The sequence below is a fragment of the Larus michahellis genome, chromosome 2 (genome assembly GCF_964199755.1).
Source record: "Larus michahellis chromosome 2, bLarMic1.1, whole genome shotgun sequence".
Classification (NCBI taxonomy): Eukaryota; Metazoa; Chordata; class Aves; order Charadriiformes; family Laridae; genus Larus; species Larus michahellis.
The window spans coordinates 151,379,200-152,532,632 of NC_133897.1; the positions used below are offsets into that span (position 1 = coordinate 151,379,200).

General features: G+C 36.6%; 1 protein-coding gene across 3 annotated transcripts; it reads right to left on the minus strand.

The window, feature by feature from the left end:
* Window positions 1-266,420: 266,420 nt before the first annotated feature.
* CSMD3 (CUB and Sushi multiple domains 3) lies at window positions 266,421-950,772 on the minus strand. Of its 3 annotated transcripts, XM_074577703.1 has the most exons (71): window positions 950,286-950,772; window positions 865,431-865,653; window positions 835,535-835,647; window positions 795,063-795,257; window positions 758,538-758,745; window positions 726,003-726,115; window positions 697,010-697,318; window positions 683,587-683,664; window positions 678,528-678,615; window positions 664,522-664,646; window positions 646,447-646,568; window positions 623,441-623,544; window positions 617,987-618,099; window positions 573,078-573,260; window positions 571,625-571,951; window positions 562,989-563,183; window positions 550,960-551,098; window positions 545,612-545,799; window positions 542,979-543,167; window positions 533,451-533,567; window positions 527,059-527,274; window positions 526,269-526,457; window positions 516,413-516,582; window positions 508,816-508,972; window positions 504,350-504,541; window positions 499,557-499,683; window positions 498,516-498,718; window positions 481,510-481,701; window positions 477,410-477,548; window positions 475,035-475,222; window positions 467,096-467,290; window positions 437,663-437,779; window positions 402,593-402,706; window positions 401,845-401,940; window positions 400,778-400,981; window positions 397,914-398,038; window positions 391,225-391,321; window positions 390,203-390,307; window positions 383,822-383,940; window positions 381,170-381,239; window positions 379,354-379,470; window positions 374,055-374,264; window positions 370,122-370,310; window positions 366,397-366,574; window positions 363,528-363,673; window positions 360,851-360,931; window positions 359,620-359,733; window positions 351,606-351,794; window positions 351,011-351,157; window positions 350,014-350,202; window positions 343,687-343,872; window positions 342,095-342,289; window positions 340,183-340,356; window positions 327,510-327,683; window positions 325,155-325,328; window positions 323,774-323,959; window positions 318,250-318,423; window positions 316,064-316,246; window positions 314,303-314,479; window positions 304,641-304,820; window positions 300,703-300,876; window positions 297,334-297,507; window positions 297,001-297,074; window positions 286,428-286,539; window positions 285,155-285,334; window positions 280,872-280,937; window positions 278,561-278,719; window positions 274,251-274,363; window positions 272,214-272,301; window positions 270,469-270,604; window positions 266,421-269,108 (listed from the first exon to the last, which is right to left on the minus strand). In XM_074577703.1, the coding sequence occupies exons 1-71, from the start codon at window positions 950,461-950,463 to the stop codon at window positions 268,949-268,951; spliced, it is 11,121 nt and encodes a 3,706-aa protein (XP_074433804.1). In that variant the 5' UTR covers window positions 950,464-950,772; the 3' UTR covers window positions 266,421-268,948. The 3 variants fall into 3 exon arrangements, with proteins under 3 accessions (XP_074433804.1, XP_074433805.1, XP_074433806.1); XM_074577704.1 differs by lacking the exon at window positions 697,010-697,318; XM_074577705.1 differs by lacking the exons at window positions 683,587-683,664; window positions 697,010-697,318.
* Between the last annotated feature and the right edge of the window lie 202,661 nt (window positions 950,773-1,153,433).

Consider the following 1,153,433-nt stretch of genomic DNA (forward strand, 5'->3'; position numbering starts at 1 on the left):
AGGTTTATTTTGTGGCCTGTTCTCACGATTTCTTATTACAGCTTTTCTGCTTCTTATGGTAACCTAAAAAAGCATATACCTTTAAGCATACTAAATACATTGGATAAAGCTGTTTGACACATCTTAAGAGTTCTCTTAATTTATTTTTTAAATGTCTGAAAAGAAAAGAAATCTTGAAATAACCCTAGTGGTAAGCTGTTCATTTTGTAAGTTGGCTATGTAAACAGGTCAATAAAAAAGAAGCTAATATGGAAGCATACTGGGGAGGACTCTTTGCCTTATGTTGTCACGTACAGCATTTGTTAATATAGACTAGGTCTTCCTTCTTTAAAGATGATATATGCAAGATAAACATTTGACTTAGTCTTCCTGTAATAGTTCTGGAAATAGCAAGCTATCTAGAAATATAAACAGGGATTATTTTAAGTTTCTTTTAGTTGTTCTTGTTTTGGTTTTAATACTTTTGTATACTTTTTTTTTTTTTTTTTTAGGGCAAGGATTTGGAAAGGGTAGGGCAGGAAATGTACAAGGATGGAGATAAACACAAACAAAGAAATTAACGTTGCCAGTAAAGATCAGTGTGCTCTGGAAATAGTTACATTGTTGTCTTGTTTTCAGTATGATATGGATTAATGTATCAGTGTTTATATATGCCGAAAGAAGTAACTATTTTTCTGCACACTAATTGGAAAAAAAAAACCCACAACAACTTTAAACATTCAACAAGAAGTAAGAAGAGGTATTATTTTCTGTATTAATATTAATATTGCATATTTCATGATTAGAAAGAAAATAACAAAACAAAACTAAAAAGATCTTTCACATAAAATTGTGGGGGTATTGTTTTTATGTATATAATTAATTTTTATATTGTTTACTTCTTTTGAAATTTATTTCTGCTGTTTTCAAGTTACACATCCCATGCTTGACATTTCTTCTCTGAAATTTAGAAATACTTGCTTAAAATCAATCCAGTTCATGACATGCAGGAAAGGAGGTATATATTTTAATTAATATTTACACACTTAATTCTTTCTTTAGTTAATTGTCTAAATTTCAGCATTGAATTTTGATGGAGAACAAAGGTTTTATGTTGAGCTGAGACAGAGAGCTTCATGTGACTGGGTTCTTATTTTAATGAGTATCTTCAAAAGACTGTCTATGGCAGCACCAAACCCAAAATAAGTCGCAGACAAAACTAATTAGCCAAAATAATCTAATTAGCTAAACTAATGTCAGGCCTTGTCTTGGTTATATTACCAGAAGAGAAATTCTAACACATATCCTACTGAACATCATTGGAGCAAACAGAATTTTTATTCCGAGTTAATTGCAGGTTTTAAAGTTGGAACATGTTATAATGAGTTTCTGAGAGAGAATACAACATCCATTTTTAAAGCATTTAATGCATTTCCTTACAATTATACATAGTTTTGAAATCTGATGTGTTAAAGTTGCTGTAGCCCAGTTCTTCCAGTGATCCACCCTTAAAACAACCATTATCAGAAAACATCTATAAATGAACTGTGTAATTTGAGCTGTGTTGATTTATTGAGTCATGTGCAATCTATGAACTATGCATTATTATAACACTGTACAGAGCCATTCCCTTTACAAACTTGTTCTCCTGCATATACAAATTCTGCATTCTTAAGTGCTCCCGTTCCTTTGCCTCATATATCAACTTAGTGTTTGGGTAAAAGTTATTCTTGGAATTCGAAAGGGAGAGATGTAGTTATCATCAGGTTGGCTGGATCTTCAACTGAGGTATCTTAAGTTCTGTGAAAATGCTCAAATCAGGTGGCTTTACAGAAGAGAGATCTGTGTTTTCTAACTAATGTTCTGTGTTATAAGCATTTGTGGCTTTAATTCCTGCCATTTTTGAATCAGTAAGTGTGTGCGGGAGCACTCTAAATGCTAAGATCGTTCTCTTTCAGAGCCATTGGTGGTATTAGACCTAGTGCCTATATTTAGGTTTAAACCCTAGTCAGTTCTGTTTAGTGGATACATACTAGTTTTCAACTGAAATCAACAGAGGAGGACTCAGGTCCAAGTTGAATGAAATCCGAAGGATAGAATTGAATCCAAAGTGATGATATTCAGAATAAACACTAATCATGAAGTACGGAATAAAAGGAGGTCACCACTACCACCTTCTCTGGAAGATACTTTTCCTGTTCTTCAGGGACATAAGGCTACATAAGAGATTGATTGCTGGTGGTGAGAAAGGCAGAGCAACATATGATGTTTTTATTCTACGTAGGCTTTAAAGGTTCTGTTTCCACACTCAGAGGCTGTGGGCAGTCTGGAAGTAGAGGAATCTTGTCATCAGAAAATGTGATGCTAGGGCCAAATAAGCAGGATGAGTGACAGCAGTTGCACTGTATGCCTAATTTATTGAACTTTGCAGCTATCATTCTTTTTTGAGACATCAAAAAGAGTCATTGACCTTGTGGTGAAATAATTCAGACTTCAGACCACAGACTGCCTGAAATAAAAAGAAATGAGATTCAGCTCTGGAGTGAAGCTTCTGGGGTGTTTTCATATCCACATTTCTTGCAGCAAGATGTGAGCACCAAGCTATAGGATGTTCTGGACAGAACTGGTCTAGATACTCTGTGATGAAGTTGCTCTTTTTTGCAATAATTTAATAATGGACATGAAGGGAAAAATTGAGTAGCCTCATTTCAGAACTTTCTTCAGCTTTAGACTTGAATAACTATCTAATATCAAGTATATACAGCACAGAATAAAAAAGAGCAATTTCTTTTAGACGAGTCTAAGTTTTAAGACTAGTCTTCCTGAAAAATTTAAATTACCAGATTTTATTAGGTAATCCCTATTACAGTATCATAGTTTTGGTGAAAAATAGGATTAGGCTCTGGTTTAAAAATTCTATGTAGATATGAAAGCTGCATTACCACTTAGAAAATTATCAGCAAGGTCTCTGAAAAGTGTCTTCCCTTTAACATTTATTTCTGTGATAAAAGAAATATTTTTAATATTCTAAAATAAAAATCTTTGCTATTCTGACTTTCAAAAGTATAAAGACTCTGAAGCCATCAGACACTTAGTGCTGCAGAATCTGCTTATATTCAAGTCAGAACTACACCTATTTGTACTGTTAAATGGATTCAATAAATCTGTTTCTACTAACTGTAAGGATTATTTTACAAGGTAACATATTCTGCATCTGCTGCCTTGATACTCATTTTTATATTCCTGTAGCCCATCAGAACCTCATATTACTGCGCTACTATTATTTTTTTTCTGTAATAACTCAAAATGACATAATGGAAAAAAGTAATTATAGTCATGAGAGCTATTTTATGCTACGTTTTCTAGTACAGACATCTTCCCCTGTGTGCCCAACTGTAGTAATTAGTTTTGGTTTGTTTTCTCCCTCATCTGGGAGCTAGCAGGAATTTGGCCATAACTAATAAGTGCCTGATTAGTTTAGAACCTTTTAATCCATACACTCCTTTCTACTGACATCCCTAATAATATTTCTAGAGGCTCCACTGGGATTCTGAGTGGTGTAATCATGTTAATACAATCACAAAGTACATTCTAGTAATCCTGCATTTATTAAATAGGATTCCCAAAAGAAGAATAAATGCAGTTAGTCTCATACTTTGCAGATTTCACAGAATCACAGAAACACAGAGTCACAGAATCTTCAGAGTTGGAAGGGACCTCTAGAGATCATCTAGTCCAACTCCCCTGCTAAAGCAGGATTGCCTAGAGCACATTACTCAGGACTGCATCCAGGCGAGTCTTGAAAATCTCCAGAGAAGGGGACTCCACAACCTCCCTGGGCAGCCTGTTCCAGTGCTCTGTCACCCTCACCGTAAAGAAGTTTTTCCGTGTATTTGAACGGTACTTCCTATGTTCCAGCTTGTGCCCATTGCCCCTTGTCCTGTCACTGGGAACCAATGAAAAGAGTCTGGCACTGTCTTCCTTCAACCCACCCTTTAGATACTTGTATGCCATAATAAGGTCTCCCCTCAGCCTTCTCTTCTCCAGGCTAAAGAGTCCCAGCTCTCTCAGCCTTTCCTCATAAGGGAGATGCTCCAGTCCCTCAATCATCTTAGTTGCCCTTCGCTGGACTCGCTCCAGCAGTGCCCTGTCCCTCTTGGACTGGGGAGCCCAAAACCGGACACAGCATTCCAGTTGTGGCCTCACCAGTGGAGAGTAGAGGGGGAGAATGACCTCCTTCGACCTACTGGCCACACTCTTCCCTATGCAGCCCAGGATGCCATTGGCTTTTTTGGCAACAAGGGCACATTGTTGGCTCATGGATAATTTACTGTCTACCAGGACCCCCAGATCCTTCTCCTCAGAAGAAAAAATTTCAAGAAAAAATAAGTTACTTGCTTGAAGTCTTCAACTCTTTCCAGTAGTTCACTAGCATTTGCATTCAAATGTAAGATTTAGTATATACAGCCAACACACACTGAACTCAAATGTAATTTCTGTTCCCATGATCATATATATAATAACACTTATTGGTAACAATTTACTGATTTGAAGGGATAATTAAATAAAGGTTTGCTTTGATGAGGTCATTCTCAGGTCTGTTTAAAGTCAGAATGAAAGGTTTCATGTATCATTCCTGCCTTATATCAACATTCAGAATATGTGGCTAAGACCAGGAACATCCATGCTCTTAGATGTGGAAAAATACAATGAAAGAATGTCCTTGCATTAAGTTTAGAATGCAAAAAGAAATACCGGTCACTTTACAAACTGGAGATGAAGAAAACAGAGGCTAAGTGGCTCATTCAAGGTCAAGTAATAAGCCTAGAACAGGAACAGAAACACACTTTATCACAAAATTTAACCAGTGTTTTCTGGCAGTAAAATGAATTTGAACATAAGATATATCCTCAGATATTCCTTCTGTGCAAATATAGTAATACCACTTCAGTATTATTATTAGCTTGACTACTTTTAACTTCCGTTATATAGCACATACCAGGTAGGGAATCTAAGGTTTTGATTAGTCAGTAAATATATTTTGATTAAATAATAAAAGATTTCTGTATTGCAAAAAATATATATATGAGAAAGGGTAAAAGTGGTTTGTTTTTTTTTTATATTGAGGTGCAGTGAGGACAAGCAGTTGATCAGGCCCAGTCAGAATGGGTTTATGAAGGGCAGGTCCTGCTTGACTAATCTAATCTCCTGTGACAAGGTGACCGGCTTAGTGAATGAGGGAAAGGCTGTGGATGTTATCTACCTAGACTTTAGTGAAGCCTTTCACAACATTTCACAGCATTCCCCACAGTATTCTCCCAGAAAAACTGGCTGCATGTGGCTTCGATGGTTATACTCTTTCCTATGTAAGAAACTGGCCGGATGGCTGGGCCCAAAGAGTGGTGCCGAATGGAGTTAAATCCAGTTGGTGGCCGGTCACAAGTGGTGCTCCCCAGGGCTCCAGGACTCAGTATTGGGGACAGTTCTGTTTCATATCTTTATCAATGACCTGGTCAAGGGGATCGAGTGCATCCTCAGTAAGTTTGCAGATGACACCAAGCTGGGTAGGAGTGTTGATCTGTTTGAGGTAGGAAGGCTCTACAGAGGGATCTGGACAGGCTGGATCGATGGGCTGAAGCCAGCTGCATGAGATTGAACAAGGCCAAGTACCAGGTCCTTCCTGTGCATCACAACAACCCCATGCAGTGCTACAGGCTTGGGGAAGAGTGGCTGGAGAGCTGCCTGGTGGAAAAGGATCTGGGGGTGTCTGTCAATAGTCAACTGAAAATGAGCCAGCAGTGTGCCCAGGTGGCCAAGAAGGCCCAGCAGCATCCTGGCCTGTGTCAGGAATAGTGTGGCCAGTAGGACTAGGGAAGTGATCATCCCCCTGTAATCAGCACTGGTGAGGCCACGCCCTGAATACTGTGTTCAATTTTGGGCCCCTCACTACAAGAAAGACATTGTGGTGCTGGAGCGTGTCCAAAGGAAGGCAACAAAGGTGGTGAAGGGTCTAGATCACAAGTCTTTTGAGAAGTGGCTGAGGGGACTGGGGTTGTTTAGTCTGGAGAAAAGGAGGCTGCGGAGAGACCTTTTCGCTCTCTACAACTACCTGAAAGGAGATTGTAGCAAGGTTGGGGTCGTTCTCTTCTCCCAAGTAACAAGGGATAGGACAGGAGGAAAGAGCCTTAAGCTGCACCAAGGAAGGTTTAGATTGGATATTAGGAAGAATTTCTGCACAAAAAGGGCTGTCAAGCATTGGAACAGGCTGCTCAGGTAAGTGATTGAGTCCCCATCCCTGGAGGTATTTAAAAGGCGTGTAGATGTAGCACTTAAGGACACGGTTTAGTGGTGGAGTTGGCAATGTTAGATTAATGGTGGGACTCGACGATCTTAAACGCCTTTTCCAACCTAAATGAAAATTATTCTAAAGGAAATGAAATGAGGAGTTGGTCAAGGAAAAAGCTGAATAACTTAAGGTATTAGTAATTTTTGCAGAAAATATTTTAAGTCTAAATGTATATTATATTGAATTTATCTTGATTAGATGTGCAGAGTAATACTGTATTCCATTTGAACTACCGTAGTGCATTACTATTGTGCCATAGAGTACATTTAATTTGCTATTTGATTACTCTCATTGAAGAGGTTAATATCATCATAATGTTACAGTGGCTTTTTTTGGCACATGATCTAAGAAAACTTGACTTCAATTCTAGAATATATTGCTTTTTGTTCTAGGAGTCTTTTCGGCTCTTTCTTCTTTTCTTATTTTTTCACCACCACTGTGGAAGAGCAAATAATCAAGCATATGACAGCTGAGGAGGGTCATCTTCCATGATCCAGGCTGACTTGGCAGCTAGTAAGAAAATGCAGTCAAATGGGACACGTCCTCCACAGTTCAAGCAGAGCGAAGAAATTCCCAAGTCCTGTCCTGGCAGACACTTTTACCTTGGGACAGCACTGTGCTTCTGGATAATAGGGTACTGGTGAATCATTCTGATGAAAATGAAATTACCTTTTCCTTCTCTTTCCTCAACATTGATCCAATTACTGGGTTTAGAGCGTTGAAAAGAGCTCTGAATGTTTAAGGCAGACATAGACTAGTTCTTAGGAAAATGTGCTTATCTGGAAATAATTTGTAATGCTTTATCAGTTCAGAATGTTGGTATCAGCTCTTCTTCAACAGTTATGCCACAGAGGGAAAGAAAATCATATAATTATTCCTCCTTAAGCAAAGTTTAAAGAACTGCTGAAATTCATCACCTTATTCCCATATCTTCTCTGACAATAGAGGGATACTGAAAGGAAAGATATGAAAGCAATTATTATTTTTTTTTTAAGGAAGGGTAGTCTAGGCGAGTGTCACAAAACAGTGAATTACTTGTACCAGTAATTAATATTTTTTTCCAGTTTTCCTAAATCACTTCAAGAAATTTTAAGTTCTGCTAGTTATAGCAGTGCTCAAATAGTTCTGTAGGAAGAGTTCCCCTAATCATATCCAGGATGAAACTGCCACCAGATCAGGAAGGGAAATCATGCTAATGCACAGAACAATTAACAGGTATACGAAATTCCTTACCGCCACTCTTAGTCATATTCATTTATACACAAACTATTCCTGCTGCCTAGAATTAGAAAAAAAAATTACTTCCTCAATCTCGTAACTTTGGCCACCAGGAGACATGGACTTGATACTAAGCAATGAATTGGTTAGATTTCCCTGCTAATTATTTTTCAGCTACTTATGAAATGACTTTTTACATGAGAGAGTATACTGTACTGTTCCAGCACTGGGCTGTGTGTAACTGATATAATTAAATCGCATTTATTCATTTAGACTATGATTTGTCTTTAGGCCTTACCGCTTCTCTGAAAGTGGATTTTTGTTTATCTGTTAAAAGACTTGCAGTTTAGCTGCAGGTTTGGTTTTCATTCTTCAGTGATATTTCCAGATTTCACTGATCTCTTTGATACATATAAACTGTGAGATTTGACTGAGTCCTCCACAAAGCTGTTTCATACCCGTTTCCTCCAGAATCTCTGATAAACAGATGTGTGTTAAATTGCTCAGTATTAATATTGTCTGTCTCTTACACATAAAAACCCCAGGAAATTAGAAACAAAATACAGATGAGCAAAACTAATGCTTCTGAAATTCTCTTTCTGAAGGGACACTAGATTATTTTTAGAGAAACTCTTAAACAGCTTTGTTTGTTTTAAGTAATCACAGTAATGGTGCTGCAAAGCATCAATCATAAATGTTCCTTTCTTACCCTTTCGCCAGAAGGTATTTCTGCTTCGGGTCCTATTTTTCAGTGTCAGCAATGCCGTTAGAATTACAGAAGGCGTAGGTACCCACTCTGCACCAGCAATTTAAAATAGCATTGCTATCATTAATTTTCTAAAAATTAGCAATTTGTGGAAGAAAATAGTGATGAAATAAATTGTTGTGGGTTTTGGGTTTTTTTTCATGCAATACTGATTATTATAAAATACCCCAAACTAATTCCCCTGTCCACTACTGTGAACTCATTTCAGAGCATCTAGCCTCAAACCACCCTTCAGAAACTGAATATTTCTTTCTTGCCTGGTTCTTCTTCCCCATAGTCTCACAAGCTGTTGGAAAACAATAGGAAGCAAAGACACTTAAATATGGGTTTGCTTTGAACGTAGGCTAATGGCTGCTTTTAGAGAGAAGGACATCATTCCTGTCTACTTCATTGCATAAAAAATTTTAGTCTGCTCATTGTAAATGAAAATGGCATAACTCCATTCTGAGAATCATAAAAACACCTCAAAACTTGCCCATAAACAAACAAACAAACAAACAAACAGACAAAACCCACTGACCAAAGCCTTTCAGGAAATATTTTTTCACCTGAAATCAGAACTAAAAGCTGCTCTGAAGTGCTCTTTGGACCTTTACATCAATCCATTAAATACAAGAGGATGGTATAAAGAAAATCCACTCTGAACATCTGATTCAGAAATAGACATTTTTCTCATAATAAAATAATTTGCTTCATGTCCACTAACTTCACTTCTTCATTTTGCCTCAATGGATGTCAGTTTTATTAGTCCAGAGATATAGACAACAAATACATACCAAGCATGTTCTACAGAGCTGTAGCAACCAGTGATCTTTCTGATCCATCTTTATACAGGAGTGTATTAAAGAAACACTTTCCAAACCAAACCAATAAACTAAAAACCTAAACACAAAATTCTAGGATCTTTTTCTTTCACAGTAGATGATTTGTGGTTCGTATATATCACTTTTAGTTTCTGAGGTTTTCAAAGTATATTATGAAGAATTTGTTTTTCAGGTGGGTAGACAGCAGAGGCAGACAGAATGCACAAAGCTACCCTCACCTGTAGCTGTCAGTTAGCTTCAGCATAAATTCCTTTGTTTACAGTGTTTTGCAAGATGGTGTGTTTTGCTAATGAATGATAGCACCAACAAAAACAGCAAGATGAGTTCCAGCATTTTGCCAATGTATGTCAAAAATGACCTGTAAGGTCTTCCCCCTATATTTTAAATATGGGACACTCTGGGGGGAACTACATATTTTGTTAGATGATGCAGTATGTTTACAACAGTGACAAATGGGTATCTGTTCTGAGAAGCTGAGACAATGTTTTGCACTAGGCTGAGGTAAAGAAATGCATTTCACACATCTCATATGATCGATGTTCAAGTCTGCATGAAGCAATGAAACCACTATTAAATCAAGTATCCTAAGGTTTTAAAATTAATATAATCATATCTGGTTTTTAGAAAGTTAGAGAGTTTTTAGAGAAGAAAGTAATTCAGTCTTCAGATTTGGCATTTCATTTAAAAAGAAAATATGCAAAACCACACTTCAATATTTCTGTTCAATCTAATTAAATCTGATGGAAGATACATATCTAAACTCTCTGTGAGGTTTTCTTTGTTGGCAGCTACCAACGCATATGTAAAAAATACAGTCAAAAAAATCAATGCAAGCTAAAAGCATACTAAAAGCATACTGACATTGAAATCTAAATGTACCTTGCTTTTTTTGGTTTGTTCCCCCCCAACCCCGCCCCAAGGAGTAAAATCATAATCTCAGCATACCAGTTTTGTTCTGGGTAGTTGGACCTATTGCTGTGCAATATCTGGAATTTTACATGTTTTAAGTAGAACGTTGACAAGCTCATAAATCTCTTGAAGGAAGCCAAGCTATCTACACTCTTAAAAATAAAGATTTATTTAAATGCTTTCAGGAAGAGCTGAGCATGTTATTAAACTAAGTAAGCAAAATTGTGGAAGATTGGATTCCACTGAAAATGAGATAAACCAAGCAGAATAGCTATAAAATCTAATTCTTGTAATACTGTATGAATTATAAAAATCTGACAAGAGGCAGTAAATACAAATTGATTCCCCCTTATGGCAATGGAAGTATACTGACCAAATAGACTCCATCCGTTACAGATAGAAAATCTAGCTTGTACAGACACTAATTGATGCCATTTCTTGGACACAGTGGGCACAAACACAAAGACTCATTGCACTGACTTTAATTAAACTGCAACCCTAGAATCAGTTCTGCAAGAATATGATGTAGAATTCTGATGTGAAAGTGTTTCACACATGCCAGCCCTGGTTCACCTCTGAATATAAATGCTGACAATTAATTGCTATGACAACCACTTTTGCGAGTATTAGTTTCTGTGACAATAAACACAAATGCTTGATGAATTACATATCAAATACATCTTATAGACTGTTCTGGGCCTGCTTCTATGGAAGAAATTACACTTACAGCTCGGTGATATATAAGGAAGGCAGGAACCTCTTCTTGACTGAAGAAGTAAACTTACTTAAATGAAATGTCCTAGCTTCTCATGTGAACATTCACAATCTTTATAAAGGCAGAAAAGGATTTGCTTAAACCATGCTTAGTCTCTAGGTTAGAGTGATACACTGTAACTGTATTTGAACTGCCTTCAGTATGAGCCCATAAAGTTTCATTGTGTAGTTTGGATAATGTTAATGTCAGGAAGTAGAGGAGATGGTGATGGTGATGGAACCCTATATATTGCTTTTCCAATAAACTGGTTATAGTGGAACCCTGTCGACACGGAAGGCTCGGACAATAACACAACGACCAATATGATCAGGTTAATGCCAGTTTATTGCACAGATAGCTCAGTTATAGATGTTCTGATTCCGCATCACGCGCCGACAATTTGCTGATTGGTTGCACGAGCTGTGCACGCGGCAAGCAACATATTATAATTGGCTTAAAGCATCTGTCCACGCAGACAATCACCCCTCCTATATCCTGGGTGAAGTTCTACATTTCGCACGCTGAATTCAGCACACTTTCTCATATCTTGTTGGTCTCAGCATTTCTAACATCGCTACAATGTTTTCACATAGCCTTCAAACTAACAAAGCCTACATAGTTGTTAGCAATTCTTCGGTGCTTGGCCTACATAGTTGTTAGCAGTTCTTCGGTGCTTGGAGTGTCCACAGGATGACCCCTTTGTATTAAAAATCCTCCAACAGAACCCTATTCTGGATGCCATTTCTCCAGGGTGTAAAACACTCTGACCCACTGTGGCAGTCACATGCATTGAAAATACTAATCTATTTCAAGAACAAACTGACAAAGTTATGCAAGATGCTGCTGCTTCTAAATTTCAACGCATCTTTATACATGTGCAAAACTTAGAGCAGTACTAAATATGGCAAAACATGAATGGCAGATTTAAGATAAAAGTTCCACTGGAATTCCTGATTTTATCAAGTTCCCCTTGAAAGCCTTTGAGACTGCCGCATGGCTTCACCAAGGGCAAGCCTTGCCTGACAAACCTAGTGGCCTTCTATGATGGAGTGACTATATCAGTGAACAGCTACGAACGTCATATATCTAGACTTCTATAAGGCCTTTGACATGGTCCTCCACAACATCCTTCTCTCTGAACTGGAGAGACATGGATTCAATGGGTGGACTGTTCAGGGAATGAGGAATTGATTGGATGGTCATATCCAGAGGGTAGTGGTCAGTGACTCAATGTCCAGATGGAGATCACTGACAAGTGTCCCTCAGGGGTCTGTATTGGGACCAGTACTGTTTAATATCTTCATCAACGACATAGACAGTGGAATTGAATGCACCCTCAGGAAATTTGCCAACAACACCAAGCTGTGTGGTGTGGTCGACATGCTGGAGGGATCATGCCTCTGGATGGCATGATTATGTTTCAACAGAAAACCAAAAATGAAATTTAGGAAAAGTTTGGAGGTATTGACATCATCTTCTTCATTTGCAAAAGAATGTAGCAGTTAGCATAGGACAGAAGTTCTGCTTTGTGGAAAACTTTAGGCAAAACTTAGGCAAGGTAGAGTATGAATGAAGAGATACAAAGCCCTTAGATGCTAACCTTGTTTTTCTCTCTATTTTTAAAGAACAGCTTAAAAGTAAGTATGAACCTTGCTATGGACAAGCATGTAGATAAACTGAGCTTGTGCATTTTACTTTTTTTTTTTAATTTATTTTGAAATCAAACAAATTAATGGTTCCTCATGGAAAAAATGCTGAGTTTATCAAACTGTTTTCTCTCATCTTCAATTCATTGATAGCATGCAGCTCAGTATGCTAATTATTAGAAGGGGGCTGTCTTCCATCCATTATGACTAAAGAAAACTGAAAATAAAACTATTTTGTGTTAATTTTGAAACACTGCATGAAGATGGTGATGAAAAAGTTGAGTCTTAATGGGTAATAATCAGGGAAAGGTCAACAAGGCAGATATCATGATGGGAGTCTGTTATAGACCAGGTTTAGTGGTGGAGTTGGCACTGTTAGGTCAATTGTTGGACTCAGTGATCTTAAAGGTTCCTTCCAACCTAGACAAATCTATGATTCTAATAGACTTATTGATGCATCTTATCCTTTTAGGAAATCATATGTATTTTTAGGGTCAGTAATTCTCAATGGAAATTTCCTTGTGATGCATAAATAGTATCCTATTTTGTTTTGTTTTGTTTTGTTTTGTTTTGTTTTGTTTTAAGAGTCACACATACTTTTTTAGTGTTTTTCCCCAACCCATAAGTCACTCTCTCCCTCATTGTCTCTTCCAATTTGGGAAAGGAGAGGGGTGTGGAATTTGGATAATGAGGTAAAGTCTCTGTGCTCAAAGAGCAGTTAAGACTGGCTTTGCTATCTCTTGTGAAACCCAGGGGAGTGAAGGCTTGTCTGGCTATCACAGGATACATAAATAACGGCGTAGTCTTGGGGAGCCAGGACAGCCCTGCTTTTCTTCAGCAGAGACAGTAAAATCAAGATAACAGAGACTTTGTGTAGCTCTTTGTTTCCTTGAGAGGCTGCCGTGTCTGGTAATTGACCTTTGCCTCGTTACCTGTGAAATGCATATTAAAGTTGACACCCTTGTATATGTTAATGAAGATTTTAGAGATCATGCTAAACATATATGACTATAACACTCATCTCTCCACCCAAATCATACTACACGTCACCTAGGGGAGGGAAACCTTGTAATTTTGGGGATAAAAGGATGGAGAAAATGACTGTTAAATTGGGAGAGAAGAAACTTGATACCTGACGGACCAGTCGACGGGCTGCATTCTCTTCCTCCACCCCAGGCAGGGACGCCTTTCTGGGTAAGTGCTGCGCCTTTCACCCTCTGGTGAATGTTACCCTGGGCTGTTGTACTATTGTTATTTTTGCTAGCAATATTAACCTTAAGTAATTAGCGCTATTGTAGTTAGTGAATTTATCAACAGCAATCTCAAATCTGTGACTGTTGCTCTCAATAAAGTAACTAATTTTGATTATTTGTGAATCTGATTCAGTGAAAGTCCTTTGGTGGGACTCTGATAGTAAATCAGTGAAAGTCCTGGGACTCTGACCGACAAATATCGAAACTACAGTCCTTTTAATGAGACAAGGGGTTTATAAAGAACATTTGTCATTCTTTCAGTGGCCAGCCCAGCCTAAACCTTGACACTCTCTCCCCAAAATATTTACTCATGTGTCTTCTAATTCCATTTCTTCTTCTAGGACTACAAGTTGGTTTCAAATGGTCTATGATTCTGCAGAAAACATCAGGAGATCTTTATGAACCCTCATTTTATTTGCCACATTCTGTTCTTATTTTGAAGCTAATTTAAAAAGGTATTTTGTACATCATAGTTTGTAGTTCAGTGAGATCATGTTCCTCTAGCGTTTCTTCAGTGAATATAATCAAGTAGTGGCAAGTTATTATTATTTGAATTAGTAGTGTTGAATCCTTTCTATTGACACTTCTCTCTCAGGCAGTTCCTCAGATTTCTTCTCTTTTCTCTGCTGTAGAAAGTCCTTGAATTTCCCTGTAGTAAACACTGGAATTATCTTCTTTGAGTATGCCTTTTCTTATGTATGCTACTTTTTCATCTTAACTATGTACTGGGTTAGTGCTAGCCTGTAGAAAGCTGTTTGCTTATTATAAGCTGAAACATTTTATTATTAGTTTTAATGCCTTGAGCAATTTGTGTCTCAAAATTGTCAACCTCTAAAAGGTTCTTTTCTATTCTACTCATTTTGATATGATTTCTACTTTTAAAGGGTGTTTTTTATCCACTAATGGCTTCTTCTAGGCTGCTGTCTAATCATGCTGAAGAATTATTTCCTTCTTTATGTGGTCTTTTTAAAGTCCATTTTGTATGGCACCCTACATTTAGCCTAAGCTTCTAATATTGTATCCTTCTGCAAGCATGCAATGAATAAGCATTTTATTCTTTCAGGTGAGCAGTTTAATTTCTTTCTAATGTACTTCTTCATCTTGAAAGAGCAGAAGTACTATTTTTGGCCTTCCCAGCTATGAGAAAGCTGGTTTTATGTTCATTTTTTTCTGATGTGAAGTAACAAAATCACAGAATTGTAGGGTTAGAAGGGACCTCTGAAGATCATCTAGTCCAACCCCCCTGCCAGAGCAGGGTCACCCAGAGCACCCGTGTCGAGGTGGGTTTTGAATGTCTCCAGAGATGGAGACTCCACCACCTCTCTGGGCAGCCTGTTCCAGGGCTCTGCCACCCTCAAAGGAAAGAAGTTCCTCCTCATGTTTAGGTGAAACTTCCTATGCTCAACTTTGTTCCCATTACCTCTTGTCCTGTCGTCGGGCACCACTGAAAAGAGCCTGGCCCCATCCTCCTGACACCCACCCTTTAAGTATTTAGAAGCGTTGATAAGGTCCCTCCTCAGTCATCTTTTTTCCAGACTGAAGAGACCCAAATCCCTCAGCCTTTCTTCATAAGAGAGGTGTTCCAGTCCCCTAATCATCTTGGTAGCTCTCAGCTGCACCGTCTCCAGCAGTTCCCTGTCCTTCTTGAGCTGGGGAGCCCAGAACTGGACACAGTACTCCAGGTGTGGCCTCACCAAGGCAGAGTAGAGGGGGAGGATGACCTCCCTCGACCTTCTGGCCACACTCTTCTTGATGCACCCCAGGATGCCATTGGCCACCTTGGCCACAAGGGCACATTCAAATACAGAGCTGCTTGACATGGACCATCAAACAGCACTGATCACATGATTTGCTACTCCTTGTATTCCCTATTTCCTCCCTTTCTTTGCCTGGTTCTTCCCTCTTTATCACTTTCAACCCCTCCCAGGTAAATTCTCTTAATTACTTTTTTTTTCCACATTGTTGCTTTACTACATCCATACCCAAGTTTGATATTTCTGATACTGCTAAGAGGATTACCTTGATGGGGCACATTACTGGCATGGTTATCCTGGTGCTGCTCGCCTTGGGTGATTGCACTCCCTGAGGGGCTCCAGCACCCCCTCCTAGGGTCTGTGAGGCTTAGCCCTTTCCCACATAACTCATCTTGCACACTCATGAGATCCAGATGTCCTTCACAGAGCTGTCTGTAACTTTGTCAGCTTTTCACCGTCATCTGTTTCATCCAGTGGTTTTCTCATGTCATGTACAGCAGTTTCTCATGTCCAGTTCAATTAGCTTAGCCTCAGTCTAGGGCCAAATAAGCATCTCAGACATCTGTCTGTAGCCTTAACACTCTGTTAAAGCTCAAAGATATTGATGCTCCCCAAAGCTGAAAGAAAAGGCTTGAACTGTTCTCAAAAAGTGTCAGATCTGTCACTACCTTGTATCGAAATTTTATTCTTTAGTAACAACATTGTAGGGATTAGATAGCTTGTTTGTTTATATTTCTAATCCCATTGTTTCTTCTGAAAGACTACAGAAAATTCAGACAGCCACAACTAGGTGAATGTCCTAACACTGAATGATTGTACTAGCTCATAACTAGTAGCACTCATGGAAAAAGAGAAATAACAGAGAATCAAATAAGCAACTCCTTGGCTGACACATTGAAACAATAATAAGCCCAACTGTCTGAAGTTGAAGAGACCAAAGAATTATTTGCAGGTAAAAAAAGTTCTGTTCTCCTAATAGCTTTAGAAAATCTTTGGAAATTGAGAAAAAAAAATCCAAAACACTGGATACAGGGTTTCAAAGGTTATACTGGGATTCATCTTCAAAGGTGAGTCCTGGGAATTACTATGGGAAATCATTCAAGACTGATCTAGAAATAGAGTGAATCAGATACAAAGAAAATGTAAGAACTCTTCTAGTCAAGGGCATTAATCAAGAGGTTGTCGTGGTTTAGGACAGATTGTCCAATGACAGATGACAGGAGGAGGAGAAATAAAGAGATTTACAAGTTTAGAAGGAACTAAACTACTTTGCTGAAATATTAATACTAAAATAAAAAGGAAATAATGAAACAGATACAATAAATACAAAACTGTATCAAGCTCCCAGGATGATGTCACCAGCAGGCACTGGGGAAGTCCCAGACTGGACTCAGTGATGGGTGTGAACTGGATTCAGGATCTGGAGTCAGGAGCCCATGGATCAGGATCAAAGGCAGATGAACAGACAGCGTCCTCGGACGTCAACCATTGAGGAAAGATGGCTGAACCTTTGATCCTTCAGCTTTTATACCAAGGATGGGGCAGACAGGATGGAATACCCTGTTGGTCAGTTATCGGTCACCTCTCCTGTCCGCTTCTCCCTGCAGGTGGGATCCCTCTATGCTGTTCTGTTTCTGACCCTCCAATGGGGCAAATAACGAAATACGACATTGGTTGTTATAGCAATAAATATAAGCAGGAGCTTCTCTGCATACCATTCCTTGGCATTAACTATAAGTCTTATAACCCTGAGAATGAACAGTTTTCTGCACAATATGCTGTTAATTTCAGAGGGTTAGAAGAGGCTTAGCTAAGAAGTAAAATTACTGAACAGAAAGTTGGTTCTGTTCTACCTCAAACCAGGACAGAAGTAAAATTAAGACAATAACTGGAACTAATTTGATGGTGTTCTCCATTTCAGAGAAACAAAAAATAGCAGTATTAATGCTTCACTGATCTGTCCTAGAACATTGCAGTGCTATGTCATATCAGTATAGATTTGATTTCAGTGGATTTTGAGTAAATGAAGGTTATTTTGTGCTATGAAGGCTCCCATTGCACAAAACACAGATGTATCACTGGAACCCTGTTGTGGAAAGTAAAATCCATGCATGCAGGGCCAATATGCTTCCCATGGGCTTAGAATTAAATTTTAGAAATCATCAAGTAGACACTGAAGTTTGTCAGGGTGAATGCAAAAGGCAGATTACATAGGAGACCTTAGACACAGGTTTCATCAAAAAATTTAGTTGCATCATTCTATCTCCAGAACTGATGAGGTATTTTCCTTATTATTTTTTTTCCTCTTTCCTGTTTTCTAATCCAGTTTATCTCTCAACATCTCTAATATAATATTTTTTAGAGAATTTTTAAAGAAGTTAAAAGTAACTTCTAAGACCTATTTGACATGTGTATTTGGCTCACTTGGGTTGTGTATTTTGTTGTATTCCCTTTGACTGTTTAGACAGTGATGTACAAAAAGGTAAACACTTCACTTGTAAGTGAAGCCAAAAATTTATTATTACTGTACTTAAAATTTTTACTAGTGTAACCAAAATGCGACAAATTATTATTATTAGCCCAATTACAATGTTGCTAAGACTCACTATCTAAATATTAATCCTAAAGAAATCTCATTAACAATACTGCAGTTGCAAATTCCTATACAAAAAACACCTAATAACTTCCCCTTGTTTGCTGGTATTGTGCTGTGAGCTTTCCACTCCTCCTCTGGGTCTTAATGTCAACAGTTTCTGTCTGGAGGGGAGAACTGCAAGAAGTTCTCAGCATCCTGACTATGGTGTTTACAGAAGGCGTTTCCTTCCTTTTTGGAAGGAGGAGCAAGATGTTGGTACTCATATTTTTTTCCTTCCTCAGTTTAGGATTTGCACAGGATTATTTCTATTTGTTTGATTTACGTGATTCACACCTTCTTTCTTAGAATCATAGAATAGTTTGTGTTGGAAGGGACCTTTAAAGGTCATCTAGTCTAATCTCCCCTGCCATGAGCAGGGACATCTTCAGCTGGATCAGGTTGCTTGGAGACCTGTCCAACCTGACCTTGAATGTTTCCAGGGATGGCAACAGTCTCTCTGGGCAACCTGGTCCAGTGTTTCACCACCCTCAGTAAAAAATTTCCTCCTCATATCTTGCCTAAATCTTCCCTCTTTTAGTTTAAAACCATTACCCCTTGTCCTATTAGTACAGGCCCCGCTAAAAACTTTGTCCCCGTCTTTCCTGTAGGCCCCCTTTAAGTACTGAAGGTCACTATAAGGTCTCCCCAGAATCTTCTCTTCTCCAAGCTGAACAATTCCAACTGTCTCAGCCTTTCCTCATAGGAGAGGTTCTCCATCCCTCTGATCATTTTTGTGACCTTCTTCACATAATGCCATGTTATATCTCACTTCTCTACCTTTGGCATGTTTTACACGTTAGATCTAAGTTGGTTTTCTTTTTTATTACACCTAAAACTAGTTTTGTCCAGCTTCTATATTTGCATTATTATCAATATATGACCACTGGTGTCTTGATAGACTTGAGGTTTCCAATGTCATCCTGTGCTCACACTTTCAGCTATCACTGTATGGCTGAATTCATTTATTCCTTTATTATTCCTTTAGCTGAATCTTTGTGCTAGGGTCACTTCCCGGCACACAGCCTAACTACTTGTTATTCATGTCTACATCAAAAATGTTATCATTACTTTTTAAACCACACAAATATCCCAAGTTAAACAAAGCTAACGCAAACTCAGTAACAGCTATATGGTTATTAGAAAAATGCTCTTACACATAAATAAACTAAAAAAAAAAGCTATAAGAAAGACAAGATAAGTTCATAAAGAAAATAAGTGTGATAGGCTCAGTGCTGATGCATGTGATGTTAGCTTAATACAAAGACTGGCCTGTTATTGTTATTATCAGTACTTTATTTAATGACTACAGAGCTAAAAGGTCTTTGACACAGGAGAGCTCCTTCTGTCTTTTAAATGTTTCTATTAGAACTGAGTTTTGTTTTTGCTTGAACTCCAGAGTTACCATAGAAAGAAAGACAAAGCAAAGCAGACTTTTGGTAACAGAAGCAGCCATGCTCCACACTGGAATACTGTCATGAAACAGTCATAGAGAAGTTCAGGGAAGAACTTACTCTAGGGATAAATTTACTAAAGATGATTCAGAGCAAATGTGCTCACTTATCCTACAGTACTACATACATTCCAGCACCTGATATGGCAGAGAGCATAATGAAGAATTAGAACACATTAGCTAAGAACTCAAGTTGAAATCTCTAATGTAACAAAAAGTAAACTAACAAAAAAAAATATCTAAAGGAAATAGCTTCTTATGAAGATCGAATGATCTTAATGACACACAATCTATCTGTTCATCAGTTAGCTTTGAGCAGAATGAGCAGGGGAGTTTTGAGTAGGGGGCTGTTACATTTCACATACAGCTTCTTAAACTATTAAATGGCACTTATTGTTCCTAAAAATAGAGTATGAAAAATGCAGTCCTCAGAGAACATCATATAATGCAATCAATACTTTCATATATGTACCAGAATTCATTTCAGGTTAAAATTTGACCTCTTCATAATTACATGATATTATCAATTTGTGGTCATATTGTGATCAACTCATATGTTCACATATTTCTCCTCTTTATATTTTAGATCATGAAATTTCAGTTTATCTGAGAAATTTTTACTAGTCTGTAAAAGCGGGAGACGCATTTAATAGATTTATTCTATTTCTTTTTTCTGTTTTCAAATTCAGATCATTTTTAAATCCACTCTTTTTCTTTATCTTTTTAATATTGATTATATATCCTTTGTGCAATATCACTAATGGAAATATTAAACGAAATCAGTCCCCCAAAAATCCTTCAGGGATACTATTTTCCTCTTTTTTCCAGATCTCCAAGTTTTGTGATTAGACAGCAGGAGAGGCATATAATATATATCTGTCAGTAGGTTGTGCTACCATTTCTTTCATTTTCCTTTGGCAGGCTACATATCTTTAACAGCAACTTAAATTCCTTTCTATTAAATCATATCGCTTTTCTTTTCAGTGATCTACTGTATGTTATTGCTCTTATTTCAGAAATGCTGGATAACTAAACTTTCAGTTACTAAGGTAGTTTGGCATCAAGGTTTATAATCAAGGGAGAAACATTCTCTCAATTCTAATTTTCTCTAATGTCAAGTAAAGCTAAAAAAAATATCAGTATCATGTGTTTTGTAAATCTGTCTTCAAGCATGTCATTCCATAAACCAAGTTCCTGATACATAAACATACTCAGCAAATAAACATCTGTCATGTTTACCATCTGTGCTAAAGCCATCAATACCCCTCTTTAAGAAAAAAAACCCCAACATTTCTTCTCCAAAGAAATTTTACTAGAGGAGAATGTTCTTTCCCTGAAATATTTATCTCAAAAGAAACAGACACTCATGCATTCATGAAGCAGAATATTGCTGTCTTGTAGGTGGGAAATCAAATTGTTTTACCATGTGACTTACACTCATCAAGTCTGTCATTTGCTTTGTTAAATTCTACGCATCAAAGATGCTGTTTGCAGAGTTGTGGTATATAGAATGAGTACCTTTGTTGTCACCAAAATGCTGCCCAACATCTTCCCTTGGTGCTTTTCACATGCGATGTTGTGATAGTTACTTGGTCTAGCATGCATACTGAGGGAAAAATGGATGTGATAATGGAGAAATAGTTGAAGGACTGATCTCACAGTAGTGTAAAAATGTGCAAGGATTTAGATTAGGAAAGCCAAGCCCCTAATGATCTAATGGACACTCATTTCATGAGAGAAGAAACAAGTGTGTGTGGTAAGAAGCTAGCTAGTAGGTAATGGAGAAAAAAGAACTCCTGACAAAAATGGAGGGAAAGTATCTAGATTATATCAGGTAATAAATGGATCAGGAACAGAAGTCTATCAATGGAGTGCACAAAACAGCCCCCATAAAAAATAGACTGTGAAATAATGAACTCTGAAACACTTACTAGCTTTTTGTGAGATCAAAGCATAAGAAAATCTGTAGCTATAAAATGCTACTAACTTATAAAACAATCTTATATTTTTTGTCAGAGAGAGTTGCCTACAAAGTAAATAATCCTTCTTTATATAATTCATTTCACTGTAGTAAATTTTGTTTTATTCCTTGAGGGTTTGGTTGGGTGGGGTTTTTTGTTCATTTTTTCATTTTTTTCTTTTCTTTTCGGGTTGGGGGCAGGGAGAAAGTAGCGTGATGTGAATATTGTCATAGAAGAGGGATTGAAGATATGAAGGATAATGGTGCTTGGATAGCCTTCCAAACAAAATACATCCCTGCTTTGATATAAAACAGTCAGTTCCCTAGTTATGGGTCTTCCACAATAATCCAGCCATTACTCCAGTAAAAGAGCTATCATTGTAGATGGGCCTATTCATCAGCTTTCCTGAGAAAGGCTGTTCAAAATATTCATCCTTTTCTCCACCTAACTGCATGCACGGATAAATTCTACTACAACAGGTCTTTGAGAACTGATCCATCAATCAATCCCATCCACGATCATTCTTTTCTTTACTCACTTCTCAACCTTATTTCTCCATTGTTAGCACTTTTCCAGAAGACAGGACACTGAACAGCTGAACAAATTACTATATAAGGATGAAACAGAAAAAAAGTTAAGAACTTCCAGAGTAGTGCAACCATTGCACCCAAATTCAAACCAAGTCTCAGGTTGTGCCAGACCAAAGCCACCATGACACTTACAATGGATAAAGAAACATACCTTGCTTGTCAATACAGAAATTTACCGATAGTCTCATTAGATTCCCAGTAATCTATTCAAAATTTGTTGCTATTGAAGTTACAATGATGGTAATATTTATAATCTGTAGTTCCTAGACATGTTATAGTTTAATCCAATATATACAGTTTTTCTTGAATCTACCCCCTTCCCTTGGCATTACTCTCACCCTTCATGAACTTCATGGCAGCCACCAAAAGTAGAAACACTTGTTAGACTGAACACTGATCTGTATAGTTTTCTTCAAGTGTATCCATATCAAGCATATCCATAGCTTCCAGTTTCACACCAACTAAGAGCCTTATCCTGATTTAAACTCCAAATTCCTTTCCATGTTTTTATGGTGGAGCTCCAAATGGGGTTCTTTCCTATCCTTAATGGAAAAGAACAAATCCAAAAATTATTGTTTGTTTTAGGACTTTGTACAGCTGCAGGAGCATTATCAGAAATAAATCTAAAGCAACATAGCTGTTAAAAGCTGACCATAATCACTACTACTCATAGAATATAACCATGTGTTTATCTTCAACAATATTCTCTTTGAGTGGGTTCTAGGCTAGTAAAAACACTTACATTGCGGGTCCCTTCCAGCTGCACAAAAATCAAGACTGGAGATGAAAAAAAAGAATGATCGTTTTTTATAACTCAATATGCATGTATTCAATTGACAATATTTTCAAGGTCTGATTTTGAGGAAGTGTTTAAGGAAGCTTTCTGAAAAGACCTCTTACAGAAGTCTCAAATTGCTGAGGGTAATCATTTCTATATGACAGATTTAAGAAAGACATTGAGGTGCTGGAGTGAGTCCAGAGAAGGGCAATGAAGCCAGTGAGGGGTCTGGAAAGCAAGTCTTTTGAGGAGAGGCTGATGGAGCTGGGGTTATTTAGCCTAGAGAAAAGGAAGCTGAGGGGAGACCTTATCGCCCTCTACAACTACCTGAAAAGAGGTGGTAGCGAGGTGGGGGTTGGTCTCTTCTCCCAAGTAACAGACAATAGGACAAGAGGAAATGTCCTCAAGTTGTGCCAGGAGAGGTTTAGACTTGATATTAGGAAAAATTTTACACTGAAAGGGTTATTAAGCATTGGAACAGGCTGCCCAGGGAAGTGGTGGAATCGTCATCCCTGGAGGTACTTAAAAGACGGTAAACGTAGTGCTTAGCAATATGGTTTATTGATGTTTTTTGTCAGTGTTACATCAATGGTTGGACTAGATGTTCTGAAAAGTCCTTTCCAACCTAAACCATTCTATGATTCTATGACTGAAATGCTCCTTAATTGAGAATCAAGATACCTGCATTCCCTAAACAGGCCCCCATTTCCCCAAGCCTTCGGTACTCTGGGAGCTTTTGTTCTGATATTTTTTTGGTGTTTTTCTGACCACGGAGAGAAAGCCCCTTCAGAAAATATAAAAAAAATTCTGTATGTGTCTATACCTCTTTAAAAGCATAGGACATAGCAGCCTACATTTCAACTTTCAGTGTTTACAGACCTTTGTCTGGTACTTTACACCTTCAGGCAAGAGCACAGCTTGTTTTATGGACTCTGTCAACTCCATTTTATTTCATAGCGCATTTGTCTGTCACAGATTGCTTGCAAACAGACTGCCTTAGGAACATATACTCATGTCACATACGTTTAAATACCATAAGTGTTCTTCCTCTTGTAATAAATTTTGCTGAGAGGAAGTCATAAGTGACCAACAAATTTATCTCTTTTCTTTTTACTGTCTGCTTGCTACTTCTCTTAACCAAATATGTTACTATATATTGTGATAGCAACCTGACAATGTTAACAGTATTTATCTGCCACATATGTCATAGGAAAAATATGGATTTTTCCCCTTATCAAGTATTCTTAGAATAATTACAAGATCTCTTTGGGATATTTTTATATGAAGAACAAAGTTGTAATGGCTGTTTATTTGTTATATATTCCTTCCATTCATCACAAAACTTCCTCCTTCATATTTTGCAATAGTTGTTCTAAGAATAAAAACGGTGCTCAGTGGATAGCTTGTGATACTGTACTTAAAATCTTTAGCTAAATTTAGCACATTGTAAACAGTATCCGCTAGTCATAGTAACACAGAACTCAGTAGACAGCCTTCAAAAAAGAAGCTACTCCATGGACTTAGGTTGTCTGTAGTCAATATTGTTTGCAACATTCCATTAATTGACATAGCCTGTATAGTTTAACTGTACAATTTCAAATCAATATAAGTGAAAAGAAACAAAAGAATACAATGTTTACCTTTTTGCTATCTTTCTTTATAATATTTGTTTTTACAGCTGCTGCAATTACTGGTTTTGGTTTGGTTTAGCGTTTGGTTTGGGTTTGAGTTTTTTTCCTGTTTAAAGGAAGTTAGATTTGGCCCTTGCTATTTTCCTAACCCTTTTGGCTACAGTTTGTGTCTTTTAATTTGAAAAATTGTATTTTTAGACAGATTTAATGAGATTTTAAAGCACATTTGATAGGTGTCAATAACCAGAATAATGGTGGCAGTAATAACTTTTTCTGTCAAGAAAATATAAACTATGGTCTGTTATTTGATTAGGAGCTTTATTTTACATGGATCCAAGTGACAAATATATTTTTTTCTCAATTCTCTGAAATCATTGCTTCTGGGTGGGCTCTGTTGCTTAGGAGATGTGGCACCTGTGAAATATCTCAAAGAGTTAGAAATGACATGGAATTAATACAGTCTGCAAACTATGTTAATAAGTGTTTTCACAGTTTGAACTGCTTTTGATTGTCATGTCTACCTTTTTATTTTCTCTACCTCAAGCTCTTGACAGGAGTTTTTGTTTGCTCAGATCTTTGAGGGAATATTTTTCCTTCTTGTGTGGCAACATTTGCTCTTTATTTGTTGACCATCTTTGGTCTTTCAAGTAGAGAAAAATACTAATGCATTTGATTGTCTTCTATTAAAACCAGTCTCAGAAAGGTTATCTGTGGGAATACTAAGATCTGGAAACTGTCAGTGAGAAATGTAGCTGGACAAACCTAAATGAATTAAGTTTGATTGAAGTACCAAGTTCTAAAGCAAGAGTTTAGTTCTTATCCTTCAGAGTTTAGACCAATTGACTTGGATGTCAGTCTCATCCTTGGGTAGTGATGCAATTCCCTTAAGGAAACCAAACCAAGCTCTTGTATGCTTCATCTATAATGTAAAGGGAAACATTACACCAGATTTGTTGACTGTACAAAGATTTGAAAATGTGTGTTAATTCTGAACTAGATTATATGACTACTTCCACATTGCTAAATGCTTCTACTACAAGGAGCAAGCCCCAGCCCCTAGACCAAGGCTCTAAAGTGCTTGTGGTTCACACACCTTAGTATGAGTCACTTCTAAAGCTGATTGAGTCTTACATGGTGTCTGGAGTTTCTCAAGCATAACTAAACTTTCAGAGGGCATTTCAAGGATAAAGCATGCTCCAGTGAGATACTTATGATACATACCAGAGGAACCGAGGTGTGACAGAATGTCAGAAAAGCTCTAGAGGTGCTCAAAAGTGCAATATCAGAGTAGTGTTAGTTCACTAAGTAGAGCAGAGGGACATAAACATGGTGCATTCTCACCTATAAACATAATTGAAAGGGTACCTAGAGTGAACTATCCCCAGAATCATGCAATTGCATTTTGTTTTGGAAAAGTTGTCTTTCTTCCTGGAAAAAGAAGCCATGATGGTATGCAATGAGGACAATCAGGAGACTGAGACCTCGGAGTGAGCTAGCAAATGGAATTATTTCACAGTGTAAATGTTTTCTCACTTTGGTGGGGAGCACAGCAAAGCAAATGGCAAAATGAAATTATCTTCTTCTAGTGTATTGTTACTATTAACAAGAAACTACTACATGCTAAACAAGAATCATTTCCTCATATTCTCAGGCTCCATTACTATAACCAGAGAGGCAGAGCCACGTAGTACAATTGTGTTGTTTCACAGTTGAAATGCCTGTCTGTAGCCAATAACGTCAAATGTCCAGTAGGGAAACCTGGAAAACCGAAAGGAATGATAGCCTTGAAGAAAACAGTTTGTTTAGGAGCATTTAGATTACTGTATTAACATAGTATAGCCTGGAAGAATTACCAGTGTTTTCACAGGTAAAATCAAATACCTCCTTCCACATAAGAAACACCTCCCCCCATATTTTTCAGATTTCTCATTGTCACAATTATAGCTGTATGAGGCACATCCAGAATCCTATGGAATATGGTTTGCAGCAGACATTTCTTGTTACTAAAGTACCATGAAAACTGAAAGAAAAGTCTCATAATTCTCCGTGCTTACTTGGTCAGCGTATCTTTGACTTTTCCTGGAACTAGAAATTACTCTATCTCGTGCGTACTCTGCGTATTGTAAGTATTGAAGATGAGCTGCCTAATCCCATGTGTATGTCGTCTGCATAGAGATGTGAATAAACTGGATTGCACTGAGCAGTAATGCTTATTTGCACTTCTGCAATAGCTTGCACTTCAGCACCTTGATGGGTGTAATTATTAATAAAGTCCCACAGTGTCATTCCTATTGTAAGAACTGTTATTCTCCATATTAAAAATAGGTTAGGTATGCCTCAGAAAATTTCTATTTAAAGTTCATCATAAAATCAGTTAATTATGAGAATGTCACAGTAATCATACTCAGAGAAAATGATTGAGTTGTCTAATGTAGCAAATTTTTTTTGCATATTGTTAACGGAACTTTCATTCAACTGCTCTGGGATGTCCATCTTCATGATTTATACAGTATTGGCTACATACAGCTGACAACTGTTGACGTTCTAAGAACAAAAGACTGTTCAAGAAATAAAACTTGAATTTCTCCATCAATCTCATAGATTCAATTTTGGGCATATATGAAAGAATGAAATGTAATCCAAACACAGTAGGAAAAAATAAAGGCAGATTTGTTAATGTGGTCTGTATCTTAATGTTTATCACATCTTCTATAACCTGTTGAAAGAACCAAAGGAACCTCAGAGTATCCTGAAATACAAAAGTATCTGACCTTTCCATTTCTCATCCCACATCTTGCCTGAAGCCCATGTGGATGGCAGGGATAAACAGAAGATGCATCAGAAGTCATGGACTATCTTTTAACTTAAGGTAAACAGAAATGTTTTAATGTCAGCTACCAGCAAATATAAAACCCATACAAATGTTAACTCTGTTATGCTTATGTATTTTCTCCAATATTTTCCTCAGGACAAAATAAGAGAAAGATAAAATAAAAATTGAAACATTAGGAAATTGGATTTTTTTAGTTTTGTAGGGTTTTCAAAAATCTGTTAGAAAGATGTATTCATCATCTAGGTCATGACTGTAATAAACTAAAATAGGATACAAGTAAAGTTAAATCAAATTTATAAAGTCATATGGCACATATTGCTTCTTAAAATTAAGTAATCATAATGATTTAATGAAGATTGCCACGATGAACTCATCATTGCCTGGCACTGGTGTTGTCAGGCAGAGGTATGGGCTAAGTTTTGTTACTGATACTCAGAGATTACAATGGTTATCTGATGTTCAGAGGGAACCTCCTCTGTTTCAGTTTGTGCCCATTGCCTCTGACCCTGTTGCTGGGCACCATCCTCTTTGCACCCTCCCTTCAGGTATTTAGATATATGAAGCCCCGCTGAGCCTTTTCTTCTCTAGGCTGAACAGTCCCAGATGTTTACTCCAGTGATGACGTTCTGTCTTTTATCTGTCTTCACATTATTTTTGTTAGTATGACTAATCAGAACAAAAGGAGGAGGGCAGAGGAGGGCAACAAAGCTGGTGAAAGGGCTGGAAGGAATGTCCTGTGAGGAGCAGCTAAGGACCCTAGGTTTGTCTAGTTTGGAGAAAAGGAGGCTCAGGGACAATCTCATTGTTCTCTACAGGTTCCTGAGGAGTGGAAGTGGAGAGGGAGGTGCTGATCTCTTCTCGCTGGTACCCAGTGATAGGACATGTGGGAATGGTTCAAAGCTGAAGCAGGGGAAGTTTGGACTGGACATTAGAAAGCATTTGTTTACGAAGAGGGTGGTCAAACACTGGAACAGGCTTCCTAGAGAGGTGGTTGATGTCCCAAGTCTGTAGGTGTTTAAGAGACACTTGGACAATGCTCTTGATAACATGCTTTAACTTTTAATCATCCCTGAAGTGGTCAAGCAGCTGAATTAGATGATTATCGAAGGTCCCTTCCAACTGAAACTATTCTATTCTATTCTATTCTATTCTATTCTATTCTATAACTGTATTTTAGTCATAAATCTGATCTCAGTTCCTCAGCTACCTGTCTGACCTCTGACAGCTTCCTTAAGTGCCTTCAGAGTCTCATTAACTGTTTTTTTGTGTGGTTTTTTTTTTTTCCCCTACAGAATTTCAGTTGGGTCAATTGAGTAATTGACTTCTTATAGGTTGAAGCTTTTAATCTGTACATTTCCAAATTAAATTGTGCTTGCCGCAGTAGATGTAAAATTACCCGGTAGCCAGCCTGCTCTCCTTATGGAAAATACTATTAATTAATGTGATCCTTGTACAACATAACTTTACAATTATAAACTGCTCCTATATCTGTCTTATGTACTGATTCCCAGATAATTGTGGTCGTCTTAGTTTCTTGTGAAATCTTTTGTAGTTCTAAGGAATTTCATATTAGTCCAGGATCATTTGACATTGGTCAGTGTCACCCTATCAGTTCTTGAGTGAACTGTAAAGCCAGGATACTTGATTTAGCTAAAGTAAGTTTTGCTCCTTCTCTTGGGAAAGGGGAGGGAATGGAAATCAAAAAATGTATTATTTGACAATATTGAAGTATTGGATGTTTTTTGATTTGTTTGTGTCCAACTGATTTTAATTCTGCAGTGGTGCTGAGAGTCCAATTACTGACATGCTCTTAAAAGTGTTTATAAGCTTAGTACGATAGTCTGAATATTCCAGGATGTCTTTGTGTCTGTTACACCACTCTTAAGATTTCATTGTAAATTTAACTACAGACTAAAAGGTCTGATATATAAGTGATATAATGTGCTTTTTCAAAGTGTTTTACATTCTGCCTAGAAATATAAATGTGTGAACTGTGTATTTTTAAGTTGGAAGAATGACACTGATCTCCTTTATAAAATGTCTGAAGATCTCCTCATGAAAAATGTTCTACAGGAACTAGAGATTACCATTATACAGTTTGTTTGGCAAGGAGGTTCCTAGAAGTACAAGGAAAGGGTATATGAAGTCAGTGACATTTATAGAAACATGAAATACAACTTTTTTAGGTTAAGAAAGACTATTTCTTATTAACATTACTGTACTCATGAGTAATGCTGCACTTGAGTTAACCTCTCTGTTTCCTGTTTTTTAAAACCTTTAAATATATGAATACTAAAAATCTGATGATTCGAGGTCATGCTCTCTATGGCATATTTCTTAAGGATCGTGTAAGTTATCATCATGCCTGTAGACACTCCTTGGATAAAAAAAAAAAAACAAACAACACAACCAAACCAACACAAAATAAAAAAAAAAAATCTAAGGCACAGCAATATCTCGCAGTTAAAGTCAGAATTAATAATTTTAATATATATATACAGTCTGTGAATCTTGTTCTTCATTAATGCTCAGCATTTTCCAGAGGATGGTGATAGGTGGAACTGAAGTTTTGTAGGTATTCTCCTTTTGTGACCAGATATTGCCTTGCCAGCACGGATCTGAACAGTCTCTCTACTTTCATCCTTTTCAAATCTTTTTGCAGAGAAATTATTTCAAAAATTTATTTAATGGTTTGACCTATCCCAGTTGCCGTCTTTCCAATGGACTTAGAAGAAAAGTAAGGTCTATATGTAAGAGCTGTGTTTCAGTAATGTTTTAAATGTGAGTTGTTAAAATTCATTGAGGATATTCATAGGATAAAAGGAGGAAATTGGCACTGTGTGGACAGGAGAATCGAACCATTCCTCTTGCTTCTCCACATTGCTTTCTTGGAACATGCGTTCTTTACTTAAAATATTTGACTTTATGACATACAAAAGTGAGTTCTGTCAAATAAATGGCAAAAAGTCTGGCCAGAGAAACTTACCGTGTAGTGCACATCAGCAAGTAGGACGCAAAATAAACAGATACAATGATGCAGATGGAATGGTCCATCGGAAAAAAGGCATAAAGTTGTTTACTTGGTTTCATGTACTATGTTTGTGATATTCATCCATACTCCAAAGATAAATATCTTAATCTTCCTTCTCAAAACTAAATAATAAAGGACTAGGTTTAGCTAATGCATTTAGGTAACTTGATTCTCAGCTCTGCAGTGCCTAAAAGTTAGCTGACAGAAGGTCCTGCATGAAAATCACAGCAAAGAAAAAGATGTTTTGACTGTGATTTCCAGCATCTGTCAGATGCTAAAAAGTGTGTAAGAAACAACAGAGAAAGGGCTTCCTCTGTTTTGCTGTGTGCCTCTGTGAAAAAGTGGTTGAATCTCAAACATTGTTGTTGACTTATGCACACAGTTTGCTATTTTAATCTAAAAAAGTGGTTTGCATGATGGCATTGCTGCTTGTCACGCCTCTGGCACTTTGCTGCTTTATGCAACTGACTACCATATGCATGCTTTGAAGCTGACCTCAAAACCAGAATGAAAAGTATTTTCAGTCTTTCCTAGTGAATAGGAAAGCTGGGCCATTACAAAAACAGGTCGCAAATTTCATGGAGGCCAAAGGTGAGCAGGAAATAGCACTACTTACCAAGGCAGAAGGATTTGAATGTTATTTGTTTAATGTAAAATATACAAGGAACACATTGCAACACTAAAAATTTTGGCTAGATATAAGGAAAAAATAAATCACAGAGACAGCACTGCATCAGGATGACCAGAGTGTGTGGAATCTCTACCCTTGTAGATACTGAAAATTCAGCTAGACAAGACCCTGAACAACCTTACTTAACTTCAAAGCTAGCCTTAGTCTGAGAAGGCGGTTGAACGAGTTGACTTTCAGCTGCCTCTTTCATTCTATATTATTCTCTGAGTCTGAGTAGGCTTTCCAAAGAGAGGTTTTAAGCTCTGAAATGCCTGTTTTCTGGATCCTAAATAGCTCTTGGTAGGAACTAGATGCGTGCTCAGCAATGGCTGTGACCTAGTGTGTCTAATAAAGCTTTAGACCCTTGTCTTTTAGACAGGGCTTTTCTAACCTGTTCTCCTGAACTGAAGAAGCTATACTATGACTAAATTGCAGCTTGGGTAGTCTAAGGGTCCATTTAAACAACTTTCTGGACTGGTCTTTAAGGTCTATAACTACTAAAATGAAACAAAAGAAAATACCTCTCCATAAAGTCCGTGGGGAAATTTTAGTGTTATTTGCAATAGCCATAGAACTGTATAGGAATCCACCCAAGCTAACCAATCAGAAACAGTGAAGAAAAGAAAATTGTACATGCTCCTTCCTCATATATATACATCTGATTCCGGGTCGTGAAGGGGTAGCTATTTCATCTATCTCTTCTCACATAAAAATAAGCTTAAAAAGAGGAGTGTATATAGCTCTTAAAATACAGCAAGGGAAAACATGGTAGAATAATTTCTGAGGTGTGGGACATTTGCAATTAATGGTGTCACTGCTTGGAGGATTGAAATAATTTTTTTTTATTTCTTTGAATATTTCTCTGACCTCTTAGCGGTGGATTTATGATTCATTATGCTAGAGAGAAAAGAAATATGCTTGTAGCCTCACGGATACTCTATGACTGCTTATGCTTGTGGTTCCCCAGATGTGGTAGACATGTGAACTGTGAGCTCCTCTGTTATTGTACATCTTCAGGATATACAAACATAAAGGAAGGTTATTGTGGAAAAGTAAACTGTATTCTTAGTTACAGTATCTTACTTGCTCAACATCATTTTCCCTGGTCTTTAAAAAGTTGAGGATCACTGGTTTACTTACACATGATACTCTAACTAGATAAAAGGAAAAGGACAGTCTTATATTAGGCAAGAATAAGTTGTAGCAACACTTTTAGTCCATTATTAGAAAGGAGTAGAAAATATGTTTGTCTGGACATGAGCCAACAAGGTGTGCTTGCAGCCCAGAGGGCCAATCACATCCTGGGCTGCATCAAAACAACCCTGGCCAGCAGATCCAGAGAGGTGATTCTCCCCCTCTACTCTGCTGTCATGAGAATCCACTTGGAGTACTGTGTCCAGATCTGGAACCCTCAGCACAAGAAGGACATGGACCTGTTGGAGAGGGTCCAGAGGAGGGCCACGAAGACGATCCGAGGTCTGGAGCATCTCTCCTATGAAGACAGGCTGAGAGAGTTGGGGTTGTTCAGCCTGGAGAAGAGAAGGCTCCGGGGAGACCTTATAGCAGCCTCCCAGTACCTGAAGGGGGCCTATAAGAAAGCCTGGGAGGGGCTGTTTGCAAGGGCATGTAGCGATAGAATGAGGGGCAATGGTTTTAAACTAGAGCAGGGTAGGTTTAGATTATACATTAGGATCAAGTTCTTCACAATGAGGGTGGTGAGACACTGCAACAGGTTGCCCAGAGAGGTGATGGAGGCCCCACCCCTGGAGACATTCAAGGCCAGGCTTGATGAGGCTCTGAGCAATCTGATCTAGTTAAAGATGTCCCTGGTTACCGCAGGGGGGTTGGACTAGATGACCTTTAAAGGTCCCTTCCAACCCAACACATTCTATGATTCTATGATTCTGTTAACAATTATCTTAAAAACATATTACTGTTTCTGAAAAGTAGGAATTGCACATTTATGTGTCCCTTGTGTAAATATTTTTCTAATCCTCTAGCAATACAGAAGGTTATTAGATAATGTCTGTTAGGAATAAACATTTTGAAATCAGCAGGCCTGGATTTCTTGAATCTATGTGTCCTAAAAGAAGGATCTTAGATCTCTGGCATACATCTTAATGTGGAGAAACACAGCAAAACCCCCTAAAAAGAAATAAAGATATAATTTGTATGTTATTTTTGTTATATCATCCAGCTGATTTTAAAATATGTCCAGGAACTATATGTCACATCCTGAGCTTATTGACTTTAGTGTAAAATTCTTCCGTCAGCTCCAGTGTTCTGTGTATCACACCAGAGTTACTCAAGAGGCTACTAAAGAAAACCAATAGACTAAAAAACCAACAGCTTTTTATAAATTTATGTCTGTTGAATCCATCTTCTTATCTGGTTGATATCCAGTACATACCAAAATACAGAAAGAACCTACAAGTTAAGATTTGTTTCACCTCCTTTTCCTTCTGATACTAAAACTCTTGCAGTTTTAACTCTGAAAGAACATTTACAGCTTATTTTAAAAGGTCAGTCTTAGAAAATGAGCTTTCGTGTTTACTAATAGTAGTTAATAATTTTCAGGTTTTTCGAAGTCTACTAATCATCTGCAAAATTCAGCAAAACTGATATTCAATGTCATGACAAGCATCAGTCTTCAGATAAACGTGATAGTCTTAGCCTTTCATCTTGTTGTCTACAGTTAGTATTTTCTTCCATTATCAACAGGATATCTCCGCACCTAGATTCATTAGCTTGAAAGGAACACTTTATAGGTCTGAACAATGTATACTACACTAACTAATGTATCTGAACAATATATTAAAATCCAAAACCCAAAATCCCCAAATCCCAAGGTACTAGAGGATTTAGATATGCTGCTTCTACAGGCTGGTCATGTCCATAAGGTAAGCACATTAGTTTTCAACAGTTCTCTGTTAGACCAGTCATGACAAGGAGCATGGGAGATACTTATGTCTTAGAAAATAAGTTCTGGGGTAAATGCACAAATGACAGAAAATACACTGTCTATGTGTCCATGCCTCTTTTGCCCACATATTCACAGCAAAACATGTGCCTACAGCCATTTTTTAACCTTCTCTCACTCAAATTGTCTGGGGCTCTGGAGGACCTTTTCCAAAGGCATACTCTACAGTACCAGTTTAAAATTTAAAGAGCTCTTATCACATTTTTATTCTTGAAATTTGAAATTCAAGCATCCCACTTTTCCTCATACTCAATAACTATCTACTCATACGTTTTGTCCTGATGATGTAGAAATTAATAGTATGCAGTAATTATCTTCTACTTAAAAGTATGAAATGGTAACTTTCACACAGAGTAAAATACATAGAAAGTGAACTAATTTTTCCTTTGGAAAACTGTAACTCCCTTGTAACATTTCAATTTCTAACAAATCAGTTTAAAAGATTTTCTATTTCATTGGTCTCTGACTATTATTCTTTGTTGTTTTGCACCCTAACTTAATATTTTCCTTATTTTTTTTCCTTGACATACAGAGATCTTATATCTACTTATTCCTCAGAAAAGCTTTTTGAAATATTGCAACAGCCTTTTGAAATATTGGCCTCATTTGTGTCTCTTTCTATCGAACTCAGACTATTGCATCTACAAATGTTGGAGCAAATCACCCTGTTTAAATACATTTTTCTTTAGCTACTCCAGCAGCAGTGGAAATGATACTACTGGGAAAGAAGATGTGATGGAGTAGGGGACTGCTGCATTGCTTCCTACTGCAGCCCTTGTGTGCTAATCTTATGTGGATCTCCAAAGCCAGAATGCGTTCTCCCTCAGTCTGAAACTTCACAACAAGAAAGCTGTAGGAAGAGCAAAACAGGAATTCACATAAGCACAGAATGGGATGTCAATGGAGCAGGTTTTTTTTTACTTAACTTTGAATGTTTCTGATCCGAGTTGCTATCTGGGCATTAGTCAATTCAAAATAGTCATCTGAAACTGTGAGAAAACTATGCACTTTGTCTTAATTGGTGGGCAATTTTCTTATTAAATGAGCTAAATAAAGTTTTTCATAAATTTAAACTGGATAAAATCCAACTTTCCATTGGAATAACCAGAGCCATTTCAAAATGAAAGATACTTGTTACAGCACACATGGCACCCTAGTGATTAACACAATAGTCAGAAACAAGGAAAACTCATCTTCCAGATTGTTCCTAAAGACAAGCAGAAAAGAGCTTAAACCTGTTTTCCTTTATCTGTTATGAACCTCTTTCTATAACTTAGGTTGATTGTTTATTTTGAAAGATTTTCAAGCTCAAGCTAAGAAGACTAGAACATATTGATATGAGCTGAAGAGAAGGCAGCCCAGCTTTGGTCACAAATAATAGTTTCCTAAGAGTATCTGAACATTCTGGGGTAGGGAACTGTCTCTATCCTTCAGTGACAAATTGCTTGGTCATTTTAATTCTTATTTCTAGCTACCTCTTTTCCTTAACATTGCTGGGTTTATTTTATTTTTTCATTGAATTACTCAGCCTATACTAAATTACTATTTGTTTTTCTTCTGCTGCCAAGTCATTTACCTGATACCATATACAAAATTGTTCTACAAGGAGGCAGTTGGAAAAAGAGATAGACAGACATGTATCATTCTATATCAGGATCATTAATTTGAACTTAATAATGTTCTAACTCTATGTCAGTTAAAATATTACCCTTGGCTCCTAAAAAAGAGATCAGAAGATAGTGGGAATTTAGGCCTGGAAATCCAAAAAGATCACATAGTAGGACTATTCTTCACTATAACTACAGACAGTTGTGGAGCAACTGCAGTAAGTATCCTTGCAAATTAAATATGTACTGATTTTTTTCTCCCTCTAAATTGTGACTTTGAACAAGACTGCTTTATTTTTTTATGAGAAAGTGTTTTAATTTACATTCATGTAACTGATGCTCATTTATTGTGCATTTTACTGCCATTTCTATAACTGTGGGCTTTAAAACATATTACAATGTTAAACTAAATGCTCATAAATAGATGTATGGAATATGCTGTTAAGATCCATGCTGTTTAGAGTGACAGTATTAGAGCGCCACCTCATCTGAAAAAGCTATTAGAATCATAGCATAGTTTAGGTTGGAAAAGACCCTTAAAACAATCAAGTCCAACTGTAAACCTAACACTACCAAGTCCACCACTAAACTGTGTCCCTAAAATCCACATCTACATGTCTTTTAAGTTCCTCCAGGGTGAATCAACCACTTCCCTGAGCAGCCTGTTCCAATGCTTGACAACCATTTTGGTGAAGGAATTTTTCCTTATATCCAATTCAAACCTCCCCTGGCGCAACTTAGGCCATTTCCTCTCGTCCTATCACCTGTTACTTGGGAGAAGAGACCGACCCCCACCTCACTACCACCTCCTTTCAAGTAATTGTAGGTCTCCCCTCAGCCTCCTTTTCTCCAGGCTAAACAACCCTAGTTCCCTCAGCTGCTCCCCGTAAGACTTGTTTTCCAGACCCCTCACCAGCTTTGTTGCCCTTCTTGGGATGTGCTCTAGCACCTCAATGTCTTTCTTGTAGTGAGGGGCCCAAAACTGAACACAGTACTTGAGGTGGGGCCTCATCAGTGTCGGGTACAGGGGGACGATCACTTCCCTAGTCCTGCTGGCCACACTATTCCTGATACAGGCCAGGATGCTGTTGGCCGTCTTGGCCACCTGGACACACTGTTGGCTCTTATTCAGTTGGCAGTTGACCAACAGCCCCAGATCCTTTTCCACCAGGCAGCTCTCCAACCACTCTTCCCCAAGCCTGTAGCGCTGCATGGGGTTGTTGTGACATAAGTGCAGGACCCAGCACTTGGCCTTGTTGAATCTCATACAATTGAGGCTCCTCTCAGTCGGTGAGGAACGCAGTGGTGGCAATGGTAAATTCTGTGCTGAGCACTAGATTAAGGAGGATGGGGGTTTCCCAATGCCAGAGAAACCCGGGGAAGAGTAGAGATCCCTCCCAGGAGCTGGCAGCTCTCACGAGTGAGGCTGACAAGCTTTGGCATTGCCGGGAGCAACCATGGGAGATTTAAAAGGCCCCAGGAACATGAGTGACCAGGAGCACTGCAAACAGCACATGGCACATCAGTTTGCACAGTAATTCTCACAGGAGAGCATGCAGGAAAGGCCCTGCAACCTGCTTGTAGGTTCACAGCCCAGGGAAGTGCTCTAGGTCTCTGCCAAAGTGGTGGGCACCCACCTCAGAGTTAAAAGCATCCGCCCAGATGGTACCGGTAAGGAAAGAGATTTCAGTACAAGTGGTAGGTTGCAGTGAGTGCCCAGCCCCTTCTCCTGGTGAAAAGGTAGGTACTTAGGTACAGAAAAATGTTAAAAGGCTGTGCAGTATTCGAGGAGCTGAAATGGAGATAGATAAGTGGTTTCATAACCATGTTTCTGTAGCGGATACCACTGAGAATGAGACACCTTGGACCCTGGTGACCCACAAAAGCAGGATTCTGCTTCAGTCTCCACCCTCCAGCATCATAACCATAAACAGATATGAAACTTTAACAGCTATAGACATCCATGAGCAAGATCTGCAAGGGGAAACTGTACCAGTAATACACAATGGATACCATAAAAAGAAATGATGAGAGCTAGTAGTGAGTGACTTTATGTTAAAGAACACTGAGGCACCCATCTGCTGACCTGACAGGGAGTCATGAGAGGTATGCTGCTTTCCAGAAGCTAAGATCCAAGACATCACTGAGAGGGTGCCACACCTTGTCAAAACAATGGACTACTATCCACTGTCACTCTTTCATGTGGGTATGAATGACACCGCAAGCAAGAACCTGGGCAGAACTAAGGCAGACTATTAATCAGTAACCTGGATGAGGGGACAGAGTGTACCCTCGACAAGTTTGCTGATGACACAAAACTGGGAGGAGTGGCTGACACACCAGAAGGATGTGCTGCCATTCAGTGAGACATGGACAGGTTAGTTGGGTGGAGAGGAACCTAATGAAGTTCAACAAGGGCAAGTGTAGGGTCCTCCACCTAAGGAGGAATAACCCCATGTACCAGTATAGGTTAGCTGTTGACCTGCAGAAAAGCAGCTCTGTGGAGAAGCTGAGAGACGTGGTGGACAACAAGTTGACCATGAGCCAGCAATGTGCCCTTGTGGCCAAGAAGGCCAATGGTATCCTGGGGTGGATTAAAAAGAGTGTGGCCAGCAGGTAGAGGGAGGTCATCTACCCCCTCTACTCTGCTCTGGTGAGACCACATCTGGAGTACTGTGTCCAGTTCTGGACTCCCCAGTTCAAGAAAGACAAGGAACTACTGGAATGAGTCCAGAAGAGTGCTACAAAGAAGATCTGGGGACGGAAGCATCTCTCATGAGGAAAGGCTGAGACACTTGAGACACCTGGGTCTGTTTAGCCTGGAGAAGAGAAGACTAAGAGGGAATCTCATCAATGCTTACAAATATCTAAAGGGCAGACTCTTCTCAGTGGTGCCCAGAAACAGGACAAAGGGGCAATGAGCACAAATTGAAACACCGGAAGTTCCATGTGAACATGAGGAAAAACTTCTTTACTTTGAGGATGACAGAGCACTGGGACAGGCTGCCCAGAGAGGTTGTGGAGTTGTCTTCTCTGGAGATATTAAAAACCTGCCTGGACGCGATCCTGTGCAACCTGCTTTAGGAGGGGGGTTGGACTAGGTAATCTCTGAAAGTCCCTTCCAACCCAAATCATTCTGTGCTTCTGTGGTTCTGTGAAATGGCCTCAGCCTATTGATCCAGCATGTCCAGATCACTCTCTAGGGCCTTCCTACCCTCAAGCAGATCAATGCTCCCACCCAACTTGGTGTCATCTACAAACGTACTGAGGATGTGCTCAATCCCCTCGTTCAGATCATTGATAAAGGTATTAAACAGAACTGTCCCCAATACTGAGCCCAGGCCACCAATTCAATTTATCTCCATTCACTGCTACTCTTTGGGCCCAGCCATCCAGACAGTTTTTTACCCAGTGAAGCATATACCCATTCAAGCCATGAGCAGCCAGTTTCTCCAGGAGAATACTGTGGGAAATGGTGTCAAAGGCTTTACTAAAGTCCAGGTAGACAACATCCACAGCCTTTTCCTCATCCACTAAACAGGTCACCTTGTCATAGAAGGAAATCAGGTTAGTCAAGCAGGACCTGCCTTTCATAAACTCATGCTGACTGGGCCTGATCACCTGGCTGTCCTGTATGTGCTGTGTGATGGCGCTCAAGATGAGCTGCTCCATAAAATTTGTTAACTTGTAAATTTGCTCCATAAAATTGTTAACAATGGAATAAAAATAAACTCATAGAATACTTACATTTTTCTCCACATCATATTTGTAGTTAAAAGACTGAACGTTCCCCTGTGAAGGGGGAATACACCTAGCTATCTGATATCTGGCTAAACTAAATGCTCTTTCCTGAAACTATAGTTTTATTTTCCTCAATTTTAACATGTAATTTTAGAACTACAGGGATGCTAAAAAGTTATGGCCAATGATTACAGATGAAATGTGAATTAAAATTTTCTTGTCAGGCATTTAAATAAGGAATTAAATATAATGAATTATTAGTATTGGCATTTCTAGTTAATCATAAATTTGATGATAATGAGCATAAATCCCGTGAGAATTTTAAAAGCCTTTTTTGTTATGCTTCTGAATAATTGCAGCATTAATATTTTATTTAGAGCTATTCGAAGTTCATAACTGTCATTGCTAGCAATTATTAAAGATTTTCACCTATATAATTGAAATGAAATACTAACCTGTCAGTAACTATAAAGATGGTTTCAGCATAAAACCAACTTTTGTGGCATTCTATGATTTACTTAATAATACCATAATACCAGTGTCATGGTTTAGGCTGGGCTGTCCACTAAACAGAATGACAGATGCTCTCTTTTAACTTCTCTCTCTACCCAGAAAAGAAAAGAGAGAATAAGGAGAAAGACCTATGGGTTGGAAAGAAACTAATCTACTTTAATGGAATATGAAACAAACTATTAACAATAAATGGAAAATATAATAATATTAATAAGAAAATAATGAAGTCTATACAATATATACAAAACCAGTACCGAGCTCTCAGGATGATGATCTCATCACCAGCAGGCAGTGGGAAATCCCTGACTGGACTCAGTGACGGATGGGAACTAGATTCCAGAACTGGATTCAGAAGCGCATGCATCAGGATCAAAAGCAGATGAACAGACAGAGCCCTCTTCAGATGCTGGTCAGAGGCTGACCCCTTTGATCTCTCAGTTTTTATATTGAGGATGATGCTGATGGGATGGAATACCCTGTTGGCTAGTTTTGGGTCACCTGTCCTATCTGGTCCTCCCCCCAGGTGCAACTCCTTTATGCTCTTCCACCTCCAGTCCTCCAATGCGACACTTAACAAAATTAGCTGACCTTTGCTGTTATGGGAATAAGTATAAGGAAGAGCCTCTCTGCGTATCATTCCTTGGTATTAACTATAAATATCAGATGTTATCACTCTGAAAGCAGGCACGGTCTGAAAAATATGCCATTAATTTCAGAGAGTGCAGTTAGGTAGAAGAGACTTAACTGAAAAGTAAAGTTACTGAAAAGAAAAATGCTTCTGTTCTACCTCAAACCAGGACAACTAGTATAGCATTTTCAATTATGTTCTCAAAGTTATTGAATTATTATAATTTGAAACAGCTTCTGTTGCTTCTTGCTGAGTTTGTCTGATACTTTTATTTTTTTTAAAGGAACATGTAAGGTTAACATATTTTTTTCTATTTTATAACATTTTCTTTAAACATTTATTTGGATTTAATTTTTCACTGGACTTCTACCTCAGGCCAAATTACATTTATTTATTGAAATTCAAACCCCATCTGTGAACACGGTTACATTAATTGGTTTTTTAGGAGGTTTATAGGGGGCTTTGAGGTTTTATTTGTGGTTTTATTAAATTGTAACAATGTTGTATTTCAAAGTTGCAACCTGAAATTTGAAAAAAAGACATTTCTCCCTGTTGGGTCTCCCTACAAAAATCTTGCTAATTACGAATGGGATAAGTCAAAGTTCATCTGTTTTCAGCCAGTTTTTGATAGAACATCAGAAATAAGTTCACCTATGATGCCATGCAGACTAAGCAGCCTCTGGCATAGAAATGAGCAGTATCTTTTCTTCATTTGATATAGAGAATGAAAGCTTTGCACAAGAAACGACAGAAGGCTATTTTTCTCTGTGCTGTTAATCTACTAGTATGGTAACTGGATTTCTGAGGTGGCCTGAGCTGGGCATATGCAGGAGATGAAGGTAGAAGACTGGTAGAAACACACTCTGACCTACCCAAGAAAGGAAAAAATACAATGACCTGAAGGATTGCTGTTGCTGACTGAGCACCTGCTGAAATTCCATAGTACTCTTTTAACTGAATGAAAAAAAAATAGTGAAAAATAAGTTTCCTCACTCTTTCCTCAGTAAGCTCTATTTCTATGCTAATCTCTCTGCCTCAGCTCACCATCTGTGGAATTAGGATAATAATTGACAATGATGTGTAATTATACTGATTACACTTATGAATTAAAAATATGAATCATAATTCCTTTAACAATGAACGCCTAGACTTCAAATACACACCTTGGTACCATAACATTTCCGGTATTATGGGGAAAATTCTCAAACTTGTATGCTTTTACATGTTCACAATTTTTTAGTGTACCCAAGAACTCAGAAGAAGCACATAGAGGAAGGTCAGATGTTTTTTTTTAAGGTCTTTCCGCTGAAGTCAATACTGTAGAAACTGTGGCTTTGATCCTTTGATCCCTCAGTGACTTTTGGTCAGGGCGATCTCTGCAGCAACAGAAACTGCCTACAAGATAATCTTCTGATAACAAATCAGAAGATTACCACCTGTTGAACACCACACTGAATGCTATACTGGAGAGCAAAGGCTCTGAAAGTGATTTAGATGGCATGCTGGACAATAAATAGAACATAAGCACTCAGTTTAATGCTGTGAGAGACTGTGTAATTCATATCTTGTATGAATTAATACAAAAACAGTAAGCAGGTCAATAAAATGTGAAGACTAATATTAAGTTTTGATATCTCCAGCAAAAACACTGAAGATTTGAGGGTAGTATGTAAAAGTAATGACATAATGGTTCAACAACTGGAAAAATGCCTTTATGATAAGCTTACTACATTTAATTCATTAAACGGATTATGTTGCAGTATAAACCTCCTCATGATAAAGAGAATCCTTGGTGCAAAATGGATCTTGAGAGCACCAAAGGATGGTGTAATAACTAAAAGCTGAGAGCTGTAGCCAGTTGTTTAAGAAATGTGGCCTTGTTCTTCAAAGGGAAAGTGATTTCATATGGAAACAATATTTAAATACTGGAAAAAATGCCACTGGAGGTCGTGCACTGAGATCTCCATTTCTTAATAATTTCACACTAAGATGAAAAATTTTCTGAAACTTAATCTTTACTGTAACACCATTCTTTCTTAGGTTTAATACAAGAGTGATAAAGTAAAATACTGTAAGTTGTGATATTCAGAAAGTCAAACTAGGATATTTAATGGTCTTTATACTGTTGAAACCAATGTATGAATAAACTGATGTGAATTTCACTTGAGTGTATGGTTTGTATTATATCTTTCCTAAAATGTTGTTTCATGATAGTACTGGCTTTTAAGACATGGGGCTTTTTTATTTCATCTTCCTATTGGAAAGTGCCTGAAGAATTTCCTGTTCTGATTAGAAATCTTTCACCTTATATTTCAAAATACTATTTTCATGTTTTCAGAAGGATCATAACATTTACGTACAAAATACATTCATATAGTAAGTAGCAAGTTCCTTGATTTTACTAGCTTTTCTAAGTTGATGCAGAGTGAAAGGTGAGCAGACAAAGCTAGGTCTGTTTATTCCACATCCTGTGTATCTTCTTGCCTTATATTTTGTTCAGTACTATGTGTATGGAACACACAATCATATATTTGAGTAAAGCTACATTCAGGAAAACATCTCATACATTTTGAAGATACCCAAACACAGATATTTAACCATTTCTTGTGTCTATTAAACCTTCTTAAAACAAACAAAAAAACCAAAAAAATATTCCAAACAACTTTGGACTTAATTTCCATTTCAATTTTTCAGTTTTTAAGTCCCAGATACTATTTTTTTTTTCTCCTGGCTTTTTCTATTGCATTCTACAGAAATCTGTCTTATTTCTGACAAGATGTGCTAACTGGTGCAATTTCTTTGGTTTTTTTTTGTTTGTTTGTTTGTTTGTTTTTCTTTTTTCTCCTGATTGTTTCTTAGAATCTTTACAATTTCCTTTAAAAATGTGCACACTAAACTCATAACTCATTAATGTCATAAGGGAGCTAAAATCTCCTTCTCACTCTTATTCACTATTTTTCTATTTATTCCTCCAAAGATCACCCTATTTTTCTGCAGAGTTGCACAGGAAATTGCATGACCCTTAGAGCCTATTATAGTTGCTGCTTTCTATGATACGGTTTCCTAGTCTATACTTACAAATTTCTTATTTTTAGAAGATTTTTTTTTTATTTTTTATTCTTTAAATGATGCTAGTTCATTTTTCAATACAAATCTTCCTTATGACTACTCTCTCTTCATCATTAATTATCATCCTGTCAGTCTTTAAGTCATCTGTAAATGTAATAAATTGTGAACTGATATTTACTTAGAGAGCATTTATGAAAATTTTAATATTGCTGTTTTTAATATCAGTCAGTTTGGACTCCCCCTAGGAAAAGTGCTATTCAAACACAGTTCCCCACAGACAGCTATATTTTGAAATATGTCTGTCCAGTAATAATTCATCTGTGCAATATCTCCTAGTTTTCACAGAATCACAGAATGAATGATGTTTGAAGACACTTTTGGAAGTCAAGTAGTCCAAGCCCCCCTGCTTGAAGTAGGGGCAACTGCAGCAGGTTGCTCAGGGCCCTGTACAGTCAGGTTTTGAACACTGCCAAGGTGGGAGGAGACTCCAGAACTTAGGCAATCTCTTGGCAACATCTTCCAAGGTTTGATTCTCACAGCCTCTCCCCATATGACAGATGCTCCAATGCCTTAATCATCTTCACAAACCTACTTTTCTTAAAACATACTGTTTGTTAAAAGTCACAATGTCACAACTGTGACATTAAATGGTGAGCTGAGCAAGGGTCTAATCATTTGTGGCTTTGTCAGTCTCATCAAAAAAGGATCCAGTTTTGTAGGAGTAGCATTATCTAAAAAGCCATTCTGATTATTATGAATTCTTTTCCTTTAATACCTTATTTGATTCTGTATCAGGATTTCTATTAATATACCTAAAATATAGTATTAACTTAATTAGTTCTAGAATTACTTAAATTATCTTATCTATCCTTTCTGAATATTAGCAAAATTTTGTTTCTTTTTTAATCTTCCATAATTTTCCAAGTAGACCAACATTATTCATCCTTGTTTCCACCCTCTGTATGCCTCCTTTTTGTGTTTGAGTTTGGCTAGGAGCTCCTTGCTCATCTATACAGGCCTGGCATTTTCAACTGATTTCTTGCTTGTTGAGATGGACCACTCTTGAACTTGGAGCAGTGATCCTTGAACACTAACCAGCTTCCCCCAGCCCCTCGGCCCTCCAGGGCCTTATCCCATGGGACTCTACCAAGATCCTTGAAGAGGCTAAAGTTTGCTCTCCTGAAGTTCAGCACTGTGATCTTGCTTTTTGCCCTCCTTTCAGGATCCTTAACTCCATCATCTCACGATCACTGCATCCAATGCTGCCTTCAGCTTACACATCCCCAGTAGGCCTCTCCTTGTTTGTGAGTATGAAGTCCAGCAGAGTACCTCTCCTTCTTTGGCTTCTTTATTACTTGAGTCCAGAAGTTGTCATCAATACTCTCCAGGAACCCCCTGGATTGCTTATGCCCTGCTGTGTTTTCCCTCCAGCAGATACCAGGGTGGCTAAAGTTCCCCATGAGGACCAGAGCCTGCGAATGTGAGGCTAGTCACAGCTGTCGATAGAGGCCCTGATCCGCTTGTTCTTTCTGGGACCTATAGCTGACACCCACTGTCGCGGGGGTCGTCCATATCAGTCTTCTCTTTATCCTCGACCATAACACAGGGAAACAGCATGGAGTTGTGAGTTCTAAAGACACTTTTACATCCTGGATTGAGAAATGGATGCACATTTCATTAAAATTAAACAAAGAATGAAAGGCAATTAGAGATCTCTGGTGTGAAGAAGTTTTATATGCTTCCATGCGAAAAGAGTTCCTTAGAAAATGAATTGTTTCCTTTAATATAATGCTTTAAAAACTGCTAATTCTGTTCAAATTAGCAAATGGCTGATATTAGTCTTAAACAGCCATTCCATGTGTTGTTTTAGTAAGAGTATCAAAAGGTGTGAATTTGTGTGAGTGAACAGAAGGTATTTCTAATTTGCTACATTAAGAAATTGCTACTTTAACACTGTTAATAAATTTCCCTAATTAGCACATAGAATAATTATTGTTGAGGCAGTACAATACACATATCTAGAGATAATATTTCTTTTTTTTGTTGTCTTTACTTTTCCCACAACGGCAGTTCATTATACAAGCATAGAGAAACTGGTATGGATCATACCTGATCTGATAGATTTCAGTGAATTGTACAACTAACAGGTATTCAAATATTATGTTCAAATATTATGTAAAGGTAACAGAGGTTAAAACAAACATTAAAATATTTTACATATAATGACCTTTTAAGTTATACCGAATGTAAAATACACATCATATAATCTGGAATAACAGATTTCAGTATTTGAGATAAAAGAAAATTAGGGAAGAATACAGAACAGCTAACAGCAAGATAAGGTCTGTGTTACTTTTCACAGTGTATTTTAAAAATAGAATTACAATTTTGTCATTATTTCATGCTCACCATCATGTATCAAGCTTATTTGGTAATTAAGGTTTTCCAAATAAAATTTATAATTACATAAATATATACCTGTACATATACATATACATGTAGTCATGATACACATTACTAACTTCAATGGAAATTACAACTACTTATTTAAAAGGTCTTCCCTTTAATTATTTTGCATAACCCCAGCAATACATTGTAAAGCAGTAAGAACTCATCCATTCACACCAGAGATAACACCACATAAAATAAAAACTTTTTGATTTCTGGATTTTTAAAACCCAAACATTATTAAGTACATAAAAACATGTACATCAGCATCTAAAATGTTAATTAATGGAATTAAATTAAACTTGTATGTTAAGATCCTTATTTTCTCAAGTTTGCTATTACATCATTGCTGTCCACTAAATGTCTTTGAATAATTCTTTGCATTTCATATTTAACATTGTCATTTGCCACTGAAATTAGGATGCAGAATGAATTATGGTGTATCCTCTCATGGCTGAATGGACTTAAATCTTAGAATCAAGTTGTCATGAATAAAAACTACTTAACATTTTTGTTTTCACACTATTTCTAGTAACCCTGTTATCAAGATCTTAGTGAACTTGAGCACAGTTGGAGTGAATTAATTGCTTCCAAAAGCTGAGTGAATATATCTATAATTTTTCAGCACTATCATTTATAAGGCAAATCTATAACTTATGTTCTGAAGCATTCTGAATTTTCTTACCATGGAGACAGTGCACTCTGTAGCTGAATCACCTATGAAATTGTCAATCTATAAAGTACCGTAAGCTATTTAGGACTGTATAGTTAAACAGTGTAGGACACAACTGTGAAGCACTTGCAAATAAAACTCTTGTGCCACTTGTACATCTAAATTGAGAAAGGAGGAAACTGAATGGAAAATCACTTTTCTGTTGTTGTAGTGATTTTTATTTTTTTTTTCCTCTTTTGGTAATTTCTACTTTTTTATTGTAATTTTTTTTTCTGGATAAATTTTGTTGTTGTTTTCCCTTCCCTTCCCTTCCCTTCCCTTCTATTCCCTTCCCTTCCCTTCCCTTCCCTTCCCTTCCCTTCCCTTCCCTTCCCTTCCCTTCCCTTCCCTTCCCTTCCCTTCCCTTCCCCTCCTGTCCCTCCGATCACTGTTTAAATGGGACTTAGTAAATCGTGAAGTGCTGGTTTGTATGGACTAATATCCATGCATTGGTCTGTCAATATCATGATGACAAATACTTTTGGGAAGAAATTTCCTTTCTCTCTAACATATGCTAAAATATTAATATTGCAAATATTCAAATTCAATGCCAACTGCTACATTGTACTCTAGAAAAGGATTAAATACTTTAAAGAAAAACTGATACCATCTACTGAATATCAGTCACCCTGGAAGAAAACCTGCTTCCCTGTTATTGTCCTTATGATATCTAATAAAATATATATTTTTGTGCACTGCTCTTGCATTTTATAATGATATTCTACATGGTAAAGATTATATTCTCCAAACTCAAGCGTATCATACGGAAGAAGACTTTTCCTGTGCAGGAATCAGCAATGTACAATATAACCTTCCCTTCTATTTACGAAATTATATTCAGTCATTTACAATGAGAGATTCTAGCACCTGCTTTCTTTTCACATGGTAAAAGTATTGTGACAAAGAAAGACAGAAAAATAATTTTGTAAGACATTTGAGTTGTTAATTCTAGCAGTTCTAGTATGGTTTTAGAGTACTATCTCACTTGGACGAGCCATTCTAAACTACGACTACTAAAAATATAATAAAGACAAAATGCTGAAGGGAGACTAAAATTTAAAATAGCATAAAGTGACTTTACATAACAAAAATGTAACCAGATAGTAGTCTAGGATGGAAGCTTTTAAAGAAAATGCACATTATTTATTTTTTTCTAATTTAAAAGTAAAAGATTTTAGTTTAGTACAGAAAAGCTATTATTAAGTGCATGGAAAAATAACATCCAACCTTTGATAGAAATGGGAAAAAATATGCATTTTTCCTTTAAATCAGTAAATGATGAAAACTGTTTCCACTTACATCTATTTCAGACAGCACCTTGACAGCTGTTGAACAGCATAGGTAAGTGTAACACCGCCAGAGCTATCACCTCAAGCTGATGACTTCAATCTGAGTCACTTCTCTGGTGTAGACAAGAAAAAAAAAAGGGGGGAACCTAAACAGGGAGTGGGAAATGGTTAGTGACCAATAATAACACGACCTTTTACCTGTGATACGTACTGGCAGCGTTTTATACATTTGCACCTGACTGTGAATGGAGAGGGAGAATGTATCTTTCTCCGAACAAGATGTAATTACTGAGGGTATCTCAAGTGATCTTTTTACAATTCATTAAACTACAGTGTGTTAGATCTTGTGTAAATTGTTGGAGACATTTGAAATAGTCTTTTAGTAACAGATTAAGCAGAGTCAAATACAGACAATATTTTCTTGCTAGTATTGACTTTAAGGAAAAAGTCATTGCTAGAATACCAGGTTCAACTCAAACCTGTACCAGGAAAAATCTGAAACTAGAGATATCTTCCATACAAAAAGTTTTTGCTTTCAGTACAACACATGGTTAAATATTTGGCTTCTTTCTTGGACATACTGATTTAAACTGATCTAAGATAGAATCTTTATTTCTCATCCAAAGCCAATGAACCAGATGTCAGAAAAAAAAAAGTGTGAGGAGTTAATAAGCTTTTCCCACAAAAAGAAATCAGGAAATGCAGGCTGCTATTTTTGAACCAAATGTTTGAAAGCACTTGGTAGCCTCTGTAAAATGTTACAAGCATCAAAATAAAAGTTGCTTTTCTTCTTTTTCTTCTCTGGTTTTAAGGTAATATGAGTCAGTGCATATGTTTTGCTATAGTGCAGTATATTGTTATCAACTTTAATGTTTTGAAGTATTTCAGTGCATCAGAAACTTGTATTCGATATCCACAGAGATGTTTTTAAGCATTCATATTATAGCAAACAGGAAGAGCTAAATCTATCACCCATCCATGCAGGCTTCATTTAGTTTAATCACAAATAAATTGGCTGAAAATTTTCTTTCTGACTAAGGATAGAAAAATTTAATTAATGCAGTGATGCTATACACAGTACACTTTTAAAAAATAATTGACAGTATGTGGGTGTGAAGATTATTTTTTCTAAAGGCATTATTTATTTCTGAAGAGCAGAAAACATGGTAAATTTGCAGATGACCTTCTAACATACAGCAACCACTGTGGGGGAAGAAGCTCCTATTTTTATGAAATGTGTTTTATGTACAAAAGTTCATAGTCTAACTTATCCCTAGTGTAAGGTGGTATGTAATGAAAAATGGTCTTTGGTAACTACATTGAAGAAGACAAAAATGTTAGCCATCAGAAATATTACATTTAATGCAGAAATAAAACCATATTATTTCCTTCTTCCTTCTTAAATATAATCTGATTTGCATTAACATACATGGGATTGAATAAAGTTTCACACATAGTACTCTCCGACATTTAGATAAACCTTGCTCCCCTTGAATTTTTGATATGTAAATTTTTGAGAAACAGTCACTTAGAATTACTGTAACAAAAGTTTTCAAAGTACTGTGCAATAAAAGTTAAAAGATATAGTTGAAAATAGAAATACGCTCTGCAGTCTATGGTGTTGATTCTGATGACACCTGCAAGAAGACATTCCATGTGATGAAGCAATTTGCCCCATGACTTAGAAGTCAGTATGTATAGTTAATTTATTTATTTGATTCTTAACCAAATTTTGAGAAAAGGAAGTTTTGAAGCAGGTTATCCAGAAAAAAGAAAAAAAAAAACCAACTCAGGGACAAATAAATGAAGGCCAAGACACTCAAGAGTGAGGAAAAACGGAAGTACAGAACAGTCCTTCTCGCAATGTTAGCCCCTTGTTAAATTGCCTCGGGAAGGATTCATACACATTGAGACGCTCCAGAATGCTAGTTATTCTGATACGTTATAATTCTAACATGTTATTCTAGGATGTTGGTCTAAGAATCTGAGCAGACACATGGGGACAGACCAATGCATAAGATTCACTTAGTACGCATGATATGGTCTCAGAGCTAATATATTACAGCAATTTGATCTGACAGGCTTGAGGGCTTTTTTTGGAGCAATATGTTAGATTTTAGTAAAAAAAAAAAAAAAAAAGCCTTAAAATTTTTACTATCTAGCACCAGTATGAAGATTCAAACAAGTGGCTTAAATGAAGTTAATCTGTTTGCATATATCTTTATTTTTTGCTTGCAATTATAAAAACAGACTGTCCTATTCAGGTCAATTATCACATTTGTAACTAAAGGCATTTTATAAAACAGACAACATCATTACCATGAAAAATAGGCATCTTTGAGTTTCACTAATAATATAAGTTAAATTAAGCATGAAAATATTTATACTTAGCAGGAATTAAACAAAAATAAAATCATATGAATTACTACATTTAGGCATCATTAACTGTTAATTGTTTTTATCAATGCATCAGTTTTATTTTATTGCACATTTCTACAGTATTCTTAGTGTGTATGTGTCCCATTGCCAAATGCTAACATTATAATTTGTCAAGCACTCAAAATAAGCAATTTATGCCCTTTCTAAGATGCTTTTAATTAAGTCATTATAGTAGGTAGTAGAATAATAATAAGTATTTGTATGGGAATGATTTCAGTAGATTAATTATATAAATATTGAAATGACCTCAACCATTGCATGCTCAAGGATTATGCAATGATTTAAAATATTTTAAGTAATGCACAGTTTCATACACAGAAACAACACAGCTAGCCACGTCTAGGTAGGATCTGGAATAGTGGCACTGTGGCAGATTCCAGGTGAATTTGTATCACATTTTTCACAGTGTTCTCTGAAGATATTTATTTTATTAAGATACTTATTATGCATTGGAATTTAATATTTAGTATTTCTAAAATGTAGACCATTGTGAATGTTGTAAAATGTGATGAATAAGGATAAAATAAAATAAAATAAAATAAAATAAAATAAAATAAAATAAAATAAAATAAAATAAAATAAAATAAAATAAAATAAAATAAAATATGAACACATTTTATACTATATTACCTCTCCCTGATTTGAGTACTTTGCCTGTGCTATTTTATTCTTTCAAAAAGTCTCTCTTTAAACACGTTAAAGCTTTTAAAAAAAACTGTTGAAAAGGCACTGCATTCCTGAAGAGATCCAGAATTAACTAGAAGTATCTCAGCATGCTCTTTTGGGCAAGAAGGTGGCATTTCTCTTAGCTTTTTGCTACAAACTGGTTATAAACATTTGTTGTATAGCTAAGACATAGCAGTCTGAAACACAGTACTGGCACAGATATTTCTCATAACACCAGTACTACCCTTTTCTAGAATCTCTTAGATTCATCCAAGCAATAAGGATTAAAATATTAAATCATGAAATCATTAAAGCAACTTGCCTCTTGAGCGAGATGTTAAGCAATGCCCTCAACTAGTGCATAATTAACATCCACTAAACAAGTTTAGCTGAATTAATAACATGCCAAAGATGCTTGGAAAAGAAAGGAACACCTCAAAAACAGTGTTCAGTTTTGTACCCTTCACTACAAGAGAGATATTGAGGTGCTGGAGTGTGTCCAAAGAAGTGCAACAAAGCTGGTGAAGGGCCTAGTGCACAAGTCTTATGAAGACCGGCTGAGGGAACTGGGTAGTCTGGAGAAAAGGAAGCTGAGGGGAGACCTTATCACTCTCTACCTGAAAGGAGGTTGTAGTGGGGTGGGGTTTGATCTCTTCTTCCAAGTAACAGAGAGGAAATGGCCTCAAGTTGTGCCAGGGGAGGTTGAGATTGGATATTAGGAAAAATTCCTTCACTGAAAGGGTTATCAAATATTGGAACAGGCTGCCAAGGAAACGGTTGAGTCTCCATCCCTTGAGGTATTTAAAAGACGGGTAGACATAGTGCTTAGAGATATGGTATAGTGATGGGTTTTGTCAGTGTTAGATTGATGGTTGGACTAGATTATCTGAAAGGTCCTTTCCAACCTTTGTGTATATTTGTATATATTGTATGTATTTTATTATATCCTTTTTTATTTTAATTATTAATTTTTCATTAAAGTAGTTCAGTTTTTTTTTCTAAACTCATAGATGTCTTTATCTTTCTCCTTCCTCTCCTTAGAGTGAGACATGGGGGAGAACATCTATTGTCTTTTCATTGTCCAACCCAGCCCAAATCATGACAGGTTTATGGTTGGACTCAGTCTTAAACACCTTTTCCAACCTAAATGATCATATGATTCTATGAAAAAAAAAAAAATATTCCAAGCAGAATCTTTTAGACTACCGAGTGCAGAGGGAAACCATTTTTTGAGCTAAAAGCATCTCCAAACCTCAAGGATACTGGTAAATACTTATTTTAAAAGTTGGTGTCTTGTCAATTCTCAACAAGAAATTCCACATTTCCAAATTACATTACACTTTAAATAGAAGTAGTGTATTTCTTCACAAATTTGAAAAAAAAAATTAATATCTCCTATAGTGGTTCAAATGACTAATTTTAAGACATAAAGAATAACTTTAATTTTTTTGTTGTTGTTGCAGGAGTGAAGAGACCTTACCGCTTGCTTATTATTACTGAACCAAAGATATTTCCAAGACATTGAAAAAAAGAGAAAAAAAAAAACACACAAAAAAAGTGTATTTAAAAGGTATTTTTCTTTGAAAGCAGCAAAAGTGGTGCATTTCATGGCAAAATGGATTCTTATAAGAAATTATAGGATTCTTATAGGAAAGGTTCTTATAGGAAATAAGTTGTGTCATGATGCTTTATCATGATTATCATGATCATCATGATTAAATACATCTGGGCAATATAGTAATTCCAGAAACATTTAATTTGTCTAGACTGCTGTAAACCTAAATCCATCAAAAGTAGTTATTCTACATGTATATTACCTCAAATGGCTGTGATGCCATAGTAGGTTAGATAAAACTTTCCTGTCGTAAGATTTGTAGCTCAGCTTTTGGCAAAAACAAAAATTCATAGCTGAGCTTCTGATAACAGCACATTCAGTTGGCTCTGGTATTTGTATAGCCATATTCACTACAAACACTTCCTACGCTACAACACTGATTCACTTCCAGAGAGGTACTCAGTTATATCTTAATTTTACATGTTTGGTTGGTTGGATTTTTTACTCCAACTTATTTATTCTCCTCACAGTTTATTATTACTGTAAAGTTATTAAAATTACATTAGAGCAAACGCAGAAATTATTTATGTTAAAATGCCATGTCTATTATCACAGATAAATTATGATTGCAAGAAAAGTTTGCCAAATGACAATATGTATTAGTCACCTACAGACTACTTTTTCTACATTTTCTGTCATTCATTTTTATGGTTTTACGCAAAGATAAATATACTGGATAATATTAAAAGATTACCTTTCATAATCTCACATAACATAACTCCATGAATTCTTGTGACCTTGGTATCACAAAGCAAGGGATTGACTTTGATATCACAATCACCATAGATTGATGAATAATGAAATTTTTATGTTACCCATTATATTTCTTACATATGAACAAAGAATAAGCTTAAATTAAATATTAAGGCTACTAGCATTTATAATTCAGGACATTTATATATTTTGTCCTTTGATAACAGGTGCATCTGCTAAAATTTTTTTTGTGCTTCTAACTTCAGCTATCAGTTGTGTAACTGAAACCTAAATTTTGTTGTTCTTTGAATTTGAGTTCTTAACTGTGTAACCTTCCTGATATAAAAGAAAGAAATGGTCTTGAGTTTGCTTGCTTTCTTTTGTTCTTTCTTTTTTCCTTTCTTTCTTCCTTTCTCTCTTTCTTTTTCTTCTAAGAATGTGAATGAGAAAAAGACTGAATAACCTGCTTCAAGTATATGGAGAAAAAAAAAAAGTAACTAAAACCGGTTGCTACCACCACCATTTCTAAAATATACTCCTTGTTAATTTACCATGCACCAAATGGCACTGGTGAGTACGGATGGGATTCTATATTTGTTCTGAATTTTCTACAAAGCTAAATATCAAAACCGTCTACAAAAACTGTCCTCATTTTGCTTCCTGTTGTTCATAGTTTTAAACACTGGGGCAGAATTTTCTATTGTATGATCTTATAAGAATTAGAAAGTGAATTTTCAAAATTTCCATGGAAAAGTATGGTGTAGCACTAAGCTTTGTAGATTTCCCTAAAATTTTGTTATTGTCCTTTTTCAAATTTGATTAAAAAGAATAACGTTGTCTATTAAATGTTTTACTTCCCTATTTCACAGTTGTTTCTATTTACATATTAGACTCTAGTATAATAACAGCAGTATTAAATTTAGCAGTTTATATCTCATCACAGATAAAATTAAGCCTTAAGCATGAAATTATTTCTATTGTAGGCATAGTAAAACTAATTTTATTATAGTTGGGCATTTTAGGACAGAAATACCTAAAGTAATTCTATTTAACCACAGAGGGTAGTTGTCCTGGTTTGAGGTAGAACAGAACCAACTTTCTGTTCAATAATTTTAATAAGCTACACGTCTTCTAACTCTCTGAAACTGAGAGTGTATTGTGTAGAAAACTGTTTGTTCTCAGAGTGATAAGGCAGAGTAATGCCACATGTGGGCAGATGAATTCCATCCATACGAAATTTCTTAGACCTAGGTTTATAGTTCATGCCAAGGAATGGTATGCAGAGACGCTCTGGCTTACACTTTTTGCTATAACAACCAAGGTCAGCTAACTTTATTTGCCCCGTTGGAGGGTCAGAAGTGGAAAAACGTAGAGGGGTCCCACCTGCAGGGAGGAGCAGACAGGACAGGTGATCCAAAATTGACCAACAGGGTTTCCATCCCATCTGCCTCATGCTCAGTATAAAAGCTGAGGGATCAAAGGGTCAGCTCTTTTTCTTCAATGGACGATGTCCGAGGAGGAGACTGGCTGTTCATCTGCCTTTGATCCCAGTCTGTGGGCTTCTGACTCCAGCTCTGGAATTCAGTTCCCATCTGTTGCTGAGTCCAGTCTGGGACTTCCCCAGTGCCTGCTGGTGATGTCGTCCTGGGAGCTTAATACGGTTTTGTATATACTGTATCGATTTCATTATTTCCTTTTTATTTTATTATTAATAGTTCATTAAAGTAATTTAGTTTCTTCTAAGCTCATAAATCTCTTTATCTCTCCTCCTCCTCTCTGTGTGCGAGAGATGGGGGGAGAGCATCTGTTGCTGTCCATTGGCCAATTTGGCCAAAAGCACAACAGTAGTTATAGAAGTTCTTTTCATGAATGAGACATTTTAGTGATTATGCTATTTATTTCAAAATAAATAGGCACACATGAATTAAACCTCATAACGCTTTTTGTCTGGAGCTATACCACTAAATGTGACACATACATGTAAAAAATATACAAAGAAAAATATTTACTGTTTCCAAAGCAATGCAAATATTCAAAGTTATTATACTTAAAGCAGATGAAGAACTTAAGAGAAACAACACCCCAGTTCAAAATGCCTGGAAGCATTTGCTAACTTAATTGTAAAATTTCATTATATAAAACAAAAAAGCTGTACCTGGCCATGATATATTTTAAATATTGGTTTATTTTTTTTCCTTAGGTCCCAGGATAATGATTTTTCCGTTATGGAGAATGCTTCTGTGTAAATAGACTCTTCCTTCAGGAAAATAAGAAGTGACTAATAAACAAGCTTGGCATTTTCAAAGGCAATTAGTGCAGCTTGAAATTAGATATGCAAATTAGCAATGCTCCAATAAATTGGTGGTTGGTGCACAGATTTTTCTCTTCAGAAATACAAAAAGCAGAAGCCAAACCACAAAAGAAATTAATTTATGCTTCATTTTACTTTGAACTAGTCCAGAGGTTTTAGCATTCTATTCATGGTAAGTGACAGAGTTTATTATCACAATTTGAGGGTGTTTCTTGTTTATGAGGCAATACCATATTCTAGAACAATAAATTTTGACGCCAAAGGTGCTTATTAGTCTCTATACAACTTTTATTGTACTACTCTCAAATTACTTTCACACTATAATGCTGGTAAATGTATGTCATTGCTGTTGTGGTTATTATTATTGTTGTTGTTGTTATTGTTGTTAATGACAGGCCTAGCAATTACATTTTTTAGACATGCTAATAATTGAGTTAATAATAATGATATCTCTGATCAGGAGGAAAAGCTGGGGGACTCCTGCTATTACATTTTACTAGAAAAGAGCTGGCCTTATCAGGCCTCATGTCTGATTCAGGTGTTTATTAGTTGGTCAGAGAGCAGGAACTTTTAAGCAAGGCTATTACGGAAAATTAGGGATAGGGAAAACAACTCTGAGTCATGTCTTCTCCTCCATCCCTGAAACTTACAGTACCATTACAAAAATCAGGTTCTGAACTGAGTTGTTAAAAAGTTAACTGGGGAAATCTGACCCACATTATATAGGACTAAAATAGACACCTAAATTCTGCAATAATTGATTCATTTTAGTAAGGAACTATTGAAGATTGTTAGATGATCATGAAACTTCAAAGGAGAAAGGATTTACCAGGAATAACAGGAATGCTTTGGTGAAAAAAAGGGACAGCTGTTGCACTAGACCATGGAGTGGGACAAATACCTTTAAGTCAAACTTAATGTTTACAACAACTGAAGAATTTATATAAGTGTAGATAATCATTGTTACATATATCCAAGAGTTTAAAATAATTAAAATAATAAAATTTACTATGAAAAATTCTATTATGATCATATAATCCAGTTTTATGTATAACATAGGCCAAAAATTCACATCAAATACTTTATTCATCAAATACATTCAATGAGGACATTCCATACCTTCAGGAAAATCTTAAAGGCTTCATGTGATAGAAAATACATGAAATTTTCAGAGAAGTTGCCTCAGTGGGTCATGTCTTACTATTAAAACTTGCAGCATGTGTCCAATCATAATGCACAGATTATTTCAATTGGAAATAAAAAACTGAGCTTTGTCATTCAGAATTATCGGAGAAATTCAGGACTGCTTTAATTTATGCTCATCTGATTCAATTGTCATGACACAGTTTCTCTCAATATGAAGCTGTGTCTATACTGTTAGAAGCATCTACAGCAGACTGCAAGATTTTTTCCACCCTTGGAATTTAGTGAAACTCTCTGGTTCTAAAAGATTATTTTTTTTTTTTGGTGTTTCTAATGTAATGTGAAGGCAGTGTAATGGACACTGCACTGGGATTTTTAGTAGCATGACTATAAGGCCAGGACACTCTGTACCATCTGGAGATGTTTCAGGACTTAAGATTTGTTTTAACAGTGTTAGAGGACTGCATAAGGTAGAGACTTCCGTACTTACTCTTTTTCTATGCATGCTGCCCATAGGTGGAGTGAACTAAATATCACTCCTATCTTCGAGAAGGTCAAGGAGGAGGAGGAGGGCCTGGGGAACTACAAGTTCATCAGCCTCACATCAATGCCAGGGGAGGTGGAGTAGATCTTCCTGGAAACCGTTTCCAAACACATTGAACACATGAAGGTGACCATGATTTACAAAGGTGAGATTGTGCTTAACCAGCCAGATAGCTTACTATGAGATGACTGGCTTGGTGGATGAGGGGAGAACAGTGGATTTTTTTTTGCTGTTGTCTGCCATAACATCCTCATAGGCAAGCTGAAGAAGTAAGGGCTAGATAAGCAGACAGAAAGTGGACAGAAAACTTTTTGAACTGTCAGACTTCAAAGCATTGTGATCAGTGAGACAAAGTCCAGCTGGAGGCCAATCGCTAGTGGTGTACCTCAGGGGTCAACACTGGGGCCAATATTGTTTAACATGTTCATTAATGATCTGAACAATGGGGCAGAGACCACCCTCAACAAGTTTTCAGACAATATAAAGAGGAATGGTTGGCACACCAGATGGTTGTGCTGTCATTCAGGGACCTTGACAGGCAGAAAGAAAACACAGCAATAAGTTTGAGGGTCTAAACCAGGAATCAAATCTAAGCTCATCAGAAATTTTCCTGAGTAGTTAATGACAAAAGAATTGTGTAAAACAGGAAGAATATCTCATCCTATGGAGAAGTCTGTCTTTTCCACATCCCCAGGAATGCAAAGAATAATAATAAGGGCTTCTGCAGGTGCGTTAGTCAGAAAAGGAAGAAAAAGGAATTCATAACTCCTTGAAAAATGAGACCGGGAATATGATAACCGACATGGAGAAGGCTGAGGTACTCAACAGGGGGTTTTTTGACTCAGATTTCACTGGCAATTTTTCTTCCCACAACTTCTTAATGCAGAAGAATGGAAGCTTGCAATGGCAAGGACCAGCAGGAGGAACAGGCTTCCCCCAAAGCCTGAGATGCCCTTGCAGAATCAGTTCACCACTCTGCAGACTGAAGAGGTGAGACCAGTCACACCAGGAGAGATACTGGAGCTGAGTAAGGCAACCCAATCTGCTCTCCATATAACAACCAGTAAAACTAAGAAAAGTGATGGGTGATAGTAGTAGGTGACTCTCTCCTGAAAGGTACGGAGGCATCAATTTGCTGATCTGACACACTGTCTGGGGAGGTGGTGGCTTAATGGGGGCTTGTATCAGGGATGTCACTGAGACTATCAAGCCTTGCATAGCCCACTGACTATTCACTGCTTTTTTTTCATGTGAGCATCAGTGATACTGCCAGGAGCAGTCTGAGGAGTATCAAGAAGGATTACAGAGCCCTAGGAGTGGCAGCAAAGCATTCTGGGGGGCGGGTAGCTTTTTCATCAAGCCTAACAGTTAAAGGGAAGGGGTTTGAAAAGACCAGTCAAATCCATTGAGTCAACAAATGACTAGAGGACCGTGCTGGGATTTGGCTACTTAGACCATAAGACTCTGAGAAACCACATCTACTGGGGGCAGGTGGGGTCCATCTATCAAGGAAGGGGATAGGCTTCAGTCATAGGCTTGCCAAGCTGGTGATGAAAGCTTTAAAATAAAGCCACTGGGGGAGGGGAACCTCAGTCCATCCCACTCTTACCAGTTTGATGGCAGTACAAGCAGTAGATGCCCAGAGCTTGGAAAACCAACACAGGTCGGCAGAAGAGCACCTGGAGTGCAGCACAAAGGAATTATGGCAACTTCAGCTGCTAAGCCAGCTTCATTGGGGGCCCAACTTAAATGCCTCTATGCAAATGCACATAGCATAGGAAAAAAAGAAAAGGAGTTAAAGATGTGTGCATGCCTGCAGGGCTATGATTTTATTGGCATCACAGAGGCATGGTGGGATGGCTTCTATGACTGGAGTGTTGGAATAGAAGGATACAGATTCTTCATGAAGGACAGGCAGGGCAGAAGAGGAGAGAATGTCACCCTCTAGGTCAATGACCAGCTGGAGTGCATGGAGCTCCGCCTGGGGATGGATGAGAAGCCAACTGAGAGCTAATGGGTCGGGATTAAAGGGAACACAGGGACAGGTGATGTTGCAGTGGGGATCTGCTACAGGCTACCTGACCAGGAAAACCCAAGTGGATGAGGTGCTCTACAGACAGATAGGAGCAGCCTCACATTCACAAACCCTGGTCCTCCTGGGGAACTTCAGCTACCCTGATGGAGGGACACAACAGGACACAAGCAATCCAGGAAGTTCCTGGAAAGTGTTGATGATAACTTCATTTTCCAAGTGATAGAGGAGCCATTGAGGAGAGGTACTATGCTGGACCTTTTTCTCACCAACAAAGAAGGGCTGGTGGGGAATGTGAAGTTCAAGGGCAGCCTTGGCTGCAGTGACCATGAGACAGTGGAGTTCAAGATCCTTAGGGCAGCAAGGAGGGTGCACAGTAAATTTGCTACCCTGTACTTCAGAGGAGCAGAATTTGGCCTCCTCAAGGATCTGCTTGGTAGAGTACCATGGGATAAAGCCTGGAGGGAAGAGGGGCCAAAGGCAGCTGGTTAATATTCAAGGATCACCTCCTCCAAGCTCAGGAGTGATGCATCCCAACTGAAAGGGAGTCAGGCAAAAACACCAGGAGACCTGCATGGATGAACAAGGAGCTCCTGGAGAAATGAAACATAAAAAGGAAGCCTACAGAGGGTAGAAGCGAGGACAGGTAGCCTGGGAGGAATACAGAGAAATTGTCCTAGCAGCCAGGGATCAGGTTAGGAAAGCTGAAGCTTTCCCAATTAAATCTAAGGAACCTGAAGGTGTACTAATCCATGGGACCTGATGGCATGCGTCCACGGGTCCTGAAGGAACCAGTGGATGAAGTTGCTAAGCCACTGTCCATCATATTTGAGAACTCGTGGCAGTCTGCTGAAGTTCCCACTGACTAGAAAAAGGGGAAACATAACCCCCATTTTCAAAAAGGGAAAAAAGGAAAACCGAGGCAACTACAGGCCAGTCATTCTCACCTCTGTGCCCAGCAAGATCATGGAGCAGATCCTTCTGGAAACTTTAGTGAAGCACATGAAAAGCAAGGAGGTTATTCTTGACAGCCAACATGGCTTCACTAAGGGCAAATCATGCCTGACTAACTTAATGGCTTTCTACGATGGAGTGAATGCATCAGTAAACAAGGGAAGAGCTACGGATGTCATCTACCTAGACATCTTTAAGGCCTTTGATATGGTCCCCTACAACATCCTTGTCCCTAAATTTGAGGGATATGAGTTAGAGGGATAGACTCTTATATGGATAATGATTCAGGTGGATGGTTGCATCCAGAGAGTTACAGTCAATGTCTCAGTGTCCAAATGGAAATCAGTTACAGGTGGTGTTGCTCAGGGATATGTATTGTGAATGGTATTGTTCAGTATCTTCATCAATGACATAGGTGGTGGGGACTGAGTGCACCACAGCAAGTTTGCACATGGCACCAAGCTGAGTGGTGCTTCTGATTTGCTAGAGGGAAGGGGTGCTACCAACCTTGACAGGCTTGAGAAGTGGGCCCATATGAATGTCATGAAGTTCAACAAGGCCAAGTGCAAGGTCCTGCACCTGGGTCAGAGCAATCCCCAGTGTCAATACAGACTGGGGAATAAAAGGATTGAGAGCAGCTCTTTGAAGAAAGTCTTGAGGACACAGGTGGATGAAAAATTGGCCATGAGCCAGCTATGTGCTCTTGTAGCCCAGAAAGCCAATCATATATTGGGCTGCATAAAGAGGTCAAGAGAGGTGATTCTCCTCCTCTACTCTGCTCTCTTGAGACCCCACCTGGTGGGGTCCCCAGTAGAAGAAAGGCATGGACCTTTTAGAATAGGTCCCGAAGACGCCACAACAATGGCCAGAGGGATGGAACACCTCTCGTATAAAGAAAGGCTGAGAGATTTGCAGTTATTCAGATTGGAGAAGTTTCCAGTAGGCCTTGTTGTGGCATTTCAATATATAAAGGGGGCTTATAAGAAAGAAGAAGAAAGACTTCTTACCAAAGCCTGTATTGAGAGGACAAGGGGTAACAATTTTAAACTGAAAGAAGGTAGATTAAATAAATTGGGTATAAGGAACCAGATCTAGAGAAAAATGTCCCTCGCAGTGGGGTTGGACTATTTTCCAAGCCTTTCAAATTTGGCTTTTACGTGGCTTAAATGACATGAAACTTAGTTGTTGCAAGCGGATGGGTAATGAAAGGAATCCGTTAATAAAGCTCCCAAATTCTTGGAACAAAAGAAGCTCTTTGGTGAAAGCAAATCAGCAGAGCTGAGCCTGATGTTCTAGCAATATAGGATCATAGAATCGTAGAATAGTCTAGGTTAGAAGGGGCCTTTAAGATCATCGAGTCCAACCGTTAACTTAACACTGCCGAGTCCACCACTAAACTATATCCCTAAGCACCATGTCTACCCATCTTATAAATATCTCCAGGGATGGTGATTCAACCACTTCCCTGGATAGCCTGTTCCAATGTTTGATATTTTAAATAAAGAAAAGAATAAGAATAATGGACAAGCTATTTTACCTGCAAATTAATTCAATCCAAATAACTGACTGTGACTGTGAAATATATGTGTTGAAACTTGTTCAAAAAACAATAGGAGTTCCTGCTATTTACACATTATCTGTACATGCTAAAATGAGAAATAAGTTATCCACCCAGCTGTGCCATCTACCATGTAGCCACTGCTGCGGATCCTTTATCTAATTGCCATACATAATTTGGCAATAAAACCCCTTACCAATATTTATTTAAGTGATATGAGTCAATTCAGAAACATGTAAAACAGATCCTTGTCATATTTCTTTCAGTAAGGTTTCCTCCTGCATATGTTCAAGTACTTTGTTTAGAGATTCCATTCTTATGTACCTTATATGACTGGATTTCACTGCTTCTCCTGAGACATTTTCCCAGACATAGATCTTCCTAGCTGGAATTTTCTTAGCAGTATGATATTAATACTGCATCATTCTTTACTTTCCTTGACTGATACAAATACTCTCCATATTTTGAGCAAGTAATTGAGAGAGGATAAAAATACATTTTACTAAAAATTAGTTGAGCTTTCAGATCCAATCTTAAGACTGTGAACGCTAAAATAATGTGTTTAACACTTATAACTTTAAACTAATAAAAGAAACATTTGTAAGTCAATTACTCACTTATATCAGAAATATCATTAGGCTTAGTTAATTGAGTTAAAATCTCAGGATTAATTGGTCATATTTAATTTTATAATGCTATTTGTTATTTTATTAGCATACAGTTTCAGTCATTCAGTAGCATAAACGAAAAGCCTCACTGAACTTTAAGATTTCATAGTGATGTGTGGATGCAAATCATAAACTCATACTGTTAGGAACAAAATCTGAAATAGAGGTTTGCTGGTGATAAAGGATATCGTATTGACTATGGAGAGGAAACAGTCATTTGTGCTCAAAATATCACAGAGAACATCCAGCTCTGTTGTCAGAAACCTATAGGTGTAAGCTTACATCCTTTATGTGTACAAGAAAAAGAGAGGAAAGTGGCACTTTCCTTTTTAAATAATCTGGTGAGGATCATTGTAGCATAGGGCAGATGAAAAGAGGTTTTATACATGGTGACTAGAATATCAACAGCTTCAAAATTAAAAGATTGGTCAGAAGGGCTTCATCAGCTTCTATCATGACAATATCAAAATACTGCGACTTGAATGACTAGATTCACCTCATCGCTGGCATACACACTAGACATTGCAGGCTTTGTTTTGCTCCTGTGATGTGCTTTACATTAGTCCCCAATTCTTTTACTATGTTCTTTTAAATAAAAAAAGTGTTCCTGTGTAAACTCAAATGAAAGGTAAAGTCCTCACAGATATAACAAACAAAGGACACTACCACTGAGGCAAATTAATGGAGTGTAAAGTATTTATATAATCATGAACTTGTGATGATGTGAGGTATTTTGTTGCTTGTTTTTTGGGTTTTTTTTGTTTGGCTTTTTTGTTTGTTTTTTTTTTTTTAAATAGGTGTAGATTGATATATTATGGAGTAGTCTTGTATGAGTGTTTTTTCATTAGCAGTTCTACAATTGGCATATTAAGTTAGCTAGAAATTACATGTTTTGAAACATGATCAGAAACATGTACAATGGATAGGGTGTCTGTCTGCTTCTTCATGTAATGAGTTTCTTAAATGTTTGTGGTTTTGTGTTTCTTTTTTTCTGTAGGCATCTATGGCTGGTTTCCTGTCTTTGTGAAAATGAATAATGTTTTAACTCATTGCCTACTAGTCCAGGCAAAAGAAACATCCCCTCTCCATGGCATGATTTCCTACACTATTGTCCCAGTTTGAGGTAAAACAGAACCAATTTTCTGTTCAGTAATTCATAAAAACTTGTGATTGTAGTAGTCCATTAAGGTTTTTTGTCAAACAGGCTGTTTTCTTTGGAGGTTTGTTTTGTTTGGAGGTTTTAGTTGAATTAATTTTGCTTAATAGCTTGAAGGAAAAGAGCCATTAAAACACTAATTGGGTTAAAGTTTGTTTCAATTGCATGCATCTTATGAGAGAGTAGCCAGATATGATTTATTCTAACAACATGGAAGTTAAAGCCCATATAAGAATAAATTGCTTTAAAGGATTTTGTCTGAATAAATGTTTAGGGTTACAGTAATTTGAATCAAACTCTCTGACAACTAAGTAAAAAGACATCATAGCAATGATCCACAACTGGAGACATCTCCCCTAGCGTGTTAACCTCTCATCGTTGGTTCAGAGTTACTGCCAATTGGTGTGGCTTTATTTATTGTATTCTAGCAGCAGCTACACGACTTCCAAGTCCTTCCTGTTATGTATGGTACAAACAGATAACAAGAATAAAGACTTTTACGCAAAGAGAAAGCAGTCTGAGAAAATCCAGTATTAATGCAACCAGAAAAACATCCATACCATTGAGACTAAGGTATAATCCATTCTCTTCTGAAAAGTTAGAACTGGTTTAGTCTTTGCAAGCTCAAGACTTTCAGCTTTGTAGGTTATCTTATTCTGTGTGGAACGCACATTCATGTATCACTGCAAACCCTAATTACTGATAATAGAACTTTCATTATCAACAATACAGAATGATTAAAAAGTAGTGTAATCTAAGGCTATGAGACTGTGGGCTTAAAATTGCTGTAAATGTGATTATACATTTACTTTGAACATAAACATCTCATGGTAAATCTCACGTTGCCTCTTTGTCCTCTTGAATAATATAATGTTTTGCAAGTTGTACAAATAAATACATTGGTATATTAAGATACAGCAATGTTTTTCAAGATACTACTATGTCTAATATTGTAAACATAAAATTCAGCGCTTTAATGTGACATATTATCCTACCTGTATTTGCTGAAAATTTTTTTAAAAAAATTAAAGGGTCATACTGAGATATACAGATACAAATATATTGAGTATTATGGTTAACAGGTCTCACTAGAATCAGGTGGAAAAAACCAGTGATTAACCTCCGTACTTGTAGACAAGAGGTAGTGTTGAAAGCTTTTGAAAATTGCAACTTCTTGCCTTGTTACTCTTTCTTTTGTCTTCCTCATTCTTTTATCTCCTACTATTGTTTTCTTTACTTCCTTTGATGTCTTTTAACTTTGTCATTGTTCCAGTTCTGGTTCTCCTGTTCATGCAAACTTTGAAAATTTGCAAGTAGACTTTCACTAACAACTGTAGACTGCAAAAACACTTGTTTTGCTTTCTTCTCCAGAAAGTGTTTGTTGGTATTCTTACAGCATTTTTTGGCAGTGTAAAGTCCTTTTATTCTAGACATCATCAAGCTCATTGGAGAGCTCTGTCATCTTCTAACCATAGGGAAGCTTCAATCAATGTTAGGTATCATAAAGCCCTAGAGTATACTTCTCAGTTGGTGTTCCTCTCTCATGTCTGTTCATTGGCATTTGTCACTTGTGTGGATTTTTCATTTATGAAATAGACAGTTTATGCTTTAGCCCTAAATAAATAAAGACTATCAATAAACAAATCCATTGAAGCCACATTCAAATAAATTATTTGCCTTTAAATTATTTATTATTTATTCCACAAAACAAGTTGATATGTCATTACGTAACCCCTCACTAATCAGCTACTTTATCGGGAAGTAAGATTTTGTATAAAACTACACATCCCGATAACTTCAAATGGGATTGTCATTGGGATTATGAAACCCAACTAGTGCCATCAACAGCGCAGAGTATTTATATTGATTGACAAGGTTAGGTAAGTAAACGACATTACATTAAAAACACAGACAAGAAAAAACATCACTTAAATGATTATACTTATTCCTTGAAACAATATTGCAGATTATTGGAGAAGATTCACAGTTACTTTGGTACCAGTAATGTGAAAGACTAGAAAAGGATGATGCAAGGCAGATAGGACAAGGATAGTGAAACTGGATAACAAGGATGAAGAAACTGGATAAATACAGAAGGGGACATCTGAGTTTAGGGACTGAGAGTTACATGAACTTTGTGATTGTAGTTGTAGGATGGGCAGAAGGCAAAGTCAAAGACAAAAGACAGGAGAAAAACTAAGGTAAGTCTACCAAGCTTTGCTTATTTGACATTTGCACCAGTACTTATTGGAATTGAAAAGTTGTTTATTTTCTTTTAACTTAAACTAAGTTCCAAATCATTATGGTAACTGACATAAACTCAGTTAAAATACAAATAGAAGTTTTTCTTCAATCCTGATTCAATGGTTTAAAAATCACGTCACCATGAAACCTTTGCAACCTTTTAACTTGTTTGCAGAAGTCTTTCAGTTCTTCTCTTGCACCTTCACTCTTAGTTAACTTAATGAATCACAAAGTAGTTTTCATTTACACTACAGTACACAATAACTGACCAGCTTAAAATATCAAAGAACGCAATTTATAGTACTGGAGGGAAAAAAAAATAATAAATCAAACCTTGGGGCTGAGGATCATTCTAAAACAAGTGATGATCCCTGGGTGAAATTCTGTCCCTGCTAACATCTGAGGAAAAATTTTGTAGACTTGCAAAATTTTACTTATGACTATATGTAGGAAATGCAGGGAGAAGATGGATGTTACTACATAGAATAGCTTTAGATGCAGAAGAAAACATTAGCTTGGCTATATACCTTCTAGTCTTTTATCAAAACAAGAATTTACAAATCCAATTGTTGATACACTGAAGAAAGTAAAAGCTTTTTTCCATTTAGTAACATAATATCTCTTTTCAGTTTAGTAGTAAGAGTACTTGAGGAGGCTAATATAAAAATGCCACTTAAAAGTAAGCACATATTACAGCATAAGATGTACAAGTACTCACTGATTTTGCAAGTGATTTAGCAAATTCCTTTGTTAGACTGAAGCAGATGTTTCTCTTTGTGCAGTGAATTCAAAGTCTTTGGGAAATAAACGAGATCAACCTCTTAATAGAGTATTAGCTTACTAGCTTTTGCTGTATGTTCATTACTATTTCTCTGTTGTACAAGTACCAACAAGGACACGATGTCCAAAATCTGATACATTAATTATTTTGTAATGCTTTTAAATTGGATCTGTAGCAACCAGATGCTTTTTTTTCTGACAGGGTTTATTTTTTTAAAAGAAGTAATTACTTAATCCAGTCCTCAGAGATACAGAAAATTATTCTGTCTTCTCTAGCAGCCAGTTTCAGTTTTCACCCTTTTTCAACAGGAAAAACATGTCACTGCATCCTATGACAGTCTTAGGTAGCATTGCTCTCTAAAATCACTCTGCAACTCATTTGAATATGATAAGTACTTTCAAGCTAAAATAAATATATAGTGATATATTTGTAAGAGTATGGTTTATAAGGATATCTTTGTGACAGCCAATAACAATAAGGGAAAAGCAAGAAACAAGTACAATAATAAATTAAAAATCTAGATACACAAATCATAATAAAGAGTGGATTTGTGGGAAAATAAAGACCAGAGCTTTTAGGCCACCAACACTTGGGTCTTTGAAGAAAACAGTACTGCATAGACTTGAAGAGATTCAACCAGCTCTGTTTTGTGTACATGTATATATGTGTGGGTGCGTGTAGGAGTTTGTATGTATGATTCGCTACTTATCCTCAAGCTGAACCGGCCAGCAAGTGTGAAGAGACAAGTGTCTGGAAAATTCCAGAGTCAGGACTGAAGGCTGGACAAACAGAGCCCAGGGCATGGGCAAGGACTCTGGACAGATGTGATTGGGACAGACTGACCAGGGTTTGAGGGACTTACAGACGTACATGTGTCAGTGGATTTTGAGAGTTTTCGGGGGGGGGGAGTGCTAACGGAGGAACTCATGCCCTGGTGAGCTGAAGAAAAGGAACAGGATTTGGCGGTGTTCATGTTTTTGTGAGTGCTGCTGGGGTTTATGTGCGTACCAGGAAGAGCACTGCTCTCTGTCTGTGTCATCTGTGTAGCTGGACCTCTGTGCATTGTGTGCATGTGTATCTATATTTTTGGAGTACATGCTCAGACTTGCTACTGTCTGGACATCCAGAGGGGAATAGCAGCAAACAGACTGGGGAGGCAAACAGACTCACCTGAGTCCCAGATTTGGCTTGACTTTAACAATATTATTAAGTACTGATACATTACTTATTAAAAAATCCTTGTTCTTTAATTCAAATGAAAACTACAATCTAAGAACTGGTAAGAAAATAGATAAAATATTTGTGGAATAAGACTTTCCATTCCTGAAAATGTAAACAACTTTAAATCTGGTTTGGGGAGTAAGTGAAAATTTTGATTCAGTGCTATATTGCTAATTAGACAGTAACATCTCATGAAGAAATTGACTTGTAACAACTGACTTCCCTTGATTTGGATGATGTCATTCCTAACACTTTGTTTCTTTAGAGAAGATTCATTTTATCCAACATCTTTAAAACAAAGGACAATGAAACTTTAATGCTTGAAATATAGAGGATTTGCACCTGAATAACTAATATTGATGTGCTGACGCAGATAGAGTAAGTGGAGAGCTTTTAGTGAACTTAAGGGGGTTTTTTTCATAATACTCATCTTTGACCATCAGTTACAGCAAACCATAAATAATATACCCGGGCTTGCATTCAGACTGTTTTACTTTTTTTTCTTTTCAAAACAAGATTGTAAAGGGGACTTAAGAGACAGAGAAAATATCTAGATACAGTATATTTCAGCAACATTATTATCAAATACAACATTTTAACAAGATATATGGAATAGAAAAAAAGAATAATTGTAGAAAATCTAAGATATTATTGCAGGTAGATGGTGTTCGGAGTATTTTACAGAGCTGCTTCCTAAGGTTTCTAGTATGTTTTTTAAGTCATAAGATTTATTACTACATTATTAAGGTAATGGTTAGTTATAGACAAGAATTTTGTCCCTTCTTAGCCTTTTTTTTTGCTAGTGTTCGCTGATGAGACAGGTTTTCCATTTTCCTAGTCATCCTGCTTGTATTTCTCTCCACTCGTTCCAGTTCAGTTCATCTTCATGACCACAGAGAACAGTGCTGTGTACAGAATTTCAAATGAGTTCTCCACTGTCCCATTTGTAAAAAAGTAGTATCTCTCAATTCCTAATTAAAGTATCTGTCTTGGAGTATTCTGGCTATATGATCTGCTTTCATCAACAAGTGCACCTACATCCTTTTCCTTCTTAATTATTTCCAATTAATGCGCACAACAGCTTACAGCATTTTTAATAGGCCCTAAGATTGTAAATTTTTAAAAAAAAAAAAATAAGAAAAAGTCAATAATGAAGTAACAGAGAAAACTGTCTATCATATAGTGAATTTACACAGGAAATAGTTTTTGCGGTCAGATTTCTGGTGCCAGTACATTTTGCATCCATTCAGCTTTGTTATTTGAATGCTTGAATGTTTTATTATATTCCATAGAAGAATCTTAGACCTTCATCTGAAAATACAAATGAATATTGCATTTCTAAATTTTATTTATGTTACAGAATTAATATTCTTCTGAATTAAAAAACAGCTCATGGAATGGTGTTATACTTCATTTATTTCTATAGGACTCATAGTAACTATATTTCAGATGGTTTGGACAGATTCTTCTCTGAATTAAGATTTTTAATTATGCAAATATCAATTTCAAGTAAATACATGGATTTTAAACTAATAAGAGGATTTAAAATTAAAACATAAAACTAAGAATTCCCTATTTTATTGATTGCATGCTTAAAGAAGCCAACAACAAACCTCAGTATTGGTAAATCTTCAGGATCAGTTAATGGGAAGTCTGAGACTACAGTTATCATCTCCTTCACTTCTTATATATAAATAGAATGACAGTAGTGGAACCTAACCAGCTCCTAGCTGATGACCCTTTTTCAAAAGTGCACCAATTTTGTTTGTTAAGTAAAGTAGAATTACTGTGAAATTATCCTAAAAAGAGAAAACCCTGAAAACACATTTTTATTTTCAAAATAAAGCTGCTTACAATTAAGTTAGTCAAGCTAGAATTATGTAAGAAAATAACAAAAACCTTACAAAATATTCAACAGAAGATAGAAAACCAACTAACAGAGATGGGCAAAACCTCAAGTTTTGTTCTTCAGTTGCATGGCTGATTAGAATGAATGCTAGCTTTGTTTTCACAGTTTGTGTTATTGTTTCAAAAGACATGTAATCATACTTTTTATAACCAATTATAGTGCATACATGTACACTCCTCTCAGGAGGAATGTGTATTAGGAAGCAAACAGTAATAAGGAGAGGCAACATCAATACAATTCTTATTCTAAACTACATCATTGATGAAGTCTTATTTTGCCAGTGTTCAGATTATCGATACTTTTAAATTGTCTTAATATACAGTGCTGAAATGCCCTACACAAGTATAGAAGGACTATTTTAAGTAATGGCATGTTTAAATGTACCTTCTTCCCCTTATGTATCTTGATGCTATAAGCATAATCTATCTACCTGTAGGTTTGGGTTTTTGTAAGTGTGTGGAGAAAAATCTAGCAATAAGGCTCTTAATTTCTATAGTTGCATACTTGTTTCTACTTTCCCCACAGCTACACTAAGGAGCAGCAGAGCCAGGCAAGGAGACTGCAAACCAAGGAGACTGAGTCACAACACGGCTAGCAGGCTAGCAGTCGCAGTCCTGCCGTGGCTGAGCAAGGTGAGCAGGGCAGCTCTGTGGGCAGCAGCCAGGGTCAGCCGAGAGCCCAGTATTCACCCTATGCACCCGTAGTGCAGGGCAGGTTCAAGCTGAAGACAGAAAGGAAAGTCTGGGGGCCCGGTCAGAGATATGAAACCAGGCTCAAGGCAAAGCTGCCATGTTGGTCACCAAGGGTGAGATCTTGAGTTTGAAAACAAGCCTCAAACAGAAGAGAGGCTGACCTCTGCTGAGGCATCACAAAGCTTGCCACTTGCACATGCCTGAGCTGGCTGTCAGCCCAGGCCACCAAAGTCCCACTTGAGGGGAATGCACTCACAGCCCTGGGACATGATTTGTTTTCTAAAGGAAGACTCTCCAAAACCTGTGATCGCTATTTTAACAAATTAAATCCTTTTGTAATCCTATTGATCTATTACCCTAATCTCCTGAGAAACCTTGACACATTTTAATGCATTGTTAAGTAAAATTTATTAAGAGAAAAAGAAGCATCAGAAAATGTATGCTTCAGGTACATAGTCATAGCTCTGTGTTATGCATCATCAGTGATTTTTAATTTTTTAACAGGTCTTTTTGGTAATTCATCATTCAGGCAGTGAAACTTAAACCTTTCTGTTCCAAACCCACACAAGAATACAATATACCACAAATTACAATAGAATATATGTGTATTTCTACAGATTTATTCTGAGTTCCTATCTAGCTTCAATAACAAAACAATTCTACAGATAGTACGAAAACAGATCAGTTTCTATTGTTGATGACATTACCAAAAGGAGGAACACTAAAGTTTAGACAGGAGCCATTAAACAGATTTTTAAAAGCATTCTGAACCTCATCTATTTCTTTGTCAAAGCCAAAATGTCACAATGCAGTAGGCCAGTGGTTAGGGAAGCCACAAGATAAATGGGAAATCCAGATTTCTGTGTCTGTTCTGATGCAAAGGAAACGGACATATCCTTTTCCGCAACATTCAACATCAGTGGTTAGTATGCCTCTGTAGGCTGATTAGCATTGAAATGCTCTGGTTTGAATCAGGCAAAACAGAGTTTTTGTTATCATGCTTTCCTGTTAAAGATCCTCACTGCTGATATGACTTACTCAAATGGCTTCTGGACTAGTTCTTCTTCTCTTTCAAACTTTTTTTCTGGATGCAGAATAAGAAATTTCTTAAGTCTCAAAAAAAGGTTGGAAAAAAAATTCTGGCTCAGCTCCCTTTTGTAGCAATGAAAAGAAAAACTTAAAAACTGTAAGAAAGATATGTGGTAAAACAAGAATAAGAATCTACAGTATAATCTGAACTAGAAAAACTTACTACTTACAAAGCATGTATAGTACTCACAAAGGAAGGAATGCGAGGAAAAATCTTTAGTTCTCAGAGCTTCAGTTGTTGCATTTAGCATATCAGTCTAGTCTTTAAGAATCTGATCCAACTTCATTGAAACTTCAAAATTACAGTGAAGCATTTTAAATGGATGTTATCATGTTGAATACACTGAATCTTAGAAAGTAATTACTTGTCTTGCTGAGAAGACAGCTGCAGGCAATGCAACACTTTGGTGTTAGAAGATACTCTCTTCCACGGACTATATAAAAATGTAAAAGCCAGTTTCTTGCTCTATAGTAGATAAAACCCAGTTTTACATAACTCCCGGCTTCAAATTATAAGCTGATGTCAAGGAAAATGACATGTACAATGTCATCATGCTGCTTAGAGACTACTCATGGTCCTATGCATCCAGTGGTACTGGGAAAGTGAAATCATATAACGTGCATGCAAACAGATAGTTAGATTCCTAACCAGCCTTATTACTGTCCTGGTTTCCTGGTTTTGGCTGGGATAGAGCTAATTTATTTATTTATTTATTTATTTATTTTATTGTAACAGCTGATTCACTGCTAGGTTTTGGATTTAGGATGAAAATAAAGTGGACAACACACTAATACTTTCAGTTGTTCCAAAGCAGTCGAGACTTTTTCAGCTTCCCATAGAAGCTGAGAGGACGCATAGGCAGGCCAAATGACCCAAGCTGGCCAAAGGAATCTTGCATACCATAGATGTCATGCTCAGTATATAAATGGGGGTTGGCTGCAGGGCAGAGATCCAGCATCGCTGCTCATGGGTGGGACGGGCATCGGTCAGAAGGCAGTGAGCAGTTGCTGTTTACATCACTTGTTTTGCATATTCTGTAATAATAAATTATTATTATTGCGTTATTATTATTATTATTGTTATTATTGTTATTATTGTTATTATTATTATTATTATTATTATTATTATTATTATTATTATTATTATTATTATTATTATTATTATTATTTCCTTTGCTGTCCTATTAAACTGTCTTTGTCTCAACCCATGAGTTTTACTTTTTTTTTCCCATTCTTCTCCCCATTCCACTGCGGGGGGGAGTGTATGTGTGTGAGTGGCTGCAAGGTGTTTAGTTGCCAGCTGGGGTTAAAGCACAACAATTACAAAACATTAAATGTGTTTGTATGAATGTAAAGGATATCTTAGAGTATTATAATCACATAATACTATATCTGGCCTTTTATCAATATAGACTTTTTATGCAATGACTGTTAAGGGAGTAGCCTATGATTGTGGTTTCTAGATATACTAGCAAAGGTTATTCTGAAATTTGTTAAACTATCTAAATCTAAAGTTATTTGAGTACATACATACTTACAACCACCAAAATCTTGTATTAATAAATTAAAAACATTACAGGGAAAAACAGACCTCATCATTTTTTGTTGTAAGTAAGTGTTAATTGTCAAGAGAGAGACAGAATAGTATTAACATTATTAACTTGTATGACAGTCATAACAAAGTCCCTAGTCCTAGAAAATTATGTGTACCATAACAGATGCAACAAAGAGCAAATACACAAAGAGCAAGATATGAAATACTCTATTAGTGTATTACAAATCTCTTCCTCTTAAAATAATTTTAATGAGTCACATTTTACCTTTTTCAGGTGTTCTTCTGATATTCCCTGTAGAATTTCTATATAAAATTATTATCAGTTTTAATCATTTAATTATGACATATAACATTGGTTCCCCAAATGAAAGGCATAGTTCCTTTAACAAGACTGTCATAACTGTGTAATACTCTGTTATGTTAAGAGGGCAAATTTACAAGCAGAACTGTAGGATAGGGACTAATTTACTAGGCAGTAGATTGCTGCCCTCCAATAGTGATGTATAATTAAAGTTATTAGACTAAACATTTATCAGTTATAAACTCATCGTTAACTTTATTTAGAAGTTTTATGAGGCATTACTTTGTATTGCTTCAGCTACAAGATATCAGGAACAAATACACTTTTTCAAAATATTAGTCACGGCAGTCTTTCCTAAAATGTTATTTGCAGCTCACTGGGGAATAACTGACATATGATTATGTTCTCTTGTTTCCAGTGGCTCAGTAAAATTAGGAAAAGATAAGGACATTAAAACTTTCCAAATATTAAGTTGTCATGCAAACAATTGTCTTAGTATTGAGAAAGGAGGGAGAGAATGATTGTGAGTCATAGGGAAGAGACTAACATTTTGGGCAAGAAAATTTATTAAAATAGAATCAAAGAATCATAGAATCATTTAGGTTGGAAAAGACATTTAAGATCATTGAGTCTAACTGTAAATACAACCAGCACTTCCGTTACATTCAGTCCAGTCTTGCTTGTTTTGGAAGGCTTGAAATTATGTTGAGACTAATAGGTATTTTTCCAGCAATTAATTTTAGGCACATAATTTTTTCTAGCTACTGATTCTAGGTAATCAGAAGTGAATGTATATAGTGTGAAGGTGAATACAAGATAAGATTTTCTTCAGATTCTTGAACATACAGCAACACAATAAAATACCAAAGTCCCATTGATTATCCAAATAGTGTTTAAAATACCCAGGAAGATCTTATCTTTGATGGATTAGGCATGTACATGGGTACCCATGGTACATGTGTGTATTTCTGCACTAGATTTGCCAACAGAGCACTTGTTAGTCTTTGTGTTTATAGGGGGATATACAGGAAATAAGGAATTGGATCTATTTCTGAGACACACTTACCCAGCAGAACCCATGACCATAGCTTTCCCATTTTGTGAACCGCTGTGAAATATATGATATATGAGGTTCCTATGACTCCTTGGAGACACAAGTCCCTACGTTCACCTAGTGAAATTGCCCATAAAATTTCAATTTGCCTGGTGAAGGTGCCTGTGAAATACCATCATTGTATGCTCAGTCACTTTTGCGGGCCTTTTCTGTCCTTAAAATACCAAAAGGCACTCAACATCACTTTCCTGAAACTTTGAATGATTTGAATGATTCTAGGATGATCTGCAAAAGGGCACAGAAGTGACACAACTTAGATTGCCATAAATTGTGAAGGACCTTTCCAACTGTGAAGGGAACAAGACAAAGGCAGCAAAGTTCTTTCACATATGTTTAGTAGGCTCCAAAGAGTTACAGGTTACCACTCTGAGTCCTGGAGAAGGTGAATGAGCTTTATCACTTAAAGCAGACATTGATGTCTCTGATCACTTCCCTGGTAGGTGGATACCAGTGGACAAAAAATTAGATAAGAGCTGGCAATGTGCACTTGCAGCCCAGAAAGCCAGTTGTATCCTGGGTTGTATAAAAAGAAGCATGACTAGAATCACTTCTGAGGGGGGTGATTCTTACCCTCTACTCTGTTCTCATGTGAGCCCACCTTGAGTACTGTATCCAGTTCTGTGTCCCCAGTACAACAAAAGATGTGGACCTGTTAGATTGGGTCCAGAGGAGGGCCAAAAAAATGATCATGGGGTTGGAACACTTGTCCTGTGAAAAAAAAGGTTGAGAGTTAGCACAGTTTAGCCTGGAGAAGAGAATACTCTGGGGAGACATTTTTGTGGTCTTTCAATGGAGAAAAGGAGCTTATAAGAAAGTCCCTTCCAACCCAAGCCATTCTATGGTTCTCTAATTCTGCGATCATGAATGAGCTAATCAATGCATGTATTTAAATGATGTAATCATTAATAGTCAGATGGGAGAATTTGGGGATATAATAGACAACTTCATATAAACATCAGCTCAGTCTTCAGTATCAATCAATAAAGCAAATAAGTTCTTTGAATAGAACAGGGTATGTCATTATTATAAACCGACAAATTACCTCCCAATTAGTATGTTCTGCAGCACTGTTGAAAATAAGGGGAAGGTATCAAAAGCATCATTGTTCACCCTGGTTTGGGCAGGAAGTTGGACTAGAGATTTTCTGATGTCCCTTCTAACTTGCACTATCGTATTATCCTAGAACTGTCATAGTCCTTGTGGAATAATTACTAAAACGGCCAAAAATACAAAAATACGGCATTGTTCACACATTAAGGAAAGGTATAAAATCAAGAGGCTTCTGAGGTAGAATACAGCCGTGGCTGGCATGCGAAGAATGCAACATCTGCGGTTTCCTGTACAAGGTTGCTTGTGAAGCTACATGAGGGACAGGACAGAATGTGATCATTCTGTGGCCTTGCCTTGTGATGAATAGCAGATATGGGAACGAGATGGTACTACGGAACGATAAGCTGCCCACTTGCTACCCTGAGCCAACATTTTTCACATTTTGATGAGATGCTGTCCTTTGTACCAACTTTGTTCATTATAATGTACCAAAACACACCTCCACCCCGAAGGCTACCCGCCTCCAAGGTGCGACCACTCCTCCTTGAGTACACCAATCGTAATAAAAGTATTTATGACTAAAGTCACTCAAACTCCACCTTGAAAATAAAAACTAGTATAAAAATAGCCTGAGAGAGGGGGGATATCAGGGAAGACACCACCGCGAACAAGTCGAGAACTCCATCACTGACTTCCAGCATCAGTTGACGGGCTGAGCCTTTCTTCCCCCCACTTAGGGACGCCTTTGGGTAAGACTTAGATTATACCGAGTGCTTCCTCGGGGAACTTAGAAATCTCTCTAGAGAGCCTCTTTCCTACATTTATAGCCAGGCTGTATTGTTTATAACTTTGTCGCGCGTTTTGTATATTTAACAATACCTTTGTTTGCACTTGCTTTGCAGACAGTGTATTTATCACCGGCAATCTTAAGAACCTACATATCTGTTGTTAAAATAAACTTCACTGTTTAAGTAGCTAGTCATTTTGGTTTCTCACTGAACGTGACAAAGACTCGAAGAGTGGCCATGCTAGTTCATGAGCATGACTAGACTGAAGGTGCAGTCCACTATTAGTGTATCCAAATCATAACAGTTTGATACATATTAAACGCGACTGGACTGATAGTGGTGAGTTGGGCATCACTCAGAATTTAAACCTAGCCACACCTAGCTTCCCACCTCGGTGAGGAGTGTTAGAATGCAAGGGCATTTATTTTCTGCCAAAACCGCTTTGCCCCTTTTCACGCAACAGTCCTTCAGAAATCACCTGTAGGACAGGGGCCAGTGTTTAGCAGATGTATAAAAATATAAATACAACACAAGCACATGAATCTGTTAACTAACTATTAACTGCTCAATTTCCTTTTGGTGAGCAAAACACTGATGAAGTCTTTAAGACAAACTAATAACAAACAAGGTCCAGTAATTGGGTTATCTACAGAAAACTATGACAGGACAAAATGTAGGCAAGGAAATCAAGTGGCCGAGGTCCTGGTAAGCAACAGGACAAAAATACAAGTAGACAAACTACTTCAGAAGCTGCAAGGGAGACATCACTTGTTAGCTAGATATTCACTGAGACCAAAGTCAGACTAAAGCTATAGCCTGGATGAATCACTGTTAATTGGAAACTGATAAGGCCACTCTGACTATAGCCTGTAGGCAAATGTTTTGTCTGTCAAGATACTTATGATCAGGTCTATGGCCTAGATTTCAGAATATGATTGCAGGGCACAGACACTGTGTAATTTAACAGATATAAATGTTCCATGCTAGATGACGACTGTGAAGTGAGTGTTGTTATGTGTTTTCACTTCCCATCTTGTGCAATAAGGTGTAGAGAGGAACAGAAACTGAAGGGAATAATAGAACCATTAAAATTACTGTCAGGAAAAAGAACAATGAAGTAATGATTTTTCAGGGAGCTTGGGTCTTTGAGTTATAGTATGGCTACATAAAAAAAAAAAAAAAAAAAGAGCAACAAACAACTCCAGATACCCACTAGCATCCACATATACTTCTTGTAAAAGGGCACTGGGGTTAAACCATCTAGAAGCTGTCTCTTCAATTACTTTAAAAGGCTAAAAGAATTATGATCTTTTTCTAAGGCCTTGTTACACTGGATAGTCCCTGCAGGTGAAAAAAGATAATCAGACTGACAAAATTCAGTGAATGGACAGTTAGTGCTCTGTACTGCACAAGCCAACAGCCTGGAGACAAGGGAGGAATGTCAAGTCCCAGTTTATTATTGCTTCACTGGGCTTGTTAACTGTTGCTTTTTCCAGTTGCATAACACTGATGATATTTTGGATGTCACTTAAATCTACTGCCGCATACTCAACTCTTAAATGTTTGCTTTAAGCACTGGAGCTAACAGTAATCTCAGTTACCACAGTGTAAATCTAGAGTAACTCCAGTGCAGGCACTTCAGTGATGTGGTATAAGACTAAACTAATTTTAGAAATAAACTCACTGAATATGTGCCAGTTATTTGCTTAAGAATCTTTCTGGCACAGAGGTACATGTGAAATTATCCCTGAAAAAACTTTATATAGCTATCTGATATCTCTACAGCATGTATGTTAGTTCTTCCTCCTGCAAACAAAGCTATTCTTTCCTGTGCTCCTGACTCATCCAGTCGTTGTCCCGCTCCCAGATTTTCTACTATGCTTGCATGCCTTGTAAGGAACAGAGATGCTGAAAAAAAGTCTCTAAAAACATGCCCAAAAATTTTAATGCCAGAATGAGAAAGGCTTATGGATACTTTTTCCACAGGTTGCTACACTCAAAATCTTGTTTATGGGCAAAGAGAAAGAACACTTCATATACATATAAAGCAAATATTTTATTGTTAGTGCGATTGAAATCTAATAATTGTTAGCCAGGTAATTATTACAGGAAAATAAAAGATAATAATTCACTCAAATTGTTAAATACATAATTCTCAGCTGCTTCTTCTCATGGTATTATGGTCACCCTTCCCCTGATACCGTATCCTAAGTTTTTTTCTGATGGTGGTGTGTGTGATGGAGAGTTACTGTGAATTGTTAGCATCTGGAGTCCTTTGCTAAGACAGACAGATATGATGTTCATGTTGATAGTTTCTTCCTCCTGATATGTTTGGTCGTGTGCTCTTTCTTCAGAGGCCTGCAGTTCCGAGTTACTTCCGAATTGGCTACATATGGTGCTTTTTGTACTTGCTGCGTACATGTTCTCTGTTCTCTTTGTTACACCCAGAACCAGTTTTGTCCAGCTGCAGGTCTGTATTTCTTTAACCATTCATGGATAAGTTGTTTATACACAAGAAGTGTCTAGTGAAAAGCTTATGTTTCATCTCTTATCGTCCCAGTTTCCACACTTTTCAAGGCCTGTCTATTGTATGATACCTATATTTCTTCACTGTAAATCACTTCTGTAATGGAGTTACTCCATCAGCGGACAAGGGATGAGCAACTGATGTCATCTATCTCGACTTCTGTAAGACCTTTGATAATGGTCATCCACAGCATTCTCACCTCTAAGTTGCAGAGATACCAATTTGAAGGATGGACTATTTGATGGAGAAGGAATTGGCTGGATGGCTGCATCCAAAGTTACAGTCAATGGCTCAACGTCCAAATGGAAACTACTGAGTGGTGTCCCTCAAGGGTCCATACTGGGACCAACACTATTTAATATCTTCATTAATGACACTCTCAGAAAGTTTGTGCATGACACCAAGTTGAGTGGTGCAATCAATATGCATGAGGGAAGGGATGCCATCCAGAGGGACCTTAACAAGCTTGAGGAATGGGACAATGTGAACATCATGAAGTTCAACAAAGCCAAGTGCAAGGTCCTGCACCTGGGTCGGAGCAATCCCCAGTATCAATACAGACTAGGAGATGAATGTGTTGAGAGGAGCCCTGCGGATAAAGAGTTGTGGATACTGGTGGAGTCCCACAGAGCAGGCCTGACAAACCCTAGTCCTGAGCCTGGCAATCATGATATAAAGTTCACAGACTGCTATTAGCAATGACAATACTGTATGACAAGGCTATAGATTAACAGATACAGCTTGCAGTTCCTGCTCTGGCTTATACTTTGTATTTTTTTCGAAGGACATCAGCAGCTGATATGTGATATAATTGGATGTGTCTGTAACCACTAAGAAAATAAGCTAGTAATATTTTTTGCATTATTTACTTTCGACTAAGAGTTTCCTTTTACTGCTGGAAAGGGATCATGTAGTCTCACTGCTTTTCAAATAGGCAGAGAAATATAGAATCTGTCTGTTATTGTCTACATTTTTGATGATGTTAATGCCACAAAAACATTTAAAAAAAAAAGAAAAAAAAAGATAGATAAGATTATTGGCCTCAGCTCAGAGCAAATGAGAAAAGTTACAAAGTCTTAGAAGAATTTTAGAATGTCAGCTTCTAAAATGTCTGCAGCTATTGAAAATTCTTTATAAAGGACAAAGGCATGAGATCTGGTTTTCTTCTGTACTCTATTTTTGTAATTGATACTATTTCCCCATCTCTGCTCTTTTCTGTCTGCCTGCTGTGTCATGAGGAAATATTAGCTGAGATAAAGTAAGTTTAAAAGCACTGTGAAAATCAGCTGATTTGGATTCCTAATTTGGTCATAATATAAATTACGGGGTTAACAACAAAACTTCACTTTTTTTGATCATGAAAAAAGCTACGCAAAGTCATGGTACCAAAGGGGATTATTCACAAAATTTGTCAGCCTTATTAACTTCCTTGGTCATATCATTACACATTTGTGCTGGTTAATTAACCAAATTTACAAGTATGTTAGCAAGTAATTGCAACTAAAAATTTCTGCTTCCTGGACAAAGACATGAATTATCAACCTGGTATTTTCAATAGTTTGATACTGACTTGGTTCCTTGGATCTCTTGGATGTGCTATAGAAACAAAGCAATGCATTCATAGTGATATGAATTTTTTTCCAATACTTTCTATAAGCAAAGTCTTAGGAATGTGGTTTTAAAAAGTAAAAGAAAATAAAGGAGAAATTAAAAAAAATTTAATTTCTCTAGCAGCCAAAACCTTCAGTGGAGTTTCAAACCATGAGTTAGGTACCTAAACAATGTGGAGGGAAGAGTTAAACACATCAGAGTCCTAGCCACACACCTCCATATTCATATTTCAGTACCTTCTCCTAATTACATGCACCTACACCACATTTTGAAACAATTAAACAGCTAACTCTTTTTCTTCAAGGTACTCCTCGATAGGGTTTACACAGCAGTTTGTTCTCTCCTCTCTCTCCATGAACTCTGAACCAGTTTTCATATCTCCGCATACGTTCTTTACTCATTATAATATTATAAGGCACTATGCTATCATCTTTCTCATGTGGAAGAAGTTCCTTTTCATGCCATAATTAAAGACAGTGAGAGAAAGAGACAGAGAATATCTGGTATTCCAGCAGGCTGTTCAGAGTCATCTGGGTGTAGGAGGCAGAGTTTTTAGCTTGCTCCAGGTACTGTTTTTAGTCTTATGCTGTTATACAATGACTGTGTAGTGTTAAAATACATTACTTGTCTTTCATGCACAGTAATAGAGCTTAAACAAGGGAAAGGGCCTGTGATCTGCTTGGAGCAGTGGTAAGGAAGGTGGAATCTTGCTTCACTAGATTTGAAACTGAGGGAGTTGTACCCACTGTAAATACAAAGGCATACAGCAGCCACAGTCATACTTTCTGCAGCATCCGGTATGACAAACATTCTCTGGTGGGCTGGGTAGAGGACCACCTAATTTATTGATTCTAATATGTCCTACTTACTATGACAGCACCACGTCATTTAAAAATGCCAATAAACAGAATTTTATGTTCTAAGTTAGTTTAAATGAATAAAATATTAGATGGTGTTGGATTCTAAGTGTTTCTTTGTTTTATATTGTGGATGCGCAAGAAATTTGTTTTCTTAAGGGTTCAGATACAGGCAAATAAACTGGCCTAACCTTCTGTGCCTTGGTTCTTATTTGGTCCTCAGTCATAATAGCTAACTTGATTAGAAAATATACTGGCTTCTGCACATAGAATTAAATTTGTGAAATATACTTGCTTTTGCAGATCTCCAATGTATGTATGCGTAGTCATGCATATTAGGATGGACAATTTTTTTTTTTACAATCATGAATACAGAAGGGAATAAGCAGCACAAAAAGAAAAAAATATTTATGATTGCATCCAAAATCCATTGATATTACTGAAAATCTGGTTCTTGACTTTTGAAGACTTTAAATCAGGTTCTCTGATGACTTAAGCCATTATTATTAATATGCATCAACTATTTTCAACATTTTTTTCCTCTAGATTTTAGTATCAAAATTTTATCTGGTAACAAAAACTACAATAATCACAGAATCACAGAATCACAGAATCTTCATGGTTGGAAAGGACCCTTAATATCATCGAGTCCAACCAAACAACCTACAATCTCTGCCACTAGAGCATGCCCTGAAGTGCCACATCTAGATGTTTCTTAAATACCTCTAGGGATGGCTCTTCCAGTGCCTGACCACTCTTTCAGTAAAGTCAATCTTCCTAATATCTAATCTAAACCTCCCCTGCCACAACTTCAGACCATTTCCTCTGGTCTTGTCATTAGTCACTTGGGAGAAGAGGCCAACACCCACCTCTCTACAGCCTCCTTTCAGGTAGTTGTAGAGGGCAATGAGGTCTCCCCTCAGCCTCCTCTTCTCCAAGCTAAACATGCCCAGCTCCCTCAGCCTCTCCTCATATGACCTGGTCTCCAGACCCCTCACCAGCTCGGTAGCTCTCCTCTGGACCCGCTCCAGCACTTCCATGTCCCTCTTGTACAGAGGGGCCCAGAACTGAACACAGTACTCGAGGTGAGGCCTCACCAGTGCCGAGTACAGAGGCACGATCACTTCCCTGCTCCTGCTGGCCACACTATTCCTGATAGAAGCCAGAATGCTGTTGGCCTTCTTGGCCACCTGGGCACACTGTTGGCTCATGTTAAGCTGACCGTCCACCAGCACCCCCAGGTCCTTTTCTGCTGGGCAGCTTTCCAGCCACTCTTCCCCAAGCCTGTAGTGTTGCTTGGGGTTGTTGTGACCAAAATGCAGGACCCGGCACTTGGCCTTATTAAACCTCATACAGTTGGCCGTGGCCCATCGATGCAGCCTGTCCAGGTCCCTCTGTAGAGCCTTCCTACCCTCAAGCAGATCAACACTCCCACCTAGCTTGGTGTCATCTGCAAACTTTCTGAGGGTGCACTCAATCCCCTCATCCAGATCATTGATAAAGATCTTAAACAAAACCGTCCCCAAAACTGAGCCCTGAGGGACACCACTGGTGACCGGCCGCCAAGAGGATTTCAGCCCATTAATCACAACTCTGGGCACAGCCATCCAGTCAGTTTTTAATCCAGTGAAGAGTACACTTGTCTAGGCCATGATTCGCCAGCTTCTCCAGGAGAATGCTGTGGGGGACAGTGTCAAATGCCTTACCAAAACCCAGACAGACAACGTCCACAGCCTTCCCCGCATCCAGAAGGCAAGTCACATGGTCATAGAAAGAGATCAGGTTGGTTAAGCAGGACCTCCCCTTCCTAAACCCATGCTGGCTGGCCCTGATCCTTTGGCTGCCCTGCACTTGCCGTGAGAGCTCACTCAAGATGATCCTCTCCGTGATCCTTCCTGGTACCGAGGTCAGGCTGACAAGCCTGTAGTTCCCCGGATCCTCCTTCCAACCCTTCTTGTAGATGGGTGTCACATTAGCCACCCTCCAGTCATCTGGCACCTGCTCTGTTGACCAAGATTGTTGATAAATGATGGAGAGAGGCTTGGTGAGCTCTCCCGCCAGCTCCCTGAGTACTCTTGGGTGAATTCCATCCAGTCCCATAGACTTATGTGCATCTAGGTGCAGAAGCAGATCATTGACTACTTCCTCCTGGATTGTGGGTGGGTTGTTCTGCTCTCCATCCTTATCTTCCAGTTTAGGAGGCTGAATACCCTGGGGATAGCTGGTCTGACTATTGAAGACGGACGCAAAGAAGGCATTAGGTATCTCAGCCTTCTCCTCATCCTTGGTTGCAACTTTCCCCCCAGCATCCAGTAAGGGATGGAGATTCTCCCTGACTTTCTTTTTGTTGATGTATTTATAAAAACTTTTTTTGTTGTCCTTAATGTTAGTGGCCAAGTTGAGCTCCAGCTGGGCTTTTGCCTTCCTAATTTTCTCTCTGTATAACCTAACGAGATCTCTGTACTCCTCCTGAGTTGCCTGTCCCTTCTTCCAAAGGTGGTAAACCCTCCTTTTATTCCTAAGTCCCATCAGAAGTTCCTTATTCATCCAGACTGGCCATTTTCCCCACCCTTTAGACTTGCGACACTTGGGGATAGCCTGCTCTTGGGCCTTTAAGATTTCCTTCTTGAAGAGCGTCCAGCCTTCCTGGACCCCTTTGCCCTTCAGGACTATCTCCCAAGGGACTCTCTCAACCAGTGTCCTGAACAGGCCAAAGTCCACCCTCCGGAAGTCCAAGGTGGAGGTTTTGCTAACCGCCCTCCTTACATCGCTACGAATTGAAAACTTGACCATTTCATGATCTCTAAACCCAAGACGACCTCCGACCACTACATCTCCCACTAGTCCTTCTCTGTTTGTGAGCAGTAGGTCTAGCAAGGCACCTCCCCTCGTAGGCTCACCTACCAGTTGTGTCAGGAGGTTTTCTTCCATGCACTCGAGGAACCTCCTAGCCTGCCTGCTCTCTGCTGTGTTATATTTCCAGCAGATGCCCGGCAGGTTGAAGTCCCCAACCAGAACAAGGGCTGGTGATTGCGAGACTTCAGCCAGCCACTTATAGAATACTTCATCTGTCTCCTCATCCTGGCCAGGTGGTCTGTAGCATACTGCCAGCACAACACCTCCCTTATTTGTCTTCCCCTTCAACCTTACCCATAAACACTCGACTTTATCATCACTGGATGATAATGTAACCAATCAGTTATATTTACATTTATTGTGCCTGTGTTCATTTCTGTCTTTTTCAAAATTGACTGCCATTTGCAATAAAACACACTGCAAAATATAATGGTTTGCTAACAAGCAGAATTCTTCAAATTAATTTTTCATAGTAAAAAAGAATTCTTTCTAGACTTGGCATGCTGAAAAAAATCTGAAGAGCTGTTCATATTTAAAGAGTTGTACATGCTTTTTTTAATATCAGATGGGATACCAGTGACTTGTTAATAAAAGTTGACTTAAGTGTTCACATAGGTAGACTGATGTAAAACATGTGAATATTTTAATTTAATTTACTCTTCCCTCTCCTAGTTTTTTACCCTACTCCAAATTATATTTTTTACTTCGTAGAGAAAAAGAAGGGTTTAGGCTACGGATTCTGTTTGAAAAATGATGTATCAGGATGTGTCTGGGCACCTTTCAGAGATTCTTCCCAGTGCATCCGTTCGAAATAGTCCTCTTATTTTGGGTGGAAAAGAGTTCAGTATAGGCAGTGGTTGAACACTTGAAGCTAAACCATGGTTTGACAGTAGGATAGGTGCAGCCATTGAATCAATTTGTGGAGGTGGAAATGTCAACGAGTAAAAATCCTTAAAAATTAGTATAAATCCCTAAACATAAATTAGTTACTAGTGAATTTAAAAAAAAAAAATTCAAAAATTTGAATATATATAGGAAAACATGAGAATTTTATGCTTATTCATGTATGTATTTATTATGAGAAATAGATCTGGTGACTAGGTATTCAATTGCTTTTAATATTCTCACAGTCAAGTACAATACTAGTGATAGAGAACCTCTGGAATGACTGCTAGCAGGTAGTAACTGAGTGAATAAATGAAGAGGGCTAAAATTCAAAAAGGTCAATAACCCTTCACATTTGGACCAACTTTTAAAAGCTCTGTTACTAGATATATACGAAAAATTATAAATAAAGCCTTAGGAGTATGTGTTCTGCAGATGTTTACCAGAATAAATAAATGAGAATATGCTTATTGTAGTGAACTTTACACACTTTACACAGGGTCTGACCAATTCAAGTTCAGTGCAGACCCAATTGCATTGCACATCCTAGTTCAGTCAACCTGCCCAATTTTACTTTCATATCTTTATTATGATTGATAAAAGAAAAAAAAATATGGAAAAGACTTTTGAGAAGACTATATTTTTCAGCTTACTGGTCCAATTAAAAAAAAAAAAAGAAAAAGGAAGCTACTTCTAATTTCAGATTGAATAAAAGAAGATCCAGATTAAAAAGATTGTGTTTTTTACTGAAATTCAAGCAAATTTGGTTCTGAAATACTAAGATGCTCCAAAAAGCATATGTAGAATCTTTACTGTACCCGGCAATAACATTTTGGATTGTATAAACAAAATGAAAAAGTCTTCATTGTCATTTAATGACACCTAAGTTTGATGTTTATGCAACAAAAATGGCCACACTCTAGAGGGCAAATTACTTGACATGTTGGGTAAGCAGGTGATAATTCGGAAAACACAAGGTGATAATTTGGAAGTTAATACAGCCACATCAAAGTAAAAGTACCAATGAGTGTCATCAAAATCTGTTAATCATTAAAAAGTTCCTGTAATAATTCTGATTTGCATAATATTTGTGCTTTTTTATATATAACACATCATCTTTGGCTATAAAAATATCCTTTACTCAGTGGCTAACACTTGAGTGTAGCATGTTACATTACATTTTGAGATATACCTTTGGTCTGAATGCACGCAGTTCATCAAAGTTATATGTGGTGAGAATATGTGATCACAGGAAGCATAAGCATTTCTCTGTTTTGATTTGGAAAGCACAAGTAGCCTCTTCAGTGAAGATGTGAGACTGGATTCTGTCAAAACAATTACAGGTTAATGGTTCACTAGTACTTTTTCCTAAGTCCAAGCCTCAACTATATTGAAATTTTTTCAGAACACCCCTTTCTACTTAGTCTTAGAAAAAAAATAACAATCTCAGGCTATGTCTATGTTACATTCCCAACTTCAGTTGTAATGCAGACATAGTTTAAGATAACTTGCATGTTTATATTCATGAATGTATAAGATCTATAACTACAGAATTTAGTCATTCATCTCATTCAGTTTCGTATTGCTCAGTGATAATATTCACACCAGCCTCAGCAAATAATTGTTCTTTCTGAAGACAGTATTTAAAAGAAGTAGGGTTTTAACTTTGAAAATAATTCTAAAGGCTGTATTTTAGTATAATATACTTTCCTAAATCTTGCATTTTTCAATTCCATTTGTATTAATCTTTTTTCTTTTTTTTGAAAGTTTTGAAAGAATACCAGAAGATATAAATAGATATCTAATACAGCGCAACTTCTTTGGGAATGTAAAAGTAATTTAATTCTATATATCACACTACATACAACTGCAGTATCTATGTTTGAAGCAGCCAACATTAGTAACTGAATCCATTTCATAGAAAATAATAGGTGGGTGAGAAAGCCATCAGACTGTAAGATTGAGATATAAAACCAATATAGGAACAGAGCAAAAAAGTGTAAGGCCCAGGTAAGGTGTAGTGAGCTCAGGATATTAGCTAAAACAATTACTGTCAACATATATTGATGTTTCAATGTGTCACAAAATGAAGCCACTTAAATCCATTTATCAGGAGACACTAAGATAGCTCCACAGCAGAAAGACCAATAATCTGATGGAACAAGTATTGACAAAGGACTTATGAATACAGATTCCAACCTTTCAAGTGGAAATGGTCCCTGAACATTTGTCTCCCATATCCAGAGAAGTTTGTAACCTCTGGTCCATAATTAGCACTAGTAGGCTTTGCAGTGATTAGTTTTGCACTATTTAATATATGAAAAGTTATTAATTTTTTTAAAATTAAATGTTAAAAGATCTGCTTTCAAAGACCACTTGATTCTTAAACTTGTATTTTCAAACCTACTCAGATGCCTAAGATTGATACTTTTGTAAATTTACCTACTGTTCACCACCATTTTTTTTTTTTTGAATTTCACCACTATGTTCCTTCCAAGATCCTGCTGAAGTATTTATACAGAACTTAAGACTTTGTAGTCTGCTAAAACTCCCAAGCTCAAGTCAATATCCTGGAAGATCTAAAGGACTATTTAGAAATCAGATATCCTCTCAGCTGTTTCAACAATGAGGTTAATCTCAGTAGGCATGCTATGCCAAAAAGGCAATTGTGAAAGAAAGAATATGAGAATGAATAGTCAAGCCATTGTTTAATAGTTGTGTCACTAGGTTTTCTGACTGATTTGAAACAGACATCTGAAATGACATCCTTGGAAAAATGTTTATCTATCTTCATTGTTGATGCTGTTGGGTATATAGATCTGACCCTCCAGCACTAGAGGAATACTACAACAGAAACCATTAAAATGCGAATAGAGGAGGAAGGTCTGAATTGAAAGGTAAACATCTCGTGAGAAATTTAACTTAAATTGATCATGGAGTGCCCAAAACAAGAGTTATATTTTTTCTTTATCAGAGCAAATAAACACATTGTAATCACATAGGATAGAAATGTTTCTGGAGAGAGGATGAACTGAAGTACAGAGATTAAGGAATGCAAAGGTAACTGTTCTAGGAAACTTGGGTTTCCTGAAAAGAAAGAACAAGAAATATTTTATGCATATGAGAAAGACCTTTAACAAGGCTTGAAACATGAATCATTAGGGATTTCAACTAATGTGACATTAAGTACTCTGGAAGGATATGTATTCCTGGAGGTATGATATACTTTCATAGATTTCTGAGAAATCTTCAAAACCAGAGGGTTTTAGTGACAAGACTTTAAAAAATGAACTATTCTCTATGAATAAGTAGAAGCTGATAATTTTATTAATTATTTTGATTTAAGTATCAACTATTAAAAAAAAATCTTGACATCTATTAAAGCACCTTGAAAGTCTACAGAAAAGTACATTTCAGAAATATGGAAAGAGGAAGGATGGTATTTAAAAAGAATATTGTTCTAAAAACAATGACTTGCTTGTTGAATGTTCAGGTGTCTCAGGGATTAGTCTCACAAAACCTTTCTTCATTTAGGAGAAAGCAATAAAAGTTTTGAATTACAGAGTTATAGAAGTAAAGTTTGGAGTTATAGAAGTAAAGTTTGGAGTTATAGAAATAAAGTTTGGAGTTATAGAAATAAAGCCAAACCAATATTAAAATTAAATAAAATAAGTACTCTAAGAGGAGAAGCATCCAACAGAAAAGAGGAAAAGGGAATGAACTATAATTAAAATATAAGGAGGATTAACTAATGTCGAAATGCAAATGTGAAATAATATAGTGGGTATGGTTTTGTTTAGATTCACAACCCATTAAGCTTTTTTGTAGGATAAACTAATAGAATGAAGAAGGAAAACCTTCCCTTACATATATTTTATGAATAATTTATTAATTCTACAAAAATATTATAAATATTGTACAAGGTTTGTCACATCTTTCCTATATGTTTTAGTCCCTTCCTTACCTGAAGCCAGTAACAAATTGCTGTGGATCTGAATGAACAGGTCTGTTCTTCAGCCATAAAGTTTTGAAATTTTCTTATTCAGTTTTATGACAGTTCAATGTCATCTGCATTACTTAAACTATATAAAGAATATTACTGTTTTCAAATAAAACTTCAAAAGAAAAATCAACAGAAAATACATATATGAAAACTGATACTGGCAAACTTTCTTTAAAAAAGCTTTATCTGGATCTTTACTGAACCTTTGGTAAAGAAAGGGAATCAACATTATACAGAAAAATATTCATTTAGTGCCTGAGAGATAAAATCCCTGTAACAGCTTAGCCTAGTTACAAACTTATTAATAGTCTCTATTTGTCTACAGCATGCTCATTTTACCTATTTTTAAGAAGTCATAGTCCCCCCAACATTTCTTTCAAATGCCTACTTTCTTTTTTACCTATATTTGCATCTGGGAGAAGTTACTGCTATCTTCAATTGAAGTGAAGCTTCAACATTGAACATGACTTTCAGGATGGCATATAGGTAAACTTCCAGTAATTTCCATAAGGGATTTATTAACTTGTGAGGTGTGAATTCAAGGCTAGGCACAGCAAAAGATAAAGGAACTGCATGAGAAGAGAAAGGCAGAAGACACAGAAGTAAAGGAAGCAGTTGCTCAGCAATTTTTTTTACTACAGACTATTTTTAGTTCTTATACATTTCAAGCTTTACAAGATATAATTTGCCCCAGACGGCAGTTCTCAGGTTGAGGTTATGAAAAAAACATGACGGTAGACTTGTGTGAAATCCTGATGGCTATCTTACTGGTAGGTTTTTATTTGCTTTTGAATATCTCACAATCCTAAATGTTTCACATGGATCATATGGCTGTTAGTTTGCTTGAGCTGACAGAAATGGCTTAGCAACACACCTCTCCAGCTGTGTGAAGAACCAAGTGACTAGGAGCTATCAGAGCTGACATTGATGAGTTTCTTACAGATCCAGCAGTATCCTAGAGTACAGTAGTTGGACCTGTGAAAAGCCAGTACAAACACTGCAACTCTTGGCTTTTTAAGGTATGCATATCACAGCCACTTGAATTCTGGAGACTTGAGTTTGTGGCTCATAATATCCAGGGTGGTTAATACTACAATCCTGAGAGATGTGTCAGTGAATCTTGCCTTTTGCTCATTTGCAATCTATTTCTTAAAGAGTCTTTCTTGATCTTTGCCATGAAGGCTATAGGAAAAGCAGGTTTTCCTCTCTTTTTGGTCTCCTCAAAATATTCTACTATGCTGCATTGCCTTGACAGTGCTGCACTGACAACTCTAACAGTGCTGGTGTTCTAGATCAGGGTCCAAACTTCTCCTCCCACATGTGTTTCTGCCTTGTCCACCATCTCTTTACTCATATCAGAATTGTAAGGAAATTGTAAGGAAAATTCGTGTTCCTATTTCATGTGTGTACAGCGCAGTAATTAACATGTGTTTGTTGGGAAGTCTCCAAGGTACTAAAAATGCAAATGTGAAATTACAATGTATTGGTTCAATACAGTTTCAAACAATAGTGCTCTAAGCAGTTTATCTGGCAAAATCATGGTCCAATAGTATAAATAACTTACATTCTTGTTTTCTGTTCTTTAATGAACAGATTTAATTTTCATTTATGATTGCCAATTTAGAAAAAATGCTATGAAGTACTAGAGTTATTGTTCATTTTTTAGATGAAATATTTTAAAAGCAAATGTAAAAAACTGTTATCTAATCAGTTCCCTTCAGCAAGGCAGTGGATTTTATTTATTTTTGCTCAGTGTTTTATTCTAATGTGTAAGTGCAATATTCATTATGTTAGTATTTATAAGTGTTCCTTTTGCTATCAAGTTATGTGTAGGGTCTCACATGTGTACTGTGGTGTTGGCAGCATCACATAATACTGAGGGAAACCAAAATTTCCCACAGTAAGATCTTCTTTTCAGTTGATTGCTGTTTTTCCAAACATTAACTTTTCGAACTGAGAAGTTATATATACGTGAGAATATCAAGTAATTGGTTTTGTTTGTTTGTTTTTTGTTTTAATTCAGCATACAGTCTTAAAGTGTGTGTCTTTTCAATTGCATCCCATTCAAAAACTTCTTCAGAAGAAGGCAGATAAGTAGCAGTTTAGGCTTCTATTGAGACAGGGACTACCTTTCATGTAATTCTAAACGTTCTCAAAACCTTAAAGAAATCTAATCTCTGGGGTTCAGGCCAGTAGATTTTCAGACAGTTCACTTAATACATGCCACAAATATTCAGATGTTGCAGCCTTCAGAATAGTACAGCTGAAGGAGCTATGGATGGTTTCTGTCTCATATCTAAGAACCAAGGAGCTAAAGAGTCATCCATGACAAATGGTTTTTAAAACTTGTTAGTTGAAGTAAAGGTCAGGAAGTTCCCAGGAGGCACACGTTAAATATTAGCCAATTTTCATTAGTGACCCCCTGATTCTTCTTCCATTCTTTTCTGAAGCTGTGCCATTATATAGGGGAAAAAAAAATAATGAATGCTTCATGGGTCTAAATGTTGAACAAACAAAAGGCAACATGACTATAATGTAGTATTCGTCAGAGTATCAATGTGTTCAGAGAATCAAATTTTAGAGTTTCTGGTCCTTGGGTTGTCCTTGCCTTTGGATTGAAAGCCTTTAAATTTAGAAATACAGCACCAAACAAAACACACTCAGGGAAGTGCTTAAAAAGATGTTTTAAGAAGTTGAAGATGTCTGAATCCAGGAAGGGCACTGAATTTTCTGCTCACCTACTTCTCGAATGGAGGCATTAAATGTTGGGTCATTATAAAAAGTTGATGGTTCTCTTTCTCCTCCTCTACAATGAACTACAGGACTGACTTCATTTCTGAAATGTTCTGAATCTTCTGGCATGCTGTAGATTTCATCTAATCACATCTTAATAAACTGGGCCCTTGGGAGAATGCAATTTTCCTCTGCCTAGCTAGCTGTTCATTATTTTTTCCTGTAACTCAGGCAGGATGTAGATAGCCATCTGCTCATCTGCTGGGATATCTATGCTCTAAAGAGGATCAGACGGCTAGAAGTAGGGAACAGTGATGTGTTTACTCAGTTTTAGGTAATTCCAGGACATGAACCCTGAGCAGAGGGAGTGCTCAGCTTTTTGTATTATTTAAGGTCTGAAAAAGTCCTTTTTTGGATCTGTGGGCTTAGTGATTAAGACTCAAAGTATCCTTTATTTTACTGTATGAAGGCTTGAAGATTTAATGCGTGCACAGTATCAATATGGATAATGACCATCCTTTCAAGGAGCTGGGCTAGTCCAGGAAAACAGAGTCCTTATTAGAAGGTCTTTAATTCGAGAATTTTCTTGTCTTCTTATTGTATCCAGGAGAAAGTAAAGAAACTGATGCCCAGTATAGACCAAGAACAATTAGTATTCTGTGGCTATAAGCATTAATTTCCATTCATGGCCAAAAGTGTCTGTCTTTCAGCTTGAAGAGTTCTTTGGACCCCTTCCTAAATAAAAGCAAATAGTAAATGTAGGACTATTCTCTGGCACTGAGAGCATCCATTTTACAAGCTACCTCATCTTGTTTATCTGAATAGCATCTCATCTCATATAAACTGCCTATGGGAAATGATTTCTACCCAATACTAACCTCTGAGCCTTGCTTGGGATTTGTTTGATGAAGACTTTATGAAGCCAAATCAAGCCTAAAGTGTGAGGTTTAAGGCCATATTCTAATCGAGAATATTCTCACAGCTTAAAGACCATCAAGTTTCAGTGTCTGGAAGTATTCCCTGATGTCATTTAACAATACTGTTAGACATGTAGATTGTTCTCCAGCCAATTCAGATTCACTTCAGAGGAATCTGTGAATATAACATTTCAACCAATATCTTGGCTGTGTTATCTTTAATAGGTTTTCAAGAAAGTATACATGAAATTACCAAACATAAATATCAAGTTTGTTACAACTGCTTTGTCCAACATTATGTACAAACTGTGCAGCAAACGTAAGCTTAATATACAGTTCCAAAGGTAACATTCAACTAACTAGAAAAGACCATTTATAGTGCTATAATCTCCTCGCGCTCACCACTTAATTTTAAGATTCAGTAACAAAGGGATATTTTGTTCTTCCAGATAGTAAAGGTATTCTATACTATCAAGATTCCCATATCGAACAATTCTATTTCTACACAGAAAAAGGCAAAGATCTTGCAGAAAATATGAAATCTATAGTCTCATAAATACAGTATTGTAAATATATGTAAACAAATTAAAGAATTAAATAATACATATATAAAAAGAAAGCTGTACGCATGTAATTTCTCATTTTCTAACTTGTGAGGGCTTAAATTATAAATTTAAGAACTTAAAGAATAGAATTTTGGTGATTAAAGTCATCAAAGGTGTATATGCACGTGCATATATATGCTTGTTGACATATTGGCTGATCCTACAGATTCAGATTAAAGTGTATATTGTATTTTGATCAAAAGAAATTTGTGTATACTCTGATAAGTAATTGACTTACATTATCAAATCCTAATATCAAGGTATACAGTAAACAAATTCTAGTTTAATGTAGTATACTCTGGTAAAAATTCTCAGCATTAAGTATCAGGAACTACCAAATGAGGTCAGAAAATGATAATTGAGCCAATCAATGTACTGTGACTAGGTGGAGAAAATGAAGCACTGTCATGCTGTATGGAGGAAAGTGTTGCCTGTTGTAAAGCTGCTAACATGCTAATATGAAGCTTTTATCATATGTTTCATTTATATTCTGAATCTACTGCACGATGGAAGCTAGCATCTCTTTACATTCTGTTTAACATTTCATTTATTTATAGCAGTTTTTTAAGTTACCTGTGATGAGGAATTAGGACACAGACTTTACTGACACAATATATTTGTTCTTTAGGGAAAGATGGTTATATAAACCTATTAGCTGGAAAAATCTATGCCCTAAAAACTGAGAAAGTTCCTGTTTTCCAGAAAAGTGACTTTCCATATTGATGCTAGTTAAAAAACAAGCATTATGTATGAATCAGTACTTGTAAAAGGCAGCGCTTCATTTTGTTTTCTTTTGTGACCGATTTGTGAAAATGTCTTGTAAACTTTTGTCAAAAGCTCCTTGGGGGTACACCATTAAGTCAGGAATCGTCTTTTAAAATAACTTTAAGAGCTTCAGTTTTAACTTCAAAATCAAAAGAATTATTCTTAAGGCAGGAAAAGTTCTCATGTCTCTTTGACTTTTCCATTTATATTAACAGTGCTGATGACTTCTGAACAATGACATACATTAATATAATCAGTGGAATCACACCAAACAACTTTTACTTTTACCATAAGTTGAAGCATTACCTCAGGATGTGGGCTTAGTTCTGAATTATTGTGCTTTACTTGTTTGAAATCACACAATGTTTTATGTCAAAGGTGCATGAAAATATTTAATTTATAAACTAGTTTTTCACACTCAAAGTACTTAACACTAAACAGGCTTAAGAAAAAAGTGATCTAAATTTCTAATTCATTCTTACTTTTTTCACTGTGTAAAAGAGGCATTGAATGGCCCACTCGTGAAATCCAAATTTTAAGATGTGAAAAAATGAACGCATATGACATGAAACTTTAGAAAAAAAAAACAAGGAACAAGAGTGAAATAAGTAAAGGTAAGGCAAAAAAAGTGTGTGTGTATATATATATACACACATATTAGAAAATATATGATGTGATATGATATGATATTTTATGTTTCATGTATTTATGTATATATATGAAGCATAAAGTAAGAGATATAGACAGATACAAAAGCATTCAGGCAACAGAATTTTATACATTTTACTTTTAGGAAAGCTAAGCAAGCCAGAAAAAGAAAGCTGTCATCACAAAAGTGAGAGGACAGGTAGTCTTGAATGAGGAAACACAATACAGTAGAAATGAAATTATGGAGGTGATGACAGACATGTTTGTAATCATTGATGTCAGAGGAGAAGGAAATGGCAGATCAGCATTCATATCAAATAATGATGGAAGGACAGAGTACAATTATAATTTTTCTTATCTATAATGAACGTAATAGCGTTCACAAAAGCCTAAGGATAAGTATAAAAAAAAAGTTCACCACATATGGAGATTAAGAGCTCCATCACCATGTCACACAAGGACCTTGATGACTTCATAAATGACTTGTGTTTGCCCTCTGTGTCAAGACCAAATGCACATTTTCTGGAATCTAAAATATAGAGTGACAGATATTTGAGAAGCTAGTCAATGGCAAGAGTTCACTGACAATTCTAGAAGGGCAGGAAGATGCAGCTTTGTTTTACAAACTGGCAGAATCATGTAAAGTGTTGGAATTATTGGTTTTGGGATACTTTAACTATCTGGTAAGGTATGGTGAGAGGTAGGACAGCATGACACATATGGTAGAATTTTGCCTCACCTAATTCTGGGTAGCCACACTAGCTTTGGGAGAATAAATCCCTAGCTTAGATCACATCACTCACAACATGAGAACTGTCTTTTAGTTTCTTTAGTGACCATATAGAGAATCTAAGTGACCGATGAAGGTGTAGTAGCTATTGGCAAGGAGGTAATGTTTTGTGAACTGAATACCAGTGATTTTTATTTTTTTTTTTTTTTTAACACATAGTGATATATAACACCTCCAGGACTAGGAAGGTTGAATATCAAGAAGGAAATCAATTTAGGTCAGAGAGCTTATAAAATGAATGTTCATCATTCTTGTGGTAAGAAGTAAAATAATGTCAAAATGCAGTGTATAAAGGATTTAAATATTTTCATTTACATTACTTTAGTAGAAATATAGAAATAGGAATATTTTATATTGTATCATAGTATATTAGATTGAAATAATAAACTCCAAGAGTATGTAAGGCATCCTAAGAAGTAGGTCAAAACTGGTAAAAAAGTCTCCCAATACTGTTCATTTTTAATGAACAGTATTTAAAATACACATGCAAAAAGTCCTACTGCAATGTCCTGCTGCAAGAAAGCTTGGGCAAGTTTTGAAAAATCGACTTGGCTGAATCGGGATGTTTCTTCATGAATCTCAAACACAAAAAAAGATGCATAGAAAAAGTGAAGCACAGGACAAAGTACTAAGAATAATTTGACATGAGCAAAACCAGAAAAGCTAATGCACAAATGAAATGTGCTAAGGAAGAGTATACAAGCAATTCTTTTCTAAGAATGTTAATAGCAAGATGGAGTCTATGACATTCATAGTAATGCCAACAAAAATTAAGCACACCATATCATACGAAATTGATGATCACAGACCAGGGGGTAATTAAAATGAGAAATATAACATCTTAGTCAGGAACAAGCAAGAAACAACTTAAGAAGTACTCAGGTAATTTGCACGTTTTCATTTTATAGCTTAATTTCATATAAAGATACTTAGACCTTGGCAAATGAAATCTCAGAGCCAAAGCCCTTTATCTCTTGAGAACTCAAGGAAATTTGGTGAGATATTGAAAGACTGGAAAAAACTCTATGGTCCCTATTTTTATAAAGTCAGAAAGGAGGAATCAGTAAATATAGATATACACGATCAATATCAGTTCCTTGAAAAATATTGAAACAAATAACCAAACCAACTATTTTCCATTTTTCTTGTTTTCTATGTATGCATGCATAGCACAAATAATAACTGTAGCAAAGAAATTCAGGAGATGAGACATCTCGTGGTAAACATAGAACAGTACTGCACTAGATTAGGAAGGCTGTGGAGCCTCCACCACCACTGTTAAAAACAGAGTAGAAAGAACGTCTGCCAAAATTACTTAAAGGTATTTAAACAGAGAGGAAATTAGATACTTTCATGAGCTCCCTTCCAACCCAGCAATTCTATGAATTGAATAAAAAGATTAGACATAAAAATATTGCAGTAGCAGTAAAGAACCATTCAGAATCAAGTTTCTATATAATAATAGGAAGAGTGTGTATTTATAAATTGCGAGAAATGAATTTATTTATCTAATTTATGTAACTTTTTTAATTGAGTAGCAGCTGACAAAAATAACATGAATTCTTCTTCCCTTATTTCAAAGAACAATACATTTACACTTAATACAAAATTCTTCAGTGTATTGTTTATAGTGTTTTAAACTACTCATACTACTGTAAAACTTAAAACCACGTGACTTTCTATAAATAATCATAATTCTAACATTACTGTCTACAGTAGCTGCCACATTATTTCATTTTTGTGTGATTGAAACTATTTTTATCTTGATTACTTGGTTTTAAAACCTGTTACCTCTCTTGCATAATTTCAAATATCATTTACCATGATTTTACAAAAAATTTCATACATGGCACTCCATACAATAGACAACAAACTTTTATTTCTTTGGTACAAGTTCAGAGAACAACTGTCTTAATGATACTAAAACATCTTAATAACTATTTGCTTTTAATACAGACTTTTCACTCCATTTGTGTTTTTTTCATTGTCCAGTAATATATTCATATTACTGAAGTAGAAAGGAGAAATGGTTAAGGAACAAGTCATGGATTCATTGAATTTAATGCCAGAAAGAATCATTGGGTTGTGTACCCTGAACTACTTTTTTTTTTCCCCTACTAAATCTATATGAAGCCAAATTACTTGTAAAGAGGTTTTTTTTCTTTTTTTTTTTTTTTTCCTGTGAGGAATCACATAAGGAAACTTCAAAGATACTAACTTTATCTGATGAAGGTTAATCTCCTAGTCTCCTTGAATGTTGAATGTGAAGAAATCAAACACTGAAAAAATGCTCTGAGGGAGTATAGAGACATTATCTCTTCTGCATTAAAGATGGCATTTGGCAATACAATGAACAGTTTTCATTGCTGTACAATGAAGACAAGGAGAATTGTCCTTGCTAGTTTCTTTCCTCAATGACAACCACATATGTATAAAACCCATTTGTGTGCACATGGGTGTGAACTATCTCTCTGAAACCTTCAAAGATGTTGGACATTAGTATTACAATGCAGTGGTGAAAGGCCGTTTATATTCTTGGCTTCTAAAATAAGTCATAGAAACTGGAAACTATCCAGAAATTACTGGAAGAGAATGTAGAACTGTCACTGATGTACAGAACAAGGCAGGGATAATTCAAGGAGACCATTTTTTAAAAAGCAAATAAAACTGGGAAGTAATTTAGAAAAAGATCTCCTTGTTTGCAGAGAAATTACCTAAGGAAGTTTCCACTTTTCTTGGGTATGCGATGCAAAGGAGCAGTACAAGAGGGAAGATATTGATATAGAGTAAACCAAGCATGACAGTCACAAGCAACATAAAGGCTGTAGGCAGCCAATTTTCCTGCCTCTTGAAAAGAAAAGTTATTTTAAGTTAACTTAGTTTTGAAACGTCTTGACCACTTAAGAAGATGATGAGACAACCTATCTACAGCTTTGTAGCTGTATTGACTGCTTGCTATCTCTTCCTCTATTACTTTATGTTTGACCTTTTTGTTATTTATATTATTCTGCTGAAATTTTGTATTCTTTCTTGTATTTTCACTTCATGCTGCATCAAAGATCAAAAGGTATATTCTGCTTCATGTCACATTATCTATGGGATCTATTGATTTCAATGTGATTAGGATCTTCCAAATTGTATTTGATGTGATTTTACTTGATTATAGTAGGTTAGATTTTTGAAGTGTGAATTATCACATGCTTTTTTCTCCTGTGTTTGTATAGTACCTGTCACAACCACAGTCTCCTGAGTCGTGACATAAGAAAATAAATAATATCAATACTATTAATAATATATTAATAATAAATATTATATTGTAATTATTTTGAGTAGATAATTAAATAATTAATGATAGATTATTAATAAAATGCCTATACATACCTGTCTATATGGAGAGAGACAGAGAGGTTTATACTTGCATCTTTATAAAAGACAATATTGGGAAGGCCCTTGAATATGCCTTTTTCCTTCTACCACAAGAAACATACAAGAAGCAAATTGTAAGATCTATGATTGACACCTGTGCAAAAAAAAGATCAGATCCAATTAATATAATTAAATTGCAGCATTTACAGTGTTAGCATTTTACCCAACATATATAATGACAATGAAATTAGTTCCAATTCCATCAGTTCATTTATCAACTGCAAAAACATATGAACAGAATGTTGCTGTCCTGACTCTCTCATATATCAGAATTTATTTGTGGAATTTTTTCTACATTAACATTGAAAAGGAACCCCTTTCCTAAAATCCAGTTCTGTTCACAGGCTTTAAAGAAGTTTTATACCACATCCCGCAACTAATAATACTTTTAAATCTTTGCTTAAGATTTCACAACAATCTTTCATTCCATGACACAAATCAATAAACTGGGCTCATCTGGCTGGTGCTGAAGGAGGCACACACACACACATACGGAGTCCACACTGAAGATCAGTTCATTTCCTAGCAAATATATTCTTTAAGTGGAGGAGCTCTCTTTCCTCTGATACTATTGGGAATATTTGTCTCTTTCAGATGCACTGGGGAAGATAACTCGTCTCCAAGAGGGAGAGAATACTTCCCAGTCCTCACATTTTGGCATCCTGAAGGAGATTTGTGTGGAATGAATTTCACTGGGAGAAATTAGAGCATAAATTACTTTTGACTTGGACTTTTAACAAATTTACCATTGTCTGAAAAGAGAGATAATTATTCATAATCACACATACATATAACATATGTGTATAAAAATATATGTATATATGTAAGTATGTAAAATATACATAGTATACATTAGGTATGCATATGCTCATACATACATAAATTACAATAAATCAGTCTTAAAATTCACAAATCATGTTCACTGTGACTTTCTACATAGGCTATCACAAGTACTGCCATATTGAAGCCTAAGGAGAAGGTTCATCTATACTTTTCCCTTCGTCAGCTTTTAATAGATCTAATTGCCTAATTATCTGCTCCAGTGCAATGGCGGAGTGTTGTAATGTTTCTCCTCTCCCCCGGGGAACATGCACAGTCTCTGGGAAGTTGCCATCTGCTTCCATTTAGAATACTGGTGAAATACTCATTTAAGCTCTGAGGGTTGCCAACTTCATCTGTCACTAAGCTTCGTTCAGAAAGGATTGACCGTTTTATTATTCTGATTCCTGTTAGATGTTGTAAAGAACATCCTGGTAGGAAGAACAGTTTATCATCAGAAATGAAAAGATGTATATGTTACTGAAAATTACCATGAAACCGACAACCTCACTGCAGGTAGAAAGCAGCTAAAGTGAGACATTTCAAAATTATTTTTTTCACTTTGCTGGTCCTGAGTTGATCAGTTTATGAAGCGCATGTTCTGAAATGTTTCAATGAACATGCACAGCAGACATTAAAAACAAACAAAAAAAACAGGAAACACCACGCCCTGGAAAGTAAGAATTTCTGGTCTATTTATGGTGTGCAGTTCAACTCCTTGCAGTAGCTCACCTCAATTACTGCTTGTAAAATGCAAAGGAACCTAAGTGCTCTAACAGCCCATATGATTTCATGGTTATTAAATGGTGCAACTTAAACCAGTGCTAGTGTAACCTGCTTGTGCTCGTCCACAGAGATTTAATTTCCATTGTCTTTGTCTGGGTAACTTGCAGACATGGAACTGTTGTACTCATAATATATTTTGTAGAAGATTAGCAGTAGAAATAATGTCCAAAGACCTGTTTGTCCATGTAGTCATTTAATCAGAATAAATGCAAGTACTGGTTGAATTTTTTCCATTGTTCTCCACAGTGGGGTTGGAGACTAGTCAAATATCAGATCCTGTACCATCTACCATTTTGATATCAAAAAGACATAACACCTAGCCACATTTAGAAAAAAATCTTTGACTCAATAGGTAGTTCTAGTAAAGGAAATCTTGCCTGAATTAAGATCATATTTATAAGCTAGAGATCTGGAAGGTCAGTCTCTGACTTTCTTGTCAAGATTTTAAGCCATATAAGCATCTTCTACAACATGAATTCTAACTGCCAGTTTCCCCTCTCATTTTTAATTCTTTGAAGTAGTTACAATCCTGACTTTTGCGTCTCACCAGGGTGTTTCCCCATCCAGTGTCAAGGCAGAGCCCCAAACTTCTTCTTTTTCAGATATAACTTCTCTGGGACACATTCTGCATGGCCAAACTGTCTACCCATGGCCTCTACAGAGCAACTGAGGTAAATTTGAGAAGTGTCATGCTACTTTGTTTAGGTAGGGATATAGTTATGAAATAAACTGTAAAATGTTGTGGGAAATATTTTCTTTATTTTTTATATGTTAAGATACAAAGGTAATGGTCACAATAGACCTCACATGTATAAGAAGTTGACCATCCTGCTATATCATATATTCTTTCACACAGCTTCCCTAAAAATGAAAATAAAAACTGGTACAAGAAAGAAAATTCAGTGCCTAGGGGGCATTATTTTATACTAGCTTACAATATGAATTACATGCCAGTAGATTAGTTTCATTTTAGTTTTTTTCAAAACTATGTGGAAGTGATTAATTATATAACCATGTTACTGCAACACCAAACTCCTCTAATATGAAGTAATTTTAGGTTGTTAATTTTTCCCCAGAAGACACATTAATATCATTGTTGAAACCATAGAATCTGTATCTCTATTACACCACAGCGTGTCTCTCTCTACTAAGATTAAAACTGTAAAATAATTACTAATTGTAATCACTTTGAAATTGGTGTCCTACTGCTATTATGCAGTGTTCACATAAAGGAATTCAACTAGTGAGTTAAGAAATCTCTTTTTAAACTTAAATTCAGAAAGCAGTAAAGAATCTTCATCAAAAGAGAGGAAGCATCTATCACGAAACAGGAGTTGATGTGATTGCATTGTGATTGTCATGTTGACTTTCTGCAAATCCTGACCAAGACTTTTTGCATAGTTAAAGGCCCTTGGGATAGAAAGATGGTGAGGGGATGGAAAAAACCCCAAACTAGTTAATTAAAGTTAGTTACAAATTAAAAAAAAAAAACAACACAACAACAACAAAACAAGCCCCCCTGAACGCTCTGAAACAAAACTGCAATGTTAAGCAATTACATTCTCTTCTCGTCCCCCACTCCCAAAACAGCTGAAGAAAACTATCAACATATAAAGCAGGTTTAATTTATTTCTTCCTGTAAACCAATATTTATATATTTTTATGCACTCTTTTTTTAGGTACTTCCATTCCATAGTTGCAAATCAACACTCTCAAAGAAAGAAGACTATAATAAGTCTTTGTCCAACCCTGAAATGAAACTGTGATTACACTCAGATAGATCTTTAGACATTGCCATCCATGTCTCTTTTTCATACCCTGATTTCCCTGCAGATCCCAGTTTCCCCAGATTTGACAATTTCCTGTTTACGAATGCCCTAACAATTACTTATGTTTTTCACTTTCTGGTCTCAGTTCTGACTTGTGGGTTACAGGTATGGGTTTACCACAGCAACAGCCGGGCTTTGTGGCTCCCTTCATCACAGCTTCTTCTTCTTCAGCTCTATAGATTAGCATACTTTATGAGATTAACTGTAACAATTTAAACTTTTCAATTTTTACAGGATCATGCCTATTATTTGCCACCAAAGTATTGTTCAGGTGTCATTGTTTCCTTGTAGCAGATTTCTGTTCAAAACCCAGTAAATGTTCAAATGCTGCATATTTCATTTTATTCTCAGAGTGTTTTGGTGGGGAAAATGCATATCTTAGTATATATATATTGCTACTTGGTCATTACTGCTACTTTTTGTTGCATCCCACTCATTCTCTCTCCACTGTGTACTTTTTGTCAAAGAACCATGGTTTCAAAAGCTGTATTAGTACATAAAGAAAGTATTCTTACTATCACTTTCAAAACCAAAAAGACCTCTGTCACCTAGTCCTAATATTACAAAGCCTTAAAGACGTCTTCCAGTTTGACTTTGAAATCTTCAATTGTTGTACCTCTACATGGTCAATTAGTTCCCCAGTCTAAGCAACTTGATACCCAACTTCTATCTAATCCAGTTAGGCTATGCAAGCTTGGTACGGTAGCACTTAAGAACCCTCAGGACCCCAATTCAATAGTCTTTCACTAAATTATCTACCATGGATAGACAGGGTCAGATCTTCACGCAGTTAATCTTGCCATCTTCATTTTGAACTCATGGCCATTGTAGTGGCAGGTACTTTTGCCCTTTATCTGTAAGAGTAAATGGATAAAATTCAGAAGTAGCTCTGAGGTCAGGGTCAGGCCACTTACCTTCCCAAATAAGTCCTTTGAATAAAATCATTAAATTAAATCAAGTCATTTTAAATAAAATCAAGCCAATAAAATAATTCTCTGTCACTCCCTGAATCCATGAATAACTATTTATTTCTAAACAGTGTCAGAGCTTAAACAGGAAGGGTTGAGAGTTTCTTCTTTCCTCCTACAGTGTTTCCAGTCCAGTCTCTGCCATGGCCTGATGTTTAAAGAAGCTCTCCTGGGAGATAAGAAACGTGGTTTGCATCCAAGTGTCCTATTTACGGGAAAAGCATGCTATCTGCTGAGAGTTCCAAGTTCATCGAAGGGATTAGTGTCATCTTATGGTAGCGTAGCTAAGGTGATAACTGCTACAGCAGGGTGGGAATTGAGTCAATTTTAATGAGTTCATAGCTGAATGCACAAGTCTATGTGTAATTATCTTTAGTTGCAAACTTGGCAACACCACTCATTTCATGAATCACTCTGGTATTGCTGTTATTTTTTGATGCATCCTTCACTTTAAATCTATATTTTACAAATCATGACATGTTCTTCCCACAGTTTGAAGTTCTATTACCATCAATTTGTTTTTAAAAGCTTGAAAGAATTGGTCAGTTAATTGGAATTAAATAAGCATCCTTGAATTGCTTTCTTCAGTAACTGCATTTTTCCCCTCATATCTTATAGGTCTTGTTTGGTTATTTGTGTATTTATCTTTCTGACTTTTGTGTTTCAGAACCGACATATAGTCAGTACTCATGCGCAATTTTTGCTGGTGTTTCATACCGTCACATTTAGTGGCAGAGCACATACATCTGAGTGTGTTTCTTTAGATACTGGATATCCAAGACATATTCATATAGCATCAAGATTTTTGTGACAAATTCTCCCATTTTTCATTTTATGGTGAGATTTGATGCCATGCAGGGTGGCTATCAGATCAGGGTAACAGTTGCCATTTAACTCACTGAGTTCAAACAAGATAAGCAGCAGCCAAGAGTCAGATAAATTATTGGAGTTAATTTCTTCCATAAGGGTGTTGTACATGCCTGGTAACAGCAATTCAAAGCCATAAAATGCAGAATTTTCATGGACTTCAATGGATCTTCAAGTAATGGTATTTGGAGAGTATAACATTGTAGATGAGATTTATTCAGTCCATTTTCCATTTGAAAGAAGAATTTTGGCTTATGTAGCTGTTTCATAATATGTAAAAAGTTTCTTATTAAGAAACAGTTTCTCATTAAATATAAGAAAAATGATAACTAGTATCGGTTTAAGTTTGAGTTTTGAGGATCACAAGATTCCCATTATATCTTCAAAAAGGGTATGGTAATTTAGAAAAGACCCCAACACGGCAAAAAAGAAATCAGTATACTCTACATGTTAGTTCAAGTATCTATTGAAATTGGATCTTTAACCAAATTATTGCCTACTTGTGCATGCCTACTATGGCATGCCTTTCAGAAAGGACTCTAGTTTTTCACCACTTCTCTTCAGATTTTATTATGAAGTTAATCACCTACTCTGTAAAAAACACGATTCTTTATTTGACTTTCTCAAAACATAAACTTCCAAAGTCTCATTTATCAGTATGCCTTACTTTTTTAGTAACCTACAGTTCTGGTGTTCTGTGAAAGTAGTTACCTGCTTAGGGATTAGAGGGTGATTTCAATATTTGGATGCTTGCTTTGTTTGAACAACAGTGTGAAAATCATATATCTAAACATTTGCCAAATAAGAAGAGCCTCAGCTCACAGGGAGGGGCATACTGATATCACACTTCATGTTTTATTACTAACAAGACAAGCAGATTTAACTCCTGGACAAAATACATTGCAGTGAAAGTTTTAGCTCCACTTTTGTGCCCTCTCCATACTCAACAAACATCAAATGAGGAAACAGTAGAAAAGATGTTCTGAAGGAAAAAGTATGGGAAGATGAAGACCAGGACTTCTTCAATAACATCCTCTGAAGTGGTCATAGGACCAGTGAGAGAAGAGAGGCTGTTTGCTTGGCAAAGAAGCAGATTCCACAGGAAGTAGAGACACAGGGAAAAATGGTGCCAGTACAGGAGAAAAGGATTTCATTTGAACCATAAGGGAAACAAGCTGCTGTCACTTACAGTCAAGAAGGTCAAGAGATAGAATTTAAACTGCAGAACAGGAGAAAGCTGGAAAGCACAGAAGCACAAATATTTTGGGATTATGTTGCTATAACAGAGTAAGAAATTAAATTTTGTATCTGTTAGAGTATCTGTTAGATCCAACAGCCTGAGATAGGTGAGGCTGCTGCAACTTTGTGTCCCCAGGTCCAGCCAACAGAAAAGCTGAAAAACACACATACACAGCACGTGTATACGTATACGTATGTATGTGTATATATGGCTGGCCACAGATTACAGATAGCCACACAGAGTGCTCACATAAATGCAGACAACACCAGCAGCTTCATCCTGCTTCCATCACTGGCTGAGCGGGATGGAATCTCATTAGTGGCAAAATATACATTATTATCTTTATCATTAATATGTGTTATATATTATGTCTAATATATATTACTGGCATTTTCACATACGATCCTCCAAGGCCACATAATCCTTCTCCAGTTGCTGGAACAGATATCTCACTCAGACGGACACACACACAGAGCTGGCTAGGGCACCCTTGGTCCCATAGTCAATCCCATTGTGTTCTCACCTTAGAGACACACAGGTGCTCCCACACCTAGGGTTATGCCTTGTAGACCCACATACACTCCTGTCTCCTAGGCCACTTCACCTGCTAACCAGCTGGTCCAGCTTGATCGCTGCTAGTGATCACACACTCACTCTGTTTGCTGGCACTGCAGATTCCATACACACACATGCACATGGAGTAAAGGGACCATTACTAGAAAATAGTTGAAGGTGGTGGAGTTTCACAAAACAGGGCGGACTGCACTGACCAGGCCTGGGGCATGGCCAGACCAGCATACTAATCAGCAAATTATTTACAAGACAGACTCTTTTTATTCCTTTACACCTCTATTTCCCTATGCTTGTCCCTCCTCAAATCAACTAAATCATCTTTTCCCACCTTCAGTTCCTCTTGTAAACATACAATAATAAGTAAGTTCTGTGTGATTCCAAAATGCTCTTCCCCTGATACCCATGTGTCCCACCCCTAGGCTGTGACCTCACCCGTAGTCTGAAAAGTGATCCACAGAGCTGCTCCTGACAACTTACCTGGATGGGTTTCACACCTGGACACTGGGACTGAGGTTCTCCTGGGACTGCCTTCTTAGGGGCCTGGACACTGTATCTTTCCTCTGAGTCCTTAACTTGTGTTCCCGCCTGCCACTGTGCTGCTTGCCCCTCTGGGCTTTTGAAGATAGACCTGTGATAGGCTGATGTCTCCTGTGATAGGCCTGGGAATAGCTGGACAAGATATTACCTGGGATCTCCCTGCTGCCACTATCTCACTGTGCTCCTTTGTGGGTGTGCAGGTAAGCTTTTATCACATAACCTGACAGTATCTTCATGCAAAGGATAGTTCAGAGGATGTAAATAATCAAAGAAGAAATTGAAAACAAACTACCAATCACACAGCATCCTAAGGGAACAAGAACACTGGTACACATTACTACATGAATTCTAAAATATAATATGGGAAATGAGACATCTGGGTCTTCATGAAAATATTGATATATTAAACATACTAGCAAGAGAGCGAAAGGCAGCAAACAGAACACTGTAAGATTAAGATATAAAAATAAGACTAAGCAGGTTATGCTAGTCAAGAACTGTACTGTATCTTAAATAGAACTTTGAATGAAATTCATTAAGTAACTACATTTTAGTAAAGTTTTCGACTAAATATTCCTTTCCAGTTGTAATGCTGGACAACAGTAACCTATTCATTATATTTTTGTGCCAAAAATGCAACACAAAAGTGTACTTCAAAATTTTTTCTAAACCTATAATTACAAAATAATAGTATCGCTCTCTACATATAACCCCCTCAACTGATAGATTTGCTAGACAGAAAACATATATTTTCACCAGATTCGGAGCTGGTTTTAATGAGTCCTACTAAAACAATTCAAGACCTCCATTTGTTTAACAGACTGTTATGAAAAGTTTAATGTTCAGCCTAAAATTGATGTTTTTCCATGTTATTCTATTACAGAAAAATTTGCACCTTTTCCAACCGCACTGAACAATCCGTCTTCACTTGCATCTGTATAGAAACCTTTTACATTGTTTTCTTCTTCACTTAATCTAAATTTCTTCTGTCTTACCTGTGTCCTTCTTGTAATTTAATGCCAGACTTGTGTGCCCACTGAAGTGATCTAACCAGGGTCGCACAGAAACCATTATCTTGTTTGATCCAGAGCATGATACCTCTGGACATCCACTTGTATGCATCAATCAATATCAGTTTCTCCTCCTTCCAATATGTGTCAGCTTCACTTTGGGAATTGCAAAAAAAAGGAAAGAGGAAGTTTTATTACAAAGGACAGAGATATTAAATCCTAGACACAAAATCCTAGCAGAAGATGCTAGGTCTTAAAGCCAGTATAGTATTTGCAAAAGAGAGTGAAGAGACAGTAATCATCTTTCTGTTTATAAGAACGCATACCAGTCTGCAAGATATTGAATTTTTCCCTTGAGGTCGATGCAAGTTTGCAGGACTTTTGCAGGCCTTGGTTTATTATAAGCAACAGCAAATTTAATAGTAAAATTAACTATCACTCAGAAAAAAAAACGTGACATGAAAGAAACGTCAGTTAGAATACCACATCCACAGTGGGTGTCTTATGAAGTTTTCATGGGTTATTTTGAACTGTGGGCTTATTGGCTTATTCATGGGCTTATTGGACTGTGCATGGATATTTTCCTGACTTTCATTAGAATAACAGACAAGTCAAAATTGTTCCAATATATGTCTTGCCCAATGTTTCTGAGACCCCCATCTGAGACATCTATAGATGTAGTACCATTCAAATACTATTGCCCATGCAGATTTGTACAAAATTGATAGCATTTTCATACCCTAAGAATGTAGATTTGCAATTTTGCAAATTTATTTGCAATATTCCAAAAGTTATTAATGTGGCTACTAGCTATTCATAGTTTATGGTGCTTATTGTCCGTGGTGCTTATTCCTACATGTCAGATTTTACAGATCACAAGAATTAGAATGAGACTTAAATACCCTCTTAAGACAATATAGGAGTACCTCCTGTCTTTGTATATTTTTAAAATTAGTTCATTTCCAGCAGATGCCATTCTAACCGTAATGACCTACAAGATATCAATACAAATTTTTAAAAGAGAGATAATAGTATCTTATCTCTGTGTGTGCATACATATTTACTCCTCTGAATTTTGTGCTATCTATTAATGGCATGAAACCAGCTTCCTGATACTGCTACAGTAATGACTAATCCACTTTTTTTAAAATACTAGCATTTTTGGGTGTAATGAAAATAAGAACAGTTTTGATTTCAAAACTGAGCTTTGAAAGTTATAAAAATGACATATATTTATAAAACTTATATCACTGAAAAAGTAATTATTTTTTTTTGTTTTAAATTCTATGGTACTCCCACTGTTACAGAATCTCCTTTTCACTTATCATAATGCAGACCATAAGAATTTGATTTATAGAACATTTTTCAAAAAAGGAACTGTTTTGTAAAGAAAAACAAAACCATAAGAGATTGGTAGAAGCACACACATTCACATTTGTCTATTTCAGTGATCATTAAATAGAGAGAGAGGAAAAACACCTACCTATTTATTTTGTTTTTCAAAAAGTCCTGGACTTCAGCAAACTTTACAATAAACAGAAGACCAGAACCAACACAAAAATTAGGCACCTAAACATCTTGCAGAGGAAAACAAAACAAAACAAAACAAAACAAAACTCCAAAGAAATAAAAAAAACCCTAAAGCAACAAAAAACAAAACAACCCCATCACAAACAAAAAAATCAAACACATTAGAGACAGTGAAGGGATTCTTCATGTTCCTGAAGTTTTTGTGTTTGTGTATTTTAAATATAGAAACCTTGCAGACAGAGACAATAAAAGAAATATTTTAAATTTGTTATTTTTAAATCTTCAGGCAAATATTTTCTGACTTCTAAATAAGAAAAAAAAAGTATTTCAAAATATAAACATTCATGAAAGTTCTCAAAAACACAAACAAAATTTAACAATGATTGAAGGAAACATTCATATCATTTAGGCTTAAGTCTCAGCACCTATTTTTTGCAAAAAGTTCAGGGGGACAAGCCTATGAACCAAAGTAGGCAAGCTCAGCTTGTAGAAGTCTAGAGCCAGACAACAAAAAATGGGGATCTCCAGACTGATTTGTAACCTTTTTGCGTCTAGTACTTCATTTAGTACTAAAGAAGTTTCTACACCTCCTGAGAAAATTAGCCTGCAGTCCCACTTACTGCCCTAAGGATCATAATAGTATATGTTGCCAGGCTAAAGGAGGAAGTTAGCATGTAGGACCTGATGGCACAAAGAGAAATAATCTTATGCAGATCTTGAGATGTGCTATGAATGCTACTACAGGCTACTTCCAATTAACAGGGTCTTGAAACAAGCTCTTGAATAATAGCCTAACTGAAACACTGAATTTGATTCTCTGTAAAAGAGGTTTCTATTTATGAGGAGATCAAAAGTTATTTGGATACAAATAAACTGAGTAAGGCTATGACCAACAAGGATAAGAAATGCTGTAAGTGCAAGGGCCTTGATTTATACCCATGTTCTCTGTGCCTTGATAGATTTGGAACCTCATTAAGTAGACAAATATATATATTATATATACTGGCGACTTGTTGTGGGTTGACCCTGGCCTGCAACTAAAAATCCACCCAGTTCCTCTCTCAACCTCCCCCTCAGTGGGAAGGAGGAGAGAACTGGAAAAGCAAAAGCAAGAACACTTGGATTAAGATAAAGACAATTTAAGAGGTAAAGCAAAGCTATGTGGGCAAGCAAAGCAAAGTAAGGAATTCGTTCATCCTTTGCATGAGCAGGCAGTTGTCCAGCCACTTCCAGGTTAGGATGTCCTGAGCACGTCTTCTGATTGGTTACTTGGGAAAAAAAATACCATATCCATAAATGGTTCCCCCTTCCTCCTCCTTTCACCAAGTTTTTACTGCTGAGCATGATGTCCTACTGTGGGGAATATCCCTTTGCTCTGTTCCAGTCAACTGTCTCCAATTTCTCATTCATCTCCACCTTATTCACTGCAAGGTACAAACTGGGAAAAAGATAAAGCCTCTGCTTTACAAGGACTGCTCAGTAATAACATTGGTGCATTATCAACACTGCTTCAGTCACAAATCCAAAGTACTGCACCATAGAAGCTGCTGCTATGAGGAACACTAACTTCACCCCGATCATATCCAGTACACCACCAGATCCCAGGCTCAAACTCACCTGTATGAATCTCTTTTTCAAAACAAGAGTCTAATTAAAATATGGTCTATCTTTAATGTAACAATTTATAAAAATAAAAAGTCTCTTTGCCTTTTTAGGAATGACTCATTTTGACAGTTCACTTTTTCTTTCTTTAACTAAAGAACTTTATCCAAGTAACATAGTCTTCTTAAAAGTCCAGCTGTGTTAGTTTTGTATTGACACATAGGAAAGGGCAATGAATGCCATAGGTATCCTGCTGTCAACACAGATGAGACAGACAGCAATAAGAGAAGTAAATTGAGTAAAGTTAGTAGACAGGATCACACTCAAGATCTCTTCCAGCACTGAGAAGAGACCCCAGATCTTTTGACTCTTCTCACAGTGATTTCATACCAATAAAAATTTAGATCCAGTCACTTTGTTTTAGAAGAAAATGAAAACAAATGCAACAGAACTACACTAGTCCCATGAAATACTGATGTTTTCTGTTGGATGATGTGGTGATAAGAAAGTTTCATATGTACCTTTTGAACTTACTCGTTTAATGGCAGTTTCACCTGTGTAAGGATTTCACTAGCATATCTGTAGTGCTGCATAATAGATACAAATGTAGACATACATGAAGTAAAAACATATGAAGTGTTTTCAAAATAACACTATTGATGATCTCCAAAAGAATTGTGTTTCATTTCTTGAAGAATTTTAATGTGGCTTAGTTGGAAAAACTTTTTTTTTTTTTAAAGAAATGCTTATGTACATACATATATATACATATAAAAATAAATTGAAAAGAGGTCACCTAACAGATCTTGTATTACAAAATTCAAGTCATAATTTCATTATGTAAGTTAAGAAGTAGGAATGGTTTGACCTTCCCCCAGTTAATTTTTCTCGCAACAGAAACAAAAAAGTTTATCCAAAAGATAAATGATGATTAAGACTTTCATTATGAATTTAAGCAAGCAATTAATCCTAACATTTCCTATAGAGGAATATATTTAAAAACCTAAGCTCTCATCTTTACTTCCATTTAAACTGGACTTCAGCTACAATGAAACATAAATATACAAGACTGGCATTCCGTGCTCCTTTGCTTAAGTCAGACAACCAAGCCATCAGTTTTTCATAATTGCACACTTTTTGAGTTAGAATTTATGATGACAGATATCATTGTCACTGAACTTAGGAAATTTTCAGACCTTTGAGGAGTCAGGCTTTGCTTTCAATTTACTAATGTTTGTCATATATAGAAATGATAAGTGTTAGCACTGGAGAAAAACATTCCAGAAAAGCTTTTCCAAACAGATGAGGACTGAATAGACACAGAGATTCAAGTATCTATCTTGCCCTGAGCAAACAAGCAGGTAAAGTTTTTACACCCTCTACTTCTTAACAGTCATGTTATGAGGTGCCCATGTTTCTGACAGTAGTCATATTCACCACAGGGAATGTTTCAGAGGCATTGTTTATACTGCAGCTCTTTCAAAGAATGAATTGAGATTTCACTTATGATTATTTCTCTGGCTTACAGCATGAGCACTAGGTTCACTGTAAAACAGGTATTAATGATCATGCTAGTGTAAAATTATTTGTATAAATAAATATAATTTTTAGATACTGGTCTGAAAATCATAATGGAAGCATGAGTTAATTAATAACAATTGAAAACAAAAAAAAAAAAAAAAGGAAAGAAAGCAGTCAGGTCCATGATTCCAGACAGTAGAGGGAGATGAGAAGAGAGAAGGAGTTGTATTATACAGACACAGCTGTTCCAAATTCTACATTACTAAAGGTGTTTTGGTCTGGATTTAGTTCAATTTTGTTTTATCACATGTGACTGAACCTGCTAAAAAGACGACTTGCTAAGACTAAGTCAGCTTCTGGTTGGGATACGTTATGTGATCAAGCTGAACTGTCAGGGCGCTGATGGACAGCTAATCTGAACCCTCTGCTGTAAAAGAAAATCTGTCAATACAGGCCACAGAGATTAAATTCACCTGGTAGTTAGTTGTGTACCCAGCAACTATAAAAGACATGTAAGGCATATAAACATTATGAAGGCTGCTCTTCTCTTCTGCCTGTGAACTCTCTCCAGGACTAATCTTTTCAAACCTTTGATCTGTACAACATCTATCTTGCAGCTCTTGACTGTATGAAAATTGCAATAAATGGTTCATAGTCTCATGAAGGGATGACACAAGTTATTCATGGTGAACTGCTGAGATAATCATGGATTTCCATTCTATCTGTGAGCAAGTGGAAGCCAACAGGACCTCTTCTACGTAAGACCAAAGAGCAAATTCCTGTCTTGTTCTGTAAAGTGCAGAGAAATTGAGAGTTATTCATTCCCCCACCCCCCACCATCCACAAGGAAACAATTAATGATTCCTCCAAATCAGTGGGTTTGAATTTGGTGGTTCACATTGACTTCTAAAAGCAAATTCAGTCATGTGGATGTTCTGCCAAACTGTGCAAAATGCCCCTTACCTCTGAGTCTCACAGAAAATCCTCTTAGAAATTTTTGAAGTCTAAAAAAATGTGCAAGCAGAGAGGTCATGTGTCTGAACATTTCTGGAACATTTTACTTTCCAAAACATATTGGAAATTAGTCAACAGGGACCCTATTTCAGCAAAAATAATTTGAGTAGGCTGTTTTTTCTTTAATTTCAGCCAAAGATAGTTGAGAACAGGCTATCCATAAAATTATTTAAAGAGGTTTTTAAGTATTTGTTCCACTATCTACTTTCCCTGTCAACATTGTTCAACTAATTCTATGCTATATCTGAGCATATGTTTTATATACATTGAATACTTGTCCCTTGCTGCTGTCCCTGGGAACAGATTTGTCCATCTTCCAGGGTTGTATTCTTTTAGTGATCAATAATTGACCATAACTATTTGTCGCCCTCGACCCTCTGTTATTGTCTCATTCCAGCACTTTCAAGAAAGTTGCTGTCATATTGTGCTTCTACTTTTAGATGCCTCTATTTCACCATCTAGTACTCTGTACCACTCAGCAAAACTATCAGTCAATCTTGAAGTGAATCACATATTTAAGTTATTATTTTGAGTATTTTATTCTAAAACTGACTGTGAATTGAGACAGAAAAAGTAAAAGAAAAAACAACCCTCAAAGTTCTGACAAAATAATCAAATCACGCAAAAACTGTCCCAGACTTACTGAAAATGAAAAGGCTGGGGGGAGAGGAAGGAGGAATCAGTGTGTGACAAAACCAGGTTGCATTCTAATAAGTGTTATTTGGACTAGATTAGCCAATGGTATTCATTGAGTTATAGATTTTTTAAAAAGGAAAAATGAAGGTCTGTACCATACCTCGAAAAAAGCATGTCTACTTTAAAAGACAGAAGTGTGGAGTTTTATGCCACTGAAATTACAGCAAAGGAGGAAGTCTGTTCTCTTCGGTCATTTTTCTGAATACTGACTTGTTCAAGGCATCTTTTTGTATAAAGCATCTAACTGTTTGGCCTGAGGAGCTTCAAAGTCACAGAATATCCCTTGCTATCTTCTGAAAAAGACATGGTGAAAGCCAAGCTAAAAGAAAAAAGCTTGATCAATTAGGTCCAGATTTCCTTTAGTCAAAAGTATTGCGATATTGAAATATTTCATAATAGTGAAATAATGTAATATTGAAATGTTTCAAAATACATTTATTCCTAGAATCAAGAGCAGCTGACACTTTGCTTCAGAGCTAGATAAATCCATAGATATTGCAATTCTCACTGTATTATTTATACATACAAAACACAAGCTAAATCAAAGCTGTTGGAATCTTTTTTGTTTTGTTTTTTTCACCCCCTACAAACTTTAATACACAGTGGAGATATTCAGCCGTAGATTATGTGGTTTCCTACAACAAAATGGCATAGTCATAGGGTAAAGGCATACAAGTGTATATTCAATGATACGAACATGCTGAATCAGTGTACATATAACAGCTGCTGCAATGGTAAAAGGGCTGTCTTCTCCCAGCCGACTGGCTACTGCTTTCCAAGGCAGTTAGGCTCCATTCACATGGTCCTGTGCCATCAAAGATGCCAATCATATTTTATAATAAAACCATAAATAAGTACTGATGTGGATTTGGGATAATTAAACACTTTTATTTAATCAATTGTAAAAACATATTAGACTTTTTTATATACCAGATAGCTGCAACCTGCTACAGAGGCTGTTGATAATAAAGTGGGTCATGTATGAAACAGGATAAGGAAGTCTTCAAACATAACTTGACTCCATAAAAAAAATAATAATTTATAAACCATACTTAGTCATGGACATTTTATTGACTAGTGTTTGTTGAAATAATCGTATTTATGAAAGAGTGATTGTTAAAGGGAACAAAAAGCAGCAGCAAATAAATTAAAGACACAAAATAAATAGGTGAACTATAACTGCAACAATGTGAGGTAATTTTGGAATTCTGTTTCCTGACTGGAACAGGAATCAGGTGCATAGCTATTAGCACTGTCTCCTGCTGAAGTTGCAGAAACAAGGCGTTCTATATTCCTCTTTAAATGAGGGAAATTAATTAAAAAAAAAACAAACAAACAGCAAAAACCAATTTATTGCATTATAAATCTTACCTCTAATGACAGTCAAATGTTTAATGTTCTGGATCAGCTCAAAGAGGCAGGTCAAAGGGTAGCCCCTGAAACTTGATTTCTGTCTTAAGTTCAGTGTGCAAAGATGTGGCATTCCCGGCCTCATGTCTAAATTATTTTCAAATTGCTGCCTCCTTGTTTCAGTCAAAGGACTATGATGAACAATTTTTATAAAACTAAAAAGAAAAATTTATAACTAAATATTAAAATAAATAATAATGTTACCTCTGTAGAACATAAGAATATATTACTGTAAAAATGAGTGTAATAAAACCCAAAGAATTATTTCATTAAAAAATTTCTTAGATTAAGGATAAGCATTATACAAGCTGTTCTGCTTATAAAGTCTGTGGAGATTTTATTTAACATTTTCTTTTAGTGAAAGTACAGGCTAATTAACATATCAACATCCTACTGCAGACTGGGATTTTCTGTGATATTTAATACAAATCTCATACTTGAACTTTTCTAATTATTTTAATTAGCCTTGCCTTTTGTCACATTTCATCTGACAGAGAGTTGAGGATGTTAGAAACAGTCTTAACATCTGTACTTTACATTGTGAATGTAAATCACAGTGAAAACACTGATTTACTACTATTAGCAGTAATACTTCTGAGACTGAAGCAAAAAGGTGGATGAAGAACTGCAGAAGTACAGAAATGTTTTCATTGGAATTTGTATTTGTTCTGGATAAAAGTAGGAACAAGCAATGGACTGAAAGATGCAAGTTCTCCAGAATAACAGACATAACTTAGAAAGGTAAAATGACCTCTCATACTATTCCACCAAATCATAGTCATTAAAGTAATGGACCTGTGAGCCAATATCCCAAGCAATGGAAACATGCTAGAAAGCAGTCAACAAAGTGGATGAAAGAAATAGTCTGTGGAAAGGAAGATGGAAAGGCAATGAAAATCAATTGTCCATGGTGAAAATTAGGAAAAGTACAAAAACAAGTGTTCTTATAAGATTTCTGTTAGCACAGATGCTGAAACAGTCTGCAAGTTTGGACAACTAACTTAGGTTATATGAAACTATGAGCATGAGGTCTAAACTGCCCCTTCTGTAGGGAGAGAAATTTCTGTATTTTTTCAAGTCAAGAGTCTCTGCAGACCCCAGAGGCAGTTCCTGAGACCAAGTGCATCTTTTGACACAAAACATGAAGTCTGACAAAAGCAGAACTACCAAAAAAAGTTCAACAAAATATTGAAACCTAATTTAGACAGTGTATGAAAAGAGACACTTCTATTTTTCCAACTTTTTTTCAGGTGATGAACGCTTTCAGAGTTGGAGATATCTTTATACATATGTAAGAGTTCATGCTGTAAATAACCTCATATATTCTAAATTCTGCCATCAGACAATGCAGGTCCTGGTTCAGAGGCCAGTAAGAGTAAGTAACCTGGTCTATTTGGTGTCCCTGCTCATTGCAGGGGGGTTGGACTAGATGACCTTTAAAGGCCCTTTCCAACTCAAACTAATCTATGATTCTGTGATTCTAAGGAGGTAAATAAACAAGAAAGGAATATGAAAGAAGGACCAGAGATTGATGACACTTTGCACATTTTGAGAATGTGTCTGTTGATCATCCTGTCTTCTGATACACTCTCAGAAAAAATAAAAGAAAGGAGGAAAGAAACTAAATATGAGCCTACTATTTTTTATTTCAATCTTATATTTATTAATGATAATGGTCTTTGTTTAACAATGTTTTGCATTTAGTAGACTCTTCTGGCCCTTCAGACTTTGAGAGATGCAAGATGCAAACATCACCCTCTCTTTTATGGAGGACAATAAATAAATAGAGACAAAAGGTTATGACAACCCTGTTATCATTATAAATGATTATTCTCTGTACTCCAGTCTTGAACTTTAGTCTGCTCAGTCCTTCCCTGATGCTACTTGTTTTACCATAACTCATACATTTTTGCTCATGTACAATTTTCCATAGATGTTAATAAATCTACCCAGTGTAGAAATAACCAAAAACAGAAGAAAGGAGGGAATTTCAGGTCACCTATTAGTAATTAAGAAAAATGTTCAGAGGAATTTAAGTATATGGAATCACCTATTAGTAATTAAGAAAAATGTTCAGAGGAATTTAAGTATATGGAAATGGCAAATGGGATTTAAAATATTAAGCTACCTATCAGAAATAAAGTTTATTTTTGAGAATATGTTTTCAAGAAAATTAGTAAAAAAGTCATTATGAAAAGAACTCGATAACAAACACATGTGTATTTATGAAGGAATGTAAGAATAATAAAAAAATCCAAATCCCTGACGCATGTCATATTTTTTCTTGAAAATCATTACTACATGTAGCAAGACTGCCCTTCTTTATAATTAAGAGCTTCTGGTGGTTATTCTGTGAATCTTTTATAATTATTAATATTGGTTAATCTGTTTCCAATCAACAGAGCATTTCTAAGATGGGACTTTAACCTAATTCTTTCTAAACTAATAAATATTATATCAAGTATATCTTTATGAAAAACTGCTAACTGACTGTTCTTGTTATGTATCTTATGAGGCTGTGGAATAAATACTAAATTGGCTAAAAAATACAAAAGTACAGCATTGTTCACACATTAAGGAAAAGTATAAGATCAAGAGGCTTCTGAGGTAGAAAATAGCCGCAGCTGGCATGAAGGACACAACATCTGTGGTTCCCTGATAAGCTACATGAGGTACGGGACGGGATGCAATTATTCCGTGGCTTTACCTTATGATGTATAGCGGATACAGGAATGGGATGATACCATGAAACAGATAAGCTGCCAATTAGCTGCCCGCTAGATGCTCAGAGCCAACATTTTGTCAAATTTTGATGAAATGCTGTCCTTTGTGCGAACTTTGCTCATTATAATGTCATTATAATACCAAAACACACCTCCATCCCGAAGGCTACCCGCCTCCAAGGTGCGACCACTCCTTCTTGAGTCTGCGCCCTGAATTTCTTGTAAACTATACCTTTAATTGTGAAGCGAGAGAAATTTACACCAATCATGATAAAAGTATGTATGACTAAAGTCACTCAAACTCCACCTTGAAGATAACAAATAGTATAAAAATAGCCCAAGAGAGGGGGGATACCCGGGGAAGACACCATCACAAAGAATTACATCACTGACTTCTGGGATCAGTCGACGGGCTGAGCCTCTCTTCCCCCCCATAGGGACGCCTTTGGGTAAGACTTAGATTATACCGAGTGCTTCCTCGGGAAACTTAGAAATTTCTCTAGAGACTCTCTTTTCCTACATTTAAAGCCAGGCTGTATCGTTTATAACTTTGTCGCGCGTTTTGTATATGTAACAATACTTTCATTTGCACGTGCTTTGCAGACAGTGTATTTATCACCGGCAATCCTAAGAACCTATATATCTGTTGTTTAAATAAACTGCACTTTTTTAAGTAGCTAGTCGTTTTGGTTTCTCACTGAACGCGACCAAAGACTAGAGAGTGGCCGTGCTAGTTCATGAGCACGACTAGACTGAAGGTGCAGTCCACTATTAGTGTATCCAAATCGTAATAGTTTAATACATATTAAACGCGATTGGACTGATAGTGCTGAATTGGGCATCACTCAGAATTTAAACCTAGCCGCACCTAGCCTCCCACCTCGGTGAGGAGTGTTAGAACGCAAGGGGGTTTATCTTCTGCTAAAACCGCTTTGCCCCTTTTCACGCAACAGAGGCTCATGTAAGCAAACTGTTGCTAAGCAAATGACAATCTACAATATCTTTGTCTGAAAAAGGAAAGTCCAGTTTTCTGCTCAGTCATGGTGATGTGATACATTTGAATATCTTACTCTCCCCCAGAGGGCGTAGCTATTCAGTTTAGCTTTGCACAATAAGAATTCTCTACACTAGTGATAAAATGACTGACTCGGATGTGCTGTTCTCTGAAACAGTTTTTTAAAAATTCCTGATTAAAATATACATATATGTAAGTTGCCATGCTCTTATTCAGGAAAACAAAAAATATTAATAGTTAAAAATAATCTTGGAAAATAAAGAGAAAAAATAGAAAATTAAGATTAGATTTGTTTTTTATTACCTCAATAACATGAGTGATAGAATGAGAACAGACACAAATAAAACCTCTTTGATTTGACAAATATTTCAGAATATAATATTTAGTGCTGGGAAATTTTTTTGGTCTGTCATTTACCCTTTTTTTCCCATTTAATGAATCAAGTCAGAGACTTATAAGACTCAACAGACCTTTTTAATGACAAAAGCTGTCAAGGTATATATAGCTGTAAGTAGGTCAAGAGGACGTCCTTTGCAACTTTTACATATCTTCTGGGATATACATTAGCTTTGATCCTGCCATATAATCTTCACAGAAAGACACATGCAGGAATTTTGATTGGATATAAGATCCTTCCAGCTGATTTAATTGCAAGATTAGCGTTCAAAAGAGGTTACATTAAGGTCACATGATGAGACCACAGTAAGCAGACAAGGCTCTACCATCAGTTCAGTAAGGTCAGAAGTCCCAATAATTTTTCCCTATGATTGCTTTAAATATAATCCTGTCTTATTACCCATACGCAAAATTATTCTTACTAAGAAATGGGAATGCTGAATTTCTGCTGAGTTTAGCAAGGTATTCCTTTGCTATAGTTGTTAAAGAAGAGTTACTGGACTCTAAATTCATCGCTTTATTTTTATTTGTATTAAATTTTAGGAAAGGACAAGCTTTGTCTTTTTTTTTTATTATTATTTTGCAAGGTATGTTCTGTTTTACTTTATTTCAAACTGGCCGTTCTCTGACAATTTTAATTAAAAATTAAACAAGTTTTGTCGTATGCTGAGATGAAAATTAAGATTTATTGACCCAAAAGGTAAATATTGTCCAAGATTTGATACAAATATTTTGTGTGTGCATATCTCTACATGCCTGTAGCTGTTGAATCTGCTTTGGTTTTGCTATTTTTAAAAAGTGCAAAATGAAATTATGATGCTTTTTTGAATAAAGAGAGAACAAAATCTATAGTTTTCTTTGTCTGAATTAATTTTAATAGTCTTCATTAATCTTGACATGAATTTTTTTTCCCTTTTGAACCTCGCTCATTTCTTACAAAACTTCCATTTTATTTCTATTATTGTAGTTGGCTGAACAAAATAAGTAGAGTACCACAAGGAAACATTCATTAGTCTACATACTCCTATTATTATATACCTTTACATAATTCAGTGCCAAAGAGTGGTATATCTAATCACAGAGTTTTCACCTATTCAAGAGACAATATGTTTCACATGTGTAACAATCACTGCTAGAAAAGCAAAAACAAAAAGTCAACTTCTGTCCAACTATACATCTATCAGAGATCTTGTATGCAACACTCAAAGTAGGAGGCCATGTTCCTTATTTTTGCTAGTATTGAAGTGATAAAAAACAAGCAGAAAATCAAGACTTGTTCAGAGGCTCTTCTATTCTGACTCAAGTGGCAAAATGTAATTTCAGTAGAAACTGGAAAATTTCTAAAAAGGTTAATTTAACCTTAAATTCTGGTGATAAACTTAACATTTCTAACCGAGGAATGGAGACAAATATGTAGGATTCACCCACGCCAGATGAGTGGCAGCCCAATCTTGAGAGCATCCTGTATTGATGAATCACACTTACATACTCACATTTCATTCTAGACACTGCAGAGACTGAAAAGTAGCATGTTATTGTTCTGCAGGGTGGAATTGGGGTGAAATGCATTTTCTGTATTTCTCTCTTGCATGTAAAATTGATATTTCAAAATTCTAAACAAAACGTAACCAAAAAAGTCGTGACTAAGGGTCCAGAAAAATGGTATTTTTTCACCACAGTTAAAGAATAATTTTGTCTTTATAAAATATTAGCTTGTATTTTTTGTTATGATTTCTTGGCTACAAAAGTATTTCAGGATGAGGAGGACTGTGAGGAATTAATTGCTACTGCGAATACAAATAGATGAGAACAATTATGCTAGTTACTACTGTTATTATTTTATTTCAGCATCTTCTGTGATGCCTACTTTCCAAACCATTTAACGTGGGTGGATCCTACTGGGGAGAAATGAGGGTTTACAGACAGGAGAATAATACAATAACAAGTGATAGAAAAGGCCAATAAAAATAAATGTTCTTTTCAATTTCAGTACAAAATCTTCTGTATAAATTTTCTGTAAATCAGAGGTTGGTTTAACAGAAACTTACAAGCATGTATTAGATGGAAAAACCAGGGGGCTGAAGCTGTCTGCTCATACATAAAGGGGGAAAAAATAGAGAAGATGGAGAGAAACAGTTTTATTCAAAGTATTTTAATGCTATTTTCTCATAAACAACTAATATATAGCCTTTCCACTGGATATATTTCATATATTTTTCATTTTTATTATCTTTTATCAATAGTGAAGAAAAGGAAAGCACATAACTATCTACAGATCTCATCATAAGGATACCAAGCTTCAATAGAATAAGAAACACAACATAATTGAACTAACAAAGCTTTTTCTTTACAGAGATTCTGGATACACTTATAGCTATAACAGTTTCTGGAGGTTAAGCAGAATCTCCCAAGACTGGGAGTTACCGGGAGTTACCTGGAGTTACCATTCTTTTGGCTTTGTTTTTGCACTGCCTGCTTGCCTTGCTCCCTGTTTCTCTCTAGGACCCTGGTCCCTTAATCATCCCCATGTGTACGTGCTCATTTACCCTTGGATCCCCCCTGGAGTGAGCCAGCTATTTCCTTCCAAAACAACATCATGTCAGATTTGACAGAATAGCTGCTCCACAGTGTCCCAAACACACAGTATGAATGTGTCATGCATGACTTCTTCCACCTGGCATAGTCCTCTATTGCTATCTGAATGGGACTTGGACCTTCAAATATGTCAACATGCCCTCACGCTGTGCCTCAAGGCAACACATGCTGCTAGTGTCCTCTGATCAAAGGCATCACTCTTTTATCATGTTGGGTACTTTGTACTGTGAAAAAACACATGAAAAGCATGTCTCAGTAAAACTCAATTCAATTGCCATTGGCTCTGTATTAGCCACCAGTCCACTCTTGACAGGACTCAAAGGGAAATATAAACTAACATCTGCAGCTGGCTGCACAGCCAGATCCCTCTCCTAGAATGCTTTCCCTGTGTTGGAAAATAGCCACAGGCATCCAGTCATACAGTTATGATTAGGATCTTCCAAGTACAAACTTTAGGAACTGTCTGCTCAAAACAGGAGTTGTGACTTTATTGTTTCTAAAAACAAAGAGAGAAAAGGCTTACCTTTAGCATCTTAACCTGGTTGTGAAGGAAATTTGCTTTGCAATAAATTCTCTCTTCTGTCTGAGGAGATTCTAATGCACCTCTTCCACCTTCCAGGAGAGCACCCTGACAGTCAAGATATATATATATATATATATATTGTTTAGGTGATGTCATCCTTTACTGCCCATGTTGACTCTGAACTGCAGCCCAGACAAAAGCACATATTCTGAAAAATACTAATTTTGTGTAATACCTCATAGCTGATATGTCATTATGACATATATTTTATCAGGAAAAATCATAAACACTAACTTCAGATTTAGATTCTGATCAAAATCAGTGTTATGCATATGTATTTTGAACTAAAATATAACAATGTTTTTGTCTACTCATTTTAAAATTTGATTCTTACTATTCATTTTCCCTGACAAAGATTTCTAAATAAACTACGTGGTGGATTCTAGCATTAAGTAGAACAATCTCTTAAAAAAGACTAATAACTTTTAATAGCTTATCATTTCTTTTTTTATGTAGGAGAGAGGTAAGCACAATGTGGATATGAGAGAGGAAAAAGGGGAAAAAAGTCTGCTGAATTGTGAGTTTTTTTCACAAGCATTATTAGTAAATGAAGCAGAAAACGGGGGGCTTTGTCTTCCAAGCCTCCTAGTAATTCTATGCCTTAAAAAGCTAGATGTGAAAAGTCCTGAGAGTTTTCACTAGAGACACTGCTGCTGCAAGCTCTTCCATATCACTTCTAAAGTATGATTGCTCTTTATGTGTATCAGCAGATGATTAAGATATCTGATACCCAGCAGGTTGTTCTGAGATGTGGGTGTAAGAGAACATTCGTGTACAAAGGTTAAACTACTCATTCTGTCACTGATGCTGCTGCAGTTAGAAATTTTCATGCCTTGTTTGAAGATGAACATCATAGCAAGCTTATAATTGGATACAGTCTATCTCTTTTGAAAGACAAACATATACAAGCAGCACTGTAACCGCTGCATTTTATATCAGCTCTTTCATGCTGAACAAGCACATTTAAAAGCACCTGCAGGCTCACTGCTGCTCTTCCTTCCTGTGACAATACACAGCACAATAGACTCTAATTTAGGCAGGACTCTGAGTCATTGTACACCTAGCACAAACTGCATTTAATTCCATAATACCCAGTAATAAAATAATGAATCACATACAAAGACTTCCTCAACTGTATTATCTCATTTGACAAGTGGTTTTAAAATGCTGCTAGGTTTCTCCATAGTTTCTTAACTTAATTTAAAGAACTTACCACTGCAGGATTTTCATCATTCTAGTTCTGTGAAGATACTTACTTTAACCACCTGAAGGAAGTATGACTAAACTCCTGAGAGCATTTTTCTCCCTATGCCAGAAAAATCTTATTTAAAAAGAAAAAAAGAAACCTTACAAATTTGAACTTTTGAAAAAAAAAATCTGAAATGTTTCTGATGAACAAAATTTTGTCCAGAAGGAATAGAGTCCAAAACACACTTGCAGCTTGGATGTTTATAACAACTGATGCTTAATAGTATCTAACAATTATAACAAATATGGCTAACAAATATGAAGACAGGCAAAAATGCCAGGAGGTCCGAGTGGAAGAACAAGGAGCTCCTCACCAAATTCAAACAGGAAAAGGAAACGTACAGGGATAGGAAGCAATCAGGGAATAGTAACCTGGGAGAAACACAGAAACATTGAGCATCCAGGGATAAAGTTAGGAAAGATAAATCTCAAATGGAACTGAATCTGGCCATGTCAAAGAAAACAAGAAGGACTTCTATCGGTCCAGAGGTGAGAAAAGAAAGACTAGGGAAAATGTAGGCCCATTGCTCAACAAGACAGGGCACCTGGAAAAGGCTGAGGTACTGAATGCCACCTTTGCCTCAGTCTTTACTAGCAAGACTGGCCTTCAGGAAACTCAGGTCCCAGAGACCAGGGGGAAAGGTTGGAGCAAGGAAGATGTACCCTTGGTAGAACAGGATCAGGACAGGCAATACTTTAGCAAAATTGAGATACATAAGTCTTTGGGCCCTGATGGGATGCACCCACAAGTGTTTAGGGAGCTGGCAGATGTCATTGTGAGGTCATTCTCGATAATCTTTGATTGATCATAGTGACTGGGAGAAGAGCTAGAGAACTTAAAGAAAGGACTGGGAGAAGTTCTAGAAAATTTAAGGAAAACAAATGTCACTCGTGTCTTCAAGAAGGCTGAGGAGGACTCAGGGAACTACAGACCAGTCAGTCTCACCTCGATCCCTGGGAAGATGATAGAGCAGCTAATCCCGGAATGCATTTCCAGGCCTGTTAAGGATGAGAAAATAGTCAGGACTAGTTAGCATGGCTTCACGAGACAGAAATCTGCTTGATCAACTTTATAAATTTCTATGATGAAGTCACTGGCCTGATGGATAAGGGGAAGCAGTAGATGTTGTATACTTGGACTTCAGTAAGCCCTTTGACACTGTCTTCCATATGATCCTCACAGAGAAGCTGTTGATGTATGGGCTGGATGAGCAGACAGTGAAGTGAATTGAAAACTGGAGGAATGGCTGAGCCCAGAGCTTGGTGATCCCTAGTGCGAAGTCTAATTGGAGGTCAGTAGCTAGTGATGTATCCCAAGGATCAATACTGGGTCCACATCTGTTTACCATCTTTATTAATGATCTGTATGATGGGACAGAGAGTACCCTCAGCAAGTTTGCAGACAACACCAAACTGTGAGGAATGGCTCATAGGCCAGAGGATTCTGCTGCTATCCAGAAGGATGCTGACACACTGGAGAAATGGGCTGACAGGAACCTCAAGAAGTTCAACAAGGGGAAGTGCAAAGACCTGCATTTGGGGAGGAACAACCCTATGCACCAATTTGTGCTGAGGGTCACCCAGCTGGAAAGCAGCTTGGCTGAAAAGGACCTAGGGATCCTGGTGGACACTAGGTTGAAAATGAGCCATCAATGTACCCTTGCTGCAAAGCAGGCAAATGGTATCCTGGGCTGCATTAGGAGGAGCGTTGCCAGCAGGGCAGTGATCCTTCCCCTCTATTCAGTACTGGTGGGGCCACACCTGGAGTAATGCGTTCAGTTCTGGGCTCCTCAATACAAAAGGGACGTGAACGTACTGCAGAGAGTCCAACAAAGAGACACAAAAATGGTTAAGGGACTGGAACAGCTCTCATATAAGGAAAGGCTGAAAGAGATGGAACTGTTCAGGCTCAAGAACAGAAGGCTCAGGGGTGATATCACTGTGTATAAAGACCTGAAGGAAGGGTGCAAAGAAGACAGAGCAAGACTCTTTTCAGTGGTGCCCACTGACAGGAAAAAATGAAACACAGGAAATTCCGTCTGAACATCAGGAAACACTTTTTTAACTGTGAGGGTGACTGCGCACTGACACAAGCTGTTCAGAGAGGTTGTAGAGTCTCCCCCTTGGAGATACTCAACAGCCGTCTGGACATGGCCCTAGGCAACCTGCTGCAGGTGGACCAGATGACCTGCAGAAGTCCCCTCCAGCCTCAAATATCCTGTGGTTCTGTGATGCTTAATGGTGTTTAACAATTCAGGCCTGTGGATCTTCACATTTCTCTAACTGCTGCATGGACTCACTGCTATTCATAGAACAGGCTTCAAATGCATAAATGAACAACCCCCACTCTCAAATTTGCATTTTAAATGAAGAAAAACTGTATATAAATCTTTACTGATAGTTTTATTCATAAATCATGATATTGATTAACATGTCATAATGGGTAAAAATTTAACAGATCAGGTTGTTCCAGGGAGGCCTTCCGCATTTAATACACACTCTGAATTGAACAGAGAGAATACTACGGAAGAAAGCAAAAATTCGTTAATGGATAGATCAAATGGTCCAAAGACTTCCACAGCTTGATTTCTTATTTCTTTTTTTTTAAAGAAAAAAAATAAATAAATCTCAAAGTAATGAAGTGTTACAATTGTTAAAATCCCACTGAATTCAGTCTGTAAGGCTGAATGTTTAAATATGTGTTAAATATACTTAGATGATTTGGGACAGGCTGTGAGGCAATCTTATCTCATATGAGATACATGAGAGTTGCAGTGAGAGGATGCTCATATATTCAAGCAGGTCCATGATACATATCTGGGGGAAAAAAACCCACCCACAATTTGCTGAGATATTCAGACTTTGTAAGAAAATTAGTGAATTTCTTCCTTCTTATATAACATGCAGTTGAAGAACATACCAAATCTTTTCAAACGGCTTTTCTTTTAAATATGGGTAATATATAACGTAAGAATGGAATTTGCACTTAATTCAAATCTTGTGTTAGCTTATTCTATTGATCCATTAGACTGCATTAACAGTATAGTTGCAGGAAATATAGTGCAAAAAAGATTATTGACATTTTAAATGCTCAATTACCCATTTATTACTATCAATCATATTAAGTCATAACCATGACTATTTCTAGATGTTTGTGAAAGAAACATTCCAATGCAAATCACTGTCCACCTAAGAGCTAAATACTACATGGAATTACAACCCCTTCATGTTATATTTCTATTGGATGTAAAGTTTAAAAAGTCATCCTAACTGTATAGAGCTAGAATCTTATATGAATATGACATATAAAGATAGTAAGCAGATGAACGAATATCACAGCAATTCTAATCAAAACACCATGGAATTAACTTTACCAAAAGGGCAAGATAGGGACCAAGACACAGCCATTTATTATAAATTGCTTCCCCTTTTTTCCCTTTTGCACATAGGCACAAAATAAAGCATATATTCCCCATGTTACTTTGGGTTTCCTAGAGTAATTAATAATTAGCCTTTAAAGCTACAATGCTGTCTTATTATTGTATGCAGATGTTCTAAATACTTGGAAAAAAATTTGCCCAGCTCTACAATGAACATTTAATATCTTCTGTCAAGACTCACTTAGTGATTCAGTCATTTTGACTTTTTTCTAGGACTGAAGAATTTCTTTTTGAATTAATACCTTTACAGGTCAAATTTATCTTGCCTCATAATATGAGGTTTGGGCATATTTAGTTTCACTTCAGAATAATGATTTATTTCCTCGCTGGGTTATTTTTTCCTTCATGCTTTTCTGTATGCATGCTTACTTTTCTATCACTATAACAACTCTATAAAGCACTATTCAAAGTCTCTGTTATTCCTTTACTTAAAGATAGTAATTCTAACAGCTGCTGCATTACCTGTGTTAGTGCTCTTTGTTTAACAGCTGATTGGACACGTTTTAAGGTCTGGGTTATTTTCAGTTTGTGGCATGCTTTTGTTGGCAGGAAAATTATTAAGCTTGAATCTCAAGTCACATTTGTATTTGATTAGAAACTGCCAAAGGATAGCTGGATTTTTCCCTGACCTTCCTGTCATTCAAGTCGTTAAACATCTACAGATGTATCATCAAAATAGATACAAAACCTTTCTGTACATTAATGATTAGCCACTATAGAAGACAGATTGCAGAGGCAGATAATGAGTTGTTCAGGTTCCTTGTCATCATTTGAAGCCAGTTCATAGAGCAATTGAACCACAGAGATATGTGTCAGAGGCAAACTGACTGGCTATGCAAGCAGAACATATTTGAACCATAGCTGACTTTAACATAAAAACATAATATTACGTCCTAAAAAAAAAGGAGAAAAGAAAAGAATAATTTACCTTTATATAAATGTGATAATCAATTCAATGGTGTCAGTAACAGTGTGGACCTTATTCTCTTTTTTTTTCACAGCAGTATAAGGTGAATGCTAGAAAATGGATTCTTATGAGGTCGAAAGTATAAGAATTCTGTTTCTTAATCAGACTTTCCTTTCTTGATACAGAGTGGTGAATGGGTGAAACCTTGGTATATTACTTATTTTTTAGTAACCTCCCCAGGTTATTTCTTTTTCCTGCTGGAGATTTGTCTTGGTGCTCATGTCACAACATCTTGGAAATCTTGAGTTTCTCAGGAAAAAGTCTGAAAATATACATTAGTGTTGCTACCTCAGTTGTGAAGTTGAAATATAAATTCTTTTGAATGTTTACAATATGTAACTACCCAATATGTTTATATGTAACTACCCAGAATGTTTACAATATGTAACTCCCCATTTTTCATATTAAGTTTGATTTCTGTGAATCATTTTTACATTAAAAGTGTCAACGTACAAAGAATGAAATGATCAATCCATTATCTTTACAGGCCAGGTATTGAAAAGGGCAAAAATCTCTTGCTTCCACTAGACCATAGAAAATTCACTCTGTACATTCCATTATTGGATAAGATTTTTTAATTTTTTTTAAGAATAATTATAGAGAACATTTGGATGCCTGCCTTCTTCAGTGACCTCTTACACTTAAAACCACAAATCCTAAAACTTCTTTTCAGCTGCCACTTAACATGGAGGTGTCTAAACCAGCCAGAAAGCTTTTATCAATATTTTCCTAAGTCTTGAACTGGTCTGTTTTCATTCCCACATGGTTGACATTTTCTCAAATTATCAGAAGGGGGAAGAGTTTTACTTTTTAGGCTCACAGAATACATTTATAGACCAGAAAATGCTATTTTATCTTAAAACATCTACATAAGTGATCCATTCCCTTTTTAAAAATGTCAGTGATTAAAAATCCTCCCAAACCTGAAATTGTGATTAAGACGTTAACTTTTACCACTCTTCCAAGGCCAATTAATCTCAAACAGTTTATAGGACATCTTCGCGTCTGTGGCTGAGTATCGCACTCACGTTCTGGCCAACACACCCTACAGGCAGGTGTTCAGGGCACTCTGTATTACAAAAAAAAATTGTGGAAGTGAGTCCTTGCAGATAAAAAAGGAATTCAGTAGGTATCTTCAATTTCTTGAACAAATATTCCTAGTCCTGAATTATCCTGGAAAACAAATAAACTTTGCCATCATTACAATTAAATTAAAGCACCTCTATTTGCCATTGTGAAAAATAGGGTAGAAGCTTTTGCTGACAGAACTGTTGTTTCTGACTGCAGATCCTGTGTAAATAGTCTTTCTTGCAGTTTCTCATTCACAGCGAAAAAAACAATTTCAGGCAAATTTTTTCATAATCATTTTCTATTTGCTAGGTGTCAGCACCTGACTGTTCAAGGTATTGCCTCTTTTGGATGCTATTTCAAAATTCTTATTTCTCGTCATACACCAGAAGTTAAATGGGTGTCTCAATTTGGGCTTCAAGGGTCTGTCAGCAAGGGCTAATCACTGCAGAATCTGAATGAACACTAAGAGAAAAGATGACGATATGCAGGACCTGCCTGGATAAGAAGCAGTGTCCCTAATAACTAAAATACTAAATAATTCAAAGATGATCTTGGAATTAGAGCCCCTTCTCTTTCGGGCTTCAGGGCAGATGTAGTGTGTTGGTTTGGATCACGTGTTCCAAAAGAAATGAGTGCTCTGACTTTATGTGAAAGGGACAGAACAGGTAATAAGGAAGACTGACTGAATTCTAATTTTTTAAGAATAGAAGAAATGGAGATTATAGCACTGAGCTTGAAGGTGAATGGTTAGAAAACATAATGGATGACTTTGTGATAGAAGGATGAAGGAAGATGACCCAAGTCATGAATATTTACTAATGTCATCACATATGGTTGCAACAGTCTTTAACAGTGGTACCTATGACCTAAATTTCTTCTGCCATTGGTAATGGTGACTTTGTTAGCCCATGTCTAATTTTCTCCTTTCTTATTATTATACCTTGCAATGCTGCTCCCATCTCTTTTCATTCTTTAAATAGTACCTGATCTATGGCAGGATAAAAATTGGCTTTTTTTCCCTTCTTTTCTTTTCAATCCTCTCCATCACCTATGTGGCCGTTTAACTAACTTTATTTTACCACAGCTCTGCTTCATACTTCCCCAGGATTTGTTAATCCACAGCAGTGGCTATCATGATATTCCACTCCCAGGTCTCTTTTGGTTTTCTTTTGACAAACAATTTTCATGTAAGTCCAGCACTAAACCATTAAATAAGTTCTGCTGCTGCTTATAATTTTTGTCTTCCAGAAAGATGCAGAATGGTTTGGGTTGTTTATTTTATTTTATTTTATTTTGAGGATTTTTTTGTTGTGGGGTTTGGCTTTTTTCATGAAACAGGTCTGTTTTTAAAAAGAATAAACACAAAGCACAAGTTATGTTACAAGCAAGACATTTTTTCAGACCTTTTGACAATTTAAATTGTTTTCTTGACACTATTTTATTAACAACAGCAGCTATCCTTTTGCAGTCAGTTGCAGTCTCATAGCCCTCAAGTGCCTTCAGAGGTCTATTTATTATTCTTGTGGATTTTCCCTGCTGGGATGTCTTTTGAATTTTCTGACCTGCCTGCATCTTCTTTTGTCTTTGTTTTGCTTTTGACCATTATTCACATGTCAGGTCTCTGCTGTTGCATGCATCCACCTTTTTTTTAAATTCTGAATTCTAGTTGTAGCTCATTACTTAAACGTATTGTCTTGAGACATTTGTTTATTTAATTTGATATCTATATATATTTAGTTAATATTTAATTTAATATTCTGTTATCTTCTAACACCTTCTCCACAAGAAGTTTTTATTTTCTTTTCCATTCTTTGGTCATTTGATCTCAAGCCAGCCTGGCATTATGAATATTGAACTGATTGCATGTCTATTGCTTTTCAAAAATTTTTAAATGCTGTTGGTATTGTTTCATTTATTCAGCATAATTAAAGTTTGGTTTTCTACTTTCCTATGCAGTTCATAAATTAAGTACTTTCAAAACACAGATTTAATTGAAACAATGTTTCCAAATTCATTTAAAAGGAAAGAAAACCCAACATGTTAAATATGAAAAAAACAAAAAATACCATAGTACTTGATTTGTAAAAATAAAATTAAACTAACCTTTGTAGATACAAACTTTCTATGTAATTTAACAGTAAACAATGTTAATATAGTGGTCTATATTTTTACTAGCAACCGTATATATATATTTACAATTTTAAAATTACCACCTTTAAAGAAATTTACAAGAAATATTTTAACTTTTCTAAAACTTTTATGTAAAAAAAAATTGCAAGAAAATTATATATTCTCTCTGTCTGTAGAAATGTTGTCTTTAAATCTTAGAAAGCCATTCACTGGAAACATTCTACAAAATCTGATTGGGAATGTACTAGTCCAAGTGAAAGTGTTCTTATTTTGTGAGTTCTCCAAAATCCTGAAATTGCCTTTGACTCTTCTGATGCTAATTATCTTAGTTTTTACTAGTTCCATTATTTGTATAGTTGGATCAATATTGAAACTTTCCTAAGCCAACCAAGGAACACAAATAATTTCTCCCCCTCACATGTGGCCCAGTAAACATTCAGTACTTAAGTTTCTTTCCATTTTCTCACATTCTTACAGAGTTTCTTAAGATTTTCACTTTTCAAATATATTGGGGGAAAAAAAGTCACTGTCTTCTCATGAAAAATTAGTAAAGACTACAATGGAAATGAATTTGTTTTCATTAATACCTCTTTGTAAGTTTCACTATATAGCACCAGACATCCCTAATACGCATACTTAGCTTATGATACAATTTCCTCCAGTCAGAATTTCAATGGGTACCATCAGATCCATCATTATTTATCAGTTTCCCACACCTGTATAACCTTTCATTACAGCTGAATCCAAATAATATGAGTGGATCATGCATACATGCAACTGTAATCAGCATAAGCGTAGCTATATCTGAACAAATACTATGTAAGGTATTTCTGGTACCAACTGTATTTATCAAAATTTCCTGCAAGAATTCCTAAAAGTTAAGACAGGTTACTTAAAAAATTATTTTGTCACTGTATCACTTGTATATTTTTTATTGTTGTGTGTATAAGATTCCTTGGCATTGAAAACCAAGCAAACACAAGAGGTGTGTCAGGTGTTTGGGTGTATGACTATGTATTGCTTGACTGGAAATGTAGTAATTTTCAAATGTACTATTGCACTAAAGACAATTGATATTGACTCAAAACAAATGAAAGGAAACTACAGGTCAGAGGCTACATCTACACATATTCATTACATCTAATGAATGAACACAGGCCTATCTTGTAAAAACTGGACTAGTAGCAGCGTTGCAATCACTACAATTCAGGATGACATTTTAAAAATAAATTTATTGAAATCTCTTAATTATCCTAAAAGAAGAAAAATGTTCATTTAAATGTTATTTTCATTGAAAGTGAGAGAAGAGAAGCATCCTACAACTGCTAAAATCTCTGAAGTAGGCTATTGCTTTCTGTTGCTACAAAGAATACTCAAGCCCACCTATCATTTCAACAAGAAAAAGTTTTAAGCTTACACATGTCTGTGTAACCTGTCTTGTGCTTGACCACTCTCAGACAAAATAAGTAAGTAAGTAAATAACTAATTAAATTAAATCCTAACATCTAATAGAAATTTCCCATGTTTCAACTCAGGTTTGTTGCTTTTGTCCTGTTGTTGTGCATCTCCAAAAAGAGTGTGAGTCATGTTCCCTTTATCCTCTGATCAGGTATTTGAAGACAGCAATATTGCCTGCTGTTTGCCTTTTCTTTTCCAGGTTGAACAGGCCTAGCTTTTTCAATCTCTTGTTGTATGTCCTGTGCTTCAGCCCCTGATCATCTTTCCAACCTTCACTAGACTATCTTCAGTATGTCCCTGTCTCTTTTACTGGGCAGCCTAGCACTGGACACAGCCCCCAGATGTGTCTCCCTGGGGCTGAGGGAAAGGATCACATCCCTTGACCCGATGGCAATGCTCTGCCTAATGCAGCCCAGGAGACTGTTGGCCTTCTTTACTGCAAGACAACACAGCTGGTTCGTGGCCAGCTTGTTCACTAAGAGCCACAGGGCATTTTCTGTAAAGCTGTTCTCAACTCTTTGGACTCCAGCCTGTACCAGCGCATGGGTTTATTTCTTCCTAGGTGCAGGACTTTAAATTTCCCTTTGCTAAATTTCATTTTCTCCAGCCTGTCAAGGTCCCTATGATGGCACCCCTACACTCCCATGTAGTGACCACTACCCCCAATCTGGTGTCCTCCACAAAGTTGCTGAGAGTGCACTCCACTGTCATCCAGGTTTATAAACATTAGATGTTAGATATTATTAATCCCAGTACTGATCCCTGATGCCCCAAGTTCCTAGTACTGATCTGGAATTCATATTTCCTTGTTTACTTTATTCCCTAAACCACATCTCTACAAGAAGCTTTACAGCCTAACTTGAAAAGTCACACACAAGTGTTGCACCTGTGTGAGCAAAATTTAATGTGAAGTTAGTAGAACTTTCCTATTATTATTTTAATTTCATGTTCAAATTATAAAAGCTACTTTACATGAACTATATAGACTGCAAGAAATACGCTGAGAGGAGAAAAAATATTCTATCAGGGTTAGATTGTCTAAAAACTTCATACTAGTCCTTGTAACAGAAGGTTTTATATGTTTTTAACTTGAAGTATTCCAAAAATAATTTACTCATAATGACCTTTTAAAAAAGCTTTCTTGAAAATTGCCTTTTCTAATGTAATAAATGTTTTAACAATAGTGATCCATGTTAGTACAGTAACACTTTTCTCTAAAGAACAGCCATTCTGTTCTTTGCTTCTGTCATATGTACCACCACTGATTTACAAGGTGAGAAACAGCAAAAAAGAGGGAAATACCTATTCACTTTAGCTGACATAACAAAAAAAAAGAGTCGCTGCGTAGTTCCCAAATGCCACAGCAGCTTACATACAACAAACATCGAGCCATTTTTTAGGTGAGGCCAATAACTTGGTATCAGAGAACTGCTACTGACATTTTCAAGTGTTTTTTCAGTCTTTAACTACATGCTGCTTCTGCCATCTTTGAAAGTTTTGACTTTTTCTTCTGTCATATATGAAAAGGGTGGCAGCCTTGTGGAAAATCTGATTATGAGCTGGAATGGATCTCATGTTTCATGTGGGACTTGCTACTACATTGGGAATTGAACTGCTAGCATTATCTTGGGATTTTCAGTCATAAAGAACGGAGTAGAAAAAAACTTTTCCTAAACCCATCTTCTAGATGTCTCCTACTTTGCAATGATATTGATGCTGAAATATATTAAAATTTTATTTGCCTGCTTTAGGGAGTGAAATTCCGCAGGAGTCTAAGATTTGTGTCGAATGGGCTGGCTTCACTCCAGATCAGAGGCATTTTGGAAATATCGTAATTCAGAAATGAAAGATTTTCCAGCTAGATTGACCCCCATGTGAGATACTGATGTCAGTGAAAAATGCTTACACATTGATTTCTCTAACGAAAAGCTGTAAGTCTTATATTGTTATATTAAACTTCCTTTGCAGTTCAATTACGTGTTTTTCCTTTTTCTCCCAGTTAATTTTTTTTTATGTAAATGTGAGCATCCATCCAATCAAATTGATAAAAAATATGTAAAAGAGAAAGAAGGGTAAAAGATAATTTCATCTTCATGCTTACTCTGACTACCATGACCAGTTACCCTTCAATATGAAGATGAAGGAAATTTTCTATTAGAGAAAGTGTCTGTAACTGTTGCCAACTACCTAGGAAGAAAAAAAAAATGAAAAAAAAAATAAAAAAAAAGAGCATTAACATTTTTGAAGTATATTTTCATGAGTATGGGAAAGAAAGTTTGCAATGTGCCAATAGATGACTGTATTTGTTTTGCATCTACTGGGGTTTTTTTATATATAGCTATTTTTCACACCTTTTTTTTGAACCAAACTGTTATTTGTTTGGGTATGTTAGGTTTGTTATAGCCACTTCAGACATTTACATGACTCCTCTAGAATAATGTGTATGTTTGTGATTATTTCCTGTAATGGAAAGAGGCAGTGCAGACCTTTTTGAATTCTCAGAGTATAAGTAATCACAATTATTAACCTGCAAGACTGCAAAAGGTCATGGAAGTAGCAGAAACTATTTGACAGTAAGAGATTACAGTGAGCTTCTGCGCTTCCTGCCTGTATGCTACTAACAACAGTAAGGTCTTGTCTGTAAGATTAAATTTATGCATAGCTTCATCTCTTACTGACACCTAAAACATGTCAGATAAGGGAAGAGCTGGCCCCTAAAAAAATCTTTTTCCTTTCATTTTAGCCAAGGCATTTAGATCCCCTTTCATAAGAGGATATAAATGCCAATTTAACTGAGGTTGTTTTGAAAGGAAAGGAAGACTTTTTTGTCATAATTTTGTTCCTTCTTGGCATGCCTGTTTCAAGTTTACTGATGATGGTTTCATATTCTAGTTAGTTCTTCTGATCCTGACAAAAGAAGGATTCTGATATCCCTCTATTTAAACTTCATAAATTACATCATAATATTATGTTCTCTGTACTTTCATATGATAATATAAATATCTTCATTTCATGTCCCTAAACTAGTCTGCTTTCTTGTCAGAATGCTTGGAATAGACACTAAATTCCAAGTCAATGTTGGTTATATCTCAGCAGATGAGGAATAATCCCTGTACGTCTATACATTATGATTTGAACAAGGTAGCAAATAAATCATTGCAGCATATTTAGTAGAAAACTTGTAATCAGCTTAAACTGCAAATGCAAGCTGGACATTAGCATTATTAATAGGTCATTGACTATTTTATCAGTAATTGGAATTAAAACAGAGAGAATGAAACAATATTTCATTGTGGTTGATATTACTGGTAGTTTCATTATCTTAAGCAGGATGGTAGAGTATATTTTATACTTCCAAGTGCTGTCTCGGACTTTTGCCTCAAAGGGACTAAATATCCTGAAGGTGAGACACTGCAGTATGTGATTTACTGCCAAACATGCTGCATTTCATGGTAAGCAATGCTTTTCTGTTGACATTATTAATGAAAAAAAAAAAAAAGCAAAAACATAAACAATTGTGCCTGTTTTTGTCTCGAAATGATTAGAAGAAAAGTGAAAGGAAAAAAACTGTTTCTTTAAAGGAACAAAATAAAATGGTGTCAAAACCAAATACACCTTCCACAAATGTAATCTTAAAAAAAAAAAAAAAAAAGAAAAGAAAAAAGAATCTTCTAAAAGTTTCTGGGTTTTCCTTTTTTTTGGAAGAAATGCCAGAATTTATTCCAGACATTAAAGAAGATAGAATATTATTTTAAAAGAAAATTACATTAATTTTGCCCAAAGCAGCATTCAGAAACTTAAGAAGGATAAAAAAGCATACATTAGCATGTTTTTCTTGAGTATGTAGGACAGCAAAATCTCTGCTTCTTTGTTTTTTTTTAAGTATCTCAAGATGGCAGCATTTCAGAATACTTCCAATTTTTCTGTTCTATATATTCTTAAAACTTGTTTTATTAATGTATTGTTGTTTAGGCTGGAGAAAAGGAGGCTGAGGGGAGACCTTCTGGCTCCCTTCAACTACCTGAAAAGAGCCTGTAGAGAGGTGGGGATCAGTCTCTTCTCCCAGGTAACAGAAAATAGGACAAGAGGAAATGGCCTCAAGTTACGTCAGGGGAGGTTTAGACTTGATATTTTTACACTGTAAAATTTTTACACTGAAAGGGTTATCAAGCATTGGAACAGGCTGCCCAGGGAAGTGGTTGAGTCACCATCCCTGAAGGTATTTAAAAGACAGGTGGACATAGTGCTTCGAGATATGGTTTAGTGATGGGTTTTGTCAGAGTTAGGTTGATGGTTGGACTAGATGATCTGAAAGGTCCCTTCCAACCTAGGCGATTCTATGATTCTGTGACTTCTGTCTTCCACTCTTCAACATAGTTTATCCTCAGATTTTCCTATTACCAACCTGGTTTGCTTTGACCTGAAGCTGATTCTATTCACACGCTCCTTATACCCTCCTTCATATTAATACTTTAACCATTAATCTGAGGAGCAATTGAAGGAGCTGGGACTGTTTAGTTTGAGGAAGAGGAGGCTGAGGGGAGACCTCATCACTCTCTACAACTACTTGAAAGGCCATTGTAGAGAGGTTGGTGCTGGTCTCTTCTTACAGGTCATTAGCGATAGAACAAGAGGGAATGGGTTCAAGCTGCAGCAGGGTAGGTTTAGGCTGGACATTAGGAAAAAATTCTTCACAGAAAGAGTGGTCAGACACTGGGATAGGCTGCCCAGGGAGGTGGTGGAGTCACCATCCCTGAATGTGTTTAAGACTCGTTTAGATGTGGTGTTAAGGGATATGGTGTAAGGGAGAACTTTGTAGAGTGGAGATGATGGTTGGACTCGATGATCCCAAGGGTCTTTTCCAACGTAAATGATTCTATAATTCTATGATTAATTCTAAACTGTTCTGTCCATCATTTTGTAGCCATGCTTAATTTTTAACTTTCCAGTTCTTCCTTTTCTTCATCAACATGGTTAATGTATATTACATGCTTTCTGCTGTTAAACTTCCAGGGCATCTAATGTCTTTTTTTGTATTGCTGCAAAAAAGTTTAGTAAACTCAGTTTTACTAGCCACAAAAAGCATTTCATTTCTGTACATGATGCTACTATGAAGGTAAAAGTGAAGGTAATAGGCAATACTATGAGGTAATGCTGTGTTGACTTTTTTGGCTTCATTGTTAATCTGTTCTCCCCTCCATCTCTGATATATTCCATGTCAAGCACCATTGTTCCTACATTCATTGTAACTCCAACAGCCACAGACCTTGATGCCCGTTCTCCAGTCACATGGCATTTGTTGACTTTTCCATGAACCTAAGTATCACCATCTAATATTTCTAGTTCCTTCACCTGTCACACTTGTACTTCATTCACATAAAGACTTCCATTTATTTTCCCTGTCATATCCTTCTTCTGCAAGACTAACTATTCCTTACCATTCTCATTCCCCTTTGATCTAGTTCCATCACCTCATCTTTTTCCTCAGCTCTTCTAACTTTTTCATTTTTTCTTCCTTAGAAAACAAGAAAACAAAATCTATATGATCTCTCCCAGGAATTGCCCATCTCTGCAGGTAGCTCTCTTAATGCTTTCTTTCACTCCCAGTTTACTGAAATGCAGATGGTTGAAGTGTGTGCCATGGCTGTTCATAGTATGTGTACAATTTCCATTTAATTCAGGCTATTAAAAACTTGGAAACCTATCTTATTGCTAAGAGATAAAACAAACTAACTAACAAGATATAAACAAATTATATGTCCTAGTGATGGCTTACTGTAGATAATCTTAGATGGTAGTGTAATTATCAGATGTAAATAGACACAAAAAGAAAGAGTAATTAATAATCACAAGTGGCATTCTTCTAAGTAATTATCAGCTTGACCCTGGGCAAAATTCTGTACATTCCATGCTATGCATAGTTCTTTCATTAGCAAAAAAAATGAACTTTTGCCCAGCAATCATTGTTACACTAATAATCTTGTTAACATGTTAAAGGAATAAGCCATACACACATGAGGCCAGGAATTTATTGTTAGACTAATTAAAATCTTGACAGTTGAATCAAAACACAAGAAACAGCTCTTTTTAGTCTAGTCACAGTAATGCTAACACTCAGATTTTAAATTAATACAAAAAGACTCATTAATAATAATAATCCCAAAATTGTTATAGAAAACAAAACAAAACACTTTATAATAGCTACCCTTTTCCTCTGGTTTTTGTAATCATACCTCCAATGTTTCTCTGGATTTCATGATCAATGGCAACAGCCTTTCCCAAGCAGAGAGTTGATGGGGTGTCAGAAGGAGTCTTCAGTGTTCTGCGTTCTTCAGATAGAAGTGATTCTTATGGTGGGGATCCCTTGCTCCCTCTCGCAATCTGCTTGGAGCTCTTGTTATGGGCTTTCTTGTCACAGCCTGCTTTCTTTTCATTCATCCCCAGCTACCGTCTGACTGTTCAATTTACTGCACAATATCCTCCACCAATGCCAGTTAACATAGAAGTCTATTACTTATGAAGTGACTGCCTGGGTTTATCAGAACTTTGCAATATTTGATAGCCAGAGAAAGTAACCGCATACGAACAAATCAAGAATCACTTAGCCATTGGGAAGTTTTTAAAAGACGGAAAAAACAGCTCTGACCAAGGCAAGCCCAAACAAGTCCCAAGTCCCTGCACTGAGAGATCAATGTGGGTTTTCTACTAGTAATGTCAAAATCATATTTAGTTACCTACACCAATAGGTCTATTTTTAGATAATTTATACTGTAATTTGGTCTGCTTACCACAAAGGCCATCTTGAAAGTTCAGACTCTGTTGCTTGTCTCTGCAGAACCACACTATCTGACATGTCGCCTGAACAAACAAAAGGTATACCCTGCAATTATGGTGTAAACAGAAAAGATAGGATCCAGTGCAAATACGGATGACCAAGTGTGCTGGGGTTCATTTTAGATTTGGGGCAAAGGTGTGATGAGTCAAGGACTAATGATTGAACTATTCAATTTATAGTGGGTCATCATCTTTATATGGGGGCAGAATTTCAACATCTTTTCACAGTTGCTCTCAGAAAAGCAGTGGGAGTCGTTGATATCTCAATTTTTGAAAATCAGGCTATTAACCTAGTTTCCAAACTTTCCACTTAGGAACTTGATTTTACACCCCTTGATTTGAAGATTCAGAGTGCTTTTCCCTGGTTAGCCAATGTCATTATCTCCTACCTTTGCTCTTGATTCTACATTCTAAAGGTCAAGATTAGCATACCTTCTTTGACACAGGCAGATTTTACAACAATTGTACTAATCATAGAATAGCTGAAAACATTAAATAATAAAGAAAATTAATAGCTTAATTTCATGAAGAGTTCCAAGGATAACCATTTAAGTACTGGAAAGAAGTAGAAATTTCTTTGCAACTCAGCCTGTCACAAAGTTGTTTGCTACTTTAAGCTTTGTTTATTATATCTACAGATGAAAGTGAAGCTGGCATGTGTTCTTTTTTAGAGGAAAGTATCACAGATGCAGTCAGGAAAAAATTCAGCAGAATTCAATTCTTGTGATGGAGGATCTGAAATAAAATGGAAGCTTTTATTTTATGAAAAAGAATGAAAAGGATGAATGACGTTGATCTAATTAAACTCCGTGGGTGAAAAAAAAAAACAAAAAACCCAAACCAAAAAAGACAACACATAAACTAAACCAAAACAAAAACAAAGAAGTGGCAGAATTATGATATTGTAGAAGTAATAAATATTAAAAAATCCTTTATTCATACAGAAAATTGGAAAAAAAAATCTGTGATTCTAAGCTATGAGGGACATGTTTGGTGTAAATGCAGAGAAAATAAAAATACACAGAATAGAAAGAAACAAAGGAAGGATGCCTGTAGGATTACCGTTCACAAAACATCTTGCTTAATTTCTTCTTTCTATGGATGTCATACATGGTCTTTTGCAAGACAGTTTCCTAGTTTTGATACATGTTTATCTTCTACCTTCATATTTCCAGTTAAACAATGTAATTTTTTTCATTGTATCTACACCACCTTCAGACATTGTTCAGTGCTACAATCTCTGTAGGATACAACTGCCATGTTAAAAGAGTGTTAGGTCAGTTTTTAAAAGCTTACTGTTCACTTGCATTACAGCCAAAAAAGCCTAGATCAAACTGGTGAGGCATTATATAGAATATAGTGAAGAAATTACATAGTGGGTTGGAGTTTTCTTAATGTTTTCTTTTTTATTGTTTATTGAAACAAGGTCAGACAAAACTGATCAGTCAGTCAGAGTTATAATTTTCCTGTAATATATTCTGTTTCAGTGTCTGAGGTCAAAAACGGTATCAATAAGCCTTCCTTTCAGATGTCTGTAAAGAAAAGTTAATTTTGTCAAAGCATTTGGTGAAAAAATATAAGCATTGTTGTTGATGGGAAAAATTAAAATAGAAGTATGAGAGGTCAAAAATTTCAACCAAGGCTCAAGTCTGCATTTTTTGGTGAATGACATGAATTTTAAAGCTGTGTATAACCATGTAGTTTATGTCCAATTGTGTTATCTGTGATATAAACAGTTTAGAAAGAACTGTCTGTGATCCTAGAATAATAGTATCATAAAATCATAAATTCATTTATGTTGGAAAAGACTTTAAGATCACCAAGTCCAAATATTAACCTAACACTGCTAAGTCCACCACTAAACCATGTCCCTAAACACCACATCTACATGTCTTTTAAATATCTCTAGGGATGATGATTTAACCATTTCCATGGGCAGCCTGTTCCAATGCTTGACAACCCTTTCTGTGAAGAAATTTTTCCTAATATCCAATCAAAACCTCCCCTGATGAAACTTGAGGTTATTTCCTCTTATCCTATCCCTTGTTACTTGGGATAAGAGATCAATCCCCACCTCACTACAAACTCCTTTCAGGTAGAGAGCAATAAGGTTTCCCCTCAGCCTTTTTTCCCGCAGACTAAACAACCCCAGTTCCCTCAACCACTCTTCATAAGACTTATTCTTAAGACCCCTCACCAGCTTCATTGTCCTTCTTTGGACGCGATCTAGTACCTCATCGTCTTTCTTGTAGAGAGGGGCCCAAAACTGAACACAGTATTAGAGCTGCAGACTCACCAGTACCGAGTACAGGGGGACAATCACTTCCCTAGTCCTGCTGGGTACCCTATTTCTGATGCAAGCCATGATGCTATTGGCCTTCTTGGCCACCTGGGCACACTGCTGGCTCATATTCAGCTGGCAGACAACAAATACCCCCAGGTCTTTTTATGTTGGGCAGGTTTCCAGCATAAAACCTGCGGAAGCCTGTAGCGTTGCATAGGGTTGTTGTGACCCAAGTGCAGGACCCAGCACTTGGCCTTGTTCAACCTCATACAGTTGGCCTTGGCCCATCGATCCAGCCTGTTCAGATCCCTCTATAGAGCCACTCTACCCTCAATCAGAGCAACACTCCCACCCAATTTGCTGTCATCTGCAAACTTACTGAGGATGCACTCAATCCCCTCATCCAGATCATTGATAAAGATATTATGCAGAACCAGCCTCAATACTGAGCCCTGGGGAGCACTGTTTGTGACAAGTTGCCAGCTGGATTTAACTTCATTCACCACCACCCTTTGGGCCAGGCCATCCAGCCAGCTTTTTACTCAGTGAAGAGTAAGCCCATCCAAGCCATGAGCACCCAGTTTATCCAGGAGAATGCTGTGGGTCAAAGGCTTTACTACAGTCCTAGTAAACAATATCCACAGCCTCATCCACTAAGTGGGTCATGATCCATGTGAAGGAATACAAGACTGGGGTTACAGCAGAGACCTTGGAGATATGTGCCAGATGATTACAGAGATGAAAACAAGCTCCAGAACTATCAACAGCTCATGCATCGTAGATTATAGATAACAACACAATCTCAGGAGGTGGGAAAAAATGATTTTAGGGTTAACATAAAAACCTAAGTATCTAACACATACTAAAAAGCTGTACCTAGACTGAAGTTGAAAATAACAGAGAGCTGCAGACAAACGGAGAAAGAGCAACATATGCAAAAATTGGTTAAGAATGGGCCTACGTGAACTCCACAACAAGGAAGAGGAAACTATAACCATTAACATCATAGTCCTTCAGATAAAGAGAAAGAAGAAATTCTCACCATGACAATGATTGCTTTCCTGGAAAAGACATCAGGAGGCTCGCAACTTGTCATAATCATGCTCCCCAAACTTTTGTCAACACAGTGGAAGGGTGAATGTAAGACAAAGAGATACTAAGAGATAAAACTTTTCACTGCAACAATGTTTAAGAGATCTGTTTTGTATTAATAAGTATTTTAGACTGTTATTGTTAGCATCATCATAACTGGTTAAACAGTTTTGTTTAAACTTTTGAAATATTATGTAGATTAATAATGAATTGTAACAAATTTTAAAATAACAATAGTTTGTGTTGTATTTTAAGCAAACAAAGTGGCATATTCATTTTCTGATCTCAGAATTCATTTTCTTGTTGGCCTTCTGAAGCTTTTGCATGACAACACTAAAAACACTTTGTATGACTTAACACTAAAAACATTACAATAAAGATCCAATGAATTACAGCTTGTTTCAAATATAACCAACAGAAAGCAATGGAATAAGTAGTTTAATTTTTCAAAGACTAAATTTTTCAATCAATGGCTTTGGAAATTGATATTACAGATAATTATTGTCAGGATAAATGATAGTATTATTCAGCAGATTATCAGAATAAGATTTTCATTAAAATGTCAAGAATAGTTCAGCAGCTGTTCTGATGAATATTAAAGGACTTAACATGAATGATTCTTTAAAAATATATCCAATGTTTGAGAGATATTGCAGTTCATGCCTTAAATGTTTAACAGGCTAGATTATTAGCCTATATAAATAACTGTAGAATCACTAGAAATAAGTACACACTGTAAGTTCAAGTCTCTATAGAAACTCTTTCCATTTACAGGCAGAATGAACAACAGTAAAAACTGTTTTAAAAATTGCAAGAAATCGTTCATTAGAGGCAACATTGCTCTATTTCTGAGCACCTGAATGACTACAGGAGTCTTCATGCTTTTAATATATTAGAAGCTATGGAAAATTCTGGTGGTCTTCTAGTAAAATTTAACAGTTCTTCTACACCTCCTAAGTTTTTAATCACCCACAACACTGGCATTTATGTTAATCATCTAGTAATTGAATAATATAATGAGGCAAGTATATGCTGAACATTTAATTCCTACTTTTAAAAAAAATAAATTTTTAGTTGAAGCGTGTCAAATCTAATACCTCATGTTAAGTGGCATAGATGTTAGAAATTATAAATTTGTATTTTCTATGAATCCAGTCTTCTAAATCCAATATTTAATATGCATTTCACTGTATATCTTTAAAAACAGATATAATGGCCTCTGTTATATGAAAAAGGTCAGCAAGGCTTAAGAGAAACTGTAGGAAGAACATGAGATACCGACAGTTTTATTTTTACCATCTCAGATTAGTAGAAGAGATTTCTTTTTAAACCCAGATTCCAAACACACAGACATGCAAATAAACTGTACTGTTTCAACTACTCATAATTAATTTATAATTCAGTAACTTTATGTTTATACAATTTTTTTAGTTAATAATCTGGCAGAAATATCTGAGTTTAAAATAGTTGGCCTACTTGCTGTTGCATGTGTGGCCTGAAAAAAGAGTTCCATGCCCTTGGTGTTGATAACTCTATTAACCATAAAAATAGCATACATCAAATATTTACTCCTGTTCTAATAAACAATTTAAGAATTGCTCAGGTTTAGCCCTAGAAATGTATATCACAAGAAACACAGGGAAGAACAATCTCTACATGCTCTGAGCAGATGTTCCTTTTTAAATTATCAGCTTACTTCTCTGATTTAATTCAAATAAATTTTGTCATGTTAGTGGACACAGTATCACCAGTCTGTGCTTTAAACAGTCATTGACTTTTACTACACCCATAGGACAGGGGAAGAATCATGTTGGGCTAGAACAGCAACAAAAATAATGATCACAGAATCACAGAATAAATGAGGTACCCTTGGATCAATCTAGTCAACTATAGCAGGATGCTCAGGGCTGTGTCCAACGAGGTTTTGAATATGTCCAAACTGAACACTCCACAGCCTCTCTGGGAAACCTGTTCCAGGGTTTGGACACCCACACAGTAAAACAAACAAACAAACGAACAAAACTCATGTTTAAGTGGAATTTCCTGTATTTCCATTTGAGCCCGTTGCCTCTTGTCTTGTGTGCCACTGACAAGTGTCTAACACCATCTTCTTTATTCCTTTCCATCAGCTATCTACACACAAGATTTCCCTGACCTTTTTTTCTCCAGGCCTTTTTTTCTCTCAGTCCTCTACAGTAGCACTATTGACTGACGTCCAGCAGGACTTCATGCTATTGATTATAATGCTTTGAGCCTGGCAGTTCAGCCAGTTTTCAGTCCACCTCACTGTCCACTTGTCTATGAGAATACTATGGAAGACCATGTTGAAAGCCTTGCTAAAGTCAAGATAAACAACATTCACTGTTTTGCTGTCATCATCAAGCCAGTCATCTCATTGCAGAAGGTCAGGCAAGATTTCCCCTATGTAAATCCATACTACCTACTCTCAGTTACCTTTTTGTCCTTAACATCTTTGGAAATGGTGTCAAGGCAGATTTGCTCCATCACCTTTGTAGGGACTGAGGTAAGGCTTACTAGCCTGTAGTTCCTTGGATCCTCCTTCTTGCTCTTTTTGTAGATAAGAGCTTTATTCTAGTGTGAGTTGTCACCTCCCTCCCACATCATTCCTAGTTTAAAGGTCTTCTGTCAAGGATGGACAACGCATTGGCAAAGATGGTTTTATCTCACTTTATCAGGTGGATTCCATGCTCAAATCTTCAATGCTCAAAACCTGTCCCATGGTTGTAAAAGCCAAATCCCTCTCTACAGAGACAGTATGGGATCCACTGAGTCAAATGGACACCAGGGACAGAAGATTCCTCCTTCCTGGCTGCTGAGGCCTAGAAAGGTGCAGTCTGTGTCTCCATGGTTCTTTCCATCCCAGTCCCATGGATGTGTCTGACAGTGTCCATGCCTGGACCCTGGTCTTCCTTGCCCACTATGCAGGTCTTCTACTTTCTGGATAGTCCAACTTGATTCATGATGCATATAGTAGCACACTCATCTCAGAAGCCCCTCCATAATCACATATTAGTACAGGCTCTTAATGTGCCTAATATCCACTTTCAGAGACCGAGCTTCTCACCCAGCCACTGGCTCAAGACGTACCAGGTACAGGTGTCCTCCCACTCTTCATTCAGTTAGTCCACTTTGAAGTTAACTAGTGAATTAAACATACACTTACATGCACGCAGGATTAAATTCACTGGAGGCATGTAAACACTTCCAGGTAATGCTAGTTGTTGGCATTTAGACCTCTTATTGCATGTACACCCTGGCATCTCCAGTGCTGGCATGCAGGTCTATGAGTCGTGTGGTCCATGGTGTCCCCAGTTACTGACACTTATACCTTTAAACACGCATATATACTGAGATGCCAGTCCCTCCAGTTGCTGGTACCCAGGCTGTTTTGCATTGGGGAAGTGCTGGTTCTTTCTGGGTGCCAAAAAGAAATGTATAAAAACTTTCAAGACTATTAACTATTTATTAATAGCCCAGAAAAGGTGATAACTAGTTCTAAAATCTTACATCCCTTCTGATGCTGGGAACCCCAAGAGGATAAAGCATTGAGTGTAGCTCTGGTCAGGGCACAGCATGCTGCACAGATTCCATTTGTGGTGTGTTTTGTCCATCTCCAGTTTCACTAGTATTCTGGCAGGTTCTTGATCACAGTACAAATTCCTCAGTCACAGAGAGCAATCAAATCTGGAATGAAGAGATGCTTATAATAATTCTAGACAATACACTATGATTAAATACACATTGACTCTATGTACATTGACTGATTATGCATTGACTATGCATACATCAATTAATTATACTATTGATTAAATATACTTTGATTACATAGTGGTCAGATGGTATGCATCATACAGAGATATGTCCCTTGATTAGCCATTATGTGGATCACTAACTGCTCATACAATAGTCTTCTGAGATGAATACTGCACAGACCTGCAGGACATGTTATGCGAGGCTGCTCTTCCAGTTCCTACCACTCACACACCTTACAGATCTCACACATAGTGGAGAGCGAGATTACACAGAAGAAAAATAGTTAAGGAATAGTAATAATAATAGTTCATAAGATAGGAGAGACTGCTACCATCACGTGTGGGTCTGTAAAACAGATGTCCAGTCCTTGCAGTCAAACTCCTTGCTCCTCAGTTCTAAGGGATATTTATGGACAGATAGCTTCCTAATTGCAAGTTGAGAACCATGGCAGCATTGTGAAACCCACAAAGCAGACTATACTCTTGCTCACACAGTTAGAAAAAGTGAGTTGGTACAGATCTGTAACAACGTTGCTATCTCTAGAAGGTTGAGCTCTTACTTCACATTTTTATAATCTGGCCAAATTGTGTAGGAAATTTGAGGTTTTACCAAGGATATACAGCAGCACTTTTAATACTTTAAATTATTGTATTTTTAATATTTTAAATGACTGTATTTGAAATGTTATGAAATAGCAAATGATAAACTGGATGAAAAAAGGACTATGTTAATGAGATGAGGCCAAAGTGCTGAAAGACAAGAATGGTGAGAGAAATTTCCTCAAGAATTTGTGATGAACAGCCACAAGAGACAGATCTGAGCATACTCTCATTTATGAGAAAGAATTAATATCTTCTTAAGACTGACCTGTTTCATTGCTGCTATTTTTGACTTTTCAGTGATTCTACTTGTTACAGTGTCATTTGAAGAGGAGTTGTTAGTGTTTTTGAGAAAGAATGCCCAAACAGCTCTCAACATGTATCTATAGCCTGAGGCGAAATTGACATTGCAGAAGTATATGAGCCTTTTTGCCCTTTTCAGTATGTTATGCAACAAAATGTGATGCTTCTGAGGGAATCTTGCATAGATTTGTGCCTGGTTTACATTTTATTTTTCTCCTCTTAAGTTTCTGCTAGCTTTTTACAACCCTTATGAATTTTGATGGTTTAAATGATTCCTTAGAATCTTTTTGGATGCTGATGTGATTTCTCCAGGTGATTTCTTTACTCACTGTTTCTGTCTTCTGAGAGGATTCCTTATTTATTTATTTATGTATTTACTACATGAAATGTTGGAATGTTAGAAATGTTGGAAAGCTCCCACTGAAGTTTGTGGACTATATTAACTGATCCCCAAACAGCCTCATTTAATTGCTTCTCTAGTAAGGACTGCTTCAAGAGCTTTGCAGGCTGACTGCAAAAGCTTCTTGTCCAGTGGTCTCCACTGTCAGCAGCAGAGGGGTGGAAAGCAGGAGAAACTATCCCTGTTTTCCATATTTCCCATCGAGGGCATCAGGAATGACAGTAAAGTGTGCAGTGCTTCACAAAATAGAGTAAATTGTCTATATTCACCTCAGTGAATTCACCCCATACTCCATACCACGCCCAGTGACATTCAGTCACTGATAATTTCATGTCAGTTTGTTGTGGGTTTTTTTCATAAAGAAAACACAGTATTAACTAGTCCAGTATCCTGATTCCTCACCACTGTCTGAAATTCCATCTTTCTGTCTCTTTTACATTTTTACATTACTTCCCATGATTTGTTTCTTCTTCTTTTCTTTTTTTTTTATTTTTGTTTCTGTCTTGCATGTTTAAATCACCTCTGCATAGGCAGGATGTGCCTGCTAAACTTCAGATCAAGTACCAGAAATGCAGATTTCAACATTAGTCATGACTACTGAAGAAATAGAAGAAATGAAAGACCTGTTATTTATGCTAGGACAATAAAAATTTTAACACTGTATATTAACAAAAATGCTTAGTGTCAGAACACCTACTTCTTCTTCAGTCTCCAGTGAGGATTTTCTTTTCTTCCAGTGGCTGTAATTCCCAGAACAGTATCCAGAAACAAAAATTTTATATCGTGATTGAATAAAACACAATTAAAACAAAATACTGTACTCTCACTGCAAAACGCCCATCTTGAATACTTTAATTGCCTTATCTCACATTATAGGTTTCTTGAGTTCACTGCTTTGTCTCTGATTACAAGTGGTGCTTTCAGAAAGTCATTTCCATAAGGATTATGTAAGGCAACAGAAACGATATCATGCAAGTAAAGTGACTAATATTGCAGTCCCAATAAAATTATGTGAAATCTCAGTTCACAAATTAGAGCCACCAAAAAAAACTTATTCAGCACTCCACTTGCTAAAATTTGTATAGAATAAAGAGTCACTGGAAACTGGTTAAAATGATTAAACAGAAAAATCTCAAAACCTTTATTTATGCTTATCCAGTATGAGAGGTGTGGATGCTATAAATAAATTGTGAATTCTGAGTTTTATGTTGAGTGCTAGTAAAAATTTTGAAACTTGGCTAATAAAGCACTAGACAAGGTTCTAGTAAAATGAAAGACAAATAGCTAGAGAGAAGTAGAACCATCTTTTTTGGTACATATTGTTATCTAGTGTTATCTAGTGAAAGTTACTACCAAGGTGGCAATATCCTACAAGATTATTTAAAAGCAAAATATGGTGCTTAGGATGTGATGAGCCAAAGGAAAAATTTTCTTTGTTATATATAGTTCTTAAACCAGGACAATTCTAAATACTTCTAGTCATTTTATATTGCAGATCCTTCACAGAAAAATACTGTTATCTACTTAATTATTTCAAACTCAAAGAAGTGACAACACATCAAAATTCAGAATTGAGTGAATGTAGCAAGTGAAATTTTGATGAGAAGTCCAAATCATGAATACTGCCTGACAGAACTAAAGATAAATTCTTAATCACCTGCACAGCAGAGAGAAAATAACCAAATAAATATTCAAGGAACAGTGTCCAGGCAATATATTCGACCTTGATAAAAAGAACAGAGAGGGCTAAATCCAGTTTTCTTTCTCACTTTGTTAGTTCTACTGCAGTTAATTTGCCTCCGATATCCCCATTTAACTACAAGGTAAGAATATTTCTTATCAAGGTCTGAAAAACATTAACTGCCTTTGAACATTCAGACAACTACATTTTCTGTAAGTACAGAGAACAATACTGAGGTGTCTCATTATTTGCCTATGGTAAGGTTTAGGTCTTAATGTTTAAAATACCTTTATTAAGCATCCTAACCTCTGTTTACCTGAAGTCAGTTTAAACCATCTTGCTTTACTTCAATCATGTAAAAAAAGAAAAAGTTACACATCCTAAAATTCCACATAAAGGATACACTGTCTTAACTTGTTCAAGAAGCAATCACAAATTCAAATAAGAAAACATGAAAACAATTATTGATGCTTTACATTACTGGTTCTCTTGTAGCATACTTCTTTACATGTTTTTGTCTTTAAGACAATTCCTTTTAAGAATTTATATATATATATATATATTTCATGTGTACAACTGATGTGAATTACTATAATATAAATAAGTAATGATAGCAGCAATACAAAATATATGTAAATGAGAGGCAATTTTTGGTATGGGGACTCTGACATTAATATCTGCTTAAGAAATCACTTGCTATACTTAGCTGCTTTTTCAAACCAAACAATTGGTCATGAGTTAGATTAATGAATGACATCAGTATAAATGCATGTATATGTGCACATATATAAATAAAAAGAAAGTGGGGATTTTTCATGTAAAACAGTATTGGCACACCAGGACCGTGTCAATCTGTGTTACAGAGGTGAAAAAGAGCAACAAGGGCAGAAGAGGAACAGGAATTTCCTAAATTAATGTTGCTGTAAGATCAGAAAACTAATTACTCAGAAAGGATGAAGTTCCAATGCAGTTTTTCATGCTTTCATCTAGCTGAAGATTCAGACATTTGGGTTTTTATTGAGGGGTGTTTTAGTGAAATACGTAATGAAGTAGGAAGGATAGAATTACAAGAAAAAAGTCTCATAGTTAAGCCAGTTACAGGGGACAAGGAAATCTAAATCTTTATGAAAGGGTTTTTATCACCTCCTGAAACGTGAAAGCTACTTAAAAATGATTCAGCAAACAACCAGGTTTCAGGTGCTGCATTTCTGTGATTACCTTCCTGAAGAACTGAAAGAACTGGATGAAATTCCTTCCCTGGAATTCCAAGCTGAATGCTGCATAAGGCTTCTAAACTGACATTTTAAAATGATATTATAGTCAAGCATTAAAAAAAACATACACAAGAGAGTTAATTGGTGATGTCAAATTGGAGGCAGCCTGGACTGCAGTGATCATGCACTGATGGAGTTCGCAGTCCTCAGGGATATGGGTCGGGCGAAGAGGAAAGTCAGGACCCTGAATTTTAAGAAAGCAAACTTCCAGTTGGTCAAGAAGTTAGTCAATAGGACCCGCTGGGAAACTGTTCTCAGGGACAAGGGAACAAAACAGAGCTGGCAGATCTTAAAGGATGCTTTCCACAGAGAGCACGAGCTCTCAATTCCCACGTGTAAGAAATCAGAAAAGGAAGGCAAGAGACTGGCATGGCTGAATTGACATCTGCTGGTCGAACTCAAAGGCAAGAAAGAAATGCACAGGCAGTGGAAGCAGGGACAGGTATCCTGGGAACAGTATAGGGATGCTGCCTGGTTGTGTAGGGATGGGGTCAGGAATCATAGAATCATAGAATCATAGAACTGTTAGGGTTGGAAGGGACCTTAAAGATCACCTAGTTCCAACCCCACTGCCATGCCAAGAAAGGCCAAGGCAGTGCTGCAGCTGAACTTGGCAAGGGATGCGAAGAAGAATAAGAAGGGCTTCTACAGGTATGTCAGACAGAAAAGGAAAGTGAAAGCATACCACTCAATGAACAAAACTGGCAAACTGGTAACAATGGACAAGGAGAAGGCCGAGGTACTCAGTATTGGTTTTGCCTCAGTTATCACTGGCAACCTCTCTTCTCACACCTCTCGAGTGGATGGACCACAATACAGGGACTGGGGGTCCCCCCCCTGTAAGAGAAGAAAAGGTTTGTGATCACCTGAGGAACCTGAACGTACAGAATTCTATGGGACCTGATGAGATGGATCCCAGAGCTCAGGGTAAATTGGCTGATGTCGTTACCAAGACACTGTCTATATTTGAAAAGTCATGGCAGTCAGGTGAAGTCCCTGATGACTGGAAAAAGGGAAATATTGCACCCATTTTTAAAAAGGGTAGAAAGGAGGACCCTGGGAACTACTGACCTGCCAGCCTCACCTCTGTGCCTGGGATGGTCACTGAACAGATCCTTTTAGAAGCTATGCTAGGTCACCATGTAGGACAGCCAGCATGGCTTCACCAATGGCAAGTCCTGCCTGACCGACATACTTGCCTTCTACGATGGGGTTACTACATCAGTGGAAAAGAGATACGGATTTGGTGGGTGGACTGTTCAATGGATGAGGAATTCGTTGAATGGTCGCATCCAGAAGGTAGTGGTCAACAGCTCAATGTCCATATGGAGTTTGGTGACAAGTGGTGTCCTTCAGGGGTCGGCACTGGGGACATTACTGTTTGATATCTTCATCAATGACATAGTGGGATCAAGTGCAGCTCAGCAAGTTTGCAGATGACACCAAGGGGAATGGTGCAGTTAATGTGCCAGAGGGATGGGATGCCATCCAGAGGGACCTGGACAGGCTCAAGAAGTGGGCCTGTGTAAACCTCATGAGGTTCAACAAGGACAAGTACAGGGTCCTGCATCTGGGTCAGGGCAACCCCCAGTATCCACACAGGCCGGGGGATGAAAGGACTGAAAGCAGACCTGCTGAGAAGGACTTGAGGGTACTGGTGGATGAAAAGCTGGACATCAGCCAACAATGCGTGCTCACAGCCCACGACGCCAACAGTATCCTGGGCTGCATCAAAAAGAGCATGGCCAGAAGGTTGAGGGCCTCTATTCCAGTCTCATGAGACCCCACCTAGAATACTGCATACAGCTCTGGAGTCCTCAGCAAAGAAAATACGTGGACCTGTTGGATTGGGTCCAGAGGAGGGTCACAAAAATGATCAGAGGTCTGCAGTACCTCTTCTATGAGGACAAGTTAAGAGAGTTGGGGTTGTTCAACCTGGAGAAAAGAAGGCTCCGGTAAGACCTTGTTGCAACCTTTCAGTACTTAAAGAGGGCTTATAATAAAGATGGGGACAAACTTTTTAGCAGGACCTGTTGCAGTAGGACAAGGGGTAATGGTTTTAAACTGAAAGAGGCAAGATTTAGTCTAGATATAATGAAGCAATTATTTACTGTGAGGGTGGTGAGACAGTGGAACAGGTTGCCCTGGGAAGTTGTGGAGGCCCCATCCCTGGAAACATTCAAGGTCAGGTTGCATTGGGCTCTGAGCAACCTTATCTAGTCTGAAGATGTCCCTTCTCATTGCAAGGGAGGTTGGACTAGTTGACCTTAAAGGTCCTTTCCAACCCAAACTATTCTATGATTCTATGATACAGCAGCACGACTGCAAAACAGTACTGCTGCATAATTAGTAATATAAATTATATAGAAATTTCAGTAAGATGGACTGAGAAGTTAATTATTTTTTATACATGTATTTCTCATGTTTGTGAATTTCATGGGTTTTAAATGTTTGAGGGTCTTCAAAAGAAAATAAAACATGATATTTTATAATTTATAAGACAAAAAAGAAGATTAAATAAATACTCCTGGGTGTTCTCTTTTTCCTGAGGAACTTAATTTTGTCATCTGTATTTATTTATTTATTTATCCTGCAGGAAGAGATTTCTCTCATTTCAAGTTTAAATTACATACTTAATGTATGGGGCTCAGTTGTTTGTTTAAGTAGCTTGCTATTTACTAATATTTTAGGTAAGTTAAATATACCAGTGACATGACATAATTTAGAAATCCTTATTCTGCTCTGCTTTGTGTTAAAAATCAAATTAACACCAGCTTTTTTTCAAAGCAGCAAAAATGCCAGGGTATGATATTAAAATATTCTGATATATTTTATGCCACTGCTGATGGAACCATGGTGCTGGCATATTTAGAATGAGCCATCAATCACACATGGAGACAATAACAAGCACTTTGCTGACAGTTTTCTGACCCAGATAACCTTAAAATGAAATATTAGAATAGAGAGTGGAAAAAATGTCATCATATGACCATCTGACCATGGTATTACCATGACACCTAATATATTGGCTAATGTGTCATAATAACTTATGCACAGACATATTTTTATTCTTTGTATAACTAATAAAATGTTGAGGGTTTGGGTTTGGTGGCTTTTTTTGTTTGCTTGCTTTTTCTCAAAAAGATTTATTTCATTTTATTTATTTCTTATGGGTTTAGAGTTATTTTTGAGATATAGATATTCAGAGATGGTTTAACTGATGGAGATTAAGTTATGATTAAATGGGTATTGATCACTGTATTCCTGTTGTTCCTGTGTTAAGATGAATACAAAAGCTATTTATGACCTGTTAAAGTCTTGGAATAATATTTTTTTCTTCCTTTAATGGAGGTAAGTAATGTGTTTATAACAGAATTTAACATCTTTCATTTCAAATTCTAGGGTACCATACATAGGACATAACATTTCTGTGCTCTACAGCCTAATAAAAAGAAGTCTTTTTTGTCATATCCATGTCCATAGAGGGCATCAAGGAGTCCTTTGATATGTATGAAACAAAGAAGAAACAAGGAAACACGTAACAGTGTCAGCTTGAGCTTGACAAAGAATTTCTCTTGGAGTTGTCAATCCAGGCCAACTTCTTTACTTATCAAAATGAATGATTTCACATTCTATCAAGCCATGTAGGAAATGAGACTACCATTTAAGAGATTCATAAACTCGTTCAAAATAGATCTTATAAAGATTAATTAAAGTAAAAGAAATAAGATTTTTCAAACCTTAAAAGTAATGAGAGATGTATGCCATTATGCCGTAGAGACAGCATTAAGATTGCATATAATCTAGGTATTGCTTAAAAACTGCATAAATTCTTTATTTCAGATATCATCAAAGCTAATAATTTTCAACACAGGGCAAAAGTAGAATGTCTAATGGAAATGGAAGTATACTTATGGAGCTGTGCTACATTTGACTGTAATTCAGAGAGTGTAGCTTATTATCCTTCACATAACACTAAAATAAATGTATTACAAAACTACTGAGACTTTTAGTAGGACATGAAATAAATCTATTGATTTAGGTATGGTATTATCACACTGGAGAATTAACAATGTGGCAAGAATCTGTCTTGGGACTGATCATATTAATATTAAAATTTTTGTTAGCCTTCTTGATGCAAAAAGTATGATAATGTACTTAATTTATAACATGAAACTAGAAGGCATGAGTAAGACATGAAAGAATTGGAATATTATTCATGAAGGGATTGATAACCTTTAGGGATGGAAAAGGAAGAATGAAATTCAGTGGAACAATGATAGTCATTTACTTGATTCTAATAAGAAACTGGGGACTTCCTGGACAGAAGCAGAACAGAAATAAGACCAGGATATATTAGCTGATAATAAGGTGGTTGTTAACTACCAACCTGATGAAGATATGAAAATAAACAAATGTAATGTCAGGATATAGCGAACACAATATAGACATAAGGTAATATTACTGTCAACGTACAAGATTTGTACAAGAAAGAAGAGGGAATTATTTAAGCTAAAGGAAAAAGAAGACAACAAAATAATATAAAACGACAGTGGATAAACTCAAGATTGCCTCTAAGAGAATAAAAAGTAGTAAGAAATGAAGCACAGAATTATGAAAAACAGCATCAAATCTGACTAGTGTAGCAGGAGTGGCAATTGGTCATCGCTGTTGCCAGAATTCACATCTGTTACACAAGACCAGAAATTCCACAGGAGACTAGCAGAGCATAGATGCTCTCTGTCTCAAATTGGACACATTTTTTTGTGAGCGGGGTTGGATTTCTAAAAATTGCCAGTATTTTCCTTCCAACTAAAACCCTGAAACTAATACTGATGGCTATCTTCTGATCTACGCAAAGTGAGTTTATTCATCACAATCCAGTTCCCAGGGAAGAGTTGCTCACCAGATTCGAAAATAAAAGCATCAACACAATCAAACTTTTCTTCCTTTATTGGCAACCTATAGAAAGCATTAAATGACTCGATATCATGCAGCTAGGAAGACTCTTTTATCCTAGTAGTAGATAACTGCAATCTAGGTTTGAAACGTATTTGCAAAAATAACCTTGCACTGCATTTTCCCTTTATGGTTTTGTTTCATGGATTTGAATAAATAAATAAATAAATCAGTCTTCAAGTCTGCCACTCAGGGACTTTCACTCAGGGACTGAAAAATAAGTCACGCCTTGTGAAAGACAACTGTATAAGCACTGAGCTGATCATAGGAATTCCCAGTGGGACGACTGTATCACCAAAGGAAACATTAATACAAATATTCCTTTTTTATTTATTTGTGGCCTGTTTCACTGGCCAAAAAAGAAGGGGCAAACAATACCCTACTCAATAGTGATATTATGAAACTAATCTTTTTAAGGATTTATTTTAACAATGGGATAAGATTCTGTTATATACAGTATACTGCATAAATTAAAGCATCCTGTAAAAATATATAGATATGTAGTATGTTGGAAGTAAATTGTTAGTCTTTGTTAAGTAGATAACTTAAGTAACTTAGAAATATCTAATGCTGGTGTAATGTGTTTGGAGGTATTTTATATTTTTGATTACAGTAAATTATTGAAAAGATTTGATAGTACAAATAACTATGAAGCTTTTGTCTTGGCTGAAATTGCTGAGCAGGGCTCAGAAAAAGATTCTGGTTTTTCTGTTCATTTTTATATATTATATAATAGATGAAGTTAGCCATTTTTGCAAGATGTGATGCCATAATTGAAGAAATCTACAGAACTCATAGATAAAAGAAAAACATAATGTAAGTGTTTCACATTTCCTTGCAATTTTTGCAAGAAAAACAAGGCAAGAAGAACTTTTCATTAAAAATTTTCAGACCACTAGACTTGCAGTTATATCACACTGCGCATGCACTCCAGCTACCTAAACATTTCTTGCACCATCTCTTTTTCATCTGCCACTATCATCAGTCACACATGGAAAATTGGCACATGCAAACAGAAATGCAGCATTGATTAATCTATTTGTTCCTGTTACAGTACTCTTCATGGGTGTTCTTCATTTTTGGAGTGGGGGGATGGGAGAAACTTAAAAAAAAAACTAACTATTTTTGAGATGCAGAAGCTTTACTTTTATCATAAAAAAAAAAAAAACAAAAACCAAAGAAAAATAATAGTACTTTTGTTTCCACCATTTACTGGAACATGACAGGAGAACCAAAGCTAGATCTTCCTCAATGTGAACTGAACTTCAATGTATGAAGTATGTCCTTATTTCAGATTTAAGAAGAGAAGAATAGAACAGCCCTGCACCATTCTGCTTAAACACCAATGAAATACAGTAGCAGTGTTAAATATGGAATGTATGGAGCTGTCTCTGAAGATGACCAACTCAAATGCCATTGGCAGGTATGTCAAAGAACATTTCTATGCATACCTTGTTTGTGAAGTTTTGTACAGCGATAGTTTTATCTGTGTCTCTATACACAATAAAATTTCAACATTTTTTATTTTGTCACTATGAAAACATTTAAAACAAATTATATAAGATTGTTACCTGTCTTTGTCATTAAAAATATTTATTTTTATTTTCAACAAGATCCTTTCACATTCTTTGAAAATTAAGATAACTTATAAAAAGAAAAACAAACAAACAAGATCTGTTGAGAGTAGTCTTTGGTAATGAATTTTCAGGCAAAAAACAGGATCCAAGGCACAGCCATATCCTGCTCCATATTCAGACTCTGGAGATAGAAAAGACGCAGAAAAAGATCTTCAGAATATGGCTTCAAAAATCATCTTAATGCACTCCTTCCTGAAAAGCAATTGTTAGAATATTCCAGAAACTGATTAAAATGTCACTATAAAGTATTTGACTGCACGATCCCAGAAAAAAAAGTGGTGCACAAAGGTTTAACTTTATTTTTTCTCAGAATCACTCAGACACACAGTTAGCTGATAAAAATTATAGGCTTCTATATTATAATGGTTTTATTGCTTATCTATAGTAATGTCTTTAACAAAAATTTAGGAATTTCCAAACACATGCTTGTCATTTGCCAAACATGTTTTATTCTGCACACCCAATTTAAGGTCTTGACAAAGGAGAGTCACTTTAGATAGAGACATTTACTTAAATTCTTTAGAGTGCTGGATATTTGATACATGGAGGGTTAACTGCAAACTATAGAGGGCTTAAACGAGTTTGGTACATGATGGAACAAATGAGATGGTACATGATGGAACCCATGAAGACTTGTGTTGATTTACCTAGTTTCTATTCTTTATGAGCAAGCTAATACAGATAGCAGCATATTCCTTGTCTGTGGTCCTGTTTTTTTAATTCATTATGACTGTTGATGCACTTTAACATTAAATGCCTCCATAAAACCTTGAAACTACTTTGAAAGGGATTTATTTTGACACCTTGTTTAAGGTGGGCTAATTAGGTGAAAATAATATCTCCTTCTCCATCCAAAGGACGTTGCTTGTGTGTCACTGCAAATTAAATTTGAATTCAACTGGGAACTGCTAGATTCTCTTTGGATTCCTTCGCTGTGTGTCATTTAGCATCTTTCACCTATAGGGAAAAAAGGGTAATGATATTTTCTCAGTTATAGGGTTATTTTTGTTTGTTTGTTTGCTTTCCTAAATGAATTATTATTATATGAATGAAGACGATGTGTAGTTTAGTTAATTTTCACATGATACAAAAAGGAAAGAGTTTTCTGCAGTAACGCCTGCTAGAAGACTCTATGCGATTTGAACTTTTAGAAAACTTTGAAAAAGAGGTTTAAGATGATGTAGTATGCAAAAAACCTCCAAACCAACCTTGACAATAATAAGCATTTATCTTTTGAAACAGTTTGATTTATTACCACCATTCTCTAGCTAATCCATTCCCCCTCAGAAATTCTCATCTGGAATAACCCTTGCTAGCTAATATGCACTAATGTGTCAAGGCCTTCTGCTGTCTTAAGTCTAGATAAGCACTTGTTCCAAGTACACAAGTAGAGTACTCACTGACAAAAAATCCTCTTTCCCATCTTTGACCCCAAAAAAATCTATGAGCCACAGTATGAAGATGTAAAATCACACTAGCTGGAGAGTAAACTTGAAGCTTGATAGATATTCCTTTAAGCCCAGATGGTCATCGCATGTATTTACCTGAAACATTCTCAGCAAAATATGATTATTTCAGTCATTTAGTACATTTAGCACATTTAGTATTTACACTGTAATATCAAATTTCTAAAGACAGGACAAGTGGAAAGAAAGCTAATTTTCTATAGAAAAAGCTCAGGATACTCTCCATTCAAAACCAAATGGCTTGTTTTCTTTAGTGAAGGAAGAATTATGCTGCCCTCTTCGGTCAGACTAAGCCTATTAATGTAAAAGGAGGTCTCAATGCTCTTGTCCCATAGAATCATGGAATCATAGAATTGTTTTGGTTGGAAGAGTCCTTTAAGATCGTCAAGTCCAAATGTTAACCTAGCACTGCCAAGTAACCACTAAACCATGTCCCTAAACACTACATCTACACATCTTTTAAATACCTCCAGGAATGGTGACTCAACAACAGTCTGTTCCAGTGCTTGACAACCCTTTCAGTGTAGAAATTTTTCCTAATATACAATCAAAACATCCCCTGATGCAATTTGAGGTCATTTCCTCTTGTCCTATTGCTTGTTACTTGGGAAAAGAGATCAACCTCTACCTCCTACAACCTCCTTTCAGGTAGTTGTAGAGACCGATAAGGTCCCTCCTCAGCCTCCTTTCCTCCGGACTAAAGAACCCCAGTTCCTTCAGCCGCTCCTCGTAAACCTTGTGCTCTAGGCCCTTCACCAGCTTTGCTGTCCTTCTCAGAAGACGCTCCAGTACCTCAATGTCTTTCTTGTAGTCAGGGGCCCAAAACTGAACACAGTATTAGAGCTGCAGACTCACCAGTGCCAAGTACTGGGGGACAATCACTTCCCTACTCCTACTCACCACACTCTTTATGATACAAGGCAGGATGCCGTTGGCCTTCTTGGCCACCTGGACACACTGCTGGCTCATATTCAGCCATCTGTCAATGGATACTCCCAGGTCTTTTTATGCTGGGCAGGTTTACAGCCACTCTTCCCCAGCCAAGCTTGTAGCATTGCATGGGGTTGTTGTGACACAAGTGCAGGACCCATCAGTTGGCCTTGCTGAATCTCATTCCATTGGCCTTGGCCCATAGATCCAGCCTGTCCAGATCTCTCAAGCACATCAACACTCCTGCCCAACTTGGTATCGTCTGCACTCAAATAGTGCAGGGTGCACTCAATCCCCTTGTCCAGATCGTTGATAAAAATATTAAACAGAACCAGCCCCAATACCGAGCCCTGGGGAGCACTGCTTGTGATGAGCTGCCAGATGGATTTAACTCCATTCACCACAACCTTTTGGGCCTGGACTTCCAGCCAGGTTTTTACGCAGCAAAGAGTAAGCCCATCCAAGCCATGTGAAGCCAGTTTCTCCAGGAAAATGCTGTGGGAAATTTTGTCAAAGGCTTTACTACAGTCCCAGTAAACAACATCCACAGCATTTTCTCATCCACTAAGAAGGTTACCTTGTCATAGTTAAGTCATACGTCACGGTTAGTCAAGCAGGACCTGCCTTTCATAAAACCATGCTGACTGGTTCTGATGACCTGGTTCTCCTGTATGTGGCGCGTGATGGTACTCAAGATTATCTGCTCCATAACCTTCCCCAATCCTGAGGTCGGACTGACAGGCCTGTAGTTACCCAGATCCTCCTTGTGGCCTTTCCTGTAGGTGGGCATCACATTTGATATCTTCCAGCCTACTGGTACCTTCCCAGTTAGCCAGGACTGCTGACAAATGATGGAAAGTGGTTTGGTCAGCACTTCTGCCAGTCTCAGAAGAGAGGGACTTGCATAGTACCAACAGGAAGCAAGATTTGGGAACATTGAATAACACAGTATAATATTTATGTTTGATATTTCAATAGCACATGACTACAGAAGAAAGAAGTAGAAAAATGGCCTACATAGGGGGAAAAAAAAGGATTGATTTCTTTTGCATTTCTTCCTAATAGATTAAAAAAAGGATGTCTATACTTGTAGCAATAAAAAAAGAAATGGGCCTAGAGAGAAGATTTAAACCCTCATACAACCTAGGAAACACAAGTTTATGTCTCCACAGCAAGATTTCAATGTTGGAAGAGAGCATTCTTTTCCTGGCAAAGTACGGGCTTTTGATAGAAGAACACAAATTACTTATAATTGCAACAGCCAAATCTATTTATAAGCACTCTAAAGATCTCTGAAATATTCTAGAACTGGACAATCCTAAGTTCAAGGAAAGCAGCTGAGCCTAATACTTTGACATGGGGAGATATCTCAACATGAAAGGTTTGTAGTAGATTTGTGTATGTGCATACGTGTGTTTGTGTGTGTGTGCACATGTGCATGTGTGCGGGTATTCTGGGCTGCATTTGGAGGATTGTTGCCGGGAGGTTAAGGGAGGTGATCCTTCCCCTCTGCTCAGTATTGGTGAGGCCACATTAAAAGTAGTGTGCCCAGTTCTGGGCTCTCCAATACAAAAGAGACATGAATGTACTGGAGAGAGTCCAATAAAGGGCCATGAAAATGATTAAGGGACTGGAATCTCTTTCATAGAGATTCATCATCTCTTTCATAGTTCAGCCTTGAGAAGAAATGTCTCAGAGGGAGATATTATCGATTTATATAAATACCTGAGGGAAAAGTGCAAAGAGGATAGAGCCAAGTTCCTCTGTGAAGTCAGGACATGAGGCAATTGGCACAAACTGAAACACGGAAGGTTCCTTTTGAACATCAGTAAACACTTTTTTACTGTGAGGGTGACTGATCACTGGCATAGGCTGCCCAGGAAGGTTTTGATAGTCTCCCTCCTTGAAGATATCCAAAAGCTGTCTAGACGTGTTCCTGAGTACCTGACTCTAGTTGGACCTTCTTGAGCAGGGGGGTTGGACCAGAGGACCTCCAGAGGTCCCTTCCGATCTCAGTAATCATCTGGTTTGATGATTTTATGTACAACACACCAGCAGTTTATGAAACAAGAATAGTATAAGTTGTCCATGACCAAGATAATGTTAATAAGACATCAATATTTAGTTGTTATTTGTTAGAAAGAGAAATAAAAGCCATTATCTTGTAGATGACCTTGTAACCTTCATCTATACATCACATCCCACACAGCCTGAGTTGTCCCATGTTTCTGTCTGAACTTGGGAAAAATCATCATGAAGGACTATTGGACAGGCACATGAACATACAAAAACACTGTCATGTATTTACTAACCTTGGTTGTTGCTTGTTTTTAGTTTTGGTTTTGGGGTGTTTTTTTTAAATGTAGTCTACTTGATTCGGCTTCACTGTAAAAGGGAGGGTTGAAGGACACATACAATAATTCTCACTACTCACCTCATGAACAGAATGAGCACTCATCCTGAGTTCTCACATGCCCATCTTTGTGATTCTGAGTATAGCCATGGAAATCTCCACTGAGAGCTAATGTACAGGAATAGTGTGCTTCACATTGTCTTCCACTCTATACTTCCTGTTCTTGTATATTGCTTTGTTAGGTGTCTTGCTAGCATGTGTTACCTTCATGCTTTGTGTAAAAGCAAATTAAAACGCAGAAGATTTTACTGAGTGTTATAAAGCTCTGGTAGGGATAGATCTCACTGTTTACAAAGGTACCTCTGACTACAGATATTGGAATGCTTAAAAAAAATTAGGCTCCTGACTCCATTACAAAGTTTAGAGCATTATGAGCTCTATGCTCATATGAGCTAAATTATGATCAAATTTTCTATTCAGGCAGTGAAAGATTTATAGAATCCATGAGAACTGATTGGGAAATCGTACACGATGAGTGGAGCTACCAAGCAGTAGCCAAGAACTGTACAAAAGAAGGGCAAGTGCAACCTCCAACATTCTGTACAGTTAAGACACTTAACTCCAGACTTCATGTACGGTGCTGCCCTCCTGAGTCCTTACACTGTCCTTACACATCTTCTGCAAGCAGATATCTTACAAGTAGGGTGTGTGCCACTGAAGAAGAAAGTGGAGGACTTCTTCCTGGTCATTGGTTGCAGCGTTGTTTCCACATCTTTATTAGACAATAATTGTATAAAATAAGTATTTGGAAGCAAATTGAAAGAGGTCTTACTCTTTTCTGGTATGCTCTGAATATGCCTAGTGGATTAGACACATCTCAGAAAAAAAGAAAAAAAAGAAAAAGATAGAGTAGACATATCTAAAACTTAGTTCAGGTCATAATGAAGCATATCAAGAGCTATGTATCTATATTTTTAGGCATTTCTGCAGACATGTTTACTTTCAAGTGCTTAAAAATCTCCCAGGTTAAATAAGAGAACAACCATGGGTATTTTACTTCTGGAACAAGTGAAAATTTCACTTTCTGTTTTTTCTGGTTAAGCTTCTTAGAGAATACATTAAACCTAAATCTCAGACATTTGGATGAAAAAAAACAACTGCTTTGAAACCTAAGTACACGTAGAATCAATTGATTTCTTTAGGTCAATTTTTGGATCTGTCCTACAGCAAGAAGCTTTTTTCAAATCCTAAAGTGTACTACATTAATGATACTAATGCCAGCTCTGTAATCAAAATGTATATCCAAAAAAATTCAACAGATCTGCTTTACCATCAAGGATTTTAGTAACTTTGAATCTTCAGCCAAGGAACAGTTTATCTGAAGTCAGAAAGTTCTTATGTGCAATAATATGCTGTATTATCTTGTCAAAAGTATTTTACTATATATAAAGGCTATCATCCTCTAGTTCTTACTTGGTCCAATTCCTTCTTTTTTTTTCAGATTTCAAAATGTTTGCAAGAACTTTTTTAACCTTCTACATCACCAGCTACTTCTAAGTCTGGACAGTCTAGTGTCTTTAACCTAAGCTTTCTCCCTTGATTTTTGGCATTTGAAAGCTTGGAGAATTCATGTTCTGTCTGGAGCTTGGCTCATCCCTAAATCCCTGAGGAAAACCCATCTGGAGCTATCACTGCCAAAAATTACTAAGCCTCTCAGTGCAAATCAAACTGTGGCTTCCTTTAAATTCACAGAATCAGTCATAAATGTGGGGACCGCTACAAAACTAAATAAAAACAACATTGTCATCAGATCCACTAATGCTTTTAGCAACAACAACATTTAGCAGAAGGTCAATTTTTCTAAGCAGCTACTGGGAAACTTCTTGTTCACAGAATTGTTTTTTAATGAATTTGATCTAATTTTGATCAAAGGCATATTGTGAAAAATGAAATTTTCCATAAAATTAACATCTTCCCTTATATGTGTCTACAGTCCTAAATGCTGATGCCCTTATGATGTGATCTGTAGCTCTTGGTATGGAAATTTTCCCCCCTCCCACCCCTTACACACCACACACCAACACACATGTAAGCACATACACACTTTTGATGAAAATAAGATTAATAAAATGTTTCCAGTCATCTGCTTAGCACGATGTTTAATATAGTGCAAAAATAATAAAATGGAACACAGCAACTCCTTTAACAGAGACACCTGCACATACTGAAACAGATGGGTAAGATGAATTTAATACAACCATTTTGTTTCTCAGTCAGAGATATTTTTTCCTTCACTCTATCTTCATCAGCTTTCAATGTCTTTTTTAAATCACATGACAAATCCCAGGGAAACTCTTCTGTTCTCCCAAAGCTAAGCTGTGGGAATGCCATTTACCACATGATCTTCCTCTCCTCATACTGATATTCTTACGTTGGTTTTTCAAACTACTTTACTCCCTTCCATTAACTATGCTTAGACAATAAGCTGTTTTGAAATAGGCATTTTCATTAGCTGACTTTTGTAATTTACTTAACGCTTAAATCCTCAATGTGAATAAGGCTATCACAGATATAAAAATTTTATCAACTTTTATAATCCTCACTGTAATACATCTGAGAAGGAGTTGTTACTCCTCAGTGAACTCCATGGCTATATATATCACATTTTTGTACTTTCTGGCAGGAGCTTATCATGGCCTTCTTTTCCAGATGAGTCCTACTTCTTTCTGTCAGAAAAGATACATCTCGAGAAATACCAGTTATCTAAGAAAACCGTGTGAATAAATCCATTTTTCTTAAAGTGGTGTAAATTAGGATTAACTCTACTGAAATGCTGCTACTTGAAAAGGAAACTGTCAGGTCTTTATGTTCCTTTTAGAGTTAGAAGAGGGAGGCAGGCTTTAGAGACACCCAAGTCAGACTTCTGTTCTGAATTACCCTTTGGCTGAACCTTTCCATTGACTGTATGTGAAGGCAGCCTATGCTAACTTAATCTAAATTAAATATCCAGTGAACATGGCTTGACTGAATGCCACAGCCCTTTCCAAGGATTTGATAAACAACACTGCATACAAAGCTTTCCTATAGACTTTGTTAATATAGAGTGTTTGTCAGGAAGGTAATCAAAATGTAGCCAGGCAACTGAATGAATACTTGAGCCATAAGGCATAACAAGGTAAAGTATATTAAATGACAACTTTACACCACAGCATACAACCTTGACTCAGAAATAAAAGTATCTTGACAAAGTGAGGAATACTGTATGTATCGCTGGTGTCATTTTTTTATTTGGAGGTAAAGAATAAGATATATTCAGGAGTTTGATTAGAGATAGCAATAGGCAATATCCTCAGAGTGAAGAGTGACGTTCTGGCAAGCTTCTCCTATGTTTAGTAATCCTATAGCACACTCATCGTTCATCTTTTGTCTATCTGTCCATCTTTCCAGTGGCATTATGCCTGTAAATGGATTTTTTTTTTTTTTTCAGTGCAAGATATCTGCCAAGACAATGTGCAGTTACTTGGTTAGTGTGCAAATTAGTTCAAAACCTTCCCCCCTGTTATGCAGAAGCTCCCTCCTCTGTGACTTCATTGCCTCATTATTTCAAGTGCATCTCTTCTGGACAATATTTGATTTGCGTAAGCCAAAAAATATTACCTGAATAGAACAGAGAGAAAAAGATGGATTTTACATATGCATGTGGCTGCCAGTAAGCCAGAATGTATTCCACTGGGCACATGGGAAACCCATTAACAGTTGTGATGTCAAAATACATGCAGCTCAAGAGTGCAGTCAAACATTTCATCTTAAGTTTGCAACTGGCAAACAGCGGTGTCAATGGAAATTGCTATATTAGGAACCAGAACACACATATGCACATACACAGACATTTACTTGATGCATGTGATGTGTGTTTGAACACATAAAAATAGATTATTGTTTCCAAAAGCAACTTTTAGCTTTTGTGAAAGAAATAGATATTCAGATTCTAGGAGACAATTTGCATGAAAAAATGGTTCTGGGGGTTGGGATAAGGATGCACAGTTGGCTACTCCTGAATAAGATCATGTAAAAGGATCAACTGAATCCTCCACCCAGACTTAGTTAAGCTATATCTAAATTTTAACTAAATTGTGAACCAATTGCTGGTATTCCACATCCCTACCCACAGATTATTACACTTCCCTGATCCTTCTTCAAATCACACCTGAAATCTCTCTATCATAAGTTTAGTTTGTTACATTGGGAAGATTAGACTCCACAGATCTTTTTTTTTTTTAAAGTTTTAATTGTGTTAGTGAAGAGTTTTTTTCCTGAATTCGCTTGAACTGAGAGTGTTGTAATTGGAAATCACCTGCATTTTTAGTATTACTAACTTTTTAATTTTGATTAGTTTGTTAACATTTTAAATAGACTAATAATATTTTATTATCTCCACATATAAGCGGTGCCTACTCTTATCCAGAACAAGTTTGACACTTTGGTTATGCTTTACCATATTTTGGTTGAATAATGTACAGAAAGTTTCCCACCTTTGTTATGGACTCTAAATAGACATGATAACCTGGAAAATATTCGGTTAGGAGTAAACCCGACAGCATGTTGAAAAGCTTAGTACAACATAAAACATAAAATACTGAATTAACTTATTCTAATTATAGACTCCTTGTATCTTCTAGAAATGGAACAAATTGCCACAACTCATGGAAGCCAGTAGATCAGTTGCTGGATTTGCCTTGCACAAAATTCTCCTCTGAATGAGAAACTTGATTTATTAATTCCAGTTTACCAAATTAAATTATTAATATACACCTACCCTTCAAACCTACATTCTTTTAAAGTCAGGCTGATATGACTTTTCATCCTAAAGCATTATTATAATTATTCTTCGGTTAATTATAACTCTCTGGAAACAATATTGTAAATTAGCTCAACGCAGAATGATCTTCAGATCCCATTTTGGTAATTCAACATTACTCTGGACTTATCATATCCTATTCTAAGCACATTTTATTTCACTGCTTATATAATACCTATGCAACTTGCCAGTTTATCCATAACAGATTAACCATAGGCATCATTAGATCATCTATTAGTTTAATTTTCAACTGTCTATGACATTCAGGTATATTCAAAATGGACCTGAGTCTAGTTCAGATTCAAATAATAGAAACCAAGCTGATATAAAAATACCTAGAATCATGTGTTTAACCGTAAAGGTATATTTCCTTATAACAAAGCCTGTCCTCCTCTATTTGCTGAATTTGTCAGCCAGGAAAAATTCTGTTAGATGATAACTTCAGTATCTAAGATATAGGAAGGAGAGTAAATTTTCCATTCTGTTATGCAAGAAGAAATTTCCAGCAGCTACTACTTAAAATGAAAAGGTGCAAGGTGGAATGATTTTTGTGAATCCCATTTCATCTTCAATTGAAAACTGTGTAGTCTGCATAATCAAAGTCACAGAATTCAATTTTTGCTGATTATGTGCTCAGTTATTCAGTAGACTCCGATCTTAGCTTTCCCTAATTCCTAGGGAATTCTACCTATTTAAGGGTGGAGGTGAAAAAAAAAAGAAGTTATGCACATCTACATCATCTTAAAATATAGTTAGCATGAAAAAGGAATGTTATGTTGGATTTTTTTAATATGAAAAATCGTATAAGTAGCACAACAATTTTGCAATAGTAGGGGCAGAAGGAATTTACAATTCATTCCTAGAATCTTAAAAGATAATTACTGAATTTTGACCCTGCCAAACTACCGGAATTAGAAAGATCATAGTTCCTTGTCATGGATCCACATTTCCCATATAACTGGGAATCTAGTTTTGAAAGCAAATTTAGTTTGCAGCTTGTACACTACACATGCATATCTTCTTATTTCTCCGAGTATTCCCAGTGCAGTCCTTAGAAAAACAAGTAAAACAAGAACTTGATTCATGGTGATCTTCTATGTGATAGAAGATGACCCTTTCGTTTAATAATATGAATATGCAAAACCAAACAAAATGCTGTCAAAATGTCATGTCATCAACAGCCTAAAACAACATAGTTAACTCCATTTTGTTGTAATTAATAGTACATTTGCTTTATTTATTTAATTATAGTATTTAATGCTATTAAATTCTTCATTTACATCTGGACTCTCAGCAAATCAGATTAAGTGAAGAATGCTACCACAGGACAAATGTATGAAGGTAATTCATCGTAAAAAGTGTTCTGTATATTTGAATTTCATAAAGTTCCATTCTAAATGGAAGTGAGAAATTACTAAAGTCATATCTCAAATGTCATCTTCTATTAAAAAGCCAAAGAACTTAATGCAAAATTATCTCAACTCGTATACTGAGACATATTTACTGTTGTTGTTACTGTTGTTATTATTATTAACTGCAAAGAAAATTAGTGCCCTGGAATTTATGTTCAAAGAATACCTTTATTACAATACATTTGGAGGCTTATAGATTTTTGCTGTTTGACTAGAAAACTATCAAGAAACTTTTGCTTCATCTAGTGCCAAAAAATTATTTCTCATGTTACAAAATTAATGATCACTTGTGATATCCTTCTACTCTGGAAAATATTTTTCAAGTTAGCATTTTAGAGTTTGCTTTTTCCTCTTCCACATCAAATGTGCTCATGCCTTCAAAATATTATTTGGATTCTACCTGGTAGCTTTCTATTTCTATTTATAAAAATGCACGGTATTAACATTATTACATGCAGACTCTAGTAACTGAACTGCTCTAGATGCTTTCATCAGCAACTGAGAGCAGTCAGTTGTTGACAAGAGGGCTGGAATGCTGACAGTAATGGTTTCCAGAGTGGTCTTGCACAGGATGTGAAGTCAGTTGCTATGAAGTTATTTTTAACATGTGAATATGCAAGTAACGTTTCTCTGAGGAGAAATCATAGATTAAGAAATCAGCCCTGGGGAAAAAGCATAAGAATCGTGTTCTATATGTTTTCAAATACCATTTTTAAATTGAAATCCTACATTATGGTAGGCATCAGAAGTAGTCTGGGTAGTGTGTAAGAGGAATACTAGCAGACTTCCTATCAAATAATTTTATATTTTAGAAGTTACCCACATTATTCTGTATAATAGAAAATATCTTTACAAGTACTAAAAATATTTTCTATGTATCTTATTTCTTTTTTTCTTTTTTCCTTGGCTGGGAAGTTATACTTTGAAAGGCATCAGGGAACTACTGTTGCATGCTTATAATTGCCCTGAGGTTTGATTCCTTTTTAATAAACTCTGAAAAGTCAGAATGCTGATCTGTGCTTCAGTAAACCAATCCCATCAAAGTATATGTCTTGTCAGGGGAACAGAGTGGCTTCTTTTGCTGTATTCAGTCTTCAGGTCATCACAGAGTCTGCAAACTTTAGGTTTCTTCATTCATAAAGGCTGTTGCACATAAACCTTAAACAGACTAATACCTATTTGAAAAGAACCATAAATAATATTCCAAAGAATGGCTAAAATGATGACCATTGATGAATGCAATTTCTCTCACCAGCTTAAACGTAGAAACAAGGACAACAAAACTCCAGAGATTTCTGTACACTGGGAAACTAGAGTCAGAGCAGATCTTTTTAACCAATGTTAACATTAACTGCTCATTACAATTACAGGCTGGTGCCATATTGCCAAATAGAGCTGTTCTTATAGAGGAATGGCTCACACCATTCCTGTTTATGGTTAAAAGTAGCTGGGTACTGCTTGCATGCATTGAGGAGTGCTAAGCAGAACAACATTTTACAAGTGAATAGCAGATTGCAAATGCAGCCATACAAAGGATTCATGTAGTATCACCCCATGCTGCTATAGCTAACTTGGTAAGAAGATAATTATGTGTCCTGATTTTGGCATCTGTTTTCCTCAGCTTTTTCTCTTAGGTCACTCTAATCCAGGTCACAGCATGACCAGGTATATGCCATGCCTCAGGCATTGAAAGAAACATTTAGTACTTGTTTATCAAAGCCTTGTGAAAATGGAAGACACTTTTGACTTGTTTGGTTGCAGTAGGTGGAAGGCATTGCCTTCCACAGTATATAACCTGTCAGGGTCCTGGACATGGGCCCTCTGCCTGGGGCTTTGACTGCTGGCCTCAGGGCAAAGTGTTTGGCCAGCTGGTGAGAGCTGCTGTGAAGAAAGCCAGAAGAGGCCTCAGAGAGGGCCTGTTCCTCCTTCCCAGGGGATCTGCTTTTAAGCTGAGGCTCTACTATTTGTTTCCCGGGAGCTACAGGTCCCTCCATGTTGCGGCCCAGCCCTGCCCAGCCATGGGACCATCTGATCTTGATCTCCTCCCACACACTGACATCCTGGCCTAGTTTCAGCCCATCCCCACTGCCCTGCCCGGGGACCCCAGGGGCGTGTTTGACCCCCATTCCTCTCACCGGGCCTGATCAGGACCCCAGCAGGCCGATGTCCTGCACTGGCCTTGGCCTGCCCTGTCCATAGGGAGGTGCCTAATACCCAGGGCTGGGGCGCCTCTGGCTGCACCCAGTCTGCCCTGCTCCCTGGCTGGAGTGGTGGGACTGGCGGTGATGCCCTGTTTGCTGATACCCGTAGGGACCCCAGAGCAGTCATACTGCTCAGTCTATTTTTATTTTTTTTCTCATTCCATGGCTCTGTCTTTGTACTGGCTGACCAGCAATCGCTGAAAGGTACAAACTACTTATCAAATCACACTTTCTGCTAACACAGATTAAGGACTGTAGTTCTGTTTTTTGACTTGACCCAGACAAAAGGCATAATCCTGTTACCTCTTTACTGGATCCCACAATAAAAGGTTTTCCTGATGAAAGAATATTTAAGAATGCATTTGTCTGTCTGCTAGTTGTTCTAATGACTAACTAGCCATTTGCACTGAAAATGCATTCTTTATTTCTCACTTAAATTTGGCTGATTTAGTTTAGCTCTCCAGTCTACTTCAGGTACTTCTCAGACATACAATGATGGATGCATAAGTATGGCATTTGGCATCCATTTGACCTCTTTCATGGCCAGGGGCTGGACACCATTTAATTAAAGCAAAATTGCACATAGCAAGCGTGCTTATCACACTAAAAAAAAAACATTTTATTACTTCATGTTAACAAAGAACAAATATTTTTGTTACAAGTCACTTTATGTGTGGAGAATCACGAAGAAGACAGCCATTTATGGATCAGGAAGCAAATAATAAAGACATAGCCAAGCTGAATCCAGGTTGATGCAAAACTTCACCTATCCAAAGGCATCACAGACTCTTGCAATGACTGCTGAGATTATGCTTCACCACAGAGCTTGTCAAAATCTAAAGATGTTGAATCATGGGTAAAACCTCTCATGCTATGAACTGTTCTGTCCAAATTAGTCCTGCTTCCAATATGTCAATTTTTGTATATCTGTTGTATCAGAAATTCAAACGTGTTTCTCAAAATAGGGATGCAAAAATTCCCCTGATCTACCTTCAAAAATCTAGTTTATTATAATATGCTAAGTTTATGTGTGAATAAATATGGTATGAAGGATTATGTGTAACTACACAAAAATAAAATAGCAGAAAATTCCAGACAAAACTTCTTGAATATTCTTATTTTATTTTTTATGCCTGTGAAAAGCTAAAAACTAAATCAAAATCTATTCTTTAATGTTTTGCTTTATTTTTCAGGAGAGCCAGGACACAAAATAGCACTGTTGAAAGACAGACGCTTAGAACTAAACACAATGATAGAGTTAGAAATGCATTTAAAAATGAATGGCAAGACTTTCCTTGAGCACCAGGCTAACAGGTGCTAGGTTACAGCTATGTGAGAAGTCAGTTTTCAGAAAGCAGTGATTCTACAGTGTTTTTCTTTCTGTTAATTTTTTTTTTTATGTTCTGTACAATTCCAAAAAATAACAGCCTGGAAGAATATGTTTTACATTTTTGCTGATCACTTAGTAAAAGTTGGGTTTGATTGGTTTTTTTCCACTAATATCTGTTGTATTGGCCATCCTGAAATGTAGGTAATTTTAAATTAAAAAAGCGAGTGCAACATTTTCCATAATGCAGTGAGAAACATGGATCTGAAACACAGCCCAATCTGTGTATCTCTTGTACCCAGCACCATGCTACAATTGTGTGTTATATCTGTTTTTTATGAGGAGTATGAGATAGCAAACAAAACACCACGCCATATAATGCTGAGGCATTGGATGTACAGTAATGCATAGAAATACAGAAGTATCATACACATTAAGTTCCTTTATACAATTATTTTATAGATTTTTTTAAGGGGTTTGGGGGGCTGCAATCTCCCAAACCCCATGAACAAAAAAAACCCCAAAAAACAGAACATGTAAATTTCTGAATGATGCAATGCGACAACAAAATTACATGGCTAAGGCCTATGAATCCTATGATTACATCTGAGCACCTCCTGGCTGATAATGTGTCTTTGCTCATCTTATAATTTAAATAACATGTGACATCTTTACACTCTGCCAAAGATGCCCATCCACTCATTTCTCATTGAAGCACACACACATCTTTGGAGGTGCCTTACAGGCCTGATTCTTTCCTGTGTAGGAAGAAATCATGAGTTCTTTTGGATATGCTTTTATGCCCCATTTAATTCTGTGCTGTATCTGCAGCTGGAGGATTCCTCCCTTAGTCATAGTGAAATTACTGCACCAGACACTGATAGAGAAAAAGATTGTACCTTGTCCCTTACAGCATAGAAGCATGAACTGAAATTTCAGAGCTCCTGACTGAGCCTCTTGTTCTGGACACCAAAGACAGATGATGCTCTACCAAATTGTTTGAAGTCTGTTAGACTCCTTTAGAAAGTAGCAGATGAAAAGGGTTTGGCATAAATCTGGCAAACTGACACTTGAGAAAATAATTACTAATATTTAAATAAGAAAGCTAAGAATATGCATGATTATTAGGTTAAATATAACATATGCAAAAGTGTGACAGGGTAGACAATGCATTTGATTTGAAAATGGAGCTTAGGCAGTACAGAAAATAATTATAAATAATCATCAGGGGGAAGTTTTCTTGCACTGTGGCAGCCAATAACTGTTAAAATCTATAAAATATGAGAAAACAATTTTTTTCATAAAAGAAGTATCTCAACATATCAATGAAACATTTAAGACTTAGCAGGAGATGTTATTCACACATAAAGGAAAAACAGTATTATTTGTAATGTTTACCTTGTCAGTCAAAGTCTCAACTTCATTAGAGCTGATTTAATGAGCTTTTTGAAGACCCAAGAACCAGTCTGTATTCAACTCTGCTCTGCCTCTTGATATTTCAGTAGTACCAACTGTGTTATAGTTAAATAGCCTGATGCTGATCATTGATTACAACATAAAGGGCATTCACAATTTGGGACTGAATTTATAAGGCACTATAAGATTGTTTATGGTGATACTGACTATTGATGATATTTAAATTGAGGAGCATATTTCCTACATGGAATTTGTGTTAAATATGTCCGTGAGGTTATGTTTTTCATTCAATAACTCAGTGAAGTCTGCCTTTGAAATATAATTTAACTACAGGTTTGGTTTTTTTTTTATTTTTGAACCTTCACATCCTACAGCTTCATTTTCACTGTTTGGTTATTGGGCATATATTTACCAAAACCCGGGATTTCCTTTGGAAGCTTCACAGATCACTTGTGATATTTTAATAACTCAACAGTCTTCAGGATAGAACCTAATATTGCTTTTGTTTGAGATCTCATGACCTTTTCAAAGTTCTTTCATTATCTGCCTTTTTGTCCTCTGGTGTGAACCAAATACAAGGAAATATGAGCAAACACTTGAAACTAGCTACATGCTGCAGTTCTCTAGCTGGGTGAAAATTTGCATTGAAAATTTTTATATGAGACTTCCTCTCAGAGGGGTGCCTAGACTTTCAAAAGCTATGGGGGTGTTTTTAAACAAATACAAATTTATTCTAGGCACAAAAATGCTTCAGACCAAGTGAAGGAGACATGTCACAATTAGCTTTTGTTTCTGTGCTGCTGTTGTTCTCTCCAAGTCACACTGAGGTGACTGAATTTGAGCTTTACTCTTTCAAAATGTTTTCAGCTTTGTCAGTTGGCTTTCTAGCAGCAAGAAATGTTTTCTCTTTTGGTCAGAAGGAAGGTACACAAGCATTTGATTTGTGGAGTCCATTCACAGTGTCAATGTTGGGGGTTTTGTTTTGATCTTAGTTTCACACAAAAAACTGAACAACCAGGATCTTATTCTGCTTTTTCTGTCTTGTTTTCTCTTCCCCTCACATACTTCATGCATATACAAAAGGCATTAAAGAATGCATTGCTCAGTCTCACATTTGTCTGCTCTTCTACTTGCTCAGTAAATTTGACTGTCTTCCAGAGACTGCAGCGAGAACCAAAGGATAATCATTCTAGAAATGTAGAAAAATCCTTAAATAAATTAGTGGAGAATGAATTTTAGCATTGAAATTTAGACCACCAGGAATAAAAACACAGAAGTACTTTCTAGATTAATTTGTAGTTGAATCTGTACTCCGTAAAATGTGATCAAAGTCAAAAGGTTATATATATAAGATAAACAGACTTTATCGAGTGGTAAAGAAAACTTTCAGAAAAAGATTACTCTGCATCTTTCTTTTTTAAAATTATTTTTTACTTTTCTATTTCCTTAAAGTTTAAGTTTTAAATACCTTGGAAAAAACTTTTACTTGAACTTCAAGACCTTGTCTTAATTTTAAGCTTATTGAAGTTATAATAGTAGTAAGACTAATGTGCTGACTCCTGATATCTCACATCATAAGATTTTAATATCAGCTTGGCATATAAATCCTACTGCCAAACATAGTAAATCATGGTTATACCCTAATCAGCCATGGTGAAGGACAGTTCTTGTCCATGGTTAATTCAGATTTCTTCTTCAATATTTTCAAACTGAGACTCATTATGTTATAATTGGGTGTTATGCTTATACTGTGTCAGAGAAAAACACATGAGCAAAGAATCTAAATTAACCAATGAACTCTGAAAGCAAGAAGAAAAAAAAAAAAAAGAGGAAATGGAAAGGAAGGCAGGCAGAATCCACCATGGAAGAGGTGTGACAACTTTCTGGTAAGTCAGAGGACGGACACTTTTCCATTATGTCAGTCACTGAGGGGAGCTGCTCTGTCACCAGCCCAGTCCACAGTGGAACAGCAGATTTTGGTGCACAGGGGCACTTCCTGAGGCAGGGAAATGCCAGGTCAGTGAAGCGACCCCCCAGGAGCCGTCAACTCTCACAGGAGATGATGGTGAGGCCTGGGCATTACCATAGCACCCATGACCTCCCCCATGCCTATAAAAAGCAGTCTGGGGAGCAAGAGCAACCAGGAGCGCTGCCAACAGAACAGGAAAAAGAGTGTGTCCTAAAAGATAAAAAGCTCAGAACCTTAGTGTAATCCACACTTCATCTCATTGTTGAAGTCACAAACAAAACTATATGGAAGAGTTAATAAACAGCTCAGTAAGAACACTGGTATGATCCTTCTGACCTTAAAATGCCTGATGTAACCACAATGCTTGTCTACAGTGCACAATGACCTAATCACTTCTAATCATTAATGGCTAATCACTTTTCTGCAAATGTACCACCATCCTTGCTAGACCTCCAACCCATTTTATATGCTGATTTGCAAATATAATTCTCTCAATCTGAAATTGTAACTTCAACAGGACTGACACATATTTGGTTAATTCAAGAGATTAAGTTACATATCTAAGAACTTTCATGAGCCTAGTATCAACAAACTGATCTTTACCCAGCTACTCTAATGACACAGAATACATACCTGGGTACATATAGAAACATTTCCTTACCAAAAAATTGGCTATGAACTAATGAGAACTTTAAAGAACAGAGGAGATACAACTGCTTTGGAGAGAAAAAAATAATAGTTACAGTAATTATTTTTTGAAAAAAAGAAAGCATTCACATCAGTTAAGTGCATGATAAGGAAATAACCAAAATAACTTCCTTTCCGTTTCTCCTTTCCTTTTAACTGAATATGTCATTCACATTTAGCCCCTAAGGAAGGTGCATTGCACTTAACCAAAGTTCTTTTCATCTGAGTGAAAAAAATGTTTGCTTGGAATATCATTCTCCATAAATTTTTGTCTTGAAAAATACAGAGTATACAACTTCACCTTTTATCAATGAAAGAACAGTGATGTAAACAATATATTACCCAGACCCCATTGAAAATACACCACATATTTGTGTGATATTTTTAAAACAAAAAGTAGAATTTAAGCCATGTAACTCAATTCAGTCTTTATGAAGATATATGCGATATCTTACAAAACTGTTGTCCTGATGACAGTTTTTAAATAGGAAAAACTGCTAAGAACTGAAGACTTTCACAGGAAATAAAAAAACAAAAGCAAAGACCTGATGGAAGACACTTGTGGTTTTAATATGAACAGATTAACATGGTCTGCTCTAAAAATGTCTGGACATATACTTCAGCGGCAGACTAGCAGAGACGTGCTAGCCTCATGCTGTAATCCCAGCGCACTACTGGACGATGGGTGGAACTTTTATCCATGCCGAGTCAAAAGGAAATGAACTGCGAACATGAGAGCTCAGCAGAGCAGTTCAAGATAAAAAGCAGAGATGACAAGGACAACAGGGGAATAAAATGAAATAATTTGGAGTAGAGGAATAGACCAGGATGGCGATTAAAAACAGAATGGAGACATACTGAGTCTTTGTTGTGAATAGTGAGGGAGGAGAGTGATTACCAGAGGGCAGAATAGACAGCACTGGATGGCAGAATATCTTTTACAGTATATTCAGGAGAACAGCCCTGTTGGCAGGGTAGAAGAATAACACAATGGATTCCCACTGAGTGTGGACAGAGTCACCTAACAGCCCAGATGAAACATGGCTAAAGAACAGTTGGAATGGGGATAGCCATCAACCCTCAAAAGGTAATATTCAAGGAGAAAATGACCTTAAGTTTCAGACCAGTAGAGAGCTGTGTAAGACTTCAAAAGATAATATCTTGAAGGAAGTTAAAACAAGGGATTACAAAGAAAAAAGCACGATCTTCAGCTTAGTCAAATATTTCAGGTGTCCTACTAAAATATATCAGCAGCCTGTGGTTTGGTACTTGAGGAGCTCAATGAAAGATTTGTGTCTGCAAAAATCAAATTCCTGATTAAGTAATTTCTTCCAGAAGAAGAAATAAATCACATATTTCTCAGAACCTTTGATCTTTTTTCTTTTTTTTTTTTTTATTTTTTTCTTTCTTTTCACTTGTCCTTTACCTCACAAAAGCTGAACATTGCTAGTCTAGTTGGGAAACTTAGCGAGGAAAATTATGTTAAATGAGGTCTGAAGTGATTTTACATCAGGTTATTGATGTGCACTGCTCATCTCCCTTTTCATTGTCCCTTTTATGTGACTTCTAAATGCTAAGAAAAAAGCTAAATTTAGACATATATTTCTGTAGCTAAAAAAGAATTAATTACATGGCATTTCCTGGCCACTGCAATCACCCTACAAGTGTTTATAAATTGCCCTTATAGAAGTAACTAATTATCTACTATTTAAATATTCATAGGTCCTTCTTTTCTTATCCACCAGAATATGTCTATAACTTTACATTAAGGACTACATCAAATTCAATTGAGAGACTAGGGTATTTTTTTCCACTGTTTCTGAACAATAATTCTCTTTTGTTCCAGTTCTTGAAAAACTAAAAGATACAGTTTTACCAACTAATATTTAGCTCAACACTTAGAAATCTAAACGCTTATATTAAATGTCAAAATATTTAGACTGAAGTACAACTAGTTAAATAATTTATTTAGTACTATTATATTTTTTTAAGTAAGAAACACATTCATTGCTACAAAAAAAGAAAAAATAAATTGTTTTGAACCACCATGAAACAAAAGTCCTATAAAGGACCATGAAAGGACTATGAAAGGAATATCATGAATTTATTCTACTATTTACAAGGTCTCTGTTCTTTCTTAATATGATGTTTTTTTCTGCAGGAATAAATGAATAATAGTACAGAAAAATGAGGAAAATACTCAGAACTGTGAACCTATGAACCAATAGCCTTGCACTGTAACCAGCAAAAAATGATAATTCGTAGTTTGATTCCATCCATTTGTTCTGTTAAGTTCTGTTAAGTCTCGCTTGAAACAGATGACATCTGTTTACTTACTCTATGTTACTGAAGTAATATTATTACAGATTGGACTAAATTTTTTTTGTAGAATGTTTATTCACCAAAAATGCAGTTTTATGTACTGTGTTACTATTAACAAATTAAGGAACAGATGTCATGAATTTTTGCCCTCCCCCCAAAAAAGAAGAAATTAAAATGGCAAAATGTTTTTTCTCCATCCTTTTAAAAATTCACAGGTTTTCAAGATGAATTCACAACAGTAATTTAATAATTACTCACAAAATACAGAAACTTGTAGTCTGTCAGTCTTCATCACACTATGCTTGTGCTTAGGACACTAGTATAGAATAGGAAATATAATATCAAAACTCTTGGTTTATAAGGTGAACTTGAACTTTCATTTGCTATTTCTCTAGTGATTACCCTAACCACTGCATAGTAAGTTATATTAAGCATTTCTCTTCTTTTTTTTTTTTCCTCTTCTCCAAATTAACTTTGCCTATTTATCCAAATTAGTATTGTTTAAGTAAGACAAAAATAAAGAAACACACACTGGTGTATATTTTATACCTTCTGTTACCTGAATATGGGTTAATTTCTTTTACACAAGAAGAAAATTGGCAGTAGATTTTTGATCTCCTGAATAAGTGCTATGATACTTTGTCTTTGGAGCAACAAGGTCCATGGTCTTGTAGGAGCGTGGAGCTCTTGCTCCTCATTCCAGGAAGATGCTTCTCTGAAGTTCAGAGTGAGGCAGGTACTGCGACAACAGAGGCTGATTAGCTATAGTACCCTTTTCCTTGGTGTTTCCTCTTGAGCAGTTTAAGCAACACTTATTTACTGACTGGCTTTTATGGATCCGTTCTCAGCATATCCTATAAAATAGCTGTTGCTGTACAAGTAGACAGTATAGAGACTGTAGTAGACAAAGTAGACAGGGATGCATGTTTTAAGCATCATTTCAAAATAGTTCATGCTATTTAACTGGTAGCATGCCTCCAGAAACAGTTTTGGCCTTTATCAACTAGTGCTCTACCAGACAATGTTCAAAAGTTTGGGGGACTTTGTATTCCAGGGTTTGTTTCTCCCAGGTGGTATGGGTGACAGACCCCAGATTGTAGCAGGGTGAGAGTTTAGCTTAATGACTGCAATCCATGCTGCAGCTCCTGCCTTCAAGTTCAGGGAATGATGCAAAGCCCATTTTGTTTTCTTGCAGAAACCATAGTATCTGTCTAAAGATTCTGGATTCCAGTGTGTTATATGCCTGAGCACCATGCACTTTGCCTTTTTCCAGAGCTATTCCTTAGTGATTTTCAAGATGTTGTGAAAATCTTTCAGGCTAAATACATACCCTTTGAAGAATTCTGGGATAGACTCCAGGAACAGTACAGAAGAGAGAGCTAGACTTACTCTGATATCCTTAGACTTCATATCAACGCTTGAAATTTTACAGTCCTCAAATTCACATGATTACATAGCCTTCTAAGACACATCTATAATCAACAATGGATAATAAATTGTTTCCTCCTGCCCAAATAGAGAAAATTGAAGTAAAGAAGTGAGTGATTAAATACTTAAGAGTTAGAGCAAAGAAAAAGATATTCCTCTTCATGGGACAATTCAGAAAGACGATAATATGCTTAACATTAAGCATGTGTTTCAGTTTCATCACAGTGAATTGGACTTATGCATATATTAAAATTAGGTGAATAAAGATGGATCTATAGACTGATTCTGTCTGTGTGAGTTCAACGAGTATCATTCCAGGTGACACTAGATGCATCATATTAATAACATCCTGAAGAAAAAGCTTTTGTCTACTTAGTAAAAGTGTTACATATTTTGTACCAGAAGAATAAAACAATAAGTTATTTCCTTGGGAAGTAAAATAAAGAAAAATAAGTAACGTAGCTAGTTAATATAGCAGGTATCTAAACTGTTTTTCCATAGATGAGTAGTTCTAAAGTGAACTCACTATCTAATCTTTTACTATATTAATGTATTTTTTTAAAGTACAATGTCACAATTTTTTCTTCTCTGTGTTTTCTTGAGTACACTCTCTTTTCCATAAATAACCTGTTTACATTTTTTTCACTTTCAACATGCATTATAAATATTTTAAAAATATTTGATAATACCTTAGTTATACATTTTTTTTAGTTTTTAAAATATAACCTAATTTTACCCTGACAGCTTAGAAACCAAGAGATAAAAGACAAACAAACAAACAAGTAAATAATCAAAAACCCCATGCTTTAAAAATTATGAAAAGTGGTCTTATGTTCAGTTACCTACAAATCTCAAGATTTTGATGGACAGTTGATTAATTCATCATTTTTAGCTCTTCAGAATGACAATTGCAATCTTGTTCTTAAAATTACTGTTATTACTGTAAAATTACTGTTTAATACATTAATACAGAAGATTTAGAGAAAGTTTTTTTGCTATGATTGAGAGAAAAATTAACACTAAATACAGATGGAAATTGCACATTTATAAAGCATGAGTTCTGTATTTTAACCATAAAATTGCATAATCTAGCATGAATCCACCCTTCAGATCATACTACTAAAGAATTGACACTGTATAAGAGATCAGTTGCAGAAGCAGGATTAGAAATTAACACTCTAGTTTCCCAGTTCAGCATCTTGCTGAACCATAGGAAGGACCATACGGCTTTCCTTAAGGCCAAATAGTGATACCATTTCTGTTGTAATCTGTTCAGTCACTCCTGAGTGATTCTGGTGGCACTAGAAGGAGATTTTGGCTCCAAGGTTTTAATACAATTCTAATTCACTTTAGGTCAAAGAACATACACCTTCCATTCCTTTTATTAAAAAAACAACAAACACCCACATTTGGAGTACTGGTATGCACATTATGTTATGTCCGGGTACTCTGTGTTGGTCTCTTTGTACCGCCAAAGTATTCATTTTAATAGAAGGTCTGTCTTTGTGCTGCATTATTTGAGTAGTCGGAGTGGAGATTAGCACCAGATGGTGTTTTGCTACTCCTATCAAGCTGGGGAAAAAAGAAAAAGAAGAAAAAAACAAAACAAAAAAACACCCTAAAATCACAGTCTATTTTGTGGGTGGGTGCAAATACATGAGTGCTTTCCTTTTTGAAAGGCAGAGAAGCAGACGATGATGCTGACATTATACGACAGTGATGTAACTAGAGCTACGAATATCTGAAGATTGTGAGAGACACCAGAAACCTTTGGATAATCAGAGCAAATGTGCTGCAGTTTCCCTCATGCACTGCTATGACCTTCTCTTCCAAATACTTCACTTACACACTAAACTCTTTCATAAGGTTGACACTGAAGAGGACAAACCCTTGAGGACGTATCTGATTGCTACCAAATATAATACTTTTGAAACTTTTTTCGATGCTTAAAAACTGCAGTCATTCATATTTTACATATACAGAAAGCTAGAAATTAAATTCAAAAGCATTAAAATAGATGGAAACAATAAAATTTTTGGAAAAGTTTTGTGAAGTAGTTAAGATAAACAGTGTCCAACAATAAAGTACAAAATTCCATAACACAGAATGTCAAATACTCTGGGCAAATTAAATCAAACCATGGAGCTAATAGGAACACAATTCTCTGATATGATCTATTTATAAGATTATTACATATTTTACTATTTTCGTTTGCCTAGAGGTAGATGATACATAGCTTAGTAAGGGTAGGACACCGTATTATTTCATTTCTATTTGATTCTCATAGGCAGAAACAAGTACACCCTCATGACTTCTCTCGTTATCCTGTTGGGTTTTTTTTCATAGAATTGTGACATAATTTAGTAATTCTTATCAGCATAATTATCTTTTTAGAAAATTGGCATTTTAAAGATGTATTTCCAAAGCTTTGGCAGTTCAGTGGAAACCATTAACTAGCTTCAGAAACTGTGCATAATTCACATAATTGTTCTCCAGGACACTCTATCCATAAAAAAAAAATAAAATATAAAAAAAGCCCTTTGAAGAGATAAGTAGTGAGATGCTTGAAGACAGAAAAGCTGAACTTAAGCTATCACAGTATACAAAAACTAAATACAAGAAGAAGAAAGTTGGCTTTATCTCGTAAGAAACCCACACTACTTTTTAAAATGTCTCATTTTACCCTTCAAGTGACATGAAATCAGAGATTCTGAGTTTCACATCCAAAAGGATGTGTCTCTGCTTTTATTTTTTATGCATCTGATGTCCAACCTGATAGGCACTTTCTCCTGCAGTCTGTTTAATGGCAGAGTATTTTCAAGTTCTGTATCTTAATTTACCTCATGAGCACACTCTATCTGAAATGGATATTCACTAAGTCTAGGTACAGTTGTATGTCAAGTGTATACAGTTACACCAGAGGAAAATAATTTGGAAAGTACAGGCCTAGACAATCAACATATTAAGGCTATTTCTACACAACAGTGCCAGAAAACACCCTATGGAACTGCTAAATTTACAGATACAGTCCTATCCTAAGTTCTGCCCCAGGCATCAGGGTGCTCTTCTCAAATAACAGTTGCATTTGATTTTCTCAGAAATACCTGAGTCTTCAAAACTGGTTGTCACAAACATTATAGACAAACTGTAATGACGTTGGTTTTACTCAAACATGATAAAAGCTTCTGCATACATGAGCACTTAAACTGATGGCTGGACTGGACTGCTCTTACATTTCCCTGTCCATCCCGTCATGGAGTGATCTTCATCCTAAAACTGAAATAGAGTAATAAGCCTTATCCTAGCAACATTTAGTGCCTTCAGGAACTTCACAAAGTTATAAGAACTCAAAGAGTAGATGTAGAAAAGTACCAAAAATCATAGAATCATAGAATCATAGAATCATAGGGTTGGAAGGGACCTCTGGAGATCATCTAGTCCAACCCCCCTGCCAGAGCAGGGTCACCTAGAGCAGGTTACACAGGAACATGTCCAGGCGGGTTTTGAATGTCTCCAGAGTTGGAGACTCCACCACCTGATTTCCCCTGACAAGCACAATAGCAATACCATGCATGTGTAGATAAAATAAATGCTTAGATGCTAAGATAGTTAACCTATGAAAGTATTTAATTTGTAAAGGTGATTAATTCTAAACCACATGAAATGATTCCTTAACAGGAAATGAAGGAAGAAATACAAGGGTGATCAAAAGAGACTTCAGGGCCTTGGAACAACTGGTTAAGAGATCAGGAAAATAAGTAATGTTTTCCTCTCTCCTTCCAGTTGCAGGGAATGATGTGGGAAGAAACTAGAAGACCCAGCTGATCAATACCTGTCTCCATGACTGGTGTCATGTGCAGAATTTGGGATTTTCTGATCACAGGTCAGTCTACATGACACCAGGCCTGCGGTTGACAGAAAAGCTACACCTTTCTCAAAGCGGGAAAAGGATTTTTCCGCAAAAGTTAGCTAGGCTCACTGGAAGAGCTTTAAACTAGATCTGAAGGGGGAAAGGGACCAATCACTGTGGGAGTGATTGAAAAACACTTAAGATACAATGCAGTCATTGGTCTTGGCCAGCACAGATTCATGAGGGGAACATCATACTTAACTAACTTAATTTCCTTTAATGGCAAGCTTACTCATCTAATTGACCAAAGGAAGCCAGTAGCTGTGGCTTTTTTTGATTTTAGCAAAGCTTTTGACACTTTATTTCATAGTAGCCTTCTGGACAAAATGTCCAGCATACAGCTAGACAAGTACATAATATGTTGGATGAACAATTGGCTGATGGGTGTGTCTCAAAGAGTTATAATAAATGGGGTTATATCAGGATGGTGGCCAGTCATCAGTGGGGTTCCTCAGGGCTCAATTCTAGGGCCTGTGCTCTTTAATGTTTTTATAAATGATCTGGACGCAGGAATTGAATGTACATTAAATAAGTTTGCTGATGATACTAAACTAGGAGGAGCTGTGGATTCCCTTGAGGGTAGACAGGCCTTACAGGGAGATCTGGATAGACTAGAGAGTTGGGAAATCACCAACCATGTGAAATTTAACAACAGCAAGTGCTGGATTCTGCACCTGGGACAGATTAATCTTGGTTACATATACAAATTGGGGACGAGAGGATGGAGAGCAGCCCCACAGAAAGAGATATGGGGGTCTGAGTTGAAGGCAAGTTGAATATGAGCAACAGTGTTCCCTGGCAGACAAAAGGGCCGACTGTGTCCTGGGGTGCATCAAGCACAGCATAGCTAGCTGGTCAAGGGAGGTGATTGTCCCACTCTACATCGCACTGTTGCAACCCACCTCAAGTACTGTGTGCAGTTTTGGGCACCTCAATATAAGAAGGACACCAGACTTCTAGAGTGTGTCCAGAGGGGCATGACCAAGACAGTCAAAGGCCTTGAGGACAAGCCTTATGAGGAGCGGCTGAGGTCATTTGGTTTGTTCAGCTCGGAGAAGAGACAGTTGAGGGGTGACATACAGTTGGTCACTCGAACAGGTGCTCCAGGGAAGTGGTCACCGCACCAAGCCTGTCAGAGCTCAAAGAGCATCTGGATGATGCTCTTAGTCATATGATTTAGTTCTAGGTAGTCCTGCAAGAAGCAGGGGGTTGGACTCGATGATCCTTATGGGTTCTTTCCAAGTTGAGATATTCTATGATTCTAACATTAGTTAATCCTTACCAGCTCCACAATTGCATGAAATACATATATATATTTAAAAAAAATATTCAGCAGATTAAAATGGATCCAGAAGTGAAGTATTCTTATATAAAAAATCAGGAAGGAGCTATACATTCATTTCCAAGAAGAATGATTTGGAATGTAAGGGTGCTTAAGTATGATGGTTAGGATCAGTAAAGTGGAAAGTCAACAGCCTCAGGGAATACTGGAAAATTTAACGTTAAATCAAACTTCTGATAATAGGCCAGTTTCCCCAATAGAGAGCATCTTTTATCCTTTGCAAAATGTAAGAAAATACCTTTCTTGAAGACAGGCAGACGCTGCTGTCAGTGGTTACATGGAATATGCTGCAGTTTATGTTAGAAGGTAAAAATCCTGCCAAAGTTGAGGTTTTAAAATATAGAGCAGGTATTCTGGAGAATTCAAAGAAGTCAAGAGAAGATCTCAACACAGTTAATCCTATGATCAAAATGGTTATATCCCTCAAACACACATACCTTATTCCATCTGAAGAATAAAGTCTATCTCATCTCATTTTTCTTCTTATCATCTCAACTCCAATGGGCTCATATTCACTATAGAAAATTTGGCAACATGTGAGCACAGAGATGAAGTCAAGTGGATTTAGGTGACAGTCAACCTTTCAGGTTGCAGATAGGACATTCACAGAATCACAGAATCACAGAATGGTTCAGGTTGGAAGGGACCTTAAAGATCATCCAGTTAAAACCCCCCTGCTCTGGGCAGGGACACCTCCCACTAGACCAGGCTGCTCAAAGCTCCATCCAGCCTGGCCTTGAACACTTCCAGGGATGGGGCATTGACAGCTTCCCTGGGCAACCTGTTCCAGTGCCTCACCACCCTTACAGTAAAGAAGTTCTTCCTGATGTCCAATCTAAATCTACCATCTTTCAGTTTGAAGCCGTTACCCCGTGTGCTATCATTACACTCCCTGATAAAGAGTCCCTCCCCATCCTTCCTTTAGGTCCCCTGTAGGTACTGGAAGGCTGCTATAAGGTCTTCTGGGAGCCTTCCCTTCTCCAGGCTGACTCAGCCTGTCCTCGTACGATAGGTGCTCCAGCCTTTGATCATCTTAGTGGCCCTCCCCTGGACCAGATCCAACAGGTCCATGTCCTTCTTACATTGAGGACTCCAGAGCTGGAGGCAGCACTCCAGGTGGGGTCTCACCAGAGCAGAGTAGAGGGGCAGAATCACCTCCCTCGACCTGCTGGCCATGCTTCTTTTAATGCAGCACAGGTTGCAGTTGGCTTTCTGGGCTGCAAGTGCACATTGCCTGCTCATGTTAAGCTACTCATCCACCAGCACACCCAAGTCCTTCTCCTCAGGGCTGCTCTCAAGTCATTCTCTGCCCAACCACTATTTGTGCCTGCGATTGCTATGACCCAGGTGCAGGACCTTGCACCTGGGCTGGTTGAACTTCATGAGGCTCACACAGGCCCACCTCTCAAGCCTGTCAAGGTCCCTCTGGATGGCATCCTTTCCCTCCAGTGTGTCGACTGTGCCACACAGCTTGGTGTCATCAGCAAACGTGCTGAGGGTGCACTCAATCTCACTGTCTATGTCACCGACAAAGATGTTAAACAGCACTGGTCCCAGTACTGACCCCTGAGGAACACCACTCATCACTGGTTTCCATGTGGACATTGATCCATTGACCACAACCCTTTGAGTGCAGCCAGCTAGCCAGTTCCTTCTCCACCGAGTGGTCCATCCATCAAATCCATGCTTTTCCCATTTAGAGACCAGGTTGTCATGCGGGAGTGTCAAACGCTTTGCATAAGTCCAGATAGATGACGTCAGTTGCTCTCCCCTTATCTACCAATGCTGTGGCAACATCATAGAAGGCCACCAAATTTGTCAGGTTTGATTTGCCTTTGGTGAAGCCATGTTGGCTATCACCTATCACCTCCTTATTTTCCATGTGCCTTAGCAGAGTTTCCAGGAAGATCTGCTCCGTGATCTTGCCAGGCAAAGAGGTGAGACTGACCAGTCTGTAGTTCCCTGAGTCATCCTTTTTTCCCTTTTTGAAAATGGGGGTTATGTTTCCCCTTTTCCAATCTGCGGGAACTTCACCAGACTGCCACAACTTTTCAAATATAATGGAAAGCGGCTTGGCGACTTCATCTGCCAGCTCCCTCAGGACCCATAGATGGATTTCATCTGGTCCCATGGACTTATGCACCTTTAGGTTCCTCAGATGGTCCTGAAGCTGATCTTCTCCTACAGTGGGTGGTTCTTCATTTTCATAGACCCTGCCTTTCCATTCTGCAACTTGGGTGGTATATCCTGGCTGACCAGGTCTCCTGTCTCCTTCCTGAGAGGGCCCACATCTTCCCTAGTCTTGCCTTTACCCCTGACATTCTTATAGAAGTTTTTCTTGTTATCCTTGATGTCCCTGGCCAGATTTAATTCTATCTGGGCTTTAGCTTGCCTAACCTGGTTCTTGATCACTCGGACAGTTTCTCTGTATTCCATCCAGTCAACCCATTGTTGCTTCTACCCTCTGTAGGCCTCCTTTTTGCTTTTGAGCTTGTCAAGGAGCTATTTGTTAATCCATGCAGGGATCCTGGCATTTTTGCCTGACTTCCTCATTCTTCGGATGCATCGCTTCTGAGCTTGGAGGAGGTGATCCTTGAATACTAACCAGGTCTCTTGGGCCCCTCTTCCCTCCAGTACTTTTTCCCATGTTACCCTGCCAAGCAGGTCCCACAACAGGCCAAAGTCTGCTCTCTTGAAGTCCAGGGTAGTGAGTTTGCTGCATGCTCTCCTCGCAGCCTGAAGGATCTTGAATTCCACCATTTCATGATCACTGCAGCCAAGGCTACAAGAAGATACAGATTTACATTATATTTTCTGACCTTATCCACCAGATTATATTAAAATTAAAAATCTTTACCTCATGAATTACCATTTGCCAGCAGACCGACTGAACATCTTATTCTCCCTTATATGCTTTAAACAAAGCAGAATAAATATTTAAGGAAGATTGTCTAATTTAACACACATAGTAGAGGAGATAAGCTGAGGGTGAAACATTATATATCATTCTAATGGTGTGGCGTTTAGCCCTATTGTTTATGTATTTTTAATGACAACAGTGTGGAAAAAGTTAAAAGTCGTGGTTATCATTACTACATCTTCTTGCCTCTTACTTAGCAGTTTATTGCAGCAGACTGCTGGAAGCCAGAGATTTCTTGCTGCATAAAAGAGAATATCTCATTCATGGAAAAGATGACACTGACTTCATGCCAGTTAATACACACCGAAACGGAAAAATGCTGAGTACGTAATGAAAAACTGGAGGGTGATACTGGAATAAACAGAAAAAAGCTGGCTGGTGTTTCACAATGTTCCTTTTAACTTATACAGCAGTTAAAGATAGGATAGGTAGGATAACCCAGGCTGAAAGAGACCTCATGAGGTCTCTAGTCTAGCCAGGTCAGATGTGAAATCAGAGCAGGTTGCTCAGTGCTTGATCTAGTTGGCTTATCCAGGTCTGGAAAACCACTAGGGGTGGTGACTACACTGTCTCTCTGGGCAACCTCTTCCAGCGGTGGGGAAAAAATTCAACTTGTGCTCATTGCTCATCCACCCACCATGTACTGTTCTTATCAGGTCCCATCCTCACCCAGTCCTGCACCCCCTCAAGCCTGTCCCTTCAGCAGGCTGATCAACCAAACCAGGTTGGTGGCCCCTCACTGAACTCACTCCTGTTTCTTCATGTCTTTTCTATGTTGGGAGCCCAAAACTGGGTACAGTCTAGTAAGTGATGAATAATGGGGGATAATAACTTTCCTTAATCTATAGGCTATGCTTCAACCTCTAATTCCCTGGCTATGTGGTGATATCAGCCTTTTTGCTTCCTGAGTTTTAATAGCTAATATGTAAGGGAGATGTACAATGTAATATTTAAAAAAGGAAAAACTTGAATTTTCACAATGAAAATTATATAGAGTTCACTGTTGCTATTTCATTTGTCCCTATAACAATGCATGAGGTTTTCCAACATATTACTGATTTGCTGTAGTACTTTAAATTGCTCTGTACCTTCAGCTATTGTTTTCTTTTTCTATTGCTTTTTTTCCCCTCTGGGATTTTCCTATTCCTGTTCCTTTTCCCTCTTTTTATACCACATCTCTACTTTTATTTATCCCTAGATGGTGATTTTCTTGGAATATGAGTGTTCCCCTCATGAATATTTGGAAAAAACCTAGTACACACATTGAAATGAATATTTAATGTAGCATTTATCACCATTTACTACTTTTTCATGGGAGTGCACAGAGACACAGAAACAAATATTAATTAAAAAAAAAAATTAAAAAACCCCAACGGAAGCAGAAATAAATAAGAGTTTTATTTTGTTTAAATTAAAGTGGTTACTTGTAGCCTTTCAGACACTGAGTTTTGCATCCAGTGCTGCCAGGGGGAGCTCTTCTGCAAGCAGCTGTACGGGTGGAGCTGCTTCCAAACCTGACTTTCCCACCATCAGGGAGGAGAGGGAGCTCTGAGGGAAAGGGCACCTCAAACGTGTTTCATTCTTTTAATTCTGACCCATCTTAACTGCTTGCCCAGAGGGTGTTTGCTTGCAATGTTCACAGAATCACAGAATCTTAGTGGTTGGAAGGGACCTCTGAGATCATCGAGTCCAACCGCAAAAAAAAAAAAAAAAAAAAGCACCCACCTACTAAACTCCACACCCACAACCCCACACACAACCCCCCACCACAAACAATAATCTTGGGCACTAGAGCATGCCCTGAAGAGCCATGTCTACACATTTCTTAAATACCTCCAGGGATGGTGACTCCACCACCTCCCTGGGCAGGCTCTTCCAGTGCCTGACCACTCCTTCAGTAAAGTAATTCTTCCTAATATCTAATCTAAATCTCCCTTGCCGCAGCTTCATACCATTTCCTCTGGTCCTGTCGTTATTCACTTGGGAGAAGAGGCCAACCCCTGCCTCTCTACAGCCTCCTTTCAGGTAGTTGTAGAGGGCAATGAGGTCTCCCCTCAGCCTCCTCTTCTCCAAACTAAACATGCCCAGCTCCCTCAGCCTCTCCTCATATGACTTGGTCTCCAGACCCCTCACCAGCTTGGTGGCTCTCTTCTAGACACGCTTCAGCACTCCAATGTCTTTCCTGTAGTGAGGGGCCCAAAACTGAACACAGTACTCGAGGTGAGGCCTCACCAGTGCCGAGTACAGAGGCACGATCACTTCCCTACTCCTGCTGGCCATACTATTCCTGATAGAAGCCAGGATGCTGTTGGCCCTCTTGGCCACCTGGGCACACTGCTGGCTCATGTTAAGCCGGCTGTCCACTAACACTCCCAGGTCCTTTTCTGCCTGGCAGCTTTCGAGCCACTCTTCCCCAAGCCTGTAGCGTTGCCGGGGGTTGTTGTGACCAAAATGCAGGACCCGGCACTTGACCTCATTAAACCTTATGTTGCCAGCTCCCAGTATGGAATTTTCTTTTTTTCAGAGATTTTGAATTTTCTGGTTTTTTCCCCAAATGTCCCAGCTTCTGGAAGCAAGTGATTACAAAAGAGAGAAAGACTTCATGCTTATATTTTTTATTTTTTTATTTTAGAAAAATCAGTTGGAATTCCCACACACACACACTCTTTCCAATAAGTAAAAAAAGTCATGTAAAAATATGTGGGTAAAAAGATAGGTCATGATGAAGAGTCATTTTCTAACACAAATTTAACTTAGTAATTTTTAAAATTTCAATGAAATTTTTAAAAAGTTATTGAGGGGGAAAACACTTTTTTTTTAAAGAAAAGCTTAAAAATAAGCTGTGAAACAATTAAGCCTTTAAATAGGAATTGAAATATATATATATACATATAAATAACATGTGGGCATGCCTCCATGCACACAGGCAAGAGGAGAAAAATTATATATTTTTTTTGTTAGCGTAACAGTGCTCCTTTTTCATTCAATGAAAGGGTGCAAGAGGGTCAGTAGATCCCTAAAATAGCCAGTTTATATCATCATTTTGGTCCTTATTCAACTGGGCATAAGACTCAGTGTTGTTAGGCTTAAAATATGCGGTTATCATAAAAGTATCACTACAGGTGCTCAAATATTGACAATAAAATTGAAACAGATTTTCTCAGCTAGTGAGCCAAAAGCAAGAAAACAGACAGTGTGATGCTGATCCACAGTATAAGCCATGCTAGCGTACATGGATGGTTCTCACAAAATGGCTATAAGTAACTTTGAATATGAATACCAGCAATGAAACTGCGTTGTACCTAATTGCATAGGTGAATAATGCTAAAATGGATGCACACTTGTTTTTTTATATGAAATCGTATTTATATGAAGCTAGATTGAAAATATGAGAAAAATGATTTTAGAAGGAGGAAGGAGAACAATGAAGTAGTATCCAACATATTTAAAAGCCACTATATATAGTAGATTTGGATTCAATGTGGATCAATGAAGAAAGAGCGAAGGTGTAAAAGTGTGTTAGCAAATATACAGAAAAATGATTTCAAGTGGATCCTAGAGTGAGGAAGAAGAAACCATCAACATGCACATCATATTCCTTTTGATGAAGGTTTCCAGAAGCTAACAACTCATTGTATCACCCCATCAACACCATGATCAGAATGAAACCACCAATCTTAGAACTCAGTGAAGGGCAAGGGTGAGCATAATACCAGGAAAGGTGTAGAAACTGTGTCTGTGTAACAATTTGAACCACATTATTATTTTATTTTTTTTCTGTAACAATTTGGTATGAAGTAATAGTTCAACTATAACAGTTATAACAACTATTTATTGGCTTTATCTAAACTACTGTGCATGTGTCTGAGGAATCCTTTATATACAGAGGATATGCCCTTTCAATTGACCAAAGGTAACATGCAGAGAAAAGACCAATTATTTGAAAAGATAAAATGCCTTAACTGCACCTTTGCTCACCTCCTTATATCAGCCAGACAACCTGCATCTCCTCAGAAGTCTCTGCTTCTCTCTAATAAAAAAATGATATATCTCAATATAAGGTCATGGGGACCTTGTTTTGTTAGGAGAAGACCTAGGTAGGAGTGACATGTAAAAGTTTTCTCATATCTAATGAAAGAGGTGAGACGAGAAGCCACAACCAGGTCATGTCCCCCACTATCACTTTCTTATTTTTTACTCTAGTGGGGTTGCAGAAACTCCCACTGTTGCCTTTAGTTCAGTGTCCAGCTTCCATGTTCGGTCACTATCACTATGTCTTGGCACAGTCTTAGTGAGACTGGCACTTTTGAAGGAGCTCTGTGATGCTGGAATAAGCAACGCCATTTATAGAGATTTGGGGAACAGAGAAGTTCTGAGAAATGCTTAGAAACTGAAGCAAAACCCTGACACATTCTGATGAGGACAAAAATTACATTTTTAAAACTTGTGACTCCAGTCAGATGAAGGCAGGTTTTCGGGAGGACCTTAAAAGGCATATTTAGATCAAGGCCTTCTAAATTTCCATAGCAGCTACAGATATGCTGCAGCTATTCAAACATAAAAAAGACAAAACTTTCTAAAAATACAAAAATTATCCATTTTTCTTAGAAGAAACAGCAACTGAATTACTTAACATGAATTTTTTATAAATTTTCAGGCATAGATTCAGAATGAAAAATGTTAGTTTGAATGTTTAGACACAGAGAATAAAATCTTTAAAACAAGAAGTCAGCTGTATAAAACCATATATTCAATTATTAAAAACAGAGGAAAAATATTTAAGAGTAGACAATTGCAAATTACAAAACTATTTTAACTGCATCTAAAATACCTTAAGTAACACTGCAGTCAGAAAGAGGGGGCTTATGTTTCTCTCTGAAAAGACAAAAATCACCAGAAAAAACATGTGTAGCAAAGCCAATTATAAAATGAGCTTTTGAATTTCAAGTGCAATATAAATTGTAATCCATCCTCCTAACTAACTACAGAGGCACAACTATTTTTAATATATGTCCAGTAGAAGCACCTGAATCACCTTATGAAGTTCAGGCTGCCCGTAATCCATGCATAAGACTGATGTTTATAAAGGCTTCCAGAGGAGATTCAACTGTCCTAACTTATCTCTCTCCAATGTCTGTATAAAGGAATAGAGAAATTTACTTAGGATGACTATTTCACTATTTGTTGTAAAACTCAATCACAAGTTTAGTAGAAACCCACCCTACTTGATTGAAACACCCACATATATCTCAAAAAATGTTTGAATTTATCTCCAATTTAGTGTTGAAGAGTTTCTCAGATGGCTGGCACATTCATTCCTTCATGCACCACAGAAAATAGACATTATTTAACATTATATGATTAACATTAAAAAGGTCATATCATCTCTTGAAGCATTAAGGCAATTAAAAATCTAGTCTGACTTGTCTGCAACAGGTGATCCTGATTATTTCTGAAATCTTCAGATTTTTTTTTCCTGTTTTCTAATATCCATTTGCGTACTGTATACTTTTATTTTGCAATATATGTGATTAAGCCATCATTCTTGATAAAGCAGTGTTAAAAATCTGGAACAAGTGTTTATATTGAGGTTGTCTGAACCTCAGTTTATTAAAAAGTAAATTATCCAAGACATCAGATGGATGTTTCTTATAAAGTTATTCTACAATTTAAAATGATCTATTTGCTTACTTTTTCTTATCCAAATATTACCCTATCAAATTACTGATTTATTTGAATTTCAGATTAGTGGACATACTAAAGCTAGTTATTCAGCTGGCAGATTGGAAGTTGAAAATCTACTTTGCATATGAATAAATGCAATTACCAATTTTCATCAAAATTTATTATTTAAATTCTAACCAGTTTTTATATATGTGCATTATTTTTAAATTTCTGGTATCATTATAATTTCATTTCTCTTACTCTCCATCTAAAAATAGTCTATAGTCATTTTAAGAGTTGGAAATTACATAAGTCTTTTAGACTTGCAATACATATGACCATATTACAATAGTCCCACAAAGTAAAAAGCATGTATTATCAATCTGGGATATAAAGATTAGTTCCTGACTATCTCTGGCATATTCAACAGCTCAAAGCTGCTGAATGTAGCTGAACAGAACTGTGAGATTTTTTTCTTGTGAATGAGGTACAGTCCAATGTCTTCTGCTTTTAGGCCTTCATACTGCTTGGTTGATCCAATATGCCCTTGGTACAAATTCGTTAAGCTTTTATAAGGTCAGACAAGTTTATTGGCAGCTCTGTGCCACTTATTGCTGAAAGCATCTTTACTTTGTCCTTGCCTTCTCTTAGTCCTAGGCCAAGAAAAATTTGGCTGCACTGATGAAATGACCAATTGCTTCTGTGTGATAAAAATGAGTGATAAAAATGAGTCATAATAAAGCATACACGCATTTATTTCTAGTATTTATTTCTTCAAGATCTTAATGAAATCCCTTCCAGGAAGCAGTTATCTGTTTGGGGGTTTTTTTGAGTGGGGGTGCGTTTTTTTCTAAAAATATAATTCTTCCATAACTTTACTGAGAAACCAAGGAAGGAGTAGTATATCTACTTTCATTTGATTCTAAGACCCTAAATAATAAGAAATGTGATAAATGGAACAATCTGCATTCATTGTGGGCACCATTCTGACATGCAGAATAGATTATTATACCTTGGAGAGTTGGTTTCTGTCTGCTAACAATATTTCAATTTCTTTGATGTAGGATAGACTCTGTTTAAGTTGCACTCCAGAACCTATACATCTCTTGAGACCCATTTTAAATTTCGAACTGCTTTGCCATAAATATGTGAAAAATGAGGACAAGATTCAATCTCTTATGGTACATTATTTTTGGACTTGTCCTACTCTGGAGCTATTCTTGACACAAATACATGTGCATATCTTCCAAAAATATTTAGTGTTCAGTGCTTTTGGAGACCTCGTATTTCTACTTGGAGGAATGGCATAATTACATATTTTCTACTACACAGGCATAAGGTAATTTTGTTATCCTTAATACCTATTTTACTATTGATGGATTCTTAGGAAAGGAACAGGCAAGCCCAAATGTTCTCCATTGACTGCTATACATCGGAAATTGCTACTCAAAAAAAGTTTCTATTTCTGTTCCTATTCCTATTTCTACCCTGTTTTCTATTTCTACTGTTTCTATTCCTACCCAGTCAGGTCCTATCCTAGCTATTGGTTCCCGAAAGCCCCATACTGTGTATTCTACAGCTTCAGAAGCTGCTTATAGTTACCAGGGAGCACTTTCCCTATTTTCATCTCTTTCATAGTACGTAATTTAAATATTTCTGCCCTCAAGATGCTGTAGCAAGGTAATAGGAAGGTATGAAAGTGGGAAAATGTAGTATAGTAGAAGAGTTGGACTTGCTGTTCCCACTACCACTATGGGATAAGCAGAGGGACAGACAGAAATAACATTACCTTTCCATGACATTAGTGACATCAGCATGTTGGGGAATTTTTATTGTACCCCTTGGGGTGAATTAACCATATGTTTGTGCTTAAATATATGTAAAAAAAAATGAACAATGCATTGGACAGAGTCCTACTGCCATAAGCAGTTCTACAAGGAGTGTGTAAAGATGCATCATGAGGTGATTCCTTATATACATTTGCATCAGCACCAATCCTGTTAACTTGACATGAGGCACCTCAGCTTAGTCTTGAGCCCAAACCCCAGCCCAGATCTGGTGCCCAAAGGTGGTCCCTGAGTGTTCACATTCCAGGATGGCTACAAGACAGGTTAATGCTGCCTGTTTCTTGAGGGAAACTTGACTCCCTTAAAGGGAGGCCCTCTGTCTCTGGCATTCCTGCTTCCAGCCATTTAACCCCTTCTGCAGCTGGGCTGCCTTGCCCTCCATGCTAGATCATTCCTTGATCACAAATTACTGCTCCTGAGCAAATGCAATTTGCATTTTCCCTTCAAGCATTAAGCAATCAGCCTGGTTTAGAAAAATCATAAATCAGCAGATTTGTTGTCATCAGTGTCTTATTGCCAATTTTGCCTATGCCTAGAGACAAAATTGTCAGCCCATTTGAAGAATAAACTTTGTCAAATTTAAAACATTAAACTGCTGTTTGTGACATCTTAATTCCAAGAAGGTCTGTTACACCACCACGTTCAGGCTTAGATGATGACAGGAGCTCAGAAAATTAACAGCAGACATGCAGTGCATATGCCACATCTGACTGAATGTAGAGTGTTGAGTAGTGCCTGATTCCACAATTTAGGTAAGGACCAGAAAGGGAGAAGCGACAAATTGCCTCACACTAAGGACACCACTGAGCAAGAAGAAAAAAGAAAAATCTTCATCCTGGGATTCCTGGAACTCCAGCTCTGAGATATTTTTTGCTATGTTCTGATCCTTTTAAGACAAATTTAAAGTCCAGATCTCACTGCCATGCCTATTTATTAAGCTTATGACATAACGAAAACAAATAAAATATGAGATTCATAAGCATGTCAGCAAAATAGTTTGGATTTTTCCTTAGAAAATGAAAGAGGTAGTACAAACTATTGCCCTGAGGTTCAGCCCCAGCCAAGAGGTATCTTTAGTCTTGACTTTGGTTTGATATTCCCTTGTCTTTTTACAATTGTTCCCTATTCCTTCTAGCTGTTCTCTATTCAGGCTGATGCACATTATGCCATTCCTAACTCTGATACACGCCTTCCTAAAGTCATCGAGATCCCTTGTGATATTATTCCTGCCCTCTAGCCTTGCGTATCGTTCCCTGGCAGCTCACCCAAACTGCAGGTCTTCAAAATTAAAAGTGATTCTTGGTGAAAATAACAGAGGAACTGTCACATTAAGCACAACATCATCATGCCACTGTCAGTATATAATAATATAACATATAAATGGTAGGCACATACAATCTCAGTAATATTTTAATATTCAATTCTGGTAAAAGAAGCCTATTTCTTTACATTTTTGCTACTGAAAATGACTAATTCATCTTTATCGCAGTGACAAGGTGTCCTGGTTCCGGTGGGGATAGGGTTAATTTTTCCTGGTATTCCATGCCATGTGAGCCATGCCCACCCTGAGCTGCCGGGGGAGGGGGCAGGAAGTTGCTGCTTAAAAGCGGGCTGGGGCGTCCCGGGTCCGGCTGGCGAGCGGCGGGGAGCGGCGGTTCCGTAATTGCGTTTGTATATTCCGTGTTGTTGTCGTCGTCGTCGTCATCGTCCTCGTCGTCGTCATTGTCGTTGTTTGCCTGTTCCCTTTGCTGTCCTGTTAAACTGCCTTTGTCTCAACCCAAGAGTCGTGCCTTTTCTTCTGATTCTTCCTGTATTAGGAAGGCGCGAGCGAGCGGCAAGTGGTTCTTTGTTGGCGTCTGAGGCTAAACCACGACAGTCCTTTTTGGCGCCCAACGTGGGGCTGGAAGGGTTGAGATAACGACAGAATCCAACTAGAACGTGGAAAAAAATGGTTTTGGTTTTTTTTGTATGCATTTATTTTATTAGGTAAATAGTCACTGGTCATCATGTTGCTTGGTTTGTTCTCATGGCTGTGTTACATAAATTCCTATATGGCTTATGTACTCCCTGCGATGCTGTTTACCATGTCTGGAAGAGGGATGAGGATTATCATTCTGCTGTCCTGTGCGATATCTGTTTATGATATGATAACATCACTGTTCAGACGGCTATTTTGGGGTGTTTATGTGGTTTTGCTGTCCTGTCCGTACATTGGACACCGTCTCTCAGAATTTGTTAATAATTTCCCCAGCCCTTTTGCCTCCCTTTTCTCCTTCGGGTCAGGTATGACAGCTTTTGACAATCTTGAATATCCTTGGGATACTCAAACCAGCGTGTTCCTAGTGCTATGTCTCCTGAATACGTTCCAGGTCTTGTTTAGGGTTAAGCGACTATTTAAGACTACCACCCGGAGATCTGCTCCGAGGCTGGATAGTCAGGGGTGGCACGGCATGGGCAGGTACCTAGAGAACTACTCACCTCCAATGGCCTGGGACTTCACCCCTGAACAATTACAGGACCCTGATAAAGTGGTAGAATATTTGAAGGGAAAATGCTGTGGCTATTCTAGAGAGGCACAACTCACCGCGCTGTGCTGGGCCCTGGCCAGTATCTACCAGGCACTGCTCAGAATTATGCAGCACCCTCAAGGGGAAGAGATGGAAACCAGACCAGCAGCCCCTGCGGCTGCTGCGGCCCCTGCGGCAGCCCCTGCGGCTACTGCAACCCCTGCGGCAGCCCCTGCGGCTACTGCAACCCCTGTGACGGACACTGCAGCTACTGCAACCCCTGCGGCAGCCACTGTAGCTACTGCAATCCTTGCGACAGACACTGCGGCTACTGCAACCCCTGTGGTAGACACTGCAGTTACTCCAACCCCCATAGCAGCCACTGCCACTGAACCAGGGAACCAACCCATGCCGGTATCAGTTGCCCCCATACAGAAGAAGTACACAAAGAAATCAGTTCGCTTAGTAAGAGATGATGATGAACCAGGGTCATCACGAGAGCAGGAGGAAGAGGCAGAACCAGAGATAATTACTCGATCCCTATCCTTGAGTGAGCTGCGGGATATGCGAAAAGATTTCAGCCGACTTTCAGGCGAGCACATTGTCACCTGGCTGCTCCGGTGCTGGGATAATGGGGCCAGTAGCCTGGAATTAGAGGGTAGGGAGGCCAGGCAGCTGGGATCCCTGTCTAGGGAAGGCGGCATTGACAAGGCGATTGGGAAAAAGACCCAAGCCCTCAGCCTCTGGAAACGACTCCTGTTAGGCGTGAGGGAGAGGTACCCCTTCAGTGAGGATGTTGTATGTCAGACAAGCAAGTGGACTACCATGGAAAGAGGTATCCAGTACCTGAGAGAATTAGCCGGCTCCGGCGATATGAAGAAAGTCTCTCTTCCCCCCTTGTCTCAGCTGTGGAGAAACTGTCGCGGAAGGTCCAGCAACTTGAAGAGAATATGTTCTACTCCCCACCTGCACGGGCCAGCATCTCAGCTATTAGAAGCAGGCATTTCCCCACTCAAGAGAGAGAGTACAGAGGGTACACACCACGAGGCACCCTGTGGTTCTACCTGCGGGACCACGGAGAGGACATGAGGAAGTGGGATGGACAACCTACTTCGATCCTGCGGACACGGGTACAGGAGTTGCAAGGAAGGACAACCACAAAAGGGGATCCCTCCAGGAAAAGTGCCGCCCCAGTTTCCAGTGGGCCGTTCCCCAGACAAAGCAGAAGGCCTGATCTTGCTTCTGATCCTCTTGAAGGAACTTCCAAGTCATTTATGCAAGAAGTGAGTAATGGATACTATGACCAGTATTAGGGGGGCCCTGCCTCTGGCCAGGTGGAGGAAAGGGACAACCGGGTTTATTGGACGGTGTGGATTCGATGGCCTGGCACATCAGACCCACAGGAGTATAAGGCTCTAGTGGACACGGGTGCGCAGTGTACTTTAATACCATCAAGCTATAGAGGGGCAGAACCCATTTGTATTTCTGGGGTGACAGGGGGATCCCAAGAATTGACTGTACTGGAGGCAGAAGTGAGCCTAACTGGGAATGAGTGGCAAAAGCATCCCATTGTGACTGGCCCAGAGGCTCCATGCATCCTTGGTATAGATTACCTCAGGAGAGGGTATTTTAAGGACCCAAAAGGGTACCGCTGGGCCTTTGGCATAGCTGCTTTGGAGACAGAGGAAGTTAAACAGTTGTCTGCCTTGCCTGGTCTCTCGGAGGATTCTTCTGTTGTGGGGTTGTTGAGGGTCAAAGAACAACAGGTGCCGATTGCTACCACAACGGTGCATCGGCGGCAGTATCGCACTAACCGAGACTCTCTGATTCCCATCCATGAGCTGATTCGTCAACTAGAGGTTCAAGGAGTGATCAGCAAGACTCGCTCACCCTTTAACAGTCCCATATGGCCGGTGCGAAAATCTAATGGAGAGTGGAGGCTAACTGTAGACTATCGTGGTCTGAATGAAGTCACGCCACCGCTGAGTGCTGCCGTGCCGGACATGCTAGAACTCCAGTACGAACTGGAGTCCAAGGCAGCCAAGTGGTATGCCACGATTGATATAGCGAATGCATTCTTCTTAATCCCTTTGGCAGCAGAGTGCAGGCCACAGTTTGCTTTCACTTGGAGGGGCGTCCAATACACATGGAATCGACTGCCCCAGGGGTGGAAACACAGCCCCACCATTTGCCATGGACTGATCCAGACTGCACTGGAACAGGGTGAAGCTCCAGAACATCTGCAGTACATTGATGACATCATTGTATGGGGAAACACAGCAGAAGAAGTTTTTGAGAAAGGGAGTAAAATAGTCCAAATCCTTCTGAACGCTGGTTTTGCTATAAAGCGAAGTAAGGTCAAGGGACCTGCGCAGGAGATCCAGTTTTTAGGAATAAAATGGCAAGATGGACGCCGTCAGATCCCAATGGATGTGATCAACAAAATAGCAGCTATGTCTCCACCAACTAGTAAAAAGGAAACACAGGCTTTCTTAGGTATTGTGGGTTTTTGGAGAATGCATATCCCAGATTACAGTCAAATTGTAAGCCCTCTGTATCAAGTAACCCGGAAGAAGAATGATTTTAAATGGGGTCCTGAGCAACGACAAGCTTTTGAACAAATCAAACAGGAAATAGTCCATGCAGTGGCCCTGGGGCCAGTCCGGGCAGGGCAAGATGTTAAAAATGTGCTCTACACCGCAGCCGGGGAGAACGGCCCTACCTGGAGCCTCTGGCAGAAAGCACCAGGGGAGACTCAAGGTCGACCCCTAGGGTTTTGGAGTCGTGGATACAGAGGATCCGAAGCCCGCTACACTCCAACAGAAAAAGAGATATTGGCAGCATATGAAGGGGTTTGAGCTGCTTCGGAAGTAGTTGGTACAGAAGCACAGCTCCTCTTAGCACCTCGACTGCCGGTGCTGGGTTGGATGTTCAAAGAAAGGGTCCCCACCACACATCATGCAACCGATGCTACATGGAGTAAGTGGATTGCACTGATCACGCAGCGAACTCGAATGGGAAACCCCCGTCGCCCAGGAATTCTGGAAGTGATCATGGACTGGCCAGAAGGCAAGGATTTCGGAATGTCACCAGAGGAGGAGGTGACGCATGCAGAAGAGGCCCCACCATACAATAAACTGCCAGAAAATGAGAAGAAATATGCCCTCTTCACTGATGGGTCCTGCCGTATTGTGGGAAAGCATCGAAAGTGGAAGGCTGCTGTGTGGAGTCCTACACGACGGGTTGCAGAAGCCAGTGAGGGACAGGGTGAATCGAGCCAGTTTGCAGAGGTGAAGGCTATTCAGCTGGCTTTGGACATCGCTGAGCGAGAAAAATGGCCAGTACTTTATCTCTACACTGACTCATGGATGGTGGCAAATGCTCTGTGGGGGTGGTTACAGCAGTGGAAGCAGGGCAACTGGCAGCACAGAGGCAAACCCATCTGGGCTGCTGACCTATGGCAAGATATTGCTGCCCGGATAGAGAATCTGGTTGTGAAAGTACGCCATGTAGATGCCCACGTACCAAAGAATCGGGCCACGGAGGAACATCAGAACAACCAGCAGGTGGATCGGGCCGCTAGGATTGAAGTGGCTCAGGTGGATCTGGACTGGCAACATAAGGGTGAACTATTCATAGCTCGGTGGGCCCATGACTCCTCAGGCCATCAAGGGAGAGATGCGACATATAGATGGGCTCGTGACCGAGGGGTGGACTTGACCATGGACACTATTGCACAGGTCATCCATGAATGTGAGACATGTGCTGCGATCAAACAAGCCAAGCGTTTGAAGCCTCTTTGGTATGGAGGGCGATGGCTGAAATACAAATATGGGGAGGCCTGGCAGATTGATTATATCACACTGCCACAAACCTGTCGAGGCAAGCGCTATGTGCTCACAATGGTGGAAGCAACCACTGGATGGCTGGAAACATACCCTGTGCCCCATGCCACTGCCCGGAACACTATCCTGGGCCTTGAAAAGCAAGTCCTGTGGCGACATGGTACCCCAGAGAGAACTGAGTCGGATAACGGGACTCATTTCCGAAACAGCCTCATAGACACCTGGGCCAAAGAGCATGGTATCGAGTGGGTGTATCACATCCCCTATCACGCACCAGCCTCTGGGAAGATAGAACGATACAATGGACTGTTAAAAACTATACTGAGAGCAATGGGTGGTGGGACTTTAAAACACTGGGATACTCATTTAGCAAAAGCTACCTGGCTAGTTAACACCAGGGGATCTAACAATCGGGCTGGCCCTGCCCAATCAAAACTTCCACGTACTGTAGAAGGGGATAAAGTCCCCGTAGTGCACATGAAGAATATGCTAGGGAAGACAGTCTGGGTTAGTCCTGCCTCAGGCAAAGGCAAACCCATCCGTGGGATTGCTTTTGCCCAAGGACCTGGGTGCACTTGGTGGGTGATGCGGCAGGATGGGGAAGTCCGATGTGTACCTCATGGGGATCTGATTTTGGGCGAGAATAGCCAATGAATCAGATTGTGTGCTGTTAATTGCTAAGTAACACTGTCACTGTATGTCCTCATTGCTATAATTGCTATCAGTTGTACTACAAGTAAGGCACAGGGATGATGGGATAAGAACTGATCTCAGCAGCTGGCGCCCAGCAGTTTCCTCAAGATCTACATCTTCAGCCCACGGACTGCATGCATGAGCCACACCAGGTGCACCAGTCACAAGCTCCGAAAAATACAGCATGCAACAGACCAGCACCACCCAGCATCTCACCTGCCCTGAGAGACTGTTCTAACAAATGGAGCCCAAAGCCATGGATTAAAAGAACTCAACGGACACTTTGGAGGGATGGCCCATAAACTAAGGGCATTATATGTGCGTATATATATATATATATAACAGGGGAAAGTGGTGGCAATTCATTGGAACCTGCTGGGCATGGCATAGATGGTATGGAATAAGGGGTGGATAATGTCCTGGTTCCGGTGGGGATAGGGTTAATTTTTCCTGGTATTCCATGCCATGTGAGCCACGCCCACCCTGAGCTGCCGGGGGAGGGGGCAGGAAGTTGCTGCTTAAAAGCGGGCTGGGGCGTCCCGGGTCCGGCTGGCGAGCGGCGGGGAGCGGCGGTTCCGTAATCGCGTTTGTATATTCCCCTGTCCGTGTTGTTGTTGTTGTTGTTGTTGTTGTTGTTGTTGTTGTTGTTGTTGTTGTTGTTGTTGTTGTTGTTGTTTGCCTGTTCCCTTTGCTGTCCTGTTAAACTGCCTTTGTCTCAACCCAAGAGTCGTGCCTTTTCTTCTGATTCTTCCTGTATTAGGAAGGCGCGAGCGAGCGGCACGTGGTTCTTTGTTGCCGTCTGAGGCTAAACCACGACACAAGGATATCTTTTTGCATTTTCAGGAACTTTCTCTTCTGTTCCTCTGGGAACAAGTTCTTGAATTCCACATTGTAATTCTTTATGTCAGTTTTCCATCATACTCATCATCACATGACTCAGTGGAATGATGGACTTTCTTCTAAAATACAAAGCAACCAAAAATATTACGCTACAGGAACATTTTGTCAGCTTATTTTAGTGAATTGAATACAAAGAGTCAATATGCAATGTATAAAGTCCAAGACTCTAAGTTTTCCTTTCTCTGCTATCTAGGCATGTCTGAGATTCACAATTGCCTGTCAAAAATGCTAAACAGATTAAAAATTTCAGCTTAAAGGTGCTGAATTTATCAAAAGCTTTTTGGAAAATTATGTAAAACAGTCAATGAAAAATATATTGAATTCTGGTGACTGTGAAAAACTTTGTGAAGTTAGCTTTCCGCTCCAGGTCCCAGGGATCTTTTTATTTTTCAGAGGTAATTGCTGTACATCACATAGCACTTACTGCCAAGAGAGACCAGGTGCTGTACACTCTGGGGGGAAAAAAACAAAACAGTGTCCCTGGTGAAGGCTTACTGGATCATAAGTTAAAGATAATAAATAAAGACCTAACTGAAATTTTATATTCCTACAAATGTCTGGAGTGTCAGATGTTCTGTATAAGTTTATCACTATTCACTGATCAGTGGATCCGAAAAGTGATAGCACCTTTCATTTCAGTAAATTCAGCTCATTCATGTCTGAAGTGCTACAAGAAGCATACATGCAAAAATGTTAGATCTTTCTCATGTAAGGAGGAGCTGACTCTTGAAGACTCTGTTGTGTGTCATGTCAATTGAGAAGTATATAAAATATGTGTACAAAAATCCAAAATTATGCTTGTATGCAAATGTCAGCACATTTCTACATGTAGCTATTCAACTTGTGCTTGCAAGTTCAATGACTGACAAATTGTGATGTTTGGACAGTTCTTCTGATACATTTTATAATCTGACTTTAATAGGAAAGAATCCATAGTAATTACTCTTCTCATCTTTTCTTCATATTTCCAGTATCTGGAAATATTGCTGAAGACAGAAGGTAGACTTGCAAGCTGTAGGAAGTGACAGTACTTTCCTAGCTGCCACCTTCTGCTTTAAACTTCCAATATAACTGGACTTGAATAATTTCCTATTTTGGTATTGATCTATTGTGTGATTTATTCTGTGTGTCTTAACTCCTTATTCCTCCATGTTTCAGTATTTTTTCCAAATATGAATGCAGTTAAAGCTGTATGAGTATTCCTGGCTATCACAGCCTTCACAAGAACTTGATCTTTAGATTGTTAAACATTATTGAAAATCCACTACTAAGAGTAAAAGGCCTGCAGTATCTTGAAAAGATTGCATCCTAAATATACACTAATGCACTAACCATCCTTCTCATGAGGCTAAGTTTTCTATGTCATTTGTGTAGGAAAGGCAAGGGTAGAAGAAAGAAGCGTACAAACAGTTTTGTGCTCCTTTGGCAGAGTTTTAAGAAGCATCAAACATTTTCCCCTGTATTCTAGAAAGTACAAAGGATGATTCTCGCTTACTTTTTGTGTCTTTGGTGATGGTAATCCAATCTAGTTAGCCATCTAGGAAAATACACACAAGGGCTTCACAAGGACATATGTCTCATCTGAAGGAAGGCTGTGTCCGGTCACACAATTGCTGTAGAAGGACACCCTGTGGCCAACACAATGCCACAAATTGTGTATGCCAGGTAATAACAGGGCCTGTCAGAAAGCAAAATTCCATGAATAAATATAATCTCAGCAGCAGCACAGTACTTCTAGCACATAATCCCACACTCCAATTACTGAAGCAGAATAAAAAATCTGCAAACGCAGATATCACCAGGGCACAGGAAATGGGAGCTGAGCCAGACTCATGCACAGAGTGAAGACCGATCAAGTACATAAAAGATTGCAATCCAGAGTATACCAGAAATCAAATTAAAACTTAGTGTTATTTTCTCTGGAACTTTGGGCAATACTTTTAGTTTTCCTGAAGCTTAAAATTGCACACTCAGTCTTTCAAATACATACAATATGCTATTTAGTATGTTATCATACTCATATCTGTTCACATGTATCTGTATTGCCATTGCTAGGAAAAGGTCACAGGACTTGTAGTGAGTTTTCCCAGTCTCAGAATTGAAGCATGTCAGGCTTGCTCTGTCTGAACTTTCCTGGCCTTTCCTTGACCTTGCAGCTTTATTTATATTTTTTTTTTATCTGTAGCAGCATTTATTCTCCCAACTAAGTGGCTATGGCTAACTTGTTTTATTTTAATTGTCTTTGTGTGGTACAACCATAGCTTTATATAGATAGCATTAACAAGTATTTTTCTGTGTAGGAAAAAAAAATTATTAATCTAAAATAATGATGGAAGTATAGGATGTAGAGAAATACAGGCCTGGTATGACAGTAAAGGTCTTCAGAAGTGAGGACATGGGATGTGATGTAGTATAGTACAGGCACAGGATCACAACAGATGGAACACAGGCTTGGTGCTACAGCCCTCATGTCTATAAAAAGTCATCCATGGTCAGTTAAGGAAATGAAGACACGGAGTTGGAGCAAACTCATTTTAGGAGGAACAAGGAGAATAATGAAGTTGTATCCAACATACATAAAAACCACTACTTGTGGATCAGAACCCACATGGAAACCAGTAACAAGTGGTATCCCTCAGGGTCTGTAATGGAGACAATACTATTTAATGACATCATGGTCACTGACATAGACAGTAGAATTGACTGCACCTTCATCAACTTTGCAGGTGACACCAAGCTGAGTGGTGCAGTTGATACACTAGAGGGAATGGATGCTATCCAGAGAGACCTCGACCAGCTTGAGGAGTGGGGCTATGTTCTCATGAAGTTCAAGAAAGCCAAGTGCAAGGTCTCAGGCCAGTGCTATCTGCAGTTTCAATACAGACTGGATGAATACAGATGAATGGATTGAGAGCAGCCCTGCATAAAAGGACGTGGGGATATAGGTAGGTGAAAAATTTGACACAAGCCAGCAAGGATGATCAGAGGGCTGGAGCACCTATGCTATGAGGACAGGTTGAGAGAGTTGCGGTTGTTCAGCCTGGAGAAGAGAAGGCTCTGAGGAGATGTTATAGCAGCCTTCCAGTACCTATAGGGGACCTAAAGGAAGGATGGGGAGGGACTCTTTATGAGGGAGTGTAACGATAGCACACGGTGTAACGGCATCAAACTGAAAGATGGTAGATTTAGATTGGACATCAGGAAGAACTTCTTTACTGTAAGGGTGGTGAGGCACTGGAACAGGTTGCCCAGGGAAGCTGTCAATGCCCCATCCCTGGAAGTGTTCAAGGCCAGGCTGGATGAGGCTTTGAGCAGCCTGGTCTAGTGGGAGGTGTCCCTGCCCAGAGCAGGGGGGTTTTAACTGGATGATCTTTAAGGTCCCTTCCAACATGAACCATTCCATGATTCTGTGAATGTGCGCTTGCAGCCCAGAAAGCCAATTGTATCATAGAATCATAGAATCTTCATGGTTGGAAAGGACCTTTGAGATCATCGAGTCCAACCAAACAACCTACAATCTCTGCCACTAGAGCATGCCCTGAAGTGCCACATCTAGACGTTTCTTAAACACCTCTGGGGATGGTGACTCAACCACCTCCCTGGGCAGGCTCTTCCAGTGCCTGACCACTCTTACAGTAAAGTCATTCTTCCTAATATCTAATCTAAACCTCCCCTGCTGCAACTTCAGACCATTTCCTCTGGTCCTGTCCTTATTCACCTGGGAGAAGAGGCCAACACCCACCTCTCTACAGCCTCCTTTCAGGTAGTTGTAGAGGGCAATGAGGTCTCCCCTCAGCCTCCTCTTTAAACTAAACACGCCCAGCTCCCTCAGCCTCTTCTCATACGACCTGGTCTCCAGACCCCTCACCAGCCTGGTAGCTCTCCTCTGGACACGCTCCAGCACCTCAATGTCCCTTTTGTACAGAGGGGCCCAGAACTGAACACAGCACTCGAGATGAGGCCTCACCAGTGCCGAGTACAGAGGCACGATCACTTCCCTACTCCTGCTGGCCACACTATTCCTGATAGAAGCCAGAATGCTGTTGGCCTTCTTGGCCACCTGGGCACACTGCTGGCTCATGTTAAGCTGGCCGTCCACCAGCACCCCCAGGTCCTTTTCTGCTGGGCAGCTTTCCAGCCACTCTTCCCCAAGCCTGTAGCATTGCTTGGGGTTGTTGTGACCAAAATGCAGGACCCGGCACTTAGCCTTATTAAACGTCATACAGTTGGCCTTGGCCCATCGATCCAACGTGTCCAGGGCCTTCTGTAGAGCCTTCCTACCCTCAAGCAGATCAACACTCCCACCTAGCTTGGTGTCATCTGCAAACTTACTGAGGGTGCACTCAATCCCCTCATCCAGATCATTGATAAAGATATTAAACAAAACCGACCCCAAAACTGAGCCCTGAGGGACACCACTGGTGACCGGCCGCCAAGAGGATTTCACCCCATTAATCACAACTCTCTGGGCACGGCCATCCAGCCAGTTTTTAACCCAGCGAAGAGTACACTTGTCTAGGCCATGATTCGCCAGCTTCTCCAGGAGAATGCTGTGGGGGACAGCGTCAAAGGCCTTACCAAAGTCCAGATAGACAAGGTCCACAGCCTTCCTCACATCCAGAAGGCGGGTCACATGGTCATAGAATCCTGGGCTGCATAAGAAGTGTGGCCATCAGGTCAAGGAAAGTGATTTTGTCTCCCTGCTCCGCTCTTGTGAGAGCCCACCTGGAATACTGTACCCAGTCCTCGGGTCCCCAACACAAGAAAGACATGGACCTGTTAGAGTGTGTCCAGAGGAGGGCTACAAAAATGGTCAGAGGGCTGGAACACCTCTCCTATAAAGAAAGGCTGAGAGAGTTGAGGTTGTTTAGCTTGGAGAAGGGAGGGCTCTGGAGAAACCTTTCAATATATAAATGAGGCTTATAAGAACCATAGGGGGAGAGACTTTTCACCAAGACCTGTAGTGACAGGACAAGGGACAACGGTTTTAAATTGAAAGAGGTGAGGTTTAGTTTGGACATAACGAATAAATTTTTTTACAATGACTGAGATACTGAAACATGTTGCCTAGAGAAGTTACAGACGCCCCATCATTGGAAGTGTTCAAAGTCTGGTTGGATGGGGCTTTGAGCAACCTGATCTAGTAAAATATGTCCTTGCCAATGGCAGACGGTTGGACTAGGTGATCCTTAAAGACCCCTTCCAACCCAAACCATTCAATGATTCTATGATATAGTACATTTGGATGTAATTTGGAGCTGTCAGACCAATGAAGGTGTAAAAGTAAGGTATAAAAATGTGTTAGCAAACATAAAAATGACTTTAAATAGACCTAGAATAAGGAAGAGGAAACAATGAACACCATATTTCTCCTGGAAGGACTTGCAATACTGATGACTCACTGTAACACTACCAGTATGATCTTGAACCTTAGAACCTTAAAGGAACATGAAAGGGTGGCCATGATATTAGGCAAAGGAACACGAAAAAAAAGACGTGCATGCATATCAATTTTATCTGTGTTATTATTATTGAGATTTCATATATATATGCATATATTAGTATTCATTTCTTAACTTGGTTTTATTTTTCTGATATTTAGACCTGGACTAATAATGATTCTTGGATTAAGCTGCTAAGATTTTACTTACAGTAACAATATATTCCTGAGTTTACATATGAGGTGTTTCTTTTTTGTTTCCATAACAAAATTCTGAGTGTAACAAAACTGCCTTTTGATAATGGATCCTGGCCAAAGAGCACCTGGGAAATTGCTGTTGACAAGGCCAAGGATGACGATTGGCCTCGACTCAAAAGCTGTCATTACAAAGCTTTTGGATACCTATCTGTCATATCTTTAAAAGAACAGAGCCAACACTTTAACCCTGAATATCCACTACCTTGAGATAGCATCCTCCCAGAGGGATGTGAAAGACTAAGATTCTACACCTTTTTGCAAAAAATAATATGAACAATTTCTTTCACCTCTAAATTCCCTTAGTCCTTTGATTATAGACCAGAACATGTCTACCAGAGGCATATACTGAGATATCTCAGAACAAACAGAAGCCTGATAGTCACCCTGGACATCTGTGTTTGGCTTCAGCTCATACAGACCTGCACATTTTTAATATCTCCTCAAACAGCCAAAGCGTGCACTAGATAGCTGCAGATGAAAATGTCTCTTCTGACACTAGCACCAGGGGAGCACTTATCTTGAGATTTTTGTCTACAGAGTTCTCAGCTGAAATTTCTATCATCTTGTTACCTTAAAAAGCTTGGTTCACATTCACCAAACAGGCAGGTATCTATTGAGTTAGTGATAACTAACATATATTTTGAAAGATGTCACAGGTGCTGACGTAGTGGATTTAGGCACCTAATGAAGCAGAAAGACTAATTATCTTGCATGATCTGTGATGAAGGGACAAGGTTAATGTTGCTGTCTTTTAATGTTTGTCTTAAATATCAGTGAGTCAACTACAGTGCAGCACTGAATAACACAAATCACTTAGCACTAAGTCACTTTCTTTACATTTGCAAGCCCGGGGTGACAGGATTAAGTAAATACAATATATTTTCTAGGACATTTTTTCTCATATAAATGATTACATTATTGTAATCTTTATTCACGCTCTGGGGTTATTCTACTTGCTTGCCAGGGCTATAAGCATTTCCCTTGCTCTTTTTTTTTCCTTCTTTTTTTTTTCCCCATTTGTATAGCAAACACTCCTAGCTTAGACGGCCACTTAATAGCTACTTAATCAGACTGTATTGACTCTATTGGGCCACTATTGATCACAGTTAAATGTCTTCTTCCCACAAAGAAAATCTTGCTTAAGTGATTTTCCCTATTTTTGCAAATACTAGACACCATGAATTAGAAATCAAATAACAAAAGAATAATATCAAGAATCTTCTAGTTACAATGCAGATATTTTCCTTGTGATTTATATCTAAGTGAAAAACATGTTCTTTAAATAAATGAAATTCAGTTTCTCTCTGAACAATGTGACTCATCATGTCTGCTTTGAAAATCCATGAAGTTGTATCAAATCAAAACACCCAAGCTTGAGTAAGTAAAATTCATTAATAAATTTCAGTCTAATAAATATTAGCTTGGAAGAAATAGGCTACAAAATGTTTTCTGGTTGCACTTTTACCCTTCTGATTCTCTCCTGCATCCCACTAGGTTAGCGCGAGTGAGTGGCTGCATGGTGCTTATTTGCCCACTTGGGTTAAACCATGACATTGGTTTTGTTTTTAAAAATTTCTATAAGTCTATAACTCTAAGATTTCACTGGTTTATATTACAATGATCATTTATTCAGAATAATTGTTATTTGGTAGGCAATGATTTTTAAAAAGTGATCCATAGTTTTAATTCTGTTGTTTTCTTTACAGGTAATTAAGTTTTACTTAAAGAGTTAGAAACACCTCAGTGGTAGGTTTAAAAACATAGATGAGTATAAATTAGTCATGGAAAATGGCCTGACATACCTGTTGTAAAACGCTAGTACATGTAAAATGAATGAATGGGTTATCCAAGCTGATTTTGTTCTGTAAGTACCTTGTCCTGTAGTTTTTTGTTTCCGGTGGCTAAGTTTGAAGATATATCTGGTTTCCTGCCTGATAGTGAATGTCGAAAACCAAAAAGTTCCTAAAAACAGAATCTCAAACTAACCTTTCTGTTCTCCATCCCATCAACATAGTCTGTAGTTGCAAATGTGCTTTGAGTTTTGTCATGTCATAGGGAATGTAATGAAGTACGCTTGGGAGGTAAAAAAATCACAATCTACTGCAGCTATTAGCACAGAAACTCATATATGGCAATGTTTACCAGTGACTCTAGACATGGACCTGGTAAAGATTTTCCTTTGCTGGCGCATTATGTTCTTGGCTAGAGAGAGCAACCAGCAGTCCTGCTTCTACTTTCAGTCATTGCCTGGCACAGCATTTCCTCTTACTCATGAGACAGAAAGGTGGCCACACACCTCCATCCACACCACCGCTTCATTCAGACTTCATTTATTTGTACAGTGACTAGAATAGTGGAGCGCCATACTCATTTGCATCTCAATTACAAGATAATAAATAAATAAATAGAGGGTCATATTCTTACATATGTATTTGTCTGCCTCAAGTACTCCTAGCAACTGAAAATAATTTTAGAATTATTATTTATTGCTGGCATTATGGCAGCAGCAAAGAGTATCCCTCATGCAATGAGGTGATGAGAACTCTGCACAAACAATCAATGCTGGACTTCAGAAAATTTTTTGAGGATTCAGTTTAAGTGGAAGAAAGATACGTAAAGCAAAATGATAATGTAGTGGAGAAAATATTGTTATTGGTGACAAATTAAGCCTTGCTAGGTATAGCAGCCATTGTTAGAATAAGTGTTAATGGGTATTTTAAGCTCTTATGCCCTGTATTTGCAGAAAGCAAATTTGGAATGATATATTTTCATTACAATAATCGGATTTCCCACTGAGTTCATTAGTTACAAAGTCAGCTCATCAGAGAACAGAAAAAATACACAGCAACACACACAGCACGCATTTCAAAGTTTGAATAACAACAACTTTTTTGTGAAGTAATCATGTACTGTAAGTATTTCAGAAATAAGCCCCCAAAATTCTAGAAGTTTTACCATCTTCTATTAAACAAAAACTGGTTACATTTAATCAATAATTTTCTCATTTTCATTTATTTTCTCAAGCATTTAATGAATAAAATTGAAAAAGGTAAGACTGAATTTGATTTTGCCATAACAGATACTTTTTAGGGTTCATTTGCAGATTCGTTTTCCCTTAAAAAACAACGCATCAATTTATTACTTAGTTTAACCTTTCAATTATTCCCTGTGGAATTGAGAGAGACAGTTGTTCCTGTTGCAGAACAGCCTCCATACAAATTGATAATGTACTATTCATTCAACCATTTATTTACTTGCATCTGTTTGGCATCCCCACCATCTCCCAATTCTGTGAACTAATTAATTCATATGACTTTAATTTTCTCTGATTATGCATTTCCATTTCATGCAAACAAGGATATTTATCAGTATTAATTTTAATGAATGTGATTTATATTTCATTTAGAATAATGTAAACATTAATCTGAATTTTTAAAAAAAGTTTCTACAGAGAATTTTTAAAGCAGATTCAAGTGACAAGTCAGTGTATTACTGAGGCAAACTAGTGGGAAGATCCTGAACTATATTTCTGGAAATACTGTATGGACAAGTTGTTATTATTCTTAAATTATTTGCAAGTTAAATTCTTTCTGGCCTCCCGTTACTCCAAGCAGTCTACTCTGGAAATCTTCAGTGTGTTTTTTTTCTAACACACTGGAGCAATAGAATGTTCTAATGGGATTGACCCACACAAAGATGTGGAAATTTATTTTTTTTTAAATGTAGAATTTTTGTCAGTTGGGAAATTCTCAATGAACCTATACTTTATCAGGCACTGAATATGGCTGACAAATTTCTTTCCAAGTTACTATATTCACAAAAAAGTCTTTTAAGTGTAGCCCGCATCACACTAGAAAAACACAAGCTCAAAGAAATGAATTTGTTTCAAATTTTTGAAATTATTTTAATTCTATTAAACTATGACAGATAGTTAAACCGTGATTGACCTGTTTTATCTGTTAAATCTCCTGGTGCCTGTGGCAACAGTTCTGCTATATAGCAATTTAATTTATAGGAAAATGTTATAACACAGGCATTGCCAATATTTGTGACAATTTTAAAAAATACAGTTTATTAGTTTCATATTGCAGTATAAGTAGAAACAAGATTTCCAATACGCAAACAGAATTCTTGCTTGTGAAAAACTGATATTTTGCAAGAATGGCTAAATACAGTAGAATACTGAAAAAAAATTATTTTTTCATTTAGAAATTGGAATAACAGGTGGAATAGATAGCCTTGAAAATGTTTTATCCCTGACAAATACAAAAATTCATTGTCCAAATCAGAATTATTGCTTTTATCTTTTTTCTTTTTTTTTTTTTTCCCCCACAGCTATTGCTATTTAGCTGTGGGAGGCCATGCAAATACAAGCCAAACAGCAAAACTCATAAAACAGTAAATGACAATATTAGTTTCCTTGAAACATTCATTGGCTGCTATATTTTGTTTTTCATGAAATTTTGACATAAATTCCTACGTTTATGAATGAATTTGAGATCCCCATAATAAGACACAGTATCAGGACATTATTTACAGGCTCAGAGCCTTAGAAGTGCTACCTCTTCCGTGGGTGGTTTAATGTCAACAGAGTGAACTCTTCCAGGGGTGTTAGAGAATATCAAGGCACCAGCTGTTAAGTAGGTCTCCACTGAAGTCAACTTCTGATATAAAAATGACTATATTATTTGGGCCATTAAATTCTCACTAAGCCAAGTGGAATTTTCTGGGACTTTAAAGAGCAGATCCAGATCCCATTTTAACTATCGGATGGAGATCAGTCTGGGTATATAGGTTAACAGAGCTACTAGTAATCTTCTGTCAAATGTTGCAGTTCCAATGACTTCAATGGACTTGTGTTAAACTGCTACAGCTGGTCATCATTTGGAGAGGACAGGGGTCAATGAGTGCAATTTGCACTGGGAGAAGTTTCACCTTGATAAAAGAAAGAATTTTTTTTCAGTGAGAACAACCAACCACTGGAAAAACTTCCCCAGCGTTGTAGTGGAGTCCTCAACACTGGAGGTTTTTAAGATGTTATTTCCCCATCACTAGAAGTGTTCAAGGCCAGGCTGGATGAGGCTTTGAGCAGCCTGGTCTAGTGGGAGGTGTCCCCGCCCATGGCAGGGGGGTTGGAACTAGATGACCTTTAAGGTACCTTCTAACCCAATCCATTCTATGATTTTATGACTAGGTACTAGATAATCTCATTTAGGCTCTCTTTCCCACAAAAGGTAGGACCAGATGATCTTTCAAGGGCTATTCTATGATTGTATGTTTCTGTGATCTAATACCACGGTAATTGTACTTCTCACCTACTGTATACTATTCTGGAAGGTAGGATTTTTATTACACTTAATATTAGCACAGTGAAACATAGACCTGATTTGCTGAACCTCTCAGATAGTAAAATTATTGTATATATGTTTTAAAAATGCAAAGAAAATATTGTTTGATATTTACCTTAATGAATTTAGATTTGTCTTTCTATGCTAGTGGGTTTGGCTCTCTCCTGTAGTCATTTTTCAAGTGCAGAAAATCCCTAAAACCACTGAAAGATTGTGTAAATAATGGGTGGTCCCAGTGCAGCTCAGTCTACCATGTCTCCTGCTATCTTCTCTATTTCTATATTTAACATAAATGGGCTGGCTGGGAGAAGCACCATTAGGCCAAGGTATTGGCAACGACCGTTGATGAAATTGCTTACTTCAGTTCCAGGCTGGCTGTTGTTAAACAGGGTACTCTAACTTTACTAGTACTGTACAGAAATTCAGCGTTGGGGAAATACAAAATGTGTCATCACTTACACTAAAACAGACAAACATACACACACAGAGGTGATGCACCCTAACTAAAAATGTAAGGCATTCTTTCAAATAAAAAAACAAACAAACAAACCCAAGAGAAATCCATGGTCAATTTTGCCCTGTGCAATTCATTTCCTAAAACTTCTTAGCTGTATAAGAACAGTGGCGCTTTTAAAAATTGACTGTATACTGTGCATTCACTTGTCACACCTAATCCAGCAGGAAAACCAGCCTTTCACTTTCCTTGTTGCCTTTTCCAGTTGTAATTTATCACTGGACCTCTTTACAGTGGAAAAGCACAGAATGTTAACTTAAATTTATCTGTATTGAGATTAAAAAGAAGTAATTATTATAGCAATTTGATATATCACTAAGCCACATTTTTGGCCTTTCTACATCCTTAATCCCTTGCCAATCCATGAAGACTCTGCTGAAGTCCGAAGAATTCCAGACCTGTCATATAATCAGAAGTAAAGCACCTCCTGGATCATTAGTAATTCTGTTTTGAGGGTCTTTTAGTGGGAGAATGGTTGAAAGGTGAAGTCTGATTGTAAGAAGGTGTTTGGGGTGCTCTATTTGCATTTTTATATATCTCTCCATGTATAGATATATATGATCTACCGATATACTGAGAGAGATAAAAAATCTGTGAAGTGTCCTTTCAGAATTTTTCAACTAGGAAAAAAATGCTCTGAATCAAAATGTCATCGGTGTCGGTTTAATTTCATCTTTGTCCAGTGTTGAGAGAGAAGATATTAACTATTATTCTCACACAGTCTGAAAAAGCATGCATCGAAATGCAAAGAGTAAAGACAGAGTGCAGATCTTTCTATGGATAAAATAGAAAACATTCTTATCTGTGCTACCATTTATCTATCAGAGGATCAAATATTTTTCTCCTGATTTCTTAGACAGGGTACTTCTGTCATAAGTGAAATATGAAATGTAAAATCCACATACAGAATGGATTTCCAAAGACACTTAATAAAGATGACTGTACAGTGATGGAATAGTGCTATTTACCCCACCACATTATAATCATAAGTCGTTTTCTCTTTCAGATGACAAACACTACCCAGATGCCATCTGAGAAAGATATTTTCCCTACAGCAGCATCTGGTTCATTGGCAGACTCTTCAGGCAGTTGCATTGGCGTCTTCTGCACTGCCTGTAGGTCTCTCATATCATTATGTTGATCGTATGTCTGGGCTACTGTGCCCTTCTGTTAAAACCTTTTTTGTCTATTTTGTTCTAAATAATTCATTCAATATATTAATTTATTAATTAGATAATTGTTATACACAAGATACCATCTTTAGTAAGTAATCACTAAACTTAGTGATTACAAATTTCTGCAGGGTTTCCAATTTCCTTCTCGTGTGAAACAGCACTAGAACTACTTAAGTCTCAATATATTCTTTAGCAGGGGTGAGTTTTAAGAGGAGTTTAAACATCACCTTCTCTGCTTTGTGTACATTTTTTTAATGGTTTTAACTGAAAACTGCAACCCCAGATCTGATCAATACAAGTTCATTACTATCAAACACCAATGTTTTTTCATCTTTAAAAAGTAATTCAAATGTAACTACGTGTAATGAGAAAGCTATCTCCTTAAATGCACTACACTTTAAGGAAAAGATTACACCAAAAAGATAATTATCACCAGGGGTAATTGTGATTACAGCACTGAACTACTGCAGTAGTGGCAGTAATCAGGAAGAGAAAACAAAGAAAACCAAAAAAAGACTAGTATGAAGCATAAATAAGTAAGAATATCAGAGCAACCTTATAGAGTTAGATCAAAGATCGATCCAACTTTGTGCCCTGTTTCTAGAAGTAGCAAAAGGTAGATGCCCATGGAAGAGTATAAGAACAGCACAAGCGTATATATTTCCCCCAAATACTTCCTAAGTTGATCAGGAATTTCTAAAACTTAAAAATATTTCTAAGTGTTTAAAAATTCTCAATAAATTTCTTCCTCACATTTTTTTCTGAAATAGTGTCATCTTTTACATCCAAAGATTCCTGTGAAGGAGCCTCCACATCTTTACTTTGTATATATGAACCCTATAAAACATCCTAGGAATGCCTTCTGTATCATTCTGTTCAAATTGTCCCAAACATGACAGTTACGTCACTGGCTTTTAAACAGGATGAAAGAACGCTTTTTTCCCCTAAATGTATTGATCTCAGTCTGTCCACTGTCTCAGTTACTGCAATGACTAAAAAAATGTTCTTCTTCTGGCAGTGATACCTATTATTGTCTAATTGCCTTAGCAACGAATCCTCACTTGGTTAAATTCTATTGAAGTGACCACATTTCCTTTAGATTGGAAACCAGTTTGCACAGTATAAACCAGTACTATCTTCTGAAAACAAGGAAAGGTCATTATGCACAACAGAAGAAAATGTTTGATGAATAGTATCCTAAATGGAGCTGAAGCCTTGTATCTTTTATTAGACAGGAGGTCTAAAACACTTTCCCTACAGTACTCTTCACTTGCTTTTGGCCAAATAAAGTATGACCTAATATGATATTATATTGCAGACCAAACCAAATTTATTCCCTGTATGGAGCATTTTTATACGATGTGTTTGTTTCCTTATGTGTGCGATATGTGCATGATACTTTTATAATTTCTTGAGGAAAATTGCACTGCAAGAAAACAAGGTTTACATTTTCTCTACAGTGATTCGCTCCACTGTTAGCTTTCCCCTCCACTCTAAGTTTCTGGTTCATCCAGTCTCTCATATATTCCAACCCCCTAAGTACATCTTGGTAGCCTACAGGCTGTCATCTGTGTTGATATTTATTTTTAAGTGGGGAGTCCTAAAGCTGGACACACAATGCCAGATGCAGCTTTATGGCAGCCAAGTATTGCAGAATAACTGCTTCCCTCAGTCACTGGCCAATGTAGCCCAATACTCTGACTCTTGCTAATGTAGCCCAATATGCCTAATCTGTGTCATCTGTGAATTTCTTAGAGGTGCTTTCTGTCCCATCATTTAGGTTGTTGCTAAGGATGTTAAAAACATAATTGCTCCCAATATCCCTTAAAAATACTACTCAGAACTAGTAACCGTTTTCATTTTGAACCACTACCTTATAACTTAACAGTCCAATTGGATTTTCACTTTCCATGTGGTACAACTGTCCACTCCATATCTCCCCAGTTTGACTACCAGGATTGTGCAAGAGACTCTGTTCCAGTGTTTGGGGACCTCCTTCGATCAGTAGGACTTTCCAAACATGACATGCCAAGTGCAAGGTCCTGCACTTGGGTCAGGGCAACCCCTGATATCAATAATGGATGAAGCGATTGAGAGCAGCCCTGCCAAGAAGGACTTGAGGGTACTGGTGGCTGAAAAGCTGGACATGAGCTGACAATGTGCACTTGCAGCCCAGAAAGCCATCTACATCCTGGGTTGCATCAAAAGAAGTGTGGCCAGCAGGTCGAGGGAGGTAACTCTTCCCCTCTACTCTGCTCTCGTGAGACCCCACTTGGAGTACTGCGTCCAGCTCAGGAGTCCTCAGCACAGGAAAGACATGGACCTGTTGGATCTGGTCCAGAGGAGGGCCACAAGAATGATCGGAAGGATGGAGCACCTCTCCTATGAGAAGAGGCTGAGAGAGTTGGGGTTGTTCAGGCTGGAGAAGAGAAGGCTCTGGGGAGACCTTATAGTGGCCTTTCACTTATAAGAAAGACGGGGACAGACTATTTAGCAGGGCCTGTTGCAATAGGATAAGGGGTATGGCTTTAAAGTAAGAGAAGGTAGATTTAGACTAGATATAAGGAAGCAATATTTTACAATGAAGGTGGTGAAACACTGTAACAGGTTGCCAAGAGGGGTGGTAGATGCACCATCCCTGGAAATATTCAAGGTCAGATTGGATGGGACTCTGAGCAACCTGATCTATCTGAAGATGGCCCTGCTCATTACAGGGGTGGCTGGACTAGATGACTAGATGATGATTAACGGTCCCTTCCAACCTGAACTGTTCTATAGAGACTGGCCTCACAATTATATCTTGGAGACCTGTCAGCTCCCTCAAATGCATCCAGCCTGGTCCCATGAACTTGAAAATGACCAGCTCATCCGAGGAGTCAGACTCCTCTAGTCCCCTCTCTCCCAAACTTTGCACTGGGCACAGAGACCTGGAAAACCTAAGCGCTGAACTTGTAAACAAACACTTAGGCTAAGGCGTGAATACCTCAGCCTTTCTTGTTGTCTCTCCAACTTAAAGACCTGTTTCACTCAGCGGTGAGCCCACAATAGTTTAGAGAAAATTAATTCCATAATTAACCTACAGACAATTAAGTCCATAAATTCCTTCCTGAAGATATTCAGAATCTGAAAGAATGTCATCAGTCCATGCATACGCTGTCTATACAGATGGAACATAATGTTGCCTATATACTTTGTTTCCTCTTCCAGCAGTACCCCTCATTCACTCTACAACTGTGGGAGAAGGCTTCATTTTTTGATAACAAAATCTAGTAAGCAAAAATACAGCTTTTTTCTACATGGTTTCTAAATTAGTTAGTAAACAACAGTGGTGAAAGCAATACAGTAAAATTTCTTTTCAAGGATTTTTTGAGCTTTACAAAACTAATTATACGTATAAATGCCATATGTTATTTGTCTTTGAGTATTTTTATAAAATCTGTGCCTCTGCAGTTACTCATTTGGATTTTCCTGTTATGCATTTGTGTATTTGGAAATATTTGTAAGACTGTATACGATCTAAATGGTGAACTGCAAAACCACAGAATGTTCAAGAACAAGATCCATATCAGGCAGACAAACAAACAGTTGGTCCCTTTCTGTTTGGCCACACTGCCTGGTGTAGATGGGCAACAAGTGGAAAGTGAACATCTTTATTCCATAACATTGTATGCATTGTGGTCATGACTGTATAAGAATGCGAAATTGTCTGCCCATCTGTCCATTTTAATGTTATCTAATAAATTTGCAGTGCAGAAACCTTCAAAACCACAGATGGGATCTTTCATCCACTTCTACTAGATAAAGAATAAAACAAAGCACATAAATACCAGAGAGTCTCATATGAAATTGTATGAGTTGAATTTCCTGGAACGCTTATCTGGAAATGAAACATTATACTGGGTTTTTCTTTAATTTAGGAAGAGGAACTGTCAGGAGGAGAAAAAATAAAAAAAATAAAAAAAAGAGGAAAAAAACCCCCAAGTAAATTAAAAACACTGTGTTCAGTTATATTGCTTCTCGTCCATGTTATTTTGACTTTTCCATAAAACGTTCACTACCAACAAAATGCAATACTTATTTTTCAACAAATTTGAGCATGGAGAGGTGACAAAGAAATAATTTTCCATCATTCTCATGACCAATCATAATTCTTGTGGCAAATCTTTGTATATAGTTCTTCATGAAGTTTGGTATAAAGTATCACAGTTCCACAGAACTTTGACAGTGTAACTCCAGTTGTGTAAACAGGATCTATATTTCCATGTTTTGCTGAAGTGAGCAAAGAGCACTACCCTGATCACAATGACAGGCTAGTATGAAAAAAACCCCACAACCAAACAAATGTACGAAAAAACACCCACAACCAAACAAATGTACAAAAAAAACCCCAAAGCAAATCAGTATTTCAGGAAGAACTAGATACAGATAAGAATGGACATGTTTGTATTTCTTGCATTAAATAAAAAATAAGATGAAATTTAATCTTTAACACCTGTAGTGTTGCTTGGGGTTGTTGTGACCCAAGCACAGGACCTGGCACTTGGTCTTGTTGAACATCATACAATTGACCTTGGCCCATAGATCCAGCCTGACCAGATCACCCTGTAGAGCCTTTCTACCCTCAAACAGTTCAATGCTTCTGCCCAATTTCTTGTCGTCTGAAAACTTACTGCTTGTAACGAGCTGCCAACTGGATATAACTCCATTCACTACAATGCTTTGGGTGCAGCCATTGGGACAGTTTTTTACCCAGTGAAGAGTACACCACTCTATGGGCAGACAGTTTCTCCAGGAGTGTGCTGTGGGAAACAGTGTCAAAGACTTTACTAAAGTCTAGGCAGCCTATCCACAGCCTTTTCCTCATCCACTAAGTGGATCACCTTGTCAGAGAAGGAGATCCAGTTTGTCAAGCAGGACCTGCCTTTCATAAACCCTTGATGAGTAGGCCTTATCACTTGGTTCTCCTGTGAATGCTGTGTGATGGCACTCAAGATGATCTGCTCCATAATATTCCCCAGCCCTGACGTCAGATTGACAGTCCTGTGCTTCCCTGAATTCTCTTTCTGGCCCTTCTCGTAGACTGGCATCACATTTGCTAACCTCCAGTCAACTGTGAACTCCTTGGTTTGTCAGGATTGCTGATATATGATGGAAAGTGACTTGGTGAGCACTTCCGCCAGCTCCCTCATTACCCTTGGGTGGATCCTGTCTGGACCCTTAGACTTGTGTGTATCTAAGTAGGGTAGCAGGTCACTAGCCATTCCAGTACGTAAGCCAGGATCTTTAAAGTGGAGGTTCAAACTTCTAGATCTGTAGTTTTTTATCCCCTTTTCCAAAACTCTATCTGTTCTTTTGAGTAAATGTGATGGTCAGCATATTAAGTCTTTTATTTATTGTCCTGCAGTCTCTTTCCTTGTATTTTACCCCTGATATAATCTCTCAACCATCCTAGAAGAATGTTTCCTGGGAACTTCATTGTCCCAAAATTATGACAAACTTAGATAGCATTATCTGTGCTCTAGTGTAGGCAGATACCTTAAGAGGTTTTGGAGATTTTTGTTCTTGTCAAGAAAGTTTTCATGGCATGCTTAGTTATTTTTTCCTTAATTTTCTTTTGGGTACAGGATGAAAATACAGCTTTTTCTCAAGCTCTGCTATGTGACATAGCTACCAATTACTTTGAGGCAACTGCAGACACTTGGAGGCATTCTTCACCCGCCCTGAATCCAGAATAAATTCTTACCAGACAATGGATGATGGCACTGTTTTAGTAAACTTAATCTCAAAAGGTTGGCTACCTCTGGGATTGGGGCCCTGAACAACTATTTCATGTAAGCAGGTAGAGTTCAAAGCAGGTTGTGGAGAGGAAAGTGTGAAGGTATTGTAAGTAGATTAAACATAATTTTCTACCTAGTCTGTTACCTTTTGCTTAGTAAAACTTGACAATGAATTTTCCATTTTTTAATGTTGCCAGCTGATATTTTTATTTGCTTTGTCTTAGCATGGCCTGTCATGTAGATAACTTTAATATTGGATGGTTTAGTGTAAATGAGGAGGGAGTTGTGGACTGTCAACAAGCAATACTTATGGTTAAAAGAATACCAGACTACCTTTTTAGTAACTGCTACCACAACGCATTTTGTCCAGTATGTCCAACAGATAACAGAGTCTTCCCATATCTTCACAAGCAAGTCTGAGACCTGCTCTCAAGAAGAAAGTTATAACAGTATTTTCTGATTGCTAGCATTAATTATTAAAATTCTTGGATGTTCACTAGTGCAACCTGAATACGCTTGAATCTCAGCTGGATGGAAAATATTTACTTTTCATAACTATTTTTATTAAGGTACACAAAGAGGAAAAAAAAGGTTATGAAATAATAGCTTCTGAAAAGTGTGGGTGCATGTGAAGTTAAAGATGCAATGAAAGTTAACTTGCAATCTATCTGTAGCAATTCATTGATACAATAACCCACTACAAAGATCATCAACATTTAAGTTCAAAAAGCACCATCACTACACTTATTTTAATTCCTATCTAAACAAAAATAAGTCAAAGTTGAGTAAAATCATACTTTGGAAGATGTGATCAATGAAAATATTTAGCTTTAAGAAATAATAAAAAGGAAACTAAACTGGAAGCTATCTTTCAAATTTTTTGGTAATAAACCTTACTTTGATAGATATAAACTGTTGCATGATCTACTCTTGAAAAGAAACAGGATCCTCTTCACTTTTTATTTATTAAATAATACAAAAAAAAATTAAAACACTTTTGATTATTATTTGTGCCTGGTCTGTATATGTATTGTGAAATGCGTAATTTTGCTTTGAGAGCCATCTCTCTTTTGCTTGTAAATATGTATATTTTGGAGACAAACATCAAAGGTTTATGACTTGATATTGTGTAATATGTAATATTATAGTACACAGTATATTAAATGAATGTCCCACAGTAGAGATTGGTGCATATGTGCAACAAGAAATGGGTCGTTAAATTTATTTCTGAAATATGCTGATTATACTACTGTGAATCAAGCTAATCTGACCAGCCAAATACGTGAATTTAGTAAAGGTTGTTCTCAGCAAAATCTTAACAATTTCTTTTGCTCTATCCTGTTATATGTCACTGGCCAATCAGTTCTTTCTTCACAAACTTCCCTTAACTACCAACCTAACAACTATTTCTTTGTCAGTCCTACCGTCTTTCTTATGCCTTTCATTTCCAATATTTCTTCATAAATCATTCCAACACAGACTAAAACTGATCTTGTACATCATTTAAGCTGTAAGTTACTCCTTCTGTGTTGTAAACAATAAATATTATTCCCTCATAATATCCTAAAATGTGATTTTTCAACTATTCCTGAACATATTTTTTATTCCTTTCCATAAATTTAGAAAGTAGAACATGAACTTGTAATCCCTACAGATGCAAAATTCCCATAAAAGGTAACAGCTGTTATGAACAACTAACATTTTCAAGATTGGGCCCACAATGTGTATATAAGCACAATTCAGTGTAATATGCTACCACTTTTCCTCATGATTTTCCCAAAACATCTGGCATTGGTTCCCTATTAGAGATATATATCAAACTCTTCCTTTATTTGCTCTTTGTTCAATGCCTTGTGTCTAATATGGAGACCATCACACAGAGACTGATATTTGGATTCCAGTAACAGTAGCATTGTACTGCTGAATTGGTGTGCTTTAGAGGCAGTTACAGGAAAGTCAGCAATGATTGCAGTCACTGCGGCTGAATTTTAGGAAGAATACTGTTTGCAATTTTATAAAATGAGACTAATATTACCTAATATTAAAAGAGAACAAATTGGAAGATTTCTATTTAAAGGTAACCTTTTGTTGTTTTTTTAGAACTTGTTCTATCCTCACTTTGCTTGTTTGTGTTGCTTTCTTCTGGAGTACTTTATACCAGCTGCATAGGATCAAATGCAAAATTCTCCACTTGTCTGAACTTTATCCATATACTGCATTCTTTATTCCAATTACTATCTGTTCTTACCCCTTTGCCTGAGTACATATCAGCTAATATTTTTCCCAAAGAGTTCTTAAAACTCAATCCTTACTAGATGTTTATATATCTCTTTTCTAAGTCTCTTTTCCAAACAGTTGTTCAAAGGTGTTCTAACTCAACAACTTCTGGAACCAAATGAACTGTCATGTTTGGGTGCACTTTTATGTCTAGTGTTCTTTCAGATAGCTAGGGAAAATGCAGAGCTTTCATGATCTACCTATTGTGAACCCTGTCTTATAAAGTGATTTGTGTCATTTATTTGTGCTAATGTTATAGAAGGACAACAGAATTTAAACTGTCCTCACTAGCAATTGCAGGAGAGGCATCTTAATCAAGAAATGACACAACAGATGGATTAAGCAAATACATGAAGGGGAACGATATTGAAAGGATGAGATAAAATTATCAACTTTATTTTTTTTTTTTCAGAAGTGTATTAAGTATACTCTGCAGCAGCAAGCTACACTTTTACAATAATTGGGTGGGGAGGTGTTGATAATGGAGTAAATAAACAATTTAATAAATTAGGCTGTCTTTGCCCTTGTAGAATGATTATAGAGTGGAAAAAGGGCATGGAGTTTCTATGTTTATGGCTTTGATTTATTGGTCTTGAAGTTATAAAAAACTAACACACAAAAATATTCTATTGTTCTATGACCTTTTATTCAAGAATTTATGTTAAATTGCATATTTTTCCAGCTTTGACAGCACATTGAAATCATAAGGTTTTCTTGTAAGAACTTTTCGAAGCAAGCATTAGAAAACATAATATTTGATCCTAATTTATTTTCTCATGAGACATCATATTAGTAGAGCATCAAATGTACCGCAAGTAGCACTGAATTCACTTTACTACTGAATTATTATAGAGCTATGAATGTGTGTGGTTTTCACCAAAATTAAGTTCCATCTGATTTGTATCAATTCCTAGTAATTTATTCCTAACACTAAGATTTAGATTGCTTCTATTAAAAAAAAACCAAACAAACAAACAAACAGAAACTTTGCTTCTTACTATGACAAAAACAATACCAAAGAACATTTTGGTAAAAGCATAAAGAGTTACTTACTGACTTTTAATTTGCATAAATGCAATAAAGGGTTACATATACTTTATTATCAAATGATCCAAAGCTATTGAGTTACTATGGCTTAATGAATTATCACGCATCAGCTGAGCCCTAATAGCTGCCTGCCTCAATTACAACACTTCAGTTCTGAAGTAATTTTCTTTATCTTAAAGCACCAACAGGTTGAGTCAGTGAGCAATAGTTCCTTAGGATGTGTTAAGGAAATCACCTTTTGTTATATGACCAAGTAGTTAACAAACTGCAACTGGCACAAGAAATTATTCTCTAGTCTTAATTTTCATAAGACATATGTGAGAAATTCTATGGTCCTACCCATTTAGACAAAGATTTGTAATTGATTATATTTTCAAAATAGCAGGACAGAAATTTGCTGAGAGAAAAATTTTGTACACATCCAGTCACATGCTTTCTGTGCAAGTAAACATGCTTTTAAATTTAACAGAACTGAAAAAGTGAAAAATGATCAGTGTAGAGATGCGCCTATTAAATCAAGAAATTAATTGTATTTTTTTATCAGTAGCAATAATAATTGTCAATTTTCTACAGTAGAGTGACTTGGTCTAACCATCATTAAATCGGCCCATTACTTTCTGTATTCTTTAACAGGCATTTCCTTTAAAAAGAGGTATGGTTTCTAACCCCCTGCTTTCCTCTGTCCTGTGAAGAAAGAATGACAATTGTATGATGTGTACCCATTATCCTCTCATTTCAGACAGGGAGAAAATTCTTTCTGCTGAGCAATGATTTTTTGGAAAGTGTAGTCTTTCCAAAAGCACAATGACATTTTACTCCAAGTATAATTTATGAATGTCAGTGCTTTTGGAAAGCTTCCTGAGTTCCATAGTTCACACATAGAATCATAGAATCATAGGGTTGGAAAGGACCTCTGGAGATCATCTAGTCCAACCCCCCTGCCAGAGCAGGGTCACCTACAGCAGGTTGCACAGGAATGCATCAAGGCCGATTTTGAATGTCTTCAGAGTTGGAGACTCCACCACCTCTCTGGGAAGCCTGTTCCAGTGCTCTGCCACCCTCAAAGGAAAGAAGTTCCTCCTCATGTTTAGGTGGAACTTCCTATGCTCAAGTTTGTGCCCATTACCTCTTGTCCTGTTGCCGGGCACCACTGAAAAGAGCCTGGCCCCATCCTCCTGACACCCACCCTTTAAGTATTTAGAAGTGTTGATAAGATCCCCCCTCAGCCGTCTTTTTTCCAGACTGAAGAGACCCAAATCCCTCAGCCTTTCTTCATAAGAGAGGTGTTCGAGTCCCCTAATCATCTTGGTAGCTCTCTGCTGCACCCTCTCCAGCAGTTCCCTGTCCTTCTTGAGCTGGGGAGCCCAGAACTGGACACAGTACTCCAGATGTGGCCTCACCAAGGCAGAGTAGAGGGGGAGGATGACCTCCCTCCACCTGCTGGCCACACTCTTCTTGATGCACCCCAGGATGCCATTGGCCTTCTTGGCCACAAGGGCACATTGCTGGCTGATGGTCATCCTGTTGTCCACCAGGACTCCTGGGTCTCTTTCCACCGAGCTGCTCTCCAGCAGGTCAGCCCCCAACCTGCAACCTGTACTGGTACATGGGGTTATTCCTCCCCAGGTGCAGCACCCTACACTTGCCCTTGTTGAACTTCTTAAGGTTCCTCTTTGCCCAACTCTCCAGCCTGTCCATGTCTCTCTGTATGGCGGCACAGCCTTCCGGTGTGTCAGCCACACCCCCCAGCTTTGTGTCATCAGCAAACTTGCTGAGGGTGCACTCTATCCCCTCACCCAGGTCATTGATGAATATATTGAAGAGGACTGGGCCCAGTACTGACCCCTGGGGAACACCACTCGTCACTGACCTCCAACTAGACATGTTAATAATATCTGCTTAATAACCCCACTTTAAAAAAAAAATAAAATAGTATTCTAGTAAGTTAATACAGAAAACTTTGAGTAAAATGCTTTCGCTTTAAAATTACACAAAAAATATTAATTTACAAATATTTTTTTTAAAATTTGGCAAAGTATTGAATAGCTATATTTGCTGAAAAATCAGTGTTAAAAGAAGCATTTTATGGAGTGTATTGGTAGAATAGATTAAAACTGGAGACAGATTAGGTTGAGGTACTGAACGTGTTCTTTGCCTCAACAAAGGGAGGCAAAGGAAGACCTTCCACCTATATGGTGCCCTTGGCCCCTGTGCTAAAAGTCAGGGTTCAAGGTAAAGGGCTACCAGCAGTGGATGAGGGGTGAGTCAAGGATTACTTCAGATAACTTGAGTCATGTAAGTCCCTGGAATGGATGGCTTATATCCAAGGGTACTGAGAGCTGGACAGTGTTCTTGCAAGGCAACTCTATAATTTTGAAAAGTTATGCACATCAGGGGAAATCTCCAATTAATGGAGGAATGTAAATATTGTGCCATCTTCTAAAAAGCTTGAACAGACAGTCTAGAGAACTACAGGCTGGTCAGCCTCCTGTCATCCCTTGGGAAAATCAAGGAATGAGTCCTTTTGGAAGAAATTTCTGGGCACTTGGAAGAGGAAAAGCTGATTGTGAATAGCCAGCATGATTTTTTCAGGAGCAAATAATTCCTGACAAACTTGATTGGTTTGATTGCCAAACTCATTTACATAGTTTTTTTTAAACCACTCAGGTTTTGCTGTTTAACTGTTCATGACGTTTGTAATAGAACTAACAAGTATCACGTATTTTCAGGAAAATGGGTCCTTTATCTACTAGCCTAAGCAAGGAATCACTCTGATAGTCAGCCTGGTATACGTATGTGAAGAGAAACAAGGGATGAGATTTGAATTTATTAGCTTAATCTATCTTCAATGTCATTTTTCCCAGTTCAACAAAAGAATGTCAGAACAAAAGGAGAAAAAAACCCATAATTTTTATGATTATATTCCAATATCTGTAATGTTAAATAATTTGAAATCCTTTCAAACCTAAGCAACAGTGTCCTCGCTCTTATGCTGGTCCAGAGATTGTCCTGGTGCACACTGAAAAGAAAAAACATTAATGAAATGCTGTGGTGAAACCTTTTGTTCTCTTAACTAGTGATGTTAGTACCCAGAAAGGTGTCAAATAAGAACATGCTTAAAGTCTCAGTAAAAAGGCAGTAACAGATTGTGGACACTTTTAGAAGCAGAGTAGCCAGGACTCTGGTTAGAGAAATTCCAAAATTTCTCTGAATTTTCTGAAAATTCATGTAAAGTCACTCTGGAATTTCATTTGGTACTTCTATTGGCTGTTGGATGAGCATGAAAAAAATAAATTGTTATTTTCTGTTAATGACACATCAGTTGATAGAAGGAAAATAAAAAGCTATATAGAACATATTTTACAATTGTATTATGTGCATTTAAAAATAACTGTTTAAAATTATTGGTATTGTAGTTTTCATTTGAGAATTAAGGCTGCCAAATATAATGTGTGTGCTGTACAGAACAGTGACTTCTAGCTGACAAAAGCAAAGTAAATTTCCTACTGTGCTTAAAGCTAGCAAGATGCTCTCTTTTAGCTGGCTTTGTAGTGTTTCTGCCGGGGGAGGACCGGCATCCAATTCAAGGATGGGCAGCATATTTACTCCTTGACCACAAGTGCAGGGATTATTTTAGCCCGGTCAACAGGTGATTCTTATCAGATTATTATTTCATATCATATTAATTTCATATTATACATCAGATTATATAATCAGATTATTATAATAATCTGATTCCTACTGTACCTGTTTCCAAGTTAGTATCCCAGTTGCTTTCTTTTAAAATCAGTGATTAGTTTTCCCAACTGCTACAGCTGAGGAAAATATTTTTTCCCTTTTCCTTTTTCTACTTTTCATACAAGACTTCTTTATATTCATGTCACACAGTACCTTAAAGGAGAACGGATGATCCTGACCCTTAAGCATACTTTTACTGATTTTTTGATTGCTTATATGTTTGTCTCAGGAAAATAAAGTTTTAAAGTTGTTAGAAAGATTTTTTTTTTTCTGAAATTATCTGTTTTCATTATTACAGTTTACTGTGTTTAAATTTCCAAAACCCTCCCACTTCCTGTATCTTACCCTATGTGATTAACTAGGCAAGGCTTGAGAATAAAGTACACAGCAGAGAAAGAAGAGACATTCTTGTTTACCAGGTGTTGCAGTGATAGACTCCTTCTGCTCCTTCAAAGCATGGAAGCTTAAAAGCTTGGACACATGAGCCACTGTCTGACTGCAGTTTCCTCACTCAGATCCCAAAGACACGCATGCACACAGAGTAGAGAGTCCCTCATCCAGTAAGAGAGTTAGAAGTGGAGTTTAATGAGAAGGCAGGACAGATTGCACTGATCTGGCATAGAGCATGGTCAGACAGGCATGCATGCTGTCCAGCAAACTGTTCACAGGCAGCCGGTCCCCTTTTATCCCTTGCATTCTGCATTTCTGCATCCTAATACAGCATTTAGGCACAGTACATTAAAAATCCTGTATATCAGTGTTTATCTATGCACTTTTCATTTATAACTTGCTGTTAATAGATAGTAGAAAGGCAGGTCCTGTTTGACTAACTGGATTTCCTTCTATGACAAGGTGACCCATCTAATGGATGAGGGTGTGGATGTTGTCTACCCAGATTTCAGTTAAAGCCTTTGACACCATTTCTCACGGCATTCTCCTGGAGAAACTGGCTGCTCATGGCTTGAATGAGCATGCTCTTCGCTGCATAAAAAACTGTCTGGATGGCTGTGTCCAGAGAGTAGTGATGAACGGCGTTGAATCCAGTTGGCAGCCACTCACAAGTTGTGTTCCCCAGGGAGACTCAGTACTGGGGACAGTTCTGTTTATTATCTTTATCAATGATGTGGACAAGGGGATCGAGTGCATCCTCAGTAAGTTTGCAGATGACACCAAGTTGGTCAGAAGTGTTGATCTGCTTGAAAGTAGGAAGGCCCTACAGAGGGACCTGGAGAGGCTGGATGGATGGGTTGAGACCAATTGTATAATGTTCAACAAGACCAAGTGCTGGGTCCTATACTTGGGTCACAACCACTCCATGCAGTGCTATAGGCTTGGGGAAGAATGGCTGGAAAGCTGCCTGGCACAGAATCATAGAATCATTTAGGTTGGAAAAGACCCTTGAGATCATCAAATCCAACCATCAACTCCACTCTACAAAAGTTCTCCCTTACACCATATCCCTTAACACCACATCTAAACGAGTCTTAAACACATTCAGGGATGGTGACTCCACCACCTCCCTGGGCAGCCTATCCCAGTATCTGACCACTCTTTCTGTGAAGAGTTTTTTCCTAATGTCCAGCCTAAACCTACCCTGCTGCAGCTTGAACCCATTCCCACTTGTTCTATCACTAATGACCTGTGAGAAGAGACCAGCACCAACCTCTCTACAATGGCCTTTCAAGTAGATGTAGAGAGTGAGGAGGTCTCCCCTCAACCTCCTCTTCCTCAAACTAAGCAGTCCCAGCTCCTTCAATCGCTCCTCATAAGATTTATTCTCCAGGCCCTTCACCAGCTTCGTTGCCCTCCTCTGCACTCGCTCCAGCACCTCGATATCTCTCTCGTATTGAGGTGCCCAGAACTGGACACAATACTCAAGGTGTGGCCTCACCAGTGCTGAGTACAGGGGGACAATCACCTCCCTCCTTCTGCTGGTCATACTATTTCTAATACAAGCCAGGGTGCCATTGGCTTTCTTGGCCACCTGGGCACACTGCTGGCTCATGTTCAGCCGCTTGTCCATTAGAACCCCCAGGTCCTTTTCTGCCAGGCAGCTCTCCAGCCACACTTCCCCAAGCCTGTAGCGATGCATGGGGTTGTTGTGGCCCAAGTGCAGGACCCGGCACTTGGCCTTGTTGAAGCTCATTCCATTAGCATTGGCCCATCGATCCAATCTATCCAAGTCTCTCTGTAGAGCCTCCCTATCCTCATGCAGACCACCACTCCCGCTTAACCTCGTGTCATCTGCAAACTTGCTGATGATACACTCTATGTCCTTATCAAGGTCATCAATAAAGATGTTAAACAGAAATGGTCCCAACACTGAGCCCTGAGGGACACCACTTGTGACCGGCCGCCAGCTGGATTTAACTCCATTGACCACCACTCTTTGGGACCGCCCATCCAGCCAGTGCTTGATCCAGCAGATCGTATGCTCATCCAGGCCGTAAGCCGCCAGTTTTTCCATGAGAGTTCTATGGGGGACAGTGTCAAATGCTTTTCAAAAGTCTAGGTAGACAATGTCCTCAGCCTTTCCCTTATCCAATAATCGGGTCATCTTGTCATAGAAGGAGATCAGGTTTGTCAGGCAGGACCTGCCTTTCATAAGCCCATGCTGACTAGGCCTGATCCCCTGCTTGTCCATTATATGACTTGTAATGGCACTCAAGATGATCTGCTCCATGACCTTCCCTGCTACCAAGGACAGACTGACAGGCCTATAGTTTCCCGGATCCTCCTTTCTGCCTTTTTTGTAGATGCGTGCTACATTTGCTACCCTCCGGTCCATTGGGACCTCCCCAGTTAGCCATGACTTCAGGTAATAAAAGGACTCGGGGACGTATTGGTCAACAGTCAGCTGAATATGAGCCAGCAGTGTGCCCAGGTGGCCAAGAAAGCACATAGCATCCTGCTTTGTATTAGAAATAGTGTAATCAGCAGGACTAGGGAAATGATTGTACCCCTGTACTCAGCACTGGTGTGGCTGCACCTCAAATACTGTGTTCAGGTTTGGGCCCCTCACTACAGGAGGGACACTGAGGTACTGGAGCATATTCAGAGAAGGGCAATGAAGCTGGAGAAGGATCTAGAGAACAAGTCTTATGAGGAGCACCTGAAGGAGCTGGCATTGTTTAGCCTGGAGAAAAGGAGGCTGAGGGGAGACCTTATTGCTCTCTACAACTACCTGAAAGGAGGTTGTAGCGAGATGGGGGTAGGTCTCTTCTTGCAAGTAACAAGTGATAGGACAAGAGGAAACAGCCTCAAGTTTCACCAAGGAAGGTTTAGATTGGATATTAGGTAAAGTTTCGTCAATGAAAGGGTTATAAAGCATTGGAATAGGCTTTCCAAGGATGTGGTTGAGTTGCCATCCCTGGAGATATTTAAAAGACATGTAGATGCAGTGCTTAGGGACATGGTTTAGTGGTAACTTGGCAGAGCTAGGTTAATGGTTGGACTTGATGATCTGAAAGATCTCTTCCAACCAAAACAATTCTATGATTCTATGATTTTATCAGATAATTATCTAATTTTAAGAGATAACAAGGAAGAAAAATATTGAGCAATTTCTACATCACTTTGTTCCATATATGTTTTAAGAGATATCCTGAGCTGAGTTACACAAGAAAAAGGATGGAGAATATAAAAGTAACCTAAATAATTTACTTCAGTGTTAATGCGTTAATCCTATCACTCAAAAACTTGAATCTTCTATGCTGAGCAACTCTTATCTTAGCGTTTTACTGCTGAGTCTCTTATGTCCTTTGTGGAATGACCTAAAAAACATTTATCTTACAAAAAGATTCTTCTGAGGACTCCAGTAAATTACAATCTTCTTAAAGAAGTAAAGTTACTGATTTTTTTACTTTTATAATAAAATGATTTTTATTTCTAACCGGAATCAACTTTAAAGTTTTTTCTGTTCTCTTTTTTAGATTCTAAATCTTTGTTGAAGACCTAGGCATAAGTACTGGATGCACTATTCCAGCAGCAGTCAAACTAATTGTTTGTTTAGAAAATACCTACTGTTTCTGCTTTACAGTCATCTGCTAAAAATCTACACATTGTGTTAATTCATAGAGGCACACCAATTCAATAGAAAGGAACTCATGTTCGTGTGGTTTGTATAGCAAGATCCAAAGTTATTTTCAGAGTTACAAGATGTAACTTCCCATCACTGTAGAATATTTACTCTACAATGGACGTTATATGTGGCAATATAAAAATTAATGTAATAGACGTGATTCCAGGTTATTAACAATGTTTTACAAAGTATTTGCCATTTTTTAATGGATGTGCATTGACATAGATTTTACCAGCACGGATTTTACTTTCTATTCTGGAAAACCGGTAAGATTTACTGAATGTCATTGGCTGACAACAGATCACTACTGGACCGCATTAAGAATTTCTTGTAGTGCCTGACAAGCCTCATATTATAACTGTAGATGTGAAGATATGAATGAATCATTTTTAATCCATCTGGCAAGAGTCACATTGGTACTGTGTCATAGCTGTTTTTCTAACCAGACTTCCATTTAAATGTTGTATAGACACTTATGTATGTCAAATTAGTTACTGTCACCAAGGTTTCATCAAAAACAATGTCAAAATCTACTCAGAAGATTTTTTTAATATATTTTTACAGACTATTATTATTTTTAAATAGCTTTCTCCTTTTTTAAACCTATGATCAGTCATGACCTACTCACCACAAAATTACCAAGTTCATTCCCTCAACTCCTTTTGAATATCATCTCCTTCATATTTCAGTCTTCTAGTACTTTCTCGGAATCCCATACTTTCTTAAAAATCACTTCCAATGACTAAAAAATATTGCCAGAGTTCTTAAAATCCTGCATACACCTTTTCCAACTCTTCAGGTTTTAAATTTTTATTCTGTAGTCATGAAACATACTTTTTACTCACTGAACTAGAAAAGTCTCTCTAAGCCATGAAAACATTATCCTGCTTCACTCTGAATATAGAACAGAAATAGTTAATGAACATTTGTGTCTTTCAGCAATATATCTGAGCAACTTTATCACACTTGGCTGGAATCAGACATACTGGAATTTGGTAGTTTGTTCATCACATCGTCCTTATCCATCATAGTAGTCTTACACGGAACTGAGATACAGCCACAATTATAAATTATGCTTAAATTATCTCACGTCACTGATAGAGATTAGACAGATATTTTCAAATGACAGCTATGTGGAGGAAGCCCAGGAAGGAATGACTGCAGTCAAGTAAAACAGCAGTTGTTTGTGAAGACAAAAGATAGCTAGGTCTGCCCTATGGAAGAACTGAGACGTACACTGATCAATATGCAAAAAAAAAAAAAAAAAAAAAAAGAAAAGGGATCTACCAATGTATTATTAAACAAGCTACAATGTCAGAATCAAAATCTAAGGGATTAAGCGCATAGCAGTTGACAGTGATAATATTGCTGATAAGTATTAAAGCTTCAATGTTGAATGACAGACAGGGAAGAAAATTAACAGTGTTTAGTTCCTAAATGCTATAGTATACTTTACATTAACCAATTTTAATACTTGCTATTTGAAACAAATATTTTTAAATAATCATGTCATCTAATCATAGCTGATACAAAAAGAATTAACTGTCCTTTCAGGAATAACTTTTCTTTTGTAGAGCTACAATCCCCTTACTCACACACACAGAAGTAAATTCAGGCCTTCTTAATCATACAAAAATTTGAACTTGGTCATGCACCATCCACCTTATTCTTCAAAAAAGCCCAAAGAAATAAAAATCCACATTGAATCTGTGAACTGTATTGAAAGATTTATTTATTAATGTAAAATCCACCTCAGCTTTGAACAGGTCCCACCACCCAGATTCCTAGACTACTGGAATATTTCCATTAACACCATAAGGAGCTGACTGCTGCCCTGAAACTGTGAAGGTAACTATTTTAAAAAGCCTTTGACCCCAGGACTCTCATCATGAACAGATAATTTACATTGACCTGCTGGAGAGCAGCTCAGCTGAGAGAGACCTGGGAGTCCTGGTGGACAACAGGATGACCATCAGCCAGCAATGTGCCCTTGTGGCCAAGAAGGCTAATGGCATCCTGGGGTGCATCAAGAAGAGTGTGGCCAGCAGGTGGAGGGAGGTCATCCTCCCCCTCTACTCTGCCTTGGTGAGGCCACATCTGGAGTACTGTGTCCAGTTCTGGGCTCCCTGGCTCAAGAAGGACAGGGAACTGCTGGAGAGGGTGCAGCAGAGAGCTACCAAGATGATTAGGGGACTGGAACATCTCTCCTATGAAGAAAGGCTGAGGGATTTGGGTCTCTTCAGTCTGGAAAAAAGACAGCTGAGGGGGGATCTTATCAACACTTCTAAATACTTAAAGGGTGGGTTTCAGGAGGATTTCAGGCTCTTTTCAGTGGTGCCCGGCAACAGGACAAGAGGTAATGGGCACAAACTTGAGCATAGGAAGTTCCACCTAAACATGAGGAGGAACTTCTTTCCTTTGAGGGTGGCAGAGCACTGGAACAGGCTTCCCAGAGAGGTGGTGGAGTCTCCAACTCTGGAGACGTTCAAAACCCGCCTGGGCGCATTCCTGTGCAACCTTCTGTAGGTGACCCTGCTCTGGCAGGGGGGTTGGACTAGATGATCTCCAGAGGTCCCTTCCAACCCTATGATTCTATGATTCTATGATTCCTGCTTCTTTCCTTATTCCACACATTTTCTCCACAGAGAGCTGTCTATTTACATAGAAATTGCAAAAATAACCTTTTATGAATGTAGCACTTACTGTGTGCTTTATTTATAAGGTTTTCCTGCTCAGTTCTTGTGAAGAATGAACATTACAATAATGTATACATATTCATAGAACAATTTTGTAGGCTAAATCTCACAAGGCTGTTATTATTCACAACTTATAAATGAATTATTAATAGCCATTCAAATCTATAAATAATCATCATAGTAGGTTTTGTTGGTCAAATTAAGTCATTTAACTGCAGTACCATGACTAAAGAATATGAAGAATTTAATGTCAATGTACTTTCTTTTAACATAGAATTAAAAAAAGATTATAACATCAGCCAAAACACATATTTGATATGGAACCATCTTACAGTATCTTACACATTAACTTTTGTCCATAAACTTGCATCTTACTGCCACACTACAATGGACATGTATATTCCCACAAAGCAGTCAAGGATTCAGCTGACCACATTCAGAGATCAGGTTTAAAACTTCTGTAATGTACCAGTGTTAGTGCTCGTTATGACCTCGGTGAGAAAGACATTCAGACTCTGTATTCATTTCAGTATCATTTATTGGAGCAAACACTCAAAAAGAGGAAGGATATTCTTAAATGTCTTCCGATGCTGGGGGTTGGACTAGATGATCTCCAGAGGTCCCTTCCAACCTTATGATTCTATGAATCCCAAGCTGTGCCACACTGAATGGACTTCCAGCCATGGCATGGCATGCTACATGACATGGGAGGGTTCACCAGCATTATGGTCTTCAGAGTTCTTATAGGATTTTCTTAATGTAAACAATTCTATTCATAATTTCTATTGTCAAGCAAAAGTATATTTGCATAATACATGCTTCACTTTTGGATAAGGAAAAGGACTTATCAGTGAGGCAATCATTGGTGCCAAGGATGAGCTGTCTACATGCTGCATTAGAATTAGCCAGCTGAGTTTATCCTGTGTCCAAGATAGGACCACTACAGCTAGGCACCTAGAGTTCCTTAACGCATAGGAGAGAAATTGTCACCTTTATACAATGATTCATTTTATTATGAAGTAGAAGTCTAAAACAGGTCCCATTAATTTCTCCTCAGAATTATTTTCTTTTCTTTAATTATAAAGGGAGCCTGGAATTAAAAACCAGTGTAGATATTTACACTGTAGATTCCTTAATTTGCTGAGACAGTTAAAAAAAAAATTACTATTTCATGTACACATTACTAGAGATGAGCTTCTGTAACATATCTCATTGTTTCTAACTCCCTTAGTGTCACCAACCTGAGAAGAGTCGGTGAGTTTGTTAGACCCCGTTCTAAGCATTATGTCATTAAGGGAAAACTTCAGCTTCCGTTTCTCATTAAAAAAAAAGTTTCTAGAGCTCATGATTAAATAATTGAAAGTGTAAAGACAAAATATGAACAAGCAAATGAAAATAAACTAGTTGTTATCTTCTATACGTTATGATTTTGGATAGGGGGGCTGAAGTTCATTTTTAGGGCTACACCTGTATCAGTAAATTAAGAGGTACCGTGACCTATTCTTGAGTTAAACTATTTCCACACAAATCAAGGCAATCTTTTCCATGATATATTTTGGGAAATCATGAGCATTTTATCCCCTAAACAAGTCCTGGAATTTAGGAGACTGCTAGCTGACCTGGGGTGAAACTGTACCAGAGATTAAGCACTTAAAGAGTGAGCCTAATGGTACATTTGCTTCTTGATTGCATGAAATTTTATAACTCGGACATAGCATTGAAACCTTGTCATTATCACTGTCTCAGGCAATGGGAGAAAGGTAAATGTGCAAAAAAAAAAATAATAATATTGACTTAATTATTTTAAAGTATGATAAATCAATTCTGAATAGTATTTCAGTGCATGTTTGTTTACATGTTATTGATGAGAATTTTAGTACAATATCATTTTTTCTGGAAGCTCATAAATAAAACTGCACTTCAGTGGAAGCTTTTCTGGTGAATGAAATGCAGAATTATAGCCTACACTCTTTATCATCTAAGTATCGAAAATGTATTACCAACACAGAGCTAAGAGTACCCAGAAACAGTGCAAAATTCCAGCCTGCTGACCCATTTGTACATACCAATCATAACTATATGTACTTTTTCTTGAATTCACAGTCAAACCTTTATCAGCACTTTAAATTGTCCTTGAAAATTTTAAGTTATATGCAACGTAACAAGCTGGGCATTCAGTAGACTCTCAAACCTCTCAGAGGTGAAATGTAACATTTCCACTCCTTTGGATGGCTTTGTGTATGTGTCCTTCCCATATTTTAAATAGGCAGTCAAAGAAAGGCTTCTAGGATGATGAAGGGACTGGAGCATCTCTCATATGGTGAAAGACTGAGAGAGCTGGGAATGTTCAGCCTGGAGAAGAGAAGGCTCAGGGGACCTTCTTGATGCATATAAATACCTGAAGGGAGGGTGCAAAGAGGACAGAGTCAGGCTCTTCTCACTGGGTTATGTTCTCCCTTACAGAATTAGAAATACAGTTATAAACACTCCTGTCCCTACCACCCTGTCCCCTATCAAATGAAGGAAACTTCAACTGAGAGTAAAACTAATTTCTCAATTTGCATCTTGTTTAAAATTTCTCCAAACATCTGTCAGCTATGGTAGATAATGGTCAGCAAACAGCATCTCAGTTTATGTATCATCTTCAATGCTGGATCTTGATGTGCGTCTCCCTTATCATCTGAAATTAATCTGCAAAATACTTCCTTTCACTTAACTTCCCTCTGACTAATCACTTTGAGGAAATAAATGGTATTAGCTGCTTTGATTAGCATGTCTTCGGGATCTAAGTTGGTTTGTAATTTGGCATTGTTGTTTGTAATGCAAATCTGAAAACAGGAGGCACAACTGTAAAAGTTTGAGAAAAACTTGGCAAGCAATTTTTAATATTGCAGCACTCAGCATAAAGGGTGAAGAGAATGGGGAAAAGAGAACCATATCCTAGGAGATGGACATAGGGATTATTAGAGGTGCTTGATTGTCTCCTTAAATCATGCACATTATACAGAATTCACCAGATGGCCAAGGCAAGGGCCCAGTCTGATCACATGACTTGATCACATGTCATAGTGTACAAAGCTACCAAGTATAGCAAAGGACAGGATTTTTTTTGAAGATTAGTGTTAGAAGAAAAATATGTATTGAAATTAGAGTTAAAATCAGTCTTGAACTAAAAGCTTTGAAAAAGGATTTTTTTAAAAGACTTTTCTTTTTTTTTAAAAAAAAGAATTACATACCAGTCAAAAAAATTATTAAAAGTAATGAAACAGATACACTTGTATTTGTCCTGAAAGATTTGTCCTCTGGCAAATTGTAGCATCAAAGAACAGGTGAATATCTCTGAAGCGCTGAGAGACTGTGAAGGAGCATGAAGGCAGACAGAAGGACAGGTGAAAAACCCCTGTATTCTCAAAGCAAATATCTAGTGTTCTTGTCACGCTGAAATACAGTTTCAGAAAATAAAATTCCAACTTTATTAAATCCAACAGAAAATATCAAAAACCTTAGAGAGAAAATAGATAGCGGAAATTAGAAACCCAAGGTGGACAGCAATCCAATCCAATCATCAGCCCTTGTTCTGGTTGGGGACTTCAACCTGCCGGGCATCTGCTGGAAATACAACACAGCAGAGAGCAGGCAGGCTAGGAGGATCCTCGAGTGCATGGAGGATAACTTCCTGACACAACTGGTAGGTGAGCCTACCAGGGGAGGTGCCTTGCTAGACCTACTGCTCACAGAGAAGGACTAGTGGGAGATGTGGTGGTCGGAGGTCGTCTTGGGTTTAGTGATCACGAAAAGATGAAGTTTTCAATTCGTAGCGATGTAAGGAGGGGGATTAGCAAAACCTCCACCTTGAACTTCCGGAGGGTGGACTTTGGCCTGTTCAGGACACTGGTTGAGAAAGTCCCTTGGGAGACAGTCCTGAAGGGCAAAGGGGTCCAGGAAGGCTGGACACTCTTCAAGAAGGAAATCTTAAAGGCCCAAGAGCAGGCTATCCCCAAGTGTCGCAAGTCTAAAGGGTGGGGAAAATGGCCAGTCTGGATGAATAAGGAACTTCTGATGGGACTTAGGAATAAAAGGAGGGTTTACCACCTTTGGAAGAAGGGACAGGCAACTCAGGAGGAGTACAGAGATCTCGTTAGGTTATACAGAGAGAAAATTAGGAAGGCAAAAGCCCAGCTGGAGCTCAACTTGGCCACTAACATTAAGGACAACAAAAAAAGTTTTTATAAATACATCAACAAAAGGAGAGCAAGGGAGAATCTCCATCCCTTACTGGATGCAGGGGGGGAAGTCACAATCAAGGATAAGGAGAAGGCTGAGATACTTAATGCCTATCCCCAGGGTGCTCAGCCTCCTGAGCTGGAAGATAAGGATGGAGAGCAGAACAACCCACACACAATCCAGGAGGAAGTAGTCAATGATCTGCTTCTGCACCTGGACGCACATAAGTCTATGGGACCAGATAGGATTCACCCAAGAGTACTCAGGGAGCTGGCGGGAGAGCTCACCAAGCCTCTCTCCATCATTTATCAACAATCTTGGTCAACAGGGGAGATACCAGATGACTGGAGGGTGGCTAATGTGATACCCATCTACAAGAAGGGTTGGAAGGAGGATCCGGGGAACTACAGGCCTGTCAGCCTGACCTCGGTACCAGGAAAGATCATGGACAGGATCATCTGAGTGAGCTCTCACGGCAAGTGCAGGGCAGCCAAGGGATCAGGGCCAGCCAGCATGGGTTTAAGAAGGGGAGGTCCTGCTTAACCAACCTGATTTCTTTCTATGACCATATGACTCGCCTTCTGGATGCGGGGAAGGCTGTGGACATTGTCTATCTGGACTTTGGTAAGGCCTTTGACACCGTCCCCCATAGCATTCTCCTGGAGAATCTGGCGAATCATGGCATAGACAAGTTTGCAGATGACACTGAACTAGGTGGGAGCGTTGATCTGCTTGAGGGTAGGAAGGCTCTACAGAGGGACCTGGACAGGCTGGATCGATGGGCCAAGGCCAACTGTATGAGGTTTAATAAGGCCAAGTGCCGGGTCCTGCATTTTGGTCACAACAACCCCAAACAACGCTACAGGCTTGGGGAAGAGTGGCTGGAAAGCTGCCCAGCAGAAAAGGACCTGGGGGTGCTGGTGGACGGTCAGCTTAACATGAGCCAGCAGTGTGCCCAGGTGGCCAAGAAGGCCAACAGCATTCTGGCTTCTATCAGGAATAGCGTGGCCAGCAGGAGCAGGGAAGTGATCGTGCCTCTGTACTCGGCACTGGTGAGGCCTCACCTCGAGTACTGTGTTCAGTTCTGGGCCCCTCTGTACAAGAGGGACATGGAAGTGCTGGAGCGGGTCCAGAGGAGAGCTACCAGGCTGGTGAGGGGTCTGGAGACCAAGTCATATGAGGAGAGACTGAGGGAGCTGGGTGTGTTTAGCTTGGAGAAGAGGAGGCTGAGGGGAAACCTCATTGCCCTCTACAACTACCTGAAAGGAGGCTGTAGAGAGGTGGGTGTTGGCCTCTTCTCCCAGGTGAATAAGGACAGGACCAGAGGAAATGGTCTGAAGTTGCAGCAGGGGAGGTTTAGATTAGATATTAGGAAGAATGACTTTACTGTAAGAGTGGTCAGGCACTGGAAGAGCCTGCCCAGGGAGGTGGTTGAGTCACCATCCCCAGAGGCATTTAAGAAACATCTAGATTTGGCACTTCAGGGCATGCCCTAGTGACAGAGATTGTAGGGGGTGTTTTTTGTGTGTGTATGGTTGGACTCGATGATCTCAAAGTTCCTTTCCAACCATGAAGATTCTATGGTTCGAAGATTCTATGATTCTATGACATTTGAAGTGCAAAGATGCTAAAAGGACAAATAAGTGTCATGGGATACTCAATCAAAGAATTAGGAAAATTTGGTGAAGTTTGGTTTAGCATCATGACTCAATGCAATAAAATGTATTCCTGACCAACACTCTCTGAGCATAGCTTTATATAGATAAGTTATAATTCTGATTAAGAATAGGAACATTGACAAGAAACTATTTGTACAAGGGCACAATCTATTTTATCCTTCTTTTTAAATGATTATCAGCAACTGAAGCATAAAATAAGGAAGAGGCTGAAATCCACAGTAAATTATGAAGATTAAATGTGTCAAAAGAAGTCACGTAAACATATAAGAGCTGAACATATGAGATGACTAAAATACTATTCATAAACTCTTATGAACATATTTTTTTTGTAAAGGACCTACAAGATACACTATTTGATTTGAACTAGATTAAAGGAAGAAGACTAATAGAAATTTTTGCTTTAACTGCACACTGCAATATGTTTACAGTGGTGGGTCCTTAGTAGAACTGATGTTAGAAATATTTATCACTGATTTGCATGTAAATATGCTTAGTAAAATCCAAGACGATGGTGAAGAGCTTTTCAGAATTTAATAAAGCTTCTGGTATGGGCAGTACAATGGTGGATAAAATTCCTTGTTAAAAATGGCAAGGCCATTCAGAAACTGTGCTAGAACAAAACTTATAAAAACAAAACAATGTCTGGACAAAATCTGTTTGTTGTATGCTAATAATTGGTTGAGGTTTTCTCTTTTTTAAAAAAATGAAGAGATTATTGAGAAATTATTCCAGGAAAAAAATTCCATTGTCCAGAAACGAAATGGAGATGAAATTAAGGCCACATTGAATTAGTGGGAATGTCAATGACTACAGCCTTAGTTTTTCTTCTACCTTATTCTGAAAATAAATGGTGCTGGATACTGTTAAATAAAGGAGGCCTAACCAGACAAAGCATTGGTCTGAATCATAGTGAGTCTCCATTCCCATATTTCTATAGTAATCTTTTCTCTACCTTGCACCAATGCTCTGCCTCCCTAATTGTCCTTCGTTATGTCCTGTTTCATTCTTCATTGCCAGCCTAGTAAATTGGGAACAGGAAAACAATCAATAAATACGCTTAAAAAAATATGATTACATAACACATCTTTTTGCTAGTGCTCTTGCCATTTCCAATTATTGCAGCTGATATATTAATTCAAGGGAATAAACTAAAACCAAATATAAGCACTTCCTTCTACCAGTTTTGCAGGATAGTTGTGGTATGCATCTGTGAGGCCATATGGATTTTTTTTTTATTAATTATATGCTATGAACTCAAGGGCATTGAAAAACCTGTAAATGTGTCTGAAAAAAAAAGGTTTAAATAATACCCACAGATAAAATGGCAGGTGTCACCCAAGACATAGCTAATAGCTGTAAAACTACACAGTATATAAAAGTGGCATTCAGTACAGGTAAGCAAGAATTATATTGAAAACAAAACTATGAAATGTCACAACAAAAAGTAGAGGAAAATATTTTGTTAATTTAAGTTCACTTAACAGTTCAGGTTGCTTCCTAGGCAGAAACAGATTGCACTAATACAGTGAACAAAAGTACTATTACTAACCTTGTCACAGCCATTTATCATTTTCAACCATCTGCAAACCATTTAGCCATCTGCCTCTCCAGGTTCATGGATTTCAAAAATGGAAACACAGTGATATAAACGTTTAATGAACTTAAACATCTTGAGGAAAAAAAATATATTACATGTAGGGTGTCTGATAGTATTAGTTTGGGGGTTTTGTTTTTGTTTTTGTTTTTAAAAAGAGAATTTCTAGAAGATATACAGTACAAGTCCTGGAAAAATACTGTTAGACCTAACCCTGTGTCCTGGTTTCAGCTGGACAGAGTTTCTTTCCAGTGGCTGCTGCATTTCAGATTTGATATGAAAGGCATGTTGATAACCCATATTATTTTAGTTGTTGCCAGGTGATGTCTATATTAATCATGGACTTTTTTCAGCTTCCCGTAGAAGCTGAGAAGGAGCATAGGCAGAATAAGATGGCCAATGGAATATTCCATACCCTAGAAGTCGTACTGAGGAAATAAGTGGAGGTTGGCCAGGGAAGTGGGAATCTGCCATGACTCCTCAGGCTGGGCAACCAGTTCACTGTGTGGTGAGAATGACTTGTATTGTATTACTTTATTTTGTGTATTCCTTTACCATTATTTTTATTGCTATTGTTGTTGTTGTTGGTATTGTCCTTTTATGTTATTCTATTAAACTGTCTTTATCTCAACCCACAAGTTTTGGGTTTTTTTACCTTTCTCCTTCTTTGCTCCCTCTTCTCCCTACCCTTTGCAGGGGGCTGGGGGGTGTGTGGGTAGATGTGAGGAGGAGGGGGAAGAAGTAGAATTAAGTGAGTGGGCTGTCTAATGCCCATAGCTGCTCCCTGGGCCCCTTGCCCACCATGCAGGTCTCCTCCTGCTCACCAGCTAGTGCAGATTGATGTTCACCCGCAAACAGATGCATGCACTTGCACACTTGTCTGACACTGATGTTGCAGACACTGAGTCACAGATCCCTCAAACATTAGCACAAAACCTAAATTCACTTAAAATCCATGCCCAGCCCCTGTCTCAGACCTTGTGCCTTTCCAGATGCCAGCCTCCTGCTTGCCAGCTAGTCCAGCTTGAGGTTTGTTAATGAATGACTGTGCTGGTTTTGGCTGGGATAGAGTTAATTTTCTTCATAGTAGCTAGCATGGAATACATTTTGGATTTGTGCTGAAAACAGTGATGATAATGCAGATTGTTTTAGTTGTTGCTGAGCAGTGTTTACACAGTCAAGACCTTTTCTGCTTCTTACACCAGCCCACCAGCAAGTAGGCTGGGTGTTCACAAGAAGATGGGAGAGGACACAGCTGACACAGAGGACATGTGAACCCAACTTACCAAAGGGATATATATTCCATACCATATGATAGCATGCTCAGCATATAAAGCTGGGGGAAGGAGAAGGAAGGGGAGAATGTTTGGAGTTACAGCGTTTTATTTCCCAAGTAACTGTTATGTGTGACGGAGCCCTGCTTTCCTGGACATGACTGAACAATCGCCTGCTGACGGGAAGTAGTGAATGAATTCCTCATTTTGCTTTGCTTGCATGCACGGCTTTTGCTTTACCTATTAAACTGTCTTTATCTCAACCCACGAATTTTCTCACTTTTACTCTTCTGATTCTCTCCCCCCTGGGACTCAGTGAGGAGCAGCTATGTGGTGCTTTGTTGCCAGCTGGGATTAAACCCTGACAATGACACATGCACATACACATTCACAACTAAATTCACTCAGGAAAGATAAATACATCCCGGTCTTTCCAGTTGCTGTCACACAGAGCTATATGCCCTGCGACTCCCAGCTTCTTTTCTATTTGCTGACACAAATTATAGCACTCACATAGTGAGGTTACACAGAAAAAAAAAAACGTTGAGGATTCGGTAAGAGGATAGGCTAGGCTGCATGGATCTTATGCAGGGTGCAGTCAGACAAGCACAGTGACCTGCTCACATGTGATGGACCCCTTTTACCCACGACCCCCCATTTTCCCATCCTTCTCCCTCACTGGTCCGCCTGCTTCATTCCTGCCTTTGGACCTTCTCCTTGATATACCGTAATGAGTTTTGCACAGTCTCACAAGCCCCCTCAAATATTCTAAAACACTCATGCCAGTCTTGTTTACCCCTTTATATCAGTGAAAAATTCAGGCTGAACCTCTTGAAGGTGATGCCTGAGCTTCCCCTCTAAGAATCCATCCCTCTGTGGCTCATGGCTTCTGGTCTTCTCTGTTTTCCCCATTGCCATCTGCTCCAGAATGTCTGTGTGTCAGTTTCCTTCTTATTTTTTATTCCTTTCATAATAAATAGTTTTTAACCAGGTAACTTAATGAAACAGCTGCTTTTTTATTCCATATAACCTTTTAGTTTTGCTAGAAGTTCTGCTGAAATGAATCACATTTGAGTGTCCACAAATGAAAAAAGAGTCAAATCTGAATTTAAAGGTATTTTTATTTTATTGTGTATGCACTTTGATTAAAACATTTAACTTACTTGGAGTTAATTCCATTTTCATAAAGTGAGTTAAGAGGAAATATTAAATTACTTTTCTTACAGGCTTAATCTTTCTGATCTACAATGGCCTGATCAAATGTCCATTGAAAATCATTAGAAATACTGTGTTGATTTTACGAGTGCATGTATCATTTTCTATGCGACCTATTAAAACTCATCCACAAAACAGGAAGTGTGTATTAAAATGCCACCTTACAAATCTTTTTCGTATTGACAGAAACACAGGGTATGCTGATTTGCAATAGTCATGACAAGTTCTATTTTCTTGCTTCTTTTTCTTGTGTAAGTTTGCAATTACAGTGTGCTTTCTTAAAGACCTTGGCAAATACCAACATAATATGTTTGTGGGATTTCACGATGATGTAGCCTCATTACAAAAAGACTTTATTGCATTTATGTTCAGACCTTGAATACTGTCTGCTACTTAGTGAATGTCGGCATAGTGTAAGGATCAGAAGGTATAGATTGCTTATCTTCATGGACAGAGTGTTTTAGTTTTTCTTTCTGTAATTAGAATCCTACAGGAATTTTCTAAAATGAAACAAAGCAGTAAATCAAAGACCATAATAATGTTCTTAATGGAAACTTTTAACATCCTGCACTTTTCTGTGTATATCAACAATGAGTCAAGCTGTCTGACTATTTTTAGGGACAAGGTCACCTCTTCCACCCAGCAGTATGGATCCCCACTGAAATAACTTAACTGAAGTCAAGACAATTACACCTATATTAATCAAGAGGTATTTATAATCAGAATTAGGTTCTCTTGCATATAAAATAAAAATTAACTAATGTAAAGTCAGTTTGACAGCATGCAGGAGAAGAGTGACACCCTGAGAAATTTATCAGACCTTTGTCATAGATTTATCAGGATCTTTGGACCTTTGAATGACAAAATCTAGCACAGGGTGAAAAACCTTGGTTCTACGAATACTCTATGGAAAAGTTTCATCAAAAGATGATTTGGGTTATACAAATCAATAAATGACAAGTCTGAATAAAGAATTTTCAGGTTTTTTTGAATGCAAGTTTTGAATTCACCTGCATTACAGTTCTTGTGGTTGCTATATACGTGATGTAATCTATACAGTTTTTATGTTAATTCCCCATTAACCCTCTCCAAAAGTTTATGAGAATATTGTGCTTAATAAAGCTCTTTTTTCATTTTACCTATGTAACAGTATAAGTACTTTCCAGAATGGCTATGTTCTTATGTCTTAGAAAAAAAAGTGTGTATTTAGCCTTTATTGTAATCATTGGATACAATTTAACTAAATGTTTTTGAGATTGACATCAATGTAAGTTATTTTGCTGTAGTTTTTCTTTATTTCACTTATTCGTACAATAATTTTATTCTAAATTTGATTAGCTATTTGATTAGCTATTTTGCTAAATTCTAAATTCCTTTGGAAGTAGTTTGCTTTATTTAGTTGCTAATATATTGTTTGGCTTACAAATGTGTATTTCAAGTTAGGTCTTTAGTAAGTAATAGAGCTATTATTAGTTGATTCATTCATTATGTGTGAGTAGAGATTAATAAGTTTCCAAGACAATTGCACATTAGTACACAAAGTAAGAGAAGACAATTAGTGGCAATTTTGCTGCAGGTAAAGTATTTTCCTTTTAATTTATTTTATAAAACACTGAAGGTATATTTTCTAATAAAATATGCACTAGTCAGTATAATTAAAATAAGCATATTAATCTGCTTTCAAAAAATGCAGAATCATTTTCTGATGGCAGAGAAATTTATTTTAGTTAGTTTAGCAATGTGACATCTTGAAAAAGATGTATTGATTTTTTTCTGATGCATGGTTTTTATGCCCTTAGTCATAAAGATCAATTCATTCACTGAACAGATCGTAGTGAGATCATTTATAGAGAACAATATTATTTAAAAGAGTATATGGCTTTGTCATATATTAAGGTTTCATGAGCTTTGCAGCTTTTGCACTCATTAAGTCTTTTGTTTAAACTATATGGTAACTTAAGCACATCAAAAAATCACTGTTTCTTGTTAAGTCTTAAGTCACCAGGAAACTGCATGTTACTGTTTCCTATGATTCCAACTCACCAGTGTGCAGAATAAGATTTTCCACTCTTAGAGATGACCTATTTTTTTTCCAAATCAGTTCTTCTTGTTAGACTATTTTAAAATTATTTTTGTTGGATTTGTAATAAGTAAAATTTGTATTACTGTGTTAGCAACAAGTCCACATTATTTATTACCAAACCACTCTATGCAACACCTGCAGTCTTTACTGGCTATTTAATATAATTTTTACATTAAGAAGTGAAATATTACACAGTGCTGTATCTATGTTTGGATTTATGTTTGGATCCTTACTTTTCTACTTTCCCATATTATTTCAGTAAAGGGCAGCATCCTATGGATAAATCCTAAAAACAGCAGAGAGATCCTAAATCCTCCCTAATATTAAAAGATTCTGTATGAAGAAAGAGTGAATTTACTTGAAATTATTATCTACATTGTATAACATAAAATAATTACTTCACATTATTAACAACTAGCGTCCCTCTCCTTCAGAATTAACCAGTAGAGAAAAGCTAAAAGAAATTAACTCACAGAACCATTTGTTTTAGAGTGATCAGTGATTTCATGGGTTAAGGAAGGCCAGAAAAAAAGAGAAACTATGCTAATAAGATGTAATGACAAACTTTATAATAAAAATCATAGAATCATTGAATTGTTTAGGTTGCAAAAGACCTTTAAGAACATCAAGTCCAACCATTAATCTAGCACTGCCAAGTCCACCACTAAACCTTCTCCCTAAGCACCACATTTACACATATTTTAAGTACCTCCAGGAATAATGACTGTTCCTTTCAGTGAAGAAATTTTTCCTAATATCCAATCTAAACCTCCCCTGGCGCAACTTGAGGCCATTTGCTCTTGTCCTATCCCTTGTTACTTGCAAGAAGAGACTAGCCGACACCCACCTCGATATAATCTCCTTCCCTGGGCAGTCTGTTCCAATGCTTAACAATGCTTCCTGTACAGAAATTTTTACCTAATATCCAGTCTAAACCTCCCCTGGACCAACTTGGGGATATTTCCTCTTGACCTACCACGTGTTACTTTATAGAAAAGACCAACCTCAACCTTGCTACAAGCTCCTTTCAAGTATCTGTAGAGAGCAATAAGGTCGCCTCTCAGCCTCCTTTTCTCCAGGCTAAACAACCTTAGTTCCCTCAGCCACTCATCATAAGACCTCTGGATGCGTCACCAGCTTTGTTGTCCTTCTTTGGACATGCTCCAGAACCTCAATGTCCCTCCTATAGTGAGGGACCCAAAACTGGTGAGGTGTGACCTCACCAGTGCCGAGTACAGAGACACAATCACTTCTCTAGTCCTGGTCACCACACTATTTCTAATACAAGGCAGGATGCTATGGGCCTTCTTGTGGGCGCACTGCTGGCAAATATTCATCTGTCTGTCAGCCAACACTCCTGGGTCATTTTCCACCAGGCAGATTTCCATCCAAACTTCCCCAAGCCTGTAGCGTTGTACGGGGTTGTTGTTACCCAAGCGCAGGACCCAGCACTTGGTCTTGTTGTACATTATACAGTTGGCCTCAGACCCTGGATCTAACCTGTCCAGATCTCTCTGTAGGGCCTTCCTACCCTCAAGCAGATCAACACTCCTGACTAACTTGGTGTCGTCTGCAAACTTATTGAAGATGCACTCGATCCCCTTGTCCAGATCATTAATAAAGGTATTAAGCAGAACTGGGCCCAATACTCAGCCCTGGAGAACACCGCTTGTGACTGGCTGCCAACTGGATTAAAGTCTATTCACCATTACTCTTTGGGCCCAATAATCCAGACAGTTTTTTACCCAGTGAAGAGTACACTACTCCAAGCCACGAGCAGCCAGTTTCTCCAGGAGAATGCTGTAGGAAACAGTGTCAAAGGCTTTACTAAATTCTAGGTAGACAACATCCACAGCCTTTCCCAAATGCACTAAGTGGGTCGCCTTGTCGTAGAATGAGATCAGGTTAGTCAAGCAGAACCTGTCTTTCATAAACCCATGCTGACTCAGGCTGATCACCTGGTTGTCCTGAATATGTCGCATGATGGCACTCAAGATGATCCGCTCCATAACCTTCCCTGACAGGCCTGTAGTTCCCCGAATCATCCTTCTGGCCCTTCTTGTAAAGAGGTGTCACATTTGTCCCTCTAGTCAACTGGGACCTCCCCGGTTAGCCAGGACTGCTGATAAATGATGGAAAGTTACCTGGTGAGCACTTCTGCCAGCTCCCTCAGTACTCTTGGGTGGATCCTATCCGGCCCCATAGACTTGTGTGTGTGTAAGTGGTGTAGCAGGTTGCTAATCATTTCCTCTTGGATTGTGGAGGCTTCATTCTGCTCCCTATCCCTGTTGTCCATCTCAGGGGGCTGGGTACCCAGAGCACAACTGGTCTTACTATTTAATGCTGAGGCATATCTATAATTAATAGAGAACTACTGAAGAAATATTACATACTTTTCTCAATATAGGTCTTTAATGCCATATTTTAAAAGCTACCACTTAATATATTCCCTTTTTTCACAAATGTTCAAAAATCTTTGCAGTAAAAATTCCAATTATTTTATCCTCTTTCAAAGTTCTCAGTCAAGAGCATGCAGTTGATCTGCAATGATGCATTTCCTTTTTAACAGTCACAGTAATCAAAGATTTTCCTGATGATGCCTTAAATTCTGAGAAAGTTTAGACACCTCTCTGCAGGGTGGTCAAACCATTTGTTCAGCAAAACCACCAGCTGCTTGTAATTCCTTTTTCCCTGATACATCTCCAGAACAATGCAGAACTATATATCTGCTTTAAATGTATATATTTGTTGAAATAAAAGCTATTTCTTGATACCTTGAGTACAAATAAATCCTCTACATACCATTTTAGTCACTGTTTTACAAAGCAGCTGTTTTCATATGAGGACATGTATTAAATTACGAAGTTTCATGTTTCAGAGATAGAAACAATTTGTATCGTTAGCCTTGCTAGTGCAGATCTTTTTCTTATGGTACTTTTTAGTATAATTGTTTCCAAAGATTGTAAATAATGTTTCCTCATTATTAAATGAATCTCACTCTTGGACAGAGTTTAGTGGATGTACAATTTGCAGCAATTTGAACTTAGAGATATAACTCTTTCATCCCACTAATTATTCCTCTATTTCAAAGTAGAAACACTTGCAACAGCTGTATCTTTGTCATCCCATAACCCCCCAATTTTTCTGCCTCAAGTACCTTCCCGCTCCACTTAATCACTTTCTATGCTTTTCCCTCTGTCTTCTCCAGCTTGCTAGTGTTTCAGGTGCTAACCACAAACAAATGCAGAATGTGCCAAATCAACACGAGCAATTAAAGTTCTTTTAACCAGGGTAGGGCATTTGTTCGGGCAACCAGAACTTTTCTTTTTTCTTCATGATTTTCTGCATCAGACATTTGGTTTGTTTGATTTATTTTCTTTCTTTGTACAGGCAAAAAATGCATCTGTCTATGCTCTCCAAACTTTATAGTTTTTCCTCTAATCTTATAAAATACTGTGGGTGGTCAGCACCATTCTTCAGTTCCCACTAAGGAAGAAGTCAAGAGAAGCTGAGATAATGTCATGAAAGTTCAGAGCCTGCAGGATCACATCTACATGAAGCAAACCAAAAGATCTGTCTTCCCAGAAAAGATTAGTCAGTGAGGGAAGATTACAATTTTAAAAACAAAACAAACCAAAACAAACAAAAAATAATACCATCAAAACTCCACAGCCAAACTGACATGTTTTTTTGGACTTCTAACTCAGAAGCAAAAGCTGTGGTAATGGTTTACCGTGGATCTTTTAATCTTTCCTGTGCAAAAGTAACGCATACGGTCACTGGGTTTTTGCTTTTCTGCAAGCAGAGTTTGTTGGTTTCAAAACATTGCAATTTTCCCTGAGTTAAATGAAAAACATAAGATATAATATTGGACAAAAGACAATGTATTCTTTGACCTGTGTTTTGTCTGCTCATTTCACTACTTAGAGACAACCAGCATGAGCAATGCAGGATGTGTATGCTTCCAAAATTCTGTGTGCCACATCAGCCTTTGCTGCACACATACGAGGCCTTTCCAGGAAAGCCTTTTTCACCATGCCATCTGTCCAATGGGCCGTGGGATTTGGCTGCAAGGACTTTTAGATGTGCTCCATCCTCAATGCAAGTCAGGTGTGTGTGGGTTTCTATTTGAGAGGTATCATGGACTCATGGTTTCTACCTGCTGACTCTTCAGCTGTTCTTCAGTGGTGAGATCTACTGAGAGGTGTACAAGCAAGCACTCAAAAGCCATCTGAACCCAAACTGTATGTTTTCTAAAGTGGTGTATATGTAGGACGCTAGTCAAAGAGCAATTAGTGAAATGTCAGCTTTTTGACAGGGACACAAGGGACTCAATTGCAAGATAATCCAAATAGAAAATAGGAAAAGGCAACATCTCTAGCAAATAATATGTGTGTTTGGACACTTTTAGACCTGTACATGAGTACTTGAGACAATTTAACTGCATCTATTTTGTTTCTTATTTGATTTGGTGTAACTACTTCTGGTAAAAATCATACGGTTTAAATAAATTTCCTCAATTTCCTAATTTATATGCTCTAAAAAGTGGTAAAGTGAAAACTAAAGTTGCTTTATTATTCTTGTGGCTGGTTTATGTTCCTGATAACAATAGCAAGCAAATCTATGTTCAGCCTGCACTGATTTCAAAGATGTACAATGCTGTGTTGCCATACATAATGTGTGCCAAAGACAAATTAAACAAGAACTTCTTCTTTAGGCATTTTGATTTTACTATGTCAGATAAGCCCTAATCCTTTCTGTCTTAGACAACAGGTTCCTTGATTTTTATAAAGTACTCACAACACCTCGCATTCTTGAAATCTCAGACCTCCCTCAGCTAGGCATTACAATGTATACAGAATGAATAAAGTTATGTAAATAGAAAATTAAACAAATTCACATTTCTTTTGGAGGCAAATCCTCCATTTAAAGGACTTTAGGCCCATCCATTGAATCAACATTTTTCATGTTCTGTGCCTATTTGTTGACACCAGTAAAATAAGCCTCAATGGTCAACACTATCTCTTCACCCATCTTAGTTCTCATTATCATCCAACCATAATCATCCAATCCCTGCAGAAGACTCACTACAGGGTATTTCCCCCCCCCTTTTCACTGTACAGCAGGATTTATTCATATGCTGGTCTAATATATGACAGATTCATGATAGATATGCATTATCTTACATAAATAGTTCATCTCATCTTGAAAAATTGAGAGAGAGCTTCAGAAAAAGTGATAAAAACTCTTGCAATAGAGCTAATGAATTTGTCTCCCTGCTCTGCCACATTTTGTTTAAAAACTTTGTTGTTTGTCTAACGATTTGTTTAATGAATTTTAAAGGTTTTTAAGTTCCTTGTTTTCCTAAAAGCAAATGTTCTTAATTATTTAGTAAAAAATTACTTATATACTGTGTTGAAACCTCTCTCTCTAGGACTTCATCTAACTTGTGCTTGTTTTCATATAATATTATACAACTTTCATGTGTTGGAGTGCTACCAACTCAAGAGCAGGATTAAATCCTGGGCAATGGGAATAGACAGAGTTACGCTATAGCCAAAACAGTAAAATGGAAGAAAAAAATTGTCAGGTGTTCATGGTTTGTTTATAGGTGTTTTTGTTTTTTTCTTTTGTATCTGAGCTGTTGCTATAGTGTTTCTCTCTTGCCTACTTTTGCATAGATCCCCCTAAAGCTTAATGCTTTATGCCTTAAATAAAGAGAAAAGTATGCTGCCTAAATGACATATAAGTGAGGGTGATTATGTTGCTAGGCTGAAAAAGTAACTCACAATGTTTTTTATTTCCTTGTGACAGCTTGAAATAACAAGTTGGAAAATTAGAGGAATCAAGTGCTGCTGAAGCTCAGAAATAGAGACTGAGGAACAGGAAAGTCACTCAGTATAGGTTATTCATGCCTTCTTCCTAAGGTTGCCCCACTCAATTTTTAATTGTTTTTTGTACAAAGTAACACTGTGGATTTTCAGTCAACATTGCAAGTCAAGGAAATTGCTTAACAAGCTCTGCAACTTGTATTCCATCAGCTTCAAGGCTGATGTCATAGAATCATATCACAGAATCATAAAATGGTTTGGAAGGGACCTTAAAGACCATCTAGTTCCAACCCCTCTGTCACAGTCAGGGACGCCTTCCACTAGCCAGGTTCCTCAAAGCCCCATCCAACCTGGCCTTGAGCACTTCCAGGGAAGGGGCATCCACAACTTACCTGGGAAGCCTGTTCCAGTGCCTCACCACCCTCACAGTAAAGAATTCCTTCCTGATACATAATCTAAATTGCCCCTTTTTCAGTTTAAAACCATCACCCTCATGCTATTGCTACACTCCCTGATAAAGACTCCCTCCCCATCTTTCCTGTAGGCCCCCTTTAGGTACTGGAAGGGAGCTATAAGGTCTCCCCAGAGCCTTCCCTTCTCCAGGCTGAACAATCCCAACTCTCTCAGCCTGTCCTCATAGGAGAGGTTGTTCCATCATCCCTCTGATGGCCTTCCCTTAGTGGCCCTCCTCTGGGCCTGCTCCAACAGGTCCATGTCTTTCCTCTGCTAGTGTTCAAGGTCAGGTTGGATGGGGCTTTGAGCAAGCTGATCTAGTGGAAGATGTCCTTGCCCATGGCTGGGGCTTGGACTAGACAATCTTTAAAGGTCTTCCTTCAATCACCTGCTTCAACCTGCTGACCACGCTTCTTTTGCTGAAGCCCAGGATACAGTTGGCTGTGAATGCACATTGCCAGCTCGTGTTGAGTTTCTCATCCACCAACACTGCCAAGCTCTTCTCGTCAGGACCAATCTCAATCCATTCTCCACCCAGCCCATATTTGTGCTTGGGATTGCTCCAACCCACATGAAGGACCTTGCAATTGACCTTGTTGAACTTCATGAAGTTTGCACAGGCCCACCTCTCAAGCCTGTTCAGGTCCCTCTGGATGGCATCCCTTCCCTCCAGCATGTCGACCATGCCACACAGCTTGGTGTCATCGGCAAACTTGTTGAGGGTGCACTCAATATCACTGTCCATGTCACTGACAAAGATGGTAAACAGCACCAGTCCCAATACAAACCCCTGAGGAGCTCCATTCATCATTGGTTTCCACTTGGGCATCGAGCTGTTGGCACAACTCTTTGAGTGCAACCATCTAGACAATTCCTTATCCACCGATTGGTCCATCCATCAAATCTATGTCTTTCCAATTTAGAGACAAGAATGTCATGTGAGACAGTGTCAAATGCTTTGCACAAGTCTAGGTAGATGATGTCAGTTGCTCTTCCCTTATCCACCAATGCTATAACCCCATTGCAGAAGGACACCACATTTTTCAGGCAAGATTTCCCCTGAATGAAGCTATGTTGACTGTCACTGATCTTCTTCTTATTTTCCATGTGCCTTAGAATAGTTTCCAGGAGTATCTGCTCCATAATCTCGCAGGGCACAGAGTTGAGACTGATTGGTCTGTAGTTCCCTGGGTCTTCCTTTATTTCCTTTTTAAAAATGAGGGTTTTGTTTCCCCTTTTCCAGTCAATGGGAACTTCACTGGACTGCCACGACTTCCCAAATACAATGATATCCATATCAATGACCCAGAGGAACTGACAACGTGAATTTTCAGCAAATTTGCAAATGACAAAGTGTGAGTGAGGGAACAGCCAATACTGCTAAGGGCAGTGCTGCTATTCAAAGGGACCCACAAAGGATTACAGGAACCTTATGAAATTCAACAGGAAGAAAGAGGAGAGCTTGCACCTCGCAAAGAAGTTCCCCAGGCAGCAATAAAAGCTGGAGATTGACTGCAGGGGTCTGAAAAGTGTCTTGAAGTCTCAGCAGGCAGCAAGCTCATCATGAGCCATCAGTGTGCCTGGAAAGCATAGGGCCAAGTGCATCCTGCTCTGAGTTAACAGCAATCCAGCTGATTGATTGAGCTGATTTTACTTAAGACTTGTTATACAACACCTAGAATACTGCAATCAGTTTAGAGAAACCCAACACAAGAAAGATGTTGGCAAATTTGTTTGACCACCAAGATGTTTGGGGACTGCTAAACTTGTTTTGTGAGGGTTGAAGGAGCTGGGTTTTTTTAGGCTGGAGAAAAGACAACTTTGCAGGGAGGACTAAACGTCATTCACCCAATAACTGTGAGAACAGCCTCAAGAAGACAGAGCCAAAATCTTTGCAGCAGTAGATGACAGGAATGCAAGAAACAAGAGTCACAATTCACAAAGGAGGGGGTCCAATTAAAAACAGAGAGAAACATTTTCCTCATGAGGACAGTCAGGCAGTGAAAGAGTTTGCCAAGGAAGGTCGTGCAGTTGCCAGTCATAGAGGTTTTTGAGACTCAATTGGATAAAGCCCTGAGCAACCTCGTCTGACCTCAGAGCTGATTTGCTTTGAGCAAGAGGTTGGAAGAGAGAGCTCCTGAGGTACTTTCCAGCCTGAATTACTCTATGATCATATAATCCTATGATTCTATGATTGAGAATAAACTACTTCAACAGTCTGTTTGAAACTTTTTCCTACCACATTGTCATATTCCTGACTATGATAACTGCAATTTTCTGTTATTACAGAACAGTCCAGAAGACTCTGAGTTTGAAGTTGAAAAAAAAAGAACTAGAAAGAAAGAACCGTGAGTTTTATATGTTCTGAGAACTTATAATTTGGTTTGTATGTCTGACATAAGTTATCTAGCCTTATCTCCTGGACAGAGGAGTGACTGGTAAAGATAGTAAAAACATTTTCACAAAACCATTTTTTCCTGCAGAATTTTTTGCTCTGTCAAAATTGAAATATTTCATAAAGACAGTTTAAATGTCGGCACAATTCTGCCAGAAACCTGTCAGCTTTATTTAGTACTGAAAGAGTCGCAGCTACCAGACTGTAGAAGTCAATGGCTGGAGGTATTTGTGGAAAGCAAGTGTTCTCAGGAGAGTAATATGCAAAATGTGATTCTAGCTGGACACATCTTCCCTCGTAAACACTAAACAAGCCTGTGAAGTTTCAAAACCCACCCCCCAGAATGGAATTAAGTGTTTTCTTAGTGACTTTCATGGACCTTTCTATGACTAGGAAGTAGAACTGACAATCTGCTCCTCTTTTGTATCCATATTACTGTACCACTTAAAAATGCTATATGGACCACCCAGAATTCTTGCATATAGCTCATGTTGCACAACAGTATGGAATCACGGAATCATAGAATTATTTAGGTTGGAAAAGACCCCTAAGATCAACAAGTCCAACAGCAGATGTATTATCTCTGAGACTCTTTTAAAAGTTTCAGCTGGGTAAGGATTTGGCTGATGTTAATGTTTGTTTGTTTGGGTTTTTTTATCTTTTTTCTTTTAGTTTTTCACCTTCTGTGCTTGCTAAGGAAGCAGCAGTTAAAAGCACTCTAAAGAGGCTAGTGTTTTGTCATTAAGTACCATATTCTCACAGTTTAGCGCATGGAGAGGAAAATAATTCCTTCTGTTTTCTGATAACCTAGTCCTTGTATGTTGAAGGATGGCAAAGAACAAACAAGAGAAGGCATTGCTTTCTGTTGCATTATACTTCTGTGCTACCTGAAAGTAGGGTTCAGATCTCTTGCATATTTCTGAAACCTAAAGTTAGTCAACAAAATAAAGCTAGCAATGCCAGGGTCAAAACATATATATGCCAGGGTCATATATATGGAGGTATCCAGGTCTTACCCACAGAGGTAACAAGAACCATAATAAAGGACAATCAATTGAAAGAGATTTCAGGGCCTTAGGGCAACTGGTAAAAGGATCAGGAGCTCAGGTTGTGTTCTCCTCCATCCCTCTGACATCAGTGATGGATGAGAGAATATATAGGAGGAGTCAACAGGTCAGTTCATGGCTCTGGGACTGGTGTCATAGACAGGGCTTTGGGTTTTACTATCACGCCTTGGTATATGAGGCACCAGAGCTGTGAGCAGCTAATGGAATGCACTTATCCCAGAGGGGGAAAAGTATTCTGGGGCAGGAGTTGGCAGGCCTCACTGATATGGCTTTAAACTAGATTTCAAGGGGGAAGGGGTCAATAATTTCATGCTTGCATGTGACAAACAGTGGGGCAGCACATCAGGGGCAGGGGGATGAAGTCCTAGTAAGGGCTCTCAACTTGTTTCCCTAAGCCAAGCAAGAGACGATGCACCAGGACATCCAGAGGGAATCAAGGGGGATTCATGCAAGAGGGTGACACGGCCAGCCCAGCTGAAGTGCCTTGAAGTGAATGCACACAGCTTGAGCAATAAACAGGATGAATTAAGGGCCACTGTACTGCTGGAAAGCCATGACATAGTGGCTATTACTGAAACTTGGCGGGATGATTCCCATGACTGGAATGTAGGGATAGATGGATACAAGCTCTTTAGGAAGGACAGGCAGGGTAGGAGGGGAGGAGGTGTTGACCTCTACATCAGTGACCAGCTAGAATCGATGGAGCTCCACATGGGGAAGGACAAGGAGTTCATTGAGAGTGTATGGGTTAAGATTAAAGGGAAGATAGGGGAAGGTGATGTTACAGGAGGGGTCTGCTACAGGCCACCTGACCAAGCAGATGAGGCCTTCCATAGGCAGATAGAAGTGGCTTTGCGTTCACAGGCCCTGGTCCTCGTGGGGAATTTCAATCACCCTGACATCTGCTGGAGGGACAACACAGCAAGGCACCGGCAATCCAGGATGTTCCTGGAATGCATTGATGACAACTTCCTCCTTCAAATGGTAGAGGAACCAACAAGAAAAGGTGCTATGCTGGACTTCATTCTCACCAACAGGGAAGGGCTGGTGACCAACGTGAGGCTTAGGGATAACCTTGGCTGCAGTGAACCATGAAGCGATAGAATTTAAGATCCTCAGGGCAACTAGGAGGATATGTTCCAAGCTTACAACCCTGGACTTCAGGCATGCAGACTTTGATCTCTTCAGGGATCTGCTGGGCAAAGTGCCATGGGACAAAGCCCTAGAGGGAAGGGGGACCCAGGACAGCTGGTCAGTGTTCAAGGATCACCTTCTCCGAATCCAGGAGCAAACTATACCAACAAAGAGGAAGGCAGGAAAGTATGCTAGGAGACCTGCCTGGATGAACAGGGTTCTCCTGGACACACTGTCACACAAAAAGAAACTTTATAAGGAGTGGAAGAAAGGACAGCTAGAATGGGGGGCATATAAGGAAGCTGTCCAAACAGCAAGAGACCTGGTGAGAAAAGCTAAAGCTCAGTTAGAATTAAATCTAGCCAAGGATATCAAGGGAAAACAGCAAATTTCTATAGGTACATTAATGGTAAGAAGAAGGCTAGGGAGGGTGTGGGCCACCTCAGAAAGGAAATGGGGGAGCTGGTGGCAAGTGATATGGAGAAGGCCGAGATTCTCAATGACTTCTTTTCCTCAGTCTTCACTGGCAAAGGCTCCAGCCACACTTCTGGACTCACAAAAGACAATGACAGGGGTTGGAAAGAACTGCCCATTGTAAGTGAAGATCATGTTCGTGACCATCTGATGAACCTGAAAGTGAACAAGTCCATGGGACCCGATGGGATACACCCACGGGTACTGAAGGAACTGGTGGATGAGGTTGCTAAACCGCTCTCTATTATATTCCAAAAGTCATGGCAGTATGGTGAAGTCCCCACTGACTGGAAAAGGGGAAACACAATCCCCATTTTCAAAAAGGGAAAGAAGGAGGAACCAGGAAACTACAGACCAGTCAGTCTCACCTCCGTGCCTTGTAAGATTATGGAGCAGATCCTCCTGGAGGCACTGCTGAGGCAGAAGAATAACAAAGAGGTGACTGGGTACAATCAACACGGCTTCACCAAGGGCAACTCATGCCTGACAAACCTGGTGGCCTTCACAACATCAATAGACAAAAATAGACAAGGGGAGAGCAACTGACGTCATTAACCTGGACCTGAGCAAAGCCTTTGACACTGTCCCGCATGACATCCTGGTCTCCAAGATGATAAAATATGGGTTTGATGGACTGACAATTCAGTGGATAAAGAACTGTCTTGACGGCTGTACCCAAAGAGTGGCTGTCAATGGGTCCATGTCCAAGTGGAGGCCAGTGACAAGCGGAGTCCCTCAAGGATCAGTACTGGGACCGGTCTAGTTTAACATCTTCGTCAGTGACATGGACAGTGGCATAGAAGGCACCCTCAGCAAGTTTGTCGACAACACCAAGCTGTGTGGGGCGGCTGACACGCTGTAGGGAAGGGATGCCATCCAGAGGGACCTTGACAGGCTGGAGAGGTGGGCCCATGCCAACCTCATGAAGTTCAACATGGCCAAGTGCAGGGTCCTCCATCTGGGTCAGGGCAATCCCAAGCACCGATATACACTGGGCAGCAACTGGCTTGAGAGCAGTCCTGAAGAAAAGGACTTGGGGCTGCTGCTCAACATGAGCTGTCAGTGTGCACCAGCAGCCCAGAAAGCCAATCGTATCCTGGGGTGCATCAGGAGAAGTGCGGCCAGCAGGTCGAGGGAGGTGATTCTTCCCCCCTACTCCACTCTCGTGAGACCCCACCTGGAGTACTGCGTCCAATTCTGGAGCCCCTACTACAAGAGAGAGATGGACCTGCTGGAACGTGTCCAGAGAAGGGCCACGAGGATCATCAGAGGGCTGGAGCACCTCTCCTATAAAAACAGGCTGAGAGAGTTGGGGTTGTTCAGTCTGGAGAAAAGAAGGCTCCGAGGAGACCTTATAGTGGCCTACCAGTATCTTAAGGGGGCCTACAAGAAAGCTGGTGAGGGACTTCTTAGGATGTCGGGTAATGGTAGGACTAGAGGGAATGGATTAAAACTAGAGATGCGTCAATTCAGATTGGACATTAGGAAGAAGTTCTTCACCATGAGGGTGGTGAGACACTGGAACAGGTTGCCCAGAGAGATGGTGGAAGCCCCATCCCTGGAAGTTTTTAAGGCCAGGCTGGATGGGGCTCTGAGCAACCTGATCTAGTGGGAGGTTTCCCTGCCCACGGCAGGGGAGTTGGAACTAGATGATCTTTAGGGTCCTTTCCAACCCTAACAGTTCTATGATTCTATGATTCTATGACAGAGTTACATGTAGCTGGTTATTTTTATTGTGGTATAATGAAAGTATTTTATTTTTTAGAATGAAAGCATAGAATTAAGGCATGAAGCATAGAATAATGTTACTAGACTGAGAAGGTCTTAAAAAGGTTTTAAGGTTTTTTGAGACAGTACCTTTTCTCTTGTTTATGGTGTATTTGTAAAATTTCTTTGACCATTGTGTGAGATCACAACTTTAGTTTTACATTGATGAATTCAAACCTAAACAGCTTCAAGTGTTACTTACATTGTGTTGGTCATAGTTCTGCCACATAATGGTGGAAAGTTACTACTGTATCTTCTAATTCTGCTTAAAAAAAAATCATACCATATTTCTATGAAGACCAATATAATCCCTTTATTTTTAAAACTAGTTTAGTCTTAATGTAATAAACCCAGTTTTATTTTCAGAACACTGCACCTTATCTTCCATGAGCATAAAGGCACTTACAAGTAATACTTCACACTTATACAGCATGTTACTGCAGATACTGGATTCCCTTATTACTGTAAGCATTTTTGCGGTTATCTCCAGACAAGGTCTTTCTGCAATTATGGCTCAATATCTGGTAAACATATTGCAGTTTGAAGCAATAAATGTTTTATGAGGATCCACTACTTGCAAAATTGACTTAACCACATAAGTAAAGGAATATATGAATATATACATATATACATTTACATATTATATATATAAAATATTTATTATACTATATACAAAATAGTATATAATTATATATAGTGTGTGTAAATATATAGTGTATATATAATATATATATTATAGACATATACTATGTTATATATAGCAGTATAGTAGTTACATATAGTATACGTATATAGTACATAGTGTGGTCACTATATATTCAACCCCATGCAGCGCTACAGGCCTGGGGAAGAGTGGTGGGAAAGCTGCCTGGCAGAAAAGAACATGGAGGTGTTGGTCAACAGCTGTCTGAATATGAGTTAGCAGAGTGCCCAGGTGGCCAAGAAGGCCACCAGCATCCTGGCCTGTATCTGAAACAGGGTGGCCAGCAGGTCTAGGGAACGGAGTGATCACTGGTGAGGCCGCACCTCGAATACTGTGTCCAGTTTTGGGTCCCTCACTACAAGAAAGACATTGAGATGCTGGACCATGTCCAAAGAAGGTCAATGAAGCTGGTGAAAGGTCTAGAGCACAAGTCTTATGAGGAGCATTTGAGGGAACTGGGGTTGCTTAGACTGCAAAAAAGGAGGCTCAGGGGAGACCTTATCACTTTCTACAACTACCTGAAAGGAGGTGGTAGCGAGGTGGGAGGTCAGTCTCTTCTTGCAAGTAGCAAGTGCCAGACAAGAGTAAAGGACCTTAAGTTGCACTAAAGATGGTAGAAATTTTTCACCAAAAGGATTGTCAAGCATTGGTACAGGCTGCCCAGGGAAGTGACTGAGCCCCCATCCCTGGAGGTATTTAAAAGACAGGTAGATAGAGTGCTGAGAGACGTGCCTCAGTGGTGGACTTGGCAGTGCTAGGTTAACAGTTGGACTTGATGATCTTAAAGGTCTTTTCCAACCTAAACGATTCTATGACTCTATAGTTCTGTGTGTATAGTATATATTGTATATATTTTGGATTTCTTTTAAAAAGAAATAGGGAAAATTTCACCACCACTCGCTTGATTTTACATTAGAGGTTTGCATGGATATATGTAGTTTATTATTTACTATACAGTATAAATACACTGTGTCTGTATATATACGCACAGTATATATATAGTACATATATAGAGATATACTATATCTAGTACATATATAGTACATATATATACTCCTCAGTATTTTCTGGACATGCTTAGGAATGATAGGATACATCTGCCTTAACTGGTTCCTCAACTATCAGCTCTTTAACTTCATTAATTGCTTTTGTCACTTTGCATTATTATCTGGAGCCCATGGCTGTGTTGAGGACAGTTGCCTCTTCTCCTGAATTTTTCTTGTGCTCTTTCTCAAAGAGCAATTGACAGTTCATCTTACCTCATTAACATGTGGTAAGTATCAATTTCTTCACTTACAGGAAAGCTTTGTACTCCAGGCCAAACACACTATTTTTGATTTTCACTAATGACGGAGTCCATCATCATATTTTAGAATCACAGACATGACTGATACTGAGCAATTAGCCTTTTTTAGATTTGGTTAGAGACAATCTATATCATGTTGACATAGTTTCTGCATCCAGAGAAGATTATAAAAGGGGGAAAGCACAGTTACTTTATTGGAAATATGCTTTATTTAATCAGTCTTACATCTAATATAGGTCCTGCTTCATCGTTGGCAATCTTAAACTTACTTATAGGCAATGTAAAAATAGCAGTAGTGAGTGCAGTGAGAGCTTTGCATTCATTTTCTCTTTGTCCATCACTTTAGAGGTAAGTATTGTATTCTACATGACATTGACAGCAGCAGACTGTCATGACTGTATGCATGTCATTTAAAAGATATTTTACAAATACAAACAGAAGTATAAATTTACAAGTCTCAAAATATTTTTACACTTTGATTTTGGTTTAAGAGATATAATATTTTAATTCTACCTTAATAAAAAAATAAAGCCCATAAATGCTACCAAAAAGCATGATTTCATAGTTTTTAGCAGATCACTAAAATAAAATGGACCCTATTCACAACGATTTTCTAATTTCCTGTCCCTAAGTGTTGCTCTTCAGAACTTTTTTTGGATCAAACAACTTTTCAAACCAGGTAAGAAATAACTTAATGGATAAGAGGTGGAGGAACAAAAACTTTTCTCAAGAAATGCGTATAGGTGGAATGAACGGGTTAAACTGCTCTGAGGGCCTGTAAGATGAAGTAATACCAGCCTGATATTACTCATCTGGTTTCAGAATCACTGATGAAATATAACACCATTTAACTTGTTAACATAGAACATCAATCTATTTTTGCTTTATGCTTTATGCTTCCCCAGACTCTTTTTTTTTTTTTTTTTTAATGGACCTTTAGTGATTTTTGACCATTTTTCTGGCTTCAACCTATTTCTGAATGCACATGAGTGAAAATAAAAGAAATAATCTAAAGGACTCAGAAAAATAAATGAATTAAAAAAAAAAAAGGGGGGGTTTGAGAGATGCTACGTAGATTTTCCATAGTACCATGGAAGGCTGGTAAGCTTACTAACAAAATGCTTATGAAAGGAGCTCTGAAACTTGGTTGCTAAGTTCACCATTGCTTGGGTGATCCTCTGAAGTCAGAGACACTTCATATACTTATATTAATGACAATCTGAAATTGGAAAATATTTTCATAAATTAATCTAACAATGATTGTGGGGGTTTAGTATAAGAAATGATACAAGCCGTATTTTTCTCCAACTCTTATCATCCTATAAAGAATCATGCTGCAACACATACTGACTTTCTCATTGTGGAGCAGGTCATCTTTTATAGAAAGAGCATGGACAAGGTGAAAAAATGGGAATATTCTTGCACAAGCGATCTGTGCTTTACTCTGATATTGTAGTAGTTAGGTAGTATTTAGGGACTTACAACTGAATCTACGCACTGAGATACAGATCTGCTGACTATTTGTGCAGTGATACCCAAGATTTTAAATTTCCTGTCTTTCATTAATGTTGGAAAAAATAACTTAATAACACTTCAGCCAACTGTACTAGTGGGTTGAGATATATGCTTTTAAGGCCTAGAAAATAAAAGCTTTTGCCTAGATTAATAACTTAAAGACTTGTCTATAGATTTGTTTCACTTCCCATTAGCTTTCTATAAGAAGCTATAAAATTTGTAGCTATTAAATTATTTCCTTGACAAGAACAGCTTCTTGTACTGTTGTCAAGGAATTTCTCCAGGATAAGATGCCTACATATTAATACCAGCTCTGACTCACAAACAAAAGTAAAATCAGGCATTTTTAGCTCCATTTTATGATGGTCTAGTTGTTCTGAGTAGTTCTACTGGAACTGTTACTTTGGTGAGTTTAGGTGATACTGTGTGGTTTCTGGATTTCAGTAATGAACCAGATTACAGTATGACTTTATGACACATAGGGGACCAGTCGGCTCTTGACATGCAGATAATGTAGAATTAAAAGAGCTCAATGCATCTCAAAGACAACTGGTGTCTGTCTGAAAGTAGACTGTGCTAACCAACTCCAATCAAGCAACTGAAACTTGAAATTCCATATGCCATAGTGAAAAATAACCACTCTATTACTATAATATCGAACAGTTTATACACAAAAAAATTATGAGTCAAACAGCTCAGGAACTAAAATAAAAAGCAAAGAAACACGCACACACCCCCCGCAAACAAAACCAAAAAAAACACCCGCAAAAAAACCCAACCCAACCCAATCCAACACCCACCCCCATTCTCTATTACAATTCTTGAAAAGGCAAGCTGGATACTAGCTTAAGCATTACAGAACTGTTGAACAAGTTCAATGTAAGTTTTATTTACTTCTATAGGTTAAAGTATATAATGCATAAACCAAAAAAAGAGAATAGATTAACTTCATATTCTAGGTTGCATATGAAAGTTTGGTCACTGTGAAACAGGACTTTTTTTGCTTTTCAGAATTAACCAATTTGCTCTAGAACCCCCTCAAAAAGCAATAGTGCTTGATCCTCACAATATCATTTTTACAGTTATTTGTTGCTTCTCTTTTCAATGTATTTAACAACACAGTCTTCAGTGATTTCATTGTGGGCCTGAATGGGCCTTTTCAGCTTATATAGAGAACCACATTCACAAAAGAATATTAGACTTTTTCCCTCCCCGTTACCCTATGAATAGCATTTCAGATCAGGATTTTTCATTCACTTTCCATGCTTGCAAGGAAAAGGGGTAGTTAAAAGACCATTTTAATATTACAGTAAAATAATTGAGATCCTCCCCTCCAGTTCAATAGTTCAATGTGTCATTAAAAGACAACATTGTGTTTTTTTAATGCCAGAAAATATTGTATGCATTGGTAGTACCTGTTAATATGGATGTCCTGTACGTTTCTGCAGAAAGGTAGCAAAACTAATGTGCAAAATAGTTTGTCTACTACCTTGAAGAACGCTAAGGTTTTCTTAATTATTTTTTTAATTTTAACATAAAAAAGAGTTTTTTCCGTGCCTTTCACTGGGTTGACAAGTATAGGCTTTTTTTTTTTTTTTGTGTAAATCTGTTTTTTCAAGTCAAGCAGAAAATTCATTTTAGTAAATAGGTAATTTTACATATTGTACTCATTGGTTATTTGTGAAAGTAATCTAAGTCGTGCTACTTCACCTAAAATTCACAGGAAGATTCAGAAAAAAACCCTCATTATTTTAAGATCTACAAAAATATCAAATTTGAATTATTAATTTGAATATTTTCTCATCTTCACAACTGAAATGAGTTTAAAGCTCATCTTCCAAAGAAGAAACATGGTTAAAAAAAGCAATTGTCCATTTTTATTTTGTTTACATTGCACTGAAAATTTACATCATACTTTTACAAATCCTTTTTCATAAAAATATACTTCTTTACAAAAGTGTATGCATTAATATAAGAGGAGTAGCCAGTTGCAGAAGAAACATTTTAAACGATCTCAAATGTATTAACCTTAACATTAATGAATGAATCATAGTTATTGCAGTCATTTGAATAAACAAGAATAAATAACAACCAATGGTATAAAATATAAAACAGCATCCTTTTAGTAGAATACAGTTTGACAGAGTTGTATGAATATTCAAAACAAAGTGTTGTAAAATGGTTTATAAGAAATTCATCAAACATTATAGAAATCCAAGCAGCAATCCTGGGTACAATGATTTTTGGTAGGCACTCTCTATTACGGTAATAAAAAGTTTAGATTTTCACAGAATTATTAATGTCTGAAAGGGACAATAACAGATAATTCACACTGGCTAACACACAGCATTTGTGAGTCATGCTATGAATGGAAGACAATGACCTACATCAAATAAATTACTGAGTTGCCACTGACTAATTCTGGTATGAAATAGCTGTAAAACTAAACATTAAATTTCCTTAGAAGTGATTCTGGAATGTCTAAAACTTGTATCTGAGGGCTGTGGAATCTGAATTGTCCCTAAAATGAATGGATTGTCCCTACTAAAATCATGGCTTTATATATATATATATATATATTTTATTTTTTTTTTAATATTTTTTTTTCATTGCACTATGGTAATATATTCAATTTTAAATCATTAGCTGTAAGGATTTTTTTCCATAAAGTATGGAATATATAGATAAAATAGACATGAAAACACAGTATTTCCAAATTATTACTTCCTCTTCCCTTGTAGGTCTGATCCAAAGTTCATTGAAGCCTCTTAGAATACATCAGCTTCAATGGGATTTCGTCATGCTTTGTGCATGCATTTTGACAGAATGCTGAAGGAATAAACTGATATGATATGTCTAGATTTAACTAGCATGGATTGAAAAATGGACTTTTAAATTTTTGATATATGGATTTGATTACTAATGTTACTGTAAACTCCACTTTTCAATTGGAAATATCAAATTATGTTTTCACATTTGAAAAAAATGTAAGATGGTCACTCTTTTGAATGATCTTCAACAGTAAGGAACATAGCCATGTACAAAGCTCAATTCATAGTAGCTTCTTGATTGCAAAATTTGTCTAGTTGTATGATTGACAGAAGAAATGTAGAAACATTACTATTTGGGGGTACTGTTAATGGAAACAGAGAAAAGGTGTTTGATTTGGAACATGAAAAGGAAGCAAGATGTGAGGCAGGGAAGGAAATTTATTAAATAAGAACATGACATTTTAATTTTTCTCTTGTGATATGAAAAGAGTAAGTTGTACTTGCTGATTTCTAAATACTACGTCCTGGACTTAAATAATTAACTGTTCTGAGAAAAATAAAATACTAACTGGATGAATAAATGAAAAAAAGGTACAAACTCATGAGAAAAATGTAGCATATGACTGTTAAAGAGAAATCAGTGACCTATTGTCTCCTGTAAGTTTAGCTCTTATTTTCTACCTATATCTTTTTTTAACCCAGTCCCTCTATTATAGTTTTTATAAAGCACAGAAATACTGATAGTGGATGCTCCTCCAATATATGCAAATATGTTTTATGTTTTAGAACAACCTCCTTTTTTAAAAAAGCAAATAAACTGTGAGTAGCACTCATGGAGTGCAGCAATTTTTTTTAAAACTCTCCATGGTATACACGAAGAAGAATTCTGATCCAGTTTATGAAAAACAAAATCAAAACAAAATAACCACAACCCATTCTTGTCTATCATTCTCAGGAAAAGGTGACCCAGTATATCCTGAAAAGTGTGCTTTAATTTTTTTTAATTTCTTTTTTTTTTTTAATCAGTGAACTGTGTGTGCACTGTGTTGTGTGTCAATTTCCAGACTTTGAAGACATATCATTACCACATTATACCATTGTGCAAACGGTGTTCAAGTTGGGGTCAAATCGTACCGCTTTCCCTTCCACAGACTTTGCATTTGTGTCATACATGGGGTTTTCAAAAGCAGCTTGTCCATTATTATTTTCATGTACAGAGCATCCTGTGTACTGTGTTTTAGGTGCAGTCCTGTAGAAGAAAGACAGAGTATTTGTAACTGCAGTTTTCCTCCCTGACTTGATGTCGTTTAAGAATCTGAACAGTTTAGCTCTCAATTCCAAATATGGGAGTTAAATACAACATCTCAATTTTTTTACAGTATCTGTGCTAAGAATTAGTACTTTATCAAAGTTTGAGGGATTTATGATTCATTTTAAATGGTGTTCACTTAAAAACTTAGTTAACAACCTGAGAAGAGGTAGGTATTTCCACTTGATGGTCAGATGATAGTTAAGAGTACAACAAAATCCTGTACAGATGCAATATTTCCCCAGCGAGATGACTGAGACTTTCTTTTTCCTTTTGGAGACTCCACAAGTTTGTCAAGAATTAATTTATAGCTGTAAAATTTTCTTTTTCACTAAATAACTCAAAATAACAAAGTTCAATCCCTTGAAAAATTTCATCTATATTGATATGCAAAATGCATACTGTATTGCAAATCATCAATATAAGATATAAAGACAAGTGCTTACAGTAAACTGTTAATAGCAAACATATAAAAAAATTACATGAGCATTTTTTCATATTCTGAAGCAGTTCAAAAACAAGTGGTACCATTTAAAAATGATGGTACGTATTTTAAACTAATGTTATCCTGCAGAGTATATTACAATTATTGTCAGGATATCTGACATAAATCATTATTTTGAGTTAGTAGGCAAAGAATTGTCTTGTCATTAAAGCGATTAAATTTTCTTTAGTCATATGACGCTTTAAAGCTGTAGGAAAAGATTACTTGACACTAAATGCAAAGAAGTAATACTAGTCTTGATAACACAAACAAAACTGTTGAATTTAAGACTAATGAAATTGAGAAGACTGGTGGCTACGTAACACAATTGCATATGAACTAATAATTTCAGGTGCAGGAACAGTTCCATAATGAAACCTCTCAATGACATAATACTTGCATATACTTGCATGCCAAAAAACAGAGCAGGCATTAAAATAAAGTATTCAAGATATGACTCACAATTCTGTCACACGTAAAAAAAAAATAATAATGCAGGCAATCTACTGCAAGTACAAGCAAAGTGTATTCGTTATATTATTTCTCATATGCCGATAATTTATAGCATACATTTTGATATCATAAAGACAGAAATTTATAACATTTTAAATAGGTAGGAATGAAAGTATAGCACCGTGCGATAAACTGATCTCTCAGTCATTATGTCAGACCTTAAGGGGGGTAGGAAGAACTGTCTACATGAATATTCTGCAAACACTTTGTGGTTTTAGAGAAACTTTATTTGCACTAACAAAGACTGAAGGTAAGAAAAATACCAAGTCATACAGGAATTCTATATACGTAATTTATACTTACCTTTGTTTATAAAGATAAAAGCCAAAACCAGCAAATATAAGGGCAAAGAAAGGCACAAGGATAGCAATGGCCACTGAGCTACTATTTGTACCATGTGGTTGATTAGAAGAATTTGAACCCTCAGACATGTTAAGACCTAAATGGAATAATAAGAAAAAACAAGTAATATAATATACGTGTCTGTTACCCCTGGCACATACTACTCCTAAACTTCAGAATTCAATAACACCTTGTGATTGGGTCATTGTAATGTGTTCAGATGTATACACACAGCTGTATGCTGAGACCACCTGGATAGAAAACGTAGTGTGGTATACCATATTCTGATTAATAAGTGGATGCAAAATGTTGGGACAATAATACATATACTCTGGTACAATAAATATCTTACTGCATAATTCTGTATGGGGTTCAATTTTTGGATGTTGTTAATACACATTAATGTACTGTGTTAGAAAAAGTCACATTTATAATAATGCATATGTTTGATTATATTACTGATTATATTTGTATATTTCAGAAATTAATAAATACTGCATGTATAAAAAGCAAACATGATTTCAAGGAAAGGGTAAATCACCTGAAGAGGTATCATGTTGATTTCATTAGGCACTGCGATTGATATATAGAGTGAAAGAGGTAGGAACAATTGTGAAGAGCTAAAGCCAGATATTGATGAAAAAAGAATATGATCTGCTGCATGGTTGAGGAAAAAATTATCTAGATTATCTACACAGATAAAATATACACATTTTAATGTTAGGAAAGGAATACCAATGCAGCTTCTAAGTTAATTTTTAAGCTTTGAACTGGATCTAAGAATTACAAAGGTCATAATATTTTCTGACTTTCTGGATCTTACAGGACAATATATAGAAATTTAAAAAAACCCAAAACAACCAACGAAACAAAAAGAAACAAACAGATAATCAATCTACTAAAATGCAAAGATTAAAAATAATTGTATGGGAACAGCAATCAAAATATTTTGTTTCAGAGAAACTATTTTTGTGTTTGTGTGCATGAAATAATGAAGTGGTAAACATGCTAAACAAAATCTGTTCAATGTTTGTAGATCTCTCCCTAACTACATTATTGACTGTGCTAACTGCAATGAATTCTACTGTAGAATTTAAACCTGATTGAACCATTCTGTTCCTAGAAGATATCAAAGGTACCTTCAATATATTACAAAAAATAATCTCACAACTACACACACACAAAACCCAAAAACTATCAAAACACTTTGCCAAGGGTCTTGCATTTTGATTTTTGTTAGATGAGTTTCAAATATTTTTAAGTTAATAAAGGGAATTAACTCTTTTTACATTCATTAAAAGGAAACATTTCTTGATTCTAGCAAATGTTGAGGTGAAACGTTGGTTCAGCACTATGAGCAAGAGGTCAGTTTAGCAGCGTATTCTATAACACCGGCTTTATAAATAGTGATTAAGATGTGAAACTAAATGCATTTTACACTTATTTATAGAAAAACATTCCTCAAAACATTACAAATGTATAGGTATTCTAAATAGTGCATTGCAAGGCATCTGTAAGTCCTTAACAACTTCTGACAAAACACTCTTTGCAAGTACTAGTTAAATGAGATTTTAAAGATACGAATATCTCAATCTTCTATAAAATGTCAATACTAATAACACCCTGCAGGTACCCTTATATTACTGGACATAATAAAATACACTATGGAACAATGAACTGGCAAAAACTTTGAATTTGCTGCATACCTAATCTTTGAAGCCCAAATTGTCCATAATCTTTACCCTGTATGAATCCTTGAAAAACATATGTTGCTCCATCAGGTTCAGCAGAAACCTGTAAACAAAAAGTACTCTGAATTAAATGGGGAAAAGTTTGTTACAAATATCTATTTGGAAAAGAGATATCCTAATATGCTTGACTGGTAGCTGTTATACATCATTAAAAACATCCTCTCTTTTCTAGGAAATCTATAAAGTTCAGAAGAAAAGACAGAACTGTAAAAGGCACACCCTAGACATGGTAGCTTATGGTCCCATATACCACCTTATACTACCTTTAAGTGTATTTAAGCCATTTTAAAACCAATAAAACTTAAAGTTTCTTGCAATTCAACATGTCAGTATTTCTAAGTGTCTTACGTACTTCATAATTATCTGATTCGATTAGGAAGTAGATGGCAAAAGTTATATTGTAGATAATCCTAAGGATGCAAATATTGAGGTTTTAATAATTGCTTTAAAAGTAAATAAAAAGACCTGGCATTCAACTGACAGTCCCTTTGTTCTTTCTCAGTGTTTATCTCAATAATTACAGCTGTAGACCAGAAAAGGATTTTGGCACAAGAGCAAAAAAGGCTAGTATAAACTAAAATACTTGTGGGAGGGCGGAAAGGGTTTTAATCTGCTTAATATCTCCCTTATTAAGATAAGTACATTCTAAACTAATACACTGCACATTGTGTCCAAATTTACAGATACTTGCTTCCCAGCATAGTTATTAGGTTTAAATTCAGCGATCCCAAGGCAGCTTCCTTCAAGATTTTCCCTTAAGCCTCCCTTTCTCAAGGCAACAGTGTGTCTTCAGCAATGACCTGAAGCTATGTTTTAACTGAAAAAAGGATGCATTCTCAGGTGAATTTCTTACTTTGGGGTAAAACAGCCTGTTTAAGCTATTTCAAGATATTAAAAAAAAAAAAAAAAAAGAAAATGGTCAAATAAGAACAGTATTTAAATAGCATATAGAATGTAGGGATTGTACTCTGTACTTTTGTACATTTAGAAGTTTGAAAGTAAATTTCTTGCTTTTACCATATTTTTTTCTCAGCTTACAAAACCTAAAGTTTGTATACAAACCAAGGGAGGTAAGCCCTTTTACTAGTATGTTTATTGTTTAAGTGGTTTAGAGCTTTTTGCTTTGGTTTTGCACCTTTTATAAAAATTATTATTGAAGTAGTGCCACAAGTTATACAAATATAAATTTATGCATATGCCTCAATGTACACCTCTTCTTTTGGCATGTGCACCCATATTGGTGTCCCTATAGTGCTTTACCAGTAAGTGAAACATAAGAAAGCAGACAGATTCCTTGAAAAATGAGACAGTATAATAGGGATGTATGAGAGTTCATCAGCATCCAAATTATTTTAGGTTCTTCCATTTCTGAAAAAACTGCCCTCTTCTCTGGCAAATAAAATTTCTCAGGCCCCCAACACACTCAGTTTTTTCCAGCCTTAACATTGTCTTGGGTGATACTTGTTTTTCCTATCTGTTCTCTGAAGGGATTTCCTTTTCATGGTTTAAACACATCCCAGCCACCCGGGCTGTTTCTTCTTCTCTTCACCCCTCCTCCTCTCTTCTTCTGCCTTTTAAAGAATAAGCTCAGCACCAGAACCTACAAGTGGCTTCATGCTTAATCAGAGCAATATATTTTGTTTTCCCCATTCACGTAACAGTTCAGCTTTTTCATGGTATTTCTAAAAATATCACCAAAACATTACTGCTAAAACATGATAAAAATTGCAATTATATTAATATTATAATTTACTATAAATTGATATTATATTATCATGATGACAAAATTTCTCAATATATTGGAACAAAATTCAAAGACTGGTCTCCTATATCTTACAATAAAATTTTAATTTCATTTAATGAATCAGCACTGCTTCCATTTGATATGAATCCACGAGATTCCATTTGATAAGTCTCAGTATTTTTTGGGTGTAGAACACCAGCATGATTTTAATTAAAAAAAAAAAAATCTTTTCACAGAAATATACTCACAAAACCATCCATAGCCCATTTTTCCTCTTTCAACTTGCTCACAGAGGTATGGGAAGGTGCTTTAATGAGATATATGTGGAGCATTAGCCGAGCTTCCTGGCTTTTATACACTCCTGTAGAATAGAGGTTTAAAAAAATATATTTGTATTGAGTAGAGAAATAATTACATCTTTAAGAATAAGCATTTAATCTCTTGCTTTAAAAAGTGAAACCAGGAAGAATAGGTAGCATCGTTACCAAAATTGTAGTTTAGTGAGATGCATACTTTTGTGAAATTATTTCAATTATCATAGGATTTCAATAGAAACTCTTCTTAGCTTAGCCTGTAGAGAGGTCAGAAGGGAAACCCTATACACACAGCTGTTACTTAACACTTATGGTAACCAACCTTAGACAGAACAATCGCTGACAGTAATCTGATTTGAGATGAAAAATACTGTTCTGAATCAGGTGGAGCGTATTTGAAGCTCACATCCCCACTTTACATATTTGCAATTCAGTCAGCAGCTAATTAAGGTGATAACAGGAAGATCCACATCTAAATTATTTTCCAAAAGCTGGTGCCTAATTAAGAATTCTAAATTCGAAAATATCTCAAAAAACTGAGTTGTTCTTCATCAGTCAATATTAAGACACAGTTTCTTCCAGACAATAAGATTTGTATATAACCTTATTTACTTTGTAGGCATAATTAATTCATTCATTTTCATTCCTACAGAAGAAATGTTTAGAACCCAAATAACTTTATTTGTTAATTTGGAGAATGAAAATAAAACAGTATGATATGCTTAGTGATTTAGTCTTCCATTACAAAGACACTGGTTAACAATTAATATAATGAATTTCTCCCACATTTTCAACCATTGTTATCAATTAATGGTTTAAAACTTTAAGTTTTAAAATGAAGACCTCTCTAGTATGATCATTTCCTTTCTGGCAGAGCACTGAAATTCATAGGAAGTTCATTTCATATGAAATCTTCTATTTGTAGAATCACACATGGTTATATTGCACTTCACATGAACAAAAGCTAACGATGGCTAAAACTTAAACAGTAACAAAACTAAAACCAAAACGAAGAAAAAGAAAAAAAAAAAACAAAAAAATTATACTTCCACCTCCAGAAAATTCCACCAAACTGAAATTAAAATTCACTGATTTTTTGGACTCAATACATCATAGAACAGTCTTCATGCTGTAAATGAATTAGAATTAAACACTGGCTTTCATCCCTCCTTTTTTAAAAAAAAAAAATTACTGACTAACAGATGTGGAAGACTTCAGACTGGATTTAGTTAGTATGTGTTAGCTACACATTAACTAAACTAGATCCCTTTTTATTGACTGAAAACTCAAGTAACATAGCAGTACCCTTAAATTTGGTCATTTCACATTTCTATGTTCATCAAAATTCTGTGATGAGGAAATGCTCGGGTACTTAGTGCCCTTTGCATCTTAAGGTAGAGAAGGAAAAAATGCTGGCATAACCAAATAGCTTAATATTGGACTTGCAGTGCTGCAAAGAGATGATCTGGGAGACAGCAGAGTTTTCAGACTAATAGTTTTTTAGTCAGAAGAAAATGGTGGGTGATATTATTATGTTAAAAGGAATTCCAGAAAAGAAGAAACATGGTAACATCTGTCTTGCTGGCTGCTAATCTGCAAAAAACAAAATCTTATAAAATGGAAACAGATCACATGCCCAGATGTATCCCAACTAAGAAAAGACACTTAAATTTGTCCTCTCTTTTACTTTATTCACTCTAGGCTCTCACTATGGACTACGGTGAGATGGGCATCTCAAAAGGTCAATTCAGGTTAAGATGCAAACTTCCTAGCTCTCTTCAGAAGCTGCAGTAAGGGACAGGGCAATGAGATTCCTAATTCATGTTTCTCATTTACATGCCTAAATTTACAGGACAAAGACTTTCTCAACATTAAGGATAGGTGATTGCTCTATAGGAGGTATCATTATATATAAATCATGTCTGAGCTTACAAGCAGACTTACTTTTGTGATAACAATGCACTGAACTCAAATGAATGTGCCTTGGTAAAACAGGGTTTATTCTCTTGTCTTTGGGACTGAGTTAACATTATCACCTAGTGTCTGGTCACTTCAAGAGCTTAGACAGTGTGCATCTAGAAATCATTTGGAATTTGGTATCTTATAAATGTACATTAGGAAATATTTTCCTCAGGCTGAGGGATATGGTGTGTGCACGTGGGCACCAACATTATGTTCGTGCACTCAAACAAGAGCATAGAGAAAATTCTTCCCACAGACCAAGGCACCTAATTGTCTGCTAATTTACAATGGTGGGTTCACAAGCATTTCTTCGTGAAAGGCCGATGCGCTTCTTCAGAGTTGGCAACTGGTTTCCTAGTGTACAAGTGAGAGTTTAATCTCAACCAAATAAACAAGTAAAAACTGTATCTTTCTTTTCTCTTAATCCCTATAATAGCATTGTTATGTTCACTCATGCTAACCTGATCAAAAGAATACGCCCATTTCTAACCTGTGACAGACATGTATACTATAATTACAGTAAGCACAGGTGTCAAAATAAAAAAAAAAAAAAGATGCAGCAAATGATGGAATGCAAAACAGTAAATGCTGCACGGGGAGAGAACGACTTTTCACTTCAGGAACCTACTAGTTAAGTATAGGAGAAATCAGCTCTATAGCATCTAAATGTCTTCTTTGATCCATCCCTACTACCCTGGCCCTAAGATACTCTTTCAATATATAGAATCTCAATTTTCTATCTGCAAAATAAGGAAAGAAAATAATATTAACTACCTGATGATGTGTTCAATGCCTGTATGTAGAGCAAAAAATGGACATTTGTTATCACTTTTGTGTCCAATTGAGAAAACCTTTTTATTTGGAAGTGAAGGTTGGTTGACTACGAAAACATAGCTTTTACTTTTACTAATCCAAAAAAACATGAAATACTACATCTACTGCATCTAATACCCTCATAGAAATTACATGACTGAAACTAAGCAGATATCGTACAACAGAATAAGTTCACTCAGACATTCAAGACAAACAGTTACCAGTCAAAAATATTTTATGAAACATTCAGTCCATCTACAGCCTCTCAGGTGTGACTTTTCAAAGGACACCTGCAAAATACTTTCAACAGACAAACCTGATGACAAAAATTCACCCCTCTACTAGATACTAGAAAATAAGCTCAATGGACACATGGCTTCTTTGGCCCATTACATTCTTCCTGTAGACAGCCCCCCTCAGAAACATATGGACTAAACTTTCCCCTCTCTTTTTTTTTTTCCAACAGGTTAATGTTCTGTCAATTCTGTCCTTGCTAACACCTCTGGGATAAACAGTGATGTTAAACTACTTCAGAAAACAAGATTAAAACCAGAAGCGTCCAGCTTATACATGACTGCATTTTTAGGCCTCTTCAGTCCTACAAAAAGTGTTGTAGACAGAGGGTGACATTTTAAGAAACTAAGTTTTGAGTGGTAATATTGATTTCAGGTGTTTCTTTTATGCTTTCTCAGCTGTGTGGCTGAGATGTCTCAATCAAGGGACTGACAGTTTGAAAATCAAACAAAAACTATAAACGCAAACATTTTTTAGAGTGTTTTTGTTTGCTTGCTTGTCAAGCCCTATCTGCAGTTTCTGGTGATGGTTCACAGTGTAGAGAACTGTGCATATTGTGCCAGCATAACCATGGCAACAGTGCTCTGTGTAGCAGGGACTGTGGAATATCATAAACGAAGATTGCAATCAAGGGCTGCTTCTGAAACTACAGCATGAAGGGTAGCTACTTTTTTCAACTATATCAGCTAGTCTAACAAGTGTAATCTCTCCATGGTCTCCAAGTTCATTAAGTATCTCTGCCTTGCTAGGTCCTATTATAGCCTTGCTGCATCGTATTACTTATTAGTCATTAATAGGCTATTAAAGGGAAATTGTACGATTAAGAATTAAAAAAAATCTCAGGAACAGTAATTTAAGTGTATTTATAACATCTAAGGAAGAAGCATGAGAATTAGGATGTTTCTTTCACTCCTCATTGACTCCAAATATAATAACTAAAACATAATTAACTCCAAATATAATATAACCCTGGGAAACTAAAAAAGGGGAGAGAAGGGAAAGGTGGAAATATCCCTACCTTTGAAAAGGAACTGAACTAGAATGAAAATTTCTTTAATAAGCTAAGAAAATTTCAGAAGATGTTAAAAGTTTAAGTGTTATGTATAAAGTTACAGGGAACCAATGTTTATAAGGCAGAAAAAAATAAATGGAAATTATTTTTTCTTATCCCATACCTGATAGCAGCAATTCCATATTGCTGTTTGTAAGTGTCGCATTTACTCTTCCTGAAGTTGCATTGAAACTGGTGACTGTCAAAGTCATGGGTTGTTTCTTGCTTTTGTAATTGTAAGATCCTTTCCATATATAATTTTGGGCAAATACATCATCAGGAACTATATAAACATCAAACATGTTTCAATACATTTTTCAACATTTAGTACTTAGGAAGTCAAGCATCCAACAATATATATGATAAATATTAGCATTTTCTCTACATTACCCTCTCTATTTTTAAGTCTATTAGGCAAATTTTAACATAAAAAAACATTTCATATTTATGAAATAAATGTATTCGTACTGAAGAACACAATCACAACTGTACCTTCTTTTGCTCCTTTCCTTAAATATGGGTATGTCCTAAAATTAAATGAACTTCACAAAATCTAATTTAACAGCTGTAACCAAAAGACCAGATTCCTCTCGCTGAAGAATCTTTTCTATGCCTGCACATACAGGCAGGGACATACTGCTAGGATTCATTTTTGCAAAAATTAATATCAATTTATATATCAAAAATTTTACAAGCATATTTAAATGACATTAAAAGATTATAAGCATCTTCTTTATTACCTAGTCACTTTTTCTAATGAAAAAAATATAAAAGACATTTTGTCTTGTCTTCAAATGCTTAAAATCATGAGCTTCACCAGGAGAAAAAAAATTCCCCTAATTTAAAATTAAGAAAAAGGTCATAAACTGCAGGAAGAATAAATATGCTAGATTTATACCTTTACATTTGAAATTTATCATTATCCAACTGTAAAATGATTAATTTAAGTCATGTTATTCCAGCAACAGTATGGTTAAAAAAAAAAAAAGTTACCTATCCAGCAAAAGCAGACACATGCAAATCTTTAAAATCTTAACAGGAGATACCATTTAAACAATTAAATTGAAGGCAATTTAGGATTGGTTTAATACATTTTCCAAAGGAAATTTATCACACTTAGCCCTATAACAAATAATCACTATTTTAAATCAGCACTTTCACATTATTTGGAATCACTCACATGGAACTTAAAACTCTGGTTTGTGTGTGTGTTGGCGTCTCATATGAGATAAACACAGAAGAATACTTGCCCCATTCTCTCTCAGGTTATCCTGAAATTCAAGACTGGAGCACACTGCAATACCCAACAGTCTTCCTTCATCATTTATTTTATGGGTCACAGAGATAGGTTGCCTTCCCCATGGAGGGTAAAAGAGCTTTCCTAGTTTTTTATTTGTGTATGTATATGTATATATGCATATATTTTTGACAAGGAAACACATAAAACCAAACACCTAGATACTGGCCTGCAAACTGCAATCAAGGAAACTGCATAGTGCAAATGGTCTGATGCTGTTGATTTGTGATCTGCCTGAGATTTATTTCCCTACTTTCAGGAAAACTGATCTTTATGTACTTTATTTGCAATTATTTGAGATTGTACAAAATGCTTCTGAACGAAAGAAACGGTAATACGACTACCATGCAGTACATCATTGACAAACACAGTTTTGAAGTAGTGTGCAACCTGGTTTTTCTTTATAAAAAAAATGAAAACAAACAAAAAAATGTCCCACAAAACAGCCCAAACCCCCATATACTAAGGAATTACTTTTAAATCTTTATTCCTTATTGATAGACATTTAATAGAGTTATAGTTAAAGGCTTGTTTTAGTTAAGGAGATTTCCCTTTTCAAAAAGTCTCTGCTGTGGAGAGAAAAAGGTTTCTCTTGGATCTAGTCAGGACATCCAAAGATGTCTCCTTTAGCAAATCAGTTAAAACTGGAGTTGTCTTTAGCCAGAGTTAGAGAGACTACCTTCTCTAGGCTAAACTAGCTTTTTTGAAGGCTAAGTTGAAAGCTAATACTGAAGTATTTGGGTAAAGCAATTTAAATTATCAATATGTAAAAGAAGCTTAAGACTGTGAAAAAAACTGTGAAACAACATGGTTTTAAATTATTTCTGGCTGAGTAGTACAGTATCTGAATGGGTAAATTGCATAAGATCTTACACAGAACACAGTGATTCCAGTGAAACCAACAAAACTCTCATCACATAACAATCAGAAACTATATATAGATATTAATAATACCATATAGTCTAGATGGACTTAAATGTTGGGGAATAATTTAATTAATGATGTTTTTATTCTATTGATGTAATGCCTAATCTAATACCTTTTATTCCTTCTAAGCCATTCAGTGCAGTCTCACTAAACGGATTCTCGTCTTTTCTACAGAAATTGTTTAAAACTATATATAGCTCAAAGTACTTACCACTTAGTTTGGGACTTGGTGTTCCCAAAGCCGGTCTGGGGTCCTTCACTAATATTTTGGAACCAGCTGTTAGAAAGAATGAACGACAAGAAGACAAATCAATAGCAAATATGTTACTCAGAAACTAGGAAAATAATTTCCATAGTGGAGCTTATTTGTTACAAAGGATATAAGATGGTGTTTCAAACTAAAATACAAATGAGATTTCAGTTAGTATCAAGCCTTAATACCACAGGAGCACACGCCAGCAGATTTCCTCTGTTGCTGCGTTTCCTCCAGTCAGTCACCTGTATGCTACCAAGTCACTTGCAACACCCAAAAAGCATAGACTTTCTCTTCAGAATCCACATTTCGTAATTCACAGTCCTAGTCCATGCACCTAATATGTAAGATGTCTTCTAATATGTCATCTAAGGCAAGTTACGTCATTTACATTGGGATCGACACAAAGCAGCACTGTGAATAGTGCTCTGACTGGAAGCAACGTAACACCAAACAGTGAAAAAATACATAACAAACGTGTTTTAAATCATGTTCCTCTCCAGGACTTAATTATTTTCAACAGTACTGAGTGGGGCATGTTGTGTTCAAGACTGAAAACCCAAAGATTCGTGCTTAATCTCTTAACAATGGAGGAGAAGGTCACCATTTCTTTAAAGAGTAGCAAAGGAAAGAAAGAAATGAGGCTGTCCACAGCATCGCCAGCCACTCAAGTGATTTGAGCACTGGAAGTTGGAGAAATTCATTTCTTCTCTGCTTAAAGCAGGAACTCTCCCACCACTGAAGATGATGAACCAAATGCAATGGGACAGTGTCATTTCCTGCAGCTGAAAAAATTGTATTTTGCAGAAACTAATTTGGATTCACTGGGCTATAAAGAAGACACATAATTCTGTCTCCTAATGTAGAACACTCTCATGCAGCACAAGGCTCCATTCCTTGCTCCAATGGTTATTTCAATATTTGTATTTTGGATCTTGGCATTGAACCCAGGGCTTTTCTCTCTGATCGTACTCTAAAAAATAAAAAAAAAAAGACAAGAAAAGCAACTTCCTTCTACTTGAATGGAGTATTTTTCTGGATAAAAAGGAAACTTTAGCATGAAGAACTGTGAATATTTTTCTTGAGAAAAACTTTTAGCTTATTACAGAAGGCTTGCTTTTGGTATATAGATTAAAACTGGCAAGAAACAAGGGCTGGAGTTGGAATTCAACAAAAAGTTATCATGGCCTGTTCTTACTGGTTGATTATCTCTGTTTCCTCTCTGTTTTGAAAGAAACTTACTGAACTTCCGTGAACATGGCTGACGTGGAGGGCATGCTTCAGCAGCATATGCTTTTTGACTATATCAAGCTCAGGTTAGAAGCATCTGGTTGATCCTTTCCAAAGGGCTTTAGTATAAAAAGCTGATGAGTCAATCAGCCTTGTCAAGGTGGACACATTTCCAGTCAAGTTCAGACTGAAATTTTAAATATGAAATAAAATTTAAATACAAATTTTAAATACAAACCCCAAACTAAAACAAATTATCTATGGAGTTTAAATTTCTAGGTCCAGATATTTGCTGAGTACAACTTTAACAATTGCAGTTTTGTATTTAAAGGACCAAATTGTGGTTTAATTCCCCTACAAATCCTTTCAGAGGTCTCAACTTCAAATGTTTTATTCCTTTTCATACATTTCCAAGTTACTATTGTGAAGTTCACAATCACAGGTGAACAATCTGACCTGCTTCTCCTCTCCCTTCCACAGGAGAGAGATGTTTCAAGCCTTTCTAATAAGTAAAACTGAAAATATTTAAGAGATATTTTATTTTATCTAATGAGAGTTAATATTTTACAATACTTTACAAAACTCATTCTTAGCTTTCTCCACTGCTAAAAAGCAAGAAGCAAGCCTGCTGATCCTAAAAATTTTGCATTTTTGTAACATTTCCTCAGAGTATTGGAAAACTAAGTTATATGACAAGGTAGATACACTCATACTTACCACTTAATACTTTAAAAAAAAAATCTCATAAAGGTTCCTTACTATCAGAAAAGACAGCTAATACTACTTGTTTCAATATCATTGGCAGAAAATTCTTGGATCAAAATACAATCCATGAATCACATTTGGCCTGCCATAACACTTTCTGAGTACTGAACAAGTCATAAGCTTCCTGGCAGCTTGCTTTCTAACACTTTCACAAAGCTGAGGTCTGTTTTCCCCCAGCACTTGCCTGGCATATAATGCCAGGACACCTGTTTTTCAGTAATACAAAATACTCATTTCCTATTTCCCTTCCAAGTACCAGTGTTTGGCTATATAGCCTTTGAACGCCTCTGTAAGAGCACTAGGGATAAACACATCTGAAACATTAGATATCAGTAATCTGAAAGGTGCTTTAATTATTCAGGAAATAGGATTCCAAACAGTTGCTATACTTGAGGGTGTTTCTTATCTCACATGAAAAACACCACTTTCACCATGATTTTGCCATGATATTTTTCACGCCCTGACATGACAAAGTAAGTAGTAAAAATTAAAAAAAAATAGATGTGTTGGAACATGAAGGACAAAGTAGATACATTTTGTTTGCAAGTAGTATATTGTTGCTTACACACAAATATAAAATCATTTTAAACCCTATGGATTAATTCCATGCAGAAATTCAAACACCTACTTGGTCTTCAGGTATCCTTCTCCAATATTAGAATAGAATGATAGAATTGTTTACATTGGAAAAGACCTTTATGACCATTGAGTCCAACAGTTAACCTAGCACTGCCATGTCCATCACTAAACTATGTCCCTAAGCACCACATATACGTGTCTTTTAAATACCTCCATGGATGGTGACTCAACCACTTCCCTGGGTAGCCTGTTCCAATGCTTTACAATCCTTTCGGTGAAGAAACTTTTCCCTAATACCCAATCTGAACCTCCCCTAGTCCAATTTAAGGCCAGGATGCTATTGGCCTTCTTGGCCACCTGGGCACACTGATGGCTCGTATTCAGCTGGCTGTTGACCAACACCCCCAGGTCATCTGGGGGGAAGCCACACTTCCCCAAGCCTGTAGCACTGCATGGGGCTGTTGTGACCCAAGTGCAGGAGCCGGCACTTGGCCTTGAATCTCATACCATTGGCCTCACCCCATGGATCCAGTCTGTCCAGATTCCTCTGTAGGACCTTCTTACCCCAAGCAGACCGACACTCCTGCCCAATTTGGCATTGTCTGCAAACTTATTGAAGTTCACAGTGGCAGTTCTGCTAATCCCCCTCCTTACTTCTCCAAGAATTGAAAACTCTATCATTTTGTGATCGATCACTATGCCCAAGAAGGCCTCCAACCATCACATCACTCACAAGTCCTTCTCTGTTGGTGAACAACTGGTCCAGCAGGAGACCCTCCCTAGTTGGCTTCCTCACCAGCTGTGTCAGGAAGTTATCTTTCACACAGTCCAGGAACCTCCTAGACTGTTTTGTCTCTGCTGTATTGTATTTCCAGCAGACATCTGGTAAGTTGAAGTCTCCCGTGAGAACAAGGGCAAGAGATTGTGAGGCTTCTCCCAATTGCTAATAGAATTTTTTGTCTGCCTCTTCATCCTGATTGGGTCTCCCAAGGAACTCCCACCATGATATCTGCCTTGTTGGCCTTCCAGATGATTCTTACCCATAAACATTCAACCCTATCATTATCGTCATCAAGCTCTAGACAGTCAAAATACTCCCTAACATACAAGGCTACCCCACCGCCTCTCCTTCCTTGCCTATCTCTTCTGAAGAGATTATAGCAATTCATTGCAGCATTCCAGTTGTGTGAGTCATCCCGCCATATTTCCATGATGGCAACTAAATCATGGTAGTATTGCAACTGTCATAGTTGTCTTGCAGCTGACACAATCTCTGTAAATAAAATTATCCTGATCTAAGTTTAATAGGGATGTGCAAAAGATTGATCTTTTGCACCTCTTGATCTTGATTCTCAGATCACCGAGATTCTTACTCCACTGAGCTTATGAGAATGTAGTCCACACCTGACTCAGTCAAAAGTTTAAAAGCAGGCGTTACGCAAGTATTTGGCCTCCAGAATTATATCTGTAATTGACACCTCTGAGCATGCCAACAAAAGACAAGTACATGAAAGCATACGTCACATTAAACACAATTGGCAAAGGATTAGTTATCCTCTTATATGTTCTCCCTCTTAGTTCTCCTTGCCATTCTGCCTTATCTTATTAGACTGCAAGTAAAGAAAATAATGAAATACAATAGATGCGTGGGAAACAAAAGTATTTACCTTCACAAACTGGAACTTTCCCAGTCCATGTGCCATCAGACCTACAGGCTCTATGCTCTGATCCTCCTGCCAGGAAGAAGCCAGGCTGGCAAGTGTAAATCAAAGTATAACCAAGTGAGGGAAGATCCATTCCTGCAACATTAGCATGAGTTGGTGTTTCTGGTTGTTTACAGCTGTGAGCTACAAAGAAAAGATAAAATATCCTTCAGTCAAAATGGTGAAAATATTTCTGAAAAAATAATCTATACCCATTCTGACAGGTAACTAATGAAGAAAAAAAAATCAATAAATATAACATATTATTACATTTTTGATTCAAATTACAAATTACTACATAGTCTATAAATTACTGTCCTGAGCATGTGAATACACAGGAAAATGGACCTTTCAATTTCAAGGGACCAAGAACCAATGAAAATGCACTTGCATGACCAAAATGAATTGTCTGCATATGCAAACACAAGCAGCTCACACCTTACCACTTACTCATACCTTTCAACACACTGAGCTACTGATTTGCTGTTTGCTTAGGGAGAACGCTAGTATCAACTGAAACATTAATGCGGTTTTCTTCTGTGGATGTGCTCTGCATACACTGAAGTGATTCTACAAGGTCAGACCTTATAACTTGAGACTATTTCCAGAAAAATACAGCTTGCTAACTAAAAAAATAGAAAGATTAACCATGGTGTTATACCTTCAGTAAATTAGCACTATTTACTGTAATGTAAAAGATCTAAGAAATTAAATGCTACTTCATGTACCCAAGCAAGATGATTCTCTTCATTTTGGATTCAAAAATTTCTAATTACAAAACCTTTTTTACCCCTTCTTAAAATACCCTGACTCCTTAATTGGGAAACAGCTCAAACTCTTTACTAGAACTGATTGTAACTATGTGCTCCAGTACAATTTAGGGTTGTGCAGGCTTTCCTATGTGTCCTATTCTCACCACCTCCTCCCAATTGTTTCACTATCTTTATTGGAAAGGTTGCAACATCTTAGAAAGAAACTTAATATTTTCAGCTTCTCTCTGGATGAGAAGTTGTTTGTTATTCTCATTATTTTGTGTTGTTTTGTTTTTTAACTCTATAGGCTATTGTTGAAAAATTCACTCACAAAATCACATTTCTAGCTGCTGCAAGCTAGTAATGCAAATTTGTATTAAGTTAATAAAACTATGTAAATTAAGTTAACTTTATATATATAATGTTACTGTACATAAATAGCCTAGATAAAAAATTGTTAGATCAAAAATCTATCATTTACTTACGTATACATTCTGGCTGGATTCCACTCCATGTAAGATCAGGAAGGCAAGTTCGTGTTGTTGAGCCATGGAGAAGGTGTCCTTTTTTACATTGAAATTGAACAACATTTCCCACCTGTTGAAAAGTAAAAATCACAGTAATATTGTTATGAGGAAATATCAGTGTGGGTTATTTTTTTTTCAAAATTTGATAGCAAACTTCTTCACATAATAAACTGTGATCCTCCATGGAAGAAAATCGAAACCTCTTCTTCTGTGGTCTCTCTGGTGTGATGCTTTGGACCCGGAACAGTTGAGGCATGGTGAGTTTGGAAACCAAGCTCACTGAGGTTTCCCAGCTCTGGACCAAGGAGGTGCCAGTTGGGCAATCTTGCATCAAACCAGGGAAGTCACAGAGCTGAAATGGGTAATAGATTCTGCTGGACCTTTGCTTAACTAGACCCATGGTATGAATTCACAAATTATAGTGAGAAATATTTAATTAGAACAGACAAGGCCTGGTCGACAACAGTGTCTCATGCTTCAGAAACTGTAATGTTCCTATTTTATTTTAATTTTGTTTTTTGATGACAAGAGGTAAAAAAATAAAATTGTTCTTTATACCACGCAGATAATAGAACCTTGAACACAAGCACATTACAATTTAAAATAGTAATTCCTCTGAGATTAGATGTTAATTATTATTCTTATTATGGGTATGTGTTGCATAAAAAGGAAAATAGAATTCTTTAGTCAATAACAGTTTCTGCACAAACAAAGCATGGAATAACTTGTTCAGCATGTCCAGTCATGGTGACATTGATGAGAATGCAAATAATTCTCATTTTCCATCAAAAGCAAGGAAATTAGATTACAAGTATATCATCCAGAGAGTAGTTTATTACATGCTGTGAGTAGTTAACTCAAATATTAAGGTGCATAGATCACATCTTCTGTTCTGCAGTGACCTGTATTAATATATTTAGCAACTCATGTTTAAACAAGAAGTTAAAAACTTTGCTCTGTTTGTGACAGCACATTTATCATTCTGGGTTGGGTTTTTTTGGTTTTGGAAGCATTCATTATTTTGATTAAATATATAACGCTTGATTCAAATTGATGCTCAAAGGTAAAACATGGACTCTTTCACAATAATTTAGTCCTGGGAAACAGCATTTTACTGCTACAAGGAGTCATTTGAAACTTTATAGCACTATTGTATTTCAGCTCAAGCTTCTCATCAGAATGAAATTTAATAATAACCCATGAACTACAGATAGTAGCTCATCATCACAGTATGTGATTTAAAATTCATTTCCTTTTTTTTTTTTTTCCTCTTTACTGTGTTCACTGGACTATGTAATTACTTTTAAAAGAAAACACTAGAAGTTTTAGAAGTTGCACCAAATAGAAACAGAAGTACTTTTTTTGTGTGGTAAAGAGCCTAGTTAAAACAGCCACCACCAATATATTATTTTAGAGCAAGAACTAGTCTTATGAAAGATTTGTTCACTTCAGTAATCTGCCTTTATTGAAGCAACATCCATTCACAACTATGGAAGAAGCACCTGCCCTATTAATGTTGAGCTATCAAGGAAGTTAATACTTCATCACTGTCTTTAAAACCAGGACCCTTTCACCCTTGCTCACACAGAAAAAATCCAACCAAAACCAAACCTCAACTTAACAGTTAAATGTAGTTTCTCAATATACATCTGAATAGCAACTTAATTTTCTTTCCACTTCATTCTTTCAAAGATGACTGTATGATCTTCCTGAATATAATTGTTTTGTGATGCGGAGTAGCTGGACATCATAGAAGTCAATGAGGTAAAGAGGTTAATTGTCTCCTTATACTCAAATACCTAATTCTAAACTGTAACTAAGTTAGAGATTCAAACTCTAGTAGTCAATAGCAACTCCAGAAGTAGCTACTGTATGGCTTTAACCGCTTCGTTACAGTCACACCACCTCATTTATTTTCAATTGATATTTTATTTGCTATATTCTCTTTAAAAAAAAACAAACAAAACTTTTCTTCTTTTCAGAGTTCAACAGTTCTCATGATGTGATTATCTCTCATATATTAGCTCAACACCACTTAAATATAAGCAATACTGAATTGATCAGAAAACTGCAATCTTGAAATTTTCACCTACTTTTTGTATAGAATCTCTTTAAAGGAATAGAAAGACAATAGATCAAAAAAATGAATTCAGTATATTCAGTGAAATTCAATATATTGTGATTCTACTAATCAAGAATGGCCTTAGCAGAAAGTTCATACTTCATGAGTTGAAAGAGATGAAAAATCGTGTCCATAATTTAGACCTACAGGACTCAATACATAACAGCGAAAAAAAGGAAGAAGGTGTGTTTTTTCAATTTTCTGTAACACCTCTCTCTTCTTTAGCTGCCTGTTCATAACTTTGGATTAGTTCTTTATGAACTGAGTCTTCTGCTGGACTGATATATTGAAGGAAAATTGTTCACCCGAAGAGCAGAACCAAGAAATAAATAGAATTTTTTTTCACTGTCTGCCCATCTTCTCTGCAGCTCTGCCTACCTTATGGTTTCACAGAAACTTGGTTGCCTAAACATCAAACCAGTTCTTTAGTATGAGAAATATATCAGTGAGATAAGGAAATGGTTCAAGTTGCCAAATAAGTGGACAGGCTGAGTTGATAGCATTCCACAATTTAAAAACAAAACAAAACAAGACAAGACAAGACAAAAAAAAACCAAAGAAACAAACAAAAAAAAAGTACACACCAAAAAAACACAAAAAAAAACCCCAAAAACAACAAAACCCCACAACAAGCGAGCAGAACTCAAAACAAACTATTGTTATTACAACCAGTTGTTTCAATACCAATTTCTCTATCCAAAACAGTAACTACTAGTGAAACTATCATCCTTATTTCCACCAACAAAATGGATTTCATCTTTATTTTCCTTGTTAAGGAAACAAAACTTTTATATACATAAGCCCCAAAAGTATCTTCAAAAATACAACAGTTGATCAAGTGATTAAGATCTTCTAAGAAGTGCTGCAACTCAAGATGATGAATAAATAAATAATGGAATGAGGCTTCCTGTTCCTAAAGCCCAAAAAGCTTACAAGCTATATGTAATTATTAAAAATAAAATAAAATAAAATAAAATAAAATAAAATAAAATAAAATAAAATAAAATAAAATAAAATAAGTAGTTTAAAAATTACTTTACGAAGTCTATTTTGCAATATTCTTGTGCCAGAGGCACCAGGTGGCGCTATAATACAGCCTTCTATGGTCTTAAAAAATTCACAGTCTTGAGGTGTTCTGATTTTTCTGAATCTTTTGTTATACAGATTGAATAGAAGCACTAGTGGGGAGAACTGGGGAAACTGTTGAAATAGCTGTGTTCACTGTACTCTCTGTTTCTCTGTTTTAGGGAAGAACTGTTCTATGTGCAACTGTGTGTGCATCCAATCCTGAACAAAAAAATTAAAAATATTTCCTTGTATACGGCTTTATCATCTATGTTCCACAGCTGCTTTCTCCATAGTGTCAGTTATGGTTTGGATATTCCAAAAATCAGCATCACTAACTTTTCCTTTTGCTAAGAACCAAAGACCATATATCTGCTATTCCCTATTAGGAGAAATAGCAATTTGAGAAGAAAACTTACAAATATCAAGCTGCACCCATTTATAAAGAATAGAATAGTACTCTACATAATTATTTTCACTAAAAAATATTATTATAATATTTTATAATAATAATAACAACAACAACAACAACAACAACTTATTTATTATTTCTTATAATCCTTATAAGAATAGAAGATATTTCTAATTCTCATTAGTTACTCTACATTCAATTTTTTCTTGGCCTTCAGTTTGCCAAAGAACACAAAGATACTTTAACAAACTCGTTCATCACCAGTAATTCATGTCAAGGATCAAGAGGCTAAGTGAACATCTGTTATTTCTCTTCACTAACCTTTAGCATCATATTTTACATGAACAAAAACACAACTCTTTAAGTGTTTGCTGTATCTGCAGTTTGGTAACCCGGTAATACACTATTGCCATTACTAGTTACAGGCTACTGAGTCTGCAAGACCTCTGGGCAGAGGCATGCCAGGCTTCCTTTGTCTAACAGTGTCTTGAGCTGCATGGAGCTTTTTTTTTCCTTTTTTTTTTTATTTTTTAAACTTGGTTTAGCTGTAGCATCAAATTTTCTTGTGATCAATTGGCTATGACTAATATTTATGCCTTCCTTTATCTTTGTAGGGTTTACAACCATAGCTTTATATCCATAGTAGTAACAAGAATCTATTATGTGCAGAATAAGCTATTCACTGCTAATGTGATGTGGTATAGCGAAGTAGAGGACTGGCACAGGAATGATAGCAAAGGCCTTGAGAAACAGAGACACAGAATACTGTGAAGAAGAGTACAGGTGTGGATATGATAAGACATATGACACAGGGTTGGCACTGGAGACGCCATGGCTGTGAACAACTCACCCATGTTCACTTAAAAGAAATGCAGACCTGGACAGAATCATGTTTCAGGAGTAAAAAAGAACAAGTATCTAACACAGATGAAATGCACCTAATAGAGTAGATTGAAATATACTGTGGAGCTGCAGTATGAGTGGTGTAAAAATGTGCTAGAAACTTTACAAATAATCCCAGGTGAATAAAGAATGACAGAGGAGAGAAAAAAAAAAAAAAAAAAAGAGGAAAAAAAAAGCCAAAATCACATTCCTGCCAGTGAAGCACTCCAGGTGCTGACACCAACATCCCCCACTGATACCAGGCTGAAGCCACAGAACTCAGGATCCTGAGAAGCAGAAGGGAGCAGGAAAATTAGGTGGTGTCTGATAAGGCTTAAACTAATTTTTTGCATCAGTCTTCACCGGCAAGGGCTCCGATTTCCACCCAAGTTACAGGATGCAAAGGCAGGGTCTATGAGAATGAAGAACCACCCACTGTAGGAGAAGATCAGCTTCAGGACCATCTGAGGAATCTAAAGGTGCATAAGTCCATGGGACCAGATGAAATTCATCCATGGGTCCTGAGGGAGCTGGCAGATGAAGTCGCCAAGCCGCTTTCCATTATATTTGAAAAGTCGTGGCAGTCTTGTGTGGTAGTCTTGCGTGGTAGTCAGTGGGAAGTTCCCGCAGATTGGAAAAGGGGAAACATAACCCCCATTTTCAAAAAGGGAAAAAAGGATGACTCAGGGAACTACAGACTGGTCAGTCTCACCTCTTTGCCTGGCAAGATCACAGAGCAGGTCCTCCTGGAAACTCTGCTAAGGTACATGGAAAATAAGGAGGTGATTGGTGACAGCCAACATGGCTTCACCAAAGGCAAATCAAACCTGACAAATTTGGTGGCCTTCTATGATGTTGCCACAGCATTGGTAGATAAGGGGAGAGCAACTGACATCATCTATCTGGACTTATGCAAAGCGTTTGACACTCCCGCATGACAACCTGGTCTCTAAATGGGAAAAGCATGGATGTGATGGATGGACCACTCGGTGGAGAAGGAACTGGCTAGCTGGCTGCACTCAAAGGGTTGTGGTCAATGGATCAATGTCCACATGGAAACCAGTGATGAGTGGTGTTCCTCAGGGGTCAGTACTGGGACCAGTGCTGTTTAACATCTTTGTCAGTGACATAGACAGTGAGATTGAGTGCACCCTTAGCACGTTTGCTGATGACACCAAGCTGTGTGGCACAGTCGACACACTGGAGGGAAGGGATGCCATCCAGATGCAGAGGGACCTTGACAGGCTTGAGAGGTGGGCCTGTGCGAACCTCATGAAGTTCAACCAGCCCAAGTGCAACGTCCTGCACCTGGGTCATGGCAATCCCAGGCACAAATACAGGTTGGGGGGAGAGTGGCTTGAGAGCAGCCCTGAGGAGAAGGACTTGGAGGTGCTGGTGGACAAGAAGCTCAACATGAGCAGGCAATGCGCACTTGCAGCCCAGAAAGCCAACCACATCCTGGGTTGCATCAACAGAAGTATGGCCAGCAGGTCGAGGGAGATGATCCTGCCCCTCTACTCTGCTCTGGTGAGACCCCACCTGGAGTGCTGCATCCATCTCTGGAGTCCTCAGCACAAGAAGGACATAGACCTGTTGGATCTGGTCCAGCGGAGGGCCACTAAGATGATCAGAAGGCTGGAACACCTCTCCTACGAGGACAGGCTGAGAGAGTTGGGGTTGTTCAGGCTGGAGAAGACAAGGGTCCAGGGAGACCTCTTAGCAGCCTTCCAGTACCTACGGGGGCCTACAGGAAGGATGGGGAGGGACTCTTTATCAGGGAGTGTAATGATAGGATGGCCTCATGGTAATGAGGCCTCAAACTGAAAGAGGGTAGATTTAGATTGGATATCAGGAAGAAATTCTTTACTGTAAGGGTGGTGAGGCACTGGAACAGGATGCCCAGGGAAGCTGTCAATGCCCCATCCCTGGAAGTGTTCAAGGATGAGGCTTTGAGCAGCCTGGTCTAGTGGGAGGTGTTGCTGCCTATGGCAGGGGTGTTGTAACTGGATGATCTTTAAGGTCCCTTCCAACCCAAACCATACTGTGTTTCTGTGATTCTGTGAAATTTTCACTGATGCAGTGGTGATGCCAACTGTGCTAATGGAGACAGCTATACTGTGGTAGTACAGCAATTCTCTTGGAATTTCATCCTACAATTCAATCAACACTAAAGTTCTCATAAGCATGACATTCATAGAAGGAGATTATTTGCAAGGTTATGCCACATCTGCAGATCAAGTTTCATAAGGCATTTCATAAAACAGAACCCAAAAGCTAACACAGGGCTACCACTACTGTAATGTGGCTATTTTCCTTTCTAAATTCAGACTGCACTTTGTCTTTCTTCAGACTTTAATGGAGGGGAAAATAGCTGAATTTCTACAAAAACACATGTTGGAAAAGTATGAGAAGTAATAAATCTTACATATATGACTGATTGGTCTAAGCAGTTCTAAACTGTTTCTTCAGTTCAGTAGTATCTTGCGTTACAACAGCTTATGGTGAAAGTTCTATAAGCAATTTTCTATGTTACTAGCAATATATCTGAAGAAATATTTCAAAACCATATTTTCTTTCCAAGGAGCAATTTATTTTCCAGATTACAGATGAAGTCAGTATTCACTAAGTGCTAAAGATATTTTGTGTCTGCAATAGCTCTTCAATGTATCACACTGTTAAGGCAGACCTGTCAAATCAAAAATACCCAGGTGAAAGGTAAATGTCCTAGAAGTACATATTCATAACAATTAAAGCAGGTGATGCTACTCTTTTACATCCCATGCCTGATATCCAAGTAACACTAAACTAGTATTTTGATGTTATTTGAACACACAAGAAGCTGATATGCTTCTGGCTGCTGAATTAAAAACTGAACAATAAAACCATGCAAAATTTTGTTCTCTCTTTCCTACAAAGCTCCAATTTAACAGTTGAAACACCATTCAAATGTGAGGTGGTGATATTTGTGCTTTTGTTAGTGTAGGTTCCGGGAGGTCAGGTTTTGACACTTCTTTCAGTCAAGCCTGGAATTAAGCTGTATATGCCTGAACTTTTCAATTCAATCAATATGATAGGAAAACAAATAATCAAGAGTCAGGGAACAAAAAATCCCAGTGCTGTGGAAGTTCACGACTTGGCATTAGTATTGTGAAATGCAAGTGACAGCCAGTGATACAGTCAGGTAAAAGAGAGGGTATTGAAAAAGTACTTAAAACAGGACTTCACACATGAAGACTTGAATTCTACTGCGAGGCCACAGCTTGATTTTGCTTTTTCTGAGTCAGAGATATAAATTTATAAGCTTAATAATTAATTCACTTAAATGACGCTATTAATATTAGTTTAAATGTGAAATATTTATGAGAGTTAAAAATATCCAAATCCAAACCAAAACACACACAAAAAAAAGCCAACCACCAAACCCCCAATGAGATAAAAAAACCTAAAACAACCAACAACCCAAAACCTGGGTTAGAGTCATAAAACCATCTTATATATTCAACAGTAATAACTCCTTGTTATGCATTTGCCAACTGCAAATCATTTTGCTTAATTTTGCATAATGTTTTTAAAATGGTAGAAAATGGATCTATCAGACAAAGGAAAATCAATGCCACCTCATCTTCCATATTTTGGTACAATTTAGAATTATTTTTTACCATTCTGCTGTGGATGGAAGCAAAGGTCATTATTATCCCATTCATACAGGAAATTAAATTCATTTATAATATGCTTGTGGTTTAAATGAGTCATAATATTATTGAATATATGGTAACGTAATATTTCTTTACAGACAATAACTTGTGTAGAACTGGTCATTTTCACTGTTGTTTCCACCCAATAAAGAGCTAAACTCAGCTTCAACTGTAGAAATGATACTCCTACCCTGTTCTGTATTAACTAAGCAATCATAGAGTAACCAGAAATGGCATACAGACATTTAGTTACTATACAAAACCAAGTTCACTACATGAGCTTGAGGATAAGTTGCTGACTAGGTAAGGACACTATAGCTCATACAGTTTAAATTTGCAAGGCACTAACCTTATAACTGTGGGATCAAGTCTGTAAATTCTGCCAGCACTACACTTCTTTTAGAAATTATTTATCAGTTGACATTTTGCCTGGTATTTTGACAGTTAGCTATGCTAGCTGTGAGTGATTCTTTCCTGCACAACTACAACAGCTACATTACAAATGAGAAAGCCTGCATTAGCTTCTTCAGTGATAGAAAGCTTATTAATACGACAGAGAAACTGTGACAATAAAATTGTAGAAAATGGTCATTGCAATGATTCCTTTTTTACACAGTTGAATAAAGAGTTGCCCTCTAGCATAATATTGTATTATACCCAAAGGAAGTTAGCCCAAGGATATTCAAGTACAGCCCCTACATTTTCTACCTTGGCATGAAACAGCACTCCACTTCATTCCCTGGAGAAAACTGAGACAATTATATTATCACTTGCATATGATTGTGATCTAGCACAACCTGAAAACCCAAAGATTGCTAAAACAATCACTAAGCAGGTTGATTACTGTGTAAAGGCTACCAAAATGACAAAACAAAGAAGTTTTTGGCCATGAAAATTTGACAAGTCTTTAACTACACACTTTGCTTTTAAAAACTAATTTCATGTTATAAATCTGCTCAAATTTCAATCAGCCCTTTCTTGCATTTCTGGAAATCTGCAGTTTTTGTTTAACTCCTGCTACTAGACAGACACCACATACAAGGGAGCTGCTAGCTTACTCTTCTGCCTAGTCCTCTTCGCATATCTGGAGCTTTTAGCCCTGACACCAGACACAGAGGTAGCAGGATAGTTTAGACTCTTAGGTTTTTTGCAGCTGCCTTATAGATTCCTAGCAAATTATAGGACACATTTTTGCATCTGTACACCATTCATCCATGAAAACCGTCTCACTGACGTCACTGCTTTGTGAGATTCAGAAAACCAGAAGCATTTTAAATTTCACAATTCCGTTTCCAACAGAAGTATATGCAAACACCATTTTCCACAACATACCCTTGTAGAAAAGGTGGCCAACAGCCTCCTGGGCTGCACCAGGCAGAAGATTGCCAGCAGGTGAAGGGAGGCTCTCCTCAGCACCGGTGAGACACAAATGGTTGCTGGGTCCAGTGCTGGGCTCACCAGTGCAAGAGAGAGAGGGACATACTGCATTAACTCCAGTGATGGACCACCAAGGTGATCAAGGGACTAGAGCATCTGGCATACAAGGAGTGACTGAAAGAGCTGGAATTGGCCAGGCTGCAAAAGAAAAGGCTCACGGGGAATCTTAGCAGTGGGTATTAAAACTTAGTGGGTGCAGGAAAGATGATAGAGGCAGACTTTTTTTTCAGTGGTGCCCAGTGACAGGACAAGAAGAAATAGGCACAAACTGAAACATAGGAATTCTGTTTAACAATTAAAAAAACATTTTCACTGTAAGGGTGACCAACTTGGAACAGGTTGCTCAGAGAGGCTGTGGAGTCTCCATCTCCGGAAACATTCAAAACCACCTGAACACAGCCCTGATCAACCTGCTCCGGCTGACCTTGCTTAGAGAAGAAGGGGTTAAACTAGAAGCTCTCCAGAGGTGCCTGCCAACCTCTATGACTCTGTGATTTATTCGTGGTCACATAATTTCCAAATGCAACAACAGAATTGCTCTCAGGAGAAAAAAAATCCATTGTTTTTTAGAGTATGTCTACACTAGCAGTTTGGCACACAAGTATATAAACTTTTTGGAAGAAAAAGCCTACTTGATAAACAGTACAGAACACTTATATATTGGTGGGGAGATAATGAACTAACTCCAAGGTGAAAACAAGCAGACCTTGATCACCAGGGTTTCACGTAATGCATTGCTAATAGGGACACAAGGTCAATGTAATCCAACAGCTAGAAATACGGAAAGACAGCAACACTCCAGCAACCAGATCTTGCAAGGCAGGAGCAGTTTCTGGACCTCTAATCAGAAGTTTCTAGACTTTGAGGTAGTACAAAAATATTTTAATATGCAAGTTAATAAAAAATGGTATACTCTACCTGATAGCCAAATGTGTTGTTTTGTGACCCGTGCCTTGGGACTCCTGGATTTTCACATGCTGTACGAGTAGGTTCTTTAAAAAAATTACAATAAATTAAAGACAAACCAACTTACAATATTTTAATGAAATACATGAATGTATAACAAAATTAAGCTTGTTCAAGAACATGCAATTAGCCAATGAGAGAAACAAAAATAAAATGACCTGATTCTTAAAGAATATAGAAAAACACCAGGATAATTCAAAATAGCTGAAAGCTCCTAGATTGACTTAGCAGGAAAAGGGATAATAAGCATTTCAAGAAATTTCAGTACTAGGGGTGTAACCTTACCTATACATCGAGGAGAAGAACCACTCCACGTGCCATCTGCTTGGCAAATCCTGGTGCTGGAGCCAACCAAAATAAAAGGAGGATTGCAGCTGAAAGAGACTTCTGACTGATAGATGAAGCTTTTGCCTTCTCTTTTCCCTTGAGCAGGTACTCCAGGGTCACCACAAAACTTTGCTGTGAGAGAAGAGACGATAGAAATGTCATTTGTCAATATAGACAAAAATAACGCTTTCCTGAACTCGGTCAAGCAGATTCAAGCAATCTAAAAGTCAAACACTAATAAGCTGTTGTTATGCAGGATAAATTTGACTGCTAAAAACATATTCTTAAATTGATCTTTTTACTTTATACCTTTCTCCTAAAGATTCATTTTGTCTACAGCATGGCATAACTAAGTAAATGCACTGCTGGCAAATTTACTGTCCTTCTGCAGTATAAAGCAGTGATTATTGTCAGAAGCTGCATTTTAAATAATTGATTGAGGAAATGCAATCAGCTACAGTAATGCCTGTGACATCAGATTCCCTGACACATCATAAATTGCAATATTGTAGAGTCTAATTTAATATCAAACAGAAAATGCTGTAATACACACACAAAAAATAAAACATTAACATGGATGTGTGCAATGACATATTTCTAAAAAGACAAGTTGTACAGACAGTGAAATTTTCTTCTCCATCTTTCTCCTCTCTAAACAAAATTTAAATAACATCTCTTAAACAAACACCTTCAAAATACATTTCTAATATCTTTATCTTTGTCACCTATGCCTTAAGCTTTCCAAAGGACCTGCTTACATGAAATGCTCCTGCCCTTTACCTCTCACCACAGACACTGACTGTATGGGAAATCCATGCACACACACGTTGTTGAAGGAAACAGACCTAATCTGTACCTACCAGAAATGTATACAATTTCACGGTGTTATGTGGCATGGGACTGTCTGATGAATTGTAAGCCAAACTCTGAAAAGATCTATGAATTGAGGATAGTGCCACACAGTGAACCTCATCTGATTGACAGACAATGGTCAATCATCTGTCATTTATGTTTTCATCAGAAAATTCTGTGGAAGTCTTAACTTGAAAATACATGAAGCACTTATAGATTTTTAACACAGAAGCTTGAAATTGTCTCCTGAACAGTTCCTTATATCAACAAAATAGCAACCATTCTCAAGGAAAAAAAAAAAAGCCTAAAATTAAAACATCAGGATTTTTTTTAAGTTTATTAATTTTTTATAAAACTAAGTAAATTCCACCACTCAGTTGTCAGTCTACTTTACCCAATCACTCAATAGCTACTGAATATCTGCTTTCTATATAGGTAACCATGGAAACCAGACACCATTGTAAAACATGGCAGTTTTCCTCCGATATTGGAACAGGGAACTACAGAGCAAACTAAAGTTTCAGCAATCTCAAAGCTCTGTCAGTGCTCCCACTCCCGCTGGAAATGTTTTCCTAAGGACTCTGACAGCCTTTAACAGACATCGGGCCATGAAGCTCTGACACTGAGGCTGTGAGGCTAGTCTCATTCTTCAAAGACATTTAATTGATTAACAACTTATACCTGTAGTTAGGAATTTTCAGGCACAGGCCTACATTTTTTTGCCATCTCTTGCCAAGCTTATAAAAACAGCAGTCCTTTACTCAAATTACTATATGAATAATTAAGTAGACAAATTCACTAGGCCATAGATGACAAATACTCAACCAAATACATGACTATACTCCATTCTGAAAAAATATTCCATTTTATAACTATACCTTGCATATCTTCAGCTACAGGCTCTATGGAACCAAGCTGGGAACTAAATTTCTGATGTCAAGAACTGCTTAAAGATTGCTCACTAAGAACGACTTTCACCAGCTCCCTCTCATTTCTGCCAGATGGCAGCTAGTTTAATCTCTTTGACAAGCACTGGCTGCCAATTGACTTCTCTTGCAAGCCAATGGACATCATTGCACATCATCACCATTGCACATCAACACCATTGAGTTAATGTAATCTCTGCATGAAACAGCCTTTAATTCTCAGGCAGCTGCATTCTGTGCTAACTATACCTCTTAAAAAGTTTAAAGGTGGAGATGCTTTTTCAAAGAATATTGCAGTATTGAGTATTCCAACCTCAAAGAATACAAATATCTTGTGGTATCCAAAAATGAATGTAAAGACACAGTATTTCAATCTAGAAAAAATTATGAAAAAATATTTTCATGGTTTTTGATGTTCATATATAGTGGACTCTAGAAGAGCTTCATCTACAGAACTTAAACAACAAATGGTGGGGTCTTTTTCTTCCAGAAACAGTGCCTTTCACCATGTTCCAGCTCTGGCACATACAATTTCAGCAACATTAAGCAACTGTTGTTGATGATATGAGGGTATCATTAGGAAAAGAAAGGAAAAGATCATCTATATGATACACTTTCATAGTAGTAGGATTTAGCCAAAACAGAGAACATTTTTTACAGGGAGAGCTGAAGAATGCAAAAAATAGTAAAAGAACGAGAACTGCATTTTGCAACATTTAGCAAGCTGTCAAGCTTGAATTAAACTTCACAAACTATAAAGCCACGAAGATTAAATTATCCACTTCCAGTTAGACTCCTTGCTCTAGGCCACTACAGAGTTTCAGTGGTATACCTATTGTACAAATAACCACAAACCTCCTTCTTCAGTGCAATCATTTCAATATCTCTCAGAAGCATCCCAATCGCTTCTTTAAAAAGATTCTTTAAATAATGAGTGGGATAACACCAACCTAAAGAAAAAGTCACATTTGCTATTGTAATGAAATTTGTATCAATATAAAAATCCATCAATGTTATATTTTTCAGGTTATAATGAAATTTACTGCATAAAACGTATGACTTAATTTAGCGTAAAGGGAAAAATAGACAATTGTGAAGAAATCACTCTGGGGTCTAGTCAACATTACCAAGAGCAAAAACTTACTGTGATATCAGAGAAAGTTTAGGATGAGTGATGAGCAAATAAAAGAGATTATAATGAAACTTCCCCTATTCCACATGTAGCTGAATCTGAAAACAGGTCAGCACCTCTTAATCTTCTTTTGCTTTGGATTATTTGGTATGTGTTACCTGTAATACTTTTTCGTATTTGTGTTTCAGGCTTCCTATATGATCAAAAAGGATTTACAGATATTCCTATGTCTTCCTCAATGTACAAATTATGTTACAAGTTTGGAAAACATAGAAGGGTTGTATTAGTCCCAGGTTTGAAATGAACTGAGCCACTGCTGGAGGTAGGAAGAAAAAACAAAAAGTGTGACATTTTTAAAGAGGAGAAAAAGCAGTATAGTTGAATAAAGAAATACGGGACCATAAAGTAAATACATACGCAAGCACTGAGGTACTTCACCACTCCATGTTCCATTCCCAACGCAAGTCAAAACAGCAGGAAAAGAGAGTTCATATCCTGGAGAGCAGACATAGCTAATGCTAAATCCCCAGTCCAAGTTTGTTCCTTCCAACCTTCCATTAGAGATCTGCGGAGGAGTTGGGCAGGTAACAGCTGCAATAATATTCAAAGTAATTAGGCCCAGCTGCTGTAAATATCCCCAGTGTAGACAATTGCTAGAAGAACCATATGTGCTAATTTCACCTTTTTTAGAGGACAATACAGTCAGGACATGCTATCTTCCTCACTGTATTCTTGCCACATTTCCTGAAGTTAGTACTTCTGGTTTCCTCCATTTAGGAGACAGTGGCTGATTGATGAAGTGTCTTAAATAAAACAGGATGCTGCATCAAACCAAATAGGAAGACTACCTAAAAAGCAGTATGGAGACTATGAAGTGTATAACATTTAAGGCCTGTCTGGTAGTATACTACAAAATGATTTTGTTTGTCTGTTTAGACAACACGGAGTACAATTATCTTCAGTTACTGTGATAATAGTCAAATACTTTCTTCCTGTTAACCAGCTTAGGCGTTTCCTAGATATTAATGCCCAGGGATGAAATTCCAGGATGATTGCTCCACAACATGACTTGAAAGCCTGTTTCTAAGTACCACAGTTTGGTTAGTATTTGCTCCTCACCAAAAAGCATTTAGCTTCTAGCTAGAGGGAGAAAATGTAAGGATTTGCAGCCTCTTGAAATTGTCAGTGTTTCTACCCCTAAGAAGGCCAACAAGAAGCATTTCAGTATAATTCTGAATTTCCAGGATGCCCAGGAAAAAATAGGAACATCTTCTCAGTTGTAGGAAAGAGGACTAACAAGCACCACAGAAGGACAGTAGAAATAAACAGACATAACTGTAGTGATGAAGATAAAAGTGCTATTCACTGGACAATGTGGTAGTAACAGACAATTGCTAATGGAGAGCTGAAGGGAAAAGGGTAATAAAGAAGTAAAAAAAAATCTGAATCAAAAAGGAAAGGAGGAAATTTAGGCCAAAGTTACTAGAACGAATGAAAAAGAGAAAAGGGGTAAAGAGAAAAAGCTGAAAGAAACTGTGCTAGCAAAAGAGAAAGAAAGCAAATGAAATAAGAATGATTTAATTTAGAGGAGACATTTGGGGTAAATGAGAAAAGGTGGTGACTAAAAATATAGCAGAGAACATACAGGTCACAAGAACGGAGGAAATTAAAAGCTGCACTCATAACCTTTAAGCTTATGTTTAGACAGCTGTCATCTTGCAGGCTTAAAAGAAGTCAGAGTCACTAGATCAGGAGTACTGTATATTTGAATGTGATCAGAAGGTTCACCATGTGCCATCTTTTCATTCTTATACACTCCAGCCAGAGAATCTCAACTATTCACACCACAAAGATGCTCTGCAGCATCATTCATGGCTATTTGAGAGTGCTGGATGAAAGTAATACTATTATCAAATAATCCTTTTCCTACCAGTAAACTAAATCTAAAATTTAAGGCCTTATTTTTTATACTATCTGATTCATAGTTTAAAAAAAAAAAAAAAAACAAACAAAAAAAAAACAAAAAACAAGCAAAACACAGCAACCAACAAACCCAAAAAAGGACATGATAACTTTTGCGACACTTAATAACAGTAAGTCAAAATAACTACTCCAAGCAGAAAAAGTCTGTCCACATTCTCCAAGAGTTTCATGACTCCTTTTAAAAAGATCTGTATGTTTTTACTTCTAAGCTGAATAATACTTGAAGAAATGGCCGTCAATAATTAGGAAAGGAGACAGAAGTAGCAGCATCAAAATAGGTGTAATATCAGAATTTTTGGGGTGAAAAAAGCAAACCAAAACAACAGCCAGCAACAAGGCAGAACGCCTCTCTAAATATTTTTGTCAGAGATTTAATCATAAATATGTACAGCAACATTTCTCAGTTTAAGAGCTGAAAGTATATTACAAATGTAAGTCTGCAAAAAAGACAATGCTTGAATACTTGAATATTTAGTTGCAGGCCTCCTGTTCCAACTAGGCAAAGCCAGAGAATTATTTATATCTTCTATTTCAATGGCACTGCAACAATTACACATCCATTTTCTGCCCAGTTCATTTTCCAATTATTTTAACTAAATGGTACCAGACGACAGAGGTTACCTTCCTCTTGACAGTAAGAACTAATGGTTATACATTTCAAACACACTACTGCATATTATATAATACTTTTAATTACACAAACAAAAAAATGGGGGTTATTAACTTACCTAGTGCACTCACACAAACCTATGTGGAGTAGAATGAAATTCTGAAAACACTAGAGATTCTGCATATGATTATGATTTAGTATTTATACAAGCCACAAATATGTATGACCTAAACCCAGAAAGACTCAAAAACTCAAGGCCAAAATTGACAGTCTAACTCTATCTTTGTATAGTTTCGTTTGAATCAAATCAGTTAGATCTCGTACTCCCAGTTAGATGCCCTGTAGTCCTTAAGAATTTAAGGCTGGGAGACTATATCATAAATACTTGTTCTGTCTTATGATCTTCTAGCTGTTTTCTTACAGTCACTCTTGGAGACGGACAGACTCTTGGTTAATAGGACCAGGATGGTCGTTCTTGTAATTGAAGCTGAGGCTGGCTAAGAACACAATACAAATAGAAAAAAAAAGTTAATTGTTAAGAGGATCTCGAAGTCTGACAGCCTCAAAAATGTGTTGGAAAAATAATTTTAAAAACTGACATTAATAAAGGTGATTCAGAATTAAACTGAACTTGGTAAGATATTTGGAGAATTATACTCAGCAGGGAAAGTAATTGCAAATGGGATCGAGATCTGAAGATTATTTGATCTGATTTGATCAATGAATTCAGGGGACAAAAATTACAATTGCTGACCGTACTTGTTGAAAACAAAACAGAAGGTCGCAGGATGAGAACAAAGTAAATACAAACTTAGCTGACTAAGTTTTAAAAGATTAGAGATCAGACATACTTGATGTGAACCCAGAAAGAAAACACCAAAAAGGCAATGGTGCTTCTCTACAGCTGTGGTATCAGGAAGAGTGAGAAAAATTACTCTAGAGGGAAGATGTTTTAGGGTTTAGCAAGCAAGTGGGTTTCTCAGAGAAAATTGATTTGATGACACAGATAATGTGATCTTTCAGTAGCATTCAGATTTTTTGCTGCTCAAATTTCAACAGACAGCATTAAAAAAAAATTTCCAGTAAAAGAGAAAAATCAGGAATGTAATTAGTAAAGGAGAGAAAAGGAAGATCTTGAGATTAATCCTTTCAATTTTCACAGTAGAGAAAATAACATGAAGCATAAAAATGTTTATTAGGAAACCTGCTAGAAGGATTTAGTCTTTTTGCTGAGTATGTTGATACAGCACAGTGATGCTCAAAGGTGCATGTCTAATGAAGGAGGTATAGTAGAAAAATCTTAGTATTATGGATAGGGTAACCCAGAAAAATTTGCCTTTGACAAAGTTCAGTTGTATAAATGCAGACCTTTCCCATAGATGTCTATTACATGCTTGAGTGGTCTTTTTGTAAAGACAGGGACATATATAGGATCATTTTTAGTATGACATTCTAACCTTAAAAAATAAAAAAACAAATCTGAACCATCATTTCATATCGGTTAATTCAGTTTAGCAGCAAAGTAATACAATGTTCTATAAAGTTACAAAAAACTGTTCAATATACTGTGCTGGTATCAAAAATAGAAGGGAAAAAAAGCAAAGGATGAAGTGACCGTTCCTGCAGCCAAAAAGTCAATTCAGTGCTTTCATACTAACACTAAGTTTTGAATGCTGTGGAAATATTTGGCTCACTCATTACAATAAACAGTGGATGTAAATGTCATCGAAGAAATAGTTGACAATCAAAATAAATGTTGTACCTTTGCATGTTGGGATTACGCCACTCCACGTGCCATTGCTAGTACAAGTGCGAATTAAGGAGCTATTTGATTCCATTGTATAACCAGGTTGGCACATATAAGTAACATTTTGTCCAACAACATAATCATCACCATATCTCATGCCGTTGGCTGGGACTCCTGGATCTCCACAACTGATAACTGCAAGTAAATAGTTGAGGAACAGATTTTAAAACCTAAACGTGATTTATTTATATGTCAGGGGAAAAACGTAGTGCAAAACTAGGAATTTATTGAGGAAAAAAAGAGAAAGAAAAATTATCATATATCTTATCTCCATCAAGGGAAGATAAACATATATGTCATCTGAATTAGCTGCCAAACACAGTATGTGGAGCTGTATAACAGATACATTTCAAGAACATCAATACATCTGTTCAACAGTAGAAGTAATGGACTGTACAGTTTTGATCACTAAAATTACAAGATTATAAAATGAAAAAAAAAAAAAGCAGGAAATAATCCATATGTCACTACCACCCTTTGATACCCTCAAATTTTCCTATCAGTTCAGAGTTTCATTATTAAACAAGCACATATCTATTGTTTAGCTTACTTCTCCATGGGTACAACCTAAAAGGAAACAGTTTGGAAATTTTAAGATATATGTCTGCAAAAAGCTCCCACTTTGTAAATGCTCACATGGTTACTATGTACATAAACAGATGAGAATGGTCAGGCAATGCCCAAACATGGGCCATGGCTTATGACAAAACTAGGCTCATAGGACTTCAATGAGTGTGAATTGTAAAAACTCTTGTCACTTCTAGTGTTAAGAAATAATTTAATCTCCTAATGAGATTAAATTTCATAAGGAGTTAATAGAGAATTATATCATTATAATCTGGGAATAAAGTTAAAATAGGTAAGTTTTTCTCAAACCTGGTCAACATGAGTTATCAATTTATGGAACAGTTTTCAGAGTAAGAAATCTTGATAACTACAGTGGCAATGATAAAAAGATACTGTTTTCAGGAAAAAAAAATCTAGTTCATACAAAATACACCACCAACATGTTTTACAGTTTATCTTACAGTAAACTTGACAATCCCCCTACAGCAATGTTATTGTTTTTGAATAACTGAGGGAGGCAGTTTCCTGGCAGAAAGCACATCTTGTCCACTTAGAATCATAGAATCATAGAATCATAGGGTTAGAAGGGACCTCTGGAGATCATCTAGTCCAACCCCTCTGCCAGAGCACGTTGCACAGGAATGCGTCCAGGCGGGTTTTGAATGTCTCCAGAGTTGGAGACTCCACCACCTCTCTGGGCAGCCTGTTCCAGTGCTCTGCCACCCTCAGGGTAAAGAAGTTCCTCCTCATGTTTAGGTGGAACTTCCTATGCTCAAGTTTGTGCCCATTGCCTCTTGTCCTGTCGTCGGGCACCACTGAAAAGAGCCTGGCCTCATCCTCCTGACACCCACCCTTTAAGTATTTAGAAGTGTTGATAAGATCCCTCAGCTGTCTTTTTTCCAGACTGAAGAGACCCAAATCCATCAGCCTTTCTTCATAAGAGAGGTGTTCCAGTCCCTTAATCATCTTGGTAGCTCTCTGCTGCACCCTCTCCAGCAGTTCCCTGTCCTTCTTGAGCTGGGGAGCCCAGAACTGGACACAGTACTCCAGATGTGGCCTCACCAAGGCAGAGTAGAGGGGGAGGATGACCTCCCTCCACCTGCTGGCCACACTCTTCTTGATGCAGCCCAGGATGCCATTGGCCTTCTTGGCCACAAGGGCACATTGCTGGCTCATGGTCATCCTGTTGTCCACCAGGACTCCCAGGTCTCTCTCAGCTGAGCTGCTCTCCAGCAGGTCAGCCCCCAACCTGTCCTGGTGCATGGGATTATTCCTCCCCAGGTGCAGCACCCTACACTTGCCCTTGTTGAATTTCATAAGGTTCCTCTTTGCCCAGATCTCTAGCCTGTCCATGTCTCGCTGTATGGCAGCACAGCCTTCTGGTGTGTCAGCCACCCCACCCAGCTTGGTGTCATCAGCAAACTTGCTGAGGGTGCACTCTATCCCCTCATCCAGGTCATTGATGAATATATTGAAGAGGACTGGGCCCGGTACTGACCCCTGGGGAACACCACTCGTCACTGACCTCCAACTAGACTCTGTGCCCCTAATCATGACCCTCTGAGCTCTGTCTCTCAACCAGTTATCTATCCACCTTACTGTCCATTCATCAAGCCCACTCTTCCTAAGCTTCCCTATGAGGATGCTGTGGGAGACCATGTCAAATGCCTTGCTTAAGTCAAGGTAGACCACATCTACTGCCCTCCCCTCATCTATCCATCCAGTCATGCCATCATAGAAGGCTATCAGATTAGTCAGACATGGTTTGCCCTTGCTGAATCCATGTTGAGTACTTCTGATAGCTTTCTTTTCCTCCACATGCCTTGAGATGACACCCAGAACAAGCTGTTCCTTCACCTTTCCAGGGATGGAGGTGAGGCTGACAGGCCTGTAGTTCCCTGGCTCCTCCTTCTTGCCTTTTTTGAAGATTGGAGTGACGCTGGCTTTCCTCCAGTCCTCAGGCACCTCGCCTGTTCTCCAGGACCTTTCAAAGATGATGGAGAGTGGCCCAGCAATGACTTCCGCCAGCTCCCTCAGCACTCTCGGGTGCATCCCATCGGGGCCCATGGATTTGTGAATATCTAATTGATCGAATTGATCCCTCACTCGATCCTCCTCAACCCAAAGGAAGTCTTCTTTCCCTGTTACTTCCCCCAATGCCTGGGACTCCTGAGGGTTGGGCTGAGCAGTAAAGACTGAAGCAAAGAAGGCATTCAGTAACTCCGCCTTCTCTGCATCCTCCGTCACCATGGCTCCTGTCTCATTCAACAGTGGGCCCACAACTTCTCTGGTCTTCCTTTTGCTTCCAATATACTTGTAGAAGCCCTTCCTGTTGAGCTTGACATCCCTAGCCAGGTGTAATTCCAAGGCGGCCTTGGCTTTCCTTGTTCTCATCCCTGCATTCACGTCTTACTCAATGCCAAAGCATGGCTGATGTGAATGGCAGTCTGTCTATATCCTGGTTTCCAAAATAAGAAAACCCATGACTGCATGTTTGTAGCGTATTCTGGCCAGGTCCCTTGATCTAAATAACTGGGGAACTGAGAATGCAAAGTATATAGTATGCCTGCTCTACAGTTTATCACAGTCTGAGTAATTAAGCTCCATGTTTGAAATCTTAAAAAAACCACAAATAAATAAATGTCCCACACAATCACTGCCTATGGATAAAGAAGAAACTGTAAAACATACCACAGGGTTATCTGGGTTAGTCCAGAGGTAGCTAGTACAGTAATAAAAAAAATTGGAGATCAGCCTATTTTATTTTATCTAGTAACATGGTAATTTTTTTTTTTTAAACTTAAAAAGTCAAAGATGGAGCTGTGAAAGACAGAACTGTTTCTCTTAGTTGCATGAGTATATTCAAATACTCTATATGTTCTACCTTTCTTTATTTGACATATTCCATTTACTATCCTTAAGGTTGCAAATTCAACTAAAATCATCCTTGATATTTTTCCAGGTATACTATTGCTTTTGCTGGATTACAACATAATTCTCATGCATTTATCCTTTTTTCCCTAATTCTTGTTTCATCTCCTTAGATTTTCCTGTATGAAGAATATTTCAAATCATTGCCTTACAAACTTAAGAACATGCAAATACCATACACCGTATATGATCAAACAGCTCCACAAACTATCCATTTACTTTATATTGCTGAAAATTATTTTAATTGTATATTTAAATCCAGCTTTTTCATTGACCTTCCTTACAATCTCCATTTATTTCTTTTGGTCATTAATACAAACTTTTTGCTTCTTCCACTGTTACTGTTACTGTAATGATTGTACCCTTTCCCGCTACTGACACTTTAACATTGATGCATTGTACAGCAAGAGCCACCATGACTTTAGCAGATCTCTAGATTGTTCTACCTTCTTAAAATTCCTATCTTCCTATCATTAACTTTTCAAGCCATATTTCAAAGGAAAAAAAAAAAAAACAGACCTGATTTTCTTTCGTGTGTTTTTGCTCTTTTATACTTCCTAGTCTTTTTCTTACTATAGGAAAAAGAGTTGTATGAAAGAAAAGACTTAAGGGGAAAAAAGAATCATTCTTTGTATTACTGTGTTGTAACATTAGAACTCTTCATAAAGGTGGATGTGAGTGGTAAGAAAAAGATCCTTTTGCTCTCTTGTCTTATACTGCAGCGTTTGACTTTCAAAGAAAGCAAAAGCAGATGTAAGCAGGTGACCTAGATTTTACTGAGATACTGTGTTTTGTCATAAACATAGGAATAAAGCTTTAACTAAAAGAAACACACAGTAGTTACTTAGCAGGTGCAGTGGCATTTTCTGAAGTTCACAGATTTGGACCGTCAGAGAATCACATAATAACTGAGGTTGGAAGGGACCTCTGGATGTCATGTTGTCCAACTCCCCTGCTCAAGCAGTCCATCCAATGACCCAAACTTGGACCACCTCCACTTAAGTCACTATAGTAGGCAGAAAACCATCTTAAATTGTTGTAGTGATCCTGACCAGAATGCATCGAGGAGTCAGTGATCCACAATACAGTTAACCTGAGGAGCCCCAGGCCTCTGCACTGTGCTGAGTGGCTTTCAGACTTTTGCTGTTCTGCACAGACCCCTTGGCCAGGGCACAACTTCAGCCAGCTCATTGAAACAGAGGAGCTGCAGGCATCTCCCTCTCAGTATCAGCAATTACATCAGCTGCATATCCTTGCTTTTTGTCTTGCAGTGCAGGAAGTTTTCTGATGAGAATGTTGTTTCTGTTTGACTGTAGAAATGATAGAGTTGTTTCCTTGTAAGAAAACCCTAGAATAGATTGAATAATTGAAATGGGAGAATCATAGAATCATAGAAAGAAAGAATGGTTTGGGCTGGAAGGGACCTTAAAGATCTCCTAGTTCCAACCCCCTGCCATAGACAGGGACCCCCTCCACTAGACCATGTTACTCAGAGCCTCATTCAACCTGGTCTTGAACATTTCCAGGGAAGGGGCATCCACAACTTCTCTGGCCAACCTGTTCCAGTGTCTCACCACCCTCACAGTAAAGAATTTCTTCCTAATATATAATCTAAATCTACTCTCTTGCAGCTTAAAACCATTATCCCTTGTCTATCACTCCACTCCCTGATAAAGAGGCCCTCCCCATCTTTCCTGTAAGCCTCCTTTAGGTACTAGAAGGCAGCTATGAGGTCTCCCCCGACCTTTCCCTTCTCCAGGCTGAACAACCCCAACTCTCTCAGCCTGTCATCAGAGGAGAGGTTCTCCAGCCCTCTCATCTTTGTGGTCCTCCTCTGGACCCATTCCAATGGGTCCATGTCCTTCTTACGTTGGGGTCCCCAGAGCTGGACACAGTACTCCAGGTGGGGTGTCATGAGAGCAGAGGGGCAGAATCACCTGCCTCAACCTGCTGGCCACGCTTCTTATGATAGGATATGGTTGGCTTTCTGGGATGCAAGCATGCCTTGGCAGCTCATGTTGACCTTCTCATCAGAAAACACCCCCAAGCTCTTCTCCTCAGGACCAATCTCAATCCATTCTCCACCCAGCCAGTATTTGTGCTTGGGATTGCCCCAGCCCACATGCAGGACCTTGCAATTGACCTTGTTGAATTTCCTGAGGTTCGCACAGGCCCACCTCTCAAGCCTGTCCAGGTCCCTCTGGATGGCATCCCTTCCCTCCAGTGTGTCGTCCACACCACATAGCTTGGTGTTGTTGATAAAGTTACTGAGGAAGCACTCAATGCCATCATCCATGTCACTGACAAAGATGGTAAACAGCACCTGTCCCGTTACAAACCCCTGAGGAATACCACTCGTCACTAGTTTCCACTTGGAGGACAAACTGTTGACCAAAATACTTTGAGTGCAACCATCCAGCCAATTCCTTATTCATCGATTGGTCCACCCATCAAATCCATGTCTCTCCAATTTAGAGACAAGAATGTCATGTGGGACAGTGTCAAATGCTTTGCACAAGTCCAGGTAGATGATGTCAGTTACCCTTCCTTTATCCACCAATGCTGTAACCCTGTGGTAGAATGCCACCGAATTTGTGAGACACTATTTCCCCTTCGTGAAGCCATGTTGGCTGTCACCGATCACCTCCTTTTTTTCCATGTGCCTTAATATAGTTTCCAGAAGGATCTTCTCCATGATGTTGCCAGGCACAGACGCGACTGACAGGTCCATATTTCCACCAGTCTTTCTTTTTTCTCTTTTTTAAAACTAAGGGTTATGTTTTCCCTTTTCCAGTCAGTGAGAACTTCACTGGATTGCCACAACTTCTCAAATATGATGGATAGTGGATCAGCAACCTCATCCGCCATTTCCCTCAGGACCCTTGGATGCACCTCATCGGGTCTCATGGCCTTGTGCACCTTCAGGTTCCTTAGATGATCTCAGACCTGTTCTTCTAGAGTGGGCACTTCTTCATTCTCCCGGTCCCTGCCTTTGCCTTCTGTGACTTGGGTGATGTGGCTAGAGCCTGAGGCAAAAAAGTCGTTGAGCACCTCAGCCTTCCCCATATTCCAGGTCTCATGTTTCCTTCCAGAGACGGCCCACATTTTCCCTACTCTTCCTTTATTACTGACATACCTATAGAAGCCTTTCTTGTTGCCTTTCTCTTCTCTTGCCAGATTTAATTCTTTCTGGGCTTTAGCTATCCTGACGTCATCCCTCGCTGCTAGGACAAATTCTCTTTATTCCTCCCAGGCTACCTGTCCTTGCTTCCATCGTCTGTAGGCTTCCTATTTGTGTTTGAGTTTGCTCAAGTGCTCCTTGTGCTTCCATGCAGGCCTCCTGGTATTTTTGCCCAACTTCCTTTTCTTTGGGATGCATCACTCCTGAGCTTGGAGGACGTGATCCTTGAATATTAACCAGCTTTCTTGGGCCCCTCTTCCCTCCAGGACTCTTTCCCATGGTACTCTACCAAGCTGATCCCTGAAGAGGACAAAAGCTTCTCTCCTGAAATCCAGGGTAGTGAGCTTGCTGTGTGACCTCCTTGCTGCCTAAGGATCTTGAACTCTACCATCTCATGGTCACTGTAGGCAAAGCTACCCTGGAACTTGACATTCTTGACAGCCCCTCCTTGTTGGTGAGAACAAGGTCCAGCACAGCACCTCTCCTTGTTGGCTACTCTATCAGTTGGAGAAGGAAGTTATCATCAATGCATGATTGATTATGGATTGATTATGCTCAGGTGTGTTGTCCCTGCAACAGATACCAGGGTGGTTGAAGCTCCCCATGAGGACCAGGGCTTGTGAACGTGACGCTCCTCCTATCTGCCTGTAGAGGGCCTCGTTCACTTGGTCCTTCTGGTCTTGTGTCCTGTAGTAGACCCCCACTATAATGTCACCTGTCCCTGCCTTCCCTTTAATCTTGACCCATATGCTCTCCTTGTGTGCACAGCTTTAGCTTCACCTATTAGACTGTCTTTAACTCAGTCACAAGTTTTTGCATTTTTACCCCTTCAGTTCTCTCCCCTATCCCACCGAGGGGGGTTAGTGAGTGAGCAGCTGTGTGGTGCTTAGCTGCCTACTGGGGTTACAGCACAGCAGCATGGTAGGGACAGTCAGGGAAAAAAAACCATCTGCTCAGTCAACAAAATTCTGTTGGCACTTCCAATACTACTGCTTTGGATACAGTTTGAAATCATTATGAGAAAATTATTCCCTTACAATAGGTAATCTTCTTCAGGCATATTTTGTAGACCTGGAAATAAAACTGGCAGGAGAAAGACAGTGGATTGTTAACTCATGATTTGTTAACTATCTGTTTAGCTATTATTGTCCATTAACTCTCATTAGCGATTTAAAATTGATACATTGTCATAGGAGAGAAGATAACATGTTAAGTATGATGAAGTTTAATGTATTTTTTATTTTATATTTAGAATTAAAGGTCTGTAGAAAGTGACACAGACTGGACACAGCTCTGAGCAACCTACTCTAGCTGATCCTTTCACAAGCAGAGGAGTCGGACTAGACAATCTCCAGAGGTGTCTGCCGACTTCAGGCATTCTGTGATGCTTTAAAATGCCTCTCCATTTCTCAGTATTTTAGAGCTGCTGCTAGTGCCTGTATCGGATTACATACAAGTTGTAGCACCTAGTAGTGCTTCTGCACTCCTTTAGGAATTACTAATAGTCAGCAATGATCAAAAAGGCAGAAATGAGTCAGGCTGAGATTTTCAGAGATTCTCTTTTGGTAAGATTTTCATTCAACTGTTCTTTTCATACTCTGACCATGCCAGGAGATATGCATCAAACTAAAACCCCCTAAATAACATTATGACTGGAATAAACATATAAGAGGATATGTTTTTTAGATGTGTAATCAAAACAAAGAGAGAACTGTGTATTAGGAATATTAGGATTACTTATATATTAATTAAATCAAGAATATATCTTTTATTACATATAATCTTCACAATGTCTCTCTTTGTTTTATTATGCTACTTTCTCTGTTAAGACATTTTTATTGGTTTTAAGCAAAACCACCAAGTTTCTACCTAACTAGTGTTTTTTGAGAATACTGTTCTAGCATGTACTTCAGCTAAATGTCATTCTAAAATGCAAGAAAAAAATATAGATGCAATTACCACCACAAAACTACTTTATCCTTGATACAATTATTCTGTCTCTCATTGTAACATGGAAAATAATAAATAATCAAAAACATTGGGCTCTCTCACAGGTTTGCCAACTGCAAAAACAGCTATTCGCTTGATTATCATTAAAGATGGTAACAATACAAGAAGTTGTTTCGTTTATCATCTTTTGGGCCTCTATTTGGGTTTCTATAAGTGTGTAAAGTAGTCTATTCTACAAAAACTAGAGTATTAGTTCAAAATTTGAGCAACAGTTTGCTAGACCTCTGATGAGGATATGTTTCCTCAAAATGATAGGCAGTCTCATGTCTCACATAAATGTAAAATTTTCATAATAGTTACTAAAAAACTAACTAGGACATGTAATAAAACAGGAACAGATGGGCTTGAAAATAAACTGTTGCAAAACGCTTATTATGAATGTGAGAGAAGCTGAAATATCTTCTGTTAGCTGAGTAACCAAAGCAAGTATAAGGTTAATGAAGAGGCCAAACAGAAGATGTTATCTGCGAGCGGGACAACAGTTTTGACCTCAGAGTCACTCCAAAAAAGAATTTCAAGGTTTTTATTTTCTGCTCTCTGGAACCCCAAAATATTATACTGATCAATTCTCATGATGAAGAAAAGCAATTAGATGAGTGATGTCTAAATATGACATATCATAAAATACAACAAGATTAAAAATATATACCAGGAAAGAATTAAAGTAGGTAGATCATGTAACCATATGACTCCTTTAAACTGTAACAGCAGTTTATATATTTTACTATACTGTACCCATCTTTAAAAAAACATATGCTTCATCTCATAGTACTACATTTTTTAAAACTATTTCATGTACAAAATTATGTATGAAGTAGTGGAAGAAAAAGCTGAAAACTTAATTTACTTGCATCCAACTTCTATATTTTACTTCATTTTCTTTCAGAGGAGAGAAAAACAAATACTATTACTTAGAGATGTGTCTTACTTGTGCAGTTTGGCAAGGATCCAGACCATGTTCCATTGGCAGTGCATTGTCTTACAGATGATCCAGAAAGTATGTATCCTTCCATGCATGAATAAATTACTGAATTAGAGAATGTAGTTCCATCAATACGAAATACTTTTCCATTAGCCGTTGTTCCTGGGTTACCACACTGCACAGCTATAAAGAAAAATGTTAAATATTTTTTAAATGTAGTAAAGATAATTTTTGAAATAGTAATGTCTAAGGACAATCCGGCTGCCAGCTGTGTTGTGTGGTAGAAATTTGTGCTGTTGTTCTGAAAAATGTAACTTCCACCACCTACTGATAAGGATGTTGTACAGTAGATAGCTGTTTGCATGAATTAGTTGGTTTTACCCTTTCGTATGTAGGGAAACACAGCCTACAAATTTAACTTTAAAATATGTATTAAAGGAAAGCTAGTTTATCTGCAAAGACAAATTCACAATTATAAGAAATAGTCTGATCTACATTTATCACTGTGGATTTAATTTGATTCTACAGTATGCATTTATAGCATCACCAAAACACATTTCCTATCTAATTCAAAGCACAGGTTAGAGTCAAACTATTATTTCATACAAAGGTGTAAGTCTGATGTTTCCCAATTCTTCAGCACTCAGCTTTGGAATTTGAATGTGTCTTTCATGTGTGATTGCATATATACATCTAATCTACAGGACCTGAACTTGAACAATATACCTGTGTGTGCATTACACACACCTACATATATATCTATATATATAAATCTGTGAACTGGATTCATCATTTCAAGAGCTTTTTAGGGGGAAAAATAAAATCAAAAGTATCTTAAAATGTAAAAGGGGTAATTCACTTACGCAATGGACAAGATCAAAGAAGAACAGCAGAAAGTTCAGTTGAGCTAAGCATATCTCTTCAGATAGCAACATACAAACACGTATATATATTTACGTGGTGTCAGGATGGCAGAAAGGATATTACAAAACCAGCTTGTGAAATAAGTTTTTAAAATGAGATGACTATTTCATACAGATAAGACAGTAAACTGTGATAAAGTGGATAAGAAGAGTACAGGTTCTCAAATCACTTTCTGCTTTTCTCTGAAGAAGAGTCTGTTTGGAATATTTTCCTATTTTTGAATCAAGATAATTAAGGTAATAAATGTTTCCCTATAAATACCCTGTTAAAGCTTTCTCTTATGCTAATACATGTAGCTTGAAATTTCCAGAATGATTTTTTCTAAATAAACTTTTCAGCATTTCATTTTCTATTGGAAAATAACGTCAACAGTAAATAAAATTTTTAAGCCGATCATTTACAACATAGATGTATCTAATGAAATCCTGACATTGACTTTTTCATAAAAATCATCTCTTTTCTCTGAAATTTAGATGTATAATGGTTGTAATTAAAGATCAGGCAATGGTGAGGGAAAAATCTTTCAGCAAAAATTGAGTTCTAGGGGCCTTATGTATTTCTTTTTCTGTTTAGTTTTTTGTACTGGATAACACATATAGTAGATGCTGACACATGACTGAGAAGAAATAGAAAGTTCAGTATACTTTTTTTTCTCAAAACTTTGAAAACATGCAGTTTCATGGGTGCCAGGAACTGATTAACCCAAAGCTAAGCCATTGTAACGTTCAGTCCAAAATCAATTCTATAGCATTCACAACACAAAACTGGCAACGTAAAATTGTTTTTCTGATTAACATTTTTAACAAGACAGTTTAAAGAAAGAGTGGGTCTTCTGTGATTTACCTTTGCACTCAGGTTGTCTTCCTGTCCAACTTCCATTTGCCATGCATGTTCTTTCTTCTGAGCCATGGAGGATATATCCAATATCACAGCTGAAATGTACTGTGCTTTTAATTTTAAAATTGTTTTCTTCTCTAGACCCATGACCTGGTATACCTGGATCACCACAAGAACCAGCTGTATCACCTAGAATTTAGAGCACAAAAATTAGAATAAGTATAAAATGTTATTATGATATTGCATTTAAAATTTTTGTTTCTATGTATTTATAAATAAATATATACTTATATTTCTTATAAATAAACATATATATCTTAGTGGGTGTGAATCCCTTTAATTACAAAATTACATGATTCTCAAATAATTTCTTTTTACTTATTTTTTATAAGTATGGAACAGAAATTACAATTTCTGTAAAAAAAAAAAGTCTCAAGTTGTCCTGAACTAGAATTATAGTTTGGTACTGTAAAGCTAAAGAAAATAAGGGTTTGTATGCTGTCACAATTTGGTTCACTATGATTCACATTTGAGTCTATGTTAAAGTAATGTTTCTTCATATATTGAGAAAAAATATTAGGTATGATTGAAGTTTGCTGTCTGTGGGTATAAGAACTGTCATAAAAAAGTATTTTAATGCACATCACTTATGAATGCTTATCTCAAGATATTTTTAGCCTTCCTATTTATATTTCTTGATATTTTGTCTATTTCTTTAGTTACTTTTTTTTTTAATTAACAAATTTATTTATTTATTTATTTGCTCATGGAAAACTACAATATGTAGTCTTACATTTTATCTGAAGAGGATTTTTTCCCCAAAACAAATATCTATGCATGCTAATTGTAAAAACATTTTTGATGAACCTAGTCTGAATTTGTGATTCACATATGTATATAATTACTTATTAAGTAATATCATTTTACATTAAGCTTTGATTTCAGGTGCATAGCTCTAAACATCACAGGTTATAACAACTTGATTTTTGTTCCCATTGTGGCAAATTTCTATCTCATTTCACTGATAGAAAGTTAAGGGATTAAATTAGGTGTTCACATTTTTCTAGTTTCTGTCACATTTTAGGTTGTAATGGCAGATTAGGGAAAGAAGAAGGACTCACAGAGCAAGATAATAACATTTATATTGTCTTTTCTGCAACCACTTCCTAAAATTTGGTAATAGAAGGTTCAGATCCTTGAAAAATTCTTCCAACCCTTTGGAATTTAGTGCAAGATTTACCAGTACAGCAGTACTGTCAGATTTGCATACTGGTTATTTTTCACCCTTGTTTTTCCATTGCTGTAACCCAAGAAAAAATGTATAACTAGTTTTCTTCCTATTTTCGGCCTTTGAAGATAGACAAGTACTCTGAATTACATAGGTCTGAATAAGGTGCAAAACCCCACTGATTTCTTTAACCTATATAATGGAAACAGGAGGATGACGAGAAAGAATGTTGTGTGTCCCCCCAGTATTTCTTGAGAATTAAAATTGATAACATGATTAATCTCTATCACAATCTGTATTTACACACTCTAATACAAGAAACGGGATTTAGCCAAGTCCCCAAATTTGTGTGTGACTTGGATTTCTGGTTTTCATTTGATCATCGCTGTTAAAGAGAATCAAACTGAACTTGTAAAACAGAATGTTCCTAGGGTTCAGAAAACATATCTTGACTTTGGTGAAGGCTGATCTATTGCAAGGATTAGACGGTGTTCCCTCAAAACCGAGCATCCTGTCCTGATACCATATGGAGCCCACTGGGCCTTATTATAAAGATGGATGTTTCATGAAATTACGATATACCTGAGGTGTCATCAAGTCTGTAGATATTTTGCAAGTTAAAAAAAAAAAAAATAACAAATCACCTTGAAGAGAGAATGATGCAAAGTTTCCCTGTGGAAATTAACACTCTTTCCAGAAGTCACATAGAAAATATGTTCAAAACAAATCAGTTCCTTTAACATTCTATGGAATGTGAAATTTCCTATGCGTGTTAAATATCACTGAGAAAGCCTACTTCTCCCAAATTACATTCTTGATAATAGAGTTTTTACTTATTTTTACTTCCATTGAGACAGTAGTTCAGTCTTATATGTGATTTCCCAGATTTTAAAATGGCCTTCTGCGAAAATCAAAATATATTCAAAACAACTTCAGGACACACTCATTTATTAAAAAATATTACCTGAGCAATGAGGAAGAGATCCGCTCCAGTGTCCATTTAGCTGACATGTACGAGACGACTGCCCTAATAGCGATCGTCTACCTGTGCAGGTATAATGAACAGTAGAACCAAATGTATATTTATCTCCAGACAGGACCGCATTAGGAGGAACGCCAGGATGGCCACAGTCAACCACTACAATGCATAATTATTGGAGATAAAAAAAGGTTATTATCACTGATCAAACAGTTTGTAACTATCATTTTCATAACTCCATACAGAAACCTTGTGAAGAGGCTGACCTTTTTAGGGTTTAGGGGAGGGAGACACATTATGTGATTAGAAATACAAAATACAGAACAAAAGCTGTGAAACAAATGTTTGGAGATTTCAAAAAGGTATTTTGGGTATAGATATTGTTATCTAAAGACACTTGCTCGCTAATTTGGTCCTTATGGCATGAACTTATGCACACACACAAACACACACTCATGCATGTACTCTTCAGAGAAAAAATACAGGAAGACAGTATCTGCCAAAGTCATCGCTGAGGCAGAGAATATGCAGACCTTCATCTTTCATCCATTGGTCCCAAATCATTGATCATGTAGCCTATTAGGTTAACAAACAAGATCATTTTTGCTAAATTTTGCTATGAACATTAATGCTAATATACTAATTTCATATTCAAATGCTAATATACTAATTTTATATTCATGGATTTAGTTACTTAAAATATTGTATTGCATAAATAAAATATTTGTTTACATATTTTTAACATATTCCTAGGCATCATCCATTGATGTTAATTGCATAGAGGTTGGAGGGAATTTCTATAGGATCCCAATCTTAGAAATGGTCATGGATAAACTCCCTACCAGTTGTTTATTGAGTAAATTTTGATCAATAATTGTTAGTTATTTCTATTCTGCGATTAATTTTTAGTACTCTTAATCTTGACATTTTTGTGATTTCTACTTACAGAGAGTGCAAATAATTAGCTTATACACACCTAATTTTGCTAACTGCCTCAGATGTCATGAAATACATAGGCAGGAAAGAACATGGGAAAATTCAGCATGATACCTTTTGTCCTTTAGTTGTCTCTCATACAAAACATTATTATAACTGTGTCTTGCTATAACTGGTCAAAGGCAGTCATTTTTTGGTGAATAAAAAATGGCTAAATGATAGAAACCTCATCTAAAATCAGGATAACACCGCTGAAATAATTTCAGCAGCCTCCTATCTGCTGGAAAGTTGCATAAAGTAACACTGAGGCTACCTTGGCTAGGAAGTCAGGTACTCCATAAGACTAAAGTAAAATGACAAAAGGTCTTATGCATCATTATGGAGAATATTATCTACATGGACAATGTATGTAATGGAAATGAAGTTCTGTATTGAAAAGAAATAGCTAGTCTGTCTTTCAAGATTAAGAGGACATACCAAAAGAAACTCCCCCACAAGACAAATTAATATAGAGGAAACTTTAAAAATTCAGAGCAAGGAGTTAATTTAAAAGTAAGCTAAACATGTCAAGTTCAAGAAATGCACAGTTAAAATTCATAAACCAAATCCACTCTGTTCACAGACTAATCTAGCCTTGGATGTTTGATTTGTTTTTATCTTCCACCTGCCCATGGCATGTGACATATCTTGGCCAAAGATATTTGTATTCACGCACCATGAAAACCACAAATTATAGCTGCAAATACCAGGGTACAAGAGCACCCCCTAAATCACATGAATGTAGTTTTTATCAACACTTCATCATCTTCAATACCATGATATTTTCAGCAGGATTTTTTTTATCAAAAAAAGCCATATCAGAAGCCTGATCAGGGTTGACGATGTATTCAATTCCCTAGCACTTCAAATGTATGTGAGAGTACAATGGTTGTACAATACAACATATGACCAAAGTCATGTGCTATGGTTCATCTTCCTCTAATGATCATTCTCGGTCTTTGAGCTTTACATTGATACGTACACTGATCTGTGTTCAGTGACTCATATTCTCTTCGGGGTCCAGCTTGCAAGGTGCAGAACCTTCCTGTTAACCCCACAAAGAATTTAGGAATGTGTATGTGATTGATTGACTTTGATTCCTACCTAGTACCATTGACCCCTGTGATCATTTTGTAGGCTTGCAGGACTTTGAGCAAAGTGGTCAGAATGGTCAACTTTACAAACTGGGTACTTGCTTGTAACATGTTATATGTTCAATCAATTGCTTATAAACGAAATCTACTATTAATTATGTATGATTGTAAAGAAAGGCAAACTTAGAACATTGTTAATAAAAAAGCATGTTGGTCATGCCGACTTCAGTGAAATGCAAATATTTCTTCTTGTGAAAAACATTCACAATTTTTCAGAGTCTTTTTATTATCTGTATTTTTTTTGATTGATTCTTTTGTCTTTTTCAGGTGTCGTCATAGCAGAAAAATTAATTTCATACTGGTACCTTACAGCATTCAGTTTTGGGCTTTCTTATACATACATCTCTTTTATGTTTACACTTATGTTTAAAAGTCCTGGATTCCTAAAAACTGATTTAGACAATTATATCACCCTGTAATGCTACCCTTAACTTGATTATACATTCTACAAAATTTAATTTTATATTCATGTTCTCAGGTGGGAATTTCATATGAAAAATTGATCATATTTCTTCTTTTTTTTTTTTCCAAATGCTAATTCACTCTCCATTTTATTATTTCCATTAATTTCTTCATTTCTGCCTCACTGTTATCTAGCTCGGTTTCATCACACCTGCACAGTACCTTTTTATAGCTCTGTAAATGTAATTTTACATTAAGCTTTGAATCAGATTTAAAGAACAAATAATAAAGGAAGAAAAAAAAGAAAAGAAAATATAATATTATTAATCTTCAGAGAACGAAAAATGTCAGGTCAAATTATATCTTTTCATTATTATGGACAATTATCGATCTATTTCTGTCACACCAAAACTTCATAAAACACAAAAAAAATCTGAGAGAACAATATGCAAATAATTCAGTCTGACATTTCAATAGCTATTTTGTTTTCCCTGAAATATCCAAATAAACAAAATACATAGTTAATATGATTATGGAAGAGATATATTCTGGAAAAACAGAAAGAAGTATAAATTCACATTGTCTTCTGATCAAATGTGAATGACATATCAGTAAAATTACAGCATTATTAGTTTAAAGACAATAAATTTACAAATGTTCAATTAAATTTACAAATGTTATACCCTAATTATTGAGTACTGAATTAAAATGTACACTCAAGGTTTCTTTAATCTGTATAGTTGTCAACAATTCTTATTGTTCTACCTGACAGCTGGGAATGGCTGTATATGTCTTATTGTACGGGAAGAAATGTCAGGACTAGGTGCTGCCATAGAATTATTGAGAGGATGGCACAGACACCAGCAAAAAAACTAGTCTACATTATTTGGATTTCAAGCTTGGAAGGTGTGGATTGTGTGTTATCATATCTCAGTAGCTTAAAAATAGCAAATCAGAGCATGCCTTTCAGAATTAAATTAAGAATCTTTTGCAATACAAAAAAACCTGATATGGTCTCTGGAATTCTTTGAGGTATATTCTCCAACCGTGTCCTTCATTTTGAGTACATTTTAAATTTCAAGTATTTTTCTAGCAACACATGCCTAAATAGCATAAGGCCCTGAAAGTCTTTAACTCATATGGGGAGTTGAAAGGTCAGTATAGTTCAGGACAATGATGAATTCTGCTTGTTACAGGTATTATAGTAGCTAGAAGCACTCTAGCTACAACACATTTCAAAGGAATTGAGTCACTTTACAGGTGAACAACTTTTCATTTGTTACTGTGTCTCTTCTCCATTACTCTAGCAATATTTCAGAAGAAGGTATGTTCTTTGAGACTAGTTAGAGAGAGATTTAAATCCAGCTATGTCAAAAAAATAATCCCACCTGGGTTAAAAAAAAAAAAACCACAAACAAACAAAAAAACCATCCAGCCATCTTTCCACTTCTTTTCCATTGCACTTAGAGTGGAAAAATGTGCAGACTACTAAATGACCGCCCTGTATATGTTGAAAAGGGAAACAATTTGCAAAATATTCCAGAAGCTCAAAGACTCTTATAAAAAATATTCGATAGCTGCATCAGAATAAGTTTTGGTAAGCTTTATGATTACAAAATATCATGGAGAGTGCCTAGGTTAGAATTCATTGACCCCTCTATCTAAATGCAACAATTAAAGCTGAGGATGCCCTTTCAAAAGTACATGTAGCACTCTTATTCCCAAAGGTCAGATGAAGAGTAAAATCTGTATTATTAACTTACTTCTGTCAATTCTGAAAGAAGATTAAGAGATAAAAATACAAAAGTAAAAAGAAGAAATCATTGCACCTTTACTTCTAGAATTTCTTTCTGTTTGAAGATATGTTACTATTAAGTAACATTTATCTTTCTGAAATTGTTACCTTAATATTTAGTGTGAAAACATTAGACTTTTTGTTATAAGTTTAACTGTGACCTGCAATTAAGCTATTTACCCCACCAAAGACAGGGAACTTCTAGAACTAAAGGTTCTGGAACTAAACAGTAAGAAGAAATAACATTTCAGATTTTTTCAATTTATTTTTTTTAGTGAGAAGATAGCAGAACTGGAGAAACCTCAATTATGGAAGACTAATGAAGATAAAACAGAACTAATATCTACAGTATTACAAATGTTGGTCCATGATTCCTAAATAAGGAACTCTTAGCCTGTATCCCTTTAATCTCTAGAAAATAAAGCTCTCAGCCTTTCTCAGAAAGAAATTTTGATCCTAAACCAAAACTTTTTACATAGATTTACAGGGAGCTGGGTAAACCAGCTGTCCCAGCTAATTACAAATTTATGAAACATCTGTGGCTATGTCTACGTCACAGTCAGAAAGTTGTTCACAACAAGCCAGAAAAAATCAACCACTTGTTTTTTGATCCACTTGCTTTAGTGGATAGATTGCATATGACTATGATATTCAGGTACATCTGGAACTGTGGTAAGCTGAGGACAAGATCCAGAGGACACTTTTGGTGCTCTACGGTGACAGTACTATTTGCTTACTGTCTTCATAGATAATCTAATCTTACTATTGTCCCAAAAGAAGTCCGGAAAGTACTATAGTGACATAAGGCAATAATTGGGTGCTATATTTTTAAGTTTCAGTGTGCTTATAGCTCTGTGACCAATGAAGGCCACATATTGGCAAATTCAATGGATATGTTTTTACCTTCTCTCCCTGCTATCAAGGATCACTGTGCTGAAGCATTCAGAGATATTTGTTTCAGTTATTGCATTTCCCAAGGTTTCTTTGTTACTTACTATATACAATAACAAAATAACTGTGCTACTTCATCTGCTACGGAGATCTTACATCATTACTGCACACATGCAAATCTATATAAATATGATTATTCTAATTGCTGTCATGAGACTGATAGAAATGTTGTGTAAAATAATACCTAATGTAGTTCACATTCTTTATAGAAGCATACACATTATCTACTTACTAATGCATTCAGGTAAAGGTTTGTCCCAGTGGCCATTTGGTTGACAAATTAAAACTGAAGAGCCAAATAAAAAATATCCAGGATTACAGTCATAAAATACCACTGTGCCATACGTGAAATTTCCATGTTCGATTTTACTTTCTCTTATGGAATTTGCAGGAATTCCAGGATCAGAACAATTGACCACTAAAAAGAAAAAGAGCATAGACTTGAGAGTCATACAAACATACCCTGATTTTATATACCCTGATTTTATATGTAATGATATTGAATTAGGAAAATATGGGTATACTTTGACAGTTAAGAATACTGATGGCTTTTGTGAGTCCTCAACTACTTTAGGATTCATATGTTTGAAATCACAGAAGACCAAGTTTTGGATTATTTTTTTTCTTTTTTTGCAATTTACAGCTGTCTGTTGAGGGGATTATAATACTTATTTTGGGGGCCATGGAGGTTTTTTTAACAGTTTTCATGCAATAGACTTTTCTGGTCAAGTAAACTCATCACCTATTTAAAAAATAACTTCTTATCAGCAAAAAGGTCCTTGGAAATTTGAGTTCTGTAAACTATTTGCCAGTATCGCTTGAGGCAAAGTCATCAAAGGAGAGAACACTTATTGGAAGGAAGATATAGTAAATAAAATCACTGTAAATGCGTAACATGACTTCATCCGTGTACTGATAAAAATTCAAAGAAGCTGCTGGGAAGATGTTGAAAAAGAATCAGTACAATTTCTGCATATGTGCAAGAAGGTTACAGTAAAAAGTACATTTCTCTAAATGAGGACAATTAAAACATTTAAAAAGCACATGTCAACAGACTTAAAAAGGACAATGGTGATAAAGCCTTTCTAAAAGTGCTTATGAAAATTCAAACAGAACTAATTTCGTAATATTATTTTATTTTCAGTGAAAGATTTTTAATTGTATCTAGAAGTGTTGAGACACAACTCAAATGGATTATGCTAACAAATTACAATAAAAAATGAAAAAGTTAAGATGAGCAGTCAGATCAATGGAAATGTAAAAGGAAAAAAAGAAGTATGTTTTCTTGTGCACCTATTAGAACTATATTGGCTAAAAATGCAGAGAAAACTATTTCAGGATTTAAGCTCTTAACTATCTCTGCGTAATTTTTCTTAAGGAACTTCTAGAAATCATATGAAATAATCAATACAAGCTACAGACACATAAGAAAGTTTCTCTGCAACAGTTATCCTGGCAACTTCCTGAAAAGAACAGATCTAACTGAAAGATAAAACATCTTCTTTAATAATTTGATGTCTGTTAGTAAGAGACACAGTTTCCCTCTATCTTCACATAATTTTAACCTTAATTTTCCAACTAAGTTTGAAATCTGTAAATGCTGGCATTCTTACCTTTGCATATTGGAGGTGGGTGGCTCCACTGCCTATTAGCCTGACACTGTGCTTTGGTTGGTCCTTGCATAACATACCCAGTATTACATGAGAATGTCACAACATCATTGAAGTTGAAACCGTTTCCACTTGTTCTTCCATAAATAGGACTACCAGGGTGACCACAGCTAACGGCTAGCATAGCACAAAACAGAGAAACAAAAAAACCCCAGAGCATGCAGTTACCACTTTTCATGATTTATGATAGAATAGATAATAATTATAATCATTATATGTACTTTAAAGTACATATAAATGTACTGTAAAATACTTTAAAGTTTTGATATTATAACATACTGAGTACTTTCAATGAAAAATTCACACTTTTCTGAACTGAATAAGAACTAAGACATATTTTAGTAAATGTTCAAGTACTCATTTAAATATTTAAATAAAATTAACAGAATTTGCCATGCAGTAATCAAGGCAAATGAAGAAAACTTTTCTGAAGTTTCTCATGGTAACTCTAAAAGAAACCCATTCTAATAATCTAAATGTAATAAAACTTCTAGCAACTTTAAAAAAGTGAAAATGGTCCTTAAAAACTAGTATAGCATACGGACAAGTCACAGTATATTCTATGAATGAAAGTTAAATTGAATTCTGCATGTTTTATTAATATCACTAAGTAAGTTACTTTAATTAAATATATTATCTTTATGTTACTGGTATCAGAAATTTTTATATAAGGAATTGCATTTTTTCCCCAAAAGAGTAATTGGAATCCTACATTAAACTGTTAAAATTTGTAAAACTGTCAGGCAAAGATACGCATTCAGCCCACAGAGATGTTTTTTTAATGTATATATAATAACAATAAAAATTATGCTTGTGAAAAGAGAAGTATGGAATTAGCATAAAATTTTGATTGATACCCATGCATATACAGTAGCAATACATGACAGTAGTAATACATCTGCCCACTGTATAAGCAAGAGGAATGGTGAAATCAAAAGTGAAGAGGTCAGAATCACTAAATTTAAACACATAATCTCAAAAATTCAAATAAATACCTGAAGTTAAATAAATAAAGAAATGTGAGAGTATTTTTCTACACTTCATCAGCAACTTTGATCTGAAGTGGAGCTGCTCCTAAATATCTACCAAAAAGTTAGAGCTAGCTGCTGTTTAGACCAGCCTTTTGCAAGTCTAAGCTTTTTTCCAAGTTTGTATTCAAACAAGCAACTTCCATTTGATTAGAAGAAGAAAATACATCCATTTTCTCTGCTGTTAGCATAGCCAAAGCATTTGTTTTTTCAGTTCTAACATTGATATTAAAATTTTAATTTAGAAATTCTTGATTAACACCATCTAATTTTATTGCCTTAAAAATTACTTATAAAGAAGTGTGTTGGTCTGAAATGTAATATAAGAAGTAATGACCTATTACTAGGTCATAAAGTGAAAACTAAATTAAGAAATAGAATTATTATAGTACTGTTATGAATATCTAGTTCTATGTAAAACAAAATAAACAGTGAGCAGTAAATGTAACGAATTAACAGTGTGTATTATGTTTCATCATTGAGAGTTTCTTCTATAAAAATGCAGCTATAAAGATAAAAAAAAAATTGGAGGCAGACTAATACATCTTCAGTACACTGATATTACTGAACCTGAGTTATTGAAACATAGTTGTAATTTGCTTGAGAATCCTTTGAGAACTCTCAAATTTTCCTAAATGGAATACAGTATTTTCTGCTATTACATAATTTTATTTCATGTGGTCTGTTGACACACTTTATCATACACAAGGACTCTCATTAACAAAATGTAAAAGTCATGCCAAAAAAGCCAAAACCCAAACCAGAAAACAAAATATCTGTATCTCTGTGAGGAGATGTCCTGGTTTGAGGTAAGACAGAACCAATTTTCTGTTCAGTATAAGTTTTATAAGCAAACATTTTAATCATCAGTGCTGACAGTGTAATTCAAGAGTGTCTACTTAGTTAATTACCGCAGTCAAAGTGAATGTACATTGAATATTTCCAAAAGCCACTAAGGGACATAAATCCATTTTCAAATTTGAGTACCTGTGTGCTTAGGTCCCATTACTTTTTGAAGTTTCATATGCATATATAAATGATAGGTATTTAGTAGCCAAAAGATGCAATAATCCAGTGGAAATTTCACGTGACAACATTGAACTTCACCTGACAGATGAATCACAGATTTTAGGTGGCCACATACTTTTGAGGAAGTCCTTTAAATCTTTCTTTTTGAAAAATGAATACGAAGCTGCAAAGTCACTCCTCATCTTGTCCAACATAGACATTCCTGTAACACAAATCAGTATGTGTTGCCATGCTTACTTACGCACACAGGATGGAAGCTGACCAGACCAGTTGTGATCCTGTTGACATATTCGTACAGAAGAACCAATCAACCGAAAACCAGGACTGCACTGGTATACAACTGTGTCTCTATATCCATAATTTTCTCCAATTACTTGACCATTGACTATAAGATCTGGAATACCACAGTGACCAGCTAGATTTTTTAAAGTAAATAAAAAAAAAAAAGAACAAAACAAAACAAAGAAAAAATGATCAGTAAATATGCCAGAGAAATTTTAAATATAACTCCTTAATTAAAACAAAGAAATTATGAACATCTTTCATTTTTTTTTATTGACTTCATTCAAAGGTTTATTTTTCTTAACTAGGGGGAAACTGTAGTATTGCATTTGTATAGGTACACATATAAAAATGTACACATATAAAAATTACAAAAAGTGTAGCAAAGAGATTAAATGTCATATATGTTATCAATTTTCTTCTAAAAGATTATGAGTAACTCCTTTTGATTAAAACCTGTAAAATCCTATATTAGAATAAATAAATTAAATATAAATATTGTAAGTATCAATCCATTAAAAATATCAAAGCATGTGGATGTTATAAATGTAGCCTTACTACAGTTGAAACAAATTAACCTGGACAATTTATTGCTGGAATCTGACCCTCAGGATTGTATTCCATTCTTTCTCTCCTATTGATCCCAGAGGAATCCCAAAGAGATTAACATGTCATTGCAACTAAATGTCCTGTAACCAAAAACCTTTCCGTGTCTTGGCCTAATCTACCCTGTATTCTCAAAATATGAGAAATACTTTACTAACACTATGACAGTCACAAACAGACATTTAAGATAGAGAAAGGCAGGGAAAAAGAATGAACCATGTGTCATTTGTACTATTTTACTTAATGAATTCTGGAAAATGGGAGCTGTGATTCCACAAATAATTTTGTAATGGAAAATCCTCTAGGAATGGTTGGTCTCATGGATACTGTGACATAAGGCAGAGAACTCACTGCAAACACAAGTAAGGCAAGTAAGAAAAAACAAGCAGTGTTTCAGCTAGTACTTCAGTGAAAAAATAATCCTATCAGCCACCCAAATTCCTCTGCTCTCCTTTTCTCCTCTACTTCTCCTCAAAAAAAACCAAACATAAACAAAGCCTCAAAACATGAGGCTGCTAATTAGAAAAGACATTCAGAAGCAATACAGTTTGGATTATTTTTTGCTTTGAACTTTTAAGCATTTATAATATTCTGAAGTAATTTTCAGTGTTTTGCCTCATTCTTTCAGGGCTAGAAACTTCCTATTAAAAAAAAAATCCAAATCTGAGATTTTCTTATAACTGGCATCTGGCAACTTAAATCTTGTGTAATATTTCATCACATGAATCATGATAAAACCATCAGAATTTACAATATAGGTAGTATGTGACCCTTCACACAGGTTAAATTGATTGACTTCTGTATAAGGAACAGGAATCCAAATCTGGTGCAGTTCAAGGGTATATTCCCCTCTGATGGTCCCCTCCCCATTTCCCTCAGTGTTACATAAAGACCAGGCATACTTGAAAATTGTTTTATGTTTTCTGGGATAAGATGGCATAATACATGTTTACAAAATTTTTGCCAGAGCACTTCTTGATTCTCCAGCAAAGTTGTAATCTGTTCAGTACATAGTAGACTTTCTTGAACGTGCCATAAAGGGCCCAAGTTCCCTATCCTTTCATGTTTGTGATGATAAACAGGACTAATCGGATGAGGAGTAAAAACTGAGCTGGAAAAGATCAGTTTCTATCAGAAGTGAACCAGACAGTTTGCAGTGTTTCAGACTATGTCTGAGGAAATAATTTTCTAGTTGCATTTAATTGCAATATTTGGCCTGGGTCTTATTTAAGATTTTAGTGTTGCTTTATGGCAGTAGAGTGGAAGCCGCGTTAATCACCAGAAAGGTCAAGCTCTGTTTCCAGCGCAGAGGGAATAAAACTGAAATAATTCAACACATCAGGTGACTAAGATCACACTGCAGTTTCTACAACTGTGTGGGGACATTACAAAAAAAAAAAAAAAAGAGCAACTGCAACAGGTGAAAAATTCATCGTAAACCACCTGTAAGTCTTTCACTACTGTCTGTCTAGCTTGAGAAAATTCAAAATTAAAAACGTTCTCTGCCTACTTCCTCTCATTATCATGAACCTCCCAGACCCTTGGTTTGACTTCTTCTTTTAAGTTTCTTTTTTTCTTTCTTCTTTTCTTTTGACTTTCTTTAACATCTTTTGTTGACAAGGGGAAAGCAGTGGATGTTGTTTACCTGGACTTCTGTAAAGCATTTGACACTGTTTTCCCCAGCCTTCTGGGCAAATTGGCAAGGTACAGATTGGGTCATTGGTCTGTGAGATGGGTAGGCAATTGGCTAACAGGCCACACTCAGAGGGTGGTTTTTACTCAGGGTGGCAGCCTGTCACAAGTAAGGTCCCCCAGGGATCAATACAGAAGCCCATGCTGTTCACCATCTTCATAAATGATCTTGATAACAACACTGAGAGCACCTTCACAAATTTTCTGAAAGCACCAGACTCATGTCAGAAGGGAGATCTGCCTTACAGAGACACCTGGACAGTCTGGAAGAGTGGGCTATCAAGAAGTGTATGAAGTGTATGAATTTTAATGAAGACAAATGAAAGGTCCACCACCTGGGAAGGAATAGTTGAAGAGTCCAATACAGGCTAGGATCTGTGTGGCTGGGTAGCAACTTTGCGGAAAGGGACCTAGGAGCCATAGAATGATAGAATTGTTTAGGTTGGAAAAGACCTTTAAGATCATCAAGTCCAACTGTTAACCTAGCACTGCCAAGTCTACCACTAAACCATGTCCTCAAGCACCACATTTACATGTCTTTTAAATACCTTCAGGGATGGGGACTCAACCACTTCCCTGGCCAGCTTGTTCCAATGCTTGATAATCCTTTCAGTGAAGAATTTTTTCCTAATACCGAACCTAAACCTCCCCTGGTGCAATTTGAGGCCATTTCCTCTTGTCCTATCGCTTGTCACTTGGGAAAACAGACTGACGCCCACCTGGTTACAACCTCCTTTCAGGTAGTTGTAGAGAGCAATAAGGTCTCCCCTCAGCCTCCTTTTCTCCAGACTAAGCAACCCCAGTTCCCTCAGCCACTCCTCCTAAGACTTATTCTCCAGACCCTTCACCAGCTTCACTCATCTTCTCTGGACACGCTCCAGAATCTCAATATAGCGAGGGATGCAAAACTGAACACAGTACTCAAGCTGTGGCCTCACCAGTGATGAGTACAGAGGGACAATCACTTCCCTTGTCCTACTGGCCGCACTATCTCTGGTGCTGTTGGATAACAAACTGAACATGAGTCGGCTGTGTGCTGCTGCAGCAACAAAGGCAAATCAGATCCTGGACTGCCTCTGCAGGGGCAGAGATAGAGATGTGATCATCCTACTCAGCTCAGCACTTGTCAGGCTGTGCTGTGTCCATTCTTGTTTGCACCACTGAAGAGAGATGCAGACAGATTCGAGAGGGACCAAAGGAGGGCCATGGATATAATCAGAGGGCTGGAGAACCTGTCTTATGAGGAAAGGCTGAAGGTGTTAGTCCCTGAGGAAGAGAAGACTCAGGGGGAACCTCATCACAATATTCTAACACTTACAGGGTGGCTGCAAAGAGGGTGGAGGTTGTCTTCAAAAGGAGTCACATGGAGAGGACAAGGGGCAATGGATACAAGTTGCACTGAGGGAGATTTCATCTCAACAGAAAGACATTTTTTTACAGTGAGAAGAAATGTTCACTGGAACAACCTCCCCCCACAGATGTAGTGAAGTCCCCATCACTGGAAGTTTTCAAGATGTGACTGGAAAAGATTCTAGATAATTCCATCTCAGCTCCCTTTCCCATGAAAGGTTGGACCAGATGATCTTTCAAGGACCCTTTCAAGCTGGGCTCTTCTATGATTCTATTATTTCAAATCCCTCTGTCTTGATTATCTCCTCTCACTCTGGGTAACATCTTTGCAGAACTAAGTATATTGCATGACTAATTGTGAACTACTCACTATTAGTGAAGTGTATATTTTTTAAACAGTACAGCCTACTCCTATCCCTCTGTAAGGTTTCTAAACTGAAAAATAAAGAAATCTAAATGTATGAAGAATATTATAAAATTGTAGCTCTATCATAACAGACTCCTAAATCAACTTATTGTGGCAGCGTTAAGGATTTAAAAATAGGATATACCAGACTTCTGACACATTTTTCATCTCAATTTTAAGAGCAAATAAAAACCATTTGGGATTTGCAGGATTTGTCTCCAGTTTTCACTCTGCTTTCCAGGGGAAATACTCTCTGAGAGACATAAAATAAATTCAAAACAAACACCACGCCTCCCTCCGCCCCCCCATAAAACATAACCAAACCCAAAACTATGGGTTCAGCTCTACTTGTTTAATTTTCAAAATACCATCTGTCATGTAAGTGCATGTGGTAAGCAGTTCAGTATGTTTGCGATTGAAAATGTATGTAATGGTATACATAGTTGCTGTTAAAAGAACCTTTGAGAATATTACTGAAATTTCCACTAATTCACACAGCTGAATAAATTCCCTAAGATGCAATGAAGTCAGAGACCAAGTAATATTTTCCAGAAGTTTTTTTTCTTTGTTTGCTTTATTTTCCCACTCTATTTCACATATCCACAAAGCTGATCTCCCTCAGAGGAAATAAAAAACTTTCACTTATAGTAGTTGCTATTACTACTTCTCGAATACCATGAAAAAAAGAAGAGGAAGAAGAAAAAACAAGCCCCAAAACAACAAAACAAACCCCACCACCATCCACACCCATATCTGGAAGAGTAACTATTACTTAATTTCTCTTCCATTCTATTCTGATTTTATTGTTTTTCTTCTAAAAGCAAGTGGTTTATTTACTTTTCTCATGACTATTAGTAGAATTCTTCCCTTTTGTCGTTTTTCTCTTAAGATACCTGTGAAGAAAAGAATTCCAAAATGTTCACTATATGTTAAGGGCATGCTCTTATTCATTAATGCACATCCTGGTAGTTTTTATGATCAATCCTGCTGTTGTTTTTCAGAACTTCCATTTTAAAATCTTATTTTAAGGGATTTGTGACAAATAAAGATAGTTATAATTTCCCCTTATTAACATTCTGAAATTAATTTTTTAAGTGCCATTCAGTAGCCTTTTATGTTTTTCTTCATGTATTATGTGTTTGCATCTATATAAATAGGTACATATATATATATAAATAGCAAATTTGGGGGTTTAGAGCAGTTTTTTGGCTGTGGAAAGTTTTCAAAGCATTCAGATTACTACTGATTCTTTGGTAGTCTGAAAAAAAACAAATACTGCACACGTATAGTCTTCTGAGAAAATGCCTTCCTTTCTGAATGAGACATACCTATTGTGCAATTCTGTTCCTTCATTTAATCTCACAGCTATATCCCTTAAACCTTTTTCCACTCACTTGCTTGTACTATATATATATCATCTACCACGTAATTGATGTCAGTTTTGTCATACTGGTATAAACAAGGAGTAACATATGACTTCACTACTGCAAAAAAATAGTGCAAGGCCATAAAGGGACGTAATTTTAAATTTGTTCTCATTTGAGAAATATGTCATACTTACCTCATTTGTATCATTATGGAATAGGAACAGTTTAGTTACGAAATTTGGTGTAATGAAACTGAATAAAATGGTAAAACTGATTGTTGTAATAACTAGCCTTCATTCAATATAACCAGAAGGTGTGGCTGTTTTTAGTAATGAGACAGCTAAATTATTCCTCCTAAATGCAATCCAGATACAAAACTGCTCAGGAGCTAAACTCTGCAGGTGGAGCATTTTCACTGGGGACTGAATGGAAATTCTGCAAACTGAGTATCATATTTAGAGAGCTCTCTATAAATACAAACAAAATCTGCCAGAAAAAAACTATGTCAGAAAACTGAAAACAGATGCAAAAAGACAAGGATATAGAAAGCAAAGGACCGATGAGAAAAAACTAAGAGTACTGCTGGGGAAACAAAGGTTCAAATACCAAGCAATAATCCTGTCTCTTGGATTTTATTTTTCTTCTTTGCCAGGAAATTTATTTTGCAAATAGATAACAAAGCATTTAGGAAATACTGATTCAATTATAAGTTTACATTCCTGTTTAAACAGCCAATAAGTGAGTCAATATTTACTTATCATGGATAAAAGACTTAATCACGCTGTTATTATCTAATTGAATATAACTTTTTTATCCTGAAAGTAATATTCTGATTCTAAGACAAATGAAAAGCAAATACAAAACTGTTGTAGTCACCTTGGAAGTCTATTGAAAACGAAAAATGAAAAACAATCATATAAGATTTGTGGAAAATATGGGACAGAGGACGTGGTTCAAGTAGTGACATCAATATTGTGCTTCTGATATGTGTTTATCAGAATGAAAAAGAGAAAAAAAATACATCCTTGGATGCTGCATTGCCAAATACAAACACATATAAAATAGAACAATTACTGCACTGCATTATGAACTGGGCTATGGATAGAAGAAAAGCTGAAATAAAATTAGGAATGTTAAGCAAAATCTCCATTCAGTGATTTGCAACAATTAGATATCATAATTAATATTACTGGGGGGAAAAAAATACTCTAACACCCTAGTGGTAAATAGCTGACCTCACACTAGGTTAGGATTCCAGACTATTTTAGACTAGGCTATTCTAGATTGTTTTCAGGATAGACTTGTTGATTGACAATGTCTTTATTTTGGTGTTGTATTGTAAGACTGAGAGTATTTCCATCTTTTATATGATATGGGTATAAAAGACCTCCACGGCACCTCTATGATTCCAGTTGAGGCCCCTATGACTCAATGTATCCCATAATTTATAATACTGAATCAAAAGATGTCACTTTTGTAAAGGCAATGAGTGAATGCTGCAAAGAAAGAGACTAAAAGTGATGGTTTTACTGAGTAGCAGATTTGAGGGTGGAAATAAGCACTATAAAATTCTCGATTTCCAGTCTAGCAGAGCTTGTGAAGAATAACTACATAAAATACTATTAAGAAACAAAATTAGTCAAAAAGTAGGAATGAAGAATATTAATAATGTGTGAGCACCAAATAAATTACCTAACTTGACATAAAATCCAGCTCTAGCAATGAAGAATGAGCATAATAACTTAGTGTCAAAACCTTAGAAATCTCAGCTGCAAATGAGGGTTTTTTTCTGCAGGTTACTTTCTGAGATGCAAGAGTAGGAATAAATGAATACAGAATCTTTACATTAAATGGTAAAAACGTGTGTATGCTTACTTTAGCTGTCAGTAATGTCAAATATGAGCATAGTAGTGAAAGTAATCTACATATCAATGTTTTATTGAAAATAGAGATTTAGGTTATTATTCAACAAAGTTAATTAACCTGTCAAGATGACCTCAGCTGAGGAGGGTAGAATTATTTGATGGAATTTATTTCTTCTCTACAGGGCTTGCAGGATATATTTTTTGTACATCCTCCTGTTCACAAACAATATCTTCCCAGAAAATCACAGTATTGAAATGCACTGGCACAACCCTGGACAAAACAGGGCTTGGAGTCTTCCTCCTGCCAGTTTCAGATGATCCTCACCTTGCCAGCTGTTCAAGCTGTACTAAAACTGTTCAGGATGAACAGTAATGTTCTTTTAAATCTGTTTTAATCCATGGCCCAGAGAGAGAATTTCTCCACTGAATTCCTTGAAATGACTGAATAATTTTTTAAAGATGAAACATCATATCCCTCATTTGAAAGTCTAGTTGTTATTATTGTGCAGTAGTATTAAAGGATAAAGAGAAGCATATGGCTAACTCTAGATATATTATATTAATTCAGTATCTCTAGAGATATAGATTCCATTTTAGTTGAAATACCATGAATCTAAAAAAAGATGCTTAAACACACTGAAGAGGAAGAATTTAGTTGCTTGTATGTTTTTCCAAAAGTTTTAAGGACGAAAATAGTGGCAGAAAGGCTATACTTCAGAAGATACATAGCCCCAGAAACCTTTCAGTGGCTGTGGCACTTAGGGACATGGTTTAATGGTAGACGGGGCGGCGTTAGGTTTACAGTCAGACTTGATGATCTTAAAGGTCCTTTCCAACCTAAATAATTCTATCATTCTATGATTCTAGGATCAATGGCAACTTTTAGCCTAGAGGATTAGACCAGATACTGTCCAAGAAAAATTCACTGAACCATATGTAATGCAGATATAGAGAATTCAGAACCAAGTATTTGTCTCATGATGTGCTCCTTTCTGCTGGATTATTTGTTAATGCAGACAAAGATACAGTATGTGAGGGTCACTATTTCTCTTAGGAGAACAGATGCAAGGTATTCCTGATGTTATTGTGTGGTGAGTATGGACAGATGCTGACATTTAATGCTCACTCTAAGTCAATTAGCTTTTTTCTGCTACTTGTCTGTCTTTATTGAAAATTCCGTTAGTATTAGTCATGTGTTGGAAACACACCTCCACATATCTAATTTATTGGGTAAACACTGTTCTTCATTTCTCTGTTTTAATTAGTATGGGTACTCAGCATTTTATGAAGGTGTGTGTAGTTCTCCAAGTGAACTAAATGTAACTTCATTTAATAACATCAAGATTAATAACAAAATACAAGATCTTATAGGCCTTTAAAAATTTAATCGTATTTCATTGTTTATCTTGATTTCAGATTTAATACTAACTCGGGGAACTGAACACACCTATCATTGCAGTAATTGATGATTCTTACTAGGACATATGTAGGAAATGACAGCAATGAATTTTGGTAAATAGGGGAGAGAACATCAACAGATCTGTTTTATCAGTATGTTTAGATGTCAGGAGGAATTGAGAAAGAAGGAGGAATTGAGAAAGAAGAAGGAATTAAGAAATGAGAGTGAAGTGCAGTCCAGCTGAGTTGAAGAGGATGGATTCACAACTTCAAAGAAATGTGAAAAGCTGGAGTAAAGTCACCAATCAACAAAGAAGAAAAGTTTGCAAAAGATGTAAGCATGCTAAGTTGTCATATAAACAGAAACAGAACGATTAATTTCTTCATCAAATATTTAAATATTTTCCCTGAGGAAAATGTATAACAAAATACACAGATTTATCAGCCTCTTTTATAAAGAGGATATTCGGTAGAAATCTAGTCTATGTTTCTGAATTTTTCTCCAGGATTTATTACATAGACTTTCCCCCAGAAACTGATTTAATGTTTTCAGTATAGAAAAGGATCAAGAACAATAAAAAGTGTTGTAATCTTGTCAAAGATTGTAATCTTGTCAAATCTTGTCAGGCTGTAATCTTGTCAAACATTTTTTTTTTTTTTAAGATGTCCACAACAGAATGACTTTAGGAGCCCTGTGTTGTTTTGTTTTGTTTATTTTTTCAATTTGAACATCGTGTCTTCTCACCAGGAGTGAGTAAGAAGAATAGTGATCCAGAACTCCATTTCCCACTACATTCAGTGAAGGATCAAACCAAGATCATTACATTAATATGATTATTCACACAGTATGACATTGTTATTTAAGTGTTCTAAAAAAAAAAAAAAAGAAGTTGTGTTAAATGTTCTAATCCTCTTTGCCATTTCCTGCCTAAGATTCAATAGCCGTAAAGCACTATCCTTCTCCTTGTAAGAAGAGAAGCAGGAACAGAAAAAGAAAGACAAAAAAGGTCTGTGAAAACTATGAACGTATTCTGACACTATTATGGTTTTCATTATAATCATGCACTACTGTCATGAAATTTTATTTGTGTTGTAATACAATTTGGATTTTAGTCAATTTTTCTGGTGATTTAAAGCTTACCTACATTCTAGTTCTCTTTTATATCTAATTAGGTTCAACACTAACTAGTTTTAGGTACTGCTGCTAACACTATGTTTTTATTTATTCAACCTTTCATAAATTTTTCAAATTAGACACAACTGGAATGTAAACTAAGTTGTCTGACACCATGATTAAACAAGACAACTTGAGTAGGACTTTTGAAAAAATAACTTGTATTTTTAAACAAAATACTTTGAAAATTATATTATCTTATCCTGTAAGATTTCATTAATGTCATCTAAGTGTACTCTTAAGGGCATCTTCAATGCTTAAAATATACATACACTGGTAGCCACTTGAGTCCAAGTACAACTACATTTTTCAGCAAATAAAAGTGGAAAAGCTCGAAGATAAATGATAAAAAAAAATGTTTATGCCTGTGAGGAGAAAAGTTTTAGAAATAGAAAGTGAAATTTAATTTTTTTTCTTATTACTTTTCCGTGATTGAAAACAAACGCCAGAATGTATTCATAAGTTGCACAAAAATGCGTTGCTTGGATCATTACAATACCTGCTCTGTAGATCTTCCTGCTGTATTTTATCTCCTTTCTCCGACAATTCTACCATTTCTTTCATTTCCTCCACCTTCTGTCAACATTTTCTTTTTCAGCCTTTTTAAACAAATTTCTGACTTCTGATTTGTCATTAGCTGAACCCATCCCTCTGTCTTAAGTCTCAAATTACTTGTTAAAGTAACAAGAATTGAATTGAGTTAGTCTGGGTCTTTCCAGAAAGCTCATTCTTGCACAGTGATGTAGCACAGCAAGCAGTGCTGCTACAAGAGCAATTACAGTAGCCATTACTCTCTCCTTTTTACAAATTTGCCCTTCCTTCCTTCCTTCCTTCCTGCCTCCCTTCCTTCCTGCCTGCCTGCCTCCCTTCCTTCCTTTCCTTCCTTCCTTCTCTTGTTTTGACAAGCTATACATGTTTTTTTATATGCTATGTATGATGTATACTAAATTCTATTTCTGTAAGTACAACTTTTATTCATGCTTTCTTCAAAAATTTGCCATCATTAAAGCCTTGAAGATACAAGTTTGAAGATTTACTATAGGCCTATTAGTCTGCTACAAAAGGTATCTTTTAGATTGCTGTTTTCCCCTCTAGTCGTATGGTTTTTTAACACACTTTCTTGACTGTTCATTGTTACCTTACACAGTAGTGTACAAACTTAAGAATAATGAATCTCTTCTGAGAAGTAAAAAAAGTACTGTTTCATCTGAAAATCGATTACTTCAGGGTGTTCTTTTAAGTTTCAAGTAAAGATTATGCAACCTATTACTATTATTAAGCTTATGTTACATTTTTATTTCTACAGATAAATGCAGGAAAAATTAAATTCATTCTGTGTTGATCTTCACTTCACATAAAGTTATTTTGGCAAAATTCTTAAATGCAAGTATTTTTCCAAGGTGCTATTCACAAATAGTAGACAATTTGGCTGCTTTTAGATTAGCATTTCTCTGATGAAAATTTTTACATTTCTCCAAACCTCAAAAGTTCAACAGCTGAATCTTTGCAGACGAACCAGTAAAAAATAAAAAAAAAACGAGTCCGAACATTTTGATTACACACATATTATGGTGCCCCAAAACTTTTAGATTTAAAACAGTCTGTCTTACCATTTCTGACAACTTAGAAGAAAAAGAAAATCAAACATGAAGATCCTTTCTTTTTCCCCTTGCTCTGCTAAATGGTTTTCATTGTAAAATTGAAACATAAACAAAGCCTGCCTTTTCCCCTTGGCAGTATGTCAGGAAACATTCCAACTTCTGACTTTCACATTGATAAACAATATTTTTGCTTATTCATGAGTTTAAGTGAAAATTTGCACCAAATAATACTGGATTACAGAAGGAAAATTATTTGGGATGGACAGTAGTCTATAAAGGTAAACGGCAATCTGCACAAAGAGATATTGCAACAGACCCCTATATTTAATGTATAAATCAGTTCAGATTCTTCTGAAAGTCTCAGTTTATGGATATTCTTTTATATTCTCATGCCCCAACAAATAACAAGGTACAATACAATTTTCATAATACATTGTAAAATCAGAACACTATCATAGCTTTAACCGAAACTAAAAGGTTAATTGCATATAGTGTTAAAATCAATGTCTCCACAGTTAACACAATAACCCAGATCAACGTACACATGATAATAATGAATTAAATAGAAGCCCTGAAATTGTTTCATTGAGGTGACATGTTCATTTTATTCATAAACAATTCAGTGACTGGCATCTGAGTATTTAAAGTAAGTGAAGATGCCTAAACATGTACAAGTAGAGGGTATAAAATTCTATAAATAGTGTGTGGATAGTGATTTTCTCTCAGAAATAAGACTGCAATGCTCCTGTGAAAGTTTCCACAAAATTTTTTATTTGTTTTCTTTATCTTTTGCAAGTGTGCAGATTAATTCTATAACATAAGCACTGAGTTCAGGTTTACAAGGCAGATATTTTCCTGAGAATAAGCATTAAAGCTGACACATCTGGAATCAATCAGTCTTGCTGTTTATGTATAGGTCTACTTTAGAGACATATGCAGCAATCCAGTGACACAGGTTTTGCATGTGGGGAATATACTGAAAAAGGGATTCAATCTGTGGAAAGGTAACCGTAGCTATAATTTGATAGGAAAAACAACTCAGCCACACACGTGTTTAAAAGACAAAACTCTTTTCATGTCTGTGCTAACAGAAAGAGACGGGCTAATTCGCTTTTCTTACTTTTCTCTACTAGAGAGAAGAAAATAAGTAAACTATGACAGCAGTATCCATACCTAAACATCTGGTCTCGATTCCACTCCAGAGTCCAGAAGACAGACATTCCCTCACGGCAGAGCCAACTAGCATGTATCCTGAGTCACAAGTAAATATAGCTGTAGATCCGTATGTAATTTGAGTTCCAATCTTATTCCCATTTGGAGGTGTAGGAAGTTCTCCACAAGAAATAACTTTATGGCAAAACCGAAACAAAACAGAAATGTACAGCTGAGTATCACAAACACAGATACAATAATACTTATCAACCAGTAATACTTATCAACCAGTCAAGCAGATAAATAAATTTCACATCTTGAAATGTTTTGCTCTGTAGAAAAAATAGATAAAAACTCTGCATACAAAGACTACTACTTCCCCAGAAATGATACTTAAGAAAGAGGGGTTGGAGGAGAGACCAATTAAAACTGTCTTTGTAAAGTTAAAAAAACCCACTGTTCAGAACATTATTAATTGCTATTTAATTACCTTGGTTTTAACAATGACTTTTTCTAAATATTGGAATATCACAATTGTTACCATTAAAAAAATTACGTTTCTTTAGAAATACATAATTTTTATCTTTTAGTTCATAATGAAATACTTGCCCTAGCATTCACACAATACATTTTTATAATGAGCAAACAATGTGCATGGAATTCCTTGTTATTTATTTACAATTCAAATAATCTTCCCATTCAAAATCGTAATTTTTTTTAACAATTTTCTTTTAAGAATTAGTAAAAAGAACTTTACTATTACTAAACAAGATGGTGGATTATCAAAGGGTGAAAGCAGCTAGTGCACATTATGCTAAAAAAAATGTAAGTGGTAATGTCAACAAAACTTCCCAAAACATAGTGGAAAATGTTTGTCTTTTAAAGAAAAAATGGTTACAAATATGTATACACAATGTAAAATATCTATATACATAGACAGGTATAAATACAGACACATACACAATATTAGCAGAGGTGAAATATTTCAATTAACTTTTAAAAATCCTCTAAGTTATAAATGAAATTTCCAGTAGGTTAAAAAGAACTCAAAATTAAGGTTGGTTTCCAATATAATTAATCTGTTTACAGAATGGCATTTTTCAGCCCCTTTTTCCTTAGTTTCACATATCTTCTCAATAAATTCTAAATATATTATAAAGCACTGTTATCTGGCTTATCTACACTTTTTTTTTTTCATGCTTTTTAGATACGCGTGTAACATGTGTGATACACAGTTTAGATACATGCACCGCAACCACAGTTATATCCCATTCTATTACAGAGTACATCATGTGGTGTTCCACAGAGAGGAAGGATTTTGGGGCTTCAAAGTATGCACAAAAGCCCGCAATTTTGAAAAACATATGTCTAAATTTAAATACAGAAATAAACCTGCTTTTCACGGGGGTGGGGAAGGGGAGCATAACTGTAGACACACTTTTAGCTTGTTTAAAGTATCTGAATTTTTTTTTTTTTTTTTTTTTTGAAAAGTAGCTACTGCAGGTTATCAGGATATCAGCTAATGGTAGGAATGACGTGGACTTGCACACTATATATTTGGTAACCATTAGAAAGGAGAGATTATTTTATTTATCAAGTGTGCAGACAGGATACAGTTTTTGAATTTTCCAAGACTATACAGCATTCCTGACCTAGAAAAATATATAGGAAAATGTTCTCTATTACTTATTTACACATTTATAGATTTGGGAACCTTTAAAATCCAGAAGTTCGCTTACAGATATTTCCTGGTGACTAAACCTAATGGACTATATTTGTAAATAATAGCCTTTAGCAGACCCAGGAATTCCAGCCACAAAACACCTTTCTAATTAACTGATTCCAATATGTAATTAATTAATTTCTAATTCAGTGAAATAAAATAGTTTTATCTGAAGTCTGTACAGCAGATGCAGATATGACATGTACTCACTTTGGCAGTAAGGACGCTCATTTCTCCAACTCCAAGTGCCATTAGCCAGACACTCGATAGATGCTGGTCCCAAACCGTAATACCCCGGATCACAGCTGAAAACTACTTTTGTTTTGTACTCATAATGTGACCCATTTACTATTCTCCATCTTCCATGTTCCAATGTAAAAGAATTGATGCTTGGACATGTAACAACTTCCAGAACAAAAACACATAGTTATTTGTGGGTTAGTACAGGCAAATTAGGAAAATCTATACGATTATTAATTCAGAAATGTATTTCCAACTCAGTGACACAATGTTTGAAGAGTAAGGCTGTATTTGAAATTGCCTGTGGATAGCAGGTACGAGTTCCCTAAGTTAAATAATAATGATCAATGGTCCAGACAGAGCAGTAAGTGTGTATGCAGAGCTATGCAACTGATGTGGATAGAATCTATACCATGGTTGAATTCACTGTAGATTGATAGTCATGGAACTCCTGTGACACTTTTCATCAGACATCAGAATCCTTAGTAAAACGTTAGCTATGTTTCAATATAGGAATTATTTTTCTACCCAGGTAAATTCTGTGAGAACTTAAAAGACTCATTGTAGTCTTTAAGGAGAGGCTGCGAATTGTTGACAAATAAAAAAACATCCATATCCAAGAAGGTTTTTCGGCAGCCACATATTTTTATCTCATGTCTTAGTTTTATGTCTTCTTCCTCCAAAAAACAAACAAAAATATTATAAACCCCTAATCTGATAGAAAAAGGTTAACAAGCATAACGATTTTTTTCATGATCAAAATGCACAGAGGAAGATCTTTCCTGGATATTACTTTCTTTCTCTCCATTTGGATTGGTTCTTTATATAGAGGAAAAGGCATGAGGGAATGTAATTTACAGCAACAACAAAAAGGGAAAAAAAAGGAAAAAGGGAAAATTCTTGAAAATTATTCTAGGGAATATTTTATTTCCTTTCCAATATTCATTGGGGGAGATAATCCGAATCTTAATGTGCATCAGACACTCTGGCATTTGTGTATCAGTCTTACGATCACCCAGGTTTTCATATCCCATTTCTATTTCTGATGGTATCTATCCACTTCTTTTTGGAACTGAACACGCATTTTCTTCTCAGTGATGTTCTCCCAAGTTTAGATGGAGTAGGATTATAATGACTGTATGAATATAAATAATAAGCAGCAATTTCAAACAGTATCCTAGAGTACCAAAGACTTTGCAATTCTGGATAGTAAACAGGGTTTATTAACAATACATGAAATTTGCAGCTCTCACTTAAGAGATGGCTTTTGCACAAACTCCTGCAACCATTAACTTCGATTTATCTGCAAATTAATTATCGGTTTGAATGTATTCTATAATCTCTAGCATATTTCTTCTGCTGTCACAGAATGTTTCAATATATATCTGAAATATATACATTTCAAATATGTATTTCACAATAATTTAATACCAGCAGTAATTCATAGATTAAAGTAACCTCAAGCTGAAAGTTTAAGTAATGTGAAGATTTGCACCTTTGATAAATAAAAAAAATGTTTAGCCAGGTTCTTACTCACTGGACAGTTTTTACATGTTACTTACCTACACAGCGAGGTGTTTTATTGTGATTGCTCCAGGTACCATCCGGCTGGCAGACTGCAGTAGTTAGTTCCTTGGCTGATAGTCTATATCCATCATTGCAAAAATAAGTGACACGGGTGCCAACTAAGTAATCTGTAGTTAATATCCCACCATTTAATGGAGCTTTAGGAATTCCACAAGATATTGCTGAGTAAATAGAAAGATGTAGTTATTTTATATAACTATAATACTATAAGCTTCTGCTCATCTCAAAGGGTTTATTCACTGCAACATCAACAGTATTAAATTCATAAAAATGACTTTTTAATTCATTAATGTGTGCTACGCCTACAAATGAATTCCCTTAAAATTTTAGGGAATTAAATCTCAAGATGTTTTTGTCTTTTGATGGAGGAGGTTAAAAATAATAACAACGGTTCATAACTCTGCAGCTATCCATTCAAAATGCAGAAGATAATCAAAGGAGAGGCAATACAGAATAGCTGGAAAAAATATGATCATCATGGTTGCATGAATAAAGCACCAGTCTTAGACATTAGGATAATTTTTATTTTTTTCTTAATTATTCAGCAGCAAGAAAACATTTGACTCTAAATAATGCTCTATCTTGGGAGTAAAATCAAAACCAAATCTTTTTTTCTTTTTCACATTTTAACACCATACATCTAATGTAAGTCAGATAAAAAAAATAAAAAAGACCTAGGCACTTAACTCTTAAGCACTTTACTTTGAAGTGGAATCTTGAACCCTGAAAGATCATCTATTCTGCCTACAAAGAGATATGAAAAATTAAGCATCTCAGACTGTGTATAAATCCTTGATCCTTGCGAGTGGATCTGATGTAAGACAGATCTGCTTTAATAAGCAATATAACAACAGTGTAGCAGTGTACCAAAGCTAATAATCACAGCTGAGACACAGGTAAAGCACTAACGCTATCACTACTTGCAGAACAGAAGTGATAGGACCAATGTTAAAATATGCTTAAATTACCATAAAAAGAAACTGCATATGGCATGTAAATATTTTAAAAAAGGGACACAATGTACTGAAAAAAATCACAGAAAACTATTATCACCTTGTCTGGGCAATCATAAAATCATATATCTTATGGCTATCACAGTATCTACTGGCAACTAGAGACAAACACATGTTTAGAAGAAGATAAGAAAACAGTGACTAGGGGACAGTGAAGGCCCCAAGAGAGTCACTGAATTCCGTCTTTCAGAGGGTATAAGGATATGATCCCAGACTGACAAAAAGTGACAAGTTAACTAAACCAGAAGCTTCAAATAGTAATAAAGTTGCCAGAACCAAGTCTACCTTTGGTTACATCAGGGACAGCATTCAGCAGGGTATAAAAACCGGTATCCACCCCCAAAAGAATTGTGACACGTTAGCAGCTGTTTCTTAGAATCCCAAGCACCAACAAATGCTACAGCATTACTTATTCACATACTGCAAATTCTGCCTTTTGTAGTAATCAGCAAAATATATAACAGATATTTTGTAGATACAACCTGAGATGTCTTATATCTACCATTGAGATTAATTACTGCTTCAGTATTCAAAAATCTCCATTTGTGGCTTGATAAATTCTGAGTCATATTATAGATGTTAACAGAATCAATCTTGTGGCACAAGAAAACTATATTCTTCCCTTAACCTTAAACTTTTAAGAAACAAGTTTCATCTCAGCACACCAAACGCTTGATAACAGAGCTCCCGAGGAATCACTCAATGACATTTTTTGTTTACAGCAGTTATGAGCCTGTTTTGCATATGTGGAAACTTGAAGAGAAATTTAGCTTTTGGTTAAAGGAAAAATGTGAAAAGATCAAGACAAGTTATTGCCACATCTGACAGCTTGACAGGAAAAAAATGAAAAATATGGAGCATCCACAGTGCCCAAAAAACAGGTCTATCACAGAACTGTTTGGTCGTTAAATGTCAACTTGGAGAGTATTGCAAATCAACATCATAATTTTAATTGCAACTGAAACACTAAAATATATTCTGTGTTCACTAACTTCAGAACACAGTTCAGATTCCAAAGAGATACACATACTGGAAGACCTTGGAAGACCTTAACTTCATTAGTTCTTAAAGACTACCAGCACATTCTAAAGACTTATCCTAAATTTCAGAAATTATGATTAGATCAGGTTGAAGTTCTTAAATACCCCTCAGTAAATGTTAAGGCACTATTAAATGTTTCTGTGATGACAATTTCCCAAATAGAAATCAGACAATTCACCCTATAAAGGACCTCTGATCCTTAGATTTGCTCTGCCTCACTTAAGAACAACATTTAGCAAATGCAGTTACCTGTCACGTCTCAGGGATATAAGAAAAATATTGAGTATTGATGCAGTATCTAGACATCAGTCTAGAGCTAATAAGATTTACCAGGAACATTTCAAACATAGGCAAGATGACTTAAACTATTCAGTGACACACTTCTCTGAACTTAACTACTTGGTCATTCAACTTGTGAAGAATTAAGAAATTTATGAAAAATAAATTTCCTGTAGATTGCCTTACAAATCATTTTAAATGATGACAACTATTTTTTAGCATTTAATAAGTTATAGAGTTTTTTACACCTATCCTAATACAGCCAAACATTTGGAAATAAACAGAAGTCTATTTTGAATAAATGCAAGACTTACTTATCCTACACATAGCTATTTTAATTATTCTAATGTAAATGAATATGTTTATCTTAAACCTATAGACATACCAAAAAAAAAGTAAAGGTAGAAGGTATTATGGCTTACATATCAAATATTTGTTCCAGATCACTACAAATGTACTTTAGCTTAATTTTTGAGAAAACTGTAACTCATCAGGTATCATACATAACCAGGTATTATTGGTCTTCTCTATCTTTTCAATTTTTTTTTAATGCTTTACTATCACTTGCATAACCATCAGCACTTATTCAACACTTATGTCTGCTGTTACAGACAATTTTGATTACTGAGCTAGAGAATTCTTCTGGATATAGTGTTATGTTTTAAACTTTATTTACTTAACATGTCTACCTAAAATGCCTGTAAAAGCATTTGCCTGTTATCCATATATGATATTATAAAATATTAATGTTGAATTCTGATGAGGCCTGCGTGAGACAATGTTTATTTGCAAGAGAAAAATTTCATAATTAAAACCAAGAATCATATGATGCTGGGATAAAAAATTAAAATGTAAAAAATAACTGGGAGAAAAACAAATGTTTTAAAACACTTTGAATCTTCTGAGATCCATGGTCAGTTGCAAATATTCAACCATTTATATGAATTCATGTTAATTCTTGTATTCAGATAGATCATTGTAAACCTATTCATTTTTTCAGAAGTTTATCGTAATCAGACCACATTATTTAGTTAACCATGGGAATATTTTATTGGTTTGTGATCAGAGGCTTAATATCATTAAAACTGAGATGGATACATGGATAACAACACTTTCATGTTATGATTCATTTAGTGCATGTCTAGATAAACAGAATAGTTAAAATCTAAAAGTTAGAACACTTAAAGTTTGTAATTAATTTGTATTACTGTTACCATTATACTAATACAATACTAGATTCTGAAGCAGTTTCCTTTTACTTCTTTTCATGACAGAGGAAGGGTGCTTTTGTATTGACTTTGAAACAGGTTTCAGGTAATTGTTGAAGTCTGGCTTGAGGCATTTCCTCTTGATTCCTTACTACTGCATTGAGTCTCTTTACTGAGATATGTTTAGTTCTATAAATAATGTAAAAAAAAATTTAACCAGACTTAAAGTGTGTGTCTGTATTTTTCATGTTCTGCCAGTCCTGCAGTGCAAGTGATTTGAAGAATGGCTGGTATTATCTATTTAGAGGTTCAGAGATCAAGATTTCTATTCATGTAGTTATAAGAATAAGAATATTAAAAATTGCTCTAACATTACTCATGAATTTGGAAAAAAAAGCTGTAGTGGAAAAGGCTACTGGCTTTCATTAGTTACAGAAGAGGATTCAAAAGTGATAATAATTGTACAGATACAAAAGGAAAAATGTAAAGAGAAAGCATTAGTTTAATTACAGTCATGAAATACTCTGCTGACAGTAAAAAATGTTTGCCAAGAAATTAGTATTGTTAGAAAAGCCCACCAAACTACCACAAACCACTAGCTGTGCTGATTGTAAAGGTATCATTAAAGAATTCATAAATTTTGAGGCCTTAGATTTCTAATTTCCTATAGGATGATGCCAGTAACTACTACCGTGATTTGATGAGTAATCTTCATTTAGGAGACAGAAAACAAATAGATTAAAATGAGATAGTTTTTAAAGAAATTGCAAATATTTTTTTTTCCCCTTGCATTGCTATGTAAAAAAAAAAAAAAGCCTAACACTTTTTTTCCTGTGTTAAACGGTCATCTGTGGCAATCGTACATTCAGATGTGTGAAAGAACTGATTAAAATGGCTTTGCTAGTTATGCTAGAAATGACAAAGAATGTGAAGTAGAAAGTAAGACTATGACACTGTCATCTGATATCACCTGGCAAAATATTTGGTAAATTCTGACTGGCAGTTAAAATAGTTGTTAAAACAACATCCATCCTCTATATCATGACGTTCTAAAAGCCACTTGCCCCTACTTAAAAGAGTTAGAACTATTTTTTGGTGAAGCTGCACTGCTCAGTAGTAGGGGGAATGGCAAAGCCCTCGTGTGATGTACATATCCTCTGTGAAAGAACATGAGGGATGTTTACTAATGGTGTTCTCAACCTTTTCATACAAGAGATCATATCATAAATCTTCTATATCATCATCCATATCTATATCATTTTCACCTCAGCAAAACAACAGGAAGCTTAGCTGTATGACTCATCTATGGAAACAGCTTATTCCTGAGGTTGAATCCGAAGAGTTTGCTGTTGTGAATTGCAGCTATATCATGGCTACAAACCACTTTTCATGCACAAGGACTACTTGGAAGAATTTAATAAAGCTCACATCGTGTATCAAAGCTAGCCCTCATTAAATGCAAAATTAGAATTAACTGTTATTCAAGTAATACATATATTAAATAATTTTCAATACGCTAACAGTTGTTATCAACAGTCTTTGCACTTGATCAGACATCATGAGATTACTAAGCACTTAACTCCACTTGTTCCTACAGTATTATCTGAGTATTCCAACTATTTCGATTACTGAACTCTACTCAGTATGTTGGGAATAATCATCTGCTATTTGAATTTGGTAAGTTGTTTGGCTTTTTTTTTTTTTTTTTGCATTCCACATTGTTTGATACTTCTAATTAACAATCTGATCACGTTCTACAAATAACTGTCATGAAGGCAGTGCTTAGATAACTGATGAGAAGAAAAAGCTAAAGAATGATATGTAGCAAATGCACTGCCTGGTTGGTTGGGTTCTTATGAGGACTTTCAGTTTTTAAAAATACAGGCATACCTTTTATATTAATAGTAATTTATCAAAAAGGTTTGAAACCGAGATTGTTTCATCTTTGACAAAGGTTAGATAGTTTTGCTTCAGAAACATATTGTTCAAAGACTTTTTGTCAAAAAAACCTCATGAGAAATTAACATGGAACATTCCTATAGCATTTATCTCCACTAGTTAACATGAACAAAATATATATATTTTGCATAAAGACATCTGTAAATTTTCATGAAGAAAAACCATTCTAATATTTCACTGAAGACTGATATAAATAAGTTATCAGAAAAACAGCATTCTTTTCAGGAAAGGAAGAAGTAGGATACAATTGTGATGGGTATTAAATAACCATTTTCTTTTCCTTGTTAGCATAACGTATTTTGCTTTTATAAGGCAGAAGAAACTAAATATAGAGTTAACTCAATGAATTCTATTTTAAATTACAATTTAAACCACAAAAGGTTAGAATGACATCATACGCAATGCTTTTTTGGTCCAGTTTCCTGTTCTTGGAAATGTAGCAAGTTTCAGGTCTTTCATTTTTTTATATAGTTCTTGGACAATGATAAATGAACTTTACTAAATATTCAGTTTTTAATTTATTTTTGAATAATTTAATATTTTAAATTTGTGGAGTATTTTCCCTTACAGTGATGTACATTGTTTTTAGTATCCGCTAGTGTTAGCATATTCTGTTGAAATACTGTTTCTTAAAAATACATTTGCTTTTGTAAGTTTTACAAGGTGGAAATATTTTGGTACAGAGGTATGACCATTAAATAATTACCTGCTATTCATTTTAAGTCAGAGAACTGATGGCTTACATTAGAAAAATAAAAAGAAAGTTTTTTAGGGCGTATTATTTTATAATGAAAGAATTTACCTTGACAAGCTGGGACTGGAACATCCCATGAGTAATAACCATATGGAGACTTCCTGCATACAGCAGTACTTTTCCCAACGAGCCGAAAACCTCGATCGCAAGCCCAGCGAACCATACTGTTGAGCTGTCCACCTGTCTGACTGACAATGAAACCATGTGGAGGGGACTCTGGAGTGCTACAGTAGAGAGCTTTAAACATAAAATATTGAATAAATAAAAGATCCATTTAGAATCCAGATGACATTTTTTGACAAATTCTTGTTGAATTCAGTGGACATCTGATAACAAGGTGAGAAAACGTCACTAAAAGTTGTTGTATTTTGTATCCTGACCATGCATGCATCAAGCAATTTCACTAAGGTGAAAGAATAGGGGGGTTTTATAAGGGCTTCAGGTTTTAGTAGCTTCAAAGGAAATATAGTGATAGCTCACCTCTACAGCTGTTTTGTTTTTTTTTTCCACCATCTTCTTTTTTAAACAGGTAAGTTACAGAATTTTAGTTCATGATAAAATTTTTGTGGAAGGAAGCATCAAGGGCATACTGCACATAATTCTTTTCAAATAATCTTTTCCTTCTGGTCCTAAATAAGTTATTCCTTTCAAGTTCTGTGTTACAATGAACTGAAGGGAACTAGCAAATCTAAAATAGATTTTAATTATATTTATGAATGCCACCATATATCCATGGCTAATACACTGAATCTGGTGTTCAGGGGGTGTTTTTGGTGAATTATTTAGAACACAATGGCTTATGCCATTTTAAAGTCCTGTGAAACATTTACTTAAATCTCTACAGAGCACATGTTTTTCATAATCCTACTTAAGGTGTGTGGGTTTTTTTTTTCCTCACAAGATCTGTATCATCAGGTTCATATATAAAACAGAATGGATTTCCTTTCAGTCTGGACAAAATATAGCTAACATTACCCTTTTCACATAAATAAATATGTTCCATATTGAAATTTTATGCACATTAGAGAAAGTCTGATTTGCGTACCTATATATCTTATCCTGAAACCTTTTTTATTGGTGCCATGATCTGCTGACCACCGGAGAAATACTTCATGGCCATTGCTGGTTATATTTAGAGAAGATGAATAGTCCCCACTGAGAGAAATGAGCAATGGGCTATGACTGTTTGGTCCTTGATACAAGGAAGAAACAAACAAACAAAAAAAGACAAAAAAAGGCAACAAAAAAAGGAGTTACAAAGTTTAAAATAACATACAATAAATTATATGCATACAATTAATATACATAGAAAACATCCTCAAGCAAATGGTAAATTAATCTGAATTAGAAATGGAAGTTGACATTACATGTTATACACTAGATAGTATCTCTTTAGTACAGAAACAAAATTATTTCTAAACATAATAATGCAGTACAATTTGGAAACACCATAATCCAACAGTTCTTTTTAGCACAAGAAATCAAATAATTGCTTATTTAAGGTATTTCATACTGACAAATTACAATATTTTATACTGACAAATTATGGTATGCGTAAACAACAGTGATCACACAGATGCAATGTGAAAATACATATATAGAGAAAAAGTATAATTCAAAGTTGTGCATCCTATAGTTACCATCAAACACCTCAAGGATATCAAATTCCTTTTCTGTCTGGAAGAATTCAAAGAACATGCTAATATTATAACCCTTTTCCACAGTTATGGTCCATGCACACATCTGAAGATTTGGGTAGCTGTCAGGATATCCAGGGCTCAGTATTACTCCTGTTGAATCCAGACGCATTTCATTGGCTGGACAGAGCACTGTAAAACAGAAAGATTGCTAAAAAAATCTGAAGCCCACTATTTCTGCTTCATGTGATTGGCAAGATTTTCCTGAGTTTGAAAGATCTGCATTACTTATTTTATTTCTATAAATACAGAAAAAAATCTTAAGTAATGTTTATCTTGAAAATAATCCCCACAACCTTCAGAAATTACCAATTCATGACATTTTTCTTCTTTCATTCTCCAGAATATAAGATAATTTTGTAGTCTGTGCTAAAGTACTAAATTGTTGCATTGTTCAAAAAGTGAACCATAGACTTTTGTTTTTCCCCTCAGATTACTATTACTGTCAGCAATAATTCCAGGTAAAGTCTTGCACTGAAAGAGAAACTTGAAGACACTGATTTTGGGTTGTCAGATTCTAAACAAAGAGTAATTGATCCCTCCAACAATCTGTATAAAACAGCACCTAAATTTTGAGGTCCTCAGTTAAGCTACACACAATGTAAGTACTATTCAGACTTGATGCCTTTGGTCCAGAAAATAAAAGATATGCTTCAGGCTGACATTTTGTGCTCAGTAGGACTCAGAAGGACTAATTAGACTAGAAGAAGACCTGTGCTAATACAGCTACCTAGTTTTTAGATTCAGAGAAACCTCAGAAAATTGGTTATTGCCTTTACATACAATGAAAAACACTTGAAATTATATTTTACTTCACCACACCTTATACAGACCCATTTCTTTCCTGTTTCTTACCAAAAAAAAGCAGCAGAGACTTTTTAAAATCAAAGCCTATGACTAGCAGTCAAGATGTTGGTGTTATAATTCTGAATGAACTAGAGAATTTCAGGCTGACGTTGAGCAATTCATCTAATTTCTCCTCCATTTAAAAACAGGTACAACAGTTCACCATATGACAAACACTTCATGAGGAAATAAAGATAAAACCTGGCTAAAACTAAACTAAACTAAAGATCTTAAACCTGGCTAGGGATGTCAAGCTCAACAGGAAGGGCTTCTACAAGTATATTGGAAGCAAAAGGAAGACCAGAGAAGTTGTGGGCCCACTGTTGAATGAGACAGGAGCCATGGTGACGGAGGATGCAGAGAAGGTGGAGTTACTGAATGCCTTCTTTGCTTCAGTCTTTACTGCTTGGCGCAGCCCTTGGGAGTCCCAGGCATTGGGGAAGTAATGGAGAAAGAAGAAGACTTCCTTTGGGTTGAGGAGGATCGAGTGAGGGATCAATTCGATCAATTAGATATTCACAAGTCCATGGGCCCCGATGGGATGCACCCGAGAGTGCTGAGGGAGCTGGCAGAAGTCATTGCTGGGTCGCTCTCCATCATCTCTGAAAGGTCCTGGAGAATAGGCAAGGTGCCTGAGGACTGGAGGAAAGCCAGCGTCACTCCAGTCTTCAAGAAAGGCAAGAAGGAGGAGCCAGGGAACTACAGGCCGGTCAGCCTCACCTCCATCCCTGGAAAGATGAAGGAACAGCTCGTTCTGGGCGTCATCTCAAGCCATGTAGAGGAAAAGAAAGCTATCAGAAGTACTCAACATGGATTCACCAAGGGGAAACCATGTCTGACTAATCTGATAGCCTTCTATGATGGCATGACTGGATGAATAGATGAGGAGAGGGCAGTAGATGTGCCTTGACTTAAGCAAGGCATTTGACATGGTCTCCCACAGCATCCTCATAGGGAAGCTTAGGAAAAGTGGGCTTGATGAATGGACAGTAAGGTGGATAGATAACTGGTTGAAAGACAGAGCTCAGAGGGTCATGATTAGGGGCACAGAGTCTAGTTGGAGGTCAGTGACGAGTGGTGTTCCCCAGGGGTCAGTACCGGGCCCAGTCCTCTTCAATATATTCATCAATGACCTGGATGAGGGGATAGAGTGCACCCTCAGCAAGTTTGATGATGACACCAAGCTGGGTGGTGTGGCTGACACACCAGAAGGCTGTGCCGCCATACAGAGAGACCTGGACAGGCTGGAGAGTTGGGCAAAGAGGAACCTTATGAAATTCAATAAGGGCAAGTGTAGGGTGCTGCACCTGGGGAGGAATAACCCCATGCACCAGGACAGGTTGGGGGCTGACCTGCTGGAGAGCAGCTCAGCTGAAAGAGACCTGGGAGTCCTGGTGGACAACAGGATGACCATGAGCCAGCAATGTGCCCTTGTGGCCAAGAAGGCCAATGGCATCCTGGGCTGCATCAAGAAGAGTGTGGCCAGCAGGTCGAGGGAGGTCATCCTCCCCCTCTACTCTGCCTTGGTGAGGCCACATCTGGAGTACTGTGTCCAGTTCTGGGCTCCCCGGCTCAAGAAGGACAGGGAACTGCTGGAGAGGGTGCAGCAGAGAGCTACCAAGATGATTAAGGGACTCGAACACCTCTCTTATGAAGAAAGGCTGAGGGATTTGGGTCTCTTCAGTCTGGAAAAAAGACGACTGAGGGGGGATCTCATCAACACTTCTAAATTCTTAAAGGGTGGGTGTCAGGAGGATGGGGCCAGGCTCTTTTCAGTGGTGCCCAGCAACAGGACAAGAGGTAATGGGCACAAACTTGAGCATAGGAAGCTCCACCTAAACATGAGGAGGAACTTCTTTCCTTTGAGGGTGGCAGAGCACTGGAACAGGCTGCCCAGAGAGGTGGTGGAGTCTCCATCTCTGGAGACATTCAAAACCTGCCTGGATGCATTCCTGTGCAACCTGCTCTAGGTGACCCTGCGCTGGCAGGGGGGTTGGACTAGATGATCTCCAGAGGTCCCTTCCAACCCTATGATTCTACGATTCTACGATTCTATGAAATTAGGAGAAAAAAAAATAGGCAATTTCTGCTGCACTTAAAAGTAAAAATACAAATATCACCATGAGATAGAAAAATAGATATTTATTTATTTTAACTCCATATTCCTCATTATCTTCCAGTTCTTTGTTAAGCATAACAGATGTGTAACTGCTTCATATATATTATGTGCATATTGAATCTACAGCTACAAACCACTTCCTTTCTATTAAATCTGTGTATGAGTGATTTTTGGTTATATGTTCACATTTCTAGTGAACTCTCAAGTTCAGACAACTGGCTACTTTCCTTTTTTGTAACACTGAGACAGACTATTTCCCTGATGAGTAGATGTAACCCAGCTGAAGAAGAAATTATAAAAATCTGAAGTTCTTAATTGCTGATATCCTTTTACCCAAATTTAACTTTAGGAAATAAGAAAAGGGACATGCTTTACCCTTTTCTCTAAAACATTTCTGTGAGAGGCTCTCACAACATGAGAATGTTTCCTGCAGGGATTAAAAAAGACTTCTGCTCCATCCCTGCTGACTTGTTCAGAAGGTATTGCCTACCATACCTTCACCTTACTCTAAAGAATTATTTTTTCTTATATTTCACATCAATTTCTGAAGTTATCAATCTTCTGCTTACAGCTGTGCTAGAAAATACATAGGAGGTCTGGCTATTCTTAATTGACATAGTTTCAGGAGGGACAGAGGATGCTAGCATGATAAATGCTACTTTGTATATAAGTTATCACCACTATTTAAAGCAGCTGCTGAAATTGAGCAAAATGGTCTTTAAAAGTATGATGAAGAGGCTTGATTTTGAATTTATCTGGATTTACCAGGTCTACAGAGAATAACAATCTCATTAAACAAAAATATTTGGAATTACCATGTTATTGGAACTTTTTTCAAGAACTTATTTTGCTTAATGATATATGAACTTGTGCCTGCAGTTTATTCAGAACAGAACACTACTTAACAGGAGTCTTAAAATCTGTTTGTTTTCGATTTGCAACTAACCCTTACATGAAAGTGACTTAGTACTGAGCCATTACAAGTTACAAAAAAATAATAGGACCTTAGATGTCTCAAGAACACTGAAAACAATCCTGGTTTATTAAATACAAAATCAGATTTTAGGGGGAAAAAGTCACTGGACTATGAAGAGAGGTAGAGAACACAGAAACACAGAGAAGAGAGAGAAAAAGAATAATCAGCTTCATAAACAAAACTCATAGATTCATAGAACCATAGAATGGTTTGGCTTGGAAGGTCCATTAAAGTTTATCTAGTCCAACTCCCTGCCACGGCTAGGGAGTCCTTTCACTAGATTAGGTTTCCCAAAGCCCCACCCAACCAGACCTCGAAAAAGAGAAAGGAATCTGTCAATATATTTTAAAATATTAATCTCTCACTTTCAAAATTAGCATCTAATTGCTAAATTTAAGAAGTTGTGTCTCATGTCCTGTATTTGTTTCAATTTGTCAAGAAGAGATTGAATGTAACACCTCCACTCCACATGAGAATACTCATATGGCCAGAATCTGGCTGTCAAACTACAATTGTGATACAGACTTTATCTTAAGCAAATGAAAGAACTAATCCTCTCAAGCTTTATACGTACATACATATATATAAACACACACAGAGAGGTGTGTCAAGAAGGCAGGAAAAGCATCATAGTCATCTGACTGCACTAGGTTATTCACAGCTAGTTTTGCTGTCTCCATATGGTTCTGCTTTGCAAACTGTCCTCAATTTCAGGACCTCCAGGTAAACATCCCTCAGGAATTTTACAGAGAGCTTGAAGACTTATTTCTGTACAATGGATTCTCTTGGGAATTGGGTTGCTATGTTCTTTTATGAATCTGAGCTAATGTAGCTAAGACATAGCTGAGAGTCATCATTCAAGAATTTTCTCAGGGTCCACTAATTGTGATGCAAAATTCAGTTTGAATCTTCGTATTCTGAAGCTTTCATTTTATCCTGAAAGTAGAAGCTAATTTCAAGGAAAATTAAGGACAAAGTTACTTGCTGCCTATGGGAAATTTAACAAAAGATGATAGACATTGGCATAAGCTTGTGGAAGTTACCAATTATTTTCTGATCTAAAGGATCTGAAGGATCTTCAAGAATTTTCAGAAATGCTCATCTAACTGATAGACATCAGAGAAAAATAGAAAAAAAGGCGGCATAGTTTTAAATAGTACTAAATGTGGTGTAAACTAACCTGTAACAATTAAAATAATGAAATAAAATCTTAAATAGGTTTTGCTTCAATATTTTTTCCTAGGGATAACTTGTTATTGTTATCTTTACTGCAATACATTAGATTCAAAACTAAAATATTGCTATTTAAATTCTGTTCAGCAGCACTCTTCAGATTGAATAAATAAATGAATGTTGAATGTTGGTATTATTTATAATAATTATCTATATAATTATACATATATATTATATAATATATATAATATATACATATAAAATATATACTATATAAAATATAGTATATATTATAATATTATATATATAATTTATATATATTATTTACAATTAAAAATTGAATCAAAATTCAAGTAAAAATCACTTAACACTGGCTAAAGTGTCTAACGTATGCACTAGGTTAAGGCAACAGAATTTAACTCTATGAAGTCTAACAATAAGCACATGTTCTGCCTGGTGAAAAGAATTAGTAAACTAATACAAATATGAACCAACAGAAGAGCTGAGTTTATTTGTCTTATGTAATGTTTATAGCCTGCACAATTAAAGTATGGTAGCTTATGCATAAACCAGCGTAGTATAATAAAATAAAGACAGACAGACATTTTAGGCATATAATTTTGCCACCACTGTATTCCACAAAGGTCTTTATTGATCTATATTTCGATATTGAAATTTAGCTTACATATTGCGATCTTCAAACTTACACATTATATAAATAAATACAAAAGAAAATTATGTTGTGGCTTATTCCAGGTGGCCACTTTGAATGCTCATTTTAAATGTTTTAACTAATTCCTTTGAATCTTTTTTTTTTTTTAATTTTCTGAGTCTACTAACTGTGAAGTTTGTGTTAATTTCATTCAGCTTTAGACTGAAACGATAGAAACACTGATTTAATATTTAGTATTTGATCCAATATTTCGCATTATATGTGACAGAGGAAAGATTATGGTAACTGAAGTCATCATTCCTAAGTTTTTGCCTGGGATCTTGCAATGAATATAAATATGCCTTCAGCAACATGTGCTGAGAGAATGCCTCAGGACCAACTCATATGTCTCTGTTTGTCCTACCTATTATTCCATCATTTTAACATTTAAAGCAGTGCCTGGAGGAGGTTACTATGGTTTTCCACCCATTAAATGCTATGGGCCTGCTAAGTTAGGATTTTAATTTAAATTGCTATTGGAAGCTACTCCTAGACACAATTGTACCTAAATAAATGCACACATTTTCAGAAATTATCATTGTTAAAGTCCTTATAAAACTCCCAATTCAAGACCACTTTGCATTTTTAAGAATTAGACCTATTTTATTTCTATGAATGATTTTGACTTTTGCATAGTTTTGTGCATAAAAACAGGGGGAAATAGTTTATTCAGCACTTCCAGTTTTTCAGGAACGCAGGAAAAGGGTATATTTATGAGACATCTGAAAACCGAGTTGAACATTTTAGTCATAATTAAGTTCTAAAAATTAGTATACTGATGTTGAAATTTGTAACAACTAAATTGTGCACCTTCAAATATTAAAGCTTAACTTGTAAAAGTAGTAGATTTCTTCACAGTTAATTTACTATTTCCAAATAAATCTTTCATCATGAGTGTTTTATAGATATGCTAATTAATTAAAATTCCAGGGGAAAAAAAACCCAAACAACAACATCTGATTGGTAGAAAATCCAGATGGCAGTATTTTTAATTTAATACAAATGTAAATCAACTGCATTTATTATGACTGATTTGGGAACATATTTTAATCTTGCAGTAGATGTTAGAATATTAACCTCAGGACTAGATGGATCATGAAGGAATGTCACAACAACTATTGGGTTTTTTTTTTGAGATAAGATTCAAAATGTCTTATCATATATGTTTGCCTTTTTGGAAATACATTGGTAGAGTTAGTAAGATTCATAGAATCATAGAATGGTTTGGGTTGGAAGGAACCTTAAAGATCACCCATGGGCAGGGACACCTCCCTTAAACCAGGTTACCCAATGCCCCATCCAACCTAGCCTTGACCACTTCCAGGGAAGGGGCATCCACAACTTCTCTGTCCAACCTGCTCCAGTGATGGAACATAAGCCCATCACTGAAACTTTAAAGTGACTACATTTTTTAAAATAAATTATGTGCAAGGTTTATCTCGATTAGCTCCCTAATGAAAGAAAACTCTTGCATTTTCTTCAAAAATGATGGAAACATTCCATTCTAGCATTACACATCAAATGTCAGATTAATAAAGACTGGTTTAAAATGTGATGTTTGTTGTTGGCAGCATTGTAATCTTGTTTTGACCTTAAAAATGAGATAGTGTTATAACTCTATTCGTAGTTTTGAATAAGAGGAAAACATGAACACACACATGCATACACACACACATAGAAAAAACCTGTTCTTTTGAATACACTGAATAAAAATGGAAGCATTAAAGTTGCACTAAAAAATGATGTCATGATCTTGTTCACACAAATCCATGCTGTTAATTTAACATTTTTTAAAATTTCCATATAAATTTTCATACTATTATGTTCTAGATAAAATGAAATAATCTCATTACTTACTAAATTTAGATTCCCTCCAAAAACCAAATTGAGAATTATTTTCACAAAGTAAAGCAGCAATCCCCTAAACTAATAAAATTAATCAAAACATTACTAATTATTTTGCATTGATATTTGACACATATTCACCACAACAAACTGATAATATTGGGAGTAGCATCAAAAAGTCTGAAATATTTGCAGTGTGCCATCTTATGTAAAGAGGTAGTGGAGAGCATTTAAGGAATCACCATTCATCTGGTCTGGAAGGAGGAAAAGAAAAAGGAGAAAAAACCTTGACAAGTAGGTGGTGCTCCATCCATCTGAAGCCTTTCACCTAGTCGGCATGTCAGAATCTCATTACCAACCAATGTAAAGCCTGGTTGACACTGGTATCTTATTATGTCTCCTGTTTGGAAAAATAGAAGACGACAAAACACCAAAAAAAAAAAAAAAAAAAAAAAAAAAAAAGAAACATTAAACAGCAATTAACTGGGACTTTTAGCTCTGAAAAAATATTGATTAATGAAGTTTCTTGCTGCCATATATAATGGGCTAAATGACCTCTGGCATAAACAACTTTGATTAGTCTAAGAAATGTGGTAAATGAGCACTGTGTTGCACACTGTGCTATCTGTCACTGTTTTCCACCACATTATTAGTTGTATAGTTTGCTAATTTGTCTGCATTTGACTGATGCTGTGTGAACCATGTGTCCACAAAGCTTTAAGCAATATAATTTATTGGATAACCATTATGGAAGTAAATAAAGAGATAAGATCAAGTCAGTAACCCATACAATCCTAAGGGGAAAAAAATTAAATAGGAACTGGACTTAGTTGATGATATCTAAAATTGGCATGGTGAGAATAAGAAACTGTCATTTTTTAATTCAGAAATTAAAATTCATATAGATTTATGTACCAATAAAAATCAAAATTTGTACATCCCAACAGTTCTCTTTGGTCCAGTTTACAGGAAAAAAAAGTCTTTTCCCTTTGTTACCAATATAATTACTCAAATACTGGTATGTATTAAAAATAAATTTATTTTTCTTTCCAATAATGTGAGCAAAACTAGCTGATCAGACATTTGATGTCTGATCATATAGGTCATATTTCTTTGAATGACAGGTGGCCAAGTAATATCATTAACACGTCCTAGAAGGTCAGAATGTCATCCTTCCCGATCCACCTAATTTTTATAAATTTGATTTTACCCTTCAGGTCACAGAACCTTAATTCTGGTACATAATATACCATTGTCTACAAGTTCTTTTGTGGTTTGGTTTTTTGTGTGTTTTTTTTTTTTCAGTATAAGACAATGAGAAATGTATTTTAAAATGAAATTAATTAGCAAGAAGTTACTGTCTTACTTATATGTGATCTCTGAAAATTTGATGGGATTCAGGAAGTATAGGGAATCTAACATTACAGGCATGATTTGCAGTCTGAAAAGCAAGACGTTTCTGTGCATAGCAATCCTTTTTTTAAAACAAATGTTGCTTTTATTTTCTTTTATATTACCTATTTCGAATTCATCATCCTCAGTTAGAATTTCAGCATTTGGTATATTTGTTGGAGGCTGGCAGACCCGGAGCTGGTAGGCTATAAACAGGAAAAAAGCACAGTTGACATTCCCATACTTAGACAGTTAGCATAGCCATGCAAACATGAGTTAATACCCACGTTAATAGGATAGAAAAAAGTATCTATTCATTTACTTTGAAACTTTCAAGAGAATCAAAAGAAATAAAATATATGAATTTCATAATTAATGAAAAATTAGAAGTTGCATCTGTGTTCTTAACTAGTTATTCAATTTCAGTGGCAAAACCCTCTTCATAAATAACTTAAGAAGCTTAGAAGTGGTTGCTAATTTTCTCACTTAAGTGATCTCATCTGAAAAGCAAATATTTTTGTATTATGCAATTGTTGGTTTTTTATTTTGTTTGCTTTTTTTTTAAATACATTTTTACTGCTAAACTCTTCCACTTCTGAAACTTTGTAATAAAGACAAGTTTTAGAATCCAAAAGATTCTACCCAGAGGCAGCATAACTGATCGACAGAGGTGTTTTGAATGTGAAAATACCTAGTAAATGAAGTTGTGGAACACATTTCACTTGCAGATAGGGTCAGAGAATAATTCTGCTTTCAAACTTCTCACTTGAAGTCTCACATGAATTAATTTTCTGAGTTTTAACACATGTATGCAACAGCCAGGCAAAACAATTAGTTGAAACAAATGATAAAAAGGACAAGTAGGAACAGTATGCAGAAGCTATATAGCTTTATTTATTTACAGAGGACTTATGAGGATGGGCCTGTGTTTGGACACAGGCAAAATTCCTTTCACTCTAAATGCAATTAGGGCAGAAATCCAGCCAAAGAAATCACATTGACGTATTTATACTGACAGTGTAGTCTTCACACTCAGGCTGATCAATGTGTCAAGTATGCCTGGTTTTCAGTGATACTACATTTTCATATGACATTGTTTTATAGCATCTCTCATTAGCAAGGAAACATCATCTACTTACGGCAGATGATGATTCAGCTTCATTTATACACATCTTTGTTACTTCCTGTACTTGGATCCTTTAGTAATCAAATTAGTCAAACTTCTGTCAATCATAAAATTTATATTTTATCCAGGTAAGATCTTAAGTTGCTACTGAGTCACCCTGTTCCCTAGTCACCCTAGTCTTCTTATTCCACTCTTTTTTGTTGACTACATAATGAAGAGCCAACAAAGTCAGTGAGTCAAATAGCTAACATACTGCCTTACAATAAAGTAATTTAAAATAAAACACGTCAAGCAAGCATGAAACATCTGTGCTAAGAAAAATAATAAAAACATAACATTAAAAATAACAAAAAATCACCAACATAATTAAAAATAGGTTCAATAAACAATATAATTTATCTCAAATGTCTCTCATTTAGGGGTATCATTCACTTTAATCCACAAATGATCTATTTTAAATAAATTTGACTCCTCTTACTGCCTTGCCTTTCTTGCTATAAATTTTGTGTAGCTGATATGAAGGATCACAGACTCAAGGATACTGAGAGACACTTGTGGAATGACAATTTCCACGATAACAAAAGAAACAAGTACAAAGAGATCAAGTTCTTTAGAGACACTTTATTACTAGGTATGAGCATTTTCACATGTCTTTGGTCATATACTGATATATTCATATCAATCCATATATTGATGAACACAGAGGGTCAGTTTGTCCCTCACAAACTGCTACATGCAGTTTAGATGCCCAGATTTGGAATGAAAATTCTGACCCCCCTCTGCCTAATTGTACTGGAGTCTATACTGTGTAATCAATTCAAGCGCTGTTTGTTGCTGATTTTTCCATTGTGGGATTTAAGTTTGTTGGGGGTTTTTTGCTTTGTTTTGTTTTAATTACAGTTCCTTTAATACCCTCAGTTTTGTCTGTTTGTATTCACGTTAGTCTTTTGTAAGTCAAAAAGAAAGCTTTCTAATCCCAAAATCTGTTCAGGATCCAGAAAACAAACTGTAGTCTGTCCATGTTTCCAGGAACAGTCAATCCAATGGGCATTCACAGAGCACCTAAAATCGCCTTTGCTTCTGAATCTGTTTCCTTGTAATGATAGAAATGCAAGAGAACACTTGGCCACAGAAGGTTTGAATGACTACAAACAGACATAGAACTTGGTGCATTAATACTTATGCATTTTCATTCAGTCAGTATTTAATTCAAGGGCAGTTTAATGTTAACTACACACAGTGAACTATACACAGTATAGTTCACTATCATTGAAATCTCTAGAACAATGTATTTTCTTCAAAATATTCAAATACCTCCAATAAATTTAATGAACCCCCCCAAACTTTAAGATTACAAAGGAATTTTAGAAGCATTGTAAGCAGTCAGAAGATGAGCACCTTGAACTGCAGGGTCTTGACGCTACCTTCTTGGCTCATATCTCTTCACAGTTCATTCTTTTTTTGCTTCACTACTAATAAATTTAGTATCTGGTCAAGAAAAAAGCTTGTTTTCATCATTCATATTAGTCTTTCATATGTTTGCACTACCTTAGTGGTGGTCAGTCATATTAATAATAGCAAATCTTCTTAGAAAAAGTAATTAAACTATTTTTTCATGAGATTTTTCCTGCAGTAATTGTTATAGACAGTGAAAAAGTGCAATTTGTCACGCTTACCATGGTAACTAAGTACAAAGTAGCCACTGGTAGTAAAGTCGCTGTGGAACTTGATCAGAATCTGATTGGAAGTGCTGTAGACTGATTCTAATGCAGTGTTGCCACTAAATTGTCCAATTTGAGGAGAAGTTTGATCTGGTCCATCCCTAAGAAAAACAGATACAAAAAGACTTTTTTGCCCAAACAAATCATTTAATTTCTTCAAATTTTAATATAATGTAGTAAAATTTCTCTAAAAGACATGAGTCATCTAAAATCAGATAAAACAGACACTGAGGGCTGAAAGTCTTGAAATTCCATATGTGGATTGGAGTGTAGCAGGTAGCAGCTTAGAGGACCATCATACTTTATTAGAAAGCAAGATGCTCCATTCAACCACCTTTTGGAAGTAATATTCTTATTTTTAAAACAAATATTGCAGCAAGATCAAAATGATTGAATTTGTGATTGTACTTCATCTTCCTGCCACAAATTCTGCTTAATTTACTTGTTGGTGCTTTCCAATATGGCTATCAGAAAATACATAAACCTAACACTGCCCATCTCCCCCAGTCCTTTTTGAATTTGGTCATTTCCAGGAAAATTAAGAGATGGATGCTATTTATTTTTTAAAAGACAATGAGTGAATATTGGCTTCACTTAAAAACAAAATGCTTATACTCTACTGAATAAAAGATTCCACTTAAAATCTGCATGTGGGCTTTTATAAATGTAGATTTTGTTTATGATGATTATTTTAAGCATGCTACTTTTAGAAACACTCTAATGTCAGAATTTTTTAACCTAGCATCCCACCCTCCACCATTAAATGTTATTGTGCTATCATTTACAATTTATAGTACATATGGACACATAATAATTAATTTAAAGTTTGTTTTTATGACTCATTCAGAAATTTATGAATCAATTTCTTTCTGAGAGAGATGTGCCATGCATTCTATATAAATGATTGTGTCTCTTTTGCTCAGGTAAACATCCATATAAATGTTGGTAGTTTTAACCAAACTAAGTATGACATGCACCTGACGAATTTCTTAAATCCTTGTTTGCATACACTGATTTATATTATTTTTTACTATTTATTATGATTTAGAAAATACATGTATTGCTGGTAAGATCACTCCTACCTTATGGAAGAATGAAATATTCATTTCAACAGAAAAATTAAATCAAAGTTAGTACTAAGTAATAGTGGAATTGCTCAGTGGACTAAACCAATTTTTGTACTTGCTTCCTTCCAGATCAGAATTTCTGAAAATTAAAGGTTTAAATTTTCTAATTGTTGGCACAAGTTATTTTAAGTGCAAATAATTTCAAAAGGAAAAGATGGATAATCTTTGTTTTAAAAATTTTGCAGTAATAAATTTGTCAAAATTCTTGCACATTGCTCCTTCCCCTTCTGTTTTGTTAGGGAAATTATATGATTGGAAGAATCATTTGAATTGTGAATAATATTTATTTTTTCCATTGGAAATGGCTACCAAAATTTATGATCTATTCTGTAAATAAATAATATCCCAGAAGTGGCATAACCTATTTAATTATGTAGTCATTGTGTATATAATATGGCTTATACAGGTATATATATCATATATAAGTAACAGCACGCATGATATATACATGAATAACATAACCGATGTTTTAATTTCAGAACATTCTCCTAAAAGTGTGGTTAAACTAAATAGGATACAAAACATCAATGAAAAATCAGCAAAGAACACATGACATAAATCTAAGGTTTTACCTTTGTCATGATATATACAATTACTTTACCATAAGAACTAAGTTTGTAACACAGACAGGAGTACAATTGAAAGCACATGAAATCACTTGGTAGAAAGAAAGAGCCAAACAGAAGAAGCACTAGAAGTGGACAACAGTGTACTAGTATGTGTGGGGTGAAATAGAGAAAAGATGTCTCTATGGACATAAAAGTATAATTTAATTCAGGAAAGATTCTGAAGGTCAGCCTGAATTAGATACACAAAACAAGTGGTGAAGAGTTAAAGGGATTCCAAATTATCTGAGTTCAATCAGGGCAACAGTCTGGGTACAGATTCTGATCAAATTTTGTTTAGATTTTAAGGCAAAGCAACCAAGTATCTGGGATGCAGGACAAGACAGTTTGTAGAACACAACATGAAAAAAACTCAGGACCTACAGAAATGATCACGAAAGTGTGTAGAGAATTGTTTAATATTTAGGAAAGTAGGAATGAAATCCTGAGTTATATGAATTTACATGAATCTAAATTAGATTTCTGTGCCACAGATACATAAAATGAATAATTAATATTCCAAATTGCCTCTCATTATTTTGCACTACTCAGGCTACAAAACTATTCTGTCAACCTGCAGCTTTTCAATCTGCAGATTCAATAATCAGTGGATTATTTTTTTAGGCAAGCTTCCAAAAGGTCTTAGCCACTGTTGAATTGTTGTTAGGTACTCTTAACAATTTAAAAGAAGTCAATTTGGAAGAATGAAGAAAGTGTTGCTGTAGTTTCTTGTATTAACATGCTAAAACATTGTAATACACAGCTGCAACTGCTTAATATCACTCTATTCTTTATTACTTCTCTTTGTTGTTGATAAGCCATCATAGCATACTTCTGAATGTTTTCTTCATCAAGAAACTGAGGCACGCTATTATTGGTTATTAATTCTTAAGACCAAGACTATGAAACTTCATGTCCAGTGCTATCTAGAGAGAATGGTACATTGGAAAACATGGATTAGTACAAATCATTCAGTTCCCCTAGACAGAACACCAGTGTCAAGGGAAAGATTGCAAATATATTCTTTTTAATTCATATTTTGTTGCATAGTGTCATATGCCAATAAAATAAATATTAAAAGTGTTTTCTTACCAGACAGTTATGAAATCATATATTGGCTCTGTTTGGAGAACTGTGAAATTGATGTAGATTCCATTCCCAGGTGGTACTCTTACTAGCCAGAAGCAGTCTTGAAAGTTTGGGTACTCATCCGGGTATCCTGGAGAGTATATGGTGCCATTCATCGCAGTTATATTTCCTCCACAGAGGGCTATAAAAAAGAAATTTGTTTTTAAAATATTAGATGCTTCTTGCATTCTTCTTAGACCACGTTGAAGTGGTTAAACACATTTGGTACACTACAACTAGATTATGTCAAACCATTGCTGTGTATAGAAAACAAATTTACTGAACTTTTTGCAAAGGGTCAGAAGTTTATTTTGACATTATTCATCAAATCTAAAAGGAAAAAAAGGTAATTCTTATGTCATAAATACTATCAGAACTGGAACTAAAGTAATATTTAGACATTGGGCTAAATTATTCCCTGCACACTTGAAAACTACTTTGTTATGGCTTTGTGTAAACGCTAGTTACAAATTATCAGTGAAACACATTAATTACTTTTATTTATTGTTCCGAAAAGATAGCCAAGCAAAATTATCAGGTAAGAGAAGAGATATGCTAAGTTGGTGGAGGATGGGTGGGGGAAAATTAGAGGGGAATCTGAAAATTAAAATACTGTGTGCAACAGTCTGAACAGCAATTTTGCATTTCCTGAGACAAATTCTGCTAGACAAAGTAAGAGTCCTTTCTGTAATTGAAGTACAGTAATTTTAGATGTCTTACAGTGCAAGACTGACCATGCAGCTTTTGGACTTTCATAACTATGCATTTCAGGAAAACTATTAGTCCAAATTATGTGATTTTCTCCACAGACGTTTCAGATGCATGTTGAATATGACACTACTCTGTTATTACAGAAGAGAAATTATGTTACAGAAGTCTAGTTCTGGAAAAGTGAGAAGAGCCTAAAATGGTATAATTTGCTTTATTTTGCATACATTCCTCTCCACTCCACCCCAAACAGTCATGGAATGGCAACATAGATGCCATAAAACAAGCTTAAGAACCACTAACCAGAGAACAGGTTGTTGGAAATATAGGTTTGACATATATGAACTATGCACTGTTTGTATTTAGTAAAGCATGTGTTATGGCTTATATATATACTTTGGTGCTGAACTGTAGGGTGAGGAGACTTTCATAGTCACACCTCATCCATTCAGACTGGATGGTATACTGCTTTTCTTCAGCTTTTAGCTTCAAAGTCTCAAGGGGTTTTGAGCAGTGCAGATAGAATTGATTTTACAACAGGTTCTTAGGGCAGTGAAGACATGGGGTGTTGACTGTCAGGCAATGAGATTTCTTGGAAAAAAAGAGGGAATGGATTCCAAAAGGATGAAAGTGAGGGAGGTGGGTTAAGAAGGATCAAAGAGTGTTAGATTGTGCTGAGCACAGTTTAGAGGGATTTTAGCTGCATGAGGATGCACGAAGAAGAGAACAAAACTGTTTAAACAGGAGCCGCATACAGTGATATTTGATTCAGATTGTCTGCCTCAAGAAGTCTGAGGCATTAAACAAGTCTTCATATATGCTGCCTTACAATAAAGATATTAAAGAAAATACAAATTTAAAACATACTGTGTATTTCTGGAACTAGGCATATACAAAAAAGCCCACTTCATTTTAATGCTATTGAACACAAGACCTTTATCTAAAATTAGACTAAGTACAACCAGAACATACCTAATTATCTTTTTCCTTCAGCAATAAAGAAAAAAAAAACAAACCCAGAACTCAAAAACGTTAGTAGCATATAAAAATGTCAGACACTCTTTCCTAAAAATACCACAGTAAGTATTTGCACAAAGCCCCATGTAATTTAAGAAATTTTTCTGGGAGCTGAGTAGTGTTGGCAGTCTGTAACCATGCACACATGTTAGATCACCATTGTCAAATAGGCTGATTTTTTTATCTGCATCTTTTCATATCATATTAAGTAGAAACAAAGAACTCCCAGCCACTGTTCAGGAACTTCATCAAAAGTGATACTGAGAACAGCAACATACTTGGGGCATCTTAGAATTTACTAATTAAATTCTGGGTTCCAGTAAGGTAATTGGAAGAAACATAATCACTCCATTCAGTAAATTATTTGTCTGGATTCTGAGGCACAGAAAATACAGCTAGAACTAAGTAATAGGGAAAAGCTAAGCTGTTTAGCAGTTAAGACATGAACCATTACTATTCCCTCAGGATACAGAAAACAGGGGTTAAAACTTAATTGTGATGAATTAACTTCTTCCCCTTTCAAAAGACAGACAGTGTAGATGTCATCTCTCCTTTATATTATAAGGCTTCTCATTCTAAATTCAGTATCGGATATGTCTTAATTTAGCTACCACATCCCCCAGAAATGCCTGTGGCTCACTGACTCCAGAAAGAATTTTGAGTAATGAAGTTTTTAACTTAAATACCCAAATTTACATAGGTGATTCAGAATTCAGAACACAAAAAATCCAGAAAAGAAGGCAGCATTTTTTTTTTTTTTCTCCAGGCATTCCTCTTCAACTTGCTTGGTATTGAGGGTTCTATTCTTAATGCTGAACTTTTACCATTCAATATAGAGGGAAGTTAGACCTTTAACTGAGGTCCTGAGTACCCCTCCTGAAATTGTGGAGGGTCTTTATGACATATGAAAGTGGGCACTCAACATATTGTACAGAACTCATCTTTGTGGAAACCTATGTTTAGGGATATAGAGAGCTTTACAGTCAATAATTTATTTGCTAAATGCCTTTGGATCTTGTGGTCCCAGAAGTGTAGGATTTTGGGATGATGGTTTTGGATATGAAGTATCTTCACTGTGTCTGTGTTTTTCCAGGAACCTAATATTGCCATCTGAATGTTGCCATAATTGTGACAAACCTGGAGGTCCCAGAAGAAAGTTATTATTTCATATGGAAGAAAATATCAGTCCTCAGTCACACAAATAGGTTTTGTGATGCACAGATATTTCTGTGTTACCAAAACATCCATTCTTGTCTGTCTCAAGAGTCGGATGACACTTGATGACTGACCTTCTTTGCCTGCTGCTTAGGTACAGGTTCCTTTCAGCATAGCTAAGGATAAGACAAACACCTCTACAGAATCATCATACACATTCATTCTGTCTCTTTAAAATTTCAGCTATGTGCCAGCCACAGTTCCTTGAATCTGCTTACCTGCTGGAAGCATATCAGTGCAAAAAAATGTAAAAGGTTAAAAAACATAGTCTAAAAAAATTTCCATCCACAAAAAATATATGTAGAAAGGACTTCAGACAGCATTGATTGGAGGATGACGGCACTTTATGCCACCTTTACATTTCTTTCTAACTGATAAGACAGAACGTAAGTGGCCAGAGTTGGGAAATTCAATTTTTCAATCCTTTTTTCTTGATTCAGTGCACAGCTTTTACTTTGTACCACCGCCTAGATTAAAAAGCAGCACATGTCGCCACCCTCCAGACCTTAATCCTAACCTTCCAAAAATAAATGTATTATCTCAGATAAGTTTTCAGAGATTTCCTATTTCCATGAAACATTTCAGCTTCTCTGCAAAAATTTTCACGTGCAAAATTGAATACTTCCTCTGCAAAGACCACAATACAAAAATACAGGTCTCTATAAATTGAAAAGCGGAAATTATTTCAGTTAACAGTTCTTAGGAAGACTTACAAATAATGAAAGGTTCATAGATCACCCAGAACATACCTTCACATCTGGGGAGAGGATGATTCCAGTTACGACTGATGCCATGAAGACAAGTTAGAGCTGAATTTCCAATTAATGTGTAGCCAGGAAAACACTCAAATGAAATAGTTTGTCCCACAGTAAAGTCATTCCCAATAACAAAACCATTACGAAATGGTCGAGGGTCAGGACAGCTTTGTAGCTGATATGCTGAAATAAATAAATAATAATAAGGTGGTGGTGGTGGGGGAGGTAAAAAACAAATTCTCATTACTTCAAAAATAAAAGCTGGTCATTGGTCCTACACCAGGAGAAGCACAGTGAAACATTCCCACAGCAATTCTGGAAATATGCATAAAAATTAATTTCCAATTCCAAATCTCATAAGGAAAACATAATACTATAACCAAAGTTTAAATGATCTTAACGTTCTTTACACCTTGATAATGTGTAATGTGTGTGTGTGTGTATAAACAAACAAAGAAATCAACAAATACCTGACACCCTACCCTACAGGTCTTTGGAACAGAGTCCATGAAAGCAAAAATGAGAAAAGCCTCTTAATTTTATATTTTAATTTTAGTAAGTACAGGAGTACGGAACTAGAGAACAAGAGAGTGGAAAGGAATCTAGACTTCGTGTTTTCTCCTCTTAGATCTTCAAAAAGGTGACTGGCTCTTTAAGACCACAAATTGCTTCCAAGTGCACCCTTAAGTACACCCTAATCAAAATGGATCCAAACTGCTGACAATGAAAATTAAAAAGGCTGTAGAAGAGTATCTAAACTAGAAGCATGGGGAAAAACTAACAGGTACAGGAGACTGATGTGATGCCATGACAGGGAGGAGGCTAACAGCCAGTGCACCTTTAAAAAACGTGTAGAAGAATGGCAAAGAGCAGAATTACAGTAAATAGGAAAAGCAAACGAGGTAGCCTACACTGCATGTTGAGTGATACATACAGTGTTAAGGAAGAGAACAAGGGCCAAACTAAGAAGCCCTTTCACACCAGTATAGGAGCCTAAAACACAGGAGGTTGGATCTAGAATGCTTGAACCAACCAAGAGCCCTGAAGGAAAAGGCATGGCATAGAGCAGCAGGATGCAGTGTTGCCAGGCAACCACCTTTCCAAGACTGAGAAGGCAGAGACTTCCAGGTGGGAGAGCAGCCCTGTTGTTTAGAAATTATATTAATTACCATAAAAGAAAAATATTACCAAAAAAAAAAACCAAGGAGCACTATAGAATACTCATAGGTGGAAATTAAGACTCCAGAAATGTAAGTGTAGTATTGAGCTGCTTCTACAAACATCTAAACAGGGAAATGATAGTGAACAGGAAATGTTAAGTAAAATTAGAGAACCTGCAAAAATACGACAGGTAGTAGTAATGGAGCATACCCAAATATCCACCTCACCAAGATGACTTGAAGAAATAAAATTTTGAATGCGGGAAATAATTGTTCCCTAGAACAAGCAGTTTGAGAGCTCCCAAGAAAATATGTTCTTTCAGATTTGAACCAGCTTGGTACTCAAGCTTTAGTTAGAGAAGTATTCATGGGAGAGCTGCTCCATAATAGCAGTCATAATGTGGTTTGATTGTACTGGGAAGGAGCAAGTCAAATAAACCCAGCACAGGGATATTCAATTTTCTGGAAAGGAAATTATACAAAAATGAAGTAATGCAGATTGGAATCTGCTAATTGACACTACTTTAAAAAACCAGGTAAAACATGTTCTACAATTCAGAATTAAAAACCCACTGAAGTGGTTCAGAAAAATGCCCATGTGACTGAGTAGGAAAGTTGAAGTAGCTACAACAGGGAAAAGGTTGCCATTTAAATAATGAAAGTCTGCCTTTCCAAAACTTCATAAAACATAGCAGAGAAAATTTAAATAGAAAATAAAGAGAGCAAAAATAATTGGAGGAATACCTTGCAGAAAATGTCTCAGCTGATCGTAAAAAAATTATTTGACAACAGCAGAAGCAAGAAGTCAGGTAGGGAACTGATGGGACAACTCATGACAAATAAGAAAAAAAGGGACTTTTATGGTTTAGGACGCCACAGAGCGAAAAACTCTGTAACTTTTTTGTATCCATCTTTCCTGCTGAAGATGGTGTAGAGATTACCAAACAAGATACAGTGCTTGTATTACACAGGTCTAAGGCACTAGATCAATGTGAAGTAAATACAAAAGTTCTAGCCAAACAGGTAAGGCAAAGGACCAGGAGCAGATGGCTTTCACCCAGAAGACCTGCTGAACCAAGATACATATCATATCATTTGAAGATCTGATCTAGAGGAGTGGTGATTTCCCAATGTAAATCCCATCTATGTTTAGAGAGGATCCTTGAATTTACAGAACAGTGAGTCTGAGTTCTATACCTAGTAATATGATACAGCCTAAAATAATTAATAAAATTACTGAGCACATGGCTAAAAAAGGTTTCTTGGGAAAGAGATTGGGGGTGATATAATTGAATTTCACAAAAACTATGAAGACAGTGGAAAGGCTGAATGCAAAAATGCCATCAAATCCCACAGTAATAGAATTAAGAGTCTGACAACAACTATGGATGCTGGGAGAGTACAAAAGAAACTACCTAGGCTTCTGTGCTGCTAAGTAGCATTTCTTTTTGCCATTTGGAAATACCATACTGTGCTAGTGGAGCTTTTTTTCTGATCCAATAGGGGGTTTCTGTTTTTACATTCTTATGTTTAAGGAAGAGGAGAAATAAACCTGTCTATAACTTGACTTGTTTTTCTCAGAAGAATTGAAAGGCTGTATAATGAACTTTGAATATCAAATATTTCATAGCAAACAAGTAAGATTTGAAAATAAGCCTCTCTCACACATCTTGGTGATCTTCTCCAAGAAGATTTGAAACATTGACTTCTTATCACAGAACTGAGAACAAATATGCTATGCAAAATATACAAAATCAGAAGATCACAGATTGTGTATGTTTGAAAGAAACAGTTCTCTCTTGTGAGGTTAAAAACAGACAGGAACTTTTTTCCTTTTTTAAAAATTCTTTGACAAATAACAGCATCTGCAAAATCATTACTGTTACTACTAATAGCAGTTATAGTATACGCTCTTAAGTCTTTTACTACCCTCTTAGTAGTAGATTTTAAAGTTCCCTTTCTGTTACAAATTGTATCTTATTCCAAAGAAGAAGTGAATAAAATCTTACCAGTCAATTTAAGTCATAAACTGACTTTTTCTTTCAAAGCTAACACTTTTTACAGTGGCTCCCTTCCAGGATCCTACATAGAGTTAATGTCAATTTGCAATTATTACTACTGAAAGAGTAATCGGAGACTGCTCTAAAGTAAAAACTCTTTAAATCACCCTTTGACATTATTCATATCATGAAAACAGGTATAGTTTAAAATATACATTTGACCTTTTTTGTGAACAGTGATGATATAATCCCTTTTAAATGATCTGCAATTATATAAATAAAATTATGATCTTGCAGTCTTCACCAGCTCAGCATGACCTATTTGAGTACAACAGAACAAGAACCTTCCAGTGATATTGCCAATTAGGAAATAAAATGGATTTGGAGATTTCTGAGTTGGCATTATTCTGTACTAGCCTACGTAGATCCAGTACTCTAAAACAATATTTAGATCTTCCCCTTCCAGACACAAAACTGAGATTCCCATATGCTTATAAAGATCGAACAATAGACTTGCTTACTTTGTAAAGCCATGCAATGTAAATTAATATGCCAACCAAATTCAGATATGGGAAAATATGTTTGCCTACATTTGAACTACTTTTTAAAGAGAATATGCAATTATTTTTCCTTTTTCATCTTAATTTTTTGCATTTTTGGTTTGAAGCTACAACATCTTTTCTTTCATGTTTATCTTTTAGGAAGCCAAAGTAAGAAATAACCTTTATCAGCCACATTATTCTCACATAAGAATGTAGAAATCTCACCTTGATATACAATATGAAATCCTTGTTTGTTCTGTGAGTAATCACTGTGAAAGTATAAGCTGGTTTCATGAGTCGTGCTAAACAGAGAAGCTGGTAGCTGAGGGCCACTTAATCTTCCAATAACAGTGCTAGTTTCTGTAGATCCACTCCTAACTTCTAAGTAATCATGTATGGTCTCCGTTGAGAAATTCACAAATTGCAAATGGACACCTGAAAGACATCATCAGTAAATAAAAGCCAGCAGTATTAATACCAGGAGGGAAAACAAAGCATGTACATTTTACACTGATGATACCAGAAAATAATGTAACCAGTAGAAATGCATGTGTTACCCTCCCAGATGCAGTCCATGGAATTCAGTTTGAAGCATTCTTCCTCCTCATGCATTACTAATTCTGAGAGGCTGGCAAGGTAAGAAAAGCTAATGCTCAAAGATTAATATGATCTAAGGCATTGAACTGTGCATTATTTATATGCCACTTTTTGGCAAAGTTTGTTGTTTGTGCATTTAGGGAAAATTTCAGTTCTGAACATTGAATACATTCAGTTTAGTTAAATCTTTCCTGTTTTCAACTGCATAAAAGAGACGCCAGTTCTATTAAAAGAAAAAATGTTTTGTGTGCCACACCTGGAATAAAACAGTGACAAAATTCTACCCCAGCATTTTAGTTGTACATAAACTGATCTCTCTCATCCTATATATATTAAAATATCTCTCTATATAAAAAATAATAAGGCACAGTAAATATTATGCATGTAATACGGATTACACATGCATTGTAAAGGTATGTGGAAGGACAGTGTCTGGTCCCTTAAGGGTATTCAGTCAAGGACATTTTTCAATGAAGCAAAGGAAGATTAGAAAAGGAGGAAGCCATAAATAAGTACACACAGGGACACAAACATGAGGGAGGCGGTAATGAGAACCAAACCTGGTCAATCACATTAATCGATGAGGTTGAGTGAGTGTGAGAATGTTTATTCCAGTGAGGTGATCTGATCTGATCAATTGGGAAGCCAGCAGAAAAGGGGGAAACCATAAACCAATATATTATAAAGACACAGACCTGACAAAGCAAACATTGAACCAATGACAAGAAACAAACCTTGCCAGTCACACTAACTGATGGGCTGTCAAGAAACTACAGTCACAACTTCCAGGAAGATCAACCTGGATTTTGCAACTGATAAGACTATAAACCAGGAGAGCCCATACTGGGAGGGCTGCAGGAATGGACAGACCTATAGAAAACCCTGAGGGGATGCACAGGGCAAAGGGGAGCAGAGGGACACAAAAATTGGGGTAGGCAGAAAGAGGCATAAAAGGGGCTGGTTGCCTGTAGAATGGGGTGAGTCAGTACATTTGTCTGGCTGAATCCTGCACCTGATCACCAGTCTGTCCTATCATATCATATCTTCTTATTAAATATTTTCTTAACTATCTTTCTGTGTAATCTCACTCTCTATCCTGTGTGTATACGTGCTGCAAGGACTAAGTGCCAGCTGCTGGTGAGACCCATATCTGAGTGGAATTTGGTGCCAGCTGCTGGTGTCAGAGCAGGGGTGTGAGCGCCCTGCAGCCTGTGGTGTCAGCTACTGGAGTGAGTGAAAGGCCATAGCTCTCTGCATCTACAGACGATCTTACAGGGACTCTGAGCAACCTAGTTGAAGATGTCCTTGCCCATGGCAGGGAGGGTTGGACTAGATGACCTTTAAAGGTCCCTTCCAAAATATTCTATGATTCTGTCATTCTACAGACCTTGTGTCCAGAATGCCAACTAATGGGGGGACCAGTGTGAGTGGACTGGGTGCCAGCTACTGGAGTCAGAGAAGTGGTGCTGGTGCCCCTGGCCTGAAGTGAGTATGAGGGTCTTTAACTTCCAGCCACTGGAAGGAAACTGAAGAAAACGATCAGCAGCTGAGTAGTTATAGGACTCTCTAAACATTTTCCTCTTTATACATATTTCTATATAAGTTACAACAAAGTAGAATTTATATTTTGTCTGGAGCTAGTGCAACTATGGAATGATAATAGAGAACTTTCATTAAGAAGATGATTGAGTCCTACAGGTGTTTCTGGCAAAGACAATCAACATGATTTTATATAAAACTGAAAAGAAAAGATATAATGTCAGATTAATTACTGAAACATCATGAATAATTTTGTGACTCCTAAACTGTAATAGATAAATACTGTTTGTCACTTCCTTTTAGAGCTTTCTCCTCAGATACCTGTAAAGTTTATGAATGGTTTTCTGAAACATGTAACATTTTATATGCTACAGAAGAAAAGGTTGGCACATAAATTACTGATGCCTTGATCATTTCTGTCTCTCTGTATCTAAAGAGAGTCTACATGTGATAAGAAAGCTTCTGCTTATAGGTGTCATTCTTTGACTTTGTCAGACTTTCCTACACAGAGAATCCAGTTAAACCCAAACTCTGCTCTTTCTCTATCCATGATATTTGTATGCTTGGCCTTTTATTTGATCCTGTGAACGAAACACTTGTCCAAAGTTTAAGCTGTCATTAATAACTGCCAACTCATGCTATCTTGCTGTCAATTTTTTTTCTCTTTCATCCACTTTGTTTGATACCAAACCACCTCTAACACATTTTTTTCTATCGTTTTGCTATCTGTACTCTACTGTCTTTCAGTACAAGTTCCTGAACCATATCAATCTCACAAAGTATTAATCCTTTGCTCAACCTGTAGCACCTGCTTCTGTTTGCCTCAGACTTCTGCTTGTTAGACAGTTTTTTTCCATGGCTCTTGAATGAGAATCTCATATATTTATATATAAACTCTAATCATAAATCTCAGAAAAAATAGCAACAAATCATATAAAGTAACCTTGTAAATTGAAATCAACATAGTGTCATTGGTTTAGATTACACCACTAGCTAACATAAAGTGGAAAATCTTATGATCCGTAACTTCTAACTGGGAAAAAATATTTTTAGAAACACTTAAACAAGTGAAAGCCTATAGAAGGTTCCCATGATAATGTTTTCAAGTTTTTGTATTTACTACTCAGAAGAGTTAGATGTATGTGCCTCTATTAGATTAGAACCACAGCATCACTAAAACCATTTTTAGTCATCACTTTTTCAAGTGTCATTTTTTTTTCATTTTTACAAGGAATTTTTACTTTAATTTTCAATTCAGTTTTAGTCATACCCTGTTTAGGAATGGTCAAAAATGTCAAGCACATTTCAATCTGTGCGGTCTTAATTTTCTTCTAGAAATAGGAGCATTTAGTTTTCCTATACTCGAACTGGAAAACTAGCAAGGATCTGATGGGATCTGAAGATTCCAGACAGCATTATGACTCATGATGAAGCTGTCACATCAAGCTGTCTAACATTCAGGTAATGTCAGAATGAAAGTATCGATGCTAATTCTATAAAATGCTAATACAAAAAACCAATCAATTATTGACTTGAATATTGTGACTTTTGAACAAAATGCAAACATAAAAGTTAGGTTCTATATGGAAATCCCTATCCTGACATAATGTATTTCCCACAGATAGATTCTGTTGAGTCAGTGTTACTGAATGTTTAATATTATTCAGTTTAAATAAACCATGCGCAACAATTGAGTTTCATTTAAATGATAAGTGAACCAGGCTCACGGGACTTATAATCAAAAAGACAACAGAAGTTATTTTAAAAAGAGGAGAGAAAGAATCTGAACAGATGCAGAAGGGAAAAATATTTGGGATGTCACATTCAGTTACTGTGGAAGACCCAGAAATTTTGTATCATCTAGTAAATAAGATGACAGAAGATGGCAAGTATAAAATAGAAAACAGTGAGGCATGTCTGAAAACACAGCATGCCATTCAACTAGCATATAAAGCAAAAAAATCAAAGTGCATGTGCTCCTACAAAAGTACCACAAGTATAAAAGATTAGATGGGACAACTGTATAGGCTAGATTTGAATATATATTTTGCAATGATAGATACATAGGATTCACCCAAAGTTGCTCAAGGGGTTAGTTAATGTAATTCAAACACTGATATTACCTATGCAAAATCATGATGATAGAAGTTCTCGTGACCATAAAAAATCTGAAGATATAGTCACCTTTAAGACAAAAAAGAGAACCTGGGTAATGGCAACTGCGGGTTCACTGCAGTCCACAGGGAGATTATGGAACTTGTCTAATTGAATGCAATTTCCAAACACGTAAAAGACAAAAAGGGACTCAGAAGCAGCCAACAAGGATTTACTAACAGAAAATCAACCATTATTTCCTTTTATGATTAAACTGGCAAAGGGATAACAATGGGTATAATATTCTCTCACTCTGCTATGACTTTGGACTCAGTCTTCTATAGCATTCTCATCTGGAAGCTGAACATACATGAATTTGATGAATGGAGAGGAAGTAGGTTAAAAATGAATGGAACTTCAAGGCTCATAGAGCGATAATCAGTCATTCAACGTACAGTTGATAACCAGTAACAAGTACAATATTCTCTGGGCTGATATGAGAACGTACACTATTCAATGTCTTCATGAGAGACCTGAATAATGAGAATGCATCCTCAACAGATTTGTGGAGGATACTAAACCAGGGGATGTGGATGATATACCAAATGGCACAACTTCTGTCCAGAGAAACACTGAAAAAATGGAGTGTTGAGTAAACAAACCCTTAAAGGTTTGCACAAGAAGTGCAAAGTTCTTCATCCACTGCACAACATCTTTGTTGGAACAGGCTGGAAATTAATTAGGTAAGTAGCAACCCTGCTGAGAAGGATCTGCCAGTCACAGGGGCCTTGATCTAGTGTTACTGCCAACTTCACTTTGAGTGGGAAGCTTAACAACTTTGAGTGGGAGGCTTCTAGAATTCCCTTCCAAGAACATTTCTTCTCTGCTGCAATATTCACGTAGGATATGCAAAGAAGCTTAATAATACAATAATGAACTCAAATGTAGCTTAAACTTCTTCCGAACTGATACTGACTTGTTTTAAAATAATCATGATAGCTATTTATTTGTGTTAGATTTATGACCTCACAAAGTGAAATCAAGCCCATTAAGTTAGGAAATTCTAATTAAACAATTTTATCAGAAAATTGTAGTATATGTTAAATGAAAAACCAAGAACCTTGTAGCTTTTCTATTCTATATCTTTCTTTTAAGGCTTTGATAACTTCTTTAAATGAATTATAATTCCTTTTTTTTTTTTTTTGCCAGGATATTCACAATATTTTAAAATCTATGTTCAGTGTTTTCAATCTATAAAAACCCCAACAAATTTAATCTATGAAAGAATACATACCAAAACCAATAGGCAGCTTTATTGTCCATGTGCAATCCAAACTGCTAGGATAGTTGCCAGGAAATCCAGGACTGAGGATCACTCCACTGAAGTCTGACATGCCACCACCACATTGTGCTGTAAAAAAAAGCAAAGACATTTTTCAGAGGAGGAGAATAAACTAAAAATTAATCCAGAACACTGAAGATCCTTCCAACATTAATATAACGATAACTAGGTTTATATTTCAAAAAATACACAAACATTCTTCTACCACTAGATATCTGTAACAAAGTAATTTAAAAGTAGGAGCTTTAAGCATATGTAACTACTATGAATTGACTAGGTTTTAATTCGGGGGAGACATGCACCTGAAAAGAGAACAGATGTTTACTCTGAACTCTGTGTGAACCACCCTTGTGAACAGGCAAGAGGCACAAGTTAGCTCATAGCAACATTGACACAACTCCACGTCAGTTTGTAAAGAGGTATCTGAATAATATAAGGGAATAATATATTTTCAAAAGATTCTGTATCCTTCTATATTCAAAGCATTTCAAGAGGTCTTTTAAAAACATTTGTATCCTGCTGTCCTAAAAACAGGCTTAGAAAATGTACACACACACATATTTCTAGAAATCAAACTAAATCCATATTTGAACTTTATTTTATTTTTTTTCAGGCATGACACCAGTAAATAGAGTAACTTAACACTTTGGTATTAGATTTGAAATGTTAATTATGGTAAATACAAATTCGTTTATCAGTTTTTTCCAATTAACAATTGCTACATCCTTTGAAACACAATTAAAAATCATTACTTGCAAAAAAGAAGGGGATAAAGAGGAAAGCAAACCCCCTGAAAATTTCAGCACAGTATCTTTCTCTTCAGAATTTACCACAGAGCAGTGCAATTGTCGTATCAGACTTCCTAGACATATGTTAATGCACAATGATAGAAACCGAAGACTAACTCCTGAAAATATTCTTACAAATATCTGAATCTTGTTGAATATTTATAAATTCTAAGCTGACAGAGCTCAGTACCTCATAGGAGGTTTTTAACACCTCACAGGATTAAGAACAGGATTATGAGAGGCAGCTCAAGAGGATATATAATCCATCTTGAAGAAAAGCAAAGTACAAAATCTTTAATGAGATCTGCAGTATCCTACTTTACATACATTCAAGATTACAAATACAGATGACTCCTACTTTTAGGGAACCCAAGCAAAAAGGCATTTCTGTATAGTAAAAGGGAGTGCAAATAGAGTTTTACATCCCTCACATTTATTCATCATATAAGGAGAATATTTTTAAATGCATTTCAGATCTTTAATTTGCGCTTCTGGCAGGATTCCAGTGCTTCTTCCAATAATATTAATATGGTCATGTATATAGTTTAATTTGAAAAATAATGTATCTTCTTAAATTGGGCAAACACACCTTGCATTGAACTTATTAGAGATGAAAATGTAACACTATTTCTGTTTTAGTATTTTCTATAATATTCACCACTGCTGTGGAAATGATTCATAAATAAATGAACAATATTTGCAAGGGTCTCTGGAGGTCTCATCACTGATAGTCAATTTATGATAGATTCTGACTAGAACATATTTCATTCTTTCTTCTTCTGATTGGACATTTCAGAAAAGCTTTGTGAAAATAAATGTGAAGTATACTTTGAAAATCTTCAGCTTAATTTGACCATTTTCACTTTTAATTAAGTCCTTCCGGTTCTCCCTATTCTTTCTCCTGTATGTATCTCTTATTTTTGAGTTCTCTGACTTTCTTATTCTGGCATATTAAGAAAGTTTTTGTATGCTCATCATACCTAAACATATTGGAATTGGATAATTCCATCTTCGTACTGGTCCAGGCATACAGGTGATATGTGAATGTCCCTAAAATGACACAATATTTGCTTATTCATATAATAAAAAATATACAATATATGGCACATCATTAGTATTTCATCAAAAATAATTTATAATTCTAAACATCATCAAAATATATGAAAACAATAAGGTAAAACATTTATATTGTACACTGTGAATTGTATCATACCTTCAATATAACAGAGAAGACTAGTCTTAACTATGTGACTGTTAGCTCACTAAAGAATTGTGTCTATACAGTAAAACAGTGTCCAGCTGAATTCTATAATACCAGCTTTAGTATAGACACAGGTCTAGAAATGAAAGGTCTAATTGGAGAAATGTTTACATAGTATTGATTTGCATCATTTGTGGAACATGATAAAAAGTTGTGAACTACATACATTATACAGTACTGACTTTACATCTTAAATTCATAATACCTATTATAAATGCAGTCCTTACCCTCACCCCTGAAACAGTTGGCTTAAGTGGCCAAAAACTGAGTTATTTAAGGAATTTCTTTACAACATGTGTCCCTTTTCAGCAGATGAGGTGTCATGATTTCAAGGCAATCTGTTACAGACAAGTTCCAAGACCCACTAGAGTGAACCTCTGCGTTGTTCATCATCCTCATGTAATAGCAATTGTCTTCGAGAGACAGCAAACGAAAATGAAAAATCTTAAGAGAAAAATGGACTTGGGATACCCTACAAAACCATATAGTATACACTTTAAAATGACCTAGTCAGTAGCTTTTAGATGTTTGTTCAACCTTCATATGAAAAGTTAGGTTTTTTGTTGTTTTGTTTTGTTTAGTTTGGGGTTTTTTTTGTTTTTTTTTTTTTCTTTTTTTAATCTCCTTGTCAGTTCAGAGCCTGTAGCGCTTGTGGGAACCCAAGTATCTCTAAAGCATCCGGGGTAACTCTGAATATTTTATTCATCAATCTGCATCCCATTCTTTTCCTCTCCTACAAGAAAAATAAAGACACTTTCTCCATAGTGCAAGTACGCATATCTGCTCATTGCTAGAAGAAAAAAAAAAAAGAAGTGGCAAAGTCATACTGTATAAGCTGGAAGAGGGAAGAGGTTTTACATGTGTGTACTCTATGTTCTTTATATTTTCTTTATTTCAGTCATTTACTGTGTCTTGTCTGCTCACACATTTGTATTTAAGTACGAAATTAAAACAAAGAAGAAAAAAATAATTGACAGGTTGTTCCAAAGAATTACCAGCTAAAATCAGGGAATATAAGAAGTAAACTTCAATAGTCATTGTCACAGCTGAAATCACAGAACATTTTAGTTATTCTTGAAATGCTAGAGGTCTGCAGACATTACTAGAAACTGTCTTGAAGGGGAAACAAGTCCCACATTCAAAGAACAGTGATATCTGGAAGCAGACAAGTTTATTTAGTTTCTATCACAATACATAAATCGCAGCTTCTAAAAAAATATTTTTAGTTCAAAAAAGTAATTCAGTTTCTATTTTTGATGCAGTACATATGACCCCAGTATTTAGGTCTTCACAGAATTATGCAAAATAAATGTTTGAAATTATTAGCGTTTTTAAAACTTCGGTTAGTTAGTCTGACACTCTTCAACATGCGTTACAGGCCAGACCGATGTTAAGAAAGGAAGGCAGGTAAGTTATCCTTTTGCTGTTTTACTCCAAAGGTATCAGTAACTCCATTAGTGGTTAATCATGTACTGTTCTATACAAACCATTTTCTCCTTTTAAGACTGTTCTTCTTACTATGCATAGGTAATGTGATTGTTTTCTCTCTTTTTACAGTCTCAAAGACCTAGATAAAGTGGAGACTGTAGAGTCTGCAGAGTCACGAAGAAACTTTGTTGAAAATAGCAACCTATCAGTTGGAGCCTCAGTCCTTTCTGGGAGCACCTCATGTGGAAACAATATTGTTTTAGATTTGGTTCTACACTGTGACTGTACAAATTTTTGAAAATATTTTCAAGAAATTTCCTGGAGGCAGTCAGATTCCTACCGGTTATATATGCTAAGTAACTCAAAGAGGCAAATTAGTCACAGATTACCACCACTGCGTTGCCCCTAGTTAAACCTTTTGCAAATGGAAGACCATAGCAAATTTGCCTGGCAAAAAATACACCTATATTTGAAAACCATTGTGGATAAAAAACCCCAAGAAATTTCTGAAAGAAAGAAATTGCCACTATCTGATTTACTGAGAAAAAACAATTATTTTCTTTCCCTTTCTTTGTTCTTATTTCCCCTCTTCACTTACTTTCGTTATCCTTCTGTACATAGACAACTATTGATAATTGCTCATCAAGTGATTTAGCTTAATTTGCCAACACTGCATAGCTCAACTATGAATACCAAAGATGACATCAATAATAGATAACAACTTATAATCATTTATGCAGTGGAAGCACAGAGCCATATACTTCTGATGGAATATTTGGATAGTTGCTAATTTAACATTTGGCAGAAAAGCCTACCAGTCCTGCAAGCATATCACATGTCCACAACTCCTGAAGAGCTCAGTGTCCATTTTGTATTGACAGACTCAAACGTAACCATGTTAAAGAACTAAAAGGCACCATTTGAAATTGGAAACTTGGCTCACCTGAAGAGAATAACCCTGATCACACTGGAAAGACACCACATCTCCAACCATGTATCTGTCTCCAATTTTGTTCCCATTGCTTGGGGTTTGTGGTTCAGGACAAGAGTCCAAACCTATAGCTGTGAAAAATTGAGAAGTTTAGACATTCTAAGCAACATCAGATCTGTTTTTAGATTCACATATAACTTCTGTGTACACTGTACATGGGCACACTGTATTGATTTAGGAATGTTTTAGGAAGCCATTGGGTATCATCAGTTCATCTGTGGACAAGCAAGTGGCACACTATTTTGGAACAACTGTTATATAAGGAGAAAAACCTTCTTTCCTGAGTAAAGGAAAAGGCAACACTTCCCAACAATCTGTAGTCTCAACTCAAAGTCTCCTCTATATTTCCACTATGTCTTGCCTCAGTCACATTCATTCCCACCTCCAGTCTCACTCCTAATTACAGCCTACCTAATTCAAATTGGATCACCTCCACTTTCCTTTCCCAGAATCTGATCCAGGGGATGCTGGCCAATACCACACCAAGTGCAAAACACAGGAAAACCAGTGCAAAGCACAACTGCACACCTGCATTCAATCCTTCACAGGTCTGACTCTACCATTCATGCGCCCACACACACGGATTAAATATTTACATCAAATTTCACCTAATCTGCTATTTTTAACGATGTATCTAAGTATCTCTTCTATTGGAATAGTATTGAGTTTGCCAAGAGACTGTATGCTTTTTTTATGGTCATCAAAAAGAGAAATAAATAAATTCTTCTTCATTGCATCTACCCAGGAAGATCCAGGAATATATAAATATGCATAACATTAAGTATAAGCCTCTCAGTTACTGTCTTTGCCTACTGTAAGAATTACACCCTAACTAGTTGTGAAGGCAGGACTGCTAAACAGCTAAACATCAGTACCTAGGGAAATGTGGGATTCAACAATGGCACTACTTCAATATACTATCAACCTCTTTTTGTTTAAAAACTTTCTAATATAACCGATTACTTCCTGTAAGAATCTCAGTAAGTCAAAATTACTTTTTTAGGACTCTTACAATGATGCATTTTTATACTATATGAAAGCTGAAAGCTAACACAAATTTTAAGGAATTTATAAAGCATACACATTATTTTTTCTCTATAACACACGTTTTGTGCATCAATAGTAGTTTACAATAACATTGTATTGTAAAAATGAAAAAAAAAAAATTGAATGTCTGACATTTAGAAAGTAGATATTAAACCAATAATCTAGTTTGTAATTTCTATTCTTAAAAATGTATTCGGCGCATGAAATTTTGTATAAAATTATATTAAAAGAAAAATCTGTTTGAACTAAAATCATTGGCATGTACAGTCTGTTCATACAAGTAAAACTCAGGACCATGATAATATAAACTTCCTGCTGTAAAACAGAATTCCATCCTAAAATGGAAAAAAATCCTTAATGATTTTTCAGTCCTTATTTTCTCTGCTGAGAATAGCGATAAGAGGTAACAACATATTTTTTTACTGCAGATATCTGTTAGTGGGAATCAGAAATAACTGATACGGATCCACAAACTAAGAAGTATTAATTACGTTTGGTCCCTGTTGACTATATGAGGTTTTGGGGTTTCTTTTTAGTTTTATATTTTGGTATTAAGGAATGTACACAATTTAGCAACAAGGTATTCTCCAAAATATTCAATACTGACTTGCATCATTTTGTGTGGAAAGGAATGCTGCTACTTTGAAAAAGTTAGTTTTTATTTCAAGAGTCTACTCTGCAGGTTCACAGAAGAGGATGTAACGGTCCTTTCTCTATGGCAATAATGCTTTTGTGTATGTTGATCACACTCTTTCTGATCCCATAATGATCCCATATCTGCCATGTTCAAAATGATGTATTTTGCAACCTACTTCTACATAACAGATGATTTTTATCTTTCAAATTCTTATTTTATCTTCTCAAACTACAAGCAAAAAGAACATCAAATAATCCATTTTGAAAATGACTGATGGGCCTAGATCTACTTCTTATATTTCAGATACAGATGGTGATCCAGTGCATGTATAAATTAACTTCCATGAGCAATGGCATTAGAGAGAAAAGCAATTTTAACATAGGCGTTCATTGAAAACATACTTCCAGTATCATCTAATTTTTAGATAAGAAGATATATAAAGAAAAATAAGCTATTTGATGCTGTCTTGCCCTTCTCCAGTAGCTCCTATGGCTCTAAATATAAAAAGCTGCAATGAAATAATAGATAATGCAATCTGGGGCTACACAAGTCTTAAAGTAAGAATGCTTTTTATTTTTTAAAGTTATTGCTATAATTTTACGCATTTTTTTCATATTTATGATGTTAGAATTATACATTATACAGTCTAAACACATAGATTTCTAAGGATTATATATTAGAATGAAAATTAGTGTGTCATATTTTTTACTAATTCTAAATAGATACTGAGTATTATAGAAATTATGTATGAGGCAATCTGAAAAACTCAACTAATCTCAAAGAATGTTACTACTATTTATACAGCATAATCAATGGCCTAATTAGGAAAACTTTAGTTAGAGAAAATTAAGACTAAATTAGTATCTATAGTGACATAATACATATAAACATTACTTATGTGTTTAACAAACCGTTCTGTGGTGCTCTTTGTTGACATACTTCAGTTGATGGAATATATTTTCTTATTTAAGGTATCCATTAGAATACATAAACTTCATTTAAGGATTCAACAAAGAAGTAAAAATATGCTAGAAAAAAAGATTATTGATAAGACCATGGTTCACTTTTGGAATATGAGTATTTGATTCCTTATATCAAAGTATCATTTACTTGGTCTTAAAATATTTCTTCAACAAATAAAGTTCTTTTTTTGTTGTTTTATTTTTATATAAAAAAAGTACATTTGGATTTTGTAGTAGTTCAAAAGATGAGCCAGACTGGACTGCGTGAAAAATCTATTAATAAAGGATGAAAAGAGATATTGGAAATGAAACAGAATGAAACCTTCTTACAGAAAAGTGTTGTTGAGATGAAAAAGTAATCATTTTGGCAAGAGAGGTGCACTTCCCCTCAGACTTGAGTCTCCTAGAATACATGAAACAGACTTAGAAGATGCACTACATATCGAACAACTCACTTGAAAATTACTTAATACAAATATTTAACTCTGATGTGATTTTCAATGAGAGCTGTGCACTGATACCTCGAAAACTAAGACTTTAATTTAGCTCACTACTCACAGTGACCTCTGTTAGTATAGGCTCCAATGAAATGCAATAAATTTATGAAACACTGGCATTAAAATGTGAGCATTACTTTCTATTTACTAACTCTCTAAAAATGTAATTACAACAAAGAGAGCAGGAAGTGTTGTCTAAGTGTCAAAGATGACCAGCACAACTGAGGAGAGTGGTCTCTGTTCTGATCATTGCATTTCTGGACAAATTTCAGTAGAAATACAGCAGTATTCTGAGTTCTGGAATCCTGACAAAAATTCCTGTTTCTGTGTCAGAAAGCTGCAGGAGACAAAAGTCCAGAAGATACACAAAATACAATTTCTGTTGTCTTCCTTCCAGCAATGATGAGAAAGTACTGACCCTTAGCTTAATCTGCTGTATCAAATTCATGATTCAGCACAATGCAGAATTTTCCATTTGAAAATTGAAAAAAAATTAAGCTACAGATGAAAAAAAGAAAATCATAAAACTTTCCTCCAATCCACAGGTAAGAGAGACTACATCATAGTGAGTAGTAGAGAATAATAGCCATAGATCTATGGACTCAAACAGCTGGTACCTACGACTCAAGACCCAAGTGCTAAACTAAAGGGTTTTATTATTATTAGCTTTAGTTAGTCTGGTCGTATAGGCTGATTGTCCATTAGTGGTTGAAGGCTGAGATGTCGAAGTACACACTCCTATTTTTTTTGCATAATAGAAATCCAGATTGCATGCTCTGACACCATGCTTTAGTTCTGTGATGTGAGTCAGAGAGTAGTAAATAAACAGGAATGCCTAATGCTTTACATTTTCCACATTTATTCTACAAAATCATTTCATTACTTTGCAATTTGAAGTATAGGAATTTAGTTACAATGTACCTTTATTTTAAACTTCAAAAGAATCTTGACAATATTTTCTATTATATTTTTGTTATTAACAATATAGAGATTGTGTATTCCATAGATGTTATGGAGTTACGGTCACTTAATCCTATTCTGTACTTTGAATACCAGAGCTGCTATTTCAGTAATTCCCACACATGCACAATAATTTATGTCTATTTTAGAGCATATCTTTATAAAATATATCACAGAAAATCTTAATTCAGGAGTCATCATAGTTTACTCTCCACCATAATTCTTTACTTGACACAAATGTTTTGTCCTTAAAGTTTACATTTGTTTCCAGTAAAGATTACAGGTTTAGACATTGTTTTGCAATTTCCTCACTCCATCCCAAAATCTATGTGATGTTTTAATCGCATATCTCTATCACCTGCACATGAAAAGTTAATTAATCATTAATCTTGCAAAATAATGTATTTCAATGAGCTACTGGTTAATTGGCTACCTACTGAGGGACATCAATATTCTTTCATGAATCATAAATTTTCAGCATATACTTTGGGTTTATACACTCACACAGAAAACACATGTATGTACAGATTCACACATAAATCCTTGTATAAATCCACACACACATATATAGCTATCATTCTTGACATGGGCCAATACTTTAAATTATATACTGTGAATTCTTTCTTTATTTAGGGGTGAAGGTTGTATGCCGGCAGTATACCACACATTCCAATTATTTGGCCAAGTAGGAATACACGGATGCATTTTCACTCTCACTGGATTCAGTCTCATTTTACTTTGCTTTCATAACTTCCTGCAGTTTTCTCCCCTCTGAAGTTGTAAGCAGATGAAAGAGTATCTGCATTTCAAGGAAATGGCAGGATAATTCTAACCTGTAATTAATGTTTAGTTATAGACAAGCGATCAGGCAGCAATTTTGCAAGGCCATGTTCTCTGACTGGCTAATCAGACAACCAGAGCATGGGATTTGCATATTGTAAAACTGACAAGAAGTAACTGTGACACAATTATGCAGATCAGACACCAGAACCAATATGAGCCAAGGGAACTGCACAGCTGGGAAGAAAAAAATAAAAATAAAAATCTGCAACAAAATATTAGTGATTGCCAGAAATCCTGTCAGTCAGCTACGGCAATCTCATTCAGACAGAAAGTATGTTTATAATTATAGCTTTTTCCGCTGGTGAGGTACTCAGCAATAATAAAAACGTTTGAAATAACTCTGCTGTGCTCTCAGCAGCCTGTGAGCGTTTGTCAGTTAGTTAAGAAGCACAGCTGCTATTTTCAGTTTATTCATTCTCTCATTTTTGCCAAGAGTGATTAATTTTCATGTCCTACTCATACATATAAAATACATACTATATATTGTTGTATTGGGTATAGTTTGCAGATTTTGGTGGGGGGTGGTGGCATGTGGGGCTGCAGGGGTGGCCTCTGTGGGAAGAGACCAAGGGCTGTGCCGGACATGGCCGGTTCCAGCCGGTTCCAGCTGGCTGCAACTGACCCACTGCAGGACACAGCTGCACCCACCAGAGGAGTTTGTGGTGCCTCTGAACCGCTCAGGTGTGCCTCTGTGAAAACATATTTAAGCAAAGGCGGTAAGCACCGAGAACAGGAAAAACAAGGCCAGAGCAAGAGGAGACCTCACTGAAGGAGGGCAGAGAGAAGAACACGACCGAGCAGAGGCTGCAGCCAAAGCAGCTGGCTGAGCAGGGCCTGAGATGTGGGACCCTAAAGGGACCACAGGCCACTGACCCAATCTGCTGTGCTGGCCTAGCCTTAGTTCTTCCTAAGGGTTTGTTTGTTATTATTTTTCTTCAATATGAGTATCAGTAATTCATTGTTAATTGTCAAAGAAGTTAAATTGAAATCACCCAAATCAATACGCTGGCTTTGCCTACAATAATTATATAAATATGTTATATCTTGTTATTAAGATTGTCAAAACAGCATATTTGCATTTACTCCTTGCTGCCCTATGTTCAGAAAAGCTTTTCAGTGAGCAAAACCAAATTAAAGGTGAAAGCAAACCAAACTAAACTTCCTAGTCCTTACAGTACAGGTTTCAGGCTTGATCCTGCTCCCTTGGAATTAAATGAATATTTTACCAATGAGTTTGAAGTAACAGTATGTAGCTCATTATGTGCAATAGCACTGAATATTCCTCTTTCATATAGTTTAGATACACCTGATGTCTGGAACCAGCAAGTGCTTTTAATTAATTTTTTAATTTTTTTTTTAATTTTTTAAAAAAACATTTCTGCATTACCTGTATACTCAAGATGAAATCCAGCAGCTGAAACACTGATATCAGACTGAAAATTTAGGTACAGATTATTTGATGTGCTGTTGAGAAGTGGAGGTATGGTTGTTCCTGAAAAGAGAAATCAAAATATTATTGAAATGCACAGAAACTGAACTAAATACATACATAAATGTGTGTGTATGTATAAAAAGAGAGAAAGAGAAAGGAGGAAAGGAGGGAGAGAGGATGGGGGGGAGAGAGAGAGAGAGAGGTCACATAACCAATTCCACTATATTTTGTCATCGTGGATGTTATCAAATATCTGTCCCTATAAAAGTTTTATTACATTTTCAGTGCACCACAATATCAGAGACATGAACTGTAGGCACTCAGGGAAGCAGGGTCTAATATAAATGTATATTATACACTTTTATCCACAAAAGGAGAAATAGTCACTAGGGTTTTCATAAAAGCAAGAGCAAATCCTGTAACTGGAATAATTTTAAATGTAACAGTCAAATATATCAAGCAGCTCTGAACATATGTTGTAGAGCTATTCTAAGAAATGTGATTGATTATTTATTTGTGTTTCAGCACAAGACAACAATCTCATTGTCTGTGATCTCATTCCATACACATGAACGAAGTAGAATAAAGGAAAACAAAACCAAACAAGAAAAAGTAAGAGAAACATAACTGTCTTGTTTATCTAAAATAAGGATAAAGAATGCATCCTTTAAGTCATGAACAATTTCAAGACACATCTCTTTCAGAGGTCTGTATTTCTGGACCCTGCTATAAAAGTGGGCAAAAAATGAGATTAGTAGATATCTCATTTGGGACTTATTTAATTTCTAACATTTTCAAATATTCATCTTTATGAAAGTCTGCTAAGAAGTGATGGATTAAAACAGAAAGAATACTACCTGTTTTTAATTATAGGAGAAACAAACATGCACACTCACATGCGCACAAACACGCAAAAGATCTAGAAAAGCTGTGTGTTTACAATAAAGAGTTGAATCTGTGAAACACTTCCTAGTCACCTGAATAACTTCCAAGCCTTGGAGCATTGTTGTCAGCACCATCATAAAAGTCTAATGAATCCCAGTTGTGTTCTGTGGCAAAACTCACCACTTGCACCTATGAAGAAAAATGTGAGGCAAAGAATGTAAACTTCTTTCCCTCTGTATTCAAGAACATAGACAACTAGAAATTGTAGCCTCTTCTGCTTTCAATCATGAAAAGTTGTATCATGCTCTCATTGTCAAAAAGACTGGAAAATCGTCATTAAGGGACTAAAATTGCCTTGCAACATTTTGTTTTATTTATTGCCAATTTGGACTTCTAAATTCTGTGACTCTAAGTGACAACCACATATTACCCCTGACAAGCGTCACACAACTGTGAAAAACATCTGGGTATAGAATGTGATTCCGTTGTTTGGAGGACATTGAGGGGAAGCCAAAACATGGTATCGTCAATTACTGCAGTTTGTCTGTGATTCTCTCTAGTTTATCCAAGGCTAAAAGCAGTCCCACAGTGATGCATGCCGCTTCATCTATCTTGCCATGTTCAATTCTGCCTCCAGGTAAGAGCAACCTCCTGTGCTTGGTTACCTTCATCATTCTCTCATCTCCTGAGGAGAAGCACTCACTAACATGCTACAAGGAAAAAGGTAGAATATTCACTTCATTCCTTTCAGAAGTGACAACATCCTTCCACTCACAAGGAGGTGCAAAGCCGTAATCAGATAGACTGCAAGAGGGAGGATATATCTGCTCTCATATAGTGAAAACACTCCCCACAAAGTAAAGAAATGCCAGGTTCCTGTTCCTGTTTTGGAGGGGAAAGGGTATTGCATTTTTTTGTTTTAGTGAAATAAGCGTTTAATGAAAAGCTTTTAAAGAAGCACAGATGAAACCCCAACCACTCTCAAAATAAGGGTACCTTAACCACTAAGTTAGACAATTTACTGTTCTTCTCCCTTGCTTATTCTTCCTTTTATTTTCTCCAAAAGGCAATAACTTCAACAGAAGACATAAGTGCCAGTTCCAGTGCAACTAGGTAATGAAGTTTGGGTTTTTTTGTGAAGTATATGACTTGTACCTTCTTCTAGGTAAAAGGAATGTTCAGGTTGGTTACCTATTTCTTGGATGGTGGCCTTAAACACTGCACTTTTTGTAGGAATTAATCAGCCAAAGGACGATATTTAAAAAAAAAAATAAATGAAGCAATAGAGAGGCCCTGACTGTTAGTGTGTTTTGCGTAATTGGAGGAAGCCCATGGGACATGGTCTCTCAGAAAACTTTAAGACTTGTCTGTTTATTTTTTTGGTTCACAAGGGATTTAGGTGAAACTTACTGGTGTTGTCTTAGTCATGAATATCTCTGAAGACATACAGAATTGGAAGTGCAAGCACCTAGGAAACCTTCAAACCAAATTGCAAATTATTTAATGTTTTTCATGTGTTTTCAGGGCCAGATTGCTGCTGACTAGAGTTTTTATATTCATCATAAACCACCTAATTTAAAACATCTATTTTAGTGCAACTGATGCTAGTTGCCCTAACCTCCTCAATTAGTCAATAAATAGACAGACATACCTTCAGGCAGTGATTCGGAGCCAGAGTCTATATTAGATGTTCTGAATTACCTACTCAAGATGCCTTTCTGCCCTAAGTTTATAAGGAACCATGGTAGATTAATTTCGTGATATAAGGTATTTAAGCTAGGTGCCTGAAGGCAGGTTATTAGTGCATACTCTTCATATTTACCTAAATCTACATTTAAATGTCTGCTTTTCAATTTGATATGAGATAGCACAGCATTTACATCTGATCACAGTGTTTCAACAAATCTAACAATGAAATCACACACGTTGATAGTTGTTATATCTAGATAGTTTAAAATTCCATCTACACATTTCACAGGGGAATATACAGTGGTGGTATATTCTTTTAATTTCCTTTAAAGCTGGGAAAGTGTCTTTGTTACTTTGAGGGAATAAATGTTCGTCAGGAAAAATGTCCAGATATTTTATGCATTTACATAAACACAAAAGCATTACCTATCACATTATCTTAGAATCATAGAATCTTCCTGGTTGGAAAGGACCTTTGAGATCATCGAGTCCAACCATACACACACCAAAAAAACCCAGAACCCCACAAACAAACAACCTACAATCTCTGCCACTAGAGCATGCCCTGAAGTGCCAAACCTACACGTTTCTTAAACACCTCTAGGGATGGTGACTCAACTACCTCCCTGGGCAGGCTGTTCCAGTGCCTGACCACTCTTTCAGTAAAGTCATTCTTCCTAATATCTAATCTAAACCTCCCCTGCCGCAACTTCAGACCATTTCCTCTGGTCCTGTCCTTATTCACCTGGGAGAAGAGGCCAACACCCACCTCTCTCCAACCTCCTTTCAGGTAGTTGTAGAGGGCAATGAGGTCTCCCCTCAGCCTCCTCTTCTCCAAGCTAAACATGCCCAGCTCCCTCAGCCTCTCCTCATGACCTGGTCTCCAGACCCCTCACCAGCCTAGCAGCTCTCCTCTGGACATGCTCCGGCACTTCAATGTCCCTTTTGTACAGAGGGGCCCAGAACTGAACACAGTACTCGAGGTGAGGCCTCACCAGTGCCGAGTACAGAGGCACGATCACTTCCCTGCTCCTGCTGGCCACGCTATTCCTGATACAAGCCAGGATGCTGTTGGCCTTCTTGTCCACCTGGGCACACTGCTGGCTCATGTTAAGCTGGCCGTCCACCAGCACCCCCAGGTCCTTTTCTGCTAGGCAGCTTTCCAGCCACTCTTCCCCAAGCCTGTAGCATTGCTTGGGGTTGTCGTGACCAAAATGCAGGACCTGGCACTTAGCCTTATTAAACCTCATACAGTTGGCCTTGGCCCATCAATCCAGCCTGTCCAGGGCCCTCTGTAGAGCCTTCCTACCCTCAAGCAGATCAACACTCCCACCTAGTTTGGTGTTGTCTGCAAACTTACTGAGGGTGCACTCAATCCCCTCATCCAGATCATTGATAAAGATATTAAACAAAACTGGCCCCAAAACTGAGCCCTGAGGGACACCACTGGTGACCGGCCACCAAGAGGATTTCAGCCCATTAATCACAACTCTCTGGGCACGGCCATCCAGTCAGTTTTTAACCCAGCGAAGAGTACACTTGTCTAGGCCATGATTCGCCAGCTTCTCCAGGAGAATGCTGTGGGGGACGGTGTCAAAGGCCTTACCAAAGTCCAGATAGACAAGGTCCACAGCCTTCCCCGCATCCAGAAGGCAGGTCACATGGTCATAGAAGGAGATCAGGTTGGTTAAGCAGGACCTCCCCTTCCTAAACCCATGCTGGCTGGCCCTGATCCCTTGGGTGCCCTGCACTTGCCGTGAGAGGTCACTCAAGATGATCCTCTCCATGATCTTTCCTGGTACCGAGGTCAGGCTGACAGGCTTGTAGTTTTCCGGATCCTCCTTCCGACCCTTCTTGTAGATGGGTTTCACATTAGCCACCCTCCAGTCATCTGGTACCTCCCCTGTTGACCAAGATTGTTAATAAATGATAGAGAGAGGCTTAGTGAGCTCTCCCGCCAGCTCCCTGAGTACTCTTGGGTGAATCCCATCCGGCCCCATAGACTTATGTGCGTCCAGGTGCAGAAGCAGATCATTGACTACTTCCTCCTGGATTGTGGGTGGGTTGTTCTGCTCTCCATCCTTATCTTCCAGCTCAGGAGGCTGAATACCCTGGGGATAGCTGGTCTGACTATTGAAGATGGAGGCAAAGAAGTCATTAAGTATCTCAGCCTTCTCCTCATCCTTGGTTGTAACTTTCCCCCCAGCATCCAGTAAGGGATGGAGATTCTCCCTTGCTCTCCTTTTGTTGATGTATTTATAAAAACTTTTTTTTGTTGTCCTTAATGTTAGTGGCCAAGTTGAGCTCCAGCTGGGCTTTTGCCTTCCTAATTTTCTCTCTGTATAACCTAACGAGATCTCTGTACTCCTCCTGAGTTGCCTGTCCCTTCTTCCAAAGGTGGTAAACCCTCCTTTTATTCCTAAGTCCCATCAGAAGTTCCTTATTCATCCAGACTGGCCATTTTCCCCGCCCTTTAGACTTGCGACACTTGGGGACAGCCTGCTCCTGGGCCTTTAAGATTTCCTTCTTGAAGAGTGTCCAGCCTTCCTGGACCCCTTTGCCCTTCAGGACTGTCTCCCAAGGGACTTTCTCAACCAGTGTTCTGAACAAGCGAAAGTCCACCCTCCGGAAGTCCAAGGTGCAGGTTTTGCTAACCCCCCTCCTTACATCACTATGTATTGAAAACTTGACCATTTCATGATCTCTAAACCCAAGAGGACCTCCGACCACTACATCTCCCACTAGTCCTTCTCTGTTTGTGAGTAGTAGGTCTAGCAAGGCACCTCCCCTGGTAGGCTCACCTACCAGTTGTGTCAGGAAGTTATCCTCCATGCACTCAAGGAACCTCCTAGCCTGCCTGCTCTCTGCTGTGTTGTATTTCCAGCAGATACCCGGCAGGTTGAAATCCCCAACCAGAACAAGGGCTGGCGATTGCAAGACTTCAGCCAGCCACTTATAGAATACTTCATCTGTCTCCTCATCCTGGCCAGGTGGTCTGTAGCATACTGCCAGCACAACACCTCCCTTATTTGCCTTCCCCTTCATCCTTACCCATAAACATCCTTACCCATAAACATCTTGCATATCTGCATTTGCATGCATTCTCAGGTTGGTCAAAAACATGCAAGTTTTCAAATGTTGCCTCAAGTAGCTGATTTTCACAGTAATAATTACATTTTTATGTATGTATATTTAGGTTTTTTTTCTTTATGAAGTGAAAAAAACCAAACCCAATACAATTCTGATGCCATTTTTTATGTCACTAGCAGATATAAAGATAAGCTCAGTTCTGAAAAATAACTCAGTAAAAATGATATGATGATTTCTGATGTATATTCTGTCTTTCTGATCTTGTAACAGCTGTACTCAGTTTACTATATCAGAATTGATCTTCCTCAGACCTAGCCCTGAAAATCAGACAGGATTCAAAGTATCAGGCATGAATATCACACTTCATGACTGTCCTGTTGCAGTGACACAATTAAATGTTCTACAGATCTAATTACAGTCACACGGATATGCCCATGAAACTGCCCTGTTGTCATTACATTTATATAAGTATAAATTATTAACTTATTCAGTAACTGATAATAGAAAGGAAGAATGGTATTCACAAGCTCAGCAAAAAACCTCAGGAGAACTAGAAAAAAAGCAAATAGTAAATATATTTTTTCTTCTTATGACTCTGGAGCAAAAGAATATCATGCAGATTAGACACCTAACTTGAAATCAAAGTTAGTAATTTTGTCACCTAATGCAGTCTGCGGTAAGAGATAAATACTTCCAAAAAGCAACAGTAGCTGCTTAAGTCAGGACATCAGTTAATGCCTAATTTAAATCTTCTGAACTATCCTCCTAGTGTTTAACTTACATTACTGATTGTATAAGAAATACACAGAACAAAACATCCTAACTTAGTCAACTGTTTAAATCAAGTAGTGTTCCTCAAAATTAATCTCAAAACTGATTTAGGTTATTAAATACTATTGTTAGTGGACATTGGTGTCTTTGAAAATTGAACTCATAAATGTTATCATGTACGGACTTAGGCTGTATCTGTGATGATTTCTGTGTTCTTCCGTAAAGTTTTTACGTTTTTCTTAAGTATTTTTAAATATTTAAAACAAAAAAATAGAATTTTCTGAATGCTTATAAAGTAGCAAAGTATAAACTCATACTATTTTTAAAATTTTCCTTGACACAGTAAAATACCCTAAAACCTATGTGATGTAATTTATTAAAAAAACATCTTTAATAAACTGTCCACAATGGTTTTCCTGATTTTCATTGTTAAGTCTTTACGTACAAAAACTGATCTCTTTATTTATTCATTTTCTACAGTGGCTATATTTCGAACCATGGGCAGACATAGAAAACTTGCTTTCCTGGTTTCTTGACACAAGTTTTGCTAGGGTTTTGGTCAGATGATGCTAAAAAGTCCTAATCTATTAAACACAACTGCCTTTCCAATAACCAGATTTCTGTCAGCTTCTTTAGTGAATTATAAAAAGTGGGATATACATGACTTTTAGCTTAAAGGATACTTTTTTTCTGTGTGTTCCATTAAGTTCTTAATGTAAATGTTAGTGAATGAGAATTCTGACAATATTTTAAAGAATCCATTCCCATCTCATCTTGAAACTTACTGAAGTGTCTTTATATCACAATGAACTTCCATAAGTGGAGAGTAAATAACAGTTTCTAGGAAAACGTATATAACTGGTCCATGCAAGCAACCCACTTAACTTCACTCTCTTAGAGGAGATTTATCCATTTTTGAGAGATGAAAAAAGTATCACAGGAAAGCCTCCCTATTTCCTCTGGCTTACAGGGAGTCACTGACCTATTGAAATAACACATTTTATGTTATTGGTGATTTTCTTCTAAGTGAAAAGTTGCAAGTGTGTCTTTTAAGATTTTTGTAAATCTTATAACTTTTAAAAACTGCACAAATAAAAAGTGTGTAATAAATACCATTGTAAGAATCATTAGTGAGATAGAAAAATGTATTAATAAATTATTTTCCATGCTCTTGCATCAGGAAAAACAGTTTTAAACATGATGATAACAAGAAAATAGCAAGTATACTTACTTGAATCCCAGCTCCCTCTGGTACTGTGATCTTCCACACACAATTCAGATTGTTGTCATAAGGCTCAGGGTAACCAGGAGACAAAATGGTCCCTTTGCGCTTTGTTAAAACTCCACCACAGGGCACTGAAAGGAAATGCACAAGGCAAGAAAAGAAGTATGAAGCTTCAGAAGTGAGAAATTTTTTTATAAAAGCTTACACAATGTTCAGCATACCATGGCTGAAAACTTTCGTAAATTTATGCTACATTTAAAAATTTATATTTGCTTCAGGAAAATAAAATCTTGTATCTCAAAAACCTTATTTTAAATGACCAAAAAAGAATAGGGAAAAATTAGAATTATGTCAGTTTTCTACCTGACAGAATCATGTTCCTATTCCCCTTATTTGACCTTTAACAAAGTTAAATCCATTCCATTGGTTAAAAAAATAAAGCGTTATTTTTAGAGGTCAAGAATAAAGTTTGAACAGTTATGTATATTGTTAGTATAAAAGATAAAAACTGAAAAAGCAAAATATTGCTACTTTGTTGTTGTCTAAATAATTAATAGCACCAGTTTCAACTCCTTGACTGTTTTCTTTTCTTGTGTGAGTTATCCCATTACAGACTATGGATCTATCACATTAGTAAAGAAATTGCTAAATGCCTGCAAGACTGCACTCATCATCTCCATGCCCATGGATTAATAAAAGTGTTATGCATGAAATTGGACAGAGGCATTCGGTACCATCAAGTTTCTCTTGTGAATGTTCAACTTGAATGTATCTTGTCTAAATCATTAGATGCTCTAACAGGGACAAAGAGCTTAATCTAGATAGTGATATTCTGTCGGTATTTAAGAAGTTGAAGGAAAAGATTGATGAGATGGTTTATCAAAACCATTAGAAGTTAATGTATCATTTCTGTGCAACACCACTAAGTGCTGAACTGATTTCATTAGATACAAATATGAGGAGTTAGAAAATATGTAGGAGAATGCAACTTATCTTAATAATGAATACTGTAGCTACATTTTATGTGGCATATAATTGATAGAATCTGTTGGGAGCTACATGGATAAACTGAAGGTCAGTGTCACTTAAAGTGTTTAAATAATTACTTATAAAAGGATGAACAGACAGAATGATTGATGTCTGCTATCTGTAAGGAAATATTCAAGCATTCACTACAGTTAAGGCAATTTAATATGGTCATGTCTACCACTTCAATTATTAAACTGATTTAGTTCAATGCAATTTTCACCTCATATATATTTTATCACCTTTATTGGCACAGTGATTTTCACAGACAAGGTGGCCTGTAACCCTTTCTCAGTTCAACTTGCTTCAAGACAGATAGCTTTTTCTTTCTCATACTAAATCATGTATTAAAATATCAATAATATACTGTGCTTGATGGCCGAAATAATTATTTTAACACTTTGTTGAGTTGTTATATCTGAAAAACAAAGGGAATACATTTCAAGGGAGTAAATAGTACAGTTCTACTGATTAAATCATAATCACTGAGAATAAATGAAGTATAGCTATATACTTCAGCATCTGATTGATATATAAATTGTGGTTCTATTCCTATGCCTGAAACAGTCTAAATAAACATTAGTTGTATATAATAGCAGGTTAATCATATTTTATTAATATTACCCCAGTGGTACTTAGTCTTGATCTCTATCAGGATTTTAGTATTTTGGGGAAAGTCTTTTATTTTACTGAAAACCATTCAGACTCTACAATGCACCATCAGCTGATTAGCACAGAAGATTCAAAATCAACCTAATGAAAAAATGTTCTCTATTTTCTTTTCCACCACTCATCTAAAACTCGGCTTATGTACTTCTTAATGCTAGAGTCAATATCATAATGTGGTTTTGGCATGGGTTAGGATTGTTTTTATAAGAGATCTGTTCCCTGTTGAGAAAAGTTAAGTAACTTTAACTCATACATATATTTACTGTTTTAGTTGGGAATGGAGTTCTTCAGATGTCTTCATCCTCAAAATGAATAGTTTTCAATGTATTCAATTTGCACAAAATTAATGTATAATGCAGTCAGTACTGAAACAGATGTTACAGGTGGAAAAGTTTGATAGCATTGCAAAATCATCTGTGCAAATGATAACTATTTTTAATTCCTTTATAAACAAATGATTTTTTTCCATATAAAAAACCAAGCTAAACTCTAATAAAATATAGTATGTAAATGTACTATATTTGCCCTTGACATAAACCTATGGAAAAATGTACCATTAGAATTTTATCTCTTTACTGTAGGGCTTTTCAGCACAATCACCAGATTTACAGTTGGTGCAAATCAGCTTTAGAAATGTCAATTGGTGCACATTAATTTAAGAATTTCATTTTGAGAATGTAATCTCGTATGACTAGAACGATACAAAGCATATTTTCTGATATGAAAAATTACTGGTTTTTTTTCTGACAAGCAATGAAATATCAGTGTAACTATTTCTAAATCTTTAATATGGTAATGTTCTTTCTAATAGCTTACAATATCTTATTAGAGATCTGCAAGGTGAGATCATCTTAGTCTTGCAAGCATTCAGGGCATAAAATGATATTTCTGAGTCTTGATTAAGGGACAGCCAGGGACTGTCACTGATGTTAACATAAAAGAAGCTAACATATAATTTATAGTAGCAGAGTATGTTCATGAAACTCGTGAAATGTCACAGCAAGGTTAGAATAGAAAGGGGAATAAAATCTTAACCTTGAATGAAGAAGAAAATGAATACAAGTAAGCAAGAATAAAATACTGTAGAGATGACAAAGAAGGAACACATTCTGTTAGAGAGAATGGTCTACACTTTAGGCAGTAATTCGTTCTATCAAAAAGCCTTAAGAACTCACCAACACATGTAGGAAGTGAATCATTCCACTGTGCCAATGCATTTGGTACAGTATCACATCTAATTGCTGTTGACCCATGGAGGATATAGCCTGGATTGCACTCAAAAAGAACCAATGACCCAACTGCAAATTCATTTCCAATCCTTTTTCCAAATCTCGGTTCAGGCACAGAGCTACACTGTGTTGCACTTGTTCTTGGAACAGCTGCAAACATATAAACAATTGTGGATTCTTAATTTTAGATTTTGTGGAGGAATGCAGATTTTGAACTACAAATATCCAAATGACTGGAAGTAACATTCTGTTATTTGTCACTTAAGAACATTTTCATAATCCCCAAATGAATCTTCACAATATGGATTGCTTACTTTTGATGTCTGAGTTACCATTTATAAGAGCATAGCACTGACATCCTTGCCAAGATTAAAAGCAATGCATAAAATCCACACCGAAACGTTCCTAAAGGTTTTCACAGGCAAGAAATACTACAATAAAATATTCAGCTAATACATGGTTTCAAATAACATTTCTGTGTCAGATATTTACATTTATTCCTGTGGATTTCTAAATGTGTATTCTGACTGTCAGGTCAGGATTTACGTTTAATGAAAGAATGAATTGCATTTGCAATATTGATGTATAATCATTTCTGTATTTGACCCATAAAAAGCCAAACAATGTAAACCAAGAAGAAGGATCTTAATAACAGCACGATCACTGATTCAGCCACAGGTAATAACACTTAGACTTATTCATATTTAAATTGAGAGACAAACCAGTTTGAGCAGCCAGATGTATCTAACATTAGTTAACCAGATTAGCAAACAGAAACAGCTGCTTTGTATAACTGTCTTCTTAAATTTGGAACCTCTCATGCTTCTTAAATATTTGATTTAAGCTTTAAATATAGATAAAAGAATGGTCTCAAACATTTTTCAAAATGTGCAGAATCAGCAAAACTTGCTATATTGTTAACAGGCTATTACTTCCCTCTACATTCTCAGTCTGTTCGATTTACAATTTATCATGAAAAGAATAAATGTACACATTTTTCCAGGTTGTCTCACCTTGATAAACAAAATGAAATCCTTTAGCTGTTATTGGTCCAACTGAAGTAAATCTAACCGTGATCTGGTTACCTGAGCTCAATGGGAGGGATTCACCTACTCAAACAAAGCAAATACAAAGCTATCATAACCACTTTTTACTGAAGAAGCATTCAAAATACCTGTCAACATCTTTGCAGCTAGAAATAACCCTCTCAAAACCCTGTTCTGCTTCAGTAAACTTTGCATGATATATGTGATTTCTATATTTTACATTGTCAGTATTATGTTGTTCTGGAAAAGAGGGACTAAAGCTCATCTCAGTTATTAGGAATATTTGTTGTTCTCTTCCTTTACCAAAAGAAACCCCAAATGCAATACCTTTTTTAACTGAGTCAACGTGCACATAATCTATACAATTTTAGTTTGCTAAAAAATATAGGCTGCTTTCCCTTTCAAATATATAATACCCATTTCATGATAAAAATCATAAAGGCACAGAGTAAAAAGCCCCAAACACTCCCTATAATAGATAAATATCAGAAGCAAAAAATCTAAAACAATAGATTTGATTTTACTTCCTTTTATTCATTAACGTGAAGAGTTTTGAGTGAATAGGCTTTTAGTTCAACCTCCTAGTTTCATACATTTGCCTGAATTGCATGTAAGAAACTATGACAAGTTTTTCTTTCTTTTTTCCTGCCTACACTATCTTTCTAGGTTCATAAAAAATAAATAACAGTTTAATGACAGTTCTATTAAGAGATACCTGAATGAGATCCTGAGAGAGAGGATAACAAAGATGACTGCAGAGTTGGGCCATCATATACTTCAACAACATCATGGAGTGATGTCTGGAAAAATACAAACTGGCCAAAAACCACTGACCAGGCAGGAAGGAGAAAAAGCAAGAGGTACCAATGGCCAAAAAATGTGGGGACAGAATGAGAAAGGGGAAAAAAAAAAAAGAAAGAAGAGAACAAAATAGACATTAATATATTTTTTTTAAATATTTAAATAAAAAAATTATTTATTGATTGATTTCTCTGATCACTTAATCAGCTGTCCTGGTGTTTAAAGTGTTTTTTCATACCATTACAGCAGTAAATGAATAAAAATGTAATTCTATATATATAAAAGAGGCAATGAAGGTACACAAACCATACATATACTTGTTGAAAGATTTTAGTAATGAGGGAACAAAACCATTTTTCTGATGTTGAATATGCTTTCAAATTCTCTGCTTTCTTCCACCCAACACAGTGCAATATCCTCCTCTGTAATTCTAGGCATATTGCTATATATTGTGGTTTATTAATTAATTTTGTTGATAAGCCTCTAAGTGTTACTTTGGAATGTTTCATTTTTCTTAAGAACATTAACATTCAGTGCATCTTTACCTTTGTGAAATAAATGAGCAACTGATTCAAAGCAACAAACACTTTTCGGAATACATATACCAAATCACAAAAACTATTATTTTTTAAAGGCATGCTAGTAGAACAACTCAATTCAAGATGCTATTTTTGCACTTAAGTTCAAAGATCCGTGCAGCACACTCACATCACAGGTGTTTGTACTTTCAATACAAGTAAACAGTGAAAAGAAAAAAAAGAATTGTTTGGATTAATTCTGGCCCTAGTACCTACAAAACATTTACATCCTAATTTTATCACCATTACCAGCAATGGAGGGGAAAATGACTCAAGGAGTACAAAGGTAAAAAGGTGGAAGTAGTTAGATATTTGAAACTATTGGATATTTGAAAATATTGGAACACTTATAACGAGAAACAGAAACAGTACCGGGTCATTGTCCAGGTTAGACATTTTGGGATAAGTATTCCAGTGTGTTGCTACTAGATTATATTTGTTTGCCATATGTTCTATAACATCTTTATGTGGTATATTTTGTTATAAAGGATGAAGCTAGGCACCTTCAATTCTTCCAGTTTATACACCCTTAAAGCTTTAAAAACAGTATACTAAAAATGTGAAGTCTTCAAATTGTTGACTTTGTCTTTTTTCTTTTTTTTTTTAGTGATTTAAAAAAAAGGCAGTTCCACCTTGCCAACTCAAGATCTTATCATACTCTCTTTTCAAGAACAGAAGTTAATTTTTTAAAAGAAAACCTCTTTTGAATGGAAAGCCTGGATTTTATATTTATAAAATGTACAAACAAAAGTAATTTTAAAACTGTCTAAGACACTTCCAAAGACTTTTGTCCATTTTGAGGAGGAACCAAAAGTCAGATGCCAAACTACCTCCATCATTTTTATTCCAATCACCAGAAAATTAAACATTTATGTTTTTACTAGCTTCTCTTATTTTTAAAATAGTATTCATCTGCATCTGAGTATTCTGTTGTTGCTAAAGATAACTAACAAACTTAATCCAGCTAATTGTTTCTATCACATTTGTACTTTTATCAAATCTTATTTTGCCACTGAGCCAAGTAAAGTTCCTTGTGACTTCCACAGCTATTTCCCATTTTGAATTAAGTTGCAAACTATGTATGGAAAATTCAGGCAAGTGCTGAGACATAACAAGCACACGTAACCAAGAGCTGTATCTTGGGAAGACTGTAAGAGTAGAACTGATAAGTTATATTTGTGTTGTAATGGGCCATTATAAAATATTTACATGGCAATTATACCATATAGTGAGCCAAATTCAAAGGTCGTTTCTACATTTCATAAGTATTTCAAGATTGTTGTTGCCTCCAGCTTTGTCTTAAGCACTTCTCTGTCTAAGGGTATAACACTGAAGGAAGTGAACAAATATGTAACTTAAAATTGGTCATTTTGGAAAGAGAAAAGGTCCACATATCATTTCTGGTAACTGTTTTTTCACTGTTGATTGTGCATTTCTAAAAAAAATACAGTGAAAATCTGAGAAGGTAACAAAAAGTTATCACTGGCTTGAAATCAAATATATTATGAAGAGATTTAAGGTGACTAGTATGTCATTGTTGTCTACCCCATTTGACACGCGTTTATTCTGTTTATTTTCTAGTATTTGAAAAGAATTTTCTTTAAAAAAAGAACGAAATCAAAACCAAACCAAGACAATACCAAAAATATCTGCTTCAAAACTAACAAAAACTAATAAAATATAAATGTGAGTATCCAGTATAATATGCCCTTGGGAAACTCATTAAAAAATAATTACCAAGTCCAAATAAAGATCAAATCATTTTAACTGAAGAATTTGGGGGGTGATGTATTTTTTTTTTAAAAGGATGAATAAGTATTCTCTATAGAGTGACTGACTCTCAATCACTTGCTATTCCATGTCAAGTATCACGGAAGACTGGAAGTCACCTGTCCAAATTTGACGTCTAAAGTTGGGCTGCAAATTATTCCTGAATTTATGTTCATCTTGGCCTTCACTGCTTTGTAGCAATGCTATTTAAAAAGACAGTATATTTATCTCTGTATTTTGTGGCTTAACCTATTGCTCAGATATTTAGGTGTGTCTTATTTTACAAGATGAACAATGCTAGAGTATCCAAAGAAGATTTTCTCTTGGAATTTTCATAGATATGACACCAATTTATGTATTTCCTCAAAAACAAACAAAATACATTTCTGTGCTTTTTATACTTTTCCATTTATGTGGGGTTTTTTCTGTCAAAATTCCAAGTGAGGTTCAGTATTAATACTGTCATTAATTTAGGAAACTGAGGGAATCCATTAATTCAAAATACGTCAGCAAAAGCAAGTTCCCTTTTAATCAGGCAAAAGCTAAACAAGGTAACTTTCCTTCCTTCTAAATATCTAGATGTTTCTATGGCCTTCATCAGTATAAGATCTGCATACTTTTAATGAGTTTGGAAAGCACCTAAAAGCAGATGGAATTGGCATTAAATAATAGTGTGTTTAAAAATTTCATCAAAGAACTTTCAGTTTCATTTTAAAAATGAAAAACAAACATATAGAATTTGTTTCTGTCTTTTTAAATGGAATTTATGGTATTAAATGAACAATATTCTCAGTATAATTCCTATCACAAAATCAGAGAATATTCTCAGCCTCCTGAGATCATCTAGTCCAGTCCTCTTGCACAAAGAAGGGCCATTTAAAGCAGATTGCACAGGCCCATGTCCAGTCAGGTTTGAATAACTCCAGGGAGGGAGACCCCAAAACCTCTCTGACCAACCTGATCCAGTGTCCAATCTCCCTTACAGTAACAGTTTTTCTCTTTTGTTTAAAGGGAATTTCCTGTTTCAGTTTCTGCCCGTTGCCCCTTGTTCTGTCACTGGGCACCACTAAGAAGTCTGGCTCTACCTTCTTTACCACCTAGATATTTATACACGTTGACGAGACCCGCCCTATGCTTTCTCTTCTGAAGGCTGAACAGTCCCAGCTCTTTCAGCCTCTCCTCACATGTCCGATGCTCCAGGCCCTTAATCATCTGCGTCGTCCTTCGCTGAACTTACTCCAGTATGCCTACGTCTCTCTTGTAGTGGGGAGACCACCACTGGATACAGCACCCCAAATGCATCTCACTAGTGCTGAAGAGAGGAGGATCACTTCCCTTGAGCTGCTGGCAACGCTTTGCTGAATGCCTCCCACAAGGCTGGTGGCATTCTTTACCACAAAGGCACATTGCTAGCTCCTGTTCAGCTTGGCAATCATCAGGACCCTCAGGACCTTTTCTGCAAACCTGCTTTTCAGCTAGCTGGCCAGTCTGTACTGGTGCACAGGGTTACTCCTTAGGTGCAGACTCCTTACTTCCCTTTGTTGAACTTCATGAGCTTCCTGTCTCCCCATTTCTCTCAGACTTTGAGGTCCCTCTGAATGGCAGCACACCCATATGTTGTATCAGACACTCATCCAGTTTTGTGTCATCTGCAAACTTGCTGAGTTTGCAGCTCTGTCCCATTATGTAGGTAATTTATTAAGATATTACCTCTGCAATTCTTAATATACATATATGTCTCCAATCAGGAACTGTTTCAAAACAGAAATAAAAAAACCCTGTTTCACTCTGGGAAAGATATACATGGCCTGTATCATGGTTGCAATTTTCTACAGTAACAACACCATTTCTTTGTGCCAAATTAGTTTTGAAGAACTGAAAAAAAAAAAAGCCCCACAGACCAACACCCAGATAAAGCAATTTGCTTGTTATGAATGATAATTTTAAATTGTGCTTGAGCATGGTGTTTTAGATAATTTTTTTCCACTGTGTTTAAAATAAGTTTCTTCTGAATGTGAATGAAAAATTAAGGTGTTCAGTTGTCTAACAGTTGTAGTATACACATTGGTCTTGTTACAGAGCTAGAGGACTTTCTCAGAATTTGAAGTTACTCTGCAAAAACTAGCCTCTCATACATTCAAACAGAATTTCTGTCATCAGACTAAATAATCTTTCCAAAAGAGAGTTCTGCTCACAACAGCATGGAGATTTTATTTCACAGTGAAAAAAAAAATCCAATTCTTCATCAGCTCCACTGATGAGATCCTCTCTTTACTTATGATTTAGCTGTGATGTTTTTCATAGCAGGTCTTATAAAGGAATTATAATACCATATGTAATTTTTTTTGAGAAAAAAAAAAAGAAAAGAAAAAGATAGCAACATCGTTCAGGAGTTACAATCTTCTTTAAAACACAGGGAAAGAGAAATCTCTCACTAGAGAAATGGTCTTTATGGTGATTAAAGACAGCAAGTATGCACTAAGAAGCAAGAAATGAAGACTTCTCATGCATTTTAACTCTCATGTCTGGAGATCCCAGTCACTGTGCTAAGTGGTGGATCATGGCCAGTCAGCTAAATGATAAATGACAGTGAAGAAAAGCATGCTTTAAATAAGCAGGATTCAGGCTTAAATATAGGAAGCAGAAAGCAGGTAACTATTGTGTGAGATACTCTCACAATGTGAAAGACTGAGCAAGGCTTTACGGCTGATCCAATAATGGTCATCAATCAAATGATCATTGGATAGGAGAAACTCTTGTGCCCGTTCCCATAAGAAAGACAGGAATTCTTCACAAGATCAAAAAACTGCATTGAGATCTGACCACATTAGTATGATGACAATCACTCTAGATTTCATTGCAGGAGTTTCAGAAAAACTTTTTTTTAAGGAAGAGGAGGGGAGGAAAGAGATTTCATTTCTTTTGTGAGAAACAGGACATCATTTACGTTTTTCAGTTCTTCTACCATTTCCTTTGGATGTCACCTTCAAGACACTTAGAACTAGCCACGGAGTAGGCTTGAAAAAGATAAAATGCATGAATGAACAGAGAGTATCCGCATCTAGGAGGATTTTAAATTTAAGATCTGTTATTTATTCATATGAAGTAGCTTAACATTCATGTACTGTAAGCCAAGAGTTTTACGTAAAATAGTTTAACATAGAAAGCAAGGTTAATAAACTCACAGATGCTGAAGGCAGAAAGGTTTACTATGACTTACTGCTGTCTTAACTTACGGCGAAAGGAGAAAAATGACTTTCACTATATTGTTAAAAAAGTCAGAGGCTACCCACACTCACAACATATATGTCTCCTCCTGCTGGCACATAGACTTTCTGTGTGAGTAATCCCTTTGATTTAAGTATTTAGCTTCATAACAAGCAACAGATAAGAAAAAACGTATGAAGTTTTCTTTTGTAATTAGGATGAACTAGAAATAGACTGTAAGGATGGACTGACTCAATATTTTTAAATTAAATTATACTAATGTAGACATTAAATAAACTCATATTCACCCCCTTCTGCCTGAGAAAAATGTCTAGCAAAACTGCAAGATAACTTAAATGTATGTTGGGCACTTTGAAATGAAATTGTTCAGTAATCACTGAGAAGGTTTTTGAAGGAAAGACTGAAAGATGACATCCTAAAGAGATGGCCTTACAGCATTCATGCATATAGGAATATTGCTTTCAGTAAGGAAACAAATTTTGCCCAGCTCACATAAACAAATTGGAAGATCTGATCTTGTACTGTTCAGTGGAATACTTCAATTTGACAGAACAACAGCTGAGTATCTCTGAGTTAGCTGTGTTACTACCATTATTTAGTTTTTAAATGAAATTAGTACCAGAGGTGTCATTTTTTTGAATGTTTCTCCTCGTACATTTCCAAACATTTGGTTGTCTGCCAGTTACTGTTAATACATTCGGCCTACTCCGTGTCTGTAGCAGTAATCTTTAGTGATACCAGTTAGATTTCTCTGTAAGGGTTGACACTTTTTAGCATATGCCATAACATAAAATCCCTACTAGTATTATCCTGTTGGGTAAATCTCAATCCATTTCAAAGGAAATATCAGAATAAAACAGCTGTCTATTGTTCCTGAGCTTGGAAGCAGTAAAAAACTAATTCTAACTGTATAAGCCTCTTGGGTGAGCTGCAGACTAGAAGTCAAAATAAGACTAGTGACGGGTTTATGTGTAAACCACTAGAAGGGGTATTTTTACCGACAGGACTAAGGGTAGAGAACTGCTTATGCTCAACAGATAACTATTAACAAGAGGAACCGAGCAACTGAAATGAATAGATAAAAAAAATAAAAATTATGTTACAAAAAATAATCAGTTATAAAAAGAAAGAGAAAACATGAAATAACTGAAAATTAAAAGATGCTAAAGATGTCAAAAGGTAAAAGGAACACATATATAGACCCATAATACACATAAATACATAATTAAATATTTTTTCTATAGCTATTGAAGCTATAGATTGCCCTTAAACAATTTTCCCAATGTATAAAGGTATGACAATACAACGCAAACCTACAGAAGCCCTGAAATATAATGGAGTTGTATTTCTGTATCATCATATGTATATCATAAATTTACTGTTATTAGCAAATTAAGTATACTTGAATAAAGTTATATTTAATAACAATAGTCAACATAAAAGTCATGGAGATTTTCCAAACCACACACAGGTGTGCCAGCTAACTGTACTTGCATAGGGCAAATTAATGTGAATTTATACTACTTCACAATGTATTTGACATGCACCACTGTCTAGTTCTTAATCTCTCAGTCTGTGGAAAAAGTCTTTACTGAACTATATGCCTTTCATTACGATCTATTGGTGTTCCATGGGTAATCTCAGCTATTGTTCTGGAGTCCTCCATTTCCTAGCAGGACATCCAGAAGATTACGGACAATAAGAAAGAATAAAGGATTCTCTCTCCAAACAAGCGACAGGTTAGGAAGGGCAAAAAGAGGGCTGGTTCTTAAAGCTCTCAGTAGCTGTTTTCCTCCGCCTCATGAAGGCAAAGAAAATACCTATCTCAGAGACACAAAAAGCAGGAGTGCAAAAATCTAGGTCTGAGCTGTAAACCATACTCTGCTGTTCTTCCTTTGTTTTTCTCCTGTAAAGAAAGTGTTCAGTGAAAACGTGCTGGCCCGTCCTCTTTCTTGTTACTGTATGCCTGCATTCCCAGAGAGGAAGGGAAGAAGGAGATGGGAAATGCTGCATCTTCTCACGTTTGAGAAAATAAACTGTTTATCTGAATGCATGAAAAGACAATAAAAATATGTTTGCGGACAGGAGATGGGGCAGTTAGAAACACTAGATGCTCAGAATGAGGAATTCAAATGAAATTGGACAGAAAAGGCTACATGCATATTTCCCCAGAAATAGGCATAATTCCATATAAAAAGGGAGAAAAGTGAGACTCAGGCCTTTTCCTAGAGCTGGAACAGGGATGAACTCTCCTAATTAACACATTCCTTGCTTGCTCCTAAAATCAGTGAAGTTGACTACATTACATAAATTATGATTCTCCTCCAGGCGTCAAAACTCAGTCTCCCTTTCTGCAGCTCACATCCCGCTCTCCTCGCCTGACTCATTATGCATACATGTGAAACACTTTCTGGATCTGCAACAGCACAATACTAGAGTAAAGAAAGTCAAAACAGTGTATTTTATTTTAAATACAATGTATATATTATATTATATTATATTATATTATATTATATTATATTATATTATATTATATTATATTATATTATATTATATTATATTATATTATATTATATTATATTATATTATATTATATTATATTATATTATATTATATTATATTATATTATATTATATATTGGTTTATTTACCCTTGCAGACAAAAACTGTGCCTTACCATTTCAACTACCTTTAAAGTTCTTAAGATCAATTGTATACTCAAAACGTTGAATGTATCCCATTTTGCCTAAGCTACCTAAAAGTTAAATAGCTTTTTGTGGCTGTTTCTTGAAATTTTTCCTGAAGCAGAATGAATCATGCTCTGGAGGGGCCTATCTTTCTCCATTACACAAAGCGGGAACCTAGACAACTAATGTAAACTAGATACTTAATTTTTACATGGCTGAAGAAAGCTGAGTTGAACCTCATCCATAATGTTTTGACCTTACAGACACAATTTATTCTTCTTGTTTTACAAAGCAGTCTTTTAAAAACTTGACTATAAATTGAAGACCTGAAATTATATCCAATTAAATAAAAAATAAATAAATATGTGTTAAATAAACCAATGTGTTTTTACCCATGCACAAGCTGACATCTTATAACACGTCACATGTCCAGCAACAGAAAACATTATTTTCCTCTGAAGTAGACTGTTTTGTTTTGGGTTTTGTTTTTGTTTGTGTTTTGTTTTTTTTTTAAGAAGGAAATAAGGACATACGATGTGAAAAGGCCAAGAAGAGGATATGTTCCTTTTGCACCTAACATGACTATCAAAGTATTCAATTGTATACTGACAGACAATTTGCCTTTAATGACACTTATGCCCTATTTACTCTTGTGTGTTTATATGTAATTACTTTTGAAACTAGAAGAATAAGACTTCTCCAAAATTTAATTTAAAATATATCAAATCAACGACCCATGCAAATACTAACAATTTACACTGGGTTTTCCTTCAATTAATGAGCAATTAATAATGAACAGTAAGCATTCAATACAAAAGAAGTTGATGTATCAGTAAGACAAGAAGCACTAAACTATGACAAGCTCCTGGTTCTAGAAGTTTCTAGTGCAACTGGCATGAAGCAGGGATGCTTCTAGCCAGGAAAGAACTTCACAAATGGTTTACTAATGCTTGCTTAGTTGTGTCTTATTCTGTTGATGTATGTACTTTTCACATACAGCTCACATTCAGCTGCCACTTCAGTACAAGTTGTTGCATATCTTTTTGTCCAATCTTATAGCATATAATGTGTGAAACAGTAACAGTTAATGAAAAAAAAACTTCACAAATACTATCTATTTTGGTATTCTGTTTAATATGGAGAACGTTTACTATACTTCAAGTCAGAAAACTGACTGTATTTATGTTGAATGAGAAATGATAATGCTCAGCATCAAAAATAATCAAACATCACAGATTGGACTGTTCAACCCCAATGTGCATGTTCTTTCATTTAGTTACATTTAGTTCGTATAAAATAAGAACGCTTGGAAAAACAGAGAGAATAATAATATGGGCAAAAGAGGGAAAACAAAGCACTTGTGAAAGCTAGCGAAAAGTACAAGAGAAAAATAGATGTACAGAAGAAAAATAAAAGATACAAACCAAGATACAAGCATATCCACTAAACAGAAAAAAAGTAACACTGCTACATATATGATTAAGATGACTTTTTTTTCTAATAACTGTAGCATGCTGGCAAACTTTTGAATTCTTTATGGCATATCTTAGTTCCATTTAAATCCTAACACTACATTTAAATAGAAAAAGGCCTCTATTCCTATGACATTTGCTTAAGACTTACTCTTTTTTCCTTACTTTATTTTTTGGAAGAATGTCAGTCTGAAAGCTTTGAGTGAAAAATATACCTTTTCCTCTCAAATATTGCCAATGGTATTTCTATACCAGGGAAAGGATGTTGAAATGATAATACAGCCCAAGTAGAACAGTTTGTCAAAAATAGAGATAGATAGCTATAAGCAATAACCATACTTTATTTAATAGGCTGAGAGCGAGTGAACAGACCCAGAGCACTGATTGGAGGGACAATGAGAAATTTAGCATTGATTTAATCTGAAGAACAGTTGCATGTAAAAACCTCCTAATAAGTCAGGTACTGTATTGTTTGATGTAAAAGTACACCATAGTTTCAAAATATCTTATTGAACCACATCATCAGATATGCAGACATTTTTCTATATTATTTCAGTCCTACATGTAGTCTTTCTTCACAACTAAGGTAGGTCTTTGGTCACTAGTAATGGTTTTTAATTAGGTATTTTTCTGGTATCTAATACAATACGTCTTAAATCTATTATAATGCCTGCCAGATCCATTAGTGATTAATGTTATAGTCCTAACTAAAACCAGAATAAAGAGGGAATTGTGTTTCACATCTACCTTGCACATGCTGTGTTTTCTGAGGTTGTTTTACAAAACCAATAGGCAAAGCTTGAGAGTGTAAATGTCTATGACAATGGATAAATTATTGCTACTCATGATCACAAAATGATTGAGTTTTCGATTCTTAGAGAAGCAAGGAGGGGGGTCAACAGAATTGCCGCCATGGACTGCCGGAGGCCGGACTTTGGTCTTTTCAGGAGCTTGCTTGACAGAGTCCCTTGGGAGGCAGTTCTGAAGAGAAAAGGTGTCCCGGAAGGCTGGTCATTTTTCAAGAGGGAAGTCTTAAAGGCACAGGAGCAGGCCACACCCATGTGCCAAAAAACAAGCCAGGGGGAAAAAAGACCAGCCTGGCTGAACAGAGAGATACAGTTACAACTCAGGGAAAAAAGGAGAATTTACGGCCTTTGGAAGAAGGGGCAGGCCACTCAGGAAAACTACAAAGATGTTTTAAGACTATGTAGGGAGAAAATTAAAAGGGCCAAAGCCCAAGTAGAGCTTAAACTGGCTTTGGATGTTTAGAACAATAAAAAGAGTTCCTATAAATACATTTGTACTAAACGGAGGACTAAGGAGAATCTCCATCGATTATTAGAGAAGAGCAGTAACATGGTGACAAAGGATGAGGAGAAGGCTGAGGTACTTAATACCTTCTTTGCCTACATGACATTTTAATCACGTAGGACACAAGTTAGATTTTTTATCTTAAGAAAATCATGCATATGTTAACTATAAAGAGAATCTCATTTCACAATTTCAAAAAAACAGTCAACAAGGTATTTCAGCAAATGCTGTTTAAAAGAAAAAAAAATTACATGGTTTAGGAAATTTAGGAAAACAACAGTAGGCATAAATAGTTTTTTCATGCACAGAACTGTGCAGGCATGTGTGTCAGGAACCATGATTTTCAATATATTCTTAAATTATTTTAAAAAGATGCAAGTAACAGTTACAAAATATCTTGATGGCATTAAGTTTTCTAAAAAGTAAAAGCAAGAACCAACTGAAAAGTTACAGAAAGACATTAATGATGACAGTAACGAATGACTAGTGATAAAATATTAGATGAAATTTAGTGTAAAGTTCTGCACATAAGGGAAAAATAAACCTACTTTATATTCACAATTATGGGCTTTGAACTAGCTGTTAACCACCCTGGACTGAGATCTTAAGGTTATCACTGAGAACTCCTGTGAAACATCTAGTGCTCAGTAGTGACAGAACGGGAATAAAATATTAGCAGTTATCAAGAAAAGAACAGAGAACAACAAGCAATTATAATACAAATGTGAAAATCCCAGGTGTGATGGATAGATATTTTCCTCTGCCCTCTGGAAAATCCAAGAGTGAAATTAGAAAACATACAGAGAAGGATGAGCAGGATAACAGCAATTATGTAATGGTCTCTTTTGCATCATGAATAGATTTGAATTCTTCATTCTGAAAAGGAGATTATTACAGGGTAAATATGGTAGAAATCTATAAGGCCATGAGATCTATGGAGAAATTGAACAGGGAATGATTTTTTACAGTCCTTTCAAGTATAAGAATTGGAGAGCATCAAGTGAAAAAAGACTATAGCATCTTTAAAACTGGGGACATATTTCTTTACACAATATATGCTTAAGGAGTGGAAGTGCTTGCTACCGGATGTCATAAATGCTAAACCTAAATGCGCTAAAAAAGCAGTTATGTAAATTAATGGAAGAACTCATGAGGAGCTACCAAAACCAAAGGTACTATGTATAGATCAACAGCTCCTTCAGTCACAGATTAATGGAGACTGAAAAAGTACTTCTGCAAACAATCAGTAAGCATTGTCCTATTATATTTTTCCTGGATTTTCATGTTTATTGCTGCTAAAAGGACACTGTTAGGCAGACCCTTGTTTTCTGACCTAGTATCATGATGATTCTTATGCTCCAGGTCTATGGCCTCAGAATTTAGAGCTATTAAGACCATAAAGTCTTGATTTAAATACTTCAAGTGATGAAACTACAGCACTACAGCATGCATTTAGGCAAATTATTTCATTGTCCAGGGCTTTTATCATTAAAAATTTTTCCCCTCTGTGTATTCCTAATTTATTTACGTCTAAATTTTAATCAGTATGACCCTGACTGAGTCTGCAGTCTTCATGATTTTAATATGAATACTGATATACTCAGACTTCAGCTGTGATAATACAAATAGTAACATCTAAGGTAGGTAAGTATAAGCATATTTTTTTAAGAAATTTTATTTTATAAAGGTACCAAGTTTCAAATTCTGAAATTATTTCCATTTCATTATTCATGGCATAGGATATTATCTTCTTTAAGCAGAAAGGATTATGCACTCAACAAAAGGACAGCAACAGAGATGTTTATACTCCACTTTATATTAACTACCTATATATGCACATTACAATCACATATGTTGCAGGTAGCATAACATCATTCCACATTTGACTGCACTATTGACAGCCTTAAGTTTATAAAATGGTATTAAAAAATCCAGAAGTCTTTGATCTCAGTAACTGGCAATTTACAAACATTAAAAATGGAGAGCTGATTGAATACATTAAAATATATTACATAGGATACATATAATTACACTTTGAACTGTTTTCTCAACCAGAAGGTTGAATCTCCTTCAACCATTTTTCTCTCAGCAAGAAATTAACCTCCACTGCTGAGAGATCAGATGATTATGAAACTTTCAGAACTATTAGTTGACATTTTATTTGAACTGAGAAACTTTATAAAGAAATAAAAACTGTTCCTAGCTGCTCATTTTAAATTAACTCTTTTACTTCTGCATCCCAAAGAAAATATCACCATTTTTAAGATGCCAGTTTTCAGCTTTTGTCCCTCAATTCTTTCAGCTTTCGATTGAACTTCTAGCTTCAAATCTACCTTGAAGTGAACAGAAAGGGTGAAAGAAATATGTGTTCGCTTCTCTGAACATCCATCAGGGAGCAAACTGAACGTAGTAGGTAAGAAAATAAATTTTTGAAAAGCATCATTAATACCTTTTCTTTTTATTTACTCAAACTAGCTATAAGATTTTAACGACCAAAACAATTTTTCTGCCTTAATAAATTCCATTAGATTTTACCAAATAATAGAAAAGTGTACCTACTGTTCATCTCTATATACTTTTTGTTATTGAAATGTTCAGGTTTTTTAGCCTGCAAACCCTGTATCACATTGTGATACATCACAGGTAACAACTCAAGGGTACATAAGCTACAAGAAAATGGTAGGACTTCAAAGGGAATATGTGAGACTGTAAAAAACCAGTGCATTGCTTACTGCCAGGGTTCATGTGTTTTCTTGGTGTAACATAAAACACAGGACTTGTATTTCACTTCAGGTTTACACAGTACCTTTTTGTACTTAATTGTTTAAGTGTTACTCCGATTAATTTCCATAGGATTTCTTCGAGGTTAATGTTATTATTCTGTTTTACAGATGGATAAACAGAGATACAGAGAGATTAAGTGCTTTGCCCAACTTATTTAACACACAAATATTTATTCTCCCTTGCTATTTTTTAAACATTTTTATAGAATGGTTTCTGGTTCCTTCTCTCCATTGCTCCTCCTATGTGATAAGAAGTATACATTTAAAAAAAAAAAGTTAAAACAAGAAAAAGGAAATTATTTAATCTAAATTCTTACATCCTCTCATTAGCCATAATGAACACAATCCCAACTAAAAAGACACACTGTCAAGTATCTCACAATAGAGGTGTTTCCTTATTGCTAAGGAACATTTTTGTCTTAAGGGAGGCAGGGTCTGGACTCCCCCTAACTTATTATCTGTGTAACTATGTTTGACCTCTCTACCTACAAAAGGATATTTTGCTAATTACTTCAGTCCTTGGGCATGTATTCACATTGTACGGTGTGAATACGTATCCACATTGCAGTTGTTTGACATTAATCTATTTACAGCTACATTCTTTGGAACTTCTGTTGCAGAAGCTAGTTGCTGGCATATCCTCTTATCTTGTACTGTGTTGCATGATGTACCCTATTTAACAGATGAACTCACTTAAACAATATGATTTCTGCACCTGAAGCTGTATGCCTTTATCAGCAAATTCTATTGTTTCTTATTTGACATCCCATTCATGGAACAAAATGGATTAGTATATCCCAGAGGCAGACTCCTCTCTGGGATACTTCTTTTGACTTCCTTGGGTTTTAAAATTGAATCTTGGACAAGATTCACAGTTATATAGCTCCTCTGGAGTAAAGAAAATATTTCTAATACTTGTTAACTCTGGATCTGCTTTTCACTGTACATCAGATGTTTTGTTGTTGACACATAAAACAATCAATTTTTCAAGAAACTTTTCTTCCATTTTATTTTTTCTTTGTATACACCGTGGGCAACAGTTTTAAACTAGAAGACGGTAGATTCAGATCGGATGTAAGGAAGAAATTATCTTTATGATGATGGTGGTGAGACACTGGAAGAGGTTGCCCAGAGAAGCTGTGGGTGCTCCACCCCCAGAAGTGTTCAGGGTCAGGTTGGACAGGGCTTTGAGCAACCTGATCTACTGAAAGATGTCCCTGCCCTTGGCAGGGGGAGTAGACTGAATCAACTTTAAAGGTCCCTTCCAACCCAAATTATTCCCTGATTCTATGATTCTATAATAAATAAGAAACTACATTATTATTTACATATACAAAGAATTACTCTCAGAATTACTGATGGAGATGGGGAAAACACATAAGCAAAGATAATAGAATGGATTTACCAATGCTGCTGAAGAGTCTTCAAACATCCCCGTAAACAGTAATGAGTGCATCAGATGACTTTTAACAAAAGTATTATTTCATAAAGATTATGCTTGCTAATATTAATTCTGTAAAAGGGTTTCTTTTAATATTGTTGTATTTGTTTCTGATATTTATTTATTTTTAAAGAGCTACAGAGAAGTCATATTAACATGGTTGAGGAAAAGTGTGGTAGGCTCAGTTTCTTTGCCTCCTTTATCAAGAAGATTTCTTATTTGTTTTCAGTGAGTTACATTCTGGAAGAACAAAATAAATTTGGATTACAGATGCACTCAGTGTAAAATTTACCACTTTGAATAGGGTCCAGGAAACATTAGTCTAACTCTTAGGTAGCCTTATTTTGAAAAGTAAATAAAAATTTTGATTTAATGAGATTAGTCTAGAACAAGACCTCTTATTTTAATTATTAAGTCTGGTTTGGTTTTCTTGTTGGGGTTTTTTCAATACAATAATTTTTGGAGGAATAGCCACCACAAAAAAAATAGAAAATAAATTATGAGCATGAGTTGTCATTAAATTTAAAAATCAAAACCATAGACTTCTATCTATTTTTTTTATATTAAAAGCCATATTTAAGGATGAGAATTTTTTTAATTATCTCTCTCTTATTCAGGTTAATTTCTAGTTAGATGGCTGAAACTATAAATATTATTCACAACTGCAGACACCAAGAAAAATACTAATGATTAGAAATAAGTTATATAATAAAACTACAGTATCTTATTTCAGAATTAGACAGATAGAAAATCATTAAAAGCTCTTCTAAACAAGGTACAGAACTTGAATATATCCTTTTTTCCCAAGTTCATTCTCCCACATAAATTTGTTGTCTAAAACTTGAAGCATTTATATGATCATTTATATGATTTCAACCCGTATTGTGATCACCCAACTCTAATTCCTAAGTCTAAATACATTCCTAGTCAATAGAAAACTGAAAAACAAAAAACAGATAGATTAATTTAAAATAGCTTTTTTTAAAGTATTCTTAATAGGAAAATTTGTTTTTCAATTTATAACTGGTAAAAAAATAGTGCTAACAAGAAATTCAGTGATCAAATTCGTTTTAAGGCTGACTGAAGCTGGTATTCATTCCATTTATTTTTAGATTCTTAATCAATATGTCTAAATTAGGGAACTCTCAATATTAGGTAACTGAGAGCCTTAAATTGAAGGAGTTGTCTATCTTTGTACAGTGGTTTTAGAACCACTTTATGCCAATTTGCTTTTAATTTCTCAGTAAAGTTATTAAAGATATATGGGAGGAATTTTAATATAAGTACTCAGCCACAGTAATCAACAGAAAACTCTTGCCCTATACAGGCCTGCCAGCGTATGCTTATTTAAGTATTTAATTTAGGCATTAGTCTTTGTAAATTTAATTTATTTCAAGTATTAGAGACACATTCTGACTTTTTACTTTAATTTAATATAAAATATGTACTCATGTTTCTAAGTCATTATTAAGAACATCAGCAATGAGAATTAAGGCAATGAGAATACGCAGATGTGAGTCAATTATTGAAGATAATGAAGGGAAAGGAAATGTTTCATTTCTTAGTATCCAGGTATTAACGACAAGTTCTTATCATTGCATTGTCACTTCTACTTTATTGCTCCATTTCTTAATAATCTCATCACCTTGAGGATCCTGGGTTTTGAGGCATAATATGCATAGTCCAACACTCACATTTATTTAAAATAGTCTCCTCCCTGCTTTTGTGCAAAAGCTTTTATTCACATCCTAAATTTAAAATGTACTTATTTCCGTCTCTCCAGGATCTTATCTACATAAAAGACAATTCTTCGCCATTATGAGACGCAAGTAGGCAGGATATCCTGAAGGGGAAAAGACAATTAGGTGGCACACTTCTCTCAGGGCCAGTAATTGTAGCCTAGCGCTGACATTTTCTTTCATAGTCTCCCGCAGCGGGTATGTGAACAGGATGGAAGAAGAAAAATCCAAGACTGTACAGCTAACGTGTACATTGCATGCTCTGTGGTCACTTCTTTTGCTCGTTTTATGAACAAATACGAGTGGAAGAAGTTAGAAGCAGCACAGTGCAGGAGGCAATTGCCCTGCTACTACAAAAGTGTTCTGAACTGTGTCTGCATCTTCCAAATGTGGAGATCTTGCTAATCTTGAGCACAGGCAGCATTTTCTAGTCCTGCTTCATTGCTTTCTTATACAATTGCTTATTTGCTTTTAGAAAACAAATCTGAATCACACTTTTATAGCATATGACTGTCTTAGCAAGTTTTTATGGAAAGAAAGAGGAGTACACTGATTAAAATAAAACATTAATTTTGTTTATTGCTTATTTTTATATATCAGTCTCTGGACTGAAGAAGAAATAAAACATGCCTGCAACTTTTAGTTGTTTTCCTGTAGATTTTAATAGAAGCCTATATATAACTGAAGGAATTTTGCTAGAGATGACCGATTATGAAAAAATATTTTTTTGATGGTTCTTGGGACTGTAATCACAAAACCATTCATAAAACTATTATCTCCGAAGGCACAAACAACATGAAGTTCAACTTAGTTGGACTTTACAAACCTCTTCACTATAGTTCTGGCAAGAACTGATTTTTCAATGTAAGAAATTTATAACAAAAAAAATATAGTAAGGGAACATGAAATTGGCTAATGAGGTATTTAAACACGGTCGCTAAATTTGAAGGCTGGTCTCCCCTTAATAAATTTGTAGTTAAGCCTCTCTCTAATGCTCATGTAGGGACCAGAGGGACACAAACCTCTTAAGTAACACACATAATAGAAGGAATAACAATTTTAACTCTGGAATAACAACAATAGCAACAACAACAACAACAAAATTAATAATAGTAATCATCTAATGTTATTTTATTTGAGGTACAATTAAGAATAAAATTTTATTAAGTTACCAGGTTAAATTTAATCCATTTTATTAAGTAATAAGGGTTCTAGATTTAATGGAAGAGTCACTTTGAAAAAGCTGTTTGGTTCTTCAATCACCTCTCAGCTAATTTAGAGCTACTAATTAAAAGTACAACAGCTTTCTGAGTATAATAATTATCTTTTATTATCCTACTAGTAAATGTTATTGTTTAGATCAGATGATTCATCAGTCCATTCATCTGAAACAAATTATCACTTCATCTTACTGAATGTTATGGATGAAATTAATACATGAATAATTATTTTTCTTTTCATTAGTAGGCAAACCCAAAACAACTCCCAGTGGAAAATAAGAAAATAACTTAGGAAACATTGAAAAATTCCTTCATATCAATTATCAAAAGGTATATAAAGAAAACCTGTGAAAGAAAAAAAAATGAAATATTTCATCCATTTGATAGCTGTAAACAGGAGGAAAAGGACTTCATAAAAAGATCCCTAAAGTAGATGTAACTATTCATCAGAGTTTCAAGTCAGGCACAGATGTGTTGCCTGTCTGCCTGAGTCTATAACTTAAATGTGAACTCAAAATTTAGGGAATGTTTCAAAGTTAAATGTTTCAAGAGCTAAATGAGAAACTTTTTTGTTTGTGGAAAAAGTGAATCTTGCATAACTATAAGCTTGTCATTTGATTTTTAGCAGAACAGCAGCGCAGAAGTGATACAGATCTCATCCTAGGTGTGATGAGAATGTTATCATTATGGTTTTTTTCTTATTTAAATTACCATATTTTCATTATTTTAATTAATAAATGTTATAATAATTATTTTTAATAATATTATAAAGCTGCAGAAATTAATGACTCAATTTTTAATTCATGTTAGTCACTCTGCATTTATCGAAGTGGTATGAGTGAAACCACTTTATAATCCTGAGCGACTAGTGGAAATCATCTTCATCTATAGTCAACGTATTAGAATACCTTGTCTTTCCTTTCAGCTAAGGATTTTATCACACATTTCAGCAGATATACCAGTTTTTAAAATTTACAATACTAAATACTAAATACTACAATACAATACTAAAAGCTTCAACTGTGATCAAAACTAGGTGACATAAATTTTTAAACTTCAGTTTAACCATCACACCATCCCTTTGGTCTATATTTTCTAGTGCACTTCCTATTTCAGTTCAGAGTCTGATCTTTTAAACTACCATCAAAATCATTAGATGCTAAAATGTAGACACCTCCTTCACATATGAGATGAAAAGAAAATTTATTCACCTTGGATACAATATGAAGATGCTAAATCTTAGAATGAGTTAAGACATCTCAGATCTGGTTTTGAACAGTATGACAGGAAATGAAACCACCAGAGAAATCAGAGTGAAAATCTCATTAATATTATGACACAATGTCAGGCTGCAATTACACCAAAAGCTTTCAGTTATACCCCTGCTCCACCCCCCCCCAAAAAAAACACCACCACCACCACCACCCCCAAAAAAAAAACCAAAAAAACATCACCAAAACCCAAAAGCTCACAAAAAGAATATTTTGAACTTCCACAGGCCCAGATGGAAGCATCCAAACAATCTAATAAACCTAGCGATGCATACATGCAGGATATTCATGATGTAGTGCCAGAGGCTATGGAAAACTTTAAGTACAGCCATTAAAATTACATGAAAATTGAAATATTGTATGTGTTAAAGTACAGATTGGGACTTTTTTGAAATGCTAAGAATATTTGCATTTTAGCAATAACTAATTTAATAAATAAATCCAAACCCAAAAGTTAAGTACCTGTAAAGTTCATAACTATAAAACCATCTCTGAGAAAGAGCTTTGCCAAGCAAAAGGAAAGAACATTCCCCCCAAAAAATAACAGGAAAGAGAAACAAAGAAAAGAAAAGCCATACTACAGTAGCACAAGAAACTTGTGTTCCTTTTAACCATTAACATACTAATTCTGACTGATCTGATTTCAACTAGGTGATATGAACTCACCCAAGAGGAATTTACATTGATTTAACAGCAGCCCTGGCTAACTGGGGAAGTTCCAGTTGGCTGGAGGTTAGCCAATGTGACACCCATCTAGAAGAAGGGCCGGAAGGAGGATCCAGAGAATTAGAGGTCTGCCAGTCTGAGCTCGGTGACAGGGTAGGTTATGGAGAAGATCATCTTGAGTGCCAACATGTGGCACATACAGGACAAGCAGGTGATCAGAGTCAGTCAGCATGGATGCATGAAAGGCAGGTCCTGCTGGACTAGCCTGATCTCCTTCTATGACAAGATGACCCACTTAGTGGACGAAGCAAAGGCTGTGGATTGGATATTGGGAAAAATTTCTCTACCAGAAGGGTTGTCAAGCATTAGAACAGGCTGCCCAGGGAAGTGGTTGAGTCACTATACAGAAAAGTATTTAAAAGACATGTAGAAGTTGCACTTAGGGACATGGTTTAGTGGTGGAGTTGGAAGTGTAAGGTTAATGGCTAAACTCGATCACCTTATGGATCTTTTCCAGCCTATATGATTTTGCGATTCTATAATTCTATGATTCTAAGAAAAAGAAGGGAAAGATGGATCAGTAGCATAAGACTGAAAAAAATAAGCATGCTTATGTTAGAGGTATATTAAATTATTTTAAGGTTTTTACTCTGTACTTTGATCTTAAAAATGAATTTAAAATGAAATATTTAATTGGACATGACATGCAAAATGAAGTAATGAACTTTTACTTAAAATACTGTTTCCTGTAAATTATCAGACATTGGTCAACAATACTTAAACCGAATAACCACCGAAGTAATAATATTACAAGATTTACCCTCTCTGTACAACACAATATGAAGCCTCAACATTTTTAATAATTCTTAATAGTATATGGCAATATTTTGAGGATTTTTACTATTCTCTTGACAACACCCCTGAAAGCATAGACAAGAAGATTATCGCCAAACCAGCTTGCTTAAGGATCCACAGTCTTTATAGAGACTGGGAAAAGGGAAAAGAAGGAGGAGAGGAGGAGGAACAGGTGGCTTGGAGAAATAACAGTTTGACTTGGTGATTCAATCATAAAAAGAAACCTCACAAAAAACAGTTTTTGTAGCAACCTGTTTCTGGTTGACTATGATCACTTCTAAACAGTGCAAGTGGATGTTCACCATCACATATATTTGAAAATGACAGGTCTATGCAGGCCTCTAGTATTAAAGCAAAAAACAGAGATGTCCATCCAGTGTTACATGTAGAACCTATACTGTTAGAGTGGAATTTGTGGTGTGGTAGTCACAACAAGAGAAGCACAAACTCAATGACACATAATCCCAAATATATTTACAAAGCAGGGTGGATAATGTAGTGGATAGAAGTAGGTAGTGATAGTTTAAGATTTTTGTTCTATGACATACATGTAACTTCACCCTCACACTGGCCAAGATACCAACTCCTCCACTCAAGCTGTGACCGGTACCATACATGCAGGGAAACAAAATACTTGCACCAAATGCTTGACACGCCTGAGTCTTGCCTGGCATTCTGATGCCTATATATTCCATTTCCACCTTAGGGTAACTCTTTCACAATTTTAATCTGTGGGGGTTTTTCTTCTTTTCTGCACATAGAATCATAGAATCATAGAATCATAGAATCATAGGGTTGGAAGGGACCTCTGGAGATCATCTAGTCCAACCCCCCTGCCAGAGCAGGGTCACCTAGAGCAGGTTACACAGGAACACGTCCAGGTGGGTTTTGAATGTCTCCAGAGTTGGAGACTCCACCACCTCTCTGGGAAGCCTGTTCCAGTGCTCTGCCACCCTCAGGGTAAAGAAGTTCCTCCTCATGTTTAGGTGGAACTTCCTATGCTCAAGTTTGTGCCCATTGCCTCTTGTCCTGTCGTCGGGCACCACTGAAAAGAGCCTGGCCTCATCCTCCTGACACCCACCCTTTAAGTATTTAAAAGTGTTGATAAGGTCACCCCTCAGACGTCTTTTTTCCAGACTGAAGAGACCCAAATCCATCAGCCTTTCCTCATAAGAGAGGTGTTCCAGTCCCCTAATCATCTTGGTAGCTCTCTGCTGCACCCTTTCCAGCAGTTCCCTGTCCCTCTTGAACCGGGGAGCCCAGAACTGGACACAGTACTCCAGGTGCGGCCTCACCAAGGCAGAGTAGAAGGGGAGGATGACCTCCCTTGACCTGCTGGCCACACTCTTCTTGAGGCACCCCAGGATGCCATTGGCCTTCTTGGCCACAAGGGCACATTGCTGGCTCATGGTCATCCTGTTGTCCACCAGGACTCCCAGGTCTCTTTCAGATGAGCTGCTCTCCAGCAGGTCAGCCCCCAACCTGTACTGGTGCATGGGGTTGTTCCTCCCCAGGTGCAGCACCCTACACTTGCCCTTGTTGAATTTCATAAGGTTTCTCTCTGCCCAGATCTCCAACCTGTCCAGGTCTCTCTGTATGGTGGCACAGCCTTCCGGTGTGTCAGCCACGCCACCCAGCTTGGTGTCATCATCAAACTTGCTGAGGGTGCACTCTATCCCCTCATCCAGGTCATTGATGAATATATTGAAGAGGACTGGACCCAGTACTGACCCCTGGGGAACACCACTCGTCACTGGTCTCCAACTAGACTCTGTGCCCCTAATCATGACCCTCTGAGCTCTATCTTTCAACCAGTTTTCTATCCACCCCACTGTCCATTCATCTAACCCACACTTCCTAAGCTTCCGTATGAGGATGCTGTGGGAGACCGTGTCAAACGCCTTGCTTAAGTCAAGGTAGACCACATCTACCGCCCTCCCCTCATCTATCCATCTAGTCATGCCATCGTAGAAGGCTATCAGATTAGTCAGACATGATTTCCCCTTGATGAATCCATGCTGAGTACTTCTGGTAGCTTTCCTTTCCTCCACGTGCCTTGAGATGACACCCAGAACGAGCTGTTCCATCATCTTTCCAGGGATGGAGGTGAGACTGACAGGCCTGTAGTTCCCCGGCTCTTCCTTTTTGCCTTTCTTGAAGACTGGAGTGACATTGTCTTTCCTCCAGTCCCCAGGCACCTCGCCTGTTCTCCAGGACTTTTCAAAGATGATGGAGAGCGGCCCAGCAATGACTTCTGCCAGCTCCCTCAGCACTCTTGGGTGCATCCCATCAGGGCCCATGGACTTGTGAATATCTAGATGATCTAATTGGTCCCTCACTCGCTCCTCCTCAACCCAAGGGAAGTCTTCTTCTTTCCCTGTTACTTTATTCAATGCCTGGGACTCCTGAGGGCTGGGCCGAGCAGAAAAGACCGAAGCAAAGAAGGCATTCAGTAACTCTGCCTTCTCCACATCCTCCGTCACCATGACTCCTGCCTCATTCAGCAGTGGGCCTACAACTTCTCTGGTCTTCCTTTTGCTTCCAATATACTTGTAGAAGCTCTTTTTGTTGTGCTTGATGTCCCTAGCCAGGTCTAATTCCAAGGCGGCCTTGGCTTTCCTTGTTTCATCCCTGCACGCTCTGGTGGCATTCTTGTAATCCTCACAAGGGGTCAGTCCCTTCTTCCACTTATTATAAACTTCCTTCTTCCACTTGAGCTTTTTCTGAAGCTCCCTGCTCAACCATGCAGGTCTCCTGCGTCCCTTGGATGATTTCTTTCTCTTAGGGATGCACCGATCCTGAGCTTGGAGGAAGTGGTCTTTGAATATCAACCAGCTTTCTTGAGCCCCTTTGCCTTCCAGAGCCCTAGCCCACGGGATCTCTCCAAGCAGTTTCTTGAAGAGGTCAAAGTTAGCCCTCCTGAAATCCAAGATTGTAATTTTACTTCTTGTTGTTGTTTTGTGGATAGTACCCATGATCCTGAACTCAATCATTTCATGATCACTACAACCCTATCACTACATACTAGGATTTTTTTTTCTGTTAGACCTGGACAGATGTGGTACAGGTGTCCCACAATCTGAGCATTGTTCTTGGGTAGGCCTCACCCCATGACAATAACAAAGTTTGTCTTCCCAGTGCATGCAACACTCATGCAATCAGTTAGAGCTGGGCAAGTCTCATTAGCTGAGTGTTGCTTTCAGGGAGGCTTCACCCTTTGACAACATACATGCATATGTATATGTATCCATACATATGTATATACACTACTAATCCTGTTCTTCCTGTCACTTCTGCTATTTATGCCTTGTAATCATTGAATGATATGGTCCTCTTCCATTCTCCTGCCTAATTGACATACCAAAGGTGGAACCCATCAGAAACACTAGGACTATCATCCTTCGTTGGCTTTGCACACCTGCCCCCCAAACAGAAATTTATCATCTTCTCTAGGTAGCAACTCAAAGCAACTTCCTCTCACCAAGTAGCCATATTTGGGCAGTCTTTTTATGACCTCTTAAAATACATTTCAAATTCCAAACTCTAATAGAAAGAGGGGTGGAGGAGGGGCAAAATGTGCTGCAAGAGCCTGGCTTCCAAGTCTTTTGTTTTTTCTTTTTTTTTTTCTTTGGAGGATTCAATCAAATTTTCCTGAAATTTACTGATGTTAACAGAGTCGTAATTCAGCTCTATCCCGAGTTTAACTAGAATATTTCTTTTAAAATTAATATAGATAAATAATTTGATACAATCAGCAAACAGCTAAAACCCCTATCTTTCTTCAGTAAAATAGAGTGCTCAGGGATTCTGTTTTAAGAATGTGGAATAATCACCCATTTCTGCAGCCAGTACTGCAACTGGAAAAAAGACAAAGCAAAGTTTAGTGAGTATTGCAAACACTTTTTCTATTTGTTTTCTAAACAAAGGTAATTACAGGGAAATCACTGAAACAAATCCTGAATCTTTGAAGATTTTATCTGTGTACACAGTGGTGAACACAAACATCTGAGTCAATACAGAGACGCTTACTTGAAAGAGGAACGGTTTATATCCAAAGGAATATAATGAGGAGGAAAGGCGAGAAGTATGAATTATAACTTCTATTAGAGCAGGGCCTAATACTGAAAAGTTTTAAAAGTAGAAAGCTTTTGTAGAAGGATTCTTTGCAGTTTCTTGATCCTAGCCTGATCCTAATGAACTCCTTCCCTGAAATATGACAGACTACTTCAAGATGGAAACTTGGCAATGGTCACAATGACACCTCATGGATTCGCTAGCCAGGTTTCCCTGTCTCTTATTACCAACCAGTGAAACTTCTGTATCAGGAAGCAGACACTTGGAGGTTCCTCAGTTGTTCTGTTAGGATTACTTTCCTATTGACTTTTGCAGCTACAAAGGTGGGAAAATGCAGGGGAAAAAAAAGAAAAAGAAAAAGAAAGAGAAAGAAGAGAAAGGCCTGGTCCAATGGCCTGTATCTACTGATTACTGAAAATGCATTTAGCTTTAAAAATTTTCAGGTGATTTAAATGAAAGTTAATGATATTTATGCACAGATAAGTAATGATACCTCTTAGTTCCCTTTAAGAAGCCAGGAAGAGTTATTTCTGGAACTTAGTATCAGAGTTAAAAGGACAAATCTACTGATCCCCCTAGTAGAACTCCATTTGCTTAGGTGAAAGTCTAGACTGGCTTGTGGGGCTGGTATGATTTGAATTTTCACAAATTTGCACAGCTCATGAGTTAAAGAACTAGGTGAATGGGTGAAGAGAGTTTTAGACTTTCTTTACCCTGAGGGAAACTGAAGCCTCATTGCTATCATCTGAGACGTGTACCCTATCAGACGAACTATGTCTTGTCCTAAATAGGAGCACTGTTAGTCTTTCCAGTTTTCTGGGATTTTATGTCGTCATATATGCAAAATTAATGTTTCTAGAAGAATCACAAGCTGTAAGAGCTCTTCTTTTTTTTTTTTCTACCAGGAAAGAATGATGTAACCCCTTTCTCTTGATTATTTTGCTGTTTGTAATTCTTAGGAATGAAGAGCAGAACTATAAATTTCCACAGCTTACCTTATCTTTGAAGGGTCAGGCTCTCTGGAGAGAGCTTACCTGCTCTCTTCCTGGCTTCCTATGCAGCTAGGTGAATTCTGAGGTGAACTATGGCCTCATTCCAACAAGAGGAATGACAAAGGCTCAAGTAAGTGCAGGCTTTGGTTGGTGGGAGGCAGGATGCCCCTGAATCTCAGAAGTGTGCTGGTCAGGAGTAAGCAATTTTGCAGCACCTAATCAACCCCACACTGGTCAGGCTTGAAGAGTGAGAAAGCAGTTTTTTCACTCATACAGAGATTAAGAATAAAAATGACACCTTCATTATTAGTATAACTTTACATTAAAAGGACATATCAATGGTAATGTAAGCTTTTGGTACTGTACTGCTATAGTACTTCAATCCTGTTCTAAGTGAACCTAACAAAAAAGCAGAATTGTTTAGAAAATCTGACACCACTCAATCTGCTCCCCAGGACGGTAACATCTATTGAAAAGCATGTAAGTGACAAATGTAATGTAGTCTGGCCTCTGTCATTTGGAATCAGGAACCCAGACTAATTTCAGCTATTTTAATAGCAGCCTTTTCTGTGAACAAGGTTTGATAATTAAATATTTAGAGCAGCTGGAGTCACACTGCTCAGAAAAAAAAGAAAAAAAATCTTTAGAAATCTTTCATCAATTCATTGGCATAATAGTAAAATTATTTTACTTATTGTGAAGCTTTGAATTTCTTCGAAGACCACAGATGTGGTCTTATCATTCCGCTTTGTTATTAGGCTATTAAAAAGATAGCTATACTGTTTCCATATCTTTATAGTCAAACTCAATAGCTTAAGCTATTTATTGGTCTGTATTAAATTGACCATTATTATATTCAAAAACATCATTAATATTTGAGCCAAAACTAATCATTTTTATTGAAAAAAATCAAAAAGCAACATTTAAAAAGTGAGTTCAAATCATATTAAGCAACTAAAATAGTAAATCTCTTCAAATTTTATTTCAAAAATACATTGAAGAGTTTTATCTCATCTCCTTTAAAAGTCACCCTATGGTGACTTTTTTATTGGCATCTGCTCACTTGGCAAGCATGTTAAGCGCTGAACCAATGAATGAAATACTCCCCAGCTGTGAGTTTGCGTATATAAAACCTGCCAGTCCTTCTTCTCACAAACCTAGGATATTCATAGATAAGTGGGAAATGATGTGAAATGACCTTCTGGCACTTCCTTAAATTATATAGTCAGCATCTGAATGACAAAAACTTGGCCTTGAATTAGAAAAGCAAAGCAGAAGTTAATAGTTAAACAACTAATGCTCACCTCTGTCCTCCTAACATCTTGGACTGCAATCTGAAGCTACTTTATTGAGAGCAGGTAGCAGAGTAATTCAAGTGTACTTAACAGTATGATAAAAAATATATTCACTATTTACCAGGTATCTTCAATATACAATATATTACTACTGGCCTATTCATATCTGAATTAAGTAGTTAATACTATCATTCTGTGTTTGAAATATAATGAAAAATAAACAACTTTGGCACAGGCTTGTTAAAACTTGCAAAATATTCTTCAAAGAAAGAAATTTTTACATCAATGGGAAAATAACTTCCTAGTTTGCATATGTAACCTAAATTCTTGCATTATGATGAATTTTATACAAAACTTTGAAAATATTTCTATTTTAAGTAGCACTTTAAGGTACATTTATTATATATTCTGCAGAAGAAAATACTTAATATTTGGCAAAAAATAAAAATAAAATAAAAAACATATTTCCAGCATATAATTAATCCTGCCCTTCATTTTCTTTTTCCAGATGGCAACATAAATCCATTATGCATTCACTGTGTAGACAGGCTATAGGCCACTGCTTTCTGTTCCTGTAGAATATCTAACATAATGCAGTAATTCTTTTTGACTATGTGATCTAACAACATTTAAACAAGCATGCATGTTAATTTCTAATACACGCTTAATAATATGACAAAGATTTTGTTTGCCTTCAGTGTTAGATTTAAAAGATTTGAGGATGAGGAATCAGTAAATAAAAGCTTGAATTTGAATCATTCAAGCTCAAGCCAGTAAATGGCTGCTAACTGAAACGTATCTGAAATTGCCAGGCTTACCATATACTCACAAGATAAAATCATGAAGCAACGTGCAGCGTGACTACTGGATGGATGTAGATTACACTAGCAGAAATGTTCTCTAATTCATTTAACCCACAGTAGCTGCCAGAGCAAATACTGTAAAATGAGGCTGTGCTATTTCTTTTACATTAAAAACAATTTATCACCTTCCAAAAACTGCAGATAGATGTTTTAGATAGGATGAATCATGCTATGGGAATATGTGTCTCTCTTTGTTGATTATAGCAAGCATCTGAATGGCTTAGACTAGATATCTGACTTCCCTAGTTAGGTACCTAACTAAATCAAGAGGAAACGTATGCTACCAAGCAGTTAAATTACATGTGTACACACCTATACGCTTTATATGCAAGCCTAAAACATATATGCACATAAATCAGCAATGTTTAAGGGCAGCTTTTCAAGACAGGATACAATGACAGATTTAAAGCTTTCTCACTTTGATTGTACAGATTAAAACACAAATCATGTCATTGCATCTGACTCCAAAGCTCCAGATTTTACACCTATGGATGAAGATTTTCTTTTCCATTAAGCTTTTTATGTCCATTTATTGTGCAGAAGATAGACTTCTACATTTTCTTATGTTTCTGGCTCACTATCTGTACACTCTTTTCTTGATAAAATGCACTCAATATAATAAGCCAGATACTCCCCATTTTTATTTTATTATATAGCTATATAATCTTCTTATTTTAAGGAAGAAATGAACCATGCCATAAAAATGCATTGCACATTTCAAACAAATAGTTTATTTTTATATTTAATCAAAATAATAGTGGAAAATAAATTTACATTCAGTCATTCACTGCACACTGAATGCACATTAAGAATATACAATTTCCATTGTGGTGGGAGAGTGTATTATTTGTTTCTAGCACAATGTACACAACCTACATATTTTTCTGGCTCTAGGCAACGTGACTCCATTCTTATCCCCCTTCAGTGTTCTTCATTAACTCTCAAAATTAACTTGACAAAAGAGTCAAATGGAAAGACATGTAACTGCCACAGTTAAGTCCACTCAGAGAATTTTCAAATCAAAACAATATTCTGTCAATGAGTTAAATTAACATAAAGCAGCATTTACAACAACGTTCAAAATGTTTACTTTCCACACTGATAATAATACATCATAAAAAAAAGAAAAATAAAGAAAAAAAAACAAAGAATACTTTGCAAATTATGTGTCTGATTGCATATTACCTTAATTAGGCTTATTGTCTCTGGGATGAAAACCGCTTCTCTGTCTGCCCAGTACTTTTTGCACAATGACATCTCAGTTCTGGCCAGAGTTTCTAAATTCTATCACAGATAATACTGTTCTTTATGTACTTTTGAATGAAGATTAGTTAGCTGACTGGAGAAAATTATAGAAGAGGACTTCCATACGCTTTTTAACACTGAGCACTTGAAGCTCAGTTTTAAGAACTTACTAAACATCATTGTAATGTTTTCAGATGCTAGTACAAAATGCTTTGAAAATCTTGCATTAAGAGAATGGTGTCAAAAAGAGAAATAACAACAGGGCAACAAAGTTAAAAGAATGCCAAGAAAAAAGGGCATGAACTTTCTGTTATGTATTAGTTTTACTCGTACAGCAAATACTTCTTCCTATTGTTAATAATAAATATTTGTATTTACATCCTCAATCCTGCACAATGTTCACTCTATACTTCAGAAAACAGAAAATAAATCAGAAAACTGAAGTACCATACTTCTAATCTAACTAGTTGTCATGCTCAACTAAATTGAATTTCATTAAATTTCTGGATGAAGTGATTCATCTTTTTAAAATAGTTTTTGTTTTAATATGAAGTGTCCTGTGATACAGTCAGCTTTTCTGTCTTTATGACACGTTCTTGTAAATGCATATGCAAAAAGTAGATTTTGTCTTAAAAAATGCAGGTTTATGATTACATGGAAAAAAATAAATATTTTTCAAAATATACAAATAAATAATGGTCACTTTTCTTGGAAGTCACGTGTTTTTGAAGTCATTCTCTTTATGGGCAGGAAAGGGGGACTAACTTACTTTTCACAGAATACACGGTACAAGCTGGATCATTGTCCCTTTCTCCTGAAATTATTGTCTTGAGCCTTTATACAGTTGGGCACACAAGTATTTGGAGCAGTCTTGTCATTTCACTCCATTTTGCTGACAAGTAATCATTGTTTGGACAATGCAATCCCACTGACTTTGAAGTGGTTACTTGAATGAAAAGACGGTAGGAAACAGAATAAGATTCCTGCCTATAATAGCTTTTTTGATACTTCAGATCACCCTCTATCATCCCTACATCCCATTCAGCAAAGTAATGATTAATGCAAGAAGTACTTAGTTTGTGGTTGAAAATATTAAAGCTAGATATTCAGCCAGACGTTTACATCCATTTTAATTTAAGGTGGAGAGTTAAATCCTCCACATTTTAAAAACATCAGTCCATACATGTCTGCCACATTTCTTAAATGAAAGTAAGATGTACACAACAGTGATGATGGATTCAAGTTATTAAAAGCAAATGCTTTACTTTAATGCGGCTAAGTATTATCAGAAACACCATTTGAATTTTATTCCCTCTTGATGTGAGGTTGTCATTTGGGACATTCCGCTACTTATGATCTGTCCTTGCCTAACTTTTTTTTTTCCAAATGTAAACCAAGTTTGAAATCAAATCAAACAGTACTGAAATAACTCTAGCATGACACGGCTTTTAAGTTGTCTAACAATTCTAGATGCAGTGAGCTGCCTAATAGAAAACCCATGTTGACAACATTGTTTGCTCAATGTGTGTCTTCACTAGTAGAATAAAAGTTGTACATGCATGTACCTTCCAGTATTTGCAAAAAATTATTCTTTCATGATGTAATAAAAATAATTAAAAAATAATAATACCAAACCCCTCCTGTTTGTCTCTATTTGTTTTTTCTCTCTGTTGCTTATTTACAATAATTCAGGGCTATCTCATAACACAGAAATTCAAGAAAAGACACTAGGAAAAGCTGAAAATGCTATAACTGCACAGTAGAAAGGTGTCTGTGAACACAAGCCATTTATTCAGGAATTGAAAAGAATAGTGGATTTTAACTTCCCTGTTTAGAGTAAGCAAACTGGGTCTACCTTAATTGTCAAAATTCTAAGAAACCTTGTCCCAAAATGTCATGCTTATCAATAAAATGCTTGTAATTTTTAAAGTATTATACCTTGCTGTAAATGTAAAGCAAATGTACAGTCTCCATGGAAACTAGATCTTTTCACAATTACATATATGTTTTTAGCTTCTTTGTAGGAAAAAAGAGCTCTGATTTAAATTTCATATTTTTTGATGGCCAGGGAGAATCAATACTTAATTTTCTGAGAGCGTAGCTCATAAACCACACATGTACCTTACTGTGTATATTCAATCTTTCTTTTTGCTCTAACTGAAAGGAAAGACATTTGCTGAGGCAAGTTGATATAAAATTTATTTTACTGTTAAAAATATTCATCTAAATAGAAATACAGATGACAGCATTATGCAGAGCAGGGCATAAAAAGTAATTCATATGCATCAGGAAAACAAAATAAAATCTTAAACATCCACATTTTAATTGTAATCAGTGCTGGATTTCAGTGTTGAACAATTAACGATCATTACGCTATTTTGATATATCAGTAAGAGAGTGTCACAGAAGATAAGTCTTCCATGTTTACAAAAGATTTTGCCCGTGGCATACTGTGTGCTTTTGTGAATCATTTATCTTCTAGCTTAAACCTGTCATGGTATGAAATATTGCAATTGTGATTCTGCATGACAGAATAATGAAACACTGAAAAAAAGTCCACACTACAATGACTTTTCCACAGAATTTGGACTTGAGCACATGAAATAGCTTTTCTTTTCACTCCATCAAAAAGTACTCCAGGCCAATGAGTTCCCTTCTATGCACTGAACATGCTAATCCATTTTGTGTGTTTTTTTGTATATTGGTCTGGTTTTAGCTTTTTTTTTTTAACTGTGCTCTATTATAAGATCTCATATACTGTGTTGGATGCCAAAATAGTTCCTGAAGAGGTTCCATTCAGCAAATATTTGAATGCTGTATTTCACATTGAAAGTTGGAGCCTAGGGAAGATTATGGATGAAGAGGTTTTTTCTGTTTTCTTTAGGAAAATTACTTTAAATTATCTTACATCAGCAGCTTTGCTGGAGTACCCCTTCATTTCTCAAAAAGCTTGTTTTGACTCTTTGTTGTTGTGAATAATCTCTGACAAATGTACATGTCATGATCTACATTAGCAAGTGAATTCAAGATAAAATCTGGTGTCTTCATCCACAAAGACCAGCGTTTTTTGGGGACCATCTTGTCATTAATTGATCCCTACACAATCCATATCAAGCACCGCAAGTGAAGACTCTTTTCTTAATGCAACGTCTTGTATCAGGACCCAAAATAATAGAGTTACAAGTAATAATTTCCTAAAACTGATCATGAAGAGCTCAGCATTAAAAATTTATGTCTATCCTTCTCTGCAACTGTACTTGTGATGAGATAGAGGTGAAAGCTATTAGACAACACACATTAATTACACAAATCTTTAAAAATTCAGACTGAGACAAATAATCATCTTGAGTCGAGAAAACTTGGGTTCAATCGCATGTCAAAATTACTTTGAATTTGATAATGGTTGTTACTGGAATAATTTCAGTAACGATAGATTAGACAAAGAGCATGGGTCAGAAAAAAACCCCATACCAATAACTTATAAAAAAATAAATATACACCACTGTATAATTCAAATAAAGATTAATATTTTAAAATTAGGGCTTTGGGGTGCAAGGAATTCCCCTCCCTATTACTGTAGGAGCATCATAGGAAAAAAAACATCTACAATGGCAATACCTTCTTTGGCCTATTTTATATGTCATTTTTGAATGGATACTGCCAGTTGTGTTTTATACCTTTCTCTTTCAACACACAAACATTCGTGTTTTCTGTATTCATAAAAGTGAATTAAATGTTTCCATGATATATTCTACAGGTACGTTGCTTAATTGTTAAAACATGCTGTTTAAGCACAAGAAAAGGAACAAAGGTCTATCCTGAGGCAGGACAGCCAAAGAGCTCTAGAGAAAGGAGGTACTCTGTCATAACCATATCTCCAATACATGACTGAATTCTCGTATGGCAGAGAGAAATCATATCTAAAACTATGATTTTCCTTCTTCATATCAGCATTTTTTATTTTTTTTGGCATAAGTACCATGGAAGGGTAAAAGAGAATTTCTTAATACTGTTCTTAACGTGCTTAGTGTGTAAAGAAAATTAATTTTTGTTCAAATTATTCCAAGTAACTATGCAGAACAGTGGGATTTTTCCCCATTTCCACATCTTGTTTGGGGAATTCTGTCTTTATTTCCAGAAATCACAAAATTCCACTTCCATCCAGATTGTCAAAGATATGAACTACAGAGCATTAACATTTTAAATCCTTTAGTGTGGTGATTTTCACTCTTTACATGTTGACATCCATGTCATAAACTAAGATGTATCAGATTTGATGGAAATGGGAGGACATCCTCTTTTCAGTTTATCTAAAACAAATTAGCTAGGTCAAAAGCATATGTTTGTAACAGCTAGAAATAAATCAAGAACTGTGCAAATGTTTTTAATTTTTTCTGAATGTTCTAGAGGACTAAGTAGAGATTCACACGGCTTAGGAGACAATACTTTTAAAAACTTGTTTATTTTGTAGTAGCCTCTGTACCTCTATGCTATACATAAGAACAAATTAATTGGATATTAAGGGAGTTCAGTCGTCATGAGTATGGCAGATGGATACACAGCAGTTCAAGTGCTGTCTTTAATTTGGATAAAATGTTTGCAGAATCAACATGAAGGAAGATTAATAATTACTCATCCCCATCCCCAGGCACCTGTTACATGATGAACTGAAATGTGAGCAGCGGGTCATAATAAAGTCCTAGTTGTCCAAGCATAAATCTGAAGCACAGATTTTTAAACAATAAATGATATTCAGTACGTGGCATACTACTTACTATCTCATGAAGTGAACAACAAACTATCAGCTGTCATCATAGGCATTGTTTAATAATTAAGTGGGATAAAATAATTCATAAATCTCGCGAGATAAAATAGTGCTGTAAAAGCTGTCTTTGTGTGGGATGGAAGACATCTTTAAAAGATTCATCTAGTGATCAGAAAAAATGGTAGGATGGGAGTGAAGTTTTGGTAGAAGATCTGGGAATCTACGAAAAACAGACACTCGTATGCTGCTCTAAATTCGTTCCTCAGGAAAGTCTACGCCATTGCCTCATGATGCAGAGAAGCCAAGGATTATGAGAGCAATATTACCATACATTTAAGACAAATGGTGCTTTCCCTGATTATGTGGACTTACTGGAGCTATGCTACACTTTCTAGAGCCTTGGCACATGATCTTGGATGAAAAGAAACTTTAACTGGTACCACTAATGTATTTGGCTAGCATCACAGAAATATTCTAAGTTACATGCTGGTTGTCACAGTGAGACAAAAATAAATGAACAACAGTAATTTCAAAAGATACTGGCAAATATAAGTATTTTGAGAAAATAGTGCATGATAAAACTGGTAAAAAGTACAAACAGAAATATCAGTTTAAAACAGTTTTTTTCACATTAATATAAAATTAATATAAAAGTAATTGTAAAACTCATCCAGAATTGTTGAAAGTATCCAAGCAACAAAAAGATACAAATGAGACCAGATCTACTTACCAAATTCCTTAGGAACAGTGATAGAATAAACACAGTTGTGACCAACACTATAATTCTTGGGGTAGTTTGGTGATAATACAGTGCCTTCAGAGCCTGTTGACCGGCTTCCACAGGGTGCTAGAAAGTGAAGATAATCACTTTTGAATAATATAGTATCAGAAAAAAAACCAGTTTGAAGTGATTTGTTGTATGTTGGTGTATGCTATTACAGTAAATTTTATTACATTTCTATACTGGATTTAAATCTGTATATCCTGTAAAGTACTGAGTACGTGCAAATTTCTCATATCTCAAAAGAGAATTGATGGCACTTTGCAGTTTTCCAGATCAATTATTGTTTTTCTTTACCATTTATCAACCATCTTAATAAAATAATGATGTGCTTTATACACTGTATGCTATTATGCACAGCCTACAAAACTATTATTCATTCGTATGATGCTTTATACTCTAATAAAGGCATAGATTATGCAGCCTTTCTGCACACTAGTAAATTCTTACTCATGCCAATAGACCCATAATTCAAAATAATGCACAGAACTACTCAAATAAGGAAGCTGTGATTCCTTGACTGAACATGATGTACCACTTCTTTATATCTCAATTATTTGTAACATTATATATATAAAGTTGTGAGTAAACACTTTTCTTTATCACATAAACATCATGTTTATTCTACTATTAATAGCTATAATAGTCGATAAATGGCAGGTAAATAACAATGCTATTTACTACAACAATGTATTTTTCTATGGTTAACAACAGAATTTCGAATTTGGCTTTATTTCAAAATGTCAAGCAAGAAAGAGTGCTTTTTATTCTTTTTCTTCAACAAATGTTCAGGTGCATTTATGTGAAACAGTCGTAAGTGTTACTGCTTTCCTATGTCTATTACTTGCTTCTCATACACACTTTGTAATTTATTAGTTTAATCTATCATTGAGATTATGGCATCTGTTTAGAATATTTATTCTAACCATTTTGAATTATAAAACATTTTTTGATGAGTTTAATGTTAACATATCACAGAATCACAGAATGACAGAATGGTAGGGCTGGAAGGGACCTCTGGAGATCATCTAGTTCAACCTTTTTCCTCTGTTAAGATGTGACTTCCTAAAATAAGCACTACTCAAGGTTTCATTTGCTAAAAAATTTTTTTTTTTTTTTGTGGTATGCTCTCAAAGCATTAGTATCTTCTGAATTATATTAAATAAGGAAAAGATGGTTTTCTTACTAGAATTTCAGAAGTTTTTATCTCATTATTTGTCATACTAAATACAAGCTATGTATTACTGTATCTGCAAATCATGTGTTTTAAGACTTCTTTTAGTTAATTCACACAAAACGTATGGTAGAGTATACCATGGAAAGAATGCACCTTTTAATGCTAGCAACCTAAGGGCCTGTTGCTTTCAGCATGTATTTCTGTAATTTGCATTAACACGGGTTCCTTTCAGTATGGTGTAGGTGCAGAGTTTGACAAACTGAGTACCTGAAACGCGAGCAGATGGCACCTAATGCTCCAGTCTGCATATACGATTTGTAAATGATTTAATGGGCCACCATGAAAGTCATGGTATTTGAAATAGGTCAACAGAAGGATCCTGACTTTTGCTTGTGCGTGTGTGTGTGCATGTGGTAGATGTGGCACATATATTAGAGATTAGCAAATCAGTCAGAACAGTGAACAGGACAAGTCTTGGCAATGCTCAGTACAGCTTGACTGACAGGCACCCACTCTGAAATATGGAGTAAGCACTAAGACTATAACAGAATCACAGAATCACAGAATCTTCATGGTTGGAAAGGACACTTAAGATCATCGAGTCCAACCGAACAACCTACAACCTCTGCCACTAGAGCATGCCCTGAAGTGCCACATCTAGACATTTCTTAAACACCTCTAGGGATGGTGACTCAACCACCTCCCTGGGCAGGCTGTTCCAGTGCCTGACCACTCTTTCAGTAAAGTCATTCTTCCTAATATCTAATCTAAACCTCCCCTGCCACAATTTCAGACCATTTCCTCTGGTCCTGTCATTATTCACTTGGGAGAAGAGGCCAACACCCACCTCTCTCCAACCTCCTTTCAGGTAGTTGTAGAGATCTAATACATATAGGAAATATTGTTCTCTATGACTAACAGAATAATCTCAGTGTCTTCCCTCAATCCAGCATCATGTGAAATATCTGAAATTCATGCTTTCTTTTGAAAACGTATTTAGATAATAGAATTACTAGTACTTTTTGCCAAGAGGCAATAGTGTCTTGGCTGAGCCTGACATCCAGGGACTTATTTGCCTTGAGTTACTTGAAAAACACAAACAAGAAACTCTTCACTAGCTGAATGTGGCAATTTTTTTCCATTAAAACAGATCTGCTTACCAGCTTGTAAGTACTCAAGATTTTCTGTTCCAGATTTGGATGAAACAGAAGAAAATATGGAAGAATATAAGCAACAAAAGCACTAAAACTAGAGAAATAAGATTGCCAGAAAAGCTCATTACTTCTCCCTTTTCTCTTCTTTATTGTTGCAAATTGAATAAATGAGTTACTGCAACAAAGACCAACAATACTGTCCCACTCCAGCACTGATATCATTATTATACTTTCCTAATCAGCAGAAGTAAAATAATGTGCAAATTCAGGCTAAAATTATGATTCCACTGAAGTCAATGCCATTGACACAAATAGGGACAGAATTTCACCCTTAATTTTTAATAAAACTTGAAGTAATAGTACGCAATAGCAATACTTAAATCAATATCTATATATTTAGTACTCAGAATACAGTGGAACATTACTTATAAAGTCCAGATTTTTTATACTCCTATTCTTTTATATTCCTACAAGTTTTGCATTTAAGCAAGGTATTTGTGACTTTGCAAAACTAGTAGTATGCTTAAAAGAGAACAAAACAAAAAAAACCCCAACAGTTTCTTTTAAATAAACATATTTTTTTCCATAAGTTAATTTAACTTAATATGCATAATTTTTCAAACAAACAAAAACAAAATTTACTGCAAGTTTGATGAGTTTTTATTCACTCTAGTGCAATGTCTTACACTACAAATTATTGATATTAATAGTTCTGTATCTAAAATCAACAATGACTTCTGAGTTAATGTCCTGTGGCTATGAAATTTTTTTAATGCTAGGGAAACAGAGAAAACAATTATGTTTGTGTCATACACAGGATTTTTAGACTGTAGACTTTCAAAGTGTTCTTGATTCTCTGATGTAAAGTTATTATTAACTACATATACGTCTAGCCAAAATATTTCACAATATTTGAAAGGTAGTATTATCACAACTGGTATAAAAATAATCACACAAAATACCTTCATAGACTAATGCACATAGGTTTCTAATAGTGATTAAATCCAGCAATTTTTGCAAATTAATAGTAGAAAATACCATTTAGCACCTTCAAAAAACTGAGTGGTCTCATTAATACTAAAGTCTGATTAAAACAAGTTTATTGTCTCTAAAAGGTGAAGATAATGCCATTTTCTTTCTATAATTGATATTAATTAAAATGGTTATATGACCCATTGTCTGAAACATCTAAATGTTTTTTCAACTCTTCAAATTCCATGAAAGCAACATACATCCGCATTGATTATACAGTGGGCACGTCTGTTCGCATAAGGGGACAGGAGGCACAGTACAAGGCTGGAAGCGAGGTTTCCAGCAGGGCTCCTTTAGGTGCAAAGTCTTTCAACTGAGTTGCCTGCAGCCAGTGCTACAACATGGCCAGTACACACTGGACTTAGAGATGAACTCTGTCAGTCTGACATATGTAAAGTTTAATTTGCAGCAACAACAAAATACTTGCATTGAATATTTCATAGTAATTTCTTTCACTTGGTGTCCTCATTCTGGACTTTTTCACTCTGCCCTTTCTGAGTTTACCTTTTCCCGTATGGTTCCTCTCATTGTTTTCCAACTGCTGCTATAATGACTCTTTATCCTCACAAGAATTCACATTCCTGGGTCTCAAAAACAAATGGTATAAAGGAAAGTTGAATCAAGATGTAAGCATACAGCTGACCTTTGCATTCTGAGATAATGTTTAATCATTATATGGTAAATCATTTAGTTCTTATAGCAGCAAGACTACCTTCAAAGACCTTTCTGAATGTATCAGGATGGAAGAAGAGGTTTATTTGGTATTTTAGTAAATCCGTAGGGCTCACTGACTATATTTCTTTCCTTACCTTTTAGGAAATGCTTACTGTAAAATGCTGGAAGTTTCTGGAAGAGGAGATTCTACCCTGACCATTAACATTACTATTCAGAAATCAAAGATGGATCTGGGGTCATGAAACCATAGCCACGGTGAATTAAAAAAATTAATTTGATACAAAAATAAAACATGTTTTTGCCTCTGGAAAATATCTAGTATCTAGTTGTGTGGTTAGATATAATAATTCCACTACCACAGTGCTACCCATTGACTTTCACTTATGCATAATTCAGCTATTTAGGTCTCATTGCCTTTGCATCAGTTTTACAGTGCAATGATGTATTTAATTTACCAATAACTGCAAAGTTAATTACTGAAAGGTTGTGAAAATCAACTTGTCTAATTATTATGCTCTGCATTGAAAGATCTACCTACAGTAAAAATTCTAACAGACCCATCAGACCTAGACACGTAAACTGTATTTAACACCAAAAAAAAGCAACAAATTCTAAGCATCATTTCCCTAGGAATGAAAAAAAAAAAAAATCCTGCAGAATAAAACAAACCAACCAACAAAAAAAAAGTTCAAAACGCAAGTGGTATTGCCTAATGTAATTCTCCAGTAGTATTCCAGTATTTCTAAATAATGTTTGCTTAGACTCTGAAATATCGTATCACATTTTGTATTTATTTCAGCTTTAGTTTATTCTCTGACATATAAAAACACTTCTCAGTATGCTTTCCTTGCCCTGCTTTCCAGGATCAGCAACGGAACACTAATAGGAGAGAAAGGCACTTGACTGTGGTAAGAATGTGATAAGAATCAGCGTATTGATGCATTGCTCACCATTTCCTTGAAACATTTTTAAGTATTAATGGCAAAAAGCTCCTTTTCTGTGTGTGCTGAATTTTCTGTAATGGTATCTTGTCGTGTTAAATAGCACTCCCCACAGCCCTTGAAAAATCCTATCACAACAACAACCACTCCTCATCTGAAATTGGTAAGCTTTTTTATCTGGAAGATTACCCATATTGATCATTAGTAGACATGCACTTTTGTTAAAGAACTAAATTCTACCTTTTTATGGAAGAACATTAGTAAATAGAGAATACAATATAAAATGCATTAACATCAGCAGTGACACCTTTTCTCACATTTCAGCATATTGTTGTAAATATGCTGAACACAACAGCAGTTGTAAAAGAAATGTAGATGATCATCCCAGCACGGCAAAATCACACAGTGGAACCACAGATCCCTGTAATCTACACCAAACTACTGCTATAAAGTAAAATTTTCTGTAGCTCCAGCAAAGCATTACAGGGTTAAAAGCCCCTGCCACGTGCTTATTGCTCATATGTTTTCCATGATGCCTTTGCAGTTTAAGCAAAAGAAAAAATCCACAAGAAAAAACTTCAGTAAAATAACTGTGAAGAATGGACTAAATAGTATAAGAATCGATTTCAGATCTCATCTTTTGAAGAAATGACTATTTTTGCTACCAAGTAGTTTTTCTGCAGCTTGAAGCTTTTAATTCCTACTACCACTTTCAGATTACCTGCTTTCTAGCTCCTTCAGCTGAGATCTAACAGAATTTAATTGTAATTGCAAATTTAAGTGCCATATTGCACCATTCATTTTTAAGCAGTGTTTCTCAGTGGAATCAAAGGGGAATACTGCTTAAAAATGAATGCCACAATATGGCTTTATGTCATGCAGATAAATTTGATTACACAGTTACAAATACAATAAAAAATGAAGAATAACAGTGTATAAACTCTGCAGAAGGAGGAAAAATATGCCTTGAACATCTGCTGATGGGATACTGACTTTTTATCTAATGGACTACTGTTTCAAAACCCAGACTAGGATAGAATAATCATTACAGATACCTAATATTTAGTGAGTTTAAATGAGTAGGTTAAAAAAAAAATTATCTGGGGACATGATGTATCTTTTTAGAATATAATATATTAAATCATTGATTGTTGTTTTTCCTATAATACAATGTCATTCTACTTATCCTTTTTAATCCAAATGACAGTTTTTCAGTTGTAATGACTTCTTACAGTGGTTAAGTCAAGAGTAATACACAAGGAACAGGTAACAAGAAAATAAATATAGTGACTGATATATCAACACCAGGAAATTAAATAATAATAAAAAAATCATGCAAAGGAAATCTTAACAGTTAAAAATATTAGACTAATTTCTTATGAACTTCCAAATTACAGATACTTTTATTGTGGACATCAGCCTGCAAATGTGAATGTGATGAAGCATAAAAAATTGTTTTGACAACGCAGTGAATATGGAAAAGACAATCTGATACAGAAATATATATTTTAGTTGCTGTTTGGAAATCCAGAAATCCAATAGAAATGAAAGGACACTGACAAAGAGAGAGAGAGAGAGAGCACCATCATATGGTAAGAAAGCAGTACTAAAGAAAGCAATAACATAAAGAATATGGAAGCTTTCCATGCTGTTGTCTCTTCAGTCTTCACAACACAGTTTAATTATGGCAATCAAAATTGATTTAAAAAATGAAAGAGAAGCTCAGGACAATATATCTTAATAGTGTTTGAAAACAGTTAGTTAAAACAGAGACCAGCGGGAGCTGGGGAAATCCCCTCAGGAATTCAGAAACTTATCAAAGCAGGACCTGAATCATTAACAGAAACAGAGAAATAATGAAATTATAAAAAAAGAAACAAACAAAAAACAAAACACAGAAATTATGAGTAGCAACTTAAAAAAAAAAATGCAAATGCAGAAATGTAAAACCCAAAGCAATTGGCTAGATATTGCAGAAAAAAGAGAATGAATATTGGATGTGAGTTTCAATACAACATTACTGTAGACAAAGACACCTCTAAACCAGGCTTTCATGTATTAGACATAGAAGGTAACATATTAGACATAGAAGGTAACACCATTCAAGAGTGGTGAAGGAAAAAAAGAAGCTGTTATTTTGATCTAGCAGGAAATTTTGAAATAATTTGGTTTGTTTAGTCTCCAAAAGTGACGAGTAAGATCATGGGTTGACTGGTCACTTTCTGAAGATGTGGTAGATTGAGGCAAAGATTAGAGAAATGTCTTTTTCTCTTTATCCATAAATAATAGGACATAAAATAACTGCCAACAATTTTAGTAAAATCAATTAAATATAGATATTTTCATAACTACTTTGGGGAAGTTTTTTTTTTTTTTTTTGGTGTTTCCTGGAAGAATAAGGCATATAAATATCTGTCATAATGGTTTAATTATATCCAAGCAGACAAGAGACCTTCACCTTTTTATAATTGGTTATGTATTTATATCACTCCATATTAATGGACTGTAACATGAGAAAGGGGTACATTCCATTTTCTTAGTCCTGGCAATACTAAAACTGCAGACTGAACTGTTATAGTTTGATGGGCTCTTTTATTTTTTTCTAGAAGAGGAAGGACAGTATTTCATGTTACAAGGTAAAAATTATAAAGGAAAACACGTTAAGAATAAAGAAGCACAAAAAGGGACAACTCCCAAAAGGTAATTCTTCCAAAATTAAAAAACTATCATAAACTTGAATTATAAAAATGTTTAAGTGTTCAGAAAGATGTATAAGGAAGAAAATACACCTTATAAGGAGAGAACCAAGGAACTCGAAATCTCTGTAGTGTAGCAGAGAAAGATAATTTGACACATTTTAAGGAACATAAGGAGGATAGTACCTGTTACTTTTCAATAAACAGAAGCAAAAGAAAATTTAGCAGAAGCCGAAGCTAACTTTCAACTTACACTTTTGTTCTAATTTTATAAATAAAGTTTATATAAATATCTAACATGCAATTAATCACACAAATTATTTCTATGTAGATTCATTTAACATAAATATCAGATTTTACTTCTAAAACCAGCATCAAATCCAGATAACTTTATGTCTTCAGTTTTGTTCCTTGAAATCCGTAAAACAGAACTAAATGTCTTTCTGAAGCAGATTTTATACAATTGAATATGAGATACGCTTTTACATTCAGGGGAAAAAAATACAAAGAAGAATTGTTTTAGCCTAACTTTAGAAATTATGTTTGCTCTCAGTTTAATTATCAAAGATTATTAGCTTTCAATTATATTCTTTTTTTCCTTACGAACTGCGGTGCATACAATTTAAAAAAGTTCTATATGGTTTTCTTAGGTACTGAAATCACGTGTTGCTTAAAATTAGTTTATAAATTTATTCATTTTAGCTAAGTGTATAGAAAGTCTGAAATTAATTTAGTGTATAGAAAGTCTGAAATTAATTTTCTGATATGAACTAAGATGTGGCTTCCACAGCTGAAAAAAAAGAACTAAATAAAAATTTAAAAATGCTTTTCAAGTCAACCGTCTGCAGCAAAGCTTTGACATGATATTTATGGAACTTATGGAAGAAAACAAACAAACACTTTAAAACAATTTATCTACCAACATGATAAATGAATAAAAAATAACAGAAAAGAAAATTGGCAGTAATAAAGTCTTCTGGGGGAGAACAGTTCAGAGTCTTTCAAGTCTATTTAGATAGCAAGAGGAAAAGAGCATTACATGACAGATGTGTAGAAGTAAAAATAAGTCAGAGATTAACAGAACACATTTTTAGCTACAACAGAACTGAGACATTGGCTCATGAGAAAGTATGAATGAAAGAATGGTAAGGATTTACAGACCTCTTCACGAGATATAATCACCCCTTCCAATCAGAGCCTTTTTCTTCTTTTTTTAGAGGCCATGTAGCTTCTATATTATCTGTTTATTCACCTGTGCACTCTTTATATCTAAATTATATTTCCTTACTTATTTGGTTTAAGAAAGAATCATTCCTATTATGTGACAAAGAGCATGATGACTGCTTCTAAGTAATTCGATAGACAATGCAGCTGAGGTCTCACTGAGAATATTTTTTTTCCATAACCTTAGTGGACAAGGACGTACTTAAAACATCTTTTCATTACATAGAAGGAGAAACCTATAAAATGTGAAGATTAAAGTAAAAATTATGAGCTTTCTTAGAACTCGCTAACATTATGAGTTCACTTAGAACTGCACAAAACCAAGAATCTACTTATTACTAGAAAGCTGGTAAGTGGTATCATCTCCTGAATCTTGTTTGGATAACAAGATTAATTTAGGGGTGAGGAGGCTGTAATGAGTGTATTACCTATCCAAGAAGCCTTGACGTTGTTGTATGCTGCCCATCTGCATGTGTCTAGAATGTCCCTTTACCCAAATGGGTTTTCTTACAGTAGCAGGGAATCATAGCTGCTACAAAGGATAAGCTTTTTCTTGAATTATACGAGAATATTATTACAATACATAAGAAAACTCTGTAATTCCTCAGGTTTCCAAGTGATTGATGATCACTTGGTTTCCAAATGATTTCTAATGTTTTGAGTATGTGCACACATTGTTAGTTTGTAAGGAAACTACAGTAACAATTAATGAATATAATTTTAAATTTGAGATCTTACAACTAATGATAAATTAACCAGTCACTGTAATCTGCTCAATCTCAGGTTTCTTTGCCATCATTATTGTTTATGTTTGCAACACAGACTTTTAAATTAATTTTAAGATGACAGAAGTCCCCACTTTTCAAACTCTCTTCTTTAAGTGATTCCCCCTTTCAATTTTCAACTGGACTTGTAGGTAGTTAAATTTACCAGTGGATTCATACCTAGAAAGTAAATATCGATTTGCTATACCAAACTGTTCTTAAGAGAAAAAAGTCAAACAAGTAAGTTTCCTAGAGAATAAAATGCCAATGTATACCCAAAACAATATTAACTCTAACAAACACAGTTCTGTGGTTAAAAGGGAAAAATATATTAAAATACAAACAGTAAGAACAGCCATCTCAGTTCAACTACTTAAATACCTGATTTAATTCGAGGTTTACATAGGGTCATTCTCAAAGCAGTAGTAAATTAAATATGACAATTCAATAATACAACCGAGAGAAAAAGAAATATACTGAAACACAAATAAGCCAAGCAAAGAACAGGAGCAAAACATTGCTACTTTTAGACATGTATGTGTAAAGAAAAAAACTTAAAAAGAAATATATTTCCCCAGAGGCTGATTCATCTTATCCTGTAGTATTCAGGATAGACATGTGTATGTGTCTGTCTCTCTCAAATTACAAGAGAAATGTCTTTTAAGGTTATTGTAGATGAGGACACAGATTCACATTTCTTAATTCTAGGTTTCTAATACACAACTTTCTAGTCATCTATGCACTCTCTATGCTCAGTAGAGGGAAAAACACATACTATTAACCCCACTCTGGAGAACTCTAGATTCCAGCTACTAACCAATATGTTGAAGAAGATGAGGAAGTATCAGATTAGTATCAGTGAGGGAGAAAAAAAGAAACAACAAACAAACAAAAACAAACAAACAAATAAATCCATAAGTACAATCACATTCACATTAGAAGCAAACAAAAATCATTCATTCATTCCAGAAAGTAAGGAACCAGTACCCAACTTCTGAAACACAGGAAAGAAAATCAGGCTAAGAAACAACTGTTAATAGTAAAACAAACAGTAGTCAAAATAACTGGTCTATAGAATGAACAGTTATGAGCACGAGTACCAATTTAAATACGAAATAGAATAATAATACAAGACTGCCCTTTAAAACAAGCAAACAGACAAAAAATAAAATTACCCACAAAACTCACAAATCGAGACTGCTTTTGCTACACCTGGTGGAAGTGGTTCTATGTACAAAAGAAATACCATTTCTGTAAAGGCCAGTTACATTACTCTGACATGACCAGTAAAGTCTCTGCTTGATATTGAATAACAATGTAGCCTGTCAGCACATGTTAAGACACTTCAACCCCTGGTTACAGTTTTACATAATGTAAGACTAAGAATGGCCATTTTTATTGTGGTGGCCTGACATTGGGTAGACACCAGGTGCCCATCAAATCATTCTATCACTTCCCCTCCTCAGTTGGACAGGGGAAAAAAATATATTCATGGGTTGAGGTGGGTTGAGAAGGACAGGAAGAGATCACTCACCAATTACCACCACAGACAAAACAGACTCAATTTGGGAAAATTGTTAAGTAACTTAGAAGTATCTAGGGGGCAGGTGTCAAAAGGACAGGGCCAGACTCTTTTCAACGGTGCCCAGTGACAGGACATGGGGCATTGTGCACAAACGGGAACACAGGAAGTTCCATCTCAACATGAGGAAAAATGTCTTGACTTTGAGCATGACGGAGCACTGGAACAGGCTGCTCAGTGAGGTTGTGGAGTCTCCTTCTCTGGAGAGATTCAAAACCTGCCTGGATGCACTCTTCAGTGATTGCTTACATTTAAAGCAAGATGACAACAATTATATTTCTAATTTTCTATGCATATCCATTGCAAGTCAAGTTTTGGGCATGCATGAGGAAAGCAAATCTCTAGGAGAGCAGATAGACTAGGAAGGAGAGGAAGAAATACACAAAAAAGATGGAGGCCATGGTTTAAAATTACACAGTCCTGACAGTTTCTGTTCCAAGTTTATATAGAGATGACAACAAAACTTGGAAAGACCCCAGATTCACAGTTTTCATCAGACTCCAAAGATCAACTTTCTTTCAGAGCTGATTATGTCAACAGCAGTAATGTAATCTTGTAAGTGTAAACACACATTCAGATGAACATCCTGTCTATGTCTGCTATGTCCATAAATATTTTTAATAAAATTTTAAGTCCATCTTCAATTATTTTTGGGGATACCTAAAATCTTCTTTTACTTAACCTTCCTTTTGATTTCCTTAACCTTCCTTTTGATTCCTTGTATTTTAAATACAAAATTAATTCAATATGTTACATGCAATGAACTGTACTGGTTAGAAATGCTTTAAAAATTCAGAAAGAAACTATTTCCTTTTGAGCCCTGTTAAATCTAATACTTGATTGGTATTTTTGATTTTTTATTTGATTGATTTTTGATTGGTTTAAGAAAAAGAGTTGTTAAAAGTAACATGATTTCTGTCATGAATAGTGACTGTAGATTTTAGTCTGATAACTGAAACATCATTCTAACTTCAGTTGAGTTGCTAGATTGCAATACAGGGGAATACCTATGTTACCCACACAAAGCAAAAGTTAGAAAATCACTATCCTCTTTAGAGTACACTGAAACAACGTAACAGTTTTTGCATTTGAAAGTGTTTATTTAACAGCCTTCACTTCTGAACATGCCCAAGACTAGTCTATGGAAGTTAAACTGTCCACAATTAAATATTTAATTACAGGTATCTTTAATAATTCTGTTAAAACCCAGTATTGAACGGATACAGAAAAAAACAAGTATCCACTCTCTGAAGAAAAGGAATCATTGCAGCTATTTTTTCCTAAGATTTTTAGTAGTCTTTGAATTATGTTATTCACAGAATCATAGAATCATAGGGTTGGAAGGGACCTCTGGAGATCACCTAGTCCAACCCCCCTGCCAGAGCAGGGTCACCTACAGCAGGTTAAACAGGAACGCGTCCAGGTGGGTTTTGAATGTCTCCAGAGTTGGAGACTCCACCACCTCTCTGGGCAGCCTGTTCTAGTGCTCTGCCACCCTCAAAGGAAAGAAGTTCCTCCTCATGTTTAGGTGGAACTTCCTATGCTCAAGATTGTGCCCGTTACCTCTTGTCCTGTTGCCGGGCACCACTGAAAAGAGCCTGGCCTCATCCTCCTGACACCCTCCCTTTAAGTATTTAGAAGTGTTGATGAGATCACCCCTCAGCCGTTTTTTTTCCAGACTGAAGAGACCCAAATCCCTCAGCCTTTCTTCATAAGAGAGGTGTTCCAGTCCCCTAATCATCTTGGTAGCTCTCTGCTGCACCTTCTCCAGCAGTTCCTTTTCCTTCTTGAGCCGGGGAGCCCAGAACTGGACACAGTACTCCAGATGTGGCCTCACCAAGGCAGAGTAGAGGGGGAGGATGACCTCCCTCCACCTGCTGGCCACACTCTTCTTGACGCACCCCAGGATGCCATTGGCCTTTTTGGCCACAAAGGCACATTGCTGGCTCATGGTCATCCTGTTGTCCTCCAGGACTCCCAGGTCTCTTTTGGATGGGCTGCTCTCCAGCAGGTCAGCCCCCAACCTGTCCTGGTGCATGGGGTTATTCCTCCCCAGGTGCAGCACCCTACACTTGCCCTTATTGAATTTCATAAGGTTCCTCCTTGCCCAACTCTCCAGCCTGTCCGGGTCTCTCTGTATGGCGGCACAGCCTTCTGGTGTGTCAGACACCCCCCCCAGCTTTGTGTCATCAGCAAACTTGCTGAGGGTGCACTCTATCCCCTCATCCAGGTGAATATATTGAAGAGGACTGGACCCAGTACTGACCCCTGGGGATCACCACTCGTCACTGACCTCCAACTAGACTCTGTGCTCCTAATCACTACCCTCTGAGCTCTGTCTCTCAACCAGTTATCTATCCACCTTACTGTCCATTCATCAAGCCCACTCTTCCTAAGCTTCCCTATGAGGATGCTGTGGGAGACTGTGTCGAACGCCTTGCTTAAGTCAAGGTAGACCACATCTACCGCCCTCCCCTCATCTATCCATCCAGTCATGCCATCATAGAAGGCTATCAGACTAGTCAGACATGATTTCCCCTTGGTGAATCCATGTTGAGTACTTCTGATAGCTTTCTTTTCCTCCACATGCCTTGAGATGACACCCAGAACGAGCTGTTCCATCATCTTTCCAGGGATGGAGGTGAGGCTGACAGGCCTGTAGTTCCCTGGCTCCTCCTTCTTGCCTTTTTTGAAGACTGGAGTGACATTGGCTTTCCTCCAGTCCTCAGGCACCTCACCTGTTGTCCATGACCTTTCAGAGATGATGGAGACCGGCCCAGCAATGACTTCCGCCAGCTCCCTCAGCACTCGTGGGTGCATGCCATCGGGGCCCATGGACTTGTGACTATCTAATTGATCTAATTGATCCCTCACTCAATCCTCCTCAACCCAAGGGAAGTCGTCTTCTTTCCCCGTTAATTCCCCTAATGCCTGGGTTCACAGGCCTTTGAGGAAAGTCTTAATCCTTAGGGATGCTATAAGACAAAAACAAAGCAAGGTTGCCAAAATTTGTGTGTCTGAAAGACCTTCACAGGTTGTTTACTTGTATCACTGGGATTCTGTAGTGACCAGCAACCCAGAGAATCTTACTTGCTGCATCTCAAATCACTGAGTTGAAGAAGGTATAAGGTACAGTTTTATTTCTCAGTATCAGAAAGATAGATTTAAGGCACTTTGATTCAGCTGATTAAAGGTATTTTTAACTGCATTTCTCAACAATCAAAGACTGTTTTGTTTCCTTGTAATAAAGATTACATTTGAAAATTTCAGTTTTATTTTTCTCAAACCCTGAGCTCTGAGAAACAGACTCTTCTGTATCTGAAGACAAGAGGCAAACATCACTTTCATGTTATATTTATTTGTTCTAGTGTTAATACTGACTCATCTGAATGTATCTTATGGGCTAGGATGCTCTAAAAAGGAAAAAAAATATTCTTTAAGTATAATCCTGCTAGAATTTTACTAATCTGCAAAGGATTAGGCATAATGATTTCAAGGTAATTTACCTAACTACTAAAAGCTAATTTTGTATCATCACATGCCTATGCTTAGGGTTATTTCTTCTATAAGCATTTATCCTGCACTTAACAAAAGTGAAATTGATGCACATTTTACTAGTCACACAGTATTGAGGATTATCCCTTGTGCATTTGACCATAGATTTGATTACACAGTATAATTTTGGGATATCTGTGAGCTTTGTCATCTCAATTTTATGTGAAGTTGTATTGGATGACACAGTTCCTAACACAAATATGTATGCAGTCTTTGTGGTAACCTTCCTTTATTGTAGCTTCTTGGGTTTTTTGGGGTTTTTTTTTGTAAATAACAGAAAACCCACCATCACACCAACAACTTTCAATTGTATTGTATTACATGTCCTTTAAAAATTAACCTTTTTCCATGGAAATCTGTCAAAGGTTTTAAAAAATTCAGTTATATGGTATCAACTGTTGTTAAGTTCATTCATATGCTTGTTGAGCTCTGAGATTTCCCGTGAAGCTCCACATTCCTCTTCAAAAGTTATATTGATTTTTCTTCAACATGTTTAACCATGCATCTCCCAGTTCTGTCCTTTTTTATAATCTCTACCAATTTTCTAAGTGTGGAAATTGGTTGATTGCTCATCATGGAAGATTTTTTACATGTTCATCACCTTCCACTACTTTGATAGAAAGGCTAATGTAACCTTAAGGTCAATATTTGTACTCAAACACTTCATATATATGTAGGCTGTTTCAGAACTCCGCAGAAATGACTGTCTCGTCCTAGCAACTTGCTATGGTTCTGTTTATTGATGTTCTTTAACATCTCTTCTATAGCTGCTTCCATTTTGACACAGTTCTGTAGAGACAAGGGAATGGTTCTAATGCATGACTTCTCTGGTTATGTCAGTAACGTAACATAGCAAAGCATAGGATAGCATAACATAACATAACATAACATAACATAACATAACATAACATAACATAACATAATATAAAATATAATTTACTTAGCTTTCCTGCAATGGCATTGTCCTTGAATTCATTTTTGGCCTTGAACTTCTGTTGGCACTTTAATACGTTTCCTACTTTTCTCATCTTTGAAAAAGTGTATTAGTGGTTAGATTAAGTTCACATGTTCTAAAGTTGTTTCTCAAAACTCTGCTGGCCACACTTTCAACTACCCTTCTTTGAACATCATTTCCTGTTCCTGGAATAGATATTTTAATTTCTATTAGATTCCTGACTTCGTTGTTTCACCACCTCTTTTAGTGATCCTTTTATATTTTAATTCTGATTGATGAGACTCTAAAATGGTATTTCTACACTATTTCCAGGTCACCGGTAAATACTTACCTTTTGCTGTTTTCTTCAAATTCATTTCAATGAACTTCCTCAGTTTGATATAGCTCCCAATATAAAGTCAAAATTACTTTTACTTTTTTCTCTTCCCTTCCTCCCAGGGTGTCCAATTTGGGTGCATTGTTGACACTTTGGATACATTCAGAGCACATTATTGTCGCATTTACTCTCATTGAGAAAATCGGCTCTGCTTTAGGCCAGCTGTTTCTCTATTCCTTTGATACTTTTATCTTAATGTTGAAAGAAAAAGATGTTAACTGAATCACTAATATTTGAACTGGGGATAATTAAAATATCACTGTAATGTTCTCTGACCTTCAGTTACTTATATGTGCTCTCAACTGTAACTCTAATTATAGCTTAATGTCTGAATATAACTTTTGTTAAAAATTCACCCGTGAACCAAAACAGTCTATTTCCTGGCATGCTACATAAGTAAAGCTTTAAACTACCAACTTAGTCAGTAACTAAGTATCAAAAACAATATAAAAATATAAAATGAAGTGCAGTACAACAGATAAGGAAATGTAACCTTTTAAATGCATAAAAACAAAACAACTTCTGTGGTCGTTGGAGTACATAAATGTGTGTTAGAGTTGTAATTCATTATATTTACTTCTGTTAGTACTCAGCTAAACTTCAGGATATAAAAAAGAAATATATAGTAAAAAGGTCCTAGTGAATACCTAAAAACTAGAAGTAAAGATTTGTTGAGGAAGATACTGTTCCTTCAAGAAAGTGTGAGATCAGCAAAAAGCTGTTATGCATGCTGATTCTGAGTGAAACATCAAAAAACATGAGATTCTAAAAGAGACGGCTATCCTCTTTAAGCTGGATGATGATCTTGCTTACCATTCCTATGGTAGATTGAGTAACTTCTATATGTGGCCCAGTCAAGAACAAAAAGAAAACTGAATTCCATTTTAAAACAATGCAGTCTCTTAATTGCAGGTTTTTCTATTCCACAGAACCCTCCCCTAGTTCCCACTGTGACAGTCAATGTGAAGATCACAAAACTTGTGCAAAGAATGAAATATGAGTCTTATACATGTAACCACTAACATATCCCACCTAATAAATCTTCTTCCAATTGAGTGTGTTACTGAAGTCTTATTAGACAAGAGCGAGGACCTTTAGACTGCTGCCTGAGGTTAAGTTAGAAACATGCATATTTATCAGGTATAGCCAGTGCAGATGACTGGATTAGTTTCTTTAAATCCAGTTATTAATTAATTGACTTACCCTGATCACTAAGTGATACTACATAATCCTATCCTACCTCAGTGTCTTGCGATCTCTGGAAAATAAATATTTGCTTATCTGTGTGAATAAATGGTAGGGATTTTTTTTTTTTTTCTCCTCTAGGAGCAGAATGTCCTGCAGCCTGCAGCCATCTTGTCTGTTCTAAAAAATCTTCAAAGAAAAATATATACCTATCATGTTAACACTTAACAGAGAAACTAGTATATATTTACTTGAACTAGTGCTAAAAGCTGTTTTTCTCTCCACCTCAAGACACGTGATGAACCTTTTTTTTGAGGAATAATAACATTTTTCAATCTTCTACTGGAAAATTTACATATTCAAAGCAAATAAACAAATGTCAGTGTTTAATATTCTAAATAAAAAAAACCACGAACTTTATTCTGCATTTTCATGTGCTTTCTGCATGCTTTTATTTACAAATAAATTAAAAACTGTTTGCCAGTTAATTTACATATTTTATGATTCCTGTGCTATGCTCAATAATACTGAAGTTCCCCGTTACATTTTCCTTGCCTATTCATGATGTTTATTCAAACTAACAGTTGCATCTAAGCAATATTTAAACCTATGGTTTGGATACACACAGTTTAATTTCAGATACATTTTTTGTAGTAAAGAATATAAATAATTAAGGCTAAAAAAATCAAAGTTTACATAGCTTAAACTATTTCTCCTTCTTTCTAACATTTCCTTCATTAAACTATGCATCTAAAAATTGGCAGCAGATTTAGTTCAACAGAAGATGAAGTACCAGGTTTTATGGTGCACTCCATTTACCTAATCCCTTAAATACCTTGGAAATTAGGATTCTCTGGCAGCTGATTTTAATGAGGTCATTGTAATTAACTACTATTCTTCATTTCTTATGCTTTATTTACTATTATATTACATTAGTACTTTTTAAATGAAAGCTTGGAATAATTACACACAGTATTTATCATTCAATGGACATTTTAAGTCCATATTATGAATTCCGAATGTATATGGAAAAGGTGAGACATCCAAAGTAATGCTTGGTGTGGGTATATGTATCTGTCTGTATTTATTTTTAATTCTTTTCCAAATTTCTAGAATTATTAACCTTCATAGTTCATTCCAGCAACATTTTCAAACTTTCTGACATGAAGGGAAGAACAGCTTTAAGAAAAGCTGATATTTTAACTTAATCACATTTTCCAAAAACCGTGGGTTTTCTAGCAAAATACCAGCTATCTGCATATCCATAGAATCATAGAAAGGTTTTAGATAGAAAGATGACCTTTAAAGGTCATCTAGTCCAACCTCCCCTGTGATAAGCAGGGACATTTTCAACTAGATCAGGTTGCTCAGAGCCCCGTCCAACTTGACCTTGAATGTTTCCAAGGGTGGCGCATCTACTACCTCTCTGGGCAATCTGTTCCAGTGTTTCACCATCCTCATTGTAAAGGATTTCTTCCTCATATCTAGTCTAAATCTACACTCTTTTAGTTTAAAATCATTACCCCTTGTCCTATCGCAACAGGCCCTGCTAAAAAGTTTGTCTTGATCTTTCCTGTAGGCCCCCTTTAAGTACTGAAAGGCCACAATAAGGTCTCCCAGCCTTCTCTCCTCCAGGCTGCATAATCACAACTCTCTCAGCCTGTCCTCATAGGAGAGGTGCTCCATCCCTCCGATCATTTTTGTCGCCCTCCTCTGGATCCAATCTAACAGATCTATGTCTTTCCCGTGCTGAGAACTCCAGAGATGGACACAGTACTCCAGGTGGGCATATAGAAAAATCTTATTTTTGTTCCTTATTCTCAAAACCATTTGGGTACTTTACAGTAAACTATCTCCAAGAAGTATACAGCCCACTATCTCCAAGAAGTATATACTGATAACGAAATCTCAACTCAACTACTGTCAAATCCATTAGGTGCAAATTAGCTTTCTCTTTTTGACTTGAGAGCTCTTGGTGTACTATAGTCTAATTTCCATGGAGCTGGAGTAATGAATGCGTTCATACAGAGAAGTGCCTGTAGTGTGAGGTTTACAGGTTAAGGTACACACAGACCTAGATGCCTACTTTTTTACTTTCTCAGGAATCTTCTAACTGATAAATTTTTACACACACACACAAAAAGTAACCCTACAATCCCTCAAAAACAGTGTTTGCTGTATGCTTTAATCTCAAGCAGTATTGCTTCCACACAGTCTATTCAGATATTTCACTATATCTACTATTTCCTACGTTGCTGCTCTAAGTCATGCCCTACCAAGCATGCAAGCACAGTAAATCCTGTTCATGCAGTCCAGATTCAAACAGAAAAATACACCTTTCTAACAAGCTCTTTCAATCCCCTTTGGTGACCTTTTAAGAAACCTCTCTCTCTCCACTGACTATATTGGGAGGAAAGCTTGGAATGGTAAAGCAGTGGGCATATATTTGTAAAAACAGACAGCAGAATATTGGAAACAAAACTTTAGTATTCAGAAGATATTTCAGTCACAATAAAATAAAATCCTTTATATTTTCTTCAAAAGTCCTTCAATTGCCTTTTCAAGTCTGTCTATTAAGAACTCACTTTTCAGAGTACGTAGCACTTGAGTACCATTTTACATATTCAAATCCTAATTGATTTCAATTCTAATTCTAAGTACTCAGGTCACGGTTTATGTGATTCTATAAAACAGATGTCTTATTCTGGGCAAAAAGAAAAAGAGAAATGCTTTGTAAGTAGCCAGCATATGACAACTTTAGGTAAAGCATGCTGCTTAACTAGTTAAACTGAACATTACTTTGGAAATATAAAACACAACAGAGTCTCATTCACAGTAACATTTAACTTCATTAGTTGCAAGAATACCCTGTGCCTTCTGCAATTGCCTGACTCATTGCTTACAGACTTTCAAATTTTGTAATAAATTAAATAGTGGCCCTTCATATGGTGACTTCAAACACAAGCAACTCTTTATCATCACTGGATCAAAACGAAACAACTGATGCCCTCTCCCAACCACGGGAGTATATAAACTACAGTTGAAGGTGTTCCAAACACACCCTCATGTACATGGCAGATTTAATTCTGTCATTGTCTAACTTTTCAATGTTAGATTTTTCAGTCTGAAATTACTTTTTTTTTTTTTTTTTTAACAGAAATACCCCATCAGTTTATTACTTATAACGGTATAATACTTTCACACACAAAAATTAATTAATAATAATTGTTTAATACTTTTATACATATGTACACTATACTACACTTTCTAATAATAAATATAATTATTATTACCTTAAAGGACAACTCTTCCCTCTTTACACACTTCATCTTGCCTCTGCTCATGTGTCATTTCATTCTTCACAATTTTAAACACGAAGTTATGCAAAATTAAAACAGTAATTGGTGACATTGCACAGTATCATAAACACATCCACTGCAGGGGACTATGTTGGGTTTTCTTTGGTTGTTTTTTTTTTTTCTTTTCTTCCCACTACTGGTTTCACAGATTTTATTTATAAAGATTTAAGGGAACTACTGAGTAATTTCAAAAGAAAAGCATCAATCTTGTCTTCTTGTTTTATGGTGTAAATGTCCTGAAGTTGAATTCATTACCTACTCAAAGATGTTGTGCAAGCATGACAGTGCATGATAACAGTGCAAAATATTAGAAAAGTAACAGTTATACATTGTATGAATGTTCTGAAATAGACAGTGAAGAAATCTAGCTGGAATGACCCTTCAATACTGAAAATCCAAGAGCAGTTGGCACAGCTTGTTCATGTGGTCATGGTAATTAATGAATCTCAGTCTGTAATACCATGTAGCTAGTCATAATTCCGATGTAAAATGAGTATGGATAAATTTGTTTTAAATGAAAGGGTCATGCTTCAAGAGGAGGTTAAATGGATAACTACAATTGCAGTATCACTTATGCCACCTCTTCCTTGTATTTTAATGCCTTTAGTACTTTTACTACCTTAATGGAATGCTGACAAAGGTTGGTCTTTGCACTCCAATACACAGTAACTCCCTCAATGCCTTCATTCCACTCTTTATACCATAAATACCAACCATTTAAACTCATGACATCCTCAGAGTTTCTGGCTGAGGCCCTTTCCTAACATGAGAAATATAGACATTGGACTTCTGAGAATTTCAGATTCTGCAAGAATTCTTCTTTAGTGATTATATGCCATCCTGGCTTTGTATCCTCACTGTATCTCTCCTTCTTTTCTATCTCATTCAGTCCTCTGTCACCTCTGAAGTATGAAGACTTTAGGCACGCAGACTTTGATCTCTTCAGGGATCTGCTGGCCAAAGTGTCGTGGGACAATGCTCTAGAGGGAAGGGGGGCCCAGGACAGCTGGTCAGTATTCAAGGATCACCTTCTCCAAATCCAGAAGCAAACTATACTGACAAAGAGGAAGGCAGGAAAGTATGCTAGGAGACCTGCCTGGATGAACAGGGAGCGCCTGGACACACTGTCACACAAAAAGAAACTTTATAAGGAGTGGAAGAAAGGACAGCTAGAATGGGGGGCATATAAGGAAGCTGTCCAAACAGCAAGAGACCTGGTGAGAAAAGCTAAAGCTCAGTTAGAATTAAATCTAGCCAAGGAGATCAAGGGAAACAGCAAAAATTTCTATAGGTACATTAATGGTAAGAAGAAGGCTAGGGAGGGTGTGGGCCCCCTCAGAAAGGAAACGGGAGAACTGGTGGCAAGTGATATGGAGAAGGCCAAGGTTCTCAACTACTTCATTTCCTCAGTCTTCACTGGCAAGGGCTCCAGCCACACTTCTGGAGTCACAAAAGACAATGACAGGGGTTGGAAAGAACTGCCCATTGTAAGTGAAGATCAGGTTCGTGACCATCTGATGAACCTGAAAGTGAACGAGTCCATGGGACCTGATGGGATACACCCAAAGGTACTGAAGGAACTGGTGGATGAGGTTGCTAAACCGCTCTCTATTATATTCCAAAAGTCATGGCAGTATGGTGAAGTCCCCACTGACTGGAAAAGGGGAAACATAATCCCCATTTTCAAGAAGGGAAAGAAGGAGGAACCAGGAAACTACAGACCAGTCAGTCTCACCTCCGTGCCTGGTAAGATTATGGAGCAGATCCTCCTGGAGGCACTGCTGAGGCAGAAGAATAACAAAGAGGTGACTGGGTACAATCAACACGGCTTCACCAAGGGCAACTCATGCCTGACAAACCTGGTGGCCTTCTATGAAAAGGTCACAACATCAACAGACAAGGGAAGAGCAACTGACAGTCATTTACCTGGACCTGAGCAAAGCCTTTGACACTGTCCCACATGGCATCCTGGTCTCCAAGCTGATAAAATATGGGTTTGATGGACTGACAATTCAGTGGATAAAGAACTGGCTTGACGGCTGCACCCAAAGAGTGGCTGTCAATGGGTCCATGTCCAAGTGGAGGCCAGTGACAAGCGGAGTCCCTCAAGGATCAGTACTGGGACCAGTCTAGTTTAACATCTTCGTCAGTGACATGGACGGTGGCATAGAGGGCACCCTCAGCAAGTTTGTCGACAACACCAAGCTGTGTGGGGCGGCTGACACGCTGTAGGGAAGGGATGCCATCCAGAGGGACCTTGACAGGCTGGAGAGGTGGGCCCATGCCAACCTCATGAAGTTCAACAAGGCCAAGTGCAGGGTCCTCCATCCGGGTCGGGGCAATCCCAAGCGCCGATATAGGCTGGGCAGCAACTGGCTTGAGAGCAGCCCTGAAGAAAAGGACTTGGGGGTGCTGGTAGATGAGAGGCTCAACATGAGCCATCAGTGTGCACTAGCGTCCCAGAAAGCCAATCGTATCCTGGGCTGCATCAGGAGAAGTGCTGCCAGCAGGCCGAGGGAGGTGATTCTGCCCCTCTACTCCACTCTCGTGAGACCCCACCTGGAGTACTGCATCCAATTCTGGAGCCCCTACTACAAGAGAGAGATGGACGTGCTGGAACGTGTCCAGAGAAGGGCCACGAGGATGATCAGAGGGCTGGAGCACCTCTCCTGTGAAGACAGACTGAGAGAGTTGGGGTTGTTCAGTCTGGAGAAAAGAAGGCTCTGAGGAGACCTTATAGTGGCCTACCAGTATCTTAAGGGGGCCTACAAGAAAGCTGGTGAGGGACTTTTTTAGGATGTCGGGTAATGGTAGGACTAGAGGGAATGGATTAAAACTAGAGATGGGACGATTCCGACTGGACGTTAGGAAGAAGTTCTTCACCATGAGGGTGGTGAGACACTGGAACAGGTTGCCCAGAGAGGTGGTGGAAGCCCCATCCCTGGAAGTTTTTAAGGCCAGGCTGGACGGGGCTCTGAGCAACCTGATCTAGTGGGAGATGTCCCTGCCCATGGCAGGGGGGTTGGAACTAGATGATCTTTAAGGTCCCTTCCAACCCTAACAGTTCTATGATTCTATGATTCTATGATTCTAAGACAATGTGTTTACTGCAGGTTTAATTCTCTGCCACTGATACATTATTTTAAAGCAAATTGATCATATTGAGCAACAAGCCTCTTGCAGAGAACTGCAAAAGCAAATAGTAACCTGGCATGTTAAATTCATGAAATAATTAAAAAGGACTTAAATATAAGTGTTTTTAACAAAAACCATCAATGAGCAGTAACTGTAGCCAACCCAAAATACATTTACTACTATCCACCCACAGTATCCCTGTAATAATGTTTGATCCTGATCTCAGTTACATTTTATATATTAATTCAATCTGTTCTGTCTATTAAAAACAAGCAGTTTTGTCTAATTTTTTTTTTTTTTGGTTGCTTTTGTAATAAAGATGAAAATGTTAAATACCACAGATGAGATGGAAGTTAATGATTGTTAGGCTTCTAACAACTCTTCGGTATTTATTAAATCTTCTTTTTAATTGCTTATCTACAACAGTTGAGGATTAGTGAATATAATCAAGCATTCTACACTTGTACTCCAAAAACACAGAATAGGAAAAAAATGCTAATGAAAGTTCTAACTGCTTTGATCAAAATCTTTACATCCAAAATGCTATAAACACAAAAAAGCCCTGATTCTTACATATATAAAATAGACCATCACATGCCAGTTCTATCTGATTGTTCTTTTAAGATACTTGAGTATGTTTAAGAAATGTAAATTAATTACCTAGAAACTCAGCCTTGTCTTTACTTATCTATCTTAAATAAAATTAAACCAAGGAAGTACTTTAGCCTGATGTGCCTTAGTTTTCTGTCTTCTAGACTTCTATGTTTGCCTATGACAAGAACATTCTCAATTCTTTATAATACTGTCAATAATGGTGAAAATGATCGTTTTCTTTAATTTTTCTTGAAATTTGTCTTTGTACTCATTCTGACTATGATTTATCATGGAAACAATTGGCTGACTAAATCCATGGTTTCATAAGACCACACCAGCATGTAATAAACACATTAGAATCATAGCTTCACCATGTAAAAAGTGCATGAAAATGTGACCTATAGAGCCTCTGAATAAGCTATCAATATTGAATGATTGATGAAAAAGCTGTCAACGTTTAATGTATTCCAAAACAATAAATTGTAAGATTAAGCTTTCCTGTGGAATCTTCCACCCCGAACATTTTCAGATATACACCTGATCTGAGCTACCTCAAATAGCTGTGACGATACGTGCACAAATCCATGGGACCTGATGAGATGCATCCAAGGGTCCTGAGGGAACTGGCAGATGAAGTTGCTAAGTCACTAGCCATCATATTTGAGAAGTCTTGGCAGTCCAGAGAAGTTCACATTGACTGGAAAAGGGGAAACATAGCCCCCATTTTTAAAATGGAGAAAAGGAAGACCCAGGAAACTACAGGCCATCAGTCTCGATTCTGTGAGAGATCATGGCAAGATCACAGCAAGATCATGGAGCAGATCCTCCTGGAAACTATACTAAGGCACATGGAAAAAAAGGAGGTGATTGGTGACAACCAACATGCCTTCACTAAGGGCAAATCACTTCTCACAAATTTGGAAGCCTTCTATGATGGCATTACAGCATTGGTGGATAGGGAAGAGCAACTGACATCATCTCCCTGGACTTATGCAAACATTTGACACTATCCTGCATGACATCCTAGTCTCTAAATTGCAGAGACATGTATTTGAGGGATGGACCACTCGATGGATATGGAATTGGCTGGATGGTCACACTCAAAGAGTTGTGCTGAATAGCTCGATGCCCAAGTAGAGACCAGTGATGAGTGGAGTTCCTTGGGGGTTTGTATCGGGATCGGTGATGTTTAACATCTTTGTCGGTAATGTTGACAGTGGGATTGACTGCACCCTCAGCAAGTTTGCCAACAACACCAAGCTATGTGGTGCGGTCAACACACTGGAGGCAAGGGATGCCATCCAGAGGGAACTTCACAGGCTTGAGAGGCAGACACATGCAAACCTCATGAAGTTCAACAAGTGGAAATGCAAGGTCTTCCATGCGAGTTGGGGCAATCCCAAGCAGACACAAAAGCTGCGTGGAGAATGGCTTGAGAGCAGCCCTGAGGAGAAAGACTTGGGGTGTTGGTTAATGAGAAGCTCAACATGAGCCAGAAATGTACGCCCGGAGCCCAAAAAGCCAACCGCATCCTGAGCTACGTCAGAAGATGCGTGGCCAGCAGGTTGAGAAAGGTTATTCTTCCCCTCTACTCTGCTCTGGTGAGACCCCACCTGGAGTACTGCATCCAGCTCTGGGGCCCCCAACGTAAGTACATGGACCTGTTGCAGCGAGTCCAGAAGAGGGCCATAAAGATGATCAGACGGCACCTCTCCTGTGAAGACACGCTGGGAGAATTAAGGTTGTTCAGCCTGCAGAAGAGGAGGCGCCGGGGACGCCTTATAGCAGTCTTTCAGTACTCAAAGGGGGGCTAGAGGAAAGATGGGGAGAGACTCTTTATCAGGGAGTGGAGTGATAGGACGAGGGGTAACAGTTTCAAACTGAAAGAAGATTTCGATTAGATATTAGGAAGACATTTTTTACTGTAAGAGTGGTGAGGCACTGGAACAGGTTGCCCAGAGAATTTGTGGATCACCCATCCTTGGAAGTGTTCAAGGCCAGGCTGGATGGGGCTTTGAGCAACCTGGTTTAGTGGAAGGTGTCCCTGCCCATGGCAGAGGGTTTGGAACTAGACAATCTTTAAGGTCCTTTCCAACCCAAACCATTCTATGATTCTATGAAGTCAATACAAACAGAAAGTAAAAAATCATACAGAAAAATATGAATTACCACAAATTAAACCAAGAGCTACTGTCATAGCCAAAGCAAAGAACAGGATCTTCCTTTGATATTTCAGCTTTTCAGGAAAACATTTCTTTGGAAGAAGATGAGGCTGCAGGCCTTTTCCCAGGAGAAGGAGCTTATTAGGAGCTTTTCCCAGCTCCTAATAATGCGAATTATCCTCCAGGCCGTCTAACAGTGGACATGTTCAAGGTCCTCTCTCCTTCTGATAATGCATATGCATATGGTTTTTAGCATGGTCTTTAATCACTAAACGACCACTGTTATAGTATGCAATTGTATACATAAGACTGGGAACTAAGATTTTTTGTTGCAATTAAGAATGTTTCTATTTTAAATATCAGGGTATATAATTGCTCTGTGAGCAATCCCAGGACTTTTTTTCATTTTCTTTTAGAAAAAGGGCAAAGAGTACATACGAATATTTTGAGTATTGATGTTTTGCTAACAAAAAAAATGATAATTAATCATGGTCATTTCATGACAACATTTGAGATTGTTAGATATATCTTTCAGATGGAGATATTTTAAAGCCTGGATTCAAATATTTCCAATGATTAAACAACAGACTGTAATGAAATGTAGCAATATTTTTAGTGATCAATAAATTATTTCTTCTGGTAGGAACGAGGCTTTTACACTCAGTCATAAATGTGATTTTCCACAACAGAGCTTTTTTGTTATTCTGTAAGCAATTGTTGTTTGCTACAAAAAAATTAAAATTAACTATAGTTGGTAGAGCTAAGAGAAATCATTAATCATCATCTCTGTCATAGGAATATTGCATCTGCATATGTTAATTATATCTTGTTCTTAACATCCACCATGAAATGCCAAATAGCTTAGCATATTAGCCTGGATAATCTTTGCATGTGTTCATAAAAGAATGAAGTCAATGATTTGGTTCACTTCCCACACTTATTAGAGAGGACCAAGGTCATTTTAAATGATTTCGACCAAATGCAAGTCATGCCTGATGCACACAGGACTAGGCCATAAAAAATATTTAGTGCGTACAAGTAAAATTGCAAAAAACATCAGCTTTAAGCACTGAATAGATTTTGGAAAACTAGTTCTCTATGATTCTGAAAGCCTCATTAGCTTTTATCTAACTCTAAAATCATCAGTTATTGACTCTCTGGGTCTGTAGACACTCATATTTTCTAGTTTTGCACATTCACAAGAAAGCAAGATTTGACAGACTGAGAAATTCATCAGTCAGTTCATGCTGAAGCCTGACCAGACCCAGAACATCAGTGTTCCTCAACAAAGATTTCTTATGGGGCTTGGTGTACTAGAAATTTCAGAGAATGCTTAAAGCCGTCCCAAACAGTTGCCCTTTCAATATAATGGAGGCATGACCTCCATTTTCTTTTTAATTCTGAATGGAGAATGTATTTTTTCCCTCATTTTACCTGAAAAGGCTAGACCTTAGAACATGTAAGACCCATAACTCCTGTGTCTTTGTGGTCTATTCAAACTCATCTACCATCTCTCAGGAGTATGTCTTAAGCTATGTCAGGTTATTCAGAATGGTTATAGAGATGGTACTCTATCCTCTGTTGAGATTCTACTATTCAGTTAAAATATCCATACTAATTGCAACAATTGCACTACCCCTTCTATTATAAGACATTTTTTTTTCCTTTTATTAAAATGGCAGTCATTCCAAGCAAAACACTCTCCCTTTAGGGACTGTTAAAATGGACAGCACTGGAAGAGTGCTAAATAGATTATAAGTGGCATGAATAGACACAATTCTTGCATCTTTAATAAAGAAATTCTTTATCTTTCATTACCCATGAAAAACACCTCCTAAAAGAAGAAAATCTTTCTCCTTTTATACACAACAACCTTCCTCACCGGCTTTTCTCTAGAAAACAACATTCATATCTCATTTTAAAATGAGGAAGAGACTTTTGACTTCCATTGCACAGAGTCTAAAAGTTTGAACACACTTCCAAAAGTTTTCTAGGGCAAGTTTTCCAATTTGCTGCCACTAAAGTTTGGTGTTCAGTGATACGGTGTTTCGATTATTCTTTATAGTTGACAATTTATATGGTTTTTTTCTGGTTTGGTTTGTTGTTTTTTGCTTTTTTGGTTTTGGTTTTGTTTTGTTGTTTTTTTTTTTTTTCTGAAGTGGCTATCAATGGCTGGTAAGAATTCACACCAAACTAGTATAACAAAAATTGAATCTTTTCTTAGATAGTCAGCAACTATCTCTCACTGACTTGAGATAGTCAGTGGCAATATAACTAAAGCCAGTAAAATTCAACTGAAATTCATATCCATAAAAGTTTGAATGATTGGATCTTTGGTGTAATTCAAGGCTGAATTTTTCTAGAGACCATATTTCCAACACGTTAAATAGTGTAATATTGTATATACAAATATTTAATCTATGTGGTTTAAAAACCAATAATAACAAAAAAACCCAAACATATATTATGACATCCAGAATACCAAGTAATACTTAATGCTCTATTTAAATACATATATGTGGTATTTATCTGTATACTTCGCTGTAAATTTGCTAATTCAATATAACAGGTAGGCAGAGAGGACAACATTGCTGTTATCTTCTATCTGCAATATTCACTTGTACCATCACCTACCCAATGTTATTAAAAACAATATTTATCTTCAGTTATTAAATATGTTATTTTTATTAAATATATCACTGAAAAGGGCTTTATCCGAGAAGATAAATTTATTAAAATTGCTTTGTATCTCTTTCTTCCATATGACAAAGCCAGAATAATAACAGCAACTATAATAAATGAAAAACTGCTCTTACCATGACAACTGGGCAGGGCTCTGTTCCATCCAGGTCTTCCATCATCTCCCATGATACATGTTAATGTAGAATATCCTTGAAGAACATAACCTGCATCACAGTAATACGTGACGGTTGACCCCAGTTTATAATCCATCCCAAGTCTTGTTCCATTCATTATATTTCCAGGATCAAAGCAAGACTCACGAAGCTTTGCTATAGAGGAAACAAATGAAGACATAATTCTGAATATAATCAAAAACATTACAAATCTTTTCTGGACTTCTCTCAATGTCTTCTTTGAGCACCCTGTAGACACATAATGTTACTTTTTTTTTTTTTTTTTAAGAATCCTTCCATTCTATGTCAAGTGTTCTCTCTCCTTCATTTTAAAAACTATACAACTTACTATATAATGACCAAAACCATGTCTCCTATATTTTTCCTAGATAATTCCTATAGACCTCCATTGTAAGAACTATTTTTCCAGAATTCAGTGTGACCAGTGATGTAGTTATATAGTTAGATGAAGTTAGATCTGTAGATACTGTCCAAGTAGACAAGGCACATCCTAGTTTTAAAATCTGTGGTCTGAAAACTGGTAAGTGGGGGAAACCAATATAAGTACTTTGTGACAAAATAAAAAGCACGTAAACAAGAATTTCTTCAAAAGTAATAAGCCCCAAATGAATAACTATATCCATGCACACTGTGTGATATATTTTCATATAGCTTTTCTTTCCTTACTGGAGAACAAAGCATGAAAATATTCCTGAAATTTATCTCTTTTTTTGTTATTTATAGCTATTTGTTTCAAAATAATTGTAATAAATTCAAACATATGTATATGCTCTTATCTTTGGTTCCCTCTTCATTCTATAATGTGAATACTGGTGTGTTTAATATCAAAGACATAACAAACTGCACAAAAATAACCACTCGGCACTTCTAATTAACAACATTACTATGCAGAAGGGGGAAAAGGTAAATATTTTGGAAAAATTTGCAATGTTTTTCATTAATGAAAAAACAGTAAATATATTAGGAAATGGTAGAAGCTGGAATGAAGCAGACGATTTTGTGCTATGCAGGATGGAGTCTGGAGTAATTTATTTTATCAGGTAGAAGACAGAAATTTCAAATTTTCTTCTTTACCATTTAAGGGTGTTGCGGAGAAGATCAATAGGGAACACATTCACTTTCTGCAAGATCGGTGCCAACTTTCTAATAAATCAAAAGAGGTGGTTTTCACCAGGCCTATTTGCACTGTGGAACTTTCTGCTACATGTACGTACAGTTGCCAAAAGACTATATGAGCTTTGAAAGTCCTGGAAGGTTATTCAAAAGCCTTGAATACCAAGACACCTCATCCGGATCTTAGGCAGTCCCTAAGCTGAAGTTTCTGAAAACTTACAAATAGGGACAAACTATTATATATTTGACTTTTATATAGTTTAGCCATATATCAGCTATTGCTCATTATTAGAGACAAGCTAATGAAGTAAGGAGATTGTTTGTTTGACTCCCTAAGGCCATTTTTGTGTTGTAATATTTCTGAGAGGAGAAGAAGAATTACATTACAAAACACTAAAAGTATATTTACATTTGTGATGGAAACACAGAATGATTCCTTTGAAATTTCAACTTCATATTTTACAAAAGAGTGTGAAGATCTCTTAATGTGGTTAACAATTCATTAGGATTTGCATATCTAATCTACAAAACATGCTTCTGATATGAAAAGCAGTAAAATTACAAGCAATATTTACATCACATACTTAATTATTAAGAACAGGTATTTGATATCCACATTGTTTCAGTTAGGCAGTTGTAGTGTGGTGCCTGTAACATCCCTCTCCTTTTCTGAACAGCAAGGCTTCAAAATACAATGAGACATCAGAGAAAAAAAAGGCTAAAACTTTTGTAACACTCAAAAAATTGGGGTGGACAATCAGAAGTTAAGAGATACAATTTACTAGAAAATCTCTAAGATATCACATAGATGTTAATAATTATTATGTAAGCCACCCACAGTCACTGGAGAAGTCTGGCAGAACTTAGAGTAAACTGAAGATTTTTTCAAGTCCAAACTCTCCAATTTAAAAAAAAAAAAAATAGGATCAATTGTTTTTTAGGATTGTAGCTAACATTTTGACAATAGCAACATTATTTTTTCCTCTTACTGAACTGATATTGATATATTTGTATTGATATACAACTGATATTGTGAGATCACCATTCTTGAGTTTATGATAAGAACTCCATGTTTCAGAAGTCTAGCAGAACCTTGGATAAAGTGGATATTAGTATTATATGAGGAATTAAGAAGATAAAGTAATCTACGATGTCTGGTGCATAAATCAAAAACTGAGGAAAGACACGATCTGTCACAGCACAAATTTTCTCTAGGGAAAAATTACAACCCTGTAATTTTCTTTTCCCCAAAAGTACAGTTGTGACAGACTCCTGAAGTTGCTGACTAAACAGTAACAATGTCACTATAGAAATACTGTTTCTTAATAACTACTCTGAAAAATAAAGCCTGAAATACTTAACAACTTCAAACTACATTTGGCAACCTGAAGTAGCTGCTCAGTGAACTTGTAAAGAAAAAGTCAGTATACCACACTACAATATATGAAAAATGAAATCAAATGTGGTGAAAGGATTCATCAGGTCTAGCTGAGAACCAGTGAAAAAAAGAGCAAATAAGAATTATTAGTATTAGCAATACTTATTAATTATTAGTATTAGCAATACAAATAAGAATTATTAGTATTAGAATTATTAGTATTAGAATTATTAGTATTAGCAAATTATAAAAATAAAATAGAAGTGCTCCCAGGAGTCAAGAGCCAAAGTGCTTCACCATCAATGTCATATTGCTCCAATTGAAGAAATCAAGACATTGATGACCCCTGCAGCCCTCCCCTTTCTTTCCCAAGAATACTGACAACACAGAAGGGTACTGGCAGGTTTAGCAGAACATCAAAGAAAATGCTGGAGAGTGCTTGTGCTACAATTTTAGCTGTATTATTATGAAGACTTTTTTTTTCTGTAGTAGTATTTTTAAAAATATTTTCTGTGACAATCAAGCATGGACAAAAAATAATTGTTTCATTAGGCAGTTAAGATTTGAGTTACAATAACACTATATTCTTGGCTGTGCATGCTAGGTGTAAAGTCATCTTGCCCATAATAAAATTTTGCAACAAGCTTCAAGAAAAACAGCAATTACTTCTCTGATAACTTTGGCATACTGCTGGATCAATTAAGGCTTCTGAAATGCAAGCTGAAAACAGGTAGTGATTGCTGCTGCAATCTCAAGTTCAACAAGGAAGTCTCTGCTGGCTAACATAAGGTAACAATGCCAAAATCCTCTAGAAAACTAGTGTCTTAGTGCATGGAAAACAACATTGGAAGCCAAAAGAAACAGGTGCTTTGTCCAGAATTTGATGATTTACTACTCCATCCCTAAGTCTCAAAGAAAACAAAGCCATAATAAGCTGCTTAGAGAGAATATTACAGACATACCTAACTACAGCAAACATTCTATAATTATTCTCCAGAGCACTTATGAGAACTAATAAGCTTTTCCTCCATTATAAAATAGAAACGAAGGGAGGATGGAAGGGAAGAATGAAACCCAACACAAACATGATTACAGACCAGACCCAAGACATGGCTAAGGTCTGAGATTTGTATCTGAGAAATATGGTCTGTCAATGAAGTACAGCTTGAGTAATACTGCCACTTCAAATAGGATTAGCATACATACAGGACACAACTGCAGCTGCTACCATTTGTATGAAAAAGTTCATCAACTCAGAACCATTTAGGTCGGAAGACATGTATCACAATCCCCACTCAAAGCAGGGCTAATTTGATTAGGTTGCTCAGGGCTTTGTCCAGTCCAGTTATAACTTCAAAGGATTCAGATGACACGATCTCAGGGCAACCAGTTCCAATGTTTGACTACCCTCAGAGTGATGTGGGGTTTTTTTCCCCTTAATATCTAATTGAAATTTTTCGTGTTGCAACTTGTGCCCATTATCTCCCATCTTATCAGTATGTGCCCCTGAGAAGAGTCTGGCTCTGTCTTTTCACTCTCATTAGGTAGTTGAAGCAAACACAGTTTCCTCAGGTTCTCTTTGCATCTTAAATGCTCCACCCTCCTAATCATCTTGGTGACTCCCCATTGGACTGGACTTATTTCTGTGTGTCAAAATCTTCCCAGAATGGTGAGCCCTTAAATGTACTCCAGGTGTGATCTCAGAAGATCCAGAGGGAAGAATCACTTGTCGGATCTGCTGATTCCACTCTTGCTTCCAGTCTTCCACTCTCAGCCCTTCTTTACTTAAAGGACACACTGCTGGCTCATGGGCAATTTGTACACAAGGCCCTCCTGATCCTTTTTTGCAGAGCTTTACCCTATCCAGTCAGTCCCCAGCCTTTACTCTTGCACAGGGTTATTCCATCGAAGATGCAGGACTTTGCATATGCCTTTGTCAAAAGTTCCTGTCAGCCTGATTCTCCAGCCTTGTAAAATCCCTCATAAAATCCCAGAGCACTAACATTTCCCCCCAGACTCTTGTTGTCCACAAACAACTTCTGTCCAATCATAAAGGTCATCAATAAAGAGAATACTGACCACATTATTAATTGCAAGTAATACTAGCCAAGATTCTGAGCTCAGTAATCAAGTCAATTTTCCACCCACGTTATCATCAACTTATGCAGCCCATATCTCATCAAACTGGGCTCTCAGGATACTGAGGACAGAGTGTCCAAGGCCTTTCTGAAGTCAGGGACTTCACTGGCCCTGTCCCACTGTCAGTGGACATCCACTACTCCACCCTTGTCCGCACAGCTTTTCATCTCCTCATAGACAGTGACATGTTGGTCGGGCACGATTACCCATTGTAAAATCCATGCAGACTGTTCCCAAACAGCTGCTTCTCCTTCTTTGTTTTGGAAATATTTCCAGGCAGATTTCCACCATAAACTTTCTGGGGATTGAGTTTAAAATGTTATATGCTCCACCCTCCTAATCATCTTGGTGACTCTCCGTTGGAGTGGCCTTATTTCTGTGTGTCAAAATTTGTAGCCCTGTACTTCCCCAGGTCCTCTTCTTGCCCTTCTTCAAGGTGCACATGACATTAATCTTTTTAATTCACCAGGAACCACCCTGACTGCCATGACCTTTCAGAGATGATAGAAAGCAGCTTTGCAGTGGCATCAGCCAGCTTCCTCAAAACTCTTGGATGCATCTCATCTGTTCCGATGGAGATATGTACAACCGTATGGCTTAACTGCTTCCTGACTCTTTCTTCCTCCACTGTGGATAATGCTGCACAAACCCTACTGGTAGGTTCAGAGAGGACTGGGGGACAAAATATACCAGTAAAAAACAAGGTCAAAAGGTGTTAAGTACCATAACCTTTTACATTTTCTTTTTATTGGGTCTTCAGCCCCAATGGTGAATAACCATTCCAGCAGAGTATTTGCCCTAGTCAGCTAGGGGATCACCTGCATCAAAAAATTTTCATGAACACACTCAAGAGAACCATTGGATTGCTTGTGCTAAGCCACATTGTCCTTGCAGCAGCTGTTAAGTGGTTAATATTCCCTGTGAGTATCAGGGCTATGCTTCTTCCAGGTATCATCTTTTCTCTTAGCCAGCTGGTCTGTGTCAGGCACTTACAACTACATCATCTGTAGTTGGTTTCCTCAACTAATCTAACCCTTTTTTTCTCTTGACAATGTTAATGCTTCACAAAATGGCAGCTGCTATTCAAAGTAGTTTAGAACTTCTTAGGTCCACACCTTGAATCCATTCTTTACCTTCTTCTGCCTTTTCCCTTCTATTTATGACATCACACCACTAACAACTCCTCCCTGAAGTCTGCTGCTCTGTACGCTCCATGCCCAGTCACACACTTGAAGTAAGAAACCCCCCACATGGTTCATAAAACATTCTATTAAGAGTTTTCTCCTCAATAATGTAATTACTCATTTTAGCTAAATTAAATGCATGTCAGTTTTCTATTGCAGATATCATGCTTACATTATTTTGATACTCACAATCCACTATACAAGAAACTAACAAGAATCTGTTAAAAACCTTTACAATTGCTCTTTTGACACCTAATAACAGTTATATCACTTTCAAATTTTAAGCATGACAGTAAGCGTTCTTATGACACTAAAATAAGTTAAGCAGTGCAGTGTCATAGTTAGCAGATAGTCCCAGTAAAAACAGAATAAATCACTGAGTAAGCTGGTCCTCTGCTTAAGGGATTTTGAGCTGTCCAAATTTAATAATCCTTGAAGTTTTTTAATCAGAAATACTTCCTTTTGTTCATGTCTCATTGTTCTAAGGTAGATGTTGAAATGCATACTCTGGGTATTCCGCGAAAAGCAGGAGATACAGCCATATTAGGTGAACAGGGAAAATTAGGATTAGATTGAAAACTTAAACTTCCCCTTACTTACGCACACACACACAAACACATAATCTAATGCCTACATTCTCCCATTACTTAGATTTCCAGTACCTTTACAAATGTGTTAAAAATCTACATAATTTTTTTGGCATCATGACTCATGGAAGCACAGAAAGAAATAAGAGATCTTAGTGGCACACACAGGCTAGCAGTAATGTTAGAAATAGTATTCTGCCTTGATTCCAAAGTACAGTGGTTCACTTTGTTTAAACCTTGAACAAGAATGAGAAGAGACTGTGTCCCTTACAAATATCTTTCATACTTGGATTGGTGGATATGAGAAACCCTTTAATTCCATGAGATAGGTCTGTATTCAACAGCACAGAAGAAAAAGATTGTTCCCTTTGAAAAATAAATATACTTTCCTGTTCTTTAGAAGTTCTGCACCCCTGAACTGCCTTCTATAGCACTTCCATCTGCATTTTTCAGTCTCCAATTTAATTGAGAAGGAAGCACAAATATTTTTAAGTCAAGTGGAACAGTACATTCATCTGTGCTCATCATCAACATGTTAAAGACCTACTTTTAACTTCTTAGGACTAGCTCATACTGTGGAGACAACTTCCTTTATATCTGTAGAATCAAATGACTTTATAAAAGTAAAAGGTGACTCGGTTTGCTAAAGCACCAAATGCATCAGCCTTTCCTTTGTGTGCCTCTGTGTTTACTAACTGCTTTCAGAATAAACAGAGCAGAAAACAAACACAAGGAGGTTAGGATGTATTGCCTCTATACCAGCAACATCCATATTTTCCTTCTGGTTGTCTTTACAGATTATTGGATATTTTCATATTCATATAATATAAAATATTTCTGTTTCTTGAGACATGCAGATGCAGTTATGAAAGCTGAAAGTTATGAAAGTTATGAATTTTAGAAGGCTGTTATTTTCACGTTTAGTGTGTTACAACCTCAGACAGATCTGTCTGAGACAGGCAGACAGCTCCACCATGGCCTATCATACAAACGTCTAGCCAAATTATTTTTTTTTCATTTTCAATATTGGTATTCTAGATTCTAGCACATCATTTCACCTTACAGAATCCTAAATGCACATATGCCAAAATGCCCTACTATGTAAAAGAAAAATTAAAAAAAATTGTATTCTGGAAAAAAACATGTATATATGCTATTAAGTTGCATCATTATTTTTGAAACATGTAAACTGCTGTCTGAATTTTTTTCCTTTGGAATCACGCATTTAACATTATCATGTATCAGCTAAATGAAATCATATTAGAAGCTTTATCTTAAATCAGTACCTTTATAACATTACATTTTGTATGTATAGATAATACACATTATATATTATGTGTTATATGTATTATTATTATTATACACATTGGCAAAACCAAAACATTGCCAAGCAGAAAACTATGAGAAAATAAAAAAGATTAAAATTTACACTCATGCATTGATGTTTTTTAATAGAAAAGATAAACCATTCTATTTACCTTTGTACTCTAGGTGGAATCCGGTAAAACTAACAGATCCATCACTCCGAAAAGCCAGATGCATGGTATTTGAACTGCTTTCTATCCTCTCTGGCAGCTTGCTATCTTGAAAGCTCCCGATCAGTGGGCTATTACCGTCTGGCCCATCATAGATGTAAAGAAAATCATAATTTGGTTCTATACTGAAACTGTAGAACAAAGAAGAGAAATATCAGACAGAATATGCTTTGCCTACCATTTTCAGTCTTATTAGCTTAAATAAATTTTTTCTATCACCGTTTTCATAAAAGGAAAAAAAAATAACTCCACTGTCAGAATAATGGTTTGTAGAAGTGTTTTCTTAGAATACAAGAGAAATACTACATTTATTGGTTCTCTGCTTAGAAACAATATCTTGCTCCTAGCCAGAAAAAAAGATGTAAACTTTCTAAATAGAAAACAAACAAACAAACAAACTAACAATATTTCTAAAGCTTTATAGAAATAAATGACGTAGATCAACTAAAACCCTTGTCAGAAATGCTTGATGTTATAATGCAGTCAGCTGCAGAGTAATGTACACAGCTTCCAGTCAGACTGGACACTTTCACACAGCCAGGGGATGATCTTCCAGAGCAAGACGCAATTTGCCTATAATCAGTTTAAATGAAAAGGTGTAATACTGAAACCTCATCTTTTCTTTTGAAATTAGTTAATTTTAAAAAATTAATTGATTTCATTAATTATGTAACTATAGTTAATTAATTAACTTGATCAGTTAATTTTGAACTTAATTTTAGTTAAAGGCAGTGAGTTATCCAAATTTACTTCTAAGATTGTCCCTCTACAAAAAAAGTTCAAAAAAAGATTGTTAGTAAAAGAATGAAAATCCAACCACTAGAATTACTTTGTCTCTACTTGATACTAGGTTCCAATTAAAATAAATCTAGGCATTGAAGACCTGGTACAGCTCCTTCAGGGAAAATATTTTAAATTTTTAGATTATTTAAAAAATATTTCCTTACAAAAGAAATGCAAAAGTAAAGTGTCAACAGCTTTGATTTTTAAAGTGCCGTAGTTTGACTTCAGTTTAAAACAGTTAGCCGGAGTAAGTCCCATGCAAAAGCATATTTAATAGTACTCAGTGGAGTATCCAGAGTTTGGTTTATATACAGGAAGGGTTTTTTTCTCTAGAACAGTCTGTGCATCGTAAGTGAAGTAAGTCACAGTAAGTATGCAATCTACTTTGACCAAGACTAAGCTTGTCAGCTTCTCTCAAGAATCATTGCAATTATCCAAATTTTAAGAACAACTTGGAAATATTTGGGATCTACTGCACTGAGTCACCCTGTAAAATACTGGTTTTATTCTAAGGTACAGGATCTCTTATATCTAAATTACAATATAAAGAGCAGAATTTTCTTAAATATTTTGAGCTTATGATATTTCACTAAAAAAACGTGCTACTGCACAGTACAAAGTTGCTTAGCAACTTACAGAATTCTGAAATCACCAACAAAATAGTTTAATTGTTAAATACGTAAATATAATTGATTAATTAATTTTGTTGAAAGGAATTCTTCAAAACACTATATCACTGAGCACTGAGAATAGACAACTATGACCTACATCACTAAACAAGTCATCACATTATCACTGATCAGAACAATAAAGCCATTATTATAGAATATCCAGCATAAGGAGGACTTAAATTTGATGGGACATTACAAGTACAATGTTTAACTTTCCTGTGACATCTTCATATGCCCCAGTTGGCATGCATATTTTTCACACATAATATGTATATTAACTAACTTTATGGGTTACACACAATGCAGATGGCAAAAGTTTCTCTGTGGGTTCTATTAAACTCAATTTAATCTTGAGGAAAATGCTAAACCAATTCCATTTAATAACCAGAACAACAGGAAGTATCCTGTTGAAGTATCCTGAAATGATATGGACTACTAAAACTAAATTTAAAAAAAATATTTTTGAAATTTTGCTTAAATAGCAGGTGAGCGTCTCATACAAAATATGATGAATCAATAGGTTTCATTATTAAAGACCATCCTCCTGGGTTAGGGAGAATTCAGTGAGTTATTCCATGGTGCCTTCTCAGGAAGGCTTGGTAAATTAAGCACCATCCACTTCGACATTAGTTGGTGTAAACTGAGAGTGCCTTTAACTGAACAGGAGCCATGAGCTCCCAAGCTCCACCTCTATGTGAACTGAATACTCTAATGTATTTGTTGCAACTGGCAACAAAGGTAACAATTACTAATCACTTTGATAGTTAATTAAGTATACATATGTTACCCTACAAAGCTCTGAACAACTGCGAGTAATAAAGCTACAAACACGACTTTAAAATACATGAGCAAGTAGCAGTTTACCTGATAAATGCTAATGATATAACATAATCATTATTAACAGTGATAGTCCAGTCACAATCTCTGCTGTGGGGATAAGGATGAGGGAAGTTTGGTGAAAGTATAAAACCTGATGAGCCAGTCAAGTTTCCTCCACAGGGAGCTGTGAATAAAAATAAATCGGAATTGAGGAAAGAAGGTAAGACAAAAAGAAGCAAGTACCAGCAATCTGTTCACTGACATTTAATGTCCTCCAAAAGTTAAACAAGAGAAGTATTTACAAAGCTTTAACAGAAACAAAAAATATATTCATATTTCTCCTTAGACAAACACTAATACCACTAAGTGAAGTGCTTGGTTTTGAATTCTGTGTTCTTTTATTTGCTTGCATAACATTATGTCAAGGCTTTTCTGAAAATACTGTGAACTTGAGAAATGCTCTGGCTGAAGACATAAAAAAAATTGTTTGGATAAGCTTTTCACTTTCTACTTCTTGTTAAAGGCTTTCAGAAAGAAGCTTATTAGGTTATGAAATATGATCTATTTACACTGATAATAAAACTTACCTGCATTTTCACCAGACTGATTGGTAGTTCAGATCAAGACTGATATGTTGTGTGTTTGTGGTCCAGAGGTGTAAATAATTAATAAAAAAAAAGAAAAGTATCACTAACCTCATGAAGTTTTGCACTACAGCATTCTTTAACTGAGACTTCATATAAGAACAAGAGAATTAGCACTTTGTCTACAGATCTTTTTTGAAAGAACTTCATAAATTTTATTCAAAAGATTCTAGATAAGATTTATAAAGACTTATAGTTTTGCAAAACTGAATTCTATAAAGTGATCATCTACGTACCAGTGAAAGGAGTTACTCATTCAGGTCTTGTGTAACAGAGATGCTATGAGCTCAAAGGTTACTTAAATTACGTACAGAATCATAGAACCATTTAGGTTGGAAAAGACCCTTAAGATAATCGAGTCCAACCATTAACCTAATATTGCCAAGTCCACCCCTAAACCACGTCCCTCAGCACCACATCTACATGTCTCTTAAATACCTCCAGGGATGGTGACTCAACCACTTCCCTGGGCAGCCTGTTCCATTACTTGACAACCAATTTCAGTGAAGAATTTCTTACTAATATCGAATCTAAACCTTCCCTGGTGCAAGCCTCTTGTCCTATCACTTGTTACTTGGGAAAAGAGACTGACACCCACCTCGCTTCAACCTCCTTTCAGGTAGTTGTAGAGATCGATAAGGTCTCCCCTCAGCCTCCTTTTCTCCAGGCTAAACAATCCCAGTTCCCTCAGCTGCTCCTCATAAGACTTGTGCTCTAGAACCTTCACCAACTTCATTGGCCTTCTTTGGACATGCCCCAGCACCTCAGTGTCTTGTAGTGAGGGGCCCAAAACTGAACACAGTATTCAAAGTGCAGACTCACCAGTACTGAGTACAGGGGGACAATTACTTCCCTACTCCTGCTCGCCACACTATTTCTGACCCGTCTTGGCCACCTGGGCACACTGCTGGCTCATATTCATACAGCTGCCAACAAATATCCACAGGTCCTTTTCCGCTGAGCAACTTTCTAGCCACTTCCTAGCAAAGCAGGAAGAATGCCACTGTGGAGCTGATGTTCTCACAGTTGCAGTGTCACCTCTACACCACTCTAGATCCAAGGACTCTTGTCTGATTGTCTTAGACGCCTTTGTTTTACCTCCCTCCTTTCAGACACTCCATTCAGGCAGTCCTGCTTTGGACGTGACAGTATCTCATAATGATGTGACTCAGGGAAATACCAGTGCAACTGGCCTATCCAATATTCTTCCACTTGCACTACCTTGGAGTGGCCCATTTTCCTTTTTTTCCGATACATCGAACTTGTAGATCCTATTTAACAGGTGTGCCAATTTTTGCTGGGAAGAGTTAAGTTTCTTCATAGTTGTAATATGGGCTATGTTTTGGATTTGTGCCAATACAGGCATGTTTTAGTTATTGCTGAGCAGTGCTTACACAGAGTCAAGGCCTTTTCTGCTTCTCACATCACCCTACCAGTGAGTAAGCTGGGGGTGCACAAGAAGTTGGGAGGAGGCACAACTGGGACAGCTGACATCAGCTGACCAAAGGGATATTCCATACCATATAACATCATGCTCAGCATATAAAGGTGGGGAAGAAAGAAGCAGGGGGACATTCAGAGTGATGGCGTTTGTCTTCCAGAGTAACCATTACGCATGACAGAGCCCTGCTCTCCTCGAGATGGCTGAACATCAGCCTGTCAATAGGAACTAGTGAATGAATTCCTTATTTTCCTTTGCTTGCATGCAGGGCTTTTGCTTTACTTACTAAACTGCCTTTATCTCAACCCGTGAGTTTTCTCACTCTTCCAATCCTCTCCCCCATCCCACTGGGGGAAAGTGAGCTAGCAGCTGTATGGTGCTTAGTTGCCAGCTGGGGTTAAACCACAACAAGTTACCTAGCACAACCCTTAGGGAATTTCAGGTCAGCAGCTGCTGTCCCCTGAGACAAAATCTTCTATTATTCATAGAATTATAGAATTTCAGAATGGTTCAGGTTGGAAGGGACCTTAAAGATTAACTAATTCCAAGCCCTCTGCCACGGGCAGGGACACCTCCCACTAGACCAGGTTGCTCAAAGCCCCATCCAGCCTGGCCTTGAACACTTCCAGGGATGGGGCATCCACAACTTCTCTGGGCAATCAGTTCCAGTGTCTCACCACACTTACAGTAAAGAATTTCTTCCTAATATTGAATCTAAATCTCACCCTTTCAGTTTAACGTGGTTACCCCCCATGCTATTGCTACGCTCCCTGATAAAGAGTCCCTCCCCATCTCTCCTATAGGCCCCATTCAGGTACTGGAAGGCCACTATAAGGTCTCCTCGGAGCCTTCTTTTCTCAAGGCTGTCCTCATAGCATAGGTGCTCCAGCCCTCTGATCACTTTCATGGCCCTCTTCTGCACCCATTCCAACAGGTCCACGTCTTTCTTGTGCTGAGGACTCCAAAGCTGGACATGGTACTCCAGGTGGGGTCTCATGAGAGCAGAGTAGAGGGGCAGAATCACCTCCCTCGACCTGCTGGCCATGCTTCTTTTGATGCAGGCCAGGATGTGGTTGGCTTTCTGGGCTGCCAGCGCACATTGCTGGCACATGTTGAGTTTCTCATCCACCAACATCCCTAAGTCCTTCTCTACAGGGCTGTTCTCAATTCATTCTCTGCCCAGCCTGTATTTGTGCTTGGGACTGATGATTCTACATCATGATATCACGTTTGACTGCATTGAAGAACAAACTGAGCAAATAAGCATCATTTAATTACTTACCAAACTACCTAGATGGGACATAACCCCATGATTATTTGTCACTCTACCTCTAGATCAGTTTTTAGAAGTGATAGTTTAGATACTTCCTAGATCAATAATAATAACGATTAGGAATGCCTCAGAAAAGATTATTGCAAGGCTACTATCTACTAGAGACTTTCATAATTTCCTATTACTTTTTACCACGATTCAGTTAACCAAGTTAAATGCTTTCCAAGTCCATTTAATATGAGCTACGTTAATCAGAATAGCATTAGAGACTGAGACAATATTTCCAGAAATAAATGTTACATTATAATTTTCACTAATGAAAATTTTGTTCTTTCTAAAATAATGAAGACTGCCAGAGAAATTAGGCTACCATCTTCTAATTCTTTCCTATTGCATCCTACTGTAGCCCTGATCTATAAAATTACTAGGTCATCTGACTGATATTTTGTACATACAGGCATAGGAACCAAATCCTCCACACTCATCACCATTTTTCAAGTTTTAAGGCAAAGTTAATAGAATCATTGACATTGACTTTCTTGCTTTATCTGACACAGACCATCAAATTATAAATGATACAAATGAGAGGGAAAGGATAAGAATTATTATACTAACAACTACAGAGGAAAGATTTTGGTAATGTTCATCGGAGCTTTATGCAGAATAATTTATCATATGTGCAGTGCTTGTATGCATTTGTTCTTCAAAGAAAATTCCTAGAGCAGTGTGATTCATTACACCAGAATTTCAAAATTTAGGAAAGCATTATTTGATTTCTTCTGCATACCTATACAGACTGGTGGGTTGGGCTGCCAGAAGTACCGGTTTTCAACCTGAATGCACGTTATTCTCTCATCTCCTTGCAGTTCATATCCAGGGTCACACTGAAAAATGACAGTATCTCCAGGTTCTCTTCCATCTCCATTTCTAGTTCCATTCATGGGGACACCAGGGTCACGGCAGGCAGTAGCTACAGAACCTAGCAATGAGGGAAAAAGTAAAATATTCTTTTTTTAAAGTCATCTTTTCAATCCATTTTTGCCCCATTACATTTTTTTTAATCAGGAAGCTCTGTAATTCAAAATTTTCCTATTTACTTCTAAAATTTTGATATATCATCCAACAATCTGCTGCTTTTATACTATTTTGCCACCTGCTGTAATTATTGAAGGTGTCTAATTTTTTATTTAATTTTTGGGGGGAAAGATTCTGTGGAGCATTGCAATATGTAAAACAGAAAGTAAGAGATTTCCTAGTACCCTGGACACTCAGCACTTCTAACTTAGAGGGATTTTTAATATGAGTAATGGAAAGAATGAATTAAGAACCTCAGGTTGTCCAATAAATTATGCCGGCACACATCTCCAGTTCTCCACAATTCTATAGTTGTTTAACATATGTATTGTGTAACATTTAGTCATAGATTTGGAAGTGAGTTTCATTGATCATTCATATCTATACCCTTGCGCATGACATATCTACTACGCTAGGCTTTTGTAATAATATTAAAGAGGTCACCTGCACAAAAAATACACATAGACTTAGTCTAAGAGAATACAGAGTTACACATAATGCAGATTATTACTAAGTACATTAATTATTAAAGTACAGATTATTACTAAGACTGCACAAAGTCAATGACTACAAGAGAAGTATGAGATTTATAGATGTTTTCCCAAAATTTAACATATTATGATCAACATATTATTTAATATATTATGCACCAAAATATGTAAGCTTATTTTAAAAGTAAGCACATCAATGTTTATTTAAGTAACTATTATTTCCTACTTACACTATAGAACTGCAACATTTATACGTATTACAAATAAATAACAAATGTCAGAGTTGGCTGTGGAACTGGTCCCACTGAGCTCAGCAATCTGGGTAACATAAACACAAAGTGGCAGTACTAAGATTTAATTCAGATGCCTTCTTTCTGGGGAGCTAATACCAGCCTACAGCAACGTATTCACCTGAAATGCGTGTGGCTTATATATTTACTATGTTTTGAAGAAGAAATCTTGGTCTAAATTGGTTATTTCCCTAAAAAAAACAAGTATCTTGCTTTTCAAGATACACTTAATAAAAATAAAAGAATTAGCTCTAGAAAGCTAGGAGGATTTTTATGGACTGAGTAAAGGGGAAAAAAACCAAACAAAAAAACCCCACCTGAATACAAAAAAAATCAATTATTACCAGAAATTAGGGATACTTTTCCTCCTCATTCCACAAAAATTAAATAAATATTTCTTTAAAACATTAACTACTGCATAATAAATGAAAGATAACGATTTATTTTTTTTTTCCATAAAATCATGGAAGTTTTTAAAATTTGTGCTTTAGGCTGATCAGGACTCCTGTTTATATCTTTAAATAAGCTGCTGGCTTTTAATTTAGAAAAAAGTATTACTAAAACACAGCATTACTAAATTTCACTGCACTATATTGACAGATCTTGCAAATTTTGTGTGCAAGAGACTAAAATAGTGAAGCATAGCAGTGAAATTTCATCAAATGTGAAAAGGTTCATAATGTTAACACCGGTCGGAAGTAAAAAAGAAATTCTTAAGGTAAACTTAGACTAAAGCAAGTAGTAAAACCAGTCATATATTAATCTGCATTCCTCCCTGCTGAAAACACAGAACACACTGTATCTTTTGATTAGTGTTGGCCAGTCTGAGCAGTTCGTATTGGATAGAAACTCTGTTCTGGCCACTTAAATACTACCTGCCTTGAAACTTGCCATAAACAAGAGAAACACCCTGTGCCTTATTTAAAACATGCTGAAATCAATTCTAGGAGAATGATACTTAAACGGAATTTGTAATCTTTCTTGAAGTGCTCAAGAGATAAAGTTGTTCCTATAAAGTTTGTTGTTAATTGTACATCATACTGTTCTTACTAGATTGTATCATTCTGCAAAAGAATTGTGTATGGCTGAAAAAGAAGGTAAAGAACCACCCCGATCTGTTTGGAAATCCTGATACAAAGTGTTTGGGATGTTTTAATAACTTAGTAATAATTATGCAAATTAACTTTATAACATGAGATACAAAGGCCAACCTTTTACTTATTTTTTTTTAATATATTTTTCCTTATTTTTCCTTTGCCTTCTTGCATACTTCCATGTTTGTTCAATCTACCTCTTGCACTTTTAGCTTTGTGGTCAAATTGGTGCAACATGGATTGGGTAAGTGGAGTATGAAATGGATGGAAAACAGGCTGTTTTGCCAGGCTCAAAGAGTGTCCATGATCCAAAACCCACGTGGCAGCTGATTATCAGCAGTGTCCCTCAGGGGTGGATGTTGACTTCAATATTGTCACCTTCATTAAAGATGGGGACAATAGGACCAAGTAAGCTCTTGGCAAGTTTACAGAGACTGGAGGATCAGTTGATATGCTTTAGTGAAGCAATGCTATTTAGGGAGATCTCAGTAGGCTGGAGAAAAGGCCTGAAAGAAACTTCATGAAGTTCAAAAACGGAAACACAAAATCCTGCAGCTGGGACAAATCGATCACAAGAAAAAATTTGCTGGAAAGCAGCTTTGCAGAAAACGAATAGAGAAGACAAACCTCTCCCTGGAAGCATGCAACAAAAGCACAAGTGAAGCATTCAGAAGTTGCAACAAGCAAAACTCCAACTGCATAAAAGAAAAAACTAATTCACTCAAGGGTGGTCAATGCCAGAACAATTTTTTCAGAGGTGGTGTGTTATCTCCAATCTTGGAGATATTCAAAGCTCTAAACAGCTTGATCTATATTACTCTTTTGTGAACAGGGAGTTGGACTAAAGGTCTCCAAAGGTCCTTTCCAACCTAAACTATTCTATGACTGTTTTGTAACTTTGCAATTTCATATTAAATACACTCAGACTTAATTTAAAAAAAAAAAAAAAAAAAAAAAGATGACTGTGTTAAGCCTGATTTTCGCATTATAGCACTAGAATGCAAAAGATAGGTTCTCTGCTCCCACAGTGGATGTAGATAAATCACTATTAAGTCTGGATTTTAGGCTTTTAAGTACTCAGTTTCTAAAAGTCTGATCCTTCATTTTCAGAGTTTGTTCGGCAATTTCCAAGGCTCTATTAATAGTATCAATTCTAATTGAAGGATTTATGAAACAGACTGACAGACAAGGTGAGCTACTACTATAGAACGAACCATGAATGTCATACAGAAATTCCCAATAGGTTTATAAAAATAAATTAATGTATTCTCAATGAATAAAATTTATGAAAGGGAAAGCACGCCATTAAAAGCACTAGGATTCATGAAATGATATATTTATTTTTACTTTCTCATAAATAAATAATAATTTTGTTTTCATTTGTCTAAAATATGCAGGAAATTTTGTTTCTATGTTCTCTGTTAAAGTACTACTTTAAGGAGGCATTTTAAGAAAGACAGAAAAAAAACCATCCATAATATTGCTACTACATGATATGTGCTTTATTTATTCATGTAGTTGTGTGACATTATCTTCAATATCATCATCAGGATAATAAAGCAGTGATGATTTCTTAATGCAAATACACTGTAATGCTACAAAGCTACTAACTTAGAGTAGTTAGTATAATTTGTGCCACGGTCTTTGGGAATGTGATTGGGTAAAAATAGGTTAAAACCTTGAATAGGTGTGCGTACTGGATAAGTCAAACATAGATAAGTTTTTGACACATCTCTTGCTCTAAATTTTTTATTTATATCTATATAAAAATCTCCAATATTTTGTTACTGCTGTTGAGAGCAAGGACTTCAATCAGTTTTGTATCTCTCATCTACATTTCAAAATATACACTTACCTCTATAGAGCATTCCAACAAATGTAACTAATAGATTAAAATACAAAAGGACAGCTGTCATTTTAATTTGATTTTCATTTTAAATGTTGGTAGAGGCTTATATGAATGTAAATGGTGGTAGAGGTTTATATATTTTTTTTTTAGTTTTTATTTATTTATTTTTCTTACCTGTTCCATTATTTGTTAGACAAATAGTATGTAACATACATTTTATGAATAAATTTGCTATAATAAATTTTATTTTGACTCACTTGATGTCATATATTTGCTTCAAAAAGTAGATGGAAATTTTTTTTTTTTTTTTGATAAATCAAATTGTCAGAATAAGAATGCTCAAATATGGAAATATCTTTTTTGGGGCAAGGTTAAAAAACAATTATATGAGAAGGAAACCAGAGAAGAAAAATCTCAGTACTATATATGATTATGGAACTAATGTATTTCTTGAGAGCTAAAATATACTAGCCATATATTCAAATGGAGTTTCTTAATCACAGCTTTCTGTAATGTCTGCTCTGCTACTTAGATTTAGTTTCAACTGCCTGACTCTTGCCCATCATTACTACTGTTAAAAAATGTGTTTGTTTGATTTTAGAGAGGATCTATATTATAATAGTCTTGATAGGGTGCGTTCTGTACTGCATTCTCAACTCTCTTTTTGCATCTTTATTCTGTTTGGGTTTGGTGATTCTTTTTAATATTTCTTTTCATTATCTACCTTCAGTCTATTTTTTTTCTTCTTTTGAAGTAGCTATACTGTTTTACTTGTTAACTGTCTATTCCAGTACAAGAACTGAATTTTTTTTCCTATTATAAATTCAGGGACCTCAATCACTACCTTCATCATTCCCCATGAAAATTTGTTGAGTAAGCAAAAAGCTCAGGAATTAGAAAGTCCCTTATATATTTACTATCATGCCTGCAATGCAGTCTTGAGAGCTTTCTGCAAAATAAATGGAGCAGGCTATCACAATTCCCCATAAATTCATGTATGGGCTCTAAAGTTCTTTGTGACATATTAAAATTGATAGATAATGTAAGAAAAGAATACATCAGGTTTTATTCTGTTACAATCATTGTAAACGCACAGTTGAGAAAATACTTCTCTTATGGTCACATTGTCTTGAACAACTAGTGAGGTATGATTTGTAAATGTAATCAATTAAATTACTATAAACTACATGTCTATTATCTAGTTCACGCAGCATGACAGGTGCAAGAATGACTGTGTAGCATAAACCTGTGTGTGATCATCTGAGAGCTTTTTTTCCCTAATGAAGGTAGAGAAATGCAGAGCCCTATTTTATTCTTTCTCTGGGTAGTGTTAGCTTGGATTTTATTAGCTAGTTTGCTAATTACGCTACAATCAGTCAAAAGATTTGTGCTAGATTAAGAACTCAGACAGTTCCTGACCAAACACTCCAGCTTCAGGATGGAGATGAATGAGACTCGATAGGTGAGGAATTTTGGACAGATGAGACACACAGAACGTGTATGTCTTTCTGTGTGGTCAGAGTGGCAGAAAGTGTTTGGAGCTGAGTGTGTTTGTGAAGTAAAATTCCAGATTGTGTTCTGATTTACATTGGGGCATGGTTTTGGAGCACATGAATTGATTCCTTTTGGATGAAACTAAACTGGAAGACACAGTTCTGAACTACACTACAGCAACTCTGAACTAAGAATATCGCTGAAATATGAACAGTGTTGCTAGCAGTGTTTCAGTACCAGCTGTTTCAATCTTTATATCAGCTCCTTTTAGTCTATGTTACTTGCTAATACAGAAATAGCCAAAGAACCCGCAAGTGAGACTTAGATATCCATACAAAATATTCTCTAATGTAAACTTTGAATATGAGACCACCAATTCTCCAGAAAACATGTGCTAATGCACAGGCACAAGTTATACTTACTCTGGAAAGTTAGTTATCTTACCCCATTCCTGCTATGTGACTTGAAGGAAGTGGGGCAGAATCTTCTTTTGGAGTTTCATAGCAGCCAAGCCATGTAAATTCCCCCCCGCCCTGCCCCCAACCAGTTTGGATTTGTCCTAAGAGCACTCATATGATCAGATTCATATGTTCTGAGCAGTTAAGATGAGATGAGGTAGTATCTTAAATCATCGCTTGACTAGCTGTACATGCCTGTAGAAAAGCTGCTACAGAGCTGCAGAAGCCATTAAACCAGCATTCGGTCATACCCAGAAATTTTAACCACAGATCTGTCTACAGGTTTCCTTGATATGAGGTAGAAAAACATTTTGATACATGTCTTTAATAATAAGGCACTTAAAAACATTTGAACAATAAATCAGATAATTAAATTATTGTAAATTGATCATTCCTGCCTGAAAAATAGAAAGTTACTGCCAGGGTCCAAAGGTTTCTGATAGTTCAAAAGCCCAGGCAATTTGATATGTGACTGTAATGTCCTAGATGACAGCTCCATTTTCATGCAGGAAAGATACTTTGAGACACGGCATTAAAAGTGTGACAAGGCAGTAATAGACTGCACTGATGCCGGGATCAATATAATAAATGTCTTGGGTTTTCTTGCTGTTCACAGTGATTTCTAAATTTAGTTTTCTAGTGCATGTCAAGTCCAATATCAGTAAAGAGTCTGAATCCCAACTCTGAGACAAAATTACTTCTTCATTTTGATTAATTTGTGCATGTCTTCTGGAAAGAAAAGAAAGGCGAATATTTTTGTTTATTTGAGAATTATGGGGGAAAAAAAACCCAAAGTTTTTTTTTTCTTTTTTTCCTTTTTTTCTTTATTTTTTTTTCTCCCCAGAGCACAAAATCAGGGCAGAAGCTCTAAGCTTTTCAAATTTCAAGCTCTTCATAACTCATCTCATGTCAAAAATTTTTTTTTCTTAACCAATTTAAACCAACATGTACTTCCAAACTCCTATCACTTTAAATAAAGGCTTCCTATAATTGTTGGGTCTTTCAAATTTGCATCAGCATGAACCAATCCTGACAGACTGCACCTTCAAAATTCAAGCTGTCCCAGACTCCATGTAATACCTTTACCCATATGGACACTGCAGTCTCCCTGCATCTCTAATACTGCCTGTTTGAAAATCAGGTCAGCCTGATTTGCTATCTCAAATCCAACCTTCTATACAACTTTTCCTGAAAAAGAAAGAATGAACCAGCCACAGTCGTTTTATTCAGTCTTCTACCAACAGAAGCACTGCTGAGATAATTTTTTTTAATCTATTTTTAACTTCTGATTCTCCCCTACATCTAACAGAGATTTAGGAGCATAGCCATTATAATTCTTAAGTAAATTCTAACCCTAGACTCAGTTTGTTGACTTTGCATGACTTCATAGATTCTATCTAAGTTTGACAGTTATTGTTTGAAAATTAAAATGGGAAAACATTAAGAATAAAGCATAGAATTAGAATTTTATCTGGGGCAATGCACCCCTTCAACACTTAACTTTGGGTTTCATTACTCTCAGATTCTGCAACAGTAAGTAAGTTAGGAGGTGTAAGATAGGTCAGGTTTATTTTGCACGGAAAAATAAACCCCAACAAACAAAACACCCAGAAATTAGTAAACTGGGGTAGACCACAGTTCAAATCTCTCCTGTCTGATATGAAGCAGAAGATAGAATACATACTGATGTGGCTTCTCACATAGAATTTCCTGACTAGTTCAAGAGTCAATAGCTCAAAGAATGCAATACTTAGGCCTAGCTTCAGTTTTGTTTCAAATAATGCTTCACTATTCTAAATGAAATAAAAGCTTGGAAAGAAAATGGCTAAATCATCAGTATAAGTTTCTGTTGCAGATATTCCAAGAAGACCAGACAACAGATGAAATTCTTGAAGGGATTTCTGGAAGAAGAGAAGGTCCATGTTGAATGTCTAGGGCTAGGACAGCAGATTGGCTTGCTTCTCTTGTTGCTGTATGAACTGAGAGAGATGCTGGAGCAGTACGTGCTGTGGATTGTCAACCGTAGCTTCCAGGTAACATGCTCCAAACTTTCTCAGAGCAGCAGCAGCAACCACCTTAACAATCCAAGGCTCTGGAAAAGCCAACGGGTGATATTGCTGTCCAAAGCCATAAGAATGGTACTTATCCTGCAGACAGCAGGGCCCATCTCCACCATACCTCTATAACTCTCAGTGAACCTTTCTGAGTCTTATTTCCCTCTTACACTGACCAAGTGCATCCTAGCACCAAGTCTGGTACCACAATTCAGAACAGGAAACAGGTGACTGAAGAAAGGTTTCATATTGAAACAGGAAGGATAACATTCCTCCCCAGTAGCCCTCTGTGGGGATCTCCCTGGCTGCCTCTGGGACCACATCTTGGGCAGAACACAAAAAGGGGTTTGTAACATAAAGTTTGAACATCTTGACACCCCAACTGTCTTATGTACTTGTCTTTGCAAACATTTAATTTTCAAACATAGACTGTGTGCATATGCTATTGTCAAAACAAGTGTTAAGTCAAGTAGATTGTTCTGTCTTGAAAAACAAGTTCACTAAGTGAGTTACAGTTTTCTTGTGAATCTGTGCACCTGTGCAATCCCTCAGTGGGGATTTTGCTGGCTGTCCCCAGGCTTACAGAAACAGCCAAGCCACAACTTGTAAAGTTGCATGAAGAGATGCACACTGGAGACTGCTGCCAAGGCCTTGAAAAAAAAAAAAAAGAAAAAGAAACAACTGTCTGGTTTGTGTTTGCATCTTTCTCCTGCCACATATTCATGGTTTTTAGTTAAACCGTTATATATATTTAATGTATATTTGAACTCATTAAGAAATTCACTCCATGCATAGTTCAATCGGTGTAGATTCACTTGTTACATTTTCCAAGAAGGCTCAACAATAGAGGTAGTTCCGAAAGACATCACAAATTCGTGGTTTCCATAGATGCCAAGTCAAGTCCCCATATTACTAAATATTTATCATGTTGGTTTTGTTTTGTAGTGCATACAATTCTGTATGAAATTTGGTGATTTATACTTCTGTTTCCAACAGCAATGGTTTGTATTACCAGTAATGATAAGTTTTATAATAAATTTTAGAACCTGATAACTCAAGCTGGAAAACACAGACTACTTGGCTAACTGCATACTTAAATATTATTTCATTGCTGTTGTATTCGGAATTTGTATCCTGATTATTTTTATGCATTCTCCTGATTGTCAATCAATAGTATTTAGTAGCAATTGTTAACTGAGCTTTTTAAAAAAGTTTTGTTCAGATTGTAAACTGTTATAGTCTCACATCTTTTTTGTGGGGGAAAGGGTTGAGACCAAGTTCTTTCCTAAGGGACTTTATTTGATTTTGCTATCAAATACATTTCAGTTCTTAGAGACATAACAGACACAGATTTAAGGAGATAACCTAATTTTCTTTTTTTCTTATTGTTTTTGTTGTCAGTTTATATTAGTTACTAAAATTCATTTTGTTAATACACTCTGAAGTACTACACTGCTCTTATCATGTTTATTGGGCAACCTTATGAGCTATTTTTTTCCCAGTTCTTAAGTAGATCTCTTTTTCCATAAATATGAACTCTTCAGTTCTGAACATCTATTATCCCTTAAGCATTTGCCCATAGTTTTGGCACTGAGTAGGAAACCCAACCCCAAATAAATTAATTGACATATGGTTTCAGATAATTGCTGGAACTCAGCAGAAAATGGATACTGTGACAATATGTAATCATGCTGGCAATGCATTCCAGCTGGGGAGAAGTGTTTTGAAAATCTTAATTTCATTTAGATTGCATGTTTTGGGTTTGGTTTTTTTTGGAACTATAGGGGTTTTTAAGCTTTTTACACCAGATCTACCCCTATTTCAGATGGCATATTTCTTTATGTGTGTATATGAATACAGGGGGGTAGAAACAGCTTCTCAGAAAGAAGCAATCACCAGGATCTTGGACCACACACAAGGGCTACTCATGCACTGAAACATCTTACCAACGATCACCCATTTTTTAATACCATTTCTACTGAAAAGATCATTAACATGATCTGAGTGAAAATACATGTTTGATTCTTTACAGAATAGCGTGCAACCTATTCTCTTGTAACTGTTAAGGATACAGCTGTGCAACAGAGAAAAGCACTGCTGGTTTGCCTTGTCCTTCATTTTGCACTCTGGGTGAACTAAAATCTTCTGAAGAGAGGGGGAGATTGCTCTTATCTTAAAAGTTAAATTTTCTGTTTTGTCTTTTAGTATCACAAATTGTATACATGCATTATAGCCTTACAGTTTCAAAACCCTATTAATATTTTGGGAATTCCTAAAGATAAGGCCAAATTTGGAGGTCCTGATACCTCGTAAAATAAGGTGTTTAATCTGTCTGAAGTATTCAGCTTTTGTTGACTTGTTGCTTTATTATTTTTTTTTTTTGTACTATAATTGAACAGTTTGGGACTGATACAGAATTGGCCTCATTATTTGGTAACCACCTGTCCACACACTTGAATGACATTACTCTGATCTTTGTAGATAACTAAAATTTTTTATTTAGGAAAGCATTATAGTATGGTCACTTGCAAAAAGTTACAGAACACTGTCAGAAAACAGCTTCTGTTTTCTTTAATCTCATTACAGAGATTACACCTTCCCAAAACAAAGAAGAATTAAGATCTGATTCTCACTTTCATTTTCATTTGCAAGGTTTTAAAATTCCTCTATGTAAATGCATTATATCTCAGACTGTATGTCTGAATATGTCCAGACAGTAACTGAAGTTACCAGTCCATCAATATTTTTTTTTCCACAGTCATATATAGAAGACTGAAAGATGAGCATTCCTTCAGTCAAATGTCTTTGCTAGATCTATCCTTTACGAGACTAGGCAGCTTACTGGAATGCTTTTAAGAAAAAAAGAAATATTTCTATGGCAATAGAATAGCAAAACCATCTCCAAAGTAGCATTAATGCAATACAAGAATTTGACAGTGAAAACAGAGAACAGAATAACTATGGCATCTCATTTTTTTACCATTGGAAAATGGTTTTCCCAGTCATAGGACTGAATGTAAATTCCATGCTGTTTTCTTCTGTATTTTGTACCTTTTTGGAGAATACTGCAAAACCAGCTAACTACTACTCTTCTACGTGCAAAACATATTGTAAGAAGTTATTTCAATGAGACAGGATGAATTTCATACACATTTAAAGATGCAAAATGTCACCTTTACATAGTTTCATCAAAATAATTCAAGTAAACCTCAGCTGATGAATTTGCCAGCCCCACTGCAGTTTGCCTGTAGTTCTACGTAAGATTACAAACAAGGACTGTAGAATAACCAATGGATCGTATAAATGCAGAGGCTAATTTTCAGGGTGAAATCTCCACAAGTGGCTTGGGAGGTGCTTTTTTGTACATAGAAGACAAAAAGTAGCAAGCCCTGGTCTCATGCAGTTTTGCTTACTTATTGGTAGTAACAGTTATGCAAGGACGGGAATCTCTTCATTGAGATTATACTCCTTATGCAGTCAATCAAGGCACATAATTTTGGTCCCAAGGAGTCTAAAGAGGCAAACTGTATTATTGTATTAACTGATGATGAAGTTAAAGAGAACATTTTTTGAAACAGAAAAGTAGTTTCATTTATAACATTATGAATCCACGTAAAGATATTTTTGCACTTCCAAATTTATTTTGCTTCATAAACAATTACAAAGATTTGTAATGGATTTTGTTTGCAAATAAAATGACCTGCCAGAATTACAACTTTTATCCAAGAAACTTAAAGTACAATGTTCAATTTTGTATTGCTTTAGCAGAAAACAATTTTTCAGATTCAGAGAATAGATTTCACACATATGAAATTGAAATATGAACTTAAAACATTAATCTGAGACACATGACATTCCCAATTTGGAATCCAATCAGCTTGAGCTCTCTGAAATGCCCTGTCACAAGTCAGATAAAGTCTATTTTAAACTCTACATCTGTAAATTTAGTGCAAGTGAGTAGGCTTTGCACAAGTCACAAGGGTTTGGCCGACTATGTTGTATGAGGTTTAAATTAAGGAAGTTCAGCCTTCAGTATAATTAAAATAAGATATTTTTATGGTGATATGACCAAGAGGACTATTTATTTATTTATTTATCATTTCAAAAGTACTTATACATTAACCTGTTTCTTTCAATATTTCCTTTCTGCTTTCAGTACCGTAACTCCAGGTCTCTCTAGCTACAAGCCGTTACCTGGGCATTTTACATGGCAGCATTAAATCATAGTACTTGCCTGCATGAAATACACATATCCTAAATACTACTGAATTAAGAGGTAATAGCTACTGAGCAGTTAATGTCATTTACAAACCTATGACAGGAATGACATTTTTGCCATTGAAAGACACAGAAATGAGTCTTATTAATATCTGCTACTTAGAAGAAAGGCAATGATTGAGAGAAGAAAATAAATTTATTCAATGGCTTCTTTCTTTTAAGCTTCTTGATGTTAAAACCAAAACAACCATCCAACCAAGCAAAAAAAACCACACAAAAAACATACACAAACATACAAACAAAAAAGAAAACACACACCAACACCACCCCTAGCAAAACTAAAACAAAAACACTGGGCTAAATTTAGAAGTGTGAACACTCACAATTATTTCTCATAGATAAATAGTCATGCTGAAATCTCTAAATTCAAAGGACTTTGAGAAAAGTTGAAAGAAATAAACAAATCAGAGTATGAAAACATTTAAGATGAAAAGCCGGTTCTGCTATGGAATAGATTTAAGGAAGAATAAATCCTATCTTGCTGCTTCAGAAAAGTGAAGAAGTTATGTTAGGGATCGCTATACCAGCAGTGCTAGTAAACAGTGCTCTGAGAAATAAAACAGTTAAATTCCCCAAATCCATTACCAAATCACTTTCACATTAAACATGTCAGAAGCAGAGATGTCTGCTAATGTAAAATTGGAGAAAAGAAAAAGAAAAATACAAGAGGGTGTTCAGTGTCAAAAAATCTACCTAAATGATACTGTGGTGAATTGAACTAAAAATTCCCACCAAAAAAAATAAACACCAAGCACCCCTAAAAAAAAATCACAACAACAAGAACAGCCAACCAACCAAAAAAAAAAAAAATAATCAAACACAAGACATTTAGAATACAGTGTGTCTATAAATCAGCACTAAAATATAGAAAGATGACTTGTAAGCATTTAATCATTAAATGTAATCAAAGTAAGCAATATCATGCATTATAATTCTACACTGGAATTTAATATTACTAAAGTTAAGCCATCCAGCTAGGTATCCAAGACAAGTTTTCTAGGCTTTTTCTGTAGTCTACAGAGACAAGTAACTCCAAAGAGCTATTCACCCAGTTTTAAAATAATGAGGGACAGATGTAGTTTGACAATAGAGTAAATCCAAGCATTTTAAGGCATATCCTGTTACGTAAGAAATTTCTGTCACATGATACGAAATACTGATAGAGCATCTATTTACAAAAAAACCCTCGCTAATACTCAAAACATATTTACAGGTTAGTTCTGCGCTGGCTGCCTTATAATGCTCAAAAAAATGCTCTATATGTGCTGTTTAATTAGTCAGAAATGTGACTGCACACTTAGGCCTGAGCAGGACGCAGTCTGTAATGCTGAGTGACTCAGCAGTGCAGCTATTAATGGTGAAATAATGGACGATGAAAGATGATTACATATCCTTCCTTTCTGCGTGAATGATAAATGGCACCTGAACTGTTCAAGCTAGAAGAGAGAGAACTTCCTTTTAACACCAGATTCAAAGGCCTTTGAAATCTATGGAAATAATCTCAACTTCAGTAGGATCTGATCTGATATTACACACTGAACACATATTAAAGGGACTAAAATATTGTTTTAAGCACACACAATTATTATCAGCCAATTTTTTGTACTTTCGTGTTCCCACTCAACTTTTTTCATTTCTCTTTCTCTCTCTTTGCCTCTTTCAGCTGCTACTTTCAGCTAGGTGAAATGGAGCAACGTCAGCTGAAGAAAATGTTTCATTATGCTTAATACTTCTGTCTGACCCTGAGATATACGGCTCATGTCTCTGGCACGGACACACTTGTTCCCTTTCTCCTTCACTTTTCTTGAAGGTCTAATTGGCTATTTTGTGCAGAATTTACTGACCAAATGAAGTTACTGCTGATTTCATTGGTGGTTCTCCAGTATGTATTGGGCTCTTCATGCTTTGATTCTGACAGTTCAGAGAAAATGTGCTGTAAAAAGTACTCCTGTTTGCATATTCCTTTTGGCTTGTTGTCAAACTTTCATTCTTCTCCTAATTTAAGGGAAGAATGCTGGCATCTGCTCTATAGCTACGTTATTCAACCTGTTCATCCCATTTAGATGTTTTCCAAAACATCTCTTATTGCAATCCTACTGGTGAATCCCCAGAGGTTCTTATTTTTCTTTTACATGTATATGCAAAGTTCTTAAATATTCTGCTTTATTACACATCTTTTGGTACTTTGTTTCTCAGGCTCTGTGGGCTCTGCTTTCTATTGTGTTCCTTCACTCTCATCTCAAAGGAGACTGCAGAAACTAAGACATTTTAAAGATTGCATAGTCATGGTTTGCAGATTTCCAACTAGAAAATAATACACTACACATCAAAGACAATAGTAGACCAAAGGTCTGCTCTGCCTAGTGATGAGATGTGAAGTCATGAGTAGTGGCATTGATTTCTTTGTTTACATTAGATGTATAAAACAAGCTGTACTTTCAGTAGTCCAAGATACATGATGGTGGTGGAAAGTACAGAAGCATGAGCAAGCTGATCTCCCTTATTTCATCCCAAATCCATCACTTTCTCTTCTCCCTCTCTGAATAATGCACAATCGTACTGACTTAGAATTGTATTTCTACTATTTATACAGCATTTCAGCTTCTCTAGGCTTTCCCTCCCCCTCCCCCACCGCCTTCCGCTCTACTTTGGCGAAGAATGCTATCTCACCTGTAATTTACACTACCAGATAGAAATTAATTTTCTGTGTATATTGTATTATTTGTAAAGGACCCAAATTCAAATTATATCATGGTGAACATTTTCACTCATTAAATAAATGACAGGTGCAGAATTATGTATGAACAGTTGATAAAATTAGATCAAAACCTGTAAGGAACTGATAGATTTAATTGACTTTTTAGAAACAGATTTTTAGTTTAAGGATTAAGAAAATAATTTAAAAAATAAAGTGTTCAAGGTCTTAAAAGGGTTTCAACATAAAATATCTGTTGTCATTGAATAACATCCCTCTTGAGGCAAAAGGGCCAACAATCCAGTTAAATACTCATACCCAATTTCACGAAATGGCAAGAGGAAAGTAAAAGCAGATACCTCCCCTGTGTGAGCTTTCTGTTTGTTAATTACACTGTAGCTAAAGTATGCAGACACCATCTGTTTCACTCAGACAACATTATATACTCAGAGAAAGTATATGGAAGCTTGAAAGTTGCACTCAATTATCTTTCTCTTTCCTTCAGGTCCTCAAATATATTTCTTTCCTGGTGAGTAAAAAAATATTTCTATATAGCAACAGTGTAATTTAAGTTGTGTAGTTAGTTAGACATTATTTTTAAAATCTTAATTTAAGAAAAAATAAAAAATAAAAATAAAAAATCTCCATGAATCTAATAAGGAGTATCTACACTAACTTTGCAGCATCGAGTATTTGAGAAGGATCACTGTGACTTTGTGAACCTGGACTGAAGAGTGAGAGAAATGCTGAGGCAGTAACACTTCATGGATCCTTTAAACTGTCATCATTAGATCTCAACAGACTGCAAGAGCATGGAGAATCAAATAAAATACTTCTTCTTTCAGATGAAACTCTAAAACCTCTTTTCAGGTAAAGCACTGGAAGTAGCTGCTTTATGACTTTACTCCCATTTCCCATCCATTTTTCCTTGCAACTCCATTCTTATTCTGCATCAATCTCTTTTTCCACTCACCCTAAATGACTACCTGAATAAGTTCAGTGCATAAAGCTCTCCCCAATCCCTTTTTGGCCTCAACATTAAATAAAGGAGCATGTCTGAATCTGAAAAGCAGATATGTGAGGTGGTAAAATGGCAAAAATATGTTGGAGCTAAGGAATTAAGAATCCTATTCATGGCTTCAAAAACCAGATGATGAAGCAGTTTAAATGTCTTTTACTTTGTCCTCTAATTGACATACTTCATTCTTCCTTCAAATTACTGTGTGTGCACACGTGTTATTTGTCATACACATAGAAAGAATGAGGGTAGGGGAAAACAAGGGCTAATACAACTACCAAGCACAGAAAGCACAAGGTAAATAACATTATCATTAGGAGTCTCTGTGTCAACCCATGCTAGAAACATTGCTACTGCTAGACAAAGTGATGATATTAGATCAGATCTTGCTAATCTTGAAGAAATATATATAAACTTCACTGACCATAAAAAAAGAATGTCAAAATGGACCTCACTCAATTATTTCTTCTGTATCAACACTAAAAATGTCTAAAGAGATTTAATAACAGTTAAGTAACTGTTTAGATTTGTCACCATGCTGCCTGTAATAAGATGAAATAGTGCTAGAAGGCAAAATGGAGAAGGACACTGCTGTTCCTGTAGTGCTATTTCCCATTTGATCCTGTACAGGCACAGCAGGAATGAAAACTCTGCACAGATGTCTCTGAAAGCAGAAACTCTTATTGATTAGAAAAGGATGGAGCCTTTAACATGCCTACATCACCTCCTTTGTGAAAAACACTAATCATAACTGTAAGCATTCTGGCACTGCCACAGCTGCCCTTGAAACAAAGCCAAATTAACAAAGGACATGATTATTTTTTTATTTATTTTTTAAGAATAAAAATATAGGTTTACAACAAATCTGCAAGCCTGGGCCAAATCTTTCCCTAACAAAGTTAGAAATGTTGTCACTGGTTACAGTTGCTCCCAGCACTACAATTACCTGTGAGTGAAACACCTTATTAAAAAATTAAAAATTAAATTCATAGACTTACTTGAAAACTGTATGGCGAATCCAGATTTGCTGATATAAAAATCTGTGTCAAACTGGATAGTTACTATGTTGAGTGTACTGTGAATGCCTTCAGGAACAAGGGATCCACTAATTTCTTTGAGTAACATCTCATTCTCAGGTGGACCATCCCAAACTCGTAGAATGTCATGGGATGCCTCAGTATCAAAAGCAAGAAACTGGAGGCTGTAAGAATACCATGATTTTACTGTCAGCTTTCATATTACTCAACAACATATCCTTAGGAACAAAACTAAACCAAAAAAGCAAATAAACTGTGATTTCCAAGGGTGATTTTCCATAATGTTTCACACCTTTACCTTTGGATGCATAAAAATACAATATGAAAATCCTTTTGCAACTAATATTTTTTTTGGCCAATGTGAAATAAATATATTTCTTTAGTCATTCAAATAATCTATAAATACCCACACAATCTTTTCAGAAAATAGTTTTGTTTTTCTTAAGACAATATTATGTACCACATTCCCATCAAAATAAATTAAACAGAACTGTAACCTCGTGCAATTAGTGATATAGTGTGAATATATGTCTAAGTAAAGAGAACTACTGAAACACAGGTGGTTTTTTTTAAATGTAAACTCTTCCACTGAACAGTTCTGCTGACTCCAGCACATTTTACTTTGTATATATTCAATCTTGTAACTTTGATATTAAAATACCATTCATATTAGATAATTTTAAAACAGATTTCCAGTTAACATTTCTAGTTTGTATATATGCAAACATATATACATATATGATTTTTTTCTTAAAATTCATTGGCGTTTCACAAAATTATAGTGAATTTTAAAGCCTGATCTTCATCAGACAATGTTTATTGAAAAACAGATAGTTTCAACAAAAACCTACATATTCAAACTTAGAATGCCAAAAATACTGGCCTTGAGCTACATCTTAAATTTTAAATCCCAGATCCCACTTTTTTCCAAATAAACAGGTAAGATTTGGTTATTATATAAACAAAAATATTTGTTATAATTTTAAAATTTGTTGTCAGTACCTGACAATATTTCCTGGGTCTACTTCAATCACCCACATGCAACGCAGATTGTTGTCATAGGGAAAAGGATAGCCAGGAGATAAGATTCTTCCTGATGATTCTCCTTTAAAACGGCCTCCACATTCAGCTAATAGAAAAACAACATTACATAATGTGTTAATTTTAATTCATTATAGACGGTCTTCCAGCTAATCATCTGAGCAATCAGTTTCTTTTTTTCTAATAATTTTTAATACACCATAATATTAGAAAACATGCCATTATATAAAGAAAGGAACATGGATTGTTACTTAAAAAAAAACCAAAAACCAAAAACCAAAAAAAACAACCCACCAAAACCCAACTAAAACCAACATGTCACCCTAAAGCAGTAAAATTAAATTTAAAAAAACTAAACAAGTGAGTAAGTAGATTTTAATTTTTTTTAAAAGAGACAGGAAATATATTAAATAAAAACAGGCTATTCAGGGAGAAAGTCAGCCTTTTAGCCTAGGAAAAAAAAAGTTATAAAACTTGTCCTATAGTATTTCTTAGAGGATAACAGATGATAAGTAGCTCCCTCCTAGATGGCCTCAGCCAGTCATTAGGTAAAACTGAGTATTCCATAATCTTAATACCTAATCTTTGAGAAAACCTGATTTTTTTAATGTAGATCCCTGAGGTCTTTAAAGACTTCCTATTTCTCTTTCCTTCCTTTTAAAGCCCCCTTAATATTTTCTCTCTTGTGAAGTCCAAAGCAAAAATAATGCTTTGATTAGATCTCTTGGTATAGTTAAAATGCATTTTTATTTTGATTTAGCAGCACCTAAAATATTTAGTTGAGAGATTATTACCTTATCATCTGTGAATTCCATGATAAAATATTATTGAAATGCTACTCCTGGTGGATTTTCTGACATAATAAAAGCAAATTTGCAGAGACAGGTGGCCTTTCATATCTTTTTAAAGCACTTTGCCAATCTGTTAATTCCTAAATACTCTAAAAAAAATATTTCGTAATTATTCAACTTGGAGGATAGCATAGTCCATTATTCTTCCAGTAGAGTAAGGATATAAATAAAGTACACTATAAAGAAAGAATTACTCACTGACAGAGTGAATGAAATTAAAAATTAATTACATTTCATCCAGGACCACTGAACAGCTACAAGTTTATAATTCCTAATTATCACACAGGATAACCAGTTTGCTTTTTTATTATGATTTTTGAAGGTTCCCTCTCTCTCCCCAGTGGCTTATTTCTGCAGCAAAGTTCCAGCTCCCCAGTTCTGCTGGTTGCTGAATCAGCTGGGCAAGTGGGGACTTCTGAGAAAGCAATATTCTCTCAGGTTGCAGTCAGCAGTAACAGAGCAAACACCTTTTTATCTTACATCTCCAGATTGCTTACTATGAAAACAATCCTAATTAAGAATCTTAATTTTGCCTCCAAGTGTCAACACTAAAGATTCTTCTAAGGATATCAAGTTAAAGGAAATATATATTATACTACATTTCTTCCTGCAAATTCTAAGGATAGTATGTTGTATTGGAACATGTTTAAGATGTATGATTACAACAGCTTGAAAAGTTTTGCTATTGTCTTGTCAATGTCATATGTCAAGTGTCATACACGAACAGTAGCATTATTAAGCCAACTTCTGATAGTAGCAGCAAATTAAAGCGTCTGTTGACTTATGTTGCTCATAAATATCCAGGAAACAATTTTATTTGTACATTATTTCATGCAAAGCATCACTGTTTTCACAGATTCTAGGGGTTTGTCTGAACAATCTGTAGACCTAAAAGATCTTGTGGTATGCTGGGACGAAGTTCTTGTAAGCATGAAACTTGAGTGCACAGAGCTACCTGACTCATAAAAAAGTACTCTGGAAATAAAGGGCATCAGTATTGCAAAAACAATGTTTTGTGGTTTTTTTTTTATTTCCTTTCATAGCAAAGAAGCTTAGTTTCAATCTGCTTCTAACTAAAAGTGGATGTTGAAAGAAGGATTCCTATAAACCAGAAATGTTAGAACAGTTTTGCCGCTGATTCATCTTCACCTCCTGCTATTTAAGCCATTCCTGAATTTAAAGTCTCAAAACCTGACTATTTTGATCACGGATGAGTAAGAGATGTTCAGACTCAGGCTTTTGTTTGGACATATTAAAGAGATATCTAAAAGAGGTCTCAGTCCTGTATAAAAACCTTTGTGATGCAATTTTGCTGTTTTCTTTGAGGAACATTTCTAATCCGAGCATTTTTTCTCTTACTGATCTTGCGCATTTCTTAACTGCCCTTCTGTTTCCCAGTTCTATTCTAGCCAATTATTTCCTCATGTTGTATCATTACTAAGAAATCATTAGTCTTTTACTACATATTTTTCAGCCCAAGACACCAACTGATGTCTAAGACATTTTATAGGATTCATACCGCATGCCTCCAAGAGTATTTTAAAGAACCTGCAGTGATCCTTAATTAACATTAAAAACTAGAAAGTATCATTTACAATTGGCATTCAAAAACTTTCTTAAGCTTGTCTAAACAAAATCTCATTTGTGTTAATTAAAATTCTTTTAAAATCTATTTATCCAAACCTATAAAATCCTCAGGTTGGGATGGATACTACTGTTGATACAGCCAACAGATTTACAGCTGTCTAACTCTCTCTGGATGCAAGTAACATGTTATACTACTTGGCTTTGGAGAAATACCTGACTGAGAAATAAACAAAATCAATATAAATCATTCTGAAGTTCATTTAAATGACATCATCTATGTACTTTTGTTTGCTTAAGGAGGAGCAATACGTACAAATACATGCTATTCTAAACTGGATTGATAAATAACTTCTTTGTGAATAGCAGATTAATAGATATGTTTTGAATGAGATTAATTTAAAACACAAGAAGTTTATACTACAGATTGATTCACATTCTAAATAGATTCACTTAGCGCATTTTGGAGAAATTATAATGTAGTTTTCACAAAGAGTCTGGTGGCAGTGCAAAACCTAGGTGCTTAATTTGTGTAATTTTTTTTGAAAGATAGTGATTTGAGTTGGATGGTTTACCAGTACTCAAACAAAAAAAAAGAATGTAAAACCTTGAGCATATGCAACATATCATCACTTCTAATAGAGGTCCAGATTCAGCTCTGGATTTCAGTCTATTGACATTTTTTGCTAGTTTATATCAGATCTGAATCTGGCTCACTTCCTAATCCATAAATGGTCAACCTGTACATTTTGAGCTGTTTACATGCAATTTGGAGAGGGATTGCTGAATAATTAAATCCAGGGACCTTCCTCCAAACAGCCTCTGTCATGTAGGGGACACATGATAATAGTGTTTACCTCCCATCTGTGAGCTATTCTAGTGACTCCCTTCCAGTAGCTCTTCTAGATTTGAACTATATGATGTTTTGAATTTTTACATAGAATGTGAGAATGTTGAATCTCCCACAGTTAGTGTAAATAGTGTGCAGTATGTAATCTAGATAATCAGTAAAATAATGAAGGAATAATTTTAGACATATTTACCTTGGTCTGTTTTAAAACTAAGCAATAACTCAGTGATATATATATATACATATATATATGAGTGTTACTACGGTGATACATCCTATGATTTTTAATGCTTATAATGGAACTGAAAATGTCATTTTCATTCAGACTTTTAATTTCAACTCTCTGGCACTTTCACATTTTATTTGATCTTTTTTGTTTCAACTTCCATCATATGTTCTTTGTACACCTCCTGTTCGCTACTTGCATGTTCCAATGCCATGGTTTCCCCCTAATTCTTTGGTTTCATATATCCTAAACTATGTAGAAATTAGTTAAGGCTTATCATCAATTTGGGATTTACGCATTTATTCCATAATTATTACTCTAAGAGAGGTGTTCAGTTCTTAATTGTTGCATACTTTTCCTAAATGGCCTTTATGTCTTGATAAAGATATGCCAAAGTACATTGTTTTCTGCGATGGTTTTTGTCAGTGTTAGGTTGATGGTTGGACAAGATATCTGAAAGGTCCCTTACAACCTAGGCAATTCTATGATTCTATGATTCCATCAATTCTGTCAAATTTAAATCTAGGCACAAAGTACATTATCCCTTGCTTCCCCTACTCACTAAATCCCAATTTCCTCTAAAGTAGATGAAAAAATAAGAAAATTACTATAATATTTAAGTCTTGTCTTATTTTTGCTCTCCTATGGAAGAAATTGAGCCTGTAGGCACCTGCACAACTTATAAAGTTATTGTAATACTGTAATAACATGTATAATATTGTGTTATTCATCACACATGCATAACAGAAGCCAAAATACTATGTAACTCTATATCTCTTCATATCTGTAATTTTTTATTTTTATTTATTTTATAGTATTTATCTGTAAATATATGAAAAGTTTTCTAGCTTAATGCTATTTAGATACAATTAGGAAAAAAACCAAAGCCAACTAGTTTTAGAACTCCTCATAAAACATGTCCTGCCTTTCTGATTAAGTTATCTTTTTATATTGAGTATTTGCTGACTATAACTAGATTTTCACACATTAGAAATTTTGGTATGCATAAATGTTTAGTAATTACTATATTTTTCAAACTTAAAAAAGGCAACACCACTCACATAGACCTGGGTGAGATTTATTTATGCAGACAGATCTGTAAATGTATGTGTAAACAGATCTGTACACATACAGATCAAATTTCACATAGCTCTAACAATCCTTACTATTTTTTTCTTTCTTATATTCAGATAATAGTTTATGTAACTTAAAAATAAAAGAAAAGAAAAAAGGAGTGTAGTACCAATACATGATGGCAGAGGATAGTCCCACGCCCTTCTTTCCCCAGTCATACACTTTAGAAGGCTACTTCCATGGAGCGTGTAACCTGGGTTGCATCCATAAATTATAGTGCTTCCAGCAAAATGGCCCTGGTCACTGATTTTATACCCAAACTGTGGCACACCAGGGTCCTCACAATGTGAAAGCTCAAAACCTGCAGCAGGAACAAAACATTGTAGTTAAAAAAATCAAAAAGAAAAATATATTAAAGAAATCAAGATTTTCTGTTTTCCAATGGAAATCAAACATTTCCAAGCTTCATGTAACAACATATTTAAGGTTTCTTCTCTGTTTTTAAACAGTCTAAGGATGAAAACAGTCTATACCCCCCACTTAGAGCATGCAAACCAAACTGTGTCATAACATCTTTTTTCCTAAGAGTCCAATTAAAGACTGAGAAGGAAATTCATTATCATTATCAATCAGTTCTAAAATGATATGATAAATTATGAAATGGAAGTTAAAGTGACTGTCAATTTATTTTGATGACAACTTAGTTTGTGAATAGACATTTAAAGGTTCATAAACAGAAGTGCACAGCAGATTCATTTACTGTTATTGCGCACAGCAACACCAATGGCACAATAGCACCTATGGCACCAAAGAAACACTGCTATATTCATCAATCCTTACCTTAATCCTGTGTTCATTAGTCTATAAATTTAAAAACGACATGCAGGAAGCAATGATAATGATGATATAGAGAATTCAAGCCAAACAATATGGACATTTTAGAGAATTAAGAGATGTGGAGCAAGAAAGAAACAAAATGACTTATGCATTATACAGAAACAGGGAAGCATATTGACATTTGGGGAAACATAAACCGTAATTTGGGAGAAAGATTTTCTATTCCAAATAAGGTCTTCTGTTATTAACTGAGAAGCAGCTCAAACCTTCACTTTGTTCAAAAGCAAATGTATTTTATCAATATCATGCAGCTCAAGCTGTTTATAGGTAAAAAAGGCACATTGTGTTATATTGATATTCCTCTATGTAGGTGATATGGGAGCAAATGAAGGGTTTTTCGTATCTGCATTGTTCAGTGAAGTGATTTACACGGTATTTGTCCATCTGGTCAACTACCACAATCTCTCCTTTCACAGCCTTTCACAATCTCTCCTCAGGTACTGAATCATTATTATTAATTGATTGAAAAAGTGTTAATTATTTTATTTTACAGACAAAATGTTTCAGGTTGGATAAGGCTGTTTGCTCACATAAGGAAAAAAAAATTGGTCAAATGCTGTATCTTCCCAGTTCTTCCTTCAGCTCATTTAATGTCTCACTGAAAATGGCTCACCTACTGAAGAGCCTCCACAACCTCTGAGCTGAACCACATTCCTAGCTAAGCCATTGTTTCCCAGTACAGATTGCACAGCAGAAGCTCTAAAAGAGGCTAAGGTAAGTCCCAAATGAAGAACATTTTGATATTACCAGTCTGGTCATTTATTGACCAGCTAGAATTTACTGTCCTCTAAGAAAATTGTTGATTTGTTAAAATGTACGTTGGTCCCTGAGATGTCCTCATCTCTGGATGGCCTGCTTACAGACACAGAACCAAAGTAGTCTTTTTAACTGATCACTTTCCTCTTGAGGGTGAAGATGTAACTCCCTTCCCTAAGTGTAGGTATTAGCAGCGCTTTTGCTGCCCTATGTGTATTTCAGCTATCCACACAGCGCTGGCAGTTCTGGCAACAGAATCAGAGGGAAAATGGCATCCTTTTGGAGAAGCACCTGGTATCTAGGGGCACAGTGAAGGGGATCCAGAATGGCAATGTTGGCTATTTTAGACAACTGAAAGAGCACAAGTGCTCACAATGCATCCCTCAAGATACAGAATGTTTCACCACAGCTTGTGGGGATTTTGTTTACTGCTTAAAAGCATCAGGGTAAGCCCATGGTACTTTCGGAAGGTTTCATTGTCTGCATCTATGCAAAACAAATATTAGTGGTCTTTCCGAACATAGGAAACGGCCAACAGGTGATGATCAGCGGTATGAGGTCTAGTGGGAAGCCAGTAACTAGCAGCATGCCCTAGGGGTCAACACTGGGTCCAACCTTGTTCAATGTATTCATTAATGATTTGAGTGATGGAACAGAGTGTACCCTCACCAAGTTTGCTGATAAAACCAAACTGGGAGGAACGGCTGGTACAGTAGAGGGTCATGCTACCACCCAGAGTTACCTTAATAGGCTGGACAAATGGGCAAACATGAACCTCAGGAAGTGCAACAAGAAGTGCAATGTCTCGTACCTGGGAAGGAACAACCCCATCACCAGAATATGCTGGGGGCCACACAGCTTGAAAGCAGATTTGCAGAAAAGGACCTGAGGGTCTTGGTGGATGGCAGTCTAAACATGAGCAGCAATCTGTCCTTTCAGCAAAGAAGGCTAATGGTATCCTGGCCTGCATTAGAAGGCATATTGCCAGCAGGTTGACAGAGGTGATCCTTCCCCCCTACACTAAGCACTGCTGAGGCCACACCTGGAGTATGGTGTCCAGTTCTGCGCTCTCCAGTACAAGAGAGGCATGGAGTTAATGAATAGAGCCCAGCAAAGGGCCACTAAGATGGTTAAGGGACAGTAGCATCTCTCCTATGGGTGTAGGCTGAGAGAGCTGGGACTGTTCAGCCTGGAGAAGAGAAGGCTCACAGGGAATCTTATCCATGCATATAAATCTGAAGAGAGAGCGTAAAGGTGATGAAGTATACCGAGTCTGGCTGGGATGGAATTAATTTTCTTTATAGCAGCCCATATGGTGTTGTGTTTTAGATTGACTAAACCAGTGTTGATAACACACCAATGTTTCTGCTGTTGTTGAACAGTGCTTGCACAGCATTAAGAACTCTGTTTCTCACTCAGCCTCCACAGCAAGTAGGCCAGAGGTAGGCAAGAGGCTGGGCACACAGCTGGGACAGCTGACCCCAGCTGACCAAAGAGATATTCCATGCCGTATAATGTCATACTGAGCAATAAAACTAGGAGATAGCCTTTCCGAAGAGGCCATTGCGCAGAGACTGACTGGGCATCGGTCTGTTTGTGGGAGGTGATGAGTGACTGTCTTTGCATGACTTGGTTTTTCTTTTTCTCTTTCCTCCCTATATTTATTTTGGCCCATGAGTTTTTCTATTTTTTCTCTTCCAATTCTACAAATACCTACAAAAGAAGATTCAACACTGTTCAGCCTAATAACTTTTCAGGCTGGGAAAGTGCATTCTACAAGAATGCCTGTCTCAAAAGACAGGAAATGTTAATGATAAGGTTCAAGTGCTGGGCTTGGACATACCAATATAAATAAGAAAAATGAAATACTTCGACATTTACATAGTAACACCTCATTGGAATGCCTATCTTTAATCATAGGGTACAGTCCTATGCTATCACGGGCTATACATGGTATAATTATGCAACTTTCCCCTGAAAAATAATTACATACTTTTGTAGTATCTTGAAATATTTTCCTTTCATTCTGTTAATCTTTTTTCTTTTTTTTTTTTAATTAGAATTAGTTTTTAAAACATGATGGAGAGTTTTTGAAACGTAAGAACATTTTTTGAACAGGTGAAAACGCACTTAAAATTTAAGCATAGGGAGAAAAAAGGATGTTCACAGCTGCATTGCAAAAGTACCTTATAATACTGTTCTGCTTGCTAAGAATTCAGTTTTATATAATAATTAAGAGATGATGAAATAATTATACACTAAAGAAGTAATATACACTACATGTCAATAGACACATGTAACAATCACATAAATTTTCAGAAGATGCCACTTAACAAAATAGAGTGTATCTCTGTTTCCAATGTACCCTTTAAGCCAGAGATATGAAAAGATTTTTTCCTCTTCTAATCTTTATAGTTTAATTTTGTCAGTCTACATATAGGTAAAAAGTTTTTGTTAAGAATCTTTCTTTATCATTTCAGTTACAAATTGGATTATTCTAAACAATAATCCAAACTCAGAAATTGCTAATTTAATGCAAAGTTATTATCAGACACGAGTCTTAAGATGAAGAATGTCTTTTACTTATGAATTACCTTTATGAAACTACGAGTTTTGGTTACATATTTAAAACTACTCACATGTTTAGGTATTTTTATGTGCTAATACAACCAACTGAAAATTATCCTATTTTTTCTTATCCTTTCCAAGACTGAAAAAAACTTCAAAACAAGACTCCATAAAAAAAGACAGTGGTTTAAGTACCAAACTACACAAAGTACTGTCACAGCAAGATTTCAGTATGCTACATGTTTTGGCTTTTTTGAGGTATAATTATGAAACTATATTATTTTGATAAGTGATGAGTGCTTTGCTGTTGATTTGATCATAATTTGTCTTTTGACCTCATTTTCATCTTATGAGCAAAGAATTTTCATTCCTTCAAATCATAAGTCTATTACAATTTTTTTTTCAAATACTTACTAGTATACACAAGCTGAAAACCTTCATCAGTGCCCTCCATGTCTGAGTTAAATTCCAACCACAAATGATTTGAAGTACTACTCAGCGTCAGGCCTCTTAACGATGCCCCAGTATATGCACCCAACAGGTGAGCAGTATTGTCTTTGCCATCATAGATCTGTGAAACAGATACAAGTTCTACAGTTATGAAGAAAAAAAACAACTTACATTTGATTTACAAAATAATTCTGTACATCTCCATTACAAGGGAGGGCAGCTTTGCCAAGGGAGATCTATTGCCATTCAACCTGAAGCATTATTTGGATATGCTGTTTGCCTCTCTTGAGTTAAGTTGACTTAATTGTGGTGATTTTTCAAATGCACAATTTAAAATATGTCAGTTCCTTTGTTTGCATAGCAATAGAAGTGGGCAGAGGTGCCATATCAGCTCAGTGTTTTTAAACCTCTGTGTTTTCTCTTTCCCTGCCAGTATTGTAATGCCGGTCACAACCTATCAGCTAACACCTATTTTGTGTAACTGTGTCTGCCTCAAGTCACTGAGGTGGCATAATAGAAAAGCTCACATCTCCCTAACTTTGACTTGTTAAATACAGCTCTGATTTTTATTTTTTTTCTTTGTAAATAGAGGTTAGAACATAACTATAAAGTAAAAGGAGACTAGTAAATAAATCGAACAACCGTTTCTGTAAGTTGAAAGAGTAATGTAATCTATATGTAAATTGGAGTACAGCACTTTTATTATTTATTTTTCTTCAAGAGTTGTTCTTTTCCATATTTGAAACAGAAACTTCTATCAGACTACTAAGTATACAAAACAATGTTTCAATAATTCTCAGCAAACTTCCTTACAAGTTTGGTTGCTTTAAAATATCACAGGTTGTGGCATTCCTATCATTCCTAAAAATAGTTAAACTATAACTTAATGATAAGTGCTAACCCAACCATCATGTCCTGCAGGATTTATTTAGTGATAAACGGGTTTTAAGAAAAGAAACATTTGCAAATCAGCAAATTGATCTTTGAATAATTTTCAAATTGCAATACGGGGAAATTCTAAAGCTTTAGTAAAAAAATAGGGAATTGCCTCCAGTTCTAAATAAGATCTAATTCTATTAATTCAAAATGTAATCAAAGCTTGCATTTTTAAACAGGAATCTATACCACAATGAAATCAAAACAAATACACCATCAATAGTAGTAAGGCCATAAGGTGAATCTGAAATATTATGATGCCTGTTGCCCATCTCTGAGAATGACTTATACACGTTAATCCTATAGTCGTGGTTGCAGAAATTCTCATGTCTCTAGTAATATCAATGACCTTACATTTAACAATATGCTGAAGTAAAACAGCTGAAAAAAAACCCAAATAAGCCATTTATATCCACCTCTAATGAATAAATAACTGTGCAGCAGTTTAAGAAGTACAGCAAAATGAGTTAGCATCATTCCTTTTTACAGAAACAAGCAAATAAATTACAAGCAAACGGCACATTCAAATGCCAGTGTCCTTAAACAGAGTAAAAATAAGATATTAAAGCCAAAAAAGGTGCAATTATTGCTTATCAAAGTAATGTTAATATATACTAGCATTAGAATTGGTTTCTTAATTTTATTTAAGATTTCTTTAAAACTATACTGAGATCAATAATCAATTTGAAAAAAAAAAAAAAGATAGTACTGAAATGGACTTAGTTTTGTTTCAGTAACTGAAAGAAAAATGTCCATTCCAGTAGAACTACTGCTATCCTACAGAGATATTTACATCATGACAGATTTAAAGAAAACCCAGCTGGAGTTTGATGCTCTCTCTCCTAATCTCTCCAAGCTACTTATAACTACTAACACCCAAAGATTCAGGATTAATTTTATTTTTAAACAGTACCTAAGAGTAATCCATTTCCTGCTATGTGTGTTATCACTCATAATTAACCAAAGGAAGCTATTAATAAGTTAGACCAACTATTCTCAATGTCTTGCCAGAACTTCCCATAAGCCACTTCATGATACAAATTTTCTTCATGTTAGAATTTCCAACACATATTTCATTGCCAATTTTGTTAACTGTCCTACCATATTAAACATTTCACATTGGCACACTCACATCTCTACAGAGTTGACACTAATTCTACTTTATGGGCTAACTAGTTGTCCCACTGTATAATAGTGGGGTCTCCCATAGGACAATAAATGGATGTATATTTTGAATACAATTCTCAATTTAAGTCACCTTGTCCTTTTTGTGCTTCAGTCAAGTTAACGGGTACTAAATAGAATTTTTGGGATGTAATTTAAATGACACAGTTTAAGTTGCGAACAAATTGATAACAGCCTACATTCTCTTATAAGATTTGCACAACCTGCATTTTCTTTCTAACCTTCCTAAAACAGGTTGTAGTTTTGCTTAAGATTTTGAATGATTTAATAATTCAGCTTCACAATTTGATTGAGAAGACAAGATTATATGTGAATTAAGGTAGCATCATTATCTTATTTTTAAAACAGGAAGAATCTTTCTTATAGGCCTTGCCAGCACATCTGGATTTATGTCACTTGGTTGATAAATGTGTGGCCAAGAATAATCATTATGAAAATATTATTTGGCTGGATGCATTTTCCTTAAAGTCATCCTATAGCATTAATGCAAAGATATTTGATTCATGACTGTATAATGCGTGAATATGCCAGTGACAAACTATTTGGAAAACAGAGGTCCATCTTTATCAGCTATTTGAAGGTCTGCTCTTTTAAATGTTTAATTCATAAAGTGGAGAAAAGGCATAGAAAATTGCATTAATGTTCTTCATATCACAATGATATTTTGAAATGTTATAGGGAAGGATGATAATGGTGAACACTGTTTACATAAATATGGTTTGAACAGATAGATGTAATGTTTAATCTGGGGATGAGGCGTTAAGTTTGCATTTTCAGTGAGAGAATAAATAAAAATTCCTAAGCTTTTGAGGGGCTCTATTATCAACAAATTTTAAATGGAAATTAATGTTCTTTTTTCTGCTAATTTATTTAACTCCACAAAACTTTAGCAAGGGAATAGTATAAAGTGAATGTAAAATTTGTGCATTTTAATCAAACTATTTTTGAGATTTGCCATTGAAACATAAAAGGCATATGGATATGAAGATTTGTGCCTTTATAAAGAGAAGAAATAGCATAAAATCAGCAGCTCAGAGCTGAGGCTGTCAACACCCTGTCAAATGTATCATTTATATCACACGCAAATAGAAGCACTAATATAAAGACAGAAAAGGACCCATATGTTTGGGGATTTTTTTGTCCCCTACATTTATTACCTATTTCTCACTCATTTTTTTCAGGATGATATTGCTAAAAGGATTATGATAGCAAGTGTGGAGATTCTTAAGAAACAAATTAGCAAAAAGCCACAAACATTACCTCCCTTCAACATCTTTGCACAAAATCCTCAAAAGCTGAATCATGTGCAAACATTTCAAAGCTGTCCCACAGGTGAGACAGCACACAAATGCAGTAAAACTGAATTCTTAAAGCCATTTTTTTCCACTTAGGTGCAATCTCATCTGGCACATCAGCTCTCACTCTACATACTGACAAGCACACAACCTAATAAAGGAAAAAAAAAATCCCCACAAACAACTGATGTTCTCTTTCCATCTCAGTCCTTTTCATGCTTGGTGTTCCTTTCTCTTTTGTTTTAGGTTCACTAATGGAATCTGCCTGAAGATATTTTTTTGGGGGTCAGGGTTTGTTTTTTTAACATTAGCAGAAAATTACTATTAATCGGTACCATGCATAGGTACTTTTTTATTTATGTTGAAATCTACTGAAAATTAGAAAAAAAAAATAATCATATTATCTTTGTTCAAGCTTCAGTTTTAATAAAAGATGTCTTTCCCCCAGTAAATTAGAAAAGTATATTGAAAGATCTTTGACTTAAAAGAATACTTTCTACATTCAACTGATTTCAACACAAATAAAATGTTCACCACTAACAATGGACTAATCAGACACTACAGAGTTTACAAGCAAAACTGGTGTATGGAGGTAAAAGCAGGGAAAAAAGCAGGTAGAAATGTTCACATACTTTGAAAACCATATATTCTTTTTCCCTGCCTCCCACATAGGCAGTTTACTCTAAAAATTTTGAATTCTGGAAATGTAGAGCACAAACTCAGTTATCAGTAAAATTACAAAGAAGGAAACAATTGTTATACAGTTTCTGAGATTAATATTAAACGGATTGTCATGTAGTGACTATACAGATCTTAAATTCTTCATATGCCTTCATGAAACTTTCATGAATATTAAAACAAGATGTGGCACTATTAAGAGCAGGTTATAGGCCTACACACCCAAAAAAAAAATAAATGAAGTAGACACACGTATATTTCTTATAGTTTCCAATAAATACCAAATAGCCAAACAAAAAACCCCATTAATGCAAGGAGCCAGAGCAGTTACATCAAAAAGAGGAAAAGAGAATTGCACACTAAATGAAGTAAATGAAAAACAAATTGTATGTTCTGAAACCTCTGTTCTATAGCAGTTCAGAATTGTTAAATGGGAACTCCTCCTTCTCTGCCTGGGGAGTAACAGTAAGGGCAGTGATTTATTTGTGTTAAATATGCTGTTTCCCTCTAACGCTGTATTCCCAGTCCAGCTGTTTCATTGTTTCAGTCACAGTGTTTGTCAGGTATAAGTTTGATCCATGGTCAATGAATTCATGTGGTAAGCAGCAGACCTCATGACTTGATTAAAAAATGTATCTAAAGTTTAGTAAAATATTCAGCCTATTCATATTTTGAATGGAATTTTATCCGCGTAGTTCTAATAATCCAAAATTTTAGCTGACATAAAAATTAACACAAAGTACTTGATTGACTTCTTTGCCAACAGTTTCATCTATCAGTTCTGAAGAACAGAGATGCATTTTCCATTTCTTAACCAAAGTCTGTAGCTAAAAACTGAGCTTTAACTATGAAATATTATGGGGTTGCTTCATTTGTGTTTGGGGAAAGGAAGCCCTGTCTGGAAGCTGTTGTTTCAGTATATTGGTTTCCAAATGGTGAAATCCTTGCACTCCCTAGTTATTTTTAAACCTAACTTCCTTCCATTGCCATTTATTATTTCAGCAAACTTATTTTTTCTTTACTTACCTCAGAGTTCTTAGAGTTTCGTTAAGGCACTGATGTTTATACACATTTACAAAGTAGTGATATGTATTAGATAGGTCTACAGCATTTGTTGACTATTATTGATTCACTTAATACTAAAGTATAACCCTAATGTCCTACTCCTGTAGCCAAAAGTGTATTCTCTGCAGTCATCAAAACAGGCAAATTAGGCAGTATTTTCCCTTTTTTTCATTTTAGTTACCATTTCTACAGAAATGAAAGGAAGTCCCTGCAAACTTGTCTTCAAAGATGTTTTACTGGGATTAACATAAATCAGTCTAACACAATATAGGAAGAAAATCTGGATAACCAAGACTACTTTTCTTATCTTGAAGATTGTAATGATAAATACCGGGTATATTCCCAAGTCAGTCACACACCATATCTTCCACTGATTCTTTTTCAGCTCCTGGAGATGAGAAGTAATCAATAATAATAGGGATCAACAGACAACTTAGAACTGGTCCCATGAGAAAAATTTTGGAATGTGTGACTGCTGCTTTGGATTTCCTGAAACAAGACTCCTTTATCAAATGAACACATGAAAAAAGAGTCTGATGGGATTAAGACAATTTGTAAGAGCTGCATCTGAGAGATGAGGCAAGAAAAAACATGAGTTCCACAGATATTCCTTCCCACAATATTAAAGGTTGAGTGCCTCAGTCTTCCTAAAATGTCAGATAGGCTGAAAAAAGTGACAATCATAATAAAGAATACTTCTTGTAGTATTTTTAATAGATTGGGAGGAACTTTGGCTCATTATTATAATTCAAGGCTGCTGACTTGAAAAACAAACACTGTAATTACTAGATATTACTTTCATCAATAGACACACCTGCAAAACACAGCAAATATTTCTGCCATTGACATTTACAGCTTAGTGGTGGCCTCCCTCCATTTATAATTAATTTGGCATTACTTTTAAGTTCACAGTAATTGAGTAGCAATATTGAAGTAGAAGTTCATTTTATAAGCCTCTGAGTTAACATTTTCTAGTTAAACATCTGTAGTGCACATGCTTGGAATGACATTTGAGAAATCTTAAGTGCATAGATCTTTTCAAAATTGTATGTGCACTGAGTGATATATTATTATTCAGTTATATTTATATACAAGTTTATATAACTGTATATAAGTGTAGCTCCCTCCTCACAGTGTTACGACTTTTACACTAAGATAATAGGGTTGGATAGTTTCAACCTAAAAAGTGTTGAGGAAAATGGTGCCGTATATTTGTACTGGATGGGCATAAAAAGTGTGGACAGATATTAGGGTAGTTATTTGGGTGGATAAGGATTCAAGTTCAAGGTTTTTTTTTCCTTTCATCTTCCATTGGTTGTTTAGGTCTGCTTATGCCTTAGGTATAATTAAGCCCTTTTTGGAAGTGCCTCTGTCTGACAACTAATGACAGAAATCCTAACATAATACTCAGATGGCTAAAGATAGATGAGATAAACCCAGTCTGCATTGTAGATGTTTCTTAGAAATATATCTTTCCATAATCCTTCTCATTTTAATACACGTCAGAATATGGCAGAAAACCTTTTTTTTTTTTTTTATCAAACATGATTGGCACAGTACGCATTGTTTGTTTGATTTCTGAGAGGCAAGTTTAATTAAACTAAATATTCTGAAAAAATTATACAATTATTTAATTCCTTTTATGGATATCTTATTGTATGTAGATGGTATGTGCTAAAAGACGCTCACACAGATCATCATCAGCTTTAAATATGTAGTTGGCTGAACAATATATGCATCTGGAAATTTATTTTTGGGGAATACAGTAATAAAAATATATGAACAAATCGAAGTAAATGTTACTGAATTTATAGGGTGAAGTCTCTCTATAAAACTCTCAAATGTTCTAGTATCCTATTTTTCCCATTGTTGTTTCTTTGTTTATTGCAAAAATTCTCTTCACATGTAATTGCTATGATTATCATTTTGCAGGAGATGTTACATACCACACAAGATTAGAGTAATTTAATGCATAAACCTCATGTACAAAATATAGGATGTAGACAGTGTACTAAACTAAACTTCTGGGTGTAATGTTTATTATGCTTAGATCACAGCTCAAATTATGAAGACAGTGAGGAAGCAAACAGAATTTTTAAAAAATGTATTGATTAATATTTAACACTAAGAACAGAATATAAATACACATTAAGTTTGGTTTACAGTTTCAATCTCTTTTTTAATTATATGTGGTCAGAAAAATATATGTTTTAGGAAACAGATTATGGAAACACCTCAGGTTGCCTAATATTTAATTTCCTAGAAACGTAATGGGTTTAGATACGTATTTTCTAAGAGATAATATAAACTTACCTCATACCATACTATCACAGACAGATAAACATCAACAATATGAGGAACTACAAGTTTAGAAATAACAAATAAGTTACATGATTACATACCTTAAGAACATCTCCTTGGGCTAAGTGAAATGTTCTGGCAGAAATATTGATTCCTTTGCCTGCTTGTACCTGAATGCTATAAATACATTCATGGTTGTTTTCATAGTTAAGAGGATAATTGGGGGACAATAAGATTCCTTCATTGTTTGTCGTGGAGGCTCCACATTCAGCTGCAATTAAAAGAAAATGTTAAGGTATATTTTAATAGAAAACAAATATTTTTAGTAATGGTGATAATGGGAAGGTTAATGAAACCTAATTCAACATTATTAACATTTATTGATATTGAAAATCTAGTTCTAAATATATGTTCATGCAGTGATTGAAGGATACAAGAATATTTCTAAATTGCAATACTTTAATAAAAATATGTTAAATAATATGGAGAGTTATAATCATATTAGGGATATATTCCATAAATATAATGTTTTAAAGGATCTTTCTTGAATTTTGTTTTGGAGGAAATATACTTATTTTTACTTCTCTAATACAGAAACTCAAAGACTTGCAAATTAAAATAAAAGTACTCTGGAAGTTTATATGTGTACATATTTATACTTACATGCACGTGTATAAATATACATACATGCACATACACATATTTTCACACAGATTAGTGAAAAAAGAGAATCATTGTCTAATACTAGTTTACTAAAATAAACAACAGTCATTGGTATAAATTACAGTAGAGAAAGACTTATGCTGTATCTACCAGCTAAACAATAGAAAAAAAAATTTCATTAATAAACAGGTAGAAAAACAGTAACTACAGGGTGGGGGGTGGGGGGAGAAAGAAAGAAAAAGGAATGAAATAGGTTTAAGATGAATAGTTAAAAATAAAAATAAGAAAGTGTTTCCAAGTAGTACTGTTATTATTCCAAAAAAGAAACCTTATAATTGTGGACTTTGGCGTAATCGTTAAAATGATAAACATTAAAAGTTTAACCACAAAAAAACACCAAAAACATAAAAACTTGTGGCAATGCCACATTAGGCATTAATAACTAACTTTCATTTACTATCATGTTTTGGACTGCTTACATAATTTTAATTATGGCATTTTTAGCACTGAGGTACCAGGTATTTTAAATTAACACTGACAAACTATTACAATTATTTCCTTCCCTTTTTCTTCAGTTTTGATATGTGATCATTACAGTGTAAGGACAAGCGCATTTACTCTCTTTTTAACAGATTTAGAGTAATTTCAAATTTAACTGTAACACCAAATTTTCTGCATTTATGTTTGTTTTCAGGATTATGTCAATATTCTTGTTATTTTTTTTAGCCAGTCTCATGGGAATGCACCTCACTTATTTTAACCTGGGAAATTTCACAGAATAAAAAACTGTATTGTGCAGAACTATGTGTTTTAATGGTTTGAAAAGATGTTTAAACAATCTATAGTATCTATTTTAATAGCTATTATTGTTTATTAGCACTGTTATAATTCCCTCACCAGACTTTTTTGAGCAAAATATGGAATACTGAAATATATATTTTGTATATGAAATTTTTATATTAAATGACAAAAATCCATTGATTAACTACACTTTCTGTCTACAGCTAAAAGAAACATTGTGCAGAAAGCCAAATCAGGCGTAGAACAAAGCAGAAGAAATGCTTGATGACTGTGCTAAATTCAACAGCAATACAGAAGAAGTACCCAAATAATTCAGATGTCATCACTTCGTCTTAGAGCGGTTGGATTCACATAATCTAGGCAGAAGTGGAAAACCTTCTAGTCCACATGATCATGTCTATCCTTTTATTTCATTCTCAAATAAATGTGTATTTGCTACTTTGAAGATGCATAGGTCAGTTTGAATTACAACACATAGGAGTAAGATGACTGTAATTTCAAGTTTGTGGGATATCCTTTCCCATTACAGAGAGATAGAAAAGTCAAAAGGCACTAGGTAATTATGGTATTAAGTTGACCCAACAACTCTGGTTTTGTCAGAACTGTAATTTAAAGCAATTTTTAAAAATCTGAATGCAGCAGTGAGACAACTAGTAGGACCTTTTCAACTAAAACTTACGAGTTATGCTATGTTTTCAGTTAAAAATAAATAAATTTTTCATGTCATAATATTTATCAATCTGATTATACTTTTCTTAACTCAGAGGGAGAATGTTGTGTTCCACAATGGGGATGCCCCATCATTGGAAGTGTTCAAGGCTAGGTTGGATGGGGCTTTGAGCAACCTGGTCTAGTGACAGATGTCCCTGCCCATGGCAGGAGGAGTGGACTTGATCCTTAAAGGTCCCTTCCAACCCAAACCATGCTGTGATTCTATGTACAAGCTGAACCAACGTGTTAGGAGACAAGAAAGCAAGTTTGGTAACAGTAGTCTTGAAAACAACAGTATAAAAGAATTTCTTCTATAGCATTCAGTTATATCATTACAGTTCCATGGAAGTAGGCACTGCAGCCTACAACAGTAGCTTCTTTTGCATGCTTCTCAGAGGGATTGCCACAAAATCAACAGTTAGTCCCTTGCTTCTCTACTGGCTTCCTGTCAGGGCAAATTATGATTTAAATAATAAAAAAAAAAAAAACCTCCACAAAACACCAAACACACACACACAAACCAGCAGTATAATTCCAAATAAGTGCAGAGTCAAACAGGGAAGATAAGCGATGAGTATTATAAGACTTTCCAAACTATACTATAGATAGTTCTATCTGCCAATCTCCACTTCTATTTGTAAATATGACATCTATGTTGCTTAAAATTACATGAAACTTCAGATAACCTATGGCTGCCTTCTATTCTTTGATATTAATACTATAGCATAAATCAAAAATATTTCTACTGTAGTTAAGTGCTCAGTAAAATGAGGAAAATAATGTTGTGAGTTCATAAGTTAAAATAAATACCAATGTTGAACATATGTAATTTGTTTAAAGTGTTTGGGAAAGAATTTTAGCAGGCATTACAGTGTGTGACAAAAAAAAGAGACTGAAGAGGCAAATCAGGATAAAATTAAGGGAAAAAAATTACAGAGGGAAATACAGAAGAGAAAAAAGAAGGTTCAAAACACTATTTCAGAAGTAAAGGAAAAATCACAGAGGAATAGAGTCTGTGACCATCCTTTAAAAACATATTTAGAGCTGTTATCAGAAATTACAAACATCTCTGCACTGCCTTAGTGTTTCATTTTATGTTCCCTATTCAATAGAGATGAAATTTAGGTTTTTTTAGTTGTTATTTTTAAAAAAATCCACTTATTTCAGTTGAAACTTAGAACCTACCATAAATGCTTTGCTTGTAGGAAAATAAAATATATATATAGGGAAAATATTTCAACATCCAGCTACGTTTGTACAAAGACTTTAATTCAACCCTATATAAAGTACAAGGATTTAACAGTAAGATTGAAGTAAATCACTGTTTCTGGACTTTACCAGAAATATCGAGTCATTTCAGTAAAGGAAAATAAACAAAAACTCAAAGAAAAATAATGAAAGTGAAATATTGATATAAAGAGCTACTTATAAGAAATGACTGTTATGCTTTTGGTTATGAATGTGTGTTCATTGCACATTTCCATAATAAAACAGATGAGTTTAAACTACTGTTTTTACTGTATTTAAATTCTGTAATCATGTAAAATGCCATTGATATTGTAACCAAGGAATCAAATGCATCTGTTTGGGTAATTTGACCATTTGAAAACAATTCTTCAAAGAATGGCTTTTTGTAAAAAAAAATACGCTCTACCAGTAGGATTTTGCAAGGCGTCTCACAATTCATCTGATGAAATGCTCACCACGAATAATTATCAAACAAAAAAAATGTGATGTGCTGCTACAGATTGAAATTCAGCCATTGCTTTCTTCAAGACAATCCCTTAGAATCAAAAGATCAGAGCCACAAATAGCAGTTCTGTATTTTGAAAAGATGTTGTCTCTTGGTTAGAAGACTAAGTACATTGCAACATGTACTTGGTGAATCAGTGGAAACATCCTAAAAAAGCTTTTATCTTTAACCAACAGTGTTGGTAGACTGCAAATCAACAGCTAATTCAAAAAGTGTACCTAAATTCAGTGGTCAAAAAACTGTTGCTTATAAAACCATTAATCTTCAGAAGTTCTACCTCTTCAATGGATGGCAAAAGTAAGCAACAAAACATACTCTTGTCAAAACAAAACAGAGGATAACGAGACAGTCCTGAAAGGATTAAGTTGTGACCGGAGCATTCTTTCCTTGAGTAACCTGAGTGATGAGGTCGTTGAAAGTTTTTCAGGTGTTTTTGGTATTCTGACAGAGTTAAATACAGGGAACCCTATGCTGATGAAGAAAATGCAAGGAACATTGTCTTCTTCAATCAGTAAGAACAGTATTTTCCCTTTTATTTCATATTGTTCCAAAAGACCAGATTTCTTTCATAGAGCCAAAAATTAATAACTGCAATTTCTAATTACATATCTGCAATACTTGCCTCTACATCAGAGTTATCTTAACATCAAAAGATTCATATAGCTGTCTGTGTATTACATTTACTTCCATTATACTTTGCACATACTTTTTTGGCTGTTATCTGACTGCATCATTTATGTTGCAATGAAAGACACTGTTGTCAAGTTTGGGAACATTTTGCATTTAAGATCTATACATAACTTTACAGCAAGTAGATGTTTCTACTAAAATGGTCAACTACAAAAGAAATCATTGTTAGAAACAATTATTTCCATTACTACTATTTTTTTCATAATTAATAGCTCCAGCTGACAAGAATGGGGAGGAGTCCAGTATACTTTAGACACTATGCTCCTGCACCACAACCAAAGGAGAATGGAGAAATAGCATGACAAATGAGCTTCTGCATTAGTATTAATATGGTAAAATGTACTAACAAATAAATATTCTATATCAGGAGAAGAGAAACAACCAATGTGCACAATTTGCCTTTAAACTAACTATAATCATCTCATAAAAACACAAACAAACAAACAAACAAAAAACCCAAAATACAAAAACCCGAAACCAAAACAAACCACAAAACATCTGGACAACTGTTGGAACCTAGTAAAAATTTCCACGCAGTGAACAGGAACAGTTAAAACTTTATGTAAATACCAGAATACATAAGAAATATTAATAAAGTGCTTATCACATTATAATGCCATCATACTAACACATAGTGAGCCCTCAGAGGCTGTAATTTGCTTTGTTCAGGATATCCTGTCCCTGAAGAAAATAACAGAAATACAACATATTCAGAAATGACAGGAGAAATATTTGAAGGAACAAATTTACTCCTTACAAGCAAAAGAAAGATTAGGATTAATTTGTTCTGAGAGGAATCAATGACATATTTACAAGTGAATGTCACTGTCCTTAAACTGAGTATTCATGCTGCCAAAACACTCTGCATATTAAAAGAAAACTCGATTAAAACTAGCAAAGGGACACCTTGTCAAACCTGAAATATTAAAACAATCTTTGCCCGAAATTTTGTGTGTGCACAGAAATGGATAAAGCTATGCAGCCAGACTTTAATGGCAATATGGAAAAAGATGTGACGAGGGTACCTAATGGCTCTCCCACTAATTAAGGGACTTTGAAATTACGGCACACGTATTTGTAGTACAACCTTCACCTCATTCGTAACATAACTGTGTTTCAGTTCAACACTGAATGTATATTTTCTCTCATGCAATACAACCTTTCAGACATTTCTATTTTTCACTCCCCAGTTATTCCCTGAAAAGCATCTTAACTCAAGCTTGGCAAAGAAGCTACATGAGTAAACTGGATAAAAACTATCACCTCAGCAAAAATCTTCACCAGAAAAGATTCATATACAATATTATCTGGAAAGTATGCAAAAAACATGACAAAAATTAATGGATTTGCCTGTAGATTTTTTAAGTTTGTATGTCTGCTTTTCATAACTGTAAAGGGTATAGTTCCTTGGGAATCTGTACGACCAGAATATCAGAGACTCTGACCTTAGCTGTTTAGGACATACTGATAAACATGGACAGAAAATGTTATAAGGACAAATATAAGTGGAGGTAGCATGTGAGGACATGAAAACAAGATTTTAAAGTCCCTATCTTCCAGCTAAGGTTTAGCAGACTGGAAAGAAATTGTATGGCCCTGAGAAAGCCAAAGGAAAAGACCTTACGCAATTGGGAAGCTATGAAGAGACTAGATTATTTTTAGTTATTTGCTTGAAAAAGCACTAATTTTCACAGGATAAAGTATTTGATGTTACTTCTTGCTAATCATGAGAGCATATATTTAAACAAATATGAAAGTTTTCATAATTTAATTATGATGTCATTCATTTCTTAATTATTGCTATGATTTTTTGCAATATTATTTGTTACATGTTTCGATGTATTGAAAAGGAACATACATTTAGATATGAAAAAAACAGACAACAAAACCCAAACCAAATCAAAACAAAACAATACAGTACAGTAACATTGTTTGTTAGTTAACTAAAACTACCATACATATGCTGGAAACACAACTGATACAATTCACAAGTGATTACAGACATCCCCCCAAGATGAGCTGAATCATATCTTTTTAAACTAGATTGAAAATACACACATTTACTATGAAGGTAACTTTAGGATATTAGAAATGATGTACAGATATACAAACAAGAAACACACATGTATTTGTGTGAACCCCTTCCAATCATGTAATTAGTCAATATGGTTATTTGTAATTATCATGTTCATCAAAACTTACAAATCATAGAATCATAGAATTGTTAGGGTTGGAAGGGACCTTAAATATCATCTAGTTCCAACCCCCCAAATAGCAGTATAAATTCTGTAACAGTTTATCAACTTTGGAGCTATGCATCATTTACCAGAACCAGCTAAATAAATAGAAATACAGAAAATATTTCTGCATTTGTAGAAAATAGTTATTATAAAAATTGTTCCAGCACAACATCAAACCCACTGGAATACAGATAATGCATCATTGGAACTGTTCAGCTTTAAAAATTCATTAACAAATATTTGTTTGTTATTTGAACATTAAAATTTCATTTTTTAATTCTTAATTTCAATTTTTCATTTACTAAGTCTTAACTTCAAATTCAGTTTTGAAAAAGAATATCTTCATAAACAGAAGAATAATAATAGTAATTAATATATGTATCATTTCTTTATTTGACTTCTGAGCAAGAAGTGCTCTAGCATTTATTATGACTGTCTACTCTGCTTCAGGACTCAGCACATTGGCCTTCTATGTAACCAGAAAAGGATGCTTAATAAATGTTCTGGCAAGAATTATGAATAATCTAGTTATCCATCTAAATCTAGAATCGCTTTTTAATTTCTTTTTATCTTTGACCAGAAATATTGCCACAATTTAATTAGTGTTGAAGGGGAAAATATTTTTTTCTAATAGTTTTACTTTTTTTTTTCAGTATTATTTTCAGCTGAATGTCCCTTTTTCTTGCATTAATAGAAAATAGAATTCAATCTCTTGAGCTGGTTTACTTTTGCCATTTATTACAGGAAAACACTTCCGTCATCTCTCTTTTTATATTAAAATCTGTACAAGCTCATTATCTTTCTTCCTTCTCTGAACTCCGATCAGCTCTACAGTATTTTTATGGAGATAGATTTGGCAATATTTCAGGTGAGACTACAAGTTACTGCAAGCAGTCCCCAATCTTCTATATGAATTACCATATGATTTTTACTTTGTTTTCAATGATTCTTAAATCAATTTCTTAGGTTAAACCTATTAATTTAGTATTCCTGGGAAGTATAACTGCAATGCGACCTCCTCCTCTCCCCCCCTCCCCGGTATTTATCAATCTTATATTTATTTTATCATACAATCTACCTGTTCATTCACCTAGCTTATGTCTCTCAGGTTCTTCAAGGTTTTCTTCTGGTTGTAACTATTCTAATCAACTGCTACCATAGAGTTCACTTTCAGATCAGTAATGAATGTATTAAAGCAAGATAGAATACAAAAATTGAAACGTTAATTTAATTATTTGATCAATATTTAGCATGCATGCTCTTCACTGCTGAGAAACTTTTTCTTCTTACAGATATTTTTGACTAATGACAAATTCATAGAATCTCACATGAAACTTTCTTAAGTTCTACTGAAAAAAAATTAAAAAATAGTGAGTTCTTTATCCATGAATTCTCTGTAATTTTCATGAAAATCTACATTATTAATTTCTTTACAGGACATAGAGCATTGAGTGAATGCAAACATGAAATTCTGACCCATAAAAACACTGTTTTAACTGATGGGCTAACCCTTTGCTATGTCTGGCTAGGGTAGAAGAGGGAGATGCGAAAAGTGATAGTTTACCTAGAGTTCTGGCCAGTTAAAAAACATCCCAGCTACGTACATGTGATGTTTTCCTAACATACAGATGAATATATAGAAGAGCACAATCTGTTATTTCCTCAGATTGAAAAGGAACGATTGGCTGATTGAGTCATTCTAGTGAAGAATATCTTTCATTTTCAAAGATAAGGGGAAAATACGTTGACTGGAAAATAAGTTACTCCTTGTGTTCCAGCTTTTCTCTCCCCACCCCCAAATACACAAACATAAACATTATTCTTAATGTCACGAAAACTAAATATTTTTTTTTTCCATTCATGCTTCTGCGGCAAGTTCTTCTTTACTGATAATTTATCAATTCATTTTCAGTATACTAACACTTCCAGAAATTTATTCGTAAATTTAACCTGTCTTCACAACTGTGCATGCATTCATTATTATTCTGGTTAAAAATTCATCAGCCCCAACACCAAAATAACTTCTATTAATGCACTACACTGACTCAGCTTCTAAAGCATCTCCTCTGTAGATGCATACATGAATGTTCCTTTATGCATATATCAAATTCAGAAATTTTGTTATACTGAGGTAAGCATGGGAATAGTTTGGATATGAAAATTATGTCACTAACATTGGCTAAGAAGAATAACATAATCAATAGTTATTATACAGTTAGATTCTGAAAGAAACTTATGTTTTACTATTATATAATTTAGAGTGAAAAAATAAAAGATTTGAAATGCAGACACAGATATTTTCACATATAAACCTTTCCATATAGCACATACTCTTAAAGAAATAAAAAATTCTAAAAAATAGACACTTAAGTAACTATTGTAGTTTTTAGAAATTTTGTTGTTATTTTAACAGTTCTCAACAGAACTGAAAATCAAGACATTTAAGAAGAATTCAACTCAGACAAGAGTAGCCATGAAAAGTTAAGTCTCTAGGCAAAGCTATATGTGTAAGCTACAACTGCAGTGAGTGGAGAATGTTAGGAACCACCAGCATGTTTCCGCTCACTTATCTTAACTATCATTTTAAAGCCAGAAAAACTGTTCTGAGGGTATTCTGAGGATATGGTTCTCTACTTTAACTTGCATAGGAAGCCCAAGTTGACTGCATTCCTATACATGGACCTAGTTTTATGAAATAACTTTGGTCCAAGTCCTCTAACTACATTTGCACAATTTTGTAATATAGGTATCACTTGGAAGCTAACATTGACAAATAAGAGTCAATTATCAGGCATCTGAACTGGTAAATGCCGATTTAAATTTATACCCAGTTTTTCTAACCTATTAATCAAAGTATGAAGAATAAGCATTGTGCCCACAATTTGAAATGCTTTCAAGTATAGACTATGAAGTCCACTGACAGTTCTAATACTAAATATATTAACGAAAGATTAAATAAATTTGACTAAGGAGATATGGAGTGTATGAGAGTACATCAAAAAGTAAGAGGTGCATTACCATGCTTTTCCATGCTGTAAATCTGCAAATCCATGGACAATGACTACACATACAAGCAAATGAAAGCAGCTGACCACGTACCCACACACCTTGGCAGAGGTGCACTCCATACTCGTCGGCCACCACCAAGACAAATAATCTCTGAAGATCCTTCTAAACGATATCCAGATGAACATGAGAATGTCAGAGTATCTCCCACTCCAAAATTAAAACCTATTCTGTTACCAAATTGTGGGATCCCGGGATCTTCACAAGGTTCAAGATTATACTCTGAAAACAAGAGAGCAAGTCAGCTTGTATGAGTAAGTTTTCTATCGGAAATATTTGTAATCTTGCAGTCTAGTAATTTCTGTACATTTCCACCTATCAATACAGTTTTCAGATTTAAAAACAAAATGAACGTGTGAATGTTAAATTGGCAATTATAATACATTAAAAGTAAGACTAATGAATATATTTACAATGTTTTTAAGATGCATACCACAACATACGTTATTCCTCTTACAAGAGTCATAAATGTCCCAGGTACATAAAGCAAATTAAAACAATGGCACAGCATAAAAGCCTAAATGATTGACTTTTGGGCTTACTTGGAACTTTATTAACTGAAATTGGATTAGTACTGATTTCTCCCCTCACTTGATAGTGTCTTACAGTTTACTGCCATTTTATTTATCCTGTAACAGAAATTCTCTACACAGGCACAGAGGTTTGCTTGCTTTGATTGTTGTGCTTAGGAAACAACTTATATAGTTTTATGATTTGGTATACGTATTCATCAAAATCACTTCAATTTTAAACTTTTTTTCTTTTTACATAAAATACTGAAAAAGTCTTTTTCAAGAGACAGTTATTACAGGTACTTCCTTACCAGAGAAAGAAATATTAAATCCTTCATACGATATCGAAAAATCTGAAATAAAGCGCAACTGAGCCCTGAAATTTCCATAGAGACCAGCATTGATTGGTGAAGGAAGCTCTGAGCCAGTCAGACGTGCTAATGGCTGTGTGAAACTGCCATTCTCTGTTATTAGTAAGTAGTCATGATGATCCTCCAAATGAAAGGTGTAGAAGGTGAACTGCACTCCTATTAGAAAAAGTAGAATTAGAATTACGTATCACACTGATAACATCAATGTAATTAAGCCAAAGATTAAATTCATGCATTTCGTTATGAATCATGGTTCAGAAAATGAAGATAATCCAATTTTTCTAAAAATTAGTATCTTTCCTGATTTTAATATTAAAACATTTTTGCAGCAGGTCTCTGGGTTTTGACACTTTCACTTTTGCCTGTAGCTGCAAAATATGGATGCTTGATTTATGGAATTCAAAGATATATGCTTGTATTTTCATGTAAAATCCAATGACGCACTAAACAGTTCAAAATTACAAACTGTTTACAGCAGAATGGAAAAGGTAAACCTTATTTCTTAGTGTTATCAGTATCCTTGTATAGCAGTAGTGAAAGGAAAGGATATAAAATATATGATATTATATTCTCAATGCACATACAGTAACAGCACCACTTCCTCCCAAAAAAAGGGAGATGTGGCATGTGTTAAGACTAGGGTTTTTTGCAAATCATCAGATACAAATCACACATCTAGAAAGGAAGATATATCCTAGAACACAACAGCAAAAAAAAAAAAAAAGACTTAAAGGTCAAGACAGACAAATTACTTTTCCTGCATTTCTGTAACTAAGAGCTAGACCATGATCTTTGGGTAGAATGCACAGAAAAGTCAAGAAAAAGAAACAGGATAAGACACTAGCTGATTAAGTGATTATTGAGACCTCTAGTGTAATAACATTTTTATTTTTATCATAAAAGTTATAAATGATTCAGGCTCTGTGAAACGCATCTAATGATGTAACACTTAGAAGATCCATTCATGTGACTGAAGATTAATGTAGTGAATGAAGATTAATGATCTTTGGGTACACTCATGGACAACAGATTTTTAATAGTAGACACAATTTAATCAAAAACAAACAAATACTTCCCCTTCCTGCTCTCCATCCTCCCTGTCCCTGACAAAGAACTTCCCAAACACGGTAAGAAAATCCAAGACTGAAGCTAGATATACTGTGCTTGACTGTCTAAACATAGGAACCTCATGACCCTTTAGGTGCTAGATCTTTTCTAGACATCATGTGCAGCTTTACAGTTCTCCTGAATTTTTTTTTCTTCACATTGCGTTGGATCCCTGAGGTTGTCTCAAATGGCATTAGCCTTTTATGTTAATGCAACTCAATTGCACATAGTAAATAGAGTTTGTAAGGGTATCTGGAATGTAAGCACACCTTGTTTATGAGGATATGTAGTCAAGGACCTTTCAGTATAGAAAGCACAGACAAGACATGAGGGAAGTAATTAGGTATACACACACATATACAAGCTTTCTTGAGCAGGATTTAGTGGAGACATTAACAAAGACCAGAACCCTTAAGTTTCTGACTGATGGGCCATTGAATATATCACTGTAATCTTGTAACAGTTCAACCAGAATTTAATAATTCATTAGAACAGGGGAAAGAAGATTGTCTTGAGCCCCATGGAAATTAGAAATTTACTGTGGAGTATTTGAGGAAATTTGTAAGAATATGTAAAATTTGAGATTTTTAAATGGTATTTGGAGACTGCAAAACTTTTTGTGGGATGCTTAGGGCTAAAGGCAAGTAAAGGGAGGGATTATGGTGGATAAATGAGAAAAAAGTGTAGGAAAATGGAGCGGGTTAAGCCTCTTTTACTAATCCCTGCACCTAACCACTGCAGACTGTCCCCTATAGTTTTTAAACTCTGTTCCTGACTATTCAGTGTTTAAGTTTTTCCTCTGTCCAGAGTGTGAGCACATGTGTGACAACTAGTGAACATTAGTATGGACTGCCTGGTGAGAAGGATGAGGTCAGGGACCAACAACTGGAAAAAGGGCCATCAGTCACAAGGGAGCAGCATCTGGAGGGAGTGGGACTGGGGGCCAACTACTGGGCCAAGACCTGGAATAAATTTTGGAAACAAGTTTAGGTTACGTATCTTTTGAGCTAATGGATATAAATTTAGCTTTGGGATTGATACATGCAAATGGTTTAATTTTTTTATCATAGTTTTGCATAGGAGACAGTGTTGATCTGAAATGAAAAGAGAGCTCTTAAGAGATAAATGTGATACATACAGAATTAGGCTGAAATTCAGGCTATATTTGTTGCACTTACTGCACTCCAAATTAATTTTGGCCCTTTTTATACATGAAAATACTGCAACATCAAAATCAGAAATGCCAAAGAAAATTTTATGGTAGTAACCCCAAATAATAGAATTCCAGTGGATCACGGCTGAGCTTCACTGAGTATTGTTCAAACAACAAACTCAAGGTTTAACTCACGGGAATGTTTCAATCAATTTTCCAGATTGCAATGACATTTCTAAGCAAAACCCCAAGGTATATCCCAGCAGTAGCTGTACAATTTATTTTTCTTCAGAAAATATTCTAATCATATTAATATATGCTGTGTGACAGATTGTGTCTTCTCCAGAGAAGAATTTTAAAAGATATGTTCAAGTAGATTCCGTCTTATTCTGCCTCACATGCCCCTTGCTTTAAAAAGGGAATATTTAAAATCTGAAATGAAGACAGGAAGATATAATATTCTAATGTCATTTCTCAATATTACAATCCAGGCTGTTGCGGGGTGGATAAATTAACTGTTCTCTTAGTAAATGGTTTAAAATATACTATTGATACTCCACTATATATTGAATTGCATGCTAACCACAGGCAAAATACAATAATTATTGTCATGATAGATGCTTCCTTTCCTCTTCATAAATAATACCAATTACTAGAAATATTAACTATATTTAAAGTGCATGTTCCATTCCCTAGTTAACAAATTTAAAAAAAAAATAAAATAAAATAATATCAAGTTTTAATGCCACTGAAGAATTGTAATGCTGTCCCACATGAACACAAATGAAAATTCCTTGCAGAATTCTAGAAGTTTAGATACACTTGAACAGTAAAATTAAAATATATATATTTATATTGCAGATTATGTTAATTAAAACACCATATACAAACATAGAAACTGTTTTCTTAGCAATGCAACATATTGAGATGTAAAACATAAATCTTAACTAAACATATGCTTTTAATTGATGCTATTATGTAATAGGAGTATGAAGTTGCAACATAAAGATGTGTGTTTAAAAAAAATACCTCACAGCATTCTGGAGCTGCAAGTTACATACATTTTCTTGTCAGTCTGACGTTAAACCATCTAACTTTGTCAAAAAAAAAAAAAGACTGAAGAGAACTTTAATTATTTTTTAAAAATCCTATCACTAGTTAATGGCCAGTAGAAGGTACTCCTTGAGATTCTGAAGTTGGAATTATATTAGACACGAAACAGACCAGAAAATGAGATTTGCAGAACAAAGTTGTTTTCCCTCACTTTAACCCATTTATGTGTATGGGATTAATTTTCCCAAATGGTAACTATCTAAAACTTAGTCACTCAGTCTCCCAATGGACAATTCATCTGGGGACTATATAAACCCCCTGGACATTTGATGATAAAGATAAATAGACACCTTCAGACGATGGTTCATTCCATCTGCTTTAGATACCTTTTCAGGGTGAGATGACTCATATCCTGAAGATGTATGTGTTTGTCCATTAAATACAGAAGTGGCCTAATGAACTAGCTTACTCACACATAGAACTTTAGTGTTAGAAGTTTAAAGTTAAATTAAGTAAGCCTGTGGCTTATTGTCATAAAAGGAGAGCTATCTTCCCCATGCAGTTCTACAGAAAGAGCTTAAAGTATTAATACCATTTTGCCAACAAGAACAAAATATAAGAAGTTCATACAATATTTCCTATTTCCTACTCACAGCAAATCCTCACTCTTCAATTGTTTCCAGCAGATCTTTGAGCAGCATAAGCCAAAATGCCCAAGTCAAATTACAACATAGTATTCATATTTAATAATGTTTTTCCTTAATAACATTTCCATAAAATAATATAAACCTTATGGACACAAACAAGAGCATGCCTGTATCAATATGTATGTGTATGTATAAGTATCAGCATATACGTGCTTATAAATGTGTATGTTTATTCTATTACTCTCTTTCCCTGTATAATATTTTTGCTTTTTTTCTTTTTTTCTTTTTCTTGGGATTCTCATTATATATAATGGTTTTTTCAATAGCCTCACATAAAATGTAATCATATTGAGAATTTTAGTTTTTATTTATCCTAACTTTTATGTACTTCCTTAGCTGAGGGTTCAAGAAAAAAGATAAATCACAAAAAAAACTACTTCATTTTCTAAAAAAAAAAATTAAAATTAAGTACTTTCCTACATAATCCTATTTTTAATTTAAAAAAAATAAAAGTGTTAATAAAATGTCTTTCAAGAATTCTGAAAAATATGGTTTAATCTGGGTTTATGTTTACTGTAGAATTTACTTAATTTTCAGTCACATATTACTCCACAAAGCTAAATTCCATCTCTGCTACTTCTCTTCAAGGCCCAGATTATAAAGCTTGGGCTGGTTATGCAATGGCTTTTCAGACAGGGTGCAAACCAAATGACTACAGTGCTAACAGTTTTCTTACACTTCATACAAGTCTTTCTTGCTTATCTAGACAAACAGTTATTTTATTCTCCTTTGCAAAAGATCCACAGCACCTACTTTCCTGCAACTCAAAAAGCCTTGTATCAATACCTAGAGGTAACAAAGGAAAATGTAGTATTGGATGTAGGCTCAGTGATTTCAGAATGCTTTTTCACTGTGGGTACTTAGAAGCAAATTATATTGACACAATGGTTTCAACTGGTAGTAAAAAGAGACTGTGGAATAGCTGACGCAATAATTTTGAGAGATACAATTTGCCACTTTAACACTTTAAGGAGTTTTAAACGGGACATCCAGTCAGAGTGACTTAACATCTAGATGAGGAACTATCGTACTATTTGCACAAAATAGAACAAGGGGATCCACAGATCAGCACAATTCTCTGTGAGGGAAGTCTTATTTTTATGTTATCAATAACTCTTTCTTAGAGGAATACATCATTGGTGTACTTTGTCATATTTTTCATGCCCTCATAGAGAAATATGATAAAATTCAGAATTGAACTTGCCTTCCTTCTTCTCCTTTTCATTCCTTTTTTTGGTATTCTTTCCAGTGTTACAGATGCAATTCTCCTTTTTGTAGTGTACTATGTAGTCATTCCCATATTTAAAATAAAATACCAACAAAAATCTAAAAGTTTGACCATCTTCTCATATAGTCCCAAAACCTTTCACCTTAAAGCAAGTAGGACACACAAGTAGGACACATTTTGCTAGCTGGAATTACCCACTTGCATTTGTGTCCCAAGCATTTTCTAACCTCTTCTTATTCCTTTGAAATAACTCTTACTAAGATCCTTTCTCAGATAAGAATCAGTATTACATCTTTATCCTGAAATCCTCCTTCAACAAATAACCATCCTTTTCTTAAAAGTCTCGTGTCCCTCAGCTTCTGTGATCAGTCATTCTATAACTCTTTCTTACCTCTCTAAATGTTCTCTTATTGGGTTCCATTTTTTTTTCTTTCTACATTTATACCTAAACTATATTATTTATTCAATCTATATATGCATATAAAACTGCTGCATATATATGCTGTCACCCTGAAAATGTATCTCGGTAAGCTGAAACAGTTTCTTTTCTTCAAAATAATGTGACTTTTCTTTCTGACATTTTCTTGTTGACAGCTAGTCGTAATGTAAAATTTAAGCATAATGAGAAATCTTTTAAACAACTCCTCTGTCATTAACTTCATTCCTTTTTTATGCCATAATATGAATAACATCTTCACTTAAGTCTTCACTTCAGATTCTTCTATTGATACCAAGTCTAAATATCAATGATTACTTCCTGCTAATCTCTCTCTAATATAAGGCATTTCCTCCTCAACATGGAAAAAGCATTGATCCTCTTTCACCTGTACAAATTAATGTGCACACATCCAACTATCTGTTACTTGGAGTATAAACTTTTAGAGACTTTCTGTTCTATGGCAAGCAAAAAGGGCCTAGTCCACATCTGGAATTATAGGAATTACTATAATAAAAATAAACAAAACCAAAAATCAGCAATCCTAGTTCATTGCTGCTAATTTAGATCTACATGTGTAGCACAGAACACTGGATTTACATTTTTTTTTAAAAAAAAGGGTCGAAAAAGAGAAATTGATTTATTTACCTTTTCCATGGGTAACATCCACAGTCCATGTACAATTCAGTGAATTTGGATACAGATCAGGATAACCAGGGGATAAAATCGTTCCACTAGGTCCTCTAACATCTCCACCACATAAAGCTTGAAATAACAAAGAAAATAATAAATATAAAACTTACAGATGACAGAAAATATAAGAAAATATTTTTTAAAAAACTTCTGGCTTTAAAATTGCTTAAAAACTGTTGGTCAAATGATTCAGTAATTCCACATATAACCTTAGCCCATTTTTACACAATATGAAAAGAAATACAATCCATGAATAATTAAAATGTTCTGTTATAGGTACTAAGAAAATGAAAATTGAGGTTTTTTGCTGTTTTTTCACATTTTCTTGAAATACTGTGAAAGTCACAAGATGAAGGCAGAACAAGATACGGAGCCAAACAATATCACTTTAGCCAGAAGCTAAGGCTGGAGAGTTAAAATGGCACTGAGTGGATATCGCTATTGAAGAATTACTCACTGAAAATATTACTGCAGGGAAGCATGACATCCTTTCTTGTATCTAATTATTGGATATGCATCTATATCTATAATGCAAGTGATAATGATAATGACAATTGCCAATATAAGAATAAGCCTTTCTACAGTATCAGTAGTGACTTTGTAAAAGTAATCAGTAATTGAGCAATATAAAAATTAAATTGAAGCTTGAATTAATACAAAATACACAAATAAAATCTTACAACAGTGGCATAAATATCTTCACGATTCACCATTACATTCTAATGGTGAATTTTCCATTCCAGAGCTTTTGAAATATTATATAGAGTAACTTTTAGTACTGAAGAGGCTCTTAGAGCTTAGAATTATCTTTTATCAATAACAGTGATTAAAATTCAGTGCCAAGAAAAGTTATTACATCATAGTTCTCTGAATATACATTATCTCAGAAGGGCATACATTATAGAACAAATGAATATTTCTATGGGTTTTTTTTGCTTCAAGATTAAAAACATCTATTCCTTTTATTTTTCTTAGCCTAATTATATGCATTAGAAATGTCCCAGAATACAAAAAAAAACAGTAAACCATGTTATTGCCACCAGATTTCAGTACAATAATATAGACTGCTTTAGGAAAGGTTATTGCAGTTCTTAATGAGCAGCTCTTCCAAAGTAATTAATACAAACTCTCCCTTTTCAGCCTTCAGTAGTCAAGTTCTCAACCAGTGTCCTTTCAGAATTTTTATTGGTATCAACCATAGTTTCTTTGAGTCTGCACCTTAACCTAAGCCAGCATTCAGCGATCCCACTTTTAATAAGAGGGTTTTCTCCTTAGCAGACACTGAAGCTGTTGAAAGGCAGTTTGGGTGATAGGTATACAGCAGTTACTTGCCTGCAATTCCAGTCTATACAACTATCAGTCCCTCTTTCCCTTCTTGTATAAGCTGTTGCTCGCCTACTGCTAGTGTCTGTGTTTCCCAGCCTGTGCCACTCCAGCGAGGGCAAGGGAAGGAGGCTGTCCCAGGCTGGAGGAGCAATACCTGTTTCTGAGAGAGGCTGGCCCGCCTGCACTAGCTGGTTTAACCTGCTCCTACTGCTCCTGTAACACCAGTCAGCAGCAGCTACTGACATAGTGCTCTACAGTACGGATTGTAAAGGTGGGAGAAATTTGGCCTTTCAGTACATGAACAGTCCTCAAACAACATCTTCATACTTCTTCAGGAGAAAGGTGTTGTGAGTAATTTGTTACATCATGCCATTTATTCTACTATAACTTAATATTTATTCTGCTTGTGGAATTTCTGCGATACATTGATGGGATGAATCATGAAAGTTGTACCTATTATTGCTTTTGCTACTAATGCTATTTATTTGAGAATGAATATGCTGACCAGTCTTGATTTTCTGCTTGTAGAAGTCCATTCAAAACTGATTTAAGGACAACCCATATAGCAAATCGAAAATATCCAGAATGTACCTTCTGTCTTACTGTCATCACTATCTTTAGGGCCCTGAATAAAAAGAAGTATACATTTAACTACAGTTTTCTTATAAAGCAGAAACTGAACTTCATCTTATACCCTAGGATGAAGATCACCCTATTTTGCTTAGCTAAATTTGTTTGGTTGTTCTAACTAACCACATTCCTGTTTTAAACTTGTATATTTGTGTGGGTAACCTCATGATTTCTTTGAGTGTGCTATCTATCCTGCCAACTTTCTAGCCTTTTTGGCCTAGTTGTAAGCCAGAAATTTGCAGATCCAGTACCATAGGCTGAAATAGGACGTTCTAGGACCACAACTGCCCAGTCTCATCATTGTTGCCACAGGGTAATAACATCCCAGCATACTAATTTTCCTCCTCACTTCTCTGATGAAGAAACAATGCAGATAAACACTGTCCACTTATCACCTGATCTTATTATATTTAGAAAATAGTGAAGCAGAACAAAGCTGTCCAATGACAGCATGTTATTGGACCTTCTGATGGTTATTACTTACTTTGTCCATACCTTAGGTCAGCCCTATTAAATAAGCAATTGGTTTTTATGATCAGGGGAAACAGCCCAAACAAATCATGTATTTTACAGTGGGCATTTGGAAAACCTTTCAGGAATGCAAATGGTGAGAAAACATGTATGGCATGCCATTAGGCACTCCGTGTAATTCTATGAAGGCTAGCAGATGGCAAAAAAAGGCATCAAGGGACCAGCACTTTACAAAACACAGCCAAGTTGACAGATCTGAAATATAAAATGTGCACTGGTCCTGATAAGATGGCAAACAGCCCAAGCATGTGATATCACTACTAGTATCTGACTCTTTCAGAGTGCAAAGGAAAACAGAAACACATGAAAATAAAAACAGCAGAAGATAAACTCCACACATTTTCCAAAATTCTACAAGAAGCCTTTCTTTCACTTTATATGATTATACAGAGATGAAGGCTAGAAGAGACTGAAAGAAGGATGAATACATAAGCAAATAAATGAAGTGCTATTTTGGTGTTCTAGCATGGAAAATGGAATTTTGTGTTGCTAACACACTAACAATCATTTCTTTGCTATGCAACCAGAGAAGCTGAATCAAGACATGCCAAATTTTTTCCCCTCCATTACTATGCTTTCAGAAGAGTGAGAAACAAAATAAAAAAAATAAAGAAAACAAAATATAGAAGTGACTGAATGAAATACAGATAGGTACCTGCATGTATACTATAAAATACCTCTACAGCACTGTGGTGATCAGAAATTATGTGACAATTTAAGAAACAAGTTTTGGATAATTGTGAATGAAGATTAAAATTTAATTGTGGAGCTCATTGGCTAAGCCAGTTGTTTAGGTGAAATAAATTCTAACGGTGTTGGGCTGATTACTTGCACTTTATTTTGTTGTAAATTATCACAACTGCATTTATTTTTCTCAGTAACATGATCAGTGAAAAGGAAGAGGGACAGCAAGCAAGCCTAGCTTGGAAAATGATCCTATACAGTTTGAAAATAATTTTTGGCCCAAAAAAATTTAGAACCTTTATTCAGGCTACTCATAAATTTCTCAGCGGGAGACATGCAGGCCATGCTTCTTCCCTGAAATACATGAGTAGTTGTAATGAAAGCACTTGACTTGTGTCATTCATAAAATTATCAATCTCCATTTCAGGCCATATTTCATGCTACTATAAAACTGTTACAGAAAATCAATCTTCCAATACTAGAAATAGTCTCATAATTTCTATCTTAAATTTATTCATGGTCTATTTTTACCCTTTTGTTCTTCTGCTAACTTGGCTTGTTCTTTTCCCTCTTGGGGACTCACTTTGGAAGGCTGGTAAAGCACATTGGTATCTCTGACCTTGATCAGTTAAAGAGACAGGTTTTCTTAATCTACTTCTGTAGATTAAGACCACTATGACCACTGCATGAACAATTGCAAGTACTCACCTGCTCTTCTTGTCACAGCAGCTGCACTACACAAACATATCGCTTGGACACTTTACATTAGATTGTGACATTTTGTTCACAGATATTTTTTTCCATTTTTTTCACATCCTCTGTTCTATGTTTAACATATTTATATTTTACTGCAGAAGTCAGTCTGTATAATGTCTTCCCGTAGAGGTCAGCCTGTATAGCTAGCTTAACGCTTGTTCACAGAAAAGCTTCTTACCTCTTAAATTTTACTTTTTTATACCACTAATTATGTTCTCTGTCATGTGAGGTCTTTGAACAAGGTTTATACCTATTTAAAACTAATTTACTTTGCAGTAACACAAGTTAGTCTCAGTGTATAGCACTGAGTGTATAGCACTGAGTGTATAGCAATAATATGAAGTTATCAAGAAAACTGGATGCGAGAAGAAGGGGGCCACCATATCCAAGAAGGATGGAAAGCTATCAAGAGAATGTATCTGTTATTTCAGTAAAACAAGAGAAAACAAGAAAATCTATACAAATATATGCATCTGTAAATTTCTACTTATAGCGTTCACTAGCAATGCAGTAAAAAAAGCCGTATCATCCCTTTTTAGCCTGACTGAAGACAGTGATGTCTGAGAAATTAACATTTTCCACATTTTCAAATTATATCACCTACCATTTTGATATATAAAGTTTTTTCAAGAGACTAGCCATAGGTCACTAACTAAAACTCGAAAACTAACATACAATGATCTAACTCAATTTTCTCAAAAAAGAGAAAATACATATAAGAACAGAAGCCTTCAGAAAAAAAAATACTTTTTTCAGTAAGTTCAGCTTGCTGCAAGTACAAATAATTGAAAGTCATTTGTTTTCAAAGGTGATGGGAACACATTTATAATTGATTAGTAACAATGATCAGTTTTACAAATGGTTTCAAGAATCATCGAGAAAGACTCATATGCTAGTTCAGAAAGAACCACAGAGTGGAAAGAAGATAAATCTATTCACACGTAGATGTGCTTGTCTATGTGTATACATACATCTAAATACAAGTATATCTGTGCACAAACACACAGAGGCCCCACTACATTAATTTGCTGAATTAACTCTAACTTCCAACTAGAAATGTGAGGTGATTTGCATTTGCTATGTAATTTGATAATAAAAGGGAAATATAAATATAGTTAAAAAATATTGAAACAGTGAATTAGAATTTGAATCTTATATACTGTTCTTCATGGACCAAGAAACTTCAGCATCTGTCTTCCTTAATTAAGGAAGGTGTAATGTGTCTTAAAATGGGATGCAGTCAAGTAATAACAAGTTAATAACAATATGGACATAAAATTATTATAATAAGCTTACAGAAAGAAAACTTGGACTGAGTTATATCACACAAGAGATGAACTTAATAGAAACTAGCGTAACCTAGATTACTCACAACATAAACATTTTTACCTTCTTATTTAAATTTAAACCAGACCACAACATGCTATCCATTTCCAATTCTGGCATCTACCCCACTGAATATTTGCAGCAGGTTTTTTAATAGTTGTATTTTAATAAAAGTATTGGGTTTAGTTTAGAGGTGCCTTCACAGAAATGACATAACATCTCTGTCATACTTCCTGGATTTGTTCCTCATGATACTGCACAAGTCATATTTGCTAATTCATTTGGACATCTAGGCATTTTCAATAAAAACATTAGATGTTTTCAATCTTCCTTGAACATTTTTCTTGCTATTTATTAATTTTCTTAAGTAAATGAAGATCAAGTGGGATGACAATATTTATTTTTAATTCAAATAATGAATAATTATTATTATGTATTAGCATTCAATTTCGTGTTATAACGAAGGGAATAAAAAGCACTTTACACTCTTAATAAGGTATCTAACTTTTACATTAATTTTCCTGTCATTTTAAATGGGAATAATACAATACTTCACATATCATGTAGAACAGGTTTTCTCACATATATTCAAAGCTTAAAAGTAAAATTCTGTTATGAGATACATATAGAAAGGGCATGGTAAGACAAAATTTTGTCGTATGTGTTAAGCACTTGGAGGAGATTACAGTCAAGAAATTAAGGAATGTAGAGATATACAGGTAGGCAATGAATCATATGTAGATGTTAGATATGAATGGTGTAAATGTAATACAAGTAATATTTTCTAAGCAAAGCTCAAAACCATCTATTTTATCTCTCAAGTATTAATATTTTCTGAAGGCCTGTACATACTCCCATTTGAAAATGGTGCTTGTTATTTATTTGTATGTTTATTTTCCTAGGTAATGTGTCCCACATTTATGATACATAGACCAAACCACATCTTCATATGAACTATTTCAAAATAAATAAATGTACACAGTAATGCCAATCTTTTTCTCTGGTCTGCATGGGTAAAAAAGCTGTTTACACATGAACCAAAGAAGGAAAAAAAACAAGTCAGAAGTCTAACCCTTGATCAGTGCCACCTCATTTGAAAAGAAATTAAAAATATTTTGCCAAGATGGCTATCCAGGACTTGGTTATACATAACAACACTAAAGTGCTTTTAACAGTATATTCCTAACAGTCTACAGACTAATTCATTTCTTGAAAAGAGACTGATGGTTTGATAAAGATCATAGGTTTTACTTTTCATTCTTTGAAGAAGCCTTAATGTTATGGTTGTATAACTTATTTTAATACAGTGGAGTTGCTGTCTTGAAAACTGTAAAGCAATTCAAGGACTGTGTAAATTCAAGTAGTTTTCACCACAGTGAAAGGATGAGAGTTAATGGATGGAACTGGAAGACAGGAAGCTCTCAGTATATATTAAGAATATTTATTATATGGTCAAACCATGAGACAGGTTGATCAGAGAAGAAATGGAGTCTCCCTCCATGGAGATAAAACTCAGTTGTGTAGGATCCTGAGCAACCTGATCTAACATCCAGATTGGACGCGCTTGTTGGGATATGGGTTTGGACTAGATGACATTCTGAGATTCCTTTCAGCTGTAACTATTCTATGATTATGAAAATATTTTCCTTAAAGATTTATCTTTAAAGAGGAGAACTAGATTCTACTATCCTCAAAGGTCAGAGAACTCTAAATGTTTTATTTTTTTCTGGAAAGGTTTTTGCTATACTTCTTTATATAATTTCTTCTATGAAGAAATAGATATATTTTTTCTATAAAAACTTCTATGTTTGCATATATATGTATACACATACACACACAGAGAGAATACGTATGTGCACTGAGGAAGAGTGCACACCTTATCTATGTAGATACACATAAAAATCAAAACTAAGGAAATTACGTATGAAATCCTCCATGCGTATCAATTATTCAAATATGAATGAATTATACTCCCTCAGGCCAGTCTTTAGGGAACGAAAAAGTTTGTTCATTTTGAAACCATCATTCTCAGAATTGTCAAAATGTTCCTGTAGACAACCAAGTGTGACTTCCCTGATAATCCTTTTATGATGCTTATCTGTGTAACATCCAAACACCTCATGAAAAAATTAGTTTACACTCCTTCAAAGAATTGAATTGCAGTCAACACCATCTACTTTGAGGAAGAACTGGTTATAAGAAGTCTAATTTTTTTTCATCTTCTACACCCTTCTCCTCCTCCAAAACACTTACAGTCGTGAGTTGCCATGATCTGTCTGTGCAATTATCATGGTCTATCTGCATATCAGTATATGATGTAATTATCAAAAAGAGGTGCAATTATCAAAAAGAACAATCAATGAAAAACTCTGCTCCTCAGAAACAGTCAGAGTAATATATTGAATGAGCAGGAACAGTGACCAATGTGTTTATTAGTGCCACAATTAATACAAACCCATACTCGCAGTGTATGCAAAGAATCGCCCATTTAGCAAATGCCCTTTTTTCCCGTGGGGTGCAAGGACACTGGATCCTATTTCAAAACATTCTACCAGAGAGGAAGTTCATCAGTGAAATTAAAATTAGTTCAACCATGAACTGATTAAATTTACTAGAATAAATATACTCAATCCTGCCTTTAGAACATATTTATTCAATGGACAATTGCCATTTAGCAACGTACTCTGGAGAAAAAAAAAATCTCATTTACTTAATGAATTGCATGCTAGTTCAGCATCTTAAGGAAGAAATTTATCACAATATGTAAGTTTATTTCACAGCAGAGCACAGTATTTATAGAGAGCGTGTAATACTTTTTGCTTTAGATGGTTACCATCTAGTGCCTAACACCATAAGAAAACACATCATATGTCTATGGCCTATTCAGTGAAAATATTGTTCCCTTGGCTGTGAGCTGTGGGAACCCCACAATTCTTCATCCCAAGAACCTGACTGAGAAGCAGAATCCTTTAGGAAACAGGCTTGCTGAACTACAGAGTGCCATTTCAGGAAAGTCATTATTCACACCCCTTTCTACCACTGAAAAGTTCGAGCATCATCATATACTGACATGTTCAACATATTGAAATATAAAAATGAAAGCATTTGCTAATTAAATAAGCTGAAGGCCAAGAGAACCCCTACCATTTTTTAAAGACAGAAATACAGTGGATATTACTATGTTTCCATATGTCAAATCAAACATGATTAGTGGGCTTTCCCAGTAGTCTTCATTCAATTTCAGCTTTTTCATTCTAACCGAGTGTCCTGAAACACTAAGAACTGTTTTAGAAAAATACACTATTATCAGCATTATGTAGCTCATAGAAGTTCAGCAGATTTTTTTCTTAAGTACTACTCTAGAATTAAGTGGGTACATTATTCCTGATAACATTTTCATCATCAGAAGAGTGTGCACCATGCTAAAAGGAAAAAAAAATATTTTGAGAGGAAAACACCTCAAATACACAACTTAATAAATATTACAATATACTTTCTTAATATTAAATGTAATTGGTATCACCCTAACTGGGAAAACAGATTAAAATGAACAATTCTGATAACAAGAGATAACTGGAACTATTAGATAATTTTTCAAGCAGACTTCTTTAATGATATGGTGGAGACTCCAAAATGAATGATGTTACTCAATACCATTTTTTTCTGATTTAACAATCATACACTTAATCATCAGGTATAATGTGGCCCCAATCAATTCCTACAGTAATTGAAGAGCATCAAGTTCTGTTAACAAGTTAGGAACACAGTGGTCAACACGAAATGAGAAAATGCAGCTTTCGAGTCAGGTTTAAATAAAGTGCATATCATGTTTTGTATGTCAGAACACCTATGTCCATAGACAGATATACAAATACAAATAGCTAGCAGTTTGTACAAGCCAGCTAGTGGCTTATAATAAGTGCTTTACAAGCAGATACGGATTAAGCTTGCATGCCTTGAGCTAACCGGCAATCAGTTAGCTCACAGTAACATATATTCAGATAGACGTATCTTCAATAATCTGCTGATTTAAAGAATTATATATTCTCCTGTACTTTTTTTACTAAATATCTAACCACACAGAGGTATGTAACATATATTCCCTCAACTATTCTCTTTTTCCTAAAAATGGAAGTTTTACAAGCTCCACATTTAACTCATTTTGATAACAATAGTTTGGCAAAAGGTATGTATTTTAAGGTACTCTATATTTTACCCATTCATGCTTACCATCACAAGTTGGGAGTGGGTGACTCCACCAGTGATTTTTTTCACATAGCAAAGGTTCCTCATGACTCAGCCTGTAACCTGGATCACAACTAAATGAGACAGTGGAACCTATAGAGAAGTCATGTCCATAACGACGTCCATGCACCGGTATGCCAGGATCCAAGCAAGAGTAAGTATTAACAGTTACACCTAGATTAAAAAAAAAACAACACAACAAAAACAACAACAAAAAGAGTTAAATAAACAACCTATAGGGTTTTTTTTTAATTAAGTAAATCACTGTGCTGTGAGTGGGGGCAAAGCCTCCATTATCACACATTTTCAGTGAATACTCCTTGAACTATGTTTCTTTGTGTTACCATTATGTTATCGATAATTAATTGCATCCTGTCACTGTTGCAGAGAAAAACATCACATAATTTACAGGATATTTAGCGTGATCCTATCTCAGAATTATTAAATTATTTTGTCCTGATGCTGATGTTGAAAAGCTTTGATGATCACTCACAATTCTGATTTCCAGCCTTTCCCCCCTGCCCCCAAACTTTGTTATCCTAGCGAAAATGCTTTTTATGTCTTTTGATATTTATCCTTTAATTTTTTACATAGATCAATTATTTACATAAATAATTCTTATACCTAATTTTATTTGATATGTGAGATATTGAGAAGATAAGGAATAGCAGAAAAAAGGAGTTAAGAGAAGTTGACTTGATAAAGAGGATTTTAATGGGTGTTGGAAAATTAAAGCTTTTAGATTATTTCCCAGTGAAAATTTTAACTTAATTTTAAAAGAATCAGGGAAAAACAAAGAAAGAAAAAACTCTAACAATAATACTCAAGTTAGCAAATTAGTAGTCAGTGTAAGAATTTTTATGGGTGTTATTCCTTTTATTCCTACACAAAAGCCTTAAAATGTACTTCCTTACAAAGAAATTCAGTGTGGAAAGAAATAATTGTCATAGAAAATGACAACGTATAAAAAACTTCAGCTTTCAATAGGCTATTTGAAGAGAGAAATGCTGAACAGAAGATCATTAGTCATTATTACTATCCAGAAAAGGGAAATCCTAATTAGGTTGTACTGGATAATATAAGACAATGAACCAGTAAGAATCAAACAAAAATAATATTAATACTAGATATCTGTATATAAACAGAGGATGTTAAGCACAAAAACAAGTACTGAAAATGGTTTATTTTGTGTAAAAATGGTAAAGATGTGCATTTTCAATGTTCTTTGATAGTATAAATGTAACTTCCATTGTTCACTAATGTAAAAAGAACTGTGGGGTTGGGATCAATTTTAGAAGAAAAGGGATTTTATAATTAAATTGAAGAATTAACTTATAATGAAATTTCAGATTTCCTTTCCAAATTTATTTAATTGAAACATTTTGATATAAGGATATTTGTAATAAGTGCAGCTTTCCTCTTTTTGCTATTCACATTCCCAAAGTGTGATTTCTATTTAACTTTATTAATTTAGCCAATCAATTGAAGAATTTAGTGGTCTCTGATGGCAATATTAATCTAATTTTCCTGATCTGTAATGATAGCCATCATTTGAACTTCAAAATGGATGAGAACTTAACTAAATCATGGCTTCTTCAATGTAAAAGTTCATGCAAATGGAAGGATATGGGTGAAGGTAGGAAAGTAAAAGAATTTTGGAATAATAATAGATTTTTTTAAATAAGCAGCCAGAACTTGACATTCACTAGAGTTAAAATTAGCCCAAATTTTATCTGGCAAAAAGTCACCTCTACATATATTGTATTTAATATTGTTATCATTAGTTGTCAGGAAAAGTAAAAATGTCCAAAATTAATCTAAAAAATTAAGAACATCTGAAAATTGTTTGGTGATAGTTCCAACAAGTAGGAGTATGAAACAGAAATGGATAGATAGCAATGTGCTATCATTGCAGGTGCAAACACCTCACTAAGCAAATTAAACAGTGAATACAGAAAAGTATTATTTCGCTTATTACAACAAAAGGTATATTTAGAAACACTAAAGTAAATGACATGATAATATATCAACTTATATGAATTTTAAGAGTTCATAAAGTATGAAATCTTACGGATACTTTCTGCAGTGTAGTTAATATGATTATAATAAGGGAAATATAATACTCTATATGTCAGAAGAAATCACATATGAGGGGTTTTAGATCCTTAAAAATCCACAGCAATTCCAAAGCTTGTTTTTCAGCTTATTAGTGTGAACTGCATTTCCCACTACCTTCAGTTAGAGCTGCAGGTACATCAATCAGGACAGTAATTCAGTTATTTGCTTAGATTTTCATAATTTTCCTGATCTCATGCAGTTTTACACACACAACAATGTATTGCATAAAAGATAAGAAAAACAAAACATAAAAGCAACATCCAGAAGAAAGGCATTTGCTTCCCCTTCCCATCTCCTGATTCTTAAAGCATGGAGCAGTACAGCAATGACATTAAATTGTAAACGAAATTAATAGTCATCTCTTTTGCAGTTTAACATCACTAAATCTTTCTCAGTTTGAGAAATAACAGGAATTTACCAAGGACGACACATGTGCACCTTTTTATGACTAGTATAAGCAGTGGTGGGGAAATCAAATAATACAATTCTGAATTACTTACTTTCATAGTGAATCTTGAATCCATTGTTAGAACGACTGTTGTCAGTTGTAAAGAGAAGATAAATGAAATTGCTACTGCTAAACAGGAACTGTGGGACCTGTGTACCATTGTAAGATCCCAGGAGTGGAGATAATAGATTTGGTCCATCATGAACTTCCAAAACATCATAATTGAGTTCTGTCTGAAATCTGGAGTTGAGGAAACAAACAGAGGCACAAATATAAGCAGCAGTTAAAACAAATTCAATAAGCCCATAAAAAGTAAGCCATACTTTAAAACCATGCTCATTTCCTGATCATATTCTTTTAAATATTTCTCCACATATATATTTTACAATATCAATATAATAGTATTAATTATCCTTTATGATTAATACATTAATCAAATTCCAGGTTACTGCCTTAGTAAGATGAGAAATAAGTTTAAACTCCTTGAGCTGGTTTATATTGCAGGAAACGAGCCAGAAACACATGGTTTGTTAGCAAAGATTAATATTACTTGCATATATTATTTTATAGCACAAAATTATTTTTCTTTTTGGAAAAATTAAGTAAATGTAGAGGATATGTTGATGCATTCTTTTATTATATCTATGCAATTTGTCACGAATATCATCAAGGTATTTTTTATTATCAAATACTCATACTCTTAACACCTATCCTTAAAATCATCTACAAGCGGGGATAGAATTACTTAAGTCTGCTTTGACACTCTAGTGGCTTTGTGCCAGTTGAAGCTCAGTCCAAACTAGTGGCAGAGTTATGATAAAAAAAAAATATATTAAAAATCCTATTTAGAAAGCACTATAAAGCAAAATGCCTATTTAGAGACAGTACATGTGCTGGTCCTGTCAAGGAAAAGCTGAGTGTGACAGTGCTACTAGGTATCTCCTTGTTTGTCTTGGTTTATATGGTGTCAGCAATCCCAAACACCCGTTTGGTATTTTGACAGTGGTTTCTCTCTTTCTTGCTATGACAGAACGCACATCAATCATACTGTTTTAATGGACTCTCTGATGGATTATTGAAAAACCCTTTCAGAATTAAATAGAAACAATTAACAGCAGGATCCTACAAGGATCCTTCAGATATTCCTAATTCTCTCTCTGATTCACTTAGATGCCTAATTTGGCTTTGCAAAATCCATTCAAGGAACTGCATGACTAATGCCAATGTACTGAGAAACTTTGTATTTCAGCATTCATGTCCCATGAGTCTGAGCCTAAAAATCTAAAGGAGACTGGTGAAAGATGAGAAGTCAAATTAAGCTTCCAAAATATGTGTTTTCTTTTATCCATGTCCCACTCCTATGAAATAATATAGAAAAGAGCACAAAAATAAACTAATAGGGAGTTACAGAAATGAAGCAGGATAAGTCTAGAAGTAGGAGAACTGAAAAATTCTTTTTTCACTCAATCCCACATGAATTCACAACAATATGTTGCTAAAAAGCTACCAGGCAATAACTTGCCTTTTCCAGTATTTGTTTTTCCCACTAATCCATAAAAAAAACCAAACCCAGAAACAGTCTTGGCAACAGATTGTTTAGTCTTGCTCTGCTTCCTTAGTCCCTTTATCAAAAACATACTTGAGACATAAAGTGTAAAAAGGCATTGATCTCATAAACGAAAAACAACTATCAGGCCAGTCAAGACATGATGAAATTGAGTCTCCAAAGACACAACAGAAATCCTCTCATAAGTACTTGTTGCTTAAAAACTACACACAACACCACAAATTGCAGGAAATAAGGAGAGGAAAAGTAAGTACCCAAGTGAAAAATAAAAGGTGAGGTCAGCTTTTTAGTGAGATAAGCTGAAAGAAATTTGAAGGAGGGGATTATGTACAATGCCTTTGCTTGGTCATTTGTCTCAGAAAAGCGATCAATTTAAATTTAATTTATAATGGTGATACTTATATCATTTTTTTCCTTGAATACCTTTCCTCTTGATGCCCAGCTTATGTGATACTTTTATATATCATGTGGTTATTCCCTTGTGTGAGAAAACAGTAGGGATTTATAGGAAATTGAATAAAAAAATACTTTGTGCTCACGTAAGACCACTCCAACATTCTTTCCTACTTAACTAGTCACTATTCTGAAATTAAACTGGATGGCTTCATTGCTATGTGAGGTCTGTTCTTATGGAGGATTCGCAAAAATTCTTCAAGCAGATAGGAGTGAAACTTGAACACAGGAGCCAACAAACACTTTTTTATCTAATTTGAACTGATAAAGCTGCTTTAATATTTACAACATTCATCTTTGTTTCTAAGAGGCACCCTATCAACTCGATGCAGTGCCAGGATGAGTAGAACATCCTGCTGCACAGTATATACTCATTAGTCAAATGTGACTAGTACTCCAATCAGTAGTTTGCTGATTAACATCCCTAGCATTTAAATACTCATAATTAGGCTTCATGATAAACACTTCATTATAATGAAGAATGGCACTTGCATTTCTCACTTCTATCATTTCAATTCAGCCTAAAAATCTACTGATTTATAACAAAAATCTATCAGATAATCTATCATAGCTATGCCTATGCAACAGGAATAAACTCTGTAAAGTATACATGCATGTCCATAAAAGAAAATATGGAAAAGTTATTATGAAGTCTCTGAAAGCACAAAAAATAATAGTTATTATTTTTCACTTTGCCTATAAATCTCTTTCCTTTCACCCGTGTCTCCAGCTCCATGGCACAGGAACCCTTTAACGTACAGTCATAGAATGCACATAGGCAACGTCATACGAGAGAAGCCATAGGAAGATGGGAGACTAAAAGGAAATGAATTACTGTGCAAGTGATAAACTGATGTAATGTTAATGTGTCACTCTGCAGGAAATGTGCATTAGTAAGAACTGTTCCCTTCCTCTTAGAAAAAAACAAAAAGAAAGGATGTAAAGATTCTAGACACGTACTATACATGTTTTACTCTGACTGAGAAATTAAAAATCTTTCAAATAACTACACACATTGTGGAAGTCTTAGTATTTGCACCAAGAAAGGTTAGAAAAAATACTTCTGTTTTTCAGGACAAAGGTGAAATGTAAAGGATTGAGCAAAATATGAGACTTTTTTAATCATAAAATCATAGAATGATTTGGGTTGGAAGAGATCTTGAGGATCATCTAGTTCCAATCCCCTGCCACAGGAAGGGACACCTTCCACTCCTTATCATATAGGAAAGCCATTTGGCTGTAGTTTTAGAAGTGTATATTTCAACAAAACTAGCCTTCTGTCTTGAGAAAGTCCAGCTGAAGATTTGTAAGCAGAAGGAGTAGAACAAGGACAGTCAGACTAGAATGAGTCCTTAAAAAGAAGCTAAAGTATAAATGCCTCAGAATTTAAATTTAAATTACGTGAAAAAAATAAAGTCTAAGTAAAAAACCTTACCACTGTTAGTTTACAAAATGTTTTCTTTCAGCACACTATAAAGATTTATTTCATTATTCCGTTTATGTAATAACTTTTTCTTTATATCCCAACATGTAATTATTTATCTAAGTGCATTTGTGTGAACACACATAGATGTATTTTCACATGTAATCCTGCACAGAAACACATAAGCATACACACACCTATGTAAGTAGAGCCTCGCCGGGTTGCTGTATCTGAGCAATACACATATCAGTCCAATTTATGGCAAGCAATAAGAGTGTCAAAAATGAGCAGCAATGGAAAAAGAAGTGTCATCATAATGAGATTAACTTATAAAGAGGATAGGAGCTCACTCTGTGATCTGAAGAGATCACGTCTTGTTCTTATGGCTCTTACCTACGAGAGTAATAGAGGTTGTGCAATTTTATGACAAGGCCTTAATGCATTACAAACCAGAACTGTACACAAGAGACTGTCAGATTTAATGAAACTCAGGTGCAAAGTAAGAAAATCCAGCTGGCTTAGAATTTTGCAAATAAAAAGGCAAATACTTTTCACTTTGAAACGACTATCCACGACAAATGTGTAATTGAAAATGAAATGCTGAATTAAAAATAAATTATTTGAAATTGTATTTTTCTTTTAAAAAGCTTGAGTTAACGAAAGTTACAAAATTTTTATTTAATTTTGATTTACATTACAGTAAAGAAAACCAATAATTTTCTTTTACTTTTGAAGTAACATGAGTTTGATTAATTTCTGCAAGAAGGAGTCATTCACTTCTCTTTTTTATTTTAATTATCAAAAATTTGGTAAATCTTCATATTAAGATGATGTACAGCGCTAGTTATTTTGGAGGACTATCTTTCATTAGATGTTAAGGATAGGAAATACCTTTGAAATGTCCATAATACCTGTCCTTTGATTGTATATAATGTCATGTGAACACTTTATTATAGTGTAAGCTATAGTATTAGAAAAAAGTTTTAAACAATTTTATCACAATAAGAGATTTTGCTAAGAGAACCTGGTTGTTTTCAGATCCTGCTGAAAACGACTTTCGAATTATATTAAAATGAAGCCGTATCTTCTCTTTTGAGTGTGACTAGTAGTAGTCAAAATACACTGCATAAATAGGAACTGAAAAGTACTTGCATGATATTTGTGTGCTATAACTTTGATCATCAAAGGCCCCTTTTTCCCGGATCATCATTTAACTTTATTAATATTTACAATTAAAAAGAATGTAAAATAGCCTCAAAAATATGTAGAATGTAGCATTTTTTTAATTATATTTTCTGGTTTGCTTTCTCATAAAGAGCTTAAATGAAATGCCCATGTCTTGCTATGATAAGAAATTATAGGTCCTCAGCATATCTAAGTCCTTGGAATAAGGAAAGGACCTAAGTAACAGGTAGTAATGCAGGAAAAGTGGAATGCTGCAGTAATTTGGGGAAACTGGAGTTACATCCTGAGAGCATAGAGTCCTTTCATAACAACAGATCAGCTGATTTGATGATTAAATATTCACCGTGGATAAAAATATGAATGCATTTAATTCAGTTTTCACAGTTGATTCAGATTTCCAGAGTTGAAGATTTCACAGGTTAGAGAGAAAAAAAAATAAATTCATAAGTATAATTCATCATAGCAACACGGTTATGAGCAAATGTAACGTTCTAACCTTTAAAAACAGACAATATTTTAAACTAGGCCAGACAGGCTTAAATATATGCAAGAGGGTAGGTATTTCATGCGCTTTTCAAAGCATCAAAGTAGAAATTACACTGAAGATAAAATGTATGCTCTGAAGGCACTAAGGTGTTTTGGAAAATCCTACCTGATAATACAATTGCTTGATTTTAGAGATAGTGCAAATTAATGCTATGACAAAGCTAATAAAATTCTGCTTCTGTGTAAAAAGTGGAAAATATTAATTAAGAAAAACATTAGCCAAGACCTTTCAAATGTAATTTTGATAGAGTGTCCTGGTTCAGCTTCTATCACCCACTCACAATTCAAGGAATCTTTATAATACCCTGGCCAGCCTGGAGAGAGGATTACTCCACTGGGAGATGAAAAATGCCCACCACATGGAGCTAAAAATGAAACAAAGAGAAAGGTATAACACAGAGTTACTATATGTAATTCAAAATTATCACTTTCAGTATAAGACATCTATAACGAACAAATTAAAAAAATACAGTTGCAGGAAGATACAACAAAGCTTTTGAGCTGACAGACTGTGGAGTTCAGAATCAGATGGAGACAACTGAATCAAAACCTTAAAAAGATAAAATGAGCTGTTCAATAAGTTCTGACAAAGCTTTTTATACTGCATTCTTAAAGATACAATCTATTTGCCTGTAATAAAGTACATAACAACAAAATGTAATCTTTCAAAAGTGTCATTACTTTTGGTTTTAATTGTGAGCAAAGAGGTTTGAAAAACTTGCAAAAGTTTCAGTTGAGTATCAAGCTAGAAACTAGTGAATTGTTTTTTTAACTTTGATATGAATCCACTGTCATATTACGTATGTTTTGCTTGTCCTGTTGATAGTTCAAATTCCTTATTCATGAAAAAGACATACCATTCTCACAAGATTAGTTGATAATTTTGGCATCTGGCAAACATATTAAATACTGCAATATATACATCTGCAAGCAGAATTACTAGAAATAACATGTAGCTTTTCTCTCAGAGATAGTGAGTAAATATAAGCTAGGAAAACTGTATTAAAACATAATTGAAAGCAAAGGTTTTGGTAATCATATTTAAAGTTTTTCAATGGCTCAATGACACATTAATTACAGGAATAACTTCCACAGCTGTAGGTATTACAAAGATAAAGAGCCTTATAACAATTCTTCTTAAATAGTAAAATAGAATCTGGTACAGAATGAGGGAAGTTTCCATTAGCTGATCAGTGTCAAAACAGTTAGTCATAGCACAGAAGAGAGATTCTCAGAAGTAATAACCATGTTTGACTGATGTTGGTTTTGGTTATGGGGAGTGCTAGTCTATCCCAAAGATGGTATAATCTCACAGGTGGGAAGAGTAAGAACCGTAAGACCAATATTGATAAAGGACCGATCTTTCAGGTTTAAGACTCACAAAGCTCTGTTCAGGATTTAATTTCATGCATGAATGCAAACCCATCACATCTGATGGATCTACACGTGTACGTAAAGTCAAGTGCATGCACCATCAGACTTCTGCGAGATGATCTTCTCCTCAGTGGTATGGATGGGTGAGGAAAACACTGGGGGAGTGCTTGGCATGTTTTTGTTTATTTGTTTTCAGTAGGAGATTGATATTCCCTAAATAGAGAAATTAATTCACAGAATTATCTTGAATTCTAAATGTCTAAGAAATGCAGTAATTCCATCACTAAAAGTATTAATATTTTTAAAATAGGCAACAAATCATAATGTTTTTCTAGCAATTTAAAATATCTAGGACATCTTATGAATTTAATGCATATTCAGTGTGGTAAATTGTTCAGCCCAAGCGTACACATCCTCAAAAAAACATATCTATGTATCTTTCTATATGTGTATTATGCATATAAATGAATATAGTAAACATACCTATAGAGACAAATATACAAAAAAGTCTCCTTTGTCTACAGGAGACAAGATAGAAAAGCAACTGATCTCTGAGTGTATTTTTCTCTAGAAGTATAAGATATATTTTCCTTGAGTTACAATGTTACATATCAAATAACTAATTTCAATTACTTATTCCTGAGAAAATAAATAATTTTTAAAATACTTGACTCTAAATTGAACTATTTCACTCACTGAAGTGCTTGCAAATTGTTATCCTTTATTGTCAATCCAGCTACTTCAGTAAAAAGTGTAGCAAGTAGAGGCATTTAGTAAGTTGTTTTTTTAAATTATTATTATTTTTTTTTATTAATTTAACTAAAATGGATTACCTAGAATCTTAAGTATAGAAGAGAGATTTAGGAGTAATGTTATTAAAAAAGCTTTTTCAAAGTTGCTCTGACTTGCATCAGTGAGCATTACTTGAGAACTTATGGAGAGACTTAATCAAGCCGCCTTTGATGAAAATACAAGGTGATAAGGAGCTAATAAGACTTTAAGCCCTCTCATAAGGAAAAAGACAGTTAAGAAAAATGTAAGAGTTGATTTTCACTAGACTACCATAACTGCATAAACATGCAAAGCCTTATTTATCATACCGGATTATAATTTAGAACCTGTGAAATATAAACTATATGTTACTTATTTTCTGCAATAAATATGTTTTCCATGATGGTCAACAAAGCAGCATTGAAAAGACAAAAGCATTACACAGAGCGTGTTCTTAAACTGGTGACCACAAGTCTCAAATGATGAGCAATCTACAATTTCTTTATTTTCAGGAATTGCTGACTGGTTTATGGAAAATGAAATCCACAGAATGTATTAGCTATTCAGTTTAAACTTTACATTAAAGCTAATTTTTCTGTCACAAAATCTTTTCAGTCAGACCTATTTTTATGTCCTCTATGTGAGGCTAAGAAGAAAACAAACAAAATACATTTCAGTGCCTTACACAAGCAGGCAGAAGCAAAATTCATTGCTTCCCCAAAATATCAGCCATGAAGAAGTATATAGCACGTTTTGTGGACAGTGTGAAATCATACAAAGCAGACAGTAAAACTGAACCACTCTCTTTTCCATTACCAGTTTAGAACTGCCATCTGCAATAGAAAGTGTTAGGATTGTGTGCCTTGGGGTTGAATGAAGAGATACCAAGATTAAAATAAGGATCTTTGTCACCTTCATCTTCTCTCTTGCAGGTGATATGGATATGTGCCAAGAGTGGGATATATTTATCTGTACAAACAATTAAAGAACATGAACTTCAGAGTGTGTGTATATATAGATATATACATGTATATATATAAGAAAAAGAACTTCAGTAATCAAGTAGGCCACATGGTAACTCACAGACACTAGAAAAGTACAATTTCTCCAGTTCAAAGTATGCCTAAATACTTTGTTGGTTCTGATGAATATTGGTGTAAATACATGAGCTTATAGAACTATCAATGCATGTCAGAGTTATTGTTATCATGAGCTTCTTTGCTTAATTGCTAATTAAGAATTTGATCCAGCCCACATTAGATTTGGTGTGCTTCTCAGGATCTGAACCCTCAGGGACTAAACACATTTTCTAAAGGAAAATCTTACAGGGTTGGTTTGTATGGTTTTTTGTTTGTTGTTTGTTTTGTTTTGTTTTGTTTTGTTTTTTTTTAATCTATCTCTTAATTTTACTTTTATGACACTTTTCTAAACAAATTCACAAAATTGTCCTGGATTTCACCAAGCCTCAAAGTTCATACACAACCAACATAATCAAGCTGGAAATTTTCCCTTGAATTTCATCTTGTAGAGTGAAGGATGAACTTGCTTTGTTTCTTTGCCAGGCTCATTAAACACATACACATATTTATTTACATCATAGGCATCTATATGTATACAAATATTTTTTTTATTTTTACTTATTTTCTTTTATTGTTGAATAAAACATTTTAATAAAGCACTGAAAGTGAGTTATATACTGTAGGTATGGATTTTGTAACTACCTGAATGCAACGCTTACTTATCATTTATTTTTGAACACAAGCAAAAAAAACTTTTGGCCTATTACCAAAACGCTTCAATATTCACTTTCAAAGCAAATGAGATCTGTCAGGAGACCTTCTGAAGATGATGAGAGATGAATGGATTGAAAGCAGTCCTGCAGAGAAGGACTTGGGGATATTGGCAGATAAAAAATTGGGCATGAGCTGGCAATGTGTGCTTGCAGCCCAGAAAAACAATCTTATCCCGGGCTGCAAAAAAAGAAGTGTGGCCAGCAGTTCAAGGGAGGTGATTTTTCCCCTCTGCTCTGCTCTTGTGAGAGCCCACCTGGAGTACTGCATCCACCTATGGGGTCCCCAGCACAAGAAGGACATGGACCTGTTGGAGCAGGTTAGGAGGGACACAAAAATGATCAGAGGGATGGAACACCTCTCCTACAAAGGAAGGCTGAGAGAGTTGAGGATGTTCAGCCTGGAGAAAAGCAAGCTCCAGGGATGCCTTATTACGGCCTTTCAATATTTAAAGGGGGCTTACAGGAAAGGCAGAGGAGACTTTTCATCAAGGTCTGTAGTGACAGGACAAGGGATAACAGTTTTAAACAGAAAGGGCGTAGATTTACATTAGATATAAGAAAGATATTTTTTACGAGGGTGGTGAGACATTGGAACAGGTTGCCTAGAGAAGTTGTGGATACCCCATCACTGGAAGTGTTCAATGCCGTGTTGGACAGGGCTCTGAGGAACCTGATTTAGTGAAAGATGTCCCTGCCCATGACAGGGGGGTTGGACTACATGATCTTTAAAGGTCCTTTCCAGACCAAACCATTCTATGATGACATAACATTACTGCTGCAAAGATGGAGTTGTGTAAATTACTACGGCGTGTAGATTTAATACAGACTTGATCCAGTTTCCAGTGAAGACAAGGGATAGCCTTAAACTGATTTCATAATTAATTGCTCAGGGACTTTTTTTACTGGAAGAAAAAAAAAAGGGCAAAAGAAAAAAAAGGATAGGATTCTGCTCCAGTATTGTTTCATTTATGTATTTATCTAAATGAGCACATGATCTGGACCATGATCACACAGCTTTTGAATACCTCCAAGGAAGGAGACTCCACAACCTCCCTGGGCAACCTATGCCAGTGCTTGATTACCCTCACAGTAAAAAAGCATTTCCTCATGTTCAGATGGAACCTGCTGTTTCAGTTTGTTCCCATTGCCTTTGGTCCTGTCACTGGACACCACTGAAAAGACTCTGGCTCTGGCTTTGTCCTCTTTGCACCCTCCCTTCAGGTATTAATATACATTGATAAGATCTCCCCCTGAGCCTTCTCTTCTACAGGCTAAACAGCCCCCGCTCTCAGCCTTTCCTTATAAGAGAGATGCTCCAATCCTTTAACCATTTTTTGTCCCTTCATTGGACGCTGTCTTGTATGTCCGTGTCTCTTGTGTACTGAGGAGCCCAAGACTGGACAGAAACTCCAGGTGTGGCCTCACCAGTACTCAGGGTAGGTGGGAAAGACCACCTCCCTCAACCTGCTGGCAATACTTTACTTTATGCATCCCAGGACACCATTAGCATTCTTTGTTGCAAGGACACATATTTACCTTGGTGTCCACCAGGACCCCTGGGGCCTTATCTGCAAAGCTGCTTTACAGCTGGGTGGCCTCCAGCATATATCGGTGCACGCCTTGTTCCTCCCCAGGTACACGACTTTGCACTTCCCCTTGTTATACTTCATGAGATTCCTATTAGCCTATTTCTCTAGCCTGTTGAGGTCCCTCTGGATGGCAGCACAAGCCTCTGGCGTATCAGCCATTCCTCACCTTTTGCTGTTGTGGCAAACTTGCTGAGTGGCAAACTCTGCCCCACCACCAATATAATTACATATGTATTTAATTATCAGAAAACACTCAAGTTTTTTGATGGCTAGTATCATGTAAGTATCCATTTAGACAGACGTCAGAAGCATCTTACTTCACAGGAAGACAAAGCTGCACCATAAAGTTTCATAATGCCACTGTTCCAGTGGATATTGTGCATACGAGGTTACACAATGAAAATAAATGAGCTAAACTGTAGATCACAAAGTTCGGAAGGTCTTACTGTACTTTTGACAGGCAAGTGTCTCTACTAAATAGTGTGAAATATACAGCATTTTCCCCCAAAGACATGTCTATTTCTTAAATTTCTGTATTTTTTTTCACCTAATACAGTCTGCAAAGCATTTTGGTCGCTCATTTTGACAAAGCAGCACAGTACCTACCACTGCCTACGTTATTCTGCACCTCTCTATTACAAAAATAGATTAATTTTGCTCACTTTGACACAACTTCAAATTGAAGATCATGAATTATTATGATCATTTGTCCAATCTTCATTTTTCTCAGGACATTACCAAGCTCCTATATTAAAATGATGAACTGTTGTACAGAGGTATTTTGTATTTTTTAGGACATAATAGTCCGTCTTTCTCCTACTGTGTAGGAAAAAAAGGGTTTCTAAAAGATATATAAAGTTCAGAATACAGTATGTTGCAAACATTTCTAAATATGCAGACTTAATTTTTTTTTTCCTCATTGACGGTTTTAAAACAGTGTTTCTCACCTTTTACCTTAAAGTCCCTTTTTGACACTACCTTCAGCAAACGGTACCAGTCAAACAATAAGGTATTTACACTCACATTCACCTCACCAACCAGAAGGTTAACCCTCCAGCATTTGTCATCCCTACAAATTATTGTATACAACTACTTATACATATTCAAAATACATATGGAGCCTATAAACTACAAAATATATTAACAAGAATATGAATACCAGATGGCCTCATTCTGACCATAGTATACTACCATAGTTGGAATACAGTATTGTTAAACTCATATAAAGCTCCATTTTCTCACAAAATTTACATGAAATTGTTAAATATTATCTTTGGAATACAAAAAAGTAACCCTCTTAAAAAAATACTCCTATAAATATTACATTAAAAATAATGCCCTTTGCCTAAATTCAGAGTAATTTCTCTTTGTATTTGGGATCTAACATTAATAGAGTGTTTCGATTTGGGGGTTTTTGGCCTTTTTTTTGTTTGGTTGGCTGGTTCGTTGTTTTTTTTTTGTGAAAGAAAATCTTTCTTACCCTTCCTCTGATTATGGTCCTTCCTGATGCCTGCAGTGCAAGATTCAATAGAGTTTTTTATTTGACTTTCACCATCACATGCTGATTTCCTAGACCCAGGAGTCCTTCCCTTCAGAATAGCTGGGTGACTGGACCTATCTTAAAAAGCCTTGTTTTTTAGAAAATAAAACTCTCTGGTCATCTTGCCAAAGAATTGTTTCCCTGACCTTTTTTACATTGATTTTCAGCCCCTGTTCTTTCTTCCAGTTCTATTTGATGGTTACCTGGCAGATTCATACCCATTGTCAGTGTGTTAAAAACAAAACACTAGAAATACAACATAACTAGAAGTTGTCATCAACCAGAATCTCTTTGTCAAACACATGTCTACGCCAAATACAGAAAGCCAATCTTAGCCTGATCCAAGAACTCTCACAAAGTCATTTCTATTTATTTCTTTGTATAATAAGGTGCAGGGGTTGCAGCAGGAAATTTCCATATGTGAATATGAAGAAAGCTTAGAGGATGACAAAGCAATCGCTGAACATCTTGTAGATTCATAGTTTTTTACCCTTTTTTAAAGAGCTTATGACCCATGCTACAGGACAGCAGGATATTAAGCATTACAGGAGTTATGCAGGAAGACCGAGAGCTGCAGCACAGGTACAACAGTTTAATATTACAAGAGATTATGGAAAATCCTCCTTGTAGCCCTCACAGAGGAAGGATGAAAGTCACAAGGACAGGAATCCCAAATTCAAAAGCATCAGGGAACAGCAAAAGCAGGGCTGCTCCACTAGAGAAGAGAAGCCAGGAGCCAAGGACGATCACACACACACACACATGCAGACTTAGTGCCTTCACAGACAGAACATCATCCAAGTCTACCTGAGCAAGGTGAACAGGACTAGATTGGTGACAGGAAAAGGGTCTGATGACAGTCAAGTGACCATCAGATGGATGTAATTTGATGGGTTAGGTCTGAGGTCAACATAGGAAGTCCAATGAGCAAGCTGGAATCAGCAGAAAATAGGGCTGGAGACCAGTACTCTTGTGGCATTGCTGGGGGAGGGAAGAACAGCCCCAGGCTCAGCTGAAATGGGATCCTGGGCCATGGGAAGGGCTGGGAGAAAGCCGCAGCAAAGGCTGATCATGACTGTCCTGAAAAATGAGTATGGTGATCCTATCCATCTGCACATCTATTATTAAGTGATTCTCTCCTATATATTCCAATAGCTGATGTTTCTGCAGTGGAAGGAAAACTGCACAGCAGTCACATTCAGTGTCTTCTAGTCAGTATGTGGAGTTCCTGCCTTTGACTTGATGTATATGACAATGAAATTATGAGGCCTGTGTAGGGCAAGCAAACTTCACCTTATATGAAATAACTTTGTGTTACAGGCAAATGTGTAAACAGTCAATAAAAATTCTGAAAGTCCCAACAGACCAAATTGTATTATTAGCTTAAAAATATGTTCATTTGTCTTCAAAATTTATCTTAAATTTTAAAATTCTATCTAATTCTACAGTTGATAAATACATCTAATTCAAAAATACTAGTGTCCCAACATCTAGGATTCCAATATATGTTCCATTTAGAGTCTCAGACCACCTATGGATCAGATTATCCTGTGCATAGACAGACATTTTAAAATATCTCCATTAATTTAAGTTTTTAAGTAACATTGAAAATGCAACCTTATATTTTATTAGCAACATTATTCAGCTCCATGAACCTTATAATAAAGCATGTGCATTATGTCATCACAGAATCATAGAGTTATAGAATACCAGGTTAGAAGGGACCTCAAGGATCATCTGGTCCAACCTTTCTTGGCAAAAGCACAGTCTAGAGAAGATGGCCCAGCACCTTGTCCAGTTGAATCTTAAAAGTGTCTAATGATGGGGAATCCACCACTTCCCTCAGGAGATTATTTTGATGGCTGAGTGTTCTCATTGTGAAATATTTTCCTCTGGAGTCCAATCGGAATCTCCCCAGGATTAACTTCTACCCATTATCCCTCATTTTTTCCATGTGAATCCTTGTAAACAGGGAGGCTCCGTCTTCTTTGTAGGCATCCTTTAAATACTGGAACATGGTGATAAGGTCTCCCCTAAGCCTTCTTTTCTTAAGGCTGAACAAACCCAATTCTCTCGGCCTTTTCTCAGATGGTAGACTTCCCAGTCCGTTGATCATCTTGGTGGCCCTTCTTCTCTGGACTCTCTCCAGCCTGTCCAGATCTTTTTTGTATAGCGGGGACCAAAACTGAACTTTTCATTTCCAGGTGTGGCCTGACCAGCACTGAGTAGAGTGGGATAATGACTTCTTTGTCTCTGCTGGTGATGCCTTTGTTGATGCAACCCAGCACCCTATTGGCTTTCTTTGCCACTGCAGCACACTGTTCATTCATATTGAGCTTGTTGTCCACCAGGACCCCCACGTCCATTTCCATGGAGCTGCTCCCCAGCCAGGTAGATCCCAGCCTGTGCTGCACTCCTGGATTATGTTTTCCCAGGTGCAAGACTTCACCTTTGTCCTTGTTGAAGTTCATAAGGTTCTTGTTAGCCCACTCTTCCAGCCTATCCAGGTCTTCCTGTAGGGTGATTCTCCCTTCCAAAGTGTCCCCTTCCCCACTCAGTTTGGTGTCATCAGAAAACTTCATCAGGGTACACTTGATTCCATCATCCAGATCACTTATGAAGGTATTAAACAGTGTTGGGCCCAATATCGATCCTTGGGGGACCCCACTTGTGACAGGTTGCCAGTTTGAAAAGGAGCTATTTACCACCACCCTCTGGGTGCGGCCTGTCAGACAGTTCCTCACCCACTGCACAGATCACTTGACTGGATCATAACACATCAGTTTCTTGAGCAGGAGGCTGTGGGGAGCCATGTCTTTGAGAAATACAGGTAGACAATGTCCATCACTCACCCCACATCAACCAAGCAGGTTACTTTGTCATAGAAGGTGAACAGGTTTGTCAAGCATGATTTGCCCTTGGTGAATCTGTGCTGGCTTTTCCCAGTCACGTCCTTCATTTGACTTGTGACAGCCCCCAGGAAGATTAATTCCATAACTTTCCCAAGGAATGAAATAAGACTGATGTGCCTCTTCTTGTAGATGGGGGTGTCATTAGCCTTTTTCCAGTCTTCTGGGACGTCCCCCGATCTCCATGGCTTCTCAAAGATTATGGAGAGCGGCCCCAAAACAACATCAGCCATTTCTCTTAACTGTCTATCCCTTGGGTGGATAGCGTCAGGCCACATCAATTTGTAGGGGTCAAGCTCCTGTAATAGTTTGCATAGTAACTCTTCCTTCACTGATGGCGGGTTTGTGTTTGCATCAACCTGGACTGTTGTTCGCAAGGCTTGGCGCCCAACAGTGCTGGTAAAGACGAGGTGAAGAAAGTATTGTGAACCTCTGCCTTTTCAGCACTGTCAGTGACTAATTTACCTCTCCTGTTTAACAGCAGGCCAACATTTTCCTTCTGTTTCTCCTTGTTGTTTATGTACCTGAAGAACCCTTTCTTGTAGTTTTTGACATGTCTGACCAGTTTCAATTCAAGACGAGCTTTTGCTTTTCTAACTGCATCTCTGCACACCCTGGCAATGCCCTTGTAGTTCTCAACAAGTATTCGTCTGCTTTTCCATTTCTGGTATGCTTCTCTTTCAGTTTTGAGAAGACTCAGAAGCTCACAAGTAAGCCAGGGGGGTCTCTTTCTCTGCCTACTTCTCTTACCTTTAAAAGGGATGAACTGTTTCTGTGCTTCCAGGAGAGCATTCTTGAAAAATTCCCAGCACTCACTATCTTATTTATCCTCCATGGAAGCTTCCCACAGAATCCCTCCCAGATGAGCTCTGAGTGAGCTGAAGTTTGTTTTTCTAAAATCTAAAACCTTTGTCTTTGTACTCACCTTCAGCATGCTTCGTCAGTATCCCAAACTCAACAATATTGTGATCACTTCAGGTTATATCATTATTGATTAAATCATATATTTTTTAAAAAAATCATTACAAGCAAGTGAATTCATTTTTTTTGCCTTTAGGTTAAGAAATCTTAACATACAGACAATTAGTGAAGCAAAGGTTGTATTTTTATATCTATTAGCATAAACAAGTCCAAGGAAGTATGCATAACACTGTGTTTTAGAGGTTGTAGTCTATGGAGGTATTTAATTTCTATGCACAGGAAGATCAATTGCTAAGAGAATCTTTCCCAGCCGAGGTGTCACTGTGGACAGAAGAAATAAAACCGCTCAAACTAGCCAAATAACACCATAGCCGAAAACCTAAAAAGAGATCAACATCTTTATTCTAATCTAATATTGTAGCAGCGAACGTCACTGAGCACTCAAACGATTTTAACTTGTTCATCTGTCTGAAGTAGGAAGTCAACAGCTGTATTTTGAAGAAAACCTATACGAAGCTGAGTGAAAATAATTTTAAAAACAAACACAAACAAAAAAATCAAACCAAACCAAGCCAAACAAAAACATAACAAAACAATCAAACAAACAAAAAAAACCCCCAAAAACCCCAACAAACCCAGACTTCTTGACTGCTTAAGAACATTGAGAGAAAAGTTGAACACAAGATTTAAATATTGAAGAACAGAAACCTTCATTGTACTAAAATAAGGTTCAGTGAAAACAGCATAATTTTCTTATTTTCTTCTTCCCTGCTATTTCTTTCTCCTAGGTATTAACAAGATCAATCATGATACTGATCGGACTGGAATTCAAAAACACAGAGATGAATATTATCGGTGTATTTCTATCACTGAAGCTCATTGCTTTAAACAGTTTCCCAAATTGAAAAAATACATGATTTAAAAAGAAAAGGGGGGAAAAAAAGGCAGGAATCATCCTTTCAAGCATAAAATGTCTTTGGGAAATTGTAGTTCCACCAGTGCCAAATGACAGCTATCTGAAAGTATGAACAGTATAAACTATTCCCATTCCAGTCCTAATAAGTTTCTTAGATGAGCCTTCATTATTACAGAGGTTATATAGCAGTGCTTGCATCACTGATGTTTATGACAATTTTATTTCATGTTTTTCTTCTGTCCTTATAACAGTTATGAGAAAAATTCACTCCTGCAGACTTTTTTATAGTAAAAGCTCATGCCTCAGTAGACTCTTTTATTAAAGACTAGGTTTTACAGGAGCTTAGTGCTATTCATTTGCAAAAAAATCTGAACTTCATTTGGTGACAACTTAAAAGACATTACATCAGGTTCTCCTGAATCAGAAATAAATATTATACATACCTCCACACTTAGGAATAGGTCCACTCCACATTACTTTTCCATCCATTAGCATGCAAGTAATTGTTTCGGTTCCTTGTGTTTTAATAAATCCTTCCTCGCATATAACAGAAATTGAGCTCCCCAGCTGAAAGTTGTCACCAAAACGCCGAGCGTTGATTGGCACTCCAGGATCAGGGCACTCATTATGTCCAAATGCTTTTCAAAACAAAAAAAAAGGGGAGGGGGGGGGAATAGAGTGATAACTCTGGCAAGTAAGATGTCATTTTGAGGATTTTATTCTGCTAGTAAGAACAAACTATTTATATTAGGAAACAAAAAGAAACAAAAGCTTGACCAACAGCAGAATGTACAGTAGTACAGAAAAAGGCTTAAAAAAAAGCTATACCAGCAAGAAGCTTAGTTTGGACAGCTAGGCAGTGGCAGATCAGTGGCAAATGTCAGTGATGGCTGAGTTCTCCTTTCCAACAGCCCATCCTATCCAAAGTTACAATGGGCCAGAAACATCCATCAGACAGGAAGGGCAAGCATCTATGGTATAATAACTTCAGTCATGTTTTGTATTTTCAATTCACCATTACATCCTTACTGACCTCAGTGTACCCAGTATTGCCATAATCTATTTTGTTTCCTGTACTGAGAGCCAGTGCACAGCTATAGAAGGGGTGATGTTGGTGAAAGAAAGAAAACCTGGAACTTTAACCCTATTGTTATATTTAAGGTCAAAGAAATTCCTAGCATGTACAAATCCTTCCAAAATTTGAGATTTATCTATGGGCAAATTAAAAAATTGTAATTTCCCTACTTATTTCTAGATAGTGTAACAAAGATAGTCCATGTCTTTTACTACAGAATACACCTCACACTGGGAGGACAAACAAGCTCATTTTACTACCAGAAGCGATCAAAGTCATATTTACTGTAATATCATTAAAAGACATTCATTAATTAGTTAATATGTTTTAATGTCTTATTTATTAAAAATACCATACATAAATCTTCGATTTTAAAAAATGTTGATTTTTCAGTGAGAACAAACATCACAAGCACAATATCCACCTTCCTCACATGTGATGACTGTAAATTATTTCTTCATAAATATGCCTACATATGGAGACATCAGAAAGGACTATGTCCTAAAAAGATAATATTCAGGTTTTTTTCTGCAGTTTTACTAAGGCGTCTGCTAGACAAAATATATCCAAGCTCCCCTATCTTTAAAAAATCTTTAAAGAAGTAATATTTCATTAACTCAGCAGAAAGATTTCTCAGATGTTGCATTACAGAAGTATTTAGAATCATAATAACAGACAAGAGAAAACATTCATTTATTGACATTTTGAATTAGGAAATACTACATATTTTGGGAATGAAAATAGTGCTTGCATTGAATGGTTGCCTACCATTTGAGGATGGCATTTAAAAATGTCACAATCCCACACTATTTCATAGGTGTTACAAAAATTTTTTCAATACTTTATGCAGAGTCATCACTTTTAGTGAGGGCATTGATTGTCTATTTTTCTTACTAACTTCAGATAACACAGAGATAGATTTTCAACATTGCTATCTGTAAATGTAGATAAAGATTGACACCAGTTTATTAAGGCTGCAAAATCAGTTCATTGCTCTACATTGCTCACAATACCTGAAGGGGGCCTACAAGAAAGCTGGGGAGGGGCTGTTTGCAAGGGCATGTAGCGATAGAATGAGGGGCAATGGTTTTAAACTAGAGCAGGGTAGGTTTAGATTAGATATTAGGATGAAGTTCTTTACAATGAGGGTGATGAAACACTGGAACAGGTTGCCCAGAGAGGTGGTGGGGGCCCCATCCCTGGAGACATTCAGGGCCAGGCTTGATGAGGCTGTGAGCAACCTGACCTAGTTGAAGATGTCCCTGCTTACTGCAGGGGGGTTGGACTAGATGACCTTTAAAGGTCCCTCCCAACCCAACACATTCTATGATTCTCTTCTATTCTATGATTTCAGCTCAGGAACTGAGAGTTGTGGCTACTGCTGCTCCTATGGAAGCGATTGTACTGTATAGGATGGTTTGATGGAGAATGCAAGACAACCCTTCCCAACAACAGCAGTCACTCCTAGCTTAGCCTGGCTGCAGTTACATCACTTGATGAATAAAACTCAGTCTGCCTATACTTCTGAAAATTTTCACGGTGGAGGTGTAATATTATATACATAATATATAGCCAAAGCCTTAAATTGAAAAGAAAAAGAACACAGGGGTATATCCGTAATATTAATATTATCATCAATAAATCAAGAAGCCATGGAAAAGTTCTTTATGAAATATTACATGTGAAGAGGAAATCCAGTTTTCCTGGCATTTATACTCATCAACTATCATCATTGTACTGGTATTTTAAGTAGTATCTGGAAAAAAGCCAGGCAGCATAATCATAGCACAAGGTGATGCTGAAGTACGTTCAGTTCTGGTATTAACTCAGAAGGATGTAAAAACCTGCATTTTGCATCCAAAAATGTGAAGGGGAGGAACTGCAGAGATCTCAATAGACAGGAAGGCAGGAATGAACCTAACCATAAGTCATTTGGTCTGCTATGAGAGGTCCTTGGAAATAGGGACAGAAAGGAGTGGTCCACTGGTGCAATAAATTGTTTAGGTAGATTGCCCTACAAAGAGTTTTAGCCGATAAGCCTAGCAATGGCTTTGGAGTAAATGTTACCATTTCAGTGGAAAATATGAAAGAAGAACCAGAATTGAGGAGAATATCAAATAATAAAGAGATAGTTCACAAAAAACAATTGTGAAAGGTTACTAAAAGTTATGCAAACAACTAGTAGGCTATTCAGTACCATCACATATAAACTCCTGTCTAGTACATAACAGTTTGAAGAATTCTGTCTTGGGAAGTACTGAGACTGGAAAAGCCTAGCAGGAGGGAGTGCCATGATGGACATACCCTATCACAGCAATAAAATAGACTAAAGCAGTCTTTGGATATAAAAGCAGAATCTGGGATTTTCACTGCCTTGGCCTACTGAGCTGAAATCACTCAAGTAATTAGGCTGATGTCAGAGGTCCACAGTTTGACCTTCAACATGTTGCTATGTAGTTCAAAGGGTTGTAACTTTTGCTAGATAAAGCACAATTAAACAGCTGCAATGAAAACAGCAAGAAGAAAACGTGCAAAACTTGTAGAAACAGCAAATCTAAACTTATACAAAAATATTTGTCCAGCACCTCCTACACCCCGATCAGTGAGCAACAGCTCAACGCAGTCCACCAACTAGCACAAATCAAACAATCTGGAAGGTGCTATCCACCTCAAAAAACTCATCCACCTCAGCCCAAAGGGAGGTTGGAATGACTCTGGCTTCCGGAATACCTGCTAGGTAGGTGCCTAGATCTGATCTCCATATTTGAACAAAGCTGTAGATAAAGTGTGAAGCATTCATAAAGGAGTAACAAATATGATAAAAGGCTCAGACTTTCCCTTGAGTTGAGGAGTTCAATGCACAAAACTTATTAGGGGGAAGACTGATGGATGACTGAGTTTATAAATACCTTCAGAGAGACCAGAAATTTTATTAAGGGCGCGCGGGTTTGGTTTATAAACTGGAAGCAATGAGCCAGGTGTAAGTATGCAGTTCTACAGCAACTTAAATCAATGTAATTTCATGTTGCTATGTTCCTCTGTTCTGCTGTACCCAGTATAGAACTCTCCTGCCTCATTCCCCCTTTTGAATCAACAGTAGTGCATAGCCAGATATAAGTAAACCAATACAAGGATCTGACCAAGCTGAAAATCAAAGCTTTTTGAGTTCCTGTTCCTTTGGTTATTGGAACTAGGTGATCTTTAAGGTCCCTTCCAACCTAAACCACCCTATGGTTCTATGATTCTATGATTTCTGTGGGCTTTTCCCAAAATTTTACTCATTAGAAATCTTTGTCAGACTTACTGAAGTAACTCAATGATAAGACATTTGGAATCTAATTTTCGTTTACTTCCAATAGAAGCTGAATTTATGGTTACTTCTACTGGAATGAGAATAATTATCTGAGACCACATATGTTGCCATAATAAAAATAAATATGGAAAAAGTATTTTCTGAGGAACACTATTTAAAAATCAGCTTATGGACTAGTAACTCAGTTTTATTCTTCTCCATCCTATATGTAAAAAATGTTAATGAAGTTATTTACATTAGTAGCCTACATTCTTTTTAGAAAAGATTTATCATGTTGTACCTTTTCTGTGATGTTCTGCTTCTACTCTTGAAGGGGGCAAAAATAGACTGATAGCTTTGAAACATATAAGCAGGAGTGTAAGCAGAAAATGGATATTTTTAATTAACTTTGGGTTTATGAATGCCAAGACAGAGAAAAAATGTTATTAATTCCTTGCCATCCTCTCTCTTGGCCTTAAACTATTTACTGTGGCAAAATTACTTCCGTATTTTATCAGATTGCAGCTGTCTTTATTGAATAAAGATTAAATACATTTTTCTGGAGTCATTTTTTCTTTTTTAAGTAGATTTAACTACAGAGTTTAACAAACACATGCACACCTCCATTCTAGTATGAACACACCCATAAAAAGAAATAAAAATATAAATGTGTTAAAAGGCTCGAATATAGAAGACACTTCTTTGAAACAATTATTTTCAGAGTGAGTGGGTTTCATTATACAAATGGTAAAAGTCAATATTTCATTCTAACTTCCTTATAAAAATTAAAATTGGACCATTTGGTACTAAAAGTGCATACTTGAAGTGACTGATAATGGAAAGATATCATAATCAGACTACCACATGCCCAAGGAAGTCTGCAAATTTTTTAAAGGACAAGAATTTATTCTGATTAGTGTATTTATATGGAACTGAAATATTAAACCTGAAGTCATGACAGTGTTTGGTGAATTATATTTCCAAATAAAAACTGAATATAAGGATTATTCCATGCTAATCATCTGTATCTTTAATTTTTACTGTAAATCCTACTTTAAGTAATCTATATTTAGTTCTAGTTCTGCAAAATGAGATTACTTGAAAATACACAGGCCTAATTTTTAACCAAGAAGACTGCCTTAGACTCTCCAACGTATTTCTGCCCACCAGAAAAGGACCTGGGGGTGCTGGTGGACGGTCAGCTTAACATGAGCCAGCAGGGTGCCCAGGTGGCCAAGAAGGCCAACAGCATTCTGGCTTGTATCAGGAATAGCATGGCCAGCAGGAGCAGGGAAGTGATCGTGCCTCTGTACTCGGCACTGGTGAGGCCTCACCTAGAGTGCTGTGTTCAGTTCTGGGCCCCTCTGTACAAGAGGGACATGGAAGTGCTGGAGCATGTCCAGAGGAGAGCTAGCAGGCTGGTGAGGGGTCTGGAGTTGAGGTCATATGAGGAGAGGCTGAGGGAGCTGGGCATGTTTAGCTTGGAAAAGAGGAGGCTGAGGGGAGACTTCATTGCCCTCTACAACTACCTGAAAGGAGGCTGTAGAGAGGTGGGTGTTGGCCTCTTCTCCCAGGTGAATAATGGCAGGACCGGAGGAAATGGTCTGAAGCTGCGGCAGGGGAGGTTTAGATTAGATATTAGGAAGAATTACTTTATTGAAAGAGTGGTCAGGCACTGGAACAGCCTGCCCAGGGAGGTGGTTGAGTCACCATCCCTAGAGGTGTTTAAGAAACGTCTAGATGTGGTACTTCAGGGCATGCTCTAGTGGCAGAGATTGTAGGTTGTTTGGTTGGACTCGATGATCTTAAGGGTCCTTTCCAACCATGAAGATTCTATGATTCTATGATTATTTTATTTTTTCTCATCACTAGATTTAGGCTTGACACCATTAAGCACACCACAGTGAAACCTTAAAGAAAGAAGGAGAACTCTTACAAATGTCAAAAGGACATGAAAAAGAAGAAAACATAGAGCAAATGTTACAACTTCTGTTAAGAAACATAGATTCAATATCTCATTTTCATTATAACTGGTTTTATATTTCAACAGTACTGAATAACCCCAGACTTTCCAATATTTAGTTAGCGTACTAAGATACCTAGCTACAGCTCAAAGTTTTGTTTGCAACAATGGCTGGTAGCTATAGAAACCAATAAGAAGACACCACTTATGCTTACATTCTACCTTTGTCAGAAATGACCTGGGGATGAAGCAGCTACGATAGAGGGCTGGGAGCTGAAATATATGCCAATATCAGAAAAAGAATCTTTACACAGTAATCTGGTGTCAGCTTATCTCTTTCCTATTAAAACAGCAATGTTCAAGGTAGGTCTTAAGAAATAATTCTCTGAAAGATTGACAACCTAAATCCAAACAAAACAAAAGAGAGAGAAAAGAAACCACCAAAACAGATGGAGAGCTGAATTACGATGTAAGAAAAGCAGAGGGCCACAGGGGAATTTAGTCCTTGCAATACTATGAAAATAATATTAATTATTAACATTCCTTGGAAAAAAAAATTCCTCGGAGTCTGGGTCTCTCAATTACCAAGCTCACTCAATCTCATTTCCTCTTTGGTTTAATGGATCCTTTTTGCTTTATTCAGCGTAAAACATCTTCAACAATAAGGTCTGTTTTTTTCATGCTGCCAAGCATGTAGCACATTCTTCTGGGAAGAGGAGATACGGATAAACAGCTCTCCTTCAAATCATGCAGTTGAAGATTCACTTATATTCCAGGTAAACCTTTGGAATTATCACACTCTTAGGTGTTCAGGAATAAGACAGGAATAAGACCAGCTACTCATGACATCAAACTTTTAGGAATATCAAAATGTCTGTCATCTTTTGTGTATTTTGTTCCCCTGTTGGCATGAAAAATTATGCTGCTGCTTCACTGCCAGAAAAAAAAATAATAAAAAAAATCCAAATGTGTGAGGTGGGGCGGCTCTGGTTGGAGGATATGATGATCCCCTCAACAGCCACGCTGTTATCCCTACCTTCCTCTACACACAGTAGCAAGCCTGATAATTCAGGCATTTCCTCTCCTTCCAATTTCCTTCCAACTCCCCAAACAGAACAACTTGTTTAAATCTAGTCCTTCTTACTTCACTGCTTGGGTGGCAAAATTTAATTTTTAATTTTGCATATGCTCCCAGGAAAGCCTCATGCAATATTTTGCAGTTTACTCATGCTGTGGTCTTCTATATTGCATCATCGTGTCTGCCCTAACTGGGAGTATATCGTGCCTGGACTTTGGTGTGGGATAAATGCCAAATCATAGAACCATAGAATCACAGAATGGTTCGGGTTGGAAAGTACCTTAAAGATCATCTAGTTCCAACCCCCCTGCCATTGGCAGGGAAACCTTCCACTAGACCAGGCGGCTATTGATAATTTAAACAGCAATACAACATAGGCAGTTCTTCATATGTCCTTCAGAAGAAATGCAACAATTTTGCCAGCAAAAAGTAAGATGAATGAGTGCTAATGGTATTCAGTACTGGAAAAGATATTTAATGTCATCTTCAATTATTATGCTGTCAGTAAATGTAGTGCCATTTAGTAGTGTAGTGCCACTACACTATAGCTCCAGTGAATGTGGAGCTATTTATGTTTTTAGTTAGTTTCATCCTTTTCACCTTCTTCAGACAGGAAGCAAGTGAAATACACAGAACTCTATTTTAATGGGAAACTTTCTTTTTCTGTGTAATAGATAAACTAAATACAAAAGGTGACAGAAAATGCTGGTTTCCCTTCCAAAAGCTACAAAGTAGGTACAATTCAGAGCGCTCAGGACAGAAGCCAAATATACACAGAAAGAAGCCTTACCTATATACAACCATACCAAACCAGAGTAACTAACAACAGTATGTAAGTAGTATTTTTAACATTGCTGTGGTGTAGCCAGGTACAGCATACAAGCATTTTACATAAATATGTGAGCAATTTGATAACGAAAAGGGTAAAGACAGACAGGTGTTGTTGCACAGAGAAGGCATCGAAGTAGAAAAAAATTGCTAAACAAAAGACAAGATAAGCACAAGGGTTTGTAAATAGGCCAGACATCCTCCTGAATACACAAGGATGACTGGCAAAACTAGAAAGAACAAGGTAAGTAGAACCAGGAGGAGTCTTTTTTTTGGAAGTGGGGAAAAAGAGCTTAAAATCATCAGCCATGGGGAAGGTAAAACAGAGAAAAAGAAGAAAAGCCTACTGCGGTTTGACTTCTCTTATCAAAGTTATCCCACAGCTGCCCCTGTTAACCCTGGTGACTAGGAGCTAGCACTGACTGCAGCCATCAGCTCTCGGATATTACGCACATTCACGACTAAACTAGCATATGAGTGTCCCAGAGTAACTGTTTTGTATATGTAATGATGCTTAATGATTAACACTATGTAGGATTTAACCAGCAGCACAAAGTGTGCTGTTAACAAATTTAGTAAACTTCCGTTTCACAATTTGAACCTGGCCTGATTTGTCAGTCTTCTAAACACTCCCATCACAATGATCTCTAATGCTATAAATATACATATTTTCACTGTATTTGAAAGAAAATCTAAACACCTAAATTAGGTATCTGTAGCTATACAGGATTTGTTTGAAGGTGTATTACCATAACCATACCATATGTGTTTTGACATACACATCTCCTAAACTCTATGTTGAAAACAAAACACATGCATACATAAAACAATACTGTTACTCACTGTTATAAGTGATGTTAAATCCACGTCCTGACATTGAATGGTCAGCTTGAAATTCCAGACGCAAAATATGACCATTACTGGTAAGATGGGAAGGAACTTCAGCACCAGTAAATGTTCCTATTATGGGGGAATCTGGAGAGTCACCGTCTTTGACTGCAAGGAAGTCAAACTGAGATTCCAAGTCAAAGTCATTAAAAGAGAGATGGATTCGGCTCCCAGGGTCTGAAATTATTGTCCAGATACAGTTTAAATTATTCCCATATCCCTCTGGATAATCAGGTGAAAGAACTGTTCCCATTGGTGCAGTGAAATTGGAAAGGCAAGGAACTGCCAAAAAAAAGAGAAAAAAATTAGCTAACCAAATAAAACATTTCAATAATGATCTATTTTATTGCTAAGTTTTTGTAAGAGATCCTTAAACTTGCTGATTACCTGAAGTGAATAATTCAGTATTTGTTATGAACTGTGAAACCAGAAAGAAGATTCTATTTATTTTTTTTTAATCTTTGTGTTCCCTTCCCCTCAATAAAACTACCTCCCAAGCAGAGTCCCCAGGTAATAAAGAGCATCCTTGTTGCATTGGAAGCCCACAGCAGTCCTTACAATTTACCCATGTTCAACAATCCTTAATCACTTGGCACCACTTATTTTCTCCTTTAGGGAGCTGTTTAGATGAGCAGACCTCTCACTGAGCACATTAAAGAGGCAGAAAGTCAATAGTGCCCTTATCATTTGTTGTTCACCCAGAAGCAGCACAAGAAATTAACTAGCCTCAAAGAGAAAACAGAGTAGTTTTGTTGTTATCAGAATAATATTTTATGTTATACCATTTCAGTTAAGCCCTATTAAATTGAGCTGCAGGGATGAAAGCAACTGATTGCACTTTGAATATATTTGATCTGTACTATTTTAGTGGAAATGTTAAGAAAGGTGTCGCTACAAGTGCTTATCACAACATTGGTTTTACTTATGCTGTATAATGTAACTGGAAGAGAGTTATAAATGTCTATAATCATAAGTGCTAAAAGATATTCATATATAATACATGGGCAAAAAATGTAAATAAATAAATAATTTAAACCCTTGATTACAATTCAGCAACTTCTAATCTAAGGAAATACATTGATTTAGAGTAGCTATAAAAACTGTATCATACATATAAAATCTACAGAATCCTACAAAAAAAGCTAATAATAAAATATTATATAATCACATAAAGACAACTGCTTTAATAGTTGCTAGTAAAAGAAAAAAAAATATTTTAGCAGTTCTAGAACCTGTCTTGGGCATAATCATTAGGTAAACCCACCACTGAACAAAAGAAAAATCATCCTGTCAGCAGAATTAACTGTGTTGTGCTAACTCTGTAATCACACAAATTACTATATATAATGAAAAACTTATCATAATGTTATGCATTAAAAATAATAAGAAAAAGATATTTGGTACATACAAATACAGATTGGTATGTTTGCAGACCACTGGTTGTTTTCTTGGCAAATGATAGATCTCTCTCCAATTAATTCAAATCCAAACTGACACTCAAACCTTAAAACATCACGATTAGAAAATCCATCCCCTTCTCTGATACCATACAACGGTGTTCCAGGATCCCCACAGCTTTCCTTTTCAATTTCTGTTGAAATAAATACTGAATTTATTTCTAGAAAAAATAAAATAAACTCCCCAAGCATATATGCTCAAATCTAGAAAATAACTATACATTATTATAGGCAAATGAAAATCATCTACATAACAACAGTTGCTGAAATGCACCAGTGAGTCTGATTCTATACTCCAGTTTCTTAAGGAGGAATTTTTGAGGAAGGTTCTTAGAAAAATCAGAGCTCTTTGTATTAATAGAACACTTGACATTTAAAAGAATATGAAGAAAATTATTCCTACTTTATTTTGTAAAATTGTAGGCAGTAATGGTATTAAGTAAAAATTCACTTGTAGTACTTGAGTGCTTAAAACTAGCAACAGAGACCAGCATCCCACTCTGTAAACACTGTCCATTTTCCAATACAGTTTAAATTGATTAACTAATGACAATGCAAAGAAAAGGGAGTACCGACACAAAAAGAATTGCCCAAAGTCAAAAGGAGGCTATATGTTATTATATACACACATATATACATATTTATATGTACGCATATTATGGAGACACAAGCAAAAATAACTTCTCTATACTCAAATAGCATTTTACCTCAGTAGGCTCGACTGCAAGGTATCTGAATGATTCTCTCTCATTTCTGCAATTGTTACAGCTATGATATTCTCTCAGATTACATATTTTCCTGAACTTTCACTAGTAGATATGAGCATGGAGGGATCTTCTAAAAAGCATTTCTCACCCATATGCATTTCACAAGCTCATAGTGCTTCATTCTACCAGTCTCTGCCTTTGGGTTCTGTGAGCTGGGCTAGTGACAACTGAGGCAAAAGCGTTGTTGAGTACCTAATCTTTCTCCATGTCGGTTGTAGTCAGATCTCCTGTTTTGCTCATCAGGGAGGGTGCAGTTTCTTTCATTTTCTTTTGTTGTCCTATGTACCTAAAGAAACACTTCTTGTTATTTTTCATGTCCCTAGTCAAGTTCAGTTCCAGCTGTGTCTTGGCTTTCCTGATCCACTCCCTGGGGTCCCCCGGAAGGGACCTCTGGAGGTCTCTAGGACAGGTTCCTGCTCAAAGCAGGTTCATCTATAAGGTCAGACCATGTTGCTCAGGGCTTTATCCAGTTGGCTCTTGAAAACCTCCTAGGATGCAGACTGGTCTGGGCAACCTATTCCACTGCTTGGCTGCCTGCATGGGAAAAAATTTTTTCTTATATCTATTCTGAACTTCTCTTGTTCTGACTTATGCCAATTGTTCCCTCATCCTCCATGCCCCTGTCTTCTCAGTAACCTCCTCAAATCTACTGGCAGGCTGATATTAGACTCTATTTTTACAAGCTGAAAAAGCCCAGCTCCCTCAGGCTCTTCTTAAAGGGCAAATGCTTGAGCCCTTGATTGCCTTGACAGCCCTCCACTGAACTCACTTCAATTAGTCAGTCCCTCAAAACTGGATGGACTATTGCAGATAGAGTCTAAGAAGATCCAAGTATAGGAGAATAATCACTTCCATCATTCTGTGCTCGTGTTAATCCATCTCAGGATTCTTTTAACCTTCTCCGCTGCCAAGGCATGGTGCTGGTTTACACTCAGTTTGCTGTCCTCCAGGGCACCAATGCCTTTTCTGGAAAACCACTCCCCAGCCTCTACTGTGTGCAGGAGTTATAAATTCCCAGGTATAGGACTTAGCACTTGCCCTTGTTGTACTTCACAGAGCTCCTGTAGGCCCATTCCTCTGGCCTGTATGGGTCCCTCTGGATAGCAGCACTGTTCTTGAGCATATTTGACTGTTTCTTCCAATTTAATGTCATCTGTAAACCTGATAAGAGTGCACTTCATAGCCTCTTCACAGTCAATGACAAAATAGAATATCCAAGAGTAGACTCCTGTGGTACTCTTCTTGCTTCTGGCCTCTGGTACAGTATGATCCATTAGCCACTATCCTCTGTCCTATCATCCAACCTGTCTCTTACAGGGGTGGTTTTTGTGGTTTGGTTGGTTTGGTTTTTTGGTATTTTTTCTTTTCTTTTCTTTTTTTCACCCATCTGGTTATCTCCTATGATATTCTTGCATCCAAGTCAGGAGATGATATTCATATGTCCAACTCTGGATGAATGGACAGAGAGAGAAGCCTTGATAAGGCTGAAGTAGGCAACGCTCACTGCTCTCCCCTTGTCCAGCGATCCAGTGATTTATTATAAAAGACCAATCAGCTTGGTCAGGTGTGCTTTACCCTTGATAGATTCATGCTAGCTGTTCCCAATCAGCTTCTTCACGTGCCAGGAAACGGCTTTCAAGAAGACTTGATCCGTAATTTCCCCAGGAACTGAAATAAAGGTCAGCCTGCAGTTGCACAGGTCAAGGTTTTGGCTTTTGTTGAAGATCATGCAACTTTTTTCCAGTCTTTGGGTATCTCTTCTGATCTCAACAAACTGTCAAAGATGATAGAAAGTGGCCTTGCAAGGAGATTCACCAGCTCTCCTAGCACCCTTGGATACAGTCAGTTATGTCTTAGAAACTTTTGAAGAAAATGCTGTGCTTAAGATATGAAACTCAGGAATGCATTCATCATTTACAAATACAGGAAATATGGTACATACGTAATGTAAATTTAATACAAAATACTTTTTTCCCTGTCTATCCCAGCTATTACAACCTTCTTTCATCTTTTATCGTAACTATAAAAAGGACAGAAATCTTAAAATAAAATTAATTTATCACGTCTATTAATAATAGCAACAGATATCCCTAAAAGATAGTTTGAAAAATTCTCTTTAAAGGTCTTGCTGCCACTTTTTTCATGTTTCCACATTAGGAAGTTTGACTATAAGGAAAAAAACAAACAAATAGCAAATGTTTTGTATTAACTCAATTTTTCTAGGGTCATATTTTCAACAGCATACACCTCATTTCGCAAAGCTTTTAGCTATTAATGCTCTGCATACAATTTAAATGTAACAAAAAGCAAATAAAGAACATTCAATTTCAACAAGGAAATGAAAGAGTTGAAGATTATTTAAAAAAAGTCTTCATAGAGATTTGAAAGGCTTTATTATTCCATTTGATTAAAGAAAATCAAAACTAACAAAACAAAACCATCCAACAAAAAGCAAAACAAACACCGACATTTCTTACTGCTTTATTTGTGTTATTTGTATTTATTTGTTCAAACAGTTCTAGGAAAAAAAGAATATAATTTGTAATTTTAAAAAAGATATAAACCAGGTTCAAACAACCCCCAGAACACAGACCTCCAATAAAAGTTAAAGCTGTCCTGAAGAAACAACGTAAGATATCCCAAAGAGAACACAAACTCACTCCTCCTATCTTCAACGTTGATGAGACTGTTAATGTCAAACCTACAAAACTACTCGCTACAGAACTACTACTGCTCAAGAAATAAAAAGTTTCCCTAGGCTATTCTGGTAAATTAGTAATATTCTAAGTGCCTAATTCGCTTCACATTTCATTTGGGAAAACAAATGTATTCTATAAACTAGTTCTCCAACAAGTCATTACATCAAGTAACTTATTGTAGTTTTCTCATAGAATATATGCTAGACAGTAAATGACTTCAAGCCTACTTATATTTATTCTTTATGGGGGCTACAATTCTGATGTAGCTGGTGGGACAATGGCTTTCTCTAATTATTATTTTATCCTAAATAGCAAGAGTTTCCATGCTTTTTGTCACATTTAAAAAGATATATAGCTGAGCAAAGCTGATAAAATGAGCTTGCTCATCTTGTCTTCTATCAAACGTCCCTATTAGAAAGTCTTAAAGAAAGTGATTCTGAATTCAAAAAATTGTTAGGCAGAGTATAATTATTTACAGGAGTTAGTTGGAAAAAAACCCAAACCTTTATGCTGTGTGATTGCTGTATCTAAGAGATTACATCCAGTCTTATATTTAATTTGCTTTCATAAATGGAATTAAGTTGAACAAGATGTTATTTGAATGACAGTTTTAAATTAAATAAACCATTCCTAAACCCCATTCATGTTCATTTGCATTTATAGCAAATCTTTCCTTCATTACTCTAATCTTTCCTGCATGCCTCGCTTACACCACTTTCATACTCTGTAAATTTCATGTTAGCATCAGTTCATTTCTGAATTTGAAACAGAATATTTTTGTCATAACTTAGTTCTCCTTAGACACAGAAATGTTTTCCGGTTTTTGGTTTTTGGTGGGTTGTTTTGTTTTGGGGTTTTTTTGGGTTTTTTTTTTTTTTTTTTTGACTGATGTGCAAATAGCTTTTAGATTTGTTTAAAGAATATCAACAAACTTCCTTTAAAACAGACAAGAAAAACAAAAAAAACCCTGACTGCTTACTGGGCTTTTTTCAGATAATCACATTTTAAATAACACAGTTTTAGGGAAGATCACTATTTCATCTTTGTTTGAAATTGCTAGGGGGGCAAATGATATTCATATTCACATTTTTTACTGCTAGCTCTACCACTCTTGTTTCAGCTTCCCTGCATTGCATATTTGTTTCAACAACGCCTAAGTAGTTAGGTTCAGAGCCTGACAAAGTCTCATTTCTTGATAAACTTGCACTAGTCCTTCATTGTAAATAATTAATTTATGATAAATAGAAATTATTTTATGATTGTTTAAGATTAGTAGAAGAAACAGTATGTTTTCAAACAGCTCAAATAGTGATGCCATAATTAAAATTTTTGAAAAACTATACAAAATTGGAAACTTCAGTATGAGTCACCAAATAGTGAAGAGAAATAAAAGGTATTATGGGCTACCATCCGGGAACATAGCTAGAATTCCTACCAACAGAGCTGCACATAAGGGTCCACTGCTCTGTTTTAGTTTGACTAAAAATGTCACCAACTATAATACATTCTTTCATATAATGCACATGTATAACAAAGTTGCAATTCACAGCAGAAGTTGTTATAGAGTATATTTTAGTGGAAACACTATTTCCACAGGATATTGCAAAGCGCAAGCATTAGGAAGAAGTTTATCACACATGAGTACCTCAAAAGTCAAAAGTAATCTTATTGTTTAGTGCATTTTATTTTTTTAATATTTTGGTTACTTTTTATTTTTACATTTTGATTTATGTTCTCTTTTATGATATATTCCACTTTTCAAGATTTGCAGTTCATGTTGGCTACAATAAGAGATGGTTAGGATGTATTTTTCTTTTCCTGTGGTCACTACAACCGACTTATGAGTCTGTGATCAAAAGGCAAGTATGCTATTTGTGCCTAAGAAAAAAAAAAACACTTAAGCTAATATTATTTCCATTAGATAGTCCTTTCTTTCTTTGTAGTCAAAAAAAAGAGAAGCACCTCTAAGCATAAATACAGTTTGTTAAATGTGTTAATAATGAATTAGGCATGATCTTTTAATGTTTAAGGCTTTTGAGAAGGAAAAAAACCAGCAAATCCGGTTTTGTTTTCAGAAATAATTTTAACATAAAAGGACATTAACAATAAAAGGATGAATGATTTTGGGTGATGTCACAAATCTAACTTTTTTTAAAGAATCATTTTGAGACTATTTAGTTTTCTCATTATTTTGGAAACCTGGTCATACATAAGTGATGATTGTGGTCACAGTGCACTGAATGGAGCTTACAATTGCCAACATATATTCTAACAAGAAATACCTAGAAAACACATCAAATTATGGGAAAAATAAAAGAAAAACAGAAAGAAAATTAAGGTAAGTATCTCGTTTTGTTTTAAATTATCCTTTTGTTATTTTGTGTATCTCACTGAAGGTTTCTGTAGATTTCCAATTACTGATGCACTGAAGGGAAAGCCCAAAGCTACGGTAGCTACCAGCATAGGGATACCAAGACAGGAATGTTCTTTTTCTCTTATCCTCTGTCTTCGTGAAGGACGGGCAGATTCTGCAGGTGACTAAATGAGCCTTGGGGAAAATAGATGGTCACTTACTACACAAATGCATTTTGACACAGTGGCACTGGAGTTAGGGATTGAAGAGGTAACTTGTTGATCTTTTTTCTCCTGTAACTCAAGGGAAAATGAAGGACATGAATGTGATTCTTACAAGGGAAAACAATTTTGAAAGGAAAGAGTGCAGTGCTGAACACTGGAAAATTACAATCCTGAAGACTTGCCATCACTTCAGCAGAGATTCAGAATCAATAGTAATTCACGGAAATACCAGGCAAAGATCAATCACTTTTTACTTTAACAGCATTTTAGAATAATGCCCATTTTTTGTTTCAGTGAGCATATCAATAGAGGTACGGCAGACAATTAGATTTTCTTTTGTCATTAGTAAAATTGCATTTGAATTCATTACATGCTATTCTTTGCAACAAAGCATACCAGATTAACTAAATACTAGTATGTGAAAAGAAACGGGCTTTCAGTATGTAATTTAAAAAGAATGAAGCTGGCTGTTTGATATTTGAATTTGCTATGTCAAAAGGTACAAACATTCACCAACATATATTGACACACTGGCATTTTGCAGGATAATGGGGAAAAAATCTACATAATCCCACTATGAAACATGAGGGTATGTACAATTTAAATACACATTACTGTATACATTGCACATCTAATTTGGTTGTGAAATTGTCATGACATTGTTCCCACTGCAGGTCTTGCTTATTAAAGAGATAGGAAAAGATACCATTACGCATTTGTACAACTTTTGCTTGCAATGCAAGGAACCAGCAACAGTATAATCATCTATTTTACCTTGAACATTAGAACCTAAATCATAAGGAGAAAAAGCACTCAAAACGCAGCAAGAAGAAAATAAAAATTAATAACTTATGAATCAAGAACAGATATTTTTTAGTGTCAACTGGGATGATAAACAATACAAGCAATTGGTAAACTATGACATATGTCTTCACAATATACATAATCAAGAAAAAGAATCTTAAAGATACATAGCAGACAAACTGTTATGGACCAATTTCAGGAAGATCTTAGACTGCACTTAGCAGCTTACACAGCAAAAGACTGGAGGTTTGGTCACATTTACATGTAACAGGACTCAGGTATTGCTATGATCAGTAAACAGAAAACAAAGTGAATAACCTAACAGATGATACCTTCTCCTAAATATTACTATGTTTCTTCAAGTAAAGGAAATAATTTTATCTATTAACTGTTACCACTAAAGCATGAGTATTTTTATGAACAAATGATGGAAGTTCATTTCCGGAAGAACAAAAAGCCCAGTGTCATGTGATTTTCAGTTATACAGAACACCTGTCCAAGGGTATAGAGTCAGTCAGTGAAATTCTATGGGGAAAAAAAAAAAATCTACAAAAGAAACAGCTGTTCTTTCCCTGCTATGTAGGCGGTGATAACCTTCACTTCCTTGCTGAATTATACCAATCGTCAGGGTACTTCTCACTTCCTGATCACATGATGCGAAGAGCCAGAATGTGAGCATTTCACAAAGAAAAAAAGGATAATTAATTAAGGGAGGGTAATGGCGTTGAAGTCACTTATGGAAAAGTCAGATGAGGTCCATCTGAGAATACAGGGGTAAAACAATGTCAGCCACCATTGACAGTAACATTTTATGTATATCACAAGTGCTCAACATTTTTAGTATAAGGAAAAACTAGTTAGAGCTATTCTCCATGACAGTAGATTTTTCAGAGGGATAGCAGTTAGCAGTTATATATCCGTGATTTTTATTGTATAATTTATCTCTTTTTTTGCCATAAGCATAAAATATTTCATAATTATGTTCTATTATATATCGTAGGTACTTACAGACTTTATGGATACACATACTTCCTTCTTTTCCTATTCAGTGCCATGTTCTGTCTTTTAAAGTTGAGTTATTTGCTAGTCAGCCAGCAATAAGCTGGTCCAGCTAATGAATGAGCCCTGTGGGTCTTTATATAATAACAGCACCTCTAATAAAATAAGTTACTCTCTTAATTTAGGTTTAGAATATGAACTGTTCTGTAGAACTCCATCCACACAAACAGTTTAATAGCACCACGGGACTTCTCATTTGTATAAAAGTTCACAAAAACTGGGGTTCACATATATATATTTTGGAAAAAAAAGAAAGTAGTTGTACATACAAACTGCAATAACACAGCAGTGGTTCAAAAAAAAAAAAATAAAATGCTCAAATACACTCAACTATAAGTTGTATCTTTCTTCTTTTTATGGAATTGCCTTTAGAGTTTAATTCAGGATGATATTTTTTCCACAAACCTTTAAAACTTATTAAAATTTACAGACAAGAGTCTTTAGGATAATTAAAAATTCTGGTAGCACAATACTATTTGCTAAGTCTTAAATGTCTTCTATATAACATTCTACCAGGTGTTATCTTGCTGGCATCTCCCATTATTCACTTTGGTTAAAAGCTATGTAGAATGCTTAAAAGTGCACCAAGTTAAACAGCTGGGGCATTAAGTCTAATTTCAGCCAAAAGCATAAACAGAAATATTTAAATTCTTAGAGAAAGACAGAAGAAATAATAGTCTATATACTCAGGTTTATCAGCATGCTTAGCAGTATTTGGAACTCATAGAAAAATAGCTTACCCTGTTACCAATTTTGAATCCTATTTTACAGGAGCAAGTAAGAATGCTTTTATCTCTAAGTACATGCTTTGGGACTGATGTGGGTTTCAAGTCTGTCTGATTTGATGCCTGAGCTAATAAGAAAATATAGTTTAATATGCATAAAACCCCCAAGATGACTCATATCTACTCCATTTGTTACCTTACACATCATAGTCTGTCAAACATATTTTAGCTAATCAACGCTTACTATTTTCAAGCTCTTTGTATAAAATGCAACCTTCTTTACTACCTCAAAAACAATACATAAAGAAATCACTTCAGGAGAATATTCATTTAGTAGAACATTTGATTACATTAAAACAACTTTGTGTCGGTTTTTAAAACGCTGTGATTTATTTAAACATACAGTTAATGTAAATTTTTATCCCTTATTTGGATAATTGATTTTGTTTATGAATTTTATGGATTACCATAGAATCACAGAATGTGTTGGGTTGAAAGGGACCTTTAAAGATCATCTAGTCCAACTCTCCTGCAGTAAGCAGGGACATCTTTAACTAGATCAGATGATGCTTTCCAACTTTCAACAAAATTAATAAGTATGTGGATTCAATTCAACAAATACTCGCGATATACCTCACTCTGTCTTTCTGTCCAAAGCTACCTCTGTTTGAGGATGAATCTATTCCTTCATCTTAGGGGATCACAGATTCCTACAAAATAGTGCCTTCTCCTTTTTTTTTTGGTTAGCTTTCCTTACATTAGCCATTTTTTTCTGTTTTTCCTGTGTTTGATCAGATAGTAGCAAACTCCATTGACAATACACTATTTGGGGAAACAAAAAATAAAAATGTGTCCAATTGTTATCTGGGTCAAACTAGTAATGAAATTAGAGTAGTGCAACATGAATGAAAAAGTCTATCATCTGCTTCATTCCTGCATTCTAGTTAGCTTCTAAAAATAAAATAAATAATCCAGTAATGAATAAATATAAGGAAAGTATTGGTTGGGGGCGGGGGGGAGAGAAGAGAAAATTATAATTGTATGTCACCTACATATCCAAATCCCCAAATACAGGCAACTCCTTTAAGAGACTTCTCCAACTTTGTACAGGGAACATTCAGAGAATGCAAGAGAGACAATACTCAAAGGCAATTAAAAGGACTGTTAATGGCCTTGAAGGCCAGAGACTTTATAAAAAGTTTATCAGAGGCTTGAATATGACTAGCTACAACATTTATGATATCACAATTGCCATACAGATAAGCAGAACATAAAATCCAGCAAGAAATTCTCAAAAAGTACAGGGCAGCTGGAACATATAAATACAGACATTTCAATGTACAAAGATTCTAAAGAAGATCATAAAGAACATTTTGTAGACTTGACAAAGTCATCATTGTCATGATAAGTTTTGAATTTCACTTCTTGATTTTATGTTACATATAACTAATAGCTTAATGGACATTAGAAAAAGTAGCCATTTGAGGAAAAAATACAAGAAAGAAGTGTAGCCATTATAATATGAACAGTTTTAAGTATTAGGATGAACACTAGCAATAGTATAAAGCAGACAGAAAAAGCCTTATTATATTTCTTTATCATACTACACTAGAGGTATAAAAGATATTCTCTGGATTATCTAAAAGCTAATTTCCATACCTCGCCTTTTAATTCAGTACTTTAATTTCTGTTAAACTTAACCTCATATTTATTCTTCACTTTGACTTCAGATTAATTTAACACTAAATCTGAAATTTCTGGGTTCTGGGTTTGATGCTGATAGTATTTGGATTCATTTCAAGTAATTGTACTGAATAAATAAAACATTAATCACTCCTTTATTGGTATATGCTCAGTTGCCAACATTTTAGCTTTTAGGTGGTTTGTTTGGGTTTTTTTGTTTTCTATTTTTAATTCCATAAAAACTTAAATGAAACAATAAACATATCAACAATCTAAGTATAAGTACATATTTTTTAATCCAGTGATTCTTCTGCCCAGGGAGCATTACAGTGACTGAAGGAGAACAAAGTAGCTAGAAATCAGCAACCATGTACCAATACTAGAGAACTGGTGCATATCAAAGAAGTCAGAGAAATGGGTAGACCCATTTTTCCTCTTCCAAATTCCTCCTGCTTCTAGAATTTGCTAAATTTCTGTGCAAATATTGCTAAATCCAAGGATCTTGTTTATTCCAGATTTGCTTGCAAAAACCAGCTGGAATTTTATCATTTGATAAAATTGCACTATAAGTTGTGAGAGGCATCAGCAATATTTGTCTCCCATCTATGTTATGCTCAAAAGATTTCTGCTTCCTGCATAACTTTATTTCCCCAAATCCTATCAGCTTGGCCTTCCTCTTTCAGCCTTATCTCAGTAATACTTCTGGTTTTTTCAGTATAATTTTGATGTGAAGAGAAGATGCATGTCAGGGGAGGCATGCATTATACTCCCACTGTGTTCTTTTGAAGGTTCAGTGTGTATATACACTCTTTGCTCCTCAGCCACTACAGCTTTGAATCATCCACACCTTTCCTCTTCAGATAATTTCCCTCTATTGAGAATCTATGGAATGGGCAGCAAGCAGGTATGTTATATTTGCTCATGATAACACAGCTACTTCATTCTGGAGGAACTGTATTTGGGCATAGTTAAAAAATTCCTGCCAGCTTTTCCTAAATGTACCTGAAGTAGGGAGGTGATTATCCCCCTGTACTCAGCACTGCTGAAGCCACACCTTGAGTATTGTGTCCAGTTTTGGGCACGTCAATATGAGAGAGATGTCGAGGTGCTGGAGCGAGTGCAGAGGAGGGCAACAAAGCTGGTGAAGGGCCTGGAGAATAAATCTTATGAGGAGCGATTGAAGGAGCTGGGACTGTTTAGTTTGAGGAAGAGGAGGCTGAGGGGAGACCTCATCACTCTCTACAACTACTTGAAAGGACATTGTAGAGAGGTTGGTGCTGGTCTCTTCTCACAGGTCATTAGCGATAGAACAAGAGGGAATGGCTTCAAGCTGCAGCAGGGTAGGTTTAGACTGGACATTAGGAAAAAATTCTTCACAGAAAGAGTGGTCAGATACTGGAATAGGCTGCCCAGGGAGGTGGTGGAGTCACCATCCCTGAATGTGTTTAAGACTCGTTTAGATGTGGTGGTGGGGGATATGGTGTAAGGGAGAATTTTGTAGAGTGGAGTTGATGGTTGGACTCGATGATCCCAAGAGTCTTTTCCAACGTAAATGATTCTATGATTCTATGACTTTAGCTGGACTAAAGATGGATCACTGGATAATTTGAAAAAAGTTTCATGGAACTATCAACAGTTTTATTTTAAAGGTTGAAATACAATTCCACATTCTGGAATGCTACATGCTAGTTACACCTCAAAAAATAAAGTAGTTTTGTTAAAGAGAGAAAACATCTGTCAATTTCAGCAGCTCTCCCTTAATGTAACTGTTTATAGCAGACAACTACACTGTTAGCTTTCTTTGTGGAACTATAGAAACTAGGCACAAGCAAGAAAGAATAAATGGAAAAATAATACCAAGGAATTCTATATAAGTCTGCGATCCTTTACATGAACAGTTCCAATAAGAATACACAGAATATCCCTTAGACCACTAGTTACTGCTTGTCCTGTCAAAAGGAAATAATCTGAATGGATAGTCAACATACGCTGAAATGCCCGAAATTGTTTTTAAGACAGCATTAAGCCTAAAATCCATTTACTAGCAGTTACATAAAGTCTATAATTTCTGTGTCTGAATCCTCTTTATTTAAGTGCGTGGGCTTTTTCTCATTTTAAAATAAGAATGGTTTTCTTCCACAGACTAAATAATTTCATTTCAATGAGAAAAATATAAGCTTGTTGTTAATCACCATAAAGAGATTGAATCTGTAGAGAACGTGGTCCTTTAATGTTTAGAAAATATTCTAAGTTATGATAAAAACATGAAATATACTATTTTACTAATATGAGCAGCAGCAGGAAACTCATTTGTGACATTGCTGATTTGACTAAGGCATTTCACTCATCTTTAGAAAATATTCAGGAAAATAGAATGCTTTAGTATATTCAATAGCTTCATCTGCATCTGTCAATACACTTTTGAAGATCATATAATTGAAAATGAACTATATCAAGGGATTTTTTTTCTGGCACTATGGTAGTCAGGCAGACTTTTACATACACTGTTGACCCTTCTGTTCTGAATAATGCTGTCCTTTTTCTTCTTATACGGTAAATGTGTGCAGATAGAAGTCCAAACTCAAGACTATTGAAGCTATCATGCAGAATTTGTCTCTTGACACATCGAGAGTTTATCTGTTGACAACTGTGAATTTATTTGGAGCCAGTATGTCATCTGTAGAACCTTTCAAATCTGTTGATGTTACTCTTGCTGACAATTTCAAGGCAGACAATGTTTTGAACATGCAATAGTTATGCAACTTCTCTTTAATGGCAATCAATAACCCTTGTCCTCCAGTGCTTTGAATGATTCCATGATTGTTATCTCCATCTTCTTCTGCATATACGTGTGACTATACACCACCACCAAGGTTTTAATTTGGTAGTAACTTTATCACCATTAAAACTTTCCAATTTTGCTGAGCTAATCATCTAGTCAGGTTGTAAGACTATTAGTTCCAGCTTGTTTTTGCCTTTGCTGAAGGTTACAGAACAGAGCAAAAAAGAAAGTCTGTAGAGAAACACTTACCAATTCCTATTTAAAACAAACAAACAAACAAACCAAAACAAACAAACAAAAACAACAAACCAACGAACCAAAAAAAGCCAGAACATTCTGTACCTTCTGATCCACTCACACAGAAGTAATCATATGAATGGTAAAAATAAATACCTACACAGAACTGATAAAAACAGTAGTTATGAGAAACAATGGAACACCCTGAACTTCTCAACTAGAATTAGACAACATGAAGTATGTGGCAAGAGACTAACAATTGTAATTTATAGTGATATTTGTTCCTCAATATCAACTAGCTGCATCTGTCTATTGTTTGTTGACATTTTCTCAGAGACTAAGCACATGACAGAAATGTATCTGTCTATTGGGGGCGTCTATACCACCAAAATCCTCTTATCTGTGACTTATGTTCCTCACTCTAGCCACTATTACACTATGTTAAGACAAAAGATACTTTAATATGGCGTATTACTATTACTACCCATGTCAAAATTATTTATTCATCATTTATTCTTTATATGGGGCTTACCTCACGTATCTCACTTATCTAAGTGGTAAACCTCTTCCATTTCACTGCTGTTTCAGAGGCCTCTCTATTTCTACACAGAGCTTTGGCTTCAAATGGTTTTACACTGTCTACGTGGCTGGCTTTCTTGATCAGGCTTCTGGTCCCATGATCCCTCATCCTGCTCATTTCTGGTTTGGTCAGTTATTCCCTTCTGGCACAACGTAACTATATCTTTCCAAAAGGAAACAAGGGCAGACTAAAAAGAAAACCAAAACCACAAAAAACCCCAACCCTCAAATCCCAGAACAAATACCGCCTTACACCAAACAAACAAAAAGACGACAATTCCCAGAATTGGAATTGTACAGGAGGTACAGGAGCAGGGTTTGCTCCTATAAAAATCATATAGTGAGTTTGTATTAGGTTTAGATGGAAAGGTTTTGGTAGCCAGGATTCTGCAGTGGTGACGTCTGTGAGAAGAGGGCCCCATGTTGGACAGAGCCAGCTCCAAGAAGTACCTGCTGCTGGCCAAAGCTGAGCCCATCAGTAATCCTGGTGATGCCTCTGTGACAACATAGTTAAGAAAGGGTAAAAAAATGCTGCAAACCAGCTGTGAGAGAGGGGCAATAAAAATGTGAGAGAAACATGAAAAATGTGAGAGAAATGCAGAGATTCCGCTGCAGCCTATGGAGAATACCCCAGGGAAGTAGGTTGGGAATGAAGGAGTGAAATTGAGCCCGAGAAGAAGAGGGAGTGGAGGGGTGGTTTTAGTTTTGTTTTTGTTTCTCACTATCATACTTTATTTTTAATTGGCAAGAAATCAAATTAATCTTTCTCTTGTTGAGTCTGTTTTGCCTATGCTCATAACTGGTGAGTGGTCTCCCTGTCCTTATCTTATCTTATCTTCTTCCCCTGTCCTGCTGAGTAGGAGGAGTGAGAGCAGCTTGGTGGACATGTGGCAGCCAGTTAAGGTTATCCACCACAGAGCTGCATTTAAATTTCACCTAAATTCATCTGTTGAATGTAAATTTTTTTCAAGTCAGAAATGCAGTGCTCTTACCCCCTACCTCCAAAAAAGAAAATACAAAGAGAGAGAAGTACTGCTAGAAGCTCTGATTAGACTACAGCTTGGACTAAGTGCTTAGGGATTTTAGTTTCTATAACCTAAATCCTCTTAAACAAGTGAGTAAGCCTATGCAAATTGGAATTTTACAAACTAAATCTGGTTAGATATTCATCCCCTTGCCAAATTTCAGGTCACTGATCCAATGTGCAAGAATGCTAGAACTTATCAAAAAGGTTGCCAGATTATTTTTAATGGCTACAAAATAATGTATTTTCCTGAAGCCATGTTCTTCAAAGCTACTGAAGTGTTTTGCTTGAATTTGCCCATAAGCACTTGAAGTGAGACAGCCATTGAGTACAGATAATTTCAGCCCAAACAGTCATAGCTCAGAGTTTTTAAATGGTAAAATAAATAATAATTAAACTAGGTCATATCTTATCTGGAAACAATGTTGAATCATCAAAGCAATGCATCAGCTTCACCAATAATATGTTTTATCATTTCACTCTCTGTTATGGTTAAAATATACAAATTAGAGAGAAAATATTATTTGCATATGGATGGAAGAAGATTAAGTAAAATTAAGAAAGATGCTTCCCCACCATGTAAAATAGCAGCAAGATTGCTACTATGATCATGTGTCCAAGATGTCTGAAATATTTAAATATATATTTCTCCAATATTTAAGTACTGGATAGATGTCAAAGTGATGATGAGAGTAAATTTTCCAATCCATGTATTGAAGTAAACCTTAGCCTATACAATGCGTGAATGATCTGCTTTTAGTGCATAGTTGAACAATGCAGGGAGAGTAATTCCATACCTGAGGAGTTCAGTTCTATGTATATTGGACACCTTTACATTAAGCAGAGGTGTTTTCCACTTCAAGCACGTAAATGGGTAATAAGACTACAATTCTAAAATTACCAAAAAGTGTTACAAGAGACTTCAGTTTTGTTCTCATAAAATTCAATTATAAAAAACATGTTCACAAAAATCAAGATGCGACCTGCTGGGATACTCATGACACTGTTGCCACATCATTTGACTTTACAGCTGTCATGTGTCTTTAAAAAGCATTAGAGAATGCATTATTAAAACCCCTGAATCTTCTTAGAGTTGATCTCATCAATATACAGGCAAAGCTGAAGAAGAGGAATATTCACCTTTGTGTGGAATCAGGTAAATCACTGACTGTGCATAAGATTATTCTGTAAATAAAGACACTGCAAAGGTTATTCACAGGTCTGCTGTAGTTGTAGAGCCATTATTTAACCATGCAGAAGCCCTGTGTCATGAAACTACAAACGTGCCCTGATCAGATGGATCACTTGTTATTTTTGAACCAGTGTAAAGGACTGATCACAAATAGCCAAACATTTACATTGCTAGATCCTGTATTACTACCATGTGAATACTGGTAGCTCTTGTTATGTGCCCGGGCCAGTTCCTTCTTGAATCCACAGAAACAATACTGAGAAAATCTTGCATCTACAGTAACTACATCAAAGCACTTGAAGATGCGATAATTTTTATTCAAGTGGCACATACATCACATGACAGCCCAGTTAGAAGAATTCAAGCAAATGACAGTGTGAATAGCCTGGTGGCCAGAAAAATTACTTTTATCTGACTATTACCATTTTCATTTACCTATGACATGAAATATAGATGATCAAGTGAAAAAGTGAAGATGAATGCTATTTGGAAATCTGTTATCTTTCTCAGAAGCTCAGATGATGTAGAAGTAGTGATAAAGATTACAAGTAGATTCAGGAGAGCAACTATAGCTGCTTGCTTACTATTACAATTCAAGAGAAATGGCATGACTTCCTGACAAGATGGCCCAACAATCTCAAACACCTTTCACCACTTCTGCTAGAACACTGAGAACACAGAATGAGTTTTCCCAACAAAGTAGCTGGAGATAATTATAGTTTTATTATTCCAACTGATATGCCAGCAAATATAATACACCTGGGCCACAACAAATCAACAAATTCTTAGAACAAAACAGCAATTATGCAGCAATTACCTCCATTGTCAGAGCTGGATATTCAACCTGAAGCTGATAAAAATTACTGTTATACTTTCCAGTTTCACGCAAGACTTAGTGAGTGCACTGCCTTTACAATCTGCTCTTTTACCCTTTCTGTATTTAGAGAAAGATTTTAACTGTCCTTGTAGGACAATTTGATTATGCAATGTGTCGTGGTTTTGTCTGGATTGGCCAATCAGAATGACACATGGCCCTACCCCCAGCCTCCAAAGAGAGGAGAGGAAGACATAAGGAGATTTATGAGTTTGGAAAAAGTACTAAACTAGTTTAATGACAATAATAATAAATAAGGAAATAATAATAGAATAATAAAAATAAAAAAAGTATACAAAATATACAAAACCGTATCCAGCTCCCAGGATGACGATCGCGTCACCACCAGACACAGGAAAAGTCCCAGACTGGACTCAGTGATGGACGGGAGCTGAACTCCAGATCTGGAGTCAGGAATGCTCGGATCGGGATCAAAGGCAGATGAACAGACAGGGTCCTCCTCAGACGTCAGCCATTGAAGAAAGAGACTTGCCCCTCTGATCCCTTAGCTTTTACACTGAGCGTGATGCAGATGGGATGGAATACCCTGTTGGTCAGTTTTGGGTCACCTGTCCTGTCTGCTCCTCCCTATAGGTGTGACCCCTCTACGCTTCTCTGTTTCCAACCCTCTAATGGGGCAAATAGCAAAGTTAGCTGACCTTGGTTGTTATAGCAGTAAGTATATGCAAGAGCCTTTGTGCATACCATTCCTTGGTATAATCAGGCCTTATCACTCTGGGAGTGAACAGTTTCTGAACAATATGCTGTTAATTTCAGAGTTTAGTCAGTTAAAAGAGGCCCAGCTAAGAAGTAAAATTACAAAACAGAAAATTGGTTCTGTTTTACCTCAAACCAGGACACAGTGCTTGATTATTGCCTTGCCATAAATGGTCAGAAGTAGTATTTCTGTCACTACCTCAACTGCTACTATGCAGTTCCACTCTTCCAAGCATTGTTTTCAAAAGAGCCCATTGTTAGATAGCTCACAAAGATCATCTCCTTAGAACTGGAAAGTTTTCTGAAAAAGAGAGTTGTTCCAGCAGGATGTCACTACTCTACTCTCAAGCTAATGCAGAAACTGAAAACCTCACAAGAAACTTGAAAGAAAGCTTACAAAACAAAACTCAGAGGGAACAGCTTCAAAGATATTCGCTACAAATTTTCTGTGGTGTTCTACATCGTCAGAGGTTTCTTGTTAAAGTACACCTAGGATTTTCTTCTACCACTAGGAAAAATCAATAAGTCAGGAAATATTACTAAGTTAGCAGACATTATTTTAAAAATGTACTCTATGATTAATAAAGGTGAATAATACTTCTTTCCAGACTTAAAATTTAGTCACAATGGAGTTACACTGCTCAAAGGCCTGCATATCTATCTTAGTAAAGCAGTAAAATAATGCTAACACTAAGCTAAAGTTAAAGGTGCGTGTGTCAGGATAACGTTTTTATGCAGCTACCTGCCGCACAATGTAAAATAATCAAATATTATCCTAAAGCAGTACAAAGGCTGTCAAGCAAATTTTAGGATGGCCTTCTGTGATGTTCACTAAGTGCTACAAGACTGTGAAGATCATTTAAAAATTCTTTACTTTTTAAACAAAAAACAAAAAAGAGTTAAATGATTTCACCTGCAGCGAATAATAACCAGCAGCAGTATGCTTCGTTTTTCTCTTCTGTAAGACAGGCATCAGAAAATTACTTGCTTCCCCCATGAATCTGCACTTTTCAGAGCGATGAAAATTTTGCCTGTACATCTCTTTTCTAGGAAGAAATTAAATCCTCTCCTACCTATCACTTTGATGTAGATACTCCAAAGAGGATTGTTTAAGAATGTAATTTGGGGACAACTGCTATTTTCTAGTGCAGCAGAATAACTGCTCCCAGTCTTGACTTGGAAAAATCTCAGGAGGAAACAATGCAAGACAGACACTCTACACAAACAATAAGTGATGTAGTCACGTGTATTGGGTCCGGCTGTGATGGAGTCGACTTTCCCCATAGCAGCCCTCGTAGTGCTGTGCTTTTTATTTGTAGCTAGAAGGGTGGTGTTAACACACCGATGCTTTGGCTACTGCTGAGCAATGCTTGCACCGCATCAAGGCTGTCTCTCCAACCCCCCTGCCCCTCAAAGGCCACTAGGCTGGGGGTGGACCAGAGGCTGTGAGGGGACATAACCAGAATAGCTGACCCAAACTGACCAAAGGGATATTCCATACCATAAAAACTAAGAGAAAGGAGGAGGAGGGGGGAGCACTCGTTATTAAGGCATTTCTCTTCCGAAGCAACCACTACATGTGCTAAGGCCCTGCTTCCCAGGAAGTGGCTGGACACTGCCTGCTGATGGGAAGTAGAGAATAATTTTTGCTTGTTTGTTTCCTTCTCTTCCATGTGCAGCCTTTTCTTTTCTTTATTAAACTGCCTTTATCTTGAGCCCCAAGTTTTTCATTTTATTTTTCCCCTGTCCTGACGAGGAGTCAGGGGAGAGAGTGGCTGGGTGGGCATCCGGCATCCAGCCAAAGTTAAACCACCATATCAAGGAAAATGAAGAGACAGCTGAGTAAAGCGAGTAAAACAAAGAAAAAAAAAATATTGAATGAAAATTATGATTTGTCCAGTGCGTAAACTAGGTGGCTGCCTCATGCAGTAGTACTGGAGAAACATGATAAGTAACACTGGAGAACACTGGTAATCCTGATAAGTGATTATCTGCATAGTCAGTCATAAATGATCTCATAAATTATAAATGACATAATAGTTCAAAGGCGATGTAAATATTTTGATTGTCATTTTGTGCACATTCTGAGCAATTGTTTGATATTTAATTTTAAAGTTTATTAATAGTCCTTAAGTAATCAAAACTTTCACATAAAGGTTCTTGGACTTAAAATATTCTTGGGCTTCAATGTAATTCTAGACAATAATTATAGGGCTTCATCTGAAAACCACAGGTGAAACATTTGTCTGTGATTAACATATTTCAGTGCCAGTGTTCCCAACCTTATTCAGTATTTCACCCTGGTTAGCATACTGAAGTATGATGGAGCGTGTATTGTTAATAAATTTGTTATGAAGTTTTGTGAATACAGAGTAGAAACAAGCATATGCTGCAGAAAATAGTAAAGCATCAAGAAATAAGTGTGCATGAAAGCAGACTAAGTGGTTAATAACAAAGGATGTCTCCTTTCAATGTTAGAGCTGTATTTTTACCCTAGACTCAAGCCCAGAGCCTCACTCCAGCAAGGTTCAGGACAGAGATACTTCTCATCATAGGTTTGTTTTGGTTTTTTTTTAATGTGAGTTAGCGTACAAGTAAGCACCTATTATGGACAGAAAGCACCAATTTTAGCTGAGAAGTCGCAAAAAAATGCCTGGAGAGAAACAGGAGAAGGTAGATCATATTCAGTTTGAATACACCCTTTATCACACGTGAACATTGTAAACCAGTCTAACACAACAGAAAAAATTAAATGATAACATACTTTTAGAATTTACTCAAAAATACAATAAGATGTTTTTAAATTTCATCCAATCATTGGAATAAGAGTTTTATTAAACAAATTAGTTATTTTATGTTCTTAGATGACATTTGTTTTTCTAAAGAAATTACTAAGTAAACCATAATTCCTATCACTGTATTTAAAAAATAATCTATTTTTCAATTCAAAATACAAAACCCAATCTTATTAGAACACCAGGCCTCTGATTCAAAATCAGGAGCTTAAAAAAAAAAAAAAAAGGCAAACCATGCAACTGATCAGATCTAAAGAACAAATACCTACAAACATCATTCATGCAACTGTGCCATGGTTTTGTTTGCTATTTGTAGTTCTTATTTACAATTGCTGCAATGAGGTGGGAGGGCAGGTCTTTGCAACAAACATTGCCAAACTGTGTCCATGTGTATCAATTTGATGGGAGAAAATAACACTGTAAAGTCATTTATGAATCACTTTATCAAAGTGTCCTTTTCAATGTTCCTCAGGGCATAGCATCCAAAGAACAGTAGGAGTCAGTGGTCCTGAGAGGCCAAATGGTTTAAATATACAAAGGTAAAGTGATAATCAAATTGGTAACATATGCGCTTAGTAAAAGGAATATATGGAAACAGGACAGAAATATTTTATATTTGTCTTTTCCTCTCATATATCAGCACATCCTCTTTATGTCATCTGTTATATTGTAGGTTATTTCTCCTTGATATAGCACCATATCTGTGTTGAACAGATTGCTTCCTTGATGCTTTGATATGGGGAAAGAGCATATTTTGTTCCTGTTATGTAAAAGGGTGTAATTGGAAGAAAAACATGTCTAGGCATTCATGCAATTCTTCCCACACCTTTCCTTCAAGTGTCTGTGCTCACCACAAGGACATGGACCCCATTATTGTCTCTCAAATACACTTCTTCTAAACATCTGTTACTCTTAGAAGAAATTATTACTTTTTTTTCACCTGTTTGTTTTTTATTCTTCTCTTTGTCTATCCCGTTCACCCCTTTGTAGCAGAAAAAAGGTTTACCATACTTTTTTCTTTTGCTAGCTATCCCTTTCTCTAACGGTCACCTGCCCACCTCTCAGCTCTGCAAAATAACAGAGAAGAATAAACACTTCAGGACTACCAAAAAACCCAGACTGGTAATCTGTCAACGTCTGAAAGAGTTTGTAGCATGTCCTGTGGTACTACAATTCTTTATTATTCATCTGGAGCAATCTAAATTAATTAAGTGGGTTTTAAACCCATGGACAAAGGAACTATAAGATTATTCCAGCTAATCTCAGTCCAGTGCAAAAGAAACAATGGATTTGGAATTGGATATTGAACATACCACCAATTTACAACTCTCCTGATCTCCTCATAACCTCATTTGATCAGAGCTTATCATTCCCTCCTTTTCTCAAAGGCTAAAGCTAAAGCTAATTTCCCCCAAAACTGAAGAAGCACATTAGTTTTAGAGGGAAGAAAAAAAAGGAGGGGAAAAAGAAATAAATTGTATGGCTTATTATTATTTACGTAAAAATAATGCAGGAATTTCCATGCATATAGGAACTTAAGAAGAAAATTAACATGTCATTACACCAAACACAAACATCTAATATAAACCAAATACTGAGAGCATTCTAAAACACATTCTATTTCTATTCTATCCTATTCTAATAGGATTCTATTAACACTTGGTTTGATGATTATGATTTTTTTTTTTAATTGCAGCTTTACTACAGCAAATAGAGGACACAAAGTTAAACATAAAAGTGCATCAAAGAGCACTTTATAAAGCAGTTGTTCTGGCTTTCAAAACTTTATCGGCTTCATAAAACAACATAGCTAGTAAAAGACAAAGGCATCATCATGTGAAATATTAACACCACTTTTAAAATAAAACCTTTTTATATTGTTTCATGTAATGTTTATTTCCTTTGATGTTATCAAAATAAGACTTTTCCAAATGTTTTTATTAAATGATATTCCAATGATATTTTTTTACACGTGCATCATATGTACCTGAACAGTATTATCAAAATCACAGTAGCATGAAACACCAAGTGATAGAACAGTCCAGCTTATAAATGCCTTATCAATGCATCCTCATAACCAATGTAAAAATGTTCCCATAGCCACATGGAAGCTTATGCTATTCCAGAAGACTAATATATCATGTTAGAGTATCACATCTACTGCTCTAATTATGACATAATAACCACAAAAAAAATCACTCTACCACACAATTTTTTTACACTTTTCTGCTGCAATTTCTACTAATGTCAAAAAAATGTTGTCATATTTCACTGTTTAAAAAATGTATAAAATAAAAAATCACCAGAATACAAAGAACTACTGTGAAATAAAGTTCATTCCCTGATTACTGTATATTATTTTTATAATTTCTTCCATCGCTCTGCCTGAGTTTTGTCACTCCTATTGAAAACTCTTCAGCTACAAAAAGTCATCAGTGAAATAGTTCCTGTCCCTACTTAAACAGCAAAAGACGCTGAAAAACAACTTTGCCTGTTACTAAAGGAAATAAACGGTCAACACTTGCTTAGAATATACACCTAAAAATTCATTGAAATATAATTAAACCTCACTAATTTCTTAAAACAAAAAAACAAAAAAACCCAAAACCAACAATTCCAGTTGTTATTCTTTTTCACAGGTAAAATAACTAAAAAAGTCATCATTATCCAGAAATCTAGTGGTATACAAATCAGAGATCTACAAAATTGCTCAGAGATCTGTATTATTGTATCGTAGGTATTACTGTACCAAAAATTTCCTCCAACAAAAAGCCTGGCAGAAGAGTATGTTCTGTAAAATAAACAGTAAGACAAAACTTTGTAGATATAAATCTCATTAATGTTGTTAGGGATTTCAAACAACTCATGTGATGCTTTCTGTTTACAGTGTACTGAGAAGATCAGGATTTAATGCACATTTTCCATGTTAGGCATTTGGAAGTAAGGGCTTTTAATCTATAAAAAATTATAATTTTTAGGGGTAATGCAGCTAACAGCCCAGGATAACTACTTTATAAATAATAGTTTTTAAGTAGAAAGAGGTGCAAATTCATTATGCTACCCCTTGAAGTGTAGGGAAGCAAATGAAGATTAAAAATAACACTTAATAATGAGATTTCCTTAAGACTGCGTGTTGCAGTAATGTATCACTACATGATAAAATCCATATTCTTACCTGGTGACTGACCACCAGCCTAATGGAACCCCATTTAGTATAACTCTTTGAGCCCAACCCATCAGCCAACACATGTTAGGTAAGTCCATAATATGTTCATCCAACATATTATGGATTTGCCTAGCTGTATGCTGGACATTTTGTCCAGAAGGATACTGTGAGAGACAGTATCAAAAGCTTTGCTTAAATAAAAAACCACCACATCTACTGGCTTCCCATGTTCAACTAGATGGGTTACTTTGTCATAAAGGGAAATTCAGTTAGTTAAGCAGGATTTTTCCCTCATGAACCCGTGTTGGCTATGACTAATAACTGCATTGTCTCTCAAGTGTTTTTCAGTAAGTCCCAGAACAACCTTCTTTGTAATTTTACCAGGCACTGAAGTGAGATTGACAGGCCTGTAATTACCAGGGTCTTCCTCCTTACTCTTATGAAAAATTAGGACAAGATTTACCAGCTTCCAGTCAACTGGGACCTCTCCAGACTCCCAAGACTGTTGAAAATTAATGGACAGAGGTCCCGTGATAACATGAGCCTACTCTTTCAGGACCCTGGGATGAATCCCATCGAGTCCCATAGGCTTATACACATCCAGCTGAAACAGCAAGTCTCAAACAAGTTCTGAGTCAGCTCGGAGTTTATCATCCCCCCAGTCAGTCTTCTAACACAGGACTCCGAGGGTCCCAGGGCCCATCATTGGTCTTAATGAGGCAAAGAAGGCATTAAATGTCTCTGCTTTATCTATGTCTCTGTTTGTGAGGTGACCAACCTCATAAAGTAATGGACTGATGGTACCTTGGATTCTCCTTTTGCTGTTAACATATTTTTAAAAGCCCTCTTTTTTGTCCTTCACAGTGCTGGACAGCTTGAACTCTAATTGAGGTTTGGCCACACAATTGTCCTGCAATGACAAACAGCACTTCTGTAATGATCCTGTGTCACCTGTTCTTGCTTCCAATGCCCACACACTTTCCTTTTCTGCTTAAGTTCTAGAAAATGATCCCTGCTCATCCAAGCCAGCCTTCTGCCTCTCTTGCTTGACTTCTGACACTTTGGAATTGCCTGCTCCTGTGTTCTTAAAAGATAGCTCTTAAAAAGTGAGCAGGTATCACAAAACTCCAAGTCTACAGTGGTCAGTAATTTCAGGTAGCGCAAGAGAATTCCTTTTACCAATGATGAATAAAGCATTAGATGCATAAGGGGAGAAATAATGGAGTTGACATACAGTTGTTCACAATCACCGCTAAACCTAACAGATAGGAAGGCCATTAAGAAAAAAGCGGAAGACTTAAGGACTTAATCAACCTTATTGCAATGGCATTGTATTTTGATGGTCTAAGGCCAAAGGCAAGGCAGATTTTGGAAAAGCAACTGAAAGAGTTTGGGGAAAAATAAACAAAAAAGAATAATCTTCAACAGCTTGCTGTGGTCCAACTAGAAGGTTTATTAATCCTGAGATGGTATAACAGCAGTAGTGAAATTTGTATGGGCCTTTCTTACTCTGCAGAAGTGAACTTATTAACTTCAACCACAGACAGCTTAGGGAAGACTCAGATTTTAATGACTATATGTAGTCTAATGTGCTGAATAAGTTTTTCTTCATAGAGGCTTTTTGTTTCCTTGATAAAATTCATTTAATTTTAAATGCATTTTTCTCCTATTATATTTCCCCCTCTCCCCGAATCTGACATGTGTCCAACCAACAAGCTGTTAAGTGTAGGGAAATAAGGTTAGGATGATGTGTTACTCCTTTCTTATACAGCTATAAGCTCAGTCTGAGAAATAAGCATACAGGTAGTATAACAGATACCTGTAATACACATAAATGCAGAAAGGAAAATTCCTTTGGCCCTAAGGAATAGTGCTAGGCAGGGAGAACAGTATATTGACAATTAGGTGTTAAATCTATTCAACAAAAGAACTCTGAAAAAGTTACTGAAGGGAAAAATGTTGATGGATTAAATTTATTCATAGCAGTTGCTCAAATACTGGTTTTATGGATGAACTTTGTTTTATTTGTCAGTTACTCTAGTTCAAAAAGTTGGACTATGTTTATAAATAAGCTTGAGATGTCAAATTTCGAGATACTGTCAACACAGAAGAAAAAGTGTCATGAGTAAAATGTCAGCTGAGCTACCTGAAGACAAGAGCATGCTGCTGAAGTTAAAAACGTGATGGGAAGAATATAAGAAGTTGCAGTTTGTGATGGGTTCTATATGCTAGTCTCATTAGATGGGTAATAACAATTAATGCCTGGAGAGAATGAAAAAGCACAATTTTAACATCTGGCTACTTCCCATTAAGTTTCATTTCTGGAGTGTCTAGGTTGAGATCCTGGTAGCTGGCAAGCAAAAAGTGCAAGCAATCAGAGATACCAGGAAAGCAAGTGAGAGATGTAATGCGTCAGCTCAACAATCACTTAAAATCACAGGCTGGTTAGCAGCAATAAAGCCTGATCTGTGTATCATGAAGTAAGAAGTTCCAACAGTAGTTTTGCCACTAATTCTTTAATAAGTTCTGATTTAACCTATCCCATTTTCTTCACATCTAACAGTAGGATGATAATGATTTATTTTTTTTTTAATCTTGAAGTGCAGAAAAAAGATTAGAAAATAAGATCATATACATGCTAAAACCAAGAGAGAATCATTGTGTATTTGTTGCAGGCTTTAAAGAGTGTGCAGTAAATAAGGCAAAGGCCAACACTTGAATGATGAGGTTAAAAATATTAAACAGCTGCTACATTTCCCAGGCACCATTCATCCAATGCAATAAACGAGGCTAGGAGCCTAAGGGAAATACTGAGTGACTGTGTAATTAAAGACTGTATGATAATGAATGTGCACACAGAGGCTGAATTATGCTTTCACGGGTAACTTACATTCTGACACTTCCTAATCTTTGAAAATTGACTTTGCAAAAAGACTATCCTCCAAAACAACTCAACCCCACACTTCTTGAATTCAATCCACTGCATACCTAGCTTAAGCAAAAGGAAAAAATAAAACATATTGTTTAGATAAACTTTTCACCTCCATCATACTATGTTTCATTAGTAGTTTTTGAAAATGAACTACTACAGCACAGACTGAACCACAGACCTGATGTTAAACAGCTTCTGCATAAATCCTAATTCTGGCACAGTGGAAAATGACCATTGGGACCTACACTAGTGCTTCTCTCTAACACCATCCATCCAGGTGCCAAAATAAGATACAAGTCTTGAGAGACTAAACATGTTTCTGATTCATGCTTTCTTCCTACATAAACAACTCTGACTGTTAAAATATTACTGGGTATATGAGATAGCTCTTCACTGAAATGAAGAGGTCACTTCAAATACCTCAAAACTGTAATTACGGTCTTAGATTTTAAAATATTAATTACATTTGAGCTAAATTTTCTAGACTGAAATATTTTTTAAAAAATCATGAGCAATACTAACTTTTATTTTAGAAACATCTAAATTTTAAGAGAATGAGCACGCAGCAAATCCCACTTACATTCAAAAGTAGTTCTCTTTACGACAGATATTTAATGAAGAAATGGTTTTGCTTTCAAAACATTGTTATTCAGTTAGGTTTCTGTATGCTTATGGTAACATAAAAGGTATTAGACAATAATCTAATAAGAGCTGCAAAGGAATGACATTCAGATAAAATCAATATTTGGGGTTTTTATGTTTTTTTATGGTCCAGACTTTGTCTGACATTTTTTTCAGAAATTAGTATTAAAGATTGTAAAAATCTGAGAGAAAGCTAAGTAGTTATCAGATAAGGGTCACTTAGATTTCGTGGTTAGAATTTTGTTATGTGGCAGGCTACTAGCAATTAAGACATTACTCTTTTTCATGGTTTATGGGGAGAAAGTAGATATCAAAGCTACTGCCAGAATATTTATTGCAACTTTAACTTGTGCTGTTGAGATTTTTTAAATGAATGTGATATTTATTGATGTGCATAATGTGGTAGATGCAGTCTCTTCAATCAAGTATAAAAAGTTTACTACGACAGCACAGAATCTCCCTTCATGGAGTACCTTTTGAATGTAGACTGATTAAAAATAAAGTAACTGTTGTTTTTCAATGATAAGCAAAATTCAGTTATTTATTCTATTTAATGCACCCCAATTTTGCCAAAAAGGTAGGCAGGCAAGACTATTACCATGCCTAACACCTATCAAAGAGCCACCACATTCTCTTGTTTCCATGGAAGCTAAGTAGATTAACCGATCACTTTTTAAGAAGCACACGTGAGGTACTTTGGAAATTATGCAGCCTACAAATCTTCTTCATTTTCTAGAAGAACTGCATAATCATGGATTATGTATTTTTCAAAACAAAAAATAAATCCAAATCATGTGCCTAATTTTTGAAAGAGGAGATACTATATAACAGAAAAATCAGTTGGAACTATAGTAGGGATCATAAAAAAAAAAAAAAAAAATCCCCCCCAAAAAAACCATAATCAGCTCCACATCATTTCTGCAATTTCAAGGTCAGACCGTTAATGTTTACCACAGTCATGGCAAAGACAATAAAAGCAGAGAACTGCCTCAATGAGAAAGTAGGGAAAAGCATACAAAACGATGAATTCCAACAAATAGCATGTCTTCCTCTTCACCTTCCAAAAAAAACTACTCCCCTCACGACCACCCAGAAAGATATTAGACTCCCTTGTATTCATAGGAACTCTTTTAAATGCATTTACAGTTTCTAATGGATGCAAACACATGCACAGCAACAGCTTAAACCAAAAGAACAGATTTAAAACCAGCCAGAAAATGTGAAAGTGCTAAATATAAGTATTGCACTTAAGTTATGCTTTATTATATTCTATTATAATGAGTTTTATTTAATGACAGCTCCCTACAGTTTCTAGGTATACACATTAAACTGGGGTTCCTAATTCTCATTTAATTGAATTCACTGATTCAAGAGGCAGAATGTAAATTGCGCTTGCTGTGGGCTAAGAGACTAACATGATACCATCTATATGTCCACTGTCATCTAAAGGAACCCTGAAAATGAACTCAAGAAATACAAAATGGAAGACTGATGGAAGGAAAGACATAATATTATCATAAATTGGTCTTCAATGTCACTTACAAATTTTGCCGAGACATAATTTCACTCCCTATGTGAAGACAAAAAAAACCCAAAAAAACCACACACACCTAACAAGACTTGTATTATAATGAAGTTAATAAAAGAAATGTCCTTTGTTCATGGGAACCTCTGTAGATAGAGAGGAATCAAAGTTTGGAGTCTTGGAGTTCTGCAGCTGGAAACTGTTTTGCCTATTTGAGGATTGATAGGTATTAGAGGAAAAGTAAAAATTAGATAAATTCTAGCAGATGATAGTCACACAAAAACACGTACAACAAATCTTGCTGACAAAAGCATATTCCAACACACTTATTTTAATTTATAAATGAGAATGTTAAATACAAACTCACGATGGCAGTGTTGAAAAGGCTAAACTTTCACCTTAAAGATCTGACTGATACAAATGACAATGGAATCTCCAACACGATTTGGAACCACTTAGAAAGAAAAATCAAGATTCACTTCATCAATAATCAGCTCACTACCACTACCGAAAGTAGTGGTTCAAGTGGTGCTTAAAAGTAGGAAAGTAATAAAAATGGGATAATATTAGAAAGCATGAAAAATGAGATGTCTAAAGAGTGACATTTATTCTTGGAACATTTCAGATGAGATCCCATGGGACTTTACCCACACTTAATTTATTTCACTAAAAACACCCAGTAAATTATTTCAGTTCTGCAAGATAGGTGGACATGAAGCACTTCTCTGTATAACATACTTTGTGATCTGCCTTTCACTGATAATTCACCTTGTCTCTAACATTTTCCATTCCGCATCCACAATAGGATTTAGAGAGGCTTTAGCATGGGGTGCCACCCATGCTTCTGAAGACGACAGTCCTATGAAACTGCTCATTATTGAAATATGTTTTTTCACACCAACTCTATTACTTTATAAAGAGTCTGACTTTCCTTTACGCTGTCCCTCACTTGCTACCAATGATTTCTAAAAAACCTAACATCTGCCACTAGACATTTCCTTTCACAGAAAAATTCTTTAGACAACTAAGTTGCCATAAAAAGCTGAAAAGAAGCTAAAAAAAAGCAATGAACTAGTTACCTTTTTCTCCTTTAGTCAAGCGGCTGAAGCTCTAAGAACTTATCCCATACTGAAACTGTATGTATACATGTATTTCACTGAACAAAAGAAACTTGGATACAAAGCAAAATTCTACTTGGAATACACTAAGCAATCTGCTCATTAAAAGGGGTTTCTGAGGCCAGAAGACCTATCGTTATCGAACCACATTCATTTCTTAAGTATGCCAAGTATATTACTAGTTGTTCAGTAATGGTGGCAGAGGGATTGGAGTGAGGTTAAATTGCAGTTGCACCGGGCCCAGATCACCCTATGTTCCTATGATTCATCTTCACTTCCAGCGTGGGTCACAACACAGTAGCAAAATCATTGTAATCTTCTTTAGCTCCCCACAGTGAATCAGGCCAGGGTTCAACTCTACCATACCCTAGAACTATGACAATTTTATAAAAAGAAGGAATATTTAAATCTGGCAATGATCCTTACTTGAAATATTCCAGAAAAATAAATTAACAAAACAGAACTATGAAATGCATCAGCAAACAACAAGAAACCTTCCATATTTACAATAAACAAGTGGAAAAAAATGAAATTATACAAAATTATTTTCCTAGATAACATTGTCATATCTCTCCAAAGGTCTTAAGAATAAATAGTACAATTTCTGCAAACTTTTTTGGGTTTTTTTTTGGTTGGTTGGTTTTTGTTAAGACACTAACCAACTTTGGGTTTTTTTCCCACTTGCTGAATTAAAAAATTCTAAAACCAACATATTTTAAAATAAAGATGTCAATTTAAAACATTTTTCATAACATGTCGAAATGGAGAAATTCCTGGATTTTTAGAACACATCTGACCCCCTTATGGGGAAAAGAATGGAAAATATTTATGAGGGGCAGAAGGAAAAAAAGAAGGACAAAATGCTTTCATGATATTTCTGCTTAGTTTCTACTGATATTGAAGCAAATAGAAAAGTGATAAGGTGTAGTTTGATGTTAAGTTTCTTCAGCAGTATTGGGCTTACTGGAATTAGGAGGCTTACAATCACTGAGGAAGGCTACAGAATGATGATGCTTTTGCTCAGGTTAGCTCTGGCTTGCTAAACACAAAGACAAAAGGAATTAGCTAGTTTTGTGTTGGCTCTCCATAGCTTACCTGCATGAAGCTTCACACTAATGGAATGCAATTATTCGCACCTTTTCAGCTTTTTTGTCTTATTAATATTTTAAATGAAAATATTTACTCCAGAACTTATCTAATTGAGTGTTCTGTTTTAACAGACATGCCTATCAAAAAACATCATAAAAATGAACAAGAAGACATCTGCAAGAAGAGCATGTGGTCCTGGCATAGAGGGTAATAACTAGGCACCACTTAGAGAGCAGAGAGAACAAAACTCTCAAAAATTTAAAACACGCCGCAAATGTACGGATTTCAATTATGGTTCAGATGTCCTGCCAGGTGTTCTAAACATAGCCATTGTTAGATTATTGCAAAAGACACTTAAAAGAATTGAAAAACCTGCAGAAATCATGGGGGAAAAAAAAATCCAGGCACCAGTCAGCTGAGTAATAAGGCCATGTAAAAGCCAATTAATTTTCTAATTCTGAATAACTTCTTGAAGAGATAAAAACTGGTAATCTCTACTGTACATCTTTATATGATTATTTCTAACCTACAACAGCATTTTGGATAAGTAAACAGAAAAAAAAAATACATACTTCTAGAAAAAAAGCCCACAAAACAAAATGAAAACTCCAGTTTAAAATATTCCTAAAAACAAGTGGTATGGGAGTGGGAGGGAAGAAAAGTAAGTAGTTTGTAAAAGGCATTGGTAATCTTTTTTAAACTACTATGATGAGCATATCACCAATAGATGTGGGGCCTAAAATTGTTGAAAGTGAATAAATTTTGGCCCACCATCTGTTTTTCTCAAAAACAGACAATTAGCAATTTAATTGACTTGGCACACTATATATTACAGTACATATGTCACACTAGATGAAGTGATTTAGTTTCTCCAAAGTTGTCGAAAAGGTGCCTTGAAGGTTTTGGACTATTCTTTTTTCTTGCTGGTTGTATTTTAGAGACTTTTTTTTATTTTGACAAAAACTATGCCAAGGGCTTAAATTCTCCCATGGGCAGCTTTTAGTCTTTTTAAATGCAGTGCTAAAGTAGAAAATTATGCACCATACCACTATGCCAAATGTTATTTATTATTTATTATACTGTGTCCGTGCTTTCATTTTATGAAGCCGGCGGCTGGACTGTCATGATTTCAGGTATCCTTTAACTTGATATAAAAAGTTAACAGTAGAGATGGCCATGTTAACAGAATACATAATAACTTCCTACCGTCCAAGTATAAGACCTTTTCTCAGCTTATAGATACATTAACACAATGTACATTTTCAGGATTATTTTCCATTTAATTCCTCTGTTTCTTCCTATACATTTACATGGTTAAGTATATGGGGATTTGGAGTGTGGGTGAAAAATAAGCAAAAGTAATATTAACAGAGTAAGTTTTAATAAACAAGTTGCTACATGGTATCTTTAGATAGCTATAGTGTTTCATGGGTTTTATCATTGTATATGAAGGTATTTTATAACAAACTTTTTTTTGGATTTTGTTGTTGTTGTTGTTGTGTTTTCTCCCCAACTCTCCCCCATAGAACCATATATTCAGAGAATCATTCAGGTTGGAAGGGACCTCTGGAGATCATCTAGTCCAACCTCCCTGCTTAAACAGGGTTACCTATAGCAGGTTGCCCAGGACCATGTCCGGTCAAGTTCTGAATGATCTCCAAGGATGGGTACTCTGCAGCCTCTCTGGGCAATCTGTTTCAGTTTGAACATCCTCTCAGTAAAAGAGTGCTTTCCTATATCCAGATGAATTTTCATGTTTTATTGTGTGGCAACTGCTTCTTCTGGGTACTACTGAGAAGATCCTAGCTCCATCTTCTTCGTTCATTCCCAACAGGTATTTGTACACATGGATAAGATCCCCCTATGCCTTCTCCTCTCCTGTCTGAACAGCTCCAGTGATCTCATTGTCTTCTCATACGAAAGCTGTTCCAGCCCTTTAATCATCTTTGTGACCCTGTGACTTGCTCCTGTAAATCCATACATTTCTTGTCTTGGGTAGCCTAGAGCTGGACACAGTACTTCAGATGCGAGTAACAGACAGTTACAGAATTCCTTCCTATGGCACATTTAAAAGTTCAAAAATCATATAATATTCCACAAGAGTTGTATAGGCAGAGAAAGCTTCAACTGCTTCTGTATACATAAATAGATAGACATATATTATTCATATGGGCATACTTCATTAATTATTTTCATCACACAATAATGATTTTTTTGCTTATTTTATTATTAGAAAAAGTGATAATTCATTAATTTCTTCTCTAAGTCTCACAAGTTGCCTGTCTATTTAAAGGATGTGTCATAATTAACATGAAAATACTTTTAAAAATTATTTGTCAGGTAACGTCAAATTCTGACTTTATCATTGTCTCAGTCTATTAATGTCAGTTTCTAAATCCACAAGTGTAGAAACGTGCACTTGAATTTCAGAGATTCAAGCAAAAAAAAAAAAAAAAATCATTCTGAACAGTCATTGTCTTTTTAGAGTGAACGGGACCAAAGATTGCAAAAAAAGTATTAAATTCCACAGCACGTTTTCTGGAAAATCATTAAGTCCGCCTAGTCATACCAACTTGGAACTTCCTAGCATTTCTTTGCCACCCACTTTCTCAGACATTCAATTGGATTTCATAAATGATCCTGAAGCTAAAAGGAATTTTAGATCATCTACTTTCATCTTGTATTACTTCAGCTGACCAGAAGTTTACTCTTTGTAAGATCTGCAAGAGTTTTGATATGCAAAATATTTTAGCCTAGAGGGAGGGAGGAGGAATGAAAAGAAAAGAGGAAAAAGGGGAGAAGGAAAGCGAGGAGGAGAGTGCCCCTGGCAAACAGATCTTTTCATGTAAATGGAAGGACTTTTCTACAACATCTGGAGAATCTCTAAATTTCAAATAAGAGAAGATATGACCAGATATTACCAGATATTAAAACACAGAACATTAAATAAAATAGACTTGGCAGGTATTTTGAGCTGTTGCTTAGAGAAAATACCCAGTAGTTGGACACCTTAGCACCACCTTGGAGCACTGGACAATCCATGCAGTATTTTGTTTTCTGATAAAATTAAATCTTTTAGTGTTTTGCACATGCTGCAAGTAGTTAAATAAACAAAAAACTGAAAGCTAAAGCCAAAGGCAGCTGCCACCCTCTCCCCATCCATACACAACAGAAAACGGAAACTATATATATACCTCAGGGGAAACACTCCTTTCCATCAGCATCAACTAACCAGATGACATGTGCATACAATAACTGTTCAAGAGCTGTAAATTAATCATTTTGGAATCCCAAATTACACATCTCACAAATACTTTAATAATAAATTTGTAGCATCATAGGCATCTTCAATATACCATTCTGGCACCTTTCATATATCATGAAATATTTTATGCATAGAAATACACCATGTAGGAATGAAAGAGAGGGGAAAGAAAAAAAACTCACAACTTTCTGGTAGTCTTTCTGAGAGAGAGTACAATGGTTAAATCAAAAGTATAAGCCATTAATTAAACATAATATGATTATGGATTTTAACTGGAGGATACAAGTTTTTATTTGTATTCCACATGCATCCCTAATAGAGGTACTAAAACCTATGTAGTCAGTGCTTTATTTCATATGTATAATTTCTAGAAGAATATGAAGGCACGGTAAACAAAAATCCTTATTTTAGATGTAATGATGAAAAGGGATTTTCAATACGTATTTCAGATATCCAACATGAATTATCAGCATATATAAGCCTAAAGACATGTTGTAAGTTAAAAATTAAAACTCTCTATACTAAAGATTTTCTATAAAAGCAAAAAAAAAAGGCACATCAAGCAGAAATCCACATACTATCCTCTGTACCATAGCTTTTAATAAACTATTGCTTCAGCACCAGCAAAATATGATGAGGATTCAATCATAAGAAAAAGTTGGCAATAACACCCATTAAAACAAAAGTACAGACTCAACAGTCCATAAAACAATTAATGAGTTTAATGCAAGGGAATTTGATATTTAATGCCCTATCTGTTCATCTTTGGAAGTAGGCATCATCATATAGTGAGCTGGAATAGGGTTAATTTTCTTCATAGAGGCTCATGTGGTGCTATGTTTTGGACTTGTGATGAAAAATGTCGGTAACACACCAAAGTTTTACCTATTGCTGAACAGTGCTTATGCAGCATCAAGGCCTTTTCCATTTCTCACACTGCCCTACCAGTGAGTAGGCTGAGTGTGCATAAGAAATTGAGAGGGCACAGAACTGGGACAGCTGACCCCAACCAACCAAAGGGATACCCCATACTATATGACGTGCTGCTCAGCAATAAAAGCTGGGGGAAGAAGGAGGGACATATGGACTTTCAGAGCTACAGATTTTGTCTTACCAAGTAACCATTATGTGTGACAAAGCCCTGCTTTCCTGGAAATAGCTAAACACCTGCCTGCTGATGGGAAGTAGTGAATAATTCCTTATTTTGCTTTGTTTGTGCATCCAGCTTTTGCTTTACCTATTATACTCTCTTTGTCTCAGTCCACGAGTTTTCTCACTTTAACCCTTTTGATTCTATCCCCCATCCTGCTTTGTGGGGCTTAGCTACCTGCCAGGGTTAACCCACAACAACTGGGCAAATCTAAAGCTTTATAGTTCATAGGCATTTTCTCTGGAAATATGTTACAGAAAATGCCAACCCACAGAAAACTGAAACAAAAAGCCATCAATAAATGTAAGATACAGTCTACTCTAATACAATATAATTAATAAATAGAGGTTTCCCATAACATGAAAATAAATGATGAAAAGGCACTGCTGATGCAGTTGTTTTCTACCATAATAACACTTACAGAAATTAATTATTGACCCGGGGAAAAAAGGAAAAAAAAAAAAAAGAAAAAAAAAAGAACATTCTCATGGAAAAATGCTTGGCAATATGGAAAAATCAGAGGTCTAAGTAAGAGAAGTGCAAAACCTCACCAGTTCTGCTGATTCTTCGGAGTTTTTTAGCTGGAAACATTTTGAAAAGCTCCATACATACACACATTTTAAACTTACGTCCTGACTGTATTTTAAATATACTGCCTACCTGATTGTAGCTATCCTACACACTGAAGTATACAAAAACAAACAAGTAGCTTCACTCTTCATCCAACCAAGTAAAATAAATTTCTAGCTCTCTGTTGCATGAAATACCAGCAGCTAAAGAAATTTAGCAACAACTATGCCATGATGTTACTTCAGCAGACAAACAGGTGGAAATCTTGCTTCTGTCACCCTTTCACAGGATGATGTATCAGGACATGCATCCTAATGTTTTGAAAGAAGACGTTGCCAGAGGCTGCAACACAGAGTCCTTCACCACTTCAGGAAAACTGGTGCAGTGCAGCCACGAGGGGCACCCTCAGCAACTCAAATTCAAGTCTGATAAAAGGAGACTAATCAGGCATAACATATTCTCACTGTTGTAAAATATGCAGAGAGAAGAGACAGGCTTGAACTAAGACATCATGGCTAGTTGGTGGAGAACACAAACCATGTATTTTAAATATTGAGGTAAGTTCATTCAGATATAAATAAGATATTTAATATGGACACACAACTCTATATTCATGGCACTTTTTAACTTTTTCAGCTCAACATATTCTAACTTCTATTCCATCATGTTGAGGTTTCAAATTGTACCCTTTCCCAGGAAGATCTTTCCAAAAGCATGAATTGTTTTAATATTGGTATATGGGTTCTTACTTTCAGTTACAGAGATATAGTTCAGAAGTGTTCATAAGAAAATTTTCACTTAACTGCCACAAAAAAACCAAGCAGGTTTGGGTAAATTTTTTACCCCCAAACCAGAGGTAATTTGTTAGTCTCTTGTAACATATAAGCTTAATGCATAAGACGAGAGAACGAAGTGCAGTTAAATACACAACGAAATGCTAAGGAAGGTGAGTCAGTCTAACAGACATTTAGCCCAATGTCCTGGTTCAATCAGTAGCTAATACTCAAGGACATAGCAAATGATGACCTTTCCGCATGTAATGTATTCGTGTTGCTCAGCAGACTAATGTCAGAGCAGAGAAAATCCTTCTGCTCTTCGTTATAGATAATACTATCACACAAGGTTTGATCGCTAAATGCGTTTAATTAAATATTGTAAAGCAGAAAGGATGACTTACAATTTTATTGAACAGAATTTAAAAGTTGTGGGAGTAACCTTCAAATAACAATTTGACAAGCTCTCCATTGGCATTAGGGGAGTTGTAGAAAAAGGATCATAAATTGTGTGGCATGGAAATAATTAGCTTCCTTTTAACCAAAAAAACCCATTAAGTAGAAATATGAATATTATATTAAGTCTTGTTGAAGACAAATAACCTCATTTTATAAATCAACTTGGAGAACATAATATTAAACAACACTAACATGCAGAGAAATTAGAATTAAAATCAGTGATCAAAAAGAAGTAGCAAGCACTAATAAATAAATATCTCGGGGAAATAAAGAGGAGAAACAGAGATAAAATGCAAAATTTCATTTTCTAAGAACATGCTTTTAGACTGAAGACCTATTTTCAAAAATTTGGTAAAGTCAACAGAAATATGAAAGTTTCTCAATACCAAAAATATATTCCTTCCAGAAATTATTTTAAAAGACAACAATAAATCCCACACCCAAATGCATTTTGATGCAGCAGCTTTTTGAGGCACAGTTTACTATTAGTTCTTATATGACCTGAGACCAGTATATTTGTATTGAACGATTACAGAGTTACAAGCAATACTGGTAATGATTTATTTAAAAGCTAAATTCCAGTAGCTGCATACAATTTTATATTTTTTTAATGTCGTACTTGATGAAATTTTTAAGACCCTCACTATAAGGTAACCTGCACAGAAATAAAAACTCAGAAATACCATTTCAGCAGCTATGAAAGATCAAATCTGATTCAACATTAATCTATATTTTTCTCTGTAAAATATATGACATGTATATTGTTTTGAACATTTATAAATTAAAAATTATGTACTAACATTTGACTTTTCCTTGGATTATAAGCGTGTGTTTAAACACACACGTACATAGTCAAATTGCTGCATGCAGTCTTGACTAAGAGTAGACAACAGGTGGGTAGAACAGCATTAGTCTTTTTATTCAAACTCAAATGCAAAACATACATCCTGAGAGAGATGATAAGAAAATTCTTATCTCAGCAGTACAATGGACAAACTTTTCTAATAATAAAGATGAACTGAGATGTCAAAAGACCTACTGGAAGAAATTGGTAGCTAAAAGAAAAAAAGAAAAAAAAAAAAAAACCAAAACCTATCCTGATGGTATGCATCAAAGTTTTGAAACAATTTAGTTTCTAGCAACAACACATGATCATTTGTAAAGGATCCCCTTCAACAAACAAAACACCTAACAACTAATAATTAAATAAAAAAAAAAAAAAAAAAAAGATAGTCCATCAGAAAGAAGAACAGAAATTCCTTATTTGCCTAGCTGTTTCTGCAGGGGCTGTAAAACAATAGGAGAAACCCTAAGTAACTTTTTGGACCTATGGTCACAGGAAAAAGGCTTGGGTTGGGGCCTCCTTAGACACACAACTCAAAGCACGGGTAGAAAAGCTTAAGGAATGTCTGACTTCTTTCTTAAGGTTATCTTAGTATGGTAGGACAGAGGGGCAAATACAATGTCTGTTTTATGAAAGTGTTCCAAGGGGTATCTGAAAAGTACAGAGATGTAAACCTGAGATGTAACAAGACCGTAGGAATTACAGTCAAGAATAGATTCAGCTGACACAAGGATAAAAATTACATCTACAAAGCGGCATGGCTTTTCTAAAGGAAAATCCTGCATTACAAGCCTATCAATGCTTTCCAGAGAGATTAGCTGTCACAGAGATGAGAGAAATCCAGTCTACATAGACTATTTGCACTTCCAAAGGGCATTTCAGGAAACGCTAATGGAAGGTTCTTACCGACGCTAAGATCTCTGTCATAAAAAGACAATGCTTTGGTGAATTTGCTTAAAATATAGATAATTGATGGTAAAAGTAAATGGTCAATTCTTCCAGAGGAACTAAATCACTAATGGACTCTTCAGTATCTAACCCATTCGACAATACATTTGCAGATGTGCTGGAAAAGAAGGTAAGCAGCGAAATGACAAAGCGCCGATGATACTAGTTTACACAGAGCAGCAACGAGGACAATCACCTCTGAAGAAATAAATAAAGGTCCTGAAAAACTGAATGAGCAGTAAAATGGAAGATTAAATACATTGCATTTTCTATGGAAAGAATGAAAACACATCAGACAAAGCTAGTAAAACTACAGTCAACAAAAGGAAATATTTCTTCATTAGAACGTCCTTGCCATAAAATATTCAGAAAACTAAAAGTGTACATGGGTTTAAGAGGAAAAAAACACAAAGTCACGGATGAAAAATTCTCAAGAGTTAGTTAATATACATAGACAGGATTTAGGAAGTCTCTGTGCTACAAACTGTTAAGAGTGTAGGAAAGCATTCTGAAGAATTATCACTGTATCATTTCCTGCTTTTTTCCTTATGTGATACTCAGTTAAAAGGAAGTGCAGAAAGTACAAAAGCTTCAAGTCCTCATAAAAGGAGGATTAGGTAGTATTTAACAAACAAAATCACCCGTCTTGTGAAAGCCAAAATTACACAACAAAAGTGTCCAAACTGTCCATGATCTCACTGAGTTCAGTAATTCAAGTTTTTTTTAAAAATCACTCTAAATTATGAATTATAAATATGATATGAATATAACAAGAACTAAAGCTATATTTTTCTTAATAGAATGGACATGAAGATACACGTTTCATAGATAAACCACTCTCATAACTTGTTGAGATGAGACCTTCCTGAAGCCTTTGCTATGAAAAATGTACTTCCTAAGTGTTTCTAAACATAGCAAGAGGACTAACACTGGATTAAACTATCTACCATATTCAGACCATTCAGTGTTCTGTCACCAACAGAAAAGCAAGTGCTGTTGAGCAGTTAGTCATGGAAAAATATCTCTGTGCCATCTGTGACAAAAAAATCTCAGATGTGTCTGCACCTCAGTGCTTACTGCTGGGAAAATGTGATCCGCGTTTTGTCCTAAACTCCAGAAGGCTACCCCAGGTTGCAGTAGTACCCCAAGCACTCAGGAGCACAAGTCACACTGGTTGAAGCAAGATGAAAGTTACGCTTTAAGCAAAAAGAAATCTTTTGAAGTACTGGTTGTTAGAGTGTAAATCCCATATCCTAAAATTAGATCATTGATGCAGAAAATTGAATAAGCAAATATACTTTCCTTCAGATTCACTTTTTACCTACGCTCCTATCTAGCTTGGCATCTTAGACAAGCCTCTTCCAAAATTTAGCATTACACTTCTTCAACTTTAATTTCTTATGCAATTAAAATTAGAATATGTCTGAGGTATTATTATAGTTAACAACAAAATCACACAGATTTTGTCCTGATAGGAGGCATAGATATGAGGAGAACCTACTGATTTAAGAGGTTTTGTAGCCAGTTATTTAGAGAAAAATAAAACAGACACACCAAAAGAAAAAGAAAATAAAAATAAAATCCCTCAGATCTGGCCATGGCTCAGAAGGTAAGGGTGTGACATCAGGACGCAACAGAATTAGACTGCCCTGAGGACATTTTCCTTTCATTCAGAGGACTCAAATCTGACCTAAACAGAAGTTCAGCTTGCCTATACTATGCTAATACAGGATGGCTTTGTACTATGCATTTACATTGCTGATTCCATTCCTTAAAATAATTTTTCCTATAAATTTGCACTATGATTATTTACTTTATTATTTAATACCCAAAATTCTGGGATAAAAAGTTTATGTTGAAAAAGCGTATAAGGCGTATTTTTTATTTCATTTATTCTTTTACATTTGTCTAAAGTTACAGAAGGAAGCTATTGAGTATGAAATCTATTGCAGTTAGAGTTCTCATGTGTAATTTTCCAAGAAATACAATATTCCATTGCTAAAGTTTTTGCAAAATGAAATAAAGTCACAATTCTTCAAAGTCTTATGATCTTACAAAAATGGGTTCCTTGTCATTGAAGGATATGCCACAGTTTTATCAGCTTGCCTTGTATTTCGTGCAGCTGTTTTTTCCTCAATTATAGATGAAGACCATTCAGTTCCAGTGTTCACATGTGTTGGAAATTGTTTCTCTGCTATTGTTTAGAAAGACACTTCTTTCCTCTTCCCCATGGCTTTGTGAATAGAAGTGCTACTGTGACAACATGACACCATTTCCTGAAATTATGAATGATGCAAAGTATTCATGCAACTTGTCATCAGTAATAATTATTAATTTTGCATTTCCTTTCATAGCACTGATGTGGGAAGCTAAAAAAATCCATTATTTATTTATTTGGTAAGTATATGAGAACCAAAGATCTCATATCTAAAGGAAGGACTAGTGATTTCAAACAATCCCCAAAATTATAACTTGTATTTCTGCCTTATGACTTGTAAATTCTGACTTCTATATTTCTTTCCTGCCCATTGCTGCTATTTCTTATTCTACCTTCTGAAGTAGTTTTATTTTATGGGATACTGGAAAAGGAACTTCAAAACAACAACAAAACCTTATTAATTTTAAAATACTGTCTCTAATGCTTAAATCTCTATTTTATATTTAAATAATTATAATAGTATCTAGCTATTGAAACCACAAAATAACTCCATATGCAACACCTTAATCTAGAAGAAGACAAAGATTTTTATTATTTCACAAAGAGTTACTACATTCTCCCAAATGGCAGATACATAAAAGAGAATAAACTGTTAGTTCCTGCAATAACAAAAATTTAAAAGAGATTTTCAGCTTAAAACCTACTAATGCAAAGGTATTTAAAAATTAATTTGTCTATTTCTATCATTAAAAAATGATATGGTATATTCAATACTATCCCAGTCAGAAAGGATGTGACCTTCTATCTCGCACCTTGAGCAAGTATACCATTTTGGAGGACAATGGGTAAAGGGCACTGGGTAATGACATCCCAAAACCTTCTGTTCCTCCCATCATATTCCATGTCAGACTTGGAACAATCTATATTCTTGAAAATGCCTGCCAGACTCAGACCTAAATGTCACCTAAATTGAAGAAATGTCTTTATGAATTTTGATGGGATGAGACACGCACATCTCCACTACCTTCGCAGTTAGTTGAGTCTCAGGATGCACAGAAGCAGATATTTAGGCATCAAGATATTTTAGTAAGAAATTATTTTAGCAATTAGTAAGTAATGTTATCAAGTACGTTATCAAGTCATTAACTCCAACATAAGTCTGTAAAGTAAAACAATAGAAGATACAGTATGCATACTATCTATAAGAAATTCACTGTGATTTAGTAGTTTTTCTTTGGACAAGCTTTATCATATCCTGATAAACGCCTATTAGGAGCTGGAGCACATGAGGAATGCTATTCTCGATGATATTCAAGTGCATCTTATGGATTACCTCAAAGGAATGTAATTTGTGTCTTTCAAGATTGCTCTATGATGCAAACTAAAGCAAGGGGAGTGGGAATGATCAGAAGAAGATTCAGTTCAAAAATCACACTGCTGGATCTAATCTAAAATGCTAATGTAATTGTACCTTTTATGTAAGCAGAAACTTACAAGATCTATTTATATAATATATATAAATAGATACAGTATCAGCCATAGTTAGGTGTCTGAGTGGATAGTGGAAACTGTGTGGAAGGGGACAAGTTATAGGAATAGAATTTGATCTCGTCCATTAAAGAAAAATACAAGCAAGCTGGGCATACATTCTTAATAATCCATGTAGTCATTTAAACTGAAATGTCCTCTGACCCTGACTCCCAGCAGTCACGATTCTCTTAAGTAATTCTGAACATTTTTGAGAGAAAAGTCTTCGCATTTTTTTGATTCTAGTAAAGAAGTGAGTGGTATGTCATAGCCTTGAATGCACTGTTCTAACTCAATTACTCAGTTTACCTCATTGGACTTTCTCTCAACTTCCAATTCATAAGTTACAAAACTTTAATTGCAAAACAGCTGCTTATCCAAAATACTAACCATTTAGATGTCTCTTTTCAGAGCCTACTGTCATCAACAGAAAGGACTTAAACACACAGAAAAACCAACAAAAGAAGATAGCAAACCCCCAAACCTGCCTCCCTCCCCTTGCACATTTCCCATCCTCTCAGGGATTAAAGCAAAGGCAACGGATATAAAAAATTTATCCCATACTCTACACTGAGGGGAGAAAAAGCCAAAATAAAACAAAAAACTGCCACACAGTACCTATCCATTGAATGCTTGATGCATTCAAATGCTATCTAGTGAGCTAGTATAAAGTACCAGTGTAGAGCAAGAAAGAAATACAGAGTCAATATCTAAGTGTGCAATCACTAAGTTGATTATATGGAGATGAGATTGTGAATGTTCATCCTTTTTGTCCCCTTCTACCTATTCATATTCAATTAATTTTATTCTTGCAGAACTATAGCTTCTAAGAATAAATGTAACTCATGAATAAAACACAGTGGTACATTGTAAGACACTAGACAATAATCCTCTGCCTTCTGCAAACTAAAATTGTTGCAAGTAAAATTATTTTTTTCTAGAAAAGAACTCTGTAAATAAAGGAAACAACTACTTGAGCTGTGCAGATTAATTCAAATTCAGATCTAAAAAGCTTCTTTTTCCACTCAGCTATGGTTCAAATTTTGCTGTATTAACAAATTCTTAAACTCGTTTGTACTAATTATTTATCTCGCCCTTTTCAACAGCTGGAACATGGAAATCCTGGGTCTTAATAACTACCATACAAAAAAGTAGCAAGATCTTTCTACTTTAGCCCATTGGATCTGAATATCAAGGGTGCACAAGCACACTTGTGCCATGCCACTATAGAGCTTAATATACACAATCAGCCAGAGGAAAGTTATGGACAGACCAAACCAGCAAGTCACATTGTGCATGTTTACTCACAATATGCTTATTCACTCCATCTGCCCACCCTCAACAACATCAGCTCCATTTCTAATACACATGGTTGTTGGTTTAACTTTTGCATTTCCTCTCTCCCCTTTTGATGAATAATTTTGATAAATAATCATACTTTCTATTATCCAGCTTTAGTAGTAGGCCGGAACTATGCAATTTAAAAAACTGTTGCAAGAAATACATGCAGCTATGTTAAATCTAATATAAAAATAATAAACATAACTAATTCTGTAATACCACAGAAGTGCGCGCATATATACATTATTCTTAGGGTTTTGGTTGATTCTGTTCCTCATGCTGTATGAAAACTGTAAGTTCCCCCAGAAGCATCAAATAGCAACAGCTGTTTTATGTTATGCGTTATAGATTCCTCACATTTTAAGACCATAAAAAGCAGCATTATTAGATAAGTTTTTCTTTGTCTTGGCCCAAAACTCATAAGTAACCCACTTCACTTGAAGGTGTTTTTTTCTGCTCTGGTAGGCATGATTGATTTTCAAAAGACTGTAGGAAGTATTCACTTCATTTACTCATTTAGCTTTAAATAGTCACAGAATTATTCCATTTTAATATTTTTCAACATGAAATAGCAGAAAATAAATGTAAAAGTATATGCCAAAAATCAACTGCTGTAAGAACACACCAAATAAGAAGCGTGCAGTTTCATGTGACATAAGACCTTTAAAGAGAACAAATTTATTCTTTGTATTTTTTTCAATTCAGCTTGCATTTTCTTGTTTTTAAAACTGACAGAACCGGAAATAGAATGCATCCGCTAATATGAAAGAAAAACATTTAATAATATTGGCTTAGTTTTTGATACACCATTACTTTCACTTCCAATAATGTATTGTTACCTTTGTAGTTAACTTTGAAACCAATTGAGCCCACACTTTCATCCGTTTGAAGATGTAACCACATCTGATTGCTCATGCTCACAATTAAGTCTGGTACAAAGCTCCCAGTTAACCTATAGGTTGAAAAAAAAAAATCTGTAAAGCCATTAAGTATTAAGTAATTAGATTATTATTTTTTTTTTCTTTTTGTAGGGAATCTAAATATTAACTATTTTTTAACGGTTTTTGTTTTTAAATTCATTTTATTCAGCTCACATCAAATTACTTATCTCTGACTGGTTAGGCAATACGGCTCTCAAGGTCCCAATGACTGCAGACTTGATAGAACTCTACAAACACAAGCAGCTACTGCTTGTGTTGTACTGAAATATTTCATCTCACTTTCAGTTGCTGGTCCAGAAAGACATGCCTCTCCCTAATCTTGAACGTTATGTGGCAGTCCTGTGTGTGTGACTCGGATACAAGCAGGCATATCAAATAGCACTAGAAGCCCTTAATGAGGCACTACATTTATTCTTCCAGAAAAACATTTCTCTGGTATAAAATTACCCACTTTGGAATACATGCATTGCATAATTAAGAGGAAGTTGTTATTCTTGAATAGCAATGGCAATTGTTATGAAGGCCCATGTGTTCCCTGCACTCTCTCACCTCCCTTCCTCACCTCTACTACCACAATGGAAGAATGTGCCTGACAGACTCAGATGACATTAATTCCTTCATTAACAAAAATACCAGATGTCACAACTTTAAAACCTCCTAATATCACAGGATGTTAATTAATTAGATAGAATTAAAGCTGGTATTTCTTTTTTTTTTCTTCACTTTTCATACTGTTTGCAAAAATTTGCAAGACAATGCAAACCTAAATGTTCATTCTGTTTGCTGAATGAAGTAGTGTGATAGCAAAAAGGAAATGTTCTGAAAGCTGCTGTTTTATGTTATATTGCTTTTTTTTTTTCCCCCCAAAACTTTGTCTCAAATTTGGTAAGAGATTATCAGCTAAAACAGAATGGTGGAAAGTACCAAAACATTTTCCATTCTTGTAAGATGGATTGCAAGCACAAGACTGTATAAGAGTGAAAACTGTTTGTTTTTTACAGTTCTAACCATTCTTTAAAGCTAGTTGAAACTTCAGATGGACTATTTTAAATATATTTTACAGTTAATTTTAGTTCTCCCTTCTGGTCTTTTTTAGCTTGTTTCTGTATGAAATACTCAGCTGTGGGAGAAATTCATGTCTATTTCCCACATCTGTGTTCACAGATGGAGCTACTACAAAGACTCTTGCCAGAATTGAACAAGTAAGTGACTGGCCAAAATAATGTACTAACTGCTCACTCCTGCACTAAGGGAAAGTGTCTTCAGTGAGTTCAGTCTTTGCCAAATTAATAGATTAACAGGATGTTGCTCAGAAACAACACTGATGTAATGGCTAGCAGAGTTTTGTAGTCGTCTCTGGTGACTGACAGTACGTTTTGGGAGTATTAAGGCTATTGGGAATATTTATCTCTTTGTTGTGTCACAGAGAACAGTTCCTATGATAAACAGTCATCAAAATTTTTATCATATCTATTTTCTGAAGTCAATTATAAATATTTTTTTAAAGGCATACAGTTTTCAGAAACAACATTTTTCAATTAAAGAGGACATGTGAAAAAACGCATTTTTGAAAATAAAAATCAATCAACAGAACACAGAAATCACCTATTGCTCTTTTTTAAGTGTCTAGGGATCCCTGTACAATATTTGGGAAGACTTAGGGGCCACAGAGCAATAAGATCCATTAAAAAAAAAAAAACATTATATGAAGGAAGATTTAAGATAATAATAAAATTCTGCAGTTATGAATTATTATTTCTTTCCTCCTGGGGTTTATGCAACTTCCTCTACCCTGTATTCATTACCTAGAGTCCTTTCCTGGAAGTAGGTTCTTACACCTTCCCTTCCAAAAGCTGAGCAGCGAACACTATCAACAGTAGAAATGGACAGATGCAATTATGATTACTCCCTTTTTATTAAACGGCTATGACACTCAGCAGGGTGTTTTCCACCTCTTCTTCTAGGACTACAGAACTACCCATTCCACATACTAGTGACATACATTCCCCCTGAGAGAGCATGCTGAAGATTAGGTTAGAGGGTATTCAGAAGATTTCAACACTCCTTTCCATCTGCTGAAGATGATTTGTAATATGGGAGATTGGATACATGTACACCCAAGACAGCAAGCATACTAAAAAGAGTAATGGTTTTCATGCCTTATGCACTGGATTTTCCAAATGCGTGCTACAGTGGATAGATGTGTATTACATTAAAAGTCACTTGCAGCAACTGTCAGACCAAGCTGCTGAGAGCAGACTTCCAAACATCCTGAAAAAGTGCCGTGACTGATGTATGAAGGAGGACCACCATTTCTTTTCCTTCTTCCCCTCTACCCCTTGGTAATAAAACTTAACGCTGCTCCACCTTGCAAAAATCTTAGTTATATAGGAAAGCACTAAGAATGCCTTCATATTGGTCATCTTGTCAAACACACGAAAGATGTGTTCCATTCAGATTTAAGTTCACTTAGGTGTTATGCTCATTAGGCGGGAGCAGTCTGTCTTGTTGCTGGGTGCATGAATACAGGCACAGAATTATAGGCACCCAGGGAAACTTAATGGCGAATACTGAAATGGCTTTGGAGTTCAGTTACTTCTGTGATTAGCACCAACTGATTAGGAATTACCAAGACAACAATTCTCAATTTAGGAAGCATAATTCTATCTAAATGCTACTTAAATTCAGTTTTGGTTCTGAGCCTTCCTATCTAGCAGTGCCCAGTAAAACTAGTAATTAAACACTTGTATAGGTTTCCTGATTGACTTTGATAAATTGGAAGATAAATATTTTCACATCATTTACACATAAACCAGACATATTCAAACCAATGTTCTTCAGCAATTTTAAAATTTAATATCCAAAAATGAAATCATAAAATAGCTGCTTTATTTGCCATGCATCATATCTCAAAGAAATTCTGCATTGCTCACAGAAAAGATTTATAAGCTTTTTACAGTACTCAATTATGTTCCACCTTCTATGTAATTTTTTTATACATTTTAATCCTAATAACTTTGATACTGATACTTCTGATAACAGAATAATCAGTGATCATTCCACTGGTAAACAAAAATAATATATTTGTGGCTGATTATACAATGTTATTTAATATTAAAACCCCACAAATTAATTGGGGGATTTTTTGCTTTCCCAGGATCTGTATAGTAATAATTCTTTAAAATTATTTGTCTAGTTATTTATGGAACAGATTCCCTTATCGTACGTTAACACTTGACAATTCTAATTAACTCTTTTATTAAAGAAAATTATTCAGAATTCATTTATAGTCATGACAAGTTTAATCCTGTAATTGCATTATTTCTTCCCAACATAAGTCTCCTCATCAGACATACTTTTATAAAATACTAACATCTTTAATGAAATAAAATCTGGATGGAGTGCTTTACTACATTACTCAAAATTTTAAATATCATTGTACTGTGCCTCAATGCATTACACTAATTCAGGTACCAATGAAAAACAATACTTTAGTTAAACGTTAATAAGACCTGGTGAATTGGTACTTAAATGCTCTTTCCACATGAGAGGATATTCAATATAATGTAGGAATCTAAGGATATCTGAAATTGAATTCCAGCATTATCAGAAATATACTTTGAAGCCTTAGTACTGTTTCTAAAATAGAAATTACAGTACTTCCCCACTTCTCAAAACTATTATTAGTAACAATTAGCACATCTACAATCCACTGAAGAAACTTTGCGTTATCCTAAAGTAATTGCACCTGAAATACCTGGCCAAATCCTGGTCTCCTCATCAATAAGAACGGATAGAATGATTACAAAACCAATTAAAAATAGGTCATAGAATGATCCAGCTTGGAAGAGACCTTTCAGTCAGATTGTCTATCTTCTGAAGAATAAGTGTAGGGGGAACTGATGATGAAAATCTGCAAATCTTGAAAAAAACCTGTATTTCCTGTTCAAAGTTTTGCAATTAATAATATTAATGAGATGATATTAGGAAAGAAAAAAGGTAAACACTGGGTTTAGGGTACTCAAATTCTTGATATCATTCTTATGGTGAATAATGGGAAGTTGCAATATATAAAAATAGTATTAATACATTTCCATTAAATGTACTGTGGAAATATCATTCTAAGGACTCCTAATTTTACTATTCTTTTGGGTTTTGTTCAAATATATTTTGTACTAAACATTTATCACATCTGCTTCTGTTCTGATCTGTGTTTTAAATGTGTAACTCATTTGAAATAAATGATAACATAAGGTAGTTACTGAGAAGACAGTTTATTCAAAAATAACAGCTAAATATTATTTGGCCCTTTCCAAAATCCTTTCTAAATGGCAGATAATCCTTTATGGGTAAAATATAATTTCTAAGCAATAAACAACTTTTTCTTTCCCATAAAATTGAGTCAGATTTGAAAGAAATTACTACGTTGTATTTTAAGGGGTCTTCCTTTCTCCTACAAAACATTGAATTATTTACTCAGAATAGAATTGGAGCTATATAAAATGACAGACTACAAGTAATACCTAATTGCAATGTTCTGCATATTGTCAAATGAGTGGGGAATGGGGAATAAACAGAATCACTGCATTATACTGCTGCCTTCAAAATTTTACAAATTAAGTAATAAGATTCTGAATTTGTCTTCTTGAGACTGCTATTATTGTAAAAACAGTTTCCATCACAAGTATGAGAAATATGGATTCTGAAGTTAATCAATGGTTGTTAAGTATATATATCTCTATATATATCTGGGCTCACAGAAAATGGATGACAAAAATCTTATTTAATAGTCAGTGCTGTCTGACTTGTAATCATATGTAGGTTAGGTAATATCCTACTCAGATTTTCTCTGAGTAGCAATTTTCTTCACTACACTAACTCATTTTTTGAGTTATCTACAGTAGCCAATAAGCACTTTAAGGTCAAGATATTATAGTACATCTTTTGTCATGCTAAGCCTGCTAGGAGATTGTAAAAGTTTATGTGTAAATCATCCATTTATCTATTTTCAACAATGTTCTTTCACACTTTAAATTTGAGAACACACTTATAAAGGAAGCACAATAGCCCCTAAAGATTTACATGACTACACATGAACGTACAGACAATGTCTTTTGAAATTTCTGATTTTAGTTTATCTTTTTCTTTTCTGATGTCTAGCCCATCTCTTTCTGACTTCAGAACAGTAAACATACAACAATGTATTTGAACTATCACCTTCAGTAATTTTAGAACCTCAGTAAGATCAGGTTTTGTTGAGATTTACCTAATTCTAATCACTATTTACTCTCATCAAAAAACACATTAATGACATTCTGTAATGCACACAAATCATAAATATGAAAGACTTACACTTGAAGCACAGTTTTAGGATCACCCACTTCTCCTCCATCACCAATTGTCAGTGTGTCATAGCCAATCTCCAGATCAAATTCTTCAAAATTTATCTGAATAACCTAGGAAATAAGGTAAGTAAATATGTTTTAGAAATAAAGAAATGTACCTGAGACATGAGTCTGTAAATAAGTTTTTCAGCAGTGTAAATAAAAGAGATTTTCCAATTAATAATTACATGTAACTTCAGCACATTTTACAACAAATTATTGTAATTAACCCAACAGGTTTGGTTCATGAAATATGAATTATAATAGCTTTAAGGTATCATCACTCTGCTGACCTCCTCAAAACACTGTCATTTCACTTATTTATGTAGTTGTTACATGTTTAATACAGTTCTGAATACTTGCATTACATTTTGATTAAGATATACTCAAAGGGCAACATAACTAATTGCACTTCGTGCAATACAATTGTCTTCAAATAACAACTGAATAATTGTATTTCACTGAGTAAATGCAATGAAGGTGAAGAACATAATTTACTCCTGACATCTATAATCTGGCTCAAGTAGAATAAAGCTATATCAAAGTAAAAGTCATTTTCTTATTTCATGAACCCGAGTAAAATGCAACCATCAGAAACATGGGCATTTTTTATATCCTGTAATTTAAACCGCAGTATGCATATTTAATGCTGAAGGATAAAAATTTCAGCTCTATTTTAAGAATACAATGAATTTTTCACTTAAAGCAAAATTCAACCATATTATTAGAAAAGAAAATAAAGCATACTGTTTCCACTCATGTATTAATCACGCTAACTCTGTCTTTATGAAAATAACAGAAGTTCCTCAAATTTTCATATAGATAAAAATGACAGACTACTTATGAGTAGGACCTTTTAATACTTATGTCTGTAATATATGGTCTTTGATTATTGTTATAATTGAGAATTGAGAGTGTTTGTTTTTAAAGCTGTGGATGCCATTCTGATGGATTATTATCAAGTCCCTGAAAGCTTGTATTACTTTGTTACAGTGGGGTTCTGGTAATTGTTTAAAGAAGGATGTGTTTCTATGCAAAAAAGCCAGTACAGGCAAGTTGGAGAAACTGATGTATGTTCTGAGGATTGTAATTTGCTCTTAAGGGAGGAGAAACACTTTTCTTTACAGGTGTAAACATGAATTTAAGTAATCTCAGGAACAGACAGTTTGGCATATTCACATATACAAACGTGTGTGCATGCACGCACATGTATGTATGTGTGTGTATGTATGTGTGCGTTATACCCCAGGGAATAAAGTCAAGTTCAGAGAGTTAAGAGATGGACATGGACATGGAAAACTGTGAGGGCAAGTAGCTGATTTGCTCTAATGGTCTGAGTAAAGGAGACAAAACCACACATAAAAGTTCTTAATCTTTTTAGTGTAAAAAAAATATTCTGGATAATTTGTGTTGTTCTAGCCACCAAAATTTGTAAGCCTAGACATAGGAGTTTAAACTGAAATCCGTAACTAGATTTAAGGCTGATACGTATTTCATTTACTATTAAAAAAATAAGAAAAAAAAACAAAGATAAAAAAAGAGAAGAGTCTTCATTTTTGGGTCACATTATTTAAATTATGTGCAATTACATGTGCAGCTACATCAGAACAGGACCGACTCCAAAATGAAACATGAGAGTTTCTGGGCAAATAATATTAGTATTGAATTCAACTTGAAAGCAGATTTCACTTATTAAAAGTAAAATACATTTAAATATAAATAATACATTTAAAAGTAAAATTTAAATACATTTAAAAGTAAATCCTAATCCTGTTTTCCATTAAACACAGGAAGAAATCTAATCTCGTTATCTTGTATTTAAGTGCAACAGTAATCATTTTCTTTAAATTAATATCCTTCCAGATATTTTGTATTATTTAGTACCATCAAATTGATACAAAGTGTCTGTCTTTTTGCAGTTGAAGTCCTTGTTGTTATAAGCAGTGTTAGAAAGCTAAAACAGCTTTTCTTCAGCACAATCAACAATATCCAGTGCTACATGCATTTAATTGGAGGGGAGAGGACAGAGGTTAAGGAAAATATAAATTCCTTTACAAGTATTTCAAGATACATTATTTTTAATTAGGGCTAACCAGAAAACAACAAAACATATCTTTACTCATATGATTAAGGTTCAAAATACTTTATTCATTTCACCAGAAAAATGTACAATCTTTTTTCATTATTATTATTATTCGCATTATAATGCCCACAAATAAAAAAGTAAGAGAACTCCACATAAACTATCTGACTCATTAGGGAATACTGTGGAACATGAAAAAATAACTACATTTTTTTTTTATTCAAATAATAGGCTTCAGCTTGAGTCTTTCCACTACTCTCTGGTGAATCCCCAAATTATGGATGATTCTCTTGTGATCTAACAGGTAATTGTCTGCTCTGATGTAATCTCTCATTCTTCTGCAACCTGGAATTCTTTTCTGAGATAAAGCAAACTTTTTTATTTTTAATCAAAATAGATGTACATGCAAAATAAGTTTATCATTTGGGTTTGCTGCATTAATATTTTTCAGAGAAACATGCTTTATTAAAAGATTTCTGACCCACTCTGTAACTCACCTAAAACTGTAATAATGGAATAGGTATGTCTTTGAAAAGTGTACTTGCATAAAACCAGACATGCATAGATTAGTCTACATCTGTCTTGCATCATATTCTGTGAAGCAGTCACATTTGTAAGAAAAGAAGTAGCAATGAAGTCATTAACAACTTTTATAATATTAAAAATAAAATATATTATAACTGCCTGTAAAAATTTGGAATTTTAACATGTGATAATCTTATTCTTGCATTTGTTATTACCGTGATTTCTTCTTAAAATTTTTTTGATCAACTGAAAATTAAAAAACGCTGCAATTTTGTACAAAACTGCCAGTAAAACAAAACTAGAAACAGTATCCACCCAATTGGATCATATTTTATTTATAGGAAAAAGTCAAATATTATTGCTGGAGACAGTAAACCATTTTATTTACCATGCATATCTCTGCTGGAAAAAGGTTAGAAACAGCTACCAATAACTAGTTCAGACACATAGTACAAATGAAATAATTCATAACTTCAGATCATTAAAGGGTTAGCAAGTAACTGTATGTAACCTACTAATAAACAACCCATTTCAATTTAGGTTTTACATACCAAACCTGAACTGATTTACAGTAAAACTTTGGATTTGGCAAAGTAAACTTGCTATCTATTTGGCAAATATGCTTGTTGATTAACACTTGAAGACATTTAATTTTAAGGGAATTTGCTCAAATGGAGCAAGAGTAAAATATAGTAACTCAGAGCTGTCAATATCCAACATGCAAGAGGTAGTGAACTCTTTTATTACATATGTAGCACACAAGCATTTATGTGTTGTAACTGTGAAGAAAAATTGTGTGTCTTTTTTGGAAATTCCTCCTCTGCTGTTTATCTTTGACATGTGAAGTACACAATGTACAATACAAAATGTAGCTGAAATCTATTCAAATATGCCCGAATGGCAAGAAAATAAGTACTCTTAGTGATAAGATATATTTTCAGAGGCTTTGTTTTACAATGTCAGATTCAGTTTGGTCAGACCCAAAGATGGCTGGATTTGGCAGTGCTCATTATATTGATTATTTCCTTTGGAATACTGAAAAGGTGGTTTGATGACAACAGCACTTGAAGTCGAATGTGCTGGAACCTTTCAAAATAAAAACTGAAGTTTAGGTAAGATCAGTAAATAACTTAAAACTTTGTAATAAACCTGCCAAAAATACTGCTTTTACCAGTCACTTAACATTTTGTCTTTTTTTAATTTTTCTGAAAAAGCTGTAAATGGCACACCAAAGGTAGGTTGCATCCTTGAATCAGATTAACATTAGATTAAAACCTCAAAGTAATTCTACATAATGGACAAGCAGGGGATCAGGCCTAGTCAGCATGGGTTTATGAAAGGCAGGTCCTGCCTGACGAACCTGATCTCCTTCTATGACAAGATGACCCGATTATTGGACGAGGGAAAGGCTGAGGACATTGTCTACCTAGACTTCTGAAAAGCATTTGACACTGTCCCCCATAGAATTCTCATGGAAAAACTGGCGGCTCGTGGCCTGGATGAGCATACGTTCTGGCTGGATGGGCGGTCCCCAAGAGTGGTGGTCAATGGAGTTAAATCCAGCTGGCGGCCGGTCACAAGTGGTGTTCCTCAGGGCTCAGTGTTGGGACCATTTCTGTTTAACATCTTTATTGATGACCTTGACGAGGACATAGAGTGTATCATCAGCAAGTTTGTAGATGACACCAAGCTAAGCAGGAGTGTTGATCTGCATGAGGATAGGGAGGCTCTACAGAGAGACTTGGATAGATTGGACCCATGGGCCAATGCTAATGGAATGAGCTTCAACAAGGCCAAGTGCCGGGTCCTGCACTTGGGCCACAACAACCCCATGCATCGCTCCAGGCTTGGGGAAGTGTGGCTGGAGAGCTGCCTGCCAGAAAAGGACCTGGGGGTTCTAATTGACAAGCGGCTGAATGTGAGCCAGCAGTGTGCCCAGGTGGCCAAGAAAGCCAATGGCATCCTGGCTTGTATTAGAAATAGTGTGACCAGCAGAAGGAGGGAAGTGATTGTCCCTCTGTACTCAGCACTGCTGAAGCCACACCTTGAGTATTGTGTCCAGTTCTGGGCACCTCAATACGAGAGAGATATCGAGGTGCTGGAGCGAGTGCAGAGGAGGGCAACAAAGCTGGTGAAGGGCCTGGAGAATAAATCTTATGAGGAGCGATTGAAGGAGCTGGGACTGTTTAGTTTGAGGAAGAGGAGGCTGAGGGGAGACCTCATCACTCTCTACAACTACGTGAAAAGACATTGTAGAGAGGTTGGTGCTGGTCTCTTCTCACAGGTAATTAGCGATAGAACAAGAGGGAATGGGTTCAAGCTGCAGCAGGATAGGTTTAGGCTGGACATTAGGAAAAAATTCTTCACAGAAAGAGTGGTTAGACACTGGAATAGGCTGCCCAGGGAGGTGGTGGAGTCACCACCCCTGAATGTGTTTAAGACTCGTTTAGATGTGGTGTTAGGGGATATGGTGTAAGGGAGAACTTTGTAGAGTGGAGTTGATGGTTGGACTCGATGATCCCAAGGGTCTTTTCCAACCTAAGTGATTCTATGATTCTATGATTCTACATTTTAGTCTATTATTGTTTGTAAGAATAAACACTTCAGGGAAAACTGTGCTGAATTATTACTATATTCTACATACTTTTAAACCAGGCTAGCATCACTAAATCGTATTATTGATCTAGCTTGTAGATGCACAGTAATCAGGTGCACAGGGACAGGTATTCTTTCTTGATCTATGAATTCAAGTAAAGTCTTTTCTCTAGTTTCCCAGAGCAAGATATAACCATCATTAATATAAATGAGATATGATCCATTGCTTTTATTGATCCATATAAGCAGTGATCATGTTTAAAATGTAGTTATGTATTTATTGTATTTATGCCCTGCCCCACAATCTCATTTGAAACTGAAAAAAAAAATAAAATGCAGAAGGACAACAAAATATTTTCAGACGGTCAGGTATACTTTCAGGGAGCAATACTATGAACAAAAATATTTCATCAATGATTTGCCTGAACTACAAGAGTGTCAATAAGACAACGATACTATTAGAAGTGCATTCTGGAAGTCGGGAACAGGGCGGAATTGTCAAAGATCCAGAATTCCATCTGAGACAGTTTACCACAATAGTCATGATCTACCATTTCACACATTAACAGTCAACTAATGATATCAGATATGTATCTATATGACTTCAGAAATGAGAAGAACCTCTTTCCTTAAAATTAAGCAATATAATAATTACTATTCTCTTTTCAGAAAGAGCTATGCAGTATTTCCTGAAATTTTGTACCTTCATAGTAGTTTTGGTGATGTAGCAGAAGTAGTCTGCAGGTAGCAGACTACTATAATTATCCTGATACAGACTAATCATATTTTGAATTTTGTTTCAGAGGATATTATTAAAAATGTCCCTAGACATTACTGTCAGGAAAAAGGAATCTTTCCTCTCCTCTTCCTCCACATACACAAATATATAAAACCAATAAATTTATTTACAATACGATACGCTGAGCCGTTCACTCCTTATTCACTAAAATAAATATAAAAGTAGCTAAAAGAAAGGTAATAGTCTCCCTGCATCCTGGTCTGCTTTTGCTGTTTAGAAACCCATAAAAAATAAACAACTTATAATTACTAAATTAAATTAAGTTTATAAACACAAAAGAAAAAAAAAAGATGGTAATACTAATGATTATTATCCAAGCTATACAAAAGAAAAATGTCCTATTTGAAAACTAACTTTCTGAAAATTCTGATGGTCTCGAATAACTTTGAAGAAGAAAGAAAGAAAGAAATGGGAGCAGAGATCTAATTTCTAAGAAATTTCAGTAGACATACCTCCTCACTGTGTCTTGGAATATATCCTTTGGAACTCACTCCTTGGGCAATACTGAGTCTGTTACCCAGCTCAGAAGTAACACAGGAGAAGGCTTTATTGAATAGTTAATGGCTAACTTGAGAACACCCTACAACCCTTCAGAGAGAGAACACTTTTAGGAGGATGTGTTCCAGACAGCAATCTTTCCGATCAAGTGTTCGGTATGACTGTGTGTCTAGTTCCTGATGGAACTAGCTCCGCAAAGACTTTTCAAGGGAAGTAGTGTTCCAGGTGAAGTACTCAACTTTTTAAGATTTCAAAACATAGACAGCAGAATGCCGTGTAACAGAAGCAAGTACATGTGCTTCAGAACTGCTTCTGAAGGGGAAGTGTAAAGATTTTAAGTTTTTTCATTTAAAGTATTTCCATACGTGCATCTGTTATCCTAAAGCTTCCAATGCAAATGTAACTCTAAAAATATTTTCAGATGTATAGTAATGTGTTCACTCCATATAATTTGACATTTCACCAGTAAAATAATGATGAAGTTTCTAAAGATGTTATGAATCTTTTCTCATCAGAAGTGCACTTAAAAATTAAGCTAAGATACAGGTTAAATGAGCTATATCTTAGATAATATTAACAGTAAGGAACAAATCTGAATTTAAACATCCTGCTAAGAACACAATTTTATTACATACTATTTTGCTGCATATTGCATATAATTCAATGATTCAAAATATCCAAAAATTGTTGTGTAGTATAACAATAGTTTAATTGTTCTCTTTGGTAGTCACCTAATAGATGAACAAAACACAACCTTAAATGAAACAGCCTAAATATTAAGCACTTCTGTCCTTTCAAATTTAATTTAATCTTTGCGTAGCAGAGAGGGTGAGAAAGGGAGAGAGAGGGAAGAAAAAGAGAAAGAAAACTTGGAGATTTATAGAGCCCCAGAGAAAAAAGCAGGTGACACACAAAGTTGTAAGGCAATTCTAGGAGATAAATACTCATTGGCTGAACTCAAAAGTTCCTTCTATATTGTTGAGTCCATTTGTTGGCAATAAGATTCATCATACTTAATTGTAGACATCTACAGTACAAACATCTATATTTGATGTAGACTTCTTTGATGTAGACCAGTGAAAAAACATGTCTACAGTGTAATCTATTTCATCAAAAGGTAGATAACACACACTAGATCAACCACAGCTTAGAAGTACCTATTTCTCTTCATTGACTATGAAGTGAGTCTACGCATTTATATATGGATGTCTATACTGTGGACATCCAAAATGGAATTCACTCACATAAATATATTTAAGTAGTAGCGTCTGAGATGCTGTAAAGCAGCCATCAGATCCACACAAACCTGGCAGATACAGGATCTTCAGGACAACTGTGCTTTTTTGGGAATGCAGCTGAAGACCAGATGGGGTTATCCCAGATTATTAGATGTCAATGGTTGCCAGTAATCTCAATTCTACAGAGAGCAGATGAATTTTGCTTTGTAGAGTCATTGGTAAACACATCATGTAATTTCTTTCATGTAGTTCTTTAAAAGGGGTATTTGTTTTGTTCTGGTTTGGCTTTTTTTTTAACTCCAATACTAATGCTAGACGGCACTTCATTTTTCAGAGGCTAATCCTGCAATCGGTTATTTATAAAGGTCATTTAAAATTATTTTCTTTGGGGCCACAACAATTGAAAACAAATGTATAGTCCTTCCCTATTCTGAGAACAAATACTATTGGAAAGTCTTAAAGTGGAAGGATAGCATATTCAAATGACAGCATAAAGAGATTATTTTTTTAATTTTCATTTTATAGTCTTCTGTTTACATTTAAGTATGACCTGTATTGTGTTGGCTTGCATTCACAAGAGGAGCTTCTGAGATTGATTAATCAGAGGAATACAGTCTTGACATTTTATCAACCTATAAGCCCCAATATAGAGAAGTATTCTACAAAAAAAAAATAAGACCTTCTTGTAAATAAAGCCTTCTACAAAGAAACAAAAATAAATATTACACAATTTAATTCAACTATCAATATAGAATCCACAAAGTGAAAAAAAGACTCCAAATACTATCAAGCAAATACGTTGGCTTTTACTTAAGCCAGTGTGTTTATCCTGTTCCAAACAATACAAATTATTATATAACTTTGAGCTTGTGAAACAGAATATTGAGTTATGAGTTTTAGGGTTTTTTTTACCTCTAAACAATTATTTCATATTGGATTTTGCCATATTTTCTCACATCAAATATCTTAACCTTTGCAAATGCTATCTCTAAAAATTACTAGTGATTGTACGTACAACTAAGTTAATTTCACTCATTTTTTATTAAGCTACTAGAAAAGAAGATAATTTTTTTGATCTAGACACTGAAGGAAATGACTGCTTAGTAACTACCTTTAACATGGTGTGGGAATGACATCTGTACCTAGGAGGCAGCAAGAGAGGGAAAGGTTGGTCTTGGAAAATCTGGCGACTCCTCTAGTGCCAGAACATCTATTACTGATCTACAAAGAAATCCATTTCTGCAAACATTATCTTGCAAAAAACCCTGTATGAATGATCCAAACGTACTAGCAACAGCAAGAATTCCACCTCACCGAAACATATCTACAAGATACCTACTTTCATCAGTTTTCACTGTTAACTCTAGAAAAAAACACCTATAGACTGCTAATAATGTCATGCTCACCCTTTTCTCATCAATCAAAAGGAATTATCTGGTTGCCTTCTTCACTAACAGGAGTGAAACTAGGCAAGGAGAAGAAAATACACGCTGTTTGTATCTGTGTGTCCTCATATGCCCTCAGGATGGTTAATTGCTTTTGTGCTGAGGATGTCTGACTATTTCCAGTAAATGATGTGCATTTATATCTGATGGTATAAGCTAAGGAAATGCTGCTCTCTGATTAATACGCTTTCCCTCCATAATTTTCCATAGAATCACAGGTCTCTCCTCCAAAATAATTGTGTTATTATATATTTGATTATAGAAGAATAGTTTCAGTATGAAAATATATTGAATCCTGAAAAGCGGGTGCAAAGAGGACAGAGCCATGCTCTTTTCACTGATGGGACAGGACCAGAGGCAATGAGCACAAAATGAAACACAAGAGGCTCCATCTGGACATCAGGAAACAGTTTTTTACTGTGAGGGTGACCAAGCACTGGGACAGGTTGCCCAGAGGTTGTGGAGTTTCCCTCCTTGGAGATATTAAAAAGCCATCCGGACATGGTCTTGGGCAACCATCTCTAGGTGTCCCTGCTTGAGCAGGGGGGATGAACAAAAGGTCCCCTCCAACCTCAACCATTGAAAGTTGGTTTGAATTGAATCAGCTTGCAAATTGAATCAACTGAAAACTAGGCATCTGTTCAAAAATGATCACTTTCTACCTTCACAGCTAGTGCTTTTCTACAGATAAGCTATTTGGAGAGATATTAATCTTGCCTAATTTGGACATTCCTCTTAGGATAAATAATTAATCAGTACATCAGGATTTGTACTGCAAGTGAAACTAATATCTCTTCATTAACTGAAGAGAGAGTTTAAAATAAAAAGTCTACCAACTATGGCAATTAACCTTATGTTGACTAAAGTTAGATGACACTGATATACATAAAGTTTCTCGCTTCCATAAAATTCTCCCTGCATGTCTTCTTTACTGCAGTTATGCAAAAGACAGAGATGACTATATTGAGAATAACATGCTAATTATTTCCTATTACATCTAGCTGAACACAACTCCCTGCCTGGGAAGCATTTGATATAGTAGCATGAGGAATAAATGAAAGGAGTGGCAGGTTTTATAGAAAGGTGAGAGAAGATGTAATTGATTACAACTCATGGGCTATAGAAACACATGTCTATATGGTTAAAAAGAAATGTATATCCATATTAGACAGCTGGACATAGCTAACCTAAGATCTTGTTTGTTTTCTTAGGCTGCCAAGCCTCAGAATGGCAACCAGGCCAGCTGTAAACAAAAATGAGAAAACAGTTTTGAAATATCTCTAAACATCAATATTCAACAAAAAGTTGTATATCAGAGATCAAAATGCTAATAAATTGAAGTTTACAAAAGCCAACAAAGCAGGTTTGGTTTGTGTGGTTTTTTTTAAAAGGCATGTATAAATATTGAATTAAGCATAAAATCTTTACATTTATACACATTTACTTTATAAATGTAAGTACTCATCATAGAATCATAGAATAATAGAATGGTTTGGGTTGGAAAGGACTTCTAAAGATTGCCTAGTCCAACTCTCCCTGCCGTGAGCAGGTACATCTTTCACTAGATCAGGTTTTCAAAGCCCCATCCAACCTGGCCTTCAACACTTCCAGGGAAGGGGCATCCACAATTTCTCTGAGCAACCACCATCACCATAAAAAATTTCTTCATTGTATTCAATCTAAATCTACCCTCTTTCAGTTTAAAACTGTTCCCCTTTGTCTTGTCACTACATGCACTGGTAAAAGGTCTTTCTCCATCTTTCTTATAATCCCCCTTTGTATGATGAAAGGTCACAATAAGGTCTCCCTGGAGCTGTCTCTTCTCCTGGCCGACAACCCCAACTTTCTCAGCCTTACTTCATAGGAGAGGTGCTCCAGCCTTCTGATCGTTTTTGTGGCCCTCCTCTGGACCTGGTCCAACAGGTCCATTGACATCTGTGGGCTTCCTCACAAGAGCTTGTAAATGACTGATAACATTTTAGACTAGTTCCAAAATACAATATAAATGGATTGCCCAATTTTGAAGCTGTGATGCATAAAATCATAGGTTGACACCAGTTAACCCCTAAGGCATGTAAACTCCCAAGATAGGTCCAGTTTTGACCTGCATATTCATAAGATTTACCAAGGCTATGAAGCAATATATGAGAACATTTGGAATTCTTTTTCTCAGTAACGTCATTTTTACAGTGACAATGCACAGTACCTTCCCATTCATCTGATCAGACAACTGTTAATATTCCATAATAAATCATTGTTCTTAAATAGCAAGATGACTGCAATCATAGGAAGGGGCTGAGGACTTCTAATTAACTTTTTTTTAAGAGGCATGTATAAATATTGAATTAAGCATAAAATCTTTACATTTATACACATAAGTACTTTATAAATAAATATAAGTACTCATCATAGAATCATAGAATAATAGAATGGTTTGGGTTGGAAAGGACTTCTAAAGATTGCCTAGTTATTCCATTCAGTAGTTAGCCAAAAAAGGATATCCTTGCATGCAGCATAGAAGTCTGCCCTTTTTCATCCCACTGAAGGTAAGCAGTCCGTTTCAAAAGAAAACAGACATCACCAACTGATGTCAGCCTAACCTGATGAGCAACTACACACCCTGAAGGGGACAGAAACATGGGAGTAATAGTAGTGACTTAAGTCTCAGTGGATGGTTAACCTGGTAGCAGGGAGGGACTGCAGGGGTGGCTCCTGTGAGAATTGATCCGGAGTTGCCCCCGTGATGGAAAGAGCCAGTTCCAGGTGGCTCCAAGGTGGAACCACTACAGACCAAAGCTGAGCAAATCAGTGATGTTGGTAGCACCTCTGTGATAACATATTTAAGAAAGGTAAAAAGTGCTGCACAACAGCAGCTGAAGAAGAGTAAGAACATGTGAGAGAAACAGCTATGCAGACACCAAGGTCAGTAAAGAAGGAGTGGGAGGAGGTGCTCCAGTACTGGAGCAGTGATTCCCCTGCAGCCTGTGGAGAAGATCATGGTGATGCAGGTTGTCCCTCTGTAGCCCATGGAGGTCCACAGTGGAGCAAATACCCACCCTGCAGCTCATGCGCCCATGGAAGACCCCACATCAGACTAGGTGGAGGTGCCTTGAAGGAAACTGTGACCCCATGAAAAGCCCACACTGGAGCAGGTTCCTGGCAGGACCTGTGACCCTGTGAGCTCCCACGCTGGAGCAGTCCACTCCTGAAGGACTGCATCCCATGGGAAGGACCCATGCTGGAGCAGTTCACGAAGAACTGCACACTGTGGGAGGTACCCAATGCTGGAGCAGGGGAGAACACGATAAGGAAAGAGTGGCAGAGACAAAGCATTATGGACTGACTGCAACCCCCATTCTCTGTCCTCCCTGAACAGCTTTTGGGGAAGAATTAGGAAGTCGGGAGCAAAGTTGAGCCTGGGAAGAAGGGAGGGGTGGGGGAAGGTATTGTTTTAGATTTTTTTCTTATTTTCATTATCCTACTCTGATTTGATTTGCAATTAATTGAATTAACTTCCCCAAGTCAAGTCTGTTTTGCAAATGACAGTACCTAGTGAGTGATTTCCCCATCCTTATCTCGACCCATGAGATTTTTCATCGTATTTCCTCCCCCTGTCCTGTTGAGGAGGGGTAGTGATAGAGCAGCTGGGTGGGCACCTGACAGCCAGCCAAGGTTAACCCACCACAGAATGGAACCTTTAAAGGGGTCGCTTCATAGAAAGCAACAAACAAACAAACACACTACGAGCAGCTCCATTTCCCAGACAAACATCAGAAAAAGGTTTATATTGGGCAGACCTATTTCCTACAAAGATCACTCACAAGAGCAACCAAGTGAACTCAACTATGGAGGAAAGTGACAAGTCTCTGTGCCAAAAATTCATCAAACAAAAAAGACCGAAACATATCAATTACCCATAGTGCAAGCACTGGAAACTTCCTATCAATGTCTCTGGGTCATACGCATATGTCTTTCTAAAAGTTCTACCTTGAGTGTGCATATTCATTAAAAATACAAATAAGAAAATATGTTTGCATTCAGAGTGCATAGGAGACACAACTTAGACCAATTTTAGGAACTTACAGAAAGTCAAACAGAACTAAAACTCAGATTTGGCCTTTAATTCTATCTAAAGTTCTTATCAAAAGTGGAGGTAATATCTGAGATTCAGGTTATGGCTAGAATCTAAAATTGCTGATGACTGAAATAGAAGTAATTAATTCTGTTGCAGTTATTGCAATAGGCACAATCTCTCACCCATTCCTATGGGTAGATCATATTTTCAGTGTAAAACGGTGCCCCTATAGTCACAGAAATGTCAGGAAAATATTTAGTGAAATAAAATCTACAATAATTAAGAAAATGGACTCATCCTCTTTTCATAATGAAAATGGGAGTTATAGTAAAATTGCAGGATGGAAGGACAAATCATTTATCCCTCTGCAATTGCATTACTTTTTTTTTTTTTCTCCAAAGCTCTTTTATTATACTATTTTTCTCCAACACTTAACCCAAAGTACATGCACATACCTCCTGACTCCAGATTTTCTCATTCAACTATTGATTCTATTCCCTCATTGCTGGACCCGCTGACTTCCTATCTTAGAAATAGCTGAATTCCCTTCCATGCTCTTACTCTGCTGAGACAATCTCCCCTCCCTGCACATATATTTCTAAGACTTTTTTTTTTAAACTGCAGCGTATACATCACTCAGATTTTTTTTTAACTGGATCAAAATGTTCATGAACAATATGGAAGGATAACGTAGCTAACATTACAAAGAAACTAAATTTGTTCTGAACAGAATTGAAATATTTTTACACTTTCTAGTTTCATAGAGAAAAAAAGTACATTATCTCCTATTGACAAAGCAACAGCTTTTTTAATCTGCATGGATGAAAAACAGGATTATGTTTAAAATACATAATTAAGAGTGAGTTTAAGTATGCTCATATTTTGTAATCATTTCACTGACTCTTACACCCGCAATACCTCTTCACACTAGGCTTAGGAAAAGTCAAGTTTGAGACATTTGCTTGTAGGAAGAGCTGCAGTGTAGTTTGTTCCAACAGGACTGACCAAAACAGACTTCATGAAATGAGTGTTTGAGTTCATGCTAAAACACCCAGCCTGCTTCAGTTTTATACTGTTAACGTGAAAAAATATGTATGGCAACTGAGTTTAGGCTTGACAGTAAGCTTAGGAAATGTTCCACTGACAGTTTTGACATGGTTAACAAAATAACACAGCTGTAGTAAATTAAATGTAAACACTCAGCTTTTTGCTAAATTTGTTTTGCTTATTTTTGGCTTGGCCTAAAAAGCACAAGAACTCAGAAATGAAAAGATGAAATTCTTGCAGGAGGAAAACACCAACATCATTACATAAGGAAGGAGGAAGAGAAGAATGGAAGAATATTAAAAGAAAATTAAGAATATCATAATATAGAGTGACTAAATGAGAACCATATTTAATATCAATTCAGTAACAGTTGCAAGTTATTCCCTCAGTAAACTTTTTCAGACTTGCAGAAAATATCATGTTAGGATTTCCTCAGATATTTTGAACCATTTCAGCAGTTTCTCAGAAAGTAAAGGACTACAGCAATTGGAACCAGATGTCATAAATTTTCAGTAGACTCTACCATTACAACCAAATTCAGAATATAGATTTCCTAACAGATATTTGACAATCACAAAAAAATCCTAGCAAAAAAAAAAATTAAAAAAAGCCCCAAACCAAAAACAAAAAACAAAACCCAACTGTCTCCCAACTCTCAGACATAAATTGTTATTGATTTCGAAATTATCTCAAAATGCAATAGACAAAAATAAGACTGTGAACACTGGCAAACTTTTTGAAACTTATATTCTACAGAATACATTTGTGCAGGTAGTAAAAATACTTTCATGCTTGAAATAAATGGAATGCAAAATTTACAGTATGATGGCGACAAACAAAAAATAACATATGATCATGTAAATTTTCTTTTTCTAAACTTCCTGCCATGTAAAATTAACACAACCAGGACCTAGTTTTCTGATCCATCTAAATTTAACAATGAGCTTATATATTTAATTTTGCTTTACAATTTTGGAAAACAGATTGATCTTTTTTTTAAAGGAACTCTTTTGCTTATTTTTCTCCTTCTTAATGCATGGTGGTGAATGATATGTGGTGTAATATGGCTGAGATCTGTCAGAAAGACTGTCATTCTAGCATTGACGTTTTCCACAGTGTTTCTGTCACTGTGGATTAGAAAAAAAATCAGCAAGTATAATTCATAAGACTTGAACTCCGGTTAACTTTAGCCTGTTGTAAATTTAAACTGACCATTTTGTAGCCCATCCTTTTGAAGCGTAAAATCAAGACTCAAAATTGCAATTTTCCTGTCCCACGTTATTTAAGCAAACAAAATAAATTAGGTTTTAATGTAGGCCAGCAAATAGCATATTTGCCATTACTAGTAAAGAAACCACAGGATTTGTACTGACCTAACAATAAGCATCTCAGCATTATTTCACATTCTTTCGGCTTAAACTGTTTTTAGCATGCTTATGCTATGATAACCACTATCTAGCAATTACTGCCTAACAGCTCTTGTTTAGTTCTGTGAATACTATATATGGAAAAAAAACAACCCTAACAAACCAGGGCATTCACTGTCTAAAAAGCAACAGCCCTTTATGTTAAGTAAAGCCGAGGAAATCATGCAACTTTCAAAATTTATGTTGTAACAAATGAAAAGGCAGTATGTAAAAATACAAAAGAATAATTGTGCCTTGGTACAGTGCTGGAAACAATCTTCTTACTTCATAAGTAATGAGGCCAATTTATTTTGTTAAGCTAAAGCAAAAGGATACAGCAAACTAATTTATTGTATACAATACAGAAAATTTGTATTTTTTAGGTATTAGCTAAGAATGAAAGAATTAAATTCACCATTCTTACACTGGCAAAATATCTAGAGCATTCAAAGCACCATAATTTAAGAACACCTACAATGAAGAATTACCATATGATTTCACTCCACCTATCAAACAGGTAATTTGTAGATTTATAATCTACAAATCTACATATGTCTTTCATTTTGTTTGTTGTTTTCTTCTATGATATGCATATTAATAGCAGATAACAGCTTTCTTTCCCTCACTGTCTGGCATTTTATCATGTGTACCATTCATTCTGTGTTTTAAAATTAACAACCAAGATTTTCTGAAAAAGGTCAAGGAACAGCTGCAGAATTTGTGTCACTACATACAGCAGTAGATATTTGAGTTATGAAAGCAATAAAGCATACAAAATGAGGTTTTGTCATTCAGACAACGCAATAAAGAAAACCTTGCAATGCTTATAACAATATGAAAATGCTTTCATGATGGTAATTGTTTAAGTTCAAGAAACAACATTTAATGCTTTAGAACACCAAACAGTGATGATTGCCACCTTTAGCAAAAAATGCTAAATCAGTCCACCCAGGGTTTACTCTGGTAAAATGAGACATTGTAGGTATTTAGTGAAGAGAAGTTCAAAGACACCTTTTAAAAAAACCAAGTAGATAAAGTTATCATGGTTTTTGTTGAAGCATCTTTCACAGAAAATGCTTCTCTCTATTTTAGATCTAGTTGATATTAACTAAATCTCTTTAGTTAATCTCTTTAGTTAATCTCTTTTAGTGTGAAAAAACCTTTTTTTTCTGTTGCTTAAATATATATATAAATCATTAGCTTCCTCTACCTATGGTTTTCCTACACAAGTCTCTAAATAAAATAAGTCTTCTGCTCTGGGATTCTTTTTTCCACCTCAGACAGAGGTTGCAAACTGCTATTTCCCTTTAAGAAGGGCTTTTAATCTATGGATAAACCAACTCTAGGTTGCTAGTCCCATGAAGAATATGTCATAATAGGACCTGAGAAAAAGACTGGTCTAGAGAAAGACGCAACTAACTGCAAAACTCAACCTGCAACCTGCTTTCTGTGCATACAGTTCATCTCTGAGACAGAATAAACTAAATGTGATACCACAGTTATAAACAATATTCCCAGATGTTTATTGCTAAGAAATATTTCTCAAGCATCTGATCTGATACAGAAACAATGAAAGGAAAACAAGTTTTACATTTTTAGGAGAAAAGCAGTAGAAAAAATGCACTGCTGCTGGGGATGGGAAGGTAATTAAGCCATGAAAATAAAAATATTTTTAGTATATTCAAAATGTAAACATAAAATTACAAGATGCCATTACTTAATGTCAATTACCAGCAATTCATAATATTCTCCAAAACCTAACATATGAGTTTGTACAATACCCCACAAGATACTCAAGTATAATTTCCCTTACTAGAAGTGAGAGTTGTAATGGAAGTGGAGTTCAAATTGAGAAATCCTTATTCTCATTTTGTGCATTTATTCACAAGAGTGTTTCCTATGGAACCAAAGGGTTAATAATACGAGAATCACAGTTCAGGCCAAAGCAAAGACCTTTAACTTCCGTTGCACCTTTTCAGTACCACAGAGAGGCATGATCTTCTTGAATATTCTTTCAGGCAGATCCCTGGAACTATATTTTTGTTATTTTTGATCAACAAAACTTTAGTTGATTCCAGAGCAGCCATGGATAAAAACCAGGGCAAAAATCACTTGTTTGATGTATATAAATAAATGGGTAGAAACCATGTTAAGACAATCTAGAAGTGGGAAAACTGACAATGAATTTCTTCCATCATATACTGTCAGAGAAGCCTCACATGTGCAGGTACTAATCCTCACAGGGAATTGCAACCACTCCAATATCTCCTAGGAGACCAACAAAGCAGGGCACAAGCCATCAAGGAGGTCTAGGGAGTGTATTGATGGCAACTTCCTAACACAGGTGATTGAGAACTGACAAGGGGACATGCTCTGCTGGACCTCATGCTTACAAACAAGGAAGAGCTGGTTGGGAATGTGAAGGCTGGGGCAGCCTGGCCTGCAGTGACCATGGGTTAGTGGAGTTCAGGATTCTGAAAGGAGGGAGGCAAGGCAAAAGGCAGGAACACAACACTGGCAGAACAGACTTTGTTTAGGGTTCTGTTTTGAAGAATCCCATGCAGATAGTTCTGGAGAGAAGAACAATCCAGAGACCTGGTTGATTTTCAAGGATCACTACCTCCAAGCTCAGTAATGGTTTATCCGATGAACAGAAAAACATGCGAAAACAAGCAAAATACTGGTCAGCCTGCACAAATGGACTAAGAGCTTCTGAATAAAGCCAAAACATAAAGTGTAAGAGAGACGGAATCAGGGTCAGGACACCCAGAGTATAGAGACACCTAGGAAAGCCAAAGCCCATTCAGGGTTAAGTCTGGCAAAGGACATGAATGGAACAAGAAGCATTTCTACAGGTATGTCAGAAGCAAAAGGTAAATGACAGAAAACAGGGGCTGTTTCCTGAACGGGGCAGGCTGCATGGTGAAAAAGGACACTGAAAAGACCAGTTTACTGAATGCCTTCTTCATGTCTATCTTCACTGATAAGACTAGCTTTCAAGAATCCCAAGCCCATAAGATCAGAGGGAAAGTCTGGAGCATAGAAGACTTATTCTTGCTGGAGAAAAATCATGTTAGAGAACATTTAAACAAATTGGATATACACAAGTCCATGGGGCCTGAAGGTTTGTACACATGGGTACTGAGGGAGCTGGACAATATCATTGTGAGGCCACCCTCAATCATTTTTGAGAGGTCATGGTGATCACAAGTGGTTCCTGAGGACTGGAAGAATGAAAACTTCATTCCTGTCTTCAAGAAGGGCAAGAGAGAGTATCTGGGGAACTCCAGGCCAGTTGGCCTCACCTTGATCTGTGGGAAGGTGATGGAGCAAATCCTCCTGGACACCTTTTCCAAATATATTAAGGACAGTAGGACACCTGAAAGTAGCAAGCATGGATTTAGGAAGGGGAAATCATGTCTAATCAACCTGATAGCCTTCTACAATGAGATAAATGGCTTGGTGGATGAGTGGAGAGCACTGGATGCTGATCTTGAACTCCAGTAAGGTGTCATAGTTTGGCCTCTTTGGCAACAAAGAACGACGTGCCGTTCTCTCAAACTCCCCAGGGGGAGAATCATAAGAAAAAGGCAAAACTTGTGGGTTGAGACAAAGGCAGTTTAACAGAACAGCAAAGGGAACAAGAAAACAACAACAATAAAAGAGATACAGGAATGCACAAACACGATGATGGAACCACCACTCACCGACTGGACCCAGGATGCCCCAGCCTGCTCTCAAATGGCGACTTCTTGCCTCCTCCCCCAACAGCTCCCATCTACAGACTGGGCATGGCTCACATGGGATGGAATATCTGTATCCCTGCCGGAGCCTGGGGAGAATTAACCCTATCCCCACCAGAACCAGGACATAAGGTTTTCAGCACTGTCTTCCATACGTTCTTATAGACAGGGTAGATGAATGTACAGTGAGGTAAGAAACCTAGCTAAAGGCCAGTCATTCTTGATGTACCCCAAGGATCAATACTGTGTCAAATCCTGTTCCACATTCTCATTAATGATCTTGATGATGGTACTGAGTGCATTCTCAGCAAATTCTATGCTACAGAACCATGAGGAGCGGCTGACACACCAGAGGGTTGTGCTGCCATTCAGAGGGACCTTGACATGCTGGAGAAATGGCCTGACAGGAAGCTCACAAAGTTCTACAAGGGGAAATGGAAGTTTCTGCTTCTGGAGAGTAACAACCCCATGCACCAGTGCACACTCAGGGCCAACTGTTTTGAATGGAGTTTTGCAGAAAAGGCAGTGGGGTTCCTCATGGACAGCAAGCTGAACGTCAGCCAGCAACACATTGCTTAGGTTAAGCTAACTCATCATTTGCTCTTTGATTTTCCACAACCACAGCAAAATAAATGTCAGTATTACTTCAATATTTAGGTGTTTGTGGGGTTTTTTAAATGTTTGGGTTAAACATTCTTACAAAGTTAACTTTTTATATATTGATTGTAAATTCCCTATATGGAAGTTGTTTAATTGTCTTCAAATATTTCAAATTTAAGAAGAACATAAGAGTACACCTTTCAATAAGCAACAGCTGAAAAAGTTCAGAAGATTTTTTTTTTTAACAAATACAAGAATTTTTATCTGTGTGTGATACCATACAGGCAATCATAGATATTTCATTGTTACAAAGTTATGTACAAATTGCCCCTATTTCTTTTTTGACTGGATCACTATTCAGAGCTTTGGCACATTTCTTTCTAACAATAATCTTAATTATTTTCTCCTGAATAGATCAACTCCATAGAACAGGATCCTGATAAAAATACGCGTGCAAAAATACATGCACAAAACCAATAAAAAGATGTGGATCCCACTGATATCAGATGTGTTGGTGGACCCTCATCAATGAGTCTTATTATTGACTCCCATCCGATGATCTTCCTTTCAAAACCAATTTTTATTTAATTTTTCCACTTTCCAATAGTAAACTCACTGTCTTCTCTGGCCATGTTTGAGGTATTTTGTCATGGTTCTACTCCACTGAAATATACTCCAGTGAAAAATACTTTTGGTTGAAACAAAGTTCTGAGGTTTTTAAGATAACACTGCATCACCATGTTGTGAATTGAGGGGAGGGAGGAGAAAGGTAGCATTAAGACACAAATACCTTCGCCTAGTGTAATCCTTAACACCCTCTTCAAGTCATTAATAACCCTGCAGTCATCTGTGATTTGCCAGTAGGTACACATTGATTTGTGAGCTTAAAGTTTTGGTTCTACCATTGGTAGAAATGTATAAAATCTTATTTGGCTTTTTTGTTATGCAGACATGCCCTTGCTGCATTTAGGAAAGGAATAAATTTTACACAAAATATGGCCCAAATTCATTCTACACAAAATCTCAGTGGTGGTTTTCAAGCCAGTTAGAGCACTTATTCAAAGTGCAAGAGCTGTGTTTAATTTCCTCAAACAATACAATAATAAATTTTATCCACCACCACATTTGACAGAACTTTCTCTCAGAAATTCTAGATGTGCACAGATTTCATCTTGCCCACTAACAGTTTTTGATTACAGATATAAAAATAGGAAGCTTCTTTGGGCCAGAGAAATGGATCTTAACTATTACTTTTGAACTTTGTGAATATCTGTGGGACAGAGACTGCATCATCTTTCAAGGATTCTTGACTCAATTTTGTTAATCTATAAATTGGCTAAACTGGATTAGCAGTCCTCGGAACAAGGATAAAACAAACAAACGACCCTCCCAAACACATCTACCGTCTTCATTACGGGTATTCTAATCATAGAATCATCTAGGTTGGAAGGGACGTTTCAGATCATCTAGTCCAACCATCAACCTAACTCTGATAAAAACCATCACTAAACCATATCTCTAAGCACTATGTCTACCCATCTTTTAAATACCTCCAGGGATGTGACTCAACCACTCCCTTAGGCATCCTGTTCCAATGCTTGATAACCCTTTCAGTGTAAAATTTTTCCCTAATACCCATCCTAAACCTCCCCTGGCACAACTCCTTTTGTCCTATACCCTGTTACTTGGGAGAAAAGACCGATCCCCACCTCTCTACCACCTCCTTTCAGGTCGTTGTAGAGAGCAATAAGGTCTCCCCTCAGCCTCCTTTTCTCCAGCCTAAACAACCCCAGCTCCCTCAGCTGCTCCTTATAAGACCTATTCTCCAGACCCCTCACCAGCTTTGTTGCCCTTCTCTGGACCTGCTCCAGCACCTCCATCACTTTAATCACTTGATTAAATATCCTTTTTCCTTCTTCCACACAGTGTGTTGTAAGATTAGAGAAAGAAATGTAGCTAAACGGTTTCCGAAATATAATCAGGTTTTCACTCAGTCCTCTGGCTTCCTGGTTAATAAACTCAGGTGTAAAGGGTGTAAAGGTGTAAAGGCGTAAAAGGTGTAAAGAGGCCTTCTAGGCCTCTCTAATCTGTTACTGGAGTGTGATGCAGATGGCAAGATAAGACAGAAATTAGGAGGTAGAATACACCCTTATAGCAGAAAACACAGATGTTGATAGTCTTTTATAAAACACTCCTGAGCTGTACAGCTAATTTTTGTTTTATTACATCTAAACAAGTCCATTACACTCATTTCAGATAAAACGATACACCTGGAAATAGAATATAGCCATTGCTGGCAGGTGCCTAGCTCTTGAATTTAAAGACAACTGATGTCATAAGTTAACTTTATTGCTCTACTTTGACTCATCTGGCATTATCAGAATTCCTAGTACTTTTGGTTTAAAGTGTGGGTACAAAGTGTATGGGATTTTAATACAGTGGTTCAGAAAATGAAACAAATTACACATCTTTAGAACAGTCCTTCATGAAGTGAAAGTGAATTAATGAACTTGAGTGACTTCTCACGCAGTCCAAGGCCAAATGTGATATGAACAGTTTTATACACAAAACAGCTCTAATGTTTATAACATAATATTAGTGGACCCGTGACATTGCTTCATACCATCGGGTAGTTGCTTCTGGGAATTCATTAAGAGAATCACAAGAAAATATGATGGCATCTACTTGGCATACAAAAAGCAAAAAACTCCTAGGGGAAACAACAGGTTTTAACATCTGTCCGTACCCATCTAATATCAGCCATTGCTTAGAAAAGTCTGCAATGCACCAAGTCCAGCAGCTGTGCTGTAGAGATAAACCATATTGGTGAAAATGTCACAGTCTACAAACATTTTTGCATTTTATTCTGTTTTGTTTAAAAAATAAAAAATAAAAAGCAAAGCCCAAATTTTAAACTTACCTTATTAGTATTGATAGCTGTGATGACCCACACACATTGAGCATTGCTGTCATACTGGAACGGAAAATTGGGTGATGTGAAAGTGCCACCAGGTCCCTGAAGATTAGATCCACAAGTCTTGACTGCAAAAAGAAAGTTCGCTTTTTAATTCACATATAAAATACATGTAACAGATTCATAAGTGAAGCTCTAACTTAGAGTAATCAAGATGTGAAGGATTAAAACGACACTGACCAAAAATAGAACTACCTCATACAAGATAATAGAATATTCATGTTTAGTTATTTTGACGAAGTAAAATAAACTTTCTCTTGTGTACAAGCTTATAATCTTTAAAAAAAAAAAATAAATTTATTTGGAGTAAAAAGAACAACAGTAGGAGAAACCACTCTATTTTTAATAGAATACTTCAACAAGTAACTTGTCATTAACTTCACTAATGTCTTGAAAGACAAGAGTTTATATAGTAGAACACACTGTGCATTTGTTTTGTGCATATGTATTGGTGTATGGCATGTCAGCATTTTTTCAGCTGTAACCCCTGTCCAACCCATTGAATCAATGGCTGAAGCACTGTAAACTTTAAAGGCAACTTGCAAAAGTTAGAATTATACAAAACAGTGTTATCTATTTTTAAACACAAGGGCATTTATTTACAAATCAAAGTCCACATGGACATTTACAGTAGCATATCTTAAATAGAAACAAACTGATATCCTTATTTACTGTAGGTTGCCTCTCATATCACAAATAACACAAAGGACATAAACTGTGTCCTTTCTGCTTGAGAATTAAAGTTTTAAGGCACTAAATTCATAGTCTGCTGAAGTCAGTAAAAGTTTTTTTGTTCGTTCCTTGATATTCAGATCTTTGCTGAATGCACTATTGGTTAACTTCTCCCGTATGAAGCTGTAGAACTGACAGGGAACTTCAGCTAAACATGACCTTATCCTATTTCTCCACTGATTATTATGACACCATAAATAAACCACAGAAGCTAAAGAATTATTGCTTTCTCCATATTCTGACAGATCATCTTGCTTAACTGAATAAAAAAATTCACACTAAGATACGTGAAATTGCCATCCAGTTGTATTGCACTTTCACAAAGCATTGTCTATTTGATCACTACTGAACACAGGCAGATTCAGCTGCTGCTGGATGAAAATTCATTCCTTCCTCCCCATTAGCCTCTAGAAAGAATGTCATTATTTCCACCCAGCCTGCACCACTTTTACCCCTCAGAGAAGCAATACGCTGGTGAGGATTCTGTTCAGAGCCACACCAGAAGCCTGAAACAAGGACAGAGGATTGAGATAACAGAAAGACTCCTCCTTTATTATCAGTAGCTGAAGCCATTGAGGTCAGGAATGAGACTAGTTCTCAACATGGCTTTTCATCTGTGTTTTTAATAAGAAACTGTATGACTCTTGCATACAGTTATCTTGCATATCTGTGTGTGGGAGCAAAGTCAGGAAGGGGAAACCAGTGAGTGTTCTAGACACAATCTGCTGCTCCATATGAACATGTGAGTGCCTCCTTTGAGGCACAATTGGGACGTAAAGCCTATCTTCTTTGAGTGTATGCTGTGGTGGAGTTATGAATTGTATTTGCTTCCTTTTCACTGGGTAGCCGCCTAGCGGAGGTCTCAAATGAAAGCCATGTCATTTTGTAGCGGAATGGTCCCGATGAATGTCCTAACAGACATTTACTTTCGGTACCATAGTCTGAAATCCAGAAGAAAAAAAAAAATTATGCAAATTAAACCGATCACTTGGTTTGTAAAGGCTGGTTAAGAAGAAAAAAAAGTGTGTTTAAAATATGAATGTTCTTTCTTTTAAAAATACAAATATAAGAAGCTATAGAGATGAGCTATTAGCTATCCTTATTTCCAGTTTAGGAAGGCTTCTGATTCAGCAACACGAAATACTGAAACGTTATGAATTTCTTTGGAGTTAAATGGAGAAAAATCTACACCTTTAGGGTTTAATGGCTATATATGATTGATCTCACTGCATTTGTCAAGTGACTGATGAACAAAACACATCTGTCATTTTTGGTGAATATCGGAGTACTTTCTGTTCAGCAACAACTGTAGCAAAAGCAATGTTCTACTACAATATAACAATGTAATATTCTAATATGCTAATATTTTATGTTCAAGTCCATAATCCACAGTCTGCCAATAAAAAACTATCAAAAAAATTCTTATATAATTTCTTTACCCAGTAATTTATCTGCCTCTGAACCTCAGTACTGTATTTTCTCCTTCAATATCCCCATTTTTGCTTTTATCCCATTACCTGTTGTCTTTATCTCAATAAGTATCACAGGCTTCCTGCCTCTACCTCTGATTTTGTGTGAATCATATGAAGATTTGTTCTCACTCGCTGCAACCTTTAAAGTGCTGCAGGGTACAGGAAGTGTGGTATATACTTGTAAACCTAAGATGACTTTTTTTTAGTTTTTATTGATTATTAGAAAAATCTCTCAGAGACATAGCTAGTAGTTGACAAAACCTTTTTGCTTTATTGATCGAAAATTATAAATATTTCCTACATCTTTTGTTTTAAGACATTCTTTGACAACCCTTCTGAATTCAAGTAGTTGCTCACAAGACAGTTCAGCTAATTGTGCACTGCCTGTCATGGCTCTGTGCCAATTCTTACAACACTGCAAAAAGTAAAGTAGATGAAAAAAACAGACTGCTTCTACTGAATTTTGGAAATACTGACTCAGACAATTGATTTACGCAGCTCTTCACATGAGTAAGTCTACTTAATATGAGAAGATGACATAGGCAAAATTATATAAAAAAATATAATCGTAAGTTAACATCACATAAAACCTTTTCCTGGACTTCTTGAATCTGTCCCTACTTATTTTAAGGATTTGAGAACCCTGATGTATAATCTTGATGATGGTTAGTTGTCACCTGCATGGGTGAATGGCTACCTGGTTCCAAAATACAACGAAGAGCAGGAGTTTCACAGGCATTCAGATCATTCAGATTCATTCACCATGAATAGATCATTCAGACATAAGAAGCCTTTCTGAATATAGACATATTTGATGCCTAAATCTGTAAAAATTCATTGGTTACTACTTCAAGTAAAAATTGTAGCCATACAAACTAATCTCATACCATTAGCTGAAATCTGACCTGCTGTGTTTTGAAGAAATTGAAATATTAAAAGTGTGTATACCAGGAAAGGAATCATTATTATCATTAAAAAACCAATTAGTTCCTTCCCAGCTTACTCTTGTGTCTTTGGAAGCTTCTGTCCTGGCTTTGTTTCATTATTATTCAGCAAGAATTTACTTTCTTTTTTTTGAACTGATCTAAAGGCACGGATTAGATTACTGTTCCTAAACAGATAATTCCTGTGTTTACAGATTAGTTCTGATTGTGCTTCTGAAAATTTTATATGGTATTTGGAAATATGTAAGCATAGAGCCACAGGCATCTATCATCTCCAGAAACAAACATTAAAGTTATACTAACAACGTATGGTCACAGATGCATATTGAATCCACTCAATTGCTTTACTTACTCAATGACATAGTAACTTTTCAGTAAAATGCAAACATGGGATGGATAAAATTTAACCCTTAACATTTTTAATAAAATAGGGATTTTACTACACCCCTCTAGAAGCAAATTACAGCACACTGATATGTATGATCTACCATTTAGAGCTAAGGTTTTTATATTTCTAATTCACTACCTTTATTTGAAGAGAAAATTTAAATTTTCTTACAGTACCAGATCTGATTTCAGACACATTGTAAACACAGAAACAAATCATCAATTCAGTTTACATGTAAAAGACAAAAAAACCTCATAAGACATCGCTGTTCTTTAAGCATGGAATCAGCTCTTTGTGGGAGACAGAAATCAGTAAATTGCTGGAATGCTTTTGCCATTCCAATACTAAATTCTGCTCTCAAAAAATTCTTATGAGTTTTGCTATTAACTTCAGAGATTCACTTGAATTTTATATTTGAGATTATCATGAAGAAAGAAAAAAACATGATCCGTGTGGCAAATAATTTAGCTAGGCAAAGATGATACATACAGAGATGCAATTATGAAGCTTGCACAAAAATGTGTACGACAGCAACTCTCTAGTCGTGAGTATCTGAAAACTATTATGATCAAATGTGAGAAATATTCTTTGTAGAGTATGATTCCTTTTCTGACCTATATAGTGTTATGATTTGAATAGATGAAATTTAACCTCTCTATATATATTTAATTTATTTAAAACAAATAGAGAACTGTGGTAGTCAATGGAGCTTTACATATCCATAGGAGACAAAAATCTGATGTATCAGTTTAAAAACAAGTATAATGTTTTTAAATTCAAAAGTCTCTGGTGTCAGTAAAGATTTTTTCCTTTGTAAAATATATATCCTGGCCTTGCACACTTAAAATCACAGAATCACAGAATCACAGAAACTTCAGAGTTGGAAGGGACCTCTAGAGATCATCTAGTCCAACTCTCCTGCTAAAGCAGGATTGCCTAGAGCACATCACTCACAACCTCCCTGGGCAGCCTGTTCCAGTGCTCTGTCACCCTCACCGTAAAGAAGTTTTTCCGTGTATTTGAATGGAACTTCCTATGTTCCGGCTTGTGGCCATTGCCCCTCGTCCTGTCACTGGGAACCAATGAAAAGAGTCTGGCACCATCCTCCTTCAACCCACCCTTTAGATACTTGTATGCCATAATAAGGTCTCCCCTCAGCCTTCTCTTCTCCAGGCTAAAGAGTCCCAGCTCTTTCAGCCTTTCCTCATAAGGGAGATGCTCCAGTCCCTCAGTCATCTTTGTTGCCCTTCGCTGGACTCGCTCCAGCAGCTCCCTGTCCTTCTTGGACTGGGGAGCCCAGAACTGGACACAGTATTCCAGTTGTGGCCTCACCAGTGCAGAGTAGAGGGGGAGAATGACCTCCTTTGACCTACTAGCCAAACTCTTCCCTATGCAGCCCAGAATTCCATTGGCCTTTTTGGCAACAAGGGCACATTGCTGGCTCATGGATAATTTACTGTCTACCAGGACCCCCAGATCCTTCTCCTCAGAACTGCTTCCCAGCAGGTCCACCCCTAACCTATACTGGTGATTAGCATTCTTCCTCCCCAGCTGCAGGATCTTGCACTTGCTTTTGTTGAACCTCATTAGGTTCTTCTCTGCCCAGCTCTCCAGCCTGTCCAGGTCACGCTGGATGGCAACACGGCCCTCCGGAGTGTCAGGCACCCCTCCCAGTTTGGTATCATCAGTGAACTTGCTGAGGATACACTCTGTCCCATCATCCAGGTCATTACTGAATATACTGAACAAAATTGGACCGAGTGTTGACCCCTGGGGGACACCACTGGTGTCTAAATTCCTGAGGTGTCTACTTCTCTATTTCCCTGATTTTATGAAAGGTAGAAACTTTTTCTATCAATGCATACATGTGCTTCCTAACTTTTGAGAAAATATGAAAACCACAATGTTAATGCAAGCCTACACTGGGAAATCCTGAATGACAATTATGCACATGGAAATATGTCATATAAACTCTAAAGGAGATGGAAATCTAGCAAAAACAATTAACTATGATCACATTTAGAAGTTATTAGAGAAAAAATATTAAAGAATTTTTTTTTTGCAGTTCTTAATACTGAAGGGAGTACAGCTAACACTCTAACAGTTTGTTGTATAAACATGTCTGAACCTCCATCAAAAAATCTACCATATCACCAAAAAAAATGTGAAAGCATAAGAAGCAATGCATTATACTGAGAACAAAGATAAACAAGGGATACCTTCAATATGAGGAAGCTGATTAAAGATATGAAGTCTATTAAAAATACAATCACCATCTGAGTGTGTGCAAAATGCTCAGCTCTATGTGTAAAATAAGAAAGTTGAGCTTCTTAGAGTTCCATGGAAAAATTCCTAAATTAAAAGATAAAGCCAATGAGATAGTAAGAATTTAATTGGATTTTCAGAAAGCTATTAGCAAGGCCACTCACTCAGAAGAGTCTAAATAGGAAAAAGTGAAAACCAGTTAAGAATTGGAAAAAGATAAAATAATGAATTTACTTAGTAACAGAATATTTTTCACTGAATTGATATAAAGGCATTTTCATCACAGTTCTTATATACAGAATATAAAAAACCCCATAGATATATGTGTGTATATATATGCACAGATGTAGAGAATGAATTTGTATATAAATTCCAGAAAAGTGCAAATTTAGCATAGCACATAATACACTAAAGTTTTACCATCTAGCAATTAGTCAAAATTTTTCCCATTTTTCCGTAAAGATTCAAATAAAGAAAGAAAATTTATCTTAAAGCTTTTGGTTTTGTTGGGGTTTTTTTTGTTTTATTTTACTGAGTCACTTGGTTTACTGAACTTTTCTGGTCACTAACGTTTGCAAAATTTATCCTTTAAAATTTTCCAAAAAGGCTGGTAACTCCTACCTGTAAACACATTTTGATCATGAAAATAATTAGCATATAATAGCAAAATTTTAAATAAAGTTTCCCTTTATGTAGATTTAACTAGGTTGTGAAAACTAGAAGCTCACTATTAGCAAAAGTGAGTATGTTGCTATACCTTACTTCAACAGAGTAACAGAAGGTATTTTAGAAGTTTAGTCTTACCTATTTTGCGTTGCAAAGAAAAAGGAAAAAAAATCTGTTTACATCTGACAGTTGCTGCTATTCAGAAATGATTTCTGGATACTACATGAGTCTATTCAGACAGCATTTCTCAGTAAATTTTATCATTGCTGTTGCTCACGCTGTATAGCAATGAGACATTTCAGATAATACAAAGAATACAGAATAGAATTAAAATCATTAGATCTAAGTAGTGTACTAAGAGTATATGGAACAGTAAACACATCCCAGTATTGCCAAAAACGTCTCACTGATGTTTTCCAGATTAAGGTCGTCTTTCATTTTTGCATTTGCTTAGGTGGAGCTGGGCAGCACCAGGAAGGGCTGTCAGCACTGAGAAAATCTCTTAGCTAACAGTTGTATCACACCAGGTTTCAGCAAAAGTCATCTCTGTGTCACTGCCTGCCCAGAACACCTTTTGAAGTGATAATTGAAGAGGAAAGGATTTCTTTTAACGATCCAGTTCAGGATAATGAACAAAGCTATTTGTCTTTTTTTCCTTTTTTCCGCACTATTCTCAAGCATACAAGAATCTGAAGCTAAACACAGCTGCAGATGTGGCTCAGAATAGCATCACATTTGATGGACACTTTCTAGAGACTCAGAACATGCATTTCAAGATAGACACAGTTTTCTTAGAGATTTTAGTGGCTCTGAAGCAACGTTTCAAAGTGAACTAAACCAGTGGTCTCCAAAGTGGGGTGCGTGCACACCAGGGACTGAGAAAGATAACCTACAGTGGTGCAGGAAGAAAATACTAGAGCTTCCACGGTACACGTATATAATGTATAAATAAATAAACATTTACTGAGGAGGTGTGCTCACAATTTTTTACTGATACGGGTGCTCGATCAAAAAACTTTAGAGATCACTGAACTAAACATATGACAATGAAGTTCTGTCCCATTCTAAAGAATGTATAAAAAAGATGTCATGAACGTAGGAACTTTTAATGTAGTATTTAAAAAGGCAATGAAATTTTTAATAAAACATTACACCTGAAGTCTAATTGTAGAAATTTAAAAATATTGTTAAATATTTTACTAGCAATTCTTTATTAGCAAGACTTCATGCAAGAAGCAGAGCTAACAGCACTTCCTGTGATTACTATACAATTAGTCAAAGCTCCTATAAACTTGGTTCACTGTCTGACTAATCACCATAAAGAAGATGGCAACTTACAATCAGACCAATAAAGTTGTCAGATACCAAAAGTGCAAGTTTAGAGAGAAATTCACTGCTAAGATGCCTGTGAGTTCACTGGTAGCCATATATTTCCCAGAAACACTGAAACTTTTTTTTGCTCTATATTTTCCAATGCTATCATGACTGAGATGAATATCTTTGTAGAAATCTCATATCAAAACTGTTTTTAGAATTTGGAAATTGCACTTTCTTTCCTGTATCTCCATTTATTCTCTCTCTGCCACAGTTGCTTGTACTTTAAATGGTGATGATAATAGTTTCTTGTTTCTTTATAAGAATATATATTTTTTTTTTACTTGGTTAGCCATACTTGAGTTCTAAGAAGCACTAAAACCCCCTCTCCAAATCAAAAATAATTAAAAAAAACAAACACAAAAAAGCAAACAAACAAAAACCCTCCAGTAATTTAAATAAAAGATTATATTTGATTAAAACTATTTTAATTTTTCCATTCAGTATTAACTATTGAATAATAAAAGAATTATGTGGATATCACATAATATATAATATACAGCCATGGCCTCTGATCCATAATGATATTTTGAGGTTTCCTGTAATGTGATAACATTAACTATCTAGCTCTGTGTTAAGACCTAGTTCTTATATGGCACTTTCCAGATCCTATAGGCATTTGTAAAAGATTTTAACAACTCAATTCTCATTGCTCAGCTACACAAAGGGGAGTTGGGCATATAAACCAGGCCTCCTAGATAATAAGTACTGTAACAGTCCATATTGTTTAGTAAAAACCTTGTTCCAGTCTGGCTGCAGAAGTCATTAAACTTAATTGGACATATTTTTAAAGTTTTACAACCACATCTGTATACAAGATATATTCTCACTGATTCTTGACGTTTTATTTTGACGCTTAAGTCTTTACAGGAGTATTACAAAACTGTTTAAATTATATTTTATACATTCCCATTTAAAATATATTCTTCAAGTGCCATTTAAAACCCATTCTTCAAGTCCAATACCAGAATGATTCAATCTTTGCATTTAGGACATCATTTATACATTTCACCTGTCTGAGGTGAATCTATGTTTGCCTAACATCTCACTGAAATGTATGGCATTTATGTCAATATGCAGGAAGCATCAGATACAGGTTTTTACAGACATTTTCCCCTAGTCTTGTTTAAGTTAGTCACAATGTACAAACCATAAACTAACAGTAATGAGTTTTGGTGACCATTGCTTTAAAGTGAATTCAAAATACCAAGGTTTTGAGGAGTCTTCTAAAATTTTCCCTATTAGTAGCATTACATCTATTCACAATTACTTATTCCAATTGAAAAAGGGAATATTTTTCATGTTGCGCCCCATTAGTTAAGACACTGGATTATATTTAAGTTACTTGAATGTAATCCTTTCTTTAAAGTTCTTTTGGAGTATAACGTAGTAGTTTAACTTAACAGAAATCTGCAATGCATAATGTAAGGAATATTCAAGGACAATAGTCACATCCACGTTTAAAAGCCTGAAGATAGCAATTTCCGATAAGTTAATTTTAAATAAAACTACCTTCTTTTGCTTGAAGAGTTTAATTTCTCTGCCAATAGAAACAATAGTATGTTTAATTGCTAATGGTGTTTCAGTTATGTTAGTTCTGCATTAATAAGACTTTCACCACGGAGTATACACTGCAGTTTCAATTATCGACAACTCTAAACAAACTTAAATTCATAAATTGTCAGGAAGTAAAGGCTTTTGTCATTTAAGATTTGAGCATACAATTTATTCTTCTTTCATTGTTTAGGAAAACTACAATTCTTCTGAACTTTTGTATTGCTTTACAGCTTATTTAATTTTGTTTTTCTTTCTAAAGGAGAATGTAAGATTGCACATCCTAATTTTATTTCATGTGAGCTATACCTATGACTTTAATGTGCAAGTAGAAGAAATAGTAAAGAAAAAATAAAAGAAAAAATACTTAAAGGAGGAAAACATTTTAGTTGTGAAGAGGCCAAAATTGTCTAAGCAACTTGTCATGGACAATAATATGAAAATCAATTGTGTTGAAAACTTAGTATAGAATTATTTTATTTGTAGACATTGACAACAGACAGAAAATAACCAGTACAATCAATACTGTCTTGGCACTTGGTCAGGCTTGGAGGGAAATGGTAACACCTTAGTGTGGTGCAAAAAAAAGAATAATCTCTCTTATTTTTTCTGCAGATCTTTACTGAGGATGGAAGATGCTATAGCAGATTTTGCCCTATGTTAACCACCTTCTGGGAATGGTAAGAGGATCAGATAATATCGGAGAATCTATCATTCTATCAGTTCCTTTGTAACTCTTCTGCCAGATAACCAGTTTTACGGTACTGTAATCAAAACAATATATGGGACCATAATGGATTTTTTTTCCCCTTTTAGCAAACAGCAAAATGTTGTCTTTCAGCCTCTCTTCAGCCTTTGTCATAAAGGACAGTCAAGGGTGGCTATCCTCCCCCTCTACTCTGCCCTAGTGAGGCCACATTTGGAGTTCTGTGTCCAGTTCTGGGCTCCCCATTTCAAGAAAGACAAGGAATTGGACTGGAGAGAGTCCAATGGACGGCTATGAAGATGATCAGGGGAGCAGAGCTTCTCTCTTATAAGGAAAGGCTGAGTCACCTGGGGCTGTTTAACCTGGAGAAGAGAAGACTGAGAGGGGATCTTACTAATGCTTACGCTGGCGGGGAAGAAGACTGGCCTGGCTAAACTGCAAGATTTGGCTGGAACTCAGGAAGAAAAGGAAATTTATGGCCTATGGAAGAAGGGGCAGGCCATTCAGGAAGACTACAAAGGTTTCATGAGGCTATGCAGGGAGAAAATTAGAAGCCCGACTAGAACTTAATCTGACTACTGCCATAAAAGACAATAAAAAATGTTTCTATAAATACATTAACAACAAAAAGAGGATTAAGGAGAATCTCCATCCTTTATTGTATGCAGGGGGGAAACATAGTGACAAAGGATGAGGAAAAGGCTGAGGTACTTAATGCTGCCTTTGCAACACTGCAGTGCAAAAGCAATCTATGAGATTTCTGTAGTGAACTTTGGACAACTTCCCAACAGAGTTGCAGAATGTGCCAAACAGGAATGCTGCCTTTTTAGAGCTACTGTTCAAAAACAAGAAAGATTTGTTTGGAGTCATGACCCTCAATGTTAGCCTTTGCTACAGTGACCATAGCATCATGCAGTTTAAGATCCTAAAGGGCATGAGAAAAACAGGTAGCAGAATAAAGACTGGAGTTTAGAAGTCCAGTGCAACTGGACCAACCTGGTTGCCTCCTGTGATGAAAAAACACCCTCAGAACATGAGAGGAGAGTTATAGACACATTTTACCTTGAATTTAGGAAGATGTTTGACAGTCCTTCAACACTTTCTTCACAAACTCATAAAGCACATTTAGGAAAGACAGACCACAAGATGTTTGGAAAAGTAGCTATACTGTAGAGTTCAGAGGATGGTAGTTAAAGTCTTATAGTCAAACTGTCAGTTACAAATGGGGTTCCTCATGGGGCAGTAATGGGCCTGATAGTATTCAATATCTTTAAAACTGTTTTGAATGATGGGATTGAATGCACACTCATCGAGTTTGCAGAGGGAGGAGATGTTGCACCGGAAAAAAGAGCCACTATAAAGCGAAACCACAGTGGGCTCCTTGGAGCAAGAGGTGTGGGAGAGCACAAATCCAGCCTAAACCACGACACTGGGCCAACAAGAATTACATGAGTTTTAGCAAGGATAAATGTAAAGTCCTACACATGGGATAAAATAAGCCCCAGAAGCAGTGCAGATGAGGGCTGACTGTTTGGCAAGCAGTTCTGCTGAAAGGCACATGGGAGCCTTGGTGGACAGGAAGCTGAACAAAACCCAGCAATGTGCCTTGGCAGAAAGGATGACAAATGGTCCTGGGCTGTACCAGTAAGAATAGAGCCAGCAGATGAACGGGTGTACTTATTCAGGCCTACTTGGTACTTCTTAGGCCACATATGGAATACTGTCCATTTGTGGTTCCTCCAGGTTAAAAGAGACATTGAGAAATTTGAAAGGGTCCAGTGGAAGAACAGCAAGAAGATTGGAGAACTTGACAGACAGAGAAAGATTCAAAGAACTGGGTTTGTTTGACCTAGAGACCAGAGCCCTCAAGAAGGAATCTCATCACAGTCCTTTGGTATCTAAAAAATAGTTATAGAAAACACAGAGATACTTTCTTCACAGAGATGCATGGAGACAGAATGAAAGGTAACAGGCACAAGTTTCTTGAGGGGAAATTCCATCTGGATATAAGTAAAAAATTCTACCTTGTAAGAACTATTAAACTTTGGAACAGGTTGTTGAAAGAAGTGGTAGAATGTCCCTCACTGGAAATAATAGTGAAGACTTGGCCTGAGACAGCCATGGATTATGTCATCTAAGACCCTGTTTGCAACAGGAGATCAGATGACTTCCTAATGTCCTTTCCAACCTAGGCTTCTCTGATCCTATGATCTGTGTCTCAGTGTCAAAAGAAAAGAACTGAATGGAGTTTCACAGAGGTTTGTCCTGGGTCAGATTCATTCAGTGTTCTTGTTAACACCTTGGACAGCAGAATGAAGTGCGTACTTATTAAATCTGCATTTAACAAAGAGCTGGGAAGGACTGTGAATATATTAGCAAGCACAATTAAAAATAAAAATGAGAAACTGAAGAAATGACATTAAAATAGGATGCAATTCAGTAGAGATAAGTATAGGACAAAGCACAAAAGCAAGAATAATCAATTCACATATACAGTGTAAGGAGCAAGTCATTCGGCAGCAAGTCTTTAGGGGTTACAGTAGCTCAGAAACAGAATCTGAGTAAAAAATATCCTACTGTTAGGAAAAGACAACCAAACTGGAAGATATGCATATAGTTTAGGTAGAAAAATGTGTAAAAATGTGAGAAATAATTCCTCCTCTATACTGAGCACTGGGAAAGCCCTTTCTAAAATGCTAAGCTCATTTTGAGGAACGGTATTTTAAGAAAGACATGGACCCATTGAGAAAATAATGAAAAAAGCTAGAGATCTATAAACGTGACCAGTGAGGAAGGACCGACTGAACTGCTGTTTCGTTTAAAGAAGAGCAGGTATTCTTGAGGTATACAATAAGCTATTCAAAACACAAATTAAATAATGTGCTCTTTATATAGAAGCACCTATTGAAATAAGTTGTTTAATTACAGCAATAAGGATTTACATTGGAATTAGAAAAATTTTTCTACTTACAAGGCTAATGAAGGACAGGAGTGCTTGAGTAGCATCTAAGAGCACTTTCCTTGGAAATATGTTAGACAAACGTCTGGGAACAAATACCGCTGGAGTACGAAAGTAGTGGTCACCTGTTAGGACCACTTTCAGCCCTATTTATCTATGATACATTACCTGTATATATGGGTGTGTGTATACATATTTGCATATATTGTTACTCAGCATCACATTTAAGAGGTTCAGATACTTGTCTGCATTTTGGAGAGAAGTGAGGTGAAGGTGGATTTTTTAAAACTGTAATATAGGTAAGTAAAGTTATTTATAAAGGCAATATCTAAAATTCATAAAATACATTCTGCTTGCATATCTATTTTAATCAAACTAATGTTTACAACCTATGAAATGAAAGATACTGGGTCCATGAATTCATTGTTGTTTTAGAAATCACTTTAGTCAGTGAAATGAACTGAACAAAATAGCAATATGAAGCAAAAAAAATGTATTCTAAATTTGTCAGAACCCAATTAAAATACATAATATAATTTCCCTTTTTCTACTAATAACCCAAATTACTTTGTAGCCTGCCTATTATTTGGATGATCATGATTTAAACCACAAATTGTGTCTCTCCTTCAGTTTTCTCAGACACAAAGAATTATTTCAAAACCACTTTTTTTTTCTACAGATTAGATAAGCTTTTCCAAAATACTGTACTTGTTGCAGAACTTGTTGCTGAGTTGCCAGCAGACTTATAAAAGGCAGCATTCATAAATGTTTCACAGGGTCTGAGAAACAAGCAAGCAGAAAACAGGAGCGGCAGGCATGAAAATAAAAAGGCTCATCGACCAACTATGAATAGATCTATCTGTTTCGTTTCCTGAAACGTAAATGAGAGGAAGAGATTTATCAACTGGCAAATAGTTTCATAAAGTAGATAATTGTCCCTGGTTAAGCAAGTTGGCTTTGTAATAATGACATTGCCCTGTAGGGGAATACTGAATCCCACAGAAGAAAAATAAGTAGGGTCTCGATTCTGAAGTGTTTAAACTTTCTCTCTTGAATGAAGTCACAAAGAAGTCAATGTAAGCAGCCATGTTATTACAGTCACATGTATCAAAGATACCTTGGGATATGAAATAAGTAACAACTGCAGAAATTTTCATCTTTCAAATAACAGACTTCAACTGTAACTCAGTGTGCAGTAAATGCAAAAAAACCCGATTCTCCTATCATCGTTTGAACATATTTTTTTTTCTTTCTCAAGAAGAATGGGAAGATGTTTATTCTGCTGTCCTGTAACAGTGGTGTGCTACGAGATTTGTATGAGGCCCATTAAATTGGAACAAATTTAAAAATCTCCAGCAGAATTTTAGGCTTGCATGACGCATTGATCTTGAAGAAGTCCCACTAAAAACCCAATTGTCTGAGAGGATGAATCGACTTTAAAATGTCAATATAATGCAGAAAGTGACCAGTTAATTTTCAACGGCTGCTTTTGTTAGTTTATCTGCTTGCCTTCAAATAAAGTCATACTTTCCTAAGAGCTCCAAATTCTAACTTCTTTTCAATATACATGGTCCATAAATCACAATGGGGCAACTGATTTTCTGCCATATTACTTCATGACGTCCATCAACCTGAGCAACTGCTATTTTGCTAGGGTTATGGGAGACATAAATTATAAAATATACTTAAAAAAATTAAAAAAAACGATGAAAAAGAAAAGATGATTGTTGATGAACTACAAGACAATCAAACTGCAATTAATTCTAGTCAGCATATCTAATATCACTTTACAATCTTCTCATAGTCTCTTCTAGAACTCAAAAGGTTCAGAAATCAGCCAAACCTCCAGAACAGCATTTTCCTGGAAACTAGTCTGAAGGTCTAAAAGAGGTTGATAACTTACAATATTTTGGAAGTGACGTATCAGTTTTCCTTCTGAAAGTCCTATTATATTTCTCCTGTAGAAATGCTTCAGACTTATTCCAGATTCGCTTTTATGAATATGATCTTATGCCCGTTCCAGCTGGTATTATATGATAACTCCTAAAGAGAGTCAATCTTTCATTTTTGGCAGGCAGTTATACTCAGCCACTCATATGCCCTATGAGAACTAGTCCTGAGGATTTATGATGTCAAATCAAATGCATCTAACCGAATTGGAAAGCTCCTGTTCAGAACTCTGCCCAATTGCAGTCTATCAATGTAACTATTTGTTGATATTCACATGCCGTTTTTTGAAAAATGTATTATTACTGTGGGATTTTTTTGTATGTGCAAAATATAATTTCTATAAGTGAATGAAAACATTTGCAAGCTGTACCGTTCAAAAAGGAAGCACTCCATGACAAAAAGAAGCACTTTATGTGACATTTTAAAGTATAACAGGTGAAGTACCTAATATACTACCTGTGCCCTCGTTATCTGCAAAGCTACATCAGTTCACAAGAAAATGTTAATTTCTTGCATAAAATAACATTTATGCATGACTGCCTAATTTGTTTGCCCAAATGGTTTGTACACAAACATGGAAGTTAAGCAAGGGGATGCACACATATTTTTGCAGATACTTTCTTCATGCTACTATATGATATTTATGCTACTTATGCAAAATTCTTTCAAAACGTTTATTGTATGTTCCGTGCACGAAACTTGGAGAAGATAGGATTATTATTCTAGAAGAGATGTTTATATTCCAGCTTGAGTATATCTAAGAGTTGAATTGAAACATCTTGTTAATCAAAAGAACCAAAATTATAGCACACCAAAGGTACTTGAATCAGTAATTTTAATGCAACTAATAACACTCTAAAGCATTTCCCATTTGACAAACAATAATATCTATACCATCTGTCTGCTTTTTCACCATATGGCATTGCATCAATTCCTAATAACTTTCTTAATATTTGTCTTCTGCTTTTTAATGTGGAATTAGCTAGTTCAATGAAGTTGATGAGTGTAAAGAAATGAAACACTGTCCTTTTGGTTGTCATTTACATGTTCTACTTATGAATAATGGTGTGTTTGGATATTTATTTAATACGATTCTTCAGTTTCACATTTAGACAGAATTTTAACAGAACTGCTAGCTTCCAATGGATTTATTACTTTCTTTTTCTTTCTAGTTCAGTATTAATCCTTACTTTATCATTAGACACGTTTACAAATATGATTTGTAAATCATTATACAATGGTCATATGGGAAAAACCCAGTCATACTGGAAAAAAAAAAAGCAAAAATAGACTGAAGAATGTGGTTACGTTTTTATAGTTTGATACCTGCTGCTATTCAGAATTCAAAACTTACACAAAAGTGAAAAGCAGTATCTTCAAAAACCATTTATGCTCGAAGGACATAGTCCCCAAAAGCTACTGAGCTGCCTTTATAAACTTACAGTTAGTTATGCACACATCTCAGTCCTATCACAGTATGGCTGATAACACTTTATTCTCTGTTAGGAGAGATACTTTTTAAAAAAAAGCTGACAGTGTGCAGTGTGCAACTGTATTTTGGTATGTTAATTGCAGTATGCTTTCTCTTTAAAGTGACTTTTCAATGACAGATTACTAAACTGTATTATCAAATACATAATACACAGAGGATAGAAAGGTTTGAGGTACAGTTACCATTTATGTGGAATATGAAAGCCAAGAATCTTTAGAATGTCATTTTATCATGATTATCATACCATATATAAATCCTGTCATGCAGCCACACTAATATGAGATCTTAATGATGATATTTTTTTTTCATGAATTAGGTTTGAAATCTGGGTATTCTTTCATTTAGAAAACACAGAAAATTCTCTTTAGCAATTTCTAGTAATTATACATAAATATAGTACACAGTAGTTCGATATTAAATGTTAGTATTATTGTATATTTATAGGTATACAACTAAACTGTTTATTTGATATGCTATTATTGAAGCATACACTGCTGTGATCCATTTTAAACCTATTTCTGCAGCTCTTAACACCTATTATGTTTTTCTTCACCTCAGATTTGGGTAGCTGATTATTCCAACCCCCATCATTCTCACCCATAGCAAGTTCCATTTAGAATGCCCTGGTATTTTATTAGCAAAAAAAAAAAAACAAATCACACATGTAATTTTCCAGCTTTTACGGATTTGTACTATACATGATCTGGATACCACCCTCAGATTTTTTTGCCCTCTTTCACTGTTCAGAAACATCTCACAGTTCTCTCTGGACATCAGGGTAAGTATCCATAGCCTTGAATTGCAAGATAAATGTCCCTTCTGTGTCCCATACCCAAGTGTTCTTTGTGAACAAACTGTACTCTTCAATATTAGGCTTTGCTGCTATGCCAATTTATATGTGTATGTACACACTAATGTTTTCATTATATATACTGATATATATATTACATATATATACGCTAATACCTTTGCTCCTGGATTCAGGGATTCATCATACTTCTTTCCATAGTATTTAGACATCAAATGTATTCAGCAGAATGACTTTGTGCTGCTTTTAAATTTTTCTGCATTTCTTTCCCTTTACCCATTTGGTCAGGGTCAAAACCAGGTATAGACTTACTTCTCCAGTCCTTATCAATCCTAAATTCAAGTGTTTCTCTCCAGCTTAGCAAATATGTAATGAAGATGCTTCATGAACTACTGATTGTATATTGAATCACTGCAATTTTGAAATCCATCTTGGTGAGTCTTAATATTTAGCATGTGATAGATTTTCATCAGCTCATCAAAAAGCAAACTTTATAACGTAAGGTGCCAAGTAAACTATAGCATACTTAAATACAGACAAATTTCACATTAAACAAAACGGTATAAGTGGTACCTTTTTCACCAAGAAAGTGGGAACACTAGGATTAAAATCTCAGGTACTTACAAAATATTAATTTAATAGGATTTGCTATCAAACAATAGATAGATGTGAAATGAACAAATCTCTATAAGGGTAATAATTCCTCTTTACCTTTACACACAGGTCTATGATCACTCCATGCAGCAAAAACTTCAGCTATCCTCTGACAGGTGATACTTTTTGAACCTTGTAGCACATAATCTTCATCACAGGAGAACTGTACTGTTGCTCCCAAGCTAAAATAAAAAAAAAAAAAAACAAAAAAAAAACACCATAAAAAGAAGAAGCGTTTTTTTACGAATAGATATCAGTCAGTTTTTCCATTCTTTTAGGTATGAGGGTCCTGATAAACAATACAAACATGTAATCTGGTAAATATGATTTTTTTCCTCTTAATAGTTATAGGCTACACGCTATGTACTGGCCTGACAGTGCACAGCGTTCAGTCCTCTCTGGGCTCATTTTGGCCAGAGATGGTTTACTTTTTTTTAACAGTCATCTGGACGTCAAGTGACTATTTGCTGACCTAACTTCTGACTTCCATGTAGTAAAGGTTTGACAAGCCTAGGTATTATATAACAAACAGTAGCTATTTATGTTAATTGAAGCTAGGAAACAATGAGAAAGAGACATAAGGAAATCACCTAGAAGAAGAGCCAAAAGTTCAATCACAAGACTGAGAAAGAAATCTCAATATAAACATTTTATTCCTCCCAGTGAAGACCTCAGGATACAGATGACTTGCTGTAAATGCTGTAAAATGCTGTAAATTATTCTTCCTGAGAAAGTCTGTTCCTTTGACTTTCGAACCAGAGGGGCATTGGAAGGAGAAGCACAATACCAGAGAAAAGGATTAGATGTTAAGGTTTATTGTATGAATAAAATGGTTATATTATTAATGAGACTTTCCTATATTTATTTGGACTAGGAATGCATTATTGTAAATATACTAGTAATAGCTCTTTTTTATATTTTGATTAGTAGGTTAGGATTTTAATTAGGCTAGCAGTAAAATCTTGACTTTGTATACGTGGTGTGTTTTCTCTTGCCAGTAACAAGATTCTGAATGTAACAACTACTAGACATTGAATGTTACAAGGTAATTATGAACATTTGCTCCTTTAACTGGCATATGTTTCTCAAATTAATGGAAGAAAATAAAAGAATTCTAAAAAAATCTTTCTAAGTTTTAGCTAGTATTATTTATGAAGTGGTAATGCTGGCTTCAAATGATTTTCGACTTTTCCATATGGAGCTGACATTTGGTGTTGCAAACTTGGCAGAGAACAAAACATGAAATAAGCCCAGAAAAGCTTGGTTTGTGTTGTTTGTTTTGTTTTGTTTTTCTGAGGTTTTTTTTTCAGTTTGAAAAAGTTAAAAACCTCAATACTTAAATGTGTATTATTGAGATAACTCTTCTTCTCCTTTAATATCATTATTGTTTCAAACCCTGATTACACCTGAAAATAATCAATACATCAGGCCTTTCTCTGATATCTGAATTGCACACTCCATAATTTCAGCTTGCTGTTTTTAAAAGGTTGTCTGTCAAACTTGTGAAGTATTTCTATAAACTGTCACTGTGGACAACCGATAGGGTCACAGGTCTTCAGATAGCACCTTTTACCTTATCAGTTGTTAAATGATGGTCATTATGTTTTTGAATTAAAAGCTTCCTTGTGTAAGACTGATGAGGAAGAATCATAGATCTGTAATTTAGTGTGTTACCTCATGCTTTTGCCAAAACTGAATGACATTTGGGAAATACTTTTATTTTCCTCTCCAATTAAGAAGGAATAAACCCAAAAGATTAAAGCAGAGATGTTACTGCAGAAATTCTAAGAAGAGTCAAGTAAACGAAAAGTTAGTATTTTGAAAACTTCATATATGGTGATATTGCATTTTGTAGTGAAGGATACTTTGTACGTGGAATTCAGAAGAGTATCATTCTTTTTATCACCCTTATAGTTGATACTAATAAAGCTTTATGTTTTGGTATTAAAAATATGTGATGAAACCTTCCAGAATAATACAGCACTATTTACCAAACTCCACAGTGATTGCGTAAAGATACTTGCTTGCACATGACCAAGACTAGCATTTTACAATAAGAAATACAACAAAATGCAGTATTTTGAAAAGGCTTCACAAAGGAAGATGTCATAAAAGTGGAAAAGCACAAATTCCTTTTCTTCATTATCTTATTTTCAGATGGCTTAATATGAACAAATATTTCCATTATATGTAATAGCTGACACAAATGACATGACCAACGGTATTCCCTATTCTAGGCACAGCTAATACTATGGATGTTAATAAGTGTAAAGCGCTAGGGCACAAAATTCCACTCATAACCTAACTAAACATAGGTGTGCTGATATTTTGTGAAAACAGAAGAGCAGTCCTTACTCATGGGGGAGTAAGAGAAGTGCTGATGTAAAAGCAAACAGCATGGTGAAGTCAATTATTTTTTAATGGCATTTGTCATTGTACTTTTCATTTCCCAATGATTTTGTGTACATACATATCTGTATATGAGGCTTATAAAAATTAATCTGGAAATCTGAATACCTCAAAACTATGTAAGGTTTTATTTTATCTATTAATTCTGCTATAACTAAAAAGAAGATAGCTTCTCGATTTAAATACGTGTGCAGAAAAGGAATTAGTTGTTTGGTTGTTTTGTTTTGTTTTATTTTGGTACAGTTCCTTGAAAAATCTTCCCTCCTAATTTGGTCATTGGGAAATCAGTACACCATCAATACTGAATAGTAGCAGGGCATTTCATTCTAACTCAAACATACCAAAATATCAGATCACAGACTCATCGAGTTTGAAGAATTCTGCATAGATTTACATTTACGCTCCATCAGGACCTGAATTAACTCTTTTTCTGAGATAATGCTCAAAGCAAGTTATTTTAAATTCTATTTTTATAACATGCTTTTTGTGTAGAATATTAGCTACCCGATCTTAGCATCAGGTCTTTATTTAAACTTTTTCTTAATGTATAATTCCTGAAAGGATCTCAGAGGCTTTCCTAACTGCATTTGCCTTGATAAATTATTTTATATGCACACATGGCTTACAAGACTTTGGCCACATCGTGCATGCAGCTGTCTAGGTATTTTAAGATTAAACATGGAGTAGCTCCCCAAAAGTCTATGTTATAGCAGTTTCCCTGTGTGACCTTGTAAGTCATGGAATTACCTGACCCTCCTCAGATGGATGCCATGATCTCTATTCCATTTTCCAGCCTTTGCTATGATATTTATTTAAAAAATGTTGGTTTGTAAACCTCTGTAAGCAAAGTCTCTGTACTAGCATAGTTCTTCATTTATCTAAATAAACAATTTAAGGCTCCTTTATAATTCTCTAAAACTGTCTCTTTTGCAAAAAGGTCTGAGGGTATCACTCAATATTGATAAGATATAACTATTGCTTTGGCGGGGATCTTCAAATCTGGGTTTGATCCCACAAGGTATAGCATTCCTTCTTGCTGAAACACATAATTTTTCTCTGCAGAGTTTTGCTTGGAAAGGATAAGCCCTGCTTTTCTTTCCTTATAGATGGGGATTTTACTGCTCTAATAGTAATTTCAGTTTCAGTTCAATTTACAAAGGCAGACAAAAATTAAAAAGACTGAGCACGCATTCCAGAAACTAACATTGTTAGGTGATCAATTAATATACATCTCTAATGAAAATAGCTACTAAAGAAGATTGATAGTAAACACAACAAGAATTAAATTTAAGGGAGTTAGAAATGTTAGATGTTTGAAAAAGAATTGTGTCAGCATAATATATCTGATGAAATTTGGGGAGTACCTGGGATTTACAAAGAGATAGATAATAAGTAATTTGGACACGAAAGAGGATACAGTCACCTGAACAGACATCTCAGAAAAGGAGGATTTGATAGCGGACAACAGCTCTATAAATTATTCCAAAAACAGTTCCTGTTTGTGTAAGAAATACTAATGTTTGTGAAACAAGGGAATGAAGAAGAGCTGCAGAGTCCATGAAAAACAGAGAAAGACATAAAAGTGAAAACCTGAGAAAAATAAAAACATAAACATAATGTAAATGCTCTTGAAAGGTAAGGCTGAAAAGCTTCTATATGAAACTGAGGAAAAAGAGCCACAAGGCAAATCACAGAGCTAGAGGAAAGTTCAAAATTATGAAATAGAAAGATGATCTTATCATTATGTTAAAAATTATAGTCAGCTACTCCAGGGACTATATGGTTAGGAAAGTTTAAAAGGTAGCAATTGGGAAGAGAAGAATAACTTTCCAAGATTAGAGTTGCACAAGAATCTATCTGCTGATTTGGGAAGAAGAGGGACAGACAATACTGGGGAGCAACAAGGTATTAGAAGACGGCTGTATTCAAAGGCAGGGGGGCAGACAGCTTTTGCCAAAGGATGTTGAAAAAGCTGGCTGATTCTATGCAAGGCTGGTGTCACCTATGGAAAACTGCGGTGATGAGAAGTTCCCACTGACTATAGAAAGGCTAACATTACATGAATTTTTAAGAAAGGTAAGGAGAAGCTAGGAACCTCACATCAATCCCTGGAAAGAACATGTCCTCTAGAAAATCACAAACAGGAAATCAGGAGCATTTACACAGATTTACCAAAGCTGAATCATGAGTCATCAACCTGGTTGTCTTCTATGACAAAATGACTGGCTACATGGACCAGTGGTAGATGTAATAGGGCTCAATGTAACAGTGCTCAACATCAGCAAGGCTTTTGATACCATCTGTTGCAGCAGTGTCTTTTGTGATCTGAGAAAATATGCACTGAATAGATAGATTTAAAATTGGCCTGGCAGCTGTGTTCAAAGGGTAGGAATGAATGGCTTTATATTCAGCTGATGGCCACTAATAAGCTGAGCACTAGGAAATCAGTATGGGGTCTTATGCTGTTTAACATTTTCATCCTTATCCTTGATGGTGAGACAGAATGAATTCCCAGCAAATTTATGCATCATACTAAAATAGGAAAAGTAGCCGCCATACTGAATACCAGAGCTTCACTTCAGACACTTGACGAAGTTGAGCACTGGCCCAACAAAAGCCTCATGAAACTCAACAAGTAGAGGTACGAAGTTCTGTTTTCTCATCCTGAATGAAACAAACTAAATATTCAACTACATTAGAAGTGATGGCAGCAGATCAAGTGAAATTATTGCTCAGCTGGTGAGACTGTATCTGCAATATTAAGCCAGTGTTTAGTCTTCCACTTCAAGAGATATATTGATAAAACCTATAGAGGGTTTGGAGGTTAGTCGGAGGCTTAGAGCACAGGATCTACAGTAAAAAGTTGAGGCAGATAGCGTTAATTAATCTGACAAAGTGGAAGCTAAGACACTGTCTAATAACACACCATAACTACTTCAAGAACCTTTACAAAGAATGAAGCCAAACTTTTCTTAATATGGCAGACAACACAAAGGGGCAGTTTAGGAGATTCAGGTTTTACAATACCTGAAACTTCTTCTAGGCAGGGCAGAACTGGAACAGCATACCCAGACTGTTGTAAAATCTCCATTCCTGGGGGTTTTCAGGATTGGCTAAACACAGCCACAGCTGATCTGATTTAGTGTTGGCATTGGGCAGGAGGTTAGCGTTGATGCCTTCTTAAGGACCCTTCCAATCAATATTCCTATGACTTACTCAAGTTGTTCAATTTATTTTGAACTCATATATATAAAACTTTTGCATCTACAACATACTACGTTAAAGCAGTTCATAGATTCAAAAATGCTTGGCCTATGTCTCTTAGTAACTTTTTCTGCCCATTTCTATTTCTAACAGGACAAAAGGTGATTGTCATTGGGTTTGCATTTTCAGGAAGAAAATGTGAACTTTAGATATACTTTCATTATAAAAGAAGTATGAGTAAATATTAAGTAAGACAGTTATACGAATTTGAGAAAACACTTCAATCTCATATCTATTTTTGAAGTCTGCATCATCTGCCCCAAATTTGGATTCCCTTTTTAGAGAACACAAACGAAAAGCAGTATGAAAGATCCTAAAATGAAGCTACAGAATCTCTAAACTATGTGAAACAGCTGGTTTAAAATTTTGAACTTCATATGAAGTTTATATTGAATAGTATTATTTTAACAGTTGGCATTTGTGTAGCAAACTAACTTATTTTAGATTATTTTTCTCCATTATTTGATATATTTAAATCATTATTGAACAAGAATCAATTATGCAGGGGATGTAAAGGTTGGAGGTCATCTTGGGCACAGTGACCACGAAATGGTAGAATTTTCAATTCTTGGTGAAGCAAGGCGGGGAGCCAGCAGAACTGCCACCTTGGATTTCCGAAGGGCAGACTTTAGCCTGTTTAGGAGAATGGCCAAGAGTGTCTCTTGGGAGGCAGTTTGAAGAGCAAAGGTGCCCAGGAAGGCTGGTCATACTTCAAGCAGGTGCTCTTAGAAGCACAGGAGAAGGCCATCCCCATGTCCCGAAAATCGAGCCTGGCTAAATAGAGAGCTTTGGCTGGACCTCAGATAAAAAAGGAAAGCTTACATTCTCTGGAAAAGGGGGTTGGCAATTTATGAGGATTATCAAGATATAATGAAGCTATGCAGGGGGAAGATTAGAAGGGCCAAAACTCAATCAGAACTCAGCTTGGCCACTGCAGTTAAAGACAATAAGAAGAGATTCTTTCAGTATATCAATAGAAAAAGGAAGACTAGGGAAAATGTAGGCCCACTGATGAATAAGATGGGTGCCCTAGTGGTGGAAGACACAGAGAAGGCAGAGCTGCTGAATGCCTTCTTTTCTTTGGTCTTCACTGCTCAAGCTGTCCCTCACGAATCCCATACCCTGGAGGCAAGGGGGAAGGTCTGGAGAGAGGAAGATTTTCCCTTAGTTGAGGAGGACCGGGTCAGAGACCACTTGTCCAAGCTGGACATTCATAAGTCCATGGGCCCTGATGGGATGCACCCGCAAGTGCTGAGAGAGCTGGCAGATGTTATTGCTAGACCACTCTCCATCATCTTTGAAAGGTCATGGGGAACAGGAGAGGTGCCTGAGGACTGGAGGAAGACTGACATCACTCCAATCTTCGAAAAAGGCAAGAAGGAGGAGCCAGGGAACTACAGACTGGGTAGTCTCACCTGTGTCCCTGGGAAGGTAATGGAGTGACTCATTCTGGATGTCATCTCCAAACACGCTGAGGAACAGGGAGTTATTGGAAGTGGTCAGCATGGATTTACCAAGGGTAAATCATGCTTGACCAATCTCATAGCTTTCTATGATGTTATAACTGGTTGTCTGGATGAGGAAAGAGCCATAGATGTCATCTACCTTGACTTTAGCAAGGCTTTTGACACTGTCTCCCATAACATCCTCATTAGGAAGCTGAGGAAGTACGGGCTAGATGAGGTGACAGTGAGGTGGATTGAGAGCTGGCTGAGTGACAGAACTCAGAGGGTTGTGATCAGCGGCACAGAGTCCAGATGGAGGCCTGTAACCAGTGGTGTCCCCCAGGGGTCAATACTCGGTCCAATTTTGTTCAGTAAATTCATTAATGACCTGGATGATGGGACAGAGTGTATCCTCAGCAAGTTCACTGATGATACCAAACTGGGAGGGGTGCCTGACACTCCGGAGGGCCGTGTTGCCATCCAGCGTGACCTGGACAGGCTGGAGAGCTGGGCAGAGAAGAACCTAATGAGGTTCAACAAAAGCAAGTGCAAGGTCCTGCAGCTGGGGAGCAAGAATGCTAAGCACCAGTATAGGTTAGGGGTGGACCTGCTGGGAAGTAGTTCTGAGGAGAAGGATCTGGGGGTCCTGGTAGACAGTAAATTATCCATGAGCCAGCAATGTGCCCTTGTTGCCAAAAAGGCCAATGGAATTCTGGGCTGCATAGGGAAGAGTTTGGCTAGTAGGTCGAAGGAGGTCATTCTCCCCCTCTACTCTGCACTGGTGAGGCCACAACTGGAATACTGTGTCCAGTTCTGGGCTCCCCAGTCCAAGAAGGACAGAGAACTGCTGGAGCGAGTCCAGCGAAGGGCAACAAAGATGACTGAGGGACTGGAGCATCTCCCTTACGAGGAAAGGCTGAGAGAGCTGGGACTCTTTAGCCTGGAGAAGAGAAGGCTGAGGGGAGACCTTATTATGGCATACAAGTATCTAAAGGGTGGGTTGAAGGAGGATGGTGCCAGACTCTTTTCATTGGTTCCCAGTGACAGGACGAGGGGCAATGGGCACAAGTTAGAACATAGGAAGTTCCGTTCAAATACACGGAAAAACTTCTTTACGGTGAGGGTGACAGAGCACTGGAACAGGCTGCCCAGGGAGGTTGTGGAGTCCCCTTCTCTGGAGATTTTCAAGACCCGCCTGGATGCAGTCCTGAGTGATGTGCTCTAGGCACTCCTGCTCTAGCAGGGGAGTTGGACTAGATGATCTCTAGAGGTCCCTTCCAACTCTGAAGATTCTATGATTCTGTGAATCAAAACCTCACTCGGCTGTAATAATAAATTATATTATTCTGAATTTGAACTTACATTTCTTTTGTGAATTTTGTGATGGATAGGTGGGACAGAATAGAAGAAGGAGGAGATGATGCAGTTTGGAAATTTGCACTGATGTGCAGGGAATACATCTGAATTCATACATTGCTGTATGATTCTGTTTCTGCAGAATCAACTGAAAAGTCATATATACATTAAAGTATAGAAAAAAGTATTCTCCAGTACTTGGAGTGTTGGCAAAACACTGGAACAGGTTGCCCAGAGAGGTGGTGGACGCCCTATCCCGGGAGACATTCAAGGCCAGGCTTGATGCGGCTCTGAGCAACCTGATCTAGTTGAAGATGGCCCAGCTTACTACAGGGGGCTTGGACTAGATGACCTTTAAAGGTCCCTTCCACCCAACACATTCTATGATTCTATGATTCTATGATTCTATGATTCTATTCTGCCCACACCTGCAACTGAACAAGTTTGAGAGAGTACACCATTTTTGCCATAGAAAAAAAAAAAGAAAAGAAACCAAAACCAAAACCAATCAGAAATACCTAACCATCAGCTCCTAAAGTCTGTCCTTATAAAAGAATTAATTTAATGGTAGAATATATTTTAATGCTATTGTAAATAAATAACCAGTATTGCAGCATACATATTATCTTCTCCAAATGCAGTAAAAGATGCTAAAGCTATATGTAAGTTTTCAAGACTTCGCAGTGAAGCACATTGTCTTAACCTAGCAACTTTCTACACACCACTGACCCATTATTATTTTTATGCAAGCTACAGATAGAATCTACTGTACTTTATTTGAGCCACAGTAGGAGAATTGAGCTAAGCCACAGCATCTGTACCAAGTTAAGAGCATGCATAGGAACATTTTTGTAGATCAGTTAATATGGTACTTGTAAATATTACTGCACGATGTTAGGATTACAAGACATAATGTTAGAATATTTAAATCTTCAAAACCTCTGGTCAAGGAAAATGCTTACCATGTGCTGAACAAACTAAAGTGATGACTAAATTTCAGTTGCAGAGGATCTCCCAACACTCTGGAGATCATTGATAATTCTGCTTAAACAGTTCTTAAGGTGTCACCTTTTCCCACAAAGCTTGTACTGTCAGAGGCTTCTCCTTGACAAAGGAACCAATTAACTGCTATCAAATGAAACGTACTATTTCCCTTTAAACTAGCCTCACATCTCATGCTGCAAATTGTCTGTTGTTCAATTTTCATGACATTCGGCTTGAAGTTTCAGAATCTAGAAGCTCACCTCATATATCTGAAGAGAAGGGTATGTGATTCAGAGAAAGTTTAAGAAAAATTAAACATGAAACTTGCAGTCAAGCAATGTGGTTACACTTCAAAGCCATTCTTCCAAAGAAAACAACAACAGATTAACTTATAAAATAAAATGAAAGAAGAAATTATCATTAGGTACACTGTAACTCGACTCATTGGTATAATACATTGTCTTTAATATAAACACCATATACTTCCTTCTCTCAATAAAATTTGTACTTTTAAGACCACACTAGCATCTCTGTGGCTGTCCAACAGCATTCACTGCTTTGTTGTGATCCAAGTTTAAGAATATCATCTTTAAATACCTACACTACAGTTGGACTACACTACAGAGGTAGAGGGATAGAGCTAGGCTCATTCATTCATTTTATGAAGCCAGAACTTTGGGATGGTGGTGGAGGAACATGTTTGCTTCATAATAAAATATTTGTCCAAGTATAATTCAGTTTGGCTATGTTTATTCCACTATAAACAAACAAACAAACAAAGCCTCCAAAACCCAACAATTAAAAAAAGCAACAAGACCACATGAAAACTTTTCCTCTTCATCTGTTAAATCTTTCTTATATTTTCCATAGGGGCATTGATTCTAAAATTGGACAGTCATGTGGAGAAGACATGTATTTTACTGTATGACCGGTAACATAAAATAAGCTGTTGGAAATTCCAGCAGAATGAACACTAGTACATCTAAAATTTTAATAAACTTCTAGGGAAGGGAAGTTTTCTTTCTGAGGGAAAATATCTTTTTCAGTACAGGAAAAGCTGACAGCTATTAGCAAGCCTTCTTGACTTTATTTCAACTTGCAAAGGCCTGTTATGCTCAAATAGGCACCTAGCATCAGAAACAAACCCTTTAAAACTTCAAAATATAGCTATGGGGAATTTTCACATTAGAAAAAATATCCAGAAAGGTGAACCTGGTGAATCAGGTCTCAAAGAATGTCATGGAATGGTGCAGCTTGTCTTACAGCTTGCATTGCTGATTTTCTAAGTCCGTGTAAGAACCATGACAGAATATATCAATGTGCTGAGAGAGCACATGGTGCTTATAATCAGAAAAGGAGTGAAATTGTGATAAAATGCTTCCAAACCTATATCTTCACTTTTGAAGAAAGCTAAAGAGAAGTGACAAGAGCATGCTCTTCTCTAAAATAGATTAAATTGTACTGAAATTAGATTTTGATTGATCTTGATAAAAATAGATCTAAACTCTTCTTCAAAATATTATATTTTAAAATCAAGGTATTATAATTGTGATTTTCACTTCCTTATCAAAAGGGGAAAAAAGACAAGGTCAAAATGAAGCTGTTTCCTACACTGTAGAGAGAGTGACTTCAAAAGTGAAAAGGAAAAATGTGTGCTGTTTTTCTGTATCAGATATAATACAATCTAGAAAAGATTTTCCATAGCACTGTACTGTTTTAACAAAATGTAGGACTTTTCTTTCAATGTCTTATTTATTTTAAAGAATTAGTGGCATTCCTACTTTGGAAGCTTATGAAGCAATTGAGCAACCGTATAATAATGGCAAGAATCTAAACCAGGTTAATTTAAAAAGGAATCTTATTCAGTCTGCTGAAAATTTTTAGTTTGCTTTTGTTCCTTCTAAGACCTTTTTTCAATACGTCAAGTGTTCAACTTGCGATAAATGGCATATTACTAACATTCACTAGTCCTGTTTTTTAAAAGTACAAATTTCAGCATTCTCATTCTGAAGAACTTTAACAAGCCTCAGATAGGAAACCACGCTATTTATCCATAATATGTGTAGGATGAATACAACCAACGGAGTATTTGTTCCCTGTCAATGGCCTGTCACTGAAGTGGCTAGAAATTGTGTACTTGTGTGTCTGTATATATGTCCTCCCACTATTTCCAAATAAAATGTTTTCGCACTATAAAGAGAGGCTACTATAAAACAGTGGAAAGACTCAGTCTTCTGAAAAGAAACTAGCCCTTTCTGGGTCGTTTCTGAGAGCTACACTCAGAACAGATCTGCCTATTAAGGAGATGTTGCACTAGATGGAATTTATCTAGAGAAGAGTATCCAGACCAGATTGCTTTTATCATGAAAGAAACTGAACCATGAAAATTCAAACATTTAGTTGAAAGGAATTAGCTCAAGGACAGCTTTTGAGCATAAATTTGGGGTGGCAGTGAAGCCATTGAGAAGCCTGTGCTTTCAGAAACTATTACTGCTCTGCAATCTAACCTGTTAGAGAAACCAGGAAGAGCAAGTAGGCTGCTGTTAAAATCAGCAGGATTTTAAACTGTCCCTAGAATCTGCCCTCAACAGAATAAGGATCAGTTAAGCACTAGTTTGTCGGAGTTTCATGTTTTTTTCATGTTTTTCTTACTTTGTAAAAAGGTTGGTTCCATACTAATGTCAAGAAGTGATCAAAATTAGGATCAATACAAAGAAATTGAGTTCAGTTTGATCTGAAAATACATTCCTTCGTGGAAGGTAGAAAATACTTCCTCACCAAAATACACATTCCTGTCCCCCAAAATCACAACCCATAAGAGCAAGAGCATAATAATGTATCTGTTACATCTTATTTTGTTTTGAACAAAAGCTTATTTACCTTTTCTATTCACCAAAAATCTCATTAAAGTGAAGACATCTTTTCACTTCCACTTTTTTCACTTCCAGAGGATATTCTATGTGTAAGTCATGTTCTTTCACTTATGTACATTTGAAATATCCTCCTGTTTATTTATTCTTTTCCATTATGATGTGATTGGCTTCATCATTATGTCATACACTTAAGCACTAAATAGCACATTCATGGAAATTGATAGAAAAGCTGATCTTCCCTCACAGATAATTTTGGGATATTTTTCCAAATAAAAAAAAAAGATCACTGAGTTTAGTGAGAAATTAGAAAAAAAACCCAAAACTTAAAATGTATTGATTTTGATGTCTTGTATATCTTGTATTCTATTGTTCAATAATTTGAATGCCTTCTCCTTTCATTATCTCATAAATTAATTTGAAAGCTTGACAGTTACATCATCACAGTGTACAGTGAAAAATAACGTTAAATTGTATTCTAATAGTTTGGCCTAAAAAGAAAGATGAGGGCATTATTATCATCATATCTTCTTCGAGATACTGCCCCTCACATAAGTTCTTGCAGGTAGGCCCTTCAGTGGTCGCTTGCAGAGACAACACTGGACTTGCAGATCCTCTGTTAAAGGCTTTCTCTATCAAGCCACATGTCTGAGGTTAAAATACAAAACACTGGCCTAAGTAATGATTCTAGAAAGCATGACAGGTAAGAAATACAGTTCATTTATTTTTATTTCTCTGAAAATAACAAGAAATCTTCTTTTGTCAGGTAATGTCAGAAATTACACTCCATATAAAATTAATTATAAAGCCTTCTCTGGTGCACATTGAACTTTTTCCTTCTCAAAACTAGAGAAATAGAGAGACTATAATAACTAACTGAGAAATTACAGTAACTAACTGACTGCCAGCTAGCACATTTACCTGGGAAAGACAGATGAGAATGAAGGAGGAAAGGGGGCTAAAATTTGACTTTATGTGAAATAAAAAAGAAAAAAAAGGTGGAATAGATCACTGGCAGTGTACAATTCTTTGATTCTTTGGAGTCTTCCTAGAAACAGTTGTAAAAGCCAGCAAGGAATGAAAAGCAAGAATTTGCTAGAAACAAAGTACAACTTTTTAGTTCTGAATTATTATTTTTTTTTAATACAGTAATACTACACACTACCAATTTGGTATGTAGCAAAATTAATAAAAAAATAGCCTGCATTAACAGTGCTAAATCACTCTGAGGACTACAAGGGAAATACACCTGAATGTATCAAACTTCTGGATGCCAGAAAAATATACTGTAGAGAATAGAGTATTCCCTTAGATTCCAATGAATATTTATATAATAATAATATCTGAAACCTTTTCTGTGAGGTTTTATTGTTCTTTTTGTGTTGCATTCAATTTTGCTTTGTCCTTCACAGAAACCTCCTGTACCACATGTATACTCAATAATTGTAAATCTAATACAGTATTTACATGAGAAAATTATTTTAACTTACCTTCAATCCTTTTTTTGCCAGATTATCAGAGACACATGCTCTCTTCCAAGTAGGTATTTTATCTTCTCTGCATACTAAGTACAGGCTATACTGAACTACATAATTTTATACAGAATGCCATTTCACTTTTTACTGAGAAGTTCAGTTTTGAAAGAGTAGCTCAACAACAGCAATAAATTTTTAACATATACATTTTCCAAGTTCAGTATTAGAGAAATGATACAATGGTAAGGTTTATATTTTACCTAAAATCTGAGCCTATCCGTTTTCCATTTTCTGGTTCTCCAGGATCTGGACACAAATTGGACGCCTGTTTAATACCTCCCTCATTTACTGCAAAAAAACAAAATAAAACAAAATAAACAAAAAAAGGTAAAATAATACAGTTTTTAGAAGATACAGAGTTAAGCAATTAAAAAATATGAAAAGGTACATTATCTGCATTTTAGGTCCTTTAGAACATATTTTCTACAGAATATCATCACCCATATAATCTCTAGTTTCAATACATAAGTTCCTCCTCCCTATAATAGGCAAAACTTGTATTTTCTGGTTTGATTTTTTTTTTTAAAATAACATAAGTTTTTTATAAGTTGTAGTAATCAGCTATTTTGTTTTCTTGTAATATTATTGAACCCATATGGAAATGTTATTACTATTCCTTTACAAACATTGACATTTAAAGGAGCGTTCATCAAGTTTAGGGCTGTAAGATTTTACTCTGAACATAATCTAATAAATGTCATCTCCACTAAGAGCTGACCTTTTCTCCTTGAATTATAAGAAAATTTGAATGCATAGGCTCATGCTGAGAGAATTGTCCTTAATCAGTATTGAAAATGCAGATATTCCCAAAATATGGTGATCTGAATGTAAACTCAAAATACCAGTTTGATTTGCATACATTTATCTTACAATAAACTAAAATGGATCTTCAGAGAGAAATGTCCTGTGAACCTTTCAATGTGTTTTTCCAGAAATTTATATGTTGCAATCTAGGCCTCAGCATATTCAACAATCTCTTCACTTGTTTGGGGTTTTTTTTCCAATGCATTACATACTTTCTCCTAATTTTTACAGCTTGAAAAAGTGTATCTTACATAAATAATTTTAGGCCAAAATAATTCTATTAATTTTGTATTTAATTTTTGAAGTTCATTGAACCAGGAGGTAGCAGTTCCCAAAAAAAAAACGTAGCAAAGGAGGCTGGTCTGTTATTACTTGGTAAATTCATGGCCCAGTAGAAGAATATTTCTTTCCAAAATACACGTTGACATGAAATCAAAAGATTTATGCTAAGCAGAAAGAGATTTTCACCTTTATTAGTATTTATTTCTGAGGAACTAGACCAATGGATTTCCAGTATCAGTTCTTAACTTCCCTTTAAGTAGAAAGTTTGCATGTAATTAGGGTAATCACATTACATTGTAAACTGAATACACCTGAATAAAAAACTGTAGTTTCTAACAATACTTCTAAAGGGTGTTCACTAAATTTCAGCTTTTAGTGAAGGAATACTTCACTACTATTCAGAATACTTGGGGTTTTTCTCTTCCTTGAAATTTGTCTTCTTACACTCAAAGGTAAGAATTGATTTGGTACCCCTGAGGAAGTCAAAGGCCAAATGAAAATGTTGCAGAGAGTTAAAAGGAAAATGTCTCAACTTAGCACACTGCTCAAAAAACCTGTCAGGTCCAGCCCTTGTAAACTGGAACCATAGAATTTATTCTCCTCTGCACTGAAAGAGCTGCACTAAGTCCAAGGTTGTTCTAATAGCAAACAAAAGTAACCTCTGTTCAACTGCATCTCTATGCTCAGAGGACTTTGGGACAAGAAGGGCTCTACCTTAGAGCCCATTCCTATTACCAGGTTTCAGTCTTTTAGGTGTTATGTTACTTGTAGGTATTACGAAACCGTATTAGCTATAGAAATCCAAGTTCCTGCTAATGTTGGAATATATATATATCTGACAATTGCAATTCTATAAACTGCATTTCACAAGGGCATCTAGTAGGAACTTGTTGGATCAGCATTTAGGACAAACTCTCTCTTTGAAATATCTGGGGTGCTTTTATACAGTTCCAAAGCCTACACCAAGATGAGATAAATTCAGAATCATCAAAAGTAGCCCATATATATAGAAAAGACCTTAAAATGTTGGGTAAAAAGTTAGGATTCACTGAGCAACGTGGAAAGGGAAGTATACTTGAGTACAAATAGGGAAAAAGACACCTTCTAATTTTTGTGACAGTCCGTTAACTTTTCTGACATTAAACCTATGTTAAAACTATAGCTAAAAACTTATTCATGATGCCTGATAAAGAAATTAAAATAAAATGGCGCCATTTTGGGGCTGTATCATATATCTATGCACACAAAAGAAATTCTTTACTATAAACAAAATGCAGTAAAAATATCATTTAAATAGAACTATTTCTACTTTTTGTAATTCATGTTTTAATATTTCAAACAACTATTTTATTTTTATACACTTATTTCCCTAATACACAGGTAATAGAGTGAATATTAATATAAAAAAGAATATTCTCCTGGATTTCAGAGCACAAGAACCATTATATACTTCAGTTTCTACCAAAAACAGAAGCTTGAAAATCCTATTGGTTTTTGACAATATGGAATGGAACTGTATAGTTCCATTCTTAAAAATAATATATGAACTGTATCTTTAAATAATAGATTATGGATTTGTTAATATTCATAAATAAAAAATATTTAGACTTATGTTAAAGAAAATCAATAAATTAATCACAGCTAAATCAATAAAATAAGATATAAACCACAGTAAAAATTCAGTAGAAAAAGTTATAAGTAGAAGTCACTAAACTGATTTCTGATTTGATCACAAATCAGATATGCATTTAATCACAAACTTAAATCCATTCCGATTTCTGTTAAGTACTTTGTGAAAAATAAACGCACATTTTGTTATTTTTGTATTTTTTTCCAGACATAATGCTTGATTTTTCAGTCTACTGAAATACAGCTCCATATAGTTCCCCAAATATCTGTCTATCTATCTGTCTATCTGTCTGTCTGTCTATCTGTCTATCTTTGTTTGGTTTACACCCCAGATAGTCATATGACAATAAGCAACGTAAAGGCTTAATGTAGTAAACTAAAGGCTCCTCTAGGGAAAGCATTCATTCATGGTCTGTAAGCAAGAAATTCCAGAGTTCTAATCCAGATTGAACTAGGTCCCCCAGTGATATGCAAAATGGAATTGATGCATACTTCTTTCAAAGTATATCATATATCAGATATTATCATTCTGGCTTTTCTATGTGCAAATCACCTGTGCATTAGTATTGAATGTTGTATACCTGATGCATTCAATAAAAGTAAAATAGGGAAAAGACATACACATGAAAAATGTTAAGTGATAATTTCTAAAGATATTGATAATACAAGACATAATGTTAAATAGCTATTCCCTTATCCTTATCTTATTTCCATTACCAGTTGAATGATGGTCATTGTTTTTTTTAAAGGGCCCTATCTTTTACTGCAATGCAAGTACACATCCAGCTGAGGCCACATTGGGAATTTTATCTAAAGTCAACAGTCATACAGGCTTTGCATGAAATACTGCCTCTTCAGTTTCCTCAGCTACCAAAGTGATTACAATATAAAATCTTAGTTATCTATTTATGACAAGATTATGATCACTAAAGGTACAAATAATAATGGTTTTCACCTTCAGTTATTATTGACTCATATAGGTAATCTATTCTGCATAACCAATAAAACAAGACACAGAAGTTTTCAGCTTTACATCGACTACAATAACATATGAAATTCTATAAAGATTTTCAAAAATGTTCAAAAATGTTCAAAAATTTTTATCACTAATTTCGTAACAATCACCTTGAGATACCACAAGTGTCTGGTACTTCGATATAAATATACAATTCCTACTAATGTTTATATAGTGAAATATTTAATGATTTGTGCAAAATAAATTTATAGATAAACAATCTGTATTATCTGTACTATTCTCATTTGTAACTCTAAAAGCACAGATGGGCCGTCAGTCGGAGACCTCAGTGATGTACCTTATAAAAACTACTGGAATTATTTTACTGTTATGTCTTGTTATATAATCACTCTACTTTCCAGGCACCCAATATGTGTATAAAGAATACTTGTTTTTAAATATCTTGATACAAAGTTTTCAAATACACCAGAAATGTCTTACAGAATTATTCAGGTGATGCAGTTGACACAGAAGTTCAATATGGCAATATGCTACATGATAAAAACTGAACAGAAGTATATTTTGCTTTATTTTTTCTATAAAATGTTAAAGGGTCTTGCTGCTTGAAGACAACTTTTTATAAAGCAATTCCATCATTGACATGAAAAATGCATTAAAAGTTATGCCAATGTGCCCTGCAAAATCCTGGAAACTGAATCCATCACTGACACTTTAAACAAAAAATTAGTGCAAATGTGTCCAACCTAAGGAGCTTCAAAAACAAGTCCTTTCACTCCTGTGAAGAGTAATGAAATGTAGTATAAGCAGACATAGGCTAAGCAGTTAGACAATATGTATTTTAAACAATTATTTCTAAATATTTAAAATGCGGTTCTAGTCCAAAAAGGAACTCTATAAAAATGGCACATTCTATTGCAAAAGATATCCCCTATACTGTATTTAGAGTCATAGCCATTTGATTTATGTTAGAAAGTTGCCTGACTCCTCTTCATGAGTTAATCAGGACTCAGTCCTGTAAGATGCTGAGCACTTTCAGTCCTTATTTTCTGTAATTATAATTGAAGGCACTAAGCATCTCCAGAATTTTTAAAACTACAGCTAGTTAATCAGTTCAAAATGTCGAAGTTAATGAAGAAAAAGAATTTCAGACAGTGACCTCATGTGTTGCTCGAAAAAGATATGTGGTTGCATGTTTGTAAATGAGGATAGGCTTTGGTTTGTATAGCCTTTTGCTGCTAGTACTAATTTTCAATTAAAATAATGTATTTCCTGTTCACAGCTAAGATTTCAGCTGACACCTGGGAGACTGAATTTTTATGTCTTTGTAAATACTGCAATTTTAATGTGAAATTACTGACAAAATATCATGTCATTCTACAATGCCAGATTTATAGAAAGCCTGCCTTTAGAATAGAACCATATTTAAAAATTCACCATGCAGACTGGAGAAAGAGATTTAAGTCAGTTATCAGAAATACATAAACAATTTTGAAAACACACAAACAACACAGACAGCACAAACTTCACTCTTGCACTAGAAAAAAGTAACAAAAAAGGAGTACACTCACAGATAGAAAACTTGTTGCTGTTGTCTTTCCCTGGAAACAATTTAAATCCTCTAGATTTAAAATCTATGGCCTTTTTCACTAGTTAAAAAAAAAAACAAACAAAAACACATATCAGGCAATATAATCTAAAATACGTCATTTCATTTGATAAATTTTATCATGGAAGTATATACAAATTAGAGTACTGGCTACCTAACAAGCTCATATCGTTTACCTTTGGTGGGAAACAATTTACAAAACAAGTACTGAGACCGATTTGTGCACCTGACAAAGGAAAGAAGTAAGAGTTGTAACTTAATTTTTCTCTTGCATAACCAAGAAAAGAAATTATGGACAAAAGTGTTTATTTTCACACACCATACAGTTGTGTAAAACATTGTCACACATTTATGGAACCCGGAAAATGAAAAGAATGATAGATATGTTTGTCTAAAACAATTGAAATGTTTAATCTTATCTGGTGTTTATTCTGTATTAAGAAACAGTACAACAGTAGTGATTATTGCCTGCTCCCTCCATTAAAAAAAATAAAAATGTACAGAACACTGTCATATCTGCCAACTGAAAACTCATCAACCTTTTAAAAAAAGATACGACATTTTTTTAAACAGCTGATTTTTGCTGAAATTTTAATTCATTTATTCTTCCCAATGATAGAGAATTTAAAAGGAAAATAGAGCCATCCACAACAAGTTATTGAGAGCACACTGAAATTAAATATATATGCTCAGATCTGAATTCCATAAGCATCCAAGTAATACAGGACATATATTAATCCACTTGTATTCTGAAAAGGTTTAATCATCAGTAGAAATGTGAACATACTGTTTGTCAACATATTTTGCCTGTTACTTCGGATTTTAAAATTTACATTAAAAGTCAGTATTACATTTGGGAAAAAGAAAACAAAAACAAAGAGGCAACAGGTACAAAATTACAATGTTTAAGTAGATAAAAAATCCTAAAAGTAACACATTGGAATACATTCTCAAGATCTACAGGCACCTGGATTACACACGCCCCACCCCACGCTCCCCCATTCCACTACTTGTATTCAAAATCTACCTTAGCTATGTTCCTAGCTTTAGTGGGAAAGAATAATTTTTATTCAGGAAGTACTGAAAATTTATTATCTGTGTATAGATTAAACATACAAAACAGAAATATTTTGATCATAGAAAAAACACTGCATTATTAAATTAAGCATATCAGCCTAGTTTTCTGCTTTAACCACAAAGAATTGGATTTAGAAAAATGAAATACAGTGTACTGCTCTGCACTTGGTTCTACAGCTGGTCGTCTTTCAAGCTTGAAAATTATTATTTACAAAGTGTGATATGGAAGGTAGTTGACTCCCACCTCATCCCCAAGCCCACTGTTCAACTATTTCTGTAAGAACCCTTATTTTGGGCTGGCTTTGTGACAAAGGCAGTTAATCCAGGCAGACCACGTAGCTTCCATGTATTTTTGAAACAAAACAACTAATAAAAAGAGAGTAAACCCAAAACTTAACACATATCAAAAGGTAAGAGACAGTAAAGCAAAAAGATCTCAGGAATTTTTTTCTTTCACTCTGGCAGCGATTAATGAACTCTACATAAAAACTGACCTTCTAAAAAAAATCAAATTTTAACTATAGGTTAATTTTAGGTACATTATACTCCAGTGTCTTTATAGATTAGATATGTATAAAACCTATATAGATGATGTGTATGTTTGCTACAAACAAATATTGCTGATGAAGACAGCAGAAATTAAAGGAACTAGGTCTAACAGAAGCTAACCCAAGAACATAGACAGTATACCACCAAAGAATTTTTCAGCACCTCTTAACTTATTATACAAAATCAATGAATAGTCAAAGAAACCCTTGCATGAGGCATAAATACCAAAGCAGCAAAATAGTATTGATGTTATTAATTAAAAGTAAACATTTACCACACACAAGAGCAGAACAAGATTCAGGAAAAAATAGCGTACTACTAAGAAAGATAATTTATAGGATAGATATAGGCTGTGATGATAACTATTTTTACACTTCTGATGGAAGACACTATACTTTCTTCTAAATACGCAGAGGCTTTTATCTCAAGAGGCAAAATGTAAATTTCCTTCTGCATCATCATTATGTAACCTGTAAACATTGCTAATGGTTCTGGGAAACACGTTATTTGCAGGAGCATAATGTATCAGTTGCCACAAAATACTATATTTTTTAATTTATTTTTAATCCTTAATACCAGAAGCTCTCCACTCCCTCTTCCCCCCACGCCTCAAATTAATTGAAACCCATAAGTAATTCTACCCTCAGGGGAAGTCATGGATCCAAGAACTGAACCTTCAGACAGCAGAGCCATACTGGAGTAACAGTAATGCTCTCTCATCATTGTGTGAGATCGCTAAGATGCTATTTCTACATAAATATGAATGTAGGAGTATAGCTGTAAGTTTCTTTTGGCATTCTGTGAGCATCAGTGTAAAGTATCTCCTCACGAATCAGAAGATAGGCCCAGCTAGTCTTCCAGTACCTAAGTAAAATCAGAGTGGGCTTGAATACATGATCTCAGGTGCTGGAATGGGTTTAAATATTTGCGGTAGGGAGATGTTTGTCCTTTATTTTCAGAAATCATCATAATAGCACATTAAAGAACAAAGACTGGTTTGGGTTTTTTGTTTCTTTCTACTCATCCTCAAACACCTGAATGGTATATACACAGTTTATGTACACAAGAAATAGAGTTCACAAGCTCCAAGTTGGAACTGAAAATAGTTACAAGAGTGTCTTTGTGAACTCATTATTTAAAACAATCAGAGGTATTTATAACTATTTGCATCACTTTGCCAAGGCTATTAAATACTACTAGGAAAACAAGCAACTCAAGATCTCTGAAGCACCTTCACACTAGCAGAGAAATTTTTACTTCTAACTGGGTTTTGTATGTTGATTTATTGAGCAGTAGTTTCTAAATACACTGTGAAGGAGTAGTTATAGAAATGCATGTGGTCTAAACATGCCATCACTAAACTATGTGTCAGCCTGCATATGCATGTACATACATAAAAACAACCCCACCATCACCAAAAAATCCCATATCCAAACCACAATAAATACATTATTTAATACTTGGTAAAATAGGCATTATTTTGCACATGACAATGTGGAAACCAGTGAGCAAAATGGTAACTGTTCAAAACCAGTTTTATTATCCTGAGAGCTACATGAGACATGAATTTCAAGATGGAAAATTTGCTTCTACAACATGGAAGCATGGGGGTATATAGCCATGTAAAGGATATCTGTTTAAAATACTGACAACCCAAAAATTCATATCTTTATTTTAGTTATGCAACAGCGTTTATGTAAAGAAATTGTCCAGCTTGTCTCTTCTATGTATTGTAAACTTTTAAACCAAGTATAAAGTAATTTTAAAATGCTGACGACTAAACATCACCATTCTACACTAAACAGGCACTCAGCCTACATTACTACTAGTAACTAGACAGAGTGTTAACCATGGAAACTTAGGTGTCTTCTGACCTTCTATACTTCTTTCCTTGGGCGTAGCTCAGAGCAGTTCAAAAACCGGAACAGCCCCTCCCCTCTTCTGAACCTTTCTTAACATTATATTCACTACTGCTCAGCTAACGGAGGTGGAGAACAATATCATAATATCAAAGCCATTATTTCAAGATTGCACATGTAGCCCTCCTTAAATGACACCTGCAGAAATATATTATATGAAAAAGCACAGTAGATTGCTTATTTGACTGTATCTAAGTATTTATATTGCATATACATAAATGCCCATATATCTTATTTTAGAAAATATGTAGTATCTCTGGAAATGATCTATTTGTGCCTCCTCGCAATATTTGTATTCTTCTGTTTCTCATATTGGACATTTATTTAAAGTCAGCTGCAAAGGATTCTGCTTGATAATGTCTGAAACAAAAATAATGGTTAAAATAATTTCTGGGGTGAAAGTCTTTGAGACTATATTGTCTCAAGATTTTTTTTTCCCCTTTTTCCCCAAGACGGAGAGAGAAAAGTTAATCTTTCCTTTGAATTTACATTCTCAAAATTCTTCCCACCACACTGCTATTCTTTAGAAAACAGAAATCAATACCATTTGTTTTCTTTGCATTGGGTCCAGATGTTAGGGAACGCAAGCTGACACTAAAAAAAACAGGCACTTGCAAATTCATAATTACAGAATCCCAGAATTCCAGAATGGTAGGGGTTGGAAGGGACCTTTGGAGATCATCTAGTCCAACTGCTCTGCCAAAGCAGGTTCACCTAGAGCAGCTTGCACAGGAATGCATGCAAGGCAGCTTTTGAATATCTCCAGAGGAGACTCCACAGCCTCTCTGGGCAGCCTGTTCCAGTGCTCTGTCACCCTTACATGATCTTCTGCAATAAGTATATTTTCTTGAATTATGTTATCCTAGAAATAATAAGTAATTAACTCATTAATGGTTTTCTGAAGAGACAGCAGACATTTGTTTGGAATTCAGTGTAAAACCGGTTCCGACTACTACAGAACCAGTAATTCACTGATCAAGAATTTCAATATCTGATGATAGCAGATTTTGCTTGCAGCAGCTGCTGTTTCAATGACAGAAACAGTAGTCTGATATACTCTGCACTTCCAACATTTAGTGCTCATGTGCAGATATGCTAAATAAATCATGTATGATACTTCCAGCTCATCTTGGGTATAGGCCTAATTCATTGTATTTCCTCTAGAAGTTGATCTACATGCACAGCACATCAACGGCCTGAATGTACTGAACTTACTACCCATGTACAGGTCAGTTACCTTTATTTTGCGTACACTTGCATCACTACGCACGTGATAACTAGTTATCCAGAATTTCCAAACTCTCACAACACAAGTGCTAAATATCCAGATATCTTAGGGATCACCACTTCAAGGATTGCACAAATGGCGGGGGTGAAGCAGGGGTGGGGGAAGCGATGATACAGCAACCTATTTAGTTTTCAGGTGATGGCACTTTAGGCCCCAGAAATTTACACTGAAAATATCTAAACCCAGCAATTTCCCAAATAAATTTCACTGTGATCCAACACGCTCACTGATTAAGCACTATCTTCTAGACCCTTTCTGCACCTTGAAACTTGGCATTAGAAGACATGGCTCTTCATCTGCTACGTAGGTTAATGATTCCTGAAATATGAAGAACCATTCAGAAGATGAACAATCAGACTATAAAGTCATGAAACATACACTTTTCATATTCCATTTTTTGCTTTTTATATGAGCTGATCTTGGTTTCTCTTTTACTACTCCCCCACCTTTCTCAACCCCCCACCCTTCTCAACCCTGAAGTGCCCTGGTCAAGGCAGATTGTATAGAAGATTTATACTTCAAATTAATGCAGCTGATGCATGACTGTACTGAATCACTGCACTGTATTACTAACTAACATACTGCATTAGTAAAACATGTAATAATAAGTATTTGTTTCTTCATCCTACAATATTTTAAACATGACATCGTGGTGGACAATAAATTTAATGACTAAAATAGTGAAAATGACTTTTTGACTCCTTGCTCAAAGTAGAGATGTTTAAACAAAGTTACTGCTCATTATGAGCAGTAGATAAAATTAGACTTTTTCTTTCCGTTCAGGTATCTTTTGCTGACAAGAAGCTCTATTTTAGTGTTACTCCACAGTCAAAAAGTTTTATTCATAATGGAAGAAAATGCAAATGAGAGAATGAATGTAAAATTCTCTCCATAATATGATATCTTCTGATAGTTCAATGAACATAATTGTATACTTTAATGAAACATGCCATATGCCTACGGTTCTAAACTAATGTGTGCATTTAACGTTTACATTAAAATTTAATATATTTAGATTTTATTTTAATATGATGCATTTCCATTTTAATTGTGAAACATCTCAGGTTCATTTTTTATCCATAGAAAACCTATGACAATTTTCAGAGAACAGTATGATATAAGCTATGTATAATTTAATACGCATTTGAAAATTTCTAATTGAGTTCTTATCTCAGTTAAAAATACATTGCTGAGCCACTGAATGAAAAAAAAAAAGCTCTCCTCTTCTCTTGACTGAAAAGTGAAGAACTGGAAGTTTAAGTGTTCCTGTGCTATGTCATTTGTCAACAAAATTGTATGTGGGACCCTCCCCCTTAACAATATTTTCACTAAAATTTATAAAAATACCTTACTTATTTAGGTAAGTCCCAATTAATATAAGGAAGAACTTTGCATAATAAAGTAATGTGATAATGAGATGAACTATGTAAAATTAGTCAGAAAATGTAATGATAAAACAAAATTATTTTTACACAGATTACAGGCATATATAAATATAGGCTGTTCCATATATTAATATTGAATTAAGAAGGATGAGGAAATATAGTTAGTTTATGCAGGTGGTCTTTAAAATGGTCAAAATTACAGTTTTTTCTACTGTATTCTACATTATATGTATCTCAAATTTCTCTAATTTAAAAAAAAAAGAATTATTTAAAAGAAAGCAAGTATGGTTAACATGTATATTTGTAAAGTAATGCATAATTGCACTAATTATAAATTGGTTTTTATATTGTAACTAGAATGTATTCTATTTATACCAACATATTGTGATCAAAATAAGAAATCCTGAATTACTGGGAGAAAATATTGACACAACACATCAGAAGACAAACAACAATTATAGAAGTAAACATGTATAATACAATGAAGACCACTTAAGAACTGCAGGAACTGCAAGAAAAATATATACAAGGAACAAGTTAAGGAAAAAAACTGACAGGCCAGTATAAGGAATAATAATTCAATTATAACATTAACATAACACATTTCTTGAAACTAGTATGACTGATTTTGTTTTTCTATTTCTTCCTTCTAATCACGCTGGACTTGACTATTGAATGAAAACTGTTCTCTTTTCCTAGGACTTTGAAGTGGGAAGATGTCAAGAAACTCAGGTCGTTATTACCAGCTTTTATCTAATAAAAAATATTTAAATTAATCAGCCATGGATTACAGAGTTCATCCACCAAACAGAACATATCTATATGACTCATTGCACATATTAAACAGGTATTCCTGAAAGTATTATGAAATATTAAAAAATCATAGTTCAGTGATTAAATGCTTGAGTGCTAAATTACATCTGTGTTATGCTAATAAGCATTTCTTGGTACTATTTAAATTATTCTAAAAAAATAACAGTTTAAAATAAACAAATGTTCTTATATACATATATTCTTATATAAATATAAGAACATAAGAATCTTACTGAAAAATATATTGACTTTCTTCAGATTCCCATCTTTGTAGTTCTGTGTTTCACTTATAACAAGAAAAGACCCCAACAAAAAACAAAAACAAAAACAAAAACAAAAACAAAAAAAACCTGAGGATATATGTACATTTCCCAATAGGCTCTTAAAAAACTTCAACAGCTCTTCAGAAAACCTCCCGTTCCCTGTTCTTCCTTTCCTCTTTTGCTTCTAAGTAAAACTGATAAAAATTAAGACATATGAATATATTTTCTAATAAATCCTTATAAATTTTACATCAATTAATCCCAAAGTAGTGCTCTGTCATTCACCGAATCTTTAAAAAAAATAGAGAATTAAATTACTTTCTTTAATTCCTTTTGTTTTCAGAAATTTCATTAGCATCTAATTACGAGAGATTATTGTGTTTATGACATGAGATTCCTCACAATCTTACAAGTCTTTAAAAATCTGTTTAAAAATATTCTTGCCTCCTACCATCATAAATTATCCTGTAACATACAGCAAAAAAAAATGCTGATTTAATGGGAAACACACAAGTGTTTTCTCCCTAATTCATTTTTCTTGGCTATTACTAAGATACTACACAGTCAGACATCAAAAAGTATAAAGGAAAGTGTGACAGATAAGTGTTCTCAAAGAATGATGGGGAAAGGATAGAGAAATGATAAAGGGTTTATAGGAAAGTTAGTAAAAAATTGAGTTGAAAATATAGAGAAAGTAAAGATAATGGAGATATCAATAAAAGTAAGATTTTGAAAACAAACAGCTAAATAAAATCATCAAAACGTATATCTATACTTTAATGCTCAAACTGAGCAGATACAGTTAAAAATTTGCAAATGCCTGATGAGACCTCTGCTGTCTAGAAGGAGAATAGAAGTTGAGTAATAAAATGTGTTGGAATATAAAGTTCTCTTGAAAATAAACAGGATGTAAGATCCTAAGGAAAGCATTGAATCACTTTTTGAAGTGCTACACAATGACTAGTTTCATCCATTAAGATTTTCAGGTACTATTTGAGTTTGAGTTTGATAAGCAATTTTTTTCCTCCAACCTTTATATGTCCTTTTCAGACTGAATTTTTCTATATTTCATTTATGAATGAAATGGTCTTGTTTGAATGAAGTGGTCTTGTTACATTGCTTGCACCTTAGACTCATTTGTGACTGTAGTACAGAAGTCTTACTTTAGAAATTCCTTTGGGATGGATATTGTCTTAGAATGCAGGATTTCTTAATAGTATATTAAAATCCATTATGTCTTAAAAATTATTACAGTCTCTTCCTCTTTGTGACTTTCTTGGTGTATATAGTTTTTTTCCTCTTTGTGACTTTCTTGGTGCATATAGTTATATGCCTGTCAATACTCTAAATATTCTTTGCAAATACGTAGTTTGTTGGAAAAAAAGCACAGTACATTATTTCATCATTTTTCAATATAGAAATTAAACCACTGTTCAATTGTCTCCACTGATCATGATTGCTGAATAAAAAGATACAACCAAACTTTATCACTTTTCATTGAGAAGCGAAAAAAGGATGACTACTATAAATTGTTTATACTGAGTTCGCCTTATGTAGAAGGAGTTAGTTCTTATTTATTTCTGGGGTAGAAACCCAGGTTCATTACAACGAAGAGCAAAGCTCCAGTGACTTGACTGGAGATACTTCATTTTCAATCCACTTCATACTCCTTCAGTAGAATTAAAGAGTCTTTTAAAAAAATTTAAATTCACTTCGTAAAATTATTTAAACTCACTTTGTGGTACTTTTAAAAACCCCAGAGTTTAACATCATGTCAGCAAAAGTGAGAATCAGACTTGATTATGTTTGGCGCTGATAGATCAATGATTCTTCTCAATTATACGAAAGGATAGAAACCTCTGCTGTATGAACATCATCAGGTTTCACATTTATTTTATTCTTTCTTTGCTTCTGTCTTAAGATTTATTTAGAAATCCTTGTACTCCTTGTTCTCTGTTGCCACTGAAACCAAAAATAAGATTTCCATTATTCTCAGGGGTATTTAATTAGGATGCATGTGTACTTCCATATTAAAATGAACTAGAATAGAATAGAATAGAATAGAATAGAATAGAATAGAATAGAATAGAATAGAATAGAATAGAATAGAATAGAATAGAATAGTTTGGAAGGGATCTACAATGATCATCTAGTCCAAATGTCTGATAACTTCAGGGCTGAAAAAAAGTTAAAGCATGTCATTAGGGGCATTGTCCAAATGCCTCTCAGCGTTTGGACATATGCTTCTTAGCACATCTTTAGACAGTACAAGTATGCTATAAAAGCACTCATAAGAAAAAGATCTAAAACATCTCTCATGATGTTTGCATATACTGAAATAAAAATTCTACAGCCTGAAAAAAGAAAAGATACAGTTGATATGAATTATAAAACAATTCAATAGCACTAATAGCATTATTAAACTCTGAATAATAAACTCAGATGGTAGAAAAGACCAACAATTAGCCTCCACTAATGTTATGATCAAGGTAACAGTACTGAAATAATTACGCAGAAAATAAACAAGGGGAAAAAAATCACATTTAATCTCCTTCCTAATTTCACATCTGAAGAAGACAGATCATATGAGAAACTGTGATTGTATTATCCACATAAATTGCTACTGAATGCTTGGCATTTGAAGCTTCTAGATTTAAGTGAATGGAAGTGGTTAGGGACCTCCTTTTTTGCCCTCTACTTCTGAATAGAGGAAGAGACGCTTTCTTGAGTTTGAGTGCTTGGTGTCATTAGAACTCAGGACCCAAAAGATACCGTGTTTCTCTTCCAGCTATCATATTAGCCTATCAAGCTCCATCTTGAAAGTAAGCTCTTCACTCTTCATCTACTGCCTCTTTCTAGCAGAAAGCTTCATCGTTCCAATAACAAGAACTCTTCTTGCTCCTCTCCCTGATGTATCTATTTATATATTATATAGTCATTTGTCCTTATTTAAGTTCTCCACATACTGGCATTCACTTATTGAAATACTTATCCTTTCATCCTGTCTTACATTTTCTTTTGTAAGGTGGGATGATCAGAACAATGTAACACCATTATAGTTCTTCTATTCATCCGATTCAGTCTGAATTCTTTTTGATGAAGGAACTATAATCATGTACAGTATTCCTCATGAGATCTCACTGTTGCCTTATAAAATAATACTTGTACTTCCCTATCTCTAATGGAAGTATTTCACCAAATGCATCTAGGGTTCTTTTTTCCTTTCATATATAGCCAGAACACAAAGTGGTCTCCTCTTGTGTGATTTCCTACTCATAAGTTTAAAGAAGAAACGCTTCAGCCAGCTGTTGACACAACCTACAATTATTGTTGAAGTCCAGATAGTAAGTGTGGTAGACTAATTTACACCAAGCAGCTTAATTTTAGATAGATAGAAACTTCTAGATCTCTCTATACATCTCTCTCATACGTACACTTCAAAAAATATCAGTTTAGGAAACAAAACAGTGTTGTTATTGTTTACTCATTCTGAAAGTTCTTACTCACAGAACAATCCTTAAGAAGGCAACGATATGACTCATTCTATAATTATCACTTTGCATGAATGCTAACGTGTCATAAATCAGCACTATTCTGGTCTCACTAGCAACATTGTCAAAATAGCCTACATCGAAGACTACATGTAGACTACACTTTTATCATTTTAAATATACAGAGATATGGTATAGTAAGTTGTAGTAAATTATATTTAGTAATTAAATTTTATCTTTTCAAGTATTAATTAATTTGCATAGATTTGGGAATATAATTCTTAAAATATGATCAAGAGCACAGGAAGAAATATATTTCTAAAGTAAAAAATAATTTTTAATATCTATTAAATAGAGAAGGAATTAAAGAAGGAATTTACATAAACTTGTTAAATACTTTTTATATATAGCTCCATAGTAATTTAATATGCAGAGTAAGACAAGTAATTTTCATGCTTTTGTGCATATTTCATTGCCAAAGAGATGCTAAAATACTTCTATAGGAACCTACAGGAAACTCCACAGAAACACCTGTGGAATATCTTCCCATAATGGAAATTTCTTCAAGTCAATTAACAATAGTCTGACATTCACAAACATTCCTTCAAATTATGTCTGTGTCTTTGTAATGAGGAATATTTTATGGAAGACCATTGCAGCTTACTTAATGAAGGTCAATTTGATATATTTTCATGGCTGTTATAAGTATACTATTAAATATTGGTGTTTGCCAAGCAAAAATGCAAATTTTTGTGCTCAGTATATGAATACCCATTCTAATAGCATATACATGTATACTGTTCTGCATGTATGCTACAGTAGAAAAAAAAATATTTACAAGACTTTGTTTAAAGAATGCTAGCAAAATCAAGACTTTAAATGTGACATGAGGGAATAAACTGCACACAGAACTAGGTATGTGCTTTCTTCTCCAGTAAGGTCTCTACAAGACTGACTTCATCTGTCTGTTGGCTGTGGTACCTTTTAGTACCTGTAGTACTACTTTAACATGTGACAAATAAGCACCATAACATTATTTTAGCAGTATATTGGTCTCTTAACTTTTCCTTTTCTTAAGATAATGTAAGATTTGGCACTTTAATACGACAAAGTAATTCAGAATTATGTGCTTTACCTATATCTTGTACTAAAATATTGGTCAGAGAAGAAAAGGACAGTACAAAAACAGTGGAGAGGACATTGTAGTGTAATGATTACAAACAGGAGATGGAAGAAACTGTATGTATATCACAATTACTGCCAAATTTAACTGCCAAATTAGTACACTCTTACATCTTTAAATTAGATGAGATTATTAGAGGCCCTCAGATACTCCCTTATAACTGAAAATAAGCCTGATTTTTTTTAAATTGACCAAAACTGATCTGAAGTGAATGCACCGCCACACAGCCAGTACAAACCACTCTATTCATTTATATGCTGATAACCACAAAAATACTTCAAATTTGTACTGAACACAAATGAAACACAAATAGCTCTTCAATGATTTTTTCATATGCAAAACAAATATAGTGCTTGTTTTTCAGTTATCCTACTTAAATTACATGTTTTAAAATTCTCTAGAACTACAGCTCTGCTGTTTCAACAGGTATTAGTAAATGAAGCTACAATAACTTATATTTGGTGATTATCTGATCCAATAGGACAACAGACTCCAATCTAAAGTAGTCTTTACAAAATATGAACCATATAATGAGACTTCTACAAATTTCTTGTGTTATAGATGTTCCTCCTCCATATATTTCTGTTTATAAATTCTTCATGCACAATAGAATAACATGAAACAATGGATTAACACACAATAAAAATTTCTCAGCATCATGTTTCAGATATCTTCATTTACCTTTCAACACAGTAAATAATGCTTTGTTTATACTCCAGATGTTGTTCATTATTAGTACTTTAGCATGAGGATTAAATCTTCTGAATATAGGAAGATTTTAAAATCTTCATATAGGCAGATTATATATCTTCATAAAATACAAATCTTTAGCTATACTACTTTAATACTTGCAACTGAATTCCTTAGTGTTCTAAACTTTGCTTCATTCATTGATTTCATGTCTGATAGAATAAAAATGTGCAGATGTTTTGAAAAGCCAAAATTTTGCTGAAGATTTAAGTAGAAGAGATGATTACAACTGCATCACCGATTAGTTTAGAACAAAGCAGCTATTTATAAAGTACATTCTTATGCTATAGTTGATTATATCTAAATACATATGCAGAATAGATTAATATTTTAATCTCAATTCTCTAGACTTTCATCAAATCTCACTTACACTAGGCTTGATAGTGAAATATAATGATATAAGCTATAAAGTGGCATCAAAAGAAAATGCCTTATCTTTCCCTTTTGTCTTTTTATAAATCAAATTAATTTAAATTACTATGACAATATTATTATTATTTTCATTTTTCCATCTGGCTGCCCCACTAGAACTCAGTTTAAACAGTTTTAATCCCTTTCCCATTTGGTTCAATTACATTTCCTGAATGAATGCCTGACCTTCCACTTTTAATTTATACAAAATATTTTTCCATAACTACATGGGCACAAATAAAATAATATCCAATACCTCTATGAGTAACAACTGCAAGTTCTTTAGTTCTTTCTATCTGCTCATCATTTCTTGGTCGTCTTCTTGTGCTTTGTGAATTTGCTTGATGAAGAGAGAGTGCTTCCTTGGAAGTGGCCGACTCCAGAATTGATTTTCTTATATTCATAGCTTGAACTTGTTGCTCTTCAGAAGGTTGTCTATAGGTGGTCACTGCACTGGATACAGCAACATCAGCAGATGTGCTAGCAACAGTAATAGCACCAGTAGTGGCGGCAATATGCTCCTCTAACTCACCAGTGGAGGCAGTTTTGATCAAAGTGGAAGAACCTGTGGGACACACAGTAGCACTGGATGCTAACTTTTTCTTTTGAATTGTGTTTTCCTGATCAACCTAAGAGATTACATTTCCTTCTGTTTAACATAGTAAAGACAACTGACATGAAAAGGGGAAAGCTGATATGCTTTATTTAAAAATTTGAAGTAATCAGAACTTTTTTAATGCTAGTGAACATTTTGTAATTGCAGTGATATCACATGATTATTTTAAAATGTCCTCAAAAACTTATAGTATAAACTTTTGTACCAGTCAGAATGACAGCCCATAATTTCCACCCCTGCAAATGCAGTTCTGAAATCAGCACGGCTACAGCAAAATATATGGCTATATCATTAAAAGGGACCCCACATGTAGAAAAGTGATAACCGCCCTATCGAGGAGTGATACAGCAGCATTACGTAGTAACCTAGGTAGTAGGCGAAGCTTCTGTACTCCAACTGCTAATAAGACTGCCAAATATGTTCATACGTTTGATTCTTTTCATCAAAGCTTGACAGGATTCTAAAAGCTCATTCAGACTTGATACAAAGCCAAGGGTAGATGGATAGTAAAATGTACAGATTTAAACAAAACATCTAGGCATAATCATCTATACTTCATATTGGACATTGCATCTGTAATTCTCTTTTTGCTCTCTGATTCTTGTAATAGGATGGATTATTTTACTCAAAAAAACCACCCACAAAATGTTGGATGAGTTAAAAAATTGTCCATGTACTGCTTGTGAAAACATTAACACTTCTAACTTGTCTAGTTGCTAAAATATATAACCCATGTGGGGATTTTTATTATTTTATTAACCTTTTCATCCTTCCCCGTTCCTCAGATTTGGCTGCAAATGTTCGGAGGCCAACTCTCTCACCTGTCAGCATTCAGAACATCTAACACAGTAGCAACTCCAGCTTGACTAGAATGAATAAATGGCTGGGCAATGCATAATAAAATTCATAACAAAAAATTAACATAAAAAAGTTGATGTAGAATGGAGTGTACTTTGTTATACCAGTATCTTTGAAGCATGGCTTTTTCATTCCATGACAATGATTAAGGGGCTCTTGAACAGTCATTCAAACAATAATATTCCACATTTTTTACTTCTGAGCTGTCCTCTCACACAGACTTTGAGACTTGTGGTGATGACAGGACGGAAACAAACCAGAGTTTTGACACTGTTAGAAGAATCTATATACTGACAAATGGAAAAAAGAATCCTAGAGGAACTGAGGAGTACGTAGCACCTTTCATGCACAAAATATATCAAATCTCTTGACAGAATTATCAAATGTACTGTATAAATAAACAGATCCTAATGTCAAAAATACTCATTCTTGCTAATAAAGACTCTTTTGTTTACTGCAGAAATTTTAAGCTGAAAATGTTTTATTTTGCTGTACTATTAAGAAAATACTACCACAACAGAATACTTAAGTGTTATACAGACAACTAATAGCCCTGCTGTAGGTATGTATTATTTTTGCTATCTTACATTTAATGTCTTAATATCGGTTCTGCAGTATAGCACTTCTACATCATCCAGTGGTGGTTCCCCCTGCAAACTAGACAACCTTAAAAGTAGCAGGTAACACTCCAGGTTTATGTGCCAGAGATTGAACCAAAACCTACTTACTGTTTTATGATGACAGCGGTATAAGTAACTAAAATAGACCTAGACATGTTTTATTCTTTATTTCATAATAAAAGAAGAAAATTGTCACAACAATGAATAATATCAAAAGAGTAGGCTAGTTATGATTCAGGATACAATAAATTTGACAGACTGGTATCAAAATTAAAACACAGAAAATACAAGTGCATGGTCAAGAGATATTTTGGAACAGGATAATGTCGATTAAATCAAAGAAAACTTATTGTGTGTTACATGACCACTACTATTAAAGTAAAATCTATGTGGACGCATCTTTGTCATGCAAGCAAATATACAAGAACAGGCCATCACCTGCTCCTAATATCAAACTCAAAGCAAAATTATATTCATAATCTCAGTAAAATGGCATGCTATATCATAGTGCTTTAAAGATACACAGCACTTTAATTGAAAACAAGTTAAGAGAAAGTTCATCTCAAAAGAAAAAAATAAGAAAAATATGCTTACTTAAAGCTTCAAAGCTTATACGTTGAAAAGTACTGAACTACTTTGATACAGAGGCAACTTTCAAGCAAAACACCTAACTTGTTAGGCTTCTAAATCCACTTACACTCGAAAAAAGAACTAACACAGAAGGTAAAAAGTAAAAGGTAAACAGGGTGGTGTGATTTACATAGAAGACTTTAAGACAAAATTCATCTCATGTATAAACAATCTGGTAAGTATCAGCTACTGCATAGAATAGATGCATTCACGTTTGCCTAAATTTCATTTGTAATCTATAAAAGCATGAACTTTGGTGTCTTAGGATTCTATGAAAACAGGTTTAGACCAATTGAAACACTTATGTTATGTGGGCACTTCAGTCATTCGCAGTCAAATCTGACATTTCAGTTTGTCAAAGAGACTTGTTCAAAAATTGTAATTTCAAACATGAAATTACCCCACTCCCTCATATTCTTTTCCCTTAATATTCTGGTTAAAAAAAAAAATAAAAACAAAACAAAACAAAACAAAAGCCAAACTCCCAATGAAAACAAGTAAAAGAAGGAAGAAAGGAAGTCTGATTTCTGCTCTTTTGGATAAAGTTTAAACCAACAGTTTTCAGTGAGCTGAAGTCAACTCAGAGGTGGGTCATCACTTTGAATTCACAGTCAGTAACTGAGAAAATTTGAGTCTTGAGAAACTGCCAGGCTGCACCATGGGAGGAAGCAATAGGGATGCGGAGGCAAGAAAGAGTAATTGTTGCTCGGGGCGTGGGTTCACAAAGGAAGGGAACCTGACCAGCCCAGACTAAAGCAGTCTGAGATCTACTAGTCTGGACAACCCTTGCTCTATGTGAGTCCCTGTGGATGGAGAACAGATTATAAGTGGTATAACTCAGGCCCTTTCATGTGTCAAATTAGACTGCTTAGATGAGGAAAGATTTGAAGCCGTATTTACAGATAAAAATTCACAACTGTGTAGAAGCTGAAGGAGATCAAACCGATGATCTACAGAGCAATTCAGTTCAGAAAACTAGTCTGAATGAACCACTACTCAAAAGTGTTGTAACTGCTAAAACTTTGGATAATGCAAACATATGGAAGACCCATAAAATTTTCTATTTATATAAGAGTGGAGGTTGCTCCTGATTCCAGGATCATTTTTAGTAAAGGAAAGAGGCAAGAGCCTTTGACATTTGCCTGAGACAAAACTCCAAAAATAGATTATGAATCTGTGCTAGATGCACACACTTTGCATATGCAATATGCTACAACTATTCACAGGGTTTCTGTTGTAAACATGGCAGCAAAGGAAATTTACCTCAGATAAAACTCATAGTGGAAGTTCTCATTTAAATTAGTCTAATGGAATCACTTTTTACACATAATCCCTGAGGGAATAAAATAATCTAGGGAGATAACAAATACCTTTGTCCACTCTGCAGAAGCACTCATCAGCAAAAAAAAAAAAAGCCAGAAAATGGTATCCAATACAATGAAAATGCTTTTATTGAAAATTATTTCTTCCCTTTTAGAAGACTATGACTTGGGAAGGCCTCCCTTTAAAATGGGGAATGCTAAAACAATGTATCTTCCCTCTCCGATCACTACAGATATTTAAAATGTATTAATGTAAGTTATAAGTGCTAATACTAAATTAAAATTTAACAACTTTTAGAACCTGTAGGCCTGAAAAAAAGTAGTCACTATAGTTCCTATGTGTCAGAAAGCTGAATCAGACAAATGACATTCTTGTTATAGATCTTAATTTGAATCTCTATACACTTTAGAAATAAGTTGTTTTCTTAACAAAAATTAATTTCAGACAAGACAACCTGAGTTTTATGCTCTTTTTAGATGCTTGAGCTCTATTCTATATTAACATGTTGTGTTCAATCCCAGATTAAGGCGTAGATTTCAGCTGTGGCTGTTGTATCCTATTTTACCAGAATTATTTCTCTCCTACAGTTCCACAAGCTTCGATAAGCTTCCATAAGCTAAAGCATCAATGATTAGTCAACATGCACTAACACATGATTTAAGATTCAGGTATTTTCATAAAATTAACATAATTAACTGCCAATATTTAACTGCCATTCTTTCTTACGAGATACAATGTTTTAGCAGGATTCAAAGAGAAAGGATTTTAAGGAAAATTAATTAATTCACTAAATTAAAGTGACATTGTGGAATTACACAATTACCATGCTTTCATATATTAACCATCGACCGAACTGAAAGAAACTATTTCCAGCGTAATGGCATTTTAACTAGAGCTTGGACATGAAGTACGTTACTGTAAATTCTGTTATTACAAGCCAAATATTATAATTCCAAAGACAGAAAACATGGACAGTAAAATTTGACTAAGCTGAAAGTCCACCATTAAGCTGAGATGCAAAGTATTTGGCAAAAGTTTTAAAGGTTTTCTAAATTTGCTTTTATTTCAGAGACAACTGAGAAATAAACAAACGTTCTAATACTATTTATTTGTCCACTGGTTTGTAATACCATGCTGATTAGGGGTCAAACAGATCAAAAAAAAGTGAACATTCTGTAGTTGAGTTTGATTCGTAAAACATTGGGATTAAAACTATTTTTATCTAAAGGATCATAGAATAACTCAGGGCAAAACAGACCTCAGGAGGTCTCTTGTTGTCATGACAACCTAAAACAGGGTCAGCCACGAGGTCAGATCAGTTCCTCAGGGCTTTATCTGATTAGGTCTGGAGAAAACCTCCTAGGATGGAGACTGCACAATCTCCCTGAGCAATTTTCTCAAATGCATGACTTTCCTCACAGAAGAAGAGTTTCTCTTTATATTTGGCCTGAAGATCTCATTTCAAATTTTGCCAGTTATCTCTCATCCTCACACCATGCTCCACCATGAAATGCTTGGCTCTGTCTTCTCAATAACCCCCTTGCAGGCATTTGGAAGCTGCTATTAGCTTTCACCTCTTCTCCAGGCTGAAAAAGCCCAGCTCCTTCAGCATTTCCTCCTAGGGCAAGTGTTCTAGCCCATAGCTATCTTGGTAGCCCTCCGCTGAACTTGCTTGAGCAAAGAACTCATCTTTCCTGTCATGGCGTCCAAAACTTGATGCACTATCATGTGACCAGACATGGTCACAGGAGCACTGAGTAAAGGACAATAATCCTTCCCTTTGATCTACCAGCAACATTCCTGTTAATATAACTCAGGATGCTGATGGCCCACTTTCCTGCCAGGGTGCATTGCTGGGTCATGCTCAGCTTGCTGTCTGCCACAACCCACAGGGCCTTTTCAGCAGAGTTCCTTGCTATCAGCCAGTCCTGTTGCCAGGGGTTCTTGCTACCCAGGTGCAGGGCTTTACATTTGCCCTTGTGGAGTTTCATAAGAATCCTGCTGGCCCATTCTTCCAGCTTATCTATATCTCTATGGATGGCAACCCTGTCCTCAACTACATTGACTGTTTACTGACATTTTGGTATCATCTGCAAATCCAATGAGACTGCATTCTGGCACTGATTCAAGCTCACTGATAAACACATTGAACAGAATTTGTGCCAGAATGGACCCCTCCAGTACTCCACTTGTTACTGGACTCTAGGTAGAGTATGGCCCATTTATGACTATCCTCTAAATGTACATGTTTTTAACTTCAGCAGATGAAACAGAACAGATGAAAACTGGCAAATTGTTCATAAGACCAAATAAATGGGATCTAAGGCTACTGTTCAGCAGCTACTCTAATTCATTAGAATTAGTTTTGCTGATTAACTCCTAAAAATCAAATTGAGTTCAAAATGTGAGAGCAAATAGGAATATTCACCATCTTGTTTATTCAGGATGAATACAAGATGCAGGACTCTATTAGTCTTTGTGACACATATGATCCAATCACAGTCCTCCCAAACAAAGTTAAAGGTCCTTAATGCAGATGACCCTAAATGGGACTCAGTATACTAAAGTGCTAATGAGATCAGCCTTAGATTTCTCTCCTGTATCTTAACAGTGAGAAGTAAGCCATTCTATCCTTTTGCAACGGGTAATTGAGAAAGAAGTGTTGATAGTCTTAAGGAAAAATGAAATGCATATTCCATTTAAAAAAAAAAAAAAGAGGTGGTTACAATTATATATAGAATTTCAAAAAAGAGTAATCACTATATTCCCTCTTCATTCTTCTTTCAGATGTTCAAGGACTTTCAGTGAAGGCTTATTTAGCATCCTTACCTAAAACCTTCCCACAGTTAACTAACTTTGCCGTGACCAGTGCATCCCATTAAGACAGGGGATTTTTTGATAACAAAATATCATAATTAACTGTTCTCTTTGATGTTCTCTGTCATTAAATATCTGCTGCCTGCAAGACTTTCCAGTAAAGTTACAAACCTAATTAGAAGAATGTATTGTGGATCTGTTAAAGGAATTTTCAAGTTAGTGTAAATAAAACAATTTATTTGACTCTTTTAAAATATTATTTTTTAAGTCCTTCCAGCTTTATTATTTTCACAAATCTCTTTTTATTCTTCATAAATTTCTAGTATTTTTACCTGCTCTTAAGTTCAAATTCCAGTTTTGCTTCTGCTGATTTACAAGTAATTAATAGAAAAGAAAAGAATCTGGAACACAAATATACATTTGAGAATATAAAATCAGTGTAAATATATACATCAGCTGACATAAACCACTTTTCAGACCAAATAGATTTTCAGTTCCCAGATATCCAAGAAGGAAATAAAAGTGTGGATTTAAAAAAATGCATGACTGAAAAAATATGGTTCAAAACAAGTTTCTAGACTTCATTTCAAACAGGCAATGATCCCTGGATTTATCCAAATACCAAAGACTCCACGAGCTGTCTAGAGAGAAGTATAATACATGTACTTTTTGCTTCCTTTTGTTTTCATATTGTCCACAATTTGTGTGAAATGATTCAGAATTTAATTTTAATTTCTTTTTGGTACCAGAAAGGAACTTCTTTGCATTACTGCATTCTCTAATGCTTATTTTTCCTTGCATTTTTTTTTTCTCTCTCTTTTTTTCAACTGCTTTATCATTATTTGTTTCTTCTCTTTATCTCCATCTTTTATATTAATTTTAAATGTAAATCAACTGCTGCAGTAAGGCATATACCAGAACAGTCTGAAAGTAACATTCAAGCATTGACCAGAAATTTTCAGGGATGCAGGTGATAAAGACATTTGTCATCCTTTGGTACACATAAATGCATGTCTCCTTGATTTTCCAGATGCTTCTCTCAGTGAACTTACGATCACCTGAAATTTTTTAAGTAGATACTGAAAATATGGTAAATTTATTTATCTTAATTTTATCAAACTGATTACATTTGAAAATCTGAATTTATATCCAGACAAAATCAACCTTCTAGTTTTTGAAAATATAGAAATGCCGAACACATTAACATGATTTATCTCCCCTCCACTAAACCCAGGACACAGACAGAGAACTATTTTTTTTTTTCCTTTTACATATAGCTATCCAAGTAATAGACTTTATTCCAGCAATATATGTTTGTTTACTAGAAAAACAATATGAAAATGACCAACATAAGCATACATATGGATACTGTTCTTTCTGTTGGTTTAACTTCAGTGAGAAAATAATTTTTTAAAGACCTATTACTTTTAAGAAAAAACAAAACTAAAACCAAACTTTAACACAAATAAATGTTTGTAAATGAGAAAGCAGTGATTTGAAATACAAAAGAATTATTTTCATGTGATCATTTGTTGCATAGATATTGTCATACTTTGCTTTCTTCTCAAAAGAGGAGTGCATCAATGCAAGATGGAATCATACAAATCATAAACATAGAAAAAACCTTATAAATTTTTCAAGACTCTTTCAACAATCTTATAGGAATCTATGAAAGAAATGATAAAATGCTGAGAATGGAATGTATTCACATCTATTGGCCTATTTACTAGTACTCATCTTACAAAAGAGTACCTTTATTATATTTGTCAGCTAAAAAGCCTTGCCAATATTGTCTTACATCTTTATTTTATTTGTCATTTTCTCGTGTGAATCAGTGCAACAGAAAGATTTACTTACCCTTTAGGGTAAGTATCCTATCCTTAGATAGGATAACATCAGATAGGCACATCTTCAAGACTATGTACAGACTATGTACAAAGCAATGTACATAGCAACCATGTAACAAAAAAGATGTTTCTTTCTGTCCCAGGAACTATTTAGGACAAAAGGGAACTGAATGCATTTTATACATTCTGCAGTACGAAATATAACCCACTGTACTTAGCTTGGACCATATCCCAGAACAGAACCTGCTGCTCCACTCCTTCAGGAATGGGATTTTAATGACTGGATTTTTGAACAGTCTTGGAAAGCATCCTCTTCCAAGATTCTAAGCAGAAGAATCAAGAAATAACAGGAAAAATGTTGCAACTTTAATTTATTGCTGGTATGTGTGCTACAGCTTGCCTTAAAATAAAAAGCAAAACAAAAACAAAAACAAAAAAAAAACAACAAAAAAAGACCCAGCACAAACAAAACGAAAAAGGTTTTAAAGCAAGTTAAAAACTATCGCAAAATTTTTTATATATCATTTTTTATATATATATATGTGTGTGTGTGAGTATGTATGATGGACATTTAATCGGAGGTTTCCATAATTTTAAAATTTAAAGATTCTGGTTTCTAATTCTGTTTCTTGCGTTACCTGGGACATGCCATTATATTGTAGTGCTCTCATTTCTTATCAACAAAATGAAATTCACACATTCCTTTTACTGCCACAGGGTTATTAACATTAGTTGTCTAATATCTGTTCAGTGCTATAAGCAAGTAAACTAGCATGCATAAATCAAATATACGGTTCCATATAGAACAATACTTGCTAAAGCTGGAACTATATATTGATAGGACTTTGATACTCCTACTTTTTAGTTTTTCAATGAAGTTCAGATGCACGGAAAAAAAATGAATGATAAAACCACTAATAACTCTCTTTCATTTACTCTTAATATCAAAAAACCTTTGTATCATTGCTCTCAAATATCTAGGTCAGGTATCTAATCTTTGCCCTAAGCAGGCTGAGTGCCCAAATTTTCTATTCTAAATCCAGTATTAGGCATCAAGGAGCTATTTGACAAAAATACTAAAGATTAATAAAGTAATTTAAGACTTCAGAAATGTATCCAGTGTATTAATCTTCACTACAGGGAAGATAAATTTAAGAGCTAATATTTTTTTTCTCTGTTTATAAACAGATTAGTACTTGTTAGAAACGATATGAAGTTCTTAGAAAGGCTGTTCACTTACTAGACAAATGACAAAGACAAACTTGCAGAAAAGGTATCAATTAAGGCCAGTTTACCTTAATACCACTCCGTATATGTTCATTGCATAGGAAAGAATACAAATCTTAATACTTAAGCACATCTTTTCCATTGTTTATTCTACTTGTGTCTAGCAAAATTAATGGAGAATGATACAGAATTTCTGAAGACTGTAGCCTAACAAGTATAATTTTGACATTACATCCTTGGCTAGTAATAGAAGGCCACAGGATTTGTGTTGACCCCATGCAGGCTTGCCTTGGCCTGAGGGTGTTTTCACCAGTTTTGATAATTTTTAGTGGTTAAGTGAATATATCCTGACCTGTTTCTATTTCAGGAATGTTGTGCTCTGAGAATACTGCATACAGTAAAGCTCTGATAAAGCCACATAGTCACCACATAAAAAGCAACAGCCCTTTATACTTATTGAGGATGAGGGAGGTTAATGTGCAGCTTTCAGATTTTAGTAAAGAACAATGAGAAAGCAGCAGCCTGTGTTACGAAAACGTATAAAAAGAAACAACTGAGCTCCAAGACTGAAGAGGAAGCCGCCTCTGTCCCTGTCACTACCAACAGTATCACACTCATCCCAACACAGACCCTCAGGTGCTATCAATTCATGTAATCCCCACCCCAGGGGCACAGTGAATAGTGTGAAAATAAGACAAGAGAAAAATAGTGGAGAGTAGAAAGCAGTTCTTAAGTTTTATAAGTGTACTATTATTATGAAGACTTTTATTATTAGATAATTTAGACTACCACACTGTTAAAACTTTAATCAGAATAACAATAAGTTGTCAAGTTTATATAAATTTTGTTCCCTTCAGTCATAACAAGATTCTGTGTCTAACATTATACTATATAAGTGCATTACAATCCAACTAACTTTAGAATTGAAGTTTTGTATACCAAACGTAAATTATGTTTGTATGTATCTTATACCACTGAAGTACTATTCCCTGACTGTCAGGACTCTGAGGGCTCTAATGGGCCTAAATAGCACTGCCCAGCGTCCCCTGGGCCTGCCCCCACCCATGCCCATGGGTCCAGCATCCCTAGCCTGGGGCCGCCAGCCCTTGCCCCAGCAACACCCCAGCAGTGCTGGTCCCCAGCTCCCCACAGCCCTGCCCTGCCTGGCATTGGGGCCAATGTCCCTGCCTGGCCTTGGCCTGTCCCCAGTCCCATGGAGGTGCCCGATGCCCAGGGCAGGGTATGCCTCCATCTGCCCCCCAGCCTGCTCTGCTCCCTGGCTGAGGACAGTGGGACCAGCACTGGCTGCAATGCCCTGCACTGCCGGCCCCCACGCAGATCCCCTGTGTCCCCAGCTCACCAGCCTCCAGGGAGCCATCGACCCTTGCTGCACCCTGACAATTACTGTCTCTTAATCACTATGAAAAATACAATGCCTATGAACAAAGCAAACCATTATATTTAAAAAGAAGCATTATTCATCTCTTATTTATCACTCAGAATAAATAAATGAAGTCAATCTTGAAACAGAGTAAATGTTAATTATAAGTAATGCAAAGTTGAACAATTTATAAATGAAACTGTACCATCTTTTATTTTTTTGGTTTTATCTAAAAGGTCAGGACAGGCTAAAAAATAATACTTTTTAAGAAAGGTCAAGTCCTAAGTGAGATGAAAACAATTCTCTGGGAAGGAAGAAGGTTGCTTCTGTATAGAAACTGATTCAAAATCCACTTAGACTTTACAGAGATAAAGCTATTCCTGCAGAACATTATGTGCTGCCAGCATCAAGTGGGCAGTTAAGTGAACTTTTGAGCTATGAAGTGGGCATCCAGTGCAAAACAAGAGCTTTGCCTCAGGAAAAGCTTCCCTGTGAGATGCCCCTTGTGATCCATTAGCCAACAATTTCAAGATGTCTTAAGCTAAATGCTTACACATTAAAATAAATTTCAAATGTATTCTTTAAAGACTTACATATGTATTGCCTTAATGAGCATTTCAGGCAGTTTTGCCTCACAATACGATGACGACTAAGTTCTCTTTTAACAGTTAAAATGGTTACTAATATCCAAAATAGCTATGTCAGTTATCGCAACTGTCTTTCCTCAGCAGTGTATTATGTTGTACAGAGAAATGCTCACAAAGAGCTATCTTCTACAGCAGAAAGATACATTGGCATGTCTAAAAATATGGCAATTTCATTTTCAGAAATGGCCGCTGATAGAACTTAAGGAGGTCAAATTTTGAGATGATTGGTTGCTCAGCATATCTGAACACTTCAGGCCTTCACAGAATGGTTGAGGTCGGAAGGCATCTCTGGAGATTGCCTAGTCCACCACCACCTGCTAAAAGCTGGGTTGACTAAAGCAGGTTGCTCAGAATAGTGTCCAGTCCATGTCCTGTCTCTGTCTCTACAGGGAGAGAGTCTCCCACACCTTCCTGGGAAACTTGTTCTATTTTTCAATCACATTTACAGTAAAAAGGTTTATTCTGTTTAGGTGGAAAAAAAAAGCATAAATAACAGCCCATAGAATCAGGGGGCTGAAATGCAGAAACTAGTGCAAGCTAATGTGGCATAAGATATTGTGGGATGCTTTCTAAATAGCGGATACTTCAAACAAGGAAAGTAGAGAAGACTTAAAGACATTGTGCAGAATTGTTCATACTTCATTATTCTAGAAAACTACAAATTAAAGGCTGAAGCTGCACTGAATTTAGGATGCTTCTGAATTTAATTTTTTTCTTTTAAAGAGAAAGATTATGTAAGAATACTGCATATAAAGAATAAAAGCTTTTCTAATTCATTCTACCAGAATCATGATACTTTTTCAACGAAGCAACCTCAAAATAAAAATGGAATGTTACAGCCTACTAATACTAAGGCCAGGATCAGACACTTGAGAAGAAGGTACTGTAGAGAATATGAGGAAGTTCCATGTGCTTTACTCTCTGAATCCCACTGAGATTACTGAGATAGGAAAAAGACAACATAAGAAAATATGTGAAATGGAAGTCAATAGACTAAATTTACAGGATTCTAAGGTCCACCACTGACACAGTAAGAAATAAAAGAAAGCAGGATGCACTGTACAGGATTTAGATGCTCTTTGTGCTATCATAAATACCAGAATATGAATATTCTATAAACCTTCTCTTGTGTGAAAGGCAGCAATTCCCAATTTCACATGAATGCATTATGCAACAATTCATGGGTTTCTGGGGTATAAAATTTTATTGGGGATGCTATGATCATCACTAGGATGATTTTTTTCTGTTTGTATTTTTATTTATTTCCATTCATTTATTTTTATGCCTTCTATATGAGTAATGTTCTATTCTTAATATCTCTGAGGAAAAATAAAATCCTAAATATAAAAAAGAACAGTTTCTCTGTGTTTTTATCTGCAGAAGATTTTATGTTTTTCTACACAGGAATGTAGCATTCCTTGCAGCATATATAATTTCTTAGAATTCAAGGTCCTTGGTGGGTAATGAGTTAAAATAACTATCACTTAAATGTTACTGGGATTAACACCAGAAAAAATTATAAAAGGTATCTCTAAAACAAGTTTTATATCTTCTCCTTTACAAATTAACTCACAGTGCTATGATTTGAGAATGATTTGTGTAAACTTATCTTGACGGAAACCAATTTGTATAAAACATGTCTTTCCTGGAATTCTGTGAGCATTTCTTACTGCCAGCAACTTTTGTTGGGTTGCTTTGGGAGGAAAAAATTCCATTACAAATCCTTCTCTCCTCAGAAGTGTAACTATGAAAGACATCAGAAACCTTCTGAATGGGTCTGGAAAAACATTGAAATGCTCATTCTTTAAACTGAAGTTCTATTTGATGCTTATAGCATATCATGTTATCTGTGTCTCTCATTAGATTCTGGTTGTTTCTACTTAGGATTTGGCTTCTGTCAAAACTGTGAACAGTTTTACCTCCATCGCTAGATATTTACTTCACATAAATTCATCTCTGTAGGGGCAGGACCTTCTGGAAGATTTTACTGAGTTCCAAAGTAACTTCTTTCACATCTATGAAGAAGTTACTGGATAGCAGTGACTGAGAATTTTCAACAAGTATTGAGTAAATTTGTTTCCCCATGAAATACTAATTAAAAACACAAGATGATTACAAAGCCAAGTGCTAAAAGAAATATTTTGCTCCCGTACAAAGACCGTGGGATACTCAAATGTCAATTAAACCCTCAAAAAACAACAGTGTGATAGTCTCCACAAGAGGTAAAAGGATTAATTTCTTCCAGGTTGGTTGATATTCATAAATTCCCATTGAAATCATTGGGAAGCTGAATGATTCTTAGCTTAACTACTAATGACCGGTTTACTCTATGTGTCAAAACAGTGTGCTCAAATTATATTTTTTTTTATTGTTAATTTATTTCACAGATATAGGCTTTAGAACTTTCCAGGGGAATGTTATTATTTAAACAAGTGGCTTTTATATCTCTTTCATGAAAAGAAAAACTACCCAACACCAGCCTGTGTACAAATGAACAGAAAACCTTTCTTCTTATATTTCCAGTTATAAACCCGCATACACTATTTGCCTAATTTTTACACCTATACACTAGACATATATATTAGGAATTAAATGGTATTGTCTTTAATACCAAGTTTACTAAGTGAGAAGAGAAGGGAAGAGAATGACAGGTGAAAGAAAGTAGAAAAACCATCAGTTTGTTTTACTTTCAGGAAGTATGCCCGGTCCCTTTTATATTTCTGTCAGCTTTATTTAATTTGAATATATGACCTTCAAGTCAAAGATTCTCTTCACAAGTATTTGTACATGTCACAGTACACCAATGCAGTACTATAAACTAAATCAGCATTACCTCAGTAATTCTGCCAGCTTTGTGAAAAGTGGAAGGGTTAGTGCTACCTCGTTTTCAGCTGCCCTGGATTGAGGCTCAAAAGACACAGCGTCCTACTCTTACTACTACTTTTGGGTGACTTTGGGCAAGTTATTTCACTGGTTTGCACCTCAGTTTTGGCATCCAAAACAGACATAATAACTATTTCCAGTACTATCCCTGTGATTCGTGACTTTCCAATCCGTGTATCTCCCCTCCTCCCACAGCTCTATTTATTTTCCAAGCTGCAAGGTCCTACACTAGTGAATCACTTTTCAATCAGGAAATAATCTATATGTTTGATGATCTTTGCTATCTTTTCTGAACTTACTTCAACTTTGCTATATTATTCTGAAATGCAGAAAGGCCAGAGCAACAACAGAGGTCAAGGTGCACGTAGATTTATAGAGCGGCGCGTTTTCTTTTTTGTCCTCTACTCCTAATATTTAGTTTAAAAAGCACTAGGAAGTTCTTTTTTAACCACTATAAGTATGAATCTGAGAACTATGTAATGCTTTTAATATACTTTTTAATATTCCAAGGCCGCCTTGGAATTACACCTGGCTAGGGATGTCAAGCTCAACAGGAAGGGCTTCTACAAGTATATTGGAAGCAAAAGGAAGACCAGAGAAGTTGTGGGCCCACTGTTGAATGAGACAGGAGCCATGGTGACGGAGGATGCAGAGAAGGCAGAGTTACTGAATGCCTTCTTTGCTTCAGTCTTTACTGCTCAGCCCAACCCTCAGGAGTCCCAGGCATTGGGGGAAGTAACAGGGAAAGAAGACTTCCCTTGGGTTGAGGAGGATTGAGTGAGGGATCAATTAGATCAATTAGATAGTCACAAGTCCATGGGCCCCGATGGGATGCACCTGAGAGTGCTGAGGGAGCTGGCGGAAGTCATTGCTGGGCCACTCTCCATCATCTTTGAAAGGTTCTGGAGAACAGGTGAGATGCTTGAGGAGTGGAGGAAAGCCAATGTCACTCCAGTCTTCAAAAAAGGCAAGAAGGAGGAGCCAGGGAACTACAGGCCGGTCAGCCTCACCTCCATCCCTGGAAAGATGATGGAACAGCTTGTTCTTGGTGTCATCTCAAGGCATGTGGAGGAAAAGAAAGCTTCTGATAAGAAGTACTCAACATGGATTCACCAAGGGGAAATCATGTCTGACTAATGTGATAGCCTTCTATGATGGCATGACTGGATGGATAGATGAGGGGAGGGCGGTAGATGTGGTCTACCTTGACTTAAGCAAGGCGTTCGACACGGTCTCCCACAGCATCCTCGTAGGGAAGCTTAGGAAGAGTGGGCTAGATGAATGGACAGTAAGGTGGATAGATAACTGGTTGAAAGACAGAGCTCAGAGGGTAGTGATTAGGGGCACAGAGTCTAGTTGGAGGTCAGTGACGAGTGGTGATCCCCAGGGGTCAGTACTGGGCCCAGTCCTCTTCAATATATTCATCAATGACCTGGATGAGGGGATAGAGTGCACCCTCAGCAAGTTTGCTGATGACACAAAGCTGGGTGGGGTGGCTGACAGACCGGAAGGCTGTGCCGCCATACAGAGAGACCTGGACAGGCTGGAGAGTTGGGCAAAGAGGAACTTTATGAAATTCAATGCGGGCAAGCGTAGGGTGCTGCACCTGGGGAGGAATAACCCCATGCACCAGGACAGGTTGGGGGCTGACCTGCTGGAGAGCAGCTCATCTGAAAGAGACCTGGGAGTCCTGGAGGACAACAGGATGACCATGAGCCAGCAATGTGCCCTTGTGGCCAAGAAGGCCAATGGCATCCTGGGCTGCATCGAGAAGAGTGTGGCCAGCAGGTGGAGGGAGGTCATCCTCCCCTTCTACTCTGCCTTGGTGAGGCCGCACCTGGAGTACTGTGTCCAGTTCTGGGCTCCCCAGCTCAAGAAGGACAGGGAACTGCTGGAGAGGATGCAGCAGAGAGCTACCAAGATGATTAGGGGACTCGAACACCTCTCTTATGAAGAAAGGCTGAGGGATTTGGGTCTCTTTAGTCTGGAAAAAAGACGGCTGAGGGGGGATCTTATCAACACTTCTAAATACTTAAAGGGAGGGTGTCAGGAGGATGGGGACAGGCTCTTTTCAGTGGTGCCCGGGGACCACTTTTATCTGTATCACTTCCTGGTGCAGTTCCTTTGTGACTATGTAAATGTCTGAGCCAACACAAGGGTGGCTCAGGACAAGAGGTAATGGGCACAAACTTGAGCATAGGAAGTTCCACCTAAACATGAGAAGGAACTTCTTTCCTTTGAGGGTGGCAGAGCACTGGAACAGGCTGCCCAGAGAGGCGGTGGAGTCTCTAACTCTGGAGACATTCAAAACGTGCCTGGACGCGTTCCTGTGCAACCTGCTGTAGGTGACCCTGCTCTGGCAGGGGGGTTGGACTAGATGATCTCCAGAGGTCCCTTCCAACCCTATGATTCTATGATTCTATGATACTGACAACCTTAGAACACAAGAGCTTGCTGATATTACTGACAATAGTAATGATGAACAGATCCCATCATTTTATTTGCAAATTAAGATACATTTGCAGTGCTTGCTATGCAAAGAGAGTTACAAAGAAGCAACACAAGCTAAGGTCTTTGAATTCCCTGCAAGTACGGCAGGAAGGCCACATCACTAAAATTCTGAGACCCCCGTCACTTAAAGATAAATTGATTGATGCAGCGATGGTTTAGGAAGCAGTGGTTTAGGCGCAGCCCTGAGGAGAAGGACTTGGGGGTGTTGGTTGGTGAGAAGCTCAACATGACCCAGCAATGTGCACTCACAGCCCAGAAAGCCAGCCGCATCCTGGGCTGCATCCAAAGAAGCGTGGCCAGCAGATTGAGGAAGGTGATTCTGCCTCTCTACTCTGCTCTCATGAGACCTCACCTGGAGCACTGCCCTGAAGCTCTGCAGCCCGCAACATAAGAAGGAAATGGACCTGTTGGAGCGAGTCCAGAGGAGGGCCACAAAGATGATCAGAGGGCTGGAGCACTTCTCCTATGAAGACAGACTGAGGGAGCTGGGGTTGTTCAGCCTGGAGAAGAGAAGACTCTGGGCAGATCTTATAGTGGCCTTCCAGTATCTGAAGGAGGCCTACAAGAATGCTGGGGAGAGACTTTTTACAATGGCATGTAGTGATAGGACGAGGAGTAATGGCTTTAAACTGAAAGAGGGTAGATTTAGATTAGATATGAGGAAGAAATTTTGCACTATGAGGGTGGTGAGGCAGTGGAACAGGTTGCCCAGAAAAGCTGTTGAGACCCCATCCCTGGAGGTGTTCAAGACTAGGCTGGATGGGGCTTTGAGCAACCTGGTCTAGTGGGAGGTGTCTCTGCCCATGGCAGGGGGGTTGGAACTAGATGATCTTTAAGGTCCCTTCCAACCCAAACCATCCTATGATTATATGATTCTGTGAAGCACAGATCCTGGTTAATTGGTAAGGGTCACAGGTTTGTGGTTAGTAGTTTATACTATTCTTGGACGATTGTAACAAGTGCAGCACCGCAGGACTTTATCCTGTGACCTGTCTTGTTTAATATCTTCATCAACAAGCAGGAGGAGGCTATGGAGTGGCTCTCGTTAGGTTTGCAGGTAACACCAAACTGTGGGGAATAGATGATATGTTTGAAAGCAGGCTTGCCATCCAGAGGCACTAAAGACAGGCTGGATGAATGAGCCAAAAGGAATCTTAGGAAAATAAACAACGTCAAATTCAACCCCTGTCAACAGGAATGGCTGGGGTCTGACTGGTTGGGGAGAATTTCTGCTGAAAAGGCCCCATGGGTCCTGGTGGACAGCAAGATGAATGTGAGCCAGCAGTGTGTCCTGGTGAACACCATCCTGAACTGTATTAACAGAAGCAATGGCTGATACACTGATGGAAGGGATTATCCTCACCTCTATTTAGCACTTGTTAGTTCCATGTCCAGTTTGAGGCTCACCAAAAGGAACGGACTCTGGGAAGAAATTGATAAACTAGAGTGATTTTGGCAGATGGTCCCCAAGGTGGTTGGGACTGGAGCACTTGCCCTGGGCGGAGAGGCTGAGGAAGCTGGACTTGTTCAGCCCAGAGAAAAGAGCTTCAGGGGAGGCTAAAAGGAGCCTTCCAAGACATACAAGGTGGGAGGAAAAGAAGACAGGGTGTAAGTTGAAACAAGAGAAATTCCAAGCAGATAGAAGGAGAAATTTTTACCCTGTGAGGACAGTCAATCTGCGAACAGATTGGCTGGAGATGTTATACAGTCTCCATCCTTGGACTTTTCAAGATAGGCCTGGATAAACCCCTGAGCAATAACTTTATCTCAATGACCAACTTCTTTTGAGTAGGAGGTTCCCTTCCAACTTGAATTATCCTATGATCTTATGATACTGAAGATACTTCTTAAGGTAAATTAAATTTTGTGTGTCATTCACAAATCACCTTTTAACTTCTTCAAAATGACAATAGAAAGGAATTATAGCCAACTCTGCATGACACGATTTTTAACGGATCCTCAGTCCACTCTGTACAGTGCAAAAAACATCTTGTTGACCCAAAGTTTTCTGGTAGGTTTCAGCTATTTCATGGCAGGAAAGAACATATTCACAGCTGTGCAGTGGAGTTTCAGGACACTGGCAGAATAATTTTTGAACCTTCCCTCTGCACACATCATCTTATACCTTCCACAGTTTGTCCTGGCTACCTGTTCAAGCCAATTTTTCTCAACTAGTAAAGACTAGATTCCAACCAGGCTATGCATTGTACAAGAAGCTTTCTTATCCAATAAGTCATAACTACTCCCTTCAGGTTCACTCTGCTTATTACTGTTGGTCTTCTCACCTAAATGTTTTCCTCACAAGCCTCACTATCCACTCTGATGACTTTACTTGGCTCTTTGTCTTTCTTCTACGTATTACTTTCCATTATGAACTCTCAGCTCACTTTTTTGGGCATTCCTGATACAAATATTTCTTTTCCCCCATCCTTTTTTTCATCTCCTAGTCCCAATTCTCAGTTCATACCTCAGTTCACAGGTAAACTTCATCTTACCACTCATGAATAAAACTTGGTAAATTAGCTAAAGATAGGTGACATTCAGGAAAAGTCATGGGTCATGTTAATAACCCCAAAACATATAAGCTTTTTGAAAAAATAACACTGGAATTGAAAATGCATTAAACTATGTGGGCAAATTTCATTTTCTGAAAAGGTAAAACAATGTTAATATTGATACAGGATTCAGAAAAAAAAATAAATTAGTATTGACATCTCTAAAACCAAACAAGTAAATAAATTAAATATATATATAAAAATAAATCACTCTTAGGAGATACTACAAACATTTTAGTATTTACACTGCTATTCTACTGTTGTTCTGGCAATTTTCAGACTTAGAAACAGAGAACATATGACCAACATGGTTCTCAGAGGGCTTTTATCAAGTTTTCTTTCAAATATGAATGTCACGGAAATTTGATATAATGAATATCTGAAGAAATTACCTAACTGAGAGTCTCTTTGGTACTAATAAATCATTTTACAGATCAACAAATTCCATATAATAATGTTCACTAGTATGCAAGGTTTATTGCCTCAGCTGCAATTAAGTGAAAACGCTTTGTTAAATGGAAGTTTATGTTTAATTAATTTCCAGGTGGCTGTGAGTGGGGAAAGAAAGTTAAATTCTTTCAGCTTTCTGGTACTGCTACTGATACAGTACACAAATGAAGCTGCACATATTTTGAATTATTAAAAGGTCCACTGACTGGAACCAAGGTGGAGAAAGTGTAGCTGGAAACTGAAAAGGCAGTTCAGAAAATTCTTTCATTCCTTACTGGGAGTAGAGTTCATTAAAATATTAACTTTAATTAAATAGATTTGACTCCTTATTTACTAAGGAGTTTGGGGAATACTTTTCAAAAGGTACTTTTACTTCTGGAATTAGATAATCTTAGACTTAGTTCTGAAGAGTAAAGCCAAATGTCCTCAATCTTACCTATACCGGGAATTAGTAAAAACTGTAGGATCTTATTTAGCAATGAGAAATAACTCCTAACATAAGACACTGCATAGGTCACTTCCACATTCATACTGCAGAACAGAATTTTAAATCTGATTTTTCTATGGAAAAAAGAGTAACTTTCCTATCTCTAGACAGGAGACAATTCAGCATATTTCTCAGTCTTCATGCATATGATGTGATTACAGTCTTCACAAATAATAAAGGAGGGAGAAACATTTAGAAGAGCAAAACAACTATATTTCACATGCTTTATGCCTCAACACATAGCTATTCAGTTCATACAATTAAATTTAAAACTAAATAACTACTCTAGCTTGATCCTTAAAGACACGAGGATATGATTTATATTAACAAGTTAATGATTTATATTTATATATAATGATTTATGATTTATATTTACAAGTGTTCTCAAGCAACTAAACAACAAACAAACAACTCTGTCTTTAGGCCAAAGAGCAGAATCAGAGACAGAGAGAGGAGAACATTCTGCGTAATAATTTATGCAGTCTGATTAGAAAGTACATGGGAAATTCAAGTGTGAGGCAAGAATCCTACATTCAGTTACTTCATTATCTAGGTCTCTACACCTGGCTGTTGTTTTCTTATCAAAACAATCTCTTTCATTTTGTCCCCTAAAGGGATAAAAAAAACCCTACAAAATGAAAGATTACCTCATAGAATTTATAAAAGTTGAAAATGCTGAGTGGGGGAGGAGGGAGGGAAGGAAACACGAGTAAATCATCTAGCAGAAATGATTCTAATACATCTGATGTCACTGACAGTATTCATTTTAACATTTAAAATCCAAAATGTTTTCCAAAGTCAGACCACTTCAGGTTTGTTTCCTTCAGTGTCCAGTAAACTTTATAATGCTCAAAGCTATTAAAAAACTAACTGGAATGGCTTATCACTTTCAACTATGGTGAAATAATTTTTGCTGCAGAAAACAGGTCACTTTTAATGAAAAAGCTCAAGTATACTACGGGAGCATTTGAATGTCAACATTTTTCAAAGGGGAAACAAAGTATACCAACATTTTATCTCAATACCACTAAATATTCTGAACGCTAACAAGTGTTTTATCCCAGGTTTTTTCCTCAGTTGTTTTATCATCTTGACATGAACAGCCCATCAGTGCTATATATTATGCTGTTTGGTGGTCATGAAGCACACAGATAAACAGGTTACTGTATTAATGTTTTGACCTTATCAAAACTGAAGTATTTTGAGGGTCCTATAAACTCTACAGTTTATGGACTATTATTAGAAGAGTTACACTGCCAGAGAATATTTATTTTAGTAGTTATTTTTTCTTGAATTTTAGTCGGTTTCCTTAAAGGATTCCTTTTATATAACTACATTATGTATAGTTATTTATATATAAAATATTTTATATATTCATCCACATATGCCCCCAGTACCATTCATATAGATAAGCCCCCAGTGCCTAAAGGGGGCCTACAGGAAGGATGGGGAGGGACTCTTTATCAGGGAGTGTAATGATAGGACACGGGGTAACAGTTTCAAACTGAAAGAGGGGAGATTTATAGTGGATATTAGGAAGAAATTCTTTACTGTGAGGGCGGTGAGGCACTGGAACAGGTTGCCCAGGGAGGATGTGGATGCCCTATCCCTGAAGGCTTTCAAGGCCAGGCTGGATGGAGCTTTGAGCAGCCTGGTCTAGTGGGAGGTGTCTCTGCCCGTGGCAGGCGGGGTTGGAACTAGATGATCTTTAAGGTCCCTTCCAACTCTAACCATTCTGTGATTATATGATATCAATAGGACAATTAAAACCACACTGATTTTTAAATACAGTTTTTTTCTTTCCCTAAACCAGGACTGTTCATATTACCTACGGATTTTAAAGTTTGGATATCCTATTTTCCTGGGGTTTTTACTGTTGTTTGAAATGTTGTTTTTCATTTGAATTTATAAATTACCAAACTTCAAAAAAACCTGTCCTAAATAAGAAAAATACTTTCTCTCTAAGTGTTACCTAAATTGAAATTTAGATAATCTCCTCTTATACAGAGGACATGGAATTACTTACAGTCAGTAGTACATAAAAAAAAATGTCATTTGCTCTTCTGTAAACAATGAACAGAAGTGTGTAGTAAATGAAAAAGAAATATATTAAAATGTTTGAACGCACCTAAAACATTAGAGGTTTTTCTTTAGGATAAGTGTGAAATATAGAAGACACATCTGTTAAATCACTAAAAAATGGGAAGGAGGTTTTACTGCATCACTTAACATTTATTTCAGAAGTAAATTCCAATCCATCAATTTAAACATTAGTACAGACTACCATGTTTTCATATTTAACATTAGTTTTATTGACTTCTTAAATGAATGAAGATCTTATTTCAAGTAGAAAAAAGTGAATTAAAATTTTAGAAGCAGATCTTTCGGGATTTCTATATAGTATTAGAACTAACTTAACTAACTGTCAACAGTGGTGTTATCAAAAACTGTAATTGGGAGAATTCTAAAAATAAGTACTTTAAAATGCAGGAGGTCAACAGCAATTTTTCTCCTCTCTGACTTGACTACAGCAAAATCAATGTAATTCTGCACACTGTCATTGTGTGGGTGTATAGTTGTGAATAAAAGGCATCTCAAGAGTGCAAAGGTGAAAAATCATCTATTCAGAAAGTATAGCTCAGTAAGACGAATCGCAGCTAAAAGACCCATGAGTATGAAAATCCGCTAAAAACATTTAGTGTGTGACAACGTAGGCAATTTAAGTTCCTGTTAGGCCTGGAGGAAAATAAAGAAAAAAAAATCTGCTGAGAAACTCTTGTAATTTCCTTTCTTTCTGTGAAGAGAGGGTTCCTTTTTCCTCCATCCATTGCAAAATCAGGTAGCCATCTGGGCTGTTTTGACAATAGTAGTTCTGGGTCTGAAAAGTCACAGATTTACAGTTCTAAGAACTACATATCTGTCTAAAAAAAATCTGTCATCTGTCAAATCAATCACCAATGCAACCAACAACTTATTTATACTGCCTTAATCAGAAGCAGGCAAAGACTTTATTTAAGTAGCAGAGTTCTACAGATGTGACATAAGCAATGCAGCACCTTAATTTTTCCCCAGGAATCTCGAGCCCATGAGCGTGCTGGTAGTAAAAAGCCATTTCAGTGAGTGAGTAGTCACATTATGTAAGATTCAATCTGAGATTAAGACACCCACATCTGCACGTCTGCAGTTGTACTAGGTATATAAACTTTTATAACAAGTGGAAATCTGGTAAGCGTAGTCAGTGGAATGTAGTGTTTTATTCCATCTTAAAGTACACACCTTGGACAGGACATAACAGCTGCCTATATGCTGTTTGTTGTCATTTTAGGCATTCTTCCCTGTCTTCTAGTTTCTGTGCCAGAATGGCATGGTATCCTGTAGATTATAATTTGCCAACACCATGCAGATGTCTCATTTACTCTAGAGCAACTCTACCCAACCCCTTACCAGTGTGGTCAGCTGAATCACTCTGTAACCTGCCCTGACAGGATTAGCTAGGTATGGGGAAGATTCAGTTGCCTATGCATGCTTTGGGTCGGTGCAGTTGTGTTACTTCATAACATAACTGCTTTGCAACACCTTGGTTTGTCTGCCAGAAGAGCCTCTGGACCTCTGCCACTGCCATAAAACTATCCTGGTTACCTTAGGTGATTTCACACGTATTCATGTACAGCTGAACTGTGGCCCACAGTTCCCCAACTTTAATTGGTATTTAGATACCTATGGGTGTCTAAACCTATAGGTTACAATACAGAGACTGATACATCTTGGTGTCTTAGAGCTGAATCTCACCTAAGACTTCATAATGACTGCTGACTCTTCCAGCAGTAATACTGTATACTGTTCATTGCAACAGTTTTTGAGATGAGGAATGAATGACAAATTCTGTTTAAATTGTTAGGTGTTCTGAAAAAAAGCAATAAAGACAGTTTTCCCCTTCTGGCAACTCTAGCCACTATGTCCTGAGGCAGATTAGTACTAAACTTTTGTTCTTTACCTGCTTACAAATTGTTTCAAATTCTCTCTCAAAGCAAAACCAACAAAAAATCTAACAGTCTAACTCCATAAATCATTTCTGAATGAAGATATATTTCTATTCATATACAAAATGACAGAAGAAAAAGAAAAGAACAATGGAAAATCAAGCAAAGAAAGAGAAAACTTTTCAATGACAGTTTTCTCCATGTTGCATCACACATTGAAAGTCCTGGCATTTATCCAATTTCAGCTCTACATAGTTGGCTGTCAGGTACTAAGTAGAGTAACCATTTGCGTGCTTTTCGACATGAGCATGACAGCTAAATTTTATTCTGTTCTGAAAAGCTCACGGATATATTTCATTTCTTCATCTTTATTTTCCTATAAGCAAAGATTCTTAATGGAACACAGATGTGATTGTGCATTTAATAGACATCTGATACTATTTTGTTCATATTAGAAGCAGGCTTAAACAGAGGTAAAGGGAAGGAGGAAGGAAGTAAAAGCAGTTAAGAAATGGATTTCACAAGTGAAATAACTAGCAAGTATAGACCTACTACTGAAACCTTACAGAGCTTTAAAGGATGAGGGAGGGCGAGAGGGAGAGAGAGAGGATGCTGGATCTCAAAAGACAGCAAAGTTACGGACTCTTAAAGCAATGTTTAACTATCAGAAAATCAAGACCTTTTTTTCAAAAGACCTTTCAGAGTCCAGGTATGAAGTTTGTGTACGTCAGCCTGTAAGACTGGAAGCAGTGAAGCTAGCTTAATCCCTTCTGTCCACTTAGATAATATTATGGATTCAATCATAAGTGATGGATTGCAAAGAGTTACCAACAGAAAGCAGCAAGCAAAAGGAACTTTTACAGGAACTGCAAATGGATGGAGTAAAAAAGCACAAATAATTCTAGAAACAGCAAAAGACGATTATCAGTGCCAAGAAACATTGAAGCAGCAGCTTCAGGAAGATTCAAAGGAGCTTTGGTTCTACTTCAGACAACAGTTTCTAACTCAAAAGGAGTTTTAACAAAGCAGTAATGACAAAAAACATCAAGACAAAGAACCCTCAGTGAATAGAAAGAAGTGCTGAAAACAAGCAAGAATAAGCCTGTCTTGGTTATGACACCACAACCTGGGTAGGGAAACGTTTTGATTCTAATTAACATATGTCATTTTAATTATAATTTACCAACATCTTTCAAATATTTTATTATTCAATATCTTTCGTAAATTAAAATGCCTATTGAAAGAAATTAATACACTTAACCTGCACGACAATGTACTTAAATGAAGTTTCCCATAGTTTCATGTACCTCAGTAAATTTCATTGTTCTGTATAAGCCAACTTAAACACATCAGAGCCACATCAGAGCAGAGGAAATGAGTAAGAAGGAAAAAGAAGCAGAATAAAAGAGTGAGAGACGAGGATTAGCAGAAAGAAACTCCTGCACCTTGACCTGAACCTCCTGCACTGCCGGTTACATCACCAAAGAGAAGAAGCATAATCTGGGGTGTCACATACAGAGGAAGAAGAAAGCGAGGTGTTTGGAATGAAGTCAAGCTTGCAGAAGGAGAGAGGAAAGGCTTCCCTAATTGTTTAAATATTTGTCTTTGTTTCCCAACACTCGAATCAGTAATTAAATGTTTTAAATTAAGAATGTTTGCTCAGGACAGTAGTACATGGTGATTTTCCCTTTCTTCATTTCAACCCACAAGCTTTGTCACTTTTATTCTTCCTGTTTTCTTCCCTGTTCCACTGTGGGGGTGGAGTGAGAGCGTGGCCGTGGGGATGCTTCCCTGCTACTCATGATCAAACCACCACCCAAATATACTAGTGCAGTAAGTGCACTAAAACAATATGCAGTTGTGCAAACTAAACCAGGAAGCCAAGGGAGTGATTTGGTGAAAAGAGTATTGAAGCACCAAGCAGTGATGGAGTAAGAATTACGTAGTGTTCTGAAGTTCAGAATTTGGAGTCTGGCTCCTTCAAAAGATGCAACAATAGAACAAAGAAAATCGAAGCAGATGAAGTGGTAAGAAATTACTAATTCTGGTTATAGTGGTACTCCATAGGAAAGATTAAGTTTCAAGGAGGGAAGTCAGAAAGAGGTTACAGTATTATCTATGTTAATTAAGCAGGGGAAAGAGTGGGTTTTTACAACAGTTATTACAGTGTTGTACAGTGAAAATACAGGCTATGAAAGGATTAACAGACACCTTCTCAAAGTCATGCAGAAATAAACTCCTGAAAAGAAAAACAGGCACATGTATCTGCACTACATGGCTCTTTGAAATATTTTTTTTTTATTTTTATCAGTTATCTGGCAGCTTTTGTGACAACTCATGTCAGCGCACCAGTAAAACTATTATTTGAAAATTGGCTTTACAAAAAGGCTTGAAGTTGTCTTTAACTGAAAAAAATAAAGGTTCCAGTTCTTAACAAACTGAAATATTTTGTGGTATACATTTTTATTTGTTTTCTAAACAAATGAAAGATTTTTAATATGTTCATTTAATTTCCTCACGCTCTCTCCTTTAGCCTACCATCGACACAGAAACCACTCCTTGCTATTACATGACAATGCATTTTTTCCATTTTCTACTATCAAGGTTAATTTTTAATGATCGTATCTGCTTGACTATGCACATTTTATACTTTTTTGTCATGAAATTATTTACTGCCTATGTATTTTTTTCAAACAGTTGTAAAAGATATTTTATTCATTTTAAGCATGACTACTGCAGCATTTCACAACTTAGTACAGAGTACACGTTAACATACTTTCAGCAATACACCATCAAAAGTTAAATGAGCAAACCAAAATAACTGTGAAAAACCCACAAAGTAATCGCTACAAACTTAGGTGGTAAAGATAAATAGAAGATGCACAGCATATTCAAATCACCTACACCTACCAACTCACACGTTTTATATGACTTGCAGAAAACACATGTTGAAACTAAACAAAAGTCTACTCTCATTACCTAATACCTCCCACTTTTTTACAGGAATGCAAGTATGTGTGAGACACAGTTTGTCCTCCTTTTCACATTAGTTAAAAAATTAGCATCTCAACAATTCAAATTACTTTGTAGAAACCACAAAAATAGTTATCCCACGATTTCTCAATCGTGGGGTAGGAACTAATAAAATTCCTACTTTGTATCTTTTAACTGTCCCGTAAGCTAGCGATGTCTCAGTAAACAATATCGTTTATTGTACTTGGTATGAATGATACCATGCAAAAAATGAGTCAGTGCCTTTCATAAACAGTTATAGCACCCCTGGAGCTACAGTAGGAATGCTCTTTTTACCTAAATTCACTCAGAATACACATTCCAGAACATCTATGAACTTGGGAAGTCTAAATAAAGATATAGAGTATTTGTTGAAATAGTAAGCAAATTTGCTCTGTTCTTTTATAGAATATGTTATCTGAGGCAATTACAGAGAGTTCTAAAAAGTTTACTATTATAAAAGATCAATTACATAAAAAAAATTAGTCCTAGTCTTTTGTTAGTTTCAAGTTTTACATTTGTTGATCAGTTTAATCAGATTCTGCAAACATTTTCGTAGCCAATCTCTTCCTATGCTAAATTTCCTTTAGAGAACAGTAAAAGAAATTCCTGACCTAAACCTCATTCAGAATGCCATGATGCTTTTTCATCAGATAAATGGAAAAGCACAAAAGCACAAAAAGGGTTACTGTTCCCTGAAGATCCATTGAAACAGTATACATATTGAAAAATATTATTTACAGTAATGCTTGTGAAAAAGCAGACAGTATTACCATATACTAATGAAGCTTAGTTTTCATTAGCGCTTCATCATTATAATGACCTTGTTCCAAATGGTCATATTCCCAAGTTAATGCTTCAGATGCTTTCACTCTTACTCAAAATAATGCTTGTTCGTGAAAACAGTGGATAAGAAACTTACAGGTTAATTAAACCCTTAATAGCACAATGCATTCAGGAATAGGTAGTAAGAGATAATAGTGATTAAATGCTACATTAGTAAATAGACACTTACTCACTGTTTTACAAACAAGGCTTACACAACCATAGAGGTAAATACATATTTTAATGACAAAAACATTATTTCTGTATCTGTTACACAATATCTTTCAGAATATTAGGACCATTTTAAAAGCTAAGTACTTGCATGGGGTAAAGTGAAGTATCGCTGTAATTTTTTTACAACTATATTTAGATACACTAGATAATACACTATCCATACTCTAACATACTGTAATTTGATATAACAGGTTGCACAGCTGAATTTATCATTTACGCAAATACAAACTATACCTTTATGAGGATGTCTTAAAAAGGCCCATCCCATTTTCTCTACAACTTCAGACACTTTTTTTTTTTCTTAACAAAAATAAGCATAACAAAAAATATATTTCTTTAAATATACCTTGGTAGTGAGCACTAAATCCACGGTATCGGTGATTGCTGTCTGTTACAAAATGTAGTCTGAGCCAGTTTTTGTTGCTGATAACTGGAGGAGGTATATTCATTCCAGAGAGCCTGAATTAAAACAAACAAACAAAACTCATTATTAAAGACTAAAAAGTGAATATCAGGGCTGAATATCAGTAGATTTCCATAAAGCACTGATAAAGGTCTTGTATGGGAAAACTTTTTTTTTTTTTCCCCCAAACATACACTCATTGACATAGCCTCTGTGAGAATTCTTATTTATCGATGAATAGTACGTTATGGCAAGCATGAACAGTCAAGATTGTTTACTCTACATGACCAGGTGATGGGATTCAAATCAGTGATAATCCAGAAACCACACAGTCATGTGTTAGGCACAGCACTATCATGATGCAAGTACATGAGTCAGGCTAGGAAGAGTCTCTGTCTGTCCAGGGCAGTCAACAGGTTAGGCAGAACACTGCTCTGGACACCAGGAAAAGGATTGTATTCTGTGACTTTCATGTTCAAGATAAGGAACAAGAGAACTTAGGTTATGCAGGCCACCACCTAAAACTATAAAACAGACACCTGTTTTTCAAGAGTAATTATTTTTCTAAATTCGGGGTACAAAGAAATAAGGAATACTCTATCACTTCAGTGAATCTGAAATTCAATTATCAAAAGTACAAGAAAAGTAGGAAGTTTTGGTGGATTGAGACAAGCTAGCAGCTAAGCACCACACAGCTGCTCTCTCACTCCCCTCTCTGCACCCGACAGCAGGACAGGGGAAAACATAGGAAGAGCAAAAGCAAGAAGACTCCTGGGTCAAAATAAAGGCTCTTCAAAAGTCAGTTTAATAAGTGAAGAGGGGAGAAAAAAGCACAAAACCCCCAATTGATAGAAAGGCAATAATTCACCACATCCTACAAGTAGATTAATCAAGTCAGTCTCCAAGCAATGGCTACTTGCCCCCTGGCTCCTCCCCTCATTTTCTATTGCTGACCATGAAGTTATAAGCTATGGAATATCCTTTTCGGTCAATTTGGGTCATCTGCTTAAGTTTTGTCCCTTCCTAGCACCTTGTCTATCACTGGCCTACTCACTGTGGGGAAAGAGTGTGGGGGAAAAGAAAGCCCTGATGCTGTGCAAGCGCTCCTCAGCAAGAGCCAAAACACTGGTGTGTTATCAACTCTGCTTTAGCCACAAATCCAAACCACAGCACCGTATGGACTCCTACGAAGAAAATTAACTCCGAACCACTAGGACCAGTATACAAAATTATTTGGAATTTTTGTTGGTTTTCTGTTTGTTTTTTAACATTAGGATGTTGCTCCAAATACTGTAGTCTTTTATCTTGATTTGCTCATTAGGAAGGTCTGAATTAGAGGTAATTTATTTTTTTTTTTATTAAATGAGATGATATAGTTAGAAAGAAGGTAAATAAGTTTTGGATAAACAGTCCTGTCAAGCCAAGGTGTATTTCTCACCAAAACCAGAAAGATAGAAAGGTAAGTCACATCTTCAGGATGTCAACATGCATATCTATTTCCTTCCACTAATTTCTAAACAGAGCTCTTCCTGTAGTTAGATAAAATACTATCCAACAAGTATACCATGTTATGTTCAGGCATTGCAGATTCCTCTTCTGTTTGGAGAGGAGAGGAGAGGAGAGGAGAGGAGAGGAGAGGAGAGGAGAGGAGAGGAGAGGAGAGGAGAGGAGAGGAGAGGAGAGATGGGGAGGGAAGGGACAATGAAATTTTCTCATTTATTTATAATTTTATTACCAAATAACTCTAATATCAAATTAATATTTGTGATACGAAATTACGACTGTCGGTAAGATCTATAGAAACATTTTAATTCCGGTTAAACCTTTAATTAAAGCCAAAGGAGCAGCCTGCTGGTATTGCTTATTGGCCAGTCACCTGCTTAGTTGTTTTGCCAGCTGGTTAGCCTGGTGTTACTGCGCTGCATGGCTGCCAGGCTAGCCATGGGTCCCCTAACTGCCTTGTTATTCAGCTGTTGGGCTCGGTGGGCCTTTTAGCTCTCTTTTTCTGATTTGCCATCTAGTCAGTACCAAAATGTTTTCTTTCAAATCACTGGAAATATCATAAACTTACATACAATACTAATATTCAGAATTTCATTTAAAAAAGCCCCGAAAACAAATGAATTTCATTTTCTGGTTAGCTTTACTCTACAGTACATTGTTCTAGCTAGCTATTAAATTGCACTTGCACAATACTCTGTGCTGATTAAAGTGAGATCTGCACTATAGCATGTATTCAGAGTGAGAGGCTGAAGTCTACATCTTTTGATTAGAAAACATGAAATCTTTCTGCGTTGTCACTGTCAATTTCAGCATGAAACACACTTTCTAACAGCCATAAAGTGACTTAAGTTGTTACAAATATCTTGTTACAAATGTAAGAAGTATACTTTAGTTTGATGCTTGGTTTTTGCCAGGTAGAGGTTTAGTTACCTGTCCTTTTTGCTACAGCTATTTCTCTGTATAATACTATTACCTAATGATGCAAGACAAAATAGCTCTTTTATTTAAATTCTGACCCTGTAACTACTTGTTAAGCAATATAGAGGCAACAACCTTTCACTGCTTACATATTCCTATTACTGGAAGAGGTCTTATTGAGCAACTGAAACAAAAATAAGTCTGTAAAACACATTTCCTCACACATATTTTGAGTAGTATATTCTACCTATAATACGGTTTCTCTTTAATAATCACAAAAACATGTGAAAAATAAACAAGTTTATTGTCCAAAGCATGAGAAAACTTCAACCTAACCATTTAAGTGTGTTCATGGTAAAAGTCTAGGATTTTGTGGGTTTTTTTTAAATAGCTAATATCTAGTTAAGTTTAGCTATCAAATTAATTATTCATTAACACATCAATCCTTGACAGCCATGGGTTATACTTAAAATGACTCTAACTAACCACATGCTGATATCAGCTGAGTTCAAACAAAATTCACAGTTCCTAAAATCTGATCTTTATAGTTCATGATTTCTATGGGATTGTTCCCAGAAAGTAGATTTGCAAGCTGCCAGAATTTACAATGGCAACTGGCAGAAAATGATTGCTTATTCTGCTCATATAACTGCCCCTTTTCTCACGTCAATTTATCTTCCCAGCAAATTATAAAGCCGTTCACCATTATCATAATGCATTGGCAGTCCTGCCTACTTCTGTGCCAGCTACTATTCCAAGCATAGCTATAATATTTTCCAAAAATTCAAAGAAAAACACCATATCTACCATAAAGGAAATGCAGCTGTCTCATCTCTTTTTATAGTTCAAAAGATGTAGCTCCCCCCGAAACTGCATAGAGTCCTGCATAGCAAATTTAAGTCAACAGACAGTAGGTTTCACTTCTGCAGTTTTCTTCCATAAACTCTTAGAAATGTTCATGGAGAATCTTCAGATCATTGGTTGTGAATCAGAGACTTAAAGTATCTCAACATTATGTGTAGTCAACAACATTTACATTAGATAGTCTGCTATCTAATGTAAAATGTATTTGAAAAAAAAGTGCTTACTGAAATAATGGACCTTTGTTGCCAATCAAAGGATTGGTAAAAGTGTAAGGTTGTGCATGTACATACGTCAGTGAAGTTCCCATGTTTGCACCTTATTTGGTTTGAGACTGTGGGTAAATCACAGTTTACAGAAGAAATAAGGCACTAACATTTTTGAGAATCAAAATTTCTGCACTTCTGCACTTTTTCCTGCACTTCATTACAGCATCGTGCCTCCATTCCCTTCTTTTCTGCACTATTTAGGAGGTAATTTTCAAAAACTGCTCTGCTTTAGGCTAACTCTGATCCAGTGAAGTCAATGAGTATTTTATTCTCCCTCAAAAATCTAACACGTAATTCCCACCTTATGTTGCAAAATGGAATTCAGGGTTAGTTTGTTTGGGTTTTTTTAACAGCACAGTGCACATCCTCCATTTCCTCCAGAGACATACTGACATATCATAAAATACTGTACACTTACTTTAATATTTGAAATGCACACTGCCAGTTAGTCCTAATCTTGACAAGTAGTTTACAAATCCCTGTCTTGTCCATGTACCAAACTAGTTTTAATTAATAAAAATCTTCTAGAACTATACTTCTTTCAAACAGAAATTAAACCAGAAATAACTGTCTTGTTCTTTAAAGCAGGTGACAAATAAATGAGGATTAGTAGAAAACACAAATGATAAGACAAAAATGCTTGGTTTTGTACAAATTTCACAGATATGGTATTCCTCATTCTTATAGAAATGACAGCCAAACTATTAAACAACTACTTCCATTCACACTGCTGTTTTCTTTTTCACACATTGCTTATCTGCAATGATTGTCTTTGTCATCTTGTTAAGAAGTGGCTCAGAATCTTATTCTGGATTAGTCAGATAAAATACAGTGTATAATATACAAACAAAAGAAGTAATTTAGACATGATGTGGGTATGAAGACAGACAAAAAGTGTCCAGATTGCAAAGGTCCAGTCAAAGCTCGAAATCAGATCAGTGAACAAACGTGTAAAAACTTCAAGGGAGGATATAGACACTACAAAATACAAGTATAAGGGGTAGGAGATAAAAAAGAGTCAAATAGGCAGTCCTCATTCTATTTAACTGCCCAATTCTACCTTATTATGTTTGAATCTGTATGGAATGGTAGCAGAATTTTAGCTTTGTGTGTTACTTATTTATTTGGAGCAGAAATCAGTGTCATCAAATCAGGTACTCTTTTAGTGAAATTGCTTTATTTGCAAAACGTGCATTTTAATTTTGAAGAAAGATTATTAACAAGTAGCAAGCATGCAAACCCTGCTAATACAAGCCACAGTTTAGGCATTAAATGAGGCCCAGAATATTTCAAAAAGAAAAAAGTATTTTTGTTGGAAAATACAGCAAAATTTTGTACACAAAACTTTTTCATGAGGCGTATAGTTCCTACATTTCCTCCCAAGCTACCCCATCTACAAGCCCATTCTAATACTACCAAAGTCTTACGCAAAGACACTTAAATCATAGTATAACTAGGTGTATACATAGATCTCATCACTCATACATACGCAGTACACAATCTTAAGTGCTTGTTTTGGTGCTAACTGTAGGTGTGTGGGTGGAATCTTTCTTACTGGTATTATTTACTTCTTGAAATAAAAGTGCTATATAAAAAGCTTTGATTAAAAAAAAGGGTAAGGTTTCACATATTTTGGTAAGGCTTATCCTGCATTATCCATGTACGTGCTAGTGGGGTTTAATACTTACATGGCATAATACAAACACTACAAAAGACAGTAGGCTGCTGCCCCCTTGAAAGGAGAGGAAAGACCTACCCAATGGAACTGCACCTGACCAGTGGCTTATCTGGTTTGGTTAAATTTTGTCTAAATTAGGGAGCAGGCATATTTAACACAAATATGAAGTATCAAGCACTTACAACTTATTGTGTTTCCTGTACTTTTATACAACATATTACCAATGGTTTCTAGCATCCTTTCCTTTGTTCGCCATGACTGCCTTGATCCCATAAAGCAATTCTTGTAACAAGCTTCATAGTGAACATCTTTTGTAAAAAGATCCATCCCACAATGTAGATGTAAGGACACTCATTTGTGGATACAAGACTAAAACTTAGGTGTCTGATTTAATAAATCCAGACCTGTTTAGAAAGAACCAGATTCACGCTAAAGAAGAAAAGCTGAAACTAACTGAATATTTAACATACTGCTTGATTTGAAAGATCCTGAAGGATTTAATGATTAAGTTAACATATCCCTTTTATTCCATCAGCCCAGTTAGTAAGACGTTTACATTTGGGTTCAGACACTAACCTAACCATCAACCTTTTGGTCAAGCACTAAACAAGTAAGTTTTTCGTATGATCAGGCCTATCAATATCCTTAATGTTTCCAATTCCAGTGATGAGATTAATGGGTCTCAATGGCAGTCATTATAAATGTGAATTTCTATTGCATGACAACTTCGTGTATTGGCCTTTTTTTTTTCCTCACTTTTCTTTTTTCCTGGAAATGTTCTATACAAATTATATTAAATCATTTCAGAGCAAGGACATTGTGATAAATATTGTTAAACAGTCAAAAAACCCCTCTTCTATCGCATACAAAATCTGTTGTTGACTAAACTGAGAACTCAAGATTTGAATTTTGTTGAAGATACCAAGTACATGTCACAGGCTAACAGATATTATCGGTTATCTTTTGATAACAAGATAGGTCAACAAGATAGATAATTGCCTGTAAATTGTTCTTTTGTGAGAGTATTTCCAATATAAATATTCAAGTACCATGAAAGTAAGTATTTTCAGAGCTGTGGATTTCCTAGAATTTTAATTGCAGCTTACATGTATTCAGCATTAACATATATAATATTGGTATATCTGTATTACAGAAAGACTTAATGAGATATATCTGTGACAGAAGCTATAGAACTTTTATGTAAGTAAGTAGAGTTTTTCATTGAATTGTATGTGCGAAAGTCAAGCTGTAGGTGGGTATCAGGGCTTCTCCTGTGTGTACATACGGTATACTAGATTTATTAATTCCCTGGATGATTCCGGAATTGACCATCTAGCGAGATAACAGACTGGCTTGAAAAAACAAGACTAATTTGAAGGTAACTACAATATCAAAATATGCAAAGTTTTCTAGTTGAGTCTTCAATTGATGAAAACAAAAAATAACGCAGTAAGAGAAATACTAGTTTGGAGATACAGCAAGCATATAAATAAACAGAACAAAAGAGGAAGTGACTTAAGTTAATCTGCATTGCCATAGTTCAATGTCGAGTCATAAGGAATGACAGAACACATCTTTCAGAGGAGAAAGTAAACAGTGCTAATTCACTCTTGAAGAAGGAAAGAAGACAAAGACTTGTCTTCCTAAAGCCAGGTCTTTCTCAAAGTTAAATATGCAGCACAAAAGTAAAGGAAAAGTGTCTAAAGGAAAAGTGTCTAAAGGAAAAGTGTCTAAAAGAAAAGTGTCTAAAATACAACATTCTGTTAGCAGTTTCAGGGTAATATATCACCTAAGTTTTACGTGGTTACAAAGGCACAACTCAGTGAAAGACCTAGTTCCTAAAGTCAGTTCCTGTAAAACTGTCTGAAGACTAAGCATTATATTTAACTGAGAATTAGGACACTGAGAAGTTTGAAGCTAGATATAGCCTTGATTGTTTTTTCCATATCTCAGAATTGCAGACAAATGATTGACAAAAAGCTATTTTTTATTTTAGAACAGTAAATTACAACACCTGAACTTTAACCTAAACTAACTAAACTAAAGTTTTAGGTAGAAACTCCACTGTAATCATTTATTTCTGATTTATAAAACAAAAAAAAATGAAAACTTAAATAAGCCAATGTTTGGAAAGAAGGTGAAAAAAAGTTCTACATTATGTCACCTTGAAAAAAATACTTGTTCTTGTTCTGTAAGTGCTTTAACAATCTATTGATTAATTTTAGAGTTATTCAGCTAGAGGGATAAAAATAATTCACCCCATGACTCTTTTTTGTCAAGTTCGTTATAAGGTCTGGAAGACAAAAAAAAAAAGTCTTTGTTTTAAAAACGTCAGTGATTAAATGTATGAAAGTCCTATAATGCCTTGCAATGTTGGAAAAAGTTCAATTTTGAAGTAAAGTTGCTGTCATATAAAGCAAATCTATGAGAAAGCACTGTATGATCATTAAGGACTGAATAAAGATCTGACTGATGATTAATGAAATTTTGTAGTATCGTGGATATGAAATGTTGAAAAGTTCCAAGACTGAATAATACTTTTTAACTTCAGAAGTGGACTGCATCTTATAAAGCCAGATGTTTGTATGTCAAAGATTTTCCCATTAATTCCAAATTAATTTCCAATTAATTTGCCAAATAATAATGTTGGCAGAATAATGAAGTATGATGAAAGGTAAAAGGAGACTTCCAAACACACATACTCTGAAATGTTAGTCTATGATACAAGTAATGTGTTGCTCGTGACATGAGTAATAAACAGAACGCTGATGGGCAGTGTTGCTTTGCCAATTGCCTAAAGGACTAGTATCATAAATTGTTGATTTTCATATAGATGTCAGGGACTTCGAAGGAGTCATTATTCTTAAATACCTCATATACAAAATGACCTCACACAACTCAATTTTCCTGAGCAGATCACAGAATGAATATAAATACATATTAACTTCGCCTGAGCTGCACATGATGGTTAACATACGGGTCTTTCTATTGCACAAGCTGTGACAAGTTGCATAGCTCCTTGATATAACTGAGGAGACCAAGCCATGGTCAGGGCAGTCAGCAAGAAGCAGAGGCAGAGAGGTTTGAATTCTCCACTGAGAAGATACAGCCCCAGCTTGAGCAGGCTGTGCAGGTGAGGCCTCCCACAAAAGGACTCATCCTGGTGGCTCAGAAGCTATGATAAGGTGAACACCAAGACCTGCCACAGGATTTGTTTTCCTGCACATGCTAAAGCAAACCTATGGGACACTGTCTCCTTCAAGAACCTTAAATCTCTGAGGGCCTTGGCAGGTACAAGGATGAATGTGATTATCTGAGTGTTTTCCTTGGAATTCTGCACATTTCTTCCCTCTACTTTCACAGTTATTCTAAATAAAACTGAACCAAATACAACTCGTATCTGGTCAATTACATCTTTGGGTAACAGTCAAACTGAATAACTGGGACCATTATTTGTGAGAGGTTTACATAGTTTACCTCTCTTAAAATATTGCCAACATTTTACTACTTCATAACCAGTTATTTTCTCCACTCTTTTCTTTTTTTTTCTTTTTTTTTTTTTATTCTATATAGCAAATTATTATGAGTATACTGCCTGAACAGGGGAAGGAGGCTTGTGCTTGAGTCTTTCTGGTAAATCAAACAAAAAAACATTACATCTGGTACTACATCTTGATGTTCAATAGACCATATATACAGTAGTACTGTAAAAACCTGTTGTGACAGAACACTCCATATACGGAGCCAAAACGTACTGTTAGTCCGATCAGTGCTTTAATGGACTAAAAGTCTAAATACCGAAAAGTCTCATTAATGATACTAATAACTTCTTTAATTAAAGAAATCTTCTTAATATCTATCCCTTTTCTCTGGTGATATGCTCATCTTTTCAGTGTATCTCTGTGTCCTGTGAGCAGCACTTCATTCTTTCCCAAACAGAAAGGGAAACTGTTTATTGTGAGTCATCAGTATCCTGAGGTCATCCCTGGAAAGTTGTTAATGACAAAACTCCGCTCCCTCAATAAAACTCTTCTTCAACCTTGAATCATTTTGGGGCTATCTGATGTTTTCTTAACAGAGCTTGCTTTTTTGTCATTGCTTCCCAGGCTTCCCCAACCCCATTTATCATAGAGGGCCAACGTGTGCTACACAGCAACTCCCTAGGGTTGTCAGACCTTTGCTATATGTGATAGTCACATAGTCACTTGACCAGTCGGCAACTGTCAGCTCAAAAAAGCTACAAACAGCTCAGATCAAGATACCTCAAAAGTGCCCTAAGACAATCCCTCTGTCAGATCAATAGAAAACCTGTGGCCACTTCTCAGTAATAAGGGAAAAGTCATATTTACTGGGCTACCAGTTGATATCAGTATTGCCAGATTCATACTAAAGAATCTTGGAGGCATAGGAAACAGGAAGAAAACAGTACTTCTCCCTGCAGCTAATTGTCATTTAACTTTTCTCCCTAATCCTTAGTACTTCACGTAACTACAGTAGTTAAAATGAAAAGCACATATAGATATGCAATATTCAAACTGGTAAAAGACACTAATTATATTTTCTGTACAGCATAAAGGGAAATTGCCATGCAACTCTGGCTGGAGATAGAGTTTAAAATATAAGTCAAATTACTCCCACTCTGCAGCAAAATTAGGTACCCCATGGGTCTTATTAGAAAAAGTACTTTTAGAATCTGAAAGTTTTCATGAGTATCTGCCACTCTAGTTACTCAGTTAGATATTAAATCTAAATGCAAATGTATCTTAAAAGAGCTGTTCCTTAATACTAGAATAAAAATTCAAAATGCTGTCATGTTAGGCCTGAGTCAGTTAGTTATGCTATTTCTTTTTTTTTAGTGGTGATAATAAGACAGTGCAAGTCCTGAAACACTTTTAAAGAATAACCCATCAACACAAAGTAAGAGGATAAAAATTAAGCAGATCAATTCCAACTACAGGTGATCATTTTCTGAGAGTTCACTCCTTCCTATTTCCTACTTTCAGCCTCTGAAAATATATCAAGGTAGATAATGAAATCTGTCAGAAAAGGCTACTCTTAGTGTGTAATTTAAATATAATTGCTGTCAAGGAACCCATGCAGATTACTCACAGAATCCTTCACCTCAGTTAGTTTCAACCTTATTTTGTTGCGAATTAATGTTTTCCTCAGTTACATTTTGTGCAATAGTTTTCTTCTTTACCTTAAACAGCTGGTCTCCTTCTAGTTCTACTGGATTTATCACCTAAGAGATTTACATTTTAAAATTGCTTACATTTAACTGTAGGGGCCTTCCTCTCTTCTGCAATATATCTGTAAGCTAATAAATTTCTCACTCAATATTTTTATACAACTTTAATCTGAGTGCTTGACAAATGTCAAGAAACTCTACCAAAATTTACTTCATAAAAAAAATAATATTCAAAGCATAAAAAGACCATATGTTGCTCTCCACCACAAAAAATCAAAGACAAAACTGGAAATTGCCAGGACCCTAAGAGCACCCTCCTGGCCCTGACTAGCCCTGCCTGGGGACCCTAATGACCCTCTTCAGAGGAGGGTGCAGAGGAACCCCATTCCAGCTCAGCCAAAGCCAACCCCAGCTCTCTCCATGGCTGTCTTCTTTTGACTGGGCTCCTGGAGGGACCCTGGACCTGATTCATCACTTAGTATGTTGGAATTGTCAATTGACTCTGTTATCTAAGGCCCTGGCTCTGACTCCTGTGTTTAGCCGCTACAGGATTAGACATCATCGGTGAGTGCATGGCCTGCCTGAGGTTACTCTTGGCTCCCAGTTGTCCCCTCCTTGCTTCTGCTACTCCCAGACAGAAATATAGTTCAAATCTCCCAAATTAAACTGCTCTAATCATTAAAACTGCACTATTTTTCTACAATAAATTATCTCATTTAAACAACACTATGAATTTGTTGTAGTCTGCGTACTTGATCATACTTCTCTTACCCTATTTGTAACGCTCATATTCAAATGCTCTCCAACTGCAATCACAGAAACCTTTCTTGTATCTTTTGTATGGAGGACTTTAAAGACGTGTTCATAAAATTAAGATGTGGATATCATACACCTCCACCAGTGTTACCCCATAGAGATATAACCAACATAAAGCCTTTGAAAACAAGGACCAAATCTTTGAAATGATCTGTGAGTAATAAGGGATAGGACAGCTCACATTAAGTACTACTAGACAAGAGTTAAAAAGGGAAAAAGGACAAGTATTATCAGCACCCACAAAAAATGCCTCATTTTAAAAGAAATTATTTTGGCACTTTACAAGATTTTAGACTCTAATTCACAGCTTGATGGTTCATTGTAATGAAACCTCCAAAGATAAAAGTTAAGAATACATCATCTATTTGTGTTTGTATGACTAGGTGAGATTTAGTAATCTAAATTGTGTTTTGGGGTGGTGTTTTTCTTGTTTTGTAGATTGTCAGCTTCTAAAAAAAAATCTTAGAAAATTTTCTTTGCCACAGACGGCTGCAGGAGTGGCCTCTGCAAGAAGACATCAGGGGCTGCCCTGTGCCAGACAGTTAGTTCAAGTCAGCTCCACGATGAATGTACCACAGGGTACGGCTGAACCCATCAGCCAAGCTGGTGTCACCTCTGTAAAAATGTATTTAAGAAAGGGGAAAATGCTGCAAAGGCAGTGAGGAAAAAAAAAAGAAAAAGTGAGAAACAATCCTGTGTATACCAAGATCACAGAAGGAGGTGGGGAAGGAGGTGCTCCAGCTATTCCCCTGCCATGCCAAAGCAGGCTTCTCTAACAGGAACTGTGGCCCATGGAGTACCTAAGCTAGAGCACGTTTACCCTGCAGCCTGTGGACAGGACCCACACTGGAGCAGGGGAAAAGTGTGAGGAGAAAGGAGAAGAAGAGAGGAACTGTTATGGATGGACCACAAGCCCACATTCACCACTGTTCAGGGTCGGGGCAGAAGTAAAGGAGTTGGGAATGAAGGAAAGAAGTTGAGCCTGGGAAGAGGGTGAGGCGGGGGAAGGTGTTTTATGTTTTTTTGTCTTTGTTTCTCCTGTTCTATTTTTAATTAGTTATAAATCAATCTTCTTCAAGTCAGGTCTGGATTGCCGGTGAAGGCAATTGGTAAATGATCTCCCAGTCTTTATCTTGACTCACAAGCTTTTTAATCTTATTTTCTCACCCTGTTGAAGAGGGGGAGTGAGAGAGGGGCTTCATGGGCATCTGACAGCCAGCCAAGGTCAACCCACCACATCTACTTATGAAACTCTTATCACTAAGCATGTTCTAAGAAAACTGAAGAAAAGTATTCCATAAGTAACACCTGTTCTCCAGCTAATATATCTGGCTGCATAAAAGAAAGCAATTGCAGCTAAAAGCCTATTCCACCACAGTGACAAAAGAGAGAGCAGAAAGCACTAAAATAAATTATGCAAATAAAATTGAGGTACCAATACAAACAAAAAAGTCTCAGATACAGAATAGCAGGAGAATATAAAAACATTAAAGGAACAAACAGCTACATGAGAAAGAAGGACAGGAAGACAAAGAATCACACAGAATCACAGAATCACTAGGGTAGAAAGGTACATCTTGAGATCATCTTGACCAAGTCACAGTAAAGAAAAAGTGTTTTCTTCTGTGCAGGTGGAATTTAATGTATTTCAGTTTGTGTTCATTGAAGAGTCTGGCTTGCTCATCTTCATTCCCCCCTGCTCAGGAATTCATATGCACGGACACAGGCATCCCCCTGAACCTTCACCTCTCACGACAGAACAGTCCCAGCTCTCTCAGGCTCTCCTTATATGAAAAATGCTCCAGTACCTCAGTCATCTTTGCAGCCCTGTGTTGGACTCACTTCAGTAATTCTGTATCTCTCTTGTACATGGAATCCCATACTGCAGATGCAGCCTCACCAGTACTAAACACAGGGGAAGGATCATCTCCCTGGATCTGCTGACAATTCTCTGCCTAATATAGCCCAAGTGACTGTTGGCCTTATTTGCTGCAGGAGTGCATTGCTGGCTCGTGGCCAGCTTTTTGTTCACCAGGACTCCCAGATCCTTCTTGGCAAAGCAGTTTCCTAGAGTGTACTGTGGCCTGGGGTTATTTGTCCCAGATGCAGGACTTGGCATTTCCCCTTGTTCAGTTTCACGAGATTCCTCTCAGCCTATTTCTCCAGCCTTTCGAGGACCCTATAAATGTCAACGCAACCATCTGGTGTATCAGACACTCCTTCCAGTTTTGTATCATCTGCGAACTTGCTGAGCGTGCACTCTGTCTCAGCAGTCAGGTCATTAATGAATATGTAAAACTGTACTGGCTCTAGTATCAACCCCTGCAGTACACCACTAGTGACTTGCTTCCACCTCTTCTTTCTGCCACTGATTACAACCCTCTAGGCCTAGCTCTTCAGCCAGTGCTTAATCCATTTCACTTTCCACTTACCTAATCCATACATTGTTAGCTTCTCTATGAGGATGTTATAGGAAATGGTGTCAAAAGCTTCACTAGAGTTATGCTAAACAAGAACTGCTCTCCCAGTCACTTCACTGTAGAAGGCAATGATGTCCACTTTGTAAATCCATGATAACTATTCCCATTCACCTTCTTGTCCTTTATGTGCCTGGAAATGATTTCCAGGAGGATTTTCTCCATCACTTTCCCTGGGAGGGACTGAGTTGACACTAACTGGCCTGTAGTTCCCTGGATCTTCGTTCTTGTCCTTCTTGAAGATGGGAGTGACATTTGCTCACTTCTAGATTTCAAGTACCAGAAAGGTCATCATGGCCTTTCAAAGATTAATAGAGAGTGGTTTTGCAATGGTATCAGCCAGCTCCCTTAGCACCTGTGGGTGCAATCCATAAGGCCCCATGGATTTATGTGTGTCCAGTTTAAGTGGTCCCTAACCTGGTCCTTCTCCGTTGAGGGTAAATCCTCCTTGCTGCAGATTTGCCCACTGATCTCAGGGGCCTGGGATTCCTGAAAGTTGATACCGATGGGAAAAAATGAGGCAAAGATGACATTTAGTACCTCATCCTTTTCCATGTTACTTGTCACCAGGTCTGCTGACTCATTTAGCAGCAGGCTCATGTTTTCCCTAGTCTTAATATTGCTGATTATGTACTTGCGGAATACCTTCTTGGTGTCCTTACTGTCTCTGGCCAGATTCAACTCCAGGTGGGCCCTGGCCCTCCTAACACTGCCCCTGCAAGATTCGACGGCAAGTCTATACTCTTCCTGTAAGAATTCTTCTTCGTTTTAACTTTTTTTTTTTGGGGGGTGGGGAGGGTGTGATGTAAATCTACATTAGGAATAAAATAATATAAGACATGAAACAAAGGAATACCAGATACAAAAGTGAAAATAACTAATGATGTAATACAATGTATTAATTCAATAAATATATCCCTCTTATTTAGAAAGGAGCAGAATGATTTGTTTATGACATAAGCATATGCTTCAGGGACACCATTGCATTGGTCTGACTGCTAGCCAGCTGCTGTTTCCAGTAAATCAGACTGTGAAATAGTGATCCATGTCACAGCATTTTAACCTCCCCATGCTTTGGAACCTTGCCTCCGAGTTGAACATTTGTACTTTAATTTGTCCAACAGAAGATATCACACTCCCTGTTACCAGAGGCCATAGTGAAGATTTAAAGAGCAATAAACATCTTAAAAAACAATACAACAAGAAATTATGAACTAAAAGACCATATAAGATTCTCCTGAGTACTATAAACTCTCACAGTATATTTTTAATTGTGGATAAACAATACTATTTAAAATAATAAAAGTTGATTACTAATTGGGAATATTTCAAATTGATTTTACTACATCAGTCTGTGTTATTTATAAAACAACCTGGATTCAAAAATCTTCAATTTACAGCTGTTAAAAATGTAAATATTTAAAATGAATCTTTGTGTCTTAAAATGTAAATGTAACTTTTTCATTGTGATATAAACAAATATCATTTGCTCTTAGTGCTCACCTTTTTGCCTCCCCCTCTCCCCCAAAAACTGTGAGCAAAGTAGGCCCACTAAAGAATTCTGGCATCTATACAGGACACAAAGAAAATGTTTATTAAAATATTTATTTATAATAAAATTGATGTGTTTAATATATTGACTAATACGTATAAAATCTTTGCTGGAGAGCAAAACAACGTTTAGAAGATATACCAGTATTCTGTATTGTTAGAATGAAATATCTTATACCCTGAGAAAATCTACACAAAAGGCATTTGTGTAGATTTTCCAGACTTGAGCAGATTGTAAGCAAATATTCCTTAGGACAATAATTTTTATTTACTTTATCAAATAAATCAATCATTACTGACAAAATTTCAGTTACATTTCACTAAAAGAATTTTACCTTTGTGCATGACATTTGGCTGGAAAGTAATATAATGCAAATTATGCAGTAAAAAGCCAATTACATTAGCTTTAAGATATCTTGTATCAGACTTTAGCATCCATTAACTTCTTATATGATGCCTTTTACTGATATTAATGGTAACGATGATAATGTTATCTGAACACTCTGAGAAACTTTGCTATTCTGAGAGATCTGAGTTGGAAAGTTTGCAAATATTCAGATCGCTAATTCACTTCTTATAAATTAAGACTGACCTTTAAAATATTGCACTTAAAAGAATGTAATGACTAGGAAGATAACCAGAGCAGACTACACATAAGCATGGGCAGGTGAAAGAACGCTTAGGCTCCACAGCTGTGTCAGTGTACTTTAGGACTAACCTTTTACGCCCATCAGCTAATGATATAAGATTGTTTCAGGTTTTTTTTTCTTTTTTTTAGCAAGATATACTGGGAAATACCTGATCAGGAAACACAAAAGGATTTGTGTAACTGCTAATGCAGTTTTAAAGGCTGTATAAATATCAAATATAATTTTCATTTGCAAATGAACTTCAATTTACAATGTTTTTCAGCTACTTAAGAATTCAACACTTTTCAGCATCCTTATTAACCCTATGTGCAATTTATGAAGGTTGTGTGCCTGCATACATGCAGGGCAAATTCTGTAACAATCTACTTTTGCACACACAGAAGCATGCACATACACACACACAATTATGTGAATAGTGCACACAAGGACACACTGTTCACTAAGGTTTGTTATCACTATTTCCTTTTTTGTTTTCCTGACGTACTTACTGGGTATTATTGCTCTGTCTGGGTATTTACTCCTTATTTTATATTTATGCCTTAATCTTCTTAATTTACCCCGCGGCATTTTGTATTTGCCTGAAGTAAATTTCACGTTGATGATATATACATTTCATTTTAATTTATCAGCATCATTTTAAAGTATACTTCTATGCTCTAAAGAGCCTTGCAACCCTCCCACAGTTCAGTGTCATTAACAATATTTACGCATAATTCTTATTCCACTATCCAAACTATAGGAAGAATATGTAACATTACAAGACCCGGAACTAAGCCATCTAAGATGCAACATGAAATGACTTACAGAGACTAACCAGTACAGATTGACTTAATGTAAATAAATATATATACACTAGATATTTGATACAGTACCTCTACCTCTTTCTTTTGTCTATTTGATTCAATACCATAAAAAATACCAAATTTTTAGCTGGCTGACATAATATTCTCACCATTGGCAGTTACCAATGGCATTCTACTCCTGACTCTAATTTTCTTAGGGTTAGTCGCAGACTTCAGTTGCGAGTGTTTGTTATTAGATCTTTTTTAACAGAAAATACATATATATATATTCTCTTGAACGACCCAGTTGGTTCTCATCAACTGGTTTTCAGTCTGAACACCATGACAGACACTCCTGTCATGAATTATGAGTCACTAAAATTTAAATCTATGTCGTATATTTGAGGATGAAGCTAAAGGAAAACTAGAGACCAGAAACACAGGATCTGTTGCAAAATACTATGATCCCCACTGTGTAAACCGAACTAGGCAATTGCAACACCAGGTTCATTTTTACCTTTTCCCTGCATCAGTAACAAGTTTCCAAAAGGTAAGAGTCATGCTAAATAGATTAGGCAATTTGAGTTGCATTAGTTTTTAAAAGAGCAACAGATCATTGAAATCACAAGTTTGGGGATTTAAGCTTTATTTCTCTGTATTGAATCTTTCTAGAATAGATTAGTACAGCGTGCTCCTCTACTTCACAGTTTTGGGGACTCTGTGTACAAAGTCACCAAAAGCAAATGGCATGGCAGCATTCCAATGTATGACTATAAATGCCTAATGCATAGACTACAGTAATAAAAATAATTTCCAAAGCATTTAGAAAAGCTATATCTTAACGTTTAGCAAAACTTTCAGTAGAAACATAACTTTCAGCTAGCTAGTTTAAATCCATTAACAGGATTGTGGAAGGTCTTGATAGCAGATGCATTTTTAATTCAAAACTGAATGAAAAAATGAGACTCTAAGGACTGCAAGCCTTTGCCACTGTCATAATCATCTCTCATTTCTCTCCCACAGGAGCTGAACTCTGCTTTTAATTGAACCTAACACTGTAGCACTTCCTTAATTTCATCTTTTTTAAGGAAATTCCTCTTTATTATTAAAAAAACCCAACAAAACAATCAAAACACACATACCCCAAAAAATCATAATACAAACAAGCAAAGATGCCTGCATTTGGGGATTGAATCTCAAATGGTGTAAGTCATACAGAATTTTTGGGAAGTTTTGGTAAAAAGACAGAAGCTTCAGTTCAAGGTTGGTTGTGGTTTTTTTTCTTTTTTTAAAGACATGGTGTCATCCGATACACAGAAATTAAGCCTCATTGCAACAGTCCTTCACCTTACCCTTAACTTCACTTAGGACATGCAGACCAATATGTTCTTGCTCGGCAGAGATGATGGGAAAGGTTTTTCCTCTCACATAAAAAATAATGGGGAAAACAAGTTGTGTGGCAGTGCAATATATCCATGTGAAAGATGTCAGAACCTGTCTTATATGCTTCAAGGATGACAGAACATGTACTGCGTGGTAGGTAGTTTTTCTGCTGATTCAAATATACCAATCCAATGCTGCAGGTTTGGGTACAGAAAAGGCTGATCGAGAGGTGTGAAGGCTCCAGCAACTTACTGCATCTTACACAAAAAGATCCAAAAAGTCTCCTCACCAAGAAAGAAGACCAGGAGCTCACTCAAGGTATATAAATATCTTAATTAATAAGCCTTTTAGTAGAGGGAAGAAAAGTCCAATAAAAATTCCTAACTGACTGGAAAATGAAACCAGACAAAAATGATGTTTAAAATACTGCTCACATCTTAACATTGATTATGATTAAACATTAGATAATGCCATATGAAATACTAGCTTCCGTGTTTGCTGAAGCCTTAAATAATGACTTGGCAGCTTTAGGTTTTCTTATCACAAGCCTTATATGAAGGCAGAATATTTTTATAATATAAACCAAAAAGTTCTAAACTTCATCCAGCAAAATTTTTTACAGATGCAAAACTACTACTCCTGATACAACTCAGTCATGATCATTTCTTTTGTTTATATAAATCATGCAAAATTATAATACCCTGTAAAATACCCATCATATCCTTAATAGTATCTAAGAATGTACGTACTGATGTGTTAGAACAGAAATACACTGAGACTAATATTTTATTTCTGACAATGAGCAGTAACAGATAATTCACCAGGAGTGTCAGAAACTGATTATACAGAATGAGATTCATCCCTTTATACATTATAACAATTTCCAGCAATTTTATGGAATGCAGGCTTCTTGAATGGACCCCTGCAAGCAGGCCTTTATGTTTAATAACCTTTGATAAATTTTCCTTTTATGAATTTCTGATCCATTTTTCAATCATTTTTCTATATATAACATCACATGCCAATGACTTCCACGACTTAATTATGTATGTTGCAGAAAAGTTCTACCTTTTTGTTTTAAATCTTCTGCCTGACAAATCATTGAGCATCACTACTTATTTTAGTGTAAGAAATAAATAATGAATGTTCTTTATTTACCTGATATACAATATTGTCATGGTTTCAGTTGTGATAAAGTTAACTTTCTCACTAGCAGCTGATATAGGGCTATGTTTTGCATTTTGGGATGGGAAACAGTGTTGCTAGCGCACTGGTGTTTTGGTTGTGGCTAAGCAGTCAAGGCCTTTTCTGCCCCTCATACAGCCCCAATGGCAAGTAGGCTGGGGGTGCACAGGAATCTGCAGGGGGACACAACTGGGATAGCTGACCCCAACTGACCATGGATATTCCATACCATGCAATGTCATGCTCAGTATACAAAGCTGAGGAAAGAAGAAGGAAGCGGGGAGTATGTTCAGATTATGGTGTGTCTTCCCAAGTAACCATTGCGCCTCATGGAGCCCTGCTTTCCTGGAGATGGCTCAACACCTGCCTGCTGATGGGAAGTAGTGAATTAATTCCTTGTTTTGCTTTGCTTGTGTGCAGCTTTTCCTTTATTTATTAAACTGTTTTTGTCTCAACCCACAAATTTTCCCACTTTTACTCTTCTGATTCTCTTCCACATCCCAGCTAGGGGAGTGAGTGAGCCCATGGTCCTAGTTGCTGGCTGGGGTTAAACCACAACAAATATTCATAATTTTATGAATCCTTCATATACTTTCTAACTTATTTCTTTTCAAGATTTAAAAGCTTTAGTCTATTTTATTGCTCTCCCCGTAGATACTGTTTCCATTCTTTTTCTCTTTTCTGTACCATTTCTCATGTTATTATACCTATGTTGACATACGATATCAGAATATTAACGCGGTTCAGGAATTAGGTCACAGGGAAACTGCATTTAACTTCAAATGTTTAAATTTTTAAAATAGATGAATTTACACTCAGGGTTTCAAAATAATGAAAATTCATTGTATTTCATTTGGAAACATGTAAAACTGTTAACCTTAAAAATAGTTTAAAAGTTTATGGGTTAAAAATATTTATTGAATTTGACACAATTATTTGAGTAGGCTTTTTTAACTTCAGGGTGGGGTGGGTCATCATTTGTTCAAGGCTCATTTTTGAAGCTCTAGATTGCTGCATTTTGGTGTGTTTTTTCACTTGCATGATCTACTGTATGCAGAAGAAATAAACATACGGTAAGCATACAAGAATGGCTTATTTTCTTTTTCACTGACTGTTATGTTATGACTGTAAATGCTGTGGGTTCTGACCGGTCACCTGCATATTGGATGGCATGTAATTATTAAAAATTACTCTCACACTGGTTTGACATTGTGTCGATCCTTAATATAAAGAAATTGCTTTAGCAATTTCATAGGACACTGAATGGTTTGTTTTAGTTACTAGCTCATTTTACAAGTGAATTTGCACCCTAAATCACCTAAAGTGATTTTCACTGTCAAAACAGATGGACAAGCAGCATCTGAAGTTCTGAATAGTCTGTAGTCCCCATATAAGCAATGTTTTATCTTGTTGTCAGGATTTATTCATGAAGTCAAAGGGTTTCATTCATGTATTCAAAATATTATACTTTTAGCTGTTATGGCTTGAGACATAAAAGATGGACTTATGAACATAGATAGTTTACCCAATGTGTAAAATATACTAACAATTTTAATCCAGAATTTAGAAACAAGAGTGATTTGGGATTATCTCTGCAGGAATTACTGTTCGCCCACAGCCCATCACTTACTTTGCTGAATAAAGTAAACAGAAATCATGGCAGATACTCAGAACACATGACAAAGAAGTGTGAAGTTTCAATTACTCTGGAATGACAAATGAAACAATTACATGTTCTGGTTCTGGGATGTTTTTTGGTTTGTGGGTTGGTTGTGGGTTGGTTGTAGGTTTGTTGTGGTTTTTTTTCCATGCCTTGTTTTGAGATTTATGTTATCCTCTGCTTTATGTGCAATACCTTTTTCCCCACTGTACAACTCATGCAGCATAAATTACGGCTGTTTCAGCCTTACTTGCAAGATTTGCTGCTTTAGTCACTGATGTTTCAGTGAAGACAAGAGCAATCAGTCTCCCTCACTACTCCAACAGTTGCCATCCTGAGACAATAGTAAATGACCACATCAAAACAAGTGCAGTATTCTGCTGGAGTAAGCACAGTGAAAGTGTTCCCTGTTAATTTATCAAGCCATCTTCCTATCTGTATTTTTTCTAGAAACTGCTGAGAGACTCCAGACTTTTTTGCATTTTTTTTTTTTATTACTGATCATGCTTTTTAAGTATTCTTTAATAAAATGGCCTGAGCCTAGGCTATTATTTATCTGGGTTCTAGAAAACAGAGTTACAAATAAGCAATACAGGAAGCACTCTGGGCTTCTTTGTCCAAAGACGGATAGAGGGGGCCATGAAAGCACAAACATGGTATTCAGTAAATCGTTGCCCAAGAGGGATTATAGAAAAACCTGAGTACTTGTCTCCCATATAAGGATTCATGAGAATTATTTTCCAATTTATTTCTGAAAGTTGGTAAAAATTTGGGAAATAAAATAGTATAATCCTACCTCTGTTGAGAAGAATGCATGTAAAAAGCCCATCCAATGTATGATTCATTTGAAAACTGCTGTTGGATATCTCTTTGACTCCAGATAAGAATAACTTCATATATATTTGAAAGTTCCATCAGAATAATGAAAACATGTACTTTCAGATTACGCTTACAAATGTTCACTTTTGCAGTACTCATGAACATAGGACAGATAAGAAATTAGGATCAGCTTCAGAACTGTTTCTTCAAGAGAACTGCATTTAAACACTAAGATACACTATTTTTTGCAACAACAACAATAACAAAGTACTTCCTTCCTAACATTGTGTACCTTAATCAGAATAAAATATTTTATACCATCAGAGAAATACAATAAAAGGATACAGTAGAAAAATATAAAGGAAATCACTAACTCTGTGAAGCCTCTACATATAAGGTAAAAAAAAAAACAAAACGTAAATCCTTGCATGGATCCTGTCATTCAACCTACAGTACCTGAGAGGAAAACTTTCAGGCTTTATTTTGACAATAAAGTGGTCCTACTCCTTCGAGAACCAGTTAAGTTATCAAGCCATCTTGATACCTTGCTCCCTATGTGCCTCACTGTTCTCTTCAACTCTTGTGTTACCTACTTATCGACACAGAAAGAAAAAGGTTTTTACCTGTATCACTTCCTGGTGCAGTTCCTTTATGACTGTGTAAATGTCTGAGCCAACACAAAGTTGGCTCAGGACAAGAGGTAATGGGCACAAACTTGAGCATAGGAAGTTCCACCTAAACATGAGGAGGAACTTTCTTATCCTGAGGGTGGCAGAGCACTGGAACAGGCTGCCCAGGGAGTTGGTGGAGTCTCCGTCTCTGGAGACATTCAAAACCCGCCTGGACGCGTTCTTGTGCAACCTGCTCTAAGACGACCTTGCTCTGGCAGGGGGGTTGGACTAGATGATCTCCAGAGGTCCCTTTCAACCCTATGATTCTATGATTTCTATGATTTTTAAGGTAGGGAATAAGCTGGAAATAAGAGTGGAAACATTTTTTTCAAAAGCAGTATCACTTTGTGGCCATGTAAAGTTTGTACCATAATGAACCAAGGTGATTCTGTGACTATGTTTGACTCCATGCCTGACTCAAGTACAGACTGTAATTTAACAAATAGTTGTCTCACCAAGGCTTGACTCTATTATATGCTAATAAAACATATGTACCAGGTAAGCTTTAGGTTACTGTAGTCCAGAGGAAGACAGGATGATTCATGACTCTGGTCATTTACACACCCCTATAAGATGAGTGGGACAACATGAACCAGGGGAAGGAAGGTCTCCAACATGATCCCATGGGTCTTCAATTCATGAGCTAGGACTGTACAGATCAGCCAACCTGTCTAGAGGAAAGGCCATACCACTGCCTATCCATGAAGATGAAAGAGACCACAAGAGACTTCTGGACCTCAAAGAGATGGTTGGAGATAATAAATTTTTGTTTGTTGATTATGACTGTAAACAATGATTTCCAATAAGGAAAAAAAGGTAAAGCTTTTTTCCCCACCAGGACAGTCAGGCATTTGAGAAGGTTGCTCACACAGGTTGTGCAGTCTGCATCTCTGGAGGTTTTCAAGAGTAGGCTGGACTAGACAGCTCCTGAGTTCCCTTCCACGCTGAATTATCATGATTATAAGATTCCATCATTCTGTCTTGTGTTCCCTTACCTAGTTATGTAGACACATACATAACATATTGAATTACAGGACTCAACTCTTGATTTGTACCTTGGGTTGGTGTGTATTTCCATGGATACGAGAGTTTCTTGAAGTCGCATTCTCCCTCTACTAAGGACTGAGTCCTTAGTATTATTGTAAGTGTCACAAGGTAACTAAATATGTCTTTAAAAAAAAGCATAGACTTCAAGGTCGTTACTGTTGAGTGACAGAATGAAGATTTTACTTATGTAACTCATGGCTATGCGTGTCTATTCTGCCTGAAAAGTCTGAGACATGTTTATGCACTACACTTTGAAGTACAACCTGAGAAATGGACACAGAAAAAAATCACTAGAACAGGGTACCATGGAAGAGCCTTCTATTTCTTCAGAAACACGCAAGAACAAATAGTACAAAATAACAAATTTTGGCACTATTTTCAAAATTTGAACTCAACTGTATCAGATTATAAACCATCTATCATCTGGGGGCATTTAACGTCCTTATTAGGATCATGTTACTCAAACATTACTTTCCTGAGTCCCTCCTCTGAGCATTAAGAACAGATTTCAAAACTTTGTATAGTAACTAGTGAGAAAACAGTAACAATATCTAAGGCACTATCAACAGTCTTCATCAACAATAATAATAATAAAAAAAAAACGATTACACTTATCACTTTCTAATTTTTCTAATTTGAAGTGCTGTTTCAAGAAAACAATAGCCAGGCCTGAGATGGGATTTTTCCCCCCATTTTAATCACTGCTTATGAGCACCTCCGCTTTGCATCTTGTCTGTTTTGTTTTTTTTCTCCAACACATTATTGTTTTCATTGGTATTTGTACTACTGAGTGTCTGTCTACTGTACTACTGTCTGTCTCTGTGCTGCCACATTTATATCAGGCTGAGGTCTTCCTCTGTAGCATTACATATGAGCATCATTTGATCTAGTACATTGACTGAAAATAAATCTAACCTATTCAGACGCTGGATGGCTGCATAAATCAAATAACTGCTTTGTTATAATGATATGATTGAGAACCTGTTGTGTTAATGCATGCATCTGTTGTAGGTTAACCATCAAAAACAGTATACTTAATTTTTAAATGACTCCTGAAGGCTAATTTGTATTGTAGCTGAACTGGCCATTAAAAATTACCATGTAGATGTCTAACATGAATTAACTTTATCTCCCCCTCTCAAAAAAAAACCCAAAAAAATCAAACCCCAAAATAAAACCCTTTTCCATAATAACTATCACCTGTCTGCTCATCCTCACTTTGATTTTAATTAGCACTAGTTGGTGTATTCTTCACTAATATTGCTTACACGTTCTTCAAAGCACTGAATACTTACTGTTTTGTTCTTTCATAGCACTAGTAAAATGGGATTAAGAGTCAGGAATACTAATTTTCACCATTGTTAAATTGCAAATCACAGTAAAGCCATGGCAAATGGCACATAAGATGCCACGTGTATTTTAGAAAAAGTATAATTGAGGAATATGAGGATGAGAGACTTTGTATTCTAGATATTACAGGAGGCCTATCGTGCTAAAACTGATTGTCCCAAGGAATGATTCCAGGGCATCAGGCTCATCTAGAGTGAATGGGCAACATTCAGGTTGGGTAGCACTTGGACAAAGTTTCCTCTGGGCCCTTCTCCATTGTTCTAAGATATAATTTTTTTTTCTGTTCTTACTGCTTAAAATGTCTGAGGTAACGTGCTGTTGTCACGTGTATTATAAACCTCCAGGGTGATATTTTTACAACATGGTATGAAGGTTACAAGCTTGTGAAAATGTGTGATGCTATCAAAATCCATAGTGCCATTCTGGAATAGTGATCAATGACTACCTTATGAATAACGAAGATGAGCCCAACATATTCTTGTTCATGCTGTCAATTGAGGTGGAACCTAGGACAACTTGATCCCACAACTGAATCTCATTCAGTCTCAGGGAGAGGAATCTTGAGCAAAACAGATCCTCACACAACATTAATGATCAGGTATTCAGGACTTGGGAAGAAAGTGAGGAGCTAAGTTATTTCAAAGTGAAGAGAAAGCCACAGGCTGATATGTTTCATTGCTTTAAATAAGTGATTAAAATGGTAAAAGGGAAGAGAATATATAGGGAAGAATGCAAGGAAAGTATGATACAACTTCTATAGAGGAAAGTTATGATTGACACATCAATTAAGGTTATTTTAAGGAATACATGGTTGAGTGGATAACAGGGAACTCATTGATACATCCTGCTTGGATTTAAAACCCTACTCATCTAGTACTTTCCAGAGAGTCTTGAAGAATGGCTAATTAACGAATGAAAGATCTATTTACAGGTACTTTACACATGATTTTAAGGCAAATGTTGGTTCAAGAAGTTTCTAAATCACTAACTACAGAAGCTGGGAGACCACACAAGGGGGAAGAGCACACCATATCATCCTAGTGTCTTTTATTCTTTTCCTAAGCAACTGCTATTGCCACTGTCAGACAGTGAACTCGCAACATAAACAGTTACTGATCCAAAATGGCTATTCTTAATGATGTTCAGATGCTACTGCAATACCACGCTACATCATCACCAAAACTTCATAAAACTATTTTTTTCTCTGTGAAATTTATTTAACTTAGAGGTAAATTACGTTTAGTTTATTTATCATAAAATTTATTCTCCATAAATATTTATTTAAGCGTATTGTTTCTCTACAAAACACTGTGTATTATTTGCCTAACTGCTTTCTAAACATACTACTAATATTTTAAAACTTCACTAACAGAGTTTGCAGGCTTGGATTCAGAAAAAAAGCCAGCAAGTGCAATATTACAACACTTGAAATTAAAATGTAATTATCTTCTTACCAAATGTAAAGAGAATCTACTGTTATAATCAAGAAGGCTGTGTTTAAAGCTACTGGTCAATCAGTACACGGATATTATTTTCTTATGACTACATATTTTCTTATATTTTTATTTGAGCTTCCAGCCTTCATAAATATATACTTTTAAAATGAGAAATGGCTTCACAAAACTCTTACAGGGAAATTATGATTGCCACCTATTTGTAATGAATAAAGTGTGCTCATTAAATTGTCCTCAGCTGTGCTATACAGAAGAGTAAGCAAATTAAGTTCACAATATAAAAATATTGAATGTAAACACATCATCTCCACTGAAAAATTCATCAGGAATGTTCCCATGTCAAAGATAGATCCAAACTGATAAGAAACAAATAACTAGTTACTTGGAATAAATTCTGATTTGGCAACCAAAACAAAGACCCACATTTTTCTGTTCTTTCTCATTCATAAAATCTGCAAGGGAGTCTTAAGCTAACAGGTTATCTTGACGAAGTCTGATATATGGATCAAAAGTTGGTTTCACCAACACAAATTTCATTCAGTACGTATCATTTTACATTGTATCTAGATTTATACAGGAAAAAATTGTAATTTGGCTAAAATCGGAAACAGAGTGATGGTCAATACAATACTTCACTTAACTATGGAAAATTCTAAGCCTCCTTTACATTTTACAAAAATTAAATGGGAAACATTTTGAAATACCCACGAATATACTATCAGTAAGAGAGAAGTGAGGTAAGTTATTTTGTTTTAAAAGGAGTAAGTATATCATATTTCAAATTTATCTTTGATAATAGAGTACTTAGGTGTCCTACTATTTAGTATGAACATGCCAGTGATAGGTGAAATGTTAAACACTACACAAAGATTTTCTTAGAAGTACACTCTTAGGAGAACAGAGCTGAAAACTTTGCTGTTTTGGTGGTTTTTTTTCATGGTAGAAGTGAAGTACATTTTCCCTACAACATTTGAGAGACTGATACACTCTCAAACACCTTCACAATAATGCACATCTTCATGTTAAGAAATAATGAAAAAATTGCATGATGTGTTCTTTGAAAACAAATTGCGATCCTTATTCAGACTACAACAGTAGTTCCTTGAATCAGAGTTTTAAGCACATACTTTACGACAACCATTATTTTCTATCACTTTCCAGTCTATCCACCAAAAACATATTGGTTAATGCAAAACTAATCATTTCAAGTTCAAGTAGTCTAATAACTTCGCAGATTTATTTTTTTTTTGTAATAACAAAATGTGTAGGAGGAAAAATTGTAAAATTGTCAACTTCTTTTTCAACAACAGCTAGATTAAGCTGGTAATCAGGCACAGAAGATACAGAACAATGTCTCTGCCTAGGACAGTGAGAAATATATACTTTTCATCCTCACCTGCTCTTATCTGACTATTCTCAGCACATCTTTCATAGAGTCATAGAATCATATAATGGTTTGGGTTGGAAGGGACCTTAAAGATCATCTAGTTCCAACCCCTCTGCCGTGGACAGGGATATCTCCCACTAGATCAGGTTGCTTAGAGCCCCGTCCAGCCTGGCCTTAAAAACTTCCAGGGATGGGGCTTCCACCACCTCTCTGGGCAACCTGTTCCAGTGTCTCACCACCCTCACGGTGAAGAACTTCTTCCTAACGTCCAGTCTGAAACGTCCCATCTCTAGTTTTAATCCATTCCCTCTAGTCCTACCATTACCCAACATCCTAAAACAGTCCCTCACCAGCTTTCTTGTAGACCCCCTTAAGATACTGATAGGCCACTATAAGGTCTCCTCAGAGCCTTCTTTTCTCCAGACTGAACAACCCCAACTCTCTCAGCCTGTCCTCATAGGAGAGGTGCTCCAGCCCTCTGATCATCCTCATGGCCCTTCTCTGGACACGTTCCAGCACGTCCATATCTCTCTTGCAGTAGGGGCTCCAGAACTGGAAGCCGTACTCCAGGTGGGGTCTCACGAGAGTGGAGTAGAGGGGCAGAATCACCTCCCTCAGCCTGCTGGTCATGCTTCTCCTGATGCACCCCAGGATACGATTGGCTTTCTGGGACGCTAGTGCACACTGACAGCTCACGTTGAGCCTCTCGTCTACCAGCATCCCCAAGTCCTTTTCTTCAGGGCTGCCCTCAAGCCAGTCACTGCCCAGCCTATATCGGTGCTTGGGATTGCCCTGACCCAGATGGAGGACCCTGCACTTGGCCTTGTTGAACTTCATGAGGTTGGCATGGGCCCACCTCTCCAGCCTGTCAAGGTCCCTCTGGATGGCATCCCTTCCCTACAGCATGTCAGCCGCCCCACACAGCTTGGTTTTGTTGGCAAACTTGCTGAGGGTGCCCTCTATGCTACTGTCCATGTCACTGACGAAGATGTTAAACTAGACCGGTCCTAATACTGATCCTTGAGGGACTCTGCTTGTCAATGGCCTCCACTTGGACATGGACATGGACCCATTGACAGTCACTCTTTTCCAGTCAGTGGGGACTTCACCAGACTGCCATGACTTTTGGAATATAATAGAGAGCGGTTTAGCAACCTCATCCACCAGTTCCTTCAGTACCCGTGGGTGTATGCCATCGGGTCCCATGGACTTGTTCACTTTCAGGTTCATCAGATGGTCATGAACCTCATCTTCACTTACAATGGGCCGTTCTGTCCGACCCCTGCCATTGTCGTTGAGAACCTCGGCCTTCTCCGTATCACTTGTCACCAGCTCCCCTGTTTCCTTTCTGAGGGGTCCCACACCCTCCCTAGTCGTCTTCTTACCATTAATGTACCTATAGAAATTTTTGCTGTTTCCCTTGATCTCCTTGGCTAGATTTAATTCTAACTGAGCTTTAGCTTTTCTCACCAGGTCTCTTGCTGTTCGGACAGCCTCCTTATATGCCCCCCATTCTAGCTGTCCTTTCTTCCACTCCTTATAAAGTTTCTTTTTGTGTGACAGTGTGTCCAGGCGCTCCCTGTTCATCCAGGCAGGTCTCCTAGCATTCTTTCCTGCCTTCCTCTTTGTTGGTATAGTTTGTTCCTGGACACAGAGAAGGTGATCCTTGAATACTGACCAGCTGCCCTGGGCCCCACTTCCCTCTAGAGCTTTGTCCATGGCACTTTGGCCAGCAGATCCCTGAAGCGATCAAAGTCTGCGTGCCTAAAGTCCAGGGTCATAAGCTTGGAATACATCCACCTAGTTGCCCTGAGGATCTTAAATTCTATCGCTTCATGGTCACTGCAGCCAAGGTTATCCCTGGGTTATGTATCCCTGCAGCCTGGGTTATCCCCTATAGAGTATTCTGGGAAGGAGGTTCTACCACTTCGTCTATACAATTTAACTCGAGTCTTAGCAATTTTCTTAACAATTCAGACTAGAGTATATGCTGGAATCCAGAATACCCATGTCAAAGCAGCCTAGAGAACCATTCCAGTGATTATTAAATATTTCCTTAAAAGCGACCAACAGGCAAATAAGGCACTGAGACATTCCAACCAAAGTATCCTAGAGGCAAGCATTAGAAAACTCTTACATGTTCAGATGCTCTCAGAATATTTAACTCTGAACTTCCACATGCTGGATAAATTATCCCATAATGACATTGCTATTTGTTTCACCAATGAATGTCTCAAACCCTAACTTTTCACTTAGGCAAAAAAGGAACATTTCACTAGATCTCATTTATTTTCAGATTTTTGTTTTGTTGAGAAAAAATAGGGAAAATTGTTTCCTCAAACTAATTTTCTCTTAGTTTCACTTCCAAAATGAAAAAAAACCCACCTTCATTCAATTCACGTTATCAAATGTCAGAATCAGCCCTTGATATCACACAAGAAAAATCCTGAAGAACATCTATGCATTTTTTTTCCCACTACTTAAATGAAACTGGCCTATCAAGATTTTCTTAAAGGAAAGACTTGTTATAAATGAAATATTAAAATAACTGACTGGAAGACTATGGAAAGTTATCACTTCATGAGGAATTCCAAGTCTTGTCTTGAGGATAACCCCAGACTACCTACTTGATGTATATTCTAGCTCCTTGTTTTACTTAGAACCAATAAGTAGGGATATTTTGTTACACATCAGATGTGCAGAAGAAGAAAGTTTGAGGGTTTTTTTTTAATTAATAGGTGTAATAGTCATGTAAAGCAACAAAATGTCTAAGAAAATATTTTATGATACTATTTACTATCCAGATCAACCAATATGTTTTTAGTAGTTTTACAAATTATGTACTATTTGTTTTCCAGAATGAAAGAACAAAAGCCTGGTTTTAGTTTTAGAAGTATACTTCTATGTAGACTTTATGAACTAAGATATCTTGAACTAAACATCAAGCTACAGTCTAAGGGGATATAACGTGTTACCACTATAAATCTAATTAACAAATTGTTGTTAATTAAGCTTTCCAAATCTATTTTTCCTAACATATGGGGGGGATACTTTTGCATAATTAAATACATCAGTCTAATTCAGGTAATATAAATGACAAGCTAAAAAAAGAATATGCTCTCAATCTATTTCTCTACACATGCAATTATTATATTAGCATTGTAATTTTTCATGTTTTGTAAACAGATAATATGAGAATTTTCATATATAAAGTAATCTTATTCTATCATTTAAATTTAGCCATAGCCTTTTGCATAAAAAAATTAAATCATTGTTTGAAGCTCATGACTGAATACATAAAACACATTCAAGAATAACTGAATGCACATTTAGCTATTCAAGTGATTCGTATTGTCTGTGTGTCATTGGTGTTACCTCACTAATAATTATTATAAATTATTGTTTAAAAAAATTATTTTAGGTGACAGCTAGTTCAAAAGATTTCAGTTTAACAGCTTGAAAAACTCAATGGCAATTAAGTAATATTCTAATACAGGTAATTAACTATGTAGGTGGCAGTATGAATTAACTCAAATTATGAAATACTATTTGCTAAAGCCGAGACTCAGTGTATATGCTTCTACTATACCCTGAAGTAGTAAGGAATATTACTTCTGAGCACCACTTGTAGAAACTGAGACTGATACTTTTGAAACAATACAATTATCTTTTTTAGGATATTTTCTTATTATAAAATTAAAAATAATTTAGTTTGTTTTGTCTATGCTATGTTTGTTCTTTTCACATTAATAATAAGAAAACAAGACTCTACTGACTTTAATGCGGCTAGCCAACCACCTGTTGCATCACCTGTTATTCAAATGCCTCTCTCTGTTGTGCAGAACCCTCATAATGCTTTATGAATCAGTTAAGAGCTTAAGATTTTAGTGGAGACCATCACTATTATTTATGGTTTTGTATACATCCTCTGTTTTGTGAAACAACAGTATATCTAAACCAATATAACAAACACAAGTATTTGTCATATTCACGAGTTTTTTGAGTAGTGTGATGCTATGTTATCATAAAAGCACCAGGCCAGAAAACCACAGAATGAATAATTTATATTTTGTACTTAACTGAACCTGATCTTGCTATTTCTTCTCTTGTTCTACACTGAGAGCAAGAATTGCAGAAAGAATTCTAGCAAAAATATTGTTACTACTGCTAATCAACAATCAAACAGAAATCCTCCCTAAAGGTAGTGTATATGGAATAAAATCAAAACCTGAAAGTGCTGTAGCTACTCGTCTTAGGGTGTTGTATCTCATGGATCAGGATGGAAATTTCTAGATCAGTGTAACACCAGCCATATCCCCAGCCCATTATTTAGTGAGACCTCATATATGGTACAGAAACTCCTCCAGAGAGAATCTGTGACCAACAGGTGTGACCAATGCTCCTTCCCCCAGCTCTGTGCTGAAAGGAGTCCGTGCCATTTCCTTTCTGACATTATGAAACTCCCTGAAACCTCCACCAATCCTTATCAGTCCATTCCATTCTGTTTCTAAATATATACATTTTAATACAATAATGGTTAAAATGGTTAGATCTACAGACAATAAGGTGAATGAGTCTATAGTGCTTTTCATCTCAGTGTTAGATCCTTTGGAAATTATTTTACAGCTGTGATTGGAATATCAACATTTATGCCATAGTAACAACCATTACTATTTTTTGTTTGGTTGCTTGGTTTCAACAAGACTATGTATTGACAAAGAGAAAAATAACAAAAGTTATCCTTCCACATTTCACCATCTTTTTTTTTATCCTTCCACATTTCACCATCTTTTTTTTTTACCACAGTAAAATTGCAATAGTTTACTTACCATATTGTAGGTGGTTCAGAACCTTCTACTTCCAAATAATCATATTTTTCTTCCATTTGGAAGTCTGTAAATATGAGCGAGATAGTATCACCAGGCTCTGCCACAATTGTCCATGTGCAATCCGCATTATTATGATATTCATTAGGAAAGTTGGGGCTTGAGATGATACCACTGGATCCTCTCATAGTTCCTCCACATGCATCCTCAGCTGTTAAAAAAATTGTAAATGTCATTAAAATCACTCCTTAGAAATTTATACTTTCTTGTTGAGAAGAGAAGTTTATTACCTTTTAGGTGAGCAATTACTTATGTTTTTTCCTAGCACGTTAGCCTTGGAATGATGATGAATAGCTAAGGTGTTAACAAGTAATTGCTTCAGATTTCAATTATTTAAAAATCATTATACTAATGCCAGCACATATTTTTGCAATCTACTATTTATTATTTTGATTAGTATTGTTTCACTCACTTTACAATAGCATGCAAAAAATTCATTATTTCCTCTTCTAACTAGAAATCTTTTCATAAAGCAAATTGAGTTTAATCCCTATCATATGCAGTGTCGTTACATCTTCCACATCTTCCGCACGTGGCATATCTGAAAGAACTTCATCAGAGTGTATTTGACTCTGACACAATAATGCTCTATTTTATAACATTCACTCTTATGTTGAATAAACTTGGTAAATATTGGAGATTCACAAAATCAGTTCTAACACCAACAGAACTAATTCTGGGAGAAAACAATTCTCAAATAGTGATTCACAGTTTTCATTCAGTAAGGTTGACTGATGTTTTGCATCTTCTGTCTTCATGGTACATATATGCCTAGTAACTCAAAAATTGGTTTTGAGGCTCTCATGTCAATTTTTTTTTTCTGTGAGATAATAAAACTGATTGTGAATGTAGTTATATTACTTTCAGAAATGGAAATAGCTTTCAAATAACTTATACGGAAATACCATGTTACTAGATGGAAATACCATACGTATCACATCATTACTTATTCAGTTTATTACCTACGTTTGAAGCATACCTGAAAAGCAATTCCTGTTTCTGCTTAATTAGAGTGCTAACATGAATAAAACTTGCCCTAGATCCTGAAAAAAACGTCAATACTGTTGAAAAATTAATGAAAAAGATTAAAAAAAAACTTAAGGAGTACAGCATCACAGGAAAAAAAAAGCTTTAAAGAATTCTGACACACATAATGACTCACTTCTAACAGAAAGAAAAAATTTAATGACTGTTGGAAACCTCTTAATTACAGTAGTTTAGGAGTTTAAAATACCAGGATTTGTCTTTTAAAAATTCTGCTAAATTATTATATGACCAGATAGAAAAACTAAAGTAAAAACATATCTTGGCTTTAATCTTACTAATTAGCCAGTACACTTAGCATCCAATAAATACAATAAAACTGAGGAACCTCATCACATCACAGGTTCAGGTCCTTTACTGGGAAAGGAATAAAAAAATATAAAATGGTAACAATGAAATTTTGGTTTTATGCATTAAGGACAATCAGTAGAATAATTTTTAATTGTTAGTTCACGGAAGTAAAATGTCCATTAAAACAATGGGTAACGTACTGGTTCAATGATTTTAAAGGATCTGTATATTGATTTTTAAATATTGATTGGAATGTGTTTTATGAAGTACTGATTCAAAAAAGTTCTTATAGGTAAATTTTCACAGCTAAATTACTGAAGCTTACGCAAACTGAAAACACAAATAGTAGCATGTAAAATAGGTTTTCAGCTCATGGAACAAATTAAAACCAGAAACCTAGGAGTATGATGCAAGACCAAAGATTTTGGAATAGCTTTCTCTGAGACTCAAAAGTAGAACGCTTTTGAAAAATACTGTACTACAGAGATTATTTTTCCTTTTCACAAATGAGTTACAGAGAAACCTATCCTAGTTCTTAGCAATATAAAAAACTGTTCACTAAAAATGTTGCTATACTTTACCAATACTTAAAAGAAAAAAGAGTGACTGTGTTTAAAAACACAAGCTGTGTCAATGAGCATGTCCGCTATTTCTGAGCCACATCTGTTCAGAGCTTTTTGCCAAAATGTAATGTTGCTACAACAGCAAAATGGTACAGACAAATCATGATGTATTTTGTTCTGATTCATGTAGCGAATTTGCTACAAATAAAATTAATACTAACTACATTTAAGTGCTGTAAATGTAACCAAGAGAACACCAGACATCATATTAGCCTCTGTTATACACGCATTAGCCCAATAAATAACAGAATTACTGTGCTGTGTTCCTATAGACCTCCACCTACAATATCATTTGCTTGGGATTTATTTGGTTCCAGTCTTGCAGTCCGATCCTCATAGGTAAAAGCTCACACCTGGGAGAAGGCTAACAAACATTAATACCCATGAAAATGTTTGGCGCCTTAAGTTGTGAAGCCACTGGAAAAGAGATTTGATCTTCAAGTAATCTGGCAAACACCGAAGTTGACAGCGGTTCTACCACTGACTTGATAGTGCATAAGACCCTGACAAATAAAAGAAAAGGTAATAATTGTTTCTGTGCAGTCCTCTCTTAGCACCTGTATTTCTATCACATTGAAACAGCATAATTGCTTAGATGGCAGCTATGAAACATTACAAGTAAAATAATAACTGATAAGAGAACTTTTATGAAGACTAACAGTGGCCAATCTTCATCACTATGCAACATGTCCAATAGTGACACATGAACAAGGAAAAAAGGGGGGAAAGATGATCTTTGCAGTGATTTCTATACAGCGCCCTGAGAATCCCCCTCTTTCTATGCCTTTTCCACAGCTTTCTGAATCACCATTGTCAAACCACTGAGGTAGGAGTCCTCAAAGATATTTAAGTGCCTAACACTACAACCACTGCAATCAAAATGTAATACCTAAACAGCAGTTAAGCACCTAAATGCCTTGAAAGAATTGTGTATCTGTCCCCATTCTTTTCATTTCCAGTTACCAAATATGGAGAAAAACAGTCACAGGAATGGTAAGAAGGCTATACTTTAGTTAAGACCTGACAGAATCTGACATTGTGCAATTACAAATACATAGCTAACATTGATGGCATTTAAAAAAACAAAACAAAACAAAACAAAACTTTAAAAATTCCTATCCTGCATTTTCAAATAAAATTTATTTTCTCACGTACTGGGAAAATTTATCTAACCTACAAACTTGCAAATGTGATATGAAGGCATAAATGCAAAAAATACACATACAGCCAAGATGTCATTTTTCCAAACATACTTCTCTGATCTTAACCATATGCTGAAAGGGGAAGATTTTTCAAAGTGATATGCAAGTGGGGACTTGGCTTAGAAAAGCTTTTCAAGGTATTATGAATTCAAATGAAGATCTATATTTGAATATGCATAAGGGCTCTTATGCAGAGACAGTATCACTGATATTATGATGTGAGTGATGATTATGAGAGTACAAAGATTTTAAGGGGTTTGGGATTTTATTTTGCTTTTTGTGTAGACAGACTGTTTTTCATTTACATAAATAGATACATGCAGCTTTTTCTTTTCTTCTTTTTTAAATTATGGCTAAATGCCCATTAAAAAATTTAATGTGAAATGAGTATATATTTAAGTAATTTCTGGTGAAAATTAATTTACATTTGATTTCCTAACCATCTTCCTGGTTTGCTGTTCACTGTTTCTTTTTCATAATAAATTTTGAAAATATATTTCTCTAGTTAGTCTTATTTAATTTTCTGCTTACTCTTGTAGGTTTCAGTGATATTCAAAACAACATTACATAAATATTGAACCGCAATTTTCAAGAAGATAGATGATCAAAGACAGGCAATGTTATCAGTGATTTATAGACCATGCAAATTCATTGATTTCAGTGAGAATTCAATGAGATTGCATGGTACATCAAGCTTTAATCTGGCATACAATGTATCACGTTATCTATACAGATATTTATAGTGTACCGAACAGTTAAATTTAAGTGCATAACTCAACTCATCATAGTGTAATAGATGTCTGTTCCCTATTCTTGAAAACAATGTGAGAAAAAAAAAAGCATAGCAACTTTCCAAGTTAAAGCAATGATATTTACAATTGTCAATAAAAGTTATAAGCAAGGTGAGACACTTTTGAAGAAACCCATCAAGAAAAGCTGAGAGGACCTGCAGTAATCCCTCTATACCTTGATCTTAGCTACACAGTCTATATGAAATTCATGGCATACACTTCACAGTGTAGTTCAGGTACAACCCCAGACATACTGATGTCTCTTTTTTCAGTCATATTAATTATTGCTCTTAAATATACATATTAATAACTACTTCTCCTCTGAAGATCATGAAAGATCTTTACAGTAGAAAGCAATCAATTCTTTGAGAAACTCCAGTTCTCTTAAAAAGAATTTAATATAGCCAAACACGTAACATTAACTACTGATTACAGTGGTGTGGTGAAAAACTGCTCTACCTGTTTCTGCATAGCAAACACACGCACATATGTATGTGTCTACACAAACTCTAACCATCAACAGAATTTTATTTGAGGCTCAACTGCTGCCTTAAGTATTGCTATCTAACTGTTACGATTTCTGACGGGCAACTGAAGAAAACAGGGACCCTGAAAAATGGCATTCTCTATCACTGCATATTTATCATACATCGAACATAAATTAACCACTTACATGCATAAAATAATTATGTGGAAAGTGAAGCATAATTCTAAGTATTTTCAGATGTTTATAAAGGAAAGGTATTGCTTTTATGTCCTTCTGAAACAGCTCATGATTATTTGATGCAGTAAAGTAGAATGAAAATGGAAACTAATTATGTAGATAGTCCTTTTTGATGTTTTTCCAAAACCACAACCCTTCAGCTGTAATCTTGATTCTGACAGAAAAAAAAAACAGTTTTGTTATAAAATTCTACCACTGTTTTCTAACTAAGATTTTTAATCAATTACCTTCAAAGTAAAGGGTAAAGAAAATGAGATTATCTCCTCCAGGCAGTAACTTGACATGACAAAGCAAACATTATTGTCTATTAAAAAGGCAATCTTAGTTATCTTAGCTATAACTTAATTTATACAAACATTTCTGAATCAGAAGGTAGTTTCTTTCACAAGGACCTTGTCTCTTTTTGTTACTTCTGAAAGTTTGCCAAAGGCTAGCTCTAAATAAAAAATAAATAAATTAAAAATGCGAGATAGCATCCCCATTAATCACTGTTTAGAGAGGGGGTTTTGTTTTTAATAGACACTCATTATGAATGTTTTAAAATATGTCTATAACAATTATATAGAACTATTTACCAGTTTTTTTGAGGAAGCTCAGAATTAACTTGGCTATTACTACTACATAAGCATTTTATGCTTATTATTTTCCCCTTTATAGGTCTGTATGTTTATACACTGAGACTGCTTTTACAGAGCACAGCATTGAGAAGCAGCTACATAACACATTTTGAACTTAATTTTCCACAAGTCTGAATTTGCTGGTTTATCTGTCAGCAACTTTCACAAATTTCCAATGTCACACTTGGCCAGTGTTTAATCCAATGCTCTTATATACACTCCAGCTTTGCAATTTTCTGCACATCGTATACTGCTTTAATAAAAAAAAACAAAACAACCAACCAACCAACTACTTAGAATGTGTTTCTTATTAAGTTCCTTCATTGTCTGTGCCACAGACAAGCAGCAGAAAGGAAACTATACAGGCTGAAGTGGAAAGCCCCTTAAAAAGTTAAGCTCAGTTTTAAAGTCTATAGTATAATAATCTGATTATGAAATTTGCAAATGAACATAGTAATAGATTAATGGTGAGTTACAGTAATATCTGTAAGAAGCTCCACAGGTAATGCCATTTTCTAGCAGAGTTCCCTCTGCTCCCACTTTTGCACAAAGTACAACACTTACTCCTTGCAAGTTTGTACAAAGTACAACACTTACTCCTTGCACAAAGTACTACACTTACTCCTACCCACCTCTCTTGGAGAGCCCGTATGCATCTATTGCAGGACTCCAGTTTCCCATGCTGCATGTATTTGCATATAGGCACCTGAGATGTGTCCCTGGTCACCTCACTTTCTCAAAAAGAGTGCAAGAAAATCCCTCATCGCCCCATGAATGCTTCCCCCCATTCCCCAGTCTCCGACAAACCTGCAAGCTTTGGTCACCAACCCCAATAAACCTACTTTAAAGACCTCCTCACTAGGTTAGCAAGCTTTTTGGCAACGGTGTTCTTGCCCCACTATATAAAAACTAGTTATCCAACTAGTTTAACTCAGTCTTGATAATCTAATATTCAAAGTCAGAGAATAAATTAATGGGTCTTTAACGTGTAGAGAACAGCATATGTAGTGTAATGCATATTACATTTTAGTTTCATTTAATATTCTGATATATCCAAAAAGTCCAAATATGATGAAAGATCATATATGTACAAATATAATGAAAAATAATATATAATATATCATACATAATATTGTATTACATATTATGTATATATATTAATATAATTAAAGATATAGACATATGTATATCTAATTTCTGAGAAACAATTATATGTTGGCTCTTTCTACAAACCTGCAATAATAAAAAATGTCAGCCTTTGTTCATAATTTATCCTCAGAATAACCTCACATCTTTCAGAAATTTAAATGCAATGATTGCAAAACATCCATCAACTCAAAATCTTTTAAGGATAGCTTTGCAGAAGATTTTCCATTAATAACTTAGCTAAAATTCATCCAGCTTTTGAGAAGAGGGACATAAAACATTTCTTGAGGACATATGGAAGTCTCATTTTCTATGGCTTTGTGTTGCAATTTGTAAAACTTGCATATTTTAAATTCCAAATAAACCCAAGGATGATTATAAATTGACATGATTCACATCCTCAAATCCCTTCGCTTTGCACTTGTATGCTCAGTATAGCTGTAAAATTTATACAGCTTTGACAGCCAGCAAAAAAATCAAACAATAGCATCTGTAGCTAAAAAGGTGAGGAAGCTCAGGAGCTTAAATGGTGCTCTGGCAGAAGTTAAATGGAATAAATTGCCTCCTAACCTGCCTCTTTTGAGATAGAACCACAAAAATGAGCTATGCCATAGGGAAAATACTACCAACACCCTCACAGCTTAGGTCTACCTAGAGCTCGGTACTGGGCAAAATTGTCAGGGGAGCTGCAGGAGTGACCTGTGTGGGAGGAGGCCATAAACTGGCCCGTGCCGGTCACAGACGGTTCCAGGCGGTTCTGCCAGCAACGCCGCCGACCCCCCGTCTTACAAAATGGCAGCTACAGAGGAGCTGCGGGAAAAGGCAGGAGGTAACATGGGAGGAGTCACAAAGGGGAATACAGAAAGGAATGCCTGCGAGGACACACCGAAGACTATACATATGGAACGTCCTGGAGGGAGTGCGTGCCCTGGAGGAAGCCATGCTGAAACAAAGGGTAAGAGTGGGAGACTAGGATGAGGGAAAAAGGAAACCAGGAGGCGCTGTCGCCTCACACGCCTCCCCGCGCCTCGCCTCGCTGTCAGGCTGAGGTGAGGTGCGGCGGGAGCAAGGGGAGCAGAGATCGGGAGGGGTGAGTGGGGTCTGGAACAAAGTTGACCCAGGTGAAGGGGGAGGAAACTTCTTTTCCCTAAGTGTTTAAGTTTTTGTCTTCTTTTGTTTCTCAGATCCTGAATCAGTAACTAAATGTTTGTGTTAACTGGCAATAAATTAAAACTCGGCGAGACCTGTTTTTCTTGCAAGGAAATGTCACGTTGTGGGTGTGATCTAGGTGAATTGGGCTCTTCGGAAGGGTTACCGGAAAAGTAATTGTTTTCTAGTAAACACTGCACAGTGATCTCATGTATTATTTTATCTACAAAGAAGAAAGGAAAAATTCTAACACTGGAAAAATCTTGTCAGGTAAAGCCAATTGTTTGGAGTTTTTTATTGAAAAAACACACAAACATGAAATGTGTGCAGTCTGCTGAATTCTAACCTACATATTTGTAAAGCATCAGAAGCTGTTCGGTTAAAAATGTACATAGGTTGTTCATTTTTTTAGAATTTTTTGTTCTTCGAGACTGACTTCAAATTTGATGGATTAACTCACAAGCATGTTTAACAAAGTAAGATAACCAACTAGTCTGTACATCAGCCAGCTGTTCCTTTACTGCTGTTTTTCAGCAAGAGAATGAAATACATCTTTTTCTCACATAAAAATGAACGTTGGGGAGGGATTACTGCTTTTATTGCTTAAAAACAAGACGAGGTAATCTAAATGAAAATATTTGGACAGGCCTTCCTTGTGTAAGCACAACAGAAGAAATTAAAAAGAAAAGGTTTCTTGCTGATCAAACTATTTCCTTTGTGAAACAATAAAACTTAGCAATTCTGCATTAAGATATTAATTCAGATCTCATAGCTTTTAAGCCTGATATTAACTGTTTGAGTTGCTGAGGAGCAGAAGACTTAAAAGTTCATTAAAAATGGAATACAGAAGGAAAGAAGAAATTACTGCAAAGAAAAGGGGAAAAAAGACATAAAAGTAAATATATCAATTCATCAATTTGAAAATAAATTATTTTTATTTTCAGTTATTTTTAATAACTGAAAATAACAAGGTTTTTAGTATGGTTTTGAAATTAATTTTGTCTTTAAAATTTCTCTTGTCTTTAAACCAAGCTTGGCAAACATAAGAGATGTTACACAACATATTAGTTGAGATTTTAGAAATAATACAAGAACTCTTGCTATTTTTTTTTTTTCATTTCTCAGTAAAGGGACTATATTAAAGTATGAGTTTAGTGATGCTTGATTTTTATATCTGGTCTTGCAGTTTTGCCTCTGAATCACAAAGAAATTATTAACACAGCTGTAATTGAGACACTGCTCTATCAAAAAGAGGATTATGCTAATGTATAAAATAAAAATATCACAAGTACCTAAGTATTTAAAGTGGTACTTATTTGATTTATCTGTTATTAATTCTCTCTGTGAGAAGAGATCAGGGGCCGCCCACATGTTGGAGGGAGACAGTTTCAGACAGCCCCAAGACACACCCACCCACCACTGACCAAAACTGAGGCAATCAGCAATGCTGGTGGCACCTGTGTGATAACATATTTAAGAAAGGGTAAAAAACACTGTGCAGCAACTGACGGAGAGTGGAGGGAGGAAAATGTGAGAGAAGCAACCTTGCAGACACCTAGGAGGGGGGGAAGGAGGGGTAGGAAGTGCTACATGCACCGAAGCAGAGGTTCCCTTGCAGACAGTGTAGAAGATCATAATGATGCAAGTTGTTCCCCTGAGGCCCATGGAGGGCCACGGTGGAGCAGATATCCATATTGCAGCCTGTAGAGGATCCCATGCCGCAGAAGGTGGATAAACCCTGAAGGAAGCTGCCATCTGTGGAGAGCCCATGCTGGAACAGGTTCTTGTAACAGGAACTGTGGCCAATGGAGAACAGCCCATACAGGAGCAGTCTGTTCCTTAAGGACTGTGCCCCATGGAAAGAATCTACACTAGAGCAGTTCTTGAAGAACTGGGATGGACCACATGCATGAGCAGGGGAAAATTGTGAGAGGAAGGAGGAAGTGTTATGGACTGACAAAAACCCCTGTTCCCTGTCCCCCTGTGCCACTCCAAGGGAAGAGGGTAGAAGAATCGGGAATGAAGGAGTGAAGTGGCGTCCAGGTGGGGTCTCATGAGAGCAGAGTAGAGGGGCAGAATCACCTCCCTTGACCTGCTGGCCATGCGTCTTTTGATACAGCCCAGGATGGGGTTGGTTTCTGGGCCGCAAGTACACATTGCGGGCTCCTGTTGAGCTTCTTATCAACCAACAGCCCCCAAGTCCTTCTCCTCAGGGCTGCTCTTAATCCACTTTTTTGCCTAGCCTGTATTTGTACATGGGATTGTCACGACCCACATGCAGGACCTTGCACTTGGCCTTGTTAAACGTCATGAGGTTCACACGGGCCCATCTCTCAAGCCTGTCAAAGTCCTTCTGGATAGCATCCTTTCCTTCCAGCATGTCAACTGCACCACACAGCTAGGTGTCATTGGCAGATTTGCTGAGGGTGCACTTAATTACACTGCCCATGTCGACAGTTCTGAGGAGTTTGTTTCAATTCAAGAAACTGCTAGATATTTCTGAAGTGGGAACAGGCTGAAGAGAAGGATATAGGTTTCAGAGTCATGTTGGAAGGGGGAAATCTATTTTCAAATCCTGTCTTAAATCCTATTACAGTTTTGGTTTTGATAGCTTCTGTCTATGACAGCATATAATTTTGCACAACCACCTTCCCTTCCCCCCCAGAAAAAAAGAAAGAAAAGATGTGGATAAACTGGAGTGAATTCAACAAAGGATCACCAGGATTGTTGGGACTGGAGCGCTGAGGAGACTGAGGGAACAGGGCCAGTTCAGTCCAGAGATGAAGCATCTTGCAGGGACCTGACAGCAGCCCCCAGTGCCTACATGGAGGCTATTGAGACAACAGAGGCAAGTTATTTGCAGTGGTACATGGAGAACAAGAGGCAGAGGGCCCTAAAGAGAGATTCACAGTAGATATAAGGAGAAACTTTTTCACAATAAGAAAAATCAAAACTGGAACAGATTCCCCAGAGAGGTCAGTAAACATACGTTTTCAGAGATTCGAATGTTGCTCAAATTCCTCCTTGAATTTCTTTATTGCAAGTCCCTTCTGCTTTTAAAGACTGGTTCAAAATGTGCTATGCTTCATTCCAATTGGAGTTCCTCCTTGCCATCTCAAAAGCTATGCTTCCAAAAAAACCCCCTATTTAATTCAATAAATATGTAAATATTTCAATTTCTGAATTCCATTTTGAAAACTATTACCAAGTTGTCTAGATTAGGGAGGAAAAAAATCAGCTGTTTTTTTTTTTTTATCAAACCCAAAGAAGTATAGATATTTTTGTTGGTGTTTTAATGAAATAGTAACGTGAAATCAAAATTGAAATTTCAATAAAACTTTTTTTAGTCTTCAGTAAGGCTTCTAGGTTTATCTTGATTTGTATCAGAGAAATTACTAATGTCTATTTTATTATCAGGTACATCATGTTATCAGTTTTACAGTTTTAAGTTCATGTATTAATAATACCTGGTTAGAATTTTGCAGAATTTATACTGTTGCCTAAAAAATCAATTTACATTAAAGTTGACAGGTACCTGTTAGAAAAATTTATCGTTTCTCAAAGCCCCATGAATATATAATAGAAATATTTGACAAAACTGTATGATGGACACATTTTAACTTTAAGTAAGAGCTGTCACCTGACAACTCGTAAATCTTTTGAATTGTTCCTATGTGACTTGATTTGTGTTGGTTTTGATAACCTCCTTGGGTCCCAAAAGTTGTTCTTCTGTCATTTCTATGATAGCTTAGAGATAGGAAAGAAAAACAACTAAACAAATTGAAAAACAAGAGAGAGGAACATCTATTGTCTGAATTAGCTTACTATTTTTTGAACTTCCCTGCCCATAATCTAGTAAATTATCTAGAGCAAGATCAGGGAAAAAAAGAATACTTTCCCTTTGTTTCATTTTCAGCTCTCTTGGCCTGATATTTAAAGTTGTTTTTTTTCCTTAGAACAAGTGCATCAACTTGTACACCATCCAATGGAGAAAGGATTGCAATGCATACATCTTCAGTCTTTTTTACCTTTGCTATAAAAACTGTGGAATGAGACCACTTGAATCTCTTCTTATGTAAACCACTCTGCAATCAACTCTTACTTATTTTCTACATTACATTCACTATAGGACCTTAGCGGGATAAGAGTCTGTCATAATTTTCATTGTCTAGTCCTTTGAACCTTCTAGCCTCATGAAAACTGGATTACAAGGAGCATGGTAGCTTAAAATAATTTCCTTTTATGAATGGAAGAAAAATGCAAATGTTCATCAAAACATCTTTCTAAAACGTATAATTCCATATAGTCAGGTTCATAAAACAGCTAAACAACAGGGTGTATTCTTACCGAGCACCATGCAAAGCAGGAGGCACAATTTCCGTGGCACATTTGTGATCTCTTTACTTCTGCAATGTTACATATCTAAAAGAATCTGCCTTTTATCCCAGTACAAAATGTCTAAGGGTGAGAAAATGTGAAGATTTCAGAGTCAAGGTTTCTGTAGTTGCTTAATTTTGCAGAGGCCTTAAAATGCAGCACCCCAGAGCGTGATCTGTGACTACCGCCTCACCAGAGGAGAGAAACAGGACTTAACCTCTCCTGAAGACGTTTTCTCAGCCAATTTACGATGACTGCTTTGGCAGCTCTGTTATCTTGTTTGCCAAAATTTATCAAACTTAATTTAAGTCTCCTTGCATTTGAAAAGTTCACAGACACATTCAAATTTGGAAAACTAAAATCAGAACTTGAAGGAAAAGATTTTTACACCACAGAAGCATTTAGAAATAAGCGTTTCAGTGTTCTCCTTGAGGGATGTACAAAGAAGTTTTTCAGATGTAAGTTGAATATATCTCCTTCCTGTATCCAAATGCCTCTGCCACTCATATCTCATCATACCACCGGATGGTTTTATTGTGACACTCAAAACCTTATTGTGTGTGGAAAGGAACACACAATGTAAATACAGACAAGAAATTATTTTCCATCTGATTAGTGATTTAATGGTGGATAATAGTGCAGATCACCTAATGAATGCAGAGAAACCTCATTAATGTTGCTGCTACCATTACCTTTTTAATATCACAGGAAATGGAACTCCATGATGATGAAGACTGGAAGCTTGTGACTTCCGACACCAGGACAGCTCCTGCTCCTCCTGTAGCTCTGCAGCTACAGAGTGGGTCAGTGCCCTGGTAGTAGGTGAGGGGCTGGGACCTAAGTCCAGCAAAGCACTCAAACTAGCTGAACCTGAGTTCTGCAGCAAAACCAGCAGGAAGTGGGAAATGACAGCAGTGGGAGACTCCCTGTGGCAGGGGATAGAGGCCTCCACCTGCAAACTTGTCATCGAGGGAGGTTTGGTGCTTGTCAGGGGTTCAGATCCCAAACATTGCTGAGGCTTTTCCAGCCTTCAGACCTTGCTTCTCTTCCATGTGGCCACTAACACTGTGATGGGAGACCTGGAAAATATCAAGCACAGCTACCCAACCCTGGGCTGAGGCTCAAGGACTGAGTAGGGGCTCGGGTGTTTATTTCCTCAGTCCTGCCAATAAGGGGGAATTTTGTGAGAGGGAGTGAATGGATCCTATTGAGCAACAAGTGCTTACATATCAGATATGGATGACAGGCATTCAGCTTTTATGGCAATGGGACCATCTCAGAGGATTGAGAACTGCTTGGAAGAGATGGGATCCAAGAGGTGAGGCAAAAATATCTTTGGCAAGAGGCTGGACAACCTGGTGAGGACAGCTTTAAAGTAGGAAGACAGGGGAGATGATGGAGGAAGAAGTAGATGAGGCCTTCTTCAAACAACTGGAAGAAGCTTCACATTTGCAGGCCCTGTCCACTTAGGGACTTACACCACCCTGAGATCTGCTGAAGGGACAACACAGAGATCACAAGCAATCCACAAGTTTGATACAGTGCACTGATGACAAATTCTAACCACAGGTGTGTTACACCTTCTACAGGTATGTTGTCAGCAAAAGGAGGACTAGGGGAAATGTGAGCCTTCTGCTAACGGGGCAGGGGCTCTTTGTGACAAAGGACATGGAAAAGTCAAAGTACTCATTGCCTTTTTTTACCCCCGTAAGACTTGCCTTCAGGAATTCCAGACCAGTGAGAAAGTCTGGAGCAAGCAAGAATTAACCTTGGTGATGGAAGATCAATCTAGGAACATTTTAACAAACTGGGCATACCTAAGTCCACAGGATCTGGTGGGATGTGCTCATGAGCTGGCCAATGTCACTGCAACGCTACTGTCAATTATTACTGAAAGGTTGTGGTGACAGTGGGGAGGTTCCTGAGCACTGGAAGAAAGTATAACTCACTCCTATCTTTAAGTAGCGCAAGAAGGGAGATTCAGGGAGCTACATGCTGTTCAGCCTCACCTCGATCACTGGGAAGGTAACAGAACCAACCCTCTAGAAATCATTTTGAAACATATGAAGGACAAAAAGGTGATTGGAAGTAGTCAGTCTTGATTCATTAAGGTAAGGAGAAATACTGAGCCAATGAGATAGCCATGTTAATGGTTTTACTGACAGGGTAGATGGAGAGCCATGTGTATTATCTTCACTTTAGCAAAGCTTTTAACATCTCCTCTAAAAACCTCATAGACAAACTGATAAAGTATGGGATAGATAAAGGGTCAGTGAGGTGTATTGAAAACTGACTGAACAGCTGAGCTTAAAGAGTGGTGAAGTGCATGAAGCAGCTAGGGGGAAGTTACCTCGCATCTGGAATACTGAGTCCAGTGCTCGGCTCCTCAGTACAAGAGATACGGACATACTGGACATACCAGACAGGAAGTCAGTGAGAGAGATAGAATTCCCAATTCCTTTTTTTTGTTTGTTTGGTTTTTTCCATCCGACTCCTGTAGCCAGAACAGAGGCCTATGACACGTATAAATAAATGTGCATTAATCAGGATGTAATTAATATTTACTTGCCTTGAACCCTAATATAAGTGCACTGAAACAGTGTAACCAATGTAACAGCATAACCAGTAGTACATAAGCTTCTTTGTGATGCCACAGAGAGACACAATACACAAGCATTTTTGAGAATTATGTGAGCAATGTGATCACTAAAGGGGCAAAGATGTTTGTAGCTGCACATTGGAGGCATCCAAGTAATAAAGTTGAAAGATAAGCACAACTACAAAGCAATGTCCTGACCATTGCATGAGAATGACTGTCAAGGATATGTTTTCAAGACCAACAGTTTTGTATAAATAATGTTAAGTAACAATATGTAAGAACTAACTGTTTGCACAAAGTGTGCTGTTAATACGTGGATTTAGTAAAATTCAGTTTTAAAGTTTAAAACTGATTTGATTTGTCAGTATTCTAAATACTCCATGACAACAGACTCTACCTCCCTGATATATACATATGGACATATTTATATATTCAGTTGCAATACTTCTCATCTTTGTTGGGTCATACTGCTTATGAAGATGATGGGGTGATATGTGTAATGACGGATAGGTTTTGCAATTCCCTCTGGACCAATGGCATCACACAGAAAAGCAAGATTTTAATCAGCAAAGGTATTTAGAAGTACATGAGGAAAAAAAAAGCCCAGGTCAGCATGATAAATTTCATATCAGAAGAATTTAAAAAAACTCATTCTAAAATGAATCGGGTTTTAATATCAATGTTGACACAATGCAAATTCCAGTTATGTGTCTGGGCATCTTCAGTGCATGAACAGCAAAGAAAATCAACAAGAAAAAAAACAATGGCTGAGAAAAGTCATATAATTCATTGGCTCCCAGAATATTTGCATGAAGTGACAATTCTCAATGCACAAAATGTAATAATACAGTAATAAAATGCATAACATGCTATTTTCATTATGATGTCAGTGTAACAGTTAGAATCAAAGAAAAACACATTCCTTACATTACAACACAGACTACCTGAAAGTTAAATAATTCAACAACAGCATAAATTATTGTCATATAAATTAAACATTATACTGAGGAGAACATAGCGCATATGATTACTAGAGTAGCAAAATGCAAGAGAAGCCCAGGACTGCATTGTTGAAACTCGATGCTGAATTGATTGTACAAACCCTAAGAATTTCAGCTTGGCTTCTTCCAATTCCAGAAGCTTTTGAATGTATAGCCTAAGTAATCAAATTTTTCAGTAAAGACACATTTTGAAAAACAGTGCTAAGGTTTTCATGAAAACAGGCAGCTGGATAGAGATAAATTACTGCTCCCACTGCAGAAAATACTAGAGTCTGAATACAATCATACTATTGGGCACTGAAAATCCACAGAAGGGAAAGCACCGGAGAGCCAAGATTTGTAAGTTCTACTGCTCGATATTTCTATTACTTTTCTGTGCTACAGCCAACCACCACCACAGAAAATAAGGACTTTTACCTTGGTTGTTGTTTGTTTGTTTTTGAAGGACTAGAGCTGTGGTTGAAGAGAACTTTTCTTACTTTGTATTTTAAATGTTGAAAAAAACTTTTTTCTCATATTCTAAACCTAAGCTGTTTCTACAAGTAGTTATGTTTCTCTCAGGGAACTTCTGTTGTTTAGCCTGGAGAAAAGGAAGCTCTAGGGAGACCTTATTCGTCTCTGCAACTACTAGAAAGAAGGTTGTAGAGAGGTGGGTGTTGATCTCTTTTCCCAAGTAGTAAGTGATAGGACAAGAAGAAATGGCCTCAAGTTGCACCAGGGGAAATTTAGATTGGATATTAGGAAAAATTTCTTCACTGAAAGAGTTATCAAGCATTGGAACAGGATGCCCGGGGAAGTGGTTGAGTCTCCATCCTTGGAGGTATTTAAAAGATGTGTACGTGTAGTGCTGAGGGACATTGTATAGAGGTAACATAGCAGTGCTAGGTTAATGCTTGGACTTGATGATCTTAAAGGTCTCTTCCAACCAAAATGATTCTATGATTCTATGACCGCTATTTCAGAAGTATGTTCTGCTTTATTCCTACCCCATTGTCTGATTCAGGAATTTCGTATACTTCTGCAGAAATGACTACAAATTAAGTTTAAAAACTTATGCTTTTAAAACATTAGAACTTGTGACAAATCAAAAGTGCAATTATCAGCCTGTGGCATACCGCTTCAAAAATACAAGTGAACTCAATTACCTCAAAAATAATATCACAAGCTCATGGATATATATAGAAAGTCACTCCATTATAGCTTTTACATAAAAATATATATTTATGTATTTTATAAATAAACGTTACCTATATTTATATAATAATAACATACTTCATACTTTTGCTGTATCGTTATGACTATTATTTGAAGGACAAATATGAAAAATATATAAAATTATTGTTAGACTTTTCACGGAATCACGGAATCTTCAGAGTTGGAAGGGACCTCTAGAGATCATCTAGTCCAACTCCCCTGCTAGAGCAGGATTGCCTAAAGCACATCCCTCAGGGCTGCATCCAGGCAGGTCTTGAAAATCTCCAGAGAAGGGGACTCCACAACCTCCCTGGGCAGCCTGTTCCAGTGCTCTTGTCACCCTCACCGTAAAGAAGTTTTTCCGTGTATTTGAACGGAACTTCCTATGTTCTAACTTGTGCCCATTGCCCCTTGTCCTGTCGCTGGGAACCACTGAAAAGAGCCTGGCTCCGTCCTCCTTAAACCCACCCTTTAGGTACTTGTAAACATTAATCAGGTCCCCCCTCAACCTTCTCTTCTCCAGGCTAAAGAGTCCCAGCTCTTTCAGCCTTTCCTCATAAGGGAGGTGCTCCAGTCCCATAATCATCTTGATTGCCCTTCGCTGGACTCGCTCCAGTAGTTCCCTGTCCCTCTTGGACTGGGGAGCCCAAAACTGGACACAGTACTCCAGTTGTGGCCTCACCAGTGCAGAGTAGAGGGGGAGAATGACCTCCCTCGACCTACTGGCCACAGTCTTCCCTATGCAGCCCAGGATGCCATTGGCCTTCTTGGCGACAAGGGCACACTGCTGGCTCATGGATAATTTGCTGTCTACTAGGACCCCCAGATCCTTCTCCTCAGAGCTGCTTCCCAGCATGTCCGCCCCTAACCTATACTGGTGTTTGGCATTCTTCCTTCCCAGCTGCAGGACCTTGCACTTGCTTTTGTTGAACCTCATTAGGTTCTTCTCTGCCCAGCTCTCCAGCCTGTCCAGGTCACGCTGGATGGCAACACGGCCCTCCGGAGTGTCAGCCACCCCTCCCAGCTTGGTATCATCAGCGAACTTGCTGAGGATACACTCTGTCCCCTCATCTAGGTCATTAATGAATATATTGAACAAAATTGGACCAAGCAAATTCTAGCAAATATATTTTTTTCATTAAAAATGCGGCAGATTTATGAAGTTTATCTTGCTGGATTTTTTTAATTTTTTTTAATGAACGTACTGTGTTGTAATCAAGCCTTATGAGCCTCTCTGATGCAATTAGACTATTTGCCATTCAGTCTTGTCTTCTGTGGCCTTAAATCGTAGAATCATAGAATGGTTTGGGTTGGAAGGGACCTTAAAGATCATCTAGTTCCAACCCCCCTGCCATGGGAAGGGGCACCTTCCACTAGACCAAGTTGCTCAAAGCCCCATCCAGCCTGGCCTTGAACACATCCAGGGATGAGGCATCCACAATTTGTCTGGGCAGCCTGTTCCAGTGTCTCACCACTCTCACAATAAAGAATTTCTTCCTAATATCTAATCTAAATCTACCCTCTTGCAGTTTAAAACTGTTGCCCCTCATCCTATCACAACACTCCCTGATAAAGGGACCCTCTCCCCCTTTTTTGTAGGCCACCTTTAAGTGAAAGACTGCTATAAGTTCTCCCTGGAGCCTTCTCTTCTCCAGGCTGAACAACACCAACTGTCTTAGCCTGTCCTCATAGGAGAGGCGCTCCAGCCCTCCGATCATCTTTGTGGCCCTGCTCTGGACCCGTTCCAACAGGTCCATGTCCTTCTTGGGGGCTCCAGAGCTGGACACAGTACCCCAGGTGGGGTCTCACCAGAGCAGAGTAGAGGGGCAGAATCACCTCCCTGAGCCTGCTGTCCACGCTTCCTTTGATGCAGGCCAGGACGTGGTTGGCTTTCTGGGCTGCCAGTGCACAGTGCTGGCTCATTTTAAATGAGTGTTAGATGTTAAATCTAGTCCAGACAACTGATCAACATGTAGGCTTCTATATTGAAGATGGTTGAAGGAATCCCTCACATCCTGCCTATTCCAAATCCAGCTAAATACCACTCCAACTTGTAGGTTCACTTAAGTCCATCTTACAGGAAGCTTTTGAACTCTTTGGTCATTAAACAGCCTTCCTAACATCTAAAAGTTTTGAGAACTATCATAAAATGAACTAAAAATGTTAAGTAGTGGTTATGTGAATTAATCACGTAATATGAAAATGAATTATCATGAGAAGAGGCACATTTGAGAAATGCAAAAAGCCATGCAGAAAAAAAGCAGCCTTTTTAAACTCCATGATGCTTCTATTACTGAGATAACACATCTTAGTTTCCATTAAAAAGATGGATTAAACAATGTATTTACTCCTATCCTGTTGAATGAATCTTTTATAAAAATTGTTTTCTCAGCTAAACAATGTTTTTTTTGCAAGTATGATTTCTCTGCAGTTGCCAACATCTCAGTTGCATACAAATACTTCAAAGCCCAGCAGAAATGTTTAATGCAAACATTTCAGTCCAAGAAAAAACCCGACACTCTGAGTGTTAGTACTCTTTAAGAACTATGGAAATTCAGAGATGGACTAAACAAGTTAGTAAACTGATGTAAATCACATGCCATGAAAGTGAACTTGCTTTTTTTTTTTTTTAAAAAGCCACTAGAAAAAGTAAGCATGACAGAAAAATAGCAGTCTTGATCACTTCTCCCCCTTTGTTTTTTTTACAAACCCTCAGTCTTTGGTTTTCACACAGCTTAATTCTGCTTTCAGTCATTCCCATTGTTTTTAATAGGGGTATTACGGTGCCATGAAGAATAGCGCACACACTACTTTTTTGCACATTTTGATACTTATAAGCCTTTTACTTATCTTTACATATTTTATACATTTGGGTCCATTCTCTCACTTTGCAAGAATTCATTTGCAAATTCTGGATCTGCCAAGGCTAGTGAGCACGGTGGTAACGATGACTTTGAAATAACTACTTTCACATTTACCCACTGAGAAGTTAATTTGCCACAAACTGTCAAATTTTAAAAAATCTTTTCTTGAAATGGGTCTAAACTTTGTATCTCATGTTGATCTTAATTCCTAATCTGACTCAGCATTTACAAATACAGTTCTACATGTACTGAATAGGGCTGAATCAATACTGAAATGTTTAATAAATATCTAGATCACCTATCCAGAATTAACTTACATCTCAGAGCCACGAAGCTGAACTTTTTGGAAAGTCATTGGCTTACTAAAAACAGGCAAACAACCCTACAGAACAAAGAAGATGACAATATGTTTTAAAGAATAAAAATGAGAAATGAATCATCAGTGGGTTTTGATTTTTAGTTCATAGAACAGTGGCTCTACTTCTTAAGACAATAACTGAGAAAAGTAAGTCTATGTCCTAAAAAGGGGTAGATGCCTCCATTAGGAAATTTAAAAAGGGTTGCAAATTATAACCCTCCCCCCACTAATCTCACATAGTTCTGCAGGTAAAAAAAAAAAAAGCAGAAAAACCCCACCAAATAATGGAGATTGTACAGCCTTCCTAAGCAATCTATTCGCTACTTAATTGTTCACATTATTTGAGGTGTGTCACACTTGTAGCTTAAATCTTCTTAGCTCACAAATAATGTGGCTAACTTGTAAACGAATAGCCATATCCCCCCTAATATAAAACTACCTAAAATTAGGACAGGAGCACAAGGACAGAACAGTTGGTGCACAGAATTTCAGAGCTTATTATGAAAAGCAATATATTCCATTTAATGAGGGGATTAAATCCTCCCATTTATTGCACCATTTGAAATGAAGTGCTTATGCATAATACAAACTAGCTAAAAAAGAGGCGGAGGGGGGGAGAAACTGGAGCAAGACAGGACTTCTTGTAGGCTTTAATAGGGTTGTTGTTTCCATGGGAACCCTGCTAGTGTGCTGAGTAGAATTCTCTAGGGAACTGGTGATCAAATAATGCAAGATTTCCTAATTGTCAAGCAACAACTTGGTTTATGTTTTTAAGTACAACTCTTCACTTAATACCACAGTTAAATTGCCGGAGAAGTACACAGGATACATTTCACAAAGAAAAGAAAAACAATGTAACATGCAACTACCCTACACCGAAGGACAAAGTAATGTTTTAAGTTGACTTACACCAATTCTGCTGTTGCCCAAAGTTTAAATATATGAATAACTATATATAAAAATAATTAATTGAATAATATAGATAGAAAGTAATCCAAATTTTAAGAAGCAATATAGTACACAATATTCAAAATGACGCTGTAAAAAACCAAATCTACTTGAGCTGAATTGAAGACAGCCATCTAACGCATTTGGTGTCAAGACAATCTACACAAACAACAGAGCATTTCTTTTTGTACAGAAGCTCAGTGAGAATGCTCATTTTCATGCATTTATCTGCATATTTAGTAGAAGGAATAATCTGCATATACACATGCATGTACAAAATGTTAGACTTGCTTCATGTATGGAAAACACCCCATCATACACAGGGAACCTAGAATTGGTGTCAGTGCAGTCAAGTCCTGAAACATCTCTTCAGGCACTTGCAAATAGTTCCCTCATGCCTGTACTTTAAGACAGGACTGTCCTGTGTTCCTTGCTTTCTTTGGAGCAGCCTGTACTTCAGTCCTATACTTAGACGGACTTTAATCCTTATTAGCCAGCTCTGCAGGACAGTCTTTATGCACTTTTTATTTCCAGATTCTACAAAAGGCTTCAGTTTGCACAGTTCTCCTTTGCTTGTCAAATATTTGTTCACATTAAATACTGTCAATTGTTTTCTGAATTTTTAATCTATAGTGTTATAAAATAAATTGCAGCAAGAATTGCAGCCTCTGGCGGGGCTGTTATGAGACCTTGAAACTTATGTGTTGACTGTTTACCTACCTGCTAGAAGTGTCTGTGACTTAATCAGTTCATTTATCGTCATTTGCTATTTTGGTTTGCTTTAGATTTTCATATGAAGCTGAAATGGTAGTTTAACAACATGAAATCTTTGGAGGTAGCTATGACAAATGTTATACTTAGACATGAACAGCTTGTCTTCAGAACTCCCTAAATAAATAGATACGGCGGGGGGGGGGAGAACAATTCAAAAGAAAAATATATTTTTGTTCTAGAATTCCATTTTCTTTCCTCAATTTGCAAATTATATAACAAGCATCATTAACTTAAGGAAGTTTGTTTGTTTGTTTGTTTGTTAGTTTTTAATGCTTATATTTTTACTTTCACTTTTTACATTTTTTTTCTGTAAATGTGTATAATATTGATCCACTAACTTAAAGCTCTTATCTAACAGCGGTATCTGAACACTTTCCAGAAATAAATTTGTTCTGTTAACATCCCAGGAGTTGCTGACAAGTTTCAAGCTATTGTTCATAATGTATCTAAATATTGATGGCAAAGCTCTTTACCAGCAACTTCTTAATGTGGACCATAGATCTTTCCGACTGTTGTGCAAATGATGGTACAACAATTGGGAAGAAAGATTGATTTTAGAGTGAAATACTGGGGATGACAGAAAAGGGTGCTTTTAGTGTAATTATTTGTGCATATTTAGAAAATCTCTCATTTGGACTTTCTATGTGCTAGCCTAGCCAGGAAACGGCTGAAATGCAGCAGACTACCAAGCCTGCCAACTCCTGAGCTGACAATGTGCAGATTATACATTAATTTATTCTGGGACTAGAGGGCTGCAGAATCACTAATGTCTGTAAACCATCTCCATAGTGCTGGCACAAAGCAGATAATACGCAGTGTTGGAATTTATGTCTGAGAGAAAATTATTTGGCTAATAGCAAGATCATTATAGCATCCTTGTTCAAAATGGCAGGTAGTCTTGCAGATAGAATTGTAGACATGAGACACAAACAAATTTAATCCAAAAATAACTGAAATTAGGATGGCGGTAAGTCTATTCGCAATAGCACAAACCAAACAGAATTAGTGTGTAATGTCATGCGTAGCACTTCAGGATACATGACCCTTTTTTTCTGGCTTTTCTATGCACCATGAACCTTAGGCAAAGCAATATATCTAAGACACTAGGTGGTGAGCGGAAGGTAGTATTCATAATGGAGAAACAAGCCACGTAAACACCATGTGTGATCACAGACTGACGAAGGTACTGCAAAACCAGATTAAGCTGTAGTTTTTCCAGTAAACAGAGCTTGGAAAAACTGTAAAATAATTTAAGTCACTGACCAAAATCAGAAACATATCTAACAATTAGCTTGTGTTTTCGAAGAAATACTGTTTGTAAAGCAACATTAGCTTACGATAGTTAAAGCAATGTTTTTGCATTTCTTGTGATACCTCCAGGGTTATGAGAGGCAGAAAATTTGATGGAACAAATGCCTGAAAATTACAGTTCTGAAAGACAGATTTATGTGCAGATGCATATCATCCTGGATTTACATGCACTTTCCCAGAGTCATCTTAGGAGTTCTGTAAAGAGTAGGATGGGAAAAAGGGACTATGGATCCAACATAGAAAATTAATTCAGATTTATACTAAAAGGGAAGATACTTGTCTTCCTAGGTAAAGTGTTCCCTTTCCAAAATTACTCTTATAAAATATTTTCTTTCTTATAGTATAGTATCTCTATTGCAGCATCATCCTTTGAATCCTTAGTCTTGTCTGCTTCCCCTGTTATGTTCTTTTTTTGTCTGTTACCATCACCGTTAAGTTAATTGGAAGAATTCTCATTTATCAGTGCATTATATTATTTTTCAACATCCAAGTTGCCTATCTTGGGCATATAGGCATATAGCCTTTGCATTTTTATGAATATTGCCACCAGTTACCTGAATTTAAAATGTGCATCTTTTCTTTTGATCCAGCACTATTAAATTGTTTCATCCACATCACTCTAATCCCTGTCCTTATTCTTGAATATGGTTTCTGTTAGGGTGCCAAACAAACAACCATATAGCTTCCTTGGCTCTTTATTTCATCCACAACAAATTTTAATTCAAAACAACCCACGTGCTCAATAGAAGTTGACTTCCTCGCCACCCACCTGCCTGGTACCTAGAGCTGACTTTGACATCAGATATCATGTTAGACATATGGTGCCACTGTTTTTAACAATTACAGAACACTGAAAGAAACAATAAAACATAACCTGCTAAGCACCATAGTCATTAGATAGCCTGACTCCTACTGAAAACTCCAGACCTCCAAAAACAGGGTCACATGCTCAACAGATGATCCAAAATATGGAAATTATATTAAAAAGCCATGGATATATTTTTACAATGCATTACATAGTACTAATCTAATGAGTTCAAACAATTATTTTTTTTTCTGTTCTAGGAAAATGAGAAACAGAAATTCATTCAGTATTCAAGGTTTTTAATATCACCTTCCTTAAAAAGAAAAAAAAGCATGAAAATGTAGAAAATGTTTGGTTAAAATACATTCTAGCTACAGTTCTTAGACTCTGAGATATTTGAAATCTCTTTCCTTAGTTTCGTTTTAGCTCTTTAATACTGTAAAAACAGATATTAAAATACGGTCTGTCCAAGGAAACTACTTGGTTAAAATTTGCAGGAATCTAAACTCATACCCTTACACACTACATTGATGAACTGTAATATAGTAGTATCATTTCAAATACAAGTGACTAGGGATGTAGAGGAAACTCCTTTGTACTGAAGAACAGAAATAACTTGCCTGCAAAAGTCTTAGGCATCTGTATTTCTATGGCTTTTTGAACGGATGGGCTGACTATAGAAAGGACATCGAAAGCTATCCTAAACCTTCCAAAGCCTAGAAAAGCTCAGTCTTAGCTGCAGTTTCTGTAGTGTTACATAAAACGAATGAGTTAAATTGTCATCCTGAAATATCTGAAATTCAACCCAAGAACCATGAAGTGTGCTCTAGCCTCTTTGATAACTACAATTCTTTAAATAACAGTGGGAAATGATTACATGTATGTGAAAAGGAACATCTGGTTTATCAAGGCTTTTTGGTTTAATAGAAAAACTTACCACTATTGGGACTGAAATAAAGAAAAATATTGTAAAGATCACCAGGGTGGTTGTGTTTTTTTCCCTTTTTTTGCTGATGAGCAAAGTGTAATATTGTATGCAAACAGCTACATCAGTAAGGGAATTTGGGAGGGGACTTCTTTTGGGGTTTAATTTAGGAGAACTATCCTTAACACAGAGAAGGAAATGCCTTTTAATTGATACCTACAGAAGTAAAAAGAACAGAATGATAGTAATGAGGTAGTGTCACAAATATTTCACAAAAATATGTAATTTATAATATCTTTCATCTGATGATCATAAGGCCATTTGCGAGTGAAATGAAACATATCTTAGTGTAAAAAAACTAAAGTGTAAAAAAATTATGTCAACTATACGTGACTGAAATATTCATCCACTCTTCCAGGTAGAAACAGGATGAAACAGGATCAAAAGGGGAGGATCTTGCTGTATTAATATATGGTTGACAGAAGGAAGAATAAATGAAAAGGACCACGAACAAGTCTACCATGTGTTGAATTTATATTTTGAGTAACTTTCTGTTAAAAAAAAAACAAAACCAAAAACCACACACACAAAAAAAAAAACCCCACAACCAAAACAAAACAAGACTGTAATAAAGGAAATGTTACGCTGGTAATAACAGGAAAAATACTACCTAAAAGAGCCATCAAACTATGCCTGAGTGTGAGGCATGCAGTGTCTGATTTTAATTTAAGGCAACAATTTGCAGACTCAGAAAGCAAGTCATAAATTTGCAAGGGAGGGATCAGAGTCCTTTTTAAGAGGTCTTTTTAAATAGTAGGTATTTTTCTAAGTACGCACATTTAGCTGTTATATATACTTGTTTTTCTTACACAATTCAAGCTTACTTGAAGAGTTGCAATGACCAGAAAAAGTGGATAATTGAGCAACCATCCATATAGAGATACCAGAATAACTAGAGCAAGCATGGCTGCTTGGAACAGCTAGAAAGAGCAAATGGTTGGCAGGCCACTTTGCTGACTTAGCTGCATCTTAAATGAGGCTATGCAATTAAACAAGGAAGATGACAGCACCCTGGAATTAATAATCCTGTACTATGAGTGATGCATAACTGCATGTTACATGAAAATAACTAACTATCCTAGCAGTTGCATCATCAGGGGATGAGAAAAGAGAAGAACTGTAATTATTGCACTTTGAGCATCTGGAGCAGCCAGTTATGGATTATTCTGCTGTTCATTTTTTTTTCTCCCTTCAGTGAAGCAGTGCTCTTAATCCATTTGCTGTACCATTTATGAGTGATAAACCTTAGCTCAGTGAGTACCAGACATCTTAATTTGATTTTCCCAGGTTCCTGGGGTCCTAGCATTTGTTAATAATTATAAATTTTTACCTCAGTCTTTGATTTTCCTAGTAATGATAGAAACGGAACACTTTATAAAATCCTTGGTGTATGATGTCCACATCCTGTCCTTTGAACTTTCATCCCCAATTAGAAGAAAATTCCCAAAATAGTTTGTTTATGAAGTTATGATCATTATTCTTATTCATAAATCTCTGCTTTTTCTAATCCTGTTCAGATGAACAAATACATAAAAAGTAATTTTCATTATGCTTTCAGTTTGACACGAAGTAAGCAGTGCCTCAGCATTTTTACGTGATGCTCAAAGCTGCAGGACGACTGAATCTCCAAATATTTCTTTTTCAGTATTTGTACTAAATGAAATAGGAGTAAACGAAGAGTTAAACTTACTAAATGAAATAGGAGTAAACGAAGAGTTAAACTACAACATTATTCCTATAAATGTGTTCACTTTGTTTTTTACTTCATATAGTTAGAAAATTTGAATCTGGCACTCTATTTTTGGCCAGCCTGGAGATTTATAGATTGCAGTAAATTAGCACAATATTATTCTGGGACTTTAGCCAGATTTGTCTAGAGCTCCTGGAGACTTTGTATTTGTGCCTTACCACAAGTGCTTTATTCCATGGGCAATACAAAAAGATGAAAGCCTTGCCCACCTACCTGGGATTCAACAATTAATCCATTCTGACAAAAAAACCCAAAACCAAAAGTAACGAAGAACACATTCTTCATTAAAAATGTTATTTAAAACCCAGAACATTATTTTAAAAGTAGAACAGCAATTGAAATAACCCTCATAGACTAATTAGGTAAATAACCGGACACACCAGCAGCTCAAAGTGCAGCATAGAGCATGCTCTAACTATGAGCTGTGAACACAAAATTTCTTATCCACTCTTTGCTAATTGGGATCCAACACTTCAAAAGAAAGCATGGATAAGTTGAAAACAATCTAGAGGAAATGAACAAACATTACTAGTGGTGTCAAAAGCATGACTTGTGAAGAAAGAGGGCATTAGGACTATTGTACCTGAAGAAGAGAAGACCAAAATTAAACAAGTAAAAGGAAGTTTCAAAGCAGAAGAAAATAATTTTTTTCTAATGTGCACAGGTACAAAGCTATATACAGGAAAAAAGATAACATGCTTAAATTTTAGCAAGAAAAAAATAACGTGGAATAAAAGATAAAACCCCTTTCTATTAATATTAAAAATAAAATGTGGGAAAACACTGCTTTTGGAAAATGTGAAGGTTTTTAAAGGACTATCTGGACAAATACCTATTGGGAGTAAATCTTGCTGTGAAACATAGGTATGCATTCTTTAAGATCTTCTGAAATCTTTGCTGTATATGTCCTGCCATATTGCCTTTTAAACATATATCAGGAAGGATAAAGTCCCATGAGAACTACAGTCTATGAATTAGAGACTGCCTTGATCTGTTTGAAGAACACTTCACACATTTCCTCACTCTTATCCAGTGGTGTGTAACAGACTCTCAATTTGAGTTCTCTGTTCTATTGTTCTCTGATCCTGATCCACAAATTCTTAACCGGGCGATTCTGCACCCCCAACAGCAGATCCATACATCCAAGCTGCTCCTTCACACAGAGACCACCACCACAGCATCTTCTCTGCCTGTCTCTCCTGAGGAGTTTGTATCCATCCTTTACTACACTCCAGCCATGTGAGCTGTCCCCCTATGTCTCAGTTACTCCAATAGCGTCACTGTTCTGTGACTGCACAGGGAGCTGCCCTTCCTCCTGCGTGTGCCCCAGCTTGACTCGAGGTACATGTCCAGATGTCCCTTCACGCCACTTTATCATTTGTGAAGTCTCCCATATTTCCATCACTCTGCACCCCTTGCTTTTGACCTCTGTCCACTGCTACCTTATTTAAATGTGTGTCAAAATGTCTATTTCACGTGGCTCCTACTTTAAAGTTATTTTCTTTTCAAATTGATTACTTTGTATGAAGTATTGGTCTCTTTTCCTCATGCTTTACTCAAGAAGATAAAACTGGGAACTAGCAGGGCTCAAAAACAAAGACTATTAATTTTTTTATTTATACGTTAAAGAATTTTTAAAAGTTATGACATACATAAAAAAATTTAAAATATACATATTTACAATTATATGGGAAAATACGTATAGAAAATCTACAAAGTATATAATTTTGGGACATAAGATCAGAAATTCATGATGAAAGACAAGATGGAACCACGACATGGAAAGAATTAATGTATAGCTGCCCAGCAAGAAGTTTCTTTCTGTGAAGTGTAGAACACCAGCCAGTGTTAAGAGTATTGGGATTAGGAAGCTTAAACTGATGAAGCAATTAGTGATCCTGAATTCTCCCAGGTTTTTTTCTCCAAGTTTTTCACCCCCTCCCACAGAGTCTTAGAAGAATCCAGAATCAACTTTATGATGTAGAGCAGCAAAGAGAACCTTTGCCCATAAACTGCTCTGTTCTGGTGAAATAACGTCAGCTTCCCTCACTGACTGAAATGCAGAAGAAATTTTACATGCTAAATTTGTACAGATCTACTATGAAAGGTTTAATCCTGAACAAAACTCAGAAGGCCATCATACAAGACGAATGAGTTAAGAAAGCAGATCTCTTATCCATATGTTCATTACAGTCAATTCTGTGAGAGATTAAGTGTGCTGCTGGGCCTTTCTTGGCCACCTTAAATACAATGGAATCATAGCAAAACTCTGCTACAGCTTCTGTTACATTTAAATGCCCTTCCAGCATCAACACAATTTGTAGCAGATTGTTTTTAACCTCTTAATTTGCAGAGCTGAATAAAAAGATGACTAAATTTTGTGAAATTCTAAATTTATATTTGTAACACAACTGAACAATCTTCAGACTCTTTCATCAATGGATAATTTAAAATATTATCTCTTTAAGAACAGGCTACAGATCCAAAATCTGTCTCACGAGACAGAGACAATGCTGTTTTAATATTTAAATAAACCAGCAACACTCCTGCTAATGATGAGAACAAGGAGATTAATTAATGCTGAAGAGCAAAATTCATGTTCCATAGGCAAATCAATAATCATTCTTTAGGTTAAAAAAGATTCAGTTTTAACGCTAAAACATTGTGCTAGAATTTTAGCAATGAAATCTTTTCCCTGCAAAAAAACCTACTGGCTATCAGTTGTTCTCATGGAGTAATATTTGAAGGGCGTTCAAGACTTCTCAGAGAAATAATTTGTTATGACTTCTGCTTTCCAGATGTAATTACATCTGAGTTATAAATCAGAGTTTGCAAAGTGTTACTTAAATACTGAATACTATTTTCACAATTCCCATTTATACCCAGGTAAATTCCAATTTTAGGCAGAGATACACAAAGTTTTATCAAGCTGTAATTTCAATAATCTGAGGAAAATATACTAGTCTATTTAAAAGCCCATAGCAACAAAAGCTTTTTGTATTAAGCAGTTTAGTAAAATTGTATTAATGAACCTGGGATTTACCAGTAATTACTTTCAAAGTATTTCAAATTATTTTACAAATGTTATTTATGCTAATTTACCACTAGAAAGGATTTATCCAGGAATGCCACACAGAAAAGCAAAAGGACTTAAAAAAGCACAAGCGCAGCTTGAATTCAGATTGGCCAGAGATGTCAAAAACTGCAAGAAAGGGTTTTTCAGGTACGTAAACAACAAACAGAAACAGAAGAAAAATATTGCCTTGCTGTTAAACAGGAGAGGTAAATTAGTCACCAACAATGTTGAAAAGGGTGAAGTTCTCAAGTTCTCAACACTTTCTTCACCTCTGTCTTTACCAGCACTGTTGTGCCCCAGGCCCTGGGAACAACAATCCAGGTTGATGCAAACACAGACCCGTCATCAGTGAAATTGGTATGTGAACTATTACAAGAGCTTGACTCCTACAAATTGATGGGCCCTGGTGCTATCAACCTGAGGGTGTTAAGAGAGCTGTCTGATGCCGTTCTCCATAATCTGTGAGAAGTCATGGAGATTGAAGGACATCCCAAAAGACTGGAAGAAGGTTAATGTCACCCCCATCTACAAGAAGAGCTTAAAAGAGAATCCAGGAAATTGTAGGCCGATCAGTCTTGCTTCAGTCCCTGGGAAAGTTACAGAACAAATCCTCCTGGGGGCCATTCACAAGTCAAATGAAGGATGTGACTGGAAGAAGCCAGCACAGATTCACCAAAGGCAAATTGTGCTTGACAAACCCGGTCGCCTTCTATGACAAAGTAACCTGCTCGGTTGATGTGGGACAAGTGATGGACATTGGCTACCTGGATTTCTCCAAGGCTTTTGACACAGTTCCCCACAGCCTCCTCCTAGAGAAGCTGATCTGCTACAGTCTAGACAAGCAGTCTGTGTGGTGGGAGGGTAACTGGCTGACAGGCTGCACCCAGAAGGTGGTGGTAAATAGCTCCTTTTCAAACTGGCAACCTGTCACAAGTGGAGTCCCCCAGGGACTGATATTGGGGCCAACAGCATTGAATATCTTCATAAGTGATCTGTATGATGGGATCAAGCGTACCCAGATGAAGTTTGCTGATGATATCAAAGTGACTGGGGGACACTTTGGAAGGGAGAGCCACCCTACAGGAAGAACCGCATAGGCTGGATGAGTGGGCTAACAAGAACCTTATGAACTTCAACAAGGACAAGGGTGAGGTCTTGCACCTGGGAAAAAACAATCCAGGAGTGCAGCACAGGGTGCGATCTACCTGGCAGGGTAGCAGCTCTGTGGAAAGGGACGTGAGGGTCCTGGTGGACAACAAGCTCAATATGAGTGAACAGTGTGCTGCAGTGGCAAAGAAAGCCAACAGGATGCTGGGTTGCATCAACAAAGGCATCGCCAGCAGAGACAAAGAAGTCATTATCCCACTCTACTCAACACTGGTCATGTCACACCTGGAATACTGTGTTCAGTTTTGGTCCCCACTATACAAAAAAGCTGGAGAGGCTGGAGAGGAGGGCCACCAAGATGATCAAAGGATTGGGAAGCCTGTCATATGAGGAAAGACTGAGAGAACTGGGTTTGTTCAGCCTTGAGAAAAGAAGCCTCGGGGTGACCTTGTCAGCATATTGCAGAATTTAAAGGATGCCTACAAAGAAGATAGAGCCTGCCTGTTTACAAGGAGTCACATGGAAAAGATGAGGTGCAATGGGCAAAAGTTACTCCTGGGGACATTCCGACTAGACTCAAAAGGAAAATTTTTCACAATAAGAACGATCACCCATTGAAATAATCACCCAAGGGAAGTGGTTGCTTCCCCATCATTGCACAGTGTTAAGATTCAGCTGGACAGGGTGCTGGGCCATCTTGTTTAGGCCATGCTTTTGCCAAGACGGGTGGGACCAGATGATCCTTGAGGTCCCTTTTAATCTGGTATTCTATGACTGTATGATTTTATGAATGAAAATGAACCTAAGAAGAACGTAAGATGTTACAGGGAAACGATTACCTAGCATAAGCATAATTTACTGGCCCAAACTGGAATTGAGATAATTATACATTTAACACCTTAAAATAGTCTTTAGGGGTTTCTAACAAATAAACTTGATTAGAAATGAAGTCAGTTCATCTTCATATCTTATATACAGATACATGATTCTACTAAACATTTTTGTTGATTTTCTTTTTAACTTTCTTTAAATAATCCAACATTTCAATTCAGTCTCATACAGCTATACTGAGGCTTTTCCAAGGATAAGCAGTGACAACTGTTTGTATATAAGAACTGGCTTCAGACAAAAAACTGCTCGTTCCCTATGAAGTGTAATTTATTCCCGCCTTTAAGTTAGCGCACTTTATTTTCCTCTGTGTGTACTGTCAGTTCCACTAGTTAATGTACTGCGTGGCATCAAGTGCAGTACTTTGACTTTATCTCCTGCTTTGTTCTCTCCACAGCCAAGTTTACAACAGCCCAGTTTACAACAAAGACACAAAGGCAGAGTCAGCTTATTTACTGCTTATATTACTAGGTTCTATTTGCCACACTATCACAAAATTATTGTGATAATTAGTTGGTTGTTGGGTTTTTTCAAAATTCTGTACCATTATAGGCCATACATAGACAGATACACCCCTTCAAGAAAGTGTACTTGGGGGTCTATGAGACTCTTAGGTATTCTTTTATTTCATTTGAAGATGTTCTGTTTTTTATCTGACATAAAACTTACCTCATGTAGTTGAAATATGTATAGTCATGTATCTATGTAGTCACAGAATTGTACCAGTGACTCGCAATCAACAAATTTTCCTCTCCAGTGGGTTCTGCACACAGGAAATAGCAACATACTTAAATACTGAGCTGAATATTCTAATATTAAATGTGACACCTGGTAGATCACTTTTTAAAAATATAAGCTTATAAAAGTCTTGGTCCAGTTTATTTGGAATAAATCCACTGAAGAAGAAATAAAATATACAGAAATGCATTTTTTCCATGTAAAAAAGTACCTAGAGTCAGTGGTTTATGCACTTGTCTGACCAAAATGTATGTCAGTTCAAACAAGTGGAAAAACAAAGTGTCTTATTAAAAATATGAACAGAAGTGTTATAGTGACAAATATTTTGTAGCTATATGTACAGGCAATAGTGAAAATATTTTAATAGAACTTCTAGGAATACAAAGAAAACTATATTCTGGTTTTGAAATTTATTTATTCTAAAAGAAAATGGTTTTAGCATGAAGATTCTTACAACATCCATTTTACCCTGGAACAGGAAAAACTTTAAAAATGTAAAAGTCAGAATACTTCACTGATTATGAAAGTGTCTAATTATTAGAACCTTTATAGAATGACAATACTATATATAAATGTAACCTTATTTATTAGCCTCTGTAAATTATTCCTGGATGCTGCATTATGGAGAAAATGCAAGCTGCAACATTATCTCAGGAATAGGTGATATGATAAAGCTGCTGTCATTTTCCACTGTTGAAAACAACCTTATCAAAATTAATTTGTCAGGGAAGAAGACTTCATTTAAAACTAGTCATGGGTAGTGCACAATATAATTGACCACAACACAATACATCCAATTTAGTTTTCTTTTAATTAAGGTATTTTTGCACTTCTAGTAAATCTAATAAAAATTACAGTATTTTAATGAATATCAGAACTTGCAAATGACAGGTGAAAAACTTTGTGTATTCGAGCTACGTTCACTGAGAAACAGGATATGAAATAAAGCTATTGTTAGATACGCGCACTGATTTTGCAATACAGTCCTATGGACACTAGTAAAGAAAAAGGAAGCCATTTGAGCTTCATGAATAAGATCTGGCCCCCAAAAATATCAGTGTTATGCACCAAATGTAAACCATAAGCATGCAATAGGGTTTCATGTATGGATGGTTGTGGCAATACAAAGCACTATGGATTCCAATTAAATTCCCCTCATTGAGATATCAATCCATAAGTATTACATTGCTTAAACAGGAGCATAACTTCCTCCTGATCTTTTCATTCAAAATTAAGGCAATATAAAAGGAATGATCTAAAAAAAAATTATTCCCCAAATTTACTTGTTCTGAATTACAAGTGGCAGATGACAATGACATTTATACACAGATGATCTAAAGACATCTATGAGCTTAACTCCACTGGCATCTAAGCATGCTCTAAGTTCTGAGCTTTGTTGAATTTATTTTCTATAGGTAAAACCAAACAAATTAATATTGGATAAAGTATCCTTTTTTTGCTATTCTTGTTGGGTTTTTTTTCTAATAAATCAGACAATGGCATTTCCTAGGTCATGGCACTGAAATACTCTGTATTTCCCCAATCCTACTAATTATATTAAAATGAACAACTAGTATATGCGTATCTGGAAGAGACATGGCCATCTACCAAAAACTACTAGTCAAGTTGTTTAGCGTTGAGAAAAATCAATTCTTACACATATACTCTGAACATTACACATCACTTCATTTGTTTGTCTCAAGATTCAATGACCATTGGTAGGGAACAATAAGACTTATATCAGAGGAACTTTTTAAAGATGAGTCTTTAATCAAGAAGAGTCTCCATGGCAAACAGAGAAAAAGAGATAAGAAGCTCATTAGTGGGTAATCACCTTTAGCAACCTTCTGCAGAATTCTGAGTTGGATAATTGCATTAGACAAAATTAGGACAAGTTCATTAGAATGGAACCACAAAGGTCTCTGTATTAAATGTAAAGTTAGGTGTTTCTGATATCAAACATAGACTCATAGAAGGAGCTATTGAAAATAATTAGTTAATTTTTTTATCGAGCATAGACCAAAAGTATCATTACAGTAATTTGGTGCATTAAGTCTTTAAGCCATTATGCCTGATGTTAAAACTTAAATCAAGAATCTGTCACATTCTTAGGTTATGCTTCAGTAATTGATAACCACCACTATTAAAATGTGTAGGTTGTTGTTCTGGTTTTTTTATTTTTAATTTGTCAAGCTTTTACCCATTAGATTCTTCACTGCTACTTCTTAGAGCACTGTCTTCTCCAAAAAATGTTTCCTTTCTGCAGTAAATCAGTAAATGAGTTTCTGCAGTAAATCAAGTCACCTCTTCATCCTCTTTCACATACACTGAAAAGTTTGAGTTTCCTCAGTCTCTAGACAAAATTACAATTTTGAAACCTAGTGGAACTTGTTTCCTGTTTTTCTGAATCCTTTCCAATTTGTCAACTCTTTTTTGCCCTAGAGAGCACTTTTTTGTCACTAGAGAGTGACAATATTCAGATAATGACCTGTCTAATCATGAATAAAAATAAATATGTTTTCCATATTCTTGTGTGATAGTCTTCTGCTTACGCACTGGAGTTATGTTTAACCACAGGATTACTTTGGGATTTTATAATTCCAATTCAAATTTACACTGTGTATTTTCACATCCCCTTGGAATAAAAACAAAATGTATGCAATGTTCTGCTGAAAAACATTGAATCAAAAGTACAGTGTAACAGTGTGACTGTGATGACTGGCTGGCAAGTGGAAGCATCAGTCTTAAGTCTCTCATCTTCCTTATTTAAGAGTACAATTTTTTATGCCAATTCAGTTTAAAATTGGCAGATCAAGAATTTGAACAATGGTCTACAGTGAAGTCCATTAGCCTTCTACTTTGTTCCAAATGTAAGTTTTGTGTAAGTTAACATATTCTCATCAAAACTTTTTTATAATCATCTCCGCAAAAAAAAATTTGGATTTATGCCTTGATTGGGTATCTTCTTTGTAAAAAAATGTTCTAACATTTTTCTGGAAGTAGCAAGGGAAGATTTAGGAGTTATAAATAATTTTACTAGAAAATATTATTAGTAGTAATAACTTTGTATTTTCTTCAAGACCATGGATAAACATATTAAATAGCTCTATGCCAAAAAAAGGAAACAATAGAATGGTGTTTCCAATGATACACATTTCCAATATATAACCACTTTTTTTGTGGTACTGGTCAACCAGGCTTTAACCCAACTGAATTTTTATTTTTTTTTAATCAGAAATTTATCAGAATGCTAACTTCAGTTGGAATGTTTGTATAGCCCCTTCAAGTTTTAATGTTTTATAGCCCGTGCAAGACTGCATCATTTTTTTCAGACAAATATAAATGTTACATTCTGTAAAGTTAACCTGTGAATCCAGAAAGGATCTCGAGCTTGCCTGACATAACAGTGTTTCATCAAAATACTATATTATATTTGGTTGTGTGTAGTAGTGATAATTTCTCCATTTTATCAGGTTAGCTCTTTTCATTACCCTGCAAACATTATTTCTCTCTAATAGCCTCAGAAAATAAGATTTGCCCATAAAATAGGATTCCCCACTACTGCTATATTTCTAATGTGAGCAAGAGAAAAGGATTTGACCTACAATATTTGTTAGAAAACAAGGGATATCACATATATAGAAGTATTAAGATACCAAATCTAACTGAGAATGAGGGGGAGTCCCTCTAATTCAATTGTTTTGGTAGTTTCAAATTTCTATTTGCTCAACATCCATGTTAATACTTAACAAGAAGTCAATGCTTAGGAACTATTAATGGATCCTAAATTTACATTCCCATAGTTGTAAATATGTTGAACACAGACATTTATAGTATACTTATTACTAGGTTTCTAGTTCTTCTTTCTTTATATATATATTAAAATATATGAGAAATATAATTTTAATAGGATATTGACTTAAAAATTAGTAGAAGCATATGCTGAGATACATCATATATGTAAGCAAGAGATCAAAATATTCAAAAAGGCTTGTATTTCTTTAATCGCAGTCTAAAAGTTAATAATTGAAACAGAGATTTAAAGTTGTTCATACTGATAAAGATAATGTAGATCTTTGAGAACATTACCGTAGCATTTCTCTTACCTCTACAGATAGGAACGGGGAAGTCCCATGATGCCGTATTCATGGAGTTAGCTATGCAAGTAAGCTGAGGGTGGCCATCCAAAATATATCCAGTTACACAGCTGTATCGGATTTTGTCACCAACATCAAATCTTGTACCATACAAGATACCCTTTGGTGGAACTCCTGGATTGCCACAGGAACTACTCTGTAATTCTGGAGAAGACATATTTATTATTACTTGTAATGTTTTTATAAATCAATACTTCATTTTGCTGAAGAATACAGAACACATAAATTATGGCAACTTTGGGTAGATAGTGTGTTTTCATGGATATTGTACAACTCTGAACACTGAAAAGCCATTACTGACTTAGTCTATTATGTATCTACTTATGTACCCACATACCCAAAGGCAGAATATTACAGAAAAATGAGCATGAAGTTTTCCTTAAGCTCCAGCTGTAGATATATTCATATATTTTTCTTAATTGATAGCAAAGAACTCATTACATAGGAGGAAGAAACAAAGGAACTTGATGTATTGCTGACTCAAGTTATACAAATGCAAAACAATAAACAAAACTGTAATACAGACATAAAAGAAGATCAGATTTGAATCAATCAAAATTTGGAAGAATAAATAAAAGTACTCAAGACAGAACACTAGGAGGAGGTTTTAACAAACATACGCCTGAGCTTATGGACAGGAAGGTGTTGAATGATTTAGTAGATTTTAGACAATGAGACAAAAGTGATGAGATACTGTGGGTAACTGATTTCTGAGCAAAGGATTGGTTAATTTAAACAGATGGAATACCACAGATCTGGGTGACTTCTACTCTTAATGTAGAACTTTAAACCATTGTGAACCCAAAACGGGTCACAGCTCTGCTGTTAGTTTGATCTCTGAGGACATTATTTAGAGTTCAGTTTTACTAGCTGGTACTCACCCCCCAACTGTGTACCCTTTTGACTGATGTTTCAGCATCATAAATGTGAATATGTTAACTATGCAGATTAGTTGCTGATGTTGTCGCGGCTATTTCTTTCTTTCTCTCTCTTATATAATAAACTCTGTGGAACTGGATTTGACTTTCATTGCCTTGCACAAGGACACAGTGCCTAAGTAAGAAGATAGCCTGTTTCATCTTGGTCACTTCAAAGCTCACCTAAATGGTTGATATTCTTACTACTCCAACAAAACTCTTCTGCTCAAATCTGTGTCCTCAAATCTGCTTGCAAGCTTTACAAAGAAGGCAACGCTGTAGTTGACCCCTGCATATTTGTTCAAAGGGATTTCTCTTAAATCCGTAAAGGTTTTCAAGGACACCCCAGTTATTATGTATCATCATAGCATGTCAAAATAGAGGTAAGAATACCATCCTGTGGATTTTGGTTGTCTTATCAATCATATTATATTAACTTGAAAACTCTGCTGGTACACAGTGGTTTTATTTTCAGCTTCTCCAAGCAGATGAAATCTTTTAGAGGCCTGTATTTCTTAGTGCTTTATAAAAAGGTCACAAAAAGATTCTCTGTCCTTTGAAAAGAAGAATATAAAGATTAGTGATGCCTTTAACAGTCACTGCCTAAAATTGCTTCCTTTCTTCTTACTGCTGTCTCATCAAGAATTGCCTACAGAAGGCAATATATTCATATGAAAGTATATTATATTTTAAAGCACTAATTAAAAATCACCCTCCTTCTAAAACTCATTTTTCAGTTGCAATACTATATGACTTGTCTAAAAAGAATACTTGGCATTTTCCATTAACTTTTTAATATTATGAAAGTGGCTAGTGAGTATGTTACTACTTCTAACCCATCAGGTCATTTTGTTTCTGATTCTAGATAATAAAGTAGAAAATAAATTGTACAATTTAGAATATATTGGTTTCTTCTGTGAATATTTTCATTTTGGACTTATTCAAGTGCATTATTTTGAGGGGGTGTGTGTAATTCACCAAGTAACTGTATTAGTCTTCTTTGATAGGTAGTACCTATTTTCAAATTGACTGTGACAGTGCACTACTAACTCCCTGCCATTTAAAGCTGCGGATCGTTACCTTGAGACTGTCACCTGTCAGGGAACACAGGAACTGCCAAACTAGATTGTAATTCCTGTTCAGCTCTGCACAGATTCTTGACTTCGGTGACATTCTGATATTCAGTAATGATATGAAGCATGGAGAAGGATTTTGTAATTTGGCAGAACTTCTCCTTGTTCATGTACTCTGAAAATAAGCATAATTTAATTTTTTACAGACTCCTACTTTTTTACATTTTTATTGTGTACTATTGCTCATCTTTTTAAGGCAAGCTGACACAATTGTTTCAGTGTCTCTCCAAGTAAGAATTTTCTTTGTCCTAGATTTAATTGTCAGTTATCTCTGAAATCATGTGCATTGTTTGCTTGCGCAAAACCAAAATGTTTTTTTAAAAATCAAGATTCCACCTGTAAGTGAGGTATGTGTGAACTTACTTGTCCTTTATTTTTTTTAACATGATAATAAAAGACCAAGATCAAAATACCCTTCGATGCTTTTCAGTAAGTTTCTGTTTCATTAATTCCTATTAATGTCAATGGAAATCCTGTTCAAAGACTGTGGGTAGAATACGCCTCAGAGACTTCTGCTTAGCAGGAATGGACACACTCCTTTAAAGAGTTTAATTAGCAGAAATTCAGCCACTTCTAAATACTAATTAATAAGCTATTCAAATTAAATCACATTAAATATAATTTCTTTGTGACAATAGTTTCAAAAACAAGGCTGGCAGAAGTAGAGATTCTCAGCATTCACTCAAGGAGAAACAAGTCATAAACAGATATGGAAACTTCAAATTTACTTTCTTTTTATTCAGATTTTAAGTCAGGATTTTTTTCTTTTATGTTATTTATAAAATCAAAAGTAGCACCTGTCGTCCCTAAATTTAAGCATGAAATTTATAATTTAATGTCCAAATATCCAGAACAAGTATTTGTCATATCATTGGATTGCACTGAGTTCAGTGGGAACCATTTGTATTTTCTCTGCTACAGATTAATGTTCTTCATACACTAAATCTGATATTAGAAATTTAGGGACATAAGGAATTTTGTCTATTTTTAAAGGGTTGATCCATATCTTTATCACAGTTTTTGTTCACAGCTATTACAAATCATTATGATCCCATTTTTCCTGACTTAAAGTGAGGATACTTTACACTCTCAATATCAAATGTATACCTTTATGAGCACTAACTCATTGAAAAACCTATGAAATATCCCAATAGAGGCTAATATTTGTTTCATTTATTATTTTTGATTGGATATTCCTGGTATCCCCACACTGTCAGTTTGGATATCTCCCTGTATCACTGCATGGCGCTAGTCCTAGACTGTGTGTTCACTGGTGTCTACTATTCCAAACACTAATTTCTCTGCCAGACAAACTTGAGTATCGTTCAGGGAATATGCCATTCTAGGGACTACTCCAGCTGTCTTTTGGGACAGGACTTGATGTAACTGGAAATACTAGAACATAGCTGTAGACAGATATCCCTTGGAAAAACAATGAATGTGTAGTTTGTCTTATTGACAAGTGAGAATGCTTTGGTATTGAAGACTCAGGACTGATGTCGGAAGTGCTGCATGTATGGATATGAGTGTTATACAGTCCAAGGGTCCCAAATATTAGGAAAGATGATAAATTTGTAACAATATGAAGTAGCCTGAAATTCAGTTGTCAAAAATTCACCTATATCAAATCTCATAATGGTTTGTTTTAGTTGCACATAGTTTTTTCAAAGGTTTTATAAACTAAAGAAGTCACTTAGATGCATAGTCTCTACCTCATAATATTTGCTTTCTTTCTTTTCTGTCCTCATTCACATTGCTCTCTATATATGAGTAAAAATGGTCTGGATTTATATCTGAAAGGGAGTAGAATAATCAACTGATGAGTAAAGAAATACCATTGTATTCCTACATGCATATTAAGATGTACGTGTACATACCTTTCCCACTTGAATTTACAGGGTGAGGGAAACCACAAGAAAAATTTGGAGTAGGCAATATCAGTTCAGTGAAGGAAAAAATGAAAAACTTAGTATCTAAGTGGCAGTTTAACTCCACAAATATGTATTGCTCAGGGAGCAAAGAGACACTATAAATTAATGCTTTGAAAGATCTACCATAAGCAATACAGATTTATTAAAACAGAGATTAAATTAAAAAAAAAAAATCCCCTCCCCCAAAATCCAGGTCTCTGTAGTAATTCAACAATAAAAGTGATTCCAACATTCCTTGATTCCAACAGATCTTCCACCTCAAGATACAAGTGCAGAATGAAGAGTCACTGTTCTGAAATTCACGTTTGTTTACAGCAGTAATAGAAATAACAGATTGTCTAACAACCAAAACTTTTCTGAAGTTACTCCTTTGCGTTCTGGATTTTATGTGGGTCAATCAGAAGATACTGTGATATTCTGGTATCTATCTATAAATAGGTAGGCAAGAGGAAGCGTGAGAAAGATATTTTTTTTCCCTAAAGGAAAACAAGGTAAAACATGATTTTTTCTTCTCATGTTCTTAATTGCTCTTTCTTGATAGACAAATATCTTAGTAATAGTAACGTCACTGAGGATCTCTACTGTTCAGTAAAGATAATACAGCCAATTACATTGCATAGTTTCTTTACCTGTTTCTTAATGAATGACGTAATTTTGCTTTTTTCTTCCCTTTGAAATTATTTTCATGCCAATAAATGACAGAGGAACTTGATTATCTGAAGTAAAGCCACTGATTAGTATAAGGGTATCTTTTAAAACTGTATCCTGAAGGAACTTTAAATGTAGATTTTTATACTGAATTTGATTTTGGTTCTAAGTACATTGAAACAATCACTGCATTTGTCTTCTTTGCAAGTAGCACAACAAAATTAAAATCATATGTTATTTGTATAGGAACAAACCTATTTCAGCATTAAGTAACTTAGAACTGCATTAATATAATTATTCTAGAAGGAAGAGAACAACACCAACAAGAAGAACAGCAAAAGACCCTCCAGGATACGTGAAGGAAACAAGTGGTAATTGTAGCACTGCAGTAACATTGATACAGTGAGCATGAAAAATGTAATACAGGAAATGGTCCAGGGTTTGCAATATATTCCCTTCACATGCAATACACTGTTTGGAATATCTGTTTAAATCAGCTGAAGACACAGAACAGCACTAGAGAGCTCAAAGACCATGCAAAAAGACAATGGCAGTTGCTAATTTTACCATATGACAGCATAATTCAGCACCAAGTGAAATCAACAAAAAAATTACTGTAAACTTCAGTAGATATGGTTAAATCTGACATTTTCCCATCAGACACAATTCTAACGTGTTACCTGAAGGGAATAAAAAACAAGTAAAGACCAAATAGCTAGGAGAGCTATACAGTTAACAGCACCAGTCACCCTTATTTGGCTTTACCAAATTCCACTTGACTTCAATTAAAGCTTTATCTGCACTAAATTCCTGTAGAGCTGCTGAGGGCACCAGTTAAACCCTGAGTATGGCTGGAAGGTTAATTTGCAGAATCACGGAATGGTAGGGGTTGGAAGGGACCTTTGGAGATCATCTAGTCCAACCCCCCTGCCAAAGCAAAATTCACATAGTGCATGGACTACATGAAGTTTTGGAATGGGTGTAGACTTGCAAACGTTGCAGAGGTTGCTCCATCCACACTGTTGTGAAAGCATTCAACCCCATCAGTATAGTCCAAAGCCTGAGGCACTGTATCTGCCACACACGGTGGTTGTTCAGCTTCCCAGGTGGATGGAACCCAGAAAGATGCACCCTACCTGACATGCAATGGCTGTGTAGATATGTCCACATGTGAGTCATAACAGGATTGTTCCATTCACACTGCAATGATCCTGAGTGCTTTTTTGGCATAGCTGTATTCTATAGTCAGCTAGGAAGAGGCTGATGTAATTACAGAGCAAAACTTTTTTCAGAGCCCAGGACAATTAAAATAAAAACTAATCCTAAAACCTATATACCATATTACTATTCCTCCTACAATATGTGTTTCTTACTATGCCTTTTCAAGTTACACAAAAGAATTTCATCTGCAATTTCTGAACTGTTATGGTAAGAAATATTTCACTGTATTATTTATTCTTATTCCACTGTTGCATTAATGCCTCACCTTATTTTGCCTTATGCTAGGTAGTTTGTAAATGCTGCATTGTTCCTCACTGTCTGTCCTTACCTTGGTTATTTACAGTAACCAAAGGTATAAAAAGCTAACTGAATTTAGAGTAAGGCAGTTTGCCCACTGAAGGATGATGTCATAGCACAAACAAGTTGTGTGGCATCACACAGACAGCGTCTCCACACAAATTTCACAGACAAGAATAAATACGTATGTCAAATAAATTTCATTAATTTTATATATTTAATGCACTGTCATATCTAGATTCCTACTGAAATTAGGGTTCCATTTTTCAAGGCATAACACAAATATTAGGAAGATGTATAGGTTTTATATTCAAGATGATAGGAATACTGAAAGCAGAGAACAGAATGAAATAAAACACATTTTATGGAAAAGTACTGGGACTTCTTAAGGCGACTTAAGAAGAAATGTAAGAGTTGACACTTGGGAACTGATAGGCATTGCTAATTAGTGAATTGATTCTTAAATGGTTACAAAGGCTAATCTGAAAGTTTTATGGTTTAAATGATTAGAAAGTAGAGACCAGCTAGTCTTAAAAGAAAGCATGCAACATCTCTTTCAGCCTACTGTTGGAAAAGGTCATCTGAACTAACCAGTATATAGTCTAAGGATATGTACACTTCTCCATGGCTGATCAGCCATGCCTCATGTCTGACTTATTAGCCAAGGCTTCCCCGCCACAGGCCTTTTTCACAAATTGTGTCTTAACATTAAAGGCAGAGAACTTCTGGTATGTTGAACTTTTCAACTTGTTTAAAAAAAAAGAGAGAAAAATTATTTCTGCTACAGATGGGGTTTAAACTCAGGGTTTAAAACTGGAATTTAAAGTATAAGATGTGTATATGGGATGTGTCACGGACATATCATTAGAGAAAGAAAATCAGTTTTCTCCTCATGAAAGGGCTTTCAACACATGAGAACTGGGCACTAGGTGGCATCTGAAACATGCAGAGCTGTTGTTTGACCTCACAGAGTAACAAACATTTCCTTCTGTATATATCAGTGGTAACATAAAATTCCATTTTTTTTTAAATATATATTACATATACTTGGTATATGTATGTGTTGGTATATATAAGTTAATATATAGAAACACTATTAGGAAACACTGTAGTGCCCTGTTAGAAGTACAAATGTTTGACATCTTCGCAAAGGACATGCTGCTTCTTACAGTGAAATTTCAGTCTGATTTCCACCATTATTGCTGGTATGAAGTATTCCTTAACAACATTGTTTACAGAAACCATTTTTACAAAGTTAGAGCTATATCCCTGTACTTATTTTCTAGATGCTTCTGTCTTAGCCATTTTGACAAAAGAAACGTAGGCCTTAATTCTTCAATTTAGTTTTCATTTAGAAAGTTTTACAGTTTAGAATTTTCCTTTAGAAGATTAAATCATTATGACTGTTGGTTTTTAGAACCATCCTTTCTTGACAGAATTAATGTCCTTCCTGTATTTGATGGCAGAGGATCATAATCAGCCTCCTAGGATGTCATAAGGACGTTGCCAAACTCTTCAGAGGTTTTTTCTTTTTTATATTTCATAATGAATCTTAACTGGGAGGTTGAGACTACTGCTCAATAGGTAGAATATGTAGTGGTTAGGCAGTACTTTTGTTTAGTCAAGACTCAATTGCTATAATTACTTTTCTGAATGTTCTTATATCCTTTCAGCTGAACATCTCCTTTAGAAAAGACAAACTCTTTATCCTTTTATGTGTATCAAGGTCTCAGCACATCAGGTGAAATTCAAAATCCTTAATCCAAGCTTCCTTTTAAAGTACTTTCCTGAATGGTTCATGATGCACCAGCACATCTTTCAGTCTATGTATAGGTTTGATACAGCTTATTCAGTTAACCATGTTTTATTATATTGCATAGCTATCATTAATATGCATTCATACTCTAAAGAGTGTAAATTTGTGGTGATGTATATATAAATGTAAAGTAAAAATATTACATCCTCAAATGCAACACATCTTATTGTGAAACAAAATATTTTTATCAAAATGATGAAATAAAATCTCCACTCCATATCAGAATGGAAGTGTAATCCCCTCCTCTTTACAACAGACTCGACTCAAGGATCCTGCATTTAGAATATAGCTGAAAACACTGATGATATATTAAGCAAGAGAAAGTTTATAATTGAAACTGTGCAATTAATAGTAGTAAAAATATTTTATTTTGCTCATTTATCTCAGTGTTTATGATATGACTAAGAAATACATCAAAAATGAAGATCTTGCATTATAAAGTGCTATTCTAAGACTCCTTTTTTCTATCCACAATCATACTGTTAAGGTCTGAAGCAGATGGCTACCTAATAAAGTCCTTTTTATTAGAACGGGTCTTTTTGATTAATGTTCATCTTAGGTATAATATGAATTTTTCATTTAAAATGTCCAGACACTCGAACATTTAAAAATACTGGGTCAAGGATATATGCATGATTCTGCTTTTAATGGTACTTACCCTGATAATTTTGCAGTGCTGAATTGCATTATGGCCTAATGACTCTACTGCATAAGGTGAAATAATATAACGTTACTGATCTTGTCCAAATTACTTACATGATGATTCATTAACCAGGAAAGATAGTGTGATTAAATTCATGGATAATATTGTGAATAAATAGACATCTGCAATAGGCCATTTATCAAGAGAATGCATAAAACCTTTGAATAACTTATATTCCATAAAACTTTGGTTTATAACTCAGTGTTGAGCTGTGCACCCACAATATTGTACCTTCCAAAACAGTCAGCTTTCCACATGGGAGGAAAAGCACATTCTACTCCAAACACAAAAGCATTAAATCTGCTTCTCCCACCTACTCCACCTTTCCTTTTCACTTTTAGTAAGAATCCCCAGATGCCTTTCACTTGAGAAGCAGATATCTGTAATTGTTATTTTATTTCAGCACTATGGTCTAATTTTTCTTTTGCAAGAATTAACATTAGTGTTGGTATTCAGCATTCTGTTATCACCTTCAATGCATGGGCTTGTGCATTTCTTAGAGAACATTTCTCGAGCTTCAAAATTTGTGTGCTTTGCCTTATGCTAGAGGCAAGTTCCCTGGCACATTTGGGAAAACATTTTCAGAATTCTCAAGCGTGGAAGAATGAAAGTAGTGTATTTTCTGATGAAACATATGATTTCCTTATGCAAGTATGATTTAAAATGTCTGACTGGCAGAGATTGTAGGTTGGTTGTTTGTGGCGGTTTGTGGGGGGGGGTTGTTGTTTTTGTTTGTTTGTTTGTTTGTTTTGGGGTTTTTTTTTTGGTGTGTGTATGGTTGGACTCGATGATCTCAAAGGTCCTTTCCAACCATGAAGATTCTATGATTCTGTGAAAAAAGAAAGAGCTTTCAAGTTGAATATGTACCAGCATTCATCTATAACCAAGTATCGCTTGGCATGGGGGAACAACTTTCTATAAGCTATCCTGTGTGGGGCTTAGTGTAAAGTGGTTACTTATAATTTTTGTCTGTCTAATAGTGAAAAAGTAAATAATATAGTAACTATATAGTACACTATCAACCCTGGGCTATGAACTATTATGGGTATCTTCCTCCCTCCCCCGCCCTGAGGTTTTAAAATCAGAAAGGGCTATTTGCAATTTCTAGTCTTGAGTCCTGCAGAAGCATACATCACGCAGTTTCCTTTGTTATTCCTGCATCAAAATAATTGTTTTTGAGACATAACCAGTAAAAGGCATTTAATCTTATTTTATAGACACAATGATGGAGAGCATCTGCAAAGTAATTCATTTGACATAGACATATCAGCTTTCTTCCTTAAAAGTCTCCTTTTTTAACAAATATAAGCTTGAACTCAAATAGTCAGCCTTCCCTCAAATATGTTAGCAGCCAGAATAACAGCTACTTTTATTCCCATCCCTGCAGGTTACCTGCTGTGGGTCATTCCTCTCTTGACTGATCTGCTATTGGAATGAGTAGAAATGGTCATAATTTGAAGGGAGAGAAACGTTTATCATTAAAATAACTCAAGATTTGAATTAACTTCTCATTAAACATCTGTGTAGGTCACACTTTCTCTGGCTATTTCTACATGACAGGTTAATACTGAAACAGCCATGCCAGTCATTTCTGTGAACTTACTGGTATTTCTATACCAAGAAACTACTTGAACAACCCCTTCGGCTTTTAAGTACTTTCAATATTCTCTGCTTTTATTGAGAAAAAGAAAAATGTTCTAGGAAAAGATAAGTTTAATAGCCTGATGCAGTCCCGCACAAATCACTGTTTGACAGAGCTTATGAAGTGTTCGTTGCAGTACTAACTCACTGAAAGATCATATATCTTATCGAGATCTTTGCAAAACTTCTTTAAAGAGTGACAGATCGGTATGTTAGAAGAGCTAAACAGTGTCAAAGAAATATATGTTATACAAGTAGGCTGTTAGCACAGCGTGAAATAGTAAGGAATACGCAGAATTATGTCCTCAGGTCTGTATCTCACATGTTCAATCATGTGATATAGAATTCTACTTTAATGTATAAGGAGAAAAAACAATTATAAATGTCAGTCGATGGAAGAAAAATATTTTCAGCATTAATTTTCCATTTTTGGTGGAAAGGCACTAATGAACTGATAAACATTTCAGTTTGATTTTCTTTCCTCTTTTTCCCTGCAAAATAGAAGTGAACAAGAAAAATGAGGAGAAAGATCCATTTTTAACTTTGTTTCTCAACACGTTTAGAAAGATGTGTTTTCATTCAGGGAAAAAGTCTGTTTTCATCCGACAATTGGAACACTTTTGCAATTAACCTTGACTTGGTTATCAGATGTTTACTGTATTAATGTACTGGCTAAATGTAAATAGAAGACTGTAAGGGAAAAAAAAAGACGGAGTTGGGGCAAGGAAATTTATGGATATCCAGACTTCTTAGTTTGGTTCTCAGCACCCTGAATGCTCAACCCAGCATTCAGTTGTGATAATTTTGGCAGTGAACTTTCTGGATGTTAGTGATGATTCAAGTAACACACACATATCAGTATATGAGCATCTGGAAATCCTGAAGAACTTTTCTTCTTTATCGATTATACCTAATCAAATATTTACTAACAGATATATGATACTACCTAGACAGGATTATAGTGTTGGTGTGTTTTTTTAGTGTCTACCTTGTTTCAAGGAAAATTAAGTAAGTCTTCATTATGGCATATTTTCTTTCCTCTAAATATTTGTATTTTTAAGAAAAATGAAAATTGAGTTATTAACTCTTAGTTATAGATTAGTCTGTTTATATAAGATTAAATTTTTAAGTATATTTTTATGTGTCTCTGTTTCTGCAGTAGATTATTCTAAATCTCACATATTTAAGTCCTGTAATGCCCTGCCTTCTCTTATATTAGCAACCTTTACACAAACATAGTAGGAATATCCTGGGACATAAGAAACAAACGTATAATCTTTGAACTGGAATAAGTATGGGTATTTCTAGTTTCCTAGTTTATTTTTACAAGAGGATTTAAGTATAAAGTCTACAGTTACGATAGAGTTGACTACTGTAAAAAGGTAATAACACCTAAATTAATCAGATCAACAAACTGGAGATAAATTGGAGATTAGCGTGCCAAATTTATATTGTGATCTCCCTCGTTCACAATTTTAAAAAATGCTTTTCAATACAACTGAGAAAGCTTCAGGGCTAACTGTTGTACTTTAGTTCTGTAACATCGAAAATGAGTTTGAGAGTAGGGAATAAAAATTCTTACTTGTTTACAATTTTTTATTTGCTTTGTGAAACAACAGATATTTTGAAGCACATAATGATTTTCTAAAATCAGGAGTTACAACTCTCCTTAACAACATTTTCATGAAGGATGATATTATTGGCATTGCTGCATTGCCGATATAAATAAAGCATTCTCCTCCGATGTTGCAATTTATGGGATTACTTAGTTAATAAAACCTTTGAGTTATTTAGTTGTGTTTGAACAACACCTTAGTGAATAGATACTCAAGCTCCAAATGACTAAGGACTTACTGGTTTTGGTGATGAAGATTATTATGACTGAATAAATTAATAAAACATCTTATTATTATTTTTTTCCTATATTTCTATGTATTTGTTTACAGGGAATGTATTTAGATACTTACTTTAAACTTGAAGATAAAAGAAAATGTCTCAGACAGTTTGTTTTCTGGGAATAGACAAGTCGAACGTACTTTTTGTTATGCAAAGACAAACTTAGGTACAATCATTTGTCTCGGAAAAGTATATTAATTTCTCTGCACTGCTTTCTACTTCAGTCTTTACTGAAATCAGTCTGATGATGGTGGTAAAAATGGCAAACAATCCACAGAACCCCTCAAGAATTTGACCACATTGTCAACTGCCTGAAATTCTGCTTGCACTTCAAGTCATTGCTGTTGTCAGCATTACAGTCCTCTGCCTTATTGGCGGAACTTGAATTCCAAGTATCAGCAGTGTCCAGAAATGCCAGTTACTGTTTTTAACTACAACTATTTTCTATTTGTATATGTCAGAGTATCAAATGACACTGAAGTAGTCTTTTTCACCTCACAATTGGCAAGTTCTTAACAAGGCATTAGAAATCGATGTCAAGGCAACCTCAGATACATAGCAATCCACATATGAAGTTCAAGAAATCAAACTATATCACTTAAATTCCTAGTAAAATCCTTTCCTAAATGGCACTCACTCCTGATTAATAATGCATCCATTCTATAAATTTTAGTCCTGGCTAACACTGGATCCATTTGAAAGACCTGCTGATAATTATATCATCTTCACTTCACTAATTACACTTCAATGTAATTAATATCTTTTTTGTATTTATACAACTTAAAATTCTTTAATTCCTGGGATCCTGATTGCTTACAGTTTAAGAAATAATGTTTTCATTTCATCATGTCCCTACCCTTAACAACTGGAATATGCATACATAGTATGTGGAGTATATAACAGACATGCTTCACGACACAACCTTTCCTTTTGAACATTAACCACCTAGAACTTTTTTCCAAAATCATCTGTAAAAAGAACAATAAAAAAGATCTAATTTATGAAACAAATCCATACATCCATATGTTCATATCAGCTCTTTCTTGTGTTATTCCATTTGGTTATCTATTTTCTGCTGTGAAAACCACACTAGCTTCAGGTCATTTTAGATTATTTTAAATTATCTGAGTCAACAGTTTCCAAGATATACCAAAGAGGATGGTGACACAATTACTGGCATGTCTGGAATGTTCACATGGTTGATTTTTTCTATAAGACCATTCATATCTTAATTTCTCGAGGAAGATGCTGCTTATTTAATGTCTGGTTAACAACTCTAGTGCTAATTATACAATAAGTAGACAACAGGCATTACCCATCTGCCTTTGAAACTGTGGCAGATATTTTACTATCTAATGATTTTATAGGTGGTAACCAAAACTACTGAAGGAAAAGGAAAGTTTTTATTCAGTTAAAAATTTTACACATTAGGCACAAATTTCATAATTTTCAAGAAAACAAAAAATACAGTTATGAAAGGAGAAATTATTTTAAGCTACAAGAAGCACAAAAAAGTTGTGATTGGCAGGGAAAAATATAATTTTCAAAAAAAATGTCAAAAGAAGCTTATTTTTCCATTCCTTCTCATTTTACATGCTCATCTTCTAGCTTCTGTAAGAGACAAGAGTGAGCTTCTGCAACTGCATTCTCCTTTACTTCATAAGTATTACCTCACAGCCAGAACAGGTGTAGCCCTTGCACTGTGTCATGGCTGCTCTGGAAAAATGTGTCATTCACTTGACATCAGCACCAGAATTCTTGGGACCAGAGGAGAGACAGGTCCCCTCGTCTCTGTTCCAGTGTTTGGTGTAACTCAGCTTGGGGAAGCAGTGAGAAGCCTTTGTCATAAAAGCACAGAAGTTTCTGACAGGTTAAAGCATTTCCCTGTTTCCTGAACAGTCTCACTAGGCCTTAGCTATCTACAGATTTTCAGTATGATAGCCATAGTTAGACAAAGTAATAAAAGGCACAAATATTACCTTGACAAGTTTTCAAGATCATCTCTGAAAGTGTCTAAAACATTTCAGAGCTTTCAGAAAGGAAGAAAAAACTTTCTCATAAAAAATTAAAAATTTGGAAAATAGAAAACATTCAGTTTAAAGTTTAACATTATAAACAATGGAAAATATCAGGCACCTTTATTAAATACATCTAAATAATAGTAAGTAATCCACTGTGCAATATTTTGAAGCAAAGCTATTTCTCAAATATTAAATAAAAATTCTATAAATAACCTGAACAAAAGTTTTAAAAAATCACCTGCAAATGTAGTTCTGAGGAGGCATTCTATGAAGTGAAAAGTTGTGATGTAATCATGGCACACCATGGCAAGTAGATTCAAGTAATCATTTAAATATATCATGTGGACGAAATGTATTCAGATAAGAGTCTGTATTCTTAATTAACTTTATCAATATATGCTTCATGCACTGATATATGATTATCTCAAACCTTTTCATTACATAAAATATTTCTTATCTATGACTTTCCCCATTTCTTAAAGAGATTACTATTTTGATTAAAATCAAACTATTTTGAGTTGGTTTTCATTTGAAGAATGTTTACCTGGTGAAATTAATTAGCTTTTAGTTTGTTAAAGGTGCTTTGGTATTTGTATTGATAATTACATCTTCCTAGAATTCAGAGTTAATTTTTATTCAATTCAGAGTATTCTTGGCGTTTAGCCTCTCTCTGCATTTTGACTTTCAATTGTCTTGCTTTCAAAAACATTTATTTTGGCCATAATCTATTGTTTTGTCATTCTGGAAATACCATTTAATTGTTCCTTTGAAAACACTTTATACTGCATGCTGCACTACTTACGGACTGGTTTTGGATTAAGTAATTAACTAAATTATTTTTCATGAAGCTGATATATCCCATTTTTTCCAGACTTGTCTGTTTACAAAATCTTTTAATTTGGGTTAATGTCCTGAAATCACTGATAAAACATAGCATTTAAAATTAACTACATTATCAGGGCATTGCATCTTGGGTTAGGAAATTAATATCTTTTCTTTCAAAATAGGTTGGCAGAATGAATCCCTCGTACAGTAATTGGCCAGGATATTGGATTTAATATTGGTATTGGCATGAAGCTGTCTTGAAATTTTTAAAGGTTTCCTTGGAATCCGTTTTCTAGTTCTATTTTTCTTATAAAAGGTTGTCATTGCTAGATTATAACAATAATTTAGCAATCCCATAATTTCGCGTTATCTCTAAGAAAAAATTACTACTAAGGAGAACTATTACAAATGCATCTTCTAGTAGCAATCTGGGAGACTACAGAGATTTTGCATATAAATTGAGACATGTGAAGTCTTGGTGTTAGCTTTCTCATTATCATCAGGCCACTATTCGCTGCAACTTGCTATCCATCGTGCTGCCACAGACACGAAGGCTTCTACAGGAAACGGCAAGATGTTTGACAGCACAGTGAATTTATTTTTTTTTTAGGTATTTCTGCTCTCACATGCAAATACTTCCATGTTCTCAGCATGTTTAATAGGATGTAAAATAGGATCACAGCAGACGAGGGCCTGGTTGCAAGAGCAGCAGAACTGAATCTCTTCAGTTTGTCTGTCTCTCTTTCCATATTTTTCTTTGATGTTAATTAGTGTTAGTCCTTGTTTTTAATTAGCCATTATTTCTACTAGGCAGAAAGTTACTAATTTATTCTCAGAGGTAGAAAAAGGGCAGTCAGGGTCTCCTTTCTCTAAATGTGGGACTGAAAGAAGAGACAATGTCCTCTTTCCTGCAAGAAGAGGAAAGAAAAGTTGGTTATATTTTGTGATGTTTTAATGATTAAAAGTAATTTTGGTGATGGGAGAAATAACAATACTGTGGTGTCCTAATGTGGAAACATTTGCTTTCTTTAATTTTTTCCTTCATTTCCTGCAATGCCAGAGATTTGCAATATTAGTGATCATGAAGATCTTCATATATTTCAAGACACTGATTGCAATATGATGCATAACATTCATATTATTCATAATGTTAAACAGTAAAGCGAAGATCTTATCAATGCTGCAGTATATTCGAAATAATGTAGATCTGTTGATTTAAAATTGGGGCAATTGCTCCTGGACAAAAGTTAAATTAATATCAGCATCATCACTGACTTGTGGAATATTTTGCATTTATATGAATTTCAAATTAAGCCAGATTTTGCCTGATGTATTTTACAGATTAAAAGGAGGTAGTAACTTAATATGATATCCAGTTATTTCTCTGCAGTTAGCATCTAATTTGCCCTTATCCCATTCATTTACCTCTTTCTGATTTTACTTTGCTTCTTTTTATATGTCTGCCAGAACAGTCATCTCTTGAATGAGTTGAGAAATCAGCGTCTAAGGTTAGAAGTGACATGTCACGAAAATCCTAAAATTTGGGGGTTTTAAACCTCAGATCAACAGAGTTAAATGTATTTTAAGATGCCATCTGGTAGCTTTATACATATACAACATAAATTTTGAAATTAAAGGGATTATTTATTAAACAATTATGGTTATCTCAAAGCATTATTCATTCACTAGTAGTGGTGATTTGCATGAAATGAAGATTATTAAGCAGCATTCCATTGATTTGTGACGCTACACAAGCAATTGTTTGTTCTTTTATGTTTAATGGATAACACATGAAGCTTAACAGACAAAGCAAAGCTTTCTAATGACCTAGAAACATATTAATTAATTTTAACTATGAATCAGAAAGCACTTTCAAATATACAAAACTACCATATGCTTACAAATCTTTTTTTTTAAAGGGCTTTCTTTCTCAGCTGGGCATGTATCTGCACCCTTTTTCCAGGATAAGGATGCACCTTTCCTAACTGCTTAAGAACTGTTCCTGAATCATGAAACTAAATCTTAAAAGCCCTTCATCTTAAGATAAATGATACTTTATCTTCTGTCCAAAACTGTGTGCCTTGGAATGATTGCTTTTTCCAACGCTACTAAACAAGCATAAAAGTGATTTTTCATTTTTCCTGCCATCATTTTGAAATTGTTAAAAAGTTGTCTTTGGAATGGTTTTGAGGATAAATCCAATGATGATCTAAGACTCAAAAAGTTGCCAAATCCTGCATTGCCTTATCTAAATTTTAAACACCCATCTTCCAAGGTAAAATCTAAAAATATACATTCTGTGTCTTAGCTCCAAGTATTATACAATGGAAAAGCTAAGTGCCAAGGAAAGATAGTTCATAGATATGGATGTTGAGTGTGGGAACATACAGAACTAGGTAGCTGGCAAAACTATGCATGACGTGCGCTTCTTGTACATATGTCACCTGGGAGGTGAGGCTACATATATGCTAGTAAAGAAATAGGTCAGCAACCATTCTCTACCCCTGAGAGCCAGTGGTAACGAATGGCTAAAATCCTTATGTCCTAATATTTTTCACAAACCACGATGGCCTCATCCATACAGTCCCCCACATCACGCCTGGGAACTCTGTCAACTCTGTCAAGCAGAAAACATGTCAGGCAATAAGTATTTTGACCATTAAATGGCAGAGACGATTGTCTGCTAGGGTTTGCACCCATTCTATAGACATATTCAGTTTACTAGGACGGAAGTGATTCAGTCAGTGCCGCATAAATGCCATTCCATCTGTTCTAATCAGGATCCTTGTTAATTAAAAACCCTGGAACTATTCTCACAATACTCAAGCTGGTATCACTGTTTTATCTTTCCTTTTGGTGCAGTTGCAAGAGGGAGACGTGATATGGATGGAGGAAAGGCATTACGTAAGAGAGGACTCTGTTCAGGAGACCCTGGGAATCACTGTTAATAGCAGTATAAGCAGAAGGCAGGCCCTCATTGTAAACATCTGAAATTGAATTTCCAGAATAATGGACATTTTTTTGAGAATTGCTCCATGTGGAAGGAAGAGATATTTGTGTTTATTTGTATTGACACCATTAGGACAGAGTATAAAATCTGAGTGACAGCAAGACAAGGGCTGATGAAAGATGCTGGGGCAGGACTTTGACTTCCTAATGTAAATGACTAACAGAGACCAGATAAATTGCATTCTTAAAGCATTCCTCTTTCTCCTACAGCTGAAAAAGAAAGCTTAGAGTGTCTAGATCACATAATACATATATACATTGTAGATGCCTAAAGTTAGCTGACATGAGTCCCAGATGATATATTGTCTAGACATGCTTATACTAGTAGAGATTTGTCTGTTTCAGTGGTATCTAACCAGACTATTTAAGTTTCTACATTACTTTATAGGCAACTAAAACAGGAAAAATGCAGGGTTGGGCATTTTCTTTCTCAGCTTAAGTTAACATTTTCTGACTTAGCATTTCTGTGTTTAAATAATTAAAGAATTAAAATATATGACTATTTTCCAACTGTTGATTCAATGGATAACCAACTTCCAGTCACTTACCCAAATTTTAATTTGCTAAATTACGTAAACATTAATATTCATGTCACCTATTTAATAAAAAGAAATTAAAAAAAAAAAACAGAGTTGTACCAATCAAAATTGTAAGACTAAAATTTATTTTAATCTTACACATCTTCACATATAATTTCAGAACTTTAAAAGCCTGCGAGTATCCAGAATGCTTTCAGAACCAGACTCCTGTGGACCAAGAAATAGATATAAGTTTTAATAGGGCTGTTAACCAGCAACTTTTCCCATGACTGGTTTCCCAAACAACAACTAATTTAAAATTAACGAAGCTGCTCATTATTTTTTTTTTCTCCAAGTACCATACTACACACCCTTTGAAGTCTCACAAAGTATCATAGAGAGGAGAAGTACTGAAGAATGCCTTGGGTTTGGAAAAAGCATAATGCAGTAGACACTAATACACAGTACATACAATTTGCTGGAGAAGTTTAAACCATTTATAATGATTATCAACTCTGCTGGTAACCCAAATTGAGCTTTCCTAGTTTCAATGTTCGGTAACTCTTAGGTGAAATTTCTGCTGACGATTTTTAGTTCTTTCATTGTGAAAATTTTGGTTCAGTTATGTTACTTGATCTTGACCATGCCAGTATGACCCGAGTTACAGAGATGACAAACAAGTCACTTGAGGAACATTACTAGCCCCAAATAACCCATTAAAAAGGCTGACAAATATAATCCCTTTATCATAGCCAAAGGTGAACATGCCACAATAGTTTCTTTTAATTAAAGTTGATTCCCAGGTCGTGATAAAGCTGATAGTAGTGCTGCTCAACAGACAGACACAGCACAATAGCTAAAATAACTACTTCTACTCTACGGAAGTAGGTCATATGCATCATTCGTTATTGTTTTGCTAGATCAAGTGCTTAAATATTGCCTTCGTGCAGAAGCAAAGCAAAATATAACAAAAAAAATACAGCACCAGGACATTGTGGTTTTCTGCACAAAACACATTGTGTTTTTCTGCATACAATGCAAGTTTTAAATTGTTCAAAGATGAAGTCAAAGAAAGTCCTCTAGCTATACACACAGCAGAACAGATTAGAAATCTTCCTCACACAATGATTCTATCTATGAGAATAACTACTACAGATAATGCAGATAGGATTTTCTATTTAATCTGCATTAAATTGAAAGTGGCTGTATTCTGTCCTATATAATTAGATATACAGTCTCAGTCTTCATCAGATATGCTTGTCAGAAGTTGATTTTATTAGTTTACTACGTATCAAAATTAATTTTGAACTTTATAATTTTTGACAGAGGCATGAAGGCTGGACATCTAGAAATAAGAATATATTTAATGTATTTATAAACACCGCAAGGAATGTGCAGAAAAATGACATAAGTAGGGAGTTCAGAGGCCAAAATAAATAGAGTTCTTTGGGATAACTGCCTTTTAATAAAGCTTGAACAAAACTTTCAGTTTCAGTGCATGAACACTGAATTTTTAACATGTACATGAATAAGAAATGATTCATTCACTACGAAAAAATAATAAAGTAACAATGACAAAAATAATAATAAAACTAATAAAGATAACATTCATGGAAAGGTACAAAATTCAATAAACAATATTGCAGTATCCTCCCATTTCATTATATTTTCTTAAAAAAAATTATGCTGAAGTCAGGAAAAAGCAAGTAATATCACCTAGATTGTTTTTAGTTCCCTTTCCTGTAGAGAGCTGAATTACATGCGAAAAAGAAAAGGTTTCCAGTTTAAGTATACATTTATTATAATTACTAACACACATTTAACTTACTGTATTGTTGGAGTGGTTTCCGTGCAGCAGAAGTTACACACAGTGGAAATGTCAGGATAATTAGGCTATAATCATGCCTTCAATTCACCCATACAATTCATTTAATGTAATTGGGAGCTGTACATATGAACTGAGGGCAAGAAGTTACTTTAAGCCTTGTGGCCCTCTGGAGCACTGTGAAGCTGCCAGTTTGCATTTGGAGATAATTCCTTACTTTTGGCACTCTGTGAAAAGACTGATAATTTGAGGTATAAAAGCAAAGTTTTGTTTCCATGATATTGGCTGATGAATATTCTGACATACTCTTTCTATCCAAACAAAAGGTATCATTTGGTGATCCTAACTTGTGGTTGGTTATTCCAAATTAAAGGGTAGATTTTATTCTTGCCCTCAGTTGCACTTTGTGGGCAACTATGCCAGAACCCACAGACAGAATTTGTTTGGTGTCCAGATACAGCAAAAAAGAAAGGTCTTGTAATCCAGAAGCAGGGCAAACAGAAAACAGAATACATGCAGTGTGTCAGTTTATTTACTCTTCATTTTGTCTTCTTTTGTTTGAGCTTTATCTGCCATGTTTTTCTATTACAGTATCAAATACCACTCCCCCAGCTTGCTTAAGGTTCATTGTACCAATACTGTGCTATCAGTGTGTCCATTATTTTCATTGACTAATATAAGTAGAATTCCTCCCTAGTCAACTTTATAAAGAGGCTATTCCTGCCATGTATACCCTAAATAAATCACTTATCCTGAAAAGGAGATTGCTTTGCACACAGACTATATTTACATTTCTCCCTTGCTACTGTATTAGAAAGCTTTATTTGATGCATCTCAATTACTACCCCAAGTTCTCCATGGAATCAAAACCACACTGTGCTAGTGGAAAGGATAGGAAGGGCATACCAGCTCAAAGCCTGCTTTTCACAGAAACAGAGGTTGGGCAAAGGCAATAGGCTTATGAACAAACTGGTAAGAGGTGTGAGTGTTATCATTAACTTTGAATGTCAGTATTGGTATTATCATTTTTGTAGGTATGCCCAAATACAGGCCAGAGATAGCATGGTAAAGGAAAATGGTAATTAAAAAAGAAGTTGGAAGGTAAGATGAGGAAGATTTTTAAAGACTACTCCTAGCTCACTATCCTCTCTCTTTTACAAGTCCACTTTTATTGCAGTTTGTCAGCTTGAGAAAATGCTCCCAGATATCACAGCTGCTCTGCCATCCACACAAGCAGATTATAGAAAATAAAAATACAAGGTTCCAGTCTGCCCTGGAGCCAAAGGCCTGGGACTCTTGGCACCTGAAAATAGAAAGGGCGTGCACAGTTCCTCCTTCACAATTTAAAAAGTGTCTTATCAGTTTTGCTGCTGTTATTATGTTGTAGGCAGCAGAAATGCTGACAAGAAGCATTTTTAATTCAAAGCTTCTGTTCAACAGTTCACAGCAGAGAAGTGACCTAGAATCCTCTAGATTTTCTATGGCAGCGAAGCTGGTAGTTACAGATGCTGTAGAGATTATTTTAAAAATATTACTGTTTCTGAAATAAAATACTACAGTGTCCTGGGTTCCACCTGGTCTATACAGTCTTGGGATAGAGGTGGGTGCCTGTGTAGACGCGGAGTCCTTTTTCTCTAATCCTGCCAATTTTTACCCTCAATAGTGAGTTACTCATGAAGGCTTTAATGACTATTTCATTTTCTCATTTTTAACTTTTCATCTGTCAGTATAGCCAAATGCTACTTGTTCACTTTTGCTTTGCTATTTATTCACTAACTTCCAGGAGAGGAAAATTAGACTAAAATAGATCTACTTTAAAGTGAACATGTGAAGCGTTAATAGAATTCAATGGGAATTTAATGAACGTAGTAAACATTTCTTTCGGGAGAAAAGGTACTTTCGTAAAGTTTACTTTCATTAGCTGATAAGAAAATAGCTTTAACTTTCTCAAGACTTAATTAAATACCTACGCAGACAATAAAAGAGTAAATTCTATCACCACATTGAAATTCTCTAGATAAAAATGATTGCTTTATTTAAAATAAAACATATCTGACTATGGGTCTATTAATTAATTCATTAGAATGTTAAGCTGCTTATTAAAAATATCGAAATACTGCATTTATAGCAGAATTAAAATGCAATACTTTCTTTATATTCTTAAAATAACTTAATATGCTATAGTAGCATTTAGGAGGTTTTTTCTCAGTTTGCTGACTCAAGACACCACACCAATGCTATGTTAGAAACAAGGTAGGGAAGAAACTTACAGTGCATCGCATAAGAGTGCTGGCAGTTGTCACCACGACTGTAACAGTTTAGCAGTCTCAGGAAAAAGTTAAGTACTGAACAGTGAAAAGTACTCATCGAGTCTTGTCAAGCTGCTGTCAAATTGCAATCTCCACTATGAGCCCCTTGACTGGACCGTGGAAGGAAACATCAATGACTAAGGTTGTTTTGGTTTAACATTGCTTCCAGAATGTAACAAATATCTTATGAGGGCTAATTGCACTGTGCCTTTTCTTTTTCTCTTTTACTTTTCAATAAAATTATTTGAAGATTCTTTATTTGAAAGGGTCATTCAAGAAACAAAACCAAACACATCAAGAACAGATAGTATTGCCTAAGAGTTCTTCCCCAGCAAGGTGCTGGCAGAGTTCTGGGGATCAGAACGACCTGCAAGTTAGCTACTGATTTGCTGCTGTTTGATACAATAGGAACAAGCTTTAATGGAAGTCACCACCAGGGCTCCCCCTTCTCAAAAATCGTACCAGTAATGCTGTATGGGAAATAAGACACAGTGTAGTACCCATCTCTTTTTTAATAAGACCTGGATCTCCATACGAACTCTGACTCTTGCCTTTGCTCCTGCTATGAGAAGCTAGGGTATTTCAGGTGGCACTTGGTTTCTTTGGATGAAGGAAAAATGCATGAACATAAATATATACTAGTGCAAAACCTGTATTTCAATAGAGTGAACCATACAGGAAAGAACTATAATCAATAGATCGTAACAGTATGCAACAGAATGAAATTATAAATAAAATATTTAATTATATTACTTTATCTTCATCTCTCTCTTATGATGACTTATCATGCTGTACTTACTATTTCTGTTTTCTTTTGTTGATCTGATCCCCAATAGCTCCGCATTGTTAAATATTGCCATTTTAAGGAATTATACATAGGCTTGGCAAAAAAATTTGTTTAGAATATAATAATTTTTTTTATACTGCTTTATAATTTTTTTTTCTGTAACACAGAGTAGCTTATTTTTTTTTTACTAAGATGATTTAAATGTTTGAACTATAGAAAGCATTTAATTATTCCATTATGTCACTCAGATCCTGTGAACTAATGCTTTTCTCTCACAGACTTTTATCTGCATATTTTTAAAATGTTTAGAGTTCACTACAGCAAACTCAGATGAACAGACTCAAAATACATATTACAGCATAAAAAAAATTAATATCAAAGTTGTGAATGAGAAAATAATTTTCTGTGTTTTGAACTAAAGCTGAAAAAAAGATATGAAGAATAATACCTAACTGGGTGGTGCAAATTTGCTGAGAACGGAAGTAAACTTTAGAGTTTTTTTGAATAATCACCTGGAATAGAAGAGATTGAAATCCCTGATGAAATAAATACCTACTTGTCCATACAAGTGGAACAGCTGCAACAATCTAGATTGAGAGATACCCACTACAGTGTATCTGGTAGCAATTTAATTAATAGGCTCACATAGTCTAGACATTGAATAAGTGCCCAGTTTGAATTTAGTTAGATTTGCAAGCAGGGTGGCAATTTAAATTTAGCTCTTGTCTTTAGGAAGTTTTTTAATCAATACAAGGAATTCCCAGCCTGCTGACAGGTATCTTTTGCAGATTGCAAAGCTATTCAGCTACTGCATCTTGTTCTTCTATATGAGAAATTATTTTTACATTTCCATACGTTACTGTAAGATTGAGCCTCATTTGGAAAATGAGCTACTCATCTAAGATTTAAATTCCCCTTTTCTATTTTAAAATTTAAACAAATCAACAGAAGAGTTCTTTTTTTTCTACAATCTGTAGACTTCTTCCATTCCTATTATCTTTTCAGCACTCTTTCAAGTTCACAATAATCCAATTATCTTTCTTGAACTGCTCAGTTTTTCATGAATTCTCAGTTCAATGACAACTCTCTCACTAGTTGAGGCTCTTTGATAAGACCAGATATTGTTTCCTTTTGTCATCTTTCAATCTTTCTGACAACCTCTTTACTTTCATGGTTCCAATTGTGAAGTCATGCTTTTACAAATTAGATCTCTCTAATAATACAGTAGATTTTCTAGTGACAGTACTATGAGTTTCAGAGACTTTCTCACTTGAAATGTATCGGTGACAACATAAGTTTGGCTCCAGTTAAATCACAGAATTGTTGACCGTTACTAAATGAGAGGGAAAAAAAAAGTTAAGATTAAAAAATGAATCCAGTCTTTCAGTTGAGGGTTACTTCATACTATATACCGGAATTGGTGGCATTTTTTTCTTCTTTTTCTTTTTAAAACACTTCTACTTACCAAACAACAGGTTACAGATGATTGAATTCTGCTAATAAGCTCTCAATGATTTTTTTAAGTAGATGAACACTTAACAGAAAAGTTAAAAGAACGTACCATCTATTTAAGGAGCTAACATGCCACAGGGTAAAGATAATAGCATTTAAACAGAATAAGGCACAAGTCTTTTATTGATAGTAATAACCACTTAACCACGTTTATGTTTTTTGGAGTTGGTAGTTGGCCAGAAAAATTAGCAGACAATATGCAAATAGTTCTCTGTATTGAGTTTACGCAGCTTTAATTAATGGAATTTAATTAATTTAATTGCTAATGCTGCTCCAGGAGGAATGAACATTCAAGAAGGTATTCTGTAGTGGCAATGTAATTTAGGCATTTAATCTAGGTTTATAAACTTGAAGTAGAAATATACTCTTTTAGCCCTTTGTCTTGTGTATGGTCTGTAACTCATTCAACTTGCAAGCCTTTCAGGAGCAGGAAATGTGGTTTACACATCTTCAAAAAAATGACGTGTAATTTGATGACAGTTTTAAAATATCTGAAAAATAATTCACTTAATTTTATTTCACCAGATTACAATTACATTTTTAAAAATAAAATGAAAGTCACTATCAATATCAATATGATGAGGTTTGCTTGGACTCAGTATCTATAGAATCAGATTTAGAAGATGCCTTAATAACCAGAAATTTACCATATAGCAATAATATTCTAATTGACTAAAATGCTACAAAGTATATATACATTTCTATGCTTAAGATTATGCCATGCAATGAAGAAGCAGATTAAACAGTTGCATAAACTTTTAAGTCTCAGAGATAAATATGTGCCTATAAAGGGCTTTTTTGATTGGTTTTCTGAAGACCACTCTGTCAGCAAAGATGTGCACTGAACTCTTTTGACAAGTTTTCTACTGAAACAAAAACATAATCACGGTGTCCACAGTCAGGTTCCTATTTTAGTTCTCATAGTTAAGAGAAAATGTTTTTCACAAAATCAATGGAAAAAATAGTTCCTTTTAGGAGGGCAATTTTAGAGTCCAACTTAAATGCTCTAAGCTAAACTAAGTGCTTCAATCTAGTAGCATAAACACTCCTTCATGATCCTTTACAAGGTATTTTGAAGGTAGAGGTCACCTGGTTACAAATGCTAAAATTACAGTACTGTGCAACTTCACGTGAAGGTATTTCTGACCTATCAATTCAGAAATATAAAGAATGAATGACGTAGCAAGGATTAACTGAGATGTCTGCTTACTTACAGATTTCATGAACAAGATACCTAGCAAAACTGCAGGGTCTCCACAGTGTTGCACATACCACAGTTCAAACAAGGACTCAACATGTGTATACAGGGCCCAGGAATCCCATTTCAGCTCAGCCTGGGGCCGTCAGTCCCCTGCCACAGAAACACCGTAGGAAGGTCCAGCCATTCTCCAGGTGTCTACTGGGTGGACCCCTTGTCCCTACGCTGTAGGGAGCTTAGCTCCTGCAAGGACTGGTAGCCCTATTCTGGTACCCTGTCTCCAGCCTGGCCCTCGCCACATTTCCTTTTGCTCCCTGGATGCACCCTTGCCCTGGTCCATTGTTTGCCATGTTGCCATGACTGTCAATGGACCCTGTTACCAGCCCCTGGCTCTAACCCCCATATTCAGCCCCTGTGGGACTGTGCCCCATTGTGGAGTGCACCTCAGTTTCTTGTCCCTTCTCTTCCAGCCCTCGCTGCTCTCCAACAATAAAATCATATTGAACTGGATGTGCTTCAAGCTAGCTCCAAAATCTGTCTGTATTTACAGGGAAGTAAATCCTTCAGGAATGCACATTCAATTTTCACATTAAACAAGGAAATTAAATAATGACTTTTGGTTACTTCCTATGGGATACTTAAGGTAGAATCATAAAGTAATTCAGGTTGGAGGGACCTCAGGAGGGCTGTAGTCCAAACACCTACAGAAAGCGAAGTCAACTAGGTGATCAGACCTCAGAGGGGAGAATTCACAACCACTCTGGGCAATCCCTTCATTTTGTTTAGGATGTCTGTCTTGTCATTCACCTCAACAGAGAACCTTCTCACTAGGCTCATTAGGTATTTGAAGAATGCTCTGACACATCCCTGCCCCCAGCCATCTCTTCTCCAGGCTGAAGAAGTCCATCTTCCTTAGCCTCTCCTTGCAGGACAAGTGCTCCATGGTGGTCCTTCCCTGAACTTGCTGTAATTTATCAGTGCCTTGTACTAAGGGTCCAATATTTGATGCTGTATTCCAAATCTAAGAGCTGAGGAAAGGGAAATAATTGCTTCCACTCCTGTTGATGCAGCCCCCTATGCTATGAGCTACCATTGCTTCCAGGGTGCACTGTTGACTTATGTAAAAAGTAGTTGAGACTTTTACCTTTATTCTATTACAAGAACAGAATTTTCCATTCCATTAAAGATTGGTGTTTTCCCAAAATAACCCACTAACAGAAAAGATGATTTTAGGCCCAAAGGAATTACATGAAATGAACAAGAGTTCCTGGTAGATTCGTTTTCCTGTAAAAGACAGCATAGCATCTCTATGAGAATTTAAAGAAAGAAACGCATTCAAAGGAGTCTCACTGGAATCATAGAAAAGCTATTGGTTTATTTTTCCCTGAAGATGACCTTCTCTGTGATGTGAAAATCAACACTAGATGTATCTTACGATATTTAATGAAAAGACAAGAAGGGTCTGTAGCTCAGACCTTGAAATAAAGTCTTTGATTTGCTTCAAAACTCTAATGGTATTGCCCTTTAACAAACCTACAGTTTGAACATCTGGATGTGGCAGCAAAGAATACCAAACAAACGGACTGAATTGTTGCTGCAGAATAAAACCCAAGTGATTTTGAGTAGATGTCCAGTCTGTTGCATCTAATTAATTGCTTTAGATTGCTCCTAAATATAACATTTCTCCTGCGTTGAATATCCTTGTTTCTGAGAAAAAGAAGGAATGAAACCTATTCGTTCTGTATCATTTAATTTGGGAGTAAAATCAATTGATAACAAGCCTAAGAATAAAAGGATGAGAGAATAATAGAGAGGCAACACAATGATATGTTTTCATCCATACCAATTCCCAGATCTGGCTCCCTATGTAGCCTTGTGAGTGCTACAGTGATCAAACAGAAAGGGAGAAAGGAACATGAGGCTGGGGACCAGACTAAGTCCATAGCACCTCAAAAGCAATAATGATATTTAATACTAAAATGCAAGTAATATTCTCTCCACTACTTTTTCAATTCCTTTGCCTGCTCTCTACTTCTGGCTTAATCTTACCAATTTGGTGGTTACCCCTCTGAAAACTTGTCAAATACTGTGCTTATTTGTCTTGGTCCATTGGTCAAAATTGAAATGTGTTGCCCACCAAAACCAATGTGAGAAACTCCTGTGCTATATGAGTCTGTACCATTTTGCAGTTATAACCAAATCTCTTTTATCAATGCTTAGCTGCTGTCTCCTTTTCTATTATCACCTTCGAAGAATTTCTTCTTTGATTTCTTTTGTCCAATTAGCTCCTTGGTTTTGAGCAACTTTTCCTGGGTTTATTAAATATTATTTTACAGTGTAATTTAAAAGGTATTCTTTGAATAGGAAACAAATAAATAAATAAATTTAATTGATAAAGAAGGCTTTAGAAAAAGACCCTTTCAAGTCAATGCAGAGCCTTGGAAAAGGTTGAGGTATAAGGACTCTGTATTTTATTACACCTCAACAATATGTGAAGTTGGAATGTATTTTAGATGTGACAGTAGCAGAATTTTGGATGGAAGCAGAAAACTTTTCCATATGAAGATGCTTAATGCCCAGAATAACACATTCTTCTTGCTTGCAATAAGAGCTCTTGTGACAAGTACAGGATTGAGCAACACTACACTGCAACTAAGGATGACATAGCATGCTGTTATTTTGCAATACTACTTGCCTATAAACATCTTATTCTTGTTATTTGTCTACTTACTAATAACTAGTTTACTAGAGAGACGGTGATGAAAGGAATAAGCATAAAGCACAGGCTTTCATTTCTACATCACCAATTCAGACCTGGACAAAAATGCTCACGTTGAGAAGCCATAGTTTAGTAGCATTTTCTTAGCCTGTGGTTTCACGTAATTTCACAGATGATGCACATCTTCATCACAAAATCAGCTCTAAGGTTGTCACTAAGTGCATCAGTGTTGATTACCTCTTGAGAGAGACTGGGATCTGAATGCTACAAGTGACAATGATATCTGGTCCTAAAAGAACTAAGAACACTTGTTCCTTAGAGGCACACTGACAGAACAGTAGGGGAAAAACAACATAAATAGTAAATTTGTTTAAAAAGAAAAAATCCTTGTGATCCTAATGCTTTAATTTCTTCTTTAATCATACAATAAATAGGTAAGGAAGTCTCCTAGTCTTCTATTTTTTATATGGAAGCAGTAGGATTGCTTTCTGATATCAGGTCTGTTCACTTTCTCTATACTCACTTCAGATGCTGTTTTATAGCAGGGAAACTACAGAATGTAAGATGAAAACCAAAAGCAAAGAAAGTATAAGAATTCTGCACCAAAACTTGAGCTGATATTTTAATGAACCTTTTTAATGATTCCATTGTCATTATTTTCATAAAATTCTTTATAAAAATGTCCTAAATGTAATGAACTGACGTTTTTAAACTATGTAAACTTCTAGGGTTTTAGATAAAAAAATTATCCAGAATTCATTATGATTTTTCCTTAGGATATGCCTCCTTGTTTAAAAGAAATAAGTTAGCTTTGGATTTTTAAAGCATTTCTAATGTAGAGCTGCATTTAAAAAAAAGAATTTTTAAAATTGTGTCAATATTTTGGGACAACTTTTTCCAATTACATCTATAGTGTGGATCTTAGATAAGAAGCTTAGTTAATTAATTCTTAGCTGTAACATGCAACTTATGGTCCATGGGATTTTAGTGGCCTGCTGCCAACCATCTAACAAAGGAATGGCTTTTTTTTTTTCTTTATGTTGTTCAGGCAGGTATTCATCAACAGAAGAGCAGAATTACCAAAGAATGGCTACTCCAGACAGAAGACTACTATTTACCTGTAGATACAATTGCTTCCAATTATTTTAACTATTTTTTTTCCAAATTTTACAGCATTTGAGTAACCATCTACTTCATAGTATTATTATCCACCCATTCTCAAAGCTGTCTAAATTTACACCGAGGTTTGCCTGAATGACCTCATTGGCTAATGAGCAATTGTCTGCTAAGAGTTGATCAAAAACGCAAATATCTTCCAAAATAAGCTTCTAAGAAATTTTATTTGATTTTAAAAGGCGGAAAATTCCATTGCTGAGTAAGCAATTACTCCTCTCTTCCTGTTAAAATAAAATTGTCATTATAATCACAGCTAAATTGTTATAATGGTATTGTTCTGGATAATGTCAGTGACTGAAATAATGGAATGCACAATTCACAAACCTAAAAAAAAGGTAACCTATTCCCAAACATTTTAAGTGTCACATAGTTAGTATTGAGCTTAGTGGGAGATACTGAATGCTCAACAGTATGAATATTTTATTATGGAACTAAGTGTCCAAACACAAACTATAAATTTAACTCACATGTGAAAAACTAGCCGACTTTGAAAGTCTGGTAAGATGACAAAATAAGCCTGTTCTAAGGTTACAGTTCTCTATCATTGAGATGCATGTTCTCATCATGTTTAAACGCCTTCACCTGTAGTTTCCTATTGACTTTTGAAGTGGTTTTAAGATTGCATGCTGAGCATACTTAACCTGTTCTTGCATATCGGTGTACTTTGGTATTATTGATACAGAAGTTCTATCAAAGCTAATCAAAGCCAAAAATTTATCAAATACCAAAGGCAGGTTGAAAGATTCAGCCATATAGAGGTGTAATTGTTGCCTATCAGTGCTCCATTTTTATGACCTTTATGGATATTTCAAAGTCTGCTATTGTGTAAGAACATGCTTATAAACATGGAGCTGCATTTAATTTGATACTTTAATGAGCAGTGTGTTAGTTCCTACAGAATACTCTTTCAGCTATATTGGATTAGAGTTATCACTACTTGTCTAGACAGGGATCAAAATGTGAATCTTAAATTAGATTGCCTTATGATTTGCTTTTGTCAGTGTATTGTACTTATCTTAATAATATGACTGTCCAGTAGCTGAAGAATGTAAGTTCACAAAGAAAACCTTAGAAACTCTGGGGAAATTTCTTTCAAGACTTGCACTGTATATTAATTTTTTTTTCACGAAAAATGACATTGAAAATATCAGAAAAAAACTAAACTAAGGCTGACATATAATTAAGATCTCAAATTAATCACTGTCTTAGTTAAACTTCAATATGAGGCATGTATCAAAATGATAAATTACAGTACCATAGGTTGACAAATATGGCTTATTTAACAACGTTATTCCTAAAGAAATAAATTAAACAGAACATTGAAATAGTAAGTGGATTTTTTCCAGACTAAGGGAGGGACATTTTTTCTTCCAATAATTAAATATTTCTTAAGGCAGATGAAATGATGTGTTACTCATTGGTTTTTTAACTTTCAAATAATTACTTTTTTGCAGATGTTAAAACAAATGAATGTATTTCCATTTATTTTGCCTGGAACAAAATTATGCATGGTTCTGTGGCTCTCTAATCAATCAACTTAATTATTTATTTATTAAGATTTATCAAAGAAAATTTAGCATCCAACAGACAACAACTAAATTCCAACTCGTAGTTGTGGTAGAATAAAACACTAGGTCTATAATCAAGCACATGTGCATGAGCTTTATTCCTACAAATGATATGTCATTTTGCAAACGAAAGAACAAAGAAGAGAAGTCTATATTGATGAATTTATCACACATATTCTCTTTAAAATAGGATGGCAAATTCTTGCCAGCAGGAACAATGTTTAACTGTACTTTTGCATTCTGTCAATAAAGTGACACTGCCATCCGTACTGAGCCTTTGAGAGGTACTAGTGATTAGACACTCTGTCTTGCATGGCACCGTCCCCTGCCTGCAAGCTAGACCCATAGTCTTGGACAGTGTACTTCTTGCCAGGAGCCCAGACCCATAATTTCACAGAGCAATTGCTGTGTGTTCAGCTTCACAACTGCTACTTCATGCAATTCACCCACGTGAGTGGTAATAACATGGCCAAGGGAAACATTAAGCAGATCAAAGGTTGGTATGGGATTCTGAGGGGAAGAGTGATGGGGATATGATCCAAGATGGTGTTGGCATCCCTCTCGATCCTTCTGGTTAAGAGAAAAGCTCTGGCTATGAGCAAGTACATCCAGCAGACCAATGCCTAGCTGCACAGTTGTCTTCAAGGGTTTGAACTCCTAATCATGGTACTTCATCTGAAGATGAAGTAGGACTGCTGGAAACAAACAAAACCACCTGATCAAGGTAAAGAAAAACCTAATTGGAAGTGAACTTGCTTACCTCAAAAGGAGGGCCTTTAAAAATACTCTTGTCAGGGGACAGGGACCTAACTACATAGTAGAAGAGAAGAAAATTGAGACCAGGATTAAAAGGAAGCCTGGGAAGTAAGTAGTAAAATTGGGACGGTAGACTGTAAGACATCACATTTGGATTAATTCAGGGAATTTTTAGGCAGAATCTCCTGGGAAGCAATTATGAGGAGGATGGGCAGCCAGAGAGATGGATGATTTTTTTAAAAGACAATCAATTGTTTTAAGGGGAAGTGAACTTTGGTAAATGACTCCTGAAGCTAACAAGGGAACTTCTTAATGAACTAAAATGCAAACAAGTACAGACCAAAAAAAAAAAATGGAAAAAAGGACAGACAACAAGAAAAGAGCATAAAAGTGTTGCTTCAGTACTTAGCAACAAAATAGAGGCATTAACACTAGTGAGGGGTGTAATGGTTTATAAAAAGGGATTCTACAAGTATGTTAGTAGCAAAAAGAAGGACGGGGGAAAGGCAGATACACTAGTGAGTTGAGAAGACAGCAATGGATAATATGGAAAAGGTCAAAGAACTTGATGTTTTCTGTGCATCATTCTTCACAAGAAGAAACCTCTTCATGCATCGGTACAGTTGAGAAGGAGAGAGGTAGTCAGTTCTGGGTGTGCAGTAAGAAAGGAATAAGTTGAATATAGTCACATTCATAGATTCACCCAAGGGTACTGAAAGAGCTGTCCTGACTGAAAAAGCTGCTGTCTGTAATCCATGAAAAATTATGGCAATAAGCAGTAGTCCCTCATGACTAGACAGACCAGTGATACACCTGTCTAATGAAAACAAAAGGGACCACCACAGGCATTATAAACTACAAACCTTTCCTTCAGTGCCTGGAAGTAGCCTGAAGAGCACACTTTTGGAATCCATTTTCCAGCTTCTGAAGGATGCATGTAATTAGGAATAGTCAGCACAGACTTACTAAGGGCACATTACGCTTGATGAACCCAAAAGACATTTAAGGATGTGAAGGGATAAGGGGCCACTGCCTCCAGCAGTTCTGGAGCCTGGAAGTTTCTCTTGCCCAGCCATAGGAGCCCAGTCCGGGGCACCTTGGACCTGGGGATGTCTGACTCTGGCCAATGGACCTCCTTAAAGCTTTCCCATTTGCAGTTTTAACCAGCTGCACAGCTGAGCGTGTATCCCAGAGAAACACACAGACACACACAAGACACTGATGTGACTGGCTACAGACTGCCACAGAGAAGGTGCTGCCTTCTACTACAGGACTCATAAAACACAAGCACTAGCAGCCATATCTCCTCTTTGGCTGGCAGACACAGGAGGTCACTAGTGCAGGCACGCACATGAGACTATCTGGGTTCACAAGCACACATACGTTTGTGGATCCCCCAAGTACCAGCATGACCCCCCTGTCTGCCCAGCACCCCTGCCCAGCACACCTAGATCCCAGGCCTTCTAACCTGCCCCGTGGGCCCCCTACTTGCTGGCTTGTCCAGGTTGATGCTCACTAGCAAACCCACAGCCCTCACACATTTGTCCAGCATGGGCTCTCCACACACCTCATATCTCATCCCAGACCAGGACCTCCTACCCGCTAACAAGTCCAGTTAGAAGTATGCTAGTGAATGATACATTCACACCCGGTTTGAAGAAGAAACGGGAAAGTTGCCCACCACATGTCCTCAGCACTAGGCACATGACCTGCTTCATATGCCTGCTCTGAACCCCTCATTGCTTCACTCAGGCCAGTTCCTCCCAGCAGCTGTTTTTTGGGACAGACACCATTCCCACCCCAGTGAATAGCAGCCAAGATGACCACCCACTCTAGTAGCAGGCACTGAGGCCCCACCCATCCTGTAGCTGATACCACAGACCAGGGCCGCCCACACTCCCAGCCTGACTCCAGTAGCTGGCACTCAGCCTTTGAAGCCCTCTCACACACACACACAGAGACAAAGGATAGAGAGTGAGGTTGCACCAAAAGTTAAAAAAGTATTTAATGAGAAGATAGGACACGTTGTGGTGATCAGGTGCAGGGCTCAGCCAGACGAGCGTACTAAGCACGTCTGTTTTTCACACAGATACCACAACACTCTAAAAATGATGAAAATGCAGAAGACTATCACAAAATAATTCGTGATTCAGAACAAAATACTTTATGTTGAGACTTTAAAAGCCCATATTAAAGGGAAAGAATACTCTGAAGTGTGTGATTTTATTGCAATACTTAAGAACCCAGCATAACAACTAACAGATGCTAATACTAAGGGCTCTGTAAATTAGCAGATAAAAGCAGAACAAGAGCCATTGACTGGAAGTTTAAAAATCTGAGTTAAAAAGTCTGACTTCTGAGTGAGGCGGACTGATCAGTGGAATCAAAGAAAGTGATAGTTTTCTTAATTCTCAATGTCTTCGAGAGCTGAATTTGTTTCCAGAAATTTACTCTCTGTGGATTCCTATACAGGAATAGTGGGAACAATACAACATATAGGTAACATATTTGAAATTAATAAGCACCAAGGCAATCTGGTATTGATTTCATAAAGAGTGATTCCCATCTATACTACTGCATTACAAGTACTTCTGGCATTAGGATTAGCATGGTAGTCCTGAGGCAATGATGTACTGTGACACACAGGCTACACTGGATCAACTGTAAAAAAAAAGTATTGTCCCAGCCAATACTTATTTTATTTAGTGACAATGTTAAGTATTAACTGACAGAGTGAATTTTGGAAATGTAACATGATTTTAAAAAACATTGGCTTGGAAAATGCCATGTGGCTATACATCTCTGTATAGTACATGGGAAAGAATGAACAGGCATTGTTGGGATGTTTTCCATCCACAATTACTATTCCAAGACCAGAAGGATATGCTAGATAACTTGATGTGACTTCTTAGACAGTGTGACAGATACGCCTACATTCAGCAAAAAGAAACTCCAGCATGTTTTTCTTTTCTTGTTATCCAACAGGTTGAATGGAAGTAAAAAGTTAGAATTTAGATTGCCTTCTTATGTTTAGTATGTTCCCTTGTTAGATGTTTCACCTTCAAAACAGGAGTTTCCATGATGAGTATATCTGTTTAGGTAATTTAAGCATTCTCTATTTTGATTATTATTTTCTTTTCTTTGTGGACTTTTCTTTCAAAAACACTAGGCAAACTCAATTTAATTCCATTTTTATTAAGAGCTTACTGAAGCAATCTTATAATGGAGAGCAGCCATACCCAAAATAGCTATGACAAAATCTGAATAACAAAAACAAGCCTGTAGTATTTGTCAGGTAGCAGGCCTGGTGACAGCTTTACAGCTGTCTGTAGCTTTTACAACTCCAACCTGGCAAACACTTTTTGGGTGGACCTTTTATAGAGACCGCTCCAACGCTAATCAGCAATTCATTAGTACTCCTTTAAATTTTTGTATGAAATCAGTAGTGATATTATTAGCTTAGTACTTCATGAACCTTACCTAAATCCAAGATTTAGATTATCTGTAGCCATATTTCTGAATTCTAATAGGCAGCAAAGCTAAAAACAGATTATCCTATTTGTTCACATTCTCTAGCTCTATACCAACTGCCAAAATTATTTTTAGCATCCGCATCCTGGCACATCTAAGTCCTACTAGTATTTCTGATCTACATGCTTCAATAATCCTGTACATCAGCTACCAATTTTTCTTAATATTGCTGAAAGAAATGCATGATAGGTCCCTAGAAGTCACTAGATGGAAATCCTATTTCGTTAATAAACACCATCTGCTCCCTTCTTTCCTGCCCCCCCCCATTATCCAGAAAGATGAGATCAGTCTTGAAATTTCGAACATTGCTCTCAAACCCATCTCAAAAGCATTTCAGCAGAATGCTGAATTCCTATAGCACCACTCCAGTACAAACATGAAGGCTATTTCATTATTTATACAGTGTCTATAATTCAGTTTTATAATTCAGCTTTAAAAAGATATGTAGCAGTACAAAACAGATAAAATTATATTTCATAACACTATTATAAGTAATTGTGATTCATCTCCAAGACATTGAGTTTTCCCTGTAAGAATATTCTATATATTAAGTTCTTTTTTTCTTCCCCATGATCAAGAGGTTAGCACAAAAATGTCTATCCTATTTGCCTTGGATAAAGATTGCCATAAATTCTAGCAGTAAATTTGTTAATGAAGTCAATGATTTTAACAATGCCAGCTACCTGTTTAATAGTTGTAAAATAACCAAGTAAGAGCAAAAGGAAGCACTGTTCAAAGCAGGACTAGTTTCACTGAAGCCCCTTGCTGTATGGGCCAAGCTGCTCTGTTGCTTTCTTTCTGAGCAGCTGTATTTCCCCTCCCGTGCCCTCAGTGAATAAAGCTGCTTATGTATCTCAGGACAACAGGAAATGGAAAAGTGTGTTAAATTCTTCTATTCGGAAACCAAAATAATTTTATCAGAAATAAAATTAAAAGGACACAGCTACACTGTGACTTGGCCTAAATGATCAAATAAAGGATAGTTATAGCATTTCTCCTCTGTACATTAATACCTATACATTTTACACAGACCCTGAAAGCTACTAAAAAAAAGAAAATGATGCCAGAAATCTCTCCAGAAAAAAACAGACACGGAATCAGCAGACATAACTCCTCCATTTCTCACTCCAGCCAGCAAAGCTGTGTCGCTGGACAGTGATGAAATGATAAATTGCTGCTGGTAATTACTGTAGCTCAAGTTTTTTTCTTAAAATCCTTCTTTAATTTTCAACACATCTCACCATTTTCTGTTGTCACTGTAAGGGAAGTCTTTTTCTTTGGAGTAATCTGTTTCGGTTTTCTCTCATGAAATCCTTTTTCTGCAGGGGTATTGTGCTATATAGAGAGGTGTATTTCTCAGATGTGTTCTCTCCCAAATAATAGAAAATTTGAACATAAAGACATAAGTGTGCAATGGTACTAAAGCTAACCAAAATATGCCAGTTGACATACAGGAATAAAGAAGATGAGAAGGTGAGAAAGAAGGAGAGAAGCATGGAGGGACAGAGGATACAGACTGAGGCTTATGATATTGATGGTGGGAGGCCAGAGTTGGTATTTCTGTCATCTATTGTACGCTAAGTTTGACTGGCTGCAGTCGCAGGGGCTTACCTATGATGGCTCAGCATAGTGGTTCTATCGATGATATAATTTTATATCTTTTCATACACACTTGTATTCTCAGGAGACCGGAAAATTAATTTGTTCCTCTATGTTATGATCAAGAAAGTCCACAGCAGCTTCATATTTCTTACAGATTCTGTCAGGTACTCTGGTCTTTCTTGTCAACTTTCAGCTCAACTGCAAATACGTCAAGGAGGATGGGAGGTCAGAGAAAGAGATGTTGGTGGGCCGTGTTTATTTATAGGGGTTTTTTTTGTTGTTGTTGTTTAGGTTTGGTTTTTTTAAAGATAGTGAACAGTAATGCATCCCATATAACCATCTGTCTATGTCTTCTATTTCCAAACATTTCGAAGAAAAGTATTTTAAATGATCACTGATTATGAAAGGTATGTTCCTTCTTTTTCAAATCACACCTGGATCTAATCCCTTCAGATATATGTCTCTACTGCTCATCCTGCCTCTCATGTTATCTCTGTCTATCATTCTGCTTTATTGCAATGACAGGTTGCTAATCATGTCTGTCTTAGGTTTCAAATTACAAATCCATAATGAAGCACTTAAGTATGTGGTCTGATATTTAGGGGTACTAAGTATGCAGATGTTTCATCAGGAAGCTAAAAAGGAGTTACTGGGCAATCAAAATTTTTGAAAATTGGTTACTAGGTAGAACCAGACCTGAAAATGTTGATTGCAGGTTAATACACATTCACAAAGAGTACAAGAACAGAAATGGAGATTGCCCTGATGTGATTATCATTTAAATACATCTATTCTCTCATGTCAAGGAATGATGCACGAAATGAATGTAATGTAATGAGTTTTCATTTCTTTGCTATCTGGTTATAAAGAGAAGTAGCTTCAGAGGAAGTCAGAAAAACAGGAACTGAAAGAAAAATTCTCTCACTGAATGAAGCTGCCTTGATGCAGCTCTTAAAAAAGTAGATCTGGCTGTGTGAAGGGAGATTCCACTGAACTAAAACTCTGGGGTATAGCCTAACTTCTTTTGATATTCCTGATTTCACAAAATAAAGCTTCAGATTCAGAAAAAACATGAGTATCAAATTCAAGGTAACAAGTTTATAGTTTACGTTTTGTTCTAAAATGCTGATTTCTGTTGTTGAAGGTAAATTTTCCCCACATCTGTTAGTGATCTAAATCTTAATTTAAATCTAAAGCTTGAGTTCTATTAATCAGCATGTTATTTTAGGCTAGAAGGGAACTATGTGAGGAACCCATCCTATGTGCAAACTGAACTCTGTTGGTGATCTTCCATTTTAGGTTTAATCATTCTCTATCATAATTGAAATGCATAGTATACTATCTGTTAACATTAGTATTGCAAAACCTTTTATCAAAAAATAGTGAATTTGAATTTCCCAATTTATGGCACCATATTAATGATAAAAAATGCTACATATTTTCCTAACATGCATGTTAGAAATCCATAGGAACCGCATAGTACATTTCTATAAAACATTTTTGTAATAACACTGCTGCTGAAAACAGTTGCTGAACACTTGAAAAATTAACAGATTACAGAGCAGTTATAATCTAGCCAAAAACAATTGCTACACATAGCTTGAATTAACAGACTACAAAGTAGCTATAGTGCATCCACATAGCTGGAATTTCTGTTTTGTAAATTACCTCTTGCTCATGTGCAAGCCAGAAAAAAAACAGTGTGTACTCGCCTCATTTATTTCCTATTTGGTACTCGAGGTACCAAAAAGGTCTGAAAATTCTTTTACATTTTTCATTTCATGTCTTGACATAAGTACATAGAGAAGGGAATTTCTGTATGAAGGAGCATTCTAATGCATCATACCTGAAGGTAAACAATGTCAATGGCTGAAGACTTCTTACTACAGCATGATTCTGGGCTGTATTTCTATGGCAGCCCTTCATTGCATTACCAGGTTTAGGATATTGTCCTGGCAATCAAAGTGTTACTCAGCTAGTTGCTTTCTCAGAGACTAGTTTCTGTTGCAGATGGGACTGAGCAGGGTAAGACAATGGCCTCAGAGCTTCTCCAGGCAGTTTATTCTAGCTCCTGGCTTGCTGACAGAAACACTTAATGGAAGCAGAAAGATCAAGTGTCTTTAAATCAATTTTAAAAAAAAAAAAAGGAAAGGAAAAGAAAAGGGGAAAGGAAACTGTATTCTATGAACACATATTAGAATTGATAGTCCCACTAAGTGCCAAGGAATTAATTCAAATAATGGATGGATGTTATATTCCAACTCTTCAAACATGACTAAAGTGAGCTTTGTCATAAACAAGATACTTCCTGGAACATACATACAACAGTGAACTTCTGGACTTCAGGTATACTTATGCCAGCTCATTTACTTCAGTGGCTGTGTGAAAACTGTAGACAATTGTGAAAACTGCAATAGGGAAGCAGCTTTATGTCAGTTCAGAGAACTGAGTCAGCTTTTCTTCTGTGCAAAACTGTGAGAATAAATCTGTCCATAAAACCCGCAGATATAAATTCAACTATCTAGTAAATTCAAGAGTAACTAGTAACGGCAGGAATTTGAATAAGCATACCTTAGAAGGACGAGAAAGATTATGATTATGTTTTTCAGAATTTAAAGAACTTGGCATTATTAAAGTAAAGGTCATAAAATATTTGTGTCTGGTTTGGACTATAGACTGTAGAGTTTTAAATGTTTTGGTTTCAGATGTGTGTCTATGCATCAGAATCACTGCATGAAAAGCAAATGTAGTTAGATAAGGTTATAAGCATGTATTTGTATACATTTTTGTGGTACATTTAATTTTATTATGTATAAAGATCAGAGGAAAAAAATCCAGAATCTTTTGTTAAGAATGTCTTACCTTCATAGTAAACTTTAAACCCATGAGCACTAACTGCAAAGTCACTTGTCAAGCGCAGTGAAAATACAGATTTTGTACTTGTCACAGGTGGAGGAAGATGAAATCCTGTTAACCTAAGAAACAAAAAAGCACAACGTATGGTTAGTTGGCTGAAAATGAAAACTGTGTGTGACAGGTTGCTGTTCCAAAGAGTATTTCATCATGGAAAAAACAACTGACTTAAAAGTACATAGTTTATATTACTTGAGAATATATTACTTTATATTATGTACCAATGAAAATTATTTTTATACAATAGTTTAAGGAATCAATATAAAATTTTACTGGCTTTCATGGACACTCAACCAGATAATGTACATCGGTTTGAGAAAACTGTACTTAGTAGAGATGATAGTAAGATATAGAAACTGGACTTTAAAAATGGTCCAGAATGTCAGTAGATTAAAAAAAACCAAACCACTAAACACCAGCCAATTTACACTATTTAGGGTTAAGTTCAAACATCTATTGCATTATGTATTTTACACAGACTTCTGTTAAAATTTTTAGTGGATGAATTTTCTTCAGCAATATGATGATACAAAGGGGACCATGATTCACTTTAATGAGGGAATTTAAGATTATTTAAGATATGTAGTTTATCCTCAGAGAAGATATTTCTGCTTTCAACTCAAACAGGAAATCCAAAGAGTGCTGTTGTGAAATAATACATCCATAAAGAAAGCTCTCTTGCAAGGAATTGCAGGGTTTCTGGGGCTTTTCTTTGTTTGTTTGTTTGGTTTTATTAAAACCAATATGTTTGAGACACAGATGAAAGAACAATTTTTGTGTGCTCATAGCACTGCTGAAATGCTCTACTGATACTCAGCTCTACACATTCTTTCCATTTGATATACATATGGTAACACTTTCTCTATTCTAGGAGAATAACCCCGTCAGGGTTCATACCAGACCAACAAAACCCATAGTATTTACCTGTCAAAAATATGTAAAGAACAAGTTGAATAATTTAGCTGTCTATACCCACCAGTGAAATCTAGACATACATTTGGAGCCCTGCTAGCCATGTGTGGAAAATTGTGTGGCAGATTAGCAAGATTTATTTTATTAATGATTAACAATAAATTTTTTCCATGTGTTTGTAGTTGAGCCCTGTTTTTACTTATTACTTTCAATTTAGAATTATAGAAAAATTTAGGTCAGGATCTGTGGAGGTCAGATAGTCCAAACTCCTGCTCAAAGTAGGCTTAACATGAGATTTAGTCCAGATTGCTCAAGATTTACCTTTTCTCTTTCTGTTCTTAGAATAAATTTGCCCTTTCCTTTTTTTTTATACATACATTCATGATCATGTTTTGATTTTCTCCTATATGTGTGAAATATGAAATTTAGTGTACACGTGCACAATCAACATCCAAAGCTCTTCACTACTTTGTTAGAAATCCACTGTAAAGCAGCTATGTATTAAATAGGATTTACAAGAGATGTTAGATTTTGCAATATATCTCTATAGGATTCCAGAACACCCAATTCTAAGGTTGGTCTTGTGAACTCTTAAAAAAAAAAATGTAAACTCTGATGTTTTTTACCGATGAAAAGATATATATTTTTAATTTTGCTTGATAGAAGTACTGCAAGAACCAATGGTGTTTAATGTTGCTTTAATACATTTTCTGCTGCTTGTACTGAAATTCAGTCTGAGTCTTGTTCTGATATGAACTCATAAATTATGTCCTGCCATTATCAGTAATTCTAGTCTCATCAGAAGGAAGAACAGAGTCATGAGAAGCCCAGAATTTGAAATGATTTCCTGAAAAATTATTGTAATTTCAATATTAGCATTTATTTTAATGTTTTATTCATTTTTAATATTAAGATAACTTTAGATGAGTTGTATATAGTATACTAGCAATTTAGCATGAGACTTATTTGCTGTGGAGATCATAAAATGTTGTGTATTGTTCTCTGTTGACTATCTACTTGGTGTTCTTCATGGATACTCTAAATTAATGGGTGTTATATTGTTTTCTCTTAAGCAATCTTTGGCAAAAAAAAACCCCAACACAATAGCCTATCTTTTTTTTTTCAGGGGAAAAAAGAGAAGAAGACATTGAAATAGCCACTGTATGCTATTGTTTACAATCATGACAGGTATGAAAGCCAAATGATAAGATAATATTACTCACAACATAATGACCAGAAAATTGAAAAACATGAACAGAAGTAGCAATGACACTTAAAGAGGTGCCTATACAGATATCTGTATATATGCAGCAAGTCATCAGTGTGTGTATCCAGAACCCTATCCTTTTTGTCATTGGCCTCTTCATGAATAACATAATTAAAACAAGACTAGATTAAAGAATTTAAATTAATATGCAAAGATGGAGAATTATTGACAGAATATTTAGGAATTAGGAAATGCATTTTTTATTTGATTATGAGAATATATTTTTGTTCTAACAATAAAACAAATCAATAAAATGCTTATGGGCATATGCATAATTCTTTGACAAGTCAATATCAATGCAATTTTCCCATTAGCTTATTCATAAACCAATACATACGTCAATTCATCGGTAAATTTCACCACTTGAAAATAAGCTGACCTAACGTAAAAGCTAGCCAATAATTTGAATAAAACTTTAATTTGCAGCACACAGAAGGTTTAGCTGGTAATTATGTAGCTACTCAATGATTTGCGGGAATTATGGGTATAAACACAAATCCAGCAGAAAAGAAATACACATTTATCCCAAATTATTTAATTTTATGAATGGTACATATGCGCAATTTAGATGGGTAGGGGATTTTTAAAATGAACACATGTTACAACATGGCAAGTATTACAGCTCCTCATGCAAAAGAAATCATTATTAGAGCCATTTGATACCACTTAGCTTTCAAGGGTGTGCCTTTTGGCACCATCATTGTGCTGCATTTACTAAGAAAGTTTCAACTTGTTTCTTTAGTTTTGTTGCTACACTTAAATTTATATGAAAAAAATGTGAAGGTTTTATTTGTGGTTTAGTGGATGGAAAATTAATTAAAAATTTTAAGAAGTAAAAATACAACAACATGTGAAGGTTACTTGGTTAAATACTACAAATTTTCAAAAGGGAATGTAATGTTATTTGCTCAGAGAACTGAAGTAACCCAATACTTGAGTATTATTCATTGGGTCCTACAGTACCTTGACCTCAGAGCTTAAGTCTCATTTGTATGTAAAACTCTACAAAAAGTCAAAACTGTTAGCTAGAATAGTTTTCTTTGCCATTTAAAATGAAACATAGCAAGTACATAACTGCAGGAGAGAGATGTCAGGTAAGTAGCAAAATGTCTGTGAGATAAAGTATGTGCACGGGGCTTACTGTCTCTTGTTCAGACCAGTTGCAACTAAATGGCTAACTTAAAAAAAGCACCCTGGTAAAAACAAAACTTTAGGTGGGGCACTTATGCAAAACAAGCAGTCATCTCCTTAAGCTTATATCATCTGCATATTAAACACATTTAAAATTCAAATCTCCCGTAGTAGCTTTTTTTAATCTACAGCAATTTTCTCTCTTACATTCCATTTGCATATTTCATTCCATTTACATCAATTTTTTTCAAATTTAAAATACCTAATGGAGTGACTCAGGTGTCTCTATTTTAGACATCATAAGGTATTTGAGACATCAGCACAGAGCTGGTAGATATGACATTGGACCAACATGAGATCCATGCTCTCCTGGAGAGCTGGAGACCAGGCAGGATCTCTTAGGGGTTCTAGATGTGCCTATGTATTATTTTAGGCACTTCCATCACCCCTTTATAGTCTACCACTTTGGCAGAAGAAATTTATACTAGGACAGGTGGGTGCTTTTTTTTTTTTTTCCTTGTTGGTGGGATTTTCATTCACTCAGTCCTTCTCCTCTTTCCCTCTTTTTGTTTTTGGTTTTGGAATTGGCTCATTTAGTGTTGCTTGAAATACATGAAGAGATCCCATAAGCAACTGATACTCAGTCCTATGGCGAGAGACCATGGGAACTAAAAGACAATGTCTACAGAAGTTAGAGACCAAAATACACTTTTTCTGTCTCAACTCCTAAAAAATGAAATTTTGAATTTTAATGTTCTACTGGAATGTTTGATCAAGACGCTGCAGTTCAGCTACAGAGTGCTATCCAGCATACAACAGTGATACAAATTTGCAAATTAATACACTGCGTATTAATACATAAGTTTGCTTTGTTCTTGCTGGTGATTTAACAAGATTGCCAGGTACCTTTACACCCACAGGAAATGGACACATTATGTGTCCATCTAGTAGACCTTGAAGTTGTGAATGTGAAGTATGAAATTAGCTGGGTGGATACTCAAAGACTACAGATAATTCTGGGAATGCAGGAAAAAATTGTCAGATATTTTTATTCATTCATCTCTTCTACAATAGAAAGAGCAAATATTCTTAATGAAAAACTTCTTGTCGATAGATATTCTGAAACTCCTGTAGTAAATATGGTGAAATTAAGAATGATATATCATGTGGAGACATCATATGTATTTAGGTATTATTTGCATGCAAAGTTATGATGCTTTGTAAAGTAGTTTCAGTAACATGAATCTGGCAATGTTTTTGTAATCACCTCACTGTATAAGAATGAAAGGAGAACAGAAACACTTGGTAACTAGGAGCCAGAGAAAACAGCATATGAGATACGATTAGAGATATGTGTATAAACAGCCCCAAGTAGACCCAGACTGGGGAGAAGAAAATCTCCATCATCACCATCATACTCTTTGGCAAAGAATTCACCCTGCTGGTTGTTTACCATAACTACCCCCTTGTGCCATCCTCATCCTCCTGAGGAAACAAAAGCTGTTGAGGATCCAGAGGGACGTCAGAAGGATGAGACCACCACCAGAGAAAAGAGGCAGAGTCTAGGAAGTTTCTGTACAACTGTAACTGTATTATCAATAAGATTTTTCTTTAATAATTAGTTATTTGGACTATGAGTTTTAGTAATATTGTAAGTGAATTACTGATAACAACTGTTAAATTCACTGTTTCGGTTTTTTTATTTGTTAAGACTTCTTCGCAAAATAAGACAGATTTTTAGTCCTTTGATGTCCCTAAATACTCAGGATGCAAGTGCAGAAAATTTTCTGATGTACAAATGAATTGACTAAAAGGTGTCTGTTTCCAGCTGAAAGACCAGTTTTGAAGGAATCTGTGTCATATATGGGGAATTTCTCCAACTCCATCCTTATACGTTTTTTCAGTAATGGAAAGGGTCAAATGGAGTCTGCAACAAAACATTGTCTTATGTCTGCAGGAATTTATAAATATTCTGTCACCATTCATTAAAATATACTTAATAAACTCTAATAAATGTATATGAAAAGTTGTATAAATAAAATATTTTTTTGTTTTATAAATGACTTAAAATTACATAATTATTTTCTTTCAAACAACTTTTACAGTGTGTGTCACTGTGTCTTTTCTTCAATGAGTTACTATATTTTGGCACATCCTGTAGATTGACAAAGGAAATGTGCATACAACAGTAAAAAGTTGAATCTCTATGTTTTCCTTTTTTTTAAGTGGATTTTAAGAGGCTGTTATTCCAAGAGTAATTATAATCTCTCTCACTGTCTTTTCTTAATCATCTATATCATTCAAAAATGACAAATCATCTTAGATTTAAGGTTTCCAAAATTTTCAGGGTTCTGTCTGGGAATTTCTGAAGTGTTATCTGTCATTTGTTTCCTGCTTTTACTGTTTATCCTTAGGATAAACCTTTAATCATACATCAAGTGAACTTTTAGCTGCATACTGGACTTTGAACTCATAAGCCCTTAAGGAAAGACAAGCTCCCAACTGCAGGATCAAATTAGAGCAATCTTTTCATAATTGCAAAGTTAAAATGATGGAAAGCAGTCTTGATTAGTCATACAAAAGTGCTCCTAGATAAATTGTTTACTGGAGATTTTAGCATGATGAATAAGATGACAGCATTTCCTCATTGCCTCTATATCTTAAATAATTGCTGTTTGACAAAGCATTGATTACCTTTTTAAATATGTATTTTTAAAAAAAAATTATTTTAAAGGCTTTTTTTTTCCAGGTTCACAAAATTCTATCTTTTCTACAGTCTGTTACTTATTTCTAAAGAAAATACAGTTAATCTGGAATATTTCAGTTTGGGTTGGATAGCATACAAGGAGATTCACCAAAAGAACTTTTACTGAATAGTAATGTTTCACTTGATCTCACTAAAGCTTTGATTAGCTCATAGGAATTTTACAACAGGAAGAGTTCTAGGCTCATCTGAAAGGTGTGAGAAATGTTTGTCCCTAATTTTTATAAAATAATGCAGAAATGTAAAACATGTATATTTGTCAATTTTTTATAACTTTCCAAATTTGAGTGTCCATCCATTCTCACTTTTAGTTTGATCTCCAAAGAAACGTATATTCTTAATGTCAAATGGACAAGATGGATCCTGAAAAACAGTAAGCATAATAAGCAAAATGCCCAGTAAAAAGGTAGGTAAAATGAACTTTTTTTATGCCTTCGCTGAGAATCTTCCACACAAATAAAGCCAAAATTTCTGAAGACAGTAGAAATGTTATTCCATATTTAGCTGTTTTCAGGAAATTGAAATATCTGATGTATTCAAAGCACAGATAAAATATTTCTAATTATAACTTTTGCTTCTATAATATTAATGTAAATTTTATTTTTCTTCCACTATGAAATTTTGGTCTCAGTGATACATATGCAATTTGATAATCTTCAGAGAATATTATTCTTAAAATCCATAGTATATAGACAAATTAAGCTGCATAACCCATTAAACTGATTTCTCCCATTAAACGAAATACAATCCTCCTACCAATTCTGTTAGTTGTTGCTATGTCCAGTAACTTATTATAGATTATTTATGCAGACACTACCATTTAGTACTTACCAAATAAATATAACTTAAAACTTAGTAAGATACTGCTGGGGCTTGACCTTGTTGGACTACATGCTGCTGAATTCATTATTGGCTGATGGACTCCTGTCTGTGTTTGTGTATTCGTATACACTTCTATTAATTTTCTAAGTAGCAGATGATTAGATTCAACATCTGACTAGCCTGATGTTACACCAATTCAATTTCAAATTTTGTGAAATCAGGTCCTTTGCCTGCCAAATTCTTGTTTAACATTTTCCCACTAGCTCTGAGTATTAAAAATAAAAAATAATAATAAAAAAGTCATAGATGCCCTCAGAAGAAGAGATTGCTTATTTGCATTTTCTAAGATAAAAGTATGCTCTTCTAACCCAAACTGCTACTGCACTTGCTGTGATCAGCAACTGGTTGACTGAAATAAAAGGTTTCTTCAGTATTTTTTCCAGGCACAGTTTTATTTTTGTCTTCTAATACTCATCAAATATTTGTTTCTGAGGATCCTATCCCCTTACTTGTATGTGCCATGGTATTTTCTTATTTTGTGTACTGAGATATTGAAGAGAATATATGATTACTTAATAAAGTATGAATTTTAAATGTTCAGTGTATTCAATTTGGCATCCCAGATTCTGGCTGCCGTATTAAAATTATGTATTCCCCTCTTGGCATCTTTCTGGTTGCTGTCTTTCATGACAATGCAAAATCTAGCATCTGTTTCCCTTTCAGTCTGTTTGTTTTGTGGTCTTTTTTTCTTGTGTCTCTTCCATAATAATTCACTAGACATGTAAGCATCTCTGATCTCTGCACAGCAAACTAAGAATCTGCCGGTAGAAAGTTCCAAAAGCACTGAAAACTAGTTAAGTAGCAATAGCAGTCAGTTATAAAAGGTAGTCAAGAGAGAAGCTAGAAAGGCAAGGTAATATGCCTTAAAAAATTAAACTATGCATTTCACTACCAAGATCTTTGATAACACCTATGACATTAAATACATTATTTAAACATCAGTGGTGCTTTTATGTTTATGAAGGAGTTAAAAAAATTAAATTAATTTAAAAAATAAAGTTACCTACAACTGTTGTCTACGTATATTTTTGCTTTTGAATAAGACCCCGCACCTTTAAAGTCACCCAGAACATATTAACCCTATGCTTCTACTTGTCCCCTGAAATTGAATAGTCCCTATTCCACACACAAAGTCATTCAGGTCATTCAGTCTGAAGTATATCTCATGCTTTCGATTTCTATATCAAATTCCACAGCCTAATGCTTGAGATTCAGCTCTAATTGTTTTAACATCTTTTACTCTCTCAGTGTCCACTATAAACTAGGATGAATGCCACAAGCGAAAGAAGATATTTTTTCACTCTTGTTTTGACTTTCCCATGCCATTTACCAAAATTACATCAATCTTCCCAAATAAATAAATAGAAAACTTGTCCTATTGAAAATATGAAAAAGGCACAGGAAACTTACTGTAAAAAGATTGCCTGGATATCTCAAAATATTCATTTCACAACAAAAGATAACAGGATAAATCAGGTTGTAAAGAACCTCAGGAGGTGCCTATTCCAGCCTCTTGCTCAAAGCAGGGTCAGGTCTGAGGTCAGAACAGGTTGCTCCAGGCTTTATACAGTTAAGTCTTGAATATCTACAAGGATGGAGACAGCCCAGCCTCTCTGGGCAGTCAGATCCCATCCTTAATTGTCCATGAGACATACTATGTGAGATTCAAATCATTCTATGTGATAATAGCCTCTTTCACCTGATTGAGTTAACATACCTAAGTGATCATAAACACCACAGGAGAGAGGACCTTGCAATTCCAAGATACTTATTCTCACAACACACACCAAAGTCAGAAAGTGCTCTTTTCCGGTTAAAGGAACAGGTCCAAAGAACAAGAGAGCAGGATTCAGACTTGTTTTAAAAGCCCTAATCTCTGTAGACAGATATTTCTTTCTCACAGTCCTTAAGTTAAATAAAACCGTAAAAGCATGGAACGGGTTGGAGGGACCTTTCAAGGTCATCTAGTCCAACCCCCCTGCAATAAGCAGGGACATCTTCAACTACATCAGGTTGCTCACAGCCCTGTCCAGCCTGACCTTGAATGTTTCCAGGGATGGGCCATCTACCACTTCTCTGGGCAACCTGTTCCAGTGTTTTCACCACCCTCATTGTAAAAAATGTACTCCTTATATCTAGTCTGAATCTATCCTCATTTAGTTTAAAACCATTATCCCTTGTCCTGTCACAACAGGTCCTGATAAAAAGTCTGTCCCCATCTTTCCTGTAGGCCCCCTTTAAGTATTGAAAGGCTGCAATAAGGTCTCCCCAGAGCCTCTAGTTAAGGCTTGGGGGGGAACAAAACAAAGCTCAAAGGACAATACTGAGTAGATGTAGAGGTTGCCAGGGTTGAGAAACACAATGTCTAACATGTCAACCTACAAAACTGATGGTGAAAGATAAATTTTGCTGTAGAACTCCTAGAACAAATGAATGAATTGTATACTTTACCATCACTTCAGTAAAATGAACTGATTCCCACATAAAACAGCTATAAGCTTTTGTTAGTACATATTGCCATTTATTTCTCGTACAGATCTTATAAGAGTACTTCTACATTCACACAAAGATGCCCTACTTTCCTTAGTTTCCAATATATCTGTAGGGTGGGTTTTCTGAGTTATTTTTATTTCTTGTTTAGATAGGAGAATGATAAAAATGAAGTTTTACACTAAAAAAAGAGATAATATTTTAAAATGAGAACACTAACATTTCTGAGAGTAAAAGAACTACAATTTACCTTGTACATACGAATTTAAATTTCTGAAGATTTCTGAGTCCCATATCTAATCTGGTGGATCATATCAACAATATTTCCATGATTATATATTTCTGACTGCTCTTTTAACTGTCAGTGCAAAACTAGTTTCTCTTTAACTCTTCAATGCCATGACCTTTTCTTGAATCCAAATTCTATGCACCCACTTATGCATCCAGGCCTTTCTGACCTTTCAGCAGAACAGACCATGTCCAAAGAGCAAGTTCCAAAAATGCCAAAGGCTAAAACATCAAGGAACAATAGAAGTTAATCCAAGAGAGGATCAAATATGCTCCAAAAGAATTCTGATGAAATGGATTACACAATCACTTGTGATGTCAATCAAGTCACTACTCACACTTATTAATGAATTTTGGAGCGAGAAATAACAACTTACACTTTGCATTTCTGTCTTTTTGCAGACATGTTCTATTTTTCCAGCATTATATTAGAAAGTAAAATAGTCCAGAATAATTAAAATTGTAATAGGCTCCTTTTTAATCCTTCCTACTTCAAAAATTTTTACATTGACCTAGTATTTATTTTCCTATAATACTCAAATAATCAATCATCATGCTCTTTTTGCTAGTGTTCTGATATATTTTATTAGAAAAATAACTACTTTAATTTAAAGAAAGGCTATTAATTCTTTCACAATAACAGAAAGAATTCTATGAAATTTAAAAATGGCAAATTAAAACTGATAAGTTGAAGTTCAATTACCTTGTTGTACTAGTTCTTTTATTAACCCAAGAATTTGCAAGGATTCAGAAAGGGATTGGACATGTAACTAATGAGTAAATTTGGAGTTTAGCAGTATCTCACTGAAAGTATTCCTATAGTTTTAGGAGGGATATCAAAATCTCACGATTCAAGAACTCAGTCAATGTCTTGACAGTGAATTAAACTGAGGCTCTGTAACATGCGTGTTTCATGTGTGCATTAGATGCAGGTGTCAAGCTTTTGGTAGTGGAGGAGGCTCTGTGAGGAGGAGCTGCCCCATGCTGGACACAGCTGGTTCCAGCGAGCTCGACAACAGACCCACTGCAGGACACAGCTGAGCCCAAACAGAGTTGGTGTCACCTCTGTAAAAATGTATTTAAGAACAGGCAAAATGTTGCACAAGCAGTGAGGAAAAAAAGCATGTTTGATCTTCCAATGTTCCTTTCAAGGAAGCAGTGACTTATCCATTGAACTAAGAAGAAAATAAGGAATGTAAAGGCTTCTTTAAAAGAATTCCAATTCAAATATGAATAGGAGTAACTCCTACTCTTTTTATATGTCTATTCAATCAGTTTAAAATAAGTAAGTAGAATTTGTCTTAATAGCCTATAAAACAAAGCAAACAAGATTGAGCAGATGTGGCTGACTGGGTTGAAGTTTTACTCTCACTGAAAATGTTAATAAAAATACCTTATACTTTATTCAACAATTCATTAACAAATCGACATATGATTTATGAACTAATTTATTTTTGTCAAATGACAATTTTTCCCTGTCAAAATGCAAAACTGCTCATGCGATCTATTATTTTAAAATAACGATCATAGGTCAAGGCTGAACATTTTTAATTGAACAGCTGCTTTGAACTAAACAATAAATTACTCATCAGGTCCTGGCATGATCATTATATTCTTTACAAAGCATGTTTCTAAAAACTGCCACCATCCATTATCAGTGTGAAACTTCTATTATACAACTCTCCACTTTCTTTTAGCATCAGAAATTAAACAGACTTTATAAATAATTATCTTTTCTAGACCAGTCAATTTATTTTAATACATAAAAAAAAAGTAAGAAGAACCAGATATCTCACCACCATACAAATAGTCTTTAAAAAACTCTGGTGTGAGGATTTGCCTGCTTCTTGGATAGAAAAACTGAAGAACAAAACATATCAAAAACAATTACTTTTAGAGCACTCAAAAACATTCTAGGTTCTTAAAGTAACTAGAATTAAAAAATGATGAAGCAAGCAGTACATATTTTTAGCCTCTAGCAGCTAGAACATTAGGACAACAAATTTATTCTCCTCATCTTCTTAAAGCTAGGTAGAGATGTACGGTACATTTTAGTGGATCTTGGGTCTTTCTAACTGCCAAAGGAGGAGAGTCTGCTCCTTCAAATTTTCCCACAGTTCTGACACTGACTTCACACTGCTTGCAGTGATTTGCACACTCCTCTGTGAACCAGCTCATTTAACCACCGTGATGAAGAACTAATCCATTAAAAATAAACCCAGTTAGCAAAGGGAAGCATATCCACAAAGGGATATGCCTGATGAGTGCCAGAGCCGATGAAAGTGAAGGATCACACAGCCAAAGTCAGAGGAATATGGGAGCCAGATTTGCTTCTATAAGCGACAACAAGCTTTTAGATGAGCTCAACTATCTTTTGTAACTTTGTCTTAATGTGTGAAAATAGCACAATATGGAAAGGAGAGATGCCATATTTTGCTTATCACCATTGTAGGTGCCAGGAACTTCCAGAACAGCTTCAACTTATACTAAATATTCTGTGGAGTTTTGGAATTCGTCCATGAGCAAAAAGCTTGTGATATTATCACCACACATGTTATTTCTGTTCTGGTACAGTGATAAAGTTGTAGTAGCAGGGCATGTGAAGGAGGAAAAGCTATCTGCATATATTTCAGAATCTATGCTTTTAATACGAAAAACTCACTGTCTTAGAATATAAAGTCATCACTGAGTAAGAGCAACAAATAGAACAAATCCTATCAGTTCATCAGCTAAATTAGCTGTAAGAGAGACTGCAATAGCTCAAAAAAAATTAAATTCCATGGAGTTTATTTCATTGCTATTCTTCCAGAAAACTTGCACTCTGAGTGAAAAGCAACCTACTTTTCTCACAGGCCCCTGTTCACTTTGAAAGAGAAAATATAGGCAAAATGCGCAGCAGAGAGCAACACAGGGAGGTCCAGAGGATGCTAGAGGAAGGTGTCCCTCCTCCAACATCAAGTATTGCTATCTTTCTACAGAATGGTCTACAGCATGTGGTGCTTCAAGGCAGAGCCTGAATCTACTGCAGTGGAGAACAAAGTATGTAAAAAGATTTTATTTTTGACCACTGTAGTGAGAAACTAAGCTTTCAGTTCCCCATATCGATTCTGAAATGCCCTTGGGAAGTGGATAGAAAAGCAGCAAACCTTTACAGTTGCATAGGAGGGGAAGGGATTCAGAACACAAGAACAAAATGGAAACACATAGGGCAACAGACACAACCAAATAAAACAAAAGTGGAGGAGAAGGAAGTCAGGATATAACAGAAAAGATTTTTCATTTACAGATCTAAAATTCTGAGATAGACAGATCTGGGAAAAAAGTCGTGACACTCTAGACACTATTTATTCCATCATGTCATAAATGAGACACTATAATGATCTTTACAAAACCAGAAAAGCAAAGGGTTGTAAATTAATGTATCTATTATATAAATCCAATGTATACATTACATAAGCATGACATATATAAACATGTCATTTTCCCTCTCATAGCAGGTAAGTATTTAATTCCATATTGAACATTATATCTAAAATGACATGGCAAATTTTGCACATTTGTGCTTGACAGAAATTTCTAGCAGGAAAGTGGAAATCAAATTTAAGAAAATTATATTTGAGTTTAAAAAATCGAAAATAAGGTCCCTCTTCCAAGGGAGAAAAATCTAAGTTAAAAATTTGAACTTAGAAAATGTAGATTTTCCTTTATAATTTTTCTCCTTCCCCCATAGATAATCCATGCATGTGGAGTTTTTTTTTCCCTTTTCATCCCCGCAAAACAAAAAAGAGATTTCTTGTGCAGTGGGTTTAATACAAAACCCATTGTAACCAATCAGCATCTTCCCACAAATTTCCATCAGCTTTGAGTCATACCTTTAGTTCCTCTCAGTCTAGCTCTCAACATTCCTATTAAAGTAAACATGATTTACATCTGTTCAGTAATTTAAAAGCAAGCATTTCCTTGGTTTTCAGACAATGACCTGAAAATGCTGAAAAACAGCACCTATCTGAAGCAGACTAGTTAGAATGTAAAAGTATAGAGCTCTTCAATTTTAGATTTTGGGGTGTTTTTTTCCATATTCATAGAAATATAGAATCATAGAATGGCTTGGGTTGGAAGGAACCTTAAAGATCATCTAGTTACAACCCCCCTGCTATGGGCAGGGACACCTCCCACTAGACCAGGTTCCTCAAAGCCCCATCCAGCCTGACCTTGAACACCTCCAGGGATGGGGCATCCACAACTTCCCTACATAGATAAGCATTCCAAAAGTCATCAATGTAAGGACAAAATGCAGCTTACCAATGACAACAATAAATGCACAACTAGAATATTCTTCTCTTTTTTCTATATGCCTTGACAATGTAGTTTACTGCATGTCAGTCTGCTGTGCATGAAAGTATAAAATGCACTAGTGTTAAAAAAAAAAAGAGATAATGTTTTTGTAATATTTTTAAATACTAAGGAATAACTAGAACCATTATTGCAGCCTGGAGCAAATAATTACATTTAAGAACACACTACTGTGTGAGTGTCTGTACTGTTCCACTGATTTCAAAGTATAGTGTTGCTTTTCCTTAAAAAGTAACACTTTTTACTAAACATTACTAAGAAAAGTCCAATATCACAAGGTCTTTTTGATTATGTGCTGAGAACCCACTATTTTATCAAACAGATATATTTATTTTCATGCTTGGAATACCACAATCATTTCAGGAAAGAAATTTCCAAAGGTTCTATTACTTTTGCTGAAAACAGGTAAGAAAATGCAGCCACTGTTTGTCTTTGTATTTAGGATTGGGTAATAGCTATGCATGTATAAAACACATCTGTAAATATTTACAGGTCTGCCAGGTCTGCATCTAGCTTGTATCTTTTAATAAATGGGGGTAGGTTTAAATAAAAATAAATGTGTAGTACAAATATGAGTCTACTTAGCTAATCTATTTTGCAATCATCAAATAATAGGTTTGGTTGTGTTATCTTGTTTCCATATATGAGTAATTTTAACTGACATTAAAAAAACAATTCTTCATAAATAAAATCAGATAGTGGTGTAACCAAGACTTTTAAGGGAAAAAATCATTACTGCAAATAGGATATCTCACAAAAAAGAGGATAAGTGAGCTACCCACATTTCATACCAACGTAAGCAGTTACAGTTGTTACTTTTTATTACTCTAACTGATAAAGACAGTTAGAGTAAAACCAAAAAAACCTGTGCAGGAACTTTCAAACATTTTCATTACCCCTGCATTATTTGGATATATGTTTTATAAAAATGCTAAATATAACTTTTTCAAACCATGAGCCACATAATGAAAACTGTGAAATCAACACAAAATTATTCTCAGGACACAATCCATTTAATAGGGTACACAGGGAATACATTTTTTTAGAATGTTGAAGGTTGGTCCTGCTCTGTGTCTTTCTTGAAATTTTACCTTTGAATTCAATAGTAGCAATAACTCACCACTTCTCTAAATACTAATCTGAAAAAAGCACCTTGTTTAAGCAAACATATTTTTCATTAAAACAAAACAAAATCACAATGCATAAAAAGCATAACAATAAATAATTTTTTGTGTTGAGGTTTATAATTATTTTGAAAGACCAGCAAGTTCTCTGTTTTTGAAATGGCTTCTTCATGGCTTAATATCACTTGAAAAAATTCTTACAGCTGCACCACATGAATCACTGTTAAGAACCACTGCCATATAAATCTGGATCACATTAGCATAATAACAGAACCTGGCGTTACAGCATATTGATCCATAACTAATGTGGTTCTAAACAACAAAAAAACAATGTCCAATAATACTCTGAGAAAAAAAACAGATTTAATTTCCCTAGACAACAATTGAGAAAACCTTAGTCACAGAAAGATTAAACATACTTCACCCAAAGCACAGGGACAGAGAAGAAGTTTTTCAATCCTCCACATAAAACTGAACAATCATGTCAAACGTAACTCCAAGGTTCAACATACCCAAAGCTGAAATCCTATCAGGATCTTGCGTATTACAGGTGCAAACACAATGATACAAACAGAAACTTGTTTAGATTTTTTAGTTGAAAGCTTTTTGTAATTTTAGTTAAGGACACTGTGAGATCTTAGAAAAAGTGGTCTTCAAATATGGTAGTTTCACAGATAGAAACTATGAATAGGAAATGGTAAAGTTAAAAAAAAAAAATTATCAGAGGATAATTAATTAGACTTGGCTTAGAAAGGTAGGACAGAGACCAATAAAACAATTTTATTAGTAAATTAGGAATGTGGAACGGAACGGAGTGGAATGGAGTGGAATAGAATGCAACGCAATGCAATACAATGAGAGATAAATTCTAGACAATAGTTTGATAGTTAAAGCAATATTGTGAAAAGAGGAAGATACAAATACATTCAGAGCTTATTTTTCATGGGAAAGCCTAGTCAAATCCATTGTTTTCCAATTTTAACTTTAAAAGATTCATCCATGTTAATTTTTTGCCCTATCTGTAACCATAATTATAGAATTTATAATACATAACCTGAGAATGAGACGTGAACATAGTATTTATATGTGGAAACATAGTACCTTTTTATAATACTTTTACAGTATTACAGTTGGAAAAAAACCTTATTTTGACTTGTTTACACAGTGAATAGTATTATCTTTCATACTTCTGAGTTCTATATTTTGGCCAATCAAGAGGTTTAATTTATTTTTTTTATTTTTTTTTTTGCATGGCATGGAGGATTTTGTTATGATTTTACATTTTAAATATTCCTTCAATTCTATATTTAAATATACTTTCACTTCCTGTAATCACTTGAAATCACAGAGGAAATAGAAATAATTAATAGGAACATTACAGCCATGATTCACTTTCACATGGTCTGCTGTAACATGTTTACAATGGCACTGGGACTAGGCAAAGAATATTTTTGCAATTATTAATAATCAAATGGCTATGAGAGGTAATTACCTTGATTAGCATGTCACTGTGACTTTTTCATCCAGGTTATATTTATAGAGCTGCATTATCAAGTACCACACTACATAGTTCCTATGAAGGCAGTAAGCTAAGAAGTTACTTAGTTTCAAATTTAAAAAAAATAAAAATACTTTGACTTAATTCCAGATTTTGCCATGGGAGAAAATTTGTGTCAATGGTTATGATTTGAGAACCGTCTCCTTTAATATTTACTGTTGCCTTCAAACTGTACAAACCTTTCTGCAATTTATCAACAGCTACTTTCTAAATGACAGATGAAATACTACAGTATATGAATATTTGCAGTACCAAAATAGCCAACAAGTAGAGCTGTTTTCACTCATCCCTTTGTCCCTTTTGTGTATGCGGTGTTTCATTTGGGAGTTTGCATGGATCTGCTATGTTCTTTATAGCATCTATCTCTTCTCATCCCTGTCATATCCTACTTGTTGCTTACTGAAGTTTCTCAATTTTTTTTAGAAATTGGTGTAATAAAACATATATCAAAGATTCTAGCTATACATATTTATATGCTATCTCTTTGCCACATTCCTCATTTTCATACTTATTGTTTATTTTTTAGATCATCACATTGGGTTCATTTCATTTCACTTTTTCCAACACCCAATATTCCACCCAAATATACGAGCTTCATTCTTTGTAAATAGATGCTTGTTATTGTAGAGAGGTGTTCTCATCAACAACTTTAACCACCTTGTAAAAGAGTATTAGAGAAAGGTCTATCTGCAGGCTTTAGCAATAGAGCTCTTTATTGGTTCCTTGCAGGCCATCTATAAGAATGAACAGCATTTGTCCAAGAAAATCTTCCTTTTGTATAGTATTAGAAAAGACCTGAAGGAGATGAGGATTCTCTGCTTGCAAGTCTCAGCTAAAACTTAGTCTACGTACATAGTTTTAGTATGGCAGATATACAGAAAGTGACTTTAAACTGTAAGCAAGAAAAGCAAACATATTTTATCTTAAAGGAACTTCTAATATTGTTTAAAACTGAATAAAATATACTTTTCTCTCTATGCACAGTTCATTTCATATTATAAGGAAGCAGTATTTGCCAAAATAACTTCAGTCCTTCATATGGATATTATCAAGCTAAGTTTCCTATACAGCTTGAAAAGTAGATGTGTAGCACATATGTTTTACGATGCAAAAATGAAAGCATATTGAAGTCATGTAATTTGTAAATCCTAATAAAAAAGACATTTTTGCATAGCTATCTATGTTGTTACATTTAGGTCCTGAAGACCTGCACTGACTACAGAAGAACTGACAGCAGATCTGGAGATAATATTTTTGATGCTACTAGGACTTAGAAAGAACCTCTGGGTTTTGGGGTTTTTTTTGTTTGTTTGTTTGTTTGGGGATTTTTTTGTTTGTTTGTTCATTTTGTTTTGTAGGAAAAGACGCTCTTGTTTGTCAGCAGATCCACAAATTTCTAGTATACTGTTGACTAACTTGTACTTAGGTAAAACAAAATATAACATATTTTATGCTTACATAAATAATTTGGATGATAAAACATTTACTTCAAACTCTGCAACTTAATGTAAACTACAGGAGCTGCTTTTCAGTAATAAGCTATCACATTCACAATTTAAGACAAATATTAGAGAGACAGAGAGAAAGGGTCTCCAGTTCAAGCCTCATGCCTAAACATTACTTCATTCTAGTAAGTGTATATGTAAATGCACACACACACATATGTGTATATTTGCACAAACGGTCATGTGTTTCTTCTGGCTTTCTGCAGACATACCAGTTAAAATAGAACGATCACGCCTTTCTTCAAAAACAACAGAAATAGCTTCTCCATGCATTAACTAATATTCAGAGTGTAGTATACGGTTGTTCTAGATACATTCTGATTCAATTATCAACTTTATGAGGTATGTTTATCGATATTGTCAACTGCAACAATACGAGGTGAATTTAACAACTGGTTTAAGAGTTACCTTTCTGCCGTGTAAGCAAGTCTAACAGTTCGACACCCCTGCAACAGAATGAGTCTTTCCCATAAACTATAACTTTCTGGGACAAGATTATTATTTTGAACTATCATTCTTCCCCTTTTTATAGCTGAAGCATAGGTGGAAGTCTAATGGCCACAGACAGTCTGTGCTGGCATGCTGTGGTATAATGTCATATATGCGTGTTGTATATAAGTGGTCTCCACAACGAAAATCAGCTTTACTTCCTAGACTGTTTCAAATCCCATAAAGCAATTTACCTATGCAATGAAAAATACATAACTAATGTTTAGCGGAGCTGGGTCTCAGAGATGATCACAGCCATCTCCCTGTAAAGCCGCTATATGCACTCTTCATCTGTATAATGCTAGTTACGAGCTTGTCCAAAGAAGATAATTCTCAGAGACCGTAAAAGAGGTTTTTGTTGCATTACATGAGAAGTCAAGTAAAAAAGGTGGTCCAATATCCATCAGCTACTTCAAAGCAGCCAAACTGGCTATCCCAGTTACTTAAGAGAAAGATATCCCAAGGTAGGCTGATAATGGAAAAGTCTCTTCTTAAGGTCAGTTAGCAGAAAGTTACCTCCACCTTCCAATAATTACCAAAAATTTTTGGTTAGTTGGTTGGTTTTCATTTGGTTTGGTTTTGGTTTTGGTTTTAAATCTTTACCATTTAACTTTGGACCTCCTTGCTAGCTAGATGAACATCTAACCATTTTTTCCTAACCTGCTAAAATCCTGGCTTCTATGTAATAATGTGAGCATAAGTTCAAGAGACCAGTTGCACCTCGTCTGGACAAGCACTTTCTTTAATCAGTTTTAATTTTCTACCTTTCACTCCCAATGGGTATCTAGAAATTTAACATTACATCAAAATATTCCCAAGAGTATAGCACAATTGATGTGAGCTACTATTCTTTCAGCTTTGTATTTTTAATCACAATGCCAAACTTTTTATTACTTCAATATATTTTCTTCATAAAGCAAAACTTTCAATTGAAAAAATCTCCATTTAAATGTCTTGCATGCTCAAAACCCATCTCTCAGAGCTGAATATCTATTTACCATTGCATTCTGCTACATTTTTTTAAATTATCTTTGTTTCTCTTACCTACAAGCTTTGCTGTATTTATGCTGTGTGTCCCTCTCCATGTTCAGTCCATTTGCAACATTCTACATGTCTTCTGTTCACACCTTAGCCGTATTTACTTTTTTGTTCATGCAGTGAAAATTTTCTTGTTTAGATTCATTCAGTTCTGTTATCTGTCTCATCATTTTCCACTTTGATTGCTGTTTCACTGTGCTTTCTTTTTTTTTTTTTAATTGCCATTGTTCCCTCCTTCAGTCTGCATTGGTATTTGTTCTTTTTTCCTTCTGTTTCTGTATCTTTTCATTGGTCTTTGTCTAGCACTTATACCTTTTTAGTTTCTCTTTCTTTGTAAGGGGAGAGTGTCATCCCATTTGATTTTGTTCACTGGTCCCTAAGTTCTCAAGTGAAATTTCTTCTTTTCTTCTCTTTCCATGCAAATAGTAGAGAAAGCTAGAGAACTGTGTATCAGATGAAAGAAAAATCAATGACTTCGTGATCAGCGGTTTGAAGGTGTTTCCAAAGTGCTGAATCCTTAATTTGACCCTAATCAGATCACAGTTTCTGCTCTGGTTGTCAATTTGGACACAAAGTGAACAGTGACAAGAGAAGAAAAGTACATGTCTTAGGGCATAATAAACAGTGTGAGTGGAAAAAACTCAGAGCTACAGTTGCCTCTGATGAAAATGGAAAATGTTTCAGGAAATGTTCCATTGTCTCCCTATCAACAACTACATCAATATCCAAAAAGACTTAAACAGGAGGGTGAAAAAGGAAGCTTTGTACTTTTTCAGTTGTTAAATTTAGTTGGGAATGAAGACCTGAATTACTGCAAATATTCCACTCTGACATGTCTTAAAGGCTTAATAACAAAATAGTCAAAGAGATTTTGTCTCTGTTGGATTTATCTAGAACCTCACAGAGTTGCCTTTTTTTTTTTCTTTATTTTATTATTACTGAGTCTGCTAACCTAGAGGATAACCCTAATAACAGGATTTGAAATGGCAGTAACAGAAGCCAGATAATAACAATACTCAGACGGGGTCTTTATATGGCTTAAGTAAACAAGGAATTGTTCATATGAGAAAGAATTTACAAAGAACAAAAGGGTACACATGCATGAAGTTACAAAATGGAGTTACATGCAACAATGCTTGCATTCAGAAAGGAGAATCAACACACCATCGTGGCATTTTGCCCAGACAAAAATAAGCACTAGCTCTGGGCACCCTGTACTACATCTTGTAGTACTGTAGATCACCTAAAGACAAAGGAAGTGGGAAAGGAAAGACAAACTAAAACAAGGCTTAAAGTGAGGAAATTCTGTAAGTGGAAACCCTGACATAGCAGACGTAAAGGAAGAAGAAGGCAAAAGCAAGGAAGAAATGTGGGGCTTTTTTTGTCTTCTGGTATTGATGAGAATGAATATGAGAATGATTGGAGCACTTTCTAACAATAATTGCATAAATTTGGCTGGAGATATTAAAGGATGTTACATAGATATAAACCTTCACAAAGATTTAAGGTTAAAGTTCTAAGGACCAGAAGAAGGAAGGAGTCTCAGTGAGAAGAAAAAAGATTGCTGTAGCTACCAGGATGGCCTTAGGTGACATATAACAGGTTGGAGGTTGCACTGATGTTAGCAGCATAGCCTAATTGCTGCCTGTTTGACCCAGACTTCTATCGTTTAAAAGGAGAAACACATATTCAGCAGAGTTAGAATAAGAAATGGAAAAACAAGCAGAGCTATTAAATGAGGGCACTAGAATTTTCTGCTGTTGCTAACATTCATTCTTTTGCTAGCTTTCCTTCTTCGTAAAATTTCTGTAAGATATTTTTGACAATTTAGCATTGTCAAATTGTAAATTATAATTCTTCCACTTTAAAACTAGAAAGTTTAATAGGCAAAATCTAGTATTCCAGAAAAATATTTTCCCCTTTTAAAATTTGTAATTGTTAGTATTTTAATAAGTGCTATTTATTTTTTAATTAAGAAAATTCCTAAAGTATCCTTGATTTTACTGTGGGGTTTTTTTTGTTCTTTCTTTTGTTTTGTTTTAATTTATCCCATGCCCTTAATGTTTTTTAAAAAAAAAACAAAAACAGAGGTAGAAAAAAGGATGTGTGTTGCTAGCATTTCAACACTGTAAAATCAAAATAATTTAAATTATTCAGATAAATTATATCTTATATTTGTAAATGGTTCTGAGCTAAAAAAACAGTGTTTGATTATGTTGTCAGTAATACCTGGCACATTTATGACGGAGAGACGGGTATCTGACAATGCTATCAGGCCAGGAGCAGGCACTGATGGGGTAACAGCAGGGTACTCAACTCATCCATGTGGGTGTTCCCTTACCAGCCAGGGAAGGCACTCATCCTGCTCCTAATGTGGTCCTCTAGACCAATGAAGAAGGTCCAACTCCTATGGCATAGTCAGAGCGGCTGGTTTGGCTTTTTGTCCTGGCATGTCCAATAGTTTTCTGTGCCCTTTTCAGTTAGCATAACCTCAGCCCAGAGCCAAGTAAGTAGCCAACTCACCTGCCTACAATCCTAACAATATTTAGTATGAATTAAGGATTCGTTGCAATTTTGCATGTTTCTATTCCCAGGGTTTTTTTCCTCTGCTTTTAATTAGTTGGACCAAAGAAATGAATTTTAACTTCATAGCCAGTACCACACATTGTAAGTGGAGCAATATCTATTATTCCATATGCTATGTAATTAAAAAAAAATATTTTCGTTTTATTGAAGTTTAGTTTTGAGCTTATTCCTCTGTTATGTGATGACAAATATTTTTTTCAGTATTTTGCAATACCATTATCAAAGTATGAGTCTGTTTATTTGGTACAGAATTCAAACCTTTGGAAGTATTACGATGAAGAGAGCATACCCAATTAGATTTAACATCCTGAGCATCCTGAAATTTTAAAGAACTTCTTACTAATCTTCTGAAAACTGCTTTTTCTATCCAAGTGGTTGGGGAGTAAATGTTAAAATGGAGGCCTACTCAGGGAGTCAGCTGTTTTAGGAGAAAGCAATTCATCGACTGTGAAAAGGCAGTGGATGTCCCTAGAAATTTCAGTGAATTTCTCCTATGCAGCTCAGAAGCACTGATCAGGTAACCTGTGCATTTGATTCCTGTTTGCCTCAGGAGGGAATGTAGATGAAAGGATGATTCATCTTGCTTGAAAACAAGAGATTAGAAAAGATGAGTATTAGCTCACCTTTTAAACACTGAGAATATTAGAGCTTCCTTCCATTCAAATCTCTAAAGAGGAAATTAACCATTAGTAGGCAGAGAAAAGTTTTTAATTCATCCTATTAAATATTTGATCACAGTGACCATTTCAACATTTTAAAATATCTCTTCAGATAATGCTGGTCTTGCAGGCTCTCAAACACAAGCAGAATCTATATTTATTAAGTGTTCAAAAATTTTTGTTCGTGCTGGTTTGTCACACCTCCACTTCTCATGATTTTTAGATAAACGTATCCATACGTCTTTTCACTTATGCAAACAAATGAATAGTTGTCACAAAATGATTACACCTTTTTGCTAACAGTGGAGCTTTCCAAACTTGCATACCATGTCTGTTCTTTTGAAGACCGCACACAGTGAAATTTTCTGATGTTTTTTACCAGAACATTATGGTAGACTTGTCATTTTCTAAATAATTTTATTTTCAACTTTAGAAAATACATAATTTTGGCTACAACAAAACTGCTTTCTGAACTTAAACATGTGAAAGATTCTTTTAGTCAGAATGAGACAGAAATATACTGCATTTAATTATTCAATTTATCACAGTACAGTAGCAGCAGGTATGCATTTTTTTCTCTATTTAAAATATAATTTGTTTCATTGATTTCAATACAATGTTAATTTTGTTATTAATATTTAAATTTCAAATTGATTAACTGGTTAGGTAAGGGCAATTTTGGAAAATGCATTCCCTTGGAATTGTGAACAGAGCTTGAGTATGTAATCACAAGTTATTATTCGATTATTTAAAACTATACTGCAAGTTGGGGTAATTAATTAAAGCAGAATACTATATTTTAGAAAACTACTGAGTATGACATCTCTTTTAAAAGTAGTGTTCAATTCTAAGCACCTTACTCCTTCAAAAAAAAAGGACAAACACACTTTTTGGTATTTACTGATAGTATTTTACGCATCATGCTCAGAAATTTAATTTAAAAAAAGAAGAAAACAAAATATTATCCAAGTTGTAAAGTAAAATACTTGCAAGGAAATATCAGAATTCAGGTTGCCATTCTCTCATCCACCTTCATATGCACCATATCACTGCCGCTAATACCACCTGTTAAAATTAATCGTGGTTTTCACACAGAATCACACAGAATGGTTCGGGTTGGAAGGGACCTTAAAGATCATCTAGTTCCAACCCCCCTGCCGTGGGCAGGGAAACCTCCCACCAGACCAGGCTGCTCAAAGCCCCATCCAGCCTGGCCTTGAACACTTCCAGGGATGGGGCATCCACAACTTCCCTGGGCAACTTGTTCCACTGCCTCACCACCCTTGCCATAAAGAATTTTTTCCTGATATCCAATCTAAATCCGCCCTCTTTCAGTTTGAGGCTGTTACGCCTTGTCCTATCATAACACTCCCTGATAGAGTCCCTCCCCATCCTTCCTGTAGGCCCCATATCGCTAATCAAGGAGTGATGTGAAGAATGAACAATTCTTATAGTTAGTCCCACATTTTGTTTTGTACAATACCTAAATCTTGCTTTAAAGGTAAGTATTAAATAATTTTCTCCCAGACTTTTCTATGCAGTGTCAGGATCCTGAGGAAACCAATAGACCTTCCTGGCCCTGACCAGCCTTACCTGGGACTTCCACACACCACTGCCCATGAGTCCTGCATTCAGACCATGCTACAGCACTGCCTCTGTCCCTGCCTCCTGTATGAGCCTCTCAGCCATACTCTGTGAGGACCTTAGCTGCCCCTGTTTCTTTTTACTCCCAGCTGGACTCCCTGGAGGGATCCTGGACCTGGTTCATCACTTGACATGTAGGATGCTGTCAATGAACCCTGTACCAGTGCCCTCCTCTGCCCCCCATGTTCAGCCCCTGCTGGATTGTGCTGTCAATGAGAGCACAGCCTGAGCAGGTCATCCTCAGCTCCTGGCTTATGCCCCTCATGGAGCAGCCCTTCTCCTGCCACTCCCTAATATATGGCAGTACCTACTACAGTGAATTATTGACAAGTCATGCTAAAAAATATTTGCATAACATGCAACAGGTATCATCAAATGATTCCAATTGGCTTTCACAAAGCAGTTGATTTATGTGAAAAATGGAACAGGAGTTCTATATGGAAATGCAATGCTTTCATTCAGAATAGCAGTTAGAAGTATTAGCTACTTTCAAAAATAAGGTGTATACAAAGTTGCTACTTAAAAGTAATCATATAAAACCAATGCCTGATTTTTTATTTTTTGTTTTTGAGGAGCTAGATGTGTAAGTGTGAAAGGAAGGGTACACAAAAGTCACAAAGATGCACAGGGAGGGCAACAAGAAAGTCCTAAAAATAGACAGTGTCTATGATGTGACCCAGAAAGACACCCAAAGCTGGAAGCTTGGTTCAGATACAGTAAGTAATACTATCTTTCTGCAAGCAAATTTTTTTTTGTAGGTGATTACGAGTATGATTTATGGAAATATATTAATTTTATTGCATTTAGTTCACAGCTTTAAACTATTCTATGTTTTCTCTATTTATAGATTGAGACAAAGATCTAGCATATCAAATATGCTAAATCAAGCACATACAGTAACACAAAGATGAAAGTGTAATATTGACTGTACACTTTCTGTAATGGCCATATCTGACATGCTTCTCTTCCATTTGTTATTGTTTAGCTGCCATTTAAGTGCCCTCTAAACCAGCTAAGGCTATTAAGCATTCACTGAAGACAGTCAATGACTGCAAAATTCAACAAGATTCAATTCTGAGGAGAGCAATTAACGAAGAAGTACAAAACTGGATGAGAATGGAGTCAGAGGCCATGAGGTTCACAAATAGCCAAACTGCAAAATCATTAAGATAAAATCCACTGTCATGCTAGAAAGTTCCCACAAAAAACTGTATCTCAGTAAAACTTCAGTTGTTTAAGTAAAAACCTTTTGAAAAATAAAACTCTAGGAAACATCACCTTACTACTTGCTACAGCAATCTGAGAAAATAAACGTCACCATGAAAGATTTAGTAAAGCTTGCCTACTTCCACTATCACACTTTCTTAATTTAAAACCCAACTCTCCACTCACACAAATGCGTACTATTTTTCTACTGCACCCACACGCTGGCAAGATCTCATAAGTCTTGCAAAAGTAGTCTATTTCAAGACCTATATGGAGGCTTAATCATCTTTTCCTTTTTAAGTGCCGACTTATTCTATTCTCTTCTACAAGACTCCTTATGCATTTCCTCGCAAGAATGTAGTACCATCCTAAATTCACAATACCAAAACTTTTGAGCATACCAGGCTTCCTTTACTTTCTTCTCAAGATACCAGAATTTTTTAAAAAAATGTATCCCAAAGCTATAGCTTTGAAGGCTTGGAAAGAATCCTGCACCCATATATCTACACATGTAGATAGGTAGCTGTAGATCTATGTGTACAGATAGAGATACGTAGATATGAACATACATGTGCATATAGATACATATAAACCTTCTCGGTAGCTTGAACAAGATATACAAAGAAAAAGTTTCTTTCTTTGCAAGATATTATTTTCCTCTTCCTTCCATCCTCTTAGCTTCATTCACCTGTTTGCACTGATGCTCATTAAAACTGTAACTCAGTAAGAACCGTAAATTCCTAAGAGTAGTAATTGTTCTATTTTTTTGCACTTGTGCAGAACATTGTTCACATATTCTTTGAGATTACAATTCAGAGTGGATTCACCAGTAGAAGTCTTGATTGACAGTGAGGGCCTTTTTGGACTTCTACATGTGATCAATTCTCCATGTGAATTTCATCTTTTGAGGAGTGGGCAGAAAGATGCAAAAACTGCATGTTCTTGGTTTTTCTTGTGAAAGACAACTATCAATTCTTTTACTCATGGGTTCCCTCTTTCCTGCAGCTGGTATCAGAATAGCACACAAAAACTCATGAAACAGGAAATACAAATGGAAACACAGAAATAAAAAGAAAACAATTTAATTACAGATACATTTCTCCTATCTGCTAGGCAACACCAATGGTAGTGAAGAGAGTGGGAATATGTGAAACAACCCTGCAGACAACAATGCCAGTGAAGAAGTAGGAGGAGGAGGTGCTTCAGGTGCCGGAGCAGAGATTCCCCTGCAGCCCATGGTGAAGACCATGGTGAGGCAGGCTGTCCCCCTGCAGCCCATGAAGGTTAACAGTGGAGCAGATATCTACCTGCAGCCTGTGTAGGACCCCACGCTAGAGCAGGTGGATGAGCCCAAAGAAGGCTGTGAACCCATCGGAAGCCCACACTGGAGCAGGATCCTGACAGACCTGTGAATTCATGGAGGGAGGAGCCCATGCTGGCGCAGGTTTTCTGGCAGGACTTGTGACCCTGTGGAGGGATCCATGCTAGAGCAGTCCATTACTGAAGGACTGCGCCCTGTGGAAGTGTCCCACACTGGAGCATTTAGTGAAGAACTGCAGCCTGTGTGAAGGGGTCATGTTGGAGAAATTCACGGAGAACTGTCTCCCGTGGGAGGGACCCCATGCTGGAGCAGGGGAAGAGTGTGAGGAGTCTCCCCCTTGAGGAAGGAATGGTAGAGACAATGTGTGATGAACTGCCCACAACCCCCATTCCCCCTCCCCTTGTGCTGCTCGGGGGGCTGGAGTTAGAGAAAATTGGGAGTGAAGTTGAGCCTGGGAAGAAGGGAGGGGTGGGGGAAAGGTGTTTTAAGATTTATTTTTTATTTCTCATTACCCTACTCTGATTTGGTTGGTAATAACTTAAATTAATGTCCCCAAGTCAAGTCTGGTTTGCCCATGATGGTGACTGGTGAGTGATCTCTCCCTGTCTTTATCTCGACCTACGAGCCTTTTGTTATATTTTGTCTCTCCTGTCCAGCTGAAGAGGTGGAGTGATAGACTGTCTTTGGTGGACACCTGGCATCCAGCCAGGGTAAACCCACCATGTTATCCATTTGACAAAAAGAATTCACTTCCTGCGCAGATCTGAGATGAAGAATTTTACTGTCCTAATTTCCTTCTGGATGTTCCCTGATTAGGAATACATATTACATTCTTCATCACAGTATCATAGAACTACACAAGCATAAAATAGTTTGGGTTGGAAGGGACCTTCAAAGATCATCTAATTCCAACGCCCTGTCATATGCGGAGACATCTTTCACTAGATCAGGCTACTCAAAGCTCCATCTCACCTGACCTTGAACACTTCCAGGGCATCCATGGCTTCTCTGGAGAACCTGTTCCAGTGTCTCAACACCCTCATTGTAAAAAATTTCTTCCTTATATCTAATGTAAATCTACCCTCTTTTGTTTTAAAACTATTGCCTGTCATTACAGGCCCTGGTAAAAAGTCCCTCTCCATCTTTCTTATAAGATCCTTTTAAGTATTGAAAGGCCACAATAAGCTTTCCCCAGAGCCTTCTCCAGGCTGAACAGCCCCAACTCTCTCAGTCTTGCCTCACAGGAGAGGTGTTCCAGCCCTCTGATCATTTACATGGGCCTCTTCTAGACCTGCTTTGACAGGTCCATGTCTTTCCTGTGCTGGGGGCCCCAGAACTGGATGCAGTACTCCAGGTGGGGTCTCACAAGAGCAGAGCAGAGGGGCGGAATCACCTCCCTCAACCTGCTGGCCACGTTTCTTTTGATGCAGCCCAGGATATGGTTGTCCTTCTGAGCTGTAAGTGCACATTTCTGGCTCATGTCGAATTTTTCATCTGCCAGTATTCCCAAGTCCTTCTCTGCAAGACTGCTCTCAATCCATTCATTCCTCAGTCTGTATTGATACTGGGGATTGCCCTGACTCAGGTGCAGGTCCTTGCACTTGACCTTGTTGAACCTCATGAGGTTCTCACAGGCCCACTCCTCAAGCTTGTTAATGTTCTTCTGGATGGCGTCCCTTCCCTCAAGTGAATCAACTGCACCACTTAGCTTGGTGTCATCTGCAAACTTTCTGACAGTGAACTCAGTACCACTGTCCATGTCATTAACAAAGATATTGAATAGTGTTGGTACCAATACCTGAGGGACACCACTTGTAACTGATCTCCATTTGGACATTAAGCCATTGACTGTAACTCTGGATGTGGCCATCCAGCCAATTCCTTATCCATTGAATAGTGCACCCATCAAATCCTTACCTCTCCTATTTAGCAACAAGGATGTTTTGTAGAACCTTGTCAAAGGCATCACAGAAGTCTAGGTAAACGACAACTTCACTTATAGAAGTCAACAAAGGTGATAATAAAGATAACTAGTATATGTATGAATAATATATCTGTTGCTATTGCATAATTATTATGTATCCCTCAAGCTGCTGACTTCCAGAATTCTGAAGTCGACAGAGATAAATAATGTGCAGTGACCCATCACCCTCTTGATTTTTCACACTTTTTTTCGCTCGTTATCCCTTTGTGTTAGAAGATGCTCATACACAGCTGCAAAAAAAAATACCTATTATTTCTGTCTTCAGTACGTTATCTTTTTCTGATCTCTCTCAAAAGACTCCTGTTGCAAAGATTACAAAAGTTCCACTGCTACTAGATCATGCAAACTGAGACCTCCACAATCTTATATTCAATTTACGTTAATTTATCCATGCTCATATGCTTCTTAATTAATTACTTTTTGTTGAGACAAATTTTATATGAAGGCTAGATTAATTTTAGCACTTTAAATAGAATTAAAGCACATCATATAGATTTTAAGACATGTATGATTAATGAAAGAAAGTGCACCTTAAAGTCTAAATAAAAAAGATTCCATTATTTCAAAATATTAGCTTTAACTATTTTCTCAGTTATTTTTAAGATACAAATAAAAGTTACATTTTAATAATATTCATTCTTTACCTTGTCCTAAAGTTTGCAGGATGAGGATGCCCATCATATAATGACAAATAATCATATTCTTCTTCTAGAGCAAAAGACTGAAAGACAATCTGTATTCTGTTTCTTTCTTCTGCTATTATAACCCATGTACAGTTTGCACCATTTGGATATCCATATGGGAAGCCAGGGCTTTCTATAGTGCCGTTAAGTCCTTTTAAAGTTCCACCACAGGTATAAATAAATCCTAAAAAAAAAACCAAACAAGGATACAGAAGTTAGCAGTCCATTTTTATATCAACCTTCAATAAAATATGTCATTGGAATTCATGATTTCTAAAAAATTATCAAAATACTTCTTTGCAAGTACTGCATTCTGAAAGGTAAAGCCCATGTTTTAATACAAATCCTGACCACTTAATGCAAAACAACCCCACCCACCTAACAAATGTGTTTTCCATACTGTTTATGTAAAGACATATGGTAGCATCTTTGCAAATAAATATATATATAAACAACATCTATGACTAAATTTGGTTGCTTATGAAGCAGAGTATTTACATCGATTCCCTGGTTTTTTTGTAAACAGGAAGAGGAGCATCCAGAGCAAAGTAAATGAGTCTTCTTTTGGTGCAGGTCTGATATGGATTAGATCTATTAACACTCTGCTGCTCTTCCCCAGATTTTGGGACTGGAAGAGGCTGAAAGGCTGTTTATTATGATCAAGGTTTTTTCAATCAATAATTCCAGTTTATGAAAACTGTGGACTTAAAGACTCAGTGTTAATAGCCATTTGTTGCATATTATCTCATGTAAATAACTGCATTGTGCATTTGTAACCAGAAAGGACTTAGTAAGCTTTTCTATATTTAAATAAACTATTAAAATGAACAGCTTACATCTTTTGACTGACCCCAAGTGGGTGTTGTGGTTTAACCCCAGTAGCCAGCTAAGCCACATATAGCCACTCGCTCACTCCCCGCTAGTGGGATGGGGGAGAGAATCAGAAAGGTTAAAAGTGAGAAAATTTGGATGTTGAATTAAAGACAGTGTAATAGGTAGATCAAAAGCGGCGCAAATCAGCAAAGCAGAATAAGGAATTAATTGGCTGCTTGTAGCCAGTACCTAAAGGGGGCCTACAGGAAAGATGGGGAGGGTGTCTTTATCAGGGAGTGTAGTGATAGGACAAGGGATAATGGTTTTAAGCTGCAAGAGAGGAGATTTAGATTAGATATTAGGAAGAAATTCTTTACTGGGAGAGTGGTGAGAGTGGAACAGGTTACGCAGAGAAGTTGTGGCTGCCCCATCCCTGGAAGCGTTCAAGACCAGGCTGATGGGTGTTTGAGTAACCTGGTCTAGTGGGAGGTGTCCCTGCCCATGGCGTGGGGGTTGGAGCTAGATGGTCTTTAAGGTCCCTTTTAACCTGAACCATTCTATGATTTTATGATTCTATGATTCTACTTTGGCAGGCAGGTGTTTAGCCATTTCCAGAAAAGCAGGGCTCCATCACACCTAACGGTTACATGGGAAGACAAACACCATAACCCTGAATGCTCCCCCTTCCTCTTTCTTTCCCTCAACTTTTACCATTGAGCATGATGGGGTATGTTGTGGAATATCCCTTAGGTCAGCTGGGGCCAGCTGTTCCAGCTATGTCCACGCCTAACTTCTTCCTCATCCCCACCCTATTTACTGGGAGGCTCAGCATGAGAAACGAGGTGGCCTTGAAGCTGTACAAGCACAGTTCAGCAATAACAAAAACATCCTCGTGTTATCAACACTGTTTTGATCACAACTACAAAACATAACACCGTAGGGTCTACTATGAAGAAAATTTAACTCTATCCTAGCCAAAATCAGTACAATGGGTCAAAGATGAAAGGTGGACCTGCCCATAGATCCTTTTTAATATGAATATTCCCTAATGTCTGAAATGGCCCCTACATTCAAAAGCCAAATTTTCTTGGACTATAAGCAATTTTCTTTTTATATAGAAAATCAATTTTCTGAGGAAAAAATTGAAAACAAGAATAATTATTAAAGGATCTCCCCTAACTCACTGTGTCTTGCCAGGGCAGGTCCTTTCCTATACTTTTGCTCTCAGTTCTAACGCTCAGTTAGAACAGTTCCTAATTCCTCTAGGTCCTTAGGATATTTATTTTTTTTGCCATCAGTTTTGCAGTCTGACTGTAGGTTTACATTCCCTCTCCAGGTTTTCTGCTCTCTTATTAGATCAGTTTTCCTTCTTTGCCTTTTGCACCCCTGAAGCTTCTCTTCCCTAAGCGTGCTCAGAGCAAGCCCCCTCTGCTAGCAAGGGGATTTCATCGACTGAGAGAAAGCACAAAGCGCTCAGCTGCTCAGCATGCTCTCTCAGAGAAACATGATATACATTTCATAACAAACTACAAACAAACAAACCAGATGCCATCTCTTTAATTACACACACATGTATATATTTGAGCTCATTAAATCATCTTCTTTATGGCACATTCACAAGCTTGTCTTCGTGTTGAGCATTTAAATGTGCAGAGACCCCTTTCTCTGAAGTACTAAGCAGAAATCTCTTAACATTTTACACTTTGTATTGCTACACTGTAAAGTAACTTTTCTTGACAACAGGAGAGAGACACATCCAATATTTTTATCTTGGCTTTTTCATATTTAGCTCCAATGAGAAAACATGCCTCTTATGAAGTGTGATTACTCTTTTACTACAAATATATCATAGATATATAGGACATAGAGGGAATGGAGATCATCTTAGAAAGTAATTAGGGCTTTATTTGCCTCATCTGACATGTATAGCAAATTTTACCTTCTACTGCAAATTAGCTTAGAGAATTCATTTTCATATCAGTGCCTATGCACTTTCATTTGTTATCAACCTTCATTGCCAGGAGTCTGTTTTATTTATGTCTTTCTGCATCTCTCTCATATATTCCAACTATTTTAAAATCTCCTTTATGTGTTATTATTTATTATTTAAGCTCAGCTGTTTTATTTAGCACTTTAAAAATCTTTTGGAGTACAGTTTGTGTGCAAGTCACTTTACAAAACTACACTATTTACTCATCATAAGATCTTCATCCTAGAAATCTATCACCTCCCACCAAATATAGTCATTGCAATAAGACTTTTATAATTGTAAAGTGTGCATATATTTATCAAATTAATTTTTTCCTAGAAATGTCTTGCTGAGGCCTACTTCAGTTGTATTAGAGACAAAACTTAGAGAGAGAGACTTGAAAATTAAATAACGTACACTGTGAATTTCTATGCATCTCCCCAGACGAAGTGTGAAAAGCACCGTGTGAATTTTGGCTTAATGTGATAATACAGCTCCATAATTCAGGACCTGTGTCACTGTTGCTGTGTCTAACTCAGGATAGCTATCAATTGCATATGTACTATTCTGTTAATTCAATGCAAGCTATAAAGAACAACTCAAATAGTAGATCTTCTATGACCAAAATAAAATTGTATTTTTCAAAAAAAAGAACAGAGCCAAAACAACCAGGAAATGCCTTGTGAGACGATACACTACTTACTAAAGTATGTAATGCTTCATATTGGATCCAATAATTGTTACTATCCATACATATATAAAAAATATAAACTTCCATGACATAAAAGTTTCACTTACTCCTTTTATTCCATATCCAAATTCTAACAAAAAAGAATTATTCATACGCTGCAAGATAATATAATTTGGATATTTTTCAATGATAACTAGCAGAATGTAACACAGCTATGCACGTGTCAGTAGATACATTTTTAATTCCAAGAATGGGAAAAACAAACAATGAAGTTTGATAGGTCTACCCTTTTAGTCTGTAAAATAAAAACCCCTGCCAACAGAATCCATACAACATGCACTTTAATCTCTGCTTTCATATGTTAATCCATTCTGTAATGCTCTTCACCTTGGCAAACGAATGAAACGAAAATAGACAACATGCATTAACTGACTGGTCTGATCAAATGTTGAAGACATGACATTTATTTTCACAAAGCAAAAGTCATGCTGAAATTACTGGTAACATATACTGTGATCTTTTTCATCTGGGTTTCAGAACCAGCATTCAAACCAGAATTTACTTGCAAACTGTTTTTCATTAAAGAGAAGGTTTGATTCAAAGCATGAGATAAAGAATTTTGAAAAGCTTGAAGTTAGACTAGAAAATAAAAATACTTTTTGAAGTAAATGTGAAAATGAACACCACCACTGCAGATATTCTTTTAATAGTATGATTCAAACATGGTATTGTTTTCTACCAGATTTTAAAATTCAGATGTTTAATTCTCATCAATTTTACATGGATAAATATTTCTTGAAATCATAAAACACTGCCGCTCTTCCTGATTTCAGTCATCCTTTGATTCATTGTGGAATTACAGTAAACATCAGTAACATCACTTCCTACTTAATCTATTCATTCAACTTTCATTGGCTTCTAACAAAGCAAGTAATAGTTAACGCCATATCCATACCCCTTACCCTTGGATGTCCCATAACTATACCCACTCAGTACACTACAAGATTTTCTTTCACCTTTTCTTTTCCTCCTGACCATTCAATTATACTTTTTAACAATGTATTTCCACACCTCTTACGTTCCAAGTACTCCACAACTTTTATTTAATCACCGTTGTTTAATGTATTCTTTAATAACAGTCATCACCATAAAATAATTACACTGTGTCTGCATTGATTAACACATTCATACATTTTTAAGTTGCTTGTGTATTTCCTTTTAAAGAGGTATTCAGTACTTGCTAGCATTTCTTTAAAAGCAAACAGAAAATGGAGGGTGAATTGTTCACGTTTTTTTTCTTCTGTATATTTTCTGATATCCCCATATTCTTTCATCTTTTTCACTTACACCCATCTTAAAGCACAATCAATTGTATCTGAAAGTATTCCTTAGCCATGTCATCTGTGTTCATCTCCCTTTTTTGTGCAATCTACCTATTTGAAAAATTGTTCTTTTCCCTCAGATGGTGGTCCTCTTTCATTCAGAATCCATTAACTTTACTCACTTGTATCTCCTGCTCTTTGCATGTTTCTGCAACATCCTTTTTCTATTTGTGATCTTTGACCACCTGATTGTCTCTGGCAGCACAGAGCAGTTAATTTTCATGATGACCATAAATCATGAAGGATTGTTCTCCTAATTCTCTCTGTTGTGCTGGATAGAGTAGAGTTGACTGTGTAGAGTTGGCTGGAAACCCTACAACAAGCTCAGTGGAACTGGTACAGAATACCACTGAAAAAGAAGCTATCACTTTAAAGTAATTATTACTGCATTTGAAGAACTTTATGGAAGTACCATTTTTCCTCCAAAGAGTAATTTCTTATCTCTGTTTCAGCCACCTTTTCTGAAAGAGGCTCAGAAATGTTGTCTTCCACTTGTCTCAGCTGTGAAAACTGGAAAAGGGACAAAAGATTCTGCCTGCTCATGTCAACGTTGAGCATGTTTCTTCGTTTAAGAAACATAAGGCCTAAAGAAGAGCAGGACTGCTCACATTCACGTAGAATCCATCCTGAGGAGAGGAAGGCTTAAAATGGCAAGGCGGCAAAATAAACTGGATCTCATTTAACAGAAGCATCCATGATATTTTTGTTGCATATATTGAAATAAATATTGTCATTATGTCTATTTCTTGTTCTACAACAGAAAACTGTTAAATCATTTCCTCTAACTGAAAACGAAAAGGCTTTAACTTCAATAGATTCACCAGTCTTTGAGGAACTTTAAAGAAGACGTAATATAAATCTACAACCCTGTAAGTCATTCAACAGAAGAAGATTATCACTTTCACAGGAAAATACAGGGGTTTTTCCCCAGCCCTTAGGTACTTAATTACTTTGGTTTGTACATAAGTCTTTGACAGGGAATAGCCTTCTGCTTTTATATTAAGAGCATTGCTACAATCACCACAAATGAAAGTCTGGTTTCAACAAAGTCAGCCGAAATATGCTCAAGTTTTTATCCCCAGTATATAATTAACTTTTCTTCTAAGGATATTTCAATACTTCTCTCCTATTCCTCATGTAATATCTCAAATGCCTTATAGAGAAGGGATCATCTGTTCCAAAATAACTGCCTCCTTGCTCATGCAGCCAGAGAAGGGTAATCTCTCAGATGTGATAAACATCTGGGCAATTGAACTAGACATAAAAACAAGAGAGGACATTTGGAATCTCATCACAGAATGAATTAAAAATCTTCTCTGGGATTGAAAGCCTGCCATATTTAATACCCATCACACATGCTAGCACTGCCAAACATGCAGGGGAATCAGATTTCTTATGTTTGGAGAGATTGTACATAGAAATTAAAGGTGTTTGGGTTTTTTTAAGATCATTTTGTTTTCAAATAATATAATTTCTGGTCTCAGTGGCATTTGGCCACCCTGCTTCTCTCTCCTGTGTTTAAGAATAAACATTTTGAGCTATGACCTCCTTATTTTAGGAGAATTAATTATGAAAAGTGACTTCATTAGTAACTCTAACTCTTTTTTCTTCTTCTACCTACTCTTCCTGCAATTATTCCACTTAAAAAGTGGAAAGTAACCAGCATAAAAGCAGAAATTGATCCAGGAATCTTCCCAGAAGCCCTAAAGAGAGCACCATATTAAAGGCATGGCTGAAAATGAATTAATGCAGATTTTGTGTTTGATTGCATGGGAAATTTTCTCTGTGGAAAAGATATGAACAGAGATTCCTCTGTAAAGATCAGTTGCTGAAAGAATTATATTTATTTTACATTTCCTTTTCACTGTTCCCGTTTCTGCAAAACTAATGACATGTCCAAAGGTTTTGTACTGTGCTTCATTTATTGTCTTATTTTTTACAAATGTGTGATCTGAGAAACTGTTAATTTCATAATCAATCAGAATTTTTTTAAAGTTAGCTTAGAACCATCACTTAACAAGTCAAAATGATAAGGAAGACCACTCCCAGAACACTATGAACTGCCAATAGCATTTTGAAGCATTTCTCTTTTTTTAGAAATAACAAGTCTTAATCTGCATAAACTTCCTAATGGATTTTCAAATAACATACCTCAGAGCAAAATTCTCTTTTCATTAAAATGTGCTGGTAAATTGTCAGCCCTTTCCACACAAACTTCATGGAAGACAGCAGCAAGATACAGCCACTACAGTAGCAGGTTAAACTAAAACTTCTGAAGTAGTTTATCATTGCATCATCCATGCAATATATTGCTTCTATAGCTACATTACTGTTGTATTGATTTCTTACTATATTTTGTTGATTGATATATATCAACTTGTACTATATATAAGTTGATTGATAGAGAAAAGATTTTGCTGCAAATTTCAGATCTTTGGGTCTCTAGGATATAAGCAGATAACAAGGCTTGAAAAATTTATATTTGGAAAAAAAATAGAGTAAATTAAGTTGTCCACAGCAGAATAATTAATTAACAATACTGTGAAATTTATAAATATCATAATTCTTAAATAAGAGAAACAGCCACACAATAAGATGTTTCAACAGTATTTGCTCTTGGCACTAGTAGAATATAAGCAAATTAACTCTTTAAAAAAAAAGGTTAAAACAAAAGTAACTTCTGTAGAAATTAAGATACGGTTAGTATTACACTTTTAAATTAAATTTCAAATGTCCAAACCCCTTAATTACAGTTTTCACACTAATTGTAAGAGGAGAATAGTCAATATAATGCTGACTTGAAATCCTTAAATTTAAAGCCTATTGGTATACACAGTAAACCTCTGTCACTATATAGCTGGTTCATTAAAATCTAGGATCTGGGATGAATGTCAAATGGGATTTACACAGACACTTAATCTAGTGAAGAAAAAAAAAGTAAAGAAAAACACAATTATGGTATATTACATCTGGTAGTTTGAAATCATGCAGCAGTTTCAGATAAGTGACAGAAAACACGTTATTGCAAATCTAAGCAACCTGTGTAAATTAGTATATAGCTTTAAAGAAAAAAAAAACAAAAAACTTTCCGTAATCCTCCTAAAACATCACAGATTTAGTCAAAATCAAAAAGGGAGGGGAAAGAAGGGGGAAGAAAACCCAGAATGATGAAAAATGTTCCAGTAAGCATTCAGATAGGAAATAAACATTATCAAATAAATATGATGCTGGTTTGAAGTGACTTCAACAAGATTAGAAAAGACTTTGAAGACTCAGTGCTTGGAAAATCAGGACAAAATTAAGGCTCTGTTTTAGGTTTCTGCCAATAGAAATTGAACATAGCAATGGCTCAGTATTTACTGTATACTACCGCAGACGGTTTTCCTGTATTCTATTTAGTTCTTTCAAAAAATAACAGACAACTTTCTATGGCAGCTTAGATTGCTTCAGATGTAAACAACCTAGAAAGTCTTTTAATTCACTCACAGGGATTACCTTCAGAAGAGATGTAAGTTTTAAAAAAGAAACAAAAACCTTCTTGCTTTAGACCACGTGGTAATTCAGACATTTGAAACTCTGCTCTAAACCTGGGAAGAAAAAAAAAGATCTAACAAATGTTTCATGCTTTTGGAACATTACCATTCTCAGTGAAACAGAGGCTTTCTCAGTGAAACATCTATAAAAACCTGATGATGATAGCTACCCTGTGATGCCTTTACTATGGGGTTTGGACCATTGTACCAAATGCACTCCGTGCACTCTATAACAGCCTAAACTACCGGAGGGCAGCAAAATTAAAGATGTGTTCAGAATTAAAGCAAGCAGCAGTTAGAAAAACCAACTATAATCTTTGATCTATTCCGAACAGTGAAAAAATATTTTGAGTTAAATAGGAGGCGGATTTGAATTAAATAGGCAGGATCTCGACCCCTTTAGTGAACATACTAGCAAATACAGCTTTTCTGAAGGTGGGCAAGTAAAACAGAAGTGAAAAAGAGAAAATACAGTGAAGAGCACTGGAGAGTAAAGAAAAAAATGTCCTTCCATAAGTAGACACACAGACAAACACACAGTTGTGACAATATGGCATACTGGGGTGGGTTTCTTGTTTTTCATTTTCTAGATCAGATAATACTGAAAAAATACCACCACTTCAAAAAGCAGAGAGCCACAGAGTATATAAGGGTCAAGTGAATGCAGGGAGGTCAGGAGAACTTCTCATGGAGGATCTGACACTATGGGACAGTTTCTGACACAGTTTTTAAAAATGAAGGGAGAACAATTTAATAATCTTGGAAACTAAGGATTGTCAATGGTAGGTATTCAAGTATTATATTTCTACAGATTTTTCTGTTTGAAGTACAATTTATGAGTTAGGAATCTCATATCAAGCTACAGAATTTAAACAAATTTTATTTTATATCACTGTCTTTGGTTTTTGAACTTTTAACAGGTATTACCACAGTGTTTGTGGTAATACCTGTTTGTGATTTTGATGATGCATTATTAAATTCAAATGCCTGTACTGAGGTATCCAGGGTTTTTCTAAAATTAAAGACACCAAAAGCTCCAGACATAAAGAACACTAGACCTATCAGAAAGTTTAGTCAGTAAAAATCTTTTGAAGAACAATATTTTATGTCTACTTCTTAAAATAGTGGATGTTGTAATAGGATTTCCTCAAGAAAAACATTTAAAAAAATTTCTAAAAAGATAAAGGAATTTTGTCTTCTTTTACTCATAAACTCTTAAAAAAAGGTAATTTTTGATTGAAGCAGCATTTTAGTATAAAAAAAAAATCCTGCTTTTCATCTGTAAGTCTACAGACTTCTATGATTTTTTCAATGCATTCATGTGTCTGAATGCAAAGGTAATTTTTCAAGTATTGTCAGTTCTGGCTGTTTTTTAATTTTGAACGTATTGCCATTGTACATTTCTGAATTTGCAGTAGGTCAAATTATTAACATCTTTATCACGTACTTCTTTCATAAATATTTTTTTTTTATCATAAGCTTTATATTTTGCCTTGGTTATAGTGCCAAGCAATATAATCAACTGCTATTTCAGGTTTTATTTTGTTCCAAATGGTCCCAGGACCACTGAAGCTGTTGCTTTTTATTCTACATATTTATTCTGGTCCTTTCCAGAGACAACCTGCTTCATTGTAAAGGTAGACAGATGAACTGCACGCTCAGAGCTGTCAAGGAGGAGCCCAGCATATTATGGTAAAGTTTTGGGAGCTTATGTGAATAACTAGGTTTTAAACTTCACCTAATGAGCAGTTTCCCTGGGCAGCTGTCCTTACTATGACAGTGAATTACAGAGAGAGAGGAGCAAGGGAGAGCACATTAACAGATTCATACACCCCAGCTGATTTTGCCAGTCTACCATGTGAGATAAAAAACACCACGTAGAGTCATCATCATCAAGAAAAGACGAGTTTTCACTCTGCCTGGCTAGTTAAAACCTGGAGCTACGCTGTGACCATTTGCAGAAAGGGGAAAGACGAATAAATATTCAATGGTATCACTGGTGTGTTCTTCTCTCTCCTCCCTTGAAAATAAGAAACAGGGAAACAAACAAAACCACAACCACTCCATCCCAGCATCAAAGAAAAATGCACCTGTTCTCCAGAACTGACTAGTTACTAGTCAGTTACTGACTAGTTCAGTAAACAGTTCTGACTTGGATGGCGTAGTTTAACTTGACGTGTAAAATTGTTTGAGAGAACAGTTATACCATTCTGTTTTAATAAATTATTATTGTAAATACTGAGATTTTATTGTTGGTTAGATGTCTTCATGTTCATTTGTATGAGATAAAGAGATTTGGCATATTGCTCACTTTTTGCAGTATCTAGTGATTGGAATTTGGACAGACTTTAGCTAATGTGCTGGGTATTAAGCATTCACAAATGCCTCTTACATACTATTACACTATTATTATTCCCATGCAAACATTTTATGCATGCGAAAAATGTAGATGTCTTATCTGACTCTTTCTTCTTGGGCTTCATCAGCACCAAAAAAAAAAAAAAGGTGCTAATTATTTATTGAGTCTTAATGATGATTTGTTATATAATAGCCCATGGCACAGTCTTGGACATTCAGTTCCTCTCTTCTAGCCATTAATACTCAGCAGGGACCTGTGTCGCTTCTTATCAAGTAAGCAAAACATAATTTTCTATTAAATTTTGTGACTTTACATCTTTAATTGATGTGCTCCCTGGTTTTAGCTTATTTCACCTTTTGGCAACTGTTACTCTAAGTGTCTCATCCATTCTGCAGTACTGATATCTGCTTTCAGTAGCTAATATTTCTGAAATTAATCAGTACCCCCATTTCTAAAAAAATTGCTGTTAATAGCGCCACTGGCTTATCATGAATAATCATCCCCTCTGACATGACAAACTATCTCTAACAGGAAAGCTATGACTTTGAAATGAATTCTACTGCATTGAAACATTCTCAGTAGTAAAGTATCTCAATACACTATTAAAGCTTGTTCAGTTCCGAACAAGGCGAAGAGAGACCTTTGTGTCTTTCTCAGGTTTAATCAGTTGTATTTTCTTTATTACATATTAGATAATAACAGTGTCTTGCCTAACAAAATTTTCAGGCAGGAGGCGCTTTTTTGTAAGTCCTTAAACACTATGACTTTGGTTTTTATTTTAGCATTAAAAAAATAAGCATTTGACCCTCTTGTCACCTTAGTATAAATATTAAGGAGCTCACTGGTTTTTTATTATTTTTACTCACCTAAACCAAAGACAGGTTATTGTCTTGTTAGTTACTGATTTGCTGCTTCTTTGGAGTAGTTGAAAATGTCTTCTTATAACAGAGACAGCTTTTTTCATGGCAAGCGTTATGAAAATGTTTGATTTCAGTGAATAAGCATGCATGTACATGCATGAAGACAGATAGACTGGTAGATAGATACTAAGGCAGGTACATACATATATTACTTGTCTAGGAAACTAAAATGTTCTAACACTCCACACTGTTCAGTGTAATAAGGAAATGCTCAGTCTCATCCCACATAAGCTGTAGGAGTTGTTGTTCCTAAGAAAGAAGACTTTTCTAGTAGTTGAGGAAGTCAGGAGTAGCTTTGCATTTTTGCACATCAAGATTAAAATATTTACTCCTTGCAGAAAGTGGGATTTGCGGAATCTAAAAAAGGACTGCAATACAAATCCTTCCAGAAGAACCTTGAGAGACTTCCTTCAAAGGTTGTGAATATTTTCTCACAGCGGTTTTGAGAAGGATGTGGGTGTACTTAAAATACACCAACCACAGTACCAATAGAAACCAGAAATCCACACATGGCAACTTTGTTTGCTACCAGGGGATTATATCTTAAAATCTGCATTTAGTCCCTAGATTACAAGAGAAACAGCATTGCTTGATCCCTCTAGCTGACAAGCACAATCATACTACAAATGCGTAGTATATTGTTTCATCATGATCAGTCTGAGGCAAGAACATGGAATTTGGATTGAGTTTTGGTAAAAAAAAATCAGATAAGTGGGGCATGGCAAAGAGCCTGTCTCAGAGGAGATATGACCACCTTGTGTGGCACTGTCTATTCAGTGATGGTTGGTGCAGTTGGAAGCAGAATTGATTGGAATGTTTGGATATAACTATTTTTTTTTTTTTGCCACATAACAAAAACTTGTTAAATCAGATTTTCTGTGAATGTATATCCAAATACATTTTTATTAAGGTTTCTTAGTGCCAACATGAACTTCTGGTCTAACTAAAAGTGACATCCCATGTAATATCTAGCTGATCACAGTAATTACTGGGATATACAAAGCTCTATTTGAAGTCCTCGTTCTCTGTGTTCTTCCACGTTATGTCTCCTGCAGAGTACTGGACATAGGCTACTTCCAAGTCAGCTTCATGCTCATATCTTCTACGGTGTCTTGGCTCTCATTTAAATTGTTACTTAGGATCAAAGCCAAATTTGCAAACCTTTATTTTTGTTTCTGTAAAAGCAGGGTTTTTTCCCAGCTTTAATTTTATGTCCAGTGACAACTCTGCCAGAGTATCCAGAATCCTCTGACTGCTGAATGCAGGCCAGGGTTTTAAGTCATCTTGATGTTCCAGTACTGACATTTATTCTTCTTTCATCTGCTTACAAATGAGATACAAAGAGTAGAATTTGATTAAATGTGGGTGTTTACAATGTCCTAACAGCAAGGCTCCTGTTATTATCAGTGGAGTGCTGGACAATAGATTCAGCAGTGCTTAATCATGTACATCAGCCTGTAATCAAGTAAACTGACTCTATATAGTCTCTGTTAGCTACAACACAGATTTAAATACCTAGATCAACTTAAACACCTGCTCTGCAGGTGCCTAATGTCAAGTGAAGGAATGCTCCCTGAGACACATCTGCCATTCAGTCCTTTCCAATGATTATATTAATGCCTTTTTTCTTCCCAAGCAAGACAAGGAGAGGAGTGAAAACAGGCAAAAGTGGGTAATTTCTTAGACTCCACAGTATTTACTTGTGATTGTAAGTGTAAGGTTCACAGTGCACTCTTTTCCTCTGCCTTTCCTGAAGGAGATAAGGGCCAGGTAACTGAGCAGTGCATACTCACTTAACATCTGGTCTCCATTTCCTACTTGCACATTACAACACAGAGGTGCCATCATCGCTGCCATCACTGTAGTAGGCACAGAGGAATGCAAGATGGTCAGCATTCCAAGGAGAAATCTGTCAGCGTTATCCATCAGTATTAACTGAAGCCATTACAACTTGGTAACGGCAGGAACATCAAGCTTGTTTCTTCATCTCTTTCTCCCTGTAACAGGTTCCCCTCAGATCCAAGAGGGGCAGAAGGTAAGTAGGCTGCTCATCTGTTCTCTCCCTCTGTAGGAGAGGGAGATGCAGGTAGTCCCAGGACAGAGTCTCAAATGCTAAAATCAGACTTCTATAAGCACAGGGTGGAGTTGAGGAGAGAGGGCAGTGAAGGGGGAGAGAACAGTGTGTAATAGCAATGCTGCTTAACCAGCTCTTCAAGAGAAACACGATGAAAATTGTATCAGCTCTGCAGCTGGTGCAAATGAATGCTCGCACTGGATTTCTTTTTAGAGTGCCCCGGCTCACATTGCCTCAGTGAGCAACAGCAACAGCTTTAAGGGAACAACCGTAAGCATTTGAAGAAGGGCGAGAGAGCAAGAATAGTACTTGCTGAAAAACATCTTAACAGTAACCCTCTGTCTTCCTCCTGCCCACTCAAAATATCTTCTCTTCTTTTTGTTGCAAAACTTCTGTATCTGTGCAAAATGTGATGCAATAATGAATTTTAATTAGTGTTTAGTGTGCCAATAGAAATTTCTAAAGGAGTGCTATATTCTTTTCTCTCTTATTTACTATCTCTATAATTAGGACTATGTGATTATGCTATCAGTGCAGTGAAACGAAAATGGAATCCACACCCAGTATGAATAATTTACCCAGTCTGCACAGAAATTACGGAATTTTCAAACAAAAAGTAATTATATTTTTCTGTCTCTCTTAATTACTTTGTTGTAATTTGAGGGATGTGACTAAGTTATTAATGCAGTGTAATAAGCTGAAATCAATGCACAGTGAACCTAAACAACTTTTAAGAAATAGCACTTACTTCTTGGATATAAATGTTGTGTTGACTTTGTTGAATTACTGCAGCAATCTCAATATGATTTATGTGGAGGGGAGGGAATATAACTGCTGCTCAATGCATTCAAAAATCCAGATTGCCAGGCTATAATTGTGTGCCACTAAGACAGTGTAATTGTTAATATTGGAAAGGCTCTTTGAATACGTAATATGAAGTGGTATATCAAGGCTAAACAGTGTTATCATGATTGGGGTTGATTAATAGAGTAACTCTTAGAACTCATCCGAAAGATAGCAGATCTCCATATAAAGAAGCTGAATATCTCTATGCCCCGATTCTGCAACTGTTTTCAAAGTTTAAAAGTGCATTAAACTCTCTGAAAGTTCAGCATATGTGCAATAAGAAAATTCATAGAGGACTTCTCAGTATTTCAAAAACAAAACAAATCATTGGGACCTTCAAAAAGAATCATGCTAGAGTACACTGCATGTGTACTTGTCTGAAAAATACTTATAAGAATTTAAAGAGTAAATATGAATTAATTTTAATAGTGATTTAATTTTTTTTAACTGACACTGGACTTAGTGTACTCACCACCAAACGAAACCCATCCATTAGCTATACTTTGAAATAGGAGATTAGATACCCAAGGATGTATTCTAATATTCAGAAATGCTGAAATAAAGAAGCTCCCAATAAGAATCAGACTGTTAATTGACATGAATAAATATATTTTCAGATTTCATTTAGAAAATGTGTGATGCTTTTTCAAGATCATATTTTCTTTTTTTCATTTTAGGATTCTATTCACAAAAAAAGGTCACAAAAATTTTTCACTTGCTAACAAAAAAAAACAACAAACCCCTGTGAAAAAAAAGCCCAGCAGAAATAATAAAATACTGAAAAAAACCTCCAAACATATCGTATAATTTAAAAACTTTAAGGTACATTTCAAAACTATATTCAGAATGGAGAAAATCAGAAGACTTAACTTTCTTCCTTTGTTTGTACTTCATTCCCTTATCAACACTTCATTAAAATCTGTATTTTTTCTTCTTTACAACATTTTGTCAAAGACGACCAATTGTTAATTGTGGGTAACATCTTCCTAGATGGTCCTCTTCAGCAAAACAATTAAGAACATTTTCAACATGAGATATTCTGTCCTGCTTTGTATGTAGATTTGATTAATATTTTGCTTGTGTAAATCTGTAATCCTAAATGTTCATAGGGTTAATGACCCCATGCAGAGTAATAAACAGCAAGAATAATTGAAATAATCTATTTAAAGAGCTGTTCATGCCTCTATGAAATTATGAATTGATTTTTTTCCTGTAAATAGGAATAAATGAAAGCAACTTGTTTCTTGCAATTCATAAGCAATTAAAGCTTCTGTTTTTACAAAGATATAAGATATAGATTTTTATTTTAATTTAAAATCCATAAACATTGAAGGCCTCAGTATTATCTTAAAGCCCTACTTTGGAAAAACTATCAGGTAACTCCAGCCTTCTTAACAGATTTCCTTCTGAGTGTTAAGTACTGTACTGAAAACTAAATACATCCCAGTTTTTGAAAGACTACAGCACCCAATTTGTGCCATCATTTTGTGCATTCCTTTCACAAGTATTTTTGCACAAATATTCTATTTGAGTTGTCTTAATGTACTAAGTAACAAGAAAAATTAAAATAAATTTATAATACTCACTGAAAGCTTCTATATATCCTTACCTTTGATAACTAATATAACTAATTTTACTTACTATAGCAAACACTAAAATTCCCATATAAGGGGAAAATTGTAAACATTACTGTTTCTGTCATTGCCTGATGGATAATATTTTAATATTTTGGTAAGCTTATATGTTTTCATTTTTGCTACTATTTTTGTTTCATTAAATATTTGCTTCATTCAGTTACTCCATTTTTTCTTTTTTCAGAATTTGCTTCTAGCTTCTGCATGCATTCTTTCCTTACTCAAGTCTTCATTGCAATAAATTGTATACTGCTTTTTTTCTGCTTCAAGGTTTTTCTGCATATTTTTTTTTAAATTTAAATACTTTACAGTTTAAAGACTATTTCACTAATCTGTCTTCAGATTACTGTGCAAAATGAAAAAAAAAAGTGGAAATAAGTAGTTTTAGGAATAAGATAAAAGAAAATATCAATTTTCAACAGTAGTTGCTTTTAAAACATATCACCGAAGAAAACGTCTCTTGATCTGTCTTTTAAACTTCATGTTATGGGAATTTATTGCTTGCTTAAGCTAGTAACCTTTCTGTGGCTTGCATCACCTGCTACAGGGGACGATGACATTGAGATATTGTAGAAAAACATGCTGGAATATTCCTTCTGGCTGAGTTACAAGATTTGCAAAATGCCTACGGAATAATGCAGAAACATTAGGTACAGTTACCCTTCTCATCAGTCCCTAGATGTCAAAAAAAATTAAGTCTTAACAACAGGTAAATATAATCATATCCCTGTGAGTTTTACACTTCAATGAGTGACCCAGAATCAGGAAGATTATTACAGCTAATGAGCTCAAGAAAGATGAAAGAACACTTACAGATTTACACTGAGCTGTTACTGGGTTCAGAAATTATGACATTCCTGGCCACTTTTCTCTTTAATTTTCTCTAACTTAATGTTTTGTGGGATTTGTTACGGCAAAATATTTATATAAAAAGTTAGTGAAAGGAGTTCGTACATTGTATCATTAATTCATGAAGATCAGACCTAAATAATTACACAATGACATAGCTACATTGATTTTGAGGTAAGATAACCTTACTACCTGAAGATCTAGAGTTAGGAAAAAAAAGAGAAGGAAAGCCCACTACAGCTCTACGTAACGGTATTTATAAAGTTCATTGCCCTTCAAACATCTGTAAATGTCTCACTGAAAAAAAGTATTAATTCTTTAAGATAAAGGACAGGAAAGTCCTACCTGCAAAGTCTGCAGAACACTTCTGAATGAAATGTGCTTTCCTTTTCCGCCACTAGTATTTTTTTTTCTCCTTTATTACAGTACAATTGCACTGTAAAATATTTGTTGTGTTATTGCAATTAAAATATATTTAGAATGAGACGGGACAAGGAGGGGACCATGTGTTGCAGGTGTCACAGGGTCTGGATGTAAGGACTTTAGGAGGAATTAAAATGTTTACATTAGATTTGGAAGACCTCTGTTCAAAACAGGCTCACTGGGTAACTTCCATGGCCCTCACCTTGGTATAAAATTCTCTGTTAATTTTAATTTTCAAAGTAAGTTGACAGTTAAGATGCAGTGAATTAGATATTATCATTTTGGCAAGACTGCTGAGGAAAACTGGTAACTAAAGGGTTACTCATGCTTCAGTTTTTTGAAAACTGATGAAAACCATCATGAAAGTCCTGGCATTCATATGAGCTCAATCCAGACAGTGTTGATAGAGCAAGATAACTATTAGAAAAACAAAGAAAAATTGTGTCTGAAGACTACAGAGTCATCAAAATAATGTCACAGAGAAGAAACAGTAGGTATAACTTATCTGAATGCCTTCACAAAAGTATTTTAAACACACTATATTGAGCAGGAAATCAGGGTGAAAGATAGCATGTTGGTATAGACAGTAGTAAGGAGGTGAGTGGAAGTTCATTCTTAATCCTGTTTGTTACCGTAGCATCTATGAACAAGGCAAAAATTGAATTTCATTATTCCATCTCCCTATGAACACAGAAAACCTTAGAAAGTTTACCTACCTGTGTTAGACTCTCAGTTGTGTGGAGTGTTAAGAGTGGAGAGAAAGAACACTCTGTACGCAACTTTTTTTTTCTTTTTTTCTTTTTTTTAATGGCTAATGATTTTGGAAAAGGGTAAAGGAAGAGCTATCAGAATTTTACAATGATTAAATCATTTGAAAGATGAAAAGATGGGAAAGGCCAGGAGGACCTGTTCGTAAGGACCATAAAAAAGCATTTGAGAAAACAGCAGTGGATGAAAAGGAAGACAGCTCGGTTTGATTTAACACACTTCTAAATTAAAAGTAACTGGTTTAAAATTAATGGTAAAAACCCAGAAGGCAACCCAGATATTGTTTTTGTTTATCTGAATAAAATCTCAACTATACTGAAGTAATGATCTAAAATTAAAAAAAAAATACATAAATAAATAAAGCCGATCCCACAAAATTAATATAATGCTGTTAGTTTGAATCAATGTACCTGAAAGTTCTTCCCCTGAAGTACTAAATCACATTTTCCTCTGTCATGCATTGGAATAAATGGAATTCATAAATCCAATGAAGCCAAGCAAGTTACTGAGGTATAAGACAGCGGATAACTGTTCAACTGCATTCATAAACAGAAAGAATACAGGAACTACCAGAAAAAAATATGCAGAAACAATTTTGCCTAACTCTTGAATATTAAAAGAATAGAATTTTACATTATAAAGTTCCAAAAGCACATTCAATTTGACTAATGTGTTCCATAGAAGCTGTTCACACAAGAATATACTTAGCACGTGAATTTACTAAAAAAGCAAGACAATCTATCTCAATGGAAAGAAAAGAATTACCACAATTATATTACACCGTCACACAAACAGTCATGTTCTAGATGTTACTACCTATAACTACATTATGTGATTATGAAATCACAGCCACTGAATTTTCTCTCCTGGTATAATTTCTCTTGTTCTATCATTTCTAAGATTAAAAAAGATACCAAACCCCTTTCTTCAGAAATCTCTTCCTTTCTTAAACCTGCAGCGTCCCAAAAAAATATTTTGGATGAACTACTAACTGAAGCTGCCGTTGAACAGGCAGAACTGAGCTCCATCAGAAAGTGCTCTAGAGACAATCTTTCCATGTTATATTCTTTCCTTTCCCAACTATACAATGATAATAAGTATGAAATTATACAGTCCAAACAATAAACGGAGGATACCTATTGTGACTACATCAAAGTCTCTGAATCTCTGTATATTTTGCTGTTAATCTACTTAGAGAAAAGTGATGGAAACTCCAGTTTATATATGTTTCTCCTGTATTTCTTCTCTATATTAAAGTGTTACCACAACGCTATACCAGATTCCAGACTCACTTTGATAGCTTTCACTGTCATTTTAAGATCCACAGCATTTATTCCTTTCAGATTTAATTTCTCTTATTGTGTTGGGTTTTTTGGGTTGTGATTTCTTTTCTGTTAACCAAATACATTGATCTATATTTTTCTAGATGACTTTCCTGTATACACACAGAGGTGCCTTCTTTTTTCCCTACTATTGTATACAATGTCTCCCAACCAAAGGATACAGGTTCTCACCGATGGCCTCTCATGCAAGGAAAGAAATAATGAATAGGGGAAAGAACTTCTGGTATTACCTGAAATAATAGGAAAACTTGTACCTCTGACTGAATCCAGATTCTCACAAACATATGTGAGAAAATAAAATGTTATGCTATAACAACATTTTCCCTTCCTATAGAATCTTGATGAGGTCTAATATGCTTTTTTCAAAAGCACTTATTTTCAAAAATGGGTAAGATTTGACCTTTTCAGTATGAATAACTTTGAACTGGATTGTGAACCTGCTGTTAGTATTATCTTTTTACAATTGCTTCTCCAGTTTGAAAGAGAGAGGGGAAAAACAATTGGCTTGAAGCTTCTGTAGAACAGGAATATTTTTGTTTTGCTTTTTCTCCAAGTAATAGTTTCAATGAACAATGACAAAGACATGCAGCTCAGATCTTCCTACACAAAACCAATAGACATCAACATTGACAGTCATCATATTTTTTCTTATGCTATTACTGTTTTGATTTATTTTTACTCAATAAGAGATGCAGCATTTTAATTCAAAACTGAATGTGAAAATCTTTTCAGAGCGCTCAATGGTGTTAAGCTTGACATGTTGCTTACATTATTTTGTCATCACTGTTAATTTTCAAAATATTTATTGAGATGCAACAGCAGTGTTTTTATGAATTAAAATTGTGAATGCAGTAAATACAGTAAATTATGCAAAAAATGTCAGTAGAAAATTATTTGCTAGAGAAAAAAAAAATCTGACATGTTAGAAATTGTATTGCAAAAATATTTCTGCTCAGCATTGCATACAAGATTTATTCACAGAAGCGTTCCTCCAGATAAAATTACTGTTACTCAGATAAGGAAAATTATACATTAGCGTAATTCTTTCTATGATTATAAACTTTAGGATTGGAAGGGACTTTTTGGCTTTGTAGACTGACTCCTCTAAAAAGATCCATTCTTTATTTGTTTGGAAGTTGTTTTTTTGGGAGGCAGTGAGGGGTTAATGCCACCAAGCACTTGCACAGGTACATTTTCCCACAAACAACAGCAACAAAATACTCCTTTAGGATAAGTTTGCAAGCTCATTTTCAGTTTTATGGTAGAAGGTAGCCTTTGCATTTTTGAAGGATTTTTTACCTACAATATCTATTATTGGTTTTCCTTCATAAAAATTCAGGCACATGTCAAGATAAAGTAACATCAGAAATTTATTTTTATATGAGTTTATGACCTGCAAGTTAGAGATGTAAATCTCCCACACTGGAAGTTTTATTTTGTAAGAAGCACAATGAACAGAAAAATGAGGATTTTTAATATTAACCAAGTATTAACCACTTACTAAAGCCAAGCTTTCTTCCCATTCTACACCATTTAGCTTGGCATTAGCAGTTTCCTCTAAATAATATAAAAGGACTTTTAGTTCAGTTATTAATTCCTTGATGCTGATAGACTTTTTTTTTTCCCCCTAAATAGGTAAATTATTTAAAACATTACAATGATGTTGATGTTCCTCAAAAAGAATGGAAGGGTCACCTTTGAACATTTAGAATTCCTTGATCTCATCCCCAAAATGTTTTGCTTATGATGATAGGGCCTCATTAATTATAAGCCAAAAGGATTATGGAAATAACATAGATTTCCATTTTAATTGTTCATGGAAGAGCTATATTAAGTAGCTAATGGAAATAATACCACATTTTCAAAATTTAAGAATAATTTGCATGTTATAATATACAAAGTCTTGAACAATTTCTGTTAGTTCTGAGAAACATTTTTCTTTCTTCAATAGTTCTAAAAATGTAACATACACAAATTTGCTGGAATGACTTCAGTCTTTTTAACGATCATGCTATATGCATAAATAAAATTTCCACTCATATTATCTTTCTTTAAAAATATAATTCTATGTTTCTTTCCACTTTGTAAAAATTCATTAAATCAAATGTCTGCTTTGGAAGCTACCTCATGTGGCTCTGTTGGTTTCCCATGAAGCTTCTCTGCTATTTTTTAGCATTTGTTTTTGTTTAGCATTTAGCTATTGTTTAGCCATTCTGACCTTTATAAAGCGCTTTTGCTGTTATTCTAAATGTTACCAAAAAAATCTAGCAGCAATGTTAGTCCTATAATTTTGATTATTTCTCTTCCTATCCAACTTCATTCTTATTTTGAACACCCTCCAGAAAACACTGAATTTGTCTTTAAAATGTGCCCCACTCCTAATAGGGAAGTCATCTCATTGGTTATTTATCAGTTTTTCTAGACTTTTTTGTTTTGGAACTGAAATCTTCACAATGTTCCACTTCAGAACAAAATGTCATTTCAAAATTTTACATTTTCTTGAAAAAAAAAAAAAGTGTTTTGTGGCCAGATTTACTTAACTCTGAGCTGATTTTCTAAGCACAGTGTTAGCTTATATGATAACTGCCCTGACGCCACACATACCAAGGAACAGAAACCCCAGTACCCCAGTCAGGATCTTGAGTTCCTGCCCTGCATCCCCCTAGGAAAGCATTCTGGGATCATGCAAGACTTGTTATTGGGTGTTTAGAAGAGGAATCAAAGGTGTGGAAAGGGAGGATCAAGGTGGTTTGGGAGGAAAAAATGTGTAAAACTGGAGAGATAAGAAGATAAAGTCACCTGTCAGCAGGTTGCTGGTCAGTGTGCTGGTCTGGCCATGCCCTCTGCCTGGACAGCGCAGTCTGTCCTGTCTTCTCATTAAAGTCCACCTCTAACTCATTCCTACTTGACATGCTCTCTATAACCCACACCTGCGTGTTTGGGGTCTGAGTGCAGCAACTGGGGTGGGACCAGGTGTGAGACATCCATGTGTCCATGGTGACAGCGACTGGACAGACCGGCGTGCATGCATAGTGTGGGGGAACATACATCAGTGTATGGTGGGCAGTGAATATCAACTAGGACTAACTGGTGAGTAGGGTAAGAGCTTGGGATTCAGATGCTGAAGCTGGATCCACGGCAGACCAGAGGGTATGTAGGTTGGCTACTGAAGGGGCCAGGATGTCAGGTCCCAATTAGCTCCTGTGCGCTGAGAGATCTCTTTTATGTATTTGGGGGCGGTGGGGGAAGCAAGTGGAAAAGGGATGCTGGGCTTTCAGGGCCAGCTGCTGGGGATGTCTGAGTGTCAAAGACTAGGTACTGGAGGGACCAACAGTGTGATTCATGTTTTATGTAAAAAATATTTTTTAAATTGCAAGTGTGACAAAGATTAAATTTTGCCCATTGTACTGTTTTACTGTATTTCTATATTTTACGATGTGCTGTACTTTAAGATAAAGCACATTTTAGTCTCTAGAAATTAAATAAATCATAATTTCTATTGGATGACACATGGAAGATCTTTCTTAAAATAATCAAGAGTACAAAAGGCTATGAATAGTGCACACTGAGAATTATGCAAATTGAAAAAAAAAACATATGACAAACAAACAAGGTAGTCCATTTCAGAAAGAATGAAGTAGACTTGAAAAGAAACATTTTTGCAAGGAACAAGATTGTCTGCATCATATATACATAAACCAGCTTAGACCTTGTGAATGTGTAGAAAGTATACTTACTACAGAACTACATTCTGTTAATAATACAGAAATAGTATTTGTAAATGTAAGATAGTCTGCATCACAGCTGCTTTGCATCTCAAAGCTTTTGAGCATTTGGTTGCTTAAAAGGCAAAGTGTAACTGCTGCGATGCAAGGGTTAGGTATCAGCTGTTCTAATTAAATTTGGAATAACTGTATTCATCAGCGTAACTGAAACACTCCATCTGCTGGCTTTCACATGCATTGCAAAAATGCAGTGCCGTATTAATTCTCAGGGAAGTGTTCTCCCATTTCCCTCAGCCAGCATAAACTGAGCAGTAGCATCAGTAATATCCACATGATCACATATTAGCCAAATAATTTGTAATTAGCCATTCATAATTGGCTAATCTGTAAGCATTCTGGAAGTTAAAATATTATGGACTTCTGGATTATGGGTTACTCAGTCATGTGAAAAAGTTAGCAGGGTCCAAAATGCCAGAATTATTTTTAGTGCCCCTTGTGTCCCGCTGCAATCACAGTATCTTTCCTGATTAGCGCTTAGTAAATTCTTATGGCTTTAAAACTACATGTGTTTTAATACTGTGTATTACACAGTATTAAATACTATGTAATACACAGTGTTTGAGAACGGATCTGTTCCTTGGAGCCTTCTACCGATGGGAGCCCTCATCTCATTGCTTCTCTGTTATATCTGCTAGGAAAAATAAATGTTATTGAATGACCTCGTACCCAGCTCTGGGAAAAATCAGTTTGGTAGCAATAAGGAGATGCATTGGTCAGCCAAGTAATAATCTGCCTCATGACATCAAAGGTCAGGATATCTCCAGACATAATTTTCTATGGGTAGATTCTACATTTGAGGTCTAGACAAGTGCAGAGGACAAACTCTCATGTCACGTAGCAAGGGACAAAAGGGAAAGAGCACTTCAGAGATAAGAAGCAGTTAAGTACCAGAGAAGGATGCTGCTGCTGCACACTTGCAAGTATCATTATCTATCTATACCACACTCTTTAATTTAAAAGAAAGATTATGAAGAAGATGCCTGTGTAATTTCAACTAGAATCCTATAATAAGTTTGAATTTCACTAGTTCATAATAGCAAAAAAAATAAGTGTTTTTCTCCTGATTTTCCTTTGAAGACAAGGCATCGTGAACTTAATTCCAATGTTTATTAAAAAGCAGTATATGAAAATTGTGTGCACCTATCCTTTGCTGCATATTATTTTCTCTATATTTCTTAAACTGAAAACTAAAATCGATCTGGAAATGAATATAGACATTTAGAAATTGTTCTGATATTATAGCTTCTTTAACTTGCAAAAGTAGATGTAATAACATAAACTAAACTGTCATACTTATTTATTTATATACAACAAGTGCTAGGATTGTATGAAAAGGGGTTTCAGTATGGGCCTCAGATTCTTCTATTCCTAATCAAATTGAGTAGTTCCACTGAAATCATTGCAGATTTGACTTTACATGGACAGACTGTAAAGATTTCAAGGCTTTTTAAGAACAATTATTTTTCTTACATATATTTGAAATCTAAATGAAGACAAAAAATCAAAAGAAAAACAAAAAGTGTATTTTACTCCTGCATTTTACCTAAAACATTAATGATGGCTGGCACAAAAATACCATACTATTTTCACAATTATTCTAGTCATTAAATGCTAGAAAATGTAAGTAGTCATACACTACATACTGTATGTATACTTATTACACGCCAAGTACATACTTCTCTGTGTGTATGTGCAATTATAGAGTTGTCAGCAATTACAGAAGTGGAGACAAAGAACAACAAATATGAAAACACATTAAGAAAGCCAAGAATAAAGTAAGTGCTATGACAAGAAGTCACTTAGGTAGAGCACTATGCATAGGAGAAAATATTTATGAATGGAAGAATTTAGTAATATGGAAATCACAGAGAATTCTTTAAGCTTTATTTTCAGTTCTTATTCCATCACTTTTTATGCAACATTATGATCTTAATTAAATTTTTGTGACTAAGTATCTCATCTACAGAAATAGAATAATAATTTTTTTTCTTTCTTTCAGGCTTACATATTTAAATTGTTAGTTCCACAAAGCACAGGCTAAGTATATTTTTTCTTGTCTTTCATTTTCTGCTACTATTGGGAAAAAAGATACCACTGCCAAGTATTAAAGGTCACTGATGGTAGATTATCTGATGCTAGGAAAGGTAATGCTGGAAACTTTTAAGAATCAAAGTCCATAAACATGTATGTAAATTAATTTTTATAGGTAAATTTTTGTGGGCTCAACTTTCATGTTGAAAATTCAATAGGCTGCAAAACTGACATTAAAATATTAAGAAATCTTAACCTTTATTTAATGGGAATGAAGGCATGAATTTATTTACAACGAGATACATATTGTGTGATTTTTTTTTCAGCTTGAAGAAATTCCTGTCATTAGACATTAGTAAAGCTAATATAGAGCAGGTCTTTTGTGACAATGTATTATCACATATGGGAAGCTCCTTGCTATAGAACTCAATTTTATTCTCCTTTTATATTTTCTGTGATGCGGTAAAATAAGTTGTCAATAAAAATGTTTCAACAAAGATCAATTGGTCAGCTTTACCAAACATTTTTATATTTAAAACAGTACAGCTAGTTTTACATTCAATGCCATAAGTGAATATGAACTGTACTTTAAAATGTTTAAACAAGTGAAATTACTTAATTATGTTATTTTAGTTTATTCAATGGATTTTATGAAAACTGGAGGTTCCAAATTTATGTTCCTTTCCAAAATGGAAGCAGGTTCTGAAATCATAGTATTTACTCCAAAACAATTTCTGAATGGCAATGCTAATGTATTTGGCAGAATGCCCCTCTTTTAATTAGCTTTTTTTGGTATGATATTTAATATAGTTCTTTAAAAATATATAACAACATTATGTGGGCCAGAATGTTACTAATGTATTGCATTCCATCTATTTAGCAGACTACTTTCATGCAGTTAATGTAATACATCCCAGGCTTTGTTTATCTGTGTAAGCACGCCTTGGAGTCTTTGCGCCTTGGGGTACTTCTAGCACTTGGCACTATTTTTGCTTACAGGCATGGAAATGAATTTTCTCATCTTGGGATATGAGGATCCTAATTGTGTCTGCTCAGCAGCAGTTCAAAACCAGTCATTTTCAACCACTGTGATGCCATTCCCAGTTGGGTCAGACTTTGTTTTACATGGATCGTAACAAATTGGCCACCTCTTGAATTACATGTCATTCTTCTTAAGTAAAGATCAGAAATGAACGTTCAGAATTAGTATTTTATTTTATATTCTGGTAAAACAATATGAAAGTAACAAAAACAAAGCCTGCATGCAAAATAGCAGAGGTGATTTCACCACTGAAATAAAGGATATGTGCCTCAGATAGACTAACTCCCCTCCAAGTATCCAGTTACCAAAAATGTAAACATGGCTTCACCAAAAAATATCCATGCTAGATTAGGTAATACAGGTTACAGGAGAGGAATTGAAGCACACAGTCTTCAAATTAAAAAGTTATTACAAAGCTTGCATTTAGAGTCAACTAATTTTTCACACTACTTAGCACTATGTAACCTTTTGTAAGTTCAAACAGGTTCGAAAGCACGTTACTGCTGGCCTCCATTGGAACTGTAAGTCTTAGTACTCCTGAAAATTCAGCCTCTGGGACCTTGGATTGGTTACTGACAAACATAAAACTAACTTTTAAGTTTCTTTTAAGCCACTTATGTAGCATCATTAAGCACTCTGGATCACAGAGAATGTATGTGGATTTTAGGCACCTAAATCCAGACTTCTGATCCTGAAAATCCTTGTTCAGCATAATGCAGGAGGTGTCTACATTTCATGGACAAATTAATTTATCTCTTCAAGCTCTTTAGAGGCTTAAAAAGGCAATCTTATTCTATGATGATTTCCAATCTAAATAGTGTGCCAGTTTGTCCTAATTACTTCTCTGTGGAGCCATACTTGTTTTTTGTTTATATCTGGGAGTAATTTGTCACAAAGCTTTGTTGCTTAGTGTTGTTGAAGAGCTCTATAATCTTCTAAAGGAACAGTTATAGAAGTGTGAAATGTTATTGGGATTCACATGTTTTCTTTGCAAAGAAATGAAAATCCTTTGTAAAGTCCCACTTCTACTTTTTAAAGTATGAAAATCCTGAAATTAAAAAATTAGAAATTTTAACAATGGGAAGTGATGCCCACTTAGTGACCAGTGTTACCTGGCCTAAATGCAATTTTTTTTGCTCACCTTTAACTGCCAATCCTCCTGACTTCCAACCCTTTCTTTATTCACTGTGTATCGTGCACCTCTTACTGCCCTCACTGCACAACAAAGGATCCATTGATGCAGAAAAATACAACAAATGGTGTTTGCCTATCATTGACAAAAATTAATTGTAGCACAATGTTGTCAATGGACAGTGTAATATGATATTTTCCTTTCATATTTTTCTCCCATACTTAGCCTTATTTTCTGATAATGCAAGGCAGAAGAAAAACCTTTTTATTAAAAGTTGTATTAATATTCCTGTTCAACTCTCCTTATCTCAGTGGAACCTGAAAAGCTATGTATGCTTATCCAGTACTGTTTAAAAATAATTTTTTCTTTTAAACGGAAAAGGTTAAAGAGTCTAAAAGATCTGGAGTTGCAATCCCTGAAATACTTCCTCTGCTGTCCTGGGAGTCTGACAGTCAGCAGAGATGAGATGCTTCTTGCATCCGTTGCTATGCAACCTCTGTGGCATCCCACGAGCTCAAATGTCTCTGTCCTATACTTCATGCACGAAATGGGGAGAAGAGCTGACAGCTTGGGGGGTTCTGCCAGCTTAGTATTTAGTCAAGAGAAGTTGTCTAAAAAGATCTAGAATAACGGAAAATAAAGATCAAAAGAAAATTTAAGAATGGGCAACTTGATCTTAGAAAACGATCTATATCAATAGCTTATATGAATAGCTAAATAATTCTTTGTTCAAAGTAATCCTGAATCCCGAGTGCTGGTTTTTTTTTCTTGACGTGTAACAAGACCTGGGCAAGGATATTTTTTCTGAACATCCTGTAAAATCTACATTCCCAACAATATTCCCATTCAGAAGAGAACAAGGCTGAGTTGGAGATAGGTAAATAAGAGCAAGAATCAGATAAGGAAAACAGGAACTTTTACAAGGATCTCCTGCACCCTGATCTCCATTTTATTGACTTTTACATTCCTAATTAAAGTAGAAATGAAATATACTTTTCTATTAAAAAAATGCTGAACTATGAACTGAAAGTTTTTTCTTTTAATTATGCCTGGGCTGTTCTACTTGCAGTGCTAACCTTTACTCCTGCTTCTTTTGGTGTTTTTACAGACAATTTTACAAGCAGCTTAACATTATAGTAATGTATGCAGTTTCCAAGTTCCTTCAGTTCACCTGCATTCATAATGATGAAATAAGTGCTTGAGTGTAATATAACCTACTTGGCAACAAACTGTTTTATAGGAAATTATATGATACCATTCAATTTTATCAGAACTGGCACACAAATTAGTAACTCCATGTGTAGTTAAACCTGAGTGCTTTATGGCATCATAACTCAGATGATAGTGGAGAAATCTGGTTTTATTATGTCCTAATTAAATGCATAAAACTCACCAAAAAAAACCAAAATTAGCTTCAGATGCATTACATCTGTATCCAAAAAATAATAAAAAAAAAAAATATACTCTGTGTTGCCCCACTTATGAAAGCATAGTAGATTGAACCTCAAACCTAGCAGCCTGTAAAATCACTAACTTTGTGATAAATGCCAACACACCTTGCTTTGGTTTTCTCCTCCGTTAAAAAAGTTTTGTTATTGAAATGTTCCACTGAAAGACTGTGCACTGAGTCTGGTCAGAAGCAGGTCTTGGTTCATAAAAGTTCATAAGGTTCTTAAAACAAGTATTGTATAAACAACAGATGTGCTGATAGAGGAGTAAAACAGACGTGGATTTCATGTGGTAAATAACAAATGAAATGGAAGTTGACGGAAAGGCAATTATCCCTGAATGGAATTAAGGTATTGTCTTCATATGGTATTCATTCCCAAGTTACTGGTCTGATTTCCTCTGTATGCAGCTAATATACAGAATAAGAAATATTGGGCACCTTCTACTGAATTTTTAAACATGCATAGAAAAAAAATTAGGCACTTTTTGAAGCTTATCTGTGAGTTTATCTGCAAATTCAGTCTGAAATTCTGAGTGTTCCCAACTTGGAAAATTGAGTCATATATTCAGATGGTTAAGTAGGTATTTGGAAAACACTTTTATTTAAATCTTATTAACAGTTCCAAAACCTGATCATTTGAAATTGAGTTCTAGAAAGATATTTCTCCTACATGCCCATTAAATGAAATAAAACAAAGAATGACCTATGAGATATAGCTGTATTGTGCTAATCTTTTTGCAGATTTTGTATCTTTCTGAATGCTCATTTTGCTGCATTTTATAATAGATTAGTGAATTAACCTGACATTCAGGTTAATTTATTCTATTCTTCCTCATATATCTTTCCAAAGTCGTTTAGTTTGTGTGGTGAGATAAAGCATTTTAAAGGAGGTTTTAGTAAGTATTAATTTTTACATTTATTTTCCTCCCAGTTTGGTGTCATCTAGTAACTTGGTGAGAGTGTACTCCACAGCTTTCTCCCAGTCATTGATAACGATGTTAAATAAGGGAGACCCTCGACCCTCCACTTGCTACCAGAGTCCACACACAGTCTAACCCATTAACCACTGTTCTCTGAGTCCAGTCATATAAATAGTTTTCACCCATCTGGTTTTCCACCAATCCAGATCATGATGTTTAACTGTGGGTAATAGTGTCACAAGTCTTGCTAAAGTCGAAGTAAATGACATCCACTGCTCTCTCCTCATCTGCACACCCATCATTTTGCCACACAAGACAATCAGGTTGGTCAGGTGTGATTTACCCCTTGTAATCACAGCTCAGACTCTCTTCTCAGCTGCACATTGGTTTTTGCCTCTTTGAAATTACCTTCAGTTGACTTCTAGCAGTGCTGACCACCTCCTTTGTCCCCCTTCCTCTAAAATGTTTCCTAGATCATTGAAATCCAAAATTTGGTATATAATTGCTGAATTTACTTTAATCTTATAAAAAATATTTTTTATTTGATGTTAAATTCCTTGATGTCAAAACTTTATCTGTGTATAGCAATGATCAAATCACTTAATTACAAGGTAGATTTACAATGTGGGTTTGTTTTTGTTTCTTCAGAGAAATAAAAGAGCATGTTTAATTAGCTTCATTATTTAGGAACTAATATGACAACAAATAAAGAAATAGAGTTTCAAAGACAAAGTCTGCATGTGGGAGGAGCTTTGTCCTACAGAGATGAGATTTAGAATATCTGCTGGATTGATTTTGAAGTGTAGTGTACAAGTTTACAAGTGTGCAAGTTTAAATCATTGTCCACACATATACACAGACGTACTATTCACAAGAAAGTTGGGAGTTCTAATTTTAGCATTACACTTTGTTTTTCTTCAAGTGCTTTAACATTATTTCCCATTTTGAAAGTGCTTTTTTTCACAGGGAAATCTGAAAAGGCTTATGTGAAATTTTGTAATCAGCCAGATGATCATGTTGCAGAGGGTGCTTCCTTTCTTTTCCCTTGTATGACTATTTTAAGGGACCTGGTACTCTTAAGTAAGGAAGAGAAGTAGTTGACTAGATCCATTTTCTTGTCTTGTTGAAGATTTGTGCATTAAGGAACAATATTAAAGAACAAAAAAAGCTTTAGAAAATGTATTCTGATAGCTATTACAGCTCCAGCTCCTATGCTCTCAGGACCAGACCGACAATGTGCACATAACATGTATGTCAGAATTACAGACTGATTTATTTAAAAGCAAGTAAGAGAATCCATAACTTATCCAACTGTACAGGTAAACTGTTCTTAAACAAAATTATTCTCATTTTACCTTATTTGAAAGTAATTCCAACAATTCTTGTCAAAACCCTAGTATAAGAAATATGCAAGCCAGGGACAAGACATTAAATGTCCCTGACCAGCTTACTTCCCCTCTTTGATTCTACTAAAACAAAGCCTTGCTATGAAGTAATTTATAACCACAGGAAAATGTTTTGGTTCCTCCAGAAAGAGTAAGATACAGGTGGTTTAACCAAAACAGTTTCATATCCTAAAATCACCAAGTGGGTGATACCTTCTAGTCTGTAAAGTATTTGTTTTCCTTTGTATAGCTGCTGTACTAATAAAAAGCTATACTTCTCTTAGTAAGTCACTGGACGAAATAGACGAATGGACAATGAAGAGTTAGATTTCAAATGCCTTTGTCACAAGTGGACTCAGCTGAAAACATACATTTCTTAACCACAATTCTCATTTCCCTACCTTTATTTTTAGTCTAATTATTAACATTTTATTCAGATATTTTTGAGAATCAAGACTAGAGTTCTGGAACACTTAATTTACAAAATAAAGATTTAATTGTGTATGTAGTTCAAATGCTTATAACTAAAAGTCTCAAAAGAATAGCAGAAGTGCTTAATGCAAATAAAAGATGTGAATTCTCATCCTTAAGCATAATGGAACATTCAAGGGGACAGTTAACACCACGTTCACAACAGATTTTTCAAGAGAACCATTTTAGAATTTCCTTTTAAATATATATATATATTTCACACCTTCAATTTCTTCAAAACCATTATTTAGAACTTTCCACAGGGCAGCACTAATGTTTCACAAGCTTAGAATGTCAGCGTTTGAGAGATTATTGCTCAACAGAATAAACTAAATGATACATGTCAAGACTGTCAAGTATTATTTATAACCCTGTTTATGTTTATACATATTTGATGTTACTTTAGGGGTCTGAAAACTTTCTAAAGAATCAATATCATATGATTAATAAATAAAATAAGTTATTATAAAAATATTAATGAAAGCAAATAAATGCCAATTTTAAGAATGTACAAGAAAAAAATGAAGTCTTTAAAAAGATTGCAATAATGTATAGATCATAGAATCATTAGCGTTGGAAGGGACCTTAAAGATCATCTAGTTCGAACCCCCCCTGCCCTGGGCAGGGACATCTCCCACTAGATCAGGTCGCTCAGAACCCCGTCCAGCCTGGCCTTAAAAACTTCCAGGGATGGGGCTTCCACCACCTCTCTGGGCAACCTGTTCCAGTGTCTCACCACTGAAGATGAAAGCATATATTCAAATATACATATCTCCATCCTAAACATGCAGGTTCGCACTTCTACATATTCTTGTAACCTGCTTCCCCAAACCACTCATTTTTCTTCTCTGCTGTCACATTGGACTGTCAAGTGTTACATACTTAACCCTACTCTTCCTCTTTATTAGGATTATACTGAGATTTTGCTGAACCAGCAGATTTAGGTGGATCAAATTAAACTTTCACACAGTTTTTTAATACATAAAATGGATTATATACACAGACATATGCACATGAACATACACATACATTCCTTACTGAAACTTTGGGGCTTGGCTATCCCTGAATCACTACTATAGCTATCATTCAGAACACACAGAATATAGAGTTGCTTGCATGCGAATCCTTTCTCTTTTCATTCATTCTCATGACACTTTCTGCCTTCAGAGAAGGAAGAAAAAAATCTGAAGTCAGTGATACCCACACAGTTTTTGAAACATGAGTCATAAGATGGACAGGAGTTTCACTTTGAGTTTCTCTTTGAGTCTTGGCTATGTAGGTAACAACAGCAGTTTTACATGTAGTTTTCCTGTTCCTTCCAAATCCATTAAAAAGCCCATAAAAATTTAGTGACCAAAGATCTATTTTCCTTTTTTTCATCTCGGGAGTGAACGTCAGGAATTTCTTCAGAGAAATAATCCTGAAGAATGGACACCTGAGGATCTGCCTGTTTCTTCCTCCCTGCACACTGCCCAAGCCACTGTTCTCTGCCCTGCTCTGGTTTAGTCAGGCTTCTGAGGAAACTCACAGACAAACACTTTTGTAAAAAAGTATTCAGAAGAACATTAGAGCCACGAAGATGATAAGAGGGCTGGAGCACCTCTTCTATGCGGACAGGCTGAGAGACTTGGGGTTGTTCAGCCTGGAGGAGAGAAGGCTCTGGGAAGACCTTATAGCTGCCTTCTAGTACCTAAAGGGGGCCTACAGGAAAGATGGGGAGGGACTCTTTATCAGGGAGTGGAGTGATAGGACAAGGGGTAATGGTTTTAAACTGAAAGAGGGGAGATTTAGATTAGATATTAGGAAGAACTTCTTTACTATGAGGGTGGTGATGCAGTGGAACAGATTGTCCAAAGAAGCTGTGGCTGCCCCATCCCTGGAAGTGTTCAAGGTGAGGCTGGATGGGTCTTTGAGGAACCCGGTCTAGTGGGAGGTGTCCCTGCCCATGGCAGGGGGGTTGGAACTAGGAGATCTTTAACATCCTTTCTGACCTGAACCATTCTATGATTCTATGGTTCTATTATTTGATCTTTTCAGATAGAGTCACACAGGTTGTACACACACAGTTTAACACATTGCATCTAATCACTTTGCAAAAATTGACAACGTTATTCAGAAGGCCAACAGTGTATTCTCCATTATCCGGAATCTTGAGAGAATAAAAAATTTTGGATGATTTGGATTTTCAGAACATCAAATATATTCTCAGAATAATTCAAAACAAGTGCATGACTACATGGGAGGGCACAAAAACAAAGCATCATTATTAATAGTTATCTAGGTATGTAGAGCACTGATATTTTATAGTCCTCAAACTGGAATATTACCAAAGTTATTACTAAAATAAACACCTGAACATAGAACACAGGTACAAACTGCATCTGATATGTGGTATCTGATATGTGATATCACTTAACTGATTTGTGGTAACTGTAGTTCTGATTTTTTTCTACTACTCTTACTACACAAGAAAACAAACTACATTACTTAATTGTAACTTTGGCCTTCAAAGCAGCCTAATTCTGACAGTGGCAAATTATAATTCTTAAATCAAATAGTAGTGCAGACACTGAAAACAGTAAGTCAACATTTTCTCTTTCATATCATTTTTTAAAATAAATTTTTCACATAGAGATCTCAAATCAGTAATTTGAATCAGATTTGTAGCTATCAGAAATCTTAGGAATGTTCCAAATTTAAGAACATCTTATTAGGAATTAAAAAAACAACAACAGAAAACTCATGTCGTCACTGCCAAATTCTGAAACATGCTGTGATATTTAAAGCTTCTGGTTCTTCAGAGAAAAAGACACAAGACTTCAGTAAACATATTCTACCATCTGCTTGGGATTCCATAAATTAAAGATGTCTGGGTATTTTTAACTGCATTCATACAGACTTGGATATCTTTTCTCTGTTTTGCATCTGTCGTATTTAGCTCCTTGGTATAAAACTGAGGGAGTCTAAAATATATGTAACATGCTCTTACTTCTGGATTGTGATAGAGTGCAAAAAGATACTTATCCACAACTCTATTGAAGATGTTAATATTTACTACAAGGTGTTTACTATCTTTCTGTTGAACCCTAAAATTCCTCTATCATCTATTATCTTTCTATTTGTTGACAACTTCCAGGAACATCATCAGGAAATACAAATGATGAAGAAAGTACAAGCAATCTTGAAAATATTTGGTTTAAAAACCAAGATGCTATTAACTGACTAGCTTGCTGGTTTTAGACCACTAAATAACCATTAATTTTTTTTTATCTTTTGGCAATAGAATATTTTTTGTGATTTCAGTACATTGCAAAGTAAATATTGATTTCCTAAATGCTTTCCTGAAAGACTGTGGAAATCAGCTAATTTTGACTACAGTTATCAAGAATTTTCAAGAAGAAATTAGTAAAAGAAAGAGTGCATCTGGAAATAAATGGCATGGGGAAAGTTACCATTATAGTTCTTAAACAGGCCTCCAACAGAGATAAAGGGAAGCTTCAATTTTGTTCTATTATATAGTTGATGTGTGGTAGCAACCATAGCTATTTATTTTCTTCTTTATGCAATATGGAAAGAATTACAATATAATGACTGCATTTCCTATTGTGCAGTCTTCCCATTGTAGGGCATGCCTGAAATACTTCTGTTTCCCATATCATCTTCATAGAGAAGATGGTGAAGTCTGGGCTAGATAAACAGACAGTGAGGTGAATTGAAAACTGGCTAAATGGCTGGGCCCAGCCGCTTTGGTGATCAGTGGCATGAAGTGGCATGTGATGGTGGGAGGAGCAGCCAAGCCCAGCCCCTGGGAAAAGAAAGCCAGCCACCAGTACATGTAAGGGGCCACCCAGATGGAAAGCAACTTGGCAGAAAAGGCCCTGAGGTCCTGGTGAACGCAAAGTTGAACATGAGCCAACTATGTGCCCTTGCTGCAAAGGCAAACGGTATCCTGGGCAGCGTTGGGAGAAGTGTAGTCAGCAGATTGAACGAGGTGATCCTTTTCCTCTACTCAGCACTGGTGAGGCCACACCTGAAGTACTGTGTCCAGTTCAGGGCTCCCAAGTACAAGAGAGACATTGATGCATAGAAGGTCCAACGAAGGGCCACAAAGATGATCGAGGGACTCGAGCATCTCTCCTATGAGGAAAAGCTGACAGAGCTGGGGCTGTTTAGCCTGGAGAAGAGAAGGCTCATTAGGGAACTTATCAATGTATATAAATACCTGAAAGGAGGGTGCAAAGAGGATGGAGCCAGGCTCTTTTCAGTGGTGTCCACTGATAGGACAAGAGACAACGGACAAAAACTGAAATGCAGCAGGTTCTGTCTGAGCACCAAGAAACACTTTTTTTAATGTAGGGGTGATCAAGCAATGTGACAGGTTGCCCAGAGAGGTCGTGGAGTCTCCAACCTTGGAAACATTCAAAAGCTGTCTGGACATAGTCCTGGGCGATCTGCTCTAGGTGGCCCTGCTTGAGCAAGGGAGTTGGAGTAGATGACTTCCAGAGGTCCCCTCCAACTTCAACCATTCTGTAATTTGGTGCTTCTGTAAAATATGATACGGTATGAACCATACCAATTCTGCCAACTAATATGTCACCAAAGTTACCTACTTTGCTAAATTTTTTTATGGACTGGGGTGACAGAAATAGAACTTTATTTCTAAACATCTTTTTTTTTGTAACATGAACTACTGTGTGATTATAGATTTGTAATCACATATTACATTTCATGGCTGACTTGGCAAGCGTTAAGATTGGCAGTGGTTGAAAAGGCATGCCAAACAGAAATAATGTATTATTAAAGTGTGAATTACAGCACTGAAACAGAAGTGCAAAAAGATTTTAGAATATCATCAAGGCATTTTTACCCATATAATTAGCAAAGTATCAAATTAGAAATTTAAAGGAAAACACTGAAATGGCTTCTAGAAATCAAAAAAGTGTATTGATGGTATATCTTAGAAAAGAGATCTGTGAAAGAATTGAACAAGTTTTTCCTTTTTCTTTCTCTTTTTCTTTTTTTTCTTAATACTAACTATGAATGCAAGTAGTAATTTGTACTTAAATGCACTCGGGAAGTTTTTCCCACTGTATTTATAAATGGAGCTGGATTAATCCAGTGTTGTCTTTCATTTAGTGCGATAGACGTGCACCCAACACTGCATTTACCTTTTTTTTTTCCAGAATATAATAGATAACAACATTAATATGGCAATCCTTCCTGCAATGTTGCAGTATCATGATTAACTAAAGGATGAGATTTACATATTCAAACACAAGTAACCCATTTTTGAGCTACTGTCAATTAGAAACTATAAAAATGTCCTTTTTTGTCCAGGTGACGCAAGTGTCCTTGTCCCATTCTCAGAAATGAGGAAAGCATTAGCTGCATATCAGAAAATGTTTTACTTATCTTTTGCATCTTTTTATTAATTCTCTAAAATATAAATCAACAGTAGCATATGATAGCCCTATGGGCTGGTCAGATGTGAACACTATCTCACATGGCTTTAGAGTGCTGCCATCCTGACTTTACTGGGACATATGTGCAAATATAAATACACAATGTACTAGCATCAGACTGACATCCAGAATCTTAAGGACCAGATGGCCTCTACAGAGAGTCACACGTTGGAGATGGAGATAATATCTATCATTTCCCTTATGCAAGCAACTGCAACATAATAATACAATACACTCTTGAGTATTTTGAAGTCCCAAAGGAAAGAAAACATTCAGATAATTGAAGTCTCATGCAATCAAAGGAATTCTCAGTTTAATCATGATAACCTTTTTAGAAAAGGGAGTTTTTATGTAATTGAAATCATGATGTGATTGCATGAAGAAGAGGCTTGTGGGAAGTAGTCATGTTTTTGTGGCAGTGGCAGATGTACATTTATAAAATCAACTTCATGTGAAGAGCTGATCACCACAACTTATTTTCCCAGCTGGCCGCATTGTTTTGGGCTATAAACTTGAAGCTTGCATATTGGAATCAACTGCTGTCATCAACACCATTTATGGTTGCATACCACTGAAGAAAGGCAAACGGGTATCCAGACAAAAGTCCTTTCACCCAATGAAAACTCCATTGAACCAGATGCTTGCCCTAATGGTTCCAGAAGCAAGTATTAATATCATCGGATTGGCTCAGCTTCTGCACCATAAATTAAAATGGTGCCTGAGATCATAGGGTCTTGACTCTCAAGGAGGTCTGAATCAGGCTCTTTCGTCCTGCAGTAAGAAGACCATACCTCTACTCAATGGAAAAGTTATTACAAGCTACAGTTAAATTTAAAACTAGACAGTAATCATTCTGGCAGATCACAGAATATATATAATACACTGTATTTTCTATCACTTCATTTGAGATCATGTTTTGCTGACACTACTGAAGCTTTTAAAAACTGTGGCTTTGTGGTTGTTTTTTTGTTTTGTTTTGTTTTGTTTTGCTTTAATTTACTTTTGGGTTGTTTTTTAATAATCCAAATGCTAATTAAGTTCAAGAATCTATCTCAATGTACCCTTGCTGTCCTGCATTTCAGACAGGGCAATATTGACCACCTATTTGAGCCAAATAACTAATGAATGGTCAGCTGCGGGGAAGAGAAGGAACTGTATTCCTTTTTTTTCTCTTTATAACAGACGGTTGAGAATTAGCCTCCAAAAGCCATTTTCAATCCATTCTGGGAGAAGAAATAATCGAGAACACTCCCTTATCCTGAAATACCACACTGGGACTAGACAATTTTTTTTTTCTGTTGAATAATTATTAATCCTCTTGATGAATTTAGGGTTTAGGAAATACAATTGCTTTATCAAATACTGACAAAAGCTTGTCTAGGTCTAGGTCTCTGTAAGCTTTATTTTTTAAGCAGCGTAGAGACATTCTAGAAAATCTTACAAAGCTGTAAGATTCTTCTAAAACAGAGTGTCTATGTTTGAATGACTAGCTTTAAGACATAAAATTGTTTTGGTACTGTTTCGCTAGGCATGTAAGAATCTAATTCAAATATACAGGCCCAGAAGATATTTTAAAATGAAAGTATGTTTATTACCTAGGGCCCTTTTCTTGTCATGGAAAACATATTTGTTTGCTTCTCCATCCAACTAACTATTTGTGAGACAAAAATTTAAATTTTATACCACCTTGTTTCTATAAAGATATAGGAAGGACAAAACCTATTCTAGAAGAAATGGAAGTGTGATCAGCTTGTGATCTACAACGTCACTTCTTTTTTCTTTAATGATACATTGTCTAAAATTATTATTTATAAATACTGATTTTCAATATTCCAGAAATGTTTTTTCATTGTTTTGTTATGTTTTTCCTAAATGTAACATTTCCCAAAGCTACATGAAGTCAGAACATTCTAGGAAAAGTTTAGTAGCTTATCATCTAACATAAACTAGCTAGTTTTCTTAGCCTTTGTCCATGATTTGACATAGATAAGGAAAGATCTAGCTGGCTTCTTTGAGTGTGCATCTGATTTAATTCTATTGATTTCAGTGAAAATTTCAAGCAACTTTGAGAAAAGCCAACACCATATATTCTTCCAGTTACAATTATTGTAGTAATGTCCCTGATCTTGTACCAAGGTGTCCGTAGTGATGACTCAGTAGTGTATTAAAGCACTTAATTAAGAGCTGATATACAGCTGTACTGCAAAAAAAGATGTAATTGAATTATATAAGCAGCGTTCCTTTTTTTTTAAAAAAGGAAACGTATCATATCTGCTCTTTGTATGAAAGCTCTTATATCTGTGCTGTTGCCTGTTAACCATGATAAAAAATATACTTCTAAGTTCAGACAGGAGCTGTTTTAAATTAATACATTACTCAGAATCTCACTGCTAACTAACACAACATAGACCAACATTTTATCCACAATGTTTTGGAAAATTTTCATTTTGACATCTTACGCAAGGAACATTCTTATTCATGTATCAGGTCCCTATAGTTCATTTCAATGAGTTTGCCACAATTGTGGAATGGACTGAAAGCTTCCATGATTGGACAAAACTTTTTCTTACAAAAGTAATTAAAGTAGAAATTTCTAATGCATTGCTTTTTTCTTCTACATAAAAGTTTTTTGTATACCATGAAGGTAGTGGATTTTCTTCAAAATTAAACAACCACAGAAGCTCTACAGAACAACCAAATAGTAGTCAGACAGTGGTAGTGAACTGTAACAGATGAAGGAAATTTAAGGAGGATAAGCACAGAAACCTCAGGCCAGCAAGGAAGCTTCACTGCTGGAGGAGAAAAAGCAAACGAAACTGCTGAACTACAGTTTCCACTGTGCAGTGTGATGATATTTTTAAAACTAGTTTTCTCAATACTACAAAATCCAAAGAGATTTTGAGATCTGTGGAATTTAAACAAAAGCAAACATAAATGTTAATGTTTTGGGGGGTGGGAGGAAGGAAGAATAATTCCTAGCAACACAACGGCTTCCATGCTAATTCCTCCATCTCCCTGCTGAGACTTACATGACAGGTCATAGCAATTGTGTATGATAGTCATATAAATTACATTGATGTTCAGATGCATTCCATCAAATGCATTTTACAAAGTGGCCTAACAGCTAATCTTATTTGATTCATAGGCCATTGAATAGCCAAATAATGATCTCAAACTTAAGTCTATGTCCTAAACGTTGAAGTTCTTTTATCACTAATTTCAACCTAGTTGATATTTTAAAATTCAGTGCTCAGTAAGACCTGTTTTCTTACAAGGAGATACTTTTCATAGTTGCTTATATTTTAAAAAAGAAAAAAAAAAACAAAAAACACCACCTCAGAAGGGATCAGAAAATTCTACTGTGAAAAATTAAACTAAGAAGTAGTATGTGTTTTCCACTGATTATGGTGGGTGGGATTTTTCTGACCTGATTTAGGCATCTAAAAGTTTTCCTTCTAAACCTGAGCTAGTCATTCTATGTTTCCTTTATACACAAAGGAGACAAAAGGGTACCTCTACATACTTCTTCATCTTGTCTTCAAATTAACACCTCAGGAGGACTATGTGAACTGCCGTCTACTACTATTTCCTTCCATATGTTGAGTATAAAAAGACCTTTGGCTGACTGGTTAAGGTTTAGCCACAACTGTTAAGCATCTAAATTAGATCTAATGACTCTTACCATTGTTTTTCACATAAATGACAATTTTATTACACTTCCATTTGGGAACTGTTTTGTAAATGGTAATTAATCTCCAACATTCTTCTGCTCACATAGAATTGATGTCCAATCTTTATCTTAAGATAAATATACATAAAACAAAACATAGCCTAAACATTCCACAGAACTTCATACATTTTCTTGAACCTTTTAGGATAATAAAAACCAGTTGGTTTTATTAACAGTTTACATTAGGAAAAAAGCTATGTATCTCTGTGATGGTTGCTTGAAATCATTATTGTATCTCAATGCTTTAAAAGACAGAAAATCCACTTTCACATATTTCTGACTTATGCTTTAATTCCTACCATTACACTATCTCATGAAACACAAAGACATAAAACAAGGAAAAAAACCCTTTGAAAACTGGGTATCACTATGTGACCCCAAAGCAAACTCAACATGAAATTAGAGAATGAGAGAGCAATGTGTATAGCTCATCAGATATCAAAGATGATTTTTTTTTATTATTATTCGTGTTAGTAGCAGTGTTACTCATTATCTTCCTTCCTCTATAACCCACCAAAACTGTGAAGAGGAAAGCTTAAGAAGAAATGGAAACCTTGCTAATAGAACAAAGGATATGAAGGAAATTGCACTATGCACGTAGTATTTACACAGGCATCGTAATACAAAACAGGACCATGAATTGCTGCAAATGAGTTAAAAAATCCCCAGCACATGCAGAGCTGCTGAATGAAACTATTTGTCTTCATTACCTCTGTCAGGTTATAGTACCAAAGAACATAAAAGATGTGTCTGCACATCAGTTCACATACATTCACCTCTTATCACAAAGAAACATAAGAAAACACAGTTTTATTTTATCAGAATGTTTGTACATCAGAATCTTTGCTGAAGAACAAAGGAAATCACCTAAGAAGGAGTAAAAGCTGTAATATCAGCCTTTCACCAATTTCAGCACAGAAGACAAAATGGCTACCAACTATCCTTCCTAGATTTATGAATTCTCTGGAGCTAGTGATTTAGTAACAATACATTGTTCAAAAGCAAACATTTTACATAACGAGTTAACATAAATGTATTGAGATTCACCCAAGAGTACTCAGGGAGCTGGCGGGAGAGCTCACCAAGCCTGTCTCCATCATTTATCAACAGTCTTGGTCAACAGGGGAGGTATCAGATGACTGGAGGGTGGCTAATGTGACGCCCATCTACAAGAAGGGCCGGAAGGAGGATCCAGGGAACTACAGGCCTGTCAGCCTGACCTCGGTACCAGGAAAGATCGTAGAGATGGTCATCTTGAGTGACCTCTCATGGCAAGTGCAGGGCAGCCAAGGGATCAGGGCCAGCCAGCATGGGTTTAGGAAGGGGAGGTCCTGCTTAACCAACCTGATCTCTTTCTATGACCTTGTGACCTGCCTTTTGGATGTGGGGAAGGCTGTGGACGTTGTCTATCTGGACTTTGGTAAGGCCTTTGACACCGTCCCCCACTGCATTCTCCTGGAGAAGCTGGTGAATCATGGCCTAGACAAGTGTACTCTTCGCTGGGTTAAAAACTGGCTGGTTGGCCATGCCCAGAGAGTTGTGATTAATGGGGTGAAATCCTCTTGGCGGCCGGTCACCAGTGGTGTCCCTCAGGGCTCAGTTTTGGGGCCGGTTTTGTTTAATATCTTTATTGATGATCTGGATGAGGGGATTGAGTGCACCCTCAGTAAGTTTGCAGACGACACCAAACTAGGTGGGAGTGTTGATCTGCTTGAGGGTAGGAAGGCTCTACAGAGGGCCCTGGACAGGCTGGATCAATGGGCCAAGGCCAACTGTATGAGGTTTAACAAGGCTAAGTGACGGGTCCTGCATTTTGGTCACAACAACCCCAAACAACGCTACAGGCTTGGGGAAGAGTGGCTGGAAAGCTGCCCAGCAGAAAAGGACCTGGGGGTACTGGTGGACGGCCAGCTTGACACGAGCCAGCAGTGTGCCCAGGTGGCCAAGAAGGCCAACAGCATTCTGGCTTGTATCAGGAATAGCATGGCCAGCAGGAGTAGGGAAGTGATCGTGCCTCTGTACTCGGCACTGGTGAGGCCTCACCTCGAGTACTGTGTTCAGTTCTGGGCCCCTCTGTACAAGAGGGACATTGAAGTGCTGGAGCGTGTCCAGAGGAGAGCTACCAGGCTGGTGAAGGGTCTGGAGACCAGGTCATATGAGGAGAGGCTGAGGGAGCTGGGCATGTTTAGCTTGGAGAAGAGGAGGCTGAGGGGGGACCTCATTGCCCTCTACAACTACCTGAAAAGAGGTTGTAGAGAGGTGGGTGTTGGCCTCTTCTCCCAGGTGAATAATGACAGGACCAGAGGAAATGGTCTGAAGCTGCAGCAGGAGAGGTTTAGATTAGATATTAGGAAGAATGACTTTACTGAAAGAGTGGTCAGGCACTGGAAGAGCCTGCCCAGGGAGGTGGTTGAGTCACCATCCCTAGAGATATTTAAGAAACGTCTAGATGTGGCACTTCAGGGCATGCTCTATTGATGGAGACTGTAGGTTATTTGGTTGGACTCGATGATCTCAAAGTTCCTTTCCAACCATGAAGATTCTATGATTCTATGATTCTATTCATCCTCACATGTACATTGGGAAAGCATGAGTTAATTCCTTTAATGAGCCTTGCATGGATTCCTTTACAATATATGTTTTTACAGTAATTATTTTCTTAGGAAGTGGTAATTTAGGTTCTCATCTCACCCTTTTTTTTTTTTTAATCATGGGAAAATAGTGCAAGTTTTCTTATCACCATAAACATAGGCTGGGGCATGAATCACCTTATACCTATGTTTTTTGCTGTTTGGAAATCATACACTTTTGTTAAAATGTGTTATTTTTCTCACATTTCTATTACAGCCCTAATAATGAAGCATAGTAAAAGTTAGACTGGCCTACCTACTGCATGCTGTGTTAGTCAATAAATTAAATTATTAGAGAAGAATATGAAACAAGGTAATCATGCAGTAAAAATTCCTTGGTATATTCTGCAGTCAAGTTCCTTGGAAACGTATTAAGTTAAGATATATCCCTTTGTGTTTAACAGTTCTCCAGGGATTTTATTTCCCATTATTTTGTATTGGGGGGAAGACCCAATTTAAACATAAGACAGACAGTCAGTAGAGATGCAATATATATGAACTTGCTGCCTTTAATATTATGAAAAGCTAGTTTTAAAAATCTCTCAACAGAAAGAACCTGTGTTGGTTGGAAAAAAATAACAACAACCTCTTGAAGTATAGAAACAAAATTCATTATGTATTCACTGTACATGTAAACTATTTGTTTTACAAAACATTTCAGTTATTTTCATGTCCCTAATAAGCACTTCTGTTTAAATATACCTCCAATAAGCTGAAATTATTTAAAAGTGCAAATTTTCTCCTACTTTGCTATCTTCATTCTGATTTTCTGTCTCTAATAGTCCAAATTATTTGGAGCGAGAGCATTGCTTCATGTTGAAAACATCTATTTCATTGAAACCAGTCAAGAAGAAATATAAAAAAACATAATGGAGTCCAGGTCAAAGAAGAAATGTCATTGAAATAGCACATCAGATAAAGAATTTTCATCATAATTTATTTTTTGAATTTTTATCATAAAAGAAATTTATTTTCATTAATAAATGATGACATAATATTGCATTTTGCTTACCTAATTTTACTTTGAAAAGGCTCATATAATTTCCGATTAAAGCTGGTGGCAGTAAGTAAACAGTTGGTTTTTTTTAAATTCTTTGTCTAATTAAGATTAATTTTCCTTGCCTATACCCAACATACACTGTCAGGACACTATAGTGTAAGCAGTGGAACATCTGTGTCCCACAGTCCCTGACTACATACATTAGATACACACTGTTTTCCATAGTTTATAAACTAGTTATTCCTTCCATGTAATTACAGTAAGTGCTTGATGAGGATGGGCATTAAAATCCATGGGGGGAATATCTGAGCAGTGGAGTGTTGTTCTGAGTTCTTGCACTGAGCCATAGATTGCCTAGCAGCTGAAAAACTTAAAATTCTATGCTTATGAAAGAGAAGAAAAGGTATCTCGCAATGTAGTTTTTTTGAACAAGGTATTCCTTCTCCATGGATATCCTTCTATTTTAACTCTTCGGTAATTAAATACCTAAGTTGTAGATCGCTTCAAGACTTTCTGTGCAATAGACCTATCCCTCATATATTTAGTAGATACTCATGGGAAAATTCTTTGTAATGGTATCTGCAGATTGAGCAGGAGTGTGAAGGCTACTTATCTCTAATCATTGGCCTTGTGGATGAATAATGAAAATGTTGCTTAGTTTATAACCTTGCCGCACAACTCTGAAGACAAATTTTTCCACCGTATCCATACGTGCCTCCAGTATTATTTCTGAGGTTTCCTCTCACGGTTTTGTTACTTCCCAGGTTCAGTGCTGGGCCAGAAGTCTACTCTGTTCTAATACACTCATTTTCATGTCCCATTAAAATTCAGTTAGTTTTGAGGACTAGTGAGCACAGCCAGAATTCATTTTCTTGGTGATTTGCATTGGGACAGATGGCTGACATTAGAGTTCTGATATTGCGTTACCTAACACATTATAAGACAGTCCCATATCTCATCCCCAAGTTTAGCTGGTGAAACTTACAAAGTAAATTATGATGAAGTTAGTACATATATGTATATGGTCCAGCTACTTGTTATCAACATATCACCTATAAACCAGAAGTAGAAGAGTAACTAAGTCTTGCCCGTTATCTTCATTCAGCCCTGAAAACAACAGCCCAGAAGTAGGGTTATCATAGAATCATAGAAAGGTTCAGGTTAGAAGGGAGCTTAAAGATCATCTAGTTCTAACCCCCCTGCCCTGGGTAAGGACACCACCCACTAGACCAGGTTATGCATATAAGAAAGCAATCTAATGTCCTCTGATGTCCTGTACCAATTTTTTGTTCTGAGTTTTCAGCCCCTCCTGATTCAAGAAGCCATGCAAAATGTTAGGAATTCTGTTCACTGTATCTTGCTGTCGTGGTTTGGGCATCAGACCAGACACTTGCTTACAACAGGCGTACAGAGATGGTAAAATCTGAGAGAGGCAGAAAGGATTATCTTAAACTTCTAAGGGACTGGATAAATATAAAAGCACAAATTTAATTCATCTGAATTTGACATGCTTTTATAAGGTCAAACTTCACAGCATTAGGCTATACAGAATGTGTTTCTTCAAGATTAAATACCTGGCTGTAAAACTGGAAGCACTTCTCTATCCATATAACAGGGACTGCAACATTAATACCAGTGAAAATGCTTATCAGAAGCACATGAAAATCAGAGAGCTCAATGATTTTGATATCATGATGCCTGAATAAAAAACAGGTCATTCGACCTGAAACTAAGAATTAAATGTGAGTTTTCTACCACTTTGTTTCTTATGTTCTACATAAAATTTAGTAGACCTTTGAATTGAGGGCCAGGCATCTGCTGATGCAAATAGAGCTGCAGCTGAATTGTTTATGCACTGTTGAAATTATTATTAGATGCACACCTGTATCTTTTGACATCTCTCTATCTTTAAAAATTTATGCTGTTTTTACTTTAAAAAGGACTATTATGAAGCTAAATATATTAGTGATTATGAAATAATAAATCAGTGATAGGCTTATATTAGGAGAGGTTATTCCTCTGTGCACGAGAGAGAAGCAAAAAAACCATAGCCTAACTTGTCCAACACAAGTTCATATCTCCCAATGTGAAGGATGTGTGTGCACGCAAGTGTGGTCTCAGTGTCAGAGAAGGAAATTACTTTCCATGCTGAGGTTTTAATGATGAATATGACAGCTGCAATGCTCAGTTTTGCAAAACGTATTTACTGTACAAAAATATTTTTATTCTCGGACATAGTTTCAGGACTGTGTCTGGTTTTAAAGATTAAAGATGCCCATCCATAGGAAAATCTGGAGGAACAAGTCTCTGTAGAGGAAAGGAACCAATTTTCTTTTAAGTTTTCTTTTATCTATTTCTATACAATTTAATTGTGATGACCCAGATAGGTACTTTGTGCTATCATCCTTTGTTATTTTCTGGACAGGGAATACAGCTTAATGACAGCTACGGAAAATGGGAAAATATTTGCCACCCATAGGAAATTTTAGCAAACATCATTAGATCAAATCACCAGGAATTGTTATTTATGGAACAGAGAATAAAACGAATTTTGAAAGTGAGGGGCATAAGAATCATTTCTATAGAGAATTCTGTAGACTTTAAAATAAACTTTCAGTTTTAGTCAGCTGAAACAGTCAAGGTTGAGGCTCAAGAAACATCCAATATCATTATTTATAGAGCATCATGAACTACATGGTTCTTTGCAGGCATAAGCAAAGATGTGGATCCTTTACCTGGAAAAAGTTTAACATTTTATAAGACTAGTTATTATAGTCTCGTTAGATATTAAAACCCGATAAAGATATATTTTCAGTCCACATAACTGATAGCATCAGTTGTGTTTCCTATTTTTCTAGATATTATTTCAGGCTTAGATTACCATTGTTCACTACAAATACCAAAACCCCATGTAAAGAATAATTGCTCTCTGGTTTGGATGAACCTAAGAGTCCTAAGAGGCTACAGGCCTAACTCTTCTGTTTGCACAGGGTCAAGTAGCAGAAACTGCACTCCTAAGTACCTCATTTAGAATAGTTCTTCACTGACACAAAACTGAGAGTAATCCATACTGCACCACAGTGATCCAAAAGGGTGACTCTGCATATAGCTACTTCTGGTAAGTGATGAGAAAAGTTAAAAGCAGAAGATTTCCAGGGGGAGAGTAGAGGGGGGAGATGAAATTTTGATTACTCTAATTTAAACTGGCCGTTCAGATACTTATTCTGACTTTTACCCTTTCAGAATATCACTGTTCTCCACTTACAAATCAAATTCCCTAACCTCCTCATTCATGTAAATAGGGAATGTGCCTGTTTGTGTCAAGGTTAAATTTAGATGTATAGGGCAAATTGTATTCTTGGTTTCATCTCACTGTAAATACTGAGCAATTGAAATCAATGGACCTACTGCTGATTTATACAAACGTTACTAAGGGAAGAATTTGATGTCTCTGAGGTCAGTACCAAGGGTCTTGCACACAAACAATTACATTAACTTATACCAGCTCTGCAGCTGTGTCAAGGATACTGCTATGTGTAAAGCTGTAACATTTCATCCAGACTGAGAATTAAGTGAACCCAGAACAAAGTCCTCTTAGTGGCATTAATAAGTTGCAGGTGAAATGAGTTGCAGCAGCAACAGTAACAATCTTCCGAAATATATATCCCAGTCACATTAATGATGACACATTATACATTGGCAATCAGAAACATAAACACTACCTGCATGAATATGAAGCCATTCGAATATTGAAAGGAAACTTTATTTCCTTTTATGATTTCAAAATATTAGAAAGTTTCAGGGAAATAAATCATAGTGAATCGGTAGCAGAAAAGACCACAAAGATTATACACAACTGGTTATTTTTAGTTTACATTTAAAACCTTATTGTCAAGTAAATATTACTTAAAATTATTATAAGTACAAGCAAATTTTATAGATGTAATCATTTGTCATCCGTTTTACAAACTGCATTTTAGTATTTCAATATTTACTCAGCTAAGCTACTGAAACTTTGCACTTAAAAGTAGCCACATGAGCAATATTTTTCAAATGGGACAGCTAAGAAGTGCTTAAATCAATGGCCAATTTTCAGAAATACTTAGACTGTTATTAATTTTTACATGTAAATGAGTTGGGTGCTGGAAATAATAATACAATTCTTTACTGACAACAAGAATATTTCAAAACTAGAAAAAAATTAAATAGTGAAAAATTAAATTAGGTCTAATAATTCCATGAGCAGCAGATTTATGAAGTCTGGTTTGTGAAGACTGTTTTCTTATATTATTTGACTAGTTATATTATTTGGTGAGTTCTATGTCCTGATTGTAATTAATTTTCCTCCAAAACCAATTTTTTCACTCATCTGGGCAGGTTTTCTATTGTCTGGTAGTCTAGCTGATTCATCTTAAAAGCTTCTACTGGCATAGGATTGAAAAGCAGTATTTAGTGTTTTTTTTTCCTTACTTATTTTCACAAAGCCCATAGAAATGGAAACCTCTTTAATCTCCAGCCTTATGTTGAAGTGGGTTAAAATGGTACAAGAAGTGCAAAACCAATTACAGTGGGACCAAGGTAAGCAATACAACTGTTCAGAGTTTGTTTTCCTAGAAAGCTATCTTCAAATGTGAGACCCTGCTGTCTGAATAACAGAGTGCAGGGAACCTGGCACACCTCCCTGCTGGTGCCTTCATACAGCTCACAGGCAAATTGAGACATAGACTACCCTCCATCTCAAGTCTTACTACAGAATGTGACCACTACTGTAGGTATGGTAGACCATCCTCCTTTACAGCTCTTTCACAGGTCCCATTTATTGAGAATATATATGGATTTATGAGTATTTATGAGTCGGTAGCAAAACCTGCCTAAAAAAAGCTGGTACAGAGGCCACTCAGCTATGGAGAAGCCCTAATACATAAACTTGAATAATGGAATTTATAGCAAATGGATTTCAACTTCCTATAGCGCACTTGAATACACCCTGAAAGTTTAGACTCAGGCAAGTGTATTGAATGGAACAATTTTGTTCAGGGATAATCCCATTGGTTTAAGCGTCAGTCTTAGCTACCTTTGTCTGAAAAAAAAAAAATAATAATAAAGCAAACCAAAAATAAAATCTACATTTAAAATAAAGAAATAGGCCACTGAAGTTGTGCTTCATGAGTATTGAATAGCCTTGGGACTAGTCCTAGCTTTACTTAATAAAATGTCTCACCCAACTTTGTTACCAGTGGCAAAGAGAGCAAAATAGCCTATATAGCTTTTGGCGGACTATTTGTCTTCTTTCACTTGCTATAGTTGGTGTAATCTATGAGCAGTATTTGCATAGGAGTAGAATCCAACTTGCACTTAATTAAGCTGGTCACTGATGGGTTCCCTGAGTAAGAAGAAATTATCAACGTCATTGACCTCAGCAAGTGATTTGTGTGCTGCTTGCAGCACCGTTGCATACATGACAAACTAGTAGGACAAATATCTGGCTCATAAAGCAGAACTGGGGGATTAGTGGAATGTGAAGAACCTTTTTATTTCCAAGACAGAAAGATTAATAACCGATTCCATAAGGGGAAAGCATGAATTTAATGCAAGGCCCTGCATTAATTTCCTTCTTCTTGGTTCTTCTTTCCTTGTTCTCACACCATAACTGGCCCGGATTTTGCACACAGTTTTGATTTTGATTTCTGTCTAATAAAGATTTAGAAATTATTTCGAAAACGTCAGAAAAAGATGAGGAATAGAATTATCTAGCTTTTCATTCTTATTACCTAGACTTCAAACTTGTTAACCAAAATATTTTTTTATATATTTTTCTATCCAAATGACATTTATGAGTGCATTCTCTTTTTATTTATTTTATTTCCAAGTAAGAACAAATAAATAAATAACTGAGCTAAATTAGAAGAGGTAAGGATTTGTCACGTAGAGCAAATCTGAAAGCTCCATTTTAGGCAGTGTTAAGACTTCTCACCCCATTTCCTGCAGCTTTCCCTTTCTTCCCTTGACAGTTTGCCCTGGCACACACACAAGCAACTCTGCTTGCAGTTGCTCCGCAGCAGTCTTTGGCAGGGTCACTTTTACAACACAGATTTAAGCCAAAGCTAAGTATCTTCACCTTTGAAAAACTGTATAAACACTCTGAAATAAATCAGCCTGCTGTGGAGGGAACTTGCCTAAGAAAGGTGAGAAAAACACTTGCTGCCTTTTGGGAAAAGGGTATAAGGAGAAGCACAAAGAGAAAGCAGCACAGAAAAAGAGAGAATTAAAGAAAAGCAGAACATTTTAAAAGTGAATCCTACAGCTTTAAAGAGTTTGATTTTTCCGGAAGATACATGCTTCTATTTTTCTACACAAAAGCAGCAATTCAAACATCTTCATCCTATCCACATTAGTGTGACCTGAAGCAGCCACTTCCCAAGCCCATCCTTATGCTGGACCTGTCAGCAACAGCAATATCGTCTGTGTTAATGCATGTAGTGCAGTGGATAATCTCAAAGTTTGATGAGAGTATCCAAAACAAGACACAAATGGGAAAAATGCTTAAACAAGATAGGTATTTACTAAAAAGAGACATAAGAACAAGAGGTAAGATGGAATTAATTCCAAAAGGACCTTTTCCATAAAGAATCCAGCTTGCAATTTTCAGGAACAGGGAAAAAGAAGCAGAACCATACACAGGCAATTCACCATTGTTACTCCTGCCCTGTGCTCGCTGTCATGCTCAGTATTCCCTGAACACTTGAACTCCCAAGACTTACTTTCAGGCTCTCTGTTTGGAGTCCATGATTTTAAAATGTTTCAAAACGTTGAAAAGGATAGAGAAAACTAAGCTAGAGCTACCCCTCTTCCCCCCAGCCCAAATTTCTTTAATATTCTGAATGATATTTTATGAAAGACCAAGTTACCTGTTGTACATGTTGTTCAAGTACATTCACTGAGAGGAGGAAGAAGGAAGTAAATCTGATCGATTGACAGGCCAGTGGAGAGTGGTATGAAATTTAAGTTAGAGAGATAAATCAAGACAATATCTAATTAGCATGGTGGTTCTATTTTTATCTAGTTAAAGGGTTTTCAAATCCAAATTTCGTAACGTACTTTTTTATGAACTCATTCAAAATGCAGATTTTAGGACAACACAAGAATACAGCAGGGAAATGTAGTGCCCTTGCTCTGATTAAGTGATTTAAAAGTTTTATACCTTTTATTTAATTCATTGAAATTACAGCATAAAAGGTTTATTTTACCTGCAGAGGTTACTGATTATAAAAACAGTGATCAGAATAAATCTATATTTGTGACAACCAAGCATCTTTTCTCCTTATCCCTCTCAAAGCCATGTTAACTTATTTGTCTTCATTCAGTGTAGGCAATTTGAACTTAAATGGATATGCAGCATTTTCAGGAATATAAGGGTTTGTCTGAAGCTGCAGTTTCTTATGTCACTTACTGTCAGCACTAATGAAGGGCTTAACATTGTTACTCCAAAATCATGGCTTTTTCCCTTAAATTGTTTATATGAGACTTTGTATTCATAAAAATAGAACAAAGTGATAAGTACTACTAAACAGGATGGATAGGATTTTCAAAAGCACTCAGCCCTGACAGAAATCCCTTCTTTTGCAGTCACTACAAGTGTCTGAAATGAGAACAAGATTAGGTCAATACTAAGGGCTTTCAAAATCTCACCCCCTATGTTTTGCCAGGTGAAAATATATACACCTTAAAAAGGCAGCACACTATGTACATACTAATTTTGCATCCATAATTAGGGATATTGGTTTTTTAAGAAAAAAAACAAAACAGAACAACCAACTCTGTAGTCTGCAAGCTACCTTGTTCCCTTAAGCAAGCAGCCTGCATTTTGCAATCTCCCTTTTTGGCTCAGTTTTCAGTGAAATGAATGGTTAGATTTTGCTCTAATGACTCAGTTTGATTTCCAGCAATGGAAGACACTGAGATGCTATGAAAACCAAAGGCATATTTAAATAAAGTATGAGTCACACAGAAGCAGGTCACGAGTGAAAGAGAGAAAAAATCCAATACACTGTGCTTGAAAATACATTCTGGTTCTCAAGAGAATTTGGAAGGGTCAGTTCTGAGTAGTGATACCTAATTGCCTAATTTTAAGTATGTATGTGCTGAACTATGATTTATTTTAATGTAACTTCAGCTTTATGCATAAGGCTATTTTCTGCTGCCAAATAGCAGCAAGGTATTCATATAAAGGGTTAATATTTATTTGTTCTGAATTTCTCTGCTTTCCTTTGTTTTTCTCCTCTCTGTTAATTTCTTTGTGCTTTGAAGAGTTTTTTATATCTCCACTTTACCTAATAAACTTTGAAAATCACCTTCTAAAAAATAACAAGAACAGAAATTGAGGGTTTTGTTTTTCAGTTGGAATTGCTTCTGCTCTAAAATATTCTGGAAATAGTCTCCAGGAAATACACTATAGCACCTAACAGTGAAGTGTTCTATGCTATAATAATTAAAACATCAGTTCAAATGTACAATTATTTATTTGATGGATATATGAAAGGTATTCTAACTTAATGCTTATTTCATCAGCACTTTTGCCTATTATGTTGGTTAATTTCTGAAAGGAAAAACAATTCTTCTGTACATATGCGTTCATTGCATGCACGTTTTTCCCGCTTTTTATAAGAAGTGCTTTGTAAAAGTGGATGTGCAGGCTGCTGGTTGATCTCTATGACATCTATAAAATCTGGTTGAAATTACTTCAGAATTGTTGAAAAAATAAATGTGCTGAAGGCAATCTAAGCTTTTACTTAAGTTAAGCAGAAGGCACACACAGACAAGAGTCGAACAGCTCTGCTGTAGCTTACAACATGCTTTTTTTAGATGGCCTCTGGAAAGAAGGGGGGGGAAGACAACAGTACTAAGGGAGCAAGTAAATGCTGTTTGTTCTGTGATAGCCATGTAATTGAATCTAGCCACACAATTAACTTTACATAGTGAGAAATTTGTCTTGTTCTTCAAGTCCTGTGAGAGTTTTACGATTCAGTTCAACAGGAAAAGATCAGGAAAGAGTTAATAGGATTATTTCACTGTAAATGAAATTAAACTTGTGTGTACAGGATTGGACACAGAAGCAAGAACATACAGAGGGGTATTATGCAGCATAAAGTATAGATATTTCATAATTTTCCCTAGTATTTCATCTCGGGATCATAGAATCCTTCACAAATATTAATTGATTCCTATGATATGCCTTTAGGGAATGAAAAGGAATTTTCTCAGCTTACAAAATATTTTTTTCAGTAAAGGTGAAGCCATAGCAATAAATTATTGAATCTTTCATAATGGTTTGAGCATTTATTTTAAAATATACTGTGCATTAGAAATATTATACCAGCAGAAAAGCTGCATGTAACTTGTAAAAAGAATATTTTATGTATGATGAAATTGACGCAATTCAAAATTCGCATGCTGTGTTCATCTCACACAGTTTAGGCCCACAAACAAAGATTTTTAGAGTTGTCAGCTTTATGAGAATGAATTAGCAAATGCAAGATAAATAATGTCAGAAGCCTGCCAAGAGCAGCAGACTAAAGAGGTGAGAGACTGACTTTCCATTATCAAAATGCAGTAACAATAAAGCGAAGTAACTGTATCCGCTACTTCTTGTACACTGAAATATTATTTTAGTATTATTGTTGTGAACATTTCTTTTCTAAGACAAACAAACAAACAAACCCAAACCCACACCAAATACAAGGCCCAGCTGGTTTAGTTTCAGCAGTCGTGTACAGTAAATGAAAGCAGCCCTCTCTCACAGCAATATAGATGATAAAGAAAGTCCATGTGCATGCCAAGTTTTTCTGCAGACGTTGTAGCACAAAATAGAGAAGGTTTAATCCCTAATAGCACAAAGAGTTGCATTGGCTTGAACTCAGCTATGAGAAACAGAGCAGTTACTGTTTTTTCGCACGTAGCTATTTCATGCATGGCCAGTGAATTACTTCTGTTGCATTCATACTTTGGGAATTTACAATTTACAAAACCAGGGGGAAGGAAGGGCTAGACACCCACATGAAAATAAGATCCACACGCTTCTTTAAATACCTATCCAGCAAACTGAGAGAAGTCAAAAGCAAATGTAATTCCTGAACAAACCATATATTATTCAGCAATAGTTGTTTAATCCTGGTTATTCAAACACTTCCCAATGTAAGAAATTTAAGCCCAGGTATTTTAATTCAAACATTTTTCTTAATTATTAAGATGTATCTTTACTACACGCTCTTTGACGTAGTAAAAAATCTAAATAAAAATTTTTTCAGTTCTCCAACCTATAGATCCCCCAAACACACAGTGATGGGTCATAAAGATATGTAGCATAATCACATGTCCATGATATGCTCTGTCTACTGGATAAGTGTTGACATATCCAGATATTCCTTTCATCTACAATTATTTTTAGAAAATATTCGGTAATAAAGAAGTGTTACACTAAATTGGAGATTAAATAAATTACTTGTAAAGTCACTGAAGCCACTGGAATTGGAGTCAAAGTACCTCTGAAGATTTGAGCATCTTAAATATGAAACCTTCTAAGCCTGCTTGTTCACCATAAAAAAGAACATTGTCTGAAATAACCTTAAAAGCTTGGACTCCTTTAGCCAATAAGAATAAAGACTACATATTCAGGAAAAGATTTGTATGGAGCTCCAAAACAGACAGATTAACATTTGGTCTGAATCAGCATCAGTCATGACACTGCTCTGGGTTTGGTTTTGTTCTTCCTGCTTAATACTTTTAAAGTTACCAAGTGAAATTATTTATGTAAATCAGAACAAGTCATATAAATAACACTATGCAAGATAGGACAATGTTAGGAAGAGATGGACTGGGCATCTCAGCTACCCATCCACACTAAATTGTGTGGATTTACATTGTAAGATACTGCCATATCTTCCAGCGTGTTTCTCACTGCTGGATAAAGTGGGATTTGGCTACCTAAATTTTATTTCTATGAAAATTATGATCCAGAAATGTCCTTTTCCAGTGATGTCTTATTTGGGGAATAAAATACAAAGTTTCTCACTATTTTATGTAAAATTCCTTGGGGCCTAAAATCCACTCTGAACATGCCTTGCTGTGTTTCAATATGGATGGGATTGAGATGCTGAGCAGCTATCTGGTACTTAGCCTGGACTTGACCCAGACAAGATCAAGGCCATCCCTTTGCTCACGTCTTCAGAACAACTAATGGGCATTCTCAAAATACATCTAATAGACTAGGTCTCTTATAAAATGCTATGAGGGTCACAAAATTAACCTAAATACACCAAGTGAATGTAAGACTCTTCCTCTTTCTGTCCTTAAAAACCTCCCAGAGAACAAAAAACCCAAGCAGAAACACTACAAGGAAGCTTATAATTTATAGTATTCTTCCTGGTTCAGAAATTCTCTGTTCTGCCTGAGGGAATTCAGTTGTCTTCTAGATTTCCCTAAACACCAGACTATGGTTCTTGGGCATTCTCAAGAATAATTATAAAAATAACCTTAAAAATAGGTTAATATTTTAATAAGGTAAAAATAACCTTAAAAATAACCTTAAAAATAAATAAAAATAATTATAAAAATAACCTTATTCTCAAGAATAATTTATATATTACACACTTATTCATGACTAAACAATAACAATGTAGTGGAGAAACAGATTAACAATAAATACTTTAGTATGTTCTTTAATACAACAGTGATCATTCCATACTGGCTGTTTGGCTGATCTCTTTACACACAGATTTGAACAGATTCCAAGAAGGGGGGAGGGGGAGGGGAAGCTTGGCCCATTTTTTTTCTGAGATTTCTGCATGTTTCAGTGTATTGTGTTGCTAGTTGTATTTTTCTGCAGCCGAGGGAATGGAGTTTAGGATGCAGATGTCAAAATTACCATTAACGTCTGGCAAAGATACATGTTCCACTTGTATTAAATGCAATGTGGGCAGAAATACAGACCTTCGCAATGCATAGTTGAGAAAAGATCAGTATGTTTACAGATTGGTAGGGATGTTTTTACAGGCTATCCTATCTATAATGTGATAATTCATTGTTCATTAGTTAATGCTACAAAAAAATTCTTCAAGAAACCACTAAATTTTTCCTCATTGCCAATTGATAATTGATTAAAATATGAGGAAGTTCCAGTTAAAGTATGAAGTTGTTTGTGACATTCAAGAGAAATATTTTACCTTTTGGACTGTAGTGTAAAAAAAACCCCAAACCAACAAAAATCAAACCAACTTTGAAGTTAATTAGGTAGATTATTGTTGCACGCATTTTGATTAATCATTAGCCAGTCTATTGAAACATTCTTAAGAGATTAAAAACTTTTGAAGTCCGGTTTGTTTCCAGGCCAAGAACTCCACAGAGATGAGGTTTTGTTCTTCATCTCTGTGAATCTCCTTTTGTCATGAATGCCTTTGAAAAATGGACATAAATTGCTATTGGCATTCGAAATGCAAAATTATCATTTCGTATCATTTATAGCAACTGTGCTTTTCAAAAGCACCAAGCAGTCGATAATTAGACCCACTGAATTGACTACATGCATAGCTTCCACCATTATTATGTGACAATAGTCCTGAAATATTGACATATACAAGGTGTATGTTGCGCTACACACTGCATAGAGATAGGAAAGACACAGATTTTTCATTTGAAAAGACTGCAGTCTAAACAAAAAATAAGATAGCACAAGTATGTGCAGACTAGGGAGCACAAGGAATTAATGAGATGGCGCTAATCACCGTAATGTGTGGTGGTCTCAGCTCACCAGCTGCCTGACAGGTACCATGTTTGGAGAAATTGTAGTAAACCAGCCCTTTAAAAAGGGATAATTCATAGAGCACATTAAAAAAAGCAATATGAATTCCTTTTTTACTAGACTCATTTACCAGATCTTGCACATATGTTATGGAAGTACATTTATTTCTATATTTTAGTCAATACTAATGATTCTCATATACACTCATTGTATATGTGTCATTTTTCCAATGGTTTTGACTGTATGTACGTGTATGTCACTGGTAACTCGCTTCATTTATCTTTTAACATAGTAAAGGGGATGATTTTAAAAACTGTCAGAAAAAGTAACACCTAAAAATTAGAGATGTGCATCACTTCCATTTTATGAATTATTGCACTAGTCTGATTATTTTAGATGGATGGCAGATCAGTATGGAAAAGTGGTATACAACATAATATCTTATTATAATAAATAGTAATTTATAATAATATTAAAAACATCTCGGAGATTATTCCCTTATACATAGTAAGACGTGTAAGATAACATGGCTAGTATTTTACATTTACTTATATAAAAGGAGAGGATTTCATATAAAAGGAGAAGCTCCTTCTCCAAGTGATTGAGAAGCCAACAAGGGGTGGTGCTATGCTAGACCTTGTTCTCACCAATAAAGAGGGGCTGGTGGGGAATGTGAAGCTTGAGGGCAGCATTGGCTGCAGTGATGATGAAACGGTGGAGCCCAAGACCCTTGATCCTCCAGCGAGGAGAGCACACAGCAATCTCACTACCCTGGACTTCAGGAGAGCAGACTTTGGCCTCTTGAGGGACTTGCTTGGCAGAGTACCATGGGATAATGCCCTGCAGGGAAGCAGGGCACAATAAGGCTGGTTAATATTCAAGGATCACCTCCTCCAAGCTCAGAAGCGATGCATCCCAACTAAGAGGAAGTTGGGCAAAAAAGACAGGAGGCTGGCATGGATGAACAAGTACCTCTTGAACAAACTCAAACACAAAAAGGAAGCCTACAGAGGGTGGAAGCAAGAACAGGTAGCCTGGGAGGAATACAGAGAAATTGTCCGAGCAGCCAGGGATCAGGTTAGGAAAGCTAAAGCCCTGACAGAATGAAATCTGTTGAGGGATGTCAAGGGCAACAAGAAAAGCTTCTACATGTACACCAGTGATAAAAGGAAAACTAGGGAAAATGTGGGCCCTCTCTGGAAGGAAACGGGAGATCTGGTTGCCTGGGATATGGAGAAGGCTGAGGTACCCAATGACTTTTTTCCCTCAGTCTTCACTGGCAAGTGCTCTAGCCACCATGCCCAAGTCGCAGAAGGCAAAGGCAGGGACCAGGAGAATGAAGAACCATCTACTGGAGAAGATCAGTTTCAAGACCATCTACGGAACCTGAAGGTGCACAAATCAATGGGACCTGATAAGATGCATCTGTGGGTCCTGAGGTAACTGATGTATGAAATTGCTAAGCCACTATCCGTCATATTTGAGAAGTAGTGGCAGTCTGGTGAAGTTCCCACTGACTGGAAAAGGGGAAACATAACCGCTATTTTCAAAAAGGGAAAAAAGGAAGAACAGGGGAACTACAGGCCAGTCAGTCTCACCACTGTGACCAGCAAGATCATGAAGCAGATCTTCCTGGAAGCTATACTAAGGCACATGGAAAATGAGGATGTGATAGGTGACAGCCAACATGGCTTCACTAAGGGGAAATAGTATCTGACAAATTTGGTGGCCTTCTAAGATGGGGTCACAGCATTGGTGATAACTAACATCATCTACCTGGACTTTTGCAAAGCATTTGACCACGTCCCACATGACATCCTTGTCTCTAAATTGGAGAGACATGAATTTGACAGATGGACCACTTGGTGGATAAACAATTGGCTGGATGGCCACACTCAAAGTGTTTTGGTCAATGACTCAATGTCCAAGTGGCAATTGCTGACAAGTGGAGTTCCTCAGGGGTCAGTATTGAGACTAGTGCTGTTTTACATCTTTGTTGGCAACATGGACAGTGGGATTGAGTGCACCCTCAGCAAGGCTGCTGACAACACCAAGCTGTGTGGAGCAGTAGGCATGCTGGAGGGAAGGGATGCCATCCAGAGGGACCTTTGCAGGCTGGAGACATGAGCCCATGCAAACTTCATGAAGTTCAACAAGGCCAAGTGCAAGGTCCTGCATGTGGGTCGGGGCATTCCTAAGCACAAATATAGGCTGGGCAAAGAGTGGATTGAGAGCAGCCCTGCCGAGAAGGACTTGGGGGTGTTGGTTGAGGAGAAGCTCAACATGAGATGGCAACGTGCACTCACAGCCCGGAAAGCCAACCGCATCCTGGGTTACATCAAAAGACGCATGGCCAGCAGGTCGAGGGAGGTGATTCTGCCCCTCTGCTCTGCTCTTGTGAGACCCCACCTGGAGTACTGTGTCCAGCTCTGGAGTCCTCAACATAAGAAGGACATGGACTTGTTGCAGTGAGTCCAGAGGAGGGCCATGAAGGTGATTAAAGGGCTGGAGCACCTCTGCTATGCGGACAAGCTGAGAGAGTTGGGGTTTTTCAGCCTGGAGAAGAGAAGGCTCTGAGGAGACCTTATAGCAGCCTTCCAGTACCTAAAGGGGGCCTACAGGAAAGATGGAGAGGGACTCTTTATCAGGGAGTGGAGTGACAGGACGAGGGATAATACTTTTAAGCTTCAAGAGGGTAGATTTAGATTAGGTATTTAGAAGAACTTCTTTACTGTGAGGGTGGTGAGGCACAGGAACAGGTTGCCCAGGGAAGTTGTGGATGCCCCATCCCTGGAAGTGTTCAAGTCCGGGCTGGATGGGGCTTTGAGCAGCCTGGTCTACTGGAAGATGTCCCTGCCAAGATGATCTTTAAGGTCCCTTCCAACCCAGACCATTCTATGATTCTATGATTTATCATGCATCCAGAGTTAACAGAGGCATCCTGGAATCAGGAGACATGGCTACAGCAAAGTCCAGAGATTTCTGTAACTTTGAGAAGTCACTTGGGACTTTCTAAAAATTCTTTAGGATTTTTAAAAGTTATTTAGGTTCTGGAAATCTAGATAGGCCACAGCATGATTTTGAAAAATGTAGTACCTAACACCTATTGAAATAATGGGTTTTAGACATTTAGGCTTCTGTTAGTTCCGCTAGGAACTTGCCTGGGTCATTAGGTACCTAAGCACCCTTAAAAAGTCTGGCCCATAACTGACTTGCAGAAAGACTTTCTATCTGCCAGCAAGCTAATAGGTAATAGTATTGCCTCATGACATTTGTATAAGGAAACAGGCATTAAAGATTATAGCACTGCTAGATACTAAAGCATGGGGTTGTATATCAATATGTAAGATAGATCATTAAGAAATGCCATTACATAACATTAGTGGTGCAGTCTTATCTATAAAACTGCATTCAGTAGTGCCCAGCCTGTACCAGAGATGACACTGCAGAATTAAAGTGGTTTAAAGACTGCGACAAAAAGGATTAAGTGCATTGAAAAAAAGGTTTGAACAGAGGTTGAAAAGACTTGAAAGAATTCCAAAGACTGCAAAACCAAAAAGAAACCAAACTTGTTGGCAAGATCTTATGTTAAATTATCTGGTCTGCTCACTGCAGTAGATCCCCTGTACTTTTTAACAATTTACATGCATTCACACATTAGATTAACGTTTTATCTCTAAATATTTTCCTTTTCTCCTTTCTTTCTGATGCATTATTTATCTGACAGATATTTTTAAGTAACAAAGGTATTTTATATTAAAAAGTCAGTATCTGTATGTGTTCAATTTCAAGGCATAACTTTGTCACTGCTTTTTTTTGGTTTGTCCTGAATTGGCTATTCCCTTTTCTCACTAGCAACTGAACAGATCAAAGCAACACTTCAAATGTTTGAAAAATAGTAAAAAATATATTATACCTGTTTGTAAAAGTTATAAAGTATCTTGACAGGCTGACAGAGTTGGGGTTGTTCAGCCTGGAGAAGAGAAGGCTCTGAGGAGACCTTATAGCAGCCTTCCAGTACCTGAAGGGGGTTACAAGAGGGATGGGGAGGGACTTTTTATCAGGGAGTGTAATGATAGGACAAGGGGTAACAGCCTCAAATTGAAAGAGGGTAGATTTAGATTGGATATCAGGAAAAAATTCTTTACTGTAAGGGTAGTGAGGCACTGGAACAGGTTGCCCAGGGAAGTTGTTAATGCCCCATCCCTGGAAGTGTTCAAGGCCAGGCTGGATGGGGCTTTGAGCAACCTGGTCTAGTGGGAGGTGTCCCTGCCCATGGCAGGGGTGTTGCAACTAGATGACCTCTAAGGTCCCTTCCAACTCAAATCATTCTGTGATACTGAGATTCGGTGTGTGATCTTAAGTATGATACTGATAAATGAAAGGTTACAGCTTGATAAGCAGAATGTCCACCATGTAAGCAAAAATCAGCGAAGTCTACTCAAAACACCTAGGGCCAGCAGACTGAAAGGTGTCTATAAGTGGCATTGAAAGACATGTGTGAATTTAATGTGTGGTACTGCTAATGATTTAATATACTGATGAAATAACAACTGTTAATAAATTGTGTGATATAAGATAATCCAAAGTGCAGTGCATGACAGAGTTAAAAAATCATAAATACACAGAATCACAACATCACATAATATGTCTGATCAATCTGTTCTGGATCAGCTGCTTCTGGAATTTGTTCTGGGAACATTTTTCCTCTTTGTTTTTCTTCCTACCAGTTCTGCTCCACATATACTACATTTGTATTTTACTATCACTTCATATTCTCTTAGTGGACTTTTGGACCAGTAATTCCTACAACAGCATCTTTATTTCCTTATTGCATTGTCTGTATTTGAAAATATGGCGTTATCCCAAAATAAAGCAAACGACATTTGGCATGTGAGTAAAACAATTCACTTAGAAATGGCAAAGGTAAGGCAGCTGTTATTGGGAGAGTGATTCTAACAAATAATCCCATTTTCTAATAAATCATATTGAAACAGAGAATATGATGAAGAGAAACCACTGAGAAAACCGGGACTGCATCTTAATTACTAAAAAACATTTTACATCCCACTAATAGTCTACAGATATGTGAGAGTTAACATATTGACAAAGACTGAAAAGAACAATTAAAATCCTCATAGTCAGCATGAAAGCTTTTTAAACATACTCCAACATCCACTAACTAGAAAGGACTATCATATTTTTTATGCCTAAGGCACATTATGAAAATCCTTTAAGAAAAAGTCAGCTGTGCCAGAGATTATTAGAAAACTAGTACTCTGTGAAAGATTCTGTTTCTTTACAAACACAGTTCTCCCTCGAAACAGTGTCAATATTTACTAGCCGACACTGCATGAAGTGCAGATTTTAAACATGCTGCTGCGGATCAGTGGCAGAGAGAACTGAGAATTGTATTTTAGAATAAAAATAAACCAAATCACTGGGCAGATCATCTGCCTGGGTGTCACCTTCTCCCCTATACACCTATGTCCCTTTCCACTATCATCCAGTTCAATCATAGGAACATTTGTGGCTTATTTTGAATGTCAAACCATGATTGCAGCATCATACATTGTAATTTCTTTCTGGCAATAAAAAGGAAATATTTCTGTGGTTTATAGTTCTAAACAATTAGTGCTGGATTTGCCTGTTTTACTACTCATATCTGTGAAATCTATTCTGTGCTACTGCTATAGACCTGAAGCCCTGGGAAGTCTACAATGCACCCAATGAACTTTGGATTCATATTTAGTGCAATGCAGAATTATAGCGCTGTTTGTTTCAGTATTTGGCAGTGCAAGGAACTGCAGACACAGTGTGGTAAATACAGTAATCTTTATGAGATACTGTGTTTTAAAGACTCACCACAGCATCTTTTATTTAATTAATTGTTTTGTTCTCTGTTTCCTCCCTATTGAAATGTCCGAGCAAATGGTAACTAAAGCTGATTTTTACATTAATTTCTTTAATGACTCACTTTAGAGTAGTTACCTCATGTATAATATATGAGGCAATTAGCAATTTCATTTAATACTATTTTATTTTGTTTCGGTCCATGTTTTAGGTCCTTGCTAATCTGACATGTATAGGTATTAATGAGTGGACAAAAGAGTCCGCTTCAAAGATAGTTTTAACTTTTTCTCACTGCTAATGCAGGAAGGTTCTGACACTTGCCATTATAAATACTGATAACACAGGCTACGTGAGATATTTTTCATGTAGTAAACTCAAGAGTATATGTTAATAAATGTCATAATTACATATTTCCCTATTGGAAAAGCTGCAATCAAAGTGTCCTTCAGGAAATACATTAACATTTTCTCTATCAGAGGTATAATGTTAATACTACATACTGCATTAAAACTGGGTCATTGACTGAAGAAGCGTGGTCAAGATAAGGCAGAACTGAGGTAGAATGGAAATCTATTTATTCTGCTGTAAACTTCCTTAGAAAGTCTTTTTGCAGCTGAAAAAAAGTTAAAATAGACCTCCTTCTGCTTTAACTTTGCTGGGTTGAATGATTTTGCATTGAGATCTACAGATGGCTCCCTGAAGCTGCGATTCCCCATTATGTCTCAGCATGTCTGCAGTTCAGACATTGTCATTAATGAAGGCACTTGTAACTGTACATAGTTTAGCTTTCTTTCATTATGTTCCTCTTAGAAAAATCACCTCCCATTCCCTTATCATTCACATGTCCCTCAAAGTACAAATGATTTCATACAACTCAAGCACAATACAGTAACGGGCATGAGCCAGAGAGACCCATGAACATACTAGAGTGAGGAAGCTGGCTGCTAGGGAAACTGGCCTTCATCATGACTGCATTTTCTTGTTCTTCTCTAGTGGAGAGGAAAGCACAGGGGCTGTTGCCAAAAGCATTATGAGCCTGAGAAATTTGCTATAAATTTGAGGCAAAATGACGACGATAGGAATATTGAAGCCATCCTCAAACATTTTCTATGCAGTGAGAAAGTGAAGAGTTGCATTTCTGTTGAAAGTTTGTATCATTTTTGTGTTAACTTTTCTGACTAGGTTGGTATAAATTGGTAAAAATTAATTGTGAGATATTGCTGATGTTCTTACTGATGTGTAATTTAGCTCTTATATTCAGGGAAGGAATAAAAGTAAAAACAAAAATCTCTTATGTTATGCAAAAAAAACATTAATAGGAGAATACAGATAGAATGGGCAGACATCATACAGGCTGCAGAAAACATCCTAGGAAAATGAGAAGCATAAAGAGGACAATTTGAAAATAATATGATGTTTGTATGCAAATAAGATGCTGATGATCTTCCTTTTCTTACAGTATATTCTGCTAATTTGCCACAAGGCAATGTAAAAAGAAATAACAGTGAGCTAGCATAGTAGGAAACCTTTGAATGTTCAAAGGGGACATTCAATCATTTAAGACTTACAATACAACATAGTGTGAAACTGTTACAATACGGTGGGAAACAGCCTACTTAGCACAGAGGATGCTCCGCTCTGCACGGCTGCTTTGTGCTCTGCAGAGGAGCATCCAGCGTTCCTTGCAGGTCCGATTGCTCTGTACAGGTGACGAGCTGGGCTGTGGCTCACCAACAGATAAAATGTCCCAGCTGAGAGGACAAAACAACAGGAGGATACCTAAAAGAATTGTATGGATTGATATTGAAATAAGGTTTGCATGGAAGTAACAACTTTTATCTCAAAGGATCACATAGTGGATTACAAACTGACATTCAAGCTGTCCTTGATCTGTCTCTATGGAGCAGCATCTCCAGAGTCAGGCAAGAACATGTTGCCCTAAATGCACGCACAAGGATCATTTGGCTCTTTTTTCCTCCTTTTTCACTCCCAACAGGGAAAGTCATCCATTGCTTGTGAAAGCTCAGAATTGGGCTGAGATGAAAAGAATCCCCAACTCTCTTCTCAAATAAGAACAAAGCAACCAAACAATCAAAAAAACTCCAAAGATTATAATGGAAACAGTCACAAAAATTGATTTTGGTGAGGATGCACAAGCTGTTCCTATACCCAGGTGTTTGAGCTGCACTGGGGAGAAGTAATATTTCAAAGGCAAAACTAAGTTCCTTAATTTTGTTACAGTTATCTAGTAACCCACAGTAAGTTTTTCCTCAAAATTCAGAAACAAGTAATGATTACTTTTTCTCACTATTTTCTTATTATTTTTTCAAATATAGAACTTATTTCCTCAAATATGTATCTAACTGAAATTTGTAGAATGAGAGGCACTGGGGTAATCTTCCCTTTTTTCCTTCCGTTATCTGAAACATTTTTTAGGAATTGACAGAAATAAGAAAAAAAAGAAAAAGACTGATTTCACAGCTGGGATTAAGTGAAAGAGGAAACACATGTTCATGTGTTTATTTTGTAGTTGTGTAACAGCAATTCAAGAACCTGCTGCCTCTCAGCTGAGATGTGCTGACGGACTGTAGGAAGTAAATTATTTCGACACTTGTAACCGTGTAAGTTTGGTCGTATTGCGATATTTTGTGAACTGCATGAATGGACACAGAAAATTTCAGAAGCTAACACAGACAGATGGCCAGCAAGCTTGGAAGGATGAGACACTGAGCAGATGCATGGGTCCAAATGACCCATGTTGCGGGTCATGTGACAACGTTGACACAGTTGTTCAGTTATGGTTTTAATCTTTTGTATCTTTCAGCATTTTAAGTAAGATCATTCACCTCACTGGACAGCAGGGAAATACTTGGTTTCAGATGCAAGACATGACATATTACTGAGCTGAAACTCAGATATAACCCATGTACAAATGCAAAATGAAAAGTAATACAAATGTGAAAGTGGGATAATTCTCATAAAAAGTATCTCTTCCAGGTATGAAAGAAATCTTATTCTGGCAATTTTGAAAATATTGCACAGTCTCATTCCCAAATAATACAGAAACAGATTCATAGCCCAAATACTGAAAAATTAGTAAGATGTACACTTAAATGTCACTGAAACTGGTAGAAATCAAACATTATCTGCTAGTTTATCTGAAGAGAGTTATTTTTTCCTGCTAGTTGTTTTTTTCTGCTAGAGATTTTTCTACTAGAAAAACATACCCAGAAACTTAGTTGACCCACTGAACAGCATGTATTAGTGAAACTTAATGATAAAAATTAAGATAGTTGGAAGTTTGGGAATAAATCCTTCAATACATTTTGATCTGAAACTTTAGCTTTTTTGTGCTGTGTGCACTGGATTTGGATCCACACAGCTTCTCAGAACAGTTATAAAACAAACCACTGTTGTTTCTCTATGTACAGATATGAGATGATGTTACTTGCTCTTTTTTACTTTGCTATTTATGTAACTGAAAAAAAACACCTTGCAATAATAACCCTAGAAAGGGCATATAAATAGGCTTTTATGAATAATTATTCATGGTTTCCATCTGTGTAAAGTAATTAAAGCAGACGATATTTGACCCACTAACTCCAAGATTTTATTTTTGTTTTTCTCTAGCAAAGGACAGTAGGAATTCCCTTGAAGCCAATTTCTTACACAACTGTAAAGAACTGAAGACTTCAAAGTGCATTTTGAACTACGATGTATATCCTGATATTTTTTTTGGTAATGTAGTGGTAAATTGCAAACCAAAGTACCTGAGGTTTTACTAATGCAGAAATAATGAAGCTGTTTAATGGGAATTAACTTATTCTGGTTTTCTCCTGATCATTACCTGCAAGAATGCAGTTATTTGGTTTGGAACTGTGCATATTGTATTACAGTCATATTTATTAATTTTGTATTCAAACAAGAAACTAAGCTAATGAAAATTCTATATGGAGGACACTCCAAAATAGCAGTTAATGCAGTTTTTGGCAACAGTAAGTCATAATGATAACTAGGCCAAAAAGGTTTCTGCGCTTCTGTAACATCAGAGAAATATAGAAATCCTTAAACTTTGAGACTACAATCAAGACAAACATCTGCAATGTAACATCACTGCTTTCTTAAATCAGATTTAAATGATTTCTCAAGGGGCTATAAACACAAACCCTGCTTCCATTCAATCCAGACATGCACAAACCCTATGAATACCTGATTTACATACAACATTATTTAAAATGCTCTTGGTATTGTGCCTTATTAAACAGAACTGAGCTTAGATGTAGTTTAAGCAGACATGAGTGAGTATGTGAGTATTATTATGATGGTTTTGTCTTGAACTAAAATAATGCCAAACATTAGTGGCATCCACAGAATTGTTACAAGCTTGCATTAAGTATGTTGAATTGTTCCCTGTAAAACTCACAAAAATAAAGTTTTCCCATGAGCCTGTACAGAGTTTGCAAAATACATGGTGGAACAATCCTGAGCAAAAGTGTCAACGCTGCTGTCCTTTCTTCATGGAGAGAAAAATCTTTTTCTGGCTTGATAAAGAGTATTCTGTGGCAGGTAAATAAGATTGGAAGAAATTATGCGGGAGAGGGTTTCTTCTAGTTTAACACAGCTGTGTCAACAGGCACAGAGAAAAGATGCAGATACTGAATGTTAGAGCATCTTTTGAGGCAGAAATTTCTGTGGAGTCCCTTTGCTTCCTATCTCTTTCTTCTTTTAGTCAATGTTGATACTTATTGTGGGGCAGAGACAGAGAAGCAAACATCAGCTTTTGATGGAGTGATGCACTGAAGCTCAACAAATTATCCTTAAACTACTCCAATAATTAGGAGAGTTTAAAAACACTTTGAACGATAATAGGATTAATATTGAACCTAAATTCAATACTTTTCCCTTTCCTCTCCTCTCCTCTCCTCTCCTCTCCTCTCCCCTCCCCTCCCCTCCCCTCCCCTCCCCTCCCCTTCCCTCCTCTTCTTCTCACATTGAAACAAAGGACTGAACTAGTTGTGCTTAGCAAAATGTTCTACAACTATATCTGAAACATTTCCTTTTCATCCATTTATTGCAAAACTGAGACTTGGTTTCATGACTGGTCCGATCGACCAATTCTGCCCCTTTAATTTTTTTCGTATTTGAGACAAATTCACTTTTACATAGCTTTACACATTTCTGCATTCTCCTGTTTACTATAGCTGCATGTATTTATCCTTCATCTTGAATAAGAAATCTTTATTTAAACCTTCATAATCTTGTAACTTTTCCAAAATTTTCTATGTAGATTTCTCCGGGGTCATACCAGTCTTCTTGTGTAGAACACACTGCATTGTTTATCTAAAATGTTTCCACCAACTGTAAATTAAATTTCAGCTATTTTGATAAGGAGGTGGTTTCCTTTTGGTTTTGTACAGTGCTAAGGAACTCTTCCTATATGGCAAGCACCACCAATGCAGCTGTGTAATTTATCACTGAGCACTGAGTAGTCAACACACCTTCTAAAACAGTCACTTTCCCCTAGCATTTAGGAGCAGTTGCCTTTTAGATTAAGCAGAACTATTATTTAATAAATCTCAGAAATGTCCCTCAGAAGATTAGGAAAAGAAGTGTAGAAGGTTATTTAACATACTCTGCTTAGAGAATTTAGATAGCAGGCTGTAATTACCCAAATTGGAATTTAGCCAGCAGCTGAAGGCTAATAACAATATTCTGTGAAAAATACCATGCAATCTTTCAGGCCCAGACATGCCAGCAACATCTCATCTGAAACATGGCAACTGCAACAGCTCAGTGTCTCTAACAGTTTGCTTGGAACAGTAGTTCAGTTCAAATTCTAGAAAGAAAAGTGCTTTCAAGAGAATCAACACCATTTCCTGCAACTCCAGAAATACGTATTTTTAAGTCTGCTATTAAAGTACTAAACAAACTCATCCTGCCTCAGAAGTACCATGAAAAGTGTTCTGATTCAGCCCACAAAATACTTATGGCTCTTCTGTGTAAAGGAGAAAGCAACATACACAGGTAGCCCTCTTCTCCAGTGGTTTTAGAGCTTGACTTAGTGAGGTTGGGTGCTCATAAGTCAGATGTTGCAGAGCTGAGATGGATTCTTACCCTTCTTTCAGTGGCTAAACCATAAGATAGGAGGTCCAAGACTGCAGTTCAGAAATGTAGGTTAAATCCTATGTTCCACATACTTTATGCGTGAGAGAATTTAACTCCACTAGCACTAACAGCCACTGATGTGCTAAGGGCTGGGATTTCTATGGGCTGCCAATAAGGACCTGCCAAGAAAGAGGCACACTGGAAACTCTGTCTGTAAGCTTGCACTCTTACTTCATTTAGGCACCTCTGTGAAACTGTGATTACAAGCCTGACTTTGTATTGGGCCTTCATGCTTGAGCCTTCGACAGCTCTCCCAAATGCTTTAAATGGTTGAAATAATATTTATCATATTGCATCATGGCTACAGTTCTTGTCCACTGTCTTCTTCTGGATCTATAGTTTAGTGTTCAAGCTTCTGAAAGGAGGTGTGAGACAGACAGAATATTACTCCCACTAAATGTCTTTGGTTAAAGTTGTTAACAAGGAAAGGGAATTCTGGGTAGAGATCCATTAATCAGAATAACTAATCTTTTTTAAATTTAGTCACTGTCAACATACAAGAACAAAGATCCCCACCAACTGTTATTAAAGAAAGTAAGTTTCCACAGGACAGATGGAAAGATCCTTTTATGAACTTAAAGCTGGTTAAAGGCTAAGAAGCAGAGTAGGGCTTAATGATCACTTGCTTAGATGAGGAAGACAGAAAAGTGGGGTTGCCCTAGGATCAATGATGTGATCATTTTTCCTCCACATCTCCATCCCCAATGGAGGAAGAAGTATGCAGTGAAATTTGCAAGAATGGAGATGATGTTAAGATCCTTTGGGTAATCAAACAATGCACCAATGTTGAGGAACTCCAGAATGTCCTCACAAAATTAGTGGGTGTGCAAATGCATAAGTAGGTGAGTTTTAGAGATTAATATGCATATGGAAAAATACATCTAAATGATACCTGCATGATGCTGAACTTGGAACTTAAAATTTTGATCTCAGAGTCATCACTGATATTTGTCTGAAATCATCGACTTCATGTTCCATGGCATTTACCTCCCCCCCACACCCCCCCCATCCCCTAATATGAAGCACGATCAGGAAGAGTAAGACAAAGTGTAGCAGAAAACCCTGAGGTACCCATATCTTGAGCACTGCCTGGAGTCTTAATCCCCAAATGACAAGAAGGGCAGAGTAATGTTAAAGAAGATACAGAGATGGGCAAATAGCTGACCTTGGAACTGAAGCAGCTGCTTTATAAGCAGAAATTGAAAGTCCAGAACTCTTTATGGAAAAGGTGGCAGTTTGGAAAGAAGGTGTCAGAGGGGTATATTCCTCAGATTCCATCAGGATGTTTTCTTTGAGTTTGTCAGTCCTTGATGTGGGAGCCTTGGAGAAACATATTTCATCCTCACAGCAAACCACAAAGGGCAAAAATGCGAGAGGATATTCTGTTTCAATGAAGGGCTACTGTGATGCGTGGTAGTTGTTTTCCACGGACGGTTGCGTGCCCTGGCTGGTGCACAGAGATTGTGTGGAGATGGAGTAAGGCTGGTATGTCTGGATCATACATCTTAAGCAGCCTCTGCAGAGCAAATGCTGTCTAGTTTTTCAGGTGGTTAAAGCCTGTACAAACTGGGGAAGATTTTCATGGGGGGGATGAAAAAGGCACTGAGAAAAAGCTTCTTCCAGATAAATTTCGAGACTCTAAAGTTGGCAGATAACGGAGTTTTTAAATTATGGATTTGCTAAATTACAGAATCCAGATAACTACCTTTCTCTCATTTTTCTCATTATTATTTAATTTCATTTTCTGGAGAATTTTTCTAAACGCATCCTCTGTTTCCTTCTCCCCACAGAGCAGAAGATTTTAGCACATGTGGTCGGTATAAGGGCAGTGAAATGTTAATTTCTGTATTTGCTGTTGGCTGGTATTTTTTTGCCATGTCAAGTAAATGAAAAATTTATTCTATGATAATTCCTCATTGCCATATTAAAAACGGTTGATGGGATCTGTTTACTCATACCTTACCATAACGGTGACTCAAAAAGATAGAAAAATGGAAGTTAAGTTAAACTTTTAAGCATCACTGCCTGCTTTTAGAGTTCCACAGAAAATGTTACATCTTTTTTCAAATAATTTTTTTGTCACTGCTGCCTCCGTAAGTGGATGTCTGGAAGAAAATATAGTATTGCTGCAGTTCAGTATTTCTAACATAAAATTCCTTTTTTCCTCCTTTCAAGAATTTTTATATTTAACTCCATTGTGAAAGATTAGATAGATAAAGAAGCTTTCAGCAGAATCACAATACAGGTAATTATGGTTCTGTCAGCATTTCCATTATGAACTCCATTTAGTATTAAGGGCTTAGCATTTTTCCATCATTTCAGAAAATGTCAAACTGAAAGCTGGCATGCAGATTAGCACCCTGGATGCAAATTTGTTTACACAAAATATTTAAATCTGCTCAGCTGCTTTTGATTTAGAGATCAGCCAGAAACTTTAAACTCTCGGGGTTTCTCATGTGTTTCTGCCAACTTCTAGACCAAATCACAGTTAAAAATATGTGATTGGTTAATAAACTCTTGACTCATTGTCTTCTAAAGTTTTGAAAATATTTACTTAAGGCTTTAAAACAGATTTTAGAATTTCCGCTCATCTTGGAACTCTATTTTTTCTCCTGATGTCTTCATAAATAAATAATGAGTCAGAATAGGATTCGAAAACTATAATAAAACCTGATAGTGATCTTAAAGTCTGAAACATTTTTTTAGGACTCGCTTAAGTGAGTCATAAGACATCATAAGACAGAGAACAGAAATGGACCTGTAGGGTTTTTGAGAGTGCTGATTACTTAGCCCACTAGTTCTAACACCACTTTAGGGAACTGATCAAAAAGTATCTAACGTGGTTCAACTGCTACAGTTTTTCAGTTTCTTCACTTTAGTCTCATGCATGGTATGAACGGTTTTGTAGAGCTGTCACATCCTAAATGAACTCCTCTGTATGGAAAGGAAGTATTCTGTTTGTTATAACAATCTGCTCTGTTCTTATAAAAGTCAATGACAAATCTTCTTTTCATTTCAGTGGGGACAAGCTCTAAAATAATCTACTGGTAAATATTTCAATAATTTTATAATTGAATGGATGATCGCTCTTGTTCAAAAATACACTTCTCACTTGAGAAGTAAGAAGCTTTGAATGGAAAGAATTACTGCCACCAAGCAACATGAAATAGAAACACTGTTAGAAACATTGAGATATCAACAGAAATAAGATAGAAAAATAGTATTAAATCAAGTAGAAAAAAAACAAAACAAAACAAAACACTGAGATTGTGAAATATGGATGGTCAAGTAGATAACGGGAGTATTAAAAATACTGGTAAGAGATGGGCAAACAGGAAAAATCCATGATAGAAGTTGTCAAAAAATGCACAGTCATCCAAGTGTGCCAGACAAAGAATAGGAACCTAGCCCCAAGTCGTGTGTGAATTAAAAGCACAAAAATGTATGGTGCAAAAGAGATGGTGCAAATAAACTTTGTGCGAATGAAACATGGAGGAAGCAGATGAGGAGAAAACAATTGATCAGCTAAATATATCCAGATGAGTTTGTCCAGAGGATGTTCACCTACAAGACACTGTGTACTGGCTTAATAATGCAAAAAAATCAAACTGTTAAGAATGAAGAAAATGTACTCCAGAAGACATCTCAGATAACATTAGTTACAGCTATATCTTCAAAAGTATCTGCAAATTCTTTAATGATGATACAATACAATGCTCATTGTATTGTGCACTACATTTTTTAATAAATGATCTATTTTCCTTATACTTAACCTCAGGCTTACCCTAAATTCTAGGAGGCAATTCGTGTCTTCTTAATAATTACAGAGGCTCTGCTGAGCAGATTCTCTCCCTCTGTGGCACACTCCGACTCTTTAGATTAGACATTTGTGTTAACGCAGCTGTCAATGGATTTCAAAGAGGTGACCAGTACAAGAGGCCCCAAAGGGAGCAATTTGGAACAGTAGATTTCACAAGTCAGATACATAGCAAACTCTCCTGATTTCATTGAAATGCTCAAAGTCAATCTTGGAACAAGTGAATAACAGAATACCTACAAATCTATCCCTATGCATTTTTTTTTTTGCCTTTTCTATTTCATTCTTTTTAATTAATCTACAAAATTCTGTAGTATCCACAGTCCTAACTTGTCTGTTCTGGTCATCCCAGAACGATGATATCAGTAAAGGATATAGTAGTGATATTAGATCTTTAAAATTTCTCTTACCATGTCACATGGACAGTTTCATTGCATACATTGGAGCTTGAGAAACAGAGAAGATACATCTTGGATTTCCAAAATATGCAAAGTATCCAAGTTTTAACTACCTGATTCTATAGTGTTTATTTTTATGCAAGTAAGGATTTTACCTTTAAATCTATTAGATTTTGACCTTTTTTAATAATGTGTTTTGAAGTTTGTTTGTTTGTTTGTTTGGGGTGAAGGGCTATTATTTTTGTTACCAAAAATTAATCACGTAGACAGGCACAATAGACTGAAGAATGAAAACAAATATAACTGAAAATCCACTCATCCAAACTTGCCTTCTTGCAGATGATTTAAAATCCAAAGAACACCCTGAAAAAGTTAGGAAGTCTAATCTATAACTGTCAGGCGGGGGGGATATTTCTTTTCCTAACAGATTACCCATACATGTTTATTACTTTGGGACACAAAAGGACTTTACAAATGACATAGAAACTGAAGAGAACTTTCTATATTTTACTGCAGGCTTTATGTTTTTGGGACTTCTCCAGTGGTACTTGTGGAGTGGGAAGAGAGTTTGGGAAGGGAGCCCAGAAGTGCAGAGGAGGTTGGATAAATTGGGAAAAATTACAGGAGCTAGCTGATGAGCTAGAATTTGAGTGTAGTAAAAATATATAGATAGAGCTTAGAAGAGTGGTTTTTTTATGGGTATCTTAATTTAAAACTAGCTGAAATTAGTGTAGAAACTCATACAAATTTCAATGACCTGCAATTGTAGTACTAGGGAGATTTAGGAATTTTGGAAGCATATCCATAGGAAAGTTATGGAGGCAGGCATGCAGGAATCACCAATGCTGTTGAACTCATTCAATATTAAACACTGATTCTCTTGCTCATTGCTATTTCAGACAAATAGCTTTGAGAAGCATAGCTTTGTCAGGATGTTTACAAAAATCTCTGTGTTTTGTATGGTTGGTGCAACTTTCCACTACTGACAACGAAAATGCCAATAAAATATATCTCACCTATTTGTCAGGGGAAATGTGTTACCCTTGCATGAGAAGACATAGGAGGTTCTGTTGACGCTGTATCCTCTATGAAAAACACAGAAATGCTGTTGCTAGCCTATGCTATTTTTCTTTCCACAGAAAGGAGCTGAAAATTAAACTTTCTCAAGAATGCTGAAGTACTTGGGTAGAAAATTGGGCCACTGAAGAAGTATAATAACGTTAACATTCTTACAAGATGTCTGTAATTGCTATAAGGAAAATATGGTTGCATCTAGGATATATGAAAGTTCATTAAATAGCATCTATAAAAACCTCTAAAGAAATATTTTCCCAAATGTCCGAGGTACTTTATTTTCCCATGAAGGAGTTGCCAAGATTGAAATGAAGGGTAAAGCGGTGATATTACCAAAGTCTCTGAAGATAATATCTATGTGAATTGTGTGAGGGAAATGATTGGCCCCCTTCAAAAGAGTGTGCAGAAAGGAGCAGCTATTGAAAAGAATAATTCTGAATGAAACTGATAGATATGTTGAATAGTGATGTGGAAAGGAGTAGGTAATGATATTCCTTTTTTTTTTTTTTTGTAAGTTGAAGATAACGAGGACTGGACAGTCAGTTTCCTTTTTTTGCCTGTAAGAGGACATTTTTCAAGCCCATCAAACGTAAAATCTTCTTTTTTTTTCTCGGTTCCAGGACCCTTTATTGAAGGGTCTAATTGAAGAGGAAATCTTTTAGCAGTTTCATGTGAAAGGATTTAATATTTAGTAAATAATGTGAATGCTGTAAAAATCATAGCCATTTTATTTATAGTCCTAAGAGGGAAGGATTGTTGCCATGAGTATTGCTAAAGCATTCACTTGATAATTTGTATCATGCTACTTCAATCACTAGACTGATGAAAATTCTCTGATCAGAAAAGCACTTTTGTGAACACTGAAGTAAAGATTTCGGAGAAAATGTCTTGCCCTTTCATTAAGAATTATGAATTATATGTATTTCTTCTCTTGTGGACATTAAAACTGACACACCATGCAACAAGCATTATTAAACTGAGTAGCAGTAGTCATATGATTAAACTATAAGTATCAGTTAGCATAGCTGTATTCAAGGGAAAACACACAAGATGAGCGTAGTCATGAATAAAGCATAGGTTCTTCTTGATAGAGCACGCAGCTACAGATGCCTGCAACCAGAAGTGCTGGAGCATGCACACACACTTGCATGCATGTCCATGTCTGTGTTCCCACATGCACCTGGAGATGCATGAAAAAAACATCTTTTACCCCAGAGCTGACTGACTTGACTATGTTAGGTGGCCAAAGACCTATTCTTTTCTTCCCTCCACCTTTGGTTAACCAGGTAGGCTTTCCAAAAGTCAGGATTTGGATCCTTGTTTTCCAGTACATGTTAGTTCTTGTGATTTTGGCTCAGTATATTACATTTTTTTAGACTCTCAGATGGTGGCAAATACAAAGAATGTGCTAGAAGAAGATAAATATAATAAAATTCGTCTGGAAACTTCCCTATTTTTGTGGTTTTTCAGCATTTTCAAATGTAACTACGTATCTGGAATATATTATAATCCAATAAAAGTAAAACTAAATTGCATTAATAATTAAATCTGAAAGCATTCTAAACTGAACTCTATTTTCTCAGTTTCCATGTAACTATTAGCAGTCTTCTGCAAATTCAAAAATATTTTACTGGAGAACAAAATTTAATATGGAATCTTGAAACCAGGTTGTAAACTGGCTGTAATTCAGTGTATGTTCTGACAAAAAGCATGAGTATTCTGTGGTTTTAAAGACTGCAGCTACCATTGTGTTAGCATACTACCATTACATTGAATCTAGTGGACTGATCCCCAGAAATACTGACGTGATCATCAATAAAATGTAGAAAGACAGAACATTTTCTGACTGTATCCGAATATTTTACTTCCCTCAAATAGAATCATGAACAATTTACTTCTGAAATCTTTAGGTTTATAATCCAATGTGAGTTTTCCAAAGAGCACTTCTATTGAAAATTTCTAGTGTATTGTGAAATATATGACTCCTGTTATAATTTATATTTCCAAGTCAAATTAAATATATCTACAGAAAAACTGTAATTCAAAACTCATTATGAAAAGGAGCAAAGGCAAATCTACTCTCAAAGGTCCCATCCAGGACTCTCCTGTTGCTTTCAATGGGTTCAACAACAGGCAGTTTAGAAGCTCATTTTATAGCCTGTTTTATAACTTCCATTCACCTTTGGATCAAAGCTGATATACAGAAGCAAAAGTGCAACCTTTAGTAAAGGCTTTTAAAAGATTAGTTTCAGACTAAGCTCTGATTCCCAAAGAAACTTGCACAACAATCAAGAAAGCTAACTATCGTAGAATGTGAAGGTTTCCTTCTGAATCAAATAATGGAGGAAAGGTTAATTCAAGTAGCTCCATCTTAATGCTATGTAGAAAGGAGAAGAATATCCATACTCGGCATTTATGTAGCTCATTTCAGCTAAGGACTCCAAACTACACTTACAGACATCCATTTGCTGGGTCTGAAAACAGTTCTATAGGAAGATAATGATCACAGAGGGATCATTTTAACTGCCACTGAAATACAGGCACCCCTGAGATGTGATATGTCAGCCTCTTTAAATGATAATGCCAGTATTAAAATAAAACAGAAAATAGCACAGAAATATTTTTTTCTGTATTCGGAAGGTGATTAGAGGTTTCATGCAACTAAAAACAGTTTTATAGAAACTATATTTGGTAAAACTTCCCTAAATTAGTGGGAATAAATAATTGTGGCAGTTAATTCTTAATGTGCTAGGATCAGTTCTTATTAGTGTTTTCAGTAACTTGTGTTTTTTCTTTTCATCAAGCATTCCTCCTACAATTTCCTAGTTACTACTACTTGCACTCTTGTTTTGTTAGTGAAATCAGTTACGTATTATAGCAGAACTTCCTTCTGAGATGGGGAATACACAACAAATTAAGAGGTAGTGAATTGCTTAGGAAGAACATACGTTTCAAGCTGTTACATGCATCTTCGTAAACTAACAATGTAGTCTGTTGAATTTCTTCATAACATAACCAAATATACGTATATAATTTCTATATGTGCATGTTATATATGTATGTGTACACATATGTGTACACACAACTCCATGAGAATGAAATCAAACAAGTTAAAATGCATAAAGATGTAAAGCTAATAAGATATGTAGATATAGGAAACAGGTAAAATAGAATTCAAGGTCAGAAGTAGTGATTCATCATCTATATAATCCAAGTAATTGCTCAGGTTTTTCTGCCTCAAGCCTCCAGATTCCTTTAGTCCTGTTGCAAAAATAATCTGTGTTATTTACAGGCCTCGGGAAGTGAGAATTCATCACCCCATGAATCCTTCTGTGGTTAAGTTACTTACTGTTATTCACCTTGTTTCTATGATACAATATGAATACGATACATGATGCTATGATGCATTTTGTAGAATCCAAGGGAAAACAGGCACTCCGTCTCTCTATGCCTGTGCTGGCTGCACACCTTGCTCTTTGACAATGCCATTCATGAGAGCACCAGTCCCGGTGGAATCCCGGGATGCTGTTCCCCAATACTTTGAAGCTCTCTCTCTCTTAGTAACACTGTTCCTAAATTTAGAAGCTTATCCATCCAACATTTCAGACACTGAGGAGGAGATGATGAATTTCCACCATTTCCTTTTTTGACATTTACAATGGTATTCAGCACTTGCAATGCCAGGATTATGGCGCCATAGTAAACCTTACATGATCTGTAAGAACAGGCAGTGAGACCAGGAAAAGTAAACAACTAAATGTAAATATCTACAAAAACATGGTGTGTCTGGTTTTGTGCATGTTTATTTTTAAAAGACTTTGCCATAGTCTGATATCCTTGTCCATTCTATTTCCCAAAAGAAAAGCTGGATGTTGGGAAGCAGATATTCAACATTTCCTAGTTCTACTAGGCTTTTTTTTTTTTTTAAGAGGCAGATGATGTCCTGTACATTACATATCATGCACCCTTTCATTTAGGTCCATTGATAAATATTGTCCCTTGAATTTCTGATAAATGCAAAGATTCCCTCTTTCTGTAGAGAAATTGTACAATTTCATTGAGAAGGAAACATTCTGTGAAACTGTTTGAAAGACACATGTTTAAAGCTCACAAAAGTTCTGGAATTTTTCAATAAACCTTAGCATGAAAATTATTTAATCAAAATAGGTTTTGCTGAAGTTGTTTGAGGTAAGTTTTATAGCCTTGTAATAATGATTTTTATCATATGCCCCTCTTATTTGTTACTTAAATATTGCTTCTTCAATTATCTTGTGTAGTAAAAGCTACCTTAAAATTATAGGGGTCTAAGAAAAAAACACCACCTTAGACCAAGCTGTCTGTTCTCTGACTGTTCTTCCCTGGGAGACTGCTTTGGAGTAATCTGGTAAACTAATTCCCCACAAAGGTTTTGCTCTATCATTTCAACCTTAACCATTGTGTCCAGAAATACAAGCTGTATATGCATGTGCATTCAGTGGTTACAAATCTCAGATTTCTGGGGTTGACCTATGTAGCACACCAACACTGGGTATCATAAAGCCAATTTTATTACAAATTTTCATACTATTCAGTGCTTTTAGCCAGATGCAGTGTAAAGGATGGAGAATGCATATGAATGCAATGGAAGGGAAGGGAAGGGAAGGGAAGGGAAGGGAAGGGAAGGGAAGGGAAGGGAAGGGAAGGGAAGGGAAACAGAAGGAGGGAGAACAGACAAATGAGTGGAGCACAGGTCAGTTCGTGCCTCCTAAAACACGATGTTCCAAAAGCAGCCTTTAGCTCGGAAGATGCAAAACTGCTGGCTGCTGAAATCCAGGATGGTGTGCTAGTCACTCTGTACTTGCTGTGTTTCTCTTATCTTTCCCTTAACTGCTGCTAACAGTCACCGTTGGAGATAAAGGGCACTAAGCTAGATGGGCAATTGATCCTACTTGACTTGTTCCTCAAAAACAAACAAAAAAATCCCACAAACAAGCAAAAAAACAGGTAGACTGTAAGTTTCTGCTGTGTTTATTGCACAGGGGGTTTGGAGAAGGGGGGATTGGAAAGCACATCCACGGAGTTCTTTAGGTCTCGTGGGCTCGTGCTTGCAAGTCGAGATGTTGATAATGGAGCTGAAGATACAACCCGTCCCTCTTCAGCCTCTGCGGCTGCCCAGAGCCCCCAGCCCGCTCCCGCCAGGAGCGGCCTCATTGCGCGCAGGGAGTGAGGGGCTATTTCTGCATGTTAAAAAACAAACCACCCTAATGCTGCCTCAGACTTGCAGACAAAAGACTTGCAAAAGTCACCGAGCTAAAGAAAGCAAAGCCAAACGACGGAAGAGTATATTAAGAAGGACAGCCTGGAGGTGCGGCCGCCCCGTGCGGCTGCGGAGGCCGGTGCCGGTACCGTTGGCGGGCGCGGGTGGTGCCGGCTGCCGCCGCTCCGGGCCTGCTCCGCCTTGCGACTGCTGCCTCTCGCAATGAAAAAGCGGAGCCTGCAGGCGCGACGTTCCCTTGTGCCCTTTGCGGGTCCCTAATGCCACCGGGCAGGGGAGGAAGGAGCGGTCCCCGCTGGTGCTGCTGAGAGGGGCTGTGTGTTTCTTCATTTCTGCCCCGCAGAAGAAGAGGAGCCGTGCGCTAAGCGGAGGGCAGAGCCGAGCCTTGTTTTAGCCCTGAACTGAAGGCGAAGGGCGGGGGTGAGCGGGGTGTAACTTTGCCTGCAAGCCTACGGAACTGAGTAGCTTGAAAAACATCGCTGAGGTGTTGTGCGCGGTGCACTGAGCAGAAGCCCCGTGTGATCTGCGGGAGCTGATGGGAAAGAGGCGTCGTAGAGGAGATGAGCGTGTGCGGGGGAGTTGAAAAGGAAGGACGAAGCTGTCCCTTCGCTAGTCAGGGTGTCCCTGCACCCCTGCGTGCGTACGCACACAGGCACACACGCACAGACACACGCACACAGGCACACACGCACAGGCACACGCACGCAGGCACACAAGCACAACGATGCAGCAGCGGCAGCGACCGTCTGGAAATGAGGAAACCTGAACCTACTGTTACTCGCCCAACCGTTTCCACTTCAGGGACAGAGCGAGCACCTCGCTGCGGCCACCCGTCCCCCACCGGGGAAAGCCATCCGCCAGTAACCCCATAAGCGACTGGGAAGGAAGCGGTGGGGAGGGGCTGGCGGAGCCTGCAGGGAGAGGGGTTGAGGTGGGAATGGAGCAGAATGGGGACTGCAGAGGTGGCTGAAAGAAGCAGGGCATGCTTTGTCCCTGCTAAATATTCTTACATGCCGGGTACCCGTCACTGAAAATGGAAATCCTTTCCATTTTCTCATCACTTCTTCTGTCAATGAGCCGTTTAAAATCTCTCTGCTTCATCTCCCTTTTATTTTGAAAGCTGCCCTTGTTCCGCTTGTCACAACTGCAACAGGGGAACAGAGGAACAACGGCAGAGGCAAAGCTTCATTTTAGCCAGGCAGACAAAAGAGCAGACTTCGGTGCTCTCTGCTTTCTGTCTTGGAGTGACAGCTACACAGAAGAGATGGAGGAGTCTTGTGGTCTCTGGTCATTTCGCCTGATTTCCTCTGTGGTTTGCTTCCACAAACAGATCACAAGCATTTTCTAATATTTTTTTTCGGTGGAGGGAGGTGCCAAATCGAAGAGGTGCAGGTATCAGTGATTCCTCTCCTAATCCCAGGAGGCAAAGCTCACTGATGCTGCTTGTTTCATTTTTGCATATAAAAGAACTGCCACGGATTTGACTTCTGTGTTTTTGTTTTTTTTTTTTTTCTTCTTCTTATGTTTTCTTTTCTCCCCTCTCTTTCCCTTTGTGTAAGGGGGCTGGAAGGTGGAGGTTTCCACTCACTGCTCCTTCAAGCTTGGTTCGTACCTCCCGTGCCTAAATGGTGCTTCTCATTTCTCCCGTGGGAGGGTGGGAGAGAAGGGGGGGAGTCTTGCACACCTAAAGGGAAGAGCACAGCATCCATCATCCCCTGTAGTTGGCCAAGAATGTCCCAGTTCGGCATTTTCTAAGGGTTGGGTTGTAGGGATTTTTTGTTGTTTTTTGTTTGTTTCTTTTAATGCTTCTGTGCCTTCTCTCACTTTTCAATGGTGACACTTCTTTGCTTTTTTACTCCATCCCTATCCAATCAGGATTTTATTGGAGATTGATCCATGGCATAATGGGATATTGTGTAAGCAGTTAAAGATTTTCATTGAAGAAGGTACAATTCCTCTTTGCTTCAGCTCTTACTGTCAGCCCTTCCCTAGCAGTTCTGCAATTTCCTTCCTCCAATTTTTTCCTTCTTTCTTCTCCCTTTTTGTCTATATGGTTATATACAAGGACTGCATAATTAATCAGATATGAACATGGCCCTGTAAGCACCCTAGGATAGTTTGACACCTGTAACAGTGGAATAGCTGTGGATCAAGCCTGAAGAAATGGCGACAGGACGATGACAAAAGTAGGAAGTGCCTGAGAGGCAGATATCAAGCAAAGCTGTGGAAGTGGTCTGGATGATGGGAACCTCAGCAACAGTTTGGATGTTATGATGTGGTGCTGGACTACTCAATAGGCATGATTAAGCAAAGAGGGTATGGGGTAGAGCTTGTGGAGGTGGGGTGTGGTGAAAGGGCCTTTGCCAGGCAATGGTAGAGCAGATGCAGAATCTGGGGAGTCACCTTGCCCCCAACATCTGGAATGTTTAAAATGGGCAGGTATTCATTCATTCTTTGCCTCTGCCAAGGTTTCTGGGAGCAGAAGCTCGTGCTGACACCATGGGAATGCAAATCGAGGTAAAATGTATTCATTCAAGGGAGTGGGGAGAGAACTAAATATAAATGCCCAGAATAGATGCAGTGCTGCAGTGAGTCTAAGCCAGCTCTATGGAGCTTGGCTGCCTAAAGGGGCCCACATCCAGGACGTACAATCTGACCTACTAGATGCGCAGTTGCTGGGAGGACCCCTCAGTCCGAGGGAAATCTACGGAATCTGCCAGGGTCAGAACCTGGAAAACTCAGGCCCTGACAATAGGGAGGAAACCGCTTCTTAACATCTCTCTGGGACTGTTTCGTGGGCAGGAAAGGAAAGGGCCAGTTTTGCAAAGCCTTTTTTTTTTTTTTCTCTTTTTCTTGGGCCGTTTTAGGTGCTTCATCCCAGCTTGTGCCCTCAGCATCCAGTGTTCCCCCTCCCCTCCGAGGGCAAGCGAAGCGGCTTCTCAACAGGTGCCGCGGAAACTTGCACGGCTCCCGCGGCCATCGCGACGCGGGGAGAACCGCCCGAGTCTTTAATTTTGTAGGATGCTGCCGCCCCGCGACTCGGTGCTCACAAAGCAGCTGCTTCGGCAGCAGCTCCGGAGCCACCCGTGAGCCCCAGCGCCTCCGTACCGCGCCCGCTGAGCGCCGCGGAGCGGCACGGCACGGCGCGCCTCGCAGGCAGCCAGCCCATGACTTGCAAATGATCGTACCCGGCACAGAGAACGCGTTAATGACAGCGAGCTGAACCAGAGGAAAGAAATGCCCCCAAAGTCCCGGGTTGGATTTGATGGCAAAGCCTCTCCAGAACGGGGCAAAGCGCAGGGAGCAGCTCGCTTCAATAGACGCAAACAGAGAGAAGCCGCCTGTAATTAAAATGTGCATTAACATCACAGGCAAGTCCCTTCCCCTCGGGTCCCACATGTCAGGATAATATGGAATGAGGTAAAAGCCCTCTACGCCCCCTCGGTGAAACACGAATTATCTTTTCCACGCAATGCAAATGGGGGGACAAGCAGCTGCAAAGCTCTACAATAAACTGTTTCATCCGAGGCAGAGCCAGCCTGGGAAGGCACGCCTTTGAATGCGTCCGTCCCCGTCCTCCCCCCCCCGCCCCCAACACACCTCCTTCCCACCCGTGCAGGCAACCTCCGTAGGCGATAACCAAGTCTAAAAACTCGGAGAGGATCGATAACGTCTACTAAATATTCTGGGAGTGTATGTGTGTGGCGGGGAGGAGTGATGAGGATGAAGAGGGGGATAAAAGGGTGATTAATCAGATATTAATCACTGGCCACAAACAAGGGGAGATTATTTCGGGTGGGTAGCCGACTGTGGGGAGTTGCAGAATAGATCCTTTTACTGAAGGCACGCCTGATGGGATCAGCACTTCACCGTTTAGCGATGCCTGTGTAATTTTGAAGGTGCACATTATTCAAGCCACATATTTCTTCTTTTCTCTGTGTGTAGCATTTCCCTTAACTGTCTGCAAGCACAGACTTAGTGGAGATATTTATGCCGCTAACTAGAGGTTTCCTTTTTGCTCTCCTTTCATGAACACAGAAGCAGGAAGAAAGCAAAACAGCTCCTGCTCGGAAAGAAAAAAAAGACAAAAAAAAGACAAAAAACCCAAACCCAACCTCCCCCCCACATACGTCAGGGAAAAGGGACCAAAGGAGGGAAGAGAAAAGGTGTCGATCTTTACACCCAGCGGCAGACCATGCCTTCAAGGCTGAATTGCTAACGTACCTTTTCGACAGCCGGGGAGCCCTGCGTGCATACAAACAGCTGAGCGTGAAGCGCATTTCGGGCTGTGAGACGGCTACGCACACGCTGGGCTCCTCTGTAACTTTCCCCACGCAAGGGGTTAAACTAATAAGTGCATCGATATAGGCATTCCTGCAAAGAGCCCGTTGCTCGACCGAAAAACCAGAAATGTAGGTAATCCCCCCCACACACACTACCATCATCATCACCTTAAAAAAGTCATCCAGTGGGATTTGCTTGAATACACACTAGTTAGAGGCTATATGAACCAACTCACGTCTCCGTTTGAGCATACTGCAAGAATATTTATTGAGCCCCAGCTCAGTCACTGCATTGAACGCCAAGCCTGGCAAGCAAATACATTTCCTATCTCCGAAGAGAGCTCTGAATCAACTCCTTCTTTCCTCCCCGCTTTAGCAATCATTTATATCTTTCCATTGCAAAGTACCCAGGGTAAAAATATACAATAAAGAGATAAATATATTTTGAAATACATCCTGGTATAAAGCGAGAGCTTGCAACGCCCTGACCGAAAGCAAACGGACCCCTAAAAATATACCCCTCAAATACTACCCTACCTTTCACACACGAAACCATCAATAAAAAGACGAGGTTCCAAAATGTAAATCCACTTTTAATCTCCATTTTCTTCACCAGGATGAAGTCCAGCCGGCCACATTTAGTACATCCCCTTTCCCAAAAGTCTGCTAATTTCGATTCCTTTGCACGGATTTCCCCTCTGCAGATCCCTTTCATATTATTCTTGAGAGCTCCTAATTCCTATTCCTTGGCCAGGCGCAGCGGAGTTGTTGCTGTTGATGGTGCGCGGTCACAGCTCGGAGTGAATGGTGTTTCTGGGATACCACAGCAACCTTGACGAGGACTCAACCATCTCTCCAACGGGGGCACAAAGTCTCAGCTACTCTCGATCGTGTCTTTTCCTTCCCCCCATCCCCCCGCTACCCCAACTCCCTGCACAGCCGAAACCCACCACAATCCTGGCTCGTTACAGCATCCACCAGGAGCCACGGAGGAGCATCTTAAAGCTCAGACACTCTCTCCAATAAACTCCAAACAGTATTTGCAATTGAGATTCTTCCCCCGCCCCCCTGTTCCTCCAAGAGGATCAATTCTGCCTAGGAAAACGGCTCGAGAAATAATACAGTGGCGAGGTCTCCACAGCCTCCCGGAGGAGCCTCCGGCAGCTAATACGGCGGGGCTCATCCATCCTGCCGCCGCTCGCAAAAACAATCAGTACCTCGTTATTAAGAATTCACGTGCGATGCTTGGGGGCTGCCATCGTCACCACCGGCACACACTCACACTCACACATACGCGCCTTCGGGCACACATTTCGCACGGCACCATGTGCGTCTCCCAGGGGATTCGCAGGCTAATTGCTCTGCGCGGAGTCATTAATTACAAGGCCGGTCTCCGCGGGCGCGGGGAGGCGGCGGGCAGGAGCGCGGCGGGCACAGCCCCCCTCCCCGAAGAGCGCGGCTACAGCCGTGCTCGCAGCTGATGGGGCTCTTTACCGCGGCGGGCGGGGGGAAAGGCGGCTCCGCGCACCCGCGCACCCTGCGCACCCCGCGCAGCAGACGGGGCGGGGGGGCCGGCAGCTCCCGGCGGGCCGGGCCGGGCCAGGCCGGGCGGGGGTGGCCGGGGCGGCGCGGTCGCCGCTCCTCCAGGAAGAGCACTGGCGCCACCTAGCGGCCGCGCCGCAGAGCCGCCGGGGCCGCGCCGCTCCGCGGGGGCGGGAGGGCCCTGCGCGGCGCTGCGCTGCGGTGGGGGGGGACCCAGCCGAGGGGGAAAGGGGGCTGCCGGGCGGGGCTGCGGGAACCGGCACCCACTCCGCCTTGCGCTTTCCGCTTTCCTCCTCTGCCTGGCGCAACTACTGCGCAAGGTGCGCGGGGCGGCCGTTCCCTAGCTCGGGGGGGAGGCGTGCGGAGGGGGCGGGCAAGCAACGCCTGCGGTGCGGGAGGCGTGCGGAGGCGTGAATGTGTGGGTGGGTGTGCGGAGGCGTTTGTTCCAGGGGGTGGTGGTGCGCTGTTGTGCCGAAGGGAGTGTGTGCGCGGGGACGCGTGTGCAGGTGTAGCTGTCCCTGGGGTGCGAGGGCCGCTGTGAGGGGCTGCTTGGGTCTGTGCACAACGCGCGGTGCGTTTTTGTGGGCGGGTGGGTGAGTGTGCGGTCGGGTGCGTGCGTGTTTGCTCCTGGGAGTGCACGTGTGTCTGTGTGAGTGTGTGTGAGTGTGTTTGTGTGCATCCATGTGTTGAATGCGGGCACGCGTGTGCCTGTGTGTGGTGTATGATACTGTGTGTGAGCATGTGCATGTGTATTTCTGTGCGTGCATGTGTATTTCTGTGTGTGCACCTGTATGTCAGTGCATGTGTTTTGTGTGTGTGCGTCTGTGTACTTGGGTGATTCTGTGCGTGTGTGTGCGCACACGTGTATTGTGTGTATGTGATGTATCTGTGTGTATGTCAGTGTGCATGGGTCTGTTTGTGCAGGTACTTTGTGTGGGCATTTGCATGTGTTCTAACACGTCAGCGTGTGTGCCTCTGCACATGCTTTTGTCTTGCACGTGTGTGTGTATGTGCTCATTCACCCAGGTTTGCATGTGTATATTTTTACATGGATATGCACACGGTACATATGCGCGCATGTGCATGTGTGTGAGTGCACGGGTGTGATCTGAAGTGAAGTGCTGATGTACACGACTGTGTGAGCTGGGAAATTTTGGCAGGCAGTCACGAAGCATGGCTCTTGGCACGTGTGTCTGCACAGGGGTTTGCATTTTCCCATGTCTAGCAGCATGTGTGGTTTTTATGTGTGCATGGAGTGCATTTGTCAAAAGGTGTGTTCTGGTTAGGAACTGTTTTTAACAGGGGCGTGGATATGATGAGAGGCTTTCTATGTATGTGTAGGTGCATATATGAATTTGTACGAACATACATTTATGTGTATGTGTTTATATATACACAGTAGTACCACAATATCATAGAAAATAGCGTTGCAGGAATCTGGAAAGGTAGTGATTCCTCCTTTACTCCCAAAGCACGATGCAAAAGAGCAAGTGTGCATGGCCATGTTGTCTGCTCCCATGTGGGTGTAGGGGTGAGCAGTATGTGCCTGCCTTCCTCCTTTACAACCGTGCCCTGTTTCAGTGACGCCAACAGCATTTAGCAGAGTATGGCCCTGCATATGGCTGGCTGAACTCGTCTCTGTAGCTGGAGGACTGCGTGTAGCTGGCATGAGGAAAGAGTAGCTTTAGTGGCAAGTGCTGACACTAACTGGCCCCATCGGATCCATTCAGGTTTGTTTACTGGGGAGAAGCAAAGGTACATATTTCACAGCCTCATGTACTGTCCACAGCCCTCTCTTGCAGACACATAAGTCTTGGAGAGTGACTGTTGTAATTGAAACTTGGTGGGCCTGTTCGCTTCCTCTGCAGCAGCTCAGGAATGTGATCTCAGAAGTGATGTGAGCCTTGTGCTGATGTTAAGGGCAGTGCCACATTAGGACCAACTTCTTGACAAAATTTCAGTGGTCCCTGTTTCACATAATGGTGAAAATCACTCCGTTCAGAACCTACCTATTGCATTCGTTAAAATAATTCCAATGTATCTCTTTTTACTATATACATGTATGTACATTTATACATGTATGTGTGCATGTAGCTGAAATCCATTTTTCAGGAGCATTTCAAAACTGAAGAGAGACTTGTGCTTCCAGAATAGCGCAAAAGGCCTCACTTCTAGTGCTCAGATTTTTTTATGTGCTTGGAATGAAGTTCTGCCCTTATTCCCCCCAAGAATACTTTTCAGCTCTGTAACTCAAATCTCCTTGGAGTAAATACTTATCAGCTATAGAGGATAAGAAATAGATATTGAAGACCTAGACTTATTATTTCTAATTCATGCATTGCATTCCTCAGTACTTCAATACCTAACTTATTTAGGAGGCTTATTTTGATGCTGTTAGAAGTCATGTCTGTTTGGCATCCACTAAGATTTACCCTGTGAGTTATCTGTATTACTTCCGAAAATGAAAATTTGGCTCATCAGTTAGATGTTAAACATGAACGAAGAAATGCTTAGAGTTAAAAATGGGATGACCAAGGAATTTTTGTGTCCAATTTCCTACTAATTTTCAAAGACCCTTAGGTTTGCAAGTAATTTAGATGCATTTTAAAAATAGTGCTTCAGCTACTAAGGCAAATTTTAGGCACATTTGATAGTATTAATGCTAGGGATTGATTTGAATTTCTTTACAGAACACCCCACACCAACCTTCAAACATTGTGATGTTGCATTTTTATTGTGTTTGTTTTGTTTTTAAATACTAGCATCCCATAAGCTTTTGAGTGATTCTAGATTCAAGCTGTAGGTTATGCTATATATTTCATATTCATATAGTGTCCTTCTCCTCCCCCATCTTACTTTTCTCTCTCCCTTCCTTACTTGCCTCCCTCTCTTCCTTGCTTCTGTCCCTTCCTTCCCTCCCTCTCTCCTTCCTTTCCTCCTTCTCTCTCTCCTTCTCTCCTTCTCTCCCTGCTTCCCTTCTTTCTCTCTTCCTTTCTTTCACTCACTCTGTTTTTCTTCCTCCCTTCATGTTTTTCTTTCTGTCCCTGTCTCTCTCTCATTCTTTCTTTTTCTTGCCTTCTTTTTTTTCTCTTTCTCCTCTCTCCTCCTTTCTCTCTTTCTCCCCTCTTTTGGCATGGTCAGGCTTATTGATCATTTGGGTACCAGTCAAGGATGAAAGTGACTTGGCAAGGACCATTAAGTCAATCACTATGATTAAATACTCCCAAGAATTCTAAAATGTGCTGAAATCAGAAATGGGCAGATACTTAAATGTCTGACCTGTCAGGCACGTGAATATCAGCAATGCTAGTGGAAAACGTGTTTTGGAGACCTGACAGTGGTGGTGCTCCTTTGTGCTGTTATTGCTGGATGCTTCATAAGGTAAACTAGACTGTGATGTCTTAGTTACAGTATCTGTAAGCAGGCACTCTTGGCTCAGAATCTCCAAGAAATAAATACACCAAAATAGTTCTATGGAATAATGTACTACTATTGGTATTTGCTTTTCCCCCCTTCACAGTTCCCTCTTCTCTTTGCCAAGGCAGATCAAATTTAAGTTTTGATAATTACATTACAAATTCCTCCTACATTTTCAACTGCATTTGTTATTCTTCCTTCGCTGTCATATACTTTTGTGTAAGGTAGCTGTATTTTGTTAAATAACTCCTACATTTCGCCCCCGGGTGACTTCACTCTAATTGTAGATAGACTGATTGCTTTGCTTTAAAAACTGCAGTGGGGTCTTCCATGACAAATAACACTGTGAATAATATGATACACAATGCTTGCAAGCACAGACAGCATCTGTAGGCATGTGTAAAGCATATAGGCAGTGATATTTTAAAATGTGTATTTGACTTAGGATACAAATCTCATTCACATATATCACATGATTATTTTGAACATCCTTACCTAATGCAGAATGTAGAATTCTCTGAATTCTCATAACTTAATCTAGTTATAAACCCAAATATGATTACGTTAGACCTAATAATGACCCTGAACTGCTTGCTTGTGTGTTGGTGAGCCCTAACATTCTTCTCTTACCTTGAAAACAGTACAAATACACTCCCAAACTTCCATTTTCTCACTTACGCTTTTCAACATCTGTTGGAGTTCATCAGAGGAGGTCACAAAGAAGATGACACCGTTATGCTATCTCCAGGTAGGTGGCACTTCACTCCTTACCTCTGTTTACTCAGAGTAGAATAGTTTTACTGGTGTGAAACAGATAATGAGGTTTGGATGGGAAAGAGTGGGGAGGGGATCATTCCACAAATGTTGGGGTGTCACCATGTGCTGATGTTACTGCCATATATTCACATTAGAGGATATAGCCGTAGTATGAAAATCAAGTGTAATACAACACAAAGAAAGATGCAGTAAAGCAAATACAGCGATGGAATTATCTGGAGGGGAAAGGGTCTTCTTGACTACTTTTTAGCTTAAGTTTTCATAAATTAGGTTCTAAGCTGCCTCTAGCACAAAATATCTCAAGAAAACCGGATAGCAGTGATATTCAAGAGTACCCATTAGACTCCCAAATAAAAGAAAAAAGGAATACTTCTCTCAAATGCACTGTTCACGGGGAGACAAAGATCATAGGTTTCATTAGCACAATTAGCTGTGATTTTGTTATCTCCCTATTAAATGTTCCTTTCATTCTGCTAGAGGCCACATTTGAAATCTGTTTGGAGACAAGAGAGAGAATGCAATTCTATTCTATGCAACATTTCCTGATTTAGATATTATACTGTATAACTTCTAGTTTTCAAGTGGAATTCGAGAAATACGTTTTGGTCTACTGCTATCAGATTTTGCATAGCTTAGTGACTAAATTTATTTTTATCATATCAGTCACGATCAGGAAAGATGATCTTAGTGTGTAGTTGTGTTTTTCTGGGATTTAGACAACAGATATTCTCAGCAAAAACTGTCACCACTGTAATGTTCTCCCATCTCCAGTCGGCAGAGTTTGAGTTTGATGATTTAGAAAACCTATAGGGTGCGTGAAATCAGAAGTGCCTGACTTTTTACACAGGCAGAATGACTTTTTACATGGTGTGTGCAGTGAGGCCAGGCTCACTAGGATTTACTAGGCAATCAGCTTGGGCAGAATTTAGATCTTGATTCCCCTGTCCTTAGTAATTGAGTAGCATACATTCAAATAGCTATTTGAACACTAGCTGTATTACCCCTTAGATCTGGCAGTTAAGAACCTTTGATCCATGACCAAAGATGTCATTGTTTATTCTGCTCAATGCACCGCTTTGTTGAGATAGATAAGTAGCTCCCAACGAGCTCATGCATGGGATACAGTGCGACATTGTGCAGTGAAAGCTTGCCAAAGGGACCCTTGAATGGTGAAGGTTTAGAAAAGATACTTAATGTGATCGTTGCAACAAATACAATTATTTAGTATATACATAAAGACAGATTATCACCTGGAGTTCAGAATGCCATGGACATAGAAAGGAAATTCCGTAATAGGGAATGGCTGCACATAGTGACAGCAGAACAAAAGAAGAGAAGAGGTGAAACTGGGGGGGGGGAAAGTGTGGTAGGGAATTGCCATGCTTTATCACTGAAGTAATAAATAAAAGAGAATTGTCTGTAGTTGCATCAAAGATTATCCTTCTGTCATAATAGTAGTACTGCAGTACGTAAAGGAAAAGAAATCAGGAAAGGGTGCTGAGGTGCTGAAATAGGAAGAAAAAAGATTTTTTTTTTTATAGTGGATTGTGTAGCTAGGAAAGTGGGTGAGCCGGTGGGTGGAGACTAAAACATCCTTCCAAATTCCACTTTCCTGTTTGCATTAGATTGAGACATAGTAAAGGTATATTAAACATGTGCTTCAACAAGGCCGATGTGCTTCAACAAGGCCAAGTGCCGGGTCCTGCACTTGGGCCACAACAACCCCATGCATCGCTCCAGGCTTGGGGAAGTGTGGCTGGAGAGCTGCCTGCCAGAAAAGGACCTGGGGTTTCTAATGGACAAGCGGCTGAATATGAGCCAGCAGTGTGCCCAGGTGGCCAAGAAAGCCAATGGCATCCTGGCTTGTATTAGAAATAGTGTGACCAGCAGAAGGAGGGAGGTGATTGTCCCCCTGTACTCAGCACTGGTGAGGCCACACCTTGAGTATTGTGTCCAGTTCTGGGCACCTCAATACGAGAGAGATATCGAGGTGCTGGAGAGAGTGCAGAGGAGGGCAATGAAGCTGGTGAAGGGCCTGGAGAATAAATCTTATGAGGAGCAATTGAAGGAGCTGGGACTGTTTAGTTTGAGGAAGAGGAGGCTGAGGGGAGACCTCATCACTCTCTACATCTACTTGAAAGGCCATTGTAGAGAGGTTGGTGCTGGTCTCTTCTCACAGGTCATTAGCGATAGAACAAGAGGGAATGGCTTCAAGCTGCAGCAGGGTAGGTTTAGGCTGGACATTAGGAAAAAATTCTTCACAGAAAGAGTGGTTAGACACTGGAATAGGCTGCCCAGGGAGGTGGTGGAGTCACCATCCCTGAATGTGTTTACAGCTTGTTTAGATGTGGTGTTAAGGGATATGGTGTAAGGGAGAAATTCGTAGAGTGGAGCTGATGGTTGGACTCGATGATCCCAAGGTCTTTTCCAACCTAAATGATTCTATGATTCTATGTCAGTTATTTAACTGCCATTCAGCGATAATCAGATGCAATGTATGTACTATCATTCTTCATCGAGCAAATCTGACGTGCATTCTCACTGCTAAGTGTAGATTTTCTCAGTAAACTTATATTTGTTAGCCAGGGGGTGAAAAGAATACTTTATAGAAAAAAGGTTTTATTGCATCTCAGATTTTGTTTTAATTATTTATGTGACTGTTCTTTATCTGTATTTTCTGTTGCATTGTTTAATGTTTAATGTTTTTAATGTCTTTGTGTGGTTCTTGGAATGTTAAGGAAGATAAGCACTGTAGATATAAAATTAATAATTCATTATTCTTGATGATACTCACAGGAGTTACATATACAAATCCTCTGGCGTTTGCAGGAGAACAAATCTAGAAGGCCTCTGGTTTGCTGTTGTTCTGCATGAAGGATTCTCCTTGACTTGGACAGGAATTCTGTGCACAGAGCGGTAGAAGAACTAAACCTGTAAAATATTGGTAACGTTGTCTCTAATTTCAGATTGAAAAATATATAATGAACATTTGTAAGTAATTCATACCTAGAAAGAAGAGTGGTGTTCTATCTGCCTGCCATATGTTCTTTAATAAACACTAAAGAGGATGGAGACTGTTGACATTGCAGACAGAATTGATAACCTTATTTAGAGATGTATTTCTGGATACACAACTAAAGTATACTGATGGCTTTTAGATGCCATATGCTGAGGTTATAGAGACAGAGATAGGTTAGGAAATTTTAGTGGCAAGTGTTTGCAATTTTTAATCTTGATGAAAAGACAGTCAAAAATGGAACTTAAATGTATCTGATGAACACAAATATCACAGCTGAGACATTTAATTTTGATTCGTGACTGCATTATTAATTTGTCTGAGAGTGTTCAAGGTAGCCTAGTAAGATATTTCAGACTTCTGTTTGTGTTATTTAATGTTAGACATTGATCGGAAACTGAGGGGGGTTAAAGAAAGTGGGTGGAAGAGATTATTGGACTAGTTTCAGGGTATTTTGTTTCAGCTAGATATTTGGTATGCATGAACATAGCTAGATCCTTTTCCTATCTATTTCGCTCTGTACTCCACTCTCAAATGATTTATAATGTTTGAATCCCTTCCCCTGCTTAGCCAAGTGCAGTATTACAGCAAAGAGTATATTGGTGCTGATTTTGAATAGCATTTCACAGCCAGTTCTGTCGCCCGCTTCTTTTTCTGTAGCACATCGCATATCACTGGGAGAATGATGACCTAAAAGTAACGAGCAGTGATGTGGTGATGCTGTAATTTTTTGTGCAGCTTGAAATGCAGATCTGAGCTGATCTGCATTAGGGCATGTGATAAAAAGCTCCCCCCTACACACAGAGGAGCATAGAGACAATGAGCCCCTGCCCTGACCTTCCCAGGACTGTCCCAGGAGAGCATCAGCCCCATGGGCCAGGTGAGGCCCAACACGATGAGTCCCTGGGGACAGCTCTCTGGGCACTGCCCAGACTGGGGGGTCGCTGCCCTGGGGGATAGGGCTCATTATGGGATGCAGGGGAAGAGCATGCCAGGATTGTGTGAGACTTCTTATGGGATGTTTAGGGGAGGAACCAAAGGTGGGGAAATGGAGGGATCAAGGTGGTTTGGGAAGGAACAAATGTGCAAAAATGGAGACATAAGAAGATAAAGGGGACCAGTCACCTGTTGACAGTTTGCTGGCTGGTACCCTTGTCTGTGTTTCAGATGGTGGGCTACATTTCTCAGCACTGTACATCCATAGTTTACTTAGTTTGGTGCTCTCGAAGTGCTGCTTCTTACTTATTTTTTTGTTTTGATGGGTATCAAAATTTGTTGGCATGGTATGTACACTACTTTTGATTCTACAGTTGTTCTGTGTTGATTGGTTTTTAAATGAAAACATGCATAACATTACCTATTATCATGAATGGACTAGATGAACTATTGTTTTAAGTCCTTCAATTTCAGTTATTAAGAATAAAGTACTACAATAAACAGAAAGTATAGTATTAATATTGAGAGGCACTAATTTCTTATTTTCCGCACTGTGCCAATTTACCACATATAAACAATTTCTGTCATCAAGTTCCTCTGCTATTTTTCTTCTGATGTGTTTTTACTGCTTTAGGATTTCTAGTTTCCTACGAAGCTGTTAGCTACCTTTCTGAAACAGTAATCAGTTGCATTTTTTATTTCAGGCATAGTGTCTATCCATATATGTGTTTGTCATTATTATAGAAACAAAGAAAAATGGACTGTAGTGTATTGTCTTACTGAATGTATGACTGTGTGTATCTCAGTCTATTTGTCTTTTTAAGAAAATTGTTTCATTTATAAGCAAGCAGTTTCTTGTCTGAAATCCTAATAGCCTCTGGCAAAAGTATTTTAGAGATGGAATAAGTGGCATCAAAATATTTTATACTAAATGAGAAATAAGATTTGCACTAGAAACATTGAAGGGCTACAAGTAAAGAAAATAATGAGATCCTTGGGTATTGAATATGTTTAAAAATTGACAATGAACTCGTGTGAATGTAGAAGAATCTTTAGTAGCTCTACAGTCATTAAATGGAGCAAGTTCAATTTAACTGTAGACATTTCAGAGTTATTTCAAGAAAATATGTTGGAAATAATGTCGAATTTTTGAAAGGCTACTAAAAATAATTCACTTGGTTTCATCAGATCACCTGACAAATAGGGATGAAGAAAAGGTAGAGGCATTCAGGTTTTTGTTTGTTTGTTTGTTTGTTTGTTTTTTTCCCCTCAGTCTTTAATAATATTGATAAACCTTGGGCTGCCTGGTCCTCTGAGTTGGAGGACTGTGACTGTGGGAACAGTGACTTTCCGTTGGTGGACACTGAAATTGTAAGGGACCAGTCATATCAGCTGAATGTCTGTAAGTCCATGGGACCTGATGGGATTCATCCCAGAGTTCTGAAGGAGCTAGTGGAAGTTACAGCAGGACTGCTCTCAATCATCTACCAAAGGTCTTGAGTTTGAGGAGGTCCCTGTTGACTGGAAGCTAGCCAATGTTATTCCAATTTATAAGAAGGGCACGAAGGAAGGCCCAGGAAACTACAGACCTGTTAGTATAACCTTAGTTCCTGGAAAAATTATGGAGAAGATATACAGGGTGCTATTGAAAGGCATTTAAAGAACAATGCAGTCATCAGGCAGAGTCAACGTGTTTGCAAAGGGAAAGTCCTGCTTAACTAATTTAATATCTTTCTATGATAAAGCCACCCACCTAGTGGGTGAAGGAAAGGTGGTAGATGTAGTTTTTCTGGATTTTAGTGAGGCTTTTGATACTGTCCCTTATGGCATCCTTCTGGACAGGTTGTCCAACTGTGGGATGAGTGGGTTAATGGTGCTCTAGGTGAAGAACTGGCTGAGCATTAGGGCTCAAAGGGTTTTAGTGAATGGGGCTACATCTGGCTGGCAACCAGTCACCATCAGTGTTTCTTAGGGTTCAGTTCTAGGGCCAGTTCTATTTAATATTTGTATCAGTAATCTGGATGCAGGAGTTGAATACACCCTTAGTAAGTTTGCTGATGATACTAAACTGGAGGGACAAGAGACCCTGCAGAGGGATCTAGACAGATTGGAGCCTTGAGCAGTCACCGGTGGCATGAAGTTTAACAAGAACAAATGCTGGATTCTGCATCTGGCATGGAGTAACACTAGACCCAAGTATAAACTGGGAGAGGAGTGGCTGGAGAGCAGCCTTGCAGAAAGGCATCTGGAGGTGCTGGTTCACAGCAGGCTCAATAGAAGTCAGCCCTGGCAGCTAAGAGGGCAAACCCCATCCTGGGGTGCATCAAACACCATATAACTGGCAGGTCAAAAGAGGTGATTATCCTGCTGTATTTAGTGTTGGTGCAGCCTCACCTTGAGCACTGTGTGCAGTTCTGGGCCCCAGAATTTAAGACAGATGTTAAGGTACTTGAATGCATGGAGAGGAGGCCAACAAAGCTGGTGAAAGGGCTGGAAGGAATGTCCTATGAGGAGCAGCTAAGGACTTTGTCTAGTTTGGTATGGAGGAGGCATTGCTCTGTACAGCTTCCCAAGGAAGGGAAGTGGAGAGGGAGGTGCTGATCTCTTCTCACTGGTATCCAGTGACAGGATGGGTGGGAATGGTTCAAAGCTGTGCCAGAGGAGGTTCAGACTGCACATTAGGGAGCATTTCTTTACTGAGAGGGTGGTCAAACACTGGAACAGGCTTCCTAGAGATGTGGCCAATGCTCCAAGCCAGTCAGTGTTTAAGAAGCATTTGGACAAATGCCCTTAACAACATGATTTAACTTTTGGTCAGCCCTGAAGTGGTCAGGCAGGTGGACTAGCTGATCATCGTAGGTCCCTTCCAACTGAACTATTCTATTCTATTCTATTCTATTCTATTCTATTCTATTCTATTCTATTCTATTCTATTCTATTCTATATATTTAACATGAAGACATTATCAAAATTGATTACATATAGAGGAAAATAAACTTTTAAAATTTTTTCCTCAGCTGCTGTATATTGATGTTGCTTAACTGACATAAGTAAAATGCCATTTCACATTAATTGTTTATTATGGCCCCTACGTCTATCTCTTCTCACATCATTACGTATAGAACACGGTGGAAACAGGGTGAATACAGAGTGGAAAAAATATTAGAGAAGACGAAATATTTCTAAATACAACGAAGTTGGAACTTATTAAATTTTACTCTCTGTAATGACTGTTTAGTAAGGTTTTTATTTCATACTTACTAGGACTAGACACATGTTTGTATTCTCTTAAGAGAATGTATTAATCATTGAATGCTTATTCATGAGCCTTTCTTAAGGGGATGAAGCATGTTTTTCTCCTTTGATCAGTCTCCATACTTTCCAGATAGTATGTCTCCTATACTGAGCATCAAGTCTGACTCCCAAATCCTGGCAAGCTGTCTGTGCCTGGGATTTTTACTAAGCACAATTCCTTCCAGGCATCCTTTGGAATAAATGACTCAGCTGTGTTTCTTAAAGAAATGATTTAAGAATCAAGGTCTGGGAGAGAATTCTAGGTTGATAATCCTCGTATAATAAAATAATTTCCCTATAGTTCAGAATCAGGGGTGTAAGCTCCTGACACATTTCTTTGTCATTCTTTATTTGCTAATTCAGAAAACTCTGCACTCAGAGGGATGGCTGTTGTTCATCTGATTACTGAATGCCCAGACCTCTTTGTGTATTTTGTCTGGAACTAAGACTTTGAACTTAGTGCTTAAATAACTTCTCTTGGTGCCATATACCTTGTAGCCAAAGCAGAAGCCAATGTCAACGAGAAATTACACATGCTATGATCAGTATTAACTTGCCTTGAACACAGATATAAGGGTACTAAAATAAGGTAACTAGCATGAATGCTTACTTATTTTGTAATGCTGTGATGGCAGAACTAGACACAATGCATAAGCACTTCACAAAGTATGTGAGGAATGTGATCATCAAAGGGACAAAGATGTGTGTAATTTGGGGAATACACAAGAAGCATGATTTGCAAGATAAGGAAAATAAAAGCAATATAAGCAGTATTGGGAGCAGATGAGACCCCTGCTTCCCCTTGGAGGACTAAATAGCATAAAACCATCAAACATGGTGGAAATATGGAGAAGAAAGAAAATGAACCCCCTTCAGTTCTAAATTCTGTCATCAAAATCTCGCAGGCTTGATCACTTCAACCACCACAACCAAGAACCACTAAGGATCATAGCCAATAGTGTCACCATGAGCTCCAGGGTGTTGTATACTCATAACTAATGTAACATATTAGTGTTACTGACTCACAGTTTTGTGTATACAGTGAGGACAATCAGTAACATGCAAAAATGTGTTGTTAATGAAAAAAATTTAGTAAAGTTTGGTTTTAAAGCTTAAAACTGTCCTGATTTGTCAGTCTCCTAAACACTTTATCACAGCAATCTCTTAATTAACCGATACATACATATTTGTATATGTATTATATATAGACACACACATATTCAGTTGCAATAGCCTGAAAGTTGAATTTTAAAGCACAGATCATTGGAGGTGGAGCACTATGTTTTTCTCCTTCAGCCACCTTATCTTCTGCAGATATTATTTCAGTCTCTGGATCCTTTCAGGTCTGAGGGTGTCCCTTTCTCTTGCTTTCTCACCCACACCAGCAGACTCCTCGTTGCTGCTATCACCTCTTACCCATGCCGTCAGCAGGGACCTGGAAACTCTCCTTCTTGCTGGCAACATTCATTGCAGCAGCAGCTGTTCAACTTGTGGATACTTCTTACTCAGAAGGGTACTTTTGTTGTCCCATGCTTAATACTGAATGCTCTGTTCTCACCAGTCCTCAGAGAATCCTAGATCCATAATTAAATAATTTCTAAAATGAGGATTTTGTTAACAGAACCATTCAACGTGACAGCTTTCATAGCATCTCTCTGAAACACCTAACATTGCACAAAGTGTTTGAAAATTAGATTAAGTGGATCTCTGATCTTGTACATCAGATGCTCTGTTCCTGTGAAAAAGATAGAAGTCAAACAGCTGAAAATAATGTTGTTTTGTATTTTTAATGGATATGTGTAAAAGCTGTTCAAAGCAAATCAAATCAAAACTAACATACCTAATTCAGAGGTAGTAAAAGTGAAAATGTTGAGGAAGTTATGAGCTGCTGAAGCAGCTGTGGATTATAGGATCAGGATTTCTTCTTTGCGTTTGCTGAAGCCCAGCCAGGTGCAGCCTGAAAACACAGGGGTTTCTCCATCCCATTCCCATGGACTGCTGCTGTGCATGCGTGTGCAAACACACACATGACTAACACGGCTGACAACACAGACAACCTCAGCCAGGGCGCTGTCTTTAGCAGCAGCCCCATGAACACCAACAGCGCTCACATGGAGCAGCCCAGTCCTGCTCCTCCTTTCTGACTGATCAGGACTGAAGTGAAAACTCACACACCCGCTCACTCTGTAGATTCACAAACACACACATGGTCATGCATCCCTCAAATATCAGTGTAGCCTCTCAGTCCATCTAATGCCATGGCTGGACCCTGGGCCCCTTACTTGGCATGCAGGTCTCCTCCTGCTCACCCGTTAGTCCAGCTTGATGTTCACTAGCAAGCAGATGCATGCACTTGCACACTCATCTCAAACTGATCTAGCACCCACACAGTCACATATTCCTCATATATTAGTACAAGCCCTAAGCCTACCTAATATCTGTTCCTGGACAGTGGGGCCCTCACCCACCCCCGGGCTCAGACCTCGTGCCTTTCCATGCAGGTCTGCTGCTTGCTGGCTAGTCCACCTTGAGGTTTGCTAAGGAATGACACATGCACACACACATTCAGGATTAAATTCACTGGGGAAAGATAAACAGAGCCAGGTCTCTCCAGTTGCTGGGACACATGCCTATGGGCCTTGTGACCCACAACCCTATGGGTTGTATCACAACCTCTTCCCCGGTTGCTACTGGACTGCTGTGCAGGACTCACGTAGAATAGAGAATGAGAGAACATGGACAAAATAGGTAAGAAGAGGATTTAATAAATTCATGTGATGAAAATAAGAGGTCTGAATCACAGAAAAATTAAAATAACTTGTTACAGTCCTCACTGAACAGTACATGTGCTTCTGGCTAGCTGTACTATTTCCCAGAAAAGGATGAAGGTGAGATTTAATTTCAGAGGGGTTTGGTTTGTTAGTGTATTCACAGAATCACAGGGGTTGGAAGGGACCTCTGGAGATCATCTAGTCCAACCCCCCTGCTAAAGCAGGGTCACCTAGACCAGGTTGCACAGAATCACATCCAGGCGGGTTTTGAATATCTCCAGAGAAGGAGACCCCACCACCTCCCTGGGCAGCCTGTTCCAGTGCTGTCACCCTCAAAGTAAAGGGTCCTTATGTTGAGATGGAATTTCCTGTGTTCTAGTTTGCGCCCATGGCTCCTTGTCCTGTCACTGGTCATCACTGAAAAGACTCTGGCCCCATCCTCTTGACACCCATCCTTTAAGTATTTATAAGCATTGAGGAGATCCCCTCTCAGTCTTCTCTTCTCCAGGCTAAACAAACCCAGGCCTCTCAGCCTTTCCGTATAAAAGAGATGCTCCAGTCCCTTGTTCATCTTCGTAGCCCTCCACTAGACTCTTCCTAGTAGTTTCTTCATTTGATTTGATCCTCGTTTGCCTTTGAACAAGGAATTAATTAACTGTTTCCCTGATCATGGAAACAACATTGAAGAGGTTATGTTAGGGATGCAGTTTAGGGTATATTTATCCTCTGTTTCCACTTTAGGGCAGCAGACAGTAATCATGGACTGGCTCTGTATCAATTTGTAGAATGAAGAAGGATTATTTCACTTCTGTATTGTGTCCTCCCACAATGATGTCTTGCCCTCCAATTTGGAACTGGAACACATTTTGCCCCTTAACGAATCCATAAAAAGCCTTTTGTGTCTGATTGTGATGCTCAGGAAAAGGTAGAAAGACCACAGCAAGAAAAATGCAGAATTTGCTCTTCTGGGTTAGGATGGGAAAGAAGAACCAAAGACATACATTTTCATGAAGTTTTGAATTGGTTGCAAATATTAGCAGTATTTCTGAAGGTTCTGAAGGTGTGAATCTAGCAAGTATGATGGTTGGTTTAGCAGAAAATTGAAAGGAAATGTCAAATTCAAGGGGACCATAAATTCCTCAGTGAATTTGAATATGTCATTAGATGCATAATGGTAGGACTGTGGAGTCTTTTTACGAGTTTTGGAGTTTTTTTAAGAGGGATCTTTTTACTTGGTAAAAAAGCAAGAGGAAAGGGGAAACTTTAAATGAGCATCATTTAATTCATTAAACACTGACATATGAAATGAGTTCATTGGGTAAATGCAGTGCTTTAAAATTTACATTATTTTTAGTGTCTTTGTATGCTTGCTGTAAGCATAGACAAAACTCACTTTCCGTGACTACCACAATGCATCTTTTCATCAGTGCTAAATTATCTTCAAATAATTTAAAGAAAAAGAGGAAAAAAGGAAAAGGGTTTCTACAAGAGACCTAAGGAAAAGTCTTGTTCTTTAAATGCCTGAAGCCAACATTGTAAAGTTTAGAGTTTTGTGTCTTTTTTCACTGAGAGTGAGACTGATGCTCATTAGGGAGAGCTTTTTAAAATAGAAAAAAAACACTAAAAACATTTACATGTAATAAAAAAATCAAATTATCCAGTACTTGCAGTTCCTAAGTGTAGATTTTAATAAGAGATGGCAAATTGAATAATTTACCAAAGCATACGTGTAAGAAATAAAAGCCACAGAAACAATTATTTCCATGACAGTAGTGTTCACTCCAATATATTATAGACACAGATTCAGAATTCAGCTAGCATTTCTGGAGCAATTTATGATGTTCAAAGGTCTTAAAAGACAGGTGAAAATTTCATATATTTTTGTGCATGGTAACTCAGTTATGGCTAAAAAGTAAAGTACAATGACCTTTTTGTGAAAAATTGTCAGAACAAAAATGTATTACACATCAGAAAAAAATTCAACAGGGAAAACCTGTGCAGAAAATTAAAAATGCTTCCTAAGGACTACAAAATTATGTTCAAATCTTCTTTTGATATCATAGATTTTCTATGATATGTGTTGCATAGATGAGTACTATTTATATAAAGGAATCACTTACTATATGTAAGTGTGATTTCACTGTTCAGTTGTTCAATATAAAGTTATTCTTCAATAACTAATAGAAAGTGCTAGTACCCTGGATTTATTTTATTCTTTCCTAATTGACAGACTTTGCAATCTGAGGTGACACTCACAAGATTTCTTTTACCATAGGTACATATGTTTGTCCTGTAGGATCCTCATATTGAGTGTATAAAAATCTAGATTCTCGTTATTATTCAGCTGTTAGTTACTACTTACTGCAAAGTTTCAAAACATACAAAGCAATGTACATCTTTAAATTAAGATGGTATACAAATAAGGTTAAGGTACTTAACTTTACTAGATAACTAGTATAAATCAATATGATACCAGCAGAGTCCAAGAAGCTAGACCCTAACTAGCTGGTCTTTTCCATATTATATATAATCATGTTTAACAAAAAAAAAAGTTGAAAAAATGTTTTCTCTAGTACGTATTTTAAAAGACTTTCAAAATAATTCATACTCTGTCATTTGAACCAATGATAGTATTAATGTAATAAATAAAGTATAAATAAATTCAAAATATATAGTATGTGCTAAATAAATTAATCTTGAAGTACAAGCACAAAACTAATTTGCCCTGTTATAAATATACACATTTGTGCATAAAGCAACAGTCAAGCATGTGCTACTATATTTTAACACTACTATGTAAGTGCTAGTTAGAGGCCTAACTACTGCACTTAAGTTGAGCGGAATGCATATTGTTACGGCTAAATACACATCTAATGAAAAATGTAGAAGGACTCTGCCAACCTTACTGCTATAATCTCAGCCTGAAAAGTGTTTATAAACTCATTGAACCTTTTAATGCATTATTCTGTTTACCAAAGAAAACATCAATCATAAACTCATTTTGCCAGAGAGGGTACAATGATTTGAACTTCTCGAAGATGTCATATCTAACACATCAGAAAGATGAACGCTTCATTGAAACTCTTCTGTCTATCATGTTACACTGACACAACTTGATCATGACAATCTGTTTTTCTTAATTGCTTTCTGCAACACTTTTGTAGACACATATACTGAAGAAATAGTTGTACACCCATATTAGATAACTGACTTGCTTATCTGTAATGAAAGGTCATTCAATTCTCATTTTAAATTGAAGAATGAGATGGATTTTCAACAGAAAATTATGGTAAACAGTAACTAAAGTTGCATGTATAATGTTCAGCTTTCAACAAAAAATTATTTGTGAAAGAATTCATGTAAAGTTCTAAAGAAAATCAGAGAGAAAAAAAATCCAGTGGTGGATAATTACATTTTGTTAACTTTCTCAGAAAAGATGTGAGGTTTGGGGTTTTGCTCTCTTTCATGCTGGGCTGCCTTTTGACCCGGTGTGTATCGCACACGCTCCTTGATCTCTGAACTGCTGGATGCCACAGAGTTCATTTCATACTGTAGTTTCTGATTGCCATGAACATTTTTGAATGATGAGAGTTTTGTTTCACTGTGAATTCTTAAAAAATCTCCTGTCTAACACCTCTATTCAGTACTAAGACAGCATGTGCCAAAAAAGAGCAACTGTTGCTGAATCATTAAGTTTTCTATATGTTGAGCTCCAGCGGGGACAGTGAATGTTCATTTTTCCTTCCACAAAAATACAAAGACAGAACTAGAACTCAAATGAAATGGTCAAAAGTGTGTTTTCACCTGCTGCTTCTTTGGCTTGATGGTAGGTCTGTTTCTCACTAGTTTTGTCCTCAGAGACTGCCACAGACAACAGAATTTTGGCATGACTTATAATGGCTCAACAAAACACTGAAAAATTGATGAAGGAAGATACAAGTACAAATACAATTTGTCTCTCCAATAAAGTTCTTACTATAAATACCTTTAATGCTAGTAGAAATGGAATTAATTAGAGAAAGCATGCTGAACACTTTCAGCACAATATGAAAACATATTAAGAAGTTATATTTTCAAGGGGATACTATTAAGCAGCCATTTCATTCCCCATTGTGCTGTTTTTTAGCTGGGATAGAGTTTATTTTCTTCATAGTAGCTTGTATGGGTCTATGTTTTGGATTTGTGCCAAAAGCAGTGTTGATAATACAGGGATGTTTCAGTCCCTGCCTGAGGTATGTTGCAGGTGTGCCCATCTCTGAACCTGTCTCCTGGTTGGCCTGGGACCTGTGCTGCAGATAGCTGTTCTCCTGGTTGGACCCCTCAGACCTAGGTCATAGCTTCTCATGCATAACTATCGGCATAACACAACTTCTCATCTTCTCTCTCCTCTCCTCTCCTCTCCTCTCCTCTCCTCTCCTCTCCTCTCCTCTCCTCTCCTCTCCTCTCCTCTCCTCTCCTCTCCTCTCCTCTCCTCTCCTCTCCTCTCCTCTCCTCTCCTCTCCTCTCCTCTCCCCTCCCCTCCTCACACCATGAGTCAAATAACAATGAGACTGTGTCCTGGGTTGAGCGACACAGGACTAATTTATCTTCCAATGCTGGGGAAAACTTCACTTTTGGAAGACTCTAGTGTCTGAATTTGTGAAAATATCTACTTTATCAGCTGGCTAGGCTATGTGGGATTCAAGGTCTCAGTGTTTTCAAGTCTTGCCAGGTGCAGGGATGAGGAGCGAGCCAACAGGATTATTTCATACCATGAACATCACATTCAATATAAATTAGAAAGCTGGCTGCGTAGTTTCTCTCTCCCTTGATGGCGGCGGTCCAGAGAAACTCCTTGCCCCGGTGCTGGACCCCTGAGCTCTTTCCTTCCTCCCGAAGCCATTGCACTCACAGTGTCCGACATTTGCTGTCCCCTGCTGGGAGTGCACAGCTTCCTACTGATAGAATTGGCAAAGTATAATTCTTGTATATTTTATATTAGTATCGGGATCAATACTGGTTCTTTAGTATTATTGTTAATTATTTAGTCTTATCCTATTAAATCTATTTATATTTCAACTCTTGTGTTTCCTTGCTTTCCCTGATTCCCCTTTCCATGTGGGGAGGGTTCATCAGATGATAGAATAATTGTCTATTATTAGGTTAGTTGTTGTCTATTATTAGTTGTCTATTATTAAACAACAATAAATTGTTATGGGTTTTCTCAAACCATAACAGACTGTTAGTTGCCTGAAATGCCAGGGGCTTTTCAGTTCCAAAAACATTTTCAAGTTTAGCTTGAAAAAATATCCCTTGCAGTTTGGCCAAGGCAAGTCACAGAGCTACAGAAAGCAGCAGCAGCAATATAGGCCAAGCAGTCTCTGTTTCCTGAAGAGTGAGAACTTGAAGAATGAGGATCAGGACCAACCACACACACAAAAGAAGAGGTGTATGGTACTGCGGGGTATTTTCGGAAGTATGACACATATTGATCACAAGCATACTTTTTGCCTTCAAAAACTTGCTCAGCTGTGGTTCTTGGCCAGTGATGCATGAGTAGTGCTCTCGTGCCTGCCCTATGCTTGTATTGCATGCAGAGAGAGATGAAAAGTGGCAGCTCCTGATGGTGCAGCAAGCCTGGAGCCTGTCCAAGCACAAGCTGTTTTGCACAGGCAAGAACACCTAGGGAAATGGAGCCAAGGGAAGGCCAGAGCTTGCTCCTGCTACAAACTTGCAATGAGAAAGAGAGCCAGAGAGAGCCAGGGCAGAAGCAGTGCCTTGCTAGTGCAAGAACAGCAGGCAAGACCGTAGCCAAATTGGACCAGAGGAGCCCTGACAAGGGGCTGTGCTCAATGCTATGGAGGAAGAGAAAAAAACCTCTCAGGGACTGTTGCCAGCCCATCTTGGGAGCCAAGAATGTTTCTTTCCCCTCAAGATGCAGATGTGGGGCATGAGGGCTACCTTCTGGGAGCATGAACAGCAGGCACCTAGCCAAAATGGCCCAGAGAAGCCCTGGCGAAGGGCTGTGCTCAATGAGGAAAGCAAAAAAGCCCTGGGGACTCGTGCTGGCCCACCCTGGGGGAAAAAAAGCCCTCCTTGCCTTGGCTACAGGGCACTAGAGGCCACTTCGTGGTGCATAAGCAGCAGGCAATAACCTAGCCAAAATGGACCAGAGGAGGCCTGACAAGCGGCCATGCTTAATGCTGCAGAGGAAGGCAAAAACCCCCAGGAACAAGTGCCAATCTGACACCGGGGAAAATTCCTTCCTGACCCCAGAGCTGGTGATTGGCTCTTCTCTGAGCATGTGAACAAGACCTGCCTCCTCATCCCACAGGCTCCCAGAAGATGCCCAACCCCTATTCTCCTTCAACCTGGAGCCATCTCATGAGCTTACAAGAGTGGCAAAAGGCCCCTAGTCTGATTGACCTTGAAGGCAAGAATCCTTCCTATGCATGGCGGGACACCAGTGGGTGCTCCAAAGCACTGTGACTCCTTGCAACCTCTCTGCATCCTACTTCTTACAGCTGCTGCCCCTGGCTCCGCAGGGGTTCATGGCAAACTCTGCAGTGCTCCTCAAATGCTCCTCAAGAAGGCATTCCCTTGGTCTTGCCACTGCTATCCAGCTGAAAAGGCCTGATAGCCTCAGGCACCTCCAGGTGTTGGTGGTTCTCCTCTGCTGACCAGTTGTTCCCTAAAGGCAGGATTTTAGTCCATCAGATGAGCTTTGAATGTGGCCCCTCTGGCAGCTGGCCTTGCAGCAGAGAACCTTCAGCAGTCTTGTCCTGTCTCCAGTCTTCCTCCCTCAATCCCCTCCAAATAATTCCACTGGCTCCTCAAGGAGTATCTCTCAGATGTCTTTGGGCTGCAGCTGGGCCAGTTCTGTCCCAACGGCAAAGCTGGGCAGGCTGGCAGTGGGACATGGGAGGATGCTCCCTTTATCCTGCCTAGGGGCATTGTGACTGCTGTGTTGCTGGGTGGTGGCACTGTGACATGCGGGTGATGGAGTCACCCGCAGCCCCACCTGCTGCAGCCCTGCTCACCACTCCTCCACCCAGCATCCTTCAGAGGAAGGCCTTTGGGTGCTGGCCTTCAAGCAGTTCCTGTGCCCAGGATGCCCAGAGGGCTCTCCCTGCCCTTGGTGTTCATACACCAGCCACAGCTGCTAGGTGTTCCTGACGTGACCTCAAGTGGATGGAATGTAAGGAAGGAACTGGGGGAGAAAATTCCCTCTGCCTGTAAGAGAAGATCAGTTTTGTGACCACCTGAGGAACCTGAGCATACAGAAGTCTATGGGACCTGACAAGATGCATCCCAGAGTCCTGAGGGAATTGGCTGATGTAGTTGCCAAGCCACTCCCATGATATGTGAAAAGTCATGGCAGACAGGTGAAGTCCCCGGTGACTGGAAAAAAGGAAACATCGCACCCATTTTTAAAAAGGGTACAAAGGAGGACCCTGGGAAGTACCAATCTGTCAGCCTCACCTCTGTACCTGAGAAGACCATGGAACTGATCCTCCTAGAAGCTATGCTAAGGCCCATAGAGGACAGGGAGGTGATTTGATACAGCCTTCATGGCTTCACCAAGGGCAAGTCCCCCCGATCAACCTAGCGGCCTTCTATGATGGAGTGACAGGGGAAGAGCTATGGCTGTCATCTCTCTGGATTTCTGTAAGGCCTTTGCATGGTCCCCCACAACATCCTTCTCTCTAAGTTGGAGAGATACGGATTTGCTGGGTGGACTGTTTGGTGGATGAAGAATTGGTTTGATGGTCACATCCAGAGGGTAGTGGTCAATGGCTGAATGAACCTCATGAGGTTCAACAAGCCCAAGTGCAGTGTCCTGCACCGGGGTTGGGGCAACCCCTGTTATCAATACAGGCTGAGGGATGAAGGGATTGAGAGCAGCCCTGACAAGAAGGTCTTGGGGGTACTGCTGGATGAAAAGCTGGACGTGAGCCAGCAATGTGCACTTGCAGCCCAGAAAGCCAACTGCATCCTGGGCTGCGTCAAAAGATGGCTCAAGGGAGGTGATTCTGCCTCTATACTCCGCTTTGGTGAGACCCCACCTGGAGTACTGCATCCAGCTCTGGAGTCCTCAGCTGGACTGGAAAGAGATGGATTTAGACTGGACGTAAGGAAGAATTTTTTTTATAATGAGGGTGGTGAAACACTGGCACAGGTTGCCTGTAGAGGTTGTAGTTGCCTCATCCCTGGAAACATTCAAGGTCAGGTTGGGCGGGGCTCTAAGCAACCTGATGTAGTTGAAGATGCCCCTGCTCATTGCAAGGGGGTTAGACTAAATGACCTTTAAAGGTCCCTTCCAACCCCAACTATTCTATGATTCTATGATTCTATTCAGTTAAAGAATCTTGACATTTTGATGCAAGCCGAGTGTGATGAGAGAGGCCCTTCCATGTGTCCAAACATGGGTCTGATACATCAGCAGGCAGAGCAAGGCTAGAGATGAATTCCCTTACCATGAGTGCCCCTTGCACAGAGGGCTTGCTTTGAAGAAAAAGACAGTCTTTAAGCAGCAAGGATTTCACACAACTTGAGATTTATAAACTAAAACCTATGTTTGAGTTATACTTGAAAATGAACTGGTAGCCAGTGCATTTTAAGACCATGCTTTCCTCTCTGCAAAAGGCCGTGCAAGGCAAATGAATTCTGACATAGCACATCCTTAAACAATTAACTATAGCGGTACTAATTGCATTCCCGTACTGTGGGAAATGCAATCCTGTAAATTGCACTGCACAATTGAAAAAGGTTGTTAAGGTACTTGAACGGGTCCAGAGGAGGGCAAAAAAACTGGTGAAAGGTCTGGAAGGCATGTCCTCTGAGGAGTGGCTGAGGACACTGGGTTTGTCTAGCTTGGCAAGGAGGAGGCTGAGGGGCGACATCATTGCTCTCTGCAGCTTCCTGAGGAGGGGAAGTGGAGAGGGAGGTGCTGATCTCTTCTCACTGGTATCCAGTGCCAGGACGTGTGGGAATGGCTCAAAGCTGCGCCAGGGGGAGTTCAGACAGTGTCGATAACACAGGGATGTTTTACGTATTGCCGAGCAGTGCTTACACATCGTCAAGTCCATTTCTGCTTCTCCTGTTGCCCCACCAGCAAGCAAGGTAGGGGTACACGACAAGTTGGGAGGGGACACAACTGGGACAGCTGGCCCCAACTGACCACAGGGATATTCCATACAATGTGATGACATGCTCAGCAGTAAAAGCTGGGGAAGGAGGAAGGAGGGGACGTTTAGAGTTACAGTCTTTTGTCTTCCCATGTAACAGTTACATGTGATGGAGCCCTGCTTTCCTGGAGATGGCTCAAAACCCCTGCCTGCTGATAGGAAGTAGTGAATGGATTCCTTATTTTGCTTTGCTTGCGTGTGCAGCTTTTGCTTTGCTTATTAAACAATCTTTGCCTCAGTCCATGAGTTTTCTCACTTACACCTTTCCAATTCTTTCCCCCATCCCAGTGCGGGAGGAATGAGTGAGCATCTGTGTGGTGTTCAGTGGCTGGCTGGGGTTAGACCATGACACCCATCAAGGTTTTCAGTAAGGCATATTTTAAATTCTTAAATCACTCCTAAATTTTCACATAACAATATTAGCTATAGAGGTTTTTCTGTTTCTGCATGTATCCAAGAATGTTGGGTTTTTACTAAAATCTATATTTTTTTTGGAACAATTTATCTGCTGTAACACAACATGATTGAATTTACTTAAGAGGCTAAGTTCAGTAGTTCAGGATTCAGATGATATCTTATGTAGGAATGCTAGCTGTGGGTAACGTTGCTAATTTATCACAAACAAATGTGTTTTCAAAGGACATACCTTTGTGGTAGAAAGTAAAGGGAGTTCAACAGAGTTTTCTTTAAATGTACATTTCATGATACCTCTTTGCTCTGTTTCTTGAGTAGAAATTGTTTGATATGTTCCTTTTACAGAAGTAATGACTGAGAATTCAGACAAATCTGGTTTTCAGAGTGTATAGCAGTTTGTGGTTCCATTGATTTGTAATTAAAAATAAACATAATATTGTATCAGGTAATGAATGTCATCTGAGTGTGACTTTTTGCAGAAATTAAGAAACAATTCCTAAAATACAGAAGATGCTCAAATCCACTGATCATAGGAATTATATAATTATCTTTATAAGATTAAACTAGGACACAATATAACACTAACAGAATAAAGACATATTAGTTGCTGAGACCTAACTGTAGAGCAATTAAGAAATATTACAGGGGCTGAAGGTAAGATATTGCTGACCTAAAGTTAAAATATCTGTCCTTTTCAATAGCTGAGATTTTTGGTGTAAATGCAGTTATAGCAATGATCTAATGAAATGTGTGAATTTCTATGCAGAAATGAAGCGGCGTTGAAAAACTCTCTCTGAGCATCCCAGCAAACCACATAAGTGAATTAATACTTTTTGTTCTTTTTGTCTATGTGGGATGGATTCTACCTGCTGATGCTAACGTGATAATAATAACTCAGAATTTTCGAGCTCTTTTCATTAATAATACCCTGAGGGAAGAAGCATCCTCACTCCTTTCCTAAAAATATCACTCACTAAACAGACCAGTGTTATTGCCAGAATGGAACCAGAATTCTGTTCTGAAGTCTTTGGAATACCAATGTGGGCTTTTTAATGAGATTTAACAGCTAATTACTCAAATTCATTGAAATATGCCTACAGAACTTTATAGTCTGGAATAGAAAAAAGGCTGCTACCACAAGCAGATGTGTAGGTATAGGTTTCTATTAAGGTTCTATGTATTTACATACACAAATACCGAACTTTGGATATACATGTCCTTGAGAGAAGACATTTATTAAAGATCCATTCAATCATTCATAATAAATTACTATTTAAGTACAAGGTTTTGTTTTTGTTTTTGTTTTTTATTGTACCCACTTCATTTTAGCACACTGCAACAAGAATGCAGTATATCTGTTGTTTTTTTTCTTTTAAATACATGGTACACCTTACCATAACATGCCATCTAAAATGCAGAGCAATAGCTCCTTTCTCATCAGCTGTTCTTATGACTGAAGGAGTTTACTTTGCCATCATCTTACTCATGTAAGTAAATGAATTATCTTTGTTTTGCAGAATATAGTGTAAATTTTGCTTGACAGTATATGAAGCTCATAAACTGAAAGCAGAGAAAAATGCAAAAGGAATATCTAAGGTCATATTCTTAATATCTTTCTGTTATTGTGAATTATGATTGCACCTAAAGGCCTCATCAAAATCATACAAATGTTCTTTGTTGTAAAACAGGGTAGGAAAAAAACCTGTTAGTCTTTAAAAATTTACTGTGCAATTGGAAAAGATAAACCAAAGAAATGGATGCAGGAAACTCAAAAAGTAATCAAGGTGTAGGCTGATAAATAGTTAGCTTAACTTTTGAAAGTTCAGTAAGGAGGTAGGCATGTCATAGGACTCTTGAGGGTTAGTTAATGGGATCAAAAGAAAATGAAGCCAAAGGAAACTGAAATTGAAGAATGAAAACTTAGAAAAGACCATGAAAAAAGGCATAAAATAGATAAGAAACATTGCTTAGTAGGGAACATTCTTCACATTCACTTTTGTTTTTAAAATGGATTTACCTCATGTTATGAAGATGACATGAATTAATTTCAGGTCCATATGCTGGTAAGTACATTGACAGTTCTGAGCTAAAAAACAATATTACTGTGTTCAGTTATGCTAACAGTTTTTCTCAAGAATTGTATTTCTCTTGTGAAGCATCATCTGTATCTTCAGTAACACCCTGTGACTTGCCAAATGCAGGAGATTTAGAAGATTTTTGTTGGGCAGCCATCTTTGATTTGATAAATCTCTCATGTGAAAATGTTTTCATATAAGTAGGTGCTACAAAGCCCATACTTTCATCTTTGGGAAGTGTTTAAAAAGGAGTAACATCTAAGTTCCCAAGTTCTTTAACTGCAAAATATTTCTTCAATGAGAAGTTTCAGCTAGGAGCTCAAAGACTTCCTGTTGCAAAGTTGATGGATTTTTATTGCTCAGCTTAAAAAAATGAATCACTCATCAAAAATCTAGAGTATAAAATAGTCCTTTTAAATAGTTTGAAGATGCCTTTTGAATATTTCTGACATCCATGTGGTTTATTTTTCTGACTCAGGTCAAATGCTAACTGACCTTTTTTCTTTATCTGGAGAGCACAAACACACAGTTTCACAAAGTTAGAGGAAAGAAAATATTAATTAGCATACTGAATGTGGCCAACTCAGTGAACTGTTTATTTTCCAGGAGTGTATCTTTGATGGATCAATATGTTTTAGATGGAAATAATTCTAGATGGGTACCTAAAAAAGTTATACTGTGGGCTCATAATATTGTTAGCTGAAGCATAACAGAATAATTGTAAGGAAAGCATAGATTACATTCTTCAATGTTACCAGACATAAATCATAGAACTACTAATATGATGACATTTTATCAAATGGACATTTCTTTTTATTAAGGTTTAACTGAATAAGTTTACCTTATAATACCTCGTGTTTTTTTCAAAAGTTAGTGAATATGATACAAATTTCACTGAAATATTTTCAGTCTTTAGATTAAACTGAGATACACCTGATTTCCTTGCACGCATTACACATGTGAAACTAATCAACTGATTGCTTATTTGTCTTCTTGCATCTCTGAGTCATGTAGGTCAAGTGTTGTTTGATATCAGATACACTAAATTGTACACAAGTATACGTATACATGCATTCTGGTAAAAAGAGACATCCACTTCATAAAAGGTCAAGAAGAAGATTAACTTTTCTTTCTTGAGAACCAAGAAACTCCTTGAATGGGGATCTCTGTTCAACCATTACATTATCTACTGCTTTACTGCTGGAAAATGTTTAATTCAACAGCTCTCTTAAAGGCTCTGTGGAAATAGACCTCTCTCCTCCTTTCTTGAAGGCCTGCTTAGCCAGGTCTTAGAAAGTAGTTTATGAAATCAATAGACCAACCTGCATAAAGAAGAGTAACATAAATTATTATTTGTTTAGAGGAATTTCAAACTAGCCAATAAGTTTTAAATTAAAAGGAGGCCACCTACTGCATGAGGAAAGGATCCATACAGCTAGTAAGTCTGATGCAAGACGGTATAATTGTATGGACAACCTTTAAATAAATAACTGCTTTTTCAGAAATTCAGGCAGAATTACTGTAATTAAAGGTCACAGCTGGTAACCTCCAATAGCTCTAAGGATATTAAAAATGTAAGCATGGAGCTAGCTACCTTTGGTGTGTCTGTTTGGTAGCGGCACGTTCTGTGAATCAAATCAATATACTGTCTCTTTATAAAGACCTTTTGGTATGTCTATTCAAGGTTAATAGTTCTGTTAACAAAAAGTTTGTTAAGTAAACAGGATTAATTGTAAATTGCAGAGAAAAAAATCTGTAATCTGTTTGTGGGTTGTTTGCTTAAATAGCCTGATGTCACTAAAGATCTTTTCTTTCTTCCCTTTGCTGAACAGTTCAGATGAACAAATTGATATTTCATTGATTATTCACTGATTAATTATTCCCTGTTCATTGCTATTACTTTATGTAATTATTATATTATTATTTTCTCTGGGTACTTTGGCTAATCAACTTGTTATGAGTGTAAGGACTGTGTGAATGTCTGAAACTTTTAGGAAAGTTAATTAATTCATACAAATAGTATAGTGAACATTTTTCATGCAAAAGAGCCAAATACCATGTTCTTACAGTCATTAATATTAGGAAATTGTTTTTTCTTTATTAGGGCCCACTCAACTGTTAAAATTTTGAAATCCTGAAAAATGACAGAACCTCTAAATACACAGAAATTTGTAAATATTTGAGATTTTTTTTTTGTTTAGAAAATATTATCTTTGATGTTGCTTTTTTTTATTATTTCTTCCAAACATAAAACTTGATGTTATTGCAGGGCTTATTGTGCTATTGATTCTACTTAGCTTACACCTAATGATCTTTTTTCTGAGGCATGTGTGTTTTGCAGAAACCTAAAGTAAGACCTCTTATGTAACTTTCATAGCCTATTCCTCAGAGTAGCTGTAAATTGTTTTCAGTTAACATGACTGCCAATGCTCCAATATTATAGTTATCCTCTGTGTTAGAAAAAGATGAATTCTGTGTTGTGCTAAGTATCATTTGTGTTGTAGTGAGTAGTCTTGTTTAACTCAATATGACACTTAAGTATATTCTTAGGTTTCAGCTGAAACCAGTGCATATCATGAATGTCTTTTGATTTGAATGGCATTAAGGATAGATTATTCACTACTTTCCAAGCTCAATTTCAGAAATAATTTCAACTCGCAACTCTCGATTTCTGAAAAAAAATCCCTATAATATCATATAGCTCATGCCTACTTGTCTGTCATCAGTCTCACTGTAAAATCTTTAGAGGTCTGTTATCTTTGTATTTAATACAAAGATATTAATCAAACATTCATATTTAGGTATCCAGGTGTTTTGTATAAAGGCAGGTCCTGCCTAATGAACCTGATTTCCTTCTATGACAAGATGACCCGATTATTGGATAAGGGAAAGGCTGTGGACATTGTCTACCTAGACTTTCGAAAAGCATTTGACACTGTCCCCCATGGAATTCTCATGGAAAAACTGGCGTCTCATGGCCTGGATGAGCATACTATCTGCTGGATCAAGCACTGGCTGGATGGACGGTCCCAAAGAGTAGTGGTCAATGGAGTTAAATCCAGCTGGCAGCCAGTCACAGGTGGTGTCCCTCAGGGCTCAGTGTTGGGACCATTTCTGTTTAACATCTTTATTGATGACCTTGATAAGGACATAGAGTGTATCATCAGCAAGTTTGCAGATAACACGAAGCTAAGTGGGAGTGTTGATCTGCATGAGGATAGGGAGGCTCTACAGAGAGACTTGGATAGATTGGATTGATGGGCCGATGCTAATGGAATGTGCTTCAACAAGGCCAAGTGCCGGGTCCTGCACTTGGGCCACAACAACCCCATGCATCGCTCCAGGCTTGGGGAAGTGTGGCTGGAGAGCTGCCTGCCAGAAAAGGACCTGGGGGTTCTAATGGACAAGCAGCTGAACATAAGCCAGCAGTGTGCCCAGGTGGCCAAGAAAGCCAGTGGCACCCTGGCTTGTATTAGAAATAGTGTGACCAGCAGAAGGAGGGAGGTGATTGTCCCCCTGTACTCAGCACTGGTGAGGCCACACCTTGAGTATTGTGTCCAGTTCTGGGCACCTCAATATGAGAGAGATATCGAGGTGCTGGAGCGAGTGCAGAGGAGGGCAATGAAGCTGGTGAAGGGCCTGGAGAATAAATCTTATGAGGAGCAATTGAAGGAGCTGGGACTGTTTAGTTTGAGGAAGAGGAGGCTGAGGGGAGACCTCATCACTCTCTACAACTACTTGAAAGGCCATTGTAGAGAGGTTGGTGCTGGTCTCTTCTCACAGGTCATTAGCGATAGAACAAGAGGGAATGGCTTCAAGCTGCAGCAGGGTAGGTTTAGGCTGGACATTAGGAAAAAATTCTTCACAGAAAGAGTGGTCAGATACTGGAATAGGCTGCCCCGGGAGGTGGTGGAGTCACCATCCCTGAATGTGTTTAAGACTCGTTTAGATGTGGTGTTAAGGGATATGGTGCAAGGGAGAACTTTGTAGAGTGGGGTTGATGGTTGGACTCGATGATCCCAAGGGTCTTTTCCAACCTAAATGATTCTATGATTCTATAATACCACAATTATTTATTTTCTCACAGTTCTTGAAGATACCACGGGATTTTGTATGGGGAAGAGCCAACATTGATTTTTTTTGTTGATTTATTCAGTGTAATGCCTGAAAAACATGAAAATTAAAAAAAAACCAAAACAGTCATTTACAAGATTCTTTCTCTAGTGGCACTTATCTTTACGTAAGTCTCTTGACACTGGAAGGCAAGGCTGTTTTCAAAAATGGCAATTTGTTTTCAAAGCTCCAGATACTCTGCCAAATAAATTACTTTGTTTATCATAAAGCAATTCACGGATACATCAAGTATAAAGTGTAAAATAATCTACATTTTAAATATTCAGTAAAGCTCTGAAAGCTCACAAGTCAATAAAATGTCACTCTGATGCTACAGTTTTCTTTATGGGTCATTGTCCAGTGTGTTGAGCAACAAAAAAATACAAGTCATAATTAGTGAAGCAGCGCACTTATCTTGAAGCAATTGCACAGAATCACAGAATCACAGAATGTTAGGGGTTGGAAGGGACCTCAGGAGGTCATCTAGTCCAACCCCCCTGACAGAGCAGGGTCACCTAGAGCAGGTTGCACAGGAACGCGTCCAGGCAGGTTTTGAATGTCTCCAGAGACAGAGCCTCCACCGCCTCTCTGGGCAGCCTGTTCCAGTGCTCTGCCACCCTCAAAGGAAAGAAGTTCCTCCTCATGTTGAGATGGAACTTCCTATGTTCAAGTTTGTGCCCATTACCTCTTGTCTGGTTGCCAGGCACCACTGAAAAGAGCCTGGCCCCATCCTCCTGACACCCACCCCTTGAGTATTTATAAGTATTGATAAGATCCCCCCTCAGTCGCCTTTTTTCCAGACTGAAGAGACCCAAATCCCTCAGTCTTTCTTCATAAGAGAGGTGTTCCAGTCCCCTAATCATCTTGTTTGATGTTAGACTTCACTGTATCTCAGCAAAGGCAGAAAAAGTTGTTATCCAAGTGCTGTACACTTGTTATTTTGCTGTAGGAACAGTTCTCATGTCTCATAACTCATGCTTTTTCTTAAGTATGTGCCAGAGTACACTTTTATTAAGTATATGAACATTTATTGAGCTGAATGTAAGTATACATTGTACAGTGGAATAAAAGTAACATGGCATTTATGTACACTCAGTCCATTGCTACCATCTTGAGAGGAGGCACAGTCATAATAAACACAGGAGATTAAGCAAGCATTAACAAGACTTTTAACTGGCTGGAAGAGCCAGCTGTAGGACAGAACAGGAGTTGTTCGTTGGTTCCAGTCCTCAGACAGGCAGTTCTCTGAACTCACACATAATTTGGTGATAATTAGAACCATATTTGTATGTGCTATGTGCATTCTTACCATCCTCAATTTACAGTATAAACTCCTATTTTATGCAATGGAATATCATAAAGAAATGAAGCTGTTCAAGTTGGAATTAATTTCATGGTACTTCAGTCAGGAACAATGTAATATTGCTTACAAGTCCGTATTCTGACTCCTTTGTTTGCATTAGCAATTTAGGAATAAAATTCTGTTTATTTTGATTAATTGTAAGATCCTGGCATGAAAATAGGAGTAGACTAGAAAATGGTAATATTTTAAGAGAAATCCGACAAGGTGAAAAATCTCGAGTTAATTAGTGTGCCTGGACACTCCTGTTATTTGCATTATAATATCTCCTGTTATTTGCATTATTGTGGAATCTGAAAGCTCATATTGGGTGTACCGGGTGTAACAGGTAAAAGCAATGGAAGATATAGTTCCATATAGTTTCACCAGTAGTTCTATTCATAATCTGCTTTGAAGCAGCATATAACAAGATCCTGTTAATTCCAAAAGTAGGAAAACAGAAAAAAGGAGGACAGGAAGAAAAAGAAATTATGTGGTCATGTGTCGTATTTGTTGAAAAGCTTGCAAGTTACAAATATATTGGAAGAACAATTCATAGATGTCTGTTGTCCTGTTAAGCTGTGTATAGAATGATATTGTAGCAGGTTGATGTTTATAGCCAGTACTTCATAACACATCAAAAATACTTGATGAAGAGATCTGAAGACGTATATGACAAATGCAGATTTGAAGGATGACTTAAAAAACATTTCTGGTAGTTATTTCCTTCACTGAAGTTGATGCTATTGTAGAAATTACATGTATCACAAGGCATTATTCAAAGAAATTGAAAATTATGTATAAATATCTTAATGTACAGAAAATTCCAGTGACTTATTGGGCTTTTATATCTGATAGAGAAAGGTATAAGAAGAATTGTAGCTTGAAATTATAAAATCTAGTGAACTTAGAAATAAAAGGCACATTTTTGATAAAAGGAGGATGCAATTAAATAAATTAAATTAGTGGAAAACTGACTTTTTGAATAAGGATTGGATGTTTTTTGAAAGATATGATTTATTGTATTCAATCACTGACATCAATAAAAATTACCTTTTACAGAAGTCAAACCTGATAGTGTAAGAGCTTTATCTGGATCAATCCACACTGAGTTACAGCCTTCCAACAAGACAGCAGACAGCTGCTGTATCACTACTGGACACCAATGGACTACATGTCGTCTTAACCTTGCCAAAAGGTAAGGTAAAATTTATAACCCCATGAAATTAGTTCAAACTAATGCACTTTACCTCACAAGTTAGGTTGAGCTAAGTATGCACATATGGTCTGTTGTAACTCACCTGATGAACAGTGACTTGTAAAGCAGCCATAAATTGATTGCTTTTGATTGTGTGCCCGTATGCTTCTACGAACAGGAAATATTCCATACTTTAAAGCTTTTACAGCTTGGCCCTCCATGGGTAGTAGCACTTTTATTAAACGTGGTGGATCTGTAATTCTGATGGGAATAAGTACTGTTTAAAATCAGAGTACAAATGAACAGGTACAAATGAGTGTAAGTTCTTATTTAATTAATTACAGGGTCTGTTTTTGTGAAAATTGTGATATGATTCATGGATGATAATAATGCTAGGCATTTGATGCAATATGATACACTTTGAGGCCTTTGCTAACATAATTCATGTAAATCCACTGTTAAACTCCTTGGGAGCTTCTGGAAACATCTTTGTCTTACAAGGTGATCTCAAGGCTAAACAAAATTAATCAAAATGTTTGATCAAAAAGGGGTCAAACTTCCAGAATCCACATACTACAATGAAAATACCTTGCAATAGTGCAAAATGTGTAAGTTAGTTCAAATCTACAAGCTATAGCAACAACTTTTATTACCATAGACAGATGATTACAAATTCAGGCTGAACAGATGAGCTGTTAAAAAATAAAGATCCCATTTACATTTACATTGTTGGTAAGTGTGTGAAGGAAGATGAACGCTTTTTTTTTTTTAAAAAAGAGATTAAATAAAATGTTTATATTGTTTATAAACAAAGCATTCTCTAAAGAGTGCTAAGATGCATCTGTACTGTAGCAGATTAGAATTTCTAAGTAAAAGTGTTTTGATGTATCTCTCCCAATAAATTATATTATCTTTCCTTTTCTCAAGCTATACAGTGATTCATCAAATGTTTTTCAGCGGCAGATATGTCGTTCTCCTACAATAACTGGCCTCTGTGTCACCCTTTCTTGGTGAATAAAGAAAATCAACAACCTTCTCACTCACTTTCAGATGTGCTTCTTCCAAAACAAGGCTGAAACACCTACCAGTATGTCTGTGTGTGTGAAGCTAAAAGTAATGACATCTGCTCTGCAGATAAACATCGTTCTTCAGTGCTCTCAATGCAGTATCTACTGATGCTGTGCAGTTTTATATAACTCATTTTCTTATTTTCCATTTGGCCAAGAACCTTGAATGAAAACAGGATCTTAACAGCTTGTCATCTCTACTTGAATTAATAATCTTCTGTTTGTGATATCACAAATTATTGCTATGAAAATGATTATGATTTCACAGAAGACTGTGATAAAAAAATAAGCTGTAAATCCTTCTAATCAAAGCTACTCTTTTCATGCAAATGAAAATCTAATTAGAAGAGGAAACAATCTGTTTTTACAGACCACCATGAAAAGAGCTGTTCAGCATTAAATATATTTTGGTAAAGATGTTAGCCTGAAAAAAGCTACTGGAGTAAGTCAGGTTATTGAATATTTATTCTGTCTGACATAATCCTAAAATATTCAATCCACGGAACTTCTGCTGAAATCAGAATAACTTTTGTTGTTGGAGTCTTTGCAAAAGTAAATCTTTCAATTTCTTTAAAAGTGTTGAAAGCTGCTTCATTGGAATGGGGAATTAATGTTAGAAAGATTATCAGAATTTAGTCTTTTTGCACACAGAATTCTATCGTACAGTCTAATAAGATCGTCTTGAAGTGCTGAAGACTCTTACAACAGGGTTCCAAGAATAACTGTCACACTGCATATAAAACAATATTTTAGATTTGGTTTTAATTAGCTTTTTTTTTTCCCTTTAAAAGTCTCTTCTGTTACCTGAACAGAAATATTTTACAGTACAGAGACTCTTTATTGGTATTTTTAACCCTAAAAGGTAGTTATTTCTTTCAGCTCTGTTCCTTCAGGACCCCGCTCCCTGATCAAAAACATCATCCTGATAAAAAAGATGTTTCATGCAGAAACATGCAGAAGCTTGCAGGCATGCATTTAGAATAAGTAGAAATAAGTATCATAAGCAGACATTAGTATAATAAGGAAATGTATTTTATTAGAAAATACAAGTTTGTCAAGACAAAAGCTCTTCAGAGAAGCAGACTGATTTTGAGTAAAATGAAATTAAGAGAAATTCTTAATTTCAGGATGAAAAATTTCAAGCTCATGAAACAGCGAAGCTGAGGAGAAGCTTGGAATAACTGAAAACACTTAGATCAAGTCTTCCCATTATTTTGCCTTCTCACATTAACAAAATCTTGAAGATCAGTTCATTAAATACTTTTTGATTGCATTGACCCTTTGGACACTGGTTTGTCTTGCATTTCTCAGTCTTCTTTTCCTGTTCGGTAGAAAATAATCACTAAATGAAGGAGAGAAATTCATAGCTCACTGGTTATAACACATGGCTGGGTTATGGGATTTAGATATAAACTCTTGAACTGAATGGGGCAAAGTAAGTATTTGAAATTATGCCTGCTATTTCCCACATTTGTTTGAGAGGCCAAGGTTCAAGGTTTCTTATTCTAATTAGGCAAACCAGGGATGTGAATGACTCCATAGTTAAAAACTGATTATTTGTAGCTTTTTAGGATAGTGCTGATTCAGAAGTATAACCAGTTTTAATAGGAACAGAACTAGATGACCTTAAGGTCATGAAGAAATTACCTCAAAAATGCAAAAGCAGACTCAAAGTCCTCCACCCAAACTGTGCTATGAGTTTGGGATGTTCAATGTAATTTTTCTCAGCTGGAATACAAGAAAATTAAATTCGAGGCTTTTAGCATGAAAGAAGTCCAAGAAATAAAAAAATAATTTAATGCATTGTGCACATTCCAGTTATGTGAAAAGGCAGATATATGCTCACATATGCCATAATAAGTCCTTAAATGTATATGGATCATTGTACAATAAATCCCACAAACCCTAAAATCCAAATAAATGGTATAATATCTATATGTTATTCTTTTTTTATTTGTAATCAGGTATATTATTATTAGGTCAAGCAAAAAAAAAAAAAGGGTTAACCAATATGCTCAATATAAAAAAAAATAGGGTTAAGCAATGAAATTTGGGACAAATCCAATGAACAGTGTCAGCTGGAAAAAATCCTGGAACGGGCTACTCTTCATTTGCCCATAATAGTGCTATTCTATTTGTTTAATTATTATATGTAGGTTTTATTATTTACATGCAAGTAGTTATTTAACTGATTAAGACCAGAAAACTTGATTTTGCACTTCCTAAAATGGATGCCTTATTGAGCTGCAGTGTCACTTAACTAGGTGGATTAGGAAGTGGGAGGGACTGTGAGTCTGAACTCTATGTCAAAGACTATTTATGCATTTTACATTTAAAGGTAATTGGATAAAATATAAGATTGCCATTGTGAATGTTGACCAGAAATAAAGACGGATCTTAAATCTCAGCAGAGACATTGTCATACAACAATCGAGCTTCTTTTTGCTTATTCTCTGTATGACTTCTGCAATGCTGCATTTGGTTACTAAAAAGTATCCCCTTTTTATCAGGAAGGTTAAGAGCTCAGCCCCATCCTGCTTTACAGTTTGGAAGTTCAGACAGAGGCAGAGCTATGGGTTTAAGCCTTCTCAGGACGGGCAAGACTTGACGTCTCAATTCTGTTACTTCAAACACTTAAGGTACTATCACTACTAGATGGCTGTGTGAGAAAATTTTACATTCGCTCCACTAGTCCCGTCTGCTCAGAAAAGTACTTGGCATCTATTCCTGATAAAGTATTTTGATGCGACTCATATTTTCCGTTGCCTGGTTCTGTTAGTTGATACATCACTTGGAAATGCAGGAGATGTATTTCAGTGGAGAAAAGTAACTTCTCCAAAAGATCTTGTCAATCAGCTGTGGAAGGAGCATGGCTGCCTCACTTAGGAGGTCCTGCTGGAGGTAGGAGGCTACTTTTATGTGTTGCTCTATCTCAGATAATATAAGTAGGCTAAATCTGGCCCCATGTTGCTTTACAGTTCATGTTCAGACCTTCAGCTGATAAAAAGCTGACGTAAGTCTCTATGGTGTCGGGCCTGAGCCTTCAATATTCATTGGTAACACCTTGAATCCTTTTAGTGGTATCCTGTCTTCATTAACTTTCTCTTCTGGTGACACATCAATTTCAGTGTTCAGACCTACAGTTCGCTCTTTATATTGATTTTTAAAATTAAGTTAGAAAAGGTTGTGAAGTTCTTCCAAGTAGATACGAAATGATTTATCACTAAAAAGAACTATATATCTCTCTTCACTGGAATAGAAAAGAAGGGCTTAGCTCCCACTGTTATCTAGGAGGTCTTTTGTATATTGAGCTACACTTAAAAAGTGCAGGAAAGCTAGCATTTGTTCAGGTAGATTTTACCATAATGCAAATAACCTTTTAACATATAGATTTGAATAAATCTGCATGTTTTCCTTAGCCTTTGGAGAATCAGTGTGCTTCATATGGCTAAGAATTAATTGGTCACCTTGCCATTTAGTTATTTCAGTTTTCTTATGGTGAATTTCTTCTTCTTTGGAGAGATGCAAGGAATGTACCTGAAGCAAAACCTCAGTCCAAAACACCTTACACACTGTGAGGATATTACAAACTGTGAGGATAAAAGAACTAAACTCCCAGTCTCGCTTTAGTTGTGACTAGCTCATATTTCAACAAATAGATCTTTTATTTAAAACAATGATAAGTAGGCTAGTAAATGGTAAGTTTTCCTAAAACAGCAAAAGTGGCAGTTATGAAGACCGCAACTTACTGACACCCTCACTTGAAGACTGCAAGTTCAGAATGAAATATGGTGCCTTCTTCTTCACTGACTTCTGTAATAGTATTTTGAGGTAACGGTGGGGTTTAGTGCACTAAAACTTTCCTGTGTCGTAGCGACTTCCAGGCCTCTTCACTGTTTCTTCATCTCACCCTCACAGCACACTTATCCCTCACACCCTTCACCCCTTTCCCATTTCCCCTTATCAATTACTTTTACTAATCCATCTCTCCTGTGTTTTTTTCACTTTATCCAGTCATCTTCTGTAACTCGTTAAGTATGGATATCACCTTTACAAGTAGATGGCCCCAGGTTTTGTAGACTCAGGACTTGTTTTTCCTTGTCTTGGCCTGAGTTATTTTATTTTGTTTTAGATATGTTAACAATTGTCTAATGATCAGGTAACTTTTAAAAATTTTGCTTTAGTTTACAGTGATAACAAGTAGTTATTCTGTGCAGATTAAATTGTCTCTGAATCAAAAGTGGTATGGATGAGTGAACACAGAATGATACTAGAGGCTATTCCCTAGTATTGAAATCTTGTTATGGGCAGACGCTTTGTATATGCAGCCAAAAATTTGTTGTTCATACAGTTGAAATCTTAACAGTTTAATCAAAGAATTTTTATTAGTACAGATTTAATTATTACAGAAAAGGAAAATACAGTGTACTACCATTATGGAAAAAAAATAATCTCTGTTATAATACAGTTTAAATTGTTATACGCACATGCTAGTACCTAGCCCTTTTTCTGGAGTTATGCCCATCTTTCCACTGCTCCTCTGTATCCTGAGGTAAATGGCTTCAATGAGTAAATGGCTTCAAATACCATCCTGTGCTTGTACTTCTATCTATATAAAAACTACAGCTACAGTCATTGGAAAAGTTGCTATTACAGACAAATCAAATAAAACCAAAGTTCCAGGCAGGTTGAAGCAAATTCAGAAAAGGTAAACTTTGCAAACCTCAGTCCTGAGGCCCCACAAAGTCAGTACACAGCCTGTTACTAACAATGGCAATCATGTATTTACTGGACTAAAAAGTCCTAGTCTGCAAATAGAAATCACAAATGGCAAATCATACCTGGTAAAGTTCAAGGTAAAATTGGTTTTAGTGTTAACAACAGGGATAGAAAACATGAATAATTGGGAATCACTGAACAAAAGGGCACATAGACCAACCTAGAGGACCCCACTAACAGAGTCAAACTGCCAGCAGACAGCTTTGGACTCTGACGACTTGCTGTGATGTTCTGTTGTATTTTTGTAACTGTTGTATTTTGATTAGACTGTTAGAATTATTTTAATTAACTAAGAATGAATTCTTGACTTCTCAAATAAAATGTGTTCTTTTCATGTCTATAACAAGATATTGAATGCAACACTCATTTTTTTTCTTAAACAACAACAACAAAAAAATTGATCTATTATTTGACTAAAACTTGTAAGGGATTATTCTGTTTTTTTCAATGCTTAATAGATGAAAAAGATTTATCAGTGTCTTTCTAAAATCCACAATCATAAGGAAGATTTAGTCTTAATTTACTACTTCCCAATGAAGAAATTAGTCTTCATCAGATGTTGGGACACAGTTTTTAATACTTTGAATTCAAACATTTAGAGAACTGAACTAATCTCTAAATTCAGCTCTGGATTTATGCTCTGCTTTATTCTAACCTAAAGCTGAACTGTCTTAATTCTATAGCAATGTAAGCTTTGAAAGTCATGAGACCTTTTTAAGGCATTCCTGTCGGTTGGTCTTGTCATATTCACCTTCATAAGTAGAAATGTAATCAGAAAATTAGTTGGAAAAAGACCTAACTAATACAAAAAAGTCCCAATTAGTACTAAAAAAGTCCCAAAAGTTCCCTTCCAAAAGTTGTGGGGGAACAACTAGCTCCTCCGTTGAGAGATGGTAAATGGATAACGTGGAGAAAACATGCAACACAGATGGAAAATTTTCATAGCAGCACAGAAGTAAAAATCTGGATTCATTGAATGCCTTTTTTTTCCTTCTTTTCCTTTTTTTTTAATGTGTCTTTGGTGGCTCTCTTTTAGCCTGTCCTTGATATATGAATTCACTCTGAGAGCTCTTTGAAGCTTGGAGTGTCTGCCTGCTGATATCGCCTAGTATATCTCCTAGTTTGATTATCTTAATCTGTAGGGACTGTTTTATGAGCAGTATCGTTAATGCAATTTACACTATTTAGTATATCTAAAAAGATGACTAAGTAATTAATTACATGTCCAGTTAGGGCATTTAAGCAAGGTGTAAATCGAAGGATCTCAAGAGTCTATTTCTTTTGTGGATGAAGGAAAAAATAATTAATCCAGTAAGAAAATCAGGGCACCCTAAGGAGTAGGACTAAAATATGGCAGCTGTGAAGACTCCAAAAGGTCAGGAATACCAAAATCAGAAAACAAATTCAACATCATGCTAAGACAAAGCTATAAAAAAATTACGTAACCACAGAGCTTTACTAGGAACAGGATAAATAATGGTGCTATGGCTGCACAGGATTTCATTTCCTGAATTGTTTATTGGGGGGGGGGGGAGGGAGTTTTTACTTGTTGTGTGTTCTTTTTTAGTGTTTTTTTTTCTCTGTTCAGCTTTCATGCTGAGTGCCAGATAGATGGCTCTCATATACTGTGCTTATTTATCTACAAAGAAGTTACAAAATGTAAAACAGTCTGAATGCTGATTAAGGTAGGTCTGTCTGCATATCTGAGTTAAGCTATGCCCTATATATAATGACCTAGCATACAAAACTTGGATTTTGAATAATTATGATCTTTACAGGAAAAAAGAGAAAGGGAAGTGAAACTTGAATTGGACTAAGTCTCGTTAATATAACTATCTATGGCTATTGTAAATGTATTTTATGAGCCATGTTGTAGTGTAACTTTCCCTCTTTCATTTTGGAAATACCCCTTTCTTTCTTTGACCCTTGCTCCTGGAATGGTGTACTAGCTTTATATGTTCTGCAGTGTCTCATTCTTATCAAAGTCTCCAGACTGCCTTATCTCTCATTCCTATCTCTTAACAGCTTTATGTTTCTCTCCTTTTTATTTGCGGGTCTGGTATAATTCTTGATGATGGTACTATGACAGGGTATTTGTTTTTTAACAGGTAGCTTGGTTTTCAGATTGTATTTTCACATCCACTTTTCAATGGTTATTCAATGCTAAATGGAACCAAATGAAACTCGGTATAATTTATGTTTCTGAGCATACTGTTGAATTGAAAAGAAATAATAATTTTAGACAATTGGATGAAAGTTTTGCTTCCAATTTATAAAGTCTTACCTAATAGAAGTGTAGCATTTGGGACACCAAATTCAAAGTCTTATTTGTCATAGACCTCTTTTCTGACTTTCAATTAATCATTTATCTCTCTTTATCTCTGTCTGCAGACTGAATGATACTACCAACTATATAGTACTGCTGTGATGATACATGGAATATTGTGAAAGGTGAAATAGTTTGTTGGTTAGTTGCATCTAAAGGAAATACAGTATGTAGAATTATGTATGAATGTACATTAATTATATGTATAATTAATTTCCACTTAATTTATCTGATTCTGGCCTCTTCTTACTAGTAGATCTTGAATGAAAGTATTGTTGTTTTCAAGGCTTTAATGACTTTCTAAAACACAGCACTAGCATGTTACACAATTATTGAATAGCTTTAGGATGCAAAAGCTGCTGGTGATGCTGTGTAATTAATCACTTCTAACATATATAAGTAGTAAAATAAAAACTTTAAGCCCTATGTTGTTGTATGTTTCTTGTTTGTATGTGATCAAGAAGACCCCAGAATCATAGAATGCTTTAGGTTGGAAAGGAACTTAAAGATCTACTTCCAACCCCTTGCGATGGGCAGGGATACCTCCCAATAGACCAGACTACTCAAAGCCCCATCCAACCTGGACTTGAACAATTCCAGGGATGGGGCATCCATAACTTCTCCGGGCAACCTGTTCCAGTGCCTCACCACCCTCAGAGTGAAAAATTTCTTCCTGATATCTAATCTAAACCTACCTTCTTGCAGTTTGAAGCCATTACATCTCATCCTATCACTACATGCCCTTGTAACAGGTCCCTCTCCAGCTTTCTTGTAGGCCCCTTCGGATACTAGAAGGCTGCTATAAGGTTTCCCTGGAGCTTTCTCTTCTCCACGCTGAACGACTCCAACTCTCTCAGCATGTCTTCATAGGAGAGGTCCTCCAACCCTCTGATCATCTTTGTGGCCCTCCTCTGGACTCACTCCAACAGGTTTATGCCCTTCTTGTGCTGAGGACTCCAAGATTAAGATTAATACTGGATCAAAATTCATTTTACTCATTTGGTCCGCTTAGAAATCTAATGAAGTATCTTTTCTAATTTTGAATCTCTGAAATGAATTCACACAGAAATTAACTTCATTCATTAAAAAAGAAACTAACAAAGAGACACAAGCATAAACTCAGTATAGAGGAACTCACACTGGTGATAAAATTCTGATCAGAAATACAGCATTTAGATTTTCAGGTTTAAACAACGGGTTTGTATATTGGCAGCAATAACTGCAAGCAGTTTCGATCAACAAAAGATACTAAGTAAATAAGTAAGTAAATAATCTTAGCACTGCAGGCAAATTGTGTTCACTTTATGAAAGTACAATCAATCATTGTATAGTAGCTCACCAGAAACTTCATATCGCCTATTCCCAGCACGGCATGATTTGCTGATGTTAAACACCAAGCAAATCTATACTGAAAATGGCACTGCTTCTAAACTAATTCATATGGTCTTTGATACTAAATTTATATATATTAATCAGAATAAATATATCAATAAATTCTAAGAAATCTTCCATCTTAAAAAGCAAAACAAAAATGATGCAAAGCTGATGAGTCATTTGGATAACCCATCTCATTTTATCGGTTCCATAATTTCACTGCAGTGTATTCAAACAGAGAAGACTTTAAAGATCAGAAAGGATGTCTGTCTCACCACACTTGTCTTTTTCAGTTATATGGTAATCATATTTTCTTATTTTATCACTTGCTGCCCATAAAGAAACTGAAATATCTCTTGAAGTCTCTTGGATTCTCTATTTTAATGTCTTTCTAAGGAAATGTATTTATGTCTGTTAGAAACATATTGTTTCCATTTCTGAAGCCTTGTCTTGATTTCCTCATGACCACTGATAAGAACTTATTTAATTTCAGCTGTCAATTTTTTCCTATGGTGCTTTAGAGAGAGAAAGGTCTCCTGTATTGATCTTTTTTTTTTTTTTTAATTCATTTCTCTCTTCAATTCAGATAAGTGTTAATTTCTGAAAAGTTAAAAGTGGGCCAAATCCTATCTTTCTTTCTGAATACAACAAGTTTTGCTCTGACAAACATTTCACTGCATTTAGTAGTATTCATCCAGAATAAGATCAAGACCCACAGGTATAAGGGACCTCCACTGAATTTGGAGTGATTGGTGTCCTCAGCACCATAGCAAGCTCTCTGACAAGTGAAGAGACTGCAGGTGATAAAAGGGAAATAAGTGACTTATAAATGACTATCATTTGCATTCTGTGATCAAGAACTGATAGAGACATCATTTTAGTGAAGAATTAAGTAGGAGCACTGCTGAGAGAACTTCATGAGACACTGCTGGCAACACATAGACACACCCACCCCCAACCCCCCAGGTTCTGCCTGTCATGGGTCCTGGAAATACCTGTGTTGGAGTCTCAGGTTCCTCTGGCTCAAATGAAAGGCTTCAGTGAAATCTTAGCACTTCTTTAATTAACTAATGCTTCTGTGATCCAGCCTGGTTTTATTTTTCTGCCTCCCTCATACCTGTTTTTCATCTCTGTGGTTTAGCTCGCTTCCCGCTGTATTCTGTAACAGTGCACTTGTCCTCAGGAGTAGCTAGATCAGACTTGGTTAGAGGATCAGCCTGGTTGTTATGTCCCAGAATAAACAGAAACTGCAAGGGGCCTCTTAAGAAACTCAACTGTTTCTGGCGTCTGGTGCTTAGAACAAGAAAGCAAAAGAAATTTTATTTTCCTAGTAGATTGAATACAGCAGTTGAACGTGTTCTTTTGGTGATACTTTTATGGAAAGATATAACTTATGTGTGTATCAGAAGCAGTCAGAAACTCTATTCTCAACACTCAAAAAAAAAAAAAAGAGGAAGAAAAAATTTCCATTTAATTTTCAATGCAAAATTGAAATGAAAGAAAAGGAATCCATGGAAATGTGCAACAGGGTTTGATGACAAATATGTGTAAGAGTTACATCCTTCCCCCCAAACTCATGAACTCAGGCTTTAAATGGCAAGTACATTTGATCTCATAATTACATGTATGGGCTTTGCAAGTAATTTAAACATCCATGCTATTGATCATAGAATCATAGAATTGTCATGGTTGGAAAGGACCTTTGAGATCAAAAAACAAATGAAAAAACATTACAGGAGTATTATGCATCCTGTGATGGTAGAAAAATAAAATGATAAAAGCTTATTCCAAATGTGCCAGAAAATCTAACATTTTTCAAAATCTCATTAAAAAGCTTATAAAGTTGAGTGTATTTTTTTGTCCTATTCTTTTTGAACCACTGTTCAATGTTGTGAACATTTTTCAAAATCTTATTAAAAAGCTTATAAAATTCAGTGTATTTTTCCTTCCTATTATTTTTGAACTGTTGCTCAATGTTATGATTCCCATAATTATTTGCAACTTATTCAAAGGCATATATTCTCCTCAATACTTGAGGAGAATCCTCAACTTGAACTGTAAATTACCTTTTTTTCCTGTCATTTGAGTTGTGTTAATGTAGGAAAAGAAGTGACAATATTCTCTTTAATCTATTCAAATAGTTTTCATATTTGTACAGATACGGACAGTCTGGTGCAATGAGATGGCTTGCCTAATAAGACACATAAACATGTTTCAAAACTGGTCATAGGACCTTTGTTTTTCTGTTCGTATTTTGTTCATGTTCTCTTTCTTCTGTACTAATTACATCAGAGTACTTAACTGGGAAAGACCTCCTGCTCCTTGAGTCATCTGCTGTGATAGATAACCCAGACAACTTATTAGTTATTTGGTGAACAAAATGGGGTTTATCATTAAAGTAAATTGGACTTTATCATTAAAGTTATTTTCGTATTCCTTCCTTCCTTCCTTCCTTCCTTCCTTCCTTCCTTCCTTCCTTCCTTCCTTCCTTCCTTCCTTCCTTCCTTCCTCCTTCCTTCCTCCTTCCTTCCTTCCTTCCTTCCTTCCTTCCTTCCTTCCTTCCTTCCTTCCTTCCTTCCTTCCTTCCTTCCTTCCTTCCTTCCTTCCTCCTTCCTTCCTTCCTTCCTTCCTTCCTTCCTTCCTTCCTTCCTTCCTTCCTTCCTTCCTTCCTTCCTTCCTTCCTTCCTTCCTTCCTTCCTTCCTTCCAGCAGTGTGCCCAGGTGGCCAAGAAGGCCAACAGCATCCTAGCCTGTGTCAGGAATAGTGTGGTGAGCCGGACTAGGGAAGTGATCATCCCCCTGTACTCGGCACTGGTGAGGCCCCACCTCGAGTACTGCGTTCAGTTTTGGGCCCCTCGCTACAAGAGGGACATTGAGGTGTTGGAGCGTGTCCAGAGAAGGGCTACAAAGCTGGTGAGGGGCCTGGAGGACAAACCTTATGAAGAACGACTGAGGGAGCTGGGGTTGTTTAGCCTGGAGAAGAGGAGGCTGAGGGGAGACCTTATCACCCTCTACAGCTACCTGAAAGGAGGTTGTAGAGAGATGGGGGCTGACCTCTTCTCCCTGGTGACAAGTGATAGGACGAGGGGAAACGGGTTCAAGTTACGTCAGGGGAGGTATAGATTAGATATTAGGAGACATTTTTTCACTGAAAGGGTTATTAAACATTGGAATAGGCTGCCCAGGGAGGTGGTGGATTCACCATCCCTGGAGGTGTTTAAAAAAAGGGTAGATGGGGCACTGAGGGACACGGTTTAGAAGTGGCTCTTGTCAGGGTAGGCTAAAGGTTGGACTCGATGATCTTAAAGGTCCCTTCCAACCTCAGCAATTCTATGATTCTATGATTCTTCCCATTTATATCCTTCCACCACATCATTGTCACTGAGATACTGCTAATATATTTTCAATACTGTTTAATTTCTGATTAATTTCTAGGCCAAATCATAAGCTTAACAGATTTATTAAAAATATTTTTTTTTCCCCCAATTTCTAATATTTTTTTTTTCTGTCTTTGCCTGTGGCAGGGGGGTCAGAACTAGATGATCTTGAAGGTCCTTCCAACCCAAACCATTCTATGATTCTACCAAAATTGCCCTTTTATTCCTAGCATTTATTTCCCACATGATTAGAGCTCTTCATCTTCTTCTTTAATGTTTTTTGCTTGCCAGAATTTCTTTCTTGCCCTTCTCCCCCTCCTCTCCTAGTGGCTCTGATGCATACCAGATTCATTTGCCAGTATTATATGAATCTGATTAATAACTGATCAGGGCTTCAGAAGCACAATTGAGATTAAACCAACAGGAATCTACCTATAAGATTGATTCATTAATTGCCAACAATATCCTAGATGGACTAGATGATCTCCAGAGGTCCCTTCCAACCCTATGATTCTATGATCCTATGATCCTATGATTCTATGATCCAGCAAAGATAAGTTGCAATGGCCCAGCTCTAAGGATGTGGCCAGTATTTTTTTTTTTTTTTGCCTGTAAGAGGAACAGAGAATCCTTGAAAAATTAATATTCTCCTTGTTATCCTTTATGTGATAAAATAAGATAGAGCGAAAAAGTCAAGCAACTCTATGAGACAGCAGAGTAAGACTAAGTTACTGGCTCTGGAAAGTGCTTTGAAATCTTCCACCAAGCCCTGTTAACTGGTAGGTAGGGACCGATAACTACAAGAGCTAAGCATACAGCACTTTTTACTAGTGTTAGGTCAATAAAAGTCATCTGTTTAAATTCATCTGTCCTCTGGTTATGGAGACAAAATAATCTAAAGCACTAGGAAAATTTGAAATGTTTCATTATTCTATGATAAAAACCTTTGAATTCATTAAGATTCTACCATCCATATCTCAAGAAGTCTCATTCTTAAAAAGTCTCGCTCAGAGTGTACTTTATGTTGTCTCCTTTCTTGTGTGATTCTGGAGGAGCCCTTTTCAAGTACACCCCTTCCTTTGAGTGAAGCACTCTAAAGATAATGCATTATTTAAAACACATAGATAGACGTCTTATACTACTTGATGACCCCTAGTGCTATTGCCTTTTAATACTATGTTACCTTACCCAGACTCACTGGCTTTTTCACATTTTCTTTTAATTTTGTTAGTCTTAGGTGTATCTACTCGAATGTGTTTAGAAAATGAAACCAAAACAAAACTCTGAGATCCAGAGGCATTTATATGGCAGAAATGTCAGCTGACTGAGCAGCTTATGAACAAATGGAAGAAAGTCCAGTGCCATAATCCTTAACACATCCACGTGGTATTTTACTGACATAAAAATTCCCACTGACTTCAATGGCACTTCAGTATGAAAGCTTGGGTTAATAACTACTACTTAGCCCAAGTAAAGGTTGTACTATGGAGTCCTCTGTTAGAAGACTAAAATATCAAGGGAAGTAAACAATCAACTGGCTGTCAAAAAGGGATGAACCTTTTACAGTTAGGGTATGGTTTGACATAGATCTCTCTAACCAGTTCCATTTCTGCCATTACGGCTGTCCTGGCACTTCGTGCCCGTTACTTCCACTGATACAGCTATCTGTGGGGAATGAGATTAGGGAATTGGCTCAATTTAAAAATACTTTTTGTTTCTCTTTTTTCTTCATCTCCAAATTATTTTCATGAAGACCAGTTCCTTCACCTGGCAATTCTGCCCCCTCCCCCCGCCAAATCCTATTGGCACAGTTGGTGGTACAGAGGGAAAGCTGCGTGGAGAGTTTGGAGGCTGCTTACCTCTTGAACTGTGTCCAAAAGAAATCCATGTCAAATCACAGCCTAATCTATAACCAAGGCAGGAAGAGTAGCTATCATTAATAAATACATAAATAAATCATAAAATTCTGAGTTACCGAAATTAACTCCCTGGCTTTGGAATATGAAACACCTCACACATATGATATACAGGGAATAAAAATCAATATGTATTCATTTTATACATTGTTACTTTGAACATCTGTCCTGGTTCCGGTGGGGATAGGGTTAACTTTTCCTGGTATTCCATGCCATGTGAGCCACGCCCACCCTGAGCTGCCGGGGGAGGGGGCAGGAAGTTGCCGCTTGAAAGTGGGCTGGGGCGTCCCGGGTCCGGCCGGCCGGCGAGCGGCGGGGAGCGGCGGTTCCGTAATCGCGTTTGTTCTTCTTGTTCTTCTTGTTCTTCTTGTTCTTCTTGTTCTTCTTGTTCTTCTTGTTCTTCTTGTTCTTCTTGTTCTTCTTGTTCTTCTTGTTCTTCTTGTTCTTCTTGTTCTTCTTGTTCTTCTGCTTCTTGTTCTTCTGCTTCTTGTTCTTCTGCTTCTTGTTCTTCTGCTTCTTGTGCTTCTTCTGCTTCTTGTGCTTCTTCTGCTTCTGCTTGCTGTTCCTGTTCCCTTTGCTGTTCTGTTAAACTGCCTTTGTCCCAACCCAACAGTCTTGCCTTTTCTTACGATCCTTCCTGTGTTAGGAAGGCACGTGCGAGCGGCACGTGGTTCTTTGTTGCCATCTGAGGCTAAACCACGACAACATCTTAACCAAATTAAAAGAAAAGTCTTAAAATCCATATAAAGACGTCTTTTTTACACCTACTTAGGTGATAAGGGGTCCTGAAAATAAAATTCTTAGAAGTTCCTATTAATTTAATTTGCCTTAGACATAAACTTACGAACTTGAAACTTGACTTTAATCATCCCTTTTTGAAAATTATGACTTATCTTAAAATTAAGGTTATAGTTTGTTAATTTAGTCTTTTGTATTTTTTTTTTTGTATGCTTATTCTTTTACAGTATAAGCCCATGATAGATAAGGTAAGGTGCCCTATAAGGAAGTCTGGACATACCAGTTCTGACTGTAATTAAACAAGCAAACAAACAAACAACAAACCCCCCCCCCCACAAATCTGAGGATGATTATCTGCATATCTCACATTTTGCAAGATTGCAAGCCATCACAGATATCAACAAAATTTGATGCAATTGGTCTTTGAAAACTGGAATCCCAGAATTCCATGTTTACTGTGTACCTTTGTCAGCAAGTTTGTTTTACAAAATAAAAGCTGTTAAACTACATTTCAACCTGACAGAAAAAAATAGTCAGCTTAATGAAATAGGTACTGTGTGATCTAGAGCAGATCCACATCTTTATTGTACATGACATGATTCTGAATTCACAACACGCTAAAAGTTTTTAAAAGTTACATTGTAGATGTTAACATGCCCAAAATATAACTGGAAAGAAATCAAACAATGCTTTATGCAATAAACAATGAGTCCTTCATTTGAGTGCTAGGCTATTAAATGTCAAGAGGCAGCTTGCTTCAGAATTGTAGTCAGCTGGAAAATAAAATACTCCCATCACCCGGTTGCCTCTTATTGTTGGATCATTCAGTAAGGAGGTATTCACAAAATACACGTCTGGAAAAATTGTAGCTTAAAAATAAATCTAAAATACATGAGTTAGAAGTACCTAATAACAAAACAGTAAGATCTTTAACTTTTATAAGCAACCATGCACAGGTGCTAAAATCATGTATTATGTAAAGGGATTTTGACTAAATGGATTTTGACTGAAGTTTGATACTTAATCTTTTTAGCGAGTCACTAGAATATAGTAGTACTACCAGCATTGTATGTTGAAGCCTTTTAATGTTGATGTCCATCTTATTTTCAATGTGGTCCAGGACTTCCCAGTAACTAGCTTCACCCTCAAAATGAAAATGAAATTACTATAAGGGAGAGGCTTTTCTCCTTCCACCTCTTTAATAATAAAAACACCAATAACCCTGTTCCACAGCCAGCTGGCTCTTGTTAGAGTCACATAGCTGAACTGGAAAAAACCACTCTTTTGTATTGAAAGTATGGAAAGTTTTTAAAGAAAAGCTTAGTTTGAGCCATGAATAAATAAAGGACATACCTTTTTTTCCTCTCTCCTGTTTTTTTTTTCTTTTGCTAGATCATTTGCTTCTGCTTTCATGTAAGAAGTAGGTGTGCAGAAAGTAGGAATTTTTCTTTTCCAGAGGAAAAATAAGGCAAATCTTCCTTAATGGAAGCACAACAAAAATAAACTGGACTGAAAAAGACAGCCATGTTAAGGAGATATGTTTTGTGGGCTTTTTTCCAGTTTTTACTCCTCTTCTAATTAACTTTTAGAAGAATACAACTCTCCAAATTCAAAACAAGAAAGTAAGCATGGAGAAAATATTGCATACTTAAAGTCAGAGTATGAAAGTCAGTTTAAGTCAAATACAGAAAATTTTAGTTATTTAAAAAAAAAAAATAAGGCTTCAGAAAGAGTTCAGCTTAAAAGTTTTCAATAGTGCAAAACCCATGATTTGGCATCCCAGTAAGTCTTACTAAAAATTCAGAAATGGGGAAAAGAAGAACACATGTACATCCACACAAGAGGCCTTAATCCCCAGGTTTACCAATGATAAGCTCTCTTAGTTATGTATCTCACACAGGTGAGATATGTCTCTAGTCCCATTATGTCAATGAAAATCAAATCAGGACAGTCAATAGATCTTAGAGAGCAATTTGGTTGAGCAAATATAGGTGTCTAATCTAAGGTGAGTATTTCTGTAGTTTCTGTTGGTGGCTCTATATTGACTGTCACTGTAGTGTGGACATATAGAGTAATCTACATTTAGATAGCAAAATATAAGTGTTTTAATTTGGAACTTTACTTCACTTAATCTGCCATGGAATGACAACAGTAAAACACTCATGGGAGAAATATATCATCATATACACATAAGACATTAAAACATACAGTGAAATCAATTTTTCTAAAAAGAAAAACCTGTACCTTGAAAAAAGAAAGAAATCAGTACAACCACACAAACCTTCTGTTTACAGTGTTACAACCTCAAGGATGTCACTAGTCTTTTCATTACATACTATAGGGCTAGGAGTAAACTTTTCCTCTTTTATCTTAGTTGTGGTCCAGGCTGCGTAGTTTTGGCATGTTAGTTATCACGCCACTTTTCTCCTTCAGCTTCTATCTCTTTAATCTTTTCACAGATGATTATACCCAAATCCATTTGGTGCCAACCCACTGTTAATCACAGATATATAGTTCTCCAGCATTTTGGTTGGGAAATGTTAAAGAGAAAGAAATGTGGGAGTGGGATGTTGTCAAATTTGAGAGTGTTTTTTTACAGTTCTTGAGTTCCTTACAACCTCGTGATAACCACTTTATATTACAAGCTTGAGAAGTGGGCCGTGAGAACCTCATGAGGTTCAACAAGGACAAGTCCTGCACCTGGGTTGGGGAAACTGCTGGTATCAACACAGGCTGGGGGATGATGGGATTGAAAGCAGCCCTGACAAGAAGATCTTGGGGGTACTGTGGATGAAAAACTGGACATGAGCCAGCAATGTGCACTCGCAGCTCAGAAAGCCAACCGTATCCTAGGCTGCATCAAAAGAAACATGGCCAGCAGCTCAAGGGAGGTGATTCTCCCGCCCTACTCTGCTCTGGTGAGACCCCACCTGGAGTCCTGAATCCAGCTTTGGAGTCCTCAGCACAGGAAAGACATGGACCTGTTGGAGTTGGTCCAGAAGATGGCACCAAAAATGATCAGAGGGATGGAACACCTCTCCTGTGAGGACAGGCTGAGAGAGTTCACCCTGGAGAAGGGAAGGCTCCAGGGAGACCTTGTTGTGGCCTTTCAGTGCTTAAAGGGGCTTATAGGAAAGATGGGGACAGATTTTTTAGTAGGGCCTGTTGCAATAGGACAAATAGTAATGGCTTCAAACTAAAAGAGGGAAGATCTAAATTTCTAGAGCACGTTCCACATGTATGCATCCAGGCGGGTTTTGAATGTCTCCAGAGTTGGAGACTCCACCACCTCTCTGGGAAGCCTGTTCCAGTGCTCTGCCACCCTCGAAGGAAAGAATTTCCTCCTCATGTTTAGATGGAGCTTCCTATGCTCAAGTTTGTGCTCATTACCTCTTGTCCTGTCCCCAGGCACCACTGAAAAGAGCCTGGCCCCCTCCTCCTGACACCCACCCTTTAAGTATTTATAAGTGTTGATAAGATCCCCCCTCAGTCGTCTTTTTTCCAGACTAAAGAGACCCAAATCCCTCAGCCTTTCTTCATAAGAGAGGTGTTCCAGTCCCCTAATCATCTTGGTAGCTCTCTGCTGCACCCTTTCCAGCAGTTCCCTGTCCCTCTTGAACCGGGGAGCCCAGAACTGGACCCAATACGCCAGATGTGGCCTCACCAAGGCAGAGTAGAGGGGGAGGATGACCTCCCTCCACCTGCTGGCCACATTCTTCTTGATGCACCCCAGGATGCCATTGGCCTTTTTTGGCAAAAGGGCACATTGCTGGCTCATGGTCATCCTGTTGTCCACCAGGACTCCCAGGTCTCCATCAGATGAGCTGCTCTCCAGCAGGTCAGCCCCCAACCTGTCCTGGTGCATGGGGTTATTCCTCCCCAGGTGCAGCACCCTACACTTGCCCTTATTGAATTTCATAAGGTTCCTCTTTGCCCAACTCTCCAGCCTGTCCAGGTCTCTGTGTATGGCGGCACAGCCTTCGGTGTGCCAGACACCCAGCCCCCTCCAGCTTTGTGTCATCAGCAAACTTGCTGAGTGTGCACTCTATCCCCTCATCCAGGTCATTGATGAATATATTGAAGAGGACTGGACCCAGTACTGACCCCTGGGGATCACCACTCGTCACTGACCTGCAACTAGACTCTGTGCCCCTAATCATGACCCTCTGAGCTCTGTCTTTCAACCAGTTATCTATCCACCTTACTGTCCATTCATCAAGCCCACTCTTCCTAAGCTTCCCTATGAGGATGCTGTGGGAGACTGTGTCGAACGCCTTGCTTAAGTCAAGGTAGACCAATTGGATCCCCGGATCCCATTATCCAGATCACTTAGGAAGATATTAAATAGTGTTGGGCCCAATATCGATCCATGGGGGACCCCACTTGTGACAGGTTGCCAGTTTGAAAAGGAGCTATTTACCACCACCTTCTGGGTGTGGCCTGTCAGACAGTTACCCTCCCACCACACAGACCGCTTGTCTAGACCGTTTCTCTAGGAGGAGGCTGTGGGGGATCATGTCAAAAGCCTCGGAGAATTCCAGGTAGACAATGTCCTTGGTAAATCTGTGCTGGCTTTTCCCAGTCACGTGCTTCATTTGACTTGTGATAGCCCCAAGAAGGATTTGTTCCATAACTTTCCCAGGGAATGAAGTAAGACTGATGGGCCTACAATTTCCTGGATCCTCCTTTAAGCCCTTTTTGTAGATAGGGGTGACATTAGCCTTCTTCCAGTCTTCTGGGGTGTCCACCAATATCCACGACTTCCCACAGATTATGGAGACCAACCTCAGAACAACGTCATCCAGTGTCACCCTCAGGCAGATAGCATCAGGGCCCATCAATTTGTAGGGGTCAAGCTACTGTAATAGTTTGCGTACCAACTCTTCCTTCACTGACAGTGAGCCTGTGTTTGCATCAACATGGATTTTTGTTCACAAGGCCTGGGGCCCAGAAGTGCTGGTAAAGACAGAGGCGAAAAAATGTTGAGAACCTCTGCATTTTCAGCATTGTTGGTGACTTACTCACCTCTCCTGTTTAACAGCAGGCCAATATTTTCTTTCTTTTTCTGCTTGTTGTTCATGTACCTGAAGAACCCTTTCTTGTAGTTTTTGTCATCTCTGGCCAATTTCAATTTGAATTGAGCTTTTGCTTTTTGAACTGCCTCTCTGCATGCCCTGGCAATGCCCCTGTAGTTCTTAATGGGTATTTGTCCTCTTTTCCACCTCTAGTATGCTTCTCTTCTGTTTTTGCTGATCTTCTGCAAAATATTTAAAGGAAACATCCCATCAGAGTGCTCTGTAACCCAGTTCCAGGATATAGTTATGAAATAAAAAAAAGTGTGTTTTAAAAGCCTACAAGATGACAGAATTAAACATAAGCTTCTGATAACACTGATAAAGACTTTAATTTTTGAGCTAATGAGAAAAATATTAGGGACATTGCATATGGAAGACTTTAGGTAATGAAAACACTAATTACGAATTATCAGAGCGGTAGAGGAACACTTCAGTTTTTAAACAGTGTATGAAGAATGGGACATACGTTTGCAGAATTGCAGAATTACAGAATAGTTGAGGCCGAAAGCCTCTGGAGGTCTTCTAATCCAACCTAACTGCTGAAAGCTGGGCCACGAAGTACAGGGGATTCAGGTACATATCCAGCTGGGCTTTGAATATCTCCGGATCCACATGGATACATATGGATCCACAACCTCTTTAGACAAGCTTGTTCCAGAGTTCAATCACCCTTACAGTCAATGTTTTTTTGCTTACAATTAAGCAAAATTTCCTGTGTTTTCATTTGTTCTCATTGCCTCTTGTTCTGTCGCTGGGCACAAATGATAAGAATCTGGCACCATCTTCTTTACTGTCCCCCATCAAATGTTTATACACATTTATAAGAACCCTCCTCTGAGCCTTGTCTCTCCAGGCTAAACAGACTCCACTCCTTCAGCCTTTCCTTTTATGTCAGATACCCCAGTCCCTTAATCAACTTTGTGGCCCTTCTTTGCACTTGCTGCAGTATGTCCATGTCTCTGAGAGCCCAGAACTGGACCCAGCACTCCAGATGTGTTTCACCAAGGCTGAGCAGAGGTGAAGTTTTGTCTTCCTTGGCTGGCTGGCAACGGTCTGCCTAGTGCAACCTAGAAGGCTGCTGACCTTTTTTTGCTGCAAGGGCATGCTGCTGGCTTATGGTCAGCTTATTGTCCATAAAAACCCACAGAGCTTTCTCTGTGAAGCTGATTTCCAGACAGTTTGCCCACAGTGAGTACTTGTGCACAGGGTTATTCCTCCTTAGGTGCAGGACTGGGCATTTCCCTTTCTGTTGAATTTCATGAGGTTGCTGTCGGCCTATTTTCCAGCCTGCCAAGCTTCCTCTGAAAGGCAGCACAACCATATGGTGTATCAGCCAGTTGTGCTAATGTTGCATCATCTGCAAACTTGCTAAGGGTGCACTCTGTCCCATTGTCCAGGTCATTAATGAAAAAACATTAACCTTAGTTTTATATCTGAAATTTATATATTTGGCATGTTTTACATATATTGGACACCTTTTCTTTGTTCACTTTGTTATTCATAAAACTAGTTTTACATAGCTCTTGAGACTGTGTTCCTTTATTGACCAGGATTTGATAATTTTTAGATGTTATAAGCTTGGAGCCTCAGGTATTATCCTATGCCCACACTTTCAAAGCCTCTACTGTCATCTTACATTTGTACTTTTCTACATTGCATTTTTATTTTAGGGTTATAAAAAATGAACTTGCTATTAAGATTTTTTAGTTACAGAAATTTATCAAAATTATTATAACAAGTGGTGTAATAATTGCAGAAATTTCAGCTAGAGCTAGATTGATTTAGGTAGTATGCAACAGATGGTTAGATAGTTGTTACAGTGAAACGAGCTAAACCAAAGCTCTAGGCAGGTCAAGATCAGTCTGGACAATTTTTACTCCTGAGTCCCTGAAGAATTAACTTAGACATTGTGGCCGGCAATACTATATTTACAGGCTTACATTAGTTTTATGTCGAATACTTCCAGATACTGGAAGGCTGCTATAAGGTCTCCCCGGAACTTTCTCTTCTCCAGGCTGAACAACCCCAACCCTCTCAGCCTGTCTTCATAGGAGAGTGCTCCAGCCCTCTCATCATATTCAAGGCCCTCCTCTGGACTCGATCCAAGAGATCCATGTCCTTCTTGTGTTGGGGGCCCCAGAGCTGGATGCAGTACTCCAGGTGGGGTGTCACCAGAGTGGAGTAGAGAGGCACAGTCACCTCCCTCAACCTGCTGGCCACGCTTCTCTTGATGCAGCCCAAGATGCATCAACCTCTAAGGAATACCACTTGTCACTGGTTGCCACTTGGACATCGAGCCATTGACCGCAACTCTGAGTGTGGCCATCCAGCCAATTCCTTATCGACTGAGTGGTCCATTTGTCAAATCCATGTCTCTCCAATTTAGAGACAAGGATAACATGTGGGACAGTGTCAAATGCTTGATATAAGTCCAATATTCAATATTGAAGACTGTTTTGACAGAGCCATGGATAACCTAGTTTAATGCCTCCTTTCAAGGGAAAGGTGAACATGTGATCCCAGAGTTCCCTTTTAACCTGGACTTTTCTATGATTCTGTCATTTTTCTATGAAATTTCTTGTTTATATATTTCAAGTATATGCAGGTGATTTGAAATACACGATTTGAGGAAACATTGGTATTAGAGCTGTATGACTGCAAGGAGCTTTACAGATTCAAAGAAATTCTAATTCAAAGTTTGATGGAAGAGATTAAAAAGACACTTCTTCAAAAAAGCCATTAGAATCACTACATCCAAAGTCTACAGAGGTTAAGAAGCATCTTTCTGGGACTGCAACGGGCATTGGTTGTACCTCTAAGTGTTCTAGCTTACTCTAGTATTCTAGGGTTTTTTCCTTCCTTTTTTCTTCTTTTTCTTTTTCTTCTTTTTTTTTTCTCGTGGATGTCTTCACTATGAATGCCTAGCATTGTCCATATTCTGTCTGCACACTGGACTGGTATTTTTTTATTTCATACATAATTTGCAACCTGCTACTGTGATTCCAGAAAAGAAGGCATTAATCTTTATGGCTCTGGAAAGAAAAAAAGACAGACACGTATTGTTACAGAATTGAGGTACATTAGGGATGTGCATTAATAATAGAAAATATATTGTACAAAAGAAGACTGTTATTCTAACTTTAATGAATAAATGTAGACATTTTAACATAATTTTGAAATTATATCTCCAAAAAACAGAGAACATATCAATACAACTATTCATGAAAATATATTAGCAAGTGTGATTAGTTCTAATTTAATAGCCACTAATAAAAATGCCACAAGCCAAAGGATTTGAATTTGTAAGGAGCTCTATGTTAAAAGAAATGGCAAGAGGGAAGGGAAATTCTTTTAAAACACTCTGCTTTAAAAACTGAAGACCAACAAAAGACTGTTCCTGTTTAGTGGAGCTGTTTGTGAAGGCAAGGATAGCTTGAGTCTCTGTCTAGCATGTTAGTCAAAAGACCATCCTTAGAAATAATAAGGTACTTTTTTAGTGTGCACAGCAGATTACCCATTCAATAGATCAGTGCTATCATCAGTGTACAATTTATTAAGGAAATCCAAAACTTGGGATGCATGTTTAGGGGATCTGGATATATAATTTCTAAATACACTGAAGACCTTAAAATGGACAGATTTGGATTCACTTAATACACTTTTACTTGTCACAAATCTAGCAATGTATACCTATGTAGGCTTCATTAGTATTTAGGGGTGAGAGACAAGCACCTCTAATCATTCTGTGATATACATCCCGGAGAGTTGTCTTAATTGACTATAGAGGCATCCTAAATACCTAATACTTTTAAAGGCTAATGTTAACTGAAATCAATCATGTTCTGAAGTTAAAATGGATATATAAAATGGGAGAAAAAATGAAATGTTAGAAATAAATGGATTTGAGCCTGATCCAAAGTCACTAAAAGAAATTGGAGTCCTTTATTGACTTCAAATTATTTCAATATATCTATTAAACATACCCACTTACAGAAAGGTGATGGTTCAGTGCTATTTTATTTTAAAATGTACCTCTGATAACTGAAGAAAGTAGGATGTCAGGTTCCTATTGCCTTCACATTGTACAGATTTTTGTAGAAAAAAAAAATCCATCTGTCCATCTTTTGGTATGAAAATTATTGTGTGTTGTTTTTCCCTCACATTATAAAATAAAAAAAAATAATGTTTTTGACATTGGGCAGTTTTCCATAAGACTGATCTCCTTAGTAAAATCTCTGCAGTGTTTGTAGTTAACATTGAATCAGCCTTTAGTCCAGAGGATATACAAGTATTTGAATAAAGACACAAAAATATGTCAGTGTTTATCATACCCATAGAAAATCAAGTAAGAAATGTGCAGATTTGGACTTTTGTTGTCTTCTTTAAGACATGACAAAAATACTAGAATTATCAAATATTACATTTAAATACAACTATCTATATTAGATTTGAATGATAGCTGTTAAAAGACCTAAAAATCCCTATGTTCATTATATTTTGTTGTCATAAGATAAAAATTTAAAAAGAAATCTGATACCAACTCAATTTTCTGTTTAAGAATAATAATAATAATTTGTAATGAGGAAACACTGAGGAATCTCTTTCTACTCTAGAGGTTACTGCACAAATAACTCTTTATTCTTATACTGTTTCCCTCTGCAATACTGAGAGAAGAGATTGAAAACAAAGACAGTAAATTTAGAACCAAATAACAGTCTGTCCTGTTTCTTATTAAATTTATGCCTGGTGCCTAATATGTGACCATACAACTCCTACGAAATAGAAAGGACATCAGTTATAAAATTGTAATTTTTTTTTACAGGACACACCAGTGTAAAAACAAACAAACAAAAAATTGATGATTAATATGACACTGACAGCTAGGTCCCTCCATAGTTCCCCAGTCTGGTATTCTAAGTCCATAAGACTGCATTATGTTGCTTGATTGTACTGTTGATAGTGTACTCATGTGTGAAAACTCACTGAATCAGCTCTCAGGCATGGGTTATTTCAACTAGCAATAGATTGCAATACACAAATGAACAACTGTGTTGAATTTAAAATATTTTTCTATAGAATATTTGCTGTATATTCTGTTGCAGCTATGTTATGTTGGAAATGACATTTGCCATTTTTCAATTCTGCTTGATGGGATCATTTTTCTTTTAAATAGTTTTTATTTATACATACTCATTTGCAGTTTTACAAGTTGGTTTTGATAGTATTTTGGTTTTGCCAAAATGTCTTTAAAATTTCTTTACATGTTATTTATTTTCTCTCCACCGAATTTCAAAAGACTTTATGGCTGTACATTAGAAACTTCCTGCTATTTGTTATTTCAAAGATTTGATTACCTTTCAGTCAGTTTTTAGTCCTTGAAGTATTCATATTAAAACCCCAGTGCACATGTATCTTCATTTCTATAACTATTACTGTTTTCCAGCTCTTATAGTCTTTGGCAAAGAAATGTTTTGTAATCCCAAAAGAAGACTGACTGTGTTTTCCATCTGAGCTATATCTCAGCTATTTGCAGCATTATTCCTTTCTCGTTTTTTCTTTGCAATGGGGGAACCTTTCTGGGGAACTATTTGACCTCTGAATTTGTCAGAGTCCCAGACGTGAGGTGCTATTAGTGTTCACTGGGACTGAAAACAGAAAGGACATCTATGTAGCAATAAATGGAAAAAAAATATATGAGTGCAATGACAAATCTAAAAGCATCTTTATAAATTTGATAGATGAAACAGTTGTGCAGTCTTCTCAAGGTGGACTTGTTTTGGTGCATGCTAGTCTTTGACTTAAAAAAATAACAGTAAATGAAAATGTAAAGCAGGCAGCAATACCTCCTAACTAAATAAACTCATCATTAAACCTCTAGAGGTCCTAGCTGTGTATGATTTCCAACTCAGATTTTCTGAATTCAGAAAACATTTCTTTAGTCATGCCTTAAAGACCTGCACCAGTAGCCTTCTTGGATTAGCATAGCTTGCATAGCAGATCATATCCTAAAGGGAATAGTGAATTCTTCTGGTGTGAAGCAGGGGTAACTAAACAACATGCAAAAGAGAATCCTTATGTTTTCTTCCACTCAGTCTTCCAGATATTATTCTGAAGGGATTCTTTAATATAAAATATTTCTCTTAGGAATGAACAACTCTCACAGATACTGTTTCTATGTTCTGTGTTCTGAGGATGATTTCTGCTGTTTTTTAAAGCAATGATACGCCTAAGCCACAAAGACTGGTCTTGAATTTAGAGTCTGTTCAGATTTATGTTTGCAGCTTAGTTGTGCAAACTGAATCAGGATCCTGCTCCAACTTCAAGCAGAGTAAATTAAGACCAAGTGAACAGATTTAGATCCAGTGGAAAACTCAACCCCAATTTAAGATGAGTGTTATTATTCGTATATACATAAACACACCCTTCATGTAGAACACAGCCTAAAAATATCCATATGACACCCTGTCAAAACTAAATGCTTTCACTCTGGGCAGAATTTTTCTTTTTCTTTTTCTTTCTTTTTTTTTTTTAATGAGAAATTCATCCTTTTTCTTCAGTACTACTGAGTGCAGTGTGATTTTCTCAAGCCTGTCTGAAAAAAAAAAAAAAAAGTGGTTTTTATCTTCATAGAATTATTGCAAACAGGGATTTATAAATATGTAACATTTCAGACTCAGGTTCTGTGGATTGGGTATGACTAATTATAGAGGTCTCATGGCATTATAGCTATATCTTCATATGACTATTTCTGGGATGGATATTTGAGTGTACAAGTTTGTGAATTAACCGTATCTATGTTCTCAAGTTCCAAAGCACTGTTACTTTTTGCAAATGTGGAAAAAAAAAAAAAGGAGTGGAAAGGGCTGTTAGAGATAACCTTGATAACAATGATACAGCTAATGTATCAGAGAAATTTGGGATCTGGGTGCTTAGATAGGTCAGTGAAATTAAGCAAACTCTCATTATACCTTTTCTTTCAAGCATTACATGAAATTGAAATTGTAATACATTGAAGACAGAGAATGATGATGGCACTAGGTAACATTTCCCAAGAAACTTGAGACAGGTTGGCTGAATACATTCCTCATTTTGGAACTGAACACCAAACTGTGATATGAGAACAATTTTCTGGATGGGAGAGAGGTAAATGGTCTGGTACTGGACTGTTTATCTACTAGATATTCATTCCAGCTGCTGGGCAACCAAGGTAACAGTTTCCAGATCTTCCCCATCTCCAAGATACTACAACTGTTTTATTTATTATGGATACACATGCAATAATGGTGCGTTTCATTTTCTAATAATGACATTTTCCTTGTTTCATATACAGAATCAAAATTTGCCTCACCTGGCTTTAAAAACAAAGTTAAGAATCTAAGGGAATATTCCCAAAGGCTAACTGTAGCCTAGTGATTTTAATCTCCCTCCAATTCCTCTGTAATTGATGGAGACAATTAGGCATTTGTCCCAAGGGAGAGAGGTGGAGAGAGTTAACTAAAAAGGAAGTCTGTAGTTAGTGATTCAAAAAATTCTGGCTGGGGATTCAAGTCAATTGATGTTAGTTCTAAGAGGAAAAGCTACCTATTTGAACTTAGTTCTTAATGTCACTGACCTATGGCAAAACGGTGGAGTAATATTGTAGGATAATGAATTTTGAAAGAATATAAATCAATCAATTTATCAATTAAAAATTGATGAAAGTGTTCTGTTTTATTTTATTTTATTTTTTTTCCCAGTATCCACAGTTTAGGGTTATTTTTTTTTAGAATAAAAAGAATTAATAGATATCTGGTCCTTACTGGAAACAGATCATCCAAGGAACTGAAGAACTTCATCTAGGGTGTGTTTATTTTATTGCTCTCTCATTTTATCATGGTTTCTGTAGTTAATTTTACACTATTTTTATTGGATTATTTTCTTTTTTTTCTTGCTCCTTCTCTTCCTCTCTACTAAGGGAAATGGTATATAAGAAAACATGTCTTTGGAGCACATTTTTGAGGGCTGGTTTGAAATCATGTGCACTTAGTTAATACTCTTACTTTCATTACTTCCCAGCAACTTTTCACTTTTCATTTTAAGACTTCCTTCCAGAATTAATCACAGGACTTTTACTTATAAAACCAAAAATATATTGCCAAATGACTGGTGGAAACACCAAGGAATGCTCTTTTAACAAAGGAACTACGAAATAAAAATGACCCATGTGTTCATCATAATATCAATATTATTTGTCACAATAAGAGACATAATGGGTGAGACTTTATGAGAATATAAAAGAGGTTACGTTGGATTATTGCCATTATTAAATCCACTCTGGCATTCTGCTCCCATAAGCAGTTGCCTGTACTTGATGCTTCAAATAACAGCTAAAGCCACCTGTCCGTTGTTTAATGTCATAATGAGAGAAGCAAAGTTCTTTCCTGACTCCCACAGATTATCAATTTATGCTCTGAAGCATACGATTTTATTGTAATTATGTTGGCTTGCACAGTTGTAACTGTTATTAATGATTACAAAGTTGTAGCTTTGCCATGTAAATGTATTGGAGAAAGAAATAGGACAATGTAAAAGGTAACTAACCTTGACTTCACCAGGAGCTGTGGGAGCCCAGCAACCAGGTCATTTACTGAAGTGTTGAAAATACAGTTTCGGTACGAAGAACTAGATACCTAATGTGAGGAGGAGGAGAAGAAAGGACTCCACATTCTTAATAGTCATTATAATTTTATGGATTGTGAGTAGGTTATCTAAAGGTTTGCACAGAAAATGTGCAAAGGCTGACATAGTTTCAAATTGCCAGAAGGTTTAGGTGATGGCAATCTAAATAAAGAGGGATGAACTGACTGGATATTTTAGCCAAAAACCCCCAAAACCTCTGCAGGTTGTTTTTTTGTTTTGTTTTTTTGTTTTGTTTTTTTTTATTTTTTTATTTTTTTTTGTTCTTGTTTTTGTTTTGTTTTTGTTTTTGTTTCTGTTTCTGTTTATATGTGTGTATGGTGTTGGGTTAGTTTTTTGTTTATTTTTCTTTTTTCTAGCATTATGTTTACTTTACTCGTCGTTTTGGATCAAGAGGAGAGAAAAAGTACTCTGTTGCCTCTAAATATCATTCTGGAAGAAAAAGAGGTAGCAGTAAGCAGAAAAATTTTAGAAATTAAAAGCTGGAGCCTATGCAGAAAGGACCCTTGAAACAGCTGGAAAAGGGCTAAACATAAATCCCTGTCCAAAAGTGCCAACAAAATACAATCACAGGGTGAATGGAGGCTTAGCATTATAATGGAAAAAGTTTTGGAGACTATTATAGACTTGTGTAGGTGTCTACTGAAACCTATGTAGTTAAACAGATTTTCACCAGCAAAAGATTTTATCCATAAGCTACATCCTGAAAGGATTAAAAGAATAAAAGAGCTTAAACATTTTTTTCCCTTATTCTTTATATTCAGATTTCCCAGCATGGTTCATTATTCTTATTTTCCATCCATTTCAATATGCAAATGTGCCACATTGCAAAGACTAAGCATATTATACAATTTAGGAGTTAAAGATTTTGCATTTAACATAGTGGAAAAACATCCCAAACAACCGTTGATTGTTAATAGGTGGAAATGTGTGATGCTCTATGTCTTTCCATTCTAAGTTATGTTAGCACAGTTACAATTTTCCTGCAGTGTAATTGTGACTAAGTGAATAAAATGTCAGTTGGGATAATTAAATAAGTGTAGCAAGATGGTGCCTAAAATTAAATGCAGAATTATGGCTGCATTAGAATATTTATGTTTGCTTGAGTCTTTGACTTGAACAGGTTTGAATAATACGAAAGAAAAGCTCTCTGTACTTTTTGTTCCTGAGTAGATGCTTCAGGAGGGGTCTACCAGTGCCTGCTTGGAGTAGGCATTTATGATTGAGGTAGCAAGTTTCTGAATATATGTCATTTCAAGGTCAGGTGTTTTTCTTGAGAAGCTATCCTCTAGTCCTGCAAGAAGAACAAGCATGGTTTTGTACCAAGGAAACAGAACCATCTTGTTTCTTCTCTGAGGATGCTACTCTTACTGTTCAAGACTACCAATAAACAAGTAATGCAAAATTCTTTTCCACTATGTCTCCAGTAATTGAATATGTGACACCGTACCCACATACGATATGTTTTTCTTTTAAAATCAGTCTCTGTTACTACTGCTAAGTCTTAGTGGAATAAGGACTTGTTTTGGCAATATATATGCAACGCTGTTATGTCCATAGAACAACTAAGTTGTAACTCATATCAATACGTGGTCATAAATTAGATATAGATATTGATATCACAAAATTGCTATACACGTATTGTACTATAGTACTCTGTTACAGTGCTATACTACATATGTTATATACATACATGTTTCTGAGTTCTATTGCTGTGCAGAGACAATTATCAATAAATTTAGAATAAGAATGAATGTAACCAAATTATCACAATACTGCAGCAGTCACATCTGACCTTGCTTGGATGTCCCCCACCCCAAAAGTATTAGCAGAGATGTTGAAAGTTCAGAATGCTCTAAGGCTATTCTTGAAAGTGACTTTTTACAGATATAAAATTGTGTTGCACCCTAATGAAGAACCTATAACAGTATAGGCAGAGCTGTCTGTAAATTCTGTAGAAGATTACAAGGGACTCCAACAGAAAATAGATGGGTGATTAGCAACATACTTGAAAAACTCATATGCGGATTGATCACTCATGTCTCATACTGTACTGCTGCCAGTGTAAGAATTGCCATTAAAGGGATGTAGGGATGTAGCTTAGCATTTGCTCTACAGTTGCGTTGATTGTGTTTATCTATTCAGGTTACTTTCCTTTAAAGACTGTCTGTTAAATATGAATGCAAAGGCTCACCACAACTTTATAAGAGATTTACTTCTGCCCATTCCTTTGCAGGAGAACACAACAAAGAAAAGACAAATGAGGGAGGGGAAGAAGAGATGTTTATGTCATCTTCCATTACTATAACTCTGTCCATATTCATTCTACTCAGCATCCTTCTTTTGTTGCTCTCCAAAAAGAGCAATGTTACTTTTTCATTTGGTTCAGGTTTTCCTGCTCTCCCACTGGAAAGCATCATATCATCACACAGTCCACAATTTCATAAGGAAGATCAAAAAATAAGAAGGTCTTTTTGGTAATCTCTGCCCATCATTATTTTCTTCATTCTCAGTTACTGGGGTTAGTTAGAAATTTCAAGCACTAGAAAATGTGAATATCTTTTTTTTGCAGGATAAATTAAATCTTTTTATACTCTTTGCTTTCTGTATATAGAGACCTGTTCTACACATTAGGGAAAAGCAGATTCATCAAAAGAATTTCACAAGCAGTGACATTTGAAGTGCATCAAGATGCTTAGCTACTTTGGCTCACATGACACATTTCTACTGAGATGCTGAAATAATACAAAAATGTTATCAAATGCTGTGAAAAACCTCAACTCTCATCAGAAAGAATAATCTGCAGCAAGAGTTGAAACATTCTTGTGTAACGTCCTTGTATAAAGGTTCTTGTATAAGTTTCTTGTATAAACATACTAAATGCATGCCTAATGATCATTTTAATTTGAAACGTGAGGAACCTTTCAGCAGTTGTCTCTTGAGCTCTATTAGGTTTACATTGCTAGCAGATGTCCCAAACAGTTCGCTAAAACATATTTGGAAGCAAGTCATGAACGTTTTATCTCCCTATAGAAATCAAACACAGTATACGAAACACACTACGCAAAAGTGACAAATGTATATATTCATGTATCTGACACTGATTGAAGTGATGTATACAATGAAGATTTTTGCTGCAAGTTGTTAGCAACATATTGTTTTAAAAGGAAATGTTGTGCCTGCAAATACTTTCTGAAGCTACATTTTAAAGAGGGTTCAGGATAAAATAATAGGAGTTATTTCAAAAAATTTTGAACTCTATGTCCAATTAACTTCCAGATGTGTCATCATGGTTATTTCATTTTACTTTAGTCTACTATTTCATTTATGTAACTCTAGTATGATTGTGAGGGGAAGAAACTCTGTGCAAATTTGGGTTGACTGGAAAAGGACAAGATCTATGGTTAGCACTCATTTGTTCCAGTGCAAACATTATTTATGCTAGCTAGAATTTTTAGGGTTTAGGTATAGAAGATACAAAGTTATCTGTGTAATTTGAATAAAGAGAAATGTCGTATTTAATGTACCAAGGTTAATGAATTCATTATAACCAAAACTTCAGCCATGCACCCTTTGCTACTTGAATGCATATGAAAAGTATATGGGCTACTGGGAGGAATTTTGAACTCTTACTTTCTTGGAACCACAGACTAATTAGTACCAAGACTTTTCTCAGGGACTCCATATGTTTGTTTTTGTTGGGTTTTTTTTTTCAGTGGAACGAAGGAATTAGTATTTTGCATCTGTTATCCAAATTATGTATTATAGAAGCTTTTCACCACAGTCACAAAACAGATACAAATAAATTTTAAAAAGAACTGTTTTACAAGCAGCTTTAGGAATAAAACTAGTAAGGTTCTGAATGACTTAATGACTGAAAAGTCATTAAAAATATTGGATTTGTAAGAAGTAACAAAATAAGGCTTTTTCTCCCTTCTGGCTTCAGTTTTCTGTAGAGCCTGGTGATAGTCCGCATAAATGTACTCCTCATTTCTATGACAACTAAGCACTGACAACATTTTATGACACTAACCATTCAGAAACGTTCACTAATCATGAATGAGAAGTATCAGAGGGCAAATGGTAGGGGAGAATAAGATACAAAAGAGATACTTGTTTAGAAAACATTTATAGTATCAGTGGAGAATTCAAGGTCAAAAAAACCCCACCACACCAAGATGCTTGCTGTACAGCATTTGCTTACTACTCCTATCAATATACAGTTGAGTTAACGTTGCTACTGGGACTGGGGTTGGGTGTGGGGTTTTTTTATTAATTTTATATTATTTTTTCCTTCCTTCCTTTTTCCCTTTTTCCTTAGGGTTTTCTTAGTTTTAAAACACACTCTGGTTTGTGTCTGGTTCTGCTGCTGATTATTAGTTAATTTTAAGAGGAAGCTGAAACTTAAACCTTACATTTCCTGCTGCCGGTGACATCTGACAAAATTGTTACAAAGCAATATAATATAGGAAAAAAATTTCTGGCTGCAAACGCAATCTTTGTTTCAAAAAGATTATTCAAATAGGAACTGTAGGGGTTATTGTGCAGTGTTCATGCATATTGGCAAATAGTTTACATGCTGGAATAACACCTCTGAGGTGAAAGTCTCCTCACACCAGAGATCACTAACCAATGAAGTCAGGGAGCCTTAGGTTTGGTTGTGACTGATGTTTGTAGAAACAATTAATCTATGAAAACCTAGTTTACTTCTCCAAAACCACATTCTCTTTGAGACAATGTTTTTACCCTTTGCTTGTATTCAATTTATTCAGATAAAATTAAATAGTGGCATGCTGCATGGAAATAATTTCATAAATTGCTTTTGAATTATTTCAGGTTCTGTTTGTTTGGGAGGTTTGTTTTTTGATTTTTAAAAAATAAGATTGTCATGCTTCCTGAGCACTATTTGTTTTTTTTATTTCATATACATTTTGTGGGAATATAATTTAGAGACATCAGATTGGAATACTGTCAAACATGAATATTTCAGAACTAGAATGGTCATGGCACGGATGGGGATAATACGGTTGGCCAGAAACCCAACTGCATCCTGGGCTGCATCAAAAGAAGTGTGGCCAGCAGGTCAAGGGAAGTGATTCAAGAAGAGTGTGGCAAGCTGGTCGAGAGCAGGTCGAGGGAGGTCATCCTCCCCCTCTGCTCTGCCTTGGTGAGGCCGCATCTAGCATACTCTCTCCAGTTCTGGGCTCCCCAGTTCAAGAAGGACAGAGAACTGCTGGAGATGGTACAGCAAAGGGCTACAAAGATGATTATGGGATTGGAACACCCCTCTTATGAAGAAAGGCTGAAGGATTTGGGTCTTTTCAGTCTGGAAAAAAGACGACTGAGGGGGGATCTTATCAACACTTATAAATACTTAAAGGAGTCAGGAGGATGGGGCCAGGCTCTTTTCAGTGGTGCCTGGGGACAGGACAAGAGGTAATGAGCACAAACTTGAGCATAGGAAGCTCCACCTAAACATGAGGAGGAACTTCATTCCTTTGAGGGTGGCAGAGCACTGGAACAGGCTGCCCAGAGAGGTGCCTGGATGCATTCCTGTGCAACCTGCTCTAGGTGTGTCGCGGGCGGAGTGAATAACTTCACTTGTAAGAGAGAAGCAGTGAAATGTTTATTAACATAAAACAGTGATTTAACTAAGTTTGTAGTGAATGCAACAGTGTTTTACGAGATTTGATGCCACGGTACACTTGATTATTTACTGCATAGAGGCCAGGGTCAGACAAGCTCTCAGGGAGACCTTCCCGTTGAGTCACGAGGTTCAGAAAGGACCCCCTTGCTTTCTAAACTCCATCTCAGAGAGGAGTCTAGGTGAGGCTGGATCCAATCCTAGTCCCAGACTTGGTCAACAGTTTATGTCTAAAGGATAATATATGCACAATCAATCCTTATATAACTTAGCTAAGATTTCAAAGTTTAGCATGCTATTAGTCACTTACCGAGAATCTGTTGTGGCAAGGAATCTCTCAACCTCGAGGAGAAGAACCTTAAGCAAGTGTCCCCACTCAAGGGGAGGTCCTGTCGTGCAGCCCGCTGCCGTGCAGGAGAGCTCAAAGGGCTCTTGGGCTGTCCGCTATTTATGGAGTAAGATAATTGACCTATAGTCATATTCTCATGGGAATAAGATATCTAGGTTCCCACTCCAGACAGTGTTTTGGTTATGTTGCCAGCCATCTCCCACAGTTCAAGTGCAACTCATAACAACTCCCGCTGATGGCCATGGCTTGAGCAGGAGCCGGGGGGGAAAAAGGGGAAAAAGGGAGAGCACACCACCACAAGGTGACCGTGCTCTGGCAGGGGGGCTGGAGTAGATGGTCTCCAGAGGTCCCTTCCAACCCTATGATTCTATAATTCTATGATTTTTGTTTCAGTTTTAATTTCACTGAAAATTCTTTATAAAGGTGGGAAAACATTGTATTTGTCATTCGCCTCAATTTATATTAGCAAAAAATTAAGCCTTTGACGGCTTGGAAAGATGATCTGGAAGATTCCCATGTTTTTGCAGTACATTAATGTTAAGTTGCTTTTGTTAGTTCTCAGAAAGATGTTTTGTAATGCAATGACTCATGACATTCAAAACCTGCCTGGACGCGTTCCTGTGCAACCTGTTCTAAGGGTGACCCTGCTCTGTCAGGGGGGTTGGACTAGGTGATCTCCAGAGGTCCCTTCCAACCCTACCATTCTGGGATTCTGTGTGATTCTGTGATTCTGCCTGATTCTGTGATTCTGCCTCTCTACTCTGCTCTGGTGAGACTGCATCTGAATTATTGCATTCAGCTCTGGGGGCCCCAACATAAGACGGACACAGACCTGTTGGAACAAGTCCAGAGGAGAGCCGCAAAGAAGATCAGAGGGCTGGAGCACCTCTCCTATGAGGACAGGCTTAGAGAATAGAGATTGTTCAGCCTGGAGAAGAGAAGGCTTCGGGGAGACTTTATTTTGGCCTTTCAGTACTTAAAGGGTGCCTACAGGAAAGATGGGGACAAACTTTTTTAGCAGGCCTCTTGTGATAGGAGAAGAAGTAATGCTTTTAAACTAAAATAAACTAAAATAGATTTAGACTAGGAAGAATTTTTTTTACCATGAATAAGGAAGAATTTTTTTACTATAAGGCTGGTGAAACACTGGACCAGGTTGCCCAGAGAGGTGGTAGATGCCCCATCCCTGGAAACATTCAAGGTCAGGTTGGACAGGGCTCTGAGTAACCTGATCTAGTTGAAGATATCCCTGATCATTGAAGGGGGAGTTTGGACTAGATAACTTTGACAGGTCCCTTCCAACCCAAACTATTGTATGATTCACCTAGCGATCATGAGATAAAGCTTTTTCTGTTTGCCTCTTCTTATGAGTGTTTAGATTTCATCATCTCAGTTTTTTTCTGTGCAATCATCACGAACCTTTTACTATTAATTTAAGTGCATACTGAGATTCTATAATCATATTTTTGCCCGATCTGGATTTTAAAGATAAAAAGACACCAATCAACCACAAGACATCATAAGGCTCATGCTTAAGAAAGATGATATGGCAATCTGTAGGTCAGAGGTATCAAACCAAATTAGAACCAGGAATAACACAGCTCATATTTTATGGTGTCAGTACTGAAACCAAACAGAAATAATCAAATCTGCAAAGCAGGGAAGCATTTCCATTCAAGTCCATCTCTGTCCCAGACCGAATGAGTTATCTTGGGTTTTCCTTCCAATATAGCAAAGAGAAAATAGAGAAAATCTATGGTGTGCTGTGAGTGCAAGGTGGAAGAGCATCTTTTTTCTTACAGAAAATTATGTGGGGAAATAATATAAAGGGCAGCCAAGACAAAGACAGCAAAAATCATTAGAAGATAGTGATGTCTTTCATATAGTCAATTGACACCACACACTTTAGAGACATTCGGAATGACGGAGAAGTAGAAGATAATGCCCAGAGTAGTACATTCAGAAATAATCTATGACATATTTGCATATTAATTTTCATAGGGAAAAAACCCAAATAAATTAAACTTTCTGAGTAGTTTATAGGAAACCTGAAATAAGATGAAACTGAACAATAAATTACAACTGCTATATTTAAAAATGTTAAAATTTCGTTGGAGTACTATGGTTTCCGGATTCTTACCTTCGTAACGTCATGCAAATACTATGTCTTTGAAGCAAGGTCACTCATGGATGTATTGTTGAGTGATTTTCCATTCTAAGGTTCTTTTTGTTGGGCATTGAACTCTCATTGAAAAGCCATCAGTATGTTTTTTTTTATCATTTCAAGATTTCCCTACAGAAAGTGATCTGAGAGTAAGAATGCTGAGGCAGCTGGATAGTTTGACTCTGGACACGGCAGGATAGCCACGTTTGTAGTCCTCTGCAGGACTGATACCATCCTGTTCAACTCAGAATGAGTATAGATCATTAATATGTATTTAATTATTAAACTGGAATGTCACAGACTGGATAAAATAATTCACCTGACTGGAATACAAATATAATTTGATATAGTTTTCTAGAAAAGAAAGGCAACTTCTGACATAAAGAACGAATTCTGACACAAGTAAATTGAGCTTTCTGAAAAGTTTGGGGTAATGATTCAAGGGCAAAAGGAATATGATTGTTAACATTATAGGAGTCTACATAGACCAGTAAACTTGGAAGATCATAGAATCATAGAATTGTTAGGGTTGGAAGGGACCTTAAAGATCATCTAGTTCCAACCCCTCTGCCGTGGGTGGGGACATCTCCCACTAAATCAGATTGCTCAGAGCCTCATCCAGCCTGGCCTTAAAAACTTCCAGGGATGGGGCTTACCACCACCTCTCTGGGCAACCTGTTCCAGTGTCTCACCACCCTCATGGTGAAGAACTTCTTCCTAACGTCCAGTCTGAATTGTCCCATCTCTAGTTTTAATCCATTCTCTCTAGTCCTACCATTACCCGACATCCTAAAAAAGTCCCTCACCAGCTTTCTTGTAGGCCCCCTTAAGATACTGGTAGGCCACTATAAGGTCTCCTCGGAGCCTTCTCTTCTCCAGGCTGAACAACCCCAGCTCTCTCAGCCTGTCCTCACAGGAGAGGTGCTCCAGCCCTCTGATCATCCTCATGGCCCTTCTCTGGACACGCTCCAGCACGTCCATATCTCTCTTGTCGTAGGGGCTCCAGAACTGGAAGCCGTACTCCAGGTGGGGTCTCACGAGAGTGGAGTAGAGGGGGAGAATCACCTCCCTTGACCTGCTGGCCACACTTCTCTTGCTGCAGCCCAGGATACGATTGGATTTCTGGGCTGATTCATCATATGAATCAGGCTTTTTGTGAGCAACTTCACATGACCACAGATATACATAATAGAAACCATTGCATGTGAGCTGGTAAATCTAAGCTATCTCCCTGGGAATAGAAGAATTCTAGTACTCACTGTCTGCTGAAGTTTAGGATGTGCTGAATTACATTCTAGGAGTATCTGTTTCATTACATATACAGAAAAGTATAGTCATAGTAGATATTTGCATGTGGTAAAACGAATTAATCCTTCCCAAACTATAGCAACAGATCACTAGGCTGACTTTTAACTGACCACAAAAACAAGAAGGCATATAGAGAGTGGAAAAAGTTGGTTTACTAATAATGGGTCCACTATTATCAGAGTAGGAAACCATTGGCAAATGATACTAAGAAGGTCAACATGCTCAGTAATTTTTTTGTATAATTCTTTACTAAACTACCAGCTGCAACCTAGAAGTAAATATAGTTAAAACCAATAACAAAATAATATTTCAGTCTTGAATAAATCAAGAATAAGCTAGAGGCTACTTATCTAAGTTAGGTGTTTTCATATTGTAAGACTGATGTTTTTCATTCTATGTAGTTAAAAAATTGACTAAGCACAAATAGTAGTTGTTTTAAGAATTTATGGATCAAAGATGAAAAAGGGAAATGTTATGCCACACTTTAAAAAAATGTGGAAAAGGAGGACCCATGGAATTATGTATCTGTCAGCTTTACTTCTGTTTCAAAATAGTGACTGGAACAAATAATATAGCAAACCTGGAGCACCTGGAAATAAAAAAGAGGAGAGTAATAGCCAAAAAAGGTTTATTGGGAACAAATCACCTCAATAGGATAATACTCCTTGTAGACAGAATAGAAGTAGTAGGGTCATATAACTTGACTTTTAAAGTCTTTTGACATTGTGCCTCATGGTAGTACTAAGAAAGCTGAGAAAATATGTTAGAATGAAAAAGCTTAAGGGTGGAATTCCAGCAAATCTGGCAAGGAAATTGTGCCTGTGTCGTAGTCCTGAATTCACTGCCAAAATGATGGGGTTTTGCAGGGATCAGTAAATATAACAAAGCACTAAAAATCCTGCTTAGGAATGAGTTGGATCTGGATCTTCAAGAGTGGATTAAAAAGTGTGTCACAAGTTATAAATCTATATAGTCTGTATACAATAGAATAAAATGTCCTGCTGAAGGCAGGTGAAAAAACTGGATAATCTCTTGAGATTCCTGCCAGGTCTTTGTTCCCTTGCGCATGTAAATTTATGTGAGAATATGTGGCCATTTTTTGACTTCTGGGGTTTGTTTGTCTATTCATTTATGTGGTTAACAGTTTTAGCATCAGTGAGATTATTTGCAGTTAAGTGGATCCAGAATTACATTGCTGGAGTTTTTGTAAATACATCTAATTGTTGGTTAAAGAGAAAGTGTGATTCAGTACTTGTAGGCAATTCCTATGTCAAAGGCAGAAGTAGATATTTAGTTGTACGGATAGTTAATTACTCAGATATAAATTAAGAAGCAGCAGTCTACAGTTTCCATGAACAATGCTATTTATAGACATCAGAAAGAGATGGACATTTTACAGAGAATTTGAAGCTTTAATGCTGGATTGCATTGTGAGGAGCTTTTAGGATTACATGTATGTTGTACAGTATTTACTAAATTCAAAAGTTAGGTTTGAATTTTAACACTACAAAGAGTCTGAAGTCTAATTCTAGGGAAAGTTCAAATGATGCTCTGCCTGTAACTGCACCATATGGTCTAAATGCTGAGTATTTTATAAACATGCCTGAGACAGCTCTAAATTAGGTCATGGCTAAAACAGCAAAATGAAAGTCAAATTTGGGTCAAAAGGACCTGCTTGTCCTTTCTGTGTTACACAGAAATAATTCAATGCATAAATCATGTAAATCTGCATAGATGTCTAATTTGTGAATCATGTTTTTGTCATTAAAATTTCATATGTTGAGTAAAGCCACAGTGTTCCATCAGTATCAAGTTATGCTTTACGCAGAGAAAAAAGTGTCCTACTTAGAAAAATATATTATGTAGGCATAAGTATTAAATCCATAGTTAATAGGTCCTTAAAGGTTTTTTGAGATCTTTCAGCTGAAGCTGGATTAAAATTCCCATGTTCTGCAGTTCAGTGCCTAAATTCATTCTCTGCATCTGTTGTTATTACTTCTCGCTGGGTAATTGAGTTTTTGGCAATATTGTGTATTAATCCAGAATAGTCATATATTACATTATACATATGTAATAGCTGTTAGCATTGTAAAACATGTTAATTTCTTTCCTCAGAGCCTCTTAATCTTTTGATGAATATTGCCAAATGATACAAAATTGATGGATCTCTGCAGACCCAGAAACTTGGGACTTGGGACAATTGACTGCAGAGGACTCCTAACACCTCAAGAATATATCTGCATAAAGCTCAGTTTCTTAAGGAAGCTTGTCTTAAAATGTTTTGGAAAGGCTTGTCTTAAAGGTGATATTCAGCTCACGTAAAAGTTAGATTATCTAAAATTTATATGTCTAATGAAACCATATGCCTATGACTGATGGAAGGAGAGAGGTGCCACTTGGGGAGATTACCATTTTTTCCAAAATGCATTTCTAAGGCTGAGTCAATACAGACCATGGCACTACCCAATGGGCCTGGCTGTGTTGGTTCCCTAACACTCCCCTTAGGGAATTTATTGGCATACCCAGATTTTTACATTTTTACATTTGCAGGGGAAGGGGAACCTAGACTGATCCTGGCATGGCCAGGGAGTACTGAGATGCTAATAAAACGCTACTCAATAAAACAGAAGCATACTTGTATAGCTATAATAAGCTGGTCTCTGTAGGTTCTCAACTCTTCCCAGTGCCTGTAGATCCAGGCCTAAAGTAATCAGGTAATCGTATAAGAAATACTTTTGGTTATTGAATGTTTTGTATTTTTTCCATGTATTAAATATATTTCCCAATCCGTTCATATCCTAACAATTCACTGAGCTGAAACACTGAGCAAAATAAGCGTATCAGGATATCAAGCACGAGTGAGGGATCAATTAGATCAATTAGGTATTCACAAGTCCATGGGCCCCGATGGGATGCACCCGAGAGTGCTGAGGGAGCTGGCGAAGTCATTGCTGGGTCACTATCCATCATCTTTGAAAGGTCCTGGAGAACAGGTGAGGTGCCTGAGGACTGGAGGAAAGCCAACGTCACTCCAGTCTTCAAAAAGGGCAAGAAGGAGGAGCCGGGGAACTACAGGATTGTCAGCCTCACCTCCATCCCTGGAAAGATGATGGAACAGCTCGTTCTGGGCGTCATCTCAAGGCATGTGGAGGAAAAGAAAGCTATCAGAAGTAGTCAACATGGATTCACCAAGGGGAAATCATGTCTGACTAATGTGATAGCCTTCTATGATGGCAGGACTGGATGGATAGATGAGGGGAGGGCGGTAGATGTGGTCTACCTTGACCTCAGCAAGGCGTTTGACATAGTCTCCCACAGCATCCTCATAGGGAAGCTTAGGAAGAGTGGGCTAGATGAATGGACAGTAAGGTGGATAGATAACTGGTTGAGAGACAGAGCTCAGAGGGTAGTGATTAGGGGCACAGAGTCTAGTTGGAGGTCAGTGACGAGTGGTGATCCCCAGGGGTCAGTACTGGGTCCAGTCCTCTTCAATATATTCATCAGTGATCTGGATGAGGGGATAGAGTGCACCCTCAGCAAGTTTGCTGATGACACAAAGCTGGAGGGCGTGGCTGACACACCAGAAGGCTGTGCTGCCATACAGAGAGACCTGGACAGGCTAGAGAGTTGGGCAAAGAGGAACCTTATGAAATTCAATAAGGGCAAGTGTAGGGTGCTGCACCTGGGGAGGAATAACCCCATGCACCAGGACAGGTTGGGGGCTGACCTGCTGGAGAGCAGCTCGGTGGAAAGAGACCTGGGAGTCCTGTAGGACAACAGGATGACCATGAGCCAACAATGCGCCCTTGTGGCCAAAAAGGCCAATGGCATCCTGGGTGCATCAGGAAGAGTGTGTCCAGGAGGTGGAGGGAGGTTATTCTCCCCCTCTACTCTGCCTTGGTGAGGCCGCACCCAGAGTACTGTGTCCAGTTCTGGGCTCCCAGGTTCAAGAGGGACAGGGAACTACTGATTTGGGTCTCTTCAGTCTGGAAAAAAGATGACTGAGGGGAGATCTTATCAACACTTATAAATACTTAAAGGATGGGTGTCAGGAGGATGGGGCCAGGCTCTTTTCAGTGGTGCCCGGCAACAGGACAAGAGGTAATGGGCACAAACTTGAGCATAGGAAGTTCCACCTAAACATGAGGAGGAACTTCTTTCCTTTGAGGGTGGCAGAGCACTAGAACAGGCTGCCCAGAGAGGTGGTGGAGTCTCCAACTCTGGAGACATTCAAAACCTGCCTGGATGGGTTCCTGTGCCACCTGCTCTAGGTGACCCTGCTCTGGCAGGGGGGCTGGAGTAGATGGTCTCCAGAGGTCCCTTCCAACCCTACGGTTCTATGACTCTATGATTTTTGTTTCAGTTTTAATTTCACTGAAAATTCTTTATAAAGGTAGGAAAACATTGTATTTGTCATTCGCCTCAATTTATATTAGCAAAAAATTAAGCCTTTGACGGCTTGGAAAGATGATCTGGAAGATTCCCATGTTTTTGCAGTACATTAATGTTAAGTTGCTTTTGTTAGTTCTCAGAAAGATGTTTTGTAATGCAATGACTCATGAATCTTGACTGCACTCAGTGATTTCAGGAAGAAGTCGATTCACCATTTATTTCACATTTATATCAAAATATAGTACCATTCAAACTGGTTAGAAGAAGCATGTCTATATTCTAGTTTGTAGGCAATCCTTTTCTTCAGAAATCTACAATAGTTTTAATACATAACATTTTTCTCTGCTATGAGTAAATTAAAATCAGAATGATAATTTTTTAAAAACAGATTAAAATGTAATTCAACGATGTGATATATGTTAATGAATAAAGATAATTAAAATTGAGATATGATGAAAAATAATGCAAAAAAAATAATACAAATATTTTCTCAGGTTAACTTTTAATACAAAAATATTAACATTGCTAACATTTTCTGTTTCTAACACTTTACTATTGCTATTCCAGACATTCTTAGTGAAATTTTTGAGAACACTATCTTAAATTTCCTTATTAAAATTTTTGATTGCATTATTTTTAGCAAATAATTGATTACAATATTTTTGAGAAATAGATTAAGGGTTATGGAGAACAATGCAAAAAACTTTATATATCTTTCAAAAATAAAATGTAGTCTTCAAATATTCTGCATACTCTTGCTACTTTCAATAAGTTCTTACCAAAACATAATTTATCAAACCTGTACACATTGGATCAAAATCCAATATTCTTTCTTGCCCCAGTATCATGGCTCATAGCTAAAGCAGTGGGGTGTGCTATGCATGCATTATCATCTATAACTGATGTTCCTGAAGTTTTAAACATAAATTTCTGTGAATAAAGAGAGCAAAGTACATAAATGTACTTTGAGCAGATTCATATCATCAGCAGATCTGTCCCAGAGTACAAACAAGAATATGTGAGAGAGGCTAACCCATTGGATTATGTGAGCAGACTGAATTTTTTTTAAAGAGTAAGAAAATAAGGTTATCATAGTTTATGTGAAAAATTAATATACCTGCTAATTTGTGTGCAGTGTAATTATACTAACACTGAATCTTTGTTTTGCCAAAGCATAGCTGAATAATTTTATTTTTTTTTTCATGAAGAGTACTTATAATACACCTTCATTAAAAATCACAGTATAATTTTGATTTTGGATGATCCCCCCCAAAATTCTCTTCATATAAATTAAAAAAAAAAAAAATCATCTGGTCCAAACTTTTATGGGAAAGGGAGCCTAGATTAGATTATCTGGCACCCTGTCCAATTGTGTCTTGAAAACCTCCAGTGATGGAGATTCGACTGTGTCCCTGGGGAGGTTGTTGCAGTTATTGATTTTTTTCCCTTTAAAAAAATTCTTCCTTATATCAAGGATATATAAACTCCTGGTGCAACTTGTACCCATTGCCCCGGGTCTTCTCCATGTGGCTTCTTGTGAAGAGAGAGACTCCTCTTTGTAACTGTCCTTTAAGCACATGAATAGTGTTATGAGCTCCCCCCGAGCCTTCTCTTTTCCAGGGAGAAAAGACCTAACATTTTCAGTTGTTCCCCGCACGGCAGGTTTTCCAGCCCGTTGATCATCTTCATGGCCCTCTTTCAAAGCCTTACCAGTCTGTCCACATGTTTTTTGAATTGTGGGGACCAGAACTGGACACAGTTCTTCAGATGTGGCCTGACAACTTCTGAGTAAAGTGGGATGATCACATCTTTATTTCTGCTAGCAATGCTTTTGCAGATGCAGGCCAAGATCCATTGTAATTGCACTGCTGACTCATGTTCAGCTTGTTGTCCACCAGGACCTCCATGTCCCTTTCAGCAAAGATGCTCCCCAGTCACACAGATCCTAGCTTTGGTTATTTCTTCCCAGGTGCAAGAGCTTGTACTTGTCTTTGTTTAAAAATTCATACAGTTCTTGATAGCCTGCTCTTCTAGCCTGTCCAGGTCTCCCTGTAAAATGGCTCTCCCTTCTGAAATGTCCACTGCACCACCCATTTTGTTGTCATCAGCAAACTTGGTGAGGGACAATAAGCCAGAATGCTTATTTTTCCCTTTTAATTACACCAAAAAGTTCGTTGTTAAGCTAGGGTGGTCTCTTGTTCTGCCTTCTCCCTTTTCCTTTGTAGAGGATGGACTGGTTTTGTGCTTCCAGGAGGCTGTTCTTGAATAACTCACAGCACTCACAAGCTCCTTTGCCCTTCTTGGATGCTTCGCATAGAATCCTTCACAGCTGGGCTCTGAATGTATTGAAGTTGGCTCTTACAAAATCCGAGTTCTTCTAAAATGCATGGGTCTTCAGTGTGCTCATCAGGATCTTAAACTGCACAATATTATGATTGCTGTATCCAAGGCTACCATTGGTAGTTATGTTATCAAGTAAGCCTTCTCAGTTTGTGAGCAGTAAATCTAGCAACATACTGTTCCAAGTCAGCATGTCCAGCATCTGTAACAGGACGCAGTCCTCAATGCATTCTAGGAGCCTGATAGACAACTTGTGCACCACTGTGTTGTTTTCCCAACAATTGTCTGGGTAATTGAAGTTACACATGAGGATCATGTTCTGCTGGTCCAAGACCTGCTTGAGGGGTCAAAGTTTCATTGGCCTTGTCATCCTCATTGGGAGGTTGGTAACAGATACCTATCATAAGATCCCCCTTGGTGACAATCCCTCTAATATTGATCCAAAGGTATTCAATAGAACTTTTGTGGTCTCCATAGCTCACCTCTCTATGCTCAAATTTCTTTTACATAAAGTGCGACTCCACCTCCTCTTCTTCCCTTTCCTATCTTTCTGAAAGAGTTTGTAGCCATCCATTGTGGTCTTCCAGTCATGTAAGTTTTCCTATCAAGTTTCCGTGACATCATAACTCTCAGACTGGGCACAGAGCTTCAGTTCCTCTTGTTTGTTGCCCAGACTACATGCATCGGTATACATGCACTTGAGGTTGTATGTTGGGGATCATTCCTTACTACTCTGGAAGGTGCGTCTGCACAGAAGGAAATTCTCAAATGTCAGTTGCAAGGAGATGCTGCTTAGAAATGAAACATAAATGTCTACAAAAGGCCCCAGTTTGACTTGGCCATCAGACAAAGGTTCAGGTGATGCATATGAAGTGGAGTGATACCAATTCTCTGATCAAGACCAAAAGGCCCAGCTATATTGGGGATCAATAGTGCAAGTACACATATAGCCTACTGTCAGACTTTCCTGAACCCTGTTCCCGTGGAGGAACAGAATCAAGCCATCTGTGCTGCTCATGTTTGTGTGAATGCTGTGCATTTATGTAGGTGCTGGTAAAGCACTGTGCAGGCAGCCGTGTTCATGCAGGGGGTGTGTACGCGTGGCAGGCTGTGTTTAGCAGGGTGTGCGTGTGTTGTGTGTCCATTCCTATTGGGGACCATGTGCTCAGCCTTGCTGCCGGCTGGAATCAGGGAACAGAGAGCCACAGCAGCCTCGCCTCTGCCAGGCTACCCAATCCAGCAAGCTCTAACATGGGATATATGAATCTTCAGACTGATCTCATGTGTAATACTGGTAAGAAAAAGGGGATTTTTCTACTGCAGGTGAACCTGATACGAAGCAGGGGTGGATGTGTCCTTGAGCAATGAATTAGTGGTCTGGTTGAGCTTTCTGTTTTACTTCCTGTTTACTTGTTTGCCTACTTGCTATTTTCATTCACTTAGAGGCAAAATAATTTATTTATTGCTGACTGGACAACACTTCAGCAAAATAAACATTTGAATGTAAGAAGTTTTAGTTTTCATTGGAGTCTTGTAACAGGAATATAGATTTTCAGCAATCAATCTTTTTCCCTGTTACACCCTAAAATACTCAGAATCATTAAACAGCAAAGATTACTGCTGGGATAAGTACAGCACATCTTTACGTTTATCACAGAGAGCAGTGCTGGGTGGCCAGACTACAACAATCAAATTGCTCCAATATGACTACATATTATCCATTGAAATTACAAAAAACAATCAACCAACCAAACAAAACCTGTTTGCTTTCAGGAGAGCTAAATAGATTAAGAAGCTTCTGAGAGGAATTCATACCTACCATCACCTACTCCATGAAAGAAAAGAGTATTTAGCTGGAACGTGGAGGATATAAACTCAAATCCTTTATTTGTCTGAGGAAACGTGGGTTCATGTTGCACATAAACCTTCTCTAATGCCCATACTATACGGTATTTTGGGATTTCTCAGGCTTGATAGCATGGAACTGACTATAAATTGCACAAACCAAAAAGCAAGAAAAATTCTGTGGAGGCTAATTGTATTTTGCTGTGTTATTTTTCAAGTCAGTTCCCTGTTGCAGTTCATTTTGTGAAGCTGTTCACACACTCATGGGCGTAGCACAAAGGTACCACAGAGGAGATATGAAAGTAAGGAATGGCTAAAAACTAGATGAAATGGGGGTGCTTAAGTCACATTGATGAGATGTGTAACTACATTAAATCTAAATATTGAATCTGTAGCTACTGGTGTCAGTGGCTTTTTATTTAGCATTCTGGCTTTTGTTAATCATATTCTTGTTTTTTTTTGTTTTTTTTTTTTTTTTCACTAGTTCTGGACATAAAACAACAAGGACAGGGAATTAAAATAACTTTTAAGGTGGCTAGAAGTTAGTATCTGCCAAGGTCATTACAAGACCCTGTGAATTCAACCCTTCAAGGTTTTTAGTTGGATCAAATGAAAGGTCATAATGTTAGATTAGTCTAATATCAAAAGATCCAGGTTGCTTTCAGTATTAATGCACTTTTTTTTTTGTGGTCAATGAACTATGTTGTACAAATAAACATTGCAGAAAGCTTCACACATAACTGTACAGAACAGACTATTCAGAAATGAATGAACAATGTTTGTAAGAAAGAAGATAGGGAATTCTTCTTACACTGGATTTAAGATTTAGCTGAACATAGAAAAATCATAGTGTGTGTCTCTTGTAATAGAATTGGGACTTGCCTATTCTGTAAATTGTCTGTGTTTGAGAATATTTAAATAAAACTAAATTTGCAATATGTTAGTGATGCAAATAATGACATGCATATTATACTATCCATATAGACAGCGTGAGTAAAACTGTATATATTAGCACCCACAATATTTTTGTTTGGAAGACAAGGTTTCAATGTATTTTAATCCCCATTCTAATTTTGACTCTTATATCTCTTTGATTAGAGTGTCTGATTTCATCATACTGTGACTCAGTTTTTAGTTCCTCTAACTCCGTTTCCTGTCTTTAAAATTGTAAAGATAAAATATTGACCTATATATAATTTCTACTGTAATCTTCATGTAGAAATTATGATAAGAAGTAGTATTATTTTAGTCAAAATAGGATTTCAGTTACCATGAACATTTCCCTGACAGCTCAAGGAAGGAAAGTTCTGTTATTATTTTTCACAATAGCTTTCAGGAAAGGAAAAGAGTAGTGCTTTGTGGAGGATACTGAGTCACTGAGTGAGATTTTACTTGATGACTTTGTGAAAATTAGTCAGGAGTAATTAGTTGAGAAGATCTTATCTGGAGTTATCAACAGATGGTTAGAGAAAAATGACATAAATGAATTAAAAAAAAAATATCGGGCTGCTCAATTCTAAAAGAGAAGCTCATTTTTATTATTTTTGCAAGGTAGTCTTGGTCCCTTTTATGTCATACGTTGTTGTCTAGCTCTTACAAAAAGTTAAAATTCTTGTACAAGTTTTGTTCTATTTCCTCATACCAGTATTTTTGTATGATTCAGTAAGACAATTATTACGTAAGTATGAAAGAAACTCTTTTTCCATAAATTTAAACTGTCCTGGAGTCAGCAAAATTATGTTTTATATTTCTCCTACTGTACTAAAAAATAGATAAAGCTATATCTTAAAATATGACCTAGTTCAATTGACATTATAGGGATCTATATTAATAAATGTTATTTTTGCAGGAAATGTCTTCCTAATCCAAATTTATTTAAGAGGTAAACTGAATGGGGTGTCCTATTGTCCCATGGCTGAAGAAGTTTCTCCTAAATATGAGAAAAAATGTCAACAAGATGGAAAGGCAAGGCAAAAATAGCTGCAAAGGTAGCCTCAAATTCTGTCTTAAAGTACACAGCATCAGATGCCCTTCCCAGTGGTTTTGTCCAGGAGACCAGTCTTTCAATATCTGCCAGAGACCTGGTTGTACCATGTCATGGTTTCTTCTTGGGCCTCATGCCTGAGTTCTCTTTGCTTGTCGATACATGTAGCTAAGAATTGCAAGAATACTACTATATTAAGAAGGGAATATTGCAATTATGTCCTCTTTCCTGTCACTGTTTCCAAGTTGTACAGGTCTGACTCATGACTTCCAGTACTTTTTCTCTTAAATTGTTATAATTTTATTTTTTTCCTTCTTGTTTGCCCTTACTTCTCTCTCTTTGTTGTCCTGTACCTCAAATCAGGGCTTTGACTATTCCACATATAATTTCTTGCCAGATACTTGTGTTTGGACTCCTAGCCCCTCTTCTGAGGACATGACTCCAAAACTATGATAAAGCTCTGTCAGAATCCTTACAGTGTAAATCAGCCAATTTTTCAGAAACCTCATGCTGTCCAGTCACACAATCTTTTCTTATTATCTGTAGCCTTTATTTTTGGTTACAAAATGGGTGAGTGAAACTATTTCTAGTAAGAGGGGAATAAAATATTTATTATGCATTGCTTGCTTTTTTCAAGAAGTAATCAACTTCATCATGATAATTTGTGTTTGAGGGAATGAGGAAATTTTTAGGAGTCTGTTGTTTCTTTACCATTTGCTGGGACTACAGTGCTGTCAGGAAGTGCCATCATGCTCATCATTGTACAAATGGATAGTAAAAACATGTCACTGTCCAAAGTAGCCTGGAGTCTGACTCATTACCCAGGAAAAAGTGTTACACAATACACGAGTAAACAGTCTTTCACCGTCAGAGGTGATGGTATTTGTTCCCTTATTTCTTTCTATATCTAACACCAGCCTATTTCGAAGCCCGTCCATATATGCAACCACTTGTTGTTAACAGAATTTCATCATATAACTTTAAGTATTTATATTTATATGTAAGGATTCATATATTTCCATAGAGATGTTTATGAAAGTCATCTATACCTACAGTCCTCAAAGAGTGTTCGTGATAGCATATTTAATAATTGAAGACAAAAGATCATAGCTCAGTTAGAAAGTATCACTAATCAAGCAATTCCTAGCCATCGGCAAGGTAGGAAGTAATGTAGCTTGATGCTGGAAGGACAGCCTCTGAAAATTAAACAGTCTCTCAGTGCTTGGTATTAAAAGTGCTATATAAACGAGTAAAATGTAATGCAATATAATTAGGGCAAAGCTGAGGTCAAGCATCCTTTAAATTGAGATTAAGCATATTATTCATGACAGTGTAGATATCATTAGACATGTATAATGTCTATGAAGAGCAATCTGTGTAAGAGGATATCAGTAATTGAGCTTGAGATCACCAGCCAGCCAATTCAGACTTCTCTTCTGATGCATAAGCTATATAAATCTTCAGAAACATTATTTTGTGCTAGAACTGGGAACATAAACCTGTGCAATAGCAAGTCAGGGACACAAATCTCTATGCTAACACAATAATGCATTTGTTATTATTTTGCAATTGATAAATGACACACACAACATGAACAGAAAAGTGGGAGGTAAAAGTTGGAAGGTAAAGAAATAAAGGTAAGAAAGAAGAGGGTGGGAGGAAAGAAAATAAAGATGAATGCCTTTCCCAGATACTATAAAACCCAAGTCAACAATTTCAGGATGAAAGATGAGAGAAGGAAGTATAATGAGAATAAAGGTGAAAAAATATGGTAAAATTCAGTACAGTTAACTGATGCAAATTAGGCAGTCAGGTTCTGTTGTAGTATTATCACCAGATGCTATGAAAGTTTAATATTTTATGTAAAATGATAAATATACCTTTGAGAATAAATGACGTCTGAGATTTTTTGTCCAAAAGAAACTAGACTCAACCTTTTTTGACTATGATAGTGTCACTTTGCTCATAGGCAAGTTTTGTTGTAGAAGTCTTGTTAATTTGTTGACAGGGTGCTTACAAAGGGGCAAAGGAGTCTATACAGATTCATAAATATTTTTTTTTTTTTTTAAATAAAAATAATGGAAGGCATTGGAACTGCACAGGAGTTAGTTAGATTTAAAATGACAGAAACAATACTAAAGTCTTCCTTTAATTTTCAACATGCATTTCATTGTTTTTTTCTTCTCTGTTCCTTTTCTGTGTCTGTTCTCTTAATTAATATCTAAGTGAATAATTGAAATTGAGTCAGTTTTCAAGTAGCTTTGGAAATACAAAGATGAGGTTGCCTGAAACATCATCAACACAATCTAATTGAAATCTAGTTGCATCTAACTCATGGATATACATAAAACTGTATAACTATTTACTTATGTTTCCATGCTGTAAGTGTATTGCATCAGCTGGATACAATATGATAGAGCACACAACAAAACGTATCAATGGATGCACTACAAAAACCTACATGGTTACGTGACTCAGTTTACAAAAGCAGACAGATCGAGGAGGAGTTATAGGGCTACTCTTGCAGAACTGTGGGTAAGCTATGTAGCAAACCGCTCTTTCTCAGTGAAGACTCTGGAAATAGGCATACAGCTCTACCACGCAATACACGGGAAAAAAGGCAGAGCAACGGTAGTAGCATCTGCCATAAAAATGAAATCTCGGCATTTTATCTAATTACCCAACCAAACAGCCCTCTTTCCAGCCAAGATGCATCTATAGAATCATAGAATCATAGAATTGCCTAGGTTGGAAGGGGCCTTTCAGATCATCAAGTCCAACCATCAACCTAACACTGACAAAACCATCACTAAACCATATCTCTAAGCACTACATCTACCTGTCTTTCAAATACCTCCAGGGATGGTGACTCAACCACTGCCCTGGGCAGCCTGTTCCAAGGTTTAATAACCCTTTCAGTGTAAAAATGTTTCCTAATATCCAGTCTAAACCTCCCCTGGTGCAACTTGAGGCTGTTTCCTCTTGTCCTATCGCCTGTTACTTGGGAGAAGAGATCAACACCCACCTCTCTACACCCTCCTTTCAGGTAGTTGTAGAGGGTGATAAGGTCTCTCCTCAGGCTCCTTTTCTCCAGGCTAAACAATCCCAGCTCCCTCAACTGCTCCTCATAAGACTTATTCTCCAGACTCCTCACCAGTTGCCCTTCTCTGGACCCTTTTCAGTACCTCAATGTCTTTCTTGTAGTGAGGGGCCCAAAACTGAACACAGTACTCGAGGTGGGGCCTCACCAGTGTCGAGTACAGAGGGACAATCGCTTCCCTAGTCCTACGCACCACACTATTCCTGATACAGGCCAGGATGCTGTTGGTCTTCTTGGCCACCTGGGCACACTGCTGGCTCACATTCAGCTGGCTGTCAGCCAGCACCCCCAGGTCCTTTTCTGCCGGGCAGCTCTCCAGCCACTCTTGCCCAAGCCTGTAGCATTGCATAGGGTTGTTGAGACCCAACCTGGCACTTGGGCTTGTTGAACCTCATACCATCAGCCTCAGTCCACCGATCCAGCCTATCCAGATCCCTCCGCAAAACCATCCTAAACTTGTGGGTTTTTTTGTTTGTTTGTTTTTTGTTTTGTTTTGTTTTGGTTGGTTGGTTGTTTTTTTCTCCCTACAGATTACTATTCCTTTGTTGGACTGTTAACAACTGCAATATATATATATTAATATATATATAGTATAGTGCTACATTTATGTAATATTTTTGCATGGTCACTGAGATAATTTCTAATGTATAAACTATTTTTTTTAATCATTTGAATCTATCTATCTGTTATTTAAATCTATTATCCTAGATTCTGAATTTGAGATTAATCAAAGGGATTTTTGAAAGATGAAAGCAGTAGCACAATGTTTCATCCAAAACCAAAAGGAGAATCACGATAAATAAAAAAAACCCAACAGAACAATGAGAACAAAGCCTGTAAAAATTGCATTTAAATTAATGAATTTAACCTAGCTCGTGTGTATAAAAGCAATGAACCATAGATGAAAACATTTTATGTGTAAACAAAAGAAAGAAAAGTACCAGCTGCCTTGTTGCATGATTTGAGCAAGTCAGATTAGACTGTTAGTCTTTATTACCAAATATCAATTCAGTGTCCTTCTAGATGCAAATTACTTTATTCTTATTTCTGTGTAGTCATACTTGTATTACACAGCTGCATAGAACAATTTTCCATTTAACATGGAAAATCCATGTTAAATTAGAAGAATATGGTGATATGGGCATGTCTTCTGAGCTGAGTCAAAAAATACAGAAACACACAGACTTACGCACACATGTATAATATATATACATCAGGTGTGTGGATTATCATTTGTAAGCTCACTACTCTATTTAGGAGTGAACTGTCCTCTGTTATGTGTTAGCTAACAGACAGACATCAATATGTGGTAGAGGACATCTTTAAAGCTTACTCTAGCTTTCCTCATAGTATCTTGTTTATAGCTGTGTATCATTATTTAGATGCTTATGTTAAAAAGGAGATGCATTAATTATTGCACTAAGAGGAATGAAGTAACAGTGGGGTTTAACGAGTGTAAAAAGATTTGGTCTGCTCTGTAGGCTGTAGTTTTTACATCTGACTATTTAACACAATGTTTACCCTGCATCTCTGAAATGCTCATCACTACTATTTAACACTTGTTAGTCTACTCAATCTTTAAAAAAAATTTACATATAATAATATTTAGCTCAGACATTTAAATTGTAATGAGTCTGAAAATGGAGGGATGTGGACAATGAGGATATTAATAGCTTTATAACATAACTTGAGAAATAACTGAGATATTATTTCTAATTAATTTATTCCAGCCATACCATTAGTGCTTTTATAGTTGCAATTCTTCCTGAATTTCCTTTATAGGATATTTCTCTGGGTTTTGATATCTTGGCTATTCATCATTTCTTCTGGCTAAAATTTAATATGCAAGTAAATTTATGTACAAAATATCTATGCAGATGTAACTTTGCAGAACTTCTTCTAAAGCTTTATATATAATTTCTGTTTATAAGGACATGGGAGTTAATTTTTAATGTCTTTCATATGGTTTTTAATGCTCCTCTGTCATTTATTTGTTAAGAAAAAGGCAGCAGGGGAGCCATACATTCAAAAATACAAGAAATTGTTTCTTTTCTTCTTGTATCAAGATGTAAATAAATTAAGCTGTTGAAAAATATAATATAAATATAGTGAAGGGGAGTTGCAGCTAGCAACTCTAGGGCATAATTCTTCTATAGGATCTTTACCTATTTTCTGGCAATCTTGACACACAGAAAGTCAAGTTTTCAAGTTATTCTGCAAGAATAAGCATGACTGGTGTATTTTATAGCTGACTTGTGTTGGTAGCCTGTTTTCTTAAATATTTGAAAAAACTGTGGGAATCTGCTTCTCAAAGAGACTGAACATCAGGAGTTAATTAAACTCAGCAGATTCTTAAAGTTCTTATGAGAAACTAACATCACAGATACAAAGACAAAAATGCTATTCAAGTACTGTGAGGCACACATGATCTTGCTTCTGCCAATTAAAAATGTTTGATCATTAAGTCAAATAAAAAGCAGTAGCTACATACCAAAGAATATGAGCTATGTAGTTTCAATGTTGAACTAATAAAGTCCACAAATTTGTAAAGCAGAATGAATGCTATATCAGCAGTGTTCAAAATAATGATTCATATAATGTTTAAAATGAGAAATATTGACATTCGTTCTTTGATTGATTTTCTTTTTCCTCTGATCTTCAATATTTTTCAGTAGTTAGCACCTACAAATTGACTTCATTTGTATCTTCCAAAACAGGGTGTAAATTGTTAGTACATTTTAAAGAAAAAAATTTTATCTTGGATAAATGGAACAGTCTGGATTTTTTATTATATATTTTAAATCTAATTTGTCAGTGAGGAAGGTTATTCTAAGACTTGTTTATTCAAGATTTATACAAATATATCTGGTTCATCCTGAACAGAAGCAGAAAAAACTACTAAAATGAGAAGAACAACTAAGTGCAGACGGAAGAAAAACAACCCTAAAATATTACTTAACGTTTCAAGTCCCAAATACAGCCACTTTCAAAAATCCTGTCCTTAGTTTTAGTGTATGTAACACTGCTTATTTCAATTCCATAAAATTAAAAAAAAAAATAAAAAAATCCAAGAAATCTATCAGAAGCTATGGACAGGTTTTCTTTTTTGTAGTTGTCTGACAAGACATGAAGGTTATTTAACCATATTCATAGCACCTGAAGAAGAGCACTACCACTACTTGTGTTGTTCAGTTAAACAATCAAAACCAGCACAAGGTTATTTTTGCTGCCTTGTCTGAGTAAAGAATTAGTGCCTGTAAGACAGGGTCCTGAAAACACGGTACAGGGAGTCCATGCTGAGCTTCTGTTGCAGCTACCACTAGTAAAGTTACAATGAGGGTCCACGTTTTAACTGTACTGTATATAATAGCAACAACTACCATGAGCTGCAGGTTGTCCCTAACGCAGCAGATTGTGGTGTGGCTGGGACACGGTCTGAGACATGGACTGCCCCTTGCAGGTTGGACACCTGCTCATCTCTGTGCTGCTTGTGTCCCTGGTGCTGCTCGTGTCCTCAGTGGCATGGCAGTTATGCCTATTGGCCCAGGTACCTTCAGGATCACAGCTCTCAGACTACACATAATATGCAAAGTATATGCAGTAAATGCCAAATTCTGGTGCAAAGAATAGATTTAGAATTAACAAAATATCCACAAGAATGAAAGAGAGAGGAAAACCGGTATGATTTAGGGAGGGAACAGACAAATGAGCTAATTTATCCACTGGTAAACTTCTTTAATCCCAGAGAAAATCTTTTAACAGATATTAAGTGTTTCCACTTTTATATTTTTTTGCATAATCTGGCAAATAATCGTCAATATGTTCAGGATTACTAAAAAAGTAATGCTAGGTTTACTGATTAGGTACCCATCTGGATTAAAGATAGCTGCAGTAGATGTTAATCTCTTCTGTTTTAATTGCTTCTGTTCCCAATGCTAATTATTTTACATTAAATAATTAATTTTTATATGTACAGTGTCTTTGAAATATTGTATTCCTATTATTAGTGTTGTTATTGATAGACACAAAACACTTCTTTTGGAGGTCAGTACCTTAGAAATCTTAAACTGCAATTTTGAGTGTTTATAAGGAATGTAACTTCATTTTTCTGATTTGCTAGACTTCATCAAAATTTTTCAGACTATTTTAATTTTGGCAAAGTGTAAATTAGAAGAAGAGTTTCCTAGAAACAGCTCTAAATTTTAAAATCGGATATTAACATACTATGTATATGTATAATTTAATGTTAATATATAACTAATTAACTACATATATGGAATTATTTTGTTAATGGATCCAGCATGGTATGTTTATTAATCAGTTCCATTCCAGCATGGTATGTTTATTAATCAGTTCCATTCTAGTAATACTCTTCTAGTAATTATTGTTCTATATCATTTAGTATTATTTTTATAATAATACACAAAATTTGTTTATCTTAGTCTTTCCAAGTTAATATGAAGTGAAAAATTAGATTCTAAATTGATAGATTCTTGAATATTATGACTAAGATTGCCCTATTAGAGCAGAACAAATAGGGCCAATGGAGTTCTTGAGACTCACCTTACAGAGTACTTCTATAAACATTTTCCTTCGTAATCCAGTTAATCAGCAAATATAAATTCTGTCATCTTAAAACAAAGTGTGAGTATGAAGACATTCTGTGCTCTGTGTGTAATGCAGGTAGTTGATGTGTCTTGCAGGCTAAGGATATCTTTCTTTTACTTTTTGGCTCCTTTTTTTTTTTCTTTCTCATCTTTTCTCCTGGGGAAAAAAAAAATGAATTTCAATTTTTTCTTTTTTTTTAATTGAATTTTTCACTACCCACATTCTGTCCATTTTAGAGAACTCTGAACCAAGCATTCTTGAGATAAAAATAAAGACTGACTTTCTTACGTTTGCCTGACTCGCATTTTATCTTTCACAGCAATGATTTGCCAATTAATTTCTGATGTGTAAACCTTTGTACTTTATGTGGAGGTGGAGGATAATGGAGGTTAGTAAGAACGAAAAACATAAGGCCGGAACTAGATCTCTTCAAAACTATGATGTAGAATTGCTATTGACTCTGAATTGGACTAGTTGTTTGACTAATCAGCAAAACCTGTTTTGCATTTATGTTTATGTTACAGCTCTCCAAATAAAGGGGACTTCAATATATAAAGAGAGGGTAACAGAAAGGCTGAGAGAAACTTTATACCAAGGCCTCTAGTGACAGGATAAAGGCCAATGGGTTTAAACTGAAAGAGGGTAGATTTAAATTGCCTGTAAGGAAGACATTTTTTATGGTGAGGGGTGTGAGACACTGGACCAGAATACCGAGAGAAGTTGTGGATGCCCCATCATTGGAAATGTTCAAGGTCAGGTTGGATGGGGCTTTGAGCAACCTGATCTGGTGAAAGATGTCCCTGCTCATTGCAGGAGGGTTTGACTAGATGATCTTTAAAGGTCCCTTCCAGCCCAAACCATTATATGTTTCTATGTTTCTACAATTCCATGTTTCTACGATTCTATGGTTCTATGATTCTATTAAGAAATGAAAGCTACCGTCGTATTTTACCATGGGGGATGTTACACCAACTTCCTCAGCAAACCTACTAGTCACTAGTTGTTTCATTGTCTTACAATGGCACTGTTCTTGCCTGTAAAATGATATTCACCTAATTTTATTCAGCTTTGTAGATTAAATTTTGAAAAATAGTGAGACGTCCCTAACTAAGATGTCTTTCTCATTGAATCTATAAAATATTGGGAAAATCTGCCACCATAGAAAACAAAAGTTACAACCGAGTGAATTCATAAGGCACTCCATTGCATAAACTCAAGTTTTCTTCACACAAAAGAATTAATTTTTTGTCTCTATAATAATACTAAAATGGATCATAAGTGGATCAAGATAAAGGGTGTTTATTTCACTTTAATCAAAACATAATCAAAGGCTATTGGGTAAAAATCAGGGAGAAGGCCAACAAGGCAGCTATCATGGTGGGAGTCTGTTATAGGCCACCCAACCAGAATAAAAGGATGGGTGAAATATTCTGTAAGCAGCTGGTAGAAGTCTTACAATATTTAGCCCTTCTTCTCATGTGGGACTTCAACTTACCAGATGTCTGTGGGAAATACAATACAGTGGAGAGGAAACAGTCTAGGAGATTCCTGGAATGTGTGGAAGATTACTTCCTGATGCAGCTGGTGAGGGAGTCAACTAGGGAAGGCGCCCCACTGGACCTGTTATTCACCAGCAGAGAAGGACTTGTGGGCGATGTGATGGTTGGAGGCTGTCTTGGGCATAAGAATTATGAAATGATAGAGTTTTTAATTCTTGGAGAAGTAAGGAGGGGGCTAAGCAGAACTGCTACCTTGAACTTCTGGATGATGGACTTTGGCCTGTTTAGAAGCCTGGTTGACAGAGTCCCTTGGGAGGCAGTCCTGAAGGGCAAAGGAGTCCAGGAAGGCTGGACATTCTTCAAGAAGGAAATAGTATAGGTGCAGGAGCAGGCCATCCCTATGTGCTGAAAGATGAAGAAGACCAGCCTGGCCGAAGAGAGAGCTTCGGCTGGAACTCAGGAAAAAAAAGGAGAGTTTATGACCTTTGGAAGAAGGGGCTTGCCACTCAGGAGGACTACAAGGATGTCATGAGGTTATGCAGGTATAAACTTAGAAGGGCCAAAGCCTAACTAGAACTTAATCTGGCTACTGCTGTAAAAGACAATTAAAAATGTTTCTATAAATACATTCACAACCAAAGGAGGGTTAAGGACAATCTCCATCCTTTATTGAATGCAGAGGGAACATACTGACCAAGGATAAGGAAAAGGCTCAGGTACTTAATGCCTTCTTTGCCTCAGTTTTTAATAGTAGGGCCAGTTGTTCTCTGGGTACTCAGCCCCCTGAGCTGGATAACAGGCATGGGGAGGAGAATGAAGCTCGCATAATCCAAGGGGAAATGGTTAGTGACCTGCTACATTACTTAGACACACACAAGTCTATGAAGCCAGATTGGATCCACCCAAGGGTATGGAGGGAGCTGGCAGAAGTGCTCACTGAGCCACTTTCAATCATTTATCAACCGTCCTGGCTAACTGAGGAGATCACAATTGACTGGAGGTTAGTGAAAGTGATGCCCATCTACAAGAAGGACCTGAAGGAGGATCTTCAGGGCCTGCCTGACAACTTCTAAGCAACTAAGCCAGATGATTTCAGGGGAAGTATGCCAAATAACATCACACATAAGTCTGTGTCTTATAACTAACAGATGCTGACAATTCATCGTTTTTGTCCAATTCTTATTAAAATTAATGAGGGTCTTTCTATGGACTTTACAGAGTTGTGGATCTGACCAATGTCTGGTTAAAATGAACAGAGAAATTTCTATTCCTGTCATTAATTGTTACAAATAGTAACGAAAGTAAGAAACAAGTGTTCTTACTGGACATATTTAAACAAATTTAAAAAAATAATAATTCATAAAATGATTTCCACAAATTCTTTTAACATAAACTGATAATGCAATGTAAATTATCAGAAAGGTCAGGGCCCGTGAAGACATCCAACAGCACACAATGGTGAACGTTAGATTTGTTAGCATGCTGTTACAAGAGCTTTTTGCTATCAGTTCACTGTTCCATTTCTCTTGGCTTTTTTCGGTAATGATGATCGTGATGGTGACAATTATACATAACAGAAGCCTTAGTTACAGATAATGACAGTGAAGCCCTCTGATTTTTATTTTTTCTTTTCCATTTTTTATTTTCATGTGAAACTATTATTTCTTGTCAGCTTTTTTCTTTAGCCTGTCACCATTTTTGTGCTGTCTGAGCTGCAGACAGGACTCCAGCATTGCTGTTCCAAAGGTGCCCTTCCTTCCCTCTTAAATTTGTCAATTTCGACAAATTGGTCCATCTCACTCTCCACCCCCCACTGCAAAAACTCAAACGTTGCTTCTGCCAGGCGTGGTATCATGCCTGCTAGGCATTGCCAGGTCCCTCAGTGCCTTGGTCTGCAGTGACTCCCCACAGTTCCTCATGTGTTCAATGGGAGAGAATATTTTCTACAGAAAAGATTTATAATGTACATCGTGTGATTAAATAAAGGACCCACAAAAGGGCTAAGAGTCTCACATGAGTGAGGAGCCCGCTTCTATTGATGCACTGCAAAGAAAATATTTGGTATGAATGCACAGCACAACCTTTGCACCTGTGTTAGTAAACTGCAGGAGATCGCTTATCTCTGAACTGAACGCATATGCTTTAATCTGGGTTATAACAAAGGGCTCGATACCAGAGCGAGACTTGTAAGGCAATCTTAATTAATGTTCTTAAATAAGATTAGAATTTTAGTTAATAAAGGTATCATTTAAACAACCCAGCATTCCAGAAACCTAGCAAAGAGATGGAAACAGATATGTCCGATATAAGAATTCAAAACATTTTGCAAGTTTTTTTGAAATGCTCTTCATGTCAGCACAAATCTGAAACTTTTACAGTCATGGGTTTAATGTTTTATGACTCATGCAAAATATGGTGGTTCTAGCAAGTCTGTGCTCTCTAGCACCATACTTTGGTTGCTAGCTTAGTACAGTATTAGTAATCTGTGCCTGTAGTAGTAGCAGAAAAAACAGTGGTTTTTGTCCTTACGATGTCATCAGAAAAAAATTGTTTTCAGAGTAAAATTCCTGCAACAATCCTGCTCATGCATCTATAGCCATAAGCAAAATTCAGTCCTTAGTAGTAGACTTAGTATTTTGTATCAGGCTGTACTACAAAACCGTAGCATGGAATGCTTTTCCAATGAAAATAAGTCCATAAGAGTTACAAAAATAAGTCTGGTTTTATTTATCTATCTCTGCTTTATTACTTAAAGGAAACAGCAAACACAAACACTGGAGCAGGTTGCGCAGAGCAGTTGTGGACTCTCCATCCTTGGAAATATTTGAAACCCAGACTGAGCAACTCACTTTAGCTGATCCTGCCTGCTCTGAGCATGGGAATGGACTCGATGGTCTCCAGAGCTGTCTTCCCACCTCGATGATTTTATTAAGAGTGTATGACTGGTAATTCATTGTTAAGCAAGTCAGTGAAATGGTATGATATATGTTTTTGCCAGATCATCAATGCAGTGTTTGAGATAATATGACCTTTGTGTACCTTTACCTTCCCTTCTTGTTTGCTATTGGTATTTCTACATGAAATAATAGCCATATGCTTGCATCCTACCACATTTTTCTTGATCGCCTTAATATTCCTTTACTTCTTTCTCTGGTTTAGATTACTAACCTTTAAGACTGTGTCTATTATTTTTACAAGCATCGTACTAGTTAAATATGTGCTATATTTTACAGGTGGAGAAGACAGAGAATTAATTTATCTCTTTTTTGGTTCAGACTATTAATGCTAGGTCCTGACTGGAGGAGGCCTCACCTACCACAGCAGCGCTATGTTTGTGAAATTTGCTGGGTTAAGCAGTCCTATGGAAAGCAGACAGGGGAATCACACTGCATGTACTGCTTAGGGAGACTCTTTATCAGGAGTGCAATGGCCATAACCTGTGTTTCTGAAAGATGCCTATGTCTATTTAACCTACATTTAGTGCTTTCTCAGACTTTAAACAGTCTGAAATTATAAACATAAAAAAAAATATAAAAGGGTTAATTTATAAGTAGAAAAGTACAAATACAAAAATTACATTACTTTACAGTGTGTTTATATAAAATTATATCAGGTTGATAAATAGGCTTCAGGAAACTGCTAGAAAGGTCATACAAGTTCCAGGAACCCTGTTAATATTTTAACCGAAAGAAGTTTAAGCAGTAACTTGATCATGATCTTTACTTGCTTTTAACAGAAAAGATGATACCTTCGCTCACTACAACACAGGATAAGCTGCTATCGAACATCTGAAGCTAGAAGAATTCAGGCTACATATAAGGTAAATATTTTTAGCAGTGGAATGCCAGGGAGCAGTGAGGGCCAGCTGCTCCCAAAGGGATGGGAATCCAGGAGCCAAGGCTGACCGTGCACAGGCTGCATCCTTGCCGATGGGGAACAGTCCTGCAAGGACTGAACACAGGGGCAGAGCTGAGGACAGGCAGTAGAGTCCATTGACATGACAAGCGATCAACCAGGTCCAGACGCCCTCTAAGAACTCAGCTGTGAGCAAAAGGAGAATGGATCAGGGGTAGATGAGAATTAGACTAATTTTTAATGCAACAGTATGCAATTGATTCAGTCTGTAAATGGTAAAAGCTTTTGTTTCCTGTCTTACTGATCATGCATTAGATAAATTCAAAAGCGTTTGTTGGTTTGTTGAAATGCAATCTTTGTACTGGAAAAACAATTTTCTCAGCCAAGTGAAGTTGAGATAATACAGATGTTTCATATGTTTTCTTTGACTTTGAAAAAAAAAAATGCAGAAAATAAAACACCCTTCTGACAACATCAAAAGGCATGGGGACATTGTAGTCATGCTTGGTTTTGCCCTAGGGTTTGTTTTTCATAAACCTTTATTATGACATTGCAAGTTTATAATAGTTTTATAATTCTTGCATAAGAGACTCTATTAAGGTCTACAATTTATAGTGATCCTTCATGTTCATCTTCATTCTTTATTTTCTTTTTGTAATGAGCGTAGGATAATTAGAAAGAATGAGGGTGGGTGAGATATTCTTAGTCAGTGCTTTTACTGATACATTCTAATGCAAGCTCCAAATAGCTGTATTTTATTTAAAGAAAAAATTAATCAAAATCCAGATCATACTTAGTTCACATTGCATGTGAAATCAAATGCCTGTAATTCTCTATGCTTTAATTTCAAATATTCCTTCAATCTCTTTTTTTTAGGTATCCAAATGCAAATTTTTGCTAGTCAATGCTAATTTATGACCAACATATATCGTAGATTTATGTGTGTGTGTGTGATGAGTACATTTTTCCACCTACTCCTTAGTGTGTTTCCTTCAGACTATCATCTCTATTCAATATTTCTTTGTAATCTCCTCCCAGCCACTCTGTATGTTTTTTCCTTGTTCTATTCACGCTATCAGGAACAGTTCAAGAATTTCTTCCAAATGCTAGGTAATCAGAATTCATACCTAAGCACAGGTCTTTTAAATGTGCCTGTCAATGTTTTATCTGACAGGTTTCTGCTTAGCCTTCAAATACCAATTCTGATTTTGATACTGTCTGGATTTTCTTGAAATGTTATGCTCAGCTATATCCATACAATCTAATTTATATATTTGGTTTTGACTGTGCTTCTGAAATGAATCTATTACTGTCAACGTTATTGCTACATAAGGAACACATTAATGTAGAATTGGAATTCTCTTTTCCAGGGGTGTAACTGCAATCATTCCATGGATGTGTTTCAGAGGCCTTATTCAGATGCTCAGAACCTCAACCGTTAAACAAGACACACTATGTGATGTCATATCTGATATCAAATAAGTGTTATGTCTTCAAATCTCTGCTTATTGCCTGATTTGTGTGCCAGTCTGCAAGAATTTTCAGCTTGTCAGAACTTGTACTGCATAAGATGCTGAACTGCATGACATTTTCTATTAATTTCCAGCACAGTACATCCTGCTCGTATGCAGTCCCTTATTATAGGAATTTAAGGGTTGTTTTTCAATTATTTAAAGGACATATGTGCAAACCAAGAACAGGCTTAAAAGAAACAGTACTGTCTTCCAGTTTAACAGACCTGCTGCTTTACTGTCTAAAGAGCTCGTCTTGCTAAGGTCATAGGTTGCCTTCAGTTGCCTCCCTGATATCCTGCCTTCCTGTAGGGTCAGAAGCATGGCACTTAACTCTTCCGTACTTCGTTGTCACAGGAAAAAAAGAGACACAGGAGACACTCACTGTAATACATGCCATAAGTTTTAAAGCTCTCATGGAACTTCATAACAATTCTATGCTTTCTTTGTGATTAGATGCGACCTAGTAATCTAATGAAGAATGTGAATGAAAAATTGGTACCTCTAGTGTCTTATTTGTCTTCTAGCCATTAGCTAAGTGTTTTTGTCAAGTAGCCCAGCTTTATAGATCTTACTATTTACATAATTTGTCAAGGAAGACTAGAAAGATATAGTATTGGGAGAGACATATATAAAAAAGAACTGGAAATGAGGATAACTGGTTGGACAAGAGGCTGATATGACTTGGCCTCCCCTACTTCTAGTGGGGATACATGTGATATTTCTGGGAAGAGTCAGATTTAATTCCATTCACCAACCACTGGACAGTGCATGTGTAGAAATTCCATTGAGCATTTCTGGGAAACGGTGGTTTTACTGTGATGCCAGGCAATGACTGCTTGGTTTAAAGACTAAATAAACTTTTTTTTTTTTTGAGTTCTCTGGATTTATGTCAACATCTTGTAAGAATTCGATTGTCACGGCATGATATGTGCATAAAATATATTCAATAGGATTTCCAAGTTTTACAGCAGTCATCACCAGAATTTCTGATATATGAAGCGTTACTGGGGACAGATGACCTCTTCTGGTATCCTACTAAGAAAATTTCATTGCAAGGCAGCTCTGTATATAGCAGAGAGAGATAAATGTAGCAAGGTACATTTAGAGAACCTAAATTTAGGAAAGGCATTTATCTAGTTAGGCAAGAGCTTATTGCATTTTTCAGTTTGCTTTTCTGTGATATTCTTTTCTCTACATCATTCAGGACATATTCTCTACCTATAAATTTTTTTTGACTGGAAAATGGCCAGTCAAAAATGTTTTAGTGCCAAAGTATTTAATATTTGTGTCAGGATATATAGTAGTAATGACAGGTTAGAATAAAATCTGAGAGTGGTCATTACACTCTGATGTCAGGGGAAAACCAAGAAAGATGACTGAGTTAATACTGTAAGGTAGGACTAAGAACTTCCTGCATGACATGTCCACAATCATAGCAATGGCACTCATTTATCTGGGATATCTTTGGAACAAAAAGTGCTGTATTTTGCATATAATTTAAAGTCATATATATTGCTTGTTATAAATGAAGATTCATTTGATTTCTTTAGGGAATAATGTGGCACAAACCAGCCTTAAACTAAAGATGAGAATATATTGAGAACAACTGAATTCACAGAAGAAAAACACTTGTTTTTTTGTCTCTCTCTCTCTTTTTTTTTTTTTTTTAATCTGTGGAAGTACATGTATTATTGTACCAGTACATGTGTACTGGTATTCAAAGACCACTTCCTCCAAGCCCAGGATCGGTGCATCCCTAAGAGAAAGAAATTCTCTAAGGGATGCAGGAGACCTGCATGGTTGAGCAGGGAGCTTCTGAAAAAGCTCAAAAGGAAGAAGGAAGTTTACTGACCCCGTGGGAGGATTACAAGAATGCTGCAAAGCATGCAGGGATGAAACAAGGAAAGCCAAGGCCGCCTTGGAATTAAGCCAGCAAGGGATGTCAAGCTCCACAGGAAGGGCTTCTACAAGTATATTGGAAGCAAAAGGAAGACCAGAGAAGTTGTGGGCCACTGTTGAATGAGGCAGGAGCCATGGTGACGGAGGATGTGGAGAAGGCGGAGTTACTGAATGCCTTCTTTTGCTTCGGTCTTTACTGCTTGGCCCAGCCCTCAGGAGTCCCAGGCATTGGGGGAAGTAACAGGGAAAGAGAAGATGACTTCCCTTGGGTTGAGGAGGATCAAGTGAGGGATCAGTTAGGTCAATTAGGTATTCACAAGTCCATGGGCTCTGATGGGATGCACCCGAGAGTGCTGAGGGAGCTGTCGGAAGTCATTGCTGGGTCACTCTCCGTCATCTTTGAAAGGTCCTGGAGAACAGGTGAGGTGCCTGAGGACTGGAGGAAAGCCAACGTCACTCCAGTCTTCAAAAAAGGCAAGAAGGAGGAGCCGGGGAACTATAGGCTGGTCAGCCTCACCTCCATCCCTGGAAAGATGATGGAACAGCTCGTTCTGGGTGTCATCTCAAGGCATGTGGAGGAAAAGAAAGCTATCAGAAGTAGTCAACATGGATTCACCAAGGGGAAATCATGTCTGACTAATGTGATAGCCTTCTATGATGGCAGGACTGGATGGATAGATGAGGGGAGGGCGGCAGATGTGTCTACCTTGACCTCAGCAAGGCGTTTGACACAGTCTCCCACAGCATCCTCATAGGGAAGCTTAGGAAGAGTGGGCTTGATGAATGGACAGTAAGATGGATAGATAAGTGGTTGAGAGACAGAGCTCAGAGGGTAGTGATTAGGGGCACAGAGTCTAGTTGGAGGTCAGTGACGAGTGGTGATCCCCAGGGGTCAGTACTGGGTCCAGTCCTCTTCAATGTATTCATCAATGACCTGGATGAGGGGATAGAGTGCACCCTCAGCAAGTTTGCTGATGACACAAAGCTGGGGGGTGTGGCTGACACACCAGAAGGCTGTGCCACCATACAGAGAGACCTGGACAGGCTAGAGAGTTGGGCAAGGAGGAACCTTATGAAATTCAGTAAGGGCAAGTGTAGGGTGCTGCACCTGGGGAGGAATAACCCCATGCACCAGGACAGGTTGGGGGCTGACCTGCTGGAGAGCAGCTCGGTGGAAGGAGACCTGGGAGTCCTGTAGGACAACAGGATGACCATGAGCCAGCAATGTGCCCTTGTGGCCAAAAAGGCCAATAGCATCCTGGGCTGCATCAAGAAGAGTGTGTCCAGGAGGTGGAGGGAGGTTATCCTCCCCCTCTACTCTGCCTTGGTGAGGCCGCATCTGGCGTATTGGGTCCAGTTCTGGGCTCCCCGGTTCAAGAGGGACAGGGAACTGCTGGAGAGGGTGCAGCAGAGAGCTACCAAGATGATTAGGGGACTGGAACACCTCTCTTATGAGGAAAGGCTGAGGGATTTGGGTCTCTTCAGTCTGGAAAAAAGACGGCTGAGGGGGGATCTCATCAACACTTATAAATACTTAAAGGGTGGGTGTCAGGAGGATGGGGCCAGGCTCTTTTCAGTGGTGCCCGACGACAGGACAAGAGGTAATGGGCACAAACTTGAGCATAGGAAGTTCCACCTAAACATGAGGAGGAACTTCTTTCCTTTGAGGGTGGCAGAGCACTAGAACAGGCTGCCCAGAGAGGCGGTGGAGGCTCTGTCTCTGGAGACATTCAAAACCCACCTGGATGGGTTCCTGTGAAACCTGCTCTAGGTGACCCTGCTCTGGCAAGGGGTTTGGACTAGATGATCTCCAGAGGTCCCTTCCAACCCTATGATTCTATGTATTACAGTATGCAATCATTCCTTTAAAACTTTTGTAAATCTTGAAATAACATGTAGGTTTAATAGAAATTTCAGAAAAGTAGATGAATTACACAGTTGTCAGAAGTGTGCATTTAAAAGTTGCCTTAATCAACTAATATTTGAAACTGTGAAGGATGTTTCCATCCAGTAAATATGCAGTATCAACAATTTGGGAGAAGAGTGTTTCAAGCTGTAACTGGTTGGCACTGTGTAACATCAGCCTTTCACATAACATAAGGTCCAATTTCATCTGACTCCTACGAATAAGGCTCATAGGATTTATCCCTTCCAGTAAATAAAGGGGCCAGGCCCTGATTGCTTGTTAGAGAGCAAGTGACTGGGTCTAATTCACCTCCATATGGTTGTATTCTTTTCCACGGTAAAGCAAGGTAGCTTCATTCATGCTGCCTACCCTTTGGCCCATTATTCTCCTGAGCCACAATCAGATATTTTGTGGGAGATTGCAGTCTTTCATGGGGTAAATTATGTGAGTGGGGCCCTAACAATTAAACCATAAGAGTGGTTGTTCACCAGTCTTTGAGCTACTACAGCATCTCACTCTGTTTATTTCATTAGTATAAACGTCACCTTGAAACTCCCTTTAAATCAAGGAAGAAATTACTAATGAAATATGTTTGACACGGTCCTTGTTATATATATAAGAAGAAGAAAATTCCGTTCTTCAGAACATGTAGCATAAAGGAAGCCGAAATCACCTTCCTGGATTGCAAACCAAATCTGTATTTTTTTTCCCCCAGAACACTCTGGACTTTCTCATCTTATTTTTCTTCTCTACTTGCCTCTGTACTTCTCTTGCTGCCTTTTGCATTGCTCCCACATTCAGACATACCCATCTCCATTATTTTTGTTATCACGTTCTAATGAAAACTTTTTTTCTTCCATATACTTAGTTTTTGACCAGCTTCACACTCTGTTCCCTTTTTTTGTGGTTGCAGCCATTGTTTCATCTAACCTTTTTTTACAAAGAAGCCTAATCACTTCTTAAATATATCTCCAGCAAATGATAGATTGCATATTCTCCGATTTCAAAGAGCCTTTTGATTGCTTACAACTCAGAGATACTCCTGCTGCTAGAAACCAAATTCTTTGTCATAATACACAGTTGAATGTAGGCATCTCCTATGCTTGATGTCTTTAAAAATTGCATTTCCTGCTGAGAGAAGTCACTCTTTTTACTATGAATTTCTTTTATGTGATGAAGTTTGCTTAAAAGCATCCAAGCACTTCCGAGAAGCAAGTGTTTAAAGGCAGGATACAATAAAAAATGAGAATTTCAGCTGGCAACTTCCACTACTGAAAAAAAAAAAAATAAATCTAAGCCGTGGGGCCACACATCCTAGAATAATAAAGATTTAATCAAGGCAAACCAGCTGTAAATCAAGGCTGTAATTCTGCAGGAACATATAGAGAGACAGTAAAAAACAAAGCAAAGCGATAAACAAATCATAAACAAAATATTGCCTTTTGTTTAAAAACTTGTCTCAGAGTAACTATGTATAAAATTAGATTATTCAGGAATATTCACTAAAGTACTTTCTCTAAATCTATAAGAGTTTTTTTTTTCTTTAATAAAAATAACAAAGTCAAAATGTTATAATTGTTTCTAGGACAGTAGAAAATTTTATCAACAGGCTTATCTACTTTAGATAATTCCTGTTGCAACAGTTGTATAAAGAGTAAAGGAGAATAATAAGAGAATTTATTAACGTCTCAGAAAAAGCAAAAATCCTGTTTGCAGGAATCATTAAGGAATACAGTTAATGTGATGCAGTCCAGTGATCAAATCCCTAGGAGCAATTGTGATCTAAGGAACCTTGATCCATAAAATTCCACAGAGCAACATTTGACAAGTATTTGCAGGATATTTGGCAGTGTAATTGCCCTTTTAAGAAAACTTAGGTTGCTTGGGAAGATTATTTGTTAACCTGTAGCTGCCACAATAACACATGCCTCCCCTTGTGGGTCCTATCATATGTCAGAAGGTGTCCAACTGATCAATCAAGGCATGTGAAATGTTTGGGTGAAAAACTAGTGACACAGCCCAAAATTAGGCATTTTCAACTAAAATTCAGGAAAAGAACATGAGTCTAGTGTTCTGAAAGGACAGTTTAAGACTATTCCCAAGGCCAAAATTCAGAACATTATTAGTCAAGCCTCTAAATTTATGAAAAGGTTTAAAAATAATGAATGAACGGATGAATGAACAAATGAATGAACAAATAAATTACTTGATGATAGCTCTTTTTTATGACTTCTACTATTGGACCTTTGAGCTTATATGTGAATAATCATTTAAGACCTTTTCTGAAGCTAAGAGAATCGCACATCTATCTTGATTGGAATAGAATAGAATAGAATAGAATAGAATAGAATAGAATAGAATAGAATAGAATAGAATAGAATAGAATAGTTCCAGTTGGAAGGGACCTACAATGATCCGACTGCCTGACAAATTTAGGTCTGACCCAAAATTAAAGCATGTTATTAAGGGCATTGTGTAAATACCTCTTAAACACTGACAGGAATGAGGAATTAATCACTTCTCTAGAAAGCCTGTTCCAGTGTTTGACCACTCTCGCGATAAACAAATGTTTCCTAACATCAAGTCTGAACCCGCCCTGATGAAGCTTTGAACCATTCCCACATATACTGTCACTGGATCCCAGGGAGAAGAGAACAGCACCTCCTTCTCTACTTCCCCTCCTCAGGAAGCTGTAGAGAGCAATGAGGTCACTTCTCACCCTCCTTTTCTCCAAACTAGACAAGCACAAAGTCCTTAGCCATTCCCACAGGACATGCCTTACAGACCTTTCACCTGCTTTATTGCCCTCCTCTGGATACATTCAGGTACCTTAATATCCTCTCTAAATACTGTTCAAACAATAGCAATGTAAGTTATTAAAAGAAAGACAACATTGTTCTCTAAAGACTTTTTGGCCTAAATGAAAGAGCAACACCACACCCCTGTATAGTACACCCAGTACAAAAATATATGCATATTCAGTCTTATTAATATTCACTGTATTATCTGCGGGAGGTCCTTTTGAGTCTAAAAATATATTTTTTAGACAAAAATATGGAAATGAAACTGATTTTTCCTAGAGCATCGCTCTTCATGAATTTTCTGATTTGTCTAGAGTACCAATATGCTTATAATTCTACCAACTGTTGTGGAATATTGAGTCTTAGACTCAACAAGCAGGAGATAGGAAGTAAGAAATTAGTGGATTTCCACTATATGGTTTCCCCATATAAACTCATTTCATTCCTCTTCAATCTTTCTGTTAAAAATGGGTTGATAGTGTTGTCTGTTTTGTTCCTATGCGGTGTAAGATCAATAAATTTGAAAGGTTGGATATTTATCCGTAGAATCAGAATTGCAGTTTTCTTTAGGTGGTTGACTGCAGTTTATCACCCACAATATTTTTCAGCCATATTCTGACTGGAAGTTACTTTTAGGAGACTATGTAGATGGTCTTGTACAACAACACTTTATCAACTGTATTGTAAAAAAAATAGAGGTTTTCATTGATGTATGGTCTTGGCATACATAAATGACCGATTTTTTATTTTTTTTTTTTGCATTAAAAAGAAGTTATAAAAATAGAACATATTTGTTAGGAACACAGATTTACTGCAAGAAAATTGTCTAGCCTTTCAGCCTTTTCCAGATGTCGTTGATAACACCTCTTCCCTAGGACAGCAGCGCTCCAGCAGTGCAGCAGCAGCAGCTGGTGGAACTTGGACACATTTGCTATCATTTGACATTCCCCTCCAAGAGGAATCCAGGTGCCTTTTTCCAACTGTTTGCTCTCTCATTCTTAACTTGCATAGACAGTCTGGTACAAGTATTAAAAAGACATGAGTTTAAAAAAAATAGAAATTGAGGATTGGATATTCGCAGATTAAAAATAAGTGACACTTCACAGATGCAAAACCTTACAACTTTTGGTTTTAAACAGTAGCGAATATGTTTATTCTGACTTACTCTGTGTAGATACTGTTATTTAACATTATTATACTTTTTATAGTATACTAGTATAGTATAGTATGCTAGTTTTAAGCTAGTAACTAATATTTCACAAAGCAGTTACTAACTACCTTTCTTCATTTGAACAAAACCATTTATATTATGATATTTTAACTCACTGAGAGTTAGGAAATGTGTGATAGGTATCAGAAAGTAAGTTTGGAAATGCAGAGATGCATTAACAATCCATTTTTAATGGAAATTCATATGTTTTTTTTATCAACAATGAAATATCATTTAAATTCATGTTTAAAGTTATCCAAGATCTAAGGAGTTAATGAAAGGTTTATAAAACCTACATTTTTGTAGGGCAATCTAGTCATAATCCATGTCTATATGACAGTGATAAAAGTAAATTGTCACTTTAAAAATATATGAAAAACTTTTTTTTTAACCTAATAAAGTTTAATTGAAGTATTACAACTTAGATTTTGTCAATGCGTTTGAACATCAATATATATCATTTTTAGTTGTATGACAGCCTTATTCAGCATGTTTTCAAGTGTATAACTAGAGACAGTATCTGGATCAGAAACCCGATTAGCTGTAAATTAGAATTCATGAATCAGCTCTTAATGTTACTACTTAGATAAAAGATGACATCACATTATATTTTTGGCCCAACAAGGGGATTTCATAAGATAATCAGTTTTACTGAAATTTATCTTGTTTTGGCTGAAAACATGGTCCACACTTTAAAGGATCAGACCTCCATTCAGGGAAGGTGATTTATTTCTTGCTTAGGGTGAACAGTGATGTTTTCAGAGATATAACCAGGCGTTAGACGCCAGTTGAAATGGCATTCAGGAAAACAGTTATTTAAATGTGTGTCTCATTTTTCCTGTAAGATGTAACTTCACATCCATGTGTTCTGGTACTGTTATTTTGCTTTATAAGTGTTCTGTCAGTCTGGGAGGTAACGGTATTTGTTACTTTCCAGTTAATGAATATTTGTCTTTTGTTATATACATAATTATTGAATTAATTAATTGAACTGCCCCTAATCTGTCTTTGTCACTTTTTTCTTAATATTTTATGAAATTAATTCTTAATCTTGAGGGCCTCACAGAATGAATCACAAGGGTGGAAAGGCTGCCACACATGAAGCTAATGGGAAAGAAGTGAGAGAGGTAACAACGGTAAGGCCAGTCATGGCATGGGATGATGAGCAGGTACCTGCCTGGTGGAACATTGGCACAAGGAACAGACCTGGTCTGAGAACCAATATCTTACAATGAAGTAAGAAATACCAGAACTAGCTGACAAGTTTATAGTAGGCTTGATAAAGCAATTTGGAGCCCAACGTAGAGTATTTTGCTTCCATTACCCAAACTGGCTCACTTAAAGCTAACTCAGTTATCTGCATAGTATGACAATTGGTAAATTTATTTCTAGGTATTTTTGTTTCACCATGGTCAATTCATTTTTAGGCATTTTTTGCCTTTGCTTCACTGTTTCTTTCTGAAGCATTTATAGTGTTAATCATCAAATTTATGGACCTTTCACTTACTTTTTTAAAAATTACTTTGTCTGCCACCATCCTCCATGAGTGGTAGCGCAAGGATTACATAAAACTGTCCCAGACATCCAAGAATCACAGATAAAAGCAGGAAATACTCAATGATTAACTCTCTAGCATGAATTTCTAATGTAAATGAAATAGGATTGTAGCAGGTATTCTTGTTCTTGCACAAATTTATTAAGCTTATTTGGTGTCTTGACTAAAATTTGTACATAATCATAACTGTATATATTTTGTAATATATTAGAAAACCGTTAAAGATGTTAGTGAAAATTTTCTTACGGTCATATTGTCTGTTAACACTTATAGAACTTAGAACAGTCATTTCGTATTTTTTAACTCTTTCCAGTCATCCTCTGCTGAATGTCCATGCTTAAACTGTGTATTTAAAATTAAGTTGCATTGTTTAAACACACACCTATACTTACTGCTTTTTTTGATATTTTCAGGAATATTGGTTGCATTTCAGAAATAAATGTACTCTTTTTTTTTAATCTATCCCTGTTTTTTGACATAACTCTATAACATATATAATTATAAAACTATATTTTTAGTCCTAACTGATTTTTTCTTGTTATGTTTCATTACTGTAGCTATTTTTAACATAACACATGTGAACAGTTGATTTTTACAATTTAAAAGGGTATTCTACCTGATCTTTTTCTCATTATCTTATTGCTTAACTTTCTCTTTCAAAAACAATTTTAACTCCTTGACACAATTTTTTTAAAGGACTATTTTCTCAACATACTAATTTTTCAGTACAGTACATTTAATTAAAAATAAAGCTAAGATAACCAAGCTGAAATATTAAGTGAAGATGTCTTTTTGAACGTCCCCATTCATGTGGATCTTAAGCACCTATTTCTCTTCTTGGGATCTAAATCCCTGAATAATCAGCTAAAGGTAGGGGCTTAATTTAGATATTCTCATCCATCAAGAACAGTGGCACTGTCACCTACCTCTGCACAGTTATCTGATGATTATTTTGGAATGTTGTAGTATTAATTTGCATGTCTTTACTCTAAAGTCAATTCCATGACATTCCTATATTTCTTGTGCTCAAAAGTAATGAAAATTAAATAGGAAAAGGGATGCAAAACATAAGCTGGAACAAAGGAAATCTCAGCCTTCACAGGCTTCTAGAATACAGAGATGACAGAACAAGATAGTGTCCATCTCTATGTTATTTTCTTTTCACAGTTGAATGTGTTGAAAATATTTTTAAGAGGAAATCTTACTATGTTTTTAAAAGATTTTTTTCCTTACCTTTTTTTCCATTGCTTTCCCCCATCCTCCCATCATGGCCTGATTTGTCTGCTTTCTACAGTTTTGTACGTTTGGACAAACAAGAATTCGTACCAAACTGATTCTGTGGCATCTGTAAAGGTAAATACTTATTGAAAAGAGTAACAGGGAATATTCTACTCTTCTCTTGTTAATCTGCAGGCAAATGATCAAGTTTCTTGTCTTTGTCAAACAAGTTGTGGTAGTTTACAAAAAGTTATTGTGCTATCGTTATAGGCCTCAGATGTACGTGCTATATTCTTGAAACCTCTTTTTTTTTTTTTTTTTTTCAGTCTTGTCATAATCTTATAGACCTACCAGACTGGTTTCAAAACCACTAGTTTCAAAAATAGCTTTTGAAACTTCTCTGACACGGATTCCTTGTCACTTTATTATATCAACCAATGTATTAAAAAAAAAAACAAACCTAGGAAAAATATGATAGTCACTAAGTCAGACAAATCTGGAGTTAAGTGAAACTGCATGTGCTCCTCAGTGGGAACTTCTAAGCCTTTTTTTTTTTTTTTTTTCCCAATAATAATAATAATTATCTTTTAGAACAGCTAGTAGAGAGCTTTCTCACAGTAGATACACCTTCCTTCCACCTTAGGGGACAGAGAGCAAGACATATAAAAATGATGGTACAGTTGAGTAATGAAGGCTGCCTGAATATTAGAAAATGGTATTTTCTCCTAAACTCTCTTTATGATTCTCCTTCGTGAGACATCTGTCAGCTCTAAGGGACTTAACGCAGAGAAGGTCGGAGGCTCTAGATTGCTGGAAAAAGCCTCACATGTAATTCTGAGCAGAAACAAAATCTCAAGGCTCTTAGAAATATGCACTCACTGTTGACATGGTCAAAGAGATTTATCACACTCTCTGAAGAATTACTTTGGCTACGATATGGGCAGGAAGATGTGGTGCTCAGAACCAAAATGACTTTTTAGCAAAGCTGACAGTTGAGTCCTCAGTAACAGTTACTTCTGGCCTTAGACACCTAACAATAATGTGTCTCCTTTGTGGTCCTTTTGTAGTTTTCATTTCTGTTCTTGATAAAATGAAGTTCATCACAGAAACCATGCCTGTCTTTTCACTCACTCTAGTGTATGGGAGTGGGGTTGGAGGGAAGGATTTCACTGGACCAAATGCACAATGCATGACAGACCCTCCATGGTGTGAATGTCAATGTTTTCCTGGAATTCACAAAGATGGAAATTTTAGAAGGGAAAGAGGTGTTTGAAATCATGTAAGATTGCAGAATAGACTGAAAATTAAACTAAAAAACACATTCAAACACGTCATACAAAACAGTAACTAAAGCAGTAATAAAAATATAGCCATATACTAAAACTGCAGAACAATAAAGAACAATTAAGAGTGTCTAGGTAATTTCAGTCTATGAGCTGTGGAGAGGAAAAAAAACAACCAGTATTGATACTGAATACCACTCAATATCAATACACCTACTTTTATGGAAGAGGAAATTTATACACAGTAGGTATAACTAATTTTCTGTAAAGGTAAGAATCTGTTATGCCAAGGGTGAAAAGGTCTCAATGTCAGGGAACAGACGAAACGATTATCAAAGGAAAACTGTTACATTAAAATAGTCTGTTATAATTCAGATGAAAACTTGAAAGAGCTTTCTGAACTGACTCTGCTACTGTCCTTTACTTTCTCTTACTCAGGTTCAGCAAGTTCTTTATGACAGAACGATAAAATGTGGCTTAATATGAAGAGGTACAAGTGTCCTCTATGTTTTGAAGCATATAACTAAAATCAACATATTGTCTTCTACATGTTATACCTGTCACTCACATAATGCACTGAGTAACGAAGGTACATTTATTGATAGCTTTTAACCGAAAGAAAAGAGTGATCTTTACAATGTAAAGGGTATCAGATGCAATGAAACTTGTTCTTTTCTAGAGCAAAAGATGAAAAATAATGAAAAACATGATGGTCTCTGAATAACACCTCACTGGTAATGCTATATAATTGCCTTCCGTCCCTTCTATCAGCAGTGAAGCTTCAAAACATTGATCAAAGATGATGACTAACACATAATGCTTGGGCTGCAGCACATTGTTAGAATTTCTCACCCTCATAATAATTGTAGCATGAGCCAGCATAAAGATGAATATTTTTTCTTAAATGGTTTTTCAACCAGACAGATAGGATTAGTAGAGTCTGACAGGAACGAGCTGTATTAGAACATCAATGTCAATAAATATATCATGGGTAGTTGCCTGAAATGGATAAAAATGCTTTGAACATTTTACATTACTACACAACATAAAAGCATTACTCACTGTCAAATCCCTGCTCCACAAAGAAGCCATGTAAAGCCTCAATTGACAAATTGCAAACTGAAGCTATTTGAAATTAAATGTATTAGCTGATGACATAATGTGCTTATTACCTTACCTGCTGTGATTGAATATGATTTGTCATTAATGATGTTAAATTTGAATGGTGTTATTGAGTAAAAGTTGGTTAAGAATTTCCAAAAGTTTTATAAAGATGCTGATTCATCGGAACCAAAACTACCATGGCAATGTGTGACATAGTTAATGAATTATGCATATGGAAACAAATAAAAGAAATATGATTAAAGAGTAAAGATGATGAGTTTTCATATTTGTTGATATTTTACATTTGTAAATATGAGTTTATGTTTTAACTAAAAGCATTAATACTCAAAACAATCAGAATTAAAATAAAAACTGAGCTAAAATTTTTGGACAACAGGAAGTAATTCTTTGGGGGCTGACACCTTGCAAATTTTTAAACAACCCATTCAGATAATTTATGAAAAACAATTTCTGGTTATGGCTATTTAAACTTCACAATGATTTCTAATTCATTTACAGATCAAATTAGATTCATTTAAACTTGTGAAATAAATTTTTCTTTTTTTTCCTTCAGGTTCAATTATAAATGGCTAATTATAACGCAGTATGCTATTAAGAGATTCTCATTATAGTGCTGGGGAATGTTATTAATTCAATTTGTAAATATAATGTGGATATATGACCTGCAAGAAATTCAAACTCAAGTCAATAAATCATAGAATACACCACAGAAATAATTTTCTAAAGCATCAAGAATGTGAAGAGTATAAGGACTCTTCATTTTTTTTGATAAAGCAGTACATTGTGGGGGAAAAATATTTGAATAATCCATAAAGACTGTCTTTTAACATAAGAATGTTAGATGCTTTCCAGAATTCAGAAAAATATTGGGAGGTTTTCAAGAAAGTAAATTTCAAGAAGCTTAACTAGAACCTAACAATTTTAATGAAGAAAATCAGGCTCACTCTGAACCCTAGAAAAAGAACTAGTCAAAAAAGACTACTCTCTGACTAAAGGTTCCAGATAGTGACACATTATTTACATGTACAAATATTAATGATGATGGAAAATGGATACTCTTTTTCTAAAGAGTTCACAGGAGTTTAATTACTTGAGTTTAAATATAAACTTTTAATTTCTTTGCAGTGCAATTTTCCTGCAGTTTTTTTTTTCAAAAAAACTTGATAGAATTCTAGTACGACATTTCCTAAATTAAAGAATGAGCAATATCCTCTCATTTTCCTCAATTAGTATTTTTCCTTAAAGCTGAAATTTATTTTGACTACTTTATATGTGGTTCGAATTATTAATGTAATATTCTTTTCTCGGTGCTAAAGGGATAAAATGGTGATATGTGTTTGCTTCTGAAACACTGAGTCAAAGGCAAAAACTCATTTTGGCACAGAGTCCTACAAATGTGTTCAAGAGACTTTTACTTTCAGTTCATATCTGCATCAGGTCAGATAACAAACAACCCATTGTGAAATGAGTTAGTTAAATTCGTAATGCCTAGATACTTCTACCATAAAAAACAAGTTCACAGCATTGCTTATATTGTCAAGGAAAAGGGCAAGGAATCACTGATTCTAGCTTCTGGACTCATATTTAGAGAGGGTCCTGTCTATAAGGTTAATGTATATTGCCAAAGTGACACAGAGATCATTCTTCACTATAGACTCTCTGCATCAGGTCCAGTCAATGAAAAAGCTAGGGACTACAAGTCTGATATTTTTAAGAATAATTACTCTATGTTAGATTCAGTGTTATGAACTGTGACACAGCTTTACTCTATTCACTGTATTCACATTACTTAAACTCAGTCTTGCTCTGAACACAATGATTAATATAAAATGGAATTCTTAGTCTCACTCTACTTGAGGTTTTTCTGAATTGTTTGACTGTTGTCTACTATTCCTAATCTTTGACTAGGACTTCAGGATGCAAAATGTATTGTAAACTTCCTAAGTTTTAAATAAACTATGATTTTGTATATTATGTTGTTGGAAAACTACCTTTTCATGCTTCAGCTTTCAATAACAAAAAAATTGTTAAAACAATTAAGTTAATAGCTTTTCAGAATGTGCAGGTCATTTCCTTTTTTTTCATTTTTGTTCCTTTACCTTTTGCAGGATGATGGGATGACTAAGCATCCACTTACTGCTCCCCCCTCCACCCCCACGTTTTGTCGGTTCCTAAGGAGTTTGTACTTCTCTACAGGATTTTGGACAAAGTAATATGTCAATCTTCTGTGACCCGGCTGCCCCATACCTGAAAATGCAGACACTGAACATATTCTGATCAAATCTAGCTCTTCCAGATATAACTCAGCCTGTTTATGTCGAATACACATGCCTGCTTTGTTCTCTAACCACATTCAGCACGTCTAACTCAGGAAGACCTAAGAAGTCTCTCAAGAGCCTGGTCTCAGACAAGGGTGCTGACATTTATGTCCTCTTTTTCCTTCACTTTCAGTCATGCAATGGCACTGAATGCAGTCAAGAATACAAGATAAATAAATCCGAAGTTTACTCATAGGTGATTTTCTTGGCAGCAAATCCTTTTTTATACAATAGCAGTGATAAAGTTCAAAGTTTTGTCTGAAAATTGGGTGAGATCTAAGGCAACTTCACCCATACACAGGATATGAGTAGCCTACGAAACAGTAGAAAAAGGGATTCAATGTGCCAAAAAGTGTATTGTTGTATTAATGACACACATTTTACCTTTCCTTCATTTGCATGTGTTCCTAAGCAAGTAAAGCTAACATTTCACTTCAGCTGAATCACATGGACAAAGAGCAAAAAGCTGCTGCCCCTACTTTGGCCGTCCACAAATATCTGTCGCGAAATATTAGTGCCATTCACAGTAGTTAGTTAGGGGCATTTGTCAAGTGCATTTGTATCTCAAGGTACAGCAAAACTGGATGGCATGTTGTGCTGCTTGTGAAGGAAGCTGACTTGACCTGACCTGACTTGACTTGGAATGCTGTGTCATGGAAAGTCTTTTGCTTTAATTGGTAGCCCATAGGGTCTTATGAAAATTGCTTGAATTTACAAGAAATGTAACTTACCTGACCAAAGGGGAATGAAAAAGTGTGCAAAACTCATTTTAAATTAATTGTGGACATGGTACTTGCTAGCTGTGTATGGACTTCTTGTTTTGAAATGATTAATGGAGTTAGAAGGTTGTATCACCTATCCACTATACTTAACTGAGCTAGGCATAAACTACATGCAAGATTTCCTTAGTCCTAGTCATACTTCCTACTAGGAGTGAAATTCACCTACTGGAATAACTATAAATCCCTATGAAATTTGAAAATTTACAATCAATAGCACAAGTATATTGAGTAATATTAGACATATATGTATGTGAATTGCACATCTTTCTGCAGAATGAATGGACTGGATTTGATATGTTCATTACAAAGTGATTTAGTGGTAAGTTTGTTTCTCAAAAAAAATGGATAGGGAAAAATAATAAATAAACACTGAAAATACTTGTAGTTATAGCTGAATGGAGCTGTTTGCTATTTGACAATAATGGTCAATTAAATCTAAAATTTTGGTGGGAATGTATCAGTTTTGAGGAAACTTGCTATTGGGAAATGTGTCATGGATTCAGGGAAGAATCTTTGGTCAGAGCAGAAAACATCTGCATAAATTGTGTGATAAGTGCACCCGCTTGGTTTTCCCCAAAGTAACATGTATTCAATTTGTTCCAACAATAAAATTACTTGTATGAGGTAGAACAGATCCAGCAGAAAGAAATCCAACCTGGAAACTTGCATTAGCACTGTCATGAAGGCATTCTATTTGGAGAATGGCAAAACAGTGAATGATGCCTAACTTTTTCATATCTAAGTGAGTACCACAAACAATAAGCTTTGACTGTCAATGACTGCATGATACTCCCTTTTTTCTCTTGTCTTTCAGTAAAGGAATGAAAAATATTTTACGTCTTGGTTCTTTTCCTGATGTGACATAGGAAACATTTTTGCTATATGCCAATGTCCTTGTCTGAGGTAAACAGAACCAACTTTCTGTTCAATAATTTTATTTCTTAGCTAGGCCTCTTCTAACTCTCTGAAATTAAGAGCATATTGTGCCAAAACCAGCTCGTTCTCAAAGTGATAAGAGCAATGTTTACAATTAGTGCCAAGGAATGGTACGCAGAGAAGCTCCTGCTTATTCTTATTGCTATAACAACCAAAGGCAGCTAATTTCGCTATTTGCCCTGTTGGAGGGTCAGAAATGGAAAAGCATAGAGGGGTCACACCTGTGGAGAGGAGTGGACATAACAGGTGACCCAAAACTGACCAACAGGGTATTCCATCCCATGTGCCCCATGCTCAGTGTAAAAGCTGGGGGATCAAAGGGTCAGCTCTATTTTCTTCAATGGCCAACATCTGAGGAGGACCCTGTCTGTTCATCTGCCTTTGATCCTGATCTGTGGGTTCCTGACTCCAGCTCTGGAATTCAGTTCCCACCCGTTGCTGAGTCCAGTCTAGGACTTCCCCAGTGCCTGCTGGTGATGTCATCCTGGGATCTTAATATGGTTTTGTATATACAATATCTATTTAATTATTTCCTTTTTATTTTATTATTAATATTTCATTAAAGTAGTTTAGTTTCTTCTGAACTCGTAAATCTCTTTACCTCTTCTCCTCCTCTCTGTGTGTGCACTCAAGATCTATCTAAGAGAACAATAAAATAGAAGCTTACCTTAAAACTCCTTTATACTTGGGAAAGCACCTCTATAAATTTTACATACTCAGCTCCGTTATTATTATCACTTATAGACTTTAAAATTAAAGGCAAGCAATCATTCTGTGAAAATCAAAGATGACTTTTTTGTAAGTATCAGCCTTGCAAAACCCAAGCATGTCAGTAACATGAATAGGAAGAGTAATCTAGCTGACATTTTTGATTACATGGTATGAAAAGCAATTCAGTGAAACAAATAGCAACAGCCCAAACACTCTAGTGTCTATTTTTTCTTGTGTTTGGCTTCAATAATGTTATTTAAACCAAAGTGAATAATGGGTTGATTGCCAAACTAAAAGATCATAAAAGAAAGTAAAAGGAAAAAAAAAAATGGGTAAAACTGGTACTGAAGCAGATACCCCCTCTTTCTTTTCTTTTGAAAACGGAAAAAAAAATTAGCTCAATTCAATTTGAAATACTTAATTTCTTATTTTTGAAACCTTTAAATACACTTCCATTTATTTCAATTTGGGGAATTTCAATTAGTTAGATAAATTCAGTTCAGGTAAATTTAGCAATGAAGACTTCAGTTTGAAATGAAAACATGGCATGTTGCCTTTCAGAACAAGAAAAAGACCATATACCTTCCATTACAGTACTGCTTTAACAATTAGTTGTGTGGATGCATGAATAGTTTAATACTTCCCAAAAGGGTATCTTTGTGCAAATTAACTAATATGTTACTGCTATGGCTGTATACACTTGAACACAATTGGTATAAAAACCTGTCCTTCTGAAATAATCATGTTGTACACTAACTTTACACACTTAAGATGGCTGAAGGGAGGGAGTCAGAATAAATATTCCAAAGACAAAACATCATTTTCATTTCCTGATAGGCAATTAGTTGTAAAAACCATGCTGGCCACCTTAGCTGCTACAGTATTTTCGAAGTCACATCCAATCTGCCATTCCCTTTCGGTACCTCTGTAAGTGGGTTCCAAGTCAGTCAAGATTTTTAGCCACAGCTTCCTTCCCCTTTTGTTTAATGTTGCCACCCAAAAACCCAAAAGATTTCTAATTTTTTAAAGGCTATGTGTTATTTGAACATAAAGTAGAACTTTTTTCTCTCTCTTCCCCCCCCCCCCCCCCCTTATTAATGTACAGAAACCCAGTGGGTTAGTGATATTAAACTGTTTGGTAAATGGCTCTCTCCTTCCTTTGTCACAAGGTATGTGCTTCACGTGTCACTGTCAGACCAGCAAGTTTTAGAGAATCCCTAGACTGAAACATCAGTCCCTCCAATTCCTCAGCACAGGGATGTCTGCCTATGACTGTCTATGGGGTGAAAAGGAATTACCAGAATCAATGCCCTGTCAAACGTGTGTGTCAGTCAGCAGAACTGAGAGCACAGCTAATGTCAATGCTCCTCCTGAACACCAGAGTAAATTAAGGCATCTTTGAAGGAAAAAAAAGTCTCACAGAGTTGCCTGTTGAGTGGGTAGTCATTGCTTTTGTTTCAAGTTGCTTTTTTTTCTAATAAGATATATCGGTTTGCATTTTTCCAAGCTGAATTTCATTTATCTGCTCGTGGTTTTAGTGTCACTATTGTAGATTTCATTAGTAAGTCAATATTTGCCAACATGCATCGTACAGACAGATTTCATCATAAGTAAGGTGTAAAATTGATAGCAACACTCCAATGATACTATTGACAGTACGATTCACCACTGATATTGGTTGCTACTATATGCCCATCTGTATTCTACCTTTTTCATAATCTGGGATTAAAATTTAGAATACTTCAGGAAATTCATATATACTTTATTTATTCCCTCTCACAGAAAATTAATAAAAATACAATCAGATTCTCTGTTGCCAGCTTTGTTACCAGTAGTTTGATACCACTATCAGACAGCTCTCAGTCTCCATGTCCATTTGTACACAACGTTGAATCTTCTGAGGAGCAGCATTACACACTTCAAATATAATTGTCATACATTTTTTTTTTTACTTTAGCCATCTCTTTATTGTAAGTATAGTTTGCTGTAATACTCTTCACTAAGAACATTTTTCAGATTGTAATTAATTCTGTTCCGTCTGGAGGAAGGTTACCTACCCATCAAACAGATAGTGGTCTTAGTTCCTTGTAATTAGTCTCCCTGTAGACTTAGGTGGGTTTTCTGATTATAGTGTTTGCTAACAATAGGTACACCTAATTTTTTTTATATTTGCTATTCTTTTCACCCAAGATATCCATTAAAGTTTCAATCATCTGTGTTCAATCAAGTTTCTCATCTGTATTTTTTAACTGAAAATGCATTTTCTTCATTCACAATCAATCATTCAACATATGGGTTGCAAAGCCACATATGAAAAGGATCACATGTAGACAGTACCACTGTTGACAATAATAATCTTTCTTTCTTCTCTTAGAATAATACTACTGTCATGCTGGTTGTATTTATTTTTTTTTTACTTTCCAGAAATATGTTGGTGATAGCAGACACTTCTGCTTTTCTAGAATTTTAGCAGTAACAAAACCCAATTGTGTTTTCTTAACACTTCTGAGAATCATTCTATTAATTTGTCTGTAGAAATGTCTGGACAAAGGTTTATTAGAATGCAGTGCAGACACTTTTGGTATTGTGAACCTAGAAGCATTGTCGTCCTTTGAATTGTAGGTAGTAAAAAGTCGCAAATGATGTCCTTGGTGATGAAATGATATTTTTCTAAATGAATGCTGTAAGTGCTATGCACATCTATGATGCTATATTAGTGCTATGAACAGTGATGACTCATCTGAGAACTGGTGACTCAATTTTTTGAGATAGACTGAATGATTTCACTGATCTAGATTTTTATGTTTGGTTTGCTTCAACAGATATGACTAAAACAAGCAATACTTCCTTTCCCTCTCCATTGCACTGGCCATTCTTCTCACCTGGACTGTCATATTCAAGTTAAAAAATGAAAATAAAGTGATGATGCATAGTTCATCTGCAATGAATTTAGATAACATAATTGTTGAAGCAGCACAGTTGTATTTATTTGCTCCTTTCTGTAAAGCTTCATTAGTAAATTGTATTGTCTGGATCAAGTCGAGAAAGAACTTAGGTCTGAGAGACGACTTTCGCTATTAAAACATTAGATATCTTTTCTTTCCCAAATTTGCCCAATTTCTCTCTCCTTAATTATAGGAGAATGGTTTACTAAATGCCTAAAAATGCCATTCCCAGCTATTAATATCAACATTTGATAACAATAAACATCAGAACTTCTATTTTGGTAACTTTGATAGAAGTAACCACGTCACAGTTTAATACTTTTGATAAATGCATTTGTTAGCAAATACCTTTCTTAGAACGGTTCTTTTCTCAGTATTATATTATAGTCTGACAGATTCTCTCCCACACCTCCAAACTGCAGAACAAATAGGCAGAATTTTTGTAACATAATGCCTTAACAGTGTCAAAACACTTTATATTAGCATCTTTGACTATTGTATATTCTGAATGATACTACTGAAGTGAACCTTTTCTATCTTATCTATACAAAAAGTTTTGACCTTATCAAGCAAAAATGTTTTGACAAGAGAAATTGTCATACTCTAACAGTATTTTGTTTCAAAATAATATTGACATTTCATATTTTGGTTCCAATTTATGATGCAAAAAATGTGCAATTTCATCCAGCTCCACTAAGATCTTGGCTTAATATTTGTTTTTTTATAAATACGCCTTCTTAAGTAATATTTTAATAAGCTCTTTGACATCTTTGATCCATGCTAATGACTTGTTTAACAGGGAACTCATAAATCACTTTCTCAACTTGCTAACATTCTCCCTTACCTACCTTTCTGATTTCAGTGGTTATGGAGAGAATTTACTATTTACATTTTACACAAACTCTCTGTTTCATTAGGAAAAAATTACACACTAGCATCACTGTCACTGCCCTGTCTGAGCAATAGCTCAGGCTTTTCTTATAGTTGCAATTACTCACTTATTTGTCCTCCACAAGGAGTTTATAATGTCCCCACTTAAGCAGCCTCCTCAAAAGGTGAAACCTGTGTTCTTTTCCCTGGGGTTTCAGCGAATTATCAGCTTTTTACTGTCCTACTGTTCCAACATTATTTCAGTGCTAATTTCCAGTGATTTTTCTAAACTCACTCTCAAACTCCTCAAAGCTGATTTTTCAGTTCTCTTCTTTCTTATACGTATCTCGCTCTGCTTTTCACTAAAAAGTTCCTCTGTCTCTTAGGAGTAAATCAGAATAATTAGCTTCTGTCCTATCTGGCTAATTGCTACATCAACCTTGCAAATTTATGTGAAGAAAACAACAAAAAAAAGAGTCTTAAAAATGGTGGAACATAAAGTAAATAGGAAAAAAAGAAACTCAACAAGTAATTTTTCACGTTCCAACCACACTCAAACTCTCAACACATCTAATATTTCTTGCTGTGAATGACAGATGACCTTTTTGTCATTGCTAAAGGTGAACACATTTCATAAGTTATCTAAGGAAACAATGTTACTTATCATTATTAGTGAACAGTGGAATTCTGATTTGAAGTTTTAGTTAGTAACTGCTACTAATACAAATAAACAGAATAAATTTAAACCTGCACAATATAAAACATTTAGGCCTTTTTCTTTATTGCCTTATACTCTTAATCATTGTTTTACACCAATGTGACACAATTTCAAAGTGATAGCAGGGGTTTCCTGTTTAGTAGGACATCCAGTAAAAATAAAAATCACTGTGTAACGAGCTAAACATGGAAGACTCTGGGACAATACTAGAACTGTGGGAAGTGCTGTCTGAGGATGCCTGCCACCCTCGTGCAAAGCACATCTACAAGGTGACTGTTCCACTTTTTATCAAAAGCCTTCACACAAAATCAGCCACACAAACTGTAGAAGACGTAGATTAAATTCCTTTGCAGTGGGATTTGACTGTCATCTGCCCATTACTGGAGAGTTCTCCAGCCATCAGGTTGGATACATAAAGAAATGTCTCCTGAAAGAAACACCTTCCGGACACCTAAGGAAGATTCATTAAACGTTTCTTGTTAAAGGTCATACACCTTGACTGAAATAATAATAATAAAAAACCCTAAACAAAACCAACCAAATAAACAACAAAAGAAAAGAACCCAACTCAAAACAAAACCAAAAGCCCCACAACTGGGTTAGAGGGAGAAAGACAGAAACTGTGAACTTCAACCTGTTATTTCAGCTGGAAGGCCGAAAGAGGCTCCCATTGCTAATGACTGTGTTACTGTTCTGCATAAAGTAGAAAATCTTCAGCTAGCGAAACAGAAAGAATTGCAATCAGTAATGCTCCCTGGTCTGTAGGCTGCAATACTTCAAAGGGAGGTAAATGATACTGTTCACGTTCAGTGATATGTGAAACTATGTTAGTTTGAATGAAATGGAAGTCAAGTTTTCTACATGTTTTTTATTTCCTTTCTGCTTAGGGAGGAGCTGCTATCAGGACTATGCCACAAAAACTGTGTATTCAGTATTAGGTAGCAGTAGAATTAAGTCCATCTCCATATTTATTAGATCAACATGTTGTAATAGGTGAATCTCATTTTCAGACACCATAACCAATTATGCAGTGTGCAACAGCTAGTTTCCAGACCCAGAGATGACAAGTCTATTGGGGTCTTTATAGACAAAGCACAATAATTACCTGGGAAAATCAGAACTAGACTTTCATGAGATGTAGATATTGTACGTAGTATTTAGATAATGTATGCCATGATTTTTTTTATTTTTTTCACTAATGAAGCCTGGAACTTGACCAAATTCATGTGAAGATGATTTGCAGATGTCCTAAAATTTTCTGAAATTATTTCACTTTTATATTAGTGAAGGCAGAATTTAGTTGCATGTCTTTCACCAGAAATACAATAATTGCCTATGAAACGTATAGAAAATAAAGTTTCTCCAGTATTCATGCTGTTTTGATCAATTTTAATAAGTATTTTTAATAGTGTCCTGTAAAGACATCATTCAAATATGGTACAATTATGTTTAAAGCCTTTTTTTATTTATGTCTAAATTTAGGTACAACTAATATTTAAAGATGGAGTTGTGTGCTTTTTTTTCTGTTCCCCCTATTATGCTAATAAATATATCCTTAGTGTATGTGGGATTTTACAGGCAAATATTAAAAGATATGAAATCATTATTTAAGGTGGTCATCACTAAGAAGTGAATGAAATATATGATGTAGTAAACAAAAGATATTGGGAACGTTCATAAACTTCCTTTGGTGGTGGCCATGGGTAGAGCAGAAAAAAGGTTAGTGTGTGCAGTAGACTGCGATCATCAAGGGAGAATGATTTACCATTCTCAGTTGTGCTAATTTTATGTGAAAAGTAAATCGCATGTACTCTTTGGAGGAAGTGAGATGTTACTTCTGAAGCATGAGACAAACTTAGGAAAGAGGAGTTTGCAAACTATGATGTGAAGCAGAGGCAGACAACCCTACTGACTGTTCTGGAAACCCAAAAGTGTAAAATGGGCAGTGGGAGAATTATTTACTGTGATTTGTCCTACCATGTTGCACTGTATTTTCTTTATTTAGAAACCATTATTTGTTCTAGCTTCTATTTGCTAATGTTCTTTTGAGCTTGAAAATCTCATTGGTGTTTCTTATGGTATGGGTGAGGTATCTAGCCCTAGCCCTGTCCCATGGCCGGACTAACACGGTATCAAGATGATAAATTTCTGGATCCTGCAGACAATTTAAGAGGACAAGGAGCTGGCCCCACCTGACCTGGGCCTAAGCTACAAAGACAAGAAAGGCAGAAACTACAGAAGTTGTGGGAGGAGGGTATCAGGAGCTGAATCTAAGCAAAAGATGCCAAAAAATAGTGAAACAGGTGCTGCTGTTACATCAAGGGATTGATCTCTAAGGCCAAAATTAAAAAGCAAGGAAGTAAAGTCAGTAAAACTGGAGGAAATCGTGAAAAAGTTTAATGGATGAGAATTATTTATTCAGGAAGAGGAAATGGGAAAACACTGACTAAAAGGTAAAGCAAAGCATGTGATCTGAGCTGTTTGGAGGTCCCTGGCAAGCAGCCCTGGCCTGGCCTGCAGAGCCTGGAGCAGAACAAACCTGTTCTGATCATAACACAGGTGTCTGACTTGATTTGGCAGCCAGGGGACCTGGAGTTTTTCCCATAATATTGGTGAGGGAACACCACACTTCACACTCTTTTAATGAATTCAGGGAGAAACATTTACACCACCAGCTGAAATGCTCAACTGTAGACAGCTATTTATGTAAAACAAAGGCTCATCCTCCAGTCCCCTTTGCATTGATACAAAGTGAGCTTCTATGCATTATTCTCTGAGCTTCATGGGCACGTCACCCTTGCCCATCTCCACTGAGCCTTATTCCATTGTAGGGTTTTATTCAGTGAGTCACTTGCCACCCTTTGGGGTTTAGTCAGTCACAGCCTGGGGTGATCGATCAAACATAGGACTGCCTAACAAGCACCCGCGGACAGTACCAATGACATTATTTACAAAAGTTTTTATCACTTTTTCTGGTTCTTGACCCTCTTTTTTCCACCCTTGTCCCCTCGGATAAAGAACCTGCCCTTATTTATTTTTTGACTTTCAGTCCCAGCATTGCTACATCCATACCCAGTTTGGTATTTTTGCTGTCACTACATGGGTGACAGTGTTGCACAGCATTACTGGCACAGTTACCCCTGCAGTGCTTGTCTCTGGCAAACACGCTCCCAGGAGGACCCAGCGCTCCCTGCAGGGATCTGTGAGGCTCAGCCCTTTCCCGTTGCTCCCTTTACACACCCTGTGAGATCTGCTCTTCTTCATGGCATTGTCATTAAACCCTGGCAGCTTCTCAGACTGCAATTTGTCATGTCCAGCCATTTCTCATGTCATGTCCTATGGTTTCCCACATCCTGTTCAGTTAACTTAATACTCTTACTCATATCAGAGAACTTAAAAAAAATGTATTATTGTGTGTAATTCCTTATTTTAAAACAATTTTGTTTTAAAGCTGATGGGTTCACCTATAATGGTGATAGTATAGGAAGGTCAAGTGGGTGAAAATAAAATCTCCAAATGTTCTTTAATTATTGGTATTACATCATTTTGTAGCACCTGAAAAGTTTTTAAGCTTACAACTCTTTCTTTGACATTACAGCTGCAATGAAAAAGGAAACTGGGTTCCTCTGAAGTCTGCTGCCACAGCTGCTTGTCTGTGGAAGTTCTGTGCAATATACCCTGATGCATAGAGCTATGTTTAGTTTGGCTCAAAGCAACATCTTTCACAACCAGCATTTAGTTCTCCTGTTTGTATAAAAGACTTCCAAGAGCCCTTTTCCTCTGTAACTCACAGCCATTATTCACTCACAGCTTGGACCTTTTAATATATTACAGCAATGATAGTTCTCTGAATGCGTACAACTGAATCAGGCATCTTACAGTGCACACTTCACTGCATTAATCATAAAGAATAATATGTTTCCATGCAGTGCTGTTTTAGAAGAAGGATATTTTGTCAAGGTTTAATCACTTTCCACTAAAGCCTGGACCATAAATTGACAGTGCTGCTCCACTGAAACATTTCTGAGGTCTAAAGCACAGCCCTGTTTTATACGCTATCCTTGGAACAGTCTAATGATTTGTACACTTTTTGCAAAAGAGGAAGATTGGTCTTAAAAGGTGTCACGTTTTCTGAAACAGTGTGGTAACTGTTTGGATCTGTTCCTACATAACATATTTAAGAAGAAAGCGGATTAACTAGGCTGATTGGAAAAATGTCAATGGCAATGCCTCCCCTATGGTCTGATCCTCTTGTGTATTCAGCTTCACGCTTGCCAGCTTAGTGATCAACATCAAATCACCATCCTTCTTGCTGTGTCAGTACTGTGGCATCAAGACATGTGTAGAAAAGTGAATTGTATTCTATTCTGGTCATATAATAATCAGGAGTGTTAACTAAGCTCTTGCTGGAATATTTATTGTTGGGAGATGCATTGGACAAAATTCAGCTTGACCTTCAGACTCCAGTTTCCACTCATCAGACAGATTTTTTAAAGGCATCAGATGGATCTACTGCTTTGCATAGGCCTTTGCAAAGTCTGAGCCTTTGCTTGTGATCTGTGCTTCACCCCATTTTGGTCACCTCACTTTCTGAGGCTGGGTGAATGGCATCTTTAAATGTTCTGGGAGGGATTTATTAGATTTTTGACTGACTAGGTTCAGGACTGCAGGATCACTAAAATGTTGTAATGCCATTTCCATCCCTCCCTCCCTCCCTCCCTACTTTTACTTTATTTGTTTATTTATGCACTGAACCCGGCTCAACCAAAGCTCGGAATATAGGCCTATATTTATTGTAATCTGAAGAGATTTGTTCTGAGAATCATTGTGAGGCCATAAATATTGCAATCCACAATGTTGTTTTTGTAGTCACTTTCAGACAATGTCTATACTTTTAAGTTCAGAAACTCTTAGATACAATGAGCAAATGCTCCTGAAGGGTTGTGCCAGGTATGAATTTGTTGAGTATCTTTCAAGAAAAAGCAATATTTGCAACTATCAAGATATGCAATATAGAATAAGATAACAGAATAGGTATTGACTAATGGAGAGCCTTATTAACATCTACTAGCATCTCGGTAATGATACCATTCTATGAATTAAAATAGATATTTATGTACAAAAAAATAGAAATCAGTATCCTGCAATGTATTCTGATAACAAGTCATTGAGCCAAAAATAAAAGCATCAGCCCATTTAATAACTTTTTGTTTTTTCTCTAAAGGAATTCAATAAAATATTACCTCATAACAACTATTCTGTATTTAAGGTTACCTTACTTTAGTTGAAATTCTTGTTCTCTCTTTCTGGTACTTGTTATAAAAAGAAATAACCATAAAATTTGATCATAAAGTTTAATCATAAATTAAATTAGAATATAGTTATATACCACACCTAACATTTGTTTGAAATGCCACCTCAAAAAATGACCAAGTCACACATCTACTATAGGAGAAAAAAAAAAAAAAAAAGAAAAGAAGAAATCATAGTCCCCAAAGAAGAATAAGTGACTACAATTCAGAATTCTCTTTCTGAATTAGAGAATTTCAAATTAAGATAGAAGTAGTATGAATTAAAGTATCAGGATTCAGTACAATGGACTTTATGTCCTATGTGTACAAAATTATTAATTCAGTGTGTACAAATTGATAACAGTTCTGGGTCTCAGTTTAATATCCTTATTTATGTTGAGACATAACATTTCAAACTGTCTTCCCACCCTCTTTGCTGCAGCAACTAATCTGGACAGAGCAAGGGCAGAATCTGAACTTGCTTCATCACTGCATCCAGGAGGAAACTGGACAAAAGAAAAACTGGAACCCCTCTCTTTTCCTCAAAGTCCCATGTGGTGTTCAGTGTTGCTGAGACAGCATTTGACATTGTTCAGAGCCAGTAGCAAATTGCTAACCTCTGGGAGTAATGTGAGAACAGGAAGGAAATCATGCTTTTGTGACAGAAAAATATCTTTTCTTGGTGCTTCCTGAGGCAATACAGCTATATGCTTCTTTTTAAATAGGACTACAGAGAAAGAGACATGCTACCTCAGAAGAAACAAAATGCTGGTTTTGTTCAGGCTTTTTCATTCTTCTTTTTTGGTAGCAGATAAATTTGTTAAAGCCTTCCTTAATATTTGAATAGATTTATGTAATGCACTGATAATTGTGCTGTAAACTTTTGAATCAATCAGACTGATATTGATGGTAATAACATTGCCACTAACACTACCATAGTAGTAAACCCTAATATAATGGCAACCTGGAAGGATAATGTTGATTATAAAGCAGATAAAACAGATTTTGTTTATGATTTGTACATGACTTGCACAAAATTTGGATAGACCTCCCAGTTCATATTTATGTCCTATTGGCATCAGAAGAGACGTGCTTGCTTATGTGTTGTTGGGTAATGGAGTCCTCAGAAACAAAGTGATCAGCAAGCATTGCTTGCTAATGTGTTCAGCTTTAAATTGTTGCAGGACATGGTGATATACCATGTCCCTACCTGTTCCTTTCTATAAGTAGAACTTCAGTTATTTAAATCTGTGAACTGCGCTTCTTACTTACGGCTATCTGAAAGATTTCTCCTGTGGCCTTGTTTAAGCAGCAATGATTACTACAGCATGCAACTGATTTGATATGTCCGCCTGAGGCATGTATTACGACACAACAGCAAGCTCAATAGAAGTGCTCACATTTAACAAATCCCTCGTGCTACCTTTCACACTCACAGCTTGGAAGTGCCACCTATTGTGGGTGCGAGTATCTCTTAGGAGGATCACATAATAGGCCACTACCTTATTGCACATGGGATGAAGAAAGAAGGCCCACAATGTCTCAAGCCATTTTGGAATCTCTTTCTCAATTTCAGTGTTCCAAGGAAAAATGAGCAGAATTTTCCATTGTCTAACAGTGTCCTTTATTCTTCTTCCCTGTTATCTCGGATATTACCTAGTGTCATGACTGTTGTTTTATCTAGTCTATTCAGTATTCAAATCACTGTTGGTGAATGGGTTAAGAATCTATCTGTGGTACCATGATAACCCCTGCATCTTGAATGGCTTATGGTAGGTACAGCAGACTAAGAAGGTCACATCTGCTAATAACTTATGTCTCTCATCTTCAGGTCCAAGGTGGCCATCGTACTTGGGAGCCTGGACTAACTTAACACCTGATGATCACTGTAAAACCACCTTCTGACATAAGCAAATTCACTGCCTACTTCATTGTACTGAAGATATCTGAGGCCATCCTCCCAATCTTCCTTTCCTTGCTATCATCAGCAGAAGGTGGAAGAAGAGGGAAATGAGAGGAGCAGGAGATGTTGCCTGGCACAAGTCTTTACACTGTGAATCATCTATTTATGGCATACATACTCCTATACACTATTCGCTGCAGAAATTCTATGGATGCATTATTTAGAAAGAGTATAATTCACTCTCTGTAGAAACCTGTAAATCAGAGATACAGTAGTAGTTGTAATAATGCTTGTTGAATTACGAATTTTCCTTCATTCTCTCTCTTGCAGGAGCCCTTATCTAGCAGATAGTGAATGAAATGTCCTACCTGAAATCCTGGGAATGCTGAGGAAAGGCCCTTCCTCAAAATGCTATTCCTGAAACTGTTTCTGTCAGGAGGGAGAGGAATATGCCCCAGGTATCATCTTGCTGGAATATAGGATACCATTATCAAGCTCGATCCCTTCGAAGATATGTGAAGAGGGCCAGACTGCATGCATGATGGCCTAACCCCCTACACATATCTGATGACCAGTAGTCATAGTGCAACACCATACAACCACAGAAATACAACTGCCTGAGCTAACTTCAGCCATAGACCATGAAGCACTGCACATTCCAAGACATTGCTTTGCACTCTGCAGTGCTATGGTGCTCTTTGCTGTAATAGGTAGTCAGTGACAGAGGCTGCAATTCATTAACTCTGAAATACTGCTTTGTATAGGACAATCCCACCTCCATACTTCCTCCTTTGTGAGAACAGACCAGGGAAGAGTGCAGTTGTTCTGACAGATACCACCTGCCTTTAAGGGCATGGGGAACTAGGTCCTATTCTCATCCTACCAATGTAGATTTCCTGGTGTTGGCCACCATAGAGCTTTAAACACAGACTATATGATTTCCCTTTTCTGTTGGCCTTGTCCGCAGGCTGGCTGCCTACATAAGATATAGAATTAGTTTCATGGTATATGCCTGAAGTCAGCTCAGGTGGTTGCCCTGAGCATTTTCTGAGATCATATGATCTCAGTGAACTCACCTGGATGGACTCAGCGTAGTAGAAAGACTATATTTTTATTCCTTTTTCCCTAGCTAGAATAAGAAGAAATCTGTAGCCAAACATATTTGAATGTTACTAAGTATGGTTCAAAAAGTGCAAGTGATGGCAAAAGGTTTGAATCAGCTTTTATTTTAGCCAGAACAGTTCACTCATCTCTAACAGAAATCCCTTCAAGTACTGATTAATACAAAAGACTAGGAGAGATATAATTTTAAGAAGCAAAGTACTATAGATTCATGTAGGCAAAGGATTTTTTCCTTCCCTTATCGTGCTTATGACTTCAATTAATTCTAAGAACTCAAACCAAGTACCTTGCATTTGGACTTTTCTTACATTATAATGTCTCTTGAACTTCTCTTTCTAATGTATGACAGAGCAGTGCTTTTAGTATGCAGTTACAGTAAATGGAGAATGCATTTAGCATTTTAAGCCTCTAGCAGGTCTTTCTTTTTACACAGCAGCTCATCAATTGAATATTAATATCATGCTTGGTAGTTCAGAAACACAGGGTGAATTTCCTTTGTCTGTAAATGTCTGTTTAACAAGTATTTAATATTCAGGCAAAGAGCTTGGATTCTATACGTACACTTACCCTTAGAGTCTGAATGACTTATTAGGAAGGTGCAGTGGCATTTGATACCTTTACATCCATTTTTGAAGAATGTTGTAAGCTACTGCTATGAGATTTTCCATTATTTATAATCAGTGTTATATTTCAAAACAGTAAAACAGCTCATACATTTATATGATTCTCCTATTGAAACCTAAAACATAGTAAAGAAAAATAATTTCAGTTCTTGTTTTGCACTGGAATTACTATTTTTAAGTATTTCTGTATGTAGTTTTAGCAACTGCAAAGTTTTTACATTTACCTCTCCTATCTTGTAAATGCATTAAATTCAGTGATAGATCCTATCAACAAATAAATAGTTCTTGAAAGCTGTGCCATACTCACGATTCTGTTTTTATATTCTTCTCTCTTGTCCATTCTTGTCCTTCCTTTTTCTCTTCTTCCTTAAAATTACAAATGAAATTAAGGTGTGATATCTTCATTGGTTTAAATTAGAACAGTCACAGAGTTTGCAACTATGTTTATTAAAAATTTCTTCTCCTCTATTTAAAGAATTATTTCCAATCGTTTTGACTAGATTTGCCTTTTAGTAAAAGGCAATGGCCTTACAATTTTGAGAATGTAATGGATGTAGTCCCTGATCACCATCACTAATACAGTATTTCACTTCAGCCTGATCCTTCCGAAGTTGCCCATCTTCTTTCTTCTTTTTAATTCCTCTTCTCCTTGGCCTTTATTATAGTATCTTTCTTTCTCACCTCACGCATCTAGCATGTAACTGAATCATATGCTCATCTTCATTAAAAAAAAAAAAAGGAAAAAAAAAAAGAGTAAGAGAAACATCATAGCAATTCCATTGCTGGTAATTCTTTATGTTGTAAAAATAATCTGCTTTATGTTTCTGGTCCCTCAGGGTGAAAAACATTGCAGAGGTAGTTTATATATTTCCCATGCTGTGTTTGTATGACCTGTTGTACAGTTACTTTTCATTGTTGGATGCCTATAAGTAGTTTGGTGATGAGATTTAGGAGGGGAGTACCACATCAAATTTGCTGTGCTGGGTTTGTTTTCATTAAAGCTTACTTACCAGAACCATCATTAAATGGCTAGTTAATCAGCCAATGATACCTTTAGGTATAGAGAAGGAAGAATAAGGGTGAATCTAGTAACTCTGGCTATATTTTAACTCTGAATATAGCTTGCTTGTGGAACTTACAGTTAACTTCAAAATGAGTGTGTGGTGTTGGCAGAATTATTGGACAGGTATAATAAAAGAGTTCATTAAATTAATGATTTATTATATTTACTGCTATTTTAAAAAATCTGTATTTTTATCTCCTGTAAACTGACTTTGCATTTTGACAATACGTGGTTTTGCTCTTTGGTGCAAAATATTGCAATGAAGTAAAAAGACTTATTTAGAAAGAAGGGAAATTTTGTACCATATTATCTATGATGTCTTATATTTTTTGTGAACATTCAAAATTTCAGTACGTTTTTAAAAGAACAGAGTTCATATGCATACATTTACTTTAGGGAAGATCTTTGCTTCATATGTTTGAAAGAGATTGGAAACCCTGACGTTCATTTTTAAACTTTTGATGAATGTTCCTCCTTGAGGGATGTATTCGATCTCTTCTCCAAAATGTGTATTACATTTTGATAGAGTTTTTACTAAGCTTTTTCTGAAACTTCCATTTAGATGAATGGCATTTACAGTATAGAATAAGGAAAAAGGAAAAAGAAATAAGATAGAACTGAATGTAAGCTTACTCAACTGTAGTTACAATTTACGACAACAGAAATGCATTGAATATGATTTTACTATCCTAAAAACCTCCCTCATGACAAAAATTGAACTTGAAGTCTACTTTTTCTTTAACCTATTTCACTTCAAAGTGAAATTCCAAGGGGTATGTTCTTTCTAACAGGTTATTGTGCAAAGAAAAACCTATTTTTCTCTCAGAAATAACCATGACATAAGCAACCTTATAATAATTCAAAAAGTAGCAGACAAAAGCTACCTGGTATCCTGTAAGTGAACTGGATAATTTATCATTTCTACTATTGATGTCTAATTCAGTAAAAATAGATGGTATAAGAAAACTTTCCACATCTCTTTTATGTAGCTAAAAAGTATTACAGGAAAAACAATGCTTGTGTGAGAATATACTGGACCAGTCTGGTTCTGATGTCCATATTTGCATATATGCATCCTAAGAGCAGGAAATCGGGCAAGGGACGCAGCAGACCTGCATGGTTGAGCAGGGAGCTTCTGAAAAAGCTCAAGAGGAAGAAGGAAGTTTACAATAAGTGGAAGAAGGGACTGACTCCTTGGGAGGATTACAAGAATGCCGCCAGAGCGTGCAGGGATGAAACAAGGAAAGCCAAAGCTTCCTTGGAATTAAACCTGGCAAGGGATGTCAAGCTCAACAGGAAGGGCTTCTACAAGTAAATTGGAGGCAAAAGGAAGACCAGAGAAGTTGTGGGCCCACTGCTGAATTAGGCAGGAGCCATGGTGACGGAGGACGTGGAGAAGGTGGAGCTACTGAATGCCTTCTTTGCTTCAGTCTTTACTGCTCGGCCCAGACCTCAGGAGTCCCAGGCTTTGAAGAAAGTAACAGGAAAAAAGGAAGACTTCCCCTTAGTTGAGGAGGATTGAGTGAGGGATCAATTAGATCAATTAGATATTCACAAGTCCATGGGTCCCGGTGGGATGCACCCACGAGTGCTGAGGGAGCTGTCGGAAGTCATTGCTGGGTCGCTCTCCATCATCTTTGAAAGGTCCTGGAGAACAGGTGAGGTGCCTGAGGACTGGAGGAAAGCCAACGTCACTCCAGTCTTCAAAAAGGGCAAGAAAGAGGAGCCGGGGAACTACAGGCTGGTCAGCCTCACCTCCATCCCTGGAAAGATGATGGAACAGCTCGTTCTGGGTGTCATCTCAAGGCATGTGGAGGAAAAGAAAGCTATCAGAAGTAGTCAACATGGATTCACCAAGGGGAAATCATGTCTGACTAATGTGATAGCCTTCTATGATGGCAGGACTGGATGGATAGATGAGGGGAGGGCGGCAGATGTGGTCTACCTTGACTTAAGCAAGGCGTTTGACACAGTCTCCCACAGCATCCTCATAGGGAAGCTTAGGAAGAGTGGGTTAGATGAATGGACAGTAAGATGCATAGACAGTAAGGTGGTTGAGAGACAGAGCTCAGAGGCTCATGATTAGGGGCACAGAGTCTAGTTGGAGGTCAGTGACGAGTGGTGATCCCCAGGGGTCAGTACTGGGCCCAGTCCTCTTCAATATATTCATCAATGACCTGGATGAGGGGATAGAGTGCACCCTCAGCAAGTTTGCTGATGACACAAAGCTGGAGGGGGCTGGGTGTCTGGCACACCGGAAGGCTGTGCCACCCTACAGAGAGACCTGGACAGGCTGGAGAGTTGGGCAAAGAGGAACCTTATGAAATTCAGTAAGGGCAAGTGTAGGGTGCTGCACCTGGGGAGGAATAACCCCATGCACCAGGACAGGTTGGGGGCTGACCTGCTGGAGAGCAGCTCATCTGAAAGAGACCTGGGAGTCCTGGAGGACAACAGGATGACCATGAGCCAGCAATGTGCCCTTGTGGCCAAAAAGGCCAATAGCATCCTGGCGTGCATCAAGAAGAGTGTGGCCAGCAGGTCGAGGGAGGTCATCCTCCCCCTCTACTCTGCCTTGGTGAGGCCGCATCTGGCGTATTGGGTCCAGTTCTGGGCTCCCCGGTTCAAGAGGGACAGGGAACTGCTGGAGAGGGTGCAGCAGAGAGCTACCAAGATGATTAGGGGACTGGAACACCTCTCTTATGAGGAAAGGCTGAGGGATTTGGGTCTCTTCAGTCTGGAAAAAAGATGGCTGAGGGGGGATCTCATCAACACTTATAAATACTTAAAGGGTGGGTGTCAGGAGGATGGGGCCAGCCTCTTTTCAGTGGTGCCCGGCAACAGGACAAGAGGTAATGGGCACAAACTTGAGCATAGGAAGCCCCACCTAAACATGAGGAGGAACTTCTTTCCTTTGAGGGTGGCAGAGCACTGGAACAGGCTGCCCAGAGAGGTGGGAATGAGGTTCAACAAAAGCAAGTGTAGGGTCCTGCACCTGGGAAGGAAGAATGCCAAACACCAGTATAGGTTAGGGGCGGACATGCTGGGAAGCAGCTCTGAGGAGAAGGACCTGGGGGTCCTGGTAGACAGCAAATTATCCATGAGCCAGCAGTGTGCCCTTGTCGCCAAGAAGGCCAATGGCATCCTGGGCTGCATAGGGAAGACTGTGGCCAGTAGGTCGAGGGAGGTTATTCTCCCCCTCTACTCTGCACTGGTGAGGCCACAACTGGAGTACTGTGTCCAGTTTTGGGCTCCCCAGTTCAAGAGGGACAGGGAATTACTGGAGCGAGTCCAGCGAAGGGCAACCAAGATGATTATGGGACTGGAGCACCTCCCTTATGAGGAAAGGCTGAAAGAGCTGGGACTCTTTAGCCTGGAGAAGAGAAGGTTGAGGGGGGACCTGATTAATGTTTACAAGTATCTAAAGGGTGGGTTTAAGGAGGACGGAGCCAGGCTCTTTTCAATGGTTCCCAGCGACAGGACAAGGGGCAATGGGCACAAGTTAGAACATCGGAAGTTCCGTTCAAATACACGGAAAAACTTCTTTACAGTGAGGGTGACAGAGCACTGGAACAAGGCTGCCCAGGGAGGTTGTGGAGTCCCCTTCTCTGGAGATTTTCAAGACCCGCCTGGATGCAGCCCTGAGGGATGTGCTTTAGGCACTCCTGCTCTAGCAGGGGAGTTGGACTAGATGATCTCTAGAGGTCCCTTCCAACTCTGAAGATTCCGTGATTCCGTGATTCCGTGGTGGAGTCTCCATCTCTGGAGACATTCAAAACCCGCCTGGATGGGTTCCTGTGAAACCTGTTCTAGGTGACCCTGCTCTGGCAGGGGGGTTGGACTAGATGATCTCCAGAGGTCCCTTCCAACCCTGTGATTCTATGATTCTATAAGATTCTCTGATTCTATGATTTGGCAAGATTTTTAATATTGTTGTAGATACTGAAAACTGCAACATCAAGTATTTGGGTTGTTGAAACATTATTTCTAATACAAATATAAGAAATCAACCCATTTATTTTCTTGAACAGAAATTTATGCAGTAACCTTATCAGCTAATAGATATAGAATCATAGAATCATAGAATTATTTAGGTTGGAAAAGACCTTGGGACCATCGAGTCCAACCATCAACCCCACTCTACGAATTTCTCCCTTACACCAAATCCCTTAACACCACATCTAAACAAGCTGTAAACACATTCAGGGATGGTGACTCCACCACCTCCCTGGGCAGCCTAATCCAGTGTCTAACCACTCTTTCTGTGAAGAATTTTTTCCTAATGTCCAGCCTAAACCTACCCTGCTGCAGCTTGAAGCCATTCCCTCTTGTTCTATCGCTAATTACCTGTGAGAAGAGACCAGCACCAACCTCTCTACAATGTCCTTTCAAGTAGTTGTAGAGAGTGATGAGGTCTCCCCTCAGCCTCCTCTTCCTCAAACTAAACAGTCCCAGCCTCTTCAATCGCTCCTCATAAGATTTATTCTCCAGGCCCTTCACCAGCTTCATTGCCCTCCTCTGCACTCGCTCCAGCACCTCGATATCTCTCTCATATTGAGGTGCCCAGAACTGGACACAATACTCAAGGTGTGGCCCCACCAGTGCTGAGTACAGGGGGACAATCACCTCCCTCCTTCTGCTGGTCACACTATTTCTAATACAAGCCAGGATGCCATTGGCTTTCTTGGCCACCTGGGCACACTGCTGGCTCATGTTCAGCCGCTTGTCCATTAGAACCCCCAGGTCCTTTTCTGGCAGGCAGCTCTCCAGCCACACTTCCCCAAGCCTGTAGTGATGCATGGGGTTGTTGTGGCCCAAGTGCAGGACCCAGCACTTGGCCTTGTTGAAGCACATTCCATTAGCATTGGCCCATCGATCCAATCTATCCAAGTCTCTCTGTAGAGCCTCCCTATCCTCATGCAGATCAACACTCCCACTTAGCTTCGTGTTATCTGCAAACTTGCTGATGACACACTCTATGTCCTTATCAAGATCATCAATAAAGATGTTAAACAGAAATGGTCCCAACACCGAGCCCTGAGGGACACCACTTGTGACTGGCCGCCAGCTGGATTTAACTCCATTGACCACCACTCTTTGGGACCATCCATCCAGCTAGTGCTTGATCCAGCAGATTGTTTGCTCATCCAGGCCATGAGATGCCAGTTTTTCCATGAGAATTCTATGGGGGACAGTGTCAAATGCTTTTCAAAAGTCTAGGTAGACAATGTCCTCAGCCTTTCCCTTATCCAATAATCGGGTCATCTTGTCATAGAAGGAGATCAGGTTCATCAGGCAGGACCTGCCTTTCATAAACCCATGCTGACTAGGCCTGATCCCCTGCTTGTCCATTATATGACTTGTAATGGCACTCAAGATGATCTGCTCCATGACCTTCCCTGCTATCGAGGAGACACCTTATTGTTAACTGTCAGTTTAATCTAGCAAAACAGCCCAAGGTTAAAGTTAGAAAAATCAAAACTAGAAATACATAAATATTAGTAACCCTAATAGTAGTTAACAACTGGAATGCGAAGGGTGGTGCAGAAGAGCGAATGACTGTCTACATGGAACAGCCAGCCTGTTTTAATACAGTGTGCATCTTTGACTCCTTTTACTGTAAAATGAGATTTCACACAGATAAATTTTGAGCTAATGATCCCAATTCCTCAATTTACAATCATATGTCATGCTTTCAGGTTCTTAGGCCATAGCTGGTTCTCAATGAGCTAGCAATGCTATTAGTATGTTGAAAGACAAAAATGAGGACTTGAGGGATACCGTGCCCTCTGCATGAAAGCTTCTATAGGGTGTTCTCCTGTAGGGAGGTGTTATTAGACCTTTAGCTGCTCCTGGGCTGTGGCAATTTCAGCTCAGATTGCTTTTTTGCTTTTTTCCATCTTTCTCTGACACAAAGAATGTAGAATTTTATTTCATATATGAACCTTGATACATTTCTCTCTGTAACACCACTGAGGAGCCAAAACTAAGTTAGAATGTATCTGCCCCTTATTAAAATCTCTCAGTGGCACCATGTAACCTACTTTGACACCCTACAGGTTAGCAGGTAGTATTCAGAGAAGTTCCATTTCCTGGCATAGTTTTGTAAGTTCAGAGTGGTGGTATTCAAGAGTCTGCCTCCATAGAAATTAAAATACAGGGGCACAGTCAAAATATCGGTTCTTAAAAAAGTAAAGAAGGCCCCCCAAATGTATTAATGAATGCTACATATAATTTTGGGGTCCCATCCTTCCTTCTTCAGGTTGCAACGGAGAAGATGTTTAGTTTCTGCTCATTAAGCCTATGCACTTTTTCAAGATACACTGTAAAACGCTTTAGCCTCCAATGTGCCTTATCTGAATCTGTCAGCAGAATATAAGCTCCTTACATTATACTACATCATAAATCAACAGAAGTGTTCATGAATGAATAGTATTAGCCTCTGTAATGGGAAATATTTATGCATTTCATATGTCCACTTCAGGTTTTTTTTGGAAGTACTAAGAGAAAAACTAAAGCTCCTCACAATTCCCTATAAGCTACAAAGCTATTTAAAGAAAGACACATCTAGTTATTATGCCAATATTGGTAGGGCTAGTATAACTGTCAGCAATTCCACTGTAATTCATTGCCTTTCCTGAGATCTAGAATATGCTGTAAAATTATGTCTGTTTCAGAACTTAGTGCACTTCTATTTAAAGAAAAACACTTCAGAAAGAAACATCTTTATTTTTGCATACCTATATAGTCTTTAGGAGTTCATACTATCGCTGAGAGCAAGATGGTTTGGAACTGCCTGGAGAAGTTGTGGGTAGACTTCCAAAGCAAAGAATTTCCAATTAGAAGAGAAAACAAGGAGTTTTAGCTTTGCTGAATCTAAGACAACAGACAGCAGATAGATTTATTTTTTTTTCTCCCCCTTTAGGTATAATAAAATTGGACTTTTTACCTAAGGGATCTTTTTTTTTCAGAAGTGGTATAGCATCTATTTTCATAGAAATACTTTATGGATTTGGGAAATATTTATAAGATTGGTTCCTTATGAAAAATGTTGAGTATTAAATATGTATATGAAAGGCAGCACACACTATAAACCGGAACCCATATTACTTCCACTTACTTGCAGTAATTGATACTTCTGTATGTAGTCTATCTCCATATATTTGTTCTCTTTTTGCTGTAACTCTCAAGTCAGGTTGTAAACTTACTCTTGATATTGATTATAAAATAAGAACTATCTTCCAAATGAAGATAGTATGTGTGAGTATTTTTACCAAATACTGTGAATTGAACCTTGAACTAAATTAACTTACTTGGTCTGATTTGTTAGTGAAAAACACAGAGAAGCATAAGAGGGACCTTGCGGGGACAATACTTGTCCTCAGGGACCATCAAAAGCGTGCTATAGACAACTTAAAATCATTATCAGAACACTTTCAAATCTCTTAGCTATTGACAGACTAGTTACAGGTTGATCATGAAAGTTATCAGCGATCTGTGCATCAAAACCACATTGATTATCCTATGTAGCAGATCTGAGCAAAGCACGGAAAACTACACATTTCATATGATTGTCTAGATCTATTGATAGTGCAATGATATATTCAATAATTCATCAACAAATATTAAGCAGATATTGACTTTTGTTGAAATGAGCAGAGATATTTATTTTTTAATAAAATATAATTAAATCTTCATTAGATGAGCATACAAAAACATTACCCTGTATACAATAATTCTAAATATGGCATCATAGTGGTAGGTATCTCTTGAATTTATTTTAAAATATTAAAATTCAAATAATAATAAAAAGAAATTGTCAGAGACAAGAAAATGAGAAAACTTAGAAAGCAAGCAAGTGGTGAAAGAATACCGTGAGTGGTGATTTGACCTTGGTGGCTGACAGATGCCCACCCAGCCACTTGTTCATTCTCCCTCTTCAACAGGACAGGTGGAGAAAATAAGATTAATAACTTGTGGGTTAAAACAAAGATGGGGAGATTACTTACTGCCACAGACAAAACAGACTTGACTTGGGGAAAAATAATTTATTGCCAATTAAAAATAGAGTAGTATGATGAGAAAAAAAGACAAAAACTAAAACGCCTTCCCCCACTTATCTCTTTCCCAATCTCAGCTTCACTTCTTCATTCTCAACTCCTCTGCCTCCTCCCCACTCCTGCCAAGTGCAGAGGGATGGGGAATGAGGGGTTGGGGTCAGTTATAATAGCTCGTTTCTGCCACTTCTTCCTCCTCACAGTTCCCCTACTTCATCATAGGCTCTCCATGGGCTGCAGCTTCCTTCAGGACTTATTCGCCTGCCCCAGCATGGGATCCTCCATGGGCTGCAGGGGAATATCTGTACCCTGGAGCACAGATGGGAATCAGGGTCCTGGAGCACCTCCTCCCCCTCCTCCCTTTCTGAACTGGGTGCTTGGAGGGTTTTTTCTGACAATATTTTTCTCTTTCTCCTCACTGCCTATGCAGCACATTCCCATAACAAAAAAAAAAGGAGGAATGCGCTAATTTAAACATCTGCATCAGCCCTGAGTTTGAAAAAAACTAATACCTCATCTGGGGCCTAAGGCAAATTTGGACTACCCAGATGTGGTATGCCTAAAAGGATCCATGATTTAGGTCATGCTCTGGACAGTAATTAGGAGTACTCTGATGAAATTAAGGTACAAGTTAATAACGGAAAAGACTGAAGAAGAATGTGATTTCTTGTACTGGAAAATGATCTTCCAAAGTAAGATCTGAAAGACAAACCACAATTATCTGTTAAAAACCAGACTGGAAAAGATCTAAAGGAAATGGCAAGACCGGGGAATGTACATTGAGAAAGTGGTAGACTGGATGACCAAAAAGGCCTGCTCGGTAGTGTTTTTGCTTTATTTTACACCATTGCTGTCAATGTAAGTTCTGCTCCTCCTTATGCACTTCGTACTAGCTATAGAGCACAGACTTCCTACTCTCAGTACATAAATATCAGAAAGTCCCTAGGTTTTTCTACAGAATTAGAATTTAGGTCTCTATCCTGAAGCATGAACTGAGCTTTATGCTTTCACAATCTACAGAAGAAATCAGAGACAGGCTGAACAGGGGTAAGTGCCTGTCTGCATAGAGAAAAATATTTGTAAAATTGGAATAGTAACTGGAAATCACGCAATTGGTTTCATCCATGTCATATTCTTAGAGGTTTCTCAGTATGGTTGCTCAGTACGGAGTGCCTATAAAATTACAAATTTACAGGAATTTGTTGTTACATCTAATTGGTTACTGGATTAGTTTATTTCAAGAAATGTTTCTTGTGTATTTTTGCCTTTTAAAGTGATTCCCTGCTAGTGAAACAAATGTAATCCTACCAGTCTTGAAATAATTCCCCCATCACAGCATTATGATTAGTTTCACTTTCACACCGAGTCTGCCAATTTTTTAAAACAGTCTTTTCATTAATAATACTGCCTAGTATGAGCTGCCAAAAACTATTTAACATGTGATATGAAAAATCTGGCATTATGTAGGTGCTTAGTGAGAGCCATTATTGTAAGATTTTTATATGTCCTCCAATGGCGTTGTCTGAAATGAACTCTGTGTATTCTCACTGTGCATCCTCTGGTAAAATAAAATTGTTATTTTTCATGATTCAACATGCACAGTTATGAAGTCAGAGTGATACACTTAGTATTCCCTTAATACTGTTTTTATGGGTCCTATTCACATACAGAGTCATTTGTTTGATTTCAGTGCCAACACCAGAAAATATATTATTTTTTTTATTCCTATTGAGCCTTATCCAGTATACCTTTTAATCACAAGGAGATTCACATTGTCATTTTCCTAGCCAATGTGTGCCTCCCCTTTTTTTATCCCTTTCCCCTTATCCTGCTAGCTGTGCCAGATATTTACATCCGAATCTGTGTTCCTCCCTCTGATGCCAGCTTAGTGCTCCACAGCAGCTTACCTCTTTTTACCGCTGGACATCTTTCCTGATGACTCATTCCAGCCATATGACTTATTTGGTTACTCCTGCTCTCTCTTCTCTAAAATTAGATGGTGAACTCTTCATTTCATGGACCATGTCTTTTTATCTGTCCCATAAAGCTTACATGGCATTTATGGGAGCAATGTAAATTAATAATAATAAACATTTTATACTCTACTAATACACATTTAGGTATTTGAACTGTGAAGTATTGCCTTCAGTCTAAGCAAATGTCAATGTATGATTGTGTCAGGGCACAGAATGCCCTGGTCCTTGGGGGTGGAGGGGTTTCTCCTGGGGCAAAGGGGCTGGGGCTGCAGCCAAAGCTGCGCCACTGTCCCAGGCAAAGACTGTTTTTTGTATGTCTCATGAAAATGTAAAAGTTAAGCTAGCTCTGGAAAGAAGAAAATAGATTTTACAATGATGGTCTCTCTTCTGGTTCTCAGAATAAATGAGCATCGGCAGACACACAAAACTACTTGCAGTTGGAACTTGCTTGATTTAGACATGTCCATACACACGACTCTGTTTAATTATGTTGCCCAGAGTCAAAAATATAAGGCCTTATAAATCAGCAAATATAAGCAAGTATGTTTGGAATTTATTCCCACTTTTGCTATTACGTGTCTTATTCTCAATCAAATGGTGCTAAGCCACGCTGAGACACAAAGTGCAATATCACCTTTAATTTTGCCTTTCTGGTCTTTCCTATAAGCGTATTGAGCAAAGTAGATAATCTGAATTTACCCCAAAAAGTAGAGAGAGTACAACTAATGCAAGAATGGGAGTTTAATTACTAAGTGCATTAATGACAATGAAAGGACTTATGGTCAAGTCAAGTCAGTCAAGTAAGCTGCTCATTTTTTCTGGGTCATGAATGACTAATATGAATTCACAGTACATAAGGATTTGTTTCCTAGTGTCAAACTTTAATTGTAATTTGAATTACAACTGCAAATAAAAATAAATTCTTAAGGTCTGGAAGATATTTTGCATTTAGTCTTTGTGTCAATGCACACGTGCCCACGCACACACAGACACTGGGAAAGAAGCAATTGTGGTGATGGGTGATGCTCCTCCTGATGCACAGTGCAGTATCTGCAATCAAGGCAGCACATCTTTGCACTCCCACACAAATGATTACTCTTTGGGGAACCAGCATGGGCTACATGAGTGTGCATTGATGGTGTAGTGAACAGCAAAGGAACCTGTGTATTTTTAAATGTGCATGCAGACAAAGGAACATAAGTTTTGCTCTTGTTTAGTAGGATTATGTTTGGTTGCATAAATGCGCTTACCTGTGTACAAAAGATAGAAATTATTTCTAGATAAACCTTATACTGAAGCTAATCCACTTCATACTTAAAACCCAAGCTGAATTTGTGTGCAAGCAAAATTCTAAAGAGCAGACAGAACAAGGTAGTGAAATAGCTGAAGTTTGGATTTAAATTTGAAGTTCTCATCTAGACATCTATTACAGTGAGGCAACCACCCTGTTTTTATTTGCCTTAGTATAAATCAGAATGTTATTCTGTCAGCATACTTACACTTGTGAAACTTCTGCCTTAAAGAATCCTGCTTTAATTTAAGGCTCAATCTCATCTGCAACACTAAATACTCAGCATTTTCTTAGGTAATATACGGACATAAGAAATCAGGTGTCAGAGTCTGTGTAGTTTCTGCTCAGCAGAATCCCAGAGCTCTCTCTCATAGGCAGGAAAGAGGAAAGGTTCTTGTGTGTGTGTGTGTGTAAGCAATCTGAGGATTTTGTCCTGAGTGATATGTTAGTGGCTGGCTGAATTTTAAGGCTTGAAGGATAGTTTGGACTGTTTTTATTGCTACATTCACACTACTTTTGTCGAAACGCAAAATGTAACATCTTCTACCAGCTGAAGAATGCACTTTAAAACTTGTTAGTATGAGGATATCCATTAAGCTATTATTTTAACTTGAACCTTATTCATCACATTTTGCCATTCAGTGCTAATAATACTCAGAAATTGGTGAAACTATTTTAAAAGCCTCCCAAATAATTTCTTTTTATTACAACATTAAATCTCCAAATTCTCTGATGTTAATTGCAAATATGTTATGTAGATCCCTCCTTGAAAACGTATGAGAAATAACTCCCAATTGTTTCATTTTAAAACATAGAATATGAAAAGATAACAAGGATGAGGTTCGATTGCCTGAACAGGGGCATACAGATATTTTAACTCCAGGTATGTAAGGTACACTGCCTGAGCTCAAGCAGCCTGGCCTGAAGACCCACAAGGAGGACAGGTCTCCTGTGATGCCTCCCAGGCATACAAAGATGCTTTGAATGTCTCAAATGTTACCTGCTGCCTCCATTTAGGGAAATCAATCCCCCTCTAACTTTTAAATGTGTCACATAATTTTAGGTAATTGCAATGTAAGCACCAACATATAAGCAAGTCAAGAGGCAACATTTATAGTCAAAGGAAGAAACCTTACATAAGGATTCAAAGAACTTATTTCATATGGCCATTTTAGGATAAAATTCATTTTGCAGTGAGTACATATTCTTCCTTCTTGTCTATGTTGAGGAAACATCCCTTTGATGCCAAATAATAAGAATAAACTATTAGGAATCTTTAAGGAAAATACACAAGAAACTATCTTATGTAAGATTTTTCTTTATTGTGACAGGAAAGAGTACTAATCTGTTTCTCTATGAATAGCTGCTACAGAATTGAAGTTAAAAATCTTTTTGTCTTGAGCCTAAAAATGAAATAGATGTTGATGTTGGATGAAATTCTTATCTCATTTAATAACGAGATAACAGTTAGAGCTTTGCGAGAGAGAGAAAAAACAAAAGCAGTCTTTGTAATTTTATAGCATATTTGTAGCCTGCATTGTGACAATGGTAAAAATCTCATTCTAATCCTTCCTAAATTGTATGAATCCTCACCAGTCTAATGACATCAGTTATCCGTGACTGAAGTGAATCGGGTGATGGCTTTACATAGGTATAGTTACTTAATTTGAACCCATATTTCTAATTAAAGGATAAGCCTGCAAAGTATTTTGCCACAAGAAAGATATTAATGAAATGTTTAAGCAAGGGTGAAATTTTTAATATTCACCAACTATTTGAATATTTACCAAATAGTTAAAATTCACCAGTTAGTTTGTTAGAAGATTCATTGAAAAAAATAAAACAATCTGTGTGCCATATAATTTTGTTCTTAATTACCAGTAATTCTTTATAAAAGAACCACTTCTATGGGTTTAAATATTTAAAAGTGTACCTCTATTTCTGAAAAAAAAAAATAATTCTATAAAAGTGACACCATTTTATATCAGAGGACTTGCCCTGTGGTGTATTTAGAATCATAATTACAGACTTTAGTCATGAAAATAAGTTTAATATTTTATTACTTACTGTTAGCCCAGCTTTGCCAATAAAGTTTAAAAGAAAGTTAATTGGAATCTGCTGCATTTTGTGCACCAAGTGCATCACTACACCTACTCACTGAGAACAATAACATCTTAGAAATGTTCCCTAAAAGCACAGTCTAAATGAAATGGGTAACACAGTTACGGATATTAATGCAGAACATCAGTAGAAATATTAATGATTATAATAAATAAGTAGAAAACAAATGAACTTAATTTTTCAGAAGGTTAGATTTGCAAATTTTGCTTTAAAAATTAACACATTTTTTAATGTTTTAGTAAGGCATACTTCTGTAAATCACAGGAACAACAGAGGCATTACATCTCCAGCATCATTCATAGAAAATCATTTGATTAGACCGGAATCACATACTGTTTTCTTCCTTCAGGCAGAGCTGCCATTTTATTTTATTTTGCAACCTCCAAATATCATTAGATGTAAAAATAACCATTAATATTACCCCAAAGTGATGCAAATTTGCCTCCCACCTGCATCCAGAACTGAGCCAGTGGATGGCACTCATATTGGAAGAGGCATTCTCAAGAAGGTATGGAGTTACCATTGAAGAAATCCCTACATAATATGCGCATGGGAGGAGCATTTGGTATGGAAACAAATTCACCAGTCTTTAGCCTCCAAAAGGTAGGTTCCCAGGCTAAATTACTTGTCCAGGTTCCCTTAGCAGTAGTCTTTGTAGAGAGACACTGCTCTATAAACACAATCATCCTATCAATCTTCCACTCCTATTACAGGATGATCTACTCTTTAGACATGCCTGTCTATTCCTGGTAATTATAAAATGGAACTGGATTATCATCATAGGTGACTAAAATTAAATGAAATGACTCCTGATTTCACAGACTATCCAATAAAAAATGTGTAGCTCCTATATAGACAATAAGGTATTTCAAACTAACTCAATATCAAGTGCTCCTCTGTATCTCCATTTTTTTGTTAAGTGTCAATGGTTGTTCCATTTTAGGGACTACTCCATTAAAACAGTTATTGAATAACAAAGGGACTAGGATCAATAGCAATAACTGAGGACTCTAAATGGCTTATTTCCAGGTTTTTGCCTTTTAAAAAGTTTTTGTTGCATCTTGTACATTGCTTATGTTAGGCTGTGTGATAAAAGTTCATCTGCAAACTCACAGAGGAGCACAGAAACTCAAATAATACCCTGATGGGCTATTCCCAAGCCCATCACAGGAGCCATCAGCCCATCATAGGCTTATCTTCACAAGTCAGAGGAGCACAGGGGCACAATGGCAGGGGTGACCCTAACTCAAGGACTCCGAGAAAGGGACACTTTGTTTGGGCACCTCTGAGTGCAGTCCCAGGAGATCCTTAGCCCCAGTGACAGGTTGTGAAACCCATCAGGCTGATTCAGTGCCAGAGCACTTTTAGGACAAGAGGTGTGTGGCTGCCTAGGGGTATGAGACACATTATGGGATGCAGGGGAAGAGCATCTTTGGAATTGCATAGAACTTATGTTTAGGGCTGGACCAAAAGGTGAGGAAACGGATCTCTCCAGATGATTTGGGCAGTAACAAGTGTTGGAAAATACACATTAAATAGCTAAAAAGGGTCAGTCATATTTAAATAATTTTGTGGTATGTATACTTGTGTGCCCATGAGCCATACCTGATCAGTGCAGTCTGTCCCATCTTCTCGTTGAATTCATTTGTAACTCCTTCCTAAGTGAGGAACTCTCTGTTCTTTGTGCATGACTGTGTATGAAGGTGTAAGTGCAGAAACTTGAGCCAGGTCATGGGTCAGAGGTCCCGTGTGTTTCCAGTGCTAGCAACTGGAGACACTCAAGTGAGTGTATGTAAGCAGCAGCAACTGGTGTGTACCACAGATCATAGGGCCCCATGTGTCTGTGGTGCCAGGAACCAGAGTCAGGGATGCCTGGGTGCCAGCAGCTGGGCTGGGACCATAGCTTGGATGACCCATATGCCTGACTGCCAGTGAATGGGGAGACCTGACTGAGTGAAACCAAATGCCAGTCCTTGGGGTAAGACCAGGGGTTGAAGGGGTGTGGATCTGTAGTGCCAGCACATGGAGCGAGCATGGATATGCAAGTGACTGTGTGAGTGCTACAGTGAAGGTCAATCTAGACTAGCCAGCAAACATGTGATGTGGCCAGGGAGCCAGGTGAAGGAGTGTCTCTATAGGTGAGACCACAGGGAAGTTGGCTACTGGGGGACCAGAGAAGACTTGGCCAGCTGCTGGAGACACCAGGGTTTGGGGTTAATTGGGAAACTTGCTTTTGTGTGTGTGTGTGTGTGTTTGTGTTTCTCTGTGTAAGAGTGGAGCTGTGGTCTTGGGGACTTGTATGTCTAGGTTCCAGCAACTAGGAAGACTGGGATTCAAGGGCAGCTACTCGGCAAACTGAGTGTCTGAGCCCACCTGCTGAAGGGGTTCAAATTGTACCTATGTTTCTATGTATTCTGACTAGTGAACCTTCATCCTGCTCAGCAAGAGAGGGAAGTAGGATGAGGCTCTTGGTGCTGTGTGTGTTCATGTGAATGCTTTATGTTTCTGTTCATTATATTTTTGGCCAGCCATGTGTTTATGTACGTATGTGGTATGTATGTGTGCTCTGTGTGCATGTGCCTTCTGCGAATACATCTTTAGCCTTGCTACTGATTGAATGTGGAAGGTGGAGCTGGGGCAGTCAATGCCTATCTTGGGCTATTGGTTTTTGTTTGTTGTTTGTTTGTTTGTTTTTTCCTAACAAATTACTTTTGAAATATTATTGAATGGTGAAAATTAATGTGCAATTAATAATGCACTACATTATTAACATGGGTTTGTATGGCATGCAGGAGATGGGTATATGCTTAGGAAAGTCAATGCTTATCCGTAAACTAGCATGTTCATGAATCTGCACAGGACAGGGTATGGTTTAGTGAACATTTTGTTATATAAACTGATGAATGCAGTTTATATAACTGCCGAAACTGAGAAACAACTTAGGGGGCAACGTAACAAACATAGGTAGCATTAAGACTCATTCAGAAAATTGTGACTAAACTCAGTGTCGAAGTCCTTATTTGGAAGAGATGGAAGAAGAAAACATGAAAATATTTGTATATCGGATTAGTCTCTTCCTAATAACTTTGGATGAACTGCATTCTCAATTGCATACAATTAACCAATGAACTACTTAAATTTGTGTATGTTTAAAAGAATGAAAAGGACTGCACTGTTTCCTTCACAACTATTTTTCACAGAATCCTAGAGACTTACACAACATCACCTTTGTTAGCTCTGATCACGTTATGACCTTCAACGCTCAAAGAAATAGGTGAGTGAAGCATTGTCCGTATGAGCAATAGTTAGTCCTCTACTTCTGACTGTGACACTAGATAGACATGATGGGCAATATATTACCTTGAAAAGAGATTTCATTATTCCGTAGAGTATGGTAGGAACATGAACTATGTTTCAAAATCACCTTGAATGTACAAGCTGGATTTCAGCTACAGTGAAAGATTCAAGTATGTAGTGATTTATAACATATGACTCAGGTGTACTTGCATGAAGTGTCTTTTTTCTCAAGACATTCACTTTTATGCAGTCCACTTCTACAGTAATGTGGGGTTTTTTTCTTTATATTAGGCTTCTGAGTTCATTGCCATTGGTAATTATCTCAATATACTGAAGAAAATAAACATCGTCTTACGTAGATTTTAAGTGGCCACCACTTAAAGAAATAGAAAATAGGAAAACAAGCATCAACAAAATTCAGACACTGTAGTGATACAACTCCTATTAAACCATTGTTTTGCCCCCAAAATTCCTTCTTGGAATGTGACTGTTTTCATTTATTTTCAGATTCTATTGAATTCTGCCATCTCAAAATGTTACATCCATTGAAAGAGTGATAATCAGTCAGTCCGTATACTTCAAGCCGAGTAATAGATTCATAGATGTGCATCAGGCATTTTCTATCAACATTTTGGCACCCAAGTAATAACAAGAGCCTTCACAATTTTACAGTAGAAGGTGACTCACATCAAATATCTTATTTTATTCCAATTAGTATGGCAAACGATTGTTTGTATCATCTAGAGGAAAACAAACAACACTCCAACAGTGAATAAAAATGAAAAGCTTTTAATATATTGAATGAATATTTGAAAACAACAGACAGAAACATTGTTAATCTTTCCATTGGCATGTGATTTTGGACAGCTTATGATGTTCGAACAATTTAAAGGAGAACTCATTTGCCAGGTGAGCTTTCTAAGCTCTCACGATTACAAACCAGCCTACCGTGGTTCTTGCAGATCAAACGGCCACTTGATGTTACTGTACTCATTGCTATTACTTTACATTTGGGACTGAATTCAGAAAGCTCATTTTTTAGAAAAGTTGCAGTCAAAGAATGAACATAAAACTAATGAAGTAGAAGAGTCCTTCTGGTTTTGGGGTTGTTGCCTTTTTTAAATTTTCTTTTATTGATTATTAATTGTAAAGCATAATTATCTGCTTACAGAAGAACTGATCACATAGTGCAATTGCTCAGTCAGGTCACAGTGGTAATGTGTGTAGAAACACAATGATTACAATTAAAAACTTAAAAAACTGATTTTTTTTCAATTTAAAATATAAAATCCTACATTTCTTACTGCCGTCTGAACTTCAGAGACACAGCCCCCCGACACTTTTTTTACTTGTAATGACTTTTGAACATGGCAAAATCACAAAATCCAAGCAGTTCTATGAGATCATATGGCACAGTTCGTATCACACTGGTTTTAGGGTTATAGGTTTTTTGGGGAATAAAGGAAAAGATTTGTCAGGAGCAACTTAGATATCTCCATTGTATCAGTTTTGTACCTTTCAACACTTTTACCTGTATGGTAAAAAAAATCATACCAGAAATATAAAATAGTAAAATTTGTTCATTTAAGTCTGTATTGTGCCCAGTTGATGAACATAAGTATTTTATAGTATTTTACACTGCAAAAAGCTAGTTATCATAGCTGTGGAGTCTATTTTCTACACATTTGTTGTACCATGGTCTGAATTTATTCCACTTCTTATTCAAGTCTAAAAAATCAGTTAAGAATCACTTTTCTTCTATGCATTAGTTACTGCATGGTATTTTAATTCTGGAGTTCTCCTTTCGACTTTTTTTTTTAAATTAATAGCTTTTTCAAAAATATGGTTAGCATTAGTCAGTCATTTTCTTTCTAAGACTATATACAGTTTTGTGAAAACATTCCTACTCTTCCTTCTTCCTATGATATTGATACCAAATTTCGTTTACAGCTTATATTCATAAAAGTGTGGCTTACTGTACTTGTGTGATAAGTCACAGGTACCAGGCATTTTAAACATCTTCAGATTTTGAAGAGTTACTCTGGATTTCATTCATAATAGCAAGAATAAAATACTCTGGAATTCTTCTACCTTATAGAATAGAATGAATCATAGCATCATATCATAGAATCATAGAATCCTCATGGTTAGAAAGGACCTTTGAGATCATCGAGTCCAACCATACACACACAAAAACCCACCTACAATCTCTGCCACTATGTCACACAACTATATGGCAATTTCAGATGACTTCCTCTGGTCCTGTCATTATTTGCCTGGGAGAAGAGGCCAACACCCACCTCTCTACAGCCTCCTTTCAGGTAGTTGTAGAGGACAATGAGGTCTCCCCTCAGCCTCCTCTTCTCCAAGCTAAACATGCCCAGCTCCCTCAGCCTCTCCTCATATGACCTGGTCTCCAGACCCCTCACCAGCCTGGTGGCTCTCCTCTGGACACGCTCCAGCACTTCCATGTCCCTCTTGTACAGAGGGGCCCAGAACTGAACACAGTACTCGAGGTGAGGCCTCACCAGTGCCGAGTACAGAGGCACGATCACTTCCCTGCTCCTGCTGGCCACGCTATTCCTGATACAAGCCAGAAGGCTGTTGGCCTTCTTGGCCACCTGGGCACACTGCTGGCTCATGTTAAGCTGGCCGTCCACCAGTACCTCCAGGTCCTTTTCTGCTGGGCAGCTTTCCAGCCACTCTTCCCCAAGCCTGTAGCGTTGCTTGAGGTTGTTGTGACCAAAATGTAGGACCTGGCACCTGGCCTTATTAAACCTCATACAGTTGGCCTTGGCCCATTGATCCAGCCTGTCCAGGTCCCTCTGTAGAGCCTTCCTACCCTTAAGCAGATCAAGTGTCCCACCTAGTTCAGTGTCATCTGCAAACTTACTGAGGGTGTCCGAATCCACTGAAAAAAAGACTGAAGAATGAAGAACACGGTACATACATAGCACTGGAAACTTTCTACTTAACCTACTGTAAAGATGTCCTTTTTACTCCTCCAAAGTTCACAGAATCACAGAAACACAGAATGGTAGGGGTTGGAAGGGACCTTCGGAGATCATCTAGTCCAACTCCCCTGCTAAAGTAGGTTCACCTAGAACAGGTTGCACAGGATCGCATCCAGGCGGGTTTTGAATATCTCCAGAGATGGAGACTCCACCACCTCTCTGAGCAGCCTGTTCCAGTGCTCTGTCACCCTCAAAGGAAAGAAGTTTTTCCTCATATTCAGTTGGAATTTCCTGTGTTCCAATTTGTGCCCATTGCCCCTTGTCCTGTCCCCGGGCACCACTGAAAACAGTCTGGCCGCATCCTCTAGACACCCACCCTTTAGATACTTATGAGCGTTGATGAGATCCCCTCTCAGTCTTCTCTTCTCCAGGCTAAATAGACCCAGGTGTCTCAGCCTTTCCTCATAAGAGAGATGCTCCAGTCCCCTAACGATCTTCATAGCCCTCTGGTGGAGTCTCTCCAGAAGTTCCTTGTCTTTCTTCAACTGTGGAGTCAAGAACTGGACACAGTGCTCTAGATGTGGCCTCACCAGGGCAGAGTATGATGAAGGGAGGGGGTCCCTCTCCACCCCTCCCCATCCAGGGGAGGATGACATCCCTCAACCTGCTGGCCACGGCCCTTGCACACCAGGATACCATTGGCCTTGTTGGCCACAAGAGCACATAGCTGCCTCATGGTCAACTTGTTGTCCACCATAAAAAGAAAGAAGTTTTTAAAGAAAAAAGGTCTCATCTGTCATATATAAGCTAGATAGGGCAGGAAAAAAATATAAATCAATTACCTGCTTTCCTCCCACACACAAATAATCAGTTACTTGACATGGAATATTTTACTTTCTTTGCAGTAGTCATGCCTGGCAAATCAAACAAACCTTGAAGTCAATTGGTTTCAGTTTTCATCAGAAGTCTTTTTAATGAATTATAAATTATCTAACATACCAATCTTAACAGCACCTCCTCACATTTACCTAACATATCTATGTATTTATATATGTGCTACAGTTTACAAAAATTTACTTTTCATCCAATACCCAGGGCCTAGCAACTCTACTTGGACTACTTATCTAACAAACTAGCTTTTCAATCTAATATCAGCTAACTATGGAGAGAAAATAAGAATGCATGGACTAGCATTTGATCAGTTGCACTGGGAAATACTGTTGTGGGGTTTTTTCATATTCAGTGAGTGTACTACAGAGAAGTCAATGCACACTTACATTTCACTGAACGTTCCTTCATCACTGTCTGCTTGTTTAGGCCTTGATTTAAGAATAATACTCCCTTGTCTCTTGTGCGGCTATTAACAATGAACAACAGTTAAGGTATTCTAAAACATTGAATAACGTGATTTTAAAAGCTAGTTTTCAATTGAAAGATATCAGAATATTCCTACAGTAAAGGATTTTGGTATATTAAGTTCTTAGCACTCTTTCTCTGTCCCTTAGCTGTTTAATTATGTAACAGAAGATGGATCATCTTCCCAAGCAGTAGTCTAGGGTAACCTGCACCACTGTAGTTAGGTCAGGCTTCTGTGAGATAGTGGATGTGACTTTCATTTCATCAGGGAGTTATTGGAACCTGAATTCAGGTCTTGGGTGAGTGTTTAGATACTGGATATAAGGACACAGCAAAGAAAATAGTGCCAATTTTGCCATCTGTCTATTGTAAAATAAGGTCTTCTGCACCTGCTTCCAGAAAGGCATAAACTGAAACGAGAAAGGGATATTTCTCTAGCATACACTCTGAAGAGGAGCAAAATATGGCTCTGTCCTCAGCAGTTTTTCTGGCTACTTCAGACATCTTCTATTCAGTATGTTACTTTCTGGGAATTCAATTTTTCTAACTCATTTATGTGCTTTTGGGCCTGATGTGTGGAGCTGTTGTGTATAATTGAGGTAGTGGATTCCATTTAGGAGGCAAATATCTAAAGGTTTGGTGCAGAAAAACGCAAAATAAGAGTGTTTAGATCTCTTTCCAGAATCCAGAAGACCTTGTCATGGTTAACTCTAGCTAAAGGTCAGTTTCCTCACTAGTTTACTGTACTTTAATTGGAAATTATGGCAATGCTTTCTCAGTTAATCAGGCTTCATAATTATTTGGTCACCTTTTGACATTGTCCTTCAATGAAATACTTAAATAATGTGTTTTATTCCTCTTTTATCACGCACAGACACACACACACACAGACACACACACCCCAGTAGGATAAATTGAGAATTTAATCAAAAAGCAGAGAACAGATTTGAACTGGGCTCAATTTAGTTTTACTGAAGGCATATTTAATGAGGTTGCAGAAGCCATATGATACTGCAGATTTTGGCCTTGGATGAGAAGATTTCTACTAGAAATACCATTTTAATCAGGAAAGAAACCAAACTTTGTCAGAAGAACAGAAAATAGTAAGTCATAGGATAAAGTCATAACAGGACATTTTAATCTACTGTGTAAAAACTTTCTGAATTTCTGTAAAATAAGATGTGTTAGTCTCAAGGATCTGCAAAACACCCTTTGCATATAGCTATTTAGTTTTCAACTTCACCATAGAGTAATTTCAAATGAATGATGCTATGTAAATCTGATAATTGTATCAATCTACTAAATGATGTATAAATCAGGTATAAATAAAAAAGGACCACAACTGTCAACACATAAAACTAACTCAGTTGAAAAGAGACAGAAAAAAATTCAGAATTGACATATTTTCTCCCAGTGGAATAGAGACTGTGGCAGGATGAAGAGTCAACAGTCATTTATACCCAGTTGTGCAGGATTTGCAACCAACGCATATAGTGCAGAATGTGAGGAAGCAAGAGATCAATGTTTAGCAGGTAGTCACTTGTAGTAAATGGGAATACAAACCAAAAAATCTTTTTTCTGACCATTTATTTGATATTTTTTTCCTGCATGTATCACTTCTGATTATCTTTTTGAGCCCAGGTATTAAGTATTACAGAAATTAGTGCAGGTGAATTAGGCTTATATTATTTAATAATTTATTAATAAGATGTTGGAAGAGAGTTTGGTGTGCGTCGGTTTATTATGAACCTATTCCAAGAATATAAAGTACCATGGAAAAATAAAATAAATAAAAAAAGAAAAAGATGTAAACATTAAACCAGTGCATTTCTCACCAAACTCTTCTGTACTGAAATTTACCTCCCCAGTATTGCAAGTAATTGCATGTATACATACATACATACATACATATATGTATTTATACGCCAGTTTAGGAATTAGAGATCAGTGTGGTGGGAATGTTTAGAAGACTGACAAATCAGGCAGGTTTCTAATTAAACTTTACTAAATAAATTGCTTAGCCACACACTTGGTGCTAATGTTTAGTTCTTACATGTTATTGATCATCACCACCTGTGATGCACCACTACCTGTGATGCACCACTACCTGTGATGCAGTAGCAAAACTCATAGTAGCACTCATATGATATTTTAGCTGTTATTATGCAACTCTCTGCAGCTGATGCCATTCATTGAGCACTGATGAATGTGGTCGTTGGTGGCTCTTGGTCACTGAAGTCAAGGTGGTCATGTGTGGCAGCTCTTTGATGAGAGAAAAGAGAACTGAAGCAGTGTTGTATTCTGTCTGTCCTCTTAATGATTGGGTTTTTTACACCATTTGTCCCTTTCCTAAATATCCTCTTGATACTGCTTTTTCCTGGGTGTGAGTTGTTTTTTTGGGTTTTTTTTGGCCTGGAACTCTCATTCCTATTGTGTGTTAGATAAGACACCAATTGACAGTACCTACCTTGTACATACCTCCTTTTTCTTTTCAATTTTGTTATTTGGCTGCCTCCTTTATGCAAAGACACATCTTTGTTAACAACTTTGGTGGTTGCATTACTTGCATACATATGTAAAATGCTTGCATATTTTGTGTTATTGTGCCATCACAGTACTGAAAATACTTATGTATGTGTTGTTAAGTATGTTACATGTTATATGTCATTGATTACAATAATTAAGTAAGCTTATATTTGAATTCAAGACAAATTAATATTATGTCCTTATATACATTTACATTTTCTAGATGTCACACTACACTAACCTGATGATTTTTATAACAAAATAATTTCAGATCACGATGAGAAAAATTCTCTCTCCAATACCAGGACTCTAATTCAAATTATTTCCCTGCAATTTCAGTATCTTACTGCTTACTTCTCTTACATAGAATAAACCCAAATGTTCCGTAGGAATACCTGACCAAAAATGGGCTGATGAAGTCTCAAAACCAGAGCTGAACAGGAAGATCCTCATTCAGAGGATTCTGACTATTCTAGCATTAGGTGAACTTAGGGCTTGCACTCATACTCAAAGCCCAACTTCCTTAGTATCCCTCTGGCTACTCTGCCTACAGTCTGGCATTTTCAGTAGGGAAGCTCAGAGACGAAGGGCTAACTCACATTCAGTCACCTCACTGATTGTCATTAGGAAGCACAAGTGGCTCAATACACGGCAGACTCAAATCCAAAACTCTTCCTGAAGACCATCCATTCTAGTCCCAAATTTGCAATTCATTTCCATTGTGTTTTTTGGTAGGCTGTATGACTTGAGATCCTCTACTAAATCCAATTATTTTAGTGTCTTTCTTGGCGATCAAGTTTGAGACAATTAGCATTGTCCAAAGATTTCCGTGATTATTATTTTGGATTTAACTGTTCTTTGTTTTCCTATCCAAATCTTATGAAAGAGACTCAGGTAAACCACAGTGTCATTTGGAAAGACACAGAACTCAATATGTACACAAAGAAAAAAATATAACTATTTTGTTAAATTCTCCAATTGCTTAATCACAGACATTCTAATTACATTAAATACCATTTTTGTCTAATTTTGGTGAACATCTTCACTCATACTCAGCTCAAAATGTACTAAAAGATCACACATTCTTGACTTTTAAACTGAAAAAGCTGCACAACATTGAGAACGAAATATCAAAACCAATTGAGGACAAACAGTCAAGAAAAACACAGGAAGATAATTACATCTTTTGTAAGAATCATAAGCTTTGATTCTTGGAAACATTGCAAATGCATTTTTCTTATTTTCTGTACACTCTTCGAGTATGCAGGCCAGCTAGTAATTATTCAAAAGAAGGCTTTTGTATTTCATTTCCAATTTCTTCAAGGCCATTATGCCATCAGTGCTCCAATTCACAGCTTCACCAAATTTTGTACCCTTTCCAAAAGCTTGCAAACTATGGGGTTATGGGTATTATCATTCAAGATCAAATGACTATGGAACTTATACTGAATTTCATCCTGTTGGTTTTATCCCAATGTCTGCTAAAAAGAAGAAATGTCTGCCATAAATAAAAAAAAAATAACCCCTCTCTTAAGTATACTCTGGTTTATTTTTCTCCTTTATTTCTACATTATTTTGGCCATGAAGTTAGGAAATATAGTCTTGGTAAATTAGTCTTATATGCTATTTACACACATGTATGATAAATTTGATGAGTCTCTCATTAACAACTGAATGTAATATTACATAAACAGGTAAATTGCATTACTGATCTGAGGTGAAATATTTTGTGAAAAAAACCCCAAAACAATACAAGTTTCCATGCAGAAATTTACACAAATGTTTGGTGTAATAAAATCATAGAATCATAGAATCATAGAATGCTTTATGTTGAAAGGAAACTTAAAGATCACCTAGTTCCAACCCCCTGCCATGGGCAGGGTCACCTCCCACTAGACCAGGTTGCTCAAAGCCCCATCCAGCCTGGCCTTGAACACTTCCAGGGATGGGGCATCCACAACTTCTCTGGGTAACCTGTTCCAGTGCCTCACCACCCTCATAGTGAAAAATTTCTTCCTGATACCTGATCTAAATCTACCCTCTTGCAGTTTGAAGCCATTAGCCCTCATCCTATCGCTACATGCCCTTGTAACAGGTCCCTCTCCAGCTTTCTTGTAGGCCCCCTTTAGGTACTGGAAGGCTGCTATAAGGTCTCCCCTGGGCCTTCACTTATCCAGGCTGAACGACTCCAACTCTCTCAGCCTGTCTTCATAGGAGAGGTGCTCCAGCCTTCTGACCATTTTTGTGGGCCTTCTCTGGACCCTCTGTAGTAAGTCCATTCATCAAATCTGTGTCTCTCCAATTTAGAGACAAGGATGTCGTGTGGGACAGTGTCAAATGCTTTGTAGAAAAACAGGCAGAATATGTCAGTTGCTCTTCCCTTATCCATCAACCCTGTAATGCCATCGTAGAATGCCACCAAATTTGTCAGTCAGGCATGATTTGCCCTTAGTGAAGCCATGTTGGCTGTCACCAATCACATCTGTCTTTTCCACGTGCCTTAGCAGATCCAGGAGGACGTGCTCTACAGTCTTGCTGGTCACAGAGACTGACTGGTCTGTAGTTCCCCGAGTCTTCCTTTTTTCCCTTTCTAAAAATGGGGGTTGTATTTCTGAATTCTATTTTGCAACTTATAGTGCAAAATAAATCTGTTCAACAGGAAAAATTTTCCTGTAATGAAAATGTGTTAAATTTCATTGTAGTAAGGTTGAAACAGACAACAAAAATGTATGATTACAAATATGTTTGTGTGTATACACACAATCACACACACACACACACACACACATACATACATGTATCTATGTATATTTCATTATGTAAACTATCTTGGTCTACAGAGCATTCCAACTGCCATGACTTGACCTTTTCCAGTACAGTAATATTCTACTGGAGACTTTATCATTAATTCTAGTAAAAAACGTAGTTCAAAAAAGAATAGCTTTAGATGCCCTTTCAGAGGTACTTCTTTTGTCAGCATTAGCTGGAAAAGGAAACCGTTTTCCAGATACTCTTTGACTGTAGTTTTTCTTTCTACTTTGAAGCATGTTAGGAGAGGAAGATTGAATTCCCCTATGCTTATAATGGTGACTTGGACAAAAAACTAGAAATGGAGATCAAAGAACTTCTTTAGATTTTCCTGAGCTATACCATTGTTACTAGAGATAATACTGCTTCCAAACATTTGAAATGAACAGTGAAAAAAGATGTTTACTATATGATTTTAATTTGAGAGAAACAGCTGCCTTTATAAACTCCCATAAGTAGGATGGAAACAATTAAAAAAATTTGTCCAAATATTTATTCGGCAATTTTACGCTTTTTTTTTTTTACTAGTAAATGAAAAGCATTAGCATTATACTGCTGGTATGCCAAACTCTGCTATTCTCAGACTGAGGGTGAATGGAGAGTTTCCACATCAATTTTATAGAATTAGCTGAGACAACCAAACCTTCTCATATATTATTAGGAAGATTTTTGAAAATAAGCTTTTTGTATAAGAATCCACATCAGGAAGTCTGATTTGTCAAATATTTTTTTCTGTCTTACTTCTACTTTCCACTTCCAGAACTCTGTTATGTATTTCGATTTGGAAATGCCCCACGGATAAATTGCTGACGTGTGTTCACTGGGCTCTTATGCTATGATCTGGTACCCATGATGCACCACAACCTGCCCTTTACCTGAATCCATGTCATATTTCATAATGAGCTGAATGGCCAGTGCTACCTATGAAGAAGTACAGGAAGAAAAGATGTATTGACTTCAGTAACCTTTCTTTAAAGAGAAAAACAACTTTCACATTTGAAATGAATTACTTTCATCTATCTATTTGCATGTATTTCCAAGACTGTACAGTGATAGCAAAAAAATGATTAGAAAATAGCAATGTTGCACACAGAGTAGCATTTGGATCGGAAGATACATACATTTGGAATATTAGATTCACCATGCAAAAACATTCCAGCCTTTAAGCTGGAGAGATATGAGAGGGAGGTATTTTTATCTGATCTCTATTAGAATATAACTTATTATAATAATAATCAATATAAATAATGTTATTTAGTGGTGTAGTACAGTAACTTACCTAGCCAAAGCAAAAATATCAAAAAGATTTTCCTAATGAATGTCTAGAATGATGTGATTCTTGCATGTTTTTGAGATACCTCAAGAAAGTTTTGGGTATCTTTTTTCAGTAGTTGATACATGCCAACTTTGAGGATCAAACTTTATTCAAATGTTTAATTTTTTCCTTTATGAAAATTTCAGTTGATATTATTGCAAGAATTATTAGAATGACTCTTTAGAAGGTGCATTTTAAGTTGGATAAACTTCTGAAACAGTTGATTATCTACAGCCTTGCTAATCATTTGACTGACTTGTTTGTTGAACTTTTCTACTTCCATTTCCCCCAGAAGGCAATCCTTTTTCTCTCACTCATTTTTTCCTGTTGACAGTCAAACCTGAGTCATATACCTGCTTCCTGTCAGTGATTTTTTTGTGAAATTCTGTAAAGTTTGGGTTAAACCAGTCGGATTTGTGCTCCTAAATTAATTAGGCACCAGTTTGCTAGATATCAAATACTTTGGCTGTAAGATTAAAATCTGTTTAGTTGCTATATTTCTGTAACTTTATTTGGTGGAAAGTAGATCATGTTACCTGTCCTTAGACCTTAGCAATACACAAAGGCATATGTAATATAAATAAATACATATACTGGGAAATGGATAACACGGAGGAAGTTATTTGGCTTCCAACTATCATGAACATTACAAACTATGTATAGCTTTACTATGTCCATATTTCAAAATATTTCTGTTTGTGACATGCAGAAGTCTAGCCAAGGTTTTTGACATAAAACATGATTCTTACTGTCACTTTACTTAATTTCCATCTTAATGAGACAATATCTAATTGTTCTAAACAAGACTGCCTGTGGCATTCAGCCTTTCTGCAGCATGTCTCGATACCCTGCAGTTGGCTGATATCTTTAAATACCAAAGATTCAAGGATTTCTCTGGATATGGTCATGTCAGGGATAGCTACGTCTATGTGTCATATGAGATATTTATTTCTTTCAATAATGACCAAAAAAAGGAAGAAAAACATATTTTCTGTCATTTAATTGTTATTTAGCAAATATGTCTGCTTTATAACATCTAATTATATCAGCACATGTGGTAAACTGTAAATGTCACAGGCTGTTTTCTCACATGTTTTTTTCTATTATCAATTAGGTTTTCTGTTGGTCAGTTAGGAAAACATCTGTTTCAAATATTTTTATCGAAAATGAAATAGTTTGATTTCTTTTAGGTACAGGAAATGTTGAATCCAGCTGTGTTACAGCCTAAGTATATATTTTCAGTTTGGACCTACTAGATTGAAGAAGTATGGAGAGGTGGGTAAAGAAGAAAGTAGCTGGCCCTGTGCAGTTTTCAGAGACAGATTTGTGAACCTTTCTCCTTTTGTTGGCAATATGACACCTTTTTTTTTTTTTCAGATAACAAAGTATTGATTTCTGTAAGTGATGAGTTAGTGGCTGTTACACGCATACAGATCAACACATGAGCAGTGGGTCCAAGCAGCAATTGATTTTCATATCAACAGTGAATCTAATGTATCCTACATGTGTTAAACTTGGTGCACATGAATTGAAACCTACTTATAATGATGGTCTCTGAAAAAAAGTACATGAACAATTACTTTCATGGAACAGCCTGATATATGGATCTCACACTCAGGCAACTGCTATCAAGAGCTCCTGAGGTAGACAACAAGCTGCAGACAGAATTTAAGACCCAACTCTCTCTGCACAACTTCCTTATACAGATGCTAGGATATGAATATATTGATACAGTCACAAAAAAACAAGCAGGTTTAGAAAGAAAGTTTATTGGTCAACTAAATTACTGGAAACGTAGTGCAGAAACTGCCATAAATTACATATGCATTGTTTGATAGGGGAGTAAACAATACTTTCCTCTGGTGGAAAGGACTACTTGGAGACAAATAAAGGTTAATAGGATTTTGACATAGCAAAGACTGGTTGGCCTCTTTGAGGAAAGGAAGCACAAAAACATCAGGAAATTATCTTGAGTGGCATCTTTCTCTGAAGGATAAAAGGAACAGGAAGGGAGGCTCCTATGGGTTGAGGCCTTATATACACACTTTTGAGATTTTTACCAAAGTTAGTAATCAGTACTTATTACGGAAATGATCTTTGCTATGTGACTATTTTTTCCACTGACTCGGCATAAATATGTAAATTCCAAACATTATTTCCAACAATTTCAAAATTAAAAGCCAAAGCAAAATGATAATGGGCAGAGCAGACAATATCCAGATATGCATGTAATGTATCACTGAATGACCATTATACAAAAAATATATTCATAAATCTCTTTACTCTTGTGCTCTGCAAGAGTTGTTTCTGCATCTTTTAACAATAGCTTGTATTTATACAGCACCTATTGATGCTTTGAAGATGAAGACCTCTACTGCAGCCATTTAGTTGGGGATGAACATTATGATACAGTGAAAGCTGCAAAATATTTCCATTGTAATGAACTATTCCACTTGTTCTTTGTGTATCTCAGATGAAGTTTGTAACTCTTTAAGCTGTTCTTAATGCCAATATCATTAGGAAGTTGGGTTCCTTATCTCCTGATTTATCCAACATCAGTTGTCTTTTTGCCTTCCCAATCCTGGGGCAATAGAGGTAAATTCTATAGAACTAAAAGCTCTGTGAACTCTTAATGCAGGTTAATGGCATTTAGCTATTTACTTCAGTTAGCTAATCTGCGACTTCAAATGTATTCCATAATTGTATTATAAAATCCCTTTTCCAGAGTGTAGACTTTTGCACATGAAGTGTGCAAGAAGAAAATCTACCATCTAATTTGAAACATGCCCCTTGAATATAGCAGACAGAAAGGAAAGGGGGCAGATGACAGTGACTACACTACTAGCATTTAGCTATGCAGATTAGCTATGTGTAAAATGTAATTGTTTGGAATAATTTGGGTTTTTTCCATATTTATAAATAAATAGCTTCATAAGCCCAGCTCAGCTTGCTTTATTATAAGAAGCTGATAGTTTTGATGTGAGAACTACAGTGGAGGGAGCACAGGTCAAGATGTGAGAACTCTTGGTGCGGGCAAACCTATTTCTAGCAGGTCATTCCATATATCAGTGTCTGCAGGAAAAAATCTTCACAAATGGGTGGTATCAAAGAACATCTATTGAAATATAATTTCTGGTTAAAGCTTACACTTAAAAATTGCTGATTTACCTGCTGTAAGTGATTGCCACCTTTTGGAAGTAGGGAAGACAGAACAAAAAGTTTGCACACAATGCTTCCTGTCTACCTCTGCCCTTCCAGGTAGATCATAGAATCATAGAATCTTCATGGTTGGAAAGGACCTTTGAGATCATCGAGTCCGACCAAACAACCTACAATCTCTGCCACTAGAGCATGCCCTGAAGTGCCAAATCTAGATGTTTCTTAAACACCTCTAGGGATGGTGACTCAACCACCACCCTGGGCAGGCTGTTCCAGTGCCTGACCACTCTTTCAGTAAAGTAATTCTTCCTAATATCTAATCTAAACCTCCCCTGCCGCAGCTTCAGACTATTTCCTCTGGTCCTGCCATTATTCACCTGGGAGAAGAGGCCAACACCCACCTCTCTACAGCCTCCTTTCAGGTAGTTGTAGAGGGCAATGAGGTCTCCCCTCAGCCTCCTCTTCTCCAAGCTAAACATGCCCAGCTCCCTCAGCCTCTCCTCATATGACCTGGTCTCCAGACCCCTCACCAGCCTGCTAGCTCTCCTCTGGACACGCTCCAGCACTTCCATGTCCCTCTTGTACAGAGGGGCCCAGAACTGAACACAGTACTCGAGGTGAGGCCTCACCAGTGCCGAGTACAGAGGCACGATCACTTCCCTGCTCCTGCTGGCCACTCTATTCCTGATACAAGCCAGAAGGCTGTTGGCCTTCTTGGCCACCTGGGCACACTGCTGGCTCATGTTAAGCTGACCGTCCACCAGTACCCCCCGGTTCTTTTCTGCCGGGCAGCTTTCCAGCCACTCTTCCCCAAGCCTGTAGCGTTGCTTGGGGTTGTTGTGACCAAAATGCAGGACCCATCACTTGGCCTTATTAGACCTCATACAGTTGGCCTTGGCCCATCGATCCAGCCTGTTACCCTTTCACCCCATTAATCACAACTCTCTGGGCACGGCCATCCAGTCAGTTTTTAACCCATTGAAGAGTATACTTGTCTATGCCATGATTCGCCAGCTTCTCCAGGAGAATGCAATGGGGGACGGTGTCAAAGGCCTTACCAAAGTCCAGACAGACAACGTCCACAGCCTTCCCTGCATCCAAAAGGCAGGTCACAAGGTCATAGAAAGAGATCAGGTTGGTTAAGCAGGACCTCCCTTTCCTAAACCCATGCTGGCTGGCCCTGATCCCTTGACTGCCCTGCACTTACCGTGAGAGCTCACTCAAGATGATCCTCTCCACGATCTTTCCTGCTACCGAGGTCAGGCTGACAGGCCTGTAGTTTCCCGGATCCTCCTTCCAACCCTTCTTGCAGATATACCATCTCCCAGTTAGGTCAGCTTAGTAGCCTTTCTGAGTAGCAACAAACTCTGTTAATGCCCATAGGTCGGTAAGAAGATCTTCCATCATTTCAGAGATCTGCTTCAGCACTATGCTAGGACCCTCCTTTGCCTAGCCATATTCTGCAGTCTCCAGAATTCTCTCATTTCTTTGTACCACTCCAAGGCAAGGACATACCTTCACACACTTTTCATGTACCTCGTAAAGGAGTATGAACCCCAAGAGAGTCAGAGCTAGACCTCTGTGCTCCCCACATAATCAGTGAGAAGCATCAGTCGCTTCCAAAGTGCAATCCAAAAAGATGAATATACTGTGAAAGGGCTGACCTAGCATTAATCAATAGGAAAGGCCAAGTGAAGGGTTATCTATGTCAATACTGTTGATTTAAATTTTGAAACTTAAAGGCTGGCTTCTTTGAAAGTTTATGATGCTTTCAAGATGAATATGCTCATCCCCTTGGCACATACTACTGAAGTAATTCTCTGCAAGTGCGTACATTGATCAGGATTTAAGTATGATTTCCAGAAGGTATCACTTCCGCAGTACTCAACTGTCATTTAATGAAGACTTAGTTATAGGCCTGTCTCAGTTTGAAAGGAACCAAGCCATTTTTCTGGAGTGTTCCCTAAATAACAGATTACCAAGTAACTATTGAGAGTTCATGTATCATGGAGACAGAAGAAATGTCTAGAAAGAGGCTGAAATATGTTAAAAAAATAAAAAAAGGACAGACTTGAGCTCTGGTCCCAAGTTTTTTTCTGTATTTGTACTTTTATTTTTTTTTAGTCAGCGTTTTATTGTAAAACATGAGACTGTCCCAAGAAGGAGAAATTCAGGTAGAAGTCACTTCAGGTTGAAAAGGGGCAAGAGACCAGATTTCCCGTATCCTGGGTGATTACCATAATCGCCAGACTGTAATACAGCACTTTTCCTGGCGGGGGTGTTCTTACACCCACAGTGTCTTGGAACACAGCTGAAGCTCCGCTTTATGCTAGGTTCGGTATTGTTGGTTTATGTTAGAGAGAGCTCAGTGCTTTTGCATACAGACATGTACATGGAATAAGATGAAAACAATACAGTTTTAGCCACTGGAACATAGATTTTCTTTATTACCTTGGATTCAGAATCCTAAAACTTGCCTGTCTTCCAGGTTAAGCAAATAGTAATGCCTCAGAGATGTCTCCCTTAAATCCTAGAGATGTAAATTGTGACATCAGCTGTATGTATGGTGACTGATCTGGTTTGAGCAACACAGGAGTAAAGTCTCTTCTAATGCTTAGGAAAACTGCACTTTTAGAAGACTCTAGTGTCTGAATTTGTGGAAATATTTACTTTATAGCCAGCTACGGTATGCAGGTCTCAAGGTCTCAGTGTTTTCCAGCTAACCAGGTGTAGGGAAGAGGAAGAGAGAGACCTGGGGACTTAGAATCATAGAATCACATAATCATAGAATTGCTGAGGTTGGAAGGGACCTTTAAGATCATCAAGTCCAACCTTTAACCTACCCTGACAAAAGCCACTTCTAAACCATGTCCCTAAGTGCCCCATCTACCCTTTTTTTAAACACCTCCAGGGATGGTGAATCCACCACCTCCCTGGGCAGCCTATTTCAATGTTTAATAACCCTTTCAGTGAAAAAGTGTTTCCTAATATCCAATCTAAACCTCCCCTGACGTAACTTGAACCCGTTCCCTCTCGTCCTATCACTTGTCACCAGGGAGAAGAGGTCAGCCCCCATCTCTCTACAACCTCCTTTCAGGTAGTTGTAGAGGGTGATAAGGTCTCCCCTCAGCCTCCTCTTCTCCAGGCTAAACAACCCCAGCTCCCTCAGTCGTTCTTCATAAGGTTTGTCCTCCAGGCCCCTCACCAGCTTTGTAGCCCTTCTCTGGACACGCTCCAACACCTCAATGTCCCTCTTGTAGCGAGGGGCCCAAAACTGAACGCAGTACTCGAGGTGGGGCCTCACCAGTGCCGAGTACAGGGGGATGATCACTTCCCTAGTCCGGCTCACCACACTATTCCTGATACAGGCTAGGATGCTGCTGGCCTTCTTGGCCACCTGGGCACACTGCTGGCTCGTATTCAGCCAGCTGTCAACCAGCACCCCCAGGTCCTTTTCTGCCGGGCTGCTTTCGAGCCACTCTGCCCCAATCCTGTAGCGCTGCATGGGGTTGTTGTGTCCCAAGTGCAGGACCCGGCACTTGGCCTTGTTGAACCTCATACCATTGGTCTCAGCCCATCGGTCCAGCCTGTCCAGATCCCTCTGCAGAGCCAACCTACCCTCAAGCAGACCAACACGCCCGCCCAGCTTAGTGTCATCTGCGAACTTACTGAGGGTGCATTCAATCCCTTCATCCAGATCATTGATAAAGATATTAAAGAGAACCGGCCCCAGCACCGAGCCCTGGGGGACACCACTTGTGACCGGACACCAGCTGGATTGAACTCCATTTACCACCACTCTCTGGGCACGGCCATCCAGCCAGTTTTTTACCCAGCGAAGAGTACACCTGTCCAGGCCATGAGCAGCCAGTTTCTCCAGGAGAATGCTGTGGGAAACAGTGTCAAAAGCTTTGCAAAAATCCAATTAGATAACATCCACAGCTTTTCCCTCATCCACTAAGTGGGTCACCTTATCATAGAAGGATATTAGGTTTGATAGGCATGACCTGCCCTTCACAAACCCATGCTGACTGGGCCTGATCACCCTGTTCTCCTGCATGTGCTGTGTAATGGCACTGAGGAGGATCTGTTCCATGACCTTCCCAGGCACCAAGGTCAGACTGACTGGCCTGTAGTTCCCCGGATCCTCCTTCCGGCCCTTCTTGTGGATGGGTGTCACATTTGCTAACCTCCAGTCAGCTGGGACCTCCCCGGTTGTCCAGGACTGCTCATAAATGATGCAAAGTGGCCTGGCAAGCACTTCCGCCAGCTCTTTCAATACCCTTGGGTGGATCCCATCCGGCCCCATAGATTTGTGCACCTCCAGGTGCTGAAGCAGGTCCCTCACCGTTTCCCTTTGGATTACAGGGGCTTCATTCTGCTCCCCATCCCTGTCTTCTAGCTCAGGGGTCTGGGTACTCAGGGACCAACTGGTCCTACTGCTGAAGACTGAGGCAAAGACTTCATTAAGTACCTCAGCCTTTTCCTCATCCTTGGTCACTATGTTGCCGGCCCCATTTACTAGAGGACAGAGATAATCCTTAGTCCTCTTCTTATTGCTAATATATTTATAGAAACTTTTTTTGTCATCCTTGACAACAGAAGCCAGGTTTAATTCCAGCTGGGCTTTGGCCCTCCTGATTTTTTCCCTACATAGCTTCACTACCTCTTTGTAGTCCTCTTGAGTGGCCTGCCCTTCCTTCCAGAGGCCATAGATCCTCTTTTTTTCCCTAAGTTGCAACACTAGCTCCCTGTTTAGCCAGGCCGGTCTTTTTCCCTGACGGCTTGTCTTCTGGCACATGGGGACAGCCTGCTCCTGCGCCTTTAAGACTTCCTTCTTGAAAATCATCCAGGCTTCCTGGGCTCCTTTGCCCTGGAGGACTGCCTCCCAGGGGACTTTGTCAACCAGGCTCCTGAAAAGCCCAAAGTCCGCCCTCCGGAAGTCCAAGGTAGCAGTTCTGCTGACCCCTCTCCTTGCTTCACGCAGAATCGAAAACTCTATCATTTCATGGTTACTATTCCCAAGACAGCCTCCAACCTTCACATCCCCCACAAGACCTTCCCCGTTTACAAACAACAGATCCAGCCGGGCACCTTCCCTAGTTGGCTCCCTCACTAGCTGTGTCAGGAAGTTATCCCCAGTACATTCCAGGAACCTTCTAGACTGTTCCCTCCCTGCTGTATTGTATTCCCAGCAGATGTCTGGCAAATTTAAGTCCCCCACGAGGACAAGAGCTTGCGATCTTGAGACTTCTCCCAGCCGTTTATAGAATATTTCATCTGCCTCCTCATCCTGATTGGGCAGTCTATAACAGACTCCTACTACGATATCCGCCTTGTTAGCCCTGCCCCTGATTCTTACCCATAAACTTTCAGTCTCGTTATCACCATCATTTAGTTCAAGGCATTCATAACACTCCTTAACATACAGGGCCACACCCCCGCCTCTCCTTGCTTGCCTATCCTTGACGCAAGCTGGCCAACAGGATTATTTCATACCATGAACGTCACATTCAATATAAATTTGAAAGTTTGCTGAGAAGTTCTCTATATTCCTTGATAGCTGCCATCCTGAGAACTTCTTGCCCCAGCGCCGGACCCCTGAGCCCTTCCCTTCCTCCCGAAGTCATAGTGCTCGCAGTGTCCGACATTTGCTGTCCATTTCTGGGAGTGCACAGCTTCCTACTGATAGAACTGGGTGAGTATAATCCTTGTATATTTAACATTGGTATTGGGATCAATATTGGTTCTTTAGTATTATTAATGTTAATTATCTACTCTTATTCTATTAAATCTGTTTATATTTCAACCCTTGGTTTCCCTGTTTTTTCCTGATTTCCCTTCCTGAGTGAGAGAATAATTGTAAAAATGACAATAAATTATTGTGGCTTCCTCAAACCATAACACTGATACACCAGAGGGCTGTGCTACCATTCAGAGGGGCTAGAGAAATGGGCCAATAGGAACCTCATGAAATTCAACAAAGGGAAAAGTTAAAATCCTGCACGTGGGTAGGAATAAACCCATGCAGTGATACACACTGTGGGATTTCTGCCTGGAAAGCAGCTTTGTAGACAGGAAACTTGGAGTCCTGGTGGACAACAAGGTGACCTCGAGCCAGCAATGTTCCCTTACAGTAAAGAAGGCTGACAGCCTTCTGAGCTGTTGCCAAGCAGGTTGACGAAGGTCATCCTTCGCCTGTGCTCAGCCCTGGTGAGATACATCTGTAGTACTGTGCCACTTCTGGACTCCCCAATGCAAGAAAGATATGGACTTACTGGAGTGCATCCAGTGAAGGGCCACAAGACTGATTAAAGTACTTGAGTGGACAGGCTGAGATAGGTGGGAGTTCAGCCTGCTTATTACTCGTGTATAATCACCTGATGGGGGAACTGAAGATGTGGTAGGCAGGTTCTTCTCAGTAGTGCACAGTGACAGAAGAGACAATGAGAACAAATTAAAAAGTAAGATTTTCAATCTCAATCTAAAAAAAACACATTTACTGTGAGATTCGTAAAACACTGGCAGAGGTTGCCCAGAGCAGTTGTGGAGTTTCCATCTATGAAGATATTCAAAACATGTCCGAACATGGTCTGAGACAACGCTCTAGCTGACCCTGCTTGAGCAGGTAGGTTGGACTAGGTGATCTCAGGAGGTCACTGCTAACACAAATGAGTCTGTGATTCCAAAGTTATTTTGTAATTCTACTGCCTATTCCATTAAGGAAGTAGTCAATGATCTGCTTCTGCACCTAGACGCACATAAATCTATGGGGACGGATGGGATTCACCCAAGAGTACTCAGGGAGCTGGCGGGAGAGCTCACCAAGCCTCTCTCCATCATTTATCAACAATCTTGGTCAACAAGGGAGGTACCAGATGACTGGAGGGTGGCTAATGTGGCGCCCATCTACAAGAAGGGTCGGAAGGAGGATCCGGGGAACTACAGGCCTGTCAGCCTGACCTCGGTACCAGGAAAGATCATGGAGGGGATCATCTTGAGTGACCTCTCATGGCAAGCGCAGGGCAGCCAAGGGATCAGGGCCAGCCAGCATGGGTTTAGCAAAGGGAAGTCCTGCTTAACCAACCTGATCTCTTTCTATGACCATGTAACCCACCTTCTGGATGCAGGGAAGGCTGTGGAAGTTGTCTATCTGGACTTTGGTAAGGCCTTTGACACCGTCCCCCATTGCATTCTCCTGGAGAAGTTGGCGAATCATGGCATAGACAAGTGTACTCTTCACTGGCTGGGTGGCCGTGCCCAGAGAGTTGTGATTAATGCGGTGAAATCCTCTTGGCGGCCGGTCACCAGTGGTGTCCTTCAGGGCTCAGTTTTGGGGCTGGTTTTTTTTAATATCTTTATCAATGATCTGGATGAGGGGATTGAGTGCACCCTCAGTAAGTTTGCAGATGACACTGAACTATGTGGGGCACTTGATCTGCTTGAGGGTAGGAAGGCTCTACAGAGGGACCTGGACAGGCTGGATCAATGGGCCAAGGCCAACTGTATGAGGTTTAATAAGGCCAAGTGATGGGTCCTGCATTTTGGTCACAACAACCCCAAGCAACGCTACAGGCTTGGGGAAGAGTGGCTGGAAAGCTGCCCAGCAGAAAAGGACCTGGGGGTGCTGGTGGACGGCCAGCTTAACATGAGCCAGCAGTGTGCCCAGGTGGCCAAGAAGGCCAACAGCCTTCTGGCTTGTATCAGGAATAGTGTGGCCAGCAGGAGCAGGGAAGTGATCGTGCCTCTGTACTCGGCACTGGTGAGGCCTCACCTCGAGTACTGTGTTCAGTTCTGGGCCCCTCTGTACAAGAGGGACATGGAAGTGCTGGAGCGTGTCCAGAGGAGAGCTAGCAGGCTGGTGAGGGGTCTGGAGACCAGGTCATATGAGGAGAGGCTGAGGGAGCTGGGCATGTTTAGCTTGGAGAAGAGGAGGCTGAGGCGAGACCTCATTGCCCTCTACAACTACCTGAAAGGAGGCTGTAGAGAGGTGGGTGTTGGCCTCTTCTCCCAGGTGAATAATGGCAGGACCAGAGGAAATGGTCTGAAGCTGCGGCAGGGGAGGTTTAGATTAGATATTAGGAAGAATTACTTTACTGAAAGAGTGGTCAGGCACTGGAACAGCCTGCCCAGGGAGGTGGTTGAGTCACCATCCCTAGAGATATTTAAGAAACGTCTAGATGTGGCACTTCAGGGCATGCTCTAGTGGCAGAGATTGTAGGTTCTTTGGTTGGACTCGATGATCTCAAAGGTCCTTTCCAACCATGAAGATTTTATGATTCTATGAACTGAATATTTTATGATTATCAGTAATTTAGTAAATCAACACTGATTTCTGAATATGTAAAAACTGAGACATTTTAACTAGTTTTCTGAAGAACATGCACCCATGTATACCACAACTGAGATTAAATTCACGTCTGATTCAGAGTACAGTGTCACTAACTAAACTCTGCTTCAGAATGTCCATTTAGTAAGCAATCTTAATGTACTGACTTAATAAAAATCAGAAAAAAAACTTTGAATTTGCTTTATGCATAGTGCAGTAATCTCTATTTGTTAAAAACAAACTTTTTTTTGACATTTCTCCCCAAATCCCAAAGTAGCAATTCCTTTTGATTTAAGTAGACATTCATTAAATAGGAAGAAGTATGCATTATGGAAATGATTTCTAGAGTTTATATAGGAAAAAATGGAATTCTTAGGAAATGAGCTTTATAACTGCTTTGAGATTCCTAAAGTTGGTACAAAAAATTCAATACGTAATTCTTTAACAAATTAAATGAAAAAAATCTATGATCTATGCACAGCAGATTTTATAGTCTCTGATTCATTTCTGATAAAGCTTATTCCTAATTAAAATCTTGAATAATTTTAGATGGTGGATAATACTGTGGTCAATATTTCTTGTTCATTTAAATAAATGATTCTTTTAAACTGGTGATCTGTGGTCCCTGTTATTTCATGTCTTTTTTGTCAGTGGTTTGTCATACATGACTAGGAAAAACAAGGTCATACATGCTCTTTGACAAGCAGAATTTAAAATTCCTTAAGGTTTTTTTCTATCTCTGTTGAAACCTATCGAGGAACCAGACTGAAAGCACTGGCTTAAATAATTGCTGTAGCAGTGTTTGCAATGTACCTGATACTGACATGCTGGCGTGGTTCCAGTACAGCAGCTAGACACCTGGGTAAGTTTAAATGTGTGGAAATTCCCTCCAGAAAGTGATTTTATTGTTTGTTGAAAAGGTCAGCATGTTTTCTAGTGATTTCTTTTACAACATAATATTAGCTATTTGATAGCAACTGTAAGATACAGTAGAGCATCTGTGATAAGAACAAGTATCTGCAGTATGCTGCTTGATTCCGCTTTATGTGATAGATTAACATATGAGGTACCCTGCAGCTTGATATTTTCAGATCTTTGCACATGTGCTGCTTTACCTGTATACGTTGCTGTGTGCAGAACTGAGAAAAGAGTTTTGCGCTTTATATGATGGATGCCTTGTATTTTGACTGGAAAAAATGTTTAGTCTTTTATTTCCTCGTATCGCAGAAAGCAAAATAGTCTTTTTCAATCATACCCTTCCATATGTAAACAATACATATAAAATTCTATTCTTAATTTTGTTTTTACACAAGTAAATCTGCAGAATCTAGGAAGGTACAGAAGAATGGAAACTCAGGAAAAAAGGAAGCTCTTTTTAATTGGAACTCTTCCAAATACTGTTGAGTTAGTAGATTATAGAAGTTGCTAGTTATACTTCATGTTTGGGGATGTGTCTCTTTTTTTTCCTTCCTTTTTCAAAATTTATTGAAAAGTTATTGAAAATTTATTTAGAGCACAGTGAACTAAAAAGATGTATCTAGTATGATGGAGGTCATGAAAGGGGTTTTCAAATCTTTGAGCAGCACTGGAGTGCTAGAATAGAAGTTGCTAGATAATGCCGTTCCAGACTGATAAGCAGAGCAGTGACTGCTGATGTTTTTTGCTAAACACCGGCTCTAGACTGGCTTAATCTTATAATGGCTTAGGGGGTGTTTTGCACAGTAGGGGATATATGCTGCAACAGAAATCTCCATTATTAAATTTGTGTTTGGAATTCCAGGAATCCGCATCAGTTTCATTAATTAGCCTGTTTTCAAATAAAATAATAGTTGAATTAATTTACTGGATGCTCTCACGAGTTGAAATTTAGAAACAGATTGACATGAATTATTACTCATGTTCTTTTGTATTTTGATAGAAAGCAAAAGGCTAAGGCTAGATATGCTGAACACTGGAAAATGTATAGGATAAGGCAATTCCCCCCAAATACTTGCAACCTGTATTTGTATTCTCAAACATAAAGAGGATTTAGCAAATAAACTCAATTGAAAACTGGATTTCCAATAGCCAGGATATACAACCAGACAAATCAACATTTGAAGCTGAATTTGCAGAACAATTGTGGAAATGGAATTCTTAGAATTGAGAATTCAACAGATTGTCCGACTGCCTGATAAGCATATTTATTTTTGTGGATGCAGTTGTAGTGATTTTCATGAGAGAAAACTAAGTTTAGCTTTTTCAAAGATATGCATTTAAATAATATTCAGGTAATAAAATTCTTCCTGGAAATGTGAGACATAGAGTGCTGTTGGCACAGGTGTCTATTACTTTAGGCATCCAATGTAGGGATGCTTCAGAGCATCAACTTAGTATATTTCAACTGTACCAGGATTCCTGCTCTTCAGTGTTTCTGGAAAGAGAAGTGGAACTGGGTGGGAATGAGCATGTGTAAGAGACACTGTGTACACTGGCCAAGCGACTCATCTTGAATATAAAGGAAGCCCTGGAGATGGGAGAAACACGAAAATGGATGAAAATCACAGTTATCCTAGTACTCAACTTCTCATCTGGGCTATGTTAAAACAGGATGCAGCTGAGTGTTTACAATTACTTTTGAATACTTCGCACAATGAAAACAATAGCTTCCAGAGGGACAGAGATTTCTGCTGAATTATTTGTGTATCATTGTGACAGAAACAAAAGGAAAGTATGATACACAGAACAAATTCTAGTTCTGCCATAATGCTGAATAAAAGATTGTTTGTTCTTTTAGAAGAGGTCCCCCCTCTGGCCTCACTCAAAAAAAAAAAAAAAAAAAAGAACAAAGCTTTCATTCAAAGCATTTGATTAAAAATATCGCTTGAAAAAACAGGTCTAGAAATGAGAACGTTGCTATGAATACCACCCAGTAAAAGAGCATGGCTAATCTTCTTTATATTATTTTCATTTCACTGCTGAATTATTAAACAGCAATTTTTCTACTGCTTTGAACTCTGAAATAGCATTTTCTGCAATACTTATGCTCTCTGGTACACTGCATCAATCAAATCCGGCTGCCACAGATTTCAAATAGCTTGTTGGAAAAACGTGGTGATTTAACATGCTGCCTGTACTGAACAACTCGACAAAGCTGTAAAGTAGTGAGAACATTTCTATTAAAAATAATTGTCCATTATTGGCTTCCTAATGGAGTTTTGGTTAATTGACAATTATTTACATGTGAAATATTAAGGCAGTTTAAACCAGTCCTTAACCCTCTCCTGTTCTTCATTTGCTTTAGAGTAAAGGCAAATAAAAACCTGTAAATGCAGCTATTGCTGGATGAAGGATTTTAGCAATGCTTCTGCTCAATAATAAGAGGGAGCTGGAGCTAGTTGTAGACGTGATCAGTGCAGTTATGCTGGCCTCAAGGTACCATCAATCAGGTTCAGATTTATCAAATTGCAGAGGATGTCCCTATCTTTCAGCCAGGGTAATATGAGCCCTTCTGCATCATATGACATACTTGAGGCATGTGGTTGATGCCATGTCTATAATCAACCTCCTCCTTCACAGGGATAGAAAAAAATTCCCTTATAAGCAGGCTACTTGGTACTTCTTCACTGGAAGAAGTTTTGCTTCTTAATTCTGTATCATCATGGAGAAGTGGCTGCTAACAGGTCAAACGGAGTCCCCATTGTCCTAGAATATAGTGAAAAAATGATTTATCATTCCCAGAGGGAATGACTTTAAGCTGCAACAGGGTAGGTTTACACTGGACATTAGGAAAAAATTCTTCACAGAAAGGGTGGTCAGACACTGGAATAGGCTGCCCAGGGAGGTGGTGGAGTCACCATCCCTGGATGTGTTTAAGACTCGTTTAGATGTGGTGTTAGGGGATATAGAGTAGGGGAGAACTTTGTAGAGTGGGGTTGATGGTTGGACTTGATGATCCCAAGGGTCTTTTCCAACCTAAATGATTCTATGATTCTGTGATTCTAAATACAAAGTAGTTTGGATTGGACATTATCTGTGAATCCCAGTTAAAATAAGAACAAGAAAAGGATTCAGGGTTAGATATCTAGAAATTAGAAATCAAGTAAATACAAAACCTCTGTGTTCAGAAACATTGCAACCCAAATGAAAAATAACAGACTAACAGTAAATTTCTGTTGACAATCCACTAGGAACTGAAGCTGTTATATGTCTGTTTTCAGAGCATAAAACTTGTGCCTGAGATGAACCCGACAACAGGGCTGAGCATCTTGTGCATACACTGTTATTTCAGCATGCATGCTCTTTGGATCAGAAGACCTGGAAGCTGTGGGGAAAACAGTGAGCTAGTCAGAAAAAAAAGGGGTTGAGAGGGCTGCTGGGAGGCTGGCTAGCTGATATCTAACCTGCTGCCTGGGAACAAGGTGGTGGCAGTGGGATCAGGAGATTGGACAGCCTTAAACCTGCTCTGAGCCTGCGTGGGCATTGCAGGAGGGGATTGGGGGATGGTGGGAAAGGAGGTCAGATGGCTGCAGGCTGAACAGGTGCCACCGAGGCCCCTGGCAATCAACGGCCGCAATCACTGTTTTGCCAGCAGGACTTGTGATACCTCGGCTGGGCAGAAGGATACATGACAGAGCTGCCAGATGAATGAGGCTTGGCAAGTCTGAAGCTGGGGAAGGAAATCTGGAGCCTCCGGCCAAAATGGGGAATTAGTCAGGCCCAGCCTGGATGCAGAACACTGCAAACACTGCAGTTCATTCAATTTTCCTATGTGATTTTGGCTTTATAGCGATTTCATATGTGTACATTTTTTTCTTTTATGTGCTTTATTATTTTCAAATAGATAAAACAAGAATTTTAGCTAGCTGTGAAGGCAGTTTAAGTTAATGTTAGAAAGAAGTAGAAGAAAACACAACTGTAAATCCAAATATTCATTTATTTTTGCACAGGAAACAAGCCTGCAAATTTTTTATTAGAAAAGCATACAGTTTTCCTATATAAGCATCCACACAAAGGAGTGAAAATGAGAGACGCAACTTTTTAAAAAAGTTAAGTTTCTAATTGCTTACTAATGTTAATGTGGGTTGGGTTAAACAGCACCTGAAAACAGATATCTAAGCTAAACCTTAGGCAGGTAGCTTTGGAAGTCTTGGCTTAAGAAGAGCATAACATATGCATTCATCCACCATTAGTGATTCTGGCTTACTGTATAGGCTGGACACCATGACAGATTCCTGCCTCGTCAGCACTTGAATTTGCAGGACACATTGCCAGAGATGTGGTTATACACAGCCAGGAAATAAAAAGACACTTGAACAGGACTTCATATCCTGTTTGTTCTATTTCATTCAAAACAAATTTTCAAACTTTTACTTGATTAATGATAATCAATCTGCTGGACTATTTTATCTGACTGTACATTGCTCTAACAACTGTATAAATATAAAGTTTTGCAGAACATTAGAGGGTTTGGGGTTTGATTCTCAAAGTTTAAATTTCATGTCCAGTGATTAATCAGTATTTTCATGAAGGTATGATCTTTTATATTCACGCAGTATAGGAAGTTATCTGCAGAGATACATTTTATGAGCTCTCTTCAGACTTAAATTTTCAAAAATATAAAAAATATAGTCATTACTGTACTGTAAATTCAACGGTAGGGGCGTTCATTGAACAAGAATGGCCAGACTACTTTGAAATGCAGTGAGAGCTGCTGGACATAACACATTCCTTTCTTTTTTTTTTTGTTTTTCATTAAAATGTATTAAATACTTTATGTAGGGATGCCATTTCACTATCCATGGATTCCATTCGGTTTGCATTCCTGAACACTTTGCAAAAAAAGAAATTGTCTGAACTTTTCTTTAAAATTTAATATCCGCACAATGTCTATGGTTCATTTTTACTTTATTAAGCTGTGGCTTCTCTAAGAGCTAGTGTATGTAGACTATTTGGGAGATCACATCCCATGTTAGCTACAGACTTTTCTGTGCATCAGGCAAATCAGTTAATCTACCCAATACTGTATTTTCCCTTTCTGTGAAATGGAGGTAATACTTTTCAATCCCAGACTTCACTTTACAAGAATAATTGTTAACAGCAAGGAACTCAATTACTATAACGTTGAGAGCACTGTAAGTAAATTGTTAGTGTGTATGAAGGGGTCAGGAAATTATGTCTTTTTGCAACAGACTGTTGTCTGCTGGGTAGTGGTCTCCTTGTGAACTATTTTAAATGCTGATAGTGTGTAGTCCAGAGATGTACATGAGAATAATCTAAATGTGAATAGTTTGAACTGCATAACTAAGCATGTTGGAAGAACATTTTTTAGTATCGCTTTCTCTTACAAAACACCAGGGTAGGGAAGTTAGCTAAGAACGAAACAAAGAAAACATAAGGAAAAAAAAGGAGAATAATCTATGAAATAAAAAGCCGTATAGATTTTGAGGACATGGTAGAAAAGAAAACTCACTGACTGTGATAAGCAAAAAAGTTTTTCATAAATAAATATGTTAAACAGCTCGAAGTAGACTGCAAGACTAGCAGAAATAAAAGCAAGCGTTAGCCTTACTGAAATGTGCAAAGGCTCAAATAAATAATAAAAGAATCCTAATGCATGAAAATGTCAAAATGATTTTAAAAAGAGAAAAAAAAAGAAGACTTGAAAAAGGATGAGAGAAGCTTAACAAAGAAATAAGAAAACTTCTGGAGCACGGATGTATCATACTGCATAGTATTTGACAAATTTTGATTCACATTGCTACTGATATTTTGACTCTTCTTATTTTGTGGATGAAGAAATATGTTTCTGAGCTTTAACAGTTTTCTAGAGTTTGTTTCTTTTTTTTTTCTTGACTTGAAAAAGAAGACTATATTTCTTTTTTTCAGCGAAAAAGCAACATTGTAAAAGATGCAGAGAAAGTCAGGCAAAATATTTTGAGCTACTTTCTTTTAATTTGAACCTTCCACAAGTTTAAAAATTTAAAAAGTGAAAATAATTACAATTTCAAAATAAAATGTAAATTCAAAATCAAGAGGTATCAAAAAGGAAAAAAATCCATAAAAAAATAATTCAAAATTTGAGATTTAAGAAAAACAAACATTTTCATACTAGTAGTTCAATGTCTTTCCAGCTGACAATTTTCTGTTGAGAAAATATATTGTCAGAAAATCCCTTGCCAGCAGAAAGAACTAGGTTTTGTGATGTTCTAGAGACAGATTGCATATTTTCAAAAATGGCCTTTATCTCACTATATGTTTTGTACAGAATCCAGCCCAGCAACTTGATTAGTGTGTCTGGATGCTGCTGTAATAAGTTCTGAAAAGAAATCGTGGAACAGTACCGGTTCCAGGAGCTTTTTTCTTATTACACATCAATTTCTGTAACCAAACACATAGTCCATCTGTCTGCAAGAAACTTATACAATAGCATATGTTCATAGATAAGTGGCAAAAAAAATTGAATTTAAATGTAAACATGGAGGTCAGAAACCAGAAATCCTATGCTGTATCTATTTAGGAGGCCTAATTTGTTTGTTTTTAAAGTTTCATTGTCTCATCTTTCTTTATCTTTCATTGAAAAGTAGTATAGGAAGTTTGCATACTTATTTGATCTGGTAATCATTTACAGGCTTCTGAAGCTTCATTTTGCAAAAATGAAGTTTGTTTACTTGGCATATGAAGCAGAGAAAAGGACAGAGGCAAAAGTAATTCATGGAAAGGGTTAAAAAGAAGAGAGAATGGCAAATATCACATTATTTCTTTCTTGTTTCCACGAAGATCGCATTTCGGAGATGACTGGTATATCATTTCCTCTCAAATGAGTACCTTAGTCAACATGTCATTTTGGCCGGGAAGAAAAATCGCTTTCTATATTTTGATATTATGATATGTTCTCTTGAATACTCCCCTGAAAACTCACTCTTTTCTTCTCGTCATTGGAAAGTTTAATCTATCAATTAATCCATTATATATATGAGAAAGGATGAAAGAATCACAGATTTTCTTTGTTTACATTTTCCTTTCACGGGTGGGTAATAAGTGCAGTCAAGGAGTTATTAATTGTTCGTTATTAGTTATTAGTGTGGCCAGAAGGACTAGGGAAGTGACCATCCCCCTGTACTCAGCACTGGTGAGGCCGCACCTTGAATGCTATGTTCAGTTTTCTCACTACAAGAAAGACATTGAGGTGCTGGAGCATGTCCAGAGAAGGGCAATGAAGCTGGTGAAGGGTTTGGAGCACAAGTCTTATGAGGAGCAGCTGAGAGAACTGGGGCTGTTTAGTCTGGAGAAAAGGAGGCCGAGGGGAGACTTTACTGTTCTCTACAACTACCTGAAAGGAGTTTGTAGCGAGGTGGGTGTTGATCTCTTGTCCCAAATAACAAGCGATAGGATGAGAGGAAATGGCCTCAAGTTCCACCAGGGGAGGATTGGATTGGATATTAGGGGAAGTGGTTGAGTCACCACCCCTGGAGGTATTTAAAAGAGATGCAGATGTGGTGCTTAGGGAAGTGGTTTAGTGGTGGTGTCAGGTTCACAGTTGGACTCTATCATCTTATAGATCTTTTCCAACCTAAATGATTCTATGATTTTTTTACCACCAGTAGAAGGAACAAATGTTGAAGACCCCTGCAGCACTCATGTATATAAGGGTCCTTGCTAGGATCCCAACCTCATGACATTTATCTGTGCCCATGGCAGGAGAGTTGGAATTAGATGATCTTTCAGGTCCCTTCCAACCCAACTCATTCTATGATTCTATCATTCTATAGTGCAATTTCTTCAAGCAGACTTCACATTGCTGTGATGGATTGCTGTGAGCGGCAATCCTCATGGAGTTTATCTTGGTGGCAGTTCCTGCAAAAGCACCCCACTCCTTCTCCTTGCCTTTGTCACTGCAGCTCCTTATCAAAAAGCATGTCAGGAAATAAAAATAATGAAAACTAGGGGGCATAATGTATTCTTAACTGTTCATTACTAAGCAGACAGATTTTTTTGGCGTCATTTACAGTGATACTTTCCTGTTTGAGTACCATCTTTTCTGTCTCTCTAATAACTTCTACAACAAAAGTCAAGAAAGGCTGCAGGAGCTGTATATGGTGATCATTCATATTCACCTGCTTAAAACAGTGAAGTTCCTTTAGCAGTGACTTTAAAAAGAAAGTAGGAAAAACTGCTGTAATACTCTACTGATCAAACAGGCATTCTTTCCTTTAGAAACTGTACTTCTGAAACATTCAATTCTCTTTTCTCTGACATCCAGTGGGTTAAATCTGCTCTTGCTTTGAGATCCAGACTTAAGATCTCTCAGACTCTGTCTCCAGACTCTTACTCTGTTTCTGTCTTTTTTCCTTCCTTTCTGAAAAGACTTCATGATTTAAAGTTACCATATGTTTTAAGTCAGTTATAGGTAAAGCTTAATGCATTTGAACATGGAAAATTGTTCAATAAAAGTGTTAAAGTAACCATCTGAGCATAAATTGAACACAATATAAACTAGCTATGCTAAGCTTTTATAACAAACTTCTTAAAATCTCATCTCTAAATCCTAGACAATACCTTGTATCCTGCTGGTACCTATTTCCTTTTTCTCTTCTGTAATTATATGTAAAAGTCCTACCCTTTGCTTTTTCATCCCTCCCTCCTTCCTTCTCCCTGCTTTTTTTCCCTTCTCACTCTCCCTTTATTTCTTTCCTCTTCCTTTCTCCTTTCCCTTCCCCTCTTCCTCACCACCCCTTCCCCCTTACATCTTTTCCTGGGGGCAAATATACACACTAGGTTCCACCTAGTTCTTTCAAAAAGCCTTCAATGGGAGTTCCCACCAGCTTTGTGTGGTGTAGGTCATGGCAAACCCCTGTTCAGATGACTGGTTTACCATAGCTTTTTGGGTGATTTTGTACAAGTCACTTTATTGGGACGCAGTCACTAGAATTCCTTCAGAACCTTGGTGTTAACTCTGCAGTGATTTATTCACCAATTCATTCTCAGGGATACATAAAAGGCAAGACAAAGGCCAAGTCATGAACTGTGGTTGGAGTTAGAGGTGAAATAAACACTAGATTACTAAGAAGTGACAAAGACTGTTGGGGAATATATGTATTCACTGTTTATCTGGAGAACTGCAGAATATAATGGTAGTAGCGGCAGGTCAAGTCACAGCTGTTTATTCAGCTTCCCACACGAGCTTTGCTGGCAGTGACCTGGTCTGGTTACATCATTCCTGATAAACAAACTCCTAGTTTAAAGCCAAGACAGGTATGTTGACAAAAGCCATAACACACTCAGATAACCTCCTTCTGTCATAGTCCTTGAAATGGAATGACTGGACTTTTTTTCACAGATGGTAGTATATAACATGTGCAAGTATTATCAGTCCTGAGTTTCTCAGCTCTTCTGTTTTGTATTGACAGTATCTATTTGACAGTTTCTGTGTGAAGTAATAATGAGGAGAGTATATCCACTAACAGTAGAAACGTGGTTGATTCACACTTTCTAATTTTTATTTTTGCAAGTTATCTAAAACTTAGAGCTAGAAGTTACTATTTTTTATATTATTATTATTATAATTGTTATTAAATATGATTTATAATGCACTAAATCACTTTTCTTCTACTTTGCCCCTTCCCTTTTAAATGGGAAAATATTCTAGGGCTCACATGTACAGCAATATTTTTGTCGTTCTAACAGTCATGTCTGTATTCATTGTATTTATCTCCGTTCTCACCGACTCTTTTAGTGGGAACACTGCATTGTCTGCTGGATGGAAATAAAAGATAAGAAAATAACAAAACCTCTGAGTCAGGAATAAAACCAGTTATTTAGGGCTCAATATTTCAAGGGGATTGCTTGTGGCTCCACAGGAGCTTATGTTTGACAACTTTGAATTTTGCATTACAGAACATTTTCTAAGGGAAGAATGTTTTTCGGCTCTGTACTAGAGGAGAGAGAAATGCAATGGACCTTAAAAACACTGGCATAGCTCATTCTCACACTCGTATGGACACATCACAAATTTAATCTTGCACAGTTCTCTCCCCAGCGCTTCATCTGCAGGAATACAGGTTTTTCAGCGGTTGTTTTTTGTGAACCAGTCTAGAAATTTGTCTGGCAGAGTCTCAGATATATGTAGTACAATGACTGAGTTACATGAGAGAATCTAGGAGAATTGCTGAGGTATCAACAATTTTAAGACCAAAGTGTTAAGACTTAAGAATATGCATATGATTGCTGTAGGAAAGACTTCTATGGATCCTTCTGGAGTAGGTTCTGGACATCATTTCCATCCACTCTCCCTGTGTGGATTCACTTGTTCAGTGTCTTCTAATGGCTGCTTGCCCTGCTAAGTATGCACCAACACATCTAAGGCAAATTGAGATAACAGATGTGGTGTTAGTGCGCAAAGGTAAACGGGAGCTATGATACAGTAAGTAGAGATAAGTGGGATAAGATGTGGATAAGGAGGTACGTGTGTCATCCCAATGTACAGATAGGTGGCAGGAAATATGTAGGAGAGAGATCTATCATCACAAAGGAGGAGGCAATACATGTTTTCTGCTTCCTCTATATGTCTAGGAGAGCTACTCCTGGGGATGGCACCTAATGGATATTGAGTATTACACCCCTTTTCATCCCTGAAGCTGCAGAGGGGAATAACCATTCTCCTGACCGTCCTCAGGGGGATGTGATGGCTTAAATATGCTTGTGGGACATTCAGTTGTTCTATGAAAGGAAGTGATTCACCTGGATGGTCAAGGGGTCTTTCAGTTAGCACCAGCTTGTGCAGTGCTTCCATTTGCTAGGCCAGTGATATCGTTGTTTTCTCAATATTTTTAGTGTAACTGCATCTGGCCCTGCCTTGATTATGTATGTAACCAGACTTGTGAATCAAACCATGATATCTCTTTCAGTTGGTTTATAGCTATAGTTCTGTTCCATGTGTTTATTTTAATTTTCATGCTGTCAGCTGGGAAGAAGAACACTTTATAGAATTATTGTTGGAGCAAATGATCTAATCTGTACTCCGTTCCACTCTCTGTGAAATTGATTCTTTCTTTATATTTCTTATTTTCTTTTCTTTTCTTTTTTTTTTTTTTTATTTTATTCAATTTAACTAAAGGGTGCATCTTTGTATTCTTAGTAATGAAATAAAAATTATATAATAACTCAAAACATGAAGTGGGGTCCTAACTCACTTAACCATTGTAAAATAAAGTTTAAGTGACTTTTTGTAAATCAATCACTTGATGCAGATGACTTTTTAAATATCCAGCACTGTGTTGAAACAGGTTTATATGCCAGTCATTACATCATGTTGCCATAAAAAACATGCTAAAACATAGTCAGTTGAAAAATGAAAGATGAAATTGTCTTAACCAGCTTTTTTATCGGTGTTTGCACAGTCTTTAAATGAAGTTGTCTTAGTTACACATTCATTGCTTTGATGATATTTGTACAGACAAGCTTACTGAGTTTCTCCAAAGCAAATTATGAGGTTACATATGCACAAATTAACTTCTATCATGCATTATGTTGATTGACACAACTGATGGGGTGAGGGGTTTTGAGACCTCTTACGACTACCTTCTCTTAGAGACTATAATCTGATAAAACATTACATAGTCAGAGTTAAAGATGCATAGAGGACAACTGTGCCATGAACTTCAATCTCAGGCAAAAGGTCTAGGATTCAGGATGTCCTGAGTCAGTGGCAAACTTTTGATCCACAGTTCACAGGAGCTATCAATTTACTTTTGGTCATTCTCAGTTCTGAAGATGCTTTTTCACAGCCATGCTCCCACAGTGGACCACAGAGCCTGTCTGTGCCTCACTACCACTAAGTTCTAAAGTACGGGACCAGGATACAAAGTCTATATCTGATATTCACAGGTGAGGATGATATTGAAAGGAATCTTTTATTTAAATATTTTGCCATAATGGGACTTCTTAGGATTTTACCAAAATGTCTGTGAGTCTGTAAGCCACAGTTTCCAAATTATCATCTCGTCTTTTCTCTAAGAAACATCCCCTAAACGATTAAAATCTTTCCTGCAGTTTCTAGTAATTATGATTCGAAAACTTGATGCAATGTACCAAATAAGAAAAAAACAGAAAAATCACAACTCATAAAATAATATATCAAAAAGATGGCAACATGTAAGTGTTCAATGAGTTCTAGAGACCTGGCTTATGATTTTTGAAGCCTTGTATTTGGTAAGACAATAATTTTAAGTCTCCCCAAACCTCCAGCTACAGCACGTCTGGTGCAGCCGGAGCTGGCTGGAGAATCAGTGCCATTCTGGAGAAAGGTTTTAGGCATTGAAATGTTTGTTGTCTTTTTTTCCAAAGTAGAACAATGAGAAAACCTTCCTAGTGTTCTCAGAAAAATGGAATTTTGTGAAAAAAAATTGACTGAAAAGTGAGCTGTTGGGTTTGGAAACTGTAAATGGCCTGGTGTTTGGGTTCAGGCCTGGGGACACTCTTCCTGGTCCAGAATTGTATGCTCCTATTTAAATATCTGTCCTGACTTATCTAGGGCAGACAACCTCATCCTATATCAATCTGAGTGGGGCAAATAAATGTGTTCAACACAGTTCTTTGCTCCAGTGGCATTTCATATACCAGGATATCTAATTCTTGCGCCTTCTCAAAATCTTCCCCACCAAAAATCTTGATACCTATTGCATTTTATGGAAGTTTTTTTAACTTAAAAAAAAGAAAAATAACCCCTTAAGTAGCTGCATCTACATGGAAGTGTAGATTGTGAATTTTTTGAGTTTATGCTCTCAAATTAAACTCTTCTTACTTAGCAATGTAAGTGGCTTTTTCAAGTGAACTAATCCCTCTGTGACTCAAAGCCAAGACTCATGGCACATCAGTAAGCTTAACAGTTTGAGTACTGCTATTTTTTAAGGTGAGTTAACAGGTTCATCTGCCAGTAAGCTTGAGACCATAAGTAAGAAAACCAGCAATAAAAGTCTTGGCAAAATAATGGCATAAATTTAAATAAATGAAATTATGTGAGAATTAGGAACATTCTGCAACTATTGCAAAAATGGGAAGGAATTACATTTTATTCTGGTCTTTGTTTCCTGTAACTTATTTCCTCAGCTCTGGTTTCCGCTGTTCATTACAGCTATATATATGAAATATCTTCTTAGGCTGTTACAGTCAATTAAACAATTAAATGTTAAGACAAAGAAAAATGAAAATAATTCTCAGTTCTGAGCACAGGATTCATCACTGTAGGGTAGGAAAAAAAACGTTTCAAGTGTTTGAAGAGTATAAGATAGTATCTGTAGTTCTTGTTGCTGTTAATATGAAGGTAGTCAAAGAATATTTTTGAGATAACAGAAACAAACTGTATCTGTAAACACGTCTCTGCTGGTTGCTTATCTTTTTTGTTCCTTACTAGCCCAACTCCCAATACCAGTGCAGAAGGATCAGTACAACCTGACAAGAAGAAAGTAGGAAACTGAAGAGGGTGGCAATGAAGTCTACAGATGCCCCTACGGTAAAAGACGCTTTTCTCAGGAGCAAAAACTTGAGAGAGTTTGCTTTGTGTTTGAAACTTTTCCCTGTGGCTCCTTTTGAATATCCCACTGCAATACAGAACTTTGTGACTGCACTGAAAAAATTCATGGGTTTCCATGAGTTGCACAGCAAAAGCATTCAACTACAGGACTCTGTCCTTAATGTTATTTTTTATAAGGCTGCCAAAACCATGCAGGTATAAGGAGGCAGAAAAGGCAAAATCACAATGTAGTGAAGAAAAAAATTATTATAAAATAATAATCTTTATTCTTTTGGGAAACAAAGAAAGCATCAGCAAGTTTAAATTACACTAATCCGCAAATATGAAATATCACATGAGCTTATTCAATATACTTACTGTTTAAAGAAATATTTTTACAGGAAAATGCTTTTCAAATGGGCAATGTTTCCCAGTGATGTGGGCTTTAGTTGCAATACGAGTTTGTTATTTCAGTAGTATAAATTTTAGTTTGGAAATCATAAAATCTTAATTATTATTCTGGTTTGCCATTGGCTTGCTGCATAACCCTGTAAAGGTCCTTGCCCCCCTCAGTACCTCAATTGCTAACAGAAAATATTTCTGTAGTAAAGTTTTTCTTAAGACCAATGGAGGAAAAGCATGAGTATAAATGATATCTTATTAAATCCTACTGTTCTGCCATAAACAAAACAGTTAAGTTTTGTCTGAATAATGCTTGGAAATAACAAACTCTATTTATGATGACCATATTTGTCTCAGTCATAGAAACTACACCTTTGAAAAGTTCTACTGGACTTCACAAGAGTTCCCTTTACTGATCTATGTTCATCAGTAAGTATTTGCTGAATTCAATTATAGAAGTCAAAACAGCTAAGCCAATTTATACCAGTTTCTGTTCTTAATATTTTAGCTATGAGATTTCACTTGCCCCCCAGCAGTTTTGATGACTAATACATCATTCCTGGGCTGAACAAATTATTTTTATGGCATATCTTTCTGGTTTATTTTTTTACATTATACACTTATTAAAACTCCTACTTCAAGTGGTAAATGCTAATATGGTTAAACATATATAGATATACTTCCACATATGCAGAATATTTTTTAATATTAGAGAACTCAGTCAGGCATTAAATATTTTTAAAATGTTCTTTTGGAGTTTAAGAAATACATTTTGCATTTTTCTTTTGCAGTTTTGTCCCTCTGAAGCCTCAAATAAGACATTTCTATTAACATCTCTAGCAGACCTTGAGGGTAAAATTTCTAAACATTGCATTAGGGATGCAAGATTATTTTTTGATGGATTTTACATGCTCTTCTCCAGTGTTATATGTTAAACGTTTGCACAACAGAATTTATTTGCTAAATGAACTGCATGTAACAGAACATGTATGTTGAGTTGATATTAATATTCTTTGCAACATGATAATATTATTGTCACACAAAAAAACCCAACAAACAAGCAAAAAAAGCAGCAGAATTTCCATTGTAGGTTCTTGTTTCTGTTTTAACTATCTCATCATCCCACAGCGCATCTGAAGCATCTGAGTACATGTGTCTTGAATGCAGAGGAACCGATTCAGACTAAATTAACTCTGCGCTGAGATAATGTCTTCTTTAAGAGATTCCTAAAGTAGAAAGTTACTTGCAGAATGTGCCTGATCTGTTGTATTAAGGCAATTAGGTGATAAAAGAATTTCTTCAGGTGATCATTTATTTGGCAGAGAAGTAGGAACAGTAGTGGCAGCGGAGATGAAAAAGGGTGTGCTGGATTCAATAGCCCACAGGAGCTACACTTCTCTACTACAGAACAGGCAGTTATAGACTGCAGTGTAGGATTTTGTGTGTTTCATGTGATCTGTGATTTCTCCAGCTGCTTAGATAGGAATCATTTTAACCAACATTCTCTGGGGTGTGATACCGGGAAAATAGTTCTGAATGACATTTACATTATATGTTTTTCTCTCAGGAACAGAAATTATTTTAGTATCCCAAAGAAAATGTCCAGTAATCATGTTCACATTGAAATGGACTACATTGGCTCTGAAGAATAATGAGATCTAGCAGGATTTGAAATATGTAAATAATGTTTTGGACAAAACTGAGAATCAGTTTGAATTAAAGAAGATTGTCCATCTTCCAAATATTACTATCTTAAATTTCTACATTTGCTGTGGTTATTTTAGAGCTGATTTTGAATTCCAAATTCAACTAGTTTTGTTCCACAGTTGGTAGCTGAAGTCACTGGTCAAGATCTGTAGTGTAATTTCAGGATTTTCTGATGTCTGCTTTTCATGACACATTTGAGTTTGTCTGTAAGAGGTTCTGCACATACCTGAGATAAATCATAAATTGTTTAATAATTAAACACTCCCATATATTTTCATTCTTGTTCTGTTGTCCATTTTGCCAGAGGAGGAAGCTGAAGTAATGAATTCAGTTGGCAAACAGCTGGACACTTACGGCTTGTGTGATAAATTCAGTTCATCTTCATGTAAACAAAAATCAATACTAGTTCTGTCTATAGTATTCTGGAGGAAAAAAAAGAAAGATTGTTAACCAAGTTTCTGATAAAATGTGCATCGTTAACTTGCTAAAAACAACAAGAATGGAAATAAACTTATGTGCTCTGTTTATTATAGAGTTTAAAAAGGTTATGTATATTATTCTTGTTAGTCAATGACACTTGCATGCTTCACAGACGATATGCTGCAGTGTGTAATATTAAGTCTCATTATGAAAACAAATAAATTACTTTACTAAAATCAATATGACTTTGTACTATCTATTATCATGAAAAGTGTTACTGCAGTAAGCTAAATAATAAAATGTAGGCTACTTCTGAATAAAATAATACCTCAAAAAGTCTACTTAAAGCTTTATTTCTTTTTTGAAAACAAAAAAAAATAATATATTTTGTGCATATATGAAGTGTTGAAATGAGAAGAGACATAAAGTACATTTTGGCAAAGAAGCTCCTAAGAAAAATATGGAAAATAAGTAAAGTAATGACTAAATTAGCTTTCATAGCAATAATAATTGACTCCCCAAATAATCATGTTCCTTTTAATAACTAAAAATTACCAGTGTCCTACAAAAAAAAAAAAAAAAGAAAGCAAAGGAGAAATTCAATATTGCAATCTTCAGCATATAGGTAGGCTTCATTCCACCCACCCTCAGACCTTGACAATGTCTACAGCTAAGGTGTTCTTCCTTTCCCTTTAGAATCAGTGGAGAGAAAAATACAAGCTTTTAGAGTACATTTATGTGACATATTTTAGACATCTTTTTTAAAATGAAAAGAATTGTCTGTGTCCTCCATGGACTATGAAGATACCTTTGGCTGACAAACCTATTGTGGTATAGGCAGATATTTATGTTACAGAGAGTACGAAAGATGCTATTTTGTTTCTGAAATTCTATGGAATAAAAGCATGACAAGCAGTAAGTATAAATAAATATATTTAAAATTAAACACCAACTGCAGCTGCAACCCTATGCATTACAGCACTTTAGGAGTTATTCAAAGAAATTGGCATTTACATGAAATTTGCAAACTTGACTCTAAAGATCCGATAACCTAAGTGTAGGGAATGAAACAGCTGATGGAGAGGAACAGAGAAACAATGAGGCAATATCAGCCAGTTAGGCTGACACTAGACCTAGTGCATCAGCAGTTGTAATGTAGTGCAATTTTGTAAAAATCACAGCTGTTCACGCATTGGCCATATCTTAGCTCATCTGAAAATTAATTCTTTAACTAAGAAGGAGTGGGACACCAACAATATTCACTCCAAACTTATTGTACAAAAGCAAGCAGATCTCACAAAGAAACAAAACAAGTTTCTGGACTGAAAATCTTGATCAACTTTTGGTAGCTCTGTAGATCTGGCGAGTTAGGAACAGGGGTTGCCTTTCCCAGGAGAGTAGATTCTTGAGTCTTCTGTCTTACCTATCCAGACTGTCTTTCTTCTATTAATTGCTCCTAGTTTTGAGAGAGGGGGTAGGAAAAAGAGGAAGATAGTTTTTCCTCTCTTCCCAAAGCCTTCAAACAGTGATACCATTATGCAAGCAGCTTATCTATTGAGATACCCTTTGAGGCCATAGGTGCTCTGAATCTCTCTTCCCTAAGCAAACACCACCAGAGAAGTGTTCTTTCTTACTCTGTGGGGACTAAGTCTTGTATATCAAAGCTTCATTTCTCCTTTTCTAAATCAAAATGGTCTATCCTGAGCAGAGTTGATAGGTCAAGCGGTTCCTGTAAAATACCTTCTGTTGACAGTTTGATGAGTTATCCACTTCTGTTGCCTAACTGCAAAATATACAGTCCATGATCCAGGACCAGAGCAGAAATTATGTAGAGAGTCATAGTTATTTCTTTACTCTTTGCCACTTTGGTTGCTTATATGATTCACAGGCCAAGATAATTCCCTCATAATTTTCAACATATATTTCCATATATCTTAGTTTGGTTCTTAGATAACAGTCTAATCCCCTTTAAATGGAGTTTCATGACTAATACTCAGAAAGCCCACATGTTCACATAACTTGTAGCAATTGAAGAAGACTTCCCTCTGATTTGGTCAGACTATAGAGAAAGAAAAAGAAAAGAAGCCCAGATGTATGAGGATGTATGGTGATATCATTTTGTTTGAAATTCTGTCAAAAGGATTAAGTTATGAGACAACCTAATCATATGTAATGACATTAATTTTCCAAGTCAAGGATTTGGAACCAACCATTTGACCATCCCAGTTTGCAGATCCCAGAGAGGGAATAGGTAACATTCTGTAAAACAGAAAAATATTTCAGTTTTTCTGAAGTTATTGGGGGGGGTTATTTCTTTGTTTGGTTTTTTTTTGCTGTTTTTATTCTTTGGTTTTGTTTTTTTTTGTTTATTGACTCATACTATTAAGGTACTTATTTATGTTTCCAAAGAATCTTCAAGCTTGTCTTGATTTTGGTGTGATTTCTACTGAAAGATAAAGATAGTTAATCACAATTTTGTGTTGTTTCATCAGTTCTAACATGAGGGATCTATATCCCAAAGTCACAAATATATATGACAATACTAAGATCTCAATGGGTGCCTGTCACTTTCTCTATGAACTTACTCATGCAAAACTGTCTTTAATCAGCTCTAAATAAAGAGAATAACAGAAACAATACATGCCAGTCCAGATCCCTTTGAAAGGCCAAGAACAAAATTGGATTTATTATTTGAAAGGCAATGAGAGCTTTAAAATTCAAATGAATAATGTGTGAAGTGAATCATTTTGGCAAATATATAACACTTAAAATTTTTGTTCAGTTTAGGACACAAACAGCTTTGTTGGTTTAGAACAAGTATCTATATAAAGTCTGAAGAGGTATTTGAACTTTGTTAGCTGTATACTGAGAATAAATAATTTGAAACTGAAGTTTAAACTATAGAAAATTTCCTTGGCACTGTTGCACTTAAATGAGGGTTTATAATTTACACAAAACAACTACATTTTTAATAGGTAAAAGGCACATTAATCATTCAAGTGCTAGAGCATCCTTAGAAGAGTCACATTGCTATGCGTCAATGTAAGGACTATTTATAGGCACACTGATTGTTTTAATTTCAGAGTGAACATAAATTCTACCAATTTAACCAAGTATTTAATAATTTAGACAACCACCCACCAATGAAAAATAATATGTTTTTATGTCCCTGACAAACAGGCTGACCTTTAAAATGAGAAACAATTTCTCTTTTATAGCTGCTGGATTAGGAGACTTTAGCATTTGATTCTGTCTCAAGCATTTTCATTTAATTCTTTTTCCCGCATTCTTGAAGAGCCCTGCTGTGTTCCCACTACCCTACATTTGACACAGACAACACATTATAATTCAACTCATATGTATCTTAAAAAGATGTAGATAACAATCCTAAACTAATTATAATATGTTTAAAGTAACATATGAGCTTATAACTGTTACCACAGATCTGAAACGGGCAGTAAAGAGGACAGTTTCGTTATAGACAGCTACGCGTGTTCTGCTGTGCCATCAAGGGATACTGAAATGTGTGCACTTAGAAGCACTCTTTTGGGATTGCTGCAGAAATTTTGTTTTGGGGTTTTGTCTGCATAGTACAAATAACTCATAGTTTATGTTTCCCATGGGGGAATTTAGGGGTGAGGTAACATAAGGAGTGGAAGCACATTAATCATTAACAACAAAAAAAAAATAATTACAGAATTTGCTTCCTGAATGGGATGAGTATACTGGGTAGATTGTGATTTCTGTTCTACAAAACACACACATGTGGCACACACACACATACACACAATCACAGTCACTGTACAGAACAAACTCACATCAGTCAAGGCTTCTGGTCCAGATGTGACCAGTACCATAGACTCAAGAAAACAAGACATTTGCTGCAGCTGGTCAAGGTGCCTGAGATCTGGCTGGTGGTTTGCCTGGCTTTATCCATAGTAGTTTCACACTGGGCTCAGCTTTTGGCATGGCTTTGAATCTGTTCCCCCAAAGAAGGGGAGGAACAAAAGAGGCTATTTTTTTCACTCTTTATTTTTAATTTGGATGGTTACAAAACTTGCCAGTGGCCTTGCTGCTCATATTACACCCCAGGCTAACTAGCTTTTACCTAGATTAATATTAGTGTCTGGAATCCTGCTGTAAATGTGTTATAAGTACATAAAATTGTTAAGAGTGCCTCTTTGGTTCTTTCTCGTGAAAACCTAAAACACTACAGCAGAACAGATGTACTCCAGAGCTTTTGACCAAGCTTCCTCATAACTATTTCTGTGCTTTGTTTTGGGGTTTTTTTTGGTTGTTTTTTTTTTTTGTTATGTTTTGGTTTGTTTTTTCCTAGCAAATACCTGAACACATGAATGAGTTAGAACTGGGCAGATAGAGCCAAAATCTCACCAATCTGAGCACTGATTTTGGGTAGTCTTCATCCAAATATATATATTTTAGGTTAAGAACTATCCAAAACATGAGACCGGATGACAGTCAATGTTTAAAATATGTTCACAAGTCCTTTTAGGTTGTCTATTGTAACAAAAATTCAAAGATATTCTGCAGTTCAAAGATGAAAATGAACATGCAAAGTACAATATCATCAAGCTCTCTACTACATTCGGTTACTGGATCTGTAAGCTAGTTCCATGCTACTGGAACTAGCATGTGTGTAGCGAAAGACAGTGAAATTTCTCTCAGCTATGACATCAGTGCAATCAGTCTTTGCACTCTAAATTCCACCTTTGTGTTTAAAAGCAGAGTATAGCTTCTTTTGCTGTAAGAGTGAAGATGATGTTAGTGAAAAAAAGGTCAAATAAGGCCTTCTTTCCTTCACCCTTCCACCATTACTCTTTTTTTGTTGCTCTGGTTTTTATAATTCTGGGTGGGGTTGTTTGAAATTTACAGGCCTTTGAGTATGAGCTTTCTAACTCTATTTGTTTTAACTTAAATTTGAGCTTAGCTACGTGCAAGACTTCTTTGTGGACCAAAGCTGTCACGTGCCAGTCTAGAATTCAGTTTTCTTCTATGGTAGGTTATTTTAAATATATTATTTTAATAATGATTTCAATGCCTTATTTTAATTATTATTATTTTATTATAACTTTAATTATTATTAAGATCATTAATATTAATTGTAAGTTTCATTTATTTTCTTCCCAAAGATAGTTTCAGTCTCATTCATTTTCATAAACATTAAACCAAATACACCTTTTGTAGTAAACCTAGAATTTCTGGTTCAGTAACCTAAAAAATACAAGACAATAATTTGCTTAAAAAAAGATGAAAAAAAAGGAAATATGCAACATACATTAGGTCTGATTCTTACTATATACTTCAGAAATAACTTTACTGTAATAGTATCCAATATACTCCCTTTGAAAGTCATCTGGCTTCTTGCCTGAAACTGGGAAAGAATCAGGTGATTCCTGTTAACATTTTAGACATTAGTAGGAAGTTGTGGAAAGAAGATGCAATTTTGCTATAGGATCTAAACGAGGTATGTTATGTTGTATACCCACTTTCTGCCATAGACAGATAAAAAGGAAACCTTCCAGAGCCCTAGCCAGTGGTGTGCTAGGGAAAGGGTTTGTGTTGACTGTTGTGCTTCTGTTAATGAATCACAATCCAGGGAAAAGACATAAAAAAGATTCAGTTAAAAGTGCTGAATTTTTTAAGAGCTTCTGTGAAAACTCTACATAGAGTTAATATATGGAAAGTATTTGTTCACTTGTAGGTGATAATTACATCTTTAGTCATTGTTTCTGTCAAGCCTCATTAGTATGAAAATTGAAACTAATTTAAGATACAGGAAAACTGTTGTTTTAAATTTGTTTTATTAGTTGAATAAAATTACAAGTTTTGCAGTATTCTCTGTTGTTGAAACTTCTACTTTTTACTTCAGAAATGTATGCTTCAGAGCATCACTGTTACAAATACTGTGTGATTGATGAGTAGATTGTGAAAGTACAACTAAAGTATCTCACCTAAATGTAAATTGAAACATTAGCATTTAAAAAGAAATTAAGTATTGACAGTAAAAGTAGGTAAGAATTTCACATTTAAATGAAAATTCATTTTCTATAAAATGAAGATAATTTATAAAAATTGAATTTTCTTTTCTCTTTTTTTCTTTTAAACAGTTCAAGCCCAACAGAAATTGTGCAGAATAAAATGTCTCATTATTTTCCTATCTGTGCCCTAGGAATAATGGTGAAGGTCTTAATTTATTTTAAAATCAAACTTTGTTTAAAAAAAGGAAGTGAGCATGTCAGACTTTTTTTTTCTGATATGAATTTGATAGGCTACATGACACTTGGTCTAAGCACAGATTAAGAAGTACTCAAATTTATTTTGAAATGTTTGTTTTTAGACATTTCAATTAAAAAAAAAAAAAGACAAAAAAATCCTTTAAAGAGAAGAGAAACCATTTTCTGGATATATCCAATTGCCCCTCTCTAACGTTTGCTGGCAGCATCCGTCTGGTAGTGCCAATATTTGGTTACTTGCTAACTACTGTTTTTAATTTGGCAGTGGAAATTGCAAAATTGTCTGTCTCTGGGCAGCAGGCTCAGACTGATGTATCCAGCCAACATCTCCAGATCAGTCATGCATTCTTCTTAGCCATCACCTCCCTTATTAGTGCAAATACATAACTCTTCTTTTGGAAGGGATGTAAAGATGTATGGAATACAGTGAAATTATTTGAGCCGCCAGGGGTCAGGTTAGGGAAGCTAAAGACCTGATAGAGTTAAATCTGGCCAGGGACATCAAGGGCAACAAGAAAAGCTTCTACAGGTATGTCAGTGATGAAAGGAAGACTAGGGAAAATGTGGGCCCTCTCCAGAAGGAAATGGGAGACCTGGTTACCTGAGATATGGACAAGTCTGAGATACTTAATGTCGGTTTTGCCTTGGTCTTCACCAGCAAGTGCTCTAGCCACCCTGCCCAAGCCACAGAAGGCAAAGGTAGGGATCAGGAGAATGAGGAACTGCCTGCTGTAGGGGAAGATTGGATTTGAGATCAGCTTAGGAACCTGAAGGTGCACAAGTCCATGGGACCTGATGAGGTACATCCATGAGTCCTGAGGGAACTGGTGAATGAAGTTGCCAAGCCACTATGCATCATACTTGAGAAGAGATGGCAGTCCGGTGAAGCTCCTGATGACTGGAAAAGGTGAAACATAGTCTCCATTTTTAAAAAGGGAAAAAAGGGAGACTCAGGGAACTACAGGCCAGTCAGTCTCTCCCCTGTGCCCGGATCATGGAGCAGGTCCTTCTGGAAACCATGCCAAGGCACATGGAAAATAAGGAGATAACTGGTGACAGCCAACATGGCTTCACAAAGTTCACAAAGGGCAAATTGTGTCTGACAAATTTGGTGGCCTTCTATAACAGTGTTACAGCATTAGTGAATACGGGAAGAGCAAATGATATCATATATGTGGACTTGTGCAAAACATTTGACTCTGTCCCACAGGACATCCTTGTCTCTAAATTGGAGAGACGTGGTTTTCACAGATGGACCACTCGGTGGATAAGGAGTTGGCTGGACGGTAGCACTCAAAGACTTCCAGTCAACAGCTCGATGTCCAAGTGCGAACCAGCGATAAGTGGCATTCCTCAGGGGTCGGTACTGGGACCGGTGCTGTTTAACATCTTTGTCAGCAACATGGACAATGGGATTGAGCGCACTCTCAGCAAGTTTGCTGACAACATCAAGCTGTGTGGAGCAGTCAACACGCTGGAGGGAAGGGATGCCATCCAGGGGGACCTGGACAGGCTTAAGAGGTGGGCCTATGCAAACCTCATGAAGTTCAACAAGGCCAAGTGCAAGGTCATGCATATGGGTCAGGGCAATCCCAGGCACAAATACAGGCTGAGTGGAGAATGGCTTGAGAGCAGCCCTGAGGAGAAGGACTTGGGGTTGTTGGTGGATGACAAGCTCAACATGAGCCAGCAATGCGCGCTTGCAGTTCAGAAAGCCAACCACACCCTGGGCTGCATTAAAAGAAGCATGGCCAGCAGGGTCAGGGAGGTGATTCTGCCCTGATAGGAGCACCTCTTCTATGAAGACAGGCTGAGAGAGTTGGGACTGTTCAGCCTGGAGAAGAGAAGGCTCCAGGTACACCTTATAGCAGCCTTCCAGGGCCTAAAGGGGGCCTTTAAAGGATGAATGAGGAGGGACTCTTTATCAGGGAGTGTAGTGATAGGACAAGGGGTAGTGGCTTTAGGCTGAAAGAGGATAGATTTAGATTATATATTAGGAAGGAATTCTTCACTGTGAGGGTGGTGAGACACTGGAATAGGTTGCTCAGAGAAGCTTTGTATTCCCCATCCCTGGAACTGTTCAAGACCAGGTTGGATGGGGCTTTGAGCAGCCTGGTCTAGTGGGAGGTGTCCCTGCCCATGGCAGGGGGTTGGAACTAGGTGACCTTTAAGGTCCTTTCCAACTCTAACCATTCTATGATTCTATGATTCTGTGACCTGCAATATAGTGGTTTATTTAGTGATTATATGATACATTTTGAAATGCTCATGGAGCATCAAAGGAAAAAGTTTCATTATCGTAGCTATATCATATTTAAACAGATGTACATAAAAGGACAAGTGAGGGAACAATTTCATCTTCTTATATTCTAACTTTGTGACTGTTAGGATAAGAAAATATTATTCTTTATACTCCCCAAAAAATTGGTTCTCTAGTTCTTAATTAAAAATATGGTATCTTGATGCCACAGGCAGACCCAATGACCAGCCAGATGTTCTCAACTTGGTATTTCAGAAGATGCCATCAAATATAGTCAGGAGTACCTAGATATAATGGGACCAAAACATAAAACTGATGCAGAAAGTAAACTGAATATTAATGTCTTTGAATATATATGACAACATAATAAGATGAATGAGTAGAAATGGAGGATGAACAAATTCAGTTGAGAAATACAGCCTATACTTATAACACAGACTACAATTAACCTTTGGGAAATGTACCTAGAGAGCTAGTGGATATTTCATTATGTGAAATTTTAAAACTGAAATTGGTTGAAGATTGTTTATGTTCTTAAGTACCATACTATACCTGTATCAGAAATTAGGGTCTCGGTGCAAGAATTAATGAATGTAATTATTTTGTCTTTTTTATGCAGTAGATCAGAATACAGAGTATACTTCTGTTTGCTTCTGACTAAACATTTAGGTAGCTGATGATTATTTTATAAGTATCTCCAATTCCAGTTTTCTGAAACTCCCTTTGCAAACTTTTTCACTTGAATTCGAGTCATTTAGGTTCTATAGAAACATGTCAATGTCCTGTAGCATCAAACATACCATGGTTCGAGTTGGGCTTTTTAAAATAACATTCTTTTAATGAAGTATATCTACATTTTGATATAAACTCAGCCTAAGAATTCTAGCAGTCTTTTAGTGCATAGGATATTTGTCAAGGAATTGTATTGCTGGTGAGAGGGTCTTTGGTCCCAACCTGAGATTTTCTTCTGTTGCTTTTTGTAGTCTTAAGAACTTTCAAGGGCTCTGACTATTACACTGTCATACATGAGACTGTAAGAAGAACAGCTAGAAGACCATCATCTTCTGCTCAGTATTTTGAAAACCAAACCATGGAATAGCTAGTGTTTTATCATTGTCTAAGATCCTTTTCCAGAATATCTTTGATTCATTAGTTTTCTCTAAAATAGAAGAGAAATTCTAGATGCCAACTTTTTTTTTTTCAAAATGCTGATCAAAACAAGAACTACTAAGATCCATTTACATATACCAAGTGAATGGCTTGGTTAATAGCTGGTTATATAAACCCAAACATCACTAAGTAGGAAGGCAAGAATTTCAAACAGAACTACTGGAGAATACTAATTGCAAGAATGATGTATTGCAGGGATCAATAGTAGCAAGGTACAAGAAGAATGATAGTGGAAAATATCAATATAGAAATATTAGATCCTCTTTAAAGTCCATGCGGAGAGACAATTGTACTTGATGTCAGACAAGTACTTCTGGCAGTCTTTCTATTTTGGGGGGGGGGGGGCGAGGGGAGGGGGTTAGGGATGAAAACCAGCATGCCTTTAACATCATCTGCATTGAAATGAGTGCACCTGGCTTTTGCTAGCGTAATAATTTACTTGTTTGTTAAGTATTCCAAATATGTTGTCATTGTGCACATAAAAAAGGCACGACATTTTTAAGCAAATTATACTTACCAGCAAATAGATAAAGAATTTGTTATGAGATTACATGTGTAATATAATTCAGATTGCATCCAAAGATGACAAGGAAATATTTTATTTAGCATTTATCTGTGTCTAGAATAGCAAACTGTAATTAGCATTGGATTCTTAAGACTAGTTTAGTGACTTTTATATTGATGCTGCTGGGTATGCAGCAGTCAGGACTGTTACAGGTAAGTAATTGCAGTGTTATCAGGTAAAGCAGCCTTTTCTCAGTGTAGCTGGAGCTGTACTAACCCATTGTAGTTGAACTCTTCCTAGACTTAGAGTTACAAGAATAGCAATCTCTTGACAAAGATAAAAAGGAAAAGGTACTATACAAAAACACACAATAAATTCTTCCTAAATATTTCTGGAGAATGGAAGGAAATACATTTAAAGCGCTGTGACAATATACAATGGCAATTGTGCTAACTGCAGAAAGGAAGTAATATTGCTAATATGTTGCTTTCAAGATCAGCAGTGCCAACTTTTCAGCTACTCTCTTTAATTATGTCTCAGGCTAATACAGGCAATACTTAGACTTAATCAAAAGAAATAACAAAAGTAGACAATATTATATACTAGTAATTCCTAACTATAAGGCTAAAAGTCTTGGTTGTTTTCAACAGGAAAAAAATGAATTTTTTCATCACTTTAGGTTTAGAATGTGGTTTGAATATATATTCAGGCTTGCTTTTATGTTCAAGTGTATGTTTCTTTTTTTCATGGGTAGTTATATGCTGGGATTTATATTTTTTTGCATTTATTTGCCTCAGGACCAGGCTAAGGCTCAGGAATTCAAAAAGATGAACAGAATATTTTCATTGTCATTTAATCCCATAGGTGCTTTAGCATTTGTTGCTGAAAGATCTAGAAGAAACTTTGTTTTACTAGAATTCTAATCTAATTAGCACTTCTAAAAGTCTTGATTTTGCAATGTCTTCTAAGGAAAACCTTCATTTAAAATATTGTTTAATAGTTGCCATGGTGATTTCAGCATGTAAAATATCATAAACTGCTGGTTCCGGGAATAAACTTCTGGAATGTTTTTAGTGTTTTTAGGAGTGTTACGGTTTAAGATGCTCAAGTTATGAAGAAATGTAGCCCAAAGACTGATCGCCTTTCAAAGTGTATAGAATAATAGAAATGAAATTAATGCTTTTCCACAATCAAGTGAAAGGCCACAGCACTATTTTTTGCAGCCTTCTACTTTCTAAATCACACATCTATTTGGTTTTGCTTGTTTTGTGTTTTGTTTGGTTTTTTGTTTTTTTTTTTGTTTGTTTGGGTTTTTTTTAATATATATATATATATTTTTTAATTTCCTCTAAATATTCCCTGGTGGCCCTGTATATTCAAATGAGAACACTGGTATTCTGTACTGTTTATGAATGGAGCTGGTAATTGCTACTTGTGTCTATGGTTGTCAAATATGTTCTATAACTATACCCTGAAATGTGACTGAATAGCTGACCAAATATTAGTGGTTTTTCAAAACCAGGCCCTAGCTTTTGCAAGAAATTGTATCATAACTGAATAATACCACATTTATCAAGACCCTCTCAAAAAGAGTTAGATTTTTTTTCCCCACTCTTGGAGTCTGTTTTAGAACCCAAACTATTCATACAACTACTTGTAGCTTTGCCAGTCTCTAGCCATTTGGCTGATGTTTTACATGGTGAATGTTTCCCTCAGGCCAACTATTTTTGGAGAAGTTTCAGCTAAAATAGTTCAGCTGTTTCCAGGAAAGGCTAGTGAAATATATATTGCTTTACCCATCCGTATTCATAAGATGTAATTCTGATTACTTTTTTCCTACTTCTGGATTGAAAGCATAAAATCATTCAGATCATCCTATTCACAGTTAGTAAACACTATTTTGCTGAGGATTTTTGAAGTGAAGTGTCAAGGTGCTAAAAGATAACCATTCCATAAAAAAACAGTAAAACCAAACAATACTCTCTCCTTTCCCCTCCCCTCCCCTCCCCTCCCCTCCCCTCCCCTCCCCTCCTCTCCTCTCCTCTCCTCTCCTCTCCTCTCCTCTCCTCTCCTCTCCTCTCCTCTCCTCTCCTCTCCTCTCCTCTCCTCTCCTCTCCTCTCCTCTCCTCTCCTCTCCTCTCCTCTCCTCTCCTCTCCTCTCCCCTCCCCTCCCCTCCCCTCCTCTCCTCTCCTCTCCTCTCCTCTCCTCTCCTCTCCTCTCCTCTCCTCTCCTCTCCTCTCCTCCTTTCTTATCTTAGCTTTTCTTTTTTATTTTTCGCTAGCCAAACAGACAAGTGTTGACCCCTGCTATTAATCAAGATCGAGCTTGTTTCAGAGAAATATGTCAAGCATAAGCAGATTGTATCTGGACTAGGAAAAACTTAATGTCAGTTTTTGTAAAAGAAAAAGAAGTCAATCAACTCATAGGCAATGGCACAGGGAACTAACAGCACTGCAGAATTTTGTTGCCTTCTTTCAAAAGGATAATACCAGAGCTGCTCTAGAAATTATTTAGAGCATTTTTATTTTTCTGTTATCTTTTCTTCTTCCCTCTACTTTGAACTGAAAAAAACAAAAACCTGTGTAAATTGTGTGTTGACTTAGGAACTCCATCACACAGTGTTCAGTGACTAGAATTTGAACCAGAACCAACTCAGCCATTCTGTTTAAAGGGGATTTTTGTGGGTTTCGTTTTGTTTGTTTGTATTTTGGTTTGGGTTTGGTTTGGTTTAGTGTGCTTTTTGAGTCATTTGTTATTGAACTGTTTTCTCAATATTTGTTCCAGTAGAAATCACATACCTGGATAGAATCTATTTTCTGGGTATTTTTTTGTATGCAGTTAAACACACAAAATAAAACAAATAGCCTTATTTGAGGACCAATACACAGCTAGTTCTGATTACATATTTCTCCTGCGTGGCACATCTGTGCAAAATATTTAGATTTACTGTACTATCCCATTGTCACAAGGCCTTACTACCTACTCACATTCCATGTGTTGTCTACCAGGACCCTCAGGCCTCCTTCATGCAAAACTCCTTCCTAACCAGTGGTTCCCCAGTGGGTACTGTCACATGGGTTTGTTTTGCCCAGTTCTTATCATTTTTATTTGCAAGAATTTATGAAAGTTTTGCAAGCAAAAAATTTATGAATGTTTTGCAAGATCACTGTAAGAAGCAGCCTTGCCCTCCAGCGTATCATATGTTACTCAGTTTGGTACCAGCTAAGAGTTTTCAAAAGGTGCCTTCTGTCCCATCACCTAGGTCATTATCGAAGAATTTAAACATCAGCACGCTGAACAATGCCAATGAGTACTGGACATCAGCTGATCTGCTGCTCATCACAATCTTTTCAGCTAAGATGTACAGTCAACTTTTCATACACCCTTCTTAATTTTCCTATTAAAACCATGACTCTGTAGTTTGATTGCAAGGATGTTATGAAAACCCGGATGGAAAGTCTTGCTAACTTGAAGATAAATAACATCCACAGTACTTCCCTCTTCCATTGAGGCAGTTGTCTCATCAGAAAAGGCAAAGCACCTGATTAGTACCGGGGATGTAATTTACTAGAAGGGCAGCAAAATTAATGTACATTGCATATGGTAAATCTAATTACACGTTATGCCTTCAAAGTTTCCCTTGTATAACCAGAAAAGGAAAGTACTCCCGTAATGTTCCCTTGTGATGGCTATTATAGTTTTTCATCTGGTACAGGGACATTTATTTGACTCCCAAGTGTGAGTTCAAGACAATGTAAAGAACCTGCTCCAAAAAAGATAAAGGAATCCATATAACTAAGCTTAAAAGCACTGTACGAAAAACATTCAGATGGAACTCCTACATTAATTTAAAAAAACATAGTAGTACCTGAAAGAAATATATAAATAACGTACTTTTATAAATTTCACAGAAAAAAAAGATTCTTAATACTAATTTTTTGTGAAGTTTAGAATGCTAGACAAGGATAATTTTTATTAGCTAATATTTCTAATTTAAATACCACTTGAGCAGTGTTAAATAGTGAGGAAGTAAGTGTCTCCTTGAATTCTCAATTGGGAATCTCAGTGTGGCTTCAGTGCCAGAAGAATTTAATGATAGAGACCTTCTGTTATTTTATAATCACTAACATATATTTGAATTCTTAGAAATATGGCAAACTGGTACTTAATTTATCACTCTGTCTCTGATGTGGCAAGAGCTATGGAATTTAAGTCATAAGTGAGATGTTAAGTCATAAGTGAGATGTAAGGATAAGATTCAAGTTTGTCCTATAATTACATTGTCATTCAGTATGAGAACATCATGGATATCAGGTTGCATGTAAACACAGTGCACTTAAGTTTTTGATTCCCTGGGTGATCTAGGAACTCCCCACCTTGTCTCTGAATAGATGAGACAATGAACTGGTTTGGACAAGGGACTCACCTTAGACAAGGTAATTACCTGAACTCCCAGCTACCCTCACAGCAAAGCCTTTGACTATTTTTCCAGGTGAGTAACAGCCATTGTGTGTACATTTGATGTGTTGATTAGCCTCCTGGGTGGAGAATTTATCAGTTGCAGGAATTATTGCTTCTGCAGGCTCTTATCTATGATAATTTCCTTTTATTCTCCTTCTTTGACATCTATATCTCTTTTGCCTAACTTTTTCTGGAAGACTTGTAAGATCTATAATGCCTCCTAAAATTTAGAGGTTTCTTAAAATATCTGTAAACATCTATCAATATCAACAGTTTACAGTAATAGTAATATTAATCAACATAAAAACTATTACATTGTGATACAGTGAATGCATTTAATTTTGCACCCATGTTTAATTTTATAGTCCATTCTCTAGTGTTGTTTTGACTAGTATAAATTAACATTTTCAGTGATGGTGCCAAGGCAGTATTTGGGGCATTCCACCACAGATTACATCCAGAAGGTTGTAGGGACATGACTGGACTTGGTTTGGCTATTCATTGTCCAGTGTTACCCTAACAAGTTTCGTACCTTTCATAAACACTCTATTGTTTGACTCCAGATCATGCAACACCGTTATGCACATTCTGTGAAAATATTCTTTACTTCAGACTTTTTGAACCAATAGGATTTCATCTTAATCTTAGAGTGGTATTTCTCATGACACTGTAGCAGCCCAGGTCAAAACACTGTTGTAGTTTGGATGCCACTCAGCTCAGGGGCAGACAGCTGCCCCAACCCCTGCTTTATTTTGTAGGAGAGGCATAGACAGCAGTTGCAGCCTCTTAACTTCTGGAGGGCAAGACTTTTGGTTACTAATACGACGGCTTAGAAAAACCTTGTTTTTCAGGGGATTGCAGTAAAAGACACCATCAAATCCATACCCTTCCAGTTTAGAGAGAAGAATGTTGTGGGGGACTGTGTCAAGTGCCTTACAGAAGACCAGGTAGAGGACATCCATAGCTCTTCCCTTGTTCACTGATGTAGTCACTTCATCATAGAAGGCCACTAAGTTGGTCAGGCAGGACTTGCCCTTGGTGAAGCCATGCTGGCTGTCTCGAAAGACCTCCTTGTCCTCCACGTGCCTTAGCACAGCCTCTAGGATGATCTGTTCCATCATCTTCCCAGACACGGAGGTGAGGCTGACATGTCAGCAGTAGACCTTTGTTCCTTATATGACAAAATTCTGTATGTTGCTCTGATTTCTTCTTTCTCTATGAGTTGTTGCATTATATTACTATGAGTCAGGTGGGCTGAGCTTTTAACCTGCATTTGGTTGAGAATCTCAATTTTTAGTTATTCTTCAAAAATACTAGATAAAAGCTTCAGGAATTTTTTGAATGAAGTGTTATATAAATGTGAGATCATTTCTATTCTTTTTTAAGGATGTTAGAAGTGATAAGAAATAGTAATTTCCTCTCCGCATTTCATTACTAATTTACTTAGGTGACTATACCTTTGTAAAAATTATTAAGTACTGACCAATTTTAAAACCAATAGTAAAATCAGGGGTGCTAGTAGTTTGCTTTGTTATATCATTTTCTTTTGATCTTCCCTGAGTCCATTGTTGAATGTTGTGAAAATTCAGTGTTATTTTTCTAACGTGAAAATATCATTGTGCAAAATAATGTTTTCCTACCAAACTAACACATGAAGTTTCTCAGGTTTCGTAGAAGGGCCTATGTGACTTATATGCCTTATTTACTGAGAGATCAATCTGAAGTGTTCTCGATGACAGCTTGAATTAACTGAAGTGGAACTGTTCCTCACAACAATTGTCCTTAAGACTGCTCAGAGGGTTTGTTTTTTTTTTCAGTTTCTGACTGTGTTGTTAAGCTGGTAGAAAATAGAGAAAAGTACAGCAAAATTCTGAATGGCTTCTGAAAGCCAGTGACTTGAAAATGATACTACTAATATCAAATACTACTGTGATTTTTTTGGGAGTCAAATATCAAATACTACTGTGAATTTTTTGACCTATTGTGTTCTTGAGGGCAAGTCTTCTGAAGACAAACATTCAAAGTTGAAAGCAGTTGTTAGTGGATCTGTCCCTTTACCTAAACTATAGCTGTAGCAAATTCAGAAATAAAGACATATGGTTTCCCCATGTTCATCGATAATTTCATGATCATACAATTTTTATATCTATAGTCATTGCCCAGCAGTTAAACATTCATTCAAGAGAGATTTTATGCATTTTGAGAACAGACCTGCAACTGCTGGTGATTCTGCTGTCAGCCAAGGTATTTAGAATGGAAGATGTTTATCTCGCTTAGCATCTCTCACATAGTAGTAAACTCAATCTTTTATATCACTCAGATAAGATTACCTTATCAAGATTATAAAAAGTGACTAATTATTTTGGATGCCTCTATTTTTAGATGGGCACCTGCAGTAAATCCTTCCCTCCCTTCTCCCCCCCCTTTATTTTTTTTTCTTGTTTTTCAGGAACTGCTGAGCAATCCTTCTGTGAAAGTCAAGAGAGAGATTCAGAGCTTCAGATTGGAGTCTGAAAATTTGCTAGTAAATTCTCAGGATGCTAGTTAAAAAGAGTTATAACTAA

Coding starts and splice junctions, on each gene's coding strand:
- CSMD3 (XM_074577703.1), bottom strand. CDS start 950,463: ATGAAAGGGATCTGCAGAGGGGAAATCCGTGCAAAGGAATCGAAATTA. Junction 664,647..678,527: donor CGGATAGGCTCAGATTTTAG/GTAAAATATAAA, acceptor TTTTTATTTTAG/CTTGGGAGCAACAGTACAGT. Junction 363,674..366,396: donor TATGATTTCATAACTGTCTG/GTAAGAAAACAC, acceptor TGTTTTTCTTAG/GGATGGACCAGATCAAACTT.